The sequence below is a fragment of the Ambystoma mexicanum genome, chromosome 2p (genome assembly GCF_040938575.1).
Source record: "Ambystoma mexicanum isolate Mex_15411 chromosome 2p, UKY_AmexF1_1, whole genome shotgun sequence".
Taxonomy (NCBI): domain Eukaryota; kingdom Metazoa; phylum Chordata; class Amphibia; order Caudata; family Ambystomatidae; genus Ambystoma; species Ambystoma mexicanum.
In genome coordinates, this window is record NC_090923.1 from 930,093,703 (window position 1) to 931,247,135 (window position 1,153,433).

General features: G+C 46.7%; 2 protein-coding genes across 4 annotated transcripts; one reads left to right on the forward strand and one right to left on the reverse strand.

Moving 5' to 3' along the window:
- Positions 1–352,397: 352,397 nt before the first annotated feature.
- Positions 352,398–965,061, forward strand: MARK4 (microtubule affinity regulating kinase 4). 3 transcript variants are annotated; one of them, XM_069644670.1, is made up of 18 exons: positions 352,398–353,667; positions 564,299–564,496; positions 633,286–633,339; positions 744,504–744,552; positions 749,015–749,080; positions 750,007–750,077; positions 782,525–782,581; positions 826,078–826,314; positions 835,716–835,835; positions 846,927–847,026; positions 864,170–864,279; positions 865,672–865,852; positions 866,576–866,790; positions 878,549–878,652; positions 937,446–937,706; positions 940,780–940,859; positions 945,766–945,810; positions 959,729–959,934. In XM_069644670.1, the coding sequence occupies exons 1-18, from the start codon at positions 353,617–353,619 to the stop codon at positions 959,791–959,793; spliced, it is 2,064 nt and encodes a 687-aa protein (XP_069500771.1). In that variant the 5' UTR covers positions 352,398–353,616; the 3' UTR covers positions 959,794–959,934. The 3 variants fall into 3 exon arrangements, with proteins under 3 accessions (XP_069500771.1, XP_069500770.1, XP_069500772.1); XM_069644669.1 differs by lacking the exon at positions 940,780–940,859 and having other exon boundaries at positions 959,729–965,061; XM_069644671.1 differs by lacking the exons at positions 352,398–353,667; positions 564,299–564,496; positions 633,286–633,339; positions 940,780–940,859 and adding an exon at positions 714,406–714,486 and having other exon boundaries at positions 959,729–965,061.
- A 145,811-nt stretch (positions 965,062–1,110,872) lies between these two features.
- On the reverse strand, positions 1,110,873–1,124,160 carry CKM (creatine kinase, M-type). The gene is made up of 8 exons (XM_069644673.1): positions 1,123,922–1,124,160; positions 1,118,145–1,118,357; positions 1,116,549–1,116,703; positions 1,115,910–1,116,042; positions 1,115,012–1,115,183; positions 1,114,124–1,114,247; positions 1,113,450–1,113,639; positions 1,110,873–1,111,476 (listed from the first exon to the last, which is right to left on the reverse strand). Exons 2-8 carry the CDS (start codon positions 1,118,335–1,118,337, stop codon positions 1,111,298–1,111,300), a joined length of 1,146 nt encoding a protein of 381 aa, XP_069500774.1. The 5' UTR covers positions 1,118,338–1,118,357; positions 1,123,922–1,124,160; the 3' UTR covers positions 1,110,873–1,111,297.
- Positions 1,124,161–1,153,433: the final 29,273 nt, after the last annotated feature.

Genomic DNA, 1,153,433 nt, shown 5'->3' on the forward strand with positions numbered 1-1,153,433 from the left:
GATGCCATGGAGGCAGGGCGTCCGGTTACCCAATTTGAGCAGGCGGCCACACCGTCATCGTCTAGCTCAACCCAGACGAGCCCCCTCCGCAGGTCATCACGCACCCTGCGCCGGCCAGACATGCTGCCACCTGGTACAGGGAGTGCTAATTAATAGTATGGACAGCCTCATGTAAGCATTGGAGACTTGATGGGACATGTGTGGGGGAGTAGTGGGGGGAGGTGGAGGGGGGTGAGGGTGTGTGGGTGAGGTCTGGGGGGGAGGGGGAGAGGGGGCAGGGTGTGTGGGGGAGTTGTGGGGGGAGGGGGAGGAGGGTGTGTGGGGGCATTGTAGGGGGACGGGGTGAGGGTGGTGGAGGGTTCTTGCACTATCTTTATCATTGTTATATTAAATACACCCGTTGTGTCAAAAGCAAGACCTGAGTGGACATTAATCATTGCGCATGTGTCATTTATTTATATACAGTGCATAGTGTGCATGTACCCACACACCCAGTGGCCTCTGTCAGAATATCATGTCACCCTCTGCAGCTATGTCTGTCAGTAATATTGTGCAATCACTGACTGACGCACAGCACGTCCCTCCTGTGCATCGGCACCGCAATCATGTGCAGCCACTTCTTCTTCATCCCCTTCATCATCACCAGGTGGTAGCAGTTCAATGTCAGGGGTCAGGGGCACGTTGCATCGGATACACATGGTGTGCAGCATAACACATGCCATGATGGTCTTGGCCACCTTCTCATGCCTGTAGAGGAGTGCCCCACCTGACGGCCTAAGGCAGCAAAACCATGCCTTAAACAGGCCAAAGGTCTGGTCAATGACCACACCGGTAAGGGTGTAGGACCAATTTTAGTCCTCCTCAGGCCTGTTCTGTGTGTTTTGGACAGGGGTGATGAGCCACGGCATCAAGGGATAGCCACTGTCACCTGCATGGGAGGCATAAAAAGCTATATGTCAGTCGATTCATGATGGACAGCTTTACTAGTCACACATGTCGGCAGATTATCGTTGGTCACATGCACATGTCCCTGGTTGTATGCACGCCATTTTTAGGCCCTTAATGTGTCCTGTGCCATGGAATAATGGCGTGGGTTGCATCTTCAAGATGATGCAAGGTGTGTTCTGCCATCTTGTAGCTCATGCATTGTGTACGCATACAGCTGTGTTTGTGTGAATTTAGTGATGTGTTGTGTTCTGTAGGATTTTCTGATCGGAAGCGTTGGCAGTAGGCTCTGCAATGTTAGGCTCTGCAATGTTAGGCATCCTGCGCTGATTTTTCCCATCGTGACATGCAGCATTCCTGTGGTTTATCCGGGATATCGGGCACAACAATGTGTGATGATCTTGCTTGCGTCGCCTTCCATCTGCACCTGGTTGGAGTGGTATAGTTTGTTGTGGTAAACCACCTCCATGGCATGGAAGCCACCTTTTGTTTCAAGAATCTCCTAGGGAGTCCATGGTAGGGATATGTATTCTGTTGTGTGCTTGAGGAGGGCATCCAGCACTTGCTTCAGGATGCAAGTGAATGAGGGTGGTGATATGCCATGCATGTACCCCACTGTGTGCTGGTAGGTGGCTGTGGAAAGGAGTGGCACACAGACACTACCTTCAGTAGTGGGGGGATAGTGGTGCATATTTCAATGAGGCTGACAATCGTGTATCATGTCCACAATGGTGTTGATGGTGTCCCGGTCCAGACGGTACAGGGTGTGGTTGTGCTGCGGGGTTGGGTTGGAGGGACTGGCTCTGATGTTTGGGTTTGGGGGCTGCATGCGTGGTTATGCTGGCTGCACTGGTGGGGCATGCTGGGCCTGTCTCACCCTCCTTCTCCTCCTGTGTCTCCTCTGTGGTACCTGCTGTTGGTGTTGGTGTTGTTGCTGGTGTTGCAATGCATACATGTCCTCCGGCTGATGTGTTGATGCTACTATTGGATTGATCTTGGTGTGGAAAGGGGTGTGGTGTGTGGGTGTGCTCCTTTTGGTCAGGCCCAGACTCCATTGCCTCTACCTATGCTGATGGTGTGCACGTGTGGCATTTGGGAACACTGCACATGGCATTTTACGGTTGGTCTGAGATGCTGGTATTTACGGCATGCCGTAAACCACTTTTAACGCCTTCATGATGCCAGTATTTGCATGTCCGTTTCACTTGTGATCTCCTCCAGTTTACGGCATGCCGCTAGTGCCGGTATGATGTCCAGCGTGCCCGCGCCCATGCCGCTATTAGAGGCACCATTATTTACGGTGCTGCTAATAGCGGTTTAGCTGGTCGGAATAGCCCGGAGCGGTAAGTGATGTCAGTAATCCTTTACCGGCATCGTTTATCCCTTACCTCCAACCTCGGAATTACCCCCTTAGACTAATTGTGTTTCAGCATCTGTACAGTTATTGAACTGTTGATTTTCTGCAGCATTTCACACACGTGCAATCTTCTTTTTGCATATGAAAGTTTACTCGATTCTTAACTTCGTCATCAGTTTCTGTAAGATCCATGCATTCTCTTCAGCCAGTATTCTTGGGGTGTCATGCATGTTTCTTGTGACGTCACTAGCTTCTCTCTTCGCTCCTTTTCATATTCCTTCAGGGAGTTCCTCGCTCAGATTGTCGGGATTAAATCGTTTCCACATCTTGATATTTTCTCTTAAAGAAGTGTTTCTTCGGAGTCCAGATCTTCATCGCCCCCCTCGGGGTGCCGGCTGATTTAACATGCTCATCTATACTCCAAGTCATGTAGTTGCACTGTCCATTTGGATTGCAATAGACCCATCATCCCACATACTTCTTATTATTCTTTGGATACAGGAACTTTGTTCCTTCAGGTACTATGATTCTGGCCTCTATATATTTTTTGACATCTTTATTTGTCAATTCCTTGGGTCCAAACCCAGATTCGACATCGATCATGATCTTCATTCCTACCGCCTTCTTTGCTGTTTTCTTGGATTGGGCGATCACTATCCTGATCACACAGTATCCAAACATAACCATCACCAATATTGCTCCAAGAATCTTGAATATGTTTGCCAACTACTGCGGAATCCATGAGAATATGGAGGCAAACCAACTGTCATCCGCAATGTCCTCTGTCTCGTCTTCCATTTTATTATGCAGGTTTGTTAACAACGTTATGGCCTCTGTCAAGGTCCCATTCTCATCATCATGAGAAGGTGTGAAAGTGCAACATGAAGGCCCGATTTTGACGCAAACTCCTCCATCTATCACTGTGATCATGTCAAGGACATCTGTTTTGCAAGGTCATTAGTCGTATGGCCCTCAGCTCTTCTTTGATAGCATTAAATCCCTTTATGGTGGTATTGATTGTTTGCAGAAGCTCCCATCTCGTAATTTTGAGCCACTTAGCATTGGCCATTGTTTGGATACCAGGCATGAATATAGTAGTAAACATTGAGGCAGTCTTGCTGAACAACATGTGTTCATACGGGATGGAGTCATATGCTTCTATTGATTTGGTTGAGAAATAATTCTTCTGGTCCGATTGAAAAGTTCAAGAGAACCTCTTTTTCTCAAATGGGCATCTGCTTTTGGAAATTCTCCAATGTTCAGGTCACTCTGAGGAATCACTATTGCTGGAACATGGATGAGCACCAAGGAGCATACTCCACCCCAATCCTTGTGCAACTTCATGCAGGCTCTAGACCCACAAGCCCAATAACAATCCATGAGGACGGCTGTCCCTTCTTCCTTCCTTGAAACGTCAACTGTAGTTCTATCTCTTATCTCCTACATGATTCTTTCTGTGTCTTCGGAAGCACAATGTCGCATTAGCCAATGGGATTTCAACCAATGGGCCTGATTCATCTTCTACCCATGTCAGTAGTTTGGCGTGTTTAGCCCATGACTTCAAACATCCATCATTTACCCTTTGCATCTCCTGTACATATTCTCACTTCAGTAGATGAGCTGCACAGGACATCAATCCTTCTTCCCTTCCCTGCTTAGATTTCACTCGTCCATAGACTAGGACTTGAGTTCGCTCCCAGCATCCAAGTGATCCAGCTATTTCTGACACATCAGGGGAATTCATTTTCTTCATCTCTTCAATGACTAGCTCATCCTGTCCTGCTGCAGGATACACAAGCATCTTGCTCATCCATCAGGGTTTCTTTTCCATTTGTGTGGTCTTGATATAATCATCCTGGTATGGAAATGACCATTTTGATCTCCATCGTAGAGTAGCCCAGCTTCCTTGAAATTGTCCTCTGGTCATACATGCTGCAAGATCACTGAGGGACCTTGCATCGTGTTCTGGGAATTCTCTGGCAAAGAAAGTTTGCATTGTATTCATGGCATACGGTTTGAGGGAGCAGACATAGCAACTCTCCTTAGATGTTCACTCCCCCACTTTTCTCATGTGCTGATACCACATGTTATTCACCCAAGTATGATGCATTATCTAGATAGGTATTTATCCCCTCATAATCTTCCTCTGCATCTCTCTTGTGTCTCCCAAAAGTAGTGTAATAATCATGAAGTAAATCAAAAGTCGTTTTCATAGTAGAGAAACCATTCTTAATGATGCCGGTGCTTCCGTAATTCCCATTCCCATTGAGTCCTCTGGGACTCAATGGGAATGGGGATTTACATTTTTCCGGCGCCTGACTTCCAGGAACATCGGGGTCGTAATCCTCTGGTGTTTCCGTGAAGCCAGGTGCAAGAAAAATGCATGAGCCCGGCGGCAGCCTGCCGGTTTTACCGGCACGGCTACCACCGGACTTGTAATGAAGCCCATAGTCTCTAAACAGGTCTTCATCTGTCAAATCAGTCAGCTTATGCCCTTCTTCAAGAGCTAGCACTGATCGCCATGCTTTTCCTTCATCATCAGTCCTGTGAATAATCACCCTCTCTTCTCTCCCTAGTTCTAGTGGAAAAATGTGTCCTTCCTCCTCGTCCATAGGCACTTCTGGTCTAAATACAAATTCTGCAGGTAATTGCAATGTTTTACACCTTATCCCAGGAGGCCATGCTAGCAAAAGGTATACCACCATAAAGAAATATTTCTGGGTTCACTGGCACACCCTGCTGTGCCTTCTGGCCTACAAATGCTCATATGAATTCTTGTGCATTTAAATAATTAATCCCTGGATTGGAACACACTATCCCTGGACAGTGTAAGATATGGCCCTGTTAAGCTTGCCCATCAAGTCCCTTCCCATTATATTTACTAGTGTCTTGAGGGAGTATAATAGTGCCACAGAAAGCTTGTGCTCCCCTATGTTGATTGGTAAGTCGTCAGTGAACGGAACCAAACTTGTAGCCCCAGAAAAACTCTGTGCATTCATGTCAATGCCTGACATTGGGCACTTGTCCTCCCTAACACAGGACATAGTTTCCCTGGTATCTACAAGGAAGGAAAATGTCTTGTCACTTATGGTCACCCCACCCCATGGTTCCTCTTGTGGGTCTGGTGTAATGGATAGGATTGAACACATCAAGTCACTTTGTGGGTTGTCCTATTGTGGGTATAAATTCATCCCTGTCCCAGTAAAAGGGTTTTGTCCCACCACGGTCACACTCACATTCTGGGTATAGGTGTCTGTGATCCTGGAATAGTGTCCCAAGTTGCCATGTTATTCTGGTTTGTGGTTGCATCTGTGCTTGCTGTGTCTGCATGGGGACTTGCTGTGCTTGTATTGGTGGCTGTTGTGCAGGTTGCATTTATGGCACATAAGTCTGATACTGTGTGTGGGCATAATATTCAGGTGGCTTTGCACTGTATGGTGGACGGTATGCTATCCTCTCTCTTGGATCCTACCAATTCTGTTACATCCCTCCCCTGCTTCTGTATGCTCGAGGGAAGTGCCCCATTTTTCCACATGTCCAACACTTTTGGGGATGTCCTCTATATGTAGACTGTCCCCCATTAAACCCTCCTCCTTGTATAGCTTGAAATCCAACCCCTCTTCCTCTAGGTGCACCCGCTCTTCCTCAAGGCCAGCAATTGTATTCTCCCCTTCCTGCAACATTCCCTCCAGCCATTGGCTGTGCTTGCTGTGTGTCTTGTGCAACTACTTCCTCTCCACTCGTCAGCACGGCTCCTGCCACTGAAAACCTTGACAGCTTTTTCTGAGCTAACTTTCCTTTCTCCAGCTTTCTTTCCGCAAGTTTCTTTCTGGCCTTCTCTTGCAATAATCAGTAATGGTGAACTACAGTCAATTGGATCTCTGGGCATAATTTTGTTTCCATTTCCACAAATGTTTTCAATTGCCTGTGCCTTGGCTAGGTAAACCCCTAACACAATATATGATAACAAATGGCTATAGTCTTGTCCTATCATTCCCATGTCTCTAGACACCACCTCTCTTGAAGCGCTTGAATGTAAGCAACTGGGCCTTCGTCATCATGCATTTTGGGCATCATGATTGCACTCATGTCTGACGTATCAGTATATTGCACTCTGAGTACTCTCCACACATATGCACTACAATTATTAAACAGTGCTCTGTCATGAGTCATATTATGTGCTGTCACCCCGGGATACCCAGCTCATTTTCAAATGTCATCACTTCTCTCCCCAATGGAGGCAGCAAGCAAGCTTTTAATGTCACCCACCGCTAGCATCATTCCTTTCATCGTACTCTCGAATTCATAGTTCCATTTACCCACTTCCGATGTCAGAAATGGTAATTTACACCTCAAATAATCCTTATCCATTTGCGCCTCACCTCCCCCTTTTCTAACAATGGGAATTTCATCAATCCTGCCCCACGTTCACATCCAGCTACGCCCTTCATTTTGATGATTGCGCCTGTCATGCTTTTTTCTTTCGCCCTTGTACGGTTCTAAACCTGTCTACATATGGGTTGTCTCCTCCAAACTATGCAATTGCCCTTTTGGAAGTTTGCCATATGGTACAGGTTCTGGCCTTTCCCATTTTGGTTCATCCAGGTCAGACTAGGCTATCACTTTCTCTGGACATAAGCCCACATAAGCCCATAGTGAGGCCTTGCACAGCTTTTTCCCCTTCCACATTTTCAGGTTCATGTCTCACCTCATCTGAAAGCACCATCGCCCAACTTCCATCACTTCCTTCATCTTCTCTGTCCTCAAAATCTAAACGTTTTAGGGGGCTCATTCCGTGCAATCCCTTCATTGATTTTTCCAATAATCTGTTCTCCTCTTTGTTGGGAACGTACTACACTCCTCTTTATCTTACTGATGGCACCACTGTCCCTCCTGCTTCTGTAAAAATAACCAATCCTCCTTTACATCGCTTCTCCCTCGTCTTTGTCTGGGCGAGTACAATTTTTGATGATCTCATCCACCTCTCTAATACGACTTTCTAAACTTGTTTCTCTTTCCTGCTTCTTTTCCTTGCTTTTCTCCTTTTCTCAAAGCATGTGTTCCCTGACAATCTTCTCCACGTCTTTCTGCCCTCTCTATTGGCTTCTTCCATCTCTTACTCTATCTTCCTCTCTCTTTCTTCCTCCATTTGCTTCGCTCTTTCTTCCTCTGCTTCCCTTTGCCTCTGCCTTTCTCCCTTTTGTTTTCTGGCTTGTTCCCTTTCTTCTCTCTCTCTCTCGCTCCTTTTCTCTTTCCTCTAGCTCCCTTCTCTTTTCTTTCTTTTGCTTCCTTTCTTTCTCTCTATCTACTTCACGTTTCCTTTCTCTTTCCTTCTCTTCCTCAATTATTCTGTCCTACTCTATTTCTTCATCCTTCTCCTTCCTTCTCTGTCGTGCCTTTTCTTCCTGTTTTCTTTCCTCTTCCTCTTCTTTTTCCTGTCTTTCCTTAAATTCCCTTTCTCTGTCTTTAGCATTGTTCATGTTCTTTCCGTCTAAATTAAACAAGATCTGTCTGCCGTCTCTATTTAAGACCCTTCCTACTTCTCTGTCTTTGGCTCGCTCCCTCAGCATCTGATATCTTCGCCTGCCGTTTGCAGTGCTCGTTATACTCATCGCCCGTGGACACTGGCTTTTGTTTGTTTAATTTAGTTCAATTTTTTAGCATCCTCACTACTGTAAGTGGGGGTCGCATATACGGGGCTAGTGTACCCTGCTGCTTTCAATTCTTCCAATGGGTAGAATCCCTGCCCTTCGTCCGATGGATCAATGCTCTGGGGAGGAGGAGCAGGAGGAGGAGCCAAGGGTGCTCTGTCCTCACCTTCATGCTGATTAATCATCCACTCTCTTATGAGCAGAATTTCTGTCTCACCCCCAAACATCTTCCATAACTCTAGAATGGCTAATCGTTTATATAGTTTCTTTCCTTTATACGCAGTGTGTAAATATGTTGTCATGTGTTGCAGCACTGATTTCGAAAGAGTCCCCCTCTGGGGCCAGGGCATAAACATTCTGCCTGCTGTGCCTTTAACCCCTTCAGAATGGTACTTATGTATTTTCATTGTATATCTAGGCAGCGATTTACATAAATGTATAAGGGGAGTGTCGTCCTTGATGGCACCCCCCACTCTTGACTGCCAATACTTCCTGAACCTTAACAAAGCTTCAAACATACTATCTCTTCTATTCCTCCTCCACAATCTCCTTGTCAACAATACTTCTCTCTATTTCCAACACTCTTATGTCTCTTCTCAACCTTCTCAACTACCACAACTATTTGGGCACGCACCACAAACGCTGCCCACTCTCCGGACTATGCCCTTTGGGTCCAAACCACAACTCCATGTGTTCTACGATATAAACCAATAGCCACAAAACTGTGCTTTTCACAGTTCATCCCACTTTTCACTGTCCCGCTGGTACCAACAATCACTACGCATACAGGTGCACCTTCAAAAATAACACAACAAAACCCCAAACCCTCAGCCATCTTCCTGCCCTCTTCACAAGGTATCCTTTTATCTTATAATGTGTGATGCACTCTAGTTTGACCTTGTCACAGGAAATCTCTTTATTTTTAATATCTAATACCTCATCGAGAGGTTTAGTGTGTGACCTTCCATAACCTTGTTATAGGTATCCTCTCATAAATAAATTCTTTATCATTTCATGATTCCCCAATATATACAGACCAATCTCTCCTGCCTTCGATTGCCAATTCAATGCTCTATACTTACATCTGTGGTACGGCCGAGTGTAACGCTCACCTGGTTCCCACGGAGGCGCGGCGTCGAAGGCGCAGAACTCTGAAGATGGACAGGAAGGGCCCTTCTATTCTGGCTTCCCTGGCTCGTTGGATACCCTCCTGTGCGTGAAAAGGGAGTATTACCAACTGTGGAACAATGCTCAAGCCTCCCACTCCCTTCCAGCCCTCCACGATACCTCCTCCACGATTCCCCGTGAAGCCTCATTTTAGGGTTTGGAAGGATGAGCTCTCCATCCTGCTTCTGATGCAGGGGCGCGTTGAAACCCAGTTACTTCACTGGATTGAGGATTGATGGGAGTTCAGGTAAGCTTGACTGTTCAGGTAAGGCGCTGGAAAAGTTCTGTTCAAAAGTTCAAGCTTAATAATAATGTTTGTTGTCTAATTGCAGCAAGCGCTAATGCTTATGTCTTTTTCCCCTTAGGGGCCGGGGTTCGGAGTGCCGGAGATATGGCGCCGACCCGAAGTGAAACAGTTCTGGATGAGCGCTCAGGTAATGTCTTTGCATTCGCTCATTCAATGTCTTTGTCTTTTTTCCCCATAGGGGCCGGGGTCCGGAGATGCCAGGAAGCGGCAGGACCCGAAATGCAGTGGGAATAATCCAACAGGTAAGACTTAAAAGGAAACTGAGCTTTCCTTATTCCTTTTCTCCCTCTATCCTTTGTTCTTGTCTTTTTTCCTCTAGGCGCCGGGGCGTAGCTGAATCCGGAAGATCGCTGCTGAAGATGGAAGCGCCTTGCAAAGGTGAGTAAAATGCAGCGCTGCAGCGATCGAAACGAAATGCCTTTAAAATGATGTCTTCCTTTTCAGGGCCGTTGGAGAAATGACTCCGGAATGCAGGTTTAGCAGGTAAGGGCTTTTCTTCTCCTATTCTCTTCCTTTCTCCCCTTGCAGGTGTTCCAGGGTGCTGGCAGGCGTGGCTGAAGTCAGGATGCAGGAGCTGACACGGTGAGCATCCAGCTGCTAGGTGCAGAACAACGCGAAGCATGTGTGGCTGTTCGGGTGGGGTTTAAATAGCCTTGGAAGAAGTTCCTGATATGTATCCTTCCACCAATCAGGTATGTATCCTTCCCCGACCACACCCGGGTGGTGAAGTAGTCCTACAGGTTAAGTAGTCCCATTCAGGCCTCAAGAGGGCCTGGATGAAGCAGCAAGGTCTGCATCAGGTAAGTGTGCACCCAAGCACTTAAACACATATCCTCTTCTATGAGCCTGGCGCCTAAGGTGCCAGGACTCGGGTCCGCTATGAGCCTGGCGCCTAAGGTGCCAGGACTGAGTCCAAAGGGCCCCGACTTGGGCCCGCTAAGACTTCCCTGGGGAAAATGATGTCTGCCTCTGGGGTTGCTGGGCCCGGCCTGGCTCCTTAGAGGTAGGCATCATGACAGTACCCCCCCTTAAGGCCCCTCCCAAGGTCTTTTCCTCTGGGGGTTTTGGTTTGTGCGGGAATCTTCGATGGAATCTTTGAATTAATCGTGGTGCATGAACATAGTTACTGGGTTCCCAAGATCTTTCCTGAGGTCCATATCCTTTCCAATCAACAAGATAGAAGAGTTTCGACTTAACTATCTTGGAATCTAAAATGTCTTTCACTTCGAATTCTAATTCTCCATCAATTTGGACAGGGCCTGGGGGCTCAGACAGTCTGGTTCCAGGTTGTACTGGTTTTAGAAGAGATGCGTGAAAAACGGGATGAATCCGCATGTTGGATGGTAAATCGAGTTTAAAGGCCACTGGGTTGATAATAGCTTTGATGGGGTAAGGCCCAATGAATCTGGGATTAAAAGTTCGCTGACCCTTGAGGGGTAGATGTTTAGTTGCTAGCCATACCTGATCTCCTACTTGGTAAGGAGGAGTTTTACTTCGGTGCAAATCAGCGTTTTCTTTATACTTTTTCTTGGCTTGCTGTAAGTGGGTTGTAGCTTCTTTGAAGGCTTGGGTTATTGTGGAATGTAGGTGATTTACTGCAGGCATCTCCAGGGTCAGAGGTGGATCTAGGTCAGAGGTCCGAGGATGGTGACAATACAGGGTATAAAAAGGAGTCTGTCCGGTTCCAGAATGCACTGAATTGTTGTATGCATATTCTGCAATCCAAAGGATGTCCTTCCAATTCAACTCGGATTGGTGTACCATGCACCGCAGATATTGCTCGAGAGTCTGATTGGTTCTCTCGGTTTGTCCGTCGGTCTGGGGGTGGTGGCTGGTGGATAACCGCACGTCTATTTGTGCTAGTTGGCAACATTTCTTCCAAAAGTGGGAGATAAATTGACTCCCACGGTCTGAGACTAATATGGAAGGGAAACCATGTAACCGCACTATATTTTCCATAAATTCCTTGGCCAAGGTGGAAGCTGACGGCAATCCTTTTAAAGGGATAAAATGGGCCATTTTGGAGAATAGATCCACTATTACGAGAATCGTGTTGTAACCACCACAAGGAGGCAGGTCAGTTATAAAGTCCATTGACAAGGTGTGCCAAGGTGCTGGTGGAATGTCCAAAGGTTGAAGTAGGCCAGCTGGCCTTTTCTTTTGACTCTTATTTTGGGCACAGATTCCGCAAGACAACACAAATGACTTTATGTCTTTTCTCCAAGAAGGCCACCAGAAGTGGCGTTTGATCTTTTCTTCTGTTTTCGCGATACCGGGGTGTCCTTCCATTAATGATTCATGATGACGGGTAATGACAAGTTCCTGCAATTCTTTACTTGGCAGAAATAACCGCTCTTGGAAGTAGGGTAAATCATCCTTAACGGTGTAGTGAGGACCCTTTTGACTCCATTCCAGTAAGGCAGAAGAGTCAAAAAGCTGTTTTACTTGAGCTTGGATGTCCTCAATGGTTTGCAATGAAGTCAAGCCCAGAATTCTTTGTTCCGGTATGATTGGCACAGGTTCTAAACTCGAATTGGGTTCTTCCATGCCTATCCGGGATAAGGCATCTGCCTTACCATTCTTGCAGCCAGGGCGATAGGTAATTACAAAATCAAATTCCGCAAAGAATAAAGCCCATCAGAGTTGTCGCGAAGATTGAGCTTTGGCCGTCTTTAAATACTGCAAATTTCTGTGGTCCGTAATTACGGTGATGGTGTGTCTTGCACCAAGAAGATAGTGACGCCAAGCCTTGAAAGCTGATTTAATAGCCAGTAGTTCTTTGTCAGTAATTGCGTAATTGAGTTCAGGTGGAGAGAATTTTCTGGACCAAAAGGCTACAGGGTGTAGTTGGTTAGTTTCTGGGTCTCTTTGCGACAGGACAGCTCCCATGGCCGAACTGGATGCATCGGTTTCCACGATGTAAGAGAGATCTGGGCGCGGGTGCTTCAATACAGGTGCAGAGGTGAATTTGGTTTTCAGGTCCTGAAAGGCTTGTTCAGCCTCAAGAGTCCATTCAAAGCGTTTGTTTTTCTTTAGGAGAGCTGTGATGGGTTGAACAGTTCGAGAAAATTCCGGGATGAACCTTCGATAGAAATTGGCAAAGCCAAGCATGCTTTGCACTCCCTTCACCGAGCTAGGAGATGGCCATTTGAGAATGGCGTCCACTTTCCGCAAGTCCATTCGGATTCCTTGAGGTGTCAGGATGAATCCGAGAAACTCCACTTCTGTGGTATGAAAAACGCATTTTTCGAGCTTGGCAAATAATTTGTGCTGGCGCAATTTCTCAAGAACTGCCCTAACATGGTTTCTGTGATCAGATTCTGAGGAGGAATTCACCAGGATGTCGTCAATATAAACGATGACACAAACATCGATAAATTCCCGAAGAACATCATTCATGAAGTACTGAAAGGCGGCAGGTGCGTTGCACAAACCGAAGGGCATTACTTGATATTCGAAGAGCCCAAATTTGGTGCGGAATGCAGTCTTCCACTCGTCGCCCTCTTTTATACGTACCAGGTGGTAAGCTCCTCGGAGATCTAGCTTGGTGTACACACGAGCATCTTTTACTTGGTCGATAAGCTCAGGTATCAGGGGCAAAGGGTAACGATTCTTAATCGTTATCTGATTTAGGGCGCGGTAGTCAATACAGGCCCTAAGGTCTCCTTCCTTTTTAGGTACAAAGAACAAAGCGGAAGAGACTGGTGACTTTGATGGGCGAATGAAACCATTGGCCAGGTATTGATCCAAATACTGGCGCAAATGCAGGTTCTCGGGTTCAGTAAGAGCATAAATCCTACTACAAGGTAGTTGTGCATTGGGTACCAAGTCGATTTGGCAATCGTAAGATCGATGGGGAGGTAAGGTGTTAGCCTGCTCTTTCTGAAAAACGTCTTGGAATTCTTGGTATTCAGATGGTAGCTGTACAGGGGTGGAAGTTACAGAGGCTAGACCCATAGCTGGATTCCTTGGGTAACAGGTTGGTTCACAATCAGGAAAAGTTATCTTCTTTGCTCGCCAGTCTATTCTCGGATTATGTGTTTCTAACCAAGGGATTCCAAGAAGTACTTGAAATTGTGGGGCCTTGATCACATCAAACACGATTGCTTCCCGATGTCCGTCCTGACCCACCAGAGTGATTTCAACTGTGGAATGCGTTACAGGCCCTGAGGCTATTTCGGTTCCATCAACTGTAGTAATTACATCTTGGGCTACTTTCGGGCGGAGAGGAAGCTTAATCCTGGAAGCCAATTCACGGTCTATGTAATTTCCAATAGCTCCACTGTCTATGTATGCTTTTATAGCATGCAACTGCTGAGGCTGTTTTGGGTTCACAAGCACCATTGGCATGACAAAATGCGAGGTCAAAGAGTTTGTTTTCAAGCTCGGCAAGCGGACCCCTACGCTTGTCGGGCTAGGTCGTTTCCCGAACCAGGTGTCAATAACTCGTTATCAGTGGCTCCAACCACCTTCTTGGGTGGTTTAACTGGACAACTTTGAAGAAAGTGACCAGAAGTTCCGCAATACAGACAAAGTTGCATTTGTCGCCTTCTCTCTCGTTCCTTCTGCGTTAATGGTCCTTTAACACTGCCAATTTGCATAGGTTCAGAAACGTCAGTACTCTTGGAGTTAACGTGGGTCTTGATAGGTACTCTGGTTTCATACTTGAGCCGATCTGCTTTTCTATTTTGAAGTCTGTGATCAAGTTGAACCACTAAGTCTATGTAGTCTGCGCAGGCCTGGGGTGGATCTACTATCTGAGCTATAACATCTTTAAGCTCTCCGCGCAGGCCTCGATGAAACAATGTGATCCTTTTATTTTCAGGCCATCCGGTTTCCACAACTAGTCTATTAAAGGTGGCGATATAGGACAAAAGATCCTGATTACCTTGTCGTAAGGATAGCAGTTCGTTGTCAAGGGCCTGTCCCTGCGAGTGTCGAGCGAACAATCTTTCCATGCTGGCCTGGAAGCCCTGGAAATCCCGGAGAATGTGATCATCCTGATTTACCAATGGAATAGACCAATCGGCAGCACAGCCACTGAGGTAAGATAGTACAAAGGCTACTTTGGTCTGGTCGTTGGGGAAGGCCCCGGGCCTGCATAAAAAGTGTAAACGACATTGGTTCATAAAAACGGCATATTTCTTGGGATCCCCCGCAAAACGTTCCGGCGGGGCCAAAGGCATGTGTCCAGGTAGATTGATTTGTACCGGGTTATTCAAACCCATTGTTGTAGAAATATCTCCGGAAACAGGTAAAGGAGTGTGCTCTGCCTGGCCCTGCAATAACCTTTTGGCCAGATCATCAGTTCTTTCCTTGGATAGGATTAGTTCCCTTCTGAGAGCATTAGTCTCCTGGCGGGCTGAGTGCACTTCTGCCCGTAATTCCCCTAAAAGATGGGCCAGCTGATCTGTCTCGGAAGTCTCCATAGCGCCCAGGTGGGAAATTGTGGTAAGGCTTCGCGTTCTGTAACGCTCACCTGGTTCCCACGGAGGCGCGGCGTCGAAGGCGCAGAACTCTGAAGATGGACAGGAAGGGCCCCTCTATTCTGGCGTCCCTGGCTCGTTGGATACCCTCCTGTGCGTGAAAAGGGAGTATTACCAACTGTGGAACAATGCTCAAGCCTCCCACTCCCTTCCAACCCTCCACGATACCTCCTCCACGATTCCCCGTGAAGCCTCACCTTAGGGTTTGGAAGGATGAGCTCTCCATCCTGCTTCTGATGCAGGGGCGCGTTGAAACCCAGTTACTTCACTGGATTGAGGATTGATGGGAGTTCAGGTAAGCTTGACTGTTCAGGTAAGGCGCTGGAAAAGTTCTGTTCAAAAGTTCAAGCTTACTAATAATGTTCGTTGTCTAATTGCAGCAAGCGCTAATGCTTATGTCTTTTTCCCCTTAGGGGCCGGGGTTCGGAGTGCCGGAGATATGGCGCCGACCCGAAGTGAAACAGTTCTGGATGAGCGCTCAGGTAATGTCTTTGCATTCGCTCATTCAATGTCTTTGTCTTTTTTCCCCATAGGGGCCGGGGTCCGGAGATGCCAGGAAGCGGCAGGACCCGAAATGCAGTGGGAATAATCCAACAGGTAAGACTTAAAAGGAAACTGAGCTTTCCTTATTCCTTTTCTCCCTCTCACCTTTGTTCTTGTCTTTTTTCCTCTGGGCGCCGGGGCGTAGCTGAATCCGGAAGATCGCTGCTGAAGATGGAAGCGCCTTGCAAAGGTGAGTAAAATGCAGCGCTGCAGCGATCGAAACGAAATGCCTTTAAAATGACGTCTTCCTTTTCAGGGCCGTTGGAGAAATGACTCCGGAATGCAGATTTAGCAGGTAAGGGCTTTTCTTCTCCTATTCTCTTCCTTTCTCCCCTTGCAGGTGTTCCAGGGTGCTGGCAGGCGTGGCTGAAGTCAGGATGCAGGAGCTGACACGGTGAGCATCCAGCTGCTAGGTGCAGAACAACGCGAAGCATGTGTGGCTGTTCGGGTGGGCTTTAAATAGCCTTGGAAGAAGTTCCTGATATGTATCCTTCCACCAATCAGGTATGTATCCTTCCCCGACCACACCCGGGTGGTGAAGTAGTCCTACAGGTTAAGTAGTCCCATTCAGGCCTCAAGAGGGCCTGGATGAAGCAGCAAGGTCTGCATCAGGTAAGTGTGCACCCAAGCACTTAAACACATATCCTCTTCTATGAGCCTGGCGCCTAAGGTGCCAGGACTGGGGTCCGCTATGAGCCTGGCGCCTAAGGCGCCAGGACTGAGTCCAAAGGTCCCCGACTTGGGCCCGCTGAGACTTCCCTGGGGAAAATGATGTCTGCCTCTGGGGTTGCTGGGCCCGGCCTGGCTCCTTAGAGGTAGGCATCATGACACCGAGCCCTTCGGTATCGATCCTCACTCAATTGGCCACTCGCCCTCACCCTGCGGGGCATCCGTAGGGACCAGGTAGGATTTTCTCCTTGGGGTCTCCTGTCGAGCGTCTCAGTTCACGTGTGATTCAGCATTATCCACAGGTCACTTTGCAGTCCTCAGGCTCATAACAGGGGGTAATCGACAATACGAGGGTCTGGACAGAACCATGTGAACCACTATAATATGTAAAAGAGCCCTGGAAAGTCCCAGTGCTAGTGGAACAGACAGACTGCGAAATCCAACACCCAATGACGGAAATAGTCAAAGTAAATGGCAAAGGCCTGTTTTATTAACAATAATCACCAAGGGTACCTGGTACGGTCTTGACCGTCCAGGCAATCAATGTATATAAAAGAACACTATTGGTCAAGACCATAAGCGATAGACAGAAAATAGTACATTGACTTGTAACCGCGTTTCATACAAAAATATTTAATTTAATTGTTAACACTTGGTAATATCAAACCTACAGTAAATATATTTCCTTTCACAACTACATATGTATGTGGGTTAACCCCAACTCCATTCAACCTATTTGATCAGGCGTATCTTCATTTGTCTACATTCACACTCCCCCCACAGGGGTGTACCTATTCACTAATAGCCTTTAAAAAAATGCAGGCTTCATACAGAAAAGTATTTATGCTACTTCTTGTGCACCCTGTTAATCTAATGGTGTAGCTCTTGCTCAACAACAATTACGTCATCTACACGTGTTTCGGCCGGATTGAGCAAGCCTTTTCGGTGTGGCTCTCAAATGACTCCAGCCTTCTTCAGGACAATGGCGGGTGCTTCAATATGCCCCACTTTCTATGCCTGGTGTGTTGGCTGCTTGTCTACAAATAAAACAAACACTCATATTACCAAACAGTCTGTCCTTGCTTGTTGATTCTGGTTTGAATGAATCTAGTCATATTGCTTCCATGTGAATATCAATTCCAAAAAACAGCCCTCTGCTACCTCCAGTGATGACTCTGGTAGCAGGCTCAGGGTTCTGCCAAAATTCTTATTTCTCTTCTGATGTCTGTATCAGATTGGGTGAGACCATCTATGGGCAACAAGTTGCAGAAAGGGAAACAGTCACTATTCTATTCCGTATTCCTCCATATGTGGACATTTCCACCTGCTGGACCCCCTTTCCTCTTTGTAAGGTCAATTTAGCGCATGTGCCGGATCAGACCCAATCATCTCCATCTTTCTACCACTGACTTTGGATGTGCTCAGGACCTAAGGAAGTTCCCCATGGGCCTGCATGGAGGACTCTTGGTTAATATACATATTATAAACCACACCACTCCAGCAGAAAATGTCTTCAAAGCTTACCAGTTGGTGTAGCTATCTCTCTTCAGTAATTATATGGACCGGGTCTTGGCTGTTCTTTATTCAGCGATTTCATTCTTGTTCTAGTAAATAATGCACAGAAGCCGGGGTCAGTGTGGTCATACCTTGAACTGGTGGCATTTCCACTACAAAGTCCAAAGAGACAATAAACTAAGGCATATGTGGTATAAGCATCACTTGTAATAAGCCCATTGGGTTACCCGGAACCGTTTTGCACTGTGTGCACACAGAGCATTTTGATATGTAATCTGCAAAATCCTTTTTTATATGGGGCCACGAGCACCATCTGTGTAGTAGTTCCAGGGTCTTTTGGCGTCATGAGACCATTTGAGTGCGGAGAATTGTGTTTTGGCATCAGGAATGTACAGGAGTTCATGTCTGTAGGGCAAGCTGTTGATAACCTGTGCATATTGGGAAATGACATCGGAAGGATGCTCTTTCACCCAACGTCGGATATCGTCCAACAAAGGAGAACAGACCGAACAAACACAGACTACAGAACCCATTAGTAGGAACAGGGTTTCAGAGTGGGTGGTAACTAAGTCCTCCCCCCCCCATCCTGCAAAGGGCATCAGCTTTGCCATGAAGAGGACCAGAATGGTAAGTAACAAAAATGTTGAACATGGCAAAAAACAAATGCCAACGGATCTGGCCTGCATTAGTACATTTAGCATGTGACAAGGCCTGCAGGTTGCGGTGATCTGAATACAACATTACTGGATGTCTAGCACCCAATGAATGCCAGGATCTCTCTCTCCATGATCATGTAGTTCCTTTCACATGTTGACAGGGTCCTGGAAAAGTAGGCCACCGGAAGCAGGCAGTGTGGGGTAGGGCACTTCTGCGAAAGGATGGCACCGATGGCCACAGCTGAAGCATCGGCTTCCACTATGTACGGCAGGGAAGGGTCAGAGTGTTTTAGGACCAGGGCCGATGTAAAGGTGTCCTTCGATGACTGGAATGCTGCTTGTGCTTCCGTGTTCCAAACAAACGGGACAGAGCACCACTATTTCAGAAAACGAGGCAATGAACCGCCTATAAAAAAGTGCAAAGCCGAAGAATGACTGTAACGCTTTTATGGTAGTAGGTGCCGGCCAGTCGAGCACTGCTCAAACCTTAGTGTCATTCATCTGAACCCCTTGTGAGGACAACACGTATCCCAAAAACTCAACCAAAGAAGCACAGAGCATGATTTTTTCCAATTTGGTACATAGCGCACTTTCCCTCAATCTTTCTAGAACTATGGGTACATGTTCAACATGTTTTTTCGTGTGATTCCGAAAAGACTAAAATGTCATCCAAATACACCAGGATGAAACAGTCTAGAATATTCTGAAATATATCATCAATGAAATACTGAAAAGTGGCAGGGGTATTACACAGACCGAAGGGCATGATGAGGTACTCAAAGACCCCATATTTGATCTTAAAAGTGTTCTTCCACTCATAGCTGTGCCTCATTCGGACCAAGTTGTATGCCCCCCGGAGGTCAAGTCTGGTGAATATGACCAGAGACCTCAATTGGTCTAACAGTTCTGAGGTCAGAGGCAACAGGTACTGGTTTTTAACCGTGACTGCGGTGAACGCTCTTTATCCACACATGGCCGCAATTCCCCATCCTTCTTGGGCACAAAGAAGATGTGAGAGATGGCCAGGGACCGCCATGGACATATGCAATCCAAATGTATCGCCTTCTGTATATAGACCATGAGCAAGTCTTCCTCCTTGTGTGTGAGGGAGTATATGCGCCCATGAGGAATGGAGGCCCCAGGTACCAGATCTATGGGACAGTCGTACTCCAGGTGTGGTGGAAGTCATTTGGACAATGCTTGTCGAAGAAGTCTGCAAAGTCCTGGTACTCTGGGTGTATGGACGCCGTCGGACCTTGGTTGGTGGCACTGACTGTGGTTATACCGGACAACAATTCTAAACAAGAATAAAACGTAGTCTCTATCTTGGAGGACAAGCATTGTTCTCTGCAATGCCTAGAAGAAAAATGTACAGTCAGATTTACCCAGTCGATAGCCAGGTTATGTTGCTGTATCCAAGGAAGACTCAATATAACCCCAAACTAGGAGCGGCTGTAAAGTCAAAAACAACCCATTCAGATTGTCCTACTTGTATGCTCATCAAAACGGGTTCAGTCTGTCCTATCACCTGCCCAGACGCTAGACATGAACCATCCACTGCATGCACTGTTTCCGGGCTTCTTTACCATATGTGGGAAGCCCAATCTTTTTTGCCAGCTTGTAGTCCATGTAGTTACATGTTGCCCCAGAGTCGATCATCACTGGAAGGGTGAACACTCGAGAGTCGAGCACCTAAAGGGACAAAGGCATATATATATGCATGGTTGACAGGTTGATCTCAGAGCCAGTGGAAGGTGGACTCATCCCAGTGGCCCTGTCTAGGGATGAGTCTTAACATTTCCTGACTGCTTAACAGGCTATTTCGGACAAACATGCATAAAATGGCTGGTTTGTCCACAATAAAGGCAGAGGTTGTTGGCCATCCGCCTCTCCCTCTCTTCTTTGATCAAAGGGCCACATGTAGCCCTGATCTGCATCAGCTCTGTGTTGCTGGCCTGTGCTGGAAGCACACCCTCGGTTTTACCGGGGCACATCTCTGGGGTCCTGTGTTTGCCTTGCCTATGTATAAGTCGGGCGTCCACCTGTAGGACTAAGTCCAAAACCTCCAGAAAACTGGATGGTATGAATGAACCACAGACAAGGGGCCTCATTACAACTCTGGCGTTAAGGGTTAACGCCACCGTTAACCCTTAACGCCTGATTCTGATTCTAACGCCTGCTTTTAGCAGGCGTTAAAATCCATGGCGCTAACCTGCCATGGTGCTAATTACGCCGCCGTAATTTACGGCGGCGTAATTAGCGCCTTCCCCACTCCCATTATGCCCTATGGGGCAAAAATGGGAATGGGGAAGGGTAAATGGGGATTGGGGACTTACCGCCCCGCCAACCTCGGAATGGGGCGGTAAATCCGCCATCCACCATGGTGTAAACGGAGTTTACACCATGGTGGTAAAGTTGGTGCACTTAGCACCAAGGTTGTAATGAGGCCCAAGGTGTCTTTTAGTTCATCAGAAAGGCCTTGATAAATCACTGCTGCCTTTTTCTGTTCTGGCCATGTGGTTTCTGCCGCCAGTTGTTTGAAATGGGCCAAATACGACAAATGGCTCTGCTTTCCTTGCGTCAAGGTCAGGGATTCCAGGTCTGATGCATGGCCTTTATATCTGGAATCGAATACCAGGTTCATAGTTCCCAAGAGGGCATCAAAATCGTATATAGAGCAGGGTTGGTGATTTCCAAGAGACGATTGGCCCAGGCAGCAGCTGTACCCCCCAGATGTGACCGCTTAAAGGCTGCCTTAGTGGTGGAGTTAAGGAAAGCCAGAGGACGACAAAGGAAATGCAACCTACATTGATTAATGAACGTCCTGTAAGCAGTGGCGCCCCCAGACATTTTTCATAGGGGTGGCCACACTTGAAGTCTTGGGGTGGCACACCAAAACAAACATTCATAAATGAATGGGCTGTTGGGGGGCCCGTGCTTTTATAAGGGTGGCCGTGGCCCCCCCTGGCCACCCCTTGGAGGCACCCCTGCCTGTAAGTCTTGGGGTCGCCCGTGAGCCATTCTGGTGGGGCCAGTGGAAATGGCCCAGGCAAAACGACAGGGGTAACTCCCGGGTTCGGGGGGAGCGGACCTGGAGGGGCCCCCACAGCAGCCCCATCGCTGAATTCATCGTCTGAGGGCAAAGGTTGGACTAAGCTCTGCATTACATCTATACATTGGTGCTCAGAGGCATGGGCGGCTGCCATGTCTGTGCGGAGGGCAGAGAAGGCCTGAAAAACAGCAGCCATGGGATATGCCCCTGGATCCATCACAGGCTGACAAGATGGGCTCCTTAAGCTGTCAGGATCAAGTCTGACTCTGTGACAACTGGGGTTCCCCTTTCACAGGGAGACTTTCCCCCGAGAGTGCAGCCTGCAAAGAGCGATTAGAACCTGTCAGACCAGGGGCTAGGGTGAAAAGGCAGGAGTAACCAGCAGAGCTAAAGAAGGGAAAGAAAACAAATACAATACATTAGTATTCCTTCGAATCCTTAAACGATATAGGGCAAACCTCCCTCAGACATTACCCAACTCCTATCTGCTGTGATGTAGATGGAGGCAATGAACCTACTTGCAAGCTCCTGCCAAAGTATTCCAGAGAGTCCATGACCAGATGGAGAAGACTGTCACAGAGAGTCCCAACAAAGTCTTCTTTGCAAAGGAAACCTGACCCGTACAGCACAAGGGTGCAATCTAGGGGCAGGACAGGTCATCCAGTTCCAGCATGCAGGAAGTTCCCAATTAGAGTTTCTGAGCAGATGACCAGAAGAACAAGGAAAAGTACCAAAAAACCAAGTAAATCCAAGTAGAGCCAAGTTCAGTTCCAACTAACAAAATAAAGGAAGAAAAAAAAAAGCAATCCTGGGCGTAGAAACAAGAATCTGCAGGGAACCCATGAGGAGAATCCGATGAATGAACGAGAAAAGTCACAACCAACATGGATGAAGAAGGAGCAGTCCTGGAAAACAGAAGGCGAGTTCAGGGGGCGCCAGGCGATCAGTCCAAATGAATCGATCGCCAAAACAGAAAAGGGTAAGGCAAGATTAGGGTTCAAAAAAGCGACGGCCAAAGAGGTCTGGAAGCTGGAGGGTAAGCAAGAAGACCATGTTACAGGAAAAGCTGGTTGTTGGGCGCAACGCGACGGTTAAGGTGCGCCGCCCGACAAGTTGTAATCGCTTAAATACAACCTCTTCCATGTAGCGCTGATAGCAAAACACGTGACAAGTCACGTGCGCAGAGTCCCGGGTTTGCTGGCACATGCAGTACGTGGCGAACGCAGATACGAGTGCTTCCCCAAACGCCACGGCAGCCGCCACAGTCGATATTGCCTGGCCTGAAAGGAGTGTGAGACCGTCAGGAGGGGGTGGATGGTGACACTCCCTTAGCAAACATTCAAGTTGGACAATAGGCACTTCAAGCTACCAAGCCCCTTCTCCAGCTGTTTTAACCTATTTTTTGATGGAACCATCTTATAATAGCATTACAGCCTTGGGGCGGGAGAAGGCTGTAACCTGTAGTGTAGTCGCTTCCCCTTGTTTTAAGCCCATGGCTTTGCCTGAAGCCAATAACTTGGGTTTGGTCCAATAACACCTGCTACAGCCCTTCACGTCGGCTGTAATGCCACAGTGTTGAGGAGTGCAAAAGAGGCAAACTAATTTTCTCTTTGCAGGTATGATTTTCATGAGTTTTGATGAGGGCCTGGGGAATGTGCATATCCACTGGGGAGTCCCCGTTGAAGGAATCCTCCTCTGTTCACTACCAACAAAGTCTGCCCAGAGTTCGGGGGTGCATCGAGGTTAATGGATGGATGGATGTGGTGTTTTGGTGGCAGAGGTGTGATGTTCACATGGGTCCTCGTTACAAGGTTGGTGGTATCGAGCCGGAAAATCTGGCAGGATACCACTAAAAGGGTAATACCGTTCCGACCACTCGGTTTGCTGGAATTACCATCAGATTACAAGTGGCGGGAAGGGTTGCTAATCTCCATTCCATGAAGTCCAGCGCCTGCTCCCGGCTTCTACACAAGCAGCTCCACAGATATGTTCGAGTCAGTAGTACGAGCAGCAGTAAAGTCAAATTATATTTTTACCCATGATAAAAATAATACCACAGTTGGGAATGGAAAGCACTCTCAAAACACTCCCACTTCAAAATCTCATTTGGGGCCCTGTTTAGGTCCCTTCGCGACTATACAAGAAGAGTTGTTCAGCAGAAAAGGATCCTAGTGTGTGTTCAGAACATAAGGTGGCTACAGAGAGGCGCTGTCCTCACAATATAGCAGTAATTACCCTCAAAAAGGTCTGGGAGCCCCTCTACCGTGAACGAACACAGCCAAATAACATGTGCTCTGGGAAGGTGCCCACTCAAGAGGGTCTACAACGTTTCAGCTCACTGCACCCTTCCCAGAGGAGAAATATCCATTTGCATATCAGTCTGGCCCCACCCACAAGGGCAGTCCAGCACCAAAATGCCAGACAACTCTCCTCTGAACAAGGGTACCAACAGCAACGCCAGACACGTATTTCGGCCTAGTTGACCCTCATCATTGAGGTGAACCTGAGCTTCTCTAAGTCACAGCCAGCAAGGGGTCCACGTCCTGATTACCCTGGGCAACTTAGAGTGAAACCCCAAGTTCCCAAACATTCACAAAAAGGTCTGGGAGCCCCTCTACTTTTTTTTAAGCATTTAAGCATTAATTACATCTACATCATTAGGGTAGCTGGGAAGAGATAACTACTGGCAAGAGTGAGCCATTGTGAAATGATTTGGGGAAAGGGTAGTGGAGTACAGTGGAGTATAGCAGTAGTATATTTATTTATTTATTTATTTATTTATTTATTTATTGTTTGCTTGTTAGGCGCTTATACAGGGAGTAAATACTGTATTAAAGTATTTAAAGTGTGTGATTTGATGAACAGACTATTTAATCTGTGAGCCAGATACACATATTTACGGGTGGGGCACAGAAACAGTCACCATTTTTGAAGCATTGCTGTAATGGACAAATTGTGGTGGAAGAGACAAGGCAGACAGTTGTTTACAGTGTGGATATTTCTTAAGGTAACGCGATGTAGTTTGCTTTTGCTTTTTTAGAACTGGTGCGTTTAAAATGGCACATAGAGCACGCGCAGAGAGAGCAAGCGTTCAGGAAGTAGAGTGTTTTATTGCAAGGAATCCCCCCTCGCGCCCCCTCACCCCCCAACGATGACTGCGTTAATCCCCATGGGCTGTGTCCGCGAGGCCGCTTCAGGGACAGCTCAATGGGGATCTTCACTGCAACAACAAATACAATTATGCAGAGGGTGGCAGAGCAGAGGTGGGAAATAACCCAGGAAACCGGCTTATGGCAGGAATGCCCTGCACTCCCACCTTCCCTGGGTAGTTCTGCATGCAGACATGTCATGGGGGGTTGCAGAATCACTGGACCGGACCACCCCCGCCCCCCCCCGCCACCCTGGACCGCATTGAAGAGTCTCTGCCCATAATACAGCTGTCCGCCTGTGAAAAATGAATTCAGCCCATTCCGACCCCATAATAAGGAGCAAGAATCGTAGAATCCTCACGAAACGCAGCACCCAAAGTGAGACGTAAAAAGCTACCAGAGCAATGGGGGCGCCCACACATTCATGGGCGATAGCAGGAGTTTGGCAGTCAGCTCGGGCACGGAGCCAGCCCGAACACATTCGAATCCTAACACGGCCTTCTCAGCACCCATACGGTCACAGTCTATAAAATGAGCACTATAAAACGGTGTAATAATAACATCTATTATTACAGTGCTTAGAAGGCGGGGATTCTGGCAAGAAGAGCTACATACAAATATTTTGTTACCATTATATTATTCCACAACAGACCATGGAAGAAGAGGGAGGCCATGGCATTGCCCTCAGCCACCTATGTTTTCCAGCAGCACCAGAGCTACTGCGAGCAGAAGGGAAGGGCCAAGAAGCAGACTTGGGAGAGGAGGGTGGCACCAAGGGGATCAAGTTCAGGTTGAATCCCACTGACCTGTCTTACCAACAGGTGCTCGCACCTTATAGGCCCGGCATGGCAATGCCCCTGACTTTCTTGATTTCAAAATGGATTGTTTCTCCATGGGTGGTCTTTCAGCTTTACCTAATGCGTCCTTGAAATTGCGTCCCCTTTTGTAGGCTATAATTGGGGGCTTGGGGAACAGTCTCTTCAACTGTGGATCCATTCCAATAATTCTCCAATTTTTCTTGATCATCCTTGTGATGTGATGACTTTGTCCTGAGTATCGTAGCGCATAAATAAAGGGAAATCCCTCTGGTTTCTCTTTCGGAATTAGTAGTTCAGTTCGTTATATTCTTTCAGTTTTCTCTCTAGCTACCTCAATAATATTTGCATTTTGCGAATCCCTTCTACCGCGGCAGTTTAGCAAGATTAGGAGAACGAATTGAGGTAAGCGCCAAAACGCCCTAAAAACATGGGGAACTTAGAACCATATGCACATAACCATTGAGGACTTAATAGACTGGAGCATGAGTTCTAATCTTGATGAGGAAGTAACTCCATATTCATTCTCTACAGATTCACTATCGGGTGTTAAGTTAACCTACTTAACTAGGAGGATAATTTGAATACCCCTTACTGGAACAAGGACACATATCGTCGGATGATGGTACTGGTTGATTTCCTGAACCAAAATCTTCTCTTTAAAATATTGATTGAAGAATACTGACGTAGGAAAGAGGCATCTGAGCACCCATTGGTGCATCAGCTGAGGACAGCAAACAGGTAACTCTTGAACCATTGGTATTACACCATGACTCTTATTATCCACATATGGGTTTTTAACACAAGAACCTTTCGGGAAGTATAAACAATAGTGGGTTCATCCTTATATTTATTCTTTTAACCTTACAGGCCGATTTCACTAGCATAACAGGAACGGCTGCTATAAGAAAGAACACAGGTAATTATGAGATGAAAATGAATGACAGATATAAAATAAGAAAATGTAAATGTAACAGATGAGTGACAATATTCTATTTACTTATTTTAGATGTGAGAACTGCACATGAAAAAGGATAGACAACTCCTGAAGAAGGGGAGTTAATACCCCGAAACGCATAGAGACACATAATCTAATATTGGATGTTCAATAAGAAGTATTATTGAAAGGAATGAAAAACTATCTGATATTAATGATTTGAATTTGTTTATCCACACTATGTTGAAACAAAACATAAGTCAAAAGCTAATACCAATTTCGAAATGCACTTTGTTTGAATAATAATGAAGATTGGGAAAGAATGTTCTTTTTACTATAAACTGATTGATAAAATACATCACAAGATTGTTTGATACTATTTTTTAAATTTTTTTGATATTTACGTTTACAATAAGGTTTGAACCTACAAAAAAACAAATTACTTTTTGGTTGTATTTACAACAAACATTGGGTGTGCAGGGGACGGGAGAGATCCACAAGGTAGTGGACATCTGTTGTATTGTGGGATAAGAGGACGGTGCAGTGATCTCCCACCTGCAGCATGGGCAGAGTTGGGTGGGAGAGACACTTCTCCTGTAGCTTGAGCGGCCCAGCCTTAGTGGCAAGGGGTTCTGCATGTGCAGTGCTGGAAGAAACCAGAAGAGGTTGTAGATTCCTAGATGATGTTGGGTTGATATTGAGGCTAGAATTATGCCTTCAGGCCTGGCTGACATCTCTTCCTGTCTTTTGCTGGGCAGCATCTCCTCTGAATTGGCAGGAGCAGTACACTGTCTGGCTGGTTCAAGGGTGGCATTACCTTAGCATAGGTAGCGACTGACCCGGGCCTTGCGGCAGCCATCTACTTCCTCAACCCTGCTTCTTGGTTTTGTGTCTCCTACACCTCCTCCACTGTAGCCTCCCTTCTTGTAATGGTTGCCTGCAGGTTGAGGTGAACCTACTCCAGCACCTGCAGTTTCTGGGCCTTCTCTCCCACTAATTACCACATGTGTCTGTCCACCAGATCCTGTCCAGTGTCCATGGCCTTATCCTTGCCAGAGATAGCCTGAACAAAGGAGGAGAGGGAGAGGGGTCTTGTATGCTCAAACGATGAAGAGCATAACAGAGGCGTTTCTGGGGGGTGCTGAAGGGTGCTATAGCCCTGGGTCTTTTGGTTATAGCCCGAATAGAAGCTCTGGGGCTACAACCAAAAGGCTAGCTAGCCGAGTCCCGACAGTCCAGATATTAGCGTAGGCCCGGATCTTTCCCAGACCTAGCACACACCTAAGCATAAAGCTGGTAATGAAGAAGGTGATGACGACCAGAGGCTGAATCCACCACAAGCAACACCCACTAACATCAGGTGCAGCGACTGCCTGACCTGCCCCCACAAGGTGCATTGCCTAGGTGGGCAGGCTTGCTCTTCTCTCAAGTGACTCACAATTCAAGGTAAGACACTTGTAGCACTTTGCATGCTCTGAAACAGGCCACTCTGAGCAGGAGTCACATCAACTACAACCACAAGTGGCTCCTCTACCATTAGACCCTCTGTGACTGTCATTGCCTTGGAGGTCTGACGAATCAACTTCAAGGGAACCAGTGGTCCAGGGATGAATATCGGTTTCTAAACTATCCATCAGCCCCACACCTCTAGTACACCAGAAGTGATCCCAACAGATTGGAAACACAAGCAAATTATAAACCTCCATGTCCAATTTTGGTAACGTGGATCTAACGGCACGCTTATCTATGCATGGTCGTGAATCATTGGTTAGTTGCAACACAGTGAAAATACAATTATTTCCCAATTATAAAAGGCTCTATCCAGTCATGGTTGCATAAAATTGTCTACTTTTTTATTATCACAACAGACAGTTCTAGCACTCTTCAAAATACAACCCACCCTGTAAAGGAATGCAGAGGACATACAGTTTCAAGAAGGAAAGGGGATGCACTCTGGATACTGACAAGTGGGTAGTTGGTAAAGTAATTAATCGCAATAGTTCAAGTATACTTGGTTTCAGCACAAAGGGAGCAATGGGTCATACAATGTCAATAGGGGCCTTCGGAGAAGGACCAGGGGGACAGAACCAAAATGTACCTTGTGCTTGTAGAAGTTCTTGGTGCTCAACAGGGTTGAGTCGGTTTCAGGGTGCTTTGCAGGTTCTGCGACAGAGTTCAAGACAGTAGAAAGCTGTGGGTATCAGACGGAACACAGTTCGGCGAGCGAGGCTGGACAGGCGGCTGCATGCTGGCCTACATGGCGACTCTGGGTCAGGAACCGTTGTCTCAGTACTGGTTGACGGGTCTGAAGCACTGGTCGCGGCACACAGGAGGTGTGCCGCCAACAGGTAAGTAAGGGAGTGAGGGTGGGTTACAGAAATGTTTCTAGGAAGTGAAAACCGAAAGTCATTTTCGTTCAAATAACTTTCGTTTTTTTCTCCCTCAAACATTTCTTATTCGATCTATCCATGCACAACCCTGACACCTTGCCACAGATATCCCTCTTAAGGTCATTTGACCATTTCATGTGCCTGTCCATTTGGTGAGGACAGACAGCTGCCATAGTCACCTTTTTAGGGATGGCCTTTCGCAGTCGGGTCACCTCGTCATGAGTGATCAGAGTGGTGCACCTCATCTTTCTATAGCTGAAGTTAGGAAAAGCCCAAAATGTACCACCTAAAATTTAAAGTTGTAAAAGCTATGCTCTCTCTTAGGTGCTCCTTGCCTCTAAGCGAAAAGGTGCCGTGCCGGCTACCTGAGAGGCCAGATAGGGAGAGCTCCTAGAATAGGATCTCAGTATTTCCTGTAATCCACTTCATTCCTTTTGCTTCCATTTATTGAAACATTTGTATGGGGACATGAGAAGGGTTCCAAACCAAAATCGAGGAAAAATCCTGTTTCATGTATTTAGATTTTCTAAAAAATCATTGAAAGGGGTATTACGGTCCTGTCAAACATTAAAATATGTTCTTGTTATGGCAGGCCATGCCAAAATGTTAAAAGCATTCCATTTGCAACATCTTCCACACACTTAAAACACTGAACTAAGCTCCATATTGACTGGTCTGCCAGCTCTTTAATGATAGATGTCATCAGGATGTTTCATTAACTGGCTTAGGTGTCTTTTGATTTCACATGTGGATGTCAGCCCGCGTAGCAGGCCTGATCATCCCAAATGGTTTCAATTGCCTGTGACACGCAGGGGTCAGTGTTGGTCAATGTTGCACCTCCTCTGTACGCCTCCTCTGTAATGCTGTAAATGGGCTGCATTCAAGTTCCTGCCCTTTCACCACGCCTCCTGTTGGGGGGCCTGATCATTTTGCTTTTCCCGTCTGGGTGGATCCCCGATGTGAAGGGGGAGCGGAGAGGTAGTGTACAGTGGCTGCAAGCAGGGGCGTTGCTAGGGGGGGGCTAAGGGGGCTATAGCCCCTGATCTTTTGGTTGTAGCCCCGGATAGAATCTCAGGAGCTACAGCCAAAAGACTAGCTAGCCCCCAGTCCCAACAGTTCCGACATCAGCGTAGCCCCGGGTCTTTTCCAGACCTAGCAACTCCCCTGGCTGCAAGGTACCCCAAGAATTGTTCAGAGGCAGATTCCTTTAGGGTGCGTGAGCAGGAAGCTGGTGGTCACAGGGGCTGATGGACCGGCGGCATGGGAGGTCATCCGTGGAAGGGCGGACATGCAGCAATATAGGACAGTGCCAAGTTCCCCGCAGCAGAGTGGGCTGCAAACAGCTGCAGACTCTCCTGAAAGAAATTAGCAGAAGGGAGCGGGACAAGCGAGAGGTGCTTCCCCTGGATATCTGTGAGCGGTTCTATGCGGATCATCAACAGGGCTATATTCCATTCATATGCGAACCTACCTTGGGATAGGAGTAGTAGATCAAACCTTCTGGGCAGGGCCAGCCCTACTGCAGGGTGTGCCGGGCAACCACCCGGGGCACCATTAGCTGCCCAGGTGCCATTAGCCACCCCCCCACCCCCGCCACACCACCTGGAGGGAGACTTTCAAGGGCTCCCCCAAGCTAGAGTACTAGGAGAAGGCACGGCAGGCGCCCTATTGTTATTAAATGCGGTGGCGGGCGCATTTAATAACAATAGGGTGCTGATGTCAATGCATCAGCACCCTATTGAGATGATTACCTCACCACTACGACGCGGTTGCTGGTGGTTTTCATAAGAATAGGGCGCTCGTACGTTAGCTTGAGAGCCCTATTCCAATGATTAACTCCATGCTCGGCCCCGGATTGGACAGTAAAAAAAAATGGTATATAGTATGATATGGATGTTTATTATATGTTTGTCAGTATACGGAGGTTAGAAGCAGTGTCACTGTCTCAGTGATATTTGCGCTCTCTAGTTGCGGCCTTAGAGATTGCTGATGTTGTAAGGGCCCTTTGACCCCTTCCATTGACTTCCGCGTCCACTTCAGATCTGCAGTGTGCGACTGCACTTCCCGGGGACGCCATCCTGGAAGGCCAAGCACGTGCCTAGCAGTGCAGTGCCACCGACAAAGGTGCGCTGTGGCATAGTCACCAGCAGGTGGGAGCAGAGACCAATCGATCCCTTTGGCTCCTCGTGAGCGTGGTCCCTGTCAGTCAATGCTGAAAGATCACAGCAACAAGTGTGAAACTGTCACCTGCTCACTGAAATTTGATTTGATTTGGGCGGCGCAGTCTTTGCAATCATCTGCTTCATTTTGCCCTGAATATTATCGTTATACTTTCAAAAGTATGTTTATTTGCAATGTTGTAACTCACAGAAAGGTTAAACATCAAACGCACGCACAGTCTCAAACTCGCTAGGGTTGCCAACTTAGTGTGAAACAAAAACCGGACTTGAGCACCCTCCCGCCCACACATTTAGAAGTCCCGCCCCTGTGACAAGCCCCTTTAATAGATCTGAAAACTAGGGGAGAGAAAGAAAACATGCCTGCAGTTATTTATTTATTTTGAACATGCCTATATTTGTTCTTTTTGAAATGCAATCTGCCTTACTGAAATGCAAATGACATAAATGACATGCCACATTTTTTTGAGTTTGGAATGATGAAAATCTGTGCGGGTTCTGACAAAAAAGGGAATCAGAGACTGTCAATCTGTACATTATCCCACTCATGTCTGATAAAGTTATTAGTTTTAAAAGCAGTTGTAAACACATTCCGAGAAGTGTTGTTTTAAGTTGTGAAAGCCAGTGACACCTGGGAATAGCTCAGTGGGTTACAAACCTGCGGCAGAGATCTAGCTGAAGGGTTAACATCAATCCCAGCAGGAGGAATATATTAACCCACCAAAGTAACATTCCAAAGGGGAGTCACCGTGAGAAAGGTTTAGAGTGATTCTTCAGCCATTTTATGAAGTGTACATCAATAATAGTCTATACAATTGCTGAGAACCGCTGCCATTATTGCGCAAATTCATTTTTCACGAGCAAGACATTTTAAACGCTGGTTAAGGCACATCTACCATTAAGCTGACTTTTCCCAACCCCTATCAACGTTTAGGGGCATAGGTCAGTCATAAAATCTTGCCAGATAATATTTTCCAGCAGAATCATATTCATGTTGTCAGATGAGATAAGAGGCTGTGGCGGGTACACCGGCGTGAACAGACATTTCCCTGTTCCTCCTAGCCTTCCACAGCCACTAGCCTGTTATTAAATATCCCCATTCTATATTTGCTATTGCACTTGTGAAATATATCATACAGATATTTTATAGACACCTTACACAACCGTGAAATGTACTTTTCCCAAAGGAAGTGCAGATCTATAAGTGGCAGGGTTGGCGGCTGATGTGGGTCCAGAGACCACGAAGTGTGTAACTCTCACTTAAAGTTGGTTAGCTGGCTGGCTCTATTGAGAGGGGATTACATTCCAACAAAGTGATGAAAAGTGGTACCATAACATATCCGACACATCTCATGCAGCCCTGGCTTTTCATTCAACCGTGGTTTGTATTCTGGGACTCGTAGTTTAGTTTTTCAAAATGTGTGTGTACTGCAAACCAAGTGCAAATTGCCATTGGCTAAAAAGCAAACACTGACCACTAGTTGGCTTCTTTCCCACAACCAGGGGCATAGACAGGGTGGAGCCTGAGTGGGCAAGGCAAGACCCACCCAAAATCTTTGATAGCCCACTCTAGAGTTGAGATCAAGTGACAGCAGCGAGAGGAAAGTACTCTGGCTACACCGTGCATGTCAGCTCCTCCTGCTTCCTGTCTACACGGAGCGTAAGAACTGAGGCTGGAGAGGAGTGTCAAATCTGGCCAGAGAGGAGTGTCAAATCCATAGCCGATTTGGAAACAGGTCAGAAAAACAATGTGCATACAAAGGTTTGCCTATTTATGTTTGTGTATGAATGATAATGCAGTGTGAATGATGTGTATTTATGGGTGTGAGTGCGCTTCTTAATGAGAATACAATGAGAATGTTCTGAGTGCACATGTGAATGATTGTGAAACTGTATGGGTAACTGACTGGTGTGTGAATGGGTTTAAATATGTGTGTGTGTGTGTGTGTGTGTGTGTGTGTGTGTGTGTGTGTGTGTGTGTGTGTGTGTGTGTGTGAGTGTGTGTTTGCGCTTGCGCGTGTGCTTGCATGCATGCATGCGTGTGTGTGTGTGTGTGTGAATGTGTACACGGGCAGTACTAGGACCTAAGGGGCATTGGAGCAAGTATGTTTCCTTACAGTGACATGACATGTTTTACTAGCATTTTTTGGGAAAAGCCATCATGGTGATTGTTATTCTGTGGAGGAGTGGTTGCAGTGTGATGTATATACTACGATGGGGCAGGCAGCCTTGACATTACCTTTATGTGGCATTGCAATTTCCAGGTCTTTAGGGCAAGGCCACCATGATGTGTCTTCTTAGAAGGGGGAGAGGAATTTGTGCAGTCAGCATGGACAAATTTCCTTACCATGGCATATCTTTTTTTACTGATATAAAAGGAAAACTCAACATTGTGAGTTTTCTTGCATTTGGGCAGGCATTTGTGTAGCCCGCAAGGAGATTATGTTTTCTTAAGGTAGCATGGGATTTTCACTGATATTAATAGAAAAGTCATCATGAACATTCTTACATAGGGGCATTTGTGCAGCCAACAAGGAGATCATGTTTTCGTACTGTGGAATGACATTGTTACTGGCATTTAGGGCAAAGCCAACATATTTGTTCGTACATGGGAAATGCATTTGTGCAGCTAGAAAGGATATGTTTCGTTACTGTGGGATTTTATTTTTACTGGCTATAAGGACAAAGCTGTGGAATATATTTGGCCCAAAAAGAAGGAAACTGCATTTAGCCACGTTGGGCCTAAACATTGCAGGTCATTGAAAACGTGCTGAGATGAATGTCAAACTGAAAAATCAGTATTTCATTCGCATCTGCCAAATATCATAATGCTGTTTCAAATAAAGAGAAATCCGCTTACTGATTGGACCTTGCATGTGATTGATAAAGCCAATAAAAATTAAAGGCTTTTTCTACACAGAAAGCATGGCATTTGCAAACACAGAAACTGTGATCATGGAAGTGGCTGCATTTGGCAACTGAAATAATATACACATAAAGTTAAAATTTCCCTTGCCAAAAGGAACATATCATGATGAGAAAATGACCAAGTGATGGCATGATGCAAGACATTAAAAGGGCTCACATAAAGAGTAAATGCAGCAGATTAGAAAGCAAGCATTTCTGTTTTGTACATGCTCTGCTCAGGCAATCCATCTGAAAGACAATTGCTTTGAAGTGTCAGGGCCAGTGAGAAGAGTGGGATTCATGCATGACAGAGCAATTTATTAGTGTGCTGGGTCAACAGAAAGACTGTCATTAAATGGGTTGAGCTCTTAAAAACATATGTATTTAAATTTGATTTGTGGCCAGCTCAGAGATACTGATCACAGGCTTGTTCCCGGGGGAATTTTCCCAGAGCATGGAGGTGGGCCCATCTGTTATGCACTTCAAGATAACCGAACCATGGCTTAGTCTTTGACCTTACAAGAATGCTAACAGACTTTATGGCAGGAACACTAACAAGGGAAGCCGGTGACCAGACCACTAATTAAGACTTTAAGAGATGTAATCTGAAAATTGAAATATGTATGTGATTATTTTGCCATAGAGTTGTATTAAGTATCATATTTTTTTTTCAGGAACCGTAAGTCGCAGAAAAATACATCTACTATCATTTTAAAGCTTATTGCAAGGCTGTTCTGTTGCCACAACTTCCATAAACTTGACCACGAGGACAAGAGTTACAACCTAAAATGTGTTTTTAACTCCCCAAGAAAATTTCACGTTCATAACTATTATAATTTGTGTGTAAACTGTAAAAAATTGCTGTTCGCACCTACAACCTCCTGCTGAGACAGGAGTTAGTTAATTACGAGGCGCATGATTAGAGGAACCCAAAAATAGATATGTTGTTAGGTTTATGCATAAAATGAAGAAAGTTTCCATGTAGCAACTTTTTAGGTGAAAAATTGAAAATTGTAAAATGAAAGCTCCAGTCGGTGGGTTTATCCCCCCATCATTTCAGCTATATAACTCCATGGGCCCATCCACGGAGAGGGGCTGGGCCTTGGGATTGAGAGGACCATAGGAATCCAATTAAAATTCAGGGCTAATAAGCTAGCACCTCCTAATTCTAATATTTCTGAGGTGTGGCTTTGAGGTTAACAAGTGGGTGCACAAGCCAGAGAGGGGACAACTGCCTAAAATCATCTGGGTGAATATTGAAAGAAGGTTGCAGAATTTGACCTTGCTGGAGAGCTGCCTAAAAATCATCTGGGTGCAACTATTGAAAAAGTGCTGCAGACTTAACATTGCCTGGGAGACAGCAATTGGGAAAGACTAAAGAGGCTGGGATCTTTGCAAGGAGAGCAAAATAGAGGGATGAATGCCGGTGGATATCCTTGACTGAGGTGCCTGACCAGATCCCTGTGCTTCCGCAAGAGAGGGTCCTGAAATGCTAATGTCTTTCCTGAGCACTGAACCCAGAAATCCAATGTAAGTAGTTTGTCCAACAGAACCAAGTGTGGGGATTTGTTTGATTGTATACCTTCCCCTAAGTTAATGGGTGGGGGGTATAGAAGTAGACCCTTAGTATATTTTGATAAATAATTCAATTAATTGCCTATAGCTAAATAACACAGGTGATTTTGTTAGCATTCAAAATTAACAAAACTCTCTCCCAGTGTGAATAAAAAATATAGTCTGTTAATGTAACCCATTTTCCTTGCCAAGGCCAGAATTCATTCCCTGAAGAGAAGGGGTGTCCTTGTCTAAAAACAAAATGTCTAACCGTCAACATTCCTCAGACCTGGCCTTTAATCATAGGAGTGCTGAATGTAACTGAATGTCCGGGTTTTTGGTGCTTGGTAGAGACGTTCTTCGCTAAATGAAACAAAGTGTAGTTCCTAATTGAAAAATGCACACTCTCTCCTGAGAGTGAGATAGTGACTCCGGTAGAAGAGATATTTTGTATTGCTCCAGGGTAAAGAAGGAAAAATATTGTCAAAAGTCTGTCGTGCTTTTAAAACTGCTTGCATTTTCAAGTGTGCAGAGAAATAAACATACAAAGCACTGCATCTGTGAAATTGCTTTTGAAAATAGAAAATTGTTGCTGTTGGTTTAAATCTAAACCTTATCAAGGAATGCTAATGCTCATGAACTTTTAATGTTCCAAGGTACAGTCTAATGTTGACATTAAGGGACTTGTGTGTGATAGAAGGTTTCACTGTGTATTTGGCCCGTGTGCCACATACATGAGACCCAAAAGTGAAACCCAAAAGTGAGTTTTTGTATTGAAGCTTTGTTTTGTGGCACAAAAAAGGTGGTGTGTGTAATCATTTGGTGCAAATATTCATTGAACCTATTATTTAAAAAAATATATATTCTTTCTAGCTTGCTGTTTTTGATTAATGACAAGCGCATTGTTTAGCAGGCCCGTCATTTTTGTGCAAAGTCAGTACGGTGTATGGTAGGATGTTCATGCTTTGTTGAAGTACCACTGTGGCTTGACCCTTGACAAAGTTGCAAACTTTTAAAATTAGTGCCGTTGAAATGGAACAGGCCAGAAAGCATCTCCTAGCATCTCCAAGCCAAGTTATTAGTTCACGGTGAGTGGCCAGAGATGGACTCTGGGACATAGCAAGCCAGAATGGTACAGGAGGTTACCTCAGTAAGTACTGACATTTGGCTTGAAGGTGGCATGTAACACAAAGCTTTAGAGGGATTCTACATGACCTAAAATATTCAGGAGGAACCAATTCAAATGGCTCAGCTCACGACTCATTTATATTTGCATTTGCAATTAGTTGAATAGCGATTGCAAAATGAAGAGGCCAGTGTGCTGAATCAGACTGGAGACCTGGAACAGGCACATACATCATTTCAGCAATTAGAAGATAAATTATAGCAAAGTCAGATTTTAGAGCCCAAATATGAAGATTTCATTGAGCAACTCAAAAATGAGCTAGAAGCACATCAGTAGGAGAGTGTTGAGCGAGAAATGCAGTTCTCAGCACTGCAAGACACACATAAAGAGAGTACAGAAACCGTTAGCCACCTTGTACACACATTGAAGGATCAGACTATTCACAATGGAGTGTTGTTGGATGAGATTATGCCTATTAAACAGACCATAAATGAACTCAAATGTGAAAACAGTCAATTAATTATAAAAGGGATTGATTCCCAAAATGACTTTGATCAGATACACCAAGATGTAAATACTCTGAAATAGCAGAAAATGCAACTGATTAAGGAAAAATACCTCTTGAACCAGGATAACACTGTCCTAATTACAAAAAGTAAATCAGTTGAAAATGGATACAGGAAAGGGTCAGTCGGGTTCTCAGGAACTGACCAGAATTAGGGAAGAGAATATAAAGCTTATGGAGCATTTGAGGCAAGCAGAAGCTGGCCTATAACAGGCAGCATATTGTAGAGAGACTCAAGGGAAAGTACGTGTTATCTTGAAAGAAAAGCGCTTTGAATATGCGCCCATAACACAAGACTCTCAGAGAAAATATCAAGTGTTTCAAGATGAAGTACAGAAAATAAAGGATCAATTGGTGTCTCAGAGAAGTGTGCTTAAAGCCACCCAGGCATTGGTGTTAGAGTTAAAAATTAAACTCTCTGAATATAAACAGGAAATCAGGACAGAGAGAAGCAAGTGTGAGAGATGAATTAATGAAATAGAGAAATATAAAGAGGCATTGAGACACCCTGATCAATCAGGGTATGGGATTGGTCCAATGATAAAGGACCTCATGCCAAGTACCTATAACCTCCCCTGTACAGACTGGAACTGACCACATGAATACCACTGATAGAATACAGGGAAGCATGAGGTGGCTGGACTTACCTAGGCCTAGCCAAAGTGATCCAGGAGGCCAGTCCTTATCTGACATTGGTCAATCTTCACCATAACAAACAGAAGGGAAAGTGGCTGGACCAGTGTGTCCCGAGAGACCAAAGGTAATCCTGTGAGTAATTCTGACCCCGAAAACCCCAATTATGAGTAAATCAGAGTGTTAGACTTGCAGAAAATGATCTTGCAAATGGAACATCTAACCTGCATCCCTGAAAAAGAAAATTAAAAACTTCAACCTAAGAAGGGGATTCTAAAAACCTCCATGCATTCAGGTGAATGGGGGGATTTCCCCAGACTACCTAGGAGGGGGGTAGTACCCATTGGCAATGGTCTAAAGAAGAGACTGTGTTCTATCCTGGGCCTAAAGGTGACAACAGGGAAAGTGACCCTGAGAGTTTGAAACGGCACAGGCGAGAGGAGTCCAGACCAAGTGATTCTGGGAGGTATTCCCAATCTCATAGAGATAGGAAGTGCTTAGGAGACAGGAAATGGAGTTCAAATAGCAGCTCTGAGTTAAAAGGTCAATGGACTCAAGTGCAAAGGTGCAGAAAGACAGCAAAAAAGAGAACAGGTTTTGTTTAAGACCCGGTCAGACAAATCAAAGCCAGAGCTTCCTGACCCCATGCCATAAGAATGCTATGTTTTCAGTGTGGGAACACTTGGAACATTATGAGCAAATTGTGTCAATTGCATGGAGTTTGCAAAATTTACCTTTTCTCCTGAGTACTCCAGTCTCTCTGCAGAATTGGAGGACCAGAATCATAACAAATGGTCCACTTATTAGACAGCCATTTCAAAACACTTTTCCACTCATAGAAACCCACAAGAGGCCAATAAGGCTGCATACAACTTGCAATGTGGGAAGGATCAGGTGCCAAGGGAGTTTGTACAGGAATAAAATATGTATTCTTGCAGACTTCCAGGCAAGTGAACACAAATATCAGGGAATTTGTGACCACTTATTTCCAGATGCTTCCAAATATATAATTACCCAATGAATGCATGGTTTTCATGAGTGCAGGACACTGGATTGGGCAATTGAGCAAGTCATCAGGATCTATGAGGTCCAGAAACTGACGGAGAGTAAAAAGAACCACAAAACTATCTACCACACCAGCCGCTGCGAAGGTGGTGGAAGTCAAAATGACCCCTGTTTTGGATCTGGAGATGGGGGACCTAAAAATACTCCTCCTGCCAACAAGCAGAATGTAAGGCAGAGAGAATCTTCACCCCGGCCCAATCAAACGGGGGTTAGGCAGGATTCCAGAACAAGGACCCCTCTGACCCTGCCACCTACGTAAGCCCTCGATATAAGGGTACAGAACCAATGCTGGTGTATGTATACACTCCCCAGTGCAAAGGAGAGCCAAACCTGATAAATACTTCCCTAGGCAACTTCCCTCCAAACCTCCTGCAGGAGAGAAGTACCACTCCATATCCCAAACTTATTTTTTCAACAGATACCCTCAAAACCAGAACTTCCCAAACAATCCTCCTCCTCTCCTCTGTTCCAGGACAATAGATCCCTGAAGAATTAGGACTGAAAATTATCGGGGAAGTTTCCAATACCCGAGCTACTCCACCAGAAGGGTCAGTTAAGCTTTTAGGGAGCAGCAGAGGTATGAGCATAGACCTCCCTCCAATTCTGAGAAAGTTACTCAGCTGCAGCGACAGGACCAACAATTGACCAATGACCTGGGGCTCATGATGAGGGCTCAGTCAAACCCTGAACCTAACCTTGCTTCCTAGAATCCCCCAACACCCAGCTCTGATGTCCTGGGGGGAAAATGACTGAAGGAAAATCTTGACAATTGACAGGTTCCTGAGGATGGGCCCTGGGTGGAAGGGAGATGTCAATATCTAGAGGAAGCTTCCTTTCATTCCAGGACAGAACCCCTGGAAACCTCTCAGTCTGATAGTGACTCTTCTACCCCTAGGAAACTAGAACCCAAAGAACAGGGGGTAAGTAAAATAAGCCAAAGATAAACCCACTTTGTGGAGAGCCAGAACAAGATAATCCCCTTGAAAGAAAAGAATCCCTGGAAGGTTCAGGTAAACATATCTTCTCGTTCAAGAACGGGGGATTCCTCCCAAAGAAAAATGGGTCTTAAAAGCCCCTGAGGTCGACTGGGTAGGTATGGAGATCGACTCACAATGAGAGATTCCTAGCTCCCAAAAATGCTAGCCAGCTAATACAGAAACTGTAGAGGTATCCTCCCCACAAACAGGTTCTGAGAACTGTCTTCAGTTAAAGGGGGACAGCAAAGGATCTGGGGGAAAAGAGGATCACCCAACTATGTGCATTGAGAAATGTCATTTCTTTTCTACAGATTCCCAATCTCAGACACAGAAAATCACCCCAGACCACACAGTGTCAGAATTCAGCACCAAGAAAATAACCGCCAAGCTAGCCAGTAACTTTGCACCCTTGAGGAAAAAGAGGACAGAGTTTATGCCACAGTCAAGGTACAGGGTCAGTTTGAATTATCAGCTATGGCGGATACTGGATCCGAAACTACTCTCCTGTCCAAAAAGGCCATAGACCAACTGAATATGGGAAGGGGGCAGGACACCAGATTCCACTCATACCTCTTTTTGGTCAACTCAAACATTTCAATGGGAATGATATTTCCATCAAAGGGACTGCGGATCTAGAAATATAAATTGGGCGGCCTTGTTTAAAACATCCAGTGATAGTCATGACTCCAGAGGGCATACCTCCTTTACTGGGGAACGATATCCTTTGAAGGTTGTCACCTCTGATCGACTGTGAGAACAAGGTCCTCTGGACCCAGACTAACCGGCCTATAAGACTAAAAATGAGTACGTTTGAATGGCACCTGCCATTTAATCTAACAACATTCAGAGAAAGTGAACATTTCACTTCCAGGATAATCAGGTCCCAGACATCACCATCATCTCTGTAGGAGAACAAACTAGTGATGGACACCCTTCTCAATTCTTGAAATTCAATGTTCCTCCCAATTTTAAGTGGCATTCCACACTGGAACGGAACACCCTGGAATTTTACACAAGTCCAAAGTCAGAAGAAACACTGAGTCCAATGAAAAAGGACGATGAAGAAGCAGCATAAAGTCTGACCGACATTCAGAAAAAGGGTGAAGAGTTGTATTTCCCCATTCAGATAAATGAGAGGGAGGAGCCAGTGCTTGCCAGAGTATGCCTGAATAATGGAAAAAGCTACATCAGAGAAGGATTATACAGGAAACTCCAAAAAGATCAGACAATTCCCACATTTAAATTGATTGATAAATGGGAAGTGGGTCTGGAAACCCCAAATTCCAAGCATTTTCTGCCTAGCAGATGAATGCTAAAAATATCCAGTGGCAATAAAAGCATAGAACACAATTGTTGGGTTGTGAGAAGTGTCCCTTTTGCCTTTTATGTAGGTAGTGACATTCTCAATCGATGTGCAATGCATTTGGATCCAATGAATAATAAAGTATGGTCATGACTGGGGGGAACCCCATGGGCTTTGACAACACCGAAAAAGAATTTCGGTCAGCTCAATTGCTGCCTTATGCGGTTGAAGGTCAGGTGCAAGAAGAGGTTACCATCCCTGGACAGGTGTGACAATTCACTATTCCCCCCAAAATTAAGCGAGGACAGAACATCAAACATCAGGACGCCTATATAAATTTGAATTACCATCTCCAACAACAAGGTTTGTATTTGCATCCAACACCTCGAATTGATCTAGGACACAACACCATTCAAATATTGGTGGATAACAGGAACCCTCAAAGTATCACGTTTGGCACAGAGACCTTTATTGGAATGGAGGTTGATGCTCAACATTATTCTATTGGTTTAGGCAATGAAAACATCAGACCAATTCCTCACTCCTGGTTCGACATCAAAGACCGTATTCCTCCAGAAAAGATTTTAACCCATCATGGGGGGAAGTTCTTGGTGTACTCATTATGCCCTTATGGGGTTGAACAAGTAACCTGTGATATCAGGAAGTACGAGGTGGTATTTAGAGTTGATAATAACTACCTCAAATCCATGGAAACTCCTGTGCAGGAGAACACCATAAAATGTTATCTATCCACCCAACCGGGGGATACCGCTGAAATTGCCAAACCTGAGGTCTTCCCAGGTTTCAAGCAGATGGTCCAAAAATGGATCAATCTTGCTGATGCTTGTGAGACTGAGGAGCAAAGAAAGAAGATGAAACAGGTATTCCTTGACTTCCAGGATATCTTTTCAGTAGACTCATATGACTGTGGACATACATCTTTTCATTCAACCACCATAGCCACAGACCCAGAGATTGCTCCAGTATTTCTTAAACAATACCAGTTGCCTCTCGCGTGCATGGAGTCAGTCACAGAGATTGTTAAGAATTTAGAATCCTGTGGGATAATTTGTCTGATCCAGAGTACCTTTAGCAACTCAAACTGGGGGTACAAAAACCCAACTACCAATGTAGACTATGTGCAGACCTGAGGGAGTTAAACAAACGAGTCCACATATCAAGATGCCCACTTCCCTATATCGATCAAGGGCTAGCACAGATCAAAGGGTCAAAAGTGTACACAGCCATTGACTTGACCAACGGTTATTGGATGGTACCCATAAGTAGGGAAGACCAATATAAGCTTACCTTTACCTTTGGGGGCAGCAATACACGTGGACCCGTACCCCCTTTAGATACATAAACTCCAGCAATAGGTTCAACATCTCTGCATAAAGCCATGCCCTATTTGTGCAAAAGGGGAAACCTGGCCTATGTAGATGATGTCCTGATCAAGAGCTCAACTGTGTGGGAACATATAGCAGAAATATGCTATGTTCCGACCCATTTGCAGAAAGCCGGAGCAAAGCTGCCCTTGCAGAAGACACAATGGTGTAAGACCTGAGTGAGGTTCTTAGTGCACAAAATCACCCCTGAGGTTCCCAACCCCTAGCCGAAGAAGGTGTAAGCCTTACTGAAATTAAAATACCCGGCTACTCTTAGAGAATTGAGAAGACTTCTTGGACTCACTAATTATAGTCAAAGGTTAATTGAAGACTATGCAATGGTCACTCAACCCTTAGTCCATTTATTAAAGCCTGCAGTCAGGTGGGAGTGGGGTCCAGAACAATCTGAGGCAGTTAAACAACTAAAAAGAAGCCTTTCCCAAGCTCCTTGTTCAGCTTACCCCATCAAGAATAAGGAGTTCTTCTTGGAGTCAGGGTTTTCAGATATCTGCCAAACCGCGGTATTGTACCAAAAGCACGACAAGGTCAATAAAGTCATTTCATACATGTGCAAAACTTTGTTCTCTGTGGAGGAAAACGTCAAGGACTGTGAAAAGCACTCCTGGCAATGGTACAGGCATTGAAAAACTGCCATCCGTTTATCCATCCGTTACATCACCGTAGTGACTCCTCACCAACCTTTGCAGTACTTACAAAGTGACAGGATACGGGCAGGGAATGTAAGTCATTCCAAAATTACTTCCTGGATTTTGTCCATGCAAGGCTTCCTGTGGAGATCAGATATGGCCAGGACAAGAAGAGTTCTCTAGCGCAAGGATTGGCTGACTTGCATGATTGTGCTCAAGGAAACGGTCTTGAGGCCAAAAATCTAACAACTAAAGACAATATGGAGTCGTACCTAACATCCCCACACAAGGTCTGTAAAGAAGACACATGTCAGGTGATACCTACAGTTTATGTGGATGGGTGGTCCTATCATGTTGCCAATAGCGGGGGAAAACTAGTGGCTGGCATTGGGAATACCTCAGTGAATGATACCTTGAAGCCCTCAGCTGGTTACAAAATAGGGCCCAAAAGTAGTCAGGTGGCAGAGTTGATGGTCATTCATCAAGCCATCCTCACTGCAGTATACCACCAACTCAAAGAACTGGTGATAATCACAAACTCTGACTATGTCAGGGACGGGTTCATGGAACACCCGATTAACTGGAAGAATTGAGGTATGCTTTGTGCTAAGAACCAGCCATTAAAACATGGGAAACTGAACCAGGTGATTGAGTGATGATCTGGTGACCCCTAATGAGATGACCATCTATTGGAAGAAGATAAGATGTAATTCCAAAATAGAGGGGACTGACGTGGCTGACCAATTGGCTGAATCCGGAGCTCCAGGGGGGGATTTCATAGAGACAGAATCCCTGCTGTGTGAAATCCAAGTAACTGTTGTATGCAGGTCTCAAACTCGTGCCAACAGTCAACTCTCGACTGCCCAGTGGAGTAAAGATACATCAGATGCAGATTTGATCACTGCATAGAAAGAGGTCCCGATTATTGGACAATTCTATCGATACATTCTGTGAGTATTCTTCTAACAGAATCGGATTATACCAGTAAAGAGGATCTCCGCGTGTTGATGAAGTTTTCCAAAATGTTTTGAATCCAAAACATTTTGTTGGTACGGAGATCCGTATCTGGATGTGACCAGTGGGTGGTACGTACCTCATTCGGGACCCTGATGTTGAATCACGCCCATGGAGCGGCCACTGCCAGTCATATGGGGTTTCATATGACATTGGAAATCTTGTGTGATTTTGCATACTGGCCACACATGGGCCAGGACCTCAACATTCATTTAAAGGCGTGTCTTGTGTGTGCTCAATGTCAACTCAGTTTTCTCACACACTATAGAAAAGGGGAATGACACTGCTGTGGTCAGATTTGCTAGTTTATTTCATTGGGCCAGTGATTCGCTCCTCTAGATGAAACGAGTACACGTTGACTGTGATATGCTTGTTTACAAAGTGGGTAGAATGTCTTCCTGCCCCAAATTGTAAGGCGGAGACAGTTGCCATGTTAATGATCAACCACATCTTCTCTCATTTCGGCCTCCCACAAAGGATTGATTTGGACTGAGGAAGTCATTTTGCTAGTGAGCTGATGACGAAGATGTGGGAGATTTTAGGGGTAAAATGAAAACTCCACATTGGCTACCACCAGCATCGAGCAGAGTGGTTGAGAGATCCAACAAAAGGATTGTGAGCATCCTGAAGAGGTTTGTGGCTGACTCTGGGACTGGTTGGGACATTCGATCACCGCTTGTCCTGATGGCTATTAGATCTACACCATCTTTTGCAACTAAACTGTCTCCTTTTGAGCTTATGACTGGACGGAAAATGGATTTACCTAAGCATGTGCTCTATAGAGCTCAGGAGCAGACACGGGTTGATGCGTCCACTACTCATGAGTACATTGAGAACATAAGGAAGCACCTCCAGCACACTGTTGCTTATGCACAGCACAATTTAAATAAGTCAGTTGAAGGGATGAAGTCCTACTATGATTTAAAGACCACAAAATAGCAGTATGAGGTAGGTGACAAGGTTTACCTGTACAATTCTCAGAGGGATAAGACCAAAGAATGGACATTTTTTCCATCTTGGCATGGTAGCTTTGAGATTGTGGACAAACTATCACCTGTTGCCTATAAGATTTGCATCCCAAAAGGAGAACAGATGAAAGAGAAATGGGTCCATATCAATCAGTTAAAAAACTGTCATCCCGACAGGTTATACTACTGATTGAGGAGCCCAATGATGTCAGAGCCGAGGAACAATTTGAAGAATGAAGGTAAGACGAAAACCCTGGATGGAAACTAAAATATTCATTGGAAATGTTTAAAAAATATATGGTCTCACAATTGCCAATGTGAAATGTGATAAATGTCTCTTAATTTATAAGCAATGTTGTCTTGATTTCTATTCAATGGTCTCTCTCAAAATCTGTTTAATATTATCCAGGGAATGCAGTTTTAAACCAAAAACACTTAACAATTCTTTTTATTCCTCTCTTTAGAATGATTAACATCCTTCCATTCCAGCCTGGGGCCCAGGATATCAAAAGGGAAGGGGCAAGAGGACAGAGAGAAGGAGAAGGCCCCTTCCAAATCCCGGGAACCTGAAAGAATGAAAGAGAGACCACCCATGTTGGGCTGTCCTTGACCAAAGAGATGGAGAAACATTTATAATGCAACTGTAAAGAATGAATCTCACTCTTCTCTACTCTTTACCAGATAAGGAATCAATAGAAAAGAGCAGGGGCGGGGGTTATGGGATATATTTGGCCCAAAAAGAAGGAACTGCATTTAGCCACTTTGGGCCTATGCATAGCAGGTCATTAAAAACATGCTGAGATGAATGCCAACCTGAAAAGGCAGTATTTCATTTGCATCTGCCAAATATGATTATGCTGTTTCAAATAAAGAGGAATACACTTACTGATTGGGCCTTGCATGTGATTGATAAAGCCAAGAAAAATTAAAGGCTTATTCTACATGGAAAGCCTGGCATTTGCAAACATAGAAACTGCGATCCTAGAAGTGAGTGCATTTTGCAGCTGAAATAATAAACACACAGAGTTAACATTTCCCTTGCCAAGAGGAACATATCATGAGGAGAAAATGAAAAAATGATGGCATGGTGTGAGATTTTAAAAGGCCTCACATGAATAGTAAATGTACCAGAATGGAAAGCAACTATTTCTGTTAGTCGGTGCACAGACGGATTGAGTGAGTGTAAAGACTCTTCCCTTGAAAGTTAAAAAAAACAGTGACCTTCCCCCATCATATACTCTGCTTAGGCTCTCATCTGAAAGACAATTGCTTCGAAGTGTCAGGGCTAGAGAGAAGAGCAGTATTCATGCATGACAGAGCAATATATTGGTGTACTGGGTCAACAGAAAGACTATACATTTAACATAGAGAGGTAGAGAATATACCAGCCTGTAGTGAGAAGCAGTAAGTCAAGCAACAATTGATTAACAAAAAATAATATATCGATAAACTAAAGAGACAGTTTATAGATGACAATGAATAAACATAACACAACACTGTAGTGTATATAAATTCTAAAATAGTGACTATAAACCTAACAAGGTTCTGTAACTCTTCTGAGTAGAGATAGTTGTGATTATTGAGACCTATGTAGTTTATGGTCTTCGATAGAGTATGGATAACTCTGTGTGGTACAATATTAAAGACACATAGCCTATGCTCTTGAGTTTTGGCACCTTCTTGATATTGTTTCTGTTCTAAATCCTAACAATGGTGAACATTCATCAGGAGATTGAAAATGTGGTCACTAGTAATGACAGGACTAGGAAGGTACAATCTAGTCAGTCTCCGTTCAAGCAATATCCAAATTAAGTAGTACTTGTGGCTGCTATCACAGTACAGGCTGTTAATAAAAACAAGAGACAATATGTGCTGTTAGTGCTTTGTTAGTGCTTTGTCTATAATTGGAGATTGAAAAATATCTCTAGGCCAATTTCTGGTAGAAGGTTTACCTTAATTGGTTGGTGATGGTAGTCAGTATGAATCAAGTCTTGTATATAGACCATGTTTTGGAATTCCATACATGTAGCGCCCGCCACTATTGTGAGGTAAAAGTATGTTGCAATTCAGTTCAAATGCCATAGACTACGTAGTGCATGTATTACTGTGGCAAAATGTTAATGCTATAGTTTGCACAGGTGAATATGTAGGAAATCTTCTTGTGTTAAGCTTGTGCAAGGTTAGCAGTGGCACCCGCTACATTCAAATCTACCGGTGCGTTCCTCCATATCGGCAGATATTGCAGGAGTGAAAGATTGCCACTTTTATTTGTAGCTGTTAGTACTGATTCATGGTTAATGCTACATGGAGCGTTTGGAGGATCGAAACACTTATAGACTGCTAACCTTTAAATAGTTCATAAAAAGCTTACAGAGACCTTGTGTCTGGCATACTGTCCTCTCATGTTGTGAGCAGAGTCAGAGTCATGACGGTTGCTATAGTGGTTGAAAATGGAAGTAGAGAACAGCTCAGTGTCATGATAAATCATGCGATCATTTTGTATTGGAATAGAGGTGGATCACCAAACACTACTGTTATAGTGTATATGGTGTAGCTACACCTGTAGTAGGTTCTAATCTGCTTTAGAAACAGAGCAAATTAATAAATAAATGAATAAAAAGTGGTGTTACCTTGAAGGTTCCCACACCTCTGTGGAAAACTCACGCAGCTAGTTGGCACTAGAGAAGTGGTGTCGCGTTCATAGATGATGTTGCATTCTGGTAGACAATCATACACCTAGAGTGTGGCATAAAGCACAATTCTGTGAAACACAGAAAGGAAACTGATGTGTTGGTATAGGGTACAGTGTCCCTTGGTGGAGTACAGCCTGGTACCTATGGTAACCAGGGATACAGGTGGATAGTCTGAAAATATAAGTAATTTGATTTCGTGCCATGCCACAGGCTCGTTAAGGCATCTTTTGTCACTTAAGCTCAGAAAGATGAGTTCTTGTTCTCTTGTCAGCAGCTTATCTTCTCTCGCAATGTGGTTAGTGCCTTTTATGACTTGTAGCACTGTCCATTCAAATTCTTCCCATCCGTGTCTCTTACTGATAAAGTGTTTAACCATAGGTGCCTGCCCAATTTTATTGTTAAGGCAACCTCTGTGTTTGATGATTCTGGTCTTTATTTTTCTGTTTGTTTTACCAATGTATTTCAGTCCACATAGGCAGGTTATTACGTAGATAAAATGATCAGTATTGCAACTGGAAAAAGAATTCTGTTTCCATAGTTTGGTCATACCTATATCTACTTCCTAAGATTTTTTTGTTAGCTTACATATTGTGCACTTCCCACATGGATAATGTCCTATTATAGGGTTTAGCCCCCATGTAGATGTAAGGCTCGGTAGTGGGGTTCTTGGTAAGAAGTTTACTTCTACTCACGTAATTACCTACTGAGGTGTTTTTTTGTACACGAAAATAGGTTATGCCACATTTTCTTCAGTTGGAGCAAATACTACCCTGTGTAAAGTGATGATATTACAGTTAGCTAGGCTGTGGTTGGTGAATGTAGAAACGCAGACCAGTCAGTCGCCTGTGTGTATAGGTGCTTATTATTCTAGTAAGGTCTCTCTTTTATTGTTCAAAGCCCTTTTAGACGGTCTTTTGACTAGTTTCTTGGGATAACCTTTATTTTTAAGTTTTTTAGATAGGAAATGTGCTTCCTCTTGGAAAGCCTCTGTTTGACTACTGTTTCTCCACTATCTAAATTTGCTAACCACTTTGTGAAAGGATTTGTAACCAAAATTGTGTCCTATTTAAAAAAACACCACTGAGACTATTAGAAAATTTTAACCCAAAGATTTCAACTCTGAAGTGAATGTTTTGATTGGTTTAGATATAGTGTCATTGTACACTAGAATTCCCCAAAAAACAACACTTGACACTATGGAGGAATTACTCAATAATAGAACCGACCAAGATCCAGTCCCTAATTCATGTATAATGTGATGCGTGGAAATGGCCCTCACTAAAAACTATTTTGAATTTTTGGAAGGCTTTATCAGCAAATAGAAGGCACAGCCATGGGAGCTACTATGACCCCTAGCTTAGCAAACCTATATGTGGAAACGTTTGAAAAATCTGGTATATATGCCACGACCAACCCTTACAAGTACCATATAAAAGTATAGACGACATCATCATTATCTGGGAAGGTTCCATTCAGGAAGAACAACGAATGATCTAACTTTCTCGACATTACCATCTTCCATGAGAATGGACACCTCCTCGTCAAACCGTATCATAAACCAACGGATTGTAATTCCCTTCTTGATTGTAACAGCCACCATGTGAAACATCTATGAGATAACCTCCCCTTTGATCAATTTCTCTGATTAAAGAGAAACAGCAATCAAAAAGAGGCTTTCCAAGAGGAAGCACATTCACTATCTAAAGAACTTAAAAATAGAGGTTATCCCAAGAAACTAGTCAAAAGAGTGGCTAAAAGGGCTTTCAACAATAAAAGGGAGACCTTATTAATGTGCAGGGGGGGATTTTAGGACACAGGGATTTTTTTCAGAAAATATCAGATAGATCCCTGTTAAGTACACTAGACCTGGTTGTGTGTCAGAAGCGCTGTGGGAAGTGAAAGGATGCAAGATTTTGGTAGTGAGGAGTTAGTTGAGTGATGAGTGGGGAGTGTGGAAAGGAGGTAAGGGGTTAGGGTGTTGTCACTTCCTGTCTATTGGTTGTAGATTTCAACAAGATTCAGGTGTAGGCCAGCATCACACTGCAGAGGACCCATGCTTTTTCACGGATGGTAGTGCAAAAAGTTTCACAATTATTTGTTGTAAAGTAGTCCTTTTTGGTGCACAGTTTTTAGTTAGTTGCCATTATCTTTCATTTATTTCCAAATGGTTGGTAGAAACTCCAAGTCTTGATCTGTTTCCTGAAAGACAAGTTGTTCACTTACTTCCAGGCAGAGAAGTTTGGGTATGTTGTTCCAGAGATTTGTGGCCAGAACTGAAAAAGAGGATCTTCCTTGTCATTTCATATCGAAACTAAGGACTAGTACTAGTGCAACATTGCTGGACCTAAGTGGGAGGGAATGTAGTGTTGAAACGTCCTCTTGAAGGACGCAAGGTCCCTTCCATGGTATGAAAAATGGGCGATGCATAAGGTTTTGAAATTATCCTTTTTTTATGGGTAGCCTGTGGAGACTAAGTAATGCTGGTGTGATATTTTTGAAACGCTTCATTCTGAGAAGTAGTTTTGCCTTTGCATTTTGAACTCTTTGAAGTTTCCTCATTAGGTCATCTGGTAGTCTAAGGTATTGGATGCTTGCATATGCTCATTTGGATAGTGTTAGAGAGAGATTATGGCCATGGCCTGTGGGTGAATGTGGATTAGGGCAAAATGCAGCACAGCATCCGCAGCCAGGAGAAAGGGCTCTGACGATGGCTCTCATCTGTGAATAAAGTGATATGATGTTATCCATTGTGTTTCCAAGATTCCTTACTGTGTTCAACGGGATTGGATAAGGGCCCATCTTCTTAGGCCAAGGAATTGTGGTGGTGTTGGAACCTATAGCATTGCAGAGCATCAGTTCTATTTTGGTAGGACTGAGTTTTAGTCTGTTTGCGGTCATCAATGCGTCCACGTGTGCAAGGCAGTTTTCAATGTCTGGAGCATTTGGTGATGGGTGGTTCAGAAATGTGTGGATTATTTGTGTGTCATCCGCATAGTTGTAGCTGGAGATGCCAGATATATTGATGAAGTCTAGCAGGGTTCTTATGTAGATGTTGAAAGGTAGAGGTGAGAGTGTGGAGTTTCGGGGTATTCTGCAGGTAAATGAGCGAGACTGGGAATTGTAGGGGCCCAAGATTGTGGTTTCTGCTCTACCCTTAAGGAAGGAGGTAATCCACTGTAACGCTGCTTTGTTAATCCATACATTCCTGTGTTTTTCAGAGGATCTTGTGACTGATCATGTCCAAAGAAGCTGAGATGTTCAGCCGGATGAGTGCACTATCCGGGTTTTAATCTGCATTTTTTTAAGTGTATCCCAGATGGAGCACAGAACCAATTCTGTACTTCTGGAAGGCGTAAATCCGTGCTGTGCCTCATCCAGTAGGTGGTTTGTTTTGATAAAATCCTAGAGTTGAGCGTATATGAATTTCTCCAGAATGTACCAGATGAAAGGTTTGTTTGCGATAGCTCCAAAGCTGGCTGGATCATATGGGCCAGCGTTGTGTTTTTTAAGCAGAGGTCTGATGCATGTATATTTCAACTGAGCTTGCACTCTTTCGGTGCAGGTAAAGTCATTGAAAAGAGATATGATATGATGATAATATGATAGGTTATTTATAACGTGCTTAATACCCAGAGATTTCTAAGCGCGGACATGTGGTGCTCTGTGTCGTCTTGCTTCCAAGGCGAGCACATTGCCCCTGAGCTATCCTCCCGGAAGGTGGGGATTATGTATGCATATTTCATGATGGTTTTGTAAAGATAGCGGGTCAAGGATCCTCAGGAGATCCTGTTGGGCTGAATGACTCAATAGTAGCGTGTAGGACCTGCACAGACATAAGGTGACAAACAATAGAGAGGAGGTAGTGGAAGGTATTGGTGGAGTCTTGTTGGTAGCATGTAGGTGATTGCATCCTTTATTGTCCAGGTGATCGCGGATGTTGAAGATCTTTTGTTTGAAGCTTTCAGCAATCTGGTAACCAAGCTCTTGTGTAGGGGTAAGGGTTCCGTTGTAGGTTGTGGGTTTTTGTGGATTCTTGGATGATCTTATACATTTCCCTTTCACTCTGTTGTGCCAAATCATTGCGTTTGGAGTACAGTGTTTTATTTGCTTTGTCTACTTCAGCCTGAATTTGTTAGTGTGTAGATTGTTTTTCCCCCGAGATTTTCTCCAGTTTTCGATTTTCCTTTTTTAAGTAGTTTAGTCTGGGGGTGAATGATTTACCTTGTTTCCTTTTTTAAAAGTTTTTGTAAGGGTTGTTAGGCCTAATAAAGTCCAATACAGAAAGAATCCAGTTGTGAATTTTGTGAAGTTGTGCTCCCAGCGCATTATTTGCATTGCCTCAGATCCAAGAGATTACCAAGGAGCCAGACTTTTACCAAGTGTGCCATGTTTAGACCTCTTAGACAGACTCTGAAGACTTTCTCGAGAAGCTGCATTCTCAAGATTTCCCAGGTGTACGAATGCTGCTGTAATTAATATATTTGGGTCGTTTGTAACCAGCTACTTACTGACACATCAAAGGCTCAGAACATATATAAGGCACTGCGTGGTCTGTCGTTTTAGGATTTCTTTGAATCCTAATCTGGTCTTTGAGGCATTACATTTCGGCACTCTCACCAATCTCTTGTAGGATGAGTCAGAGGAGCACCATTTGAATGGGTTGATCTGGTATTTTTAGTCCTCAGACAGAGTGGGTCCTACTTGTGGATGAGTTGCCAGGGTTTTAAACTGCATGTGTCTTTTCACAGGAAGTCCAAGTGTGTGTTTCAGAACATGGCAATATGGTCCCTTGTACTGAGGTTTTGTATAGTTCTTACTGTGGTCTGTGGCTCAGTGGACTAATGCATCCACTACAGGGACCTGTGTTTGACCTCATGGTCACAGGTTCGAATTCCGGCAGGTCCACACAGATCTTCATCCTGCCGAGGTCGATACAATGAGTACCATTACGTTATTAGCACCAAGATGCCACTTTGGGGTTGAACGTATGCTTTACAAATACGCCTGTTATGTTATGTTATGTTATGTTATGTTATGTTATGTGGTCTCTTGGAGTGAGGATTTGCATGGCTCTCACTGTGGTCTCTTGGAATGAGGCTTTGCATGGCTCTCACTGTGGTCCCTTGGACTGAGGCTTTGCATGGCTCTCACTGTGGTCTCTTGGACTGAGGTTTTGGATGGCTCTCACTGTGGTCTCTTGGACTGAGGTTTTGGATGGCTCTCACTGTGGTCCCTTAGACTGAGGCTTTGCATAGCTCTCACTGTGGTCCATTGGACTGAGGTGTTCCATGGCTCTCACTGTGGTCCCCTGGATTGAGGTTTTGCATGACTCTCACTGTGGTCCCTTGGACCGAGGTTTTGGATGGCTCTCACTGTGGTCTCTTGGACTGGTGTTTCGCATCGCTCTCACTGTGATCCCTTGGACCAAGGTTTTGGATGGCTCTCACTGTGGTCTCTTGGACTGAGGTTTTGGAAGGCTCCCACTGTAGTCCTTGGGACTGAGGTTTTGCATGGCTCTCGCTGTGGTTCCTTGGGCTGGGGTTTTGGATGGCTCTCACTGTGGACCCTTGGACTGAGGTTTTGCAAAGCTCTCACTCTGGTCCCATGGACTGAGGTTTTGCATGGCTCTCACTATAGTCTCTTGGACTGAGGTTGTGCATGGCTCTCACTCTGGTCCCTTGGAATGAGGTTTTGCATGGCTCTCACTGTGGTCTCTTGGACTGAGGTTTCGGGTGGCTCTCAGTGTGGTCTCTTGGAATTAGTTTTTGCATGGCTCTCACTGTGGTCTCATGGACTGAGGTTTCGGGTGTCTCTCACACTGGCGTAACAGGGGCCCCCGCAGCCCCTGCGGTGCGGGGGGGGCCCGCGGTGTGGGGGGCCCCATCAGCACATGGCTGGGAGGGGGCCCCAGTAAAAAAAAAAAAAAAAAAATGAAAATATATTTTTCTAAAAAAAAAAAAAGTTTCTTTTGAAATTCACTCTGCATTCATAAAGAACATTTCTGTAACATAAATCATTTCTTTATGAAGGCAGAGTGACTACAAAAAGAAACTTTCTTTTTGAAGTCTGAGGCCCCTCGTACCCCATGACATGGAAGACCCTAGGCTGGAGGCCTCCATGTCATGGGGTGGGTAGGGAGCCCTATGCCTTCAAAAATAAATTGTTTGTTTTTGAAGCCACTCAACCATCATAAAGAAATTATTTTGATTATGGTTCGGTCCTTAACTGAAATAATTTCTTAATGAAGTTATAGTGACTTAAAAAAGAAACAATGGGGCTCATTCTGACCATGCCGGTCCGGAAACAACGGTGCTGGTAAGCTTACAGGCACTGTTGTTTCCGGACTGGCATATTACAGGTCTGCCTGGTGGGGCTGCCGTGCCTGACAGGTCTGACCCTGCCAGGCACAGCAGCCACGGTAGGCAGACCTGTCACGGAAGCACCGGCACCGTTAACAATGGTGCAGGTGCTTCTGTGTCCCCATTCCTGTGGAGTCTGGGGTTTAACAAAATTACCGGCACCTGATTTCCTAGCCGCCGGACTTGAAATAGCACGGTGGCACCGGGAAGTCAGGCCATAGTAATTTTTTATGGGTCCAGCGGCAACCCGCCGGTAGCACCGGCACGGTTACCGCTGGACCCGTAATGAGCCCCAATTTCTTTTTGAAGTAATAGGGCCCCCCCTCAACTCCATGAGGTGTGCGTGTATGAGTCTATGGTGAAAGGGTGCACACTCAAATGTATAGCTGGCTGCCTGTGTGTGTATGGTGAAAGGGTGCACACTTAAATGTATGGGTGGCTGTGTGGGTGTGCCTGCATGGTGAAAGGGTGCACACTTAAATGTATAGGTGGCTACCTGTGTGAGTGTATGGTGAAAGGGTGCACACTTAAATGTGTGGATGACTGGGTGTGTATAAGGTGAATGGTGTGTGTGCTTGTGTACAGGGGCACAACAAAACCTTCATTTCGGGGGGGCTAACCCTTCAAATGTTGAGAGAAGCGCTAACTTCACATGCGGTGGGGAGGGGGTAACTTATTTGTGTGGGCGCATCCAAACTATTTACGCATTTTAATGAGACTATTCTAGTACAGATTCAATGTTACAAGTAGTTAACTCTCTCCTATAAGTATCCTGTTCCCTCACTCCCCTGGCATGCAAGTACTAAACCCACATCACGATTTCAATTGCCTAAACAATATGGCATTTGAATGCAGGTACTAACAGTGAAATGCTTTACGTTGGTAATTGCTGGGTTCTTGTTAACAGCAAAAACCAGGTGCCGTTTAAAATCTGTGTCCTGTTCGGTCTGGCAACTGCTCTAAAGGTTAGCCAAGTTGAGTCAATATAGCCCAAAATGTCAGGGGGGGTAGTGCTGAAGCCCAGTCAACTCAATGGTGTTGCGCTACTGCTTGTGTTTAATGCCTTGCTTACTCCTAGCCCTATTCTTCCTCGTCCCAGTACTTATATATGAGGCAGTACGTGTGTTTGAGGCACTCTGCCTCATACACAAGTACTGGGAAGAGGTAGAGGTACATGGAGGTAATGCCTGATTTAGCTACCTGTAATCTTCATCACTCCTAGTCCCACTGTTCCTCATCCCAGTACTTACCTTTGAGACAAGGAGCCTCATACGTAAGCTCTGGGACAAGGAAGAGGGACGCAGAGGTAATTCTGGGCCAATGAGCTGATTGTGGAGGTTGGGGTAGTGGGTGGGAGGGAGAGTGGATGTGTGGGGGGGCAGGATTGTGTGATAAATCATAATGGTTGTCCATGTCCAGGCTAAGCAGGCATGATATGTGGTATTAGTGGCTAGAGAGGCATTTTGATGCAGCCAGTCTAGTCATTGCTCAGTTTGGTATGACTTTCTTTTAACTGGACATTTCTGATAAAGTAGTCCTGCTAACTTTAATTACCTGGCTAGATTGGCATTTGGGTGCTGCCAGTCTAGTCATTTCTTACTGCGGCATTGTATATTTTTCTGGGCATCTGTGATAAAATGATATGATGTGATTCAAGTCATTTATAACGCGCCTGTACACAAGTGTACACAAGGGAGGGGTGATAGAGGGAGGACAAGACAAACGATCTCACTAGGCCTTGTGTCATTGCGAGAATGAGAAGTGCAAGGGAAAAGGGAGCAGTGAGAGGGGAGGGGAAAACAGGGCAGCAATGCTTTCAGTAAGTGCAGCCAGGGCAGAGCAGCTATTGGTTGTGCAAGGAGACCAATGGACTGCAGGGTTACAGTTACAGCCCCTAAGTGCATGGTAGGCCCGGAGGCAGTGCAAGGGTGACCAATCAAGAAAGGGCATGGACTCAGAGAGACTCTGAGGGTAGCCAAGCAGCCAGTCAGTACAGTGGACAGGTAGGTCAGGTAGGTCAGCAGGGTGGGGGGAGAGAGAGCGAAAGCAGCAGAGAAGAGGAAAGCTTTTAGCTGCTTCCGAAACTTCAGGTTGTCCGCCTCAAGTTTGAGAGGGGCAGGGAGGCCATTCCAGTTGGGGGCACCAGCAGAGGAGAGGGGTCTACCCCCACTCTCTGCCTGGAGAAATGTCTAAGCCTTAGAGAGTTGGAGGTAGCTGAGTGAAGGGTTAGAGAAAGAAGGTATTTTGGAAGAGAGCATTGGATTTAGTGTGGGCACTGGCCCCAGAAAGCCTTGTGGGCAATGCAAAGGTTCTTGAACTTGATCCTTGCAGCCAGTGGAGAGATTTCAGGGCTGGAGAAATACAATCCCAGGGCTTGAGGCCAAGGCTAAGTCTTGCAGTCCTGTTCTGGATTATTTGCAGATGACGGAGACTAGAGGAAGACAGATTGAGAAAGTGGCTGTTGCAGTAGTCCAGCCTAGAGACAGTGAGCTTCTGGTGGAGAGTGAGAAAGGGAAGAGTCCCTTTGAGGAGGAGCAGCTGGTAGTGGGACTTCTTGGTGATGTCCGAGATGTTAGGAGAGAAAGAGAGTGTGGCGTTGAAGATGACACCAAGGTTTTTTGCCTCGCAGGAAGGCAAAGGAAGAGGGCCCAAGGTGGTCTGCTATAGTGAGAGAGGAAACGCAGTGGCAAGGGTCCCAATGAGAAGGATCTCTGTCTTACTGGCATTAAGGCAGAGATCGTTGGAGGCGCACCAATCCTGAATCGTGGATAGACAGTCAGGAATGAGCAAGAGAGGAGAGGAGGATGAGGGGAGCCTGAAGGAAAGCTGAGTCATCCGCACAACACTGAAAGTTAGAGGAGAAGGTAGAGATCAGGGAGGCCAAAGTGGCCAACTAGAGGTTGAAAAACCAGCGTGAGAGGATAGAGCCCTGGGGAATGCCACAGGTAGAGAGAGGTGGTGGAGAGAATGGGACCACGATCGACCTGGGAGCGGAGTGGCGGTCCAAGTGGAAGTAGGTCAGTCACTTTAGGGTCTGATCTGTGATGCCCAGGTTCTCACAGAGTCGATTGATCAGGATGGCGATGTTGACACTGTCGAAAGCAGAGGAAAGATGAAGGATGATAATAGAAGGAATGCTGGAATGAAGGTTAGTGTCAGTCTGGCTGAAGCCAGACTGATGGTCATGGAGACAACCAACAGATTCAGTGTGGAGAGTAAGCTGGGAGATGGCAAGCTTTTCCAAGAGTTTGCTCAGGAAAGGTGGAGATTGAGCGATAGTTTTCCGGGCAGGTAGGATCAGCAGACTGCTTCTTGAGGAGTGGGTGCACAAGGGAGTCCTCAAAGGGAGAGGGGAGCATTGCAGTGGTGAAAGAGTGATTACAGAAATCGGCCAAGGCTGGAGTGGTGGTGTCAATATGGGCTTTGATGGTTCTGGAGGAGCAGCGGAGCACCTGTTTGGACAACACTTTCATAGATCGGACCTGTCTAGAAACCTTGTCAGGTGTTGTCAGAGAGAAAGAGGAAAAAGGAGGAGGAGAGAAGAGATGGCCAAAATGGGCCGAGAGAGGAAGAGGACATAGAGGACAGGATGTCCTGAGATTTAGCAGAGAAATGAGAGGCCAGGGCTGTACACAGGGCATGGGAGGGAACAGAAGAGATATAGACCACAACAGGATTGACCAGTTGCTTGCAGATTTTAAAGAGTTTGGCCGTGTTGTTCGAGGCCATGGAGACACATGCTTTATTGTGTGCTCTCTTCTTGATGAGTGTTATTGCTTTGACTGGCATTTTGCTGAAAACAGTCTAGGTATGTCTAAATGTGGCCTTGCATTCTGTACTATAATTTTATTACGTGTTTACACTGGTCTACATTGTGCAGCCAGTTGGAAGCATTAATGTTCCTGTGCACTGTTGGTGACTTGCATTTATTGGATTGTGTTACCCTACAAAACAATTGCAAACACTCTGGCTTTATAGCCAATTTATCTCAGAAAGTGTGCTGTATATTGCATTAAAACACATATTTATATCTTTTTCCTAGTGCAGTGTGCGGCATACCCCTTCAGCAGCACGTCCATGCGTATTGTGCAAGCGTGACAGTCTAGGCCGGCCCAGAGTGTGGCGCAACCCGTGATTTGTTGCCGAGTTGGGGGGCCCCCTCAGCATGGCTCGCAGGGGGGCCCCCACATTTTGTGTTACGCCACTGGTCTCTCACTGAGGTCACTTGGACTGAGGTTTTGTATGGCTCTCACTGTGGTCGCCTGGACTGAGGTTTTGGATGGCTCTCAGTGGGGTCCTTGGACTGAGATTTTGGATGGCTCTCCTTGTGGTCCCTTGGACTGAGGTTTTGGATGGCTCTCACTGTGGTCGCTTGTACTGTGGTTTTGCATAGCTCGCACTGTGGTCTCTTGGACTGAGGTTGTGCTAGGCTCTCACTGTGGTCTCTTGGAATGAGGTTTTGCATGGCTCTCACTGTGGTCTCTTGGACTGAGGTTTTGGGTGGCTCTCACTGTGGTCTCTTCGAATGAGTTTTGCATGGCTCTCAATGTGGTCTTTTCGACTGAGGTTTCGGGTGGCTCTCACTAAGGTCCCTTGGACTGAGGTTTTGTATGGCTCTCACTGTGGTGCCCTGTACTGAGGTTTTGCATAGCTCTCACTGTTGTCCCTTGGACTGAGGTTTTGGATGGTTCTCACTGAGGTTCCTTGGACTGAGGTTTTGCATGGCTCTCACTGTGGTCCCTTGACCTGAGATTTTGCATAGCTCTCAATGTGGTCTCCTGGACTGAGGGTTTAGAAGACTCTCAGTGGGGTCATTGGACTGAGGTTTTGGATGGCTGTCATTGTGGTCCCTTGTACTAAGGTTTTGCATGGCTCTCACTGTGGTCCCTTGGACTGAGGTTTTGCATGGCTCTCACTGTGGTCTCTTGGACTGAGGTTTTGCATGGCTCTCACTGTGGTCCCTTGTACTGAGGTTTTGCATGCCTCCCACTGTGGTTTCTTGGACTAAGGTTTTGGGTGGCTCTCACTGTGTTTTTTGGAATTAGGTGTTGCATGGATCTCACTGTGGTCTCTTGGACTGAGGTTTCGGTGGCTCTCACTAAGGTCCCTTGGACTGAGGTTTTGTATGGCTCTCACTGTGGTCCCTTGTACTGAGGTTTTGCATGGCCCTCACTGTTGTCTCCTGGAATGAGGTTTTGGATGGTTCTCACTGAAGTTCCTTGGACTGAGGTTTTTCATGGCTCTCGCTGTGGTTCCTTGGTCAGAGGTTTTGGATGGCTCTCACTGTGGTCTCTTGGACTGGTGTTTCGCATCGCTCTCACTGTGATCCCTTGGACCTAGGTTTTGGATGGCTCTCACTGTGGTCTCTTGGACTGAGGTTTCGGAAGGCTCCCACTGCGGTCCTTGGGACTGAGGTTTTGCATGGCTCTCGCTGTGGTCCCTTGGGATGGGGTTTTGGATGGCTCTCACTGTGGACCCTTGGACTGAGGTTTTGCATAGCTCTCACTCTGGTCCCATGGACTGAGATTTTGCATGGCTCTCACTGTAGTCTCATGGACTGAGGTTGTGCAGGGCTCTCACTGTGGTCTCTTGGACTGAGGTTTCGGGTGGCTCTCACTGTGGTCTCTTGGAATGAGTTTTTGCATGGCTCTCACTGTGGTCTCTTGGACTGAGGTTTCGGGTGTCTCTCACTGAGGTCACTTGGACTGAGGTTTTGTATGGCTCTCACTGTGGTCCCCTGTATTGAGGTTTTGCATGGTTCTCACTGTTGTCGCCTGGACTGAGGTTTTGGATGGCTCTCAGTGGGGTCCTTGGACTGAGATTTTGGATGGCTATCCTTGTGGTCCCTTGGACTGAGGTTTTGGATGGCTCTCACTGTGGCCGCTTGTACTGTGGTTTTGCATAGCTCGCACTGTGGTCTCTTGGACTGAGGTTGTGCTAGGCTCTCACTGTGGTCTCTTGGAATGAGGTTTTGCATGGCTCTCACTGTGGTCTCTTGGACTGAGGTTTTGGGTGGCTCTCACTGTGGTCTCTTCGAATGAGTTTTTGCATGGCTCTCAATGTGGTCTTTTCGACTGAGGTTTCGGGTGGCTCTCACTAAGGTCCCTTGGACTGAGGTTTTGTATGGCTCTCACTGTGGTGCCCTGTACTGAGGTTTTGCATAGCTCTCACTGTTGTCCCTTGGACTGAGGTTTTGGATGGTTCTCACTGAGGTTCCTTGGACTGAGGTTTTGCATGTCACTCACTGTGGTCCCTTGACCTGAGGTTTTGCATAGCTCTCAATGTGGTCTCCTGGACTGAGGGTTTAGAAGACTCTCAGTGGGGTCATTGGACTGAGGTTCTGGATGGCTGTCATTGTGGTCCCTTGTACTAAGGTTTTGCATGGCTCTCACTGTGGTCCCTTGGACTGAGGTTTTGCATGGCTCTCACTGTGGTCTCTTGGACTGAGGTTTTGCATGGCTCTCACTGTGGTCCCTTGTACTGAGGTTTTGCATGCCTCCCACTGTGGTTTCTTGGACTAAGGTTTTGGGTGGCTCTCACTGTGTTTTTTGGAATTAGGTGTTGCATGGATCTCACTGTGGTCTCTTGGACTGAGGTTTCGGTGGCTCTCACTAAGGTCCCTTGGACTGAGGTTTTGTATGGCTCTCACTGTGGTCCCTTGTACTGAGGTTTTGCATGGCCCTCACTGTTGTCTCCTGGAATGAGGTTTTGGATGGTTCTCACTGAAGTTCCTTGGACTGAGGTTTTTCATGGCTCTCGCTGTGGTTCCTTGGTCAGAGGTTTTGGATGGCTCTCATTGTGGTCTCTTGGACTGGTGTTTCGCATCGCTCTCACTGTGATCCCTTGGACCTAGGTTTTGGATGGCTCTCACTGTGTTCTCTTGGACTGAGGTTTTGGAAGGCTCCCACTGCGGTCCTTGGGACTGAGGTTTTGCATGGCTCTCGCTGTGGTCCCTTGGGATGGGGTTTTGGATGGCTCTCACTGTGGACCCTTGGACTGAGGTTTTGCATAGCTCTCACTCTGGTCCCATGGACTGAGATTTTGCATGGCTCTCACTGTAGTCTCATGGACTGAGGTTGTGCATGGCTCTCACTGTGGTCTCTTGGACTGAGGTTTCGGGTGGCTCTCACTGTGGTCTCTTGGAATGAGTTTTTGCATGGCTCTCACTGTGGTCTCTTGGACTGAGGTTTCGGATGTCTCTCACTGAGGTCACTTGGACTGAGGTTTTGTATGGCTCTCACTGTGGCCACCTGTATTGAGGTTTTGCATGGTTCTCACTGTTGTCCCCTGGACTGAGGTTTTGGATGGCTCTCAGTGGGATCCTTGGACTGAGGTTTTGGATGGCTCTCACTGTGGTCTCTTGCACTGTGGTTTTGCATAGCTCGCACTGTGGTCTCTTGGACTGAGGTCGTGCTTGTCTCTCACTGTGGTCTCTTGGAATTAGGTTTTGCATGGCTCTCAGTGTGGTCTCTTGGACTGAGGTTTTGGGTGGCTCTCACTGTGGTCTCTTCGAATGAGTTTTGCATGGCTCTCACTGTGGTCTCTTCGACTGAGGTTTCGGGTGGCTCTCACTAAGGTCCCTTGGACTGAGGTTTTGTATGGCTCTCACTGTGGTCCCCTGTACTGAGGTTTTGCATAGATCTCACTGTTGTCCCTTGGACTGAGGTTTTGCATGGCTCTCACTGTGGTCCCTTGTACTGAGGTTTTGCATGCCTCTCACTGTGGTTTCTTGGACTGAGGTTTTGGGTGGCTGTCACTGTGGTCTCTTGGACTGAGGTTTTGCATGGCTCTCACTGTGGTCCCTTGTACTGAGGTTTTGCATGCCTCCGAATGTGGTTTCTTGGACTGAGGTTTTGGGTGGCTCTCACTGTGGTCTTTTGGAATGAGGTGTTGCATGGATCTCACTGTGGTCTCTTGGACTGAGGTTTCGGGTGGCTCTCAATAAGGTCCCTTCGACTGAGGTTTTGTATGGCTCTCACTGTGGTCCCCTGTACTGAAGTTTTGCATGGCCCTCACTGTTGTCCCCTGGAATGAGGTTTTGGATGGTTCTCACTAAAGTTCCTTGGACTGAGGTTTTTCATGGCTCTCGCTGTGGTCCCTTGGTCTGAGGTTTTGGATGGCTCTCACTGTGGTCTCTTGGACTGGTGTTTCGCATCGCTCTCACTGTGATCCCTTGGACCGAGGTTTTGGATGGCTCTCACTGTGGTCTCTTGGACTGAGATTTTGGAAGGCTCCCACTGTAGTCCTTGGGACTGAGGTTTTGCATGGCTCTCTCTGTGGTCCCTTGGGATGGGGTTTTGGATGGCTCTCACTGTGGTCTCATGGACTGAGGTAGTGCATGGCTCTCACTGTGATGTCTTGGACTGAGGTTTCGGGTGGCTCTCACTGTGGTCTCTTGGAATGAGTTTTTGCATGGCTTTCACTGTGGTCTCTTGGACTGAGGTTTCGGGTGTCTCTCACTGAGGTCACCTGGACTGAGGTTTTGTATGGCTCTCACTGTGACCCCCTGTATTGAGGTTTTGCATGGTTCTCACTGTTGTCCCCTGGACTGAGGTTTTGTATGGCTCTCAGTACGGTCCTTGGACTGAGGTTTTGGATGGCTCTCACTGTGGTCTCTTGTACTGTGGTTTTGCATAGCTCGCACTGTGGTCTCTTGGACTGAGGTTGTGCTTGGCTCTCACTGTGGTCTCTTGGAATGAGGTTTTGCATGGCTCTCACTGTGGTCTCCTGGACTGAGGTTTTGGGTGGCTCTCACTGTGGTCTCTTCGAATGAGTTTTGCATGGCTCTCACTGTGGTCTCTTCGACTGAGGTTTCGGGTGGCTCTCACTAAGGTCCCTTGGACTGAGGTTTTGTATGGCTCTCACTGTGGTCCCCTGTACTGAGGTTTTGCATAGCTCTCACTGTTGTCCCTCGGACTGAGGTTTTGCATGGCTCTCACTGTGGTCACTTGTACTGAGGTTTTGCATGCCTCTCACTGTGGTTTCCTGGACTGAGGTTTTGGGTGGCTCTCACTGTGGTCTTTTGGAATGAGGTGTTGCATGGCTCTCGCTCTGGTCTCTTGGACGGAGATTTCGGGTGGCTCTCACTAAGGTCCATTGGACTGAGGTCTTGTATGGCTCTCACTGTGGTCCCCTGTACTGAGGTTTTGCATGGCCCTCACTGTTGTCCCCTGCACTGAGGTTTTGGATGGTTCTCACTGAAGTTCCTTGGACTGAGGTTTTTCATGGCTCTCGCTGTGGTCCCTTGGTCTGAGGTTTTGCATAGCTCTCAATGAGGTCCCCTGGACTGAGGGTTTGGATGGCTCTCAGTGGGGTCCTTGGACTGAGATTGTGGATGGCTCTCATTGTGGTCTCTTGGACTGAGGTTTTGGATGGCTCTCACTGTGGTCTCTTGTACTGTGGTTTTGCATAGCTCGCACTGTGGTCTCTTGGACTGAGGTTGTGCTTGGCTCTCACTGTGGTCTCTTGGAATGAGGTTTTACATGGCTCTCACTGTGGTCTCTTGGACTGAGGTTTTGGGTGGCTCTCACTGTGGTCTCTTCGAATGCGTTTTGCATGGCTCTCACTGTGGTCTCTTCGACTGAGGTTTTGGGTGGCTCTCACTAAGGTCCCTTGACCTGAGGTTTTGTATGGCTCTCACTGTGGTCCCCTGTACTGAGGTTTTACATAGCTCTCACTGTTGTCCCTTGGACTGAGGTTTTGGATGGTTCTCACTGAGGTTCCTTGGACTGAGGTTTTGCATGGCTCTCACTGTGGTCCCTTGACCTGAGGTTTTGCATAGCTCTCAATGTGGTCTCCTGGACTGAGGGCTTAGAAGACTCTCAGTGGGGTCATTGGACTGAGGTTTTGGATGGCTCTCATTGTGGTCCCTTGTACTAAGGTTTTGCATGGTTCTCACTGTGGTCCCTTGGACTGAGGTTTTGCATGGCTCTCACTGTGGTCTCTTGGACTGAGGTTTCGGGTGTCTCTCACTGAGGTCACTTGGACTGAGGTTTTGTATGGCTCTCACTGTGGCCCCCTGTATTGAGGTTTTGCATGGTTCTCACTGTTGTCCCCTGGACTGAGGTTTTGGATGGCTCTCAGTGGGGTCCTTGGACTGAGGTTTTGGATGGCTCTCACTGTGGTCTCTTGTACTGTGGTTTTGCATAGCTCGCACTGTGGTCTCTTGGACTGAGGTCGTGCTTGGCTCTCACTGTGGTCTCTTGGAATTAGGTTTTGCATGGCTCTCACTGTGGTCTTTTGGACTGAGGTTTTGGGTGGCTCTCACTGTGGTCTCTTCGAATGAGTTTTGCATGGCTCTCATTGTGGTCTCTTCGACTGAGGTTTCGGGTGGCTCTCAATAAGGTCCCTTGGACTGAGGTTTTGTATGGCTCTCACTGTGGTCCCCTGTACTGAGGTTTTGCATAGCTCTCACTGTTGTCCCTTGGACTGAGGTTTTGCATGGCTCTCACCGTGGTCCCTTGTACTGAGGTTTTGCATGCCTCTCACTGTGGTTTCTTGGACTGAGGTTTTGGGTGGCTCTCACTGTGGTCCCTTGGACTGAGGTTTTGCATGGCTCTCACTGTGGTCTCTTGGACTGAGGTTTTGCATGGCTCTCACTGTGGTCCCTTGTACTGAGGTTTTGCATGCGCCCACTGTGGTTTCTTGGACTGAGGTTTTGGGTGGCTCTCACTGTGGTCTTTTGGAATGAGGTGTTGCATGGATCTCACTGTGGTCTCTTGGACTGAGGTTTCGGTTGGCTCTCAATAAGGTCCCTTCGACTGAGGTTTTGTATGGCTCTCACTGTGGTCCCCTGTACTGAAGTTTTGCATGGCCCTCACTGTTGTCCCCTGGAATGAGGTTTTGGATGGTTCTCACTGAAGTTCCTTGGACTGAGGTTTTTCATGGCTCTCGCTGTGGTCCCTTGGTCTGAGGTTTTGGATGGCTCTCACTGTGGTCTCTTGGACTGGTGTTTCGCATCGCTCTCACTGTGATCCCTTGGACCGAGGTTTTGGATGGCTCTCACTGTGGTCTCTTGGACTGAGGTTTTGGAAGGCTGCCACTGTAGTCCTTGGGACTGAGGTTTTGCATGGCTCTCACTGTAGTCTCATGGACTGAGATTGTGCATGGCTCTCACTGTGGTCTCTTGGACTGAGGTTTCGGGTGGCTCTCACTGTGGTCTCTTGGAATGAGTTTTTGCATGGCTCTCACTGTGGTCTCTTGGACTGAGGTTTCGGGTGTCTCTCACTGAGGTCACCTGGACTGAGGTTTTGTATGGCTCTCACTGTGGCCCCCTGTATTGAGGTTTTGCATGGTTCCCACTGTTGTCCCCTGGTCTGAGGTTTTGTATGGCTCTCAGTGGGGTCCTTGGACTGAGGTTTTGGATGGCTCTCACTGTGGTCTCTTGTACTGTGGTTTTGCATAGCTCGCACTGTGGTCTCTTGGACTGAGGTTGCGCTTGGCTCTCACTGTGGTCTCTTGGAATTAGGTTTTGCATGGCTCTCACTGTGGTCTCTTGGACTGAGGTTTTGGGTGGCTCTCACTGTGGTCTCTTCGAATGAGTTTTGCATGGCTCTCACTGTGGTCTCTTCGACTGAGGTTTCGGGTGGCTCTCACTAAGGTCCCTTGGACTGAGGTTTTGTATGGCTCTCACTGTGGTCCCCTGTACTGAGGTTTTGCATAGCTCTCACTGTTGTCCCTTGGACTGAGGTTTTGCATGGCTCTCACTGTGGTCCCTTGTACTGAGGTTTTGCATGCCTCTCACTGTGGTTTCTTGGACTGAGGTTTTGGGTGGCTCTCACTGTGGTCTTTTGGAATGAGGTGTTGCATGGCTCTCGCTCTGGTCTCTTGGACTGAGATTTCGGGTGGCTCTCACTAAGGTCCCTTGGACTGAGGTTTTGTATGGCTCTCACTGTGGTCCCCTGTACTGAGGTTTTGCATGGCCCTCACTGTTGTCCCCTGCACTGAGGTTTTGGATGGTTCTCACTGAAGTTCCTTGGACTGAGGTTTTTCATGGCTCTCGCTGTGGTCCCTTGATCTGAGGTTTTGCATAGCTCTCAATGAGGTTTCCTGGACTGAGGGTTTGGATGGCTCTCAGTGGGGTCCTTGGACTGAGATTTTGGATGGCTCTCATTGTGGTCTTTTGGACTGAGGTTTTGGATGGCTCTCACTGTGGTCTCTTGTACTGTGGTTTTGCATAGCTCGCACTGTGGTCTCTTGGACTGAGGTTGTGCTTGGCTCTCACTGTGGTCTCTTGGAATGAGGTTTTACATGGCTCTTACTGTGGTCTCTTGGACTGAGGTTTTGGGTGGCTCTCACTGTGGTCTCTTCGAATGCGTTTTGCATGGCTCTCACTGGGGTCTCTTCGACTGAGGTTTTGGGTGGCTCTCACTAAGGTCCCTTGACCTGAGGTTTTGTATGGCTCTCACTGTGGTCCCCTGTACTGAGGTTTTTCATGGCTCTCGCTGTGGTCCCTTGACCTGAGGTTTTGCATAGCTCTCAATGAGGTTTCCTGGACTGAGGGTTTGGATGGCTCTCAGTGGGGTCCTTGGACTGAGATTTTGGATGGCTCTCATTGTGGTCTTTTGGACTGAGGTTTTGGATGGCTCTCACTGTGGTCTCTTGTACTGTGGTTTTGCATAGCTCGCACTGTGGTCTCTTGGACTGAGGTTGTGCTTGGCTCTCACTGTGGTCTCTTGGAATGAGGTTTTACATGGCTCTTACTGTGGTCTCTTGGACTGAGGTTTTGGGTGGCTCTCACTGTGGTCTCTTCGAATGCGTTTTGCATGGCTCTCACTGGGGTCTCTTCGACTGAGGTTTTGGGTGGCTCTCACTAAGGTCCCTTGACCTGAGGTTTTGTATGGCTCTCACTGTGGTCCCCTGTACTGAGGTTTTGCATAGCTCTCACTGTTGTCCCTTGACCTGAGGTTTTGCATAGCTCTCACTGTGGTTTCTTGGACTGAGGTTTTTCATGGCTCTAGCTGTGGTCTCTTGGACTGGGGTTTTGGGTGGTTCTCACTGTGGTCTCTTCGAATGAGGTTTTGCATGGCTCTCACTGTGGTCTCTTGGACTGAGGTTTTGGATGGCTTTCACTGTGGTCTCTTGGACTGAGGTTTCGGGTGGCTCACACTAAGGTCCCCTCGACTGAAGTTTTGTATGGCTCTCACTGTCCTCCCCTGTATTGAGGTTTTGCCTGGCTCTCACTGTTGTCCCCTGGACTGTTGTTTTGGATGGTTCTCACTGAGGTTCCTTGGACTGAGGTTTTGCATGGCTCTCACTGTGGTCCCTTGGCCTGAGGTTTTGCATAGCTCTCAATGGGGTCTCCTGGACTGAGGGTTTGGAAAACTCTCAGTGGGTTCCTTGGACTGAGGTTTTGGATGGCTCTCATTGTGGTCTCTTGTACTGAGGTTTTGCATAGCCCTCACTGTGGTCCATTGGACTGAGGTTTTGCATGGCTCTCACTTTGGTCCCTTGTACTGAGGTTTTGCATGCCTCTCACTGTGGTCTCTTGGACTGAGGTTTTGGGTGGCTCTCACCGTGGTCCCTTGTAATGAGGTTTTGCATGGCTCTCACTGTGGTCTCTTGGACTGAGGTTTTGGGTGGCTCTCACTGTGGTCGCTTGGACTGAGGTTTCGGGTGGCTCTCACTAAGGTCCCTTGTATTGAGGTTTTGCATGCCTCTCACTGTGGTCTCTTGGACTGAGGTTTTGGGTGGCTCTCACTGTGGTCCCTTGGAATGAGATTTTGCATGGCTCTCACTGTGGTCTCTTGGACTGAGGTTTTGGATGGCTCTCACTGTGGTCTCTTGGACTGAGGTTTCGGGTGGCTCTCACTAAGGTCCCCTGGACTGAGGTTTTGTATGGCTCTCACTGTGCTCCCATGTATTGAGGTTTTGCATGGCTCTCACTGTTGTCCCCTGGACTGATGTTTTGGATGGTTCTCACTGAGGTTCCTTGGACTGAGGTTTTGCATGGCTCTCACTGTGGTCCCTTGGCCTGAGGTTTTGCATAGCTCTCAATGGGGTCTCCTGGACTGAGGGTTTGGAAAACTCTCAGTGGGGTCCTTGGACTGAGGTTTTGGATGGCTCTCATTGTGGTCCCTTGTACTGAGGTTTTGCATGGCCCTCACTGTGGTCCCTTGGACTGAGGTTTTGCATGGCTCTCACTTTGGTCCCTTGTACTGAGGTTTTGCATGCCTCTCACTGTGGTCTCTTGGACTGAGGTTTTGGGTGGCTCTCACTGTGGTCCCTTGGAATGAGGTTTTGCATGGCTCTCACTGTGGTCTCTTGGACTGAGGTTTTGCATAGCTCTCAATGTGGTCTCCCGGGCTGAGGGTTTGGGTGGCTCTCAGTGGGGTCCTTGGACTGAGATTTTGGATGGCTCTCATTGTGGTCCCTTGGACTAGGTTTTGGATGGCTCTCACTGTGGTCTCTTGTACTGTTGCTTTGCATAGCTCGCACTGTGGTCTCTTGGACTGAGGTTGTGCTTGACTCTCACTATGGTCTCTTGAAATGAGGTTTTTCATGGCTCTCACTGTGGTCTCTTGGACTGAGGTTTTGGGTGGCTCTCACCGTGGTCTCTTTGAATGAGGTTTTGCATGGCTCTCACTGTGGTCTCTTGTACTGTGGTTTTGCATAGCTCGCACTGTGGTCCCCTGTACTGAGGTTTTGCATGGCTCTCACTGTTGTCCCCTGGACTGAGGTTTTGCATGGCTCTCACTGTGGTTCCTTGACCTGAGGTTTTGCATAGCTCTCAATGTGGTTTCCTGGACTGAGGGTTTAGAAGACTCTCAGTGGGGTCCTTGGACTGAGGTTTTGGATGGCTCTCATTGTGGTCCCTTGTACGAAGGTTTTGCATAGCTCTCACTGTGGTCCCTTGGACTGAGGTTTTGCATGGCTCTCACAGCGGTCTCTTGGACTGAGGTTTTGCATGGCTCTCACTGTTCTCCCTTGTACTGAGGTTGTGCATGCCTCTCACTGTGGTTTCTTGGACTGAGGTTTTGGGTGGCTCTCACTGTGGTCTCTTGGAATGAGGAGTTGCATGGCTCTCACTGTGGTCTCTTGGACTCAGGTTTCGGGTGGCTCTCACTAAGGTTCCTTGGACTGAGGTTTTGTATGGCTCTCACTGTGGTCCCCTGTACTGAGGTTTTGGATGGTTCTCACTGAAGTTCCATGGACTGAGGTTTTTCATGGCTCTCTTGGACTGAGGTTTTGGGTGGCTCTCACTGTGGTCTCTTCGAATGAGGTTTTGCATGGCTCTCACTGTGGTCTCTTGGACTGAGGTTTTGCATGGCTCTCACTGTGGTCTCTTGGACTGAGGTTTTGGGTGGCTCTCACTAAGGTCCCTTGGACTGAGGTTTTGTATGGCTCTCACTGTGGTCCCCTGTATTGAGGTTTTGCATGGCTCCCACTGTTGTCCCCTGGACTGAGGTTTTGGGTGGTTCTCACTGACGTTCCTTGGACTGAGGTTTTGCATGGCTCTCACTGTGGTCCCTTGGCCTGAGGTTTTGCATAGCTCTCACTGTGGTCTCTTGGCCTGAGGGTTTGGATGGCACTCACGGAGGTCCTTGGACTGAGGTTTTGGATTGCTCTCACTGTGGTCCCTTGTACTGAGGTTTTGCATGGCTCTCACTATGGTCCCTTGTACTGAGGTTTTGGATGGCTTTCACTGAGGTCCCTTGGACTGAGGGTTTTGCATGGCTCTCACTATGGTGCCTTGGACTGAGGTTTTGGATTGCTCTCACTGTGGTCCCTTGTACTGAGGTTTTGCATGGCTCTCACTATGGTCCCTTGGACTGAGGTTTTGTATGGCTCTCACTGTGGTCCCCTGTATTGAGGTTTTGCATGGCTCCCACTGTTGTCCCCTGGACTGAGGTTTTGGGTGGTTCTCACTGACGTTCCTTGGACTGAGGTTTTGCATGGCTCTCACTGTGGTCCCTTGGCCTGAGGTTTTGCATAGCTCTCACTGTGGTCTCTTGGCCTGAGGGTTTGGATGGCACTCACGGAGGTCCTTGGACTGAGGTTTTGGATTGCTCTCACTGTGGTCCCTTGTACTGAGGTTTTGCATGGCTCTCACTATGGTCCCTTGTACTGAGGTTTTGGATGGCTTTCACTGAGGTCCCTTGGACTGAGGGTTTTGCATGGCTCTCACTATGGTGCCTTGGACTGAGGTTTTGGATTGCTCTCACTGTGGTCCCTTGTACTGAGGTTTTGCATGGCTCTCACTATGGTCCCTTGTACTGAGGTTTTGGATGGCTTTCACTATGGTCCCTTGTACTGAGGTTTTGGATGGCTTTCACTGAGGTCCCTTGGACTGAGGGTTTTGCATGGCTCTCACGGCAGTCCCTTGGACTGACGTTTTGGATGGCACCCCACTAAAGACTGAAAGGATATCTGCATATTCAAAGAACCTATAGAAAGTAATCCGGTTTTCTTAACACAGCTCTTTTAGAAAAACAAAGTTAGAATAGGAGTAAAATAATATCTGCATTATGCAGAATCAACTGCATTCAATGATGCTTGTATGGGAAGCCCAATATAGGGGGGTTTCCTGTGGTTGAGAAATACAAGTGTATGCTCTGACCTGGGAGGAAAGCTTTCTGCCACAAACAGGTATGGTGGCCTCACAACCATAACTTTAGTTTTGGCCTCATATTGGATGATCAATTGAATTGCAGTTTATTTTTTACCATGCACAAAGAACAACAGGATATTTGAGGGGCATATCACCACCAGCTCAGCATCATTAGGGTACTTCTGAAAGGCTCAGCATCATTGAGGTACTTCTCAAAGGCCCAATATCGTAGGCTACTTCTCAAAGGCCAGTATATTTATGGTACTTTTGAAAGGCTCAGTTTCATTAGAGAGCCTGACGGGTAAGTTGTAATAAGCAATCACCTTAGCAAAGTGGCTTACACAGAAGTAAAATAAATGGGCACATGGGATAAAGGACATAACGCTTCCTCGAAAACTTAGTCAAGAGATAAACCCTCATCGTCTCTTGCTGAAAGAGGCTTGGCAAACGTGACTGCTTCGTTTAATGCTAGACCCACGAGGTCAGTGCATCTACCACGCTCTCCAACAGCACATGGTGTAGCACTGTGGCAAAATATCATACATGCCTAGCGGAATGAACACTGCTATCCTGTCCTTACCACTAATCATATCATACATGCCTAGCGGAATGAACACTGCTATCCTGTTCTTACCACTAATCAACAACATATACTCCTGGACATTCACTGAGATACGAAAGAGGCTCTTGGTCTCACTGTGGCCCTTTGCGTGGCTCGGTGCTATTGGCCCCCTTTCAGCATCTCATAAAGGGCAAGTTTTGGTTTTAAGTGGCATTATCCAATTACCCTTATATGGGTCAGGAAAATGGCCTGAAGCAAATGAAGTGTTTTCAACTCTAGTAGCGGGGAGGAACTGTCAAGGTTGAATACTGTTTAAGGTTCTAACTGGAGAAATGTCCAAGGTGGCCCATACATACTACCCCAGATGGCTAGGGTCAGCCCTTGGGCTCTAGATCTTAGGATGGGACGGTGATGGGTAGGAGAGTACCATGGCCTTTTCCTTGGCACTCTGATTGGGGGACACCACCTAACTTGAACTCTGGTGCCTTTCATTTGTCTCCCCAGTAGCCTAAAATCCTAATTAAATAATCTTGGGTGCACCATACAGTTTCCTAACTCTCCCAGCCTCGAACTGTTATGTCAGTGCTGGTCTTTAGGTATTAGCTAGTCACACAGGTTCAGATTGCTCATCTAGCATCTCCATTTTTCGTCTTGGCACCCAATAAGGCCAGTTAAGTCCATCATGTAATACCCGCGAACAATGAAACATCCAGGATGTAATAGCTCAGTGGTGGGCGTGTACTTGAATCATCTGTGTAGGTTTGTGCCCTATGGCAAGAGTCACCACCATTGTGTACAGATGTTTTAGATAATAGCTATAAGATGTAATACAGGAGACCCTTGGGAGATCCCACATTTGACTAATATTTGTGGCACAAAACAGACTTTAGAGGTTCAATGGAGCAGGAAGGAAAATAACCAAATAGCCATTTTCTCTGTGATGCCCGAATTGTACTTCATCCTCTTGAGGCCACATAGTTCTACTCGGTGACGTCATCACCAGCCAAGCCAGCTCTTCAAGGGATGCTTGAATAAACACACAGGGTGCTTGGGCCGTGTCTGGGTGCCAGGTGGGCCGACAGCAGAGCCACCAGACCAGTATTTCACTGAGTTGCTTAGAGGAACTTCTTAAATATCATGATTTTCATTTCTTTCCAACTACAAGAGTGATGGTGTTGTGCAAATGGGTGTTGGTATGTCTTTCCGTAGTGCGGCCACTAACGGAAGCCCTATTTCCGGTTTTTAGATTTTTTTTTTGTTTGTTTTCCGTTTCACAATGTTGTGGTTTCTGGAATTGCGCTAGCCGTCTGAAATTAACCGTCTTCTGTGAGGGAGAGCGGTGATTTAGTTACTAAGGTTTTGTATGTGATGCAGGATGTCATGATGATTTTTCTGGTGCGGTGTTGGTGGCCAGTTTAGTTCCCACTGGGCGGAGTAGATACGACTGTATTGTTTGATGGCGCAGTCTGTCTGCGACGGGTTGTTGTACTTTGAGTTTCACGTGTGCTGAGGCAGAATCACCAGAGAGGAATTTGTTTCCTCTGTCCAGGTCTGTTAGAACCAGGGATTTCATGGCAGTCCTGAAATTGGAGGCTGGCAAGAAAGACTTAATATTGTGCAATATTCACTTTTGTGACAGACAGACTGCGCTCTTTTGGCAATGTGACGCTTAAATGTAAGGCTGCTCTGACTGTCTATACTTGTGAGTTGCTGCTTTTGGGCTTGCGCCATCGTGAATACTCTTCGTCACAATTAGATACGTGTTTGATTGGTCAGGTTTCTGTGACTAGTGAAACACTCATCCAATCGCGGCAAAAGACAAACTTTTTGTGTGGTTGATTTTCAGCTATGAACTTTTTATCTAAGAGTGAATCAGCGCCATGTAGCATTTTAAGTGTGAGATGTCTTTGATGCAGCTGACTTTCATGTATACATACCTGTGTGTCATTTTCAAATTGATGCTTGGAGATGTTGGGGGTCATCAAAGAGGGCTCTGAAAGTCTCCATATTTAGATTGTGGGTGGTTGGGTATTAGGTGGATCATTCTTCTGGGGGTCTATCTTCATGCTTGAACTGCCAGGTGGCTCAGCCCACCCAGGAATGATATAATAATGATAATGATATGATAGTTTATTTATATAACGCCTATACACAATGGGCCTAATTCACAGTGTTTTCCAAGGGGGTGTTGCCTTTATAAAACGCTTCAGTGAATTAGGCCCAATGTGTTTCAAAGCGCTTAATGTAGCATCTGGCTCACACTGCCAGCTGAATCAGACTTCTGAGAGATATAGTGCACTGCTTACTTTGCCAGGTGAGTCAGGTCCCAGTGGATATGGCACCCTACCTGCTTTTGTAGGTGAGTCAGATCCCAGGGGATATAGCATCCTGCTTGCTCTTCCAGGTGAGTCAGGTACCAGGTGATATAGCGTCCTGCTTGCTCTTCCAAGTGAGTCAGGTCCCAGGGGGTATAGCATCCTGCTTGCTCTTCCAGGTGAATCAGGTCCCAGGTGATATAGCGTCCTGCTTGCTCTTCCAGGTGAGTCAGGTCCCAGGGGATACAACATCCTGCTTGCTCTTCCAGGTGAGTCAGGTCCCAGAGTATATAGCATCCTGCTTGCTCTTCCAGGTGAGTCAGGTACCAGGTGATATAGCGTCCTGCTTGCTCTTCCAGGTGAGTCAGGTCCCAGGGGGTATAGCATCCTGCTTGCTCTTCCAGGTGAGTCAGGTCCCAGGTGATATAGCGTCCTGCTTGCTCTTCCAGGTGAGTCAGGTCCCAGAGTATATAGTATCCTGCTTACTCTTCCGGTTGTGTCAGGTCACAGGGGATATGGCACCCTACCTCCTTTTGTAAGTGAGTCAGATCCCAGGGGATATAGCGTCCTGCTTGCTCTTCCAGGTGAGTCAGGTCCCAGGTGATATAGCGTCCTGCTTGCTCTTCCAGGTGAGTCAGGTCCCAGGGGATACAACATCCTGCTTGCTCTTCCAGGTGAGTCAGGTCCCAGAGTATATAGTATCCTGCTTACTCTTCCGGTTGAGTCAGGTCACAGGGGATATGGCACCCTACCTCCTTTTGTAAGTGAGTCAGATCCCAAGGGATATAGTGCCCTACTTGCTCTGCCAGGTGGGTCAGGTCTCAGGGATATAGCACCCTGCTCGCTCTGTCAGGTGTGTCAGGTCCCAGGGGATAGAACACCCTACCTGCTCTTCCAGGCAAGTCAGGCCCCATGGGATATAGCAACCTACTTGCTCTTCTAGTGAGTCAAGTCCCAGGGGATATAGCACCCTAAATGCTCTTCCAGGTGAGTCAGGTTCCAGGGGATAGAGCACCCTACCTGCTCTTCCAGGTAAGGCAGATTTCAGGGGATATAGCATCCTGCTTGCTCTTCCAGGTGAGTCAGGTCCCAGGGAATATAGCATCCCACTTGTTATTCCAGGTGAGTCAGGTCCCAGGGGATATAGCGTCCTGCTTGCTCTTCCAGGTGAGTCAGGTCCCAGGGGATATAGTGCCCTGCTTGCTCTTCCAGGTGAATCAGGTCCCAGTGAATATAGCATCCTACTTGCCCTTCGAGGTGAGTCAGGTCCCAGGGGACATAGCACCCTAGCTGCTCTTCCAGGTCAGTCAGTTCCCAGGGACTGTATCATCCTGCTTGCTCTTCCAGCTGAGTCAGATCCCAGGGGATATAGCACGCTACTTGCTCTTCAATGTGAGCCAAGTTCCAGGGGATACAACGTCCTGCTTACCCTTCCATGTGAGTCAGGTCCCAGGAGATATGGCACCCTACTCGCTCTTTCAGGTGAGTCGGGTCCTATTGGATTTAGAATCCTACTCACTCTTGAAAGTAAGTCAGGTCCAGGGAATATAGCATCCTGCTTGCTCTTTCAGGTAAGTCAGGTCCCAGGGGATATCGCATCCTGCTTGCTCTTCCTGGTGAGTCAGGTCTCAGGGAATATAGCATCCTGCTTGCTCTTCCAGGTGAGTCAGGTCCCATGGGATCTAGCACCCTACTTGTTCTTACAGGCGAGTCAGGTCCTAAGGATTATAGCACCCTACTTGCTTTTCCAGGTGAGTCAGGTCCCAGGGGAAATAGCAATTTACCTGCTCTTCCAGGTGAGTCGGGTCCAGGGGATATAGCATCCTGCTTGCTCTTTCAGGTAAGTCAGGTCCCAGGGGATATCGCATCCTGCTTGCTCTTCCTGGTGAGTCAGGTCTCAGGGAATATAGCATCCTGCTTGCTCTTCCAGGTGAGTCAGGTCCCATGGGATCTAGCACCCTACTTGTTCTTACAGGCGAGTCAGATCCTAAGGATTATAGCACCCTACTTGCTTTTCCAGGTGAGTAAGGTCCCAGGGGAAATAGCAACTTACCTGCTCTTCCAGGTGAGTCGGGTCCCAGGGGATGTAGCACCCTATTGGCTCTTCCAGGTGAGTCCGGACCCAGGGGCTATTGCATGAAGCTTGCTCTTCTAGGTGAGCCAGGTCCCAGGGGAAATAGCACCATACTTGCTCTTCCAGGTGAGTCAGGTCCCAGGGGATATAGCACCCTATCTGCTCTGCCAGGTGAGTCAGGACCCAGGGGATATAGCATCCTACTTGCTCTGCCAGGTGAGTAAGGTTCCAGGGGATATAGCGTCCTGCTTGCTCTTCCAGGTGAATCAGGTCCCAGGGGATATAGCATCCTGCTTGCTCTTCCAGTTGAGTCAGGTCCCAGTTGATATAACATCCTGCTTTCTCTTCCAGGTGAGTCAGGCCACAGGGGATATAGCATCCTGCTTGCTCTTCCAGGTGAGTCAGGTCACAGTGTATATAGCATCCTGCTTGCTCTTTCAGGTGAGTCAGGTCCCAGGGGATATAGAACCCTATCTTCTCTTCCAGTTGAGTCAGGTCCCAGGAGATATATTGTCCTGCTTCCTCTTCCAGCTGAGTCAGGTCCCAGGGGATATAGCGCCCTACTTGTTCTTCGACAGGATTCAGGTCTCAGGAGATATAGTGCCCTACTTGCTCTTCCAGGTGAGTCAGGTCTCAGGGAATATAGCATCCTGCTTGCTCTTCCAGGTGAGTCAGGTCCCAGGGGATATAGTGTTCTGCTTGCACTTCCAGGTGTGACAGGTCCCAGGGTATATAGCATCCAACTTGCTCTTACAGGTGAGTCAGGTCCTATGAGATATAGTACCCTACTTTCTCTTCCAGGAGAGTCGGGTCCCAGGGGATATATCACCCTACCTGCGCTTGTAGGTGAGTCAGATCCCAGGGGATATAGCATCCTGCTTGCTCTTCCAGGCGAGTCAGGTCCCAGGGGATATTGCATCCTGCTTACTCTTCCAGGTGAGTCAAGCCCCAGGTGATATAGTGTCCTGCTTGCTCCTCCAGGTGAGTCAGGGCCCATGGGATATAGCATCCTGCTTGCTCTTCCAGGTGAGTCAGGTCCCAGGGGATATAGTGCCCTACTTGTTCTTCGACATGATTCAGGTCTCAGGAGATATAGTGCCCTACTTGCTCTTTCAGGTGAGTCAGGTCTCAGGAAATATAGCATCCTGCTTGCTCTTCCAGGTGAGTCAGGTCCCAGGGGATATAGTGTTCTGCTTGCTCTTCCAGGTGTGACAGGTCCCAGGGTATATAGCATCCTACTTGCTCTTCCAGGTGAGTCAGGTCCTATGGGATATAGTACCCTACTTTCTCTTCCAGGTGAGTCGGGTCCCAGGGGATATAGCACGCTACCTGCTCTTGTACGTGAGTCAGGTCCCAGGGGATATTGCATCCTGCTTACTCTTCCAGGTGAGTCAGGTGCCACGTGATATAGTGTCCTGCTTGCTCCTCCAGGTGAGTCAGGTCCATAGGAATATAGCATCCTGCTTGCTATTCGAGGCGAGCCAGGTTTCAGGGAATATAACATCCCGATTGCTCTTCCAGGCGAGTCAGTTCCCAGGGGATATAGCCCCCTACCTGCTCTTCCAAGTGAATCAGGTGCCAGGGGATATATCGTCCTGCCTGTTCTTCCAGGTGAGTCAGGTCCCAGGTGATATAGCGTCCTGCTTGCTCTTCCAGGTGAGTCAGGTCCCAGGGGATACAACATCCTGCTTGCTCTTCCAGGTGAGTCAGGTCCCAGAGTATATAGTATCCTGCTTACTCTTCCGGTTGAGTCAGGTCACAGGGGATATGGCACCCTACCTCCTTTTGTAAGTGAGTCAGATCCCAGGGGATATAGCGTCCTGCTTGCTCTTCCAGGTGAGTCAGGTCCCAGGGGGTATAGCATCTGCTTGCTCTTCAAGGTGAGTCAGGTCCCAGGTGATATAGCGTCCTGCTTGCTCTTCCAGGTGAGTCAGGTCCCAGGGGATACAACATCCTGCTTGCTCTTCCAGGTGAGTCAGGTCCCAGAGTATATAGTATCCTGCTTACTCTTCCGGTTGAGTCAGGTCACAGGGGATATGGCACCCTACCTCCTTTTGTAAGTGAGTCAGATCCCAAGGGATATAGTGCCCTACTTGCTCTGCCAGTTGGGTCAGGTCTCAGGGATATAGCGCCCTGCTCGCTCTGTCAGGTGTGTCAGGTCCCAGGGGATAGAGCACCCTACCTGCTCTTCCAGGCAAGTCAGGCCCCATGGGATATAGCACCCTACTTGCTCTTCTAGTGAGTAAAGTCCCAGGGGATATAGCACCCTAAATGCTCTTCCAGGTGAGTCAGGTTCCAGGGGATAGAGCACCCTACCTGCTCTTCCAGGTAAGGCAGATTTCAGGGGATATAGCATCCTGCTTGCTCTTCCAGGTGAGTCAGGTCCCAGGGGATATAGCATCCCACTTGTTATTCCAGGTGAGTCAGGTCCCAGGGGATATAGCGTCCTGCTTGCTCTTCCAGGTGAGTCAGGTCCCAGGGGATATAGTGCCCTGCTTGCTCTTCCAGGTGAATCAGGTCCCAGTGAATATAGCATCCTACTTGCCCTTCGAGGTGAGTCAGGTCCCAGGGGATATAGCACCCTAGCTGCTCTTCCAGGTCAGTCAGTTCCCAGGGACTGTATCATCCTGCTTGCTCTTCCAGCTGAGTCAGATCCCAGGGGATATAGCACGCTACTTGCTCTTCAATGTGAGCCAAGTTCCAGGGGATACAACGTCCTGCTTACCCTTCCATGTGAGTCAGGTCCCAGGAGATATGGCACCCTACTCGCTCTTTCAGGTGAGTCGGGTCCTATTGGATTTAGAATCCTACTCACTCTTGAAAGTAAGTCAGGTCCAGGGAATATAGCATCCTGCTTGCTCTTTCAGGTAAGTCAGGTCCCAGGGGATATCGCATCCTGCTTGCTCTTCCTGGTGAGTCAGGTCTCAGGGAATATAGCATCCTGCTTGCTCTTCCAGGTGAGTCAGGTCCCATGGGATCTAGCACCCTACTTGTTCTTACAGGCGAGTCAGGTCCTAAGGATTATAGCACCCTACTTGCTTTTCCAGGTGAGTCAGGTCCCAGGGGAAATAGCAATTTACCTGCTCTTCCAGGTGAGTCGGGTCCAGGGGATATAGCATCCTGCTTGCTCTTTCAGGTAAGTCAGGTCCCAGGGGATATCGCATCCTGCTTGCTCTTCCTGGTGAGTCAGGTCTCAGGGAATATAGCATCCTGCTTGCTCTTCCAGGTGAGTCAGGTCCCATGGGATCTAGCACCCTACTTGTTCTTACAGGTGAGTCAGGTCCTAAGGATTATAGCACCCTACTTGCTTTTCCAGGTGAGTAAGGTCCCAGGAGAAATAGCAACTTACCTGCTCTTCCAGGTGAGTCGGGTCCCAGGGGATGTAGCACCCTATTGGCTCTTCCAGGTGAGTCCGGACCCAGGGGCTATTGCATGAAGCTTGCTCTTCTAGGTGAGCCAGGTCCCAGGGGAAATAGCACCATACTTGCTCTTCCAGGTGAGTCAGGTCCCAGGGGATATAGCACCCTATCTGCTCTGCCAGGTGAGTCAGGACCCAGGGGATATAGCATCCTACTTGCTCTGCCAGGTGAGTAAGGTTCCAGGGGATATAGCGTCCTGCTTGCTCTTCCAGGTGAATCAGGTCCCAGGGGATATAGCATCCTGCTTGCTCTTCCAGTTGAGTCAGGTCCCAGTTGATATAACATCCTGCTTTCTCTTCCAGGTGAGTCAGGCCACAGGGGATATAGCATCCTGCTTGCTCTTCCAGGTGAGTCAGGTCACAGTGTATATAGCATCCTGCTTGCTCTTTCAGGTGAGTCAGGTCCCAGGGGATATAGAACCCTATCTTCTCTTCCAGTTGAGTCAGGTCCCAGGAGATATATTGTCCTGCTTCCTCTTCCAGCTGAGTCAGGTCCCAGGGGATATAGCGCCCTACTTGTTCTTCGACAGGATTCAGGTCTCAGGAGATATAGTGCCCTACTTGCTCTTCCAGGTGAGTCAGGTCTCAGGGAATATAGCATCCTGCTTGCTCTTCCAGGTGAGTCAGGTCCCAGGGGATATAGTGTTCTGCTTGCACTTCCAGGTGTGACAGGTCCCAGGGTATATAGCATCCAACTTGCTCTTACAGGTGAGTCAGGTCCTATGAGATATAGTACCTTACTTTCTCTTCCAGGAGAGTCGGGTCCCAGGGGATATATCACCCTACCTGCGCTTGTAGGTGAGTCAGATCCCAGGGGATATAGCATCCTGCTTGCTCTTCCAGGCGAGTCAGGTCCCAGGGGATATTGCATCCTGCTTACTCTTCCAGGTGAGTCAAGCCCCAGGTGATATAGTGTCCTGCTTGCTCCTCCAGGTGAGTCAGGGCCCATGGGATATAGCATCCTGCTTGCTCTTCCAGGTGAGTCAGGTCCCAGGGGATATAGTGCCCTACTTGCTCTTTCAGGTGAGTCAGGTCTCAGGAAATATAGCATCCTGCTTGCTCTTCCAGGTGAGTCAGGTCCCAGGGGATATAGTGTTCTGCTTGCTCTTCCAGGTGTGACAGGTCCCAGGGTATATAGCATCCTACTTGCTCTTCCAGGTGAGTCAGGTCCTATGAGATATAGTACCCTACTTTCTCTTCCAGGTGAGTCGGGTCCCAGGGGATATAGCACGCTACCTGCTCTTGTACGTGAGTCAGGTCCCAGGGGATATTGCATCCTGCTTACTCTTCCAGGTGAGTCAGGTGCCACGTGATATAGTGTCCTGCTTGCTCCTCCAGGTGAGTCAGGTCCATAGGAATATAGCATCCTGCTTGCTATTCGAGGCGAGCCAGGTTTCAGGGAATATAACATCCCGATTGCTCTTCCAGGCGAGTCAGTTCCCAGGGGATATAGCCCCCTACCTGCTCTTCCAAGTGAATCAGGTGCCAGGGGATATATCGTCCTGCCTGTTCTTCCAGGTGAGTCAGGTCCCAGGTGATATAGCGTCCTGCTTGCTCTTCCAGGTGAGTCAGGTCCCAGGGGATACAACATCCTGCTTGCTCTTCCAGGTGAGTCAGGTCCCAGAGTATATAGTATCCTGCTTACTCTTCCGGTTGAGTCAGGTCACAGGGGATATGGCACCCTACCTCCTTTTGTAAGTGAGTCAGATCCCAGGGGATATAGCGTCCTGCTTGCTCTTCCAGGTGAGTCAGGTCCCAGGGGGTATAGCATCTGCTTGCTCTTCAAGGTGAGTCAGGTCCCAGGTGATATAGCGTCCTGCTTGCTCTTCCAGGTGAGTCAGGTCCCAGGGGATACAACATCCTGCTTGCTCTTCCAGGTGAGTCAGGTCCCAGAGTATATAGTATCCTGCTTACTCTTCCGGTTGAGTCAGGTCACAGGGGATATGGCACCCTACCTCCTTTTGTAAGTGAGTCAGATCCCAAGGGATATAGTGCCCTACTTGCTCTGCCAGGTGGGTCAGGTCTCAGGGATATAGCGCCCTGCTCGCTCTGTCAGGTGTGTCAGGTCCCAGGGGATAGAGCACCCTACCTGCTCTTCCAGGCAAGTCAGGCCCCATGGGATATAGCACCCTACTTGCTCTTCTAGTGAGTCAAGTCCCAGGGGATATAGCACCCTAAATGCTCTTCCAGGTGAGTCAGGTTCCAGGGGATAGAGCACCCTACCTGCTCTTCCAGGTAAGGCAGATTTCAGGGGATATAGCATCCTGCTTGCTCTTCCAGGTGAGTCAGGTCCCAGGGGATATAGCATCCCACTTGTTATTCCAGGTGAGTCAGGTCCCAGGGGATATAGCGTCCTGCTTGCTCTTCCAGGTGAGTCAGGTCCCAGGGGATATAGCGCCCTGCTTGCTCTTCCAGGTGAATCAGGTCCCAGTGAATATAGCATCCTACTTGCCCTTCGAGGTGAGTCAGGTCCCAGGGGATATAGCACCCTAGCTGCTCTTCCAGGTCAGTCAGTTCCCAGGGACTGTATCATCCTGCTTGCTCTTCCAGCTGAGTCAGATCCCAGGGGATATAGCACGCTACTTGCTCTTCAATGTGAGCCAAGTTCCAGGGGATACAACGTCCTGCTTACCCTTCCATGTGAGTCAGGTCCCAGGAGATATGGCACCCTACTCGCTCTTTCAGGTGAGTCGGGTCCTATTGGATTTAGAATCCTACTCACTCTTCAAAGTAAGTCAGGTCCAGGGGATATAGCATCCTGCTTGCTCTTTCAGGTAAGTCAGGTCCCAGGGGATATCGCATCCTGCTTGCTCTTCCTGGTGAGTCAGGTCTCAGGGAATATAGCATCCTGCTTGCTCTTCCAGGTGAGTCAGGTCCCATGGGATCTAGCACCCTACTTGTTCTTACAGGCGAGTCAGGTCCTAAGGATTATAGCACCCTACTTGCTTTTCCAGGTGAGTCAGGTCCCAGGGGAAATAGCAATTTACCTGCTCTTCCAGGTGAGTCGGGTCCAGGGGATATAGCATCCTGCTTGCTCTTTCAGGTAAGTCAGGTCCCAGGGGATATCGCATCCTGCTTGCTCTTCCTGGTGAGTCAGGTCTCAGGGAATATAGCATCCTGCTTGCTCTTCCAGGTGAGTCAGGTCCCATGGGATCTAGCACCCTACTTGTTCTTACAGGCGAGTCAGGTCCTAAGGATTATAGCACCCTACTTGCTTTTCCAGGTGAGTAAGGTCCCAGGGGAAATAGCAACTTACCTGCTCTTCCAGGTGAGTCGGGTCCCAGGGGATGTAGCACCCTATTGGCTCTTCCAGGTGAGTCCGGACCCAGGGGCTATTGCATGAAGCTTGCTCTTCTAGGTGAGCCAGGTCCCAGGGGAATAGCACCATACTTGCTCTTCCAGGTGAGTCAGGTCCCAGGGGATATAGCACCCTATCTGCTCTGCCAGGTGAGTCAGGACCCAGGGGATATAGCATCCTACTTGCTCTGCCAGGTGAGTAAGGTTCCAGGGGATATAGCGTCATGCTTGCTCTTCCAGGTGAATCAGGTCCCAGGGGATATAGCATCCTGCTTGCTCTTCCAGTTGAGTCAGGTCCCAGTTGATATAACATCCTGCTTTCTCTTCCAGGTGAGTCAGGCCACAGGGGATATAGCATCCTGCTTGCTCTTCCAGGTGAGTCAGGTCACAGTGTATATAGCATCCTGCTTGCTCTTTCAGGTGAGTCAGGTCCCAGGGGATATAGAACCCTATCTTCTCTTCCAGTTGAGTCAGGTCCCAGGAGATATATTGTCCTGCTTCCTCTTCCAGCTGAGTCAGGTCCCAGGGGATATAGCGCCCTACTTGTTCGTCGACAGGATTCAGGTCTCAGGAGATATAGTGCCCTACTTGCTCTTCCAGGTGAGTCAGGTCTCAGGGAATATAGCATCCTGCTTGCTCTTCCAGGTGAGTCAGGTCCCAGGGGATATAGTGTTCTGCTTGCACTTCCAGGTGCGACAGGTCCCAGGGTATATAGCATCCAACTTGCTCTTACAGGTGAGTCAGGTCCTATGAGATATAGTACCCTACTTTCTCTTCCAGGTGAGTCGGGTCCCAGGGGATATATCACCCTACCTGCGCTTGTAGGTGAGTCAGATCCCAGGGGATATAGCATCCTGCTTGCTCTTCCAGGCGAGTCAGGTCCCAGGGGATATTGCATCCTGCTTACTCTTCCAGGTGAGTCAAGCCCCAGGTGATATAGTGTCCTGCTTGCTCCTCCGGGTGAGTCAGGGCCCATGGGATATAGCATCCTGCTTGCTCTTCCAGGTGATCAGGTCCCAGGGGATATAGTGCCCTACTTGTTCTTCGACATGATTCAGGTCTCAGGAGATATAGTGCCCTACTTGCTCTTTCAGGTGAGTCAGGTCTCAGGAAATATAGCATCCTGCTTGCTCTTCCAGGTGAGTCAGGTCCCAGGGGATATAGTGTTCTGCTTGCTCTTCCAGGTGTGACAGGTCCCAGGGTATATAGCATCCTACTTGCTCTTCCAGGTGAGTCAGGTCCTATGGGATATAGTACCCTACTTTCTCTTTCAGGTGAGTCGGGTCCCAGGGGATATAGCACGCTACCTGCTCTTGTACGTAAGTCAGGTCCCAGGGGATATTGCATCCTGCTTACTCTTCCAGGTGAGTCAGGTGCCACGTGATATAGTGTCCTGCTTGCTCCTCCAGGTGAGTCAGGTCCATAGGAATATAGCATCCTGCTTGCTATTCGAGGCGAGCCAGGTTTCAGGGAATATAACATCCCGATTGCTCTTCCAGGCGAGTCAGTTCCCAGGGGATATAGCCCCCTACCTGCTCTTCCAAGTGAATCAGGTGCCAGGGGATATATATCGTCCTGCCTGTTCTTCCAGGTGAGTCAGGTCCCAGGGGATATAGTGCCCTACTTGCTCTTTCAGGTAAGTCAGGTCCCAGTGGATACAGCGTCCTGCTTGCTCATCAAGGTGAGTCAGGTCCGAGGGGATTTAGTGTCCTGCTTGCTCTTCCAGGTGAGTCAGGTCCCAGGGTATATAGTACCCTACTCGCTCTTCCAGGTGAGTCAGGTCCTAGGGGATATAACAACCTACTTGCTCTTCCAGTTGATTTGGGTCCCAGGGAATTTAGCACCCTACCTGCTCTTGTAGGTGAATCAGATCCCAGGGGATATAGCCTCCTGCTTGCTCTTCCAGGTGAGTCAGGTCCCAGGGGATATAGCATCCTGCTTCTCTTCCAGGTGAGTCAGGTCCCAGGGGATATAGCATCCTGCCTGCTCTTCCAGGTGAGTCAGGTCCCAGGTGATATAGCATCCTGCTCATTCTACCAGGTGAGTCAGGTCTCAGGGGATATAGCACCCTACCTGCTCTTCCAGGTGAGTCAGGTGCCAGGGCATATATCGTCCTGACTGTTCTTCCAGGTGAGTCAGGTCCCAGGGGATATACCGTCCTACTTGCTTTTCGACATGAGTCAGTTCCCAGGGGACACAGCACCCTGCTTGCTCTTTCAGGTGAGTCAGGTCCCAGGTGATATGGCATCCTGCTCATTCTACCAGGTGAGTCAGGTCTCAGGGGGTATAGCACCCTACCTGCTCTTCCAGGTGAGCCAGGTGCCAGGGGATATATCGTCCTGCCTGTTCTTCCAGGTGAGTCAGGCCCCAGGGGATATAGTGTCCTACTTGCTCTTCAACATGAGTCAGTTCCCAGGGGACACAGCACCCTACTTGCTCTTTCAGATGAGTCAGGTCCCAGGGGATAGAGCGTGCTGCTTGCTCATCCAGGTGAGTTGTATCCCAGGGGATATAGCATCCTACTTGCTCTTCTAGGTGAGTTAGGTCCCAGGGGATATAGCCCCCTACCTGCTCTTCCAAGTGAATCAGGTGCCAGGGGATATATCGCCCTGCCTGTTCTTCCAGGTGAGTCAGGTCCCAGGGGATATAGTGCCCTACTTGCTCTTTCAGGTAAGTCAGGTCCCAGTGGATACAGCGTCCTGCTTGCTCATCAAGGTGAGTCAGGTCCGAGGGGATTTAGTGTCCTGCTTGCTCTTCCAGGTGAGTCAGGTCCCAGGGTATATAGTACCCTACTTGCTCTTCCAGGTGAGTCAGGTCCTAGGGGATATAACAACCTACTTGCTCTTCCAGTTGATTTGGGTCCCAGGGAATTTAGCACCCTACCTGCTCTTGTAGGTGAATCAGATCCCAGGGGATATAGCCTCCTGCTTGCTCTTCCAGGTGAGTCAGGTCCCAGGGGATATAGCATCCTGCTTGCTCTTCCAGGTGAGTCAGGTCCCAGGGGATATAGCATCCTGCTTGCTCTTCCAGGCGAGTCAGGTCCTAGGGGATATTGCATCCTGCTTACTCTTCCAGGTGAGTCAAGCCCCAGGTGATATAGTGTCCTGCTTGCTCCTCCAGGTGAGTCAGGGCCCATGGGATATAGCATCCTGCTTGCTCTTCCAGGTGATCAGGTCCCAGGGGATATAGTGCCCTACTTGTTCTTCGACATGATTCAGGTCTCAGGAGATATAGTGCCCTACTTGCTCTTCCAGGTGAGTCAGGTCTCAGGAAATATAGCATCCTGCTTGCTCTTCCAGGTGAGTCAGGTCCCAGGGGATATAGTGTTCTGCTTGCTCTTCCAGGTGTGACAGGTCCCAGGGTATATAGCATCCTACTTGCTCTTCCCGGTGAGTCAGGTCCTATGGGATATAGTACCCTACTTTCTCTTCCAGGTGAGTCGGGTCCCAGGGGATATAGCACGCTACCTGCTCTTGTACGTGAGTCAGGTCCCAGGGGATATTGCATCCTGCTTACTCTTCCAGGTGAGTCAGGTGCCACGTGATATAGTGTCCTGCTTGCTCCGCCAGGTGAGTCAGGTCCATAGGAATATAGCATCCTGCTTGCTATTCGAGGCGAGCAAGGTTTCAGGGAATATAACATCCCGATTGCTCTTCCAGGCGAGTCAGTTCCCAGGGGATATAGCCCCCTACCTGCTCTTCCAAGTGAATCAGGTCCCAGGGGATATATCGTCCTGCCTGTTCTTCCAGGTGAGTCAGGTCCCAGGGGATATAGTGCCCTACTTGCTCTTTCAGGTAAGTCAGGTCCCAGTGGATACAGCGTCCTGCTTGCTCTTCCAGGTGAGTCAGGTCCCAGGGGATTTAGTGTCCTGCTTGCTCTTCCAGGTGAGTCAGGTCCTAGGGGATATAACAACCTACTTGCTCTTCCAGTTGATTTGGGTCCCAGGGAATTTAGCACCCTACCTGCTCTTGTAGGTGAATCAGATCCCAGGGGATATAGCCTCCTGCTTGCTCTTTCAGGTGAGTCAGGTCCCAGGGGATATAGCATCCTGCTTCTCTTCCCGGTGAGTCAGGTCCCAGGGGATATAGCATCCTGCCTGCTCTTCCAGGTGAGTCAGGTCCCAGGTGATATAGCATCCTGCTCATTCTACCAGGTGAGTCAGGTCTCAGGGGATGTAGCACCCTACCTGCTCTTCCAGGTGAGTCAGGTGCCAGGGGATATATCGTCCTGACTGTTCTTCCAGGTGAGTCAGGTCCCAGGGGATATACCGTCCTACTTGCTCTTCGACATGAGTCAGTTCCCAGGGGACACAGCACCCTACTTGCCATTTCAGGTGAGTCAGGTCCCAGGTGATATGGCATCCTGCTCATTCTACCAGGTGAGTCAGGTCTCAGGGGATATAGCACCCTACCTGCTCTTCCAGGTGAGCCAGGTGCCAGGGGATATATCGTCCTGCCTGTTCTTCCAGGTGAGTCAGGCCCCAGGGGATATAGTGTCCTACTTGCTCTTCAACATGAGTCAGTTCCCAGGGGACACAGCACCCAACTTGCTCTTTCAGGTGAGTCAGGTCCCAGGGGATAGAGCGTGCTGCTTGCTCATCCAGGTGAGTTGTATCCCTGGGGATATAGCATCCTACTTGCTCTTCTAGGTGAGTTAGGTCCCAGGGGATATAGCCCCCTACCTGCTCTTCCAAGTGAATCAGGTGCCAGGGGATATATCGTCCTGCCTGTTCTTCCAGGTGAGTCAGGTCCCAGGGGATATATTGCCCTATTTGCTCTTTCAGGTAAGTCAGGTCCCAGTGGATACAGCGTCCTGCTTGCTCATCAAGGTGAGTCAGGTCCGAGGGGATTTAGTGTCCTGCTTGCTCTTCCAGGTGAGTCAGGTCCCAGGGTATATAGTACCCTACTTGCTCTTCCAGGTGAGTCAGGTCCTAGGGGATATAACAACCTACTTGCTCTTCCAGTTGATTTGGGTCCCAGGGAATTTAGCACCCTACCTGCTCTTGTAGGTGAATCAGATCCCAGGGGATATAGCCTCCTGCTTGCTCTTCCAGGTGAGTCAGGTCCCAGGGGATATAGCATCCTGCTTCTCTTCCAGGTGAGTCAGGTCCCAGGGGATATAGCATCCTGCCTGCTCTTCCAGGTGAGTCAGGTCCCAGGTGATATAGCATCCTGCTCATTCTACCAGGTGAGTCAGGTCTCAGGGGATATAGCACCCTACCTGCTCTTCCAGGTGAGTCAGGTGCCAGGGGATGTATCGTCCTGACTGTTCTTCCAGGTGAGTCAGGTCCCAGGGGATATACCGTCCTACTTGCTCTTCGACATGAGTCAGTTCCCAGGGGACACAGCACCCTACTTGCTCTTTCAGGTGAGTCAGGTCCCAGGTGATATGGCATCCTGCTCATTCTACCAGGTGAGTCAGGTCTCAGGGGATATAGCCCCCTACCTGCTCTTCCAGGTGAGCCAGGTGCCAGGGGATATATCGCCCTGCCTGTTCTTCCAGGTGAGTCAGGCCCCAGGGGATATAGTGTCCTACTTGCTCTTCAACATGAGTCAGTTCCCAGGTGACACAGCACCCTACTTGCTCTTTCAGGTGAGTGAGGTCCCAGGGGATAGAGCGTGCTGCTTGCTCATCCAGGTGAGTTGTATCCCAGGGGATATAGCATCCTACTTGCTCTTCTAGGTGAGTTAGGTCTCTGGTGATATAGAGTCCTGCTTGCCCTTCCTGGTGAGTCAGGTCCCAGGGGATATAGCACCCTACCTGCTCTTCCAGTTGAGTCTGGTCCAAATGGATACAGCGTCCTGCTTCCTCTACCAGCTATATCTCCCTCTTCACTCTGTCAAGTGGATCAGGCTTCCAGGGGGCACAGTGCCCTCCTTGCTATGCCATGTGTATCGGGCCTTCTACAGATTTAGGACCCGTTGCACTCTGCCAAGTGGGTCAGGCCTCCTTTTCTTGATGATCCACCTACTACAACTGCCCAACAACAAGTGTGGTGTGAAGTCTTCCTTTTATATTCTCTTGGTATTTCCTTAATTCCGTCGGGTGCATTTGGTTTTGCAAGGAAAGCCTTAAAAAGTTGGGCAGCCATCTTGCAGTCAGGCGTAAATAGTTCTGGATATTTGCACCTTGCGCAGCTTCATGCAGGCCACCTTGCTGCTCTTCTGACACTGTAAGCCTTGGTGAGGGTCTGCCCCCTAGCGCTCCAGCTGGCTCCAGCTCTGCTCCGTATCCTTTTCGTTCTTCCTCAAAGGTGCAGGTATCAGAATTGTGCACATGGTCGCACCCTTCTCCATTTGAGCTCTCCGCTGGTTAAGGCTCTTTACCATTGGTGAATAAGGATGTTAGGCTTCCTATTCCTTTTTCTCTGCCAGAATGTCCTCTCCTATGTGGTAGTTCTGTTTAGGTTCTCCCCAAATGCCCACCATCCACTCCCCACCTTACACGAGACTGGGTAATCTGATCCCCACTGTTTCCTCCCTTGGTTACTTGTAAATCCGTTGTTGACTATTGCCCTCCCTCTTCTGTTGTTAGATACCCACTCCCTGGCTTTTATGCTCCCTAACCTTATTCTTCCCTATTTGATTGTAAATTGCTCAGTTGCTTCCTGAAGCTATGTCCGCGCTCAATAAATACCCCCAAACCCAGTGCTGAGTCAGTGTTCTTCTGTTATGCATGGCTTATACAGGGTGAACAAACCTACTCGGGTGAATGAGCTGAAGGCTCAGGGAACATCTGCACACCACCTTTTCTCTGGGGAGATCTCAATATTCATCTGTAGGCAGTTGAAGGCCACTTTGCCCCTTTCAAAGGGCCCCCTGCTCCCCAGCTTGCACCCACGCAATGTCCCCTTCAGCACAGCGTCATTGGTGATATGCTCTGGGCTGATTTTTGATGGTCGAGTGAGTGGGTGCTCTATGTGCTATAGGCTTTGACTTTTGTGTGGGCTAATTGAGATATTAATATATAGCAGATATGTGCCTTCTTGGCATTATCCTGTCTTTTAATATTAAGGGTATGACACAGTTTGTAATTTGACTGGTGTCCTTCCAAGACACATGTAAAGCAAAGTTCAGCTTCCATCATAGCCACTGATGAAGCTTGGGAAGGACCTGTGCTTGGGGATTCCTCGCATCACAGTATACTTCCGTAATCATGTAATATAGGTTTGAAAGCAGTCACAGGTTCATTCTGTGCTTTGCGCTTGCTGATAATCTCCAGTCTAGCATTGCCTTGAAATTTCCATCAACAGACTAATCTATGCATCTGTGCATTTTGGCTGATTGTGCCTTGTTTTCGTATGTCTGCAAAACCTGGAGCGGTCCATCTAAATGCATGGCAGAGGGATTGTGATGGCGTCCAATTGCTCATCTCCACCCTGTGTGTCCTGAGCATTGTGTATGGCTGAGAGGAATAGGGAGTGAATTAGTTGATTTCCTACAGATAATCTTCACTACTCCTAGTCCTGCTCTTCCTCATCACAGTACTTGCATGTGTGGGTATCACCCTCCACAGGCAGGAACCCCATGTCTATTTCTTTATACCAATCACCCCTCCCCTTTACCTGGAAATATATTACTCCCAATGTCGCAGCATGCAATAGTTTCTCCTAAACCTTACCGACATGCCAAGGCCCATTCCAGGTGAGGTGGGTCGTAAGTCTTGTGACGAGGAAAAGCATGGGTAGGAATAATGAAGATTACCGGCAAGTAATGGAATCATTACCTCCACATTCCTCTTCCTTTATCCCAGAACTTACTTGTGAGGCAAACCAAAACCCTTGAAATGAGGTGCGAAATCAGACTCTGTCCAGCCTGTACGCTGTGTGCACAGCCTAACACCATTCATTTCAGATTAAGCAAACAACAACCTCATGAAACACCCGCACTGAAAACACTTCTGCCAAAGGAGCCTACCCATCCAGTGTGCACATTTCAATGATAATGCTTTGTAAATGTGTTAGGGTCTGCCCAGGTAGTAGCCCTACAGATGTCCTGCAGGTCCACTCCTCGGCAGGGGCGGCGCCAGGCATCGGCTTGAGAGAGCTAAAGCCCCCACACTTTGATGCAGCAGGTATCACTCTGCTGTTACGCCCAGCAAGGCTCTAGAACCTGTCACAGTTCTCACCTCGGAGAGCAGTGTTTTTAGGTAAGCAAATACACCGCTCTCGGGGGTGAGAAAACAGGCATTGAAGTGAAGGTAGAGGCAGAGGACAAAAGCCTGTCCAGGGAATATCAGTAGACCCCCTACCCCCATGTTGCAGCTAAATGCTTAACTGCTGGCTCAGCTTTTACATGGCCCATGCTTTCAATAATCGCCATTAGCTAAAAGAAAGTGTGTTTGTGTGCATGCAGGATTGTATGTATGCATGTATGAATGTATGCGTGCATCCATGGAAGGGAGCGTGTAAGTGGGTGTATGTTTGTATGCTAGGAGGTGTCTGCAAGTGTACTGTGAATGATGTACATGCATGTGACTGCGAGTGTTACTGAGCGCACAGTCTAAATGTTCTGGGTGCTCGTGTGAATGACAGATCAGCTGTGTGGGTAGGTGACTAGTGGGTGTATGTGTCTGAATGTGTCTGTATCTCTGTGTGTATCTGTGTGTATGCAAGCTGGGGCCTGAGGAGGGGCATTGGAGCATGACATTTTTTTGACAAGAGCATGCATGTTTTACTGCCGTTTTTGGCGAAGAAAAGCCAAATTGAGTGTTTTTATGTGATGGTGACGGAGTGTGGGTGGGGTGGAAAACTACAGTGGGGCTGCTGGGCTGGGTCTCACTGTGGCATGGAATGTTGTACTTGCATTATGGGCAAAGCCAACATGATGAGTGTTCTTACATGGGGAGGGCATGTTTCCATATTTTGACTTGTGTTACGGTCAAAGGCCACATAAATATTCTTACATGAGGTCGAATATAATATGATCAGTACAACAGAAGTGTTCTTATATGGGGGGAATTTGTGTTATTATAATGTTATTTATATAGCGCTTTCACCAAAGCGCTGTACAGAGAACATATTTACATAAAATATATCACCCAACCAAAGTCTGCAATAATTTAATTAGCTTTATTTATTAATTTATTGCATTTATTGATAGTACCCAAACCCGTAAGTAACACGGCGGTGGTACAACTTGGTAAGCAGGGAAAACAGTACAGTACCGAGTAAGAGAGAGATGCAAAAGCAACATAATAGTACAAGGTCCGTAGAGGAGGGTAAAGATAAGGGAGGTCACTTTGAAGTATGAAAGGCTGAGTTGGCCTTGACGGAATTTGAACCTGCGAATCACACTCAGATTACAACAGAATGCCCTCAGCCCGCTGAGCAATCTTACCATCTAGCCAGCAAAAGCATTTTTTCTTACTATCGCATTGCACTTTATTACTGGTGTTAAGGCCAAAGGCAACATACGTGTTCTTACATTGGGGTGGGGGCATTTGTGCAGCCTTCAAGGCAATGTTTTTTAACTGTGGCATGACATTTTTTACTGCTGTTAGGGAGCAAATACAACATGATGAGAGTTCTTATATAGGCAGTGGGGGATTTGTGTAGCAAGCACGGATGTGCTTTCATATTGTGACATGTCTTTTTTTCACTGGCATTAAGGCAAAGCCAACAAGAGTATGTTCTTCCATGAGGATACTGGCATGTATTGTCAGAGCCCGCCTAAACATGCTTTGTTATAGTATCTTACTGGCATTATGGTCAAAGCAAACATGAGTATTTTCCTATGTGGGAATAGTGCCATACATAGGTGCACCAGAAGGGACATGTGTGAGCACAATCGATATGAAAAATGCTTTTTTACACTTGCAGAGTACTGGCATATAGTGGGCAAAGGCTTTATGAAAATGCGTTTGAAAATGTTCCTGTGCTTTGTTGGTGGCTTGGCATCTAACAGACTTTATATGTCTTGCCCTATAAAACCAATTGTAAACCGTGTGGCGTTTTATCTAATTTATCACAGAAAGTGTACTGTGAAATGCACTATTTTAACCCATTATTTAAAAACTTTTCTCAAGGGGACAACCCGCCCTTGATTGGTTCGCCCTCCCTCACTAGGCTCTGTCACTCGCGTGCATTTGCCTGGGGGCAGAACAAGTGCCCTTCTTTCTGTGGGCACTTCTTAGTGTGGGCCCTAATATATTAGCTCCAGGCCCCACTTGTTACAGAATCGTGGCTAAGCCTCTGGTGAGTTGGGGTGAAAGATGGATCTAATGGGCCACAGGAAAGTATAATATCTACACAGCCTCCTGGGCTTGGGGAGGGGGCGTTAGGACGGGGGCTGGGGAAGGGGGAAAATCAGTAGTGCAATATGTTTATTGTCCCATCTCATTAACAGGTTTCAATACTGCCATCCAGCCCCCCAACAATGTTGAGGCTGGCTCCGCCCCTGCTCCTCGGACTCCAGCTATTGGCACCAACATACCCCTGGTAGATTGTCCCTACGGTCGACAGTGGCCACACGCTTTGCCAGAAGTCAGATCCTTACACACCAATTTTAACCATGAGACTAGACGCACCAAGTGATACTATCTGGAAGTGGCCAGAGCGGTTTACTCTTATTGCCGGTGACTTTTGAAATAAACTAAACAGCAGAAAAGCCAAGTATCACACACATTAGTAGTGTGAGCGACGCCCTTACAGGTGCCCACATACGACTGTAATTCCTTGTCACCACTCTAAAAGACACTGGCCCCTGAAGAAAATCCCCACACCAGCAAGGAGGGATTGAAACACGTAGGACGTGAATATGGTTCCATGTAATAATGTTGCCACAAAAATCTCGCCATGCAAAAATATCGCCGGAAAATGGGCGTTTTTTAACATTATTGCATGGAACATGCGGGGGACACCCCCGCAACCCCCAAATATTAGTTTTTTTTTTTTTTTAGTTTTTTTTTTGCCCCTGTCCCCATAGATATGGTCACCCATATAATATCGCCGCAACCTTTTACCGGCAATATTATTTACGGTGACCATATATATGGCGATAATATTACCTGATACTGTGAATACAGGGTTCAGTAGAATTTTCAACAAGAACACACTGAAATACATAGGAGCAAGATAACTTTTAGAATTTTTTTTTTAATTGACTAATACATGTATCATTATTTAGTGATACGAATAAGAGTGATGTAATTGCCCTTTCTTTAGAAGTGTACAGCACTGTTTGTACTTTATTTGCAGAACTGCACAGCACTAGTTGCACTTTGTGTTTTAGGTACCTGGTATGTGTACAAGTTGCTCATTTTATTTTTGTTATATGTTTACTTCATGTTAACCTTTAGATTATTCGCTTTTTCAAAGAAAATGTATATTTACTTTCTTTATGAGGCGACTAAAATGTATTAGTCTGGAGTGCATTACGGTATTATGGGGACGCATTCACAACTGACTTCGGTGGTTATTTTTTGTGTCTATAGATTGTCCATGGACATCTACCAGCTGAGAGAGTCCAATGTTGTCATATGCAACCTTTATCACCTTTTTTATCCATCGTTTTATAGATAGAATTGTGGCTTTTCAACCAGGGTTGCCCCCCCACCCAAAAACTCAAAAGTGATGAACAGGCTATCAGATTTACGACCCTATGCCATTTTGTCCAAATACATCAGCAAAGAGCGTCTCATATCCAAAGCATGCCAACAAGCCTCCTCAGGGGAAGAAGGATTCTGAAAAAAGAATGGCAGAACAGTTTCCTGGCTCAAATGGAACTTTGACACTACCTTAGCATGAAAGGCTAGGTCACATCTTAAATATGGCACTTCCTCCTGAACCACCAAATGGGGAGGCATATACAAAAGGGCTCCAACCTCTCACAGCCTCCTAGCCGATGTGATGGCCACCAAAAACACTGCTTCCGATGTCAGAGACTTTAGGGCAATGCTTTCAATGGGTTCAAAGGGAGACTCCTGCAGTGCCTGCAATACTAGAGGCAAGGCTAGAAACCGACCCAGGCCTGGAATTTGAAGGACACTTCAGTAACTTACTAACAAGATTCTCATTCTCAGGTCCTGAGTCCAAGGATCTCTGACCGCCGGGATTGCGGTACACTGACCGGTCGGGGAAGAAAAGGCCATTCCAGTCTCAAAGCCGTCATTCAAAACTGAAAGATATCTGCATTGAAGAGACTGCAGCCCTTCCATCTCGTACCACTTATTTGCACAGTGCCTGTCATGAACTTTCAAGGCTGATGGCCACCTAACGCACTGCACCCTCTCTGCTAACAGTGGAGTCAACCCCTGCCTCCTCAACTTTTCAATTTCCAACACCTAAGAAAGAACCCTGTGAGAAACGTCTCCTGGGCTCGATAGTAACAGGGAAGGAAATGACGGGTAGTCGCAGTGACGGTACTACCGCCAGCTCCATCATACCAGAAGAATCGCCTCCGCCGCTGAATATCTGATTTTTACCACCACCCTCTGGATGAAGGGTAGCAGCGGAAAGGCATATAAGAGGACTGGAGGCCAGTGGACACTCATGGCATCCACCCATCAAATCCCCTGAAATGGGAACCTGGAGCAAAAACTCTCCACCTTTGCATTGGGAGGGTATATTGAAATGTCCAGGGCGGGACACCGAACTGCCGACATTCCAACTGAAATACCTCCTGACAAAGTTCCCATGAGGCAGAAAGAAACACTCTGCTCAGGCGGTCTACTATTATGTTCTCTTCACCCCAATTAGCCAACCTTTCCAGTTCCCAAACACCTGCACTGCCTGGCCTGGTTGTGAGGAATTCGAGGGTGTGCACTCGCCTTGGGGTTTTTGATATTTTTTTTTAAGAAATTCAATGATGGGAGACCAACCTCGGAAAATGTGTGGGCTAATCCGCACACATTTTCCTATGCTCACTGAGCAACAAACACATCGTCACGTGTACACTAGGTGGAAACAGCCTACAGGCGCAGTCCTCCTGTCATGTTCAGTTGGAATGTGACAGCCAGGAGTACATGAAAGCAGCAAGAGCAACACCTTCATCCTGCCATGGCCAGCCTAATTAAATATCAAAGGCTCCATGTATCCACCTTATCTTTTGTCTGCCTGCTAGTGGCAGCGCATATGTCCACAGACACTGGTCGAAGCATGAAGGGTAGTTGTTCACCCCCAGCCTGCTGAGCCTTTCCGCCCTAAGATGGATTCCCCCAGGAGGTGGACTGCTGATAAGTAAATGTTGTTCGACAGTGCCCACTCCCTTATGTCGATGGACAGCCTGCAGAGCGGAGGAGACCTGGTACCTCCCTGCTTCCTGATGTAATACATGCATGTGAGCTGTCTGAATGCAAACCGACTTGTTGCTGACAATGGGGAGGAACGCTTTGAGAGCAAGCCAGATGGCCATCATCTCGAGCCAGTTGATGTGTTCCAGTTGCTCCTCCCTTGACCAGACTCTGTGAACACTGGACACAGTTGCCTCCACCATAGGTCACGTGATCTGTGCTGCACTGATGAGAGGTAATTGAAGCAGGCCAGCAGAAGGCCTGGCCGCAGGACTGACAAAGGACAGGATATCCAACACCCTTTTGATATGCATCTGTGTCAACTTTAAGTCAGTTCCCGTCCCTTAGTATGAAGGGCAGTGAATGTCATGACTGGGACAACTGTTTACAGTGGTCATCCCTGGAGGGGGACCACATTCAGGAAGGTTAAAGTATGTGATTTGATGGAAACAGAAAGTCTGTTCTTGCCATAACTTCAAGGCAGACTTGTACTTTGATCAGGAGCCACAGAGAGCTCAATTACCCAGAGAGACCCGTTGATCCACAACAGATAGGAAGATCGGTGGGACTTAGTACTACATGTTGTCACCCCTTTACCTTTCCTGTTGCAAAGCACTCTGGTCATGACCTCGTGCATAACAGACGATTGTTGGTGGGGGCCCAGGATTGGTTCATTAAGGTAGGCTTAGCCTGCACCAATCACTGGGGCCCATTTGGCTTTAAAAGAGGGCTGACCGCCTCTCTTAGATCATCTGAAGACTTCACAAGGAGTAACAAGAAGGACTCATTTGGACCCTGGCTGAAGGTACAGTCTGCCTTACAGTTTCCACCTGTGCAGGAAGGCCAGGAATTCCAAGAGGGAAGCAGGATCCCTCCCCTAAACATCTCCCAGGGAACAGAGGGAGATACTGAATACAGAGGACCCTCTACTAGCTCCAGAACCAGTACAGAGCCAGCACACAGCATGCCCTGCTAGGCTCTGCAAACAAGCCTCCTAGATGGGAAGTGCCAGAGAGTCTTTCAACTGAAAAAAGGACAAGGCCGCTGCCTGCAACACTCTCCTCGGCTTTGGGCCATCCGCCTTAAAGTACGACACAAGCCCAGTGAAGAAGCTAGGAGGAGTGGGCCCACAAGCATTAACCAGCGCCCACTTTTAAGGAAATTTTCAAGGCAGTCGAGCCTCCCAAGCTGCAACCAACTGTATCGCTGTTGTTGTGCTGCAGTCGCTCACACTGTCCGAGACGCCTCGACCAGTGCTTCAGACCCACCTACAAGCACTGAGACAATGATTCCTGACCCCGAGCTGCCATGCAGGCTAGCCTGCAGCCGTCTATCCAGCCTCGTTCGCTGAACTGCCTGCCGCCTGATACCCGCAACTGCCTCCCATCTTGAACTCTGTCACAGAAGCTGCAAAGCACCCTGAAACCAACTCAACGCTGTTGAGCACCAAGAACTTCTACAAGCACAAGTTACATTGTGGTTCGGTCCCCCTGGCCCTCCTCCGAAGGCCCCTAGTGACGTTTTATGACCCATTGCTCCCTTTGTGCTGAGACCAAGTAACCTTGAAAGGTTAGGACTGATTGCTTTACCGACTACCCTCCTGTCAGTATCCAGAGTGCATCCCTTTCCTTCATGCATCTGTCTCTCCTCTGTGTTCCTTTACAGGGTGGGCTGTATTTTGTAATGTGCTAGAACTATCTGTTGTAATAATAATACATTAGATAAGTGTATACAACCTTGACTGTACAGTCCCTTTTATCATTGGGTAATAAATGTATTTTCGCAACGAAGCAACGATCCACGACCTTACAGAGACAAGCCTGCCGTTCCGTCCACGTTACCAAAATTGGACAAGGTTTATCATTTACTTTTGTTTTCCAATCTGTGTGTATCCCTTCTGCTGTACTACAGGTGTGGGGCTGATTGATGGTTTAGAAACCGATATTCATCCCTGGACCACTGGTGACCCGGAAGTTGATTCATCACCCTGGTACTCCTAATTCTCTCCAATTGGAGGAATGAGCTGGCTCCTGTACATCCCACCTCACCTGATGAGATAGATTATCTACTGTTGCTCACCACCCTCTCTTGCAGCGTTGGTGGTAACTATGATCGGCCAATGCTGGAACACAGGGAACCCACTGTAACTGTAACTTCCAGCCCCTTGGAACCGGAAGCAACTCTTTGAAATTCTGGGACTCCACCACCAAGTGTCTGTGAGGTCTCATGTGCAACCTGGCCTATCGAATTACAAAGACGCATGACAACATGTGGCCTTGAATCAACAGGAAAACCTTTGTTGCGACCTACCAAGCTTCGTTTAAGGATTCCACCGGGCTTGGCAGCTTGACCGCCCTCTCCTCTGCTAACAACACCATGCCTTCTTTAAATCCAGAACCACCAACCTTTACACTTCATGTCCTGGGATGGCTTAAAGTGTGACTTCCCTATGCTCAGTATGGAGCCCATGCTCTCCAATGTCCTCTAAGTGATCTCTACATGCCCAACAGCTCTTTCGTTGATATGAAGAGCTAATCGTATAGATATGAGAAGTGAGTTTCCTGTGCATGAAGGAATGTTACAACAGTAAGCGGAATCATGAACACTCTCAGGGCCGGTTTTAGTACAAATGGCAATTCCTGAAACTAAAAATGCTGCTTCTCGATAGAGAACCTTAAGACCCTCTGGCATGCCCACCAAATTGTCACATGATAGTTGGCATGCTGTAGCCCACTGAGGCTAAAAAATCGCCCCTGTGATCATCAGGATTACCTTCTGGAGACTCCCCATCTTGAACATCCAATTGCAGAAATGCATGTTCAATCGTGTCGGCATGAGAAACACAATGAAGTAGAACCCTATTCCTTTTTGGTGGATTGGAACTCTCCTTATCACCGTCTTCCTCAGAGGATCATAGATGTTCATTCTCATTGCCTTCTGCTTTGACTTGTTGCTGGACAGTGGGGTGGCACTAGTCCCTGACGGAAGAGAGGAGGTACAAAACTCAATCTTGTATCCTCATTCCATTGTTCTGTTCATCCACACATCTGAGGACAGGATCTTTCACGCATTTGACAAGTACTGAAGACTTGCCGTGGCAAATTGACTTCTGATCTGCAGGAATACAAGGATGAGCAGTAGCTAAAGCAGTTACAAGGCCCTCACACTTCTACAAACCAAGCTTCAACAAAATCAGAATGGTAAAACAGGCACAGTTAAGACATATACCTCCTTCACTCTCCTGCCAGTATCGGCTCAATGCCTGTGCATATACAAGGTCCATGGAATTCTGGAGTTGCCTGCTTACTAACACGCTGGAAATGCAACATTGTTTCCACATTCCTGGCATGTTTCACATGGTACTTGTCACACAACATCAGGCCATGGCTGGGACGTTCCTTTCCTGACCCAAGATTGTACTTGTAATTGTAATTGTTCATTTAAAGAGCGCTTATACACAGGTGAAATGCTTCAAAGCGCTTCAAGCCGGGACCGGAACAAGGGAATGCAGAGTCATTCTTAGGTCTTGAAAATTCTGAATGATCTTGCAAAAATGACTAACAAACTTGGCTTGACGTCCTTACTACAAGTGCAGGTGTAAGACAAAAAGGGAGGAGCGGGAGAAGAATATACAGTCCTTAAGCAACCGTACTCGACCAATGATGTTTCAATAGTGCTAGTGCATGACAGATGGTAAGGCGTTAAGGGGTGGGGGAGAGAAGAAGGACATACAGAAACAAAAAACTACCGTACTACGCCTGGCGGACCAGGCCCAGTGCATTCTAGGTAACGTAAGTGTCAGACATGGAATGAAAGGGGGGGGGGGACAAGTGCGCCCAGTCCAAGTCCCTGGGTTAAGTGCCGAGAGGTTACTATTCCCAAGGAATGAGTAAAGAAGTGCAGAAGTGGTGGGTGGAGTGCAGAGGCCTGGGGGCAAGTGTGAGGACTGGCAGGGGAGCCTGAGACCTGTATCACTCTGGAGGTGCAGCAGGTGACCAGTCAGCCATCGGAGCTGAGTTAGGGAGCGAGGAAGGTGGGCAGTAGGCAGGAATAGAGAGGGCGGTTAGCAAGGGAGAGGGGAAGAGAAGGAGGAAGGTCTTGAGGAGTTTCCAGAACTTAAGGTGTTCAGGCTGAAGACAGAGAGAGACAGGGAGGCTGTTCCAGAGGGAAGCACATGCAGAGGAAAGAGACCTACCCCCAAATCTCTGTTTTGAGAATCGGTTCACCCGGAGAGAGTTGGAGGAAGATGAGCGGAGAGCTCTAGAAGGAGAGTATTTAGGGAGAGAGAGTTGTAGATGGCTGCTGATAGGCTTCGTGGCTATTTAGCCCTTCCCCACCTATCCTTACCTGTTTTGCCCAGGCGTAGTAATTTTATATCCTAAGCTGGATGTGTTCCCAGGCTCCTTATGACGAAGGGCCTGTGGATACCGCTGTCATCCCAGCTCATGTTTTTCTTGAACCCTGGTTTCCTCTACACCCTCTGAAGCCACGCAATGCGGGTCACTCAGAAAGTCACAAACCACCACTCAACTGCAGCACTCACCCAGCAGGGTACCCAGGAGTTACTTGACCCCACAACCAGACCACCAGCCCAGCTGTGATCCTTCCTTGAGGTGAGTCAGAATTGTTACCCCTCTAGATCCAGCAGAGAGGACATCAGCACGGTAAGTAGCACCGTTACCCACCAGAGTCCCTACCAACAGGGAATAAAAAACGATTGCATCTTGGGACATGGGGTGCAATATACTCCCAGTGAAAGGTTAGCGGGCATTGAAAAAAGAAATAGGAAAGAGGTTCGTGCCTGGAGAGGTTAATACCTCACAAGTAAGTTCCGGGATGAGGAAGCGGGACATTGTGGTAATCATCGGTGTCAACTTTTGATTTTCGCTACAGGGGCAGAAATTCTCACACCAAGTGAGCCAGACCCATCCCCAGGTCGAAACAACCCATTTTAGAGCATATTTTGCAGCAAAAATTGGAGACAAAAAATCCATAGGATTTACAGGCAGGTCTAAAGATATTACATATTACATTTCAGCTACAGTCACCTAACCGGCTGAACTGTCTTTCCTCAGCATTTTGCTTTTGCATCTCCACCTTCCCCCTACTTCTTCTGCACCTACCAACCAGCTTTGGCCTGTCCGCCCCTCTTATTCCCCCTCCACCCTGCAATTAAGGCCCAAGTGGTCCATTGATGAGGTGGGCCTTCCTGCTTTGAAGTGAGTACCACTTGCTAATTCTGCAAGATGCGTGCTGTCACTTCACTGAGCCTCAGCACAGCAGGAGAGGAGTCAGCAGCCCTGCCAGGCCAAGTAATATAAAGGCACACAGCGCCCAATCCTTTTTTGTTTTTGTTTTTGGTCGCCCCAAACAAATAGTTGCAGAGGGGCAAAATGGCACTCTTGCCCCTATGTTTCAAGGAGTACGGAGTCGACTGCCTCCTCAGCCCCCATGCACTCAGCACCTATAACAAGTCCAAAAATAGAGTTCAGCAAAAAGCAATAACAAGTCATTGCTTCTATGCTGTGCAGACACAGACTGGCCCATAACACAGTGCCTGAATGCCTAGCATGACAGACCAGGGTATACCTTCAGGGCCACTGTGGGCCAATTGAATCATACCGTTCATATGCTCTTTTTAACTAACATAACTGGTCCAATGTGCTCAAAATGCACCCTTTTTGAAAAGTTATGACTTGCGATTTGGGAGTCTAGAATAATTGGGGGCCCGGTACTATTGTTTGACCCAGTTGGTCTCCTACCCCAAGTGGAAAGAGGTCCCAGAATGACCTAGTAAAGGCCTGTCACTGGTCGGGCTATTGCTGTAGGCCAGTCCCAGGCTTCTGCACTTGAGACTTTACACCTTAAGGTGCCTGAGGAGCAGGAAACATTTTGGGTCACTTCAAGGCAACTACTGGTTGCACGCGGTTGCTCTGCTGCTCACGCTCTTGCTGGGACATAACTCTAGTCAGGGCCCGCCCTGTCCAATGTTGTCGCCTGTAAAGATACTCCCGAACTGGACCGATAAAGAATGGAGCCACAGGGGACTGCAATCTTTCAGTGCCGCGGAGAAAGTGTAACCTGAGTTCCAGTGAAACACTTTCAAAGTGTAAAGCACTCGAGGGGGAAACGTGTAAAACGCTTTGGTGGATGGACGGGCGGGAGGCAGAAGCCATTTTAGCAAAAACAAATGTTATCATAAGAAACGACCAAGCTCGGGGGTCAAAGCTCTTTCATTTAATAGCATTTAAAAATACAACAATTTAATCGTTTCCGGTTTACCCATTCACAGTTGGACACGGGTTGAACCCAGGCAGATATATCCGTCTTCATGCAGCTTCAACACGTTTACAAAGAGCAGTCGTAAAGGGCCTTACTGACGTGAAACCGATTTATGTGACATGCGCAGCGTGAGTTCTACACCAGCCACACTCCTGACTGTAATAAATGACATTTAAAGTCGCCTGGCGTGACCTTCAACATCTTTGCTGTTTTACATTTCTAGAAAGTGTTTGGTGAGGGTGCCCTGGGAGGCAGGGAGGCCTGTCTGGGCCTTGGCGCACGCTGCGCTGCAGAGCCACACACGCACACTCTCAGACAGGGGCTTGGGTTGCAACGGGTGAGCGGGAAACCGCTAGCCGCTTTTATTAAGGAGCACATGTGACCATTTCACATGTGACTAAGCATGCACCCTCTAGTGGCGTGCTTAAGTCACAACATCCCATGCCAAGGCTGGTCATTCCCCATGTGTTGGGTTGGTGCACACCACTTCAATGATTGCTGTGGGCTACATATCCAGTGGGGGCGCAGGCTTTGTTATCCCCCCACTTTTTTTCTATTCTTTATATTTTATTTATTACCTGATTTATTTATTTGGAGATCAGCGAGTATGACACTTGGCACCAGGAAGAACAAGAGAGGCCCAATGGTCTCCTTTACCAGCACCCCGCGACGGGAAGGCCTGGCCTCAGATATGGCTACTGGGGCCCAGGAAGGTGGCACACAGGGTGGTGCTGCAATGGACCCCTACGTGACAGTGGTGCAGGCAGCATTTGCATCAGTTAACACCAAGCTTGATGATATTGGGGCCAATATCAGCTCCCTTCGATCCAAGCTGGATAAAGAAAGCAGCCGCATCACATAGAGGGAGACACAAGTTGGGGTCCTGGAAGACACAGTGGGGATGCATAGCCTTGGTCTCCAGGCTCTTAAGAAGGAGCTGTCGGTGGTACGTACAAAATGTGATGTCTTAGAGTCCCACTCTTGCTGCAATAATGTCAGGATAGTGGGTATACCTGAGAGGTTCTATGTTATTTTGCCACAGGATTTTTCGTCGCTGGACTTTTCATCGCCGTTTTTTTATCGAAAAAAACTCATCATTTTTTTTTGGGGGGGGGTTTGGGGGGGGGTTACCCCCCAAACCGCCCTTTACTTTTTTTTTTAATTATTCCCTTTCACCCACAAATATTTATTTAATTTTTAACCCCCCCCAAAAAAAAAAACGATGATTTTTTTTAGATAAAAAAACGGCGACGAAAAGTCCAGCGACAAAAAAATCCTGGGGCAAAAGAACTGTATACCACCTGAGAAAGCAGCCCACGACCCAGTGAAGCAGTTTATGGAGGGCCTGCTTCACTCTCAATTTCCTGAAGCATGTTTCCCCATGCAGTTTCTGGTGGAAAGAGCACTTTGTTCATTGGTCCCACGGCCAAAACCAGGGACGCCTCCGCATTCAATAATTGCCAAGCTTTTGAACTATCCTGATCTGATCCTGAGGTTGACGAGGGAGAAGAATTCTCTACAGTATGAATCAGCCAGAGTCCACATTTACCTGTCCTGTTCTTCTGGAGTTCGAGCGGCAAGGAGATCCTATGATCAGGTTAAACAGATGCTTCACGACAGACAGATCCAATATGCCATGATGTTCCCAGCAAAATTACACAATCATCATGAAGGAAAGGCATATTTTTTTTAATCCCCTGATGAGGCCCCCGCATATATTGAGAGGTCCATTCCGGTCCCGGGTGGCTGGGACCCAAACGTAGGAAGGAAGGCCAAGCATCTTCCACTGCACAGTCATCCTCTGGCTCCTTAATACAGAAAATGGTGACACTTGTTATTACATGGTATTGATAGCTTCTGCTGAGCTACTGGGTATGAATCAGGGTTCTGTTACACACCTGGAGTTCAGTGGTTGCTCGTATTGCGTGCCCAGGTGTTTCCGAAGAAAGCGCAGGCTGGTATACACCATCAAGTTGGGGTGACTGGTGCGGGTTGGTGGTGGCGGGATGGGGAGAGGGGTTAAAAAGTTAAAAGGTTTGACAAATATGCTGCAGCAATGTTTTCAATAGGCACTATCTGGTTCGCTGGACAGACCTGCACAAAGTATTATCCATGGTAAGCGATAGATCGAGAAGTGGGGGACCACCTATTAAGCTTCTGTCATGGAATGTGCAGGGGCTCAACAATCCTGTAAAGGCGCAGAAGATTCTTGTCTATATAGATCACGATTGCTCACAGATACGCATGTTGCAGGAGACTCATGCCCTGGGTAGGGTTAATGTCACATTGCGTGCAAATGGGGCCATCTGAGATAAAATACAGGCTACTCTATGCAATCACAGGGTGTCTGCACACTAATTCACCATTCTTTGGAGTTTCAAGTCACTAGGAGCAGTATTGATCTGTGAGGGCGATTTGTTGTAGTCTGGGGTGCCCTGTCTGGTAACCCAGTGATTCTTGTCAACACGTATGGTCCGAACGTGGATGATGTTAATGTTCATTTTAAAGATTACTTGTAACTCGCACTGTCACCACCGGAGTGCTCCCCTGATGCTCTGGCAGACGGTGTAGAACAGGGAGGCTGTGGGAGCAGTTAGTAGGGTGCAGTGGGAACAGGAAAGTGAGATATTTTCTGTTGGCAGCTTCAGTTCGGTTTGCAAAGTTCGCTGAGCTTAGGTGCGATCGACGAGTCTCAGTGGTTACCATGTGCTGTTGTGCATGGTTAATGGTTATGTGTTGTTTGAATGTTGTTGCAGTGTGATGAAGTATGTGTGGTTTACTGTGCAGAGATGTGGTCGTCTGAGTTTCTGTAGGAGAAGAGTTTGCAGAAAAATTAGGTTTTGGTATTGGGTTGGCAGGTTTCTTTTCTTACCTCTTTGCTTTGGTTTCTGTGGTCGGCACCTATGACAATCTTGTGTGCTTTGGTATTGTTTGGTGTCCTAGTTGGCAGGTACGTTGCAGTGTGGTAATTATCTTCTGTAGAAGTCTAGTGGTGTGTGGACATGGGTCGGGGAGGTGTGTCCCCCCCATCCTAGGGTTAGAGATGGTTAGGTTTGGAAGGTTATGGGTCTTTCACTTGACTTCTAGTGGGGGGGTCCCTGCATACTGTTGTATTCATCTGTAGACTTGGCAGTGTGTGTGCATGAGAGGTCGAAAAATGTCCTCCCTACGCCCACCAATTGGGGATGGTTAGGCAATGGATTGCAGGTCCATCCCTGGGCTTTCTGTTTCTGTCAGAATGTATGATTCCTACTCATTCCCTTCTGATTCTGGGGTGAAGAGCCACGTTTTTAGTTGTGTTCTGAATTCCAGATGATCCCTTGTATTTCGTTTGTTTTTTGGTAGGGAATTCCATGTTTTAGGAGCCAGGTGACAGAATGATGCTCCTCCAAATGTTCTTTTATTGTATGGGTTTGGTTCTAGGTGAATGTCCTAGCTTGATCTGAGTGGTCTTGCTGGATGTAGATGGGTATTTTTTCTTTAGGAACTCTGCTCTTCGGCTGTGGATTGCCTGTGCGTTATACACATTGTTTTGAACATTATTCGCTGTTTTATTGATAGCCAATGTAGTATTTTCAGTGCAGGGCTAATGTGTTCTCTTCGTGGTAGTTTAAGCAGGAGTCTGGCTGCTGCGTTTTGGATGCGCTGAAGTTTCTTTATTGTGCGCAGAAGGAAGAAGCATTTCTTGATTATAGCATTTACTTGTGGCTCAAGTGTTAGTTTGTTGTCCATCAGGACTCTGAGGTTTTTTACTGTTGTTGATGGTGTCGGTGCTGTTCCTAGTTCCGCTGCCCATGGGATGTAGTGGCTGTTTTTGCTATAACTATTATTTCTGTTTTGCCAAGGTTGAGTTTGAGGTTGATTGTGTTCATCCAGCCGTAGAGTTCTTGTAGTCATTCTTGCAGGTTTGTATTTTCTTCTCGTATGTTTTCTACTTTGTAGATAATCTGTGTGTCATTAGCGTAGTTGTAGCATATGAGGCCATGCTTTTAATGAGCTTGATTAGTGGAGCCAGATATATGTTGAAGAGAAGCAGATATAGTGAGGATCCTTGTGGTACTCCACAGGTAGATTACCTTGGGATGGATTTGAAGGGTTTGATCCAGACAGTTTCTGTTCTATCTGTTTATGAAAGATTTAATTCAGCATAAGGCTAGGTTGATGATTCCTATTTCTTCCAATCTCCTGATGAGGATGTCATGGTTGACTGTTTCAAATGCTGCTGAGAGATCCAGAAGTATTAGAGCAGCGTTTGTGTCTGAGTCTGCATTAGCCTATAGGTCATCCCAGATTGAGAGCAGTGCTGTTTCTGTTCCTCTCATTGGTCTGAAGCCTACTTGTGCCTGGTCCAGCAAAAGGTGTTCTTCTATGTAATCTTGTATTGTTTGTAGGTTTCGAGCAGTTTCCGTGGATAATGGATGTTTTAGATGGGTCTGTAGTTGTCGAGGTCTTCCACACTGCCTGCTGTGTCTTTGAGGAGCAGCTTGATGTATGCCAATTTGAATGATTGTGGTACTTTCCCTGTTAATAGTAATTGGTTGAAAAGCTTTCTGTAGAGTTCCATGGGTTGCATGAGGATTGATTTGTGTATGTCTGGGGGGCAAGGATCCATTGTGGAGCCAGCTTTGTTGCTGCTTCTTACCAGCTTGACGAATGTCTCCGCTGATATTTGGGGGAACGTTTTGTAGTTTGTTCCGACAATCTTCGGCTAGCAAGGTCAATTGTATGTTGTGGTAGATTGGTCTGCTATGTATGATTTGGTGGATGGTGCTGATTTTGTTCTTGAAGTGATCTGCAAGGTCGTTTCATAGTTTCAGCAAGGGCATGGGTGTGTTGTTGAAGCCAGGGGTGTTTCTTATTTCATTTATGATGTTAAACAGTTATTTTTGAATGTTGGCAGATTTGGAGATTCGGTTGTTGTAGAATTTTTTTTTACCTTGTGGATTTCCTTTTTGTACAAGTGGATTTTTCATTGGAATTTTAATTTCTTTGCCTGGTTGTATTTTTTCCTCCACTCTAGTACAAGCGTTTTGTTTGGTCTTTTCATGTCGCTGAAAAGTGGGTATAACAATTTTGCTGTTGCTCTTTTGCGTGATGGGGTGAAAGGTTAGTCTTTGGAGATGTCGTCGATTGTTTTGGTGATCCACTTGTGAAGTAGTTCTGTTTTTTGGTTGAGGTCAGCTTCGTCCAGGGCCGTTGTCGGTAGTTTGTTGATTTCCAGTTGTTCTATTAGGTTGCTAGCTTTGATGGTCCTCCAGTTTATTTTCATGATGGTGGTCAGTTTGTCCAGTTATTTGGCTGCTGTCCTGGGTAGCATGATTACAAAAGGGATGATGAGGTGGTCGCTCCAGAGGATCTGTATTGGTGGTGGTATAGTGATGAGTTTTTTGTTGGCAAAGATTGCGTTTAGTGTATGACCCACCGTATGGGTTTCTCCTTTGACCAGCTGATGTAATTTCGTTGTCTTCAATTGTTTGGCTAGTAATTTTTGTGAGTTAGTGATTTCTTCTTCAAACCATATGTTGAAGTCTCCAAGGATTATCAGGTGTTCCTGCTCATGGCTAGGTTGGTAATGGCTGCTGTGAAAGCGTCCACAAAGGTTGCAGCATATGTTGGTGGTCTGTAAACTAGAACAAATTTGAGGTTTGTTTTGGGGTTGGCTGAACAATTAGGGATTCGTAGTTTTCGATGCTTAGTGGTTGATCCATTTTAATTTTCAGGTGGTCCTTGTAAGCTACTGACAGTCTTCCTCCTCTTTGTTTTTTCTATTTGCCTGTGAGCAGTTGAAGTTATCAGGGAGGCAGTTGTGGAGTGTGATTTTGTAGGTTTCATTAAGCCAGTTGTTGGTTATGAATCGGATGTCAATGCCCCGTCGCACAGGAGGACAAAAATCTCTGTAGCATGTTTGGACATTAATCTTGCATTGATTAGGTTACAATGGATCTTTTCGACAGTGTTATGTTTATTATTTACTATTTGTCTGTTTTGTTTTGCAGTAGTTCTGCAGGGTTGCTTCTGTTTTGCTTACACACATTTCTTGGAGCTCCCTGGGCTCTGTTTCATCGTTGAATCAATCTGTTAGATTGATAGCTGTGTTTGAGAAAACTTTGACTTCTTCATCTTCTATATTTTGATGTAGTTGTTGACGCTACCCTTGTATTTTTGTGATATAGGGAGTGAGGGCGTTGATTTAGTTCCTTTCTCTTCTCAGATCTTCCCTTCTTTTCCTTTAAGGTTCCAATAGGTTTTCTGTCTGCCTAGAACTGCCAGTGGCATTGAGGTGTTGTGGTGTGGAGGCAATTGGGAGCTATGGGGTTAGATATAGGGATTTTTCTCTTCTCATGATGTTTGTTCTGTTTTTCGTGGTGTTTGTAGAGGTATGTTCTGTATTCATGGCAGTGTCTACTGGAAGAGGGAGAAGCTGCGTTGGGATTGTTCCTTGTTCCATGTTTCTTTGCCAACGTCCTGTTCTGTGTCGGGCATCTTGTGGCCCTAGTTGGTCGCAGGGCTTGGATATTTTTTTTTCTTCCTTTTTGGTTTGGGTTACAGGGGCTGTAGCCCACCTGTAGGCCCTCCTGTGGTTTGGATGGTGTTGAGTCTTGTCCTTTTGTCTTGTGATTGCATGGTGCAATATGTGGCCTTGCTTCTTTTATACATAGTTATAAACCAAGGCTAGTTCTGGGCTAGTTGTGATATAGTGGGCTGCTGTTGTATATTGGCTGGGGTATCTGTGTATGAGTGATTCTGAGATATTTGGAGGATTCTGGGCTTGGTTTGTTGTAGGGTGCAGGTAATTTGCTTGGGGTTTCCTGGGAGGCTTCCTCAATAGTGGATTTGGGTTTTGTATCTCTCTTTCCTGTGGGTGGAGGGTCTAAGTGCAGTGGTATTGGGATATTAAGCATTGGAGAGAAGGTAGGCAGTTGGGTTATCGGTCGGTTGTGGGAGGTAAACAACCTGACCCTGATCTTAGGTAGTTGGGTAGTGATCAAGCTATGGTTAGTTGCTTTCAGCGGGTAGCCAGATGTTCCTGGATGGTTGGTGAAGGCCTGGGTTTCACGAAATGACATGTATGAACACGCCTAAATTTGAGATTCTTGGAATGTGGGAGAAGGGCCAAGGCTTCACAGAGTAGCAAATATAAGCACACCTAAATTTGAGACTCCTCGACAGTGGAAGAAAGGCCTGGGTCTCACAAAATGTCAGATATAAACACAGTTGAATTTGAGACCCCTCGACAGCGTGAGAAAGTCATAGTTTTCACATAGTGGCAGATATAAACACACCAGCATTTAAGATTCCTAGCTAGTGGGAGAAAGGTCTGGGTTTCAGAAAACAGCAGATATAAACACACCTATGTCTTAGATTTCTATATAGTGAGAGAAAGGCCTATTTTTCACAGAATGTCTGATATTAACACATCTATGTTTGAGATTCCTAGATAGTGATAGAAAGCCTCACTTTCACAGAATGGCAGATATAAACACAGCTGAATTTGAGATTCCTAGATAGCGGGAGAAAGGCCTGGATTTGACAAAATGGCAGATATAAACACACCTATGTTTGAGATTCCTATATAGTGGGAGAAAGGCCTCGTTTTCACAGAATGGCAAATATAAACGCAGCTAAGTTTGAGATTCCTAGACAGTGGGTGAAAGGCCTAGTTTTCACAAAATAGCAGATATAAACACTGCTGAATTTGAGATTCCAAGGCACTAGGGGAAAGGCCTATGCTTCAAAATATGAAGGGCATTTAAGTGCGCTTAGATTCTCACTGGTCTTCCCAGAAGATGTCACGGGCATGAGTGATTAATGCAATTATAGCAAGTTTTGGTTGTTTAGGGTGAATTGAGCGTTAACTTGGCTATTAGTACCTGAAAGTTGTGCCTACTTTATCCATTGATGCTTGTTGACGGCTGTCTAGTCCCCACGTGGCAGGTGTGGACACTGGAAACTGTCGGGGCAGCTTGTGTTGGTCACTGGTGGAGTGTCTTGGTCACCACCCAGATGAGTGGCGGTGGGACGCAAGCTAGTGTTACAGTTGTCTAGATGTGACGCAAGCTAGTGTTACAGTTGTCTAGATGTGACGCAATGCTAGTATTCACAAATCTTCAGGCATGGCTAAACTTCATCAGACCAGAATGTGAATGCCAAAATTGGAGGCACAGCAGAAGTGCAAACACGTAGATTTGAGGTATCTGAACAGATGGAGAACACCTAAGAATGGGACACAACAGTGAATAACACCAATGAGTGTTTGTTACACAGCAGTGAAGGGGTATTCTTTACTAGTTGGCTGATTTTGCTATGCTTATGTTGTGTAGGTAATAAGAGAGGCAGGGCTTTTTGGAATACAGTGATTGCTGTACTCCCCACCCAGACCACACTTATCTTGATCCAGAGGTTTATCAGCAGCTCTGGGGCCGATTCAGACGAGGCATCAATAGTTTTGAGGGGTCAGGGTTTAATACAATCCTAGATAATCAATTGGATCGAACATCTATCGCGCAAGGGTGCTGACCAGGGCAGCCTAGACACTGCATCAGATGATGAATTATCTCCTGCTGACTGATTTGTGGCGTGATATGCATTCAGGTGGCAGAGAGTACACTTTTTACTCATAAGTACATGGTTCCGGGCAACGTATAGACTTTTGGTTGATTAGCCCTGAGTTGATGACACCAGTGCACAATTGTAGCATTCAACCTCGCACCCTATCAGACCATTCCCCGGTGGAGCTGACACTGCGATTTACACAGTGCCATGAGTCACGTCCCCTATGGAGAATGGCACCTGGCATCCTTAAGGATGCAGCTATGGTTGAGACGCTCCATGATAGAATTGCTAAATTCTTTGAGATCAATGAGGGATCAGTAAAGCAATGGTCCACGCTCTGGGAAGCATTTAACATCTGGATTAGAGGGGTACTCCTCTCGTCATCCCCTGGTGATCTCAAAAAGGTTAGGGGGCTATTACGGGAGTGTACGAGTATTTAGCATTATTTTTATGCAGCACCACTGCATGGGTTTGGTGCATTGCTATAATGCGGTACAGCAAGGCATGTGTTGCCAGTGTGACATGGACATGTAAATGAAAACAGGCTATTCAGTCAAAAACGATTTCTACATCTAAAATGGAAATCATTTTTGTTCACAGTTAAAAGCATATTTTTTTTTCTCCACCTGAAATTCCTCTGTTGAAGGAGACACATTTGAGGATTAATGAACTAACCTTATTAACAATACTAACGATTCTAACTCATTAATAATATAATGTGTTCTCCAGTGCAAAATGAGATGGAAAATGACAGGCTCTGAAAGTCATTTTAAACGTGCATCCAGATTTTTTTTTCTTTGCTTCTATCTGCGCTCTGTCCACAGTATTTGCAGGAAGACTCGAATAAGCAGGAAATCAGTTTGGTTACAGCTGCAACTGTATAAACCAAGCCATTGTTCAAGAGAAGGAGGGTAGGACATGATTGAATTTCATTGGTTGAACTCATTTGGTAGGCTGTAACAGAGCTTTTCTAATGAACCTCGGGGAAGAAGAGAGGGAGAGGACATTTTACACAGCTGGGAGAAAGACCTGGCTGGTGGCTGGGGATTTTCCTGATTGAAAAAGCAGATCCCAGTGCACTGCTGCAGAGACTGGGAATTCCAGTCAATAAACCCCGGTTTGAGTGACGGCAGATGCTCGTCCTTGCTGGGGTGATTTAAGAAGAATTCATTGAACCACTTCCAGAAGGCGACCAGCCGACGAATTTCACATGCTGGACAGGCCTGGTAATTATATTACAGAGTGTGGGGGCAGTGTGTATGTGTGCGAAACTATTCAGTCAGCGTGGAAGAGGGAACTCCAGTGTTTTATCAACATGTTTAATGTTGCGAATTGAATATGTTCTCGCCGCTCTCTTCTCATTTTGTTACAGATAAGGTTGTTACTGTGCAATTTCCATTTATTTCTGTAAAAAGAGTAAGATTGTGTTGAAATGCAATTTTGTATAATACACAAAAAATATCTGAAAGCAGACGGATAGTGGGCCTCATTACGACCCAGGCGCTGGACCATGGTGCTATTAGCACCATGGTCCATGCCGGTCTCCGGCATGGTGGATGGCGGAATTACCCCCCCATCACAAGGTTGGCGGGGCGGTAATTCCCCATTCACCATTTGCCCTTCCCCATTCCCATTTTGCCCCATAGGGCATAATGGGGATGGGGAAGGCGCTAATTACGGCACTGTAAATTACGGTTGCCGTAATTAGCTCCAAGGTCCCTTAGCGGGTTGGATTTTAATGCCTGCAAAAAGCAGGCGTTAAAGCCTCCAACCCGCTAAGGGACCTTGTAATCAGGCACTAATGGTTTAACGGCACCGACGCTCTTTACGGCGCCGTTAAACCATTACCGCCAGGGTCGTAATGAGGCCCAGTGTGTTTTATTTTTCTCTTTTATTTGTGCATCTACCATTACAGTACTGATAATATGGGGAGAGGTTTATACAGTGCAATTGTCATTTTTAAGCTAGCTAAAAATAAGACTTAGCGGTAGCTTTGTGCATGATTCCATTCAGTATATAAGTGTATGTTTTCTGAACGGAACATAATAATAACATAATGAAATAGACTGCTGCTGGAGGTACATGAGTCAGCAGAAAGAGAGGCCCTGGACATAGTTCACCGATCTAGATAAGTTGGTGATGAATACCACATGTTAGCTCGCTGCCGTAGATAAACCTGTGAGGACAGCCCATGGTGGCACTCCAATTGAAAATGTGGTGTTCATGAAATGTAAGCCTGAGGCCTCTCTAGTGATCACACGAACAAACTAAGAAAAAATAAGGGGTTCTGGATATTGAGGCCATATATAAAACAAAGGAATTATGCTCAACAGAAATACCACCAATAACGCATACCAACATAATGTATACCACTAAATGTATCTGTGTGCTGAAATAATGTATGTATACTGTAGTACTACATACCAAATCTAATCTGAATGCAAACAGTGATTATTACTGAATTATTTTCATTTTGGCGGTAAGAAAATACCGCTAGGCCCCAAATCTATACAAAATACCCTACATATTTATGGTGCGTTGCAGGCCGGGAAAGTGATCATAGAGCACCTACTGGGCGTGACAAGTGTGTCTCACACTGCCATCTGTACATTAAAGGGAACCCATTTCATAATAACAGTGTGTCACCAAAAACGAATTTCAGAATGTCACAAAGGGAAACCACATTCTCAGACCTAGTGCAATATTTAGAGGCAAAGTTGTTTGCACATGGGACGTGGTCATCAAACAGTACCTCAGAATGGCATGACCGCATTCAGGGTGAGGTGCAGAAAGAAAAACTAGACAATATTTTTGCCGAAGGCAGCATAATTCAGGTCTGCCTTACAAGGTTATTGAATGCAGCCGATAAAAGTGCAGAGAAAGACTGTTTAATACGGCTATGCGCCAAAATATGGTTTATTTTGAATAGGTCCCTGCGAATGCAAGAAAATGATACCCAGCTAATTAACAGGTTAAAGACTGACTTAGATGGGGCAAGTGAAAAAGAGGAGATGTAAAGAACAGAATTAGAAGGATGTCAGAAAGACATGCAATTAAAATGCAGAGATTTTGATATTCAGTTGTCCAAAAGCAAGAAACAGTTTGAAGACAGTGAGCAAGAATTGGTACACTTAAAAGCCTTAGTGGATCACATTACACAGGATAAAGATGAGATTGTTTCAGAAATGCAGATTTTACAAAAAGAACATTTTGAAAAAGAAAGTGATCTCCAAGGTGCAGAGCAAGAAATGGTTAAAATGATTCAAGAAAGAGACAAGAAAAATAAAGAATTCAATGAATGCCAAATGCAAATGTGCGACATGCAGGAGGTAATAAATAAAATGAGTGATGAAAACAACTATCTGCAAAATGAAGCACACAGGCTCCTTAAAAAGTGCAAAGACTTAGAACAGCAAATGTGCATTCCCAGGTCCCAGGAGAGGTGGCAGGGTACTACATTCAATGGAGTGGAGGTGAATTCTAGTTCTGCCCAAAGAGCTAGTGCTCCAGTGACTGGGCCCGTGACTGAACTTGGTTGCAGCGCCCTTGGGGGATTTGATACTCCCATTGGGGGCAGCCACCAATCCCATACACCTGGAACCAGGATTGAGTCGCCAAGTAGTGCAATTCCATGCATTGCAACAAGTAGCCCCATAAAAATAATGAAATCTATTAAAGCTCTGATCAAACCATTTAAAAAAGGAGGGGAATGCTGCATTGAGGATCACTTCCTAGGTATTTAGGAGGATCATGACATTTTTAAAGCACTCCAGATACCTAAGGAACAGTACAGACAATATTTTCATTTAACTTTAGATGCTCCGACGGCCAGCATCATAAGGGGATTAAATGAACAGCAGAATATGACATGGGTGGAGTTTGAAAAAGAAATTAGGCGTCATTTTTCTCCTTTCCAGTCATTACAGGAGGCAAAGAAAGTTGCTCTAACACTAACTGCTGGGCCTAATACATCCCCTCGCCAGTTTTTACAAGACTTAAAAAGAGCATTTTCTCACTTTGATGTATCTTTTGACCCCAATTCTAATTAATTTAAAACCGCCTACTTCTATGGGCTACAGAAAGACATCATATCCCAATTGGTTCGTGAATTTGATCGTGACAAGTCCCTTGAGTGGATTGTGCATCAAAGTACAAAACCATATGAGGTACTCTATTGTCAGGGTAGAGAAAGTGATAAAATGAAAGATACTAGACCTAAATCTAAAGAACCCTCAGCAACAGTGATGGAAATCAGGTCAGCCAAGATGTCCCTTGAGTCTGCTCAAAGTACAGGTAAAAATAATTCGGCACCTGAACAAAGGGTTAATCAACAAAGGTCATCACACTCTGCACCACTGTTTCAATCACATGATCCTAGTAATAGGGAGAGCTACATCAGTCCTAGGTATTTAGGAGATAGGCCCCGGGCAGGCTATCGGCCTGATATGTCAGGTATGAACTATAATCAGAGACAAAATCAAGATCAAAGAAATGATGGTCCCTACCAGACATTGGGGACACAGAGCAAATTTGATCCCAACACCATGATATATGGTAATCAAGATAGACCCCGATATGTGGATCGATTTGCTGATAATGGGAATCAACATAGGGGCCAGTACCCACAACATGAGAGACAGGACATGAGACAGAACATGAATTATACTCCACGTCAGTACAATGATTCCCCACCAGGGGACTACAACCAAAGGATGCGTGCACCCCGCTCCCCTACACAAATGAATCAAGAGTTCAGAAACTATATCAATAGAAATCACTCACCTGAGAGAGGTATCAGAATAGATCCAATCAGGGAGAAAGCAACCAATATCGATCTAGGCCACAGAGGGAGGATTCTAGAGAGATGGAAAGGTTCCAGTGCCTTGAGGCCCAAGTGAAAATGTTAGCTGAACAAATAGGGAAGCTTTGTACAGCACAAAAACAATCATCAAAGGAGGGGGCTGATGGCCATAGCAATGACCGGGGGGCTTCTTCTGAAAAGTGACTAAGTACTCATGATACCTACAGCGCCGAAAAGACAGATTGCTCTGATGTAATTTTGCATAATGACTCTGAGATGTCTAATGATTTAAAAGTGAAAACACCAGTAAATGAACATGTAACAGAAAGTGCAAATACTTCTAAAAGAGAGGTACGGTTTAACCTAGAGCTAAATCAAACATTGGAGATTTGTACAAATGAAATAAGAAAACCTGAAACTCCAAGAGAACAAAGAGACAGATTTAAGAAAAATGACTCATGCATGGAGAATACCAGTAAACAGGGAGTAAGTGGGGATGCTATGATTTCTTCCCTGGGCAGTCAAAACAATGACCAAACACAGGCAGAAAAAGGAAATACTCCAAAGGAGGGTACATGCCAATCACCTGAAGAATTCTTTGAGCCACATATTTTTGAAGAGGCTGAAAGGGCTGGTACCACACTAAATGATCACAAATGCACAGAATTAAACAATGACAGATTGCTGAATGATGTTGTTACACATGTTCAGTTGGAGGGTTGTAATGTGGCCTCTGATGATACCTGGATGGATAGGCGAACAGTGGCCACACTCCAAAAAACCTTTGAACATGGAGAAATGAATAAAGTCTCTCGCGCAGAAATGGGTAAAAAGGAGGGAAAAATGTCTTTCCATTTACCAATGCGCTTAGCCAAAAGTGAAAAAGGCCTGAGAAAGGTGAGACCGGAAATCAGTAAGAATTCACACTTCTTATGTGTATTAGAGGAAATTGAGGACATGTATTATGCTCCCATCACTGTAGAAGAAAAATGCCAAGCATTTGCAATGATTGACACTGGCGCACAGGCCACAATTATGTCCAAGGAGCTGGTAAAGAGTATCAATGAAGGGAGATCCCCACAGAATCAGATCACAGTGAAGGAAAATCAAGGTCCAGTGCATAACTTTAATGGGGAGGAGGTGCCCATCATAGGTGTAACTGAGGTTGACATAAAAATAGGAAAGCACAGACTGAAACAAGAGGTATTGATCACATCTATATCAGAAATTCCATTTCTGATGTGGACAGATTGCCTGAAAAGATTGTCTCCTCTCATAGATGAGGTGAATGGAGTGCTGTGGTCCTTAACCAAAAAACCATTGAGACCTAAGAAACTAAAATCACAAAACAGCAACATAAATGAATGTCACACCGTTTCCAAAACAAATGATGCTGTGGAGGTATATCTCCAGAATAGTTGCATACCTAGTATCACTGTTATATTAATGTGTCAAGACAAAATGCAGAGTGACAATGAAAAACTGCCTGTACAAATGTACTTGGACCCAAGGAAAAATTGGCAGACCGCCATAGATGAGCACACATTACGTTTTTATTTAAAAGAAAAGATATGCAAACAAAATATTACTCCTAAAGCAGATTCAGAAAAGCACATTACCACTCTTGCTGAAATACACATGGAAGATGAGCAACCATGGGTTCATGTTGGTATAAATGACTGTTTTAAAACAATAAAAGCCACTTTAGCGTTTGAACAGGAGACGAGCTTCATTAATGAGAAATTGTTGCCAAAAATAATGGAGAGGGAGGAAATCCTGAAATTTAGCATTAAAAACCAATATGTTTCTGGGTTGGACAGTCCAGACTTTGAAAACTGAATTGCAGGCAGATGCATGCTTAAAATTAGCATTGGGCAGAAAACAATTTACCATAATGTATGGATAGTGAGTGGAGCACAAAATGATTTTTACATGGGCAATGACATCATGCACAGAATGTGTGTGGTGTTAGAGTTCCTTAATCAAAATATATGGTCACGCCTAGGTGGGCGGGCACCTGAATTTGAAGACAAAAGAAGGGCTTATCATTGTGCACAACTGGTTCCTTATGCAATCGAACTACAAATGAGGAAAGATACCATTATTCCAGCATTTACAAAACAGTTTGCAATAACACTGAAATGCAAAAATGGACAGCAAATGAAAGACTCTGATGCATTTGTATGCCTGAATGAATCCATAAAACAGCAAGGCCTGGATTATGAATACATTCCATTGGTAGATATTGGTGAAGGGCCTGTAAGAATTATGGTAAATAATAAGGGTTGTCAAGATATTCACTTAGAGGAAAATTCCCCATTAGGAATGGCCATACAAAAATCACATTATACTGCAGATCTAAATATCATGGTGATTGGAAATATCCCTGAAAGGTATGTAGATGCCAAGGGTGAATTGCCAGAATACCTGGACTCTCAGCCCAAAGGAATATTTAAAATTCATTCTGTGTACCCTTATGAATCAAGTGAGGCAGTGTGCTGTTATCAAGAGAGTTGCATAACATTTGATTTAAGTGAAAATGAAATGTAAAATCAGCCCATTGTCATGGAAGTTGAGATGACAAAACATTTAAAAGTGGCAGCTTTACAAAGAGACACAGCCACATAGCTAGAGGAAAGCGCCGAGATTCCACTACCAGAACATTTTCCGGAATTTTCCAAAATGGTAGAAGAGCAGATCTCCTTAGCGGATGGGTGTGACAACGATGAGGATAGAAACGAATTGAGGAAGATATTTATGTAATTTAAAGATGTATTTGCAAAAGATGCCTATGATTGCGGGTTAACTAATTTACATGTGGCCACACTAGCGGAAGGATGTAGCAGAAGTGCAGTATTTGTACGCCAGTATAGACTACCGCTGGCATGTTTAGAATCATTGGCAGAGATTATTAAAAATTTAGAATCGCGAGGAATCATCAGGCCTATCCATAGCACATCCAACACGCCCATTTGTTAAAGCCAAATGGTCAATGGCGGCTTTGTGCAGATTTGAGGAAGTTAAATAAAAGAGTACCAGTGTCCAGATGGCCACTGCCATTCATTGATCAGGGTCTAGCTCAGGTACATGGTTTAAAAGTGTTTACCACATTAGATCTCCCCTCTGGATATTGGTGCGTGCCATTGGCAGAGGAGATACAGAATTTATTTTCCTTTACATTTGACAGGACTCAATACGCATGGGTTAGAACTCCGTTCGGGTACGTTAATAGTGGGAGTGAATTTGGAATATTTTTGAGGAAGGCCATGCCTGATGCAGCGGAAAGAGGAATTATAGTTTATGTGGATGATGTCCTGATAAGAAATGAAAGCTTCAAAAACCATTTTGATGAAATAAGGCATGTGCTTGGCCAATTGCAGAAAGCAGGCGCCAAAGTGTCTTTACAAAAAGCACAATGGTGCAAGAAAAAAGAGAATTTTCTAGGCCTTGAAGTAACTGAACATGGACTAAATCCACAAAAGAAGAAAATAGAGGCCATACAAAAACTAAAAGACCCTAAAAATGTGAAAGGGGTGAAAAGTTTATTAGGAATGACAGGCTATAACAGAAAGTTCATTGAAAATTATGCTGAAATCGCTCAACCGTTGACTAAACTGCTAAAACTAAATACGCCCTGGAAATGGGAGAAAGAGCAGTCTGAGGCAGTAGCCAAATTGAAAGAATGTCTTGTAAAGGCACCATGTTTAGCATAACCCATAAAGGATAGGGATTTCTTTATAGAAATAGGTTTCTCTGAACATTGTATGTCAGCAGTGTTATCACAAAAACATGATGTGAATCACAAAACCATTGCCTATGAAAGTAAAGCATTTTCCCAAGTTGAAATGAAATTCAATGAATGTGAAAAGGCCCTATTAACCACTGTGTGGGCGCTACAACATTTCTGCCCCATTGTTCAGGGAGAAAAGGTGATTAGTGAAACAAATCATCAACCTTTGCAATTCTTAGAGAGTAAAAGAATTAGGTCAGGTAATCTAGCGCAGTCCAGAATCACTTCATGGACGCTAGCATTACAAGGTTTTCCTGTAGAAGTGAGATATGGCCAAAATAAAAAGAGCCCAATTGCTCAAAGTTTAGCAGATTTACACGACTGTGCAGCTGAACAAGCATCAAACGAAATGGAAATAGAACCTAATTTACAGGAGTTTGAACAATCACCACACAAAGCTTTTGATGAAAAACCATGCAAGGACTTGCCAACTGTATATGTCGATGGTTGTGCTTTTCACATTGAAAATGACAGTAATAAACAATTAGTGTCAGGAATAGGAAATGTCTGGTTGAAATGTGAAGGTATCCCCAGCATAGGGATGAGAATTGGAGCTAGGAGCAGTCAAGTAGCAGAATTGGCAGCCATTTTTAAAGCAATTGCTACTGCAATTGATAATAAATTCAGTGAAATTTTCCTGGTGACTGATTCTGACTATGCACGAAACAGCTTTGTGGAATATCTACCTGGCTGGAAAGCGAGAGGCATGATTACATACAACAAAAAGCCAGTTAAACATGGAAAAATGATACAAGCCATAGACAAATTAGTGTCAGAAAATAATTTGACAATATACTGGAGAAAAATTTGTGGGCAGTTAAAAACTCCAGGAGAGGATAAAGAGGGGAATGATAAGGCAGACCACCTGGCTAAAATTGGGGCTGTGATGGGAGAATTGCTACCTATTGAACATTTACTGGGTGAAATACAGATTGATGCAGTAACACGTTCTAAAGCACCAAAGGAGACAGAACAATCAGTGGTACAATGGAGTTATAACACTCCAGACCAAGATTTGATTGAGGCACAAAAGAATGATCGAATTTTGGGAATCTATTATAACCATTTGATAGATTCTGGACAAAACCCTTTAACAGAAGATGATTGTGTGGGAAAAGAGGAATTGAGGGTGCTATTAAAGAATTAAAAAAACGAATTAGACTACAGGATGGACTCATGGTTAGAGAGTCCATAATAGGACAGATACAATGGGTGGTACCCCTTTCATTTAGAGGGCTAATGCTACACCATGCACATGATGCCATAACTGCAGGCCACAGAGGTTCACAAAAAACGTTGGAAATACTAAAAGATTATGCTTATTGGCCACATATGTCCCAAGATGTGGAATTGTATACTAGAGGATGTCTAGTATGTGCCCAATTTAAACCTGCTTCACCAATGCACAGAGCTCCACTAATGAAAAGAGGCCTAACCCTTCCATGGTCAGATTTGCAAATAGACTATGTAGGGCCTTTAAAAAGGTCGGGCAGGGTTCCAAGATGGCCGCCGGGGTGAGGAGTCGCAGCTAAACCACGCTCCGCCCGGGCCGCCAAAAATAGCACGACCGAAGCCGTGACGGACCGTCTTTCGGCCCCCCCCGACCACTAAGCTGCCCCCCCATATATCCCTCCCCCCCCAGCGAGGAAGCAGGCGCTGCGGAGAAGCGTGCGCTGCCGAAAATCGAGGCGCGAGGCAGACCGCCCCCTCCCCCATCGGGCCCGAAGGAGTCTCTCCGGCGTCGCAGGGGGCCATCCAGCGTGGCATCGGGAGACCGGGAGGCACCGGCCAGCGAGAGAGCGGGATCGGGGACACAACGGAACCCGAAGGACAGAACCGCCCCCACACCACCCCACACCGCTCTGAGGTGAGGGGAGAGCGGTGTGCAGCGGAGCAGCTGCGGTGGCGGGAGAAAACAGCGCGAACAGGGCGGACCGCAGGAGAGGAGCAGCGGGGGCCGCCCTGCACAGAGCGCTCAAGGAGGAAGTAGCGTGAAAGGTGAGCCTGCCCGGGGGGGTCCAGAAATAAGGCGCCCTCCCGCGCGTACATACCCCGGGGGGGGACTCAAAAAAAAAAAGAAACTCTCTCCGGCACCAACAAGATTCCCCCTGGGACACAAGGAATCACCTCGCAAGTCCCCCCCCCACCCACGAAGGCTGGATCCAAGGCCCACAAGACAGAGGTGAGGAGAAGGGGGAAACTCAGAAAGGAGAAACACATTACTGCAGAACCCCCAACAGATAAGAACCTCTCGGAGGACAAGAAAGGGAGGAGGCCCCACCGGAGGGCTACAAGAGGGCGCAGGAGCCCCATAGACTGTCTGACAGAGCGCCCTATCATGTCTAGAGCAAAAGGAAAGGGGAACCCCATCCAGCAGACTCCCCAAACAGCGAAACAAGGGGCCGATATTCTACAAATGTGGTCAACAGAGGGGACACCACAACCGAGAGGGAGAAACCAGGGAGACTCCACGGGGGAGGCAGAACCACTATCCCAGCAACAGCAACCACTGACCAGGGAGGACATGCAAACCTGGTTCATGGACCTACAGGAAAAATTCATGTCTACAGTGCAGGAACAATTTACATCCATGAAGAACGAAATGAAACAAGCGGTACAAGACATGAGAATTGATATAAATAATCTAGAAGAAAGAACAGATATAATGGAAAAAACGGTGCAAAGTCTGGAAGAAGACACGAGACAAACAAGCGAAACGCAAGAACACCTGGTGACACTCACTCACAACCTGGAACTACAATGTGAGAATTTAGAGAACCGCTCTAGACGCTCCAACATCCGAATCAAGAACATGGCGGAATCAGTGCTTGACAAAGATCTGAAGGAAGCGGTGAAGGAGGTGTTCAGAGACATTCTGGGAACACAAGACATTGAGGATGTCGGAGTCGACAGAATCCATAGGGTGGGACCGAAAAGAACGGGGCCTCAGGGGAAAGACCACGTGATGTCCTGGTGGCTCTATCTTCCTACCCGCAGAAAGAACAGATCCTCAGGAGAGCCAGGGAATTGGAGCATATTAAAATGAATGGGCAAGACATCCAATTGTATCAGGACTTGGCACTAATAACCCTCCAAAAAAGAAGAGCAATGGCCCCACTAGTGAAAGTGCTAATAGAAAAACAAATCCGCTACAAATGGACCTTCCCATTTGGGTTACTATTTACATGGGAAGGAAAACAGAAAAGAGTGACCACGCTGGAAGAAGGCCTCAGTACGATGGGACTACAAGATGAAGAGATGGAGCAGATGGAGCAGGGGGAGGCCACAAACAGGAGAGAACGAACGAGAAAACCTATGGGCTGGGAATCCAGCAAACAGAAGAAGGCAAATGCAGGGAGAGACATCCGGAGAAAGGTACCATGAGGAACATAAGAAAAACATATACCTGGGGGACAGACATGGAAACGCTGCCACTGACACCCTGTCGGGGGGAGCATGGGAACGGAGCGGAACGGACAATTCACGGAGGGCGGTCCGGTCGAGACCCAACGGTCTGGAACTCGGTAAAGACAAATGGTTCAATGGGGTTTAGGAATCCCCATAACATACCCCCCGAGGGTGTGGAGGGCAGGGAGCGAAGGGCGCAACGCCCTAGCATCAATAGGAACCCTGGCCCTACTCGGGGGACAGTTTGGTTGGTTTAAAGTTCAAAGTTGGAGGGGAAGGGAAGTTCAAGGGAGGGGACGGGATCGGAAGAATCAAAGAGTTGAATCGAGAACAGAAGGGGACCGGATGCAACGGCATACAAACAAAATAGAATGGGGATGATACGCCTTCTGACCTACAATATTAGGGGCATGAATCACCCAACAAAAAGAGCGAAACTGGAGAAACAGTTCAAAAGAGGGAAGGCGGATATACTACTCCTCCAAGAAACCCATATTAAAACTAAAGATAAGCAAAAAATGCGGATAAAAGGATACAAAATATGGGCACAGGCAACGACAACAGAGAAAAAAGCAGGAGTCCTGATAGCGATAAAAGAAGGAAAGGACATAAAACCACTAAACACTATAACAGATAAGGAAGGGAGATATGCCTTTGCCAATGTAGAAATCGAAGGATATTGCATAACACTCGCCTCAATATATGCACCCAATCAGGGACAGGATGGCTTTCTCAGAAACGCATTATCGAAACTGGAAGACTTCGCCAGAGGGGAAGTGATATTGGGGGGGATTTTAATTTGGCGTGGAACCCGAAGCTAGATAGGAGCACAGGGAACACACATGGACAGGGGGCGCCATCAAAAGGTCTGAAACAGCAAATGGAACAAATGGCTCTGAATGATGTTTGGAGGGAACTGAAGGGTGAACAGAGGGGGTACACATATTTCTCACATGTTCACAACTCTATGTCCAGGATCGACTATCTCTGGGTGTCAGTGGGACTACTGGGAAAGATACAAGGGCTAGATAAGGGCACAATAGCACTCTCGGACCATGCCCCTCTATGGTTGGACCTGACTCTCCCAGGGAGGAAGAGCGGGCTATGGAGATGGAGGCTACCGCAGGAGCTGATCCATGACCCAGTTGCAGGGGAGGCCATAAGGGAAATGATAGAGGAATACTTGATACAAAATGATACAGGGGAGGTCGCAATGAGCGCAGTCTCGGATGCGTTTAAAGCAGTCTTGAGGGGAAAGATGATAGCGATGAAGATCACGAGAGATAAACAAAGGTATCTGTGGGAAAAAGAGCTGGAAAAAACAATTGAGGAGATCCAAGAAAAATTGACGATACAACCCACAAAGATATTAAAAAAATTGCTGAAACATACACAAGGCCAACTAGAGATGTTACGCACGGAGGGCGCAGAAAGGAACCTACTCTATCTGAAACAGAGATATTATATAAGAGCGAACAAAGCAGACAGACTCCTGGCGTGGCAATTAAGGGCGAAACAAAAAGAAACAACGATTAAGGCCATATGCGATGCGAAAGGGGTCATCCAAACTTCTACGCACGACATGGGGGAAACACTGAGGCAATATTATCAAACGCTCTACTCCACAGAGCACCCCAATATAAACGCCCAAACTTCATACTTAGAGGCCCTAAAGATCCCGAAAATCTCAGAAGAAGACAAACAGTCACTAGAGACTCCTATCAGTGAAGAGGAAGTCAATAAAGCCATAAAAGGACTCCCAAGTAACAAAGCTCCAGGCCCAGATGGGTTTACGGCCCCATTTTATAAAAAATATGCAGACATATTGACTCCGATCCTAACAAAACTCCTGAACTCATTCAAGGACACCGGTAACGTGACCCCCACAATGAATGAAGCGAAGGTGCTGGTGTTTCACAAACCAGGCAAAGATCCAATTAACCCTGCATCATACAGACCAATCTCCCTAATCAATCTAGATGCAAAAATATATACGAAAATCCTGGCAACAAGGTTATCCCCGCTCCTCCCTAAACTGATAAGCGAGGATCAATCAGGCTTTATCCCCGGCAGGCAAACCCACGATAACACTAGGAGGCTAGCCCACCTGGTCGAAAAAATAGGGATAACCCACACCCCAGCGATACTAGTGTCAGTAGACGCCGAGAAGGCTTTTGATAGAGTGGAGTGGTCAATACTGTTTAGGATTCTGGAATCCATGGGGTTTGGGGAACAATATATCGCGAGTATTAGAACAAACTACAATTCCCCATCTAGTAGAATAGCCATTAATGGCGAGCTTACCGGCAAGGTAACGATAACGAGAGGAACGAAACAGGGTTGCCCCCTATCACCACTATTGTACGCTCTCTTCTTAGAACCCCTCCTAATTAAAATACGGGAGTCAATACACATTAAAGGGATAAAAATGGCAGGTCAGCAACACAAAGTAATTGCGTATGCGGACGATATGCTAATAACCATAGAGGACCCTGAATCCACATTATCAGCTACAGTTAGAGAACTAGAAAACTATGGGACCATCTCAGGTCTAAAAATAAATAGAAAAAAATCAGAGATCCTCATCCTGGCAGGGGATAGAACGAACATAGAAAGGGAGGCAAAAATACTGGACCTCAAGATAGTACAGAAAGGTATAAAATATCTGGGAATAATTGTACCTCCAAAAATAGAACAATTCTATGGGGAAAACTACCCGTCGCTAATTACAAACATCTGAAGGGAATTAAATAGATGGAACCCACCACAGATATCCTGGTGGGGTAGAATACAATCAGTCAAGATGACCATCCTTCCAAAGGTACTATATTATTTTCAGGCTCTCCCGGTGGGTGTCCCAGACACGTTCTTCAAAACCTTAACAAAATTGGTATCGTCCTTTATATGGAAAGGGAAAACGCCGAGAATAGCCAGGATGGTCCTCACGCCCCCAACCAGAGAAGGAGGAATGGCGCTCCCCCATTTTAGAAAATACTAGCAGGCAGCACAGCTTAAAGTTCTGAGGGAGTGGGTGGGGGAGGATTCGCAACAGATATGGGCCAAACAAGACAGAGCAGTAGCGAGGACCCCACTAGTAGAACTTCTCTGGAAACAGAGGCAGCACAGGCACGAAAATTTAAGGTTAAGCGAAATTATGAAAACCACGTTGGAAGCATGGGATAGCCAAACAAGAAAAGGCACAATGACCACGGCGATTGGACCCTTTACACCCATCTGTAGAAATCCACTGTTTCCACCGGGGATGGAACAAGGGGCATATGACACCTGGGAGAAGGTGGGCATTACTAAAATAGGCAAAATGTTTGTGGACAAGGAAATCATCCCCCTGGAGTCGTGCTTGGCAGGTATGAGAATCCCTAAAAGCGATAGATATCGATACGAACAGCTAAAGCACTGGCTAAACTCTCCGATAATCACCGAGGCAGCAACCAGGGACCTTACAGGGTTCGAAACATACATCATATCCAACACCGGGGAAAAAGAGTGGGTATCAACTTTATACAAATACATAAACTCACAAGGGGAAAGCATTAAATGGTCATACAGAATAAAATGGGGCAGAACGTTGGGGGAGGAACCAACGGATAAACAATGGGAAGACCTATGGAAACAGATCCCCAGAATGACCCGTTCGGCACAAACTAGGGAGATGTGGGTCAAAGTTATGACACAGTGGCACTACACTCCAGAGAGGCTCCATTCAATGTACCCAAACACACCCAATCACTGCTGGAGAGGATGTGACGAAGTGGGAACATGGAGACACATATGGTTGGACTGTAAAGGCATTAGACCCTTTTGGGAAGAAGTGAAAAATGAGATGGGCAAAATATTCCCGGATGTGGGATTGATGGGGGATGAGGTGTGGCTCTGTGGAATTAGAGACGATACAGCAAGGCAATACAGCAAAACGCAATGGAGAACTTTCATGGGACTACTCATAGCAGCTTGGACTACCATTGCACAGAACTGGAAAAATAAAACACCTGGCTACAGAAAGTATGGGCCCATATAACAATGGAGAAAATTACTCACAAACTTCAAGGAACAGGAGACAAATTTGTAAGAGAATGGGAAGGAACCCTGCAATACCTCCAGTCAGACTTTATGGAGCAATGGTGCCCCCATAACATAAAAATCTCAGACATATTCAACGCATAACAGGAACCCTGGACAAAATGACTCCATCCGACCCGAGGGGAGGGAGGGGGGAGAGGGAAGGGAATGTTATAAGATTCAATGTTATCTTCTTCATGTAATATCTATGTAAAACTAATAAATACAAGTTTAAAAAAAAAAAAAGGTCGGGCAGAGGAAACCGTTATATTTTGAGTGTGGTATGTTTGATGTCGAAGTGGATTGAATGTATTCCTGCACCAGATTGTAGTGCGCAAATGGCAGCCACATTGCTAGTGAATCATGCGTTCTCAAGGATTGGGTTGCCACAAAGAATTGAGTCAGACAGAGGAAGTCATTTCACAAGTGCTCTAATGAGCAAGGTATGACAAATACTGGGTGTGAAAAGGAAACTACATATCGCATATCGGGCGGCTTCTTCAGGTGGAGTTGAACGGGTTAATAGGTCGGTTGTGGACATTTTAAAGAAATTTGTAGCTGAAGCAGGTTCCAGCTGGGATTTACGTTTGCTGTTGGTTTTGATGGCAATCAGATCAACTCCTGCCAAAGCAACAGGTATTAGCCCACATGAAGTCTTGACAGGTAGGAAAATGGTGTTGCCGCAACACCTGCTATACAGAACACATGAGCAAACACTTGTAAGCGCATCTAAAGTTCATGAATACATTGATGAGCTGAGCAAGCATTTACAACATGCATTTGCTTTTGTACAGAAAAATCTGGAAAGGGCTGCTGACAGTGCTAAAACATATTATGATAAAAAGTCAACAGTAAAGGAATTTTGTGTAGGGGATCAGGTGTATAAATTTCATTTTGGAAAAAGTAAACAGAAAAATTCCAAATTCCTAGCAGCCTGGCAGGGGCCATTCCGAATTATAGATGAAGTCTCTCCTGTAGTTTACAAAATTTTAAAGACTGAAGGTGAAACAGCAACAGAACAGTTTGTGCATGTAAACCAAATCAAGTCATGTCATCCAAGACATGAGATAAAAAATCTGGAGCGTGTAGAAACAGATAAAGTCCCTTGAACACAAAAAGGTAAAATAAATGGGTACAGTCAGGAGGCAGTGACAGAGAAGTTAAATAAAGATGGTTGATTATAATGGCACATAAACACTGTAATATATGTAAATATATATATAATATAAAAAAGAAGCTGAAGTTTATGGAGTTGGTGTACAGAATGAAAATGTATTAAATATTGAATGCTGTTTTATGTATGATTGTTTTCTTTTTAACCTGTGTTTAATTTCAGAAGGCGAAAGAAAAAGGGCGAAATGTTTTACAAAACATGTTTTATTTTTGGCATAAGGGTGAACTGTGTATTGTGCTATATACTTAATCTGTTTCTTTTCTATTTGATTTAGAATATTAACATATTTGTACCGGAGGTCACGGGAGACGATGGAGTCCTGGAGTCCCCTGGATGAAGATCGAATGATGCCTGCCTCCGGGTGGAGGTGAGGACAAAATAACCGGAATGCCAAAGAAAAGATTACTTCTATAGAAAAGGATCCAAGAGTACCAAGATGGAAGAACACCCGAATGAGCCAAATGATGTGACATCTCTGGTCGGGACATATCAGAGGCAGACAAGTGTCCTGGCGTATGGAGTTCCACGTATTTATTATTTTAATTAATTATTTTAATCTGTTATGTTAATTCTTTGTTTTAGTTATTTGTTTTATCTTATTGTTTTTGATTGACTTCAAGTATAAAATTGAAGCACTGAACTATGGACATTTCCATTGGGAAGGAACATATGGACCCAAAGATGAATTTTGATATTATGTTGATTGGACAGTGGTTTTTCAACTTTTTCATTTTTGCATGTGAATATTCATTTTGTTGGATTGCTACATTTTAAAAGAAGGAAGGGAGCAAGTTGATTTTCCTCTAATTATGGCTTGGACTGCCAAATACTCAGAAAAAAGGAGGGAATATGTAAGAGTATTTAGCATTATTTTTATGCAGCACCACTGCATGGGTTTGGTGCATTGCTATAATGCGGTACAGCAAGGCATGTGTTGCCAGTGTGACATGGACATGTAAATGAAAACAGGCTATTGAGTCAAAAACGATTTCTACATCTAAAATGCAAATAATTTTTTTCACAGTTAAAAGCAATTTTTTTTTTTTGTTCCTGAAATTCCTCTGTTGCAGGAGACACATTTGAGGATCAATGAACTAACCTTATTAACAATACTAACGATTCTAACTCATTAATAATATAATGTGTTCTCCAGTGCAAAATGAGATGGAAAATGACAGGCTCTGAACGTCATTTTAAACGCACATCCAGATTTTTTTTCTTTGCTTCTTTGCTTCTATCTGCGCTCTGTCCACAGTATTTGCAGGAAGCAAAGACTCGAATAAGCAGGAAATCAGTTTGGTTACAGTTGCAACTGTATAAACCAAGCCATTGTTCAAGAGAAGGAGGGTAGGACATGATTGAATTTCATTGGTTGAACTCATTTGGTAGGCTGTAACAGAGCTTTTATAATGAACCTCGGGGATGAAGAGAGGGAGAGGACATTTTACACAGCTGGGAGAAAGACCTGGCTGGTGGCTGGGGATTTTCCTGATTGAAAAAGCAGATCCCAGTGCACTGCTGCAGAGACTGGGAATTCCAGTCAATAAACCCCGGTTTGAGTGACGGCAGATGCTCGTCCTTGCTGGGGTGATTTAAGAAGAATTCATTGAACCACTTCCAGAAGGCGACCAGCCGACGAATTTCACATGCTGGACAGGCCTGGTAATTATATTACAGAGTGTGGGGGCAGTGTGTATGTGTGCGAAACTATTCAGTCAGCGTGGAAGAGGGAACTCCAGTGTTTTATCAACATGTTTAATGTTGCGAATTGAATATGTTCTCGCCGCTCTCTTCTCATTTTGTTACAGATAAGGTTGTTACTGTGCAATTTCCACTTATTTCTGTAAAAAGAGTAAGATTGTGTTGAAATGCAATTTTTTATAATACCTGAAAGCAGACGGATAGTGTGTTTTATTTTTCTCTTTTATTTGTGCATCTACCATTACAGTACTGATAATATGGGGAGAGGTTTAGACAGTGCAATTGTCATTTTTAAGCTAGCTAAAAATAAGACTTAGCGGTAGCTGTGTGCATGATTCCATTCAGTATATAAGTGTATGTTTTCTGAATGGAACATAATAATAACATAATGGAATAGATTGCTGCTGGAGGTACATGAGTCAGCAGAAAGAGAGGCCCTGGACATAGTTCACCGATGTAGATAAGTTGGTGATGAATAACACATGTTAGCTCGCTGCCGTAGATAAGCCAGTGAGGACAGCCCATGGTGGCACTCCAATTGAAAATGTGGTGTTCCTGAAATGTAAGCCTGAGGCCTCTCAGTGATCACACGAACAAACTAAGCAGAAATAAGGGGTTCTGGATATTGGGGCCACATATAAAACAAAGGAATTATGCTCACCAGAAATACCACCAATAACGCATACCAACATAATGTATACCACTAAATGTATCTGTGTGCTGAAATAATGTATGTATACTGTAGTAATATATACCAAATTAATCTGAATGCAAAGAGTGATTATTACTGAATTATTTTCATTTTGGCGGTAAGAAAATACTGCTAGGCCCCAAATCTATACAAAATACCCTACAGGAGGTAGAGAAGCAACTGAGAGAGTCAGAGAATGAGCATGGTCGGACACAGAATGCACACGTGTTGGGATCAATCCAGGCTAAGTTATTAAAATTTTGTGACCTAGAGTACTGCAAAGTACTACATATGTCCAAACCGGTTAAGTTGAGGTGATATGGTGAGGGGGACAAGCCGGGCAGATCACTGGTCAGAATAGCAAGGGCTGAAAGCTCTAGACAGCCAATCACCAGATTTGGGGCGGGATGGTAGAATTCAGCTCTAAGAAGAGGAAATGAACACTGTATTTCACACATATTACTCGAGCTTGTACCCTAACGCTGATAGTTAGACCAATGAACAACTTTTCCAATATTAAAACGGAATTGAATATTCCCTCTTTGTCGGATAAGGGGTATCAGGCTTTGGAGCAGCCGGTAACGGTTGAGGAGTTTGTGGCGGCCGTGACCGCATTAGCATCGTGTAAGGCCCCTGGGTCAGACGGGCTGGGGATCCAACTTTATAAGGAATTCCAACAGGACATAGCCTCTAGATTGTTGCAACTTTGGGAGCAGTAGCTAGACAGTGGCAGGCTTCCCACTATACTCCAACAGGCAATTATTACAGTGTTGTTGAAACCCAACAAATCGGCTCTGGAAGTGGCGTCTTAACATCCATCGTCATTAATAAATACTGATGCAAAGGTATTGGCCAAAATATTGGCCACAGGACTTCTACCTCATATGACCCATTGGGTAAACCCGGACCAGTTGGGATTTATCCCCACCAGGTCCACAGCTTTAAATTTACGCAGACTCTTCTGTGTGATATCACAGCCCAATCCTCAGGCGAAGGCTGTTGTGGCATCGTTAGATGCCGAGAAGGCCTTTGATTCAGTCACCTGGCAAAATCTGTTTCGGGTATTACATTGCTTTAGATTTGGCCCTTATTTCTCTTGATGTGTCCAATTGTTGTATTCTATTCCTGTGGCAACAGTCCATACCAACAACACGATATCTGCCCCATTTCAACTACGGAGGGGCACCCAGCAGGGATGGCCGCTCTCTCCCCTGCTGTTTGCACTTAACATTGAGCAACTCGTGGTATTAATTAGAGTTTCCCATGGGCATAGAGGGATCAGGATGACGGGCCCACCTCAGATGATATCTCTATATGCTGAGGATGTGTTGCTCTACATTTGTGATCCTGAACAAAATCTCTAGCCAGTTATGAATACTATTACTGGATTCCATTGGGTCCCGTTGGGTCCCTCTAAACCTTAATATTTGGTGATTGTGGTATCTAATTCCGAGCAGTCCCTATTTGTGGACAATCATGAGGTGTACCTGGAACAACTGACCGCTAAGAATAAAATGTGGTCGGGGCTACCGACAATGGCGTAACACAAGATCTGGGGGCCCCCCTGCAAGCAATGCTGAGGGGGCCCCCCAACTCAGTAACAAATCACGGGTCACGCCACACTCTCGGCCGGCCTAAATTACCATGCTTGCACAATACACAAGAACGTGCTGCTGAAGGGGTATGCCGCACAATGCACTTGGATAAAGATATAAATATGTGTTTTAATGCAATATACAGCACACTTTCTGAGAAGAATTGGCTAAAAAGCCACAGTGTTTGCTATTGTTTTGTAGGGTAACACCAATCCAATACATGCAAGTCGCAAACAGTGCACAGGAACATTAATGCTTTGCTATTAAAAATGCCATGCCACAATGAAAACATGTCCAACTGGCTGCACAATGTAGACCAGTGTAGACACACAATAACATTACACTAAAGCATGCCAGGCCACATTTAGACATTCCTAAACTGGTTGCACCAAAATGCCAGTTGAAGCAATAACACTCATCAGGAAGAGTGTTTTTTCTTTTTTTATGTTTGTGGTGTCTTCTTTGTTGTATTTTGTTGGTAAAATTAAAATTGTGTTTCTGATAATAGATTAGCAGTGTATTGGCTATCACAGAACTTATGTTCTTTTTCTTTCTGTTCTTTTTTGCTGTATTTGACTTAATGTAATCACTAGATTTTGTACTCAGTTATGCTCTGATTGTTTTGCCTTTGGTTGTCTTTTCTGAATTGTAATTGTTTTGTTGAACTAAATAAAGAGTTTAAAAAAAAGAAGAGAGCACACATTCAAGCCTGTGTCTCTGTGGCCTCTAACAACATGGCCAAACTCTTTAAAATCTGCAAGGACTGGCCAATCCTGATGTGGTCTCTACCTCTCCTGTTCCCTCAACAGGCCCTCTGTATGGCTTTAGTCTCTCGTTTCTACGCTAAAACTCAGGACATCCTGTCCACTATCTCCTCTTTCTCACCCTCTTCCTCTCTCGGCCCCCATTTGGCCATCTCTCTCTCAACACCTGACAAGCTTTCTAGACAAGTTCCATCTATGGAAGTGTTATCGAAACAGGTGCTTGCCCGCTCCTCTAGAACCATCAAGGACCATATTGACATCCTTGCTCCAGCCTTGGCCGATTTCTGTAATCATTCTTTTCCCACTGGAAGTTTCCCCTCTCCCAAACTCTTGGAAAAGCAGTCCATCTCCCAGCTTACTCTCCACACTGAATCTGTTGGTTGTCTCCATGACCATCAGTCAGGCTTAAGAGCTGCCAGAGGCATCGGAACTGCTCTCCTGAACACCAGTGACGATCTACTCTCTAACCTTGATTCCAGCATTACTTCTGTCCTCATCCTCCTTGAACTTTCCTATGCTTTCGACATGGTTAACCACGCCATCCTTATCAATCGACTCTGTGAGAACCTGGGCATCATGGATCAGGCCCTGGAGTGGCTGACCTCCTTCCTCTTGGACTGCCCCTCCCAGGTCCAATTTGGTCCCTTTCTCTCTGCCACCTCCTACCTGTGGCATTCCCCAGGGCTCTATCCTCTCACCCTGGTTTTTCAACCTCTACTTGACCCCTTTGGCCCACCTGATCTCTACCTTCTCTAACTTTCAGTGTTATGCGGATGACACTTAGCTTTCCTTCCGGCTCCCCCCAGCCTCCTCTCCTCTCTTGCTCATTCTTGGTGTCATCTTCAACTCTATTCTCTCTTTCTCTCCTCACATCTCAGACGTCACCAATAAGTACCCACTACCTGCTGCACCTCTTCAAAGGGACTCTTCCCTTTCTCACTTTCCCCCAAAAGCTCTTTGTCTCCAGAGCCCTGGTTCTCTCTAGGCTGGACTACTGCAACAGCCACTTTCTCAATCTGCCTTCCTCTACTGTCTGACTTATGCACAATCCAGAACAGGACTGTGAGACTTATCCTTGGCCTCAAGCCCAAGGACCGTATCTCTCCAGCCATGACATTTCTCCACTGGCTCCCAGTGGCTTCAAGGATCAAGTTCAAGACCCTTTGCATTGTCCACAAGGCTTTCTGGGGCTGGGATCCACACTACATCCAATGCTCTCTTCCAAAATCCTTTCCTTCTCAAGCCCTGAGGGTTAGATGCTTCTCCAGGCAGAGGGTGGGGGGTAGATTTCTCTCCTCGGCAGGTGCCTCCCTCTGGAATGGCCTCCCTGCCCCTCCCAAACTTGAGCCGGACCACCTGAAGTTCCAGAAGCAGCTCAAAACGTTCCTCTTCTCCTCTGCCTTCGCTCTCTCTCCCTCCCCTGCTGACCTACCAGACCTACCTGTCTGCTGTACCAACTGGTTGCTTGGCTACCCTCAGTATCACTGAGTCCAGGCTCTTTCTTGATCAGTCACCCTTGCACTGCCTCCGGGCCTACCACGCAGTTAGGGGCTATAACTGTAACCCTACAGTCCCTTGTTCTGCTTGCACTACCCAGAGCCGCGCTGCCCTGGCTGCACTTACTCAGATCATTGCTGCCCTGTTGTCCCCTGCCCTCTCCATTGCACTTCCCCCCTCCCTTTCCCCTTGCACATCTCATTCTCGCACTTGCATGATCTGAATGACACAAGGCCTAGTAAGATCATTTGTCTTGTCCTCCCTCTGTTTTCCTTCCCTTGTCCTGTTGTGCCTAAAAACATGTGTGTACAGGCGTGTTATATATGACTTATCATATCATAACATAATTTTATCACAGATTCCCGGAAAAATATACAATGCCGCAGTAAGAAGCACCTAGAATGATAGAACCCAAATGCCAGTCTAACCAGGTAATTACACTTAGCTGGACTGCTTTATCAGAAATGCCCAGTTAAAATAAAGTCATACCAAACTGAGGAATGACTAGACTGGCAGCACCAAAATGCCTCTATAGCCACTAATACCACATATCATGCCTGCTTAGCACGGACATGGTCGACCATTATGATTTATTCCACAATCCCGCCCCCACACATCCCCTCCCCCTCCCATCCCCCTAGGAGTATGGCCCTGGAGTGGGGGATTTACTTCCAGCATCATGTATCCCTATACATGGAATGACAAAGTACAACACTGCACAAAGACAATGCAACACTGACAGAAAGTAATGCCATGCACTCTGGTAACCATGTATGTGAAGACATTACAGAGTAGACACAAACCCCACCAACCTGCACAAGTACATCTATTCACCCATCAGGGCACATGCATGAGAGAAACGCACAGGCCCAACACAGGCAACATGCATTCACACCATCACAGACACAGAAAGTGACGAGTGCTAACCGTGTGCTCTGTGTATGGTGTAACATGACAATGCTTATGTTCCTCCATAGGGAATGACTCCACATTCAAGTAATGTGATGGTAAATCATGTTGTACGACAATTAATATAAAATGCATGCATTGGGTGTCTATCAACATGCCACTGGAAAGGGCAACACATCCACAAGGCACTGTGACTGGCACCTATGGCCTTTGCCCTTGTAGGTGGCTCTGGATAACCCCAGCTACCATGGCTGATGACAGCTGTGCCGAATCCACGTACACCACAGGAGGTGGCCTGCAACAAGACACACATCAAGACCAGGCTGTGTATCGAGTGGGCCTTTGGCCTATTGAAGGGTCATTTACAGTGTCTACGCCAGACTGGAGGAGCCTTGATGTACAGCCCAGAGGTCAGTCACATTTTTCTTGCCTGTGCCGTGCTGCACAACATCTGCCTCAGACAGAATGTCCCCCTTCCCCCTGATGAGGACATACCACCCTCAGAAGGGGAGGACTCGCTACTTCTGGGTGCTGTGCTGCCATGTAGTGAGCGGAAGAGCGTGGGCATGGTGGTCTAGTTTGGCAAGAACCAGGGACAATTATTTTCTAGCACATTGATATCCACATGCTACGCACTTCTGTATTTAGCCACGTAATGAATTAAACACATGCACACAATGAGAAATGTCATAGCATTGATTCAAGTAATGATCAAATGTGAAAATCCCTTCCACACGCCTGACCTCTCCCCAACACACCATCCTCAACACACTCACCCCCCCCTACCTCCCTCCTCCCCAACAGGCCATCCACAGCACACCCATCCCACCCACCTCCCCCCGCCCCAAAACAACATCCCCAACACACCCACCCACATCCTCCCTCCCCAACACACCCACCCTACCCACCTCTCCCCTCCCCATCACACCATCCCCAACACAACCTCCCCACCCACCTCCCTTGTGACTATGTACAAGATGTTCATTGCAATGTTACTACCATGGCCTCTTAACCTTGGCAGCCTTCTTAAGCACCGTTGGCATGAGGTGTGCTGCAGGGTCAACTGGATGCAGGAGTTGAGTGACTCTTCAAAGGCTGACATGCCCTCTATATGTTTCAGCATCATCTGCTCTACAGTGGTGATGACCACGGTGATATGGCAGAAGGAACAGGAAATCCCCAACATGATCCCTGGAGGCAGTCCCTCATTGCCTGCATATGCTGCACCTGCTGACCTGTCAGTTGATCTATGGAGGCCTAACGCTCCTCCAGGGCATCCAGCCTTGCCATTATCACAGCCATGGTGTCATGTGCCACTGGTGGTGGGCTCTGGGGAGGGATGGGGCTCAAACAGGGCAAACAGAAGCCTGTGTCTTCTGCCTCCTTATGTGTGGAGCCATCGCTGCCTGTGTCAGCAACAGACAGGCGCTGGTGACGCTTGTCCCCCAATGGTGATGAGGAGTGTCAGGGGCCAGCTACGTGGGTGCTGGTGTGTGGATGGCATCCTTTTGTATCACCACAGGGGTGGCTGTGGAGTGCCTGTGCCTGCATCGGCCTGTGCTGTGACACCGACACCTGCCACAGTTGCCACACTGCTGGTTTCCTGTGGCCTTGCTGTCTCCCTCCTGATCTTCCTCCCGCTGCATTCAGGTCCAGCCTGTTCAGGGGTGAAGGTGGACGAGCTGTCAGCTGTGGAGGTGTCCTGGGCAGTGGAGGGCCTGGCCTCTTTGGCATTTTTCGACCGTGTACCTGTTGGGTGGATAATGACATGCTGTGAGTCATCTTGCATACATGTTAGTGAGCCAGAGAACACAGGACACCACAATACAGGTCTCCTTCCCATCCACCAAGGGACGACAGGTACAAGCAGAATGATAGAAAGTACCACGCCAAAGACAGGTGCAGCACCAGATCCCAGCACTCACCGTCCCCAGAGGCGAGGCACAAAGGAAGGAGGTGCGTACACCACCTGCGCACTGAGAGGGAAAGTCTTTTACTTCCTAATAGACTCAGTTGCGACTTTAAATTCTCTGCATCCTCGTGGCCAGCAAATACATCTCACCTGCAGCAAAAATCGAAGCAGCATTCCCAGCATTATTTAAAGGAATCAGGAAATTAAAAGGGAAGAAGATTCAGCTCCATATTGACACATATGGGAAACCAACTGTCCAACACTACTGAGGAATACCCTTCAATATCCAGTCCAAGTAGAGAAGAAGCTAAAGGCACTCCCTGACACTGATGTCGTTGAACCAGCCATTGGCCCTACACCATAGATCTGCTGGTGGTGCCCGTTCCAAAGAAAGGCCCGGAGGGGCAGGTAAGACTCTGCGTTGACATGCGTTTCCCCAACCAAGCTATACGAAGAGAAGGCCATCAGTCCCCATGCATTACGTATATGATGCACCTATTGAACAGAGCCAAAGACTTCTCCAGACTTGACCTTAGCAAAGGATACCACCAGGTCGATATCAGTGAGGAATCTCAAAACATCACCATGTTCACTACCCACCTCAGACCATTTTGTTACAAATGATTAAACTTTGTCATATCATCAGTAGCTGAAATCTTCCAAGAGAAGATTTGGAAAGTCATGTCTCACATACCACACTGCATCAACTACAGTAATGATAGCCTCATATTCGGAAGATAACAAGAATCCCACAACACCACACTACTGAAAGTCTACAAAGTGCTCAATGAAGCAAACCTCATTCTTAACAAAGAGAAATGTCCATTCAACAAATCAACGCTCTAATTCTTCTGACACATGTTTTGGGATAAAGGCATAGAACCTGACCCAGACAAGATCAAGGCCTTGACCGAAGCCCTGCGCCTGTCAAACATTGCACAAGTCTGCACAATTCTAGGATTAGCAAGCTATTGCACATGCTACCTCCCATACTTTGCATTCACTAGCGCCCGCACCAGACTCTAACAAAACAAGACAGCAAGTTTGCATGGACACAAACAAATCAAGAATCATTTGACCGGATTGGGAGAGAAATAGCGGCATCAATGTGCATGTCATACTTCGACCCCAAGCTGCACACAGAGGTGACAGTGGATGCCTACCTGGTGGGCCTCAGCGCCATCCTGGCCCAGCACTCGGGCAGTGACCATACCCCAAGGAGCATTGTATCATATGCAAGCAAGTGCCAAACAGAGACAGAACAATGTTATTCGCAAGCAGAGAAGGAGAGTCTCGCTTTCGTGTGGGTGTGCGAAAACTTCCACCTATTTTTATATGGTAAACCATTCATCGTCATTACGGATCACCAAGCCCTTGTCACCATATACGGCAAGCCTACTATCAAAATGCCCCCCTGCATTGCACAGTGGGGCCTACGCTTACAAGAATACCAATTCAGCATCGTCCACAAGCCAGAAAAAGAAGGTAACCCAGCTGACTTCCTGTCCGGGCACCCTGTAGCATGCAGCTGGCCATCCATTGATGGAGCAGATGGCTACTTCAACTATCTGGTACACCGTGCAATACGACCACCAATCTCAAAAGACATTTGAGGATCCAACTTTGGAACTAGCAGCCGTCTGGATTTGGGATGAAAGGTGGAAGACGGTTGAGCATGCAGCAAAGTCCAACCCAGCTGTTGACTATAAGCTGTGGAAGACACTCATGAGGGTGAAAGACTATCCATCACACCGTCAAAGTTGATACTGAAAGCGGACAGGATAGTGACACCAGCACTGCTGCAACAGCGGGTGGGCGACATAGTGCATGAGGGCCACTGTGGGATCGTATCGAGAAAAAGACAGCTAAGAAAGAAAATATGGTTGCCCGGAATGGACAACATGATTGAGAACATGCTGATGTCATGCCACGTATTTATCAGCCTCCAACCACACATGGTCCCTGAGCCACTGCACACGGCGCCACTGCCAAACCAAGTCTGGGAAGAAATAGCCAATGACTTTTTTGAACCCCTCCGGACCGGTGAATAAATCTTAGTAGCACTCAACGAACAATTCCAGTTTCCTGAAGTGGAAATCCTGCAATCAGTCGCAGCCACGGCTGTGATCCCAGCCCTGGACAGGATGTTCTCATCATATGGCATTCCAAAAATGGTGAAATCGGATAACGGACCGCTCTTCACCAGCTGCCACTTTAGAGACTTCACCCAATAGATGGGTTTTCACCAAGGGAAGGTCTCCCCTCTGTGGCCCCAGGCCAACAGCACAGTTGGATGCTTAATGGCAAATGTCAAAAGGGCAGTGAGGGTGGCCAACATCACAAACAAACCACTGGAACAGACACTCTACCAGCTCTTGCAGGACTATCGCAACACGCTGCATAGCTCCACAGGAGTATGCCCTGTCTAACTGATGTTCAGCCGTCCCATCCGTACAACGCTCCCCCACAAAACTGACCATCAGGCCATGAGTATACAGGAACACGGGATAAGGGTGAGAGACGATGCACAAAATTAAGAAAGAAGGAATAAGCTGATATCCGCCGGAAAGCACGCGCATCTGACTTTCAACTGGGGGGAAAGTGTCATTGTGAAACAGTCACTCATAAGGACATGCCACTTTTTGACCCACGACCAATAGTAATTATGGATAGAAATGGATCCATGATCGCAGCAGCACAAGCTGACAAGTGGGTAACTCGGAATGCCTCTTTCTTCCAAAGAGTGAGGGCGGAACCTCGTGAAGAAAGGGAAGCCAATAGGCAGGGGTGTTGCTAGGTCAGGAAAGGATCAGGGGCTAAGCTAATGTCAGGACTGGTGGGACTCGGGGCTGGCTATATCCTTTTGGTTGTAGTCCCTGAGCTTCTATCCGGGGCTACAACCAAAAGACCCGGGGCTATAGCCTCCTTAGCCCCCCCCCCAGCAACGCCTCTGCCAATAGGGACAATGAGATGGAAGAGAAAGAGGAGTCTGGATACACTGTAGATGAAAAGTATCCGCAACAGAGGATGGAATCGAACGCAGTGACGAATGTCCGCATGAACATGGGTGATCCTGGCGGACCATAAGAAGACCCCAACGATGCATAGAAGATATGGGGTAGGAAATCTTTATTTTGGGAGGAGATGTGACGTTGAGCAGACCATCATGTGGACACCTGATGGGAGAGCATAGGGAGGGGCAGTGTTTAATAAACAACAGTAAATTGCCAACATTAAACCTGTGTGGCCATGTCTATGTACGGCGCACGTCATGAATGTGGTTGCCTGCAGAGGATAGAACAAGGCGGGGACACAGCTTTCCTTTCTTACTCTCTCCATCAAGTGTCTAACACAGGCTATTGGCCTTAAGGCAAAGGGATACGCCAGTTTGCCTTGTCTTTGGCACATTCCTGCCATCAATCCACCCTTCAAGAGGGGCCTCAAATAGGCCCTAGGGAGCAGATACAGGGTATATTCTATTCATGCATCCGTAATCTAAGAAACTGTAAATAATGCTTTCAACAGTTAACCACCAGTGTTAGAACTGCCAGTCATCCACCTTGCAGGCCAGCTGGTCAACTAGAAATAAATATGCATTTCCTTCAGTTAACATTCTAAGGGGGAATGTACCCAGCCTGTACATCTGCTAGAACTAACGAAGGCAACTATTCAAATTCCTTGTTGCATATTCAGATTTGTATACTTACTAGCTACAGTCTATGGTTATAATAGATAGTAGTTTCTGAGTACTATTAGATACCTCTAATTAAGAGCACTAAATGCTTGCCTGTATGGCTTTTATGATACTCTTTGCAAGTGTCCTCATAATCCTCTTCTCCTATCCTATCCTAATTCTATCTCGAGATAATTATCCTTTGTTTTCGAGCTCTCCCTACTCCCCAAGTACTGCCAAACACACTGTTCACCCTGTTCACAAGGATCAGCGGCATGCTCACCACCTGCAATAGGGTCATATCCCGCATGTACTGCCAAAGACCCATTCCCCTCAGTCCCAAGAGCCTAAGCACGGTGCTGTTGAAGGCTAGACCACAAGTTAGGAAAATAATACACCCAGGTCTCGCCTCCCTTTCTCCCACTAGCCACTTTCTTCCATGATCATCATATACTCATACAGTAGATTTGACCTGAGGCACAATAGGGGACACTAACAATTACATAGCAAATCACCCCTTGAAGCTCATATCTTGACTAAACAATTTGCATTGAGACTGGCCATTCCGCTGTCCAGAGGTATGTTGCTGCGCAGCGTGGCAAACACTTGCCTTTGGATTCAGAGCCCTCTATCTAGCAGAAATGCACGAGCTGCTGTGAGCTTCTATTCCTAGCACAATCACTCACTTAAAACAGCAAGCAAAACCTAAGGCCTCTTCACGACTCACACAGAAACCCCCTGGTTATTACTGCCACAAATCTGAGAGACACATGACAAACATACAGTTCTTCTTGTGTGTTGGTAGTACATTTAACCTAATCCTAAACACATACCTCACTAGCCATTAGTTATCATCTATTCTGCTTTTTGAGGAGTAAGAATCATGACTTAAGGATCAGCCTACAAATAGCCCTAACATGACTTTCAACCTATACTCTAATAGCATACCATATTGATCCAAGTTGCTGAAAAACATGTCAAAAGACTAGATATGCATTTGTCAAGGCTAAGAACTGCTACCATTGGCTCTCTAGATGTTTTGGAATACAACTCCATCATTTCTAGACAGAGCAATCAATGGTGAGGTATGTATGGTGCACCTCAATGTCACCTGGCCTAGTAAGATCGTTGTCTCTGTCTTCCCTCTGTTTCCCGTCCCTTGCCCCGTCGCGCCTCGAAACACTTGTGTATAAGCGTGTTATAATTGCCATATCATATCATGTGTAGTCCAAAACCACTGGTGAGCCACAGGTTGCAGAACCCTGCTATACATCTTAATTTGGCCACCTGTGCCTTGCCAACAGTGCCCCAGCAAACCCACCCCACACCCAAGTTGAACATCCTAATCCTACAACCCTTCGCTCTGTGACAGATACATTCCCTCTGAGCTTGAGTCAAACACTCTGCAAACCTTGTCGCCCATGATTCAAGCTTAAAACACACAGGTTCACCTGCTCATAGTGATCCTAATGAGGTTCAGGTAAACAGGACCAACCCTTCCCTTCCTGCACACTTCATAACATCTTGACGCACATTGATGAAGCGACTCTAATATATATGCCACCCTAAAGATCAAAAGCATCCTACGTTCACAAAAAAGCCCTGGGCAGGACCAACAAAACCAAAAATCAAGGAAAATAAGGATGATTAATGGCAGATCAGCAAATAAAATTGCAAGCCATGTTAAATAGTTGGGCAGGTGAAGATAACCTGAAGCATTTGGGCATTACCGGCAACTAATTTTCTGACTATGTGACTATTCTGTGTATCCTTTTATCGGAGGGTTACACATTCTGGTTAACATTAGAGAGAATACAACTAGAAAGCGTGTAGCCCTAATATTTCTGAATTCAGTGAAAAATTGAGACGTACCTCGCAAACACCACTCGCCATTCAAAGATCTAACAGTGAAATGAGAAATAGATGCACATAAATGAGAAACTCTTCTGCCAGCAAATCGTACCCCTGCAAACAGCCACACCTTTCTGGATGACTCATTAGAACTGGTGAGCAGTCTTCATGACTTCTCCAATAAGTTTATCCTGAGGGCAAACCTCATCATCTGGGTATAAGATTATTTTCACAAGGAACCTTTCCTTCCTCCAACCAAACTGTTTGACTCAAGATTGGATGGATCACATACTTAAACTGAGCAAAGACATTTCTGTAACCTAACAAGTCTGACTTCAATATAAACACTCGCCGCAAATCTATTTCATGGAGACAATTGCAAAATATGACCAGCAATAATTTCAGAGACACATTCAACCTTGGGGCGTACCCACAAATGCCAATGGATTGCCCCAACATGTTATTCTAATTGTCACGTAGGTGACAGGAATATCAGATCGCCAGACCAAAGGTAAGGGTTGCAAAGTGTTTTATTGGGAATATAATGTACAGGATAGCCAAATAATAAACGGGACTGATCAAGGCAACATTAAAACTCTCAGTTCCACAGGCCCCACCTCCCTTCTCTGAGTCTCTTTGAATCCCTCTTAGTGGTGGGCTTCAGGGTTTCCAAAACCCTGCTTCCGACAGTGCCTCTGGGTCTTTTGTAATAGGCTTCAAAGGTTCCTAAACACTGTTTTTAGAGGTATATTGCCAGTCCTTTCTGGGTCTCCTCCAAGGGTTTGTGGGAGAAGAGTAGCTTCTCATCGACAGGGAGCTGGAGCCATCAGAGTTGACCATCTCCCTGGGTTGCTGGCACAGTCAAGAGGGCCCTAACTCTCTCCATCACGTCTCTACTCTGGAATGTTCTGTAACTGTCCCATTAATCCTTCATCCTCTAACTACGGACTTAGGCAAGATGGGCCCTCTCAAACCTTCCTTGTCTGTTTGTCTTTGACCTCCCCTTCTCTTTGCCTCCTTGGCTGGACCTGGTTGCTACCTTTCCTGTTCTCATAGTTGGCCTCAAGGTGATCCCTAGGCCCTACAATGGTTTGTGGGATCTTGCTAAACCAGCCGACCGGGACCTTTCCTCCAGGTCAGTTTCAGGGAGCTCCCGCTGTCTCATCCAACCTATTCCTCCCTACCTATAGCCTCTGGGTAAACTCAAACTAAGGGTAGGTCTTGGCATGAATTCCCTGTGATTCCATGTTTCCCTTTATTGGTCTCACACATGAGAATGGGCTCAGGTCTCTCCTCTCAGATTCCCAGGTTTCCACATCTCTCTCAGGTTCACCGGTAATTCAGACTCCCTATAATACCGTCATTTTATTTGAGAAAACACCTTGCGGCATGGTTAGTAACTTGGTGTCCTCCTTGCTCCATGGTGTTGGAAATGGTGGGAGCAATGCTTCTGCAGACAGGGGTTCAGTTTTGGGGTCTCAATCTGAGGGTTTTTCCTTGTGCTTCTTGAAAAAGCCTCTCACTGTTTCTTTCTTTCTGTCTCTCACAATGGCTCTCAGGTTGGCCAAACTGTCCTCTCACTGCAGGTGAATGATCTTATTCCGTTCTCAATAGGCTTGTACGTTCCATTTGACCATCAATGTATCTAGAGTTTGAGTTTCCTTCTAGAACACTGGTTGACTTCCTGTGCTGGTTCTGAGTATGACTCAGAGAGTCTGTAGCCAGGGTGGTTCTTTGATTGTGAACATAAGATTTGCTGGTCGAATGGTTTGGGGTCTCAGGAGCCTGTGTCAATGTATCCAGTGTCATGCCTGGCTTTTATTGTGGCCGGAGATCACCTCCACCTTTCTGATGGGTCATATGTAGTGGGGCTGAGAGTCATTGCTCCCAACGTACCCCTGTGCTTTGGCCTGACTGCATAATTAGTCTTAAGGTCTTCTCAGGCCTGGTCCCTTTGGGTTCCAGTCTAGTGATCTTCCATGGTGGGACTTGCCTGATCACATCTTCCCAACTCAGCTGCTGTTTCATGACAGTGCTGGAGTGCCACCAAAATGATTGCTATCTTGCCCCTTCTGTGCATCAGATCGACTATTGCGGCACATTGACAATGGAGTTGAACATCTCTTCCATGCAGTTCTGGTGTTCAAAGACACTGGTGATCTTGGTCCATCAGTAATGCTGGGATGGGTATAGTACCTGCAGGACTCCACAAAAGCCATTCAGAGTCTGCACGTTGATGCTCAAAGCCAGGATCCGCTAATTCTACTGGTGAAATAATTTAAAATGGCAGGCTCGACAGTATTCAGTAAGAAGTGTCCAATGCTGCAATGGGCAGAATGCCTTGCAGAATTTGTATTTAACCACCATGCAAACCTGAACTGAACCGACTCCATGATGATTGCAAGAGGTATTAAAGCACTTGGAGGTTACCATTGCTGGGCTGTAAGGCTTAGAACACTGGAACCCAGATTCTGTCCTTTACCCCCACAGAAGAAAGCATTGCTTCGGGGCGCAGGACTCCAGAGGGGCTATTCTGGAGTGATCCATTCCTCATAAAGGAATGACACAACAGAATACCTCTACTGAGAATGATTGAGAGATTGAGTTGATTCCTGGCTGCCTGCAATGAACTACAGTGACCAGAATTCCTTGCCGATTTAACCATTCACACCTGAATTGAACTGCTCGCTCATGATCTCAAGAGGCATGAAAGTGCTTGGAGGAGAACATCGGCAGGCTGTAAGGTTGAAAGTGCTGAGAATCAGAGTGTGCCACCTCACCCCCAAGCAGAAGAAGACATTGAGATGAGGAGAGGATACCCAAGGGCCCCCTGCCTCAAATAAAAGTCACCTTTGAACAGGAAGCGACAGTTTCGCAGACGACAAGGCGAGACCATAGAGTGGAATTACCAGCATCTACAGCGGATGAAAAAAGGTGGACACGGATCTCAAAGGCCCTTGCACCTCCACCGAATAACTAGCCACTAAAGGACAGCTACCACAATACCTGTATCCGAGCTAATGAATCAGTAACGCCTAATCCACAAATTGACAAATTAATCATGGGCTCCTGAAACACCAGAGGTTTTGGTCACCTGACTACCCGAAGTGATGTCCACTTGGGAAACTTCGACGTGCTGTGTTTACAGGAGACCTAGCTGCGATCTAAACCATGTCTGGATGGCTACGAGTTAGCCTTTTCTCCCGCCACAAAGGTATTAAAAGGTCGTCCAACGTCTGGTCTTCTTACAGCAATCCGATGTGGCTGTGGTTTAGAGCTGAAAAGAACTTTATCTTCGACCAAATTTATTCAGGCTACCTTGGTCGTTTGGCAATAATTGAACTCTGCTGCAAACATAGATCAGGGAGAATATATCTTACCTGTGAATACTTACTGAAATCCAAAAGCAACAAGTATCACGCTGTATTTAAAGTCGATGGAAAAGATCTTTGAAGATGCGATAGATCTCTACCAGATAAAGCACATAATCATTAATGGGGATCTCAACGCGATCTGCACTGATACAGAGGACCCAAAGCACCTCCATTTAAGATCTGCTGCTTCATTAGAGAGAGGCCGAAAATGGGCCGCCTTGATGGATTCTAAAGATCTTCACACTCTACATAGGTTGTCGAACAGAACGCAACCAACAGTACCAACGTGGGAGCATGAAGGGCAGAAAGCTATAATCAACTACACTTATTTATCACAAGAGCTTCTCGCCCAAAAACGAGAGCTTTGAAGTAGTAAAAACCATAAGATACTAATAACCATGTGGAAGACCCCACAGCCTTTATATGTACAAGTGCCAACAGAGGTAGAAAAATGCGATGGCGGCACCCGATCAAGGCTGACAGAAGCTGCCATCAAGCACTTGAAGACACAATTTTGAGATGTCACTCGGCCGACAAGCAGAAGGCTCCTAACGCAGTTGATTACCAACCACTGCTTTCTGTTTGCATACCAAAAAAAGGTAAAAGTAACCTACCAACCAAATCAACAGTTCACGAATATAGCCAACAATTGGTTGGCAAAAGAAGAACTCTGAGGAAATCAAAACGTGCAGCAAATAATTTTACCTCTGTTGAAACAAAAGCTATAGCAGAAAAAAAATACAAAACATGGCTGCGAGATTACAGACATCGGGCCTCATTACAACCTTGGTGCTAAGTGCACCAACTTTACCACCATGGTGTAAACTCCGTTTACACCATGGTGGATGGCGGATTTACCGCCCCATTCCAAGGTGAGTGGGGCGGTAAATCCCCATTTCCCATTTTCCCTTCCCCATTCCCATTTTTGCCCCATAGGGCATAATGGGAGTGGGGAAGGCGCTAATTACGCCGCCGTAAATTACGGCGGCGTAATTAGCACCATGGCAGGTTAGCGCCATGGATTTTAACGCCTGCTAAAAGCAGGCGTTAAAATCAGAATCAGGCGTTAAGGGTTAACGGTGGCGTTAACCCTTAACGCCTGAGTTGTAATGAGGCCCATCGACTTTACCAAGAAGACTCAGAAATAATGCTAAGTGCAATAAGCAGTAAAAATGTAGAGCATTCTGGTCATTGATAAAGTCTAGTGCCAAAGACACAAACGCCTCCTTACTGAACAGCGTGGGGGAACAAAAGTGGATAGACTACTTTATGGACCTTTGCAAAAATCCAAACGAAGACCAAGCGAGCATCCAGCCACATCAGGATAGCTCCTGGGAGATCCCATACGATACGGAGATGATAGTACTAAAGATCATGAAGCTAAACAGTGCAAGAGCAGTGGGCGCTGACGGAATAACAAACTTCGACTTAAAAACAAATCCTGAAGCATGGGCCTCCTTTATAAGTGAGATGTTCCAGAACTGTATAAAAAAGAAAGAGATCCGGCCTCCTGAAAGACGACACATGTGGTGCCAATTTTCAAAAAAGGAGCAAGAGACAATCCACAGCACTATCGCCCTATTGCCCTTTTAGACACAATTAGCAAAATATTTGGCTCATTGGCCCTAGAGAAATTTCAGGAATGGACAAAAAGGACATCATGCTTCGATTCCCTCCAAACGGGCTTTGTCAAGGCCATGGGGACCACTGCAAACATCTTGCTCTTGAGCTCTTTGAAGGCCAAGGTACAGGAAGGCAAACCCTGTGTCTTTTTGGTATTTGTTGACCTGGTACAGGCCTTCGACCAGGTCAACTGCGCAACCTTATGGAGGAAATTGAATAACATGAAATGTCTAAATCCAATCCTGGAACCAATCAAGGCCTTATACGCAGGAACCACAATGTGAGTTAGACTGAGCAGAACTAGCTTATTATCCAACCCGATTAACACAGCAAGAGGCATCAAACAAGGATGCCCCACAGTGCCAGCTTTGTACAACTCCTACACAGCAGATTTTAAGAACTTTGAGAAGAGGGTAAGAGGCTTTCCTTCTATATTGGGCGACCAGAAACTGTCAAGGCTCCTTTACGCAGACGATATAATCCTAATAGACCAGACGGCCGTAGGTTTTCAGCACCAATTAAACAACCTGCTAGTTTATTTAAAGGAAAATCATCTGATATTGAATAAAGCGAAGACAAAAATAATGTCTTTTGAAAAAACAACAAAAAAGAGGGAAAACCTCAACTGGAACATTGATGGAACCCCACTGGAAAAGGTTAATAGCTTTAAATATTTGGGAATCACCCTTAACAACAGCCCTGTCGAAACTGCAATGCAGGAACGTCTATACGCGAAACAAAAACAATGATAGCCCAGACTAAAGCTGTGGACAGGAAATATGGCAGTTTTTCGCTCATTTCAACTCTGAATGTTTACAAGTCCAAGGTGGACCCAGGACTAATCTACGGCGTGGAGGCAATTCCTAACATCCCGGCAACCCTCTGGAAAAAACTGGAAGGCCTCTTTTGGCTTAAAATTTTGGTCCTGCCCCAATCAACGCCTGTAGTATCAATCCGTCGGGAACTGAGTCTGACTTCACTGAGTTCAATAGTGGAACGCAACAACCAAATGTTGTACAGAAAGGTAATCCTGCCTTCGCCTCCTTTGATTTTTGAGATCTTAAAAAGAGAAATTGATGGAGGCAAGATTGAGATGCTAACAAAATGGACGACAAAGAACAAACTTCTTTTGGACACTATAGGAAGCTCAGAGGAAGAATTAAAAACAAATCCATCGAAAGTCAAAAGAAGACTGCAAGAATATGACTGGATTCAAACACTGGAAGGTGCAGCTAAATCCAAGTTAACAAGAACCTGATTGATTAACACCAAGAAAGCAAACCAAATAATGCCTTATCTGACAAAATTCCCAGATAAAGGAGTACACCAGGGTTTTCTACGGATTTGCCTAAACCTGCTAAAGATGAATTAAAAACTGGCTATAAGAAGAAAATCTGGTTCAAACAAATGTCGGTATTGTAAGCTTAGAGACCAAGAGGAAACAACAAAACATCTCCTTTTATCATGTATGGGGACACAGGAAGACCGTATTACACATCTTGGCCACCTCTTCCAAGACGTTCATTTTTACGATGAGGAGGAAAGGTGGGCCAGGCTAATGAGTGGAGAGAAGTCTTGCTGGGTGATCTCAGTTGTTCACTTTTTTCGGAAGCTTGGCCTGGACCAACGGCTTGAGAATTCAGGTGAAACTGTAGTTCCTTCACAGGAGGGGCCCTTAGCGATCACCTGTACACTGGTACTTGTCCCACCTACACTGGAGATAAATATGGATTGATAACCGTGATTTTTCTTTTTTCTTGCTTAATCACATAGACGATTGGATTGAATTGAACAAGTTACATGGGGAATCCAGACGTGGACCCCTTGCTCACTATTCTTAGAGAGGCACAGCTCCTCCCTACTGATGAGGTCCAACCAGACCGAAACACGTGTCTGGGGATGCTGTTGGTACTCTTGTTCAGAGGAGAATTGCCTAGCATTTTGGTGCTGGACTGCCCCAGGGCAGGACAAAGACTGATATGTTTGGGATATTTCTTCTCTGTGAAAGATAGTGAGCTAAAGACTCTGGGTAAGTCCCTCATACCAGGACTAATGTCTGGCAGAGGGACTCCCAGGACCCCCCTTGTCAATTTGAATTGAACAAGGACATGAGTGTGAAATTTGTATTCTTGTAAAAATTGTTTTTACAATTAAAACAAGTATAATTAAAAAAAGAATAAGACATTGCTTTGGAGCACTGGACTCTGGAGGGGTTGCACTGGGGTGTTCCATACCTCACTAAGGAGTGCCACATTGCTGACTTCTCCCCCACAGAGGTTGAAATGTTTTGTAATGGGAGAGAGTTGGTTCTTGGCTGCCTGTGATCTATAGTGCCTGTATTTCCTTGCAGAATTTGGATTTAACCATGCACAATTGAATTGAACAATCTCCCTGGTGATTGCAAGTGGCATGAATGTGCCTGGAGGAGAACATCGCTGGGGGGGTAAGGATGAGAGCGCTAAACACCAGAAGGCATCCTTTACCTCCAGCAGAAAAGTGAATGTGAGTGTCCTCTGTCATGTGAGGGTGTCTAAGGGTCGGTGATGTCCTGGGTCACCCCCTATCAGTCAATTCTCCTAGCAGGCAAGGTTCCTGAACACCTTGAAAACCTGTGCCCCCTCATGTTAGAAAATACTAAACCAACTGTATAAATCACCAATAAAAAGGCTCAACCTAGATATGTACTGCTTTAAGAGAACTGGTAGGAAGTTGGAAATTAATGATAACTATCCAACACCTAAGAGGACACTACTGCCTGCTTCATCCACCACAGTTCATACCACAGGTCCATAAAGTATTGCAAAACAGAGTATTCAAGGAGTCCCTCATGACATAGAGTCATCTGGCAACCGTAGTCCCTGGTGAAATGCTCCTCAGGTCCATTGTCCCTTTGGTCCTTGGCTGCCTGGTGAGTCACTCTCCTCTGGTCCGTTGCCACACTGGTCTTTGACTGCTCTGGTCAGTTTCCTTTTCGTTCCTTGCCAACTCTTGTCCGTCGCCCTTCTGTTCCTTAGTTCCCTGATGTTCCAACAGCAAAAATCAACATTAGCAAAATGCTTCCTTTTTCTGTGTGCTCTTGCTGCCTAAACTATCATTTGAAAGCCCCAAATTCCCATGCTTGGATGGTATGTTCATGCAATCAGATCTAGCACTGCTTGGGGTAAGACATGCTACCAATAACGATGTCAAAATCATTCTACCTCCCATCCTAGCAGACAACACAACTCCTCCACAGAAATAAAACAGGTTACCGAATGAAATTTACACCACCAGAAGATGCCCTAAATTTCCCCAAAACTCCACACTAACGTACCATAGGTACACCACCACAACTTCCCACACTCCTTAAGCACAGCTCTGTCAGACACCACAGTCAACCACACAAAAACGTATCTTAGCACCCTAGAGTGGAGCACACCTCAACCACTGCTGCAGACACCTCATAAAATATCTAAAACGTACACGCAGCAGAAAGGTCTATCTTTTCAGATCTGCACACAGCAACATTGTATCAAGGCATCCTTGTTCTGCTCACCCTGCTACTAAATCTGTCTCCTAACCCCCCTCTCGAACTGCTAGTCACAGGCAGAAGACCTACTACATAAGATTCAATAACATAGCATAACAATATTTAGAAAAGAGTTTCACTCATTCTCCTTTGGGGCAGAACTCTGGGCGTCCCAAGCATCCTCATTAACTGGAACAGGGAGGGATTTAATGTTGCTTCTGCTACAGTCTGAGAGAGAGAAAGACAGAGAGAGAGAGAGAGAGAGAGGGGGGAGAGAGAGGGAGAGGGAGACTGAGACTCCCAAAAGCAAATGTGTCCAGGATTTTTTTCAAGGGCCTATTAACTAAAGTTACACACTTCAAAATAGAAAAGAACTAGTGGTACAGCGTATCAATGATTTTTACTGCGCTCTCAACTGGCTACGCTCTAGCGATAAATGATTTACCCTGCTACACTAACCTTAGTCTCAACATATGTTACCTTGTATTTCTATTCTGTATTTGCTTTATCTTCGCTATATTTCCCTATATCTCCATTGTATTCGCTGTAACAGGACCTTTGCCCCACTGTATCATGTTCAATATGTAACTAAGCTTTAACTATACTTATTCTGGTTGCCCCCAGTTACCTCAGGGTTTGGTGTGCCATACAAAATCAATAAACAAGCAAACTTCCACGTCTGGTTTTATTTGAGTCTGTTTTATTCAAAATTAAAGGGACTGTAGCCAAATGATTACTGGCAACTACAGAGTGTATTGAGTTTAAGGTGCTGGTGGGGGATGTGCACAATTTTTTAATTTCTCTTGAGCTCAATTACTGAAATTAATAAGTATCATTAAGGGACAATGATACGGTAATAATATAAAATGAACATCAAAGCTTCACCTGTCATATTCTACACAAATGGAAACATTGAATTTCTACCTACCAGCACTTTATAAATGCAGTTCGAATTTAATGCTGATCACAGTATGTTTAAGCTATTTTTTTAATTGTCTGTTTGAGTGTAAATGATGACTCCAAGATAACACTAATAAACATGTCCTAAAGAGAAATGTGTGTCACATAGTATTTGATTTATTGTGCTTGCACAATATTTTCCATTTTATTTTATTTTTGAAAGCGCGTACATTGTTCGAGGGCATAGGAGCACTGTACAAGGTGTGGGAACTCAGCATTTGGGCTGGCATCATTTAGCAGTAGCGTAGAACTGTGAGTTGTTATCAGTGCCCTGGGCTGTGCATCCATTGGCATAAGTCCTTGCTCAGGTGGTGTTGTTAAAAAAGTCATGTTTATAGAGGTTTGCGCAATTGGAGTGGCATTCCGAGCCGCTACCGGGATAGAGTTCCAGAGGGCGGGTGTGTGACAAGAGAAGGACTGTTTGCAGGTCCTTTCTTTGCGGAAGTGTTGTGATATAAGCCGGTTGGTCGATTTGCTGCACAAAGAGTCTGTTCCACCAGATATGTGGAGCTTTTCTACCAGGTACGCTAGTGTGCTATCTATGACTGTTTTGTAGATGATACATGCTGTCTTGAACAGTATCCTTGCTTGGAGAGAAAGCCAATGTAGTTTGCACAGGATGAGGGTGATTCTGTAAAATGTCCGCACACCCGTAATAAGACGTGCTGCAGCATGGTGGACTGCTTTTATGGGAGCCAAGTAAGCTGCTGGGAGCCCCATCAGGAGGGCATTTCCTCCATCGATGTTGGAGACCACAGGGGCCTTCAATACCTGGAGCATGGTGAAGGGTTTGATTTGGGGAAGGGTAGAGATTTGGATCCAGGTTATTTGGGCATTTTTGGCTATGTGTTTCTACAAGGGCAGTCTGATGTCGATGATGAACCCTAAGAATTTTGCAGAATCTGAGAGTTGCGGATCAAATCCTTCTATATCATTGAGCCATTGTTGGACAAGTTGTTGTATAACAGGTGCAATGATGAGGACAAATTCAGTCTCGAAGGGGTTACGTGTTTATAGTCGACATCCAGGACTGGATGATGGGTAGGCATTTACAGAAGTGACTGATGTCCTATGAGATTTTTACTCTCATGTACAACTGAGTATCTTCTGCGTATTGGTGGATGTCTATATTGGGATCTTTGAGGCGTGTGCCCAGAAGTTCCATGTAAATTTTAAAATGGATCGGAGAGCAGATGGAGCCGTGGAGGACTAAGCAGGAGATTGACAGTTGGTTAGAACACAACGGATGGCCTGGTGTCTGCCAAAGAGGTAGGAGGTAAACCAATTTATGACAATGCCAGAAAATGCCATCCTGTTGCCGAGGAGGGAGAGGGGGATATGGTGGTTGATGGTATTGAATGCAGCCAAGATGTCAAGAAGGATAAAGAGACATGAGTTGCCCTTGTCCATGATTTGGAGAGTATCAGCCACCACCTGCATGGTGGCTGTCTTGATGCTACCCTTTGGGCGGATCCCTGATAGATCGTTGTTTAGGAGGTGTAGTTGTCCGATTTTGGCAAGTTGTACAGTGCCTCCTTTTTCCAAGATTTTGACGATAAATGGGAGGTTCACGATGGACTGGTAGTTGGCGAGGCATATGAGTCTAGTGTCGGTTTTATCAAAAGGGGTCACAGAAGACCTGTCTGGAGCGTGATCGGGTATTTAGATCCAATATTTATTATAATTAATATATTGTTTATATATTGCTGCTGGGGATGAATATTCAGCCTTTTTTTTATCATGCCATGGATTGTCTATTCAACCCCGAAAACAACAACAGCCAATGAATATTGCAAACCAAACTGCAAGCCCCATGCTGCCCCGACCCCACGCATGCCTTTACCCCACCTACCATTTCACTACCTCCATTTTTGGATGCAGGGAGAGTACCACCATTTCTTTTTTTTCATTTCCAGCACTGGAGCCTAGACATGTGTGAGTGTGCAGAAACCTAAATCACCAGCCTTTTTTGTTCAAATGTTTGTATTGATTTTCGAATAGGGATATACTGAAGTCAAACCTATGGTGTATGTGTGAACAGAACTGGACATGTCTAATCAAGAGAACAATTGTAATAGTAAATTGTGTTGCAATAACAGTGTTGGAAGAGGTTTACTTAGCTAAAATGGAGACAAGTGTAACAGGGCTGTTGGTCAGGCCCTGTCAGGGGATGGGGGTTGGACCCCAGCCCCACCTTTCTTCCAGGTGCCAGCATGCCCGGCCAAGGACTCCTTCCCACCCGTCCTTTACTATGGGTGCCTGGAGCCGGAGCCGATGCAGCAGTGGGTTATCCGAATGGGTTGACTCTGGTTGACTCAGGATAAACTATCAGCCCCAGTAAAACCTGCAGAGGCAGAGCCCGAGTGCAGAATAAGGATGCAGGAAAGTGCCGACTGGAATTGTATCCTGGAAGAAAGCATGGCTCCAGCAATTAATATGTGCTGGAGCAGGTGCAAGGAAAAGACCAACCCACTAGCCAGCCAGGGATTATTATATTAAAAAATGGCTTTCAGAAAGACCATACCATTATCAGGGAAAAACAGTCCAATATGGACTATGATAAGGCTTAGGGCCTAAATGCGATGAGCCGCATGGCCAGAAAAGGGGCCGGGCTTAAAAGCCCTGATCATTCCTCCATATCCCTTTCCTTGTCACACCTCTGGAGACAGGTAAACTGATTGACTAGCGAGAGTTGGCCAATACTGAAGGGGGAGGGACATGTAAGGAAGTGCGAGAGCGTAAGTCAGCATGTGGTTAGAAGGATGAGATCAGAAGATGGAAGAAGTAGGACCAAGAGACCAAAGGAGGACAGAACTGAAGGATTAAGGAGGTGGTCAAGAGAGGGGTCTGTGGAGTGTCTGTGCATGAGTGAGAGGAGTGAAGTAGTGGTTAAAAGTGGATGTAGTGGTAGCAGTGGAGTAGTAGTAGGAGCGAGAAGTGATAGTAGGGAGTGTTAGTTGTGGTGATGGTAGCACAGTGTGGTAGTAAGATGAGAGATGGGGAAATACTAGTCATAGTATAGAAGTGCTAGTGGTAGCAGAGGGAGAACTGGTAGAAGTGGTAGTGGAGTAGAAGTAGTGGGAGTAGTAGAGCAGTAGTAGGAGGTGATGGTAGTAGTAAGGATAGTAAGTGGAGGAGTGGAGAAGGAGGAAAGTGAGAGAAAGAAGGAAGATAACATCTATGATGGAAGTAGGAAGGGGAGTGTAACCTCTGAGGGACAGTAGTGTGGTAGGGAGGACAACATTACAGGTTGCCATCGTAGAGGGACAAGGTGAGAGTGTGCGTGAGTGCTGGGTGACTCAAACTCAGTGGCACCATCCCTGGACTCCCTTATAACACTAAAATGGGCTAGGAAAGGGATAGTTGGAAGGACCATAGGGAGTAAGTTACTTAGCCTGTGTTTTAGGGAATCCACCTTGGGCTTAAGAGCAGACACAGAGAGTAGGGTTACTGTGCCCTAGGACTAACCAGGGTGTGGGACATCTGGGGCTATGGAGGCAGCCATCCCAAAGGAGTCCAGAGAGAGAGGGATGGCCCTAGAGCCAAAACTCTCCAAACCCCCCTTTTCCTGTCCTGATGTTTTGGCAATTCTATCCCAGTCCAACCTGTCTCTACAAATCCCACATAAACATTATTGGAATGATATTGAAGCCTCAGTGTGGTCGGTAGAGACACAAGGAGGTTGCAGGTTTAGTAGGGGGTATGATGCACACAAAAAAACAAGGTAATGTATCGGACATATACGGTTGGCAGATTATTCCGCATCCAATACGGGGAATCTATGTGTCGTGGCTACAGGGTTGTAGATCTGGGAGAATGGTTTGGGGTGATGTATCAGGGGTGGGACGGGTTAAAGTCACCATTAGCGTGGATATGAGTACATATGTAATATATTTGTATAGTTATTGATGCATGGTTGGAGTGGATTGATATTGGAAGAATGTTAAAAGCTGTACCTGGTAGGGGATATTGTTGTAAATGGTACTCTGCTGCCATGGACAGATCACAGACTCTGAAGTTAGGCTCAATCGGCTATTTTTTACAGCTCATCAGATAACAAGCAAGTGCCATCCTTGGGTAGGCACAGTAGTATTATTACACAGCCACGTTAGTGGCTGTGTAGTTATGGTTAAGTTGCTAATCCCATAGGAAGAGCACTTTTTTGGTGGCTTATAACTTTGCTCTCCCTGGACGAATCCTCACCAAACTTTGCAAAATAAGTATATGGCCCACTCTGAATTTTTGCAAAGTTTGGTGAGGTTTGGTCCGGGGGGGGGGGGCAAAGTTATAGGGGGGATTCCAAAATTTCTTTTTTTCCCATAGACTGAATGGGGAAAAAACTTTGCGCACGCCTACAGCCCAAACCGCTGGACGGATTTTCACCAAATTTGTGGCAGGAGTAGCGGCTTGGTCCAGAAAGTGTGCTTTTGTAAATTTGGTGAAAATCCGTCCAGTAGTTTTTTTTAAAGCAATCAAAAAGTAGGTCTAAATAAATTAGTGCTATCTATGTCCGCTCCACGGACACACTTCCCTGTTTGCTCCGCGGACAGGATACCGATTGGCTAATCGGCTTGCGTCATGTCCGCAGACATGCGACATGTCCACTGATTGGCTGGGATGAAGCATGAGGTGCGTCGGATTGTTTCGATGCGCCCGCCATCTTGGATCCGTGTTTGGTGTCCGCAGACATCGCAGTAAAAACATATTAAAAAACACAACTTTGCACTTGTCAAACTTATCAAATAATCTCTGGGGAGGTGAGGGGTGATGAGGATGGGATGGGATATGGCTGCAAGAAGCAAAAAACTGGTGTTTTTTTTGTCGTGAAAGTCTGAACAGTTAGGATGTTCGTGAACAGTCCTATGCAGGAACGGAAGAAATGGTTGATTCCATCTTCGCCTCCACACAAAGCACTTGAGAAGATTGTGTTTGATAAAACTCTCAAGAGGTCTGACGGGACTAACAGTATTCTGTCACACGGTAGATTTGGAGGTGTTCCACAATATGTGCCTAAAGTACAGGCCAACGAGATTGCATTTCGGCATTCAAGGGATGAAGATGTATAATCATGGAATTGCGTGCGATTTTGTTCCGAGTACACATACATTGTCAGAAAACATTGCCAGCGTGCCATGTGCACCTAAAACAGAGCTCGTGCAACAGTTCAAATCCAGTTCAAATGAATGATTACCATCTGTTTTTTTGATCAACAATGTTTTTAAGAAGTGTCCAAATAAAGCATTCAATTGATCTGTTAAAATGTATCCTTTTTGTTATTTTTTTTTTCAACTATTCAACTTTTTACAATTGCCTTACAATCCCACAAAAGGGATGAGACCATGGCTACATAAGTGAAGGAGTCCGTGATCTAAGCATAGATGGGGCTATTGCTTGAAACATTTTGACTCTTTCTTTGTGTACCCTCTACGTCAATGTTGGAGTAGGGCGCATTCTGTCATTGCAAAGTTTCCCTGCCCCTTAGCAGCGCCATGATCATCGAGCAAGGGCAGTCCCCACAGTTTTTCCTACTGTGCACGTGCATCAGAATTACAGTTCTCATGGATGCGGTGAGGCAAGTTGTTGCAAAATAAGAATGTATGTTGATTCTGAGGGAAGGTCACCAGCTTTGAATTTTTGCTTGCGAGCTAAGGAAGCCCACGCATCGGACACACAGTATGAGGTTCAATTGTTTTTTGACCTTGACAGAAAGGGACCATACCGAAAGGAATTCAATGAAAGGAGGGGTGTAATAATGTAAGATATGATAAGGTTATGCATTCCAAAACTGGACTAAGGAACATGTAATTTCAGTTTATGAAAAATCGTTGGTGCGAACGGAGTCTGCGTTACGGTCTGAATTACGCCAAGCGAATGTAAATGGTGAATATAATGTAAGTTTGATTTTTGACGATTTTATACCCGAACGAGCATCAATTTATCATTGTCTGACCATTATTTCTGGGTTACATTCTACTTGTTTGTTCTGTGTGGCATATTGCAATGAAACTCAAGTATAACCTTTGTGTGTAATGTTCTTTCTACCACCCAGATGGGCAGGCCAGCATTGAGATGCACGTAGACCACTACTCAGTTCTCCCAGGTTCAACGCTAATATTTCATTAAAATGCCATGTATGAGCAACTCGAATTGTAGCGTCAGCTTCCGTATCACATTTAGAGTTGATCATACTACATAGCAATGTCCTCGGAAGCAAATTGTGTACCACTTTCCACGTTGTTTTCTCTCTGTTGAGATTGTTTCATGTCTGTGCTAATCGTTAGTTTAAACTCTATGCCGAATTAAAAAGTCAATAGATAAATTGTAATAAAGATCGGCTAGTCAGACACATTTCTATTATGTTTTCAAAACAGGTACATCCTGCTATGCTGCGATTCTTATAGATTCCAGATGCCAACTGATGGGTTCTTTAACCGGCAGGTGCAGTTACTTGTGAACAACTGGCTGTATTTGACTATTTTTTGGGACGATCGCCAAGGGCCCATATGCCCTTATGCTGTACTAGCGATTAGGAGCAACATAACATCCTTTACGGTGGTCTAGCCCCAAGTTGATGCACATTCCCTGGAATTCACTGTGCAACCCAAGCGGTTCTTTTACCCAAAACGAACACCTTGTGTACGCAAAAAGAACAACACGTGACTCACGATAAACATTTTGGATCGCGAGCGAAGAAACACATTTCTAATTTGATTGAATATGGCAATAGTCGGATGTTCTCAGAGCGTTTATTGTGAAATAAAAGTACTTTACAAATTGTACAGTCTTGCTGTTTCCTTTTAAAGTACGGTTTCATATTCCGAATTGTGACATGCTGTGTTGTTAGACGATGTGTGTTGATTTCCGGATTCTGCGTCACATCACGTAGGTGATGACTGGGCGCATTTGGCTATGCTGCTCAGTAACATCACCGAGAAAGGCAGAGAATATCACTAGGTTTGGTGATGCCAGGCTCAGAGGTGGGGCATATGATTTAGTGCCGCCAGGGCAGTTCACATTAGGCCAATGCAGCAACGGATAAGATTAGCATAAGATGGCCATGCCCTGTTGCCAGATTTCACAAGTTTACAAAAGACGAAAACTAAGTTAAGGTCCATTGGAAATGTTTGTGCGATCGACCAACGTATGTTTAAAAATACATGCCCGAACCCTCGGGACAATACTATTTTCTGAGCATTGCACTTGTCAAACTTATAAAATAATCTCTGGGGAGGTGAGGGGTGATGAGGATGGGATGGGATATTTCTGACCTGATTCCGAATGAGTTTACAAAGTTTGGTGGGATTCTGTCATGAGGGGGGAAATTAGAGGGGGATCCCGAAATAATGTAATGGCTTATAAATGAGGTGCCATTTGACGAAGCTACACTTAATTTGGCAAGCTGATAAAAGATGTAGATATAAATGTTTTTGCGAAGTTTGGTGGGATTTTGTCAAGAGGGGGCAAAATTAGAGGGGGGTGCCAAAATAATGTAAAGGCTTATAAATGTGGTGACATTTGACAAATCTACACAAAGGTTTGCAAAAAGATTATAGATCTAGATATAAATGTTTTCGTAACGTCTGAATGGATTTTGTCAAGTGGGGGCTAGGTTATATGACGATTGTATGTGCATTCATTTGACACTTTTGAAAAAATAAAACATGAATGGATTTTCCAGCAAACTTGCGTAAAGAGCATTGGCAAGGACCTACAAGCATAGTTTTGCAAATGTGCCAGTGTTTTATTATTTGACAAGTGTACAAAAAATAGCAATATACCTTTAGTGACTGAGGGGTAGCCTGTGGCCAGATTGTCCGGTTCATGGAATAAGGTCATGATCCGGACAATCTGGCTACTGGCCATGACCACAAGAGACAAAACATATGATTAAAGTGGCCATATCCACCTGTGACTGGCTTTGTGGTGAAGTTATTCGAAATTAGGATAGATCTGAAAGGGAACAAAACTGTGTTTGTGGTAATATGGTCATAGGGTTCTCTTTTTGCCTTCTGCAGGCTGCCATGGAAAGCGAAGAGGGCCCTGTATGGAACCCTCGACTTTTCTTTCCATGGTGGCCATCTTGGAAAAGGATTTTCCTTCCTACACCGGGATGCCACAGGCTCTTTTTTAGCACCTCAGGTTCCCGCTTTGGGAACCTAGGTTGCTAGTGGCCTTCATCCCCCATTTCAGGGGCTGGAATGGGGGGATAATGGTCCAGAGACCTTGTTATCCACCCTCGCTTTGCTTGGGCTGATAACTTGGGCTGCTGGGCCAGTATCCACAGTTCCAGTCCCTGGAATGGAGGATGAACGCCACAATATTTCTATTAGCATAACACAAAATGCAAATGGAAATGCTGGAAAATCTTATTGAGTCTATGTACTTTACTGAGAAAAATAAAGTAGATGGAGTCTATACTTTTTTTTTTTTAGTTTTATTTTTTAACTGTGAAAGGTGGTTTCTAAAGGAACATTTCTTTTGTTTTTGGGTGAATTTCTTTTGGAAGGAGAGCTTAGAACGAAAGGTGGGAAGGGAAATGAGGGAAGAGGCACCAAACAGTAAAATGGAGGGGCGGGTGGACAGGGGAAAATTTTACGCATGTGTTATTTCTAAGGCAGGGGGCAGTGTTTCTCATACTCCTTGATTACAGCAGTGGTGGTGTCTCTTGGGGAGGAGGGATGGCATAAGCTGATTCTATTTTAAGATAAATAGCAGTTTTGCTAAAAGTATGTACTGTGTAGTAGATTATTAATGGATGAGTAGAAATAGCTGTAGGAGCTGTGCAAGGGAAATTTTGAAGTTGAAAGTTCGTACATCAGTAGAAAATGCAGTTCCGAATTGTACGCGAAGCACAGATCTTATCGTGAAGTGTGTATGGGTTCTCGGACACGTCATCATGCCGCGCGCCAGCATATGGTCATGTAGCACTCTCCGGAAGGTCTGCAATGAAGTCAGATGTTCGTAGACATTATGGTTAAGTTGCACTAATAAAAACCTATGAAATTCAATTAAAAAACATTGTTAAGGGGACGTTATGGTTAAGTTGCGCTACTAAAAACCTATGAAATTCAGTGAAAAAACGTTGTTAAAAGGACGTTATGGTTCCAAGTAAAACCAAAAAAAACTGAAATTCGCCAGTTATGGTAAGCTAAACAACCATAACTCGCGCCACCACCGTGCACTGCTAAGACTAACACCCAGGACATCAAAGATGACATCACAAATGTCATTGATGACATCACTGATGACATCACTTGTCTGGCTCACTCTTTTTTCCTTTACTGATATATCTAGGCCCGTAACAGTCAGGAACTAAAAATTCACTATACTATGATACAAAGTACTCTATTTGTAGACTTATACTTCAAATATGTTCTTACAGTAATTCACTTATGGTCCACTGAAAGCATATGAAACATATACAAAGGGGAAAACACAGACTTGGAAGACAGCAATGCTTTCTATGTATGAAGATGATTAGTAAGGTTATCAACACTGTCTTATAGTTCTGTTGTTTTTTTATTACTGTACTTTTCCTGGATATGCTCATATTTGTACACGTTTCACTTACACTACTTTCTTTAGGGTCTAGTCACAATATGTGATAGTTATACATAGCGAAGTAGTAGCTTTGAAGCAGAGCAATCATTTCTGTGCATGAAGATAATCAGTTAGGTTATGAAGATTGTCGGGTAACAGTGCTGTTTTTTGTTTACTTCATTTTCCCTTTATATGCTCTATTTGTATGTGTTGTGTGTTTGTGTTTCGTCTGCAATAATGCAATTATGTAGTAATTTTATTATCTACTTATTACATGTTTCACAGTACGCAAAACTCTAATAAGAAAGCAGTTATCATTTCACTATTCAACATGGCAAGATTATGAATATTGTACCTCCATCATGCATGCTGCACACAATGCCTATGTTTCTACATGAGTAGCTTAGTATACTGGATAAAACTTTATAATAGAATGCTATTTACATCAATGCATTGCTTAATGCACCAAATAGCTCATGATATTTATTCCATTGATCCTTGATACTTTTTTGTCAACATTATAATAAGAATCCTTTGTACAGACTTTTCATGAAAAGTAAATGCACGTGTGATGTCATCAGTGATGTCATCAATGACATTTGTGATGTCATCTTTGATGTCCTTGGTGTCAGTCTTAGCAGTGCACGCTGGTGGCACGAGTTTTGGTTGCTTAGCTTATCATAACTGGCGAATTTCAGGGTTTTTTTGGTTTTACTTGGAACTCTAACGTCCCTTTAACAAAGTTTTTTCACTGAATTTGATAGGTTTTTATTAGCGCAAGTTAACCATAACGTCCCTTTAACAAAGTTTTTTCATTGAATAGTAGAGATATACAGACCAACCGGTGAATTCTCACCTCAACTTGTCATCCTTCAACAGTGGCTCTCAGAACACTCACCCACTCACACACGCACAATCACTCTACATTGCAACCCTTTCACATTCCAGACAATAGAACTCCAGACTCCCACACTGCTCCCCCAGCAAAATACCCAGCCAACAATGCCTATGACAGCTCTCTCTCTCACACACACACAGACTCAGGCAACCGAACTCATCTTCCCACTCTGGCTGCCACATATATCCTTACAAAAATAGTGCCATATAGTGTCCCATATCACATCATGATCTATACTTAATTTCCTATCCTTCTCAATTGTCCGTTGGTTCTCTCCATGCAGAAAAAATGATCCAGACCCACCCTGAGTTCATGATGACCACTCACCCCCTGGTTTATTAGATGGCACACCTGCTATTGTGGTTCCCCCATGAAGTTATCAGGTAATGGGGTAACTCCAAACGCACTGGACCACAGAGCAAACAGATTCCCCCATCTCTCAGCACACCTAAACATCATAGCACTATATGTAGAGCTATAGGTGTCAGTACCATTGGGCTGGGTAATAATAAACATCTGTTAGCTGTCAGTAGCACCAAGACACCCCTTTGGGGGTGAACGTGCACTCCACAAATACACCTGTTCTGTTGTTATGTTGGGGTGCATTCCTGGGGGGGGGCGCATACATGGACCACTTGGTGTTTCCCAGGCGTGGGTTCTTAATGCATAACAGAAAAACCGTGGCCAAATCAGTGAGGCAAAAAACAAGCACTGCCAAAAGAAATGTTAACAGGATTTCAGCTACATTATTGAATTCATCTTTTGGAAACCTTTACACCTGTAAGTAAAAATACTTGAAACACTTGAGTTTTTGTCATTATTATTGTTGTGATACTGTTTCATAAAACGTTAGACAATAATTTAAAAACACAAGCAGTCGTTATAAAACACAGTCATTATGCCACAGAACATGCATATTATATAAAGTGCTATAACATCCCCTAAAGGTTCATGATTATTTTAATACATCTGCAAAGGTGAGGCTGTTAAAATCAGTTCTTAGCAGTTGAAACCACAAGCTATCTGTACCAATAAACCAGGAGTTATGTCCACATTGCCAGAATTCCCAATCAGCAAGTGTTTCATTTTCTCCTGTTTAGTCAAGACTCTACAGAGTAAAACAACCTCGCTCCTCTCTGCCCAGGCGCCGATGAGGACCTACCCCCTCGAGCATCCCCAAGATATTAAATCTGAATCTCCTCAGAATATATCTAGTTTTAAAATCTGGAAAAAATGATTACATACCTGGGTAATGTATTATATTCACAAAAAGTACAATTGTATTCTTTGAAAGTGGAGTGTATTGATATTTCCTCCGTCTGACCTGCCCAATCGTGCCACTTAATGTTGCTTTTACCCATAACGGTATTCTCACAAAAATGTGTGAAATCACTGCCAATTTTCCCTAACATGCTGTTGCACTCTTTAACAAACTCCTCAATTACGTTTGAAGAATTATCAACTAGAATCTTGTTGAGGTATTCAAATAAATCAACAATTAGGAAAATTCCATATTTTATGACAAATCGTACGCATTTTAAACATGAGAATAGTTTGCCATGATTGGAGACTTATGGCATATCAAATGAGCGCAAGAGATAGTGAGGAGGGCAAATGAAGGGTCTGCTTCCAAATGAGACCCTCCAATCAATCTAGCAGTCCCTTATCATGTAGCCAAGTGAACCCAAGGGCATAGGCAAATGATGGTATGATTTTGCTATTATAATATTTAATTAGTGGAAGCACGGTGTAGTTGCAGTAATTATTTTAAAACTCTATCATTTGGGCCTGTATATCTGCATGTAAACGTGTGATAGTGTCATTGATACAGGGCTTGTCCTGTGATATAATGCCCAAATAGATTAGATGATGTATTATTTTTAAATCTTCTCCATTAACACAACGCTTTATTAACGTTCCTGCCTTTCTTTAAAACAATGATGGACGATTTGGACGGACTAATCGTAAGGTTCTTCCTACCCATGTAGTTTCCAATCGTTCTCAATTGATGCTGCAACCCTATCAGTGTTCTATCAAAGAGCATAATGTCATCGGTGTAAGTTACCAAGGAAATGAGGATATGACCTACTTTCGGAACAAATTCTCGAACACCTTTGAAATCCTCTTTTAGTTTAGATAGGTATAGATTGAACAGAAAAGGGGCCAGAACGCATCCCTGTCGGATATTTCTCTCAAAAGTAAACCAAAAGAGTTCAGCCTCACCTGAATGGTCGTGAAGCTATCAAATTCAACTAATAACCGCAAGAGCCCCGGGGAATTCCCCATCACTAAAGCTTCTTCCACAAGATCTGCCTCTCCACCGTGTTGAAGGATTAGGACAAATCCACACACAGTAAATAAAGTGGAGTCTGAGTTTTGCCCCAAGCTTCAGTCTGTATTAAATATGACAAAACATGTTATCAGACTACTTTAATGGAGGCGAGGTGACGAGGAGTTCAATCAGACATTTCCTCAGTTTAAAGGTAATCTTAGCTGAGCGAGAAGATGGGGTTTTGGTGGATGATATAGCGAGTATCTGTTATGAAATAACTACTGCCCTGAAGGAGAACTGGGATTTTTATAATTAAAATTGTTCTTTTATAACACAATTTATACCAACTAGTGGTTGCTAAGTGCGGGATTGGGATTCGAACCTGTGTTGCACTGTGTTGTCTTGCTTCCAAGACAAACACATTGCCCCTGAGCTATCCTTCTCCCCCTAGCATATAAATCTCCTACTCAACCCCACCCGACGACTAAACCAGCAGTAACCCCATTCATGAAGGTGAAACAGGCCCAGCCTGACAGGTATTCTATGGTTGTGGTGATGTGGGCAGAGGGCAGGCTATAGTCTTCAGGAGGGATGTGAGCTAGCAAAGAGGCAGCGAAACATAAATAGTACTAGGATACCAAAATACCAAAATAAAGGCAACGTCCAAGCAAGCTTTCACAGAAAATAGACTTTATCCAAACTAGAAATACAAACAGGCTCTCCAAACATTAAAAACTCACCTGTCAAGGAAGACACTGAATATGCAGACTTTTAAATGAAAGCAGGCATTCTGGGTCTGAAAACAGGGATAGACAGGTGATAGTTACTGCAGCTGTGTTCAGGGTGTAGGATATTCTTTAAAATGTATTGAGTGAGGTCCTAAACTACCATTAGACCCTTAGAACTGGGAACGTGGGACATAACCACCATGAATACCTTTCTCTTCTTCTTGGGTGGCTCGACAGAATTGACCTGGGCTTCTTGGTGCTTTCCAATTGGCCAAAATCACATTGAGTAAGTTAAGTCAGGTGCTCCCAATGGATTGAATCAGGCATTGAGATGGTTCAACACAGTCCAGTGATTCAGTGTGGCCCTGTAGCAGTGATCGGCAGGAGCTGGCTGAGGAACAAGCAGACAATTGCGAAGTCGGTGACTTGAAGTGGCTGAGTCAGTTCAATGAGGTCCAGGCAGTGTGGTTCTGCAGCAGGGATGGGTGGAGATGCAGGTGATTGGAAAGTTAGTGGCTTGGCAGCTCAAAACTGTTCAGAAAAGAGGTAAGTGTCAAAGGCAGCTCGCAAGGTACTGCAGTAGCTTGAAATTGACTTGAAAGTGGCCGAGTCACCGGGAGAGAGCGGATGGAGGTAGAAAGAAGCCAAGGAACAGTTACTAGCTGTTCCTTGGTTGCTGGGGACCCCATACAGCATCTCTAGGCGCAAGTTAGTCCTTCCTTTGCCCTTCCCAGCCAAGAAGATTGCCAGAGATCACTGCCAGGGGCTTTCACCAGAAGTGAGCAGGATCCTGGTTAGCAGTGTTCAAGCAACAGACAGGCCTTGTCCAAACAGCAATTCACCCCAAATTGTCACTTGAGATCAGTGGTGTATTTAGTCTTTCTGCTGCCCTGGGCCCAACTAAGCAGAAGCCCATCTTTACCCTGCCTCCTTGCCAAACTCTGAACTTTCAGACTCTGCCAATTTACCAGACTATGTCAACTTTGGTCAAACTGTGTCCCTTCAGCCTCATCCTGTCACAATTTGGCTTCATAACAAAACATTAGGACGTGTTTAAGGCTGCAAGGATTAAAATGTTATTGCAATTACTCTTAGCAATTCAGGCATGTTATCTGTTATGTTAGCTGAAAGCGTGTGTCCAGATCTCAGATGGGCAGGATTTGGAGATGGCAGAGTGTTCGACAGTTGAGAGCGATGGAGCTACTTGTTGAGGCCACTTGCCCACTTTTGGTTAGGCCACCGGTTCATCTTTTACAGGAAGAAACCAGAACATGATTTGTCTGCCAACTGGACACAAGTGAAGGACAGTTACAAACTGGAATTTCAGTTTCCAACTAATTCCTGCTTTCTCATTAGCTACCTGCTGTCACCTCATGAGAAGCTCCTAGACTTGTCTGTAATATGAATGGTTCTGACAACATAACTAACAAATTCGACATGTGATCTTGTTAACAAAGTTTCCATATGAAATACAGGCAGGTGGTACAGCAAAAACATTTTGTGATTTAAAAGGAACAAGCCTTCTTCATGTGATTCTAATGAGATGTTACAGACGCTGTGTTAGTGTTCCATGATTTTATTGAATTGGTTTTTTATAATGCGTCTAATAGCGTACCCAAATTCGGTTTCTAAGCGTGGATCCTGGATTCAAGCCACTGCTGCTCTGCGTGGCTTTGCTTCCAAGACCAGCGTGTTGCCCCTCTGCTATCCTCCGTTCACTAAGGGTATGGGTCAGGATTGATAAGGGTTGTATGACTGAATGCCTAACACACACTGGTTTTTGTGCTCATTTCCTTTTTTTATTTGGAGAAGTGACCTGAACGATAAAGCTTTTATGAACAGCAAAGCCTTTTAATGTTAAAAAGTGTCTGACTGCAAATCATTTAATCACATTCATTTGTGCCTACAACATTCCGATCACCCTTGAGATCTCTTCTCCCCAAGGGAGCTGAAAGACAGATCAGGCCAGCGCAGGCAGCCCTTTGGGCAGAACGGCTCTCTGGGTGGGCAACTGCATGTGGTCTGATCGTGCTGAGAGCAGAAAGGTTATCAGCACGAACATCACATGATCGGCCTGACACAGGGAAATATATATAGATTTAAACATGGCGCTCCAGTGGCAATCTTCCACTGTAGACACCGGCTTACATGGCCTAATTGTAAACACACCACTGCCTGGGACAGGTAGTTGGATGGTCTTGCTCCCTCCTGCTCTACCTACATCTCCCCCGTCGGCCTCCATTAGCCTAACAAGGTGTCGCTGCTGCCGTCTTTCTGCATCATGATGCAGCTTTTTCCTTAATCGCTGCACGTTGCAGCCTGATTCCCTACTCGAGATAAACATCCGCCGCTCTGCGCCAGCTCAGCATCATCCGTGCTGCTGGATTTGGTCCGTGCACTACCGATGCACCGTCAGCCGACCCTGGAGCGCCATTCTCTCATCGACAAGCCTCCATTTCCGGCATCCTCGGTCGCTGGACCTCGAGCTCAGTCAGCGGCAACACCAGTCCTGGTCCCTACCCTCCGGCTGCACTTTCTAGCAGCGCAAGATTCCGAATACACTGGGACAGTAGCTCCACGGTTTTCCCCTCCTGCCCTCTATGCTTATAAAGGGGACTGCCACCATCCCACATAACTCCTGCCATGAGGAAGGCCTCAACTACTGATGCCAGCTTTGGCACGCCGAAACGTGGTTTCCATGTGTTTTGTTCACCTCCCATTTGGAAGTAATTTGGGAACAACTTCTTGATCTCTCCTACGCGTTGGCAGTTAACTATATGGCACATAACCATATTATTTAAAAAGTGTTTGAATAATTTTGCCTTTACCAGGGTAATTCTTTATACACCCAGGTATCACCTAGTCCACAGGAATAATTTCCTTCCTGTTTGGACCTTTTTCACCAAGTGAATTGTTGAAAGATACTATATATATTATCTAATGTATACACCGCTTCTGGTCAACTTATGTATATATGATGAATGATATGTCTTATGTTTTCTTCTGATTTTTCTCGTTAATTTATGTAAAAAGTATCCTGAACTAAAAAATGGGTCTCATGTAATAAATTTCTTCTATGTACTCTTAGGATCTCTTCTTGGGTTGTGTTGCCATGACTTTCTTTGAAAGCATATACCTCATACTAAAATTGAGATTCAATTTAAATAACTGACAGAAATTAGGACTGTCACCAGCGTGGGTACCTCTTTTGGTTCCTTGTTTCAAACTACCTACATCCTCCACCTGCCATATCTGTCTTTCATCAAAGAGACTCCAGTAATTGCAAACTGCTGTGTGTGACCTGTCCATTATCCTGGCAGAACTTTACTTTAAAGCACTAGTTCCCAGCTAATCCCATGGGGGTATATCCAGTCGTATTGGGAAGGCAACAGGCCTTCCCAAGGAGAATAAAAGGGAATTTCTACGGATGGACTACAATTGTTTGTTTTGGGTGAACTCGGGAGGATAGCTCAGAGGCAATGCGCTAGCCGTGGAAGCAAGACGATGCAGAGCAACACAGGTTTGATCCCCGGGTCCGCGCTTACAAACCTCTGCGTATTAAGTGTGTTTTAAATAACCAATTACAATTATAGCTCCGCCTGAAACAAGGGTACACAAACTCTAACAGCTGAACGAGTCCCTAGAAGCCAAGTTGAAAATGAAATGATCTCAATATGGAGTTTGAATATATTTATTTTTCTGCCACAAGGCCTTGGGGATATGCAGTTATGAGTATAATTGGATCAGGATTGTCTCTTTCTATTGTCCACAGCCGCTGAGTGTGAAACCTTCAGTTCCAGAAGGCTGAAGAAGGAATGCAGGTATCTAATAATAATGTCCCCATACGTAATGTCGCCAGGAAAAGGAGACATTTTTGCAGGGACATTATTACATGCAACCGGAATGCACACATTACTCTGCAAATACCTTGTTGCCAATCATCAAGCCATCTGCAGGGGTATCAGTAGATAGTCCTAGCAGAGTTTCATCTTTACACTGAACCTTTCAGCATCGAGCATCATGAAGGTGAGGGCTGTTAGCAGATCTCACTCTGTGAGATGGAATTGTCAGCATAATTTTCTATTAAAAGATCTCAGGCTCCCCTGCCCTCACAGATAACATTCTGCCACATTCCCCATGCCTAACATTGATGAGCACCACCCTTCTACGTGTCAGGCTCATGATCAAGTTAAAAAGTATCTACTGACGCCACCTGTTGTACTGGAGTTATGCTGAATGTCCTGTATGTACATCAATCCTTGTAACAACATGGCACACAGTGAAAGCTTTGAATTCTTCCCCTGCATGGCCATTAACTAGCTGGGAGGCTGGTGGTCTGTTTTAACAGTAATGTGGGACCCACACATGTAGGGTTTCAACTTGCATACTACACAACTACTGCAAATGCCTCTTTTTCAATTGTGGCCCAGTTTCTCACTCTTTTTTTGGCAGTTGCTGGGTAATATAGGCAACTCGCTGTTCAACCCTTCTCTGTTTAGCTGCACTAAAACATCTCCAATTCCAAATGTTCAGGGAACTGTCTGGATAATAAATTCCAATCCATAATCTGGGATCTTTGGAAATGGGGCGCTGCACAAAGCATCTTTTAGATTCTAAAAGGTTTGGGGGCAGATAGGAGTCCGAGTGATTTTCTGTGGGAAGATTTCTTATGTCAAATTATTCCACAGAAGGGCAATGGTCCTGTAACACTTTTCCCAGTGAGGCCAAGGAATGCTATCAGCTCGGTTTGAGAGATACAACTTTCCCAATCCCGGACCACATGCACTTTTGCCTTGCAAGGCTGTTTCTTTCCACCACCCACTTGTTATCCTACATGGGTTGCAGTATCCTGCTCACTTTGGCACTTTGAGACCTTGATAGTCAAGCCAGCATGCTGCACGGCTTTTAGCAACTGCTTCGGGTGGGGTAGATGGTCTTCCCAGGTGTGGCCAAATACTGCAGCATCATCTAACTAGGCATTTTCCAATCCAGATAAGACCTAGTTTACCATCCTCTGAAGGGTGTTAGGGGCAACACAAATGGAATGACAGTGAACTGATTGTGCCCATCAGATGTGGAAAATGCTGACCTCTGTTTTGGTCTGTCATTTGGGCCAATCTTTCAGTGCCTGGCCTTGAGGTGAAAGGCATTTGTGTACTTAGCAGTGCTTACAATTCCGATGCGTTGGTCACAGAACTGAGCCCTCTGTAGTCCACACAAAAACAAACTTAAGTGTTTGCCATTGCTGGGCTTTTTAGGGACCAGCAACACAGGCTTAGCCCACTTAACCATGGGGTGGCTCAATGACCCATAGGACCAACATCTTGGAGGCTTCCTCCTTGATGTTGTCCCTCACCTTGTCAGTCATCCGGTGAATTCTGATTTTCACAAGCTTGCTGACTCCTGTGTCAATGTCATCAGTGTTCTGCAACCTGGAGTCAGAGAGAACAAACCCACAAACTGGCCCAATGTACGCTGCAGTCTTGCAATTGCTATTCTGTCTGGTCAGAGAAGATGTGTGCCCCCTCTATAAACCCTGCTATGGCTTCACTGAATCGCAAGTCTGTTAGAGGATCAGCCTCCTCTTCATACTCACCGTCAATCACCCGAGCCAACACCAAGTCATCCCTGTTGAGGTTTTAGCCACATGACATAAAAGACTCCATGCATCTGCATTTGATCTTTTGTATCAATGAGGTTGTTGCCCTCAAAGATCTTTTCCAGAACCACCCAGGGTTGAGTCCATGTGTCCTTAAATGCCATAGGGATGACAAGTTCCACTTCCTAGACCAGCTATCCTGGAGTGTATTTTGTCACCGTGGCCTTCTGGTCATGCCAGTGCTTCCTCAAGTCATGGCTAGCCTTCAGATTATTTTTAGATTGTTCCATGTACTGGGAAATATTGGATCTTAACCAAAGCACATAATCCACTATGCTTTTGGAAGGAGTTTGGGGGTTAACCTCACATCCTTCTCTCACCAGACGTAAGGTACTTAAGCAACTATCCCCCTGTCCACTACTCCCTTCTTTCAAGCTCCCCCACTTCCCCTTCTGAACTCTTCCATTCCACTCTTTCACTAACCAGGGAGAAGCACTGAAATTATAGTTAAATACCCGGTAATCAAATATGCCCTCCTCTCTGCACAATTCACCATCTTATCAAGCATCCACAAGTATTCTTCAGTCCCAAAACGGGTAGATATGTTTCTAAGGAATCTTCCCAGACAAACAGCTTTCTTTGCACAGGTGAAGCCTAACTGTTCCAGTTTCTTTCTCTGAGGCTGAGAGAAGCGTTAGTGTTTTGCAAGTACATCTCATAAAATACTGAATTATATTGTTCTGCAATAAATACAGATATCATCCCTCTGGTAGAAATACAAGCAAAGCAACATCATTTGCTTGGGAAACTAAAGGATGCAACAAAAAAAAGGAATATCAAAGCCCCCCTTGGCCATACTTTCAGGTACCCCTGAAAGTATGGCCAAACTGAAGCTCAAAAGGGCTTAGTCCTACTCTATTCTTTGGCACCTCGCTATAGGAGAAGAGCAATCACTGCAGGAGAACATAACACTTTCTCTTTAGGTGCTCTTACAATACCCCTATCATGGCTTTCAGGGTTTTGTTGAATCTCTCCACATGCCCGATGATTTGAGGATGGAAATCTGTAGAGAACTTGTATGTAACTCCACACTCCTCCCACAATACCTTGATATACACATATATCAAGCTAAACTGCCTGACTGAAATGACTTGTTTTGGAATGCCAACATGAGAGAATATTCCTATCAATATCAAAACCCTTGCAACCACAGGGCCTTTACTACTGCTCAAGTGGACTCATTCTGGGTATCGTGTGTTATGGTCTGTCACTTCCAAAATGTACCGGGTTCACTGAAGTGATTTGGGCAGGGGCGTCGGAGACACACAAAATCTGGGGGGACAGGGGACACCTTTGGGACTGTGCTAAAAGCACAACATAACCCAATCCAAAACGCCAGAGGGTCGAGTGCCAGTCCTTAAAGCAATTTAAATATGTGTTCTTTTTTTGTTCTTAAAAAAAAGAAAAAGAAATAATGAAATTTTTAAAAACACAGTCACACTTCAATAAGTTGCAGATTTCTCACCAACAGCACAAAAGCTCATTATAAACACATTTTCAGCAAAACAGTGTTAGAGATAAAGTATTTGTGGATTACTAAATCTAACTTTCAAGCATTTGCCATCTTACAGCAGGGATTTGAACTAAGCAAAGTGCCGTTCATCTTTTTGAAGCTCTCAGTGTAAACGTTGTAAGGGGGCTTTGATGTTTCTTTTTTATTTTGCATCCTTTAGATTCCCAAGCAAAGGATGTTGCTTTGCTTGTATTTCTACCAGAGGGATGATATCTGTATTTATTGCAGAACAATATAATTCAGTATGTTATGAGATGTACTTGCAAAACACTAACGCTTCTCTCAGCCTCAGAGAAAGAAACTGGAACAGTTAGGCTTCACCTGTGCAAAGAAAGCTGTTTGTCTGGGAAGATTCCTTAGAAACATATCTACCCGTTTTGGGACTGAAGAATACTTGTGGATGCTTGATAAGATGGTGAATTGTGCAGAGAGGAGGGCATATTTGATTACCGGGTATTTAACTATAATTTCAGTGCTTCTCCCTGGTTAGTGAAAGAGTGGAATGGAAGAGTTCAGAAGGGGAAGTGGGGGAGCTTGAAAGAAGGGAGTAGTGGACAGGTGGATGGTTGCTGAGAGTGGTGGAAAAAAGATGATCAGGGAGGAGGAACATTTAAGAGGGAGAGAGCGGTATAGATAATGTCCATAAAAAAGGTTGATAGATGAAATTACTCATTTGGCTATTAGCATGCCTGCTGCAACATTTTAGATTCCACTTAGAGCAAGCACTGGCAAAGCAAATAGTGTTGGCCTGTCGTATAAGCGTTTTATATGCATTGGTGTTAATCTCCAGGTACCTATGCTAATTACCAGCTATTCCATCATAGGCCCATAAAGTACCACTGTTTCTCAGGTATGGGTATGACGTGCTCTGGTACTCACACCATGCACCATATATTTCTACCCTGTACCAAGTAATGCAAAGTAATGCAATTAAAAGCCCAAGTACTCATAATTGCAATGTTTTCTGATTATAATCCAAGGTACTCATACCATTACTAGGTATTGGCATCAATACATCGGGTTCAGACACAATTACCATCCAATGACTAGGTACTCAATCGATTATCGAGGCTATGCAAAATTAGCATGGTATAGCCAGTGTCCACGATCGCCTGTTAAAAGACAGTGCCAGATTCCATTATGTCCATTTAGCAAAGAGGTTACTGGCTACATTATGCCCATTTAGCATAGCAGTATAATATTCTGTTTTGCTCAATTATGAGGTTATTGCAAGGTTACATTATATCTACTTAGCACAAAAAGGCTAGATACCAATATGCCAACTTATCATATGCAATGGCAGATTCAAATATGACCAACTAGCACAGTGATGCCACGTTAAATTATTTGTTGTTTTCACAGTAGAGCAAGATAGCATTATGAACACCAGCAATGTAAGCCCAAACTTCAGTATACTTGGATAGCACTGCACTTCTGCATATTCTGTAGGGGCTGTATGTGTGTGGTGCTGGGGCAGCTGGAGTGTACAGTGCAGTGCTTGGGTACTATATGCACAGTGGGGTGAAGTATGTGCATTGCTATGCTGGGGCAGTGTGAAGTGTTGTGTTGGAATGCTCTGTGTGTGCGCAGTGTGGTGATGTATATGTGCAAGGTTGGGTGGTGTGGGCATAGTGCAGTGGGGTGGTGTGAATGCACAGTGCTCCGTTGGGTTTATACTCCGGGCTTTGTGGTGTGGGTGGGCAGTAGGGTGTATACTCCATGATGGGCCGTGTTGCCTATGCAATTCTGGCATGTTTATTGCCAAAGCATGCTTGGGCATTTGTTGTGCCTGCTTCATACTTGGCAATTAAAGGAGTTTCTTAATGTTGACCACATCTCAGAATGCATGTCCTTCAATGTACCTAATTAATCAAAAAGAAATGCATTCAAGTGTTATTCTCACACTTTTTAAAGATGTTCTGCTTTGCCAACTTTCAGCCAAAATGAAAAATAACAGTTTGGCCATTTATGTAAGCTTTGGAAAGGCACTTGCCAGGCCCTGCTGTAGTACTATTATCTGCCCATTGATGACAGTAGGTGCAACATTGTGAGAATACCTGGGCATCTAATAACAGTGCTTGACACATGCCAAATACCTATACAGAAACCAAAATTGGTGGCTTTGCCAATGCTTGTTTTTTCATAAGACTTCAATGAAGGACATCCATAGTGCCTAAAATTGAGTGGCTTAAGGCAGACTTGGTTAAGACATTTTTATTGCATTTGTTGCGTGTTTAAAACTCCAATTAAGTAATTAACTCTCAGAAGACTGCTTTGAAAACACATTGGCAGGCACTTTGAGTGCAGATGGTAAGGCTTGATTAAAGCAAGCTCAAAGATGGCCATAGAGATTAGCATGGCCATGGGAAACAATGGGTGGGCAAATAACCAAACAGCACCTACAACCTTTGTGTCCCTTCTCATATGCCATTTCTCTCTAGCTTTACTGTAATGCAGCAGTTGTGGCTTATAGGTGGAGCAAGGCCAAGGGTGGATCATTAGAAAAATTCAATGGGTCAGATTTTCATTACCATTTTGATGCATGTGAGATGTGCTAGCGCATCTCCTCACTTGAGCAAAAAAGAGAAGCACAATTCACAAGGGTCATGTGAATGAGTGCAACTGTCACGTCCCTCGAGGTTCCCGGTATCCCCAAAGTCCCTCCCCAAACCTCCAGTCCCCATACCTCCACTCCACCCCGTCCTCTTGCACGGGTCCGGGACCCACGTGTGCTCTCCCCGACTCCCCGTGTGCCAAGGCGTGTGTTTCAGCATGCCACCCGCTCACAGAGACGCCCGCTCCATTGGCCTGTTCCTTGGCGGTTGCGAAACTGGCCTCGCTCCCCGCTTCCGTGTCACATGACCAACGCCTCCCGCTCACGTTTTACTAAGGTACGATCACGTGATGCGGTTGCGGGTCACGTGACCGGAAAACAATTGTAGCACCAGTATTTAAACAGCCGCATCATAATACCCGGTGCTTCACAGCTGTTTACTTGGACACTGTTCGGCACTTCGATCACTCACGTTTGGATTGTTTGGGAACTGACCTCGGATTGGATTACAGGACTACTATTGGATTTTCCCTGGCTTCCGACTTTTGGTTATTTGGAACTCTTGTTACGGATTACAGACTGCTTTCTGGACTACTAGTGGCTACATCCCTTGGTACTACATTTCTTGGTTTCCTTGCCTGGATTCCAACATCAGGTGGGCCCGGCACACGCATCACCACCTATCTCCTGAGCTTACTGCCCCGTGCCAGGAACAAGGCACTGGTGGGTCCCGGAACCCCTCCTATAGGTTCAGAAGAAACATCACTGTCACCCATAGGTAAGACCGTTCCACTTCTTTGTTGTCTGGTTTGTGAATGTTGTCTAGGCTTGATACTTAACCGGTGATTTAATTGCAGTGGTCCAGGGGTTCCCAGAAGTCCACAGCTCCGGAAGATCACCTGTGGCCTCAAAGGTTGTACAGAGAGTGATTTTGACTCTTTCAGTGCGGCACTCGTGGACAGAGAACTCTTCTGACTACACGACAGTCAAGACACAACAGCAACCTAGATGCACTCATTCAGATGCCCTTTTCCCCTCTTTCTACATTTGTGCAAATAACAGGGAATGTCAGGGTATTTAAATGCCCTGGAATGAGAGTCATCCCCCTCTGCCTTTGGAAGAAGGCGCAAGTCATGACAGGGTCATTTCTCACTCTGCCATGATTGTTTGTTTTCAATGTGACAGCCCTGGAAATCCTCAGCAAAGGCACAGAGAATCTAGACAAACACAAAGAAACAACCAACCCCAGCAAACTAGTAGATAACCCACATATCTCACCAACACTAACATCCAGGAAAAGCATCCAACAAAGAGTCATCCAAAGAACACATTTTACACTGCAGCCTGCTTAACGGACGATCTATGGCAAAACACCAAACAGAAATGTACGTCCTCATTAGCGAAGGCGGCATTGACACGCTCTTCCTCACAGAAACATGGCTATCAGACAACTATAAAGTAATCGCTCATGGAGCCATACCCGGCAGCTATGAACTAATGCAATCAAAGAGAGAAGGCAGATAGGAGGAATTGCCATGGCAAACAAAAACCAAATCAGCTCCACATATTTACCTTCAACAGACATAGAAAACGGAGAATCATTCATAGTCAAACTCAGCGAACAATCCAACATACTCTTCCTTCTTATCTAGAGACTGCCGAAACCAAAACTAACTCCATCAGCACACTGCTGGAAATTCTACATCTCAAACAAATGGTGAACGGACCCACACACAGAGTTGGACACATCTTTGACGCAATATTATTCAGACATGAACTCTTCACTACTGCCCCACTGGTACCAATCATCTAGAGGGACCATCATATGATCCCTTTCACCGTTAGAACACCAACCCGTACAATACCCACAAACTTAAAGAAATCAATGACAAACAAAAATAAACTGGAAAAGGATTGATCTAGAAACCACCAAACCCGATTCCTCTCAACTACATGAAACAACACCAGAAACTGTTGAAAAGAACCTTCGCACCTGGATCACAGGTGGAGTAGACCATTTGGCACCCTTAAAAACCTTCAAACCCACACCGAAGAAATGTGCTTGTTAGATGGTTCACAGAGGAGCTGTGAGAACTCAAGAAAATAACCCGTAAACTAGAAAAGACGTGAAGAAAAACTACAAACAACTGGACAAAAATAACTACCAAATACAAATTTATCTAGACAGATTAGTAGTCTTCAAAGCTAATAATGCACATTATGCTGCACAAATCCAATCGGAAACAAACCCCAAAAATGGAAATGTACAGAATTATCAAGGATATATAAAACCCAACCCCATGCAGTAACAACACTGTACCCTCGCAAATGTTATGTGAGAGTGTTCCAGACCACCTTGGAGTAAAAATACGCTCAATCCACCAAGCCATAGAGGCATCCAGGAGGACCACTAACAACACCCTCCCAGAAACCACATCTCCAATAACCAGCGCAATATTCACCCAATCACTGACATAGCCGGGACTCCTGCAGCCCCCATGATGTAGGGGGGGCCCCCCACTGCCACGTGTCCTGGGGGTCACTTGGACTGCAAAAAGAAATAGTTTATTTTTTAAGTCACTCTGCCTTTATGAAGAAATTATTTCCGAACAGAAATAATTTCTTCATAAAGGCAGAGTGACTTCAAAAAGAAACTATTTATTTTTGAAGTTCGATGGCTTCCCCCACCACATGACATGGAAGCCTATCGGAAGAAATCACCCAATACAACCCAGTATATCCTTAAATTCTAGCACTGACCTCCAAAAAAGAAACAAAACACAGAGTAACTGTTTTCTCCATTCTCAAAGCCAAACTATGGAACTCGATCCCGAAGGAAATGAGGATGGCGGAAGACCAGCTAATCTTCTGGAAATGGCTTAAAACTTGGTTATTCAGCTCGCTGAGATAAAAACAGATCGACAACAACTATACAATGATCACCCACATGGGCAGGCCATTTCCACCTCATACAATGTCCAAAGCAGGGGCAGGCTCTTTCAACCCCATAAAATGCCCAAACCACATCCACAAAGGCATTGGAACTCTAGCCTCAAGGGACAGAACCGCAAGGACCCCTACAACTGAACACTGCTCAATTCTCGGACCAATGTTTCAAGAAACACGAACACAAGTTTGCATAATGGGTCAGGAGGACCCTAGAAACCAAATATCCCCTCTAGATAATTACCCACCCCAGTGATAGCTAACAGTCCCCTGCACAATAGTTTCTACCATATTAATCTATTTCCTTCCCTGTAGTCTCGTCCCACCAATTCAATTCTAACCTCAAGCCAATGCAAAGGTGAATGCCTTGCAAAAGGAAAACAATAGTATAGCTACACAATATCCAGATACCACCCAACATTCTACTAACCACTTCCTCTTCTCTACCATGCGCCGTCACCACACACTTACCACCCACCCCAGATTGCTAAGGAACCACCCTGTTAAACACCCAAAACTGGACATTACTCTCAAACCAACTAACAAACCCCAATATTCTCCAACACTCAACAACACAAACACTGGACCCTGCCCATCTGGAAACAATAAGCATGCAGTGTACAAAACAAAACACACCCAGAAAGCACACATGCACAAACTCTAGTTACTCCTGCTTCTGCATGCATCAACCCACGCCACTTTACCGTACAGATCCATGGGAGCCCCTGGAGACCATGGAAATGGCAGCAGTGTGCAGTATAACTAACGTAACATAATATACCATTTCCATCCCCCAAACAGGAATGGAAAGGCTTTTTTTTCCTCTGGGCATTTCACAGAGATGGGCCTTTTAATGGCCCGTCTTGGTGAAATGTGCATGCAGCAATCACATGGTTGCATGGAACCTGTCATACATTAGTGTCTGGAGCACGCTAATATATGCAAGGGGGCTCAACAAAAATGCTCAGGTCACTTGGTGAATATGATGATCTGAGAAATTCTGAAAGCAACAAAATGAAATGGAGTTCACTTGCTGCGTTCCTTTCATTTGCGATTCTCTTTGATAACCTGGCCCAATGTCTGACTATACTATCACATGAGCAAATAATGATTCAATATTTCTTCTTGTTGGAGAAGGATACCTTCATGGTTAAATTATCTGCTAAATTCGTGTTTATTAGAAGGTGGCATTTGCATAGAAATATGTAATTACAAAGGCTTTAATAAATTACACAGTTACATACATTGTATTTGTATGATAATACTTGTTTTACTATGAACTATACAAGGTAAATGTTACTTTGTGGACTTAATACTGCTATCTTTTCACTGTCTTTGACAGGGTAATTCTCTTATCATTGATGTCTGGGATTTGCCCTGCAGCCTCTTACATAAAGAGGGGAGGGGTTTTGACAGCTGTGCATCCACTCATCCCCTATTCCACTGATACAATGACCTTACTTTTGCTCCTAAAGTAACCCCCTCTTATAGGAAGAGAAGCCCTGCTAACCCACGTTACCGGACCAACATGACTTCCTGCTCCCTTGCGCAGCCCCTTGCAATATGAAGAGAGGCTTTCCCAGTCTGCATATACTTGCCAACCTGTCTTAATTGTTGCCTGATGTAGCCCCTTGTATCTAGAGGCGAGGCTTTCCCAGCCGGTATATTCGAGTGTCGATATTGAACTGTGCCTATATGTAATTAACGCTCCCAGTCCTGCATTGTGACTGAACAGCATCTATATGTATCTACCTAATGTGACATACCCAGCTCTGCGTTGGTAATGAACTGAACCTACATGTAACTACCTAATGTGACCTACCCAGCACTGCACTGATACTGAACTGTACCTACATGCAACTACCTAATGTGACCTACCCAGCACTGCACTGGGACTGAACTGTACCTACATGCAACTACCTAATGTGACCTACCCAGCACTGCACTGGGACTGAACTGTACCTACATGCAACTACCTAATGTGACCTACCCAGCACTGCACTGATACTGAACTGTACCTACATGCAACTACCTAATGTGACCTACCCAGCACTGCACTGGGACTGAACTGTACCTACATGCAACTACCTAATGTGACCTACCCAGCACTGCACTGGGACTGAACTGTACCTACATGCAACTACCTAATGTGACCTATCCAGCAATGCACTGGGACTGAACTGTACCTACATGCAACTACCTAATGTGACCCATACAGCCTTGCGCTGTGACTGAACTGTACCTACATGCAACTACTTAATGTGACCTACCCAGCACTGCACTTGGACTGAACTGTACCTACATGCAACTTCCTAATGTGAACCCCAGCACTGCACTGGGACTGAACTGTACCTACATGTAACTACCTAATGGAACCCATTCAGCTTTGCGCTGTGCCAGAACTGCTTCTATATAAAACGACCTAATGTGACCTACCCAGCACTGCACTGAGACTGAACTGTACCTACATGCAACTACCTAATGTGACCTACCCAGCCTTGCGTTGTGACTGAACTGTACCTACATGCAACGACCTAATGTGACCTACCCAGCACTGCACTGAGACTGAACTGTACCTACATGCAAATACCTAATGTGACCTACCCAGCGTTGCGTTGTGACTGAATTATACCTACATGCAACTACCTAATGTGACCTACCCAGCATTGCACTGGGACTGAACTGTACCTACATGTAACTACCTAATGTGACCTACCCAGCATTGCACTGGGACTGAACTGTACCTACATGCAACTACCTAAAGTGACCTACCAAGCCTTGCACTGGGACTGAACTGTACCTACATGAAACTACCTAATGTGACCTAGCCAGCACTATACTGGGGCTGAACTGTACCTACTTGCAACTACCTAATGGGACCCTCCCAGCCTTGCACTGGGACTGAACTGTACCTACATGCAACTACCTAATGTGAACTGCCCAGCACTGCACTGGAACTGAACTGTACCTACATGCAACTACCAAATGTGACCCATCCAGCCTTGCGCAGTGACTGAACTGTACCTACATGCAACTCCCTAATGTGACCCACCCAGCACTGCACTGGGACTGAACTGTACCTACATGCCACTACCTAATGTGACCTACTCAGCACTGCACTGGGACTGAACTGTACCTATATGTACCTATATGTAACTACCTAATTGTGACCCACCAAGCCTAGCGCTGTGATCAAATTGTACCACCTGTAACTTCCAAAGTTGAATATGCACTTTCTGTAACTAGTGCCTAGATACGTCTGGGTTCTGTGCGCTGAAATAAATGTCAAAAATAAATAAACACTGAGCAGTTAATTGCAAGGTAAGCAGTGTCTGTATATATTTCAAGCATTTGGAATAAGAAAGGCACATTTCCCAAAAGATGCCCTACACTGCAATTGGAAAAATAAAGAGCCCTTCTTTCCCCTTGCTCCAGATTCTGGGGGGGATAAATCATATGGTATCCCCCCTGCCTAAAATTGTGGGGGGGATTTATCCCCTCATCCCCCCGATTTCCTACGCCCATGGATTTGGGGATCCAAAGGACCAACGATATCCATCCCTATACTCTGGAAAGGCTGCCAACCACTTGCAGTGGAATTAAGCAGGTTTTTGTCACCCCGCCTGACTTACCAGATGGTCGGAATGTGTGGCAGGCATGCACAACTTCTTTGATTTATATGCCCATCGGAGACCAGTATAAATGGCCAGTGTGTTATCTGTCTTGTTCACTGTACAGGAGACCATTCTTCGACAAATGAAGACCATATACTGACAATGAGATAATGAGATCCTCTCACCCACCCTCTGTGATCCACTTCCTTTTTTGTACATTGCTACATTGCTTTTTAGCTAGGTTGACGCTATATAAATCACCTACATACATAAATACAGACATTTACTTTTACATTACACCTAATTAATACACATGTTGAAACCATTCCAGTGCAACCAACGGTTTTATGGGGTTATTTTAGACACATTTACTTCGACCACAGATTGTTAAGGTTTTGTAGGTCGCCTATATATCTATAACCCTTCCTGCCCCACAGGCCCACCAAACATATATGTCCTACAAGAGGCGATCAAACCATGCTCGAAGTAAACATGTTCGACTGAACTACTGCATACTATAACCTAGTTCGGAATTAAAATGCTTCATATATTTAAATAATGCAAAAAAATCACAGTTAGTTCACTAACCCATTTTGTCTATTACTTTAGTCACTATTAAACTAACGTTTTTACTTTACCACAAAAACTCCAAAACGTGCTATTACCATGGGGTACATTTATTTAGGAAACCACTGAAACCGGTCGACTCAGAACCCACAGAAATCACAGGTTCTTGCCTTGCCACACCTTTTAGGCATCGCATTTTTTAGGTGCCTTCCAGTGTGTGACATTTTTCCTATGTCTTCTTTACAAACTGCAATACCAACATGTCAGTACGAACAAATGTAGTGTTCAAAAAAACTCTTTGGGTTAACATAAACCCCAGTTAGTAGAAGGAAATATATACATTGATCCTCATTACAAGTATGGCGGTAAGGGAACAACGGCGCCGGTATTGCTACCGGCACCGTTGCTACCGTACTGCCATACCAGGAGTTCTGCTCGCGGGTGCCCTTGCAGCCACCAGGTCTGACCTGGTGGCCGTACCGGCACCCACAAGCAGAACATAATAGTAGCACTGGTACCGTTATTAATGGTAACAGTACTACCACCTTCCCAATGAGAATGGGGATGTACCAGGCCCAGCACCAGCGAAAGGGCAATTTCCGGGTCAGGCTGGGCCAGAATAGCCTGGTAATTGCCCACTCGTGGGTGCAGGACCCAGATGCGAGTTTGGAGGTAGCCTTGCCGGTAAAACCTCCAACCTCGTAATGAGGCCCATTGTGTTATCTTTTTATATACAGTAGCACACAGTAGCTTGGGTCTACAGGCTAATAAAAAGAAAATCAGTTGCCAGAAGTAGAACATTTGACCGTGTGTGTTTTTATAATGCCAATGGCGCCACACGCAGCACTTTTCAAGCGGTTTGTTTGACGTCCTTTTGTTCAGCAGAGGTCAGCCCCAGCCAATACTTTTTCCAACCAGCTGCATAATAGAATTGTGTTCAATTCCTTTTCCGTTTACTGCCTGCTTATATATATGCGGCACACCAGCATTCACCTTTGTAGCAACAACAAATGTCTTTGTCAGGATGATTTACTGCAATTTTGGTTTCAAAAAGAATTGTAAGTTTTCTTCAACAAGTTTTCGCAATTCATCAAGTGTCACAAATCAACATGAGCTGTTTCTGTAAGAACCACAGTTCAGCACTTGCAACAACTACTACTTGGCTTATTCCTTTGCCATGTTCTTTTGGGCAATACATTCTACTCTTGACTTTGGTACTGCTTGTAAGTTTTTGGACTTTCTACAGTTTCCCCACAGGGCTTTTGGGCTTTCCACACTCTCATGTGCTTATTTATACAGTCACTTTGTTTCAACAGGCACAACTTTTGTTGGTTTCGTATAGTTAGGTATTCAAAATTACTGCTATTGCTGCTCTCAGTCACTCGTCACTAAAGCGGCCTGCCGCAAACACCTGACAGCATTGGAGTAGTCCGGAGTCACTTGCAAAGTGTGAATTCACTGGGTAAGTTGCTTGATTATGCTACGCTAGGTTTTCACAGGTCTTCAGTACTTGTGGCTCCTCGCGGTTCGGTGGACAGCCTTCTATGGTGCTCCTTCACTTATGCGACTGAGGAATGGAGCCTCCTCTCCTCCAGGGAGTGCCAGGTGCAACACAACCACCTGAAATCTCCAAAGAGGGAACACTTCCCCTGCTGCAGGAACTCTGCACAACGAAATTCTACCGGGAAAGCATCTCTTCCTCACGCTTCTCGCTGCCCAACCTCTGCAACATGGAGAGTCAAAGGCAAAGACTCTCTCAGGATCCGCCATGGCTTCTGGCGTTTCAGTGGTCCCAGTGTCTTCTCTCCCTTCAGGCTTCCCTCTCAGCTGCAACCACGGCTCTTGCCGCTTCTTCTTCCTCCACTGCTCTACTTCTTGTTCTCCATCTACTGCTTGCATCTGAGGGGGCTTTTTAAGCCTCTAAGTCCCCTTCAGGTGTAGGTCATTTTCACTAATTAGGAGATCACTCCCACAGTGGTGTTCCTCTGAATCCCTCTTCCTCTCCCCAGTACTGAGGGAATTATGGGACTTGGAGTCCCTGGCAATAAAGTTCGTTTTTCTAGCTCTTTGTGCTTTGCTGGCTTGCCTTCTATTTTCTATAACATTATTTGAAGGAATATTACACAAATCAAGTACCAGTTTATTTGAAAAGAGAAATAAGGTGTTCTATGCTTTTGATGATTATTATTCATAGACTTCCGGCACCGTTGTTTCCAGACTGGCAAACTACAGGTCTGCCTGCTGGAGCCGCTGTGCCCGACAGGTCTGACCCTGCTGGGCGCAGCGGCTACGGTAGACAGACTTGTCACGGGAGCACCGGCACTGTAGCTAAGGGTGCCGGTGCTCCCGTGTCCCTACTTCCATAGAGTCCCATAGGACTCTATGGGAATGGGGATTAACCGAATTACCGGTGCCTGACTTCCCGGCCGCTAGACTTGGAATAGCCTGGGGGCACCGGGAAGTCAGGTGCCAGTCATTCTTTATGGGTCCGGCGGCAACCCGCCGTTAGCACCGGCAGGGTTACCGCTGCACCCGTAATGAGGCATATTGTCATGTTTGAAAAATTGCCTAATTGTCTCACAAGTGAACACTGCACATTGAAAAATGAACACTCTGGTATTTCAAATATATATGAAGCATTAAAACAGGGCAATGAGAAATGTCCCACTTAAGAAAAGGTTTACAAAATGCAAAGTTTTTCTAACACCATGAACGATTACTAAAACGGTTTGAAGAAAAATGTGTATTTAGTTCCTCTAATAAATCAAAGAAATAGCATTTAAGTTGTTGCTCTTTGTATTTTGAGTATTAGGACACTTCCTGTTATAACACTATTGTTGCCCATAGTCCTAACACTTTAGGGCTACCTTTTTGTTAAATATACAATTAACAACCTTAACCGTCTGCAAGTATTCTTCAGTGTGAGAAATGGTAGACATTTTTGGGAAGGTTCCTTCCCACAGAGAGAGCTTTCTTTGCACAGGTACATCCACCTAGGATCCTCTTAACTGTTCCAGCTTCTTCCTATGAGGCCGAAAGCAGCTTCAGTGCTTTTCAACAACTGAGCCCCCTGCTTCATTCAACGATGTTTTAGAAAAGACTGAATCACGTTGCAATGTTCAATACACATAAATATAACATGGATCTGCTAGAAATACAAGCAATAGCAAAAGAATTAACACATGTTCATGATTGTCAGTGACTGTGAAATAATTGGCACTGTTGACTTTGTGGATATTCCGCCAAAAAGAGATGGTGAAGGAGACAGAAACAGCAGTGCTGTCGATGAAGTGAGATGGAAATGATTGGTCTAGATGGAATTTCCTGTTTTCTCCTATTTGTCATATGTAAATAAACCAGTGTGTGTTATGTAGTATATATGTGTGAAAACAAAATGTATGTTGTAAAACACAATGGGGGTAATTCATAGAACTCAGCGCAGGAGCAGCGCACGTGAGCAGCGCAGAGAGGGAGCGTGCGCCAGCATGCGTCAGCCATGTGCGCTAAACAGCATTCAGGCGCACCGCGTATTCATGGATTTTCCAAGCCATTTAGAGCCGTGGCGCAGCGAACATCCCACAGCGCCAGTTACGCCCCCAAGAACGCCCCTTGAGCAAGGAAAAGCCATCGAAATCCCCAATACGGCGCAAAGGGCCACGCTAAACCTGGACCAGCTTACAGGGCCACTACACTGTACTCACGTGAATAATTATGCGTAACCCGCTCATGGCAGCCAAAACGTGTGAAAATGTACTCGTGCACCCCCTGGGATATGTGAAAATCTCCCCGCGCATCCCCTTCCATACGCGTACCCCACTCGTGGCTGCCAAAATGTGTGGAAATGAACTCGTGCACCCCCTTGAATACGCGTACTCCGCCTGTGCCAGGCAAATTGCATTGATAATGTCCCCACTGTGGTGTGGGCTGCCTGCGGTTCATGGTCTGGTGTGATGGTCTGCTTGCAGGTCATGGTCTGTGGTGATGGGCCCATGCGGGTCATGGTCTGGGGTGATGGGCTTCCTGCAGGTCGACATGGTGTGGGGTGATGGGCTGCCTGTGGGTTGGCATGGTCTGGGGTGATGAGCTGCCTGCGGGTTGGCATGGTCTGGGGTGATGGGCTGGCTGTGGGTCATGGTGTGTGGTGATGGGCTGCTTGCGGGTCGGCATGGTCTGGGATGATGGGCTGCCTGCGGGTCATGGTCTGGCGTGATGGGCTGCCTACGGGTCATGGTCTGGGTGTGATGGGCTGCCTGTGGGTCGTCATGGTCTGGGGTGATGGGCTGCCTGCGGGTCATGGTCTGGGGTGATGGGCTGCCTGCGGGGCATGGGGAGGGTGGATGGGCTGCCTACCGGTCATGGTCATGGTGGATGGGCCACCTGCGGGGCATGGGAAGGGTGGATGGGCTGCCTGCGTATTCCGGGGGTGCGGGTGGAGTTTTATATGCGATTGGCCTGGCGCAAGAGGGATACGTGTATTCCGGGGGTGCGCATGGAGTTTTACACGCAATTGGCTTAGAGCGAGTGGGGTACGTGTATTCCGGGGGTGCGCGTGGAGTTTTACACGCGATTGGCCTTGCGCAAGTGGGGTACGTTTATTTGGGGGTACGCTGGGACTTTTACACACGATTGGCCTGGCGCAAGCGGGCTACGTGTATTCCGGGGGTGCGTGTGGAGTTTTACATGGGATTGACCTAGAGTGAGTGGGGTACACTTATTTTGGGGGTGCGCGTGGAGTTTTACATGCGATTGGCATAGAGCGAGTGGGGTATGTGTATTTCGGGGTGCGCAGGGACTTTTACATGCGATTGGACTGGCGCGAGCGGGGTACGCGTATTTCGTGGGTGCGCAGGGACTTTTACACGCAATTGGCCTGGTGCGAGCGGGGTACGTGTATTCGGGGGGGGCGGGTGGAGTTTTACACGCGATTGGCCTAGAGCGAGGGGGGTATGCGTATTTCGGGGTGCGCAGGGACTTTTACATGCGATTGGCCTGGCGCGAGCGGGGTATGCGTATTTCGGGGGTGCGCTTGGAGTTTTACACGGGATTGGACTGGCACAAGTGGGGTACGTGTATTTCGGGGGTGCGCGGGGACTTTTACATTTGATTGGCCTGGCGGGAGCCGGATACGCGTATTCCAGGGGTGCGCGGGGAGTAATACACACGATTTTGCATTGTGGGCCCTCCCGGGTATGCCCCTCCCACCCTCCCCATGCCCTGCAGGCAGCCCACACCACAGGGGACCACCCTACACCCCTGGGCATGCACCGCAGGCAACCCATGACCCCAGACCATGACCCGCAGGCAGCCCAAATGGCACCATGCACTTGGGAGCCCCGACTCATGTCCCCCACCCCACCACCAGTAACGGACACCTGCCAGCAGGCCCCGACTCACGTCCCCCACCCCCAGTGATGGATACCTGCCAGCAGGCCCGACTCATGTCCCCCACCCCACCCCCAGTGACAGACACCTGCCAGCAGGCCCCGACTCATGTACCCCACCCCACCTCCAGTGATGGACACCTGCCAGCAGGCCCCGACTCATGTCCCCCACCCCACCCCCAGTGACGGCCACCTGCCAGCAGGCCCTGACTCATGTCCCCCACCCCCAGTGATGGCCACCTGCAGGCACGCCCTGACTCATGTCCCCCACCCCACCACCAGTGACGGCCAGCTGCCAGCAGGTCCCAACTCGTGTCCCCCACCCCACTCCCAGTGACGGACACCTGCCAGCAGGCCCCGACTCATGTTCCCCACCCCATCCCCAGTGACAGACACCTGCCAGCAGGCCCCGACTCATATCCCCCACCCCATCCCCATTGACGGCAACCTGCCAGAAGGCCCCGACAAATGGCCCACCAAACAACGTCATAACAAAACAGACCCATGGCCCTAATGCCAACCCAAATCCCCCCTGCCCCCCAGTATAAGCACACAACCATCCACTGCACCCACTCCCAAATTACACATGCCATGAGAGTCTTAAAAGAACCAGCATGGCCATGCATGAATGCACAACAGAGGCTCACAGTGGCAACACATGACTGAGGCAATGCTCATAGAGACATGCACAAAACCCATGAGAGCACACAACACCAATAATGAAGATATATGAAATGTATTAAAAAACATAATGAAATAACATAATGGAAATCAAACTTACTAATTAAGAAATAATGAAATAAAAAAAATAAAGAAAAATCCAATGTAAAATAAAAATCCACAACATGAAAAATGAAATGTTGTCCATCGCCAATGTCCATATAAAGTACATAAAAAAAAAATACAAAACCATTGATCCATGGGATGTTCAAAGAATGAAAGTATGTACAAGTACGGAACTATATACAATGCAAGTCCAAAGCGTCCATGATCCCCAAACAAAAGGAAACCTACCAAAAATCCTATGAATAAAAAACTATATACATATAGTGGAGCAAAGTCCATGAACTCCAAAAAAATACATAAAATGAAGGAAACCTAAGCCTAAAGAACTATGTACAAAGGCGGCGGACAAGTCCTACGGCTCACTTTTTGATGTTCCGGGCCAGGGCATCATCAAACTCCACGTCGATGTTCCGGAGGCGGGCCTCTTCCCTGGCCTCGAGGTCTCGCAGGGATGCAGCCATGGCCTCCTCCAACTCCCTGCAAGTTGCATCGAGGCACTCAGCCCGCCTCAATGCTCTGTGCATGGAGTTCTCCGCCCTGACCATAGTGAGCCATGCCTCCTCCGCCCGCCGCCACTCCGCATCTATCTGCTGGCCCAACCGCTGCCACACGGAAGACACTCCCAGTCCTGGGTCCTCCTGCCCTCCGGCCAATGCCTGCCCCTGTGATGTTGATGGCCCCGAGCCATCATCTCTCCCACTCTGAGCCTGCTGCTGCCTCCAATGCAAATGCCTCTGGCACCACAACGGTCTCCAGGCTGATGGAATCCTCTGGGGCCGCCGTGCACGTGCCCTGCTTGATGATGCCTGTACGTCCACCATCTGCTGGGGTCCAGTTGGTGGGGTGGCCACCCCTGCTGGACCTCCGACTCCCGGCTGTGGCAGGGATGTGTCCTCCACCAGCCTGGCCGCTGGCTATGGGGAAGCTCCACACGGGGCCCAGGTGATACTTAAGTGGGAAGATGGCAGGGAGGATGACTGGCGCATAGGGGGTTCAGTTGAGGAGGGGGTCGCAAGGAGTTCCAGCACACGGATGAACCCAGTGCCGACAACCTGTCCTAGTAGGTCGAGGCGGCCAATGAGGGATCCAAAATGACGTGCATTGTCCTGACGAGAACCATGCACGTCATCCCGAATCCCACGTTGGTGCAACGCCACCCCAACTAGGACAGGCTCAATACGGTCACAGATTGCAACGTTCGCAGGGAGAGGAAGGCCAGGTGTTGTACGCGCATCCCCTCCCTGAAAACGGGTCTGGACGGAGGCATCCCTGCAGGTGCCGGATGATACAATCACAGGATCGGGGACAGGATTACACACAGGCACCTCCGTGGTGACCTGTGCTGCCTCCTGCCCCTGGACTGCACCACTAGCACCAGTGGAATCCCCCTTCCAGGCCCTGTGCGTGGGCCTTCCGTGGCCTCCTCCTCAACCAAACCCCCCACCAACCTGGATGACTCTGTGCCATCTTCCTCCATGGGCCCCTGTGGGGTCTCAGCTGCCTCTACTGATGCCACAGAGGCGGCACCAGACTCCTCACTCCCCGAAGAAATGACAACCCGGGAGGGGAGCTGGGCCTGCATCTCCGGCTGGCGGTGGGATCCCTGCCGCTGTGCTCCACAGCACCGTCTCCGACCTCTTCATCAGTTGACGCTGCAGACAGGGAGAGACAGAACACAGGCATCAGGGCACTGTACAATGGTCGTGTACACACATGACAGTTGCACATGAGTGGCAGTGTCAAACTTCACAGATGGCATAACACTCCCCAACACATATATCATTTGAACCCACACACATGCACAAATTGACAGGAATGGTGCATCAGGTAGCAGCATCCATACACACACAACAGCATGAACATCCAAAGGTCAGCCTGACATCACACGCAACACGGCGAGTGCCAAACACAAGCACACACGCCACCAGACAGACATGGATCTGTACATCTCCACCACCTGTCACAGTGCAATCACCGGCAACTATGTCACATCTGCCAATCGGCTCACTACATGTCTGTGTCACATGCATCCATGGCTATCACAGTCGCAAACATGCCAAACACACACACACGCACATGTACAACGTGCACGTGCATGAAGGTGGAACCAGCATCCATGTGTCACACGCCAACCATGGCATAGTGCATACACAGAAATGCTAACATGTGTGCATCTCCACATGCATTTGTGTATCATGCTTTGGAACACATACACCATTGATGTGCATCACACATGACTGGACTCACATGTGGCAGGCTCATGTCCCTGCACATACACATCCATGCATGGGCCTTTCCAGACATATGTCCATGCTGCAAACTCCTGACGCACCTCAACATGCACTGCGTCCAATCAGTGCACATAGACACTTACCGCTTGACTCCGGACGGGTCTGCCTCTCAAGGACCTGGAGTGAAGGGCTGGGCGTATGTGTTCCAGGACCCTCATCTGGTCGTTAGTAAGGCGGACCCGGCACCCCTCTGCATCCGCTACATACAAGATGCGCCGGGCCTTCCTGAGGGTCCTGGACCTGAAGTCCTCCCTGCCCTTATGGATGTGTGGTAGGTCAGGGGTTGCCACCCCCTCTGCATTGATGGCAACCACGATGTTCGTCCAGATCCTTCTCCGTCCATCCTTGTCAGCGTGTGTTCTTCCAAAGAGGGCATCATAATGCACCAAGACTTGCTCGACCAGGGTGCCAACCTCTCCTGCTGTGAAGCTGGCAGCCCTCTGCTTCTCTGGCTGGGGGTTGCCAGTGGTCTCTGATGGTGTTTCCCCGGACATGGCAACCCCCGAGGCAGGTGTGGGTGGGCAACTGGGTCCTGGTGCTGGGCTGTGGAGCGATGGAACTGCAGTCAGGAGTCTTCTGTTACAGCAGGGGTAGTCACAGCAACTGGACCCCTGAATATGGCTGATGTGCAGGCACCAAATAGCAGAGCACGTGGCCAGCAGGCAGGCAGGCAGCAGCAGATGACTTGTGGGAATCGGCTCGGGGCTCTGGGGGGCAGGAAAATGGCCCTCTGGGCAGGAGCGTGGTCTTCCGTGTGTTGCCACATGGCCAGCTTGATACGGAGTGATTTGGCACATGAAGAAACAGCACGTCACCGTGTAATTCGAGGAAAGGTCCTTAGCGCGTAAGCACGTATGTGACATAACGCACGGGGGCGTTTCCCTCCCACGGGTGCATAGTGATTCAGCACATGAAAAAACTGCACGTCCGCTTGTCCCTTGGCACCGGTTAAGGTGAGAGGGGCCAGCAGTTCACTGTACGTGCTTTTCGTGGAGACCGACGTGTGTGTTCTACTTCTGGTTGTTTCACGCGCCATCACTACTTCATAGCGGATCAAGGACGTATCTCTTCTTTTGGCAGGGGTATTGGCAACACGTCTTTTTCATTACCACGCTAGTCAGACGGTGAGTTGCACACGCTATTTTTCTCACTGCGGGTTCCCCTTTGTATCGCATACCCGTTTTCGAGGTCATAGTAGTCTGCGTGTCCCACGTGCATGTGTTTTTCGTATCCCTGGGTGCCACCGCGTACTGCGGGAGGTTAATTCCACACACGTGGGCTACCGGGGGTTGCATGCATGGTTTTACTGCAGTTTTGGGGTGCCTGAGTGTTGCGTGACCCGTCACTTCATCACCGGGGTCACATACAGCCTTGCAGGCGCACAGGGGTGCTGTTAACATCTAGTACCCCACCCCCTTAACCCAAATTGCCCAGGACAATTGTTGTGTACACCTCCCATTGGCACTACTACTACATCTGTGCCAGCACTACTACATCTGTGCCATGGTTGGGAGGCCACGAAAGGTGAGGGGTGCCTCAGCTGGACATCCTCCATGTAGCGGCGTGGTCAGGGATGTGACTGGGGTGACCAGGGAGTAGGGGGACTCCAGGGTGTCCAGGGTGGCTGCAGAGGGGGTAGAGGCAGGGGTGCGCCACTTTGGCAGGATGTTCTGCCACGTGTTGGTGCATTCATGCCACCACCCGCTGTGGTTCCGGGAGATGCAGCTCTTGCATCTGGCACTGGCGCCCATGTGACCCGGCAGTCCGTTTCATCGACTGCCATGGGCTCAAGGGTAGTGGTAGCTGCAGGTGCAGCTGTGGCCACCACCACCCAGGCTCAGGGTCGGCCAGCACATGTTGCGTTGGCACCTGAAGAGTCCCAGGATGATTTCCAAGAGGTCAGGATGCACGTGGTAAGTGCACGCAGGGCTGCCCTGACCGAGGCACATGTCCCTGGGGCAGTATTGTCATCTGCTGCCCCGAGCAGCCGGGTGTTGGCAAGTGCATGGGCAGATGCAGCCGACACCACCCCGGCTGTAAGTCTACCATCCAGGACAGTCCCGGTCAATGACCATGGCACAGCGGATGTTGCTGCGCAGGGTCCAGTCAAGGGCACCCAGCAGCCACTGACGCAAGTCAGGGCTTCCGTCCCAGTTCCATCTGCCACTCCCTCGGTTCAATCCACCGGCGCCACTGCCCCTACTGATCAGGGCGGCATTTGCCAGTCAGGGTCCGGATCACTGCCCAAGAGGAGGAAGGTTGCACCTGCACAAGAGGCTGGGACCCCACACACGGCTCCGGCCTCCGGCACATCGAGGAAGAAGCCTTTCACTAAGCAGGAACTGGACTTCCTTGTGGGCTACGTGTCGGAACATGAACGTGATATGCTAGTGGGTCCAAATTGTCACACTACGGCTGCCCAGCGTTGGGACCACTGGAAGCGTGTTGCAGAGAGTGTTAGTGCATTCGGACATAAGGTACGCACAGTTCAGGAGTGCAAAAAGCATTGGGGTGACCTCCGATGCTGTGCTAAGCTAATGCGTGCCTCCAATTATGTCATGACTGTGGTGACTGGCGGTGGGCCACCACCTCAGGAGGAAGAACTCACTCCGCACAAGTTGATCGCTGCGGAGTGCATACCGGCAGAATTGGTCTAAGGAGTGCGAGAGATGCTGGATTTTGACGCCCCGTCCAGTGAGTGTTTTTGCTTGTCTGTCCAGGCCATGTGTGGTTTGCTTGTGCGATGTGTTGTGCTTGACTGCCAATACATGCTATGTGTACATGGTTCTCATGTGCGAGTCATGCAATGCTTCACTAATGTGTGCCTGCTGTGCAGCATGCTGGACATGTAGTGCAGACAGGGACTGTCCTCATCACCACACTTGCACCCTACTTGCATGCTAGTCACCCGGCTGTGCCTCCGGTCCATGTTCCAGCTCACTGGCCCTTCTGCATGTAGTCTGGGGTGTCTTTCCACTCAGCACTCGGACTATGACATCACATGACTGACATGCATGTGTCTTCTGCCTGCATGCTGGTACTCCATGTAGGCATGCTACCTTGCCCCTCCACCCCCCTGCACCACTATTTCAACATTGCACTGGTGGGTAACATGTTGGACTACTGCAATGGCCTGTTCAAGGCACCTGTGTATATGCACACTTCCCCCTGCCTACCTGCCACATACTGTGGGGTTCATCCTATGTCCTTGATGCAAGGTGTCTCACTCGGACTGTGCAGATGACAGATGCTACGCAGGGACATGAGTGCCCATTCATGCTCCATGTGCATTACATGCATGCCCCTATGTGTCTTTTGCAGGATGATCATTGTAGTACGTGTCCAGGATGACATACATTTAATGGCATTTCATCATCCATTACTTGCTCACTGTGGCTCAGTCTAGCATCACGCACATGTTTAGGGTGTCATAGTCTGTGTGGGGCACACGCCTCCCCCTGTCTCAGGCCCCCTGACTCTGTCAAACTGGTGTAGTGCCTCTGCACAAATGGGTGTACTACATAGGGTTCATCATGTGTCCTGCTCACTGTCCCATTCTCATCGGCTGTGTTGTCAGTTGACTCAGATGATGCAATTGACGCTACTCAACACTGTCTGCCAATACACAGTTATCTGGTCAACCTTTCACTGCCATGCAATGCCTCCCTGCATTTTCACTAAGGGGGGTGGGGGGGCTGTATCCATGCAACCCATTGCATGCACATTGCATGAGATGCCTGACCTTGCACTTACACTGCCTTCTTGTTTATTGTTAGACATCATAATGTACTTGTTGCTGTAGATAGTCAGTAACGTGCACATTCTCTGCACTGCACCAACCCACTTCTGAGCTATGTTACACCATTCTACATGCCTACTCACTGATGCAATGTCAAAGTGACCTGCCATGTATGGTCAAATTGTCATCCCTTCACTGTCATGAAAGGCACAGGCACAGGTGCATCCTGTGACACATGTACTCAGTATTGGAACACCCTAGTGGGTGTTTAGCAAAGTTGATAGGTCAATCTGTGGCCTATACTAATCGGTATAGGCCGCAGATTGACTGTAGCCTGACAATCGGATTGTAATGACTGTGGAGCTGCCATGCACGTGTGTATGTGTACACTTTCACATACATCAAAGAAAGCAGCGTTGTAGCTGCTTGCTTTGCTGTATTGGTTGCTCTTCATGTTCACAATACGGCTGTATAGGGAAACTGGTGTTTTTGAACACGTTCACATGTACATATGTAAGCAGCTTCAACGTTGTGTAGTGCAACATTGCGGCTACTCACTTATGTGTGTGTGAAAGTATTCATTTACACATGTGTCATCTGCAGATTTTTTGTTGACTGACTAATATGTAGTTGATTGACGTTAATTCTGGTGAGGTTTCAGTTTAGCGCCCATTATGTTCAACTGGCAGAACCCTGAAGGTGCACTGTTGTGCAGTATGTTGCACCCGGGCCCACTTAGCGAATCTGGTGGGCCTGGCCGTGATGATTTGACACACTGAATAATGGTTTAGGGCACATTCATAGCACAATGTGCTCAATCAGGCCCTGAGGGGTGTTCTGGAGGCTTCATGGCCGGCAGCTCGGACCGTACTGGGCGTTATGGTCCCTCATGCCTGTTTGCAGGCCCTCGCTTTGCTTGGGACATTCACTATGTCTACATGGCCCATGACACCCGGTACGGGCCGAGCTGCAGATGGATGAAGCAATATTGATGATGATGATTTAGTGATGCATCTGTACGTGCATATTACGTGAGTCATGGTGTGTTTGGATTCACTTGCATCTATGGCCATTTGGCAGTTCAGACATGCTTATGGTATGTGCCATCTTTTTGTTGCCATCTGTTATTTCTGCCTGTGACATGTGCCTGACAGAGGTGGTGTGTGATGGAGGTGATATACTACATTCAGTACATGTGTAGGCTTCGCTATTTACACACATCCATTTCTGCTTTTGGAATGTGTTTGTTTGCATATCGATGCCACTGGATGCATGCAGGAATTTCATTTGTGTGTGACATGTCTGCTTCATGTGTTGGCTGTCGACGTGATGTCTATGTGTGTGTGTGTTATGTGCATCTGACATGTATACTCATGTTTGTTTTTTCAACATTACAGATGATGACGCAATGGAGGATGGTGATGTCAATCCTGACACAGGTTGCGATTGCATCGGCAACCTGGCACAAGTGGGGGTTGTGGGGGTTGTGGGGTGGTAGGCCATGAGAACCCACTTGTGCTGCAGACCATCGTGTCCAGGGCTGGCAATGGGTCTAGCTCGGATGATCACTCTGACAACAATGTTGAGTTGGATGCACGTCATGTCCATTCGTCGACGGTGAGTGATTCTGATGTGGACGATCCTATGTCCACGACACCTCCACTGAGGAGCCAGATGGTATTGTAACCTCCGCCTGTGGTGGATCGGGACGCACGGTCACACTCCACACCAGTTGCTGATATGCCTGGGGCATCACGTCAATGGAGGGATGTAGTCCTGCAGCCGCAGGCAGTGCCAACCCAACGAGGACCGCGGCTCCTTGGGCCCCACGGGTGTCAAGCCCATCAACGCGGTGGCCATGCACCACCGGGGTATACTGAGTGGGAGCAAGCCATGGTTTCCAATTCCGAACAGCAGGGGGCAGCAATTGATAAGATTGCTCAGAGCATGGAACATGTGGCCCAATCCGTGCTCCCCCTGCTAGGCAGGTGGATCTCCAGCAGTGGGCAGCACAGTCCACGGCCCGCCCGCTTGCTCAGGCTGGGCATGGCAGCCTCAGACAGGGCACGCTGGGCTGAAATGGTGTCTCTGCATCAAGCACTTGCTGCTCATGCAGAGGCACACAGGGAGGTCCTGAGGGATGACCATTAATCCCTCAGATCTACTCTGGGTGTGCTAAACATGTCCCAGAGGCAGCAGACAGAGGAGAGGTTGGAGGAGCTTGAGAATACCATCTCGGCTGAGCTATGTGCTTGCTGGGAGATGCTCCAGATGTCATGCCAGGCCATGCAGAAAGAACTCTGTGTTACATGTGCTACCTTGCAAGAGGAAGCGCGCGTATCACGTGAGCTGCTGCATGCTGACCAGTTCCGCAGACTTGCTGCCGACGAGGGGCAAGCTGCGCATAGGCGTGGTCAGGGTACTTTGCCACGTCCGCCTTCTGCTTTCCATCCAGAGGGTGACTCGGACGACGACTTATCTCCCACACAGGAAGGGCCGTCCAGGCGTTGAGCCCATGGAGTTTTTTTTTTATCTCAACATCATCGCATGTGGGTGTTGAGGTGCACCCTGTACCTCCCCCCTCCTGGGTGCCTCCCCCTAACCGGGTCATATGTGGCCATTTTTTATTTTTATAGTTAGTTTAATTAGTTAATATAGTTTAAAATAGTTTGTCTATTGTGCATTCATGTGACGGTGTGGTGCTTTGTGGCTTTTGAAAGCATCCACTGTCTGTTCCAGCTGGGCCCATTCAAGATTGTCTCGTATATGTGTTTGCATCTTGGGGTCCTGACTCACATATGCCACTCCTGCTTCCTCTATCCATGGGCTTGCAAGGATGATTCGGTGTGACAACCATTTACACAAGGGCATTGGACTTTCATCATATCTGTGGCCTGTCTGCTGCTGTACTACTTGTGTTAACACCCCTATAGGGGATTATGGATGTTTTCTCCCCGGCATGTCTGCAATCAATTTTGGTGAGTACATTATTGAACTGTCTATTTATTGATGTTGATTGGGATGTATGTTCATTTCTTGCCTGTATACATGCTTGAGGCACATCATGCTGTAGACGGTAGCCTGCACCCTTTAGCTGTCAAAGTCACACTGATGGTGGAAGGGGGCCGGGTGGTGACAATGTGAAGTTGGTACGTGTTGAGTACAGCCCCTGGGGACTGTGGCAAAGGAGGATGCATTAGGAATGTGACCCTAGAGGCACAACTCATGGTCCAGTCCTCACCTGAGATGTCTGCCTATACTACTACTACACTCTGTTCTGTTTGGATGGCACGTTGTGTCTGTCTACCCTCTACGACTTTGATGCTGCCTGACAGCACAGTACTTGTTTTCCACACTTTGGTGCCTTTAGCCCCTGTCCTTCTTCATGCTACTGTCCTTGTTGCAGATCTGTCCACCCGTCTTTCGAGCAGTTATTTCCATGTACTATTACACTGCCTTGGTTTGCCTCAGTACACTTCTGTTCAACTGCATCTCTCTGTCGCTCCTCCTGTCTTTCATCTATTACAACCATGTTTTTATGTTGACTGTTGGCTTTTACCAATGCTATTCAACTGTTGTGGCTCTTAACTTGCAGTCAGCTGTTTCCGGCTATCTCGCATTCTCTGTGCCTTTCCAGACTTGTGCTGTCTCTGCCTTTCTTTCTTCACGCTATCAAGGATTCATTGTGTTTCATCTCAACCATCCAGTTGTGCCAGCCTCCTTGGTTATTTTCTACTCAAGGTCCAGCTCTACCTGTCAGGGTACAGAACTTGGGGTTGTGTGGGAGGAGGTCAGATGTAGGTCTCAGACATGGCCCAGTAAGAAGCAGCATGAATACACACACAGAGAAAACTTTCCTGCCTTATTAAAGGCTTTTATGCCCTTTCTGCAAGAAAAGGAACCTCCAGACTACCTTTCCCAGCAGACACCGGGCCAAGAACTACAAAACCCTTGCCACGTTGGGTGGGGCACACGTGCGCATGCGTGCACGAGCTGAAGCACGGGACTTGTGCTCAGACGTCCGACAGAAGCAGACGTGTTTCCAGGAGCTCCGAGCAAGTTGAACAGCTTGAGGGGCCACGCCCCAGCCGACCTTCCTCCAGGCCCCTCACACATACAAGCTAAGTAGCGCCAGTACTGGGGAGCTTATCCAGGCGTTGGGGAAGATGCGCACAGTACAGCTAAGCCGCGCTGAGGAGAAAATGCCAAGATGCTTTCCAAGTTGTCAGGGGCACACGCAGGGGGTGTCGCCCACATCCTGGAGTCCACCCTGCTCCATAGAAGCTAAGTTATTAGCGCAGTAGCATTCCTAGCCACAAACTGATACAGCGCAAGGGGGGCACCCAACGACGCACAAACTCAAGTGCAGTGCATATCATTAGCATGTGCAAATTGCCACGTGCGCTACCTATACGAATCCGCAGCTGGCAGAAGGCGACTTGTGCTGAAGTCGCACCTCGCCACACGCTCAGCAGCTCACTCAAGGCCCATTCTATCATGTGTGTTTCTTACCATATGGTCTTCCATTTACCACTTGGCCACGTGCGGCTGCCTTACCACATTAACAGTGGATGAACAAGCAAAAGTATACAAACAAATCAGCAGGCAAGAGTGCTTGTTTGGGGAGGAGTCATAAAGTTCGAGGCATGAATGGTGTTATGTGTGTGTGGGGAAAACACACACAGAATAGTAACTCACGCTCTCTTTACAGCATTGAACTGCTCCTGTTACCGGACCTGAGAGTGCGCAGACAGGAGGCCAGCACTCACCCCAGAGTGGCTCGGCTTTGAGCCATTTTGTAGAATGTGCATGAAGTACATGGTTTCTCTGATTGAGTATGTGTAATTGTCAATAGTTGTATTTTGTATTTTCACTACTTTCCCTTGCCCATCCACCTCCCCTCTCCTGACCCTCTTTCCGGTTATCCTAAATACCGATGCCTATCCAACCAATGGATCCCTAACCCTCTTTCCTCACTGGGGTCTCGGAGGCCTGTGTAAGTATTACCTTGCAGGCACCCAGACCACAGAGGGGGTGGTTGGTTCATGCCACTCCTGCACCTGGAGACCGGAGCTGTGACACTACCCATCAGTTGTTGCATCCTCATTTATTGTTGTGTACTGAAATAGCTCCCCAACTTGTTGAACGATTGTTCAACTGTGCTACCTTGGTAGCTATTCTTTCATTCTGCTTGGACATGTGCTTGGCCATATTCAGCGACTTCAAGCCATCTACTGGAGACTCTTCCAGGGTTTTTTTGTGGCTACAGGCTTTTTCACAGGTTTGGGGGTTTGGCTCCTTGGAGTTCTCTGCGATTTGGTATTTTTACCAGTCAAGGTGGCCTCTCAGGGGGCTGGACCCTATTTACACGAAAGGTGGAACAAGGAAACCAAATAGTAAGGGGATCCTGAAGCCAGGTAGACTAGAAGGAAGAAGCCATGGGACCCCAGACACAGTTCTTCTGAAGGTCATGGTGATGAGTAAATGAGGGACAGCCTTTTGTTGTCGGACAGTACCCTTGGGCTACAGTGTTTGGGCACTCTCTGACATTGTCATTGTGGGGTGCTATGTACACGATGTGTTCTGCTGGTCAATGGCTGTTCCTGTGTTGTGCTTACTTTTCAGGTGTCAAGGGATTGTTGTGGTTTGACATACTGGGGTGTACACATGGCCAAAGTTCACATGTGATGTGTACAGGACACTGAGGGTCACTTGATTTCACATGCATGTATTGAGTGCATGTCCCTCCTGACACACACACTTACACAATGCTCCACCACACATACAACCACACTTCCATGCCGACACGTGCACACAGATTGCCTTCTCTGGCATGCTGTGTCCCTGCAGCGCATTATCACATACCATTTGGGGATCCGGGACATGCATCAATAGGTTCTTTTTGTTGCTTGTCCTTTTTATATGATGCTCAAGGTTTATCCCCAACAGAATGGCTGCTCACTGTTCTGTGTGTTGCAGGAGACACCCACAGCACACGGGTTAAGGATTTGACTTGGCCAATGTGCATGCCAACAGGCATTCTGTCTTTTGTTGATGGTACCGCTGGTGGCATGCATTGGTGTATGACTTTGTATGTGTGGGAGGTTGTTGGTCAGTCATTTCATCGGATTCCATGTCAGGTGTGATTGTGTGAGGCCTCTTTCCATTTATCACGTGTCACTTCATATCTAATTGGTCATGTGTTGTGCTTTTGGTTTGCTCTTTTGCTGTTGCATGCCATGTCATGGTGTGGCAGACAAGGGTGATGTGGGTTGGGAGGGTTTGGGTGACATACCAGTGATTGTCATGGTCTGTTTTGCAGGGGGGTGGTGTGATATACACCTTGCATGTGTTCCTTTTGGTCACACAGGATTTAAGTTTAAGTAGCTAGGGATGCACACAATGTAGCACTTCCATGGCAACATTCTCAGGGTGGTAAGGTTGTGACAGTTGACTGTTTCTTTGTAATCATCGATTGTCACATGATATGTGCCAGGCCTGTGTGCACTCCGCAGGGGTGGGAGTTTAGGTGAAAAATGTGGCCACAAGCTGGGTCCGGGCTGCCTCACCACGTGCCCTTTCTCCTCCAATGGGCAGCGCCTGTACCTGTGGCTGGGATTGTGGGGGCACCACCATATCCACCGGTACGCCCCGCCCCGTTGCAACATTGTGAAGGACACATGCTGCCACAATTATCCTGCACACTACTGGGGGTGCATATAGTAGCTGCCCGCCAGAGCGGTCAAGGGAGCTGAAGCGTGACTTGAGCACTCCGAATATGTGCTCCACTATGCTCCTGGTTGCAATATGGGCAGCGTCGTATTTTACCTGGGGTGGTGTGGCGGGGTTCCGTATTGGCGTCTTCATGTGGTTGCTCAGAGGGTAGGCACTGTCCCCTGGGGAGGTGAGGATGGTTGTCATAAGATGGGTTTGTGTATTTGTCTGTGTGTGACATGCATGCATGTGCACAGACATTTGTACTCACCAATGAGCCATGTGTCGCCATGCTTCCCAGCTTCCAGGTCCCAGCTCAGTGCGGACATTCTGTATATGAAACTGTCATGGGTAGACCCAGGATAGTTTTCATAGACAGAGGTGATGATTCCATGGGCATCGCATATAACCTGTTCATTGATGGAATGCCAGTGCTTGCGGTTTCGAGAGATGTGCTCAGAGGCCCTAGGTGGACGTAGGGTCACATGGGTGCAATCTATGGCACCGAGCACTTTGGGGAAGTGTGCCACCCTGTAAAAGTCCTGGACCACGGCCTGCCTTTCTGCGGGTGTTCTGGGCATGTATATGTGCCTGCGGACTGAGGGGCGCGCAGTCATGATTGCCAACACCTGGTGTAGGCAGCGTGACTGTGTGGCCTGTGAGACACCCCCACTATGGCAGTTGTCCGCTGAAATGACCCAGTGGCCAATAAATGCAGGACATTGAGCACCATTTCCAAGGGTCTCAGTGCTTGGGAGCACAAGATGGGTGATGTGAGGTCATTCTCCCACTCAGTGACCAGGTCTAGGATGATACGAGGTGGAAACCTATATATGCCATAGACCTGGTCATCAGGCATCCCAAAAAGGCTGCTCCTGGGCAAATAAATGCGGGGCCTGGCTATTCTCCTCCTCCTGCGGTGTCCCACGATCAGTGCTGCGAGAAATGGGACAGTCATTGTAGCTGTATATACGTGTTTGTTGTTTGTGCGCACTTTTATACTGCGCGGGGACGCTTCCGCCTGTCTTCTTGTGGAGGATGTGTTTACGCCTGTGCGTGACTTTTGGCATGCACAGGTTTCCCGTATTCAAATCCATGAATAAGTGTTGTTCGCGCGCGTGTGGGCGTTCCGTCTATTTCCCAGCTGTACTTCCCCAATTATGCCTTCATTTTCACGTGTTGTTCCCCATTCCGCGTGTTCCGCCCCTTTTTGGTGTGTGCGCTACACGTGCGCTTTCGCTGCACGCGTCACGCAAGGCGTTCGGGATGGTGAAGTGACGTGTGCGCCCGTGTGCGCCACCCACGGATTTGGCGCACATCCTGGGGAAAACTCGTGCAGGACCTTCTATGAATGGCACGGGTGCGCTTGCTTTTTCAGGCTTGCGCCAGCTTGCGCCACAAATTTCGGCACCCATTTGTTGCATGAATCGGCCCCAGTATATTTTGTGGTTCAGGTTATTTTTTATGGGTAGGTGAGATGTTTCATCAATAACCAGATCAGCAAGCACCACACTCTTGATGCAGCCTGTGAATGTTGTTCATCTTCGTCAGTGGTGTATGCATGTGAATGGTGCATGGATGGGTCTGCCTCTATACCCTCTCACTCACCATGTATTATTGGCTACATTTTAAGTGAGCTTTCAGCTGTATTGTCCTGGTAGCACTCTGGGGCCCTACGTCTCTGAACTTCCCCCAGCAGGGGCATGCCAATGCAACAGAAATCACACTGTGTGGGTTCCTTCCAAATATGCCACCTCAGTGCTATAAGACTTCAGCAGTGTGACTTTCTCCACCAATGTATTACCTGTGATATTAGTCTCCAAAAATAGGTTTTGTAGCAACAGTGCCAGAAGGTACATTTTAAAAACACATTTGGACTATTTGATTGTTGAACTTAAAATAGATTTTGGAGACATCCCTCCTGCGCCCAATGTTACAGGAGTCCAGTGGTGCAGAAACATTTCTCTGAACTTTATTTCCTTACTTGGAGGAACTCATTGAAATATGGATTTCTACTTTTTTTCGCATATAAGATAACCAAATATTGTGACCCTCTACAAGAAAATCCTTCAAGTCCAAAAGGCCAGCTAAACAAAACAACAATATCAAGGCCCCCTCACTACAACTACCATTGATATCTTCAAAGAGAAACTTTGCTATCTTAAAATCCCTGTTGTACAGTTCCAAATGTAGAAAATGTGTTTACAATCCACTTTAAATATTGTGCCATAGAGGAGAAATCTACAACTTCTTTGAAGTGCAGCTGTGTTTTTAAAACTGCCATTGCTTGGTGTTCGTTCTTAAAATAAATCTAATTACACATATGTTTATAGGTGTTTTAACGCTTTAGCACTCGGCCATTCGGCTGTTTGGATTGGGTTGTGCCTGTAGCAAGGTACTCAAGGCATCCCCTGTCCCTCCAGATTTTGTGCCACTCCTAAATCTGCTCATGATTGGACCACCTACTAACTATCAGCCCAGCTGAGGATCTGTCACCCTGGCGATGCCAGGTTGAGGCACCCCAAATGGAAATGGCTGTTTGTGTTTTATGAGCAGGCTACGCCTTGTAACAAAATCCAAATGAACAGGAGAAAAGACATGGGTAACAATACACCCTTTTGTTATTTTACTAATCAGCGGCAAGAGGCCTCCGTGAGGTTAACATTGCTCTTTACAAATATGAATGGTTATGTTATATGTTAACTGTGAAGAGAGGACAATCAGGCGAGCGTGCACTGGGGAGGGGCAAGATTGCAGAAGGCAATCCTGAAAAACGTGTTTTTCATCTTGGTGATCCTGACTGCAGTGCAAGATGGGGGCAATCACAACCTGAGACGCGAAAAAAGGAAGTGCACGGGCCAGATTACAGTAACTTTGCACCGGTGCAAGTGCATAGTTTGCACATTATTAGCAGTAGGGCAAAGTTTGCCCTATTTTTAAAACCACTGGGACACATTTAAAAACCATTGCACCTCGACCAAGTGCAGATTGGCATAATAAAATCACCAGGGCAAAAATTGCGCCAGTGCAAAAAAGATGCATTTTCACAACCTTTTTTTCACCAGGGCAAAGTTTAATATGCAAAACTGCACTTGTCGAGGTGCAATGGTTTTTTAATGTGTCCCACTGTTTTTAAAAATGTAACCCATAAAGCACTGAGGTAAAAATGACCCATCCCATCAGGCAGAATTTTGGATTATGCACCGCATCGTCACACAGTCGTATACACAGTCATCCCAATAGGTGGAATTGTATGTGACAGCTTTGAATCCGGGGGCTCCCCAAGCATTTCATCTTTGCGAGGTTGATACACTGAGTTATAGTAAATTGATTAATGATAGCACCTGTTTTTGTTGTACTGAAAAATGGCAAAAATGGTGGCAGCAAACACTGTAAAGAAAACAGAGACTTCCACAGGAACACACATTCGAATTCAATCTTAGGTTTTCATCAAGTACTCACAAATGAGTCACAAACATGAGCATCTGTGAGTGCAAAAAGGCAAGAAGAAATGGAGCCTCATTATGGGTCCGGCGGTAACCCTGCCGGTGCTACTGGCGTGTTCACGCCGGACCCGTAAATAATTACAAGTCCAGCGACTGGGAAATCAGGCGCCGATAATTTTATTAATCCCAATTCCGACAGAGTTTTATGGGACACTATGGAAGTGGGGACACGGGAGCACCGGCACCATTAAGAAAGATGCTGGTGCTCCCGTGACAAGTCTGCCTTCCGTGGCCGCTGCACCCGGCAGGGTCAGACCAGTCAGGCACAGCAGCTCCAGCAGGCTGACTTGTAGCTTGCCGGTCTGGAAACAATTGTGCCGGTGAGTTTACCGGCACCCATTTTTCCGGACCAGCAAACTTGTAATGAGGCCTATAGTCTTATTCTTTGAAAATAAATATGTCCTCTCTCACTAATAGACTTGTGAGCATCTCAAACAGCATTCCAGAACACTAAATTTAAAAGACAAGCTACTTGACATTCCCGCATGTAAATCGCTTGCAAAAGGAAATCCATATTTAACATGTATGCTTGCTGGAGTCCCTTGAGTGGTATCTATTGCATAAATGTGTATAAGTGTACATTTGTCATTTTCAATGGGCAAATTAAAGGTGGAAAAATAGGTAGCAGTTAATAACCCTTTCCCCTTATTCTTGAGTGGTTCAGCGCAAGTAACAGAACTCTGCTTGCTGATTTAACCTGGGAATGACTTCAATCACATTATTTTTCAAGGTATGTAATGTGACGATACATGAGATCATGTCACTTCTCCCCAGGTGGGAGCCGTACCCTGTGAGGCTAGGGAGGTGAGCCTGCTACGTAATATTTCCCCTAGGGGTGGCGAAAAGCAGGACCTCACAGGGAGAGACTCCCCTCATGGGGACAAGGACTGCCATTACTTCATGGAACTCTCCAATCCTCTTGCCCTTGAAACCAGGAACTCCCTGGGGTCTTCAGAGAACCAACCTGAAAGCACTACTGCGTGGTATTGCAATACTCCTTCTTTTCTTCCTGTAAGACCTAATACCACCAAGTCGAGGAAGCATGAAACAAACATACAGGCTGATCATAAATCATCTCCCAGAAGTACTGAGAAGAATCAAGATTGAAGGAGTTATACAAACTACTCCTTTATTAAGCTTGGATGGTACTGGGAAGAGGTGGCCCCAAAGAGGCATAAAGAATGCACGGTTGACACAGACAAAGACTCTAGCACTCCGGTGGGGAGAACCCAACTACAGGACATACAAACTAAGAAAGGACTCAATGAGAGACGAAGCCGGTGTGGAGCCTGATAGCCCTGGAAAGATGAAATTCGGAAACAAGGAAGTAAGCAGAGGAAGAAAGCCCTCAGCCTGGAGAACACCATGGACCGGTCGGCAGACTCCTCCAAAGGCAACCAGAGACCTGAGCTGAGCGGAAGCTGGATAGCGGCCAACAGTGGTGTGGCCCCGAAGAGGTGGACCATGTGATCCTTCAAACGCGCTGATACCACTAGGCTGGGGACCCAGCAGAGCCAAAGCAGTGCAGCGGGGAGTGGAGAGAGAGTGATGACAAGCGTTCAACGGGAACGCAGGAACCCAACACCCCAGGTAGAACCAGTGATGTGGCCCCGCCAGGAAAGAGATAACAAAAGCTACAGGAGACCCGGTATGGGATTGGGGGAGTGTAAAGAATGCATCAGGGGAGATCTCCCTCATCTCAGTAGTTGTGCCAAGAGTACCAAGTGTGAAGAATGCACCAGGAGTGATCTCCCTTGTCTCAGTAGTTGGGCCAAGAGTACCAAGTGTGAAGAAGACACTGGGAGTGATCTCCTCCATATCGGTAGTTGTGTCAAGGGTATCAAGTGTGAAGCATACCCCGGTAGTGATCTCTCGTATCCCAATAGTAGGGCCAAAAGTACCAAGTGGGAGGTTTACACCAGTAGTGATCTCCCTCATCTCAATAATTGTACAAAACGGGACTAAAGTTGAAAGATACACCAGGAGTGATCTCCCTTGTCTCAGTGGGTATGCCAGGGATCTCCAGAGTAAAGAGTATCTCAGGAATAATCTCCTTTGACACACCAGTCACAAGAGAGACATTCACCCTAAAGGGAAATATGGCAGCCATATCCCCATCATATTGTTGTTGAAAGAACTAGAAGAAACCAAGTACATTGTGGGAGTAACCTCCCTTGTTGTAGGAGACAAGAAGAAGAGAAGGGAAGCCAAGGAATATATGTGTTTTTAAGAAAAAAGTATTGAGGGACATTTCATTAAGCCCTAGAAGAAGCTTGGGAAGAGTTACAAGGGCTTATAAGAACTGTTGCAAGAAACTACCAGCAGACAGCCTAAGGCTGAACCGTTTGGACCAGGAGAAGGGAGTCTTTCTCCTGGCATTAGAAATAATTGTTGAAACCGAACTGTCGCCACAGACTACGTGAAGACAGTCCATAAGGCTGTCTCAGTTGAACCAGGAGAAGGGAGTCAGGAAGCGTTGTGGCAGAGAGCCCGAGAGCACGTGTATTCCACTTAGATTGAGGGCGGCAAGGATGCAAGCAGCTTAACGGGTGTGCTCAGCAGCCGAAGCAAAACAGGAAGTGAAACTAACATATGTTTTGGAGGAATTACGGACTTGTCAGAAACAATAGAAACAAGGCGGTGTGCGGCACAGTGTGTCTAGTGAGGACTGAGGACAGACCTCTGTGCATTTCGTTCCGGATTCCAGCGATCCCTGTGACAGTCTGTTTACCATTTCCACAAAGACTCTTCAAAATCACTGCGCACGCGCGGAGCGCGGCGCGGTGTGCGGCACAGTGTGTCTAGTGTCCAGTGGCCTAAGGCCGAAGAGCGAAAAAACGGAGACAGACAAACGGAGCCAAACGGAGCCTGAAGCAAAGAGCGGTGAGCAGCAACCAAAGCTTTTCCCTCCCCCTTTCCCCCTCCCTCCTTCCCTCCTCTCGCCTCTCCTCCCTTTCTCGCTCCTTCTCTTTTTATCCCCCTATCTCTTTCCCGTTTCCCTCTGCCCCCTTCCCTTTTCCCCCTTTCTTTCTTTCTCCTTCTTTTTCCCTACTTCTAGTCCCTTCCTGCACCCTTTCTCTGCTGTCTCTCCCGCCACTCCGCTCCGGGGACACCTGTGAAACAAGACACTAAGGCACTGGAAATATCCCGATCCTACGCAAGTCTCGCTTAAAGACTTTCCGCCTTACTTGAGCGTCCACAACCCCCGTTCGCGTTTCATTTCGGCTATCCAAAAATATCAAAAAAGGAATGGCGCCGCTCTCACCGACAGAAGTGGAGGCCGGGAGGTGGATGCGCAGCGACAAAACACAGTTAGATCATGGCCACAGGGTGGCCAGTGCTACGCTAGAACACAACAGCAGCATGCCAAATGCCTCGCAAGAGGGGCTAGAGGGGCAGTCTTCAGATGCTTTTCCACTGACCTCAGGAGTAAAAAACACAAGCATCATGACCCCAGCGAATCCTACAGCCACTGTAAGGGGGCTGAAAACTGGAGACCAAATAGATCTAAACGTGCCACCCGAGACCTCCCTGCAAAAAGCGACCGTAAATAAACAGAAAGGCTATCTAAACCTGGAAAGAACAAAAGGCCCTGCCCCTGCCCCTTCCACGGATTCCACACAAACGCCCCGCCAGCGTACCGCCTCGGTGAATGACACCAGGCCTGAAGCTGTTGGAGGACGGCCTCGGCTGGGGTCTGCATGGCTAGGGTCTCTTCAGGTGGAAGGAGACATGGGGCAACCCACGCACCAACGGCATCTTACACCAATGCCGAGTGAAGACATGAGGAAAGGCTCGGTAGGCACAGGTGAAAAAGATGCCCTAGTCCAGAGCGGAGAGGGGGGAGGCCTGGCAATGGCCATTGTACATAACAGTGTCAGAAAAAGGGCCCCAATCGCGGCGGCCAAAGACAGAAACATGCTGGACAAAGACAGAAAAAAGCAGACCATTTCGCCGTCGGAAAGGCCTCCCTCCCCGAAGACACTCGAAAACGAAGAACGAGAGGAGCCAGGGCCGGGGGACGACGCAGATGACTCCGTCTTCATAGAGTCAATGTCGGATGGCGGAAACATATCCAGCCAAGACCCATCAGCAGATGAAATAAAAGCCCAAAGAATTCAACTAGAAAAAGTACAACAAGAAAAAGAAGATCTCTTACAAGAGTCAAGGGCCAGAAATCCAGAGAACAAAGGGCCCAGGGATCAAATTGTAAATTGTGAGATGACGGTGTCATCTGATCAGTCTACATCACAGGACGAACAACATAAACAACTTAGAGATACAACTATAAGGAAAAAAATCTTTAAAAAAACCAAGAAGGCTGGAGGCAAAGCCAGGGCAGGGAATGATATGCCACCTAAAAAGAAAGGCCGGAAAGCAGGCCCTCAAGCGGGTGAAGTTTCGAAAAGACAAGATATAGTGTTACTCTCAGCTTCCTTGAGGGATTACTTTATAAAACAAACAAAGCAAAAACAAGCCACAGACCAAGAATTGTCAGACGCTGAAATTCTGGCGGCTATCCGAGAGCCTCCCTCACCGTGTAAAGCCCAGAAAATTGATCAGCCACAGGAAAAATCATTACCAAGAGTCAAATGGCACGCTCGTACTTCACCAAACAGAACGCATAATATTGAAGTCGTGAAAGGAAAGCCCCCGGCAGAAATGAGTGCGAAGGACCTTATGACATCAGAGAAAAATGCAGAACAATTAAACATCCTAAGGACAAATGCCGAATGCATTAGTGAGCCAAGTGGGGAGACACCTCACTCAGGAGATTCAAAACAAAAAGACAATACTCAAATAATAAAAACGGTAACAGACCATCAAACGTCAGACCCATCAAATGTAGTCAGTGAAGGCCCACACAGCTTATTGAGCAAAAAAGACACTTTAGACCAACCCGAATGCCAAGCACCCGCAGCCATGGCAAATCAAGAGACTCAGACAAGACTAAAACCAAGCGAAAGACAGTCCTACGTCGAAGATCAAGCGGCGCGGACGAGATCGCATAGCCAGGCACATAGTAACACATCATGGGCGGAATCTTCAACCAGCTTACAAGGCGTGATTGCAGGAGGGGACAAAAGATTCTCTGAAAAATTCAATCAGCTCCATAACGAAAAAGAACTCTACACACCAACCAGAAACAGGAGGCCAAGTGACATCCTGGCAGGGTTTGAGAAAGAAACACCCTCAGAAAAGAAAAAAAAGGCTGACTTACTATCAATCATGTCAGCCTTTTCAATAGCGCTCAACCCCTTCAGCAAACTGTATGAGGCGATTCATGAGGCCCTAAAGGACAACACGTCCATGATCACCTCACTTAAGGATAAATTGACCTTTATAGAAGGATACCTAACAGCAGTAGAAAGGAACTCAAACACCATACAAAAGAGCCTCGAAACCAAACTAACGAATTTCGAAAACAAGCTGCTCAATATGGATCGACAAACCAGGCAGACACTAGCAATGACCTCTCAAAGTACTCAAACGGAAGAGATGGCCAGAGTCACAGAAGTGGCTCCGATTTTCACGAAAGCCCGTGTCAAATTACCAAGAGATGTGCCGGATCAGAGTCGAGCCTTACAGACAAAAAACATGAGGAAACAGGCAATGGAGAGCCCCCTCCTGTGTGTTCCTCCAAAGAGTCTCCCAGACACTCGAGTGACAGCATCCCTCACCTCCGCGGTGGACCCCCCCGTCGACAGATCCGACAGAGCCATTCCCAGCAAAGAAAAGCGCCAGGCGACCACAGTGGGAAATCACTCACAGCAAGATCGCCCCGAAACCGCGCAAAGGTCCCCCACGCTGATCCACGCCCTCGATTCATCTAACTCTTCTGACGACTCGGCCTGCGCTGAAGAGGAAATCTCAAGCCCGCAGCAACCAAGAATAACTACCCCGCCGGCTTGCGTTAGGACGCGATCTGGAGCAAGGAGGGTTACACATGTGGAGGCTCCAAGCGACCAGGGTAGATCTCGCTCGAGCACCCCCACCACTGGCTTGGAGGTTATCCAAACCTTAAAGAAAATGGAAGAGAAGCCAGTCCCTAAAAAAGAGACAGACCGTCGCGATGAACGGATCCCTAATCGCGAGCATAGAAAATATAGGATTAATTCCTATAAAAAAGACCACGGTCGATCAAAACCGGCCGAAAAAAAACTCCTAAAACTCGAAGGGACATCGCTATTTAAATTAGAGCAATCTTCATCTAAAGATAGATACATGGTCCTAAATAGAAGGACAGTCTTAAAAATCACAGCAAAAATTGACAAATTGCGGCATCTATCCACAAGGGACCTGGTTCTGGTGGAACCCTACCACAAAGACCATAAAGCTAAAGCATATCTACACATAAGGTCGAAAGCCCTGCATGAATGGCCCCTTGAAATAGCAAAAGAGCTACAGTGTTTAGGCCTAAAATTAGAAAAACTAAAGGAAAATGAAGATACGACAGGCTCTCAAAGATACGCCCCCTCGAAATTTGCTAATAGAAAGGAGGAGTTGGACGCTGGCCAAGTCAGAGAAGAAAGCGGGAATGGGGAAGACTACCCCCGGAAACGGGACAGAAATCATCACATACCACTTACTACGCCAAGGCGACGAGTGGAAAGCTCGCGTAACGCCTATATAAAGAGGGACCAGGCGACAGAGATCAAACCAGCTCAATCCCCTTCCACGTCAACCAAACCTTGGAAATGGATTGCAGACACGTTTGGCCGTAAGAAGAAGGCCTAGCAATCAATCCATGACGCCGTCAATAACAAGATCCAGGTAATGATCCCAGACCAATTTAAGGAAAAGACCTCACTTCAGATGGCGTCGTGGAATACAAGAGGATTCAGCCACCTAACTAAGCCCAGCGATGTAAAATTGAACCGCTTCGACCTAATTTGCCTGCAAGAAACATGGCTAACAGAGAAACCTACTCTCGAGGGCTACAGTATCGAAGTTTCGCCAGCTCAGAGACCCGCATCAGGAAGACCCTCTGGAGGGTTGTTAACAGCAATCCGGTTAGGCTCAGGAATCTCACCTAAGATCAAAATCTGTGAAAAATATGGTATGCTGGCAACCCTAACAAAGTGGAATCCCCAGGCTCAAGGGAAAAATGTCCAGATGAGCCCTGATCTGGTCATAATAAACCTTTATTGGAATCCCGAGAAAACAGCTACGAAAACATTCTGTGAGCAAGTTGCAACAACAATAGACGAAATTAGAGTAAACTTCGATACCCCCAACATAATCCTTTGTGGGGATCTCAATGCAAAATGTGGAACCCAATCGATAGGCAACACGATGGCAGTAGCATTGAGGAAAAGGGACAAAAGAGGTCAAGCATGGATGGACTTGATGAAATCGAGACAATTTCACAACGTCGCCTCTCTCCAAGAACTCGAAGTGCAGATACCAACCTGGGAGAGAGCGCCGGCAGCGGCAAATCTCGACTACATCTTTGTTACAGAAGGTTTGATTCCATACTTTGTGGAATTCCAAGTGGAAAGAACCAGAGAAAGTGACCACAACCTTCTATTTCTGTCGTGGAGGGGGGAAACCAAAGAGCGATCATTTTATCCCTTTGTAATTGGTGTCAACACGCAACAAAATCGAATTCGGCTGACCTCCGGCAACATAAACATATTGGAGAACAAGCTTCGCAAAAACCACATGGAGATAAACAGCGCTAGGGAAGCGTCTCAACCTGAATATGTCTCTTTACTGATACCCCACAAAGTAAGCTTTGGGGGAAAGAATGGAACTCAACCCATACACAAACACACGTTTAATGCAACATTGGTCGAAAAACGTAAAGACCTTACAAAATTGAAAAGAGCGGCAAAAAAAAGCAACACCAAAGAAGCCTGGGCAAAACATCAAGAAGGGAAAGTAAAGTACAAAGCATGGCTTAAGCAAGAACGACAAAATCTCTATCAGAACGATGCAGAAGCAATGATGAAAGTCTGTGTGTCCAAGAACAATCGTGACTTCTGGTCACTACTCAAAACCGTTAATGGACAGAAACCAAATCAGATCTTGTGTGACGTCACAGAACAGCAGTGGATCACCCATTTCGCGAAATTATACGCACTTCCGACCTCTGGCACCCTCTGCTCTATGCAAAACCAACCCCCAAAGGAGGAAAACGGGGGCTGGGCGGATATCACCAGTCTAGACGAGATTCTAAAGGCAATCAGAAGCTTGAAACAATCCAGGGCCCCCGGCCCAGACGGTCTATCTAACATAAATCTGAAACAACACCCTGAAGCATGGGCGAGGGTGATTAAAGAACTGTTCGAACAGTGTGTACATCAAAAACAGATACCGACTAACTGGACAGAGGCTGTACTTGTTCCCATCTACAAAAAGGGACCAAGAAACATACCATCCAATTACAGGCCCATAGTCCTATTAGACATTATTGGAAAAATCTTTGCGTCACTGATACTCACCCTCTTTAAGAAATGGGCTAAGAACTCGCCGGCTACTGACACTTTTCAGACAGGCTTCCAAAAAGGAGCGGGAACAGGAATCAATCTTCTGATCCTTAATACAATCAAAGCAAAGGTGAAGGAAGGCGCCCCCAATGTCCATATGGCCATGATCGACCTATCTCAGGCATTTGACATGGTGGATCGTCAAAAACTTTGGTCGAAATTAACAAACTGGGAATGTCCAAAAGAGATCTTGGATCCTATCATGTCCCTCCACACGAAGACTTCTCTAAGAATTCGATTATGCCAACAAGGAACACTCTCAGACAAGATTGAAACCAAGAGAGGAGTGAAGCAAGGCTGCCCGTTGGCTCCAGCTCTATTCATAGCCTTCATTGGCGATTTCCAAACCACCGAGGAGCTCGTGCGAGCCTTCCCACCTAAGTTGGGAGAAGTCAAAATTTCAAGGCTATGGTACGCGGACGATCTAATTCTGTTGGACCAGACTGCCATAGGCCTCCAAAGACAGTTAGCTAATCTGTCAGTATACATGGAGAGCAATAATCTAAAGATAAACACTACAAAAACCAAAATTATGTCATTCTGCAAACATACAAGAGGAGTTCAGCAATCTCACTCCTGGTTTTTGGAGAAGTCAAAAATTGAGGCAGTAAAAGAATTTAAATATCTGGGTGTGCAGTTAGACAACTCCACTAAAGACACTGCCTTGCAGCACACACTATGGGAAAAAACTCGAAGACTCACAGCTCAAACCCGTGCTGTAGACAAGAAATTCGGAAAATTCTCCTGGATACCGGCAGTGCAGTACTACAAATCCAAAGTAGTCCCAGCTTTAACTTACGGCATGGCGTCAAATTTACACCTACCACCTGAAATTTGGGCGAAGTTGGAAGGTCACATATGGAGATCAGTGTTATCCTTACCAAATTCCGCCCCCATAGCTGCCATACGGAGAGACCTGGGCTTACCTTCTCTAGCCTCAGTGATATTACAAGGTGCCGTCCTACTGTACAGAAAAATTCTGTTACCCAGCTCGTTGCCGATATTTCGCATTATGGAAGCGGAAATTGTAAAAAAGTCTTGTAAACCCTTATGTGATTGGGAAAGAAAGATTCTTGAAAGCCTAGAAGAAGTGGCCTGTTCAACAAAAACGCTCCTGAGCAACCCGGGAAAAGTAAAGAAAAAACTGGAAAATCAAGACTGGATACGCACTACGGAAAAAATTCTTTGCTATAAATCATTAAAACATCTGCCACCTACTACAAATCGTCTAAAAGTCCCTCTGAACTATTGCGAGAAATTTCCAGAGAAGAACCTGAGAAAAATTTTCATGAGAGCCAGGCTGAACTTATTGAATACAAATGAAATTATGGCTATCAGAAGTCCAGGAACCAATGCGCATTGCCGGCTCTGCGCTGATCATGCCAAAATAGAAACAATCCGACACCTGCTCTTGTTTTGTCCAGCTTTAGCAGGAGAAAGAAAAACGTACTTAGCACCACTCACTTCAGATCTGACAATAATGGATGAAGAGACCTTGTGGTTCCGTCTGATCGCAGGAGATTCTCCAAGATGGGCTAGGTCGACAGCCAAATTCTTGGAGGGAGTGTTAAAGAAAATCAACCCTCCGACGACAGCGCCCTCTGATAGTAGTACAAGAGAAACCACAGCCAGAGCAAAGCCCGGTGTGGACTAGCATGACACATCGAGAGTGGTGTCCTAAGTACAAGTACAAAACTTAAAGCAAAACTCCAAGCATAGCGAAGCATCTTTTGTTAAAACCAATAGGTTAAAGCAATAAAGGAAAAAAAAAAAAAAAAAAGAAGGGAGTCATTCTCCTGGTGCTATTTAAGTTAATACATTTTCATTAGTGGTAGGGCCAGAGTAGGAGAGTTTGCACATAGGACAGACACTTTTAGTTTGACAACCTCCCTGATGATGAGCACCAGAGTTCTCACTCATTCAGGTAGGGCAAGCCCTCTAGATATAGGGAGTGATAGGCCTGTCTTTGAAATGCCACCCTTGGTCCATCTCCTGCTTCTGGCATACCCCAGTACACAGTGATATATCATTTTGGCTCCCTAAATAATTCTTCTGTGCTTGCACTTTACTGAGAGAATGTGTCAAGGGATCTCCCAAAATAAGCATCATTTGGATCAATTTGATCAAATATATAATTCCAGAAGCACATTTGCTTCTGAAATATTTCCTACAGTCGCAGGATGTACGGTCAATTTATATACCCCCCCCCAATCACTACTTTCACAAAATAAAAAAGATTGGGACTTAATCCATTCCCCTTTAGAGTATAGCTCTCTTCAGAATTATTTCACCTTCATTTTATAATTAATAGGAATTTCTTTATGGCTGTCTCACAGGCGGGCGCTCTCTTAAAGACTGGTTCTATTCTCCCCCTCTGGTGATAGGTGGGCATCAGTCAGCAAGATGGGGTCAACTTCCCTCACAGCCTGGTTTCTCAAAGTATACTGCTAGTAATCCAAAATGAGTCCAAAGGAAAACAATCTATTATATTCTCCATTCTGATGTTGTCAATTCTCCTTTCTTTCCTTCTTCCCATCAGCCAGTCAGTCAGTCAGTCAGTCAGAAAGCGAGTGAGAGCATCACCCAAATCTGTGGGTTTGGACTTTTATAAATTAGAAACCCCTCTCTTTAGAGGTGTGTATTGGTTCTTTAATCTAATTGGTCAGTGCATGTGATTGAACAATTTTCCAAAAGTGGACAATTTTCCAAAGGTAACATCAAGCAAAACCATCCTCTTGATACTCATTGGGCATATTAATGAAGAGGGCAGTCCGATGGGAGTAACTTCTAACACAGGTTTCCCTCCCATTTGATGTGATGTCCTCCTTGGGATTTCAACACTAAACAATTGTAATTTTCAGAAACATCATGTTCCTCACATTTGATCGTGTTACAAATAGGTTTATCGGTTTGCTCTCATTCTGGTGAATCAAAAGATGTTAGTCTGATTTCAGCACTACATGTGATATGTGTGTAACAGTTTTATGGTTTTTTTTTATTCTCTTATATTTTTACACAACAATCGAATTCCCTGAACAACGTTTCTGTGCAAATATATATATACATTAGTCTAATATGCATAATTAAGCAAATAAATCATTTTACATTTAGCTTTTCACCCTGAACAATTTTTTAAAAAGTAAACTACTGCCACGTTGCCCTTAAAAGTTATAAACAGAAATGTGATTCCATATGTAAAATTTACATAGTGCATTTTTTACTTTACATATAATGGGATGAATCACAATATGAAATGGAATCGCAATCCCTGGCTGATAACGGACATATGGGGCCTCATTACGACCCTGGCAAAACGGGTTAACGGGCTCCGCAAAAGGAGGCGGACCCGTTAAACCTGTTCCGCTACATTACGAGGTCTCCTCGTGGGACCCGGTAAGGACGCCTGGTAAAACCAGGCGTCCTTACCGGGTCCCTTGAGGGGAAGAGGGAGCAAACAACGGGCCACTCGTAATTTGCTCCCTCTCCCATTCCCATTCAGCCCTGTGGGGGCTGAAATGGGAATGGGGAAGGTCCGGGCCCGGGTTCCTGGAGGGAGGAATTACCGGGCTCTCCAAACTCGGAATGGCCCGGTAATTCCCCATTCTGGGAACCCGGACGCGGACGCCATTTCGGCGGCAGCCATGCTGCCAATAGCGCCAGGGCTACCGCCGAAGTCGTAATGAGGCCCATGGTGTTAAACCCTGTTGAAGCTCACAGCTGGGCAATTTATGACACCTGAGAAAGTGGTTGCCATGGGACTCTTAGTCAGAAGGCTCTTTGAAATTAGACTGCCCTTGGCCATTTGTCCACATAGGTCCCTGCCCCTTGATTGACTACAGACACTTTCTGTCACTTGAGCCAGACTCTAGGTCCCCGAAGGTGTGAATTATATCCTCCTGGAAGGGTTTGGCTGATGGAAAGATCTGATTACTTAGAATGTACTGCCCATGATGTATTCATTGTTTAAGGGATGTGTTTTCCTCTGCAAAACCTGGCTTCTGAGAACAAAAGAAAAACGTTTGGTCCTTTGATCCAGGTAGTGTCACCGTTTTATAGCCCATCTTCAAACGCCCTGAGTTTCATTTCCTTGGTACAAGCCACCACCCTGATGTGTCTGCTGGGGGAAGGAATTTAATTTTTCTGTTTAGGCTATGTTGCTGGCTTTATTCACCAAAGTAGCATTTAAAGTCATATGCTTTCTACTTCCTCATACAGCAATTGTCACTTTAAACAAGGCAATATTATAACACCTTTTCAATCAGACTCCTGTCAAAGACTTATAATTCATGTCTCTGTATGTTTCTTTAGGCATTGCTGATTTTTAATCTTGTAAGGGAAAGCAGACATAGTGCAGGCCCTAATTACTTTTATCTAACTTTTCTATAGCATGCTCTCCTTTTCATCTCAGATTTGACTGTTCTCCTTTAATTAAAGGTTTTTGGATACTTTCTGGTAATTGGTAAGATTTAGTTTGGGCCCTGTCAACTACTTTGGAAATGTACTCTTGTTGTAGATGGGCTGATAATATCCCACATTTCTTTGATGCAGTTCACATTTATTTTTAAATTCAGTGTTTCCCTTTTCATCTTGATCTTCAGTATAGATTTCCCTAAAAATTCCCTTTAATCATTTTCCTCGTGGCAGTGAAAGGGCGAGGACAATGGAATTTTTCTTTCCTTCTGGGTTGTTTCTGGTCGACTTTTGATGAATCTTTCTTCCACCATCTCTTCTTTTTTAGGGAGACAATGGAGGTTGTCTTTTCTGGTTCTTCTCCCCTCACCGATTTTTCTTCTCAAGGATCCTTTCCTATTCCTCAGATCCTGGAAAGAATTTTCTAGTTATTAAACTGTATAGAAGGGTAGAACGGCTGGTTTAATAACACATAGAGACACAGAGTTAAGAAACTTTTAACATCATATCATGAAATCGTTGATTCATCCTTAATTGTTTATACTAATATTTTATTTTCATCCAGTAATTCTCTTGCACTATATTTTTTTTACTTACCAGTTATTCAATCCTTACTTTGAATGGTTCCTCATACATTCTTAAAGCTGGTTGAGGGTGACAGAATTCCCCCATCTAAGTCATTACTTCACTGGTAAAATTACTACCTCTGTCAGGCTCAATCCTTTGAGGAAGACAGAAGCGGGAAAAAATGTGGTTTATCATCAAAATGGCAGCTGTCTCTGCGTTACAATTTGTGGCAAGAAGGCACTCATCCACTTTGTAAAGAGACATGCCACCATCAACATAGATTTATTTTCTCCAGAAGAATGAACTACTAGTTGAATTGTCTTCTTGCAAATGTGACCATGGTTACATCATTCCTCTCTCTATAGAGGAGCTCTGTGAGTGGGAGAACTAGGTTGAAACTGAGCACAGGAGACATCCCTTTGAATATGTATTGAGATCCTGGCCCATGTGAGGCCAGTAAGCGACATCTAGCAGTATCTCTAGTCTTTTGAAATCCCTTATGACCGACAGTAGCCACATCACGGGCATGGTTTAACATCAGACTTCAGAATAAGGTAGGCACTACCCACTGATCATACCCAGATTGGGGTTTCCTCACCAACAGTTCATCGTGAATCTTGAACATTTTCTGAAATATTTCATTTCCTTGATAATCTGATTCAGTAAGAGGAAAACTGATTGGGTCTTCTAAATAATGATTGAATTTCCCAATTATGGGATCCTCCTTTTGAGCAGTGATCAAGTCTGGATCGGGAGCCTCTACTCCACTGAGCAGCTGAAAGTTCACTGTCAGTGCGGGTTTGTGATCTGGTCACTGCCACAACTTGGATTTCTCCCAGGAGATGTTCCATATGTATGCAATCCCCTGTAGAGCTCCTGTTTTGGCCAAGTGTTCAGCCAAATCATTTCCAGTTTTATCAGCACCCTCTATCTTGGAATTACCTTTGATCTATTTCCATTAGATGGACATTTCATTAAACATCACCAGATCATGAATAGTCTGGATCAATCTGCCATGTTTGAACAGTTTATTATATGTACAAAGCATGCCTCTGTTTTTCCAATTTATCAGGTGTTCCACAACCCCCTTTTGTACATAATCAACCAGTTTTGTGAGTTGGTTGTGTCTGGCAGTGAAGACAGCTTGATAGATTGCCATCAGCTCTGCCATCTGACATCTTCAGGGACCTATTTTGTAACCAGCAGAGGGTTCTGGAACATAATTTGCCCAATGTCAGCAACCAATTCTTTCTGCCTGGCTTTAGTTATATGGTCCCAACACCCTTTTCAAATAAACTGTGGGCATCCCCTAACAAGTGTTTTCTTCATATACCTTCTGCGTGGATGCCAGATATGCCTCCATATTATCGGGGGTTATTAGACTTCCGTCCTCGAGACACTGTTCGTCAGCACAATCATGTAAGTCAGCCAATTCTTGAGCTAGATGGCTCTTCAAATGTTTTGCCACATGTTAACTCCACAGAAACACCCTGCAATGACAGAATCCAAGAAGTAATTTTGAATTAGAAACATTTCCAGCCTGTGTCCTATCACTTTGTAGATATTGCAATGGTTTGCGGGAGGTCTCTACTATGCTGTGCTCCCCCTCAATAAACAGGTGGCATTTTTTCAATGCCCACACTGTTGTTAGCAGGGCTTTCTCACAATCATTGCATTTTTCTTCTACACTGGATAATGTTTTGCTGGCATAGGAGATTGCCTTGTTAACTTTGTCATGTTTTTGTATAAGACTGCGTCAAGCAGGTTTCTGAGAAACCAGTCTCTTTCTTGATTGGGTAAGCCAAACAAGGAGCCTGTGACAGGCTTCTCTTCAATTGCTTTACTGCCTCGGCACTTCACTCCCACTTTACTCTGGCCTTTAATAAGTGGACCAAAGGTCAACCGATCTCTGCATTTCAATGAATTTTCAAAATTTCACCAGTTTCCCATTTATTTGTCAACTTAAAAGAGGGAATGGTCTGATCTTTTTGGATCACTGAAAAAATGCTTCACTTATGAAACTTTTTGCATGGGATCTTTCCCTCCATTTATCTGAATGTCTGTTTCCCTTTCTCTAAATGACGGTCAAATTATTAATATGTTTTTCTAAACTCTTTTCAGGATAACTATGGATTTCTTTGGGGTCCTCCTGAGTGAAGAACCTAAAGGTATCCCCTTCCAAATTGCAAGACCATTTGTTGGTGGGAGGAAGATTCATGTTTAGGAGTTTGGCTAATATCCCCTCACCACTGTTTTTTTCTACTGAGATAATGCTGGTTTTGGGAAGTTCATTATTTGAAAAAGTCAATTTAATTTGATTGAGGGATCATTCAATCATGTGACAAGTACCATTTAGGCTGACATGTTTGTCACACCTCTTCAAATTGATTGGACGCTTTGTTTGAGTGCAGAGAACCTTGTTCATGCAATCAATTAGAGGGGACAGCCTCCGAAGGAACTCGTCCCCCAGTAAAACAGGGTTTGCCCTCTGGAGCCACGAAAATCACTGGATGTTTCAGGCAGTGTCGCGCAATTTTGATCACCATATCAACAATCCCATTGACGGAAATATCCTTAATGTCACTGTTTTGGAGTTCTCCTAGAAGTTTAAGAGTGATTTTATGACTATATTGCCTATATTGAGTTGGTCAAAAGCTTGATTAATCACATCTTGTATCTGAAGAGGAGCTTAGAATTAACCTTCTTTAGACACTAGTTTACAAATAATGTGTGAGTTATTGCACAGCTCAGCATGAATTTTCTTGATGTTATTTGTTAATTGAGGTTGACCTTGTGTTTCCACCATGTATGCACCTACATCTTTGAGATCAAGTTCACTTGAGTTGGCTTGGGAACCTCTCTGAATAAATATGCAATTGGAAATTAAATATAGGGTAGATCTAGCACCCTTTCCACAGACTCATTGCTGGCTTCTCATTTAGAGGACACTCTTCAGAATCCTTTAGGAGCGAGGGTATCTTTACTGTTTGTGGACTTGCTTGGTTTATAGTTTCTCTTTAATCAGATTGGATTTCATGTCTAGAGGTTTCTTCCAACTTCTCTGTCGCTATTTTTATATTATTAAATTCATGGTCTTCTATTTTTATCCACTTTTCTTTAGGAGGTGTCACACCGTCACTGAAAAAGAAGACTTTCATTTTCTGTGTTCTCTTCTCTTTCAATGGTGACTATTTTATTTTTAGTTTCTTGAAATTTCAAAATTTTTCTCTGTTCTTTTGGTTCTAGTTCCCAGTGGAAAGTGTTTTTACTACTAATTTCTTGCATTTAGTAATTCAATTCAGGAGTCTTTTAAGGGTTAGAAAGGAAACTTCCTCCACTGCTTGGCATATCTTTTCCTCCATATCCCTTTTTCTTTTTCAACTTGGACTTTGTTATATGGAGGGTAACTATCCCTCCTAGCAAGTCACCTCAGATATTGTTGAAAACTACTACTTTAACCCTCTTTTCTGGGTCTCCACTCCCCTCTGGCACCTTGGAATCTGTGAAGAGATGGAGGGAAGTTGTTTTGAACATTTGGATTACGAGAGTATGTAATTTGGAAATTTTGATTTGGAACAGGTGTCAGGTTTCTTTCCCACACAGAATTCTGATCAGTATTTCCCAGGGGAACTGCTCCTTGATTTTGATTCCCCGCTCCTGTTGCAAGGGAGTGTATCTGTAACTCACGCTGGGTCAAGAACCCATGTAACGTGGACTTATGTATGCACTTGTGTTTATTTTGGAACATGGGTTGAGCTCCACTCGACTGGGGCTGAATACAGGACCCTACTCTGTCAGTCATTCTGTTTTGTAATCAGAGGAGAAATCTTCAAACTCCTGAGTCTAGATCTAAGGGAGTAGTGCTCTTCACCTCTGCCACTTTTGCAGTGACAGGTGTTGTAGATGGTTTTAGAGTTTGTGGGTTGTTTTTACTTTTTGTAGGCTTCTGGACAACATTAAACCTTGTAGCTTCGAGATTGGTCCTCACCACACACCATATTGTTTATAGCTTCACAGGCCTCTTTGGGGTTTCGGTGTGTAGAAAAGTTTTCTAATGACTGCCTTAAAAGTAGACCATGTGTGGCGGTTTTGGTCCTCCAGAACATGATATATATGATATATGATATTTTATTTGTATTTTGCTCATACACACGTGTTTCAGAGCACAACAAGGCAGGGAGGGGAACAAGGGAGGACAAAACAATGATCTTACTAGGCCCAGTGACATTGAGAACGCGCAAGTGCAGGGGAGAGGGACGGGGAGAAAGTGCAAGGGAGAGGGGAGAGGTGGAAAGTGCTGAGCAAGGGATAAAAACAACAGTAAATGGTAGTGCAGTCGGCAAGGTGGCAAGTGCAAGGTTTAAGGCACAGACAAGGGGTGTCTGATAAGTGCAAGTAAGGGGACTGTAGGGTTACAGATACAGACCCAAGCGCAAATTGCCAGGAGGCAGTGCCGGTGTGTGTCTGGGTGGGTAGGGATCTGGGCACGAAATCAGAGGGTAGCCAGGAGCACGGAGCCAAAACAGACAGATCAGCAGGGGAGAGGAAGAGTGAAGCAGAAGCAAAGAGGAAGGTTTTGAGGTGCTTCAGGAACCGGAGATGGTTCTCCTCAAGATTCAGAGTGTCAGGGATGCTGTTCCAGAGTGAGGCCCCAGCCAAGGAAAGAGATCTACCCACAACGCGTTGCTTGGAGAAGCGACTGACCCTGAGGGAGTTGGAGGTGGAGGAGCCAAGAACTCGAGTGGGAAGGTATTTACCGAGGGAGAGTTGAAGGTATTTTGGACCCAGGCCCCAGAAAGCCTTGTGGAAAAAAGCATAGGGTCTTGAACTTAACCCTTGCAGCCACTGGGAGCCAATGAAGACATTTCAGGGCTGGAGAGATACAATCCCAGGGCTTGAGGCCAAGGCAAGTCTCGCAGTCCTGTTCTGGATGAGTTGCAGAGGGCGGAGAGTAGAATAAGGCAGATTTAGAAAGAGGCTGTTGCAGTAGTCAAGCCAAGAGAGAACCAGAGCTCGAGAGACAGTAAGCTTCTGGGGGAAGGAGAGGAAAGAAAGAATACCTCTGAGGAGGTGCAGCTGGTAGTGTGACTTCTTAGAAACATCAGAGATGTGAGAAGAGAAGGATAGTGTGGAGTCGAAAAATGATCCCAAGGTTGTTAGCCTCATAGGTGGGTGCAGGAAGAGGGCCAAGGGAAGCCAGCCAGAGAGTGGCAGGAAAGGAGGGTGCCGGTGTGCCGATGAGGTGAATCTCTGTCTTACTGGCATTAAGGCAGAGATCATTGGCGGCACACCACTCCTGGATGGCAGACAAACAGTCAGCAAAGAAGTTGGAGAACGTCCATTTTGCAAACCGCATGTTGTTGAAATCGCTCACCATTCCAAATGAGCACATCATGTATTCATACAATTCTACATGTGCTCACACAGAATATTTCTCATTTTTGTGATAAAGGGTAATACAATGTTACGATCTGGGCTCCTCTGGGTTCCCGCTCCCATTTGCATCCCTCCTTGTCACGCCTTTTCCCAAATACTTATAGTTTCTGTCGTCGCCTGGCTGCCCCATTCTTGCAGTGGTGGCGACTACCATGGAAACGAGCCACGGCGTTCAGCTGTGCACGGAAAGCCATTACCAAGGTTCCTCCCAGACGGGGCGTCATGTGATCACAGCCGCTACTTGCTCTCACAGACTCCACCCCAGGAAACATACTGAAAGCTGCTTCTGTTTGTAGCATTACTCTTGAATTGCTTTTTGAATACTTACTTCCCAGAAAGTCCCTTGCTTGTTTATTGGACTCTCTATCTGCCTGATGCATGGTACCGCTTGACTCGCTGTTACCGAACCCGGCCTGCCTATGGATCTGCCTTGCCTGGTGTCTGGTGCCTTCACAACCCATTGGTATTGATCCCGGTCCGCTCTATGGACTCCCTTGCATACCGTTCTGGTTCTACTGGTCCTCGCCATTACAAATTTCAGACTGCCTTCCGATTTCCTCATGCTCTCCCAAGTACACGCTTAGACCTCTCTGTACCAAACCAGTCCTTCAAGGACTTCCTGATTCGTTATCCTACTTCAGAATTTACTCACCTCATTTCTGCTGCACCTCTTGATACAGCGCTCCTCGCAATACAACGTACCATCATCTCCATTGAACATTTACCATTCCTGAGTCAAGCACTCTTCCTTTTGTACACACCTTCAACTGAACTCACCTTTGGGCTCCACAAAGAGACTTTGGACTGGATTAAGTGCACTGAGAGACGCTCTGCAGTACAGTGCACCAACCCGGCTCTAGTGCGACCCTCGTGCCGCCCGGGTACTTACATTACTAACTTCCTTGTTTGTTATTTTTTCCTGTCGTTGTTACCTGCACTTACTTCCTCCAGTTCTTTTCTCTCTTCTCCAGTGGTAAGATTGCATTCCATCTGCTTGCATAAATCAAACCCCTCTTCGTAGTGTAAGGGATTAATACTGGTTATCAATTGTCCGTTTAGGAGATCCAAACTCCTCCAAGCCCCACCTTATAGTATCCAGTAGGAATAAGGTAATAACCAACAGGGTAGAATAGTAAGAAGGAGGTAGACATCCATTGCTCATTGTTTGACCTGTTTATTTTTCTTTCCTTACAGCTCGGTCTCTGGCGGTGCATTTGTTCCCCGCTCTTTTATTTGATTTACTCCTCTGTCTTTTTTCACTGCCACAGCAGAGGGGCGTATCATAGAAAAGAGCTCCCTCAAGTTGAGGAGGCCTTGGTTTAGGAGAACCTCGGCTCGCTGGTCTGATCCCAAGAAACGTTGGCTCTCTCATCTCTACATCCTTCCGGACTGGTGAGTAACAGAACGTCGGCTCTCTCATTACTCCATTCTTCCGGGCTGGTGAGTAACATACAACCTTTGATGGATTTTATTTGTTTTATGGGGTCTTTGATGAAATTCCTTTAGGAACTACCTTTCTTGTGTCATTGACTGCTGGAAACCCATCGCCTGTTATCATCTGGGCCCTCCATACTATACTGATTCCGGCAATGTCTTCTCGATGCACAGGACACAGGCTACTCCATTTGTTCTTTTCTCTGGGGCTTCTCAGGGTTTGTTTGCCAGGATCCCTTTTTAGAGGTTGGATAATAGTGAGTTTTGTCTTCTGAGGGTTGAAAATAACCATTGTCTCTTCCCCTTCCCCGGTGGGAAGAGACTTGTAAAATGCAATTCCTGGGCTGAAGATTTTGTCTATCTCAGCCAAGTGGGCTAGATGATTTTTCTGCAGGATCATTTTCTGCATTTTAGTTCTCTCAATCTTTCCTGATATTTTTCCTCGGGTCCAGATGTATTTTCATTTTCACTCCTGCCCCCGACTCACATGCTGAATGGGGTCTGGTAAGCAATGCTCTACTTCCTGATCAGAAATATTTGGGAGAGGAGATGTTAGACACCACACAGCTCCTTGTTCTAAAGTCAAGCACATTGCATCCCTCAGCATGCATATGGAAAGTATTATGTTGGTGGAATGAGGCCTTTGATGGGTGGCAATAATCCCCCGATTCCCCCGATCCAAAGAACTTCTCTCTTGTGGTTGTCTGCTGTATGACTGCAATGCCATTTTGTGGTCCCTGACCTCCTGATTATTTTTCATTGTATTTCCATTTTAGGAATCCTTTTCTGCTTATAACGGACTCATTGTTCTCTCACATCATACATACTGACCCGATTGCTATGTTAACAAGTCCCTTTTAGTTTTCATTTGCTGTGGTAAAATTCATTCTTGCGCTGGCATTGAATTATGTTACAATATTCCGAATTTTTCTTTTGCAAGTGCAGAATTTCCTTTTCAATGGACTCTTTGTGTTGGGCTGCCTGCTTCGGGTCAGTTTCTATTTGTTCCAATTGGTCATGTAGGTGCAAATTGACATCTTTCACATTAGCTAGTTCGTGGGAAGAGACTAAGCTCAACCCCTCATTTTCATCTGACTGATTTAATTTTTTAATAAGTTGCATTTTCTCATGAATTAGAGCATCACACTATTGTGTGAGCGGAATTCTCTGTTGTTTTATGACACCAAAATTATAATTAATTTTGAGAATTGGTCTGTTATTTTCTTGCTTTAATTGCACAATGTGTAATCAGTGCCACAATGTTGTATAACAGGGAATTATTATGTGCATACACTGATTATAAGTGTCCTGGAGATTAAACAACTGTATTTCTTGGTTCTGAAGCTCATCACAATATACCTTGATTTCACCTTGCATTTGATCAATGATGTTTTGCTGTTGCAATGCAGATCACTGACTTTCTTTCAGTGTTTCTTGCAACCTCTCAATGTCTTCCAGTTTTTCATTACACACTTGTTCGGCGCGCAACACCTTTTCAGAATTCTCCTGGGCCGCTTCGTGGTACTGCTTAATCTGAACATCCCTGTCTGCTAACCTGCCGTCCGCCAATTGAAGGTGGAAATACAGATCTGCTGAGAGGCATATCACTTTCACATTGTTTTTCTTTGGCTGTTGAATTCATAGATAGCCCCTGTAAGGACTAATTTAATTGGCCTTTCCAAAGTTTCTGTCTTCCATATTTCAATATATGTGGCTGCCCAATTCCCTGTCAAATATAATTTAGAAAGCGCACAGGCTTTCACCCCAGGCATTTCTATGTTAGACATCTCTCTGTTTAAATGTAACAATCTACCTTCACAATTCTCGCTAAACCGAAAGCTGAAAGATTTTCTTACTCCTATTTTACCACTGTCACTCAATCATATGCAACTCCCAATTCAAACCCTAATCAATTCTTCAAAAGCGATATAGTTTTGGGCACACATTAGTATCTCCTTAAGAGGCTGTGGTATCAATACCCTTTGATTCAAATGCAACCAAAACTTCAATGCACATTTGTGAGCTTTGCACAGCTTGAAATAAAAATGTTTCTGTTGCAATGACACAATTAATCCTGGAGATCAAGGGGGTAATTTGTTAAACAGGGATTTGCGGGCAGAATGGCGCACAAATCCCGTTTTTTTTTTCGGTGCAAATAATCCATGAATTACCCCGTTAATCTTAGTTGGACCTCTAGTTTGTAGAATGTTTTAATCGGGTGACATCTAGTTCAGGGGAATTTTCCACCCACCCAAATCAAGCATGCACAATTATTTTATTTAATTAATACATTTCTTTTTATGATCCTAGGACTCCCTATTAAACAATATTGATTCCCTACAGCCTCCCTCCCCTTTTGGGATAATCAACATGCAGAGTTGTACGTAAGGTATATTTATTATCAAAATAGAAATAATGAAATCACATGTAAACAAATTATGCACCTATGAAATTCCAATGTCAGTGGTGACTACAACAAAGAATGATCAATGCACTGGTCGGATCACTTTTCATTGCTACATTTACTTGAATATAGACTTTTGTTAACACACACATCACCATCTATACATTTGGTTTACCATGAGATTACGCCCACAATGGATTGAAAACTCTACGAGGGCTAAGGAAAAGCTTTCATTTGGAAAAACAAAATTAAATCAACACCTCCCTGCCTATCTGAATCTCTCTACTTCTTATTCAGTGAAAGTAAACACATTCTCTCTCCCCAACAGACATGTGAGCATCTCAAACAGTGTTCTAGAAACCTAAATGTAAAGACAATCTACATGATATTCCCACATGGAAATTACTTACAAAAGGAAAATATGCGTTTTACATGTATGTTAGCTGCAGTCCCTTCAGTGGTGTCTCTATTGCATTAATGTGCAAAAGTGTACATTTGTCATTTTCTTTTTTAATAGCTTTTATTAAGTTTCCGAACAGTAAAAAAAAAATCGTACAACACAATATACAACATACAGTCTAATGGGGGTAACTTGTAAACCCAGTTTCCCTCCCATTTTGATGTGATGTCGTCTTGGAGATTTCTACATTAAACAATTGTAATTTTCAGAAACATCATGTTCCTTACATATAATAATGTTACCCGTTAGTTCATCAGACTGCTCTCCCTCAGGTGACTCCAACAATGATGTTAGACTGATTGTGGCACAACATGTAATGTGCATAACAGATTTACGCTTTTCAGTCTTTTATAATTTCACACAACAATGTTATTTCCAGCTCAACATAACAGCCTCACAAGCACAGATGCTAGGATATATGAACCACTAATGCGTGACGCTTCGGTGTGAAAATATCTACATTCATTTAATTTGCAAAAATAAACAACTGGGGGCATGGCTTGAGAGCCATGGGATAGTACGTGTGTTCCTAGAGCTCCTGCTAATCCTGACAAATCCTGCTGTATACGTGTGATGAGGATCGTGCCTATGGAGAATTACTGACGTCCCTGCAGTGGGAAGGTGCAGGGAACGCTAAACTTGCTTAGCTACAACGAACCGTAACGTGTAACAAGAATTACGGGCAAGAAGGTTGGAAGAATTAGTTGATGGAAATAACAAGATGGCGATCGGCGTTAGACAAAGGAAAGTGCCCGCAGGACACAGATGAAACCAGAAGGGAATGCTCTGCTGAGAAGAAATAGTGTGCCTGCAGTGGGTGAGGAGCGCTGCTGGGAAGCAACGAGGAGTGGATCCCTCCCGTTCTGGGCAGTACGCTAATCGCTGTAATAATAACATGCAGCATGGCGGTCGTCGGCTGGGAAAGAGCGATGCATGAGGAACGGAACGGCACACCCCGGCACCACAGACAAAGGCGGCTGAGACATTGGCCCTCATTACGACCCTGGCGGATTTTTTCCGCCATCGACGGACTTTTCCGCCATGGCGTAAAGTCCGTTTACGCCATGGCGGATGGCGGACTTACCGCCCCATTCCGAGGTTGGCGGGGCGGTAAGTCCCCATTGACCCATTTACCCTTCCCCATTCCCATTTCGGCCCCATAGGGCTCAATGGGAGTGGGGAAGGCGTTAATTACGCCACCGTACATTACGGTGGCGTAATTAACACCAAGGTCCCATAGCGCCATGGATTTTTACGCCCGCAAAAAGCGGGCGGAAAAGTGACCATGGCGCTTTGGGAACTCGTAGTTGGCGGTAAGGGGTCGGCGCAGCTAACGCTGGCGTAAACCCCTTACCGCCAGGGTCGTAATGAGGGCCATTGTATCTATTACATGCGCAAACCTGCGCAAAGCGCGCGCTCTTGGGAAGTAAGTTCCCATTAGTATACCTGACACAGTAGCAAAGAGGGCAGAAGAGAAAAGAAATAGCACGGACTGTGCTGGGCAGAAGCGGGCTGCATGGGACGCTTGGCAGGGCTGTGTGAGGAGCCCTCTGATGTATAATTGATGGTGAACAAACTGGCGAGCCACTTGAAGCTCGTGTAATCGAAGACATAATGAGTCAGCCGATACATATACAAAGGGCCTGAATACAAAGGACCCTACAAGACACGGCAGACCGCGGTGTCACAAATAACACCATAATCATCGGCGGCCGTCGGAACTGCAGTGCAGAAGCAAACAGGAGCGGCAACGGACAGCATTGAAGAAGCACGAAAAGGCAGTGATAGAAAGGTGCCCCTGACAACAACGCTGGGTCACGGTAACCCACGAGCAACGGTAACGAGCACCTTTATTGAAGCCGATGGCTTGGCTGGCTGTTAGAAGCATGAACGGCACGTCGCAGTGCCCAGTGGAGGTGGCGTGGATTGCTGGAGAGAAGTGGTGATTGCCTGGGACATGATACGGGCAGCCGCAGCGGGCCGGCAACTGGAACACCTGAACGAGAGGTTGTGATATGACTCACCCATAATAAAAGATGCTTCCAAACACCTAAATCGGGTGGGGCCCGGTGGATACTGGAAGCCACTACACATTTGCAGGATGCGAGGGAAACCGGAATGGAACCGCTGGGCTCCAGGATCGCATGAGAAGGAAGGAATTGTAGAAGGGTTGAATATGGGTGCACACCTCAAATTAAATGGAGATAGGAATATTCTTTACAAACTGTTTAAGGTTAGTTTTAGGTGCGGGGGAGGAACTGGGGCCATGGCACAAAACCCCAACATTAGAAAACAAAAAGGCAGAGGATTCAATCTAGGAACCCTCCCGTCCCCTGCACACTTTCAAATATGTGGACTAAGTCCACTACTCAATTTAGATATTGATATCAGAAAAGAATGTAAACCAGACAATTCAAATCTGTCCAACAGAATGAGGATTTATAAAATATATAGTCAATTTTCATTCACAAAAAGACAAGAAAACAATATCAAGTAGAGAGGCAAACAAAATTTGCATCAACAGGTCACAGTAAATTTGAAAAGGTGGTAGAATCCAATTCAAGTGGCAATGCGTTTCGAGGATATTTTCCTCTTATTCAAAAGGCCAAAATCGAATTCTTAAAGCAAAAACAAAGGAAGGAACATTTGTTTATAATTGTAAAAGATATCTTAACATATGATGTAGTACATGAGCTGTATATTTCAGTGTGATCAATTAAACAATCTGTGTCATTTTTTAGTGTGTCACATAGTATAAAGAGAAAGAGAAAAGAACTTCCATTTAGTGTGCCCTATACCGAGGGGGCATATTCAATCATTATTCATGATAAAGTGGTTCCAGTTGAATTTTGTACCGTTAAATTATTTATATCTACAAAGGGGATTCACTCTACACCGCGATTTGACAGTCAAATGACATGGCCACCCCTTGACTGGAGATGATTAAGGTATTAGTGTTAGTTCTAAAGACCTGTATAGCCCACAGTAGGGCTAGTAATGGATAAGAATAAAGAGGTTCTGTTTACCAATAGAAACGGTGTCTTCCGAAATTCAAAGTGAGTGCAAAATAATGGAGATAGCGATTTCAGGAATGTAATGCGCTTCCGCGGGTAAAATACTTCAACTTGGAGAGCAATAGATTACTGTAACAACAGGAAACATAAAGACAAAAGATGCTGTAAAAGAAGTAAAAGACTAAAGAGCAGTAGACAGGCAACTAGAGCATGTCCAAAGAATATACCTGAAAAGTAAATAAAGGTTGAAGATAGATCCCTAGTAACGGGAGTAGTTAGAGATGGACAGTCTCCGATACAGGCATACGTGAGGCAGCGGTGCTTCCAATGAATAATTTGATATACGTAAACTGGTCTGCAGGTACAAAAGGATAACAAAAGCGTACATTAAGAACATTATATATACAATAAGGCAATCAACTTGGTTAATAACTTCTAGCAGACGGTATATGGATTACCTTGTATTTGTGTCCTTAAGAAGAACTTTTTATTGTTGAAGCACGGGTTATCACGCTCCGTGCGCTGAGTGAAAGGATGCTCGGGCAGGCGGTCTGGCGGCTGTAGATACGCCGATCCGATTATATACACATTCGAATGTTAAGCAACTAAGTAAGAGAACTCACAATCTGTCCGTTTGTACGTGTGGCTCCCTGCAAGGATGAAACAATAGGTTAACCCGACTAACGGGTTAGATCTGCAATCCATGTGTAATCCCGGGTTGGGGATAATAAAGTACTGCTAATGCTTACATGCAAAGAGGAAGGACTGTTCAGAACAGCAAATGCTTTGGAGTAAGGTGTCTTTCCTTTGCAACTATGGAAACAGCGCGATAAAAGACGGACTATGTGAGTAACGTCGGAGGGAGTGAGGCCATCTTGGACTGATGTAGTAACATTAGAAGGCGGCCATATTGGAGTGTTAAATAACGTCCTGAGCTAATCTAATAACAAGAAGAGTGGCTATACTTGGATGGTCTAAAATAGTATTAAGCAAGATATAGGCAGACGCAAATGTAATATAATGAAGAGGAACAAGAAAAGGAAGGAAACAAGGAATGGTACTAAATATAGGTACCAAATTAGAGATTAAGTAACGTTATATGGAGAACTCTAAAAAATTGAGTGAATGACTATACCTAAAAATGGGATAAGCCCAATATATGTCAATGCTGTCAAATCGTCGGGGTGAGGAACTACCCAATCTATGTGGGACTAATATAAATTTGTTTCAGAAAACTCAAATGGATGTCTTTTTCAAAATACAGAGAATGTTCAAAGTGGGCAAGTGTCCAGTCTATCTAAGTTAAGGCAGAATGTTCAAATAATCTTACACAATTTAACCATAAGTGAGACATATCATAAGGTGATATCTGACAGAACAAAAATTGCAATCCAAAGCTGCTTCTTGACACAGAATTCACAATAGAATAATAAAAACATAGTTTGATCATCAAAAAAACCATAGGTCTAGCACTGCTAGTTTAGTGTTTCCTATTTATAGGAAGCAATTTAAAGTAAAGTCTTAATTGAGGCCCCATGGTTGTAAAGAGCCCATTTTGTCGATCCAATAAGCCTCTCTTTGAAGTAGGAGGGATTGGTAATCTCCACCCCTTGTTGGTCTTTTTACAACTTCAAGTATCTGAAATTTGATTTGTGCAATTGAATGTTTCTCGGCATTAAAGTGGCGTGCTACTGGCGAGTATTGATTATTGCATCGTATGTTTGATTTATGTTCAGTTAGCCTTAATTTTATGGGTCTTTTCGTCTGGCCAATGTAGACTTTCCCACATGGACATTTCAGCAAATATATCACTCCTGATGACAAACAGGTAGAGTAGTCTCTAAGCTTAATTTTCTGACCACTTCTTGGGTGAGTTACCACATCTCCTTTAATGACGTTGTTAGAATGTGTGCATCCCAAGCAGGGGAACGTACCTAGCTTCTTAGTGGTTAAGAAGAGTTTACTTTCCTTTGGTATTCTTTCAGTCTTGACTAGTTTGTCTCAGAAGTTTCTGCCCCTTTTGTAGCACATCATCGGTGGGCTCGGGAATAATTTTTGTAAGGTCTGATCATTATGAAGGATATTCCAATGTTTCTTTATGCTCCTTGCAATCTGGAAACTCGGTCTTGAGAACTTCGTTATGAAAAGTAGTGGAGTATCCTTTGTACTAGATTTTGTTCTTAACAAGTCTGTACGTGTGATTTCTGACGCTCTGTGTTTGGCAACTTCTAGGACCTCCGTAGGGTAACCTCTGTTCTGGAATTTTCCTTCAAGGATAGAACATTCCTTGACTAGATCTTCTGGATCTGAGATGATCCTTTTGAGTCTTAAAATCTGACTATATGGGAGGCTTTGAAGCATTGCCCTTGGGTGGAAGCTTGTGTAATGCAACAGATTATTTTCGTCGGTAGGTTTGTGAAATATAGATGTTGCAATTGTGTTGTTAATGATTCTCAAATTAACATCCAAAAAATGGAGATAAGGGTTACCGATTTCCATAGTAAATTTAATTCTAGGATGCACTGAGTTGATGTATACAAAGAATTGATCTAGTTCTTTGCGTGTGCCACACCAGATGCAGAAGATGTCATCTATAAACCTTTTCCATGTTAGGATGTCGGGTGACCATGTATGGTGTTCCAATACATGTTGCCTTTCAAACCAGAACATGAATGTGTTCGCATAGACAGGTGCCATCGATGAACCCATCGATGTGCCTGAGATCTGTAAATAGTATTTATCCTGATATCTGAAGTAGCTATTGAGTAAAATCAAGTTAAGTAATTCCAAGATAAATTGTGGGTTACCCTTAATGTCTGGATTGTTAAGCAGTAACCATTCAACCGATTCTAAACCTTTGCCATGGGGGATTGAAGTATACAGGCTACAGACGTCAAGACTAAATAAAATACACTCATCACTGACGACTGAAAAATCTTTGAGTCCATTAAAAAAATCTGTAGTGTCCTTTAGGTAAGTTGATGTTGCTTGTATGATGGGTTGCAGTAATTTGTCAATGTAAACAGCCAAGGGGTTGAAAACACTCTCTGTTTCGGCTACAATAGGTCTAAGTGGAGGGTCTTGTTTATTCTTATGAATCTTAGAAGGTCCATAGAAGACCGGAGTAACCGGATAAAAGTTGGTTAGGTATTGGTATGTTTTATCACTAATCCACTCGTTTTCCCTTGCAGTTGTCAAAGTTTTGTTTATCAATGTTCTGATTTCCGGTAATGGATCTCTATCCAATACTGCATAAGTGTCCGTATCACTAAGAAGTTCAGTGCATTTCTTATTATAAAAGGATGTATCCAAAATCACTATCGTGCCGCCCTTGTCGGCCGGTTTGATAGTGATCTCTTCACTTTTGGCTAAATCATCTATTAGGTCCAAATGACGGTTCTTGTTATTGATGGGTGTTTTTCTCTTATAGTTGATTTTGCTCAGATCTTGTAGAACAGTCTTCTCAAATAAATTCCAGATTGAATTTTGGACATGTGGATCAAATGTACTCTTTGGACGGATTTCCAGCATGTCGACGTGAGTCAATTTGGGTGTCATTTCTGGTTGTGTGTCAAAAAAGATTTTTAACCGTGATTTCCTCAGCAGCCTATGTAAACAGATTTTCTCCTGAAATAGTGAAGTGTTACACGTGGGTACAAAAGTGAGTCCTTTGTTAAGTAGGTTAAGTTGTTTCGTTGACAAAGACTTACTGGAGATGTTCATCACCACGTTGTTGGCCTCTATTTGTTTTTCTTTTTTGTTTGTAGCTTTCTTCCCTCTCCTGGTTTTTCTCTTAAACCTAAAAAAGCCCCAGTTGAAGAGTTGGGGTCAATTTCTTTGTTAATCGGAGAGCTTGGTACTCTTGGTATTCTAGGTCTATTGGTATCTTCAGGTAAGTCTCGTTCACTTGTTTGTTCTGATGTGGGTCTCTGTATGGGTTCACCAATGCTGTTCTGAACAGTCCGCCTAGATGCAGGTAAGCATTAGCAGTACTTTATCATCCCCACCGCGGGATTACACATGGATTACAGATCTAACCCGTTAGTCGGGTTAACCTAGTGTTTCATCCTTGCAGGGATCCACACGTACATATGGATAGATTGTGAGTTCTCTTACTTAGTTGCTTAACATTTGAATGTGTATATAATCGGATCGGCGTATCTACAGCCCCAAGACCGCCTGCCCGAGCATCCTTTCACTCAGCGCACAGAGCGTGATAAACCGCGCTTCAACAATAAAAAGTTCTTCTTAAGGACACAAATACAAGGTAATCCATATACCGTCTGCTATAAGTTATTAACCAAGTTGATTGCCTTATTGTATATATAATGTTCTTAAGGTACGCTTTTGTTATCCTTTTGTACCTGCAGACCAGTTTACGTATATCAAATTATTCATTGGAAGCACCGCTGCCTCACGTATGCCTGTATCAGAGACTGTCCATCTCCAACTACTCCCGTTACTAGGGATCTATCTTCAACCTTTATTTACTTTTCAGGTATATTCTTTGGACATGCTCTAGTTGCCTGTCTACTGCTCTTTAGTCTTTTACTACTTTTACACCATCTTTTGTCGTTATGTTTCTTGTTGTTACAGTAATCTATTGCTCTCCAAGTTGAAGTATTTTACCCGCGGAAGCGCATTACATTCCTGAAATCGCTATCTCCATTATTTTGCACTTTGAATTTCGGAAGACACCGTTTCTATTGGTAAACAGAGCCTGTTTATTCTTATCCATTACTATCCCTACTGTGGGCTATACTGGTCTTTAGAACTAACACTAATACCTTAATCTTCTCCAGTCACGGGGTGGCCATGTCATTTGACTGTCAAATCGCGGTGTAGTGTGAATCCCCTTTGTAGATATAAATAATTTAACGGTACAAAATGCAACTGGAACCACTTTATCATGAATAATGATTGAATATGCCCACTCGGTATAGGGCACACTAAATGGATGTTCTTTTCTCTTTCTCTTTATACTATGTGACATACTAAAAAGTGACACAGATTGTTTAATTGATCACACTGAAATATACAGCTCATGTACTACATCATATGTTAAGATATCTTTTACAATTATATACAAATGTTCCTTCCTTTCTTTTTACTTTAAGAATTCGATTTTGGCCTTTTGAAGAAGAGGAAAATATCCTCGAAACGCGTTGCCACTTGCATTGGATTCTACCACCTTTTCAAATTTACTGTGACCTGTTGATGCAAATTTTGTTTGCCTCTCTACTTGATATTGTTTTCTTGTGTTTTTGTGAATGAACATTGACTATATATTTTATAAATCCTCATTCTGTTGGACAGAATTGAATTGTCTGGTTTACATTCTTTTCTGATATCAATATCTAAATTGAGTAGTGGACTTAGTCCACACATTTTAAAGTGTGCAGGGGACGGCAGGGTCCCTAAACTGAAGCCTCTGCCTTTTTGTTTTCTAAGGAAGGAACTGTAATCATGACCAGACATTACAGGCCACACCAACATAAGAGATACGTTACAGCAGCCCAAGGGTGAAGACATGGGTGGGGGCTATGATCATCAAGACCCAGGGCAAAACAGAACTTATACAACCAGAGCTGAGGGGCTTTGGGCAATACACCCAACAACAACAACAGAGGCAGGGTGGGCAGAGGGTATTGCGAAGTGCATGAGGTCCTGAGCACTGTATTGAATGGACAGAGCTTTACGACTCGGCACTCAGGAGGGGGGGGACTGACCTAGCCCCGGAACACAACATCCTGAGTATGGTTCATGCTAGGAGGATTTCCACTGATCGGGCAGTCCCACTGGACTAATTCTACGGACGCAGGCACGGAGTCGGAGCAGTGTTTGGAGTAATGTTGGTGATGCACCCAGGTGGAACTGCCAGTCCCTCCGCCTGACGTATCTAGCACAAGTGGCAGAAGCGTGAACTGTCAGCGGACTGAACAACAAACTGACATACCCGGAGGGGGCCCTGCTCGGTGCAGCTAATTGCAAAGGGTATACTGTACAGGAGCGGGTGAGTGAAAAACTGATGCACCCATGAGAGGAAGCTCTGCCCGCCCAAAACGGAAGGTCCACGTCTGACACAAAAATTGACCCTAAGCATCTTAAAGGGAAAGGAAAGCAACCAACCATAGACGAGTTTGCCAAATCTCCTCAAATAACCGAGGATGTTAAAAATAAGGAACAAAACATACAGGGCGAAGCAACTCCAGCGCAAAATGACCAACAGATCCTGGATGCTATTGCAGACTTGAAAGTATCAGGGGAGGCCAAGCTCGAAGCCACGATGGCTGACCTAAAGACATTGTTGGAATTTAAAATAGATGCAGTGAAAGTGGATGTCAACTTGTTACAGCAAGACGTGAGAGTGCTGGCAGAACGCACAAGTGGACTGGAGATGGAGGTGAAGGCCAATACGGCCACCTGCACAACAAACGTCGCAGAAGTCCACGCACTGCAAAAACAAATGCACAACTTAGAGAACAGGGCGGAGGAAGCGAAGGGCGAGCATGTAGGAATAACGTGGGGATCGTGGGGCTCCCAGAGGGGGAAGAAGGATCAGACCTGACTAGCTATGTCGAAACTATGCTGTTACAGGAGATCAAAGGAGGAGTGCTCACCCAGGGGTTCGCAGTGGAAAGAGCACACAGAGCACAGGTTCAGAAGCTACCCACGGGGGCCACCCCACAGCCGATCATCGCCAAAATATTGAGACAGAGAAAAGATTCTGGAGCACTTCCGGAAAGGAGGAATACACAGAGCGTCTGCATCCATCACAGCATACCCAGACTACACCTTCATGGTACAGAGACGGCGACTGCATTACGGAGTGATCAAAAGGAGGCTGCATGAAGCGGGATACAGATATATATTGATTACGCAGCGAAGCTGAAGTTGTTGCATAGGAATAAGGCCCTATTTTTTGAGACGCAGGAGGAAGCGACGAGTGGTTGGATGCACAGAACTGTCCGGCAGGAGCAGATGACCAGACGGAGAGAAGGATGGATAAGTGACCCAGTGGGCTCTGGGACTGTTATGTTACAAGAGTAATTGACTTTGGGACTTGAATAGATCATAGCAGAGAACAAGGTTATTGGGAGTGGTATGATGGGTCGATACGGGAGGTAAACTGAGCGGCATATTAATAACTGAATGCGGGAGTATAGATGATGGGTTAGATCAGCAGCGTCGGAAGACACATGATCAACCCCCCCCTTAGGTAGATTAGTTGGGATATGGTTAGACCGGTATCCCCCTGCTGAGCTCCGAGTAACGGTATACCGAGAAACGGCTAGATACGGGATAGCCGGAGATCCAGTGATTGAGTTGGTTGGGAAGGGAGTTGGGGTGAGTGGTGAGTTAGTTCAGGTTTGGGGATCGGAGGGAGTTAAGGGAGTTGAGGGGAGGAGGGGGAGGGAGTTCTGGGAAGAGTTAAAGGGAGAGCCTACAACTACAAATCACTGCACAAAGAGAAGAAGATGAGGGAGGAAACAAGAGGGGTGGGTATGGATGAACTGGGATACCTGAAGATAGTGACCTGGAATGTAATGGGGTTCAATAACTACCTGAAGCGGAATAAGGTCATGATGTATCTGAAGAGACAGAAAATTGACATTTCTCTGTTACAAAAAAATCACTTGACCAGAGATAAACATGAGGTGTTGCAGAGGAAATTTGAAGGGGACCACCATAGGAGCAACATATTCGGCATACGCAGAGGGGTTATCACATGGGTAGCACCACATGTCCCCTTTAAGCTACTACAATCCACTATAGAGCCCGACAGAGAGAATTAGTAGAAAATAGAGAGCTGAGCATCATTAACACGTACCATGCGCCGTTGCTTATAACATGGCAATACTTGCCTCCTAGAGCTAGGATCCCGACATGGAGGCTTAGAGCCGAATAGCTGAAAGACAAGGTGTTCAGGGAGGACCTGAGGAAAGAAATAAGGGAATATTTTGAACCTAATACTGGGAGTGTGGATTCGGCTGGTACATTATGGGAGGCATTTAAATTGGTGGTGAGGGGGCGGAAATATCTTAATCTAAAGGACTACAAGGCAGAATAATACAAGAAGTACATGAGGCAGAACAGAGATTAGAGGAAATAATGCGGCAAGAGGGGCTTTCCCTAGAGGAGGCAAAGACTATACGGCAACTACAACAAGACTGCAGGGATCACTGGGAACGACTATGCAACCTGAACTCCAGAAAATACATAGAAAGGCAGGATGCGGAGGGAGATAAGCCAGGCAGACTGTTAGCCTGGTTGTATAAGAGTGAGACCCCCAGACAGGCAATTATAGCGGTAGAGAGTATTGATGGACAGATGTTAAATACCCAAGAAGGTGTGAATAAATGCTTTTTAGAATACTACCCGTGATTGTACGCGGATGTTACTGTGGGGGAGGAGATTGACATGATGGAAACATTGACAGATATTAATCTTCCCAAACTGGAGGCAGTGAAGAAGGATAGCCTAGAAGCTCTGATTAAGCTAGAAGAATTGGAAGAAGTGATCAAGCTCCTACCCACTAATAGAGCCCCAGGGGTGGATGGACTCCCTAGCGAATTTTACAAAATATATAGGGCAGATTTACTTTCCCTGATACTAGCAATGGTAAACGAAGCTTAAACCTAACACACTGAGCACGGACTGCGGCTCATATAGACCACTATCGATGCTCAATCAAGACAGTAAGATACTTAGGGCAGTGCTAGAAAATGGGCTGAGACCGATTATCAATAGACTCATACATCCTGATCAGACAGGTATGTTCCACACAGAAGTATATCCGATAACCTTAGAAGTGTCGGGGGGAAATTCTGCCGGGGTCGGCCGGGCCGTCCGCAGACCTCCGGGCAGGGAGGCCCCAACTCCTCCCGTATATCCCAAAAGAGATAGAGTATGAGACACACGCAAGAAGCAAGGTGACTCTGCTGTTTATTAGACAAAACGGCAGGGATGGGTCAAGGAGCGTACGCGTCCGTCCTGACACACACACAATCGTGGGGCTCGCAGGCCCTTTTTACCTTAGTATGACGCGCTACTTGCGTCACCTTACAAAGTTTAGCAAAAACCTATTTCCACTCTGGATTGGTTACTCGAGTGGTAGGGTTAGTATAGTATACATATAGAGAACGATGTTAGTGGTTGAGGGTTAGTCAGGTGATATACTTGGGCTGTCCCTTCAATTGGATACATGAAAATTGTTACATGAAGACCTCTGAGGATTGGTCAATGTTAATGGCGTCAGTGATAAGAGCCCCATGTTCTGATTGGTCCGCTCGCGAGCCCCCCAATCTGAGACTATCGCTGTTCTCAGCTCGCGGTGCACCTGTCATTTGCAACAATGTTTTTACTATGGGTAGGTGTAAACAATGTGAGGATTTATTCATATGTTGGGAGGTCGACTACTCCCACTGCTGCAGATGTCCAATGAGTCTTTTAATTGTATCTGCCTGTGTCTTAAAACGTGGGATTCAGGCGTCTCCTTCCTCCTGGGCTTGGCATCCTGTCAGGTTTGGCTTTGTCACGTGAGGTGGGACCGTGTTTGAGGCAAAATTTAGCACAATTAATATTGTTTTTCCCACTGTGTGCCTGGTTTATCTTGCAGGTGCGACCTTGGCGTTGGCTTGCGGCGTGCGAGATTGCAACATCGTACCCTTGGCGGTGTGCTTTCGCCGGGCTCATTCTGCAGGGTCAGCAACCGAGCTCTTGTTCATTCAATGTTCATGGAAGATTTTGCTTGCGGCCTACTTGGGCCTGGTGCATAGGTGGAACCGTTTGATGCAGAGCGCTTTAGGTTATGGTATCATATTGCCCTATCCTCAGTATCGTGTCTCCGTTATATTCTTCATTATGGTACATGGTTCTTAGAAGAAGCGTGAGCAAGCCTTTTTTAGATAAGTTCATGATGCGTCTTGCGTTTCTGCATTTTGAGAGCCTATGTGGAAAATAATAAAGATGCACGTCCGTGAGTATGTCTGTCGCCTACGTCATAGCACTGAGTATATTCTTCGTGTGGATTGGTGTGGGAGTGTCCGGTGTGCATGTTTGCACAGGTGTGCTAACCGTTGGCTAGGTCGTCATGGCATCTCTAACGACGTGTTGATTTAGTGCTGGATGGTTCAGTCGAGTCCATCCATGCCGCAGGTGTCGGCATGTGCAGGGCAGGCTGGTGGGCACATCCGTATGTTCCTGTACCAGGGTATTTGATCGTCTGGTAGATGGGCAAACTCCTCTCGTGGCGGGTGTCTGGGCCGTGATCCTCTAGGCCAAGCGCGAGGGGGGAAGGGCGGGAGCCTGTTCTTCCATTCTCCCACTTCAGTCCCCCCTCTGGTCGACTTGTCGACCACAAACATATCCTTTTCTTTATCTCCTCTTACTCTCCATATTTTAGTTATTCTCACAAATGTCCGTAGTGGTTAACATGGTCTTCAAATGACCAATACATATATTCACACGTTCCTCCAGGAGTGCAGTATACCCATTTCCCTATGTAGCTCTTTGGGTTTCTTGGGTTTTCGAGCTTCACAGATGGTGGGTCCAGGTGGTTGGTGATGATCTGGTTGCGCAACTTCTCTCTCTCTTTTATGATTGTGCCTGTGTGTTTGCCGTCATCTGTTGGCATCAAGAGGTGCATACCAACCATTTCGATCATCTCATCTGTGGTGCGTGCCTTCCGGGCCTTCCAAAATCTTATTATGATCAGTGTAGCTCCAGCCAAAATAGTACACCCTACTATAATCTTCAGTCCGTCTGACAGCCAAGATGGCATCCATGACCATAATATTGAAAACCAGCTCTCATCCTTTTTCACACCTTTACTTTCATCCATCATTTTTGAGTGCATCTGGGTCAATTGTAAAACTGCTTCTGTCAGTGTACCATTGTCAGCATCGTTGGCAGGGTTGAATGTGCAGCATGATTGTCCTATTTTAGCGCAAACTCCTCCTTCCATTGCTGTGAGGAGGTCCAGTACATATCTGTTCTGAAGCGCTACCATCCCCACAGCTCGCAGTTCCTCTTTTATTGCGTTGAATCCATTCACTGTAGAGTTAATTGTCATCATTAGTTCCCACCTAGTTATCTGGAGCCATTTTGCGTTTGCGTAAGCCTGTAGTCCTGGATGTATTATTGAGGAGAAGAACATTGCTGCTCTGCTGAATAGTCGGTGTTCTGGCGGAATTGAAGTGAGTGCTGTTTTCGACCTTCCCCACAGGTAATTTCCTGTCCGAGGTTCTCCTTGTCTTTTCTTCCTATTCAGGACGGTGTTGTTGCTGTTGTTCCTGTTCTCTTGCCCCTTCTGAAGCTGTGCAGATCTCTTCTTCCTCTTGTTTCCTTCATCCATTTTGGGGAAATTCGCCATATTCACATGTTTCTGGGGCACCACTAGTGATGGTACATTAACGTGTACTATTGTGCATACACCATTCCACAGAGGGGGCAGTGTGTGGTACGCCTTGTCTCCACAGGCCCAGTAATGGTCCATTATTACTGCTGTTCCTGCTCCCCCCTCAGGTAACTCCATCACGCTTTCACAGTTGGTGCTGTATCCTACGTCCACTTCTCCTTTATGTTGGTAGCATACCTTAGGCGCAGTTAGCGGCAGTATTGTTATTGGGTCTTCATCCTTTTCCATCCACGTGAGCATGGGTACGTACTTGACCCAAATCATCCAACATCTATGGTTGTGTCCATCAATAGTTGAAATATTTTCTCTTGTTACCATGTTGCTGCCAACCACTCCTATGTCCCATTTGTTGTTCATGTACACCTTCCCTGTTATTATCACCAGTGGTCTTTCCCAACATCCGTTTTTACCAGGGACTTCAGTGGCGTACCAATCACATGGTAGGTACTGCAGTGTTACTTTCTTTGTTTCTCCTTTTTCAGGACCACTTGTTATGTATCTGAATCCTTCAGCATGTAAACTGCTCTTGTGATAACTCAAATAAGTCTTGAGGAGGTTGTTTTCATATGGATATGTGTCTCGTGTTTTCCACACCAGATGCACCACTGTCCCTTGAAATCTTCCTTTCGTCTGGAACAGTGCCAGGTATATTATACATCGTGCTGTTTTTTCATCTATAACCGTGGCAACAAATGTTCGGGAAGCGCTCATGGCGTATGGAATTAATGAGCAAACGTAGCAGCTGTCTTTTGTTGTCTGTTTACCTATGTGGGTCATGTGTTGGTACCATATGTTGTTTGAGATGTGTGCTGAATCTTGTATGTAGTTGTCAATACCTTTATTATCTGAGTATGTGCTGCCTTTAACTCTATTTTTCTTGTGTGGGATTTTACTAGTACCACCTGACGTAACACCTGTTGCAGCTGGGGGTGGGGGTGCATTAGGTTTGGGTACAGCAATAATATCAATAGCATAGCTGTACTGCCATACAGAGGCAGCCAAGAACCCGGTGACCATTAAAATCCCTATCAATTTTATTACAAATGCTAATTTCACCGGCATTTTGCTCTTACCTTGCTGCAGTCCGGCAGCTTATTCTTGCGACGTTACAGTTGCCCACCTGAAAATTCTTAATATGCTTGTTATTAGTGTTAGTTTGTCGTTTTTTAAGCTCTCCCTTTCAAGTAGTCATTCAGTGCCCAGGCGAAGAGCTGTTCCCACGCCAATCTAAGCGATCTATCTCTTAGGGCAGGCAAGTATGGTTGGAGGTGGGGCATTGAGTGTTCTATGGCCAAGAGGAATGCTGTGTAGTAGACACGTACCCTCCTTCTTTTCAGGTACGTTGGCCGTTTTATTTCATATACAAATTGGTGTGACAATTCTTCCAGGTAATTATCGTCTGAGGGTACCATCTACTCCTGGGCAGTGAATTGGTTAGTTATCTACTTTCTTAACAGTACAATAATACGCTGTACCTGCATGTGCGAGAGAAAAGAAAGAGAACATTCAGGTGTTTACATGTGTATATGTGCAAAACAATGTCCTTCAGTTCAGTTATTACTACAGTGGGTAGGGGGTCAATGGGCAGAGGGTTTGGGGCTCAACTGGCGGAAGTCTCTTTACCCTTTGATCGTGTAACCATGGGGTGGGCAGTATGGGGATCACCCCTTTCTTTTCTAGTAGTTGTCTCTGGGGAATCTGGGGGGTGGCAGGGTATGGGGACACTTAGGCCGTTAGTTGCGGTAGAAGTCTCTTCCTCCGTTGGTGACGCTGTTGTTGTTCTTTCAGTGGCCCTGTCGGTGGCGCTGGGGCGGGTCTGGAGTTTGTAGATCTTTACGTCATGTAGGTGGTTCCAGGCACGTTTGTCCTGTAGCTTTACTGCTCTTGTTGATACCTCCTCTACCAGATGGGGGCCAGTGAAACGTGGGCTGTTCCACTTTCTGTTGAAATTGCGAAGTAGTACGTGGTCACCTTTAGCAACTTTGCACAGTCTTTCCTTTTCCAATTCTTTATCCGCGTCTTCTTGTTGATCGCTGTTAGACCCGCCCCGCGTGCGCTCGAGCTGTTGAGACACAAACACTACACTAGTAATCAAAGAAGACACATATTGGTACATTTCATCACCAAGGAGATTTGCAGTACTCTCGTGGTCGGTAAATGCTCTTGATGTTGGCGTTAGGGGAAGGCGCATTTGACGTCCGGTAACCAACTCGTGAGGGGTGAGGTGGTGGTCGGAACCTGGTCTATTCCTTAGCTCAAATAGGGCTAATGGAAGGCAATACAACCAACTCTTCTTTGTTGTTTGCTGTATTTTTGCAATTGCCTCCTTTAATAGGCCATTCAGGCGTTCACATATACCGTTGGCCTGTGGGTGGTATGCACATGCAAATTTATGCTTGATGTTCAGCAAGGATGTGATGTGCTGGAACATTTCGTTTGCGAAATGTGGGCCATTATCTGACCGCAGTACTTCGCACACTCCCCACCTTGGGAAGACCTCCCTCACTAGGAATTTAGTTGCTCTAAATGCATCTGGGTGTGAACAGGGCCCTGCTTCAATCCACCTCGAGAATGGGCATACTACTACAATCATATACCTATTTCCTTGACATACGTTGATCATATCAACATAGTCAATATGAAGATGTCGGAAGGGTCCCTCTGGCCGGGGTATAGTACCTCTTATCACCTTCAGAGTGTGACCGGCCGTAAACTGTTGACATGTGAGACAATTGCTGATAAAATTTGACACTTGAGAATTTAACTCGGGGCAGAACCAGTCTTCCCTAATTCGTGCTGCAATTACTTCCTTGCCTGTGTGGGCTGGGTGGTGTAGTTGGCTCAGGGCGGTGTTCAATAGTGCCAGTGGTATTACAATCTTCCCAGTGTCACTCTGGCGCCATAGTGCGTCGGTTGGTGACATTGTGCATCCTCGTTTTAGCCATATTTCTTTTTCGGCCATTGGTGCAGCCGCTTGTAGCTCCATAATCTGTGTGGCTGGGAGATGGGTGTACCCTTCTCTTATCAACATCTCCTTAGCCATTCCCCTCCCTCTCCCTCTCTCTTACTCTGGGGGGTTCCATATCTCACCAAAATATGCAGCATACTTCGCATGTGCGTCTGCTGCTGCATTCCCTTTTGAAATGTGGTCTTCACCATTGGTGTATGCGGTGCATTTGACCAAAGCTAATTCTTGGGGGTCATTAATTGCTTCAATTAGTTCAGCCAATAGGAGGGCATGTTGCACTGGAGTGCCATCAGCTCTCCTAAACCCTCGTCTTCTCCATTTCGACAGCCCTGAGTGGACAGTGGACGTAACATATGCGCTGTCGGAATATATGGTCACTCGTTTGTCAAAGCTTTCCTTCAACGCCAAAATTAGTGCAACTAATTCTGCTGCTTGAGCGGAGTAATGCTGTGGTAGTTGTACACATTTCATTGCCACACACACCGGTACCGCCATCATTTTTACCACTGCTGCCCCAGTCCTCCTTATACCATCCCTTTGGTCGATAGTTGATGACCCATCAATGAACAAGAGCTCACCTCCCTCTAGTGCGTTTTCTTCAATCTTTCTAGTACATGAGTACATTTCAGTTATTTGCGTACAATCGTGGGCATAATCTCCTTCCTCAAGTACTTCTGCTAGGAACCTTGCAGGGTTGACCGTGCTACATCTAACAATTGATAGTTCAGCTCTGGATAAGATGATCTCATAACCTGATGCCCTTTGCGTGGTTAGGGTGGACTTAGGTTTATTCAATATTGCAAATAGTGCATGTTCCACAAACAGTGTAGTTGGGCACCCCATGGTGATTGCTGATGCTTTTTCTACCGCAAAAGCAGCTGCGGCGAGACCTTGTTCGCAAGGGAAATGACCTAACATCACAGGATCTAAGTGGCCACTGTAAAATGCTACTGGTTTGTAGCCCATGCTTGTTTTTTGAGCCAACACTGCTTTCATTACTGCTGAGTCGCAATGTGAAAATATAAAGAATTGTCGCTCATAGTCTGGGGTTGCCAGTACCGGAGCAGTTGATATCGCATCTTTCAGTTCATCAAAGGCCTCTTTCATTTCCATTGTCCACCCCAACTTTTTCTCCCCTTTATTAGCTTCCTTTAACGCCTCAAGCAGGGGTCCTATGTATGAGCTGTAATCAAATACCCATGTTCTACAGTAGTTGCACAGACCCAGGAACTGCTGCAGTTCCCTCACTGTTTGTGGCATTGGCGTCTTTGAAATGGCCTGTGCCCTTTGTGGTGCAATCTTTCTTCCATGTTGGGATATGAGCTGACCAATGTAAAGTACCTGTTCTTGACAGTACTGTAACTTTTCCATGTCTACCTTGTAACCTTTTTCAGCCAATATTGTCAGCATCTTTAATGAGTCCTCTCTGCATGTTCTTTCGTTTGTACTGCAAATTATTATGTCGTTGACATACTGCAACACTGTGCTGTCCACTTCAATGTTACCCAAATCCATCTGTATTACTCTGTTGAATATTGAGGGTGATTCGCAGTACCCTTGTGGCAATCTGGTGTGTTTCCACTTTGTGTTTCTGTAAGTGAAGCTTGTCAGATCTTGTGAGTCTGGTGCAAGGGTATTGAGAAAAAAGCATTTTTAAGGTCGATCACTGTAAATCGTGATGCTTCCGCTGGAATGCCACACAATATCGTGGCCGGGTTTGCGGCTATGGGGTATTCTGCTTCTACTATGTTGTTCAAGGGCCTGAGATCCTGTATGAAGCGCCAAGACCCCCCTCTAGCCTTGCGCACTGGGTATACAGCTGTGTTACATGGTTATTCTGAGGGGACCAATATGCCATTATCTATAAGGGCCGTTATTGTTTCATATATGCCCTCATCTGCCTCTTTTGATAGTGGGTACTGTTTCACTCTGGGGAGTATTAAACCTTTTTTCAATTTTATCCTTACCCCCCCTATACTTTTAATGCACCCCACGTCATAGGGGCTAGTAGTCCATAATGATGTGGGTACTTTTGTCATATCCTCCTTAAAGAAGGGAACTGGGGTGGATGTGGGTGCCTCAAGTGCCATTGCCATTTTCTGTGCCACTTGTTTGTACGCCACTCTTAGCCATATTTCCACACTCATCATAAACACCATTTCACCTTCCTCCTTTTCTTCTGAAAACAGCTCCTCATCTGACACCTGGGTAAGTCTACATCCTTCTGCTAGTGCTATCACTGCCCTCCATGCTCTTCCTTCTCTGTCTTGGGCATGTACAGCAATGTAATCAGCTGTTGCTATAATGCTCTCAATGTCCACTGGAACCACCTTTCCTTCTAGTTCGTTGACTGGTGTTTCTGGTCTGAACAAATAGGCTGCTGGCCTCCTCCAGATCTTTCCCTCTATCCCTGGCATCCATGCAAATGCCATGTCTGTCCCGTACTGGAAAAGTTCACCATCTACTGGCTCGGCCCTAATCGCTGTCTGTCCGCAGTATGCTTGCATAATCTGTCGTGCTGTGAGCATGTTAATTCCTGGAGTAGAGCAAATGATGGCGTCCTCCGTAAAGGAGATCGTCATATTCAACCTGTTCATTATGTCTCTCCCCAGTATATTTACTGGTGAGGCACTACAATATAAAAGTGGGACTGACATGTCATAATCTCCTATAGATAAGGGAATGTTATCAGTAAAAGGAACCAACCCTCTAGCCCCAGAGAACCCTTGGGTGTTCATGGCTTCGCCCGACATCTTAAATTTACCTTCCCTTATGCAAGACCGGGTCGCCCCGGTGTCAACAAGGAATGATAATTTTTTGTCGCCTATCGTTACCTCTATGTGTGGTTCCTCCGCACTATTAGGTGTTACCGACAGGATGGGACACACCAAGGCCGTCTGTGGGCTGTCCTATTGAGGGTACAACGATTGACCATTTCCTGTGTAAGGGTTGTGTCCCAGGACCGTCACCCTACCCAGTTGTGTTTGTTGTGCTTGGGGTTGTTGTGTTATTGCTACCTGTTGTTGTGGCAGTGAATATGTCTGTGGCTGTTGTTGTGTTATTAGTTGTTGTTGTTAATTTCCCTGTTGCAACGTCTGCTGTTGCTGTATGCCTTGCTGTTCCTGTGTGGGCCTTGGTTGTCCCTGTTCGCTCCATGATGGTGTACCTGGTCTTACTCTACACGTGCGTGACATGTGCCCTACTAATCCACAACTCCAACACACCGATGGTTCCCTACTCTGCCATGGAAAGCTTCCTGTGTTGTCCTGGTATACTGGTTGCCCGGTGGGGTAGGAGTTTCTAAGTCCTCCCACCTGCTGTTGTGTATTATATCCGTATCCTCTCCCCCTCATAATTCCTCCTCTTCCCCTGTTGTAATTATAATACCCAGCTCCTGGCATTGAGTATCCTCCTCCCATGTTGGTCGTGTATGGTTGGAGTGGCGGCACCTGTTGTGTTATTGTCTGTGAGGGTAGTATTTGGGAGGGATCTTGTGCAGCCAATACTTGTGTGGGGCTTTGGGTCATTATTGTAGGTGCAGTTATTAGTACCCCTTCCATTGTGTATTTAGTAAGTTTTTTCTGTACTAGCTTAGCCTCTTCCGTTTTCCTGTCCTCTTCCTTTTGTTTCATTTTTCCTTGCCATGCCCTACGATAATGCACTATTATCAGTTGTATCTCTGGCCATGCTTTTGCTTCCATTCCCACTACTTTCTTCAGTTGTTTCTGAACTCCTTCTCGGAGCCCTTGTACTAGTATATGATGAAATATTGCTGGTGTTTTGTCCCATTGTTCTCTAGTTTCCATGCGCCACTTCTCTTGGATTTCCTGGATATAATCAACAGGATCTTCGTTCTCACGCATCTTGCGTGAGGTAATTGCTCCTATGTCTGATGTGTCTGGGTACTGTACCCTCAATGCCTGCCATAGTGCATGTCTGCAGTTTGCGAATGGTGCCCCATCATGCGATGTGTTTGCTATTGTTACCCCAGGGAATCCCGCTCTCTTCCAAATGACATCCGCTGCATCCCCTAATATCGATATTAAAAGGCCCTTTACATCTCCCACTGCCAGTTTCTGTCCTGCGGTGTGTTTTTCCATTTCATATATCCATTTACCCGCACCTCCACTTAATGATGGGAGCCTGCACTTTATATTCTCTTTGTCTGTATGCTTCCAAGGGACGTACTGTGGTCTAACTCCTCCCCTCTCCAGAAGTGGCATTAAGTTGTGTCTCATTTTACCCCTTGGGTTCCATGAAATCGAGTCCTCACACCCCTCCTCTTCTTCCCTCTCTTCTACATCGTCAATTTCGTCCGTATTTCCCCTGCTCGTAACTCTTTCTTCTTCATCCTTTCCCCTTCTTCCATCATTTCCTCTATTTAATGTGGGCGTGTGTATTCGTCCTTCCTGCCTGCGTCTAGGGAGGTCTCTAAGCCGACATGCATAGGGTGTCAGTTCGTTTGTGAAGGGAGCAAGTTTTATTGTACGTAATGAGCGTGAGGTGGTTGAACATGTAGGGTGGGATGGGAGAGGGTGTGATGGTGACGGTGTGGTTTCATGTGTCTGTCTGTCCGCTATTCCTTGCTCTTCCTCCTCCCTTCTCTCCAGTTCATCCTTTCTCCTACGGATCCATGGTGAGTCTGTATTGGTCCGGGTGGTGTATAGTTTATCTAGGCTTTCCCTCTCACTGTTTCTTCCTTCCTTCTCCATTCCTTCTTCTTCCTCACTACAAAAGTCAGTCATAAACGGCACCACCCACTCAGTCTTTTTCCCCTTGATTGTTACTGTTTTAAGTCTATTAGGTCCAGTTCTCCCTTTTCTCCTTTATCAACCGCTCCCCTTTGCGCTGATGTTGTTGCTACTTCTGTGTCTCTATATACATCCCCCCTTACTTCACTCTCCCTTCTCCTATCTTCTCTTTCCCCTTCATTTCTCTCCTCCATCTCTCTACCAATTTCCTCCCTTTTTCTTTTTAATTCCTCCATTACTTCACTACTCATCTTTTCCAATATCCTTTCATCCTCGTTCTTCCTTTCCCCTCTCACCCTCTCCCTTTCTAATATACTCTCTATCACCCTCCCTTCTTCGTATTTCTTAGTCGTTTCTGATAGTAATCTCTTCTTCCACATTGCCATTTCTTTTTCTTTCTCTTCTTCTTCCCTTTTCCTCTCTCGTAGCACTGCTCTTGATACCCTTTCTGCTGCTGCTTTTACCCTGTCAGCTTCTTTCCTTTGCTCCTCAGTTCGTTCCCCTATTTTTTCCAATTTGTTCTTACCTTCTCTCCTTTCCCTCGCTCTCTCTCTTTCCTCCCTCTCGAGCTGTTTGATCAGTTCATTCTGCTCATCCCTTAACTCTGCTAGTCGTTCCTCCAAAATCTCTTCCTTTTGACGTAACAGCTCTTCCCCTGTCATTCCACTCTCCCTAGTATTATCCTCGTCTATTTTCCTTACTACCTCCTTCTCTTCTCCTGTTAATGAACCTCGTAATTTTAATAATATCTGCGCTGCTACCCACTCCTCATGTCCTATTTCCACAGTTTGTTCTTCTCCAGTCCTCTCCTCCCCTGCTGGCATCTTCCTATGAGCCACATATTGTGGCGGGCTGTATGCCGGGTTCGAGTACCCCTCAGCCGCCCTTAACTGTCCTCTTTCTATTTCTCCTAATTCTCTTAAAGGGTACAACTCCCCTCCCTCTGTTTTCACTACCTTTGCTAGGGGTATATCGTTGCTCTGTTCCTTTTTTATTTCATTTACTTTTGAGTTATTATTCTTTTCTCCTCCCTCTTGTCCATTCCCCGTGTTCTTTAGGTCTTCACTCCCCTTTATCCCATCCTCTCTTTCCTCCTTAATCTCTTTTTCTTCCGGTATTTCCCCCACAGTGAACATTCCATTTGGTCCTGGTCGGGACCCCTGGAACATCCTCCATAAGTTAAACACCTCCACGTGGTTTGTCAACTTCTTCCCTTTGTATGTATTATGCAAATGGTTTAATAGTGAATGTTGGGTATATGGATTGAAGCTACCATTAGGCGGCCATGGTGTTATCATTTTGTTGCCCGTCCCCTGTGTCCATTCTATGCTATACTTGATCAGTTTCTCCCTATGTGGTGACAGTGTTGTACATATGTGTTGTAGTGGGGTAGTGAGGGTGTTCCCCCACCCTCCCGATCCTGTCCCGTGTGACATAGTAGCGCTCCACTTGTTACCCTTCCCCTATTTGGTAGCGGTTATCTCACTAACAGTTTACAATATACAGCCTTATGTCTTTACCTGGCCCCGTAAGTATGGGGACTTGCGATAGTCCGCTAAGGAAAATTATTAAAATATATTATTTACATTTGTATATTTTCTTCTATCTTTCTTCCTTTACACGACACCCTTACAGCCCCCTGTGGCCGAGGCGCACGTAGCCCCCTGCGGCTGCGTACCCCTTGTGACGTTCTTATACAGTCCTATTTTCACTTGCTCCTCCTCCTTCTTCTACACTTGCCGTGGCTGGCGTTCTCCGTGCGCCGCCACGTCCCCCGTTTCGCCTTTCCTCGATCAATTCATTACCGTTTATCTCCGTTTCCACTCCCTTACCACAGTTCTCTTCCCCACCACTCTCAGAAAGAAAGATGCCTTGTGCTCGGGATATCCTATGAAAGCCCTACTGGTGACGTCACCGTTCTCTTCGAACTACTGGTAAGTTCTTCATATATTCTTTAAGGCCAAAATACACTTGCAATCTACCCCCGTTAATCCACACAGCTGTCTTCCTGTCACTCCTGGAACAAGGTAATCAATAATATAATCGGACTGCGCACGCTGCGTCGCCTCGCGTGTGATACGCCCCTCGACAGGAGGGCTTAACCAGCCAATTATCTTCCGTATTGGGCAACTAACTAGCTACCGCCTACAGGGAAACGTCATCTACCTATCGAGTTTCTTGCTCGAACAATAGGGATCCTCATCTACTCATTGATCAATAAATGCCAAATCGTAGGAAACCACACACACACACACACCCTTACACGTAGTCGCAACCTAGGCCAATCAGTGTCTACGAGCGGCCGCACGTGATGTTTTCGTGCTCCACCTCCCTCTCTCGCGTAACGTAGCGGACTGCTCTCGCACTTGTCCGGCTACCATTCATTTCATTGCCTACACTAAATTGTCAAACCTTCGCCGCGCACCTGTGCAACACCTCCCACCTCCCGTATTTAATTCCTCCCCCCTCCCTCACAATTTCACATTGCTCTTTGTGCGTGGCATGCTCACCAAGTTCTCTTGATGCGGGGCCGCTCGACTGCGTGCACCCCTCCAAGCGGCTCGCCACCTCCCCTCGTCTGGACCACGTCTGGACACTCACCAACTGCGGGCGGGATACTTCTCAACCGGCTCCCGAAGGCCAATATCTGGATTGCGCTGTCCGGTCTTCTCGCAGTTCCGCGATGGTCCTGTAGTCCTCAGAAGGGGGCAACGGCAGAGGGGGCCGCGCCGCCGGGCCTCCTCGCAACGGGAGTACCTGGAAAAAAGTAAAAATAAAAAAGCGGATCTTAAACAGATCTCAGCAGTGCCTCCAACTTGTCGGGGGGAAATTCTGCCGGGGTCGCCCGGGCCATCCGCAGACCTCCGGGCAGGGAGGCCCCAACTCCTCCCGTATATCCCAAAAGAGATAGAGTATGAGACACACGCAAGAAGCAAGGTGACTCTGCTGTTTATTAGACAAAACGGCAGGGATGGGTCAAGGAGTGTACGCGTCCGTCCTGACACACACACAATCGTGGGGCTCGCAGGTCCTTTTTACCTTAGTATGACGCGCTACTTGCATCACCTTACAAAGTTTAGCAAAAACCTATTTCCACTCTGGATTGGTTACTCGAGTGGTAGGGTTAGTATAGCATACATATAGAGAACGATGTTAGTGGTTGAGGGTTAGTCAGGTGATATACTTGGGCTGTCCCTTCAATTGGATACATGAAAATTGTTACATGAAGACCTCTGAGGATTGGTCAATGTTAATGGCGTCAGTGATAAGAGCCCCATGTTCTGATTGGTCCGCTCGCGAGCCCCCCAATCTGAGACTATCGCTGTTCTCAGCTCGCGGTGCACCTGTCATTTGCAACAATGTTTTTACTATGGGTAGGTGTAAACAATGTGAGGATTTATTCATATGTTGGGAGGTCAACTACTCCCACTGCTGCAGATGTCCAATGAGTCTTTTAATTGTATCTGCCTGTGTCTTAAAACGTGGGATTCAGGCGTCTCCTTCCTCCTGGGCTTGGCATCCTGTCAGGTTTGGCTTTGTCACGTGAGGTGGGACCGTGTTTGAGGCAAAATTTAGCACAATTAATATTGTTTTTCCCACTGTGTGCCTGGTTTATCTTGCAGGTGCGACCTTGGCGTTGGCTTGCGGCGTGCGAGATTGCAACATCGTGCCCTTGGCGGTGTGCTTTCGCCGGGCTCATTCTGCAGGGTCAGCAACCGAGCGCTTGTTCATTCAATGTTCATGGAAGCTTTTGCTTGCGGCCTACTTGGGCCTGGTGCATAGGTGGAACCGTTTGATGCAGAGCGCTTTAGGTTATGGTATCATATTGCCCTGTCCTCAGTATCGTGTCTCCGTTATATTCTTCATTATGGTACATGGTTCTTAGAAGAAGCGTGAGCAAGCCTTTTTTAGATAAGTTCATGATGCGTCTTGCGTTTCTGCATTTTGAGAGCCTATGTGGAAAATAATAAAGATGCACGTCCGTGAGTATGTCTGTCGCCTACGTCATAGCACTGAGTATATTCTTCGTGTGGATTGGTGTGGGAGTGTCCGGTGTGCATGTTTGCACAGGTGTGCTAACCGTTGGCTAGGTCGTCATGGCATCTCTAACGACGTGTTGATTTAGTGCTGGATGGTTCAGTCGAGTCCATCCATGCCGCAGGTGTCGGCATGTGCAGGGCAGGCTGGTGGGCACATCCGTATGTTCCTGTACCAGGGTATTTGATCGTCTGGTAGATGGGCAAACTCCTCTCGTGGCGGGTGTCTGGGCCGTGATCCTCTAGGCCAAGCACGAGGGGGGAAGGGCGGGAGCCTGTTCTTCCATTCTCCCACTTCAGAAGGCTTCATCACGTTATAGAACAGATGGAAGGGAACTCCCAGGAGGTTGCAATAATCTCAATAGATGCAGTGAAAGTCTTCGACTCAGTCAAATGGCCTTGGTTCATTGCAGCCTTGAAGGAGTATAGGGTTGGGCCCACATACCTGAAATGGGTCCATCTGTTCTACAGTAAAACATTTGCTCGAGTCAGGTCGGAGCGACCATATCAGAACAATGGCATCTTAGTAGGGGTACTAGACAAGGATGCCCATGGTTCCCGATGCTTTTTGTCCTAGCACTTGAACCTCTGGCGATATATCTGAGGCAGGAATATGGAGAAGTTGGAATTGACACAAAAGGACGGCAGCATTTGATATTGATGTATGCTGATGACATGCAGCTGTACATGAGATACACTGAAGAGAACCTACAATACATTTTGGAAGATATGGTGCGATATGCTGTATTGTCTGGAAAAACGGCGAACCCCAAAAAGTCATGCATATTTCCCCTTGGTAGACCTCGAGACAGACTGCCAGCATTACAAATACAATGGGAGACCAAGACTTTTAGATACTTGGGGATTGATGTATACCACAGTGTTGAGGTTGAACACAAACTAAACACAGAGAAGGCGTTGGCCAATATCGAAAGTAGCATGAAGTTCTGGGCTAAGATCCCACTGACCATGATGGCGAGGGTGTCACTGTTAAAGAGGGTGGCATTGCCCAGGCTATTGCACTTTTTTCCGAATATACCATAAATGATACACCAGCATTTCTTTGTCAAAATCCAGAGTATATGCAGGGGGTTCATATGGCACAACTCCAGGAGCAGAATAGCATTATGGAAACTACAGAATGCATATGAACACGGGGGCTTTAGATTACCCAACTTTGAAATGTACTATTTGGCTAGCCAACTGCAATACGTGACGAGGTGGTATTTGGGAGACTCTACGCCGGAGTCCAGATTGTTGAAAGCCGATTGTGCTCTGTTTTTTCTGAATGAATGAATATGGTTGCCGATATCGCAAAGAGACAAAGGGACGAGAATGTTAGAACTGGGCTGGAAAATGTGGCAGAGGGCCTGCCGGGTCATGGAGAACCCATTCCTGTGTTTCCCACAGAGGGCGCTAGTGGAACTAAACAGAGTGGATGAGCCATTGAGGAAGACAGTCAGAAGGCATTGGGAACCGATTGGTATAACAACTCTAGGGGATGTGTGGCAAGACAGGAAGGTGGAAGAGTTTGGCACACTGGTGGAGGATACCGGTTTACACCGGGGACAATACATCACTTACAACAGGCTGGTGCGGAAGATAAAAGATACGTGGTCAGAGACAGTGCTGGTTAGACAGCCTGATACGGTCATAGAAACATTTTATGATGTGTTAGACGGAGGTCATGAGGTCTCCCGAATATATGAACTACTGATGTCAAAGGTGGGAAAGGAGGTGATCCAGTTGAGGCGGGATTGGGAGTAGGAGGCCGGGGAATCAATGAGTGATGGATTGTGGTTAAGGGTACAGGGTTACCACAAGAAGGTGTCCTGGAATGTGAGACTGCAACAGATCCAGCTGTATGTTACCCATAGAGTGTATATGACTCCTAAGAAAATAGCTACGTTCAAAAACCCGGGAACACAGACATGTCCTAAATTTGGGGAGGTGGATGCGGGAATGGTACATATGTTCTGGGCATGCCCTGATATAAGGAGATTCTGGGGGAGGTTGCCCACCTCTTGGCGGAGAAAGAGATAAGTCTAAATGTGGAATCCCTGTGGGCGTGCATGGTAGGGAGGTTCCCCAGGCTGTGTAACCTGAAACATGTAAATAAACTTAAAGATCTGGCTTATATACTGGCTAAGCACAGACTAGCTATGGGCTGGAAAGCAAGCAATAGACCGAAAGTAGAAGCCTGGAGGCACGATTCGGAAATGGGCAGATGCAGAGATGGTAGTGTGGAGAGAAGCAGTAAAGCGGGGGGGGGGAGAGGAAGTGGAGACGTTGGTAGCCTGGAGGCAATTAGTAGCTACATTGACTGGGCCAGGCCAAGCATGCCTGGAAGATGGTGGTTCTTCAGGAGGAGCAGGGGTAAGGGTGCTCTCAGACACGGTGGCGAAAGGCGGTGATGTAGGGGAGGCTTGAGATAGGGTGTGGGGTGGTAGGGTGGGTGGGAGAAACAACATGGAACTGTATATGAGAATTGGAATATATAACTGTTGGTACACTGTATTGTTTTCACGTTGGAATTAATACAAATTGAAAAAAAGAAAACTATACAAAAAAATGATACGTTCACCTGATAGAGCTTTTCACCCTGAACATTTGAAAAAAGTAATCTTCTACATTCCCTTCAAAATTTACAAACAGAAATGTGATTCCATATGTGAAATGTACAAAATTGATTTTTTTTTCTTTACATGCAATGGGATGAATCACAATATGAAATGGCATTCCAATCCCTGCCTGGTAACAGCCATATGGTGTTAGTCCCTTTCAAAGCTCAGAGCTGGGCAATGTATGACCCCTGAGAATGTGACTGCAATGGGACTCAGTCAGAAGGCTCTTTGAAATTAGGCTAACCAGTGCCATATGTCCACAGAGGTCCCTGTACCGTAAGTAATTAGAGCCACTATCTATCATTTGAGCCAGACACCAGGTCAATGAAGCTGTGAATCACATCGTCCTGGAAGGACCTGTCTGATGGGAAGATCTGATTACTTTGAGAGTAGACTACTGCTCAGAATCTATTATTTGTATTTATAAAGCATTTGTTTTCCTCTGCAAAGCCTGGCTTCTGAAACCTAAAGCAAAACAGTTGGTCCTTTGAGCCAGTTTTAAAGAGCATCTTCAAAGGCCCTGAGTTTCAATTGCTTGGAGCAAGCAATCCCCCTTCCTGTATCTGTTGGGGGAAAGAATGTAATTTTGCTGTACATGCCATGTTGCTGGCTTTATTCACCAATGTAGCATTTAACGTCACATGTTTTCTACATCCCACACTGCATTGTCACTTTAAACAGGGCAACATTATAAAAAATGTCAATCATACTGTAAAAATGTGCTCTAGCACCTGGAAGTGACTTGTGTGCTATATAGAATTATTAATAAAGATCTCAGACCCAAAAAAACTAGACAGACTCATAGAATGTGGCAAAGTACTACATTATTATCAGCATGGAATAAAGTAGGGCAATCTGGCGAACAACAAACAGAAATTCATGCACTCACACTCAAGTTTGATTACAGAAAGGTTTTATACCTCAATATGCGTCATCTTTGTCATCATCCTACGTGGAAAACTGTAAAACCTTTTGATGGGGGGTTGGTTAAGGAAGCATATATACCTATACATCATGTAAGTGTTAGTAATACTACTGGATGCCCCGTATCCGGTGGGCACACCTTGAACCACCTCTAACTACTTATAATACAGATTATAGCTGAATAATGACAACAAATTGGTCTCTGCTAATTGTATAGCATGTTGCTACATAGACCGTCTGATTGGTTGGCATGCTTTTCCAGCCTTGGATTTCAGCTCATTAGCAGCACGTAAGCAAAATGCAACCCAGGTGCAGAGAGTAACGTCAGACTACTCACCACTTTCCCAATTAGTCCATCATCTCTCATCAGTCCAGCCCTATGTATTTGACCTTGCAGCCTGTCCTCTATTATGGGACTTTTAAGGGAGTGTAGGTACACCATTATCTTCGTCTAGAGCTTAATTAATAGCCCTTGTTTTTAGCTTCTGAATTGCATGTGAGGAGACCACAAATGTGTCAATTTCAACCTTCTATTTACTGTTATTTGATTCAATCGTGCTGGGTGTCATTACTCCTCTTGGTCTCTACAAACTTGCTCACTCCAAGTTGTATAGACTTTTTGCATCTTTAATTGCCCAATACTTCAGATGTTGTCTTCTTTACCTAATTTAAGAGAAATATGTCTTATTTATTTATTTCTTAAGCGCCAAAAGCCTGTAGTCATCAGGGCGCTACAAATACACATAGACAACAAAAGGGACAGGACAAAACAAGCACAGCCTAAGAATCTATGCAAAAGTAATTGTTCAAATAATAAGGTTTTCAAATGTTTCCTAAATGTTTGGTAACGGGCTCCCAGGTGTAATTGCGGTGGAAGCGAATTTCAGTGTTGAGAGGTCAGGATGATAAAGGAGCGCCCTAGACACCTCACTCTTCTAGCTCTGGGAACAGACAGTAGACCGCCCATCCCGGACTGGAGTTGGCGCTGGGGAGTGTAGTGTTTTATTTTATCATTGAGATAAACTGGGCTTTGCCAAAGATGCACCTCTGGGCCACAGAGAGTGCCTTAAATTGAATTTGTGCAGTCACACTCAGCCAGTGAAGTCCCTTTCTGGCCTTTGTGATATGTTCTCTCCTTGGAATATCACAAATGATGCAAACTGCATCATTTTGTAGTATTTGGAGTCTCTTTAGGCTGTTGTTACTTGCTCCAACTAGGGGAGCTCTACAGTAGTCGATATGTGGCATGATGATATACCTCAGTAGGGTGGCACGGTTTTTGTGAGAGAGAAAAGTGGCTTAGCATGCCTTCGCACTTTCAGATGGAACTGAGCATTCCCTACTATACCATCTACCTGTGCATCAGAGCCAAGTGATGCATCAATATGTACTCCTAGCGTTTTAACATTGGTCAAGAACTGTATCTGGTTGCTCTCAATGGTCAAATGAGACTAATCTGAGTGTAACTTAGATATTGCTTGCATTGTCCCAATGATCAATAGCTCTGATTATGTACATTACTTATCTTTTTGACTCCCTGTGTGCCTTTCCATTATCCTTGATGTAGCATCCTTGATCCCAGGCCAATAGACTCCTCTGTGTTCCTCACACAAAGCTGTTTTTGTCTCATAGGTTGTCACGATGCCCGCTCCTGGGGAGCCGGCTCAGGCCCTGCGTCCCCAAAAGCGGACATCAAGTCCCCGAGGAAGGTCCCAGCAACCCCTTATAGGGGCCCTTTGGACAGCGTCCTGGCGCCTATGGCGCCAGGCTCATAGAAAACGTCAGTCCTGGCGCCATAGGCGCCAGGCTCATTATGAAAGTGTTTGGGTGCACTTACCTGATGCAGACCATGCTGTAGAACCCCGGCCTCCTTGAGGCCTGAAAGGAACTACTTTACCTGTGGGACTCATTTACCACCTGGGCGTGGTCGGGGAAGGATACATACCTGATTGGAGGAAGGACACATTCTAGGAACTTCTTCCAAGGCTATTTAAACCACACCCGATCAGCCACACGTGCTTCGCGTTGTTCTGCATCTAGCAGCTGGACGCTCACCGTGTCTGCTCCTGCATCTTGACTTCTGCCACACCTGCCAGCATCCTGAATCACCTGCAAAGGAAGGGAACAAGAGAACAGAAGAAGGAAAAGGCCTCACCTGCTAAATCTGCATCCCAGAGACATTTCACCGACAATCCTGAAAAGGAAGACATTTATTTTTAAAAGCACATCGCATTGATCGCTGCAGTGCCGCATTCTACTCACCCTTACAGGGCGCCTCCATGTTCAGCAGCGACCATCCGGATTCGCAGTCGCGCCCCCGCGCCTAGGGAGAAAAAGACAAGAACAAAGGTGAGAGAAAGAAGGGAAAAGGGAAGCTAAAACTCCATGTCAAGACTTACCTGTTGGGTCATTCCCTTTTCATTTCGGGTCCGCACCGCATCCAGGCATTTTCGGACCCCGGCCCCTAAGGGGAAAAAGACATCAGCGTTAATGAGTGAATGAAAAGACATTACCAAAACACTCATTAAAGACTTACCTGATTTCCACAAGGATTTCACCGCTCACCTCGGGTCGGTGCCTGTTCCCCGGCATTCCGTACCCCGGCCCCTATGGGGAAAAAGACACCAGCATTAGAACATTAATGCATGGACACAAGGGGAACCACTTATAGAAAAACTTACCTGGAAGCCAAGCAAGTTTGGTTCTCACCCATCCGAAAATCCAGTGACGTAACTGGATACCAACGCGCCCCTGCATCAGAAGCAGGATGGAGAGCTCGTCCTTCCAGACCCTAAGGTGAGACGCTACGGGGAAGCACAGAAGGGTTTTGAGGAGGGTGAGAGGGGTAAGTGGGAGGCCGATTGCATTACCCCGCAGACAGTTAACCCCCTATTTTCACCTACAGAAGGATACTTCTGCGAGTCAGACAAGCCAGATCTGGGGCCCGGTCCAGTCCGTCTTCCGAACCCTGTGCATCACCTTAGACGAGGTCACAGCAGCGCGAACCAGGCCAGCGCCCCCGTGGGAGTCAGGTGAGCGTTACATAGGTAGCTTAATTGATTTCAACACAAGTCCGACATCCATATTTCCATCATAGCCGCCTTAGCCACGTTATGTTTTCTCCTGCAGCAAGCCTCTATATGTGTCATCTACCTTACGTTTCTGCCTATATACACTTATTAGTCTGCAGATTAATTTATTCTCCTTTGCATATATGATTTCTTATTATTCGATACAAAAAGAAGATAACCCACCTGTACTCCTGGTGTAATTATGCTTAGGTTATATCGTTGTGAAGGGTTTAACTGAGAAGTTTTGGGTTATTCAAGGTGCGGGGGAGAAGAAGAACAACCCTGGCATATGAGTTGTATAGTAAATTGCAAAAAGATAAGTTCCCAATTTGGGAACTCCCATACCCTGCACACTATCTAAGGCTAAAAAAAAGCCAAACATTTTAGTAATCATAATGATGTAATTGAGGATTTGTTGGAAAACTCACAATCATAAATACCATGTATACCATCCAAAATAAGAAAGAAACATTCATAAATATGAAATAATAAGTCAAAATTCAAACACATGAAATAAAATGATTTGCTATAAAATGACCAAATCTAAACTCAAAGTGGTTACATGATACATTATTATTTTCAGGCAAAAATGACCAGCTTGGTTAAATGTAATGTTTTATTTGACATTTGCCCTCGTTTATACTGCTGATGACTATTATCACAATGCACAATACATTTGTAAATGAGTAGATCTCTAATAAAGAATTATGTTTTGACTGTTTTTTTTAACTAGATTGAAAGTCCAAATCTATCTATCAGCTCCTGAAGAAGAGAATACATCTCGAAACATGTTGGGCAACTTCCCTATTTATCAATACATTTCATGTATAAGACTGAATAACTTGTTATTGACATTTGACTTATTATTGACACTCACTCTGCCCCGTCCACTTTTGACGTATTGCTCTCTGATGTCCAATGGTGTGAGCAGACATCCTTCCACTCTTTCAGTGCGATGTTACATTTGATACGGTGTTGTCTACGTGCATATGATCTCTCATACACTCGATGCAGTATTGGGATGATACCTGGTGCCCCACATAGGCCCCTCTCCTGCTGTTCCAGTATGATGGAGATGAGGGGGCAGGAGCTAGGGATGATTTGTCCACCTGCTCCGCTACATTCCCCCCTCTGGTCGTGTCCTCGACCACCTTCTCCTCTTCAATCGTCTCTTCATACTATTGTTTCTTCGGGATCCATATCTTTGTCACCAACCCTCGGGTGACCTGCATTTTTTATATGTTCATCCACACTCCAGGTAATATGGCAGCAATCCCCAGATGGTGGATAGAATATCCAACGTCCTACATATTTCTTGTGATCCTTAGGATAATAGAACTTTGTTCCTAGGTGTTCCATGGGACCTTTCTATGTTCTAATGTGTGCTTTTCTCATTTTGCATTTGTTCACCAGTGTCAGCATCTATGTTGATTATTATCTTCATCCCAATAGCTTCGTTGGCTGTCTTCTGTCATTGCCCCAAAAGGATCTTTACAAGGCAGAATCCTAGCAATACCAACACCTGTATTGCTCCAAGTAGTTTGAAAAGTTTTGCCAGTCAAGTTGGAAATATGAAAACAGGAATGAAAACCAGCCGTCTCCTGCTGTCTCATCAACTTCATCCTCCATCTTCGCATGCAGGGTTGTCAGCATAGTTATTGCTTCTGTCAGGATTTCAATTTCTCCATCATGAGAAGGTGTGAACGTACAGCAATAAGCCCTTGGCACACACGCCTCCTTCCATTGCTGTAATTAAGTCCAGGACATACCTGTTCTGGAGGATCATCAGCCTGATGGCCCTCAGTTCTTCGATTGCCTTAAATCCTTTTATTGCTGTGCTAATCGTTTTCAGCCACTCCCACCTAGTCATTTTTAACCATTTGCCATGCACAGCATTCTGGAGGCCTTGGCATAAATATAGATGTCATTTTCATCTGGAATCTCATTATAGGATTCTATTGACTTTGATGAGAAATAGTTCTCCCTCTTCAGCCAACAGAGGTTGAGCAACCTCTTCTTTCTCTGATGTTCATCTATTTTTGGGAATTCATCAAACTGAAGGTCACTTTGGGGAATTACTATTGCAGGAACATGTATGATCACAATAGAACATATTCCTCCCCAATTCTCAGGCAGCTGCACATAAGCTGTGGATACAGAGGCCCAATATCGATCCATCAGCACAGCAGTTCCTCCATTCATTCCTGGTACCTCGATTATCTCCTTACAACCTTTATTTTCTCCAACCAGAACCAGGCCTTTGTTTCTGAAGCATGTAGTTGCATTATTTAGTGGTACTCTGGACATGGGTCCTGCTTCATTGTCAACCCGTGTCAGTAGAATACCTTGGCCATGACTTTAGGCATATGTCATTTACTATTTGCACTATGCTCACTAATTTCTTTTTCAAGAAGTGTGTGGTGCAAGATAACATTCCTTCTTCCCATCCTTTACTGGTGGCAATTCGTCCATACATCAATTGCTGAGGTCTCTACCAGCACCCTGATACTGCTGCTCTTTCCACTATGTCCAAATATTCCATCCTCTTCATTTCAACAATCTTTACCTTTTCTCTAGCCAAGGATGAATACACAAGCATCTTGCTTGTCCAACCTATTCGTGTGTCCATCTTTTGTGTTTTCACATAAACATCTTGATATTGAAATGTTCTCCTTGACCGCCATCAGAGCCCATCTTCCTTTGAACTCTCCTCTGATTGTGAATGCAGATAGATGGCTGAGGCACTTTGCATCCTGTGCAGGCATTTCTCTTGCAATGAATGTGCTGGCTGCGTTCATAGCATAGGGGTTGAGAGAACATACATGCCAACTTTTATCTGATGTTGTCTCTCCCACCTCCTTCATGTGCTGGTACCACATGCTATTCTTTAAATGGGCCACATTATCAAGATATGAAGCTATGTATTTATATTTTCATTATATTTATCAGCATCTCTTTTAAGTCGAACAATTTGTTTAGTAAAATCAGGAAAGATACTGCTTGTGCTTTGTTAGGGATCATAAAAACCAACCCGCAAAGGGACCAGTGGAGCTAATTACGGTACCGCAATTTGCGGTACCGTAATTAGCGCCTTCCCCATTCCCATAGAGCCCTATGGGGCAAAAATGGGAATGGGGAAGGGCAATGGTGGAAGGGGGAATTACCGCCCCGCCAACCTTGGAATGGGGCGGTAATTCCCCTTTCCTCCAAGGCGGTACCGGTAAATTACCGGCATGAACCATGGCGCTGATAGCGCCATGGTTTACCGCCTACCGTGTAATGAGGCCCATAGTGTTGCTCCTTGTCTTTGGATCTGGTACGTCAACACATTGTTGCTTGTACCTATCTAAAAAAAGTTCCAGGATAGCTGCAAGTCCAATCATTCATTATTAGATACCTGCCTCCATCCATCTAGGAAAGGGACATACCATGGCCAGCATATATCTATAGCCGTTGCATGTCTGTAGCATATCTACATAATATATATGTAGATGCTGAAATTGGCCATTGGGTCTAGGGATTGCTTCTCTCACTGTTCATAAAGTGTGCCCTGCAGTAGATTTCTGGCACACGATGCAATTCACAATAAACTGTGCCACATGTTCTAATATATTTGGTGAAAACCAATCCTCTGCAACTGTAGCAGCAAGACTCTCTCAATATGTGCTGGGTAGTGAAGCTGCTCCAACACCACCCCCAATAATGCTAGAGGTATAACTGGCTTTCCAGTGTTTTCTTGCCTCCATATCGCCTCAGTGGGGGACAAAGATCACCCCTGCTTTCTCCGTAGGTCTTGCTCCTCCTGTGAGGGTCAAACTTGTATTTCAATCAATTGAACAATAGACAGCATGTCAAAGCCCTACTTTACCAACCTGTCATCTGTTTAACACTTTTATTTAGAAATCAGAAATATTTTAGAAATATGCTGCCTTTTTGGGTTCTAAATCTGTGGCTTTGTTTCCGCAAGAATTCAAGTCTGTTCTTTTAGAATGTGCTGTATGTGCTGTATATTTTAAGACTGCAGTAGTCAATGGGAGCCTTAATGCCACAATAAGCTTCCAATATGGCCGCATGTTGCACTGGAGTACTGTCTGCACGGAGGAAACCCCTCCTTTTCCAGCGTGACAAACCTGCGTGTACTTTTAACATCACATAGGCAGAGTCAAAGTACACCGTCACTTCCTCATCCTCATATCTCTGGAGTGCCGTGATAAGCGCCACTAATTCTGCAGCCTGTTCTGACCAATGCAATGGCAATCTTGCACTTGTGACTACTTCAAATTCACCCTTTAATCCAATAAATGAGACTTTTGAAAAATACTAATCCATCATCTGGATAATTATCACTAAAAAGCTCTTCATCTGCCCTGCCTGTCAACCTATATCCATCACTGAGGACTATCACTGCTCTCCATCCTCTTCCCTCATCATCTGCTCCATGGAAAACCACTGTTTCCTCTCTGACCACTGCTGCTTCTAACTCTAAAAGGAATAACCTGTCCTTCTTCGTCATCTACAGGTATTTCCCGTCTAAACAAAAATTCTTCGGGGATCCTCAATATTTTGCCTCCCAACTTAGGTAACCATGATAATAAAACAGTCCCTCCATACAAAAATACTTTTGGATCTAAAGGGACTCCTCATAATGCCTTCTGACCTGTATAAACTCTTTCACATTCATATAATGTATCCCCGGAGAGGAGCACACTATTCCTTTACCAGTAAAACACATTGGGCCTCATTCCAAGCTGGGCGGTAAGGGGTTAACGGCACCCGTAATGGTGCTGGCACCGTTAACCCCTTGCCGCCCTACAACGAGTCTGCTCATGGGACCCGCAAAGGGCGCCTGGTAAAACCAGGCGCCCTTAGCGGGTCCCGCTAGCAGACCAGGGAGCTAACAATGGGCCCGTTATTAGCGGGCCTGTTGTTAGCCCTCTCCCCATTCCCATTGAGCCCTATGGGGGCTCAAATGGGGATGGGTTCCCTGAATGGGGATACACCGGGTCCTCCAAGGTTGGAATGGCCCGGTATTTCCCCATTTAGGGAACCCGGACCCGGTATGCGGGATGGGGGTAGCCATGGTGCTAATAGCACCCCCAGCTTGGAGCTGGGGGTAAAGGCGCCAGAAAAATGCAGATTTTCAGTGCAATTACCATGCGGTAAAAACATTGCCATTAATTGTGCCAACAATTCCCCATTGGGTCCAATGGACTCAATGGGGAATGGGGAATAACGTTCACCATGCAACCCGTGAACCAGCGGTAATACCGCCGGATGGGTGGTAACACAAATACAGTTGGCCAGCATCCAAGTTGGGATACTGCCCAACTCGTGATGAGGCCCTAAGTGTCCTATCCTTCCACAATTCCAACATTTTTGCATCTGTCTGCCATTACATCCTCCTCTTCCCTAAGGGTTCTGAAATCCATCCACCTCACCTCCCCTAAGTCTGTTTCCTCTTCCCCTTGGCCAAATGTTATACCCACTCTGATCGATAGGGTATGCTACATTGCTTTGCTGTGCTGGTCACATCTCTTGTGTCATCAGACCTTCACCACTCGTCAATACCAATCCCTCTATAGCTAGTTTTGTCAACTTTTTTCTGAACTAACTTTGCTTCCTCCTGCTTTCTACTCTCAGCTTTCTTCTCATTCTTCTCCTGTAACAATCGGCAATGGTGCATAATAGTCACTTGTGTCTCTGGCCATAGTTTCACTTCCATCCCTACCTGTTTCTTCATTTGCCTTTGCACTGGCTCAGGGAGTCCCTGACATTAAATGACATAAAAGGTGGTAAAATAATGCCACTGTTTTGGCCCAAGGCTCTCTCGTCTCAAGACGCCATGGATCTTGAATATCTTGAATAAAAGCAACAGGATCTTCATCCTCCCCCATTTTCCTAGTCAGAATCACACCCATATCTGATGTATCGGGATATTGTACTCTGAGCGCCCGCCATACATCTGCTTTACAATTATTAAATGGAGCTCAATCATGTGTCATGTTTTGTGCAGTCACACCAGGATGGCTGCTAACAAGCCTTTTACGTCACCTATGTTAATGTTAATGTTAAGGTTAAAGGACATTTGTACCGCGCACTATCACCACCGGAGTGGTCCCCTGGCGCTCTGGCGGCTCTGAAAGAGGAGTGGAGGTTGAGTTAGTGGGAGGAAGCAGGAAATGTGCAAGAGAGCAGTGATGTGCTGTTGGCGGCCTCAGCCCGGTGGGTCCGTTGGCTGGGCCTGGGGTGTTTGCGGCCGGTAGTCGTTGTGTACTGTTGTGCAAGGCTATGTGTGTTTTTGTTTTGTTGTTGCAATGTAGTGAAGTTTGTGCGGTTTGTTGTGCTGTAGGTTTTGGTTGTGTTTGGTTTGGAGTTTGAGAGGTGTATGCAGAAAGGGAAATTGTTAGTAGGGTTGGTTAATTTGCGTCTCTATCCTGAATTGAAGCGCTCGGCTTGCGTAGTCTCCCCTGTTGCGGCTCTGTCATGATCTGGGTCTGACTGGCATACAGGTTCCTTACTCCTCTAGCCCCGCCCCTAACATGCTCTCTCATAGCTCCCCTTAACCTCCATCAATACTCCTGTGGCCAGTGCACCTGCCAATGACAACCTCTCAGGTAGTGGGGTGATTGCCAATATCTCAATATTTCCACACCAATCTGGTACCTGCCGGTACTTAGATTGAGGGGCGGGCGAAGTGTTGGTGGGATTGTCTGGGTTAGTTGACTCAGTCTCCATGCGTGCAGCCTGTGTTCCCGTCTATCCGGTGTCACCCGTCCATCTGCCGTGGGCTTTACTCTCCCGGGTCAGGGATGTCCGTGTCTTTTCGGTTTAGTTATCCTTTTTTCCAGTTTCGGTTTCCAGGTTTAGTCTCTGGTGTTGTAGAGCCAGGTTTTTAGTGATTTCCTGAATTTTAGGTGATGGTCAGTGTTTCTTATTTCCTTTGGGATGTTGTTCCAGGTTTTTGCGGCTAAGTGGTAGAAGGAGGTGCCTCCAAGTTTTTTCTTAAGGTATGGTTTCAGTTCCAGGCGGATTTCGTTGCTCGATCCGAGGGGTCTCGTTGGTTTGTAGACTGTTATTTTCTTTTGTAGGAATTCTGCTCCTTGTCTGCTGATTGCCCTGTGCATTATGCACATTGTTTTGAAGGTGATGCGATGTTTTACTGGGAGCCAGTGTAGTGTTTTAGGGCTGGAGTGATGTGTTCTCTTCTGGATAGTTTGAGAAGTAGTCTTGCTGCTGCATTTTGGATCCGTTGCAGTTTCTTCAGGAGGTATTCTGGTATTCCGAGGTAGAGGCTGTTTGCATAGTCTATTTTAGACATGATTAGTGCAACGATAGTGAGTGTTTTGTGCGCGAAGGAGGGGAAAGGTAGAATTCTTCTTGCCGCCCGGAGGAGGAAAAAGCATTTCTTCACTGTTGCATTTATTTGTGGCTCCAGGGTTAGGTTGTTGTCCATTAGGACTCCCAGATTTTTTACTACCTTCGATGGTGTTGGTGCGTTTCCCATTTCCGTAGGCAATGTGATGATGGTTTTGTTCTCTTGGTCTTTGGATACGATCATGATTTCTGTCTTTCCTGGGTTGATTTTCAGGTTGTTGGCATCCATCCAGTCAAAGACTTTTTTTAGACAGTCGATTAGGGTTGAATGGTCGGCATCGGTGTCTTTGATTTTGTAGATGATCTGAGTGTCATCTGCGTAGTTGTAACATGTAATGTTGTATTTTTTGAAGATTCTGATGACCGGAGTCTGGTAGATGTTGGACTATAGTGGAGATAGTGAGGATCCTTGTGGTACTCCACAATCGTTGACTTGTGGGGTGGATTTGAAAGGTTTTATCCATACGGTTTCTGTTCCGTCTGCTAGGAATGATTTGGTCCAGCGTAGTGCTGCGTCTGTTATGCCTATGTTTTCTAGTCTTTTGGTCAGGGTGTCTTGGCTAACTGTGTCAAAGGCTGCAGAGAGGTCGAGCAGAATAAGGGCTGAGGTAGTGTTTGAGTCTGCGTTAGTTTTATAGCTAACGCCATTCCTGATGTCATTCTTTTTAACTCATGAATCCATTTTCCTGCACCTGAAGTTACACTAGGTAATTTACCGTTCAAATGATCCTTATCCATTTGTGGTCGTGGAATATAGTGTGATCATCCTCCCCCTTTCACTAATAATGGGAATTATTAAAGCCCTGATCCATAATTGTTACGCTCACCTGGCTCCCACAGGGGCGTCGGTCGGACCCGGACAGCTGCGGTCTCCACCCATGTGATGCGTAGTGCAGCGATGACTGACTGGATCTACCCTCCTAATCTTGTCTGCTTAACCCATAGAAATATTCTCCTGCAAGTGGAGAGATGGATGTAGCCACTTGTCGATTCAAGTGATGGCACCCCACAGTCCTCCCCAACTAATCACCTCCGAAATGCCCTCACAGCAATCTCACCTTATATTCTTGAAAGATGAGCTCTCCATTCTGCGTGGATTTGCAGGGGCACGTCGATTCCAGTTACTTCACTGGTTTGAAGGCTCGGGAGAGTTCCAGAGAGTGGAGAGTATTGACTCTGAGGTTCCTGGTGAGGACCAGTAAGTATTAAGTTCATAGAGTTCAATATGTCCGATGTTCACTCTTGTTCCCCCCTTCCTTTCTTGTCTTGCAGCTGGCTCGTGAGAAGATGCTCTTGTGGCAGCTGGTGGCACTCAGGTAAGAGTCTGTATTACCCGGCGCTGTCCGGTAAATGGTGCACGTCGAAAACTTGTTGTTTTGTTTCTCTTTACAGATGTGGTACGTGAAAATATGGAGAGTCTCAAAAGGATGCCTTCGGTGGTAAATCAGGTAAGTCTATGGTGGTAAGAATTATATTTGTTGGTTCCCTCGGCACACCTTGTGGTTTTCTTTTGTCTCCGAGTCGCCGAAGTTCGGCGAAGAAATGATGGAGGTAGCACCGAACCGAAGGATGCTGTGAAGACTGGAGTATGGCGCGGCGCTGCAGCTGGAGGTGTGGCACGTGCAGAAATGATGTTCTTTACAGGTCCGGAGACGAGATGGATCCAGAATCAGGTGTGGAATAGAAATAAGTTTGTTTTCTAACCTTGTCCCTTTCTGTCCTCTTTGTTTTAGGAGCTCCGGATTCGAGGTGGGCGTGGCAGAAGACTGGATGCAGGCTGCAGGCACGGTGAGCGTTACGCTGCTGGATGCAGAATAACGCGAAGCGTGTGTTGCTGGTCGGCCGTGGTTTAAATAGCCTCAAAAGTAGTCCCAGGTAAGAAGTCCCTAGAACTACACCCGAGTAAAAAATAGTCCCTGTAGAAAAATAGTCCCTTTCAGGCTTCATGTTGGATTGGAGTCATTTGCAGCACGGTCTGCCTGAGGTAAGTAATGACTATGAGCCTGGTGCCTTAGGCGCCAGGACTGATTTCTACTATGAGCCTGGCGCCTAAGGCGCCAGGACTGAACCCAGATAGCCCCTAGACGGGGCCGCTGAGGTTTTACTAAATGTCTAGATGCCTGCTCCCAGGGCTGATGGGCTTGGTCCGGATGCCTGGGGGTAGGCATCATGACAATAATCCTACCCACCTACACTTTTTGTTTTCCAGGTGGGACTAGTTGTCGCCCGTTTATTGCCGTCCTGATAATTACCTCAATCTGCTTACATAAGGCAGGGATACATCCCCTAGACTCTGTCACCGTGCTTGAGGTCGCTCAGTATATTCTGTCGGTTCTGGAGTTTTTTCTTTATGGTCCTCTAGGTTTTACCATTCTACCCCTTTTTCCCTACTTGACTCTATCGAAAAACCGCCTGCACCCTCTTTTTGCACTTTCTTGTTTTCTTCCCTTTTCTTCGTCTGACATCATTATGCCCTAGCTTGTATGGCTTTTTTCCCTTTCCTCATCATCAAGATCTAGTCTACTTAAAGATAGCATTCTGTGCTAGTCTGTTACAATGTCATCTAACCTACCTCCTGTCTCCCTCGATAGAGATCCATCAACATTCTCTTTGGTTCTGCACCCATCTTTATCCCTCATCTGCCTATATAAATCCCCAATAATGTTCCCTATGTTTTCTGCATCATGCTTGTCAGCCCATGTTTGTATTCTCTGTATCCCTTGCAGCTCCCTGTGGGGCTGTTGTGACCCTCTCTTTTCCTCAAATCGTTCTCGTGCTTCGATCGGCACTATACATCTATTAAATAGATAATCTATCTCATCATCTTTTAGCCCCTACTTCTGTTCATCTCCTCTTCCTTTCTCATCTCCCTCAATTCTTCTTCCTCTTGACTTCTTTGCAACCTTCATTTTTTTATTCTTTGTTTTAATCTCCTCTTTTGTCTTCTCTTCTAGTCCCTCCTTTTCTTTCCTTGCCTCGTACTTTCTTTGTTCTTCCTTCCACTTCCTTTCTTTTTTCTTCTCCTCTTTGTATGCTCGCTCATTTTCGCTTTCTTTCCTTTCCTGCTCTTCTCCTTCTTCTCTTTCTCTATCCCCATCAATTCCCTCATCATCTAACTTCAGTAATATATGTCCTCCCATCCATTTATTTCATACTATCGTTACTCCCTTAGCCCTGTCTTTCACTTTCTTTTGTCTCCTTGCTTCTTCCTCTATCTCCATCTGTCTATCCTTCCTGTCCTTTCTCTCATCATGCTGTTTACTTTCATCGTGTGTTGACATATATTTGTATTCTCTGCTTTTTCTCTCTTCCTCATTATCCTCACTGTTATAAGCGGAGGGGGGCTCTTATGTTAGATTAACATACCCAGCTGCTGCTTTTAATTCCTTTAAATGATAAAATCCCTGCTCCTCAGTATCTGTGCCCTTGTTTTCAGAATGGGAAAGAGGAGCCAAAGGTGTTGCATCCTCTTCTTTATTCTGATTAAGCATCCACTCTTTCCCAGGCGGATCCTCCTACTCACTCTGACACATTTTCCACAACTCTAAAACAGCCAACCTGTGCTTGTTATACCGAAAAAGTAATCACATAGCCGAATGATACATATAATATGTTGGCCAGAAGTGAATCGCATCATATGACGAACATCGCAATCCGAGAAACCTGAATGTAACCATAGGGAGTCCATTTTGTGAAATGCCAGACATTGTCTTTTTTGGAACGCTTTGCAAATGTATTCTATGCTTTAGATCCGCACACGGTGCAAGGCCACAGCTTGAACTCTGAAATGCTAACGTAGACAGGAATGCAGAACTGTGCAGAAATACATTGTTTTCCTTCTCACCATGTCCTTGAAGCTGTGCAGAAGCCGTGCAGAAGCTTCGCCTAATCAGTAGTCCAGGTGCCAGGGTGTCTTGCAAGCACTGCTGTAAAAGGCAGTTAAACATGAATTATATTCTTCTAGCGGGGCTCCTTCACGGAGGATGGTATTTTCTGCTTCAGAACTGTCTGATCCTTAGCTCCTGAGCCATAGCAAACAGATAACGTAGTACGGAATATTTCTCTGCTATGTTCCTCCATGTTCCCCATAACAGAAGGCTGTCTCTGCAGCCTTTGCTAGAATAACTAATGTTTAGACTGAATGAAGACTTGTCATAACGTGTCATAATTGTCCATCACTGAACCCCAGCCTGCATGACATGTATGAGGGCGGGTCGAATAGCATTAGCAAAGGATGATGTATGATGTATATATATTGCTGCTTGAGTGCTGTTCACGCTCTCTCACATCTCACGGTGTCTGGGAACACACGTCGTGAGGCGTTGAGATCCAGTCGGCCGACTGAGATACTCTGAATAAAATCAGACTTGTTTGGAAAATGAACCTTGCGACTGACGTGTCTTTGGGTATATGGTTATTGTGCCTTATTTCCATGTATGGCCATTTGTGGTCTAGCAAATATGCCGCCCGAACAGGACTCTCCCATCAATGCTCCATCGCATACGTTGAAGTTGAAGGAAGGCAAGAATGAGTCGAGGATGAAGCCGTCAGACCGGGATCACAAGGTGTTTGGGGCGCCCCTGCAGAAGTGATTAGAGACTCCTCCACAGATCTGTACACAGCCGATCCCTGATCAACGGGCAGCGCCCAGAGAGCATTGAGGCGAGGGTCCTGGAAATGAGGCAAATTGAGCCAGACATGCGGTCGCGACAATTTTTGGTTGCGTCTGTATACGAGTGAATTGCATCCTGAGTGACAAATTGGTTGATCAGGTGAGTCGTGCCCCAATTCTTAAATGTCCTGATATTGGTTGAGAGTTGCACTTGCAAGTTCAAATGGCCAGGGTAAGAAAAGGGTAAGAGTTAACCATGCCTGGGAAATTGTCTTCCTGTTTAGTGAGTTTTTTTCACTGCGGTAGACAATCTTTGGAAACTGGCCAGGTTGCGCCACCCATAGGGTTGCTGGCACATGAGATGTACATAAAGTATGGAATAGGGGCAAAAGTGTTCAATGCGGTTTGGCATAGGCAGACCGGACGTGTATCAGACCTTCAGTGGCTTAATAATGGGAGTTTTGAATTAGCGCGTATAGAACATTTAGAATTAGTCTTGCTACGAAAAAAGGCCAGACCTGCAGCATTTGACGTTGTAAGAGACTGGAGTAAGGAAGCTAGCGTTAGAGCATTATCAGCAGCAGCAGACAGAAGCCATTAGAACATGGATAGGGCCTTCCAATTAGACATACAGAAAATATATCCTGCACAAGTTTTGCATACATCAGATGAGCTGGTAAATAAGATATTGAATGAGCGAAGGAATGAAAATTTAAGCACTGACCCAGTTGCACTGCCTCCTTATGTACCCCCTGATGTTGCTATTGCTATTCCTATGATCCCATCTGCACCTGCAGTAGCCGTCCCATCTGCACCCGTGACATCATTTCCTCCACCACCTTCAGAGCATGAATTATATGCTTTAGCTGGCAGTTCTGCAGCAATGGGGCCTGAAAAAGGAAGTATTAGACAGACTCGTAGTACGATTTGCAAGCGAAGGAAAGACGAACTGAAAGAGAGGGCTGAAACGTATATTGATGATGACGATGAAGCGGATGTGCAAAGTTCCATATCTGATCATAGAGGCCTGGGTGAACAAAAGGTATTGTTAGAATGTATGGGGGATTATCTTGTTAAAATATGGAGTGATTTGACTAATACATTGCTACTGCAAGAGTTGCGTGATTTGGTTGTCCTTTCGAATTTGCGAGATAGTGCGGCAAAAGTACGAGAACACGTAGGGCGAATATTTGTGTTTAAGCGAGAACTTGATCGGTTGCATAAAGAAATAATGAAAAAAGATGAACCGCATATTTCGTACGTTCAGAAATGGTTTTTACCGCTGTTGAAACCTGTTAGTGAAGAGATGCGAATTTGTATGCGAGACGCGCTTAGATGGATTAAGGATGCCGCCATTTCCCCCGATTGAAGTGCATGATACGTTTAGTCAGTATACACCAGAAATGCAGAGAAAAGTGTTACAAGTTATGGTGGAATATTTACAGGATGAATGTATAAAGAATAAGATATGTTGTCCTGCTGATTTAATGACAATTTATAAAAGAGCATTTTCACCTGATACTGGAACGACTGCTTTTTCTCTTGATCTAGCTTTGTGGCTTAATAGACTAACAAATGTAGAAACCCCTACTTTGCAATTACCCATGAGGGAGGTACCTCCCACGTTTGTACCGAAAGTAGAGGTTGCCGCTGATGGAGCGATTCCAGCGCGAATGATAGATGCCCATTATATTGCACGGTTTGTACATGTTCCTTTTTCTAGGCAAGAAGTGAATACGATAAAGCAGACCGTTCCTGACATTAGAAACAATCTGGCGGGGTTCTATAAGGAAATTGAATCCGTTTTAAATGTGTCTGTTTATACGCTGAGTGACATTGATTTATTGTTCCCTGTGATTCTTCCTGTAGACATATGGAAACAGATTAGAAGTATAAATGATGTGCCGATGTTAGGCGATACATGGGAGAACATGATTACAATTGATAGTGAAAGAAAGGTGGGGGAGAAGCCTCTGCAAGTAATTTTGACATTTGCCTTTACGGATAGTAGAGAAATTGAAAACTTTAGTGCCTGAGAAGAGAATACTGTGGGATAAATTGACTGCTTGCTTACAGGGCAAATCGGAAGGAGCGACAGATTATTTTAACCAATTTGAAGATGTATTAGCAGATTTTTGTGCTCAAGATCTAAGTACTGAACCCGGTAAGAGATTGATTGTTGATATGTTTGTGCGAGGATTGGTACCGAAAATTCAAACATTAATAATGACATCTGAAAGTGCATGACAAGCAAAATCACAAAGCAAAGTATTACATATGGGCCAATATTATGAGAATCGAGTAAATTCAGAGAAGGATAAGGAAATAAGGGAAAAAGGAGATTTGAAAACCAGAGTGTTATTGCAACAGGTAGCAAACAATAATATAGGTGGTGGAAACGCGCCATCTAGAGTTCCATTTGCCTTAACATCCAACATGCAAGGGGGTCCAATGCGTATAAATCAATGTGCCTATTGTAGACAGGAAAGCCATTGGCGAGGACAGTGCCCGTATATACAGAATAAAAATGGCACTATTCCAAGAAGACAGAATACTGGTCGTACAGGAATACTAGGTCAGAAAAGAAATCAAACGAAGCCACAATTTCAGGATAATTAGGTTAATCAGAATCAACAACAGAACACCGTGAATGGTGGAAATGTTTTTGATAACACGTCCAATGCATATTACTCTGGCGACTTTACATCTGACGATGTACTGTTCCCCTAGGACAGCCCGAAACAGGGGTTGGAACCAGTGCCTATTCCCGTTGACCAGAAAGGGCCCTAGGTAGAAATGAAGTTTGGGAATAGGGAGCACATTTTTTTAGTGGACACAGGTGCACAAAAATGTTTGATTGATCATCAGCGGATTCCAAACATACCACTGTCAGGAAAAAAGAATGTCTCAGTAAGGTTCTCAGGTACATGAGTAATTAGTCCAGTTTCAGAACCAGTGCCAATTACACTAGGTCCATTTACTGAATCATGCCCGTTTCTCTTGACGACAAATTGCGGCGAATTTTGTTGGGATTGAATCTATTAAAAAGATGAATGCATTAATTCATTGTTCTCCTGATGGATTGTACTTGACGATTTCGCCACAAAAGACTCCCGTATCGCAATTCGTATCCAATGCCGTTGCCAACTGAATTGTGTGTAGTACCAGCTTGTATATGGTCAGTAAATGATAATGATGTTGATTGTTTGAAAGTATAACTAGTAAAAATTGTTTTGAAAGAAGGAATTACATGACCACGTATTCCACAATACAAAATTTCGAATGAAGGTGAAAAGGTATTTAAATCTATTGTGTCAGATTTGATTGCTGGAAATGTAATTGAAGATTTTACAATATATAGATGACCTGCTTATAGCAGCAGACTCAGAGGAAATTTGTAAAAAAGGAACTATCACACTATTGACACATTTGGCGGCACATGGTCACAAGACTTCATTGAAGAAATGTCAGTATTGTTGAGAGGAGGTGGTCTATCTTGGCTACCTCCTATTGAAGGAGGGAAGAAGATTGACACCAGAAACATGCAGAAAGAAGTCAGGGCTTTAATTGGCATGGCTTCATATTGTAGGCAGTGGATAGCAAATTTCTTGATGATTGTGAAACCGATAGTGGTATTGACAGGGAAGGATGTTACCTTACCTTTGCCATGGAACATGCAATGTCAAGAGGCATTTGACCTGCTCAGAGCTGCGTTATATTCAGCTCCGGTTTTGGGCACGTCAAATTACGACAAGAGTTTTATGTTATTTGTGCATGAAAATGATGGATGTGCTTTGGTTGTTTTGACTCAGGAGCACAGGAGCAGAAATAGACCATGTGTTTATTTCTCTTCCACGTTGGATCCTGTTGCTTGTGCATTACCACGCTGCTTGCGAGCTGTTGCTGCAGCCGCTGCCTCAGTAAAACAAACCGAGGAAATGGTTTTCGGTCACTCTTTCACCGTAATGGTACCTCATCCAGTATACGTTCTTTTAAATAGAACGCAGACACAACATTTCACATCCGCCAGACTAACAAGGTATGAAATTATCCTATTTGCACCGCAGATTCAAATTAAAAGATGTTGCTCTTTAAATCGGGCCAAGTTAATGCCCCATTCAAGTGAAAATGGGGGTGAGAAACAATTCTCACATGATTTCTTAATGATTGCTGAGCAAGAGACAAAAGGAAGAATTGATTTAACCGATACTCCACAGAAAGAGCCAGATGGAGAACTGTTTTGTGACGGTTCTAGTTTTAAATTACCAAATGGCACATCAACTACTGCTTACACCATTACGACACTGAAAACTATTGTAGAGAGCAAACGAATCCCATAAACTCAGCACAAGCTGCGGAAATAATAGCGTTACCCAGAGCATGTGAAATTTCTTCAAACCTCATTGTAAACATATATACTGACAGTCAGTATGCATTTGGGGTGGTCCACAATTTTGGTCGATTATGGGCTGAAAGGGGTTTCTTGACGCCACATGGAACAAAAATTCAACATGGCACTTTAATAGTGAGACTGTTGTCAGCACCTGCGCTTCCCAAGCAATTAGCAATAATGAACTGTGAAGCACATAAAAAGATAACGTGTAATGTAGGAAAGTGAAATGCATTTGCAGACCGAATCGCGAAACAAACTTCCACAAGTTTGCACACAAAAATGTATGTCGAAACAACAGAAGGAGTGTCCTGCATGATACAGGACAGAATTTGAACAGTTAAAGAGATATAAGCAGAAGCCACGCCAGATGAAATAAAACAATGGTCTGAGGATCCAGCAGAATTAGATTCTGAGGGTTGTTGGGTGGACAAAGAGAATAATAGATGGATGTTGCCAAAAGCCTATGTGATGGCAATGGTTACTATGGTTCACAGTCCAACACACATATGTGCGAAAAAAATATCTCAGCATCTTGATTCTGTATGGTATAATACGAACATTAGGAAAACTGCTGAAAGATTGGTTCAGAATTGCATGACTTGTTTGCAACATAACATTGGGAAGGGAACAGTGACACCAGTACGAAGTTATGGTCCACCCTCGATGCTGATCGAAGTCATCCATTTTGATTTCATAGAAATGGAGGGATGCCAAAATTATAAATATGTCCTCATAGTGGTCTGTGCATTTAGCAAATGGGTGGAGGCCTATCCTCTGAAAGATTGTACAGCTATGTCCACAGCAAAATCCATGCTAAAAGAATACTTCCCCAGATTCGGAATACCCCGTGTCATCTGGTCAGACAATGGACCGCATTTTATAGCGGCCGTAATATTGCAAATTTGTGCAGGCCTCCAAATTGATAAGCGATTCCATTCAGCTAGACACCCGATGAATGCTGGTTTGGTAGAACACCAAAACAGTATCTTGAAAAATAAACTGGCCAAGATTTGCACAGGGAGCAATTTGAAATGGCCCAATGCATTGCCACTAGCTTTGCTGTGCATGCGCACAGCTGTGCAGACAAGGACTGGCCTCTCCCCATATGAGATAGTTATGGGGAGACCAGCCAATGTATGGAATGTGCGACGTCCGATAAAATTGAGGAATGTTGAGTATCCATTGCTTATTGACAACAGTTGACTCAAAACTTGAGTTTGATTCATCAGCAGGCGCAGGAGGCTCGTCCTGTCAGAAATACAGGCCCAGGACATTGTCTGCAACCAGGAGACTGGACCTTAGCAAACAATTTTGAAAGACAATCTTTGCTTGCACCACGCTGGAAGGGGCCTTTCCATGTGTTGCTGGCCATGCAGACTGCAATCCGAGTGAATGGTCGAAAGCATTGGATCCACGCAACACACCCGAAAAGAATTCCGTTTCCTTTGCCACATGAGAAAGAGATCGATAATCTTGACATCTAAAGCAAGACAGCAGTGCCTGATCACAAAGACATCACCACTGAATTCCAGCCAGAATTCCTTCCTGAGCCTGAGAAAGGGCCTGCGGAGATTGCAACGAAAACCGAAAGACCAGTGTTGCCTCAACATTGTTCAACTGCTGCCTCATCATCACTGATTGCATCACGAATTGGCACTGATTCTGCATCTGGAGATGACAGTGCATTGTTCATTGATTATACTGTACCTGGAGCTGTAAGGTACAATCTACGTTCACGAAATCGGAAGTGATCAGCTTTTGTTTTGCCTTTGTTTCTAGCTCACGGATAGAGCTGGGAACGGAGGCCTAGGGAAAGGGAGCGTATGAGCTGTATCGGTTGAGAGCTCTGACACGCGGTTTCCCGGTGCCATCATTGAAAGTGAAGACCTTTGCAACCTGCCGTGAACAAGCGGGGGCAAATGGTACCGACACTATAAAATTGATACTTGCTCCTGCCTTTCTGAAGAGTTAAACATCAGCTTGCTGCCATTTTAAGCAGGTTGGCCTGAATTCGCTTGAACTTTTGCTGCTAACGTGCGCTGTGGAGAACTTTTCCGACGGACGCTGAGAAACTTTCCCTGAAATAAACTTCATAGACCAGGCCTGTATCCGCTCCTGTTGCCGCCTGCACCAATGCTGTCGTTGATATAGACATTGACGTTAAGTCTGCCCCAAGAAAGACTTGGTGTAGAAAGACTAACCTGCTTTTGATTATGATACCTCTTTGCATTACAATTACATTGATCCCAATGTTTTGGTACTTGGAAACTATACATCCCTTAAACACTCTATTGTCAGGTACCAATGCTCCCACTATGAGTACCTGTAACGCTCACCTGGTATCCATGGGGACGTCACTCAGCCTGTTCTGACCTCTTATGACCTCAAACCCTTCCCTGGAGTCTACTCGACTGGAGACTGGGCCTGAAACACAGGATTGGTAGAGTTTCACTCCCTATTGTCTCTGTGTGCTTGAATCCCTTCTTCCCCGGGATCCAACCCTTCCCTTTGATCCACAGCTCACCTTGTTTTCTTGGAAAGTGTGCTCTCCGTCCTGCTTTCAGCGCAGGGGCGCGTTGATTGATGCAGGCTCGTTGCTGCCTAGTTACTTCACTGGCAAGAGTTCGACAGGTAATTATAATGAGTCTTTAAAACAGTTCTCTAACTTCGTTCCTTTCCTTCCTTAGATGATGGCCGGCGTCCAGGGATGACGACGTGCTGCTGAGATGAGTAGCGCTCAAGGTGAGTGAGAGCGCGATGCGCGATGTGACCCTTTCATATTTGTATTGAACTGAGTTATTTTTCTGTGTCTTTTAGGTGCCATGACGTTTTCAGCGTGGATGCCGGTTATGAAGAAGAAATGCGGTGAGTAAGCGCGGTATGCGGCGCCTCTAGATGTTTCCATGCTAACCTGGAGTGTCTTTTCGCTCTTGCAGATGGATGAGAAGTTCCGGAGACAGAGTGCCCCCAGAGCGGCTGGGATTCAGGTAAGCGTTTGAAGCTCGTACAGTCTTTAAAAATAAGCGAAGATTTGCTGAATGCTTACTAAGGCCTTTTTTCTGTTCTTTTCCCTTTTCCTTAGGAAGCGGCATGGCGGGATGGGAATGACACCGCCGAAGATGCCCGCAGAACAGAAGGAGTGATGAATGATGGACAGAAGCGCTGCAAGGTAAGGCTGTTCCTAACGGTGTTCTTGTTCTTGCAGGAGCTGAGCGCAGAAGAAAGATGCAGGCCTACTGGAGACCGATCCGAACATGGTGAGTGTCACGCTGCAGGTGCAGAAAGCGCAAGGCATGTTTCTCAGCCTGGGCGTGGCTTAAATAGTCTCTGAGTATCCCAGGTGTCTCTGGGCTGAACCACACCCAAAAGACTAGACTGCACATGCAGTTATGGGAACCGAAATATGTGGGGGCATCCATCTTGTCCCCATCAATGCACTACAAGTCCAATCCCCAATGTTATCCTATGGGAGTGAGTCTGGTGCCACAAACGCCAAGTCTGACTCCAAGTGGGTCTTTGGAGGGATGGAACGGCCCTTGAGAGCCATGTAGGTGATCGTGGCCTGGCTCCAGCCTGACACCTTGGAGGGCTGGGGACATGAGGGGCAGGAATCATGACAGTACCCCAGCTCATGTGCTCTCTTATACTCTTCCGTCACGAGAGCTGAAACTCCGGAAAGGTTATGATAATAACACTTTACTACTGATTATGAATATGACCCATGCTATTTTGAATAGGTCCAATTGTTGGGTATGTTCCCATTTACCCCAGCACGGGGAAAGAGGAATGGGTTGGTATATACATCCTTTACCGCTTAATACTGCCTGTTATGCATCATTAAGAGCGCTATTTTTCAGAAAATGTAATGATAGTGTCACTGGAAACTTTGATGGAACAAACATAAATGAATTTGAAAGATTGGTATTAGAACCGTTAGGTTGTTCTGTGTTTACAAACAGAAGCAAAATAAACACTGCAACAACATGTCCAGTAGATAGGCTCTCTAGGTCTTACCAGTCCCTAATTACTTTTAAAATGGCTTCGGTTGGAAACAAAGATTCCGTGCCTCCCTCCTATACTATTAATCATAGTCCACATTCTGTCCCATTTTGCTCATGGAACAAGGGTTCCCACCCAGTGGGAACATTTACTAGATGTATGAATACTGCTGTGCTTGAACAAGAAGATAAACCATTATATATAGAAGGTTCTGTCTATTTTGTGTGTGGAGATCAGGCTTATCCATGGTTACCTAGAAACTGGGAAGGGACCTGTTATTTAGGAATACTTTTACCTGGTGTATTTGTTGCCAAAACTTCTGAAATAACAAAAATATCTAGATCTCGGCCACGACGAGATGATACTGCTGGGCAAATTGTTGGGGACATAGCAAAATTGTTTATACCATTTTGGGGACAAGCAATAAACTCATAGAATATAAGAAAACTGTCCAGGGTGTTAGAGAAAACAATAAATGGAACCACTGATATACTTTACAATATGACACTGTAACAAAAAGCAATTAGACTAGTTGCACTTCAGAATAGAATGGTGCTTGATATTATTTTGGCTGTTCGTGGAAGTGTATGCAAATTAGTGGGATCAGCGTGCTGCGTATATATCCCCTACGATATTTGAAGCAATTAAGAAATTGCATGTCCTAAGCCCCGAAATTCTTGTCCCCACAGGTGGTTGGAATCTAAATATAAGTTCATGGTTCTGGGAACTGTTACGATCCTGTGGATGGAAGCTAATTGCAATTTTGGTTATGATATTTGGTATCCTCATATTCTGCTGTTGTTGCATACAATGCCTGCCAGCCGTTTGCTCCCAAATTACAAATTAATGTGTACATGCAATCAGTACGAAAGCCTCCTCCTCGTATGATAAATGATGGTTCAAAACAAGAAAATGAAATAATTAAAGAATTTATGGAAATCAATATTTCTGATCATGATGATAGCGACACGGTCCGAGGAAGGCGCAATGTTTGACTGATGATATTGGCTTTTGGCCAAAAGGAGGGTTTGTTATAGCGAAAAAGTAATCACATAGCCGAATGATATGTATAATATGTTGGCCAGAAACAAACCACATCATGTGGCAAACATCGCAATCGAAATGCCGGCCATTTTCTTTTTTGTAACACTTTGCAAATGTATTCTATGTTTTAGATCCACACACGGTGCGAGGCCACAGCTTGAACTCTGAGATGCTAACGGAGACAGGAATGCAGAACTGTGCAGAAATACATTCTTTTCCCTATCACTAAGTCCTTGAAGCCGTGCAGAAGCCGCGCCTAATCAGTGGTCCAGGTGCCAGTTTGTCTTGCAAGCTCTTGTTGTAAAAGGCAGTTAAGCATGAATTATATTCCTTCATGGAGGATGGCATTTTCTACTTCAGAACTGTCTGACCTTTAGCTCCTGAGCTGTAGCAAACAGATAACGTAGTAAGGAATGTTGATCTGCTAAGAACAAGATATCCTTACCGAGCCAGAGCTCCATGTTCCTCATAACAGAAAGCTGTCTCTGCAGCCTTTGCTAGAATAACTAATGTTTAGACTGAATGAAGACTGACATGTATGAGGGTGGGTCGAATAGCATTAGCAAAGGATGATGTATGTTGTATAGATATATTGCTGCTTGAGCGCTGTTCACGCTCTCTCGCATCTCACGGTGTCTGGGAACACACGTCGGCCGACTGAGATACTCTGAATAAAACCAGACTTGTTTGGAAAACAAACCTTGTGACTGACGTGTCTTTGGGTATATGGTTATTGTGCCTTATTTTCATGTATGGCCATTTGTGGCCTAGCATTCTGTAACTTCTTCCCCTTATATTTAGCTTGCAAATATGTTGTCATATGTCGCAATACTGTTTTTTACAACAAACCCTCTTGAGGCCATGGCATGAGTGTTTATTACTTGTGCCTCTGACCAACTCTGCGTGATACTGTCTTGTCTTGAGTGTATATCTTGGCAGTGTTCTGCATAGGTGTAAAAGTACAGTGTCCCCCATGATGACAAGTCAATCTCAACACTATCAATACTTGCCAGATCTTTTATTCTTTTATTTATTTTATCAAGTATACTACAATCATTAATTTGAGCGGGCACCATCAATCCCTGCTTAATACCAAAAAAAAATATTTTTTAACCAAATGTACAAATCAATGCAACAATGTTCTTTTTACTCCTTTGTTTCCACTTTCTATCAATTTTTCAATATCTCGTTGTTTTACTATTGATGTTTTTAAGAATCACTTTATTTATTCTCTTTTCATTTTTATTCTCTTGATAGAAGTCAATCTTTTGAGTTAAAAATCTAATAATCACCTTAATGTTTTACTATCGATTTGTATCCCCTAGTGTAAACACAATAAAAGTTTTATACTGACATATTTATTACTCCACACACGTGTGCATTTTTCAATTTTCTTTAAATGTAGCTCATCTCACTTTTTACTCCATACTGGCGTTTGATACACACTCTTCTTTATGACTGTGCCTCAGGAATCCTTAATACCCCTACTTGGAGTTCCTAATGCATACACTTCTGCCCATCTTGGAACCAGGAATCAAAGGTATCGATTTCTCTTCTTTCTAATCCCCAATAATCCTGTTACTTCTATACATATATTTACAATACAGTCCCTCCTCCTATTTTTGGCACTTTCGATGTTCTACTTACATCCATTGCTCAGCTCGAGTCCCTCAGCATCGACTCTTCCCCAATCGACCAGTTCGTCTTCAGTCCGCGGGGCACCTGCAGCGATCGGACAGGAATTTCTTCAAGGGGGCACCTGCCAACCAGTTCTTTTCACACATGTGTTTTGCGCGCCACTCTCCGCAGGAAGCTCCATGATCTTCTGGCTAATGGTGAAAGCAATTGATAGTCTGAGTGTCTAAATCTGGGCCTCGGTCAATTAGACCAGAACCATACGCACCACTACCAAAATGTGCTCTATCACCTTGAAGCATCTTGTGTGCCAGATGGAATTACCAATAACGATCTCGGGCCCAAATAACTAGACACACTCAAAGAATATGGCATGGTACTACTTTATTATCATCATGGAATAAAGTAGGGCAATCTGGCAAACAACAAACAGTCATTCTTACGCACTCACACCCAAGTTTGATTACACAAAGGTTTTATACCTCGATATGTGCCATCTATGATAGCATCCTATGTTGCAAACTGTAAGACGTATTGAAGCGAGGGATTGGTTATGGGAACATATATACCTATACATCATGTAAGTGTGAGTAATAATACTGGATGCCCCTTTTCTGGTGGGCACACCTTGAACCACCTCTAACTACGTATAATACAGATAATAGCAGAATAATGACAGCGGATTTCCCTCTGCAACATTGTATAGCATGATGCTACATAGATTCCCTGATTGGTTGGCATGCTTTTGCAAACTGGGACATTCGGCTTGTTAGCCGCACATAAGCAAAATGGAACCCAGGTGCTGAGTGTAACATCAGACTACTCCCCACTTTCCCAATTAGTCCATCATCTCTCATCAGTCTGGCCCTAAGCCAATGCTTCTCCTGTGTAGTTGACCTTGCAGGCTATTCTCGATTCTGAGACTTTTAAGAGACTGTGTGTACACCATTATCTTCATCTAGAGCTTAATGAATAGCCCTTGTTTTCAGCTTCTGAATCACATGTGAGGAGACCACGGATGTGTCCATTTCCACCTTCTACTCACTGTTATTTGATTCACTCATGCTGGATGTCATTACTCCTCTTGGTCTCTAGAGACTTCCTCACTCCACCCTGTATAGACTTTTTGCATCTTCAATGGTCCAATACTTGGCTCTTGCAGATGTTGGCTTCTTTACCTAATCTAAGAGAAATATGTCTTACGTACATGACATATCCTATTGACTCTCCTCGTGCCTTGCAATTATCCTTCATGCAGCATCCTTGATCCCAGACCAATAGACTTCTCTTTGTTCCTCACACTAAGCGGTTTTCCAGCATCTCCTGACCCTGCAGCCCTGGTCTGTCTCTGAGATAGCTTGATTGATTTTAACACAAGTCTGATGTCCATCTTTCCATCATGGCCACCTTAGCCATTTTATGTTTTCTCCTGCAGCAAGCCGCTATATGTCTTGTCTACCTTGCTTTTCTGCGTATATACTCTTATTAATCTGCAGATTACTTTATTCTCCTTTGCATGTATGATTTCTTCATATTACATTACACGTTTCTCTTGTTACTTCAGTTACATCTTTATTCTAAAGTATTTCATATTGTTTCACTGTGTCTCTGTATCTTCCCTTCATTACGTCACTGTGCCTCGTCCACTTTTCACTATGATGTCCAATGGGGTGTGCACACATCCTTCCACTCTTTCAGTGCAAGTGTACATTTGATACAGTTGTCTAAGTGCATATTGTCTCTAATACACTCAATGCAGTATTGGGATGATACCTGGTGTCACATATAGGGCCCTTTTCCTGCTGTTCCAGTATGATGGAAGTGAGGGGGCGGGAAATAGGGATGACGTGTCCACCTGCTTCTCTACAAAAGATTTATATTTCACATCTCTGTATGTTTCTTTACACAAAGCTGATCCTTAGTCCCGAAAAAAAACCAGACACAATGCAAGCCACAATTCAATGTTTTACTTTCTTTAAAATGTTGTGCCTTTCATCCCCTATTGGACTGCTTTCCCTTTGATCAAAGATTGCTGGATAATTTCTTTTAACTGGTAAGATTCATTTCGGGCCTTGTCAGATACTGAGGACAAATACTCTTGTTGTAGATGGGCTGATAACATTGCACATTTCATCCTATGTGTCTCTTTCAGATGCTGTGTGCAGCATGCAGTTCATAGATTGGTTTTTAAATTCACCATTTTTCTTTGCATCATTTTCTTCAGTATAGACTTCCCTAAAGTGTAGTATAGATTTCCCTACACTGCAGTTCCACCTTATGATGCTTTGCAGAAGCTGAGTCCTACCACAGGGCAGTACATGCTTGCAGCTACACTCTGGTTCCACATGCAGGACTCGATGCTTTACTTCTGCCCCGCAGCCCTTTAACCCTAGAGCACATCAGCCCTACCATCAGTGTAGTTGTACCTCACGATGCCCTGAAATACCTGAGCCATATATACAGGGTAGAGCCTGTCTGCAGAAACATTCAATTTCTCCACGATAGACTTTAATGAAACACTTTATCTATTCAACCATCCAGCAGAACAGCAATGTCAATGGTGCTGTTGCACATCATCATGCCCAGCAGCAGCTGAGTCCTACCTTCTGGGCAGTACATGTATGAAGCAACCATTCAGGTGGTCATGCAGAACTCTAGACTCTGCTGTAGCACTTCATAATTTCAACCCTGCAGCACTTCAGCCGTGCCAGTAGTTTAGTTCCACCTCATGATGCTCCTGTGCGTACAGCAACACTCCAGTTCTGCACGCAGGACTCCGGACTTAGTTGAAGCACCTCATCCCTGCAGCCCTTGAACCCTGCACCACACCAGGCCTGCCAGCAATGCTGTTGCCCCTCATGATGCCATACATTATCTGAGCCCTAAACCACATAGCAGTGCATGCGTGTGGGAACAGTCCAATTCTGCATGCAGGATCCTAGACTTTGGAGTTTGGTGAAGCATGTTAACCATGCACCAACTCTGCAGCATATCAGCCCTACCATCAGTGTAGTTGCACCTCATGATGCACTGAAACAACTGCGCCATATGTGCATGGTAGAGAGCGCATGTCAGCAGCAACAGTCCATCTTTTCACACCATACATTAGTGGGGCATGTTTTCCTTACAACCATGAAGCAAATCAGCCTTGTTATCGGTGCTGTTGCACTTACTCATGCCCTACATCAGCTGACCACTAGCTACAGCGCAGTATATGCGCAAAACAACACTTCCATTCTGCATGCAGACCTCTCAACTTTGGTGCACCACTTCATGCCTTCGCTGCTGCAGCACATCAGCCCTTCCAACAGTGCTGTTGAAACTCTTGAGGCACAGCTTCAGAACAGTACACGTCGGCAGAAATACTGCATTTATGTATTCAGGACTCTTTCCTTTGGTGCAGTACTTCAGCTATGCACCCCTTGGACCTCCCAGCCCGACCAGTGTTGTTGCACCTCATAATGTCCTGCAGCAGCTGAGCCCTATGTACACGCAGCACATGGGTGCAAAAACACTCGAGTTCTTCAGGCACTATTCTAGGTTTTAGTTCAACACTTCATCCCTTCACCCATGCAGCACATCTGCCCTGCCAGCAGTTCCACCTCATAATGCTCTGCAGCAGTTAAACCCTACTACATAGAGGTATGTGTTTGCAGCAACACTCCACTTCTGTGTGGTGCAGCAATTCAGGCCTGCAGTCCTTTGAGCCCACAGCACATCAGCCCTGCTGAAAAGTGCTGTTGCATTTCATGATTCCCTGCAGGAGCTGAGCCCTATCTTCAGGACAGTACGTGCATGCAACAACACTCGAATTCTGCAGGCAGTACTCTAGACCTTGGTGAAGCACTTCATCCCTTCAACTTTGCAGCACATCTGCCCTACTAGCAGTTACACCACACAATGCTCTATAGAAGCTGAGTCCTACTACATGGAAGCATGCACCAAACCCCAACTCTGCCTGCAGGACTGTACACTTTGCTGCAGCACTTCAACCACAGAGCGATTCAACCCTGCAGCACATCAACCCTGAAAACAGTGCAATTGCACATCATGATGCCCTGCACCACCTGAGCCCTATCTAAAGGGCAGCACAGGAGGGCAACACTGCTCTAGTTCTGCATGCAGGACTCTAGACCTGTGCAGCACTCCATTCCTTCATTCCGGGAACACATCTGTTCTGCAACAGCTCAGCCGTACTACATGGAAGCACGTTCCTGCAGAAACACCTCAGTTCTTCATGGTGCAGCAATTCTGCCCTGCAACCACACAGCACATCAGCAACTGCCAAACAGTGTGTTTGCTCCTCATTGCCCAGCAGCAACACGTCAGCACAAGCATGTAACAACACTCCTGTTCTGCAGGCAGGACTCTAGAATTTAGTACAGCACGTCATTCTTTAAACCCTACACCACATGTGTCCTGCCAGATGTTATAGCTGTTGATGCTCTAGAGCAGCTGGTCCCTGCTACATGGAGGTATGTGTGTGCACTACGCATAGATAGGGTAGGGCATGAGCAGGCAAGGCCCACCCAAAATCTGTAAATGCTCACTCAGCAGCACTGTGTGAGCATTTACAGATGTTGATGTTACTGCGGTGGGACAAAGCACATTAGCTACCGGCCCCACTAGACCTCTGCTAAGCAGCAGAACTCTGGTTCTGTATGCTGGACTCTAGATTTTGTTGCAGAACTTCAGGCCTGCACCACATCAGCCCTGGTTTCAGTGTAATTACACCCCAAAATGTCTTGCAGCATCTGAGCCCTAGTTACAGGGCGGTACATTAATGCCACTACACTCCGGTTCAGCATGCAGGACTTTACAATTTGGTGGAGCTTGTCACCCATTCAACGCTGCAGCTGATCTGCCCTGCCTGCAGTTTCATCTCATGATGCTCAGCAGCACCTATGCCCCTCTACATGGAAGCACCTGTGAGGAATTCGACCATCTGCATGGAATGATGGTAGATGAATCTCCGGAAAATGTGTGGGGCTATCCCACACAATCCTATGCTCATCGCACAACATACACCTAGACCTGTGTACTCTGGGTGGGCACAGCCTACAGGCACCGTCCACACTGTCATATTTAATTGGGTTATGACAGCCAAGAGTACATCAAGGCATCTCAGAAGGGGGAGGAAAAACCCTTCCTCCTGCCATGGCCAGCCTAATTAACTAACAAAGGCTCCATGGATCTACCCTGTCCTTTGTTGGCTCTGCTGGTGGCAGCTCTGTATACTAATAGGAGTTAATTCAAACAGGCCCACATGGGACCTGGCTACAGGATGAACAAAGGAGACAGGAAATCCCAACAACCTTTGATATGCACTGGGTCAACCTGAAGCCAGCTCCCGCCCCTCAGTATCAAGGGCAGTGAACTGTCATGTCTGGGACAGCTGTTTACGGTAGTCATCCCCGCAGGGAGACCCCATTCAGAAGGTACAAGTATGTGGTTTGACAGCGACTGAAAGTCTGTTCTTGCTGCAGCTTCAAGGGAGACATGCCTCTTTAATCAGGAACCACAGAGAGCTCTGTTAACTAGAGAGACCCTTTGATCTACAACTGACAGGAAGATGGGTGGGACTTAGTATTACATGTGTTCACCCCTTTACCATTTCTGTTGCAAAGCACTCATGCATATAGGAGATTGTTGGTGTGGACCCAGGATTGGTTCATTTAGGTAGGCTTAGCCTACACCAATAACTGTGGCCCATTCGGCTTTAAAAGAGGGCAAAGCCCCTCTTTTTGGCAGATCATCGGAAGACTTCTCAAGGAATAACAAGAAGAACTCATCAATGGATCCTGGCTGAAGGTACAGTCTGCCTTACATCTTCCACCAGTGAAGGAAGGCAAGGATTTCCAAAGAGGGAAGCAAGATCCCTCCCCTAAACATCTCCCAGGGAACAGAATGAGATACTGAATCCAGAGGACCCTCCAGCAGCTCCAGAACCAGTACCCTGCCATCACACAGCATGCCCTGCTAGGCTCTGTAGCAAGCTTCCTAGGTGGGAAGTGCCAGAGAGTCTCTGAACCAAACCAAGGACAAGGTATCTGCCTGCAACACTCTCCTCTGCTTTGGGTTATCTGACTTAAAAGATGACACAAGCCCAGCAAAGAAGCTAGGAGGAGTGCATTGGCAAGTATCTATCAACGTCTGCCTGAAAGGAGATTTTGAGCCAGTCGAGTCCCTCGAGCTGCAACCGACTGCACCACTGACTGTTGTTATGCTGCAGTCGCTAACGCCATCCGAGACACCTCGACCGGTATTTCAGACCCGCCGACCAGCACTGAGACGATTCCTGACCACTGGCATCCGTGAAGGCCAGCCTGAAGCTGTCCAGCCAGCCTCGCTCGCCGAACTGCCTGCTGCCTGATACCGCAGCCATCTACTGTCTTCAACTCTGTCGCAGAAGCTGCAAAGCGCCCTATTTATTTATTTTTATGTCTTAAACCGACTCTACACTGTCAAACACCAAGAACTTCTAGAAGCACAAGGTACATTGTGGTTCTGTCCGCCTGGTCCTTCTCCGAAGACGCCTACCGACATTTTACGATCCATTGCTCCCTTTGGGTTGAAAGCAAGTATCCTTGAACTATTGCGATTAATCACTATACCGACTACCCTCCTGTCAGTATCCAGTGTGCATCCCTTTTCCTTCTTTGAAACTGTCCTCTGCATTCCTTTACAGGGTGGGTTGTATTTTGTAGTGTGCTAGAACTGTCTGTTGAGATAATAATAAAGAAGATATTTGTATACAACCTTGACTGGACAGTCCCTTTTATCATTGAGTAATAATTGTATTTTCGCTCTGTGTTGCAACTAACCAACGATCCACGCCCTTTAGGAGATAAGTCTGTCATTCCGTCCACCTTACCAAAATTGGACAAGGAGGTTTATAATTGACTTGTATTTCCAAACTGTTCAGATTCTTTCTGGTGTGCTAGAGGTGTGGGGCTGATTGATGGTTTTGAAACCAATATTCATCCCTAGACCACTGGTGCCCTGGAAGTTGATTTGTCACCGTGCGTGTGTGCAGTAAAACTCCAGTTCTGCGTGCATTACTCTATTGCAATTTTGGCAGCGCTGCAGTACAACAGCCCTGCCAAAATTGCAATTGCACCCCATGATTTTCTGCAGCAGCTGAGGCCTAGCTACAGGGCATTGGATGCGTGCAGTAGCGTATCATTTCTGCATGCAAGACTCTAGTCACCTGTCAGCACCTCAGCCCTGCTAAAGGTTGTTGTGTTCCAACTCATGATTCCTCGCAACAGCCGATCCATGTCTATAATGGTGAGGCTGCCTGAAGCAAACCTCCATTTCTGCAAACGAGACGTGTGTGCAGCACTTCAGCCCTGCAGCACACCGTGCCAACGGGGCTGTGTTGCACCTCATGTCCGGGAACAGCTGAGCTCCTGCTACAGGGAAGGCAGCAGCCTCGGTAAAATAGGCCGTTGGATGCAGTCAGCATTCCTACCCCGAGTTTCCATTTCAAATCCACTGTTTCTTGCCGAGCCGCTTTCTCGAACCTCGCCATCACAAGGGAGAAGGAATCCCCTGCCAGAATAAATTACCCAGGATGCCCTGGGGAGGTTGGTTGGGGTTCAGCGCGAATACTGCATCTCAGGGAGTTGCTGGCTGAGATGGGAGGTGGGCAGGTGCGGATTGGAAGAAACATCTCCCGCATGACCACATTCAACCCTTTAAACTGCCGATGTGCACGTTTGCACTCAGGAACGCCCACTTTCCCAGAGCATGCTCTGCCCGTGTTTCACTCTTCTCCATACGGGGCTAAAGAGTTAATGAAATGCGGGCCCTGCCCACTTGGGGGACGGATCTGTACCTCCCTCCCCCTCCCTCCTACACTCTCAGTGCTGCCTCACCATCCCAATCCCAGGTTGATAGTTCGCTGTCTCTCTGCTGACTTTCAGCAATGCCCGAGCTCCCCGTCACTCACGCCTCCCTCAAATCCCTTCTCACGCAGCCCTGACTGACAGCGAGCTCTGTCGCCATGCGTCCTCGCAGCCTTGCCCCGCCCCTTATCACCCTCGCTCCATTGCCCCGCCCTCCCCGCAGCCTCCCAGTGTTGACTGACAGCGCCCTGTCTCCATGCTTCCTCGAAGCACGCTGCTCTGCCTCCTCCAATCACAGCCCGGCTCTTCCCCTTTGGATAGACCAATTTTACTGGGCTTCTATTTCTTTTCTCCTTATGAATTGTAGGAACAATGGAAAACAGTTATTGAAAGCTCTGCTCCCGCCACCCCGCCTTCTCACGCGGACCTTCTTCCATCGGTGCCTGGGGTCACGTCCCCTCCTGCAATGGGATCTGTGCTTTTTCCGATTTGTTGTAGAGTATATTGGGGTTCAATTGGAGGTGGGACAGCTGCGTCCCATCTTCCGACCCTTGTCTGCTAGGAGACCCCTTTGCCTATATACATGTGTTAAGTGATAACACGGTTGTACTCCTGCGCGGATAAAACGTCGGCTAATTACGAGGTCACATGCCAGTATAGAGCGGACAACTTTGTGTACCCTCGTCACAGGTCAAATCTTTAGTATAGACAACTGAGCTTTCGTGGGTGGTAATACCGGTTTTGGTAATGATATACGATATTGTGCGTAAAGTTATTCATTTGCTTGCCGTATACTCGGTGTATGCAGTATTGATTTAATGTCTGCCAGAGCGAGATGGAGAAGTTCGTACCCAAAGGGCTTTAAGCGGGCAGGGTCTAGCCGGGGTGTAGCCCTGGCAGGCTCTGGGAATTGTGTCTGAGACTGGCCCTTGCCGGGGCTCCCTAAAGTACTCTGCTAAACCCAGCCCACGCACGTACTTCAGGCTTTAGAAAAAAAGCCTCATCTGCCTTTTCATTGTGGCACCGACCCCCTGCAAGGCACCCTCTCATTAGAAATGCAGGGATCATCCTCCTGAGGGTGACAACCGATGCAAAGTGGTGCCTGGCAGGGGGTCGGTGCCACAATTAGTCAGCAACACTTACCTGATTTCAAAGCCTCCTGTTCGGCCACGGCCCTTTTGCAAAATCGATCCGGGGCTCTAACAGGGAGTTTGCCCAACAGGCGGCATTCAGCAGCGGCAAGTGTTGCCTCTTAATTGTGGCGCCAGACCATGCCCCTTTTCGACCACGGCCCTCTAAGAGCCCCAGCTCGATTTAGTAGGCACTTAAGGCACTGCGCTGCCTCCATCGGGCAGTCATTTGGTGTTGGCCAAGATGGCCGCCTGTCTTTTAGAGGGCGGCCTAGTGCTGCCACTCTTGGCATGCAACATGCATAGGGCTGGGTAAAATATCCTTTTTGGCTTAATGCACAAAAACCCAGACTCATTTAAAAGTGGAAAAGGTCGCTTTAATGTGACAGGCCCAAGCTTACAATTAATGCTCACCTGGCTCCATGGCCTTACAGACTAACGAAATATTTAAATCACCAATTAACTAATTAGACATTTTCATTTCCCCCAACAATTAAATAATTAAATAAAGCCATTTCCTCCCTAAATGTCCCTTGGGCCCTACCATCTCCTTACCCCTTTCCCAGGCGTCCCGCTTTCCCCATGGGGCCATGCCCCTCCAGGCTCAATACCTGTTCCCCCGGGGTGGAACGCTTGTGCAAACAGCACCACCCCCTTCTTTCCCGTGTCATTCCCCCATTGTGCTTCCCTCCCCCCACATCAAAAGGGGCCATGCCCCCGGAACCAGAAAAATCCTCCCCCGAGGTGTTCTTTCTGCCCCACTCCCCCAACCACTTTCCTTTATTTCCAACTCTTCACCCAATCTCCCAGCCAACAGCACAAGTCCGCCAAATAGTGATTGTTCCCATAAACCGACAAATGCACCCCATCCTCCCTAAAAATCATAAAGCCCTCATACACTATTTCCTTATGATCCATCACCTGTACTGCCACCGAGGCACAAAACTTCACCATCTCTCTGTTGATCCCCTTTCTAGCCCGCTCTATAGCACCCTCGCTCCTTGGTCCCCTCCATACTCTATGCGGCAACAACTTAGTCCACAACACCTCCGCTTGCGGCCACACTTCCCGCACCCAGACCAAATCCCTTTTCATTTTCCTTAGTAGGGCCACCCCAGTATCCCTCACCAAGTCATTCTCCCCAGCGTGAATGATCAACACCTCCGGCGCCCCGTAGCGCTCCCGCAACCCTGCCAACATAGGCAGCAACTGGTCCCAGCGCAGGCCCTCTAACCCGTGCCATTTTACCACCACATCCTCATAGCTACACCCCAGTTGCCTGCCCAGCACCCTTTTCTCCGCTTCTTTCCCAGCCCATTTAACAATTGAATGGCCGACAATCCACACTTGCGCCAACTCCCCCTCCTTTCGCACAGCATCTGAAAAAGAAATTACAAAATTACCACCACAATACAATACCCCAACCCCACGTTGTTGTCAGCCCCGCTCCAACCCCCCATCCTTCAACAATTTCCCTTATGAAAATCCCTGACGTACCCCTTGTATCTCCCAGACTTCCACCGCCCCAAACTTTTCACCTTATCCTCCGTGAAACCCAACCTCTTTCCCTCCGATGCCGCACCCATCCTGAATGAATGTGTCCCAAAATCCTCACCCTTTTCTCCCAACACCCGCAGAGCTTTACACAGTACCCCCAAAACTTGTGCCGCTGAAACCGCTGCCCCATCCTCGTGCTTGAACACCAAGCCTGTCTCCACCCCACACCGCTCCTTCCACAACCTGCCTGCCAGCACTGGGCATAAATCCTTACTCCCCCGCCCCAACAAAACCCAGGAACCCCTTCTCTTCTGGTCCGTTTTAGACTTATTGATCCTTATGTCCAAACCCAATTCTGTAATGTGCACATCCTCCCACTGCAGACCCCCAGATCCCCCTTTTCCCCCCACCAACTCCGAAACCCGAAAGGCCCCGAAAAATAGCCACGTAAAACATGTCGCAAACAACTCCCCCTCCCAAACCGACCAGCAAATTCCCCCTACTTCCTTAACCAACCTTTGCAGCAAATCCGCCGATATCGGCCTCCTCCTGTCCTTGTCCCTCTTACTTTCCCTTGCCCATGCTTCCAACATCCTACTCGCCATTTCCCCCCCACTCGGCTGGAAACCCCAAAACCACTTCCCGTAAAAAGCAATTCCTGCTAACTTCCCCGCTATAGTCACTCTTGACCAGCCCCTGTCCATACACTTCAGGAGGAAATTCACAACATCGTCCCTCCTCCTCTCTTCCGCATCCCATGTTCCTTTCCAACTACGCGCTCCCCCCCAATAAAATCCTCTCATGCCCTCCTGTACGCCTCCTTAGACGCCCCGGCCAATGAACCCTCCACCAAAGCCAGCGCTCTCATCTTCCTATCTTCCACAGCTCTTCGGGAATCTGCTGCCCATCCTGATCCGCCTCTGGAGCCAATCCATGGAATCTCTGCCATTGAAAACGAGATAATGCATCAGCGATGCCATTATCCTTCCCCGGCACATGTGTTGCCTTAAACACCACATTCAGTTCCATGCATCTCAGCACAAACTCCCTCATGAGTCTCGCCACCCTCTGATCCTTTGCTGACTGCCTGTTTACCACGTGGACCACACATTCATTGTCCACATTAAAATTCACTTTCCTATCCCGCAAATCCTTCCCCCACAGCTCCAATGCCACCAATAGTGGGAAAAACTCCAGGAATGCTATACTCCTTCCCTCCTTCAACCACAGTTCAGGCCATTTCTCTGCACACCATTTCCCCCCCCCAAAACACTCCGAAACCCCCCGCTCCTGCCGCGTCCGAAAATATCTGTACCTCCCATGTCACCGGGTCCCCCTGCAACCACATTGACACCCCATTGAACTTCTCCAAAAAACGCAGCCAAATTCTGCAGTCCTCCCGCATTGACCCCGATACTCTAATCCGGTGATGTGGGCATTTTGCTCCCGCCATAGCCCTCGCCATGTTCCTACAAAACGTCCTCCCTGGGGCTACCACTTTACATGCAAAATTCAGATTCCCTATCAATCTCTGCATGTCAACCAGCGTCATTTTCTTGGCCCCCACTGCCTTTTCCAGCAACACTACCAGTTTGCTCACCTTGTCGTGCGGCAAGCGTGAGGTCATAGCCACTGAGTCCAGTTCAATTCCCAAAAATGTCAACACCACTGCAGGCCCTTCTGTTTTGTCTTCCGCTAACGGCACCCCCAACTCCTCCATTAGCTCCTGGAACAACTTTAACATCCCCCTGCACACAACCTCTCTATCTGCCCCGCTAATGAACAGAAAATCGTCCAAATAGTGCAGCACACTCTCCCAACCCGATTTAAATGAAAAAACCTACTGCAGGAATGAGCTGGAACGTTCAAACAGCGCACAGGAAATTGCGCACCCCATTGGCAAGGCTTTGTCTATGTATATGCGATCCTCAAACTGCAAACCTACCAACCAAAAATCCTCCGGGTGCACCGGCAGTAACCTGAACGCCGCTTTGATGTCACACTTGGCCATGAAGGCCCCCCGCCCTTCTTTCCTTACCAGCTCCACTGCCTGGTCAACACTTGCATAAACAACCCCACATTCCTCCGGGGCAATGAAATCATTCACCGACATGCTCTCTAGCCAAGACAAATGGTGTATTAACCGAAACTCCCCGGGAGCTTTCTTGGGCACCACCCCCAGCGGGGATATGACTAGGTCACCAAATGGCCCCACAATCCTTCCCGCCGCTATTTCTTTTCTCAATTTTTTCCTTACCACTTCAACATTTTCTTTGGCTGACTTCAGATTTCAGCCCACCGGCGCACCCTTGGGCCCTGATACCCCAATCTGAAACCATGACTGAACCCTTCACTTAAAATCTTCGCCCCAACCCTGTCCGGGTAAAATTGCAACCAATTTTTCAGAACCCCCACCTTAATTGGCGTAAAAGCCTTTCCCCACAACCCCTCTGCCCGCACCTCTCCCCCTCTCCCTGTTGGAAGCACTGTGTAAGCGGGTGTTTTCCACCACACTTGCTGCACTCATGCCTGAACCTGCACAGGGTCCTAGTGCAGCCGTCCTTGTTGAACGCCCAACATGCCGCTGAGGACTGCCCTCTGCCCCCTCCCCCCGCCCCTTCCTGGGCGGGGCGACCAAGAAAGGGCCGGAAGGGCACCGGCAGCCCACTTGCTGTGTGCAGTGTCGGGGCAGGCCTCGTTGGAGCCATCCATTGCAGCCAAAGATCCATGTCTATCTCCCCCCAGACCGCTTCACTGTCCTCCGCCATTCTCGCTCTAAATTCCTCATCATTCCTCCTCACCCAGGCAAAACCCCCAAAACTCGTGAAAGCCTTCCTAATTACGTCCATATATTTAAGTAGGGCCACACAACGCTCAGGAAATCTTTCACAATAAACACTTGCGTAAATGATAAATGCTGACGTCCAATTCTCAATGGTCACCGGTACCCTTGGTCGCGCAGCCAGTTCCCTCTCCTCTTCTTTAGACCCCTCCTTAGCTCTTCCCTATGGAGCAATTTAAAAACGTCTACAAATTCCCCCGCCTGGATCTTTTCCCTGGTCGCCGCCATCAAGTGCGCCCCCAACGGTTTTGTTATCCCCATGTATGGCAATTTTTTCTCCTTTCCTTTCATTTCAACCTCCTTTTCTTTTCCCAGTTGCGCCTCGAGCCCCAATGGCTCTACCACCTTGTCTGTCTGAATCTCCACTGAGCAAATGCTCTTTTCAACCCCCAAGGCTCCAATGGCCTGCCCACCAACTTCTTTCCTCAGCCCTTGCAAACCCGACCCTTCATTTCCCGACCCCCCCCCCCCTGGGACCCCTCTCTGCCATGCAGCTGACCAATCCCTTTCTTGCTCACCTCTTTCTGCACCCGCCGTCTGCTGCCTTGCGTCCACACCAATGCTCCTCAACTCCTTCCTTATCGAGCTCCTACTGCGGGGACAAAACATGTCAGCAGACTCACCCAGCCAACCTTTCCCCCTCCCACTTGCCCCCCGAACCCCCTGCACCTGTCTTTCCTTATCCCAAGCCCAACCTCTTCTCTCCTCCCCCCTTTCCCCCGCCGACCTATAACCATCCACCTCCCACTGCCCCACATAATCCTCCAAACCCATTTCATCACCCATCAAATACCATTGTGGCTGCGAGCTCGTGCCCCAGTCGAGTTGCTCCTCCTCCTGCGAGCCCGGGGTGTCCACCCCGCCACTCCTCTGACGTCTTCTCGGCGGGGCCGTGGAAACCCCTGCCTGGTCCTCTTCTCGCAGGCGAGGCGCTCTGACCTCCACCCTGGGTTCTTCGTTGCTAGGGGCCGGGCTGCACCCTCTAGGCTCTCCGTACGCTGACCGAGTAGGGGCCGCTCTCAAACCCTCTACTTCCATTTGCCCAGCGGGGGCTGCGCAGCGCCCTCCGCCCTCACTCACCCTACCTGGGGGGGGCGTTCCGCACCCCGCCCTATCCTTCTCCATTGATGGGGACCTCCCTCTCCTTCTCCCTCCCGCACTCTTCCGTAGGTATTTCCCCCCTCTTCCCCACTACCCCTGCACCCGCTTCTGCCCTTCCACCATAGCCCCACTGTGGTTCCTTTGAGCCACCTCCCTTTGCACACTCGCTGCTCCCTTAGTGCTATCCCCCATTCCCTCCCCACGTGGCTGCTTACCCGAAATTCCTTCTTCCCCAGACGCCCTCCTGTCTATTTCCCTCCTCATCTTCCTGCCCCTGGATTCCCAAACCTCCCCTCTCCCCGCTGCGGGTGCGCCAGCCACCACTGCCGCGAGAGCCCCATCAGCTGCCGCTCTCCGCTGCGGCCTACCCCCACTTGTCTGCCCTTCACCTGTGACCTCCCCCACCGCCCCCTCGAGCTGGGCCTTAGTTGCCCTGCTAATTATGGCCAGGGCCTCCCTCAGCGCCCTCGCATCCACCAACCCCTCCCTGCTTGCAGCTTGCCCTACCATCTTGCCCCAACCTTTACTGGTGCACCACACTACGCCCTTGCCGCTCCCCGCTACCTGAGCCCCCGAGCCGGGACCTACCCGTGGAAAGACAAGGCCCCAAATAGAGGAGAAACCCCAACAAAGTTGAGCTAAACGTTAAATACCCCAGGGGAAAATAACCCCTGGACCCTACAACCTTAAAATCTCTAACTGAAAAGCAAAAAGAAACCCACCATTTTTTTTTTTGTTTAAATCCCCCCCTCGCCGACGCCCCCTGGGCCTGGAGCGAAACCCCCTCCCCCAGCACTCTTAAATACCTTGCTTGCAGACCCCCCAAAGGGCCCCAGCCCCAATTACCTCTAGAGCTGAGGACCCCCCAAATCCCCCTTACCCTACTGCTCCTTTATTCTTCCTTTATCTATTTCTTTCTATTTTATTTTCTTTATTTATTATTATTATTAATTTTTTTTTAGCACCCCAGCCCCTATTCTTTATTCTGCCACCCGCCCCCTGGTGGCCAACCCGCCACACCGCAGTGCCCTGACGCTCCTTGGCAGCAAAAGGGAGCGGTCCCTTTAAGAGGACAGCACTGCCCTCTAATTGCAGCAGCCCGTCACCGCACGCACGGCCAAGCGAGCCCGGAAACACACGGGCTCAGACCACGTCCACCCCTGCCTCACCCCGCACCAGCGCCCCGGGAAGAAGACCCGAAAACGAAGCAGCGCCAACACCGGGTCCTCCCACCACTCCGCGGCCCCCACGAGGGAAGGAAGCGCCTGCCCAGAAACTCCCCCACAGCACCCCCCAGGGACCTAGAGACGCCAACCCCAAGGCTACCCAACGCCGCAGCTTAGACAGCGCGGGACCCGCCGGTAAGACAAAAAGGGGGTGTCTTATCTACGGCACCCCTTCTAGACGTTCCCCCACTTATTACCAAATTAAATATTATTATTATTTTTTTTTAATATATACTAATACTACCTACCCGACCACACTACCAACCCTCCTCTTCCTACCTCACTAACACGCACCTGTAGGCCCCGCTAACTACCAGGGAAGGCTCAGGAGCAGGCGACAGGACTTCACAATCGCCAAGTCCAACCGTCGCTTGCCTCCCGAACCTTCCCTGCCCCCTTAAATACCCCAGAGGGGCACTCTGCCCCCACGGCCACTCGCTGGCCGTGTGCAGCGCCAAAAACTTCCCCGGGGGGAAACGCTTCGCGTTCCCCCCGGGGCTCCCCTATTGAAGGCGCAATTCCTTGAAGCTTTTATTCCGCTCTTGAGGTGTGCATTTACATTTTCCACGCAACGCACAGAAAAACCCACCCATTTTAGATCTTGCAGGTGGTGCAAAATATTTTTTTGTCAAATTGAGTGTGCTAAATGTTCCAAACTGCGCAAACTAACCGTGTCTCAGAAAGGCCCCTTGATTCCACTGTGCTGCGGTATACCATGAACAATACGTCCAGAAGTCCCAACGGGGCGTTTCATGCACGATTGGTTCTTAATACAGAAGGCCCACCCCATATCAGGTCACATGGGCATGCATAAAGTGTGCTGCATTAATGCTTCGCCGCAGAGTGGGGTCACATACATACATACACAACCAAACGTCCAAGCGCACCCATAGGCACTGGATGCAAATAGATACACGCACAGCCCGAAAGACACAGATGTCAATATATACGACACACACACACACCCCAAACCTATCACCACCCTCCCTCCCATCCCTATCACCACCTCTGGCTCCGGGGATGCAATACCTTATACGGCTCCCTGTGAGGTCATGGAACATTGTACCTAACCTGGAGAGGCCAACCCATGGGATCAGGACCTCTGGTGCTCGCTTCCAGGAATTTCTCACATACTTCAGAACTGAGGGAACGCACAGAGGCGAGGCATGCAAAGGCCCCGCCATTTCTTACAGACAGTAAAAGTTACTCATCGTAACGACTCTTGCAATGCACAGTTCTTAGGTTACCAAATGATCCATGAACAGGATTGCCCCTCACCAAAGTGGTTAATCAAAATGTGAAGACCAGACAATATGGCACAGTCCCCTAGCATCCCTGCCAGCTTCCATTCCCTGCCCTTCTCTTCCATTTATTTCACAATATAAAAACAGCATCACCGGTGTGTGAGTCGCCTGGCGGAGGTGAGGCTAACAGGCGACTGCGTTTAGTAACTTACATATACCTCTTTGCCCGGTCCCCCTGGCCTCAGGCGCATGGACACACTTCATAGTATTTGACCATTCTGATAGAGGCAGACATATGTAATAAGGCCCAGAGGTCAAGTCAAAATGTTCTTTTTTTAATAGCTTGCCAGGATTGGGGACTTACTCTTCAATAAAAGTTGCAGACAGCATGCGGAGTACGTAGCCTAGGGGACTGCTTTGGAAATGCAATCCAGCAGAACATGGCTTGAAACGCCACCCAAGCAGCACTGGACCCCACTGCATTCTCATGGGTGCCCTGTTGCAGAGTAGTGCCGTTGCCACTGTACAGGGAAGGTACACAAGACTGCCCACTGAGCAGTGGGGACCATGAAAGCCTGTATGCTTTGGGGAAGCCAACATAGTTAATGAGGAGCACATTAAACTTCCTCAAGGGCTTAACATGACCCAACTTACTTCAAGAGCCCCCACCACATCCAGAGTTTGAAGAACTCTGCATACAAACACAAGGACTGAGCAAGAGCACAGGAAGACACACACCTGATTGACAAGAAACTCTGAAATCACACTTGGCAATGGGTACATAATTCACCTGCAGGTAGTGGCTGCAGCTCACATTTTTCTGGCAGAAGAAATGGCTACTAGGAGTATCCAGTTTAATTATAGCCATGAGGTTAAATGCTGATGATTAAAACACATCTGATCTATATTGTATATACCGGTAGGAATGGCCATTAAAAATCTGATGATCAACCCAATTCTGACTCAAGAAAATTAATTCTGAGTTTATGTAGGCTCTGGTAGCTGCTATATGTCATTTGCAAGGTGCCACCTTGATACAGGAATTATCCAGGCATGTAACAAAGGAAAAAAACATGGTTCAGGAAACAGGTCAATGTGTGAAAATCCTTGGAAAAGTCTCAAAACCTGAGTCCTGTGTTGTTTTACTCGGAGGCGCACACAAGGCAGGGCCTGAGCAGGCAATGCCCACACAAAATCTGTAAATGCCCACTCAGCAGCTCTGTATGGGCATTTACAGAGGTTAACGTCACTGCGGTGGGAACAACTACATTAGCTTCCGGCCCCACTTGTTAGACAATCCTGGCTACACCTCTGCTTTTATTGATGCCTTGTGAGCTGTCTCCTGACCATTTGAATGATGTTTAGTTTGTTGTGAGACAAACCAAGATGGCTGTTGACTAACTGCGCAAAAAGCAGCAGGTCATTCTTTGCGAAGGAAAGCACTAGATCCACCTGTGGAGAAAGCAGATCATCTCTAATGGAGGCCGGGGGGGGGGAGGGGTGAAGAAGACAACTCCAGATACTCTGCAACTGACAGTTTCACTTTTGTGACATTGTGTGGTTTTCAGACGACCTTAGAAATGAGAGTGGTGGAAATAAAAGCACATGTGAGCAGTCAAAGAGCAAGGCATCCGTGTTAGAGCCCAGCTCCTTCAGGAAACAGGTCAATGTGTGAAAATCCTTGGAAAAGTCTCAAAACCTGAGTCCTGTGTTGTTTTACTCGGAGGCGCACACAAGGCAGGGCCTGAGCAGGCAATGCCCACACAATGTAGCAGAGTTGAGTGGTTGGCAGGCACTTGTGTTGTCCTAGCAGCCATTCCGACAGCCCCACAGCTAAAATCCAAGGCTGATAGGAGTCAATATTCTCCTGCCTGTTTGCGTAAACCTAGCAGTGTTGTCCAGAAAGACAAACACTGCCTTCCTCTGTCAGGATGGTAAAAGTCCTCTTGAGCTACAATGGCATTCACTTGGAAGAGGTTGATACAATCGACAGAGATCGGGAATGCCCTGGTGATAGTTATCTTTCTCTGGTGGGGGAAATAGTGGGACCTCAAGAGAAGGTTCTTCTTCAGGGAGCACTACTTCAGATTGTGAACTGGCTTGGTGGGTATAGGAATCAAAAGAGATTGGGGATCTTTTGGGCGGTCCCAATTCTTCATCTGATGAGAATGGACATGGTCCATTTGAGCTTGGCCAAGAGAATGTCTAATATACAGGCGGCCATCAGACCTAGGATTCTCTTGAACCCCCCATTTGGTGTCATTAGAGCAGTGGACAAAGTGGTTAAAAATTGACTACATGGCAAGAATCCTGTGGTGAGAGGGTGTGCTGGCTACAGGTTGTTTGCATAATGGCCTTTGTGATAACAAGTCACAGTCAGTGGATCAACATTGATTCGGCATTGTTCCTATTGACCCACAAGCTGGGCAGCAGGACAAATACCAAGCAGAGGTAGAGTTACTCGATGACCTGGTCTGCAGGGAGCAGGATCGCCTCATCTAGTCACTAAGGTAGAATGCTGCTGTCTTGACTTTGATGAAGAAGTTGAGAACAGAGCTCAGGCTGCAGTGTAGGAACCTGTTCTAGTAATGGACCCCAACCTTCGAACCTCAGACATTTCCAGCGAGTACTCAGATAGAATTGACTTGCCGTCAATGGTACACATTCATTAACCTGTCTGAACAGATGAAGATTGGGGCTAGCTTGACCATCTTGAAGGAATCCTTTAGTAGAAAGTAGTAGAAGAGATGCAGGTCTAAAATGGTGCAAAGACCCTGCCTTCATGTCCACAGCAAAGTGATAATAGAACCACTTATGGTGCTCTGCCAAATGGGCCATCCCCTACTGCGCCTAACACCAAGAGTTTATGGATGAATGCTACATGGACCAATGATATGAGTGAGGAATTCGAACATCCGCACACTGAGAGTGCACTCGCCTGGGCTTTTTGATTTTTGTTTATTTAAAAGGAATGAATGATGGGAGATCAACCTCTGGAAAATATGTGGGGCCATTCCTGCACATATCTTCCACACTCACTGTATAGCAGAAAAATAGTCATGTACTCTGGAAGGACACAGTTTACCAGTGCCGTCCTCTCCTGTCACGTGTAGCTGACGCCTGACAGCTATGGGTACATCAAATGCCTCTGGCCGTGTGCAGCCTGATTAGCATTTCAAGGTCCCATGGATTAGCATCTCCATGGTTACACCTTGTTGGGGCGGCGAATACTGAAGAATGTTAATTAGCAGGCCTCAGGGAAGGCCTGGGCGCAGGAAGTGACAATGGAGACCAGAGACCAACACCTCTTTGTAATGCAATGTGTCAACTTGGTACTAACACCCCTCCTTGGTATGAAAGGGCAGTGAATGTCCTGTCTGGATCCACTCCTTTCAGAGCAGGGAAGTATGTGAATTGTAGGAGACGAAAGTCTGCCTGCAACCCCTTACTTCAAAGGAGGCCCATGTTGTAAGTGCCGTCAAGGGCTCAGTCAAGTAGTGAGACACTTTAATGTACAGCAGACAGGAAGATGGGTGGGAATTAGAAGTATATGTTGTCATCCTTCTCCTGTCTTTTGCCAAGCGCTCCGATTCTGTCCTGAAACATCACTGAAGATTGTTGCTGGGGACCCAGGATTGGTTCATTAAGGTGTGCTTAGCCTGCACCAATCACTGGGCCCGTTTGGCCTTAAAAGGGGGCTGAGCCCCTCACTGATCAGATCTTCTGAAGACTTCAAAAGGAGTAAGAAGAAGGACTCATATGGACCTGAGCTAAAGGTACAGTCTTCCTTACATCTTCTGCCACTGAAGAAAGGCCAGGAATTTAGAGAGGGAAGCAAGATCTCTCACCTAAATATCTCCCTGGTATCAGAGGGCGATACCGGACTCAGAGGACCCATTGAGCAGCTCCAGAACTGGTACCCAGCCAGCACACAGCGTGTCCTGCTAGGTTCTGACAGCAAGCTTTCTAGGTGGGAAGTGCCGTGGAGTCTCTGGACAAAGGACAAGGCTGTTGCCTGCAATCACTCTCCTGAGCTTTGGGCCGTCTGCCTTGAAAGCACACAAGCCCTGTGAAGAGGCTAGAAGGAGTGCCACACAAGCATCATCCATCTGTCTAAGCACAATTTTGAGACAGTCGAGTCCTCGAAAACGCATCCGGCTGCACCACTGACTGTTGTCACGCCGCAGTCAACAGAGCCGTCCGAGACGCCTCGACCAGCATTCCAGATCCGCCAACCAGCACAGAGACAACGATTCTTGGCCCCGATTCGCTGGACCAGACAGCCTGCAGACGTCCATCCAGCCTTGCTTGCCGAACTGCCTGCCGCCTGGTACACGCAGCTGTCTCCCGCCACTAACTCTATCTCACGATCTGGAAGCACCCTGGAACCACCTCAATGCTGTCGAGCACCAAGAACTTCTTCAGCACCAGGTACATTATGGTCCTGCTCCCTGGTCCTTTTCCGAAGGCCCCTACAGACAGTTACAACTCTTTGCCCCTTTGGTGTTGAAACCAAATAATCTTGAACTATAAAACAGATTACTTAACCAACTTCCCTCCTGTCAGTATCCAGAGTGCATCCTTTTCCTTTGTGAAACTGTCTGTCCTCTGTGTTTCTTTACAGTGTGGGTTGTAATTGTAGTGTGCTAGAGTTGTCTGTTGTAGTAATAATAAAGTAGATATTTTTTATAGAACCTTGACTGGACAGCCCCTTTTACCATTGGGTAATAATTGGATTTTCGGTGTGTTGCAACTAACCAACGATCCACACACTTGCGGAGATAAGCTATAATTTACTTGTATTCCAATCTTTTCGATCCCTTCTGGTGTACTAGAGGTGTGGGGTTGATTGAACGTTTATAAACCAATATTCATCCCTGGGCAACTGCTGCCATGGAAGTTGATTCATCACAATGAGACATGCATCTAGAAGGCAACCAAGATGGTGGAAGAGATGGAAGGAGAATATTGTACCCATGCCCAACAACAGAAAGAACCCACGAGTAGGGGTGGGTGAAATATCCACTGCCAGAATGGAATTGTTGGATTTCGCTCATAGTTCCACTCAGAGGGTGGTTTGGGATTCCCCCAGATTCTGCCACTTTAGCAGGACAAATGGATTGGTGCTTTTTTGGCCTCAGCAGATACATACTTCAGCCAAATCGGAAGCCAAAACATTTTGTGGCCATTGACTGGCCAAAATATTTGTACCCTTGCAGCAAAAATCTTTTTAAAAGTGGAATTCTTCATACCAAATGGCCAAAGAATGACTTTTGCACTGCAACCGGATTGGTGGAGGGAGGAGGATTTGATCATCCAATCAGTTAGGCGTTTATCTCAGCGGAATGGGGAGAAGTGAAGAGCCTTTGCAGATAGACGTATGTTTACTGCACCTTTGGCCCCTGGTAGGTTAGTCATGTCTCCCATGGCTGGACAGTTCTTTGAAAGGTTTTACTGAAGGGAGGGCCTATGAGAGGTCTAGTAGAGATGTTATCTCAAGATCGCAATGCCATATTACAGCACTTCTCATGCTGTGCATGCTCATGTATAGGGGTGAAGACTTCAATATGCTCCTTGCCATCAAGTGACAAGTAAGCAGTATGGTGGGGCTTGGGGGAATGGCAGAAGGATATCAAAAAAATCTGATTGGAGAATGACACACCCCAGAGTTTGAAAATGAGGGGAGCTGTGAGCTATTTAGCTCCTGCTTGTAGCCTAGAGGAGCCTGTTTAGCTTAAAACCAACAGTTTCCATGAGGTACTTTCAGCTCCGCAGGCCAACAGATGCCAAGCAAACATGCCTGTATCAATTTAACTCTGCTTATTTAAGACAAACTATAAATAAACATTATGACACATTTATGTGACATTTAAAGCATGATGGGTCACAATGATAGGTTTGCATCTTATGTGGAAGTTAGATTTGTGGCATGGTGTGCACTATCTCCTGGCCCACCAGCGTTACCTCCTTTTCACTGGTTAATGCTGGATACCCAGGAACTGGTTTTAGCTCTTGCTTATCCAATCTCAATTTCGGTCCCTACCAAAGCCATACCTCTGACTGCAGCCTCCACACAATGAACGGCTGCACTGAATACCAGCTGCGGGCGTCATAATGCATCATAAAGCCTTGCTGTGTATTCTTTTGGTTGGTGGAAGTTGAGGGCGGACAGGCGGCTTACTAGCAGGTGGAGGCAAATGCAGGATGTTGGAAGGGCTCTAGGGATTTGAGATAGTGCTGGATATCAGGGTGGGGAGACCTGCAGTTTGAGCTGTGGTCCTTCAGCCGTGCAAGGATAACAAGTCCAACAAATATTTGTTTATTCGTTTGTTTATTTCTATTGCTCTGCATGCAGGAGTTTAGTGCAAGAGGGAAGCAAACAGGATGCTATAGATAGTGTGGAGTGGAATATGGGAGGCGGGGGTGACAACATTGAACTACAATCAGGAATGGTTTCCAGTTTTCCTAACAGGACTACATTATGCAGAGTGTTCTTGTTTTTAACATTTAGGTCTCATTGTCCAAATCCTAAATCCTGACCAAAGGAAGATGGTGTACAGCCTCTTCTGCCATTTCAGCAGGTTCTTTTCATCGGCCAGGCATTGCATGAGGTTCTTCTATAGTCCATGGCCCAATACATGACAGAAGCCTGCTCTCCCAGATGTGTCTCTATCACCGGAATGGACAGGCCTAGTGAGAGTACAGAATTTTACTAGTTCTTATCCTCGCCCTTTCAACTGTGGCTAGGGAACATCCTAAAGATGTGGTCCAAGGGAGCCGATGGTGGGATGCATTGTCTAGGCCACATATTAATATCTTCTTTTTTTCCCATGCAAGCAGAACATGCTGTCCAGTATCCACTCATGAACACTTATAAGACAATTAGCTATTTTTTTTGGCTTGTATTATTTGCTGCAAGGGTAACCGGAAGTGAGGTCGAGCCGGGGCGTGTCTGCATGCAAGGACAATGTCACCAGAACTATTCCTTCATGGATTCAGAAGACTACAATTAGAGGAAGGTATTGAGCTACCTACCCCATATCACTAGAGCCGTAAACAGATGGGTGAGTCATTGGGGTAGGGAGTAGCCAAGATCCCAGTAGTAGACTATAAGATTGGATAGCATACTGGAGGATAGCCAAGGCAAGGCAGGGGTAGGAATTTGGGCAACACTTCAGTGTGTGTCCATTGCGTTGGCACAAGGAATGGATGCTTAAGACCGCAATAGTTCTCGACGGTGATGTTAAGATTATACTGTGAGATAGGAAGCAACGACATTAGCTCTGGCAGTAATTGAATGCAGAGTAGTGGGCAGGTAAAGGAGGTCCATCCCTGAGGGGACACCCTGTCACTCTAACTCCTTACATGTGAAACATTAGAAATGAGTTTTATCATAAAATGCACTAAATACCACCACCAGACTGGCCACCATGTGTGAATGCCATGCTTCCTGGGTGAGTCGTAAAAAGTGATCCAAGATCTTCTCATCCAATGACGTATGAGTGAAACCGGAGACCAAACCACACTAGCAGAGCCTGTTGCAGCAATTGAACCAAATCAGTCCTGCTCCTTCTGTTATGCACTTTAGGGTTTAAGAATGTTAAGAATGTCTTTAGAAATGCACACCTTTAAAGGTGTGACCTTTTGAGGAACTGCTACCTGTGACCAATCATATGCCTCTTTACCATCCACGTTGATGACCCTGCCTTTGCACCATTAATCTCATGCAAATTCTTAAGATTGCGTTGCTGATGCATAGTGCTAAGACTGGCAGAATGCTTACAACCAAGAAGTGCCATGAGGAATTCCCTAGTATTAGGTTAATGTGGCACTTTGAAATTAGTCCCAGTGTTAGTTAGAAACGCAACTTACCTTAAAGCCACCCCAAACAATGCTCTGCTGTTTTTAGGACACTGAGGTTCTCAGTTTGCTCCCTGGTAGCTTTCGATTGAGGAGGAACATTAGAGTGGATGCTGGTTCATTTATCCTATACGCCACCTTGGAAGAGACTCTGGCCTTGCGCTCCATAGATAACTATGGGAATGCCCAAAGAATGTGAACTTGAGCTATGTACCCCTAGTTCTTCATCGCAGGTTTTCCTAGAATTAAAATGCACACGACTAGGGAGGCCACAGGAAAGAAGGTCTACCTGCCTCTTTGTATTACTTTCTTCCAATGGAGTCAACCTCTGTGGAGAGAAACCATAGAGATCCACCTACTGGTACAGCTAATGCTTCCAGGCACACAATGAAACTATATCATCCAAGGAGCTGCGGGACGTGTGTTTTTGAAAGCATTAAGCATTCAAAATCCTGCTGGGTAGCAAACGAAAACTAGTGTTAGTCACCTCAGCACAGCTTGAAAATGCAGTATTGACTAGCCGTGGGAGTATTATGTGGAAGCCTGTGGGAAGAAAGTGTCACTGGATGTAGGAGTACAGGGAGTTGTAATACAATTCGAGGTCAGAAACGGATACAATCGGAGGGAAAATATCCATCACCTGAATGTGGAAAATGTAGACCACCCTGTACCAGAACGCAAAGAGATATCCAAATCCATGAGCTGAGAACAGAGACTCCGACGAGATGCCATCTGCAAAGGTGTGGAAACCTCCTCTTTTTTTATTTTCAGCCATAAAATGATGCAGGTAATTTTGTCTAACAATGCAAGCTCTGCTACGCATACCTGTTTCCATAAATGTCCCATGCCAAAAAGCATAGCGTGCCATGTACCTGGATGTGGCTGTCTATTGACATCTCCCAGCAGCTGCCTCACAGTGGTAAAAAGGCAGGTTGAAAGATCACATATACATTACTAAACAAATAAGCTGGAAGACAAAGATCCAACTGTCAGAGATGGCTTTGATCCAAAATATAATAATTGTGTACCCCTAGTCAGCCTGGTGGCACATCACTATCTAAATCAGTGGTCTTCAAACTTTTTTTGCCTGACTCCCCCCCCTGCGCAAAATGTGGGCAGGCCGCCCCCCTCTCAGAAAAAATGCAAATGGGCAGAAAGTCCAATGATTATGCGAGTGCTGTCACCTAACCTTAATACCAGTATAGTGCCAGGGCTCCCCCACCTGCTCGCATCACAGTCTCTGGGTTCACTCATCCTACTCCTGCCCCAGTCCTTGAGCTCTCCCCACCCTATCCGAGATTATTATTATTATTTGGAATTTATTAAGCTCAACTGTCGTCCAAAGGCATCTTGGCGCTGGAGGAGAGACAGATGTCCATGGATAGAGAAAGGCCAGCAGGAGGAGAACCGATCTAAAAAAGAAAGGTTTTCACAGCTTTCCTAAAAGCCAAATGGCTGGCCAACTTCTTTATAGAAGACCGTAGCTTGTTCCAGGCAGTGGCCGTGGCTACAGAGAAGGAACGGCCACCTATCCTGGCACACTTAAAAGATGGCACAACAAGCAGATCTGCCGATGCCGAGCGAAGCTGGCGACTAGGAAGCTAGTGCACAAATTTAGAGATTAGAAACTCTGGACCAACATTGTGAATGGAACGATGGACAATGCACAGAGCCTTAAATCGGATGCGCTGACATACTGGAAGCCAGTGTAGAGAGCGCAGAACAGGGGAAATATGTGCCCCATAGGGGGAGCCAGTGGCTGTCGTAGCTGCCAGATTTTGTAGGCACTGTAGTCTCTGAATAAGACCTCTCGTGCAAGATATAAAGAATTACAATAATCCAACTGAGAAAGTAAAAGGGCAGCTACGACCGGGGGACGTAGATGTTCTGGGATGAGGGGCAGCACTTTTTTTAGAACTTTCAACTGAAGGTGGCCAGTTTTGCATACCATGGCGACCTGACTATCCATAGAAAGATAGGCAGTGATGGAATGGGAAGGTTGCCTAAAGATATAGGCCGGAAAGAGGACACCCAAAGTGATGGATTGGGGGGGCACTCTACCACCAGAACCTCCATTTTATCGCTGTTCAGTTTGAGCCACTTTTGGTTCATCCAGTTCCCCATGGCAGTCAGGCACTCGTGCAAACACAACGCCATCTCAGCCTTATCTAGGTCTAAACGGATCAAGATCTGAGTGTCATCAGCATACGAATAGCACCTGACGATGAAGGACTGGATGAGACCAACTAAAGCCCAGATCTAGATGTTAAAAAGAATCGGCGACAAGGAGGAGCCCTGTGGCACACCACAACTAAGAAGACAGGGGGTGGATAGAAAAGGTGGCATAGAGAGAGTCTGAGTACGATCCGTCAGGAACAAGGTGAACCAGGCTAGTACTTGACCAGATATACCCATCTGGACAACAGGATGGGGTGATCGTGTCGAAGGCCGCTGATAGATTGAGTAAAATCAGGGCACCCATCCCACCTGAGTCCACCTAGATGTCCTGGCCTCTCCCCACCCTGCTCCTACCAATGTCCCTGGGCTGACTCCACCCTGCTCCTACCACTATGCCATGGCTCTGTCTTCCTCCTACCACCAATGCATGTCCCTGGGCTGACTCCACCCTGCTCCCACCACTATTCCATAGCTCCCCCCTTCCTCCTACCACCAATGCATGTCACTGGGCTGACCCCACCCTAGTCCCACCACTATGCCATGGCTCCCCCTTCCTCCTACCACCACAGTCCCTGGGCTCACCCCACCCAGCTCCCAGCACAGTCCCAGAGCCAGTGTCGGCTGGTGAATTTTTTAAGTAGAGGGGCATAATTATTTCACTCAGATATGCCACAGCAACCGAGCATAGTGAGGGAGCCTAAGCCAATCAAGAGTGGTTTGGGGAGTTCTTCCCACAGGATTTCCTTTTAAAATAATGGGTTAAAAGGTTGCATTTTAGAGCATACTTAAAATAAAACATTGGGTAAAAAGCCAAACAGTTTGCAATTGTAGCGGGGGGCCTAGGGGGTAGGCATGGTATTTTTTACTGGACATCTATGATAGCTGTCCATTAAAAAGATATCATCCCTGTCCCCTGGGCCTCACAGCGCCTAACACACGCACACTATCAAAGTGATTGTGTGTGTATGCAAGGCACTGAAGGGCCTGGGGGAAAACATGTTATTTTTTACTGGACATCTATGATAGATTTCCAGTAAAAAAATACAATCCCTGTCCCCTGGGCTCCATAGCGCCTCAGAAGGAGAGCTGATTTTGGCAGGTGGGTAGGGAGATTATGCAACAAAGGCATTTTAAAATGAATGTGTTGTACAACCCCCCCAATCATCAAATTCAGCTCCACGGACCAACACAAACACACACATTCACACAGCAAGCACGCTATCATTTACACAAGCACCCATCATCATACACTCACTCATGACATAAGCATACACGCATCCATACACATAAATAAATAATAAATGAACATATACTTACCTTCTGCCCCAGTCCTGAAGTTTCCTCTCCAGCGCTCCATCTGAAACGCCCTGCTCCAGCCTGCCCTGCCTGTGAGTGCGAGGATGCGCAGGAGCTCCCTTTGCACATACAGACATGCAGTTCCCCAGCCAGCATTTCCAATGAGCTATGCAAGGCTGTCCAAGCAAAGCACCAGAGCCTTGCATGGCTCATTGAGCATGTGCGGCTGGGCAACTGAACTGTGAAAGGGAAGCAGTGTTTCCCTTTGACAGTTCAGTCAGCCCAGGAACACTCCCCCAGCTGGAAAGAGCAGCTGAGGGAGCACTCAGTTTCATTATGGACGAGTCGCACCTGCCCAGGGCTCCCCCAGACCTGCTTTTTCTTTCTTCACCTCTTCAGGCTGCAGTCTCGCCCCCCTTCACCCCATGGGAATGCGGCCAGGACCCCCGGGTAGGGTGCAGGGGATCCCACAGTTTGAGAACCTCTGATCTAAATATAAGAAAGGCCCCCGGTTTTATGGTATTTATTTTTCTGTCCTTTACATCTGTATTTATCTATTTATCCATACTTATTTTTTGCCAGTTATCCCCATTTATTGTTGGTCATGTACAAAAGACAGCTTCCAACCAGTATATTTGTGCATTCATTTGAATGAAAAAATTAATTATTTAAACATACACACGCCATGGACGAAACAAATGGAACAGGGTCATTACACATCATTGTCAGATCCATGCAATGCATGATTGAGCGCTCAGAAAAACAAGGAGTAAGACCTGCTTTTCACTTGGTTTTCATCTTTATAAATAGATACTGACAGAAAACAAAACGATTTCTATCTATATTTATGTATAAAAATCAGTAGAAATGGAAAACAGGGAGCCTTAAATATAATCCATATCTGGTTATGACATGGTCGCACAAGCATTTGATGTTTATGTTATTGTCAGCTTGGTGAGGTGATTCATTCATGGCAGGGCGGTGTGCATTAGTTGTTCGTCCTGGGAGTACCCACAACAATCATGTAGTACCCTGCCATGGGAGCTTCTCTTTTGATCACTCTGATGAAGGTGAACACTTCCCTCCAGGAGATAGGGATGCTCCGCAGGGGTCCCTGAGAACTGGTGTTTCTAAAGAGTCCTGACAAGAAAATGGTGGCCCTATCACATCAGGACTGGGTTCTTTTTGAAGTAGGACTACAGAGAAGAGGTTTAGCCTAAGAGAGGCATTCCACCATGCTGGGTTCTGCTAGGCCTCCCTAAACATCCTGCCTCCTCCCCACTTCCTGCAGACAAAGCACTCTGGGTATGACCTCAGAAGGCAAAGGACACATGTTACATAAGCCTGGATTTGACCCCTGACAACAGGGTTGCTTTGGACCAATGTGGTGTAGCATTCTGGCTTGATAAAGGGGGGAACCTTCCCCTTAGTTGATTCATCTTGGTACGGCAAAGCATGAAGGATTCACCTAGAAGTCTGTTGGGGATATAGACTATTTGAAATCCTCTGCCATATACGTGAAGACCAAAGGGTGCAAGGAAGAGGAAAGTTCTTCTCCCTTCCCACAACAAGGGCACATTTGGGAGTAAAACTGCCGGGTGAACAGGGCCTACTGCAACTGAGGCACTGGTACCCAGGACCCTGTCCCTGGAGGTGAAAGAACCTCTGAAAGTACCACCATCCAAGTTTGGAAGAACTCGCTTTGCCCCTGAGGTCCTGGACAGCATCTCCCAGCAACTGCAGAACCAAGGAAGCACTCTTGGGCTCTCATTGCATCTCTGAATCACCCTGACACCAGTTAAGGGACCTTCAAAGCTACCCAGGATGCTGAAAGAGAACCACTGGAGGTATTCTCAATGCTCATCTACCTCTGCATCTCTGAGTTTCTTGCGAAGCTGATGCTCCACTGTCTCCGCATCTGAGAGCCACTTAGTCTTCTCCTGTCCCTAGCCTGACAATGCCTACCTGGTTACTAGCTTCTTCTTTCCCAAGCCTTTGCCACTGCAGTTTCCCAAAGCAGTGTTGAGCCCTCCGAGCCCACGCGCTGCAAAAGCCAGTCTCCAATTCTCTACACCGGAGCCTGCAAAGTCTTCTAGCAGTACCAACCCAACATCACCATCGTCCCCAGTGTTTCTGACCCACAAACAGTTACCGCTGCTGAACATCACTGCATCATTGGAACCTGCCACCTCGACTCCTCCACTTGACCCCGGCTTGGTGCTGAAAGCATATGGGGTCCTTGTTTGACATTGAAAAGCCATGATCAACACTGAAAAGCTCCAAAGAGAAGAATATAAGGTATTTGAAGTGGTCCTTCCTTAGGTCTGACTTAAAGGAGCCTAGTGACTTTTATGCCCCCCTTCTTTACGTTTTGAAAGGCGCATTCATAAACCCTGACATTTTGCTGCTAAAATCTTTGCCTGAGCAGCCCTGTCTATGAACCCAGAGTGCCCCTTTATTGTAAAGTCCACTTTCTCTGTGACAAAAATGCATTGCTTTCCTGTGATTTCTATAAATAAATAAATAAAATTTCAGCCATTTACATCAAATCTGCCTACAAAAGCAGACGTCAATAGCAAGCCCCCTTTTCTACAGACATGTGACAAGCTTCCAGTCTGGTGAAAGATTTATTGAGGCATACCCAAATCTAACAAATGGCTTTACTCCCATTCTTTCAGGCCCATCACAAGGGCGGATAGGGGGCAATTTATCCTGAGCCTCATAGTCCTCACTCTGGCTTCAGGACAACAGGGCAGTGAGCATTTTTTAATTTTGAAAGTACCACCTATAATGTGAAACAATTGCATTTGAGGGTTGGATCAAGGGAATTCGACCCTTTTCCCCAAGGGCGGACCCCCTCCCACCATGTGAGGCTAGGGAGGTGAGCCCGCTCAGCAACACCCTCCCTGAGGGTTGAGGCAAGTGCAAACTCACTGGGGGAGACTAGCCCTTTGGGGACAAGGACTCCCGTTCCAGTGAGGCACGCCCTACAGCTGTGCATACCATGGCCTACATGAGATGCCCTACAATACTAGAAAATACTAAAGATCAAGACTGGGATGAAGAAACACTCAATAGACGTTGTTATCATCATTACATTTAAAACGAAATGTCCAATCTACTGAGACAAATACGTTGAAGTACGGAGACTCTGCAACACCTGATGAGAGACCTGGAGAGAGAGGAATGCGTACGTAGGCATGGGGGGTCCCCAAGTTACATAACATCCAGAGAGAGAGAGAAGCGCATAGGCCAGGAGTTGTAAACGTGCTTGACATGGCAGAGCGAAATGCCAATGCTATGGCAAATCCCAAGTGGGCAACCAAAAGGGCAGGAGGCCGAAGAGAGGTGGTTGAAAGGCCACGGAGCAGCCGGGGTGAACAGCTGGTCCACAAACCTTCGCAGACACCACCGGAGAGACATTTATTTAATTCATTTTCTTATAATGCGCTGGAGGCCACAAGCATCAGGGTGCAAACAAAAGACTGAAAAGGAAGTAAACCAACATTGGTCATCTCAGTTGAACAATAGTGTCTTCAGACGTTTCCGGAAAGAGTACAGGTCTCTAACCAGCCTGAAATATTCCATGCCATAGCTGCCTGTAGCGGAAAAGAGTGACTGCTACCACTAACCCGATTGATTTGTGGCCATCGAAGAAGCATGGAGTCACTAGACCTAGTGACCCTGCAAGATTGCTGCAGCTGAAGACCATCCCGGAGGTACGAAGGGGCTGGACCATACAAGCATTTATGGGTGCTGGTGTTTATTTTAAAACAAATCCTCTCTTCAATGGCCAGCAAATGGAGATCCTTTCTATGCTCTGAAATCGGGTTGCCTCTTGTAAATACCCTTCACAATACGGACTGCATCATTCTGCAGGACCCGCATCCTATGGATACACCCTTTATTAGCTCCACTCATAAGAGCATTACAATAATCCAATCTCTGCATTAGTATTGCTCTAGTCACAGTGGTACAGTTAGCATGGGAAAGGTTTAACTAGACAGAGCAGTCTCAGGTAATATTGTGCCTTGCTCATAACATTGCTGGTATGGGCTTCCAAACTCAGAGAGTTCAAGAACGATACCGAGTGTTTAACCAAGTTTGAACTTACAGTGCAGTATCCAGTTCATCACCGAGAGGCCTAGAGAATGTATGGGGCAGCAGGAGCGCTGATGGAGACATGCCAACTGCAAGACAAAACCAAAAAGAGGCACATTGTCCATCAATATTTGAAGGTAACGTGGAGAACGGGAGTCACGGGAGGACCCGCAGGGATTCAAGAGAAAGGAATTCTTATAATCTAAGCTTGAAGAGAAAAGAGCAGTGGACAGAAACACACTGGGAAAAGGGGAGAAAAGCATTACACGTTCTGTATACGAAGTAAAGAATAGTAAAGAGAAAGAATCTTATGAATCAGAGGAACTAACGAATTGAAAAGTGTTTCCAAGCCAAGTAGACCCACATTAATTGAATTGTAATCTTCCAGGAGAGAAAGACTGGCAGAATACAAATCTTAACCAAGCATACATTGAAATCAGCAACCTGGATATTCTACAAAAGATCCCCAAAAGGGATTGCCAAGGAGCTGAGAACAATCAGTAGTCCCTTTGAAGAATTACAAAGACTAATTCATGAAGTTACAAGAGACTATTTAAGAAGGGTGTATTAAACAGGAACACTATCAACTGATACTGGAAGTACCCTCAGGGGATGGGGGTCATTCTCCTGGTATAAGTAAGTTTTCATAGTGGTAGGATTAGTTAGGTTAATGGTTGACAGCGGACTTATTTCTTTTTGGACTTTCACACATGACTGACGAGCACCTTGGTTAGTAAGATAGACAGGGGTCGCCCATAGTGATAGGGAAGGTTAGGCTTTATAATCTTATTGTAATAATAATCTGTGAACCATATCCTTAGAGGGTCTGTGCCCTTCTTCTAGCTTACCATGGTACATATAACAGGGATATGGTATATGAGGAGGGACTTACAGCTTGTAGGTGTTGTTCATCTTTTTGCCCACCCAGGTCCATGCTAATCCCTGTGGTCATTTCCATCCACTAGCTGACTCTCCACGCCCGAAAACACATACTCCCTGGATCTGTTTGAGCTAGTCCTATCATGCAGTAACATCAAACTTTGTGCTTGCTAAATAGGACTGGCCAGTGTTATTTCTATCGAGCCTTCCCAGGTGTAATGGCTTTACTGGAGCTGTAAATGAGCTCCTGGGGTAATACAAATGTCTTAACTAAGTGTGCTTCCAGCAACTTGATTTATAAGCAATGTGTGTGTTTTTGTACATTTTACTTGCAATGAAATCCTGCTAAAAACAAGCATTGGCCTAATCCAGCAGTTTTGACCTGTGTGTTATTAGACATGTGTTTGCCGGGCACTGATATCAAATTCCCAGGTGCTCACATCATCGTTCAGCTTTTGCTATTTTATGGCCAGGTAGTACCACATATCACATGCCTTCACAAAGTCCAAGACTGTTGGCTTTGCCAATGCTTGTCTTTTATTTTGGTGGCTGGGCAGCAAGAGTCCTGTTCACGTAGGAAGTCAAAATTTAACAGCAAGTCTTCGGCTGCTTGTCATTTCAGCCTGCTGCCTCCCATTCATTTTTTGACTTATCACAATGCCTGACGGCCCTCAAGCTGAGCCCTTATGGCAGGCCATTCTCTACTGGTGAGCATCAGAGTGGTATGCACTATGAAGTGGACTGAAACTGCACGTGTCAATAACTGCCTGGAGCCATACAACCCGGGGCCAAACGGTTGTCCCCTTGTTTTCAAATTTAGCAATTCATCTGCTCTATTTTTATGCTGAGGTAATTTTGTTTAATCAAATATGTAATTTTCACAAATCTTAATTTACAGTCTGTTTCCTTCCTTGAATTTGACATTCCACTTTGTAGAATAACCGATGCATTTCTGATGTTTTAATCCACCTAATTAACTGCATTGCTTTTGGAAAATAAGTATTCGTTGTTGCGCTAATTTTTCCTATAAAAGTGAACCATGTTTGTTTTGCTTTGCATGTTTCTCTAACCTCATACATCGTCAGGTTCACCTATGACCCCTGGTTGATTCACAGAAAAGTCCAACAAACGATTGGCTAACATTTTTGGTGACTAGGGAGATTCCTTGAGGGATGGGTGGACCTGTCCACAGGTTAAACAATCAAAGCTATGGAAATCATTTCTAGCCAAAAGCCTCAATAAATATTTTGGAAGGGATCTTCATGTGTTTGCTTGATACGGCAATTCATATGTGTATCAAACTGTTGTAATCTTAGGTGAATATTTAGAAAAAGGAGAGTAGTATTGCAAACATTACCAAAATTGTGTGGTCCTGGACAAATCATCTTTTCTGTGCCTCACTCTATTACGTGTCAACATTGGGAGGGTCTAAAACCATTTGGGAATAATGAAGCAGAAATTCAAACAGGACACTCTTGCCTTCAAATAGGAAACATTTGACATCTGAGACCGGGAATGGCAGGAGAGGAACATCACAAGTAATTCTTTGTCAGCTGCGAGAAGCTCATGCAAGTAAACATCCAATTGACATCTAAGAAATGGTTTCTATTCATTCCAGTTGAGGCATAAGGGTTTTAATAATGATAAAATATAGCTACTCGTTAATAATGATATAATATAGCTACCAGTTGACCATCCTTGATATCAATTCAGGAGATGTGCAGGTATCCCATCTGTGCGTGATTGGATCCATTAGAAACCATTTAGAAATAGTTAACTGGAATCTATACCAAGACAACATGCTTTCAGATGACATTTATGAGACAACCGAGTCTGCAACCCCAGTCTCCCTATTGCTGACACCTACACAAGTGCTTCCTCCAGACAGACGCTCACCGACATCCTCTGTCGTTCCTTCATCAGACCTATGGACTCCTCATATGGTCTCTGTGCTCTCTCCTTTCTCTTCGTCTCCCATGAATGGTGGTACCCGGGAGGCCCCCCTGGCCCCTTTCCACTCCTGTATGGTCATCATTAATGTCTACCTGAATGGCACCGTCTTGGTCCAAGGCCCTCAGGCCAACCTTCTCCTCTTTGATAGACACTTCCTGCACCTCATCAACTTCCTTCCTTCTCCTGCAGTGCCTTCTCTCTCTTCTCTGGCTTCCTTGCCCCCCATCTCTGCCTCGTCCTTGGCTACCTTGCCCCTCCTCCTTCCACTTCTGCCCCCCACCCCCAATCGGGTTCCTTCTATACCTCTGAAGGGTGTACCTCTGATTTGTACCCCTCCCCAGAAGTCTTTCAAGGTTGGCAACCTTCTACATATTGCCACTCAAATCACGCTTGGCCATCAAACACTCCTCTGACATCTGCCGCCTCCTGGAAGAACTTGACCTCAATGTTCCCGGTCTTACTGAGACATGGTTCTCAGCCAGCTCTGTCACCAGCTTTGACACTCTCCTCCCTGATGGCTACAAGATCCTCTACATGCCCAGTGGGGGTGTAGCCTTGATCTTCCTGGAGTGGATTCCTGCCTCTGTCATTCATATGCAGGCCTACCCCTCCTTCAAATGTCTTGTTTGCAGGCTTTCTCTCTCTCCTGGTCACTCTCTCACCATTGCTACTATCTATTGGCCACCTGGTCAGACTACATCTTTCCTCTCTGAGTGGGCTGGCCTCTCCTCATCCCCCTGGCCTCAACCACTCAACTCCTCCTCCTTGGAGACCTCAACATCCACCTGGATGCTTCCTGTCCCTCCTCTGGACTCTTTCGCGACCTCTGCGACTCTCTCTCTCTTTCTATTCTTCCCTTTGCCACAACTCTCTCTGCAGGGCACACTGTGGATGTTCTCATCTCCTCACAGCTCCCCCTCTCTAACCCTCTCACCACTCCTCTCTCCTGCAGCAATCACTTTCTCCTTTCCTCCCATCTCTCCCTCTACCCCCCAGGACAAGCCAACTCCAGCACTGCCATCTACCTTCTCGGTCATCCGGCCCATGAAGCTTGTGTCAGTTGAGGCTTTCGCTGCCACTTTCTCTCCCCCTCCTCCACCTCTGACTGACTCACATTCTGACACAGCCATTTCCAAGCTCCACTCTTCTATCTGTGATACTCTTAATGGTCTTGCCCCAGTCATGAGGATCCGCTTGAATCCCAAAGCCAAGTGCAACTCCTGGTATGACACTGACTGCGTCACCCTTAAATGCAAGTCTAGGGTGGCTGAGAGGAAATGGCTGCCATCTTGTGCATCCTCTGACAAACTGGCTTGCCGCCTGCTCCAAAGGCAAAACCGGCTCTCTCTCTGCCCTAAGAAGAGAGCTCACATCCAAGCCTGCATTCCTGCGGCATCTAACAACTCAGCCAAACTCTTTAAAATCTGCAAGGAGCTGGCCAATCCTGCTGCAGTCTCTACTTCCTTTGTCCCCACACAGGCTCTCTGTGCGGCCCTGCCTTTTCATTTCATCACTAAAACCCAAGACATCCTGTCCACCCTCTCGTCTTCTCCTTTTCCCGCTTCTCTCTCTGGTACCTCTGGCCAGCCTGCGGCCGCCTCTCTTGCCTCTTTCTCTTCCTTTCCTCTGCTCTCCCCTGATGAGATTTCTATACAAGTCCAATATATGAAAGTCTTATCAAAACAGGTTCATCCCTGTTTTTCCAAAATCATCAAGGACGATATTGACACCATCACTGGCTGACCTCTTTCCTCTACAACCGATCCTCCCAGGTCCAACTTGGGTCCTTCCATTCCTCTAGCTCACTTTCTACCTGTGATGTTCCCCAGGGGTCTAACCTCTCTCCCTGGCTTTTCAACCAATACCCGGCACCTCTCACCCACTGCATTGCTGCTCTCTGCTCCAACTTTCAGTGCTATGCGGATGACACTCAGCTCATTTTCAGGCTCCCCTCTGCCACCTCTTCTATCTCTCTCATCTCTGACTGTCTTGTTTGCAACGACCTCTGCCTTAATGCCAGTAAGATGGAGATCCTCCTCATTGGCACACCTGCACCTTCCTTTCCTGTCACTCTCTGGCCAGCCTCCCTTGGCCCTCTTCATGCTCCCACCTGTGAGATCTTGGGGTCATCTTCGACTCCACACTTTCCTTTTCTCCTTACATCTTTGACGTCTCTAAAAAGTCAAACTACCAACTGCACCTCCTCAGAGGTATTCTTCCTTTCCTCACCTTCCCCTAGACGCTCACTGTCCCTAGAGCTCTGGTTCTCTCTAGGCTGGACTACTGCAGCAGCCTCTTTCTAAATATGCCTGCTTATACTCTCCGCCCTCTGCAACTCATCCAGAAAAGGACTGCGAGACTTGTCCTTCGCCTCAAGCCCAGGGATCGTATCTCTCCAGCCCTGAAATCTCTTCATTGGCTCCCAGTGGCTGCAAGGATTAAGTTGAAGACCCTCTGCATTGTCCACAAGGACTTCTGGGGCCTGGGTCCGTAATACCTTCAACTCTCCCTTCAGAAATATCTTCCTACTCGAGATCTTCGCTCCTCCACCTCGAACTCCCTCAGGGTCAGTCGCTTTTCCAAGCAACAAGTTGGTGGCAGATTTTTTTCTTTGGCGGGGCCTTCCTCTGTAATAGCCTCCTGCCTCTCTGAAACTTGAGGAGAACCATCTTTGGTTCTGGAAGCACCTCAAGACCTTCCTCTTTGCTTCTGCCTTCTGTCTTCCTCTCCCCTGCTGATCTCTGTATGTTACTGCACTGGGCACCTGGCTACCCTTTGAACTCGGGCCCGGTCCCTGCCCACCCAGCTGCATAATCGCACTGCCTCCTGGCAACCCTTGCACTTGTCTGTCTTCCACTGTCTTCTCCTCCCTTGCCTCGTCGCGCCTTGAAACACTTGTGTATGGGCGCGTTATAATAGGCCTATCATATCATATCATATCATACAATCCCCTTACCTGTACTTATTTGACACCCGTTGTCTCTGCTTAACTCTTTCGCTTGCCAACTGCTGGCCGCACTACTTGTTGCTGTTTTGATCCCGTGTTTAGCACCTTCCATTCCTCCCCTGCCCCTTACACTTTCCCTCTTCTCTCCCCCCTGCACTTGCACAATCTCAATGTCACATGGCCTCGTAAGATTGTTGTCTTGTCCTCCCTTGCCTCGTTGTGCCTTGAAACACTTGTTTATGGGCGTGCTAAAAATTAAATATCATATCATATTTACAGCAAGGCTGTGATATGTCATTTGGGTTCTACAGGATCCAGTTGTTGATATATGCTTTATTTGACAATTAGGCTACCTATAAAAATGCCAGACAATAATTAGGCACACCCTTTTGTGCACCATCACAAAAGATGCTTGCATTATGTAACATTCACCGGGCCGAAATTGTGGAGGTCAGGATAAAATATCCACTTCCTATCTACTGAAATGTGAACATTAACACAACACACCAGATCATCCATTGCTTTATGTGTACAAAGAACGAGTCAGTACTATGGGCGCAGAGCCAATATTTAAAAAGAGCCCAGTGTATAAGAAGACATTTTTTAGGGTTTTAAGTTCTGTATAACCGAATATGTATGAATTTGATCAACTGTCTATTTATTATTATATAGTGCTAAATAAGTATTTGTATTTTACAATCTGTGGCAATTTTATGAATTGATTTGTGATGTATATATGCTGATTTGTATATGCTGATTTCATTTTTTTTAACCAAAATAAGTTAATTACTGACTGACTAATTAAGTACATTTTGAATTTCCATGCACCTTTGAAATGTATTTTTTTTAAAAGGCATAACATTTTACCTTTGCGAACATCCTTGTAGTTTTGTTCCTATTTTAATAATATGTTTGGATTAGATGCAGCATTTGGAGGCAAAGACAGACAGCCCATGGTCTGTCATGTTGCTATAAACTGGTTGCATATACATGTGTGCAGTGTGGTGTGGTGTGGTGGAGTAAGAAGCCGAACAAAGGGGTGACAAGATTCAACAAATCTTTATTTAAGAAATAAAGAAAGAAGCTACATCTCCCTAGCTCTAAAAGGGTTATGCCTACCTAAACAAATATATCAACTCAGGTGCTAGTCGTCAGAATGTTTGTCCAAATACAAAGTGTTCGCCCTCTGTCCAAAAACCTACTCTAACCCTAATACTAATCTACAAAAGTGTTCAGCATCCAAATGAAAATAGTACAAAGAGAATGACTCCCTTCTGCTGGAGAACGGGCTCAGTCATTATCTCTTTTCCAACAATTCTTTTCACTAGTTTCTGATGCAATACAGAATGATCAGGAGACTGACTCCCTTCTCCTGACGCAGCTTGCACAGCCTTGAGGGCTGTTTTAGGATAGTCTGTTGCAGTAATCCTCAAACGTCTCTTCACTTCATTGCAAGGGCTCCTGGAAGCTTGCTCTACAGTTCCAGCAATTCTTCCCTGTCTTATGACACGAAGAAGATTATTTCCACACAGCCCATGTTGTCTAGTATCCCCCTGACTCTTACTTGGATTACCACTGCGATCAGGGAAATTCCGCCCGCTGCATTCTTGACTCTTAGATCTTTGGATCTCACTATTGAGATGATGGAGGGTACTCCTGAGGCTCTCTTGACTCTTGAGCTGCCCCAAGCCCCTACCAAATCTCCCGCTAATCCGGTTACCTGTTATGTGTTGGGACAGTGTTGCCGGTTCTTATTGGGGTGATGAACAGACTTGCGTTGCTTCAGCACTTCTTGCTTCCTTCACTCCCCGCTTCGTCCTTGCGGCTCTGCAGAGACTTGGGACACGCGGCTCTGGTGCAGTAGCAGGACCACATGGCCCAGAGAACACTGCTGGCTTCTTTCTCACTCTTACCCTGGTCAGGAGCTTGCCTTTCTCCGCAGTGCTCCGTTCTTGGATTTCCCTGCCACTGGGTATCAGCGTTCTTGCAGGTTTGTGTCCCCAGTTTCAAACTTCCCGGGCTGGTCTGGCTTCACGCCGGCTGATCTCTCTATTTCCCAGTCTTTTCTCACTCTTTATTCCCTGTGACTGGGTCCTCCTCAGAGTAAAGTCAAAGTCCTTCTTTACTGTTGTTGAGATAATCTGTATGCCTACTTGGGGCCAACTCATCTCAGTACTATGGTAATGCAACCTGTTATTACTCTGCAAGTTTCTTTGGCTCTGCTTTGTCTCAATCATATGAAATTGGGGATCAAAGGTGGAAGAGACATTACCATAACATACAGAAGTGTTATCAGGGATTCCTGATAAGGACTTGGTCCCAAGGGAAAGATGGTAAGCCAGTTGTCACGACCCTCGCCCAAAATCCCCTCTGGCAAACCCATTGGCCAGGTGGAGTCAGGACTCGGACCTCTAGAGCCTGGCATCCTCTTCAAAAGCCCTCATGGGGCCAGTCCTGGCGCCTATGGCGCCAGGCTCATACACCATGAAAAACAATGTGCTTGGGAACTACTTTATTGTATTGTCAGCCAACATGGAGGCATCCACATAGCTTGGTTCCTAAAAACCAAGCTATGCGGTCTAGTGTTTTGGGTGTGGTAGCCTAAGGACTACTTTACCTGGACTATTTTGTTGGGGCTATTTAAACCACACCAGAGCAAGACAACACGCTTCGTGTTACTTTGCAGCTTGCAACGTGACGCTCACCGTGTCCAGCTAGTCCCTGGAACCTCAGAGAAGCAGAATCTGCAAGGAGACAAAAGGAACATCATTTACAGCAGCATCTTACCTGCAGTCTTCATCTTTAAACACTCACAGCTACTGAGAACAGCTCCTCGAATCTACACGCCTCCCGGACAGAACGACCTGAAAGAGGAAGATAGAGGCAACATTAAAGAAAGCTGTAGAGACATTTACAAATTACGAACTGCTCAAAAGGCTTACCTGGCTAGTCGCCTCTCGGCTGGCACCACTCCGGACATTCCACTCACGCTGAAGAACACCGCGACCTACAAGGAAGGAAAACCCATGTTAGCAAAGGCAAGACTTTGCAGCGCTGCGCATAGCGCTTACTTACCGCATCATAGCGCTCTTAATGCGCCATCATTTACCAGCGGGGCTCAACCAAGCCAGTTCGCCGTGCTGAAGCTCTGCATACCTAAGGGAGAAAAAAGAGTCATTTTAAACAAAGAAAGGTATGCAAAATAGCAACAAAACTAAAGAACAGCAATAAGACCTACCTGAACAATATCAAATGGCCCGGCGTCAGTGAAGTGACTGGACCGCACTCGCCCATGAAAGACAACGCGCCCCTGCAAAGAAGGCAGGATGGAGAGCACGCCTAATTCTACCACAAGGTGAGGAGAGGGTGCCAGAGGGACTGAAATCATACGGGGGTGGAGGGAGGATACTTACCCCAGTCAGTCAGTCTTGAACACAGTCCTACTGTATTTTCAGGCAGAACCTTCCCCGCAGACCACATCAGGGCAAAGCTGAGAAGCATACCAGCGAGTAACACAGCTGGGTGGCGTCCCTGTGGGTGAGCGTAACACCAGTTCTTTAACGGAACGAGAATCCTTATCCCCAGGAAGGGAGTCTCTCCATGTGAGCTGCCCCTTTCCACCAGCCCAAGGGGGACTATTGAATAGCGGTCTCACCTCCCTAGCCTCACAGGGAAGGGATCCCCCTGGGGAGAAGTGACGAGATCCCAAGAATCATCACAACAGGTGTTTCATTTTGTATTATTCAATAAGTATAAAGCAGCATTTTATTCTTAGTCTTATATCAAAACCATTTATGCTGCAAAAGGAACCATTAAAAAACATTTGCAACAGACCAATTGAAATGTCCACCAACTTTGTGTCACATTCAGCTTGGCATCACCACTAGACTAAGAGAGATTGTTAGACAATCATGGAGATTTCCTCTAATTGTGGGAGACTGGGGTGACTTGCCCAGAGTTTCTTTGCATTCAATTTTATAAATGCGTTATCAGGTCATAAACGGAATCTCTTCTTCCATTTGCACCTATCCTTCACACTAGTAAAACTACTACAGTTTCTCTGGGTGTCGTTTTTCGGGGTTTTCCCTTAAATCACCATAGTGGGGGCATGACAAGGAGATTTATTTTCACAAGACGTCACACACAAACACACACAAAACAAAAGCTGTTTTTCTGGTGCTTATTTTGTGTGCAATCTGTATTTTCATTGAGATACGTGACCTTCTACTCCAGTTATCCCGCAGGATAGACCTGGGGCAAAACACTCACCTTGGGAACAGGAGGATGTTGTGCAAGCGGGAGTGATCCCAGGTTAAGTGCTTAGAACCTGGAGGCGTCTGGTTTGAAGTGATATGTCACTCACAAATAATAATACAACCTGAGTATTCCAACCATGAAAGTGAAGTACTGCAGCAGGATTAAGGATCCCACCATCAGGAATAAGACCCTACTATATGTGGCGACCACTCCTTGTCTATGCTGAAGAAGCTCGCTGTCCATGGCCACTATCTTTTGATCATATTGAATCTTAGTTTTATATAGTGCCAAACAAGCTCCAGGGGGCTTAACAGTCCACAGTGGGTAATTTCTGAGTTCACATTGAGGATATGTGAGTCCAAAAGAGATATATTCCCCTTCTTAGTCAAGTATTAGGTGCTGCAGACGATAATTATGATGCACAAAGTGTAGTAGAATGCCTTGGACACGGCCATGTTTGTGTCCAAAGAGGGTATGTCCTCTCTGAAGAAGCGTGGTTTGCAGATGTGGCAAGAGGGCACAGCACTGCTTGCAGAGAGTGAGGAGCCCTGTGATCTGCTTGGCACCTGATAGTGATATAAACATGGCTCGCAAGTGAACCTAAATTGGAGAGCAGTGGGATTTTGGCCATTTTCAACACTAGCGTGGGGACGCAGAGTTGATTCCAATTGCCCTATGGGTGTTCAGTGGCGTCTGATGGTGTTCAGGGGAGTTGCTAGGTCTGGAAAAGACCCGGGGCTAAGCTGATGTCGAACTGTTGGGACTGGGGGCTAGCTCGTCTTTTGGCTGTAGCTCCTGAGATTCTATCCGGGGCTACAACTAAAAGATCAGGGGCTATAGCCACCTTAGCCCCCCCCTAGCAACGCCTCTGATGGTGTTCATTGGTTGACATTTCTATGCAGCTCGTAGCCTGGAATTGATCATTGGCTTGACCAAATTCCATGTTCCTCCATCCATAGATGCCAAGGAGAGTTCCCATGTCGCCAGTTGGCTGCGCTGCTGTGCCAGCGTAAAAAATAGCAACACGGCCTCACCAAATGATTTGCCCCGGGCTTGCCTGTATTATATGTGGGCCTCCAGGCAGCTGGCAGGGCTTGCTGAGGCGGGTGAGATCCCTCTGCCTGGGCCACTTTATTGTGATTTGCATGTGGCCTGAAAGGAATACGGGAAGGAGCCTATCCTCACGCAGCATTCATTCATTTCTCGTGCAGTGTTTTGTTTACATACACAAGAAGGGACTTACTGAGGTAAATAATTGTTATGATTATCTTAAGGTGTGTTTCAGTTTATTTTGGTTACGGTCTGCACCACGCATTGCTTATTTGGAAAATCATGTTTTGTTTGTGTATGATAGTAAATAAAATGCCTTGGGCCCAAGGATAGGCATGTTTTGAACTAGCTTGATGGTTGAGCTTGTGATGCGGGGTGCTTTTTCACCTTCACAGGTGACGTCCCGAGAGCGAGGGCCAAGCTTGCTCTGAATGGGCATGTGTGCTTGCCAGACTCGGACTGACCTATAGGGAAATAGGGCAATGCCTGAACCAAAAACACATACTTCTAGTGTGTGGGCAGTTTTTGGGTCAAAATTGACCCCTTTGTTGGTCCAAATGGACCACTTTTTGGCCAATGAGGGCCAGTTTGATGAGTTACTTCACCATGCGGCTAGTAGTTTTGGCCAGTGTTACTGAATGAATATTGTTTAAAACTCTCCCTTGGGTACTACTGTCACAAAAGGAAAAAGGAATGAATTGACATTTACAACTGTGGGACACTTTTGTCATTGGTGCCCTTTAAGGAACGCATGGCATCAAACAGTGAAGACAGACACAAGTGATCACAGTTCAAGGGTGTTTATTAAACTTCAATGGGCTGGTAAAACGCCTATCTAAACCTAAATCTAAAGATGGGAACAAGTTACGACCATCAAATAATAATAACACAGTCCTAGTGGAGTCTGTCAAAATAAAAGGGCCTATACTAATAAACTATTGCCAATCCTAACTTCTTAATACAAAATGGTGTGGGATAACAATGCATGAAAAAGAAAAGTGTTCAAGAAATGATATGTCAGGACAGTTGAGCAGTTGGTTTCCCTTACCCACGTTTTCAACACGGGACAATGTGGCACATGCAGGTTTTGCATACAGTCTGGCTTCTCGGCCACGAGGTAACATTTCAACACATAGGCATCAGGGCCTTCCACCAAAGTCTCTCTCGCAATGACAGTGTCTTATCGCAGAGGGCCTGGTGTAACAAACAAAACACAAAAGTTCCTTTCCTTTGTCAGGGTTTTTGCTTTCACAAATTCAAGACTGGTCTCCCTCCTTTGGGCTCAGACCACGGGTCCCCTTCATTCGGACTGATACCCCTTTTCTACAATGTTCACAATTTGGTCTCCCTCGTTTGGGCTCGGAGCATGGATCCCCCTCGTCCAGGTTTGATACCAGAATCAAAGACCTTCGAATGTGCAATGGGTTTTGCTTAGATCGTCGCAGGACCACTTCGATTCACTTAACACAATTTACACTTCACATCAATCTTCTACTTTTGTTTCTTTTGTCAGGATATCGTACAGAGACCTTTGACTGAGCACATTCACAGTACCAGACCACTCCGTCAACGGTATCATATCTTTCCGTCTTATGTTTAGATATTCACCAGTAATTTAGCTTCACTTGCGTCTTTCATCACACGGGTTTAACAATGTTTGTTCCAGTGCTCGCGTTTGCTTTACAATGTTGCTGCTTGCAACCTTGACTTCAACACAGACTGGTCTGGCATCGGTCTCCCCAACTCAGTGGCTTTGTTGTTCTCGGTCGCTTCTTTGTTCTTGGAGTCAAGGACAATACCATGGCATCTAATGCTCCTCCCCGCCTTTGTCAGTTAAATGGCAGGACCCTCAGTATCTCTGACACACAATGCAGGATTCTTCAGCCTTGTTTCCTGGTCTTACGTTTTCTGCCTTGAAGGTTTCTCAAAAGTAACGGTTTCCTGCCACAAAGGTTAAGGGTGTTGCTCCTCTCACAAACCTCTCATGCATGGCCGTTTTTCTCCCCTTGTTCGGAACTGCTGTACCTTTGTGTGTTTTGCCTCGCTCAGTGTGTGCTTTCGTGCTCCGCCTTTTATCCGTGTGGGGAAGTGTAATGGAAGTCAGGTGTGAGTGATTGTCGACAATTGCCTGACCTTGCCTGACCATAGTATTGGGACATGTAAGGTACACGGCTCGGGTCTAAATTCTACTTTGTCCCAGAGTGGGCTGTCAGTGTAAAAGTGTTTGTGCGGGAAAAGGGAGGGGTTGAGTTTCTAAATATCCCATCGGGTAGGATGGGATAAAGGTGTTACAGGAAAGAGAGGGATACTGCATCTCACTATCTGGTGTCCCACTCCCACTCCCTGAGGACCCCTCAACCAGGTGATCCTCCCGCACTGGTCCACCCCCAGGGTCTGAATCCAAAGACAAGGAGCATGCCCTGGCCACCTGAGAGAGAGATCCACTGGGACAAGTGGGTGAAACACCTTCTGGTTTCACACATGCCCGTGGTAATGAAGGGCTTTGGGAGGCAGTATGGTAAGTCCTTAGGCTCTTTATTAGGATGCTTACTTACATTCAAGATGTCAGGCATTAGAGATTGGGAACAGGACCTTAAGTATTTCCAGGAGAGCTCGCTGGCTCCCACCACCCAGGCTACAGGTTTCCAACTGCCCTGGGTGGATCTCTCACAAGCAAACCATAACATTCCATACCTGCTTGAGCACCTGCAGTAGATTCCATTATGTCACAGCTCCATGCACACATACAGGCACACATGGAAGGGAAGCAGATTATAACACCTTTTGTTAGAGCAATGACAGAGAAGCACCTACTCACAGGCGCAGGGGAAGCGCACAGAGGAAGATGTAACACACCTACTTTCCTTAGATCAATGATAAAGGCACGCAGGGGTGAACAGGGTGAGGGGAACTCAGAAGGGCAACAATAACAGAGGAGCAAACATAACACCCATCACAGTTTTATTCCCCAGTCAGCCCCTGATACTGGCTGCCGCATCCACACCACAGTTGGGATTTCTGAGGCAGGGTGGCGAAAGTTATTTTAACTCTTGAGGTCCGGCAAGGACGTCATTTCACCAAAATGCCAGGGGTAGCAGAACTGACATCATGTACCCGATGGCTTCACTGAAAGTGAAATCACATCAACCTTGACTGACAACATCACATGCAATTATGTCTTATGAACGTTTGATCTAGTGACATCAAAGAAAGTGACACTGCGAAAGTGAATAATAATATACCAAAATAGTAATAAAGCGGACAGATGGGTTTTTAGTTTTCGAGCATATATCAACTACGCTGTTGTCCCAATATGTAATGGGTGCAGTCATGGTATGCTGGGAGAACACCCAGCAGAGCCATTATAGGCCAGGAACACTACTTTCTTATGCCAGCACTGCCTCATATACCAAAGCCTCACATGCCAGGTATGACCATAATATGCCAAAAACAGCCACACATGCCAGACACTGCACCAAAATATAAGTGCAAACTCATACAGCCTATTGGGCATCTTATACTAGGTTAGACCTCAAATGCCATGCACAGCCATCATATGTAAACTGCTGCCACACACGCCCAAGTGCTGGTATATTTGCCAAGTGCATACTCAATTTCCCAAATACTGTCATCGAACGCCAGGTAAAGCCTGAGGTGCTAGAATCATGATTCCTTTTGTTTGGCTTTTATTGTGCAAACATAACTGACTCACCTTTTGTGATCTCAGTTTGAGAAGTTAGGGAACAAGTGGTCATGTGGGGTACACATTTCTTACCACCCCATTTCAAATTTTACACTAGCATAATGAGGTTTTCTGCATTGTGTTCTTCCATGAGCATATTTATTTATGTTTAATAAAGTGGTTATGTGGAGCGCCAAACCACATTTTAAATCAATATGAAAATGTAAAAATATGTATGAAAACCTTTCTTGGTCAAACAAGTATGATGTACAGTGGTAGAATGCATGAGGAACACACATGGTAATCCATTCACTGAGCTACCTGCATCAATTTGAACACAGTGCACACAAAGGTTAGCTTCCTAAATGTACAAAAGTATACAGAGGTACCGGCTTTTGGTTCACAATGACATGCCACACAAGACATAAAACATACTTAAGCAAACATACACACACACACACAAACACGGCAAATGCATACTTCGGAATATAGCCACACTATCCATTTCGAAGATGCCATGGCAAGTGCTATTGTGGAAAATGTTTAGTTTCCTTACACAAATGGACAAAGTGTACGCCCCTTCAGAAATGACTTGTGGCAGTGGCTCCCTCTGTTCAAACAGTCGACTTTGAAAAGCTGAATTGTTTTCACACTCTAAATGCATTTAGTGCCAAAGTTATTTATTTCAGGCCAAACGTTCAGGCCAGGGGTCCCAGACGATGCTACTCCTACCTACCCCAAATGAACTCCATGCAGCGGGGTCCGTGCTCCACCTGCTCACGGTGCAAATTGGACAATATTTTCCTCTCCAGGCCGACTCTAGGATTCTATGCGCAGGTCAAAGGTTTGCAGCAGATTCAGCCATTCAAACCCTGAGGAAGATTAAATGAGTACAGACAAGTTGAGTAGTCGCAGCACTGGTTATTGTTAGTGCTATGAAATAGCAAGACAGTGGTTGCAAGTACAATACCAAATACGTTTTCAGATCTGTGAACGAGTCTTTTTGTGAGCATGATAATTAGTGGTTACACGGGCATACGCATACGGAAGGAAATTGTGTCTCTTCCTCCTCTGCAAGTTCCCCTCTAGACCGCCATGGGACAGTTCTGGCACTCATCCATGAAGTGAATGCACTGCCCAACACAAAATACTTCTGAGTAGAATATTAAGTGAGCCTGAAACTGCAGGCACTGGAGCCTACAACATGGCTGGCCATCAATGGGAAACATACACCCACTCCACACGACCCGACGAGCTGGTGCAATGGCATACGCATCTTGTGCCACAGAAATGGGTTCTGAAAGAGAGTAGCACACACCATCCGGCTCTCCATCAGAATCTAGATTAGGCAAACCTCAGTGAACTCGCAGAGACTCCAAGCAGAGCCAATGCTGATCGATTCCAAACACCAGGTGAAGATGGCCTTCTTCCCACCATATTTTATCATGCAACCCACATACAAAAATCTTCTAATCTCGCAAGTCAAGTTACTAAAGGTGCTTCTAGTCATTCTTGCCCGAAATCCACTTGGATACTGCATGGTGTGATGAATCGCAGGATTCAGTCACTTATCCCCAGGGGGGAGCCTTTCCCTTTGAGGCTAGGGAGGTGAGCCTGCTACGTGATATAGGGGTAGAGGCAAACAGGAGCTCACCGGGAGACACCCCCCCTTGGGGACAAGGACTCCAGTTCCGAAGATGAACTCGCTGAATCACTCACCTACAACCCACCACTAAAAGCTTCAACCAGAAGAAGACGTGAGGCACAACCTAATGTTTGTTATTGTGATGTAGAACAATTAAATCCACATGAGAAAGAATATTTATGTAATACTGAGAAGAAGATAGTAAGAGTATGAAAGAGTACTCAGGAAACAGTGATCAAGGACTTTGACGTTCCGCCGGGGCAAGACCCAGCAACGCGTCATAAATCACAGAGGAGAAGTTCTGTTTTAGGAGGGAGAAGCCTGGGAATTTCGGATCAGTTGTGCGAGGAGAGCTGAGAGAGACCAGGATGCGCACCTTCTGAGCATGGAAAGAAGCTGGTGTGCAAAGCATCAGGAAACCTCAGGCTAGCAACCGAAGCCTAGGTGGTGGCATGCCCGTGAGGCTGTGGACTGCTGCGTCAAACAACAAAGCCGAGACCACAGACTTGTTCACAGCACAGAGTGTGTACAGCACAAGAGAGAGATAAACGAGAACCACGTAGTCGACCTGACAAAAGGAGGAAAGGATCCCATCCTGAAGGCAGGCCCGCTGGCAGTAACCCAAGAGAAAGAGGTAACAGCGAAGGTGGAAGACCCGAGAAGGATATGGAATATAACTCCTGGAAGAAACATACTCATCCCCGTGAGGACCTGAAGTTAAGATTACCGAAGAAGTGTGTGAAGTTGTTTGAAAGCACTCATACTCGTCTCAGTGAAAACGGAATAACGGAGGAAGCTGATAATTATTATTTGAACCCTGATACCTGTACTAATAATGAAAGAACGACAGAGAACCAAGAGAATCATTACTGGAACATTCATACTCATCCCGGTAAGCCCAAAGAGGTGGAGAGAGGTGGGAATCATTACTGGAACGTTCATACGTATCCCAGTAAATCAAAAGAGGGGGAGAGAAGTGAGAATCATTGCTGGAGCATTCATATTCGTCCCAGTAAGCCTAAAGAGCTGGAGAGAAGTGAGAATGATTATGGAAAACTCATACTCGTCCCAGTTTAAATAAAGAAGTGGAAATAATTGAGAATCATTACTGGAACATTCATACTCATTCCAGTAAGAATGAAGAAGAGTGGCACTTAGTGAGAATCGTTATTGGAACCCTCGTACTCGTCTCAGTAACTATCAAGTGTTAGAGGAAAGAGAAAATCCTTTTGGGAATATTTCTATCTGGTCCAGCCAGGGAAAAGACTAGACATTGTATAAAGAAAAAGAGGCAAGTGTGATAAACAAGGAGAGAGAGAAGAATATAATCAAAATGGAGGAACCGATGTGTCAAGGTGTCACGCCGCCCGTCCTGGGGTCTCCTTACCCGCTACGGCGCTCCCCGTCCTGGAGGCTGTATCCTCGTTTTCGGCTTCGGGGTCCGGGGGTGTCCTGGGTCCCGGGCGCTTCCGGGTCTCCTACGCGCACTACTTTGCGCATGCGCGGGCGCCCGCTCTCCGCTCTTCGCGCATGCGCAGTGCGCAGGATGCTCGATTCTGGAGGGTATGCGGCTCAAGCCTCGTTGTGGGGTGTCCGATGCCTGGGAGACGGCACGGCTTGCGTTGCAAGCCTCCCAGGTGCTGGCGGGCCTATTTAAGGAGCCCTGATCCTTTTCCAAACCGCGTCTCAACGCGGTTTGTTCGGATCGTGTCTTTGCTGCCTTGCATTGTATCCCCGTTGCCTGTTGCCTTCCACCTTCCCTTGTTCTGCCTGGGGGACCCCTGCCTTCCACCTTCCCTTGTTCTGCCTGGGGGACCCCCTGTCTTCCACCATCTCCTGTCTCACTCCTTCTCCCTCCTTCCTTCCTGCTCCAGAGGTTCCGCTCGCCCTCCTTGGTTCTGGTCCCAGCTCAGTCCTTCCTGTTTTCTATTCGCTCTGAGTCTACCCCCACAAGTTCCGTGCTCCTCTCCTTACCAGCCTGCTCTTCTTGCTTCCTTGTCTTCGTCCCTGGAGGGACCGTTCTGCTTCCAGTCCCCGGACCTGCCTTCCGTCGGAATCCTACTAGGACCCCGGACCATCTACTCAGAGGCTCCCCCTGCCAGTGCTTGCACTGTCCTGACGCCACTCAATCAGGGGTGAGCCAACCCGTGGCGTTGGGAGCCGGCTCACCTCCAATCCGGTTCCATTTGGGCTGGTGTTGGGCTGGTTCCCCGCGCCATCAGTCACGTCTATCCGGATCATCTGACAGCCTGGCCTCATCACCAAGGAACCCAACCGGACGAACAGGTACGCAGCGTTCTCGTGACGCTATTTACAACAGATTGAGATGCCTGTCTTCTGACACCTCGGACTCTACAATGGAAGAGGATCCGGGTCTTCGTAACGAGCTTCAAGCGCTTCGTGCCGAGATGGCGGCACTCCGTCAGGAAAATGTAGCCTTACGCCAAATGGTGACACAGAACGTTGGTGCCATTCCACAACCTGAAGGTCCCATGGCTCACACAGCTCCCATCAAGTTCGATGGAGATCCCCGCCGTGTGGGTGAATTCTGTAATCATTGCCGCATACACTTTCTCTTCCGTTCATCTCACTTTACCAATGACAAGGCCAAGATCGGATACATATTGGGCAACTTATCTGGTAACGCGCTTGCCTGGGCAACTCCTTTGGTCGTTACTAATAACCCAATCCTGAATGATTTTTTAGCCTTCGAGAAAGCATTCTTGGATGTGTTTCAATCCCCCAATCTGGCCTCATCAGCGCAGAACCAACTGATGGATCTACAACAGGCCAATACCGACATCATCTCTTACATCAGCCGTTTCCGTCAATTGGCAACTGACTCCTTATGGCCAGAGGTAACGCAAAAGACCTTGTTTCGCCGGGGATTAAGAGAGGAATACAAAGATGAATTGTTGCACATACCGGAACCTGATGATCTACAGAAACTTATTGAACAAGTTCTGAGGATAGACCAGAGGTTGACCGAGAGAAAAGGAGAGAGACGACGGTTTGAGAAGGGAAACCTCAGACCACTGCCTTTTCCTACTGGGATATCAGCACCTTCGGATGCTACCCAAGAACCAATGCAACTGGGAGCTGTAAGGGGCCCATTATCGGAAGAGGAGAAGAAGCGCAGAAGAAGTCTGCGACTGTGTTTATATTGCGGAGGCGCTGGCCATTTTCTGGGAACCTGCCCTCTACGTCCTATCAAGAAAGGGGGAAACTAGAAGACCTGTCGTCTAAGGGAAAGGCTACGACAGGTCCTTTCTTGCTTTCAGACCTTTCCAGCCCTGGGTTACAACTGCCCCCAATGCAGCCTGCCGTCTTGATGATTCTAGAGATCACTTTGAAGTGGCTTGATAAGACGATTGATGTCCATGGTCTATTGGATTGCGGGGCCTCCGGAAACTATATTGATGAGGCATTCGCCATCAACCTTGGTATGCCTTTATTTACCAGAAGAACGGTTATACCAGTAGAGGTCATCGATGGTACACCCTTAGCTTCAGGTCCCATTCGGTTGCATACCATCGGCATGCTGTTACAGGTCAAGGGGCATGAAGAAAGGATAGCCCTCGACGTCATCAAGTCACCATCGTATCCTGTGGTTTTGGGACTGCCTTGGCTTTTGCGACACAATCCTACAATCGATTGGGAGTCCCGTACTTTGAAATTTGTTTCTGCCTTTTGCCTCCGTGAATGTTGCTGCCACAACACCTCCTTGAAGTCTACAACCTTGATCCCTCTAATCCCGGGAGAGGACTCATCTGCCTTATGTTCCCTGTCCCAGATTCCAGATGTTTACGCCGACCTTTGTACGGTGTTTTCGGAACCCGGTGAAATACCTCTTCCTCCTCATCGGACATTTGACTGTCCCATAGACCTGATCCCTGGAGCTGTGATTCCTCATGGGAAGTTATACTCTCTAACTCAGTCTGAAAAACAAGTACTCCGGGATTATCTGGATGATTGTACTAAGAAGGGTTACATCGTACCCTCCAAATCCTCCGCCGGTTTTCCGTTGTTCTTTGTCAAAAAGAAAGAGGGGACCCTGCGGCCCTGTATCGATTACCGTCAATTGAATGACATAACACTCAAGGACAGGTACCCATTACCTTTGATTCGGAACATCATGGAGTCCTTACGTTCTGCCAATATCTTCACTAAGTTGGATCTCCGGGGAGCCTACCACCTGGTTAGAATCAAAGAAGGCGACGAGTGGAAGACGGCATTTAAAACACCCTTTGGGCACTACGAATATAGGGTAATGCCCTTCGGGTTGTGTAATGCCCCAGCCGTCTTCCAACGGTTTATGGACAACGTGTTTGGCGATCTGGTTGGCATCTCGGTCTGGGTTTACCTAGACGACATCCTGATCTTCTCGGACGATCTGAAGGAACATGTCTCGCATGTCCGTGAAGTACTATTGCGTTTGTCACGTAACCACCTGTACGCCAAAGCTGAAAAATGCTCGTTTCACCGAAATAGCATGGAGTTCCTGGGATACGTAATCAGCAATGCAGGTATACACATGGATTCGGGCAAAGTGAAGGCTATTCAGAACTGGAAACAACCACATGATTTGAAGTCCCTTCAGCGGTTTTTGGGGTTCGCCAATTTTTATCGGCGCTTTATTCCACAGTTTTCACAGGTCACGGCCCCATTGACACGTCTGACCAGTGTTAAGATACCTTTCCTTTGGGATCAAGAGGCATCGACAGCTTTTGAGTACTTAAAGACAGCGTTTAGTACAGCTCCTGTTTTGCGTCATCCTAACGATGAGATGCCATATGTCATCGAAGCAGATGCCTCCAACTTCGCTGTTGGAGCGGTCCTACTGCAAAAACATCCTGCATCTGGCGATGAACATCCTGTGGCCTATTACTCTCGGAAACTCACCTCTAGTGAGCTGAACTATGCAGTCATTGAAAAAGAACTTTTGGCCATCAAGACGGCATTTGAAGAATGGAGGCATCATTTACTTGGTGGTCGTTTCCCTGTAGAAGTCCGTACCGACCATCGCAACTTGCAGTTCCTACGAACACTGCAGTGTCGCACTGCTCGCCAAGCCCGATGGGCCTTCTTCTTCTCTCACTTTGATTTTACAATCACATACATTCCTAGCTCCCAGAACCAGAAGGCTGATGCCTTATCTCGATCCTTGGACAAGGAAGAAGTGGGAGCCGGTTTGGACACGCCTATGATATCTCCCAAACACTTTCTACTAACGTTAGCACCGCATCTCCAGAAGATCATTCAAGAGACCTTGAGGGATCCGGAACGTGTCGATCTGCTGAAGAAACCCCAGATCTGCGAACGCGACGGTTTTTTGTTCTTCCTGAACCGATTATACATACCTTCGGCTGCCCTTCGCTTGGACATTCTCCATGGTTTTCACGATTCTCAAGTAGCTGGTCATCGTGGTATCAAGGCAACCCAGGAGTTGATCTCCAGACAATTCTGGTGGCCTGGATGGGCCAAAGAAGTAAAGTCATATGTGGAAAGTTGTCCTATCTGTGCTCAGACGAAGACACCCAGAAGAAAGCCTTTGGGACTACTTAAGCCTACTGAAACTCCTCCCTACCCTTGGCATACTATCGCCACCGACTTCATTGTTGAGCTTCCGCCCTCTGCAGATCACACTTGTGTCATGGTGGTCGTGGATTGTTTCACTAAATATGCACATTTCATTCCCTTCATAAAGATCCCAACTTCCTCCCAGATGGCTTTGGCATTTCTACACAACATTTATCGGTTACATGGACTCCCTGAGAAGATCATCTCTGATCGTGGTTCACAATTTCTTTCTTCTTTCTGGCGTCAGTTGTGTAGTCATCTAGGTATCCACAGAGCCTTGAGCTCAGGCTATCACCCGCACACCAACGGTCAGACCGAAAGGACGAATCAAACCCTGGAGCAATACTTACGTTGCTATGCCAATGCCACTCAGTCAAACTGGCTAAAGTACCTGGACTTGGCGGAAGTTTCCTATAACAATGCGGCCCATGCTGCCACCGGCATCAGTCCTTTTTTATGTTCAGCTGGACAACATCCCAAGCTGGTTCCTTTCTCACCTGTGGTGCCCAGCTCTGTTCCGTCTGCGGATCACTTGGTCACCAATATTCAGAAACAACATGTCCTGGCCGGGAGAACCCTTACGGAGACACGTGAGCGCATGAAGGAGCAGGCTGATAGGGGCCGAACCACGGAACCCGATCTCCAGGTGGGCGATCTGGTTTGGTTGTCTTCCAAAAATCTACCCATTCGTAATCTGCCCACTAAATTGGCACCCCGGTTCTATGGGCCTTTCAAGATTGCCAAGCGTTTGTCCTCAGTGGCTTTTCGATTGGTGCTGCCCCGCACTTGGAGGATACACCCTGTCTTCCATATCTCCCTTTTGAAGCCCTATGTGAAGGATGTCTTTCGACGCTCTGGTCCTCGGCCCTCCTCTGTTCTGGTACGGGGGGTTCCTGAGTTTGAGGTTCAGGAGATCTGTGATTCACGGATTCGTCGGGGTGTACTCCAATTCTTGATCGATTGGAAGGATTATCCCGCTTGTGATCGCACTTGGGAGCCGCACTATAATGTGCACGCTCCCCGGCTTATTCGTGAATACTTTCTTCATTTTCCCTGGAAGCCTGGGGCCCCGGGCCTTTCTGGGAGGGGGCATAGTGTCACGCCGCCCGTCCTGGGGTCTCCTTACCCGCTACGGCGCTCCCCGTCCTGGAGGCTGTATCCTCGTTTTCGGCTTCGGGGTCCGGGGGTGTCCTGGGTCCCGGGCGCTTCCGGGTCTCCTACGCGCACTACTTTGCGCATGCGCGGGCGCCCGCTCTCCGCTCTTCGCACATGCGCAGTGCGCAGGATGCTCGATTCTGGAGGGTATGCGGCTCAAGCCTCGTTGTGGGGTGTCCGATGCCTATGAGACGGCACGGCTTGCGTTGCAAGCCTCCCAGGTGCTGGCGGGCCTATTTAAGGAGCCCTGATCCTTTTCCAAACCGCGTCTCAACGCGGTTTGTTCGGATCGTGTTTTTGCTGCCTTGCATTGTATCCCCGTTGCCTGTTGCCTTCCACCTTCCCTTGTTCTGCCTGGGGGACCCCTGCCTTCCACCTTCCCTTGTTCTGCCTGGGGGACCCCCTGTCTTCCACCATCTCCTGTCTCACTCCTTCTCCCTCCTTCCTTCCTGCTCCAGAGGTTCCGCTCGCCCTCCTTGGTTCTGGTCCCAGCTCAGTCCTTCCTGTTTTCTATTCGCTCTGAGTCTACCCCCACAAGTTCCGTGCTCCTCTCCTTACCAGCCTGCTCTTCTTGCTTCCTTGTCTTCGTCCCTGGAGGGACCGTTCTGCTTCCAGTCCCCGGACCTGCCTTCCGTCGGAATCCTACTAGGACCCCGGACCATCTACTCAGAGGCTCCCCCTGCCAGTGCTTGCACTGTCCTGACGCCACTCAATCAGGGGTGAGCCAACCCGTGGCGTTGGGAGCCGGCTCACCTCCAATCCGGTTCCATTTGGGCTGGTGTTGGGCTGGTTCCCCGCGCCATCAGTCACGTCTATCCGGATCATCTGACAGCCTGGCCTCATCACCAAGGAACCCAACCGGACGAACAGGTACGCAGCGTTCTCGTGACGCTATTTACAACACAAGGACACAGTAGAGGAATTGATGAGCCCCATTTCTGAATTGTACAAACTAATTAAAGTAGTTTCCATGAACTACCTACAAATTAGTTACTAAAGTGACTGTGCTGAAAAGCAGACCACAGGAGAAGGAAGTCATTCTCCATTTCCTTACTTAGTTTTGATAGTGGTAGGAACAGAATAGTTTAGTTTTGGATGGAGAACAGGTCGTCCTTTGAACTCACCAACGACTGACAAGCACCCTATTTAGTTTGTGTTAGACAGGGAAAACCCATAGTTTTAGGGAAATCTAGGATTTTACACCTTTTCATTTGATAATAAAGTTTTTAAATGGATGATACAAGCCTCTGTCCTTCTTCTGACCCGCTTAATTGGGTAGCATGGGTTTCTTTTGGTTCCAGAGAGGTTTTATGACTAGCTTACAATGTTTAGGTACCAGTTGTTGATATTTGCCACTAGACAATGCTCAGGGTGTAATGAATCTTGGGCAACAGTGTCACCTTTATTAGGTTTAGCTGTGCCCACAAGCTTAGTTGCCGTGCAAGTCAACTATCCACATGTGCTAGGATTGCAATGAGCCGCTATTCCAGGTGTTCAATGAAGCAAGAATGCAAAAACGATCACCCTGTCTCATCCAAACACATATTGTGGCAAGTTTATATGTCTATATATCTGCGCTACCCAAAACAAAACATTAACCAAATGAGAAGTAATTGGCTACTCAGGTATAGGCTGCACAGTTTACTTTAACTAATGGGAAAACCTGCCAAACCTCTCCATTTAAATGATACCAGACACAGCGTAAAACTAATTTGTCTATATGTTCCAAATACTTTTTAAGTGGTTGTGAGACCACTCATATACAACCATGATTCAACAAGAAATCAATTATCTTAACTCAAAATATATGATAAACATATATATTTATTACTAAGATTCTTAAAACATCATTGTAAGACAATATAAATGTAAAAAGCCATTATAGAATTAGATTAATGTATGCCTATATACATTATGCCAAAAAGTGCAATATTTTAATTACAAAGGTTCCTTGTGTCAAAAATGGCCTGTGTTACACGCTAAACCGCTTTGTAAAGGTCTAGCAATCATACTGAAACATATTATTGGCTCATCATTAGGTTTCTTCTTGTCAAAGTTTTTCTTCCATGTTTTCTCTTTTCTTCTTTTGCATAGTGTAACCATATTTCAGTGGGTGCTTCAATTAGCCTGGGATACACTTATTTTTCACCCAACGCCAGTGAGAAACATAGGTGCACAGATAGAAGATTGTTGGCTGGCGTTTGGACAATGAGACTAGATGATGCCATCAGCAGACTCGTTAATAAACAACGGGTAGGATACATTATGGCCAGGCATGGGCATGCCAAATCTAGTTGCCTCGCAAACACCACCAAACTTGCATCGCGGCGTAAAAGGGTGGAAGAGGTGCTCTCAGCAGACACAAAAAGGTATTTGATGACATTCATTGGAATCCCCTAGACACAACCTTGAGGCTCATGAAATCTTGGTAAAAATGTATGGGCGGGGCGGGTGCATTGTGTGATGGCACATGCGCACAAGTGAAAGTTAACAGCAGCGTCTCAGAGAGGTTTGACGTTGAAAGGGGGGCCAAGCAATGCTTCCCACTGCCCCCCTCTTTACAACATCCCAATGAACCCATCTTTGCAATAAGGGAAAATCTTGACTTCAAAGGGTATCAGATCGGTGGAGAAGAACACAAAGTACTAGCACATGCTGACAACATGCTCCTCTTTACAACCGAACTGCTAGTCTCTCTGCTGCCATTACACTGACGATAAAGAAGTTCAGAAAAAGCTCTGAATGGAGAGTTCATTGGGAAAATCCAAAATAATCTGCATCTCTGAAAAATAAATCTCCCGGGAGGAAATTGATGGTCACTTGATGTGTAGGAAACTCAAATAAGATATCTAGGAATTGAGTTCACATGGAGCAGACAGAAGATGGTCAGAGCGACCATTGCCTTTTCTCTGGCTTTCCCAGGGTGCCCCTGTCGGAGGGGTCATAGGAGGCTACTGCCATCATATGTGCCTAAGCCAGCAGGTCTAGCTGCTTGCAAATTAATTGAACTCTAGAAAGAATTTTAAAATGCAAGTCTCCAGCCCTGCTACAGACTTCTTCATATGCCTGTCTGTAAGAATTTAGCTATTTTTAAGTATTTTGTACAGACGGACATTTTCCACAAGGATTTCGAGAATGGCCGTGCTAGCTGCTCACTCACCACTACATTGGGCCTATCTGTGATTGCAAATCTTAGATCTCCTCAGTGTGTTGCAGCTCAATGTGCTTGCATTTCGACCAGATTTCCCCTCCTTGCTATTTTACATTCCCTTTTCCTCTGCATTGTTGCAGCTAGTAATCTTGAGCTTAGGTCATGTCCATGGAGATGTCGACCCTGGGTTTGCTGCTCTTGTGTTTTCCTGATACTATGAAATCCTGAGAGTTCTGGCACTGCCACTGTGGCCTGTGGTAATGTGCATATTCCTGTGCCACCTGGGCATTGCCTGCTTGAGTCTGTCCATGTAGAGTTGGATTTTGCTTGATCTTGATACCTGTGCGTTATGTGCACTGCCAATTTCTGTCCATTTCATGCTTCACCTTGCATTTGTTGTATCTTGTGCCAACTCTGCGCTGACTGTTTCCTAACACAGCTAACCAATATCTAATTCTTTGCATGTTCTCTGCCACCTGTGTTATGACTGCTTCTCTCTATTTACAGTTATCCACCTTTTAATCCAGGATGCACCTTGCAGAACTATTTTTCAACCTGTTTTAGTGTCTCATTTACCCCTGATTAGTAATCCCACACACATTGTGCATGTCCCCCAATCATGTATTCTCTTTGATGTGCATGTTCCTCTGTTAGACTAATGATCCAATCCACCCACTTGTTTAGAGAGAACACGTGTTTGAAATAGTGATAATCCAAGTCTACTGAATTTCAACAAACCCAGGCTTCCAGCCCTGCTTTTTCCTCTTGTATTGTTTCTTGTTTTGTGTTGATGTGAAGTGAAATTGAGATTGCATTGCAGAATCTACCTTGCCCTGTCTTCCCTATGAAATATCTATGCAGTGTATTGATATGTCATGCACCACCACGGAAGGAATCAAGGCGTTTTAATGTAAGGAAGTGCTTACTTTCTGATATACATGTCAAACTTCTCCATTGTACATTCCCAGAATGGTGTGGCATTGCATGTTCCTTGCTTGGGTTTTTCCTTTTCTCACATTTCTACATGTCAGGCTGTGTTCCATGTCCTACATGATAAAAGCCACTGCCTGCAACCAGTTATCACCACTCTCATGGATGCCTACTTTCTCTACACTTCTGTTACTAAAGCCATAGTGCAAGTTCTGTAGAGGATTCCTCGCCCATGTTCGACCTTGTGTTCACTGTAAAGGCTCTTTCCTGGAAATGGGTCACATGCACCCCTGTTTACCCTTATTAGCTTGGTAGCCTTCATCCAGACTGTGTTATCTCGGGGCAGGGCAGCACAATCTGTACAAGAATAGTTGGCTGTGTTTATGCGTGGTCGAGTTTTTGTGTAGAAGGGGTGCTGCAGAGATCATGGCTGGTCCATGCTGTCTTCTTGGGCTGTGGGTGTTCAACTTGGAGTGTGGTGTTTTCTCTTGTGGGAAACTGTTCCCTTATTTTACGAAGGTTATTTTAGAAGTTGTTTGTTCGAAGTGGGCAAGTGTTGTTATATTTTTTAACAACTTTAGTGGTGTGACATCGTTTTCAATTTCTCAGAGTGTGTCAACTTATTGTTGGGCTAAGGTTTTGGGATCCATTCATTTGTATAGTGAATTGAGTCTTTATTTTAAATTCACGATTGAAACACTTGCTAACTATTGACAGGGCATCCTGGTGGGCACTCGCTCAACACTCACCCACACACAGCATACTAACATTTCGAAACAGCACTGTCCATCAACCTCAAGGGGATCTCGAAGAACTCCCACGCAACGCTCCATACACAATTCACAGTTCCAAAGTACATCAAAAAACAAACAAGAAATTGCCAAGACTAATTAGCTACTGACAGGAAATCCTCAGACCAACTCCCCCAGCACTCTCCCACAATCTACCAAACCACAATGTCACGTAAACGAATATGATTTGGAATGTTTGCAACTAGTCATTGGGACTCCCTTAACTATAACATGACGCTGAAAAGCACGTAAATCACAGGTTCATATTGCACCAATGCCCTGTCGGAAACATTACTACACTGGGCATATTATCACACATGCACCCCCAGGTTTAGTAAGAGCTAAATACAGTATTAGCATTTATATAAGTAAAAACAAAAATGCAAACTATTAAGCGAACTGGGTCAATAATTGCATGTAACATCTTGTTCCAGATCCATCTTTGTGAGGTTGCTATGAGCCAGTCTACTGGAGTGGAGGCCTCATCCCTGGTGACCTGTGCGTATGGGAAGTACAACTAATGATTAGTTTAAGGCAAACACACAGGAGAAATAAAGAAGCACAACTAAAGGCTAAATCATATCCCTCCACTTTCTGTCTCGCATGCATGCATGCCTGCAAGTGACCTTGGCTAATGGGACCCTCACATACACATCCAAGTGCACCTTCAACCATGACATAAACTGACTCGATTCCTCACAGCACACACAAACATACCACACTACCAACAACAATTACCACGACAATGGCTACTGACACTACACCCAATACTTTTCACACAAACTTAAATTTAAACAATGTCCCAAACTCACTCTCCCCTTGAATCCTAAAACAACCCTACACCACAAATGAAAGCTCCTCAACACGCAAACTGACAATTGATACATCACCACAATCACAAACATCAAAGCATGCATGCCTGCAGACACACATGAGTGTCACTCTGGCAGGACCTACTGGTATCCTGCGCCCTTTGATGTGGGAATAATTTAATGTCCCACACTGTCCAGGTGTTTACCCCCCAAAACTAGTTATTCATTCCACATACCTGACCCATTAACAAAGAAGTAATCCCAATAGGTAAAGGCTGGGAACATTTTATATGCTTGTTTACATGCACCAAACACACTACACCATTTATGCTGCACACACATCAGCGAGACTCCCCAGCACACACAACTACACTGAATACGCCATCTTCTGCTACTCACACTACTACCACCACTACGGTGGACCTAACAAAAATCCCGTAAAGTATAAGATTTCACACCACACACTCCCCTTCACACACCAACTGGGATAGACACACACAATTGTCAAACACCCCGCGTTGGTGAGCCATACCCCGGCTAAGCCCACAATTCCAAATTGATGAGGGATACATAGATATAGCCCTGTATTGCCTAAACTGCATGACTACCCTTGAGGCGGCTCAAGTATATTCCAATACACAATGAGAAAACATAATGCAATATCACGAAAAAGAGAATGAGATATAGAATGTATTCCATGTATAACTGTATAGATCTATTGTGTTTAGTCATGGTGAAAAGGGAACGTGGCTGACTTCTTTCCTCTCCGACTGACCCTCCCAGGACCAACTTGGGTCCTTCCTCTCTGATATCTTTTTCTCTACCTGTGGCATCCCCCAGGGTTCTAACCTCTCTCCTTGGCTGTTCAACCAATACCTGGCACTGCTTGCCCACCGCATCGCCGCTCTCTGCCCCAATTTTAAGTGCTATGCGGATGATACCCAGCTCATTTTCAGGCTACCCTCGGCCTCCTCCTCTCCTTCCCTCATCTCTGACTGTCTGTCTGCTATCCAGGAGTGGTGTGCCGCCAACGACCTCTGCTTTAATGCCAGTAAGACTGAGATTCTACTCATCAGCACCCCCTCTCCCTCCTTCCCTTCAGCCCTCTGGCCGGCCTCCCTTGGCCCTCTTCCTGCTCCCACCTGCATGGCTAAAAACCTCTGGGTCATCTTTGAATCCACACTCTCCTTCTCTCCTCACATCTACGACGTCTCTAAGAAGTCACACTACCAGCTGCACCTCCTCAGAGGTATTCTTCCTCTCCTCTCTTTCCCCCAGAAGCTCACTGTCTCCAGAGCTCTGGTTCTCTCTAAGCTGGACTATTGCAACAGCCTCTATTTAAATCTGCCTGCCTCTACTCTCCGCCCTCTGCAACTTATCCAAAACAGGACTGTGAGACTTGTCCTTGGCCTCAAGCCCAGGGATCGTATCTCTCCAGGACTGAAATCTCTGCACTGGCTCCCAGTGGCTGCAAGGATTAAGTTCAAAACCCTCTGCATTATCCACAAGGCCTTCTGTGGCCTGGGACCGCATTACCTTCAACTCCCTCTTCCTAAATACCTTCCTTCTCGGGCCCTTCGCTCATCTGCCTCCAACTCCCTCAGGGTCAGACGCTTCTCCAAGCAACGAGTTGGTGGTCGATCTCTCTCCTCGGCAGGGGCCTCCCTCTGGAACAGCCTTCTGCTTCCCTGAATCTTGAGGAGATCCATCTCCGGTTCTGGAAAAAACTCAAAACCTTCCTCTTTGCCTCTGCTTTCTCTGCCTCTCTCCCCTGCTGATATTCCCTGCCGATTTGGCACTGGTTACCTGGCCACCCTTTCTGATCTTGGGGCCAGGTCCCGCCGTTTGCTCACCTGCCCTGCCTCCCTGGCAACCCCCTGCCCTTGGGGACTGGTTCTGTATCCCATCAGTCCCTTACCAGCACTTATGTCTGCTCTTACCTTGCACTTGCCACCTTCAGGCCATTATTTATTGTATTCTTCTTCTTTCCCATGTACTGCACTTTTCCCATTTCCCTTCCCCTGGCACTTCTTCCCTTTCTCCCTACCCTTGCACTTGCGCGATCTGAATGACACCTGGCCTAGTAGGATCGTTGTCTGTCTTCCACTGTCTTCCCCTCCCTTGTCTCGTCGCGCCTTGAAACACTTGTGTATGGGCGCGTTATAAATGCCATATCATATCAAAAAGATGACAGGTTTGTAGAAGGGCCACCATACATTGCCAGCGCTGATCCAAGTCCACTATGACAAAGTACAGTTTTCAGAGGGGGTGGGGGGGGTTAGGCAGGGTTTGATTACACAAAGCATACAGAGAGAGAGAGAGAGAGAGAGAGAGAGAGAGAGAGAGAGAGAGAGAGAGAGAGAGAGAGAGAGAGAGAGAGAGAGAGAGTGTGTGTGTGTGTGTGCGTGCATGTGCGTGTGTGTGTGTGTGCGTGCGCGTGCGTGCATGTGCATGTGTGTGTGTGTGTGTGTGTGTTTTTTTTCTAAGCCTCCATGTTCACTGCTAGTGTGGTTCACCTATTAGCAGATTTCGTAAGTGCACGAATAGCCAGCGGTCTTGAGTACCCATCTCCTACTCTTCCATGGGTATTGCTAGTCTACTCACCCCATTAGCTGTAGTCATAGTCAGTGGTAACTATTGGGGACATGCATTGGTAAACCTCAGTTTGGTAAAGGGTGAGTCCTCAGTGGGTTACCGGAGCTCATCATAGTTTCCAAGTTTCCATTATGTTCATCTCTGTATATTTTTGTGAAAAGGGAAGCGTTCATGGCAGAGGGACCAACCCTGCTTGTTATTGTCTGTTGTCGTAGAAATGCTTTTTTCATGGCCCAGTCTATGATGAATGCCTTCCAATTCAGTCTGAGAGCTGCAGAGAATTGAATGGTCGAAACATACTGATGGGGGCCACTGGTATTCACATAGAGAAAAGCTTAGCGCTCGGGGCGGGAGGTCACAGGGTGATGGCTCGTGTGCAATGACCACAGACACAAGGTGCTTCATCGGAAAACTATTTGTTATGTTCACAGATTTCTTATATTTAATATATTTACACATTTTTATGACATATACAGAACATGTTTATGACACTTCATGAAATGTATTTCTCCACTTCTCCATAAACCAGCGAGGGGCATGACCAACTGACCCAATGCCACATCCTGCCAGTGGGCCCAGAAATTGCCATCCAACACTATAAGCGACTCACTCAAAGCATTAGAGGGCCGGGGCTGGGCTATTCAGATAAGCCTGGACTGACCCCAACCTCCTGCGCCCTCAGACCTTCCACATCCTGAGCCTGTTTTCTGCTGAAGAGGGAAAATCCGAACAGATCCTCAGTCCCGGATGACCTCCCAACCAGAAGAAGCACCAGCAACAACATGGCCACCGATCCTATGAGCTCTTGCCAATCTCTACTGCTACAACCATGGACAACTACTGTGAAAGGTATCCTACTGGCCGAACATATGTACCCGCTGCAGCACGAACTCTCCCTAAAGTGGACAAAGAGGTACAGGACAGAGCCCGAATTAACTGTATGGACTGAGATATCACAACAACATATCTGCATTAGACAGGAAGCACACGTGCATTCCGCACATTCGGGACACCCACACACCAACCTATATGAATAACACATGCATACTGCCCTATGAGTTAGAGGACAGTGACATATACATACTGTTTTATGTTTGTTATTTTGCCACTTAGGCTCGATGTAGCAATGCAGAACGCAAGAAGCGCTCCTGTATATGCTTGCAGACGCTCACATGCACTTAACCCTACGGAAGGACAGGAGCACCCAAGGGACCTGGCCAACCGCGACATACACTAACCTATAGACTATGTGAAATATTTGAAAATCTAGTAGGCCATGATTGTCTCAAGGAGATCTCAAACCTCAAAACGCTGTGCAAGCAGAATAGCGACGGCAAGAGCAACGGCAGCCAAGACCACGATGTTGCAAGTGACATTCCAGACACAAGAACCAAGGTGATACCGACTGCTGCAAAGAATATTCTTTGCAAAATACAAATTAATTCAAGTCATTGAAGCTGAAGAGACGGTCTCCTACCACATGACCTGGCCGAACTGGTATCGGGCCAAAGCTCAGAGGCTGGGAACGAGCAGCCGTCCCACGGCTAGACAGCGGATTGTGCAAAAGTATTTGCTACTCTCCGGTTAACATGTCCAATGGGAATGAAGCACTCTCATGGCAGTCTATTACACACTATTGTATAACATAGTTGCACCTTGCTGACACATAGTATACATGTAACAAGAACAGGTGCCTCGCGGGCTAGGAACAGAGTTTGTCCCAGGTTGGGGGCCCGCAACTTGACCAATCAGGGCGCTCGGGATAGGGGCAGATGGCGGGGGCTATTAACCAATCACAGGGCTCACCTAGTGTAACAATTCTGAAGTAACTTCTAGGGATGATCCAAGCCTACCACCTGACACAGTAACATCCAATAACAATTTCCTTCTATAGGTTCCCGTTCTGGAACTATTACTCAGGAGCCAATCCTGAACCCTGTTAGGTTTTGGGGAAGGAACCTGCTGCGTGACAAAGGTTATATTGTCACATGTGTACAAAACTGGTCTGTGAGCCAGAATGCAGCGAGATGTGCCTGGATCGCTCGGAGAATATGACCCCTGTGTGTTCTGCTCAATAAACCACAGTAACCCTTGCTCCTTGTGTGGACCTTGACTTCTTTGGGACCAGGGAAGGAGTTAGGGCCTTCCATGAGCTGGGAGTCCGCATACCGTTGGCACGGCTCTCCCGGCCCCAGAAACTACCCTAACACTGCCAGTCAACATTACTGGTGAGTGCTAACCTCCACCGCCACTGAAAGAATATTGGTGTACCAGTAATCATGGAGTGGCACACAAATGTGAGTGACACTGCTTCTTCTGTGCCTCTGTGGCAAAGCACCAAACCACTAACAAAGTCTGTACTACTGTAGCTTTCCATCTAAGGGTGGGATGGTGGGAAAATGGTAGTATGCCACGGGGGCTTCTGAAGGGGTGCGGCAGGCAACAGGCAGAGAAAGAGAGTTTCCTGATCATGGGGGCTAGTTAGAGACCCTTAATCCAGCCCCTGGAAGTCCCAACGAGACTGGGAATCCATATTCATTTTCGGCACAGACAGTAGTCTCATGCCGGGGTTGAGGTCTCATCCATAAGAGTGGGCATGACCCTCATTTGCCTTGATGCCTCGCCCGTTCCAGGACTAAAAGATGTGGCCATGTGATGGACGCTTTTTTCCATACCTGAGTCCCATGTATGTCTTACTTACTTTTTCTGATTTAAACAGTGACACATTTGTGCATACTGGAATTTTTATGAATGCACGTGGTGGGTTATTCATATTGATGTAAATTTACATCAACCCAACAAGGGCGTAATAAACCATACTAGTTTCAAGAAAGAACTGTGAACCCCTGGTTTACAGGTAGCAAAACGCTGATCTAAGACACAGTAATTGCGCCGGAATGTATTACATATCTCTCCACTCCCACACGCAATCATTTTACCCACCTGCCAAGCCCCTTACATGCCTATTCACTTCGATGGGCTCTCACCCCCAGAAATAAAATCGGGTGCTGTTACCCGCCATGGGGGCACAAAAGGTTGGTAGCTATACGTGCTCTCTATTTTGCGCTCAGTCCAGGGTCCACCGATCTTCACAACACATACTCTTGGACTCAGCAGCCTGCAGTAGTCCTGGGCAGTGCTTACACTGGCCAGTGTTCTGTGTTCACAGCCTAAGCTCCCGTTGCCCATTCTCCTGTTCATTGGCTGTTCTCCCATCAGCAGCCTCCTGCGCTCTCTTGGTCACTGCTCTCCCTTTCTTCCGTGCTCATAGGCTGTGTCCTATTTAGCATGCCTTGTGCACTCATGGGCTTTGCAGCCATTTGTTACATGGTACATTTCTGATTCTGCACTCTCTTTTGGTTTCTTTGAGATGCATCGGATGCGAATGGACTGACCTGGCCAAAGGACTGGCCTAACAACTAACAGCCATGGAAGCAATGTCGCAGAGCACAGCAGCTGACCTGTGGAATTCTGCAGGCCTTGGAGATGGGCACAAATAGCCTTCCCTGGAGGAGTACACAGTTCTGAAGCTGCTCGGTTAAGTCCCAAGGCTAGGCTACTAAGAGGCTGCCATGCAAAGACTTTATGCTTTTACGAAATATGTTTTCTCTCCTCATCTTTGGCGAAATGACCTGTCTTGTTATCATACGTATGGCTATCATACGTATGGCTAATGGGAGGAGAATAATATGTAGCTTTTGCATTGTACATAAGTATGAGCCAGGCCTGGGAGGGGCAGAGACAAATGTAGCCCTCCAGAGCCTGGTGTGTGTGTTAACATTACAGCGCTTTTCACCCAACTTCTGGCCTTGTGTATTATTTGTGCCCAAGTGCCCAATGCCTGGAATGCCTGAGACGGTGTGAGGGAGCTAGATGAGCACTGGTATCGTGGGGAGCAGGACGAACCTGTGACACCATTGGCCTTTCCCTTGTGCTCATTAGAGGCTGTTCTCCCATTTCCATCTGTATTGTGTTTATAGGCTGCGCTCCCATTATCAGATCCCACACATCCATAGGAGGTGCTCCTGCACTAGCAGGACTCCCCGCTGTTCCTATCCGGTTTTCCCATCAGCAGTCTGCTGTGTTTGTGGTGGTCTCTTAGTCACTAGTCTCCTATGCTCGTAGTCTTTGTGCTTTTTAACACACTAAATGCACTCATATGTTGTTCAACACTGTGCTCAGAGGCTGCCCTCTCAGAAACAGCTGTGTTCATAGGCGGTCCGCTCCTCATAGGCTGTGCTCCCACTCGCACACCTGGTGTACCTAAAAACTATGCTGCCATTACAGGCCTCCTGTGCTAATTGCTCCCTTAGTCACTAGTCTCTTGCACCTATAGTCTGTGCACCCATTGGCCACTCGCCTGTTTTCATAGGATGCACCCCTTTTAATAGGTCTCCATTGCTCATAGGTTATGCTCCCATTACAAGGTCTATTTTGTAAATAGCCCATGATATGCTATGATAAGGCCTTTATAACGTGCCTATAAACAAGTGTTTCTTTCCCATGTGATCCCATTAGCTGGTCTTGTGTGTTCATGTATTATTCCCCGTTACCAGGCCTCCCGTGCTCATGGGGTGACCTCCTACTGGCCATTCCATTCCATTTTCCTATGACCACCAGATTTGTTCTTAGTGGGTGGTCTCCTGTATTGTAATGTCGGGACTGGCGGGACTCGGGCTAGTTAGCATTTTGGTTGTAGCACCTGAGCTTCTATTCGGGGCTACAATCAAAAGACATGGGGCTATAGCCCCTTAGCCCCGCCCCTAGCAACGCCTCTGCCTGTATTCATACGCTTTTCTCCCATTGGGTCTCCTGAGCTCATAGGATAGACCCTTATTGGCCAGAGGCATGTGTTGATTGTCTGTGCTCCTATGCTGTTGCTCCCATTGATCAGCCTCTAGAATGTGCTCCCATTAGTCGGTCGCTTGTGCTAATGGGCTCAGGCAGTGTTCCTACACCCTGTCCTCTGTGCCCAAAGGCTGCATTTACCATTGGTAAGCCTCCTGTTCCCATTAGCCTGTCTCCTGTGCTCCCACAGGCTGGCTATTTTCTGCCTATTGCCTGGTCCTTTCTTTTGACAGTCCCCTGTGCGCATTGTCTGGGCTGGTCTCCTTAGTCGATCGCCCATGCTCATTGGTAGTGCCGTGTGCCCCTGTCAGCTTCCCAACCCCGCCTTTCTCTGATCAGGCTTAGCGCGCCTGCCCCTTTAAGAGGCTGGGGGAAGGGCTGTGCATCAGCCCCGCCCAGATCCCCGCCCAGATCCCCAGGGCTGACGTCTGTGCTTCCTTCCCCTTTTCTCTTTCCCTCTTCGTAGAACGGGGCTGCTGTCCTCTGCTGCGCCCCCTCCCTCTGCTGTGAGAGCCTGGGTGCTCTTCTGCTGCACCCAGTCCCCTCCCCCCTAGGAACAGGCCTGCTGCACCACCCCCTTTGCCCCTCTCCCGGAGCCCCTGCTGTGCCGCCCCTAGGAGACGGGCAACTCCTCTGCTGCGCTCTCGGCCTTTCATTTGTGTACATTTTTCGTCTTCTGGTCATTGGGAGGAGGACCGGAGAAAACAGGAGGCGGCGCACTGCTGGATTTTTGGGAAATACCATCTGCCCCCTCCAACCTTGAAGGCGATGCGGAAGGAGGAGAGCGTCACCCATCGGACATCCTAACAGAGGCCGCCCCTGGCCACCAAGCGCTGTCTTCGCGGATACCTGGAACAGGGCACCCTGCAGAGTGGGTGCACAGATGTGGCAGCCGGGAAGAGCGACATCAAGGACCGCCTGAGCGCTGCCCACAGCTTTCAGCAGCCACCACAGCTGTCGGTTCTTCGCGGTGCCTGTGTCCATATTTTAGGGTGCACCTGTGGATTTAAAGGGCCCGGCTCCCTGGATTTTTGTGGACAAGAATCTGTTTGGGGTTTTCACAGTGCCTGCAATGTGTACACACTGACCCGGAGAGTAGACGCCTTTCGCATGGGGGATTGTGGGGTTCACGAATGGCAGGGGAACATGGGGGGTACAGCTGGTAACCCCGAATGAACGGAAGAACGCCCCCAAGTAGGGATATCGCTAGCAGCCTGTGAGTGGGATCGGCCCAGGTGCCTCCTATGGTGCCACTGTGCTGTTTGTTGATCGGTTTAAACCCCCACACCTTTTATGCAGCAAGTAATTTCGATCAACCCTCACAGGGAGGCTGCGTCGTCCGCTTGGACATAAATACACCCACATACTTGGTCGGATATTTTGGGATCGGTGGATAATGGACCGCAGAGGATAGCCGCCGGCCAACTCTGACACAAGCTACCAATGGAACACCTTGGTCTCGGGGGAGCGACGAGGCGCCCCCATCTCGGCCTTGCGCCCCCCGCCTCCGACAGGGTCTGTACCGCCAGCGACTGCTGACCCCGCTGGCGAGGGGGCCCTCGATGCCGCTGCTGCATCTGTGCTTGTGCCTTGCCGCCCCCGGGGAACCCACACCCTGAACCACTGCCCTGGCCCCCGGGATGTCGTCCAGGTCGACCGTCGCGTCGGGCAATGAACGCAACGCGGATGGGGTGAGTATGAAGCCTGCGTGCGTGTGTCAGTTTCTGCTGGCGTGCTGACTGCCGCCCAAACCGGTGCTGGTATTGACATGTTTCTCCTTCTTTCCTGCTCTGCACCTGACCCACCCTCTCCTCTCGCCCTTCCGTGTTTGTGGTGTTGTGTGGAGGCGATCTTCTATATGGTTGAAGCAGATTTTCCCCAGCCCACCTCCTGCAGAGGTAGACGGGCACTGCGGAATAACGGCCCCAAACAGCCTCGATTGTGGTGGCGATTGATAGCTTGCCCTCCACCGTGTTTCGGCAGTAGTGCTGAGGAAGGCACTGCCTGCTTCAGCGAGGGAACGCTATGTCCCTTATTGTATTCCAGATGTCGCTTGTGACAGGTGTTACCCCTCCCCCACCATGCACCAGAAGCGCTCCTTGCTTATACAGGGTTGGCAACAACCATTGTGGGGGAAAAAATCTCGCCCCCCTCCCCCCCCATCCCCTGTAGTCTGTAGACCTCAACCGGGAGTTTCCAACCTCCGAACCGAGTCAAGGGCAGAAGCGGTGGTTATGGACATACACGGGGAAGCGTGGTGTGTAAACATCCTGCACGTTGTGGCCCTGGATCCCCCTCCCCCACACACCGGAGTCCTAGTTTACTAGATACATATAAGGGGAGTTGTGGACCCACCCAATCACAGCCCCTTCAATTCCTGCCCGACGTCAGAGGGGTCCAGATTCGTTAGTTCATTAATTTGATGTCGGATGCACAGCTTGTCCCCCCCCCCGCCCCCTTTTCGTGGAAGGTACATTTGAGAACTTGGGGTTCTGAATTGTATACACGCTGAGCAAGGCCGCTTGCATTGTACAACTCATTGAAGGCTGGTGCTGGGCCATGTATGTACTTGGTTGCTTGGTAATTTGTCATGGACTGAAAGAGGACTGTTGCTCACCTGGAAAGTAGGCCTCTCCTTGTATTTTCCTTAGAAACCCCGGAAAGGTCAGAGCGGATCGTGCCAGACCGTTTGTGCCTCATAAGTGGTCTACCACTGGACCCGCACTGTGGCTTAGTCAGTATTGTCCCATCTAGACCAGACCCCATTACCAGCTGGTGTGTCCTAAGTGTTGGCTCTGGCCAAGTTGTGTTCAGCGTGGTAAGGTTTGTTCTTTGGGAATGCTTCCCTTACTGCTGTGGCCCCTGCTTCCCCTAAATGATCTTCCTGTACTGGTAGATCCAGTTTTACAATGTATGTTGTAGTCCACTCTACTACACAACGTACACATACAGTGCTCTGCAAATGAGGAGTGTGTGTACAGTTTCCCCACGCGAGGAAGATCATCATTCGGAGTGTACACACATCGGGTGTTCCTGAATGATGATGAACTGGGCCTGCACTCTGTACAGTTTTCACCTTAAATGATGATGATTAGGTCATGTGTCCAATCGCAGATGCCCTTTTAATGACCAAGGTGTGTGCACCGTTGTGGAGTCGCTACATTATGAACAGGGTGTGATGTCAATTGCAGCCGCAGAAGATAAGGTGGTGTGCATCATGTCTGCAAAAGATGAGTAAGGTGTGTCGTTCCACCCCCACCTCTGTGCTGGGCACAGTGAGTGTTGTTTATTTTTTTGGCAGCAGGTTCTGTGGTCATAACTTCAGGTGCTCTGTGAAGGAGCAAGCGGGATGTGGGCTTAAATAGGGCTCTTCTTCCTAGATTGGAACATTGGTCTACTCAAATGGTAGAGATTTGAAGCAAAGGTCTAATTGCTCACTCGCACATCCTTAAGATCTATAAGGCTGGCCCACTGGTTGCAGTCGAGGTGTACTCCCCTCATGGTTCTTTCCTTCCCTGTTTTGAATTTCATGCCCCTTTCTTTTTCTGCCTTTGCTTATTACTCTCTATTGTCCCCCAGGTTCTCTCGGGTCTTTCTATAACAACTTTGTCTCCCTTTTATCCTGATTCTATTCTCCTCCCTTATTATTCTTGGACATTTTAATACTCGTCTTTCCTTTTGCCAGTGATCTTTTCTACTCGTTCTTCAAAACCTTAAGTTACTCCCTTTAATCTGCTACTCACATTGAAAGGCGGGGGTCTTAGATTTAGTCTTTACTTCTGTCGACTGTTCTGTCCTTGATCCTGTTAAGCCACATGTTCTCCCTCCACTGACAACTTCTTTATGCTCTTTCCTTTAACCTAGCCCCCGTTATTGGTCCCCTCCCTTTTTTATGTTGGTATGCAAGGAATCTTGATCGCTCAGCTCCAATTGCATCTTTTTTTTTTCTTCTTTTTTTTCCCTAATTAACAGATTTTGCTGATTACTGTTGATCTGGATGCAACTGTCCCTAGACTTCATTCTGCTATTTCATCACCTTTCAGACTCCCTCTGCCCATCATGTGCATTTCTACCCAGGGGCAAATCTCCTGATCCCTGGCGTTCTGATTCTCTTAAACATCTGGGAACTCAGCTTTGCAGAGTGAAGGGAAATGGCTAAAATCTGCTACCACCACTGCCTAGCCACTATCCTCTGCTCGTCTTCAATCTTTCTCTCTTAGGTTTAGACAAGCTAAAGCCAATTATCTTCAGTCTCAGAGTGCGTCTCCCAAAATTCTTCACTCTTCCTTGATTGATTAAACTTTTCAGTTCCTCCATCCCTCCCCCTATCCTTCTGTTTAACTCTGCGGGCTTCTACTATTGATGCTTCCGCTACCTTCTCGCTCCAGCTACTTATCATCCTCCCTTTTGCTTTTAATCGCATCTCCGACACTGATGATCTTACTCTCGCTTCTCTCATCCGACTGCTCCCTCTGATCCCCTACCCGCCCCACTTATCCAACCTATTCTTCCTGCCTTAGTTTCTGTTTTGTCTACTCCTTTTTTTAAATCCCTTTTCCTCTGGCCATTGTCTGTCGGCATTTAAAGCGGCCACTATTATCCTCTCCTCAAAAACCTTCCCTGGATCCTACTGAACCTTCCTAGTTTTCCTAGTTCCCTCCTTCATACATTTATTTATTTATTTGTACATTCTCAACTGAGCTCTTATCCTAATTTATTGCGCCTAATCCCTTCTCATCAGTCTGGTTTCCTTCATGGCTTCTGCATGGAAACTGCTCTTCTTGCTGTCCTAAACTCTATTCTTCAGGCCAGCCATTTTAAGCAGTCCTCTGTCCTTGTATCGCTTGATCTTAGCGTTGCTTTTGATACTGTGGACCTTCCTACTCTTCTTTCTACACTTTCCTCTTTAAAGTATTATGACACTGTTCTTCAATGATTTCTTTTTTTTACTTCTAATGGTTCCTTTTTCGTTTCTTGGAAAGGGTCAATCTCTCTCATTCCCTTCCTTTTGGAGTCCATCAAGGCTCTTTTATTTTTTTTTATTTTTTTTTGCTGCCCTTTTAATTTCCCTTTAAGTCTCCTTTGGCTACCTTGCTTCTTAACCGTGGGTTTCAGGGGCATCTATATGCCGACAACGCACACATCTTTATTGCCTGCTCTTCATTCAGTGACTTTCCATCAGTAAATGTCTTTCTGCATTTCTGTCGCTAGTTCATAGTTGGCCACCTGATTTTGTCGTCACAAAAACACTGCAATCGTGTTCTCTGCCTCCCTTTTTCCTTCCCTCTCTCCTTCCCTCTCTATCTGTTTTTTTTTCTCTTCAGCTCCAGGGGCTTTGGACCCCCTTTTCTTTGTTTCTTCAGCCCCAATTGGAACATTTGTCACTTTTGGACTTTTGCTACTACTAGAATACTCTTGCAAATAATAGTTCTCTATTGCTGTTATTTACATGTTGTCCTCCCTAATTATCCACTTTTTCATTGCACTCCATTTGTCTTTTTGATTTATTAGTATTTTTTTTTTTTTTTTTCTTCCTTCGGTCTGCAATATCTCCTTATTTGTCACTGGCTTCCATTGGAACAACTGTGTGGATTTCATTTTTTTATGTCTTGTTTATAAGGTTATTTCTACACTGAGACCCCCATAGCCTCTGTTCTTTGATCTCCATGTCGAGATCGTCGCTCTGCTTCACAATTTCTTCTATTTGTTCCACCACCTTAGTGTGAACCTTCCGATTTATGTTCATTTCAACTACTTGCTCCTAAACCCTGGCATGCTCTCCCCTCCTGCCCGACACTCTTTTAATTTAAATATTTGTATAGCGCGAACAAAGGCCTGAGGTCGTCTTCAAGAAACATCTGAAAATGTGTCTGTGTCACTCTGACTTCTTAATTCTTCTCTTATATTGAGTGCCTTTTCATGGTTTAAAAGCTATATTAGCTTTGTAATAAACAAACCTAGCTGGGTAAGTAATGGGTGCTGGGAGAGCCGAATGGGAAATCCTTCATTGCTATATAGACTACAAATGATCAACGCCTTTGTCATCTTAAAACCTAGATGGTTGACGGCCTATGATGCCTGAGGTTAGCCAGAGCAGATAGACTAATTGAATAGCTCACAGACCTCTGAAGCAAACCCTTAACCTAGTGGGCCCTCTTGCCTCAAAGCCAGTAGTTTCTCCGCCTTTGCGATCCATCTTTGGTGGTTCTCTTACCCCAGGACCACAGTTCTTCTCATTTACTATCTGCCCTTTGGGGAGGAGATGGCCTTCACGCCATCAGCCTGTTTTGTCTCATAATTATTCAATTCATCAGCTTTTTATCTTTTCACCCCTTTTGGTGGAGTCAGTTTCCAGGAATTACTCATCTGCCTCTCCCACACCAAGTCAGTCTTAATAGTGAGACCTCCAGATCTAGGAGTGCTGATCTGAATGCAAAATATTGGCCTTTCCTCCCGCACTTGGCCGAAGACTGCACTACTCTTTGATCCATGGTGTCTACCTGACATGGACCAGTGACTAGGGTGGATTAGTGACTGAGGTGACCATTTATAGATCCTACCTCGGAGCACATGAAGGACACCATGCAATCATTGATCAAGGCGGACTTCTTTGACCTCTTGCTTCAGAGAAGGCCCATGGGCAGCATCCAATCGCTGCGGCCAGATGAGAACTTGCTTGATTATCCCGCAGACCCCCCCCCCCCCCCAACCCCTAACGGTACCTGCACGGGTCTGGCCATAGGCTTCAACCATCCTGCTGTTTTGGCACCTGTTGGCCTTGCCTTACATTGGCCTACCACTTCTCGCACAGTGTACTGGACATGTACTCTTTGAGCAATTGGGTGCAATCGTGGTTATATTCAGGCACCTCAAGTGCTGCATGTTGGTGGGCCGCTCCGCAGTGACCACTGCAATAGCATCACGGTTTGTTTAGTAGTATGCTTTTCTGTCTTGTTTTATGGAGTCCAGCATGGGTGGGGAATTATGTTCCCAATCGGCATCTGTCATGGGGAAACGAAGGCTGGCAGTTGGTCTGTGGACATTTCCAGTACCCTTTTTGTACCATAAGGACTCTGGCATATTCTTTCCAAAATAATATGTGGAAATGCAATAATGATGGAAATAAAGCATTCATGATAAAATATAATCTTTCTGCAATCATAACGCCGTGTCACAAGCATCAAGTCACCCCTGGTATTGTGAACTTGAAAGTAATGGAACCAGTCCTGTGTAGGAATGAACTACTTCGTTGTCTTCCAGTTCCCTCCTATCTAACAAATGTTCGAATAATGGGCACCTCTGATACTGTTGCACTGTTTTGTTTTTCTGTTGATCTTATTAAAAAAAAAAATCTTTCCTAAACCTTAATCTGTTGTGCTTTCCGAAATGTAGACAAACATGCACCTGAATGACTGACTTATAAAAGCAGGAATTCCCCAACACTGCACTCAGTTATTTAGGTTCTGGGTATGGGGTGCTTTCCAACTTCATGCAAGTGCCTTCCTAATCCACGCACTAACTCGCTACATTCGTGCTCGTAACCTTCAATTTGTTAATAGTTGGAGACAAAAATGATTGTGTACTTGGCACAAACATGCCCGGTCCTCCAGTATGTCTTGTTAAGCTGCCATGTTTGCATTTTTTGTTCGTTATTCGTTCATGGTCCTTGCCGCACACTAGATGGCCATAGAGCAGGAGACGGAGATGGGTCTGATTGGTGAAATGGGCAACGATAAGTACCGATGTCTGATTCCATATGTGATTTAGGGAAGAGAGGTCCTGGCTGGAGCAATGCTACCCTAGGATACGTTGATTTATGACCAGGGGTCTCCAGTACCTAGTCCTTTCATGTCCCCTTTTAAGAACCTCCTCTTGTATTTGTTTCTGTGGGCTGATCTAAGCACATTCTTTTTATTGTAAGTTTCCCATCAATCATATGTTTTGGTTCTGTGTTTACTTTAGTCATTTTCTTCAGGGCTTCCCTAGATCATGGTATCTTATCCCTAATCTGATTGACCATGCCAAGCGAGTGAATAGTTCTCAGGTGAAGACTTATTTTCTGGTAGATGGGCAGAAACTAGTATGCAAAAAGAATCTGGTTTGCTGCAAAGGCGAGAAAGGCTCAGAAATTGCCCCTTTGCAAGAGTCGCAGCCATTTTACACGGCTCTGATTCACACCTCTAAAGGAGTGATATATATATATATATATTTTTTTTTTGTGATAAATTCAAATGGTTGTGCAGTACATTTTACACATTGACTGGGAAAAACACGCGTGTACTTACTGTCGGATTGGTTGTTGGAGTCTAATTGCATTCAGATATATTTTTGGTGAACCTAAATCACTGGGTGTATGCATGTACAACCAGGCAACTGAAGAACTTAATAACTAAAGAAAACGTGGAGACTCCTTTCTCTAGGCATATTGTTTAATTATAATATGGTTGCAACAAAAAGGGGCGCAGAAGTACGGGCATGCTGTAATATTTGAACTCCAACTGCAACTCGCCACCACCGCGATGACAACATTTTCGGAGTGCAACATTTCAAGCAGTGAACTGGCCATCTGAAGGCCACTCGCCATGTTTCGTCAATGAATTTCCTGCAGCGCACAGATCCGAAGAGTTGTTCCCTGATACCTTCTCTGTATTAATTCTATCCAAGATTGGCAATGAATGTCGCTATGAAAACCGATATTTTAATTGGACTTTCCCGAGCTGGATAAACCATACACATATTCGCACTATGTTGGTCACAAAAAATGGAATCCAATCCTATACACTTCACAATTGGTAACACAGGCCCACCACACCCGCTGCTTCCTACACACATTTCTTATTCATTTTGTCAGATTTGTTATTGCATATTCCCAGTGTTCTTTAATTGTGGTTGATCACATCTTTAGGACCTGTGTGTGTCTTTATCTACTGCACGTATTAAATACTAATATTAAGTACTTTTCTAAGAAGCACCCTTTCAAGTTTAGAAACAAGGAATTGGAGAGGGAAGAAAACAAAAAAACACACGACTGGACTGGAATCTAGGAGATACTTTTGCTGTGGCAGTTCCTTCCACCAAGTCAATTCTCAGGCTTACTCCAGAGTGAATGCTGGGCTTGGACAGAGGGGTTGTTTTGCTCAATGCTGTGGGAGTTGCACTAAGAAGAGACAGGTGAAGGAAGAGAGTCTGGCGGATGGAAGGTCAAAAGTGAATGAAGATTGTGAATGAAGGATATTGAAGGGGATGGTTGGTCCTTCTCTGAAATTAAGATAGGAGAGAGAAAGATGCAGGAAGGAAAGCTGCCTGCCAAGATACTAGTTAATGGTCATCCAGCTACCACGTTACTCCACGTTACTCGGCTCTCGATCCGACTGCACAAGAATTGGCAGAGGCACTTGAAATGCTGTTTTTCTGCATCAGGGATTCAGTTTGCGAAAACCGACACATAGTAGTTAGTGCCTGTAGTGGTGCTTCAATTGACATCTCCGGGTGCTTTGAAGCCACTCTTACGAAGGTTGGGATTATTTGATGTACAGTGTGCGTGTCCAGAAAGGTGGAAGCCTGCAGCATGGTATGACCAGAGCGAAATTGGGGCATTCTTGACATTCACTGGGGCTTGTTATAGCACTTGCTGTAAATCCAGAAAGCAAGATTGGGTGAAGGCATGACCAGATCTTCTGACACATTAGGGTGTTTGAAAGGGATCCAGTACTCAGTAAAACTTGGATGATGCCGTGCTGGTAGTGGTGCGAGTGAGGAGTGTTTTGATAAGTGTGCAGAAACACTTTCTGATGAATTGAGCAAGCTGCAGAGTCCAGACGGTATTGAGCCTGTGGAGGCATCTCAATGTTGTGATCTGCAAGCCCATGGCTCGTATCCATGTGTGTGTGTGTGTGTGTGGACCTTGCGGCTGTAAATTGTGGGCTGCTTCCCCCTTGCCCTCTATTGGTGCGAGGGTCTGCTCGGTGGGCGGGGCTGAAGTACTTGCTATGTTAGATCTGATGTCTGCGTGCCATCAGGTTAAGTTGTGCTTGTCGTTGTGGAATTTCACTACCTTTTTAGCACTGTGGAGGAGACTGTTCAGTTTAAGTGGATGACATTTGGACTGGTGTCTACAGCTGCAGTGTTCCAAAAGAGAATGCCTGCCATTTTGGGGGAGCAAAAATAATGTTCTTTCAGGATATTTTGGTATGTGCAGAGAGTATTGTAATTGTAAATTGAAATTATTTATATATTGCTTATACACAAGTGAGTGCTTCAAAGAGCCGAATATATCTAAACAGAAAAACTAGCATACTAGGCCTGACGGCATTTCTCCTAGTGCAAGAAGAGCATAAGAGGTCACAGTGTGTATCAGACTCTCAACAAGGCCTGGCTTGCTTTGTAAAGAGATGTGCTGATTCAGGTTGGTCGATATTTACTTGGGTCACTGGTTGAGTGGAGATGGTGTGCCCAAAGAGTGCCTGGTGAGGCGATTTTTGGATATAAATAGGCCATCACGAAGAAGCCCTATCCTTTCTTATATTGGTGCTCCCCAATTTGTTGTGCATTTTGCAGACTATACCAAAGTTCTGTGGGGCAAATAAAATGCAGTTTGAGTGGTTGGAGGTTTGCCATGCCAAATTTGAGAACATTCAAGAACATTCGATGCAACTATCAATGCCCCTGCTTTTGCCCCTTCTGCTACAGAATGTCAATGCATAGTGAGGGAAGATTATAGCAATTGTGGGTTGGGGCTGGTGCTACTGCCAGAAAAGACACCCACCGTCGCTTCTTAGACTCTTAGCGGAGTTGTTTGTAGACAGTGAACAAGTTCTGCACCTTTCTGTCTGGCCACAAGTTTACCATTAGAATGGACCACAAGCCACTGGTGGACATTTTTGCAAGTGATTGTAAGGCAGGGATTGAAATTAAGATTTGATCAACAGGATCTAAAAGCAACCTCTGGGTATCCAGCATTAACCATTGACCAGGAGCAACTATAGCGATCTGCAAATCTCACAATTACATTCAATATAATCCTATCACATTGTCCAATGTGTCCGAATGTTTATTTATAGAGTACTCCAAACGCACAGAGTAAAATTCACATGAGCGTGTTTGTTCAGCATCAATTGGCATGGGAACCAAAAGTAGCTCCTAGTAGATGTTGATGTAAAGCTAGCCAGGCTCTTCTGGGCCTCAAGCAGGAGCTAAATTAGCTCCCAGTACCCTTCAATTTCGAACCCTGTAAGGGGTGTCTTGCAGTATCATGAGATGGATCACCACTTTACAGGGTCATGACTTTGAAGTTATGCACGTCCCAGGGAAGGAGAATGTGGTAGTGGATCACTTATCACAGAAACCTCCAGAGGCAGAGACGATGAGGATGGGGAGGGGGGCAGGGGGAGACCTGTTCCAGTTGGGACTGTAGGATGTTTTAACTGGGCAATATCTAATTCCACCCACCCCAAACCAGGTATGCACAATTGGTGTCACAGAAGGTCTATTTACTAACCAAATAGAAGTAATTGAATCGGATAACGGATACAAATGGTTTCTTAAAAAAAAAAAGGCAAATTGTAAAAAAATGATCAACGCACTACTCACTTTAGTTTTCGGTTTCATTTGTGAAAACAACGCATTAGTTAAAATATCCCTGCCTATACACTTCTCACTACTCCCCACCCCCCCCGTTTATTCAAAATCCCCCACCACCCCTTTTTTTTTACTCGATGGACAGGTCGAGAGTTTCAATTCAAGCTATCGGGCCGTGAGGTTTGTGAATGGCTTGTAAACAAAAACGTATCTTCAGCAACATGTTGGGAAAATTCCCTACAGTGATGTTTTGATTCAGTTACTGTGTAAAATGTAACTTTCTTCCTTTCATTGGGCACCTTGAACCACTTTATTCCTTTCATTCGGCACCTTGAACCGCGGAAAGAAATGGACAGCAAATAATCACCCTCTCCCTTTTGATCTTGAGCAACCCCACATTAATATCAATATTCTGCTTGATGATGTACCTAGGAATTACTTTTTTCTAGGTATGCACACAGTAAGCTGCCTTTTTTGAGCTCCTGTTAATAGGTCTTCTACGCTTGACGTCATCGCCCAAGGAAAAAGTGTTCTGGTGGATCTGACTGTATACACAGCATGGTACCTGATCTTAAAGGATATATTTTTCCAGAAGCACATACACTTCTGAAATGTACCCTAACCTCTCGGGATGCACAATTATTTTTTCTATTATCACCCCTCAGTACTAACATTTATAGGGACCAGGATGTATTCTAATTCCCTTTTTATAGGATGACTCCCCACAAGATTACTTCCCTTTTTAGAAAATGCTCATCCAGGGTTTGTTTTTGCTGAATCACAAGTGAGCACCCTCTTTTGGTCTGGTTGAATTCTCCCCCTCTAAGAACTGGTGGGCATCAGCCAGTAAGATGGGATCAGTTTAACTCCACGGCCTGTCAGCTTTCTCTTCCACAGAAGAAGGCCTGGGACTTTTAACTGCTGTTAGGCCTCTTTCAGTCTCTACCAATAATCCATTTAAGGGTACGAAAGGAGAACCAATCTATTCCTTCTCCTTTATGTTGTTCTCAGTACTTCTTTCCGTCAGTGAGTGAGCGAGTCCCGTCAGTAAGAGTCTGTGAATGATCCCAAGTGTCTCCTGTGTTTGACCTTTTATAGAACAGACACCCCCAATGTTTTGAGTGGTGCACAGGTTTCTAATTGGTCAATGAATATGATTGGATAATGTTCCAAAAGTGACATCAAAGTAGACGATCCCTCTGCAGTAATTGTGCATATTAATGAAGGAGACCGTCTGATGGGAGTATGTTCTACACCCAGTTTCCCTCCCATTTAAAGTCATCTTAGGGATTTCTTGCATTAAATATTACATTCCAACTACTTGGCCACTTCAAGAAATGGCTCACCAGATTCCGCTCCCTGGTATGAATCAATTGTTGCAAGCTGTATCATTATATCATGAATAATTTCAGAAATTTACTTTTTTTTTCTTTAACTTGCATCTACATTTCTATCCAGATGAAGTTTCATTGCAACATAACAGGCTCGTTACTGCGAACACGAGGACATATGATGCACTAGAGTGTGCCCTTTCTTTACGACACCATGCTAATATGCATATTGAAACTACATTAAAAGAAATGTTGGTCCATGGAATAGAGGATTTACAGCTGAATCGTTCAACACACAAATTAGTTCTCGAAGAGGATTGTTTCCAGAGATACAGGTGATGTAAACAATTCAGTGTACATTAAAAGGACATTTTCTTAGACACACAAATATAGCACTGTTCTTCCTCCTAGATTCAACGCTAGGAACATGGTAATTTTCTATTGAGTCAGGGCTGGAAATCTGCTCTTGTTGACTCCAGTCTGGCCCAAGTCGTTTTTATGGACTGATGAAAGAGCCTTTGTAATCTGAATATCTGTGGATTTGGGTGTTAGTCCTGTTTCATCTTGAGAAGTTTCCAGACTCGTAGTCCTTTCAAGTGTTCATGTCTTCCCTTCTGGAAGACCTATGAGATGGTGTAATAGATTAAACTTAAGAGGACCATAGATTCATCTGACTTTTTAAATACTTCAAAAACAATGTCCGGCCCTAACTGACACACGGGACAAGTAATACAATTCAACACTTAACCTTTATGGCGTGGTCTGGTTTGCTTTGCATGCTTCAATAAGGATCCTTCTCTGCAGTGATCAGTTTCAAAGAGTTTATTAGCATTGTACAGGAATTTATCTGTCATCCCATCCTGTTTGCTGGCGAATGTCTTAATGAGTTGAAAGGATTGCCGTTGAAAGGATTGCCATGTCAGACTTCAGTGCTGGGCCCATTAAAAGTTGGTTTCAATCACAATAGCAACTTTGTGAATATTTTCATAAAACATCACAGTTCAGATTGCATTGGCTTATTGAACCCCTGTTAACAGTCCATATTGTCAACATCTGAAGGTTTTTCTAATCCTGACCTTTATTTCTGTAGAAGAAAATGAACACACAGCAGAAACAAAATGCAAATCCCTTTATTGAACTTCTGTTATCTTTCTCCTCAAGTTAAGCAGTTTCCCGCTTAAACAAGCATTGCTGGTTATTTTCAGGCACTTTAAATGCTCATCTAAAGTGCTGTCACTGATTTGTAGGTGGCTGCAAAACATTGCACATTTTGTTTGTGAATGTGTTTCCCAACTGCTGTGCGCAGGCTGCAGCTTACATATGGTTTAACAGTGAGGCCTTGCTGTGCATCGGTTCTCAAGTACAGAGTGTTGTTAGTGGGGATGAGTGGAGGGAGGGCCTTCCATGTGATCAGCCCTTGAGGGAGGTCTTCAGACTGATTATTGAGGGATGGAATGCACAAGTGGATGCCAAATCTATCTGAGGCCGTATAGGAAGGATTCTGCCCTGGTGTCCAAAGGAAATAAGTTACTCCTTCTTCTGTTAGGCAGAGAATCCTGGGGATGTCACGAAGGTCCTCTCGGTATGATGAAGACCAAAAGGAGAGTGTGTGAGGATTTCCGGTCACCCAGTATTAACTTGGAATAAAGGAGTTAGTCCGGGGCTGCCAAATGTATCGGGAGCGTGACAAGATATTGAGGAATCTTGTACAGTCCTTGAGAGCTATAGTTTTGGGAGATGCTGTGGGAATCGGTCACCTTGGATGTTAAGTGTAGGAGGAGGTATGTCTTAGTGATGGTGCATCTTCACTCCAACTGAGTGGCGGCAAAGGTGGTGCATGAGGCTGGCACCAAGTCTGAGGTATTTTTCTAGATACTGGTGGGGGTTCAGAGAAAAGGGAAGGGTTTTCTAGCAAAAATTTGAAGGACAATGGGTACGATCGACTTTGCAGGAGATGAAGAATTGTTTAGCGTGATTTGCTGTAGGGCCTCACAAAACCTCTCCATCAACCAGAGACTAGTCGTCTGGTTAAGCATTTCAATGTAACCGTAATGGATGCTGTGAGGGCCACGGTTGGTGGTGATTGAGCAAAGGAAGTTGAGAGGAGATTGCCATGTACAGGGTTATGTCCCACTGAGATACCGCCTAAGCTGATATCAAGGTATGTCTCCCGTGGCTGGGTTGTTCAAAGTTTGTGGCCTGCCATCCAGCGTGGTTGAGGGAGCAAGCGATTATGAAGGTTAGCTCTGACCGCCTCCAATATTGGAAGTGAGGGAAGTGTGTTTGATAACGTTGGTGTGTAGAAGCGTGGCTTTTTTAATTCTTTTTTTAAGCAGGGGGAGGTAAGGTTTTGGGGGCTGTAAAACATCGACGAGGTGTTTCTGACCCAGTCACAACAAAGGCAGAGGCCCATTAAGGAGGTAACCTTGTTCTGCTTCCAATGGAGGAGGGGAAGCTAGTTTATCTCTCAGCTTTGAATCTGTTCCCCCTTCACACTCACGTGTCGTGCTCATGCCTGATGTAACCTAGGCTATGGGCTTCTAATGATGGAACCTGGGTGCAGAGCGGATTCCAGAGGGCTGGGGTGGCACGGTTCAAGGTGGGACTACTGGAGCTGGACTGTACCTGGGCTCACACTGTTGTGTGCTATCTTCATACCCTGTCTGGATAGACCATGCAATTTGATGAATGCTGACGAGTGTAAGCTGCGTGCACAGGGACAGCGGCTTTGCCAATTTAAACTGGCTTTGTTTGTTTATTTTAGTTGTAGTGTGAAATTCATCTCTCGTTTACTTTGACACAGACCGTTTACTCGTGTTTGGCGAGGGGCAGCCTCACGTTTCTATACGGGTCCGTGGTGGTGCCGAAGTTGAAATACGTTCCATTTCTGCAGGAACCTCCAAGAACCTGAAAAACGTGGACATCGTCTCTCACCTTACTAGGTGTCGGCAAGAGACCCAGTTGGATTTGCCCATGGCAATCTTAACCATGGAAATTGGATGACTTGCACACACTTGTCTACACGTGAACTTCACGTCTGACGTGCAATTTGCAAATTCTGTTCCTTTAGCAGATGGAATGCTCAATACCGGTCGTCCGTGTTCCATCGCGTTCTGCAAATATTTTAAAATTTAATGGCAGGATAGTTGTATATCGCTCTCAAAACTTCTGGAAAGCAAGTTTGTTGCATAGACGGCACGAATGCATTTTCTTCTTGTATTGGGTTCCCGATTGGATACACTGCCTAGATCCCCCCCTCCCCCCTTGGTGATTATGATCACCCACTGAAATAGTATCAACAGATTTATTATCCAGGGCGTAGAATATTCCAGTTGTTTAAATAATTTTAGCTTCTGAAATCTGTACATGTTGAAAGATCAAACCTTTTCTCTAGTGGAGTCCTAGCAGGCATTACAAATGGCTGAATGAATACCAAAAGAAAAAAAAAGCTAGTGTGGTGGAGGGGGGGTGGGCGGGACTGGGGAGGGTCATTAGTGATGCCACATTCAATTGTTAGAAATTAGCATAACGAAGTGCCCTCTGAAAAAAAGTGGGGGGTGAAGGAGGGAATCGTCCACCCTCAACTTGAGCCCTGCCACATACTGCTTAAACAATTCTTTATTTGTTGATTGTTGTGTACACCTTTTTTTTTTCCTTTCGTGTGAAACTACATTTCCGGGTGTCCAGTTGATTGCACAATCGTTCCCGTTGCTGCACAGGTCATTTCTGTTGCCTTCCTTTGGGCTGAACGCATCCATCCAATCGAGGCACGCCTTTGGTATCTGCCGCTTGCAAACTTGCATTTGTTAAGCCCTTACGTGCTCGGGTCATGAACGTGCACATCCTTGGCTTTTTCTGTGAAACTGTAAGGACAGTGCAGTTCACGTCCTTAACTTATTTATTCATTCATCCCGCATTGAAGAATGACTCTGCCAGCGCTAAACGGGTTAAGCAAATGCCCTACTATGCAAGGAACGGTTTGGCCTCTTACAGCACAAAAATGTTTTGAATGTTTTTCGATGTCAAATTTAGACTATTCCTTCATACAAAAACTAAGTTGTGGAAGGTAAAGCAAGATATTGCTAAATAATTTACAATTCTGGGCCTATTCAGATTTAATTTACTATCCAATCTCCGGTGCCTTTGTTTTGTTTACCCGACCCAATTCAAATCCATCTACCGCTCTCACTAATTCTGGTGCACCCTTTAGTCTTCCAATGTAATCTCCCAGTCTTGCTGTATCTTGCATCCAGACGTGCTGGCAGCGCAGTGCCCGCAATCTCTTCATGAGAATGAACGTAGTGGATGTCGGTGAAGAAGTTTTTAGAGCATTGGCCAACTAGTTGCAAGCTACTAGCCAGCCATAAACTTGCCAATTCCATTCTACGCATACTGACGGCAGCATATGTCTTACTCGCCAAGAGGCAGAACTCACTAGGCAATGGCTAGCGGCGCGTGCAAATGTTGCACCCTGAACTATGGTCAATTTCTGGTCTCACTTGGTATGGTTGTACCCCTTCTCGAGACAGATTGTCTTTACTCTTGGGTGTTGCTCTCCAAAATGCACATATTCGTCCCAAATTGCACACACAACTGAAACAAACCTAGCTTCCTCTTTTAAACAGCAGACCTCCGTTATGTTTATTTCAGTATTTACCTTCTGTACCCTAGAAAAGGGCATCTTGGTGGCGAGAAGTGTCAAAGTGAATGATGGGGACGATGCTGCTGCTGCTGCTTCTGGTGGTGTGGGTGAGAGGCATTCCTGACTTGGTGGCAATTCTCCTGTAGGGACTCCAAAACAAAGGACTTTTTTTTTTACTTTGGACCATTTTGATCGAAGGGCATAATGGTGGGCTGTGGGGGGAACCAGTTGAACGTTAAAATAAGTGACCCACACTTAGAGAGTTGGAATACAGTAGCCCCACACCAGACCGTGTCGCCCCTCAACCCCACTTTGGATCTGTCGAAGTGTGACGTGAACCTTGTGCCAGAAATGGAAAGAGAGCATGCATGTCTGTCTAAAAATATAAACCATGTATTGGTTAAAATGCCTCATCTGTGGAGGCCTTTATTTTTTTTTTTCCAGGGCCACTAAGCTATCCTGAACAATAGAAAGTGGCACAAAAGGATTCTTAACACTAACCTGTCTGCCCATTAAGGTGTGGTGGCCATCCTTTCCCTAGATTGGGGCCTCCCTCTTTTAAAGCAATTTTGTTGAAAGGTTGCCCTTTCATGTGTGTCTTCCACGCCCTTCTTTGATCACATCTTTCAACCTCATTGGGTGTCACCAGTGAGGTGTAGCTTGGGGCTCTAAGCTGAAACGAGACTGAGGTTGCTTGCCTTTCCGTGCAGAGGACGTGGCCCAGCAGTCTAGGCTGCTCTGCTCCCATTGGTGGAATTTGAATAATTGCGGTCAAATTAAGGTGTTGTTCCTGGGCGAGCCCTATTTGTTAGTAATTCCGTTGTGAGCATGCTTGGGCACAGTTGGTGACCGTTACAATAATACGCTATCTTTTTTTTCTCTAGTCTGAGCCCTGTTGCAGTGCACCAACTTTGTGTATTTGTTTTTCCTTAGAAATTATTTACACTGATGCATTTATCAATTTCACAGATTTCTTTATTTTGTTTATTTTTTTCCATCAATACTTTGCGACTTCTTTGAATGTGCCTACCACAAACCAATTGTATTTCATTGGTTGTTTTCCACACTTTTTATCAATACTCCAAAGCTTTTACAATTGTACCTTCAACAAATCAATTCTATCTTCTTGATAGTTTTCACTTTCATTCAATCTTTTCCTTATTTTAGTGTTTTTTTTTTGTGTGACTTTATATAATTTGTCTCTTCTCGCAACACGTGTTTCCTAATGGAAAGATTTCGATGTTCTTCAGGAGAGAATCCTATTGTGCCACTTTCTATTGTTCTTTTAGCTTTGTTGCTTTCTGTTAATTCTATTGGTTTTCTCACACTTGTGGTGATTTTAATGCATTGACGTGAATATTCCTGGATGTGATTGTCCAGTACAGCTTCCTCACCGCGCTCAATAGAATTAACAGAAAGCAAGAAGCTAAATTGTGTGTCATCTAGAAACATGCAATTGTCGGATAAAAGTGATACTAGGGGAGTGAAGTTGAGGGGACTAAGTTCGGTTATAGGGAACTGGCAGGCAGTCCACTTGGAAGGTAACTTAAGAAGGAAAGTCTTGAATAGCAAACGTTATATCAAGATAGAGAGTTTGTTTAGGAAGATACCTGTTTCGTGTTGCATAGGGCAGCAATTTTGCTACTTTTCTCTGAAATTCCAAATCTTTATGGGATAGAAACCAGGGACATTGAGAGAGTGGAATTCTGTCACCCACATAGAACAAATGTGGTCACTGTGCATGTGGGGGGTCAAATCTGGTAGCTGACATAATCCTGCGTGAGGTCTCCCGATTACGAGCTTTGGGTCTCTGGGTCTCGTAATTGCTGAAATAGAACAAACAGAAACCCGGAGAGTCAGTGACCCCCGGTGGAGGGGCTTATGTCCAAAGTATAGCCAATAATGCAAATGGGGGTGGGGAGGGGAATATGTAAATGAAGCATACATCCCCAAGAAAGCTTTTAGTGGATGCAATCTGAATGAAGATTGCTCTTGGCTCCTACGTGCAATAGCTAATGATAGGAGCAACATGGGGGGTACAACATCCTCTCTAGTAGGTATTGGGAATGTTGGTCTATTGTCATGGAACTCCAGAGGGCACAGTGCACTCTTTAAAGATTTAAATGTGATATTGAGAGTGCATTAATTAGTTTGACTTCAAAAACATTGGCTGATGGTCGCGCCCAGCATCAATGGTGGTTTAATTTATTTTTTCCCAGGCAGCATGTGGAGGGGTGCTGGGTAGACCGAAAGTTGGATTAACCACCTTTTATAAAATTATGTCAGTAAAGGTGGTTGCCACAGAGACGGGGTATTGGCCACTGAGCTTGCAACTGACAACACGAGAGATCAGATGTGGGTGTTAATAACATCTACTGGCACACAGGAGTGAAACCACTAAATTTCCTGAAACTACTGGAAAATGTAGTGAACATATGGAGAGCTAGAAGGGCAAATGGCCACATTGTATTGGTGGGGGATTTAAATTGTACTTGCCGATTGAGGGAGCAGACCGACTCCCATGGTAGGATTGACTATCCAAGTTCCATAGGGAAGAAATTTCGAAATGGTGACCAATGGTCTGCTTCCCTAAGGAATATGTGATTACTCGAAGTTAATGGATCTATATGGATTTTTTTTAATTATTTTTTTTATTTTAATGGATCAATTTTTTTTTTTTAATCGATGTGAAATTTTCAGTTGAACCAACCACATTGAGTGATTGTTGTTATTTGTCCTGTTCCCTGAACCTGCCTAAGGTATTTATCCAAAATGGAAAGGGAGAACAAAAGGTAAAAGTAAACCTGGGGGGGGGGAAACATACATGGAATGAATGCCTCATTGAGAGATTTAATAATGTGATTGAGAAGGTAATGGTAACAACCGATTATTCTCAATCAATAGATTTGAGGACACGATGTTGGCTAATCTTCAGGGAGTTAAAAGAAAGCCCATAAAGACTTGGCAGGATAAAGGGAATACCCGAGGGTAGCAATGGAAAAAAACAGGAATTTAAAGCATTAGTAATATCAGTAAAGAAAATGAATCTGTCGTCCTCAGAAAAGAATATGGAAATTGGTAAAATAGTATTAAAAAAATAAAAATTGGGTAAAGAGACAGAGCTAAATTGCAGAATCAAGATTCAATGAATATGCTGAATTCCAAGGGAGAGTAAATGGAGTTGTGGAAGCTGAATGGTTTCCCATTTTGAGAGCTTCTACTCTATGGATAGAGGGATTCTACAGGAGACAGCAATAGAACATTGGGTTGCTTTGAATGATAACATAGATTTCTCCCCACAGACAATTCTGGAATGTATAAAGGGAGCAAGTGACTCAAAAGGTCCCCAGGCTGAATAAACTCGCAAATAAACTTTTGAATGCGAACTGTCTTATTCAGGGATATTATGGAAAACTGTCAATTTCCTACATCCTGTAGAATTGCTCATATAATTCCCATATATAAACAAGGTCTCCTTTCAGATCCTAGAAACTAACGACCAGTCTCCATTATTGACGCAGACAATAAAATCTCTGCGTCAATCTTGTTAAAGCATCTGGAGGATTGGGCGGTTGATTTTGGGTGACTTTGTCGCTGGCTAACGGTTTTCAGAAGACGTCAGGGAACAGGAATTAATGGTTATTATGAAGCTGTGTCAACACACAATTGAGGGAAAGTATAAGGACATCTGTGTTGCATGGTGAGCCGTAACAAACTGTGGGCAAAACTGACGGATTGGGGGATACCCCCTTGATGGCTGAAATTGAAGACTGCATGAATCAACAGTGATCCAGGTTAGGTTGAACGTAGAGGGGGACCTAACAAGAGGAAATCCAGACACAGACTGGTTTGAGAACGGGGTGTGTGTTGGCCCCCTGTCTTTTTAACCTATATGTTTTGGATGTTTGAGAAAAGAGTCTGGCTCTTTTGTACCACATAAATTGGGTCACCTGTGTGCGTTCTGTATGGCATATGCAGATGATTTTCTGCTAATTGATTGCACCCCTAAAGGTCTCAAAAGGCTGCTTAGATATTTGAAAAATATGTCCAAGAGAATTGTTAAAACATTTTCACCAATAAAACTAAGATCTTGACTTTCTCAAAATGTAGAGGAAAGCCAAAGACTAATTGGTTTCTGGGTGGACAGAGTTGGAAAAGGTGACATAAATAAAATACTTATGCTTTCTCATCACCAGCAGACCAAATAAGGCCAGGGTTTTCGGGTATCAACAAAACGGATTCACTCATGTACCAGATGATTTGTTTAAAAAGAAGATTCTTTAAATTCTCAATGGTTCCCCCAATTAAATTCTATGTTGGGAGTTTAATTTGCTATATGTAGTTGCAAGTGTGGCGATTCAGCTTCAGGGTAGCTACTGGAACTAAGAAGGTGTGAACAAAGCTGGGGAAGGGAGATGTGTGCTTGTAAAACGATTGGATAACTAATCTGTAATGCTGAGACTGTTGAAGTGGAGAGAAAGTCAGTGTGGAAACAGAGGCAGGTTATCCTTGTGGCAGTAAAAACAGACAGAAGCAGCCCTTTTCTTGGAGTTTAGGAAAAGAAGAGTGCCTTGCCTACCTGCAGAGGTCGAAGTGTCTTGTCTTTTAAAATGCCTTACTATCCTGAAGTATAAAGTTGAAGCAGAAATACCAGAACTGTGGTTGTGTATAATACTGTCAGTGGATGTCACATTGAAGTTGAGTTATACTGTGGAACCAGGAATTCTGTCTCCACGGTAAAAGCATGGTTCTCAAGAGGACAGCAACAACCCAAGAAGAAGCATCCTGACAATTATACCAAATGTACTGCAGAGGTTATCATCACTTGTAGAGATGTGAAGGAGAAGTTGCTAATCTATTCTTTTGAAATGTGGCAAAGCAATCTTGGAAGGAAGACATCCAAGATTACCCATTGGGGCTATTTTCTTGGCTACAAATGGAAGGGGAATTCTTAAACAGAAAGCTGAAGAACTGTTACCAGTGGATTTTTGTTTGAACTTTTGGTTCATTTGGAAATTACAAGAGCTGTTCTAAGACTAATTTTCTTCTTGAACATTTGGGGAAATTGACTTTGAACGACAGGCGAAGATCGTCCAAATTACTGGTTGCTGGTTATTCACTCAATATGTTTTATTTTCTTTGAACGTTTTTGTTGTTGAGTGTGAGGGCTAGGTTTGTTTATGCTAGGCGTAAATCCCCTTAGCTCTCGGACTAGATGGGGAACTCCCTGATGGAGCAGGTTTATCAAGGATTTATTTGCACTTTTAATCATTAATAACATGTTTTAATTATGTGGAAAACGCAAGCAGTTGTCTGCCTCGCATTACTGACCCTTCACAGCACTGTTTTATGTCTCCTGGAGGAGGGATCAACCATCCATTTTGGTGAACTGCCCATCTTCTCTGAAGCTGCCTTGTGTTTTTCTTCTCTGAGAGGTGGCTAGTGGGAGGTTTAAGGCATTATGATGAAAGCTGAAATACATGGTCTCTTCACACTTGGTATAGGGTGTTACTCCACCTGCAAGCTCTCCTTTTACTTGGTCCTATGCACCAGGGATTTAGCCAGCCACCAGACAAAATGGAGGGCATCTAATGTGTGGGTAGCTCATACCATTAGGTTACAACTGGGCACTTGAAGAATATTCGTACCACTCCCAATGATAGACTGCATGGAGGATGAAGGCCAATGTATTTTTTTTTTTTTTTTTTAACTGTGCCCTCCTCTGAATCATGGCACCTGGTAGTAAATAAGTCTGAGATGTGGCCAGGGGCATTATGCAGCTATTGCTGCTCCTTACTGGCCTAGGCTTGGTGGCCTTCCACAGACTACACTTGTCAAAACAAAAGGATGCCCCCTACTAATTCTAATGCGGGGGGGGGGGGTGTGTGTCATGTTCGTGCCATGTTCCTTTCCTATTGGGTGGTCTAGGTGCAAGCTGTAGTGATGCGAGTCTCCCCTCATGCCGTGTTGGGATCTAGTTTCTGATGAGGCTGGAGTTGAGGACAAGCCTGGCAGAGTGGGCGGTGTATTCTTGCGTCTGAGCATGAGCAGCATTGAGGCTTTGGTAATTGTGCTTGAACTGACCCAAGGCCCAGCTAACCCTTTTAGAGTTTCTCGGAATTGGATTCCTTTCAACAAAGAAGCCTTTGAGAGTACTTTTAATTTTAGTCATTTTGCCTTTTTTAAACTTTGTTTTAATTTCTTTTTTTTTACTACGAGAAGCATTCCAGCCATGCCATTAAGATTTTACTGTAAATCTGATACATTCTATAATTTTTCTGAAAATGTACCCAAACTTTCTGAAATGTGAAGTCTTTTTTTGTAAATTAGACTCCATCCCATTCGCCTCATTCTATACCTTGTTTTAATTGATTCTAGTATTCGCTTGTTTAAGTGTCTGTTCTCTATTGGGAGAACGTTAGACGGCCTAGTTGTCCTCCAGCCTGGTTTAGCCCCACTCATGTGATTAGTTCAGACTTTTGACTGGGCCAGTAGACCAGGTAAGTCTCTAGATCCCCATGTCTGCTGAATAGGGCAGTTGCACAAATCGTGCTTTGGCTTGATGCCATTGATTTGGGGTATTGCCCACCTTGTCCCTCTGCCAAATTCATGATGGGGAATGCTGTAGTCCAAGATTGCTACTACTGCACTCTTAAGGGGATTACATGTACACAAAAGGGGCAATATTGCAAACTGGTGGAGCTGGTAGTAGGATTTGGGCAATTACTTGGAATATGGGCTTCGGGGAGAGGGGTTGTTGGGGTCTTCCTGCCAAGAAGAACGCGCATGTCTGTGTGTAACATAGAATCACTGAGGCGCAACCTCTTACAGTTGTAAAATAGATCAGTGGGTTTGGCACTCCCTCAAAGACAGGCACGATACAAACCTTCATCTTAAAAGATTTTATTTTTTTACTACAATTATTCGGGTTTGAGATCTCATTGTATGACCTAGTGATGAATAGTTCAATATTAAGTCGTTATTGGTTCAATGTGTATTTTTATCGTATTCTTTTGCATGTGGATTGGGGCAGAGACGCCCATGCTGTGTGGTCACGCAAGACCGTAGCAGGAACTTCCCCTCTAAGGAGCCAAAACCTGCAGTTCAACTGCTCTCACGCCTAAAAACACTCGGTGTATAAGCGCGTTATACATGTCTTATATCATTCGCCCGAACTGCCAACACCTAGTAAAGGCCAGAAGTTCGACTTTGAAATTGATGTATAAAGTGTCCTACCTAACACAAGAAGTGTTCAGGGTCCCTGGTGAGATTTCTGTACACACAGGAGCGCCGAGGAGACCCATCATTTTGCATTTTGTGGTGGCTGCCCCTTTAAGGGCATACACAGACGGCGGAATGACGTAACTCTGCCGCGTGTGGTTTAAATAAACTGGGCGTTCCATGGCCGTATCGGAGCGACCGTGGAGTCCGGACCAAGAACACGCATCTCTCGTCTGCTCTGTGAAGTGGGGGGTCACAGGGGTAGGGGGGGAGAAACCGGGCACTCGCAACAGGTCCCTACCTGTGAAGAGTTCCAGAGAGGTCTTTTTCCTGTACTGTAGTGCTCGCTTTGACATCCGTGCAGAGCCCGTTGACGCAGGTTTGAATCCCGGCAGGGCCAAACTCAGCCTTTCATCCTTCCGAGGTCGATAAATGAGCACCACACACCGTGGGTAATAATAAGCAGCGCTCAGATACCCGAGGGTTCGTAGCGCTATATAAATGCTAAATTATTATTATTATTATTGATTGGAGTATTGGCACCAAGTATGGACGCACAGAGGAGGCTTGTATCCGAGGAATGTGTATAATCTCACAGAAGGGAGCCGCATGTCTCCTCGTACCAATTCCATTCTTGGCAGATTGTAGAGGAATTTATGATAACCTCGTGCACATCCTTGTTCGTTTTTTAGAAATATACAAGTGGCGTTTTTTTTAGTGATGTTTTGGCTGATATGAGTAAATGTTTTGGTAAGGCAGTGCAAAAATGTTTCAAATTACTTTTGAAATGTGGGGAGTACTCCAGTGATATGCCAGCAATTGAACACATATTAAAGTTAAACATGTAAATTTCATTAAATTGGTCTTTCCTAATCGCACAAAGTTCCCATGAGCGTTGCTTTTCAGAAAACGAACACCGGGGAAAAAAAACATCTGTAACGTTCCTGGTCAATGTGCGCACCTTTTTAAGGCCAAGAATCTGTCAGAAAAATGTTCCCTTCAGAGCAACGTTTTAAACACTCTTGTCACACTTTCAGGTGCCATTGTGAGTTGAGGTCTAGATTGGAAACAAGATGCGATGTGTTTGAATCCTGTCTTCGTCCATTATTTATTATTTTTTATTTATTTTTATTTTGTTTCCCCTCTTTCTCGCTCTATTGGACGGCTGGCCTCAAAATTGGAAGGCTGGACACCCCCCATTGGGAAGCATCGCACTTGAGAAGAATAGCATTCTTATGTAAACCAGCTCCATTGTCCTGAAGACGGCCCATATTTACCAGACCAACAGAATTTGAGAGCACACTGTATGAGTCTAGACGGCCGAAACTTATGTCGCCAAAACAAAAGGAAACTCATCAAATGTTCCTTTCTCTCCATCTAAACTTACACCTGTGGGGAGTTTGATACAAGTTGTTATCAATCACACTCCAACATAACGTTGTGCGGTAATATAGAGAGGCTGTATAGAAGAAACCAAGGAAGAAAGAAGCTTTCTCTTTAGACATCGGATGTATTGGAGTACGAGGGAGTCATTACAGATACTGATGTTGGATCTGGATTCCTAAAATGTTAGATAGTATTAGTCCCAAACATAAGTGCTGCCTTTTTAACCATATCTCAGTATTTTTTGTATTCAGACTGATGTTACATTATGTTTTTTATGTTTGATATGAGAATGAATGTGATAATTGTACAGTTTTGACTGTCTTTAAAAATGTATACCATGTATTGTTTTAGGTCTTTTTTCTTAAAATGTATTAAAATGAATGAAAACTCAATGTTTGGACCAGAGAGGTGCATTAACAATCTTATTCAACTACAAGACTGCATAATCTACTGACCTTGAGACACTTAGGGACATAAAGGAAGGGGTAGTCGACCTGTTACTGTATTTTTCTCCCTTTTGACAGTCGACCCCCTGAGAACAAACAATGGGGTACCCAATTTCAAGCTTCACCACCCATTCCTCCGGTTGTGTCCTGTTGTAAGGCCAACTTGAGTGTCCATAAAAGCTCTGGCTGGGTGTTTTCTGTATGTGTGGGTGCCTTGAGGTGATTTTACCTGTGCGCAGAATCCTTTATCTCCTGTTTAGTTGGCACTTCCAATTATGCACCAGGATACCATTCCGTTTCTCGCGTGCCATTCACAGTGCATCATTGGATTTGCTCTGCTGTACGTGGGGCTGCTGCAAACATTGTGCAATGCTTAAATAAGCCCGGTTTCACCTCCTGCATAAGTGTACAACAGGGTTGAGTTTATCCCAGAATTAATTGTTAAAATGATTATTCTTATGCGATAGATGCATTAAGTGCATATGTTTATAAGAGGTCTTCTGTGCATATCCTTTTGTTTGAGTACATGTCCTGTCCAGCTATGCTTATGTATCTATGTCTATTTTAAATAGAACTTTTAGGTATACTTGTTTAAGATCTCAGAAATCTGCCTTGCTTCCTTGAACATTCACTTGATATATTTGTGTACTGGATTGGCCATGCCCGAGTTAACCACATGTGCATCTATACACTTACTCATTGTGTATATTCTAGTTCTCATTTGTGTGTAATATTGTTAAGTAAGCTTTTTATTTAGGCAGGTGTGTAGAGCTTGGTATTATGTTTTATGGAGGGGGTCTTAACTATACCTCCTGCATGTGTTTACCTTTTTGGGGTGTGTGTACATATGCATATACATTTTGTGTGTTTTTGAAGCATCAAGCATATCTTTCTTGTGCACAAGCTTTTACTATAGCTCGCCTGCGTGAACCTTTTTGTATATTGACATTTAGTGTGAACATTTTGTATGTTAAGATAGTCTATACCGCCCTCTTTGTGCAGTGTGATCGGTGAACCACAAAAGTGGTAAACCAACTTCCACATCCTAGATCTATTTAAACCGTTGTTTTGTTATTCTTTTTTAAATGGGCGAGTCTCTGACTGTGTGATACTGCTTACTTGTGCTGGAAAACCGTGTGCAAATTGACTTCTGCCATACGAGTTAAAAAACAAAAAAAGAAAAAAAAGTTCATCCTGTATGCTTCTGTACTGCACACTTTTTTAATCTGAGTATTAGTCATGCCAACTAAAATCCAATTATAAAGATTGTGTGGGTTGACACGTTTTTCAACCTGCATGTCCTTCAGGACTCCACAATCTCCTTTCTTGTAAAAATTCTATTGGCTGGATATCTCTGGCATTCAGTGGGCAAACAAATTATTTTCAGAAGCGAAGCATAGCAAACCCTGCTGGCTCAGCAATACATTTTGAACTGCACCTGGGTGTGTTTTTACCGGTTTAAATTTTTTTTTTCTAACTTGAATGGAATGAGTCTAGGTGTAATCGTAAGCGCGTTTTTTTTAATTTTTTTTTTTTTAATTGTAAATGGGTTTAATGCGCTGCGTAATTCTTGTTCGATAGTTCAGAGAGCTAGCTCCCTACAGCTTGTCATGTGACAAAACCATTGTTCGTTTCCTGCTGTAATTATTGGACAGGATTAAAGTGTCATTTTAAATATTTTCTGGGGGAGTTGAGGGGGTGGAGAGAGCATTCAGTCTGAGGTTGTTTAACTTAAAGGAAGCTGCCATTCTGGATAATTTAGAAGTTGCAGATTGAGAGATGATTTAATTTAAATCTAACAATTTTTGTTTTTGGTTGTGGCTTGATGCTGGCAACAGTTGTAATGTATTCTGAGGTGATCGACTAGGTCCAACATGTCAATTATTCTCCGTCATGTGTCCACTTCTGCTTGCAGAGCAGTGCACTGCAAAAGAACACCAAGTATGGAATTCTGCGCACTGCACGGCCAATAGCATATTTGCTCGACTTCCAACCAGCTGCACACCACTACCTGAGCAAATTATGGCATTATCTGTAAAATGGGAATGCCTGTGATTGCTATAAAATAAAATGCCAAATTCCCCACTCCCACCCTAATTCTATGCTGGCTTGTACAATGATCCAACATGTGGTCATGGTAACAGTGTGAGCTGTCACTAAGAAAAATTTTTGAAATGCATTAATGAAGAAACGTGTATGTTTTGATATTCCACGCTTTGCCTTAGACAGGGCACAAGTCTGGGTCCATGTGGGCAGACACCATCACACTTGCGGGCTTTAAGTCAAGGAGTTAAAATAAATGAAGTGTGCTCTGCAATTTAAATGACTGGTTTAGTGCATGTTCAGCGGCTGCAGCCAGAGCGTGTTCACACTCTGGTTGTGCGGTTTCCAGACCAGAAACGTGCACAATATCCCCCAGGATGGCTTGAAAACGAGTGATCGATTTCATATTTGAGTTTTCAGGGAACACTGCTACAGAGTGTTGGGTCTAAAAGATGAGCGCTTTGATATTTATCAGCAACTTTATTGGAAAATCTCTCTTGGGTTATTTTGTGGGTGGTGGTTCTGAAAGGATTATGCTCATTTGCCCTGTGCATTTTTCTTTGGAAAGGCCAATTGAATGAAGTTTGCATGTTTCACTCATTTCTATTCGGTTGCATGGTTAATGTGGGTGTTTACCTCTTTATTTTTTTGGGCGCAGGGGACTTTTGCCCTAGTCCTAGAGTACTTTAATCTGAAAGACCACTAACTTTACAATGGGGCGAAAAAACGAGTAGCCTTTTGAATTCGTCTGTAGGTGTCTTGAAGTTCAGGAAATGTTGCATTTTTCAGACTGGTTGTGCTTACTTTTGCATCCTTCTCTCCTAGCATGGACGGTGGCATGATGGAGCGTCACTTTCTGAGTTTTTAATGACCTTGCAGCTGCAAGATTGCAATATATTTACCCAGGTGTTATGCCACACCTAGAGGCTGTGATGACCTTGTGTTTCATTAGCAATCTATAATTGGTGCTCCTGGTATTGCGCCGCTCTAGTATATGATCTTGGGGCCGATTTCCCCATCCAGGGAGCGTTCTGGTTCTATCTTTGTAATGGTGGTGCGATAGATGGTATAGAGGAGCTTAAGGGGCACAGTCTTGGGCGGGTTAGAGGACACTGTCTCCATCTGGCCTACTTTGGCCAACAAGATCCCATTTGTGTTACTGATGATCAAATGCCCGCCTTGGCTCAAGTCTTGGTCTGCTTCTCTGGGCACCAAGCATGGACAGCTGGGTTGGCTCTGGTTTCGCTGATCCTTTTCATGAACCACAGCTGCCATTGGTGGATTGAATCTGTTTGGTTATGAGAGCTGGTGAAGCACACGCTGTTTTGGGAGTTTGTTGCGCCTATTGTTCTGGGAGATTATGGTAAGAGGATGTATAGGTGCGTACAGTGCTGGTCACCTCTGTCCTGGACGAACTACACTCTGTATAATGTAGTAAAAGCATTGCAGGGATCTGATGAGGGCAAATAAGTAATGGTCCTGTGAATGAGTATATGCAACACTGAGTGTATGGCACACTATGTTCTAGGAGGTTCTGGAGTGTGCACTGAAAATTAGTACCCAGCGAGAAACTAGCATTGTGATTGGCCCTCGCCGGGGCATTACCCGGCCGGGAATCCCTCGGCCGGGATTCCACGGCCATTGTTCCCGGCGGGTGGTGTGGCAGCCCATCAGCAAATGAAAAGGCTCAAAGTGGGGCTATGCCTGCTCTGAGCCTCCACACGGCTGAGAAGCTGCCTTCGCCCCCCCACTAGGGACTCGGGTATGTTTTTTATTTATTTTTTTCCCCTTCCTCCCACCTCGCCGCCCCTCCCACCACTCTTTACTTCTGCCTCCTTTGTCCTCGGCGGGATGCGTGGCAGCCTCCGTCACCCACCAGGGATTCAGGTACGTCCTTCTTTTTCCTTCCTCTTCCCCAACTCCCAACCCCACTTAACTTCTCTGTTGTCTTTCGGGAGCGAACGTGCTGGGAATACTTCTGTTCCCAGCGCGTCCACTCCTGAAGGCCGTCATGGAAAGGGAAAGCAGACTCAGTTTTCCCTTTCCCGGTGGCCATTTTCTTGTTTATTTTTGTCTGTCCCGAAACGCTGCAGCATTTCGGGAGAAAAAAAAACTGCCTTTAGTACCCCGGTCATGCAGATCTTGCGGGCTGGGCTACTAATAGCAATATGCCCCTTGCGGCGGGGGCATTACCGATCAGGTAATGCACCGGGGCCTTCGTTAAGGCCCTTGCTTCGCTTGGGCCTATAGCTATGGGCCCCGGGGCATTGCCTGACTCAGTAATGCCCACGCTGCAAGGGGCATATTGCTTAATTAAATGACCTGGGTTCAGGGAAGAATGCCTTGTGAGCCACACTTTTGTGCTGTGTTCCTCCCTTCGTCCACCTCTGCCTGTTACGCAATCCTGACGTCACAATTCCTGTTGCCATAAACTCTCCATTGCCTGACAGGTGATCATTCAGATCAAGAAGTAACACAAACTGTATAAACCAGCGAAATTGGAGTAAGGAGGCTCAGCCTCGGTACCCATCCGCACCGGGGTCAGACTGGGCCATAAAATTGTCTCGGGCAGCAATGAAAAGTGGCCAAAAGTTGCAAATGGCTATTCATTCCTTTTGTGACACTGTATGATTAGTACCCAAGGGGGAAGTTTTTTGATAAAATGTGATGCAAATTGTGCATTTTAAAGAATATTTATTCAGGAACAATGGTCAAAACTACTAGCCGCATATTGAAGTAACTTATCAAACTGGCCCACATTGGCAAAAAAGTGTCCCACTTTGACCAAAAAACCTGGTCCACACCAGCATTTTGCTTTTGGTTCGGCCATGGGCCTATTGCCCTATAGGCCAGGCCGCGTCTGGACAGCTCCACTGACTGATCAACACTCAACAAGATAAAGAACGAGCCTGGCAGGCGAGCAATGGCCGAGATCCATTTATTTCATTATGTATTTTATAGAACCACAGAATTGAGCATAGGCAATGATTATTGCTCCTCCATTCATTTCTAAAGTTGATCAAAACGAACTCCAACCCACTGGCCCCCAGATGTTTGTATGCAGACTCGGACAGGCCTATAGGGCAATGCCCGAGACAAAAACGCTAGTATTGTTTTTTTTTGTTTATTTATTTATTTATTTTTGGTGAAAGTGGGACACTATTTTGGCCAGTGTGGCGCAGTTTGAGTTACTTCACCATGTGGCTAGTAGTTTTGACCATTGTTACTGAGTACATATTCTTTAAAATTGACAATTTGCATCACATTTTATCAAAAAACTCTCCCTTGGGTACTATTCAAACAGCCCGACACAAAGAGTTGCCATTTGCAACTGTGGGCCACTTTTACATTGGTGCCCGAGACAATGTGATGCCCCAGTACGACCCTGTTTGTAAGAACCATTCCTCTCCCTATCACTGGTGATGGAATGAGTGGTGTCCTTCGGTATCGTTATACTTGTGCAGAATATTTTTCCGGCTCTATAGAAAAGGGCACGCCCAGCCATAGAGGTTGCAAGCATTGGCGCGTGTGATGGAGGGTACTGATATCGCAACTGAAGCTCATTGGCCTTTTCTTCTGAACTTCGGGTAATGGCGCTGCTTGCTCGGAGACCCCGGCCCAGCTGCACCCCATCTTATTTTTTATATTGAGGGCCCAGTCCACAAAGCATATCGACCCACCCCCCCCCGGCAAAAAAATACAATTGTGCACACTTCTATAACGCACAGTGACTCTCTCGGTGAATAAGTAGCAGGGGTTAAGCCCTAAAATGTAAGTGGGGGGGTGGGGGGGACTGGGGAACTCGTCAACAAACGCAATGGGATGTGACGTTGCCAGAAATTAGTAGATCAAGGTGAAATATGCACATTTCATTAAATTGGCTTTGCATAACCTCCCAAATTGAACAGGCCGAATGCATTTGCCTTTCATAAAATTAACACGCAAACAAAACCAAGACAGGATATTTTCTTCTAATAGTGTTTTTGAAAACATTAAAAGGTGTGCATGTTTCAAATTCCAAGAACCAATACAAATGTTTTCCCTGGTACTTGAGTACCGAAATGGAATATTTCACCTGTTGTTTTTTCATCAGGTTATATAAGACGACTGCGGTTCTATCCCAGAGGTCGGCTTTAATTCATAAATTCAAAGAGGACATCAATGTTTCTCTTTTAGCTGGGGGGACTGAGTCCACCCTCTGAATAAAGTGGGTGGACTCGGCGCCCACCCCCCCCCCCCCCAACGGGAGTAAAGCCAAGCTTTCCACGCCCGTGCGCGAGGTAGCTGGGGAGGGAGGGGCCAGCCGGCGGATAGCTGCCCCAGACCCAAGGGTTCATATGAGCAGCGCTCGAATACGTGCGGGTTCGTAGCGCTGTATATATTTATATATAAATGTCTATTATGAATGTTAAATTACAGTTTATACCCAATGAGGTTCAAGAGTGATGGGAGTTTTCCCTTCTTTTATGCTGGCCCAGGGTTGGGTTGAGCAGCGCTTTCATACCTGTGGGATCGTAGCCATATATAAGTGCTGGATTTGCCCTCCCCACGCCCTGGCAACAGTTTTGCTTACTGATGCGCAGCTGAAGGCAGCGCCATGTACCATCTCCTTTACATTTTGGAAATGAAATACAAAGTGTCTCTCATTATTTTAGCAATACAGATATATTGCGTCAGAATTTCGGCCCATGTCTTACGAGTGCCGCTGCCTGCTTGGCTTCAGGTTTCACCTGAGTTTGGATGCGAGGGTTGTTCCCTGGCGGGCTGTTGGTTTCCATACCCTGCTAGGGTAAACGGCTTGTGCTGCGCTTGCTCAGCGTATTACTTGGTTACAGCAATGGTTTAGCTGTGTGTGTGTGAAGTATTAACGCTTCCCTTTTGTTAAAAGAATTATTTTGTTTTTATTTATTTTCTCATTTTATCCTTCAAAGAAAAAGGCAGGGGTTGGTGGAGGTGGTCGTTGAATGACCTAGAGGGGACTTGGCCCTTCCTATCCAGCCATCATGCAGGCGCAGTCCTCTACTACCATGATATTTCATGTCCCTTTAAGGGGAAAACAAAAATATCTGGTTAGTTACCCCCTCCCTCTCCCTCTCTTTTTCCATTAGGTAGGTTCAGGACAACGCAGTCCGTTTTCCTTCCCTGACGTTTCTCCTCCCCTGAAGGGGTCAAGTACGCAGGTTAGGGGGAGTACCCACAGTTTTGGCCTGTTCCTAATATATATCTCCCCTAATGAATGGTCCTTGTTTCTGTGACAGTTAATTTGGCGGACCCTACTGGCCTTCATGAGGCGCTAAGGACCTTTGCCTTCTTCCCTCATCAGGGGGACGGTCTTGGGAGGCAGTGCCATCCTCTTGTTTTGTGAGCTAACCCTCTCCACATTGATTGCACAGTCCTGAGTATCCTTCTTTGCCCTAGGGGACATAAGGGGTAGGACCCTACAAAGGAAGAGTGGTATCTGGGTTTTTTAAGACATGTATAACCCAGTTTGCTCAGCTGGCTAAAGAGAGATGTAACATCTATTGTCACTATTTGATGTGCAAGTACTGGGCTACTTGATACGATGATGCCTGTGCTCTTACAGAGCGGCGTAATTACCCCTCTTGTGAGGAGGGATGGCTCAAGGGCAACGCATTCTTTTGAGAGGTTAAACTATACAATCCAGGTTCGGATTATAATACTAGCACTTAAAAATGTGCGGATCATGAAGGGCTGGATTATAAGAGCGATTGCCTGCTCTGCATCGATGGAAAACCTTCATGGCCACAGGATGATGTAAGCCCTTACCCGTGCGATTTCATCTCAAATTATTATTGAACAGGTGGCTTATTAAGATCTTTGCCCCTCAGGAGAAGGGAGCCACTCCTTTAGGTGTTTTCCTATGTCTGCCTATCCGGTAGAAGGTGCATCAACAAGTGCACACAGTTACTCCTCTGCTCGAGGGGCTTGAGCACAGTGTTTTTTGATCCTTTGGAGGGATTGTGCCAACAGAAGTCCTGCTAGTCATAGGATATCTTCTGTAATGCCTCTGGTGTTCACCAGGTTTTCGTAGATGTTCATCTCAAACCCCTGGGGATTGCTGTGGGTTAACAAGGATCCAATTTGCACAATTCCTCTGTCAATTTTTCCCTTGCCCTTATTTTAGGGGCAGTGATAACAGCCTCCCTCACGGTTTCTCAATTATGAATGAGATAACTCTGCTCCCACTAATTGGGAGTGAGCATAAGGGGTACTTCTAATAGGTATTTGCAGGTTTTAACATCTATTTGTGGCACCCTTTAAATGGAAGTTTTGTTATGCTCATTGTTTCCTGTCTCCTGGCAGATGGTATGGTTGTGTTAGACCTCGAGGATTGGTGCTGGTGGTTCCTCCATTTTTCCACCTCTCAGGAGTGTGTGTGTGTGTGTGTGTGTGTGTATTAATATTAATTATAAAAAATGTGTTTCTTGTATACAGTTAGAGATGTCCCTTCCGCGATCACAGAGTTTGTTCTTGGTTTTTAGGCACGTCATTATAACTCTGCATCTTATCCTTTGGGATGATAGACTGTACTTCAGTAAAGAGTTAGTCGTCTTCTCCCCTGGAAAGGGAGATTTTTTTCCCTTAGCTAACTAACCTAGATGGGCTGAGAGCCAGCTCCTTCCGTGTCATTGTTCCAAGCATCCTCGCGAGAATCTATCGTTCTCGCATTTAGATCAGCCTTTGGAACTGTTACCCAACTCTGTTTCACTCAAGAGCCTTTCTCTAAGATCAACTGCAGTTAGCTCTGAGACTGGAGCAACATATTGTCAATCAGGATGTCAATCTGATAACTCAGCAAGTACAGCACTCGTTTTGACATCTGTGCAGAGCCTGCTGATGCAGGATCCAATCTCGGCAGGGCCAAACTCAGCCTTTCATACTTCCGAGATCGCTAAATGAGCACCACACTCCGTGTGCTATAACAAGCAGGGCTTAGATGCCTGATGGTTTGTAGCGCTTTATGAAGGCTACATTATTAGCTCTGTCTTGGCCACGATCCTGTACGGTTGGAGTTCCGATTGGATGATCTCTTTTCCTTGTGAGAAGGTGGATGCCAGTGCACTGTCTTCGGGCGGTTCCTCCGGGTTTGCTCAGTTCCTTTTGGGGCCTTCTCGGGAGGGGGGTGGTTCCCATTCCCTATAGGATTTTACGGTGCATATTGTCTAGTGTCATCCCTATCCACCTGTGTCTATCTCTGCCCGACAGTTTTCTCTCTTATGGTTCCTTCCAGGGTTCCTCTCTGTTATTCATTAGAATATATTTTCATCTCTTCCTGGGGCTTCTGAAGTTCTTTTCGCAGTGCACTATCTGGGTCTCAATGACTTTGGGAAAGCCTTTAAGTCTATTTTCTTTTAGCTGGCGGCTATTCAGTGAATGGGTATGTGACTCAGATTTCGCTTCTGTTTCTCCCTTAACAGAAATAGGGTTTTCTGGTCGAACGGTCTACATAGGGTTCATTACATACCAATGACTGCATTTTACTGCCATTATCTCAGTGAGACATGGTCACTAAGGGTGAAAACGGGGGTTTGGCAGTACTTGGTGCACAGGACCTTCAGGTCCATTGGTTTTGGGGTTCCACCTTGACTAGGTGTTTCTTATCGGCTACGATTATATCGTATTGTATTACCGCAACTTTGTCTTTTCAAGGAAGGATTGTCTGTGCTACAACTGTTCTTCAAAGTTATCCATGTGGAGTTTCTTTCCTGTTAAGTGCATATCCTGTATCAGTCCTTTAGATATGGACAGTGGAATGTTCTCCCGGGGGGGCAAAGAAATCACTTTATTGCCAGAATGGGTACCTGTAGGGTTTCCCCCATCTATTGTCCAGGTTTCCGGGGACATTTTCTAATGTATAAATTAGTGTTTTAAAATGCTTAAGTTGGACTTCACCCCTAAATACCTCTCAGCTGCTTCCTGTGGGAACACTATTGCGGGGTCTCTTACCCTTGGGCCATATGGATTAAGTAGATTTTGCAGAGAAGTCCATTGCTTCCTTTGGAAGATGCTATAATGTTAAGAGGTTCTCCTGTGGGCAGGGAATTATCAAAGCAGCTGATTGGTCATGGGAATAATATTTGGAATAATTATATTTATCTCGAGTGTATTGCTCAGGTTGGGATTGGGATGCAAGGGCTTTGAACTTGCATAATATGAAGCCTCCTGTCATGCCATAGAATGGGAAATCCCCCTCACTAACGTGACAGGGGGTTTAGATTCTATTAAAGACAGGAGGCGAGTATTATTCCACCAACCCTCCCTTTGTATTGGCTGTTCTCTTCCACCCATCCACCCTGTTATATTTCATATTGTTTTAGATTTCGGGTGAGAAGTCCTATCCAGAGGATCTTCGTCATAGCTTCAGGCTGCGGAAAGGTTGAGATCTCTCCAGTTTCGCTGGATCCTTTCTCCACGCTATGCAGTTCAACCGCTTCATTGGGCATCTGGTGCAAGACAGCTGCAGAAAGAGGGGTTGGGGTTAGAGTAATGGACCTATATAGAGGAGGGTCCCTGCTCATTGGTCCCCTGCAGGGCATGACCTGTCCTCCATGATGGGTTGGGGAGTTCCCCATGCATTGACATTGAACTCTGTCTAGTTCTCTTGTTGAAACTTTTTTGTTTGTAAAAGTTTTTTCTTTGCTGCTGTGCTTTCAGAGTAAAGATTGAAATGCATAATACTCGCCCCCATCTTTAATAGAATCTAAACCCCCTGTCACATTAGTGAGGGGGATTTCCCATTACTTATCTGCTCTTGACATGCAGACCCTACGGGTTACCAGGAGTAACACAGACTTGCTCTCCTCTTTCCAGGAGGAAGTCCGGGTTAACTTGTTTATAAATCTTAATGGTTTCTCTCCGGGTGCGATACTACTGGTAACTCATTTGTAAATAAATCGGCCCTGTGTAGTTTCCGCTGCCTGGGTTAGGGCTATTCCTGCTCGAGCCTTGCAGGCGTATAGTGCCCATCCCCAGACATGTGAGTAACGGCCCCAACTCTACTGCCCTTTAAGGATCAGAATTAAAAATATATATTATGACATGAAAAATGACCTTCTGCTAAACGGGAAGTGACATCTGTTGAAGAGGCCCGGCATCCTGAGCAGTGTAAAAATAAAGTACGAAAACATCTTTTTCTGCCAAGTGGCTGCGTGTCACGTGGCACTGCAACCAGTCCCAGCTTGTGAGAGCATCAACACTGTGCATTCTGGGACTCGCAGTTATGGATTCATCGTGAGTTTTTTGCTTAACCCTGCAAACCTTAGCGGGCGCTGTGGAATGTACACAATTAGTTATAGCCAGAGCCGTGTCGCACGTGCCATTTGGAAGCTATGTAACCACTTGACCCGCCTAACCACCGGCGTCGTGTTTCCGTGCAAACCTGGCCGGAATCCTCTTTGAGCCATGTTCAATTTTTAGCGCCTGTCCGTTGGATTCCATGACGCTGCTGCCGCCGCTCTCATTGGGGTTCTGAAAGGGTGGTCGGTTACATCTACTGTATGTTTGCCCCCACGCCTTTCCCCCGTCTGCAATGGCTCCGATAGGAGCCTCACCCGGGGACTCCGTGGTTCATTAGTCCGGTTGAGCACAGCTGCTCCGTCCTGATTATCTAGGTGTCGGGCTCTTCTGCGTGCGCGCGGCCGTGGTAAACGCACATCCACCCACGAGCGTGGTGAATGCACATGGATGCGTACCTGTATCGAACATTATGTGGCTAATGGGAGGTTGTAAATTAGATACAGACCTATTTTTGCCTGTCTGTAACCTGGCATCGCTGTAAGAACCCAGTTCATCACTAATAACCTTAAAGAAAATGATTTAGTCCACTCCGATTATTTTGTTTACCTTTCGCAAATAAAAAGAATGCAGCACTTGGTTAATAGTTGCCGATGAGCGCGGGACAAGCTGCCAGGGGGTGGTTAAAACACTAAATATCGGATCAAAAGCTATTGATCGCTCTTTGCCCGGAGAGTGATGTGGGGGGAGGAGGCTGAATTAAAAAAAAAAAAAAATGCCTACTTGGGAGCTAAGAACATAGCCGGAAAATGCAAGATGGCGTCGACGGCCTGAGGGTGCCAACAAAGATGCCTGTACTGTGCAGACTTTGTGGGGTTTATGGCCCGAATTAAAGGAGTATATTTCTGTGTTCGAAGGACTGTCAACCGGGCAAGTTTGAAAGACCCTTCTCCGACTGCTCCAATGACAATCATGGAAAGGGCGAAGGGGCTTTTTTCGCTTTTTTGTTCAATAGCTGCCATTTTTGTGTGGTGTGGTTATTTTTTTTAAACTTGTGAAACGGCTGTGGGGAATAATGATATCACTGTGATTTTACGGAAATTCTAGGTAAAATAAGCTCTAACTGGTTATCTAAATCTGTTGGACATTGGGTTTTAATTCTAAGAGCAGCTGCGCTTCATGCTTAGAGACATCATATCTCTTGGTTGGCTATTTTTCCTTCGTTTCTGTGTGCATCCACCGATTTGCACATCCAGTAATGGAGATGGAAAGCATTTACTCTGGGAACTCACTACCTGCGGGGGTTTGGAAGTGGCATGAGCCATGGGAGAGACTTGGGGTGGAGTTTAAAGAATACGGTTTTATCTTAAAGCCACAGCGCATACTATGCCTCCTCCCTCACAAGATTCTGTAACCTATTGATAAAGTATTTTTATTTTATTATATATATTTTTTTTCCTTCTCCATCCTAAACCGAAACCTACAAATAACCCCATGCAAGCCTAATACAAGCCTAATGGTCTACTCTGGGTTTTGCAACTGCACTTTTAAGACTTGGACACATGCTTGATCTGGTCACCTGCCTGCGATAATTGTTTCAAGCACCATGCTTCTTATTATGCACCCCTTTTTCCCCCAATCCCCTAATATTAATACCTATTAGGAGGGCATGCCATCAACCATAGTCTTCCAATTTCCCACTTGCTGCTGTGTTTAATTACTTACAGTTTTAAATGCCCTACTAACCAAGAGACCTGTTAAGAGTAAATTATGCGATACCCAGTTTCTTTCATTGTGTTTGAAATGCAAAACGAAGAAAAAGACAAGGGTGCCGAGTTCGGTACTTGTTTGCTGGCTCACAGTACCTGAAAACTGACTTAAACTGACTTAAATTCTGACTCTGGTGGAAGGGGCGATTCCAAATGTACTGCACCAACTGTGGAAGTGGCAGGCAGGCCAAATTAGGGGAGGCTCTGTGGGAAACCCCACGCAAGGCCACAGTTTTGGACCAGGGAGTCAACAGACCCAGTGAAGGTGCGTTTTGTACGCAGACAGACGGGGTCCCTCCCACCAATAATGGGCAGTCTGCACTGAAAAGTGGCAATGCAACAAAGTTGTTGTAAAAAACAGGAACAGATTTATTACAGGGAGTGGAGTAAACTCATGGCCAGAAGGGTAAGTCTGGCGCACTTAACACAAATGGTTGTCTGCACTGGGTTGCAGGCACAAGGCGAGGCACTGATGGCATGTAGGCACTGCCACTGGCATGGAACCCCGTCCCTGGGGAGTTCTATGGATAGGGGTGGGGCAAAGGTAGGGACACCAATTGCGGAAGGGAAGGGTTGGAGAAGGGGGCTTGGGAGGTGGGTTAGCAGGGAGACTGAGGGGGGGGGGGCGCTGTCCAGGAGTCCTTAAAAAGAGAAGAGCCTGTCCTCTCCACAGTTTTATATATGGTTGTTGCTCCCACTCACCACTCACTCCAGAGCCAGCCCCCCCACCCAGGAACACAGGTGGAACTGGTTTTTGACTGTTGGCAGGGACATGTTTTTGTTGCCCCTCTGGCCCCCCCGGGAGGAGAGATGTGATTGGTGCGTACACATGCTCAGGTAATTACAGGTCGTGCAAGTCCTGTTAGAGCCGGCCCCCACCCATTCCCACAATAGGGGAAACTAGATTCTGTGCGATTCCCAGGTCAGGGGAAATGAAAATTATAGGTTGCAGGGAAAGTGTGCAAACGGGTAGAAACAGTAGTTGAGTGGAGGATGGAGGATGTTCCCAGAAAGGGGTGCAAAAGGTCAGGGCCAGCTTGTTGACCCGGTAGAGGGCAGGATAATTACAGGGTTTGGCACAAGTGGCTTTCCAGAGCCCCCCCCATCCATGATGGACACAAGTGGAACTCGTTTTGCAGGGCTCAGGAAAATACATTTGGGAAAAATAAGTCACCCAATACTTTGGCAAAAGAAGTCGTGCAATACATTGAGTATAGTGGGGAAATGAAGTCATGTAATACATTGAAAATGAAAAAAATACAGGAAACCCACAGTAAACAGGAAGGGACATAGAAACTGCCATTTCCACCAAAGCTACTTCGGTCCATCGTTTGAATACAGTTTCAATTCCTTCATGGATTGGCGGAACATCAACTGTGTTCTGCTTGAGTAAGGTGTTTAAGTTGGACACAGTAGCATTCCGGTTCCTTGTGTGATACAAGTATAGTATCTAGGGCTGCTGCTTTCAGTAGTCGGCAAAGAACCGCTATTATGCTTCAAGGTGGCACAGTACAACACGTCGTGCATATACCATTGCCTTGGAGGTGGTGTGGTTTGTGACATCATGGCTATGATCTTTCGGTTCCAGGAGTCAGTTTCTAAATTCTAGTTCTTTAGCAATCTGGCCCAGAATCTGCTCTGTGCACACCCATTGCCTGCACAAAAGAATTGTCACACTAGTTTTCCCATATTTTGTGATGCTTCCTCTAGAGCAAGGCAAATTAGTTAGATTACTGGGGCCAATTCAGGGGCAGGTTTCAAGTATTACCTTGCAGTGCCATAAATGGTGTGAAGAGGCATGCTATAGAAATTCCAGGTAATATAACCTTATTACTGATTATGTTGATATGACCCACCAAGATCACCAAATACTCCAGATTGGCAACAACCATCTCTTACACCACTGGGGTGTGTTGCTTTTGCCTTGCTGCAGTAACTCATGGGTTTGGGGAGCATTTGATGCTTTGAATCCTTGGCACCCCTCTGTGTTGACATTCATAATGGTGTTTATGTATTATTGTGAGTGGCCTTGTATGTGTTTTCAAGCATATGGCTTCCTCTTTCAAGTGTTGCTGTTAGTGTTTAGCACCTGGGGTGGGGGGGAAGGGCTGGGGAGAGCCAACAAATTGGGGGTGCTAGAATCGGGGGTGAACCCCACAATCTCATCCCTTTGTTTGCATCCACGCCATCCTCCTTGCCCCTCCCCTCCGGTCACTGTTTCCTCCCCGCCCTCTACCCCGCTTGCCTTACTCTTCTGGCGGTAGTGCAACCGTCGCTCCAGCGCCTGTCCTGGGCCACCATGGAAATAGAAGATTGGCTCCACATGTAGCGCTGCCTTCGATCTCCACGGTAACCCTCCTCCCCCCAACCCCACCACCCCCCCCCCCCCCCCCCCCTTTCCTCTGGTGCAGTGGACATAAGCCACTGGCATACGCGCGTGAGAAAAGCCCACCCCTCCTCCCAGTTGGTGGTCTGCAGTGCAGTCTGTTGTAGCAAAGGCGCTCATGTGCAGCAACACAGGCTCCAGGAATTGAGAACCTTCTCTAATTAATTAACTTTTGGGACAATATCTGGTAGCGGACGGGTCAGCCTAGTCCCCTGCCTCTAGTGCCCCCATACAGGAGTGTGGGGAGTTCCTCCAAGTGACCACATTTGTTAGAAAACGAATTGGACCGTACACTGTACTTAGTTTGGTTAAAAAGGACATTGGTTAATGCATGCTCTTGAGATGGGAGGACAACTCTCCGACATTCCTTCCAAATTGTGTTTTGGAGTGCTAAAAGCATGACTCTGGTATGTGTTTGTGGAAGTTCGTCTTCCATGTTCAATGCCATGTTCGAAGCTTTTTTCCACAGGCAGATGATACTTGTCTCTTTGTGACCTAAAATGGCACTTTTCAAGTTTCTATTGTGGACCTGTGAGTTGGTCCTCTTAAATCTGCCACTTCTACAGTATGGCAGGGATCTAAAACCTTGGCCTCTCCAGATTGGACAACTCCCGCCGTCTCTAGTCCGCATGGTGAACAGTGAGGAATCGTGGGAGTTGCAGTGCAAAACATCTCGGGGTGCACAGGTTCCAGACCCCAGCGGTAGGGCATTGTGAATTGAATTGCTGCTGGATGTTTTAGTGACTGTTGGACAGGGCTACAAGAAGGTGGTTTACTAAGTATGGAAATGCATTATTTCTTTTGTACAAGCAAACGCATTTTTTGTGTAGAGATGCATTTACACAACTTGGGTGTCCAGCATTAAGAATCTCCAAGCTTATTTGAAAAAATTGTTGATAAGGGATGATGAGGTGCTGACCGTTGGGTGTGTTTGAATTCGTTTTGAATCTTTATTTTTTTTAGCCCTCTAAAACTAGAAAGGGGGTGTTATCCGGGCTAGGAAATCTGAGACCATGCATAAAACATGAAGTTCATCTATGCATGCACAGGGATGGAAATAGGGAATTGATGGGCAGGAGCTAAAAGTAGCTCCTGGGCACCAGTCCTTGCTCAGTAAGCATGAGCTGCCTCTGGGGAACAAGGAGCTAGTACATAGCCTGCCACTAATTCCACTTCCACATGACAACCAACCGTTTGCCTATCGTGTGTGACCCATTCTGCTTTAAATGTCTTCTAGATGTGCCAAAATGTCATTTCTTTTTCAACCCACAGAAAATGTCATGTGCATATGCTTGTACGGCACTAGTTTGTCTAGGGAGTCCAATGTTGTCCTGCTAGATCTTTCCGTCAAGCCAACCGGGCCTTCCCAGGCTATAACCAGGAGCCAATGGCTCCCAGCCCCTGTCCATTTGGAAACCTGCATACATTGGAACGAGGGTAGGGGGGATGTTCCAGGTCTGTCATGTTACCACCTTAATACAGTCTAAATGGCTGTTTGTAGGCACGTCCCACTACTATTGAATTTTTCTTTTGGAGGAGCAGGATTTTTGTATTAGAAGAATAATTTGTACGATTCTTTTTTGTTTTTACTTGCTGTGATTATTATCAGGGATATATATACCCTTTGGGATCTTCCCATGTTTCTTAGGTGAGTGATGGGTCGTGCTTTAATGTGCTGGGGGAGAGACCTGGAAGATGATCAGATTTTCGGGGCGGGCACTTCCGGTCTTCAATCAGAGCTCAATCTTTACATTTTTTAATTTTAGGAAGTGTTCATGAATCGCCCAGGGTTGGATTACCAGAAGATTATGTACTGGCACAACTTAGCTTCCTTTTTTTCTGATAACGTACAGATCTACTTTTACTTCAAATTGTTTTATTTGAGTGGAGGTTTGTATTGAAGAATTGGAGGGGGGATTGGTTGGGTACGGTATTATGGAGGGGCGACTATAGAGGAACCAAGTTTCAGAGATGCATGGTCCTAGCTTGTATTTGTGTTCACCAGTCAGCAAGTTGAGGGGCCTGGTGAACACCTCAGCCATTGATTGCAAGCAGGTTAGTGTTGAGGAATTGTATACGCTCGGAAGAAAGGGAAGTATATCTCTAAATGAAAAGCAGCGTGACAGACCCCCACTTTGTTACCATAGTGGGTATGGAATGTTTCTGGGTTTTGAATAGTGAATTTTGAGTGTTTTTTTAAAAAAAAAATAACATTAAATAAAAATATATATTGTTTGCTGAAGATTGTTTTCAAAACGATGGAAAAAAAATACTGTGCTTTATTGCAAACTTCCACATGGACTACCCCACTGTGGCATGAGGAGCCAGCCTGTATGTATACTCTCTTCTCGACAGCGTTCCCCAATTTCCCCCTTGTATTCACTGCCATCCTCCCATCCTGCATATCCATGCAGCTGAACCTCTCTACTGCCCTGTTGGTTTCTGATGCTACAGCAACGTGTTATGGACTATGAGTTAGGAGGTTGCTGTAGAGAAAAGAGTGTATGAATACAGGCTGGCTCCTCCTGCCACAAATGAGTTTGTCCCATTTGAGGTACTCGGGAGGAGGATGCTTCACACAGCTGTGTGCCCACCATGCCAAGGACATGCCTGTTTTGTGGAGTGGGATGAGCGGGGAATTGAGGAAGGAGGTGAACGCAGAAGTTAGTAAAGAGATACAACCGACTCCAGTGCACCAGAAGAAAAAGAATTTTAATGGGACTTGAGGTGCATGTTGATGACCCCCAAAAGCCTGAGCAAGTTCTGGGAATCACAAAGGGTGGTGTGTGCGCATATGAGGATGCAGTGGTGACTGAGGATGGTAAGGCCTGGAACTATGGGGAAGTGGCCACCAAGTACCCATTGCTGAACATAAAGGCGGGTGTTCTTTATTAATAGCTTATGTGGCATATTGATATTTATCCCTTCAGTGTGGGAATGTAGTCTCCCAGGGTGGAGTCTTCTGTGTGAGGGATTCTAGCGATGGTGGCTGGGGAGAATGTGGATGTGGGGTGGACACTTCTGTGGGGCCTGTGCTTATGCTGCCTCACTTTACCTGAACCAACTAAATGAGCTGAAATCACTGCCTTGTAAACTGTGCTTAATTTGGGGTAGGAACTAACCATATAATTGTAACCCCTGCATGAAGAGCGTATCCATCTGTGGCATCAGGGAGCTGACGCCCTCCTAGTGGTACTCCATCTCCATTTTCTCATGCTTTGTCGCGTGCTCTGGGAACCGCGCTCGTCCCTTAGTTGGTGGCCCATCATGTTTTATGCCCTGACGGTGCTTGGGAAGCTCTTCTCTCTACACATACTAAGTTTTGGTGCCAAATTGCCCCTGTCATTTTGTCCTCCCACTCCCGGTGTCAACAACCACATCTTTACTACTTTAGAGCAGAGCAAATCAGTAAAGGAAGCAAACTGCCTCTCTACCCACCTTAAATGGCAGCCCACTTAATAATTCCCATCCCCCAGATTATCTGCTTCCATTCATCCATCATGCACAAATCGATGTATGTAACCAACCCCCTTTGATAATGAAACCAGTCTCCCCATCCCATGCCCAGCAATGACATCAGAGCAAGGCTCTAACCTCCTCTCCCCCTTGCTCTGTTAACTTTCTACACGCACCCACCCACCCACCCACTACCTCCAACATGAAACTGCTTGGCTCACGGACTACATTGACCTGGCAGTAAACAGGAACCATCTTCCTGTTTAGACCCAGTTCGATCCCATTGACCTAGACTGTTCAATGCCTCGCCACCCACAATCTGCACAGCATCCTCTAGAAATTCTGGTTATTCTACTTGCTGCTATCCTGTAACTGAGTGGCGGCTGTGCTTTTTTGGCTAGTTCAAGGATGACCTGAAATAAGTCACGTGGCCTGTTTATTTTCCTTCTAAATCATTTGTGATACATTTTTGTAAACTCCCGGCTGTGGTGGATTTCAAGTGTATAAAATGTAACCATTGTAGATTTTCCTCCATTAGATGCACTGAGCTAAAGGTCTTTTGAACGCCTGACCTATGAATTCTCTTTTACAGTTTTGCTGTCATAAAGCACTTTCGGGAAACTGTGAAGGCTGGAACACATTAAGCTGATGTGTAGGGGTTGCAGTTGTTCTAAGGATTGGTTGGTTTGTTACCTGAAATTCGAGGCCGCATGAATGGTGGAGGGTACCCTTGTGCGTTGCTGAGCTGCATGACCCCAGAGTTCACCCCATTGGAATTTTTATTTTCACCCGCTTCCATGATTTGGGGAAAGCGGTATGTGGAGTCGGTTTTGCAGCTGTTAAATCTAATTCTGTGGTGCAAAATGGCTAATGTGGCAATGTATATATTCTTAAGACATGCGTCATGAGGGTGTTTCAAACCCTGGGACCACTTCTCTAGTACGATAAATTGCGCCTGGAACATGTTGTGATTTTGTTTAACATTTATTATTATAATTTTTTTTTTTTTAATGGATGTGCCGGTCAGGTAGTCCTAGAAAGGACTACTGTTAGAAGAATGCCCCACGGACTGTTGGGGTAAATTCCCGGGGGTCCTCAGGGCTGTCCGCTAACCTCCGGGATTGGGGAGGCCCCAACTCCTCCCGTGTCCCAAAGGAGCATGCGGCACACACAAGAGCAAAGAGTTACTGCTGTTTATTGCACAAAACGGACAGGGACAGGTTCTCGGAGCATAGGTACCCAAGGAACATCTCAGCGGTGATGGGCTCGCAGGCCCTTTTTCTAAGTGGATGACGCTGCTACGTGCGTCACCTGGGAGAACTAGCCCCTAAACCTAACGCTATCTCGGGTTGGCTCCCCGAGTGGTAGGGTCAGTATAGAAGGAAATGTTATTGGTAGAGAAGGGGTTAGGTGGTATGCTTGGGTCATCCCTAATAATTGCTAAATGAAAATAGTTACATGGGGGTGTGATTGGTTGAGTTATAGTGTCGTCAGTGGTTAGCCCCTCATATTCTGATTGATTCATCCGCGAGCCCCCACGCCTGGGACCATCGCCGTTCCCAGCTCGCGATGTACCTGGTGTTGGCAACAATGTATGACTATGTGTCAGTGGCGGACAATGGACAGGTCTTACTAGAGGCTGTTGAGTGTCCCTTTCCCATCGCTGCCGGTGTCCAACTTGTAACTTTGTTGTTGCAGTCCGGGTCCCAGACGTGGGACTCCCAGAGCTTCTCTGGTCCTTGGAGCTTGGCATCGTATCAGGTCGGCCTGGTCACGTGTTGGGAGACGTGGCTGAAGCAGAATTACTATTATTTGATTTGTATTTCAGCTCCGAGGAGTGTTTAGCAGTGGCAGGTGTAACCTTGTTGCTGGGAGCACGGCCTGTAGATTGCAACTTCGTGGCCTTGGCTGTGAGGCTCCCGTCAGGGTTTGTTCTGCATGATCAGCACCTTGCAGCTCTGTCTGAGCAGCTCCGAGCCTGGGGACTCTGGTTTGCCGCCTATTTTGGCCTAGTCTAGGGGTGGCGGCATACTGTCCATAACATGGGGGTCACGAGGTGCGACTTGGGTCCTTATATATTAGTCCATCTGAAGGGTGACATCTTCAGGGTTTTTAGTAACGAAAGCGTATGCAAGCATATACACAAGCTCTTCTGGCGTCTTGCGTTTCTGCAGTGCAGTAGTTGGCCTATGTGAAAAATAACAACGATGCATGTGTGAGTGTGAGCGGTCCTCTACGTCATAGCACTGAATATGTTCTTCGTATGGGCTAGTGTGTGTCTGAACCAGGTGCTTGGTCGCACGTGTGTTCTTGTCCGTTGGCTTTGTCGTCATGTCCTCTCTAATGATGGCGATACTGGTGGGTGATGCCTAATCGAGTTGGTCCATGTGGTTGGCCTCGGCTGCACCCGAGGTCCCACCACGTGCCTTGGATAACGCGCAACTGGCCTGGTTGTGCGGTGCGTGGCCATGGTGGATCTTGACGTCTGGGGCAGCAGTCAGAGGGCTGAACTCATCCCACGGTGGGTGCTTAGGTCGTGATGTCATAGGCCATGGTCTGGACGGGAATCGGGGGAAGGGATCGTCCCATTTTCCCTCTTCAGTAAAGTTATTTAATGTAATTTAATGCTCTGAATGAGGAAGGTATTGGCAGCTATTTGTTGCATTGGATAGCAGAGTCAACTGTATTTTGTTTGCATTTGTAGCTAGAATTATGTGAGTATCCAGTAACGTAACCTACGTTGTGTATATATATAGGGTGGAAAGGGATAGTTTACAACTATCCTTGTCTCCCCCTCTACCCACCCACACCCCCATTACAATCCGTCCCAGTGGCGTACCACATTTTCACACTCACTATAATTGGTATTGACATTGCTACCACGAGGGATGGGGCGGCGGAATGGACACTGAGTGGGTTTGGGTTCTGACTGTCCAGTTTAAAGATTGTTTGTACAACATGGCCGCTCTGCATGCTCCATATGAATGCAGAAAAACCTAACCAGAGTCCACCAATGGAACCAGCTCAGTAAGGATTCGAAATAAAGCTTTGAGCAGGAGCCAAAAGACACTCCTGGGTATCTGTGCCAACTAGAAACCAGGAGCGACCTCTGGGGATTCAAGTCTAACTGCACATGAAATGCAAACTATCACGTTCTTTCCAATATGTAGGACCCTCTTATAAGTTTTTCTACTTTTGTCCTAATGCGCCTTTTTAATAGATTACTGGTTTGGCACCAGTTGTCCTTGGGAGCCAGATGTAGTCCCTTGTAGCTGTTGGTATCAAGCTCACCAGGCTCTTCTCGACTGCAATTGTGAGCAAAATGGCACCTGGCCTTTTCTGTACCTGTGGATGTGCAGATGTCGGAGCTGTGGCTTGGCAAAATTTGATTGAACACTGGAGTCGTTTGCAGTTTCCTTCTGATGCTTTAAAAAAAAAAGGACTGGGAAAAATCATGAAATTGGCAGTTTTAGCATTTTTTTGTTTTTTGTTGACGGAATGATTCCCTTTTATTGTCTAGAGGAAGTGACCGATGTCATTCAGCAAGTTTGGGGTTGGCCGAGTACTTGTGTTGCTTTATTTCATCTTTGCGCTGTAGTGATATTGCTTTTTTCTCCAGCATGGGGTCTGGCATGGATTCACATGCTCATGAATATTCCCCGTCGTCAGGCTGGGAATCCTCGGTAAAGAAAAAACCAGTATCAGTTTCGTTTCTGATCTGTCTTTCGTAGTAATAACCAATCACTGGTCTCTGCGTCATACTGACCACAGCCAATGACTGCCCTCTACCTAAGCACCGCCTCTGGCAGCCATCTTCAGATTTTTACTGCACGTTCATGTGTTGGGATCCTCGTGCTATTGCTCTCGAGCGTTAGTGCTATTTTTTCACGTTTTTTTCTCAAAAACTTTGTTTTTTCGGTCAAAAGAGCCTCAAGCTCCACCGACTCTCCATCCGATCAACGGGGACCCGTGTCGGATTCGTCTGCGCCCCTCAAGGGTGAAGATTTCGTCAAGCTACGCTTTTGGAGGACTCCAGAAGTTTCTCAGGCCCGGACATGGCCCAGGAGAAGGGAAGCTCGACGCCCGGAAAGCTGTTCAGGATCTGCCCTGGATGCCAGCTGCAGAACGTCTTTAAGGAGGACGAACACTCCTTTTGTCTCTACTGCTTACATGAGGACAAGACGCACGTGGAGAAGGACTGTGCGTTTTGCGGCAACATGTCGGAGCGGACCATGAAGGACCGCCATCAACGTCTCGCCAACTGGCTGGAAGGGAAGAGCCCGTCGGGCGAGAAGAAGAGGAAGAAATCCGAGCGGTCTTCTAAGACCTTTGAGGACGCCCCGGCGACGGGGGTCCAACACAAGGCCAAGCACCGCGAGTCCGCTGGCACCGGGAGCGCCGAACGGTCGGGCTCTACGGGCGCCAGGCAGGGCGCACCCTCCCCGGCACCTTCAGCCACGAGCCAACGCTCTGGGTCGGGTAAGAGGAAGGGCGAGCACCCGGCGAAGCTCCTGGAGAGGCCCCGGTCGAGCTCGAAGGCCCCATCGGAGGGGGAGCGAGGCAGTGTCCCCCCCCCTCAAGGATAAGGCGGTGAGCGCACCTAAGGTGGTGAAGGCCTTAATCCATCCGGCCAAGCCCTCTATCGATACTGTCGCGGCGGCCCTGGCTCAGCCTGTGGAGGCTACACCAGTGGTGGCGACCTCGGGGCTCAGAGTCTCCCTGCCACCTCGGAGGGAGTCCTCTTTTGTGCCCATCGATAGGACCCCCGTGAAATCCCCGGCGGGGAAGAAAAAGGGGGGGCAGGGCGTCGTCGTAGATTCGGCCTCAACCTCGGAGGAGGAGCTGATTGAGGTCTTAAGCCACGGCCTTGGCGTGGAAGAAGACCGGCCCGTCGGGATGGATCCCGACGCAGGCGAGGACGACATCGTCGAGGGTGCCGACGGGGCCCCTGATCGCCCGTCGGATTCCCCTCTGCCAGCGCCGCAAGACAACTCGGCGGCCATTTTGTTGGCTATACAGTCCTTATGTTCAGAGATAAGGACGAGACTACCGTTGCCGACGGAGGAACCTCTCCCGTCGGGGGATCCGGGACCTTCTGGTGTTCTGGTGTTCCCCCGCCCAAGAAAAGGAGGATTCCACCTCCTTTTCAGCCGTCGCGCCCCGTCCAGCCCTCCTCCCCGTCCACCCGAGGGGATGATACGGGGACTGACACGGCAGCGACGGGTACGGACGACGAGGTATACGACGAGGATCTACCGTCGTCACCTCCCATCAGGGCTTCTCCGCCCGACGAGATTGGATCGTTCCACTCCATGATCGCCAGGGCATCCGAGCTTTTCCAACTCTGCCCTGAGGAGAAGAAAAGGGAAGGATTCCTTTATTAACGGCGCGAGGCCAAGAGGAAGACTGTCCTCGCGGTGCCTCTACTGGACGACATTTGGGATGAGGGCCTCGCCCTCCTCAAGAACCCTTCCACGACGCCAGCTAGAAGAGACCGGTACGAGAAGAAGTACCGGGTCCCGGACGCGGCCCCCCTGTGCCTCCGGGCGCAGCCTACCCCGGACTCCGTCGTCTCCGCGGCGGCCAGGAAGAAAGCGGGGGGGGGGGGTGCGGCCTCCACATCGACTTCCCCACCGGACGGCGAGGGAAAGAAATTGGACGCTATGGGACGCAGGGTCATCTCGTCTGCAGCGACGACGATTAAAGCGGCCAACGCCTTGGCTATCGTGGCCCGCTACGACAGGGAGCTATGGTACAAACTGGCTCCCCTGCTGGACTTCCTACCGGACGACAAGAGGGCGGATGCCCTGGAGATCCTGCAGGAAGTTGAGGTGGCGTCGGACCACGCCATCACTATTGCGACGGACATCGCCGACACTGGGTTTCGCCAGTTGGGCAACGGCGTGTGCCTTAGGCGGCGTGGATGGCTCAAGGCTACGGACTTCCGTCAAGACGTACAGACCAGAGTCCTGGACATGCCGTTCGATGGGAACAACCTGTTTGGGAAAACAGTGGACGATTCCCTTCAGGCCATTAAAGCGGACACCGAGACGGCCCGGGCCCTTGGGGTTCTGCAGCAACGACGAACGCCCTTTCGGAGCAGCGGAGGCAAGGGCGCCTCCAAAGGTTCCGGCGGCGGTTTCTCCACCTACCGTCAAGCGGCCCGCTCGTCGTCTCAGGAGGCCTACAGAGGACGAGGCAAGTCTGGCGGACTCTGCCGTCGTCGCCAAGGAGGTAAAGGCGGCAAAGCCTCGTCGAAACAGGATTGAACCGGCCGTGGGGTCGGGCCCCCACCGAAGCACCCCGGTGGGAGGCCGGCTGGCGAGCTTCGTCAGCGTGTGGGAGTCCATCTCCACCGACCGTTGGGTGCTGGACGCCTTAGCCCGGGGCCACGCGCTCGAGTTTCAAAGACGGTGCCCGCGCGTCCCCCCCGTGGCCAGGAAAGAGCTTCACGTCCCTCAGCTTCTCCTGGAGGTAAAGGCGATGCTCAGGAAGGGCGCCATCGAACTCGTCCCAAAGAGGCTTCGGGGCTCCGGAGTTTACTCGAGATACTTCCTCGTGAAGAAGAAGACGGGAGGATGGTGCCCCATCCTAGACCTGCGACGTCTGAACAAGTTCATCAAGGCGCAGAAGTTCCGGATAGTCACACTCCAGCACGTCCTGGATCAGCTGGAGGAAGGAGACTTCCTGTCGTCGTTGGATTTGGAGGATGCCTACTTCCATATTCCCATCCTAAAGGGGCACCGAAAATTCCTCAGGTTTGTGGTCCAAGGGCGTCACTACCAGTTCAAAGCCCTCCCCTTCGGACTACGGTCGGCACCCAGGGTATTCACCAAGTGCCTTGCACCGGTGGCGGCGCAGCTGCGCCGCGAGGGGATCCACGTCTACCCCTACCTGGACGACTGGCTCATCCGAGCCAGGACGAAGGAGCTCGCCGTGGAGCACACGGCAAGGACCGTCCAACTTCTCACGGACCTGGGATTCTCTGTGAACTACGCCAAGTCCCACCTGGTACCCGCGCAAAACGCACTGTTTCTGGGAGCGAAGCTCGACACAGTGTCCCTTTTGGCCTCCCCGTCGGAGGAAAGGACCAGGTCCATCCTGGGCAAGGTACAGCGGATGTTGGTTTCCGACGCGGCCAAGGTGAGGTCCATCAAGTCCCTCCTCGGAATGATGTCTTCCTGCATCTACCTCATTCCCATGTGCAGGCTCCGGATGCGCCCGTTGCAGGAGTTCCTGGACGCGCGCTGGATCCAAACGACGGGCAGCTTCGAGGAGAGGATCACACTCGACGAGAGTTTCCGCCGAGCGGTCCGGTGGTGGGGCAACCGCGCGCATCTGACGGCGGGCATGGACTTCCAGACCCCAGACCACCAGGAGACAGTGACCACGGATGCCTCCCTGGAAGGGTGGGGAGCGCACACCGAAAATCTGCACGCAAGAGGCCTTTGGCACTCGACGGAGAAGTCCCTCCACATCAACGTCCTGGAGCTCCGTGCAGTGTTCTGGGCCCTCAGGTCCTTCCTTCCGTCCCTCAAGGGCAAGGTGGTGAGGATCTTCACCGACAACACCACCACCATGTTTTACATCAGGAAACAGGGCGGAACCAGGTCCCCAGCGCTGTCCAAGGAGGCGCAGGACCTGTGGCATTGGGCCGTCGCCCAAAGGATGTTTCTGGTGCCGTTTCATCTGGCAGGGATAAAAAACGCCATCGCCGACTCACTCAGCAGGGAGCTGCGCTCGTGCCACGAGTGGGAACTACGGCAGGATCTAGTGGATCGCCTCTTTCGACGGTGGGGTACACCCCAGATCGACCTGTTCGCGACGGCGACGAACTCCAAGTGCCGGAGGTTCGCCAGCAGGTTTCCCCAGGCGAGGAGCATGGGCGATGCTTTCTCGTTCCCCTGGGAGGGCCTGTTCCTCTACGCGTTCCCTCCTTTGCCACTGCTAATCCGGCTCGTCAACCAGCTCAAGAGGTCACGGTGCAGGATGATCCTCGTCGCACCTGCGTGGCCGAGGCAGATATGGTTCCCGGACCTTCTGGACTTGTCAGCGTCCCCGCCAATCAAGCTGCCGGTGGACGCGGATCTACTCTCCAGGGAAGGAGGCGCCATCCTCCACCACGACCCGAAATCGCTGAACTTGCAGGCCTGGCTCCTGCAGCGCTAGAGTTTGGAGGATACGACATACCGGCCGACTGCAGAGAGGTTCTTGCAAAGGCCAGGGCGTCCTCGACTCTTAAATGCTACGGACACAAATGGAAGAGGTTCTCTGTCTGGTGCCACGCACAGAAGATTAACCCTCTACGGATTACGGCTCCCCAGGTACTGCCGTACCTGCTGACGCTGGCCAAAGCTGGACTGGCACACGCGTCCATCAAGAGTCATCTTGCTGCGATCTCCCGATACACCAGAACCACGGGCCGGACGTCCTTGTGGTCTCATCGTCTGGTGAAAGAGTTCATGAAGGGACTGTTCAGATCGTTCCCGCCGGTGAAGGCTCCGGCCCCGGCGTGGGAGCTCAACGTGGTGCTGACCAAGCTCATGGGACCTCCGTTCGAGCCTCTGCACTCGGCCCCGTTGAAGTTTCTGTCGTGGAAAACAGCGTTTCTTGTGGCCATCACCTCCGCACGACGGGTGGGAGAGATCCAGGCCCTTTCATGCAAGGCCCCGTACTTTCACGACACGAGGGTAGTGCTCAGGACGCACCCCTCCTTCATGCCCAAGGTACCGTCGGACTTCCATCTCAACGAACCCTTGGTGTTGCCTGTGTTCTTCCCGTCGCCTTCGTCGCCGGCTGAGAGGACTTTGCACTCGCTGGATGTGGCTAGAGCGCTGAAGTTCTACGTGGACCGCACAAAGTGTTTTCGGAAGACGTCACAACTCTTTGTGAACTTTGGACCTGTCAATCAGGGGAAGGCTCTCTCGAAGGCTTCCATTTCCAGATGGCTCTCCGGCTGTATCATGTACTGTCATCGGTTGGCAAACCGACCGCTGCCTGGCCGTCCGAGAGCCCATTCCACCAGAGCGATCGCAGCTACCACGGCGTTCCTTTCTGGTGTGCCCCTGCTGGACATATGCAGGGCTGCTACGTGGAGGTCGACGCACACCTTCACGAAATTCTACTGCGTCGATCGGGATTCCAGGGAGGAGTCCAGGGTCGGCCAAGCAGTGCTGCGCAACCTGTTCGCCTGAGGTGAGCCTGGTGAGGAGGTAAGATGCTTAATGTTGAGTTTGATGTACTGCTTAATGTTGAGCCTTTGCCACCTCCCGTGGTTGTGCATGTGTGTACTGCTATGTATTCTTTATTTATGAGCATGTGAATCCATGCCAGACCCCATGCTGGAGAAGGAACAAGTTACTTACCTGTAACTGTTGTTCTCTAGCATGGGTCTGGCATGGATTCACATGCGAACCCTCCCGCCTACCCCTCTGCGGCTCTTCACATGGTCATACTGCCACTTCACGTGCTTCCAAATCTGAAGATGGCTGCCAGAGGCGGTGCTTGGGTAGAGGGCAGTCATTGGCTGTGGTCAGTATGACGCAGAGACCAGTGATTGGTTATTACTACGAAAGACAGATCAGAAACGAAACTGATACTGGTTTTTTCTTTACCGAGGATTCCCAGCCTGACGACGGGGAATATTTATGAGCATGTGAATCCATGCCAGACCCATGCTGGAGAACAACAGTTACAGGTAAGTAACTTGTTCCTTACCTCCACAGTAGTGTCAGGAAAAACCCATGTATTCTCAATATGGCGCATCTCGCTTTTGGTTGTGATGTTTCCTTCTCTCATACTCTTTCTCCTTTGCCCTCTTCCCCTACAATACAACAAAATGACTGCTGTAGATCTACAGGGATGAGTAGTGACTAAATCACCTACTAGTCCCCATACCACTACTAAACCAATAGTGGTCTCAATCATACAGACAAACCAGGCAGAACCCAATAATATACCTACCCTTTGGGTAGCACATGCAGCCCTCTCAGAAGGGGACGTGAGCTGGTGACAGCAGCAACCCAAACGGCATTCATACAACAAATCCAAAATAAAAGCACACCTTGTCAAAATGTCTAAAAATGGGAACAACTAATGAAACACTACTCGCCCATCCCTGTGAAAGAAACGCAGAGAATGCATACTTTGAAGAGTAACGGGGGCATTCTGGGTTAAGGGTGGAGTGCTGGTTGGGCAATGCCATTGAAAAGAATAGGTTTTCTCAAAAAGTTAAAAAGTTGGAGCGTATTAGTCTCTAGAGCCTGAAGGTGGGCCGGGGACAGTTGCTTTCTCAGTACTTTTGGAACCTGTACTTTGGACTCGACCGTGTTGAGCCTGGGTTCTGGGCTCTCTTACAGGGTTGAATCGGTGGTTATCTACAGATTACAGGTTTTGAGACCGGTTGGGTTGGTTCCAATTGCGTGGTCTCTGCAGGGATGATCGTTTCAATTGGGCAAAGGGTAGTCTGCTCCAGGAGGTGCAATGCTGATTTATGGTACTTTGACAGCAATTGTCTCGAAGGTGCTGTGGTGCCGGCAGATGAGTCGAGTCAGCGGCTCTATAGCTTAGAGAGCAGCGAGTGTCCAAAGCAGCGCCCGTTCGTGGCAGTGCTAAGGTCTTCTCAAAGTGGGGAAACGGATATAGAACGGCTGTTTGACTTATTGGCGCTGCAGATAACCTCTCCAGGATCCCAACAGCCGAGTTGAGTCCATTTGTACTGCACCCCCCGAGCCAGGAGGGTTGTAGAGCACACTTGCAGGGCTTTGCCACCTCCAGTGAGCAGGGTTCTGGGTACAAGTGTTCTTGGTTGCAGTAGGCCTGGACCAGCCAGCGGTGTCGTGCCCACCGCTCCCTGGGGAGGTTTGGGGAGCAGATCTTGTCTCTGCTTTCGCATGCCCTGTGTCTTCACCTCTTTGGCTGAGGACTTTTGAATAGGCTGCATTCCCAACGAAAGGTCCTTACTAGAGTCCAAAGATGAATCGACTAGGGAGAGGGATGCCCCCTCCTTATGAAGGCCAAATATCAAGACTGCTGGAGGGAGCCCAACCCAGGTTTTTGTAACCATTGTTCTTTGCCTTCTGGCATCGTACACGGAGTGACTTGCATGCAGAAAATGGGGCGGACAGGAAGTTGGAGAGAGACCTAGTAGTAACCAAGATGGTGGAACCCCTCTCAGCCTACCTCTTTGCTCTAGCTGCTCCACCACCACCACCCCTTCTCATGTCTGACTTAAAATAGATTCCAGTAATCAGCACCCTGGTGTGAGCACCTATTGTGTCCTGGCAGGCCTGTCATTGAAGCAGGCCCCCCGTCCCCCTCACTCATGTGACTTCCTGTCCTGGGAAATATGACACCTATTCAAAGAAAGGGGTAAACATCTTGCCCACCACTCGGGGATGCCCAGGTGGGATCTATGTTTGACAAGCTTCATCCAAACGCACCCCTGTCATGGATAAGGCTCTGTTTCAATATGACAATTCTAGAACATCAAATTGCTTTGTGGCTGTATAACAGACATACCATGAGCACCCTGGGAAGCCAGGCAGGGGCTGGCTTTATCTGGCCACCGGGCTCTTATGATACGTTATCGTTTGTGGAAGGTGCAGTCTTTCCCTACAAAAGCCACCCCCCACCCCGTCCCACACCTGCTGCTTGGAGTTTGGCCCCAGCTGTCTCGTCTCAGGAATGCACATGCGACCTTTGGACTTGCTCTGCTGCCACTGCAGGCAGGGGGAGTGAGGAGACCATCTCTGTTTTGTCATGGCTTCACAATGAATTTAGCATAGAGCACTTCATGAAGGGATGGGGGTAATTGGCAAAGACCCCTTTAGAGGCAGAATTACCAGCATCATTTTTCAGGTGGTGGGGGGAGTTTTGTGTGTTAGTTATACATTTTGGTGTACAAAAGTGCTTTTGCCAAAGCACTGAACAGATTAATTAATAAACCTAATCAGTAAATGGGGGTAATGTGTTGTTATAAGGGCATATGTTAGCAAGAGATGGGAGTCAGCCTACAAAAAGCTGGGGGGCTTTCATACATCTGGGGCCTGAAAGAAGTAGGAGCAAACACCTGATTGAGAACAGGGGCCGGAGGACAGGTAATAATATTCTGGGAAGAGAGGGAGGTTGACTGTAGAGCAGAGGGGCTAGATGGCAGGCAGCAAGATGCATTACGACAATAGCGAAACCATACCATGATTAGCCACGTAAAAAGCTGCAGACAACACGAAATGAACAGGACGAAATGACTCCCTGTAGTATCCAGCGCAAGTAAGAAATAAGTGACGTGTAACAGCTGTTTGGTGGAGTGACCAGAAATGCACTGTTTGGAAGGAATTGGAGTCGGATAGCAAAGTTGCTCATAGGCATCAGGTTCAGAGTTTAGAAAGAAAAGGAAGAAAAATGAGGATAGTTTAAACCAGACATATGGGTATGGTAAGTATTTTTTTTCAGGATAGGAAGAATTAAAGCCGGCTTAAAGAAGTGAGGGTGAAACTATATCCACAGGCAGGAGAATACAAAGTATGGATGGGAGAGGAACATTGGGTGCAGTAGTGGGATTGCCTCTTTGTAGAAGGTCAGTAAACTCTTGGCTCATTAATGGTAAAAGGAGCGCTAGAAGATCCAGAAAATGGGATGGGGGATTGACTTGGAAGATTGGGGGGGGGGAGAGGAACAGCTCTACAGATAAAGGGGTATGTCAGCTACTTTACGTCAGAAAATGCTCCCAAAAAATGGGATGTAAAAATAATCGGCAGGAAACTGACGCATACTACCTTGTGCCCCTGCTCTCACCTACACAGCTCCTTGGATATGTTTGGACTAGTATTGCACATAGCACCACAGGAAGAAACTATTTCTGCCTGATTATAAGAAGTAAACCAGTATCTTCTAATGTGCATGAATAACTAGGTGCAAAGAAATCATTATTACAAAAAGAATCTGTTTTCCAGTTATAACCTACTACTCCCATTGGGAAATTGACTAACATTTTTTACTCCCTAAAAAATAATTTTAGTCCCAACTTTAACAAATTAAGGGAGTAAAATACTCCCAATTCCAAATCTATCTGGAGAACTGGGTGGGGGAGTAAGGGGAAAAGAAGGATTTGTCCATCTTGAAGGGTGAAGTAAAAAGCAGTCGGATGAATGGCGTTGAGAGCAGGCTTAGGAGCGTGGGGGTTTCAGAAGCTCATGTCATTGAGGGGTGCTAGTCGCATGATTTATAAATCGCAAGGCCACAAATGCAGGAGTAAGGTGGGGATGCACTGCTACAGTGACGACTGAGCATGGATAACATTGGAAAGCAGAACAATATAGGTATGGGTGTGTTTATACATCACAAGTCCACTGATACCACAAGAGGAATTTGTTTTAAATGGTTTACAGTGGCTCTCTGCAATGTCCAGAATACGATGAACAGCAATGGACATGTACTTCAATGGAAAGCTAATTGCCTGGCATGCTCGGAGGACAAATGGCTTTATTCCAAGTGTGACGATCTGGAAATAAGGGTGCTGGTTGCATCGCACCGCACCCTTTCCGGACCGCCACACTCAACACTGCCTTTCAGGGCTGTCGCGCCCAGCAGGGCTCACCTGCTGGGCGCACCGGCCCCAGTAGACGGGAGTTCTGACGGAAACACCAGCACTGTTAACAGTGCCCGTGCTTCTGTGAACCCATTCCCGTTCACGGGAATGGGGATTTACCGAATCTGCGGTCTGACTTCCCGCTCGACCGGGACTTGTAAATGTCCCAGTGGCACTGGGAAATCAGGTGGCGGATTCGGTTTTACGAGGACGAGGGCAACCCACAGGCTGCACCGGCGTGTCTTACCACTGTCCTCGTAATGAGCAATTTCTCTAATTGACCAAGTTGAGTCAGCACTTTCCATTTAGTCAAATTCATGATTCTGCGGTCGTTCTCATACGTTATGATGACATTCTCATGAATTTATGGGGTTGGGAAAAGTTATTTGTGCAGGCAAAATAACCTGGTATGTAATATATATATAGTATAGCGGGAAGCTTGCAACAGAAGTAACGGGGCCTTGTTTATAGAAACATTTGCTGTGTATTAGCACTAGGGGGGAGGTAATAGCCATAGTGTAAACAATTTGCACTTTTAGTGCATTTTGCCACCAAGGGACGTTTGTCCTAGTGCCAATCCGGTTCCTAATGTTGCACTCGTGGGTTCAAAAATGCATTGGAATAATTCTTAGTGGGGTGTTTTTTGGCTCGGATAATTTTTTTACACCCTGTACTAATTCCAAGTGAATCGTACTTTCTCTAGTGCAACGCTTCTGTAACATGACCCTCTGCTGGAGTCTACTTGCAGCAAAACTAGTTTTCTGTTGTCAACGTCTTTAGCCTAGAAAGTCACACTTAGTTGTTTTGTCCAAGATTTCCCGAGGGGCAGACTTTTTTTTTCTGTGCAAATATTTGTATAGCACTTGAACATGGCCTTTGCTGTTGTAAACAGCAGGTGTTGCTGTTGCCCAATTTGATTGTTTTGCAGGTGACCATGGAAGTATGAATGGCTGCGCTATCCCTGTCCAGATGTATCCCAGTCACCTGCAGGTTAATCTCTGCAGTTCGTTCTTAACTCGATGAGCTGTCTGTTAGAACTTAGTTTGACAAGGATCCTCTTCTGTACGGTAAAAGCGTTGCGTTTCTAAAAGTGGTCTTGAACGGGGCTGGGCCCTATGTAGAAGGGCAGAGTGCTGGGCTGGGCCATAGTCCTCGTAAATTGCCATTGCCTACTTTTGGAGTTGTTGAGCCGTTGAATCTCCCTCTCTGGTTGCCTCTGCACCCTCGGCAGCAGGAGATCGCCAGGATTGCATGCTTTGCCTGAGTATGCAAGACCTCAAAGGATCCGCTGTGTTCAGGATTGTCTTTCATGGTCTTTGCTGTTCATGTACAACTGGCAGAGGGCCAGGTTCCTCCTGCCCTTTTTTTCAGTTTTTTCTCTTTTTATAATTTGTTTTTTTTGTTAGCTGCTTACGGTTTACTGAAAAAATCAAATCTGTCATTTGCAAATACCTCTTGGTTTGCAGCTTGTAGAGGGTATTCCTCCTGTGATCTATTCGAAATAAATTGACTCCCACCCAGCATGATGGGCTTCTTCCTTTCAGCATGAAATGCCAGCTCGTGTTACTTATTTTGATGCCCATGATTGGTTGTCAATAATTCTGTAACATGTTTTGTGAATGTTGGGTCTTGTTTCCTTGCTACGAACCTGGGATGTTATGTAGTTAAGAGTAAATCTGCTAGAATTCTGCGTTATACCTAAATGTATTGTTTGCAGTGTCTGCCCATGGGACCACGAATGCCAATTACACAGACAGCACCTACTAAGGTAGTCCTGGATTCTTTTTTTAGGACATAAAGAATTTACCACCTTATCACAACAGGAATGCATGAAAAATGACTAAATCGGCAAGTTTGTGTTACGCATGATTCTTGCAAGCCCATGAGTGAGTGTTGCACACAATCACAAAACTGGCAAATAATCTAGCCTTAGAGCCAGGATGGGGTCATATTTTGGTCCGTGGACTATGTTTGGGAAGGGGCATTAGCGCATGCAATAATGACCCTTTCTGAGCTCTATAAGGCTATCCACACATAGTGGTAGTAGCAGATCATGCTTGGAGGTTTTGATGGTGAAGTAAAAACATTAGTTTAATAATGCGAAAGAAAATCGGCATTTAAGTTTGTAGTCTTTAAATAACAAGGCTGTCTTCATAAGTTAAGCATTTCAATTACAAATTTGGTTAAACTGGAGAAGATTTAACATGAGGGCATTAGTGCATTAGGGGCTGTGTAAACATTTTGGCTGAGCGGTGGTCAATGACGATCTCAATGTGCTAATTGCAGACATCAAACCCAATTGCTCCTTGATACTAAATAGGTCGTATTACTGCTGAACCTAGACCTTGTAAGCTTGTGTGTGATGTGTGGAGTTCGTTTGATCGTGGTGGAATTGATCGGGCTCTTATTTTTTTTTTGGGTCGTTTTTTCTGCATATAGATGTGCGGGATACCCTCCTTTCCCCAAGCCCCCCTCACATATATTTGTGGCAAAAAACGGTCACCCAAAACATGTAATCAAATCCACACGGTCAAATCAGCCATGGTCGGGAATACCCCTGCGAGCCTCACTCCGCGCACTCCTCTCTATGTGATGATCAAATCTTCCCAATTCTTGTTTTGGTAAACGGTCCTATATTTCAGTTTTGGCTTCTATATGCACCTTTTGGTGGCAAAATCATGTACAAATAGTGTGTTGCTGCGAAGGTCTTGAATATGAAGTGTGAAGTCTCTTGGTAGTGTTTTAGTCGGTGCCCCAGAGAAGATTTTGAGGTGAAGTATTGTACTCCCTATTTTTAAACTTTGAGAGTAAATGTGATTTCAAGAGAGGAAAAAGGACTTTTTCACTTTTTGAAGAGTAAAATGTATGTGACATCCAGCTGACGTGTAAAAAAACTGTATGGAAATCATAACCATGCAGCAGCTTTCTGCACTGAGACGGAATACACCTTTAATTTTTTCTCTAGGGTCTGGCCATTTGCTCTCTCCTGTATATATTTAAATGTTGAAAAACAAAAACCTAGCCAATTACATAGTAACACAAACCTGAGTTGTATTGTGTGTTTTGAGGTTCAATAGCAGAATTGTCTTTTGATGTTTAATAAGTCCTCATTTCCTGGAGTGATTACTACCTGATGGTATGCCAGTGTTATGATACAACCGTGCAGAGAGGGAAGGTCTCCATGCTAAACTCTATACCTAATCTCAACTCTCAGACCACAATCCATCCACTTGGATCTACCCATTCTCTTAACGCCTGCCCCCCTGTCCACTCCACTACCTGGAACTCCTGACATGGACATTCCAACCATCAAATGAGCCCTCATCAATGCACACTCCTTGGTCGCCCACGCCCTTGACATTGCAGACCTTATTACAACTAACCAACTGGTCTTTCTTGCCTTAACAGAAACCTGGCTACACCCGGCAGCAGTTCCCACCCTCTCGATAGCCATCCCAGACAACTATACAATCATCTGATCAGACGGAAGGACTGGCAAAGGTGGCCGAGTGGCCTTTAAAGCCAAATCGCACCTGTGCCTCAGAGAATTCCCAAACGCTGGCCTCCCATCAGCGGAAATTCTCTCAGTTAAACTCCGGCTCTTAGCCACACACACCATCTTGCTTCATCTTATCTATCGACCCCCTGGGGCCACACCCTCCTTTGAGGAAGACATAACCCATCTTTTGACCCAAAATACTAAACCGAGCTGTCAAATAATATTGCTGGGAGACCTCAACTTCGGTCTTCATGATTCCAATGATCCCAAAGCCACCTCTCTAGACAATGCCATCACACAGCTCCACTTCAAACAATGTATTAACGAGCCCACCCATACCAAGGGCAGAACACTGGGCTAGCTGGCAGACCTGAATTGCTCCATTACAATCCTCAACAACACCCCTTGTGCCTGGTCAGACCACCATTGCATCACCACCTCCATTCCGAAGGGCGCTCGCATTACAATTATACTGCCTTTGCCCCACAATCCCTGTCCAGAAATAAATGTCAAATGACCCCAGACATCCTGCTACCTCTGCTACAGCCCATCACCGACTTTCCCCTTAACACAGACATGAACCCATCATCCCTGGTTGACCTCTACAACGGCACCATAGAACAAGCTCTGAATAAAGTTGTCCCACTAAAATTAAGAAAGGCTAAACCGGTCGCACACCTGATCAAATGGTTCACTGCTGATTTAAAAGCACTATGCAAGGCTAAACGATCCTCTGAATCCACCTGGAGAAAATCTCCTTCATTCCTGAATAAGGAAAAGTTCTCTACTGCTGCTGCTACCACCTACAAAGCTACCATTACCAATACCAAAAGAGATCACCAGAATCCAGAACGCAAAATCTGGCACTTAAGAGCTCTTTTCCATTCTAAGGGAATTGGTCTCCAGCTCCACCTACAGAAGACTGCCCTAAAGACAAGGCCTGGTGTGCTAATATCCAGAAAGCCTTATCTGACAAAATACCCTTGCTACAAGCCAAAATTGCGACAAAAAAGAATAGCCTAGTTCCTAATGCCCACTCGCACAAACCACCTGACCCACAACCTCCCTTGTGCCTCCCGTTCTACTTCTCCCCAGTCACTACTGATGAAGTGGAAAATATCATTTTGGGGCTCAAACATTTTAGCTGCCAAGGAGATGCCTGCCCAGCTTCCGTTTCGAGGAAGGAGCAAAAGAGCTAGCACTGTTTTTCACTGCCTTGATTAACTCATCCTTCAAAAGCTGCTCAGTCCCCAACAATTTTAAAGAGGCTCAGGTCATGCCTCTCCTCAAAAAGCCCAACCTAGACCATAACATACCCACCAATTGCAGACCCATAACAACAGTCCCATTCCTCCTAAAGATACTAGATGGAGCAGCCTATCTTCAAATCCAAAAACTCCTCAAGGACAACCTTTTCGTCCTGCGACAGTCCAGCTTCAGACCTAGGCACAGTACTGAAACAGTTCTCCTGACACCAAAGATAAGGATAAGCTTGCTATCCTACTACTGCTGGATCTCTCAGCAGCATTTGATCTCGTCGACCATCAGATCTTGGTCAAGACCATCAGATCTTGACCAAACATCTGTCCACAGCTGCAGCAATTTCACCAAACGCTGCTAGTTGGAGCCAATCCTTCCTCACCAATAGAACAAGGGTCTTTCCACCCACAGTGTCTGTAGAACCAGTACCCATCCATTGTGAAGTCCCTCAGGGTTCCTGTGTTTCACCCACGCTTTATAATATCTTCACTGGTGTAACTGACTCATAGAGTTAGCAACATTAGCAGCAGCAACCGCGGAGAACACGAGCGAGAGGAGGGCACTTTTCGCCAGAACCACGCTTCCTGGAGGAGGCGGAGCCGGGAGTGTCACGTGACCTTGCACGTGACCCAGCTGAGCGCTGAAGACAGCGAGCCCACCAGCAAAGCGGCGTGTAACTGACTCATAGAGTTAGCAACATTAGCAGCAGCAACCGCGGAGAACACGAGCGAGAGGAGGGCACTTTTCGCCAGAACCACGCTTCCTGGAGGAGGCGGAGCCGGGAGTGTCACGTGACCTTGCACGTGACCCAGCTGAGCGCTGAAGACAGCGAGCCCACCAGCAAAGCGGCGTGTAACTGACTCATAGAGTTAGCAACATTAGCAGCAGCAACCGCGGAGAACACGAGCGAGAGGAGGGCACTTTTCGCCAGAACCACGCTTCCTGGAGGAGGCGGAGCCGGGAGTGTCACGTGACCTTGCACGTGACCCAGCTGAGCGCTGAAGACAGCGAGCCCACCAGCAAAGCGGCGTGTAACTGACTCATAGAGTTAGCAACATTAGCAGCAGCAACCGCGGAGAACACGAGCGAGAGGAGGGCACTTTTCGCCAGAACCACGCTTCCTGGAGGAGGCGGAGCCGGGAGTGTCACGTGACCTTGCACGTGACCCAGCTGAGCGCTGAAGACAGCGAGCCCACCAGCAAAGCGGCGTGTAACTGACTCATAGAGTTAGCAACATTAGCAGCAGCAACCGCGGAGAACACGAGCGAGAGGAGGGCACTTTTCGCCAGAACCACGCTTCCTGGAGGAGGCGGAGCCGGGAGTGTCACGTGACCTTGCACGTGACCCAGCTGAGCGCTGAAGACAGCGAGCCCATTACCCTTGCGGCGCTAAGCCCGATAGGTGCAAAGGGCGTCTGCTGTTTTGTGGCTGTTCGGTGCGTGAGGAGTCACATCACTAAGGCAGATATTGCGGAGCACGGCAGGAAAGCACCGCCTGTGGTCCTTGAGAGCTCTAGGAGCGGGCGGCCAATGATGGCAGGAAGACCCGGATTCCCGCAGACCCGAGCACAACTAAGGAAAGCCGAGAGGGACGAAATCATGATGGCCGGTAGAAAGTCGCTGCTAGCCTACGGAAAAGCGGTAAGTGAGTTGGATGACACCGCTGCCAAAATTTGCTACGAGCCTGAGGAGCTAAGATTGCCACCCCGCAAATCTTTTGATCTGCGAGCAAATGATGTTCACATTTCAAAGACCATACTCACGGAAGGGCCACTAGATTCAGTACCAAAGATAGTCGAGTATGCGATTGAATGCTTAGAGGCAACCCCATGCACCCCACACCGCAGCCCATGTGATAGACTAGAGCAATTGGACGCGCAAAAAGACACACAGGCCCGTGAAAGAGAAAGAGAAGCGGTCAAAGGGGGAGAGTATGCGATACGCCCAACCATAGAAAGAGAAGAGCAGCCGGAGTACCAGACACTGAAGGAGGTCTTGGAGGCCCAAAGTAACACAAGAGACAGCCTCTGTAACCCTGAACAAGCTAACGTGAATGTCCATGACAGGGTGAAAGAAGTGAATGCCACCCTCATAGAGAGGCACAACGTCAAAAATAGAGTTGCCATGCACCCCAATGGCCCTTTAATCAAAGAGATAAGTATGCTAAATCCAAACCCGGACCAAGCGAATCCGTGCAGGGAAATTTGCTCACTGAAAATACTAGCATGGAAGAATGTCGAGGAGATAATAAGAAAAGATATGGAGAAAGTAAAAAGCATCGCAGTGCTAACTAGGTCTGGTGCGCCCAAATTGACATCAATGAGGCATCAAAAGCGATGGGAAACCCTGAAAGAAATCCCCTCAAAAGAAAGACCATCGGACAAAAGTAAACTACTTAAAAATTTGGAGATGAGGGCAAAGCTAGGACAACCCAAAATGATGAACAGCCAATGGGAACTAGAACCAGAACCAGAGCGATGGCTACCTGAAGAAATGAGTGATGCTATTTCGGAGGACGAGGACGAGGAAGGCATGACAAGTCGGAGTCCGTGTGAATCAGACAAAAGTAGAAATCTACCCGAAGAAGACATATGGAAGCCGGCTGAGGAAGTCTCCTCCATGTTTAATCAGGAGGAAGACTCTCCCCGACAGCCCCGACGAAGTTCGATAGCTATTGCAGATCAGTTGATCAGAGATCTAACCCGATTAAATGCCAAAATGGCGGCCCCTAGTGCGAGCCGCCAACAAAATATCCAACCGCAAGGACCCATCCTAAATAGATCGGCTCACGAAGAGAACGGTACAGATGCCAGTAGAATGGAGGACCTAAATTTGTATCCGAGACAGAGAGAGAAACGAAGGACCGAAGTACACTCAAGGCAATACCTCCATACACATAGCTCGGACTCTGACCTCCACCAATCTCAAAAACACAAAAAGAGAAAAAGTGATATAGGAAAGTATAAGATAAATGGATCGGCAAATAAATCAAGTACCATTAGAAGGTCCGGGCCGGGGTCACCCTCAATATCTACAAGAAACACCGAGACCGACACAGAAAAAGAGGAAGTCGAACAGGTGGAACATAATATGATCAAACTCCCGCAAAGGAAATTAAGGACTAGGACCTTAACATCGAAAGCCATGATTGAAAAAGTGGTGAATGACTTACGACCAATCATGATGTCAGCAACGACAATAGCAACAACGCCGCTAACAAAGCTCTATGAACAACTAAACGAAACATGCAAAGATCAGAACACACTGATCGCGCTGTTAAATACGAAAATTATAAAAATGGAAAGGGACATTTTGGAAATGACATTACAAAACAAAATGTCATCTCATGGATATGAACACGCGACAAACACACTGAAAGACGCCCTGAAAAATAATGCCGAGGACAAACGGTTATTTGCAGAGGTAGCCAAACACGCACTACAATCCTTGAATAAAGAGCTGGAGAAAAGGTATGTTCAATTTAAAATACCTGATCAGTGTCCGGAGCACTGTGAAATGATAGCTGTAGAACGAGAGCCTCAACTCCAGATAGTTCCAACGAATGTCCTCCAACCAGTAAAGCATACAAGAGTGGAGGATAGAAACGAGGGTGGAACAAATAAAAAATCAATCTCAGGGAAATACGACGTGATTAATGTAGACCCAGAGGGGAAAGAAGAGGTCAACCAGCACAAAGACATCGCGCAAGAAGCAAAGAACATAGGAACCAGCAATAAAGAGCTGAAGAATAGAGGGTTACCGGGTGGAGCAACCAGTAAGGAAAAAAAAAGTGAAGACAAACGAATATGTGAGCCGGAAGTTATAGTCGCCTCCTCAACCTCCGAAAACATCAGTAACGTGAGGGTCAGATTGGACGATAAAACAGAGGATCCACGACCAAGAGAGAGAGAGGCACCACTAACCACTGATAACAGCAATAATGAACGCGAAGATAATAGGATGAGAGGAGTGAGCCCATTACAGTCAACATCTGGGAATAAGAGCCCTGACAATGAGTGGTATGAGATATTTGAAAAACATCCATTAACCAATCCAACGAATAGCGGAAATAGGATAATAAATGGTAATAACAAACAAGGGAAATGCAAAAGGAAAACAAAAAACTTGCCAGCCCCAAAGAATAAGAATGCTAAAAACACAGCAAGCTTTTTTAGGAATATCAAGGCACTAAACGTGACAATAAATAACACAGATTTGACCAAAGAGGACGCAAAAAAACTCACGGTGAGCGATCAAAATATTGGACAAAATCAAAATAAGGAGCAAGAAAAGCCTAGCCAAAAGGGTAACGAATTAAAAGAACCCAATCAAGTTGAGGAAGACGAAGATCTGATGAACATATCAGTATACAGCACTCATGATGACACAGACGATGAGCCGGAAAGCTTGAAAGAGGCGTCCCCTAAAAAGAAGGATGGGGCTAGACATAAGGGCCCAACAAGAGAGAGGGTGCCAGAGAGCACAAATGATGAACCAAAAAACAAGAGAGTGATACGCCTGATTTGCCCAGCGGAAAAGATGGAGGGCGTGATGGTCGAACCAAGCGAGGTCGATACCTGGGGAAAAAAACCATTTTACACCATGGAAGAAAAATTAAAAATTAGTCTATTGAAAAACAAACTAGCCCTGGAGAAACAGAGGATGCAGACTAACTCAGAAGTAAAAGTGGGCTCAAACTATACAGAAGTGGAACCATCAACAGACAGAATGCTAAAGCCCATGAAAATAGCGAATGAAAAGAGCGAAAGAAACGAGAGAACCAAAGAAGAATCGAGAACTCTAAATAACCTGGTGAAGCACAACGCCAAGGAGGACCAACAAAAGTTCAGGATCTTGATCGAAAAGATTGAACAAAATAAGAATGATACGTCGCCAAACAGGAATACTATACTACAATTGTTTCAAACAATACCGGTATTACGAGCAATCCGAAGTACTGAACTAAGTAGAGTTGAAATGATAAAAGAATATGGGCGTGCAAGTTCCTTGCTACATATTGACTCAAAGAAGACCACAGTCCTGATCATGATGTGTGAAAGGCAAATAATAGAAGCTGGATACCAAATCTATGAGGTAGATAATCTACTAGCCCCAAATCAGTGCGCACAGAAGAAAAATCAACAGCACCAGGTCGAGCAGTACGAAAGACTGGGGAGCGTGGAGAAAGGCACAGAAGTTGGAGATGATTGTAGGAAAATGACGGATTTGAGAGTCGACCCAAAAGGACTAAAAATCGAAATAACAGTGCCGAATATAATCGCCACGGAAGATCTAACCCAGCAAGTTCAGAACGGAAACAGACTCAAACCAGAAAAAGAACTAGCAGAATGGGCATGGATAGCAAAAGCCATAAATAATCAACCACGAAGCTAATGCCAAAGGGCCAAAAATACCATAACATGGGCAACCTGGAACACCAGAGGATTCGCACATCTAGCCAACAGTGCCAACGAAGTGCTGAGAAGTTGCGATATCGTATGTCTACAAGAGACATGGCTAGCCAGCTGCCCGTGTATAGAAGGTTTTGAAGTGGCGATGAATCCGGCCATAATAAAAAAAAAGGGAAGACCCATGTCGGGCCAACTAATTTTAGTGAAACACAAGAGTGGATTCGTGATCAAGGAGTCCACGAATCTGTCAAACTACATACAATATGCAAAGGTCGAGGCTAATGATTACGAGGACACACAAAAAATCATAAGGATACATATCTATAACATTTACTGGAATCATCAAGAGGCTAAACAAGAGAACTTAATGGACGACCTGTTAGATGCCATTGATCTCGTGAAATCAAAAGAGAGGGATGCAAAGATGGTGATATGTGGAGACCTGAACTTGAAATTACTAGAAATACCCACCAAACCAAAATTGAAAAAAGAACGATCAACAAAGGAAAGGAGGAAGGAAATAATGTGGCTCGAAGAGATGGAAGATCGCGCTATGATAATGATGAATGGAAACACTCTGGGCGATATTCCGGCAGTAGCGACATGGGAGAGAGGTAATCAGAGGTCAATCATAGATTATTTTTTTGTGACAGAAAACATCGCTGCAGAAATGTCCTCAATGAAAGTGATACAATCGACACAGAGCGACCACAACCTTGTCTCACTGATGTGGAGCCAACCCACTCACAAGAAAACCTTACAGAAGCACCAACAATATGAAGTGGAACCAGGAAGAACAAGGCTGAGAATAACGGCTACGGAAATAGAATCACTTACGGAGGCCATAAATCCTGATTCACGCTATATGAAGTCCTCAACAACACAGTATAGTGAATTTATGGAAATCTACAGGGTGAAAGTTAAAAACCCAGAGAAAATACAATACAAAAAGCACGTATACGATAAAGAAATAGCGGAAAAAAAAAGAAGTCTAAGGAAAGACTGTAGAAAGATAAAGCAAACAAATGACACGAATTATAAGCAAAAGACAAGTCTGCTAAAAAACAACTATAGGTCATGGGTGAAGTCACACAGAGCCAAATTAGAGCAAAACGACGCGGAAGCCATGCTGAAGTCACTAAGGCAGCGAAATTCCAGAGGATTCTGGTCTCTACTAAACGAAATAGAAAACCCCCAGAAAGCAATAATAAAGAACATGGTGACAGAAAGTGAATGGGAGAAGCACTACACATCCCTGTTCAGGAAACAACTTAAAAAAGAAACACCGGTGTTCCCGGAAATACAATCATGGGATCTAAGCTTTAAACGCATAGATATAGAAACCTGCATTAAAAAATGTAGTGACTCAAGAGCAGCAGGACCTGATGGCCTATCAAATTTAATGCTGAAACAAAACATCGACGAATGGGCCGCGTTCTGCGAAAGACTATTCCAAAACATCACAAAAGAGGTCAGAATCCCTGCATCATGGAAAGAAGGTATCATAGTGCCGATATTCAAGAAAGGATGTCGCCTGAAACCAATTAACTACAGGCCAATAGCCCTACTAGACGTACTGGGGAAGGTTTTTGCAACCATGCTTTTACAGAAACTGAACACATGGCTAAAAGAAAGCAAGGCAATCGATGCCCGACAAGCCGGCTTTGTAAAGGGCGTGGGATGCAATCTAAATTTGCTAATATTGAATTTAGTAAAAATGGAAGCAATTAGATCTGGCCAGAAAGTATATATAGCCTTGATTGACCTGGCCCACGCCTTTGATGGGGTTGACAGAGAAACGTTATGGCAAAAACTGAAAGATCGAGGATGTCCAGTGAGCCTCATCCTGGCCATAAAAGAATTATATTCACAAACATCTGTAAAAATCAGATTGGATGATCAAGGGAATCATTCAAAATCAATACCAACGGCCAGAGGGATAAAACAAGGCTGTCCACTGGGTGCCACTTTATTCAATTTTTACATATCAGAAGTAGGTAGGGCGTTTGAAGAAGTTCGAAGTATGCCCCCCACGATAAACGGTAACAAACTGAGTTGGCTACTCTACGCAGACGATATGGTAATCTTAGATCTTACACCTATAGGGCTTCAACGAAAACTGACAGCACTCAAAGAATACACAATAAAAATGGGCCTGGTGGTCAATGCAGAGAAATCCGAGATCTTGACACTAGAAAATCTAAAGGGTCCCTCATCAAGGAAACGACAATTTCAATGGTCACTCGGAAACGAGATACTTAAAAAAGTAAAATGCAGTAGATACCTAGGGGTGTACATCAACTCAAGTTTGCGAGATGAACCTATGGTAGCTAAGACCCTGAGTAAATGTAAACAGCTGACAGCACAAGCTCAGGTAATCCATAATAAATACGGAAAATTTTCATACAAACCTGTGATTAACTTCTATAAAAGTAAGGTAATTCCAGCCCTAACCTTCGGTGCAGAATGCATGTTTGGGTGCTCCAGTGAGATCTGGGCAAGATGTGAGGGGCAATTTTGGAAAAAGATTCTGCAAATACCCCAAAGTTACCCGACCGCTTGTGTAATCTATGAAGTTGGTGTCGCAACGCTAGATGCAAAAATCACATGGAACATGCTAAACCTGTACAGGAAAATAATTGAAAATGGTGTCCCCCAATTCGAAATCTTGACAGAACGGAATAATATACAGGCCCACTCGATCTTACAGCAATGGAAAACAAACTGTAAAAGGATTCTAAAAGAGATAGAAGCAGACGAGAAACAGCTTGTCAATAACCCAAACGGAGTGAAAAAAAAACTAATGGAGCTGGATTGGATCAAAACAATAGAAAAAAGAAACTCCCATAAATGCATGAAGAACCATCCTGGAGAAGCAAAAGGGAGAACGCAGCTAGCACAATACCTTGAACTGTTTCCATGTAAAGACCTAAGGAGAGCATACTTGCGATTCAGACTGAATTTATACGAAACCAAGGAAGCCCAAATCTACAACAGGAAATGGCCAAAGGAAGATACAACATGCCGTTTCTGTCGAATAGAGTCAGAATCTCTAAAACATTTGATACTTTACTGCAGCGAACTTAAGGAATTAAGAACAAAATACCTGGCAACGGAAAGAAAATCAGTTTCCACGTATAGTGAGGAAGAATGGTGGGGATGGCTACACTACAGTAATAACAAAAAATTGGTGGTGGCACTCACACTGCTCTTGAAACAAATAGAAATCATGTGGGTGAAAATGGAGGACCAAACTCCTACTTAATCGGTACACAAAAGAACTAATTTTTGAGACACTAAGAAAGGACTCCCTAAGAGACTGTGACATCGTGCAAAGGTTCGATAAATGTGACATTGAGAAATGAAGAGAAGAATTAGAAATAGAGAAATTTTAAGGGAAACTCGAGCCCTGGATAGAGCTGAGGGAGCAATTGGATATTGCATACTGTAGAAACACATAAGTTTCGATACAAAAAGATTTTCTAAAGTTTGTATAAACTAAATGAAAATAAAAAAAATAAAATAAAAAAAAAAAATATCTTCACTTAGGTCCTCTTTGACCGTCTTGATAACCTGGGTGTCACCTACACAAACTGTGGATGACACTCCGGTCCTCATTGCACTCACTGGTTGCTACGAAAAAGATTCCAAAATGCTTAATGAAATCGTCCTTAAAATTCAGACATGGATGGCTACCCACAGTCTCTGCCTGAACGGCGACTTGACGGAACTTCTGATCATTGGTTCCAAGTTCTTTTGAATAAACTCGACCCTTGCTGCAAAACCTTCAACATTGATGGTAACAACATCAAAGTGGCCAAAGAGGTCCAAACTCTTAGGTGTTTACGTAGACTCCACCCTCTCCCTTTAAAAAAAGTCAATACCACAGCCTACACCAACAAACTAATCAATGCCTGCAAAACCTTACTATCCATGAATAGCTGCCTTACACTAGCCAGGGCCTTAATCTTATCAAAGCTGGACTATTGTAACACGCTATTCCTCGGCTCTACTGATCGCAACCTAAATAGACTACAAGTTCTTCAGAACAACGCCCTTAGATCTGCCCTGAATATCCCACGCTCTAATCATATCTTTGCCATTAGACGGGGGACACACTGGTTACAAGTACATGACAGAATCCTGCTGTGCACTCTTGTTGTCCCACATAAATGCCTGTCAAAAACAGCCCCGAAATATCTCAATTTTTCGAGAAACCAATCATCCAGACCCACTAAATCCTCATACCTACAATGCCTCATTTTCCTTAACTTCAAACTGAAAAGTGAAGGGGGTGGGTAGGGGGGTCTAGTTTCCCAGTGTTGGTGGCCAAGTGCTGGAACACCCTCCCTACGGCCATCGGAGCTAAACCATCCTTCTGGACTTTCAGATCCAAAGTGAAAGAATGTCTCTTTGCCCAGTAAAACGAACCCCCTCATCAGCCTCTACCTTACTGTATCGACCACTCCCTACACCGAGCTGTTGATCCCACTCGTATTATATCTGACTTCTGTGAACCCAGTATCCCTGTCTTCTAGATTAGTCAATTGCTATACCACCATTTCTTAGCTTTTGTTTTTTTTACCACTGGTCGTCCGCCCAGGGAGTACTGTTCCCTAGCTTACTGTTTTTGCTGCCTTATTTTCCCTATATGGACCATTCTGTAACCTGGTCCGCTTGCCTTACTCACTGCCCTGCGATTGTACCTGTAACAATTCACTTATGTCAAGCGCCCTGATACCTCCGGGTTAGGTGCGCTCCACAAGTAATAAGCTAATCTCATGGTTCAATTGTCATTAATATAGCACTTTTGGGAAAGCTCTGTACATAGCCCATATTTCTCACAATATCACCAAACCGAAGTTGCTACTCCTGTATCGACCTCGAAAGGATGAAAGGCTGAGTTGGCCTTGCCGGGATGCGAACCTGCAACCTACAGATCACACATAGATTGCAGCAATGAGAGCTCATCCGGCTGAGCTATGTTATTGGCTAACATCCTTCAGAGGTCGGTTAACTGAGAGATAATAATCACAGTACCTAGATGTTGGACGAACCAGGTAGGAAGCGCTACATAAACTTAAATACCTATCTGGATTATCACAGGGACAGGTTTTTTCAGAGTTTCTATTTCAATTACAAATGTAACTTTAATTTTGGTTTGTTTTTGAACAGCGCTTGCACTTCCTGGAGAGTCATGTTCTGGATTTTTATAATTGTAGTCTTAAATATTTGAGAGACTAGAACACCAGTGATTGGTGTATTAACATTCCCTTACCTTCGAGAAAAGACTCAGCTGCCACTGACCATTTATAATAATGTACCCCATTGACTGCGAGGTTGAATGGATGTAAACTAGACCGTGCATACTCACTGTACGCACTTTTTAAAATTAGAGTGTACATTAACTTATAAATGTAAACATGAGCTACCTCCCCGTGATTATGCACACAGCACAGCAGGGGAGTTGCTAGGTCTGGAAAAGACCCGGGGCTAAGCTGATGTCGGAACTTTTGGGACTGGGGGCTAGCTAGTCTTTTGGCTGCAGTTCCTGAGATTCTATCCAGGGCTACAACCAAAAGATCAGGGGCTATAGCCCCCTTAGCCCCCCCCTCCCCAGCTACGCCCCTGCAGCACAGGAACTCTTAAAAACACAATTGTGCAATACTGGTTTGCTTTCTCTGGCAAAAAAAGCATAATTTGTTAAAGATTCATTCCCAATTGCGACTTAGTTTTCCATCTTAATTATACAATCCTAAAATGCTAGGAAAATAAAAATGCACTGTGCTTCTGTTTGCTCCATGAGCATCTACACGCAACTTCGCAGAAGCGGAACGGGAAGAAAAAAAATCCTTTTATTATGGTGTGCAGTTTCCTTTTTTGAAATGCTTCAGGGAAATACATTCTGTTTCAGAGGCTTTTTTCAATGACTTGCAATTACATCCAGGTAGATAAAAATCAAACTAATCATTCTGGTTTCTGTCAAGTAACCAGACCTTTGCACTGACCTCTGCACTAAACTTGTATGTAAATATAGCAGGAAAATAATAAAGATGTCGTATTTACAAGTTTTTCATGCGTAAAAAGGCTTGGTGCGAACAATCCTTATCTAGAGGCCTGATTTTAGTCCTACCTCGCTCCAAATGCCAGGGTACGGAGTGCTGCAGTCTATTGCTGAAAGCTATGTATTGCATGGCTGCTTCTGAAGAACTCTTTTAAAGGAAGGATATTGCTAGCTAGTTGCGTGGGGACCAAGACCTCCCCTTGCACAGTGGGACAGAAGTACAGGAAAACAAAAAAAGGAATGTCCAAGATCCCAACAATGCTGCTGTCAGTAAATCTGTAGAAATTCAAAGTCCTGTATCTAGCACATTGTATACCATTTAGTCTTTTAGTTTCTTTTCATTGTTTTCACTTGTGCCAACAGCCACAGAATGGGAATACTGTATTTTTTAAATATACCTATTAAGAGTTCTCTGTTGCATGCAACAACTAAATTCACAATTGCAATGCAGCTCCACATGTACCCTTTTTAAATCGTGTTTTGCCGACATTTGGCTTCTACCAAATGCTGCAACCAGTGGCAGATTACAGGGGAACTCGAGTACATGGTGAGTTTCCCAGGATGACTCTGGGGGAAATCAAGTGGAAAAGTCAAAAAGTAGAATTTCAGCAAATGCATTGCAAGGTTCAAAATGTGCCAGCATGCTCAGCCAGGCTGCTATGGCTGTAACCAGTGCTCCAGATAAGATTTTGAGGTGCGAGTATTTCACTCTCTATTTTTAAACTTTGAGAGTAAATGTGTTTTTTTTTTTTTTTTTGTTTTGTTTTTTTTAAGTGAAAATGACTTTTCTCCTTCGCAAGAGAAAAAAATGTATGTGACAGCCAGCCGACGTGTGAAAAAACTGTATGAAAATCATTACTATGCAGCAGCTTTCTGCATCGTGACAATGCACCTTTCATTATTTCTGGCCATTTGAGCTCTCCTGTAAATATTTAAATGTTATCACTAAAACCTAGCCAATTATATAGTAAAGCATACATGAATTTGTATTGTGTGTTTTGAGATTCGATAGCAGAATTGTCTTTTGATGTTTAATGAAAGTCCTAATTTCCTGGAGCTATTACTACCTAATGGTATGCCAATGTTATGATACAACAGTGCAGAGAAGCAAAGACTCCATGCTACATTCTATATCTAATCTAGTGGTCAAATGGTTATTTATATAGCTCTTTTGGCAAAGCTTTATACATAGAACATATTTATCACAATTACCACCAAACCAAAGTCGGTAATCCTTTATTGACCTCGAAAGGCTGAGTTGGAGTGGCCGGGATTCGAACCCGCAACCCACAGATCACGCAGAGATTGCAGCAACGAGTGCTCAACCGGCTGAGCTATCTTATTGGCTAACATCCTTCAGAGGTTGGTTAACTGAGCATTGACTGAGGTATAATGATCACAGTACCTAGATGTATGACGAACCATTTATGAAGCGCTACATAAAGTTAAATTCCTATCTGGATTATCACAGGGACAGGTTTTGCTGAGTTTCTATTTCAATTACCCATGTAACTTTCATCTGTTTGTTTTTGAACAGTGCTTGCACTTTCTTGAGAGTCCGTTTTTGGATGTTTTATTTGTAGTCTTGAAGATTTGAGAGCCTAGAACACCTGTGATCAGTGTAATGACAATTACTCACTCTTGATCAAAGACTCTGCTGGCACCAACCATTTACAGTAATGTACCCCATTGACTGCAAGGTTGAATGGATGTAAACTAGACTGCATAGTCATCGTTTTACACACTGTTTTTGTAATTAAGACTGTAAATTAAATTAGAAGTGTAAAAATGATCTGCCTCTGCATGATTATGCACACAGCACCGGAACTCTGAAAAATAAAATTGTGCAATACTGGTTTGCTTTCACTGGGGAAAAAAAGCATAACTTGTTAAAAAAAAAAAAATCTCTTTAGTTTTCCATCTTATTAATTATACAATCCTAAAATTCTGGGAAAACATGCACAATGCTTCTGACTGAATGGAAAGAAACAATTCCTTTTATCAGTGTGCAGTTTATTTTTTTTAAAGGCTTCAGAGAAATACATTCTGTTTCAGAGGTGGCTTGCAATTAGATAAAAATCACAAGAAGCCTTCTGGTTTCTGTCAAGTAACCTGACCTTTGCTCTGCCCTCTGCTCTAAACCTGTGTGTAAATGTACCCAGGAAAATAATAAAGCTTTCATATTTACAAGATTTTCATGCGTAAAAAGACCTGGTACTCGCCTTATCTGGAGCCCTGGCTGTAACATCATTCATCTGGGCTTTAATGTTACACCAAATACACACACCCCCTGGAATTGGTTGCTGTGGTCCTAGCAAAAAGCAGCCCTGGTTCTGTGGGTTTTAGTTCACCTAATTCTTATACTTGTATATTGGAAATTGGCCAGTTTTGACATGCTCACCATTTTGTCTGGGGATGGGGGTTGTGTAGGATCATCGAATGGGGTTCCCCAGGTATTACATAAATGGCCAGCTGTGGTTGTCTGGAATCAAAAACAGGTGACTTGTGACTTGGTCACTAGAACTAAATATTGTTGGACTATTGATGGAACAGTGCATTTGTCAACAGGCCAATGCCTCTTGACAGGTTGGTAGGGCTGGCACAGAGCCCATCACCTTTACCTGAATGATGAGTCAGTGAAGCGGTCTAGCCCCGACTGCCTCCCTGTATGGTCTACCCTGCCTTTCTCTATGTGGATAATCCATTTGAGCCAAGTCGCATATTCCACAAAGCCACCTAATAGCCATCACTAGAAATTCACCTCTATTTCAAAGTCACATCAGGAAGGCATTGTTGGTATGCAAATTAGGCTTGCGTTTGGGCCAATTCGCATACCCGCAATGCCTTGCTGATGTGGATTTTAACTGCCGTGAACTTCCAGTGATGGCTACTAGGTAGCTTTGTGGAATGTATGATTGGATCAAATGGATTATCCTACTTTCAAGTTTTTTTCTTCTATTTCCTTGAAGCCTTTTTAAACCTACCATAGATGTGTTGGTGTTCAATACTGGTCTGACTCGGTCATCGAGATAGAAGTTATTGGTAGGTTAGTGTATAAGATGGTCCCTGTAGGCACAAAGCCTATTCTTGCAGGCCTGTTCTGCAGGGTGAGGCCTGCCCTTTTTACATCACTTTTTCAGTGCGAGGTTTATCCGTTTAGAACCTGCTTGTGCTCTTCTGACTGCATCCGAGGCCACTACGTTCAGCCTGCATGCACTCTGGCATGAGGTATTTTCTTCAGGGACCTTCCTCGTGTCCTTCTGACTCGGTCTTTCGGTTCTAACATGCCTGGGCTTTCCGTTTGGGCTAAGCCCTTTTCTGTTGTGATGGACGGCGTGTGCTACCGAGACCTTCCAGGTTCTGTGGGAGTCTGTGTGCTTTCTTCCCACGCTTTTGTTTTTCCATCACACTGTGTCTTGCCCTTAGGCTTAGGGACGCTGCCAATGTGTTGCTTCATAATACAACAACCGCCAGCATTGCATAAATTCAGGTGCGCTGTTTGTTGGTCACCCCACTCGGTGCCGTATTTGCCATTTCCTGGCTGCACCTCTGCCTTCTGCATGAGTTATTTGGCCCCTGCGCTGATCCAGCATGCCTCCAGTACAGTTTTTTTTAAATATTAAAAATCAATTTTCTCCAGCATGGGGTCTGGCATTTATTCACATGCTCATGAATATTCCCCGTCGTCAGGCCGGGAATCCTCGGTAAAGGCAAAAACAGTATCAGTTTTGTTTCTGATCTGTCTTTCTCAGTAGTAAGCAATCACTGGTCTCTGGGTCATACTGCCCCCAGCCAATGACTGCCCTCTCCCTAAGCCCCGCCTCTGGCAGCCATCTTCAGATTTTTACTGCACGCTCAAGTATTGGGAGTCCTCGTGTTTAGCTCTCAAGCTTTTGCTACGTTTTTGCGCTTTTTCAAAGAGAATTTCTCATTTTTCGGTCAAATAGAGCCTCAAGCTCCACTGTCTCTACATCCGATTAACGGGTATCCATGTCGGCTTTCTACGCCCCTCAAGGGTGAAGATTTGGTCGAGTTACGCTTCTTGGGGGATTCCAGAAGTTTGTGCGGCCTACCCGAACATGGCCCAGGAGCGGCCTACCCGAACATGGCCCAGGAGAAAGGAAGCTCGACGCCCGGAAAGCTGTTCAGGGTTTGCCCTGGATACCAGCTACAGAATGTGTTCAAGGAGGACGAGCACTCGAAATGTCTCTACTGCCTTCATGAGGACAAAACGCACGTGGAGAAGGACTGTGCGTTTTGCAGGAACTTGTCGGAACATCAGGGACCGACACCTTCGTCTCTCCAACTGGCTGGAAGGAAGGAGTCCGTCAGGTGAGAAGTCTGAGCGGTCTTCTAAGTCCTGTGAGGGCGCCCCGGCGACGGGGCCAACAGAAGGCAAAGCACCACGAGTCTGCGGGCACCGGGAGCGCCGAACGGTCGGGCTCTTCGGCTGTCAGGCAGGGCGCGCCTTCCCCGACACCATCAACCACGAGCCAACGCTCTGGTTCGGGGAAGAGGAAATCTGAGAACCCGGGTAAGCTTCTGGAGAGGCCCCGGTCGATCTCGAAGGATCCGGCCGAGGGGGAGCGAGTGACCCCCCCTCTCCTCCCCCCCCCCCCGAGGTGAAGGCCTCAAGCACGCCCAAGGTGGTGAAGGCCTTGATTCATCCGGCCAAGGCCTCTATCGAGGGAGTCGCGGCGGCCCTGGCACAGCCTGTGGCGGCTACACCAGTGCAGGTGACCTCAGGGCCCAGGGTCTTCATACCTCCGCGGAGGGAAGCCTCTTTCAGACCCATCGAAAAGACCCCCGTGAAGACCCCTGTGGAAAAAGGGGGGGGGCGGTGGCCATTGTGGACACAGACACAGCATCCGAGGAGGAGCTGGTAGAAGGCTTAGAGGGCCTCGAAGAGGGCGTCGAAGAGGCCTGTCCCCACGGGAGGGACCCGGCGAGGTTGACGACGAGCGTGACGGCGGCACCGGCGAGGGTCCTAGTCACCCGTCACGCCCGTCGCTTCCGGAGCCGCAGGATAACTCGGCGGCCATTTTGTTGGTAATACAATCCTTATGTTTGGAGATAAGGACGAGATGCCCTTACCACTGACGGAGGATACGGAACCAGGCTCAACGGAGGAACCAGAGCCGGGCCCGGCGGGAAGCCCCCTGAACAAGAGAAGACAGATCCATCCAGCCCCACCTTCTCAGCCCTCGCGGCCTGCTCGTCCTTTACCCACGTCCCCCGTCCCTGGGGATGACACGGGTACCGACGGCAGCTGTGACGACAGGACAGAGCTCCCATTGCCAGCCCTGGCCTCCCCATCCGACGAGATCGGATCTTTACATGCAATGATCACCAGGGCATCCGAGCTTTTTCAGCTCTGCCCCGAAGAGAAGAAGGAAGGTTTCCTTTACCAACGGCGCAAGGCCAAGAGGAAGGAAGTCCTCACCGTGCCTCTGCTGGAAGACATATAGGACGAAGGTCTCGCCCTTCTCAAGAACCCGTCTACGACACCTGCCAAGAGGGATTGGTATGAGAAGAAGTACCGAGTCCCCAACGCGGCCCCTTTGTGCCTTAGGGCACAACCGACCCCTGACTCGGTCGTCTCAGCGGCAGCCAAGAAGAAAGCGGGGGTGGGGGCGCATCGGCCTCAATGTCAACTTCCCCGCCTGACGGCGAAGGGAAGAAGCTGGACGCAATGAGACGAGTTATCTCGTCGGCGGCAACAAAGATTAAGGCAGCCAACGCCCTCGCGATCGTGGGCCGCTACGACAGGGAGTTATGGTACAAGATCGCCCCGCTGTTGGACTTCCTACCGGATGACAAGAGGGCTGAGGCCCTGGAGATCTTGCAAGAAGGCGAGGTGGCGTTGGATCATGCCATTACGGTGGCAACGGACATTGTCGACACCGGTTTCCGCCAGCTAGGCAACGGCGTCTGCCTTAGCCGACGAGGTTGGCTCAAGGCGACAGATTTACGCCAGGATGTACAAGCCAAGGTGTTGGACATGCCGTTCGACGGGAACAACCTGTTTGCGAAAACAGTGGATGAGTCCCTCCAAGCCATCAAAGTGGACACGGAGACAGCTAGGGCCCTAGGCGTTCTCCGGCAACGAAGGCCGCCCTTTCGGAGCACCGGAGGCAAGCAGGGTGCCTGCAAGGGATTCGGCAGTCGCTCCTCTACGGCCCGCTCCTTGTCACAGGAAGCCTATAGAGGACGAGGCAAGTCGGGTGGGCCCCGCCGTCGTCAGGGAGGCCAAGGCGGCAAGGCGTCCTCCAAGCAAGATTGAACCGACAGCGGTGTCGGGCCCCCACTGAAGCACCCCGGTGGGAGGCCGGCTGACGAAGTTCATCAGCGTGTGGGAGTCCATCTCCACCGACCGTTGGGTGCTGGATGCCCTGGCCCAGGGGCACGCCCTTGAATTTCTAAGAAAGTGCCCCCGCATTCCACCCGTGGTCAGGAAGGAAAATCACGTCCCCCAACCAAAAGGTGCCATCGAGCTCGTCCCGAAGAGGCTCCGGAGTATACTCTAGGTACTTTCTAGTGAAAAAGAAGACAGGAGGATGGCGCCCCATCCTGGACCTGTGACGACTGAACAAGTACATCAAGGCACAGAAGTTCCGATGGTCAGCCTCCAGCACGTGCTGGGACAGCTGGAGGAGGGCGATTTCCTGTTGTCGTTGGATTTGGAGAATGCGTACTTCCACATCCCCATTCTGAAAGGACACCGAAAGTTCCTCAGGTTCATGGTCCAAGGACGGCACTACCAGTTCAAGGCCCTCTCGTTCGGATTGTAGTCGGCACCCAGGGTGTTCACCAAGTACCTTGCACCGGTGGGGCGCGGCTGCGCCTGCAGGGGATCCACATCTACCCCTTCCTGTACGATTGGCTCCTCCGAGCAAGGACAAGGGAGCTCGCCGTGGATCACACAGCAAAGACCGTCCAGCTGCTCACGTCCTGGGATTCTCCATCAACTTTCCCAAATCCCACCTGGTCCCTTCGCAAGTCGCACTGTTTCTGGGAGCCAAGCTTGACACAGTGGCGCGTCTGGCCTCGCCGTCGGAGGAAAGGACGAAGGCCATCCTGGGCAAGGTGCAGCGTCTGCTGGCCACAGACGTGGCCAGGGTGAGGTCCATCAAGTCCCTCCTTGGGATGATGTCGTCCTGCATATATCTCGTGCACCTGTGCAGGCTTCGGATGCGCCCTGTGCAAGAGTTCCTTGTCTCCCGCTGGATCCAAGCGACGGGCAGCTTCGAAGACAGGATCCTGCTCGACGAGACCTTCTGACGAGCGATCCGGTGGTGGGGCACCCGCGCTCATCTGACGGTGGGCACAGACTTTCAGACCCCTTCCCACCAGATAACGGTGACGACGGATGCCTCCCTGGAAGGGTGGGGAGCGCACACCGGAGAACTTCACGCGAGAGGCCTTTGGCACCCGGAGGAGAAGACGCTCCACATCAACACCCTGGAGCTCCGTGCAGTGTTCTGGGCCCTCCGGTCTTTTCTCCCGTCCCTCAAGGGCAAGGTGGTGAGAATATTCACCGACCACACCACCACGATGTTCTACATCCGGAAGCGAGGAGGAACCAGATCCCCAGCCTTCTCCAAGGAAGCCCAGGATCTGTGGCATTGGGCCGTCGCCCAAGGGATGTTTCTGGTGCCTTTTTCATCTGGCAGGGATAAAGAACAACATCGCCGACTCACTCAGCAGGGAGCTGCGCTCGTGCCACGAGTGGGAACTACATCAGGATCAAGTGGATCGACTCTTCCAACGATGAGGAAAACTGCAGATCGACCTGTTCGCGACGGCGATGAACTCCAAGTGCCAAAAGTTTGCCGCCAGGTTTCCTCAGCTAAGGAGCATGGGCGATGCTTTCTCGTTCCCCTGGAAAGACCTGTTCCTATATGCGTTCCCTCCGTTGCTGTTGCTGCTCCGACTCGTCAACCAGCTCAAGAGGTCCCGGTGCAGGATGATCCTAGTCGCACCGGCGGGCCGAGGCAGATCTGCTTCCCAGACCTTCTGGACTTGTCAGCGTCCCCACCAGTCAAGCTGCCGACAGACGCAGATCTTCTCTCCAGAGAAGGAGGCGCCATACTTCATCACGACCCGGAGTCGCTGAACTTGCAGGCCTGCAGCACTAGAGTTTGGAGGGTACGATATCCCGGCTGACTGCAGAGAGGTCCTTGCAAAAGCTAGGGCGTCCTCAACTCTCAAGTGCTACGGACCTAAGTGGAAGAGGTTCTCTGTCTGGTGCCGCGCACAGAAGATTAACCCTCTGCGGATTACGGCCCCTCGAGTGCTGCCGTACCTACTGTCGCTGGACTGGCTCACGACTCCATCAAGATACATCTGGCTGTGATCTCCCGATACACCAGAACCACAGGACGGGCGTCCTTGTGGTCCCATCGCCTGGTGAAGGAATTTATGAAGGGACTGTTCCGATCGTTCCCGCCGGTGAAGGCCCCTGCCCCGGCGTGGGAACTAAACGTGGTGCTGACCAGGCTCATGGGGGCGCCATTCGAGCCCCTGCATTCGGCACCGTTTAAATTCCTGCCATGGAAGACTGCGTTTCTTGTGGCCATCACCTCTGCACGAGGAGTGGAGAGATCCAGGCCCTATCCTGCAAGCCTCCATACTTGACTTTTCACAACACGAGGGTGGTGCTGAGGACGCACCCCTCTTTTATGCCCAAGGTGCCGTCGGACTTCCACCTCAACGAGCCCTTGGTGTTACCTGTTTTCTTTCCGTCGCCTTTGTCACCAGCCGAGAGGACTTTGCACTCGCTGGATGTGGCTAGAGCGCTGAAGTTCTATGTGGACCGCACTAAGAGTTTTCGCAAGACATCACAGCTTTTTGTGAACTTTGGACCTGTGAACCAAGGGAAGGCTCTCTCGAAGGCTTCCATTTCCAGATGGCTCTCCGGCTGCATCACGCACTGTCATCGGTTGGCAAACAGACCGTTGCCTGGCCGTCCGAGAGCCCATTCGACCAGAGCTTTCCCTGCTACCACGGCGTTCTTGTCTGGTGTGCCCCTGCTGGACATCTGCAGGGCTGCTATGTGGAGGTCGACACACACCTTCACGAGATTCTACTGCGTCGACCAGGATTCCAGGGAGGAGTCCAGGGGCGGCCAAGCGGTGCTGAGCAACTTGTTCGCCTAAGGTGAGCCTGGTGAGGAGGTAAGAACTGCTTAATGTTGAGTTTTGATGTAATGCTTAATGTTGAGCCTTTTTTCCACCTCCCGTTGGTTGTGCATGTGTGTACTGCTATGTATTCTTATATTCATGAGCATGTGAATCCATGCCAGACCCATGCTGGAGAACAACAGGTAACTGTTGTTCTCCAGCATGGGTCTGGCATGGATTCACATGTGAACCCTCCCTCCTACCCCTCTATGGCTCTTCACTTGGTCATACTGCCACTTTGCGTGCTACCAAATCTAAAGATGGCTGCCGGAGGCGGGGCTTAGGGAGAGGGCAGTTATTGGCTGGGGGCAGTATGACCCAGAGACCAGTGATTGGTTACTACTGAGAAAGACAGATCAGAAACGAAACTGATACTGATTTTTTTCTTTTCCTGAGGATTCTCGGCCTGACGACAGGGAATATTCATGAGCATGTGAATCCATGCCAGACCCATGCTGGAGAACAGTTACAGGTAAGTAACTTGTTCCTTCCCTGAGGCTGGCCAGCATCTAACTCTGGGTGCACAGCCAGTCGAGTGCCCTCACGTGCATACACGAACAGCCGGCATAGTAGATATGCCACCTATGCAATTTTCATGGACCATTCCCCCTCAACCCCCAGTCATTTTGAGACTGATTCTGCAGCACCTCTTGTGCTGAAGATGGCGATGCCAAGCCATCAGCGGTACAACCAACTGGTTATACCTGTCCAGATGGGGCCACTGCTGTATCTGCCCCCCTCCTCCCAAAGGCAGAATGCTTTCTGACCACTCTTGCTGCTTCCATCAGGCGGGGGATCTGCGTGTTACTTATGCCATTGGGCGAATGGGGCTTTTTTTATCCTGGAAATTAATGAGTTGACGGAGTTGTCCAGAGCAGGACAAGATGGTCAGTTATGTCTGTGGCAGCGTTTGATTGATAGCAGCCCGTTTCTTATGCATGGATAATTAAGGCAATTGAAAATTTGCTGGTGCATTTCCAACTGAAACCCCCCACCCAGCTGCACTTAACTTAAATGTCTGTTACCGCTTGCAAGGCAATCAAAGTGACTCACGGGTAGTTCATTTTTTAAACAAAGGACGCAGACTTTAGGAGTGAAACAGATCAACACATCAAATACATTATAGATGACAAGAAGTGAGGTCTTAAGTAATTAGACTCTCAGCACTTGCATGTTAGGGGAGTGCTTGTTTTGCATTCTGGGACTTGTAGTTGGTCACATTTGTTTCTTTATATCCATTCAAAGCATACCTTTGCCACCCCTTTTAGGCCTACATTATGTGATTTTATGCTAAATCATGCATATCGTGGCACAACTTCAGGGCTCATAATTTGTAGTCGGTTGACCGGGCCTCCTTCCGACACCTCAAAGACACTCAACCACACCAACAGTCTGGATAAAATGTGATTATGTACAATACAGCTGGACCAGCACGATCAACCAGCAGCGGACAAAAAACAAGTGCATCACACTTGCAGTATAACTATGTTGGCAAGTACCAATACAAAGGTGCATCGTGCCCTTCAAGTCTATCCTGTTTAATGTCAGGTCAGTGTTAGCAGCAAATTGCACTAACGTGAACACCCACTCCTGCCCCCTCCCCCCACCCCCACACACACTCTCACGTTAGTGGCATTTCATCCACCATTTGAGCCCCCGCTCCCCACCCCCAAAAACCCCTGAGGTTTTGGTCTAGTTGCACCCCTGCAATGACTACATAGCACCTGCTTATATTTAACCATCCTTGTCTCACCCATTATTGGCGACCAAGATGTATAGTGTGGCGGAGCCGTGTCTGCTTTGGTCACCTACGGGAGAGAGCGCTCCAAGACTGCCTTCTGCCTCCCTTTTTAAGGTTGGGGTAACCGGTCACAGCACATTTTTAGGAGAATTTGGCCCTGGTTGACGGACAGATTGGCCCATGGATTTAGATGCTTGGACAGTCCTTTCTGATGTGGCAGTACTTCATAGAGTGCAGTGGGATGGTTCCATTGGTGGGCTGCAGCATCTCTGGAACCTGTGGATTTGTTCTGAAGCACAAAGTACACTGTGTGCATCGAGTGCAGAGGGCACAAATTCAAGTTGCAAGCTACAAGCCAACCATAAACACTTGCCACCTCAATTCTATATATACACACACACAGCAGTACAGTTCTTGCTCACCAAGAGTTGAATATCACTAGACAATGGCGAGTGCAAAATTTGAACCCTGATCTAGTGCGCCACTACACAAACTAAATGTGCCTTAAAATGATGGCTTGCTGAATTTATGGAGGATTCAAGTATATAGTGCCTCTTCTGAAAATCTGTGTTTTCCACCAAACCTGACTTTTGACCGTAGATCCCTTACTTTGTCCATAGCATGAGGCTATGCCAAGATGCCCTTGCCTTGGGCACGTGTACATGTTTCCCAGGTAGCTCCCCCCCCCCCCCATGTCACAGTCCTCATCCAGGCCTGCATCCAGCTTTGGCAGAGCACAGTCTTCGACATGCTCTGGGAGCTGTTCTTCAGCAGTGCTGTGGTCCGTTGGGAACCCTAGCTCTGCATTTGGGCTTTGCCATATGGATGTGGACTACTCGTTTCTCTTTAAGCTTTCTAAATTCCCCTGACCAACAGTCCTCTTAGGCGACCCTTCGCGTCCCATGCACTAGAACGCTACCATACAGTGTACCCATAAAAAGTGGTAAACTCCAGCCCTGTTGACATTAAGCCAGCCTGTGAGCGAGTTCAGCAAGAGTAGTCCACATAGAAGGCATCTTGAGCACGAAAACCACCCATTTTGAGGTATGGTTGGGTGATTAACTCTGATGGTCTGTTGTAAATAAAATATGTTCTTTTTTTAAAGTGTATTTCGTCAAGAAAAAGTCACTAAATCCCAGAAAAATACCTCCTGGGATGTGCACTTCTTCATATGAACACCAAATTGCTGCTAAGAGTCCAAAATAAATACCACCCAGAACTGCAGTCCCATGACACCGAAATGGCATGTCCCAAGCATGCCCAGAATCGATACAGTATGCCCCATAATTTTGTCCAACTGGCCTAACCTTTCTAAGTGACGGACTACTGCACGCATATTCCCAGCAGCGCTATGCCAAGCCTTGCCAGTCGGTGCAGCATGCTCTTGACATGGCACACTGCCTTGCCTTCAATGAAACAAGACCTAGTGGTAGCATCACTGCCACCGGATTCACTAGCTGTCGTTATTTTTCCCTGGGGGGAGAGCTTCCTAATGAGGCTAGGGCGTTGAGGTCGCTACACAATATTCCCCCGAGGGGTGGTTTTAATGCAGGAGGACGACATAGGGAGGGACTCCCCTAGGGGGGATGAGGATGACCACCAGGGTGATGGGCGGCACAACACCCAAACCTGCCTGAAGCCTCTATTACCCTTTCACACACCCTCTCTGACGGATACATCCATGTGCTGTTGTAACATCACGGAGATCATCCGAGCCATAAAGACTATTCACAATTCAAGTACTGTGAAAAGGTTCCCCTTAGGAGTCATGAGGAGTGGCTCAGGGAACTGTAAAAAGCATGCTAATGCTCCGCTGGGAAGTGTTCACTTGACTAGCATAAAAACAGGAGAAGGACTGGACAAGCGGGAGAAGGAGAGCAGCACAGGAAAAGCAAAGGAGACACCAAGAATGCTCTGGAGAAGCTGAGGACTGTCATTTGCTGGAGACGGGAAGCAGGCGGCAGGAATCCTTGACTCTGGGGCTGGTCAAGAACGTGGCTGGAGGCTGGGAAGCGGTGGCGCAACCGCTGAAAGGTGAACAGTGCGGTCTTGCAACAGCGCCTGCACCTACACCGCCGGCCCAGAGAACTGGAACGAGACCAGAGCAACAGAGACTCTGATCACCCGTGCAATGCTCATAAATGAAGCATGACTCCTAGAAGAACCGGCAGAGTGTCCCAGAGCCAGTGAAGGGAACGGGTGCAACATGGGAACCGGTAGGAGTATAAAATTGGTAAACGCATGCAAATTAACTAAAAAATTATAACAGAAATCTCCCTTGTGGCAGTATTTGCCACGAGAGTGAACCAAGTGGACTTAACACAAGAGGGAGAGAGATGAGGTTTTGGAACCCAAACAAAATAAAATGGTCTTGGACCTGAACCAGCCCCCAAGAAATACCAGAGGGAATATCCATCCAGATAGTGGCTGAGATTAGCACACTGGTCACCAGGTAAGGGTCTGTGGACCCTGTCCCCCATAACGGTGGAAAAGGAGAGCACTGGCCATACAAGAAGCAGAAGTGAACCAAAGCATAGAGGAAGTCTTCCTCATTATAGTGGCGGAGAGAAGGCCACTAGTTGCAAGAGAAGGGTCTGGCATGCCAACAAGATTTGAGACATTGTTGAGACAAAGGGAATATTGGGCTGGGTGCAGTAGGAAGGGACTGCATCAAGCTATACCTCTATACCATATCATTCTCTTGGTCCTGAACTGAGAGTTGACGCGATGAAGACAGGGGAAGGGAGTCATCCCCTGAGCCCAACCACACCCCCACCCACCCCCCAGACCCCCTGGTTTTGTGAATTGTAAGATGCCACACCAGGAAAAGGGAGCCATTTTCCCGGAGAGAAACATTGTGTAAAAACTGTCTGAAACCTACAAGCTTCGGGAAGGGAGTAACCCCCCCCCCCCCACCTCCAGGATATTTGCTTTGAAAGAACATTTTTGTTGAACCCCATCCACGAAGCAGGAGAAGGGAGACATTCTCCGTCTATGCAAAAAGGACAAGCATACTCGTCCTTGGCACTTAAGGGGTTAAAGAAGGAACTTTCTGATAGTTGCCTTTTTAGTTGTAGTGTAGGGACAGAAGTAGGTTTTGACACAGACGGTGGAATTTACTTTGACGGATGTTTAGACGGACCCTTTTACTATTAGTTTTGAGGCAGGGAAACCCCTCTTAGAAGTTTGGGATAGTAGGGATCCTTTTCTTTTTCAAAATAAGTCTATCACCAAAACCCTGCCACTTTTTGTCCACTTCCTTCTACACCCTTACCTAAGCCATGTAGCGTTTCCACAATTGAATTGTGCTATGTAATGTTACATGGTTTTGTCACTTGGTCTCGTCGTGAATGTTTCTGTTCAATGGTTGAACCTGTTGTTGTAATGCGCTCGATTTTAGTACCAAAAATTAAAATCAAAATCTGCAGTCATTTGTTTTAGAAAAGGGACTGCTGCGCCCTGTGGATCTCCAGATGTTTTGGACTATGGCACCCGTAATCTCTCTGGAAGACAAAAAGGGAAGGTAAGTGGTGCACACCTAGTAGAAATAAATGCGTCATCTCTCTGACTGCTGGCCCGGGCTGATGTATATTGTAACCCAAAAGCATCAGAATGGGGAAATGCTGCAGACCCCCTTTTGTAGAGAGATGACATGCCCAGTTCTCAGACTGTAGATCTGCCAGCACTGTCTTGAAGCCACGGAAAAATCCATAGGGTTTTTAAACTAGCATGATTATACTCTATACAATTATTTAGAAAGTAGTACGTATTTGAATATGTCAGGTTAGCTAATGTGTTAATGTCTTTCTGTTTCTCTGCCTGTTTCAGAAACCTGGGCTACATCGGGGTAGGTTTGGGACCTGCCTCTGTAACGCGCCAAGAAACTGAAAGCCTCATTTCAATTGGCCCTCGAGTGCCTGAGCCCTGAGGGTACTAGTGACTTGATGTCATATTTTTCAGGAGCTACCAACGACCCCCCTGGGTCGGGGAGATGGTCACCAGCATAAACTGCCCAATCTGTTGCAGTGTGCGTGCGTCTGTATAGCTAGTTTTTATTTTTAAATTTGTTTTATAGGTCTTATTTTATATTGTTTATTCACTTAAATACTGAAGTTGGACAAACCATAACCGACTCGAGTCTTGCCTGTAAGCCTTTAAGCAATGTAGATTGGCGTTGCAGTCTACTGTGGTCTTCGAAGTGGAGTGTGGCAGCTTGCAGTTTTCACCTGTGCCCTCTGCTGTGTAGTGGTGACATGTTGCGAGGACGTGGCAGCTGTTGCACACCAAAACATGCGAGCCCAGTACTCTTCCTGCCCCTCCAGGCAATTCTGCATCATTACCGTAGGCCTGAACAGAAACCTGACCCTGACCTTTTCCACAATTCTCTTCCCTCCAAGTTGCTGCCCATCGACTCGCATGGCACATGCACCCACTTTGTGGCAGGACAAGCCGACCCTTCTTTCTCACACATCCACATAGACTCCCATTTAAAAAATAATAATAATAATAATAATAATAATAATAATCAAGCATTACCCATTTTAAGTCCACAATAAATCAACATTTTGCAATTGGTTAATTTTACTTTGTCCGGTTTGTAATTCTTGCCTCCTTGCACACTGGTTCTACATGTATGCTGTTCCTTTACTTCTCATGCCTTTGACATGTATGAAAGGAGGTATTGGGCTGGCCCGGAGATCCTGTTGGGGAACTGTTGCACGGATTGCTGTGCATGGACTGAAGGTTTATATACTGGTGGGGGCGGTGCATTGACTGTGTAGAGGTTGTGCATACAAGCTGTGGATCCCGTATAGGAACAGTTACTTTTTTGGGTGGGTGAATATGTAGATGCACCATGCCTGTGACTTAGCAACCATTTCTTTGCCCTAGGTCAGCCTGAGAGTCGTATTTATTGGTTAAGGCACAAGGTGCCACATTATACATTGAGGACACAATGAATGGCAGGCCAGAAGTCTCCTTCTGCTACCAATGTCCTCCTAATGTGTCCTCGTGCACTAAGTTCACATCCTCAGCCGCAGAGTTGATGTCCGATAGGTATGTTTCTATGGCACTAGTAGGCCTGGAGAGTCAAAGGTAGCGGTTGGCAGAAGTTTTGTAGACTACAAGCGGGGAATAAGTAACTCCCAGCCCCCACCAATTTCGAACCATGAGTGAACCAGGTGGCCTGGTCACTCTTCTCCCTCCTCCTCCCTGCATCCCCCAGTCCTCTCTGAGGAGGTTCCCTGTAGGAGAGTGGTGGGCTGTTCTGGAATGTATTGACTCATGGTGAGTCTAGGGTCTCGCTACCCCTTATGTTTAGTTCCTGAGGAGAAAAAAGAGTGTCCTCAGAGCTTTTGGGGTGGGGCCAGCCAAGGCAGAGCCCCCGGCATGCTCAGAAATATTGTTATGAGATGGTGCCCTGCCTGGGCCCCCTAATATGCCCTGGAAGCGCCAGCCGCTTGAGGACGAGGCTTTTTTTCTAAAGCATGAAGCTCTTGCTCATGTGAGTGCTTTCAGGCTTTAGAACAAAAGGCCTTTTCTCCAGCATGGGGTCTGACATGGATTCACATGCTCGTGAACATTGTCTGTTGTCAAGCTGGGAATCTTTGGTAAAAGACAAAACGTGTTTCACTTTCAAACTGTCTTTGTCCTTTAAACCAATCTCTGTTTTCTGGGTCACACTGCCCCCATCCAGTCACTGTCTTCTCCCTAAGCCCCACCTCTGGCAGCCATCTTCAGATTTTTACTGCACTCTTCAGTGTTGGCAATCCCTGAGTTTGCTCTGCATGCTTCTTTGACGTTTCTTTGTTTTTTGATGGAAAAAGATTACATTTTTGTTCCAAAAAAGAGCCAGTATGCTCTTTTCTACATCTGCCGATAGCAGGGATCAGTTGTCTGTGAATTTCAGCGCACCTCAAGGGCGAAGATCGTCAGCCATCTGGCCTCCCATGACGGAGGAAAAGGAGGGAAGGTCCCTCTTCAAGCCCTGCACCAAGTGTAGGCTACGGAAGGTGTTTGTGGAAGACAAGCACCCACACGGCCTCTACTGCCTACACCCGGACCATAAGGAGGTGAAGTGCGAGAAATGGCTGTGGTTCTCCAAGAAGATGAGGGACAGGCACAGTAGACTGGCAGCGTGGCTTAACTTTAAGGTCTCTTCCCCATGCCCTGAGCAGGGTCATGCCTCACTCAGGACCAGCCGGTCCGAGGAGTGGTCTTCGAATTCCTTTTTAAGGGCACCTCATCCAGTGGGGCCCAAGAACCGCAAGTCTGAGTCCACCAGGGTCACTGCAGAAGCAGGTCGCAAGGTGGATAGGGTGCGATCGACATTGCCCTCCACCTCCCCTACCAGCTGGCAATCGAGCTCTTCCTCAAAGGAAATCTACCCCGGCTAAACTCCCGGAGAAGTCTGACAAGCCACGGATGGAGGAGAAGGCCAAACTGCCCAAGCAGGCACATTTGGTGCAGGCTAAGACTTTGTCGACGATGGAGTTGGTGGCAGCTGCTTTCACGGTGGCCAAGGGAGCAGACCCTGTGAAGGTCCCCCAAGCCCCTGCAGCACAGAAGGTATCGTTGCCCCTTAACCGTGACACCGATGCAGAGACTTTAGCAACATCTGCTGGCACGCCAGAAGGGGGGAAACCCGCCTAAGGCCCCGGTTCAAGCTCTAGAGGGGGAAGAGAACAGGGGGTGGTGAGGAGGCCCTGAAACGGCTCTCCCAAGCTGTGGCTCAAGCCATGGAGGTCTTGTCCACAGACTACGAGGACCAGGAGTCCTTGCACACGGTCCACAAGGACTTGGAAGAGGAGGGTGGTACAATGGCGCCGGGCCTAGTTTTCTGATTCTGCCAGCTCAGCCAAGTGATGTCTCTGGACATTCTGTTAACTCTTCACACCTTGGTTTCAGAGATCCAGAAGAGGATGCCACGGGGCCCGGTTCCATTGTTCCACCAGGACCCAGCTCAGCCTCCAACAAAGGGGAAGCTTCATCCGATTCCTCTATTTCAGCCCCCGCATCCGCATCCAGCCCCTTCTCCCCCAGCAGACCCAGACACTGGTACGTGGCTGGATACCGCCACGACTATGAGCGACAAAGGATATTGTCGCAGCAGGCGAGTATCCGCATTTGGATGCGCCACCTAGTGCTTCCCCACTTGATGATGTGGGGTCATTCCACTCCATGATCGACAGAGCTTTCAAGCTTTCTCAGCTTGTACCTGAAGAAACCAGGAAGGAGGGTTTCTTGGACGCCAGGCCAGGAGGAAGACTATCATGGCGGTGCCCCTTCTGGACGACATGTGGGAAGAGGGCCAGGCCCTCATGAAGAACCCTTGCACGGCTCCAGACAAACAGGATAGGCTGGAGAAGAAGTATCGAGTGATGCACCCAAGTGCCTGGAGTCGCAACCATCGTCGGATTCAATGGTATCGGCTGCCGTGAGGAAACGGTCGGCTAACCCACCCTTGTCGTCTTCGGTCCCTCCGGACAGCAGAGGAAGAAGTTGGACGCCATGGAAGGAAGGTGATTTACACCACGGCGTCCACAATTAAGGCAGCCAATGCACTGGCGATCCTGGCGAGGTACAACAGGGAGATGTGGTACAAGCTGGGCCCTATTCTGGAGTTCCTCTCAGACGATAAGAGGATTGAGGCTATCGCTCTTTTGGAGGAGGGGGAAGTTACATCTGATCATAGCATTACAGCGACGTTGGACGTGTCTGAAACGGGGTTCCGGCAGATGAGGAACGGTGTCTGCCTTTGTGGACAAGGCTGGATGAACGCCACAAATTTCCAGCAGGAAGTCCAGGCGAAGGTGTTGGACATGCCCTTCGACAGAGAGAACTTGTTTGGGAAGGTCGTCAACAAGTCTCTCCAGGCCATCAAGGTGGACACAGAGATGACTCATTCCTTGGGCATTCTCCAACAGCAGACCTCTTCTTTACGCTCCTCCAGGGGAAAGCCGAGCCGGTCTTCCAAAGGTTTATCCTCTTCATACCGTCAGCCTTCCAGATCCACGACACAGGAAGCCTACAGAGGCAGAGGACAGCAATGTTGTTGCCCGCAGGGCAGGACACCGTCCCCAAAACAGGCCTGAACCTGCCACAAAGCTGGGCCCCACCCCCCCACACGTGCCCCCCAATGGGTGGCCAGCTGACTAGGTTCATCAGCGAGTGGAAGATGATCACAACCGATAGATGAGTGCTGGGCGCTCTTGCCCAGGGACAGACGCTGGAGTTTCAACACAGGTGTCCGCGGATCCCTCTGGTGTCCCGTCGGGAGCAGCACATCCCTCAGCTCCTGGAAGAGGTACGGGCCGTGCTGTGGAAAGGGGTGATAGGTTCCCCAATGACTCCGGGACTCAGCCTATTCCAGATACTTTACCCGGAAAGAAGACTGGGGGCTGGAGGCCCATCCTAGAACTACAACGTCTCAACAAGTAAGTGCAAAAAGTTCAGGATGGTCACGCTGCAGCACATGCTCAGCTAACTGGAGAAAGGAGACTTCTTGATGTCGCTGGACCTAGAGGACGCCTATTTGCATGTCCCCCATTCACAAGAAACCTTGCATGGTTTTGCATTTCGTAGTGCAGTGCTAGCACTAACCGTTCAAGGCCCTACCTTTCGGACTGAAGTCAGCCCCCAAGTGTTCACAAAATGCCTACACCAGTGGCGGCCCATGTCTGCAGGGTATACACGTATACCCATACCTCGACGACTGGCTCATCTGGGCTTGCTCAGGGGAGTTGGCCGTCCAACACACAGGGGTGACCGTGCAGCTACTGTTGGATCTGGAATTCTCCATCAACTATCCTAAGTCCTGCTTGACACCATAGCAGACGTGCTGTTCTTAGGAGCCAGACTCCATACGGTGTCCTGCCTAGCGTCACCGTCGGAGGAGAGGGTGGTGGCCATTCAAGGGAAGGTGCAGCGGCTGTTGCCAATGAAGACGGCCACGGTGTTGACTATCAAGTCGTTGCTCTGCACAATGTCGTGCATTTACCTCATCCGGTGCTGCAGGTTACAGACTCAACATCTTCAGGAGTTCCTGGACACTCACTGGATACAGGTGTCCAGAAGCTTTGCAGACAAGATCACGCTGGACGAGTTTCATCAGGAGATAAGGTGGTGGGGCGACAGCTCCAACATCGCCCGGGGCACAGGGTTTCAAAACTCTCCATACCAGGAGACGGTCACCACAGATCCTTCCCCCAGAAGGCTGAGGAGCTCACATGAGACCTCTGCACGCAAGAGGCTTTGGCTGACGGAGGAGAAGGATCCCCATGTCAACATCCTGGAGCTACGGGCAGTGCTCTGGGCCATCAAGTCATTCCTTTCATCTCTGAAGGGCAAGGTGGTGAGAATCTTCACGGACGACAACACCACAGCAATGTTCTTTATCAGGAAACGGGTGGGCACTCGATCACCAGCGCTCTCCAAGGAAGCGCAGGACTTGTGGCACAGGCCCGTCAGACAAGTGATGTTCCTCGTTGCTCTTAACCTAGCGGGAGTTAAAGACACCATTAAAGACTCCCTCAGCAGGGAATTGCACTCCTGCCACGAGTGGGAACTTTGGGAGGACCAGTTGGAGCGCATCTTCAAGTGGGGCAGGCCCCAGATCAATCTGTTTGTGGCAGCGAACTCCAAATGCACACTTAGTGCTAATGCAGAATGAGCCTCATCGCCCTGGTGTGACCGATGTGCAGATTTGGTACCCGGTCCTTGTCGGCGATGCTGCGGTCAAGCAGCTGGTGGTTCCGGATCTTCTTACCAGAGAAGGAGGCGTAGTCCTTCACCACGATCGCTGTACCTGAGGGCTTGGCTCCTGCAGCCCTAGAGTTTGGAGGATATGATTTGCTGGTGGATTGCAGAGGTCCTCGCCAAGGACAGGGTGTCATTGACTTTGAAGGGCTATGGTGCCAAATGGAAGTGTTTGGCTGCATGGTGCTGGTCTCAGAAGATTACCCCTCTGAGGGTCACTGTGCTGTAGATTCTTCCATACTTGCTATCCTTGGCCAAGGCCGGATGGCACACTCCGCTATCTCCTGCTACACCAGGTTCCCAGGAAGGTCTTCACTTTGTTGGCCTCGTCAAGGAGTTCCTCAAAGGGCTTTCCCTCCGGAGAAGGCTCCTGCTTTGGCATGGGAACTGAACGTGGTGCTGACGTGGTTTATGGGGGCAGAAGGGCCCTTCAAGCATATGCATCATTCCCCTCTGGTGGAAATCGGCTTTCCTTGTGGCCATCACCTCTGCCAGGAGGGTAGCCGAGATCCAGGCCCTATTCTGCAACCTGACTTTCCACGAATCGAGGGTGGTGCTGCGGACGCACCCCTCTTTTATGCCGAAGAATCTGTTGGAATTCCACCTCAACGAGCCTTTGGTTTTACCTGTTTTTTTTCCCCCCCAAACCCTTTGCCACCGGCTGAAAGGGCCTTACACTCGCTGGACGTTGCTCATTCCCTGAAGTACAACACACACAAAGTTTTCAGAAGACTTCTCAACTGTTTGTGATCTTTTGTCCTGTGAACCATCGGAAGGCCTTGGCCAAGGCTTCCAACTCAATATGGCTCTCACGGCTTCATTGTGCACTGTCATCAGTTGGCGAACGGACTGCCGCTCAGCCGTCCGAGAGCCCACTCCACCAGAGCGATCGCTGTGATGACGGTGTTCCTGTCTGGTCTTCCTCTGCTGGATATCTACAGGGCGGCTATGTGGCGGTCCACGCGCAACTTCATGAAGGTCTACTGCATTGACAGGGTTTACAGGGAGGAGTCCAGAGTCAGCCAAGCAGTGCTACGCAACCTGTTCACCCGAGGTGAGTCTGTGCCAGAGGTAAGGTGCCACCTCCCGTGGTTGTGTAATGTTGTACTGCTATGTATTCGTTATTCATGAGTATGTGAATCCATGCGGTACAAGTTACTTACCTGTAACTATTGTTCGCTAGCATGGGTCTGGCATGGATTCACATGCAAACACTCCTTCCTTCCCCTCTGCAGCTCTTCTTGGTCATACTGCCACTTTGTGTTTACCAAATTTGTGGGGTGCATTTAAAGGCCCCAAACAGAAAACAGAAGTCCCTTTCACATGAATGGCAGGCATTTAAACACTGAAACAAAAACGCCCTGGCTTTTGTTTTTCAAGTAATGGACAAGCAGCATTTTAATTTACTTGAGGAGGAATCAAAGATCCCTGTCACATGGAAAACAGGATTTTTAAACATTTAAAACAAAAACAGCCTGCACATGTGTGTGTGCAAATAAAAACGGCTTTAAAAAACACAGATATAAAAAATATCAGTGCTCACTAAAAAACGTCAGGAAAACAAAACCTGATGTGTGGGTTGACAAAAGCAATGTATATTATGTTTCACCTACAAATCTCCAGTGACATTGTCTGCATGGAAAATGTCAGCCCAAGGCAGACTGTTTCTGACTGTGGTCAAAACTTCACAAAGGAAATTTCCCACTTCCAGTCTGGATGTCACAACTCCGATCGAATGACCGTGCGCAATAGAATTTCCGGCTGAAGGTGTCGAAAGCCCAGTGTTCTCCAGACCTGTTGGCTCTGAAAGCAGGGTTTTCAAAGAAAGTCATCCTTGGCTGGAGCATGACTAAAAAGTGTGAAGACTGGGGAGCCGCAACCTCAAAGAGCAAACTACCAACTTCAGAGAGACTCATAAAAACCTCTGGTGACAGGCTGACCCAGGGAGACAGATGGCTGCACTGGATGAAGCAGATCTCTCATTTGCTGAACAGACATATGAACAATTAATTTAAAATGACTATTATCATTTATGCCTTTTTTCTCATCTTTTTCTCAGACATCGTAAGGCGAACAAAGAGGCGATCACAAATGGAGAGAGGCATAGGGGGGGGAGAGAGACAGAGAGACGGAGAGAGAGGCTGTGAGAGATTGAGGGAGAGGGAGGCTGAGAGAGACTGGGAGACTGAGAGGGAGAGACAGGGAGACAGAGGGAGAGACAGGGAGACAGAGGGAGAGACAGGGAGACTGAGAGGGAGAGACAGGGAGACTGAGAGGGAGAGACAGGGACTGAGAGGGAGGGAGAGACATTGGGAGGGAGGGAGAGATACTGTGAGGGAGGGAGAGAGACTGGAAGGGAGGGAGGGAGAGAGACTGGGAGGGAGGGAGGGAGACTGGGAGGGAGAGAGACTGGGAGGGAGGGAGAGAGACTGGGAGGGAGGGAGAGAGACTGGGAGAGAGAGAGATAGGGAGACAGAGAGGGAGGGAGAGACACTGGGAGGGAGGGAGAGAGACACTGGGAGGGAGGGAGAGAGAGACACTGAGGGAGACGGAGAGGGAGAGAGACAGTCCCCCTCGCCCCCTCTCCCGAAAAATTGGTTATGCTATATGAGACAGAAAAAAGGAGAAAGACAGGAGGGCAGAAAGACTAGACAAGCCATCAGGAAGGCTGCTGAAACTTGTCATCTGACAGCTCTGAGGAGATTGCTGAGAGTGGATATGTCTATTTCTAGGAAGGCCCCCAAACAAACTGGAGTGACCACACGCCTGCCCTATCTTTCCAGTGTGTCCTGAGATGCAATTTGCTTTCCTGAACCTTAAAATGAGGCTTGCTATGTAAGTAGAACTAAGAACTGCAAAACCAAAAGGTGGGGGCAGTCTGCTTGCCTTGAATCCTTTCCCTTTATATTGAGTAGGGGGGAGCAAAACGGTGTACATCATTATTGTATGGAACCAAAACTATTAATTCAATTAATTCCCCATTTGGCAGAACACTACGGGGTGAATTTTGTTAAAAATTTTAAATTAACAAAGTGTACTTCCCAGTGTGCGCTGAAAACTATAGCCTATAATTTCATTGGGTAATCCTTGTTGTCCAGCTGACCACGACTTCCTTAAGGAAGAGGGGTGTCTTTGTACTTAAATCACTCCAACCATTTTATCCAGCTTCCACAACACAGGCTTTTCAGTAAGGCGGGTCTGAAATCCCAAATTCCCCAAAGCATTCACATTTTTCTGTCTGACTTCCCAACATAGTCCCAAGCAAGGGGGAGTCTGAATAAAAACACAATAAATCACCCTGTGTTTGTTTTAAACCAAATGTTTGGCCAAAATTATGTTACTGGTCAGTGTAATTATTTTGTGAAATTGGAGAACAAAAAAAACAGTACAATTGTGATTGTGTTCTTTTAACTCTGTTTTGTGATTTCTTTATGCTGAGAGAAGTTGATTGTGTGGTGCCCTGGATAAAGTGGCGTTTTCAATGTTTTTCGTGCTAATTTCTATTACTTTTAATTTAAATAAATACCAATATATTTCCTATACACCTGCCTGGTTCTTGGGCATTGTTCGCTCAGGGGCGAGGGATCTAAGGGGCATGATATGTGTCGGAGAAGGGGCTGAAAACAATCTGTAACAGTTTGTGGAATAACCACTTGAGTGGGGAGGGAAGAGACTCTGTGTTGAGGGTGGCTTCTCAATAAACTGTTGCATCTGAAGATGGCTGCCAGAGGAGGGGCTTAGGGAGAGAACGGTCATTGGATGGGGTATTATGACCCATAGGACAGTGATTGATTTAAAGGAGAAAGTCAGTTTGAAAGTGAATTCTCAGCCGGACGACTGGGAATGTTCATGAGCATGTGAATCCATGCCAGACCCACGCTGGAGAACAATAGTTACAGGTAAGTAACTTGTTCCTTCTTCTTAGTGATGGCGCCGGCACCTGCAAATCTTCCCTTCAACCAAGAACTGCGTGTTGGCTGGTGCCACCATTCTGAAAGAACAGGTGAGGTTGCAGTCAGCAGAGACCTTTTTCCCTGAAGCTCCCGCTCATTCACGGGAGCATTAGGAAAAACGATCTCTGCTTCACGCGGGCAATACCTTTTCAGCCTTAATCGTGGCGCAGTCACCTACCGGGCATGACTTTAATTTTTCAGCACCCTCTTCTACAGAGGGGAGAGAGGGTGCTGGTCTATGCATCTGTTAACTAAAGGGATGCTTGGTCGAGGTGCCTGTAGCCCATTAAGCCGGGGCTTACGGGGCCATGGCCTAACAAGCCAGCAGGCCGCTCTCTGCCATTAGGCCATGCCCCTCGTTGAGCCCCAGCAAATTTTCTCTTGCCACTTGGCACTGGGTGTCCTGTTGCACTTTTGATCTGTGTATCCGCCATGGTAATTTGGAGATCCTTCCCTGAAGAGCGCTTTTGCTGCCGGTAATTGCCTGAAGGTTGTCTGATGGTATGGTTTATTGGGTATTCGGAGTTGTTTGAAAGCAGAGTTAGAAGTAAAGTGTCTAGTGATTTGTGTGGTTTATCTCATTTATTGTGGTTTGTGAATATCGAGCACGTTTTTGTATTCACTCGAGCCAGCTTTTTGGGGATTTTTGCAAGCATTTGACCTTTTGTATTTAAGGTATCATGGGATCCTAGAGGTCTGAAGAGTGTTGCCTACTGAGAAGGAACCATTACTCCAGTGTCTTGCATCTCAGTTGTGCATGCTGGTTATTGCCTTCCTGCGCTGGTTTAGTACTCTTGGTACTGATACTCGCGTGAGCCTTGTCACCAGTATTGCCATGGTCATCACTGTCTCCAAAACTGAGTCAAGCAATCCGTCTTCAGTCCTGTTGTGCTTTTTAGTTTTGGCTATTAGGTGGTGCTTTAACTCTACCTATAAGCCGAAAATATTGCAGTAGAGTACAGCTAGGGGAAAATGGCATATAAGGAGGGGATACAAATCTTGTAGGTGTTTGCTTACTTACCCGCCCATTCACTGCCCATGTTGATCCCTATGACCATTACCATCCACTTCCTGCCATTCCCAAAACACATCCTCCTAGGATCTCTTTGCGCCAGTCCAGCATTATGATCAAACTTTGAGCTCGAAGTGCCTGCCACGTTTTTGTTATTTTGTTAAGCGGTCTTCTGAAAGTTGATTACTTAATTGGACCTGTAAAGGTGCCACTTGTGTGTTTTTTTTTTTAAAAAAAAATTATAATAAAAAATAACAGTTTCAACCAGGTCTTCTTTCAGCCACTCTATTTATAAGCACTCTGCGTGCCCTTCACTAAAATCCAGTTAAAAACCTGCATTGGCCAAGCCAACAGTTGTGGCCAGTGTGTATTAGGCATGTGCCAGGCACTGCCAATATAGTCCAAGGTACTTGCTGCTGCTACCATCAGTGGTGAGTTATTACCAGTGTGGCAGTGCCTGGCAAACGTGTTAATTGTCTATATTTCATAGGTTGGCTCTTTCACCTATTTGATATAGGTGTGTTCTCTTGAACCTCTTTGTCGCACCTGCACAGCCTGTTGCTTTATGATCTAGTAGAATTATCCATGTGCATAACGAGGCCCTTGATGAAGCTGGGGCCCTTGCAGTAGAGTGGGCTACTGGTTGGAATGCCTTTAATTAATAACTTGCCTAAAGAAGAAATTGGTGTGCTCACCCCAACTGTTGACATTGCCAATGCTTTTTGCGCATGAGACGGTGTGCTGGCATCTGACGTGGTACAGAGTAGTCTTCTGGCGTTCATGGTTGGGAGGAAATCCGCGGCATGGTCTAGAATGCCACCGGCAGTAATAACCGCATGCGTCAAAACGAAAGTATGCCACCTGCGGCTCTGCAGCTGTGCTGGGCGACTCCCTTCTCCCCTCAACGACATAGTCAATGAGCCTAGTGCCGGTGGAGGACTTGGCGCACTCCAGTCCTGGCCAGCGACTCCTTTTGCTCTCCCGCTATGGCAGGGTTGCGCATCTAAAGTGTTCCCTCGTGGGCCACCGTCTGTTTGTTCCCGTGGCCTGATGAGCCCCTCGGTCGCACTCCTTTTGGCGGTCCAGATGTGCCAGGCTGCAGTTTTATGATCTGACGTGCTAGAGGTGTGTGGCTGCCTTGCAGTCACTGCGTTTTTTAGTGCAACGCTGATAATTGACTGCTGCAGGCAACGCGTGTTAAATTCGGGGCGGCGTCATCAAGGGCACCTTCCGCGTGCCTGCTTTTGCTCGCTCCCGCTCGCCGTGATCTGGGATTTGAAATGGCTTCCTGCTACTGTTCTAACTTGGCAGCTGCTGGGCCCCTGGGTGCAGCTGCCGCCTGTTTCTCAAGTGCCCGAATCCCTCTGCTTCCACTGGCACTCCTCACTAACCGTGCACATAATTTCTAAGAAGCGTTGATTCTCCGTGCGGAAGGAAGATTTTGTTCTCGCGCTAAACCGCCTGCAAGGCCAAGATCTGTGTCTGCGCCTTCTCTCAGGCAAGCGATTGTCTAGGACCTCCAATTTAGGAGGCGATACAGATTATTGGGCAGTGTGCGTCATCAAATAGATGCAGGTGTCCGGTGTGAGGACTTGTGTGAACTGAGCGTCTACGACAGGCCCTGTGGTACACTTTGACATTTTCATTGCGCGGCAAGACGCGCCATTGCATGTAACGCTATGCTGCAGAAAAAGCTGCATACGGCGGGGTACCAATTTCTTGGACACTTTATATCGCAATGAAAGCATTTTACGTGCATCATGAAGTGGAGTGCATATGTGCGCCGATTTTCTTGACGGTGCTCTGATGGGCCCCGGCTCATTTTAGGGTATACAATGAAAATGAACATATTAAGCGGAATACAATGCACATCTCCCTTGTGCCGTCGTCGTGCACGCATGGTGGGTCTCCCCTATTTATCTCAAGCTTCTAACTGGTTGTGTGGGATCCCCCAGGGGTCTCCTTTTTTTGTTTTGGTTATATGCCGTCTTTCTGCTGCTATTCTTTCCTTTTTTGTTATTATTTTTATTTTTGCTCTTAAACCACTGATGGGTAATTCTGTATGCCACGCGCTGAGTCAGGCGGCTGACTCCTCCCCTCCCCTCCCTCTGAGCCATTGGCTGTTGATGCAGAGGCTCTGGCTGAAATGAAGCCTCAGTAAGATCCCCGAACCTTTGGTCTGGGAGGCCAGTCCATCTCGTGGGCTAGATAGTTCTGACTTGGAGCCTTTGGTTCATGTGGCGACAACCTGTCTTTGGTCCCCTATAGCACGGCTGATTTGCGTGATTACGGAGACTGTGGACAGGGTCGGCCTGGGCCGCAGCAGTGCCCTGGGTGAATTGTTGACCCACCCCACTCCCCCCGAGCACCACATTTTTTTTTTCTAACACTCCGCTCCGGCACTTGGCAGGGAGTTCATCACTGGAATAGGACGCTCACGCTAATGCATGAGCGTTCTATTGAAAGGCAAACCGCCTCGCTCCCACGTCAGAGCTTGAGGGATTCATCTGAATAGGGTGCTGGTGCCGCAGTAGGCGCATTTAATAACAAAAGGGCGCCTGCCGCACCTTCTCCCACTGCGCCAGCTCGGGGAGCCCTTGAAAGAGTCGCCTGAGCTGGCGTGTCAGGCGGCTAATGGCGCCCTAAGGCTGGGCCGCCTGTGGTAGATGTGCCCCTTGCTAGCATTTCCTCCGTCACCTGGACATTTTTAATTCATTTCCAAGGTTTCTCAACTAGTTGGGATTTTTAGGCTGCACCATACCCTACTTGGGTTGCGTACACAAATATTGCTTGGCTGCTGCCTTCAGGTTTTCAGCTGTGCTCCTGCCCCCTCCTCACCCCCCTTTAAGGCATACTGCACTTTTGGCAGGTGCCATTGCTCTGCACGCCTGTCTGTTTCAGCCCCCTAAACCCTTAAGAGCATGATATTCACTGATACAATCGCTGCGGCATCGCTCGGAGACTCGTTGAGCCTGAAGCCTGAATTAGGTTCTGTAAAGCCTATGGATGTAGAGCACATGCCTACAAGCAGGTCTGGCTTCAGGGCATTTCACCCTTTCCTTTAAAATTGACTCAGACCGGTGGGGGGGACGGGAGGGGTAGAGGGCACGTGTGGCTGAAGAATGAGTTGGTGTTTCTTGTTTAAATGGCCCTTATGGGTTTCGGCTCCCCTGCTGGCTGCCTTCCTTTGTGGTGCCAGCCAGCAGACCACAGACGTTCCCGCTGATATTCAGGCCATTTACTCTGCTTTCAGCCCTTTGGCATGGGGCAGTGAATATGCATGAACGTTATTACATAGCAGGGCCTTCCTCTACTTTGGCCCCACGACCCAGAGGCAATAATTGCTTTCCAAATAATGACCACAGAGACCATTTTATACTTTTTGGAAACAGATCACAATTATTGGAGTCCGCAAACATTACGGGGTGGTCCCAGCCTCCGTTAGCACAATATCCTACAGCACCTTTTTACGGTGGCCCTTTTTGATTTCCCGGGCTTTCCACAGTCTTTTATTGTCCTCGGGTGACCCATGTCACTTCCGGTTTGTAAAGTAACTGATGTCCGCTTCTGGTTACCAACTGCCAGGCAGTAGCTCCCACATCCTTGGTTGAAGTGACTAAACCCGGGACCACTGCATTCAGTTGACGAAGAGTCTTAACTATCCGAAAGTGAGTCCGTGCACGCCGAACCCTGAACCTGGTTCAGGCGCAGCCATCGGGTACCCATTGCAGCTGAAACTGCAGCGCACTCCTCTGTGGCTAGGACTGCCCAGCAACTCTTCCACGCTTTGGGGGTGGCTCCCCTGCTGCCCCCAATGCCTCCCACACACAAAGTCCTACTCACCTATGGAACTATTCGCACACGACCTTTGTCAATGATGCCACTATTTGCACAAGAAAAGTGTCCTGCCCTTTGTCGGTAGGATGTACACCATAGTGCTCAAAATGCTCTGCGTGTTGGCCCAGTAACCAATGCCCAATAAATCCCATGGGCTCTCATTTTGCAACTTTTTCCATGCTGCTGTTTAATCTCCTTCTAGATTTTTCCATCGCCGCATTGGAGAGGGCTCCACGCCACTGCTGCCGGGGCAAAATTTCAGACCAAAATATGTCTGTGCCCGGCAGCTCTTGTTCCAATATCCTTAGTGCAACCTGTATCTGTGCCAACAAGCGTTCCCTTCCTAATGTGGCAAGGTAGTTCCCTCCCATGTGCAAGACCAAAATTCAGGGTGCCGGCCTCACTCGCAGCTGCCTGTGCACGGCAGGCAACAATAAATGCCATCTCGTGCCCGGTGTGCCCAGCCAAAGCACTTCTGTCTTTTTCAATCCCATTTTGGGACCTGTATGCCACTGCTGTGCTTTCTTCTTATCCCACGCCACAAACAAATGCCCCATAAACCACACAGTGTCACCTGCCGATACATTGAAACATGTTGCAAATAATTAAACCACACCGAAGTGCAAGAAACGGTACCATAAATTCCTCCTGCGATGAAGCGCAGGTCGTCTGTGCACCTCCACCATTAACAACAATTGTGGCTGGACCTCCCCTTGTTCCTTTTAGAGGGTGTGTGGGGCTACCACATATGGCCTCACATATAGTCGATGGTGGTCAGAATCCTTCTACCTATCCTCTTGATTGCTGGTACAGGCATCCCCTGAAGGAAACCTGTGGTGGTGGTCCCTAGCCCAAAGCTGTGACGGGGGCCAGCCCACTACATGGATTTCCACTAAACCCCCTCCCACCCCCACCCCCCATTGGGTTGGCTGATCATTTTGCAAAACTGGTAAATGGTCAACGGGGCTCCGATGTCATGCACAACTAAGGGTGCCTACTCCGGAGGCCTGCTTGCCATGTAGACCTTCATTAACCGGACAGTGCAGATGTCCCTGCAGGGGCGACCCGAACAAGGTGACCCGCTTTCCTTTCCCCTCCTGTCTGTCTTACGGTTTCGCAACCTGATCCTTAACCCATCTCCAGTACTGGTGGTGATAAAGGCCACATCCCCTGCTAGCAGGGCCTTCCCTGTCTGATCATCTTTGCTGGCCGCGACCATTTCACTGATCAGAAAGCCCCAAACACACCAGGGCAAAGGCAACCTTAAATAAAGAAACCTTGTAAGCATTGAAACACACCTCAGACAGGGCCTTGAGCAGTTGCTGCAATAACTTAAAATCAATGGGCCTGCGTGCATCCTTCCTGGGCCCCTCCATCCAGCCATATCCTTTCAATGCCGCCCGTACTTCAAAAACTTTTGTAGAGTCCCCTTTACCCAGCAACTTGCTTTTGTAGGGTATTGCTGCCAGATGACCTGCAGCCCAACTCCTGCTTCTCCCAGTGGGCCCACACTGCAAATGTGCGCACCTGTTCTTCCAGTGTATCCTTTGAACAATCCGGTGTCCATGACACTCAAACGTCGCTGGTACCTGGACCTAACTTCTGCTGTGAGTGATCACTCCCAGAGGTCCCAGAGCGTCCGGTCCTTAACATCAGCTGCTACCATTCGCTCCTGAACTGCGCCCCCTTCTACCTGGCTGCTGGATGGGCCTTCCGGAACTTGTTCCACTGAAAACGAGAGAACATCAGCTTCAATGTTAACAACAGCACCTGTACATGGCGAGCCCTGAACTCTATTTTCAGCCATAATCAGAACTCTTACCAACTTCCTCAAAAGGCTCAGTACAGTAGGACAAGATGCTGATTGTAAGTTTATGGCTTGCACCACTGCCTTATTGTCTGACCAGAAACGCACCCTCCTGTTACACAACTCCCATGGCAATATCATGAGTGCCACCACAATTGGGAATAGCTCCAGTGCCATGATATTCTTGGTCCTAACCGTCTTGCGCCATTGGGCCGGCCACTTCTGCACACACCATTCTTGCCCCAGGATGACCCCCTAAACCTTCTTTTCCTGATGCATCAGAGTAAATTTGTAGCTCCCAACTTGTTTCCCATGGGGATCCTCCATAACTGCACACCATTAAACCCTAGCAGGAATGACGGCCACAGGCACAGGCCCTCCTTCAGGGCAGCACAGAGCCGAACATGGTGGTGTTTCTGCATCACCCCTGCTGTTGCCCTTGGCAACCTTCGTGCAAACACCCTGCCAGGGCGAATACCAAGGAGGCAAAATTCAATTTGCCAAGCAGCTGTTGGACCTTTTCCAAGGTAGTCCTGTCTTTAGAGAGGTTGTCTGTAATCAGACCCTGCACTTTGTCAGCAGGTAACCTGCAAGCGCCCTTCGTTGTGTCAATTTCGATACCCAGAAAAAGTTATCACCTCAGTAAAGCCCACTCCAAGAAAGTATGGGGGCTGCAAAAGTGGAGATGTACCTGCCGCCCCGGACTTTCCCCTGGGCCCAGAGCCAGTTTCAGCCGGGCCAGGAGAACGCCCCCTTCAGCCTCCCTCAGTAGAGGTGAGGCGTTGTGTACCCCTGCGGCCCGCTAAACAGGCTGTTTCTTTAGTGGGCTGGCCATCCCCTCAATCTCGGTGATAAAATAAGGGGAATCTCCCATTGCATTTGTGCGGAGCTTGTCCTTTTACCTAGGAATGTTTCACTGGGTTCCAGGCACAAGCATAATGAGATCTCAAGTTGTCCCTTTCTGGTATCTCTTCCAGTCTTCATATTTTCTCTGGTTTTAGCAATCTGATCGTAGTTTTCATTTATCCAATTAATGACTTGGACTGCTAAAGACTCTCAGTACTGGGCACGGGTAGTATAGCTCGGTGGCAACGCGCTCGTCTTGGAAGCAAGACAACGCAGTGCAACAGGGGTTTGAATCCTGGGTTCGCACTTAGCAACCTCTTCGGTATTAAGCGTGTATTAAAAAAACAATTATAATGATCGTCTCTCACCTAAAGGTGATAACTTAATCTCTGCATGCATCATTTTCAGGTTTGCACACATTTAACCAGGAATATAGCCGTTTCATTAGATCAAAGGCAAAAGCACAATTATGTTCCTAATATTGTTTGGCCGATAGACATGCTTTAAGTGACGGGCGTGTGAAACAAAACTGATTATTTTACTAAAAGTTATTTCAGTTGTTGTCTTGCATTTGTATAGCGCTTCCTTCCATAGTTCATGGCGTTGAAGCACTTTTGCCTGTTGGAGGCAAAGGTGGAGTGTGATAGAACTTTCAGTAGTGGTAGGGAGGAGCAAAGTTTGGTAGATAGTTGGGATGACGGCGAGGGATGGAGCAGGCGCTCAGGAAGGCATGAGAAGGGGAAAAGGTGGAAGAGCTGTGTGTACAGTTGGATCTTTGAAGCCATGCCCGAGAAAACACAGGCGGCAAAGCCCTTCCTGCTTCCCTCAGGGGTTGTGCGAGAAATCCGAATTTGTCAGTTTTGCAACCGCTTCCAGTAAAGCAAGCAAACAAAACTATTCCTTATTTATGTATGTCACGGTTACCAAAACCCTAGGCTTGTGTGTAAAGTGGTTAAGAACCACGAGCCTGTCTATGGCTTAGCCGTGACCCTGCCACAGTGCTGTGCTGAGCCAGGCTATGCAGAAACCCTTCTCAAGAAAAGCATGCAAAGCCCGTTTATCCACTCCCCGGAGCATGAAAGCATGAACTATCGTGACTGTTTCGTCATCTTAGTGCTTCGTCATACACCACGTCGCAACTGAAACTTCTTTAGCCCCAAAAAAGCATTTACTGTTTCTAAATCACTCTTTTACACTTGAAAACCTTTCTCTACACCACATCATTACATTTTTGTTCCTGGAATATGCAGCACTCTTTAATTTTTTATTTTTTTTGCCACTTCCATGTGCGAGAATGTCATCCGGACCTGTTTCTTTTCAAATTCCGGGACTTGTAGTTTTGTCTTTTCCATTTTAAATGTAGGACCCCAAATTCCAGAATTGCTAGAACAGGCCTTTTTGGCTTAGTCATACATGGTGGAATGGGTAAACTTGAGCGCTCTAGATGTGCAGGTGAGTGTTCTGCACTCTTGCCAGGTGGTGGCCAAGACATCATTTTGAAATGGGTCGTGTGCATCATCAGTCAGCCCTGGCTACTGTGTGCAGGACAGTTGACATTTGTTTGCTCGATTTATTACAATATATATATATACTTTTTTAAAATTAATATATATACACTTTTTATTTTTATTTTTTTTAATTTTTTACAGCAAATGGGGTTGCTGAGTTTCCCACAATGCTCAAACTAAGTCTTCTCCTGTTGTGGCTTCTTACATCTGCATTCAGTAACTACAGCAGCCACCAGCGGCATTGCCTCTTCTAAACGGAGCCCCAAATCCCTGAGTATCTCATATGCTCAAAGCGATGAGAGGTGATTCTCGATGTTATTTTGTCTGAATGTTAAATGCGGTTTTGTGGGAGTCCTTGCAAGGAGGGATAGCATGCTGGGAGTGTGTGGAAAGGATGAACGACCCTTGAAGGTTCCACGAGATGCAGAGACCCTGCTTCATTCCCCCCCCCCTCCGCACTCCCCACCCCGACCCCCAAGCTCCTCCAGTGGGACAGCAATGGCTAAACTCTTGACTGCTGAATGCAGTCCTTTCGCAGCTAAATGTTGTCCGTGGTTGCGTCGTCTTGTGATGGAAGGAGTGTGTTTATTAGTGACGCCTCTCTGGTTACCTTTGGACACCCAGCACTTTCCAGTCTCTTCAATAAGGATTGCACATCTGCAATGAACGCGTGGGTATTTGCCTTTCTAATCTGGATGTGTGCCATCTTTCTGGGAAATCGCCTGGCACCAGGGATTTCATTCTCATTAAAGGTGTGAATGGATGTTGGAGATTGTCAAATTCGAAAGAAAATTCTACAAATTATTCTACTTGTAAAACTGAAGAGCTGTAGGGTCCAAGGAATGCCCGGATCGCTGTAGAGAAAGTACAACCAACAGCAAGAAGGGCACTCGTCAATGACTTGCTGTTTTTAACTTTAAATACGGTCTGTTGGTGAAGCCTGTACAGATGCAGTGGCAGATCTGAAATCAAGAGGCACGCGCCTCGCGGGGCCTTGTGGTTGTGCCCTTTCAGTATGGGTCTTCCCTCTGCCCACACACCTACCTTCACGCAGGCGCCTGTGCCCACACTACCCACATGGTTTTTAAATCAATATCCCAACTCGCAGGAATTGGGTTTCAATGTCTCCCTTGTCCCTGTATGACGGACTTCTTCGCCCAGAGTCTGTCACGTGCAAAGCATTGCAGAACGGAGCGCTTTAGAGCGAGCCTCGCCAGAGTGTAACCTTCTTCAAAAGGGGCCACAGAGGGTGAAGCAGCGCAAAGAGCCGTTCTTATGTACTTTATGCTCCAAATATTGCATGGCTGGGAGGATGGTTTCAAGAACAAGCAGCATTCTCGTCTTGGGAGCAGGATGGTGAAGTGCATCATGGGTTTGTGTGGACTGGTCCTTAAAGGCCTCCCCCCTCCACCCCCCCCACTTGTTCTCCCCCAACCACCCTGGTTGATACTCATTACCCACAATGCTATAAACCATGTAACTGCAATTTATCAAATGCTCTGAAACTGTATTTCCAGTGATGGCAGTGCAAAGCACTGGAAATATTTGTTGTATGTCTCTTATTCTGTTATGTTTGTTTTTTCTTTGCAAAGCATACTGTGATACTAGTAATTGTGCTTTCAGTGTCCATGATTTCAGAGCTGCAGCTCTCGGAGGACGCTGCCACCACAATGTACTGGCCCAATAGGCATGTCTTTGGTGACCTTATCAAATTCGATTAGTAAACATTACGCACAATCTGCGTGGCATAACCGTAAGAGTACAGCCATCCACCCTGGCCATCCATTTCACATGTACAAGATGGTTCAGAAAACTGGGGTTCCCAAAAGAACCTTTCCCACCCAGAGGAAGGAGGGTGGGGGGGGGGAGATCACTTTCCAGTGCATCATGAGTACATTTCGTGCTCTGAATCAGCAGGGAATCCGAAAGTATTTAGGTCGATTTAAGGGGAAATTGGAGATCCCAATAACATGACGCAGTGTCCAGGCTGGCTATCGCCTGCCACCCCATGGGATCTCTGTGCTCCGTGCCCATCTGTCGCGGTAAAGTATACTATTTCAGGCAGGCCAGGTTTCACCTGCCGCAGCGTGGGTCTTCCTAAGTGCTTGGGGAACAGAGGGCCTTTGTTCGGGTTTCCTGGCTCGCGTGAATGCTGCTGGTGCGGGGTGTAGTGATTTAATGAGAGCGCCCATGCAGTGGTGCTGCATTTTGTTGTTCAAGTGATGCCAGTGTGATGCATTTGCTTTTGGACGTATGGATTAACCTTGCTGCAGGACTTCTATAGAAGTGCTGTTTTTTTTTTATTGAGGTCCAGTCCTGTGTTTGTTTTTTTTTTTTAAATGAATGTTAATTTCATAGTTTTTTAAAAATGTGGTTTTGCCCAATTAAGTGACTGTCTGATATGCATCAACCACTGAAGCCAGAACGCAAGACCAATAATTGAAAGGTGTATGGAAACCCCAAGAACACACACACACACCCCTAAATACTCTGCCCCTGTCCAAGGCAAGCCCATATTGATGCCTCCCACGTGTCTGAACTGTAAGGGGGGCCCCGGGGGGAACGCGAAGCGTTTCCCCCCGGGGAGTTTTTGGCGATGCACATGGCCAGCGAGTGGCCGTGGGGCAGAGCGCCTCCTGGGGGGGTATTTAAGGGATCAGGGAAGGTTCGGGAGGCAGGCGACAGTTAGGACTTGATGATTGTCCCGCCCTCCCACCCCTTTCACTTTCGTTAGGGTAATGTCTGGGTATGTAATATGGGGGGGTCCATTTGTTCATGGGATTATGCAGGGGTTTTTTTAGATGACATGGCGGGTTCATGAGTTTTGGGGTCTGTTAGGAAGGTAGGGTGGGTAGTTTTGTGTGACAGGTCAGGGCATTGTGAAAGTGTGTGTAATATATGTTGCTGATGTGGCAGGTCAGGCTGGCTGCAGGTCATAAGAAGGGGGAGTTTGGTGTAGAGGGGAGTTGGAAGTGTTTTGAAGTGGGTCGGGGCGCCGGGGGCATGGCCCCTTTTGATGTGGGGGGAGGGAAGCACAATGGGGGAATGACACGGGAAAGGATGGGGTGGCGCTGTTTGCACAAGCAGGTCACCCCGGGGGAACAGGTATTGAGCCTGGAGGGGCATGGCCCCTGGGAGAAAGCGGGACGCCTGGAAAAGGGGCAAGGAGACGGTAGGATCCAAGGGATCATTAGGGAGGAATTGGGTTATTTAATTATTTAATTGTTGGGGGGAAAATGAAAATGTTTAATTTATTTAAGTGATGGTTAAAATATTCCTTTAGTTTGTTAGGCCATGGAGCCAGTTAAGCGTTTGATTGTAAGCTTTGGCCTGTCACATTAAAGCGACCTTTTCCACTTTTAAACGAGTCTGGGTTTTTGTGCATTAAGCCAAAAAGTTTACAATCACAGGGCACTCGGGCTACCTCCGGTCTGCAGCCTCAGTACAGCACTGGTATCTTGCCTTCCCCACCCGCTCTTCCAGATCTGCCACAACACCTGGAGACCACAAACTGCTGTAGCACTTTTTATATCCAGGAAAAAGTATTTCAGCTGTTTCCTAAAGACGAAAAAAGACTGGCTACGTAATCTAATTTGTCTTTTTCTTAAATTGTTGCGCCCCCCCGCCCGCACTTGCCTTAGAGGGGGCAAAAAATAAATGTCCAGGCTACTAACCAGCCATAAAGTCCTTCACCATCAGGGGCATAGACCTTTGTTTTTCCCGGGAACAGGGGTGTGCGGGGGGGTGGGAACCCCTATTGAACTGTATAGGAACTCGGCTTTTCCTGGGGGGGGTGCCCCGGCTCCAGAGCACCGGCGTACTCTGCGCCCCTGCTCGCCATCGCAATTCCATACATACACACAGCACACTATTTCATACTCGCCAAAGGCCAAATCTCGGTATCCATTGGCGAGTGTGCATTTTGCACCCTTACTGAAGACAGAGCTATTTATTTTGCCTCTCCTCCTTAACAATAGGGACACATTTTAGGTCTTTAGGAACAATTGTTGGCCTCAGGGGGGGTGGGGGGGGGCCTCATTACAAAAACTTTGCACCTGTGCAAGTTTGTTATGCACAGTTTTTACCATGAGGGAAAAGTGTTCCTGTGGAATAAAACCCCAAAAAGTTAAATGCTTTTTGCCCCATTGCACTGTTTGACCTAGTGCGAATGGAGAAACATTGGCACTAGGGCAACCATTGCCCTGGTGCAAAAATGTATTGGAGTATGTAAACACCATGCCAATTTTTGCCATTGTGCTAATAACGAAAAACATTGTGTTTCTGTCTGTGCAAAGAATCTCGGTGTGATGCGTCCTGCTGATGCCATCCCATACGACTGTCTGGGACTGCTATGCCGAAACACTGGCCCTTCTTCCCTTGGTGAGCTTCCCGGATCTCTAGAGTGCAATCTGATCCCCAGAATTGGGGAGTTTTCAGGCCGATGCTCCCTTAGTAGCAGGGCTGTCCCCCTTCCCAGAGTAGAACACCGGGTATTCTCGGTCTGTTCCCGACACCCGACACCGCTTAGCAAGCTCGAAGGCACCATTGTTGTAGGTTTCTTGAAACTGTTTACTACGCCACACAAGACACTAACTGTCCCGCTGTTCTCATTCTACTTGATCTTTCCTCTGCATTTGATACGGTTAACCATGCCATCATCCTAAAACGGCTCCATGATACCCTTGGTATCTCGGAGCGGGCACTGAACTGACTGACCTCCTATCTCATTGACCGTCCCTCCCAGGTCATTCTGAGCTCTTTCTCCTCTCCTACATCTCTTTCCACCCGAGGCATTCCCCAGGGTTCTAACCTCTCACCCTGGCTCTTTAACACCCTACCTCACTCTGCTTGCCCTGCTTATCTCCACTTTCTCCCCTCCTCTACCATTCCCGACTGCCCATCTGCTATCCAGTTCTGGTGTGCCTCCAATGATCTCTGGCTCCATGCCAGCAAAACTGAGATCCTCTCTAGTGGGACTCCCACTGCCTCTTTCCTCCCTTCACTCTGGCCACCATCTAGGGGCTCTTCCCCCTTCTCCTGCATCTGAGGCCAGAAACCTTGGAGTCATGTTCGACTCCTATTTCCTCACTCAACATTTTGGCCCTTGCCAAGAAGGCCCATTTTCAACTCCACCTCCTCAGAGGTATCCTTCCTTTTCTCGCTTTTTCCCAGAAGCACACTCTCTCCAGAGCTCTGGTACTCTCTAGGCTGGACTACTGCAACAGCCTCTTCCTTAATTTACTCTCTTCTTCGCTCTGCCCCCTCCAGCTTGTCCAGAATAGGGCTGTGAGCCTCATCCTTGGCCTCAAGCCCAGTGACTATCTCTCCAGCCCTAAAATCCCTTCACTGGCTCCCAGTTGTTGCAAGGATCAAATTCAAATCCCTATGCATCATCCATAAGTCTGTCTGGGGCCAAGGACCAATCTACTCAGACCTTCCAGGATTTTGCGGCATTAAATGGCAAATTTTGCAGCATGAAATGACAAATTTTGCGGCACAAACCTTTATTTATTGCAGCATTTTTGCGGGACATTTTGTATGAACTGGAGGGTGTAAGATTGCCACATTGCAGTAAATAGGCAGAGTGCAAGGCTACAAGAGAGCCAGGGTATCATTATTATTTATCTTTTGTATTAATTTAATAGGAAGAGTCCCTGATGTCTCTGGCTTGGCAGAACAGTGTTTGATTTGGCTACATTTCTGGTTTAATGTTCATGCCTATTTAATAGTATTTCAAAAAAGGTAGCAGGCGCTCTTCTCCAGAAAGAACATGGCATGATAACCTGTTCTGAGATGAGTTTGCAGCACGTGCTTTTTGCTCACTGTACCTTTCACAGATGGGAAATGTCCATTTGCATATCAGTCTTTGTCCCGCCCACATGGGCAGTCCAGCACCGAAATGCTATGGCAATTCCTCTCTGAACAAGAGTACCAAAAGCAACCCCATACACATGTTATCATGCCATGTTCTTTCTGGAGAGGAGTGCCTGCTACCTTCTTTGAAGTATTTAATAATATTAACTAAATTGATCATTATCAATTGTAATGCTGACAATATTCCCCTTCTATGTTCTCCAATCCCCCAAACACCCACACACCTCTCTCACCAACACACATCTCACCAACTCTCCATCACAACTTCCATTCCTTAACCTCTCACTGTCATACAAATACTCACGTGCTATGTCACACTGTCAAGTCACAATTTGCACTGCCCAGCCCCTGCCACACTCCAAATCATACTCCCAACTTACACTCTACAATTCCTCCCGCAATATACAGTCTTTCATTCTTTTGTGCTGCTTCTGCATCTTGCATCCTTTCTCCCATTCTATCGCACTCTTCCCTCATCCTTTTTCCCAATCTGCAGCTCACTGCCTCTTTCTGGCCAACCACTTCCTCTCTGCTTTCTGGCTCACTGACCACACGCTCCCTCTACTTTCTGTACCTCTGCTCGCTCACAGATTTCTGGCCCACCGCATCACTGCTTCCTCTGCTCTCTTGTGCAGCGCTTCCTCCTCTGACCCACTGCTCTCCCTTTGTGCTCTTGCCTATCACTTCACATCTCACCCATCACTCTCCCTCTTTCATAGTGTAACAATTTTTTTATTTTTTTTAAATGTAGATTTTGACCTAGTTCCTCAAATAATGGGGCATTTAAAAAAAGAACGGAGGATATGCGATTTTTAGACAACCCATTTTTGGAAATGAGCAGGTCACCTTATTCTCAAAGGTGACCGGCGCATTTCCACAGGCTTGAGCTGTAGCGCAAATTGTGCGCTGGCCAGCTGCCTTGAATGGTGTTCTGGGTTGTTTGACCGAAGTGTAATTATTTGAGGCAGCATTGACCATAGTCAATTTCGCTGCGAATTGATTTGCACTTCAGCCAAACAACCTAAAATGTACCTTTCACCACCACCCCACTCCCTCCCCTAATTAACTGCTTGGTAGCTGCCACTTCCCCTGCAACCCTGCAGTGCCAGATCTGTCCCTCCAACGCGGGTCGGATCCGACTCCGCAGGGTCCCTTTTTCGTTTTTTTTTTTTGTCCCCGGTTCCAATTTTGAGGAAAAAGGGGAAAACACTTCTGCAACCACCCTAGACCAAAAATACAGAACATGGGGAGCGGGTGAAACCCCCGCAACACATGTTCAGTATTTATAAAAATTGATCGAATAGTACTGGACGAAATAGGTCAAATTGTAACATTCGATAGATTTTTGTCATCAAAATGGGCAGTACTTTGAATAGAATCGCTCTCCCGACAGTGTTCTGCAAGCTCCTAGCCCCTTTCACAGGGACAGGCCCTCCAGGTGCCTGCCGCTGTAAAAGGCGACCCAAAAAATGCATTTTTATCCTGTTTGAGGAACAGAAATGCAAGCGGCACAGCAGCGGTTCAGACCTTAAAAGAAATGCATGACAGGGTCAGGAAAGACCCTGTCATGCAGTGGCAGCCCCACATCCCGTGCGCATAGGGTTACAATTTCTGCACATTTTAAAGTGCATCTTGCTTGGAAATGAGGGATGCGCTTTTAAATTGACAAACGCCACTTTATTTGATCAAGGAGGTGAAAAAGGCCATCTGAATGGGCGCGCATATAAAATGTGCCCATTCATGTGTCCCTTGTGTGATTGGGCTGCACTTTTTTTGTGCGCAAGTGATGAGATGTGTTAGCGCATTTCATTACTTGTGTAAAAAAAAGTTGAGAACCTGTCACCCTGAGTATTATTTTTTTTTAAACAGTAATTTTTGCAGATTACTTAAAAAAAAAAAAAAAAAAATTAAAAATGTTTTTTTCTTAAAGATGCAATTTTTGCACAAAACGTCCATTTTTGCAGCATTTTGCGCAAAAAGGCAGTTTTCGCGGCATTTTGCGGGATCGCAAAATCGCTATAAAATGGAGGGTCTGTCTACTACAACTTGCTCACACCAAATACTTCCTTTGCAGATCTTTATGCTCCTCTGGCTCGAACTCTGCGCATCGATTGCTTTTCTAAGCAGCGAGCTGGTGGCAGATCTCTCTCCTTAGCTTCCTCTCCATCTTGAGCCGGATCTCCTCAAATTCTGGAAACTCCTCAAGACTTTCCTCTTCACCTCCTCCTCACCCCCCCTCACTCCTGTACTAATATCTTACAGTGACTGAGATTGGTGGCCTGAGACCTTGTCTTTCTAGGTCCCGGCCTTCCGCCCCATCGCCCTCAACCTTCCGCCCCATCCCAGCACTTGCCTTCGGGCACCCACTGGCTTCTCATAGGCCTGGACTTATTATTGGCAGGTGATCACTCTGTACCAAGCAATTTCTGCCAGACACTTACTGTTGCACACAGCTGACTCCTTGGCACTTTCCTCTGTGGAAGTCCTGGCACTTGCATGTTCTGAATGCTCACACGGCCTAGTAGGACCGCCCCTTTCCTGGTCATCTGTTTATTCTATTTGCCTTTGTTCCCATGTTCCCTCCCCTTTGCCCTGTGGGCGCTTTGACATACAATTTCTTGATGTATAAGTGCCTTACAAATGCACAATAAAATCAATGTGAAAACGAAAAGACGGAGCAACAAGTACATGGGCGTTTTCCTAGTCTTCGAAAGGTGTAGCAGTTATAATATGACGATGTTATTTATAACGCACTTGATACCTAGAGGTTTCTAAGCGCGGACCTGGGGCTGGAACCTGTGTGGCTCCGTGTCATCTTGCTTCCAAGGCAAGCACGTTGCCGCTGAGCTGTCCTCCCGAGACTATGCAGCTGCAAGGAACCTTGGCTTGTTGTAGTGCTGCCGGTGATGTTTCTGGATACAGGGCAGTGTAGTTGCTCAGTTTTGGCAGTGGAAAGCAGAGGGCTATAATTGCCAACACACCGATTTAGATAGGATACGCGTACATTTAAAACCATATTAACAAAAACATTGCTAGTTTTTTTTAAAACTGTCTCCTTCCTAAAATAATTACACCCCAATGCAACCCAATGGGGAAAAATGTATAATTCTGCTTTTGGGTTTACTGCACAAAAATACCCAGACTCGCTTTAAAGTGGAAAAGGTCGCTTTAACAGCTCACAAGGAAATGCTACCTTGGCTCCATGGACTTAAAGACTAAATATTACCAAACAATTAAATAAATAATGTCCAGTCCCCCACAATTAAATAATTGAAGCATTTCCAATTCCTCCCTTCCCATCCCTTGCTCCCTTCCGTCTCCTTAAAATCCTCTCAACCTTCATTCCCGCTTACTCCCCGAGGCCAAGACCCTCCTTCAATACCTGCACCCCCCTTTGTACCCCTGGGGTAGCCCGTTCGTGCAAACAGCACCCCCCTTCCTTTACCGCACTAGTGCCTCATTGTGCTTCCCTCACCCATCCTCCAAAGGGCCATGTCCCCGGCACCAGAAAAACCCTCCCCTGAGGTGTTCTTTCTGCCCCACCTAAACTAATCTTTCCTCTGTGCAATTTTTATTATCCCCTTGTCTCACTAACTCTCTGCTGTAACTGCCTCCCAGTTGAGTCCCAACCATCCGTTATCTCCCCTAATTCCCTGCCCATTCACAATCTGATGGCCATAAATCCGTATGTGAGGCAACTCACCACTCCTCCATGCCTCCCTCTGAAAAAAGAAAATGCTTAGGAGTTTCTCCTTCTCGGCTAAGACCCATCCCGCAACCTTCTGGTGCCGTTCGCCAACCTCCTGAAAGCATAATTTCCCAACACCTGCCCTCTTCTCCCCCCCTCTACCCCCTGGGCCACGAAAGCCCTCCTAACCCTCCAACACTTGTGCTGCCCCCTCTGCTAACCCGTCCCCTTACTGGAGACCATCCGTCTTCTCCCCATATCTCTCCCCCAAGACAATTCCCTCCTCACCGGGCACCCCTCCTTACTCGCCCTATGGAAGCACCCAACAGCCCTTCCCTCCTGATCCCCTTTTCATTTGTGCATCTTTACCCACCTAATTACAAAATAAATGGACCTTCCTCAACTTGGACCTCTGTCCTCCTGTGCCCCCCCCCTCTGTTCTCTTTTGACCAACCCTCCAGCAACTTACGTCCATTTCCCATCTTTCCCAAACTGCACCAGGGGCTCTCATGCACCCCCCCCCATCCATGCAGGCCCCCATCTCCTCACTCTTCCCCCCCCCCCCACTGCCCCAGGGGCCAACCTGTGCCCCCGTCCATGCAAAACTATCCATACCTTACGTTCATTCCACCATGTTTTCTCCCACTGCACCGGGGGCCCTCGTGCACCCCTGTCCATGCAGTCCAATCCCCTTAACCTGCCAATTTGCGTAGCCTCTCGGCCAAATTATCCTTTTGAGTGCCTCTTCTTCTGCTCATACCTCGTGTACCAACTCTTATTTGCCCCTTTTTGCCCCCAAAAATACTTCAAATAATCCAAGCAAAACTCGCCATTCCCTTGACTGCGCATTTCTACCTCCTCCTGTAGCCTGTGTACGGAGGTCCCACTCTAGCGTGCACCCTGTCCTTTACCCACATGCGAACCTAGGCCACTACCGTACAGTCAAAAATTGTGGTACGCACTTCCCTTCTGTCAATCTCTCAGTATTCTCTCCGTTCAGCTATCACCCTCTCAGGCCTTCCCCTCCCCCTATCCTGCTCGCCTTGTCGTGCGGCAAGTGTGAGGACCCGGCCGCCGCATCAAGCTCCCTCCCTAGAAAAGTCAACACCCCCACCGGTTCTTCAGTTATCTCCTACCGCCCATGGCCCTCCCCATTCCTGCTTTCACGTCTGACAAAGCCTCCACGACCGCCGACCTTCCTCTTTTCGGCCCGCCCCACTGAAAATTGTCCCGCTAATGCACCCTCTTACACAATCGAAGCTGTAAGAAAACCCACTATAACAACCGCTAAAACGCACCCACGCACATGAACATGTCCAGCTCCTAGGCAACACTACGGACGTAATAAAGTCTCGAGAGGATAGCTCAGGGGCAACTTGCTCGCCTTGGAAGCAAGATGACGCGGAGCAACACAGGTTCGATCCCCGGGTCCGCGCTTAGAAACCTCTGGGTATTAAGCGCGTTATAAATATCATATCACTATGTCCACATAATTTTGGCATTTAAACTGCATCCCCCACCCCCATTTGGACCTTGCTAACTCACTTAAAGCCCTCACAAAATCATTCCCCAAAATGTTGGCCCCCTCCCTGTCCGGGCAAACTGATCCCCTCATCCATCCCGCAACCCTAACTGGAGTATGGACCCCGCCCTCTCCCCCCTGATTGAAAACATTGCGTAATCGGATACTGCCCCGCGCATCCTCTACGCTCGTGCCTGAACTTGCACACTGTCCTCGTGCACCCTTCATTATTGAAAGCCCAACATGCTGCTGAGGGCTGACCCCTGCATCCTCTTCCCCACCCCTTCCGGGGAGGGACGACCATGAAAGGGCCGGTAAGGCACGCCTAACCAGCTCGCTGTATGCAGCGTTGGTGCTGGCCGCGTGGGCGCCATCCACTGCAGCCAGAAATCCATGTCAATCTCTCCCCACACTGCCTGGCTATCCTCTGCCATTCTTGCCCTAAACTCTTCGTCATATCTTACCCATGCAAAGCCCCTGAAACTCGTAAACGCCTTCCTTATTACGTCTGTGTATTTCAATAAGGCTAGACATCTCTCAGGAAACTTCTCACAGTAAACACTTGCATGTATGATGAAAGCTGATGTCTAGTTATCAGTTGTAACTGGCACCTTGGGTCTTGTGGCGAACACCCTCTGTTGCTCCTTGGAGCCTTCCTTCGCCCTTACCTCCCTGTGCAGGAGCTTAAAAACGTCCACAAATTCCCCATCCCATATCTTTTCTTTGTTGACCCTATCGGTTGTGCCCTCAACGGTTTTGTAAGACATTCTTTTGTCTTTCCAGTACCTTCCGCAGTCTTTTCTTTCAGAACCTCCACCACCCCTTGCGCCACGTGCCCCCCACCTTATTCGTTTGCACTTACATCGAGGATATGCATTTTTCCATCTCCCTTGCCACAGCCCCTGTGGCCCAATACTCCATCTCCCTCCTTGCGCCCTGTGCCCCAGCTCCCTCCCTACCTGTCCCCCACCTTGTTCCCGTCCTGTGCCATGCTGCCAACCGTTCCCGTTCTCGCTCACTTCTTTCCACCCCGCCGTTACCTAGCCACAGCATCCTGGCCTCCACTCTGACACTCCTCCTCTCTTTTCTCACTGGTTCCTGCTGCGGGGACAAAAATTATCAGCAGACTCTCCGAGCCCATGCCCCCTCCACCTTCTTGCATTTCTACCCCCCAAAACCGACCTTCCCCTTCAAACCTTAAACCCCCTCTCACCCTTTCCCTTCCCCGTAAACCACTATGCTCTTCTTCCTCCCATTGTGCAACATTCTCTTCCTTCCAATCATCATCCCCAATGCAATACCATTGTTGGTGCGAGCTCCCGCTCGGGCCGGACAGTTCCTCTTTGGGTGCTCAGTGTCTTCTTGGCGGGGCCGTGCCGACCCCGCCTGCTCTTCTCCTCTCGGGTGAGGGGTTGTCACCCCCACCCTTTAGTCCTCTGCTCTAGGGGCTGTGGTACGCCCTCTAGTCTGCTCCTGCGGCCGCTCTTCAGGATTTGCTCTTAAGCCCTCTCCTGTCCGCTCCTCCAGAACCTTGAGGGCCATACCATGCCCTCCAACCAAAGTCCTCCTAGCCGGGGAGGCCGTACCGCACCTCTCCCTCTCCCTCTCCTCACTACTCTCTGGTGACGGCTCCCTCCTTCTGCCCCTCACACTCTTCTGCAGGTATTTACCTCCCTTATCCCTATTCACTGCCGCCCCCTTCTGCACCCCTATCCCCCCTTCCTGCCCTGCACCCTTTTGCAAACTCCTATCACCTGCATCCTCCACTGTGTCGTTATCCCCCAAACCCATCGTTGACTTCTCGCCTACCTCCCCTAGCCCCTAGACACTCTCCTGGGAATCTCCCTCCTGCTGTCCCCTGTCTCCCAGTCTTCTCCTCTACCAGCCGCAAGGCTACATCGGCCAGCTCCCCATCTACCGCAGCTCTCCGTTGCGGCCTCCCCCCCCCCAGCATTCTCCTTTTCACCCGTAACCTCCACCACCGCCCCTTCAAGCTGGGCCTTAGACGCCCTGCTGATAATTGCTAGGGCCTTCCTCAATGCCTTGGCATCAATTTACCTCTTCCTATTTGCCCCCCTGGCCCACCATCCTGCTGCAGCAGCGCTGCTCCACTTGTGCACCGCCCTGCTGAAACAAGATTGACAGTAAAGCCCCCGAGCCACCTACTCCCATAGCGCGCTGCCCGACCAGGGAAGAAAAGCCTCTTATTTGAAACCAGGCACTTCCCAGGCTCAACTGCAACCCTAAAATGGGCTAATTCACTGTAGCCAACTACCTGTTGTATAAATAGCAGCGACTGACTGTCGCTTAGATACTAATCCTATTTAATTCTATTTATCATTTTATTTTAAATGTATTATCTTTATTTTCCCCTTTATTTATTAGCCCTACATACCTGTAAAATTCCCCAAATATCCCCTGTAATCCCACCCGCACTTCTAAATCTGTTCAGGCTGGGAGCTCCTGCAACCGAAAATTAGCCCCTCCAAACCGCGTGGCTGCCCCTGCCCCTGCTCCCAGCACCAAAGAGGCAGAACACTACCTCCACCTACAGGCGCATTGACGGCACCGCAAAGGACATCCCCCAAATGCTCACACCCAGTATGCTTAAACAAAATAATATTCTGTGCCTTCTTCCCCATTTAAAAGGAAGTGTGCGGCCCTTTAAGGGCTCTGCACCACCCCACCCCTGGATTCCGCAGCACGTCACCGCGCACACAACTGCAAGACCCCAGATGCCCGCCTGACAGGAAGAAAACTTCCCGAAGCTCCTGCTTAAAGAAACCCTCGCCCACTAATATTCCCTGTACCAAATGGCCCTAATATTGGGCGCCTCTGCCCCCAGCCCGCTACCACAGCATGCCCAACGGCCCGCTCAGTCTCCAGGAACAGACCCACGCAGCACGAACGGGAACCTCAGATAAGAGGAAACCGTTAGCCCTAAACGCTCACGCCGACAAGAGCGGCTCCGTGAAGCTGACTGCCTGCGGAGCTGCTGACAACCACGGTAAGGGGTGGCTTTATTTACAGCACACCAAGGTAACTCGTATAAACCCTGTAACATACAAACTACCAATCTACATAACCCCAGCCCACTATCGGCTATCTACGCCACTAGACCTGCCTCACCTCCGAACACCGCCACTAGCTAGGCCCCACGCAGGGAAGGCTCAGGAGCAGGCGACCTGACAAACGTTCGTCCCTCGTGTGTGTGTGTGTGTGTGTGTGTGTGTGTGTGTGTGGATGTGTGTATATATATATATATATATATATATATATATATATATATTATTCTGATGCTTGCCTCAGTCCTTGGACACTTCCATATTAGTGTGGCCAGTAATATTTGCTATATACATTTATACTAAGGCCATTGAAATGTGTAGTATTTATTTGTACTAGCAGCAATAACGGGCAACTCATCACGGCGTTCTTTTTTGCACACACATTTGGTAACAATCAGTGCCATATCACAATGCTCGCATCTATGACCTGCATGGATGGCTATTGCACGCTAAATTAAAGGTGGTAACTGATCGTGGTAAATGTGCACTATGCACGCTAAATTGAAGGTGGTAATTGATCGTGGTAAATGTGCATAATGCACAAACATTTCCTGGCAAGAATCTGCTACATGAATTTTCCACATTGTGTCCACACGGCTTGAGAAAATGCAAACTGTTCAAATATTAAGCTTTGGGTTTTGAACTTTTTCTGTATCATTTTCCAGTAATTATGGCACTAATTGCATATGTAAAGATGTCTGCCTTGTTGGAAAGTCACCTTTTCCATGTTTGCACTGCCAACATGATCAAGCTGTGTGTTACCACGAAACACGTCGTTTTTGCAGTTTTCCTTGCCATGCTAACTTACATACAATAAAAGGATTGTCAGTTTGGGCAAGCTTTGGTGTTTGTATTTTTGTAGAGAGTCATCCTGGCTTTCTCGTGCTGTACTAGAAGCGTCGAACCTGGATGCTTATTGGAGCGATTCTCTCATAGAGGGTGAATGTGGGTCAGGTTACGGCTGTGGGGAAAGCCTAGTGTGAGCCGACACTGTAAATATATGCATCGCTTATCGCTTATTGCTGCTGCGAGATCAGATGGCACATAAAAAGATGTAACGGTCAGATTAAAAGTGAGGAGAAATGTTAGGATAAAATTAAAATGGTGAAGCAATAAAAGTGCGAGGAGGTACTAAAAGGTGAAGAAAAGGAAGGATTGGTGCCCAAATATTATTCTGAGTGGGCCACTATCGGGAGACCTTTTAAATTATGCACATTGCTTTGAAATGACGGATGAGCCAGACTTTTTTATTTTATTCGAATTGTTGTTTAGGGCCTGCCCTACCCAGAGGGTCTCAGAGCGCCGTACAAGGTTTAAAGGTGGGAGGTGAAACAGGAGTTTAAAAGTATTTTCAGGATAGAAAAGATTAGGCTAGGCAAGTGGTAGAAGGGGAGATGGCGGGGACAGAGTTGTGTGCAGAAATAGGTGTGTTTTAGGCTCTTTCTGAGTAGAGAGTAGTGTGTTCCATGCCCAGGGCACCCAGCAGGTAAACAAATGCTTGCTCTTGTGTGCATGGTAGTTTTCAGAGTGGAATGTGCAGGAGATGCTGGCTTGCTTGTCTGGTGTTTTTGTGGGTGATGTGTATGTCGTGAAGGTGAAATGGGGTTTTGTGGAGGATGGTTTTGAAAACAACGCAACGTCCCTTTGAAGGCAAGTCTTTGTCGTACCTGGAGCCAGTGGAGCTGGGCTAGAGCAGGGGTGATGTGTGAATGTTTTGGTAGGTTGAGGAGGAGTCTGGCTGCTGCGTCTTGTATGACTTGCAGGCTGGCAAGGGTTTCTGGTGTGGAGTCCAGTGACAAGAGCATTTATGTAGTCTTCTAGCTTGGAGAGAACCAGTGCTTGGACTGCACTGCAGAAGCCATCAGGAGGAAGGAAGTATCTGATCTTTCTTAGAAGGTGTAGTTGTAAATTGCATGTTTTGGTGACAGCAGCTATGTAGTGTGCGATGGAAGGGTGTGGGTTTGATGGTGAAGCGAATGATTTTGAAGACTTGACTCATATTGTAGGAATGAATTTAAAAAAATATGAAGTAAAGAAACCAGGGCTTCCCACCAATTTACCAGTTTTTTGTGTCTATGCTGGCCTGACAAATGTGTTGCATAGTATCTTCTCTTCTGGGTTTCCCTAGTGTAATAGATACGGCCCCCCCTTGTTGGTTGACGCAGCAATTTGAACTTACTACACAAAGGCAGAGTTTAGAGGTCCTAAATCTGAATACATAGATGGTGTTTTAGGAATTAACATATTTATTGAGATACACATGCAAGTTACAAATGGGTCCATTCTGGCCTGCACACTTGCATCAAGTTAATTCAATATTTGCAATGATTAGCTTGTAGTAATAGAGTATTATGATTGAATAAACCACAGCAAAATATTTCCGAATGCACATTTTACGTAACAGAACAATGAAATTTCTTTCAACATTAAAAAATGTTTAGAATGGAAATTCATTTAAAAACTCGCTGGTCTAAGGGAGCAATGGGACAAGGGTGCAATGGGTGTCGTTCCCACGCATTGAAAGTTAGTGTTTCAATCACCAAATGTTCATTTTGCTCCAAAAGACTATCTATTATTTTTAGTGTGAAAGTTAGCGTTGAGGAAAAGGCAAGTAAGATAAGAGATTTGACCAAACAAATGTTTAAAATGGAACTTGATGGCAAGAATAGTTTTTTAAAATGTGTATTTTTAACGTTTCCTTTTTGGCTTTTCAATGGGCGGGTAAATTGTGTGCAATTCATTGTTTAGGGACCATGTTCGAATATTCTCTCCTTTGCTGGAAACATCCAGCTGGTTATTCCATGGGCATCAAAGCTCCACGGCAGAGACTTTCATGTCCGACCATAAACTTTCTTTTTAAGGACATCTTCTGTAACCTTTTCAGTGCCCACCTCCCCCCTGTACCTCCGCCTCCCACCCAGTGGCCTAGATTGCCCAGGAAAAAGTGGAACCCAGGATTCCCGCAGTCGTGGGAGAGGCACAAGATTCACTAACTCACCAGAGCCCCAGAAACAAATGGGATGTGTCTTATTTGTGTGAAAAAATGCCCATTAGGGGAAATCTATACACACCCAGAAGGGCACTTGGCTATAAACCACAAATGCCTTCTTTCCTACCTCCTACCCTGGTTCAATGTGCATCCCTCCTCCCTCGCACCACCCTCCAACTGCATCCTCTCTCATCGTTACACCTCTACACAAGCACATGCAGCCTATGTTCTGAAATGCATCAGGAATTACACTCCAGGGTCTGGCTCAGGTACCTCAGTCGGGGGGAGGGGCAACCTTGTCCTTATCTCCGAACATAAGGACTGAATTGCTGACAAAATGGCTGCCGAAGTGTCCTGCGGCGCCGGAAACGACGGGCGCGAGGGCTATTGAGGAGCCTTGTCGGCGACCACGTCGCTCTCATCGTCGCCCTCGACGGGATCCCTCCCGATGGGCTGGGCCTCTTCCACGACTTCGATGAGCTCTTCTTCAGAGGTCGTGTCCGTATCCACGATGGCCACCAGCCCCTCCCCCACCTTTTCCAACAAGGACTTCGTGGGGGTCTTCTCAATGGCCCTGAAGGAAGACTCCCTCCGCGGTGGCAGGGAGACTCTGGGTCCTGAGGGCGCCTCCACTGGTGTAGCCTCCACAGGCTGAGCCAGGGCCACGGCGACATCCTCAATCGAGGTCTTAGCAGGGTGAATTAAGGCCATCGTCACCTTCTGGATGCCTGGGGCCTTCACCTTGGGGGGGAGGGTCCGAGCCTCGCTCCCCCTCTGCCGGAATCTTCGAGATCGTCTGGGGCCTCTCCAGAAGCTTCGCCAGGTTCTCGGACTTCCTCTTACCCGAGCTAGAGCGTTGGCTCGTGGTTGATTGCGCCGGGGAGGATGCGCCCTGCCTGGCAGCCAAAGAGCCCGACCGTTCGGCGCTCCCAGTGCCCGCGGACTCGCGGTGCTTAGCCTTTTGTTGGGCCCCCGTCGTCGGGGCGCCCTCACAGGACTTAGAAGACCGCTCAGACTTCTTTCTCTTCTTCTCGCCTGGCGGGCTCTTCCCTTCCAACCAGTTGGCGAGACGGAGGTGGCAATCCTTCATGGTCCGCTCCGGCATGTTCCCACAAAACGCGCAGTCCTTCTCCGTGTGCGTCTTGTCCTCATGGAGACAGTAGAGGCATAACAAATGCTCGTCCTCCTTGAAAACATTCTGAAGCTGGCATCCAGGGCAGGTCCTGAACAACTTCCCGGGCGTCGAGCTTCCTTTCTCCTGGTCCATGTCCGGGGTAGGCCTCGGAACTTCTGGAATCCTCCAAAAGCGTAACTCGATGAAATCTTCACCCTTGAGGGGCGTAGAAAACTCCGAAACGGATCCCCGTTGATCGGATGTAGAAACGGTGGAGCTTGAGGCTCTATTTAACCGAAAAATGAGAAAAATCTCCTGAAAAAAAGCGCGAAAACGCAGCAAAAGCTCGAGAGCTGCAGCACAAGGACTCCCAACACTTGAACGTGCGGTAAAAATCTGAGGATGGCTGCTAGAGGTGGGGCTTAGGGAGAGGGCAGTCATTGGCTGGGGGCAGTATGACCCAAAGACCAGTGATTGGTTACTACTAAGAAAGACAGATCAGAAACGAAACTGATACTGATTTTTTTTCTATACCGAGGATTCCCGGCCTGACGACGGAGAATATTCATGAGCATGTGAATCCATGCCAGACCCATGCTGGAGAACAACAGTTACAGGAAAGTAACTTGTTCCTTACTCTTCCCGGTAGCCCCCTTGGAGAGCTACGTTCATTTGGGAAGTCTGTGCATCTAATTGGAAATGTGACTTTTGGAACAGACACCAGACTACATCATGCCCCATAAAAAGCCACCTTGGCTCTTCCCAACTTCCTAAAAATAAATAAACAAATAAATAATAATAAACTAAATCTCCCTGTTCTCGGTCCTTGGACTGTCAGTTCTGTTCTCTTCCTTGTGCAGGTGTTGAGAAAGCAAGCAATCTATCTTTCTGATGGCCTATATGAAGTATGCACGTAACCTACCTGGAAAGAGGTGGCAAGGTTGGCAAGGTAATCTGCGCAGCCGATTGGGAGCCTTGAATTATAAACAGAGGGCTGTACGTATGTGGACTGTACTATAGAGCGATTTGCAGACAGGCTGTGAATAGGACCCAATCCATGACCTGCCTTTACTGCCTCACGCCCAAGGGGAAGTGAGCATATTGTGGTAAAACATTTGGATAGCACTGGGTAGACTTTAAAGTGTCCTCCATCTGGAATACCTTAAAACAATCCTATTTCAAAGACCCCGGGACCGCGCAGAATAAAATGGAATGCTCTGGTACCTGCTCAGGCTCTGGTTAATGATTCTGTCTCCCCTCTATGCTCTGAGTCGGCATGGGTGAGCCTTAAAGTGCTGGAATCCGTGTTCGAATCAGCGAATTCCTATAGATGTCCAGTGAGGGGACTCGAGACCAGCCTCAAAGCATCTGATCTGCTTTGTGTAAATGGGGTTTCAATCAAATTGGAATAATTTTTCTCAAAAAGGGCTTAACTTCAAAGTTCTATTGTGGTAAAACCAAATAAGAAGAAAGTGAGAGTAATTAAATGAAAGTGGAGAGGGGGTGATTTGGTGGTGAGATCCAAAGAGTGCACACATATGTATCGGAAGCTACATTAATTGAGGTTCCAAATTATGCAAAGCGATTAAAGTGCTCATTATCTAAATGGGTTCAAATCAGCGCAGCCACCCATTCCTCATTGCGATGCATGAAGTTTATAACAAGAACACTGATCGGGCATCTCATCCGCGTACCCACCTCCTTCAATGCAGGCTCGATCAGGTTTTATAGACTGGATTGAATCCACCCCTCAAAGAAATGGCACACTACCCATGACCTCCAGGTGAACTGCTTGAATATCTGTGATGTTGCATGCTTATGTACAAGGTCACCGTTTTCTTTGACGCTACCTTGAGTACCCAACCACCATGGAAGCTTTGCAGGTTGGGCGGGGGGCAGAACTGTGGCTAGATCCCCAGCCATGGCTTCTGGCTACAGTAGCAGATGTCTCCCTATATCCGGCATCTAGAACTAACTTGCCGTTTCTCAGCTCCCGCATTGTTTCTTGCTGTCCTAGAATAGGCACTCGTGACCGGCTGGAACCGCGTTGCAAGCTTGCCATGCTTAGCAACCGAAAGCGAAGTGGAACTTGCACCCGCTCCTCATTCCTTTGCCAGCTGGTGATGGAGAAGCAGCAGGGAGCAATTCATAGAAAAGCCTTTCTAATTACTCTTCACCTGTCCAGGTGATTCTTGATTTGCCTCCATCGTGTGCCGCCTGTGATGGCCGGATCTCCCGAGCATCATAGACTTATCTTTCTGCTTTCAGCCATCAAGATCCTTCAGCACCTGAGGTTTGTATACTGGGTGGGCAGGATCCGGTTAATCCTTAGTGGTCGCCTTATTCGAGCTGTCAAGCGATGGCCCTGCGCGCCTTCCCCGGTCGTCCGTTCTTCCCCATAGTGACCCCTTTTGAGAAGTCGCACCAATCCCTTTCAAATCCTCGCTGTACAGCACACTCCTTCCAGTTATGAGCGGCCAGCCGTTCTGCCCCAAGATGGAGGAAGTGCGCTCTCTACCACTCATGTCACCTCAGCGCTTAAGAAGTAGGCTCTGGACTAGTCTGTCTCGTAAGGTCGAATTTGTCCTCATGTTGGTTCAAAAGGAATCTACAAAAAAATGCAAAAGTGCATGCAGTGTTAAGCGAAGAGTCGCCAAACCACGCCCCTTCATCCAGTCCCTTCAAAACAATCGCAACACACTCGCGCCAGTAAGTGCACGTAAAGTGCAACTGCTAGCACCACACAGCTGGTAGCCTTCCCAACAGCACTTACCCCAATCGAGCCACGTGGACCACATTTCTCATAACACAGTAACCGGAAGTTTGTAGACTGTGTTTATTTCTCCAGCAATGCCGATTTAATGCAAGCTAAAGCAGAGGCACAAATTCAGTTCACTTCAAAAGACAGGTGTTGGAACATTTCTGCACATGTTCACCTTCTTACCTAAGGAAGCCCAACCGGCCTCTCATGTCCTTGCATATAAAAGCAGTAGTTCTTCACAGTCGACACTAGACCCATGCAGAACGGACTGTTGCACAACCACACCAGTGCCAAAGGCCAATATAGCTTTCCTGAACAGCATGAATAGAAAAATGGAGCCCTTGCTATACAATTAAATACACCCAAACGCAGCCTTCTAAGCACAGTAAATGCACCAAATACCGGTGCACAAGTACACACTATTCTCACAAGCGACCACCCGTGCCAAAAGCCAGAAATTACATTGCACAGCTTTCAAAAAACACTCAAATGACCATACCACACTGTTGCTAGTCAATCACAGCAGCCTTCCTGTTCGATATAAACCCGGAAATGAGCATCCATAAACTTAACCAATAGGACAGACGGAGCATTTGCTCAAACACTTACTTGCACACACTAAACCTGCCATCGCACCAATGCAAGGGAAGCGGGGTGATACGCAACAGCAGTCTTGCAATTCTAGCAGTGGACGATCAGTAGTGCTTAGCACCCAGTCTCGCAAACGAAGCTGGCAGGGAAGGATCATGGGGCCTGCGGGGTGCCAGTTGCAAGTATCTGCTCAATAGTGTCACCACTCGCGCCCACAGAAGGTGTAAGCGGCGGATCTCTTGGGGCCTGCCCACCCACCCATTCTGTTATGCCAGGTGATGCCCCCAAACCCCTTGTATGAGGACAAGAGAGACTGGGCATTTTGGACTCCTGTTGGTTAGACACAGATGGAGGTGGCAGGGATGCAGGAAGTTAAGAGAGCAAGCCGAAAATATTAGCAGATCACAAGCCCACAAGCACAGGATGAGAAATGCGCACTGGATTGCAGGGGTATTTGCAAATCACCCACAGGGAAGTTGCAGATACTGACCATTCACCCACCCCAACCTTAACCTGGCAGAAACAAGTCCCTGGTACATTGGGCCAGAGGGGAGACCTGATAGATGAAATACGTGGTGGGCAAGTGGGACAAATACCATAAACCATCAAGGAACCGTTGGCTAGTAAAAGAAACCCCAGGCAATAAACAAAAAAAAACATTATGGCAGTTGAGACAGACTGCAAAGTAGTCAAATTCACAAGGGAATTGAGACGAGGTCCAGGCTAGGTCCATAGGTCCAGGCTAGGTCCATAGGTCCAGGCTAGGTCCATAGGTCCAGGCTAGGTCCATAGGTCCAGGCTAGGTCCATAGGTCCAGGCTAGGTCCGGGTCTGCAGCAGTGCCAGAAGGAGCATGCGCGCCAGCAAGGGGGCAGAGCCTGCTCGATGCTAAAAGTATGCCCACACTGGGGGGCAAAAAGGCTGAGTGCCAACTGGAAGCCATAGCCATGGCCCTTGCCAGAGACCATAAAGGAAAAGGGTCTTTTCTAGCTGCCTGCTGAAGATCCATCTCCATTAATCTGGCAAGAGCCAGTGATTGCCAGGGGTATAAAGAAAGCAGGGGCGGACTGGCCCATAGGGAACTCTGCAGATTTCCCAGTGGGCCTCTGCACCCTGGGCCTCTTGTGTGTGATATTTCCAAATCTTCACATAGGAAAAGCATTGGGCTTGCTGAAAATGTGTCATATGGGGCCAATTATTTCCAAGGCCTCTTTTGGTCCCCAGTCATTATTTCCAGGGCCTCTTTTGGTCCCAGTCATTATTTCCAGGGCCTCTTTTAGTTCGCAGCCCACCCCTGAAAGAAACCGAGCATTTGAGCCTGCTGTGTGATCCTTGGCAGGCAGATGATGACGAAAATCCGATTTAGTATTCGGGCAGGAGGCTGGTGGGGTGGGGGTGGGGAATTGTAGCTGGTGAGTCATGGGTATCCTGTAGAGCAAGGGGGAATAATACATTCTTGCTGTGAGACTTGTGGTATGATGACCTTCAATAGCCTGGCAAGGTGACATGCGGCCATCGGTGGGGAGCCACGCCGAGAGCAGCTGTCTCTGTGCCAGAGATTTTAGAACTCTGACACTCGGTCCTAATTTCACTAGAAACCTTTGGAGTTAAACCTTGGGGAATTCGGACATGGGACCTAGGCCACATATAGGAGCCCCGTTTTCACATATTTGATAACTCCTCCATTCTGGGAGTATTTACGTAAGTTTACACACCTTTATTTTTATTTATTTTTTTAAATTAATAGGGCTCTTCTAGCCTTCTGTGAATTAAAAAGTGAGCTTGAAGCCCGAGTCCTGACTGCTCTGCTCTGTTAATCTCACTCCTCGCACCTTTTCTAACGAAGTACAACACACTAGCACACCAACACACATAGCACATGAACCCATCGCTAGCCTGACTCAAGCCTGCAAATAATGTAACGTGATTTGGTATGGCCTCAAAGCGCTGTAGGTGAACGCCCTTGGGGGACCGAAGTCCAAGATATGGGAGTTTCGGCAGAGCAGTTTAGAGTGCGTGTTTGCACACACAAGCTCAGAGGGGTTGAAATGTGCACTATACAGACATCTTGCAGGCGTTCAAAGCCCTAGTAAAAAAAGATGTGCTATTATCAGTGTAGCATTACAGGAAACGCAGTGGGGGCCAGGGGGGGGGGACTTTGCCCATGTATAATGGTCCACTAGTCTGAGGTAATGGCTCTGAGCAAATTGAGGGCCTTCACCAAGTGCTTGGGGTCATTACCAGCGGCCAAAGCCATCGTTCAACACCTCATGGCTCTTAATATAATTAGCACTCTGCCCAAACATTTGAAATGCTAATGGAAATTTTCTTTTTAAGGACGAAATGGCCTTACAGATAGCCGAGCACAGCGGTTCTGAATGTTCGGTTTTTCCCGCAGATCATGATGGCCATCTTGGACAGATTACATTTGATCTGTGTTAATTCATCCACACATGGCACGAATCTGTTAACGTCCTCCTCCGTGGCGGCAATTTCTCTGGATCCAACAAAAAGCAATGGACTGTGTTCTTCATTCAGGCTTGAGATGCAGGAACATGTCTATCCGGAGCACTCTAAATCTGCTGCAACATTGGAGGACTCTCGATCCCCTCCAACATGGCTGTTGGGTATGTGGGAGACCAGGGCAGAATTTGAACATTTCAGACCGGTCAGCTGGCTATGGAGCCTGAACACAACACAGCAGCCCCAGGAGTTTTTATCATTTTTAGAAGTCTGGTGACAATAGAATATTTGAGGAACGCTGAAGCTTGGTTATTTATTGATGTGCTTTCAGTAAAGCAATGCGATGCTGTATGCGACTCAACGGTGCCAGGATGCATCCAACACTTCCCTCGGTTAACCCTCCACACTCCTCCCAACCCGAGTCACCCCTTCTCTTCTCTGGGCAACCATCGCAATTTGTGTTTGTTAAAAACCAGTGACTGTCTAGCTCAGCCACCATGAAAGGATGCGCGTGGCGACTGTGTTCTTGTGTGTAGGTTGATCTAACCCTGCACTTGTTTTTAGCAATTAAAATGTGGATGAGGGTGTACCAACACAGCAAAGGTGGCTGAGAGTGAGTGGGGCTCTGCGCTTCTATACTCTGTTCCATCCAAGTAATGTACTGCTCCAAGGAGCAAGCAGCTCCGCGCAAGGAAAAGGACAAGAAGAAGTGGCATTGGAAGAGGTCTTGCTTCCTGAGTAAGTCTTCGTTGAAGAGAAGCCAAAGCTCCAGGGAGTCCCCCGAGTGTCGGATACCTTTTCCTACCCAGTCCTTCATATGCCAGAGGATTGGAGAACTTCTGCCTGAAGATGTTGGATATCTTCGCTAAGGCACCGGTCATTTTGACCTCTCTGGTATCTGAATGACAGCAGTGTCCACTGGCTATTCCCATACCTGCTCCGTCAAGGAGCCCTCCGAAGCCTTCACAAGCTCAGCTGACTCCTCCTCATCCAGCCCCTGGTACAACTCGTTCACCCCTGGTAGCACCCACTCCTGTGATGGACGAAGCAGCCAGCTGTCACTATCCAAGATGCGCTAGGAACAAATGAGTTTGACTATGTTCCAGCCAATGGGGGAACATCCTGATAACGTGCCCTCCAGGGGCTCTCCGTCAGACTAGATTGGGTCGTTTCACTCCATGATCCCAAAGCAGCAAAGCTTTTTTTACCTCGTGCCTGAGGAGAAGGAAGGTTTCCTCTTGAAGAGAAGGGATTCCTACAAGAGAACTATTTCAGTGCCCTTGTTGTGTTGGGTGACCTTTGGAAGGATGGCGTGTTGGTTATGGAAACTCCCCGCACTACAGCGAAAAGGGATAGTTTGGAGAAAAAGTACAGAGTTCCAGACTTTGTCCCTAAGTGTCTCTTGTCCCAGCCATCACCAGACTTGCTGGTCTCGGCCGTGGCTAGGAAGATTCCCTCAAACCTGTATTCCTTGCCTATGGTCCCTCCTGACCAGTAGGGTAAAAAGCTGGATGCAACTGGAAAGTGCATCATCACGACGGCAGTGTCTACAATCCAGGCTGCCAATGCCCTAGCCATTCTCTCCAGGTATGACAGAGTTATGGTAGAAATTGGGACCTATCCTCGACTTCTTTTTTCCGGATGACAAGAATGCCGAGGCCCTGGCATTGTTCCACAAAGGGGAGGTGGCCTCTGACCACGTGATCACTGTCACCCATGACATTGCTGATTCAGGTTCGTCAGATGGGCAATGGAGTGGCCCTCTACCGCCAGGGTTGGCTCAAGCCCACCAATTTCCACACAGATGTGCAGACGAAGGTGGTAGACTTACCATTTGATGGTGACAACTTCTTTGGGAAGGTAGTTGACGACACCCTGCAGACCTTAAATGCAAATGCTGAGACTACACCTTCACTGGGCATGCTCCAGCTAAGGAGACCTTCCTTTCACTCCTCTAAAGGGGAATTCTCAAGGTCCTCCAAAGGGTTCATGTCACCCTATCGTCAGCCCTCCTGTTCAACCAGCCAGGACGCATACAGGGTACGCTCCCACGCTTATGGAGGTGGCAGCCAGCATGGTCCCCCTTCCCCCCCTTTCAGGACGCCGAAGCTGGCCTGAACCAGCCCAGGCCCCCATTTCAGCACCCCAGGGGGAGGCCGGTTATTGCAATGTCAACCAGTGGCGCAAGATCTCCTCAACTGACCAACTGGACGGAGGAGACTTCTCCGCGACCCTCGACTTGGAGGATGCTTACTTAAATATCCCCATCCATCGCAGACGCTGGAAATTCTTGCGTCGTTCAAGGAAGACATTACTACTTCAAGACCCTGCTGTTCGTCCTCAAATTGGCCCCCAGGGTGTTCACCAAATGCTGGGCTACCGTGGCATCACATATGTGTTGCAGGGGAATACACGTCCATCCTTATCTGGCTGATTCGGTCCCGCTGCCGCGCGCTGGCAATCTTGCACACCACGGAGGCCATCCAAACCCTAATTTCTCTGGGGTTCTGAAATTATCAAAAGTCCTGCATAGCACCATCTCAGAGCGCACTATTCCTGGGTGTCCGCCTCAACATTCTTATGTATTGCGACTCCTTTGGAATAGAGAAGACCATAGTAGGAAAGGTCCAACGACTATCGACCACTTTCGTTGCAACAGTCCGATCCATCAAGTTCCTTCAGGGGATGATGTTCTCCAGCATCCATCTGGTCCCCTTTTGCAGACTGCATATTCGACCCCTGCAAGAGTTACTGGATGCCAGATCGCAAAAAGGCTCCAACACATGGGACAAGATCACCATCAATCAGGCATTCAGTCAGAACCTGCAATGTTGGTCCTTTGTCTGCATCACTCAGACCTTGCATATCAAGTGACAGTTATGATCGACGCCTCTCTGGAGGGATGGGGCACCCACACAGGAAATTCATATGCCAGAGGCCTCTGGCTCCCAGAAGAGGTGGTGTTGCACATCAACATCCTGGAACTGCTGCAGTTTTCAGGACTCTGGTCTTTTTCAACCACCGCTCCAGGGGAAGGTGGTGCGGCTCTTCACGGACAACACAACCACCATGTCTTACATCAGGGAAACTGGCAGAATGTGCTCACCTGCTCTTTCCTTGGAAGCTCAGACTCTCTGGCACTGGGTCATCCCTCAACAGATGTTTCTTGTCCCGTTTCACCTGGCAGGCATCCACAGCACCATTGCAGACTCTCTCAGCAGGGAGCTGTGGTCCTGCTATTAATTGGAGCTCCAGCAGGCACAAGTGCCTCGTCTCCGAGTGGGGTCTCCCTCAAATAGACCGGTTTGCGACAGCTACCAGTGCCATGTGTCAGAGGTTTTCCAGCTGCTATTCTTAGCAGAGGATTCTGGGGGACGACTTCTCATTCCCTTGGGTGGGCCTCTTCCTGTATGCATTGCCGCCGATAACTCTGTTGCTACCATTGATCAACACACTCAGACGTTGCCACTGCAAGATGATCCTCATTACCCCAGCGTGGCCCAGGCATATCTGGTACTCCAACCTTCTCAATCGGTCCGTAATTCCTGCCATACAACTGCCTCCACTTCCCGACCTGCTATCTAGAGAAGAAGGGTCAATCCTACACCACTACCATGCATGCCTGATCCTGACAGCTTGGCACCTGAAGCCCTAGAATTTGGGCACTACACTCTGCCCTTTGGAGGAACATTTTAGCCAAGGGCTGGGCACCCCTCTTCACTTGACTGCTACAAACGCAAGTGGACATGATTTACAGTGTGGTGCTATGGTCAGCTACATATGACAGTTCTTCAGCTACTTCCCTATCTGCTCTTGCTTGCCAAGTCTGGCCTTGCCCTTGCATACATAAAGGTTCACTTGGCTGCCATATCCCGGTACACCTGAGCTCCAGGTAACTTCTCCTTGTGGTCACACATACTTGTTAAAGCGTGCCTCAAGGGCCTTTTCAGAAATTCCCTCCAGTGAAGGCTCTTGCACCTGTGCGGGAGCTAAATGTGGTGCTGTTGAACCTAATGGGGCCTCAGTTTGAATGTATGCATTGGGCCTACTTGAAGTTTCTGTCATGGAAGACCGCCTTCCCGGTGGCAATCGCCTCAGCCAGGCGGTTTGGGGAAAGCTAAGGTGGTCCAGCTAACTCATCCTTGCTTCGTGCCAAAGGTCCCGTTGGACTTTCATCTAAACAAGCCTTTTGTTCTACCAGTTTTCTTTGCAAACCCTTTTTCACCCGCTGAAAGATCTTTGCATTCGCTGGACGTTGCGCATGGTATCCAGTGATGTTACCGAAATGAAAACAACTAATGAAATGTTACTGAAAAAATAACAAAAAATAAATATATGGGGGTAAAGGGTTAAAAGGTGTGGGGGTGGTTCGGGGTGGGCGTTACAAACCTAGGGAAACAGTGGGTCATGGGGTTTAGGAGTCATTCCCTCCCCCTCGCCCCCCAATATATTCAATTTTTTTTTTTTTTTTCTGGTAACATTTCATTCGTTAAAATTCATTTCGGTAACATAACATGGAACCGTTGTGCATGCTTTGAAGTTATATGTTGCACGCACCAAGGACTTAAGAAAGGCTTCTCAGCTTTTTGTTAGTTTTGGACCTGTGGGACATGGGAAGGCCCTGTCTAAGGCTTCCATCTCCAGGTGGCTCTCGGGCTGTATCACGCATTGCCATCTTCTGGCCAACAAACCGTTCCTGGGCTGGCTGAGAGCCCTTTCCACCAGAGAGAGTACAGTGTTTCTCTCTGGTGTTCCCCTGCTGGACATCTGCAGCGCTGGTACCTGGAGGTCTACCCACACCTTCACAAGATTCTACTGCATCAATTGGGATTCCGGGGAAGAGTCCCGAGTCGACCAGGCAGTGTTTTGCACATTGTTTGAGGTGAGTCTGTTCCAGGGATAAGTGTATTGCTTCTGTTGAACCTTGTAACCTCCCGTGGTTGTGTATATGTACTGCCATGTAAAATTAATGAGCATGTGAATACATGTAAATCCCAAATCTGGAGAAGGAACAAGTTACTTACCTGTAACTCCTGTTCTCCAGCATGGGTTTTACATGTTTTCACATGCAAACCCTCCCTCCTTCCCCTCTCTGGCTCTTCTTGGTTCGTATTGCCACTCTACCTGCATGACCAAATATGAAGATGGCCGCCAGGGGTGGAGCTTAGGAGGATGAATGTCATTAGCTGGGGCAGTATGACCCAAAGTGACAGCAACAGGCTATCGAAGTGACTAGCAGTTTTACCTTTAAAGGGAAACTGAGTTAATATTACTGAGGCTTCCCAGCTTGACGACAGGCAATATTCATGAGCATGTAAATCCATGTAAGACCCATGCTGGAGAACAGGAGTTGCAGGTAGGTTTCCTTGCCAATGGTCAATTTTAGGGCCACATGTCAAACCCATTGCAGGCCTCAAATCAGTTGGCTCAGAATCTTGGCCGTGCGATACTTGTTGAAAGGTATGTTTGGCCAACCTTGGCCCCAGGTGGCGGTGGACACGGACGCATCTCTGACTGTCTGGGGTGCTCACTTGGTGGACCTAACTGTAAGTGGACAGTGGTCTTCGCTGGAGTCTTTCGAACACATCAACTTGCTGGAGCTGACGGTGATCTGGATGGACTTGGTCACTTTCATCCTGTATGTGCATCGTAAGACTGCTGATCCTGATGGACAACACAGTAGCCATGCATTTCCTCAACAAACAAGGTTGTGTGGGGTGCTTGCCTCTCTGCATAGAAGCAATGTGACTCTGGTTCTGGAGTACAGTGTCTCTCTGACGGCAGCTCATCTAGCTGGACGAGCGAATTTCAAAGCGAGTGCCTTGAGCTGACATACTTTGGGCTCCTGTGAGTGGAAGTTCTGTCAGGAAGTTCTGGAGGCAATCTTCTAATGTTCGGCAACTACTTACCTGGACCTCTTTGTTTCCAGTGTCAACAGGAAGTGCTGATTGATCTGCTTCATGGAATTTCCTTGCCACGGAGCTCTAGGGGATGCAGTAACAGTTAAGTGGACTTTTGACGTCCTGTATGTGTTCCTGCCGATCCCTGTCATTCCGCTAGTTCTCAGGAGATTGCACCTGTTCGGAACCAAAATCATCCTGATTGCGCCAGACTGGATCCAGAAAACGTGGTATCTGGAGTTGCTGGACATATCGGTCTGCCCTCCCTGGCACCTTCTGAGGAGAATCGACTTGCTCTCCTGTTTGGAGGGGCGGGTCCTACACCCAAACCTCAGCAGCCTGAACCTTCATGCTTGACTATTAAGAGGCTTAGCTACAAGGAGTGGGACTTGTTGGACGATGTTGGTGGCCTCAATGTGCTCCTTTCATCTTGGAGGCACGCTATGAAATCTATTTACGCCTGCAGGTAGTGTACAATTTTGATTTGCACTGGGAGAGGGACAAGGATCCTTTATCCTGCCCTCTATCCTCTGTGTTGGATTGTCTGCTGTCTTTGGCCCAAGCGGGCCTGTAGATTGGCACGGTTACCTCACCGCTATTTCGATATTAAAGAGGTACCTGGAACAAGACTATTTTCTTTTTTACTTGCAGTATTTGTGTAACCAGTTTCTTCCCCACCAGTTTGTGGTTCCGGCGTGGGATTTGAATTTAATATTTCAAATGGAGTTCCGTTTGAGCCCCTTCATTCCTGTTCTATTAGATTGCTCACCCTTAGGGTGATTTTCCTGGTTGTCATCACTTCCGTGAGTGAGCTCCAGTTGTTGTCTGTTTTAACTCCATATTAGTTTTTTTCCCAAAGAGAACGGGACATTGAGAGTGAGACCCTCCTTTCTGACGATGGTGGTCTTGGATTTCCATCTCTCTCAAAAGAACCATCGTCCTTTATTTTTTTTTCATCCACCTCACCCTTCCAAGGCACAGGAACGTTTCCATCGGCTGTACCCGGTACGGGGCCTTAGGTTCCACATCTCTAGTCCTAGAGAGACTAGGAAATATTTAACAGCTTTTTATTGGTTACGCTGGTGATTGTGCTGGCAGGGCTGTGACCAAACAAACACTTTCCAGGTGGATCATTCTCTGCATCTCAGAATGTTCCACTCTGGCTGGTAAGGATGTGCTTGAGGGTCTCGGAGCTCATCCTACCAGGGGAGTGACTGCCACCACTGCCCTGCAGAGGGGAGTCCCAGTCCTGGATACTTGCCAGACTGCAACGTGGGTGTTCTTGCACACGTTTGCTAAGCATTACTGCTTGGATTCCCGTGTAGGCCCGGATGACCGATGTGGTAGGGCAGCCCTCCATAATTTTTTGGTTTAGGTGGCGTTTTCCCCCCTTCAGGTTTACGTACTGCTTTGGGAGTCTATCATAGATGAGGAATCCGCAGGAGGAACATCCATCAGAAAGAGCATTACAGAGAGGCAAGTAATTTGTTCTTTACTTCAAAAGGAGGATGGAAATTATGAGCATTTTACCATTTTCTTATATAGCACCACATCTTGGAAATTCCAGTTCTGATGTATTTTGTATCTGGTGTTACTGTCATTTTTGCCACATATGTGATATTCCATTTACAAAACTGTCATTTTCCCATGGCCACCCATGAGCAGGCCTGACCATCCTGTTTTTTGCTTGGCATTCTGGGATTTGTAATTGTCCTACATTTTTAATGGGGAAGATACGACTAGTGCAGAATCCAAAGGGGGGGGGGACTGAATAGTCTTCTCACAGACGGCCAGAGGAAACTTGAATGTTATGCATTCACAACCGCCGAAGGATGAGGGCATGATCACTTTACATGAAAAAATAAGGCCGAATATAGGCTCTTTTGTTAGGATATGGCCCAATGAAATGTAAAGCCGAGCCTCCAGGGAAACCATGGGGCTGTCCAATCAAAAGAAAAACGGTCTCTTTGAGCAATGCTTATTATATTAACAGTAAAGCCGACATGATGGGGAGTTCAGTAGTAATGTGTTTTTGACTTGAGCGGATTCTGTATTCGATTTCCCCAAAGCAGAATACCAGTTGCAAGTCTCTATGGCCTATACACCCTACCTATGGCCAGAGGTCAAAGTGGGCAGGAACTGAAGGGTACGATGTACCCTTAATTTCTGGGTAAATCGGCCATTGTTCCCTTACTTTATTTGACATGGGTTCCCGTTCCAGGATGGCAGTGAAGGAAACCTTTGTATTATATTTTTGTATTTCTCCCCTACATGGGGATTGACTGGCTGGGACAAACGTTAATTGCGTGTTTGTGTGGGCGTAGAGTGTGGCTATAGTCCTAGGCATGTCTTCTAAGTGCGAACGGTGGGTGATTGGACGGGGGAGGCTTTGGGACACTGACCAAGTAATGGCAGTTATTTAAATTATTTTTTTTCTTTGTTTTCGTAGGTCTCAACAGTACTGTTGTAAACGCAGCAGTGTGGGGTGGATTGAGGTATAGAAATTGAATGTGGGGGTGGGTTGAGAATGGGGTTGGTGCGGAGGGCGGGTTGGTGATGGAGTAGAAACGGGCTGGGCAGGGGTAATCTAAGTCCACAACTCTTTGACCACCTCCCACGGCCCCCTGGGGCGGCTCATCCATAATGGGTGGTGGGGGTGGTGCCAACCAACCGGGTCTTGTCCTCCTCACACCCATTATGGAGGAGCCAGCCCAGTAAAATTCGAGCACTCCCTTAGCTGTTTCTTTCAGCTGAGGGAGTGCTCTTAACTGTGAAAGGAAACATTGTTTCCCTTTCAAAGTTAAACTTACCCAGCTGCGCAAGCTCAATGAGCCATTTAAGGCTGGTAGCGTTTGCTTCCCCAGCCTTGCATGGCTCATTGGAAATGCTGGCTGGGGAACTGCATGACTTTATGTGCAAGGGGGTGCTCCCACACCACTTCGCACATACAGACAGAGCAGGCTGGAGTGGGGCGTCTCTGGACTCGCGCTCAGGCCCCTTGTACACATGTGTAGGAACCAGAAAATGTCCTATTTCCTGTTCATGCGTGCAGGAGCACTGGAATCTCCAGACCCGCGGCAGAAGGTACGTTTGTTTAGGTTCATTTCTTTTCAATTTAACTTGTGTATGGATGCTTGAATTCTTGTGGTGGTAGGTGAATGTATGATGATGGATGCTGGTGTGAATGAGTAGGTGTTTTCTGTGTGTATGTTGTGTAAATGTGTATGTTTGTTTATTTAGTATTTAAATGTGTATATGCTTGTGTTTTAAGTGTGCGCATGATGGGTGCTCGTGACTGTGAATGAGAGTGCTTGCTGTGTGTACAATGTGCAAGTGTGTGTTTGTGCTTCTCCGAGATGATTTTGGCAAGTGGGGGTAGAAGATTTGTACAACAAAGGCACTTTTAAAATTCCTTTATTGCACAAACCCCCTCCCTACCCGCCAGAATTAGCTCTTGGGTGCTATTAGGCCCAGGGATGGTATTATTTTGCTGGACATCTTGGATAGATGTCGAGTAAAAAAATGCCATACCTGCCCCGGCGCCTTGCATATACACATAATCACTTTGATTGTGTGTGTGTGTGTCTGGTTCTGTGAGTCCCAGGGGACAGGCGTGGTATTTTTTTTTTTTTTACTGGACATCTATAAGTGTCCAGTAAAAAAATGCCATCCCTGATCTCCAGTGCCTGGCATACAAACATAACCACATTGATTGTGTGAGGAGCTTGTGACCCAGGGGACAGATGTGTACTTTTTTTACTGGGCATCTATGAAAGAGGGCCAGTAAAAAATAAAATGCCTTACCCAGTGCCCCCAGCGCCTCACAATCGCACATAATCACATTCATCATTATTGTGATTATGTCTGACTGCAAGGCGTTGGCACACCATGGAGCAGGCATGGCATTTTTTGCTGCACATGGTTGATCAAGCAAGCATAAGTGTTATTATGCAGCTAAACGTGCATTTTAATGCAGTTTGTCTAGCCATTTCTTATTGTGATATGACATTTTGTATTGGACATCTTTGGTAAAGCAACCATGTTAAGTGTTATCACAAAGCAGAACTGGAATGTTTTATACCACCAGTCTAGACATTTCTTACTGAGGCAACACCAGTTTTATGGGCATCTTTGATAACGCAAGCAGGATCAGTGGTATTATTCTTATTTTGTATTAGGCACTTTTGGATAAAACAAGCATACATGTTATTATGTAGCTCGACTTGCATTTTAGTACAGCCAGTTTGAACAGGTCTTCATATTTTGGCATGCATTTTTAATGGTAAAGCCAACTGGAGTATGTTCTTATGTGGGGATACTGCCATATATTGGCAGAATAAATGTGGACATGTTTTCTTAGTTTCATTATGCGTAAAGCAAACATGAGCATGTTCTATATGGGAATAATAGGGTATAATGTAGCAGTCAGCATGGAAAAGTATGGCCACAGCTAGTGTGAAAATATTTTATACTGGCCTCTTGGCTCCCTCGTCACGCTCGGTCGGTCGGCCATATCGGGGACAAATATTGACACCCCTCCAGATAAAATAATTCACCTGCCGCCAATGCATGGCCCTTAACTAACCCCTTCATAGCCCACACAAATAATAAAGTGAGTTTTCTGTGCACGTCATTTAAAGGTTCAGCACTGGTACCCAACGCATACATGTATAAACTAGGGCGATGGTAATAGCGGGGCTAACCCCTACTCTTTGGCCCCTTACATAATACCAGTAAACATGCATAACATTTCCTTCCCTGCTTACCCCAATGATAGAGACAGAGACTTTCTTAAAGTTGTAAACATGTATAACATTTTCAGGGGCGCCAGTCCACCGGTTCTCACTTTTAGACCTCCTTTTGTCTCCGTCATTGTTGAAGTTGTGGGGGGCCGTGGTTGGCTAAAGCACCACGTGGCAGCTGCCCGTGGAGCCTGTAGAGGAGGTGGACGGGGCTCGTGTGCGGAGTGGTGGCCCCTCGCTCGCTGTGAGGAGACAGCTGTTGAAGGTCTCCCGTCGCGTGCAGCTTGTGGGTCACCTCGGGCCTTTTCTTGGGCCTTCCACCTCCCTCCCTGTGCATACCTGCCTGAGCACCTGTGCCGCTTGGCGCCCTAAGCACAGCCCACGCTGCGAAGCATGGGGGGGGTGCTTGTGCACAGACTTGGAAGCCTGCATTGTACCTGCAGACACCACTAACGCGTACGAGCTGACGTGACGGAGAGTCCCCTAAACAAGCGTGTTCTCACGTCTAGCTTTCTCGCGACAGCTCTCTATCCCTCTTCCCGAACTGCCCTCCCCTGCTCACTTAACCTCTCCTCCGTCTTTTTATCTTAAGGTCACTCACGTTTTAGTTTGCTTTCTGAATAGTACTTCCTTGTTTAGCTTTCCCTCTCAAGTTGTCGTTCACGTTGAATGTAACATTTGTGTGGGTCTCTCGTTACAGGGTGTGGCTTCTTTGTGTCTCTCGCTGCTTGCCTCTGCAATGAGAGCCTCGGGGCTGCCTCTTTTTGAAGTCTCGCCCTTTCGTCAGTGCAGCACATTAGAGGTGAAACAGAGTTCGACTTCGCATAGGCGTGCAGGGGAATTTCGCCCCAAATTCGGACATGCCACCTTGCGCCAAACCTTTTATATTTGCCAGTGAACAAATTGACGATAGCCTTGATTATACCACTGGCTAAAAAGTCGGTTTATTCTGCCGATTTGCATTTTAAAAACCTATTCCATGATTCTAAGGCAATGGTAGTTCATACAAAAATGTTATTTATAGTAATCATTCCCCATTATTGTTAGGGTTGCAAATAAGGTAAGACAGCAGACTTGAATTTGGAATTTTATACACGTTTACGTTTTTTGCCCCAAAACAACTTTATGATATGGCATTCATAACGCGCTTACGCACAAGTGTTTCAAGGCGCGAAATCCACACCTAATTAAAAACCATGCATTTTTGAATTTGTAATGGGAGGGTGGACGTGTTTGGTTTGACTTTCTCGGGTCGTTAGCTGTGTCCGCGGGTTCATTTTTTAGGTTTTCAAGGTGATCTTTGAGTTCAGTGCAGAACTTTGGGTTCATTTGAGTGGGCTTTCCATAATTGTACGGAAGTCTTTCCTTTACAGGGGTGCCTTTTGGGTTTCTGCAGGCGCTCGGCCTGTGATGTACTGGCTTCTGAGTTCATTGTGTGCGTCTTTTGATTCCAGTTTGGCGTATTTCGATGTATATATAATCCTTGGGATCCAGAGGGAATGGCTGCTTTTTGTTGAGTGTGGGCTATGCTCCTACGGGCAATGGAAGGCCATGTACCTTCTTGTTGATGGTAACCAGACTGAGTGATGGTTGGACTTCGGGTGTGACGTTTGGTCACTGGGTGGTATTTTTTTGTTGATGTGATTTTGGGGTTTTGTTGCGTGGCTTTTTTTGTTTGTTTTTGTTTTGCCCTTTTAAGAGTGGGCTGATGTAGGAGTTGTAGTAACATCGTGTAATAACTCAGTGAAGGGAAAGGATGCATTTTGGCAATTACCTTGGGAGCCGGGAGGGTAGCTTGGAAGCAAGACCATACTGAGGAGCACAGGTTCGAATCTCAATCCTGCTCTTAGAGGCTGGACTCTGGCCTGAATCGTGATATAATGAAAGATGTTGTTTTTTTTTGCAGGGTATAGGGGTTATTTAATTTACTTTCTATTCTAGAGGAGATTTACATGCTAGACGTTTCATGCACTAATTACGCGAGCATCGAATGGCCGTGTTTCAAGTGCTCAGAAACCTTTCCCTTTACATATGACCTTGTGGAAGGATCCTCCCCGCCACCCTAGGCTGTCAGCCTGTCCATGCATGTACTGTGGTGTGCTGACGTTTTGGATGGCATGGCTCGGGCTAGCCAACTATCTTCTGTGGCACACCTTGCTGACGAGCGTCTGACTCAGTCTCAGGCTTCCAGGCAACTGCCTGATGGGGAAATCTCTGGACTTCCTGTGGGCCCGTCCTCCTCCTCCGATGAAGGCAGACTTTGGGAACAGATTCAAGGCCCATGCCTGTTCCCAGCATGAATCCACCTGGACATTAGACGTACACTTGGTTGGTAGAAAAGGGCAAGTGGAAGCAAATTAAGAAGACCATGATGAAAGAAAATGTATGATCTGAGATTCCGGTTTTATGCGTTCTTTTTATAAATGTTTTGTTAAACAATTTAAATGGCTGACTCAGATTTCTCCATTTCGACATAGTACATCTAATACTATCTAGAGATCGTGCACAAATGAAAAAACTACTTAAAGTAAAAGAAATGCAATCTTATGCAATGTGTAAGCACTTGTTTATAAAAAATCATTAGTGCAGAGAACCGTTGATTTGTATCAGTACCATCAAATATTGTGGCCAAAGCGCTTTCTTCATGAACTCTGCAACAGCAAGTGCCACAGTGGGATCCATCGAAAAAGGAGTGGAATTGTGACAAGACTGCATGGAGTGGGGGGGGAGATGGGGTTATCCTAGACTTGCCAAACATGGATCTCATCAAGGATAGTCTCAAAATATGGTAATGGTCACCAATCGGAAGGACGTTTTCTAGGTCCCACCCCTAGCAACTCGGAGGCGCAATATTTTGTGGCAGTATAAAAGCACTCTGGGATTGCACAGAGCGCTGTTGGTGTCAAAGAAAGTAGGTCTGGGGTAACTGTTGCGCTGACGCAGGTACTTTGCCTCGCCTTTAATGAGTCTTGACAATGGTTGTTCACCTTTCTCGAGACTCATTTAGGAAGGGGACGCCATTGTGAGATTGCCGCGAGCAGAGCTGAGGGTTGGGGCCCGCTCGTTCTTCTTAGAAACATGAATTGAATGGAACAACGAAAGCAGCATTGCTTAAAAGGCAATTCCTTTCTGTGGAATGCATACTTGGATCAAAGCAAAGCACATTGAGCCTGAACCACCAATACAAAGCCCAGTGTCTGCCCCTTTTTAAGGCCGGTGGTGGCCCTTTGGAGCATTTTCCCTCGTAGTAGGCTGCTAATATCTAAACTGCAGACTAGCGTCCTTAACAAATGTGGAGGACATGCCAGTGACCAGCTAACATGCTAATTACTCCTTGGTTTAATTCTGAAGATGTGATCAGTGGCTCATTGCCTGTTCTGTCCATTTATCAACTCCACTCCCTCTAAAATGGAATCCATTATCAACATTTGGAATACAGCATGCATAAAATGGCAAGTTAGGAGTTCAACCCATTGGACAATGGAGTGCATCTGCTTACCACCGTACACAATGGAAAGGACCAGTTCAACTCTATATCCTGTGGAATCCATCAATTCGAGTTGCAATTCAATGAAATCCATTAATTTGAAAGTAGAATTCATCAACTCCTTTGACCCTCCAACGAACGGAGCCATCTGAGCTCGGTGTACATGGGCTAGATATCGCTCTGTGTGTACCGTGTAATCTGTCAGCCAGGAAAGGGAGGAGTCCTTACTCTCAAGTGCCTGAGATTAGGGTCTTTTTTTTTTTTTCCTAAAATATTAGGAAGCGCGAGAAATAGCCAAAGACCAAACTTTGTGGAAAGGCTTTGCCATTCTCGGATTCCAGGACCCGAACCTCGTCCAAGAGAATTGTCTACATTTTCCCAGTTCAAAATAGCAAACCTCTTCTATTTTGGAGGTTACCCTCCATTTTTCCTCATTACGAATACATGAGAATAGACTATTTTTTTAGTCATACCATGTAGTTTTCATTGAATTTAAGGTTACTAGACTTGGGCTGGCCTATTGGGCAGTGCCCAACAGACCAGCAGTGTAGGATGGTTTTATTTACTAATTTGGGCGCGTTTACTTACTTTATGATCTAACTGGTTTTCTCCTTTACGTGTGCTTTTCAAAAGGAGTTTTCCAGAAACCTTTGCAAAAAAGGTTCCTTCCTAGGCACGAACTACAAAAACAGTTTGTCGTGAAAAGCGCACAAATTGTGGATCATGGATGTGGGGCACTTTTTTATTTTGGTGGCCAGATCTATTTACCCCCAGTCCAGCTCTGTATTGTACTGCCAGTTGAGGTTTTGTACCAAAACTCATTGCACTTGTGCCATAGCTGTATACTCTATACATCTGTAGGGTTGATCAGGAAATGGTTAAGAAATGGGCATTCAATAGTGTTGGAGTGACGCATCCCTCGCTCTGGAATTTTGTGCACATTCCACACCCTGCTCTACGTACAAGGACTATCCTGTTGAACTTGATCTTCCTCTGGTGAATAGCAGGCTCCAATCTCTGCAGAATGTGGCCGTGCAGGGCTCGGCTGGCTGATCCGAGAGGCGGATGTAGTTCTCACGCTTTGCAGTATCGACCTTGTGTACGAGTCCAAGCTGGGATTAACGTAAGGATCTGTTGTCTTGTCCCTATACATTTGGAAAGGCTTTAGTGTGTCACCACTTTTATGGTTTTATAGTGTTTTTCATACTCGTGGCTCCGGGCGGTTTGCTTGCATGTGGTTGCATGGAGGAGTTGGAGGAGTGATCTAGGCTCTCTGTACGCTTGTTCCTGTGGTTTGCTTGAGGCGAGTGCAGTGACAGTGGCATTGAGTTTCTTGTAACTTCCAGTGTGAGGGGGTGATGGCACTGGAGTCTAGCTCAAGTTCAGGTGTGGAAGTTGAGTTGCGTATACCTGCTAGAAGTACCGCAGATAGTTGAAATCTGTAATTCTCCTAACTTGAGAGATCCACGTGTAGTGATTAGACGGTTCTGTGTGAGGGAATTCTTAGTCACAGATGAGATGCTGGGACAGGTGGACATTTGCACCTTTTATAGGTGTCTCTGAATCTCCTTTGAGAACTTTTGTGCTTTCATAATTCATTACTTTGTGAATACATTGTATCAAGTTGTCCCCCTCCAGCACATACATGGGCCACAGACTGTACATTGCATGATCCCCCACTGGGGGCCAACGTGAGCTGTAGTAATGGGTATTTTATGTTTAAAGAGACTAACTTAATTGAAAGTCCAACTACCCAATCAGCTTTTTGTTACCCTCAATGCAGATCGTTAAACGTGGTTTATGTATATGGTATGAAGGCATAGACCAGTGCGCACATTTTCAAATACGCACAGGTAATGACAGATGGGTATGCTTGTATGGCATCAGTTGGCCTAGAGAGACTGTGGTAGCTATTGGTGACAATCTAACCAGCAAGTGGTTTGACTGCATCAGAAAGGGCACAGCTAAGGTACATTGGTGATCAAAGATGGTCTTGGTGGTGCTGTTGCACAGACTAGGAGACGGGCTCAAGGAACGGCTGACTCTACACTACTCAGCGATAGGGTATCGCTATGTAATGGGCACTGCAATCCAAGGCAGCTGACCGATTTAGGTAGACCTGGTTACTTGCTGTCTCTGTCCATGGATCCGAGACAGTCCACCACCACAACAACAACGGTCCCATCTGTGTCCGTTCTGGGGCTAGCTTGCTCGCTGTCGAAGAATGTATGGTCTACAGTGTGGATTCTACCACCGCTCCGCTTCCCAGTTCTCCAGCTTTGATTTCTTTTTCTGCTTTTTCCCTAATCTTGTGATTGGAGTAGTAATCCGTTCTGACGTTTAGAACTTTACCCCCAAGTCTCGTACAACAACAAGATGTACTCCTTCAGCTATATCCTGTGCAAACCGTAAAGATTAGCTCTTCTGTTCTTAGATTATCAAAAGGATTGTGTATATAGTCCACTGTATTGAACTACAGTAACTTTACAATTTCAAATTAAGAGCCATAATACTCTCAGAAATTCCAAGTTCACATCGGTATACAGTCGGTGCATAAACCATTTGACTTATTTCTTTCGTGGAGGGACACCTACCCAAACCGTAATAGGTGGGACAGGGAGGGAACTGTCGGTAAGTGCGGCATCTCAATCTCTCCACGGGTGTCCCGACTAGCAGATTATAGTTATAATTGTTTTTTTATAACACGCTTAATACCAACGAGTGGTTTCTAAACCGGGATTCAAACCTATGTTGTGATGCGCTGTCTTGCTTCCAAGACAAACGTGTTGCCCCTGAGCGATCCTTACTCCCCATTTGTTTTACAAACAGTGAACTATAAGGCCTTGCAGGAGGAGGAAGAGAAGGCATGCAGGGAGTTGACCAGAAACTTGAATACCACAAAGGCAAACTATGTGGGAGGTCCCCACACCTCCTCACGCGTTGTGACCATATGATGTTCTTGACAAGCCTGCCTCCAAAGGCTCCCACATGCAGTCTGCTTTCTTTTGTCAGCCTTAGGCAGCATATAGGTTAGGAAACGCTCAATATGGCAAGCCATACGCCACTTTCAGCACCACAAGCCCTCCAGATCTTTGGAACGATGGCAACTTTTATTCATTGTGTTAAACGGGCGCTCACTTTTGCAAAAGGGGTGGAGACCAATGTTCTGTTAAGCCGATGGTTGCGCCTGCTTGTTCAGTGGTGAATTCTGACATGGTTGGGTGGAAAATTCATTGCCACTCGGTAGAAGACTGGCACTATGGGCAACTCGCCCAGTCTTCCACCCCTGTCCCCTTCCACACTCTCGCCGATGGCAATCTGTGTTCTGCTCCCAACTGCCTCCCTCCCACTGCACATATCACAGGCCCTTGCCGCTTCTGGTCAGTGTTCCTCTGCCATCTCGAGCCTATCCTCACTGTCCATCATGGTGTTCGAACCCCTCACCATCTTCGACCTGCTACTTTCATCCCGGCTCCTGTGCTCCACCATGGAGCAGAGTGACTTGGCTGCCTCCACGTGGGTCGATGCTTGCCGCGAGTGGCTCAGTGCTTGCAGTATTGGTGGCCATGGTACCCATGGGCTCCTTCCAAAGTCCCAGGCTGGGCGGCCAGCTCGGAGTGGCGAGGTCAGGTCGTGATGTCAGCAGCTTGCATTTCTATAGAGCGCATTGTTAAGAGAACATGGATGGCTCTTGGAGTCCAAGTTGCTCGTAGTTGCCAGGTCTGGGGCACTTTTTCTAGCGGCGATTTTTTTGAAAATGTATTTATTTTTTTTAAGGGAAAAAAAAACCTCTGCCACTTGTCAAGTTTTCATCCAAAGATGGAAGAGCACATTGCTTCCTGCTCTGCAGAGCCGGCGCCTCAATGGCGAGTAAATGAATGCGATCAAAGCAGAGTAGGGAGGAACGATTAAGAGCACTTATGGAGAGAGAGAGAGAGCAATTACACTTATTAATCCGCATTCCGTGAAAGATGACGACCTCACCGCTTTCCCTTTGATTACCTGCCAAGGAGAAAGTCACTTCGCCTGTACTCCAAGGGGGCGCGGGGACTAGCGGCACGGGGCCTAGTCCCGTTAACCCAGAAGTTTGTGTTCAAACTCGGTACATTCTGTCGCACATTGGTCAGGTGGGAATGGCGAAAACCCCACCAACTACCACTGTGTCCCCCTCCACGCCCTCCATCGCATTCTGTTTAACTTGGAAGCATTAAACGCCACTCCCTTTTGGTTGTTCCAAATTAAAGCGCATGCAGTGCTGCGTAAAAGCTTTGTTTTATGTTGAGACTGAAATGGTTATAGTTCTCTTGTTTAGTGCGATGGGTAACCACGTGACCAGCGCACAGCAGGGACGGTTCAAAAAACAAAAACCTTGCATTAGGAAAGGGCAGTGGTGAGCAGTTCACATGTGGCTTCCACAGTGTCTCGAACCTTGCTTTGAGTCTATTTTTTTGTTAGCCGGCTTTTGTTTCGATGTAAGCCAAGAAGAAACCTAGTTAGCTTGACACCAACAGTTACCAGGAGCTGCTTTTGGCTCCCCAGGCCAACTGATGCAGAACAAACACACCATTGTGAATTTAACTGTGCCTATGGGACAAAGGATAAACGTTAGGTCACATCTGTACAACATTTAAAGCAGAAGAGATCCAAAATAACAGAATTTTTTTAATGAGTTTGCATCTTATGTAGAAGCTGGCTTTGTGGAATGCTATGTACTAGCTCGTCGTTCCCCAGTGGTAGCTCCTGGTCAATGTTTAATGCTGGATACCCAGAAGCTGTCTTTTGACTGCCCAGGCCAAATGATGCAGAACAAACACACCTATGCAAATTTACCTCTGTGTGTTGGGCCAACCATAAACATTGTGACACATCTATAAGATGTTAACGTATAAGTTTGCCCATTATTTATGAACCCTTGAACTGTAAACAGACGTTGATCCTTTGTGCATGACCAGAATGGGGTGGGGTTGGAGACGTGCACAGTTCCGCACTGCGCATTTGTCTTTTTACCTATGAAGTTCATACTGTATTTCCACTAGTAATCTCACCAATGGACTTCCCTAATGGTGTCTATTTGGGAATGCTGATATTTCCGATTCGTCGACCCCAACCCTGAAACGTGTCTGCTGCAAGGATGGTACTCTTTAGATTTGCTGTAGGAGCCACATTTTTTCCTGCTTTGATGCCCCTGTGCTGGGTCTCAAACTCCCAGTGATCATCTGTGAAGTCACTCTGCATTAGGGTGACCAGACGTCCCTGTTTTCATGCGAGTGTCCTGGAATTTGACCCGCTGTCCCGGTGTCATGAGGCTTGTTTTCACTTTAAAAACCCGGTCCCGGGATTTGAGGGTCTGGTGAAGACTACCATTTTTATTTTTTAGATACATGATTGAAAAATATGAGATCGGGCCGTCTACCGTTCTCCCCTAAACGGACATCCTAATATTTTCAGTTTTGCCATCTGAGGATGAGCTTGAACCGCCAACCTTCTAGGTTCGATCAACGCGCTTTACTGCCTGTGCCACAGAGACTGGCTGAGAAGCCAGTAACTATAGCGAAGAATGTAATGTCAAACTGAGAAACCACTCCTCTGTTGACCTGTTTATTGGGCATGGGGGGGGAAGAGTGCGGTAGTCCTTCTTTTGTGGTGTTGGCCGTCCCGGTTTTTTGTCTTGGAAATCTGTTCACCCTTCTCTGCTTGCTTCACGGAGCGTCCAGGAAATGGCTCTGCCGGTCTTCATTGTTTAACTTGCACACCCAAAGGGCTGTACAATATGCCTCAATCAACGAGGTTGATTTTTGCTTTCTTATTAAAAAGAAACCTCAGGTGACCAACGTTTGTTGTATCTGGCAGCCAAATTACAGCATCAATTTTGCAGTGGAATACTTGACTCCTTTCTCTGCATCTCTTCCCCCTGTATACCTGTGCTCAGGCCCCCTGCTAGGCCGTTGCTTATTGACGCATGTCATAGTTGATTCTGGGGTTCATCTGCAGGGGATTGACATTTCTGGGGGTTGACCACTATTTTGATCCCACTTGTAGCCTACCCGAGCTTGGATAGCTTGACACACCTGATGCCAAGACCACCTTTTCACTTCAACCGGTTGCAGAACAAAACCTACATTTCGGGGAGGTGCTAATTGGTGATAGGGAAGCGCCACTTTATAAACTGGGCGGGGAAAACATGGAGGCTCTGCCCCCCATTGTTCTACTCCCAAGGTCTTGTGTGGGGACCAACTATCAAATGGTACATTTTAAAGTGCAATATGCAGAGGGGCGATGGAAGCCTTTCTTGAAAGTGGCTGAACTGCCTTTTGTGAAAGTACATTTTTCTGCACAAACGCAGTAAAAGTTCTAGCCCTCCCTCGGAAATGCTCATGGAAGATGTGACGTTGAAGGAAGCCCTTCCCTTAAACTCAGATTTCTGGGGGGGTCGAGGGGGATAGGAGGAGGGAGGGTTAAGCTAGGTTAGCTCAATGGCGTTACGCGCCTGACCTCCATGACCAACTGGTGCCATCAAATTTAGGAATGCAACATAATCTCAGAATGTTTACAAAGTAGCGCTGGCTATCTAGGGGCATGACCGATCGGGAAGACCTTGAAAGCGCAATGGGTCATATAATGGGCTAAAGTGCTATCGTTTGCAGCACATGCCAAAGTTACATAGGTTGCACATTTTGCATCTCGTTCTCCAGAGTTGGCTCCTCTTTTCTGGGAAATGCCGAATCCGAAATACACATGCTCCATGAAACAGACCCACCACATCATTCTCCCACCGCTCTAACTCTCTCCCCACTCTTTCCTGGCCACCCACTTGCTCTGCATTTCTCCCTCAGTCTGACCTCTATCCAGCAGCGTCGCCAGGAATCAAATTTAGGAGGTTGCTCAGAGGGGTCCAAAGAAAAAAGTGGGGGGGGCTGCCTATGAAAGGTAATGTGTGATGTCGCACACACTCCTGCAGAGAGGCTTTTGTGCACATCAACCTCCCACACCCACTGCACCCCTCCTCCCATCAGAATGCAGGCACAAACCATTCAGTGACTAATGGTCCATCATTAGCAGTTTCGTGTGCTCCGTTCTGATGGGAGGGGCTGCAAGCTGCTCTGCACACTATGGAGGTCACTGTGCAGAAGCCGGGCAGGAACACCTGAGAAGTGTCTCATGCTCATACTGATGCCAGAATGCATATCAAGATCACTGCTAGCTTTGAGACAAAAGGAGAGTATTTGCTGTGTGATATGCCGACATTTGCCTTAGTGAGTGTCACAAATAACACCACAAACAGAGAACACAGCCACTGCTCGCCTTAGGGGGGGGGCACAGGATTTCAGAGTGGGGGCACGACCCCGCCATTGCTCCCCCCAAATCCCAGCGACACCACTGCCTCCATCAGATGTAAAATGGAAGGGTGGGAACTCTCTGGTGTAAGAGGCCAAGTGAGATAGTAAACCTTTTGTTTACTGGACACTCTTCCTTCCCTTTACTGGAAACAACGTGTGTTAACTAGTACATAGCGAGGTCGTTGCAATAAGGGGTGTTGGGGCTCTATCTGTAAGCTCATGTTGTGAGCGCGTGTCGAGATATGTTACGCCCGTCCATCAAACATTGGACTTGGAGAGGTTAATCCGCACTTCTGCTTGCATTGGGTGTACAGCATGCATGACTACTTTTGTACTGGTTGCAGACTACATGCAGAACTTTGTAGCAACACATCCTATGCAAGTACATAAATTGCGCATGCAGTGCCAAACACACTAATTTACAGAGAGCAAGGTCAGCAGTACAGACTGTGACTGCAGCGGTTCTATGTGCGCAGAACTGTGTATTAGGGCTGCCTTCACCTGATCACACTGTGGCAGCAGGAGTTACTGGTGACAAGGTGGATAAACCATGCAGTGGTGGCAGTAGTGCATGCAGCATGTTTTCTGAAGAGTTTGACACCATGATTGTTACTTTGAAAGGGTGTACGGAGTTCAGGAGGAGCTGTAGTACCTGTTGCAAACCTGTAGAAATAACCACCCAAATGCGTACTGCCAGCACCCCCTGTGGGATATATTGACCCACTCAACAGTATTTCCCCACATCACCAAGCTGCATTTGCGCAGAAATAGCAAAATGGCTGCGCTGGCTCCTGTGAGTGCAATAGCCTCACAACTGCGTTTTTGCAGCAACAAAAAGATGGTTGCACCGTCTTGCCAAGCATGCATTGGGCAGGATAGAACAAGGGGACACACTAAGGGAGCGTGCCAGTGTGTTCTTACCTATACAAAAGAAATGGCGTGAAAAGGCAGCACTGCTTTGCTGAAAGCCCAAGATCTCCATTATAAAGGAAACTTTTCACTTTTAAAATAATGCTGCTGATGCTATTTCCATCTGTTTTTACTTAAATCACTGATTAATAAGGCCCTGCTATGCCCAGTATCTTATTGTGCTTCAGCAAAATCGGGCATGATTTCTGAATGACTGGCCCTGTCAAACCAACTCTGAGAGAAATCAACCAGGAACTGCCCTTTTACGTGCACAGGAAAATGCGTTGATTTCTTTACGAATGTAGCAAAGCTCAGTAGTTCAAAAGAGACTCCAGCTATCTGAGACATATCAGTTTCAATGCATCTGTGCTTCAAATAAACTGCTGCCTAGAAGAAAATAACTATGGCTCCGAGGCAATATTGGAAAGTTCGATGGCAAAATCGAACTTGAAAGGAAATGCTAGCAGTTTTCAACACATGTGTAAAAATGGGCTTTTGCAAAACTAAAGGAGAAAAATGCCTGTTTGAAAAGTAAACTGTTGAAGGAAAGCCTGTCATTACTTAGCAATGTGAAGGGGTTTTGTTGCTGGTGAAAATACATACATGGGCTATTTTATTCCACAGGTTTGTTTTAATTCAGGGCCAAATATCAGAAAATAAAGGTTTTAAACGGCCTTGGCTGGATATGCAAGCTGTCAAAATCAGGTTATTCTGGTTGCCAGAGTTACAGCTTCCCCCTAGGAAGAGAGCCACACCATAAACTTCCAGGACACGAAAGTGATAATTGCTAGCTTGAAAAACTTTGAATGGACCAGGACAAAGAAAGTTCACACGCTCGTCAGACATTCGTCTGTGCTCCAGGCTGGGACAATAGAAGTCCTGGGATACTAACCTGTGAAGTGAAGGGGGCCATACAACCTTCAATGAAACTGGGAACCCCCACCTCACACAGGGCTGAAGTGACAGTTGGGGGTAGCTGAAAAAGAAAAGAAATGGCCCAGTGCTGCCATTTGCTTCCAAAGGCTATTTTAGAAATAAACCTTTAACGACTTTTTATCTCTGAAGCACGAATTTGTAAAAATGTGAAAAGGTTATAGTTTAAATATGATTAAATGGGCTTTCATTGAAGACATGATAGAATTCACTGACACTTTGGGGACAGAAATGGCAAAATGTTGCAGATTACAAGAAAAGCATCCATGTTACAAATGCAAATTTTTGTACATACATCCCTTATGATCATCCACACCCATGTATAAAGTTATGGAATTTTAGGCCGAATATTTCACACTGAAATTGACCAAAAAAATATAAAAGTACAAAGCAGATCTCACAGATTGCAGGATTGGACGGCTGTGCTCTACATAAAATGTGTAACCTGATTATGTCATTTATTAAGGTGCCACAAGTGTACACATGTGTAATTTCTGGTATGACAGATTCTTGGCAAAAAGGTCCGTAGGACGTCTTTTTACATCATAAAATGCAACCTCCTAAACTGAGTCACATCCCAGGGGAGGCAACCAACATTGTCCAATCAAGTTGTTAAGAGGCGGGCTTAGCTAAGCCGACCCAGCAATAGTCTATGATGTCACCATGCTCTATATAAAGAGACTCTGACAAGACACCAGACACGCACTCTTCCTGACGTTCCTGTTCCATCCATCCAGATCCCAACTACAAGGCCAAAGCATTGCTGACTCTACTCCAGGGCCCACTGCAAAACCCAAGCAGCGCTGATCCTATTCCCAGCAAGGCCTCCAATCTGAAAATCCACTAATCTCCCATTAAAAAGGGGAAAGCTGTGGTGTTTTTGGGAAGCATCCTGATACCACTAACTGCATGCCATCCTGCCATCCAGCAGACCTTAAGTATCCAGTGACCAGAATTGTCATTGCAGTCCCATCCGGTGACCAGAACTTGCCATCTCTTTGCCAGGCGAGCTGTCGTGTAGTGACCAGAACTGTTGACGGTCCAAAAATCCCAAAACTAAAAAGTGGACTGTGAGTATAATCGCCACCCCATAGAAACCCATAGCATATCTTGTCTTTGTCCTTATCCCACTCTATAACCCATCCTATCCCTATCCTGGTAACTTGTTAAAACTGTCAGAATTATCTGTGCAACCTTACCCTAGATTTCTAGTGCTAGCGCCATCTCTTTAGTAATTTTGTCTTGTGTAATCCTAAACCATTAGTCCTATTTCGAGTGATCGGACTGCTTTCCGCCAGGGTTGGGCGCCGAGGTGACTGGGTTGAAGTCTCGAATCAACCCTGGCTCTTACTGTGTCCATCTTTGGTGGCCTAGCCTGAATACTCTAGTGTAAAGTAAAACTGTTCTTGTCACAACTGATTTCCTTTCCTATTTCACAGCTCCGTTTTATTCAAAGCGCACCTTTTTTATGTCTTGCATAACTCACCCAATTTACCAGTTGGAGACTTAATTTCACTTCCATATTGTTCCTGTGAAATACCTCTACACCCCAACCAAAAACGCACTCCAAATCCGTCTATTTCACCCATTTTGTATTAAAAACCGTTTGGGTCAATTCAGACGGAAATTGCTAAATTTCCAACGTGTCATTTTGCTGCAGTTTTAAACTTTCCACTGATTTTCGAACTGTATGCTTTTGGTAAACCATTCTTTGGGATTATTATTGTATTTGCATTGTTGCTTTAGTGAGGAATTATATTTGCTTCAAGGTTTTTTAACACACATTTATTTTATTTGTCCATTTCTGAGTGTCATTTCGTAACATTGCAAGGGGTTTAAAATCCGTTTTTTCTCTTATTTGGGGAGGGAATGTCAGATTTGGATTCCATTTACTGTTTCTAATTCCTGTTTACCTGCTGCTTCTGTTTATCCACTCAATTGATTTATTTGGTGGTTGAGGGAACATTGCAGGGAGAAATTCAAACTTGGGTGCTATCTTTCCTAAACCAAAAAATGCTCTTATTCAGCTGTGCTGTGTGTATGTTCCACTAGAAGGTTAAACCCAGTGTATTGTTCACATTCTCATTGTAATTATCACCCCATTGGTGATTGCTGCCCTATATTAAAAAGTGTATGATTTCTTTTGAATTTTAAAATAAATCAATAAATATTGTATTTTACCAACCACCCTGTTTCATGTACATTAATATGAGTGGTGTACCGTCTCAATATTGAATCTCTCTCTCTCTCTCTCTCTATATATATATATATATATATAAAAAAACTTTGTTAAAGGGACACTATGGTTAAGTTGCGCTACTAATTACCTATGCAATTAGGTGAAAAAACATTGTCAAAGGAACGTTATGGTTCCAAGTAAAACTGAAAAACCCTTGAAATTCGCCAACGTTTTTTCACTGAATTTCATAGGTTTTTATTAGTGCAACTTAACCATAACGTCCCTGTAACCTTTTTTTTTTAACTAAATTTTAAAGGTTTTTCTTAGTGCAACGTCACCATAACATCCTTTTCAATAGATGAAGACCACTAACGTCTTATGTCCTCAAAGTGGGAACGCCGGGTGGTTAAAAAAAAAAAAAAAAAAGATTTTCCTTCCTAGGGGCATGAGCAGGGGGTGGGGGGAAAAGGAGAGACGCATGGGCATGAGCGGGGGTTGAGAGGGAACAGGGTACAAACGGGGCATGAGCAGCGGGTGGGGAGGAACATGAGGGAGACACGGGGCATGAGAAGGGGATACAGGGCACACACGGGACATGAGCGGGGGGTGGGGGGAAAGGAGACCGACAAGGGGCATGAGCGGGGGACACGAGGGAGACACGGGGCATGAGTGGGGGCGTGGGGGTAACACGAGGGAGACACAGGGCATGAGAGGGGAGTGGGGGGCAACAGGAGACAGACACGGGGCACGAGCGGGGGGTGGAGCCAACAGGAGAGAAACACTGGGCATGAGCGGGGGGTGGGTAGAACAGGAGACAGACAGGGGGCATGAGCGGGGGATGGGGGGGACAGGAGACAGATACGGGGCATGAGCGGGGGTGGGGAGAACAGGAGAGGGACACGGGGCATGAGCGCGGAGTGAGGGGTACAGGAGACAGACACGGGGCATGAGCGTGGGGTGGGGGGCAACAGGAGACACGGGGCATGAGCGGGGGTGGGGGGAACAGACAGACACGGGGCATGAGCGGGGGCGGGGGGGCAACAGGAGAGACACTGGGCATGAGCGGGGGGGTGGGGGGAACAAGAGACAGACACTGAGCATGAGCATGGGGTGGGGAGAACAGGAGACACACGGGGCATGAGCGGGGGGTGGGGAGAACAGGAGACAGACCCGGGGCATGAGCAGGGTGCGGGGGGCAACAGGAGACGGACCCGGGGCATGAGCGGGGGAGGGGGAGGGAGAGAGACACACGGCGTTCATGTGCAGACGGCAGATACCGCTCCTTGGCCCTCCGCTGGCCACCGTGTGCCGATTGCGTGAGCGGGGGGCTGGAGGAACAGGGGAGACACGGGGCATGAGCGGGGGTGGGAGGAACAGGAGACAGACACGAGACTTACTGTGCAGGCGGCGAGGAACAAAGATGGCGGGCGTCTCTGAAGCCAGACGCACTGCACGCTTTCACCGCATCCAATGAGAGAGCACGTCAGATGTCTGCGGACATCACACAAGCTGCTTGCCCAATCACCATCCTGTCTGCGGAGCGAACAGGGAAGTGTGTCCGCGAAGCGAACACAGATACCACAAATTTTTTTCACTTATATTTTTGTCATTTTATTAAAAACTACTGGACGGATTTACACCAAATAAAGTAAAGCACGCTTTCCGGACCAAGCCGCCGCTCCTGCCGCAAATTTGGTGTAAATCCGTCCGGCGGTTTGGGCTGTAGGCGTGAGCAAAGTTTTTTCCCATTATGTCTATGGGAAAAAAAAGGTTTTGGGACCCCCCCTATAACTTTGCCTCCCCTGGACGAATCCCCACCAAACTTTGCAAAACAATTCAGAGTGACCCAATACTTTTTTTGCAAAGTTTGGTGAGGATTCGTCCAGGGAGAGCGAAGTTATAAGCCGCCCAAAAAGTGCTCTTCCTATGGAAACACCAACTTAACCATAACTACATGGCCACTACTGTGGCCAAGTAATATATATATATTATGGCATTTCAGTCGTGCGCTGCACACACTAGGCCGAGACCAAGGTGTGTCACCTGACTGAAATCCTTAACACTCCCCTACACGGGCAGTAGAACCCTCTGGTTCAAATTGAGGCGAGCTGGGAGATATTCATGCTTGTAGCCTAGTTACTAGTCAGTGCCCAATGCTGTATACCCTTTAACTGATTAGCTCCTGCTTGTCCTATCTTTTTATATCACTGACAGAACTTCAAAAACGCCACCTCACACAAACCATTTACACATCGTATTCAGTGCATTGGCTGTGTAGAAATACTGTAGCAACAGTACAACAGACAAGAATGAAAGACAGCAGTGTCTGCAGCATCACTACTTACAACCGGTATTCTGTGTCAGGGCAACAATACTCCCATATAGGACACAACAATGTGACTGCAGCAGTATTCCATGAACAAGGGGTGGTAGGCAATCGGTGTTGCAGCAGTACCACCGGCTGCAGGTGCACTGAAGCAGTGTGTGAGCAGAAACCCTACATACACACGGTATGGATAAACCGCGTGACTTACAGTGCAACCTGCCAGATGGAGGGTGTCTTCAAACCTAAATCCCCCCCCCCCCCCAACCCCTTCGGAAGTTATGTCTACTATTTGGCTGTGGACAGTGCCTGCATTCCTGCAAATGTAAGAAGCAGGCAGCAGTACCACCGGCAGCAGGTGCACTGAAGCAGTGTGTGAGCAGAAACCCTACTTACACACGGTATGGATAAATCACGTGACTGACAGTGCAACCTGCCAGATGGAGGGGGGTCTTCAAACCTAAATGCCCCCCCCCAACCCCTTAGGAAGTTATGTCTACTATTTGGCTGTGGACAGTTCCTGCATTTCTGCAAATGTAAGAAGCAGACAAGGAAACACCAATGCAATTTCCTGGCATGAATTTGTTTAAACAGGACAGTTTCTTGCTGGGAGGAAGTGTTTTTTTTTTTTGTGCCCCCCTTCAACTTACTATTTAACACAGGAAAGACAGGTAAAACATTTGGAAATACTTTCACTTTCTTATAGAGAAAACATTTACTTTTACATGACACCTAATACTTGCTCAAGTTAAACTGTTCCAGTTTAACCAAGCTTCAATTAAAAGGATCAATTTCTGAAGGCAACCATGTTATTTCAATTCTGCAAAATAAAACCACATTTAATTTACTAACTCAGTCTGTCCATTTACTTGACTCGCTCTTAAATCGCCATTTTTAACTTGACCTAGAAAACTCAGAAAACCTGTTGCTGCTACCACCATGTTCAATAGACCTCAGGAGTGGTCACTATCATTTGGGAGAATGACCATTCCTGCTCGTCCACTCCATGGCAGACACTCTTACTTTTAACTTTCACTCCCTCCCTTCGGCTCCAAATGTTCTCTTCTCACCCACCCACCATTCCACTTCCTCCTATTCCCCATAGTGTTTTGAAACGGCTTGCAGGCTTCCTTAGCAGTGCTATAGAAGAGACCTAAATACGTGAACACATTGATAAACCTCGGATGGGATCATCCGGAACAAATGGTATGAAGTTGGCTTACATTTCTGGCTTTTCACGAGATGACCGACATTCTGTATTTTGGATGAAAAGGCTGGTCAGCATGTCCTGGTCTTACAAGGAAAACGTGGGTGCCGTCCACATAAGAAAGGCCGCATGGCCCGAAGCTCTTGAAAACTGAATGAAGAGGACGCCTATTCACACTGAAGAGTTGGTGGGACAATGGGGAGATTTGCATGAATCTTGTAAACCACCCTTACCATGAATGTATGCAATATAAATAAAATATCAATATGGTCGAGACTTGTCCAGCCCGTGTAGTATTTTCCATTAAAAAGAGCTAAATCTCGGTACAGAAAGGGACCAAACTGGTAAATGCTGTCATCTGGTGTCTCAAATGCTTCAGAAAGATTGAAGAGGAGCAACTCTGTCTCTTTTGCCATGAATAGACCATTGCCCCCTGATCCCCTAAGGGGTTTTAGTTCAAAATGCTTTATTCGGTCTATGTATTGCAGACACAATGGCAACATTAAGGGGGTTTTAGGTGTACACTGCTTTATCCACTTTTAGCCCTTCCATTTTTGATGTGGAATATTTAGCTCTCGTCATGCTGTTTTTGCTCAACCTATTTCTGTCCGGCTGTTTGCAACTCTGCTCCATAATAGAGTATTTTAGTTTTTGAAAGCTGAATTGGCACAATGACTCGTGCTCTGCAGGAGTACAGGGATGGGCATTGGCTGAACTGCCTACTCGGCCTCATGTATTACTGTACTACTGAACCAGCAGTGATCAAAGTCATTAAGGTGAAACGGGCACAGCCCGAGGGGTAGAACTCCATTCCCTCTTTTGGTCTTGCACACTGCGGACAGGGCATACTCTTCAGAAGAAGTGTGAGCGGATGCAGTTTCTGCACCAACAACATTATGGTGGAAACAAAATAAAAGAATGTCCAACCGTGGTTCTGTAAAAATGGGAACATGAATGTAGCAATCTGCCCTGCCTTGGGGGTGGGGGGGACCATATAGGGCTGTCAGTGGCCCGCCAGCTCAGACGAGGTAGGCCTGTGCGAAGTGAGGGCCTCAGCGAGGGTTTGGGGCCCCCAAAGCAGGAGTGACTCCTATTTGCACGCTGGGGTCAGAATAGTTTTTTTTATTTTTTTTACACTCCTGTAAAAAAAAAAATACCCCTGGTGTCAGTGACCCCTTTCCCCATAGTCTACTATACCCGCATCACTGCCCCCCCACCCCCTACTTGACCTGTTACTGTGACTGCCACGGGTGTATTGCCCTCCAGCACCCTGCCCCCTGACAGCCTTTGCTCCCTGCTTCACACACTAATTTCTCTTTTTTTGATACTGGAAAAGCTGCTCTGGGAGCAACTTTCTTCTGGCGGGGTCATTTCTCTGATAGCTGTGTTTGGAGCCCGACGACCCTCCAATCCCCTCTACTTCAACCGGCAGACCCCAATGCGTCAAGGTTATCTATACGTTCTCTAAGTCCTTCTCCCTGCAATGCCTCAATAATTGCTGCCAATTTCACATGATCCATCGTAATACAATCCCTCCACCCGCTATGGACTGCTATGAAGGACCTGCGTTGATGTCCGCTATTTAAATTGCTCTTTCACGAGGAACACGCTATATGCTAAACAGCATGAGAAAATTGCCGCTCGAAGACCGGGCGAACGGGATCATATGCAACTGAACATTCACCAGTTCCAAAAAAACACCCCTGTATTCCACCCAACCCGCCGGGCCCGACCTCCTAACCAGTCGTGCCCTAAAACAATCTTTCCTTCCCCCTCGTCTTCCCCCACAGGCGTCCCCAGGCCGGGAACACTGAAAAAAATCCTCTGTCACGTCTCCTGACCAAGGGAGTCTGCCAAGGAGGAGCGATGGGGAGTCCCGAAGAAAATGCGGGGGCAAAAAGTTCCAGTCCGGACATCAGCAGGTGTTGAGGTCCTGGGAGGCACGGTAGCACAGTGTTCCCTGGAGAAGTGAATTCCTGTACTCGCCTCTGCCCCTTGGCCCCCTTTTTCATTGGCTATTTCGTGCCGCTGTGCCCCCCATCACCCCATCCTCCCCCAAGCAGCAGAAAGCCACCACTTAGGCATGCAGAACTAGTTTGTGGCGGTGCACAGTGGATGCTGCCCAACACTCCTGCTACTGTCCTCCCAAGCCCGCCCAACACGGCATCCCCTCTTTTGGCAGGGCTCTGCCTTTGTTCACGTGCAAGATACCTCTTTGAATGGTAAGAATTGTCAAATGACTTCCTCCCTTAGTGCGCCAATCACAGGTGATCTTCACAGGGCACACTGTCCTCGCACTGGCCCTGTTGGTATGTTGTCATCTGGTATTCGCCTTTCTGGTAATGACTAGTTTGTGTAGCATGCTGCACACAGTTATAATGTGGCACTCTCTCTCAGGTGCATGCGCAAGTGCTCCCCAACCGACCTCAAGGCAACATATCGGGTCTACAATAGTCCAAATCTTTGTTCTGTGCAATTCCTTGTTTGGATGTGAGACCCTTGCAGTTCTTTCTACCTCTGGTCGTAGGTTCAGGGGGGTGTCAACTTTTTAGACCGCGCACGCATAGGAGTACGCATGCGTGAATCAATATATGTGCACGTGACCCTGCGTCGATCGATATATATGTACACGTGACCAATTTTCTTCTCCCACACCAGCTGTCTGGTGTGCCGCACAAATCAAGTACCTAGTGTGTCTTGACCCAACCCCATCACACTGCCCAGGTGTGTGCCCATGATGAAAACAACTTAGGCTGAGCAAGGAACGGTAATAAACCCCTGAGCAATGATCCAGTCGCCCCTGCAAAAGGCATCAGCAATTTGAGCAATTGATGGGTTTTCCAATACCTGTAGGTTTGTCCTCATGGCCTGGGAGGTATGATGCAGTCAATGTCCCCCACAACATTAGGTGGTCAGTCTGTGTTGTGAAATGCAGCCTTCAGCTGCACCATATCCGTTGCAACCCAGGAAAGGGGGGGTACAGTTGGACATACGCTACTGTAATGCAGTCGATACAACCTGCAATATTTTGGTGAAGGCTGCCTATGAGTGACACGCTAGCACTCAGTGGTAGTGTGCCCTAAATGGGGCCCAGAAGCAGACGATTGCATCACGGACAGCAGGGTAGCCCGGTTCTATGCCTGCCCTCATGAGGTCCAACACGTACAATATGCACTGTGTATTGAGGCTGCCACCGCCAACATGTTCCCCTCCCGTATACATCCTCTTTATTCTTCTTTGCTGCTGTTGCTTTTTGTACAGTTGAACGTGGCACATAGGTACGCCATTGTTACCGTTTGCGCGGCCTTTGAACATCTGTAACTTAATGAGCGTTTCTGACTTAGGACCCCCGCGCAGCTTCAGAATGTCTGTTGCTTCCATTTCGTATCAATGGAGGTGGCCACAGCCGTTGCTAGGCTGCAAAACACTGCGCCCACATTCGCTGGCAGTCGATTGTATGAGTGCGGCGCATTTGCAATTTCAGCTCAATGCGAGTTCGATGCAAGCCTGTTCGAGATTCCCGTGTGCCGCTGACAGACTCGGGGCCCCTATTGCGCATGCATGCCTGCAGCTTCCTCTCAGTGCGCGCAGCGCGGGTTCTCATCGTGGGCCGAGGGTACAGTCACTCGATATTTCGCAGACCCGTGAGTGGGTCTTGCCAGGGCACTAGTCGAGGGACCATGCGGGTGAACAGTGTCTGCCCACTTTTTTGAGTGGGTGGATGCCGCCATCCTCTCACCAAAACTGGTCTCTCTAAAGAATAGAGTGGGCAAGGAAGTAAGAGATGTACGACTGTCTCAGGTAGCCGGAGGTCACGTAAGCATAATAGATTTGGGTGGTCGGAGAGGTTCATTGTTCATGTATATGGCGCACCAAACCCTGGGGTATCTGGGTGCAGTACAAGTTACATAGGTTCCTGGCTTAAGACATCCAGTCAATTTACATCATTGAACATTACTTGATATGCATTTTCTTAGTATACATTATTTACAGTTTCTTAATGTACAAATACAGGCAAGAATGTGTTCAAGGGAGTGAAGCCAACGTTTAGAACTCTTCTTAAATGCATGAAAGGATGGTAGAGCTCTTTAAGGAGTAGGGGATAGAGTTCCAGAATTGGGTGGCAATGACTGGAAAGCTGGTTGCTCCTGTTTTTTTGAGTTTGAATTTAGGGATTTAGGGAAAGGTGCCACTTTCTAATTCCAGCGCCAGAAAAGCAGGTGCTGCTGCTCTCCCGGATTGAGGCACTTCTGTGTATGTGAGTCCCGGACCCCGGTACTCTGTATTTAAGTTGTGCGGTGTTCGCCAGTAGTCAACACCAGCACTCTTTTTTTTTTTTATTATTATTTATTTATTTATTTATTTTTTTTTTTTGGGCAATGGCACTCTATGCTGCAGAGTCCTTCCTTGGTCATACTCAGTCCCGGCCGTGCCTCGTTTTTGGCATTTATTTTTTTTGGAGAGATCTACCTGCTCCGAATGCTCCGCTGCGGAGCAGACAATGATGGGCAGATCTGCTTAAAAAAAAAGCTGCTTTGTTGTTGGCATTTATTTTCTGGGAGAAGATCACTGGGCACTGACCCTCACCGTAAGCACTGCTGCTGTGCTACTGCGCTGTGCGCACTGGTACCATACGGGCCTGTCGGCCCAGCATTGCCGTCAGGCCCGGGTGGCAATATGCAGCATACTTGCTGCTTGCTGTTGCCGTCTGGGCCCAGGCCCATGGATGCTGCGGCAGGTCGGGTCCTCCGGGTCCTGCAGGCCAGTAACTTAGACATTTACACATGAGCTTTTTGGGAAGTCTGAGCAGAAATAGGCCCTTTGTCAGATACACCAGCTTCTTCAAACCGCTTTCTACGATTGTCCACAAAACAGGTCTACAACTCTGATGTGATGGGACTGGTTTTGCACGTGGTGCGTTAAAAAACCTAATTATGTGAGTGTCACAAAAATAATATTCACACAGGCAATGTAAATAAAAGTTTGACGTTTATTATCTTTTTTTTGATTCAGAAGCATAGAAATTGTTATCTAGTTGGTTGTCTTCCTTTTGAAAATGAGGGTTCCGTATGAGAACCGCAATACTACACAACTCTACATACCTGTCAACTCAACCTCATTCAGATTGTGTCAGTGACCTTGGGCTAACCACCCCACCCAACGTTCACAGGGATGGCGCCAGGGTCTTTGATTCTTTTCAGCTTAGATGGGCTTGAGGCCTCGGGTAAAATACTTCTTCCATTCAGGACATGCTGGTAGCCTTAGGACGTTGCTTCTCCCATCGGTGTTGGAGTACCAAGCAAACCTCTGATCTCGTTTGCCTCTTTTTTTCCCCTGCGGATTCGACTACATAAGCACCCTGCTGACAAAGATTAATAGTATTTCTGTGGACATTTAGAATGTCAGCTCCCAGCTGGGTGTCTGAGCCCTGATCATTTGCAGTGAATACTATTTTCTCAGCATTTCTCTGTCATCATCTATGTGCCCCCCAGGTGCCTGTTTCCCCCAGCTGTAGGTTAGGGATTTTCAAATGGGCCCCCACGACCCGAGACACATCTTAAGTCAGTCCTACACAAACACAACCTACATGTATTCCATAGACTTCAGTGGGCTTACCTTCCAAGCAAAGTGTAACAGCTTCCAAAACAATGTTCACCCCATTAACGCCCGTGGACCCGCCCACCAAGATGTGTTGAGTTCACTTTGAAGACTCTGCAAGGTATGCAGCAAAGAAAGGACAAGCTGCACTGTTAGTCAACTGGCCTGGAGGACCCGACCGTCTTTTGCGTACACAACAAACACTTCTTTCAGTAAGTTGCCCTAACTTGCTTACGGCTGCCTAATCAATTTAAAACTGCTGCTGCACCACCCGGTAAGCAGTCATGTTCCGAGCGGCGCACCAGCTTATTTCTTTCTTTTTCCTTGAGACGTCGGTTGTCACGCAGTCAGCTCACCTGTTTTGAACTTGTTGTCTGTGCGTGCCAGCCAAGCAGGGGTGCGCAGAATCAGTGAGTCTTACACACGGCCTGGCTGGTGCACACGGGCAGGCAGTAGCACAGGAATCGGCAGAGGCAGCCAGCGGAAACTGAGCCCCTTTTTTAAAAAAAAATTATTTATTTTGTATTTTTTTTTGGTCCTTGAAGCAGTCGGGACTGTGACCGTAGTAGTCCTCAAAAGCTCCAGTCCAGCTCCCACTCCCAGCACGCTCTAGGCTCAAGGTGAGTAAATGTGTCTGATCCCAGGCAACTCAATTCGTTCAATCCCACTGTGCCTAACCTGTACAAATTGCCTGGCCCAGTCCCTAATATTTAAAAATGGTCGGCTCCTCCAAGTAATTCAGTTCTCGGGATGCGCATTAAAAAAAATCTGCACTCCTGGTTTGATTGGCAATAGCACAGCTTCATGTATAGTAATAGGGAGCTCTGGCATATAGTGCATCACAATTTGTTTCTTGGTACACTCATGGCAACACTACATAAAGAAATGGGACCTCTAACTAATCTGTATTCACCCCCCTCGCCCCAATCTATGCTGTGGTATGTGTATTCTGCTCATTGCACCAGGTGTCTAGAAGTGTGTTCAAATGTACTCTTTTGCCTCTGGGGGTGCCGCAACCACTAAACCTACCATGACAATTGTTTTCCAACTTCAAAGCATTGTACTTCCTCAACCCATGTGTGCGCCTTCCCCATCCATCTCACTAGTAGCCAGTGCCGGCAATTGCTGCAGCGCCATGGGCTGGTGGTGGGCAGATTTAGCACAGAGCCGGGCCACCTGCGTTGTGGCATTGGTGAGCCAAGTCTTTTTGGGCCCTGGCAATTTTTTACTAAGCACTGTCAGTACAACCATACGAGGGGTTCTTCAGATTAGGATTGAGTTGCCCAGGCAGTGCTGCGTGCCGTTTTCCAAACTGGAATAGCTGTAGATTCTACAGGTTAGGGTTTAAAACCACTGGTCGAGTTGCCTGTGCGTCCTAGTATTTGTACAGAAAATAAAGCTGGGAGGGGGTCCATTTAAAGGTTGCATTGTCAGAGCTGTGTGTAAATCTCACTACTGGACTAGCACTGAATGTCCCCTTAAACAGCAGCGTTTGTTTGGGGGTTTGTATTTTGTGTGGCGATGTGGTTTGTAGGAAGCTGGGGCAGGCCGGAAGGGCACATAGTTCCACTATTTCTTTTCGTACACTTCGAGCAGTGTCTGTGTGTATTCCAATACTAGAATAGCATATGTTGAATGTGGTCCGTCTTGAGCGGTCTTGGTGGGTTCTGCTCTCCGTGATTGTGGTGCATTAGCCCAGCTGCTTGTGGTTGACGGTACTGGAGCAGCAGGTGTTGCTGTGCCTGTATCCCGTTTCTGTAATGGCTAGGGCAGAAGCATGTCAATAATTGAAGGGCACTGCCCATGCTGCTTGTGGTTCCTGGTATTAAAATTGTGTTTTGGGCTGGTGGTACCTCTGCTGGGCTGAGAGTGGGTCGTGGTTATTCAACAGCAGAGGGTCTGGGGAGGGGGTTGCACCGGTGCATGGGAAGGTTGTGGTGGATCAAAACAGAGCTGCTCTCTGGCAAACATGTGTCTTGCTGGAGCGCTAACAAGTCATTCTTATATTCCCAAAATGCTTTCCTTTATATGCAAATCACCAAGACTCAGCAGGTGTTCTCCAGCTGCACTTGATTCTGTTCCTTAATGAGGTTGGGTGCTGCATGACCTGAGCTGGTGCTTTGCCCCACAGGCCCACCCCCACGTCTCTGACGACGACCTCCCCCGTGCACAGGTGAGAATTGAGTTGCACCTGAACTACAGAAATGCATCGCCCAATACCGGAAAAGGGTGGGTTGGTGAAGACCAGAATTGAGGTGCCATCCAGGTGTCACTAGTAGAATGGAAGCAAGTGTTGAAGGTAGGCAGAGCAGCATGTGACTGGTACTAGAATAGCGTGGCTGTGCAGGCAAAGGCTAAGATGCTTTGGTGGAATGGCCTTCAACTTGTAATAGAAGGACGAGATTCAGGTCCGTGTTGATGGGCATTATCAGTGCTGTGTGGGTGTCGGTGATGGGATGGTGGCACATGCTGCCAGGCAGCACCACTATCCTTTAGCAGAATAGCGAGTCTCACTTGGATGGTTACTTTTGGTCATAATGTGCTAGGCGGTGCGGCATGTACATGTCAAGATACACATGCCACTCTCTGCTCAAGTGAATACCTGTTACAACACCCACGCTTTGGATTATACAGAATCTCAAACTATTGGCTTTACCATTGTAGACTACACTTGGATCCTGTATGCAGCTGATCTTGTCTGTATGGATTATTGACTGACCAAAGAAAACTTTCTGTATTCGAGTTTAACTAAGACTACATCAAATACTTGTTAAGTTAAACCGGAGTGACTAGATTTATTGTCCAGGGGGTCTGCCACCTTTGGCTCTCTAGATGTTTTGGACTACAGATTCCATGAGTCTTAGCCAGCATAGAAAATGGCGAGGGATCATGGTAGTCGAAGTCTAAATGATCTGGAGAGTCACAGGTTGAAGACTCCCAAGAGCCTAAACTGAACTTTGGGAGCAGAAAAGGCTGCATTTTTTTAATGACAAATATTAGACCGCAGGAAGTTTTGTAAAGCTTAATTAAACTCCTACAAATTCATCACTGGTAAACGAACCATCAAACCCAAGAAGGAAACTGTAATGTAACAGAAGCTGGGGCGACTTGAGCCTGCTGCCTCCAGACACACTGTAAAGCACCGTAATGCACAATAACCAAACTATTGTGTGGGGAGGAGTGGCTCCTCATTCTACTTGCTGACCTTCTGTCCTCACCACAACCCTATCCCCAACTCTCATGCGCAGAGTCACCACAGCCTGGTCCCATCTCCCACCGCACACCGTAGGCCGGCGTTCCATCGATGAAAGAGTGGCACCTTCAGGCTTCCCACCCGTCCAAAGACTCAACCAGCACCCATTCTGGGGGAAACCTCTTCACAGCATCTGACGGTGACATTCACAATCCACCGGCTTCAGGCCAAAGTTTACTCAAACTGCTATGATATATTTAATTTTTATTGCACTCGTACACAAGTGTTTCAGAGAGGGAAAAGGCAAGGGAGGGGAACAGGGGAGAACGCACAATGATATTACTAGGCCCAGTGACATTGAGAATGTGCAAGTGCATGGGGGAGGGGAAACGTGCATGGGGGAGCGGAAAGTGCAGAGCAGCAGAGAACATAAATAATAAATAAAATATATAGATAATAGAGGCAATACACAGTGGTAGTGCAGCTGGCAAGTGCTGTGTTTACGGCAGCAAACTGGGTAGGAACAAATAAGTGGAGAAAAAGAGGAAAATGGGGGGGGAGGGTGGGTGGGTGTCTGTATGGGTACAGATACAGTCCCCAGTACAAGGGGTGGCCAGGAGGTTGACAAGGTGAACAGGTACCTTGGCCCAGGGGACAGAGGCTGCCCAGGTGCACAGTGCCAAGAGAGCAGATCAGCAGGGGAGAGGGGGAGCGAAGGCAGAAGCAAAGAATAAGGTCTTGAGGTGCTACTGGAACTGGAGATGGTTCTCCTCAAGTTTTAGTGTGGCAGGGAGGCTGTTCCAGAGGGAGGCCCCAGCCGAGGGCTGAGATCTACCCCCAGCTTGTTTCTTTGTAAAACGACTGACCCTGAGGGAGTTGGAGGTAGAGGAGCGAAGAGCTCGAGAGGGGAGGTATTTGCTGAGGGATAGCTGAAGGTATTTTGGACCCAGGCCCCAGAAAGCCTTGTATACAGCTTTCCCCCACCACCTCCACACACCTTCTCCTCTCAACAGGGGGGAAATTGGGAAACATTCCTGCTCCTCATACGCTCCTTGTGTCCAGAGCGGCAGCAATGGTGGCACCAAAGGACACTAGGCCAATGGGGCTGAGTCCATTGATGGACTTCACTCTTGCCCCACCCTGGAGACCTGGAACTCTTGTACAATCCTTCTGGCACTTTGCACGCCGCGACAACTACATGGCTGACGTCAGAAGACTGCAACCGCCATGGTTTCCAAGGGTGTTGTCTGAGCACCTAAATTTGCTGTTGCAAATGAGGACTGTTTTCCAGACGATGTGACCCCCATAGTAACCCCACAGCACAGTGGAGGCCCAGTCTATAATGGGCATTTGGGGGAACAGCTTCCTTTGCAGGATGAAGAAAGCAAAAGTATCTGTTCTAGGTTATTTTTGTAAAGCGTTGCTCTTCCATTGGTATGACCGTTTAGTGCTGTATGTTGGATGGGTCTGTGGAGTGGCACGAGTGCCTTTCCCAGAGAAGTGCAGTGCGTTGAGCATAGAATTTAATGAAGAACTGGCAAAACCTAATAACACTATAGTATTGTATGCCTTACCAGCACCTTACAGCATAGTAATCCTGAGGGTTGCAATTGTGTGGTTGGCTATGCCAGTTGGGCGTCATGAACATGCTGCTTCCTGACCCACTGGGAAAACGGCAGGAAAGACATTTGGGAGTATCTACAAGGTTTTAAAGGGCGATTTTAGTAGGGAGGTCCTGTCCAATTGACAGCAAATTGTGGGCCCTGGACACCATTACCCCAAATATTTAGCATTCTAAAAGGAATGGGAGCGCAACAATAGTGTAAAGATGCAGTTGAAAGTGTAGGAACATGAAAGAGGTTCCCAATTGGGGAACTCCTGTCCCCTGCACACTGTCACATGCCCTGTATCTGAGCCAAACATGTGACAAATACTTCTGTATGGAAGTCCAAGTATTTTTGATAAGTCTAAAACCAGGTAATCGCGTCAATTGTTCTATACATAATTAGTTTAACAAATTTGTCTTGAGGCTATTATTGAATCATATGATTGAGTATTTATTCATGAGGCCCAACACATTTCAGAAAATCATTCTCTTCATCAGGGGGTCAATTTTCAAATCTGTTCTACAAACTAATATAAATACAACAGTTTTAGAAATGTATTCCACTTAAAAGTACATTCTCATATTTTTAGTCATGTACAGAACCATTAGGCACATAACGTTTAGTCATCTTCTATGTATGTCTAAACAATGTTGTAAAGAGCTCTGTGTAATCTTTCCTCTGCTCACACATTCTAAAAGATTCAACCTTCTTAGCCTGCAGACATCAGCTAATAAATTCATATACAACTTCCCATCCTAGCTGTATATACAAGAATTCCATGGGCAACAGACCTAGATGTTGTATGTTTCAATTAGGGTTCATTTAGAATCTAATGCGCTCAAAACTAACTCAAAATTGCAATAGGAGAAGTGAATCCTCACCTACACGTGAGAGCTTTCTATTCTTGCCAATCAAATCTGTCCATGAGTTTTCCTGTAAGAACGGTGAAATCTAATTCTCAACTCCTATCCATCTAATATGTCTCAAATAAGATACTCTTCATTATCTACACTCGCCCAATGTCGGTGATGTGATTAGCTCCCATTTGTAACTTCATCCAATATAAGGATCTTAGGATGTATGTTCTAAAATCCTGTGGATCGGAGGGTATTCACTACATCAATGCCCAAGTGTTCCAGGTAAGTTAAGTAAATGAATGGATGTAAAGTTGACCTAACTCACCTACTTGGAGAATTCCTTGAGTCATCTGTGCGTTTATCCTGTCCACAGAGTTTCCAGTACAGTACAAAATGGCTGCTTCATATAATCGCATCCTGTCGCGTATTTGTGACGTCATCACGTATTACGTTGATGAATTTCATGAGGTCGCAATGATAAACAACTGACGTTGTTTAGGAAAAACCCACGTAGTGCCTATTAGAGGGGAACAAAGTTCCAGTTTGAATATTTTGTAACTAAGGCCGGTATAATTGTAAAATGACCCAAATCTAGTGAGATTATTAAAACCAGGGTAGGTAATTTAATAGATTGTTATGAAACTGTGTAGCATCCCTGTTTGAGGTATAATGGCCCTCATAACCAAGAGTGTGGTCAATAGTGGGTGTGCAAGATTTTATGGGGTGTAATCAAGAAGGTAAATTTGATTATTCAATAGGTAATCAAGAAGGCCAGTTGCGGACCTCGTTATCGCTATCGAGTATATAGTCTGTCTCTTAAGTTTATCGAGATAGGAATAGGTACCCAATCAAGCAAATGGATATGTACTGACCATATATTTTCTCCTTTCTATTTCTTACCCTTAGGCAGAATACACATTGTATCAATGTAGCTATTGTCTAATAAGAAACGAGGTTAAACATTTAAAAGCTCCAAACAAGCTAATGGGCAGACCATCCTATTTGCATTTAACACATTTGTTTTAGCATGAACTGCCTCCTAAGAGCGCACATTATGACCATTCTCTTTGGATTGTCTGGAGCATGATGTTAATATCGGTGGTATGCAAAAGTACATATCTATCGAAGTTCACTTGGTTGTAGGTCTTTCTCATTAGAGTGCACAATCTAGTTCAATCATGATCCTGTGTCGCCGACTTACTATGGGTTGCCCGTTCTTAAACCTAATTCTAGTATACCCTGTTGTATATAATATGTTCAGATGGCCTGTTTATGATGTCAGGGTTGACTGATTCTCCTCCGCACCTTAAAATGATATAAAGAATCTTTAGGAATATCCATTTACATGCACTTTCCCTATAAAGGTTATACTTCTACCATTATTGAACAAAGGTGTGCAGAGTGCGATACCTTGGTGAATGGAGTAGCAAGTGTAACAAGATGCAGCTCATAATCTATCTATAAAAACAAAAAAGGTATCGCCAAAATACGTTTTTTCCCATGCTCCTAGGATGATACTGTACTATATTTGTCATGAAGAAGTGGTCTTGTAACACCTAGACTCTGCTTGTTCTCCCCACACCTGAAGGTAGAAGTGGAAGGGGTAAGTGGCAGGGCGGATAGTGTGGTGCGGTAAACGGTATTCAAGAATTCAGGATGTTTGGGTGGAGCAGGAAGGCAGATGGTGGGTAGGATAGGAACCAGGATGACAGTGGGGTGTGGCTTGTAGGGGATGTGGTAGAGCCCAGGGACCTGGAAAGGGTGTCATTAATACTGTATCATAACATGGCATAGAATTGCATAACCTTAGATATTTAACATACAATCTACTATGACCTAACATCTTCTAAGCCAGCTATGGTCAACCAAACTCCCCTCTCGTAGGTAACACTAGAGTAGAATGCAGGAATGGCCCACAAGCTGATGGGCCTTTTCTCTTCACTTGCGGCTTCCTGGCTGCCATACCGCTGTCAACATGGCAGGCCTTGTGCACACCCAGACTCCAATATCAATCAGGCTGTGCCAGGGCTGACCAAGAAGTTCTGAGTGCCAAACGGCTCCATAACCAGAATGGCTTCCTTGACTCAAATTGCCTCCATGCCACCCACTCTCTCCCCAACGAAAACCCCTGGATGTTCGCTGATCAATACGCGGGCAGCGGATTTTCCCGGGAGATATATGCCAAAGACCTCTCAAGGGTTACTTTCTGTACAGACCATCCCCAGTCCCTATACTTGGGTATTTGCATCCTGCAAGACTTCTGCCTACCCCAGCTCTGTAATATGGCCTTTAAGCACGTCACGTGTCTACCATGTACATTCTGTCTGTGGTGGAAATTGAAAAATGTAAAGGGGGATCATACCACAAGGGCCAGTGTTTGTAGGAGGGGGCGGAGTTCTGCTGGCACTTGAACTCTTCTCCAAGGAAATGTTCAAAATAATTTCAAATGGTACCATTTCTTTCATGCTGCTTCTTTCAAAACCCCATACTGTACATCAATTCCACTTTAAATCACTTCCTGGCAGTGGTGCACCCAAAATACTGTTGGTAATGCAGTGATTTTTAGTACATTAAGGAATCCATAGACTCTCTCTACAGTAGAAGGCTACCAGGGTAGCTTGGCAGGTTGAGAGACTGTTGCTGAGATATCATATATTAAAAACTGGTTGTTAATCGAATGACTTTTGGCCATTCCTTATAAAAAAACAAGTGCTATAAAATCTGTTTGGCCAGAGAATGGGTTGGACTGGTCTTTTTCTTATATTCAGGGCAGAGGTATTTCTGCCCCTGTAGTGACAATCAAAAGTTGGCACCCATGAACCCACAGTTTAATTTCCTAATCACTTCTGTCAGCACTACACAAGCATTTATTTATGATTAAGCAGTTTGACAAGCATATAACATCTTCATAAATAACCTGTGATAAAATACAAAGGAGCACAAAAGTTGCAAGGTATTTATATGGTAGCCGGACAAAAAAAGGAAAGCATTTCAAAGAGAACTAGTGAATGCAACTTAAAGCAGCATTTTGGAGTTTGGAAATTATTATTTTTTTCAATTTAAAGTGTAAGATGCACATTTGGAAAACAATAGTCTGCTTTTAACGGTGATAGCTCATTGATTCCTGTGGTGCCCCTTTCAGGCCAGAAGAAAGCAAACAGACTGAGCAAATAGGAACTGCAGGCACGCGAATGACGGCTGGATAAAGGAGCACAGAAGCTGGCGCCTCAGTAAAGCATTGCCTGGGATGAGGCAGACTCGGGCCAAGATCTGGGAAGACATCTGATGCCAGATCTCGGATCCAGCAAGAGCTGGCGCATTGACAAGCTCTACATTCTGTACCGCCCATTGATGGTGCCTATGCATTCTGTCATATGCGTCTGTGGCCTATCTATTGTCTGTGCAGCCCTGCCCCAAACTGGTGTTGAGGTAGTTGCCAAAAAGGGTCAGCCCAACTGGTTAGCGTACGCCTGTGATGTGGACCTTCCAGCTGGACTGACCCAGTTGCATTAAAACCAGTGATCACAGAGTTAAAAAAAAATAGAGGAGCTATGTTCCCTCGCCCCCTTTTCTGCCCACTCCCCCCATACTCCCACATTCAAACCCCACTCCTTGGTCCTTCCTTTCCTCCACTGCACCCTGCAACATTGTGTCTTACAACACTAGTGAAACTGAAGAAAACACAATGAAGGAAAATGGATTTAAATGACCACCATTGGTGGTGTCATTGTTTCACTGGGCATGCACCTTCATTCAGCCACCCCTTCACCACCCACCGTGCACACCTCTTAAAGAACTTGGCCAACCACAAACAAACCCCTCCCATTGCCAACATACAAGTCTGAGCCTACAGCCATTCATAGGCAGATCCAGATTGCCCTCAAACTGGGCAGTTCGGCTGTTTGGGAACGGGCAGTGCAATTGGTATACTGGCTTGACATCAGGAGGGCTCAGGTTCCAGTCCCCAGTAGGGATGAAGTTTAAACCAAAAGATTTTTTAAAAAGATGCCGCCCTGGTCTGGAACTGTATTCTTGGTCGCATAAAGGGAACGATTGCGGGTTGCCCGGAAGAGTAAGGGAACATTGTACCCTTTAGTTCCCGCCCGCTTTGACCTCCGATTAAAACGCACTACAGTTGTTGCGTAGAATGTGAGCGTCCCCCTTGGTGGTGATGGTGCTGTGCTCATCTTTTGGAGTAGGCCCGCACACACACGGCTTTGATTTTTCGTTCGAAACCGCTGTCCTATTATGTACCAGGCAGGGCCGTCGGTGGGTGCTGAAGGGTCGGGCTGTCTCTGCTGTACAACATTCCTCCCCCCGCTCCCCCCTTCCAGTCAGTACATCGCCTCCTCGCTTCCTGCACCCCGCGCCACTCTTCCCACAGTGTGGCAATGGCTTTGCCGTTAATTGCAGCTAAAAGTGCTGGGGGAGGGGCGGAATAATCAATATATTCTCCTTGAAAAGGCTCCCAGCTGCTGCCACCGCTGCTCGTTCCCGGCTTGAAAGAAAGTGCAGCGGAAGCGGATTGCAGCCGTCCGGCGTGGTGTCTGGGCCCCGCGGGCTCTCGTTGTGCGCACTTGTCACGCGCACGTCATCCGCCGCCCTGTCACCAGCGCTCGCTGACAAGGGGCCGTGTTTTATGTAAGCCCCGAAAGCTGCTGAAAAGAGGCGCAGGCGCAGAGGGGCCCCCTCCGTTTCAATAATAGCAGTGGCCCTGAAGTCTTTCAGAAGCGAGCTTTATCTGTCAGCCAGTCAATGTATCAAGGGCGGGCGGGTGGGGGGGATTTAGACAAATCAAGGTCTGACGTGCCAAACTAGATATATACAATTGATTATTTAAATGTACAGTATATTCTGAAAAATATATTTTCAGAATGTACTGTACAAGTATGCTGATTGGGTTTTATATTTTGTTGAAGGTCGGTCTGTAATTGTTTTTCTGCTAAACTTTTTTCTGTTAAATTATAATGCACAATAAAATATATGAATATTAAAGATATTGGATAGATTTGTGATGCTACTGGAAGCCATTTCACCGGGGATGGAGGGACACGGTAGTGAGGAGTTGGGATGGACCTCCTGCCTCCAAGAGTTTTTTTTTTCTGCTATGGTTCTCTGTAGAGTCTGCCCCTTGCGGGTGATCTAATAAGTGGCGTATACCGTTTGGGTTGATCCCAGAGGCTCCCGTGTGCATTACTTAAGAGATTAACCCATTACTTAAGCGACAGCGTGTGTAATGATGTGAGGATGACTATTGGGAGGCCCTTATTCTTGCCACCCAGGACCATCGGCACACTGCATGGTTTTCTACAAAGGTTTGTTTTAGGATCTGTTGGGTTGGTCCTGTCCAGGTGGTTCTAGTGCCCGCTCCACGCTGATTCTGCGATGAACGCAATTAAAGGAAGCACGTTCTCGAGAAGAGAGTCTGGTGAGGGCTCCTTTACTCTGCACTGACCTGCAGAATAAACCTTATCAATTCCTGCCATTCACCATGGCAAGGGTGAAGTGCCCAATAAAGTGGTCAATCTAGAAAGGCAGCTCCTTGATGCCGTCATAAGGAAACACTATAACCTTGGTTTCTTACCCTGTCAGAAATGGAGCAGAGGTCTACCTTATTTTGGAAGCTTTCCAGCCGGTGCGTTCTTTATTTTGTGTGAATGGATTCTCCCCCCATGGCGAGCCTGCATGCGTGAATTGTCTGCACAGAGCTGCAAGGTCCTCTTGTATGTGTCTGAGGTTGGCTGGCGCCCTTGACGAGCTCCTGATTTGTCACTGGCATAATGGCAAGCATTGGGGAACTCCACCGTTTGGGGTGTGGTTTGAGAGCAAGTAACCAACGGATCTGGGTGGCACGCTCTTTTAGGAAGGTGGCCTGTCAGAATAATCGCAGCTTCATTCTAGACTTGTTTCGGCACCTAAAATAACAGGGGTGTCCATTTTGATCATAAATTACTTGCATTAACACAGTTACATATGGCGGGGGTATTCCTAGGAAGGGTTGCCTCTACAGTAGCACAAAGATTAGAACAAGTGGTGAGCCAGTTTAAGGGTGTGAATATGTTGGTACAAAGACCAGGCACACCCAAAAACATTTAAACTGATCATTTATGCTAACCTTAACCTATGGGGCAGTGCTTAAAATTAGGGGGGTGGGAATACTGTAAACATTTAAAATATTACATTACGTGGTAATGGAGGCATTGGTGGTGTCGGGTAGGGAAGATGGGGGGAGCGGTGGGGCAGCAGAGCTCCCTCGTTTGCAAGTAAGTGAAGTTTAAACCAAGCTTTGAAGAGATCCACAGTTGGGCTGACTTTGATTGTGATGGGCAGTGGGTCCCAATGGAGCAGGGTTAGTAGGGAGAAAGAGTGGAAACAAGAGGCGGTATGGAGGCTGGGTGAAGGGGCAGGAGGGGGCAGCCAACCTTTTGTCGGCTGTCCATCTTTTCTGTATCTGCTGGAATCATATACTCTGAGCTCTCCAAACCGGGACCTTAAAGCCACCCACTCCTCTATTCTTTCCCATTCAGGCTGCAACCAATGCATGTCTTATTGAGGTTAGTAGCAGGGCTTCAAGGGTTGTGGAATTCACATCCTTGGGACAGTTCAGAGTACGCCCAAGACCCAGCATTCAAGGCATGCCCTCTGTACTGGACACTGCTATCTTTTAAGGGAACATTTGTGCAGTTGGATTTTATACAGTCACAATGCATCATGGGACGTGTAGTCCTCTGGCAGGTAACTTTATGAAATGGCGTAGAGTGCATTCTGGAAAAATGGAACCATTTGTGGGTATTTACTGAAGAAGGCAAGGGAGTTCTTGCACCTTTTTTAGTTTCAACAAGCGCCACCTATAAGCCACAACTATTGCATTAGAGTACAACTAGGGAGAAGCCACTAGGCATATGAGGAGGGACACAAAGCTTGTAGGCGTTTGGTTATTTACCCACCCATTGACTGCCCCTGGTCATGGTAATCCATATGGCCATTCCCCACCCAAAGTGCAGTCTCATTTGCCAAGCACTGCTATTATATGCCCAGATATTTGCAAGCCATTTAATACCAATACAGCAGTGCCTTTCCCATGCCTACACAAAGCCAAAACTAAAAACAAAATAAAATTGAAATCTGGGATTAGTGCAGCCTAATTCTTTTAAGCCATTTGTTATTGGGCATCTAGTAAGTCAAAGTGTATTCTGGGTTATGCAATGCCCATGCAGATTGAAGTGATGTAGAGCACTGTGTGGGTCCTCGGCTACTCTGGATCTGCTGTGACCAGTTAGTAAAGAGGTCACAACCAGAATACATGTCCCCCAAGTGGGGGCAGAGTGCTCTATAGGATGTGGAGACCCATGGGAGCTCACCTGTGAGTGAGGCCTTCAGAAGTGGCCTCACATGGGTCTCTGTACCGAGGTATGTCTTTGCCTCGAACACGGAGATCTGAAACCTTTGGCTCGGCAGGTGTTTTGGAGTACAACTTCTATCCGCCGTAGTCAGCATCATTATGGAACATGAGAGCTGTACTTTAAACCATTTGGGGCGCCACAGGTTGTATATCTGTGCCCTAACATACGATGGTTACACTCTGTGACCTATGGTCATTCGTGGACACGCGAGGCTGCAGGTGGCCATGAGGGGCTGACCCTTGCAGACAATGGTACAGTGGGAGGGCGGGGGGGGAGGTTTAGGTCCTCATTTGCGATATGGTGGCAGAACAAGGGCATGGCATTTCGTTTTAGTGACGTGCACTAAGTAACCTTCAATAAAGCTGGGCAGATTTGGATTGCCAATTCCTATTTGAATAGCCCTGGCAGTCGCTCTTACCCTTACACAGTACAATTGTTCTGATCACTAAATAGAACTACATTGATGGACCTCCTTAAAAATCTGGCCCAATCCTGTTCGGATGCCATCCTCGGACATGTGGTAGGTTGCCTCAGGATCTCTGCAGAAGGCGCATTATCCTAGAGCGACATTTGAAAGCAAACCCACTCTTAAGTGAATCCTACTAGGTGCGCAATTTATGAAGTACAGGCCCGACCACCCACGTCATGGCTCTTGGAGCAGCACGTCCTGATGATGCAATTGGAGGAAAGGTCCTGGAGATGGCAGCTTTTTGATAGTGACCCCTGTTGATGTTCTCAACAGGATGATGGCTCAGTAATGACACCCGGAGAATAAGGGGGTAGGGGGTGGTGTGCGTGGTAGGTGGTAAAGGGGGCACTGTGGGCCTGAAGTCCTTGGTCTTTTAGAGAATCAGCTTAGTGTGGGATCGTGGTGACCTGCCCATTCAGTCCTTGGCCTCTTTGTAGTTTTCACCCTTCGAGGTGTGAAGGTGGGGACAGTCTGTCTCCTTGCCATGTTAGTCCTTGCCCTCTTTGAAGACCTACATCTCCGGGGTGCAGAGGGGGTTCGAAACACGAGAATTTTATTCCATGACCTCAGTGGAGTGAAGGGCATTTTAGGCCAAAAGTAGAATAATCGTTCATTTAAAAAAAAATGAGGCATCTGCCTCCTAAATATACAATCATTGTCTCCTCTCTGGGCCAATCAAATGAACGTGAGGCGCCTGTGATTTCCGAGCGAGCATCCGTGCAGAGAAGCATGCATATGAACTCGGCCAACATGAAATCCTGTTCAGATATGTGGGCCAGAATAGATTGGAGTTTGATCCGATTTGAAGGTCTCTTTGCTTGCTGCGCCCCCTTTTAAATGTCATTGATTATGTAGAGAAGAGAACGTTGTTTATAAAGAGTTGCCTGGATACTTTACCAGTGACAGAGTGTACTACAAGTTGGGCGGTGGGTTCACCTAATACCCGCCCCCTATGCTCAACTCAGTGAAAAGCTTGCCCATTCACTTCTTGCATGCCCATTTTACTCGGATATGAGAACATGGCTGGTGGCAATAATGCCCGCAGAGGCGTTTTTTATATGCAACAAACAAATCTTCTGATGCCTTTAAGTAGGGCTTGCAATCGGAGTGGTAACTATGCAGATGTGGCCGGCAGATGCTTGATCCATTAATGTGTAACTTCTGATGGGACCAAAGACTGCTGCGTTTGAAGTTTGCACGGGATGCTGATGGTTCAACTTAAGAATTTCCTTTCCTTTTCATGGGACTGTTAAACGCTGGATACATGTTTTATTCATAGATTGAAATGCGAGTCGTGGTTTAGATTAGCGCGTTTTTAAATCTGAGCTTTTAAATGGACTCTTTCAAAGCTGTGTCTGAAATGATTATTAACGAATCCAAAAAGTTCTACCCTGCACACCTTGGTGATAATGTAACTTGCATGCATTTCTAGTAGGTATAAGAATTGGGTATTTAAGATTTAAGATCGTCCCGGGAGTATAGCTCAGCTGTTCGCCTTGGGAGCAAGACGACACGAAGCAACACTGGTTCGATCCCCGGTCCGCACTTAGAAACCTCTGGGTATTAAGCGTGTTATAAATACGAATCTAAGACAAAAATAATAAAAATAAACAATTAAGCAACCAAACAAACTATTCCTGTAACAGCAGCCTAAAAATGCAAATAAATTAAAATAAATATGGTGATCTAGTATGAGGTGAAGAGGATAAAAGTCAACCCTGGAATATAGGCTGAAAAAAGGACACAGAACCAGTTCCCTGTTGGGGAACTCCCGTCCTCACATATAATTGTTGATTAATAATTGAAGTATATAAAAAGATTGTATTCTAATTTGCTATTTAAGGGCTCATTCCTAAAAAGTTTGTCTTCATAATTGGGCCTGAAGACAGTGTGTTGGGACGGGAGGTCTCCAACAGGGAACTTTAATTGGTTCTGTATCTGAAATTATTATTGTCAACTGTATTTAGCAATCGCTAAGCATTATTTGTTGATGGGGCCCGTTCCGCGCAATATAGTTGATCAGTTGAACCTCAATGCCCATTTACCTTTAACTTTCACCCATAGAAGCAGGCCTGGGTGAGAGAGGTCTAGGTTCCTTAATTCGGATCAGTGATTGGGTTATTTTAAAATTGAAGGTGGCTGGTTTGGTCATCTCAGTTTGGTTGATGGGTAGAGGTAAGGGAGGGTCGAGCGGTGGGAGCCATGGGTTAGGGAGTTTGGAATGTGCGGGAATGCCACATAACATTAAAAAGGGGTCCACAATAGGTGCTTGCATTCGGAAGAGGACATTTGGAAGCTGTATTTCTTTGAAGCGTAGTTCGACTTTCTCTACCACTGTAATAACATTTGAGGCATGCAAGGTATAAAAGGCACGTTGTTGTATACCTTGTTTTTAGTGTTTTTTTTGTTTTTTTCTTTCCGATTTAGTTCTACAGTTCCAGGATGATATCGCAGCTGGAATTTGCCTCTTGGGCTCACCCAGTCTTCTCCATGTTCTGTTAGTATGTTGTTGAACGGGATCTGTGATATGGCCAAACTTATTTTATGTCCTCAGAAGCCCTCCCACAGGGTCCCTGCCCTGTGCCCCCATCTATGGAAGACTATTTCTTCAATTTTCCTTACCCCTTCACCCCTGCTGTACTCCCTAATGGGTGTTTTTCATCCCCCTCATTCCCTACCCCCTGCCCGTATCTACTCTTAAAGGGGGCTCCGAACACTAAAGCCAGACCGCTCTAAGAACCCTGCCTGCCTCCCCAAACCCTCTAACCCCTTGCTATGCTCCTAACCCACTCCACCATCATTCTCCTTATCTTCTCCTCCACCCTGCTCCCCACGTCACTTCCGGTGCCCCGGAACGAACACTGGTTGAAGAAAGTAGACTACTCTTTTGGTCCTGCAATGTTTGTGCGGACCAGTTTCTGGCCTGGGGTTAGTGTACCCATATTTGGCGACGATAGATTCGAGCGAGTCTATCGTCGCCAAATATGGGTAGAACCATTACACGCCTAGCCCTCAAGCCTTTGTGATACATAGACAAGCTGCAGCCAATGATGACTAACTACTTGTGAAGTCAAGAGACCTGCTTCTCCAAATTTGATTTTATGTTGAAATCGAATGTCTTGCTTGCAGTCTTTTTTTTTACTTTTTCATGCTCTGTACATCAGCTAGAGGTGTTCATGCTCTCCCTGATGTGAAAGGGTGGAAGGGATTATTCCTTAGTGGTGCTGTCTATATGGTGTCTTCAACCTGATTGGACCCCTTGCATTTCAGGGACCTTTAAATCGGATCACAGGAGAGCCTGTACTGACTTTGCCAGGATGAATTTTATGAACTGCACCGAGGGTTACTAATTAATATTAGATTTAAATCCAGTTCCATCTGATTAGTTCTGTCGTGTGCCACGTCTTGCCATCTTAGTTGCCTGTATAGTTCTTTTTGATGGCGTTCGGTGCCCAGACCTCTGAGGGCGGGCGGAAGAGGCAATCATAGGATATTGCAGAGATGGCATAAGTAAAGGGGAATGGTATAGAGCGCAAGAGAGGGTGAGTGAAGGAAGATATAATATAGACTCGAAGGTACCATTTGTCATGTTGGCCTTCGTTTTTGGTGGTTGTTCTGTGTAGTGATTTGAGGAGGAAGGGCCTTCGGTTGGTCTGCCTCCCTCTCCCAAGCAGCTATCCCCAGCATGATGGGGCTTGGCGCCAGATTGCAGTAAGGGGGTGGTGTCACAGATTGCACAAACTGCACCTGTTGGCCGCACTTCTTGTTATTGTTTTGATCCCATGTACAGCACTGGCCCCTCTTTTCCCCTCCCCCATACTTGCGCAAACAATGTCACTTGGCCTAGTAAGATCGTTGTCTCTGTCCTCCCTCTGTTCCCCCTTCCAAGCCTCGTCGCGCCTTGAAACACTTGTGTATAGGCGCGTTACAAATGCCATATCATATCAAGGACAGTAGAAGGGTCTTGATTACATTTTTTGTGGGGCCTATGGCTATCCCTCTGCGTTTCAGCTTCACATGAACCACAACCCCAACTCAGGTGTCCGTAACCCTGGTTAGTGCTATTCTTTTTTGATCCCTATTGTCTAATACCTGTCTTGGGCTGATGATGTTCTCCCTAAAAGTAGGCTCACTAACTCTCTCGGGGGCTTCCTGACTTGCCCTACTCTCATGGGAGGTTACTGTTCTAATGGGAAACAGGAATGTGCCTGTGTTACTCGGTGAGATTTATTTGGTTCCACTCGCACCTACCCCCGACTCTGTATGCTCCTCCTATGTCGCATCCCAACCAATTTTCCGTCCATCCGATGTTTCACTCCTCCCCTCTTTTTTATGATCCTTCTGTTCCCACTATTCCTCGTTTCCTCTACTGCTACTCGTCCAAACTGCACACTCTTCTGGCACTACTATTCCTCCTTCAGCGCTACTACTACTACTACTACTTCCACCCTACTACTACTCCTTCCTACTCGATCACTGCTCCCACTCTACTACTACACTCCCACACAACCACTTCTCCTGAACTACTATGCACACTCCTTACACTCTGTATCAGTCTTTTCACATTCACTCCTTACAATGTCCTCTGTACAAACCCAGCTCACAACCAATTGCGCTCCCACCGCAAAAGCACCATCATTCATAAGCCAAGGCCTCACCTTTTCTAAAACTGCTCCACAATACGCTGCTCCGTGCTGGACGGTTGGTCGCTGTCCACCTCCTCCTTTGACCTCCGCACACTACCTGTATCCTATCCGCTTTTTTATATATTATTGGCTACTATCTTCCTGCCTTTCCCTGGATGTGTATGTTTGCAAAAATGCACTAAAAGCGGGTCTTGGCACTACCCATCTTTTCTGCACAGGCTTTCCTCCCGTGAGATCTGGCGGTGAAAGAAAAATTTTGCAGTTGGTTTTCGGGGCCCTATTGGTGAGGACCATGTGGGGAAGTCCAGGGAATCTTCTCCCTTCAAGTGCATGGTAGTCTAGTGGATTGTTCGTTTTTGGTTGACCACTGCATGACTTTGCTGGTCCCTTTTAACTGTGCGCTTGCAGTTGGCTTCTCTCTCACTGACTTCTCCGCACCAGCGTTCAGGTCCCTGCAGCGCTGGAGCTTTGTCCGCGCAGTAGCTGTTTTGACACTTTCTGGCTTCTCTTCCCTACTGCTTGGCGAGAGCCATTTTTCTTTTCTCCCCTTTTTGTGGGTCAGCGTTAGAAAAGGCAAAATAACATTTGCAAGTATATGTATTCACAGGCAAGGCTGGAGACCTGGTTTTGCACAGATCCAGATGGGCACAAAAGGGGAGCGGCAGAAATTGGGGCCCAGACCGTTGTCACTGTCCACCACAGTGGTCGTAATAGTTCTGGAATTTACCCTGGTAGGCCTATCACCCTCAGCTGAGAGTGGTTCCTACTCAGATTTTGAGAAGGTCTGGGGCCTAGTTATTGGCCATGTCCTAGTGGGTTGAAGTCAATGTAGGTCTCTGCTGCTCCTATTTCATAGCGCTATAGCCAAAGGGTACCAACGCAATTAAGCGCTATTTTTTTCTGGCAACGACTTCTGCTATATACAAAAGAGCATCACACTGTGAAGTCCTCGGCGAGCTGCCAGCTTAATCTTATCACTCATTCAAAGCAGACTAGGCGGTTCCAGCAGTCTCCGACAACTTTCCTTCTCAAAAGGGATTTCGAAACAAAATGTCCTCTGAAAACAGGCCAAGCAAGGATGCCCTGTGACGATGCTAGGGAGACGTGGCTGTGCTGCAATTTTTTTGGTGAATCGCAGTAGGTTGTGGTTTTTACACCTTTCTTGAGCTTGGTTTTGGAAGCAGTTTCCAACGGCTCTCCAGTGAAAGGGGGTGGGTTCCACGTGATAATGTCGCCTGGAAAACCTCGCCAGGTTTGTGACAGTTTGTTTCCTGACCCCTAAAATACTTTCCCAAAATATTCGAGGAGGGATATACTTTTATATTAATATACTAAATTTGGGGAAAGTTTGATTTTACTGAGGGTGCATTTTGGTGTGAAATGTTGCCCCCTGTTGGCCATTTCCCAGGCAACTATCACTGGACGCCAGGGATTGATCTGTCCGTAAAGGGGCGGCTTTCTAAAGCTGCCTAGCACATCTAGTGGTGTGTTGCTGCGCCGGAGTGGCTCTGGAGACTGTTTCACCAGGGACGCTACCTTCTTTTTAGTGACGGAAGTGAGAACGGGGTTTCGGGGGTAAAGTCCGCCCTGCGGAAGATGGGCAGCAGGTGCCATGGACCGCAGCAACGGACATGGACCGCAGTGACGGAGGCCTATTTTTCGTATTGGGGGAGATGAGGGATCCTCGGAGGACTTTGGCCCATACAGTTATCATTACTCTGCGGGCTGAAGATGGGGTGTGTATGGGGATTCATACAGTCTCTGCCTCCAACACAACTCCTAACCTTATGCCCGCCGCCGATGTTTGATGGCTTGCATTGTGTGATCCACTAGAAAAGTCCTTGGCAGACAGTGACGGGAAGGGTAAGTGGCAGGAGAGTTGTGGGGGGGGGCGGTGCCGGGGGGCAAGAGGGGGGGGGGTAGCAGGGGCAGAAAGGAGGAAGGAGGTGCATGCATGCTACCTTCTGCGATTTCAGCAAAAGCGCACTTGCACCCTGTCTGTAACCTTTTCCTTTAGTGTTTTTATTCAATGACATGGACTGTCAATAAAACCTATATTTTTGGTAGGGGCTGGGTAGGTAGCACAAAGTCCAATGTATAGGAAGTATACTGGCCAGTTGGTCATACGTTGGATGGAGAGAGCGGGGGTGGGGTTCTACCAGGTAGATAATAAAGGAGACCAATAGGATTGGTTAGGCTTTTTTGACACAAGGAAAGCAGAACCAGGAAACCGCTTGGTGGTGTTGTGGCTGGGAGCTATTGAGCTCCGTCGTATTACCTAGAAGAGCATGGTTAACTTGGTACCAACCACTTCCCGGAACTGCACTTTGCTCCCCAGGCCAACCGGTGCCGTACAAATCTACAAATGTGACATTCTCTGTTTAGGAACTTGCAGAAAGATGCATTAGTAAGCCTACAAAATACCTTCAAGTGTAATTGTTCATATGGAGGTGCACTGTTATAGTTGGCATTTCATGTGGAATTTGGATTTGTGCCATACTATCTATTGTCTCCTGGTTCTCCGCAGCTGCCGCCTGTGCTCTGATGTCCAATACCCAGAAACTGCTATTAGCTCCCCCTTCATATTCTTATTTTGTTGCCTTTGTGGAGTGTAGATATTTGATTAGAGTCTGGTGGGCAGGTAGGCCCAGTAGGATGGGGTGTTTTTTGGGGTGGGCGGGCGTGTTGGTTGGAAGTGTATTATATTGGTTTGGCGTGTATTTGTGCTACAAAGGCAATGCTGCAAGCGCACAACTAATCCTTCGTTGGCCTTGGTCCGTTGTGCTGTTGCGAAATGAGCACATTCTCCAATCGCTATACCTGTTGCGTGCCCTTAAAATGAGCACACTAGTCAGGTTGCACGGCCATAGCAAAGTGTATGGGTGCGCCCACCTTCCTCTGCAGGTTGACTGTGGCAGATCAGTCCCACCAGTGCATGGTTATTGTTGCTGAAAGGGAGGACAATGGTTCAGGTGACACTACTCTGCTAGGCACGAATTGGGACATGCCTTAACAGTGAACAAAAGAAGATATCGGAAACCCTCTTCCTCCACCCACAGCCCAAGAAAAGGTGGTAGCCACAGAATCGGAACCATAGCATGCTCTCAGAGAAGATTCTCGCCAGACCTACGCGGCAATGCATACAGACCTGCCAGCGAGCGCTCCTGTATTTCTCTTCGCAACAAGTCTGCATCTGCACTTTGCCTCTCAACCCCCGCTAGGGGGTAGATCCAAACCCCAAGCGTCTGTCCAACTGGCAGAAGGCCCACTATACACCAGACCCAGTTCCATTGCATCCCGGTTGGCAGAATCCCCTGCTGCAGTGCCCGCCAATGCCCTGCCTCTGCATACATGTGTTCATCCTGCCCTGATGAGCACTGATTGGGGGTAGAGATTGGAGGCTGAAGTAAGGGCATCTGACGGGAGCTTTTTCCATAGTGTAACAATTTGCCCAGTAGAGGATTCCTTCTCTTGGCCAACACATCTACTCCCTTCAAGGCTTGGGGCATGGACATAGGTTATTTCTGTTTTGTCTTTGCTAGAACAGGTTGCCTGCCACCATCATGGGGTCTTTTTATGGATTTGGACGTGGTACTTGAATCCCTTTTAGTCAGTCTTTAGGGAAGCATTCCTAAATGACCATCTCCTGATTCAAGTGTTCCTTCCCTTGTGTCGGAGCATCTCGCAACTATTCTGCACCTTGGTAACATCTGGATTCATATGCGCTACTGCCCTGCTTTAAAATAGTAGCCTACAGGGCGCCTGGCCGCTGTCTTTTTTTTGACATTGACCTCTCACTCCCTGCTTTACATGACCCTGTTTGCGCGGGAACCGTATTCCGCTTTGACACCTCCAGCCTGACGTTTGAGCTAGCCCGAATATCTTTCTTGGCCAATACTCCCAGCTATAAACTCATATTAGTTTGTACTCGATTTGCGTATTATCACCCTGAGTGGGTGCGTGAACTGATCACCTTGCGCAGAACGCATGCTAAAACTACTTTGCCCAAGGCCAGGTCACTGAACACGATCTCTTCTTGTTGCGGCCCGTTTGCTACCCTGCTCATACGCCCGATACACTTGGCTGTTGATGGTCCCAAGGCCCAAGGCCGACAGGGCTGTTGCTGGATAGTGAAGCCCTCAAGCTCTGGTAGTGCTGCATAATTATTGTGACTGAAATATCACACCCCATGTGCCACTGCCCTGCCCCTGATTCTTCGCCATGTTTACACATGTGTACCGACTGGCCTTCCTCTGCAGCAGTAATGCAAGCGCATGGGGAGTGACTTCATCTTTTGGGTAAACCAATCGCTCCCCTTTGTGTGAAACAGTATATGCCTGCTGCAAATACTCTGACTTCAACGCATGTCTGTGTTACTTGGCCCTCTTTCGTGGCACCACCATAGGTTTACAGGTATCTCGAGGGGGGACATACTCCCACATATTCATTATAATATGCTTGTATATAGTGCCTAATGCCATATTCTCCATGATACTCAGCAGTGCCAATTTGTCTTTTTACTGCTACTCCATTTTTCTAAACCTTGTAAAGGTGGGGGTCTGAGTCTGCTGAGCGGGCAGTGCATAGATGTCTGGGGCGAGTGCTAAAATTGTTGCACTATCTTGACAAAATACGCTGTTTTGTGCATTTATGGCTGCTTTTTCTGTGCTTTTTCATCTTATTACTGTATGAAGTTGGTTCCTGTGCGTGAATTTCTGCACACCTCTTTCACTGTGGGGGCTGCTGTCTGTTGCCTGACTGATTTGCATTCTGCCTTCTCTGGGTAAAGCCAGAAATTAGCCTTTAGTGTCTGACTCTATGCCAACCTGTCGGACTAGGAAGTCGCCAGATTCTGTGTCTAACAGGTCTGCTTTTAGTTTGCGTCTATGGCCGTATTGCGACAACCTTGATAATGTACAGTCTTAAGTATGGGTGTTTGTAGCCTGTGGCTCTCCCGATGAGTGGTCCCTCCCCATTCACTATCTGAGGAGCTACAGAGTGCAAACCCCATCTCTAGGCCCTTTGCATTAGAAACAGCATGGATTATTCGGGACAGAGTATGTAAAGAAGCACTGAAGCTAGAATGGCTGTAAAAAGAAAAGCCCTGTTGCTGGTCCCTGCCATCATCGAAGTGCAGACTGGCAGTAGCATGTGACTTTAAGTTATCGAGGCAGTCAGGACTACTGCACAGAAAGCAAGTCAACAGGGGCTTCCAGATCCACAGCAATCACCCAGCCTTCCTTTATCACTGATCGCCACCCTGAAGCGCATGCCTTGCCAATGCCACCTTCTGTGTAGCGGCACATGTTATTGATTGCCTCCCCCAGTGACCTGCATATGAATGGCTTCCTGCTCCACGTGACTTGAAGGTAGAACAAAATCCCTATCGTGTGGGCTCAGGAAGCAGCTATTTGGTGGGACTGAAACACATCATAGATGATTAGTGTGGTACCATTAGATACACACACAGTTGCCAAGTGGCCCCAGGTCATCCATGACACCATGAGCTTGTACTAGTTTTTAACTGACATACATAAAATGGGAAAACTAAACTACAGTTCTCTGCATGCAAGGGGAAGAATCTACGACTGGCTCGAGGTCTCTCCAATGGCACAGGGCAACTTGCCAGCTAGGTGCCTAGGGTGCCGTTATCGCAGGACTAGTTGTTTTCTGATGACTTGCAGTCTCTGCGCTTGAGAAGGTGACAGTGGCTTATCTTCAAGCTAAAGCGACTCTGGTGTTTCACTCCACATGACATCTGTACACTGATGTGTAGGGTCAACCACTGGGAACCCAGAGATTCTAGTTGGCCATCCTTAAAAATGAGCACTCATCGCCAGCCTGCAGGTTTGCTGCCCTCTGGTGCTCCCCTGAGCCTCAGCGTCTTTGTCTTTAATTTATTCGCTGGATCCCTCACCTCTGAGTGAGCAAGCCTGGCGGGTGGAGGGTTGGGCCAGTCCATTGTGAGCATTGCATAAGGATCTATAGAAGAACCCGTCGGTCCGTGTCATGTCCACCAAGGGACCCTGTGACACCTCTGCTAATCTTTGAACAGTCGGCTGCTTGGATTTGAGACTGGCAAGGTATTTCTTTTTTGCACCTACAGTTTTCTTAGTGCATATACGTGTTGTAGAGGGACATAAGTGTAGTTCACAGTACTGGACATAAATGAAGGAGGGCAGAAATGGATCAACCAATATGGAAGCGAGACGATTTTCTGGAAGACTGATTTGCCTCGGGGAAATGTTCATGTTATATAATGATGTTAAGCTTCTATAATGCAACCATCATTGGTTTTATGGTGCCGAGGCTTGTCTGGATAGTGGCATACTATGCCCTTGCCTGGGGTAAACCAGACCCTGGCCTGTGGAGTTAAGGAACACTTAAGAGGATAGGAGAAGATGGAGTAAGATAAAAAATGAACAGACGGCGAACTGGAATGGCCTAAGAGGGGGTTGAGGAGGGAGGGTGTGCACATGTGGTACTATGGTTGCATTTTGTGGTGGTCTCGAGATGCTCATGTATGCCTTTGATGTGTGGAGGCTTCTTTCCCAGATGGCTTTTAAACTTCCGCCCCGGTAAACCAATGTGGGGGGGGAATAACCCGAGGGGGCCAAGGAGTCCCAGAGCAAGGGTCTGCTGTGTAAAAGTGTAAGTAGGATACACAACTGGACGACAGGATAATCCTGATCCTCCAAGAACCAAATCTACTTGACCGCTTGTCCAGGGATGAAATTGAATGGTCATCGCCGGAGGGTGTAGTAATTGGCAATAGGCTATTGTTGTATTGTAAGTCTTGTCTTGTCACTAGCCAGGAGTGCTTGATATTAGAATGTTGATGTGTGAATGCAGCTAAGGAGACAGTTGAGTGGATCTGTGAGTGAATGTTCCAAGAGTCAGTTGGGGGCCTGAGTTGGGATGATAAAATGGCCAGTGGGTCTACTCCTCTGTATGTAGTGTTATTACCTATACCTGTTCCTGTCCTATGATACTGTATATACTAAAGAGTAACTGAATTATGTACATACTGTACATTCTGTATAATAAAGCTACTTCCTGGACAATAAAACTGCTCCACAGCTGATCTGTGTCTGAGTCCCAAGTCAGCTTGTGTGACAACCAGGAGACATTTACAACAGCTATCCAATCAGATTCATATTTAACCTTCTGTGGTAGGAACAATAGACCCTGAACACTATCCAAGCTCTTATAGATGGTTCACTATTATGTCAATTATTTTATCAGTGTCCACAGCTGTTAAGGTGGTGTACCCATATATAGACCTTTAAGTATTCTCCCAGATCTATAAAGACCTTCTTACAAGTGACATATCACCAAGTATGCAGTGGCTGTGTACTGGCAACTATTACATGTATAATTCTTGGTGCATCTGGTTGTGAAAGGATCCAGCCGTGCAATGGAGATTAAAAGTATAAATGAGCATGGATAGAAATTAAGATTTGATGAGCAGGAGCTAAAACCAGCTCCTGGTGTCTGGAATCGCACAGGAAGTGGAAACTACTGCTGGTGAGTCGGGAAAGGGTACACCGCACACACAAATCTAGTTTCCACATAATATGCACACTTTTTTTTAACCTTTTTGTCCATTATGTATGATCCATTATATTTAAATGTGCTCTAATTCTTATTTTATTTACATTTTCAAACACTCAAAGTTAATGTCACACATGCATTTTTATAAGGCACTAGTTGGCTGGGGGGTGAGGGGGCACAAAAGTAGCTCCTGGTAACTGTGGTTTTAAGCTAACCAGACTCTTGTGGTAGAAGCAGGAGCTAAATGGCTCACGTCACTTTCAATCCCTGAACGAGGTTGTGCCACAAGAGTGCATGGAGACTGCCCTTGGGTGGTAGCGGTGCGCGTTATAAATTAACGTAACATAACATAACATGAAGGTGGTACCCATTAAGTAAATGTAGTAGCTGGAGAGAAATTCGTTGATTTCCCCAACAATGCCTAAACACAGGCATTAAACATATAAGACTATGCGATAGACTTCGGAGGATGCGTTTTGGAACATAGACGAGTAAGCAATTATAACGCCCCAAATAAAGGTAAAGTGACAAGTCTGCATGGTCCGTAGTAAAGGTGTGATCCAACTTTCGTGGTCGTTGAAGGGACCAGGCTTTCGTTTCATGGGGGCGGGGGGTGTGGCAGGGCTGAACACAGGCCACTTGATTGCAGTTAAGAGGGGGCAGAAGTGCAATTCTGTTGACATGCCACTCGCCTGGCTTCTTTGGCCTTGTTCATTTCCGTTAATCTGGTGACGGGTGGTGCCACAAGCCTCCTGCTACCCCACACACCCCAGACTGATTGCATAGCCAAGCCCCCAGGAGAAAGCACCACCTGGGCCATGGAGCTCTGTACACCAAAGAAAGTAGCCCAAAAATGGCAATTCATTGGAGCCAGTCATGAGCTTCCCATTGACTCCAACTTCCGTTCTGAAATACTGTAGGAACTTTGTGGAACATTTAAATTTTTCCAGGGTCTGCGCTTCTGTTTGTAGGGTTCTTGAAACTTGCTGAACACCTCTTAAAAGTAATGAAGAGTTGGTGGTGGTATAGAAGTGGGTAGAAGATTGGAGCAGGGTAGTATCTGAGGTTGCAAGAGAAATCTGAGGTTGATTTTTGAAAATAAACGTGGTCCGACGGGGAGTACAGCGAGAGGAAAAACTGGGACAGAGTCTAGCATGTGTTCTTTCCTCACCCACCGTCTTTCCTTCTTGTATGACATTACCTGGTGGGAGTTGGTGTTGGGGGGGGGGGGGGGTGAGAGATGGCTAAAGTAACTGAGAGGGTGGGATCCTTGATGGGTGCAAACCTAATTGAAATATTGAAAAGTGGAGCGTGAAACCGGGGGCAGAGCTCCGTAAGGTGTGCAGTGACACGGTGGAGGGACGTTTTAGTGGCAGAATGGCAAAAATAATACTGCTTTTGCACCACCTCAAAGTTCATGTGCTGTGACCTGACACCTGCAGGAAATGCACGGTTCAAAATTGACAGGAGCGGTTTAGCACCTTGCTATAGCCAAGGGGAGCCTGGTTAGTTTGAAAGCAGCTCTAGGAGTTACCTTGAATTCCCCAGGCGCGTGTAGTGCCATACAAACATAGCTATGTGATATGAACTGTGTAGGTTTGGGAATGTGTTTGAGGAGAATAAATTACACACCCAAGGGACATTTAAAGCATGTTAGATAATATGTAATGGCAAAAAGGTTTTCACCTTGCGTACGTGTTAGATTTCTTGCACGCTATGGATTGGCTTCTGGTGCCCCAGAGGTAGCTCCTGCCTAACTGGTGATTTGCGATACCCAGGTGCCGCTTTTTGCTCCTGCTCAACAAATCCTAATTCCAACCCCTAAAGAGTGTATTGCTTTAAACTGTAGCACAGTAGTGAAATGGCACATACATTTCCAGAATAGGCCAAAACCAGTGCCCATTCCCAAAGCAATTGTCTGTAATGACACGCGTGTCTACATTCTTTCCACTGAATAGACCATAAGAAATGCCATGGTGTACATTTTTCATTGACTATTGAACCTAAATATTTTAAGTTTGAATTTTAAATCCGCGCAGTATACTTGATACAGGTGAAAGGGCAAACGTAATGAAGTCTGCTGCACACATAGATTGTTCCCATGTCCCTGAAGTAATGTCAGAAACATGCAGTGAAAAATCAGCAGGATGGTATATTTCAATAGACATGTTGCAGATACCTGCTAATTAATGAGACGGTTCCTCTTTGATGAATCTGTAAAGTGGTTAAGAGCAGAGGATTGGTTCAATTCCTGGGGAGGAGGTGCCTAGCAGGATAGGGGGTAGGAGCAGGAGGCAAGGTGACCGCGGCACATTTTGTGACTCTGGATGAGGCCAGTCACCAAGACCAAAGGGCTGAAATGACCAACATAAATATTCCATCCTAGATGTACTTGTACTCAACGTGTCTCTATTGCCATGATTAAAGTTAAAATCGGGTACTGTGGACCTACAGTTTCACAGTTAACTGCTGGGGATTTAACCTGGTACATATTCGACTTGGCCTCTTCGTCACCACTGCAGAGGGTTGAGGGCAGTGGTGTATTGGGCAATCTGTAAACCGAGAGAACTCCCTTTGGGAAAAGCAGAGTCTGTGGACAAATCGAAAGTAGTAATCCTTTTTTGATGAAGGCACTGGCGCTTTATTCGCAGGCACTGCATGAGGAATAGATTGGCGTTTGTTGAAGTTATAGGTCTATGTGACCTGTTCAAATAAAGACGGTCATCAGAAGCTCTGTTTTCAGTGCTCATGCAAAGGCCCCATGATAACCTATGCTTCGCACCACTGTTTGATCCTTGATCGCCCCCTCTCTGCCCCACCTTTCCTAAGGCGGCACTTCCTGGTCGCGTTTAAACACCTGGTTGCATTGGACTGAGCAGGGTCCACATTGCTCTGAAGTGACCATCTGGGTCTTGGTCTTAAAGATCACTTTGAAGGGACAACCGTCTCCCCTCTCCTTTTCCATCCGCCCAAGCTACAACTCTTTTTCTTCCCTTTCCTGCTTCTTCCAGAGGTGCCCAAACAGTGATTGTTGGTGAATTGGGGAATACAAACACCTGCTATTTCAGTGATTAAAAGCCGGAGGAATCCAGCATGAAGATCAACAGAAGAACTGGTAATATTCTACCACGCAGGGCCTCACTAGTGAATTCATCTTGTTGGGTCCGACAGAACTGAGTGCACTTATAGAAGACGCTCACTGTACCAGAGTTCTCACACTGAAAGACCACCAACCGGGGAAGCTGGCACTGCTGCAGTTTTATAGCACTGGCAGTGTTCTTCTGGAGGATGCTCGCACTGCTGGGTCTCGGTAGCCTCCAATTCGAGATACTAGAGCCCTACATGTCTAGCAAGTTGTCAAAAAGCACTGGCAGTGGACCTCTGGAGAAAGCGTGCATTGCTAGGAACTTGTGGGACTGATAGGGCAGCGTTGGACAAAGAACAATCTGTTCTAGTCCATATCGCTGATTGGACGGGGGTGCAGGGGGCCCACACCACCTAGAGTCCAAGAGTTGTAGAGCCCAGAGGTATGCAGCCAGTGAAGCGGTGCCATATCTGTCCTATATGCCTCTAGCCCTCACAAGGTTCTTCTAGGGGAAGTCCAGACTTCTAGAGTGCCCAACTGGTAAGAGAACGTAGCGGTGACTACACCCAAGACTGTGCCAAGTTAATTGAAAAATGGATGACCAACAACTGTCTGTCTCAATGCCAAAAAGACAGAATTAAGGATTTTTGGGACTAATACAGCCAGAGCAAGACTGAACCATCAATACAAGTGTTTCAACATCAATGAGACCCAAATAATTTGTGAACAAAGCCCAAACTCTGGGGATGCACATGGAAGCATCACTGAGCGCAGAATCCCAGGTCATGCAACTAAGAACTGCTCATACTACCTGAGACTCCTACACAGAATACGCCCCTATCCAAGCGAGGAAAATTGCGCCACAGTAGCACCAGCCACCATATTGTCCAGGTTAGATTATGGCAACGCGCTGCTAGTAGGAGCAAACCAAAGGCACATTGCAAAATGTCAAAAAATACAAAATAGGGCTGTGAGAATCATCAAAGGAAAAGGGAAAACAGAACACATCAGTGAAGATCGGTGAAATCTACACTGGCTTACTATCGATGGTAGAATGCTGTTCAAAACCCTGACGCTAGCCCAGAGGTGCGTCCATGGGAAAGCCCCAGCATACCTCTAGAAGAAACTGGTTACATATGTACCGAGATGGGCACTCGGGTCTGAAGCCCAGGGCAACCTCGTAACCACCAGTTTCAGGAAAACCAATGGACTTGGCAAAGCATTTCACAACAAAGCTGCGCCCTCATGGAATCACCTCCCCCCATAAATAAGACTGGAGCTTTCATAGATTACTTCCCAAAAGAAACTCAAGACCCACTTGTTTCTTAATGTAAGCCAAAACCCACCCGAAAATCCGTAGATTAATGTTGTCTTGTTTGTATAATGTTACTCTGCGTGTACATGTGGCGCCCTGATGCCTGCGTGTTCCGGTGCGGTAGAAATAAATAAAATAGAGTACCAGTTTAAATTTGTATATTACCATTGGGATTCAGGCGACCTTAAGAGGACTCATTCAAGCCTCTGATTAAGACGCTCTTAAGGCCATCAATCTTAGTAACAAGGCTATTCCTCTTTAACTTTTTACTCTAAACGCAAAGAACGGAAGCCCTATTCCACCCCCTTTTCATGGTATGTGTATTTGATTTGTATGTTTTGCGGATGTTGAATACAACGCGAATGCTGAGCCTTTCTCAGTGACGAGCGCTTATCCTATCTCTGAGAGTGCAGCCATTGTTTTGGTGGGGAGTATAAATGCCCTGACCCCCTTTATCTTGGATGGTCTCGGATTCTTCATCTCTGCAGTCTTCTCTCAAAACGTGCATTGCTGGCATCGTCCCCCAAAGGGGGAGGAGGCGCCTGACTATTGCAGGCAAGGGAGTTTGCAACTCTGCCAGTGCACTTGTGCCAAACAGTCACAGGTGATGTGCTACAGGCAGTACACGCCTCGTTATTTCCCTAGTCGGGACGAGGAGTTTTGGGAGGAACAGGGCATCAGGTTTTTGTATTCTGACACTCCCTCGGGCACTAAGGGAGAGGCTGTGGCCCTCTCCTTGCCAAAGATGGCCATGCCTAGGCTCAAATTCAGATGATGTCATCTTGGCTGCTTTGGAATGCTGCAGTACTGCATGAAAGAGTGTCTCGCCCATGAGCTCTGTGCTACTGTTTGCGACACACACACAGCAGACGCTTCCGGTTTTACTGTGGGATTAAGGTACGATTTGCCAGCAAAGGCCAGCATGTGAAGAGCATGGCTGGCTTGGGCCCTTGTAACTGGAAATCGGAAAGTAGGCCGCGTGAGGTTCTCCCCTCCCATGCACGTGCGCGATCTGAATTACACCTGGCCTAGTAGGATCGTTGTCAGTCTTCGCTCAAGACCCCTCCCCCGCTTGCCTCGTTGCGCCTTGAAACACTTGTGTCTAGGAGCGTTACAAATGCCATATCATATATCCTATCCTAACTATAAGGTAGTGTCATGACCCGGACGTACTTGCCATGCCTCAAATGCATGCACAGGCCCCAGGAGACACTTGTTTAGACGGTCCAGGCAGCATTTCATACACTGGCAATTCTTTTTTTAATTAAATTTTTAAAGCTTTCAATACCAACATAAAACGAAAATACTTCACATTAAGCTGTTGTAACGCACATTTCAACTGGAGTTGTGTGATCAACACACTGAAAAAAGAAACGGAAGCACCGATTATATTCAATGTAAACTCGCCAGTATGTCTTGCCCATTCATTTGCAAAAGTAAGGGACGGGAACATTTTTACATTTGAAACCTTGTAGGAAGAGCTGCAGTTCTCGCAGGCACGTGGTACTGTCCACGTTTTAGACCATGCTGGTGCGCTTATGTGGCTTTCCGATTTGAAAAATGTTGGTTGGGGGGAGGGGGGAGAGCTGCCAGAGCTACCCAGAGATAAAGGCTAGAAAGCAGCTAGCCGGAATGGTAGATATGGCTGATGCGCCCTGTCCCCATCTAAAGTTTGGGGGGGGGGGCAGGGGTGTGCAGCTTGAGCAGTATGCTGCACTTAATTTCTATTGATATGATATGATCGTTTATTTATATAGCGCCTATACACAATGTGTTTCAAAGTGCTTCAAGGCAAGAGAGGGAACAAGGGAAAATACAACCACATTCTTACAGGCCATGAACAGTAAGGATGTGAAATTAACTATCGTACTCGGCCTGACGACATTTCAGCTAGTGCAAGAGCTAAGACATAGATAAGGAAGGGAGGGGGAGAGTGGGAAGGAAATGGAAACAGACAGGCGACTACTGTACTAGGCCTGATGACATTTCTGGTAGAGCCGGAGAAAAACATAAGGTGAGGGAGAGGGGTGCAGAAAGGGATGGGAGGAACAAAACAAGCGACGATCATACTAGGCCTGACGACATTTCAGATAGTGCTGCAGGGGCGGTGGGGAGGAAATAAACAATAATGGGAGGGTGGACGAAACAGACGAGGTTGCTATCATATTAGGTCCAGGAACAATTCTGATAGAGTAAGTGCATAGAAGAAAGGGGAGGAGATATAGAAGAAAGGGGAGGAGATAGGAAAAGGGAGAAGGGAAAGGAGGAGAGAAAAGAGGGTAAGCAGTCAAAAAGAGTGGAGAAGCAAGAGTGGGGAGCGAATACAATTGCAGAAGTCAGTAGTAACACATAATGTTGCAAGCCAGGATACAAGATGAAGATGGGAACAGCATGATTCAGGGCCACCAGGAGTACAAGATGCAAAGGAAGTCCAGCATGAGAGTTGGGAAAGAGTGACGCACCGTGAATGAATGAAGTCCATAAAAGTCAAATCCAGCATTGGCCACAAGAAAGTGATGGTGAAGGAAGTCACCAGGTGGGCGGGGCTTGCTAAGTGGTGAAAAAAAGCAGCAGGCAGGAAGGTACCAGGTGGGCGGGGCTTAGGCCAGGTGACCTAGATCCACTTGCACCTGATCCCCATCTGCAAAGGAAAAGAGGCTGGAGGGCTCCTTAAGTAGGGAAACAGAGTGGCAAGCAGGAAGGCACCAGGTGGGCGTGGCTTGCTAAGTGGTGAAAAAGAGCAGGAAGCAGGAAGGCACCAGGTGGGCGTGGCTTGCTAAGTGGTGAAAAAGAGCAGGAAGCAGGAAGGCACCAGGTGGCCGGGGCTTGCTAAGTGGTGAAAAAGAGCGGCAGGCAGGAAGGCACCAGGTGGGGGGGGGGGGGGCTTAGGCCAGGTGACCTAGATCCACTTGCACCTGCTCCCCATCTGCCCCCATCTTGTTAATTTGATCCTGTTTTGCAAAGTTTATCAAGCTTTTCTTGAGTTTTATGATCATAAATAGAATATTGAGAGAAACGTACATCAAAGGTATCATGTGCATCCTTTTGCAGCACCTTCAATTTGACTTCTAGCTGGTATTTTGTGGTAGTTTCTTCTTTTTTTGGAGGGGAGAGGGAGGAGATTTCAAGCCATTGCACAGTCTTCCAAAACGTTTTTCTTTTCTATATTCATTTTTAGCATAAACCTTTCAGATTCAATATTTGTGCAAAGGAAAGGAACGGCCAATCCAGCTCCACATTCCCTGCAAACCATTTTGTGTTGCTCAGTAACCTCCTCTTTTTGGGTTACTTTTAAACAAACCAGGCTTTTGGTTGTATTTTAAACTGCATAAACATTGCAATGTGTACTATTTCCCAGAAAGAGGAATCTGAGCCTAGCTGACAAATATAAGCACTGAATTTAGAGGTTCTGTCGTTTTTGTTTCTTTCTTCAGAAAAGAAGTAAAGGAAACATTTCCACTGTTCAAAACATGGAACTATTGGCTTTGTCAATGCTTGTTTTCAATAGCTATATTAGGTTTAGACATTGTTGTATTGTGCCAAGTCACCACAAAAAAAGGGAGATATGATGCAGTGGGAGAGGGGATGGTGGGGTTGCGTGTGGTTCCTTTCAAGTGGACCATAGACTTTAGGATGTAGAAAAGCATGGATTAATGTTGTGTATGGCATTAGTTGGAATGTGTTAGAAGGCACATTTGGTGAACAGGAACATTTTGTACACTGACATTTTTGGATGCATGAAGGGGTCTATGTGACTGAGCAATCCTAAAAGATTTGGTAGCTTACTTGCCTGGTCCTCATTTTAACTTTTATCTACCGCCGTTCAAACTCCAGAATTGCCCAGCCTGAGGTGCGAATTGGGCCTATGAAGGGCTAGACTTTATAGGAAGGTGAACGTTTGTTGATAAGAGGGTGGGAAGAGGAGGAAACCCCAGCATCTGTTGCACCCCTGGAACCCACAAATGTGAGATGTTCTCAAGATGACATTGAGCCACGACTGGAACTGACCGCATTCCAGATGGAGCTGAAATGGATCAAGCCCATCGCCACAATGTACAAGGCTTCCTCTCCAGCTGAAAAGATGCACCACTCTTCTAGTCTTCATGGGAATGGCTTCAGAAGCTTGAACGCAAATATTCACCCAATAGTGGCCTCTCCTAGCAATGGTGGCACGTGTGATATCACTGCATCCCATTATGACACCAGTCTTAAAATCTTGCATTCTTCATGACTGTTTTGTTTGAAAGGCCTGTCTATTGGGTTTCCTTGTTACTATCCTTGCAATCCTTAATCCCTTAATTTTGCAAATACCTTTTTTCTGATGATCCTCTCTGTGTCCATCTTTCCCATGGTCACCATATAAGAGCTATCTTACCCCCCCATCATCCCCCACACACACTCTTATTGGTCCCTGGAACGCCGTGCTCAATTGAGCAATTACGCTTTTACTCGGGCTACATTTCTGAATAGAGCTTCAGGAGCGACTAGTGTGCAGACCTCCTAGCTGGAAAGCTTCCTTTGACATTGTGCTGCTCTTTGAAATCCTTTTAACTGGTCCAAGCAGTTCATTGAGCATCTTTTCTGTATTTTGAAAATGATATAGAAAAAAGCCTGTGTCGTTTCAAGAGTGGCTGATTTAAGCACATGCCGCTTACGCTTTTACCACTGGGCTTTTTGTTGGTTAATGTGATGTTTCATGGGGGATCCCGAACCCTCCCTACCCGTCTCCTTTTTTTCTTCCAAACAGCAGCATGGGAACAGGGTCCACTGATAACCCTATAAACGGGGTGTAAGATTAGATTTGGAAGGGTAATTTTACCCTCTCGTTTTTGAGCTTGAGAGTAACATAATTTCTTGGGGTAAAAATCGAATTAATTCCCAATGTAGGTATTTTCTTTAAGAGAGTGAGATATATTCAAGTGCAATACCAATATCGTTTTGGAATCCATCCTTTTTTTTCCCACCTAGCAAGTCTAAAAAAATTGAAAGATGCATTTGCGTCCCTTTCAGAGTTTGTGCTAATAAGGGTGCCATCCACTGCTCTGCTGCTGCCACGGACCTGGAAACCTTCACAGGATTGTATAGATGGAAGCATGGAAGCAGGGGAGCAAGGCTATGCCTTCACAGAGTTGTATGGATGGAAGCAGGGGAAAGGCTATGCCTTCGCGGGGTTGTATGGATGGAAGCAGGGGAAAGGCTATGTCTTCATGGGGTTGTATGGATGGAAGTAGGGGAAAGGCTATGCCTTCAAAGGGTTTTAATAGATGGAAGCAGGGGCAGGCTACTAGGTCAATTATTTCTGTTTTTTGCAGGTTTTCAGAGATCTGCCCATCTGGGACCTGCAACCCATTTGCTCTTCTCACTGTGCTGTGACACTCGAGGCAGCTCTCTGCAAATGGAGCAATTTTAACCAAACCAGGAATTGTATACCCTTTTATGTCCACCTTTTGTAGCTATTTGCTGTTTTAGTCGATATTGTGAATCCTCTAGCTGGGAGTGCACAGCAATGGGCAGTCCTACTGAAGGCCATTGACTGCCCCCGCCTTGACAAACCGGGGTTCGAGTGTTTACATCCAATTATGACATTTGTTAGAAGTTTTTTGTACGAGTGTTACATTCTTGGCATCATTTATTTTTGGAGATGGAGCCTCGGCAGACATTGTAGAACTGAAGAGGATTCACTTATCCATGTATTCCATGTTCCCCATGTAACAGATCTTATGCAGAGGTGTGATTAGCAGGAAAGGGCTGCGAGGCAACCTTTCCCCCCTGCCTCTTCCTCCTACTCCTTCCCCCCCTCCCCCCCACCCTACCATGTTTCCTCAAATAGCCTACCATTATTCACAAAGCCTTTTCCACGCTAACGTCTATGGCATTGCTAGCTATCGCCTCACATAATCTTCATCCCTACGAAAATGGTGCATTTATACTCGTCCAGGTGGTTCCAGGTAATAATGTCCCCTCAAAATTTTCCCCATACAAAAAAATCGCTGAAAAATGCCCGTTTTTTTTGTGGGGACATTACATGGAACATGCAGGGGACAACCCTGCAACCCTCGAACCCTTTTTTATTTTTCATAGGGAGCGGGGGAGAGTGTGTGCGTGTGTGCGTGTGCGTGTGCGTGATCGTGAGATCTCCTGGTACCGTCCAGGTTTTGTTCTCTGCTGGTCTTGCTTGATTGTAATAGTAAAACAGGGTGAGCGCTTGCTGCCTCAGTATTTTCTTTTTCTTAGTGCTGTAAGTAACCAGTATTATTGCCCAATTTCAAGAATTTAATTCTTCACTTCCAATAGGGGAAGAGCCGAATAATCCATGATTGGATTCATACCTATGAGTTGAACGGACAGCGGCGAGTGCTTGACTCTGTGCAGTCACTATCAAATGTACAGAAACTAGCATGGTAGCGTACAGTTGGTTATTACCAAGATGAAGGCCTTTTAAAGTAGCATGGTAGAAACTGTGTCAACACTACGGAACGAGCAGGCCACCACAATCCTTACTATTGACAAAACTATGAATTTGTTACGATTACTTTCTTTACCACAACTGTTTTTGCTATACTATTGGGTATTGGGAGGATAGCTCAGGGACAACATGCTCGCCTTGAAAGCTTGACGACACAGAGCACCATAGGTTTGATCCCCGGGTCTGCTCTTAGAAAACCTCTGGGTATTAAGCACATTATAAATAACCTATCATATACCTATAGGGAACACGGTTCTAAGCACTTCTTTTATCTACATGCGCAATTACTGCATCTGAAAATCCAGGAGTCTGCAACGTTCTGCTCTCCAGATGTTTTGGACTGACTCCTCACCATTGACTATGCTGGCTAGGGATGATGAGGGTTCTAGTCCAAACCTCTGGTAAGCCAAAGATTGGATACAGTCATACTAGCAGATATCCCTTTGACGCTATAATACACAGTGTAGAATGTCGTTGTTCGATGTGTAGGGTCAAGTGAAGCGAGCTTCCAAGCACACAACTGTGGAGCTAAACATTTGAAGGGCACTATCAATATTGCATATTGTTTGTAAAATAAACACATTTGTGTCTGTCTTCATAAGAGCGGCTGGAAAATGTTTTGGGGAAATATTCAATTGGGTGTTGAGATACAAGGTGATAGAACTGGCCGCCTTCCTAGATGCTTTGGAAGTTGGCAACCAACTCCTAACAGCAAGTGTTGTGGTCCCCTTTGCAAGGGTTTACGTTAAAAGCAAGTATTCACTTCCCAGTGTTCAAGGTTAAACATAGCATTAGATACTACCTTCAAGAGAAGATTAAACCCTACCTCCCTTCACACACCCTAAGATCAAGCACTGCCCTCTTACTAGTGATTCCAACCTCTAATTCAGCCAAGATTGGAGGATCTGCCTTCTCAACCTTGGCACCAAGACTGTAGAACTCCCTCCCCCCACACATTCGACACACCCAAGACTACATGGCCTTCCGCAAAGCTCTAAAAACCTGGCTCTTTCCGTAAAGATGATTAAGGCCGTCTAGGGCCACTAAAACATTACAACACCATGGACCATGACTTCAATATCATTACATTCGAATGTAAATACAACCTGCGGACAAATGGTCGCTTTCAGCAGTGTCCTTGCTTAGTAACTAACATGTCACCAAGACAGAATGAGGAAACAGTTACCATTAGTGACAACCTTAGCGTTCCCCAGGCGCCAGTCATAGGACCACTAGCTAGCTGCTTCGTGAGTCCAGTACACATGCCTAGCTACCCCCTGTCCATTCTCCCACTGAGTGCAGCTATCCCAAAGTGCTTGAATGTAATCCAGAACAGTGGGCTTGTAAGAACAGCACTTCCATTCCAGACACACTCCTCTGCTATCACTATGCTCACTCTACTCTACACCAACACACAATAGAGCGCAGCTACACCACGATCCATTTCGGCCTAGCTACTCACATAGGAACATTACTCCATGAACACCTCAACATCCTGCTGGAATGCAGCTACGCCGCATGAAAAAATCGGTCTAGCTGCACACATAAACGTCCTACACAGGCGTAAGGCCGCCAGAAAGCAGTCTCGGCGACCAACCACCAGACTGCACACAATCAACTGTTTTCTCAATACCTACACACACATCTAAGGTTAGGATGCAGCTACCATCAAGCAATCGCATCAGCTGCTCACATATTGAGTCCCCCCAATAAAACCCTACTCTCTCCACTGACTTGGACTACGGTCCCCGAGAGTGTTCAACCCACAAGGGCTTTGAGGTCATACTAATGACATAGTGCTATATAAATGCCAAATAACATAATATATAATCATCCTTTTTTTTTTGTTTTGTTCTCCATTTAGCATCCATGTGACACCTCTGCATAGCTTAAGGTTTTATGCCAGTTCAAAAACGTTATACTAACCCCTACAACTGTGCAGTGTGGGTTTTGATTGAAAGCAAAATTATCTATGGGTGCAATCATACATGTACAGCAAGGTCACGATAATAACCAGGTGGTTGTGTGGTTAATAATTTACAATGTAGTTACAGTAATACATGTGCTTTCAAAATAAGTTTTAAGTCACTGTGCAGAGTCACTGCAGAATGACTGCAGTTGTTGGCAGACATGTGCAGTATTTTCTTTGTGGACATTGTGTGGAGGAGGAGGAGGAGCTGGCAACAAATACCCATCTCAGTCGCGGACCGCCACGGAGTCACTGCAGAATGACTGAAGCTGTTGGCAGGTTGGTGTCCCTATGGTCCTGTGAGTCCTGGGGGGCATTTGGTGAAACAGCACTTCTGGCGAAGCAGACAGTGGGCTGTGCCGCTCAATTCTGTGTTCTTTGGATCTCACGAGGGATTGCAATCTGGTGGCCTGTCGGCTTTGGCTGCACTTCTCCGATTTCTCCCTCCTGGCACCAATCATTGAGGGTGCATTGGATATCCACCTGTTACACGCTGTGAGGTGTCTCTTGCCTGTAAATTCATTAGCAAAACATTTCCGGGCATCACGTTTTTGACTGTGGCCCTATTTATATGTATTCTTATTTGCTGGCTGTAGTTCGTGGTGCGACTATAAAGAAGACTAATCCTCCAAAGTACACCCCACGTGGGGTCGTAACTCGTGCCGGCAAACGGGAGCATAGCCCGCACCCTGTAAATACAAACAAACCTGTATTTCAGAAATCCAAGAAAGTTGAACGGGGAAATAAATGAAGCCAGGCACCCTACTCCAAGGAAACTGATGGCTTATTTTGAAAATGAGGAACTTGCCCTGGTGCCCCAGGGTAAACCTGTGGCTAGGCCTTCTGGGGTTTTGGATGTGGGCCCATGTGATAGGCATCTTGTAAATTTACTTCAAAGTTCATTCTTGATTGACAATAACAAGTCACTTTTAAATCACTGCTTGGAACTGAAGCGAAATTCTCTTGCTCCAAACAATTCCATTTTCAATAATAGAAGGAGAACACATTTGTCGGCCACCCTGAACCTCAATCATTTGGCTTCCGCTGAATATTCATATTACTCTGAAAGTGAGGGTGGAGATTCTAAATTTGCACAAGGGGTCAACTCCAATTGCCCTACGGGTGGCGCTCCAGAGTCCTTTGAACTTTCTCTTGATACGATTGTATCAAAATTGGATGCATTATTCCTACTTTGCCCCAAATTGTCAGAAGATCGCTCTGAAACTAAACACATTATGCGTCTAATCATGGGCGTGATATTGGCAGGGTGGTCTAGATCAGCCGTTGACATCTAATAACGCCAGTGAACCTGCTGCAAATACTATTCAGTCCTCAAACTCAGTGGGTAACCCATGTCCGGGAAGTGGAGAGGTTACTTCATTTCATGACTTGGTCTATCTCAGCCATACAGAAAACAGGAAGGCTCTGGTCTCCAATCTTGTGGTTCTGCAAGGTGACTCATTAAAAGTTACAGCTCCATCCAGAGAACATGCCATGGATGCTATTAATGTAGAACAATCTCTCCTTAAAAGTCCCCTGGCTTTACCCAAGAGGAAAAGGCGATACCGCATCCCAGCTGCACGTGTGCCGCAACCATTTGAGGGTGTGTCCTTTTGCTCAGCCCATTGCTACGTTGTCTACCCATAAACTCCTTAACCATCACAGTGACCAACTGAGTGCAGGCAGATACATTGTCACAAACTCCTTTTCCGATTGTTCCACGAGACAAGTGGTACTGCATGGACCCTTCGATTAATGGCTTCAGCCTACCAATTCTACCATGGAAAGATCCAGGCACCTTCATTGCACTGGGGGAAACTGTACCTGGTTTATGTGATGAGAGTTGTGTGGCTACCCGGTCGATTGAGTATGTTACAAGAGGGTATTGGATTGGAGAATCTCCCCAATTCCTCCCTCCCTCCCTCCCTTCTGTCTGGTAGGGGTCAGGTTTCAGAGGGGTCACATTTTTAAGATGTGCAAATTGTGGAACTTGAGCCATCTGTAACTAGCTCCTGCATTTATTCCTCCTCGACCCGGATCTACGCGGCCTTACCTCAGAGGATATGCAGAGCTAGAGTAGCCAGCACGCTGTAGTAATACTAGTTGGGTGTTGATTTCATTAGTTTCCCCTTTGGTGACTGAGTGTATTTGTAAAAATGCAACGTTTTTCTGTGATCTGGGTTTTGATGTGTTCTCTTCCCATCCACATATTGACCTGTCCTCCACAGAAATTGGGGCCAGTGAAGTGGGTGAGGTAATTAGTTGGGCCCCCGGTCAGGTAATCGGAAACTATCCATGGGGCCTTAAGCTTAACCAAAGGAGAACACCAGGCATTTGCTCATGGGCACAGGACAATCGGGATTGAATTGCGAAATTCCAATCTGAGCAGTTCTGTTGTCCTGCAATACGCGTGGCCATCAAACTTTCCTTGCTAATCCTTTGGGTTTAAATTAACTACTTTCCTTGCATCTGTTCTGTCTACAGGAAACATGGCTTACCTTTTCGTTTGGCTCAGATGGCTACTTTTTCGCCCTTCACACCGACCCCAATCCATCTGGACGCCCTAAAGATGGCCTGAGTATTGGGGCCAGGAGTGAGTATTCCTTGACCCCCTTTGGTGGTGGTATGATGGATAATAATTTCTTGGCAGCAATTTTACCCGTTTTTCCTACAGAGGCTGGTGGTACTCTGGTGGCAACCCTCTATGATCCTCCAGGGGGCAGATATATAAAAAAACGAATGGAAATCATTTTTTACACAATGCAGTTATGGTTGAACAGTCAAGGAGGTGGGGGGGATTATTTTTGCGGGTGATTTTAATGTGGATTGCCTTTCTGAGTATATGCCTTTTTAAAAAGTGGGTATGCCAGCAGCAAAACGAGCAAGGGAATGGCTGGAGTTTTGGCAACCTATAACTTTTTCCTCTAATAGTTCCATCTTCAGAAACTAAGTTTACCTGGTCAAATGGGGTTCACCACAGTTCATATTTGTTAATACTGCTATACTGAGGTAGATGCCCTATTTACGAACACAATGGGCCTCATTACAACTATTGCGGAATGGGTTTAACGGCACCGCTAATGGTGCCGGCGCCGTTAAACCCATTTCACAATATTACGAGATTCCCTCTCGGGACCCGCTCTGGACGTCTGGTTTCCATGGTGGGAAATCATTGCTGGATATTGATCCTACTCGGGACACTTGATATACCCTTATTTTTTAGCAACCTGGCTCGCAAACTCGCCTAGATTTGATTGTATATCTACCTTGTGTAGGTTGGCGGAAAAGTGAAAATGTTACTTGTACTCATCCGGGCTTATTTGGGGATTTCCCAATGAAGTATCTTGTTACGCTCCTGCCTTATACCCTTCATTTTATCCCTACGATTTGGTCTGCTTCAGGTCTTAGCAAATACAGGAGCTTGGAGGGGTATAAACAGAGAAGATGGTATTTGTCGCGCTACTCAAGTCGAAACAATACGTCCTGTGCTTACTAATTGTGTGGCCCTTCCTGCCCTTTATGCAAAGGGCCATGCAAAAGTCAGTTATGGTTCCGATCAGTTTTGGAGCACCTTATATTGTGCAGAGTCCTATGTTGTTAAGGTGTCTGCTTTTCACGTCTGGCTTACGATAAATTCTATGTATACAATTTTTAAAGTGATTATTTTATGCTGTGATTTACTTGTTAAATATATTGCAATAGTCACCAATGATATGGCGATTGTTTGTGGAATGGTATGGCTGCGTTTTTAGGAATATGGTTTTAGAAATGTTTGATTTTGTACATTATAATTACAAATTTGAGTGACGCTAAATACCTCCTGTATGCATTTAATAATAAACCTTAAAAGAAATAGTTTGAATTTAAACTAAGTATCAAGATATTTTTGGGGGAAAATTGAGGTGTCCTAAAAATTAATTAGAAAATAAAACACCAAATAAAGTATTCTTTTTGGTTAAAGACCTCTACAATATAAGCAATTGGTGCCCGTCCCTCTTTATATAATTATCTACGGATCTCTGGGCATTGGGGACTGGTCAGACTCACAAATGCCCAGACCTTTTTTTTCTTCTAAAATTATCTGTACAGCCAGTGGAGTGACGTATCCAAAGCCTTCAGCTGTCTGGTTCATGGTTATTTGTGTTTTAACAACATTCGCCCTAACATTAAAATGTAAACACCAAGCTCTGTGTCAATTATTTTCTTACTGATTTAAACATACAACTCTTAGATATATTTGTTAAATCTAAAGCACGGCGTGGCTTCATATGTTCCAGAATCGTTCTTCAATTTTATGCCAAGCAGTAAGGACTGCCATTGGTTTTTATTTGTCTCCTTCGCTTTTTTTATAGGGGTATTTCTGAATGGTTATATTGGAGTGTTCCAGGCTGTTCATATTGGAATGCTAGCATTATACATTGTTTTCTGATAGGCTATTCTAGGTTTTGATCATTTCATTTTGCTCGGTAAGACTGGAAGGGATCATTCGAAATTAAAAAAGGCCACTTTGCAATCTTGGTACAATTAAATAATTTCTCTTTTTAGGTGTCGCTTCCAATCCCTATGAGCGGAAAGTATCCCATAGGAATACCGATGGGAGGAATGGCATATGAGAAGGGACACACCCTTGTAGGCGTTTGGTTATTTGCCCACCTATTCACGGCTCACGGCCTGGTAATTCCTGCGGCCATTCCCACCCAGTTCCTGCCCAGCCCAAAGCCCCTCCTCATGGGAACTCTTTGAGATCGTTTTAATCAAGCCGTACCATCAAACGTTGCACTGGAAGTGCCTGCCAGTGTTTTTTCAAAGCAGTATTCTGCTAGTTTGACTTCATTGGAGTTGTAAACCCGCTAATGGAGTAATCGTCAGGTCTGCCTTCAGTCACTTGATTTGTAAGCACTATGCCAATCCTTCACTGAAGTCCTGTTAAAAACAAGTGTTTGGCAAAGCCAACAGTTTTGGTTTGAATATAACTTTTAGGTATTTGCCAGGCACTGCTATTGATTCGTAGGTACTAGCACCGTTTTGCACCTGCATCCATTAATAGCCAGTTAATACCATTATGGCAGTGCCTGTCCAAGTGCCTTTTCCATGCCTACACAAGCCCAAAATGTTGGCATTGCCAATGCTTGTTGTTGATTCTTTTAAAAAAAAATTAAAGCACCCATCCTTCAAAACATTTGTTTTCTGTCATGCTGCTGTCCATAAGAGTTGGGATGGCACTAGCAAGTGTTTGGCTGACAATGTGATTCCAGTAAAAAAAAAAAAAGAGAGAGACTGAGAGAGACTGACTGAGAGACTCCCTCAGAGTGAGTGCAGGGGAGAAGGTAACCTAGAGACCCAGGGGTAGGGGGAGGATATATTTAGGATACGATACACCGGGTACAGCAAGTAGAAATTATAAAACCTACTCAGTAACCCACATAATCAATTTAGTATTGATGACTGAAACGGACGAGCAACCACATGCCCCATTTGGCCGATCCTCACACTTCCTCTTAACTATCCAACCATTACATTTAAAAGTGTTCAATGTACTGGGACAATGTGCACCCTAAAATTGGAAGCATCTGTCCACAATTAACCAATACACAACTGTAATGTTTCCAAATGACTGCCATTATCTAGCCTTAGTTGGTAAAAGGTTTGCTTATAAGCCTTCTTTGGGAACTCCTGACGCCTTGGCACACTTCCTCCCAGTCACCCGCTAACTGATCGCCTAAATCCTGGAGCATTACTCTTCCCCTCAAAAAACCTATGAAAATTGACCTTCGATATTCTCTCTGAAAGTTTGGACAAAAAAAGAGAATGGCTTGGGGCGTCTAGTGTAAACCAATATAGATGTATTTAGAGAGCTAAATTGTAAGACGCAGATAAAACTGTTTGGATTTTCACAGAACGACTTTCCACTGGTGATTTCACTCTAGCCTGATGGAAAGTAGCCATGCAGTTTGTTTTCAGTAGGGCTTGTGCAGTCAGATCCGATGTAATTCTTAGATTTAAGTTGCTTAAGAATAAGTATTGATAAATCATACCACACACCTACTTACTGCAAAACCCCCTGCAACACTTCTAATCTGCCTTCTCCCTCTTTCTCTGTAGCACTCCACCCTGGGGGGCAGCCGATCTGAGAAGGGAACCACGTGGTCCAGCCGCTCTTTGGGAGCCCGGTGCCGCAACTCCATCGCCTCCTGCACCGACGAACAGCCACACATTGGGAACTACCGGCTACTGAAGACCATCGGAAAAGGCAACTTTGCTAAGGTTAAGCTGGCACGGCACATCTTAACGGGTAGAGAGGTGAGTGAGTGAATGCCCATTTTTGTCCTATAGAATGCAAAGCCTGTGGTTGATGAGCATCTGCATCTCTGTGCAATGAAGGACTGAAAATCATCAGCAGCCGCTGTGCGACACTGACTGTTCCGACTATTATCATAGGTCGGAATTTATCCTAGCTTGGAAGGTTTCTCCCCGCATTCCCCACTGGGGATGATGCCCATATGTTCTCGAGGGCTCAAACCATATTTCTTTCAATGCACATCTCAAACATATAATGTCTAACTAGCGTTTGCCAGGAACCGGTTCTCCCTGTGGGTTTGGGGATCTTTTTGATTGGCAGAAGCCATAGAGTTGCCGCCAAGACCAATAGGCACATTCAAGGTTGTCCTATCAACATTGCCTTCAGTAGAGCTCTGGGGCCACCATGAAGCCTGTTATTTTCTTTTTTTCTTAAGGGTCTCAGCGAAAGCCTCGTCTTCTTTTTGGGTGCAGCCTTTTTGGGCTTTGCTGCTTTGGGTTTGACGCCTTGGGTTTCACAAGCAAAGTGTGATGCGGCTCATCAGTTGATGATCTCCACTTTGCGAGGCAAAGGGAGGAAGCCAAGGCTTTCTATTGTTCTACATAATCCAGATCTAATAGTGAAGATCATTGTCAATGCACAATGTTACCAATACGCTCGTGCTGGCTGTGTTGGCTTGCAATGATTTTGCTTTTCACATCTCTCATGGATGTGAGAGTTCACATCTCTCACATCCATGAGTGTTTACATTACCTTTGCAGTCCCTCTACTCCTCGCGTGTGGCAGTCGCCCGCTCCCTGTGCTGTCCTTGGACCATCCTTGCCCTTCGACTGTAGCTCTGCAATGCTCTCTCGCATGAATTTGTGCACTCAGAGTATGGCACAGTTACAAGCGTGGCGATCAACAAAAACACATGACGAGGTTTTATGTTGTAGTTTAGATGGTTTGGAGCAAACTATCTTGGGGAATTCGTGGGACTTTAAATAAGTGGTTCACTTTTCTCAGTGCTTGATCATAAGGTCCAAGTAATTAGGCAAAGTAATACTGCCAGAGAGTAGGTATTCTTTATGGGGAGTCAGCGACTAAACTATCTGTCTGAGGCTGAGTACCCAACATGAAATTAGCTTTTACTTTGGTCCACAGGTTCTAGCTCTAGCACCAAGTACACTTGCTCTCCATCTTAAACACAATGCCTTCAAAAAACGTAGGGAGTTCAGGAGGGGTGTCCTCTATGATGGTAGGAACTTCAAGGATAACTGATACAGACGGAGTTGTGTTCCTACCAGTGGTTAATTCAAAAATGATTTTGTAATGTCTTTATACGAATTCAATTAATTGGTATTAGCATCTTGTTCAAAGAACTTGAGATTAGGTGAAATGTTATTTGTCTAGATTCAATCAAGTATTTTAATTAGTTTGAGAATTAGTCTAATTTCTCATTGTGCATAGTTTCTGCACAGTTTTGTAACATGATTCAACACATGCTTGCATCCCTACAGTATTACAAACATGCTAGAGCAGAAGGCTGGTACAAGTAACATAGTGCATACATTATTTCAAATAACAACGCAAACCGAGTGACACAATGTATCTAAAAAGATGCAAATATACCACTCAGATTGCACTGTGCCTCAGGGAACTAGCACTCAGCCCACTCTGCCTCCAGGAATATACCACGCAGCTTCCACTGTGCCTTGGGCACCTTGCACGCAGCCCACTCATATACCAGCAAGATAAATTCCCAATTTAGGGAATTTAAGCCAACGTTTTAGAAAATGCTAACCCTATTCTTGGATAGCTGTTAAGTAAATTCATATAGAACACAAAGATACACTTGCACACCAATTTCGAGGGGATTGGGTCCTCCGACGTATTCCATATCTATGACATGTAATCACCACAGCTGTGCTGCTTCGGAAACTTTTTCGGCGTCTGCGTCTTGCGTCGATACGCCGTCGTCGAGGACCTCCTCCGACGTCATCCGATGTGATAAGTAGGACGCACGACGCCCATAGCCTCAGTTCCGTTTTTTCCGCGAACGTGTTGCTTCGTGTTTCTCGGTTCTAAGCCTCGACTCTTTGGAGTTCTGTTCTTTCTGGTTCTTCGAACCTGTTCGTTTGTGAATTTCCTTCGGCGATGTCTTCCACTTCGTCTTCAACCCCGCGTCCGGGCTTTAAGAAGTGCGGGGAGTGTGGGTCCAAGATGTCGGTGACTGACTCGCACGACGCCTGCCTCTGGTGCCTCGGGGAGGCCCACGACACGGATGACTGTATCGACTGCCAGTCGCTCACGTCCAAGGCCTTACGCGAACGTAAGAAGAAGTTGTCGGTAGGTCGGGTGTCCAAGCCCCGGAAGTCGAAGTCGGCGGGGCTTTCGACGGATGATTCGAGGGGTGACTCTCCGCGTCATCGTCGGAAGTCTCGTCGGTCTTCTTCTAGGAGTGGGTCTCGCCACTCCTCAGCCTCTTCGAGGCATTCTCGGAAGCGCCGTCACCGGTCGCCTTCCAGGTCCTCTTCCGAGGATTCTGCACGGCACGTCGGTTACCCCACCGGCCGTGCGACGCCGGAGGAATGGGCTTCCTTCGGGAAGAAAATGTTGGCGATTCTTGAGTCGCAGGGTACTCAGCCGCCCGCGCCCCCGAGTGGGGTCGCAGTGTGAGGTCGAGAGACACCGCTCGCAAGAGTGGTCGGCACGAGTCACGGGAGCGGTCCCGTTCGGACAAGGAGGCTCGTTCTCGCAGTACCCGTTCCAGGTCCCGGTCCTCGATGCGTTCGAGACCGTGTGCTCCTGTGAAGTCTTCGAGGAAGACATCGACGTCTGAGGCGTCGAGGGCGTCGACAGGCTTTCTCGAGGCTCCGGCTTCGAGGACGTCGTCGAGGCCGTCGACGATCAGGTCGTCGAGGGACACGCTCGGGGCTCCGGCCTCGAGGGCTGTGTCGACGCCGCCGATACTGGAGGCGCTGCATCTGACGTCGACGCCGATTTCCTCGACGTCGACGCCGATCCTCTCGGCGCCGTTGCCGATTCGCTCGACGCCATCGACGCCTTTCGTGTCGGAGGTGCCCCGTGTCACGGGTGTGCCCCCTAGGAAGGCTCTGGTTAAGAGCAAGCACTCTCGGGTGCCTTTTCGCCACCTGGAATATATTTCGGAGGCGGATGAGGATTCTGATGGCCTGGTTCCTAGTCTGGTGCCAGATGAAATTGTCTCGGGCCATAGTCAGTTTGACGATTTGAGGCAGTCACTGCATGATGCCAGTGGACTGGACACCTCTCCGGAGGTGGAATTTTGTAGGCCTGAGCCTGGCTCCCATGCCGATTCCTCGTACCGGCGCCTTATGGCTAGGGTGTCTGAGTATCTGGGATGGTCTGCTCCCCCAGGGGAGTTTGTGCAGGATGATCTGACGGACATCCTTGATGTTGGTCCCCCAACTGACCCGGTACTGCCGTTCCATATGGCTTTACAGAGAAGGGTGGCGGCGGCTTGGACTGCTCCGGAGAGTCTCCCGGCGGTGGGCAGATCCTTGTCGCGTAAATACCGTCCAGCCAGTAGCGACCCCTGCTACTTGACCAGGCACCCCACTCCGGAAAGTTTGGTGGTGCAGGCGGCCACGGCCCCGGCAAAGCAGGCGTCGTACCCTACCATCCCTCCTGATAGGGACGACAAGCGTTTTGATGGCTGGGCGAAGAAAGTGTTTTCTTCTGGTGGTATGGTGCTTCAGGCGGCCAACTCCATTTGTGCCTTGTCACGTTTCACGCACACTCTGTGGAACTGTGTTGCGTTAGCGGCTGAACGTATTCCCGAAGGGGATGAACGGCATGGTTTCCTTTCTATGGTCCAGGATGGTAGGGATGCCATGTGTGAGTCCGTTCAGTCGGGTCTGGACTTGGCTGAATGCGTCAGTAGGTCCATGGCGGCGAGCACCGTGATACGCAGGTTTGCGTGGTTGCGGAAGTCGGGGGTTTGCTCCTGATGTGCAGTCCCGGCTCCTCAACATGCCCTTTGATGGTGAACACCTTTTTGGCAGCAAGGCTGACGAGAGCCTTGAGAGGTTGCAGACCTCAAAAGCTGCAGCGAAGTCGTTGGGCGCTGCAGTTCGCCAACCTCCGCCTTTTCGTCCTAGGGGACAGCAGTGGAGGGGTGGTTCCTTTCGCTATTACTCATCCTTCAGTAGAGCGAGAGGAGCTGGCAGTCAAAGAGGCCAACGCAGGGGTACCAGAGGTGGACGACAGGGTACCCGTGGTGCCAAGGCCGCTCGGGCAGTTGCCTCTTTGCCCTCAGGTAACGCCGCAGCCGCTCCCACTCAGTCGTGAGGCCATGTCCCATGGTTCGCCGGTTGGGGGAAGGCTGGCGCAGCATCTTGTAGAGTGGCAAGCCATTACTTCAGATGTGTGGGTTCTGGAGATCATAACCCACGGCTACTGTCTTCCTTTTCGGCACAGGCCTCGCGACAATCCACCGGGGAACCTCTCTTTGCAGAGTCCGGATCCGCTCCTTGCGCAGGAAATTCAAGCCCTGCTGGAGAAAGGCGCCATAGAACTGGTGCCTGTAGCGGAGAGGAAGAAGGGATGGTATTCCCCTTATTTTTTGGTTTCGAAGAAAGACGGGGGATTGAGACCCATCATGGACTTGCGCGGTTTGAACAAACTCCTCAGGAAGGACAAGTTCAAGATGGTTACTCTCTCTCAAGTTCTCCAGGCCCTTCAGCTTCAGGACTGGTTGGTGTCACTCGACCTCAAGGATGCTTACTTCCATGTGCCGATCCATCCCAAGCACAAGAAGTACCTGAGGTTCGCGGTTGGCGACTCGCACTTTCAGTTTCGGGTCCTGCCGTTCGGATTGACCTCCGCCCCGAGGGTTTTCACCAAGCTCATGGTGGTGGTGGCAGCGCATCTCAGGCAAGGGGGGGATTCACGTCTACCCCTACCTGGACGATTGGTTGATCAGGGGGAGCTCTCCCGAGCAAGTCCTGGATCATCTATCGATCGCCTGTCGCTCCCTTCACAGGCTGGGCTTCTCCCTCAATTTCAAGAAGTCCCATTTGACACCAACACAGCGGCTCCAGTACATCGGAGCAGTGCTCGACACTTCCCTGGGGCAGTGTTTTCCTCCCCAGGTGAGGGCTCTTCACATTCAGCAGATGGTGCACAAGTTTCAGCATGCCCAGACGCTCCCAGCGTTCGAGTTCTTGAGGTTGCTCGGCCTCATGGCATCCTGCATTCTTCTGGTGCCAGAGGCTCGCCTGCGGATGAGATCTTTGCAGTGGGCACTCAAGACGCAATGGTCGCAGTCCTCCGGCAGGATGTCGGACTCGATTCAGGTGCCGTCCTCGGTCGCCCGGGACCTTCTGTGGTGGGCCGTCGAAGGCAACTTGATGAAGGGGGCTCCATTTTGGCTTCCCTGGCCGGAGGTGACGGTCGTGACGGATGCATCCCTCACGGGATGGGGAGCTCATGCCAGCGGGCTGACAGTCAGCGGTCGTTGGTCTCCGTCGGAGTCCAGACTCCATATCAATCTGTTGGAGCTGAGGGCCGTCAGGCTAGCCCTGAAGGCTTTTCTGCCGTCTGTGCGAGGGAAGAATGTCCTGATCCTGACGGACAACACAGTGGCCATGCACTACCTCAACAAAAAGGGGGGGCAGGGTCACTTCCTCTGTGCAGAGAGGCGATGCAGCTCGAGTTCTGGGCCATCCAGCAGGAAGTTTCGATCTCGGCAGTTCATCTGGCCGGAGCCGAAAACGTGACGGCGGACGCTCTGAGCAGGCAGAGCGCAATCTCTCACGAGTGGGAGTTGGCTCAGGAGATTCTCCTGGAGATCTTCGCCCTTTGGGGGACCCCTCAAGTGGACCTCTTCGCCTCCAGTGTCAACCGGAAGTGCGAAAGGTTTTGCTCGCGGGAATTTCCTCCAGAAGGAGCCTTAGGAGACGCGTTCGTGGTGGAGTGGTCATTCCCGCTGCTGTACGCGTTTCCTCCAGTCCCCGTCATCCCGCAAGTGCTGCGGAGGTTACGGAAGTTCGGTTCCCGGATGATCCTCATTGCCCCGGCGTGGGCTCGGAGGACGTGGTACCCAGACCTTCTCGACTTATCCATCTGCCCTCCACGTCGTCTTCCCTACCGAGACGATCTGCTCTCACGGGAGGGGGGTCAGGTTCTCCATCCAGAGGTCAGATCCCTCAACCTTCACGCTTGGCTTCTGAAAGGTTGAGGTATAAGGATTGGGACCTCCCTGCGGACGTGATGGAGGTGTTGCTTTCGGCCCGAAGGCCGGCGACAAAGTCTCTGTACCGTTGCCGTTGGCGTAAGTTCTGCGACTGGTGCAGAGTTCAGAATGCGGATCCTTTTGCATGTGACATCCCCATGGTTCTGTCCTTTTTACTTTCTTTGGCCCACAGGGGCTTGCAAGTGGGTACCGTTAAGGGTTACCTGGCGGCGCTGTCCATCTTTAAGCGCTCGTCTGAAGAGTGTTCTTACTTTAAAATCCCTTTGATTTCACAGTTCCTGAAAGGGCTCACTAATGTGTTCCCTCCGTCACCTTTCCTGGTGCCCGGTTGGGATTTAAACTTGGTTCTTAAGTTTCTTATGGGTGCTCCGTTTGAGCCTTTACATTCTTGCCCTTTGAGGTTATCTCTGAAAACTGTGTTTTTAGTTGCGGTTACTTCTGCTCGCAGAGTGAGTGAGTTACAGGCACTTTCAATTAAGCCTCCCTTCACTGTATTTCACAAGGACAGGGTTGTCCTTAGAGTTCGTCCTTCTTTTCTTCCGAAGGTAGTGACGGAATTTCATTTGGCCCAGAAGGTTGTTCTTCCGGCATTCTATCCTCCTCCGCATCCTGGTAAGGAAGAGGAGAGGCTCCATAGGCTTGATCCTAGGAGAGCTTTAAGCTTTTATGTTTCGCGCATGTCCCGGGTCAGAGTGGATGATCAACTCTTTATTGGTTACGCTGGAAAGCGTTTGGGGCAAGCTGTGACGAAACAGACTTTGTCTCGCTGGATTGTTTTGGCCATCTCGGAGTGCTACCGTTTGGCGGGTAAGGACCCACCGGCTGGTTTGCGGGCCCATTCTACCAGGGGTATGGCTGCGTCTACTGCCCTGCAGAGGGGTGTTCCTATTCGCAACATCTGTGATTCAGCCACCTGGGCTTCAGTACATACATTTGTACGTCACTATTCCCTTGATTCCATCCGGGCACAGGATCTGGCCTTTGGCAAGGCGGTCCTTTGCTCTGCTATTTGATTGGCTATTCTACATTTTGATTCTCAATTCTTTCCCTCCTCCTTGCTTTGGTACTGCTTTGGGAGTCTGTCATAGATATGGAATACGTCGGAGGACCCAATCCCCTCGAAGAACAAGTTACTTTCTTACCTGGTAATGTTCTTTCGATGGGATGGTCCGACGACGTATTCCATATCGCTCCCGCCCGGCCTTCCCCGCTGCAGATTTTCTTTTGCGATTGCAGCTTACGTTCCGCAAGGCTTTGTGTCTGACTGGCAGTTGACTTATGTCACACGTTCTGGGGGAAAAAACTACAACTGAGGCTATGGGCGTCGTGCGTCCTACTTATCACATCGGATGACGTCGGACGTCGGAGGAGGTCCTCGACGACGGCGTATCGACGTCATCGACGCAGGACGCAGACGCCGAAAAAGTTTCCGAAGCAGCACAGCTGTGGTGATTACATGTCATAGATATGGAATACGTCGTCGGACCATCCCATCGAAAGAACGTTACCAGGTAAGAAAGTAACTTGTTCTTCTAAATGGTAATTCAATTAAATGTAAACCATGTGAATTAATGAAATGTAATGTCAGAGTTCAAGGTGCAGGGGAGGGAGACTCAGCCTTGGTATCTAGGCCGGAATATACAGAGAAACAAAGAAATCCAGATTATGGAAAACTGCGTCCCCTGCACACTTTCTAAAAGGCAGTAAGCCTAAATGGTATTTGTCTAAAGTTTTTTTGATATACAATTAGTTACTCTTGTAACTTAAATATTCACAATACAATAGATAAAAGTTCATCCAAAAAATTCCAGTACCTCTTTTTCGTTAGAGAAGATGGTCTTGTCCTTTTTATTTGTATTTTCAAGTTGGCCTAACGTGTTTCGAGATTTATATACTCTTCATCAGGGGCATAGATTTCAACATAAATTTCACAAGAATCTATAAAGAACAAAAATTGGTCAGAAGTTTACCAGTGTGGTTATATGTAAAAACAATTAGCATAATTTTAAACTTAATTTTAAACCAAGACTTTTGTTTATAGTCACAATAATTTGTAGAGATGGACATCCTGTCTCAAGTGCCACTAGAAACATAATGATGCTTAGGTGAAAAACACTTATGCGTGAGGGCGTGTTTTATGGCTACATGCTTAAACTTAGATTTCTTTAATCAAAATGTGTCTGCCAAAATGACAGATTAATGGTTTCACCCAGATATTCTAAAAGGTTTAATGAAAAAGGCTTAATGTATTCATGCACAATACTTCACCCTAATAAGTGTGAATAAATGTGTAAGGAGAAATAAATGCATATACCAATGTTTGTAAACAATTTCACAGTATTCATATTTCAATTTTTAGAGACAAGATTTTCTTCAGATGTCTTTTTTTATTTTTTTTTATTGCCCAACGCGTTTCGAGACCATCTCTTCAGGGGATTTTTAAAAAAAATATATCTACAAAAAATAGATACAATTGGGTCAATATCAATTTTTCAATGATGCAGAAATTTTCAATGTTTTCATAAATATCTAGTTATTACTCAATTCCAAAAAATGACAAAACTTCTAAAGTAAAAAAAATGACTCCTGTCTCTGAGTCGACATTGTGCATGGAAAGGGATTTCGTTTACAATCTGTCTCTCCTTTATATTCTGACCACACTGTAGTAGCTATCATCAATGAGTTTGCATGGCAAACACATAATGGTTATCATTTTTTCTATGGTTTGTCAGTCCTTATATTCTAAAACAATGTGCTGTACTACGTGATCTGCCCATTCATGCACATGTCAAATAACAGTACTAATAAATAAGTGTTGACTAGTTGCTAACCTGTTTTTTTTCGGAAGAAGAGGATGTTGTCCTTTTCTTGTATATGGGATCACATTATTGTAGTTGTTCTGTTGTCCAGTTATCATAAAGCATGCTAGTGCATATTCATATAATCAACTTTCACATATATTATCCTTGCTTTTTGAATCTTCGTTTTTGTCTCTTCCGAGTGCACATTCAAAATACAATATAATGAATAATTTAACTCGCCATAATTTATGGATATGTCATAAAATATTATGACATTAGAACTTTCATGTTGGTCTCTATCTCTTGGTAATACATATGTATACAGGGAAATTAGCAATTGTTTTCGTATTATCACATTATTATGTTGCCATAATCCATAGTTACATCCTGCTACTAGTCTGCCTCTCTTTTGAGTTCACAATCTGTCCATACCCTTTTGGATTATTTGTATTTTCTCTATTTCATATAGAGATGGGACACCAGGTAGTATTCTTCATTAAGACCTAAGGGAGACATTGATCCTAATTTGTGGATCCAGTATAGTTCTCTTTGTGAGAGTATTTTAGAGATGTTGCCACGCCTTATAAGAGGATGTATTACTTCCAGAATTAAACATCTAAGTTGTGCTGTTGTATGTTAATTATCCCTGACGTGCCTGTAAATTGGGGACTTGATGTTATTTGTCCTAATGTTGGACTTATGTGCTGTCCAACGTTCTTTTAGCTTTCTGCATTGTTTTCCCTGCGTAACATTTCCAGCTAGGACATTTCAAAGCTTAAATTAGGTTTTTGGAATCACAAGTTGCAAAGTCCTTTCATGGAATCTTCTTTCATGCGTTAGGGTGTCTGATATGATCTCCTTTTATCAAATTTGAACAGTGTTGGCAGTTTAAGCAGGTAAAAGTGCCATTCTTGCATTTTCTCAACAGTGACTGTTGTCTTTTTCGGGTCTCTCTACTTTTATAAGTGAATCCCTAAAGTTTCTGCCTCTTTTTTTGTAGGCTAGCATGGATGGTTCAGGGAACAACTGGTGTAAGGTGGGATAATTTTGAATAAGATCCCAGCTATTCATTCTGATTTGCTTGATTTGAAAGAATTTTGATGAGAATTTTAACTAATTAACCAATCTGGTTGTTTCTTTCTTTTTGCTACATTTGAGAAGGTTGTCTCTTGAGACGTTCTATTCTTGTTCTCGCTTTCTACAAAATTTCTTCTGGAAAAACCTCTTTGCAAACCTCATGTTCTCATATTCCCTATGTACATTTTCCTTGTCTGATGATATTATTCTTTTAAGCCTTAAAAATTGGCTAAAGGGTGAATTGCCCTTTTTAAGATGGTTTGGATGGAAACTTCTGTAATGTTAGCGATTTACATCTGTTGGTTTCCAATAGATTGTGGTTTGAAGTTTTGTTCCTGTGTAATGAATCATGACATCTAGGAAATGGATTTGTGGTGTTCTTACTTCTAAAGTAAACTAATTTGTTAGTTGCATCTATTGTAGGATTGGCTGAGTTCTTCTTTAGTTCCTTCCCAAATTCCAAAAATGTCATCGATGAATCTCTTCCAAAATTTCAACTTTGGCATCCAGTCTTGATTGTTAAGCACAACATATCTTTAAAAAGATGCATGAAATATTTGTGTACGATGATGCTACAGATGAGCCCATTGAGGTGCCTGCTATTTGTAGGTAGAACTTTTCATTGTACCTGAAGTAGTTGTTGTACAAGATGACATGCAGTAATTCAGTCGTAAAAACTTTTTTGTATCTTGCAATTCTCATGGTTTAATAGAAACCATTCCATCGCTTCTATTCTTTCCTGTGGAATGGAGGTGTAGATGCTTGTGACATCTAGTGTCATAAGTATGAGTGTCGGATTAGTCGTATTTCTTTCACTAATTGTAAGAAATGTGCGGTATCTTTAAGGTAAGTGGCTGTCTCTTGTATAAGGGGTTGTAGTGCCGCATCAAAGTAGATTGCAAGTGGTTGAAATATGCTCAGTCCCGGCCACTATCTGTCAAAATGGTGGATTTGTGGAGTGTTTGTGGATCTTGGGCAGAGCATAGAACACTGGTGTGATTGAAGATTTATTTGTGAGAAATTCTTTGGTATGCTCTGTAATCCATTCCCAGTTCAGTGCTTTTTTTTCATTGTTTTCCCACAATTTTTTAATTTCCATTATGGGATCTTGGTTCAGTTGTACATATGTTTGTTGGTCCAGTAGTATTTGCATACAGCCTTCATTGTTAAAAGTTGTATCCATTATTACTAGGGCACTGCCCTTATCAGCCGGTTTCATGACAATTGTCCTGTCTTCTGTCAATTCTTTTATCAATCTGAGCTGATGTCTGATATTGCTGGTTCCTTGCGTGTTGTAGTTCAGACGTCTTAATTCTTTAGTTGTTTTCGGTTTGAACAAATCTATAATTGGATGGTTTATTTGAGGGTGAAAAGTGCTTTTGCCTTGCATTTCCAAGTAGTCCATTTCTTTCGCTCTGTATTGGGTTTCTGGTAAATTCTCAAAAAATGTAGATTCACCTCTTCCTCAAAACATGTTATTTGTTGGAATAAAGGACAGTCCTAAGGTTAGTGTGTCCATTTGTGGTCTCGTTAAAGGTTTACTTGAAATAATTTATTTGTGTCTTGGTCTTAGTTTTCTTTTGCCCTCTTTGGGTCTGCATTCTTCTAAAAAAATAAAAGGCTGTTCTGGTGCCGGTGTGATCGAGCAGCTTGGTAGGCACAGTGTCTGCAGTTTGAATGCTAGTATTAGTATTATTTACATTATCACTCTCACGGCTGGTTGCATCGCTGCCTTCACCATTGGTTTGTTTGGTGTTTGGGTTGTGGGGTGTTTGTTCAAAAGTCCTGCCATGTATACACGATGTCCCTTGCATAGTCAAGCGCGTCTCTTCTAAACTTTCTAATTTTTCACGTTCAATGTCTTTTTTTTAATGTTTTTTATAGAAATCCAATTTTTGGTTGGTATCTTCCAGGATCTTTTCAAGTTCCGCTGCTGATTTAAGTGTGGATAGTTGTTCACTAATCTCTTCTATTTCTGATTTTATAGAGCATAAAGATTTTGCTAATTCTTCGATTTACAATTTCCTGGTTCTTCTTGCACAGTATCGGACACAGATACACTCTTGAGTCCTCAAGTAATTATTTTATAATATTGAGCTAGCGTTGTAGCATGCAACTTTAGTGAGATTTCGCTTCGTATTCGTTTTTTCCAATTTGTAAAAGTGATTCAGGGTTGTCTTCTCATGGTGATTCCTTTTCTGTGTTATTTTTTAAATAATTGATCTTTGAAAATGACATATTTTAGGATTGTGGGTGCATATGATTATGCCACCCCAGTGATGGGTAATTGAAAATACGCATTCCTAATATACCTTGCACTCTTATGTGTTTTAATAGATTCACGTTTGGATTATGTTGTCGAAATTTGGAGTAAAGTGTGGTTTGGATATTTCAGGTGCAGAGGAGAAAACGACAGCACTGGCATATGTGTTGCATAGGGGAAAACTCGTAAGATAAGTTCACAATTTAGGGAACTCGCATCCCCTGTACATTGTGGCTCAAAAGATGAGCCCAATAGCTCAATATTATAAATCAAAAAATTCCTCGGTCTCATAGTGTATCTGTGTCCGACACTGTGCAAGGAGAACCAGGAATTTGTAAAGTGCTGGGAATAAATATTGAACAAATGTCTCTTGATGTAATACTATTGACAATCGAAGAATTGGCAAAATCCCAGAAATAGAAGAGATTATTGAACAACTATCCACACTAAAATCAGCAGGGAACCTAAAAAGATCCTTGAAGATACCAACCAAACATTTGGATTTCTATAAAATAGACATTGAACAGTGAAACATTTGAAAGTTTAGAAGAGACACGCTTGACTACGCAAGGGACATTGTATATACATGGCAGGATTTCTATCAAAACTCAAGACAAACACCCCACAACCCAACCAGACAACTACCAAACAGACCCAGTGGTGAAAGCAGTGATGCAACCAGCGGTGAGAGTGATGATGTAAAAAAATACTAATACAAACATTCAAACCCCAGACACTGTACCTAGAAACCACTCCATTACAACCAAGCTGCCCAATCACAACAGCACCAGAAAAGCCTTTTTTAGAAGAAAGCAGACCTAGAGAGGGCAAAAGAAAACAAAGACCAAAACACAAATTAATGAGTCTCTAATTATCAATAGTTCAAGTAAGGCTTTAACCAGACCACAAATGGACACACTCAACTTAGGGCTGTCCTTTATTCCAACTAATAACACAACATGTTTTGAGGAAGAGGTGAATCTCTTTGAACTTATTTGTAAAATGGAGTTAAACCTTTTCTTTGAAAATTTACCATGGACCCAATACAGAAAATTAAAGGCAAAAACACTTTTCACCCTCGAATAAACCATCCAATTATGGATTTGTTCAAACTGGAAAAAAAAACTAAAGAATTAAGACGTCTGAACTATAGCACACAAGGAACCAGCAATATCAGACAACACCAGCTCAGATTGATAAAAGAATTGGTGGAAGACGGGACAATTGTTATGAAAACGGCTGATAAGTGCGTTGCTGTTGTAATAATGGATACGTTTTACAGTGAAGGCTGTATGCAACTACTACTGGACCAACCAACTTATGTACAACTGGACCAAGATCTCATAATGGAAATTAAAGAATTGGTGGAAAACACAAAAGGACTGCACTGGGAATGGATTACAGAGCGTACCAAAGAATTTCTCATAACTACGTCTCCAATCGCACCAGTGGTCTATGCTCTGCCCAAGATCCACGAATCCACGTTTTAGACCAATAGTGGCTGGGACTGAGAGAATATTTCAACCCCTTGCAATCTACTTTGATGTGGCACTACAAACCCTCATACAAGAGACAGACACTTACCTTAAAAACACAGCACATTTTTTTACAATTACTGAAAGAACTACATCTGACTAATCCGACACTCATACTTTTTACACTAGATGTCACAAGCATCTCCACCTCCATTCCACATGGAGAAGGAATAGAAGTGATGGAATGGTTTCTACTAAACCATGAGAATTGCACGATTCAAAAAGTCTTTGCGATTGAATTACTGCATGTCATCTTGTACAACTACTACTTCAGGTACAAGTTCTACCTACAAATAGCAGGCACCTCAGTGGCATGATCTGTAGCGCCATTTTAAGTGAATGCTTTCATGTATCATTTTTAAAGACATGCTTAACAATCATGAATGGATGTCAAAGTTGAAATTTTGGATGAGATTTATCGCTTCCTTTTTGGAATTTGGTAAGGAACTAAAGAATAACTCAGCCAATTATACAATTACTTGAATAGATGCAACAAACACATTAAGTTTACTTTAGAAGTAGGAACACCACAAATCAATTTCCTAGATGTCATGATTCATTACACAGGAACGGAACTTCTAACCACAATCTATCGGAAACCAACCAATGTAAATAGCCACTTACATTACTTAAGATTCCATCCTAACCAACCTAAAGAAATATTTTCCTTTTTGCCAATTTTTAAGGCTTAAAAGAATAATATCAGACATCGAAAATGTACATGGGGAATATGAGAACATGAGAACAAGGTTTACGGAGAGAGGTTTTCCAGAAGAAATTTTGGATAAAGCAAGAACAAGAATAGAACCTCTCAAGAGACGACCTTCTCAAATGTAGCAAAAAGAAAGAAACAACCAGACTGGTTAATTCGTTAAAATTCTCATCCCAAAGCTCTCAAATCAAGAGAATCCTAGTGAAGAACTGGGATCTTATTCAAAATGACCACACCCTACAATGGTTGTTCTCTGAACCATCCATGCTAGCCTGCAAAAGAGGCAGAACTTTTAGGGATTCACTAATAAAAGTAGAGAGACCCAAAAAGTCAACAGTCACTATTGAGAACACAAGAATGACACGTTTGCCTAATTAAACATTCAACGCTGTTCAAATTTGACAAAATTAGATCAGTTCAGACACCCTAACACACGAAAGAAGATTCCATGAAAGGACTTCGCAACTTGTGATTCCAAAAACGTAATTTTTTCTTTGAAATGTCCCTGCAGGAAATATTGCGTATGGAAAATAATGCGGAAAGGTAAAGAACGTTGGACGGAACATAAGTCCAACATTAGGACAAATAACCAAGTCCCCAATTTACAGGCACTTCAGGGATAATAAGCATACAATAACGCAACTAAGATGTTTAATTCGGAAGTAATACATCCTCTTCCAAGGGGTGGGAACATCTCTAAAATACTCACAAAGAGAACTATACTGGATCCACAAATTAGACTCAATGTTTCCCTTAGGTCTTAATGAAGAATACTACCTGTGACCCTATCGCTAGATGAAATAGAGAAAATACAAATAATCCAAAGGGTACGGACAGATTGTGAACTCAAGAGAGGCAGACGAGTAACAAGATGTTGTAACTATGGATTATGGTAACATAATAATGTGACAATACGAGAACAATTGCTAATTTCCCTGTATACATATGTATTACCAAGAGAGAGAGACCAACATGAAAGTTCTAATGTCATAATACCATCTTCCATGAATTATGGTGAGTTGAATTATTCATTATATTCTATTTAGAATGGGCTCTCGGAAGAGACAAACTGAGATTCAAACAGTAAGGATAAAATATGTGAACGTTGATTATGTGAATACGCACCAACATGCATTATGATAACTGGTCTACAGATGAACTACAGTAATGTGATCTCGGATACAAGAATAGGACAACGTCCTCTTCTCCTTCCTACAAATAAATAAATAATAATTAAAAAAAAAAGTTAGCACTAGTAAACACTTGTTTATTAGTACTGTTATTTGACATGCTTGAATGGGCAGATCATGTAGTACATCAAAATGTTTTAGAATTTCAGGATTGACAAACCATGGAGAAAGGAATACAATTGTGTGCCTTGCATATTCATTGATGAATAGATACTACAGTGTGGTCAGAATATAAAGGAGACGGATTGTAAAATAAATGTCTTTCCGTGCACAATGTCGACTCAGAAACAGGAACCATTTTTTAACAGTTTGATTTCGGAATTGAGCAATAACTGGATAGTTATGACAACATTGAAAAATACTGTATCATTGAAAAATTGATATTGATCTAATTGTATATATTTTTTGTAGATATTGTATACAAAGAGCCCCTGAAGAAGAGATAAATGATCTCGAAATGCGTTGGGCAATTAGACTAGATCTGAAGAAGAAAATCTTGAGTGTAAACAATTTCACAGTATTCATATTTCAATGTGTAGAAATAAACATTGGTATATGAATTTACCCGAGAATAGGGTTAGCATTTTCTAAAAAGTTGGGCTTATCTTTTGAGCCGCAAACAGTGTGCAGGGGACGCAAGTTCCCTAAATTGGGAACTTATCTTACAAGTTTTCTCCTATACAATCAATATTCCAGGGCTGTAGTTTTCTCCTCTGCACGTGAAATATCCAAACCACACTTTCCTCCAAATTTCGACAACATAATCCAAATGTGAACCTATTTAACATTAAACGCAATATTGGGAATCCAGGAATATACCACCCAGCTTGTTATGCAGCTTGCACTGTGACTTGGGGGGGGGGGGGGTGGGGGGGGAGGCTAGCACCCACCCCACTCTGCCTCCAGGAATACACCACCCAGCTTGTTATGCAGCTTGCACTGTGCCTTGGGGGGCCTAGCACCCACCCCACTCTGCCTCCAGGAATACACCACCCAGCTTGTTATGCAGCTTGCACTGTGCCTTGGGGGGCCTAGCACCCACCCCACTCTGCCTCCAGGAATACACCACCCAGCTTGTTGTGCAGCTTGCACTGTGACTTGGGGGGGGGGGGGGAGGCTAGCACCCACCCCACTCTGCCTCCAGGAATACACCACCCAGCTTGTTGTGCAGCTTGCACTGTGACTTGGGGGGGGGGGGGGCTAGCACCCACCCCACTCTGCCTCCAGGAATACACCACCCAGCTTGTTATGCAGCTTGCACTGTGCCTTGGGGGGCCTAGCACCCACCCCACTCTGCCTCCAGGAATACACCACCCAGCTTGTTGTGCAGCTTGCACCGTGTCTCCAACAAAATACTGCCCAGCTCTGCACATAGCTCTCACTCTGTGTCCTCAGGGACTTAGCAGCCAGCTCACTGTGCTAATTACACAGTGCCTAAAAGGGATAAAGCTCCAAGCTCGCTATATATCTCGCGCTGCGCCTTCAGTGATATAGCTCACTGAGCCTCCAGGGAAATGGTGCCTAGATCACTTTGCAGCGCTATCCTTGCTCCCTTTTTCCTTTGCATCCTTGTGTACCCCTCTTTCCTCTGCTGACTTGATATGCTTTTGCCAATTTAGATTATCTGCATTTGTTGGCTTTGCATTGCTGCAAGACTTCAAAGGCCCACTGGCCATTTTATTTATTGGTCAGGAGTCCGGCTCTTTTTCTGGTATCGGTGTAGCTCTGTTTTGTATCTTGCAAGTCCATCCTCCGGTTTACTGTAACTACTCCCAGCTTAACTCTGTCTGGCTGCACTGGGTGAACTGCGTTGTTTCCATTTATTCCAGTCGCTTAGTTTAAAGGTGTCCCCATAAATCAAATATCCTTGTGCTACTGATAGATTAGGGAAGTGTGCTGTGACAATGTCTAAATCCATCCCCCCGCCCTCCCCCCCCACCCAAGCCTAATGGATCCCTACAGCCCAGAAAAACTGGCCTACAAGGGCAGTCTAGGCGGAGCCATGAACTAACTGAAGATGGAAAAAAAGGTGGGCGCTGCAGAATGGCACCCACGCCCCCCTGCTCACCCCTTCCTTGTTCATTAGTATGACCAGAATTAATTGACATTGTGTCTGATGCGTTATACCTGCGTTGTCTAGTCAAGGCCCAATCCCTACTGTTCATAAGCAAATCCTCGAACAACCCCGGCCTAGCGCTGGTGGTGTCCCAGGAAAGCGAGCAGTCCCTCTGTTATTAAAATATGTAAGAGTATTTGACAGGGTCATGGTCTGTAAAAGTCGAATTTGTTACAGTGGTCTCTGTCGAGAGAGGCATGGGGTTGAGTGGCACCCATTCCCCGTTGTCTGGTGAACAAAAAAATGGGAGGAAACAACTGTGTAACCATGTATGGTGAAAGTGACCCAGCACCCTCTCTACTCCGACACCAGTGAGCGTAAGAGAGTTGCAGAGTACATGTGAGAGGCCACACCCGCAAGGTTGGGACAATCCTGCCAACACGAGCACTGGTCGAGCTTCGGAAGTCTGTGGAGAGCGGAGTTGAATGGAGACGGGCTCGGTGAGCCAAGTCAAGATCTCTCAACAGGAACCCATGGACTGGGGGACCGAGCGGGAATGCCATCTGACACAAAGATCGCCTTTTATGATTTTGCAGAGCCACCGGCATGCAGCAAGATGGTTAAATGATATTGGCATCAAGTGGAACCAATGTAAATGCCCCACCCATACAATCATCACAGCAGGCCAATTGTAGCACAGAAAAGAGCAAAGGGGCTTCAGCGGGGGCCTATAAAAGACCAAGGGAGTGGGGTAATGTTTTGGCCTTGTCGGAACAGTGAGTGAACAGTGGAGGCGGTGAAAAGGATGACCAGTGATCAAACAAGAAGCATAAGGCCCCATGGATTCTGAAGGTGCCAGTGGGCAGGGTTGCTTGAAAGGAGGCCTGAAGGGCTGGAGTCGAAGATCAGTGTTCTGTGTTGCTCAAGATACCAGGAGTTGGTCTCACTTGAGCTTCCTCATAAGAGTCACCAACACTTGCCTGGGCGCAGCAGTATTAACTCCATTGCTAATAGTGGGTGGGGCACAATATGTCTCATGAGCGTGGCAAAGGCATTGTATGTGGGAATAACGGTATGGGCCTGATTTGCAAAGCCTTTTTCAATCGGATGGCGCAATTTTATAATGCATTTGTAAATTGGACCCCATATTTACAGTGAACGGGGGCATTCTAACCCTGAAGCGGGAAGAAGTGGTCCAGACAATAATTCTCTGGTGTGGATTATGAATTGCGAGCTGGGTGCTGTATCGCGGAGAAGAGGATTTGTGGCAAAAGAAGTGAATGGACACTACATGCCTGAGACTGTGGTGTGTTAAGAAAACCTGGGGAGAACTGTACCCCCACGAGAGGAATCGGTCTGACAGTTTCTGATCGGTCCCACATTTAAATTGTTGATTTTGGAAAACCGTAAGGAAGTAAACCCTGTGATGTTGCCCACCTGCTCCTGGATGATGACTCTTCAGGCACAAACCAATGGTCCTATGTTCAGGTGTGAAATAAACTCTGATTGAGGACGACCTTTCCCTGTAGATGTTAAGGTGCAGAAGGAAGGGACCTTTTGTGAGGGGTGCATTCGTGCATTGAACCTTCTAAAATGTTAAAGGTCAGGAAAATCGAACAATCTATTCCCAACTTCAACTGTGAACTTAGGCACTCTGGTAGTGCAATAAATGTGTGAATCCTACTCTTTGCATCACTCGCAAGAATTAAAAAAGCTTCCATTGGCTGAATGTTTCTCTGCCATATCCATAGACTGCAGGCCTTTAAACCATATTGATTTACTTAGGTATTCGAGGAAATCGCATGAAAATGAATGCAAGCTATGGCTATACTTTTACAGACAAACTAGAATACTTGGGTACCTCTGTTAAATGAATTGATTGGCGGGTCGGCTGGACGGATGACAAAGTTGGAGTCAGGCCTACGCAAATAATTTGTTTTGGGGAAATTCGAAAAAGGCATTTCTGAGGATGGAACTGTAGGTTAAAGAATGAATTACAAATGGTCTACAGTGCAAGTTGTTATAGTTAATCTTTTGGGCAAACGTGTAGCCGATTAACATTTTCATTAATCACTTTTTTTGTGGGTGGGTGAGAGGAATGGGACAGATGGTAGGATTTTATCAGGATCCCAGCATGTACGAACTTCGTACTTCCTCCTACTGTTCAGCGCTCTTAGCTGATATTTTAATTTGTCTGGTAGGGAAATACATTTGATCAATGTGGAGAATCCAACGGGATTCCCCCAAGGAACCTGGTCTGGGACCCTTCTTATGTGGCCAGGGAAAGGCAGGTGCTCTCTGATTTCGACCCTGGGAGTGGTGTACTGTGGGAGGATCACATGACGGTGGGGGAAATCAGACCAGGAAGATTGGGAGGAACCTGTTAACTTTCCCGGTAACCCCGCCCTTCTGATGGCCTTTTGTCATTTTAAGGAAGTAAGAAAACCGAATTTCTCTCGTGGACTACATGTCCCAGAGTCCCTCTGGGGCTGTGATGAAGAGGGCTGGAGAGGCATGTAGGAGACAAGGACAGGCAGGCAGTCCAGGGCCTGTGCCTGAAGCCAATTAACCCACCTGAGGGGCATAAAAGGTTGCAGCAGGAAGGAGCAGTAAAAGCAGCTGGAGAAGGAGCTGGAAATTAATAGAAGAATTGGAGCACAAGGTTGGCAGTTCACTAGGAAATGTGACCGCAGAAGGGACTCTGGAGAAGAGGAAGAACAGATTTCACCTGCAGGCTCTGAGTTGGTCCTGTGTTCTCAAACATTGTTTGACTGTGACTGCATTGGAAGAGACTGGGAGGAATTGGCAGTCTTTATAGGTGCACCTAATTGTTGTGAATGCAGAGCTGAAGACGAGCATCTGCCCCGAGGCCTATGTGCAGAAGCAAGCCGAGGGAAGTTGAAGAAAGGAAGACTCCTCTATCGAGGCCGGATCTGAGACACTGTGCTGCAGACGGGGTGTGGGTCCCAAGTGTACCTGTAGTAGCAGAAGAATAAATCTGGAAGTAGAAGTATCCTGCAACCTCTGTGATTGTGAAGCCGAATACTTTGACGGTAACTTTAGCAATCTTAATTGATGCTTGCATATAAATGAAAGAGAGTAAAAGTTGTTCACGGTCGTTTGAAGTCACTCTAACAAGGGAATTCAATTGCGCGCTTGTTTCAACAAAGTTAAAGTACCCGCGTGAAGAGAACCTTTTTTTCCCCATTTAGATTTGAATTGTTGCCAAACGGTTGCGTGTCTCCTATTAAGGAGGAGAACGTTACCGATAACTTAATGAAGTAGAGGCTTACTTTTGCGCAATGTTAAAAGCCTACCTAATTTAACAGAGGTTGCGCACATTGCTCCAGATAAGATTTTGAAGCAGGAGTATTTTACTCACTATTTTTTAAAGTTGGGAGTAAAATGAATTTTTAGGGAGTAAAACTGTAAGTCCAATTACCAATGGGAGTATTTTATAAGTGAGTAAAAATGCTTTAACTGGAAAATGGAAATGTTTTTGTAATGCATATTCCTTTGCACGTAGTTATTTATACACAGTGAAAAAGATACATGCTTACTTCTTCCAATCAGGCAGTAATAGTAGTAGTTTCTACATGTGGTATTATGTGAACTACTGATCCAAACATATCCATAGAGCTGTATGGGTGAAAGCAGGAGAATGTGGTCATATGTGTCTGTTTCCTATTTTTTTGTAGGGAGTATTTTTACTCCCTAGTTTTATTTTTTGGGACCATTTGCCCTATTTTAGGGAGTAAAAGTGGCTGATGCAACCCTTATCTGTAGGGCTGTTCGTGCATATGAAACTGTTTCCTGATTCCTATTAAAGCATAGCTGCCAGAATAAGAGGGAACACAAACCTTTAAGTGGAAGTTTGTCATCAAAACTAAATCGCGTGTACCTAAATTAGTATCTACAGAGAAAGGTACTTCTTGTAACATATTGAACAATTCTTCTGCAGTCGAACAATTATTGAGCAGTCGTAAGAAGTTGCTGAAGTCACAAGAAGAACGAGCACTACCCAAGCCAGCAGCCAAAACCCTTTCTAGGTGAAACCAGCCCAATTAAGAACTGAACGCCGTTGTTTTAAAGTTACTGAAGCTGTTGTAAACCCAGAGTCCTCTGATATAAGGGTGACAAGGTTATCCGAGACTGCAAGAGTGGAAATACAGCTTTGGAGTAACTACTGGAGCCAATGAGGTGTACATGAAGCTGGGTGCTTTTTTAAAAGAACTAATTTCTGTATCTTAACTTGAACAGTCTCCGATTAAGAAGCAGTCTGGAAGCTAGGACAGATTTTGTGGTAGCTGCAAGACAGAGGAAAGGCAGAGAGGTTGCCCTTCCTCATCATACAAGAAAGAAGAGTGCAATTTTCAGCAGAAGCAGTAGAACTGTGGTTGTCTATAATTTTGTCGGAACATTATTCTTTGAATGTAGTAGAAGCAATAAAAGACTGTGGGTGAAGGGAGCCTGCTCACAGAATCATTGGCAAAAGGGAGTTGCAAAGGAGAGAGTAACTCCTCAGAAGAAGCATCTTGATAAATTGTACTGAAGACGCTGCAGAAGTTACAAGAAAGTTGTTAAGCAGAAGTGGTACTTTTGTTCTAAACTCTATTGATTCTTTCCTGGGGGGAAGCTATTCAGGAATAACATTGGTGCTGTTTTCTTTGTGGAACTTGGAAAAGGATTCTTTTCATTAAGCGAAGAAGGCACGGTTGGTTGGATTTTTGTTTCAGTTAACTTTTGTTTCTTTGGAACCTTTCAAGAACTGATTTAAGACTTTCTATTCCTTGGAGGAAATTCACTTTGGGACGTTCCTGGGGAAGCCAGATCTGCCCAGGATAAGTAGAAGTCATCCAAGACACTGATGATTTGGTAATCTTTTATTTGTGTTTGTTTTGATAGTTCAGTTTAATGTGGGGGCCAGTTTGTGTGTGCTAGGTTTTCCCTTAGATCCTATACTAGGTAGGCAACCCCCTGGTAGAGTAGGTTTAGTTTGGATGTATTTGTTTTTTTTGTTTACAATATAAATTTCAAACCATGAGAACTAACAGTTGTGATCCTCATATTATTGACCCCTTGCATCAAGCACTGCAAAGCAACAGCAATTTCTGACCCAAGATAGAGTAAGCCATATATTTTTGTTATGTGAGCAAGCCTGCACATGACAAAGGTAATGTGGCCAGCATTCTACCATGCAATAATCATGTGGCTATCCCATGAAGGAATAGGAATGAGACCCTGAGCTTGGTAATGAATTCCTAACTCTTGCTGCAACCATAACATAATTCAGTGATTACATGCTACCCAGCTGTTCTCTTGAATAGCTACCTTTCTTATTCAACACCTTCCGGGCCAGGATGCAGTGTCCTGGCTGGTTTCTTCTGTGGTTCCTATTCCTGTCTCCTAGCGTCTCTTCCAGTCCTACTTTCACCCTGTACTCCAGACCACGGTTCACCTTTATTGCCCCCTGCTGCCAGACTTTCCTTATTTGTATGGGCTTCACATTGAGTGTATCCACCATTGGCACTGGTTATACAGGGGCTACTCCATCGCTTACTTGTGTTAGTGACTATTGTAAACGACGCAAAGAGTCAGGTCTCCTGACTGCGATCTACTCCAGTTCACTCTGTCCCTCTACCATTAACATTTTCCTCAGTTTTCTTAGTCAATTCCCACTACTACTCTTTTAATGAGGACAAGCTGATTGAGGTGTTTGGTTTTTTTGTCTCCTGAAATTTGGTGTAGGGCCAAATTGAGTGCAGTTTCTCATGCTTTTATAATTCAAACTATCCGTGCTCTTTCATATGCAATAGACTCTTGTGGATTAACTAGCTGATCTAAACAAGACACTGCCGGATATCAACGTGACTTTATTTTGTTTGTCATTTTCAAGTTAAGTTTACACTTTAAACGTCTACAATAAGATTTCGCAGATCGTGTGTTTTACAGCACAATGTTCTTTTTCAGCCCAAACTTCCAAATGTACTTTGAGAGACCAGTTAATCAAACTGACCAACTTCAAAATGGAAAGCTTTTGGGGAAACCGAAGAAATGAGCATACAGAATCAAACCCCACGAACTGGTTTCAGTTTATCCCTCTGAAACATTCCTGTCTGGTAAAAATGTTTAGGTTGCTTCCACCAAGCAGAACAAATTGTGTGCGTTGAACCCGAGATGGTTTTTGGTTTGCCCAGAACTCTAAACCTATCCTGCTGCCCCAATGATGCCAGGACCTTTCCGGTCAGGCAACAATTTCTGTCATTATTTCCATTCACCCTTTCTTGGGTTTCAGTGGCCTGGTGAGGAAAGATCTATATTTTCTTCTTATTTTACTTAATATTCTCTTTCGGAATACTGCCGCTTTTTAAAAAGCCAACCCTCTGCCCTGCATGCGCCAAAAGCATTCAGCACAGTTCCCGCTCCAATGCTATTTTTACCGGTATTGCCCCTCGTGTGGCGGGAAGCTTAAATTCTCAATGAGTCACTACTATCCGGTATTGCAGTTTGCAGCTTTTAAACTTGCTCCAAATAGGTTAACCCTCGGCTCAGGGATGTTTTGCCTAATTTAGCGCAGGCTGATTCTGCTGGCTCACCCCAGTGGCCTGAGCTTATGGCCAATATTGCCCAGGAACTTCTCTTATGGAAGGATCCATTCGATCTTGGTATTTTGGCCAATGCCTTGAACGATTTGACTGAGCCTACGGCCACCTAAAGTGAATACTTCCTCCCAGACACATGAGCTCATTAGGACATGCACACCTTTACAGACATCTAGAGCTAATATGGCCTGTCAAGCCTTTATTCAAAGGGACTTGATAGACCAAGCCACTCACTCATCTTTACAATAACGAATCCTTGATGCCCTCTGGGTCTGGCTTGATTCATAAGGAAAAAGCTCTCACTTCAAAAGTAGTTGGAATACATGTAACCACCCCCCCAATCCCCCATTACTACTGCCATCTGAGACTAATTGGGCTCCTAAAGAGCTTAAACAGATTACAATGATGAACTCCAAACTAAAGAGGACTCTTTCACGGAACGTTCAATTAAAAAAGTCACAAATGCCACCACTAAAGGATATGTACACATATGACTTCATTATGGATCAGAGAAACTTCGATTTTCGGAATGCTGGTTATGATGAAGTTAAAGAATCCTTGTGCAACAAGGTTCTCGCCTGGTTGCGGCAAAGAACAGGGCAAGGGGTGGTAAGACCGACTGACCTGATGATCATTTGCAGGATAGATCTGAGCGATTGGTGTTCGCTTCCTAAAACTGATTCTATCATAGTGGGGTGTGGGACTAGTACCTTACCTGCTTTTCTCAGAAATTGCAATTATATGCCTAAAGGTGCATCTCACTGCAACTTAATTTCTCAACAAATGCTTATTATCCTTTAGGAACCCTTTCTCTGTACTTTTCTACCCTTAATTATGTTCTTGTTTTGGTTGATGGATGTCATCTAGCGAGGCCTGCTGCCATGTTAACATTTAATTGTGTCCCCATGTGGAATTTATCCCTTACTCCTGCGGTGTATATGTTTCATGTTGTTTTGTCTTGTTTGCGCCATCATGCCTATGGGTTTATTGTGCGCATTATAAATGTAATAAAGTAAAGTCTTCAATTTCTGGAGAGTGGGTGCAAATACATTCCCCAAATATTCTCAATGTCTGTTTCCATGAAGTGCCTGAAGTGTGTGGCACATTGCAATGCCTGTTTTTCCTGCTGGGCTTCAGCAATCTTACCCTTATAGCTGCAACCTTCATTTCCACTTTTGGTTGGACAGTGGTTAGGATTAATTCCAAACCTTCCAGCCATCACCTCTTTGTTTTTGCTTTGTCACCCCGAGTGGGAAGGGTATGCCCAGACGTGGGTCCCGAGCGTGCTGGGCCTAGAGACCCAAGCTACTCCTCACTGATGAGGCCCAACAAGGCCGAAACATGTATGGGGATGCTTGTGGTCTCGTGCAGAAGGGATGTGACCTAGCGGTTCTGGCTGGACTGCCCATTTTACAGTGGGACCAAGCCTGATTTGCATATGGTCTTTCCCCTTCTGGAATGGCTTGGCAGGTGAAAACGATGGTCTGGCGGGTTGCTCAGAGTAATACCAGTGGTTAGGATTAATTCCAAACCTTCCAGACATCACCGCTTTTTGTTTTGCATTTTCCATTCAGGAGCCACTAGCCACTTTGTACAGAGTTCCCAATATTTTCTAGGATGGCCATTTCCTGAAAAGTGTTTTGGAGCCTCTCTATTCCATAATGCCCACTTTACAAAGCCCACAATGTCAACATGTCCCACCCCAAAAGCAACTTTCAAAGAAAGCAGGACAGGTCGACACATCCTGGGAACAGGATCAACTCTTACAATTTTTTTTTTTTCATCCTGGTATATAAAATATTTGACAATCTTTGTTGGTACACACATTGGACTATTATATGTACTCATCCCAAAAATGTTTTAACACCGGGCTCTAAAACTGTATTATGAGAACGTCTGTTACTGTTGAAATGTTTTGGTTTGTCATTTTTTGTTTTATACATTTGAAACGTTTGTCATGTAGAAAAATCCAGTCAAGCTTATGTGGAAAGGATGTCATACATGTGGGAGGTTTTGGATGTTGGGATGCGGTCGGTAGTGTTTTTGAATATTAGATTTGATTTCATGTCGTTTTTTTTTTTTTTTTTTTTTTTTTAAATGGAATAACGTTTTACCAACAAACATTTTCCATATACCGTAATATGTAGCATTTGCGTTTACTTTCACGTCCATCGTGTAGTGGGCATTGCTATACACGTGTAGTTTGGGAACTCAAATGATGCTGTGCTGTACAGCAAAATCCAGGCTACGCTACTCGTTCACGCCCCAATCGGGAGACGCTTGTCCAGTTCTTTTTTTCGTTTTCCCCCTTTTAGCATTCTGGGAATGGTCACCTTGGATGCACACGGGGGGAAATGCAGGCCTGCCAGTACCAGAATTTAAAAAGGGGGGGAAAGATACCGAAATAAATTGGGTCATGCTTGGGCTGTGCCTGCACTGCAGACCCTAGCAGTGTGTGCTCTGAGCAGTCGTCACAGCCCCACGCCACTGGCTGTGCTCTCTGGAGCCCTTCCTACTGGATCCGCATTTCTGTTCCCTCCCAATCGTCCGGGCTGACCAGCAGTCGTGAGCTGGTTCTGTCATCCACAGGACCTCAGTATTGCAGCTCAAAAACTCTACACTAAAGCCTGGACAGGCAGCGGACGCAGCCATTGCAATCACACGGCAACCGCTGGCAGATGCCTGAATTACTGACCTTTCTTCTGTATCCCCGGATGTCTTATCTGACCCCCCTGTTGGGGGTCTCTGGGTGCCCCCGATGCGTGCCCGCGAGCCCCTCCACCCACAGACTCCACACGGACACGTCTGTGTGCTTCGGGCTCCCCGGTCGCTCTAACGCGGCCGGGAACGCACCGTTTATTTAAGGCGCACGCGGCGACGTGCAACGTCACGCCGCCGCGTGCGTATCCCCTCACGGGGCAACGCCACACTCCTCCTTTTTCCGGGAGGAACAATAACCAACAGACACGTCAAAACATAGCACTGCACACAATGTCACTTGCGAACTTACAAGGCCCATGCCCCCTTTTATTATCAGCCTCCCAGGTCCCCTTCACTCCGGAACACAGTCAATCAGCCCCAGCACGTAGTCTCCGAGGTAGGCAGGTCTCCCTCGCCCAGCCCTCTGGGGGTACCTCCCACCTACCTCAGCCGCCGGACTCCCCGCTGCTCCAGTGCCTCGTTCTGGTGACCCCACGAGTTCCCCCCGGGGGGTATCTTCATCCGGGAGGACAGTCTCATCCGGGTCAGGCGGGAGTTCAGTTCGAGAGTCCCCCAGTTTCTTGAAGAAACTCACATTTCGAGTGACGGCCGACTTCCCGTCCGAGGCCGTTACCATCGATCCCTTTACTGCCACTACGTCCAGCGGCTCGGGTTCATATGGGAGCGAGAGCTTTCCGTGGGGATGCCGATTCCTGATCAGCACTTCGTCGCCCGGTTCCAGCCGCTGCGGACGAAGACCCCGCCGTATGTTTTCTTGATGTGTCCTTGCCTGTCGCTCCGCTTCCACCCGTTGGTCATCTATTACGCCGGGTACCTTTTCCTGTACCTCCGGGAGGAGACCTCGGGGGCACCTTCGGAATAGTGCTTCAGCCGGGGCTACCCCAGTCGAGGCGTGTGGGGTGGTGCGGTACACTCTTAGAAACTGGTATAGCGCCCGCTGGAGAGGCTGGCCTTGTCCCTGGGCTATCCGGAACGTTTTGTTTAATGTCCTCATCAGCCTCTCAGCATCCCCGTTCGCGCGGGGCCACAGCGGGGACACCTTCCGGTGGGCCACTCCACAGCTCTCGAGAAACTCCGAGAACCTCGCGCTCTGGAATGGGGACCCATTATCCGAGCACAGGGTCACGGGAAACCCATGGGTGGCAAAGATTTTCTCCACAGCGCCGACCACGTGCTCAAATGCCACCGACTCGACGAATTCCACCTCCGGGTATCGCGAGTATTCATCGACGATGGCTAGGAAGTGAGTACCCACGGCCGTGGATCCGAAGTCCGCATGTACGACCTCCCACGGGCGGGTCCCACGTGGCATTACTTCAATTTCAGGCTCCCGCTGTACTGGGGAGGCCGCCTGGCACCATACACAGGCCGCTACAAAGTCGTCCACTTTTTTCTTTCCAGCTCGGGAAACCACACCTTCAGCCTCAATCTCGCCTTCGTTTTGGCGGCCCCTTGGTGTCCCTGGTGTGCCAGGTTGATGACTTCGTGGACCTTGGAGCCCGGCACCACCAGGCGATCGCCCCGCAGCAGCAGGCCCGACTCCGTGAAGGACAGTTCGTCCTTCACCTTCCAGAGTTGCTCGAGGGTCACTTTAGCCTCTTGAGTGCGCCCTGCCACCAACTCCAGCACGGCCTTCCAGGACCCCGACTGCATCGAGCTCCTCAGGATGCGGAAGCATTCGTCGTTGGCCGCAGCACTCTCCAGCTCGGGTAGCGGCATTGCATTGGGGGTGGCGCTCTCGACCACCATGCTGACGTGATCATCGGCTTCCTCCGCACACGACTCTTGTGCGGGTCCGCCCCTGCCCACCGGATGCCTGGACAGGTAGTCAGCCGCATTGTTGGCCCCCGGCCGGTAGATTAGGGTGACGCCATATTCCAGGAGGGCCAGCATCCATCGCTCGATCCTGGCTGGTGGTTTGGAAGAGGATCCGGCCATAATCGGAATCAGTGGTTTATGGTCTGTTACCACTGTCACGGGTCTCCCCAGCACATAGAGCCGAAAATGCCGACAGCCCCACAGAACCGCCAGGGCCTCCCGTTCAATCTGTGAGTATCTCTGTTCGGTCTCGGAGAGGGCCTTGCTCGCGTATGCCACGGGCCTCATTCCCCCATCTTTGCCCACCTGGGTGAGGACCGCCCCGAGGCCAAACGGGCTGGCGTCCACAACAATCTCCGACTCCAGGGCGGGGTCAAAGAAAGCCACTGTGTCATCTGCTGTCAGGGCACCCTTGATGTCCTCGAATGCCGACTGTTCTAACGGGCCCCACTGCCAGATGGTATCCTTTTTCGTCAGGGCCCTCAGAGGTTCCGACCTCGAGGCGAGATTCTTGATGAAACGCCCACAGTACGTCACCATTCCCAGGAAGCTCCGCACCTCTGATGCCGACTCAGGGGGGCGTGCCGTCTTGATGCCTTGGACCTTCTTGGGGTCAGGAGATACCCCGCCCTCCTTGAAGATGAAACCAAAGAACTCAATGGTCGGGCGGAGGAACTCACACTTGTCCTTGTGGAGGGTGAGCCCCAGCGACTGCAGCCTTTCGAGGGTCTTGGCTAGGCGTTTCAAATGGTCAGGTTCAGTCCTAGCAAAGACCAGAATGTCGTCGCTAATGTTTAGGACGCCCTCCAGGTCTGCGAGAGCGCCACGGATTAAGTTCTGAAACACCTCGGCTGCAGACGACACTCCGAAGCTCAGCCGCTTGTATCTATAGAGTCCCCTGTGGGTGGTAAAAGTCGTGATGTAACGGGACTCTGGGTGGAGAACAACTTGGTGATACCCAGCACGTAAGTCCAACTTCGAGAAAAACCGGGCCCCTTGCACTTCAGCAATGATGTCATCGATCGTCGGGGTCAGGTGTCGTTCTCTCCTGATGGCCTTATTGGGCAGCCGCATGTCCACACAGATTCGGACGGAGTCCGGTTGTTTAGGTTTCCTCGCCACTACGATGGGGGATACCCATGGTGTGGGGCCCTCCACCTTTTCAATTACGTCCAAGTTCACCAGGTTATCGAGTTCCCTGTCCACCTGGTCCCTTAGATGAAATGGGATCCGCCTGTGCTTCAGGGCTATGGGCTGTACCGACTCGTCAATGTGGAGCCTCACGGGGTCACCGTTCATCCTCCCAATCCCTTTGAAGATGTCAGCATACTTGTCCAGCAGGTCGTTGATGTCCTCCAAGTATACTGAATAGGCGAAGCTGACTATGCCAAGGGCCTCCGCTGCCGCACAGCTAAGCAGGGTGTTGCTGCTCACAGGAGTCACATAGAAACGGGCCCTGATCTTCGACCCGCCATGTTCCACCTTGGCGACAAACGCCCCGTCAAGTGGCAGGGGCTCACGCCCACCAAATGCGAAGATGCCGGCTCTTGGCGTCGCCAGCCTCGGGGGTGGGTTGAGCGCAGCATAGTGTCCTCTCGCCATTACATTGACAGAGGCCCCCGTGTCGACTAACACCGGGACCGGCGAGCAGTTTACCTCTACGACACATCTCGGCTGTCTTCTGCTCCTCCCCTTGAGGACCTCCATGCTGGAGACGAAGAAGATGTTCTCCTCATCCTCCTCCTCCACTTCTTCCGCCAGCGCCTCCTCGGGTTCCGCTTGTTCCACCTGAGCTACATTCGGCGGGCGGTATTGCCGCGGGGCCCATAGACGAGGCTGTCCTCTCGGAATAAGTACAGGCAGGGTCGCCCTGCACACTCTCGAGAAGTGGTCAGGCACCCCACAGTGTCCACAGATCTTTCCTTTTGCCATGCACTCCGATGAGTGGGGGAGGTCATAGCCGCACTTCTGGCACGACTCCACCGGCTTCCCCGCTCTGTCTCTGGGAGGTACACCGGGTTTTCGCACCCCTCTGCCGCCCCGCCAGACAGCGCACACCTCCTCCGGTCTCGCCGCGCGGGATCCGGCCTCCATCTTGTTGGCACGAGCCTCCGCCACCTCATGGCACCTCCCGAGCTCCAGGATTCTGGGCAGAGTGAGTCCGGGCTCTCTTAGGACTTGTCGCCTCAGCTTGCCAGATGAGCATGCCTGGATCAGCATGGTCCTTATCATGTCCTCCGCATCCCCCCACGCACACCCTTGTGACAGGCGGCGCAGGCGGCCATAGAAGGTGTCAAGCGTCTCATCCTCCTTCTGTTTGGCCGACAGCATGACGAACCTTTCGAAGTCCACGTTGGCAAGGGGGATGAAATGCGCGAGGAGGGCGGCTTTGGCTTGATCATAGGAGTTATCCGTTGGAGTTAATGATTCAAAGATCTCCTGCACGGTCGCTCCTGCGGAATACAGCATCGTGGCCACCCTGCTGTCATTGTCCGTGACCTGGGCGGCCCGAAAGTACATGTCTAGCCGTCCGATCCATCTCCTCCATCGGGGCCCCAGGCTGGATGGGGGGCCCGTAGCATCAAACTCCGGAATAGGCTGTAGGGCCGCTTGCGCCCTGGCTTGGGCCATGGCCAGGGGTGGTGGTTGAATCGGAGGGGGAGCGGCACCAACCGGGCGCGCAGGCAGTCCAGACGTCGTAGGACGCGGGGTTAGCTGTGGGGGGTCCTGCTGAAACAGGTCTGCTAGGCCTTCATCCTGCGAATCTTCCGAGGCCGTGGCAGTCGCACCCTCCAGGGCACCGGGATCACTCACAGGCGCAAGCGCACAGGCACCCTCGTTCCAATCCTGAGGGCCGCAACTTGCACTTCTCCCCACACTGCCACCACCCACGTGATGATGAAAGGGTTAAAGGAGAGTACCTCGAGGCGCCTTGTGTCCACGTGGGCCGCAGAAGCGGGAGCGTCATCCCCCACGTGATGATGATGAGGGGGTTGAAGAGGGTCCTGAAGAGGATCCGTGGATAAATGTTCCCAAAAATTGAGCTTTGAAAAGGAATGGGCTGAGAAGGCCCAGCCACCTCAGTCCATCTTCCAGCTACAGCACGACGTCATCGTCTGAAAAATGGCCAAAATATCAAAATTCTGGCATGGGCCTGCGGGTTGTACTGCCCGCAGTCAGTAAATCCAAAAATTAGGCTTGGAGGGCCTTCCTACTCCAAACCGGAGCCTTCGGAAGATCCTCCACCTCGTGCGCAAGATGGCCGCCAGCCGCGTGTGGTCCGCGGCCTCAGCGTGATGCGAAACATCCGCGGATGTTTCCTTCGTTGAAGAAAAAAATTGTCCGGGATCGCGCTCACCGCCGGGCCCGGGCATCCGACACTCGTCGCCACTGTTGGGGGTCTCTGGGTGCCCCCGATGCGTGCCCGCGAGCCCCTCCACCCACAGACTCCACACGGACACGTCTGTGTGCTTCGGGCTCCCCGGTCGCTCTAACGCGGCCGGGAACGCCCCGTTTATTTAAGGCGCACGCGGCGACGTGCAACGTCACGCCGCCGCGTGCGTATCCCCTCACGGGGCAACGCCACACCCCCCACCCCCCAAATATCTAATCTTTTACCAGAGAATGCTGGGGGGAAACCACACTCCCTGACCCCGCACTCGCACCCCTCCACTGTTCCTTGTAACCCACACTCCACCAATATTGCCTGCTTTCAACCCGCCATCTACAATTTTGGTGGTCAAATTCTGCAAACGACCCAGCACCGTCTCCCCATGTGAACATGTATTCTGCTGGCACCTTGCTGCAAATTTGGCGATCTAAGAGTGTGCTCTGCAGCTCCCCTCCAAGCTGAAGCTTTGCAGGCGCGTGCAGTCTTGAGAATTCGATTAGCACACAGCCTTGGTGCCAGATCTGACCAGAGTGCAGTTCCAATCCCCTGCTTTTCTCCTTTCTAGATGCACTGCACTGCTTTCCCCTTGGGTTCCTTCTGTTATGGGTTAAGTGGATGGGAGTGGCCCGTCTCAATTCAATAGGGGGGCTGCTGTACAAACCAGGGAGATTACACACCGTATACAATAGCATGATCAAAACAAGAATGATTACTTCAGTGGAATAAAAGATCTTTCAGTATTCGTCAGGACCGCTGCCATGCAGCCTAGAATAGGTGCACGTGGAGCGTCTCTCACTCCTTGTCAACTCACTGTGAGTCCATGAAGTGTTATGATTTCCTGGGGGAAAAGAGGCTAAACTATCCGGTCTCGGGGTGTCCTTTCTTTCCTCTCTCTTTCCTCCACCACCCGAACCCTCGGTCTGTTGACCTTAGTGGGAGCATACAATGGAGATGGGCTTTCCTGTCCTGCAAGGTGCTATTCATTAGCGAGCCCAAAGAAAACTATTGCTGTTAGCGTTTGACCAGGCTAGTGGTAGCCTATGAGATATAGCGCCTAGAAGATCCCAGAGATGTTCCGGACACCTTTTATTACCCTCATGCGGGTGCCCTTTACCCTTGGGGAGCTCGGTACTCTCTTCTTACTACCTGTACAGGTTTTTTTAAGGCCATTTCGTGCCCAGTTTGCACTGTATAAAGGTGCATAAATAATTCAAACCAGCTCTTGTTCACACTACTGCGCGTGCGCACTTCCCAAGTCTATAGGCAGTTTGAGAAGGCTGGGGAGTCTCTGCTTCCCCTTTTTACAATGTATTGACCTTCACTGGGCGTGCTCCCAGTATGAGCAACAGCAGGGATTTAGAAAGTCATCCCCCAACACAATGTTGCTAGAAATCTGTGGGTGGTGATTGGTTTGCTATACAAAGGGCCGGAGAAAGAATGTAGGAAAGACGGCTGTTTTTGAAGCTAGGCAAGGCTGCGTGAAAAGACTGACATAAAAATAGGTGGTCCGATGTGTACACCCGGCTATCGCAAGCACTCCATACATTCCACCAGGTTTTTGATGCTCCGCCTTTGCCTGGTTTTCGGAAGGTTGCAGAGGAGTTGTCAATTTCCGGAATTGGCTTGATCTTGCCAAAAAAACAATCGAGTATAACTTGGCATAGGTGCGGTGCTGATTCTTCCGTTATGTAGGCCGCATAACGTCTCCCGAATAGGGCCAGCAGACAGCCCTAGGGCATACTGGCAACAGTGGGGCACGGACACTCGTCTGGGTTCCTCCCCCCCCGCCCCCCACCTCTCTTATCAGGTTTGTTAAGGGAGTGGCCAGGGCACTTGTTTGTCAGACTAGCTCTAATCTGTAGCAGTCTATCAGGGCACAAGTCTTTAAAAAAAAAAAAGTGGATTGACTCAACCTGCACTTTGGGAAGTGACGTCATAGGATGTGAACATGCCTTAAAGAAAGAAAATGTTAATGTCATGCATTTGGCATTTCCTAATCCAAGAAAGTGGACAGGACCAATGAGCATTTGCCTTTTTAGGGAATTAATCCTCAGCCCAAGAAAACTTGAGGCCATCTTCCTGTAATATTGTCGAAGGTATAAAAGGTGCACACCTTTTCAAACACAAGAATCTGTAGTGAAATATACGCTGTAAAGCAAAATCCAAATAGAAGACCTTTCACACGCATTTTATCACACGTCCACTGGGTAGGTTTCTGGCATGGCACCTCGATTATGTCCATTTGAATGCCACTTCGGTACGCAGTGGCAAACCAGAACTTCACGTTTCTAGAACTCCTTAAATAAAAGAAGCAAGCCTTCATTTTGAATCCTGGCCTCAAACACCATACAGGACCTCGTCCCCCCTCTGAAAGAAGTGAGCAGGTGCTGGCCACTCGACCTGGAGGCAGCTGAGGATTGCTGGCAGAGGAGCCTCCCTGCAGTCCTGGCAGTCTGCTCGTCTGGGGGCAGAGCCCAGGTCAGACCTTGGATCCTGCAGGCGAACCCCAGAGGTAAGTGAAACCTCTTCCATAATGTCAGGGATTCCCTGCCCCACTTACTGGGAGTACACACGGGCCTCCTGCAGATCGGCCTGGAGAGGCCCTGCCAAAGCGGGCTTAATACATGGACCCTGCAGCTCTGGATCCTCCACTCTGGATTACTTTGACAGTTTGAAACTTGCAGTGGACTGTATGTGTTGGAGGGCGATTGGGCGGGGGGGGCGCGAAGTTGAGCAGAGTGACCAAGCTACAACAATATAAACGGACCCATGCCGCCTCCAGACCTCCTCTGAACCCGATAGGCTTAGCCTACTGGGTCACGTCTCTTGGATACACAGAGCCCAGACCCTGCAGTCCTGTCTGCAATTTTTGGAACTGTGGGCTCACAAACTATGCTGCCTATGAAAGCAAGGGTTAGCAATTCATATACCCTCTGTAATTACCCTTTATCTCCTGCTTGGATTCCTGCTACAAGCACGCTTCCAAAGTACTTTGGTCTTTCTACGTCATTCTCCTCCTCCCTCCCTTGCCTTCTTCATCCCGCCCTGGCCCCTTTCCCCTGATAGGTTCATCCTACTAGATCACATGACCTGGAAACAGCAGAAACCAGAGCTTTCCAAGGCAGCCTTGCCCAGGAAGCCAGTGAAGGGCAGAGGCAAAGGGTGCCTCTTGTTTACCTGTTCGCTTGCGCCCTAGCCCTACAGTGACTTCTGGTCCTGAATTCTGCTACAATCGGGTAAAGTATGATGCCCCTCCTCAGGCCCCCGCTGTCCCAAGTTGGAGCTTCTTTCGATATGGTGTCTGACATTGCCTTCACATCTAGGTGCCCATTAGAAAACGGTGTATGTTGAGCTCTATACTATTGCCGCCCACCTTGGCATCCCGACAAAAGATCACAGCGTTTGTTCTATATGGCGTTTTATTATTGCCTCCTTTTGGGCACATCAAAGTAGATGCATTGTGTTCTCGCCATAATGTGCTTAAAATGATGTATTCATCTCTAGGTACTCCTTTATTGTGCCCCATCATATTTCAGATCTATCTCAAACCCAGAACTCCCCAGGATCACATCTCCAATCTAGATATCCCCGAGATGGAGCATCGAATAGTTCCATATTGTATTCTATTGTGTTTCCACAAATACCTGGGTATCCCCGTAAAGTGCATAACCCTACATTATGCTTTGATGTTCAAATGGAAGTGCAAGTGTCCCTAGCAAAATGCCTTTCAACTTTCTAAACACTCACATCTAGATGTTCCTATCGCTTGTATGCTATAGTATTCACATATAGGAATTTCAAAAATGTGTTGTATTACTATTTACTGTGCTCTGCTGCGTTGCACATACGTGCATCCCTAAGAAACCCACTAACCACTTAATTCTCAACCACTCACTCATCATATGCTCGCCAACCAAGCCAACACAAATGGCTAGAGAAAAGACCCTCTTGTTCTAAGCAGTCAAAACGCAACCTCTCTCAAACATGCAAGCCGCACAAACCGACTAAACACATTGACAAGTAGAGCATCGAAGGCCTCTCCTCTGGAAATAAAATGTCCCTTGTGTACCCACCTAGAAAGCACAGCTGCGCAGGCCTTGGTTGCCTCAGGTTCTACTCACACCAACAGTTCATCACAATGCCTTGTCTTTTCCCGCTTCTCGCCAAACCACTCCACCTACTTTCCCTTTCAGATCGGCGAGGGCACCTGGATACCATGCAAATGGCTGTGCTGTGCAATTGTAACTACCAATAGCATAACATTACCCAACTTGTCCCCGGCAGGCTATGAGAATGCGCTCATCTGGGTTTTGGCTGCAGGCTGGGGCCACTTGTTGACCGTCTCATAAGCATGCTTGCGTGGATTGCATCTTGGCTTTGAAAGCGTGTCCATGGTGGACACGCTCCTCCTTCCAGTGGAAGTAGAGCACTCTGTGGCTACACCGTTATGCAGTCTCTTCAGTCCTTCTCTTTGATCCATGGGCACCCTATAAGGGTCTTATTTTGTCCGGCTTCTTGCTATATTCCACTGGCATTAAAAGGTACACCATGCCTCTCATTTCAGAAGATGGGGTGTCCTGGTATTCTGACCGTACAGGGGGTTGTTTCTTTTGGCAGAACTTGGATGGGGAATAAGTGAGACCTCTGTGATTGGTGGCCAATGCAGTGTCCTAAAGAGTTCCTGAGAGCCTGCCTATGCAGTCTGGTAGATCTCTCTCAACCGGATCTCCTTTGTGAAGCCAGTCTGCCAGCATGCCATGGTTGGTGACTAAGGCTTTGCTTCAATTGCAGACCACGTATTTTGTAATGTTATGTTGTTTAAACTTGAACATGAAGTCCTAATTATTGTAATGTTTGGTGTGTTGTCAGGGCTGAGTCTGAGGAGCTGTGGAGAGTGGAGCGGAGTCTGTCTACCCTGTCTATCGTTAACTGAGGGAGTGTCTATCTACAAAATCTCAGTCCCCCCGCGGAGCGGGCGCGGAGTCGGGGCTGAGTCTGAGGAGCTGTGGAGAGTGGAGCGGAGTCTGTCTACCCTGTCTATCGTTAACTGAGGGAGTGTCTATCTACAAAATCTCAGTCCCCCCGCGGAGCGGGCGCGGAGTCAGGGCTGAGTCTGAGGAGCTGTGGAGAGTGGAGCGGAGTCTGTCTACCCTGTCTATCGTTAACTGAGGGAGTGTCTATCTACAAAATCTCAGTCCCCCCGCGGAGCGGGCGCGGAGTCAGGGCTGAGTCTGAGGAGCTGTGGAGAGTGGAGCGGAGTCTGTCTACCCTGTCTATCGTTAACTGAGGGAGTGTCTATCTACAAAATCTCAGTTCCCCCGCGGAGCAGGCGCGGAGTCAGGGCTGAGTCTGAGGAGTCAGAGGATCGGAGGAGTGGTGGGGTGCAGTCCTCTTGGTCCTCTTGGTCCGACACCTAATTGGCAGTCACAGCCTCAGTGGGACAATGCGCGAAACACGCGCTCAACGAAAACTGACCTCTCCAGCTGAAAAGACTGTTCTCGTTGATAGCCCTGGGATCCTTGCCGTGAATGCACGGACTCACAATGCTCGAGGAGTGGACATTGCGGCAGCAGCTACAGCACCACCTTTATCACCATCAAGACGATGCTCTTTTGTACGAGCTGCATCGGGGATAGAGGTGAGTGATTCTCAGCATAAATACTGTGCTACACATAATAATTGTATCAGTAAAAGCATTGAGAGACCTCAAACCCCCGTCTCCTGTACGCATTCATCGCTGCCCGCTACCTTGTTGATGGTCGAAGAAACCGGCCGGGCTTGTGGGTGCGACGGGTGTGTCGATGATGCTGACTGCGGCACCGTTGACAATGTGGATGGCGTCAATGGTGAAGACGGCGAAGTCTCCGTTGTTGATTTGGAGGGCCCTGCCTTTGCGGGGCGTCTGGAGTCGTCCGGGGTCGGGACGGTTGCTCCGCTTAAAGCGGCCCGTGCTGGGCGCACGGAGGGATCGTCTCCGTCTCCGACTGTCTCGAAGGATCCTGTCTCGCAACAGCCTTGCTTGCGCAGAGAGCGATGCGCATCTGGTGAGGCCCCTGATGCCGTGACTGTGTCGAGTGACTCACAGTTGGCTTCCGGGCTTTTTTACAACCCTCCCGGAACCATCAGTCTGTCTGCGAATGGACAGTCAATTATAAATCACGAGTCACCTCGATCAGGGTTCTACAGTGCCTTGGACTCACCAGGAAATCCTGACATCTCTGCAGCTCATTTCAACAAAGAGGCCTTTTCGTTTGGAGAACCAGAAGTATTTATGAACGAAGCCATGTGCGAGACCAAGGAGCCTATGTGTTCTGTAGCACGACAAGTTGAAGAGAGGGGCTCTGAGCTAGGGCGAAATATTATCTTGAGTGGCGCCCTGCCTCTTTCTACACTGAGCCCTGCCACTGCCAAGCTCTCAATAGGAGCGGAAAGAAGAAACTCACTTGAGGTAGCTAACAAATTGCTCCTGGATCTTACTCGCCTAAACAAAGAAAGAGCTGTTAAAAACAACACAAATGGTGACAGTACAAACGGTAACCCGACGACAAAGGACTCTGCAAAAAATTACTCTGGCTCGGGGACGTGCCCCTCTACCACGCAACCCATACTGCTAACTCTGAGGTCAAGCTCCCTGAGCAAACGAAGGAGGCTAGGGGGGAGCTTATCCCCCAGTTTGAGCTGTTCACAAAATAAGAAACTGAAAAGAAGTGTGACAGAGCCTAGCAATACAACGAGGTCGCCAGTTTCAGTCTTGACGTCAAGGCATGTTAACGAAGATACCGTTTGTACAATGGATTCCTCACCTGATCAAAGCTCAACGGATTCATCCATAATGGAACGATCATACCCCAAGATTCGAAGATCGATACACCGTGGTAGGAGAATACCACCACCGGACTCCAGATATACAGCAGGCCCCAGTTCTGCTCAGTATACCAAGGACCTACAAGCAACTATAATCTCCTCCATGGCTATTTCCATTGCACCTTTCATTAAAATGTACGAGAACCTTAACGACAATATAAAAGAGCTCTCTACGACGGTTACTGACATGAATCACAAATTGGGGAGCATGGAAAACAAAAACCTCCACTGTAAAGAAGCGTTACAAGAGCTACACAAAAAAACAGATTGGGCTCTTGAAACATTACTAGATCATGCTAAAAATGCAAACTTAGATAAAAAACTTCTAGCAGAAGTAGCTAAAGAAGCGCTGAGTATCTTTCAACAGCAAAAAAAAGAATACGGACACCAGAGGTTAGGCTCCTCCAATGCTGTAACACAAGAGAATAAGTCACAAGTTACACTAAGATCCTCATGTTGCAACAAAAGGGATTCACTATCCAACCCACTTGAGAGGATAGAAGATGGATGCGACAATAATACTGCTGCCATTATATCATGTGGGCCCGCTAACGAGCAAAAAGAGCCTACTGTAAGCAATAAGGAATCGTCAGAGCATTCTGTGACTCGTATCGCCACTATAAATTCAATAGATCTCACTTTGTCACCTGAGACAACAGAGAAACTTAGGAGAACGGCTACAAATCTGCAGGTTGTTACCACTGCGGGTGGAGAATGCCAGCCTAGAACTCCATTTGCAACTGCCCTAAAAGAGAGTCAAGCAGTTACGAACCTGGCACTACAAAATTCCCAAGAAGCATCAACCTCTAAATTGACCTTCAATCAAGATTCGCTTGGTTCACAACTGCAACCGAGGGTTTCACCTTCAAGGGCAAATCCTGTGCCTGCAATTTACGACATCTTCAAGAAACCAAGTGCCGCACAAAATCTTTCTGCACTTAACAAACAAACTACAGTGAATTCACTTAAAAAATCCAAAAACCAGTCCATAAGGAAGGCGAGAAGAGGAACTGACGCTCGAAGATTTTTACGCAACATCAAAACTGTCAATGTAACTGTCAATAGAGCCATCACTACAGACACTACTAGCAGAAATAAGAAGGTTGCAAGCTTAACAAAATCCATGCAATTAGATCTCAAAGAGACATCAATCTGTGTCAGTGATGGCTCTGACGACTTACTGAACGTATCTGTGTATGATGAGGCAGATCATACCACAAGTGATAGGCCTATGGCATCGTCGCTAGATGGATTCAAATTAGGCTTGGCTGCTCCTTCCTACAATGCCTCTGATATGCCCGATATTTCATCCCAGGAAGAGGCTAAGAACTCTTGCACCTCACCTATGAAGCTTAGCCAACATGAAGAGGGCAAGAGTGCTTGTACCTCACTTTCTAACAACATGGGCCTACTAACGAGAAAGCGTGCGAAGGAAGATCTAGAACCTGTAAATTGATCAAAACAACTCCGGTTCAAAACACAGTTGAGGATCTGCAGAGCGCCCATTTTGTGACCTTGGACGAAAAAAGACGGATGCTTGACGCTAAATTCCGTATAAAAGGCCCGTGCCTTGGCCTGAAAGTCAGGTCTGATCCACCTATCACGGCCAAATCGTTGCAAATTTCTACAAGCCCGTCACAGGTGGCACCTATCAGGGACCAATTGGTAAGTAACGTTGGGTATAAAATACCTACGACCATAGACAAAAATAAAAGTCAAGCAATGTGGATGAACCGTTCTATAAAACAACTTCAAAAACCGATGATTACAGAGAAAACACACCAAACAGAGACGCGTCAAGCATCTCACCGTCTAATACTAGAACGCATAGAAACTTCTGATGACCTAATACTAAATCGACATAACGTGTTGCGGCTATGTCAATTGATTCCTAGCCTTCGTGCGATAACGTCTGAAGACTTAAAAATTGTAGAATTTCCGAATGAAAAAAAAACTGACGCTGTGATCTTACACTTACAGTCTAAGATTATAGCAGATGCACTACTGGATGCCGGTTCTGTACTGATGTCCTTAGGATTTGATATAACCAACGCCGATAATGTGCGGCTCGAAAACTCTCAAGAAAAGTCTCGTAGTAGACCACTGAATAATGCGAATAAAAGTCCTACGCAAGATCTGGTGAATAGCTCCGAGAATCAACCAAAGACAAGCCAAGTGTCTAGTCCGCCGAGAACATGGAATCCAGCAACTCATCAAGAGGGATGCGATCAGATAAGAATTACAGTTAATGGAGCGACAAATTCATCTATCACACGAAATAATGAAAGGAACCTTGGCAGTACCGCAAACAAACACGATGATTGGTCCTGGTTGGCCAAAACTTTAAATGCTGATCCAATGGCATAACGCCAGGAATCGAGAAGTACCAATATATGTAATATAGGCTCTTGGAACACCAGAGGCTTTATGCATCTTTTTGAAACAACATGGGCCTCAGAATTGGACATTCTGTGTCTACAAGAAACATGGCTAACTCAAACTCCGTTGTTGGAAGGATTTGAAATTGCTATTAATCCCGCCATAAAACAAACACAGGGAAGGCCGATGGCCGGACTCCTCCTGGCGGTGAGGAAAGGTGTTGGATTCCGGATTCTCAACTCAGATAATCCCTCACCATTTATCCAGACCTCTGCCATTGGCGTTCACCAGAAAGAAACAAACAAAGAAGTATGCCTGCACATTATCAACGTATATTGGAACCATAAACGCAACGAAGGGCGTAATTTTATCGATACTGTAACAACGTTGATCGATGAATTACTTACAAAGGAGCCACCGTTAGACCTAATTGTATGTGGAGATCTAAATTGTGTCTGTATTCCAGAGATTATACAAATTGAGGAAAAGAAGAGAGGAGACTGCAAACGAGAACAAGCGGCAGCTCAATGGTGTTTGGAACTAGAGCTTAGAGGCTTACACATGCTCAATGGGCAAACGGTTGGCGATATTCCAGCATGCCCTACGTGGAGAAGAAAAAATCAAAAATCGGTCATTGATTACATATTTGTGACTGAAAATATCCACAAGAGAGCAACGAAATTGGAAGTCACTAAAATGCAACACAGCGACCACGATATGGTAAAATTATCAATGTACCACCCCGGTGCGTGCGAGCAGATCTGCTGGCCATTTGTGGTGTGTACTGGGTCTAGTAGAATTCGTCTACATCTCTTGGATTCTGAAGTAGCGGCTATCTCCAATGCCTTTCAACATACTGTCAAATCTCTGGAATACCAAAACCTTCTGTCTAATTTTGAGGAAAATAAACAAACGTAAGCAAAAACACGCCGAGTTTCGCCCAAAACACAAATTTGACATTTCCATTATGCAACGCAAAAGAGAAATGAGACAAGATCTAAGAAAACTTAAAGGTGCTCACATCGACAACCCAAAAGAGAGTATAAGAGCGATCAAGGCCAAATACCGAAATTGGATTAAATCGCATGCAGCAATTATGCATCAAAATGACGCAGAAGAAATGCTGCGAAAAATGACCAGTAAAAACTCAGCAGCATATTGGAAATTGATAAATAACTTTATGGCTCCACAGCAAGCTCTTCAAGCCATAGCAGTAACCGAAGTTGAGTGGTCAACCTTTTTCAAAAAACTATTTGGCAGTGACAAACACGTATCATCTTGGGTACCTACGATGGCAAACAAGTGGGACATTACGTTTGAGAGAAATGACATTTTGAATATAATCAAAAATGTACACGACTCTAGAGCGCCCGGCCCTGATGGCCTAACAAACTACACACTGAAAAAAACTCCAGCGCTATGGACGGAATTCTGTGTTACTCTGTTTGACCGAGTCATCGCGAGCCGATCAACTCCAAAGTCTTGGAAATGTGCAGTAGTTGTCCCAATCTTTAAAAAGGGAGACCGTTTGAATCCAAAAAATTATCGGCCCATAGCTCTGCTTGACGTGTTGGGAAAGATTTATGCTACCCTGTTGCAACAGAAATTGTTAAAATGGGCTAAAGATAACAACCATGTAGACCCCAGACAAGCAGGGTTTGTAAAGGGAGTGGGATGCGGCTTGAATCTACTGATGTTGAACCTCATAAAGATGGAAGCAATCAGAACTAACACAAAGATCTACTTGGCGCTGATAGATTTGTCCCACGCGTTTGACAGCATAGACAGAGAGCTGTTATGGGAGAAACTCACTAGATGGAACTGCCCCCTAAGTCTAGTGGAAGCAATTCGAGAATTACACACGGATACCACTATACAGATCCGCTTGGACACTAAAGGCACGTTATCTGCTCCCATCAGTACACAAAAGGGTGTGAAACAAGGCTGCCCCTTGGCAGCAAGTATTTTCAACCTCTTTATATCTGATATAAATGAGGCATTCACTGGTGTAACAACATTTCCTCCGAAACTACACGGCTCGCCGATCAACTACTTGGTCTATGCTGACGATCTTATTCTAGTCGATCTGACTCCTATAGGTCTGCAAAGGAAATTAAATTGTCTCGACAGTTATACCACAGATAACGGCCTTAGAATCAACAAACAAAAATGCGAAATTTTAATCTTGGAAAAACTGCAAGGCCGCAGCACTCGACGGATAAAGAACAGATGGCGTCTTGGTAATGAACAGCTTCAGATTGTAAAAAACTCGACATATTTGGGTATGAAGATCAGTGCCAGTAGAAATGATGCACCTTGGGCAGAATTGGCTAAGAACAAATGCCGACAGATGGCTTGTCAAGCAATCCGAATAAATACAAAATTTGGAAAGTTCTCTCTAAAACCAGTAATAGAATTTTACCAACAAAAAGTGGTACCTGCTTTAATCTATGGAGGTGAAAACGCATTTGGCTGTTCTAGTGATCTGTGGAACTCACTTGAAAATATATTCTGGACACGAGTGCTACAACTTCCTAAAGGTACCTCGACGGTTTGTCTCCGATATGAATTGGGCCTCATTTCAATAAATGCAAGAGTCAGCTGGAACCTATTGAATCTCTTCAGGAAAACAATGGTAAAAAACCCAGTGAGCCAATTTCAAATATTACATAGGCCTGATACTGCTAAAGAACACACGATTTTATTTCAATGGAACCTCCTTTGTGTAACACTCTTAAAGGAGTTTGACATTCCTGTTACAACGCTATCTGAGACGCCTGAGCTGGCAAAAACTAAAATCTGGAGAGCTGATTGGATTAAAACCTGCGACCTAAGAGCCAACTCAACTCTAATGCAAGAGGTCCCAGGAGAAGCCAAAGCATATCATCAGAGGCTCACTTATCTAACTCTGTTTCCAGATCACCATGCAAGATCCTTATATATGCAGTTTAGGCTAAACATGCTAAAAACAAAGGAGCATATGAACAGATGGGCGAATGGCGCGATCACCGATCTAAGGTGTAGCTTCTGTAACAAAGATAACGAGACCTTAAAACATCTAACGCTGTTCTGCCAATTCTTCCAACACCAAAGGCAAATCCACTTTGGAGGGCTGATTAATGAGCATCGATATATGACGGCTGATGATTGGTGGGCAGTGTTATTTGAGGGATCCAATAGAGCAGTTTTATTTGCACTAACAAATTTTCTTCGGGAAGTAAAAGCACGTCTAGACGATCAATATATAAATCTGGTGCAAGTAAAGTCCTGAACTCTTTGGTAGTTGCCATGATACTATTCCTCAATATGATATAATGGAAGTGTCAAATGAGCTGTTACGATGAAATGATAGAGGGAGAGAAGCAAATCAAATGAATTTTATATGTGATGTCCTTTTTGTCTTCTGTTTTTTAAAGGTTGAACAAACCAATAAAAATATATATAAAAAAAAAAAAAAAAATAATAAAAATGTTTAAAAATAAATTAAAATTGCAGACCAGCTCAGGTGCCAGTCTTACTTCAAGTACCTGTCAACTAATTGGTATTCCGGGCCTCAGGATGCCACTGGACATTGGTCAGCTGATTTTCCCCCAAACTGGATCGTGAGTTGCTTTGTGGTGCACGTCGAGATGGCCCCTGTGAATGGTGAAAGGAGGAGATACAAAATGTCCCAATCCATCTCATTCCAAGTAGTGAGTGATACGGCTAATAACTGGCCTCCCCAAGGACCTAAACAATCACACAGATCCTACGAAGAGCAGATTTCTACATATGATATCAATTACACTGATGCACTATCGCTTCTCAAAGGAAGAATTCCTGGCACGCTGAGATTATTTTGAAGTTTTACAACCAATAATTCATTTCTTTTTGATCCGATCTTCTGTGCTGCATTCAAACTCCTCTTTTGAAATTATTAATTTTTCCACTAGAACTTGATTTATTGGTTGCGGACTGCATTGTACTGTACTTTTTCTTGATTTCTGCCGTCCTGTAAAAATAAATCCTGTTTTACAATATTGTAACAGTCAAGAGGGTCAGTTATACCACGCAGGGGCCCGAGACCCAGAGACCCACCTGATTGGGGAATGGTGGGGTCAGGAGATATCTAAGCCAGGCGAAGCACAGACTGAGAAATGTAATATGGAACTCCAGGACGGGCCCAAAAGAGTCGGAACGCAGCCTTTCTGCGAAGTAGCAGAGATGCCGACGTTCGAATCTGGCAGCGGTCTGAAAGACATGGAACCTTCGGGCAGACACACGAGAGTCAGAACATCGCACTCATGCGAATTAGAAGTGACGCCGACGTTCGACTGACAGCCGGCAGAGAAATCAAGGAACCGTGAACAGGGAGAGGCGGGGCTGCCACGGCATGGGGAACCTGCGGGTACTCGACAGTTGTAACCCACCTGAGAACCGCAGAGCCATGGATTATGAAAGACCGCGTTGTAACAACATATTAGAGCAGGACAAAAACACGAGACTCCCAGAGACCCACCAAAACCCTTCCAGGAAGGAACTAAGAACTCACCTGGTCAGAGATGACTGGAACAGGGAGCGGGTGGAGGTCGAGGACAGCTTGCAATGCCTCAAGAGAAAAGGGGGCGGGGCTTGGGAGAGTTTATATAGACTGGAGGAGGAAGTGAACACTGATTGGCCTGTTAAACTCCGCCTATATAAAGACAACGCTGGAAGGTAAGAGGGTGTTCATTCTTGGTTTTGTTGCAGATCGAACCAGACAGGACATCAGGAGCTGCTGAAGGCTGGTGGGCGTATGAGGACTAGGAGGAGAAGCCTTGCCAGAAGTCCTTAACAGATCCCCTGCAAGGATCAGAGAAGAAGCATAAGCACAGAGAAAGGACATTACAGCAATTTTTGATTGAAGCCTATTTTTTCTTTTTAACCTTTTGAAAAAGTCTGAATAAAGACCCATTTTAATTTCCATCAAGCCGCCTGGCTGTCTCATTGTCATAAATTTGGTGGCAGCGGTGGGATCCTGAAACACGGTATGGAGAGTATCATCAAGGCCTTAGCAGAAGGACAGCAACAGCTTCAGCAACTGGTGCAGGTGCAGGGACATCAAGCCCAGGCGGATCGACAAGCCATACAACAAGCCCTACAGTTGCAAGCTGCCTCCAAGGATCCCCTGAAGAAAGTCACAGAAGCTGTGGTCGCTCATAGAGCCATGACGCCTGCCCCTTCCAACATTCTACAGAAATTCCAGGCCGGCGAGGATCCAGGTTATTTCTTTACAAATTTCGAACGGGTCGCTAGAAACTCCCAGTGGCCGGTGGAGAAATGGGGGCACTTCATAGCGCCTTTGCTAACAGGCTCAATGCAAGGGGCTTACCAGGCGGCAAACCCTAACGGAGACACAGGTTATGCAGCCATAAAAAGAACCATCCTAGAAAGGATGGGGGTGGATGAGGAGGCATATCGTCAGAAACTTCGGGAAACCAAACTCCGCAATGGGGAAACTCGGAGGCAACTGTACTATCGGGTACACGACTTAACCGAAAAATGGTTAAAACCAGCCTACTGCACTATACCTGAAATCATGGAAAAAGTGAAGTTAGAGCAGTTTTGTGGATGCACTTCCAAGCAATATGCGACGATGGGTCCGACAACACCATCGACCCACTCTCACTGAAGCCATAGACATTGCCACAGCGTTCCAAAAGGCAGGTGGAGCCAGGATAAATCCTGTGGAAGGAGGAAATAAACCCTTACTTCCTCGACCCACGAATTTGGGAGATGTAAAGCCAACCAAGGTAGATCCCAGAGGTTCGACCTGGCCCATCTCCAGCAGGCAACCCCAGTGTTATGATTGTGGGGAGTGGGGAGATAGCGCCCGATTTTGCCCAAGGAAGAACACACCCGAACCTATGGGGATTGGTTGTATACTTGGTTGTATCCTTTAGAAGGAGAAGAGAGCTCTATACAGTGGAAGTTCGAGTGGACGGTGTACCCCGACAAGGCCTGGTCGACAGTGGAAGCGAGCAAACCGCCATCAAACCAGAAGTAAGTGTCTTGGGGAAAAAAAGTGGAAGCAAAATATTTCTGTGAAATGTGTTAATGGGGATGTAAAGTCCTACCCTTCCAAAGAAGTAAACATAGAGGTTAACGGGGTTCACACACCAATGGAGGTAGCCATCATGCCTCATATACCTGCTCCTGTGTTAATAGGGACTGACCTGCCCAACTTTGATGACTGTGTTAGAGAAAAGGAATGGTTAAGAGCTCCTTTCTCAGACTGATATTGAAGGGAATAGTGAGAGAATACCAAGGAAAACCAGAAGAGAGGTGAGAGAAGAGAAACGGAGATGGGTGGAGAGTTTCAGTGGACTCGTAGATTGGATTTCTGAAGATAAGAGTTTGCTTTAGAAGCGAAACACTGACCCATCTTCAAGGCATGTCCTCGAGCAAGCAATGAAAGACCCAGAAAGTACAAGCAGTTATCCGAGGTTTAAAGTACAGCGGGGACTTCTATACCGGGTTACCAAAAAGCCTGATGAACAGGAGTTGGAGCAACTTCTAGTACCCCTGAGTTTCAGAAAGTCTATACTGGGGATGGCTCAGGATGACCAGACAGGCGGTCGGTCACATGGCCAGAGAGAAAACCCTAGAGAACCTTGAAGTGGTTTTACTGGCCAGGAGTTTATAAGGAAGTGGCAAAGTACTGTGATGAATGCCCCACATGCCAAAAATCAAACCCAAACAAACAAGACGTGCCCCATTAGTACCTATGCCATTAATCAAAGAACCATTTTTTAGGATTGGCATGGATATAGTAGGTCCACTGGAACCCAGTAGTCATGGATACCAATATCTATTAGTAGTGGTGGACTACGCTACAAGATATGCAGAAGCTTTTCCGATGAGAGGAACAAGTACCATCCAAGTATGCAACCAATTGATTCAATTCTTTGCCAGGGTAGGAATACCATCAGAAATAGTAACGGGTCAAGGTCGAAATTTTGTATCGGGAGTGATGAGAAGAGTATGTCAACAGCTTCAAATAAAGCAAATCCGGACGTCGGTTTACCATCCACAAACCGATGGTTTAGTAGAGCGTTATAACAAGACCATTAAGCTAATGCTTAAGAAGGTAACGGCACCTACCGAAAAAAGAATTGGGACAGAGCATTATCCTGGGTCCTAATGGTATTAAGGGATACTCCACAATCTTCAACAGGTTTTTCACCCTTTGAATTATTGTTTGGACATCAACCGAAAACAATACTGTATATTGCCAAAGAGGAATGGGAAGGCCAAGAGGATCCTGCCACCCTAACAGTCTATGTAATTGAACCCCAGGATAATTTAACTAGGATGAGGAAGCTGGCACAAACCAACCTGGGAAGATCCCAGTTGACCCAAGAAAAACATTACAATCGGAACACCATATTTATTTATTTATTTATTTATTAAATTTATATAGCGCGCAGGCAGCCCAGGGGCATTGTGGCACTGTTACTTGCAGGAAGACTTAGTTACAATGTGAGCAGGTTGTGCCTTGGGTTACATTAAGGCAGTGACCTGTGATCAGATATATCACATAATACCATAGTTCGACAGTTTAAAATAGGTGACCAGGTGTTAGTATTATTGCCTACAAGCCAGAACAAAATGTTTGGCCCAATGGAGGGGGCCATATAAAATAAAGGCAATATTATGTCCAGTAAATTACTTGGTGGATCAACCCGATCGGAAGGAAAAAACACAGAATTACCACGTAAACTTGCTGAAGGAATGGAAGACCACGGACAAAGCCATACAGGTAGTCACAAGAATGACCCAGGAACCTGCATTCAATTCAGTTCAGTGGGGAAAACAGCTCAAAACAGAAGAGAGAAGAGAATTGAAGGAACACCTTGAGCCTTTAAGTAATGTGTTTTCCTTCTACCCAGGAACAAAACACTTGGCAAAATTGAAACAGAACCTGGACAGAGCATAAGGATCCGTCCTTACCGATTGCCTGAGTCAAAAAGGAATGCAGTGCAAGCAGAAGTGGAGGAGATGCTGAGGCTGGGGGTAATTGAACCATCATGTAGCCACTGGTCATCCCCTATTGTTCTGGTCCCAAAACCGGATGGGAGTATACGCTTTTGTATGGACTATAGACAATTGAATTCCATCTCTACATACCAAGCCTACCCCATGCCCCGTATTGATGAACTTATTGAACAGTTAGGCACTGCTAAATACATTAGTACCATTGATCTGACAAAGGGTTATTGGCAGATTCCGTTAAGGACTGAAGATAGAATCAAAACCGCTTTTTCTACCCCTTCCGGTCTATATCAATTTACAGTTCTACCATTTTGGTTTACATGGAGCCCCAGCAACTTTTCAATCACTGATGAATCAGGTTCTCGCTCCTCATAAGGGATACAGTGCAGCCTACCTGGATGACATAGTTGTATACAGTAAAAACTGGAAGGATCATCTGAGTCAACTATCATCAGTAATAAAATCATTGCAATCAGCAGGTCTGTGCATAAACCCAAAGAAAACTCTACTGGCTGCCAATCAGACTCGATACCTGGGATATCTGGTCGGGGACAGGGTTATACGACCCCAGTTGGACAAAATTGAAGCAATAGGGAAACTGCCTACGCCCAGCAATAAGAAGCAGATCAGAGCCTTTTTAGGCTTCATTGGATATTATCGGCGCTTCATACCTTTGTTTTCTTCCATTCCCAGCCCGTTGACGGAGGCTCTCAAATCTTCCTACAAAGGCGACCTGCTTAAAGATGAAGAAGCTTGTAAAGCCTTTACAGAGCTGAAACAGATAATATCAACACAACCTGTTCTAAGGTGTGCCAATTTCCAAGAAAGGTTTTTTGTGCAATCAGACGCATCAGGAATAGGAATAGGGGCCGTACTATCACAAGGTAGTGAAACGGATCTACGGCCAGTGGCCTTTATAAGTCGCAAGCTCTTACCACATGAGGTGGTGTCTAGCTATCAAATGGGCCATTGAGACACTCAGATATTACCTCGCTGGAAGAAAGTTTACAGTTTTTACAGATCATGCTCCCCTCCAATGGTTAGCCACGCACAAGGACTCAAACCAACGAGTATTGAGATGGTTCTTAACCCTACAGGAATTTCGTTTTGAAACAGTGCACCGACCAGCAGCTTTCTAATTAGTTCCGGATTACCTATCCAGAAATCCTGGCCAGCCCGATTGGCTGGATGCTTCGGGGGGTGTGTGTAACAGTCAAGAGGGTCAGTTATACCACGGAGGGGCCCCGAGACCCAGAGACCCACCTGGTTGGGGAATGGTGGGATCAGGAGATATCTAAGCCAGGCGAAGCACAGACGGAGAAATGTAATATGGAACTCCAGGACGGCCCCAAAAGAGTCGGAACGCAGCCTTTTTGGGAAGTAGCAGAGATGCCGACGTTCGAATCTGGCAGCGGTCTGAAAGACATGGAACCTTCGGGCGGACACACGAGAGTCAGAACATCGCACTCATGCGAATTAGAAGTGACGCAGACGTTCGACTCTGACAGCCGGCAGAGAAATCAAGGAACCGTGAACAGGGAGAGGCGGGGCTGCCACGGCATGGTGAACCTGCGGGTACTCAACAGTTGTAACCCACCTGAGAACCGCGGAGCCGTGGATTATGAAAAACAGCGTTGTAACAACATATTGGAGCAGGACAAAAACGCGCGACTCCCAGAGACCCACCAAAACCCTTCCAGGAAGGAACTAAGAACTCACCTGGTCAGAGATGACTGGAACGCGGAGCGGGTGGAGGTCGAGGACAGCTTGCAATGCCTCAAGGGAAAAGGGGGCAGGGCTTGGGAGAGTTTATATAGACTAGAGGAAGAAGTGAACACTGATTGGCCTGTTAAACTCTGCCTATATAAAGACAACGCTGGAAGGCGAGAGGGTGTTCATTCTTGGTTTTGTTGCAGATCGAACCAGACAGGACATCAGAAGCTGCTGAAGGCTGGTGGGCGTATGAGGACTAGGAGGAGAAGCCTTGCCAGAAGTCCTTAACAGATCCCCTGCAAGGATCAGAGAAGAAGGATAAGCACAGAGAAAGGACATTACAGCAATTTTTGATTAAAGCCTATTTTTTTCTTTTTATCCTTTTGAAAAAGTCTGAATAAAGACCCATTTTAATTTCCATCAAGCTGCCTGGCTGTCTCATTGTCACAAATATATTCAGATATTTTCATGTAAACACAATTTCTCCAGCATGAGGTCTGGCATGATTTCTCATGCTCATGAATATTCCCCGTCAGGCTGGGAATCCTCCGTAAAAGTAAAAACAGTTTCACGTTCACTTACAAACTGTCTTTCTCCTTTAAACCAATCACTGTTGTCTCGGTCATACTGCCCCCCATCCAATGACAGTCCTTTCCCTAAGCCCCTCCTCTCGCAGCCCTCTTCAGATTTTTACTGCACACTTCAGTGTTGGGAGTCCTCGAGTTTGCTCTGTGAGCTTCTTCTATGCTTTTTCGTGTTTGATGGAAAAAAGTTCTATTTTTGTTCTGAGGGAGCCTGTGTGCTCTTTTCTCCAAATGCCGACAGGAGGGATCCGTTGTCCGTGAATTTCAGCGCCCCTCAAGGGTGAAGATCATCAAAGATTCCAGAAGGCCATTGGGCCTACTTCGCGCCCTCTGACCATGACAGTGGAGAAGGCGGGAAGATCTCTCTTAAAGTCCTGCACCAAGTGTGGGCTACAGAATGTGTTTGTTGAAGACAAGCCTCTGCAATACCTCTACTGCCTGCATTCGGACCCCAAGGAAGGAAGGAGGGTGGAAGATATGCCTCGGTTTCTCCAAGAAGACAACGAAGATAGGCACAGTAGACCGGTGGCGTGGCTGAACGCCAAGGCCTCTGACCTGTGCTCTTGAGCAGGGTCATGCCTCACACAGGACCAGCCAGTCCGAGGAGCAGTCTTCTAAGTCTTTTGAGGGCACCTCATCCGTGGTGGCCCAAGACAAGGCCAAGAACCGCACGTCGGGGTTCGCTGCAGAAGCGGATCCCAAGGTGGACAGGGCGCGATCTTCCTCTGCCTCCATTGCCAGCCAGCAATCAAGCTCCTCCTAGAAAAGGAAAGCGTCCAACCCGACTAAACTGCAGGAGAAGCCTGAGAAGCCGCGGACTGAGGAAAACGAGACCGAACTGTCCAAGAAGGCGGAATTGGCACAGGTTAAGACTTAGTCGATGATAGTTGGTGGCGGCTGCTATCATGACAGCAAAGGTGGTGACCCTGTGAAGGTAGCCTCCACAGCGCATAAGGTAACCCTGCCCCTGAGACGGGAAACCGCTGCTGTGACTTTGTCAAAGTCTGCTGGCACGCCGGAAAAGGGGACATTGTTTCAGCACCTGGTTCCCTCCCCTCAGGGTGGAAACAAAGGGGGGGGGGGTAGGAGGCCCCAGATCAGCCCCATGACATCGCCCAAACCATGGAAGTTTTGTCCACGGACGACAAGGACCTGGAGTCCTTGCACACAGTCCATGAGGATGGGGAAGAGGATGACGGCGATGACTGCGCCGGGTGTAGTGTTCCGATCATGCCAGCCCTGCCCGAAGGATGTGTCTATGGACATCCTGTGGACCCTCTACCCCTTGGTGTCGGAGATTCAGAAGAGGATGCCACAGGGCCTGGTTGCAATGGTCCCCCAGGCCCTCGATCAGCCACCAGCGAAAAGGAAGCGCCATCCAACACCCCCATTTCAGCCTCCACATCCAGCTCCCTATCCCCAGTGGTCCCAGACAGGGGGACCGATATGTCCCCGAGAATGGTGGGGTCATTCCATTCCATGAGCACCAGAGCCTCCGACCGATTCCAGTTTGTGCCGAAAAAACCAGGAGGCAGGGTTTCTTGTACCAGAGGCGCAAGGCCAAGCGGAAGACAATCATGGCAGTGCCCCTTCTTGAAGAATCCTTGCAAGGCTACGTCCAAACGCGATAGGCTGGAGAAGTAGTAAGGGGTGCCGGAATCCACACCCAAATGCATGAGGTTGCAACCATCGCCAGATTCAGTGGTTTCGGCGGCTGCGAGGAAACTGTCGGCTGACCCGCCCTTGTAGTCTTCAGTCCCTCTGGACAGTGAGGGGAAGAGGAAGATGGACGCCATGGGAAGGAAGGTGATTTACTCCACGGCATCCGCCATTAAGGCGGCCAACGCACTGGCAATCATAGTCGGGCACGACAGGGAGCTGTGGTACAAGCTGGGTCTGATTTTGGAGATGGAGGCAATCGCTCTCTTCCAGGAACGGGCGGTAATGTCGGATCAGGCCATCGCAGTGGTGCTGGACGTTGCTGACATAGGGTTCTGGCAGATGGGGAACAGCGCTGCCTTTGTCGTCCGGGCTGGATGAAGGCCACACATTTCTGCCAGCAGGTCCATGCAAAGTTACTGGACATGCTTTTGGATGGAGATAACCTTTTTGGCAAGGTTGTTGAGTCCCTTCAGGCTACAAGATGGAGATGGCCTATTCCCTGGGGAGCCTCCAGCAGCACCGCTCTTTTCCCTCCTCCAGAGGAAAGTAGAACAGGTCTTCCAAAGGTTTTGCCTCATCGTACCATCAGCCTTCCGGATCCACGACTCGGGGAGCCAACAGAGGCCATTCCCAGGTAGTGGAGGACAGCGTCGCTGTCGCCCTCATGGCAGGACGCAGGTGCCAAAGCAAGCTTGGACCAACCAGAATGTTGGGCCCCCACCCGTGCACCCCGGTGGGAGGCTGGCTGATTAAGTTAGTCAGTGAGGGGAAAAAGATCCCCACCGACAGATGGGTGCTGGACGCTCTCACCCAAGGACATACCCTGGAGTTTCAGCACAGCTGTCTCCGGATCCCTCCTGACGGGCACGTCAGGAGCAGCATATCCTTCAACTCCTGGAGGAGGTACAGGCCATGCTGCAAAAAGGGGTGATAGAGCTTGTTCCCCAGTGACTCCCGGGCTCTGGAGTCTATTCCAGATACTTTTTGGTCAGAAAGAAGACAGGGGCTTCTAGACCTACGACGTCTGAACGAATACCTCAAGTCCCAAAAATTCAGGATGGTCATGTTGTAACACGTGCTTGGACAACTGGAAAAAGGAGACTTCTTGACGTCGCTGGACCTGGAGGACGCCTACTTCCACGTCTCTATTCACAGGAAAACACTGAAGGTTTCTACGCTTTGTAGTGCAGGGACAGCACTACAAGTTAAAGGGCCTACCTTTCGGCTTGAAGTCGGCCCAAGGGTGTTCACCAAGAGCCTGGCACCACTGGCGGCTCAGGTACACATACAGGGCATACACGCATACCCATACCTAGATGACTGGCTGATTCACGCCTGCTCGCAGGAGCTGACCCCAGGACACATGAAGACTATCTGGCTACTGACGAACCTGGAATTCTCTGCCAACTATCCAAAGTCCTGCTTGATGCCATCGCAGGATGCACTGTTCCTAGGTGCTAGGCTCAATACAGTGTCTTGCCTGGTGCCCTCCTAGGAGGAGGATAGCAGCCATTCTGGGGAAGGTGCAGTGGCTGTCTTCGACTAGGATGACCACGGTGTGAGCCATCAAGTCGTTGCTGGGTATGATGTCCTGCATCTACCTCGTCCAGCTCTGCGGCCCCTCCAGGAATTCCTGGATACCGGTGTCCGGGAGCTTCAGAGACAAGCTTTCGCTCAACGACTAGTTCCGGCAGGCAACTGTCTGGTGGGGCGTTCGCTCGAACATCGGCCAAGGCATGGGATTCCAGAACACGCCATACCAGGAGACGGTCAACATGGACGTCTCTCTAGAGGGATGGGGAGCGCACACCGGACGTCTGCACGCCACAGGCCTGTGGTTGCCAGATGAGAATGATCTTCATATCAACATTCTGGAGCTACAGCAGTTTTCTGGGTCAAGTCGTTCCTCCCGTCCCTGAAAGGCAAGGTTGTAAGGATCTTCACGGACAACACCACAGCCATGTTTTACATCAAAGTGGCACCAAATCCCTGCACCTTTCCAAAGACGTGCAGGACTTGTGGTGATGGACCTTCGGACAGAGGATGTTCCTCGTCCCTCTTCACCTGGAGGGAGTCAAGAACGCCATCGCAGACTCCCTCAGCCGGGAACTGCGCTCCTCCCATGAGTGGGAGCTTTGTCTGGATCAGGTGGCCCACCTGTTTGCCTAGCGGGGCCGGCCCCAGATAGATCTGTTTGCGACGGCAATTAACTCCAAGTGCAACAAGTTTGCCAGCAGGTTCCACGAGTCGAGGAGCCTGGGATGGACGCATTCTCCTTTCCGTGGGAAGGACCGTTCCTGTATGCGTTCCCTCGGTTGCCTCTCCTGCTAAGAGTCATCAGCAGGCGCAGACTGTGTCCATCCAAGATGATACTCATAGCCCCGGCGTGGCCGAGGCAGATTTGGTATCTGGACCTGTCGACATCGCCACCGGTAGTTCCAGATGTTCTCACCAGAAAAGCCCTAGTGTTTGGTGGATATGAGTTGCCTGCAGAAAGCAGAGAGGTCCTCACCAATGGCAGGGTGTCGTCGACTTTGAGGTGCTACGGTCACAAGTGGAAGTGTTTCGCTACATGGTTGCCGGTCGCTGAAAATTACCCCATTGAGGGTCACAGCCCCGAAAATTCTTCTGCACTTGCTCCCCTTGGCCAAGGCCAGCTTGGCACACGCTTCTATCAAGGTGCATGTGGCGGCTATCTCCTGCTACACCAGGTCTCCAGTGTAACGCTCACCTGACTCCCACGGAGGTGCTGGCCTGGTTCGCGCTGCTGTGACCTCTTCTAAGATGATGAGCAAGGTTCGGAAGACGGACTGGACCGGGCCCCCAAATCTGGCTTGTCTAGCTCGCAGAAGTATCCTTCTGTAGGCGAAAATAGGGGATTAACTGTCTGCGGGGTAATGCAATCGGCCTCCCACTTTCCCCTCACACCCTCCTTGAAACCCTTCTGTGATTTCTCGTAGCGTCTCACCTTAGGGTCTGGAAGGACGAGCTCTCCATCCTGCTTCTGATGCAGGGGCGCGTTGGTATCCAGTCACTTCACTGGATTTTCGGATTGGTGAGAACCAAACTTGCTTGGCTTCCAGGTAAGTTTTTTGACAAGAGGTTCCCCTTGTGTCCATGCATTAATGTACTAATGCTAGTGTCTTTTTCCCCATAGGGGCCGGGGTACGGAATGCCGGGGAACAGGCACCAACCCGAGATGAGAGGTGAAATCCTTGTAGAAATCAGGTAAGTCTTTAATAAGCGTTTTTTGGCAATGTCTTTTCATTCGCTCATTAACGCTGATGTCTTTTTCCCCTTAGGGGCCGGGGTCCGGAAATGCCAGGATGCGGCGCGGACCCGAAATGAAGAGGGAATGAATCAACAGGTAAGTCTTAACATGGAGATTTAGCTTTCCTTATTCCCTTCTATCTCTCACCTTTTGTTCTGGTCTTTTTCTCCCTAGGCGCTGGGGCGTGACTGCGAATCCGGAGGATCGCTGCTGAACATGGAGGCGCCCTGTAAAGGTGAGTGGAATGCGGCGCTGCAGAGATCGACGCGATGAGCTTTTAAATTAAAGTCTTCCTTTTCAGGATTGTCGGCGAGATGTCTCCGGGATGCGGATCTAGCAGGTAAGGACTTTTCCTTCTTCTGTTCTCTTCTCTTCATTTGCAGGTGATCCAGGATGCTGGCAGGCGTGGCAGAAGTCAGGATGCAGGAGCAGACACGGTGAGCGTCCAGCTGCTAGATGCAGAACAACGCGAAGCACGTGTGGCTGTTCGGGTGGGGTTTAAATAGCCTTGGAAGAAGTTCCAGGTATGTATCCTTCCCCGACCACGCCCGGATGGTAAATTAGTCCCACAGGTAAAGTAGTCCCTTTCAGGCCTCAAGGAGGCCGGGATCCTGCAGCATGGTCTGCATCAGGTAAGTGCACCCAAGCATTCCCATAATGAGCCTGGCGTCTATGGCACCAGGACTGATGTCTTTTATGAGCCTGGCGCCATAGGTGGCGCCATAGGCGCCAGAACACTGTCCAAAGGGCCCCTATATGGGGTTGCTGGGTCCTTCCTTGGGGACTGGATGTCAGCTTTCGGGGACGCCGGGCTTGATCGGCTCCCCGGGAGCGGGTATCATGACAGCACTCCCCCCGACCCCCCCCACCTCCCCCCACCCCAACCCAAGGCACCTCCCAAGGTTGTTCCCACCGGGGGTTTTGGTTTGTCTGGGAAGAGTCGGTGGAATTTACTGACTAATCGAGGTGCATGCACATGGTCGCTGGGTTCCCACGACCTCTCCTCTCTCCTTCCAATCAATTAGGTAGAACAGTTTTGACCTAAACATTTTTGAGTCTAAAATGTTCTTCACTTCGAATTCGGGCTCCCCATCTATTAGAATAGGTTCTGGAGGTTTGAGTAGTCGGGTTCCGGGTACCACTGGTTTCAGAAGTGACACATGAAAAACAGGGTGAATTCGCATACTAGCTGGTAAATCAAGTTTAACAGCCACTGGGTTAATTATTGCCGTAATAGAATAAGGTCCCAGATATTTTGGGTTAAAAGTTCGAGGCCCTTTGAGTGGTAAATGTCTGGTAGCTAACCACACTCGATCCCCAATCTGATACGGAGGTGCTTCACTCCGATGTAGATCAGCATTCTCCTTGTATTTTCTCTTGGCTTGTTGTAAATGCGTAGTTGCCTCTTTGAAGGCTTGGGTAATTGTAGAATGCAGATGTTCTACTGCAGGCATTCCGATGTTCTGAGGCGAGTCAAGGTTTGAGGTTCGAGGGTGATGCCCAAAGTATAAAAAGGACTGTGGCCAGTTCCAGAGTGTACCGAATTATTATATGCGTATTCGGCTATCCAAAGAATGTCTTTCCAGTTGCTTTCAGATTGCTGTAACATACACCGTAAGTACTGTTCAAGGGTCTGATTTGTCCTCTCGGTCTGAGGGTGGTGACTGGTCGATAATCTTACATCAATCTGCGCCATTTGGTAACATTTGCGCCAGAAGTGGGAAATGAATTGGCTTCCCCGGTCAGAGATTAGTATAGATGGGAATCCATGTAGCCGAACAATATTTTCGAGGAATTCTTTGGCTAGGACAGAAGCTGAAGGTAAACCTTTCGAAGGAATAAAGTGGGCCATTTTGGAAAACAAATCCACAATTACCAGAATAGTATTGTACCCCGAACAAGGAGGCAGGTCCGTAATAAAATCCATTGATAGGGTGTGCCAGGGTGCTGGTGGTATGTCTAGAGGTTGAAGGAGACCGGCTGGTCTTTTCTTTTGACTTTTATTTTGGGCTCAAACACCACAGGACATCACAAAAGATTTAACATCTTTTCGCCAAGAGGGCCACCAAAATTGTCGTTTCACCTTTTCCTCTGTCTTGGCAATACCGGGGTGTCCCTCTATTAATGTATCATGATAATCGGAAATAACTAGTTTGTGTAATTCCTTATGTGGCAGGAATAAGCGTCCTTGGAAATAAGGTAAACCATTATCTATGGTAAAGTCTGATCCCTTTTGTATCCATTCCTGTAAGGTTGTAGGGTCCAGGAGTTGTTTCACTCTGGCTTGAATGTCTTCAAGCGTCTGTAACAAAGTCATGCCTAGAATCCTCTGTTCGGGAATTATTGGTACTCGTTCTGAGTTTGTATCAGATTCTCCCATTCCAATTCGGGATAAGGCGTCTGCTTTGTCATTCTTGCAGCCAGGTCGATAGGTAATCACGAAATCAAATTCAGCGAAAAACAAAGCCCATCGGAGCTGCCGTGATGACTGAGCCTTGGCGGTTTTCAAGTACTGTAAATTCCGGTGATCAGTGATCACTGTGATGGTATGTCGAGCGCCAAGCAGATAATGCCGCCAGGCTTTAAAAGCGGACTTAATGGCTAACAGTTCTTTGTCCGTGATTGCATAATTAACCTCGGGTGCCGAGAATTTTCTGGATCAAAATGCTACGGGATGCAGTTGGTTGGTTTCGGGATCTCTTTGGGACAGGACAGCTCCCATGGCTAGGCTGGATGCGTCAGTCTCGTCAACATAAGGGAGATCTGGACGCGGGTGTTTCAATATAGGTGCGGGGGTAAACTTAGCTTTTAAATCCTGAAAGGCCTGCTCGGCTTCTTCAGACCATTCAAAGCGTTTATTTTTCCTCAAGAGTGCAGTAATGGGTTGTACCACGCGTGAAAATTCCGGGATAAACCTGCGATAGAAATTGGCAAAGCCGAGCATGCTTTGAACCCCTTTTACAGAGCTAGGTGATGGCCATTTGAGGATGGCATCCACTTTTCTTGAGTCCATTCGGACTCATTTGGGTGTCAGGATGAAACCTAGAAACTCGACTTCTGTGGTATGGAAAACACATTTCTCCAATTTAGCAAATAGTTTGTGTTGGCGCAGTTTTTCAAGTACTGCCCTGACGTGTTTTCTGTGATCAGATTCCGAAGAGGAGTACACCAGAATGTCATCGATATATACGACAACACAAACATCGATGAGTTCCCGAAGGACATCATTCATGAAGTATTGGAAGGCAGCCGGCGCGTTACACAATCCGAAAGGCATCACCTGGTACTCGAATAATCCGTATTTAGTACGGAAGGCAGTTTTCCATTCGTCGCCTTCTTTAACTCGTACCAGATGATAAGCCCCCCGGAGATCTAACTTGGTGTACATGCAAGCGTCCTTCACCTGGTCAAGGAGTTCAGGGATCAGAGGCAGAGGATAACGGTTTTTAACCGTTATCTGGTTCAATGCGCGGTAATCGATACAAGTTCTAAGGTCGCCTTCTTTTTTGGGCACGAAGAACAAAGCCGAGGATGCCGGGGACTTTGACGGGCGAATAAAACCATTAGCTAGGTATTGATCCAAATATTGTCTCAAATGCAGATTCTCAGGTTCGGTAAGGGCATAAATCCTGCTACAAGGGGGTTGTGCACCGGGCACCAGATCGATTTGGCAATCGTACGATCTGTGAGGAGGTAACGTGTTGGCCTGTTCCTTTTGGAAGACGTCCTGAAAGTCTTGGTATTCCGGAGGTAGTTGCATGGAGGCAGAGGTTACAGATGCTAGATTAATCTTCAGGTTTTCTGCGTAGCAGGTTTGTGTACAATCCGGGAAGGTTATTCTCTTAGCTCGCCAATCAATTTGAGGATTATGTGTCTCTAGCCAAGGGATTTCAAGAATAACCTGAAACTGTGGAGCCTTGATTACATCAAACACAACACCCTCCCGATGGGCGTCGGGACCAATAAGAGTCACCTCAGTAGTGGAATGTGTTACCGGTCCAGAGGCAATTTCAGTTCCATCGACTGTGGTGATGACATCTTTGCTGGTTTTAGGACGGAGAGGGAGGTTAATCCTAGAGACCAATTCACGATCCACATAGTTTCCAATAACCCCACTATCGATGTATGCCTTTATTGCATGCAACCGCTTAGGCTGTTCTGGATCTACGAGAACCATTGGCACAATGAAATGCGAGGTCTGAGAGTTAGTTTTCAAGCTCGGCAAGCGGACCCCTACACTTGTCGGGCGGAGTCGTTTCCCGAAACAGAGTCTTCATGGTTTTTATCAGCGGCTCCTACTGCCTTTCGGGGCGGTTTTGCCGGGCAATCTCGTAGAAAGTGTCCTGAATTCCCACAATAAAGACATAATTTTAACTTCGCCTCCTTTCACGTTCCTTTTGAGTTAAGGGTCCTTTAACCCCTCCAATTTGCATAGGCTCAGAGACATCAACTCCCTTGGGATTAACATGGGTCTTGACCAACACCCGGGTCTCAAACCTGGACCGATCTGCTTTTCTGTTTTGAAGTCTGTGATCCAGTTGGACCACTAAGTCTATATACTCTGTTCATTCTTGGGGCGGATTTACAACTTGGGCCAAGACATCTTTAAGTTCTCCGCGAAGGCCTCGATAAAACAACGTGACTCTTTTATCCTCTGGCCATCCCGTTTCCACAATTAGTCTATTAAAGGTTGCAATATAGGATAGAAGTTCGTCATCCAGAGCCTGCTTGCTTGGAAACCTTTGAAAATCCTTTGAAAATCACGGAGAATCGGGTCATCTTGAGTAACCAGTGGAACTGACCAATCGGCAGCGCAGCCGCTGAGATATGACAATACAAAGGCTACCTTGGTCTGATCATTAGGGAAGGCCCCAGGTCTGCATAGGAAGTGCAAACGACACTGATTCATGAATACGGCGAATCGTTTGGGGTCCCCAGCAAAGCATTCGGGTGGGGCCAGTGGCATGTTTCCAGGTAGATTAATCTGCACAGGGTTACTGGAAACCACAGGAGCGGGGTTCCCTACGTAACCGGGTAGAGGAGTTTGCCCAGCTTGACCTTGCAAAAGCTGTCTGGCCAGGTCATCAGTTCTATCCTTTGATATTATTAATTCCCTCCTGAGGGCATTAGTCTCTTGACGAGCGGCATGTACTTCGGCCCGTAATTCCCCCAGTAATTGGGCCAACTGATCAGTCTCAGAACTTTCCATAGCGCCTGGGTGGGAATTTGTAGGAAGGCTTCGCGTTCTGTAACGCTCACCTGACTCCCACGGAGGCGCTTGCCGGGTTCGCGCTGCTGTGACCTCTTCTAAGGTGATGCGCAGGGTTCGGAAGACGGACTGGACCGGGCCCCCAAATCTGGCTTGTCTGGCTCGCAGAAGTATCCTTCTGTAGGCGAAAATAGGGGATTAACTGTCTGCGGGGTAATGCAATCGGCCTCCGACTTTCCCCTCTCACCCTCCTTGAAACCCTTCTGTGATTTCTCGTAGCGTCTCACCTTAGGGTCTGGAAGGACGAGCTCTCCATCCTGCTTCTGATGCAGGGGCGCGTTGGTATCCAGTTACTTCACTGGATTTTCGGATTGGTGAGAACCAAACTTGCTTGGCTTCCAGGTAAGTTTTTTGACAAGAGGTTCCCCTTGTGTCCATGCATTAATGTACTAATGCTAGTGTCTTTTTCCCCATAGGGGCCGGGGTACGGAATGCCGGGGAACAGGCACCGAGATGAGAGGTGAAATCCTTGTAGAAATCGGGTAAGTCTTTAATAAGCGTTTTTGGGCAATGTCTTTTCATTCGCTCATTAAGGCTGATGTCTCTTTTTCCCCTTAGGGGCCGGGGTCTGGAAATGCCAGGATGCGGCGCGGACCCAAAATGAAGAGGGAATGAATCAACAGGTAAGTCTTAACATGGAGATTTAGCTTTCCTTATTCCCTTCTATCTCTCACCTTTTGTTCTGGTCTTTTTCTCCCTAGGCGCTGGGGCGTGACTGCGAATCCGGATGATCGCTGCTGAACATGGAGGCGCCCTGTAAAGGTGAGTGGAATGCGGCGCTGCAGCGATCGACGCGATGAGCTTTTAAATTAAAGTCTTCCTTTTCAGGATTGTCGGCGAGATGTCTCCGGGATGCGGATCTAGCAGGTAAGGACTTTTCCTTCTTCTGTTCTCTTCTTCTCTTCCTTTGCAGGTGATCCAGGATGCTGGCAGGCGTGGCAGAAGTCAGGATGCAGGAGCAGACACGGTGAGCGTCCAGCTGCTAGATGCAGAACAACGCGAAGCACGTGTGGCTGTTCGGGTGGGGTTTAAATAGCCTTGGAAAAAGTTCCAGGTATGTATCCTTCCTCCAATCAGGTATGTATCCTTCCCCGACCACGCCCGGATGGTAAATTAGTCCCACAGATAAAGTAGTTCCTTTCAGGCCTCAAGGAGGCCGGGATCCTGCAGCATGGTCTGCATCAGGTAAGTGCACCCAAGCATTCCCATAATGAGCCTGTCGCCTATGGCGCCAGGACACTGTCCAAAGGGCCCCTATATGGGGTTGCTGGGTCCTTCCTTGGGGACTGGATGTCCGCTTTCGGGGACGCCGGGCTTGAACCGGCTCCCCGGGAGCGGGTATCATGACATCCAGGTAGATCTTCACTGTGGTCTCACCGACTCGTAAGGAGTTCCTCAAAGGACTTCTTCGATCTTTCCCGCCAGTGAAGGCTCCTGCCCCGGCGTGGGAACTCACTGTGGTTCTGACGAGGCCCATGGGGGCCCACTTCGGGCCTATGCATCAGGCCCCTCTCGTTCCTCTCGTGAAAGACTGCTTTCCTTGTGGTCATCGACTCTCCCAGGAGGGTGGGTGGGATCCAGGCCTTATCCTGCAAGCAACCAACCATACCTGACTTTCCATGAACTGAGGGTGGTGCTGCGGCCACGCCCCTCTTTAATGCCGAAGGTTCAGTCGGAATTCCACCTCAATGAGCTTTTGGTCTTGCCTGTTTTTTTTTTCCCCCCCGAAACCTTGGTCTCCGGCTGAAAGTGCCTTGCACTCGCTGGATGTTTCTCGTGCCTTAAAGTTCTATGTGACACGTAAAATTAGTTTTCGGGAAGACTTCACAACTGTTCGTGAACTTTCGTCCTGTGAACCATGGGAAGGTCTTGTCCAAGGATTCCATCTCAAGGTGGCATTCCGGCTGTATCATGCAGTGTCATCGGTTGGCGAACCGACCAAAGTCTGGCCATCAGAGAGACCACTCCACCAGAGCGATCGCTGTGACAATGGCGTTCCTCTCTGGTGTGCCCCTGCTGGACATCCTCACGCACACCTTCTCGAGGTTCTACTGCGTCGATGGGTATTCCAGGGAATAGTCCAGAGTCGGCCAAGCAGTACTACGTAACCTGTTCGTTTGAGGTGAGTCTGTTCCAGAGGTAAGAGTAATTGCTTCTGTTGAGCCTTGCCACCTCCCGTGGTTGTGTAATGTTGTACTGCTATGTGTTCGTTATTCATGAGCATGTGAATCCGTGCCAAACCCCGTACAAGTTACTTAGCTGTAACTATTGTTCTCCAGCATGGGTCTAGCATGGATTCACATGCAAACCCTCCTTCCGTCCCCTCTGCGGCTCTTGGTCATACTACCACTTTACGTGCTTACAAAATCTGAAGATGGCTGCAGAGGAGGGGCGTAGGGAGAGTACTGTCATTGGAGGGGACACTATGACTCGGAGAACAGGAGAAGAGAGTTTGTAAGTGAAAGTGAAACTGCTTTTTCTTTCTTTATTTTAAAGTCTTTATTTATATGAATCAATGCATCAACACTTAATATACCAATTGCATATGTTTGCTCATTCACTAGTTGCTGTAACATCGAATCCAGAACAAATTGGGCTTCAAGAGCTTGTGTGATAGTGTCCTCCTTTGGTGCATTGAGTTCTTTTGTCTTGTTAATATTAACAAACCATGAGTCCAACAGGTGTCGCACCAATTCTTAACAACACAAAGAAATAGCCACTGTCCCTCCCTCCGCCCCCCCTACCCTCTTTGACATGGCAAACTAATAAGCATGACTCAAGTTACTTTTCCTGTCTGACGGTCACCAGTTCCTTTGTCTATATTGTAAAGGACATTTCTCCATAAATTCAAATTACTTTCATGTTTCTAAGCATTTGTGAAAGTAGTGCTCTTTGTCCCTGACGTGTTCATGGAAGGGAAACCAGGTCTATAAAAAATGTTTGTATGTCCTAGCTTTAAGAGCACACGCTTTCTCCATTGCTGGTACGCCCCAGCTCTTGAGCCACCAACATGCAACTATAGGGCCTTCTGGTATTTTCCAATTTTGGGCTAGGGTCATGCAAGCTGCCGTTAGGTTTGCGAGTGCTGCAGTCCCTCCTGTTGCTGCATAGACCCCCTTCTACCTCTGCCCCAAGAGTATTACTTCTGGCAGTCCAGGTAATTGTGCCCCTGAAATCTTTTTGATATAAGCTAGGATTTCTTTCCAAAATATTTTGGCTTTGGGGAATGTCCAACAAATGTGTCCCAAGGTTCCTATTTCCCTACATTGCCTCCAGCACAGGGGTGAGTGGTCTTTATTCATTGCGTTCAACCTCTGGGGTGTTGGATGCCATGTGTGACAGATTTTATAGGCCGATTATTTTATAGCTGTGCATTTAGACTATTTATGAGCTCTCCTCCAAATCTGTCCCCACTCCTCTTCTGTGATAGCGTCCCCGAAGTCTTCACCCCATTTGGTCATGTATGGGAGGCCATCTGTGTATTGCATTTTATCTAGCAGCCTATATATCCTCGAGACCCCTTTTGTAGTTACCCCTTCACGCATATTTAGCTCTAGTCCTATCTGAGTGTGTGTACCCGCTCTCTTCACCTCCCTCTGAGAAATCTAGTGTCTGATCTGGATATATTTGTACTTCTCTCCCTTCCCTATGTGGAATTTGCGCTTGTATTCCTCGAAGAGGAGTGGATTGCCATCTTGGTAGACGTATTCTATTTTCAGTGTGTTGCGTCCCTCCCATCTTTCCCAATAGGCTACCTTTATTCCGGGGGTTGTGTGGTCCCAATCCCAGGGCAATTTTCCCCCATTTTCAATGCAAAGTCCCATTTTTGCAATGAGTCTAGCGTTGCCTTCAGTAATTGGCCCCCTGCTGCTCTGTTCCAGGTGCGTAAGGATTGTAACGCACTTAAAGTGAAAGTGGTCACTTCTTGTTCTATTTTACTCCAACCCTTATGCGAGTCTGGATTTGACCATCATAACATGGGTGCGATATGGGTTGCTAAAATGTACGTTTTCACATCAGGGGCTCCCAATCCTCCAGTCCATAATGGTCAGAGGAGAACCGATCTTTTGAATCTGAGGTTTCTTTTTATGCCAGAGAACGGCAATGATGTAGTCTTGTAGGGTTTTTAATCATCTTGGCGGGTATGTTTACTGAGGGGGAGCTAGTGGCATATAATAATCGAGGTATGACTATCATTTTAACCGTGGCTATCCTGGCGAACCATGAGAGTTCTTGTGCATCCCATCTATGCAGGTCCTCTCAACGCTTTCCAGAGAGGCGGGATGTTTGCCCCATATAGTTCAGAGTAACTTCTTGTTAGTTTTATCCCCAAAAACTCTAATTCTTTGTCTTCCCAGGACAGCAAGTGACCCATGCTTTGTTCTCACATTTCATTTCGATTATACGTTATATTGAGGGCTTCGGATTTGTTAAAGTTAATCTTGAACCCCGAGACCTCAGCAAATTCCTGTAGTCTAATCCTCACTCTCAGCAGGGTCTGTTTTGTGTCTCTCAAGAAGAGCAGGCTATCGTCCGCATAAAGGGCTAGTTTATGTGTCCCTCCTTTAGATTCTATCGCCAGAATTTCCAGATCCTGCAGACTGTAGCTGCAAATAGTTCCATCCCCAATGGTGAAAATCAGGGGCGACAATGGGCAGCCCTGACTGTTTCCGCTTTGGATTTGAATCTGTTCTGTGAGCTTACCATTCACCATGAATCTTGTTGATGGAAGTTGAAAATTAGCGGGTACCAATTCGTCTAAATGCCGGTCCACATCCAAATGTTCCCAGTACCCATTCTAGAACCCCCCCAAGCCAGGCTAACAAACGCTTGTCTCGCGTCTAGTGCTGCTTTAGATCATTTCTGTTCTGTTCTCGTGCCTAGGTCTATAGCCCTTCTGATATTGTATTGTGTGTGCCTCCCCAGTATAAATCCCACCTGATCCTCGTGATTGATCCTTGGTATTACTAGCCAACCTCCTTGCCAGGATTTTTGCATATATCTTAGCATTGCTGTTTAATAAGGAAATCGGGCGGTAGTTGTCACATTCAGTTCGATCTTTCACTAGGTGGGGATTAGCACTGTGGTGGATCTACCCATGTCCTGTTACCGTCCCTTCCTCTCTGAGTCTATTAAATAGACGCGTCATTGGTGGCTGTAGTTGCATTCTAAAGGTCTTATAGTAGCCATTACCAAACCCGTCTGGCCCTGGTGTTTTATTTGCGGGTTACGTAGCTATGGCTTTGTTGACCTCCTCTGCTGTGATAGGCCTCTCCAAGGCTTCCCTTTCTTACTCGGTCAGCTGTGGCAGATTCACATTTCTAATATAGGTTGTTTGGCGTATTGGGTCTAGCTTTTCTCGTTTAAGAGCTGCGTGAAACCTTTCCATGATCCTCATTTTGTCGTCCTCTCCCACCCGCAGGTTAACCGCCTCTTTTTGTAAATGTGTGCTATGATTATGGGTTTTGTTCTTCTGTAGTTTTGCTGCAAGTAATCGGTTAGCCTTGCCTCCCTGGGTATAATATATTTGTTTGGTATTAAGCAAGGGCCTGTGCTGAGCTTTCTGCCCTATGTGCCTCCATTTGGGCCCTCAATTTTTGCAGGGCTCGTAATGAACTCTGCGATTGTTTCGTTTTATGCTGCATTATAGCCTTTTTGTATCTCCTTTTCCAATTTCGGGTTACCTCTCTACCTTTTGGCGTAAGAGGCCGCTTGTGAGATGAATTCCCCCCTTATCACTGCCTTCCCAGCGTCCCATGCCACCTGCCAGTCTACCTCTCCGGTATCGTTCTCTGTAAAGTAATTGGTTATTGTTTTTTCCATATAGGTTCTAAGTGCAATGTCCTTTTCGGATGAACCCGTTGCGCCTCCATTGCTTTTGGCCCATTTTACTATTTAATTGTGCTTCGATTTGTATGATCACTGGGGCATGGGCCGAGAGATATTTTATTCCTATGTTTATGGCTATGTAATACCCCAAGTAATAGCTCGGCTGAAACCAGGACCATGACTTTTCGTGAGTAGCCCTTATGCACCGCGGAGTAGTGTCTGCATTCCCTGTCATTGTTATGGAAGAATCTCCAACTGGTTTTTCTTTACCGAGGATTCTCAGCCTGACGATGGGGAATATTCATGAGCATGTGAATCCATGCCAGACCCATGCTGGAGAACAATAGTTACAGATAAGTAACTTGCACCTTTCCTGCTACTGAGGGCCTACCTCTCTGGAATTTTAAATGGTTTTTCATTCTTTTATGTACAGTCTTGTGTTGCTTTGATGACTGGTTTTATACATGCTAACATACCCTATGTCATCCGGGAGGTGATCGTGCAGTCATTTATTTTTCTTTGTATTCTGGGATTGTAGTCCTTGGCTTATAATGGAGGGGGGGCATGGGAGCAACATTCAAGTGCCCAGGTTGGAAAGAAACAGATCTTGATGACATCTCCTGAATGGCAACAGGTAAATGGGGTGGGGTTCAGGTTGGCATATATAGAATGGGGTGACTCAAAACGTGCAGACTCTGGCTATCGAGGTCTCTGCACCTCATACTCCTAGTGTTGGAAACGTAGTCTGTGTGATTGCACTGTTACCTGTGTGCACTCAACATGACAAATTGTGAGCCTTAACCTCATCTTTCTTCTTGCTTTAGGTGGCTATTAAGATAATTGACAAGACTCAGCTGAACCCAACAAGCCTACAGAAGGTAAGCCAGTGACCCCTCTCCTATCTGGGAGAGTCCTCCTTTTCCTTTAAAGGCTGTTGAACCCTGTCCTCACTTCCTCTGTATGCTACTCCCAAGGAGGGCCCTGTGGCTCTGTCTCTACTGATGTCACTTCATGACTCCATATTCCAAGTGCTTCCCATAATAACAAGCTCAACATTGAAATATTTTGTGGAGAATGTTGGTTGCGAACCCTTCTGTTAATCTGGATGAAGGAAACCTATGGCGGAGGGAGCGGGGGGTTGAGTTTGCAACCTTTGGCTCTCCAGATGTTTTGGGCTACAGCAGCCATCAGCCCTCGTCCGCATGTTTAATGGTGAGCGATCATGGGTGTCATTGTCCAAACCATCTGGCGAGCCGCTGGTTGCAGACCCTGACCTATGCCAACAATGTACTAATGTGCACCCTTGTCATTTGACCCTGACCTTTTTGAGGCACACTGAAATGTGTGTTTTACTCATCTTTTGTCAATTTACTGGTGTCATTCAACAGTCAATCCATGTGTGTTGCAAACACAAGTGCATAACATGTATGGTCTTGTATTACATATGGGTATTAAGCGCGCTATAAATAACCTATCATATCATTTTATTGTACGGGGTGTTTAGATAGAACCATACAAAAATGCAGTCACTTTCTCCTGATTGCTAGTTGCCAAGGTAACTTTCTAGTATTGAGTTAATATCTCGACAAGCTCTCATGTTGGCAGCATGTTGGCTGCAGTGCTGGGATTCATCTGGTAGGGTTTCCAGTTTAAGATTTTGAAATTGCCCAACGATGTGGCGGACTTTGTGGTGACTTGACTAGTTTGGAAATTTTTAGATGGCTTTAAATCTGTCTGACTTTTTTCTGGCCTTGCTGAATGCTCTGCCTCGGTTGCATATTAGTAGCTTGATCGAGTCCCAAGCAAGTTTTGGGGGATCCCAGAACAAGCCGGATTCAATGTTTCGAAGGGGTGAGGCAGAGGTGTATTTTAATGCCACTGACCTTAACGTCTGCGTGTCAGATCTCCCCGTCCACTGGAGGAACACTCACATCTTGTCCCATACGCCCACATATAAGGGCCTGCCTTATCATTTGCATGTATTGTATGGTAGTTGTAATTTATATAGCAACTTTTACCATTATTATAGTTTCAATGTGCTGGTGGTGGGAACACCCGCAGGGACCGAAGTCCATAGTGTTGGAGGTCATGGAGTAGGATTAGAATGTGTGCGAGTTTGGCCAAATATGCCTTAGCAAGGCTGGCCAGGCTCTGGTAGAGAGCACCCCATGTGGAAGGGTGCTGAGAGGAGTCGGGAGATGGCAAGAGTGCTAGATACTTGCTAGGTGTCCAGCGTGCCCGAATTTGCCCTAGGTCATGTGCTGGCAAATAAAGCTGCCAAAATGTGGTGTATACTAATATATGAGCGAAACTGTGTAATTTTGCATGCAGGAAGGGGAGAACTCATATGTCGAAATACATTCCGAATAGTGAAACTGGTGCAATTACAAGTGGAAACTCGTTGCAACAAATTTGGATTGTTTTCGAGCAAGCTAATTTTGGACAAACCTATCTGTCAAGCTGCAGATCCTGGTTTTAATGCTTTGCTGTGGTTGAGACCGTGCAAGTACTACCCACCCCCTTACTCCTTGCATTCCTAATGCCTTGTTTCATATCCAGTGCCCCAGTGTGTGGGGGTAGCGAGTGTAAACGAACTGGAAACTGGCAAAGAGAAGCCTTGGAACTGGAATTTAGAGGAAGGGCAAGATGAACGGATTAAGGCAGTTTAGCTGAAACTAGGGTCAATATGAAGAGCATTAAAACACCATTTAATCCCAGTTTTATAAGTGCCACCAATGGATAAGCGTACGGGGGAAGTCACATTAGGGGAGGAAGATGCGACTTCTGGACTTTTCAAAATATATGGGTTAAAGAATGTCATTCTTTCGCTCATAGTAGCTCTGTGGTTCTTGTTCTGGTCACTCACTGGCCCCAGGTCTGCTGGTGTTCTCTGCCTTGTGGTTTGGATCGGAGCCCTGGCATAAGGTTTGTGGTACATTTTGGCTTGTGGTTCTTTGGCAGATTCGTGACTCCTTGTTTGCCAGTGATCCAAGACTTGAATCAATGAAGTCTGGTTGTTATTTCTATGCCAGCCACCTTGTGACTTGCAGATTTGGCAGCGGCTTCTGTGGCGGGAAGGGGCTCGTTATTTCACGCAGACGACCCACAGAAATAGAAAGGGCAAAGGGTAGACCCATCAAGCTTTGCCAGGTTTCTTTTCAAAGAAATTGAGCATCGCTCCTGTGCCATCACTGCCCTTCAAAAGAAAGGGTTCACAATGAGAGGACGCTGGTTGGGACACAGATTCCCGGACCACTGGTGGAATCTGGGCCCATACCATCGCAGCAACGTGGTTTTGTGTCCCACTTTTAGTGGGAAACTATTGTGAGCATAAAAAAGGAATGTCCCGATATAATGGAATCTGAAATGACCGGACAAATAACCGAAGTTATTTTTTCGAAAATAAATAACTTTCGTTTTTTCCTCCTGCGGTCCTGTCGGACAACCCGCTCTCCCCTCCCCCCTTACCTTCTGGAGGGACACAGCAAAGTGTGCCGCCGCCTCGCCATCCATCTGTGACACTGGTTCCCTTCACGCACATGGAAGGGAACCAGCGCCGCAGGGTCCTTTCCTTTTTCCTTTTTTTAACTTTACTTGGACACCCCTGCTCCCCTTCATCGACATTTTTGCCTTTTCGTTTTTATTTTCAATGCCCTATTTGGTATTTTATCCCGTACGTTTTTTGTTTTCCGACAGATACCTAAAAATAAATCAATAAATAAAAGTAAAAAAAGAATCAAATAAATAAAAACATTTTTTTAAAGCACTTGGATAAAGGTAATATTGCTAATTATGCCTATGGTATCAGTGGCTGTTGCTGTCACAACACACACCTCTCCTACCCCGGGGAAGGGCAAGACGAGTTACCCAATGTTGAGCCTTTAAATAGATATGTAAATTGCTGCCTTTCGAGTATAGTTAGCTTGGAGACGGCTGAAACCCGTCTTTTATGTTCATGAATGGCCCTGCTCCTCTATTCTCATGGGTGTATATCGAGCCAGCAGTAGGTAGTGTCCTGCAGCCATTTCTGCACACCTGCTACCACTGTTGGGTAATAAGACACATGTCCTTAGTGAGTGGCTGCATTATGGGGTGCAAAGGATTGACTCTTTAAATAAACTCATGCACTGTCGCCCATAGTCATATAATTCTGCAGCGCTTGTACACAACAATATTCTTTCTTAAATAAAACAAAAGGCGTTCTAAACCATGCCGTATGTTAGAAGTACAAACATCATTTCACTCTCTAACCCATCCCTTGGCCGATGGCCCATTGTTCATGGGATCATTCATCCTAACCCAACTGAAATCCCACCTTGAACACACAAGCTATTGGAGACTGCAAGCACAAATGTATGCTAACACTACTAGTAGCCCTGCCTAAATGCACTTCAGGTGGTGGAAGTTGTACTCAAGGCGGTCTACAGGAAATAGTTTCAATGTGTCCTCGAGGAGTAGAATATTGAAAAGGCACATGAACATGGTTGGTAATGTGTCTTCAAGCGCCACCATGTTTTTATAATGAAAGAAATAGAATGCCATCAAGCTCATAAATCGAGCTAATTCCTCTTGGGTCGAGTAGATAAACGAATTGACTTGATCTGCAGGTTTCCCAGGATTTAAAAGGATTTTCAAGGCCTGAGAAATGCCTGCCTGTTTTACAGTGTTCAAGACTTCTGAGGAGTAATACATCCATGTATTTTCCTCACTGTCCCATGATACCATTTCAGTTCTGTTGGCAAGTTTCACCAAGCCATTTGCTACCCCATTGCAACTGTAATGTTATTCCTTGCTCTCTTCTGGATACTTTATTTCTATGGCATCCCACGCCAATTGCCCTCACTACCCCCTTCTGTCCCTAATGTGCACTTACATTGTGTGCCTTATGCCCTCTTACTCCTTCTATTCTGCTCATATTCCTTGGGTAGTCCCTGTCTTCCTTCTCCATTAGGGTACTCCTCCATCATCCGCTTGCTCCTATTCTGCTCTTCACATCCCCCGGTACACACGACACATTCCATCTCCAGTACTACTTCTGCTTCATTCTGTTCAAACCCTGTGGTATGACTCTGGTTCTGCCTGCATCCTGCCCCCTCCAAGAATCACATTTTCTCTGTGACCTGTGTCATTTACAGCCATTCTTGTTTACCAGTGAAACAAACACTTAAGTAAACTGATCACTTGCTAGTTGGACGGGAACATGCTTCTGGACCACTGAGAAGCTGCAGGAGCTTTTCTAGATTAAGAGACTTCAGCTATAGCTGCCACCCTCCCACTGAGGTCACTGCTATTCTACCTCTATGCTTACTGCTTGCATGCTTCCCTACCATCACAGCTACTGATGCCTTACCACTACAGCTACTCTGATCTAATTACTGTAGTCATGGCTATCCTACCACGGAATCGTACTAAAATGTTGCCATGATTGTGGCGCACTCCTGTGTGTACCGCCGCCATCCTTGTACCCCAGCAGTGTGAGGCACTGCATCTACTTGTATGCGGACGACGTTCTTTTGATTGTTCGTGAGCCTGCTGCAAACCTGGAGTGGACTATTTTTAAAGTGGAAGGATTTGGGAGACTTTTGTGACTAGTGATAACTTTGATCTACACCTTGCCGATGGAGGTGGGGGAATTAACTCGCGCACCTACAGATGGAACCAGAAGGGGGGGGCGGAATTCAGGTACCTGGCCATCATGGTGAGTGCGAATTGGGAATGGGTGTATCAGGAGTGCGAAGCAGGCAGTCGCAGCTTTTGCCACGCTGGCAGAATTCTGGCAGAGGTTCTCTCTCGTTGATGGGGTGGGTGGCAATGGCAAAGATGATTGTGCTGTTGAGGCTGCTGTACAGGTTTCATATGCCTATACCAGCCTCTTTTCCTTTTATTTTTTGGGCACTTCAGAGGACTATTAGGGGGGCTTTGGGGCACCTGATTTTAGGTCCTTTTATTCGGCATACATGCCCCAGCATATGGTGGACTGGTTTTATTCTTCTGCACATGGACCGGGTTACTGACTGGATCAAAGTATAATCCTCCCCAAGCAAACTCCTTAAGTTGCTTCGAAGGCGGGTAAAGGAGCTTAAGCCACTTCTGACACCAGTTAGTACAGTTATCCGGATCTGATGGCAGGTTACTAAACTTCCTGGGCAGAAGATGCCCTTCATGCCAGAGATGTTACTCGCTTGTGGCAGGTTGGGGTATGCATTCAAGCAGAAGAGGGGGAGCAGTATAGGGTGAGTGGGGCATCAGGGGTTGCTTGGAGACCTCTATAAAGACGCCAGGGCCATCAAGTTTCGAGAGTTTGGGGCTGCACACCAGTCTGTCCGCCTCAACATTCTGGAGCTCGCTACTCTGATGGTGGGGTTTAGGGCAGCATGGGAAGGATTTCCGGATAGGCCTTGGTTCTATGGGATTCATGTGATGCTCCTTCAACTGGCTGGCTGTGGTAGGAATGTTTCTGAAATGTATGCAGCAGATCGGGTTAAGCAGGACGTGGAGGCTGTGGCCTTGAGGCTAAGGTGGGAAGGAGGTGCGGGAGAACGGTTTACCGGCAGGGAACAGAGCCGAGTGTTAGATTTTTAATAGTTTTCTTTTATAACGATCTTGATACTGAAAGAGGTTTCTAACCGCGGACCCGGGATTCGAACCTGTGTTGCGCTGCGTCATCTTCCTTCCAAGACGAGCGCATTGCCACTGAGCTATACTACACGTGTCTATACTACCATATGAATCGCGTGTCCAGGAATGCCAGGTTGCAGTGGATCCAATATAAAGTTGTTAGGCGCTCATATATCACCCGGGTGATGGTAGACAAACAATGGCCCAAGGCGCCGGCCCAAAGTGTAAGAGGTGTGACGGGTCAGGAGGAGGAGGACACAGACTCCGGTTTTCTATCTCAGTGATATTATATTAACGAAAATAGGGGGAAATTCCTAACTTCCCCTAGGCTAAAGGACTTCCCTACCTAATGAAGCTAACTAGTGTGCTCGTCAGTGAGAGTCCAAATCAAGTTCAGTTCACTGTCCAAAAACTAACCTACTCTGAACCTACACCATTTATAATAGTTCCTTCTCTCATTCAAGGAGTTATCTTTGTTCTCTTTTCTTCAACTTGTGGTTTCGTCTTTACTGATTGCCCACTCTTTATCTTGACTAGAACAAATCTGAGAGTTCCAGTATTGATTCTTGGTATCTTCATGTTATCTTGACCCTTTATCTTCATTAGAAGTAGAGGTGTTCCAGACGATTTCCACTCTTTTGGTATTTTTAATACTTTATCCTGACTGGGACGAGTTTCTGTTGCATTAATAATTCTCACTTTCTTTAGATATTCTTAACACTTTATTTGGACTGTGTGTTCTCCTCGGTCTCTTGCTTCTCTTATCTTTGTTTAGGCCAAGTGTTAGGTTCTGTCACCAACCGTCTCCAGCATCGGATGCTGTGCGTCCACTCTTTCCTCTGCAACTCTCGAGCAGCTGATTTGAACTCTCCATGATGTCTCCACCACTTGGTTTATGGCGTTGCTGTTGGGCTTCCCTGGCAGACGTCTTCTCTGTTGGTCTAAGACTCTGTATTGTTTTCTGTGTCCCAGTACTATGGGCCTTCCTTTGCAGGTATCCTCAGTGGACTTGAGTGACAACAGCAGACTCTGAGGAATTCTCCATCTTTTTTTTTTTTTGATAAGATGTCAGTAAGAGGGTGTTAAAGATTTTAGGGAGTTCTTTACTAGAACGGGAGTCCTAGTCTCTGAGTGAGGTCCTGCTTGCCTCTACCCCTAGGGTAGGGTATTGTGTAGCCGGCTTGCCTCCCTAGCCTCGCAGAGAAAGGCTCCCCCTCCATAATACATGACAGAATCCTGCAATTCTTCAGAGGGCATGAGGGTCATATCTGCACGTGTTGGGGGTGCGACCTAGTTAAGGGATTTTGGGATATGGTTTGGAGGAAATGTTTGCGTTTATAAATGTGAGGATTTGGCCGACAGTGAAGCCTTGACTTCTGGGGAGCTGGCCTAGCAGGAAAGGGAAATGTGGCACAGCACTGCAAAGTGATATTGGTAGGCCTCATCCTGGCAAAGCCTATGATAATAATGTCGTGGAAGGTGCATATTGGACCTAGAATGGGGGACTGGTGGAGGGCGATGCGAAAATTGATCGGAGCTGAGAGATGCAGCCTCACCTGTGGGTCCTGTGGAGGCTATGCTTATCAGTACAGCATCAGGTATGAAGTTTGGGACATGCGCGAGGCCTGCTCTCACCGGAGACTGCAGAGGTGTGAGCTAAGGCTGGTCTCTTGACTGGCGCTCGGTCTGTTGAGAAAAGGTTGGGAAGGGGGGGGACTACTTGCGCAGCATGGTTAGGGGAAGTCACACTGAAGGTATACGTTTCTGGTTGTCTTTGAACACGGGAAGGGATGGACGGGGAGAGCATTTTTGCTCAGGGGGAGCATCACAGCCTTGCACCTGCAAATATGATAGTGTGGGGGGGGCTCGGACAAACAGCTGGATGGAAGGGGTTGGGCCTTGTCTTGAGGGAGGGCATTTGCAGTCATTTTCTGAGGAGAATTTATCCATAATGTTGTTTGGCATCACAATGGTGAACTACTGAATGTGGACAGAACAATCGTCCAATGTTATCACATGCTGCATTTTGAAACTGAATAAACAGAAGTATTTAAAAAAAACTTGGGCTATGGTAGACTCACCCTGGTGGGTCGGCAAAACGAGGCTAGCAAAGAGTAATGCCTCTTAGCCACTTTGGCAAACATGCCTTCTATATCCTGTGGCTGCCCTCTTTGCAATGCACATGGGTTTTCCTACCTCTGATAATTCCTTGTGGCAGTTCTGGCCTATTTGCCCACATTTGAATTATTATTGATTGCTGTTGGCTCCACATCTTGCCATAGGGAGTCTGAGCTTAGGGCAACTCATGTGTGAGCCTTCTTAGTGCTATATGGATCTACAGTCACAAGCCCACTACACTCCCTACCCCCTGCCTGGGTAAGCCACCACCCCTGTGTTCTGTTTAGACATGTGCCTCTCTCCTTACTGATCATCTGCCCAGCATGCTCCTTTCACTTTCATCCGTATTTGCTACTGTTCCCACACTCACTGAAACCTGGATGACCCCCACAACAAGACCTTGCCACCCTTGCTCCTCCCCATACCCATTTATATATCTTCTCTGCCTCACTAGGAAAACAGTGGTGGTGTTCTTGGGATCAGTAAGGACATGCCATTGAACCCTCCCAACCCCTGAGTTTTTCTCTCCATCTTCTAATTCATCTCCATCCAACTCTTGGCTACTACCCCTCCCACTGTCCACCCAGCGGCCTAAATATTTTCGTTGACTTTGATCAGCTACTACCAACTGATATCCCACGGCCCTAGTGGGTAACCTCCATCATCTCTTCAACATTGCCCAGGCTCACCAGATGCAACTAGATTGCACTTTGTGTCCACTCGATCATCCTACACTACCAGCTTACTGGTGCCCACGGCAACTCCCTGTATCTCATATTCGTATCCAACATCCATGGACTCACTGCTCTCTATTGACACCTCACCCATCCCTTCTCTCATCTACTTCACCATTTCCGTTCACCCGCACTTTTGCTACCTCATTAATCACTAAATTGAAATTTAAGCCGGACTTCATAGTCCCCTACCTTGACCAAATCAAGGTCTCCCTTCAAGCGCTCTCTCTCTCTCTCTCTCTCTCTCTCTCTCTCTCTCTCTCTCTCTCTCTCTCTCTCTCTCTCTCTCTCTCTCTCTCTCTCTCTCTCTCTCTCTCTCTCTCTCTCTCTCTCTCTCTCTCTCTCTCTCTCTCTCTCTCTCTCTCTCTCTCTCTCTCTCTCTCTCTCTCTCTCTCTCTCTCTCTCTCTCTCTCTCTCTCTCTCTCTCTCTCTCTCTCTCTCTCTCTCTCTCTCTCTCTCTCTCTCTCTCTCTCTCTCTCTCTCTCTCTCTCTCTGCCATCCTATCGAACTCTCCTTCACTGCACTTTCTACCTCTTTTTAGGATCGCTGTCCTGCCTACTCCTTTCCCTTCTCTCATCTGCATCCTCCACCATGGCCCTTTCCAGTGGTCCAACAACTGAGGGCAAGTGTGCACATCTGCTTACATCACATGCATGAAGTCCCCCCCCACCACCCACTCTCCATGCAACCTAGAACGACTTTTTACCCCATCACTTCCAGCTCTGCCAACTCCTTATTACACAAATCCTGTATCCTCCCTCCACTCAAACACACGCTTTTCATGACCCTTTAGACTTCCACCCTCGACAGTCAAACCATTTCCTCCTCTGCAGATTACTTTGCTTCCTACAGCTCTTATAAAATTACCAACATACATAAGGCCCTTTCCACCCTCTACCTCCTCCTCACCACCACCACCCACACCTTACCCCTTCCTCACAATCTCACTTCACTCCTACCTGCCCTACTGAACCTTTACCCATCCTCCTCTCACCCAATCCCTCCTGCACTCCTATTGATACTTTTGCATCCCAGGCTGTCTGGGAGCTTGCATTTGTCAGACGTCATCGTTTTGCCCTCTTCAACATCTCCCTTAGCTGGAATTATCCCCACCTGCTATAAAATGTCTACAATCCTAGCAATAGCAACAACAATAACAAACATAAAAAATAAAAACTGCTGACCTCAATCCCCCTCATTCTATAGATCTGTCTCTCCTATCCCATCAGTCAAATATCCTTATGAAGCGTCTTCAACTGTGTAGTCCACTACCTTGAGGTACACTTACTCTGCAACCTCTTCCAATCCAGATTCCGCTCCAACCATCCACCAAGGCTGCGCTCACCCATGTCTTCAACTTTTTCAATCCTACCCACCACTCACCTCTTATCTAGCCTCATTTTACTTGATCTCTCCTTAGCCTCCCTCCTACAAACTCTTTCCTCCCTTGTTTTCAAGAACACTGCACTCAAATGTGTGATCTCTGTTCACTCCTCCTTTAATTGGAAGTCCACAACTTCTAGCCCACAGCCCCTGCCTCGGAATATGCTGCAAGGATCAATCCTGTGTTGACGTCTCTTCACCCTCCACTCATCCTCCATGGGTAAAGTATTTCTTTCTTTGGCTTGTATGCTCACTGCACACGGCACCCAGGTTGTCTTCGTCACCCGTGCTATCTCTGACCGCGAAACAGCCTCTCCACCATCCTCCACGTTCCCGCATGCTTGACTTCTCCAAGCTAGTTCTTTCCCCCCGCGAACATCATTCATGGGCATACTTTTCGGGGGAAGGACAAGGGTGTCTGTTCCCCCAATTTTAATGGCACACCATTTTGTCCCTCATTTGGTAGGGTCCCCTTTTTTTTTAGATGTCATGTCCCTTCAAAAAATAATTCTCAGCAAAGTTACTCCACTGCCATCATTAACGCCACTCTCCCGTCTCTTTTCCACCTGAATTCCTCACCCTCACCCATGAGGGCTCTCAACCTTGGTGTCTTCTTCAATAGCTACCTGAACACTTCACGGTAACTCCTACCGAAGATGCTCATCCTCACACACCTATGAAAAATCTGGCTGCACCTCCTGCACCACTCAACTAAAACTCCAATCTCTAGGATAGCAGCTCAGGGGCTACGTGCTTGCCCTGGAAGCAAGGCAGCACAGAGCAACACAGGTTCGTTCCCCGGGTCCGCGCTTAGAAACCTCTGGGTATTGAGCGCGTTATAAATAACCTATCATATATCATATCATATACTCAGTCTTCCGCTCTACTTTATGCTCACTTTCACAAAGTTCTCCACTTAGCCATATGCCCCCTATTCAACCCTTTAAGAGCCTCCCACACCTCATTCCTCCGGCACCAAATTAGCTGGCTCTCCATGAAAAATTGCTCCAACCTCAAATTCCTGCTCCTTTTCTTGGAATCTATCTATGGGCGTACCCTTCCTCCTCCCGCCACCACCCCTGCATAATTACTACTCCCCTGCTCTTAGCTCTCCATTTCTGTTTTCTTCTGTCTCCTGTGCATCCTCTCACTTTTGCCCATTCTGCCTATTTGCCCCACTACCCTCTAATATGCTGCCCCCTGACAATGAAAGCTATTCCATCAGTGGAAATTGCAAGAGCAGACTCGAGCTCTACTTATCGGTGAGAACCCGCACCATCGGACCACCCAAATCGTCTCTCTTGCCAAAGTCCCATAAGCATCTAAATTGTTTTTATGTAAATTCTAGCCCCAGGGACTGAAATGTAACTTCAATAGTTTTGTCCCCTTGTCGACTTCATCCGTTCTACAGACAGTAAAGGCACCCTAACCCTGCTGTGTGAAATGTGTACTGCTTGTCATTTTTGTTTGTAATGATATCCTGACTTCAATAAATACCAATTCTTTAGGACGGAATTAAAGCCTGTGGTCTTCAAGGAACATCTACCTCTTCAACATCTGTATTGAGCTGCTGGGACTCCCTCATAAATTGTTTTGCTGAACCTTTCCATTTCTGTGCTGACAATGTCCACTTCATGATTCACCTGTGGGCTTAGAACTACCCAATAAACATTGATTGCTGCATTGCTAAGATCCATGAGTTGTCGGTGGCCAGCTGTCTGCTAATAAAACTCAAGTCCTCTCCTTCGGGGCACCCAACTTCAACATCCTTCTGCTTCCTTGGCAATCCTCCATGTGCAGTGCCCCTCGTCTGCGCCATTTTTTTGATCTAGAGATCTCCTTCGCGCTGCTCGTCCGCATGATGGCAAAAAGCAAATGTTCAACTACCTATATTAAAGAAAATCTTACTGCTTTTAAACTTGGTGTAGGTTGGGCCTGATATCCCACCTGGACTATTGCAATATAATACATCTGGGTGCCACTAAGAAACATCCTGGGAGCTTCCCTTATTCAAAGTAGAGCATCCAGTATGATGGTGGGTATTAAGGGGCTAAAAGTGTAGTGCGAGTGTTGGATGCTCCGTGGCTCCCACAGCTCTACCATCTGTCAAGATGCTATGCGTCGCCCACAGGGCCACTTTGAAAAAGCACCTGAAAGCTGCCCGTCATTGGCACATCTCCTGGCCTCTCCAGGAGTCCATGTTAACAACATCAAAGGTGCTACTTTGAAATGGAAAATTAATTAAATTGATGGATAGCGGCCGTCTATCTGCGCCCCACTATGGCCTCAAAACTCTGTTCTGAGCTCCTCCGGGATCTGGGCCATCAGATTCACTGAACTTCAGAAAGCTGAACCTGGGGTACCCAGACTTGTTCCCGCATCCAGGCTGAGCCATGCCCTCCTGAAGTTTTCCAGTCAACCACTTGGACTTTGGTTTACGATGTCAACCCAAGAGCCTCTAATACCTTGATAAATAAATTGACCCCGTGTGGTCCTTGCTGATGTTACTGAACTGCAACTTTTGGTGTAGCGCTGCATGGCACCGGCTCCATTGCCCTAAATCTCCTTTCCACCTCCCCTTTTCTCAACATGCGCTACATCACACTGCGTGCGGGGACGCGCACAATCCTTTTCTTGCTCGATATTATACACCTTATTTTTTTTTGAGCCAGCGCTCTTCTGCTTGGAGCTAGGTTTGTGTTCTACAAATCCAGAATTCTAGAATAGGGACCATAATTGCCCTTTATTTCGCTCCAGTGGCCGCAATCCTCACACCACTATTGCCACCCCTTCGCTCCAGTGTTGGATTAACATAGTTTGATCAGCACAAAGTGTCCACTGGTTTATTCTACCCTTCTCTTGCCTATCTCGGCCTCCTTTGCTGCTTCCCAGTCTCCCCATAGGTAACTTGAATCCGATTGGCCCAGCACCACTTTAATACTGGACCACATTTTGGCACAGCACAATTGTGCACACTTCACACATACCCATTCACTTCTCCTTTGCCACACCTTTCCAATTCTGTGACAGAAACTCCCATGATGCTCTTGGGCTTTGCTTCATCTGTTCTGCTCCAAGCCGGGAGCCCTTTTAGCTGTTCAAAAATAGCTTGCCCGGACAAGTGCGTGGCTGGGGTATTTGGCTCGGAAGGTTGAATTTACGTTGCTAGATGAGGACTGATGTCCCATCCCCCCCAAACAATGGCCTTCCAACTCCATCTTGTATCCCCCACCTACCCACCTCCCGTGCCTGCGTCTCTTCGCAGGGCTATAGGGGGCGGGAGTGATTTGTCACATGGCCAGCTTCCCTTGGCTAAACGTCCCCCCGCCCCACCCCCACCCTCTGTCAGTTCTTTCCCACACATTCCTGTGCAGTGCCCGCGTCTCCAGGCTAGAGCCTGACAGCTCTGGGAGGGGCCTGGGGGGCGGGGGGGGGTCACGGCCTGGGGGGCGGGGGTCACCTGCTCCCAGCCTATGCTGCTACGTTTTGGAGGCCCCAGCTCCCGGTAGCCCCTGAAACGCCCTCTTTTATTGTCCCCACCGTAACTATAATGGCTGTGGCAACAGCAAAGCCTTGATGAAAGGCGGTGGGCGGGCATTGACAGATGACAGCCGAGGCAGCAATCCTGCTTGACGTCCTCATGAAGAGGAGTTTGGGAAGCCCTGTACTCGTGCGTGCATGAGCACAGCCGAGGCGAGACGCGAGTATATCGAAGCGATGATGGGACTGCATGCGGGCTCTGAGGAGGCCTGCGGTGTGGCGCGTAGTTCGGGACGAGGAGAACTTTCTATACGAGCGTAGATTTGCATATGCGCAAGGGGCTGACCCGGAAGGGGAGGGTGACCTGATGAATAAGCACTTGAAGGAAACCTGCGTGCATGAGCAGACCGTTGTGTAGGAGGGCTTTAGCGACGCGGATCTGGAAGCGCCCTGGGCCTTTGTAACCCGTACCTAGGTCTGCGGGGGCGGGGGGGAGGGGTTAGGACATGTATAGTAGAGCAGTTGATGATTTTAGGCGTTGCTACAGAGGTTGTGTATATTAATGTTACCCCTCGTAAGCCACGTGTTCATAAACAGTTCATATAACGAGACTTCACGTGCAGTGCGTGTGGCCACTTGCGTTGCGGACAAAGCATTCTAGTGAGACTGCCTGTGAATTGACTGTGGGTGAGAGTGCACGCACTTGTTTGTGCAGTCTCAAAGGCACCGAGGAAACCACTCGTGTCCTGTAGATGGACTGCTTATTGGACATATGAGAACCGGCCCATCTAAAGCCGGCCCTCCTTCCCTCCCCTCTGAACCCCCGTGAGGTTTGCACCCCCACCTGCCCTGTAATAGCAAAATTGAGCGCCAGGCCATAATCTGTGGAGCCCCGTTATGACGACCTGAGGAATAGTCTTCTGATTGGCATGCTATAAAAAGGCTGTGGTTTTTATTCCAACAGTAATGATCATAACACATTTTGGTAAATGTATTTATCCAAAGAACACATAATGATAAACAACTATCTTTTGGGCACCGGGTGAGTGGCCTCTACCTGGCCTGTGACGCCATCTTCTTCCCACGAATTTGTGGGCCATGTTCGTTGCCCTATTCCTTTCTTTTTTCCGTAGGGGTGGGTGGGATTTGGGAAAAGGTGTCTTCTACGTACGCAGAATGACCGATGTACCACCGAGAACTGGTTTCATCCTTACATTTCTCGCCTTATATATTCGTTTTTCCATGCCTGCAGGCATGTCTGCTTCCAGGGGCTTGCTGCCCCTATGGCCGGCTGGCACCAACTGCCATTCCATGTAGGTATGGCCTTTGTCCTACCTTCCTGTCATACAGCTTGTACCTGACAGCTCCCCATTTGTTGCTAGCACCCATACGTTGTGGTAGGTGTTTTGGAGGGGTGATCTGTGGGAGAGAGGGGGGAGGTGGCGCCAGGCTGTCTCTTCTTGCTCCAAGGGCTGCCTGACACCTTTGCATGTTGGAACTGTTCCCTTGCCCTGGCCCCCCTAATTATTCCCATGAGCTCCAAAGGTGCCCAATTCCGTGGCACTTGGCCATAATCTGTGGAGCCCAGAGCCGGCTGACCTGTTACCTTGGCTGGTGTAGTGAAATGACGACCGGAGGCATAGTCTTCTGATTGGCAATCAAGACTGTGGTTTTTATTGCAACAGTATAATCATGACACATTTTGGTAACTTTATTTATCCAAAGAACACACAATGATAAACAACTCATCCTTTGGGCACCAGGCCCGTGGCATCTACCTGGCCCGTGCTGCGACACCTGGATGGGTTCTCGGCCATCCAGGGTCCCCCTCCAAAAGTTACACAATTATTTCCATCCTCTTGTAGCTAGATTCATAATCATCTTGTCATGGAATTTTTCCATGCCTTTGAAAGACAAATGGACCCCGTCTGGTGGAACAGGTCCGGGTCGGCTAGAGAAATTGCAGTGCGACGTATGAAATGGATTCCCCTGCTAATGCAGACATTTTCTATTTTCTTGAGTTTTTTTTCTCGCAATGCCAATTTCTTTGTAAGAGTTTGCCCCGCACCATGTTTTTCTAGGTAGTATGGCTGAGTAGAAGATTTCCGTCTCCCTCCAATTGTGTGCTATTCCTGCTAATGATGCGCATGTTTCCGACTGCAATTGCTTCCTGCCTTGCTCTACCAGGTCATTGTCCCCCAGGTGTATAATGAAAAATTCAGGTAGGTCCCTGAATGCTACCAAATCCTCCAGTTTGTCGTGTATCTCTGCCCAACTCAAACCCCTGTATCCCCACCATGATGTAATGATGTTCCTAAATGCTGTTTTTTTCCTTTAGTCTCCTCAGACCATCTCCTTGTCTGAAAACGAAGGAGTGTCCTATGATCGATGCCGACTTGAGGGGGCCGTCTCGTTCTGTTGGGGGGGGGGGGAATCGGTGTTACATTAGCTCTGACCATACATATCTTTTGTAGCACTCAGACTTCCAACCCCCTATTCGCTTAACTTTATCTGCCCCCATCCTCCCTTGCCATGCCTAAGTGGCTGCTCCTATTCTGAACGAATGTGTGCCAAATACGCGGCTGTCCCAACCCGCTTTCTCAATGATTGTCTTCAGGACAGCCTGAAATAGAAATTCACTCCGAGCCCTCCCATCTTTATGTATCAAACACCCTCCTACACTCAGACCGTGCCTGAGATATTGGTTTTTGATGCATACTGGGCAATGTCATCAATGCAATAAATTGTACTGGTCCTATTGCTTCCTGTTGTTGACATTTGTAAATCTATTGCCATGTACTCCCTTTCTACTCGGACCTCCAACATATGCCTAACCCATCAGAAGCTTTGATGCTACATGCTATGAGCTCGCTGCCTCTGAAAGCCCCAAAATATGCCATGGAAAATGCTGTTTTAAACGGCTGCACCTCGTGCTTGTCTGAGCAAATGATTTCCAGTAATTTTAACAATATTACTAATTTCTCAAAATCCAGTGGGCGCCTTTTATCCTTATGCTGCCTCTCTATCTTTCCCCAGCCTCTTAGTGCATAGGTTATTAATGCACTGCGGGTTGGGTCCGATCCCACTTGTATTTTAGCAAAGTATGCTACTGCATCTAAATGCCTCTTTGCCCATTCTTTTTTCATGTTTTGATTTTAAGCCCATTCTAAAAAAAATAATTTCTTTTGTTGTCAAGAGCTCTACATTCTCTCTAACTTTCAGTACCGTTTCCAGACACCTGCTGTAGAGGAGGTCCCAAATATGGCCTGCATTCCAGCCACCCATTTTGAGATACCAGAACCATAGTCGCCAAGATACGTGACGTATAAGGAGCAAATGAACCAACAGAGAGCCGCAGTGGGGCTCTGTCCAGTACCCATCAGAAGGACTTGTATACCTATTAAAGCGCCAATAACCAGACAACCATGGACTGCAAGGTACCCATTAAGACAACCATACCAGCAGCTGACGCGAAATGAAGACCACTTACAAACTGTCCCTGAAGAGACCCAACAGGCTCTTATTGGAGGCGAATGGTGACGACACAATAGCCCGGACAGACGGTCAGATGAAAGAAATGACAACCAAAAAGGAGATAAAACAAAGACAAAATGTTGCGAACCATGATGTAATGGACCTAGAAAAGAAACAATGCTGAACTTTAAAGAAACGTAACCATTGAGAGCACGATGGAAATGTGTAACTAGCCAAATGCTTGTAAATGGGCTTGGAACGCAAGAAGCGAAGGAAACGGTAGTGCTTGCAATGCTTAGTAGGAGGATAGAACGGCAAGCACCAACTATATGTCTACCTCAAGAAGCACATTATATAAGTGCGACTCCATTTTACGAAAGCAGGATTCAGCCCAGGATGGTAGGGGCCTAACAGGCCAGGATTTATGTACCAGCACAAAGCCGGATGAAAGAGCGGAATCGAAACTTGGCAAGAAGCAGCTCATGGCTAAGAATTCGAGGTCAACCCAAGGAAGGGAAGAGAGCAGCAACTCCGAAGAATTGAAACCTAAGAGCATAGAAGCATGCCCCGTGAAGGTCGAGATGAGGAGGCCCAGGCAGGTGGCGAGGCCGAACAAAGAATCAAATATGCAAATAGATGGAAAATGATGCAGCTTTCGTAGTGTACTGACACGTGACCAGCCAAGCTCGAAGAGGTACCAACGTCTGATGTCCTCCAAAACCAGAGGATGCCATAACTTTCCCTGATCAGAAGCTACAGTTTCGAGGCTATCCTCAGCCAACTAATTCACACATGGGCCTGAGAGTAGTGATTGATGGAAGGGAGGCAGGGTGAATCTTGGGCCATCCCGCACCTGGGCGACCATTCTGCATGCTGCTAATTAAAGTGAAGATTTATGCATAGGGGTGTAACCGACCCAATCTCAATGGACCAAATAATCTAGGGTCCTATAGCTAGTAGAACCAATGAGACGTCTTACTTTTAGTGACGTCTATCATGAGTGATGTAGAGGGATGGGCATAGACGCCCACCCGAGACGAGTTATCCAATCCGCACACTCTGTTACCATATACAGATATAGTACCTATACTTAAGTTACCTTTCCCAACCAATAGAGTTGCATGTCAAACTTAAGAGTTTTACACGTCAATGATGAGAATTTGCTATAAAAGTTACTGTTTGCATGAAGAATTTGGAAGTTGAAGCGAGACAGGCGATCGCATCTCTGATTTCCATTTGTTTCCCCGTTTTTTGTACTTATCATTAAACAGACTTCCCTTTGCCAAACCATTGACTTGTACTTATTGATTGGTGTTGGAGTAAGAGAATCCTGCACCCCATCCTCCTCAAGGTGCAGCTATCTCGACTTAAGGTGTCGGAGGGCGAGCTCTGAATCTCATGGACCCATTCAGAGGTCGCTCCGCCCTCCAGTACACTGCTATACTTTTTTGCTGTTTGCTTGCAAAGCTTTCTTGGCGAGCCCTAGTAATAACCCCGTAGCAGGGACTCTGCAACTGCTGAGTGGTGTGCTCATGCTAACACCCGTTTTTGAGGTGCTTGGTCCGACGGCTATCTCACCTTGGTCCCGGCCATCCAGCATTGACTTAGGTGATTTCCTCATCTGTCTGCCAGTATGTCCCAGCATTCTTTGGGTATCTCTGTCCTCCTGGTGTCCGTTTCTGGCTTAATTTTGCAAAATGTCTCCCACTGAAAGCGAGACAAAGCATCCGCATCATTATCTGCGCCTGCTATGTGCTTGGCACTTATCTCAATATTGTTATACAGTGTTAGGATGGTCATGGCCCTAAGAATTCTTAAGACTGACGTGCACGGAGTTGATTTCCTGTTCATAATTCCTACTACCATATTATCTGACCATGCCATTAGCTCAGAGTTAGCCAGACGGTCACCCAACACATGCAGCGCCAGCCAGATTGGTACGATTTCCAGCAAGCTTATGTTCTTTGTCAGACCTTGCGTGTGCCATGAGTCTGCTTCCTGTTGCATCTGTGAATAATATCCTCTTTTTGCTGGTCTTTAATGACGCCATAGTATCTTTAAGTTGAAATCCACCAAGAAATGTTCCCATACTGCTAGGTCCTTCTTTACCTCCTCCCCTGGTCTTACGCGCAGGGGTGGTTTTTTAAAATTTATTTATTTATCGCTACCCCTAGTCTTAATTTCCAAACTTCTTGAAAAGACCTTCCCTGAGGTATAACGTTGGTGGGAAAATCTAGACTTCCTGCTAGGGATTGTATTTCCTTAATTGTCCCTTTTTGTTTTTACCCCCAAGTAACCTGATGTTCCTGAGTAGCTCATCTTTTACCTGCTGGGATCCCGCATTATCCTGAGATTGTATCTATCTCTATACCCAAGAAAAGAAAGTTTGTATTGGGGTGTGATGTTTTCTCTTTGCTAGGGGATTCTCCAATGTTCTGCCAGCGCTATCATCTCTCCTATTGATTTCTCCCATTCATTGGTTCCTGCTTGTCCTATTAACAGAAAATCGTCTAAATAGTGAATCGCCTGCACCCCTGGATGTTCTTTTAGAAAGGCCCATTGAAAAAAAATGAACTAAATTGTTTAAAAAAGAGCACATGATATTGCACACCCAATTGGTATTTTATCAGCGTAACATTTTTTGTCAAATGTGAAACCGAGCCAGGGCTGTGACCTGGGGTGGACTGGGAGTAATCTAAAGGCACATTCTAGGTCTAGTTTTGCCATTAGTGCATTTTTGCCCCACACTCATTTATCACCATGAGAGCTTCATGTAACTGTGTGTAAGACACTGCTGCTTCTGTGGAGGGTATTCCGTTGTTTACTGACTTGCCCTTTGGGTATGACTGGTGATGTATGAGACTATAATGTCCTGGATCTTTTTTGGTACCAAACAGTGGTGAGCATATGTACTCACTGAAAGGCATTTTAGACCATGGTCCTCCAATCCTTCCTAGTTTCACTTCCTTTTGTATTTTTTGCTCCACCAGGGCAGGGGTTTCTCTGGCTGAATTTGGGTTTGCCAGTATTATCCTGAACCCTTGTGCTCTAAAAGGGATGATAAAACCTTCCATAAAACCTACTTTTATTGCCTGGCGTATTTCTTTGTCGGAATAGGCCTCAAATAGGTTCACGTTTTTTTTTTTTTACTTTAATGGCCTTTTGACCCAGAGGTGCATTTTCCTTATCCGCTGTAATTTTGCCCCTTGAGCCCTGTTGATATGTCTGTTCATTGTCCGCCCCAATTACTCCCCTGCAGCTTTCATGGCTCCTCTCTTTTTGCGGTCTTGTTGTGTAGTCAAATACGCCCATTGCTGCTGTGTTCCCCCCCACATTTGGTGCATGCATGTTTATACCTGCATTCCTCCCCCCATGAGCAGTGCCCTTTCTCAAACTTCCACCATGTAACATTGCTTTTAGCGGTATTATATGGTTTGTTTGTATTCTTGCTGCAGGTATTTGACCTAGCTGCCCATGGCTGTTTCTTCCAAAAGGGCTGTTCTCCCTTATTCTTTTGTTCTGAGTCAGTGCTTTTCCCACTGCTTCTCTATGGTTTCTTAGCCTCTGCTGTGCCTTACTCTTACATCTCGTCCTCTTTCCTCCATACTGCATGGGCGTTCCTTCCGACGGGAGACAGAACCTTTTTCACCAGAAAAAAACCTTCTTCCCCTTTAAATTTAGAGGCGCGCGGGGTGCGGCCCAGGGAGCATGCGCTGCCCTGACTCTGCCCTCCTCCGCCACACCTCAGTCCCCTTTGCCGCGTCGACGGGAATGGGCCGAATTCACCAGCGCTCCTGGGTTTGGCTTCGGCCATGTAATTCCACATGTGGATCCTTCTTCTGTCTTTTTTTATCATTCAGGTACTCGGTCCTCGGGCATTGCGCTCCTCCCCGGCGCATGCCGACTTGTAAAGGGTTCAGCAGGTGTCCATCCTGCAATGGGCTCTTCCCAACTTCAGACCTCTGCCTACGTTGCCTTGGCCCAGACCATAGTTGGCAATCGTGTTAGGCGTGTGACTCGCTGTCCTCAAAGGCGCTACAGAACAGACTAGCCAGGTGGAGGGAGCTCTTCCAAGGGTCACCTCCAGAGGATCTCAAGAACTTTGTGAAACATCGAACCAAGCCCAAGGTAGCGCCGATATTCTCCATCGCACCCTGCAAGGGAGACTCCTTCCCAGGGACTCTCGCGCACGGGAGGGACTGGTCAGGTCCTTCTAACAGCACGTGTACCGAGGCTGCTTCAGCTTCCGGACTTCAGGTCGAGGGACCCTCGGGTGCTCCCGGTCGCAGTGTTGAGGGACCAGAAGGTTCTTTTACTTGGGTCTCCACCCGAGGGGCTCTGCCCTTTTACCGGCACCATGGCTGAGGGGCGATGCCCTAATACCGGCAATACGTCCAAGGGGGGCGCCTAAACTCAGGAGTACAGCTAGGGAGAAATGGCATATGAAGAGGGACACAAAGCTTGCAGGTGTTTGATTATTTACCCACCTATTGACTGCCAATGGCCATGCTAATCACTATGACCATTCCCACCCACCCTGTCCTGCCCAAACACATCCTCCTGGGATCTCTTTGAGCTATCTTTGTCAAGCATTACCATCAAACATTTAAGTTCCTGCCAGTGTTTTTTCAAAGCAGTATTCTGAGAGTTAATGACTTGACTGTAATAAAAATATCTTAATCAGGTCTGCCTTCAGCCACTCGAGTCCTGTTAAAAACAAGCGTTGGTAAAACCAACAGTTTTGGCTTGTGTGCAAGTATTGGATATTCTATGCACAGGTACTCTCCATTATGCAACTGCTACCACCAATGGCAAGTTAATACCACTATGACAGTGCCTGGCAAATGCCTTTCCCATGCTTACAAAAAAGCCCAAACTGTTGGCATTGTCAATGCTTGTTTTGTTTGGTGCAGGCTGATGCTTATCAAGGGCGCAGACATTATGATAGTCATAGGAGGGCTTCATGGCCAACCCCAGGTCATTCCCCAAGTCTGTTTCTTTGAAGTCTTATCTTTTATTACTGGGCTTGGTAGACAGAATGTGAAACAGTGTGCTAGCAGCCCCTTTCTCTGTCGAGTCACTGCTCACTGGGAAGAAGTCAACGGCATTCCAAAGCACCTCATTTTTTATATACTGCACAGCAAATTAATTTTGAAACACCTATGTATAGGCGCCTTACTAATGTCCAATAAATTGCCTGCATTCCATACGTTTTTTTAAAACTCGTTGCTTAGTGATCTGTGATCTGCCTAACTTGTTGACATGATGCCTTTGTACTTGCACAGTTCATCCACAAGATGCTGGGGTCGGAGCTAGCCCTAGGATTTGCGGGGCCACGGGCGGCAAAAGAAGTTTGGGGCCCCTTTATTTGCATCGCAGAAAATGCCACAAAATTAGTTATATCCGTGGGGAATCAAATAAACTGACGTTCAATATCTGAATTTTAACTGTTAATATTTTGATTGTAGCAATATTAGGAGTGAGGATTATTTTGGAGTAGCCAACCGAGTGAGCTAAATCATTTGTAGAGATGGGTACCTCAAAAGAAAGTACTGTGAGGACGAGCAGGACAAAGAGTAATGAAGATCACTGGTAAGAAATCCAAATATAGCTAATGGGACTGCATGTTACAAGGATGTAAGTGCAGGGATTGGCCCGGGTCGGAGCATTTGCTGCAGGATAGTGCAATCATAACAAAGCCTATTTACCGGAAAGGTCCTGAGGCAGGGTAAGCCATTCCAGAAAAAAAATGTAGAGGATCATTAACCTATGCAGAGGGACTGAACGCATCCCTGGAAGTGAGAGGCATGCCAAAATGGGGGAGGCCGTGTGGGAGACCCCAGTCAGAGCCACAGTTTTGGACCAGGGAGTCAACAGACCCGGCGGGGGTGCATTGTGTATGCAGACGGACTGAGTCCCCCCCTCTGGTAATAACAGGCAGGTTACATGGAAAAGTGGGAACACAATGCAGGCACCAAAATCTTTGTAGAAACCAGGTACAAAGTTATTACAGGAAGAGGAGTAAAATAATTGCCAGCAGGATACATTTGACACACTTGACTAGCTAGGTACACACACTGACGTGGAACCTGGGGTCTGGAGAGTCCCCTTGATGCGGGGGGCGCACCAAGGGGGAAAGGGAAGTGTTGGAGAAGGGGCCGGTAGAGATGGTGAGGGGGAAAAGACAGGGGGCAGGCGCAAAGACACAGGGAGACAGACACTGAGACACAAGGGGGCATAGACACAAGGAGGGACAGAGAAGCAGAGAAGGACAGGAAGGCACAGGGAGGCAGGTGGGTTGGGGGCAGAGGCTGAGAGGATAGGCGTAAGAAGTAGGGGGAAGAAGAGACGGAGGCCAGGAGACCCACTGGTAGAAAAATAGGAGGGTTGGGGAGGAAGGGAACCAGGGGAGTAGGATAAGGCCTGACTGGGAGGGGGGTACCTGCCAGAAGGGCCTCAGCAGCCTCTGCACCAAGCCCATGTCGACACACCAAACCGCCAGCAGCCAAGGAAAAGAGTGAGTCCCCAGTCCTTTCTCCACAGGCTTATATAAGGCTGGTGATCCACCCATTGCAGGGACAGTCTCTCACCCAGGAAAGTGTTTGTTTGGGCAAGTGTTGCCATTGTCGTTTCCAGGGGAGATGGGATGCAGAGTGGGAAACGCACTTTCCGGTATTCATTTGCGATTCCCAAATCAGGTGAGTTGTCATTTTGAACCCAGAGGGGATGTTAATTGTAGGGTATGGGGAGATGAAATTATCTAGTGCAGGGCAGTTGGGGGCCAAACGGGAGGTTTCTTGTTGGACACAGCAAGCTGAACTGCTTTGCAGGGTTCAGAGAGGCTTCATGCCAAGACAAAGAGGAGATTAATTATAGGGTGGGGTGAGTGGGAGGAAGAGTTGAAAGGGGTTCCAGGCTGCAGCTGAGAAACAGGTAGAATGGGTTCTTTGTTGACTGATCATGGCTTGGGTCCACAACCCCCCCCCCCCCACCTACACAGTCCTGGGGAGATTGGGAAAATGCCATTTCCACACATCCTAACGTGAAATGCTCACATTTAATTAAACTGGACTTTCAAAATTCAAAGTAGAAACAAGCATTGTCTTTCACAAAATTAATCCTCAATACCCGGAGAAAGAAAACAAGTGAGAGATTTTCCTAGAACACTGCTGGCAAAGTATAAAAGCTGTGCACCTCTTAACCCAAAAATCTATATTAAATATTATATGGAAATTAAAATACCAATACAAGACGTGTGCTTTGAAGATACTTTCATGTGGTTTTGTGGTTTAAAATCCTGGTGGGTGAAAACTTGAGCAAACAAGCTTTTTTGCATGTTGGCCTCAAGAACAACAAAGGGGATGGAGTCAGCACTGTGAAAAAAAGTGCGCGGACGCTGGCAACCCAAATGTAATCTCAACTCATACTCTGAAAATCAGCACCAGGCCATGTAGAACATTTTAGCCCAACAACCTCTTTCCCACATCCATGGACCTGGTAAATCGTCACAACAAATTTGTCCACTGATGTCTCCCCCCTAACCACTCTTCAACCGTCCTTTAGCTTTCAACAATACTTTCTTTTATAAATCGGACTTGAAAAGTACACACATCACAATTAAAGTACTCCAGCAATATAGGCATCCTTATAGAAATGTTAGATTATGAATGTTGCGTTATTTTGACCCCATCTTGAAGACTACAAATACCAGAATACAGTTCTGCAAAATGATATAAAATGGCTTGTTGGCTGTTTTTCAAGACTTAATCCTAACCACAGATCATGTGAAATTGTAACCTTTTGCATCGTTTGCAAAGGCATGCTTTACATGATGCGAGTGAAACGTGAGTCTTCCCCCTAAAAAAAAAAAATAGTTTAACTCACCAAATGCGGACATATGAATACTATTGAGAAGAGTGCACAACTTTTGTCAACATATTTTAATTGACTTCAAAGAAGATAGATTTGGGCAGCAACTAATTTTCTGTATGTGCTTACAGAATAAAATGCCACTTTTCAATTCATTGTCCAAAGCAAAGGTTCTTAAATGGAAAATTACTTTAAACCTGGAGCGTGATAAGCAGTGGTCGAAGTGAGCGGGAGCGGTAGGGAGCGGTGCTCCTGTACTTTTTTCTTTTACTGCTCCTATACTTTTATCTTAAAAAGAAACCGTTCCGGAATCGTTTTAAAATAAAAGTTTAGGAAGAAGTTGAAACTTGCACTTTCAGTGCACTACACTGCACATTTCCTTAAACAGCAGGTGCAAGTGTTTGGGGGGGTGTATTGTGTGTGGGAGGGGACAAGGTGATGGGGTTTGTGGGGAGCGAAGCAGGCCAGCAGGGAACATAGTTCCTCTAATTCTTTTCGTACACTTCGACCACTGGTGATAAGCCCTAACTGTGAGGCCCCATGGGTGTGATGGGCTGCTGGGGAGGTGGGCGGGAGGTATTTGTCTCTAGAAGCGCATCACAGGGGGTTGGGAGCTGATGGCATGGCCTCCTAAAACAGTACAACGAAAAGCCGTGTGGCTGGAAGCAGCCCAGCCCTGTTACTACTTAAACTCATGGCAGCAGGTAGGCAGCGGGGCTCCCAAGAACAGGGGCCTGGGGCGCCGCCACAGACTGCCCATGCCCTGGGCGGCTCTGGCTCGGGTGAAACACTGACTTGTGTGGCGTGAAGGCAGTATGGTAGTATAAAGGGTTTTTTCGTGTGAGGGAAGGCATTTTCGAGCATAAGGGTGGCGAGATTGCTGCACGAACTACTTGATTTAGGAAATACGCGGTGTTTAAAATTAATGTAAGAAACAAGGAAATGGGTTCTCAAAAAACAAACCGAATGCAAACACGCATAGATAGCACTTAAGCCAGAGTGCCACCACCGAGGTAAACCGACATTTGTCCGTTTGAGCCTGTGCATGCATGTGTAATGTGGTATCATGGGCTGCCTGTGACAGCACCTGAGACACCCCGCCCCCCCTCTCACCGCCCCCGTGATATGTCAATGTATGTACATTGTGAGTGTGTTCTCGTTATACACCTAGCTGTACCCTCTATGAGCCGACTGTGGCAGTGCCTTCGGCATAAATCCCCACTTGCAGTTCACCCTGTTTGAACTCCTCACAGCAGTGGCCTTCGTGTGAACTTCCTCAAGCCGTCCCTCCGCCACCGTTGCACCGCCTCCTGTATGAGGAGACTCCCAGGGCGCCTTCACGCCATGTTGCCATGCCTTGGTCGGCGTGTACATGTGTTAATGTGTGCGATGCAGTGTCCTATGCAATGTGTGCCCACTACTCCAGCTTATTATATAGTACTAGAAGCACGTCGCTTCAAGTGGTATATACACTTTCAACATACTGCCGGAGCCACGTTCGAGAAATGGGGCGCTTTTCAGAAAATGTTCATGTATAAGGACCATGCTGCGCCGTTTCCAGAACGTGCCTCCTGCAGTATAATAAATACTGCTAGAGGCACGTCATGGAAATACATTATGCACACCAGTGAAGGTGGTGGTGAAACAAGTAGCTTATTGGCTGCTGCAGCCTTCCCACATCAATTCAACTCTGATTAGCTGTCTACTCTGAGTGAAGATGGCTAATCATAGAAATGGGACTTCAGATTCGAGTGAGTGTGCCAGGAAGAATTAAGCCGAAGCTGAATGCCAGCCGAAGTTAGGCCGAATAGTCATTTGACACCGAACTTCAGTACACCCCTAATGATGTGCCTTGTGTAATACTGTCATGCAATAAGGTTGTACTTCTGTAGTTTGTTGTAATTATGAACCATTTGCCACTGACATAAACTGAACAGTTTAGATGAACACGGGATTTGTGTGTCCCATGGCATTGTTCCTTGTAATTGTACCGTGTGTGACTGTTCTGTGTGTACCGATCGGTGTGCCAGGCCGGAACTATGTTTTGATGGTTTTCTTTTAAGATTACACTAACAAAAATGTAAGTTTAAATATTTAAGAAACAGAAAATGGTCAGTATTGGATTAGTGTCGCCTGCGGCTTAAATATTGGAACCCTTCTGTCTCTTCCTGTTCGTGCTCTCTCCATCCAAAGTCTGTTATCTCTGTTGGTTCCACTATGCTTGGGGGTTGGTCTTTGTTTCCCCTGTAGAGTCCAAGACGTGCTCTCTCCCTCACTGGACTCTTACTCCTCCACAGTATAGTGTTTTCCAAAATCTTTCTGGTGTTTTGCCTGCTTGAGGATTGACCTGGTGTCCCGTAATGCAGCAGCATCTTGTTCTTATCCTCTACCACAAGTCCCTCCTGTCGATCAGAGTGTATAGAATCAAAGTTCTCTGTCATGCTTTCCTGGGGATTGGACTCTTTATTGCAGAATACAGCCTCTCACTGAGACCCGCCTCTCTGCCAGAGGTGAATGGTTTGAAGTTTGCTCCTATACTCACTGCTCCAGAATGCAGTGACATCTTACTCTTGTATTCTCCCACTGGAAATTTCCCTCCACACTAGTGCAGTGATTGCATTCCATATTGGTTATAATTGCCAGGGTTTGCGAGTGTGTCTCTGCCTCGCTTCATCTTTCTTTTTGTCTCTCTCCTCACCTTTACTTGCTCTTGACTCTCTCCCTTCCCTTCTCCATCTCCCTTATTCCTTGCATCCCGCTCTGTTTTTCCCAGCAGAGGGCACGCGTTGATGCTCAGATTGTCCACACGTCTTTTTTTTTTCCTCCTACTGTGGGGGTTGGACACTCATTGCTGCGTTGCATCAATGACTCCTGATGACTTGGATTGGCAGGCTCTTCTGCGCATCTCTGTGCCCATGGTTGCCTTTTTATGTTGTGTTGAAAATGTCCCCTTTTGGTTTGGAAGCCTCGTCAGCAGTTAATGTCTTTGCTGAGGACTCGCTGCTGGGTAGTTTCTCTCTTGGTTGCTTCACCTCCAGTGGACCGGTGTGGTTCTCTTCCGCTCTTGGATCTGGTTCATGGAATCCACCCACAGTTCAGACATCCTCTGCTCCCATATTTCTGGGAGCTGCCTCTCTGGAGCGGTCAACCTCCAGAGGACATTGGTAGATATCCGTCAGAGTTGGTATTGGCATGTCTGCAAGAGTCCAGAAGTACTCTGCCTACCATGGAGGTAGGTCTCCTCCTGGTTAAACAGGTAGAAACCCATAAAGACAAGTAAGGGCTATGAGAGAATTCATCTTGGCGACTCCAAAAATGTTTCTGACTGAAACGAGAAGCACAAAGGATAGTCTGCGTGGCTGGCTCCACTGCACACATTCTTCACTCAGGCAATTGCAACAGTATTGATTTGTAATGCCCAAATCCCCAGCAAAATCATCAAGTATGGACTGGTAACAAAACCTATCTTGGAGACTATTTAAATTTTAACCTGCAGCGAATTACAATCTTTAATCTAGGCAACAAAAGTTCTGGCTCTCCATTCGACCCTTATCTGACTAGTTTTTTTTTTTTCGGGAACCTTACTTGTCTCACCAGTCTGAGGCTGACTTCAAAACATCGTGAACTCATTATGCACTGCAACGTTGCTCGCCATCCTTGAGTGGCTAGCAAATATCCACATGCACTATTCTGCCAAACTCATGGAGAACGTATTCTTCAAACCGCTAACCAGTTGCGTACCAAATTCATGGAGAACGTAGTCTTAAAACCGCGAGCCAGTTGTGTACAGAGTAGAAATGTCATCAGTTGCGAACGAGACAGGTTTTTGGTCGCTATATAGCATTGAGTCTATGGTTCCGACGAGTTGTTTAAGGGGGCAGGAGTGGTTAAGAGGGGGCTGCTGCTCTAATTTTTTAAAATATAATTTAACTGTTAACATGGTTGTTTGGTTTTCAAATAAGTGTAGGCAGAAGTTGAAACTTGCACTTCAGTGCGCTGCTTTGAACGTTCCCATAATGAAGTGCCAGGCTATTATGCAAGTCTATGCAAAAAGGAGGAACTTAAAGGGTTCAACAGCAGCCGCATTTGTTTAGCGGTTTGTATTGCACGTGGGAGGGGCCGTGGCAAATGGGTTTGTCTGGAGTGGAGACAGATCAGCAGGAACATGGATCCACTGCTTCTTTCCGCACACTCCGACCACGCCAAGGATGCTAGATGACACGAGAGGACTGGCGCATACCAGGGGTGTTGCGCCCTGATGGCGTTGCATGCTTCTTGTTGAATAGAATGGAAGTGTATAGGAGTTACATATTTTTTATTTTAGAGGATCGAGGCTGGGCATTTGCCATCCCACCCTTTCTATCAAAATGTGGCCAATACATGCATGGGTTTCAACCGGGTTCTGCACTTTCACCCCTTCTAGTCAGCATGCACCTTTTACCATTAATGACGTTTTAAGTTGTTTGGGATGCAATATTAAAATCATGGAAACTATAAACCGATGCTGATGAAAGTACATCCCTTCTGCCTCCTCGTGCAACTTTTCCGCCTCTTTGGCAGAAGTTGATTTATGGATGGCCAATAATTATTAAAACTAAACTCGATATGGAAAATGCAGATATTATGGTGGTGGGTGCTGTGCCTGCACAAGACTTGATGCCAGGGATCTGGCCTAGTTCACTGCGGTCCGGCCTTACTCCTGTTAAACAAAGCAAGAAACCTGAGCATCTTTAAGGACTTACACCTTTTACGCTATTACATAGGATTTTTACTTTTTAACAACTAAAGCCTAGCTTCAAGGCTACTCGGCCACCAGTTAGAACTATCCATCACGAAGACGGTGTTGGTCTTGGGTTTCCTATTCGCTTCCCCACAGAAGCTGCAAAATGCTGCAGCGAGAATGGCAAGTCGGATTTGGTTAAATGCCAGAAGTACATTTAATGAAGAATTAGAGCTTGCACCAGAGGACTCCATTGTCTGTAGGAGACTGGCACCAGAGTTGGTGTTCCCAAGCTAAAGGCGAGAGCATCCATTAATGGCGAGGGTCACCAGGACCGCATAAAGTTTAATGGTAACGGCTCGAACGCTACTGGAGCTTGTGTTAGGGGATAAAGGGTCATCTTCACCTGTAACACAGCTTGCCTATATTTCCTTGAGCAGTGCCCAGTGTGTCTGCATCACAAATGGGCGCTTGGACTTCAGCCTTTACAGCTGTTAAGAATATCAGGTTTTCTGATTGCCTAAAGAGCAGGAAACTGTGAGAAGAACAAAGGAGCAGCACAGGATGGGCACATCCACTGTGGGGTGTCCAGTGATAGTCGCCTGGGAAATGGCCGCCAGGGGGCGACGTTTCCCAAAAAATGCACCCTCAGTAAATAATAAATAATATAATTTGGCATTTATATAGCTACGAACCCTCCGGTATCTGAGCGCTGCTTATTATTACCCACGGTGTGTTGTGCTCATTTATCGACCTCGGAAGGATGAAAGGCTGAGTTTGGCCCCGCCGGGATTCGAACCTGCGTTAGCAGGCTCTGCACGGATGTCAAAGCGAGTGCTCTACTCGCTGTGCCACTTGACCGGCAAGCACTTTTCCCAAATATACTAGGTTCGGAGATTATAACATAAAATTGAGTTTATAATATGAAATTATACCCCCTCCTAGAATATTTGGGCAAAGTATTTTAGGAGTCAGGAAAAAGGTCGCCTACCTGGCGACTTTTTCCAGGCAAAACTAGGACATGGAACCCACTGTGGTTAGTTAGGCTATACCCTCAGATTGTCTAAAGAGAAGAACACATGCCCTAATGGCTTACATTGACTGCCATTCCAGGAGAGGATTGCATCCTAGACCATGTGGATCATCCATAGGTTTACTGTGGATCGGCACGTACGTTTTATCAATGACGTCTTCGTTTGCTATAACCCCTCTCGTGCTCTCAGTGTGCATGTATGGTATTTATGAAGTGCAAGCCTAGCTGGGAAGCGAGGGGAAACGGGTGCAGGGGAGCAAGGGGGGGGGGCGGACCCTAGAGCAGGAGGAAGGGTTGAGTTGAGCGATCAGGGATTGGCTTGAACCATTTTGAAGAGGAGGGTCTTCAGGCCCTTCAGTGTAGCATGGTAGGGACAGCTTTAGCTGCATTGGCTGCTGGTTCATAGGATGCATAGTAGGAAAAGTCCAGTTTCCTAGGTGTTACCGCTTGCATTTCCCCCCCCCCCCCCTGGATATTGTGACTTCTGATGTGCTCGGCACCGACGATGGCAAGTTTCTCTGCCAAATAGTGTATTTTGCAAGTGATGGGGTAGTCTTGAACATGCTGCATGCTTGAAGCGGTAGCCAGTGCAGCTCCTTGTGGATGGAGGTTGAGGTGGTCACATTTTCTTAGTCTTTTTGATGAGGTCTGCTGCAGCATGGCTTTTGGAGGTAAGGATATGGCATCTGGGTCTCCTTCAAGTTGGGCTTTGCCACTGTCCAGGTGGGGGAGGTCCAGGGCTTGGCTTGGACAACTGCTCTGAAATGCTCTACGGGGATACGAGGCGCGTCTTGCGGAAGAGTGCAAGCTAGTACCCACACTGCTTTAGTCTTCTTAGCAATGTTTATTTTGTATGAAAGCTCACAGTGAAAAGGTCTGCCCCCAATCCCTGCCCTACTCTAAAGCACATACATTTAGAAGAGTAAGAGGCGGTGGCCATGACTTCACTGTACAGACCCCCCCTTCGGAATAGCCTTCCCGTACCTCTAAAGCTTAAATAACATTTTTTAGAAAACCGATCCACACACACCTATCCCCATACCCATTATTTCTGATGCTGTAGCCCACCTGTGATGTTTGTTGTGTTTTTTAACTCTGCACCAAGAAGCTACCTGGCACTTGCTTTATAGAAAGGCAGAAAAACCTAAAAAAAACAAACCGGCAGATAATGGACGAACTATGCGTAAAACATTTTGATCTATTTATCGAATGATCTCCATAACCTAATCCAACATTCCTCAAAATCACAGAAAAAATGTTTACTCTATAAAAAAAATTCATGGATTGCTTTATGAACGGACCTCTAATTCGTTGCCAAATATGGTGCTTGAACTGTGTGTGGTTCTCAAATACATTTTTGGGGGACCTCTGCTTTTCTCCCAGATTAGGTAATCTCCCGGCAGGCTGAAGAGGGCAGTTGAGTTGCACAATATTTTTGTGCATGCTATGACCGGTTTTGCATAATAATCTGCCCATGGGAAATGCAGGAGGCCAGGGGCATATCAAGAAATCCTTAACTCCTGTACATGATCATTGACTTACCAGTGGATGGAAGCTCCCTCCAAGGGAGATGCTGATGCCTGCAAACAAAGTGCACGATCCAAACCACATTCATACAGATTGATGAAAATGTATTTCTAATCTAACATTAAAAGTAGATGAAAAACAGAAGGTTAACCTCCCTATATTAAATACAAAAAAGGTAGCAGGCGCCCCTCTCTCGAAAGAACAAGGCATGATAACCTGTTCAGTGGTTATTAACCACATTGAGAGTTCGCAGCCATTGCTTTTTGCTCACTGCACCTTCACAGATGGGAAATATCCATTTGCATATTAGTCTTTGTCCCGCCCACAAGGGCAGTCCAGCACCAAAATGCTATGGCAATTCCTCTCTGAACAAGAGTACCATCAGCAACCCCATACACGTGTTTCAGCCTTGTTGGGCATCATCAGTGAGGTGAAGCTGAGCCTCTCTAAGCACAGTGAGCAGGGAGTCCACGTCTGGTTGCCCCCAGGTAACCTAGGGTGACCAACCCCAAGTTCCTTTCAACAATACAAAAAAGGTTATTAACCACTGAACAGTCTTATCATGTCTGTTCTTGCGAGAGAGGGGCGCCCGCTACCTTTGTAAAACTCCCTATATTAAAGCTTGCTCACTTCTTAGTGTCCACTAAAGAAACTCATTGTGCCCAGTTTCTCTGCTCAGGTTGGTTGGACTAGGTTGAATTTAATGCAGGATATATTGCTAAACAATTCCCTTTTCTTCTTTCAGTTTAAATGTTTGGTGATTGCATTTCTTGCTTTCTCTACAAGCACATGTAGGGCTCAAGGCACACCACTCTGAGCAAAGAGCAACCTGTGGTTGACTTGCTCCACAATCTTTCTCGGACATCCAATGCTTTCTAAGTCCCCAGTGAGACTCCTGTTCCAGGGTGACTAACGGCATGTAAGGCAACGTGCAAGTTGGGCAGATGAACCCTGCCACAGACCCATCAACTTGTTGGGTTCAGAGATGCAGCTCCACCATTCTGGATAGCCTCGCATGGAGAGCCGCAATTCCAGTAGTAAGTCACCCAGTGCTGTTTGTTTCTTGGATTTCTAGGATTTGTAGTCCTAAATGGACAAAACGACAAGTCCCAGAATTGTAAGTAAATCATGAGTGGATGACTTTGCCACTCATGAAATTGGGGAGCTTCAGGTCTCCATCCATGCTTTTGGCGTGTCTAAGCAGCAGCCAAAGCGGGGTAGACCATGGGCATAGGAGTTTTGACTGCTCTGCAAAGAGGTCAAATAAATCTGCCCGTTCCGCTCCGTTCGGCAATGTCTGGACCTGGCAAGTATGGAACGGATTTCATTGGCAGTGGAAGTTCAGTGGTTTCCCAGAGATTTCTGAAGACCCGAGGTTCTAGCTTGTTATCTTAGACAAAAATGGAGCAGTTTTCAAAACTCTATTAAAAAAAAAAAACTTTCCCAGGCCTTGGTGTACACCCTCTGCCCAGCTGTGTGAGGTCACCGATGCCGGGGGAATTTGCTTTGGTACGGTCAGGATTCTTGTGGTAGCATGCTCCTTTTTCTTCCTTGAGGCATAGATATCTTTGACCCTTACCTGACGCCACTAACAGGACCCCTGCATTGACGCCCATAATTGAGACTCCTTTCTGCAAGGAAAAAGCACCAGGCAGCAAAAACCTCTAGCTGAGGGACTAGACCTCGGAGACGATGATGGCAGCGAAGTCCAGGAAACCAAAGCCACGGCGGTGGAGCACCAAGGGCGTTTCCACGTGCCTTCCTTCCAGGCTGTAGCCTCGCTTCTGCACTGCTCTTTTGATCTCTGAGACAGGAAGGGAGTGCACATCCATTGTGATGTGACTTGTGGATGCATTTGCAGATGTTCTTTGTATAGGGAGTTGGCATACATTATATCTCAGCAAAGAAGCATCCAATGCGTCTCGCACTGTTTGCTATTAGAGGAACTTTGCTGTTCATTGGGTAAAACAATACATTGAAGTGACCAGCATTCGGAGATGGGGTGCGAGTTTCTCTTGCCTGACCGTGCTAGTACCCTCATGTTTTCCTTGCTAAAGAGATTTGTCATTCTCTGCCACCCCGCCCTTTTTGTCCACCCTTTCCTAGCCCTTCACTTCCTTCCTAGCTGACCACGAGCCACCTATAAAAAAAGGCCCATCCTTCGCCGTCCCTGCTCTTCCGCCTCCAGCGCTGAGCATGCTGCGACTTGTAGCTCTATATTTACAATGTAAAAATGGAGATCCGGGTTCAGGAGTGTGCTGTTGGCTCATTCTCGATGTTTAGTTGCTCCTGCTGCAGTCTTGTGTTATTGCACTTGGATTGACCCAGGATCTGTGAATGTCTGAGCCCAAAGCTTTCCCACCAATCGTTGCCCAGAGGGTCAAAGTGGGCAGCAACTAAAGGGTACGATGTGCCCTTACTTTTTGCGGAAATCTGACATTGTTTCCGTTATTCGATCCGTCGCACCGTTCCACGACGGCAGTGAAGAACAACATATTTATTTAACTTCTCCACTAGTGGGTTGCTCTTGCTCATACGTATAGACTGCCTGGGAGACTCATTGCTGAGCAGCCACCAAGCACCGCTTGGCGGTTATCTGTGTAATTAATCATGGATTGCTGCACACAGTGGGCCTCATCACGAGTTGGGCGGGGATACTGCCCGTGCTAATAGCGTTACCGCCACCCGGTCCAGCGCTATTGGCGCTAGTTAAAGGGTTGGCCGGTAATGGGTATTCCCCATTTTTGGCGCAATTAGCGCACGCTGGTGCATTTACCCCCAGCTTAAAGCTTAATGTAAATGCTCCCAGACTCGTGATTGGGCAGACCCTTAAATACGTCACATTTAAGGGCTACCACCCAACTCGTGGTGAGGCCCTGTGTCTGTACAGGTAATAGGCAGGTGTGTGTGGCTATAGCCCCAGGAGTGTCCCTTAAGAGGTGGGAATGGTGGGTGTACTTGCCTTTCGTAAACGGAAGGCGTGGTGTTTGAATTTGGTACGGGGTTGAGAATGGGGTTTGTGTGGAGATTTGGGGTGAGGGGGTGGAGAGGGAGTAGAAGGGGGCAGGGGCAGCGGAAAATAGTTCCACTGCTGATTTACGCTTCGACCACTGCCGTTGCCAGATAAAGGCGTGACAGGTGATTTTTCTGTGCATCAAATGGCAAGAAGCCCCAGGCTCCATCAGGATCCCTGCTGGGATTTCTAGGTGGAAATCATGTGGTTGGTTTTCAAGGTTTAAAACAGTTTATAGACTCATTGTAGCGGATTTCGGTTGTCCTCGAGTATGTTAATGCAGTAGCCTGGGCGTGTTGACATAGGGTCCAGACCATTGCTACTGGGAGTTCATTTTGCCCTGGGGTTTACCTGCGGGGTAAAGTGAGGTGTTGAACATGCTATTTTATGTAATAACTATCGTTATTGCAAACTAGCTTGTTTTTTGGGGAGGGTGGGATTGTTGCTTGATAAATTATTAACTGAGGGTTGTCCGAGATCGGAAAATTGAAATGCAAAAGATAATTTTAATTGTGCGCATCTTGTGTGGGATGGGTTTTGAGTGGGATGTTACCCAAGGGATACAACAATGTGCAACAGACGGCATTTGGCAGCTCTGTTGCTGCACTCGAAACTTAAACGTGGGTAGGCTTGGGATACAATCAGTGGTCGAAGTGTACAAAAAAGGTAGTGGAACGATGTTGCTCTGCCCCGCCCCTATTATGCCCCACCCCTTTATCTGCACCCTTCAATTCCTCATATTCACTCACTCCCACCCCTTAATTCAAAGCCCCTAATTGGGCCCTTCCGTTCCTTTCCCACAACCCAAAAAGCTGTGATGAAGAAAAGTTCTTGCAAGACTAAAGAAAACGTTGTGAAACAACATACATTTAAATGACACCATTAGTGTGGCATTGTCCCCTCACTGTGCAGCTTTATGTAGCCTCCCATTCCACCGACTATTCGCAGCTCTGAAGGGACATGCCCACGACTATAGCCACTGATGCTCCCCTCCCACTACATGCAAACACCTCTGCCTACACACGCACCCCTACATCTACTGCAATTCAGATTGCTGCCTGCCTGCCTGGGAATGGGCTTCATTCTCAAGCAGTATATTGAAATCAACAAAGCTTAGCCAGGACTCTCAAGAAAGCACAATGTGGTTGGACGCAGGATATAACCCAGCATGGGTTCAAGTCACCATTAGAGGAGCTGTTATTTATTTTTATTTTTTAAGTGGCCTTTCCTACCGTCCTGCAACACTACTCAAGGTCACATAAAGTAAGGGAAATATGACTGATTTCCCTGATACGTAAGGGAATGTCGTACCCTTTAGTCCCCTCCCACTTTGACCTCCATATATAGTTGCGGAACCATATTCCTGTCCCCCGTTTACTGCTTGTTCTCCATTATTTGTCTGTGCCTTCGTGCACTCAACACAGTTGCTGAAGTTGTCCTTCCCCTCCTACACTTGTCAGTTGTAGAGAAACTGCAGGTTCCCTAGAACGCTTCTGTGGTGACGGTAGGCTCTCTTGGACTATGCGGCTCTCTGTGCCTGAAAACAAAAATCTTGACGCTACAGCAGACCAAATATGTTCCCTCGATCCTGGTTTAACATATCACGTGGCACTCCTTGTTTTCGTTTCTTTTAGGAAAGGTTTAAAGTGGGCTACCCACCTTCCCTCTTCTAGCATCAACACAGGAACATTCTTAAACTTGGAAAACTCCAGGCAATTTAATGGCTTTTCATGAAAGTATGTAACCCCCAGCACCTTTTGAGGTCCTGGAGGCATGATATACTGGATGGATACTTGGCAGCGTGCACTGTTCAGTGCCAAGCCAGTGCATTTAATAAACAATCTGTGGTCCTGCGGTAGAGTGTGAAAGTGATCAGTAATGGATTAATCATTTTATTGTGCTATTGGAGAAAAATAAGATTCCCAAAAATCTATTGTGTGAATGATATATGCGATAAAGCCCTCTGCTGTACTTTTATATATCCTTTTTACATACAATAGGGGGTATTTTATCACATATAATACATGGCCAGGGGGTCAGGGTGGGGGAATCAAGGAAGAGATCAACAGTTTTGAAACTTGAAAAGTAAGAAATGGGCGAGTTTAGCAGATGTTGTGTAGATGAAAGCAGCAGGCTCGGGAAGTTAGAGAAATGTGGTGAGAGATGGATATACTAGAGGTCGAGATAAAGCCCCAGATTTCGAGCCGTAGAACAGACAAAGCTGGGATGGGGAATGGAAATAAAGGACTGAGGAAGAGTGGGGTGAGAGTGTTGGCAGTGAAAAAGAGAACCTCTGTTTTCCCAGCATTAAGTGTGCGATAGTGAGAAGACATCCAAGATTTAATGACTACGAGACGGGCAGAAAGTGTGTGGTGAATATCTGAGGAAAAAGAGGGCAAATAAGTTCATTAGCGTAAAAATGGTGTGAAAGTCCAAAGGAAGAAATCATCACGACAAGATGGGGACGTGTAGAGGGAGAACAGAAAAGGGCCCAGAACAGACCTTCGCAGAGTGCCAATGGCAAGCAGAAAATATTCAGAAGTTATTTGAGACTGATATGATTGAAACCAGGAAAGAGCAGAACCTGTGAAACCAAAGGAAGAGAGGGACACCAATAAAAAGGAATTGATCAATGGTGTTGAACGCAGCGGACAGATTAAGAAGGGATACATGTTTAGAATTGCGTGCAGTAAGTAGTAAATTCAAAACAGAAAGAAGAGCCGTTTCGGAGTGATGAGGGCGAAAGCCTGACTGGAATTGCGGTAGAATAGTGGAATTGGAAACAAAAGTAGAAACTTGAGAGTAAACTAGCCGTTCAAGTAATTTTGAAAGATAGGGTAGCAAGGAGATGGAACAACAATTTGAGATAAGCAATGGGTCGCCAGTAGGTTTCTTTAAAATTGGGATGATGGAGGTATGCTTAAAGAATGAGGGAAAAGTTGAGGTTGAGTAAAAGATATTAAAGAAGGAAGAGACGTAAAACACCAGAGAAGGATAGACTTTGAGAATAAGGGCAGGCGGAATTGGATCGGTGGGAGAAGCAGTGGGGTGGGCTTCAGCCAGTACAAGAGAATTGTCTGCACTGGCGATTGGTTGGAAGCAAGAAATGTGGGCAGAAGAAGCAGGAGTGAATGAAGTTGAGCGTGCAGGTGAGATAGAAGCTTCAATATCAGAACAGAGGGAAGCGACCTTAGAGGAAAAGAATTGAGCGAAGTCAGAGGGTGAAAAAATAGAACTAGCTGAATAGTCAGGGGTGGGAAGAGACAGAAGACGAGAGAATTTGAAAAAGACATCTAGGGTGGGCAGACTGTTTATGTAGGAGATCGGCGAAATATAAGCATTTAGCAGGGAGTAAACAATCACCATAAAGAGCATGCTAGGTAAAGTATGAGGAGTAATCTGCTGTAGATTTGGTCTTGAACCAGTGTCTTTCAAGACGACGGAGAAAGTGGTGCATGGAGCAAAGATAAAGAGAGCCATGGTTGAGAAGGTTTACGAGTCGGAAGGAAGGGTGATGTGGGGTAGAGTGAATCAAGAGAGGGTAGCAGCCTCTTCAGCAGGTAGGTTTGCAAACGAGGAGTGGGGAGGAAGAGCAGAGATACAGCTAGAATTAAAAAGTGAAGCATTAAATTTAAAGATAAACTGGAAGTGAAGAAACCGAAGAGTCAAAACAGGAAGAGTTAAAAAATAAGATCAAGACCGGAACCGGAAATGTGAAATGGAGGAGTAGGAAGGGGGTAAATGAAATATGAGTCAACAATTGAGAGAAAAGGGAGAGTGGAGTGTGTCAACAAGAGGTGAAGATTGAAGTCAACCAGCAGTATAAGAGGGGTGGGAGAAGGAAGAACATAGGAAAGAAGATGATTTATATCATCGCAGAACGAACCAATGGGGCCAGGAGATCGATAGATAAGCAGAAAGGAAATAGGATAGGGTTTAGGAAAGATGTAAGACCATTCAAATGAAGAATAGGTAGGGGAGAGTGAAGGGCAAAGGGATAAGTGAGAAAGAGGATTGGTAGATAATGCCAATAACCCCTCCCTGCGCAATGGGGACATGGGGTATGACGAAAGGTCTGCGAGGTGTTTAGAGAGGCAGCAGCAGTAGTGTTGAACAGAGGAATCCAAGTCTCTGTGATACAGAGAAAATGTAAATTGTGTCTTGGAAAAAGATCCAGCAGAACGGCAGAGGATTTATTGTAAACCGATCTTGCATTCCATAATCCAAGGTCAATACCTGAAGCATTGGGAATAAGTGGGGGGATAGATAAGATGGTCAAAGCTTCAAGTGGAAATAAGTCAAGGAGTAGGATTGCTTCCTGGAGGCATGGTAAAAACGGGAAAGAACGAGAAATGTTACCAGCACCAGAATGGAATAGGTTGCCGAATCAGCAATTTGCAGAGATGGTTGTGCTGGCGTGCGGAAGGCCGGTGGAGCTGGCATGGCTGTTCAAACTGGAAACCGAGTAAGGCGCTTAGAAACTGATGGGGTTGCTGTAGGACTGCATCTAATCCGCAGACAGCAAGGTCCTACTTTACCTGACTTCGCCTAGGGCAGATGTTATCAGGTAAGCAGAGCCAGTGGGAGCAAGGCTGGAGGAGTGGTCACGAGCGTTGCCTGGGAACAGGGAATGCCAGTGTGTGCACTGGAAGAGTGGGTGGGCAAACGGATTGAAGGCTGTAAAGTCATTCCTTGTGGGGATTCAGGACGAACAGAGATGCCCCTGGCACATAAGGGGTTTCGGACTGTTTGGTAGGAGACTTGCCTGAAGACCATTGTCTGTGCTTGGCTTCCGGTGAGTCAAGAGCTGAAACAATTCTGTGTATAACGAAGTTCTAGGACCTTTACAAATGTACATGTTCTGAGTGGACCCTTGCTTTGCTTCTGGCAACATATGTACAGTTTCTTTGAGCATACATTGCCGTTGGCCCCATCAAATAAGGGGTTATTCAGCATCAAAGCAAATGACCCTGGGATGGCTTGCATGATCTTCGAGCTAGTCTGTTGACTGTTTGGTAGTAGACCGCAAGCTCCTCCCACCTTGCAGTGTTTCAAGGTTGACTTTCCGTGCTAATGTCAAGCACTGAACCCGATGAGCTCCACGCATTTTCAGTCGTGCGTGGGACGCTGTTGCTTTTCACGTCTCATAGCTATGCAAGACTGAGCTGCAAGCGGCTGAGCAGCACGTGAGAGGAGTTGATCGTATTTGAAAACCTATTATTGCCATTATTTTAAAGAAAAGTTCAGTTTTGATGTTCATTGGTCGAATTTTTGTTAACATATTATTGTGACCTATTTTCTTTGCCTGCATGGTTAGTTTTTAGAACACTAACCTGTTTGGAACCCAATTATTATGATTGCCTTAACTTGCCTTTCTATGAGCAGAGCCTGCATAACTGCTCCCCAACGATTCCAGGCAAGAATTGCGCCACCGGCCAGAACTTGAATCAGATGTGCCTGAAACACCCCTGTTTTGAATTTAAAATGGGACTGGCGCCCTCGGGGAGCCTAAGGAAACTCCCTGGGAATTACAGACCAACTATCAGAGGTAGGGGCCTCCCTGTCCTATGTAGAAACAAGAGAACGGAGCCCTTGCTTTCTGTTAGGAATTCAGATACGCATGTCCTGTTCTATTAAAACAAACAAAAAATGATTGTCACTGGAAGAGTCTGAGCATGAACATGTTTGGAAACTCCTTTGCAGGGGGTCGAAGGGGCTGGGGCTTGATACAATAGAGATATGAATAAAAACCAAAGGGTGCCTTCTCCTGACATGTACAGAAATATGGTCAAATGGTCTTTTCCTCACTTAATGGCGAAATCTGAGCCCGGATTTCATAGACGGAAACATTTTTTTACAAATACTCCCTCATCTCACAAATATGTCTGAAACATAAGCCTTTCTATTGATGTGTAGGAACCCAGTACCTCCCCTAAATTCAGATCCTGGATAGTAGACTCGGCTGAGCAGGGTAATGGGTTCTAGACGCCTGCACCTGGATCGATGGCGCCTCCTCCAGAAGTGTAATTGGGAGGCACCCAACCTCCGCCAATACACGGTTGAGGAGCTGTTCTTGGCCACAGACCCCTCAATCCTAGATCTGCAAATTAACTCTTTTCATGTCCTCTGGGCCTGGCCCTCAAAATTCTTTAGGCCAGACCCTCGCCCGTCTCAGTGTTGGGACATTCTTACACAAACCAAATTTCTTTTCCTGCTCTCTGCTTTCAGTCCTTGCCTGCTCGCCCATGTCTTTATTGGGCACAGCCCGTTGCTGCCCTCTGTTCTCAGGGAAGTGCTTACGTGGACACACTGCACGCCCTAATCGTTTAGGGACAGCCGTTGCATTGTGAGCTAAATTTCGGTCCAGGAACCCACCCCATGCTATGAATCGGCACTGTCCAAGGTGGATGCGTCCTCGTGCCCCTGCCAGACCTGCCTAACACCCAGGTTTTTACACTCTTCTCCAGGGAAGAGCGTGGGGTCTTTGGGGTTTCCTGCCCACGCTTCTGTTGTACGCGGACACCAAGGAGTACCTGCAAGCCCTTTACACCTCCTTTTTGTGCAGTCGGCGGCCTGTGCAGCTCAGTGAATGTCTCCCCAGACTGAGGAGGGATGGCTCCGCCTGACCTTGTTTGTGCTGTCGTCCTGCACGGCCTCAGTGGCAGAACTAGCTATTGGCCCTTGTCCCAGGGAGCACACACCTTCCCCTTGCAGCAGTCCCAGAACCTGTGGCGCAACCAAGAGTGAAATGTGCATAGTGAGACACTTTTGATAAGTTCCCGCTCAGTGCACTACAGCACCCCTCTACTGTGTGAGAGAGAGAGAAAGCAAGAGAGAAAGGGACCAAGCAAAATTGTAATAGGAACAGCAAAATAAAATCCAATTGACAGGCATGCAGAGTACTCTTTCAGAGAAAGGTTTTGTGTAAAGAAAACAATAGGTTGGCGGTTATTGTATCATGTAAGTGCAACGAAACATACATTTTAGGGGGGGCTAAATGGTCATGGGCGGGGCCACTTCAGAAATTGGTTGGGGCAAACTTGGAGGCTCCGCCCCCTCCATTCAATCCCATGGGTTGTACGGCCCAAGTAAGCGCAATATGCTAGTGAGACTAACCAAGTGCTTGGATTTAAAGATAATACACATTTAGTTGCTTTGATAATTTTTATATCTAAAGCCCAGGTATCCGATCAAGTATCGCCCTTTAAGCAAAAGTGACCACCAGGGGACTTGATGGTAGTACAGTATGCCACCCCTTCCCTCTCCCACCTACCCCCCCAACTCTTAACGTACCCATCCACCAAAATCAGCTCCTTTGCCTTGGCCCTTGGACACACAACATTCACGAATTTAAACATACCATTCACTCTCCCTTTCACACGTGCAACCAGTCCCCCATTCATCATGCACGCCTTAAAGCACACATTATATAATGGGCATACACAGTCCTTGCACACATACATATTGAGCTAACATACAACTATGCTTCCCTTAGCTCTCTGCTTGACAAAGGGGGCTGATGTGCGCACTTGATTTTTGTTTGAGAGGGGAGGGAAACCTTCAATGCTGTGAGTTTCAGGAAAGGCTTCCTTCCCCTCTGCATAACAAAAACAGTGGGGAAGCCCTGGGGGTGCGGTGGGGGCTATAGCCTGATTAGGTCAGTGGTGACCCACCACTGATGTAAGGTGGCATGCCTTATGTAGCGACCACATGGAGCGATCACATGGAGTAATTTCTAGCAGAAAGCGGCGACCAAGATTTAGCCCAGTGTAACGTAATGGGCACATGACCAAGTATTTAAAAAAGGAAGGCCTGCAGGTGTAGGCTCTTTATTGCCAGGTACAACGGGAGCCTCGAAGGGAAGTTGATTCCCAAAAATACAAACACTCCTTACATTTCAAAGGTAAAATATTGTTTGTCAACCGCACTCATTTACATATTTCTATTGTATTTCAATGCTGGTTGCATATAATGTAGTTGGTTTGTTTTATTTAATTAGCACATATTCAACATTTTGTTTTGCTTTCTGTTAACATGGGGGCGGAGCCTTGTGCAATTGGGCGGAGTCTTGTGTGGCTGTGGGCGAGGCCTAAATCTCTGGGTTTTTGATTTTCAAATGTAGCCAGGTATGGCCCCGCTTGCATCACGTGTATTACCCTCACAACCATTAAATTCCTCCTCCTAATGGCTTTATTCGACTTTGCCTCATTAAAATAAACAAACATTGCAAGAAATACAATGAGCAACGGCTTGCTTTACCGATTAAATTACCCATTATGGACTCTTCCAGCAGTTTCCAGCTCAAGGCCGGGGATGCGTTTTTGTAACCCGCTATTGTGTGGCCTTTTTGTATCTTTTGGCTTCCATGCTTTCCTCCCAATGTTATTTTGAAGCGCATTCTTGAAAGTAGCGAAAGTGGGTGCGGCTGAGACGAGGACGCCATGTTCTGAGGCAGCCTTCGGTGCCCCAAGACTGGAGGCTGGGCAGACAGACCCCAGTCAATACCCCCCAGCGGGATACGGCTAGCTGGGCTTCGGGGTCCCAATTGAATTGGTCTAAACAGGATAGTCGAGAAATGCCAGTAGGGTCGCGGCAGTGGTCGAAGTGTTAAAAAAAAATGTTTTTAAAGAAAGTATTGGAGCAATGTTCCCTCAGCCCCTCCTCCTTTATCCACCCCCCATACGCGCCCCCACTCCCTCACTTCCCCCAATTTAAACCCATACCTGGATCTGTCCTTTCCACCACTCCACGCTGAAACACTGTTTTACAACAGTTCGAGCAAGACTGAATAAAGCCGTGAAAGAAAATGCATTTAAATGACAACCTTTCGTGTGCCATTATCCCCCACAGCATGCAGTGTTATGCAGCCTCCCCTTTCCTTCATCCACCATTCACACATCTTAAGGGACATGCCTGTTACTATCCACACACACACACACAATCCCAACCCTTTACCTGCGAACAACGTTACGCCTACAGCACTTCACACGCAGATCGCTGTCGAGCTGGGCTTTTTGTCTTCATGGGAAATGGTTTTACACCCCAAGATAGCTCTCAACCATTTGCCTCGCAAAAGCGGGTGAAATCACCCGATTTTGTTTTTGGCGGGTGAGACGCCCATTGAAATGAATGGGCGTGCGGGAGGCTTGGCGGGTGAGTCAGCCCTTTGCAAGGCGGGTGACACCCGCCAAAAGCGGGTGAGTTGAGAGCTATGCCCCAAGCAGTCTATTGAAGTAAAGAACACCAATCCAGCCAATACACAGTAGGGGAGAAGTTAAAAACCTTTACTCCTACGTCCTGTAATGAGGGATGGGAACAGAACCCTTTTTTACCAGAAAAAAAAACACTTTCCCTTTAAATTTGCAGGGGTGCGGCCCCAGGAGCACAGGCTCCCTTAACCCGCCCACCGGTGCCACACCTCTGTCCTCTTTTCCACATCGACTGATTTCACCAGCTTCACCAGCGCTCCTGGCCTCAAGCCTCTTAAATCCATGCGCTTTTTCTGTAATCTAACCTTTTTCTGTTTTTTTTCAGAATTGGGAACACCGTCCACCGGTGCCCTACTCTGTCCCTGGGAAGCATGCTGGCATGGGGGAGGGAGTCAGTCCCACCGGCATAAAGGACACTGGGGCTCATGCAGCTACTGGCTTAACGGCTGAGGGGTCAACAGGCCCTACCGGTTCCACCACCGAGGAGCCCACGGGCTCTGGTAACGGGTCACACCCTGAGGGGCTTAGCTCTACTACCGGGCACACGCCTGAAGTGGCATCTATATGGAATGCATGTAGCACTACCAGCCCCATGGCCGAGGGCCTGAGGGGCAAGGCGGGGCAGAGCAATGCAAACAGAGATGTAGGCCGAGACCAGGCCTGCGTCGAACAGTCTCACGTGCGCAAGGCACGGACTAGATGGCGGTGCACGCAGACAAAATGGCGGTCAGGCCGGATACCCAAAGGCGGGAAAGCATTCTGAGAACAGAAGCATGGCAACCGAGTGAGCCGCAGAGGCATGAACTCGCGCCCAGGGCAGACTGGGTTCCAATGACTCGGACCACATCATACCTGACCTTCACTGGACCTCGGTACAATGAGGGCATGTACTCAAGGGGGGGGCAGGAACACGCCCAACCGGCCTGCGAGGATCGCTTCTTTGACAGGTTTCTGATCCTCATGAGATCCCCATAAATGGGTAACATCTTGAAGGGCATAATACACAACATTCTGCCTCCCGCACTGCTACTTCAGCCGGCGCTTACGCTGCCACCACCGCTTCCGCTACCCGTGCCTGTGGTGAATCCGGTTTCAACACCGGAACCAATTCTCCCAGCACTGACAGACACCCCCTACAGAGCCAGGAGTCCAGGCTAATGTTGCGGACCCGACAGGACACTGATGAAGAGGTGCAAGTGATGACTTCCTCAGCGACGGCCATCCATGACAGGATAGCGGGCTTGGCTGAGTACATGGGCATCCCTCAGCCCCAGAAGCAGCAGCCTGAATCGGGGGTCTTGGAGGAGGTGCTCAACATCAAAGTAGAGGTCAGGTCGGGCATCCTGCTGCAGAAGGATCTAGAAACACTGGCTAAAAAGGGTTGGCTCAAATAACACTCGACTCAGGCAGTCAACAAAAGGCTGGATGCAAAGTTCAGGCAGGTGGAGGCGACACTATACTTTTGTCGGTACACGCGCAGCCATTATCCTTGGTTATAGCAACAGCTTCTATGAATGGCACGCCTCAGACGTCCTCCTCAAGTACTTCCTCTTCTGCACTACTGGGCAAAGAGGAGAAAACGCTAGAGACCTATGGAAAAAAAATATATTCCAATGCGGGCCAGCACCTCACCGGCCAAAGCCGATGACATCCTGGTAGCTGCCAATCAACCATTGTGGAGAGATTGCAGACTTTATTCCTGACATTCCAGCCGACAAGCAAGCCTCTTTCAAGGCCAGTCTTGCTGAGGCAAAAGTAGTTGTGCAGGATATCATTGAGGCCACCGTGGCCCACATAGATACCGCTAGAAGAGTGATCTGTGTGGCAACAGACCTGAGAACGGCCTGGCTTAAGGCCACTCGGTTAAACTCGGAGGTCCAGGATAGAATCCTAGACTTGCTCTTGGAGGGGGGCGACCTCTTCCACTCTACTAAGGACGAAGAGCTTGACAAAAAGATAAGTAGCTCGCAGATGACCAAATCACTGGCCATTTTTACCAAACCAGCAGCAAAAGCCTTCCCTCTGAGCCAGTCCTGGGGCGATTCTTCGGAGGATTCTGGGTGGGGGGGAGAGATGAGGACCACCGAGCAAAGCAGCCGGACAAGTCCTCAAACCAGTTTAGGCGGAAACAGCAAAAGTCTGCACATAAGGGGTTCTTCCAGTCTCCCTCCCAGTAGTCTGCCTCAGATCCAAAGAAACAATGCTGGCTCTTTTCAGGTCCATAGCACTCCAGTCAGGGGCCAACTGGCCCTACCCTGTCAAGCTTGGCGCTTTCATGGGTGATCTCGGTAATCTCCAGTCTTTCGGCTTCCCCTTACATCTCATCACCTGTATCTCCCCCCGCACCCACCCACCCTCTCCCACAGATCGCAACACCCGCACTATTAGCAGAAATTAGTTCCCTCGTGGTGAGCGAGGCAGTGCAGGAGGTCCCTCTCCCTTAACAGGGCTTTTACGCCTGCATCTTTGCCATTCAAAAGAAGAACAAAGCGGGCCTGCGAGTGGTGCTAGATCTTTAATTTCTCAATCTATACCTACCTTTGCAGAAATTCAAAATGGAGGGGCTGGAAGTGCTCCCTGGATCTGAAAGACGCGTATCTTCATGTCCCCAGCGGGCCTTCCTCAGGTTCTGGGTCATGGGTTTGCATTTTCAATACAAAGTGCTACCCTTCGGTCTGAATGCAGCTCTGAGGGTGTTCGTGACCGCTGTGGTGGCCCTGCTCAGAAGGGAAGGCCTGCATGCATATCCCTACCTCGACGACTGGCTAGTCAGAGGGACTCTTAACTACACTCTACGAGCTGCGGTTCTAGATCAACTAACCGAAATCACAGCTGTCCTACTCAAACCCTAGTCTTCTTGGAGCTGCTTTTGGATACACAGAATTAGAGGGTATTCCTGACAAGGGAGAAGGTGACTGAGGAAGGTTTCTAGCACTCACTGCCTCAGCAGATCAGTAACTGTGTGGTGGATCCAGCACCTGCTGGGAGTACTAGCGTCATGTGTCCTAGCTATTCTGTACACCAGGCTCTGAATGAGGAGGCTGCAGCTGCATTTCGTGGCTTCCTGGGACCAGGAAACGGTTCAGCAGGGGGTGCCGGTCACAATACCCCCATACTTAAAGCGGGATCTCAAATGGTGGGCCGAGGAGGAGAACCTCATGATGGGCAAGCCCTTCCGCCCACCCCCAATACAGCATACCCTGATAACAGATGTTTCTCTCCGGGAGGGTACCACCCTTGGGGCACAGGCCATCCATGGGCTATGGTCTTCGACCGAATAGCAGAAGCACATCAACTGGCAAGAATTTATGGCCATTTGGCTCGCACTCAGTCTTTCCTACCAGTAATCGGGGGTAGGGGGCCAGTGCAGTGTGTATTCAAACGGGCAACTCTACCTGCATGTTCTATCTCAACAAGCAGGGTGGCACCAGATCCCTTCCACTTTGCCGGTTGACCCTAGACATCTGGGAGTTGGTGATTGCGCAGGATGTGTGAATCTCAGCGGTCCATCTACCTGGAGAATCCAAACTGGAGGCGGACAGGTTCAGCCGGTTGTTGGGCTCCGACAATTACGAATGGCATCTGAATGGGAGAGTGCTTCAGGAAATCTTCAACAAATGGGGACACCCGGCACAGACCTGTTAGTGACAGAGCAACGGGACTTGTCAGTAGTTCACGTCCTGGCACAGGATGGGGCACGGATCCCTCGGGGACGCGCTTCAGATACCCTTGGACGTGATGTGGGCATATGTGTTCCCACCCACATTGCTCATCCACAAGATAATGAGCAATATCAGGCAGTCGCAGTGGTCATCCTCATTGAACCGCAGTGGCCCGCGAGGCCCTGGTTCTCCGACATTTGTCAATGTCAGCCCAGCCAGAGATTCCCCTCCCACTCAAAAAGGTCCCTCTTCTGGCCCAGCAGGGGGGGCACAGTCCTGCAGCCCCTATCTGGAGAGGATAGCGCTAGCAGCATGGTACCTGAGCAGGTAACACTAACATCTCCAGCTCTCTCGGGACAACCTGGAAATCCTACTGGAAGCCAGAAGCTGATCTACGAGAAAGCAGTACAACAGCAAATGGACCAGGTTCTGCCTGTGGTCCAAAGAAAACGGGGTTGATACTCTGGACCAGTTTTTATCCTTCTCGGCCCACCTCGCTATATCTGGGGTCTGTGTGGACATCTGCCGGACTTACTTGGTGGCCATCAGCGCATACAGGAACTCTGACACGGTTACCTTCTCTTCTGTCAATCCTGTCGTAAAGAAGCATCAGACAGGTTTGACCAGACTCTACCCACCGGTCAACCTACCGCACTCACTCTAGGATCTAAATGTGGTGCTCAGTGCCCTGGCGCTCAAATCTTTTTAACCCATGGCCATGATAGACATCAAGCTGGTCGTGCTAAAGACAGCACTCTTAGTGGGGCTCACTTCCGCTTGCAGAGTCGGCGAGATACAGGCATTAGTGGTTTGAAGCCCTACACTAGGTTTTATCAGGACAAAGTTGTGCTCTGCACGCATCCCAAGTTCCTCCCGAAGGTGGTCTCATCTTTTCACACTAACGAGGAGATTGTGCTCCCACTTTCTTTCCAGACCTGAAAGAAGAGGCAGAAAGGGCTCTTCATTGCCTAGACGTCATGAGAGCATTAGAGTTCTATCTGGACAGGACAAAGGCATTCGGCAAAACTGATGCCTTGTTTGTCATGTTTGGCAGCTCAAAGCTGGGTCAGCAAGCCTCCAAATCTTCCATAGCTAGGTGGATGACCACAGTGATCTGGGAGGCATATAAGGTTCAGCGCATGGATCCATGCATGCTCCTGCCATCAGGGCCAAGGCAGCGGCTGTCACTTTTCAGCACCATGTGCCATGGCAGTTCATTAGCAGGGCGGTGACATGTCTCCCCATCGGCCTTTTGCAAACATTACTCCCTGGATGCCAGTTCCAGGTCTAATGCAGCATTGTGCCAAGCAGTCCTGCGTAATCGTTACGCATAAATGGGCAAGCTCTCCTTCCCAGGGAGGTTGAATCGGTGTTAATCGCCCATACAGGATGGAGGAAAGGGGATGAGACGCAGGAGTGATTAAGTGTTACTCACCAGAGTGACTAACGTACTCCTAATCCATAGTCCCCTTTCCTCCATACGTCCCACCATCCTTCCCTCTAATAAGAGTAGCAAGGTTGTTCAGCATAACACAGCCAACACATTAAAGGCGACTGAGGTGTGGCGCCGGTGGGTGCGGTTAAGGGAGCCCGTGCTCCTGGGGCCGTGTAGCCTGTACACCAATCTCTCCTCACCCCTTGCACTCCCGACCCTTCCCTCCTTGCTCCCGTTCTCATGTCCCCCCTCTGCCATGCAGTTGACCAGTCCCCTTCCCGCTCTCCTCTCTCAGCCTTGCCTTCACCCATCTGCAGCCTGGCCTCTACTCTGACGCTCTGCATCTCTTTCCTTAATGGGCTCCTGCTGCGGGGACAAAACATGTCGGTGGACTCACCCAGCCAGTTATTCCCCCGACTGCTTGCCCCCCAACCCCCTTGCTCCTGTCTTTCACAATCCACCCTAAGGCCCCTCCTCACCCTCCCCCTCCTCCTTGCTGACCTATATTCCTCATCCTCCCTCTGCCCCACATATTCTTCCATCCCTTTTTCATCACGCCTGAAATACCATTGCTGCTGCGAGCACATGCTCGGGTTGATTAGATCCTCTTCTTGTGAGCCCGGGGCGTCCGCCCCGCACTCCTTTGGTGTCTTCTCGGCGGAGTCGCAGAAACCCCTTCTTGGTCCTCTTCTCTTGGGCGAGGTGTCCTCTCCTCCACCCTTCCATGCTAGGAGCCGTGCTGAGCCCTCTAGACTGTCCTCGCGCATTTCGAGGAGGGGCCGTTCCTGAACCCTCTCCATATTCATCCTCTGCACCAACAGGGGCTGCGCTGTGCCCTCTGCCTGACATTCTCTTAGCCGGGGTGGGGGGGTTGTTCCGCGTTTCTCCCTAACCTCACTAATTGATGGGGACCTCTGTCTTCTCCTCCCACCTGCACTTTTTTTCAGGCATTTCCCACCCTAGCTCCTCTGCCCCGTCACCCCTCTCTGCACCCCGTCACCCACACCTTCATGTACACTGCCAACATCACATACATCCCTTTGCTCATTATCCTCCAACCCCACTTCTGACCCTTCTCCCAACCGCATTCCCCGCCCTGGACCATCTCCTGTCAATCTCCCTCTTCATCTTCCTACCCCTAGATTCCCAGACCTCCCGTGTGCCTGCCTCGGGGCTACAAGCCACCACTGCTGCTAGTGCTCCATCAGCCGCTGCTCTCTGCTGCGGCCTACCTACCATGTCTTCCCCTTTGCCCGTAACCTCAACCACTGCCCCCTCAAGCTGGGCTTTGGATGCCCTACTAATGCTCTCCAAAGCTTCCCTCAGGGCCTTGGCATCCACCAGTCCCGTCTTCTTAGTTCCCTGACCCACCATGGCGCACCAATATTAATATGGCTGTGCACTAAAAATAGTTCCCTTAAAATGGTAGTAACTGTACTAAAACCTGTAAGCCAGAACCTACCCACAAAATAAGATGTGGGGAAGTAGGGAGGGGGACCTTAGCTGGGAAAAAAACAAATAAAGGAGGGGTGGTGGACAAAATTATAAATATATCACAAAAAGAATATAGTTTGATTCCTGTTTTTTTTTTCTCTATTATTTTTTATATATACCTATCAACCCACCATAGGTCAGGCCCTAGAAACCCCCTACCTGGCTCCTTACTGGTCACAATGAAAACTAAAGAAACCCTGATATAACTCCAGACAGCCCTAGAAAACAGAGGGGGGGGGGCAAAAGTGGCAGAAAAACACTGCACCCTGCACAAATAAGCCCCTCTGAAGCTGCTGATCCTATAACACTTAAACAATAGCGGTGCTGTCCCTTTAAGCGATCCGCACTGCCACCTCCTGAGCTTGGACGGCTATCGCGCGCAAATGTGCTGCGTAGCAGAAAAAGGAGACTGGCTGAAAACGCCCTCACCGACACCCTGAGAGAGGTGCCGAGGGCGGGATGGCCCTGGAGCATCTTATACAAACGCCCACGCAGCTCCGCTACGGAGACCACGTGGACCGGCAGCTGCCTTCTCCAACGACACGCGCACAGAGAAGAGCCGGCTAACTAAAGGCTGTGCCCCCCACCCGGAGAAACCTAAAAGAAGCGATTCCAATAAGGTAAAAAGGGGGTACCTTATCTACAGTAGCCCCCCAACTATTAGAAAAAGATATATATATATATATATATATATATATATATATATATATATATATATATATATATATATATATATATATATATATACACACTTATACTTATACTTATACTTTTTTTTTTAATATAGAACACTGAACTACTCTAAAACTGCTTAAATCTACCCTACCCCCTTTAATACCTTGGAGGGCGCTCTATGCTGTGCAGTTCCAAAAATCACCCTGGGGGAAACTATTTGCATCCCCCACCCCCCTTGTCGAGTAGTTTGTTGGCCTCTCATGAAACAGCCTATCTAGTGAAATGTTATGTTAGTTATAGTACTGTGCACTGTCTCTTGGCGTTGTGGCGGATTTGCCATGCAAGGAGGGTAACGGGTTTGTTAATCGGATGGATTGGGAGAAGAGAAAGAGAGCTGTGATGTGCAGGATGCAGCTTCAGTTCGGAGAAACCGGTCACTCAGCGTACGTGCGCTTTTCGGTCGGTAGTCATCAGGTGGTTTTGAGGCGAGATTGTGTATGGTTTGTTTCCTTGTGGGGGTTTTGTGAAGTGCGTGCGGTTTGTGGTGTTGTAGAGGTATGGTTGTGTTTAGTCGAGTGTTTGACAAGGCGTATGCAGAGCGGTGACTTTTTAGTATGGATAGTTCGTGGCAATACATTGTCTACCCCTGACATGAGACCCATAACCCTCCCCCTCTCATTCATTTTAGTGCAAAGCAATTACCACCCCCACACATTTCTCCAGGAGAGACGAGTTCTGACTGCTGTACTCATTCCGTGTGCAGCAAGTTTTTTGCCAACAAACCCATTCCTTTGTGTGACGTATTTCACACCCTCGGCAGTCCATTTAATTGTGATACATCTCCTACCCCTTTTCGTCCATCCCTGTGAGGGATGCTGCCCATCTTCAGACCTCTATCAAGGTAAGATACACTTCTGGTCTCCAACTGCCCTTGCAAGTGAGACACTGCTCTCATCCCCTGCACACCACCCCTATGACACCCTCCCCACTCTTAATTCCCACTCTTAATTCATCTGGGTGTGTTACAATTCCCGCTCCCGTCAGTTTACTGGGTTTGATGCATTTTCCAACCCCATTAATCTGTCTCAATTAATCCATCATGATGCAGAAGTTAAATAGTCTGTTTTCAGGGTGCAGCAGGGAGCATAAGGCTTAGATTGGATGTCGAATGAGGCTAACCTGCAAATACATGCTAAGTGCGTGAGTGGCTGGTTTACTCAAATGGGGTGTATGTTGTATAAGGCCGGCCTACACTGGTAGGTTAAATGCTGGTCAGAATATGGTATCAGGTTATTCGAATAGGGTTTTTCCCGGAGTACTTTAGTGGTTCTACTCTCCGCTTTTCAGGCAGGTTTCTCTTGCTGGGTTTTGTCTGATTTGGCATGTTGAATTTTGTTGATGGGGTCAGTTCCTTTGCTTGGTCTCGGTTTATGTCGGGTGTGTTCTTTCGTCCTTGATTTTGCTGGGCTCCTTTTCTGTGTATGTTTGCTTCGTGGTGCATAGATGTTAGTCATTTTCATCCCCTTTGGAGCTGAAGAGCCAGATTTTTAGAAGTATTCTGAATTTTAGGTAGGCCTCTGTAGTTTGGATTTCTCTCGGGAGGGAGTGTCAGAGTTTTACGGCTATGCAAGAGAAAGCTGAACCTCCAAGTTTTTTCCTTGTCTAGAGTTTCGGTTCTAGGCGAATATTGTTCCATGATCGAAGTGTTCTTGCTCGTTTGTAGATCGTGATTTTCTTGTGCGTGAATTCCGCTGCCTGGCTATGGATTGCTCTATGTTATGCCCATTGATTTTGAAAGTGATTTGTTTTTTGACTGGGAGCTGATGTAGAATCCTTAGTTCTGGAGTTGTTCTCAGGGAGATTTTGAGAAGGGATCTGGCAGCTGCAGTCTGTATTTGTTGCAGTTTCCTCAGCAAGTATTCTGGCATTCCAAGGTATGTATACGCTGTTCGTGTAGTCTTTCCTGAATAGGATGAGGGAGATGATGGCAAGTGTTTTGTGCGTGAAGCAAAGGAAGGGTATAATCTTTTTGATAGTTTGAAGATCAAAGAAGCATTTCTTAATTATTGTGTTGACCTGTTGTTATAGTGTTATCTCGTAGTCCATTAGGATTCCAGGCATGGATGGTTCTGGTGGGGTCGCCAGTTCTGTGGGCCATGGGATGTCCTGGGTGTTTCCTTGGCTGTCAGGTGAAATCATGATTTCCGTTTTGTTCGGGTAACTTTTAAGGTTATTAGTGTTCATCCATTGGTAGAGCCCAGACATGTTTATAATTGGTACTCGCATCCCCCAGTCTGGATCCTTCTAATTACAGATTTAGAGGGGCACACTCTTTTCTAGCACAAAAGGGGGTTCTCTGATCCCATTACTTTTCACACATTTACTTTAAACCAGCTTACATGGGATTCCGCAGCTGGTGGCATCCTTTTGTCGAGAATTAAGGTATGTACATGTTTGGGCTGTCTCTCTTGATAGCGGATGAATGCCTGCCAGCATGTCTAATTCAATTTTCGGGAGCTGCTAGTGCAGTCTTGGTGTTTGATTTGCATTCTCTTCTGACACTTATAGTCCTGAATCCTTAATTAGCAAATCCAGGACCGCTGGTCCCAGAAAGCGAGAAAAAAAAAACAACAGTCCTGACTAATATCTCCGGATGCAATTGGGTTATGCTGGTGGGTATGTGAATGTTGTGTGTACCCCCCCTGCCCCCAGGGAACCTTCTGTACAGCAATAACTATGTATTGAGTATGTGGGGGATATCGGAAGTCTCTATTGAATGGGTGCCCTTGTAATGTTTCTCCTGACCCCTTAAACTGGTCTGTTAGACGACGCCCTCTGCGACACAAGAACATCCTATTCTTTGAACTACATGCTAAAGATCTAGAAAAACGGACTTAAATCTCCTATGTCTCCATGGCTCTCTCTGCTGATGGTGAAGTAAATAATTTGTCCTGGTTTTTAAGACTCCAACTACCCCCCGCCTTCCTCACGCCAACTTTGCACAGTACTGTTCCCATATTTCCAGTCTCACTCCAGCCCCTTCTTCCTCTTGCCGTTTCTCCAATAGTGGTTAAGCAACTTCCGGGACAGTTTTTTAGTTTTTATCAAAGCAACTGAGACTAGACAAGTGTTCGCCACAGTCTCCGTATTTCACCCGCTCCATCCTCCCCTCTGCCATGCTTTGAAATTGGACTTTTGGTTGTCTTAAGTGCTGCATACGCTTCCCAAAGTGCACCCACACAAGTCAGTGACTGTTATAATCCGGCTGTGGACTCCAAGCCCACTTAGTGCTTCCTGAATGCTTCCATTCAAGGTGAACACTTTCTAAATGCGTACCCAGTGCCCCGCACGATTTGCCCCTCTGACCTGCGGCTGCGAGAATGAAACTAGAGCCCAGTAGCAGGAAAAATGGTGGACATATCTACCTGTGCCTGCATAATGCTCATGGCCCAGCTAATCTGATGTACGCTGCCAGAAGGCATTGTGGGAAATTAGCTTTCACTTGCTCCTCTTGCGAATGGCTTGCCCAGGTGGAGAAGGCAGGTGAGAGGAAGGAGAGGAGAACAACCTTGTGACAACAAAAAAGGGGTGCCATCGAATGCCACTTGTAGTTGTGACTCTGTTTTGGGCAGAGGGAGTTGAAGCACTATTAGAGGGCAACGGGGTGACCGATCGGAAGCGGCTGAGACTTAAACGGTGCAGTTTTTACTTCTTTCCTGAGTTAGAAGCAGCTGGGAACTCCTCCTTTTATTTGTGATGGCAACCTGTCCCATAGGATCTGGCTGGGTGGTGACCAGTGTGGCTGTAGTTCTTGCATTAGGCTGTGGTCATTTTGAATTTTTTAGCAAAGTCCGTGCTCATTGCTCTTGGTAGTGTGGTAAGTGTTCCTAGTGATCTGGACTTTTGTTAGATGGCTTTTCGCAACAATTAAGTGTTTTTGGTGAATGCTTGACGTGATTGTGGCCTGGTCTTACGGCCCGGTTTTAACACGGGTTGGTTTTGAGATATTTTGCAAGATCAGTTCCAAGTTGCTATGATAATCTAGTATAGAATTTGAATACACATTCCCAATGTCAATTATGTGGCCTAAATTTAAGGCAAACAGGAATGTTAAGTGCATTTGGATTCAGATATGCATTTCACTGGAGGACATAGACTTGAGCATTCCACAGGAAACGTCTGGACAGGTTCTGACATGGCACTAGTGACATTGGTGAGGCTGCACCTCTGAGATCGCATACTTCTGTGTGGGAAAATGAACATTCCCCTGGCACTTTGTGGCCTCGGATATGAAGCTTTGAACCCATAAACCTACGGACAAGATCAAAGTGCAGGTATGCTCCTTGTGGTTCGTCGAGAGCCTGGCAACAGTGCTGTGATGCCCACTTGTCTGTCTCTGATGTGGGAGGAAACGGGCTGGCCCCTTTCTGCAGCAGCATCTCTAGCGCCACATCCCCTCTCCCCCTTGCTCATTTTCATACCTCCACCTCTCCTCAGTCATTTGTGTGGTTGAAAAAACAGCAGGAACTCTCATCCGCCTGTGGCACTGTAGGTGTGCCTAATGGTTGGAGCTTCTGTGAGCAATTGGCTGTGCAGCATTCTCTAGTTAATCTGGTACTGACGCGGTTTAGCACGGTGAAGCTTTTCTTCTGCACCAACGTGCTCTTACTGGATAGCCACGGTAAATAATGCCAGCAATAGCCAGAATAATGACTTTATATATTGTAAATCACACAGTTATCAACACACGATTGAATAATCACTGCCGCATCACCAAACGTACCCATTCCCGAGCCATCATCCTCAGAATGGTGAACTGATGAATAGATCACGCCGGGATCGGAACCTTGACCCACGATGCTGGGAATGCCCAAGGCCATTTGACTTATTATGTTGTTGCATGGAAACACTTTGCAGTCCTGGCAAAAGGAATTCTGTGCACTAGTTATTAATTGGAATGGTATAGGGACTGGCCCGCTGCCTCGCTTGTCCAGGGCTGGCACCTTTTAAAAGATGAATTGGAAATCAAAGCAGTTGGTGCTTTAGAAAGCACACGAGTCCAGGGGTTTCCCTAGGCAGCTAAAGGGAGCATCGAGTTCTTGGAAAGATATAGATCATGTTCTCCTGTCGCTCACACCCAATGCTAAAACCCCAGTGCCCAGGAAAATACTTGCGTTATAGTGCACTGTGTTAGTGTATCAGTCTGTTATATAGTGATAGATTGACTCCCTGCCTCTAATGTGTGAGTAAATGGTGAGATTCATGGGCAGACAGCAGTGTATGGGAATTCGCCCTTGGCTTGCTTCCCCCCCCCCATTTATTGCTGAGGGGAGACAGTGGTGTAGTTTGTATTGACATGTATGACAGTTCAGTGATTGCTATGGAAGAAAATAGAGACGATTAACGGAGCAATTAAAAACCATTGAGCGTTTCTTGCAGCCCGAAAGAAGACAACATTTTGTCCTTTGAGTGCTATGGTGGCAAACGTGTAGACTGCCTATAAGGCTACATAAAGGCTCCTATGAAAGGTGCTGAGCATGGTAACGTGCACAGCCCAGGGTTCTGCTGGTGTACCTGTACATGGACATGCATTAAATCGGGCAGCTCAGACTACAACCAGATTTCTTTCATGGGGCCCTACTGCTCACTTCTGGGTAGATCCTGAAGTTCACCGTTCCTCAATGAAATCCTGTGAACCGAGTTCAGATGACGTCCCAGCCAGTTGTGTCCAGGCTTCAAAACCAGATGCTCTGAATCCCTTTAGAAAGCTCTTGGGAAGTGCTTCATTATCCCTGCATTTAAATCCCACCAAAGTACTTCCTTTGCTACCAAAAAGTGCAAGATTAACAAGGGTGGTCGCAACCAAGACCCCCTTGGCCACTTCAAATTAGACTCTGCGATAGTAGCATCTTCGTTCTGCTGCCCCAGTGGTAGATTTCTCACAAGACCTTAGTATTTCTGAGGATTTGTGAACCAGTAGGAGTTTTGGGAGCATCATTGTTTGCAACAATACTCCTATATTAGCCCAGTTTCAATCTCCATGGTACATCCCTCCGGCTCGCTCTCTATACGGATACTCCATGCAAAGAAATCCTCTTCGATGTTGCGTGGGGGTGTGGATGGTTCCCCATTCTCTGATTCGTCTGGATTTCTCAGCAATTTCTAACCCACCTTCTTGCCACCTGGAATAAGAAGTTGCATGCCTCGCCTACTTTAGCTGACTAAACTTGCCACCCGTGTATGAGATAAAATACATCCAGCTTTTGTCAGCAACGTGCCCCAAATTAATTGGGTATCGGAGAGTCCAATATAGCAGAGAAGGCATCAGAACGAAAACTTATGATGGCGTCTGGCTTCCCCTCTTCTGAGTTGGAGACTTTCCTCGACAGAGATGGGTAGGCCGCCATCAAGTGCATCTCAGAGGGGCTCCCTCACTACTCAATCCTTAAAGAATGGAGCGTCGAGCCCTATTCCACATCCTCTTTAGCAGGCCTCTGATTCTCCACTCTCCTCCAGCCATTGGTGGGAGTGAAGACTTTTGGCGAGTGGGATGTGTTGTGCTGGGTACATACATTTGTGGAACTGCGGCGGCAACTGGCCGCTTTTTTTTTTTTTTTGCCTTGTTAGTAGCTTGCAGATTTACATTTTCACTCCTGCATATTTAGGCATAACCAGCACTTCACGCAGGGCCAATCAAAACCGCCTGTTCTCCAGCATTGGATTTTTCATAGTCACATCCTGTTTTAATATTCCCCGTCGTCCGGCTACGAATCCTTGGCCACAAATCAAAACATCCTGTTATATTGCAGAGTTTGGTCTCTTCGGAGAGTAGACTTACCTGGTTTGAGGTTTTCCCAGTGCCCACTTTCTAATCAATGTTTGAGGCACACAGAACTGTCTTCAGGCTTTGCCCTCCTTTTTGCCTACAATGTGGTCATGGACCTAAATCGAAGTCCTAGACAGTGACCTAGTTACAATAAGGCCCACTAGGCCTTAGCCTAGGGCGGTAGATCGCCACTGGAGCAGCATTTTTATAGCCGTTTTCTTCATTTTGTTTCTCGAAGTCACGACAATGCGTAAATTGTGTTGCACTATCAGCAGTCATTGCAGGGTGACAGTCAAACACGTTGCTGTCCATACTTGTATAAATGCTTAATATTTACAAAAGCTTCGTTAGGATGACATTTGTAAAAGGAAAAAAATACGACAGATGTAATGCTCTTTGCTCAGCCTTTTATTCCCACTGTGCTCTTTGATCTGAAAAGCAGCCATAACCTCATTGATTATATGTGCCGCTCTCCTGTAGTTCTTGCCATTGAACACACACATGTGCTGTGTTAAGCAATCCGTTTCATGTTCAAATACACATGACTTTCATTTTGAAACCATTGATAAAATAAGGATTTTCCAACCCGAGAAGTGGAGGTTACAAATAATTATCTAATCGTAAATGCACGCTTGTGCTTAAGTGGTGGGCACTAAAATGATGCTCAGAATCAAGCCCCTTCCCTGTCCCACATTTCAGACATGTCTGACCTCCAGAAGGATTAAGCATAAAATAGATTGTACAGAAGTTAAAATGGCGAAGAGAAAATCTAAATGCGTAAGTGCATCAAAAAGCCTGTGAAATGATCCACAAAGCCATAGAAGGATGAGAAACCTGTGTGCCAAAAGTAGTGTTTCACAGCTGTTAAAAAAAAAAGAAAAGAAAAAAAAAAGTCTGACTTGTTCCGTGAAGATATTCCTTTAGACATCTTTAGAGCAGTTCATTATGCTTTCATTTTCTCCTTCTTTGTGTTAAATGTTTGTCTCTATCTGTGGGCGCCCTGTTTCTTTGGATTTTCGAATTATTGTTTCTCTGAATTATTCTTTTGAATTACTTTTCGAGTTGAACAATGAATGATACTGGCTCAAATGAAACACACTGGTACGACATATGACCACAGTATGAATATTGCATATATAACCTGGCTCAGAAGAAGGAATTGTTCCGAAATGCATTAGCCACAGGGTTATTGTTTGCCCTACTTTCGGCACTAGCCTAATTGGTGAAGCAGAACCAATTACTACGATATTTTTAAGCAAACATATATCTTTTGGATAAATAAAAGAATTTGAAACCTGCCACAATTTGTTCAGAATCAATATACAGATGCTATAAAACAGTTTAACCCGAAGTGGGTATCAAGGGTGTGTGGCCCACACCGAAGGCTAATTAGCCTAGGTCTCTCTTTTTTTGTATCTTTACAGCAGTTGCCTAGTGCCAAGATGTCAAATGACATCCCTGCTGGGGTTACGATGTGTCTTTGATGACATTCAGCTGCACGCTCTCAGTACTACAAGGACAACGACTGCAAAGTATGCCACACAATGCATGGCAGTTATGTTGATAAGTAACCTCCTTTACATGAATTAGGTTTGAAATAAAAGCTAGGACTTTCACGTGAAACAGTAGTTCAAACAAAAGCAGGAGATATATATATATATATATATATATATATATATATATATATATTTATATATATATATATATATATATATATAGCTTGTGGAATCTGCTTAGATCACATGCTGTTCATAGGCCGACATCTAGTGCAAGCTGCGGAGTATTAGTTTGTTTTTCGAACCTCGAAAATGGGCGTCGACATAGGGCGGGCCAGTAGTAGTATCCCTAGTGTGACGGCCACTGTACCCATGATCCCCCACGCGTGTAGGACCATCAGATCGTTTTTTTCCGCCATACTTGTCGGAAGCATTGTTACTGAGTTCCCTGGCTTTCAGCCATTTATTCATAATTTATCTAAAAATCCCCGTACCTACAATCCCACGTCGAGAGATCGAAGATCGACGCCGGTCCGAAGAACGAACAACCGTTGAGACTGCACAATGGACTTTGGGCCTCGGAAGGCCTCTGGCCTCCGCCCTACAAGTAGGGAGAGTGGGGGGGGGCGGGCATAATCACACTCACTTTATTTCCTACACACTCGCCCGCTGCCATTAGTTGACATATGGAGAGTACTCCATTTAAATTTTGCCCCAAGTGCAACCACAAGTTCCCTTGGGTTGACAAACATACCACCTGTAAACTCTGCCAAGGACCACCCCGAGGCTAACTGCAGAGCGTGTAAGCTCTTTAAGGCTAAAACACTAAAGGACCGCTCCACTAAATGTTGGGCCCATCACGCCAGGCAGCTAGAGGCCATGGAAGCGGTGGGATCCTTCAGTGATGGCAGCACTGCCGCCATTTTGGACGGCGAGGGCACAGTGGCGTCGAAAGAAACCAGAGCGCTAGTGCCAGACCTCGTAGGATTGTCCAGTGGGGCAGTTATGGGGAACACACCCGGCGACACGAGCGCTACCCATACTACTAAACCTAAACACACTAACCCCAGCCGAGATTCGACACACGTGTCGAGTGCTCGGAAGAAGGAGGCACATAGAGAGCAGTCCAGAGTCAGTGTCCTCTGGGCGTTCCAGGTCGAGATCGCCTCACGACACACAGCAACCGTCCACAGTTGCCAAGAGTGCCTCTCTCCCCAAAGTCACGGAGGTATGGTCGTCAGAAGACGAATCCGACCTCCACCCCCAAGCAGCACGCTTACGGTCGACTCTGGCATCTCGTTCCACGTCTGCCTCTGAGTCTCGACGTTCACTCTCTAAAGATACAGAAGCTAGCCTACACACCCCCGAATCTCAGCGCCAGGCGGCGAAAGATTCAGAGAAGTCCAGACCATCAGGGAAACACTCCTCTACTCATGGTAAAGGGGACAAACAACCGAAGAAGTCGTCGCACACAACTTCTGCACCCCAAGAACACAAAGACAAACTTGGGTCTTCAGATAAAGTTACATCTAGGACCCCTGACCATGTGACCAAGCCTAAAGTTATCCCTCCCACTCTACAGGATATGGCAATCGGAGAGGAACCTCAGCAGGAGGTGGTCATCCCCAGTTCCAGGGAATGGAGCTCTGATGACATCGACAGGGTGATGAGAAGAATGTCTTTTATGGCTAATTTCTATGAAAAAAACCCTGATTATTTTCTGAGCTATCAGAGTACCCCTGAAAACTCTACTCCTTCAGGATCCAAAGACCCTCAGCCTCCCAGTAAAAGACCTTGTGATGAAACTCCAGCTCAGGGACTGATTTCAGACCCATTCTCTGTTCAACCTTCCCACCAGTATGCTGAAGACCCAGACATACAAATGCTGGACGACCAAGCGGGAGTCGATTTATTACGGAGACGACGAGGACCAGGATGAGGAGGAGGAACACGAGGCAGAGGTCTATAATCTAGACTCACCTGTAAACAAAGAACCACCGGTCACTGACTCACCTGTGGATAATCGGCCTCTACTGAATGAGGTCTTAGTTAGAGCTGCATAGCACTTTCACATAGACACTCAAGGGGCTCAAGCAGAGAGGGACTTTGCAGAAGAGATCATGGGGGATAAGAAATCCATCGCCCCCAAGCCATACCAATTCTGAAGTCCATCCAACGCAGAATTGACTCTTCCCTCCTCACAGCTAATCTCACTAGGGCTGTCAACCCCAGAATTGAAAAATTGTTCAGGGCTGCCCAGTCAGACCCACTTTATATAAGGGGTCAACTTAAGCCCGACTCGTTGGTAGTCACTAACACCAGGAAAAGAGCGGGGACACCTCTACCATCATCTGAAGCTCCCCCAGACAAGGAGAGCAAGAGGATTTATGGGTTAGGAAGGAAAGTGGCCTCCACTTCTGCTTATCAGGCAAGAATCGCCAATACCACCACTCTGCTGGCAAGCTATAATTGCCACAATATTATGAAACAAAGGGGTGTCTGATTACAGTCCCTGGTCCTTCAGGCGTCATAATAATAGTCAACAAAGGTTGGACCAACGGAACACGGAATAGCCTCTCAATACATTTATTTAATCATAAATACCAATAAATGTTCAATTGTCAATTTCTACAAAAACTTTTATTTACATATAAAATTCAGATAAAATACCAAAACATTTAAACAAACATCTACAAGTTCCACTCATACTGATTCACTCCTACCATTCATTCTACTTTTTTGCTTTTTTTTATCAAATTATTGACATATATATTTTTAGTGTGTTCTGATATTGTATATTGTATTTTAGGTGGTGATACTCACCCTACTCGATGCTTATGGGACTAAGGAAACTCCCCTAAATTTCGTCCTGAAGAAGGTTGTATGAACTAAGGGTCGACGAATGTTGACGTCCCGAAAAAAGACAACTGAAACACGCGTAGACGAATGTCTGTGTGATTAGGAACACACAGACGGAACTATCGGATGATTGGATGGAGGACTTTTGTTCTATGTGTAAATAGAGTTGGAGGCCGTTCATATATGAGGCTAAAAATATATGTCAATAATTTGATACAAAAAAGTAGAATGAATGGTAGGAGTGAATCAATATGAGTGGAGCTTGTAGATATTTGTTTAAATGTTTTAGTATTTTATATGAATTTGATATGTAAATAAAAGTTTTTGTAGAAATTGACAATTGAACATTTATTGGTATTTATGAATAAATAAATGTATTGAGGCTATTCCCTGTTCCGTTGGTCCAACCTTTGTTGACTAAGCTATAATTGCCACCAGTGGAAGCAGGTACCTGCCCTCATCGCCTCCGCACCTGAACCACTAAAGGAGCAGTTAGCCCAGAGTGGGTCAGAGGGTAGATCGGTGTCTGGGTGCATTCTAAAGGCGACCTTTGATGCCGCAGATAATGCAGGCCGGCTCATCGCAGAGAGCACTGTCATCAAGAGACACGCTTGGCTCAGACAGTCAGGGTTTAAACCCGAGACCCAGGTTTCTCTCATCGACATGCCAGTGGAGCCGAATGTCTTGTTTGGCAAAGCGGTAGAGGAGGCACTCAAAAGTGCCAAGGATGAATACGATACCCTGAAGTCCTTGGGACAATTGACAAACAAACCCACGAACCAAAGAGTGAATAATAATTTTCGTCGCTCACACAGACAAAATTCCCAGAGGGGTTCCAATTACTCACAGGGTCAGGGTACATCGTGGGGTGGCAACCAACAAAGTACCCAACGTTACGGTAGAGGTAACAAAAGGGGCCGTGGTAGAGGGAGAGGCAGCCCAGGCAGAGGCGGTATGCCTCCCAGCAAACAGTGACGCTCCGCACAAGGTCCCTTCCCATGCATCCCCAGTAGGGGGGCGCATTTCCAACTTCACCCAAGCATGGGAAGGGATCACCTCGGACAGATGGGTGCTGTCCACGGTGTCCGCAGGATACTGCATCGAACTGCTGGAGCGCCCCCGCAACCACCCTCCAAGACAAAAAATACACTCCCTGGACCACCAAAAGATCCTCCTCGAGGAAATCGTCAATCTTCTCGCAAAGGACGAGATAGAACTTGTCCCGGGCAACCAGGTAAACAAGGGTATTTATTCAACTTACTTCCTTGTGCCAAAAAAGATTTGACAATGCGCCCGGTATTAGACTTACGCCCTGAAAACAAGTATGTCAAGCCCCAAGAATTTCGCATGACTACGCTCCAAGAGGTAATTTCCCTCCTAAAAAAGGGAGATTAAATGGCAACATTGGACATGAAAGATGTCTATTTTCATATTTCCATGTTCCCAGCGCACAGAGGATTCTTGCGCTTCAAGGTGGACAGTCAGCACTACCAGTTCAAGGTGCTGCCCTTCGGTATAGCCTCGGCTCCAAGGGTATTCACCAAGGTACTGGCAGTGGTGGCGGCACACCTACGCAGGGAGGCAATCCCAGTGTACCCTTACCTGGACGACTGGCTCATCAGGGGGAGACCGCAGTAATTTGCAGTTCCAACATCCAAAGAACGATCTACCTCCTCTTCGAATTGGGTTTCTCCATCAACGAGAAAGTCAAGCCTGGTGCCAAGCACCTCCAAACAGTTCCTAGGAGCTGTCCTAAACACTCAAGAGGGGTTGGCCTTTCCATCAGAGGAAAGAATTTGGAATCTACTATTGCAAATTCCTCTATCAGCCCGGTCGCCAGATAAGGGTGCGCAAAGCGATGTTTGCTAGGCATGATGGTGTCATGTATTTACCTGGTTCCCCACGCGCGTTGCGCATGCGACCCATGCAGGAATGGTTGGCGAAACAGTGGTCTCAGGCAAGTGGTCAGTGGAACGATCTAGTGGTCGTTTCGCCAACACTAAGACAGTCTTCACTGGTGGACAAGAGAGAACCTGTCAAAGGGGAAACCCTTTTACGAGCCAGAAATACAGGCCGTAGTGACTACAGACGTGTCCCTGTCGGGGTGGGAGCACACCTTCTTCACCACACAGCTCAGGGTCTCTGGTCTCACACAGTGGCCAAGAATCACATAAACCTGGTAGAGCTTCTGGCAGTCTTCAGAGCGCTTCGAGCGTACAAACACCACCTGTTGAAACTGTCAGTGCAGATCTTAACAGACAGCACGACAGCTATGTTTTACCTAAACAAACAGGGAGGGACTCGTTCGCCAAATCTGTCCAAGCTTGCCCAGAAAATTTGGAAATGGGCACTCAGACGGAACATTTACCTGTCATCTCAACATCTCATTTCAGTAGCGGATGCCTTAAGCAGAGATCCCCTCCCAGAAGAACACGAATGGTGTCTACACAAAGTCTTAGGAGACCTCTTCTCACAGTGGGGTTTCCCCACTATAGACCTATTTGCCACAAGCGAAAACAGACAATGCTCAGGATTCGCATCCAGGTTCCCCCAGCCAGGCTCCAAGGGGAACGCCCCGTGGATGAAATGGTCAGGGATGTTTGCCTACGCTTTTCCACCCACTCCTCTGATGAGGAAGTTGGTCAACAAGATGCACAGGGAATCGATAACGCTCATCCTAGTTGCTCCCATGTGGGCGAGATGACCGTGGTTCCCACACCTGCGCAGACTGGCAGTGTGCGAACCCATCAAACTCACGTGCTGGCACAACCTACTATCCCAGCACGGAGGACAAACAGTGCATCCTCAACCCAGATCGATTAACTTGGCAGCATGGCTCCGGAAGTCAGAGTTTGGCCATCTCAATCTACCACAGAGATGCATGGATATCCTAAGAGAATCTAGGAAACCAAACACAAGACACTGTTACTTTGATAAATGGAAAAGATGTGTTATTTGGTGCCAGAATAAACAGATTGACCCTGTTGATTGTACTCTATATAATATTGTCACCTACATGCCCCACCTGCTAGACACAGGGTTGGTATTTAATTCACTCAAGGTACACCTGGCAGTGCTATCACCCTACACCACCGCCCATAACAAGGTGTCGTGGTGGAAAGTACCAGTTGTTAAAGCATTCATGGAAGGGGTTAAGAGGCTCACCCTCCAATTTCTAACCCACCACCAGGATGGGACCTTAATGTGGTGCTTGCTAAACTCATGGGGCCCCCCCTTTGAACCCATGCATAAAGCTTGTCTCAAACACCTGACCTATAAAACTGCCTTCTTAGGAGCCATTACATCCATAAGAAGGGTCAGTGAAATTCAGGCTCTGTCAGTGCAGGATCCTTTCTTTACTGTTCATAAGGATAAACTGGTTCTATGAACTCCTCCTAGGTTCTGACCTAAGTTAATTTCTATATTCCACGTTAACCAGTCCATTGAGCTACCGGCCTTCTTCTAAGAACCCAAAAGCTCTGCTGTGGTGAAACTACACGCTCTAGATGTGCGAAGAGCGGTCCTCTACTATGTAGACAAGACCAGACTGCTAATAAAGAAAGACAGACCAACTGTTTGTCTCCGTAGCTACAGGCAGAGAGGGAGATAGCGTCTCTAAAGGTGCCATCTCAAAATGGATAGTCAAATGTATCCAGTTGTGTTCCTCCCTTTCTGAAAAGACTCTGCCTTTTACACCAAGAGCCCACTCTACAAGAGGCACTGGGCCCCTCTGGCTTTCATTGCAAATGTACCCCTTGACACCATTTGCAAAGCAGCTACATGGAGCTCTATTCACTCTTTTACTCAGCACTACTTCATTGACACTCATTCCAAGACAGATACTGAAGTGGGATAAGCGGTTCTAAGACATCTGTTCGCTCATGACCCTTCTCACATCCCACCTTCTTCTAACACAGCTCGCTAATCTATGCACAGCATGTGATCTAAGCAGATTCCACAAGCCTCAGAAGGGATACATTACTCAACGTAATCATATTTCTGATGCTTGTATCTGCTTAGATTCACATGCGCCCACCCTTCCTCCCCTATGAGAGAAGGCGCATGGATGATTGTGGTCTTATCGATCTGTCTTCTTGGATATTGGATAATCTGTACTCGCGCTACTCCTCATGCTACCTCATGTCTGAAAAAATACAATCTGAGGGTCCTACACGCGTGAGGGATCATGGGTACAGTGGACGTCACACTAGGGATAGTATTACTGGCACGCCCTATGTTGACGTCCATTTTAGAGTTTCAAAAAACAAACTGTATTACTCCGCAGCTTCCACTTGATGTCGGCCTATGCACAGCATGTGAGTCTAAGCAGATACAAGCATCAGAAATACGATTACGGTGAGTAATGTATTATATCTCCACAAGTCACCAAATGGTCCTATGTATTCTACAGTCCAACTCTGTTAACAATAATCCTAAATGACCTTGTGCAAGTTGGCAAGCCTCTGGTCCTAAACCACACTAAAAGGGTAATGTTGTGCTGGAAAGCTGGCCCTGTTGCTCATTTTCACTCTTTGATATTTTGGACAATAGCACCAACAGCAATGCTGCATATTGTGTAATAAAATCTTCCCGCACTGCACAGCTATGAGGCATGCTGTTCACACCATGAATGTTCAGGGTCGCCCTGATCCATGACTCCAACGTGAGAATCCTCAGACAAAGGTTCCAAGCACCTTCTCCAACTGTCTGTACTCCACGGGAGAGTGTATGCCCAGGCAGAGTTTCCAAATGTTATTTGTGATTTTGCCATCATTCAATGATGTTCCAACCCAAGGGAATGGAGGTACAGGGGCTTCTGCAGGTGGTAACCTGCCTTCTCTGTTATGCACCCTGCTAACACCAGAGCTGGAAACTACCATTAGAACCACGAGGAGGAGGTTTAGCTTTGTTTTATCAACATTTTTAAGATGCGCCTGTACCACTTGCACATATACAAGAGCACGCCATCGAAGACCGGGATCGCACTCACGGCTCCACAGAATGAATATGCAGGATGTTGCCCAAAAGATTGAAACGACATTCATAGCATAAGTGAAGCTGCACAAGAAGACGTGTTTCGCACCTGGTTGGTGCTTGCTCACATGGAGAAACCGGTGCCAGAGTGCTGGGAAAATGGAAAACCCTCCCCCAGTGGTCCAACAGGATTATTTCAACGATTAGAACACACTTCATAAATGGAGTGGTTAAACTAGCAGCCTCTGAATTTACATAGTGCCCAGTGCTAACCAAATCAATACCAATAGAGTCCCAAATCAGGTTGCTATCCTAAAATCACCTGAAAAGGCAACATTAATTTGGAAGGAGAGAGAAAAAGAATGAATATGCAGCCCTCTATAGAGTTTACACACGCTTCGTCATTAAGAACAAGTACAAAACATAGAGGCCCCAAGCCCAAAGGCAATTGTGCAAATAAAGGGGCATGTAACAATCAAATAAACCACAAAACTAAATAACAAGTGAAGAATTTCACACTAATTCTGATTCCAATTATCGCCCTATTGCCCTATAATAAGTCAACCTAGCATTTTGATTCTGCCGACGAGGGGCCCAAGGGGCAGATTCGCAGATATTGTAAATAATGCAAGAACAAAACTTCTAATAAAGAATTAATTGTAAATCAATTGCTGCTACTCAGACGTGCAAAGTGCTTAAAGTGCATATTAATGAGCAGCTGAACGAGGCGGCTGTTGTACCAGTTAAAAGTATAATCCTGTAACCAAACACAGCCACTGCAGCATAAACCCAATCACCAAATGACATAGCACTCAATGAAAAATCATTAAAAATATACATTGCAATTATCCGAGAACCATTGCAACTAAACAAAACCTGAATAAACCAATTATTGCAAGTATCCAGAATGCATATCTTGTCCAAACATTGTCCAGGAAAATGTATAGGAATCGCTGGGTTTCAATAAAGGTATACAACTCCTTATCAATATTAAAACCTTTAGGTATGTTTGTTTTCAAATCCACAATCATCCTGGCTTCCCATTGCCTTAATGTAAGAGTCCTGCCACCACCACGAGGATGCTGTGGCACGTGAGCTTCACCAAAAAAGGAAAAGCCATCCAGTGGGTTCACCATGCTGCTCATGAAAATGTTTTGATATCATATAGGTGAAATCAGCATTTTTGATGGCACTTGGATGCTGAAAAATCTTCAATTTCAGTTTGCATTGGTGCTGCCCACATATTACTTCAGACATGGACAAGATCACACATAAACCACAAATTCAGTTTTACAAGGGATAAGATATTTGATATTGCACGTGATACTTAAAACAGGATGATAATAAGGGGTTAAATTCATGGCATAAATACAAGCATTACATTTTAGACATTTATAAAAGCCCCTTCTACATGGCTGTAGCTGCAACCGGGCACCTGCGTTGCCTCCCTTGGGTTTCAAGTAACCAGAAACCAATGTATCCTTAAGGAAAGGAGCGCTTCTAAACATAAGGGAAGGGTGGCATTAGAGTAACAGTGCCAGACCCTTATCTGCCCTTAAAACATGCCAATGCCTCTGCCAGATGGTTCTGATAGATTGTGATTGAGAACTGCAAGTCAAAATTAATCTGATAGTCATTGGCGGCATGTGTATTTGTGCCAGTCAATAAATCATATATATTCTCATTGTTGTTAACTTGCCATTTGACAAGACCACATGTAAAAGTGTGGTTATGTTGCCACTGAAACCGAAATTCCTCGTCACCACACACACGGGCTGATTCATGGATTTTGTGTGCCATTTTGCCCGCAAATCCCCATTTGTGGGCAGAATGGCGCACATATCCCCGTTTTTCGGTGCACAAATTCCACGAATCAGCCCCTATGTCTCACAATATCCAGTTGGCAGGTAGCTCATGTTGGTGGTAGTAGCAAATATTGATCATGGCCCAAATGACCTTTTCAGAATCGACTGAATTTTGTTGTTCGAATTCTTTATTCATTTCCGTCAATTAAAATTAAAAATAGATGTGGAGTGGGTTGAGGGTGGGGGGTATGCCGGGGGAGTGAAGGGTGGGTGGGGGTTCTACTGCCTCATTTCTTTAAAAAAATGAAAAAAAAAAACAATTTGGTCAATAGTGAAATATACACCCCAGTAGGTGAGCATGCCGTGCTTTGTGTTAGCCCCTGGTTACCTTTCACAAGGAAACACTGCCTAAATCGGGTGCAAGCTGCACTCTGGGTTTAGTCTGCACGCTGTGTCATTTGCGGTTTGATCATAACTAGTTTAGTTTTCAAGCCACACTGCAACCCTGTACACCCATTGCAACAAGGTAGAATTTGGAGCGCTCGCAGTAGTACTCATTTTAACAAATGCATTGTGGAGGACCCTGTCCTCCTTGTCCTGTGCAAATCTCGCCTCTTGCATAACAAGTGGATGGATGGCTAAGCCTTCAAAATCTGCAACGATTCGTGCTTCCTCCTTGCAGATCATTCATAAGCCATACTTAAATTGGTTAACGTGACTAAAAAGAACGGAGGATTCCCAGGACATGACCTGCCTACTTTTTGTGGGTGTGACATGAGGAGGTGAAATGTTCAGTCCCTATTTGGGCAAAATAACCTGAGGTGGGGGGCATTACCGATATGGTAATGCCCCAGGGGCCATAGTTAGGAGCCTGAGCAAAGCGTGGGCTTTAACATGGCCCTGGGGGCATTACCCGAACAGTAATGCCCTCCTTCCGAGGATTACACTGCTATTAGTACCCTGGCGCGTCATAATGGGTACTAATAGCAATTTTTCTCGAGAAACGGTGCTACAACCGTTTCTGGACATGAATAAAAGTAGATAAAAACGGCCAGTCCTTTCTCCCTGTCTATCACGGCCCCTCGCAGTGGTGGGGGGTGGGGGAAGAGTATAATTATCAAAAGCAATAATGGCCAATCGTGAAGTCTACAGGCTATTAGCACACAGTAGTAAAAGCAATATAGGTTTTGAAGTTTTGGTAGTGAATTTAAAAAACGTTAGCTTAATAGTGAGCAAAGTAAATAGAAAAATGTTTTCGTAAGTACGTTTATATTTAAATAACAAGTTTGTCCTTATAGGGTAAATAGTTTTATTGTAAACTTGGTTGCACTGGAACAGTTAAGCATGCATTCGGTGTAATGCAAAAGTGAATGGTGTCTATGTTTGTAAACCAATGCATTTTCCCTTTGTCAGTGGGGTTTATAGTACGTTTTAGCTTTCACTTGGGTGTGTTAAATTGGATCTTGCAGTGAACAAAATATCCTCTCAGATGTGGAGTGTCTTTATTAATAGAAATCTTACTGGCAGTTGTATGCATGCAGTGACCTGCTTTGTTTACCTCACTGCTTCAAATGTGAGAATGTTTGGAATGTGCCAATCAGTAAGTCCAGGCTGCATTCTGAGCATTCCGATTGGCTGACGGGAGGACAGTAATAACCCCCAGGGTTCTAATAAAGTAGCTCTCCCTGTATGGATATTGCAGGTAGAGAGAAACGAATGATACGATTGAGGGAGGCTCCACACTAGGAATGCCTGACCATAGGAACGCCACTCAGTCTAAAGCTATACTTGGATTTCTTCCTGTGCTCAAGGGGTGCTCCCTTTATTTTGAACTTAAGCTTACGTAGCCTGCTCCTAGCCACTCGGATCTGGGAGTTAGGATCTGGTAGGCCCCAAACTTTAGCATCAGATTAAAGATCCCTAGGGGTACGTGTGGGCATTCCAGGGTCTTCCTCCATTGATGCTCAAGTACTAATGTTCCTTTCACACCAGGTACCTGTGCCTCTGTCAGTCTGCGTTCGTGCGTGCATGGGTTGTTCTGTGTCTGTGTTTGGACAGTCTGTGCCTTGGCCTGTTGCTGCGTCTGTACTACGTAATTACGTCCGTACGTACAAGAGTCTGCCAGTGTGTGGCTTCAGCAAGTAAACTGCCTGCCCTGAAATACCGAGAGGTAGGGCTCCAGACCCTCCATGCAGTGCCACCAGCCCATGAGAGGCCCACTACTCCCTCCAATGTCCTGGTCGATCCCTCAAGAGGATGGAGGATCCGAATGTATTAAAAGGGTGTGAGAATAGTTATGTAATCTCGTTTCATCCAATATTACAACATGTAGATCTCCTGAGAATCCGTTTTGAGATATTCTGCAAATTAAATTCACTAGTTTGAAGGATTGCCAAATGACATGTGGTAGAGGGAGTTTCCTTCGGTCCTGCGGTCAGGGTCCTGCGGTCAGGGTCCTGCGGTAGATCTTCCTGACTGCTACTAGTACTCAAGGGAGGTGGAAGGGGGTGGTTCACAGGTATAGTGTGCATGTCTCATTCTTGCCAAGTAAGAGCCGGTGTATACCTGCGTTTGCATGAAAAATCTCTTGAGAAAAGGCAAAGGGAATAATTATACATTAACAGGTAAGTACAAATCCTGAAAACTATAGTAACGGGTATGCAAACGCTTTGCAGTTTAGGTAGGCAAGGTCCCAAGAGACAAAGCGTGACCAGTATTGTGAATGGGGGCAGTCTTTAGCGTTACAGCAGTGTGAAACTCGTTCCTCCCCACCCTTCCGGGGAGTAGTTAAAATCGTGGCTGTCAAATTTAGAACAAATCATGATTTGCACCTCCCTTTGCACCTGTTCCCAACAAGTGCAGATGGATGACCCTCATTTCTGCACATTGTCTGAGAATTAGGGGTGCACTTCTTCATGTGCAGGAACACCCCCTTATTGGAGCCAAATGCACAAATAGGGAAAAGGGACCTGAAGGGGCGTATCTTACTCATTCAGATGCCCTGTGTGAATTGGGCTGCTCCTTTTTGATGCAAGTGAGGAAGTGGTGCATCCCCTCACTTGCGCCAAAAATGGCCCCTAGTCTGCCGGTACAGATGATCTCTAAATGGGGAGGAGTGATTTCTCGCTGTTATTCCTCTGCTTCCCAAAGAGGCAGGAGTGAGTGAGTTGAGTGGGTGCGCGCCTGTCACCCTCAGTTCCCGAGGCAGGGAACCCTCTGCGTTTGGGAGAATTATTTTGGCAACTTTGCATGGACTCTGCCGTCTCGTCCCTCTTGGGGCTGTACTGGGGAGTCTCCCGGCTGGGCCCATAGTCAGGGTTTGCTCAGAAGTACTTTAAAACGAGATAGTTGCACCTTTGAGATGGATGGGGGTGCAGATTTGTTACTCCAACATCAATCAATAAGGGCAACTCAATGGTTTGGCAAAGGGAGTCCGTTTAATGAAAAGTACAAAAAACGGGGAGTCATGGCAATCAGCAGTGATGCGATAGTCTGTCTCGCTTCAACTCCAATGAATTTCATAAAAACATAATTTATACTAAAAACTCGTCATAGCTGACGTATAACACTCCAAAGTTAAAAAGCATTTCTATTGGTTCGGAAAAGGTAACTTTAATAAAGGTGCTATATCTGTATATGGTAACGGAGTGAGGGGATTGGGAAAATACTGTCAGGTGGGCGTCTAAGCCCTTCTTTCAAAAATGACTACTGTAAACGTCACTAAAAGTACGATGTCCCATTGGTTCTAACTATAGCACCCTAGATTATTTGGTCCACTGTGATTGGGTTGGCACCAACGCAATGCATATTCTTCCACTTTGTTTAGCAGCGTGCAGAACGGTCAGCCAGGTGCAGGGTGCCCCCCCTCAGCTTACCCGGCTTTCCTCCAATTAAGGTTACAATCAATCATCGCTACAACAACTATGTGTCAATTATCTCACTGTGGTTGGCCTCGAAATTGCATCTTCTGTCTGGAAAGGTTCCGATATCTCTTGCTTGGGCTGATGCCAGGCATGGGTGTGAACTCGTGCTGCTCCTCGCTCGAATGGTCACGTGATGCAGACTCTGTGAATTTGCCTAGTTTCCCTCGATTTGTGCATTTAATTCTTATTCGGTTTGCCACCTGCCTACGCTTCCTTATCTTGACCTTTCAGAGGCAGGATATTCGGTTAAGTTTCAATTAGATGTAACTACTGATCGCTTCTTCTATGGGTATGACCTTGGCTCCATTGGCATGAGTTGCATCTGCTGAGTTTCAATTCAGCAGTTTATCCTCGTTTTGCTAGAATATGAAGCTTGTCGTGCTTGGCCTGTAGTAACCTTAGTCGATTCTGCTTTCAATGCAAAGTGGACTTGCACTTATAATAATGTGCTTTGTTTTGAGGTATATTATGAAAACATGGCGCTTGCCACTCCATTCTTCTACTAAGCATAGCAAGCCGTACTGTTTTCTTAGCTTTCTTGCGTTTCAAGCATATGTACAGGCGTTGACTAGTTGGATATATTCATTCTTGCTTACAGCTTAAGCTCCTTCATGTTTCAACATTATTCTCTTAGGTTCACAATATCTTTATTCGTGGCGTTTCATCTCTTTGTATCATTCTCTGGTTGTCATTTCTTCTATCTTCAAGTTAATCCGGGCCTTTGTGACGTCACCATTCGTCTTCCATTAAGGACTTCTTGGGTTCTTTCGGGACGGTACTTAAGCAATCTTCATTTCGTCTTATTTGCTGGTAGGGTTTGGGGTTTCTTAATGGATACCTTACTGTCCATGGTGTTCTTGGTATGGCTACATTAATAGGTGGTGTTCTTCTGATGGGTACTGGGCAGAGCCCTACTGCGGCTCTCTGCTGGTTTATTTGCTTGTCGTACGTCACATATCTCGGTGTGAACGTTCCTGATACTTCAAAACGGATGATTGGAGTGCAGGCTTTCTTTGGGACCTCCTCTACAGGGCAGTTGGGTCTTGAGGGCCTGTTCTGCCCTCAATTTACTAACCGAGCGGTACAGCTTCTGTAAACCGGCACCCCCGCCTGCTTCTCTGAAACCTGGTTATTAAATGTGGAGATAAACCGGGTGTACTTACTACCCAGCTAAACTGAAGTTGTACGGCTAGTGCAATAAACAATAATGGCTTTTTGAACCGAGGGGCGCTACAAATACACAAATAGAAGGCCCAGTGTTTTCCATTTTTACACTCAAATAAAGATGGACTTCACTGCATCCTTCAGTATTTATTTGTAAAACAAATGTACAAGACCGGAAATGTGTGTAACCTCGTCTGATAGGGGGCCAGCTAGTGCAAAGCACCCTCCCGCCCCCTTAAGGCCCACAAAACAGTGACTGGTGGACCTGAGCAGCGGTTCACTGGGATGGTGCCCACATGTGATATGTTACTTTGCATTTATATAGCGCCTTATGTATCATTGGTATGATGTCAAAGCACTGGTAGGTTGAACGCCCTCGAGAACCGTAGTTCAAGTCAGTAGAGAGAGAGAGAGAGAGAGAGAGAGTCATAAAGTGCGTGGGTGCACCGGATATGTGTGCAGCCGGTGTGGCAGTTGCATGATAGCTGCTTCTTAGCAGTAGCTGTGGTGGTGGGGAGGTCAGTTGTATGTGTTCATTCTGGAGGATGGACACCCAGACTGATTTCTGGCTGCGTTAGGCCTGAGGGGACGCTTAAGCTAGCAGTGTGTGCTCAGCTAACTGTGTTTAATTAAGATGATGAGGAGTATGTGGCGGGTGTTAGTATGAGAACAGCTATACCGAATGTGTCATAGTATCGCTGTGTTCTAGTTGAGTGGTGGTGTATAGAAGAGAGTAAGCTTGGTAGTGTGATATGGTGGTTATCAGTTATGTGCTTGAGATCGAGCAATCCATCTGTACCATCTATTCTAACAGTTTTATTTACTCTGTCCGTTCATTCCACTTCAGCTGTTCATACATTCCGTCTGGTTCATCATTTAATTTACTAGTCTTTCCATCCATTCCATTCCATCACTCAATCCTTCATCCAAATAAACTACTCCATCCAATCCGTTGATCCATTTCATCCTTCCCATCTGTTTAGTGTGTTCCATCCGTTCTATCCTTCCTATTAATTTGATCCGCTCCATGTGTTCCACTCACTTCATCAGTTCCATCCACTCTATCCGCTCTATCCGCTCCATCCGCTCTATCCACTTCATCTGTTCCGTCCACTCCGTTCAATCCACTCACCCGTTCTCTGTTCCACCCACTCTACCCGATCCACCCACTCCGTCCATTCCAACCACTCTACGTGTTTCATCCATTCTATCCATTTTATCTACTGCATCCGTTCTATCCACTGCATCCATTCCATCCATTTTATCCATACCATCCATTTGTTTTGTTCTGTCACTTCATCTGTTCCACTTTTTTCATTTTTTTTTTCTTTTCATTCCCCCCCCCCCATCTGCTCCATTTGTTCCGGGTTCCATTCGTCCAATCTATTCCTTTTGTTCCATCAATACCACCCGTTCCATTCATTCCAACCAGTACGTCTACTCTGTTTCATCTGATTCATCTGCTCCATCTTCGTTCTGACAAGTAGACCCATTCCAACCAGCTCTCCGTTCCATCCATTGCATTCGCTCTCTGTTCCATCCACTAGAGTACCCTATGAGGGCTATGGGTGGATGAAAACTTTTATTTCTCATATGCCTTGAAGTCAGCTGCACAGTGTAATACATTCAAATGGGTAGGAATTTGCTGAAGCCCTGAAAATGATTTGCAGGGATATAAGAATTGTGTGAATGTCTGTAAACTTACACAGGGGTGACAATAGCTAGACAGAAGCTTAAAATGCGCCTTATAGTGCCTCACCCAGGGAGCAGGAGCTACTTGGGGAGTACAAGCAGTAGCTAGCATATAAATAGTGCCACACGTTTCACTTGAGCAAGAGTCCAGCATGTCCACTTCCCAAAGTCTACTAACACAGGTATTGGTGAAGACGTCAAACGTAGTGCTGTAATAATGAAGGGACTATTTTAACAATGAGTGCATGCAACTATGCAAAGCAATAACCAAGGGACGAGATGGAGGTTTGCTCTACATTACGCCCACTGCTGCCTAATTTTAAATTGCAAAGGACTCCGAAGCCGATTTAATCATATTGCATCATGTCACAATCTTTAAAAAAAAATTCGAAGTGTTGGTAAGATGCATATTTATTAGAAACCCACTGGAGCGATGTCACGCCCATGTAACTGGCAACAGTTGTCAAGGAGTCAGAAGTGACATGTAGCACGGCCCGTGCCATTTTCAAGGTACTCTTGCCGATTTTAGGACCCGCAGGAGAGCGGGTTTGCTTGGTAACTGAGGGAGCAGTGCACGCTTACTCTGCGCTTGTCGATGTGTACAGATCGGTGTGCAGGTTTGCTTCGAAGTGTTTTTTTTGTTGTTTGTTGTGTAGCCCTGGAAGTACATTGAGGGGGATATACACATGTTGAGCATCTGTTCAATATGTCTAGCATAGTGCATTTGAGAATTGTGCTTGCTTGCTGTGGTTTGTGGGTGTGGTAACCTGTGTCCGTTTACTGGGTGTCGGGTCTGTGTCTGGTGGTAATGCTAGTGTTTGTGTTTTTTGTGTAAAGAGTTTAGTGCTGTGCGAGATGTGGGTTCAGGTTTGAGGGTGAGCAGTTTGCACGATCCGAATTGGGTACCAAATAGCAAACGGGAGCAGATGGACTCTGGTTGATATAGAGGAGCCTATGCCATTGGGGGTGGGGGCTGACTAATGGGGTGTATTTCAATTATGGTGCAACACCTCAAGCATGCACATGACAGCCGAGGCAGCAATCAAAAAGCCACATCTTTAATAGCAAAACATGGCACAAGGTATACAGGGCATAGCGGGCATAGCAAGGTAGGAAACAGCCTAGCAAGGGACATCATGAGCTCCTCTCCACGCTCCAACCACTGGTGACCTCACTGCCTGACCACCTTTATCTCACTTTCCCTTTCATGATCTCCCACTTTCTTACTCCTTTCTTTCGCTTGTGCCCTTGCTTGTGCTTTTTTTTCTTTTTCTCACGCTCTTTCATCTGCACAATTTGTGCACTAGAAGTATTGAGGACTAGTCTGTGCTTTTAAGCATGATGCCAAACCGAGGAGGGGCTCCGACAAGGGTGTGTGGCCTTTCCGTTGCACATGGCCTAAAGGGCCCAATGCCTGACCCATACAATACCCATGAGACCTTGCAAACATATACCTTGAGTCACTCGGCATGGCCTCCCCTGGCATGGTCATCCAGTCTGCACATTTTAAAATCCTTTCTTTGGGGTCTGTTAATGAATCACTCACTCAGTATATAAACATTTAAATCATTAAGTCAAGGACCATCATTCTGTAAATAAATCACCTACGAGAACGAGGAGGGGGGGGGCAAATACCACCAATGGGGTTTCCTGACAATGTCCATATAATCCAAGAGCATTTTGGGAAGTTAAGAATGGCAACAGGCACAAGTGGGTGGGGGGAAAGAGGCAGTATTTTTCGTGACTCACGGGTAATGGGGAGAGTTGGCAGTGCTGCGCCGCGCTGGTTTGGGATGGGCGAGGAAAGGAGGGCCTTGTCGGTTTAGCATTCAGGTAGCAGCTGCTGCTTTGCCTCTGTTGGTGGTGGTAATCTATGCAGGGTCCTGGGCAGCCACCCAGACAGCTCATGACCATGCCAAGGGCCGGCCCCATGATGGATTGAAATGTGCAGCATCCAATGCCTAAGCCTTCAGAGAACACATTCAGGTGGGGTAAGTAACAGACTGGCCAGTAACATTATAGGCCAAACACCAAGTTGTCTACCTGCCTTGGAGCGGGGGGCTGCTGCACTCCTGCGCTAGGCACCCAACCCCCCACCCTCAAATCTAGGGGCTGTTTTTACAGAGGGCCATATCCTGCCCCCTATCCTTACTCCAGGATTCCAAGCAAACAAACAGCTGGACTCGGTCCTTGTCGATCCACCAACTTGTATCTACTTTGCACTTGGCAGGTAGAGTGGGATGGTCTTTGCGGGACATGGTTCCGGCAGTGGAAGTGTAGATCAAGGGAAGTTTTGGTGTAACTCTGAGCTCTGACATCCGAGGTAAGCGAGCGTGCTGAGTTTCATACTAGCTTGGTGACGGAAAGGCTCTTTAGGGCTTTTCAAGAGTCGGCAGCCTTTGGCCATTGAGATGTTTGTCTTACACCAACCATGAGGCCTAGCCATCATTGTCCACGATGATGATTTATCATGCGAACCCTAGTCTGAAACCCCAGGAGCGCCACAGGTTGTAGACTCCTGAATTGGATGTTATGCGTTTCCCCCTTTGTAAGGCTGAAGGCACTTCCACCCCTGTCCAGCGGACCTCCTCAAACAGTGATCTGGGAAGGAACAAACACCATGCACGCAGGCTAAACTCAACCAGAGTTTTCATGCATGAGGGGAGCGCGCCCTAGTTCTGCGGTCTGCAACCTTTGGCTCTCCAGGTGTTTTGGACTACAAATCTAATCGGTCCTAGCTGGCCTATTCAGTGGAGAGGGGTCATTCGAGTTGTATTCCAAAACACGTAGAGGGCCTCAGGTTGCAGCCCTGTGCCCTAGATGTAGAGAAATAACCTTGAATACTTGGGTTTGGGTGTAACGCCCCATTGATCCCCAGTCGACATGGTTGGGTGGAAGTCTCTGGCTGCAGGGTTAGAAACATATTGCATCTCCAGGGGATGGGTGGGTGAGGATGGTTCTTTGTGCCTTAGGTCTGCAGAGCTACTGGTTAACGGCACATGGTAGTGGTTGCCTATTGGTTGCCTCTGCATGTTGCATCCGGGGGAGTTGCTTGATACATGTCCGCTGATGCGCCTCCTTGGCAGTGGACGATCCCTTATTTGTAAATGGCTTCTTTGTTGATCCAGTAGGTCGCACCACCACTCCAAAAAAACAGCCTGGTGTTTGGGCGTTTTTGGTGGGACATCTCACCCTCCATCCTACACTTGGCTTCATGAGGATCTGGCCTGTGCAGCCGGTGGCTTTTAAGTGCACCCCTGACTGGGACGAGGTATGCTACTCCTCCCTTCGATTCCCAGACTGGAGCACCTAGGGCAGGCTGTTGGTTCCCCAAGGTCCCCATAAAGTGGTGTTGGAAGTAGCACACGTTTGGGGAGTGCTGGGCTTTATGGTAAATGTGCCTAGACGCCAACCTTTGTGGCACCACTGTGTAAGAGCCCTTTTTTCCCGCATGGTGGGCTGTGGTCCAGGGTGGAATTGGAATATATGGGTACGGTGATCTTTGGGGTTTAGGACTCATGAGGGGAAGACCCCTATTTTACTGGGATTTATAACGTGCACCGCTGCCCTTTGCTTGGTCTTCCGGCACTCTGGTCGATCTGAAAAGAGGGGGTGGGTTGGGTTAGTGGGGAGATGGCTTTGCTGGCGTGTTCATCAGTGCAGTTCTGCATAAGGCGGTTCCATCTGCCTGTGGCTCTACTAGACGATTGGCCCTTGGGTGAGCCATTGCCCCGCAATCTAATCTGGCCCGATTGAGAGGGAGTCCCCTCACGAAATGTCATGTTGCCTGGGCCCTTTACTGTGTGCAGCGTTCACGAATAATAAACGCCAATGTACTCCATTCCATTTGGGAGACATTAGTCCCGGTTTTAACTTTGCATTCTGGGACTTGTAGTCCTTGATTTACCCATTTTAAACGTAAGACTAAAAATCAGAGTATGTAAAGTTAAATCCTGGACTCGACTACTATCTCCCGAATGGACGTGGGGCATGCTGACTCGCATACCGAATTTGGTCTTCCCGGACTACTTGTGCGGCTCCTTTCTGCACTACAACTAAACGGAAGAGAATCTTCCTACTCCATGTCGAGCACGCAAGCGGGGTGACTCACGCTCTGACCTTGGCAGCGGGCCGAGTGAGAGGTTGTGTGTGGGTGGGAGCGGGCAGGAGGGCAACGAGGGGAGCCGGGTAAACGCCGTTGCACCCCGTGACGTGAGAGTCTGGTGCGAGCGTCGCGCAGAGAAACGCATTGCGGTTACCAGGAGCGGCCCGGGCCTAGTTGGCGATAATTTATCCTAAGTGGTGTAGGCTTGGGAACGGGTACTCGCTGAATACTCATTGCCGTGGTTGCTGATTGGGGCTTGCATACCACGGGGCCCTAACCAGTTTTTGGCATCTCCTGATGGCCCAAAATAAAACTTTAATTGTCGGGCAGAAGTTTCCCTTGACAACCCTACTGGCGCAAAGCGGGGGTCCTTTGACATCCCACTGGGGCTCCAAGCCCATCCCCGGACCCAAATCCCCAGACAGGGCACACGAGACCGGTACAAAGATCCCCTGCCTGCGGCTGCCCCTCAGTTGCCACGGTAATGGCCTCCTCCACTGGATGGTTTCCAGGACAACGAGAGATGATTAAGAGCCACGGCCTCAAGTAGTCAAAATGTATCAAACCTACTCTGCGAAGGCGGGACTGGGAATTGTGGTTCCACCTCCTTTTCAGTTGGTGACGGAGGCAGCAGCAGTAAACGACTGCGAGAAACGGCAGGGAGGCTTCAAAGCACACTGGCTGCATGGAGTGAGCACAGTTCTCAGCCATCACACGCCGAAACATGCACGGCACGGGTAAGACTATAGCACAGTTCTCCATCACCCACTCGCATGTGCAAGCTTACTTTGCGTCACAGAGCACTCACAGCACCAGCAAACACACTGCACGCACGTATATGTATGGCGACCAGGCAGGCTCGGACTGGCCTATAGGGCAACAGGCCAATGCCCGAACCAAAACAACGCAAAATGCTAGTGTGGGTCAGTATTTTGGTCAAAGTGGGTCACTTTTTTGGCCAATATGTGTCGGTTCGATGAGTTCCTTCACCATGCGGCTAGTAGTTTTGACCAGTGTTACTAAATTCATATTCTTTAAAATGCATCATTTGCATTACATTTAATTAAAAAAATGTCCCCCCTACTACTCAAACAGCCTCTCACAAAAAAATAGAATTTACATTTGCAACTTTGGGCCACTTTTTCATTGGTGCCTCAGACAATGTTATGCCTCAGGCCGACTCTGAGACCGGGTTGCACTGGGAACAAAAAGTGGCCCACGTTCACGAATTACAAGGCATATTTTCTTTACGATAAACTGAGTAGTATCTGGTGTTTTTTTCAAATATGACCAACACTACCAACTGGCCACTACGTATATGATGTGTCCCACACTTGGCCAAAATCTGTCTGCCACTAACCTCGTCCATGACCTGTAGGGCATTGATCTACGATGCAATCCAAGCCTTTATAGAGACGCAGCGGCACAGGCGTATGCGATTCGACAGTTCATCAGGCAAGCACCAGCAGCGCACGCTTCCTTGCCAACCACAGATCTAGTAGCCGCGGCACAAGCTTTCCACGCCATTTCCGCATTGAACCGTGCCACCCATATAACGATTTAGACCTTCACTCTACATCCGTCGCTGACGGAGGTTCAGTGTGTGTGTGTGTGTGTGTGTGTGTGTGTATGTGTAGGAGTGGCACTTGCTACCCCTGGAATCTGATTGGACACCCCATAAACTAAGGTCATTATGTCTGTGTGCTTGGTCGTACTTCATGACATCCCTGCAGAAGTCAGTGCCCCACTTGGGCTACCCCTGTCAAGAGTCTGGGCGCGCCGCTCGGAGGTCCCCACAAAATGTGTTGCTTAATATTGGTCTCATTATGATACCTTAGACCAATGACCCTCCCGGCCACATGTGTATGCGAGTATAAATGGGGAAGATAACCTGTAGTCGCATCCAGCATGGTTCTAATGCCAACTGCTGTGCTAAGTGGGGTTTTGACAGTTTTCGGCAAGAAGCCCCCAAAATGTCCTAGGCTACACAAACCAACCCAATGCATTGCATTGCACTGCAGGCCACTTCTGGTTTTTCCCTGCGTGGTACAAGAGCTGCACATTGTGGGAACAGTTGGCAAACTCACCTCCAAGCACCTGTATCAGGAGGAGAATGCTAGGGCAAACTGAACATGTGTCCCCTGCCTGGTGATACTACACATACCCAGGTTAGACTGGGCTTGGGCTCACTTGCTTTGGCTGCATAATCTTCTGAAATCCTCAGGGGCAGCAGGAGAGCACCGGTGCAGTGACCTCCCCCCGTCCCCTCTCTCTCTCCAGAAGCAGTGGGAGGGAGAGCACACTTCATTTCCTGTGGCCCTGAGATGCACAGATCAATCCTCCAGAGCCCCAATCAGGGCAGGTTTTCAGGAAATCCATCATGAATATGCATGAAATAAATGTGCTTTCAACGCATAAAAATGGGATATCGTACATTCTTTGCCTGAAAACCTGATAATTGTGTAGGCTGTGCACCAGAGTTGTGCTCCACTAATCATGTGATTATGCTGCTGCGATGTCAAGAATGCAACATGGAAGCGACACCGAGACAGCAGGTGCAGAAGTCACGTGATTGCCTTTCCCTGCTACGTCCATCAAGTGAAGTGGCGTAGCATAGAGAGCATTGTGTGATGACTTTGGCCGCTCTGGGCACTGTAGGAGCAATGGAAGCAGAGAACGACCACTGCAGGCCCTCCAATGCTCGGGAGGGAGCTAGCAGAAACCTGTGGCGAATGTGATGCATGGCCACTCCAACTGCCCCTTTTGTTGGTGACTATTTTTTGTGTGCATTTGCCAAGTTGGTTATCATAGAGCAGGAGAGACGCAAACACAGTGACACACGCGTATGGGAGAGGGGAGAGAGACACTCATAGATGCCCAGTGCCTGCTTACCTGAACTCGACCCCTCCAAGACTGAATTCCTACTGCTGACCATCGCAATCTGAACACTCGGACATCCGTACCTGGCTCTCTGCTATGAACCTCGAGGTCATCACACCCCAGCTGGCCACCTGCGCCAAGTCCCTTGGGTTTGCCATCGATGGACACCTCCCACCCAAGCAGCACATAGCAATGAAGGCACAAATGACTTTGTATCGACTTTCTCCTGCAAAGAATCAAGCCCTTTATCCAAGAAAGCAAGTTCAGATCCACTGTTAAGTGTTAGTCCTCTACCACCCGGATGGTGGCAATGCCTTTTTGGAAGGCCTTCTGGCAACTACCTTGGCACCCCTGTGATGTGTCCTGCATGCTGCAGCACAACTTAATCAGTGGACATCGCAAATTTGACCATCACGACGCTCATCAAACTCGCTGTTTCCCACTGCATACATCCATCGGCTCTAAATCCTGCTGCATCATCTACAAGGCTTTCTCTCTGAAGTCTCCAAGTTACCTTACTGAGAAACCCAGCATCTCTAGGGCCCTACGATCCACCAACCGTAAGAACATGTGCAAACTTGAACTCTGCTGGTGTAGGAAGGAAAAAACCAGTACAGGCCTTCTCGGGCTACGTCCCAAGACTCTGGAACCTCCTCCCTCTCGACATCAGTCTCGCAGCCTTGCTTTTACGTTTCAAAGCGGAGCTCAAGACCCTAACACCTAGGTCCACACACCCTCAACTCCCCCACCCTACTTGAGAGCAGGTGACCTGATCCCTATGGTTTCCTCCCCTGGTTTGTAGATTCCTAGCTGATGGGGGGGGGGGAGGGGACCCCCCTTGTTGGCGCCCTGCTTCCTTTTTCTCTGCTGCCTTCACAGTGTTTTCCGCTTAAGTTTGTAAAGTGCTCTGTTTATTCCCAAAGACCGTGTTGCACTCCATAAATACCCTAATAACAGAGACGGAGTGAGACCTCCCAGATCCAGACTGGAGCTGTGTGCGCTAATAATTATGTATGCACAGATCTGACTTCACATAATTAGCTTGGAAATGTGTCTTCATAGTTGCTATTGCAGGATGAAGAATAGTTTAGTGCGATTACGATCTCGCTGTTGACAAGCCTTCATCAATTATTTATAGAGATAGGGTTATCTGGACTCCAGTGTTGCTACCAAGTTATTTCAGATTTTCATGTGACTCAGCCAAGCTTTCATACCAGTATTTTTCCTTAGTCGTGATCCATGATAACCGTTCTCTAGGATTGTGGGCTTGCCTGTATTTTGAGAAGGATTCCCCACAGTGTGGCGTTTAATGGACATAGTTGCCACATGTTCAGACTGTATTAGGTTATGTGGTGGGTAACCAGAAATGGCATTTATTATTCTTCGTGAAGATCAGGTATTTTATGTGCCTGTGCTCTTGTGTGGAATCTATCACTAGTTGCTGCTCAGTCGGGTCCTCCATATTAGACATTGACTTGTGTGATGGCGGGATGTCTATCTAGTCAGTCCCACTAAATATGATTGTAATATAAGCCATACAGAGTTCGGCTGTTGGGCCAGCAACAATGTCTGCAAATTTAATGGATAATGACAGTAGTAACTACTAATGTCTATTGCACACTTCACAATACAAGTGGTCTTTTGAAGCTGGTAACCAGTGCTGTTACCCAACTCAGTGGTACTCCTTTTATCGCCTTTGGATGGATGAGAGGCAGATTAGACCAACAGGATCAGAATATGTGATCTTCTGGCCACACACCTACTCACACATACAGACCCCATGCATAATCCCCAAACCTTGATTCTCTGCAAGGGATACATTAGTCCGTTGGGCTATTAGTGAATGCCACTAATATAGCTTTAGTGTGAAACACGTTGTGAAGCTCAACCTTGTTTAAACTCAAAGTATGAATTGTGCTTTAAATGTTAGAGAATTTGAGTCACAAAGGGAATTTCTTGGCTGCAGCAAAATCTTTCCAATATCTTAATTTACTAATATTAAATTGGCACCAGAGATTCTAATATACCTATCTCTACGCAGAATTTTAGATGTGTAAAACAAGCTTCTACTGTATAACACATCCAAGGGAGTTAATTTGGGAAGGAGGGAAGTGCTCCAGATAAGATTTTGAAGTGGTAGTGTTGTACTGCCTACTTTAGAAATTTGGGAGTAAAATTATTTTTTATGGAGTAAAAACATGAGCCCCGTTCCCAATGGGAGTATTTCATAAATGCGTAAACCTATGTCCAACTGGAAAACAGAAATGTTTTTGTGAGAAATACATCTTTGTACCAAGTTATTCATACACATTAAAATATATATTTGACCTCTTCCATAATGAGTCGTTTCTTCCTGTGGTACTACATGCACTACTGGTCCAACCACATCCATGTAAGCGTTTGGGTGAAAGCTCTTATGTGTCCATTTCCCATGTTTTATTGGGAGTCATTTTACTCCCTATTTGTATTTTTTGAGAGTATTTGCCTATTTTTAGGGAGTAAAATTGGCCGATACACTGTAGGGCTGTAGGAGGAGGGTATGGTAGCATAACAAAAGTGGCAGGAGGCGGTTCATGGGACAGAAGGGTTTCGGGCAGGGCTCGTAAGAGGAATTTGATGAGCAAGGAGTTAAAGCAGCACACGAGTATCCTGAATACCGAATTAGCAGGGGCTCCCTCTGGAGTACGAATAGCGGCTAATCAGAGTGCCACAAATCTCATTCCACACGAGTGCACACCATCACTTGCTGTTGGTGTTGTACATGACCCATTATGCCCTTTATCTTCTAAAGGTGCCCCAATGCTTCATTATAACCATTCCCAAATAAAGTTAATGTCACGTAGGTGTGAGTGTATGACACCAGTTTACCTGGAGAATAAAAGTAGCTCCTGGTTGGTCTTGTTGCTAGGCTTGTCTAGGTTGTAACCAGGTGCTACATAGCTGACGGAAATGTCTAACTTGTGAAAGGGACAGATCTGGGAAGTAAGGGATGGGGCCAGAGCCACAAACCTTCCTGGAAGCCCCTTACCAGGACAAGAGTATGGTGGCCGGCCTGAGCAAGAACTGGTGCACGTGTATGCGGAATGGAAGACTCGCTAGAGATCGTCTACCAGAGAGCTGGAGGGACCTGCCTGGCTGTACCTGATGCACATGTTTGTTTCTTCCAAAGAGATTGGCTGCATCACGTAACTGAGTCTGGATCTTGATTGGCCGATTTTCCGGGTCATTCAAACTTATGACGATAAAACCAAAAGATAAATGTTTATATCTTTGCTATTTAAAACTTGTTTTACCATCTTTCTGCAACTTTGTAACCCTTAATTATGCCATATATTTAAATGGCTACTCAGTCAGGTGTTTCCAGACAGACAATGTGTTCATTTTGGTTATTTATTGAGTGCAAATGTAGCTTTAGGAGCACAGTGCGCATCTGTAGAGGTTAGCGGCATAATAATACACATCATTTGTTCACCTGCATAGCGTCCATGCTAGATTCCTTCCACTTCTAAGCACTGGAACAGCAGGATTTATCACCACCCGATTTAATTGCTTTAATTTTATCCGCCTTACATATATGGACATTAATTTACTTTTTATAAAATGTAGGGTAGCAAGGGAGCATTTAATATTTACAGTCAGTGGGAAAATGTAACAGTACTAATAAGTGGGGTGGGTGGGCTGCAAAGGGTGGCCATCAGGGGGGATACTGGGCCATGTGGTTCAGGTGTGCATCTTATGGAATGTCAAGGTGATCCTTGAAGGAGGGTGGGGGGGAGTGTTCTTGGTATCTTTATTTATTTTCTGAATTGCAGTAAAGTGGGGCATAGCACTGATGCTGATGCAGAGTTGCTTCAGTCTGGTTGAATAGACTAACAGCTCCTTTCTTGTTTCTTTCTCTTTTTGCAATTCTGTTGCACTCTGGCCAGTTCGTGATTTTTGTTAATGCGCTGACTGCGCTTGATGTGGTGACCATCAGCGATGCTGACTTTCTCTGCCGGGGAGTGGGTGGGAGGGAGCATGCATGCATGGTGATAGCTCAGTATATGATTCAACTGGCTTTGAACGTTATGCATGCATAAATGGGCAGCCAGTGAAGTCAATGACTGCGTGTTGAACTGTATTCGCGGATACCTTGAGGCAGGCACCGCAATGTGGGGTCATAGATGCTAGGCTGGTGTTAAGGATTTCAATCGGGCGTCTCACATCTTGGTCTCGGCCTAGTATGTAGCGCACAACTGAGATGCTTTTCTCTTTATTTTATACAGATTCAATTTGAGATGGTACACAACTCGTATTACACCCCCTTTTCAAATACCCTGGGTCACTATGGACCTTGAAACAGGCTGGTTGGTAAAATGCAATATTTATTTATTTTAAAATTCAAAAGAAATCATACAATTTTTAATATGGGGCAGCAATCACCAATGGGGTGATAATACAACGAGGATGTATGCAATACACTTGGTTTAACCTTCTAATGGAACATATTAAAAACACCAGGGAATAGGAGTACTTTTTGATTTAGGAAAGAGAGCACCCAAGTTAGGCTTTCCCCCTGAAATGTTCCCTCAACCCACAAATAATCAATTCTGAATGGATGGAAAGACACAGCAGGTAATCGGGAATAAGATGCAGAAAACCGAATACAAAACCGACCTTCCCTCGAATTTTAAACCCCTTGCAATGTTATGAAATGACACTCTGAAATGGACAAATAATTAATGTGCGGTTAAAACTTTGGGTAAATGCAATTTCTCACTAAAGTAACAATGCATAGACCCTAACAATCACAAGCAACGGATTACCAAGAGCATATAATTCAAAACTGAGTGGAAAGTTTAAAACCTTTTGCAGCAAAATGACACGTGTAAAAGTTGCATTTCCTTTCAATTCTGTGTAAATTCACCCAAAACGGGTGAAATACTGATTTGGAGTGCGGTTTTTGGGCTGGGGGATAGATGTATATCACAGGTACAACATAGAGGTGAAAATAGGTGAATTGAGAGAGATTTGGAAGGTAGAGCGAGGTTCAATTTTAGGGAAATATAGCAGTGAAAAAGAGATCGGTTTTTAAAAGTGAAAGGCAAGGTTTACTTAAACTAGATTTTAATGGCTAAGAAAAGAGGAACGCCACCTGTGAATATAAGTTACGCTGTAGTTGTAACCCTTCACGCAGTATACCCCTTTTCTTTAGGGAAAATTAATTTATTTAAACACAATATCGCTAATGATTTATGCTCTATGCAAGGCGCTAACGCTTGGAGATCAAGGCTAGAACACAGAGAATTCTGACAGTTTTAACAAGTTACCAGGATAAGGATGGCTTAGAGAGTGGCATTAGGACAAATACAAGACAAGGTAGAGATTATACTTACACTCCTCTTTTAGTTTGGGATGTTTGGACCGTCAATGGTTCTGGTCACTACATGGCAGCATGCCTGGCAAAGGACAGCTGGGCAGGTCGGGTCACCAGGTGGTAATTCTGGTCACTGGATGGCACAGGTACCTCTGGATGCAGTTAGTGGGCAAGCAAGCCAGGCTGGTTAAGGATGCAGGTACCACAGCTTTCCCCTTTTTAATGGGAGATTAGTGGGTTGATTCTGGATCAATGGCCTTGCTGGGTTTTGCAGTGGGCCCTGGAGTAGGGTCAGCAATACTTGGGCCTTGTAGTTTGAATCTGGATTCAGCAGGATGAATGAGACCGGAACGCCAGCGCAGGAAAATCAGGAAGATTGTCTATCTAGAGTCTTGTCAGGGACTCTTATTTTTAATGCCTAGTGACATCATCAAAGTATATGGCTGGGCAGGCTTAGCTATAAGCACACCTCTGACGGGCTTTGTTAGGCAGAAACCTGTGCAGGACCCTCTGGGACCACTGCAAAAGATTTAGGACTACATGTGTTTGGCAGTAAACCCACTTGGTAGCAGTCTGTACCACACAGATTCACTTGGTAGCTGTGGCTGAGCAGTCAGACTTCCCTCAAGAAGAGTTAGGCAGTATACAGAGTATTCACAATAGGTCAAAAGAACACAGTAGAACAAGTAAACACTGACCAGGGCTTGGTGTAAAAGATATAATTATTTATTTAAAACCACATCTAGAAAAGCACACAGGCACTAATAGTAAGCAATTCAAAAACACGGTCACTAAAAGATATACACTCCCTTAGAAGAATATTAGACTAGTCTTAAGTAAAGCCCCACTTATTTTCAGACAGCGGTGAGCGCTTAATGTAGATGGCACTCTAATAATTTGTTTTAAAAGGGAGAGAAAAGCAGAGAATAAATTGAAACAGATCCCAACACTTTTTCACGAACACAACAAGAGAGGAGGGCAAAGTAACACCGTGAGTTTAGAGTCAGTAGGCCAAATCCACTTTAAGGGGATCAAAACGAAATGTGTGCAAGGTCACACGGTTGCAGTGCACAGAGTCTTGTAACAGTTCAAAAAAAGAGTTGGACCAAAAGAAAGGGACCAGTTAGAAGGTCAAGGCGGCCAGCCCAGTCCAGAAGGTTAAGGGGTTATTATTACCTTGTAGCAATCTTTAGAAAGGGAGGCCTGGCGGACACGGTACCTTAAAGTGGTGAGAATACTCCAGCGGGGGCAGTTGTTCCTGGCAGTGGATGCAAGTCGGTGCTTCGTCCGGGGGAAGAGATGATCTCGTCGGGGAGGAAGACAGGAGTCCGTTGTACTGCCAGGGAAGAAACCAGCCGCGGAGTTCAGGTAAAAGGAGCGGTCCTTTTATTCCCGGTCCAGTGGTAAGTGGCTATCCGGTTGCCGGGGTGCTTGGCGTGGGCAATTGGACCACAAGCCGGTCTGGGGTGCGAAGCGAAGAAGGTAAACTGGTTGTGCCCACCAGTCGGGGGAAGAAGCCTCTCCAGCCGGGAGATCTTCTCTGTCGTCGAAGTGGTGAGTCGGTTCCGCAGGGCTCCACCGGTGGTGTCGTCGTGGTAGGTCGGCTCAGCTTCTCCCTCGTCGGATTCTCCGGTCCTGTGGCGACTTCTGAAGTTCCAGTCCCCAAAGCCCTGCTTTTATGCAGCACACCCCCATTCACTCAGCCTAGCTGTCAATCAAACATGCCAATCACACAAGAGTGCGACTTGAGTTACCAAGGTAACTCAGTCCAGGGTACCTAAACCCCCTCCCACACCCCATGTGGTACCCAGACAAAGTGGCACCACTTTTGGAGGCTTCTGTGGAGAAGCCCACCAAAAAGTGGAACAAAGGCCTCAACGTGGGCTGGAGTCACAGAAGAGAACACAAACACCATTTTAGAATTGAGTCCTGGCAAAAAATTCCAACCGGCGAATTAATATTAAATAACTAAACCGTCGGTATGTTCGAGGCTATGAGAATTAAATAATTAAAGTTGGTAGCCTCGAACAATGGGAAAATCCCATAGGGATATATTCGCGGTCGAATATAAAAAGTAGTATCCACTGCCACCAGCCAAAACTCGATCAGGGGGGACAGAGACGTGCCCCCTCGACTAACAGACCCCGGGGCAATCGAATTGCCCCGACCAGTACGTCCACAATATGATGGTTTGTACCGGTTTCTGTTAATAATTTGGGACTAGTAAAGCCAATGGTGACTTTACATGCCCTGGGAGACAGAATGGAGTCTATGGTGGGATGTCACTATGACACCCCTGTGTTACTGCACGGAGGGTGCTGTGTAACACACATAGTAAAAACACGAGACCCTATGGAGTAAAGGACCCCATAGCCCATAAAACACATTAACAGTCAAAGGAACACCATAAATCATGTCCAAGAGTGGGGAAAAAAGAGTCTCACTCTTGGCAGGAGAAAAAAACAAACTCCAGAAATCCAGCAAAGCTGCTGGGGGACTCACTAGGTTAGGAAATTCAGCCTAAAGAGAGAATTCTCCCTAACAGGCTTGGCCAGGGGTGCTAGTCTCCGCCTCTCTCTCAACTGGTTGAATTTCAAAGCAGGAGGGCAGATTTATGGTGCGAGTTTACAATGTTCAAAAACCTCCCATAGTTATTTTAGCCAAAATCCGATTTTGCCACAAACTGTACATTTATACAGTTGTAATCTCTTAGCAAATTATATACATAGGTTACCTATTTTATGTAGAGCATAATACTCCAACTCTGCAATCCGTGAGACATTGTTTTGCCGTTCTAAGACTTTTTGGTAATTTTGAATATGAACGCTTCGGCCTAAAATTCCAAAACTTTATACACATGTGTGGATTAACATAAGGGATGCAAGTATAAAAATGTGCATTGGCAACATGGATACTTTCCTTGTAATCCCTGATTCTTTGCTATTTCCATTTCCAAATGGTCAGTGAATTCTACCATATCTTAAATGAAAGCCCCAAAAAAATCACTTTTAAACTGCAACATTTTTACATTTTTACGAAGTATTGCTGCAGAGAGAAAAGTCTTTACATTTTTATTCTTAAATAGTCTTTGGAAGCAAATGGCCGTCCTTTTCTGTCACTGAACCATTTTTTTCTTTCTTCAGCTGCCACCAACTATCATTTCCTCCAGAGCAAGGTGGGGGTTTCCCCATCTGGATTGAATGTTTATTGCCACCCCCTCCACTTCACACTTCCTTGTCCTTGAAATCCCATTGTCAGTGGGTTCTGCCTAGACTAGATTATGTCCAACCTAATAATTATCACTGGGGTGTTAGTATCGGCCGAGAGAGGCCCTCCTGTTTGGTAGCACCACCCCGCCCCCCAGCAGAAACCTATTTTCTTTTGGAACTTGCAAAATCCAGCCAATATACTTGAACAGTTTTACTTTCTTACATCAGGCCTACCCTGTTTTGCACTTTTGAACAGGGGTAGCTGTTGACTCTTCCTTGTTCTCCTTTATATTTTGGTCCTAAATTAAACAAGCCGGTTGAATAAAATAACCCAGTTGAATAAAATAATCCATGTGTGTATTTCCCCCAGCAACAAACCTCTTCACAGATAATGACAGGCTTTCATTCATCAGTTTACTTTTAAAACAGGCCTTTCTCTCCTTGAGTCTGCAAAGCCCCTTTTACATGTGTGGTGAGAAGCTGGCATTTCTTTTTTGTAAATTCGGTTTTGCATCTCCCTCTGGATTCAAACACTGTCTTGCAGCTATAGTTGTTTCCTTGTATGCAGGAGTTTTGTTTGAAGCACAGATGTATTGAAATTGACATGGCTCAGATAGCTGGAGTTTCTTTGAACTACTGAGCATTGATACATTGTAAAGAAAATGAACACATTGCGGGCAAAGTGAAGCTTTGTTGATTTTCCTCAGTTGATTTGATTTGACAGGACCTTCAGAAATCATGCCTGTTTTTGCTGAAGCACAATGAAATATACTGGGCATGGCAGGGCCTTATTAATCAGTGGTTTAAAGAAAAACAGATGGAAATAGTGCCCGAGCTGCATTTTTTTAATGGTGAAAAGGTTTACTTTTTAATGGGGATTTTGGGCCGTCAGCAAAGCAGTGCTGCCTTTTTCACTTTATTCCATCGGTATATAACACACTGGCACGCTCCCTCAGTGTGTCCCCTTGTTTCATCCTACCCAATGTATGCTTGGCAAGACAGCGCAGGCATCTTTTTGTTGCTGCAAAACGCAGTTTTAAGGACATGGTGCTCACAGGAGCCAGCACACCCATTTAGCTGTTTCTGCGTAAATGCAGCTTGGCTTTGATGAAATTCTGTTCAGTGGGTCAGTGTAGCCCACACTGGTGTGCAGGTTGTTTCCTATGTTAAGGAGATAGGACGAGGCCCCGTTTAGTGGATCTGAAGCTGCTGTCCAGTAGGAAGGGCTTGTTGGTACCATGTGATGGTTCTTTTCTGTATGAGTTTTCATTGCGGTTTGAACGAGCTGGCTGTCTGTTGAATCCCAGATGCTTGATGCAGGGTGTAAGCTGTGGGATGAAACACTTGTGGCTCATGGCAGACCGACTGGTCTAGGTGCTGGGCTGTACCTTACTTTTAAAAACCAGGAATTCCATCTCGTTGTTTTTCATTTTGAAATGGCACTGGACATCAGTGTGTGGATCGGGGTGAGGCAGGACTTAGGGTGCTGCATAGTTACAGATTAACTTGTGGTGTTTGTATACTGGTGGATGTCTGCGATGGAGCCCTGGGAACACCACCCCTGTCAGCCACATGTGGAGTCTGAAGGTTATTGGTGATGGGGTGGGTACCTCTAGAATACCAGTGACTGGGAGAAGTGGTGATCTGAAAGCGTCCATCTGGACAAACTGATCATGCTCTTCAAGGTAGGTGAACCAGTATAGAATGTGCTCGGATTTCCTTGCACTTGTGCTACATCGATGAGGTCTTGATGGTCTACTGTCTTGAAGGCTGTAGAGATACTGGGGAGTACAAGAAGGAAGGGGTGTCCATTGTGTCTATTGTATACTGCTTGGATAGTGTTTCTCCTGTTGCTGTATGTAACATTGATGGTTCTGTAGGTGTGTGCTTGAAGTGGGAATAATAGAGCTCTTTCAAGGTTCCTGCCTAGGGAATGACATTGTATGATAGGCCTGTAGTTGCATAGGGGATCAGGGTCACCAACGTCTCTTTGAGAACTGGCATGATTTGCCCAGCTTTGAAGGATGGTGAGTATGGTGTCTGGAATGAGGGATGCATTATTGATTGTCCGAATGGGGTGTCTGGTTTCTGAGTGGAGTAGTTTGAGGTTGTAGGAATGGCGAGGTGTCAGCTGAGTAGGAGGTTGCTTTGCGGGATGCCTGGTTCCTCATTCCATGGAAAGTGTGTTACAGGCAGTCACTGTTTTGCATTGTGGATGAGCGAGGCATTGTCTGCTATGTCATACACATGTGTTTGATCTTCGTTATCAACAAAGAAGTTGTTGGTGTCTGTGGATTTGGAATGGAGTCTGGGAGGTAGTTGAAGCACTGTTTCACTTCCCTGAAGAGAACCTGGTTTTCTTTGTTGCCGTTAGTTCTCATGCTCTGCTAGTAGGAGGCTTTTGCTCTGGTGATCATTTTGTCTATTGATGGTCCTGAGTTTAAGTAGGTTTAGCTCAGATACACTTGCATCCAGATGCCCTGTTTTCTGGACTTAAACTTCTTTGGTGTGTGAGGGAACAGCTGGTTCAGCTCATGTAGTCTCTTTACTGGGGTATGTATGTTCAGGTTTGTTTTCAGGCGGTTGCAGAATGCTTCTAGGGGTGTGTGGCAGTCCTTGTTGTGGTATCCTAATAGGGTGGTCAGGAGGAGAATTTCTGTGACTGTTTTAAAGGGATGACCTTAAAGTATCGATGTCTGCGTGATAAGCTTTGTTTGGGTGCAATTGGTAAGGGTGGTGGTGGATAGTGGAGGTAACACCCAAGTGATCTGACCAGTCTAAAGGTATGCTTGTTTTGTATGGGAGTGGTGGCAAGGTTGTGATGATGTCAGGATGTTGTCTTTGCCTCCACATAGTGGCAAATTACAACATGCAGCAGTGTGTCCAGTAGGTAGGCTTGTCTGAGAGGGCACATTCCCAGAGGAAGATGTCAGCATGTATGAGAGCCCTGGTGCTGACCAGGTCATCAACGAAGAATGGTTTGACGATATGTGTTGTGTAGATAAGGTTGAAGGTGACTGTGTCTGTGGAGGAGATGGGGGGGGGGGGGATGTGGCAGGAGAAAGCTTTGAAGGAGCTGATGGAGGCCGCTTCCAGTTTGGTTCAAGGCAATAATGACTTGTGCATTTAAGAGAGTCTTGTAATGGTTTGAGAAGCCACCCTCAACACAGGGAGTTCCTTCCTTTCTTCCCTCCCGACACAAATGGTTCTGCAACAAACTATTCAACAGATACTTTTTCTTTTTAAGCCCTATTTCAGACACATATCATGCCCCTGAGCTGACAATGAGCCAAGAACCAGGCCGGTCTATGGGAAATATATTGGTATTTATTTAAAATACCTGCAATAGAAATTAGCACGAAACTGTCAAATCACCACTTTATCCATGGCACAACACAATCAACTTCTCTCAGCATAAATCACAAAGGTGAAGTAAAAAGAACACAATCCCGATTATTTTCTGCAAATTTCACTTCACAACCTAATTACACTGATCAATAACAAAGGCTTTTATGTAATGTTATGCGATTTTGATTTTCCTGCAGGCTTAAAGGTGTAGCAGTAAGATTTCAAGATTGGTAAAAATACATATGGCAATCATAATTTCGCCCACACTTTTAGTTTAAAATAAACATAGGGTGTTTTATCGCTTTGTTTTTCTGACCCCCTTGCCCCCTCCCCCGCCCCTGCTTTGGTTTAGGTTGGGAAGTCAGACAGAATAATTGGAATGCTTTGGGGAATTCTGGATTTCAAACCCCCTTTACTGAAAGGCCTGTGTTGGGGAAGCTGGATAAAAATGTTGGACTGATTTAAGAACAAAGACACCCCTCTTCCTTTAAAGAAGTCTGGGTCAGCTGGACAACAAGGATTGCCGAATTGATGTATAGGCTATAGTTTTCAGCGCACAGTGGGAAGTGAGCTTTGTTAATTTTAACAAAATTCAGCCTGTAGTGTTCTTCCAAATGGGGAATTAATATGTTTGGTTAAATAGGCTAAGGATCTACACAGTTTTGCCCCCCTGCCCACTATGAAGGGAAGGGATAAAAGGAAGGGAAGGGATTCAAGGCAAGGTAAGCCTCGGTTTAAGGTTCAGGAAAGACAGCTGCATCTCAGGAAACTCTGGAAAGATTGGGGAGGGGTCCGGTCACTCCACTCTCAAATATGGCCTCCTGCTCTCCACCATAGGGCCCAGTCAGCTTTGAGGCCTTCCTATAAATGGAGAGCTCCACCCAGATGCATTCTCGGCAATCTCCTCTGGTTTCTCCTTACAGCTGTCAGATGGTAAAGTTCAGCAACCTTCCTGATGGTCTGTCTGTTCCTGTCTTTTTCCTTTTTCTGTCTGTCCTAGTGCAGTGCCCCTTCTATAGCAGCGATAGCACCAACCATTCTACACTCTAGGGGAAGTACCCTACCACTAGGATTGGACAGTTACCCTTCTCTCTCCTCCCAAACCCAGCCTCCAAGTCAAGATTGGTTTAGGGCTGTACAGCAACACATGGCCATTCCCATTTTTCATGCTTTGTTCTCCTTTCAACCTTTTGGCAAAAACTACTTGTGTATCATAACTTCATAATTTTACTAGCAACTGCCAGACTAAACATTTTCTTTTTCTGCTAATCATCGGGAATTGGATGATCGACCAACACATCTCTATCATGTAGAATGGCCATGTGGCACCTTTCTGCCATTTCCATAAAAAGCACAACAGTTATGAATATGTACGTTATTAAGCAGATCCCTAATTCCAATTTTCACCCGCTCACCAATTCTCACTTTTGTAACATGTTCAGATCACCCAGAAACCTAGTTCAACTGGCCCCTACAGTTCCCAGAGTCACAGGAAGAATAATTTTATAACCCCAAAATAGCCTGGAAAGTACATAAAAACGGGTACATTGAAATCCATCCGCCTTATGATGGCTGAGAAAGCGGCCTAAATGATGGGTCTTTTAAATAAATTGTGAAAGTTCATTTGGGACAAATTGTCCTTGTCCTGCTACTGGCCATTTGTTTTCACTGGGTCAGTCTGTACCTTTTTATAAGTCTCCTTTGTGTTGGAAACTTGCTCTTTAAAGTGGGTGTCCCCATTTTCACACGTATTAGTCATGCTTCAGCCAAGGATGACTTTTCTTGAAGTCCCTGCTTTCAGATCCAGGTGGTCTGGAGAACACTTACTTTCTATGCCTTTAGCAGGGCATTTTTATTGCAGTTGGTTATTAGATGGGAGATGTGACATCCAGGCTCGAAGTGGGAGATGGCCTTGTGAAGTTTTGCCCACAGGCAGCAAAAGGGTCTGCCTTGGGCTGAGATTTATTTCATGTAGACCATGTGGCTTTTCAAATGTCACTGGAGTTTTGTGGGTGAAACATAATATACATTGCTCTTTGTCAACCCACACATCATGTTTTGTTTTCCTAACATTTTTCTCTGAGCAGTGATCTTTTTTTCACTTTTACTTTTTCAGTTTTTATTTGCACACATGTGGAGGCCGTTTTTGTTTTCAAGGTTTAAATATCCTGTTTTCCATGGGACGGGGATCTTTGATTCCTCCTTCTTTTGTAAATGAAAATGCTGCTTATTTATTGGTAATGACAGGTAGGCCCCTTTCCACATGGCTCTTTAATTTTACTTGAAAAACAAAAACAAATGCCAGGCCGTTTTTGCTTCAGTGTTTAAAATATTGCTATTCATGTGAAAGGGAATTCTGTTTGGGGCCTTTAAATGCAGCCCACAGTCCTCCACCAGGGTCTGTGAGTCTTGTCTGAGTTGAATGCTATAGCCAGTGAGGATGAGGATGCCCATGGTGTTAGTAGTGATGGATGTCAGCCAGGTTTTACTGCTAGTGTACCAGTTCATAAGTGTAGAGTTCTGCAATGCCCCCTTCGTGTGCAGATGATGAATGATTTCTGGAGAACTTCAGCTTTGGGTTCTTGTGGATGATGCTGTGTGGGTTGCTGTGAGGATGAGGTTTGTGACTCCCCTGGCTTGGTTCTTAAGTCGTTGTGTGGGGTGCATCAGGGTCCTTGGCACCACCACCCACTACATGGGCCTGCAGACAGTATGGGGATAATCCTCAGGTCGCTCGAACCACATCTGAGATCCGACATAGGTGACCAAAACAGCATATGCTGCCCGACTGCCCTTTTAAAGCATCACACTGGTTCTTATACACAGTATCTGGCCAGTGTGGAAGTCCTGCTAAAGCTAACCCAGGTACAATCTACTCCTGACAAGTTTTCCACAAGCGATGTGGATTACAGAGCAGACACCGGATCTGCCACCTCTGCTTGGAGAATTCTGTTTGCATTCAACCGTGCATGCGTGAGTCCGCGATATCCAAGATGGTGGACCAGACTTTTAAAGGATTGGTCGTTAGGAGAAAAGACATTTAGCACAGATACCTTAATGTGGTGAAACACATTTTTAAGCGGGACCAATGACTATCCTCCGCTCTTACCATAAGTCCCTCCCATGGGGTGACAAAGAAACCACCAGATAAACCTACACAAAGAATAAACTGGGATGGGAATTTGAAATAGCTGAGCAGGGAGAGTTGGTGCAGGAGGGGGCATCGGAGGCCCAAAAGGAGACCTTGTTGGTGCAGGACGTGGCAGTGGCTCAGGTAGACGTACAGCGAACCAGAAAGGCGGAATAAGTTCAGGAGTCACACAGTGGGCTGGATAGAGAGGAGGTTGGAGGATGTGAAGCGGTGGGGGGGGGAACACCCCAGCAACAGAGGGAGTGGCAGGGATATTAGGGGAGGCAGCTGGAGATGAATAGCTGAAGCAAAGTGGAAATGGACAATAGGCAGTGCCTTGAGGCACAGGGAAAGTGCCAGACAGGGAGTGTGACAAGACGAGCATTTCTTTGTAGTCTGGGAGATGTGGCAGGAAGAACACGCCTGTGGCTGAATAGTGAAGTTAGATGACGGCCAGCACGAGGGCTAGGCCACAGGCATGAGGGAACATCCACTCAGCGTGGAGGGGGGCATACTGGGTGGTGAGGTTTTTGGCTTAGGCCCCTCGGGCAGGGAGGAGACCCAGAACACATTCGGGCACAAACACCTTCCAGACCCGCCTCATCTCAGGGGGACACTGCAGCCTGCACCAGAATATCCTAATTGCAACTGTGCTTGAGCGAACTTGTCCGCACTCTCCACTCAATGGCCATCTGGGGAAAGACACTTACACCACAAGGGCAGTTATCACAGCGGCGGAGAGTGACGCTTCCTAGAGAACTGGATGTATTCTTGGTATTCAAAACGGTTTGGGGAAGAAATGATCTGTAAACGGGGTCTACTCGGAGGTTCCCCTGCAAACAAATGGGCAAGGAGAGACCCCCTCCACCCTCCCATTCCCTCTCCGAGGTGATCACAGGAACCTTGACTAGCCCAGGACGAATGATCATGTGAAGTATTTTGAGAACCAGGGTCGGGGATGACCCACCCAGGGGTGGACTGGGAACCAAAAGACACCCTGGAAATAATTTTCAAAGTGGCTCCATTCATCAAGCCCAACCCTTTTCCTATGAGAACATTTTGTAATAAAGCACAAAAGAGGCCCAGGGTGCAAAGGCCTACCAGGAAATCTCTAGAGTTTACTATAGGCCAGTCCACCCCTGGACCCATCTCTGGGACATATTGATTAGATCCCAACCCACAGTTGTGGATACTTTTTTTGTTAATTTTCCCATCCATGGTACCTGGAAAACCTTTTTCTGGAATCTCATGGCATCTGCAGTGGAGTTTATCAGAGTCTGGCCGGTTGCACTGGTGTGGTGCCCATATTCCTGTCAATGGTTTGCAGTGTTTGTGTGGTCCGCTGATGGTGGTGAAGGACTGTGGAGTGCCACAGATGGCACATGGCTTACCCACGTTGTGTGTGTTTGTATAGGTCCTTGCCCTTCATAGGCCCGAACAGGCATTTCCCTCTCCTTAGACCTGGAGGACAGGTGCCCTGGGAGCTAAGAGTTGCGAAGGGAAGAGAGGTGGTGTGAAAAACCTGAAGAGTTGGAAAAGAAAGGAGAGACGGAAGGGGGAGGTGGGGGCTGGGCATAGGCCGCATTACATTGTACAGCCGAAAGTAAACGTGACTGCCGGGTTGAGAGGTTGAGAGGGAGCAGACATTCAAAAAGATCAGGGGAAAGCAGATGCGTGAAGACTGAAAACAAGCATTTATGTTGGGTCATGGTGCTGGCTGGGGCGACCACCACTAACGTTGGAGCAATGTTTCGATTTGGTGGCAAGATGGGAATTGGGCCCATTTTAATGCCAGGGCTATCACCGGTGTAAAAGTTACTGTGCCTGAGCTGCCATCTCTGCAAAAACTAGTCCACTTTGGTAATTGGATTTCACGAAGCGGTGGTGGCAGATGCGGGCCTGGCTGCTTATGCACTAGAGGATTCCTAGCTGCTGGCTGTGGACATGTGATGCACGCCTCTTCTCGTCGGTTTCAGTGAGAATGTGCCTACGTGTTTCGTCCTGCAAGGTGCTCCCTCCAGGCTATTTCACAAGAAAATAGTGCATTTCTTACTATTTTGATAGCTAGGTTTCTGAGAGTCTAGCAATTATCCAACGGCAGGGTTTGAAATGATAAACTATGAGTTTGTTATGAAATGAGTCGTCACGTGCGGCAATACATGGAAGCTATTCATTCTGTGTGCATTGAGAAAGAAGTTCAAGTTAGCCTGCACTTCTCACTTCATTAGCAGGACAACCAGTGCACTTCCAGTCGCTGCTCCAGCACTTAGGCCATCGCAAATGAGTCCCTTGCTCTGATGTGGCACAAGGCCTGTATTCATGCATGCGTGGTTATTGGCTTGCAGACTTGGGCCGGCAGTCCAGCCAAGCCAGTAACGAACACTCCACGAGTGATGGTCAAGGTTTGCTTTGCTGCCTATCGAGGCCCACGCCCTCAATCTGGCGCATTGATTGTCCCGCCGTATCTCTGTTACCAGCAGCAGAGGTTAAGCCACTGGAAGGGCAGTTAAACCGGGACAATTATGGGTTAACCAGTGCCATTTCAGAGCAGTACAGGACTAGGTGTTCAGAGGGTGTTGCTACGAACGTAGTTGTGAATGAGGAACCCAGATGTATTCTTTAAATCTCGTGTGCATACCTATTAGCTGTTAGCATGGCAGATAAACTTAAAGGATAGTTCCGGGACTTTTTTTTTATTGTTCCCATGGTTCGGCCATGTGTTTTTAAGCATAAATCGGTAGATCGTAGAAAACTTTCCTATGGACCTTACCCGACTTTTCGTCCATTAACGCACTCGAAATCAGCCGCCATTTTCTGATAATCCTATCATTTCCCCCCATCGCCCTGGCTCACCTGCTTTTGCGCCACTAAATCAAATCCCCCGCCCCTGAAACAGACTTGATCAAAACATTCATATTCCCCGCCTCTATCCGTGACGTGACTGAGCTGCGTAGGCAAACGCGCCCAGGCGTCTTCTACGCGACTCCACACAGAACCAGGAAATCAACACAGATGAGCTCACACAACACAGCGCGCCACAATTGGGAATATGAAACTGTACTTTTAAATTAAACCGCAAGATTGTAAGTTTGGTAAAGTACATTTATTTGACATCAAATGTTTTGAGAATATTCAGCGATTTGCATTTTTATTTGCTCACGTTCCAAAAAGTTCTTTTTGAGGCACACGATGTTCCTTTGCTGTACACAGGGTCTTAGATCATCTCACAATACAGCGCCACAATTCGGAATATGAAACTGTGGTTTAAAAGCAAACGGCAAGATTGTACATTTGGCAAAGTACATTTATTTGACATCAAATGTTTTGAGAATATTCAGCGATTTGCATTTTTATTTGCTCTCGATCCAAAATAGTTCGTCTTGAGGCAAGCGATGTTCGTGTGCAGTACACAGGGTGTTGGTTTACGATAAAATAAGCTCTTCGATCGCACTGATAATCGCATGGCTGTTCCAACAACGAGGCACTAGGCCACCACAACGGTCTGTATGTTGCATCTAGCCGTTAGTACCGCGTAAGGGCATACTTGTACTTGGCGATCGTCCCATAAAATGGTCAGGGTGGTAACGTTGTTCACGCGGAGAAGCAACTGGCGGTTGAAAAACCCATCCGCCGGTGTCTGGTACTCGTGACACAGACAATAATGGATGATGTACCTGTTTGAAAAACATAAAAAATGAAATTAGTCTCACCATCAGATCTTTATTAAAATTATTCATTTTATATATTAGGTCGGGAAATTATTTCATAGCTAGGACAGTGCAACTGGGTATTATACGTCAAGGGGGGCTGTAGGATACTGAGACAGCCCCCCAGTGCAGGGGTTGACAGGGAGGCAGTGCAGGTGGAGAGTGGAAGGGCCCAGGACCGAGGTCGCAGACAGTGGACCAGTTGTAGCAGGGGAGAGGGAGAGAGAAAGCAGAAGCAAAGAGGAAGGCTTTGAGGTGCTTCCGTAAAAGGAGATGGTTCTCGCGCGGTACAAAACAATATGCCACATAGAACGAACAAGTACAACTTAACCCGTCTTTAAAGCTACTGTATAGTAATTAAATTGCGGTATAAACTCATCTAAAGAGTTACTTACATTATATTTGCATTTTCCATTGTGTCTGTGCGTAGGGCAGCCCCGAAATACCACTCCTTCTATGCCGACGTTATTTCTTCTAATGAACCAACATGAAATGGCTTTCGTTTCTGAAATTATATTCATTATCGTTTCTTACGTTATTGCCCCACACCCCCAAAAAGAAGTCTTTCGGGATGGTCCCGGCCTGTCAAGGTCAAATAACAATAGAACCTTATACTGAGTCGTGGGCCATTCCGGCACCCGAGCAAAAAATCAAAGCAGCTGACCTTCACTTTGAACGAGCACACATTCCTAGTTAGCTACATTCAGTGTAAGGCCATCTCACAGGACTTGAAATTTACACTCCATCTTTGCATTTTGTCTGCGTGCTTTGCAGCCCCAGAGAACCATAAATACGGAGACATTCTATATTTTTTGAAAAATGATTTATAATACTGGTTGGTTTAATTTAATGCGCAAATGAACAAGGTTGGATAGACACATTGCATGTACACTGAGCAATCACTTTTATTTACACATTACATAGATACACATATTCAATGGGCCTGCGACATGAGGAGACTCGAGAGAACAGACAATCAAATTACAATCATTTAAACCGTGATGTGTATTTCTCAATGAGCTCTTCTTTAGGTGGACATGGAACAGAGGCAATGTTGGGTGGCAATGCAGTTGTCCCCTGCACAGGTTCATTCACAACTCCATTTATGTGCCTATCTAGGACGTCAACAATAAGTCTTTCAATAAACTCATATTGCATATCCTCAAACACTGGTTTGATCACCCATTGTTTACTTCTTTTAGTGAAGGCCTTATTGTAGCGAAGCGTCCCTAAAGTTCCGGTCGTCCTACTTTGTTGACGGCCAACATTATGGTTATGTGCCAAGACCGCTAGAAGAGTCCGATTTATCATGCCCTCCATGCCAAAATGCAATCGTTTTGGCCTGTACTTTAGGCACATATTGTGGAACACCTCCAAATCTCCTGTGTGGCAGAATTCCGTGAGTCCCCTCAAATCTCTTGTTATAGTTTTATCAAATACAATCTTTTCAATGGCTTTGTGAGTGGGTGATGAAGGAATCAACCACTTCTTCTTCCGTGCCTCCTCTGTGGACAAATGGCCGTGTTCACAATTGTGGAAATGTTGGTTTGTGTTCCAACGGTGAACGTTGGTACAGTGTAGCATTACTGACCGCCATTTTTCCAGTAGAATTTCCAACAACCCTCCACATGTTTTTGAGCTCCACCAAAGATGGTTGCTGATTGACTTGGACCACTGTGAAATACCTTGCATTTCTTTTTTTTTACCTGCAGCCGACATTTTTTTATTGATTGTTTTTGCAAGATGCCAAACGTCAAATTGGTGATTTATATTTTTGTACTCTTCTCTCATTGTCTTGGCAATTGAAACGTGTCTGTCCGTGGCTATCAGGTCGATCACCATTCCCCGCGATTGTAGTTCTTGCAATGATGCTACAAATCCAACTTTCTCCATGGCCACTGAGGATGTACTTTGTGACACCTGCACGACCACCGAACTCACAATTTTCTTACTTTCCATGTCCTGAAAGTGGTAGGTGCAGTACTTGGCTGAAAATCCTGGGCTGTCGCACTGTCCATCACCGGCTAGCCTGAACCGTTTGCCCGCGAATGTACTATCAATAGACATTTTTTCCATTCTCCAAGCTTCGCTAATGGCTGGAAATAGATAATCGGTTTGGTATTTGTAGAACTGAGTTTTCGCAATGAAATGGATTCCCACAAACTGAAAGAAAGACTCTAACTTTTTAAAACTTGAACCACTAAAAAGTGCAGCAGCTGCACAAAGTAGATTGCCTGCTGGCAGTTGTCCCAGCATGGGTTGTGCAGACCATGAGAAAGGATATTTTGTACAGGTGGCATGTATTTTAAGGTTAGTGCCTCGAATTGCACGAGTCACATCAATCAATGGCTCCCCACATACTTCCCCACCTACCGAATGCCCACATTTCAACCGAATAATAATATCAATCAAACAACTATCGAATACAATGAATTTGGCCTCTTTCCTTATACTGTCACTCTGCATCCCAGCTGGTTCGGCCTGTAACGTTGAGGACATGTCACTCACATGAAAGGTAGAATCTCTATCGTCTTCCGCTATGTTCAGTGATATTGATGGTGTTTCATTGTAGTCCACTTCATTCTCTTCCATTGCAACATCTGTTCCTTCTCCGGCGATGGGTGAATAAGACAATTTCTTCAACTTTCTCGCGGTCTTAGTTTTTGCGGGTGTGGATTCTGTGAACTGATCTCCGACTGCATCCGAACTACCAGGAGGACATTCACTATCAATGGCTGGATGTGGTATAGCTCCGTTGTCAATCACTTCATATTCTTCCCATTGGCACGATGCATCTCCAGTCTCAAGTCCCTGCCAAAAGGTTTGACAAGCAACATCTCTCGTTCGCTTCACTGTCTGTGTAGATCTAGTTCGTACACCCACTCGCAACTAGAGGACAGATTGGAAAAGGGATGTTCAGTTTAAACACAACTTACAGTATTGAACTATTAACAGTGAAAAACAACATAATATAGTGACCAGGACACTAACCTTCTTTTGCTTTCTTTTCTTTGAAACTTTCTTGCCTCGAACTTCAACATCAGGACGCTGTTGCTCCGACTCGTGTGTGCATGTCTCCACTTCCTCTTGCGCTGCAACGACTATATTTTCATGATAAGCACATCCGTCACGCACTGACGCTCCATCGACTCCCTGAAACATAGAACTTTCATTAGTATGTATAATAATATCGAAAACACAAAATGTACTTGGGGACCAATACCCACGTACATCTCAATAGCAAAACACGAATGAACGCTTTGTGTAGAACATTCAAACGACAATTATTCACGCATAGTTGATCTAGTTAGATGGAACTGTCAAGATCCATACCTTGTGCTCCTCATAGACTTCCATTGATGATATTATTGAAGATGATGCTTCAGTAACTCCCTGAAACACAGTAATTGCATTAGTATGGTTTTCTATTTTGATAAAAAGAAAAGAAACTTTGTGCAGGCGTCAACGGCTCATCTAAATAGACCTGCACAAATGATCAGTTGTCTAAAATAAATAATGGATATGTAAATATGATTCGATTTGCTCGATCATTGGAAGTGTCACCACCCAGAGATCTGCATCAACTACTAGGGGTGATGTTCTTGTAGAAGAAGGTCCGTCATCTCCCTGAAACATAGTACTTGAGTTAATAAAGAAGGAAGTATAGCGGATGTAATCACGTCATATGATTTCGCTTGATCGAACTGTCAGTATCCATACCTCGAAATGCATAAGAACATCAAGGGACGATGTAACTGCGGTGCACACTTCTGCAAGCTGTTGCGCCGACCCGTAACTGCATGCTCCCCCTTCTTCTTGGACTAATGCTCCATCGACTCCCTGAAACATAGGACTTTCATTAGTAATGAACACAATATTGAAAAAAGAAGACGCATAGGAGGGCGACGACAGAAGGACATATCAATGGCTAAAAACGAAAGAAACATTGTGTGTAACAATCACGCTACAAGAATGCAAGATCTGATGATCTCCATCGATGGAACTGTCCGGAAACGTACCTCGAGCATCTGAGTGACATCAACGGTAGTCGTCAATACGTTGGACTCCTCAGCATCTCCCTGAAAGACAGTACTTGTATTATTTTGGATAACAATAATTATAACTGAAAACAAAGACTAGAGGACGAGTACAAGGGTGTACCATTACGTAAAATAATTACACGATAAATTAAAACTATTGATTTACATGCCTAAAACAAGTCAGTGGCAGAATAGCCAAGTAAGATTACCCGATAGGCGCTTGAAGTGGCTGATGACTGCAATAACGACACGGATGGAGAATCTTCCGCCTTCATATTGAGTGGATACATAAATGGGGAAATTATTGTTAGCTAATGCTACACACTACCGCAAGGCCGAGAGATAAATACGTAAACTTGACTCACCAGTGGAGGGATGTGGACGAATAGAGTGGGAATAGCGGTTGAGAGCAATTTTCGCCTCGCTCGCGGTGTGTTCTTCTTTATTAGCAATGATGTGGAGTACATGTCAGAGGTAAAGTGCCTGCTGCAGATGCGGTATCGATCACCCCTCTTGTCCGCAAAGACTTCTAGGACTCTACTTTCAAGCTCAGACGGTGGATATCCGCAATATCGGACCCATTCTCTTATCTGATCTATTGTTTTAGGGAAAACATGCATTATAGTACCTTCAGATTTATTATGGGTCTTCGAAGGGCAACCGCCAATGGAACAGGCAGGCATTGTGGAAAGTTCTGAAAAGTAAAGATCAACAATTCTCTATGAATACCAATGTAAACTCAGAACATGTGACTAGTTCCTTGCATGTACTGTCTTGAACGAAAAGAAATTGGACGCAAAATGATTATGGTACATGGCCTTACCTTGACGAACAAACAGTTAGATGCAGGGATCAGAGTAGTTTCTTGTCGTAGAACAGGGAGCAGTTCACAGGTTGCAAACTGAGGAGTTTCCTCGAAGTGGTCACGGAAGTTCACAGAGACGAAGAGCAGATAACCAGCACCTTCACGGGTTGACTAGCAAAGCGCAAAGAAGTGCTCATTAGAAATATGAAGTCGGTTATAAAGGATTCGAAACAGGGGTGTGTTTGTGAATGAATGACGTGTATATGTCGTGGCATTATGCGGTTTGCAGGGGGGCGTCCAGCGTGAGGGGGGGATGCTTGGCAGGTGACACGGGATCTGGAGGTAGACATGGGAACAACAACCCATGCTCTATAGACCACTTTGAAGTGTACATGGTCTTTGGCACCTCTTGGCCTTTATCGCTCCCTGACAGCTCCACTTGCCAGCGCAAGTACCCCGGTGCGAACTGCCTTTGATAGGGCGGGGGGGGGGGGTGTGGATTGGGGCGGTGGTCGTGCAGACAAGACTTGTTTGCCGCAGGGCCTCACCAAGGAGAGGCCATCTAACTGCATGTAAGAGGCAGGCTGCAGGATCTAGTACATGGAAGGCAGGGGGTGAGTTTATAAATACCTCACCCTCCCAGGAGAATATATGGGTGCAGTTCACCCTGGAGACCCTGGATGCCTAGGCAGTTAGTCAGCAGCAGGCTGGCCTGTGGTGGCAAGGCGGCACGGGCCAGAGGGGGTCATCTCTGTTCCCGGTGCCCAAAAGGATGATTTATTATGATCAACCATATTGATTATTTACCTATAACCATGTTTTGTGTCAATAAAATCCAACGGCCTTCCTTTTGTTGCCAACGCTTGAACAAAGTGGTGTGGTAAGTATTTTTGGGGGAGGAGGCAAGGCCGGGAGGCTTGATGCCAACCCCGCAAAATAACATATGTATGTCTGCCGCATATGGGTTCAACGGTTATGTGGATTGAAGGTGGGCGGCCTGCGTGAGGGAGGATGCTGGCCGGAGACATGTGGTGTGACAAGACAAGGCACAGGAAGACTATTCAATGGAGACACACTAGATTCATTTAAAAAATCAAAACAACCATTGTTAAAATATATGTTGGGTTTTATTTTAGATCTTAATTTCAATTGAACATAAATAATAAACATTACACATTATAAAGTTCCGGTTGCAGCACATCCAGGGAAAATCCGCGGTATTGTCCACTGTCGCTGGGGAAATGTTGTCTAATGGCAAGTACCGCACAGGCAGGTATTACTCTCCGAACGCGGTGTCCGAGCCTCCCGTGAAGCCACCAAGTGAAGCAACGATAGGCCACCAGCCTGTACCACCTGTGAAAATGAAAGATGCAAACTGTATTAAAATGACAAAACTTTCGTATCACTGTCGATTCAGGTAAAAAATGTCATTCTGCTTTGAAAAAAATTCTATCTAGAAAATGCACAATATGGAACCAATTTACATGCATTCGAATGATATGTAGATGTAATTTTATATGTGGGAGACGACCATGACATAGTAGTGGCATCACTGACATCACAACCAGAGTATACTTACTCGTTACTCGGATTACGCGGACGAACAGTGCCGCGAAGTTCGTGCATAAGCACGGTCCGTGAGAGGCAGGCTTCCCTGAACTCTGGCAGCTCGGTGATGGATTGCGGACTTGGCTCGCCTTCCGAAATGTAGGCCAAGCACCCGGAATTTTCACGGCAGCAGCAGTTCTCCTCCTCAGTTGGCATTAGCTCGCACCGATTGCACGTGCACCAGGTGGAGACGCCGTCCATGCGACATGGTCCAGGCTCTTCATCCGTTGACTGGTCCTCCCAACTGCCGTCCGAATCCCCATCGTTTCCGCGTGCTTGCCTTTCCAGTAGTTCCTCCTCGGTGTACTCGGGCTTGTACATATACGGCATTATTGTAGCCATTGTGTGGTAAAGAAAGTAAAATAATTTACAGAGATGGTACAGGTGTTCACAAGGCCTAGAAGCGGCGAAGGTAGCTGACCAGAGCACAGAAACGAGTCACAGAATACTCAAAGTAACACACAGAGAGTAATGGAATCGAAAATCTGCTGCTGTGTGTTGTGAAACGGTGTGTTTATACTTATTGAGGAAAGAGGCGTCCTGCCATTTCCATGGCGACACTTCATTAGCTGAGGCGCAGCGATTGTTGACACGAAACGTGCTTTGGCGTTGGGAAATGGGCGGTACGCGTCTGCTGATGTCAGGCTCAGGGGCGGGGGATTTCATTTAGTGCCGCAAAAGCAGGTGAGCCAGGGCGATGGGGGGAAATGATAGGATTATCAGAAAATGGCGGCTGATTTCGAGTGCGTTAATGGACGAAAAGTCGGGTAAGGTCCATAGGAAAGTTTTCTACGATCTACCGATTTATGCTTAAAAACACATGGCCGAACCATAGGAACAATAAAAAAAAAAGTCCCGGAACTATCCTTTAACACTATGAGCATAAGTGGGCACAATATACTGACCCTGATGAAGGTCATCATATGCTGAAACTAGTTGGTTCATCGCCCTATTTGCCTTCGGTGTGTGTGCGCTCAAGCATTTCTCTTTATTGTGTGTTGTATTTGTATGGTGGGGGTAGCCCTTTGACCTGCCAACGTGCTTAAGCATTCTTACGTTGTAGTACGACTCTGGTGATTGGTTAACTGAGGCAATTGGTTTCATGTGACGGTGCAATCTTTCTGTTGTATAACAAAAGAGCCAGTAGTTAACCATACCACTACCATACCACTCTGAGCCTATCCCTCCTTGTCTCTTGGAATTAGTGTATATTGTGTCTTTGCAGCACAGGCATTCAATTTTAAGTATTGTTTTTAACCCTGGATTGTCATTTTTGTTTATTTTTGTTAATGCAGTTTTGACCCCTGATACCAAGGTTTACAGTAGGGTTCTCATGGTCTTGATCCTGCGATGTGTGAATGGGGCATTTACAAACTGGCAATTGGGCGCAAAGTGTGCACAATGCAATTGAATAAATAAAAATAATGTAAACTTTTAATGGTGTGCTTAGTGGTGCACCGGTAATGTGGCAGCTTGGCAGAATGGACATTGGCAAATGATCTGCTAAGTGGCAATGCTGCTAGGAATAATGTGACCTGGCAATATTGGGCCTGCTGGATTCGAATATACATACATACATTAAAAAAAACAGAGAATTATATGTATTCATCGAAATATCCAGCTCCTTGCGCCATTGCCATTTTGAATTTACCAACTTGACTCTAATTTTGAGCCAATTAATTCCATGAATGTCAAAAACCTGGAAACGTTTGCCAAAATTGAAGTTTCTGAACTAAGTCAGCACTATATTAAGTAAGTAGCACTCTAAAGTCTGTGCGAACCCTGGGAGCAGACAGAATTGGGGTGTACGCTGAATGCTGCGGGTTGACAGACCGGGGTGGGCTGGCCTATAGGGAACTGGGGAGATTTTCCGGTAGGCCTATGCGCCCTGGGCTGCTTTTGTGTGTTAGAGGTATCCTATTGAATTTTCCAATTTTCGAAGAAGAAAAGGGTGGGGCTTGCTGGAAATGTGTAAAGGGGGGCACTTTTTTGAAACATTATTTCCAGGGCTTCTTTTGGTTCCCAGTCCACCCCTGCTTACGAATGGATGCTGGAACTGGAAGCAGTTGTTCTGGGGGTGGGGTAAGGGTTGACTGAAGCACCCCAACCACAGTGCTGACGTGATTGCAGCTCCCCTGATAGATGAGCCTTGCACCGAGGGTGAATTTGTGAGATCCACCTTAAGGGTGTTTGTGGTCCAATCCAAGTCACATGTCTGTGAACTGGCCCCTAAAATCCTCATAAGCGACAGTTGCTGCTTTCATGTGCCTGTGGCGTCTGTAGAACCTGAAAGGCCTGCGTTAGGAGATCTGCAACCTTTGGCTGTCCAGATGTTTTGGACTACATCTCCCGTCCTTCCTAGCCAATGCAGTGAAGAGTAATAGATCATGGGAGCCGTAGTTCAGAATAACTAGAGAGCAAAACAGGATACTAGGGCTGTGGAAGGAAGAGGCCAGACGAGGAATTATTGGTCCTGGTTTTTACCAGTGTTTCATGTCGCCTTGAAAAGGATCCTAGTTTTAAGAATGTGCTCTTGCTTTCAATACTGCCTGCTGTTGCACATGCAGCAGTAGTCGGGCCAAAGCCATTTTGTGCATGTCAAAGAAGGATAATATGTCTGCATAAGTGAAAAGCTTCTCCCTAAACCATTTCCTTTCTTTTGTTTCTTTAGCTCTTTCGAGAAGTTCGGATTATGAAAGGATTGAACCACCCCAATATTGGTAAGGAATTTCAGAATCTTGGTTATAGCATAGAGGATAGTGGAGCGGGAAAATAACATTAAGTAAAAGGTCAGACCTTAAATTTGGATGGTGATGCAAGCATCTGGGTCTGGAATAAAGTTTTCTCTTCTTACTTTGGGGATGGTTAAATGCCCCACAACTTAAAGTGGTTGTGTTAATAAACATTTTAAAGCTGGATTAAGCCTTGGCTATGGAACAATAGTTTATTTTTAGTAAGATTTACACAAGATACTTTTAGTGTGGAATTCATGTGTTCATTTTGTTTCTGAAGTTGAGATGTACAAATATCCCTATTCCTGCGAGTGGTAACCCTCTTCGGTCACGCTTCAGCAACAGGCTGATGGTTACTATTATAAGAGCAAAATGTGTCTTTTTGGGGAAGGGGTTATTTGTTTTAAAGAAAAAGGTCACAACATTTTGCTGCAGTGTGGTCCTGTTTAGCTAAGATATACTATGGTATATCTACACTCGTGCTTACCTAGCCCCAGCATCATGATGCAGTCCAACACAAATTCGACACCTCACCCCAGCCCCAACACCGCGCATCCTCACACCTCTACACCTAATAGCTGCACCAGACTGTGCAGACTGAGGACACGCACACTACCTAGGTCCTTCTCATCGCAACACATCCCAGCATCACTCAGAAACTATAGATTAGGTTCTCGCACATCTGTCTCTCACAACTTTGTGGGTAGGATTCCCCACATCCCCACACCGTGTTCCAACCTCACACCCACCACTATACCATCCACCCCACCCAACTTCAAGCTGAAAAAACAAACGAAACAGCGGCCTCCCAACAGAAGTCAGGTAGCACCTACACTCAAATGCGCATTACTTAACACTCGATCGCTCACTGCCCATGCCTTAGAAATCAACGAGCTCATCTCCAGCTTCGACCTAGATCTGCTAGCCATCACAGAGACTTGGCTGCATGAAGCCTCAGGCCCCGCCATTACCCTAGCTGTACCAGTAGGCTACTCCATCCTTAGACAAGACAGACCTACAAAATCAGGGGGAGGGGTTGCCATAATCTATAAAGACATCCACCATATCAGGCCCACACCCCACACATGGGAAGGGAATGCAGACATACTATCGGCCAAACTATCCCTCTCTCACAACAACACCATTAACATTCACGTCATCTACCGGCCTCCAGGACTCCCAACCGATTTTCAAGGGCAAATCACGCATATTCTCAGCGAAAACCTAAAAAAATCCACCAAAACCTTACTCCTAGGTGATCTTAACCTAGGCTATAATGACCCAAAGGACAAAACAGCAACCTCCTTCCTCAAGGACCTCTCCAACCTAGACTTCACACAAAAAATCCTGTCACCCACCCACTCCAAAGGCAGAACTCTTGACTGGCTGGCCGACCATAACTGTAACTCCTCTATCACATCCAACACATTCCTCCCTTGGACAGATCACAGCTGCATACAATTCTCTATCCCTACGTTACCTACCAGAAAAACACCAGTACATAAATCCGCCACCCTAGCCAGAAGCTCCAAAAAGTTAACTGCAGACAATCTACTCCCCCTTCTCAACACCCCATGCCTCGCCCCTCCTTTCCCTCAAGATCCTAACATCCTAGCAGACATACTCAAGGATACGCTCACCAATGCTATAAACTCCATCGCTCCTCTAGAAGAGAAAAAAGAAAAAAAATCCTTCCACTCAAACGCATGGTTCACAGAGGACCTCCAAGCTCTGCGTGACAAAAAGCGCCAAGCACTTAAAAACTGGCAGGCCAACCCATGCGACATCACCAAAGACTTATTCAAAGTCACTGCAAAAAAATACAAAACCGCCATCTTCAATGCCAAATCTGAATCATACAACCGTCGAATACTAGACTCAAAGTGCCACTCAAGAGAACTCTTCTCTATCTTTAAAGAGCTCACAGTGCCTCCCACTTCCTCTGACGAGATCATCAAGGATGAAGGCTGGTGCAACAGTATCCAAGCCGCCATGCTCAACAAAATAGACCTCTTACAAAACAAAATCCGCGACCACTACAATACCTTGCCAAAACAGAGTCGACACTTAGATTCCCAATCCCATAGCAAAACCACTAACATTCCCAAATTTGCCTTTAAAGAAGTTTCAGAACTAGAAGTCCTGGACATACTGAAACATCTGAAACCATCGACTTGCAAAGCCGATACATGCCCCCCTAAATTAATCAAGGACTGCGCTGAACCACTTGCCCCAATCATTACCGCATTCATTAATGCCTCATTCAAGTCCTGCTCTGTCCCAGACAGTCTTAAAGAAGCCTGGGTGCGCCCACTTCTAAAAAAGCCCACTCTCGACCCCACGATGCCTAACAATTACAGACCTATAACAACTGTCCCCTTCCTTCTCAAGATTCTAGATAAAGTGGCACACAGCCAAATCCAACTATACCTCGAATCTAACTCCATCCTAGGCACCAGACAGTCAGGCTTCCGCAAAGGTCATGGAACAGAGACTGCTTTGCTGGACCTAAAAAACCAAATAACCAAGATATTGGACAAAGGTAAACCCGCCCTTTTACTTCTCCTCAACCTCTCTGCGGCATTCGACCTAGTGGACCACAAGACCCTCACCTCACACCTCTCCCACTCCGCACATTTCTCTGACCAAGCCACCTCCTGGATAACCTCATTTCTTGAAGGGAGGGCCATGAAAGTCTTTTCAAACATTTCGAGCGCAACACCATCCATAATACACTGCGGTGTCCCTCAAGGCTCCTGTACAGCACCTACGCTTTACAATCTATTCACTAAGCCCCTATTCGAGAAACTTGATGCACTTGGGATTGCCTACACCAACTACGCCGACGACACCCAAGTGCTCCTCCCTCTATCAGGCTCATACCACAAAGACGCCCTAGCTCTAAAACTCATATATGCCACCATTCAAGCCTGGATGGCCACTAACGGCCTATGTCTTAACGGGGATAAGACTGAAATCCTTATCCTCGGCCAAAAATCCACACTGGCCAGGCTAGACAGCTGCTATGCCAATTTCAACATCGACAACTGCACTATCCCAGTCCTATCCTCTGTGAAAACGCTAGGGGTCTACATTGATGCAACCCTGTCCATGGACAAACAAGTTAGTGCCATTGTCTCCGCATCTGCACTAAGCACTAAACTCATCAACGCCATTAAACCATTCCTTTCCAAAGAAAACTGCCTTTCAATAGCAAGAGCTACCATAGGCGCTAAACTTGACTATTGCAATGCACTTCTAGCCGGCACCTCTGAAAAAAACCTAAACAAACTCCAGGTCACCCAAAATAACGCTCTAAGAGCAGCACTAAACATCTCCAAAAGGGACCACATCTCACTGGCAAGGCAATCAGTTCACTGGCTCCCTGTCAAAGAACGCATCACCTTCAAGGTACTGACTACTACCCACAAATGTATCCACCACACTGCACCATCATATCTCTCAGACACCATTCTCAGACAGACCTCATCCAGACCTACCAGACTCTGCTACACTAACCAACTCACTGTACCACGCATCCACAAGGTTACAGCCGGGGGGCTGGGTTTTCCCTACATAGCACCAAAACTTTGGAATAATCTCCCCCACGCTCTAAGAGCAGAAGGCTCCCTCACAGCGTTTAGAAAAAAACTCAAAACCTCTCTCTTTAACTAAAATTCCTCTACCTACTGCCATTCAGGCACACACTGCTAACTATTGCTACTGCCCAAACTGTATGCATGTATGCCTCTGTATGCTGTAACTAAGACGCGCTTTCCCTGTAACCAGCGCTATTCTGTAACCAGCGCCACGATGCCTCAGGGCTGATTCTGTGCGCTTAACAAATGCGAATAAATAAATAAATAAATAAATGGTCTGTTTTTAATATATATATTTTTTTAATACACCTCTTTGGAAATCACTCTTTTCATGAAGTGTTGTGAACTGAATATATGACTGGAAATCCCTCAGATGGCAATTGTCGGATCAATGCAGTAGGACAATCTAGATGGAAATCCCACCAGCTGTTGAATGAAAGGACCTTCACGCCTCGAAACGACTCCCTTGTTCTGCTACTTAAATCGGCACAAAGGCTGCTTGGCAGTTCCAGGGGTATCTTTGGTTTAGTGGAATCTCTGTGAGCCTCAATAAAAGATGGTCGCTTCACTATAAATTGGCAGATTTCTACCTTTAGGAAATCCCGGCATTAAAGATTTGTCCCTGTTTGCTCCACAAAAGACCACGTTCCGTATTGCGCCACACCCGTCCTGTCCCTATTTATGCAAGCCCTATTCCCATGCCCATTTCTTTTCTGCAGGCCTACATTATCTGTCTACACACCAATGCCGTGTATCTACGGCCGCCACTGTCAGGATTTGAGTGAAGGGTCTTGTTCTTAAAGGCCACTCTTCAGAGTCACCCTCATATGTTCCTATTCCCTGTCTTGCAGTCAAGCTCTTTGAAGTGATCGAGACGGAGAAGACGCTCTACCTGGTGATGGAGTATGCGAGCGGCGGTGAGTAGTATTGCTTGGTGATTGGAACTTTGGAAGTGACTAGAAGCTGGTGGGTTGCTTCGTGTGAGAGTAAAAAAAAGTCTTAAATCTTCTCTCTATGTTCTTCCACATGTACCCTCATGCTGTACACGCGTGTACAGTGCGCCGTTACTTCACAGCTAGGTTTGTGCCACATAAAAACGAGCACATACTTGCATGTATCCCAACCAATCAGTTGCCCACCCCTCTTCCACTTTGAGGGAGTGGGGAGGGGGATGGTTGGTTGTGAAGTCAAATTTGCCAAATAGTCCGTTATGTCTGTGGTCCCCTCATGGTCACTGACTTGAGTCTGGTAAGACTTGGTTGAAGTCTACTTTAAGTGCTCTGCCCAAGCTGTACCTACTGGCGCTAGGCAAGGCCAGCTCCCTATGCTGTTTTCCCTGTTGTCCCTTTCCTCTCTATACCTTTTTCTTCTTTATTCCCCTCTTTCCGCTTCTATAAAATTCTGCACGGTTGTAGCAGTATGTCGACATTGCATTAATACGGACATGTCATTTTGATAGTCTTAAATTATTGAGGTTCTCCGTTGATTGCACCTTTACATTTGAACTGATTCCAATATTCGGAGCATTCCTATATTTCTTCCCATATTGTTTAAGACCCTTTACACTGAGGCTAGTGGACTGCTCTGTCCATGTCATAATATGAACTTTAACCCCAGTTCCTCTCAAGTGTTGGATCATTCTGTTAATTTCCCAACTCACATTTGTTCTACCGTCCCTTATACATGGTCTCTGCTCTTATTTGGCTTACTTTCTCTTCCCTCCCCTCTCACCAGGTCTCCCCTTTCCTCTTCTACGACCCTGCAACCCAGCCTCCTCATCAGTACCCCCATTTGACCCGCTGCCTGACGCTTTCAAGGTCTAATGTACTGCTGTTTCTTTTAGGTGAGGTGTTTGACTACCTCGTGTCCCATGGCCGGATGAAGGAGAAGGAAGCACGGGCCAAATTTCGACAGGTGAGGATAAAATGGCGGCAGTTATACATGCATGGAAAATGAAGGCTTAAGAGTCAGTGGGTATCAATGGCACAAAACCACTAATGAGAACACAGGACCACTTCCCAAACTCGCCCGCCTTACTAATGAGGGCCCAGATTCTTTTCCCATTCTAGAGCTACTGCATTAATGAGGGCACCGCATCACTTCATTCTAACTCAATCTCACTAATGAGGGCACTGCATTACTTCAATTCTAGCTCACTTGCTTCCCATACTAGCCCCACCTTACTAATGAGGACCCAGAGTTCCTTCCCGTTCTAGAGCTACCTCATTAATGAGGGCACTGTATCACCAATCTCACTAATGAGGGCATAGCATCACTTCCTATCCCAGCCCAAGCTTTCTGCTGCAGGAAATGGTGTAGGTTTGCTGCCCTTGAGGGACTATAGAGAATATTGTAGGAGCCCTGGATGTCAAGGGGCTCTGGGAAATCATGTAGAAGGACTGCCTCTTGGGGAGCTTTAGCGAGTGGTGTAGGGGTGCTCTTAGTTGCAGAGCTATAAGGAGTGATAGAGGACTATGTTGTGTAGGAGCACTGGTTGTGTATGCTTAGGAAACCTTGGAGCTCTGCTGTGAGAGTTGTAGGGCAAAGGGGTAGCAGTGCTGGCTTCGGGACACGCCTGGGCTGCAGTGGATGCGTGCTGGGGAGAATGGAGGAGGACAGCCTACAGTGCAGACCCTGTTGAGCAAATGTTGAAGGAGCACCGCCCGAGGTGCGGTTATATGGGATGGTGCCACTCTGTTTAAAGTTCGTACCCATGCTCATCTCCATTTTCTTTTTAATGCCCCCTTTCCTTGTTTTCAACATTCATTTTAAACGCCCCTTAATCTCGAAATCAAGTAGTCTGCAAGCCTTTACAATACCCTGATGCTTGGAAATGTCTTACATGCACAAGACAACCAGACCTGTGTATTGTGCTGCTTGTCTTCACATCACAGAAGTGTTTTACACAAGCACCTTCTGCATAAAATGTGCAAGTGTGCACTCATTACTGTGTCAGGCTTATTTGGTGCAGCCATTTACTGTGGCAAATAGGCAGAATGTGAGAGGCTTTGGGTTGCATATGTCCCCTTCCCAGTGAGCTGTGCCTTGTTAGGGAAAGGGGCCATTAGCACTCTCCAATTCACACGTGTCTGCCCCCAACCCAATAATAAAAGATAAGACCTCAAAGAAACAGACTTGGGCAATGACCTGGGGGCCTGTGAAGCTCAGCTATGGTTTTTACCATGGCCTGGCTTTGTTACTTCAAAGCTCTTCTTAGTGCCAATCTGTGTTAAGCCAAAAAAAAGTTGGTAAGGATTTCAAGGAGGCAGACATGTGTTTTACACATCAAAAAAGCACCCCTTTTCCTCATCTTTGGGGACAAGGCTGCGTACCACACATCAGTTTAAGTGTCCCCACCCAGGGCAAGAGCATTGACTGAGTGGTAATGGCAAGTTGGTGGCGGCCATTGGGAGGAACAGTTTCTGCGGTTTAGGTCTGCATCATTTCAGGGGGAGTGGAAGGGCAGCTGGCTTGTGTACACTCATTAATTGATTAGTCCTGGCCTAGCATTGATTGCTTTTCCTGCTAGTTAATAAAGGCTGGGTGAGGGGCACTCCTCCTTTCACGGGGCCTGCCGCATGCCACCCATCGATCAGAGAACAGGTAGGCTGCTAATCACATCTGCACATGATTAATTCATGCCAACTGCAATCTTCCTTAAGGGAAGGCCTTACTGTGTGGTTCAGTAGGCCTTTCCCTTACTTTAACATGGTGCATGCTGACATTTCAGCTTCCTATATGTGGCTCCACCCGACACTTCTCATTTAACATGTTCCAAATCTCATGATGCTACTCTGACCTGTATAGGCAACACAAACAGGGAGGAGAGTGGAGAGGGGGAAATGCAGTCTGTGCTCTAGCACCTTGAGGCATCTGTTGTGCTAGATGGAATAACCAAGAAAATACTTCAGACCCAATAACCGGACAGACTCAAAGGAGATGGTAAAATACTGCTTTAATCTCAAGAAGTAAAGCAGGGCGAATAAACTCTAATCAAATCGACTCATACAGGATCACACTATCTTATTTGTTTTTAGTTTATATAATGCTAGATGCGTCATCTATGAGGTCATCCTACATGGAAAACTTCAAAAACCTATCGAGGGGTGGGATTGGATGAAAGGATCATTTCTACTTATAGAACATGTGTGCGGTAGTCTTAGTCTCTGATTGGTGGTTTGTTTTCTGTAAGACGCACCCTGAGCTAGTTATAAAAACATGCGCTTCAAGGCCCTTGTCATAGCAGAATATGTGGCAGCGGACTCCTATTTTGCAACATATGTAAACTTGCTTGGCAAGCTATTCTAATAGGTTGGCATCCTAACTCCAACCTTGGACATTCGGCTTTCTAGCACCATGTACACAGAAACAAAATTTAGGTGCTTGGAGATAAGTGAGCTCTCCCCTTGTTACCCCAATTAGGCCACCGTCTTTCATCGGTAAGCCTCATGCCAACGTCTTCCGTTTGAAGACTAACCTTGCCAGTCTCCAAGGTTTTGGGACATTGGAGGGAGTGTAGGCACATCATGATCATTCACCTTCTGCACCTCGCGGATTGCTTCTTTCTACGATAGGTGTGAAGGGCACGAAATTAGGTCATCTTCCCATTTAGTGCTGGTTGCTATGCGCCCATATACAAACAGTTGTCCTTTCCCAGCATCCTGGCTCTCCTGATTTTTCAGTCATGTCTGAGCAATTCATTCTCTACATATCAACAACTTGTATCTTCTCTCCAAATTGGGATGGATACATATGTTTTTTCTTTGTCCGCCGTAATCCCCTCTCCATCCTTTTTTAAAAATTATATTTATTGCATTTGTTAAACCCCCAAACCCGGAGGCATCACGGCGTAGAATACTTGGATCCATTATCTGGTTACAAAATGAATTGCAAGACAACTACAATCATACACAATACCATAGTGCGATACATGAATGGAAAGGGTAAAACTAGCCTTAGCAATGGAATCATTTTTGTCTTTACATATGTATCTTTGTATGGAAAAGTCTGTCTCGGTCGGCATCTTAAAGTTGCCCATTTCCCTTTCAATTGGCCTCTCGTAGTGCAGGCTGCTGGATGACTAAGACATTTTGTATCGTGTGGAGACGTTTCTCTTGCAACAATTGCCGCATTCATAGCATACGCTATTAGGGAGCAGACATAGCAACTTTCTTCTGACGTTCTCTCTCCCACCTTTCATGTGCTGAATAAGTTATTTGCCAAATGAGCCAACTTATATAAGTATACTTTCAGCATCTCTCTTTACTGGGGGAAAAGGGTTTTTTAATATTAGAACGTAATGGGATTCTTAGTCTCTTAATCTGGAAAATAGGAATAATGGGGCTGGTGGGGGATGTCTTATTTTCTGGTTTCTTGCTGTTTATAATATTTGTGAATGCCAATGTTAGGAGAACAGTCGGAATCAGAATGCCACAGAAAACGCCACATCATATTTTGTTTAGTACATCTTTTTCTTGGAGCTACAGCTCCCACCTCTTGAAACATTTCCATTGTCGCCACTTTATTTTTAATATATTTTTGTTTTTATCATTTTACTGTAGTAAATGTATAACAAAAACTGGAAAATGATTGCCAAAACAATTCTTAAAACAATGAGGCCCTTCTTTGGCTCTCTGAAAAATGTCACAATGTTTGTAGTTCTTCGTATTATAAATGGATAAGATTGAAGTATTTAAGAGAAAACAGCAAGTAAGAATGCGTGGACGATGGGCAACATAAAAGCTCAAATATTTTTTTCCTTCTTTGATTATTTCATCATTTTCTCTATTTGTCTAGGGAAGATATTTCAAGATTACTGCAGATGAATGAATCCATAAATCTATCCTAATCTAAGTGTTTTGCTTTCTTTATCCAAGTTCTTGACCAACGATCTTGTGGTCATTCTTTGTTTTTCTTCTCTTGCTTCACTGTGGGGACTTTCTCTGCTGGTGACGGGTGCAGGAGAGGTCAATGTTGCTTCACTTTTATAAGGCTCAACATCGTGCAGGTGGATCCCGGCCCTCTTCCTTTTAACTTCACTGCAGTAGAGCATATGTCCTCCACCTCGTGTGGGCCTTCAAAGCGAGGGGTACTGCAGGTGCATACACATTTGCATACTAACACTTGGTCCCCTATATATACTAGTAGTGTCTTTAATGCATTTTCAAAATTGATTTTGATTGTTCATTAATAACACGCTTAATAATGGTTTCTAAGCGCGGGATCATGATTCAAACCTGTCTTGCGCTGTGTTACCCTGCATCCAAGACAAACATGTTGCCTCTGAGCTATCCTTCCTCCCCTTGATAGGCAAATTGTCCTTTGTTTAATTTTGACCCTCACTGTTGATGCTTGATCTTTTGAGAAATAAGGGATATTTTGAGTCATCGTTTTTTAATAATCGTGTATTTCATCTCCTAGTGCCCTGGCTACACCGTGGGTGTCTGTATTTGCCCTAGTTAGGGGGGTGAGATATCATCTAATGTGGCGTCCAGTCACCAACTCATGGGGCGTTAACTGGTTATCTGAACCAGGTTGATTTCTTATTGCATATAATGCAAGGGGTAGGCAATGTAGCCATCCTTTCTTTAATGACAATTTAATCTTCGTTATCCTTTCCTTCAGAAGTCCATTTAATTGCTCACATATTCCGTTGGCTTGCGGGTGATAGGCAGAAGAAAACCTATGCTTCGTGCCTAAAAGCAAGACTATTTTCAAAGAGTTCATTCACAAAATGCGGTCCATTATCGGATTGCAAAACTTCTCACTCCCCTTCTTGGAAACAACTTATGGTCTAAAAACTTCACAGCGCATGCAGCATCAGTCCATCTGGAAAAGGGACCAACTACAACTATCCTGTATGGCCATTACATGTTTGCAACATATCCACATAGTCTATGTGCAAATGTTGAAAGGGGCCATTAGGTCTGTGATTTACTCCTCTCACTGTTCGCAAGGTGTACCCTGCCGTCAACTTCTGGCACACAATACAGTTTACAATGAACAGTGCCAGATGTTCACTGAGTTTAGTATATATATTATAGCAGCAGCTAGACTCTCGAGTCACATGCGCAGGATAGTGGAGCTGCTCCAATGCTAGAGACATAACTGAGTTTCCTGTACTATCCTGCCTCCAAATTGCCTCAGTGGCGGATTAATAACCACCTTGCTTTTTCCATAGCTGCTTTTCTTCTTGCGATGCTCGTCCTTGTAATTCAATAACCGTACAATGGACGTCATATTAAATCCTTTTACCAACATGCATTGCCCTGTCACTTGCTTCACATCTTGTATCTCCTTCAACTATGGTTGAACACTATGTGGCACATTTGGCCTCTTAATTGGGTGACTGTTTCCGCAAGAGATTAAGTCTGTTCTTTTTGAATGCACTGCAGATTTTAACGATGGCTATGGCTGCTGGAAAGCTCAAGGCTTCAATGAGGTTGTTTAATAGCCCATCACTTGAGTGCTGTCTGCGTGAAGGAAGCCCCTTCTCTTCCAGTGTGCTAGGTCTGCGTGTACAGTTGACGTCATCTAGGCAGAGTTGGCGTACACTGTTACTTCTCTTCCTCAAAGCTTTGTAGTGCATCAGTAAGCACGGCTAGGTCTGAAGCCTATGCTGAATATGTAATCGTCTGCTCATTAATACTTCAAAGGTGCCTTCTTGGGTCATCCCAATTGTCTCACACCAGTAAGTTGGTCAATTTTGGATAAACCATCAATGAAAACCACTGCCCCCTTCTAGAGCATTCTCTCTAACATGGGCAATATCATTATAACGCTCTTGATATGTAACAGTCATGCACATCATCATCTTCTCCCACTGTTTCAGCTATAAACATTGCTGTATTCACTGTGCTACATATTACCAATTTTTGTTGCAGGGTTTGAGATAATTACTTCATACCTCAATTCTGTTTGAGTGGTCAATGTACTCTTGGGATTCTCTGAGATTGCAAGTAATCCATGCTCTACAAATAGTTACGGAATGCCCCATAGTTATACTTGAAGCGTTTTCTATGGCAAATGCAGCATCTGCCAAAGATTGTTCACAAGGGTAGTGTCCCTCCATGACTGGATCTAAAATCCCACTGTAATAAGCCAATGGTTTATGACCATGTCCTAACGTCGTCTGTGTAAGCACTGCTGTCATGACTTCTCCATTTTAAATGGGGAAATAATTAAAATTCTTCACTGTAATCTGGAATCCCTAATACAGGAGCTGTGCTGATTGAATTTTTTAATTAATTAAATCCTTCTGTCATGTCCTATGTCCATGCTAATTTAGTTTTGGCCACATGTGCTTCTTCTCAGGTATGTGCTGTAGTCAAAGACCAAGGCTCTGCAATAATGGCATAGACCTAAAAATTACTGCATTTGTCTCACCGTTTTTGGCTGCACGGTTATCATAATGGCTTCTGCTCTTTCAGGAGTCTCTTTTCCCTTCATGCGAGATTAACTGTTGTGTGTATATATAGTGCTTCTTCTTGACAATACTGTAATTTTTCTTTGTCTACTTTGTACCCTTTCTCTAGTATCGTCCTACGTTTGACCATCTTCTGTGCATCTCTCTTCTATCTCACTGCCCACGAAAATATCATCCACGTATTGAATTATTGTGCTTTCGAGCTCAACATTCCTTATTCCACATGAAGGACTCTATTAAAAATAGGAGACTCACAGTACCCGCAAACAAGTATGTTTCTGGTGAATTGTTGTATATAAAAAGGAAGTTGAATCCTGGGAGTCTTTGTGAAAGGGAATTGAGAAAGGCATTTTTCAAATCGACAACAGTAAAATACCTGACTGTTGACGGGACATTGCACAATGTTGTTGTAGGGTTTGGAACTAAAAGTAACTCTGCCTCGACTATATGGTTTAAAGGGCAAAGGTCCTGGATAAATCTCCACTACCCCCCACCCACCACCCCTTCGATTTCTTAATATGGTACACAGCCGTGTTGCACAGCAAATCTGATGGTACCAGAATACCTTGTTTGGGTAGGGCATGGATATGGTTTTGAATATCCCCTCATCCGCTTCTCTGGACATTAGGTAATACTGTTTTGCATGTGGCAAAATAGCTGCTAGTTTAAGCTTAATTTTCATTGATCCTATTCCTTTCAAAAGGCCCAGGTCCTATGAACTTGTGGTCCATAAAATACTTTGTGCTCTTTCCATGTCTTCCTGAATAAGAGTGCCTTGTTTTTGCCAATGCCATTCTCTTTGGTACCTCTGTGCTGTCAACTTTAATCATTAAAAAGAATACTAATTCGTCATCTGAATAGTCATCCCTAAATAGTTCCTCATCTGTCAAGTCTGTCATTTTATATCCTTCATTGAGGGCTATTACTGCTCTCCATCCTGTTCACCAATCGCCTGTACCATGAAGCATCACCCTTTCTTCTCCTACCACTGCTGCTTCCAATTCCAAAGGAATATCTTGCCCATCTTCATCCATTGGAATTTCTGGCCTGAACAAAAATGTGTCTGGCATCCTTATTATTTTACCTGTTAATTTAGGTAACCATGAAAATAAAATGTGCACTCTATACAGAAATACATCTTCATCTAGGGGAACTCCCCTTAAAGCTTTCGTTCCTGCAAAGGCTAGTATAAATTCCCTCGCGTTTATGTAATGCATCCCTGGGGTTGAACACTCTTAAGATATTGTCATGTTAAGTTTCGTCATCAAATCGTAACCGAATATATTCACTGGTGTCTGTTAGAACATGGAACTGGCATAGACATGTTGTGTTCTCCTATATAAATGGGTAATTTATCAGTAAATGGAACACATGAATGAGTCGCTCCAGTGACCACAAGAAATGAGTGTGTTTGCCTTCTATCATCACCTTAACCCGTGGTTCCTCTTGAGAGGCGGGGGAGGGGGCTGTCCTATTGTTGGTACAAATTCATGCCTGTGAAACGATTTCCTCCCACCACAGTCACGCTGCCTAATTTGTGTTGAACTACCTGTGAAGCTCCAGTGTCCATCTGCCAGTGTGGTTCACCGGTTTGTTTGGATATAGTGGATCTGTTGTGTGGGTGCCTGTTGCATTTGCATAGGTGTTTTCTGTTGCTGCCCCTGTACTGATTGTGTCTGCATTGGTACTTGTTGAAATTGCTGCGGTTGTGACATTTGTGTCTGCTGAAATTGCTGTGCTTGTGGCGTGTATGCCTGATACTATGTGTGATCTTGGACATAATATCCCTGCGAATCTGTATTATAATGTGAAGCATATCCTGCCCCCCGTTCCCTCTTGGAGATTGCCATTTATGTTGTTGCATGCCTCCTCTACTTCTACATACTCGAACCATTTGTCCTATTTTGCCACAACTCCAACATGTCAAGGGCTGTCTGCCATTCAACCCCCCCCCCCCCCTTCTTTGAGGGTTTTGAAATCCTCCTCCTCGAGGCCCATTCCTTCTGCCTCTTGGCCTATAATTATACCCATTCTGATCTTGAACCCTAACTTCATTATTTTGCTGTGGGAACTGCATCACTTGTGCCGTGCTTCCCTCATTACTTGTTAACACTGCTTCTATGGTGAACTTTGATCATTTCTTCGGTACCCATTTTGACTCTTCGTGCTTTCTACCCTCAGTTTTCTTCTCATCTTTCTCTTTCAGCATTCTGCAATATTGCATGATTGCCATTTGTATCTCCGGCCATGGTCTTGCTTCCATTCCCACCTGTTTTTTTTTTTTTTTTTAACAGCCTGTACTGTTTATGGCAGACCCTGACATAATATGTGGTAAAATAAAGCTACCGTTTTAGCCTACGTTTCGTGCGTTCCCGCATTCCATCTATCCTGAATATCCTGAACAAAAGTAATGGTCTTCCTCCTCTCTCATCTTCCTAGTCATTATCACCCCAATATCTGGTGTGTCTGGATATTGTACTCTAAGCGGTAGTTCTACAGTTATTAAACGGCGTCCCATTGTGCACTATTTTGTGCAGTTATTTGGATAACCTGCTCTTTTCCAAATGTCATCAGATTTCTCCCCAAGAATAGCTGATAAGCCTTTATATCGCCTACAGCTAACGTCATTCCTTATGTCCTTTTCACCAATTCCTTAATCAATTTTCTCACACCGGAAGTCAAATTCGGCAGTGTGCATTTAAAATTATCCTTATCCATCTGTGGCCTTGGTATACATTGTGGTCGACCGCCCCCCCCCACACCTCCTTGTCCCCTTTCTCTAATAGTGGGAATTGTGAAAACCCTGATCCTTTCTCATACTTACTATCCACACTCCTTGTCTTCTAAGCAGCATTATCATAGTTTGCTTATCTTCTTCCTGGCAATGCCCTTAGTCTGCTCACATAGGGCAGGGACGCATCCTCTGTACTATGCGATCATGCTTGTGGTTGTTCAGTATATGGTATTGGTTCTGGTGTTTTTCTTATAGCGCCCTCTAGTGTCCTAGGACTAGACCCTTAAGTAGGTTAGATCTTGAAGAAAGGGAAGAGGACAGGAAACAAAATAAAGAGATGCAAGAAGAAGGCACATGTGGATTTTCAAGAGAATCGAGTGTGGATAAAGGTGTAAAATGGTTAGATCTAGAGGGCGGAAACTATATGGACAAATGATGGATAAGAAAGGATATAGAACACATATCATCTAAACTTCCTCCTGTTCCCCTAAAGGATGCTCCTTTTTTGCCCTCTTGTGTTCTATATCCTTTCTTATCCCTCATTTGTCTATATAGTTTCCCCATTCCTGTTCCTATGCTCTCTATCTTCTTCTCTCCATGTTGGCATATCCAACGGTCCTTGCCATCCTCCATGGGATGGTTGTGACCCTCTCTTCTTCAGTCTGCTCTTGCATTTCTATGGGTGTCATGCTTCTATGGCATAAATATTCAATCTCAGTCTTTGCATCCCCTACTTCTGGTCATTTCTTCCTTCTGCTCATTTCCCTTGATTCCGCCTCCTCTCACCTTCTTTGTAACCTATGTGCTTTCAGTCTTTGGGCATAAATTTCTTCTTGTTTCTCTTCTTGCCTCTCCTCCCTTTTCTCCTCGTGCTTTCTTCATTCTTCCCTTCGCTTACATTCCTTGTCTCTCCTGTTTATATAACATCTCTTCCTTCTCTTTTGCTTTCTTGTCTTATTCTTCGCTCTCTTCTTTCTTGAACTCCACCAATACCTTGTCATCTAATTTAAGTAATATTTGTCCTCCTATCAATTAGTTCTGTACCATTGTACTAATTGATAACTCCTTTGTTTCTCTGCCTCTACTATCTGTTTATTCTCTCTCTCCTTTTTCTCATCACCCTGTTTACTTTCATAATGTGTCTGTATATGTTTGCGTTCTCTGATTTGGCTCTCTTCATCTGTTTCTTCACTAGTAAAGGCAGAGGGTTATGTTCTTGTGCATTTGTCTAGTGCCTTATATACCATTGGTATGACCTCCAAGCGCTTGTCGGTTGAACGCTCTTGGGACCGTAGTTCAGATCAGTGGAGAGCGGAGGGTAGCCTATAGTGCTTGGGTACACTTTGTATGTACTCAAGCCAGTGCGGTTGGCGCGTTGGTAGCCACATTCGAACACAAGGTGCAGTGCGGTGGTTGTTGGAGAACAGTGGAATGTGAGCAGCGAAGGTAGTTGGTCTCCGAGTCTGCATTCTGGCAGCCGTGGGCCTGTGTAAGAGATGTGTGCAGCTAGGACTATTTATTTTCTTTTTTTTGTCGGGTGTAGCTGCATTCTATCAGGCTGTTGCAGTGTTCATGGCGTAGTGTAGGTATGTGTGCAGCTAGTCCAAAACTGATTGAGGGGGTATAGCTGCGCTCTATTGTTTGTTGGTGTAAAGTGGCGAGTGAGTATATTGGTATGGGTGATGAGTGACTGCGCTTACTGGTAGGAGGCCTCTGATTCTGATTACTGTCGGAGCCCAATGTGCATGCCTCATCTATCCTGGTCGTTCGTGGTAGAGGATCTGAGTCAGATTTTTCGGTTAGTGCGGGTATGTTATGTTCGCTAAATTGGCGGGTCCTTGAATCTGAGGCTCTGTTTTAGGTGTCAGTGGGCCCATTTTCTGGGTCCCTGGTCATGGTGTAAGCCTTATTGCTTGCCTGACTTGAGCATACACCGCCTTGTATACCAGTTATGGGTGACATAAGGTCTGTATAGTGCTTTCAGGCCATTGCAGTATTGGCTCTGTGGGTAGATTCCCAGTAGCTAGAGCATGACATGGGTTAACAAAAACCGGGCAGATCGTGGTTGGGTGACTGGGGAGGCGTGAAATGGTGGTTTTGCAAATTAATATCCGGATGGGTAAATATGGTAAGAGCAGGCCAAGTTGCATTTGCGGTTGTGGGAAGATTGCGCTTGGGAGTGCTGCAGTGCGAAGTCTGCGGATTTGGCAGTATAACAGTGGTTTGTGTCTCCTGGGGGTAGTGCTATGCTTCCTTATGGGAAGATAGGGATTCAGCTTAATTTTGGGTGCTGCTGAGCTATGGTCTCCAGGATGATACAGACGTACGTACATGACAAAAGAGCAGTGCCGCGTGCCACCACCGAATGCTGAATCAAATGCTGAAAGGTGCACAATGCTGTAAAGGCGATGCAGTAGGGAGAGGGAGAGTATAACTTATGCCTTCCCCACTCTCCCTACTTCTGGTCTTGGAGCGTGGGGTATGTCCGGTCTAGTGAGATGAGCCTGCCAGGTTGAAGCATATGATTAATAGTGGCCTTTGTAGTCAGGCAAAGGTGCTGAGAGTCTGCAGCTGCATGTCTTAGAACCTGCTGGTTTCTAAAAGTGGCTTTCGAGCACTGACTGTTCCTGGTGGTGTCATTATTGGCCGGCTTCTGTAGCCAGCACTTATTTCTGAGTTAATGCTGCATAAGCCGAATTCTGGCCATAGGTTGAGCGCTTCGGCAGTCCTAGGCGGTCTCTTTCAGTGTTTAGGGAAAAAGCCAGGTTTTCACTGCTTCACGGAAGGCCATGTAGTCATAGCTGTGTTGAATGTGGGGAGGCAGTGAGTTCCACAGTGTTGGTGCCAAGGTAGAAAAGGCTGACCCTCCAATCTTGGCTAAATATCAGGCAGTTATCACTAGTAGGAGGGACATGCTAGATCTTATGGGCATGTTGGGAGGCAGGGCATAATCTTTTCTTGTAGGTATGTTGGGCTGGCCTTGTGTACTGCTCAGTGGGTGATGCATAGGATTTTGAAAGTGGCCCTTTATCCTAAAGGGAACCAGTGACGGGTGTTGAGAGCAGGCGAGATGTGGTCCCTTCGTCCCAGTGCAAGAAAGAATCTGGCGGCAGCGTTTTGCACTCTTTTGCTAAATTGGTAGGCCGGTGCCCCCAGATAAATGGAGTTTGCATAGTCTAGCCTGGACATGACAATGGACATAATAGCAGCCAGTCTGTTGGGGTAGGTGAAGTAAGGGAAGATGCATCTCGGGAGTATGAAGTGGTAGTGACAGGATTTGGAGACATTGATTTGGTGGGACAGGGTTAGGCCTGCATCCATTGTGCAGCCAAGGTTTTTGACTGTTGGCTGTATAAGGGGGAGTGCTGACAGGGGGGGGCACAGTGGTGGTTGCGGGAGTAGAGCTATGTTGCCGCACATCATGATCTGTTTTTCCAGGGTTCAGAAGGAGGTGGCTTCTTGTCATCCATATGTCTATATGTGAGGCAAGCTGCTAGGTCGGGTTGTGAATAGATGCCTGTTTTGGGTCTTTCCAGCTGAGGAGTAGGTGAGTGTGCCCCCATCCGCGACCCCATTGGCGTTTTTGCTTGCTTGTGTGCCCCCCCCCCCCTGGCCCCGCGCTTCCCTGCCTCCCATTCCAGGTATCCCCGTTGCCAGCCCGCCCCCACCCCTGATTGGCTGCTTGTGGTGCTCGCCTGGGTCTAGCGACCCGTTCGGCGCACCCACTCCTCTTTCCAGCTGAGGAGTTGGTCAGTGTGCCCCCATACGTGACCCCATTGGCATTTTTGTTTGCTTGTGTGCCCCGCGTTGCCCCGTGCTTCCCTGCCTCCCATTCCAGGTATCCCCGTTGCCCGCCCGCCACCCCTGATTGGCTGCTTGTGGTGCTCGCCTGGGTCTAGCGACCCGTTCAGCGCACCCACTTCTCTTTCCAGCTGAGGAGTAGGTGAGTGTGCCCCCATCCGCGACCCCATTGGCGTTTTCTGCTTGCTTGTGTGCCCCTCCCGGCCCCGCGTTGCCCCGTGTTTCCCTGCCTCCCATTCCAGGTGGCTCCTGCCACTCTAACCTACCTTTCAAGGCCTGCAGTATAATGTCAACCAGTGATTGTTAGCATATTCCACACTTAGATGGAATCTCTAAAAACCTCTCTGTGAAAGTTGAATTTAGAAGTGTCCCCAACAGCCTCTCTGAGAAAGTTGAATTGTAAGAACTGAAACTCTTAGAATTGTTCCCACTTGCATTTAGAAGTGTACCCAATGGCATTTAGAAGTGAACCCAATTGCATTTAGAAGCTGCGCCCAATAGCCTCTCTGTGAAAGTTGAATTTAGAAGTGTACCCAATTGCATTTAGAAGTGTATCCAATTGCATTTAGAAGCTGCGCCCAATAGCCGCTCTGTGAAAGTTGAATATAGAATTGTTCCCAGTTGCATTTAGAAGTGTACCCAATGGCATTTAGAAGCTGCGCCCAACAGCCTCTCTGAGAAAGTTGAATTGTTAGAATTGAATTGTTAGAACTGAAACTCTTAGAATTGTTCCCACTTGCATTTGAAGTGTACCCAATGGCATTTAGACGTGTACCCAATTGCATTTAGAAGCTGCGCCCAACAGCCTCTCTGAGAAAGTTGAATTTATAAGTGTACCCAACTGCATTTAGAAGTTGCGCCCAACAGCCTCTCTGAGAAAGTTGAATTTAGAATTGTTCCCACTTGCATCTAGAAGTGTACCCAATGGCATTCAGAAGTGTACCCAATTGCATTTAGAAGCTGCGCCCAATAGCCTCTCTGTGAAAGCTGAATTTAGAAGTGTACCCAATTGCATTTAGAAGCGGCGCCCAATATCCTCTCTGTGAAAGTTGAATTTAGAATTTCTCCCACTTGCATTTAGAAGTGTACCCAATGGCATTTAGAAGTGTACCCAATTGCATTTAGAAATTGCGCCCAACAGTCTATACCCATTTGCACTTAGAAGTGTGCCCAACTGCATTTAGAAGCGTACCAAATTGCAGTTAGAACTGTACCCAATTGCTTAGAAGCACCAATTAATCTTGGACTAGTTGAACCTGGAAGTGTGCCTATAAACGTGAGTCACCGAGCTTAGAACCACAATCAGCCCAAAGCTCGCACCAACCATGAGCGCACCAACTCCAACTTTCCTAGGAATTCGTGGAACTGCTCTTAAATGGATAGCTTCATTCCTCAAAGACAGGCACCAAATAACAACACTCTCCAGCTTTACCTCCCAAGCCGACCAGTCGACACGGGAGTCCCTCAAGGAGCATGTCTATCCGCCCTCCTGTTCAATCTCTACCTGATCACCCTCCCACCAATAATTCGTTCACACAAGGTCCTATGTTACAACTACGCCGACGACACTCAACTAATTCTAAAATTCCTGAACTCGAAACCCAACTCCCGACCCGACCTGGCATCCTGCCTCCTTAACATAGAAAGCTGGATGACCCAAAGCCACCTCTTGTTAAACCCCTCCAAAACAGAAATCATGGTTTGCGGCAACTCCGATCTTCTTCCGCACCCACTACCCTGGCCACCCACCATGGGCAACTCACCGACACCCTCCAGCACAGTGAAAAATCTTGGATGCACCCTGGACTCCGACATAACACTCTCACGCCAAGTCAACAATGTCTCAAAGTCCTGCCACTACCACCTTAAAACCCTTGGGCGCATCTTTCCATACCTCTCATTTCCCAACAGAGTCTCCGCTGTCCAATCAATCGTTACATCCAGACTGGACTACGGAAACCCCCTATACCTCGGAATCCATGCCTACCAACTGAATAAACTCCAAAGAGCACAAAACGCGGCAGCCAAAATGGTACTTGCGCTCGGTCGACGTATCCCCAGCCCTTAAGACACTGCACTGGCTTCCAGTAGCCCGTAGGGGGGCTTTCAAAACCTTATGCCTCTCCCATCGAGCACTGCATAAAACTGGACCTCAATATCTTCAAGACAAACTAATACCTTATCATCCCACTCGCACCCTAAGATCAAGCCGCCGCCATCCACCTGACTCCAGGAGCATCCCTGCAGCCCGCGAAAATCACCGCCGCAGGCCCGGATGCTGATTCGTTCCCCCGACCTGCCTGCCCCTCCCCTCCTGCCTTAAATGGAGGTAGAGGGTGCCGTGAGGCGAAGCCGGGAGAAGAGGGCCGCAGAAAAAGGCCAGCGCTCCTCTTAGCAGCTCCGCTGCGAGCGCATCTGAGAGCAGAGGCCACAACAGCTGATCTCATCTCTTTCGGATCAGCTGTTCACCATCTGCCTGCCGCGAGCCACGCGGCTCCTAAAATGGCCGCCGCCATCCACCTGACTCCAGGAGCGTCCCTGCAGCCCGCGAAAATCACCGCCGCAGGCCCGGATGCTGATTCGTTCCCCCGACCTGCCTGCCCCTCCCCTCCTGCCTTAAATGGAGGTAGAGGGTGCCGTGAGGCGAAGCCGGGAGAAGAAGGCCGCAGAAAAAGGCCAGCGCTCCTCTTAGCAGCTCTTCGCTGCTCGCAGTCTGCCGATCGCCGTGGAATCCTGCAGGAATCACAAGGTAAGGAGTCCCGCACTCCTGAACTACTCAATTCACTTGCAAAAAGGCAACAGCGTTTACGCACACGTACTCTCCCGAGCATATTGCTCGGTCTACCCATCCCCAGAAGTGCACGCAATACACGCCTACAGTCAAGAACCATGAAATCTGACACTAACCTAAAGGCTCCTTCCTCAGTACTGCATAGATCCCGTAGACTTAGCCACACAGCAAAACCGAGCCCACTAATTAAGCATCGCCTTAACCCATCTGCATTGGATACAATGTCTAAGTCTCACGATAACGTGTCACCCACACGATTGAATGTAATTACCGCAATCTGCAATTCTTCTACCACTGCCATGCTACCTAATGATGCAAATGCCACTTTATCTGTGTCTATGACCCCGGAAAATATGCCCCCCACTGGTCTGAATGTAATTACTGCAATCTGCAATTCTTCTACCACTGCAATGCTACCTAATGATGCAAATGCCACTTTATCTGTGTCTATGACCCCGGAAAATATGCCCCCCACTGGTCTGAATGTAATTACTGCAATCTGCAATTCTTCTACCACTGCCATGCTACCTAATGATGCAAATGCCACTTTATCTGTGTCTATGACCCCGGAAAATATGCCCCCCACTGGTCTGAATGTAATTACCGCAATCTGCAATTCTTCTACCACTGCCATGCTACCTAATGTTGCAAATGCCACTTTATCTGTGTCTATGACCACAGAAAATGTGCACCCCACTGGTTCAGATGTGCCACCCTCAACCATCAATGTCACCCCTGAACCACACCTCAAATGTGCCCTCATCAACGCCCGATCCATCAATGAGCACGCGCTAGACATCCACGACCTCATCACCACCCTAGATTTAGATCTTCTAATGGTCACCGAAACGTGGCTACACGAAGCCTCAGGCCCCGCCCTAGCCCTCGCTCTCTGACCTGGCTATGCCATCACGAGACAAGATCGCCTGACCACTGGAGGCGGTGTCGCACTCATAGCCAAAGACTCGATCACCATCAGAAAGGTGGACAAAACTATTAACAATAACAGCGGCTACCTTCAATTGAAACTCACCATCTCTCACCAATGCACCATCACCCTACACCTCATATATCGACTACCAGGACCCTTAGGAGGCTTCCAGGCCTCCATCACCCACCTCCTGGCGGACAACCTTAAAAAGTCCTCCAAAGCCATTTTCCTTGGAGACATCAACCTTGGCCTCAATGACGCCAAAGACCCCTCGGCCAAAGCTCTTGACACAGCCCTAGCCACCCTAGGATTCATCAACACCATCACTAACCCCACACACACCCTAGGTAGATCTCTAGACTGGATCGCCCACCACAATTGTCCCCTCACAGTCACAGGCAACACCCCCACCCCTTGGTCTGACCACCACACCATCACCTTCAACATCCCCACCACGACAACCACTTCCCACTCCCCTATACCCTTACCTCCAGCCCTTACAAGGAGTGCCCGTCAACTGACCAAAGAAAGACTCTTTCCCTTCTTACAGGGACCTGCCTTCAGAGCCCCATTCCCCAACGACCCAGAAACCCTGGCCAAAAACTACGATACTGCCATCACGGCAGCAATCAATACCTGCCCCACTTAAACCACGCAAAACCAAACCCACTAGACACGCTAATGCGTGGTTCACTCAAGACCTTCTAAAACTACGCATCGACAAACGAGCAGCATTAGCTCTTTGGCAAACTTCCCGGGATGATGAAGACAAACTCAACTTCAAATCCCTTGCAAATAATTACAAGAAAGCCATCATTAAAGCCAAAGCTAAATCTTTTGAAGATAGAATCACGGAGGCCAAATCGAACACCAAGGAAATGTTTGCCATATTCAGGGAACTTGAAACCCCCACACCCACCCCCCAAAACTTCACCAAGGATAAAGAATGGTGTGACAACATCCAAACAGCGATGCGCAATAAGATCAGCACCCTCCAAGCCAAAATCATAAACACCAAACTATCACTTTCCACCCACATTACACCCTCCCCGCCACCACCGCCCCCCTCACCCACAGAGGCCCCACCCACCTTCTTTTAAAACCATCCAAGAAAAAGACATGATCAACATCATGAAAAACATAAAACCCTCCAATTGCAAAGGCGACCCCTGTCCTGCCTCCATCATCAAAGACTGCGCAGACACCCTGGCGCCCTTCCTAACAGCCTTCGTCAACGCCTCCTTCACCATAGGGAAAGTCCCTGCATGCCTCAAGGAAGCATGGGTCCGACCCCTCATAAAGAAACCCACACTTGACCCCACCTCCCCTAATAACTACCGCCCCATCACCACTGTCCCTTTCCTCCTCAAGATTCTAGACAAAGCAGCCTACCTGCAGGTCCAGCACTTCCTTGAAGAACAGAACCTCCTTGGACTGAGACAATCCGGCTTTCGCCCCAGGCACGGGACAGAGACTGCCCTACTCGACCTCAAAAACCAAATGGACGACGCAAGGGACCAAGGCAAACCTGTCTTGCTCCTTCTCCTGGACCTGTCGGCAGCCTTTGATCTTGTTTCCCCCGACATCCTCTACCACCACCTCTCCTCCACAGCCAACTTCTCTCAAGAAGCCACCACATGGATCACCTCCTTCCTCCAAGGCAGGACCATGCAGGTCTTCTCTGACCTAGCCACGGCATCACCCTCCATCATGCTATGTGGGGTGCTCCAAGGCTCCTGCCTCTCCCCCACCCTCTATAACATCTTCACCCGCCCCCTCTTCCTCATCCTTGACGCCATGGGCATCTCTTACACCAACTATGCCGACGATACACAGATCCTTCTCACCCTGACAGGAGACTATGACACGGACTCTGCCACCCTCAACAACATCTACAACACAATCCAAATGTGGATGGCTATCAACGGCCTCTGCCTTAACTCCGACAAAACTGAGCTCCTACTCGTAGGCTCCCCTGACACCATCAAAAAACTTGACGCACAGTTTAGTCACTTCACTATTGACTCAATCAGGATCCCAGTACTAGACACAGTAAAAACACTAGGCGTCTACTTAGACTCCGACCTGTCCATGACCAGACAAGTAAACGCCATTGCCTCCTCTGCTGCTTACCATGCAAAACTCCTTAACGCAATCAGACCTTATCTGTCAAAAGAAACATGCACTAACATAGCCAGGGCCATAACTGGCTCGCGGCTTGATTATTGCAATGTTCTGTTCCTAGGGACCTCCAACAAAAACCTTGAGAAGCTCCAAGTAATACAGAACAATGCCCTGCGTGCTGCACAAGGCATTGCCAAGAGAGAGCACATCACCGCTGCCAGAAAAGCATCCCACTGGCTCCCCATAAAGGAAAGGATCTTATTCAAAGCTCTAAGCATCACCCACAAATGCGTCCATCTTGCCGCCCCAATGTACCTTTCCCAGAGGATCCACCCGGTCTCCTCCGCAAGACCCACCAGGTCACCCTATGCCAGCATGCTCTCAGTACCCAGGGTAAAAAGAGCCATAGCAGGGGGCTCCAGCTTCCCGTACCTCGCTGCCGTACACTGTAACACCCTCCCTAGCTCCTTGCGCTCTGAACCCTCACTGGCCGCCTTTCGGAAAGCCTTGAAAACGACCCTGTTCACCTAACAAACATATGCCTAGCCTTTCATGAATGTTCATGTATGATGCATTACGTGGTATGACACCACCTATATCTGATCACAGGTCACTCCCTCACTGTTAACCTAAGGCACAACCTGTACCCATTGTAACCAAGTTTTCCTTACAAGTAACAGTGCCACAATGCCCCCGGGCTGTCTGCGCGCGATATAAATGTAATAAATAAATAAGCTCAGCTGGCCTCCTAGTAATTCCCAAGACAAACTCAGTCAGGCTAGGCGGATCATCATTCCCAACCCTGTGGAACTCGCTCCCACCCCACATCCGCCTAACTGAGGACTTAATGTCCTTCCGCAAACTAATGAAAACCTGGCTCTTGCCCTAAAACCAACCGGCTTCCAAACTAGCATCATCACAATAATACCGACCCATCAAACTACCTGAAGTGAGAAATGACCGCTAAATAAACTCGAATGTAAACTAGAAAGACAAACAGACCTAAACGAGTAAAGTAGATCAAAACTGTGAAACGGATAATAGGAATGAATCATTGAGAAACTTTGGAGAACTGAACAAATGAAAATGACATAATGATTGAGGGGGGAACACAGTGAATGACATAAATGAAATAGTGAGAATGGATGAAGTGTATAGAGCACACGAATACACTAAGTGGAAGCGGGCATAAGTGGAAGAACAGACGACTAGAAACATCAAATGAGTATGGTGACCGGATGAATTAGATGAACATAATAATGCCAATGAGTATGAAGAATGGTGGGGTGTGTAGAGCGGTCGAGCGTATTGAGTTGATGGATACGTGTAGAATTAACGAGCACGCAAATACAGAGAAGCAAACAAAACGCAAAAGGGCGTAGAACTATATTGAACGGCCAAAGGTATAGACTTGATGAACATTCGGCCAGACGAACGTGTGAGAGCGAACGAACATGTAGAGAGGATGAGCATGGGGATCGGATGAGCGTGGGGATCGGATGAGCGTGGGGTGCGGATGAGCGTAAAGAACGGACGAACGTTGAGAACAGATGAGCGCGAAGTTCGAATATGTGCTGAGATCGGATGAGCATGGAGAGCGGGCGAGTGTGGAGAGCGAAAAAGTGAATGTGAAGTGTGGATGAGTGTATGGAGCGGATGTGTATGTGGAGTGCGAGTGTGTGAAGCAGATGTGTATGTTGAGTGGACGAGTGTGTGAAGCGGATGAATGCGTGGAGCGGACAAATACATAGAGCAGATGAGTGTGTGGAATGGATGGACACGCAGAGCAGACGAGTAGTATTGTCAAGCTGACGAGTAGTATGTTGTGCCGGTGAGTGGTTGGACCGGATGAGTGTTGTGGACTGAATGAGTATCTAATCTGGACGAGTATATAGACGCGGAAGAATGTATGTGGTGCTGATGAGTCTGTGGAGCGGATGAGTGTACAGAACAGATGACTGTGTGGAGCAGACGAACGCATGGAGCAGATGGATTTGTAGAGCGGATGAGTATGCTCAACGGAGCAGTATGCTGAATGGATGAGTATGTGGAGCTGAAGAATAGTATGTTGAGGGTATCAGTGGGTAGACCTGATGAGTGTGTAGATCAAATGAGCGTACTGAACAGAGGTGTATACAGAGCGGTTGAGTATACAGAGCAGACGAACGCGTAGCCAGTCAAAAGTACAAGCGCGGGGTAGACTGGAGTGCATGCGCAAGGACAGGAGTGCATACGTATGGAACACATGAGAGCATGCATGAAGCTCACTGGAGAATGAAGGACAGACTTGAGCATGCAAAGTTAACCAGAGTACATGAATATGTCGAGCAGACATTAATGTGTAGGACAATCCTGAACACCTGAAATGAACAAAAATGCATAGAACGGACCTGCCCGCACGGAACTGCGTGACAAACATAATATGACAAACATAATATGCTTTGGAATGCAGGGAACGTTTGAAAAAACATACATCATACCACACCCCACGCTTACTCTCTCCCTTACACCACCACTCAACTAGAACACAGAGATACTATGACACCTTTCGGTACAACTGTTCTCATCTCTACATTGCTGGTTTCACACCCCCCAGCCAGGCGTTCTCCTCAGGCCTAACGCAACCACACTTGCTCTGGATAAAGCCGGCCAGAGCGAACACATACTCCTGATCTCTCAACCACCACACCTACCGCTAAGAAGCAGCTACCCCTTGAATTCCGCACCAGCTGCACACATACCCGGTGTGCACACGCACTTTTTGGACTCTCTCTACTGACCCGAACTTCGGTTCCCAAGGGCGTTCAACCTACCAGCGCCTTCAGACCATACCAATGGTATATAAGGCGCTATATAAATGCAAAATAACATAACATAATTTGAGTATCGTCAGCGTGGTTGTAGCTGTTGAGATGGTGTGCATACATGTTCCGTGGTGGGGGGTGGAGGGGAGTGGTCAAGTAGAGGTTGAAAAGTAGAGTTGAGAGTCAGGCTCACCGAGCGAGCAGTCGGGAGAAAAGGCAGGAGGAAGGTGATTTGTTTCCTGTTGAGAAATCCCTCAGAATCTACAGAGACTGAGGTCATCCCAGATCAAGATCAGAGTGGTTTCTGTTCTGTGGTGCGGTCGGATTCCCGATTGAGCGTAGTCAAGTAGGTTGTTGGAGTCTGTGAAATGGTTGAACTGAGAGTATGCAGACAGGTCAATAGTTTGGCTAGGAATGGGGTGTTGGAGATGGGCCTGTAATTCATTGGCTGGAGGAGATCCAGAGACTTGTTTTTTTAATTTTTTTTTTTTTCTCTCAGAAGTGGTTTGACATGCGCTACTTTTATAAGGTTCTGGGAAGATGCCAGAGGTGAGGGAGTCATTGTGTCTGGACCTTGCTTGTTCTCCTGCGCAGGTGGAAGAGAACATTTCTTTGAGATAGGAGGGACAAGGGTAAAGGGGGGGGGAGGGAACCCAGAGGTCTGCTGCTGGACAGTAGTTTGAGGAACTCCTCGCTTGAGATGGGGGTTGAATGAGTTGAAAGATGGCATTACGGGGGTCGGAACAATTGAAACTCGAGGAGCAAGAGATGGGCAGGGTGTGAGGATGGAAAGTTTGGCATTAAGGCTGGCCATCCTGTCCAGTGTTGTGGAAGTGTTGGGAGAGGGAGTCGCAGAGCATTTGCTCGGATGTGGTCGGGGCAATGGTGCATGTGGGCTTCAGGAATTCGGAGATTATCCTGTGGAGCTCTTTGCTGCTGCTGCAGCAGTTCAGGGTTCTTTTATTTCAGTAGGCTTTTCTGGCCTGTCAGATCTCAGATTTGTAGTTATGGTGATGGAGAGTGAACACAGACTTGCTATGACGGGTTTTGGATGCACGCCATTGGCTTTCGAGGGAGTGATTTTTGGCTTTTGAAAACCTTTAGGTGGGGCGTGAACCATTTTGGGGATGGTCCTATGCCGGTGGCAGCAGGGCAGGAGCTGGTGAGACGAAGAAGTGATTCTTTAAGCCAGGAGTCAAACAATTTGATCGCTAAGGGTCTATCTGAGGCCCGGTGTGCTGGTAGGGTGCTTACCTGGGCTTCAGCCAGGTCAAGTAGGATCTTGACCTTGTTCCAGCATCTGTGGTCATGTGTGGGGACAGGGTGGGCCTTGGGCGGTGGTGGTAGGGGCGGCGTGCAGACAAAGGAATGGCTGAGTGTCTGTCCAGGAGAATGATTTGGTACCGAATATACAGACTAAGTTGGGGGAGCTGAAGATTTCATAGTGTGTGTGCCAGGCAGTGTGGGTGGCACCTGTGGTATGCCAGGATAGGTTGAGCGCCTTTAGACTGTCGACTAGGGGTTGGGTCATGGAGTTGTTGGGCACATCAAACCAGGTGTTCAGGTCGCCCAGTAGTGTTAAAGCTGGGTGGTTGATCAGAGTGATAGCTAGTGAGTGTCAGAGAATGTTGGCAAAAAGTCTGTCATATCTACAAGGCCTGTAGATGAGTAGGAAACTGTGAGAGAGTGGGCAGCAGAGAGTCTCTAGAAGGTATTCACAGTTAACTGTGCATGGCTGGGTTTCAGTGAGAGAGATGGGGTTTGTGGAGGATCACTACATTGCCAGCTCCTGGAGGGTCTATTGTGGGAGAGGAGTGAGTAGTCTGGTGGGAAGGCCTTGTGCGCAACTGGTTCGAAATCGTCAGAGAACCATGTTTCGGTGATGAAAGTAAGATCAGGATTGTCAGTCGATAGGTCAAAGATGCTGTCTGTTTTTGGTCACAGGGCTGATATTGAAAAGGAGGCAGGTGATCTGATGGGATGTGGTGTTTCTCTTGACGCTTGTGGGTGTATGGGCTCGGTGGGACTCGGTGGCAAGCAGTGAGGTGGTGACTGAGACCGACTGAGGGGCGGTGGTGGTGGAGCCGGTCAGATATTCTTTGTGGGGGCAGTGAGAGGTGGTGGTGGAAGGGGAGTGGTGGAAGGGAAGCGGGAAGAGTGAGTGAGTGAGCGAGCGGGCGGTGGCTGTCTTGCGTGAGATGAAGTGGGGAATGGGGATAGGAAGGTGGGTAGTGAGTGTTATTCGTGTGGTGTGTGTGGTCTGGCAAGTTGAGTGGGGTTTGTGCCTGGATGGAGTCGTCGGTTCAGGTGTGTTGGCAGAGAGGTTGTGTTGGAAGAGGGAGAGTTGGGGGTGACTAGTGGGGATGCCATGACAGTGATCGGGATGGTATGGAGGTCAGGCCGATACAGGCTTGGTGGGGCATGAAGAGTCAAGGGTGAGGGGCGGTCATTGTTTCTGAGTTTTGAGCATTTCGATGCAAGAGGTGTGTGAGATAGGGTGGGGGGAGAGAGAAGGAGGGATGAAGAAGTGGTTTTAGAAAGAGCAATGCATGCCGTGCTCTGAGAAGGCAAAGGGGTTGAAAGGGGTGGTCTGGTGATGGAGGGAGAAGGGGTGCTGAGGAGCATGTGAGGAGCAGGAGGTGAGATCTTCAACGGTGAAGAGGAAGGATGGCGGAAAACTGGGATCTGGGGTGGGGGGAGGTGCGAGTGGGATGGTGTTGTCTAGGAGGCAACTGGTTTTTGTGGGGGTGGGGCAGGGGGGCTGTTTAGGGGACTGAGTTTTCATGGGAGTGGGGCTTGTTATGAGGTGGGGCAGGTCAGCAGAGTTTATGCGTGACATGGGTGAGTTGAGGTTATCGGTCTCACACGAGGCTCCCGACATACAAGTAATTGCAATAGTGTGAGGAGCGGGAGTCGTGAGGGTTTTGGCAGGGGGGGAGGAGGAGGAGGGGGGAGCAGGTATGGGGGTAGTTGCTGCGTGGAAGCGCTGATGTTGCGATGGTGGTGGGGGGGTTGTGTTTGGAGCGCCAGAGGGCTCCTCTGGCTTCAGAGTTGGATGTTGCACAGTGTTTGGGAATGGGGGAGGTGCAGGTCATTTTCAGTGGTTGTCTGGGTGAGAGAGAGGGTATGAGGGGAGGTTGTGCTGAAATGTAAGGGAGCCAGGTAGGGGAGGGGCAATGTTTGGAGCACCAGATGGCTCCTCTGATCTGAGAGTTGGAGGGGGTGAGGTGTTAGAGGGTTCAAGTGCAGGGGGTTGGAGATGGAGAGGTGGTGTGGCATGCAGGGGGATTCGCGAATGGAGAAGTGCGAATGTCGTCGGCTGGGTGGGGTGCTTTTTGATTTGCCAGAGGGTTCCTTTCATTTGTAGGTTGGGATGCATTTGTTTAATGGCCGTGTGCCGGAGGGGTACTCTGGGTGAGTGTGGTGCGGAATGATTAGAGTTGTGGGGGCAGACAGGTGGTCTTGGTTGTCATGGAGTCCCAGTCTGGTTGGAATTGCCAGTCATGGTTGGGTGAGGGTGCAGCAAGTGAGGGATGTAGAGGTCACGGTAGTTGCAGTTAGAGAGCGCGTATGTCAGAAAGGTGCTTGGGCAGAGGCACTTAAATCTAAAGGCACCACAGTCGTTAAGCTATCCTAACAACTTGTCTCGGGAGGATAGCTCAGGGGCAATGCAGTCGCCTTGGAAGCAAGACGACACAGAGCACCACAGGTTAGAGCCCCGGGTCCACGCTTAGAAACCTCTGGGTATTAAGTGCGTTATAAATAACCAATTTTAATCTAGATGGGGTAATCCTGAGCTGAAGGAGCCTGGATCCGACCTGATCTTGCAGCAGCAGGCAGTCAGCAGCCTGGACACAATAGTAAATGCAATAACATTAAATACAATAAGACCTAGATGTATAGAGGGGAAAACGTCTAGTATGGGGGTACAAAAGTAAATGCAAAAACAGTAAGTACAAAGGCTATATTTGGGACACCTGGGTCGGGGAAAGGCCTAGTATGGGGGCACAAAGTAAGTATACCAACAGCACCTAGACTTGGGACCTGGATAGAGAGGGAGAAGGCCCAGTATAGGGGTACAATAGTAAATGCAGTATCAGTAAATACAAAGACAATACCTAGATATGGGACACCTGGATAGAGGGGGGGGGGGAATGCCTACTATGGGGCATGACAGAAAATTCAGTAAGAGTGAATACAAAATTGGCACCTAGATATGGGACACCTGGACCTAGAGAAAAGGTCTAGTATGGGGGCACAACAGGAAGCACAAAGACAGCACCTAGATTTAGAACACCTGGGTAGAGGGCGAAAAAGGTCTAGTATGGGGGTACAATAGTAAATGGAGTAACGGTAAGTACAAAGACAGCACCTAGATTTGGGACTCCTGGATAGTGTGAAAACAACTAACACAGGGGTACCATTCTAGGCAGTTGTCCCATATGCAGGTTCTGGTTCCCCAGCCCACTATGAAAAATGCAAGATATGGCAGACTAATTTGATATGGGATACAGTGGTGGTTGTGCCACCTGCATGCAATCCACACTTGCCTTGTTGATTGCTGCTGGTTGGCGGCTGCAGGCTTCGCAGGCTAATATGGGCCAACACAGTCTGGGGCTGGCCCTGTTGGAGTTGTCCTTTACCTCCGGTCCTTCACCTCAGGGGCTGGACGGGCAGGGGGCTGCCATGGATGGTTGCTCGAAGTGGGTTCCTGGTTTCCAAACGGGAGGGGGGAGGGAGGAGGGCAGAGGGAGGGGAAACAAGGAAGTTGTAAGAGGGAGTGGGGCCAGGGTACTGAGAGCGCGATCGGCGCAGGATGTTTCAAATAACCCACAAAGAAATGTAGGCAAGGACCAGAGGGGACTAAGGTCTCTGGAAGCCCAAACACTCACCTGCAGCACCAGTGGATTATCATACCCACTGCTGCCTTCAGTTCATTTTGAAGGATAAAACCCCTCCTCTTTATTCTCCGTCTTGTTTCCCGGAAGGGGAAAGAGGAGCTGAAGGCGTTGCATCTTCCCCTTTATACTGACTAAGCATCCATTTCCTAAAACATTGTTTCTTCCTTCTCATTCTGATACATTTTCCAGATTTCTATCTCTTTTCTAGCTTCTTTCCCCTATGCATGGCATGTAAATGTCATCGGATTTCGTAACACCATATTTGACAACAAGCTCTCTCATTGGTCGTGCCCTTATGCCATTCGGAATGGTATTGCATAATCTAGTGTGTATATCTTGGTAGCGTTCTGCATAGGTGTGCGAGGGGTGTCTCCTACATTACAACAACCCGATTCAGGCTGCCAATGCTTACTCTAATTTGTCTCTTATTTCTGAATTAAATATGTTTCAATGGATTTCAGTAGGCACCATCAATCGTCACTCGTATTCCAGAAGATCAGGATACTTTCCCTACCTTAGTTTATTATTTTTGAAAACAAAATGTATCTGACACTATTTTTCTAGCTCCATCGTTTACACTTTGTTAATTTTCATATCGTTCTTGTTTTTTTTGTATCTTTAGATTGTCTTTACTTCTATTTTAGTTTCATCTATTTCTAGCCTTTTGATAGATGTCGAACCTTTGTCAAAAAGTGTAAGGAAAAAATGTGCACAGTTCTTTCTTTTTTTGTTTTGTTTATACAATCATATTATACCCTGTATATATGTGCAAATATATTCCCCTTTACCTACGTCTTCTCCCACTACCTTATTGGGTGTATTCTCCTCTTTCTATTTGCCCCTTCTGGGAGTTTGAAACACTCTTCTGCCTGGCTTTGCCACTAGGAATCCTTAATGCTCTGATATAGAACTATTGTGTGTGCCCTTTCCGTCTCTCGAGCCTGTGAATTTGAGGTATTCTTATCTCTTATTTATATAATCCCCAAAAATCCAGTTTAGTTTTTTTTGTTTACAATATGACCTAATTACAATCCCTCCCCCATATGCTTTTACCAAGTAGGATGGTCTACTTACACCTGGCCCTCAGCTCGAGTCCCCTGGCATAGAGACTCATGTAAACAACCAGTTTGACTTTTGTCTGTAGGGTTCCGAACAGGAATTTCTTCAAAGGGGTACCTGTCGACCATATATCGATCACCGTAGGTAACTCTGCGCTCGTCTGTATTATGGCAGGAGCGGTCGAGCGTCTGGGAATCTAGATCTGGGTTCTGTAAGGAACGCATGGTGGCAATAGTAAGACAGACACAACTGATCACAGTTCAAGTGTGCTCATTGAACTTTTGCAAGAGTGTGATAAACGCCTATCTAAACCTAAATCTACAGATGGGAGAAAGCTACAACCATTAGTCCTAGTGGAGTTTTGTCAAAATAAAAGGGCCCATACTAAAAAAAACTATTGCCAATCTTTACCGCTAATTTACAAATAGTGTGGGGGACATATTCACGAAAAAGAAAAGTGTTCGTAAATGATATGTTGGGATGTTCGGGCCGTTGGCCTTCCTTCCCCACGTTTTCCGCACAGGGCAGGGCGGTTCACTTGAGCCAAGCATACACTCTGACTTCTTTGACACGAGGATGAGGATACAGTTCAATTTCCAGCATCAGGGCCTTCTGTGCCCAAGTTTCTTTTCTCATCCAAGTCTCATGATTCAGAGGGCCTGATGTACAAAAATTAAGATGCAGTTCTTTTCTTCACATATGTATTCAACTCGGGTACTTCACCCTGGATCCCCCTCAGCTGGGCTCAGATCCCTATTATTTACAACTTAATGCAGATCCCCACTCCTCCGGGCTCAGATCCAACTTTTTACAAAGTTCAGAGAATATTCGTTTTCTCAGACACCTCCCCCACCCCCCAGATCCCCTTTTTTAATTAGTCTCCCTCAGCCGCCAGGCTTGCAACAATTGTAATTCACCTTGATTCATCAAAGACCTTCGAATGTGCACAGGATTTAGCTCGACCTGTTTGCAGGACCACTTTGATACAAACCTATGTTTTACAATACAGTTGCCGTTTAGTTGGCTACCTAACGGAGACCGTCCAAAGAGCACCCATGTGGCGCTGGATCACTGTGTACACGGTATCTTACTTGGCCTCCCAAAGTTAGTTCACTCGTTTGGTTTCAAATTATATTTGCATCACTCATCACATGCGTTTCACACACTGTCCTCTTTGGATTTTTTCATATAATGTTGCAGCTTGTAAACTTGTTTGAAACACAAGCTGGTTTGGCATCGCTCTCCGACTCATCAGCTGTGCTGTTTTTACTGGTGCTGCTTTGTTGTAGGAGCCAAGGACAGTACCACAATGGCCATCGCTCCTCCCTGCCTGGGTTATCTACACGGGAGAGCCCCGGATACCTTTTATGCACAGTGTAGGTTTGTTCAGCTTTAGTTCCAGGTCTTCGGCTTCTTATTTTCCAAGGTTCGTGAAAGTAACAGTCTTTAAAGGTCAAGAGCACTTCCCTCCTTGCAGCCCTCTCCGTCTTTCCCCTTGTATTAAACTGCCATCTTGGGACTGCTATTCCTCGTGTGCTTTTCCTCGCTCTGAGTGTGCTTTTGTTCTCCGCCTTTTATCCGTGTGGGGAAGTGTGATCAAAGTCAGGTGTGTGTAATGATCAGTAATTGCCTGACCATTGTATTGGGACATTTCAGGTATACAGCTCTGGTGTTTGTCCATTGTCGCTCACAGTGAACTGCCTGTGAAAAAGTTTGTTTCGGGAAAGGGGGGGGGGTGAGTTCCTAGGTATCCTACCTGGTAGGATGGGGAAAAAGTATTACAGGGAAGGGGATACCGCATCTCACCATGTAGTGTTCCACATTCACTCCCCGAAGACCCCTCATCCAGGTGATCCTCCCACAGTTGTCCACCCCCAGGAACACCTTCCGGTTTCTCACAGTTCTAGGTCTGCGCTCAAGTTCAACTAGACCAGAACCATCTGCACTGTTACCAAATGTGCTCTAGCACCCTGAAGCATCTGTTGTGCTAGATGGAATTACCAAGAAAATACTAAGGAAATGTTAAAGTACTGCTTTAATCTCACTAAGTAAAACAGGGCAAATAGACACTCCTCAAATCGACTCATGCAGGATAACATCTTGTCATTTGTTCGTAGTTTATATGTTGCTAGATGCTTCATCTATGACATCCTACGTGGCAAAACTTCAAAAACATATCGAGGGGTTTGATTGGATTAAGGGATTACTTAAAAGAAAATGTTCGTATTAGTCTCTCATTGGTGGTCTCTTTTCTGTAAAACACACCCCGAGTTACTTATAAAACATGTGCTGCAAAGCCCTTGTCATAGCAGAAAATGTGGCAGCGGACTAATATTTTGCAACATTCTATGTAAAAGTGCATGACAGGCTTTTCTTATTGGTTGGCAACCCAACTCCAACCTTGGACATTCGGCTTTCTAGCAGCACATACATAGACAAATCTCAGGTGCTTGGAGATAACGCCAGCTTGCCTTTGTTTCCCCATTTAGTCCACCCTCTCATTGGTAGGCCTCATGCCAGTGTCTTCTGTTTGAAGACTGACCATGTCAGTCTGCACTGTCCCGGGACATTAGAGGCAGTGTAGGCACATCGCTAGCTTTGCTTCAGACTTGATGAATAGCCCTTGTTTGCGAGCTCTTCGTCACGTGTTTCAACACTGTGAAATTGTCCATATTGACAGTTTTTTTTAACATCATTTGATTCAATAATGCTAGGTGCAGTTGCTCCTCTGGGCCTTTAGAGACTTGCTCACTCTATCCCATATTAACTTTAAGCCCTTTTAATTATCCAATATTTGGCATCAGTAAATGTTCTTGTTCCACCAAATCTTTGGGAAATATGTCCTTGTGAGTGGTCTGCTCGTAGACTCCCTTTGTGCTTTTCCTTCATCTCTCGAAATAGCATCCTTGGTTTTGAGCCAATGTACTCCTTTATTCTGCAAGGGTAAAACAGCTTCTACATCGTCTTTCAGTATTAAGACTCTGGGCTTGTATTTTGAGGTAACTCGGTTGATTGACATAAACCGCCGTCCATCTTGTTCTGATGGTAGTCCTAAACATTGTATATATACCTCTCGTAAGCAAGCTACTACGTATTCTTTCTACCTTGCGTTTCAGCTTATGTGCAGTTGTTGACTAGGGCGTCACTTCATTCTTCTTTGTGTTCACACGTATTGCATCATGGAGCACATATTTCTCATAGCTGTCCAATTACATTGTTTTTCTTAAGTATTTTCATATAGTTTCAACACAGGTTCATTTATATGTCTTCTTTCGGACATTCTTTTGTTATTGGACTTCGTTTAACGTGCATACATGTTGCGCGCTATTTTGTTCTTGGTTGCCTTTCGACAACTCTGCAATGGAAATCCTTCTTGGTAGCTCTCCTCCACGGTTTCAACGTGAGGGTATCTTCTGAATGCATATTGCCTTTCATACAGTCAGCATGGTATGGACATGTTGCATAAGCTTGTGCATGGGTTTCACAATTGTGTCTTCGCATCTGTCTTTCCAATAGGTGGGGGTCAGAGGGCGCTGACTAGAGAGAATCAGTCCACTTGCTCCTCTACAACTGCCAGTTTGATGCTTTGTCCCTGCCCCCAGTTGGCGCTCGGCCCCAAAACTCTACCTAAGGTTACTTCAGCAGCCTGGAAGGTGCTCTTTTGACCAGCCGACAATCCTGTTTTAATAGTTCCTTTTTTTGCTTAGCTTTCCTTCCCTCTGACCTGACTCAGACACCATGGGATTAGATGGCCCATGAATATCATTGGGGTGGAGGCCATCTATTTAAAAACAGGCTTCCCACATGCTGGTGATACTGTTTGGTAAATGTGCTGATTGCAATTCAATATGAAACAACAAAAAAGAAATGTTCAAAGTGAAACCGGTTTCTTAAACCTAAAGCCACCAGTTGATTTTATTGAATCTGTATTTTTTTTTTTTTGTGGGCATACCCACAGCAAAACTCATCCCAGAGTATACGTTTAAAGAGGTTACTGACTTGTCCAACTGCTCAATCTTAATTTAAATACTTCTTTTGTGTTCACAGAGATGATTGGGAAATTAAGATGCAAGTTCCTCGGTCCCCGCTTTTGATTTTCAAAATGGGGTAGACCTTATCAGCCTGAATATGAGCAAGTGACTAGACCAGTCCTTCCCCTAGTCGAAAAGTGCATTTTACAGCAAATATTGTTTTAGAAGCAATAGCAAGCCATGTGTTTTACAGGCAGCTTTCAAAATATAACATCTCAGCAACATTCACTAAACCTGCTGAGCTACCTTGGTTGCTTTCTGCTTCAGGACGTGTCGTTCTATTTTCAAAGAGTCCATCTTCGGAGGTGGATTCCCGATTGTCCCGGTATTACCAAGAGTAGTTCATACACCCACCTTTAAAGCCAATAATTCTTCATCTTCAGCCACACTGAGCTGGCACACAGATTAATTAAGGATGTAGAGCCAGAAACTGTAAAGATGTCTAAGGGGGCAAAGTGAGGCTCCTGCCCCTATTGCTAAAGAAATAAGGGGGTAATTACCAATTGTCTCCCCTGTACTCTGTGCCTGAGGGTTATCTCTTGTTAAACACTGTCATTGACTATTATTTGAAGCAGAGCTGTGAGTGATGTCTGTTTACTATAAGGTGCACTGTCCCTTACTGAGTGCATACTATTAGGTGGTTGAGCTAAGAGTGATTTCTTCTCATTAAAGGTATGCTATCTCTTACTTATGTACATTGTCCATAACAAGCTGCATGCTTTTGTTGACCTGCATACATTTTTCTCCTCATTTCCCCCAGATTGTGTCTGCTGTCCATTACTGCCATCAGAAGAATATTGTGCACCGGGACCTGAAGGTGAGTCCAGCCTCTTGATGTACAGGTGGCGCGTGTTCGTCATTCCCAGGCACAGAAGTGATGCCTCCCACCCTACCCCCCGTGCCCCAGAGCCACAGTGGAGTTCTGAAGGAAGTTGTATGGGCTTGGTGCCGGGCACAGAGGTGGGATGTGTCTGATGTTTTTGTGGATACCTGCTCCTGCTTTCTCAGCCTTGCCATCCATGTTTTGAAAGCACCAGTTTGAGGTGGTGTCGTAGTTGCGGTTTCAACTGGTTAACATGTTCCTAGGCATATTCTTTGTGCTTTCATGAATAAAAATGTTCTCTCGCAAGGCATTTAAATAAGATTGAGACACTTATTCTCCACCTTTTACTAAAATGTCTCAACAAATTGTTTATAAAAGGGGGCAATAAGCTGTTTTTATAAATTGTCAATGTGCTGCTTTTTGCTCGCATATTTTCATGATCATGTAACTTTTCTGTTTCATTGGCTTCCACTATGAGGCCCATTTCCTGTTCCATAACTCCATCCTGCGTGAAAATGCCCCTTGTTTCCTAACCACTGGCAGCCATTTTGCTATTTCAGAAATGGAGCTTATGCTCTTTATAGATCTGTTACAATTGCATGCCAGGCAATAAAGAACTGTGACCAAGACCAATAGTCCCATACAGAGCAAGACATATATTAATTAATGTCTTCATACTTTCTTGTTTCAACCAAGATTATATCAACTTTTTAAATTCAATTTAAAAATGCATCAAAACACTTCATAATGTACATATCAACAATTTGTTATCAACAGACACCTCTTCATTCAGCTGAATACATGCATATCCCACAAGTCATACACATTAATTCCCTTTCACACAACTGTTGAGTTTTAATTCTTAACCCAGTCACACTACCGGGATTACAGACTACTAACATGAATCCACTATGAACATGCATCTATAACTGATAACATAAACGTGTCTCTTCAACTATCTGTCAACACGTGTTTCAGCCGGTTCTTATTAGCCATACAATCAGGCTAAATACTGTTCCAGACGTCATCAGGACAGGAATGGAATCTCAATGGTAAACCACTCAAACTACAATGTTGTATTGATAGGTGTCAGTGCATATGATCTGGCAGTTATAACACACCTATACATAAGTGTTTCAAGGCATACCTTCTACTTGTCCCACAAGCTTCCTCCGCTTCTCCTCTGCCAGCCCTCTATATAACCTGCCCTTTTTCCACGTACACTCTCCTGTGGCCTCTGTTGATGTACACTACCTCTGGCCACTATTGTGCAAATGGCGTACGGATTACTAGCTGGCTCACTCTTAGCAGGATGTCCAAAAGTCTCCACCTCCTCCTATTCCAATTTATTTCTTGGAGACAGCTGTCACCAACTCCCAACAGCCACCTTGGGCTGCGGGTGTGTTGCCGCTATGTACGTCTTGTTCTGCCACATCAATAGCTAATCTAATGACCTGTTCCACACTTGCATCAATCTGAGTCTGGGAGGCGCTCTGTCACCATAGTCCTCCAGGTAAACCGGAAGGACTATGCTGACAATTGTGAGAAACCAGAAGGTGTCTCACCCACTTGTCCCCGGGGATCTTTCATCCAGGTGGCCAGGCCACGGCCATCGCTTTTGGGTCCAGTTCCTGGGGGTGGACCAGTGCGGGAGGATCACCTGTGTGAGGTGTCTTGTGGGAGTGGGACACCGGATGGTGAGACACTGTATCCCCTTCCATGTAACACCTTTACCCCCATCCTACCAGGTAGGACATTTAGGAACTGTGCCCCCCAGCCCCCTTTTTTACAACCTAAACACTTTCTCACCAACAGCCCGCTCTAAGGGAAAACAGACGAACACCTGAGCCGTTTATCTGACATCCCAATACTATGGGCAGGCGAGGTCAGGTAATTGACTCCCATTACACTGCCCCACATGGAAAAAAGGTGGAGCACGAGAGCACACTCCGAGCGAGGCAAAGCACACGAGGAAACAGCAGTTGCAAGATGGCAGTTTAACAAGAGGAGAAAGATGGCGAAACAGAAGGGGATTGCAAGGAGGGAAGTTCCCTTCACCTTTTTCGACAAGGAACAGTTACATTAATGAAACCTCGCGAGAAAGCTTGAGACCAGTAAACCAAGCTAAAGAATCCTGCATTGTGTGGCGGAGGTACCCGGGGCCCTCACAAGTCAGTAATGAAGGCGGGGAAATTCTCCAGCCACTGTGGTACTGTCCTTGGCTCCAAGAACAAAGCAGCTTCAGTGAAAGCAACACAGCCAGTGAGTTGCGGAGACCGATGCGAGACTGGTCTTTGTTGAAGCCAAGGTTGCAAGCAGCAACATTGTATGGCGAGCGCTGAAACGAACATTGTTGAAACAGTGTGATAAGAGACACAAATGAAGTTTAACTGCTGATGAGTGATTGAACTTTAAAGCAAGTTGCAATACCTTTGACAGAGAGGTCTGGCACCGCGTGGGTGCTCAATCGAAGGTTTCTGTAAGGTACGCAGCTGAAACGTAAAAGTTGATCCGAGCCCGACAGAGGGAGATCAATTGACTAAGTGTGAATCGAAGTGGTCCTGCGACGGGTCAGGTCAAATCTCGCACACAGTCAAGTCTTTGATTTTGATAAAGTAAAACAAGTTTGATAAATATTTTAAAATTGGTCTGAGCCCGACAGAGGGCGATCCATTGAAAACTTTGTGTTAAAGTGCGTCTGAGCCCAGAGGAAGAGGTGCCCGGGGGTGAATCGAAAATCTCCCAAGAAGTTGTGCATGAGAATCAAAAGGAGCAAGGAACTTTGAATGTTTGTCGTATCAGGCCGTCTGAAGTAAGACTTTTGAATGGCAAAGAGACTTTGACATAGAAGGCCCGGATCCTGAGATTTGAACTGTATCCTCGTGCTAGAGAAGCCACAGGCAGTGCTAAACTTGAGTGTGCCTTGTCCCGTGCTGAAAACGTGGGAAAGGGACGCCAACGACTTGAATATGCTGACACATCATTTCTTGAACACTTTTCTTGTGCATAACATTGTTTCCCACACTATTTGTACTTAGAGGTAAGGATTGGCAATAGGTTTATTAGTATAGGCCCTTTTATTTTGAAAAAACCCCACTAGGACTGCGTTATTATTTGATGTTCATAGGTTGTTTCCATCTTTAGATTTACGTTTAGATAGGCATTTTTCAAACCCTATTGAAGTTCAATAAACACCCTTGAACTGTGATCACGTGCATCTGTCTTTACTGTTGCCACTGTGAGTTCCTTACATAGAAAAGCCCATCCCGGACTCCGATTGATGCAAATGTGGAGCAGCTCATTTGCTATTGAGGTGGCAGAACAAGACGTACATAGCTGCTAACGGTGGCATACTTTTCTATTTTTTTTAATTATTTTATACAGTTTGTTACAAACTTTTAAAATACATCAGTTATCACATTTCCATTATTACACTACATCAAATCGTCTCAAGACTTAGGTTACCATCCTTCACCAAAGTACTCTATACAGTTTTGCATGATTCATCACCTTTTGTGGGTCAAAATTGATATCTTTAATTTTGTGTTAGCAGTTCATTCAGTTGAGCTAGAAGGAAGGTTAGTGAATAAGTCAGTTTCTTATTTGTACCTTTGGATAGTGCCACCCACCAGTCGTCTCCACTTAGACAAGATCTTTCTGATAAACATTCCCAGCTATTTCGTTCTTGCATCTCTAAGTGCTGGACAGAATAAGGTTAAATGTTTTAAAGTTTCTTCTGTGCTAAAACAGAATCTGCAAGTTTGTTCCTCTAATTGCAGTTTCTGTCTCAGCCCCTTTATTTCTTTCATTTCGAATAGATTCATTCAAAATATAAGGAACAGGTTACTTTGTTTGGCCCTTGGAAACTTCTCCAGATAGTGAGTTTGGACATTTGGCTTCAGTGGCAACATCTTTCATTTGCTGTCTGGATCTTAATTCGCCAGTGTGTACCCAGTCTTGCTGTAACAATCTTTTTTTAACTAATGTGGGGTTGGTTAATAAGGCATCCTTGTTTTACGCTGCTAATGGTTTTGATTGGGCTAGATAGAGTTCCTGCCTTGTCCAAACGGATTCTTATTTCGGTTCCTGTATGAAGATCTTTTAATGCGCCTAGCAGACTTGCGGGACAATTCCAGTATTTTAGTTTTGACCACAGAAGTTCTCGGTCGACACTATCAAAGGCGTGGGCCATATCGATGAATGCAAGGTATATTCTGGTCCCCTGCCGAATTGCTTCCATCTTTAGTAGGTTAATTTTTAACAAATTCAGCCCACTGCCTATGCCCTTTACAAAGGCTGTTTGTCTTTGATCAAATGTACCTGATGTTTTTGTCCATGATATTAACTGTTTGAGTTGAGTAGCAAAGATTTTTCCAAGAACGTTTAAGAGGGCAATTGGGCGATAGTTCGTAGGGTCAGATCATTTGCCTTTTTTAAAGATGGGGACCACAATTGCACACTTCCATGTATTCGGGATCATACCATTGCCTGCAATCATCTTGAACAGCAAGGAACAAAAATCTGCCCATTTTTCTGGGTTCTCTTTTAAAGTTTTATTCGTGAGGCCATCTGGACCTGAAGCTCGAGATGAGCGAAGTTGCCGAATGTTCTTCAGGATTTCGTTTTTCAATCAACAGGTCTCAATTCTGGCATTTCAGGATCTTTTATATTGTGTTTAGCAAAGAGGGCGCTATAATGGTCGATCCACTGCTTCTCTGTGACCATGTTACACATGATGGCCTGTTTTGGGATTTTATTGTTTAATAGTTTCCAAAACTCGCTAGTTATTTTTTGCCATTGTGCTAATCATCATCTCTGCATCTTGTTGGTCTGTCGGATGCTTGTGTGACAAAGGCCAATTTCTATATTTTGGTTTGCCCTTTTTTTGCTCTTTTTGATAGTTTATCGAGCTGGTATTCCGTATACTACTTGGTTCTTTCCGAAGCGCTTTTTAAAACAAATCTGTGTCAAAGGCATGACATTTCTTTCACTCCATTTTTTTCTGAGCCTTGAGTATGCTCCCTATAATGGTCCAGCAGGGTACAATTTTCAATTTTTTCCCGATTGGATTTGGTTCTGTTGTTTTGCAGTGAACTGGTAATACTTTCCAATTTTTGTGGGTCAATTCTTACTCTTTCTTCCAGGTTCTACCCTTAACTTTGGTTTCCACATGGGTTATTTTTCTCTCACAATCGGCGATATTTTGACTAGGTTGTGGTCGCTGTGTTCCATGTGGATCACCTGCATAGCATGCGCTCTTTGCGCAATAAGTTCTGTCACAAAGAAGTAGTCAAGGATCGAATGATTTTTTAAATTTATTTATTTTAGTATTTCTCAGGTTGCTTTAGCAGGGGTGTTTCCGTTTAATAGTGTCAATTCCCTTACTTCCTGTTTTTGCAGCCAGTTGGTAGCAGTTTCTTGACAAGTTTGAGTTCCTGTTGGCTCTTTTCTTGCTGATTTCACATTTAGGCAATCAATGTTTTAATCTCTGCAAACTATGATATTTGAGCGAGGATCATTCAGCCTAATATCTATTATGTCAGTCATCGGGCCGATTAAAGGTCTGTGTACCTGCAGCTCGATGTTCCCAATAATCATTTATTATGATTATCTTTTTGCCATTTTTCCCTTTGTGATAACAGTATTTCAATCTCAGATAGTTGTATAATGTAAAAAGTTCTTGGTGCTGATGATTCGGCAACCACTCTTTCTTTGCCATAGTTAACAGTCCGGCAACTGTTCTGCCTTTAAGATTTTCTTTAGCAGGGTTTACAGAAATTTCATAGCCTTCAATCATTGGCACATCAACAAGCCAGGTTTCCTTCAGGCATAGTAGATCTATTTCTTTCAGTGACTGTGAGGCCTTGTTGAAAAGATGTGAATTGGCCCCTGGTGTTCCAAGATCCTATAGAGAAATTGTCCTCTGTGTGTGAACTGGAACGTTAGCTGTTGTTGCATCCTCCCAATGAGCTTGCAAGCCAACTCCAACCATCGTCCTTCCTTTCTAAGTTCACTTCGTGTTTTTTTCTTTTTTCTGTGGGGTCTTTGGTTCCACAAGATATTGTAATTCTAATTTGGTTGCTCGTTACTTTACTACTCGCGACAAATTGTGTTTCTTAGTTTATGATTTCCTTTTGGGCAATGCTGTTATCATATTTCGTGCTTTGAGTTTTTACAGTTGTTTTGGCGATGATTTAATACATGATTATCTTCTTGAGGAGACCATTTCACTGAGGGTTTATCGTTCTTTCTAGGTTCAGAAAGATCAAAGCCAATTGGATTAATGGAGGGTATAGCATTCATTAGCATCTCGCGAATTGCTGCCGATTGAATGCGTCCCTCGGTCATGAATTCCTGCGTCCAGAAATTCCACTATTATGTCATCGGAATCAATAGTTCTGAAGATGGGAACGAGATGTAGTAAACGCATGACATTTATTCTATTGAGAATGAGCCCATGATATACTGGAAGGATGTGCTCTAAGATCAGAGTAATTTGAAGATGCCTTTTTGTTTACCTTTTGGTGTTTTTTTGGATCAGAAGGGTATCCTTTTTGATAGATTGGCATGTCCATCTTTTTACCCTTTGGACTTGTTCCTGAAGATTGGTTTATGGTGCTTTTTTAGTTGGTTTTGATCTATGTCGGCTACTGATTTCACACTTTTCATTGCTCAAGGTAAACAATCTGCTAGACAGTGTTTTCCTTTGTTAGAACAGTCTTTAGGAGGTTTTGGGTATCTGGTTCGCTCTGTTGTATCTTAATGTGCGGAAGCGCAATGTTCCTTCACCTGAGCCAAGATTTACTTTTTTCTCTCACAGACCGAACTTTTGGTTTTGGGATGATTTCGCAGAATCTCGACCCCTCGGGCTCATCTCATTTTGATTTCTCATCACAATTTTGAGAGTCTCTGTATCTTGTTCGCAGATAACCTTGTTGTCTTTTAGCCCGTCCAAGTTAGATTCTTCTCCTTCGACCGAGCTGTATATGGAAAGATTTAACAACTCTCATCATCTCATCATTGCTTCCTTTTTGTAAATCAGTAGGAGCAATTGGAGCATTTTTGATAGGGTTAAAAGTCATGCTGGCTGAGGGGCTTGTGCTAACATCACCAATTCTGTTATTTGATTTTTTTTGTGTGTTTCCATTGGGATTATTGTAACGTTCAGAGATTTTATGTTAGAGGAATGAGATTTTATGTTAGAGGAATGAGATTTTATGTTAGAGGAATTATTACTGTTGCAGCTCTTATTTCTAGGCCGATTCTTTTTTTTATTTTATTTTTTTAAAATTTTCTTTTTTTTTCCTTCCTTTGGGAATGATGTGCTCATTTACTTTTTCAAGGCCTTTTTTAGTTGCTTGTAAAATGGAGTATGTTCCTTCAACATTCTGGCTTTCGGCTATTCTCTCACCACTTGCTGAAGTAGAGGGTTGTGTTGAAGGACCATCACAGTCCATTTCAATTTGATGTTCTTCCTGTTCCGTCCCTTGGAAGGGACGCCCATACAGTATGGAGGAAAGGGGACGGGACGTAAGAGTAACAGAATTTACGACTAACATCTTATTGGAGCACTTAAACATGGATGACAAGAGAAGCCTTTGCTGCATTAAGTTTTAAACAACATGAAGCGGCTCCGAACATGCAACAAGAAACTACAAAGGTGGATTCAACGAGTCTTATAAGTAGTGGTTTTAATGCCCTACCACAAAACAAAACACCAACCTGTGAAATCCTATCGAATCATCAGATTGAAGCTTGTGTGCTGACTACAACTCTAGTTTCTGAATCCACACAGTCTTCCGTAGTAAAAGATACTGCAAGTTTAAAGATCAAAACCCCTCCTCGGGGGGTGAGGGGGATATTTCCACCAGAAAAAAACCTTCTTCCCCTTAAAATTTAGAGGAGCGCTGGGGTGCAGCCCAGGGAGCATGCACTGGCCTGACTCTGCCCTCTGGCGCCACACCTCAGTCCCCTTTTCCGTGTCGACGGGAACAGGGTGAATTCACCAGCGCTCCTGGGTTTGGCTTCGGTCATGTGATTCCACACGCGGATACTTCTTTGTCTTTTCGATCATTCAGGTACTCTGTCCTCAGGCGTAACGCTCCTCCCCGTCGTATGTCGACTTTTACAGGGTTCAGCAGGTGTCCATCCTGCAACAGGCTCTTCCCAACTTCATACCCCCACGCCCTCTGCCTACGTTGCCTTGGCCCAGACCACGGTTGGCAATCGGGTTCGGTGTGTGACTCGCTATCCTCAAAGGCTCTGAAGAACAGACTAGCCAGGTGGAGGGAACTCTTCCGGAGGTCGCCTCCAGAGGATCTCAAGAACTTTGTGAAGCATCGAACCAGGCTCAAGGTAGGGCTGATATTTTCCAGCGCACCCCGCAAGGGAGACTCCTTCCAAGAGACTCTCCCGCGCAGGAGGGACCGGCCAGGTCCTTCTACCAGCACGTGCACTGAGGCTGCTTCAGCTACCGCCTTCGGGTCAAGGTGTCCTCTGATCTTCCCAGGCGCAGTGTTGAGGGACCGGAAAGTTCTTTTACCAGGTCTACACACGAGGGGCTCCGCCCTTTTACCGGCACCATGCCCAAAGGGCTATGCCCTAATACCTGCAATATGTCAGAAGGTGTCGCACCTACCGGGCCAAGGCCTGAGGAGCAGGGTAGGCCTCGTGATCAACACACGCAAGAGTCTTGGATGAGGCCAGGCCCAGCGGGCCGAGCACCACGTCGCAGGCACCTGGTAGGCAGCTCGACAAAATGGCTGCCGTGCCAGAAAGAGGCACCCATCCGACGCCATTCCAGGAGTTCGGCGAAGAACGAGTGTCAAGGTGGGACTGGCCTCAACCAGGTATGTGGCCTACAGTCTAGCCCTCATTTGCGCAGGGCAGCTTTCCTTTGCGTCCATATGGACAGGGTATGCAACAGCTTCAGCAGCCCCCTGCTACCCTGTCGGCACCCCCTGCCACCTCTTTGGCCAGTGAGGAGGTGCTTTTTGATAAGTTCCTCGGCCTCATGAGGTCACCTCGGATGGGGGTTATCAAAGACTCCATCAGGGAAGTCATTCCGGACATTCTAGCGGCACCACAGACTCCTCCATCGAGCCCCGATGCAGCCGCCGCCTCTGGCTCCACAGCCAACTCCGCAACCTCTGCCGCCTCCTCAGCCTCCGGCTGCGGTTTCTGTACCCCAGCCTCCGGCGCCATCTGCTCCTCCTCCGCCAGGATCCTCCAGATCCGCAGGATACGGACGAGGAGGAGGATCCGGACCCGCAATCCTCAACCAGGACCTTCCACAAACATCTTGCTGGCCTGGCGCAGTACCTGGGCCTCCCCACAACCTGAGGTCGAGCAGCTGGCAGAGGTGGTTCTGGCTGAAGGCCTCACGTGACGCCCCTCTGCCAAATCGGGGATTCCTATGCAGACCAATGTAGTCTCTCTGGCCAAGACGGGCTAGCTCAAACCCCACTCGGCCCAGCCGGTCAATCGACGCCTGGACGCCAAGTACAGGCAGATGGAGGGGGATACACTCTTGCTCTTGGCCCATCCTCAGCCACACTCCTCAGTGATCTCTGCGGCATCACTATACTCCAAGCCTCAGTCGTCCTCCGCCTCCTCCTCGGTGACGCTGCTAGGCAAGGAGGAGACCTTGGAGGCATACAGCAAGAAACTCTACTCCAAAGCATCCTTGCATCTTCGTCAGGGCAACGCAGATGGCATGCTGGCTGCCACCAACCAAAGTTTATGGTGGGAAATTGCAGACTTCCTCCCGGAACTCTCCACCCCGTGCCAATCGCACTTTAAGGCGGGGCTAGCTGAAGCCAAGCTGGTGGCGATGACCTCATGGAATCCACAGTGGCTCATATCGATATCTCAGGCCGTGCCATCTGTATTGCCAAGGACATGAGAAGAACAGCCTGGCTGGCGGACAACAAAATTCAACCTGGATGTCCAGGAGCACATTCTAGATCGACCGTTCGGGGGGGGGGTTGGGTGCGGGGCCTCTTCCACTCCTCTACGGAAGAGGAGCTGGACAATAAGAAAAATGGCTCACAAACAGCAAAGTCTTTATCCATTCTTACAACAACCACGCCCAAATCGTACATCCATCTCAGCAGCGCTCGGAAAACGGTCGTACATATGGAGGGTTCCGTCGCTTCCAGGAGCGCAGATCCAGGCAGACGGACCGCTCACCGTCTCAGAGCCTCTGCAAACAACAAAAGGGCGGAGGGTAGTAAGGGCTTTTTCCAGTCCCCCCTCCTCAGCGTCAGCCTCAGAGGGAAAGAAGGCATGACACGCCCCTTCGTGTCCACGTGTCTCCGGTGGGGGACAGGCTTGCTCTCCATTCACACTTTTGGTGCCAGAATTTCACGGACCCCTGGATCCTCTACGTAGTATCCACGGGGTACCGCTTTCCTATCCCAGCCTCTCCTCCCTCCTCCCCTACACTCCCACAGGTTGGGACAGCAACTCTTTTGGTGGAGATCCGGTCGCTCGTAGAGAGCCAGGCAGTGGTGGCTTTTACTCAAGGATTTTCGCCATTCAGAAGAACCAGGCGGGCCTGAGAGTTGTGCTGGACCTTTCCACCCTCAACCTCTCACTACCCCTCCAAAAATTCAAGATGGTTACACCAGCTTTTATAGCAGAGACATTGGACAAGGGATACTGGATGTGCTCCCTGGACCTGAAGGCCACGTGCCTACATGCCCCGATTTGGCAGCCCCATCGTTCTTCCCTTCGGTTCAGGATCATGGGCTACCATTTTCAATACAAAATCCTTCCATTTGGCCTCAACTCTGCCCCCAGGGTCTTTACCAGACTCATGAATGATGTGGCGGCCCTCCTCAGAGTGCAGGGCCTCCACATCTACCCATACCTCGACGACTGGCTCGTCAGGGTGACAACTCCGGAAGTGGTTTGCCACTCTTCCTATGCCCTTATGAACACACTGCACAATCTGGGCTTCTCGCTCAATCTCAAGAAGTCACAGCTGCAGCCTACACAGACTGACATTCCTGGGACTCATCTGGAACACGTGCTCCGAGAAGGTCTTACTGTCGGAGGACAAAATCTTGGCCATTAAGAGGGCCACCGCCCACTTCCTCAGCAGAGAAGTGACCTCGGCATGGTGGTACCAACATCTCCTCGGTCTACTGGCAGCAGTCCTATTAGCCATGCCACACACGAGACTAAGGATGAGAAGGATTCAACTGCACTTTGCAGCCTCATGGAACCTGGAACGGGGCTTGCAATCCGAGATCAACGTTCCTCCATCTCTCCACACGGACCTACCATGGTGGTCCATGGACTGCAACCTATGGATGGGCAAACCCTTTCGGCTGCCCTCTCCGCAGGCCACCATCACCAGGCTCCTCGCTTGGAGGGCTGGGGATCCACCCTGGACGATCTCTCAGTACACGGCTCCTGGACTCGACAGGAGCAGGAATACCACATCAATTGGTTGGAGCTGAACGCCATCTGGCTAGCGCTCAGAGCATTCCTACCACTTTCCAGGGACAAGGTTGTCCTCATCCTGACAGACAACTCGACCAGCATGTACTATGTCAACAAACAGGGAGGCACCAGATCCCCTCCTCTTTGCAGACTGGCAATCAGCATGTGGGATTGCGCCCTGGAAAACGACATTCACCTCTCGGAAGTCCACCTCCCGGTGGAATCCAACCTTGAAACGGACGGGCTCAGCAGGCTGGGAGCGAACAATTACGAGTGGCAGCTAAACAACCTAGTTATTCAGGAGATCTTCAACTGGTGGGGTCACCCCACCCCCACATGGATCTCTTTGCCACCTGGCACAACAAAAGTGTCCTCAGTTCGCATCCTGGCAAGGTCAGGGCCCCGGCTCTCTGGGCGACGCATTTCACCTCCAGTGGACCGGCATGAAAGCCTACGCCTTTCCGCCCACTCCTCTGATCCACGGGGTAATTTGCAAAATCAAGGAGTCTCGCCAACTCTTCATCATTCTGATAGTTCCATGGTGGCCGGCAAGGCCATGGTTTTCGGAGCTACTCAACCTCCCGGAGGTGCACCTGATTCAGCTTCCGATGGGCCCAGCACATCTTCTGGTGCAGCAGGGGGGCAGAGTCATCCACCCTGCACCAGGGAAACTAGCCCTCACAGCATGGTACCTGAGGATCAGGTAATGCTTTGGCACCTTAGCCCCTCACAGGCCAATCTGGAGATCATACAAGGCACCAGGAGCAAAGCCACCAGGGCCCAGTACCAAAGCAAATGGACCAGATTCTGCAACTGGGAAGACTGCAAGGGAATTGACCCCTTGGCATGCACTTTCGGCGACGTGCTCTCCTTTTCGGCGCACTTCGCTCATTCAGGCGTACAGGTGGACACCTGCCGCACAAACCATTCGAGCCAATGGCGTCTGTGGACATCAGGCTGGTCACCATCAAGACGGCCTTACTAGTCGGCCTTACCTCGGCTCGTAGAGTCAGCGAGATCCAGGCACTGGTCGCCTATGAGCCATATACCACCTTGCACAAGGACAAGGTAGTCATGCGGATGCACCTGGCATTTCTGCCCAAGGTTCGGTCTGCTTTCACCTGAACGAGGAAATAGTCCTTCCTATGTTTTTCCCGATCCTGAGGACGAAGCACAAAGAGTGCTGCACTGCCTGGATGTCAAGCGTGCTCTAAAATTCTAGCTGGACTGGACCAAGGGCTTTCGCAAATCTGACGCCCTGTTTGTCACTTTTGGAGGCTCAAGCCCAGGCTATCGGGCCTCTAAGGTTTCCATATCCCGCTGGATGGTCTCTGCCATCAAAGAAGCATATGAGGGCCAGCACAAACCACTCTCGGCCAACATGCATGTCCACGCAGTCAGGGCCAAGGCAACGGCATCCCATTCCAGCGCCATGTCCCTTGGCAAGTCATAAGCCGGGCAGCCAGTTGGGCCTCTCCCTCAGCTTTCTGCAAGCATTACTGTTTGGATGCCGGCTCTAGATCTGATGCAGCTTTCGGACAGGCGGTTCTCAGAAACCTGTTTGCTTAAGGAGGGTCTCCTCCCCACCCTGGGGCTGCAATCAGTTGTAATCGCCCATACAGTATTGCGGAAAGGGGACAGGCCGTAAGAGTTATTCTAAGTTACTCACCGTAGTGACTAACATACTCTTAGTCCATAATCCCCTTTCCTCCATACATGCCACCAACCTCCCCCCTAATAATACTGGTGTCATTAGGCAATGTTAAATCTATTGTCGACGGGTCAATGGGGACTGAGTTGTGGCACCGGAGTGTGGAGTCAGGCCTGCGCATGCTCCCTGGGCCGCACCCCCGCGCGCCTCTAAAATTTAAAACGGAAGGTTTTTTCTGGTGAAAAAGTTTGTCTCCCATCCCTTGGAAGGTTCGCCCATACAGTATGGAGGAAAGAGGACTATGGACTAAGAGTACGTTAGTCACTACAGTGAGTAACTTATCATTTTTTCGTTGTCAGAGCTTGACTGTGCTTTCGTTACATGCATTTCGCTTTCAATTGAGGCTGCTTTAGAGTTCAGCATGGCGATCAAGGTATTTTGATCTTTAAAATTTTCGTTTAGATGTTCATACATTTTAAGGCATGAGGAAATGGCAGTTGTCAGAGCAGACATTATGTTCGAATTAACCTCCAAAATCACTTTTCCCACAATGTCCTTTATGGCACAGTCATCAAGAACACTCATTTCTTACACTTGTTTGGCTAGGGACACTTCGTACTTTTGGTTAGTCTTGTACAATGAAGCAGGAGTCTGAAAAGTCAGAGGATTCCTCACCGTCATCGTCCAATAATACATTTGGTTGTTTTGCCACTGTGCGGTCCACAAAGGGAGTCCTTGTCTTTCTTACAAGAGTGAACTTCGGGCCAGGTTGGAGCACATTTAGGGTGTTGAGAGCTTGCCACCACTGGAGGAGACCACAAATAGACTCCTTTCCATTTTGTTGGAAGTTGCTCCGTGTCATGGTACAATTCTGACCCATCTCGTTTTTTGGGGCTCATTTGAGAACCGGGTGTTATTTTGGGTTCAGCCGCCACAATTATCTGGTCTGTTGTGCTTCTTTCTCGCTGTTTGTTAGAAATGCTGTTGTTTAGCACTGCTGGGTCCCATAGCAGTTTATCCGCAACTGCTAGGGAATTCTGCCGCTCAGAATGGTTGCTGTTTGTTTCCGTGGAGAGTGGGATTGCCAAAACAGAACTCGTAGTTAGAAAAACTTTGTCATTATCTGTCACTTGCAACCAAGTGTTGGGGATGTTTCCATAACAATTTTGGTCGCTCGACACAAAGGGAATTTTTTGGGTGCTTGTCCAGGATTCAGTGCGGTTTTCACCCGATCACTTTTTGTCTGCGTTTTCCATTTTCACTTTCTTTTGTGCATGTTCTTGGTTTGCAGGAAGTTCAATATTTATAGATGTGTTGTCTGAGTGTCTCCCAATGACTTCCCCATGATCATAGCGTGTGTGTGCACACCAAGCTAGGACACTTAACTGGGGCACCACAAGAACTTCAACCATTGAGACGGGTAATGGGGCGATTAAAGTCGGCAATGGTTCGCTATTTGTAGCGCCAGCACTATTCTGCGCAATTCGACAAAAGTCAATAGGGAAGATAGATTTTGAGGGCGCTGTGCATATATCGCTTGCATTACTTACATGGGCTCTAATATGGCAGTCGTCCGATAGTAGCTCAGGAAATGCAGATTTGCATCGCCGAAGCTGCAGCCTTGTTAAAGGGCAGGCTGGAAGTTTACTCACAGAACCTTGCAGTCCTGGGTCAGTTTTCTGCTGGGAGGTCGCCATGTCGCAACCTGCGCAACCACAGCAACCACAAACACTCCCTGCACTCTGCATCGCGCTGCGGGGGAGGGTGGGCTCTTGTCGTGTAAACTCTTCCTTTCCAGTAGCAATGGACAAAACACTCAGATTCGCCCACAAAATTCCAGTTTGCTTCACAGTTCCAAAAGCGTGCGAGCAGAGTGAGAAACACAAACACTCCCCGAGGTGGTATACATCAACAGAGGCACCACAGGAGAGTGTACATGGAAAAAGGTCAGGTTTACTAGAGGGCAGGCAGAGGAGAAGTGGAGGAAGCTTGTGCGAAAAGTAAAAGGTATGCACTGACCCACATAAATACAAAATTGTAGTTTGAGTGGTATAGCATTTAGATTCCATTCATGTCCTGATGAAGGCCGGAACAGTATTTAGCCTTATTGTATGGCTAATTAGAACCGCCTGAAATAACCGTTGATGGATATCTGAAGAAATAGACACATAGTTATAGGTGCACATTAATAGTGGATTCATGTTAGCCCAGTCACACTACCGGGATTACAGAAAACTAAGTATTGAAACTCAACGGTCGTTGTGTAAAAGGGAATGAATGTGTATGACTTGTGCGATATGTATGTATTCAGCTGAATGAAGAGGTGTCTGTTGATAAAAAATGGTTGATATGTACATTAGGAAGTGTTATGATGCATTTTCAAATTGAATAAAGTGTTGATATAATCTTGGTTGAAACAAGAAGGATCAAATACATTATGCATGTCTTGCTCGGTCTGGGACCATTGGTCTTGATCAGTTCTTTAGAGATATGTTATGATATCCTGGAAAATTAAGACTCTACAGGTACTCTTGCAAAGTGTATATTATCTGGCATGTGATTGGACTGCCATCTTATGTTCAGACACTGTGGGGAGAGTGGGGGTGCAGATGGAAGTGTGTGTCTGTGCATATTGACTCCCAGGCAGCAGCTGTACCACTTCACAGAGGAGGCATCCATCCTCCACTCAGCAGAAGTATCTTGCGTCCAATCAGCCAAAAATGGTTCCCTTCTTGGGTAAGTGCCAAACCGCTGTGAAGGATGAAGAGTAAGGCTTGGACACAGTGGCATGATGCGGGTTGGTCACAAACCTTTATTGTCAAATTAATAAGAGGGGTTGGGCCAATCGATCTATTCCTAACTTTGAGATGTTTCCCTGCCTCAACAGTACTAAGGAACCCCTGTCAGGATGTTAAACAAATAGTGTCCTCAGTCCTGCGTCGAAAACTGACCCTCGCAGGTCAAAATAAATATACTGTGAAAATATGGATATCTATTAGCTATAGACTTATAGCTTTCTCTTGAAGTTCCAGGCATACAGTTCCAAGGTAAAGAAAATAAAGTTCCACGAGGCAAAAGGGGATTACCTTCCCCAAGAATTCCTATAGTGGCTTAAATAGCATATCACTGTTCCAGTTTGTTGAAGGGGGACGTCTCTTCCCTTGAATCTTCTCTTGATTCACAATTATCCTTAAAGGTGTCTGGTTTCTCTTCTTTTCCGTTTATCACTGTTCCACAATTCTACAGAATGGTTTTGACCCCTGAGCTTTCTTAGTCCTTCTTCCCTACCTGGTATACTCTCCTGCCAGGGTACTGTAGCTTATACTTTTCTTTTAAAAAAAAAAGTGGAGCTATGGATCTTTCCTTTTGATTACTGTTCCACACTTTAAAGATGAGGGTTTCAACCCCTTGTCTCTTCTCACTTCTCTTCCCACTCCTTACTCCTTACTCTCCTGCCATGGTGTTACAACTTTCCTATTTGGGTGCGAGTCCCAGACTCACTGTTTGCCTGGTTCACTATCCTGCCAGGGCTTTGCCACTTTCTTTTCATTCTCTTTTTCATCCATGAAACAATACTTATCCATTATACCGTGTAAGCTCCCCTTTCTTCACAATGTTTGTATCAATGCTACTATTGTTACTCAGACTTTTAACAGTGTTCATATTTGTATATAACCTACTTATTGCATTTACTTAGGCTTTCCACAATGTTCGTATTTGCATCAACTATTTCATTGCCTTTGTGCATTGTGTGCGACATGTGGTATTCGCCTTGAAGTGCCTCGGTAACCCATGTACTCTCCTTGGGCTTCTGCAGTTCAGTGGCGTCTTCGGTGTTTGTCTCATTTCTCTGCCCTCTTCACTTTTGGCCCGCTGACTATCAGTGCACCCAGTTAGCTGCTTCGTTCCCGCTTGGCAGCTTCAGCTGCTGTGACAAAGCAGCAAACTTCTCCCGGCTTGGTATGCCTTCACGCCGTTCTTGTCAACTTCTGCACTGCGTTCTGCAGTCCTCTTGCCTCCAGTGTCCCAAACAGCATCAGAACAAGTCGGCTGCAGTTGCAGTGCCTGTGTCTCTCTCGTCGCTTGGTCTGCTATTTCCATTTTAAATGTTCCAGACTTGGCATTTTCCAATGACTAGAATGTGGTGTTGGTTTGCCGTGCTTGGACATCCTCATTACTCCACCCCTTTTCCTCGTCTCTGTACTAGAAATGAGGGGGAGAGAGGTGCATAATGTTGGCTAAAAGAGCCTGGGAAATCGGCATCTACATTACAATATGCCATATAGGAGTGACACAGGTCTCTGGGTGTTACCACGAGTTATAACTGAAGGGTTGTTTAGACCCAATACTCTCTTGCCTCCATGGAGTTTCTTTCCCTACCTGTCCTCCCGCAGACAGCCACCTCCAGGGTCAGAGTCGGGTAGTTTCTGCCTTTCCATTGCCACGTAAGGGAAGCTTCCCTCCAGAGAATCAGTGACTGTTTCTAGTTTCGTCACACCACCTTAACCTCTGTTTCTGCCAGCTCGACCTAGCAACCCCCACTAGGCCTTCTACTCAATAGGGGACTGCCTGGGCTACTTTCCTCGTGCCAGCTTTAACAATAGTAATATTCCCCAGGCCATTGAGCAAAGTTCCAGAGATGCTTTTTTTCTGAGCACAAAATCCTCGTACCCTCTATACCTTCACATGGACAGGTACAAAGACTCATAAGCAGGGTGCAGCAATTGAAAAAAGATTTCTCGAGCAGTAGATAAAAGCAGCTAGATGATATTAATCATCACGCTGTACACAGGAGCTACACCAAGGGAAAAGGGGAGTATGCCACAAATGTAACTTGCACATGATATAGAATGGACCCAATCATATAGTTTTCACAAGGCCCATTATGCTTTAAATGTCTGCTAGTTCTGTCTTGATGCTTTTTGATAGTTTGAAACACAGTGCTTCACATAGGTATGCTTGTGTGGCACTGGCTGACCTGGGAAGTCAAACGTTGCTGCTGCTAATTGTTAGCATCCAGCTAACCAGGCTCCTTTAGGCTCCACACACCTGGCATGATGTTGCTCGCTGCGAATAGTGATGATTGATGCGCCTCCACCACAGTCTTTTTCAGAGAATCTACATTTAGGAATGGAGAAGCACCGTTTTTTATTGTCTGAATATTTCAGCCTGAAGTTCCAGTAGTCTTTGACCGCAGCCACTGCTATTTTGCTGGGAGGAAGTAGTCGATGGTTGGAAAGCAGAGTATACGCTGCTTCCTTTGGTCACACATGACTTAACAGTATTGTTTACAATAATTGGACTTTTTTTTTTGCCTTATGGCCCATAATTGTCTGTCTTCCATCTTTGCGTTGCAGACCGAATAAATGAACACATTATAAACGTGTATTGCGTAGCACGCTGAGAATAATCTCCACTCACTTGCTGAATGTAGCAGTGCTAGCAGGTGGCTTCAACAGTTGTGTTTTTAAGTCCTCCCTGAAGTTTAAGAAAGATGATTTTATTCATTATAAATCACCAGCATGGTGTTGGAGGCAGTGAGCTAATGAACCTTTCTCTGGGAGGGGGAGATCAAGGCACCGGGATCTTTCCAGCTACCCGTTTTGCTCCCGCATCCTGAAACACTTGCAGACCAGATGTCTGATATTTCAGTTTGCTGGGGTGAAGATTGTTTGCCTAGTCATGCCTGAAGTTTTTGTTCAATTGTTAAATGATTTGATAAAGTGGAGCAGGTTTTCTGCAACTTGGTGAAAGAGATTGGTGACACTCACCCACGATCTGATAAGGTCCATGGTGTCATTGCTTTGTTGATCGTGACAATGCAGTGTTGAGGTTTCCGGAGGAGTAGTATTTTTGGGCTTCATGAACAGCTGCCCTGTTTTGGAGACCTGTGATTTGGGGAAGCTTCTAGCCATACATTTTTTTTTTTAATGTGGTCAAGGTGATTTGAGTGTTTTCCATCTTTGAAGACCCCCAGACCTCAGTCTGGTTATTGAGATAATTGTTACCATTCCCTAACAAATTAACTAAATTCATGGGTCTAGTATTAACCCTTTCCTTCCAAAAAACGCCTTTCCTGCGTATCGCGGACCTGTAGGTGACCAGTATAATCCTTGCCTTTGTGTGTTTCCACGGCACCTCATCCTTATTGCAGCGTCTGTGACTCCGATCCAGGCAGAACATTACAAATTCTGTGCCACTGATGGAAGAAGCGCCGTAGAGATCCTGATTCTCAGAATCTAGAATGCTTCATGGTGGGGAATAACACCATGACAAGGCATACATTTTCACATGCTGTGGTCTTGGCAATGTCTCCTTTCCAAGCAGACCATTGGCCATTGGATAGAATGAAGGGAACAACTCTGATCAATAGCTGATGGCACCAGCTTCGAGTACACTCTAAACAATTGTGGTGATCTGGTAAATCCTGACGCTTGAAATCTGTTTCAGGTGACCACCATTGGCACCATCTATGGCTAACCATTGCTCTTAGTTCATGATGACCTAAATCTAAAAGATCATTCATTAGACCAATAGAGTGGTACCCAAGAGTGAATGAACGATCTCCTCCCCACACATGACCAGAGGTCCAGATATTGATGCACTCGGTACCACACAAGCATAAGAAGCTTCTGGTCCATACCACTGATACTTTTCTTTACTTGATGGGATGGGGGTGTTGAAGGGCAAGGGCCATATGGTTTTCATAACCAGGTTAGTGCTGCCAGTTTGGTACCTTCCATACCCTATGAGCAAAACGATACCCACTCAGATAGGGGTGGGGAATCCCAAATGACACTATGAAAATAATTAAATCGCAACCTTTTTTGGGGCTAAGTGCCTTAAGATAAATTAGGAGGTAGATAGATATATCAACAGTTCAACCAGACATTAGTTTAGTTAATAGAAATTTATACATTTGTATTCATACATCATCATTAAACAATACAATACAATATAATACAAAATTAAAAACTGTTCTAAAACAAACATTCTAGTGACAGAATATCCTTATCAATGGGAGTCTGAATAACCAATTGAATCAGTCAGTTGAAAAACAACACCGGAGTACTAGTGTTCATTCCGGTGGTGGTAAAAATCAGTTAGATTCCAATCAAGATCTATTATGACAAATACTAAAAGATATGGCTCAACCTATTTGTTCTCCGACTGATTCTGGAACATTCTTCAGGAGGGATGAAATAGGTCACAACGACTATGTAAGATGTAAAGCTTTGTCTTCCCTTCTTGATAGCTACTTCTGCTTGAATTAGGAAGGACTGTTGATAAAACAAAAATAGGGGAAGCTATAAATGCTTGATTTCCTATTCAAAGTATTCGGCTGCATGACTAGAGCCAAATGAAACATTTACCTGTCTAGTCGGTGGGTGTGGTCCCAAAGGGATTTCAAATTCAATAAGAAAACCGTACGGATGGTTTATAATTAATCCAATCTGGAATAGGAATCTGTAGAAATGCATGTTAAATTGAATCAGGCCACCAGTTCAGTTATGAACCTACATTCCTGAAAATAGCACGCTCAGGGAGTTCTCGAGATCCATTCTGGCAGTTTAAGGTCGCCTCAAGCAGTGCAATCTCTGCTAATGGTCCATTTAAGGCCTTTCATTGTCTAATGGAAAAAAATATAAAATGTTGTTCAACGTCGGAGTGGTTTCAACAGTAGGGATCTGAACGTAGACCCTTCATATATGTATCTGACTCTATCCCTTGCGATAGGACGCATACATTGAGAGCTACAGCTGTATGGAGCGATCAAATAGTCTAGCGAAAACTGCATACCTGCAGGATGTCTGGTCGTTAGAGGCTCGATTTTAGAGGACTCAAAGTTAGTAGGGTTCGCGTATAGACAGAAGGAATGGGTCTTCTGTTGTTGCATTCGGGATTAGGTATCCAATGGTGATCCTGTCGATCCCGATGGGAGCTAGCAAACAAAATAATTAATAAATTGTGTTTTATTAAATTTGGCTCGTGAACCGACCATTAAAAGAATTATAGTGGTGGAATGCTATTCTACTCGGCGGCGTGACATTGGAAAAAACATGTCTAATTTCGGTTCTGCAAATAGCGGGCGGGTTTAGGAACGCGCGTTTAGGTAGCTATACCGTTTACGATATTAAATTGTCTTTTTAAACGTTCGAGAGTTCTTGCCCGATACGCGTGTGATGCAGCGTCCACAAAGAGTGCAGGATCTAATGTCTGCCTGTACATAGCGACAAATTCACATTTCTAGTGAAGCTAGGAAATCTTGGTGCATCTTTTGTTTTTACCGAGCCTGGTAAAGCCTGTAAAGTGCCGAGGAAACTGCCGCCATCTTTGAGTGGCATTCGATAGGAGGTAAGGTTGTCCTGGACCACTAGTACTCTGTTTTTCAACTGACTGATTCAATTGGTTATTCAGACTCCCATTGATAAGGATATTCTGTCACTAGACTATTGTTTTAGAACAGTTTTTAATTTTGTATGCACTTCATATTGAAGTTGAATTGTTTTTTAATAATGATGTATGAATTGATATATTTTCTTAACTAAACTAATGTCTGGTTTAACTGTTGATAAATCTATCTACCTCCTAATTTATCTTCAAACCATACCCACGCAATACCACACTCTAGCTTTAAGGGTCTGTCTCAACACACTCGATGGTTTGGTTATCGAGGAATAGTCACTTCAAAAGGTGGCCTTTTCAATTCTGGTGCTTACCTCCCCACGTGTTGGTGTAGGATGCTTGAGGACTGCTCGAGACCCTCTGAGAAGGCAGATCATTGGAAGCTTCTATGTTGTGCAAAGTTATCCCTGTTAAACTGCCTATCCCTTCCCATCCAGTCTTGAGACTTGTAATTCTTGGTTCAAGTTTCTCTCTGCAAGCCAGCGTGCTTCCGTCTCTCTCTTCCTGCGAGGAGTTAATTGCGCTGCGGTCACACTTGGATCCTTCATGTGTCAAGTCTCCTAATTTATCTGAGCAACCTGTGATTTTTAGTGGCATGGCTGTGCCAGGCATGTGCATAATCTCAAAAATCAAACACCCCTCTTTCACTTTAAAAGTTATTTGTTCTGTCTGAATTGTTCTTGAAGCATCGAACCAATCTTCTACATGACAATTGTATGTTTATTTTGTGCCACCTTCCATTGTGTGCATTGTTTAAAAAAAACTCCTTACTTACTAACCATTCTCGGTTTCTGCACGTGAATTTCAACAAATGTAATTTGTTTTTATACAGAAATAATGAAGGTAAATATAACAGTACTTTTCATTCGCTTTTCACGTGGTCTCATTGCTTTATTTTCATTCAGAAACAATAATCCCATGGCCAGGTCATGTTTCAGCTTTCCCGTAGTGTGGAGCTTTTTTTATACGGGGATGGTCTCATTGCTTCATTTTCGTTCAGAAACCATAATCCCATGACCTGTTTCTGCTTTGACATGGTGTGGAGCTTTCTTCAGAGTGGGCCCCAGCTGGCACTGCAGATGAATGACGATGCTAGATTTCTGACTCGAGATGGATAATATCACAGTTCTGTGCATTCTGTCCTCTAATGGCACCCTACACATCTCGTGAATCAGGGCAATCTAGAATGCAATATTCAAGCCCTTCTAAATGCATTTTTTCCGGTCCAAAATAGTCAACCAATCCCAGGCAACACTTCTGTACAGTGTTTTTAAAAATGTGGTTTCTATCCCTTTCTTTCAGGTTATATCCATTATATGGAAAATAAACTGATATTATTAATCCTCTTAAACTGTCTCCTTATTAATTGTTTATGCATAAGGATGGTCTACCATTATCAGTCTCCACTTGTCATGTATGGGGTTGACTTGTTGGCAGAAAAATGACTATTCTCATTCTGGCTTTTAACCCACAGCGCTTTACAAGTTGCCCCATTTGTAGTTTGTTGCAAATGCAACTTCTGTGATGAAGATCTGTGTCTTAAGTGTCCTTTTTGTCATCCTTATGTATCTGATTTTAAAGGGACATCAGAAAATATTTTACCATAGGTGTTTTGCACTTTTTCATGTAATTTTTAAAGCCTATGTGGAGTGGTTAGAAAATGTACACACTGCAACTGGTGAATGGGAAACATCTAATCTCTTTTGGAGGCCCCCATAGTTTATTTGTAACAAAGTACAAATGGCCCTACTTGTAAATCATTTTTTGGAAAAAGATTCTAATAAGGATGATCGAAGGTGGACAGTGCCAATGCAAATAAGAGGTGGAAAGATTGATATTCTTGGAAAAAAAACAGTAAGAACAGTCTCAATGAGGACCTTGAATTGGCAAATTAAATATGTAAATCCTTGCACAACAATAACACACAATGGCCATAACGAGAGCAGCACTGCATCTCAAGATGGCTGCCAGCCTTATTGTACATCGAACAGTGGCATTATGTCACTCTCCAAACACAGTAGAAGGACTCTTTTAACGTACAACCAATCATGCTCATGTGACCCACTGGCTCATTTTAAAGGAAGGGCCAGAGGAGCAAAATCAATGCTGCTGCGGTTTTTGCACAACTGGTATTCCGCACGTGAAGAAATATCGGAACCTCCCCCAGAGTATTTAAATTTAGCTAAATTACTTCATCTAGACAGGCTACATGCTTCCGGAGTCATGCGATATTAGCAGCTCTCGATTGCATGTGGTTTCCCCTATACCTAATTTGCGGATCGAGAGCTTGAATCTGCAATATGAAAGCTTAACCGTACATGGAAATATGCTGGGACACTAGGACCTGCGTACAAAGACTTTCAGTGATCCTGTACAATATATTGATATCTAGTCTGATATATGATTAGACATAGGTTCTATATCAATATACATATTTATTTTAGGTGATTTGAGGAAGACTACATTACAATCACATCTAAATGATATTTAATCATGAGCATCAAGTTGAGGACCTTTCAGTTTGATGTGCAATTCCAGTATGTAGGTTGATTCAAGTCCTCTTATGAGAAATAGAACCGAAAAGTAATTTATCTGCCAACAGGTCAACCCCATTATTAAAGGGAGGTGAGGATCAATTTTTCTCATGAGAATGGTAGACCGTACTTATTTGTCAGAGATGTGTGGTGGTCATAAGAAGAAACTATGCACAGAACTGTGATGTTGCCCCTCTAAATTTAGAAATATTTAAGCATTGTCATTCGGATACGGGGACACGCACCCTGAAAAAGAACACAACCCCCTAAAGAAATCTCCACTTCAAGGGAAAGCTGAAACATATCAAACGTGATGGGATTGTTCCTGAAAGAAAATTAAGCAGAGACACCAAATGAAGACCTGTTCACTTTTTGTATATTTTGTGTTTTTATATAGGAATAAACTAAATTTGTTCAATTTCATGTGCACACATTGATTCTTAGTAGGCAGAGTAAGATAGTTTTTAACACTACACACAAAGAATAGAACATGTAGAATTGTCTGAATTGTTTGCAGGAACGTTTCTGACAGAAGGCATAGTATTGAAGTGTAAGAGCGTGTTTTGATTTTTAAGTCCAATACTGGCTAACCCTATAATTTAGCATCTTTTATCCCAACACGCCCAGCTGCAGTCTTTACAATGTACCTGTATGACACTCCTATGATGCCTTCACAAAGGTGTTCATAACTTTTATGATCTTCGTAACTACACTTCCAGGCAAGACTTGTTTGAGGCATATTGCTTGGTGTAGTTTTGTCACCAAGGAACTACAAGCTAGCCTACTGCAATCTACCGAGCGTTTGTCTTCAGACTCCTAGCCTGCTTCAGTACTGGGGGCCAATGCTAGTCGTCTTCGAACACCAGGGTGTTCTGAGATACCCCCTACCCCAACAGATTTCCCTCTGACATAGACATTGATGACCATTCCGAGGAAGGGGGGGTTTCTAGTTATGAACATTGTGTACTAGATTGCGTAATGACCAGCCCGAGGGTTAAAAAAGCCTCTCTTCCCCATCATACACCCTGGTGTCCTGAGTGGGACATTGACGCTCTTGCAGAAGACTAGCTGTTCGAATGTGATGGCTAGGAAAACTGATACTGTGAAACCTGCTTCCGTATGTATCCCCTACCACACAATGTGGTTTGCTTCAGCCCCTCTTGTCGGAGGCCTAGACTCTGGCTCCCTGCTGTTATCACTACTGGACAAGCAGCAGGAAATGTAGGGACTTTTATTGACTAAACTGTATACCAGATTTCTGTACTTGCCAGCCTTGTGTCAGACAAGCAAACACTGATTAAGCCCTCTTAGGGTGCAGTGACCTGATGCTGTTTCAGCTACGCACCCTCTTAGTCCCTGAAGGTAAGAGTTCAGTGGCTAATTTGCAGATGTCAGAAAGGTAGCAGAGGCTCAGTTTAGTATGTTCTGATAAAGACCCACCTCGCAGTGACTACAGAAACCCAGTAAGGGATAATTGGCTTTCTGTTGGATGGTTGAGGTCTTTGCCGGTATGAATTTTTAAACTTATTATTAGACTAAGAGAAGTAACAGTTGTTGGAAGAATGAGTTGGACACTCTGAAGACATGGTTCAGGTTTTTTAATGTACATTATAAGTAGAATGTCAATAACTAGAGGGAATACCCTACCGATCTAAAGAAACTAAAGGTGCTTGTCTGTTCTCATGAAGTCCAAAAGAAAAGGATGTACTCTGCCCTATCTGGTCCTGCCACTAATTCAATCTAACTTAAAATAGACTAAGGGAATGATTCATCTACGCTTGGCCTCTCCTCCAGTTCATTCAATATTCTCTTAAGTTATAACCTCTCTCGTTGGGATAAATAATCTGTGATCCATTCTTGTAATTCCTCTAGAACAATTTCCTCTCTTGTACTTTGTGGCCCCTTTTTAGAATGTCCTCCACAGTAATATTTATTCATAATCAAATTGTTACTTGTAGTTTCCTTCAGGCTGGGAATCCTCGGTAAAGAAAAAATCAGTATCAGTTTCGTTTCTGATCTGTCTTTCGTAGTAGTAACCAATCACTGATCTCTGCGTCATACTGACCACAGCCAATGACTGCACTCTCCCTAAGCCCCGCCTCTGGCAGCAATCTTCAGATTTTTACCGCACGTTCAAGTGTTGGGAGTCCTCGTGCTTAGCTCTCGAGCTTTTGCTGCGTTTTTGTGCTTTTTTCAGGTGAATTTTCACATTTTTCGGTTAATCGAGCCTCAAGCTCCACCGTTTCTACTCCCGTTAACGGGTACCCGTTGCGGGATTTTCCTACGCCCCTCAAGGGTGAAGATTTCGTCGATTCCAGAAGATTTGCGGCCTACTTCGAGATGGCCCAGGACGCGAGTTCATCACCCGGACCCAAGCTGTTTCGCAGCTGCCCTCGATGCGGGCTGCAGAATGTGTTTAAGGAGGATGAACATTCGGGATGCCTCTACTGTATTCATGGGGACAAGACTCATGTAGAGAAGGACTGCCAGTTCTGCAAGAACTCGTCGGAGCGGACCATGAGGGACCGTCGATCCCGTCTCGCCAGCTGGTTGGAGAAGGGCTCAACGGGTGAGAAGAAGAAGAAAGGGTCCGAGCGGGCTTCTAAGTCCTGTGCGGGCGCCCCGGCGACGGGGGCCCAACACGAGGCCAAGCGCAGCGAGTCCGCTGGCTCCGGGAGCGCCGAAAGGTCGGGCTCTTCGGTCGCCTATGCAGGGCGCGCCTTCCCCGGCACCGTCAACCACGAGCCAGCGCTCCGGTTCGGGGAAGAGGAAGTCCGAGACCCTGGGTAAGCTTCGGGAGAAGCCCCGTCCGATCTCGAGAGAGGGGGAGCGAGGCGTCGCCCCTCCCCCTAAGGAGAAGGCCCGGGACGCACCTTCCCAGGCCCCTACCTGGGCCCCTACCCAGCAGGCAGCAGGCAAAGGTCTCTATCGAGGCGATCGCGGGGACTCTGGCCAAGCCGGCAGAGACCCCGCCAGCGGAGACTGCCTCCGGGACTGCCTCCCTGCCGCCAAGGAGGGATCCTCTTTTCAGCCCATCGTCATGGCCACCATGATGGAAGAAGCGAGGGGGGGCACGGTAGCCTCCTCGAGCTCGGAGTCAGCCTCGGAGGAGGAACTGACCGAGGCCGTGAGGAATCTTGAAGTCCAATTCGAGAAGGTTCGATCTCGTAAGGAAGAGCCTCGGGAGATAACCGAGGAAGACGACGATGGCGAGGAAGAGCAGCCTTCCTTTCCAGCGCAGCCGGAACCTAGGCCTCAGGATAGCTCGGCGGCCATTTTGTCTGTGATCCAGTCCTCATGCTCTGAGATAAGGACGAGATTACCACGGCCCAGGCCGGAGGACCCGCAACCTGGCCCGTCGGGAAGTCCTCAGAACAAACGACGGAGGACCCAACCCTCTCCTCCACTCGCCCCCGTGAGGCCTACAGTTCCCTCCTCATCCTCCCACGAGTCGGGAGATGACGGTGCGGTGGGCTCGACGACGGAACGGGTCTCCCGTCGCACAGGCCTCTCCGCCCGACGAGATTGGCTCATTCCACGCCATGATCGCCAGGATGTCCGAATTGTTCCAGCTCTGCCCGGAGGAGCAGAAAAAGGAAGGTTTCCTCTATCAGCGCCGGGAGGCCAAGAGGAAGACTGTCATCGCAGTGCCTCTAATCGATGACATCTGGGAGGAGGGCCTGTCGGTACTCAAGAACCCCTCCACGGCACCAGCCAAACGGGACCGGTACAAGAAGAAGTACTGGGTCCCCGAGACCGCTCCCCTGTGCCTCAGGGCCCAGCCAACGCCAGACTCGGTCGTCTCGGCGGCGGCGAAGAAGAAAGCGGCGGGGTCAGGAGCCTTAATGTCGAATTCCCCTCCGGACGGCGAGGGAAAGAAGTTGGACGCCATGGGGCGACGGGTCATTTCGTCGGTGGTGAAAGCAGCCAACGCCCTGGCGATCGTGGCCCGTTACGACAGGGAGCTCTGGTTTAAGCTGGCCCCCATATTGGACTTCCTACCGGACGACAAGAGGTCCGAGGCCCTGGTAATACTTCAAGACGGCGAGATGGCGTCGGACCACGCCATAACGGTGGAAACCGATATTGCCGATACCGGGTTCTGCCAGCTGGGCAACGGAGTTTGCCTACGACGACGGGGTTGGCTCCGGGCGACCGACTTCCGTCAGGACGTCCAGACCAGGGTGTTGGACATGCCGTTCGATGGCAGCAACTTGTTCGGGAAGGCGGTGGACGAATCCCTCCAAGCCATAAAGACGGACACAGACGGCCCGCGCCCTAGGAGCCCTTCAGCAACGACGGCCCTTTTGGAGGTCCGGAGGCAGACAGGGGGCCTCCAAGGGATCCAGCGGTGGCTCGTCGTCCTTCCGCCTGGTGGCAGGCTCCTCGTCTCAGGAGGCCTACAGGGGTCGCGGCAAGCAGGGAGCGCCTCGCCGCCGTCAGCAAGGTGGCCAGGGCGGCAAGGCCACCACCTCCAAGCAGGAGTGAACCGGCCGTGGCCTCGGGCCCCCACCGAAGCACCCCGGTGGGAGGCCGGCTGACGAAGTTCGTCGGCGTGTGGAAGTCCATCTCCACCGATCGTTGGGTGCTGGATACCCTGGCAAGAGGACACTATCGAATTCCTGAAGAAGTGCCCTCACATTCCACCTGTGGCCAGGAAGGAAAATCACGTCCCGCAACTGCTGTTGGAAGTACGGGCGATGCTCAGGAAAGGCGCCATCGAGCCCGTCCCGAAGAGGCTCCGGGGTTCCGGGGTGTACTCAAGGTACTTCCTCATCAGGAAGAAGATGGGTGGCTGGCGCCCCATCCTGGACCTTCGTCGTTTGAACAAATACATCAGGTCACAAAAGTTCAGGATGGTCACCCTCCAGCACGTGCTGGGACAGCTGGAGAAAGGTGACTTCCTATCGTCGCTGGACCTGGAGGATGCATACTTCCATGTTCCCATCCTCAGAAGTCACCGAAAGTTCTTCAGGTTCATCGTCCAGGGACGCCACTACCAATTCAGAGCACTGCCGTTCGGATTGAAGTCGGCCCCCAGGGTCTTTACCAAGTGCCTAGCACCTGTGGCGGCGCGGCTGCGCCTGCAGGGGATTCACGTCTACCCCTACCTGGATGACTGGCTCATCCGCTCAAGGACAAGGGAACTCGCTGTCGAACACACTGTGAGGACCGTCCAGCTACTCACAGACCTGGGATTCGCCATAAATTACCCAAAGTCCCACCTGGTGCCGTCGCAGGTGGCCCTGTTTCTGGGAGCGAAGCTCGATACAGTGAGGCGCCTGGCGGCACCGTCGGAAGAACGGACGAAGACCATTCTGGGCAAAGTGCAGCGCCTGCTAGCCACGGACGTGGCCAGGGTGAGGTCCATCAAGTCCCTCCTGGGGATGATGTCCTCTTGCATCTACCTGGTGCGCCTCTGCAGACTACGGATGCGCCCTCTTCAAGAATTTCTCGACGCCCGTTGGATGCAGGCGACGGGCACCTTCGAAGACAGGGTCCCCCTCAACGAGGTGTTCCGGCGGGCGATTCAGTGGTGGGCCGTTCGAGCGCACCTCACGGCGGGCAAGGACTTTCAGACGCCGGCATAACTGGAGACGGTGACGACGGATGCTTCCCTGGAAGGTTGGGGCGCCCACACCGGAGATCTCCACGCAAGAGGCCTCTGGCTCCCGGAGGAGAAGCTCCTGCACATCAACATCCTGGAACTCCGAGCCGTGTTCTGGGCTCTCAAATCGTTCCTCCCGTCGCTCAAGGGCAAGGTGGTGCGGATCTTCACGGACAACACCACGACAATGTTTTACATACGGAAGCAGGGAGGTACCAGATCCCCAGCCCTATCCAAGGTGGCAGAGGATCTGTGGCACTGGGCGGTCGCCCAGGGGATGTTCCTGGTTCCCTTCCACCTGGCAGGAGAAAGAAACACCATCGCCGACTCGCTCAGCAGGGAGCTGCGCGCGTGTCATGAGTGGGAGCTGCGCCAGGATCAGGTGGATCAACTGTTCCGACGATGGGGCAAACCCCAAATCGACCTGTTCGCAACAGCGACGAACTTGAAGTGCCAGAGGTTCGCCAGCAGGTTTCCCCAGCCGAGAAGAATGGGCGATGCGTTCTCGTTCCCCTGGGACGGCCTATACCTGTATGCGTTCCCTCCGTTGCCGTTGCTGCTTAGACTCATCAACCAGCTCAAGAGGTCCCGGTGCAGGATGATCCTCGTCGCACCGGCGTGGCCGAGGCAGATCTGGTTCCCGGACCTTCTGGACTTGTCAATGTCCCCATTCCATCAAGCTGTCGGCGGACGCGGACCTCCTCTCCAGAGAAGGAGGCGCCATCTTCCACCACGACCCGGCGTCGCTGAACCTGCAGGCTTGGCTCCTGCAGCGCTAGAGTTTGGAGGGTACGATATACCGGCCGACTGCAGAGAGGATCTTGCAAAGGCCAGGGCGTCCTCGACTCTCCAATGCTACGGTCACAAGTGGAAGAGATTCTCTATCTGGTGCCGAGCACAGAAGATCAACCCCCTACGGATTACGGCCCCTCAGGTGCTGCCGTACCTGCTATCGCTGGCAAAGGCTGGGCTAGCCCATGCCTCCATCAAGATTCATCTGGCGGCGATCTCCAGATATACCAGAACCACAGGATGGACGTCCCTGTGGTCCCATCGACTGGTGAAAGAGTTTATGAAAGGACTGTTCCGGTCGTTCCCGCTGGTGAAGGCCCCGGCGTGGGAACTTAACGTGGTGCTGACTAGGCTCATGGGGCCCCCATTCGAGCCGATGCACTCCGCACCGATGAAGTTTGTGTCATGGAAGACTGCATTCCTGGTGGCCATTACCTCCGCACGACGAGTGGGAGAGATCCAGGCCCTATCCTGCAAAGCACCGTACTTGACTTTCCATGCCTCGAGGGTGGTGCTTAGGACGCACCCCTCCTTTATGCCCAAGGTGCCGACAGACTTCCATCTTAACGGGCCCCTGGTGTTACCTGTTTTCTTCCCGTCTCCTTCGTCGCCGGCCGAGAGGACTTTGCACTCGCTGGATGTGGCTAGAGCGCTGAAGTTCTACGTGGACAGCACAAAGAGTTTTCGGAGGACATCACAGCTGTTTGTGAACTTGTGAATCAAGGGAAGGCTCTCTCGAAGTCTTCTATTTCCAGATGGCTCTCCGGCTGCATCATGCACTGCCACCGGTTGGCTAATCGACCGCTGCCAGGCCGTCCGAGAGCCCATTCGACCAGAGCGATCGCTGCTACTACGGCGTTCCTATCTGGTGTGCCCGTGCTGGACATCTGCAGGGCTGCTACGTGGAGGTCGACGCACACCTTCACGAGATTCTACTGCGTCAATTGGGATTCCAGAGAGGAGTCCAGGGTCGGCCAAGCAGTGCTGCGCAACCTGTTCGCTTACGGTGAGCCTGGTGAGGAGGTAAGAGACGCTTAATGTTGAGTTGTTGTATTGCTTAATGTTGAGCCTGTTGCCACCTCCCGTGGTTGTGCATGTGTGTACTGCTATGTATTCTTATATTCATGAGCATGTGAATCCATGCCAGACCCCATGCTGGAGAAGGAACAGTTACGTACCTGTAACTGTTGTTCTCCAGCATGGGTCTGGCATGGATTCACATGCAAACCCTCCCGCCTACCCCTCTGCGGCTCTTCACTTGGTCATACTGCCACTTCACGTGCTACCAAATCTGAAGATGGCTGCCAAAGGCGGGGCTTAGGGAGAGGGCAGTCATTGGCTGTGGTCAGTATGACGCAAAGACCAGTGATTGGTTACTACTACGAAAGACAGATCAGAAATGAAACTAATACTGATTTTTTCTTTACCGAGGATTCCCAGCCTGACGACGGGGAATATTCATGAGCATGTGAATCCATGCCAGACCCATGCTGGAGAACAACAGTTACAGGTAAGTAACTTGTTCCTTATCATACGTTATCAGTCTTAAAGTGTCTCCTCTTTTACTGTTTCAGCCCTTCTCTTCTAGGCTTTTCATTTCTTGGTTATCTTTGTTGCTTATTTGATATTGTCATTTTTTACTGAACGAGGTTCCAGCTTCTTACAAGAACTCTCTTCCCTCTCTGGATTACTAGTGGTTTGCCTCCAACACTCGTCACATAATTGTAGCCCTGCTTTCTCGGTCTTGTCTGGGACGAGTGTTCGCTGATTGATAACGATATCCCACTGGCCTCCCACTTCTCCCGGTCCCCCAGGTACCTCTCTCTTGTTACGGGTCATTTGTTGCGCTTGGATCTCGCTCGGGATGGTTTTCTCTCCCTCTGCTTCACGTTCTTGGGTCCACGTCTGACACCTGCTTCGTACTAGTGCTGGTGATTGGAAGCAACTCAAGCTTCCAGTATGGGTGGTTCAGCTGCGCCCTGCCCACCATGTCCAGCTTGTGGTCATGCTACCACCGAGTTGCTTGTACCTCTCTCGATCAGCCCGAGACATCTCGTGTCTGCATATGCCAGATCTCGGGCGTCTCATACTCTCATTTGCTCTCTCTCTCTCTCGAGGTCGCGGGCTCCCAGAGTATGCTTGCGCTCCACACAGAGCTGGCGTGATGTTGTCCGGGGGCTTCCCCTTGCGCATCAGGCTCCTCACTTCTGTTCCTCCTCGTCAATAAATCTGCATCTCGTATTAAAGGGACATCATCTTCTTTTTCCTGTGCAACTGGGTTTAGTCTTGCATTGCCTTCAGCCAAAGAAAAGGATGCTGCATTCTTCATTTTACCAGGTAGTCCTAAGTATGCAACTATATTTGTCTAGGGAGTTCCTCACAGGAACAGGAGTCCTTGCCCCTAAAGGGGAGTCTCCCAGTGAGGTCCAACTTGCCTCGACCGCTAAGGAGGATTTTACAGAGCAGGCTCACCTCCCTAGCCTCACAGGGAGGTTGGGGGGGGGGGCTCCCCCCTTAAATACCTGTGATTCATCAGTCTAATCCTTGTCTAAATCCTTATCCATAATCTCCTTTAAACCTGTGCCTCAAGGATCAGCCCTGTACAGGGGCATCCAGGGCAGGCAAGGTGTGAGTCCCAGGTTTTTAGAGGTTTTGGAAACTGCAAGAACATGCTGGATCCTTCCGCAAGATGCCTGGGGAATGGATCCTGAAGGACTTCTTACAGCCCAACAAGGGGACGGAGAACACTCTGCACTGGCGTAGAGGATGTTCTCTCAGCAGCCCTGATTTATCCACAGGTTGGGCAAAGGTTTTAGCTGCTGTTCCCGCTCACTCTTGCCCTCCCTATCTTTCCCTCCACTAACCTTATTCAGTCTCATTAGTTCTCCTGTGGTAGACATGCTCCTGGCGTTTGGCCCCATCAAGCATGGTTCAGTGATGGAGATGGGGTCTGTGGGATTTCTGAATATTCTTCATAGCAGACAAGTGCATGCAATATCTGTGAATCCTTAGGCACCACCCACTGCTCAACCTCTTCTGGTCCCTAAAACTGTAGCATGTTTGCAAGGTCTTCCCTTCTGCACACCAGGAATTGAATCTGCCCTATAGACTTGTTTAAGGCTTACCTTTGTAGCCTCATATGGGAACAGCACAAGGTTTTAGTGCTTTGTCCCTGAGGAGGTGGCTACAGATGCAAAATCCTTCTCTTTGGCCTCAGGCAGGCAATGCAAATTGTCACCATGGTGATCGTGCTAGCGGCTTAGTACAGAAAGCAGAATATGTACCTCAACCCTTTCTTTCGACAGCTGGATAATCGGGGCCCTTCGCCTCTATAGCAGGATTTTCTGCCAAGGGTGGCATCTTTGAGTTACGTCTGGACCTACCTGCACGCAGCAAAATTCTCACTGTTTCCAGCTCTGAGCTTGACTTTGATTGTGGTGGTTTTCAGACATGGCCATTGGGAATGGCCTCACAATGCACCCTGGAGAGTATCTTGAATGCCAAAGTGATGTCCTTCCACTTCAGCACGTCTCTCAGGAGATGCAGCAACTCTCCAAGTTCCGAGTGCTTGACTTGCAACTCAACCTAGCAAAGCACCGGGACTAGTAGAAGTACCCGCATAATCAGTACAACTCTAGTTCTGCATAAATCTTTTTGGAATTCCCCCTACAAATCCTTGAAAATGATGCCCCTTGTATGTGTTCCTTTCTGACCTCGAAAGCCGAAGATCTCCCCCTCCCCCTTCCTCACCCCCTCATCATGTCCCAGAGTATGGATGAGTAGGACACTTTAAGGCCAACAAAGAATCATGGTCTCCTGTCCATATGAGACCAGCCGCTCAACCTAAACATGCTGTTTTCGAAAACAATCTTAATTTTGAGGGTCTTCATAGCTCTGATATAGGAGACCAGGAAGGGTATGCTTTATGTATGAACGAGCAAAGCCAGGGGATGGCCACTCTGCAGTGGGACAGGTTGGCAGATGTCAGAGCCCTGGCTCATCTAACCATCTGCCAGGTGTCAAAAGCCATACTGGTAGAGGTTTGCGCTGTTCAGGAGGAGAGGAATTCACTGACGGGCCCATAGGTCAGAGCTCACCCTCTAGAACTTGTAAGACAAGATAGCTGCACCATGTGAGGACAGGGGGTGCAGGATTCACTTACTCCAACACGACTCAATAATGAGGACTCAGTAAGTTGGCAAAGGGAAGTCCGTTTAATGACAAGTACATCAAACAGAGAAACAAATGGAAATCAGCAGCATCGCGATCACCTGTCTCGCTCCAACTTCCTCGAACTTCAGTTGAACAGCAATTCTTATAGGCAATATTCGTCATCATTGACGTCGAACTACAAAAACTTGTCATGCAATATAATTGGTTAGGAAAGGTAACTTAAGTATAGGTGCTATATCTTTATATGATAATAGGGCATGCGGATTGGATAACTCTTATTGGGTGGGCGTCTACGCCCATCCCACTACACCACACGTGATTGACGTCACTACAAGTACGACGTCTTATTGGTTCTACTATCTATAGGACTCAAGATAACTTGGTCCATTGTGATTGGGCAGGGTACACCCCTAGACATAAATCCCCATTTTAATTAGCGTCATGCAGAATGGACACCCGTGTGCCTGGTGTTCCAAGTTTCACCCTGCCTCCCTTTCATCAATCAGTATCTTAGGGCTATGTGTCAATTAGTTGGCTGGGTATGGCCTTGAAAATGTAGTCTCTTATTAGGAAAAGTTATGGCATCCTCGGGTCCTGGATGACATCATGCGGTGGTACTTCTTCGCGCCTGGCTGGTCACGTGTTAGTTCACCATGAATCTGCTTCAGTTTCCAGCTTTTAGTGCATTTAATTCCGTTTCAGCCTTGCCACCTGCATGGGCCCCCCTTATCTTGACCTTCATGGGGCAGGCTGGTATGCTCTGAAGTGTGAGTCTTGTTAGCTGACGCTCTCCTCCCTTACTCTGGTTGACCTAGATTTCCTAGGCATGAGCCGCTCTTTGTCGAGTTTTGATTCTGCTCCTTTTCTTGCCTTTGGCTGGGTTACGAAACTTGGCCTGTCAGGCCTCTGGCAGCCTGGGTACATTTCTGCTTTTACAAAATGGAGTCGCACTTGTATAATGTCTTATTGAGGTAGATATATGGTCGGCACTTGCCGCTTTATTTTCTACTAAGCATTGCAAGCAGTATCGTTTCGTTAGCCTCTTGCGTTCCATGCCTATTTACACACGTTTGACAGGTCGGTTGCTCCCATCTTGTCTCGTAGCAACGTTTCCTCACGTTTAACATCGTCTCTTCTCTGTGTCCATTACATTTATTTTCCTAGTTACTTGCACTTGTCTCTTCTCTGTGCCCATTACATTTATTTTCGTAGTTACTTGCACTAGCGTGGTATCTTCGATAGCTGTTTTTGTTCATTCACAAGTCTGTTTAGGCCCTTGAGTCATTTCCACTGGCCTTCCATTAGGGCTCTTTGGGTCTCCTCATGGACCGTCTGTAGGTACTCTTCGTTTCGTATCAGCGGCTGGTACGGCTGTGTGATAGGGTACCGTGCTGCCCAGGGTTGCCTGATTATGGGCGCTTCAACAGGTATGGATCTTTTGATGTATCCTGGGCAGAGTCCCAGCGCAGCTCTTTGTTGGTTCATTTGCTCCTCATACGTCACATACCTTGGCGAGTACGCTCCTGGTACCTCGAAATGAGGGGAAGGGGTGCAGGCCTTGTCTGGGACCTCCTGTACAGCACGCATGTGTGTGTATAGTGATGTTTGCAACATGGCATTGCCAGAGCTGTCCAGACATGGACCTTTTTGCCTCAAATCATGATGTAGTGAACCTGTTCACTGATTGTGTGTAGAGGGAATCTCCTCTGGGAGCTTGTGTCAGAACCGTTAGATAGGAAAGTTCATGTACCGCTTTCACCCTGTCCCTCTACCCCCCGCAACCCCATGACCCCACAACTTCTCGACCACAGCCATTCAAGCTGTGGAGGCAGAGTCTGTGTCTGATGATACTGGTGTCTCCAATCAAGCTGAATTGTTGTTGGTTATCTGACTTTCTGGACCTGTCCAAGCTCACCCTCAGTGGTTGAGCTTTGTTGGATGGTTCCTTTTGTGGCTGTGTCATAAGGATATGGGAGTACTTTCGGAGGAAACATCTTAATTTTAACAAAGTGACTTATCTTTTTACAATGGACTCTGCAGAATGGCATTAAACTGGGCGTGTTCTAAAAGTTGAGTCTGGCAGATCCTAGTTGGTGCATATAGAATATCGCCCTACGAGCCCTTTCTGTTGTGCTAGTCAAGAGGCTCGCTAGACGGCATCCTCCCACTCCACACAAATGGGGTTTAAGTGGTTCCACGTTTGTGGCTTAGATTTTTTTTACCCTCCAAGGTTCCAGATGGATAAAGTGGCATTACAGGTGTGTCGACTTTTTTGCAAATGGTCCAGTCCCCAAGAAACTTCACTTGTATAAGCAGAGGCCCTGCCAGACACTGGGTATATGGTGGGCTCTAGGTTTTTACTTGTAGTAGAACTCGTCACTATTTTCTAAGTGCGTTGTTGCCTGCAGTTGCATTTCTCCTGGCACTGCACTCTTCTAGTGCTTCTGCTTCCACTGTCTGCTAGTTGGATAACTGGCATGCCAAAACAGAGAGGCATTGAAGATAAGACTCCTAAGGTCATAGGTGCCCTCACATCCTGAATGATCAGTCCTTGTGAAGGACCTCTTTAGATGAACCTATATGGTATGTAGATCGCCTGCTTCACAAAGATGACCTGCTCGTGTTTGTGAGCACAAATGATGTGCTCACCACCTCCTTGGAGTCCCCGTTATGGAGGATGTGAAACTTTCTATGTGCACCTGCGTTAACATAAATAACAAACTACTTGAAATGGTTGTACGAATATGGAAAAACTCCCATTTTTATTTTCGTGTTTACTTACCGGAGCTTTGATGGTTGCCCTTTTTCCTTACTTCAGCCACTCGTTCACTCCTCGGCTGGGGCAATCATCGGCGCAATGGATCGACGAAGAGGCTGCTTTCTTTGGTAAAGGATCTCCCTTTTGTTTGACATGGCAACCATGTTTCCCCAGATTTCTCTTTTGGGTTGGGAGCAGGGGAAAGATGTATGTACTGCAAGCCTTTCGTCTCTAAGGCACAACAATGTCTCTCTTGTCATCTGAATGCTCCCGGGCAGTTAGCCTGGACGCTAATGGACTCGTAGCCTGATGTCAAGCACTAAACCATCGTGTTAAGGACCTTTCAGCTCTGGCTAATTGGCCCTGTTTTCCTCTGCTCATTAACTCGGGCATGCAGGCTTTAACGGCAGGTATTGCCCGCAGCTGTGTTATTTTGTTTTAAACCAGAGGTGTGGGGGGCGGGCAAGCTCGAGAGCAGCGAGCTCTGTACAGAGTGTGGGTAGCCGGCATTTGGGCTGGCATCTGGTAACAGTAGTGCATTACTGTGAGGTATGTGCGTCCTTTTGGAATTAGCCCTTGGTTGGATTCTATTTGGACAGCTTAGGAATTGGGCCGGAACAAGACGGAGCGGAGCTGAGCACTGGCAAAGTCTGTTTTGCAGGAGTGCTCTATATGCTGAGGCTGGGGGGTGGAGGGGTTAGGAATAGCACAGGGAAGGCACAGATGCAAAGGCTTTGTTGTGTCCCGAGGCTCACAAGGAAAATCACAGATCTGTTCCCAAGCAGCATCTTGGCACTCGAGGTTCAATGCACAAACATCCAAAGCCTCACAGCCCTTTCAGAAGCTGGCCACACTGGTATATATGTCTTGCAGTTTACAGACATTTATTTCTTAGGGCGAGTATTGTGGCCAATGAAGAGCAGAGTCCAACTTCCATTACTCGCTCAAGAGTTTCTTGCTGGATCACCGTCCCAGACATGCTTGACATTTTAAAATGGTGGGCATTCTTATGGTCCCAAAATATTCTTTGCTTTTATGGCAATCGCCAGGCTTGGCTTCCATGAAAAGCCCTGGTTTGGGGACACCGCCTCTGCCCTGCCCTTTCCCCTGGCCCTGCCCCTCAAGGAGGGGTGCGTTCCCAGAGTACATTTTATTCCCATTTCCAGCACTGTATAAGGCCACAGCAAATTTAATGTCCCCAGTTTTCAGCTCATTCGAGTGTGTGTTGGGTATGAGGCGACACAGTGGAATGATAATCATGCGGGCAATGCCAGTCTGAATGAAATCTAGATTGCTGGGAACCCTCATGTCTAGTAACTGCGGGATACGATGTATAATAACATTGGTAACCTCTCACCCATCATTTTGAAAACTGAAATCCGAGTGAGAGACAAATGTTTTGTCTGATTTCTGAAAAAACACAGAACATGTATTTGATTTACCAGTAAAGAAAATAAGATGCCAAGCAGCACAGGACAAGGGCTTCATGGAGCTTCACCTGAAGGCCGATGGATGCCCCATCTATCTCGTTGGCATCATAACATGGCACACGTGTAACAGTTTCACATAGGACGGGTTAAATGCAGCGCTCGCGTAAAAGGATGTCTTGACTTTGTTACCCAAAGGGGTAATATTACTTGAATGTTCTGTTCTCTCCACCTATAAACCAGGCATGCAAGACAGAGATATCTGCAAATAACTTGAGCCTCCGTGTGTGGATTGAACAAACATGAAGTACCCGCAGTCGGCCTTCGAGCTGGTGAATTATGTGCACTTTGTAGTTGGATAACGGGGATGCCAATCACGCATTTACAGATGGCGCTGGCATTCCCAGAAAGGGTGCCTGTACAATAGCACAAATATGAGAACAACGGGTGACCCAGTGTGGGGGGATAAAGTGGGACCCGTCTCCGACAAAACAAACAGAACACAAATATGCACTGTTGGTAAATTGAACCGAGGAAGATTCGGTATGAAACACAAGACCATCCATCAGGACTGTATAGATGTTAAGAGTTTGGAGTAAATGAATTGTTTAGGAATGTACAGCTGTGACATGGAGGCCCGACATTTTCCTTAATGTCCTTGTACAGGAATTATTTTCTCTAGATCTCCTCTCTAGAGTAGACATTAAAAGCTCAATCGCCCAACGCCATTGTGAACCCACTGGTGCTGGTGAATCAAATATGCCCTATTGGCAGGAGAGGGAGAGGCGGGAAGCAGTTGGCACGCCAGGTTTCATGGTCTTCTGCTCTCTTTACTGGCACGCTTTTAGCCAGAAACTGTTAGTCTTCAAAACGTTGACCTCTCCTTAACTTGAGCTGTCCTATTACTGGCAATGGGGTATGTGAGTTAATAGCATTCCAGATGAAGCTTTTACGGTATTTCCTTCATTAACATTGAACGTCTTGCAAATTGTGCTGCATATTACTAAACTGCAAAGTATACTGTTAGGTGTTGCATACTTTGAGGAGCGAAAATAAAATGCAAAATCAAGCCAGCATTGGCAATGCCAATTGTTTGGGCTTTTGTGTAGGCATGGGAAAGACATTTGCCAGGCACTGCCATCGTGGTATTAATTGCCCATTGATGGTGCCAGGTGCAAAATGTTGCAAGTAGATGGGCATCTAATAGCAGTACCTGGCAAATGCCTAATACTTATGCACAAGCCAAAATTGTTGGCTTTGCCAGTGCTTGTTTTTAAACAGGACTTCAGTGAAGGACAAGCAGAGTGCAGCTAAAGGAAGACCTGGTTAGGAAAGGCTTATTACACCAGTAGCAGGTTTACAACTCCAATTAAGCCATTAACTCCTAAAAGACTGCTTTGAAAAAAACACTGGCGAGCACTTTGAGAGCAAAGTTGGATGGTAAGGCTTGATTAAGGCGTGATCAGGGATTTCACATTGGATGTTTTGGGCAGGGAGGGGCCATAGGGTTTAGCGTGGCCATAGGCAGTGAATGGGTGGGCAAATAACCAAACTACAAGCTGTGTCCCCCTCCTATGCCATTTCCCCCTGTACTATATTGCATTGGTTTTGGCTAATAGTTGTTGCTTGCAACACCGAATAGCCCAAACTAAAAAAACCTACAACAGGAAAAGGAATTTGGAGCCTATTATGGAATGCAAGGGATGCTTTATGATGCACACGTATTGCAGCTATAAGAGCCCTCAGGGTGGTTCCATGTCATTTCCACAGTAGTTACTTCGAAATTTCACTTCAGTGTTTACTTTTTTTTATTTGGGGCTCTCCCTCCTCACAATTTCCCCTACCCCTTCAACTTTTCCCTTAACCCAACACCCCTCCCTTGTAACCCCTTATCCCACAACTGCATGCATTTTTTTAAAGTGATTTCCAAGTAATTACTGTCGTGAAAACAACTGGAGACCCTCAGGACTGAGGAGAAAACGTAGGCCCTTGTCCCAGCTCAACCCTCCCTTATACTGCATTTCTTGAGCATAAAACCTAATTTATTTCCATCTTAGTTGGCTTACTGGAGTTTCATTGCAGAAGCAGGAAGCATCGCCATCTTGCATTTTTGGGCCAGGTAGTTGTGTGGAACAGGGGCAAGGTACTTGAGATGGGAATTTACACAGTTGAGGGCAACATCAGTTGATTTCTAAAATAGGTGGCACGCTCGTGCAGGTGCTCGCTGCAGTGGTTGAATCATCCAAGACGTGCTATACAAGTTAAGCCTGCAGAGGTGGTCTCCTGTGGCACATATACACATCTGTATACTCCTGTAGGTGCTAGTGCAATAAATATCTCCTGCGATATGTGGTGTCTTGAAGGGGTACCCACTGTAAGCCAAATCCTGCAGGAGGAATTGTCGCATTACTATTTCAAATTGTTTGTCTCCTACCGTGGATAGAAGTGGAGAGGTGCTTTTCTCTGGGTGGTGCTTTATCCTTTTGCAAATTAAGTGTGTTTGTCTCCACCAAGAGTCTCCACCTTCCTGCAAGTAAGAGCTGAATTGGTTTGTCCTGGCTCCACCCGTGAGGTGTAGGGCAGTCCTAGGGTGCGTTCATGTCTGGGTGAGCCCTGGATGTATTATTTCCTCCAAGTTATGGTGACCTCATGTCGTGTACTTCCAGTAGGGTTGCTCCTTCCAAAATGTGGAGCGGTCCATGCGAGGGTGAACCCTTCAGTGGTTGTTTTCTCAAGATGTAGGAGGTCCTGTAGCAGATGAACTCCTATAACAGGATCAGCGGTTTTTGCTGTAGGAGAAGGTGTTATTTATTCCTGGCAATCTGGAGTCTTTTGGATTGTGAACAATGTACTTGTTCATTCTGTCAAGTGAGGCTTAGGATAATGGTCAAAGTGGAAGCTTCGTTTTAATCAGTGTGTTGTAGACGTGACTAATGGTCGTCTGAGTGATGTGGTAATTTCCTAGGGGTGAGTGGTCTACTCCAAGGCAACTAACCTCATGCATTGTCTGTACGGGCAGCTGGAGCATGCAAGGGCCGTATTGCAAGTGTATCTCCCCATGGCTCCCTATCGAGGCCACCGCAGACTCCACATCTCTTGCCTCCATGGCTCCCACACACGCACCTAGCCAGTTTGCATCTTATACAAAACAAAAAAAGTGTACCCACACGGATTCATTTCAACAACCATCAGTCCCTGAGGCATGCCAAACTACACCACAATGGGTCATTCATTGGCAATCTACGTGGTGGAAGAAAATCACTGTTGGCTTGTGTTTTCATCACAATTCAAGCTATCGGGCATGCTGCTTGAATTGGTACTAATCACAATAAGTGTAAAAAAAAACTTTGTTAGAAAAATAAGTAAAGATGTTAACATATTTCATAGAACAAATCATACAAAAAATGTGAATGCAAACATTGAAGGAACATACATATGAACACAACACACAAGTGTACAATCATAATGACAGGATATCAGAAAAGCAATACAAAGCAATGCAGAAATGACCTCATGAAGAATGATGACCCCATGTGCAATAGGTTAACAGAAATCAACTGCAGGTAAGCTGAACTGGCCACACTTCTTGTCTGCCCAAACGGATATCCAATAGCTTTGAAAGGTAGAATTATTCGTTCAATACAATATCGGGGTCTGATAATGTAATGGACTATTAATTCCAATTCTGATTTCAGATTTATCTTCTTTCCATATCTGCATTATTGAATTTATTTTAGTTTGCTTTGTTCTATGAAATGTGTTGATTATTTTTGATTATATTATTAAAACTTAACTAAAAATACATTGTGTTCACATTTATTGTGATTAGTGCTAATTTAAGCAGCATGCCAGAGATAGCTTGAATTGTGATGAAAACACAAGCAAGCAGTGATATATAGCTATATATATATATTTTTTTTTGTCCACCACATGCAGGTTGCCAATGTGGTCTAGTTTGGTTTACTTCAGACTGATTGTTGAAATCATTTCTGGTTGGTACTTTTTTGGTTTTGTATAGGTAATCCCCAGTTGAATTGTGGCATGGATTTTGCGTCCTCATTTTGGCCACCTAATCCTCACTTTCCAGTGTCCTTTTCCCGAGACATTTACTGAGTGCTTGTCTACCAAAGGTCATGGTGTGAAGAGCTGGCATATGCGTCATCAACTCCAAAATGAGCATTGAGATCAGTTAAAGCTAAGACCTTGTTCATCTTCTGGGTACCAGACCAATAATGCTCAGCACGGAGGGCACCCCTGGTAGTTTTCACCCTGTTTGTTGACTTGATTCAATCAGCATCAACACTCCCCAGGAGATCCTGAAGGGCCTTTACTGTACGACTTCCAATATGGTTTCAGCAACTTCGTTCTCAATTTCCTGAAGAACACTACTCCCCAAAAAGGTCAACCTCATGATCATTTCTAGACACTGCCCCTTCTAGGCCTTCACCTTCGTTGGAACCCTTCAATCCTGTGCCGGTCCAAATATAGATTTTAATAGAAGTGGGGGGGCCTGCTCTGGGGAGTTATGCAAGCATATTGTGCTGCAGTGCAAAGGTTCCCACTTTGGAGTGGGCTTCGTAGGCTTAGCTATTTGAGGTCTTAGTCATGTGAAAGATGTGCACCCTGGCATTCTTTGCTAATCTCCTCTAATTTTTCTTTTTCTCATAAACGGTCCTTTCATTACCCAAAGGCGGAAAACCTACTACTGGATGCCGATGCCAACATCAAGATTGCAGACTTCGGCTTCAGTAATGAGTTCACGCTGGGTTCCAAGCTGGACACATTCTGTGGGAGCCCACCCTATGCTGCCCCAGAGCTCTTTCAAGGCAAGAAATACGATGGGCCGGAGGTGGACATCTGGAGCTTGGGCGTCATCCTGTACACGCTGGTCAGCGGTTCACTGCCCTTTGATGGCCAGAACCTCAAGGTGAGTCAGGAGCCATCTAAGTGCTTTCACTGCAGCCTTCTGGTGATAGATTGCATCTTCTTGCATGCATTTCTTTTTAAATGATGGGCTCACCTTGTAAGAGTGTGGCTGTGTATGTGTATTCAGTCGCATGGCTGGGGGCCTTTCTCGTAGACTGGTTCACCCCTCATTCAGGTTGTTTCTCATAGGTGGGAGTTCTGAGGGTCTTTACTCATGTGATGTATTTCTGCCTCATGGGTGCTTATCTCTTCATTTGTGGGTGCCTCCCATAGCTCTGGCTGTACCACCACAATGGGGCATTCACACTCTCACAGGTGGCAGAGCAGTGCCACAAAGGCTCTCATAGGTAGGGTATGTCCTGTCAAAGGTGCATGTTCACTATCCTAGGCGTGGGGGATGTTGCACATTTTCATAGGATGAACTTCCTTTATGTGGCATTCTTCTTTTATTACTAGTGAGCCTTCCTCTTTCACCAGATAGCTAGATGTCTGACCTCCCAAGTGTTTGTCCCGCATAAATTGGGGTGTCCCCAGATTGGTGGAATGCTTCTGATTAATGGGTCATCTCCTACATTGGTTGTCGCCCTCCTGTAGAATAATGTTCCCGCTTATTCATAGATTCTATTCATTCGAAGGTGGTGGAAATGGGGGCTAGTGCCCTCTGTTCTCTGTGGTAGTTGGTGGGCCCCTTCCATATGCAGTGAGTTGATTTTCCATTTGGTTGGCTGTTTTTCATTTGTTGATAACCCTGCATGCCCTGGGGTCCTAATCAGTGGTCCTCCTTGTCGGGTCATTCTGATGTGCGAATGCTTCTCATTTAATGGTGAACATCGTCTCTTGGCCTTTGTCCATTGCCATTAACCAGCACAACATGATGCACATGCCTGCGACATAGGCATGAAACCCAGCTGGGCAAAGGAAGTCCTTCATTATTCTGAGGTTGTGAAAAATAGCATTGAATTAGTCCTTTATCGATTATTTGTTAGGCACCTATACAACAGAATAGTGTGTCGCGGCACCACACGAAAAAGTGGGGAGGGGAATAATAACAGTGGAACGAAACGATAAATATACAAATGCAGTCCTACTAGGCCTTGTGACATTCAGACGTGCAAGTGCAGTGAAGAGAAGTGCAGGAGATAGGGAAAGGAGGGGTGGGGAGGGAGCCACTGTAAGGACAAGTGCTGGTGGGAGCCTGGGAGGTAAGTGCCAAGGGGAGGCAAGGGAGGAGGTCACTGGCTAAGTGCTTGGGCCGAGGATCAGATGGGAGGGATGCACAGCCGCCAGGCAGGGGACCTGCAAGGGCAGTGGTAGGGGTGGGGGGGGGAGAAGTGCTGGTGTTGACTGGGTTAGAGGGCCTGGTAACCTGTTGGATATACATGAAGGTGTAGAAATGAGTGAGAGCACACCAGGTTAAATCTGTTACGTTCAACTGTTCTATGATTTAGAGCTTAGATGGCTCAAGTGTATTTATTTTGTGTCGAGGGTGCGGGGGAGAAAAAAAGGCCTCTGGTATCAGAAAAAGCTACATCAATGAACACAGTAGACTACCCATAATCTAATGGGTACTCCCGTCCACTGCACACCTATCAATACTGATGGAGACCTATCGGTCAAGATTTCAAAGAATTATTGACGCCAATAATCCCACATTTTAAAACATTTGTCGCAATTATAAAGTGTTCTTTCGTGTTGAGATTCAAGAAAGGTTTATTTACCAATTGAAGGGACATTTTTTTCAACAACTGTATTTTGTACTCATAATATGTATCCACTTGAATTCTTTTCATTGAGCTTTAAATTTCAATTCTCAATACTTGGATACAGTCATAACCATGTATACAACACAAGAATAACTTCTGTAAATTGTGAGTTCTACGCGTTTCGAGAGTCAACGATCTTCAGGAGCAAAAAAATATTCTATATCGGTTTCAGTCTTTATGAATACATTTTGATGCATCATAAATCAATTCTTCTGCTGCATATTTAGGCGTGACAGTTACATCTCTCAATTCTGTCGTTCCAATGTGAAGTAATGGGCGCTTGTCCTTAAATTGAATGTTCAATGCTCTGGTACCAGGTGAGAACCTAAAAGATGTAAATGAAACTAAGGTGAAATTCACTATTTGTGCACCAGTTGAATAGTTTTATGCCCTTTTTGATAGAATTTTTACCTTTTTCTGTGTTGGATTAGTTAGGCTTCAATTTCAATTCTGTGCCCGAAGACTTGGTGTCTCATCTATTCCTTATGCCCGTGTTTCAGGACTCCTGTAAAACAGGTGATTTGTGTTGATATAATAGTATACTCATTAGGAAATAGTCAACTGGTAAGCCTGTTAGACAGTGAATAGCCAACTAATTATTACTGATTTTCACGGGATTTAAAACAAATTCCAGGTAAAATGTCCTACGAAAAACACATTCACTCCAACAGGTTGAACACGGGCTGACAACAGTACAGGGAAACCAGGGAAATATTACACACGCAAACTTGAACTGAGAGAACAGGCACAGAACGACCCTGTGAGTAATGCATCTTTATTAAAATCACCCAATCCATATTGTTGAATATGTTGACTATTCCCTAATGGGTATACTAGTATATAGACACAAATCACCTGTTTTACAGGAGTCCTGAAACTCTGGCACAAGGAATAGATGAGACACCAAGTCTTTGGGCACAGCACTGAAATTGACGCCCAACTAATCAACACAGAAAAAGGTAACAATTCTATCAAAAAGGGCATATCATTTTTCAACTGGTGCACAAATAGTGAATTTCAACTTAGTTTCATTTACATCTTTTAGGTTCTCACCTGGTACCAGAGCATTGAACATTCAATTTAAGGACAAGCGCCCATTACTTCACACTGGAACGACAGAATTGAGAGATGTAAGAGTGTCACTCCTAAATATGCAACAGAAGAATTGATTTATGATGTATCAAAAGGTATTCATAAAGATTGAAACTGATATAGTATATTTTTTTGCTCCTGAAGAGTTGACCCTCGAAACGCGTAGAGCTCACAATTTTTTTAGAAGTTATTCTTGTGTTATATACATGCTTATAACTGTATCTTAAGTATTGAGAATTGAAATTGAAAGCTCAATGAAAAGAATTCAAGTGGATACATATTTATATTATGAGAACAAAATACAGTTGTTGAATATTTTTCTCTTCAATTGGTAAATAGACCTTTTTTGAATCTCAACACGAAAGAACACCATTTCTAATTGCAACTAATGTTTTAAAATGTGGGATTATTGGTGTTAATAATCCTTTGAAATCTTGACTGATAGGTCTCCATCAGTATTGATAGGTGTGTAGGGGACGGGAGTACCCATTAGATTATGGGTAGTCTACTGTGTTCATAGATATACATGATGGACCATGCTGCCAGTCTCAGCTGCAGTGGGGTGATTAGCAGGGAAGGGAAAGAGGTGGCAAAAAGCAATGTTTTGAGAAGTTTCTGGAATTTAAGGAGGTCCAGCTCAAGTCTGAGAGGGGCAGGAAAGCTTTTCCAAAGAGAGGCACCAGCCATTGCCCCCCACTCTCTGCTTGGAGAAGCGTTTGACAAGCAAAGAGGTGGAGTTGGAGGAGCTGAAGGTTCTGGCAGGGAAATATTTAGGGAGGGAAATTTGGAGATATTTTGTTACCCGTCCCCAGAAAACCTTGTGAATGATGCAGAGGGTCTTGAATTTGATACTCGCGGCCACCAGGAGCCAGTGGAGAGATATTGGAGCTGGAGAGATACGGTTGCTAGGCTTGAGGCCAATAATAATAATAAAAATAATAATAATAACTTTGAGCTTCTGGGGAAAGGTGAGGAAAAGGAGAATGCCTCTAAGGAGGTGAAGCTGGAAGTGGGCCTTCTTGGCAAGGCCCAAAATGTGAGAAGAGTGCAGGAGAGACCGGAGTTGAAGATGATCTCAAGGTTTTTGCCCTCACAGGATGGTGAGGGTAGAGGGCCCAAGTAGTGTGGGCAGAGGGAAACAGGGTGCAGGTGTTCCAATGAGAAGGATCTCAGTCTTGCTGGCATTAAGACAGACATTATTAGCTGCACACCATGCCTGGATCGCAGTCGGACAATCTGGTATGAGAGAGGAGGTGGTGGTAGAGGGAAGTTTGAAGGAAAGCGGTGTCATCCGCATAAAACTGGAAATGAGGAGAGAAGGCGATCAGGTGAGCAATAGGGGTGAGATAGATATTGAAGAGCCACAGGGATACAATAGCGCCCTGGGGCACGCCGCAGGTAGAGTGAGGTGGTGGAGGAGAAGGGGCCCAGTTGCAACTGACAAAGGCGTTTAGTGAGAACAGATGTCGGCCAATCCAGTGCCCGATCTGTGATGCTGAGGTTATCGTTGAGCTGTTTTATGAGGATAGAATGGTTGGCCATGTCAAAGGCAGAGGAGAATGAGAACAGCAGGAGTTGGAGGCAAGATTTGCAAACATGTCTTCACAGGTGTTCAGGAGAACAGTTTCCATGCCTCTGGATGCCCGGAATCCAGATTGATGGTTATGGAGGCAACCAAGTTCAGAATGAAAGTTCAGTTGGGGTTGTTAGGAAAGATTTCTTAATTGTGGGTAATTTTCCTTCCATGTGGCAACCCCTAAAATTTTTGCTGTTGTTTTCACCAGGATCTAGACTTTGCCAGAGAAGTGCAGCCTTCTGCCGCACTCCTCTGGGCTTTCGCTCCATTCTTACGGGGAAACTGACATGCCCTTAAGACAGTCAGTACCGGGAAATGCTGTTTTCCGTAGTTTCTTTATCATGTTGCAGCTTTCGTCCAACATGACGCAAGAGGGCACTGTAAACTAAGTTACTGCTTTCTTGGGTCTCTAGTCTTCTACGGGCCCTAGATACTCTGTTTGGATTGTAAATGATCGGTGCAAGTGAATCACGGACGGGAATGGTGGCCACGATCGTTTCTTGTGTTTTTGAGCTCCTTTTGGCGTTTTAAGTGCATTTTTCGCGTTTAGCCCAAAATGGTGGCCTGGCTCCCAAAATGGCCGGACCACGAGGCTTTGTCCTGTCCGCTGACCGTCTTGCCCCCTTCACCTCCCCCAGGTCGAGCCGACCCGGGGCCTTCCTTATTTGGGCATGTACTTTCCCGCGAAACACAGATGCTTTCGCGGGCTTCTACAGGCCTTGTGTGTGCCTCCAGGATGTGGGCTGGGATGTCTGGTCCCAATACACATCCTGGGTGCCAGAGAGTCTAGTGTGGTGTGAATGCCTGGGACCACCGTGGTCCGTGATAGGTCCACGTATGGTGTGAGTGTTTTGTGAGCAGATCTCCCATTGGGTCCCCTCCGTTTTGGCGCAAAGGGAACCGTGGATAAGAGGGGGATAGAAATGCCACTACCATGTCGATCTCCTGAGTTCTCACGAACAAAGGAATACAGGAGCCAAGTATCCTGCAACCACGAGGCGGAACCGAGGAATCGCTGGTGACCCGCTGAAGGTCTTCTCCTCTGCACTGCTGTCTCCTTGTGAAACCCTTTCTACCTCTGATCGAACCAGAAGTCCTGTACTGGTACTTGGACTCTTGGAATAGCGGGGACAGCTATTCTCGGCATCTTCACCATCTACTGCACGTAAGCCTTCGGAAGTGTCTCTGGGCCATCCAGCAGACTGACCAGCCTACCCAGGAGTCTTGCTCTGTAACCGCCGCCAGGTTGTGTTGTATTTCGAGTCCTTGCCACTCTCACACGATTTGTACACTTGGCATTCCCAGGTCTGAAGTGAGTAGTGTACATTTGGCTGAGATACACACGGCCGCTCCGTTGCCCTGCTGTGGTAACAAACTGTGCGGGTTCACTGCGTTTGGGACGCCCTCAACTCAACTCTGCTGCTGCAGAATCTACATGACGACGAGACGTCCCCTGCTCCCCTGAACCTGCCAGCACTGAAACTGACACGGAGAAGCCTGGGTCTGCTTGCATCGGGGACCGGTGAGTAGCATAGATAGGAACTGGTCGCCCTCCTGCAGGAGCCCATAGCTTTTCCCCGCTGTGTCAAACAGCACGCATTTCCGCACTCGCGCTCTGCTTCTGCCCACAGTGGAGGCTGCGCTTGAGTCACGGAGCTCTGTTCATCTTCATTTGTTCACCGAACTAAACTGCCTGATTCCCTCGAAGAGACTCCCCTTTATGCCCGTTGGCACCAGCGTGTGCAGGTACTTTTGAGCACAAGGCTCCACTCTTTGTAGGGCTTGGACTTCCTTTTAGTTAGGTGCCTCTGAAGGCGGACTGGGTCTGATTATTATTCGCACTGCCTGTTTTCCTCCCCCTCTAAGTGGTCTACACATTTCGTGCGTCTAACTCTTTAGACTCGTTTGTATTTGTATATATATTGTATTGGTTTGGTATGTGTTGGTTTACTAGAGTTTTATTGTGATTTCTCGCTACGGTCATTGTTGCAAAGGCCTTGGAATAAATGTGTATATATTTTTAATATAACACCTGTTTGGAGTACTTTGTAAGTGTCCTTGCTTTGTGTGCTCATTGCGGGCTTTCAGTCACCCTCACCCCTCTTGAGACCTAGTCTTGACCGCCGCGATCGCTACCCTGATTGGTCTGGCTTGTCCAGAGGTTACCCTGTTCCAAGTAATTAGGTTGGCCTTCTGAACCTCTGCGCCTCCAGGACAGAGTTCAGAAATCCGTCTTAACAGGGGTGGACCAACTTCTGCAAGAGTTTAACCAGAAAGGGGGTAGTGGAGATAGGGTGATAGTTAGCCGGGCAGGTGGGGTCAGTAGACTGCTTTTTTAGGATACGGTGCACAAGGGAGTACTGGAGGGAAAGAGGGAATTAACCAGTGGTGAGGGAGTGGTTGCAGAAATTGGCAAAAGCAGGGTTAAGAGAGATGTCCTTAATAGCTCTAGAAGAGCAAGGGTGCACCGCTTTGGATGAGACCTTCATAGAGCAGACCACTTTAGAGACCTCATTGGGTTTTATGGGCAGGAGGGAGGAAAGAGCGGGTGGTGGAGGCAGGGGAAGCCAAGGGAGGCTGGAGAGCTGAAGCAGGATTGGAGGTGGTGGGTGGTGGAGAGTGAGGATAGGATGTCCTGAGTTTTAGATGAGAAATGGGAGGCCAGAGCGGTCCAGAGGGCCTGGGAAGGAGGGAAAGGGGTGTAAACTGCAGATGGATTTGCAAGTTACTTGCAGATTTTGAAAAGTTCTGCTGTGTTGTTAATTGCCCCAGAAATGCTGACTTTGTTATGGGCCCTCTTCTTGAAGCAGATAGAAAAACAATATTTTAGGAGCAGGCGACAGGCCAGTTTCAGAGGATGAACCCAAGGTGTGCCACTTCTGTTCAGCATTTCTGCACCTGCATTTTGGGGATGCTAGATCCGAGTCATACCAGCTTTTGCTCTTCAGGCCGATCCTCATGACGGGGGCATGGATGTCAAGGTTGTTGAAGATGGGGAGGTGAAGGTTAGCAAGGACAGACTCTGAGGGGGAGTCAGAAGCAGGGAAGGGAGGGGGATGAACATGGAAGCAAAGCAGCGACTGACACTCACTTTATCGGTCGAATGACAGCGAAGGAGGCTGGCAGTGCAGGGGGAGGATCAGACAGAGGGGCAAAGGGCTTCAAGCAGGAGGAGAGGAGAGTGTGGTCCAACCAGGAGAGGGCATGGTGGCCGGTTTGGAGAAAGAGCCGTCTCCAGAGATGACGGCATCCAGAGTGTCCGGCTGAGTGGGTTGGAACCAGAAGGAAGAACAGTGCAAGAGAGGGAGTAACAGAGGTAGCAGAAATGTCACGTGGCTGTTTCAGAGGAGTAGAGGTGGATTTTGAAGTCCCTGAGGAGGAGGAGTTTGCAAGAAGAGGTCAAGAGTGAGGTTAGGTCAGCCCATTCAGATGGGAAGGAAGAGAAGGGGCAGGGGGCGTGTAGATGGTAGCGAAGGTGAGCTAGAGAGTAGGAGATACTCCGAGTCTGCAGCCGAGGCATTCGAAGGAGGAGTAAGATTGAGTAGGTGTAATGGACGCGCTTTGGGAAAATCGGGGCCACTCTACCTCCGTGCTGGTTGGGCGGTGTAAAGGGGAGTGTTAAGAGCTGTGACAGAGCGAACATTGAACCACGTCTCAGCAAGGGCGAGGAGGTCGAGGTTAAAGTCTTCAAGAAGCAGATGGATGTCAGAGGTGTGTTTGACAGCAGAGTGAGTGTTCAGAGTAGCTAAGTGAAGCTGCTTACCACTTTTTGAAAGTTTTCTGAGGGGAACAGGGGCGTGGTACTCCTGTCGGTGGTGGTGGAGAGGTGAGAGGAAGGAGTAGCAGGTGAAGGGAGAAAGTTAATGCTAGGGTGCAGGCGCTGATCGAGGGTAAGAATATGTTGAGAATCTTGGGCCATGATAGTGCCATAGTGATAGACATTAATGATGCACCTTGAGGATGAGAAGTATGCCTAGAGTAATTAATGGGTGGGAGGAGAAAGAGGTGAGCGTGGAGACCAGATTGGGGAGGGGGGGTCCATAGGTCGAGTGGGGGACACAGAAAAGAGGATGTCAGTAATAGTCTGCCTGGAAGTGGCATTGACGTAGGTGCCAGCAAAAGGTAGGCCTGGGTTAGAGGCCAGGAGTGCTTTTTTGAGCTTTTGTATTCCAGCCTTGAGAGAAAGGATAGGTGATGGGAGTAGCATTTAGAATAGATGGGGGGGGTAGAGTGCCATGGGAGTGGCAGAGGAGGGAGACAGACAGGGGAGCCACACACCTATTATCAGATATCTAGATACAATTCATTGTGTGGTGTGCGCTCTACATAAAAACCATTATGAATATTATTACAATATTAAATATTTATTTGCTCTCTTCGATTAATGTCTTCATTAAAATATCTCTCCATTTTGTCAGAATTGTTCTACCTGTTTAATATTTCTCTTGTTAGCTGGTCCATATCTTGATGGTTTTCATCCTCGATGGCGCCTGTGTTTACCTAACGACTGGTACTGTCCACCAATGGCAGGTGCTGTTCCTTAATTGTGGGAGTAACTCGCTTTATGGGCAGGTGGGAGGCAGAAGTGCATTCTCTTTGAAGATGCAGTATAATCAATTTGAGAATGGTTGTTCACCATTGTGTCTAGATTGGGGCAACCACACTCCAAGGTGGTTGCAATCAGTTTGATGGTGGGGGCTACTCCTATGGTCATTGGGTGGTGTGGTCACCCAGGTTCTGAGTGCAGTCTCTCAATATCAGTTGTGATGTTAATTTTCTATGACTGACGTGTTTATTGGACCAGTGGATGTTCTATATGCAATGATCTTGCACCTCACCCAGCAACCGACCTTGTGAAGGGCAGTCATCACACTAAAGAAATGTTCTAGATGCTTTGTCTATCGGAACAGCTGTTCATCTTACAGTCTTTGCTTGCAAAGCTCCTTATTCCAATATTTCGTCTCCCTCTAGGAGCTGCGAGAGAGGGTTCTGCGAGGGAAGTACCGCGTCCCATTCTACATGTCCACAGACTGCGAGAACATCTTGCGAAGGTTCCTGGTCCTTAATCCAACCAAGCGGTGCACTCTGGAGGTAAGTAGATACCCCAACACTCTTCTGCCAACTATAATAGCCATTCCTCCTTTTCTTTTATTTTCTTCTTACTTTCCTTTCATATCCTTTCTTTTATTCTTTCTGTTTTCCTTCTTTGCCCTCATTTCTAATGTGTTATTATCTCTTCTGCTCTCTCCTGATACACCCTCCCTTTTCAGTTAATGGCTTTGTCTGCTCTCCTTTCCTTCCTCAATCTGTGTTTTTACTTCCTTCATTGTTTCCCACTACCCCCACAATTCTTGGTTGAAATTTGTCTTCAGTCGCGCTCTTCCTCATTCTCCTTTCTCTCTTTACACCCCCTTTTTAGAAGGCGCGGCACCCAATTACAATAATATTTCTGATTATACCCTGCTGGTGTCACTTGGCATTGTCTTCCAAAGGGCTGCAATTATCATAATCAGCCCCTGTCGTTAATTACACAGCAAGAATATGGCTACCGGTCCTTGTGTTGTGGGAGCAGCCCAGACACAATCAACGTGCAGTGTGAGATCCTTTTTTTTTTTTTGGTAGGTAGAATTTGTGTAAGTAGGAAAGTTGTGGCTTGGTCAATTTTCTGAACCCTCTAGGGCTCCGGAGGGAACTTTGTTGAGGTCCGTGCAGGAAGATCACAGAACGTTTGTTGTTTCCATGGTAACTTGGAGCGCTTAGGATGTGAAGTAGCATATATATATATATGTGTGTGTGTGTGTGCGTGCGTGTGTATATATATATATATATATATATATATATATTTTAGCTGACTGGTCGGGGTTGCTCAGTGTAGCCGGCATTGCTTTCCATGTGCTGCAGATTTTTTTTGTCTTTAAGTAGTATTGCAAAATCCACTCAAGTGAAATCTGTAATGCTAGCGTATGGCCTCTATAATAACAATTGTTCTCACTTTCAGCGTAGATGGATCACTCTTACCGGAGAGCGCTGTCTGCAGAAGATGGGTCCTGGCCCTGACACTGCCCCTGTTTGAGTGGTTTCTCAGCAGGTTTTTTTTTTCTCTGTCAAGTTTTACATCTTTTATAGATTGGCTTTGCCAGGAAATGTGTCTCCAGGCTCTGTGCAGTTACGGAAAAATCATAAGCCTGAAATAAATGGCGTAGCCTGGTACGTGACTTAACGTTGGTTCTGGACCACTGTGGTGACGTCAGATGGCCTATGCTCACACCCAGCGCGGTTTTAGATTTTACAGCATGGTGAACCCGATTCAACCTTTCTTCCTGGTTTTTTGTGTCCTCTGGTCCTGAATACAGGTCACACTGGTCAAACATGTAGTTAAAGCCCTTTGTCTTTGTCAGGGTGGGTTGGCAAAATACCACAGGGGCTCCAGGAAGGACGCTAGAAAGGATAAGGGCAGTTACACGACCAATGTCAGTGGGCTAACTGAGAGTCTGAGGTCTAAATATGGCAATGCTGGTCTTCTCAAGATTCTCAAGTCTAATTGTGCAGGGGTTTGGCACCTGGATCGCTTCTAACCGGAAGTTTCTTCAACTCTGTAACCTGCCACGCTAGATATTGATCTGCTAATTGTCACACCAGATAATCGGTGTCTGATCTGTGCCGCCCTCCATGGCTAACGCCAATAACTTCCAACTCCTGTACCAGCAAGTATTTCTCCCTCCCTTGCCAAGCGGGTTTGCCAGGCTCTGATCGTGCTGCACTCCAGTTAAAGGGCTAACCGTGGGCCAAGGTATAGCTCCCAGTGAGCTCTGCCTTCTCTCCCACAAGTCTTTCAAGACTGGCCTCTCCCAGGTTCAGAGCTACAGTTCCCAGCATGGTCTGCTTTCTCAAGCTTTGTCTCTCGCTATGCTCTTCCCCATAACCTAAAGATCTCATCAGATTTAAAGGGATGTAGTGTCCTTTTTTCTTTCCTCCACTTTATCCCGGTGCTCTCCAGCTCCCCGTCTTATTCTTTCAATCTCTACTCTACGTTTAATGAGGCTTGGTGCCATGTTTTCATGATCGGGTTATGTTGAGATGGGTCCTTGCAGGTTTTCCTTGAGCCACTCGAAGGCTTCTCGTCTTTTCCCACTCCTGCTTGTGGCCTAAATCCCAGGCCCTACTCACCCTAGTCCCTCATCTTCCCTGCCCTTCATGAGTCTGCCTTTTGTTTTTTCCCTATCCTTCAGTATGGCTCCTCCATGCCTGCCTTTGGGCTTGCCCACTTTGTCCTCAGCAGCAAGTGGGGAAGTGGTTAGACAACAGTGTCCAGTCTCCATCTCTCCTGTTATAGGGGGAAACGGATGTGAGCCAATTTTCCCCCTTTTTAAAAGCAGTATTTCCAAACCTTTTTCCCCACACCCTTTTTTACACATTTCGGCCATCCCCTGCCAATTGCAGCGTGGACCCACAAGGCTCCAATTCAAGCCAATGCAACCATGGTAAATGCCCCACGGCTTTGGCAACATGGCCTGCATTTGCGTTTAAAAACCTTCTTTTGCCTTCTTACACCGGGTGTTTGTCATTTAATGAGCCAAGCAGTTGCACTCGACAAGCAGACACCTGTCAAAGTTCTTCATAGGTGACCATGTATCCATCATTCATTGGAGTACTGCGGTGTTCCATGAGTTGGGGGGATCTTGCTTGGATCACTCCTTTTAGGGGGCAGGTGTTGTGGTAGGTGAACCTGCACAGTGTTGTGAGGGCTGGAATAAGCCGTGGCCGTTAGGGGCTCCCCCCGTCTACCGCCTCTAGGAAGCACATTGCACCATAGGTGGGCATCCCTGGCACTCGGAGACCCTGCAGGCCCCAAAGGAGGGACATACAATGTGATGGTGGTCATTTTGCTGCATAGCCTCACCTTTTTTCTTATTGCCTATGACAGTTATTCAAAACTTTGAAATTACCCGATCTTGTAGCAAATGTTGTTTCCTTCAGCATCTACTAATAGGTTTGAGAGGAATGTCCAGTGTCAAGGAGTGGCTGTACATAGGCAATAGTATGGCATGACAAGACATTAGTTTGCTGTTGGGCAAGATCCTTTCAATTTTCAGTTTCTTGTGCTGCAGAAGAATGTTGTCTGCAACAGTAGTGGAATATTTTTGGGGAGTGCACATGTGGGTTTCACAGTTACTGAAAACAATAGATGTATTGAGCTCTGCATGCAAAGCTAGTTTTCCTGATGTCTCTTCCAAGGTTGTATACTAATTGACCTTTTCACAATTGACCTCGGGAGAATTGACCTAATTTAGAAGGTCAATTAGGACATATTTGCTGGGGAAACCCCCCGCAACGCCCCACCCAATCCCGTTATATTATTTATAATACAACACCAACCCAATACATATATACAATAACTAACATAATATAAAGGTCAATTGTGCAGAAGGTCAATTGTAAAAGGTCAATTTGGGTAATACCCTCTTCCAAAGCCCCCCCTAATGTTCTTAACACGCAGTCTGAAATGCAGACCAATGGAGATCTATTTTTCCAACCTGGGAAGCGCCCTTAGTTCCCCCTTTGAATGAGGACATCTTACTAGTCCCTTTTTGTTGAGGGATACCTTTGGGGCCCCAAGAAGAGGACCTTGTCATCCAGTCGGTGGAACGTGGTCTATTTCCATGTCTCAGTAGATCCCCCTTGTCTCTAACTCGGCTATGCCTGGATTTTCTCTGCTGCCAGCTGTCTCACCAGTGACTATCGCAGAAATAAGGTGAATCACATCGAAATGCTCGCTCAGCTCATGGGTTCCTTGGCTTTTAGAATTAGATCTGGTTGGTTTGTAGAGGGAAACAGCCCATTACAACAGAAGAAAGGTTCATACAGGGAAGGGGCGCTCGGTACCTGGCTGACCCAACCTACGCTAGCACAGCAGAGTTGTCCTTTACCTCTGGGGCGTGGAGAAAGTATCCAGTGGGAGGCCTCCACTCTGTATGGCTATACCTACCTAGGGCAGAAACGCTGCTCAAATGCATCGGTGGGTAACCAGAGACCCTCTTGGCACTGCCTGCATTGCCTAACATCATTTGCTTTCTTCACAATCCCATTGCTTTGTTTCATCATCCAAACTTTTTACTCTTTTCACACAGTTGCAATATGACTTTCTTTCTACAGCCATTGCAATGAATGTTTCATTTTGATAAGTAACATTATATTTTGTTTCAACTAAATTTTAAAAATTATACAATTAAAAATTCCAAGATGGCGGCGCGCATAGGAGGACGTGTTTGACCGTCTCTCCCCCTCAGGCAGTGCCAAATAAGCAACTAATGTATGCAGATCGGGCAAGCCAGTGCCCAAACAACATGATATTTTCTGGTGTGCCGCTACCGGACTGAAGCTCACGGCGCAGGAACCCCCACCCCGAAGAACAAAAACGGAGAGGGAAGCCCAGCTCCGCGGCATGCAATCGGATCCGGTGGAGGAGGATCGTCTCGTTGGTCAGCAACCCCAGGTGCGGCGCTGATAGTCATGCCGGGGGTGAGCGGGAGGAGGGTCCGCAAGGGCTTGAGGAGGCTTCGGGGGGGGGGACCCGGCAGAGGTGCGGGGGTCTGCAGGTGGACAGTGCCCTGGGGTGAGGGTGCTCGGGCTGTATGGTGGACGCACTCGGAATGGTGAGCCCCAGCGGGTGAGGAAGACTGTGCGGCTGCCGACGTGGGAGTGCTGGCTTGGGGTCCGCCTGCGGTCCCGGGTCGGCTTCCCTCCCACCCCCCTCCCGGGCTGTGCGGCCCGGACTCAACGGGGCAGAAGTACTAGGCGGGCCCGCTCACTGGCCTCAGCCCCCCTACCAGCTGGAGAAATGACGCAGAGTTTTCCTGGCGGCTATGCCCCGGGAGGAGACGACACTGCGGCCTTCCGGCCCTCCCTCACCGGCAAGAAGGCACGGTTTCCTAACAGAGTGTGTGGGCGACACCCTCCCCCCTAGGAAGCAGAGCTATACGGGGTAGGTGGCAAAGGCAAAATACCCCTCAAGGCCCCGGAACAGCGTGCATCTCCACGAACATTTCCCTAACATCCAGCCAGAATATTCGTGAAGGGTGGGGGTTTGGTGGAGGTGCAGTTGGACATTTCCCATAACAGAAGATTGAGTACAACCTGGCACAGTGCTCGGAGTGCTGGGGCACCGAATGTTGGAGAAGGGCCATGCCCCACACTCTGAGCACCCACGGTAGACCACCCCAGGGAAGGAGCTGCTCTGCACAGTGGTCCTGATAGTACGGGGGCTGGGTCCCTTCCGCTTGCATCCATCTCAGCCAAATCCTCCTGCATATAAGAGGAAACATTAATGTCCAATTCGAGGACGAAATCAGCGGTGCACTCCTCATCAGAGAAAACAAGGCAGAAACTTAAGGCAGCTTTTTGGGTGCATGGGGGGACCATGCCCTTAGTGTGGACAATCCCCCGAGCCCCCCAAATAATCACAACTCACTTCAAAGGAACATGGAGGGGGGAGGGATGAACAAGGAAGAAATGCAGAGCTGCTTCAAATAACTCTAAGCGCATCTAATTGGTTCAATGCAGGAACAATTCCAGATCTTGAGGAATGAAATAAAAGATACTATCCGAGAAATAAAGCAGGATGTAGCCAAATTAGAGGAAAGAACCGACACAGTGGAGAGGAAACTGCAGCAAGTTGAAGAGGCTGGTAAAACGGAGGAAACGCTAAATATGATTGCTCAAGCGACCATGTATCTCGAACAGCAGTGCAAAGATTTAGAAAACAGATTGAGGCGCTCAAACATCCGAATTAAAAATATACCAGAATCGACTGAAGAAGTAGACCTCAAGGCGACGGTGATGGAACTACTCACAGAGATCCTGGCAGAGGAAGAGGCACCAAAGGTGGGAATAGACAGACTTCACAGAGTGGGCCCGAGGAGAGCGAACGAACCGGGAAGGAGACTCCGTGATGTGATAGTAGCGGTAACCTCCTACGCACAAAAGGAGCAAATACTTAGGAAGGCCAGGCAAGCCTCCCTGGTGAGGCTAAATGGCCAGGCAATACAGTTCTATCAAGACCTGGCACAGTCCACCCTTTTAAAGCGACAGAAGATGGGCCCGGTGGTCCGCCATTTGACGTCAGCCCAGGTAATATATAGGTGGACATTCCCATTCGGCCTCCTGTTCATCTGGGAGGGATCTCAACATAGGATCACAACCTGCGAAGAAGGCGAGAGGATCCTGGGAATTTCGAATGAGGCGGCTGATCACCCTACGTCTCAGAGAAAGACTCGGGGCCCGAACCAACAGGAGGGATGGTCGACAGTCCGGAAAAAAGGCAGAGAGAGGAGATCTAAGTAGAAAAGGTGGCATACCAAAGTCCCTCTGAAGAAGAAGGGAGTACGTGGACTACATCTTAATTGGCACTCAGAGGCAATTGCAGAGAGAGACTTGCCCGATCAGTCATTAGCTGGCCGGGGGAGGCTCAGAAAACCATTAATGGAATCTATAGTGGGGTTTAGTATCCCCCACGACGAGTTTAAGTGGGGAAATATGGATCGGGAGCACTGGACACTTCGTACCAGGGCAATTAGTCACCCGATCTTGACCTCATGTGTTCAAAGGGGGCGAAAGTGGGGAGGGTATCTGGGAATGGGCCTGCGAGATGGCACGAGAACAGGACGAAGGATACACCGCAGGAGTTATCAAGGAGCATTATTGTTAATCTCCCGATGGCCAGTGGAAAAACGGCCCTGGTGACGGTACTACCGCAGAATGTTAGGGGCATGAACACCCCCATGAAAAGGGCTAAACTGGAAAGACAAGCCTGGAAGCAAAAGGCATATATCTTATTATATCAAGAGATACATATAAAAAGGAGTGAGCGGACTCGAATCAGGATAAAAGGGGTGAAACATTTTTCAGGCTAATGCGGAGGCAAAGCAGGCCGGGGTCATGGTGGTAGTGAAGGACACCCTGAAAGCACAGATCCACAACCATAAAGCGGACAAAGAGGGGAGATATGTGTTCCTGAATATCACGTCGGAGGGGAGGCGGTTTACCCTCGCATCCGTCTACGCTCTGAGCGTGGGGCAGGATTCCTTTCTTCGGGGCATGCTAGGAGTGCTTGAAGAGTTTGCGACAGGAGACATTATACTGGGGGGCGGCCTAAACCTTGCATGGACCCCACCCTAGATAGGAGCACCACTTCCTACACTGACTCGAGAGCGCCCTCAAAAGCATTGAAGAAAGCGTTGGAAACTCTCTCCCTGCACGACATATGGAGAATTAAGCACGGGGCCAGACAAGGATTCACACACTACTCCCACGTGTACTCATCACTTTCAAGAATAGACTACATATGGGCATCTGCCAATCTGATTGGGAAAGTTAAGGAAGTGGAGGTGGGCCATATCACCCTCTCAGATCATGCCCCAATTACGGCGTCCCTGACTCTCAAGAACAAGAGAGACTGTGTGTGGTCCTGGCGATTCCCGGCCGAACTGTTATAGGACACTACACTGGTCGAGGAAATTCAGGAGAAAATCGACATGTACTTCCTTGAAAATGACACCGGGGAGAACCCGCAAGAAATGGTGTGGGACGCATTCAAAACGGTCCTGAGGGGCGAATTAATTGCACTGAAAACAAGGAGGGAGAGACAATTGGCACGGTGGGAGCAAGATCTGGAGCCGCGACTACAGGAAGCGCAGAAAGAGGCAGCATCCGTCCCCAGCAGGACAAAGAATTGAGCGGTGCAGCATATCCAGGGGCAGCTGGATTTATTACAAACCCGCAAAATTGAGAAGTCGCTTCTGAAGACGGAACAAAGGTATTACGCACTTGCCAACAAGGCGGATAAGTTATTGGCCAGGCAATTCAGGGAGACGACAAGAGAGCAATTAAGGCACTGGTGGACCCAGAGGGCAATCGGAAAACCACTGATGGTGAAATGTGCGGGATCATGAGAACATTCTTTCAGCACTGGTAACCCTAATGAGGGAGAACAGAAGGCGTATCTACCGAGTGTTACATTGCCTCAAATACTGGAGGAAGTCCGAGAGGCGCTTGACCGAGATATTGACCCAGAGGAAGTTTAACAGGCCATTAGGCAACTCCCTAAGGACAAAGTTCCGAGCCCGGGTGGGTATACTGAGGCCTTCTATAAGAAATTCCGAGCGTCTCTGGTCCCTAAACTCACGGCTCAACACCTTCAAAGCTAGAGGGACTACCACCCCTTCCAAGAACGAGGCAAAAGTAGTGCTCTTTCCTAAACCGGATAAAGACCCCATTCTACCAGGATCCTATAGACCAATCCCATTGATCAATGTGGATGCGAAACTTTACACTAAGGTCCTTGCCAATAGATTGACTCTGCATCTCGCATCCTTAGTGGATGCGGATCAAGCAGGCTTCATCCCCGCAAGACAAACAGCGGACAATACAAAGAGGGTATGCCACATAATAGAAAAGGCAGAGCGCACAAACACCAGGGTGATATTAGTGGCGTTGGACACCGAGAAAGCGTTCGACCGAGTCGAGTGGTCGCAACTTTTTCACACGATGGAACACATGGGGTTTGGGGATTCCTACATAAAGATGATAAAATCCAATTAGAACCGTCCCAGTTTAAGGATCTCAATCTGCTTTTCCCCCCTCCTATATGCCTTGTTCCTAGAATCCCTCTTGGAGAGGATTCGACAGCAACAACAAATTAAAGGTGTTCGAATGGGGGCACTGGAGTATAAAACAATGGCCTTCGCAGATGATATGCTGCTAGCCTTGACAGACCCAACCAACTCATTACCCGCCCTAGTTCGAGAATTGGAGACCTTTGGCGCCATATCAGGACTCAAGATAAACAAAACCAAGTCAGAGATATTGAATTTGAAAGCTGATCCAAATGAAATCTCGAATCTAGCCCAGGAACATGGGATGAAATTGGTACAGAGCAGTATAACCTACCTAGGAATTAGAATCACCCCCACAATAGAGCGCCTATACTCAGCGAATTTCCCTGACCTACTGACTCATGTACAAAACCAATTGTCAAGATGGTCTTCCCTCTCTGCCTCCTGGTGGGACCTATGTCAGTGGTCAAGATGATGGTACTCCCAAAGATACTCTACTACTTTCAGGCTCTCCCGATAGGGCTCCCCAAAACATTCTTCAGGTCCCTGAACAAGATGGAATCCGCATACGTCTGGCAGCACAAGAAACCAAAAGTGGCAATGACCATGATGACAGCGCAAAGGAGTGATGGAGGACTAGCCTTCCCTCACTTCAAAATATACTACGAAGCAGCGCAACTGAGGGTGATCAAGGAGTGGGTAGTGGACTCTCCACAGCCCAAATGGATAATTCAGGACATAGCAGTGGCAGGTGCCCCGCTGTCAAATCTTCTATGGTCCCACCAAAAACAGACACGTGAACACCAAAATAAGCGAGATCATGAAGGCATCAAACGCTTGGGATTCCGCTGTCAAAAGAGGCATTCTGACAACACACCCATCCCCCTTCACCCCCCTGTTTGGTAATCCAGATTTTCCACCGGGGATGGACCGAATTGCATATACCGCTTGGACACAGGCAAGCTCCACCAAAATCTGTGACATGTGCAAAGCTCAGTCATTAAGAACCTTTGGTGAATGTGTCCAGGAACTGGGGATATCAAGCACGGAGTGTGATCGGTACGCTCAGCTAGCCTATCCTCCCCGATTAACAGGGAGGCAGGAACAAGGAATCTTACGAAGTTTGAAGTGTTCATGACAACGGACTCGGGTATGCACAAACTGATTTCAAACTTGTATGCACACTTGAACTCAGAAGGGGAGGAGGTAAAATGGGGCTACATGAGGAGGTGGGAGGGAACGCTGGGGGTCCCGATTTCACAGCCCTACTGGGAAGAGGTATGGGGTAACGTTTCCAAATTGACGAGATCCATTAATCTAAGGGAAATGTGGCAATAAGTACTGCTACAGTGGCACCTGACGCCTGAGAGGTTGCAGTCTGTTCCCTAATGAAAATGGACAATTCTGGCGTGGGTGCCGACAACATGGGGACTGGAGACACATCTGGTGGTCATGCCCGGTCATAGCAGGCTTCTGGGTTGAAGTTAAAGCTCAGGCGGGAAACATGGTATTGGGGATTGAGAACCTAGGGGAAGCAGTGTGGCTAGTGGGACTTTGTGACCCAAAGCAAAGAACATACACTAAAAGTCAGAGGAAAGTGATAATGGTCCTGGTGATAGCAGCATGGCTGACGATAGCTCACTGTTGGGAACAGCAGGCGCCCCCAACACCGCTACAATGGCTTCGGAGGGTATGGCACTTTGTTACGATGGAATGGGTGACCTGTAAAATTCAGGGTTCCCCCGAAAACTCAACAAGACTGGGGTCTGCTCCTTCAATATTTGCAGAGTGACTATATGCTGCAGTGGTATCCCCACAACATTTGTATCCTAAATTTGTTTAACTTTCAGAATATTGCTAGCAACTCAGTCGGAATTTCCTGTTACAGCCGTCTCGGGGTCCATAAGTACATGGGGGGGAGATGGGTGGTGGGAGGGGAAGGGAGGATAAGTTTTAAGGTTAAAGTTGGTTAAATGTTAAAATCAATAAAAAGATTGTTAAAAAAAAAAACAATTATAGAATTCAATCCAGCATTTTAAGGAAGATCTGGTAAAGTAAATGTGAGGCAGCTCTGAGCTCTTTAGGAATCGTTGCAGAATCCAGATACAAAGGGAAGCGTAAGGTGTGTGTACGGCACATATTCCACTGTTTTGGGAAGCTCTGAGCAACCTGTCTGCGATAGTTCACTCTGGGGTCAAACCGATCCCACCATCAACCTCATAACTTGTTCTTAAGAATCTTTTTCCTAAACTTTTCCTCATGGCCTGCTGATCCGTTTGCTTTTAGGGTCCTCCTCTTTCGTGCTGTCCCCACTCTGCTTTCTGCTCACTCTGTTCTGATGTGCTGTCCCTCATCTCCCCTCATCCATCTGGTTTCCCTCGGATGCATTTTCTCCTTTCGTGTCCCCTTTCTATGTCTCTTACCCCTTTTCTCACACACCGCTTACTCTCTGGCCAGTCGCTCACCTCCCTGCCCGACTGTGGGCATCTCGAGCCTTGTGCCTTCTGGCACACCCTAACACTCAATGAGCACTTTTCTTTCCCTGTTAACTGGTTCCATTTTCCTTTTTCAGCAAATAATGAAAGATAAATGGATAAATGTCGGCTATGAAGGGGATGACCTCAAACCCTACAAGGAGCCGGAGGAAGACTTTGGGGACACAAAGCGAATCGGTAACTATGTTCCTCATTCTGTCTTTTGCCGAAGCCCCCCAGAGAAGGGTGTGGAGGGTGGAAGGGTTTCCCTAACACTATAGAGGATATGAACGCAGACTGCAGCTGAGACCCGCTGGACCCATGCGTTCTCTCCTTTCTCTGCCGGATTGTAAGACACACACACTTCCCTTTATCAGCCTCAGGGCTAATGTTAAATACATTTACTACATTTGATTGTGCCTCTTTTTCTGGGACTTTGCGCTTCACTGTTATGCACTGACATATCCTTTTCTCAATGTGTAAGTTGGACTTCTAGGAGAAGGTCCAAAAATATGGTCTGCAACACCAATAATATGCCAATAACACGATCTGTCCCGTCCATGGAATGGAATTGGTGATCATGGCTTGGGGCAATAGCCATAGGTGTGCATCCACGTGGTGTGAGCAACCTCCGTGTCCGCTTTGGCTGCATTCTGCACCTTCAAATAGTTTCAGTCATCGCAAAGGTGTTTTCTTTGCAAGGACGCAGAGGAACATCTGGCCTGGAAAGAGACCCCCCCCCTCCCCAGAGGAATTGATCTATGCCTCTGTGTTGTCCAGTTTGGATGGCAGAAATGCAGTGTATGCCAGGGTGCACCTCTGGTCTAGGTAGTTCTAATTAATGCAGAAGATTCAGTTTAGCTGCCGAATTGAGATGCTCACCCTTTTGGCCTTCATTTTCTGGTCTTGATTGGTCGTCTTAGATCCTTAACAGATCTTAACTCTGTTAGGTGAGTTTCCGAACGTGCATGTTCTTGTGTACAACTAAATAAGTCTGTGACTAGTACTCCAGCTCTGCTGCCTTCAGTCTTGCAGGTTTATGGTCTCTGCTGCACAATGTATATTTTCTGCTTAACGTTACCCACTTGAAGTCAAATATCTTGGTGCCGATGGGGCTTCTCGTATGCCAAAGGTGTAGAAAGGCGGAGGCAACTTGCACGCAGCCAGTAACACCTGCAATTGAACCTTATTTGTAGCCAAGACGTAGACTATGTTGGAGAGGCCTCTTAGGAACAATGTCCAACAGATTGCAGCCAATCTCCAGGAGATAGGTACTGATGAATATAACCTATAGAAGGATCACTCCCATAGATCTTTAAAAAATGCATCTGACCTCTTTCCTATTTCAGGACTAGTAGAATCTGAAAGGGTTTGGAGAAGGCTCTCGACTTGTTAAATGAAAAAGGTGCTAGTTATCCAGCATGGCGTCTGGACTCTCAAATCATCTGTTCCTAAAGAATAAGACCTGAAGGCTCAGCTTGAAAGAATCCCAAAACCAAAGGATGCAACACACCCAGGAAACCTCAAAAGGGGTGGGGCCAGATTTCTGAAGACCGCTTTCATTCCCACAATAAAGACAATGACCAGATAATTCTTGAAGAACTTGTAATCTCAAATCCAGAAATACATCTAATGCAGCTGGAAGGTAGCGGGTGCTGGAATGACCTCTCTGGCCTTCAGGGATCTGCCCATGCTGGAGGGGTTTCCAGGGACCAAAGGAGGCTGAAAGGACCTAGCATACAATTAGGAATCGAAAGAGGTTTGAAGGACCTCTTCTGCAGCCAATTTCCAGATGCGAGGAGAGTTCCCTCGCAAATGACCAAACAATAGTTCGACAGGTTGTGCAGCTGTATGCTGGAGATTCTTTAAGGGCCTGATCAATTCAGAGAGAACCTCAAATAGGCTCAGTAACCTGTCCATACTGGAGGAACTATTAATTTAATCTGGGGTCAGAGGATGCAGAATGGTCCTCACCTACATCCAAGAACCAGAGGTGCTGCAAGGACATCTTATGCAGCCAATGCTTCAAGGGTCGCTGCATCCCGTAGCATCATCTGGTCTTGTGCTAGTGAGGGACAAAGAATTCAGGGGTAGCTGTCACACAGCAAATATAAAAGCTGATTCGCGAGAACAATAATTCCACCCATCGTCTCCGAGGATGTAAATCCTCCGAGAGCAGAAACTCCCAGCCTCACTGCTGCTGAGATGAGGCACTGCACCAGGAAAAAGGGCTCCATGGATTCTAATAACTCTTGCCATTTTGGTCTGAGATCGTTGTGTTCAGCCACACTGCTCTGGCAGATGTTTTTCCACCTATCCAATTTGCTGAAAAATGGAAGTCACCTGTGTCTGGTATTTAATAGGTGCCACGTTGCAAAAGTGACCTGGAAAAAAAAAGTAAATCTAGTGTTGGCACAAAACCTAAACTGAGGACACTGTGGATGTGTACTGACAAACAACCGCTGCAGCTCAGTTTGCAAGTCTCTAGAACGTCCTGTGTTTGCTGCCTGGTGCACAGACGCAGTGTAGATGGAATACATTTTAATGTCCTGCAAAGACCACAGCCTTGTAGTAGCTACACATAATCGCGGTCTCTTTAATAAGACCATCTAGCGCATGACAATTGTGCATTTGCAACAGAAACTACTAAATTGTTAGTTTCCAAAAGTACTGCAACATTTCAGAATTGCCCCCAACAAAGGGAAAAATGCAATAATTTGCTGACCTAATCGTTATTTTAAGTACAAAAGAAAGGTGACCACTGGAAGGTTTTGAGTTGATTTTAACCTCTGGCATTGTTTTGGGCCACCCCCCAGGCCACTGTTTTTCAGCCTCCCATTCTGTTACAGGAGGGGTAAGACGATGAGCAAATCGGGCTCCTTCCCACCCCAAAAGGGGCCACCCAGCCCATATTGCTGAGTTTCTGCCACTTCCGCCCAAGACCACAAGCAACACCAGACCTGGTGTATTCTCATTTGGAGTGATCGGGGAGCTGTATCTTGGGTGTCTAGCCGCAGCATGCTTGAGAGAAAGAGTATTTCCAGACGTGGGTCCCTTGCTCGCTGTGCCATCGGGAACCAAGATGCATCTCGCTCCTTTGGCCTAACCGGGCTGAAAAGTGTCTGGAGTTGCTTGTGTTACTGTGCAGAGGAGATTTGGCTTAGAAAATCGGGCTTGACGGCTTCCATTGATGACAAGACCAAGATTGAGTTGCATATGGCTGGTCCCCATTCTACAATGCCGAAGCAAAAACACTGCTGTGGAAGATTGCCCGGAGCAATGTTAGTGGTCAAGATTAATTCATGGCCTTCCATGTCTCACATTTTTGGTTATTCCTTTCTATTTGTCACATTTCTGAAATCCGATGACCACAGTGCCAGTGATCCCAATGTAAACCAAGAAACTCCCTCTCTAAGACCCTGTTTTGAATCCAGTCACAATAAAGACATCCTCAGTGGAATTCTTTAAGGTGAGTAGTGTGATGATCCGTGAAGAAGTGGTGACAAGACGTCAAACCTATGAGACAAATGATCTTTCATTACTCTGAGAAATGCCTGGCGATTCCAGTTTCCAAGAGTGTTGTCGTCAACCTCTGGACCACTTGCGGGGATTGAACAAAAACTCAGGTATTTGACTTCAATCTCTGCACAGCTGATGAGATTTCCAAAGGTTTTTAAGGTTTCTCTGCTCTTAATGGTTCACTATGCTTTTGGGGTTCACATTGCTTAGTGCCTGTCGGCCAGTTGTATGCATTCAGAGGCTGCTTCTTCAACCTGTCTGCTCATCAGCCATGCAGATGGATTCACCGGGCGGTTCCTCTAGGACTTGCTGTAGTATCTGTCTGTCTTGCTCTGGGTGTCATATTGGGTATGTGACTGAGTGTGATGCTGGAAGTGTTGGTGTCAGTGTTCTATGTCTGTGTTCCTAGTCTGTCAGTTAGGGCAGTTACATCTACCCATCCTGGGTATGGGATTACCTACCTGGAATCCTCTGCATGTATCCTGGACCACAATAAACCTACTTGTGACTACACACCTGAGTCGATGTGTTGGGTGAACCAGCAGACCTCGATACTATACTGGTGAAGAGTAGCTATATAACCCCAGCCAGCCTGCAACTGAAACTCCAACCACAAGAAGGAAAAAGCAAGCTGTGATAGGGAACAGCCGCCAGAGAGACTGCCCCTCACAAGCCAAGCATCCCAGCACAAGCGCAAATGAAGGGGGGGGAGAGGGACAGCCATGCTGGGGAAAAGAAGAGGACTTTAGCCCTCAAGTGTCCATCACTCTCTGGCACGCCTACAAGACACTCATCCACCCAGGAAGCAACAAGCCACACCAAAGGGCACCAGTGAAGCGCCTGCCCATGTTACCTGAACCAGCAGACCTCGATGCACACAAGGAAGTGGGAAGATGCTACTATTCCATCAGTGGTTCGCTCTCCTCCCCCAGTTTCCAATGTTTACCGACAGCCTCTCCTTCCTGATCAGTCTGTCTCGTACTGAGCCCACCCTCCTTTTATGCTACCTTTTCATGATTGGGATAGGGCTACCCTCCACCTCATTTGACATTTTCTGGGATTTTATCTTTACCTGTTCTGAGTTCTTTTCTCGGTCCCTGTCACATGACCTCGGAAATCATTCAAGCTTTGTCGGTCATTTTGGATTTCATCAATTGGTGGATGTGCTCGCCGCGGCATAGAGACGCTTTGTAGAGCATGAATGCTGATGAAACACCGGCTTTTAGGGAAGTATTCTACAATACATTCTTTTTCCTGTCTGGAAAGTTTTATCAAATGGATGCTACTACATCTTGGAGAGGATGAGGGTGTCTGTTTAAAGCATGTCTACAGACTTGGCGCTGTCATGATGCCCATGTTTGGCCTGAGGGTAAAGCCCCCATACTTTTCTCATGTTTTGGTTTCCCATACTTGCCATTGAAATGATCCTGTTTTTCTGTGGGGATCGGTTCTATGCTGGTGTTGGAATCGGCTGCTGGATTGGTGGGTGTGGAGTTTATTGTGAGCTTGGACATGACCGCAGCCTTTGATAAGGTGCAGGAATCTCCTGTGGAAGAAGTTAAGTAAATGGGGCCAGCCTGGGGTTATTCAGCCCAATTATTGCTCTAGACTCTGACTCGGAGTTCATAATCGGGGTGGGCTGACGCAGGCGATGCCAACTTCCTCTGGGGTTAGATGAGTGAATATTTTCTCCTCTCTTTTTAACTTGTTTGTTTCAGACATTGGAGAATCACTAGATAAGGTGGCATATGTTTCACCAAAAGAAAATGAGCAAAATCTTATATAGCCCTCTTATTCTGATGTTTTTCTGTTTGACTTAAACCTCGGTTGGACTTCAGAGGCTGATTGGTGCATTTGACATCTATGCGACGCACAACTTTGTACAGATAAATGCAAAGAAAACCAAGTTCATGAATTGCACAACTGAAAGGTTGACCACGAGATTTGTTTTTCATTTTGGAGGGGAGAAACTGGACTTGTTTGCACATTTTACCTACTTAGGTTTCCCGATTCATAGCAACACATCCAAGTCTGTTTGTCATTTGAGACTATGTGGATTGAGCCACCAATTTAAGATTGACGGTAAATGTGTTTGTTTTTCTATGTTGTCTGCCTGCTCTAAAATGTTTCAAGGGAAAGATGGTCCCAAAGGTTATTTATGGGGTAGAATTGTTTGATTTTAGCTATTTAAATATGTTGTCACTCATTGAAGCCAATTTTGGAGGAGACTACTAAAACTGCCTAGAGCCCTGCCAGTTGCTGCCATACAATAATGAACTGGGGTTGACCTCACTTGGCTGTAGTGGAATGCGGCGTTCCCTAATTTTCTTTGGCAAACTTTTGACAGGAACTTTGTACGAGGACTTGAATTTAGGAGTGCACTTTCAATCTGAATTAGGAATGGGTATGTCAATTAACCATGTTTGTATTGAATCTGACAAGTTCTTGAATGACATTGGCTCCAGTCGGGAAGAACGGATTTATCGGCCTAAACGTACTAAAGGGCTTCTGTAAGGATGGGACGGGCAACTAACAATGGACAAAATGCACAGCTATGTCTTATTAGTCCACTTGGTTGAGGATCTCAAGAAGCGTGGTGACCACGCTCTGTTCCTTTCGATCTATCCTAGAAAGGTAGCTCGAGTAACATTTTTGATATTTTCGGTGGAATTATTAGATTTTCTGCATATTCAAGATAATCTCTTTAAAAGATACTGTTTGCAGGTTCTGTGAAGATCAAATAGAAACTCTATCATTTGTTGAATGCCCTATGGTACAAACCACCCATCTGAGATGTTTTAATCACTTTTTTTTATAGCATGGCGTGTATCGACACAGGCTATTTCTGGGGGAAATGCCTGAGATGCGGTCGCAGTGATGGGGTTTGTTGGAACCTTGAAACTTGATACTAACTAGATTGTTTGATATGTTCTTTGTTTTAATAATTTTAAATTCCTTTTACGAATGTTCAAAATTGCATCTTAATATGTAATTTCACTATCGTGGGATTTTAGGGTGTTTTATTCTGTTGAAATGCATGTCTTTTTTTTTCTATATCCTTCAATTTTGGTAAAAGGTTTAAAATGAACCAATAACAATAAAAATCAATAAAAAAATAGTTTTGAGAGAAAGTAGATGGAATATGAGCAGGGTGGAGTATGTTGCAGTGGAATGATGTCATGTCGGAAGCTGTCTTGTGTTGTGTGAATTGTTTTCTAGAAGTGGTGAGAAGGATACTTATTGGACTTCATCTCCCTTTAATTCTTACCAGTAAAGGTAGCAAAATGCCTCTTCCAGCTCATTGCATGCTCCGTACAGAATCCCTGCTTCACATGATTGTAGACCTTTCCTAGAGTCTGCCATGACTTGCATGTGGCTCCCTTGATGGTCCATTTGGCGTTGCTGGCAGGCAGTGGCGAATGAGTGTCAACGTACGAGTCCTCCCTGGAAGTGTTGGTGGCTCAGGGTGCCCAAACAATTGTGTGGGTATGCAGGCTAGGTACTTTTTAGTAAGGCGTCCACACCAAACAAGAATGGTACTGCTTCTCGTTTATTACTCCAAGCAGGATCCCTTTCTCGTATACTAAACCAAGATGGCGGTGATCACGTTGCCGGTTGAGTATGGCCGCTCAAAACCCTGCTCTACAATGGAGCAGAAAAACAGACACTATGTTTCAGAGATCCTGCTACATTGTGTCCCTTACAGTCTTCTTCATTCTCTACCTCCGGCTTAGATTCCTGTGAGGATTCTGCTCCAGCTGCTGCCTTTTGACTTTTATTTTATGGGTCTTTCCTTTACTCTTACCAGGATCCTTTTTTGGAGTCATGCTTTTTTTTCAGTTTCTTTCGCAGTCCTCTTTGAAATCCACTTCCCCCCCTCGACCTGGTTTTCCTGCAGAAATTGAGTACTGATTTGCGTCCCGTTACCTCTTCCACTCTGCGGTCCAGTGTGCTGGTGACAACCAGTACAATTGATCCAGCATGCTGTTCTCTTAAGGCTCCTCTACCTTTGTAGAGTCCAGTACCACCCACTTGTCTTCATCACGTTTGTTTTCCCCGTAAGGGGGCTTTTCACCGACTCGAGCAACAGCTTGGTTGCGCCTTCAACCTATACCTGTTAGACAGTAGCTACTGGAAATTTGGCATGGAAGAGACTTGCCAGACCTCAACTCCACCAAGACATTTATTTATTGGACATTTGTATATTTCCCAGTAAGACCTGCAACTGGCAGTCTGCAGAATTTTCGGTCAAGATTGAGGTGCTTTTACTCCATCACTTATGATCACAGGAGGGCATCTAATATAATCCCTTGAGATCATTGTGCTCCCTGAAGCCCACGGAGACCCGCCCTGATCCACCAAAGCACAGAGCACATCCCAGGGAACCTTCCCCCTACTTCTGTTTAGCAGATGTTTTCTCCGGAACGCAGTTGAGTAACATCTCTCCAATTGGTAAAACATGTTCTCTTGTCCCCAGAGATCGCTGTAACATTTGGTGCGAGACCTGCGTCGGCTAAGCAACATCCCCGATTGTGAGCATATTTTGTTGATATTGATGGACATTCTACTATATAGGCTTTGCATAGGATCTGAATGGAAGCTCTATGGCGTAGCATCACCCATCCTAAAATGGCAGACTGCGAAGAGGCAGACACATCCACTCCTCTTTTCGATGATGAAACGAGACAAATTTGCCGTTGAGTAACAAATATGTAGCTAGATTATAAAGCCCAATAGAATGCTGCTCTAATTAAAGAGAAATGTGTGGTGTAATTCGCAGATTACGGTAATTAAGGGTGAGGTGTAATTTTCTGATCACGCACCCACGTGGTAACGGCTTATTCTTGCTGAGTCAATTCCAATGTATAATGACACTGGCAAACACTGGCGCTTTGCAATGCGTACATGGTCACGATTTAAACAATTGCCTCTGTTGTAATGCCACAATTTTATCTTACGTCACTTGTTCTTCTGTGATGCCACGGTCCTCTGGTTGGATGTAGGAATTTCCTCTTTTGACCTGGTCTTCGTTTCCTGTGTGATGGTGTGATACATTTTGCGATGCCATTGTTCTGAGACCTGTACCACCATCGCCGCAATTGTGGGTCTGCACTTCTCCCATTGCGGCCATGTCGAATTTGGCTTGCAGACCTTTGAAGTGTTTGATGAAGAACATGATTGCAGGAGCCGCTGAGGCACTGCATAACTTTTGCCTGGAATTGACATTCAGGCATGGACGCCATGGTGGGTGTAGAAGTCTGCAAATCTGCCAGGCTTGTTTGGGGACCGTCTGCGATAGGCATTGCATCAAGCTATGCTTGGGAGAAAATTAGCAGTGTTTTGAGCCCTCTGGGCTAGAAATGACTGTGCTTTGTTGTTTATCCCATAATTGAATAGCTTGTCTCCCGTGCAAGAGGGTGTGATGATGGTGCTACCCTGTCTGGCTCCAATGAGATGGACTACTATGGATCCCACAGGAATATCCTACACTGGGTAAGCCGGGGCAGTCCCACAATGAGGGTCTGTAGCATATAAACTCTACTGGCTGTGCCTCCACCTGAGGCGTTCCGGCCTGCCGCCACGCATAGATTTAGCACAATGACCCAAGAGGTTATTGTGCTAAAAGAAACCTTCTACTGGTACACTGTGCAATCTTGCAAACATGCAAAACTTAAATCCTTTATGGGTCCACTCTATATATGATTTTTTTTTCAAATGTGTATTTAATAAAACCAGCTACTTCTACCACCAGATTCTTAATAGTTTTAGGAGGATTGATGGTATGCCAGATTTGTTGCCTTTTTAAAAGAGAAAACTTCGAGTAAACCTGGCAGCTGCAGTCAGCCAAAAAAAACTGTATGGCTTTGTCATCATTGGCGGTCCCTCCCGCTGTATCTTGCTGGCTGTTTTTGATCTCAGTGGTGTTTTAGATACCATTGGCGGTAATGGGGCAGAGCCTCATTACGCCCATTTTTTGGGGGTTTAAATTGTAGACCTGGGTGGGGGTTGCTACTTGATCTGTGCTATCTTGCTACTGTAGAGTTGGTTTCACAAGGCTGAGCGTGGTAGTCCTCCGCCAATTTAATGTAGATGCCTTCCTGTGAGCCGCCTATCCTGACTCTGCCCTGCAGAGGAAGGGGGTCCGGGTCGGGCCAGGCAGAGGAACTACATCCGTGGTACTGCATCTATTGGCAGCCGTGACTGAACTTGGGCAACTCCAGCTGACACTTCCCTGACTACCTGACCCACCTGCTCCTGTGCATATTGACTGTGTTTCGTCTCCTTGTTTTTGTGTTTTGTGTGTGCGCCCTGAGGCCTGTGGGCATGTGGCGCACTAAACAAACAAGAATTCCAATTGCACTTTCCCCCCCACCTCCTCCCCCTGCACTTCTCCTTTTCCCATTACCTCTGCACTTGCGCGATCTGAATGACACCTGGCCTAGTAGGATCGTTTGTCTGTCTTCCCCTTGTTTCCCCCCCTCCCTGCCTCGTCGCGCCTTGAAACACTCGTGTATAGGCGCGTTACAAATACCATATCATATCATATCATATCATATCATTTCGGGTGTCCGTACCTGTGCATCCCTCCCCGAAATAGCTGAAGTCCTAAAAGCGATCACTGTTCCGTCTCGGCAGGTGGCGCTGATGCTGCTGTAAAGTCACATGCCATGGCAGCTCTGGTTCCCCTCAGATCAGTAAGATGGCACCTGCCCAGAGAGAGCAGAATTCGTCCAGTAACTCTGCAGTCCCCGGGAGAAGACCAGTAAAGGTCCATATGTGGTTCCAGTGAACCTCCACACCCCTGTATGCATGCATGCATGCCAGCATTAGCAATTGAATTCGAGAGACCCTGGTCCTGTCCTTGTTTTAATTGTGCATTCTTGGGACTTGTAGTCCTGGCACACTTTTCACGCACAGGCCTCTAATGGCCGGGCAGAGTTGGCACGTGATTTGCACCCATATGGATGCATTAAGGGTAAATGTGTACATTAAGCCTGGCAAAGCTTTATTGCGAACGGTTTTAGGTTCACTTGTGTAAGTGTCCTGAAAGGTTGATTGAGCACTTTTCCTCTACTGCATCACCAGAAACGTGGGCCGCAGTCTGCCCCCTGTGGTTATGTCCAGTCCCGTTTCTGTGCTGTCAGAATGCCCCTTCTGCTGAACAAGAGACTGCCTCTTATGGTAACCCAGCTTTTTTTTAAAACATGATACTCTGGCTCTAGTTGTGTGCAGTCGTCACAGTGCGCGCTGGTGCTTAGTTCTGAAACCTATGCTCCCTCGCTGGGCCCTCAACTCCACCGCACCGCAAGCATCCCAGACCAACTCAGGAGATTGGCTTAGGGGGATTCACTGAGAGAGATGAAGGATGTCTCCTTGATGGATGCTGGTCTTGTATCTGGAACCATGACCACGCCCATGTGCTCTACAGAACTGACTATGCTTATGATGTCCCTTCCCAACTGAACTCGCAGGCCCTATGGGCGAGAATTACCAATGGTAAGTTTTAACCAGTTTCCCCGCTGTGCTTGCCGGAGAGGATCAGAGGGGCACTCCACAGCTATGTAACATGTACTCAACTGTTTTTGGGTGTTTCCGAAGATTACACGCTATGCCCTCTTGGGCCTGGTGCGGAAGCTGAAGGTGCTACAGTACTTGAGAGTACTGTAATGTGCCCACGCTATGGTTCTGAAGAATTACTTCTGGCAAATGCAACCACTTTATAGATGCAGCGTGACTTGTTAAACCGATCTGTACAAAAACATATTTGGAGAGTACAGGAAAAATGGCATAACCTGCAATGATGTTGGTCCATGGACAACATGGAAACGCTTTTTGGGTGCAATGCATACACTTTGAAGATTACCTCTGTTGTACTCCTACAGTAATCATGTCCCAGCATACAATTAAATGATCACAGAGCCCAGTGTGTGTAAGCTCAGAAGGGTTGCAAACTTGAATCTCTATCTGACATGGTTGTCAAATATAAAATAATGTGCCAATTTCTCTGTTCCCAAATTGCTCTTTGCTCTTATGGAAAGCAGCATAGAGCCCACATTAGTGATATTGATAATATGATAGGTTTTTTATAACGCACTTAATACCCAGAGATTTCTAAGCGCGGACCCGGGAATTGAACCTGTGTTGCTCTGTGTCATCTTGCTTCCAAGGCGAGCACGTTGCTGCTGAGCTATCCTCCCGGGAGTTTCTAAAAAGAGATTTATTTACAAAATGAGGATAACTTGCTCATGGATTCAGTTGTTTTGTATGGTGGGTGAGAGTGAATTTCAGGCAGTGATTTGTTTGCAAACTGAGCAAGAGGGAGAATTATTTAAAATATGTAGACCTTATGCAAATTGGAGCAATTGAAACCGTGCAGTATGACCCAAAATGCATGTTTGCAGGTTCTCATGATTTATTGTTTAGGGCAGGTGACCTTTCCCTAAGGGACCTGTCGCACTGTAGGCCACACCAATTGGGACACGTGCTCAATATGTACCAGAGCATCTGCCCATCAGATCTTGAAACCTAGCTCCATTATATATGCCCATTCCATGATCTATCAGAACCTATGGCCACAATCAAACTGGATATAGGTTTTGATACATAACAAACATTGGTGTAGTGCTAGAACTTGTGACTATAAACTATTGGAGAATTTGCAGCATGGCTTGGTTATCAAGTCCATTTTGCAGTTTAGAGGTTGAGCCTGGAATAATTTAGAATACTTATTTTATTTTGGTTATTTCTGTGGTTTGGGTTTTTTATTGGTTGATTGAGGGGGGGTCAATACTCTTTTGCTGTTGAATTTAATATTTGTATAACTCCCGAGTTGTGATATTTGCTTGTTGTGTTTATTGAAAATGTGAAAATTAAATTATCCCCCCCCAAAAAAGAATACTAAGATATAGCCATATTGCTCAGTTGGCCACCAAACTCCATCCAGGAATTTTCAGTTCCACTAACTTTGTTCAGGGGTGAAGGATTATTTCCAGAAAGACCTCTAACCGGCACGAAGATGCCTCCAGAAAACCCACACTGTGTGGACTATTCTTAAGGCTGGTTCAGTTATTTAACTAATTTGGAGATTGCAAGAAAGGTGTGCACGTCCAGATGTCGTGCATGTGTGCAATAGGCAGCCCGGTGGTTGCCCCAGAGGGTGCCAGGGGCGTACCACAATGTATGGCAGGGGACAGACCGCATCCTGCAGGGGCTTGGCGGCCGTAGAGTCTGTGCTGATATGAACCCCTCAATACAGCACCAAAGTCAGAGGAAGACGTCAACACTTCAAGTATTAAACCAGCCCAAAGGGTTCTGGACATAAGGCAGGGGCTATTGTGTTTAATGCCACACCCTCTGAGCAAGCATTCCACCTCTCGAGGGGCATGTGCCACCAGGGTTGCTGCAAGACCAGGTGTCATCACTTCTTGTAAAATGGCCAAAGTACTGATAGCTCAGCTGAACAAGACCGTCTGTTCCATCTACTTGATACGGAGGAAAAGTGCAGTGTGACTGCTTGTGTACACACTTGTTGCAAGTGTTTCAGTTCTTCAAAAGGTCTGCATGTGTACTCGTAATGAAATACTCCTGTTGGACGGAGAGTGATGCACCAGGGCGCTACTCTTACATAGTGCTTACTTCCACGGCTTACCTCTGTACAGAGATGTGCTCCACCCACGGACATGCACTGTGTACAAATCTAAGGGTCTGATTTCTTTCAAAAAGTGAACATCTGAGAAGGCAGGTGTCCCAGATGGCCTTAATAACTACTCAGTCTCCAGGGGATTTCGCGTGTTGATTTGGAATGACAGGAAGAAGGGTACATTGACTGTTCTTTCTTTAGTTTTGATTGTTGAGTATAGAAAATAGAGTGGTAATTTAATGGAATGCACCGGCTGCAAAAGGTGCCTGTGACGTACTGCTGTGGCTGGCTCTCCAGCCCCTCCTGTGGGGATCCCTCGCTAGCCCAGGCGTGTACAACCCCCGGTTAGTGCTAGTGACTGGTAACCCCTCCCCTCCCCCCGCCTCCCACGGTTTTTGTATTGCCTTCTCCTAATGGTGGTGTCCCTGTAGGCAGGATGTCTAACTCCATCTGGGACTTTCTAACTGCCCCCATCCCTCTTCTAGTCTACCCCCACTCTGTCCAACTCTACCCACCTTTTCTCCCCACGTCTTTTTTCCTCTGTCTCCAATATTTCTCTCTCCTACCACCTACCTCCGTCCTCTAAAGTTACTACATTCCTTCCTACCACTCTCCAATCTACTACTACCCTAACTTCTCAGTACGGCTACTACATGCCCTACTCCACACTACAACTCTCTACCTTAACCACACTAGCACTACATCTATTCTACCTGTTACTACTCTTCCCCTCTCCGCACTACCCTCTATTGACTTGGACAATTCTGTCCTCCCCTGCACCTTTTGATGTTACTCCTCCCGTCCGTCCTACCACCACCTTTGCACTACTCCTGCTCTTCTTCACTCTTCTACCCTCTCATGTGCAGTATTACTCTTCTCCAAACTCAAGGATCTAATGCCCTGCTCACCCAGCCACTACTCTGACCCTCACAACTTCTCTCCTATGCCCTTCTCCTCGAACCCCACTTCCACACCCCTCTCCAGTAGCCTCGCTCTCTCCTCACTTCTTCTCACACTACCACTACTACCTCACACCATACTCCTTTCATTCACACTACCACCCTTCTCTACCTCTCTCACACACACACAACTTCTATACACCTCCCTACTTCATGCCCTTCCCTATACTAAAAACAACTGGTACCGCTCTCACAATGACCTCCCCTTTTGATAATCTCTACCACCAACTCTCCCACACTGCTCTGCGGTCAGTCCTCTGCCTGGTCACTCGGTCCTCCTTCACCTCCTCCTGTGACTTAACCCAACCCACACTCTGCCATTCCTGCTGTCCATTTTTGTTATACTGTGGATCTGGTGGTTGTGTCCTCTTTCCATTGGCTGCAGCACTCCCCTTCCCTCCTGCACCAATCGCTGCCTGTCTTTACCCCTGGGTCCTTGTGAAAGGGTTTAAAAAATCTCTAAGCACCCCCAAGCACGGTTTTCCTGGCCGTCTGTTTTCTATGCTGCTCTTCCTTCGTGCTTTCCATCCGGAGCCTAGTTTTTCTTATTTGGTGGTGAGATTTCTACTTTCCTGGAATGGGGTGAAAGCTCTTGGGTTTTGTGTTGCTGTTCAAATCTGTTCTGGTTCTTTTCTGCTGCTCCCAGGGGATTCTGGGAGTTGCAGTTCTGGAATAAGACAGAACTGGATCCAGCAACGGACTTTTTTTTTTCCTCCACCAAACATATTTATCCTTACTAACCAACCGTCCAGGTAAGGACATGCATCCCCTGTGTGACGGGGTCAGGGCCATCACCCTGTCAGAAGGCTCACTATGACAAAATCCAGAACCAGTCCTGCCCCAGTTATGGAAAATGAGGGTTGGGGGTCGGCCGTCCCTGGAAAAAACCCAATGTGCCACAAACATTAACACAGGTAAAACACTGTTTCTCCCCGATACTGTAGCTTTAACCGAATGCAATTTTACCTAAAGAGAAGTGACAGAATTTATTTGACTGAAAATGGTAGGTAATTGATGCATGTCCTTACCTGTACGGTTGGTTAGTAAGGATAAATATGTTTGGTAGAAAAGTTGAACTGGGGTTTGTGTACACCCGAGTGGGGTTCACAGTACTTGTGCAGAAATCACCCTTGACTGTGTTGGTATCTGGGTTCATACTGGGTTATAGTAGGAACATTTAATTATCGGTTCTTTCTCGCTTCTAGGCACATGCTGAATTATATTGAGTGTAGGGGGTGCACAGGTGGATGTTTTAGTGCTCCATGCTCGGGGGCCTGCGGTTTGACTTGAATGGCTAATGGGACAGTACTTGAGATAAGGCTCTATGACAATCCTATATCGAAACACAAGACTATTATAGCAAAGCACTTGGATGGGGCATTCGGCCCGTCTGCTGTCCAGTAGGACAGCCACCCACTCCTGGCATTGATTACCCCAAGAGAGTGGATTTGCTCACTGTACCCTATATACATGAAAACCCCCCTTGCCTTGTTTTCAACATTAATTTTAAACACCCCTTCTTCCCGAAATCAATGAGCCTTTAAAATAATCACAACACCCTGATGCTTGAAATCTTCTTACCTGCACAAGTCTCGGAAGATAGCTCAGCGGCGACGTGCTTGCCTTGGAAGCAAGACAACCCGGAGCAACTCGGGTTCGATCCCCGGGTCCGCGCTTAGAACCTCTGGGTATTTAGCGCATTATAAATAACCCATCATATCTTATCATAACCAGACTTCTGTATATTGTGCAATTCGTCTTCACTCACAGAATGGCTTCACACAAGCATCTTCTGAATAAAATGTGCAGGTGTGCGTGCATCATGACCTCACTGCTTTCATGTCAAATAGCCCACACTAGCAAGAAAATAAATCCGGCTCATATGGTGCAGGCATTTACTGTGGAGTGTACACAGAATGAGGGGCTTTTGGATGCGAATGTCTCCGTACCAGTGACTTTCGCACGTGACTGCTCCAGCTTGATACTACACAGAAATATGCACACAAGAAACGCCTTCATCGAGATTTCACTCTTTTACACTTCAAAAGCACGCCCTTCCCTCGTTTTCCGGACCACGCATGCGTACCATACAGCAGTGTAAGCGCCCCACGGGCCAGGGTGATTTCTCGCGCTTCTGTTATCACACTGCAAAGAGACTGTCTCAACCTCGGTACACAGTTTCCCCTTTTTTTTCTCTTGTCGAGCAATGCCAAGGCTGAGGAGTTCCAGCCCCTCCCTCTCAATCCTGAATTACACAAATCTTCGTAAGAGGTGGCGACTACTCCTCCCCCCTCAACAGCTCCGATAATCTCACCCCTACACCACTCTCAACCTTGGCCCAGTCCCAATATACGACCTATGGGGGGAGGGGGTGAAACTGTGGTAAGGGTGCATTTGTGCATCTTGGGGACCGTCGAAGGGCACGTCTCTGCACCATCCTCTCGCTGCTGAGAAGCGATGCTGTGATTAAGTTCACATCACCCTCTATAACTTCCTCCATCTGTCTTGCTCTTTCTTTCTTTCCTTTTGCTCACCCAGTCTTTCTTTCCACTTCGCCACCCCTTGATCACTTTCAATCAGTTCTTAGGTGTCGCTTACCTACCACCTATAAACGTTATCTATTACATTGGAGTACAGCTGGGGGGAGATGGGATCTGAGGAAGGGCGCACAGCTTGTGGGCGTTTAATTTACCTGTCTATTGATGGTCCATTGCCATGCTAATACCTAGGACTATGCCAACCCACTCACTACCAGCCCCTACGCGCCCCAAAGACATCGTACAAGGAGCTCTTTGAAATAGTATTACCAAGCAATAACATCAAACGTTGTGCCTGCCAGTGTTGTTTCAAAGCAATCTTGTGAGAGTTCTTGTCTTAATTGCATTGGTTAATGGGCTGCTGGTGTAATGTACATGTCTTGATCATGAGTTGCTTCAGCCCTTTGATCTGTAAGCTTTGGCCTGTGTATTGGTATTAAATAGCCTTTTTCCAGGCACCTATCACATGCCCAGGTACTTGCACCATTTAGCAGCTGTTTCCAACTTTTGGCCAGGCAGTACCATTATTATATTGCCTTCCAAATGCCTATCCAATGCTGGTTTTCTGTTGATCTCATTCGTTTTCTCGTTTTCAAACTCGTGTCTTCCCTCTAGCTCGTTCCACCTGAAGCCCTCTCTCTGACTCTGGTTCTTGTTTTGTGTCCATTTGCCCTTTTTCTCTCCAGAGGTGATGGTGGGCATGGGCTACACCCGGGACGAGATTAAGGATGCCCTGAACACTCAAAAATACAATGAAGTGACTGCAACCTACCTCCTGCTGGGCAGGAAGAATGAGGTAAGTGCTTGTGCCATGGAGTGGTAGTGAGCGGGCAGCAACAAGCAAGTTTGGGCCGTACGCTCCACATGACGTGCTTCAGAGGAGCCCATCTCCTGAAGACCTGCACCTGCCATAATGTCATTCTTAGTATGCTAGGGGGCTTGGGGCTCTGGATTACCTGCACCTGTTTCAGATTCCTGGAAAAGGCATGTTGCATGGGGGCCCTGGATGTCCTTAACTGGCCGGGAAGGGGGTTTAGGGCCCTGGATCCTGGATACTTTTAGGATTAGCTACTAGGAAAGGGCCCATTTCCCATTGCTACGTATTCTGGTTTTCCTGCATCTTGTAGATGGCATGGTGCTCAAATTCCTGTATTGTAAGGGCTGTATGCCCCATACCTTTTATTGTATCTTACTTATTTGGGCACTTCTGCATAAGGCCTGAAATCCCCTTAGCTGTAACATCCTTGGGAATCACTTTTTGCTCAGTGTCTTGGAATTCTAAGATTCTTGAGCACGGACATCTTGCAGGGGGTCTGGTGTGCTCTGTTGCTCTTCAAGATGGTCAAGAAGGGCGCATTGCATAGGTCCTTGATTACCTGCATGGATAAGATGGCAGTACAGTGGTGCCAGATAATAAAGTATGCCAGTGAACTAAATGTTCTGAGCCGAATAACCAAGGAAAAAGCTACATAGCAAAGCTTCCTGGCAGTTTTTTTTTAAATATAGATTTTTTTTTTTATATCTGGCTTCCAAACTTTATTGTGCATTTTTATTAATAAGAACCCGTAGATTTACCAGCAATGGGGGTGCTGGTTAATCCCATGTTGGGGTTCACGGTAGCAAAATGTTTACTTAGGAGATGGGTCTTTATTCTCTGCATGGGGGGGGGTTCTCGGGATTTTCTGATGCATGGGTGACTAAGGCTTTCTCGTAGGGCCGGGTTTCCCCCCTGCATTATAGCTTAATAAGGCAGTTCACACTTGAGAGCATCCATTAAGACACATTAACAGATTTCTTTGGTACCCCTTTTGCTGTGGGCACCCACTGTGTCCCCCTTGTCTCATACTAAAGTGAGACAAATATAAACACATACACCAGTTAAAGTTGATTTGATTTGGCTATTAGGTGGTGGTAGAAGCCAAAACTATTGCATTAGAGTACAGCTAGGGAGAGAAGGCATATGAGGAGTGACACAAAGCTTGGTGTTTGGTTATTTACCCATCCATTGACTGCTCATGACCATATTAATCTCTGTGGCCCTTCCATCCCTTTCCTGACCCCCTCTGCACAAAACACATCCTCGTGGGATCTCTTTGAGAAAACATTATCAAGGCGTACCATCAAACTGTGTGCTTGAAGTGCCTGCCAGTGATGTTTTTCAAATCGTAATTTGTTTTTAATTTTTAAGGTGGAGGGCAGCGAATCACGTACCGGGAGCAGTCTATCCCTGGCAAGGGTGCGGGCACCCACCGATGCCACCAACGGCACCAGCAAGACATCCACCTCATCATCCACCTCCACAGCAGCGCACAGCAAGACCCAGCGTAGCTCTTCCACCTATCATCGCCAGCGGAGGCATAGCGACTTCTGTAAGTAGTAGCTGTGCGCCCTTGCGCGTATGCCCATTTGCTGCGCTCACACGTGCCCAGGGTGTGCACTATATATGCACTCATGCTGGGAGACGCTTCCATAATTCTGCGCATGGCATTGCCGAAGTATTTTCTATGTAAGCAGAGCATGCAGTCTCACTAGTTTAATATTTCTCTCTCGAATCACCCAATGAATGAAGTGCGCATGCTCCAATCAGGAGGCGGAGCTAAAATGGCCAATATATTTTTTTTGAGGGGCTGCCCCCTTGACTCGGGCTGTAAGCAAGTTGTTGACCATCACATAAATGTTGGTATATCTTACCTTATCACCATCAAATGGTGAGCCATTTTACTTTTTTGGCTCATTGCATATCCTCTTCTCTCCATTGATCCATATTTTGAAAGGGGCAATCGGCCTGCTACTACCTGTCCAGACAAAAAGAGGAGCTGATCATATACCTTGTAATTATGCCTAGTATCAGTGCATCTGAAGCCGAATTGCTACCATGTTCACTGGTTTGTGGTGTTGCATTTTGCTTGTGAAATGTCTGTATTATGCTGTGGTTGACTCCATGTCTAGAGTAGACCTCTTTGTGTTTCTTGGAAATCCTAGTACGGTCATATGTCTGCTATGGTTCACATACCAGCAGTGTTTATACTTGTGTGCACTACAACGCTCCTTGCATAACCAGCATTTTCTTATGAGCATTTTGTCCATGCTAGGTGGTCCATCTCCACTTCCCATGCATCCAAAGCGGAGCCCCACCAGCACGGGGGACGGGGAGCTGAAAGAAGAGCGCATGCCGTCACGCAAAACTAGCTGCAGCGTGGTGGGAAGTTCCCGCGGCATCCCACCCTCCAGCCCCATGGTCAGCAGTGCCAACAACCCCAACAAATCTGAGATCCCCGATAGGAGAAAGGAGACAGTTGCCAACACGGTAAGTACGCTATAACATAGAAGTGGCCCAGGGACTGTAGGCTGGATTCTGTGTTGTGCTTGGGAGCGAGTTGTGGCAGTGTGTGTGTGTGGGGGTTGTGTGTGGAATTGATGATTGCAAATGTCGGGAATTGGAACTGTGGCAGCGGGGAAGCTTGTGAGATCAGAGGCTCCTTGTTGATGGTGTAGTGTTGCCCGGGATTTGGGGTGTGGAGATTGTTGGCTCAAGGTTCCGTGCAAGGCTGTGTGGTTCAGGATGGACCGAGTGATTCGTGGCCCCTTGATTTAGTGTGGGATTTTCAACGTGAGAGATTATATGTTTGGAAGGAAGTGCATGGAATTTGAGGCTGCGGTCTTGGGTGCAAGGGATGGCTTGTTTGGCTTTTAATGGAAGGAACTGGTCGCTAGGCGATTCAGTGCACACAATATAGTTTACTAGATTACATTGCCAGGTTTAGTCTTTGAAAATGTGTTTTTTTTTTAAAAAAAAAAAATTTTATATAGCAGCTTTTTTACTTTTCATGACTGGTCTTCGGTGTTGAACTTTGAAAGGTCCATAACACATTTCCGTTCCCAAAATTGGAGTGTACAGTGAACTATCCCGCTTGCACACCAGTTCGAAGCCCAGAGGACTCTGAAGTTACCCTAGGTTCTTGCAACTAGCATTTGAATTTTGGTTCCAGCCATTGCGCTGTTGTCAGATATTCTATAAACATATCCCCTCCCCCACCCTCTTCAAATTGTGTCCCTACTGAAAAAAAAGGCAGGCGCCTGCACCTATATTTGGAGAAATGTTTTGGATCCCTTTCAAATCCAATGATTGGTCGATTGTATTCTTGTCATTTAATACAGAAATGTGTACAAAAACAGATGCCTTCATTGTGGGCGGTGCAGATTTAGCCTTCAGCATTTAAACGCGCTCTTGATGGGAACTTTCTTTAAACCTCTCGATTCCTGGGATCTGCCTTTACACCACCGGGGAAAGGATCTTTAACACAGCATTGAATTTAGAGTCCTGGTCTTGAAGTCTTAGTGTGATCTGTTCATGTTTTCTGATCATTCGCTGCATAGGTTACAAGGTTATCAGGCCACTTTAAAAAGGTCTTCCTATCGTTTTATGTGTGGGTATCCTTCTAAATATCACGCATAGTTCCTTATTTACATGATTTGGGGGTACAATTTTCATTGTATTTGTCATTTCAAGGCCTACCCTGATGTCCAATCCGGGAGCTCTCCAGGCTCCCTTATGTTTGACTCGGAAGCAGGATCCCCCCCCCATCCGTTTCTCGCCCTCTCAGCCTTTTCAGGTGTTGTACCCGCTCTCTCATGGAAGTGAACTGTTGTATTTTCTCTATGGATGGGGTTATTTAGACATTGGTCATTTTCTTAAAGCTTTCATTTCACGCTAAACACTTCTAATTCGGTTATTGAGTTTCAGGAATTTTCTGTTGATCCTTAGAAATAGGTGTGTTCTTAGGGTACTATAAGACAATTTCAGATTTCCATATGAATTGGTATCTCTTCCTGTTTTATCCAGAATACTCCCTATCTAATCTATACAATTCTGGACATGTATTTATATACAGGAGGAGCAATGCTCTTTTGATCACAAAGAAGGTACAATAGACAAAAAATCGGATGTGAAGATTCCTCATTACTGCACATTTCCTTACATTTATGTGGAACCCCAAACATTTTGATTACATTTTTGTATCTGACTTGCTCTTTTTACAGTGCTTTGAAGCCTTAAGCTTCACAGCACTGACTTTTGTTCATCGGTTATGGGCAAACTGACATGTACTTCGGGCTGTCATTACTGGGAAACATTGTTTCCTTAGTCTTGTTACTTTGTTGTTACTATTAGGAACCTGTTACCACTTCTGGTAATTATTTTCATTGTACAATGCATTTTACAATGCAGTGCAATTGGGTACACTTTTTGTTTTGCCCTTGACTAACACTCGGAGGATTTTGGTTACTCTAGTGAATGGGACACCCACTCTTGCGATCAGTTCGGAGTCCTACGAAGAGGAGCCTTTGGAAGTGCCCATGGACCGCCCAGTGGCTGACCAGCTCTGCGCTTGGGCTATCGTTCTGCAGATGTCACTGTTTCGAGTTGAGGCCTGGAACTTGGGGGATCTTCAGCCTGTGCAACCGGACTTACCTCTGCGAAATTAGGTTGTCCTAGCATCAAGGGGACCCGAGATAGGAGGGAAAGTGTGACCGCTGCAAGTGAATCCATTTGTGTCGTCGTGCATCAGTGGCTGTCCTTCGAAACTGCTTACCTTGGTTCAGTACTGTCCTGAAAGGGGCCCTGCATGGAGATCTGCTGCTTTTATCAACTGGAAGACTTTGCACCAGCATTAGATACCGACCAGAGAACTGCTCAAACCGGAAACCTCTGGGAATCGAGGGCAGAGGCTGACAGCAGGAAAAGCTACCTTTAGACCATCTTCAACTGGCCTGCCAAGCAAGTCCTGTGAATAATCGGAGTATGGGGGGGAGAGTTGTAGCGATACTTACCTGAACCCCTAACTTTTCGTACTACCAAAGTTGGGGATACGTTTGTTAGTTAGCTTGTCCCTTAACCCCTGGATCTGTTCACTGGACCCCAGTGACCCTACCTTCATTTTTTTCCATCTTCACAAAACTGTATTGAACTTTGCTGAACGTTGGGCACAAGGCCCCATACATCTTTGGGATTGAATCTCTGAGGACCAGTAGTCCTAATACTAATCTGTACCTTCCTTTTCAGGGTTTTGATATAGATTTTGCCCCACTCCAGTAATTGTGTATATGTATCTAATGTTTAGTATTGTGTGATATATATTACTTGTCGGCAGTGATTTTTCACTGTTATTTGGCCATAAGTAAAGTATTTTTATACCTTGTCTGAGTGTGTTCCTTGAATATTTCGCTGTGTGCGCTTGTTGTGGTCCCCTTGCAAGCTCACCACTTCTGGAGACTTAGCCTAGACCACTCACCTTGCTACCTTTACTGGTTTGTCTACAGCTCCCGGAGTTGTCAGTCGCAATGCTAGGTTGGTCTTTTATACATCTGTCCACCAGGCCAGAGTATAGGTGATCAGTAACAGGAAGCAGTTGTTTCTTACAATGGGGTGAGTTTGAGGGACATTCTGACCAGGTTGTAGAGGGGAGTAAATGGAACAGTCACTGGGGACAATACATAAATGAACATAAATAGAGGACAACCAATATCTGAAATGTTTTGGTAAGTGCAGGTAGGCGGTACGGCCAGCTGTGCTCGGGATGTGACCATGATGGGTGAAGTGCTAGAATGGAGGTAGAGGGAAGTGAGGGACAGAGGAAGGTTAGAGGCGAGTGACATTTTTTAGCTAGCAGGCAGATGAGAGGTAGGTTAAGAGAGTAACTCTGAGGCGAGGAGGTAGGCTTTTAGTTTGGTTTTGAACAAATCCATATACACTGTTTCTGCGATGTCCAGGAGAATGGCATGCAAGTGGAGCAAGAAGAGAGAAATAGCGAAAGTGAGGGGAAACCCAGCGAGGGTGAGGAGCCACAAGGGTAGTCGAGGAGGCAAAGCGGAGATTACGAGAATGGTTTATGGAGTTGGATAGAGGATAGATACAGCAGTGCCTAACCATGGATAGATTTGTGAACCACGAGAAGGTATTTTAATCTGGCACTGTTTTGCATTATCAGCCATCCAGCCTGGTGATGGTACGAGGAAGTAGGTGTGAAGTGAAAGTTCAAAGAGTCCTGGTAACGAAGTCAATGATCTTTTTGCAAGGACAGAAAGCATAGTTGGGGAGACCAAAGAGGATGCTGGTACAGTAGTCTAGTTTAGAGAAGACGAGACTGGTTAAGAGATGCCTTGCAGTGTTGAAATGAAGGAGGTGCCTGATTTTCCTAATATTTAGGAGGTTGTAGCGAGCTGCTGTACCAGTTTTGGAGATGAAAGTAGAGCAGGTGTGAGCAGTGTCATGGTTGATATCAAGGTTTCTAGCTGAGGATGAATGGGGGAAAAGAGTGTAAGGTGGGAACTGGAGAGGTAGAGGAAGAGATGAGAGAGAGAGAGATTTTGGCACAGAAGATTACCTCTATTTTGGTAGAGTTTAACTTCAGAGAGTGCTAAGCCATTCAATATTTAATGGCACCGAGACAGTTAGACATTTTGACGGAGAGTTCAGGAAAAGAAAACATGATTTGGGTGTCATCACTTGCCTCTTTCCTGGTTTGTTGCATCAGAGAACCCCAGCTATCGCTGTGACCGCTCCGGACCCTGGTCCAAATTGTTGAGCCTCTTACTAGCAATGGATGTTCAAGTTATTACCAAAAAGTGGAAATCCACCCAGAAAATAAATGAAACCTAGTGGAATATGGTCTGCCTTGTTGCAGAGTTTGTAGATCAGCATGGACCGGAGGGGGCACGGAAAAGTGAGTCTTGAATTGCATTTTAGAAATGTCATCCTCTCACAAGCATGCCTGTACGAAGTCACCCCCTATTGTTCTACTTAGGGCAGAGAAAGGGCCATCTGATCTCCTTCTTCCATTCTCGTATCTTGAAACCTGGGATGATGTGGCCATGTGAAGGTCAATACTCACTTGAAGTTCTGCAACATTTGTGGTTTTGTGACTCTTGCTGTAGTATAGTTATCCCATCTAATTATATCATTTGTGGGTGTGACAGAATTCATGCCATGCAAAGAGGAACCCCCAGCCACCTTTTCCTTTCTTTGAACCCCCCCCCTCCCTTCCCGCCCCAGGTACCTACCATAGTTTTCAAGAATACTCATTGTTATTCTGGATTTGACTACTACGATGCACCCCGCTTCCATGTCTGCGTTTCTGAACGTATCTGCAGCAAGTTTTATACTCTCTCCAAGGCACACATTTTGCTTGTTCATATCTATACCATGTTGATTGGTTGTATTCTTGCTGATGTGTAGCCCCATTGTCTTCTGGTATTTGAGTTCTGTTAGAAAATATTTAATCAAATATACTTGGAAAATAAATCCTGCATCTCAACAGCAGCATATAAAATAAGATACGGTTGTGTTACACCAATATTTAAACCTGCCTATTCGTTTTGGCTCTGGATCTAATGGAAAATCTATTTTGAAGCATGATACCGCTGCATTGATTATCTAATTGATTAGTCCTTTGCTCTAATGGCAAATTTGTTCTCCTGCTCTGCTTACAGTCCATTTCACCAGATGCATGGTTGTTGCACTGCAGTGTTCTTTAGCTTAGATCTGGGCGATTGCTACCCACAAACTTTGGTTTGAGTCGCTAAGGCTGTTCTATTTTTCAGAATGGCTCTTGAGACATATTGAAGAGATCGGTGAGACATTAGATGCACTGCTGCCTTCAGGAGAAAAGTCAAAGAATATCAGGGGACCAGACATCCATTGAAATGAGGCAGTATTTGACACCTTATCATGTTGGTGGTGTCCTCTACTGTAAAATGTCACCTTATTGGACATTGATCACTATTCACATTCAAGTACCCACATTTGGCACTTTGGCTGTATGCATTGGTTGGGTACTAGTCACATGGACAAGAGGTCGAGTAGTGTCGTTTGGACAAGGGATAGTTTGGTTCATTTGGATGTTGAGGCCTGAGAGTAGATGTAAGGTTGTACGATTTTTGAATGAAGTGCATGTGTTGGTTTCGGATGAGCATGTATAGGTCGTTCTAGGGCAACTGGTCTGAAAGAATGCCTTCTGAAGTGGGCAAATGTGTGTTGTCAGTAGCTTGAATATATTCCACTAGGACATCTTTTGTGGGGATTATTTTTGTCGATGGATGTTGATTTTCCAGTATGACGTCCTTGCAACTCCTTCACTGAGACGGAACCAGGAGGACTAGGTTCTGAGATTTAGCTTGTCCTGCAAGCTGTGCTAAGGTGTCCAGGGCACAGGATATTTTGTCCTGGCAGGTCTTGCTCTTTTATGAGGCCAAACTACCCTACCCACTGTGACAAATCGAGAGCATTCGTCTAGTTCCCCCCAGGAGGGAGCCACCCTCTGTGAGGCTAGGGATGTGAGCCCGCTTAGCAAGACACTCTCCAGGGGTCTGGGCAAGTGGGACATCACTGGGAGGGACTCCCCTCTAGGGGACAAGGACTTTCATTCACACATGACACTCCCTATGCAAACAACCCTATCTGCTTATATGTAATTGCCTGTAATAACAAGTAATGTACCTTCCTCTCCATTGGCTTCAGATGTTAATGTTAAAGGATATTTATACCGCGCACTATCACCATGGAGTGGTCCCCTGGCACTCTGGCAGCTCTGAAAAGGGAAGCGGGGTGAGTTAGTGGGAGTAGGGTGGAAAAGCACAAGAGAGCAGGGATGTGCTGTTGGCAGCCTCAGCCCGTTGGGTCCGTTGGCTAGGCTTGGGGTGTTTTACGGTCAGTAGTCATTGTGTGCTGTTGTGTGAGTCTGTGTGGTTTATCTTGTTGTTGCAGTGTAGTGAAGTTTGTGCGGATTGCTGTGCTGTAGGTTTGTGGTTGTTAGTTTGAGAGGTGTATGCAGAGGGGTGAAGTTGTTAGTGGATCGGTTAAATTGGCATTGCTGTCCTTGCAATTATGTCTAGGTGTGATGCTTGCTATCATTCACTATTCCATCTGAGTATGGCACTTGTTAATCTTCATTATCCTATCTAGATGCAACGCAGGCTGAAGTTAAGAATTCCCTCTAGGAGTGACACATGCTAGCATTCACATTTCTAGCTGGGTGTGACGGAGGCTAAAGTTAAGCATTCCATCTAAATTCATCTAAGTGTGGCACATGCTAACATTCACATTTCTAGCTGGGTGTAATGCTGGATCAAATGCACCTGAAAGAAAACAAAACGCCCCTTTGAACAGGGACGTGTATAGCGACAAACTGATTGTGAAGCGAGCGAGGGAGAGCCATACACAGGGGAATCCCTCTGACATAGTCATGTTTTGGAGGGGTGGAGCATGCGGTAACCCGCGAGGGAGAGAACACCATAGGACGACGCAAGAGGACCGGCGTAACTAACAGTGGGGAAAACGCTGTCAGGATGAATTCCTGGAGACCGTCCTATGTGGTGGCGTAACCAGGGGAAAGCTATGGAGGGCCCGAGGCGTGATCAACAAATTGGAAACTGCCTGTTGGCAGACCTATGCCAAGCACGCAGACATAACGTGAAGCCGAGAGCGACTCTGCACTGGTGCAGAGAAGACAGAGCCTAGAGGAGGCAAATCCGCCAGATGGCAAGCCTTGTAAATCCACCCATATCAAGTGAAGGTACCAGGGTGGATAAAGAGAGGGAGAGGCAACAGGGACTATGTTTTACATGAAATGAACTGCAATATTGACTGGGTCCTGGAGAAAGCACATACCTATATATTGTGAAGCACCAAGAAAGTTGCCAAGTATAAGAGGTGATGAACACTGGAATCTATTAAGAGACTTTGAGAACCCATGTGAATTAAGTTAAAGTACCAATCCCTGAGAACGAAAAGAGAAACCAGGTTAGGGGCCACAGGAGGGATGGTACTACACCTTATGAATACTGGTATCTATTACTAAGTCTTTGAGAAACCCTCAGATTTAAGCGTAAGTACCACTCCCAGGGAAAGCAATAGGACAACAGGAGAGAGGCCCCAGGAGTAGTGCTGCTAAATCTCATGAACGCTGGAACTATGATGAAGAGACTTTTGCGATACCTTCTGATTTAAACAAGGAACAATCCCAGAGAAGGTGAGGGGAATCCTAGGGGGAAGGCCCCAGGATTGGTGTTGCTAGACCTTTAACAGGGGTATACTGAACCCCAACAGTCAAATGGAAAGAGTCTGAAGGACTCAAAATAAAAGGAAGAAGTGTAAAAGATTATATACAGAAAGAGTGTCAGAAGGATATTGAGGACTCACAAACTCTGAGATATTCAACTTATAAATCTGTACCACGAGCTGCAAAGCTCATGAAGTGAATTTGTAAACCCGGATATATATACGCTACTGAGTTGGTTTAAGTTCTAGAGCTGGTTGCAATTGAAATAACTCTGAAACGAAGCCCAGGAAACCAGGAAAGAGCGAAGGTGCCAGAAGATGTATATTCTGGCCAGCTTTAGATATTAGTTCTAGTGGTAGAGTTGGGTAGAACTATAGCCCTTCAAATAAAGCAGATTACTTTCATACACAAGTGGATTTGTTCAAATTCTGCAGGAAACTTGAACTAATCAAAATATTTCGCTGAATTTATGAATAAAAAAGAAAGACAGAACAAGACATTTCACTGCTTACAGTGGAAATAGTAGAAGGGACTTTAAATATTATGAATCTCGCAGAAGAAAATTATACAACAAATGTTTATGGAAGAACGGAACATCAATCCTTTGCAAAAAGAAGAAACAAACTTTGAACTGAAATCCAAATTCACACCAAGAATGACAGAAAATAATGTGATGAACATCTTTCAGAAAGCGGTCAGTGAAGACTTAAGACAGAACTACCTTAAAAACAAATCCTCCAAATTGAAGCACAACCGCTCGTTAACTGAATCCAAAGCAATAGAATCCCTTGCAAGAAATCAACAATGGGTAACCAAATCTGCAGATAAAGGGGGGAAAAAGAAAAAAATTATATAGCAGAAGGAAATAAACATCTGAGTGATACTAAATGTCATTGAATACTTCAGAAGAACCCTATGAAAGAACTTCAGTCACAATGGCACTTAATGATCAAGAATTGGGAAGAAATGGGCCTACTCTCAGAGGAAGAATATAACTATTTAGACAACACATACCCAATAATGTCTATTATTTATTTTTTTACCAAATATTCATTAAAATGTGAGACTTTTCCATCATGCAGACCCATAATCAATGGGATAGGCTCTCTAACAGAGAGAGCTTCACAATACATAGATCTCCATTTACAGCCACTCGCAAAACAAATTTGGCATCATAATTGAGAGACAGTAAACATGTGATACAACAGATGTAAGAAATACCATGGGAAAGAAATGTTCTCTTTGTAACTCTAGATGTGGTGTCTCTTTACACTAGTATAGAGCACCTCAAAGGGATGGAAACAGAATATTTTTTGAAAACAAGGTCGATCTCATTTTTTCAACAAAATAAAATGAATTTGGAAAAGTTACATTTTGCATTAACAAATAATATCTTTGTTTAATAGTTATTTACAGACAAGAACAGGGTACGGCGATGGGGGCAAAATTTGCGCCTACCTGCGCCAACCTGTTCATGGCAACACTTAGCATTCAAAGAAAGATACATTGTATACTGGGCCCGATACATCGATGTATTGATGATATGGAATGGAGATACAAACAAATTGCAAGACTACATAAGATATCTGAATACTAATAACTATAGTATCAAATTCACAGACAAAACAAGCCCAGAGAGTATTGAGTTTCTGGATCTACAAATTTACACAGATGGAGAATAAATATTGACAGATCTTTATATTAAACCTACTGCCGTCAGTAAGGTTCTACATGCTGAAATTAACCATGCTAGACATATAATTAAGAATATACCCTATGGGGAAATATTGAGAACAAAGCAGAACTGTAGTTCTAAAGAGAAATATGAAGAACATGTATCAAATCTTAAGAAAAGTTTATAAAGAGAGGTTACAAAACGGAAGAAGTGGATAGAGCAATAAGAAAAGCTGGAAAAATACCAAGAACAAATTTGTTAACGGACAAACCAAAATTGAAAAGCAAACAGACAAAAGTAAACTTCATCACGACTTATAATAGTGAAGCATTTGTACTAAATAAGCTTCTGAAAAAACATTGGAACATTTTACAAACTGACGAAACAATCAAACAATGTATAGAATCTTAACCAAGGATAATCTGTTGAAGAGCACCAACTTTGAAACAACAGCCCTAGCTATCTTAAAGAAGATAGAACTGATAGTCTAAGTCCATTTCTAAAAGTGCCGGCACCAACAGCAACCCACAGCTGTGGACATTGTGCAATTTGTATTCAAAAAGAAAATGGAACAAAAGAGATCATGCAACCGATTGGAAGATCCCAATAAATTGAACAATACGTCAACTGCAACACGAAGTTTGTAATTTATGCGATTACTTGCATCAGTGGGAAAAGGTATGTTGGAAGTACCATCAGACCGTTAAAAATAAGACTTCAAGAACATCTGCGAGCAATCACAAATAGACACAAGATATCCGATGGCAATACACTACAATCAAGAACACCAATTAACAGAAATCAAAAAAATAAAATGTCTGGGCCTAGAAAGAGTTGACACACCAGAGAGAGGAGGAAACAGAGGACTCTTGTTAAGAAGGAGGGAAGCAAAATGGATATGTACCCTAGACACTTGCCACTTCGGCCTGAATTCAGAACATGAGATGGCCTATTGGCTATAACAGTGAGATTTCTGTACACGTATACAGATCAGAGTTGGAGTGAAATAGATGTTATAGAAATGCTGCAACAATTGTATTTGTGAAATACTATTTATATTGCATGACCAAATTGTCTTTGTTTATATATTTAAAATTGTAAAATCTGTTCAGCTCACTTTTTGCCCATGCTATTTATCCTGCCTTTCGTGGCCTTTTTTCCATCTCAGTCTAATAATTTTTCATTTGTTATAAAAAAAGAGAAATAAATCTAAATACAAGGAATGAAAGTTGAAAACCTAAACCTCGAATTGTATGTAAATCAGAGCAATTTTAGAAAAAATGGATAACTATGCAAGAGAAATATATTTGTAAATAAGGAATGGAATAAGCAAAATTGAAATTAAGAGTTGCATGGAAGTTAATGCAATCAAGAATGAAAATGTCAATTGTGTAATGAAAATATGAACAAGAACACACAAAATAAATATATTTCATGGAAAAACAACAATGTGTGTCTATAATGTTTATACCAGAAGCGCAACCCACTAAAGTGCCTTTTTAGGAGAAAAATGTAGGTAGAAGTAGACTTTGGGCATTTGATTTGGAATTTTGACGACAGACGAGCACCCTTAGTTTGGTTAGGGATCATTCCCTTAGTGATGTATTTTGCTATTTCAATGCTAAGCCTAAGAAATGTCTGTCATCCGACTTCTTCTGGTCTGTCACACCACCCAGTGGCAGTAGGTTCTTCCTGGAAATAAGCTAGGTGGTATGCACACACCCTTAAGCACAAGAATGAACAGATCTGCCCTGCTTAATCTTTTATATGTTCCCTTGCTGAGACTGGGGACACTATAGGCAGGTTATCCCCTCTCCCTTTGCCCACTAGCATCCTCCACCCACCTCACCTCAATTGCCTTTTGACAGTTTTATAAATGGGCACAATTCAGGAGGGGAATAGATTCTTTTTTTTTCTCCATTGTTGGCTCCCGTAGGATTGTTGCATAGTTGTAAGCTACATATGTTGTCCTCTTTCAGTCTCTAAAAGATGATTTGGAATGTTGTGGTCCTTTTGTCTGCAGAAGTGCTCCGCTCCCATTCTGACAATGCTGGCGAAGCGAGGGACCCATGTTCTGGTCATGCATTGTGCGTAATGTAAGACCGCGCTCTGATCGTACAGTGCTGGTAATGATTAGCAGCTCAGTGTTCACCTCACATTGTGCTGGTAAAGGAAAGCGGCAATGTCTAGATAGCTCGATATTGGCAGTGGGAAGGCCTCTGTTCTGGCATTATGTTGCTGGCAAGTGTTGATGTGCCCGATGTCATGGTCCATTGATCCTTGTGGTGTTCTCATCATGTTGACGTCGCCTTATACTTTGTTCTCTTTTCTTGCAGAACAACATCCCACCGAGTGTGATGACCCGACGGAATACGTATGTGTGTACAGAGCGCCCCGGCCTTGATCGCAACTCACTGTTACAGAATGGCAAGGAAAACAGGTATTCTGGCCAACAATCGGATACCCTGTCATAGTGTGGGGGCCATGGATGAGTGGGGAGAGGCCTGAAGGATGGTCAGAGATTGTGAATGCAATGATGGGCGTTTTGTTGTGAGGGATACCCGTGTGGTTGAGTACGGGTAAGCACATTCGTCCCGGGCGGTTAGCTCGGCGGCAGCGTGTTCGCCTTGGAAGCAAGACAACACGAAGCAACACAGGTTCGATCCCCGGGTCCACGCTTAGAAACCTCTGGGTATTTAAGCTTGTTATAAATACGCAACTAAGACAAAAAAACAATTATGCAACCATTCCTGTAACAGCGCCTCGATACCCACGGGCTGTGTGAGTGATTTAAAAATGCGAATAAATAAACATGCACCAAGACTCCAAACACTGGTGGTGTTTGAGTTGTGTTTTGTATTAATCGCATGAAGCCAACAGACTTTGTGGGAGTACAAAATAAAATGTTATATTTTAAACATCTAGAATAACATAAAACATATGTTGGGAAGCAAAACTTAAGCATTTGGTTGTGTTGGTGGGATATGGGCCATGTTCCAAGGCTCTGTGCCTGATTGGCGTTGTAGGATGAGGTCATAGGCAGATGTCTGGCCCCACTGGGTCTGATGCAGTTGCTGATCCGTGGATGGATGGGACGAGGGAAGGTGACATCGATGGATGTGAACTCTACAGCGCTGTAACATACTCTTTAATGCCACTGAGTGCCCCAGGCTAGTCGGGCTTTCCCCAATTCATGAAGCAAAGCCGACCCTGCACCCTACACAACACAATCTCCCACAAGGAGCTTCTTTTCATGGTTATTTATCTGGGGCGTTGTAAGGTCAAACTCGTGGGAGGGTCTACTTCAAAGTGCCTGGGAGAACATTAGAAGCCATGGGTACAATCCAGCGGTATGAGGTATTCCCAAGGATTAGACCGCATGTGATGGGGGTTGCAAGCCCAAGTTGTCCGCTTACGGCAGTGGTATCCGAGATCTGCATTGGTTGGGTGAATTTCACAATGTGGGGGGATGCTTTTTCCACAGCATCACAAGTTGCAGGAGGCGTGTGCCTTTTGGGTTAATATATTGAAAAACAACATAAATCGGAAGATATAGTTATAGGTCGGGTAACCTCGCAGGGCCAATGCAGGTGGATTGTAGGTTATCAGGTAATGTTGAAGTGTGACCGTAGAGCTGAAGTACTGGTAGTAACGGGTAGGTGCTGCAGGGGAATGGGTAAGATTGGGAAAGGCTGGTCGGTTCATGTGACGATTTCTACATTAGCATTTCTGTTGGACTCTACAGCAAATGTTGTATTGCAGAAAAAGGTAAGGTTTTCCCTACTTTTTGGTTCTACCTAACCTCAAGATCAGGCGTCAGCACCGTACAATACTTTTTACGCCCACCTGGAAGATTGTAGATTAATAATGTTAGAAATGGCTCGGGTTAGTATGTTTTCATAACACCTGCCTCATTATCGACTAATTTCAAAAGCACAATTTCACAAATGTATAGCTGTATGAATGTTGGTTATTTGTAGTCCTGTGCCTAGTCCTTGGGGGTGGTATTGCAACAATTTCAAACATCTTTAAAAAATAAAAAAAAACTGTTCGGGCTATATAACTTTTTGTGCGTGAGGAAACGAATATTAAGCATTGCCCACACTAGGTGTGGTACTGTGGGTATGTGCGACGCTCCATCGAAATCCTGCACGTGCGATGGTGGCTCCTTCTAAGCAGACCAATTTAGCAATTTCACACAAACCCGCATTTTGATGGATAGATGTTCTGGGGTGAAAAGATGGACACAGAGTCAGCAGTACTCAACCGTTAAGTCCTCTTTTTATTGTTCTTGCGCATCACTCTGCAGGCCATTGGGAAGTAGGAATATCAGGCTCCGGCACGCAGGCTACTCTTCACTTAGCCTCTCTGTCGGGGTCCCCTCGGAATACTCGCACTCAAACCTCACGCAGTATTCCATGCTGGCTTCCACACCCAGCAGGTTCCCACTACAATAGCCTTGGTCCGCTCTCAACTCCAGGTTTCTTCATATAGAGTTGCTCCAATTATAATAATAGTACAGTGTAGGTATGTTGCATCACAAAGTTGCCACTTGGCTTTACTTCTGGCAACTTATTCTAAAGTCACCTCCATGGTGCCTTCAAATACCAGACTGATGATGCTCCTTGCAATGTCCTTTTCTGTGAAGTCACTTACGTTTGTGCAATCCATAGGCAAATGTAGAGGTTTACATGTATTTTGCACCACAGAGCCTGGACAGAGCTCTAATAGATGAGTTTCCTGCATCTGTAATGTTCCTGCAGTTTTTAGGCTGAGTAGTGTGGGCTCCCCCCCCCTGGTCTTGCACCTAACACCTGTCACCTGAGATAGACAATGAAATGATATTCCAGGTGTTTTTGCTTTGTGGAAAAAATTGTGGCCGTAGGCCTTTTTATTTTCTACAGAAAATAATGCCATACAATAAACATGACAGCCACATATCATTATCAATCGCTTTTGGGCACCTCGTGTCCAGTGGTTATGGATGCCGAGCCTTTCCTTAGGCTAATTTTCGTTGCCCTGTGGCATCCCTTCCTGGACACGTGCCGCCACGCCTGAGCGGGTGTTGCTAAAACCCGCTCAGGTCCCCCCAAAAAGCGAACTATTTGCATCCCCGTGCTGCTAATGCTTGAAAGATGTTATCCGTAAATCTGCCCAACCCTTTATTGGATAAGTGCACCCCGTCCTGATGGAACCACTCGGGGTCATTTTGAGACAGCCCATGTTTTATGAAGTGTAGCCCCGTGCTCCTACAGTATTTCTCTACAGCTTTGTTTAGCTTTTTCCGTGCCGTCTCAATGGCCTGCCGTCTGCGTGCCCCATACCAAATTCTGCGGGTAATTATTTCGGACATGAAAATTTCGGCATTCCACCAACAGTGGGCTATTGCCCTTAATGACTCGCATATGCTGCGCATCAGCTCGCCCCTATTTGTTTTAACCAAGTCATTTCCCCCTAAGTGGATGACCAGGTATTCAGGAGGATCCCTGAACCCGATCAGGTCCGAGAGCCGATCGTGGATGTCCTCCCAATGCATGCCTGGGAGACCCCACCGTGAAGTTATTGTCCGTTCAAAATGTAAGCCTTCTCTGAATTCCTCGATCCATCTGCCTGCTCGTGTCACGAATGAATGGCCGACTATCCATGCTGACTTGTAGGGGGTATCATCTGCATGGATGGATGGGAGATGTATTATATCAAATACTCTCGCACATACTTTTTGAAACATTGTGACTTCCACCCCCCAATTTTCTTTACCCCTTTCGCCCCTAGCCCCCCTGCCCATGCAGAGGTGGCTGCCCCTATCCGGAAGGAGTGGGTCCCAAACTCGGCTGCGTCCCATCCTGCTTTAGCTATGGTTTTCTTTAGTACGGCTTGAAATTGATACCTGCTGAGGGCCTTGCCGTCCCTATGTATCAGTAGTTGCCCCCCGACATCAGGTCGAACCTTGAGAAACTGCTCGGTAATGCATCTGGGGCAGTGGTCCCTTTCCTTAATACAATTTAGCTCAATTGTTCGCTCTTTCCCTCCTTGGTCCGTTTTTGATTTTCTTAGTAATATTGACATACCCTTTGAACCTATGCTGACGTCACTCCTCGCTAGCCCGTTACCTGTTATTGTATTACTTGCTACGAGCTCCCTGACCCTGAATGCCCCGTAATATGCCAATGCGAATGCTGCCCTGAACAACATACTCTCATAGCCGTCGCTACATGTGCTATGCAATAATTGTAGCAATTTTATTACTTTCAAAAAATTCAGGGGCCTCCTGTTGTCTGGTTTCTTGCCCTCTAACCTAGCCCACCCCTTCATTGCGTATTTTAACCGCGGGCTCGTTGTTGGGTCTGCTAACCCAGCAATTTTTGCCGTATAAGCGACTGCGGCCAAATGTGCTGCCGCCCAGCTTTTCTTCCTTCCTTGTGTAAATGCATTCCCCAAAAAGTCACACAAAACTGTGATCTCACCCACCTCCTTCGCTCCTGATTCTTTCAACACATTATTCACATGCTTTTTATATTGCTCACCAGTTTTGTACGTTATGGCATTTCTGGCCAATCTCTCTATAACTTGTTCTTGTGGATTTTCCTCCTCCTCTGAGTTAACCTTGTGGCTAACCGACCTTTTTGCCAAGCTTTCAGTGGTACCCATGCCTTCTTTGGCGTGGGCGTTTTCATCCTTCTTGCATCCGGCCGCAATTCTCTGAACCTGTGCCACTGAAAGCGAGACAAGGCATCAGCGACCATATTTGCTTCACCGGCGATGTGTCTCGCCCTTATGTTAACATTGTTACTCAGACAAGCCAGAGTTATTGCCCTCATTAGTTCCAATACCAGCGGGCAGGCAGCGTTTCCGTTATTTATCACATGCACTACTGCCATGTTATCTGACCATACATTTAAATCCTTGCTGTTAAGCTTTGTCTCCCATGCACACAATGCTACCCAGATTGGAAAAAGCTCCAGTAGTGTAATATTATTTCTCCAGCATGGGGTCTGGCATGGATTCACATGCTCATGAATATTCCCCGTCGTCAGGCTGGGAATCCTCGGTAAAGAAAAAAACCAGTATCAGTTTCGTTTCTGATCTGTCTTTCGTAGTAATAACCAATCACTGGTCTCTGCGTCATACTGACCACAGCCAATGACTGCCCTCTACCTAAGCACCGCCTCTGGCAGCCATCTTCAGATTTTTACCGCACGTTCATGTGTTGGGATCCTCGTGCTATTGCTCTCGAGCGTTAGTGCTATTTTTTCGCGCTTTTTCACAAAAACTTCGATTCTTTCGGTCAAAAGAGCCTCAAGCTCCACCGATCCTACATCCGATCAACGGGGACCCGTGTCGGATTCATCTGTGCCCCTCAAGGGTGAAGATTTCGTCGAGCTACACTTCGGAGGACTCCAGAAGCTTCTCAGGCCCGGTCTCGGAGATGGCCCAGGAGAAGGGAAGCTCGACGCCCGGAAAGCTGTTCAGGGCCTGCCCTGGATGCCAGCTGCAGAACGTCTTCAAGGAGGACGAACACTCTTTCTGCCTTTACTGCCTTCATGGGGACAAGACGCACGTGGAGAAGGACTGTGCGTTTTGCGGCAACATGTCGGAACGGACCATGAAGGACCGCCATCAACGTCTCGCCAGCTGGCTGGAGGGTAAGAGCCCGTCTGGCGAGAAGAAGAAGAAATCTGAGCGGTCTTCTAAGACCTTTGAGGGCGCCCCGGCGACGGGGGCCCAACATAAGGCCAAGCACCGCGAGTCCGCTGGCACCGGGAGCGCCGAACGGTCGGGCTCTACGGGCGCCAGGCAGGGCGCACCCTCCCCGGCACCATCAACCACGAGCCAACGCTCTGGGTCGGGTAAGAGGAAGGCCGAGCACCCGGCGAAGCTCCTGGAGAGACCCCGGTCGAGCTCTAAGGCAGAGGAGGAGCGTGGCAGTGCCCCCTCCCTCAAGGATAAGGCGGTGAGCGCACCTAAGGTGGTGAAGGCCTTGATCCATTCGACCAAGCCCTCTATCGAAACGGTCGCGGCGGCCCTGGCCCAGCCTGTGGAGGCTGCACCAGTGGTGGCGGCCTCGGGGCCCAGAATCTCCCTGCCTCCTCGGAGGGAGTCTTCTTTCGTGCCCATCGATAGGACCCCCGTGAAACCCTCCGTGGGGAAGAAGGGGGGGCAGGGCGTCGTCGTAGATTCGGCCTCAACCTCAGAAGAGGAACTGATCGAGGTCTTAAGCCACGGCCTAGGCGTGGAACAAGACCAGCCCGTCGGAATGGGCCCCGACGCAGGTGACGACGACGACATCGTCGAGGATACCGACGGGGCCCCTGCTCGCCCGTCGGATTCCCCTCTGCCAGCGCCGCAAGACAACTCAGCGGCCATTTTGTTGGCTATACAGTCCTTATGCTCCGAGATAAGGACGAGACTACCGTTACCGACGGAGGAACCTCTCCCGTCGGGGGATCCAGAACCGGGACCTTCTGGTGTTCCCCCTACCAAGAAAAGAAGGATCCATCCACCGCCTCCTTTTCAACCGTCGCGCCCCGTCCAGCCCTCCTCCCCGTCCACCCGAGGGGATGATACGGGGACTGACACGGCAGCGACGGGTACGGACGACGAGGCATACGACGAGGATTTTCCGTCGTCGCCTCCCACCAGGGCTTCTCCGCCCGACGAGATTGGATCGTTCCACTCAATGATCGCCAGGGCATCCGAGCTTTTCCAACTCTGCCCTGAGGAGAAGAAAAAGGAAGGCTTCCTTTACCAACGGCGCGAGACCAAGAGGAAGACGGTCCTCGCAGTGCCTCTGTTGGACGACATTTGGGATGAGGGCCTTTCCCTCCTCAAGAACCCTTCCACGACGCCAGCGAAAAGAGACCGGTACGAGAAAAAGTACCGGGACCCGGACTCGGCCCCCCTATGCCTCCGGGCGCAGCCTACCCCGGACTCCGTCGTCTCCGCGGCAGCCAGGAAGAAAGCGGGGGGGGGTGCGGCCTCCACGTCGACTTCCCCGCCGGACGGCGAGGGAAAGAAATTGGATGCCATGGGACGCAGAGTCATCTCGTCGGCGGCGACGACGATTAAAGCGGCCAACGCCTTGGCTATCGTGGCCCGCTACGACAGGGAACTCTGGTACAAGATAGCTCCCCTGCTGGATTTTCTGCCGGACGACAAGAGGGCGGAGGCCCTTGAGATCCTGCAGGAAGGTGAGGTGGCCTCGGACCACGCCATCACCGTGGCGACGGACATCGCCGACACTGGGTTCCGCCAGATGGGCAACGGCGTTTGCCTTCGACGTCGCGGATGGCTCAAGGCTACGGACTTTCGGCAGGACGTCCAGACCAGGGTCCTGGACATGCCCTTCGACGGGAACAACCTGTTTGGGAAGACAGTGGACGATTCCCTTCAGGCCATCAAGGCGGATACTGAGACGGCCCGGGCCCTTGGAGTACTGCAGCAACGGCGGACGCCCTTTCGGAGCGGCGGAGGCAAGGGCGCCTCCAAAGGTTCCGGCGGCGGTTTCGCTTCCTACCGTCAAGCGGCCCGCTCGTCGTCGCAAGAGGCCTACAGAGGACGAGGCAAGTCTGGCGGCCCCCGCCGTCGTCGCCAAGGAGGCCAAGGCGGCAAGGCCGCGTCCAAGCAGGATTGAACCGGCCGTGGGGTCGGGCCCCCACCGAAGCACCCCGGTGGGAGGCCGGCTGGCGGGCTTCGTCAGCGTGTGGGAGTCCATCTCCACCGACCGTTGGGCGCTGGACGCCCTGGCCCGGGGCCACGCGCTCGAGTTTCAAAGAAGGTGCCCGCGCGTCCCCCCCGTGGCCAGGAAAGAACTTCACGTCCCTCAACTTCTCCTGGAGGTAAAGGCGATGCTCAGAAAGGGCGCCATCGAACTCGTCCCAAAGAGGCTTCGGGGCTCCGGAGTCTACTCGCGTTACTTCCTCGTGAAGAAGAAGACGGGAGGATGGCGCCCCATCCTGGACCTGCGACGCCTGAACAAGTTCATCAAGGCGCAGAAGTTCCGGATGGTCACCCTCCAGCACGTCCTGGGTCAGCTGGAGGAAGGAGACTTCCTATCGTCGTTGGATTTGGAGGATGCCTACTTCCACATTCCCATCCTAAAGGGGCACCGAAAATTCCTCAGATTCGTGGTCCAAGGGCGTCATTACCAGTTCAAAGCCCTTCCCTTCGGACTGCGGTCGGCACCCGGGGTTTTCACCAAGTGCCTCGCACCGGTGGCGGCGCAGCTGCGCCGCGAGGGGATTCACGTCTACCCCTACCTGGACGACTGGCTCATCCGCGCCAAGACGAGGGAGCTCGCCGTGGTCCACACGGCAAGGACCGTCCAACTCCTCACGGACCTGGGATTCTCCGTGAACTACGCCAAATCCCACCTGGTGCCCGCGCAAGTCGCACTGTTTCTGGGAGCGAGGCTCGACACAGTGTCCCTTCTGGCCTCCCCGTCGGAGGAGAGGACCAGGACCATCTTGGGCAAGGTGCAACGGATGTTGGTGGCCGACGCGGCCAAGGTGAGGTCCATCAAGTCCCTCCTCGGGATGATGTCTTCCTGCATCTACCTCATTCCCATGTGCAGGCTCCGGATGCGCCCGTTGCAAGAGTTCCTGGATGCGCGCTGGATCCAGACGACGGGCAGCTTCGAGGAAAGGATCAAGCTCGACGAGAGTTTCCGACGAGCGATACGGTGGTGGGGCACCCGCGCGCATCTGACGGCGGGCATGGACTTCCAGACCCCAGCCCACCAGGTGACTGTGACCACGGATGCCTCCCTAGAAGGGTGGGGAGCGCACACCGAAAATCTGCACGCAAGGGGACTCTGGCTCCCGACGGAGAAGTCCCTGCATATCAACGTCCTGGAGCTCCGTGCAGTGTTTTGGGCCCTCAGGTCCTTCCTTCCGTCCCTCAAGGGCAAGGTGGTGAGGATCTTCACCGACAACACCACCACCATGTTTTACATCAGGAAACAGGGCGGAACCAGGTCCCCAGCGCTGTCCAAGGAGGCGCAGGACCTGTGGCATTGGGCCGTCGCCCAAGGGATTCTTCTGGTGCCGTTTCATCTGGCAGGGATAAAAAACACCATCGCCGACTCACTCAGCAGGGAGCTGCGCTCGTGCCACGAGTGGGAACTACGGCAGGATCTGGTGGATCGCCTCTTCCGACGGTGGGGCACACCCCAGATGGACCTGTTCGCGACGGCGACGAACACCAAGTGCCGGAGGTTCGCCAGCAGGTTTCCCCAGACGAGGAGCATGGGCGATGCTTTCTCGTTCCCCTGGGAGGGCCTGTTCCTCTACGCGTTCCCTCCCTTGCCTCTGCTAATCCGGCTCGTCAACCAGCTCAAGAGGTCACGGTGCAGGATGATCCTCGTCGCACCTGCGTGGCCGAGGCAGATATGGTTCCCGGACCTTCTGGACTTGTCGGCGTCCCCGCCAATCAAGCTGCCGGCGGACGCGGATCTACTCTCCAGGGAAGGAGGCGCCATCCTCCACCACGACCCGAAGTCGCTGAACTTGCAGGCCTGGCTCCTGCAGCGCTAGAGTTTGGAGGATACGACATACCGGCCGATTGCAGAGAGGTTCTTGCAAAGGCCAGGGCGTCCTCGACTCTTAAATGCTACGGACACAAATGGAAGAGGTTCTCTGTCTGGTGCCACGCACAGAAGGTTAACCCTCTACGGATTACGGCTCCCCAAGTGCTGCCGTACCTGCTGACGCTGGCCAAAGCTGGTCTGGCACACGCGTCCATCAAGATTCATCTTGCTGCGATCTCCCGATACACCAGAACCACGGGCCGGACGTCCTTGTGGTCTCATCGTCTGGTGAAAGAGTTCATGAAGGGACTGTTCAGATCGTTCCCGCCGGTGAAGGCTCCGGCCCCGGCGTGGGAGCTCAACGTGGTGCTGACCAAACTCATGGGACCTCCGTTCGAGCCTCTGCACTCGGCCCCGTTGAAGTTTCTATCGTGGAAAACAGCTTTTCTCGTGGCCATCACCTCCGCACGACGAGTGGGAGAGATCCAGGCCCTTTCCTGCAAGGCCCCGTACTTGACTTTCCACGACACGAGGGTAGTGCTCAGGACGCACCCCTCCTTCATGCCCAAGGTACCGTCGGACTTTCATCTCAACGAACCCTTGGTGTTACCTGTGTTCTTCCCGTCGCCTTCGTCGCCGGCTGAGAGGACTTTGCACTCGCTGGATGTAGCTAGAGCGCTGAAGTTCTACGTGGACCGCACGAAAGGTTTTCGGAAGACGTCACAACTCTTTGTGAACTTTGGACCTGTCAATCAGGGGAAGGCTCTCTCGAAGGCTTCCATCTCCAGATGGCTCTCCGGCTGTATCATGTACTGTCACCGGTTGGCAAACCGACCGCTGCCTGGCCGTCCGAGAGCCCATTCCACCAGAGCGATCGCAGCTACCACGGCGTTCCTATCTGGTGTGCCCCTGCTGGACATATGCAGGGCTGCTACGTGGAGGTCGACGCACACCTTCACGAAATTCTACTGCGTCGACCGGGATTCCAGGGAGGAGTCCAGGGTCGGCCAAGCAGTGCTGCGCAACCTGTTCGCCTGAGGTGAGCCTGGTGAGGAGGTAAGATGCTTAATGTTGAGTTGATGTGATGCTTAATGTTGAGCCTTTGCCACCTCCCGTGGTTGTGCATGTGTGTACTGCTATGTATTCTTTATTCATGAGCATGTGAATCCATGCCAGACCCCATGCTGGAGAAGGAACAAGTTACTTACCTGTAACTGTTGTTCTCCAGCATGGGTCTGGCATGGATTCACATGCGAACCCTCCCGCCTACCCCTCTGCGGCTCTTCACTTGGTCATACTGCCACTTCACGTGCTTCCAAATCTGAAGATGGCTGCCAGAGGCGGTGCTTAGGTAGAGGGCAGTCATTGGCTGTGGTCAGTATGACGCAGAGACCAGTGATTGGTTATTACTACGAAAGACAGATCAGAAACGAAACTGATACTGGTTTTTTTCTTTACCGAGGATTCCCAGCCTGACGACGGGGAATATTCATGAGCATGTGAATCCATGCCAGACCCATGCTGGAGAACAACAGTTACAGGTAAGTAACTTGTTCCTTGTCCATGCTGCCTCATGCCACGCCTCTGGCCACCTTTCTGTACACCATTCTGCACCCAATATTGCACCAAAGCCGAAACCCCCAGCTGCGTCTGTGAACAACACCCTTTCGCTTTCTTCGTTCACAGGTGTGCGCCAGATCACTGAACCATTGAATGATTTCAAGAATTCTTCCCACACCTCCAAATCTTTCTTTATTGCTCCACCGACCCTCACCCTGTGGTGTCCCACCTTAGCGCCTTTTGTCTTTTGCTCGACCCTTCTCTGGAATATCCTTCCTTGCGGTATGACCCTCCCTGCAAAGTTCAACTTCCCCGCTAGTGATTGCAACTCTCTTACTGTGGCCTTGTTTCTCCCTTTTAGAACAGTGATTGTACTTAAAAAATCCGTCACCTTCTCTTCCGGGATCCTGCACACCCCGGCCTGTGAATCAATTTCGATGCCCAGAAATTGTATTACTTGGGTTGGCCCCGTTGTTTTCCCTTCTGCCAGCGGGAAACCCCACTCTTCTGTTAATGTCTTGAATTTCAGCAAAGTATTCTTGCACAGCCCTGAACCTTTTGGACCCACAAATAGAAAGTCGTCCAGGTAATGGACTACCTGTGCCCCCTTCAATTCCTTCGTAAGAGCCCATTGCAGGAAGGAGCTCACCTTCTCAAAGTACGCACAAGAAATGGCGCAGCCCATAAGGAGACATTTATCTACGTAGTATTTGCCCTCCCAGTGCATGCATAACCATCTCTGTGATTCGCTCTTGACAGGCAGTAGGCGAAATGCTGACTTAATGTCTGCTTTCGCCATCCAAGCTCCTTGCCCTGCTTTCCTCACTAGCTGCACTGCCTCCAGAAAATCTGAGTAGTTTACAGACGACTCCTCCTGCGTGATGCCGTCATTAACCGAGGCCTCCGGTGGGTATGAAAGATGGTGAATTAGCCGAAACTCGCCTGCCTCTTTTTTTGGTACCAAGCCCAAGGGTGAACATATGTATTCTTTAAAAGGCGGAGAACTATAGGGGCCCCCCATCCTCCCCAGCTCAATTTCTTTTCTGATTTTTTTTGCTCACCAATTCTCTATTTTCTAGAGCAGATTTCAGGTTTTTTGGAGTGTCCTGGGAACTCTGCCCCTTAAATGGAATTGTGAAACCTTCCTGAAAACCCTGTCTTATGGTTTCGCCCCTTCCTGGTCTGGAAATACCCTTAGCTACCTTTCCATATTCTTGATTTTTACTGGTGTTGCCCCTTTCTCTTCTGTGCTCCTAATTCCGTTTTTCTGGGACCCTGTACTTGCTGGGAGCTGCTCTGGTACATTTGGCGGTAATATGTTCTCCTCCGCAATTCTCGCATCTGTGATTGAATTTACATTTCTTCCCCCAGCTGCATGACACTCCCTTCTCAAAATTACGGCATTGTGCTGGCTCTGACCTTGCTGTCCCGTTACTCCCTTTACCCCCCCCTGTGTGCTGTCGGGGGTATGTTGCGCTGCCACCCTCTGTGCCTCGTATTGCCTACTCTGAAAATTCTGCTCCCTTGATCTGTCATATGGAATATCGTATCTCCTGTTATACCCATACTCGTTTCTATAATCATTCTGAACATGTTTCCTATAATAGCTCCCAGTACTAAACTGATCCCTGGTATCCCATTTCTCTTTCAGTACGTTAAATATGTATAGATTGTAATTTTCTTCATCCCACCCTATGTCTGGGAAGCAATCCATTTCTTTCCTGAATTCATGGTCGTATTCCTTCCAAGCGCCTCCCCCAAATGCTTTGTATACCCTCAACACTCTCTGTTGATATGTTACCAGTGATGGGCCGTCTTCGGGAAATTTCTGCAAGATGATTGATTACATTATCTGGAAAGCTGCTGTCCAATTGTCAAAATTCCTTGGTACTGCAGCTCTTTTTAATAGACCCTTTTCATCCTCTTTTATGTCTTCCTTTGCTATACCATGGCCTCTCTTCTGCACATCTAGCAGGGAGAAGATATCTATTAACTCTTTCCTCCATATCTTCTCTTTCACTTTGTCACTGATGTACCACGCGTGTGCCTTTAAGGACCGACCCTGCGCATCCTTGCCTATCGTTGGTCTGCCATACTTAGTCATAACTGAGGTAGGTTCTGTTATTTTCACTACGGGAGGCTCTGTCGTAGCTACTGCTGTATTGGTAGGTGACCCCTGGGGACCAGTATTTTGTGGAAGCCCCTGTGGTATTGGATCCCCGCTGTCTGTTGGCCCTTGACCTCCTGCCCCATGACCTACACCTGCCTTATGCGCTTTCTGCTTTTCTTTACTTATTACCCCTTTTGTTTTCACCCATGCCTGAAGGTGATCCCTCTCTTCATCTTCGCTACTATCTGTATCAGATGCCACATTTTTGTACTCCTTCATTCTCCCTTTGTTGGCTCTGGGCGACTTACCCTGAGCCGTGATACATGCATTTAACACTTTTACCATTTTGTTAATATTGTTATTTAATTTTACGATACCTTTCATGGTTCCTTTCTTCCGTTTTATCTTAGGCATCTCTGGCTCTTGTGGCTCCCTTGAGATCTCTCTTAACCTCTTTTGGCCTTGTGGTACTGCATCTTCTTCATCGCTGCCAGCGGATTCCTCCAGCAGCAGAGGCGACATTGCCCTAGCCCTTTCTTCCGACTTTACCACGTTCAGTACCCACTGCGCTCCATATTCTTTCTCAGCCTTCTTGGCCCATGCGCTGAATTCCTGTGCTCTTCTTGCTCTTTCCTCTGCCATTGCCTCTTGCTTTTCCTTCTAGGTTATTGCCTTTGGGCCTCTTCAAAATAGGTTGAGTTTGGCCCTGCCGGGATTCGAACCTGAGCTCAACAGGCTCTGCACAGGACTCTGAGTGCTCTACAATCTGTGCTATTGGATGGCACCAAACGAGAATGACTTGCACCACGGGTCTCTCGTCTGTGCTACCGTAAATGCCAAAGATAAACCATGTAAAAAGGAATATTTTTTTTTTTTTTTTTTTTTTTAAATGCCCCGGATGTTCCGGACATTGGATTAGAACTCAGGTCCCCCCAAGCCCTTAGTAGTTGAGCCACTGGTGGCTGTTCGATTTGAAAGTAGTGCGGCCGCTCTGCGACTTTAAATGCTGGCCCCGTCCCTTTTCCGTAACGATTTTTTCCTTTACCGGCTTGTGTGTCTGCTGGCGCCCTTGAGCGCGCTACGGGGTCAGCGCTTCGCTGGCGTCCTGGATTCCAGCTGCTTCCGTGAGCCGAGTTGCTCGCGCTGCGTCCACACCCCGCCGGCGATTTGTTTAAGGAGCTGGGCCAGCTCCCGAGGTGCCTCCGACGCGATACACCTCCGCCGCACGCAGCCCGCCGGTCGTGCTCTTCTCCCGCAGTCCTCAGGCTCCCTCATACTGCTTCGCTGCCGGTGACCGCTCGCCACGAAGAGGACGCTTCCTGAAAAGGAAAGAACAGAAACGGTAAGCCCGCAGAGGCGAACAACGCTTCCTTATCCCTTTTCCCAGGTCCGAGGAGCCTACCCTAGTGAGGTGAGCTCCGGACCTGTTTGTGACTCCTTGGGGATTTACGGGGGTATTTATCCCCCGCTGTACCTTTGATGTGTTGCTGGGGGCCGGGCTTCTTTCTTCCTCCCCCTATTGTTTTCCTTCGCACCTTTTGGTGCGTTCCCCTGGCATGTCGAGGGTGGGGGCGCCGCTTTGTCTGCCCCTCCCTCTTTGTTTCCCGCGTTCGTTTCCCCCACCCTGCGCCTAACCCCCCAGTCCCCCCATTGTGTCATACTCTGTATGCCACGGGGCCTGGGGCAATTTTATTCTTATGTGTTATAATGCCATCTGCCACTAATGTTACCAAAAAAGTTGATGGGGTGGGCACGAATAAGACAGTACAGAATCGCGCACACTGCATTTAGGAGGTAAAGTCGCAGGCAGGGGTGGACTGGCCTTTAGGGAACTCTGGAGACTTTTTGGTAGGCCTCTCGACCCTGAGCCTCTTTTCTGTGGCATTTCCAAACGTTCCAATAGTAAAGGGGTTGTTGGCCTTGCTGAAAATGTGTAATATGGGTCCACTTTTAAAATTATTTCCAGGGCCTCTTTTGGTTCCCAGTCCACGCCTGGTAGCAGGACTGTTTTAATGGCTCGCACCCCACTCTTGCAATGCTGGATACAACCCTGCGGGTCTCTTCAGGGAACTCTGTAATCGCCGGCCACGGTCGGATCCTTACTTTTGAAGCACATGAAGCGGGCTTCCCTTCACTCTGCCGTACGCGTACGCTGGTCGCACATCTGAGCTCGGTGATTAATCTGTTCGCTGTGATGAGCCACAGAAGAGTGTCAACTGGGGTGAAGAAAGGGCTCGAGCAATGCAGCCCTGCAATGGCCTAAACTGCCGAGTCAGCACTGCAGCTCTGCTGGATGACAGCCCGCATAGCACAACTCTGCGGTAAAGGCGGAGGGTCTCTGGGAAGACGGCAGGGCAGTGCTCAGCGCGCCTGCGCTGCGCACAGAGTTCACACCCGGATATGTTGTGATGGCAGGCGCGCGTGCGCATAAGCACATGCAGGCAAGCTGCCAGCCACATGCGTTGGGAAGAAACGCACACTGTGTTCCCCGCAGCCCGGGAAGCCCTCTTGCTTTCCCGGAACAGCCACACGCTCCCCTCGCAACTGCTGACGATGCACCTTGCGACGTCATTGCACCTGAACGTAGTGGGATTGCGTAAGGCGAGGATGGCTGACGTTGAAGGTGTCAGATGCATGTTGATGGTTCACGCACCTGCGTGCTCACTGCCAAATCAGTTATAGTTTAATGGAAATCCACTCCAAGACTCGTGGCGCTGAGAAATGCACAAGCCAAGAGCGTGCTTCCATTTCAGGCAATATAATTTGGGGAATGAAAATAGCCAGGATAAAAACAAACGGGGGCAACCACATGTTCTTGAATAATTGAAACATGGCGCGCACGCGGAACAAATGTTGATTTGCAGAGTACAGACAGGGGAGAGTAGACTCATAGGGACCTATGTCCCTATGAAGATACGAGGGCCCTGTTCATGCCTGCCTGTTACTGTGGAATAGTAGTAGCCAGTAACCGTGCCTTGGCACCACTCCTGTAAGTGGGATAATACATTGGGGGTTGAGGAAGTTAAGGAGCAGGCCGAACGAGTCAAGAACCAAGGTTTGGGGGGCAGAGCCCAAGAATTGCCTAGTGTGGAGTAAGATTCTCAAGCCACCTAGATTTCCGGCTATGCCATGCGCTCCCCATTATTTTTTAATGTGCCAATTGTTGCTAGCGTTTTCCACTCTGAGCTGTAAAGCGCTCCGTTGCTTTTTAGCTAGGGAAACGCTATAAAACCTAATTATAAAAAAGAATAAAGGTAAATGAGGAACCATTAAAGATGGGTGACCTGCCGGATCCAGTGGTGCTTTAGTTACCTGGTAAGAAGGGGTAAAATCCATTTTAAAATGTGTTAATTACAATTATTCCACAGTAAAACATGGACTAAAATTATAGTATTCAAACATAAAAATTAAATGCCGATTCCAATCACGCATTTATTTTGAAGGAAAACCAATATTTGTATGTATTCAGTGTATTAAATCATTCTAATGACGTGACTTCAATATATTATGTTAAAAAAAAAAAAAACGATGTATTCCATATTTTGTATTTTCCCTTTAGAGTGTAAAGCACACATTTTAATTCCAATTGTCTGAAAATATGATTCTGAACATGGGTGATGGTGACGTCTTCTGGGGAAGAGCAGTGTGCTCACTCAGTGATCTTCCATTGACTTTAGACTGGATAAATAAAATGGGAGAGTCCCGGCTCGAGCATTCTTTGGGCCCTGCCTTGGCCCACTTAAAGCCCTTCCTCTGCGTAACTTGTTGCCAGTGTATGGACTCGAGATTGGTGTTTCCTCCAATCCACCCACCAGCCCCCTTATACATAAACCAGATTACTCGCATGCTCGCATGTGTCCTTGGTAGTTATGCGTTGTAAAGTCATGAGAATGAATCACACTGTGACGTCTGTCCTGGGTAACCGAGATTTTACCGCGTCTCTTGTGGTGTCTCCCATGAGAGATCAGGATCTTCAAGCATCTTTCTGGTGGTGTCTGTCCTGATAGATTGAGAGGATTGAGCAGCTCGTATGTTGTCTATCCTGATATTTCGGGTTGTTGTTTAATCTCTTGTCATGTCAGTTCTGAGTGTGGCACAAGCTTGAGGCCCTGTCTCTAATGTTTACTCATTCTCCTGGACCTTAATGCAGTGTTCAACTTATTAGACCACCACCAACAACTTCAATGGGCACCAGAGAAAGTCGCAAATTGCTCCAAAGAGGCAACCAGATGGTTGGTATTGTTTCTAGCCGACAGAAAATCTAAAATACACTGGGGAGATAAATTCTCCAAAGAGGAACCCATAATATGCGGCGTTCCACAGGGTGCAAGTCTGTCGCCTCTTTTATTCAACCTCTATATTAGGTGTCTCTGCATAATGCTTGATAACATTGGAGCATCTTTCACGAACTATGTAGATGACACACAGTTGGTGGTGGAACTTAGCTGCAACTACCCTGAGGACAGCACAAAGGTGACATTATATAACACTGTTGAGGCATGGATGGAAACCAATTGGATGTGCCGCAATGGCAATAAAACTGAGATGATGATTTTCTGATCCCAGCAGGCACAACCCAAACTGGGACCCGAATTAAATCATTCGTCCTCAGAGACTCGTCCATTCACCTCGCAGGAAAATTGAAAACCTTAGGACTTGTCCTGGAAGCCTCTATGGGTGCTGGTGCTCAAGTCGAGAACCTTAAGAACTGTCTTTACCATCTACGTCTCCTCAGGGCCATTCGACAGTATCTGAGCGAAGAGAACACTGCAACTATTGCAAGGGCCACCATTCTTTCCCGATTTGATTACGGCAATGCGTTACTCGTAGGCGCTAATAAACGTTGCATAGCAACATGCCGGGTCATTGAAAACAACGCAGTAAGAATGAGAAGGAAAACAAAAAGCAAACACATTACCGCCGATAGAACAGTGTTACACTGGCTTACAGTCGAGGACAGGGTATAGATTAAATCCTTGACTCTGGTTCACAAGTGCCTTCATGGGAAAACACCAAAATACCTGAAGGAAAGAATCACCCAACATGTTCCCAGGCGCCCTCTCAGCTCAGGGGCTATGGGCCTGATCTCTGTCCTACTCCATAGAGACACCAATAGCTTGGGGGAGAGCCTTTCCTGTGCTAGCAGCACAAACATGGAACAAACTGCCACTACTGCCCAGACTTGAGCCAAACGATTTCAGTTTCAGAAAAAATCTCAGAACTTTCCTCTTTAAGTGAGGCATGGACTTTTAGCCCAACAGCTTGCTCTTAGGTAGGGCCCCGTCCCGTCTTTTACATGTTGTATTGACTGTGTACATGTTTGCGCCCAATGCCTGCGGGCTTTCGGCACATTATAAATCTCTAAATAAAATAAATAATGACAAAGCAAGTGGTTGAGTGTGCCTGTCTGTGCCGTTTTATTGAGCGTATGTTCACGACAATGTAGTTTCTTGGCGCTGGCCCTGGAGAGTGATATAGAAACATGATTTGGGAAGTCAAGGGTGATCAAGCAAGATGTCACTAAACAAAGCAATTGAGTCATGGTAGCAATAGATCCCCTTACCCTCCCTACAACTCGAGTAATTTAGGTCCCCAATCGAGTCTGGGCATACATTTCACTGGGTAAGGCTCAGCGACTCCCCCCTCACCCCCCCATACCCTCCTTGTTTTCCCATAAGGCATTTTAGGTGGATTTGTGCCCCCCTCAGCAGCCCTTGCCGCTTGACTTCCTCGCACCCTCTCCCCCCAGCTCCCGGCTTCCCCTTTGCTGATTGGTCCTTGTGAAATCAAGGAAGCGCTTATTCAGTGGTAGAGCTAGGGCAGCTTTGCCCGGGAAGCTGCCGGCTAAGGGCCACAAGGCAAAGGGCAGCTCCCCACTAACAGCTCCACTCTGCGTTTGCCCATGTTTGCCTGGGACACCTGACACAGACTACCTAAAGTGACTGATGAGGTTAGTGTGTTGTGGGCGGGCCATACAGCCATTACTGTACTCCAGTAAAATCCCATCACTCTTAGTACCTAATATCTCATACCTACATGCGCTTAGCCGAATTACGAAACTGGTATTCACTGTACTACCAAAGTTGAATCCAAGTGTTTTTCCACGCAAGGTTGGTACGGGTGGTGAGTGCAGCCATTAGTGTTCATTTAAACCCTGCCACGCCTTCCTACTTTCCCACTTTCATGGGGGTGTCGATAGACCCGTAACCCCCTGGATAGTAATGCTACATGTATTATGAGCTATCATTGTATTGCTCTCTGCGGGCCTGGCGAGTAAATGTATTAAATTTAGATGGACTTTTGGGATTAGGAAATGTGCCGCATTTAGATGGATTTTGGGGGGTGGGAATAGTGCCACATTTACATGGTGAATGGGGGTAGGATATTGCTACATTTAGATGGAGAAGACCTATGACAAATTCTGGCACGCGGGAAACAGTGAGTCTCTAGAACTCTCGCCATCTCCCGACTCCTCAACATCCATCCACATGCCTGACCTCCTGGGTTGCTCGCTACTAGAGCCTGGTCAGCCTTGCTAAACCTTATTTGGCCAAATGCACACACGCATTCTAATCCTAATCCATGAGCTCCAACACTGTGGACTTCGGTCCCAGAGGATGTTCCCACCACAAGCGCATTGAGACTATAATAATGGTAAAAAAACTCTCTATATAAATGACAACTACAGTACATATCTGAGATGTTCTCCCAGCATATGAAGGCAATGGAATGCCTGACCATTCAACAAAGGGTGAAGCTCTAGTTCATGAGAGTCTCGTCAGCAGTCTGGTCACAAACTTGTAGCCGCCTTTTGCTTCTGTGGCTTTTCTCCAATGAAAGGTTGATATTCAGCTGGTCTCGGCACAGTTCTTTCTTTAAGGTCCCTTTATGCTGCATCAATCGGGGATTATGGAGCATAGTAGTGGCGCGCTGATTGAAGCATGACCTGGGAGGAACTGTTACTGGGGCTGCGGGCACTTGAGAAACATCAAACTATTCTACCTGTGCTACATACACCACCTACCTCTCGGTCAGGGCTCTCTGGAGCTGCCTACATGAATAGTCGTTTTGTGCCTCCAGTGGCACATGGATTTGGGAACTTGGTATCCTTTTTCGTAAGGTTGTGGAACCAGTGATTAGATGCTCTGTGCACTCCAGGGAGTGGTTCTTCTTGGTAGTGCTTGGCTTTAGTGCCACCAATGTGGACTTGACTGGGAAAAACCCTAGGGGAATGAGCATCTGAAACCTATTTCGCTGTCTTTGTTCGGGGTCAGAGGTTTGGATACAGTCCACTCTCTCATTCCTCCTGCCCACTGGATGAGAAAGACACTGTTATTATATGCTTGGGACATTTGCACGTTTCCACAGGGACCAGGGTGCTTTGTATCCACTGCGCTGCTCTTCTCAGTAATAAAGTGGTTTTACTTCTTTAATTGCGCTTTATACACCTAGCCGAGGGCCGTACTGGGTGTTATGGACCCAGAAGTCCAAGTTAAAGGCCTGAGCACAGCAAGGGTATTTAATGAGATTTACAGGACCAGAACTCCCGGTATGGCCAGAGGGCAGGTCTATAAACTATTCTGTTGCTGTCCAAAATGCTAGGTGCTCGTTGGCATATATTTTCCCCACAACCTCCACAGGCAGATTGGGCTCTCTGGTGCCCCCTTTTTAAAAACAAAATACAACTCTTTAAACAGAAAATAATAGCTTTCGAACTGTGTTGTGGTCCAAAACCTTTTTTTTTTTTTTTTAAATGTTTTTACGAGTTGGGATAATCTACCTGGGGTGTTGGCAGGATCCTGAGTTTCCAGTAAGCACGTATCAGTTGACTGCCAGGTGCGGCCCGGTGAGGACATGCGACTGCTGCGCTGCTAGCCATGGAGCCAGGTCTCGAATGCCTGGAGTGACCTTGTTTTTCAGATGAGGAGCAGGGGGTATGCGGTTGACTTCCTGGGCAGCAAGGCGTAACCTTTACCTATGTGAAAATTTGCAAATCGTTTACCACCCAAAAGGCCGAGGGTGCAGAGGCCTACCGGGAAATCTCCAGAGTTCCCTATAGGCCAGTCCACGTGCAGGCTCCCGTGTATGGAGGGCGTACCACACCGAGAGGTCTGCCAGTAGCTGTGACGCTAGAAGTCACACAGCCCATCCTCTCATTGGACAATTACTGTGCGGTTCATTGAATTTGAGGCTAATTGGGGCGTGGGTGCCATGTAAGTCCTCCAGAACATAGAAAAAGTTCTTTCGGAAGTGTAGAGGAATGACCACTTTCTGGACATACGTGTTCTCAGATTTTTCTTCTTTAGCTTACTAGGCCTGTGGACTCAGACAGATTTAAGGTCTTCATCCCAGGATGGTGGTTTTGAAGGGCCATGTTGGCTGTTTGTCTTCCATTTTGAAGTGGCGCCCTGTGCGGAGCCGTTCTTGCAGTGCAAAGTACTAGTCTGGTGGTTCAGACCAAGTTGGTATAAGTGACCTTCAAGTAGCACATTTAAATAAAGGTGCAAGGCAGCCACGTGTGCTGCTCCCTATGCTTTCCACAAGTACTATGCGTTTGAACGTCTATCCAAAAGTAGTTTCTCAGGCCAGCGAAGCTATGCTGATCTCTTTCGTTGAGCCCTTGAGCTCGTAGTATCGACCACAACAGCTCTGACTGCATCTCCTGCAAACCCAGCTCTGACTGTGTCTTTCCCGAGGGTGCATGCCATGCCTTCCGAAAAAAGGACCTTGCACATATTCAATGCGAAACATCCTTCCTGAAATGCATGGCCAAAGAAAGGAGGCCGGACAGGCAGCTGGAGGAGGTGAGTGTAGGGACTTGAGAGACGGCGGCACAGTGGAGAGGTGCAGTTTGCAGGGAAGTCCTCCCAGATTACATGCGCAGGTAGAGGGGGTGGGGGCGGGGCGTGAAGGAATGAACAGGGGCTCTGGGGGTGTCCCCCACAGAGGGGGCAAAGGGACGAGAGATGGGGTATGGTGTGAAAGTCCATTTCATTATCCCGTTGCACAAGAATCCCAGCAGAATGTCAGTTGCAAAATGGGCTAATTTCCACGTAGAACCTTCTCGAGGAAGTAAGTATCAGCCAAGGGTGTCTTCTCGGAGAGTGCAGCAGAACAGGTCGCACTGCTGAGAGTGCAGCAGCCCTTGTGTGTCTTGAGTACATCAGAAATGGGTGTCTTGACTCAATAGCTCACTGGCAACGTGTTGAGACGACACGAAGCAACACAAGTTCGATACCCGGGTCCGCGCTTAAAAACCTCTGGGTATTTAAGCGCGTTATAAATACGCAACTAAGACAAAAAATAAATTACGCAACAAAAAAAAAACAATTCCTGTAACAGCACCTTGATGCCCGCCGGCTTTGTGAGCGCTTTAAAAATGCGAAATAAATAAATAAATGTAGCCACTAATGGTGTTTCCCCCATCGGTCAACCATTCATTGTGTCCATTCTGACAAAACAGAAGGATAGAAGTGTCGCTTCTAGTTTGGAGCTGTTCAGGGTCTCTCGAGTCTCTTCTTTGGGAGTGCATCCAGTCTCTGGGTGTCTCTTGTGGGGAGTTCAGCTTGTGTCACAGGGTGCCCGACTTTGACTTAGCCCTGCTTAGTCCCTGGCATGGCGCTCAGTTCTTTACTGGCCACTCGCCCAGTTTCCGCTCTCCCTGCTGCAGCTCAATATGTCAGCAGTGCCCAGGGGCAGCTGGCATGGAGGCTGCAATGCGAGGCGTCATTGGAAAGCAGGGTGCCTTTGTGATGACTCGGGTGTGCGATCCCAACCTTGGCAGAGCGCGCGCTCTTCTCGGCTCATCCATCCGCCACTGACCTCTTTTCCAACAATGGAAAGTTTCTTTCTGTTCTCTTATGCCTTGCCAAGTCCATCCCACAGTGCATTGCTGCCATAATAACAGTGCCCGGGCAGGAGTGCGTCTGCCGTGTGCCAAAGCCTCAATGTTCTGTGACACCCTCTGGAAGCGCATGCGTTACCCATCCATGGGTTAACATGAGAAGCATTGTAGGCTTTTGTGTGTGAAGTTTGATTGGGGTTTGCTATGCGCTACGTTGCAAATGGCGGTCTCTTCAAAGCGCTCTGGCCGAGATGAAAAGGGATGGAAATCAGGGTAATTAACAAGTGATGTGCTCTCGTGCTCGTGGAGTCTCCTGGATTCTCTGGTGACAAAGTCAAAACAAGGGTCACTGACATCGAGGAGAATCGGTGATTGAACTTTACGCCGCACAAGCGGCTGCGCACTGGCTGCATAGCAACCAAGTTTCCGAAAGACGTTCATCAAAGGGTACAAATTAAGGCCCGTCTAGCTGGAGACTTGTTTAAGCCAAGGATGAGGGGGAAGAGCATGTTGAAAACAGAGTTGTGCAAGTCTGCTTCACGAGTATGCCCACTTCTGGGAGCCTCCCCATCAAAGGTTGGAGCTGGCGTAAGCCTAGTTTTTCATGTGGGGTTTTTACGCCCCTGGGTGTCGTGGTGTCTTGGTCCTCTGAGCTGCCAGAGGATCTTAGTTTCTCAGAAGGGATGGTAGGCTTTAAGTTAGAGGGCCTTCGATGTTAGGCGGGAGGATTGGCTTCGAACGTCAGACGGTGGAGGCTACTCGGGATCTTGTGCTCATGCCGTGAAGCAGCCGCCTATGGTGCGGCTTAGTGCAGAGCAAGGTTAAGCGAATGGTATGCCAATCTAATTCGGATCTCCCCGTGACCTGAATCACTAATGTGAAATCCTAAAGTGGGAGCGTGGATTTGATCCTTTTAAGTTTTTGGCACTTTGACAGCAGAGGCCAGCGTGGGAGCAGGTGTTCATGCACACTGCCCTTCCACCCTGCAGCTGGCGCCTCCACAATGCTGGTGTGCTTGAGACTTGCAGCATCATGGCCCCGCCTCCAATGGTCCCCTCCCGAGCCCCCTGGCAGAAGTGCATGGGTAATTGTCGACGTAGGAGAATGAGCAGCTTTTATTTGGGAATCTCCTGCACGCTGGTGCTATGGAGGAGCAAACTGTGGATATACCTGGTGATGATGCAATTAACTGGGAATTCCACAGCAAGTGCCTGAACAAAACCTAAACCTATTGGCCTGGAGGGTGCTTGTCGGAAGACGGGAGAGCTGTGAGGTCTGACATTTGGTGTGTAGGGTTCCTTGAGAAGGCTTGGTGCTTTTACCTGAAGACCATTGATCCTATGGAAATCCTCTGTTGGCCAAATCTGCTGTGTTCTTTCTTGTTTAGAAGTGCTCTTCCTGCTGTATGAGGTCTTACGTGTGTGTGTGTGGCGGTTGATCGTTTGCACATGCATCGTTGCTTTGTGAACCTGCTCTCGTGCCCATGTGGTGTTGGTGGCTACGTCATGGTCGATGAAGAACCTCCCCGCCCCCCTTTTTTCATACAATTTAGGGAGTAGAACAGGATCCTGCATCTCCATTTCTCAGGTTGTCTCTCCCCTTTGTGGTGGTGATATCCCTCCCCAGGTGGCATGCGTCCGAGGATCCCAGGATCACACCGTGTAGCAGAAAGGCATGTGCACAGTAGTCACAGCCCCTGGGGACGGATTATGCAACGTTTACCTTAATGCAGAAAATTGAGCAAAATAATGGAGCAAACCGGTTTAGCCCTAATCCGTATTGTATAAAATGTTTCACTGGGGCAAAAATGAACCATACTGTTCCCCCACCCCCCATTTAACTAGGTTTAGTGTGTAACATATAAAAAGAAATGTAAAGAGCAGATTCTTTTGTTACACAGCAACCCTAGTGCAAAAAAAAATCTGATTAAATATTGCCTGAGTGCAGAACATTTTAGGTAATGTGGAACAAAACTGGTTTGCTCCATTCCGTGCTTACTTTTTCCCCAGTGTTTGTCAGGGCTCAGGCCTGGCACTTATTTCCGAGCCCTGGCACCCTGGCGCCCTGGGACGTATTGTCTCACACTCTGTTCATTTGTGATATGGCGTTTTGGCAACTTTATTATTTTAACTCTGTTGCCTTGGAAGCACCTATAACATCGGAGCAAAATGTTAACAATGATTGTGCTTAAAGACACATTTAAACGTTTGACTCATAACCAATTCCTCATATCAAGGCAAAACAAGAATGTTATTTTGTTATGTTGATTGGAATGTGTAAATCACACATCTATCATAGTATGAGCTAGTGGCAGTCGCAACTTTAACCCCAGACCTATTGGCACTGAGGGGAGTAGCCGTGGGCGGTGGCAATAGTGAGTGTCATGTATGTGCTAGAAAATATTTGAGCCGTGGCAATTCTTTTTTTGAAAAATTAAGCATTGGCTCTATTCCTATAAAGTAAGCATTTGCTGGATTTTTTGCACTGTTGCAATTGTTGGGTAATCTGGTTCAAGGTTGATGTAGGCTGAAGGGAGTGTGCAGTGGTGGTTCTGATGTACGCTGTATGGGAATGTTAAAGGTTTTTATACTACACACAGGTGCCACTTGCATGGTCTTTCTGCGTTCTGGCGGCTCTGTGGAAAAAAAGAAGGGGCGGTAGGTTAATGTGAGGAGCGGGAGAACGAGCAAGGGTGCTGTGATGTGCTCTTGGCAGGTTCAGTTGGGATGTACCATTCACTGAGCTTGGGTGCGAGATTCGGGAGGCAGATGTCATGTGGTCTTGTGCAAGGTTGTGTGTGCTATGTCTTGTTGTGAAGTGTGTCCGGTTTGCTGTGCTGAGGAGTTCTGGTTGTTTTAGTACAGTATATGAGAGGTGTATACACAGGGTTGATTGTAACATTTTGGGTTGTTAGTGGCCATGGCTGATCTTCAGCTTTTCAGGTTTATTCGTTTGTATGTTGTCCGTGTGCCCTTTCTAGTTGTATTGGAAACGTCCCCTCGGGGGCGGGAAGGGTTCTTGTGCTACTTTGCTACTCTCTCTGTTGCCCGAATTTTGAGTGCAGTCCCTATTTCTAATTAGTTGCCTGTTCCTAGCCCAAAGAGTGATCAGCGGGGCAGGGAGTTCTTTAACTGGATTTCCTTGGGGGGGTTGGGGGGGGTGTTAAGTTCTAGTAGGGGTGTAGTTGGTGCAAAGTCTAGTTCCCTCTTGTAGCTCTTACTCGCGGCATGCCTGGGGGGTCACCCTCCATTTCCCGTTTCCATCCCTGGGTTTTCCTTGGCCTACTTCCTGGCCCTAGCGTTTCTGGCTTTTCACCCTATCTTTTCTGGGGCTTTGTGTTGGCCGGGGAGGTGGATGGGGGCTGGGGGGAGGTGTGCTTCTCTTTCCAGTACTATACCTTTAAAAACAAATATATATATATATATATATATCCAAAGCAAAAACCGAACTGTAAAACAGCAGTTCACAGCAGCACTCCTCCATCTCTCTTTTCAAGAAAGGTACGCCACGCAGTCATTCATTTGAAGAAAAAAAAATGTCCTTTATTCTTTTGGTGTGGACATTCAAGCACCGTGAAAAAACACTAACACGTTTCACCCCAAACTGGGCTTCGTCAGATATATATATATATATGTGTATATATATATATATATATATATGTGTATATATATATATATATCTCTTTTTCCCGTGCTTGGTTGATTGGGAGGTGTGCGGATGTCGTTCAGTCAACTTTGTTGTGTTAGGAGTTGAAGAGCCAGGTTTTCAGTGCAAAGGCTGTAAGGTTTGGAATTAATCCTAACCTCTGGCATTGCTCTGGGCAACCCTCCAGACCATCGTTCTTCGCCTGCCAAGCCATTACAGAAGGAGAAAGACCATATGCAAATCAGGCTTGGCCCCACCCCAAAAGGGGAAGTCCAGCCCAAACTGCTAGGTCACATCCCTTCTGGACGAGACCACAAGCATCCCCAAACATGTTTCGCCCTTGTTGGGGCTCATCAGTGAGGAGTAGCTTGGGTCTCTAGGCCCAGCAGGCACGGGACCCACGTCTGGGCATACCCGTCCCACTCGGGGTGACATAGCAAAAACAAAGAGGTGATGGCTGGAAGGTTTAGAATTAATCTTAACCACTGGCAATGCTCTGGGCAACCCTCCAGACCATCGTTCTTCGCCTGCCAAGCCATTACAGAAGGAGAAAGACCATATGCAAATCAGGCTCGATCCCACGCAATATGTATATATGCTGAACTCCCGGCTGATTCACTGCCAGTTTCTAATTGCAGCTTATGAGTTTGGCTCGTAGTACAGAAGCTTCACTCCTTTATTAAAAAAAATAATAATTTAAAAAACATGTTTTTATATTTCCACTCTCCAACTTGTCTGTCTTCTTTAGACTCTTTCCTTCAGCTTTGAAAGCCAGACAACACAGTTTAGCCCCTCAATGTCGTGTTTGAGCGCTTAAATACTTTGGCTCAAGGCTCTCCTCTCTGTGGTTACTCATAATAGAAACCGTCTCCAGGGGCGTGGCAGCCTCACCTGTAACACCATACAGCGCTGGATAAACATCTTTGAATTAATCATTAAGTAGTGATTCCTGTTGTTTTGTGAATTCTGGTGGAGTCTTTAAAACATTGGAGCCATTATAGGGAGAGAATCTGTGTCGTCCGTGCCAAGCTACGTTTTTTTTGGCTTATCGTATCGCTGCAGTTACATTCCAATAGCACTGTTCGTTCCTATGCCCATAATATTGGTTAGTGATTCTGTTTTTGAGCCCTCGATGCTTTTAACTGTGCTGCACATACTGTGCTATTTTAATGTGTTTTTATTATGATTCGTCATGAACAAACGTATAGTAAAGAAATGGAAAATGTTTTGGTAAATTGGAATGTACTTTTGTATATTGAGCCAAAGGATAAAGCTACTCCTTAATCTACATTTATCACCGTTTTTTTTGTGGCTCCTCTTGCTTTCTCTCCCATAGTTTTGCAGTCTTTACCCCAGTACCAGACAATTGGGGTATTTGCACTGCGCCAACAGTTACCCATGCAGCAATCTGTTGCCGCCACACTGCCTCCTGGTTGGCCAGCTTATTGCACGTGCTTTTGGGAGGGTTTCCCCCCTCTTCACCCAAACAAGTGGTGATGGCTTGGAATTCATTCTAACCTCTGGCATTGCTCCGAGCAACCCTCCAGACCATCGTTCTTCGCCTGCCAAGCCACTACAGAAGGGGAAAGACCATATGCAAATCATGTTTGATCCCACTCCAAAAGTGACTCGCATCCCTTCTGCACGAGTCCACAAGCATCCTGGACATGTTCCGGCAGCCCCCCTTTCTTCTCTCCCCCTGAAGATGCCTCAATTTGACCTACCTCTCTGTCTCCCTGTGGGATCCCTTTTCCTGTGTGCTTGCGTCCTCCCGTAGGGTTGCTTGCTCCGCTGTGCGTCACCCAAACTCGCGACCACTCGCCGCCACCACCACCTGCCCCACTCGCAGCCTGGTCTCCCACATCTCTGCCTTTACCGGTCAAGGCTGCTGGTGCCATTTGCTGTTCTGATGCCGAGACGTTGCAACATTGCCACAGTCTGCACAGTGCACCTGGCTGCTCGCCCATGCTGTGGTGTGCTCATGATGGCGCAGGCGCATTGCTTTTGGAGGCTGTGATGCTTTTCCAGTTATGATAGTCCGTGCTGACCCTCTTCAAGAGACAGGTTCATGTGTCACAATTTTTACAGTATTCATCTAAGTGTTGCTTTTCGTGCTGCGTCAATAACATGCATGTTTCTAATAAAGCAGAACTATCGTAGTGTATACATTTCTATTTTGGGCAGAAACATTGCAGAATGTTAAGGGGAGGGAGAGAATAGGGGAAAGAAGAAACACTGGAGAGATGGGGTAGAGAAATGGATTATACGGAGGACGAGCGAGACAAAGGGAAACGTTGACCATGTTGACTGAGGGCAGACGCTGCCAGCTTACGGTCACCAGATGGCACATGGCCGCCACATTTCCAGGATGAATTTTCATCTGTTGTGTTTTTGTCCTGTTTTTTCAAATGAAGCAAAAAAACAAGAGGAAGCTGATTTATCTGGTTACCCTCTGCTTAAGACTGAACCACCCCACCCTCCACCTTGACTCCCAAGGGGAGTGTTCACTGAGAGGCCTACAAAGAACCCGGAGGGGTGCGTGGAGCGAGGCCAAGAGATTAGGAGAGGGGACACAGTAGCTGGAGCAACCATGACGGGTCTGTGCTTCCAAACTTAAAGAAGCAAGAACACCCAGAAGTCATTGCCCAGTTCTTGCCAAATTAAGGAAGGAAGCAAGGCTGCAAGAACACCCAGAAGTCACTGACCAGTTCTTGCCAAATTAACGAAGGAAGCCTGGCTGCAAGAACACCCAGAAGTCACTGACCAGTTCTTGCCAAATTAACGAAGGAAGCCTGGCTGCAAGAACACCCAGAAGTCACTGACCAGTTCTTGCCAAATTAACGAAGGAAGCCTGGCTGCAAGAACACCCAGAAGTCATTGCCCAGTTCTTGCCAAATTAAGGAAGGAAGCAAGGCTGCAAGAACACCCAGAAGTCATTGCCCAGTTCTTGCCAAATTAACGAAGGAAGCCTGGCTGCAAGAACACCCAGAAGTCACTGACCAGTTCTTGCCAAATTAACGAAGGAAGCCTGGCTGCAAGAACACCCAGAAGTCACTTAACCAGTTCTTGCCAAATTAACGAAGGAAGCCTGGCTGCAAGAACACCCAGAAGTCATTGACCAGTTCTTGCCAAATTAACGAAGGAAGCCTGGCTGCAAGAACACCCAGAAGTCACTGACCAGTTCTTGCCAAATTCACGAAGGAAGCCTGGCTGCAAGAACACCCAGAAGTCACTGACCAGTTCTTGCCAAATTCACGAAGGAAGCCTGGCTGCAAGAACACCCAGAAGTCACTGACCAGTTCTTGCCAAATTCACGAAGGAAGCCTGGCTGCAAGAACACCCAGAAGTCACTGACCAGTTCTTGCCAAATTAACGAAGGAAGCCTGGCTGCAAGAACACCCAGAAGTCACTGACCAGTTCTTGCCAAATTAACGAAGGAAGCCTAGCTGCAAGAACACCCAGAAGTCACTGACCAGTTCTTGCCAAATTAAGGAAGAAAGCAAGGCTGCAAGAACACCCAGAAGTCATTGACCAGTCCTTCCAAAATGAAGGAAGGAAGCCTGGCTGCAAGAACATCCAGAAGTCATTATAAATTATGTTTTTACGATTAGACCACGCTCTCGTTTTGTGGAACTCAAAAGAATGTAAGGAGTACTGGACTTCAAACCTGGATGTGCAGATCGCACCCAGAACTCTAGCTGCATCCACTGGTTGCATGTGCACGCGTGTTTGCCGTAATTTGGGAGATGTTCATCCAGTCCTGGTTTTGCTTTTCCCATTAGGAATCAAACTCTTTAAAAACTCGAATGGTTAGACGCCTCCCGGTGACCCGGCGCATGCTGGCATGTAGTCAGGAGAGCTGCAAGCAGGGTGTCTCTTGAGATGGACTGAACCGCCTTTGGTAATTGGCGCTGTGCTCCGCACGCGGGTTAGGACTTGAAGTACCCTCTGAACGCCGTTACATCTTGTAATGATGAAACTCTACCATCTCTTTAACACGACACCCTTTAAATTCTGCAAGTCCGGTATGTAAAACTCCTGCCATTTTGCGTTCCTGTGGAGTACATGGATGAAAACAGAACTCGCAGTACCAGAATGCAACGTGAAATGAACAAAAATGAATTACTGCCCTGCACTTTGGCGATCTATGTAAACTCTGCTCTGGTATTTCCACTGCTTTGCTGATAAGAGGGGATTGTGTGAGCTTTTTGGCTTTAAAGGGGAAATGCGACAATCCCAGTCCTCATGACTGACATTTTCACTCATTAGTGCCAATGGCTAACTACCCCATCCCCCACCCCCTCCCCTCATCTCCCACCATGCCCCGCTCGCTTCCCGCTTCTTTCGCTTCAGTGGTGAATGAATAAAAGAACCATTCTCTGGCTCAAAAATGTGAAGGGCAACAAAGTGTCCTTCATCAGAGCATCCTGCTGGCTCGCGCCCGGTGAACACATTTTTTACGCTTGCTTTGGATTTGATTGGTGCAACAAGCCAGTAAAGTGTTATCTGCGTTTTCTGTCATGGACGTTCACCTCTTCTACCAGACCGATCAGTGAAGTAACTTTGCTCAAAATGTTGGGGGGGGGGGGGTTGCATGACCTTTGAATAAGTGGCCCCTGCCAAAGGTGTGGGACAATGGAGTGTCACAAAAGTTGGGGGGGAGGGGAGGTTTGGGGGGAAAAAACCGTCTTGTCCCCCCGTAAAATTGCGCCAATGAGACCTATGTCTTTAATTGCAGTGGGCTGAGCAAAGGGCAACATATACGGGCAGAGAAAATAAACACATTAATCTTGCAAGAAAACTGCCCACATATGTCGCACACTTAAATGTGACATGTAAAACAGAATTCAAAAAGCTGCAGCAAATATATTTTTTAAAATGTATTTTTGTATTTCAGTGCACAAAACCCTGAGGCATCTAGGCTCCAGTTGCAGAAAGTGCATTGTGCCGTTAATAAAGTGCAAGAAAACCTATGGGTTACAGTAAGATGGCGAGTAGTACATACACGACTTGCCACGCCTCGTGTTATGGGGGCTACTTCAGGTGTCCAATGGAGCATATAGACAAAGTAGGTATGAGAACCCCGACTGGAAAAGCCACACCTCATGATGGGGGGGGGGCTACTTCATGCGTGCAATCAAGCATCTGAGATAAAATGGGTGTGGCGAAGCCTGGCCCCGAACTGAGGGAGGCAGAGTAGATGATGTGTAATGCAGGTTAACATAAAGCATAGGCCACAGACCGGCAGAGGATGGTGATCTGTCTTTGATATGAAGAGGGAACGGGGAAAATAACTCTGGTGTGGCAAAATAAAGTTGCGTTCCTCACTAGTTGAAGCGTCCAGCAGGGGGGGGATGCTAGGTCCGTGGGTCGTTCAGCGCCACCGGGGAAGGCCACACCCTGTATAATGTGCTGTATAGCAGAGAGGCAGATGCACAGCAAATCCCAATAATAGGCAGACTGGGGGGGGGGGGGGAGTTCGAAAGTTAGACCATTAGGCGAGGGGCGGGCGAGTTGGATGTTAAGATCCTCCTCATTTCACTGAGGTAGGCACAGCCAGCGGCGTCTCATCAGAACAAGATCACATGTAGATGCAGGGTGAATCGTAGAGGTCAAGGTTTGTACTGTACATGCCCGGACAGGACCAGACAGGGGTAGAAGTAAGGGGTAGAAGTATAGGGGTATACAAATCGAGAGTGGCATGAATTTCTCAAGATGACCAGTGGTCCATTCCACCCCTTGGTGGTGCATGATGGTGAGGCACTGGCACTGCCGGTACACCATGCCCTTTTGGAAGCAGTGCCAAGACGTCCCATACCTTGGACCTGTACCGACTACTTGCATAACAGGTGAGACTGTATGTAGCCTTTTGAATGCGTTTGATTTCTACCTTCCTAATTTCTAAATTTGGGCAGGCTGTAAACCGACACCTGCTACCATGCTGGCTCACCATATACTGAAGGAGTGGCAAAACCTTAGTCGCCAAGTCCCACCACTGTTGCAGCCCTTCTTTGGTCTATGCCTTTGGTTTCCAGGAGGAACACCGGACTGTCGCACGAAGGGAAAGCGACAAATGGCGAGGAGACGCTGACTGAGAAACCAAGTGAGAAGGAAGGTCCCGCAGGCCCTGGGGACGTTACCCTATGAGAAGAGAGGTAACCGGGAGAACGGGAGGCCTAAAGGAAATCCTTATGAGGGAAGAAATTCGTCCCAGTTACATTTTTGAAACTCGAACCACAAAGTTGATTAATCTGCGCTGTAAAAAATATAAGAGTAAATGTGCAAGTCAAACCGGAGAAAGACTATTGCTAACCAAATAAGACCCTCCTGTGAAAAGGGGAGAATATCTCAACACTTAGATACAAACAGGACCCAAGTAAAGGGAATATTACGAAATGAAGGCATCTCGTCCTAATGAGAGTGACCGAAAGATAAAGTTGGTGAATGTAAACAATCCAGAGGAGAGAAAGCAAATTATGAAGATGGCTATGAGAAGCCCAGAGAAAGAGTTCACTCCAGGTCGACTAATAGTATCCTGGAAAGGACAGAAGAACTCCTGGTGTCCCAGAAGCTACAATTGGAGTAGGTTGGAGAGAGAATATTATTTAGTGCAAACAAAGGAATTGAATCAAACGCTTGAAAACCTGGACAAGGAAGGACAGAAAAAAGTGAACCGTAATAACCAAGAAAAGATATGCCCCAGCCAAGAGAAAATGCCACACAAGGTCAAACCATGTGGATTGAAGGATAAAACGAATTTCATGAAAGACCCTTTGGAAAGTAATCCCAAAGGAAGAGGGAAGACCCAAAGACCTTATCCAAGAATGACAAGCCCTGGTACAGGAAGTGGCTAAAGACTATTTGAAAATAAGATGCCAAAAGAGCTCTAAACCAAAGCAGAACCCTGCTTCATTAGGCCAAGGGAATAAATCTACTGACCTTAGTTTGATTTGAATAGTGATAGGATCAGAGGTTCTTTTTGGACAGCGAATTCTGTTTTGATTTGGACATTTCTGGGCGACTGACTAGCACTTTACTAATGTATATAGGGAGGAACACCCCATAACTATAGGGAGAGATGGATCACCTTCTTATTTAATAAATCTTATTGGAAATGTCCGCGTCTTTCTGATTGGCCACACTACTGTTGAGCAGGTAAAATTATTACTATGAAGTCTAAGAGTAATGAAGATTACTAGTAAGTAATCGCAGCATTACCATCACATCCCACTTCTATTTATTTCTCATGAAGTGTATCAAAGAATCTTGTATGTTAAGACCAAAAACCACGCCAGAGACCGAAATACCACGCACCCGGTGAAACCTCTAATAACCATGCAGCTCCCCTCAGTTCTGTGCACCCCCAAGCTGATGCTCGGCCTGCCCTGGTAGGTGATCCAGATAATTCTGGACAAAAGTCAGGGCAGACGGGTCACGTTGTTGCCTTCTAGATGTCCTAAACGGTGGTGCCTTTAGCCTAGGTGGACCAGCCCTGGACCCCAGCTGGGCAGAGCAGGCCCTACAGAGTACACCTACAAGTAGGTATCCTTCAGTCCCCATCCAATGGCAAAGTGGAAACGTTCCTTCCCCTCCCCCAGGGCCCACAATTCACAAATAAGGTGTTGGACCTCCTCCACAGTGCCGTGTGGTCGGGTAGGTAGGGCCTGCCTGCAGAAGAACCTTTGAACCTTTGGATCACCAGAGCGTCTGAGAGTAAGCACGAAAGGAAGGACAAACTCCATCTGTAAAAGAAGGTTGAAACCAACCTCTCCTAGGCCAAATGGGGGTCATTGGAATCCACACCTCCCTGCAATTACTGATCTTCCAAACTGCCCTGGACTACAGCAGAACTGGGGGAAAGGCGTAGACTAAAGTCTCTGGCCTGACTACTACCAGAGCATCCACTCGCCGCACTGCTATTGTCGGCCAACTCCAACTCATCCATGACCAGCCTCCTCCATTCCTGTATCTGCCCGAGTCTATTCGGCAGAGCAAGGAAAAGTGCGTGGCGTGGTCCTCCAAAATGTTCTCAATGCCTTGAATGTAGGATGGCTTCAGAGATCAGATGTTCCCCACCCGTAACCCAGGGCCCATGCCACTCTATCCAGGGAGCAGGAAAGCAACCCCCCCCGGCAAATATGATCTAGTAGAGAGCCATTGTGTTGTCCGTACAGACTGACACTGCCTACTCCTGAATAGAGCGAGATGGGAGGACTTTAGAGCCTGGAAGGTGGCCATCAGATTGTTCCAATCTGAAGTAATTATCTTCTACTGTGCCGTGCCAACCACTGGCCTTGGGTGGTCACCTGGTCACGTCCGGTCCCCAGCCAGGGGTGCTGACACCCATCGGGATGACGATCGTGGCAGGTGGAATCAGAGAGAACCTCCTGGGGAGGTTTTCGGGAGGCATCCACCACTGTAGCTGCCCTTGGAGGGTCTTCATCACAGGCATCATTAGCTCGATGCCCGGAGATGCTGCCCTCCACCTGAATAAAGGCGAGACGGAAGGAGTCCCAAAAGCAGATGTGCGCAACGCGTCACAAAAACATGGAGGCTGCCATCAACCCTTGCACAAGTATCGAGGACCGGTACCAACACCTTCCGCTTCTTGCGCTGCTTCTGACCCCCCAAGCATGTCCACTGGGAGATGGAAATACCAGCTTCTCTGTAGTCAGCGCATTCAAAGAGCCAAGCAGAGTTCACTGCATCCGGGTCAGCCCTTCCACGCTGCAGTACCGGAGTTGATGCCAGATGCGACTCCCAATGATGCAACAGAAACCCGTGCGGGAATAGCGCGTACTAGGTCACTTCTACTGCTTCCTGGGCTGTCGGACATCAAGGCCACTGAGCCAGCCAGCCGTCCAGGCCGGCAAATACTGCTAATCTGTCTTCGTGCAGGTGTGCAGAGCCCATGCCTAAAGGGAAGTCCCTTGAACTTAATCCTATCAACAACAGCCCCCAAAACGTTTTCTTGCTGCAGAAATATCGGTTGTAGGTTCACACATTGTACACTCCTGCCATCTAATGGCGTAGTCCAGTGAAGTTTTACACAGTTTTGAAATACAGCCTTTGGGGAATGGGTGGAGTGTATACGTTTTGACACTGTGATGCCCAGGCACCACCAAATCTTTAATTCCACACCATGCTCTGATATATGCCCTCTGATATTGCCTTTTCAGATTCACTAAAATATCCATCCTAGAAACAGAAAGGGTTATAGCCTCACTTAAACCATCCAACTGCAAAGGCGACAATTGCCCACCCCAGATAATCAAGGATGCTGCCAGGGATCAAGCTCCCTTTATAACCAAACTGATCAACAAATCCTTTTCCTCCAACACCATACCAAGTAATCTCAAAGAATCATGGGTTCTGCCTCTACTCAAGAAGCAAACCCTGGACCCCGCCATTCCCACTAACTACAGGCCCATCACCACGGTACCGTTCCTGTTAAAGATAATAGACAGAGTAGCACACCTACAAATCCAGCAATATCTAGAAACTCACAAACTACTAGGCGCCCGCCAATCTGGATTCAGACCACAGCACGGTACTGAGATATTAAAACCCAGATCAACGAGATTAATGACAAAGGAAACACCGCCATGCTACTCCTCCTCGACCTGTCGGCGGCCTTCGACTTGGTGGATCACAGTCCTGTGCGAACACCTGGCCTCGGCTGCCCACTTCTCGAAAGAGGCCATAGCCTGGATCCAATCATTCTTGGACAATCGAACTATGAGAGTCTTCTCCTCACTAGCCTCAGCAGACCCCATCAAAATAACCTGCAGTGTACCCCAGGGCTTCTGCGTCTCCCCAACCCTCTACAACATCTTTACCAAGCCCTTATTTGACAAGTTGGACAGACTGGGTGTCTCATACACTAATTATGCAGATCCTCATACCCGTTTATGGCAACTTCGACTCAGATACGGCCTTGGTAAGCAAAATATATCTCAGGCATGGATGGCCACCCACGGCTTATGCCTGAATGATGAGAAAACCGAAATCCTGCTCCTTGGCTCCAATGCCAATCTAAAAAAAACTCAGCCCCAACTACAAGGCTTTCAACATGGCTGGCAACACCATCACAGTTGCCAAAACAGTGAAAACTAGGCTTTCATCTAGACCAGGGGTGCACAACTGATTTTGACAGATGGCCGAAAGTACCCTACATGATGGCTATAGTGGGCCGAAAAGTAAATGTGGGTGGGGCGGTAGGCGTGGCGTGGCAGGAGGCTTTTTCAACCCCTCATTTTTATTAAACACTATGCCCCATAGCCCCCACCCCTCAAGCAGACACTATGCCCCATGGCTCCCACCCCTCATGCAAACACTATGCCCCAAGGCCCCCACCCCTCATGCAAACACTATACCCCAAGACACCCCCCTCAAGCAAACACTATGCCCCATGACACCCCCCTCATGCAAACACTATGCCCCAAGACACCCACCCCTCAAGCAAACACTATGTCCCATGGCCCCCACTCCCCAACCAAACACTATGCCCCATGGCCCCCACCCCTCATGCAAACACTATGCCCCAAGACACCCCCTAAGCAAACACTATGCCCCATGACACCCAACCCTCATGCAAACACTATGCCCCAAGACACCCACCCCTCATGCAAACACTATGCCCCATGACACCCACCCCTCATGCAAACACTATGCCCCAAGGCCCCCACCCCTCAAGCAAACACTATGGCCCATGGCCCTCACTCCCCAACCAAACACTATGCCCCATGGCCCCCACCCCTCATGCAAACACTATGCCCCAAGACACCCCCCTCAAGCAAACACTATGCCCCATGACACCCCCCTCATGCAAACACTATGCCCCAAGGCCCAAACCCCTCAAGCAAACACTATGCCCCATGGCCCCCACTCCCCAACCAAACACTATGCCCCATGGCCCCCACCCCTCATGCAAACACTAGGCCCCAAGACACCCACCCCTCATGCAAACACTATGTCCCATGGCCCCCATTCCCCAACCAAACACTATTCCCCATGACACCCACCCCTTAAGCTAACACTATGCCCCATAGCCCCCACTCCCTGACCAAACACTATGCCCCATGACACCCACCCCTCATGCAAACACTATGCCCCATGACACCCACCCCTCATGCAAACACTATGCCCCATGACACCCACCCCTCATGCAAGCACTATGCCCCAAGACACCCACCCTTCAAGCAAACACTATGCCCCATGCCACCAAGCATGCACCATGCATACATACTCATACAGATCCCAACCCCCCCACCCCTGCATACAAACTAACAAGCATACACCATGCACCCATACAGACCCGAACCACCCACCCCCAACTCAGCACACAAACCCACAAGCATACACCATGCACCCATACAGACCCGAACCCCCCCCGACCCCCAACTCACCATACAGACCCACAAGCATACACCATGCACCCATACAGACCCGAACCCCCGCACCCCCAACTCACCATACAAACTCACAAGTATACACCATGCACCCATACAGACCCGAACCCCCGCACCCACAACTCATCACACAAACTCACAAGCATACACCATACACCCATACAGACCCCACCCCCAACTCACCATACAAACTCACAAGTATACACCATGCACACATACAGACCCAAACCCCCACCCCCAACTCAACCCACAAGCTTACACCATGCACCCATACAGACCCGAACCCCCCACCCAACTCAGCACACAAACCCACAAGCATACACCATGCACCCATACAGACCCCCCACCCCAAACTCACCATACAAACTCACAAGTATACACCATGCACCCATACAGACCCGAACCCCCCACCCCCAACTCAGCACACAAGCATACACCATGCACCCATACAGACCCCCCACCCCGAACTCCCCATACAAACTCACAAGTATACACCATGCACCCATACAGACCCGAACCCCCCACCCCCAACTCAGCACACAAACCCACAAGCGTACACCATGCACCCATAAGGACCCGAACCCCCCACCCCCAACTCAGCACACAAACCCACAAGCATACACCATGCACCCATACAGACCGGACCCACGCCCCCAACCCAGCACACAAACCCACAAGCATACACCATGCACCCATACAGACCCGAATCCCCCCACCCCCAACTCAGCACACAAACTCACAAGCATACACCATGCACCCATACAGACCCCACCCCCAACTCACCATACAAACTCACATGCATACACCATGCATCCATACAGACCTGAACCCCCCCCACCCCCCAACTCACCAAACAAACTCACAAGCATGCACGCATACAGACCCGGACCCCCCCCACCCCCGCAACTCAACATACACTGAACTTGCACACAAACACATTCAGGCAGAACCGACACACACCCCACCCCCGCATCTCAACATACACTTCACTTGCACACAAACACATTCAGGCAGACCCGACCCCCCCCCCCCCCCCCGTCTCCGCATCTCAACATACAATCCACTTGCACAAAAACACATTCAGGCAGACCGACCCCCCCCCCCCTCTCCGTATCTCAACATACAATCCACTTGCACACAAACACATTCAGGCAGACCCGCCCCCCCCCTCTCCGCATCTCAACATACACTGAACTTGCACACAAACACATTCAGGCAGAACCGACACACACCCCACCCCCGCATCTCAACATACACTTCACTTGCACACAAACACATTCAAGCAGACCCGACACACCCCCCACCCCCGCATCTCAACATACACTGCAGACATACAAATACAAACACACCCATACACACCCGACACACACCCCCACCTCTGCATCTCAACACACATACACAAACATACAGCCCCCCCCCCCCCAATGTACTTACCCAGACGTGCTGGAACGCTGGCGAGGCTTCTGGCACTACGGCTGGCGTGGCAAGCAAGGCTGAAATGCCTTCTGGCATCAAGCCTTACTGGCCACGCCAGCCGTAGTGCTGGCACTCCATTGGTGCAGCACACACGCACTACGTGGCTCATAGGAGCTTCGTGGTTCGTGTGCACTGAACCAATGAGGGTCAGTGTTTTGTCCGGCCCGAAAGACAACAAAGACTTTCCTAATGGAGGGCGGCCGATGCTGCTTGCGGGCCGCCCTCCATTAGGAAAGTCTTTGTGCCTCGCGGGCCAGACAAAACGGCAGGGCGGGCCGCAACTGGCCCGCGGGCCGTATGTTGTGCACGCATGATCTAGACTCAGCCTTGTCACTAAAAAAACAAGCAAACTCACTAGCATCCTCTACCGCCTACACGTGCAAGCTAATCAGGGCAAGTAGAGCATTCCTCTCCCAAGCTAGCTGCATCATCATCATCTTAATGCCCTGATACTCTCCAGACTTGATTATTGTAATTCCATGTACCTAGGAGCCAACAAATATATAACCGACAAACTTAAAACACTGCAAAGCAATGCACTCAGAACAGCCCTTAACTTACCCTCCAAGGAACACATCTCAACAAAAGAATAGAACACAAATGGCTCAAAATCTGTGACCGCATCTTGCTCAAAATGGCATCACTCACTTTCAAATGCTTAAACAATGCAGCACCCCCTACCTCGCAGCCAGAATAGTTTAAAATAAATTCCACCCGCCCCACCAGAATGATCAACTCCCACTGCCTTCAGGTACCTAAATTCAGACTGGAAAGAACGGGCGGCAGTAGCTTCCCAGTCATGGCTGCTCAACATTGGAACGTTCTTCCACTTAACATCAGAACAGACCAATCCTACTACAGCTTTAGGCGAAAACACTCTCACCTGGTTAGGATCCAATGACCCCCATGACTGATCTGTGCCCTCTCACACCAACAAACTATAGCCAACCTGACTGTATATATGTACATTCCTTAACTGACCTGCCGAAATATAATTAACTGTATGTATATATGTAAATATGTCCTTTCACCAGATTCTGCGTAATGTAATGCTAGGTTTTATACTCATATGTGCCTTAACATGCAACTAAGCGTTTATGTATTATCTTCCTGTTCTCTGTTGCGCCCTGTTACCTCTGGGTTTTGCACGCCATACTAAATAAATAAACAAACAAATAAACAAACGTATGTAGGTAGAAGAGAAAACATGTTAAAAAAAAACATATACACAAATGATCCAAGAGGAACATTTCTAATAACTACACTAGCAAAGTATAAAAGGTGCCCAGCTTTTAAGCCCAGCAATTTATAATTAAATATTCCAAAGAAGGAAAAATCCAGGCATGAGACCTGAGCTTTTATGGCACTTTTGTGTGTTGTTGTGGGTAAGCGTCTGCATTGGAAACATGACCTTCCTGGTGTGGAATTCTGGTAGCTAAACACTTGAGCAAGCAAACCTTTTGACATTTTTTATGCTGGCCTCAAAAACATTGAACCTGGGTTGCGTCCATTCGTTGAAAAAAGTAGGGGTATGCTGTCCACCCATATGTATTGACTTGTGCCCTGAAAGTCAGTACAGGGCCAGAACCAGATAACATATCCCCTCCAGTCTCCAGGATGGCAAACTCTCTTGTCACATCCTTGGTAAATATTCGTGGCTCACTTGCAGGCTTCATATACAATGTGAGGAAAATGTTACATTCCACTTGAACGCTTTTTTGGCTTGGTAAATATAAACATGTGGAAATAAGGCAAATAGCTAAAACGGTTTTGTGCTATGTTTTATTGCGCTGGAGGAAGACACAGATTTTAGGCAGCCAACTGTTGCTTTGCATGTGCTTTCAAAATAAAAATGCCCTGTTGCAGTTAACACGTTAAGAACGCATTGTCTGCAACAGTGGTCTCGTAAATAGGTCTTCACTAGTAAATCGCACCACTTTTAAAGTGATCAGTGCTTACGAGGGCCTCAGCGCTTATTGGGCCGCTGGGAGGGTAGCATTTCTCTCGCCTGCGTCGCAGCAGGAAGTTGACCCGCAACAAAAGATTAGCTTCCCCTTCATCGTGCATGCTGCCCGTCGGAGGCGTTGCTAGGGGGACCCTGAGGGGGCTATAGCCCTGGGTCTTTTGGTTGTAGCCCTGGATAGAATCTCAGTGGCTACAACCAAAAGGCTAGCTAGCCCCGAGTCCCGATATTCGCATAGCCCCAGATCTTTTCCAGACCTAGCAACAGCCCCACTGCCCGTGCGCAGAGTGGACTGCAACAAGCATAGGGAATCTGAGTACACGGCCCATGCTGCAGTCTGGAAGAAGAGGGAGTCATCAGCACGGTGCCCTAGCAGGCGCACGGAAAAGTGCAGCTGCACACACCTAGCACCGTCCCTGGTCGTGTTACCGGTCATCCAAAAATGTGAATGCAGTGCTGCTTGTGAAAATCAATGTAGTCTGACCCGGCAGTGACTCATTCCTATACTCCTGTGTTGGGCCGTGTGTCCTGAAACGACGGCCCTCAGAGTGAGTACTTGTAAAATCATGAGGTAACCGTTACCACGTGCATTTTTTAGAGCTTGGCCGACGGTTATGTTTCTCTCCGGATGGTTTGGACTTCAACTCCCATCAGCCCGAGCCAGTGGTGGTTTAAGAATTCTCTGCAGGGCAACATAATGAGTAAACTCCATTTACAGATATGGGATAATACCACATGTGGCAGTTCATGTTACCGCCATGGTTGTATTGCATGAAATCTCCCATTCTGTAAAACGGTCTAATTTCTAAACCCATCCAAAAAAGGCAGGAAATATTTGGCACCACTCAAAATAATCGCTCAGCCCTTGTTCACAGAGGCCTCTTGAGCCCCTGTCCACTTGTTGAGCGGTTCGCTTTTTAATGCATTTTGCCTCTGATTTTGTGGTCATAGCATATATGCTAGACCGATGCTTTGCGCGTGTACCCTGCATACATGCTATTTTCAACATGCCTGTGGAGCAGTACCTCATGCTCTGCTTCCTTTCACCCCTCGCCCTCCGCAGCTGTGACTTTCATGATCATTTTACACGAAGCGAGCCTGAGGATTCAAGTACGGACGCTTTAATTATAAATACTTCCGGGTATTCGAACCACGCGCTCTTCGGCAGCATTACACGGCCATTTTGCCATTTGTCGAGGATGCAGTCTCCTGGCACCTAGCTTCAAGACCAAGTTATTTGACATTTCTGGTTGGGTTGGTGAGAGGAATACAATTGTCTCAGGAGCTGGCTTAAAAAGATTCTGGGGTTTTCCGGCAGTGCCTTTGTCTGGTGAAATGCACCCCCAGACCCGTGTTCCATCGGATTCCAGGTGTGCTCTTTTAAAAATAAAAAGCCTCTATCGTCTAAGTTCATTGTACAACGTGTGAAACTAAAGTTATTATATGCGTGTTCTGCCATCTAGTGGGTGGTCTATAATATTGCGCTATATTAACTTTAAGTCACTTTGTTTTGTGGATGGGCAATAATCGGATCCTTTTGCGAAGTGCTTGCCCTTTCCACAACAGTCTTGACTTCAAAGCAAAATGCGATTTTTTTTTTATTTTTTTTTTTCGTCTTTTTTTTCTTGACATCTGTTCAGTCACGGAGTGAAGTTGTGGGGGGAAAAAGATTTGAAAGAAAAATACTTCAGAACACAGCACTGGCTTGGCTTGGAGGTACAGGGTCTTGGTATGTTCTTAGGAGGTTTTATATAATGAATTTTCCTTTTGGAAACTTGATTTATCCCCTGGCCTTTATGTCCAAGCTGTTGGGCACAAGCACTTTAGGATTTTCCCCAGTTAGTCACCAGCTCCTGTGGCTATAAAAACACTATCTGTAGATAACCACGGTTTTCCACTGGACAATAACGAGTACAAGTCTGTTGCCTCTGGAAGGCTTAGGCCCAATTCTACCACGGAAAATCAGTGGGCATTTTACACCATGGAGGTCAATACATCTACCACTTCTGAGTCTGTGGAAGTGACCACCAAAGCAGTGGCCGAGTCGGGCAAGGGGCCAACGCCCATGGTGTCCAGTGCTCCCCCCACCCTTCGACTGGCACTCTATTATCTGCCTCCCACCCCATTCCCTCACCTTCAGTCAAAAGTCCTAAAAGAAGTTGTGGTTGTCAAAAGTAACCCATTTGGTCCACCCTGCCCGTCTTGGATAATGTGTTTCGTACACTGATGTTCAAATACACGCCCCCTCAAATCCTAAGAGTGTGGCAAAGCCACGAAAAGGAAACCACACACGAGGAACACAAACACTCAAAGGATGGTGGTCATATATGCAGAGAAAAAACAGGTCTCCTCTGCTGCAAAACTCAAAACTTCTCAATATCCCTCGATGTAAAAACAAAAATGGGTGACTTGGGCAACTGAACGTGCATTGGCGCCCTTCGCCGTGAAAGATATAACCGTAAAGCCTATGTTATGTTAAAGGATATTTATACCGCACACTGACCACTGGAGTGGTCCCCTGGTACTCTGGCGGATCTGAAACGGAAAGAGGGTGGGGTTTGTTAGTAGGACTGAGCAGGAGAAGAGCAAGAGGGCTGTGATGTGCTGTTGGCAGCATCGGTGTGGTTAACACCGTTCATTGCGCTTAAGTGTGCTTTTCGGTTCATTGCCGTTGTGCGCTTGATGTGTGGTTTGTTTTGTTGTGGTGTAGTGAAGTGCGTGCGGTTTGTTGTGCTTGGGGGAATGTTTGTTTGCTTTGAGTATATGAGGTGTATGCAGAGGGATGAGATTTTTAGTGGGTTCGTTAATGGCATCACTATCTAGATGTGATGCATGCTAATTTTCAAAATAAGAACGCTTGTAATCTAAACATGGCGCTGAAAGACGTGACACAAACGGTATGCAGTGATTTAAATGAAGAAAAAAAAACGAATGCAATGATAACCTAAAAATGTTGAAAATATATATGTGGTAAAGGCTTAAAACGTGTGTGGGGAAAGTGGGGGTTTGAGGGGGCAGCCCCCAACTAAAAAAGAAATTACATTTGATTTCTTATTATATAATTTGTTTTTTTTTCTATTTGTTTAACTCACATGTAACCGACACAAAAATGCTTCAGCGTTGAAAATATATGCGCAGAGAAATGTTTTTCAAGACCAGGCTCGGACACAGAAGTTGCTGTCGACGGCACCAACACCTAAAACGTGTAACTTTCCATAGATCTACTCAAGGTCTATAGGGAGGAGGTTGTCTAAGATGGGGGTTGTCCTCATCAGGCGTTGACTACGATGCTCATGTAAACTCGAGGATAAATCCGCAAACTATCATCTTGGGCTTTTCAAGAAGCATTGCCGTACGCAATAAGATCACAACATCGAGGGCAGTGACAATAATGAAGCAGCCCGATCCAGCTCACTTCCTAAATTTTATTTTTATTAAACTGACCCATGGACTTAATTTGGGGTTTGCCAGGGGTTGCACCTGCGACCCCTGAGGTCTCCCTTGCCCTTGGTCTCCCTTGCTATCCCATAAAAAAAAATTAAGTGAAATTCTAGTTCTTTTATTTTTTTAGTTGTAAGCTCCTGGGCTGTGGCCAGAACCATGCACTAATTGTTTCTGGAGCGGATGGCTTTCTTGTTCAGGCCTCTTAAACATTTTTTTTGTATTTTTTTTTTAAGAGGGGTTCCGCAAGTGTAACACTTTGAGCAGTGACCCTAAATAAAAAAAAGATAGGAATAACAAATCATTTCTCTTATTGCAATTCTATACGATAATTGCTAGACTCGTTAAAAGGTTTATTTCAGGCACACTTCAGGGGGTGAGTCACTGATTTAGTCTGTTCTTGTACATCTCAACTCAGCTTTTAATCCTTCTCAGGTTGATAAATGAGTACCAACACAGGTGGGTGATATTGTATGTATATTTGTTCTATGTAAAGCACTTAAAGGAATGGCTCGGTCATTATAACTTTATATAATGACGACATTATAACGGTCAAGATTATAACTTGTCATACAAATATATAAATAAGGGCTTCCCAGACGAGGCACTGACTTAGTGGGATTGCTGAATTGAAGTCACTTAACAGGGCAGAGCCGAGGAGGCTGCTTGAAATCACAAAATGGATTCGCCCTAGTGCTTCCAATTTTAAAGTTTTAGCTTCATTTGCTCGAAACTTTCCATTAGGGACTTAAAAATATATATATATATTTTATATATTTGTTTTATTATTGGCCATCTTTCTGGCCAATAATATTTCTGACCGAACAATTCCTTTAAGCGTAATCATTTGGCCTGGGACGTCTGCTTGTATTTACAGTAATTTGATAATCTGGGCCTATACACACTTATATTAATGATACATATGGCGAGCCATTCTTGTATGAAATGTACATCACATTAAAGTGATATCGTAACCATATTTTCCGTACTGTACTTGGCAACAATGCTATTTGATGCTACTTTCTTTTTTGTTAAGGATTGAAAGGTCGTTTTTAATCGCTTCCCATATCACTGCGGGTTGGGGTCAAATGACATCACTTCCTGTGATGTTGTCAAGGGTCATGCGATATCACTTCCGCTACGCCTGGCATTTTGGTTAAATGACATCCCTGTGGACCCCAAGAACCTCAGTAGAAAAAGTGGGCATTAGATTCACGGGAAGAAACCGTAAACCCTAGTATCTTGTTGCCCCAATGACAACCAAACTACTGTACCACCGTTCTCAGGACTGCCTGATGTTTTAATAATCATGAAGCATATTTCTTAATTGAAGCACTAACAGCACCCACACCTGCAAATCTACTACTCACAATGACGGCACGGGTTACAAGAGTTCAAACATACTGTGATAACGCCATCCCAGGAAGAGTGTGGGTTTTCCCAGTGCAGCCATTTACCAAGTCGCTGATCCGGGACCCTTTCATAGCTACTCTTCGGCCTGTGTCAACTCTTGATTTTGGCTACAGCGCAAACGAGGTCGGGCATTCCCGCTTCTCAATGCAAGCCGTACCCTAACGAAGGGGTGAGCACCTGGATCCCCTGGGTGGGCAGCAAGTGGCAGCTCCTTAACTGCATCACTAGGCAGATCTAATCGAAGCAAATGAGCTGACGTGGCTCTATTTATTCAAATGCTTCCTGGGAATGAGAGCACAAACACCAGCCATTGGAAGGAAAAGGCACAGCTCCCCAATACACCACTCACAGCAAGTCTAGACGCGGATGAAACCGTGAGACGACCAGCAGCAGCAGGGCTCTGGTCCAGGGCAGCTGCTTTCATCCTGCAGGTATCTGCCATTAATGCGCCCTTTGATGGATACATATTTATTTGTTGTGGAAAACAAGTAGATTGTCTGTTGGAGAAGATTGGAAAAAGCGAATGAAGCCACGAGACACACGGGGGCGTTACAATCCAGACCCTTCTGCTGAAGCGGCACTCCTTCAACCGGAGGGCAGTGCTGGTCATTGGTCCGGCTCTCGGCGGATCCGAGATCCGGCACCAGATGTGTAGCCGAATCGCAGGATCCGGCCAAAGTACGCCGCCCAAGCCCATGAACCGCTCTGGAATATTTTTTTAAAAATTAAACAAAAAAAAGGTCTGCAATGGCAGCATTGCCTTTTTTACCGCCGGTTTTGAAACTGGTGTGTGATGCACAATGCTCGCTACATGTACAACTGGGTAAAAGGCAATGCAGCCGTCACTGGCGCTTTTTTTTTAATTTTTGTTTTTATTTTTTAAAGTATTCCAGCATTGCTGGATGCAAAAACAGTTACGAACCAAATAAAGGCCGCAATTCACAGAAGCGTTTTATCACAAAACCCCAGTGGGAAACGCTCTGTGAATTAGGCTCAAAAATTAATTTGATAGGATGTCCACTAACAGCCCCGCCCCCTCTAGCTCACGCCCCGAGGGCACCGTCTGCAAACTCCTCCCCCACCACATTTTTTTTTCCTTTTCCACCATTGCCGGAGAGCCTGTAGCTGACCCTAGGGCCCCCCAGAACGGGGCCCACCCACTTGGTCACGGCCGTTTTGCTGCACTTCTTGCAGCGCTTTCTGTGGGGGGCAGGGGAGGTTAGAGTACATGTAAAATTGCTATTCTAGTAGTGGAGGGAGGTGTAGGGGGCTTCCCTCCCCCCCATAACAAAATGTCAAAAATTCAGCAAAAAGGACTAAGCGAGCACATGTCCCAGATCTCCTCCCCCCCACACTGCCCCCGACAATTTCCCTACACCCTCCAGCAGGTTACAGGTCTCCTTCTTGCAGATGTATAAGGAAGAGTTGGATCCCCCAAGAGGAACTCTCACCAAAATCGGTCTCCCTCTTCCCCAGCACTCACTTAACTTTTCTCCAGAGGTCACGTGGTATTCTAAGGCCTGCCAAGGAGACCAGCCTCCACTAGTTCCTCCTTTTTCCTCCCCGGATGAAGAGCTAGCATTACTTTTCGAAAAACTTTGGAGCGTTGCTGTTCACGTAGCAACACCTTCTGAACGTGTTTGTGCGGACTACAAGGAGAACCGTAGGAGTGCCAGGTGTGCTTTAACCAATTGTAACATAAGCAATCCGGTCCTGCCGGGTGCACATGATCTGAATTGTGTTCCTGAGAGTACGAAGACCTGTGGCCGTCATCCTCGCATTGGCGACAGGAGATGGACTGAGAATGTATGTGGCTCCCACCTCTTCTGAGGAGTCTGGAAGGACTGCAACGGGGCGGTAGGGGCTCCAATTCACCCCTTGGATCCAGAAATCTGCATCAACTCCTGCTCCTTGGGGTGCAGATCGGGAGCCGCGCTGGGACTGCCAAGTGTCCACGACTCAGATTGGTGTCTACCTTTTTTGTCATGGGGTGCCTTTCTGCTTTCACAAAAGGGTCTTGTTTCTCACAGAGACTTCCATTGCACTGTTTGCAAAATATTCAGTTGACCAGTAGGGAGGCACACACTCCTGTCTCTTCTCTTCAGAAGGAGGCGCCATCCTTCAAATGCAGGCAGTTTGCTTCCTGGATCGGCCAAGATCCCCGTTCTGTATTTGGTGCCTTGCTCCTGGGCACGAGGGGCAGGTTCCTGTAAGCATTTATCCCAGTCGCTCATCTTCAAAGCTTCAAACCCAAACTCGGGAGGTTGCCAAGAGAGTTGGGTGTTTGGGTCCTCCTTTTAGGTGAATACGTTTGTGGTTCCCTGTGGTGAGACTATTAGCAGAACCTCCAAATTAGCTTGTCCCCATTGCTGTCCCTTGATAGTTGTTCAACAGTCAACATTTGTTTCACGCCACTCATGATGTTTCCCTGCATCTTCTAGATTGTGGAATGGGAGGGGGGAGGGGTGCCTGCCCACCTATTCAGACTCTCCTTTGAGAAGCCCTTGGTCCACTCCCTTGCCGGTACCTCTCCCTTCCAGCTCCCTCTCCTGTGTCCCTGCACATTGCCTCCTCCGTGTAAATGTGGTTTTTGATGATATTTGAACTGCCATGACAGGGATCGAAATTCAGATTGGATGAGCTGGAGCTAAAATCAGCTCCTGGGTGTCCAGCATTAACCAGTGACCAGGAGCAACCACTCGACAATGCATTCTGCGAGCCTAGCTCCTACATAAGATGCAAACTCATAAAAATGTTTGTTATTTGGGATCTCTTCTGCTTTAAATGTTATATTGATGTGTCCTAATCTTATTTATCGATTGTGCCAAATTCACACATAGGTGTGTGTTTTCGGCATCCGTTGTCCTAAGAGCGAAAAGCTGCTCCTGGTGCATGTTGGTGTCAAGCTAACCAGGCTCTTCTTGGCTACAAGAGCTACTTGGCTCCCATCTTCCCTCAATTTTGAACCCTGCCATGGACTTTCGTGGTGCGGCGAGGGATATCGATACCGTTGCAACCCGTTCTTTCTCAGGCTGTACATACAGGTCCAATCCTTCTTCCAGCCCCACACCCCCGACTTTAAGGTAAATGTATACAATTCAATGTGACTCACGGGTTCTGCTGCCTTCCTCACCCCACAGGGTGGATGTGGGGAGAAGTGAACAAGGCGCAGCGGCAGAGTTTGGGATTTGCCAGATGGCTAGTGGGGACTATATCAGTCTGATCCTTTGTCTTTTCATCAGAAATACCAAACTGCTGTGTCTATTACACAAATGTAATACAGGAATTGGAAGTTTCTCATGGGATTAAACACCAGAGAAAAGATTTTAGGAGAGGGAGCAGTGTGAGCTTGCCATCAGGGAGGCTGTGTGCAGACCCCAACAGGCAGAGGTGTGCATATTGGTAGTTGAGGTGGGACGCTTGGGAGGTTTTTTGCTGTTTTTTTGTAAAAGAAATGCCATATTAGTCTTTTTTTGCAAGAGCCAAAGCAGCTTGTCTTCCCGTGAGGATACAGGCTTCCCATTCAGGCCTCGCATGAACATTTGTCACAGAGACATTTCGCAGGAAAGAGAGTGGGGCAATAAAAGCATTTTATAAAATCGCATTAGAACATATGGGGGAGGGTCACAAAAAAACGGTATGGTCATTCACCAAATATGGGGCGCACTTGTGTTCCAGTTCCTCATCACAATGTAGCCACTGACCCTTGGCAGTGGGTCACGGACTCGTAATTGGGGAAAAATCACATGATGCGTAGCTTAGAAACACACTGATAATATTGAATGACATTTTTTTTGTATGAAAATAACAAACCTGAATAGTACAGGCGGGGGGAGTATAGCATAATAAACATGTTTGCAATCCAGTGAAAAAAGTTTAGTTGAAGTGACGTTAAGATGATGGTTTAGCTCAATCTTTAAATTGGGCAAGTGTTTGAAGCTGCTCTACCTTAACTCCAAGCCCCCCAATGCCCAGCCCATGAGCGTGCAGATCATCTTAACTATGACCTCACTAGTGACCTCATCGATGGCATCACCAGAGTAAACCATTCTCTTGGTCTATTTGAAGACCTATGTCAATCTTATGAATAGTGTATTCTGATAGAAATGCCATATACCCCTGGACACGTTGTGGGGGCAGGGTGGACACGGGGCCAGGCTCAGTGGCTACTTTGGGTGGGCTGACCTGGCCTGCAGCATTATCGAAGGCCATGCCCCAGGCAGTGTGGCCAGTGATCCACGGTCCTACTATGGTGTTTGAAGTCAAAACACTGGTGTGACATTGGCCATTAATCCAGGATGTCCGCTGCACCCAAAGAAAAAATATGAAGCCTAAAATGAAGCCGACCTTAATTCTTAATGTTAAGCAATGAGCTGAACAACTGCAGAAACTATGGGTTGGACGAAGACCAAGTTGAACCAGTTTCTTAGAATCAGGATAAAAGAGCCTACAAGCAAACAAGCTTCGTGATTTTATTCTGCATATTTATCATAGATGTGTGCACGAGCAAGTCGGCATAGAAGGGTGCATCCAAATGTTTAAGTAGGGCATAGCTAGTGGCAACTTTGGGTGAGTTGGCATCCATGCCCCAGGCATTTTGCCAATGATCATGGCCACAGGCCAAGGCTGGTTACACACAATCATGCTATGGTGGTGTCCTGGGCCTGGCCCTTGGTGTTTACTTTGGGTGGCTTGGCATTGTCTATTACAAATTCATTGGTTACGCCCCGTGCAATTTGGCAACAGGCCATGACTGTCCTCATTGTGCCCTAGCTTTTAGTGATGTCATCAGTTTACTCATGGGCTGCGCACTGGTAGGGGTGTGCTCACATTAAGGTAGCACAGCTTCCAACGTGTTTTGTTGCATTAAGCCATCACCTTAACATCAATTGGGCTAAGGTGGCAGCCACGCTACTTGATATGAAACAATACTCTGTCTGCATTTTAGCAAATGACACCCTGGCACTTTGTCGCCGCACATGCAAATCAAGCAGGGTCCTTTATTTATGAATACAGATCTAAAACATGATGTAGTTAAGAGGGAAACAGCAAGCTTATAGGAAAACCTAACACCATGCATTCCATCCCGGAAGTAAGGCTTCTCTAGGAGACTACATGAAAGCCCTAATCTATGTATGTTTGAATTTCACTAGTGCCTCTGTTCCGTGTGCCTACCTTCCTTCCTAATTACAATGAACACAGAAAAATAGTCTGCATATATCGCAACCATATTGAAATGTTTTCTTTTTTTGTTCTCGACAAGTCTACCAGTTCGAATTTAATCATATTTCATTCACACTTAACATTATATTGATATAAGGAAAATGTGTGCAGCCACATTTAATCATAACAATATTTCTGATGTTTGTTAATCTGCTTAGAATCACATGCTGTGCATAGGTCCGACATCCAGTGGTCACTGCGGAGTATTGCATTTTGTTTTTCGTAGTCGAAAAGGGGACGTCGACAAGGCGTGTCTGAAACACTATCCCTATAGTGACGTGCGTAGTACCCACAATCCCTCACGCGTCGAGGTCCCTCAGATTGTTTTTTTCCGCCCAGCTTCTGGTCGCCTTCACGCGGAGCTCCTTGAGATACCATTGCAACCCTCGACCTTTGGTCGTTTCTTCTCATAAAATTTATACACACTCCCTCGACGCAGTTGTAGCTGTTCTCCGCCGAGAAAAATCGTCGACGGAGGGTCGAGCGGAGGAAATCTTCGGCGCTGCCGAACACGTGGCCTGGTCTCGCTGGCCATATACAGTAGGGAGAGTGGGGTCGTGGGACATCTCTGGGTCTTTCTGAGAATGCCTTTCCCTTTCCCCTTCCTTTCCCTTGGGGTGTTTATCGCAATTTATTGCCTCGGCTATGGAGAGGACACCGTTTAGGTTTTGCCCACTTTGTAAAGGCAAATTCACTTGGAAGGACAAGCACTCACGGTGTAACCGCTGCTTGCCCCTCGATCACAAGGAGGAAGGGTGCGCGGCTTGTCGGCTTCTTAAGCCTAAAACTCTAAAAGACCGAAGGGTTAAAAGGTGGGCGGCCTACGCAATGTCGAAGGCCGAAGGTTCACCCGCCGCTGCTACCACCGACAGTGACGAGGAACGCGATAACACGACCTCCGCTACGGAAGTCGAAACCCCCTCTAAGGAGCGCTTACGCGCTTCGTCGTCTGTCCCCGGCCCCGACGGGCTCGGCTCACGCCCTGCTTATGGGGATGAACACCCCGGCGACACAGACGCACACAAAGATCCACATAAACACACAACCCACGGCTCTTCTTCGACTAAGTCGAAAAGACCTTCGGCGCCCAAGGAGACGCAGGTTCCACCGGCGGCCTCCTCGGACCGTTCGGGTTCGAAGCCCCTCTCGCAACCGCACCCGCGACCTGCGACTGGGCTTTCGGCAAACAAGGGCGCTGCCACCAAACCATCGGCCGGTGCGCATCAACAGAAAGCGCAGACCGCCGTAGAGCGTTCGATACCCATAGCGTCGAAAACTCAAGCTTCCGCCGACAAACGAGTCGCCGACAAGCGAGTCGCCGATAGCTTAGCGAGGATCGCTGTAGCCGACGCCCAAAAGCGTACGCCGAAGATTTTGTCGAGCGTTACGCATAAGTTAAAGGATACGCCGAAAAAGCCTGAAGAAAAGCAGGGACTACCCCCTTCAGTCAGGGAGTCTCCCGACACACCTGAAGGTTTTTCGGAGGGCGACGGGACACTTTCCTCGACGCTTTGGGAAAGGTCGAGCCATTTCGAGTTAGATAACCCTATGTTTCCCCCGCCAGACCGCTCTGGGGTACCCCATGAAACAATGGAAAGACTCCACCTCTGTATGGAGAGGATGGAAAGGTTCATGAGCACCCAGGCCTCTCAAACTCACAAGAGGACTAGAGAAGGGCCTCAGGAGGACCCCAGGGCCAAAAATCCGAGGCTAGTCGATCCCCAGCAGGACACAGCCTCAGACTTCCAAGATGTATATGACCTCACTGGGGAGGAACAATACTTCGAGGAAGAAGATGATTTCATGGACAATGAAGGACAGAACCAGGAGGAATGTCTGGAAGACAGAACAGACATGGTTAACCCAGAAGAGGGACCTTCACACCCCTGGCAATCACCATCAGTGTATTCCGACACTGATGTCCTAAACCTAACTCCTCCGGACAATTCTCCAGTTAGGAACACGTCTCCAATTGACGATCAACCCACTTTCAATGCACTGTTGCGCAGAGCAGCAGCGCATTTCGAACTCGACACCGGGGAACTCTCTCCAGAATTGGACTTTGTAGAAAGAGTGATTAAAGAAAAACCCCCGGTCAGCCAAACCATTCCCCTCCTCGCTTCAGTGAAGAGAAGGATCATACCCTCGCTGTCCACTCCCGCAATGATCAGAGGGGTCAATCCGAGAATTGAAAAACTTTTCACTCCTTCACCCTCAGACCCCCTCTACATTAGGGGACATTCCATTCCGGATTCCCTAGTGGTATCTAATACTAGAAAGAGGGCAGGGGTACCACTTTCCACCAGTGAGGCACCCCCTGACAAGGAGGGCAAGAGGCTATATGCCCTTGCAAAAAGAGTTACTTCCTCGGCTGCCTTCTCAGCAAGAATTGCCAACAACAATTCCTTGCTTGCAAGCTACGCAGACGCGCAGTGGGCCAAACTGCGAAAAGACGCAGAGGAAGCACCGGAGCCTTTACGTACGCGCCTACTGTCAACTATTGGCGAAGGAACCCAAGTGAACCAGAGCATTGTTAAAAACTCTCTGGACGCGGCAGAAACAGCAGGACGTTCCCTGGTACAAGGAATACTCCTAAAGCGCCATGTATGGCTGCGCAACTCAGGCTTTAAACCAGAGACACAGGCGTCTTTGATAAATAAACCTGTCGAGGACGCTAACCTCTTCGGAAAAGCGGTAGATGAAGCCCTAGAGATGGCTAAAAAAGAGTTCGACACTATCAAGACTCTTGACCAAATCTCTAAGCCCACTACCAGGCGCGGCTATGGCAACAAACGCTTTTTTCGTGGCCAACACCAACAACAAAGTCAACATCAGCTATACCCTGCCACCAATTACCAAACCAATAGTGGGCAGTACAGCCAAAGAGGCCAACGCCGGGGCAAAGGGAGGGGTCGGGGATCCACCCCCAGAGGCTCCCAAGCCCCCAACAACTCCAAGTGACGCGAAGATTCGCGTCCCCTCCCATGCAACACCGGTCGGGGGCCGGATAACATCCTTTCTTCCTGCATGGGAGGAGATAACGTCAGACCGTTGGGTACTTTCCACCGTAGCCCTCGGATACTGTATCGAATTCAACAGTTCCCCATCCTACAGACCCCCGAGGGGACGTCGCATGACACCGGAACATCTTGCCATCCTTCTCCAAGAAGTACAACAACTGCTGGAAAAAGGAGCCATAGAGGTCGTGCCTCTATCTCAGGTAACGGAAGGTATTTATTCAGTGTACTTCCTTGTACCCAAAAAGGATCTAACCATGCGCCCTGTATTAGATCTGCGCCCAGCGAACAAGTTTATCAAACCCCAAAAGTTTCGTATGGTAACCTTACAGGAAGTAATCCCACTGCTTTCTCAGGGAGATTACATGACAACATTGGACATGAAAGATGCATACTTTCATATTTTAATGTTGCCAGCGCACAGAAAATACCTCAGGTTCATGATAGAGGACAAACACTACCAGTTCAAAGTGCTACCCTTCGGCATAGCATCAGCACCAAGGGTATTCACGAAGGTGCTGGCAGTGGCAGCGGCCCACCTGCGCAGGTTGTCCATCCCAGTTTACCCTTACCTCGACGACTGGCTCATAACAGGGGATTCTTACGAAACATGCTTCTCCAATACCCAAAAGACAGTAGACCTTTTGTTCCAGTTGGGCTTCTCCATCAACGAAAAGAAGTCCAGTTTAGACCCCAGTCAAATCAAGCAATTCCTAGGGGCTCTAATTCAAACAAAGGACGGCCTCGTCTTCCCCTCCAGAGAGAGGGTCCAAAACATGCTGTTTCAAATCCCTCAATATGTAACCGGTCGAGAGGTGACGGTACGCAAAGCAATGCGCTTGCTAGGAATGATGGCGTCGTGTATTTATTTGGTACCTCACGCGCGCCTGCGCATGCGCCCAATGCAAGAGTGGCTCTACAGCCAGTGGTGTCAGGCCAGCGGACTATGGGAGGATCTAGTGGTGGTCTCGCAGGCCTTGGTTCTCTCGCTACAGTGGTGGACAAAGGAAAACATGGGAAAAGGAAAACCCTTTGCCACACCCGCGGCGGAAGCCACTCTAACCACAGACGCATCCCTTACAGGATGGGGGGCTCACCTATCCCATCAGACTGCTCACGGAGTGTGGACTCGGAACGTAGCATCCAAACACATCAATCTACTGGAGCTACTAGCTGTGTTCAAGGCGCTAAGAGCCTTCCAGGAACACCTACAAGGCAAAACAGTAATGGTCCTTACAGACAGCACCACAGCCATGTACTACATCAACAAGCAAGGGGGCACCCACTCTCCAGGCCTGTCCAAGCTGGCCCAGAATATATGGAAGTGGGCTCTCAAACAGGACATGTTCCTACTATCACTACATGTACCCGGGGAACTCAATCTGCTGGCAGACAGTCTCAGCAGAGATTTCCCCCTGCCCGAAGAGTACGAATGGCGCCTGCACGAAGACATCGTCTTCGACGTCTTCACACAATGGGGATTCCCAGAAATAGACCTGTTCGCAACCCTGGAAAACTCACAATGCCTAAGTTACGCCTCCAGGTACCCCCAGAACCAATCCAAGGGGAACGGTCTGTCGATACAATGGTCAGGGAAATTTGTTTACGCTTTTCCCCCGACTCCCCTTCTCAACAGAGTGGTGCACAAGATGCACCAGGAACAAGTGACCATGATACTAGTGGCCCCAATGTGGGCACGACAACCATGGTTCGCTCACTTGATGGAGATGTCTCTATCCCCCCCAGTAAAACTCCCCTGCCCGTACAACATGCTGTCTCAGGACAAAGGCAGGACTCTGCATCCATGCCCCCAGAACATGAACTTAGCAGCTTGGCTCCTGAGATCATAGAGTTCGGACATCTACAACTCCCGCAAAGATGCATGGACATCCTCGGGGAAGCCAGAAAACCGAACACTCGCCACTGCTATTCTAGCAAGTGGAAAAGATTTGTCATCTGGTGCAGGAGTAAAAGCATCAACCCTATTGACTGCTCTCCCACACATGTAGTCCTATACCTGACCCACCTATTGGATTCAGGTCTAGTGTTTAACTCCATTAAAGTCCACCTAGCTGCACTTTCTGCATACACCACTTCCCAACTCAAAGTGTCGTGGTGGAAAATCCCTGTTATAAAGGCCTTCATGGAGGGAGTAAAGAGAATACACCCCCCGATAGCTGACCCAGCTCCCGGATGGGACCTTAATGTGGTACTTACCAGACTCATGGGCTCTCCATTCGAACCCATGCACAAAGCATCTCTTAAACACCTCACGCTTAAGACTGCTTTTTTAATAGCTATCACCTCCATCAGGAGAGTAAGTGAACTTCAGGCTCTTTCTATTCTAGACCCCTTCGTTACAGTTCACAAAGATAAAGTGGTTCTACGCACTCACCCTAGGTTTGCTCCGAAATTTATTTCTAAATTCCACGTAAACCAATCTATAGAACTACCAACGTTCTTTCAAAATCCTTCCAATTTGGGAGAAAGGACTCTGCACACACTAGATGTACGCAGAGCGGTCATGTTCTACATGGAAAGAACCAGACCACTGAGGAAGACTAATCAGTTCTTCGTCTCGGTGGCAGCAGGAAGAGAAGGAGATGCGGTTTCAAAATCCACTATTTCTAGATGGATTGTTCAATGCATCACTCTCTGCTATACTCTTGCTAAGAGAGAACTGCCCTTTAGGCCAAGAGCACACTCTACTCGAGGCACTGGGGCATCCATAGCATTCATTGCAAATGTTCCCCTTGAGTCCATCTGCAAAGCGGCTACCTGGAGTTCTGTGCACACCTTTACAAAACACTACTGTCTAGATACACACTCTAGATCTGACTCCCAGGTGGGACAGGCAGTATTACGACACCTTTTCTCTACTGTTCCTTCTCATAACCCACCGCCAACTCCGGGTACTGCTCGCTAGTCTATGCACAGCATGTGATTCTAAGCAGATTAACAAACATCAGAAGAGAATGCATTACTTACCGTAAAAGCATTTCTGATGGTTGTATCTGCTTAGATTCACATGCGCCCACCCTTCCTCCCCGCTCGGATGGAAGGAACATAGACTTCCTTTATATATCTCTCTCTTTCTGTACTCACTCACGTCTAGAAGGCTCCCTCAGGGCAGAAAAATACAAACAGAGGGACCTCGACGCGTGAGGGATTGTGGGTACTACGCACGTCACTATAGGGATAGTGTTTCAGACACGCCTTGTCGACGTCCCCTTTTCGACTACGAAAAACAAAATGCAATACTCCGCAGTGACCACTGGATGTCGGACCTATGCACAGCATGTGAATCTAAGCAGATACAACCATCAGAAATGCTTTTACGGTAAGTAATGCATTCTCATATGCATAGTGTATTGTGGTTGTCATTTATATAGCACCTTTTACCATTATTGTAGTTTCAATGCTTTGGTGGTGGGACGACAGAGTTGGAGATCACAGAGTAGGATTACAGTGCGTGTGTGCATTTGGCCAAATAAGGCTTAGCATGGCTTGCCATGCTCTGGTAGAGAGCAACCCATGATGTCGGGCATGTGGATGGGTGCTGAGAGGAGTCCGGAGATGGCGTGAATGCTGGAGACTATGTGCTCAGCATGCCCAAATTTGTCATAGGTCTTCGAGGCATAGTCTGGTGTAAACATGTGGGAAATGAGGTGACCAGCGTGGCCGAATTTGTCATAGTCGTTGCTGTATTCTGATGAGTGTGGGTAGCCATGCCTGCACCCAGTGTCCACCGGAGTGTTGCATTATACGTACCTAGCAGCATCGGTGGTGATTTGTTGTATGTGCGCCCGATCAGTTAGTGGCTTCCTCTGTCGATTCTTGCGGCCGCAATAAAACGGTTAGCAACAGTCTGTGCTTCAACAAATTGCAACTAGAGGAGCATGGGTTATACTTACAGGCTCTTTGAGGTGGGTAGCATGGCAAATCTACACAGATATTGTGTGCATACTGAACCGTCTCAATTGTTACTTTACTGTGGGCAGCCCAGCCTATACTTCATCCATGTGCTATAAACCCAAAGTTCAAATGCACATTTTTCTCAACATACTGGTCATTGTCTCCAAGTGGTAGCGCTGGTAATCATTTTGTGGCATTTCCATAGGCGTTAGAAAAGGAGAGCAGTGAGCACACCTCGTTGAAAATTTGATCACATTCTCCCAACACCTTTTGTCTTTTTTGTCCGGTTGGTTGTCGGGATCTGGCGCATGGCCTTTATTTGTGCCCCCGGCAATGTGGCAACAAGCCAAGGCTGTCATCCGTGTGGTTTAGTTTCCAGTGAGCTCCTCGTTGATGTAGTAAGTGATGTCATACGTTAGATTATCTGTGATGCCACCGGTGTACTTATTGGGCCATGCATTAAGGGTCAAATTTTAATCTTGCCTAAATCAATTTCATTTGTTGTATGTGTGTTCAAACACTATTTCGCATGTATACATCTCTTTCTGCCGGACACTGAACGCCATATGTTTAAATGGACAGCATTGTACCTAGCAGTAGAACTGCTTGGATGCATTCAAGGGACATCATGCTGTACATTTTGTGAATGCGTATTGTAAGCATTGAGATGTATACTCCACTTCTTTTCCAGCTCCGTGCCAAATCGGGTGCCACCTGCATCCCCATCCACACATAGCATTGCCACCTCCTCCTCGGATCGCACTCGACTTTCTAGAGGCACCAGCATCCGAAGCACCTTCCACGGTGGCCAGGTCCGGGACCGACGGGGCACGGTGCAGAATGGACCTCCCACTTCACCCACACTCTCTCACGAAGCATCGCCACTGCCCCAGAGCCGAAGCCGGGCCTCCTCTAACCTCTTCAGCAAGCTGACCTCCAAGCTAACGCGAAGGTAGGTGTACGGCATAAAGCGCGCATGCGACCTTGGCACAGGGAAGATGGGCTGGTTAAACAAAGGCATGTGGCTCCACTCCTGGAAACTGGTCCAGGGTGGTTGAAACCTACACTTGCGTTGCCGCTTCCACACTCCTCCCACCTTCCTAAATCTCCTCTGCACTTTTTAGCCCATGTTCTTATATGTTGTGCGCCTGGATGCATGGCCCACCTACTGTATCTCACCTCTTTCTATGCAAAGACAAATTGGCCTAAGAGCGAGTAGGATTCCTGGACAGCTCGGTCTCTGAGCTCTGCAGTCTTACTGTAAGTTGCATGCCATGCATGGGAGTCAATCAGATCTAGTTTCTCTATAGGACAGTCCACCTCGTCCTCTAAGGGTTTTGTAGCCCTTGTACCATGCCCCAGAGACACCCACACTATTTAGTCAACGGACGCCCATTGACTAGTGCTAATACTTCAGAACTCTTTGCCGAAACCTGCATGGCTTTGAAATGAAGTTGGACTGATGCTGCAAGAGTTTGATATGTGCACTCCCCCCCACCCCCCCACCCCCTGCATCTGAAACCCCGAAGAGTAGTGGCTCTGTTGGTCACGATGGGAAACATGTTATTCTTGTGGGCCTACTTTGTGGTGCATCATTTTCTGATGGCGCATGTTGGCGCACTTGGCCTTGCTTCTCTACACTCTATGGCCTGGATTGGGTTTTACCCACTCATGTCAACCTTGAGGCAGTACCAATTGGACTGATGAGTGTTGCCAAAAGGGGGACCCATATTTAATGAGCTGGACTGCATATAATTTCTCTCTGACATTTGAACATGCCTCTATCAAATAGAGAAATGTTGATAGGGCCGTGAAATACTCCACCGGGCCCCAGTACTGCTTGGCTAATACACCTTTTGCTGGGGCCCCCAGTGAGAGAGTGGAGTCTTCCTTTGTGTATTATTAAGCAATGGGGAACTTCTCCCTTTAAGGGGGTGAGGAGGGACACAGTCACTGGGATACAAACATTACCTTATGCCGCTGCCAAAGTTGTGAGAGTTTCTCTACTGAGCAATCCCATTTTAGCTCTCTATACTACGGCTGTTGCATATAGGCTCGCCTGACTGGGGGCCACCCCATTGCCAGGTGATTTGGCATTGGTGGTTCTCATCAGCGGGGTTTGGGGATTTTTTTCCTGAATGATCACAGACCTGTTGATGAATTTGCCCTTTGAGTGCATGGTTAGTGGTTCTTACTTGAGACTTTCTCCGTTTCTACCAAGTCAACCAAAAGAGTAGGGGAGCTTCATGCACTGTTTGCTTCCAAGACCGAACGTGCTCTATCGGAGGCACGTTAATGTCCTGTACTAATCCATCGTTCATTCCCAGTTTCATTTCCTATTAACCAGGTAGTTTCTCCCCTTATTTTTATTCCATTTTTGCTTTAGTTACTTGCTGTCCACCATTAGCTTGATCTTTCCCTATGCCATGCTAGTGGAATACCGTCTGCCTGTTGGTGACATGCATGAGAAATGTGTGGTACAGGAAACTTCCCACACCTACAGTTCAGGTTGGCGTATGTCCTGTATCACCCATTGCCATAACTTACTATGTAGTCTGTGCCTTGCCACTGATCATACCCAGTTATGGGAATTTCCAGAACAATACCCCCCTTGGCTGATGTACGTAAGGCAGCCATCTGACCCACCTACATTTATGTGAACACTGCACTACAGATGCAACACTGCACTATAGATGCTAGCTCGGGGGCAGCCATCTGACCCACCTACATGTATGTAAACACTATACTATAGATGCTAGCTCAGGGGCAGGTAGATGCAGAGTTATGCAAGACCCATTTGGCTTATTACGCTGGCTATGTCATCTGACTAATAGAAACTCCTCAGTAATTGAACCTCAAAGTTTGGGAAATGGAACAAGGCAGAGCATAAGAGTAAATGGATACCACTTGCATGCAGTATCTCTGGTGCCCTGAGTTCTCTAGGTCTTATATCACCACAACCCCCTTTCCAACCATCAGACCGCTAATTGCATTGAGTTCTCCGGTTAGGTGTGCAATGATGTAGTGCAGCCAACCAAGGACACACTATGTGCATTCTCTGGACTCTCCTTTAACTGCTAATGGCGCATTTTTATGTGGCTCTACTGTGGAAGGACCAGTGTACCTCACACTTGTCTAGTGGAGTGAGTGTGTTGGTGTTCCGGTAAGTAGACTTTCTTGTCTGGACCACAGACCTACATGGTGTTGGTGGAGGTATTGTATGTTTTTCCAAAGTTCTAAAAATGCTACCACCAAAGGTTCGAACACCAAAAGTTCGAACCTTTGGTGGTAGCATTGTAGGTAAGTATTAAAAAAAAAAAGGGCGCTGCGGGGGTGTCCCCCGCAACATCCCGCTCACTATACTTTATAGTATAGTGTTGCGGGGTAAACCCCTGCAGCCTTCCATTAAAAATATGAATAAAAAAAAAGGACCCTGCGGCGCCGGTTCCCGATCACGGAAAGTGAGTGGGGTTTGTGTATGTTGGGGGCGTAGATGGGGGTGTGTTGAGGGTGTGGGTGGGGGTATGTGTTGTGGGTGGGGGTGAAGATATGTAGGGGTTTTAGCATGTGTTTGCATGGGAAGTGTGTGAACCTTTTGTGGTTAGCACATTTCTCATGCAAACTTTCCGGCCGCAGTAAAATCAGCTGTGGTCTGATCACGTAGATCCTTGGTGGGGAGATGGAACATCCACTAGTCCCTCTGCCTTTTGGAACATCCACTAGTCCCTCTGCCTTTTGATGGGACCCTCATCCAAAGCAAGGCCCAATTGTGTGCCCCCCTAGAGGGCACCACATGGCTTGCTTTCCTACCTCCTTCCACGCTGAATCTGTTTTCACTTGACCTAATTTAGGGAACATCCCAAAATGCAGTGCCCTAAACTTGCCTGAATTCATGGTGCTAAGCTCCGCCAGGCCCGCCTCTTAAAAGTTTGCATATGTTTTCTGCTAATCTCTCCTGTTTTCCTCCTCCACCTTGCTCTTTTTTTTCCTTGCCCTGTCTCACTCTCGCTTTTCTCTGTTTTCAGGGTCACTCTTGACCCCTCTAAGAGGCAGAGCTCTAACAGGTGTGTCTCAGGCGCTACTTTACCGCAAGGATCTAAGATCAGTAAGTCTTGGCTGCTTTTCTTCAGGGCTTGTTCTTACCCATATCTTCTGTCTTTCTGATGTTATGTTCCCATGGTTGCTACTGGCTTTCCTCTGTCCATTCTGCTTGTTGCGCGTCCTGTCTGTCCCACTTTGCTACGTACTCCTAACTCTTACTCCAAATGCACTCCTCTGCGTACCGCTATTCCTTTCCCTCAGTGCCTTTCTCACAGCCCCCTTTGTTGTATGTCATGACAAAAACTTGCTTTTTTCAATTTTTTTTCATGTCCATGCCGCTCCACAGCTTAATTTCTTATGCTGCTCTGTACCGCTATACACACCTGTCTCACCTTCTTCTTTTCTTGCTCTCACTTTTTTCCCATATTTTCTACCAGATATGCCCCTCCTTATGTTTCCCTTTTCTTGCTTTCTTTGTTTCAGTACCTTTTTTTTCTTTTCATCTTTTTTTAAAATTGTTCCACTTTCTCAGCTTTTTGTTCTTTCTTTGTTTTAGGCTTTCTTTAGTTTCATTCGCTCATGGTTCCTTTTCTTTGTGTCTAAAATGTTCCTTTGTTTTCTTCATTCTTACATTTGATCCTTTTTCTTCTGCTTATTTTTTTCATTCTTTGTCATAGATCTTAAGTCTTCAGTTTTGTATTTCTAGCTTTCTTTATCCATTTGATTTTTTTTTTACTTTTTCTCTTCTTTCCTTTACCTTTCTATTTCCTTTGTTTTCTTAGTTGTGAGAGAAATTAGGGTGATAAAGGGGTTTGGCAAGTGGGAGGGAAATCCACATGCTTACGAGGAAGAAACTGCTATGGTGCATCTTGCATTGCAAATGGCTCAGTTGAGGATTTTGGATTGGCACAGTGGCACAGCACGGCATGCCTAGTGGATGGACCTTCTCCGGAGATTGTCACTGTGAAAGGAACAGTGCCGTTATTTAGTGCAGCAGTCCTGCATTACGGAGATGTGAAACGGAGGTACTCCGGTCCTAAAAGTGCCTGGATCAATCTCTAACTTTTCTGCTCAGTGTCTAGGTTTGCTTGAGGTTCTGGATTCCACTGAGGGCTGGAAACTACATTAAAGATTGCAGGCTCCAGGTTGCACTTCAGGTTCCTTATCCCAGTAGAACACGAGCGGTCACAGAGAGGCCTACAGGCTTAGGGAAATACCATTAGTTTAGTTGGTCACACCTCCAATTCGTTGGCCACACCCCTTTTTAAAAGATCCTTGAATGTTCTGTGTTTTAACCAGTGTATTTTGTTATTCAATACTTTGTTGGAATAAGCACTGCTGGGACCCATTGCTTTGGACTGCTCTGCATTGATGTGCAGAGGCTCCAGCAGCGCAGGTTAGCGGTGCGGAAATACACATCCTCAAAATTCAAAGGCCTTCTAGACAAGGGGTCTTTTACTGGCATACAGTTTTATTTACCAGGGATGTTGTTTGGGCTAATAGGAGTGCCAAAGATGCACTAACCTGTCATTGTAAGGGGGAGGGTCTTAAGGTAGATTTATTAGTACTTATAAAGTGCTTTTCACCAAAGCACTCTGCATACAATTAAAGAGGGTGGTTGCAAATAAAAGGTAAATGCAAGTTTCACAGCGAGTGTCTGCAAATCAGACGAAGATTGCAAGTCTGTCTTAAGGGAGCACAAATTGGCACACAGGGCCCCCAGATAAGAGTTTTAAGATTTTGAACTGGGCACATTTTTCTTCCTTTTTATTATTTTTTTTTTTATAACTTGGAGTTAAATCAGTTTTCAAGTAAGTGATCTCAATTCCCAATGGGGGTTATTTTTATGCATGTAAAAAATATAGTTTTACTCTAAAGCAGATATGATTTTGGACCATGTGCATCTTTGTATCTAGTAATCATGACCATTTAAAAGATGCATTTTTTATCTATTGAGATCAGGCAGTAACACTCCTGTGACTGGATCGTGGATATGGGCAGGTGGAAGCAGGGGAAGGCTTCTATGTGACGGTTATTTCCTACTGTTTGTTAAGAATATCTCCACCCCCTATTTTACAAGTAGGCTAGTGTGCGATTTATCTGTAGGGCTGATTGCAAAAATTGTACTTTGAAAAGAGGAAGTGCCTCCCAGATCTTGAGGGCTAGAAGAAAACAAGAGCAAAATCTTGATTCTGCTCATGGGAGGAGGGGGTGGGGAGGGCTAAGGAATGGTAGAATGAAGAGTGTAAAGGACAACAAGAAAATACAGGAAGGAGGGAGATCATGAACACATTTTCTACAAATCAGATGCAGTGAAAATGGAGGCAAACAAGAAAGCCAGTGGAGCGTAGCAAAAGGGGAGATGTGGGAAGTGGTGGGAGATAACAAAGCTAGTGAGTAGCAGAATTGAAAAGATGGACTGTAGAGATGAAAGGGAAGTAACATGCAAACCAAGAAGGAGGTAAAAGCATTCGTCCAGGCAAGACCATCTCCAACTCCAAACAAGCATCTCAGTTGCCAGAAAAGCAAGATTATTGTGTATTTTTACAATGTTTGTATAGTTGTAACTGACCAGTATGAGCAGAACATCAGATGTGAGAAGAATCACCGAGTGATGAAAAATAGCAAGGGTGGAGGGAGAAGGAAAGTGTGCCAGTGTAGAAGAATAGGGAGCAGGAAAACGGAGTTCTGCATGAATTGAGATGCAGCAAGTGAGAAAGCATCCAATGGCAGAAAGACAGCCAGATTGTAGCATGAAGATGAAAGGAGGAGAAGGAACATAAAATGCTGGAGGAGTCCACGTAAAACTGGCAACCATCGGAAGAAATAATAGAGAGGAATAATATAAAGAGAAAAACTTGGGGGGGTGAAGGTCTTAACCCCTGTGGCACGCCAAAGCAAAATATCACGGGAGAGGAGATCAAACCCACGCTAAAGTAAGAACATTGGAGAGATGGGAAAGCAGCCAAGAAAGACTAGAACCAAAAATGCCAAGATGAGAGCAAAGTAGAGAGTAAACTGGTGTAACCAAACCCAAAAGAATATCATATATTGGAAGTAAGATGAGATGTGAAGTCGGAGTAAAGAATTGGGCCCACTTATCTTAAAATTAACATAGGAAGTAAAGTGCCACAGCAAAAACTTAAGCAGGATGATGAGCCCGGGGTGATGAACATTGACAAAGTATCGCCAAGTGATAGGGGGAATGGCGGAAAAGAAGTAATTCTTAGCATGAAACAGATCATAGGAGAAATTCAAAGAAGACAATTAAAGATCAGAAAGAGAATTGATCTTTGAGAGCGGCATGACATTTTCCAGCGAGACTTACAAGCATTTTGAATAGAGGGAAAAAATTCAGGGTTGAGCTGGTGTTAGGAGTAGGAACAGAAGATTAAAGAGGCCAAGGAAGACGCACTCACTCAAGAAGGGGAAGATGGGAGAACTTTTCAAGTAATCAAGAGAATAGGATGAGGTGTAAAATTGTGCAGATCACACGAGAAGGAGGAGACGGCAAACTTCATACGTAAGCAATAAGTGGAGACCAAAGAGCAGAAGCAGAGTAGAAATTGGGCAAGGGGGGAACTTTGAAAAGATAACACTGATCAAAAAGCAAGAGGTACGATACAGGAGTGCAAAGCTATAATAAATTAAAAGAACTGGTCGAGTGAGTAGGATTAAGATTGAAGTCACCTTGTAAACGAAATGGAAAGTCAAACTGTAATAAAAAGAGCAAAGTCTACACATTGGTGCAAAACTTTTAACCTCTAGTTCTGGAAGGTGTATGCTTGCACATATTCCAGAACCTGTCACCAATTATTTGATACTAAGAAGTGGGACTGGAATAGGGATACAGACGCCAATACTGCAAGGACTGGCAGACGGACAGCGTTGATCCGGAGCCAATCACCTTTGGTCTAAATAACACACTATACAGCATCAAGGATGGATTCGGAAGCCCGTTCCAGTAGGACCGCATGGCGGCTCGGGTGTGGCTCACCCTAGCCTTCAGAAAGCGGGATCAATACGCGATCAATTTTTAAAACAAATTTTGCCTGTGTGGTTTAGTGTTGATGGAAATCATGAGATTGAATGCGGACTAAATCAACCAGACTGCATGTGATCGCAAGGTGTGGCCACGTCCACATTGATTGGCCACTGGGCCTGTGATCCGTGGCTCTGCTTTGCTGCCGCAGAGGTCTTTGACTATCTAGACGGATGGGCATGAGCTACGATTGAGTGCAGAAGGTGAGGTTTTGGTATTACCTTGGAGCTGTTGGCTTGGCTTCCTGACGAGAACGCGTGCATTGCATGGCAGCCATGTCCACTTCTCTCGTTTGAGTGCGGTTTCACGTCCCAGTCGTTTTGCTGAGGTTTGCCGTCTCTGATTCTCCTTCACTAGAATAAATGTATATCCTGTGTTGTATTGCCCTTTTAACTTGTAGGTCTTTTTTTCACCCTTTGATTTGTCTTCAGATTACCACCTTTTACCACACTCTCCTTCTATATGTTTAATTGATGGGGCAAATCGATTTGAAGTTTCGGGATCCCACTCACATCCTCTGCCTCTTAAATATCAAGAGGACTTGGGATGGACGGCTGCGGTCATGCAGGCGATAATGGAGTCAAGAACCCAACCATGTACATAATTCCTGGCTTCCCACATAATCTCCCCACTGAACAGAGGGGAAAAGTCAGGAGAGAAGAAACCGCCACCACCTCTATTTCCATTAACCTGTCCTGTCGCCATTTTTGTAGTGCCTGGCATGCTCTGCGTTCACGCTCCATTGCCACGCCACCTTTCATCCTTTAAATTGTGCTGTTCAGGGCATGATCAATCTTGTTCATTCTCAATAGATAACACATCATCCCTCTGCTGCCAGTATGTGTCGAGACTGAGCATTCACGGTGGGTGTTGCGTGCGGTGGGATTCTGCAGGATTTTGAATATTTTCTTTTTTACTCTCTCCCAAGGGTCACAGACCAACCTGAGAGAATCGGGGGACCTCCGATCACAAGGTAAGTCCCGCCTCTTGACTTCTGTAACATTTCCAATGATTCTACACCATGTTGAACTGTAGAGGTCAAAATAGGAAAACCCTTCCCCTCGTAAGGCTGCAAGTGCCCATCCTTGAGTCAACTGGTGAAAATCAATGGCCTCCCAAGGGATTATCACTACATTACTGCGCTAAAAAACTGCTGAATGTGTGTTTACTGCGTATTCAGCGGTAACCAAAATACTGAATCCCATATACCGAACAAGGGGAGGAGGGGTGTCTTCTGCCTCGCCTTCGGTATAATGTGTTCCGGGGGGTCCCCTGCTTCCATTGCATGGATAGCGGGGGACAATAAAGTAGAAAATAAAAATAAAGGACCCTGTGGCGGCAATTCAGACCCATGTTAGTGAAAGGGAACTGACGTTGCAGAGAGAGAGGGGAGTTGGCGGCACAGGAAAGAAGTTGTGTTCCGCCGACTAGTTTGTATGGGTAAACGGGTAGCCGGTCCCCAGATACGGGTGATGCAGGAAAGAGTGATCAGTGCGTGGCTCACTTTTCGAATTTGACATTTTCAAACTCGAAATTGCAGGACGCGCAGTGATCACATAGATCCTCCCAAGGGGGAAGGTCTTGGCCCCTCACCAGGCTCGGTGCAATGGGAGCCGGAAACAACCATCCTACGACAGCCAAAGACTGGGGTCCCCAGCGCCGATCATTTCTCCATCCAGTCTGGCATACCATGTCAAAGCTACAAATCTGCTGAAATTCCAGTTCTGCCTAAGCCTTTTAGTTTATTATACATTTTAGCATGTTTTTAATTATTAGATGTGGCATCCTGGCCTGATGGACCCGAAAGATGTAGGCCACGGGCGAGTAGCAGACCTCCACAGGCGCTCTAAATCTGAATTCTTTTAAAGAGATGTTAGTTGGGAACATTTTCTTTTCCTGTATTAGCTCTCTATAAATCTCAAAACGAAATATGAGTGTACTATTGGAATTTAGGAATTCAAGCCTTCAATCCTATGTCAGAAATGGTGAACATTTGAATTAAAAGGAAAGTGGGCCAGAGGAACGGTGAGATGAAAAATCGTCTTAAACCAATTGCATTAAAAAAAACAATTGGCAAAGCCAATAGTTGAGAATGTGTTACTGCTACGTGGAGGAGAGTGCAGGTACATAAGGGGGTATGGCAGGAAGAGATTGACTCTTGTCGGCAGATCAGAGGACTGGTTAGGGAAGAGTATAGCGTCCGGGGAACAGCAGGGTAAGCAAAGGTTTATTTATTACATTTATATAGCACGGAGGCAGCCCAGGGGCATTGTGGCGCTGTTACTTGTAAGGAGACTTAGTTACAATGGGTACAGGTTGTGCCTTGGGTTACAGTAAGGCAGGATCCTGTGTTGAGCGATAGGGAGTCTCATACAACATAATACATCATACATGTTAGTCATGAGAGCTTGAACATATGGGGTTGGTTAGGTGAACAAGGTAGTTTTCATGGCTTTGCGGAAAGCAGTCAGTGAAGGTTCAGCTCGCAGAGAGGTGGGAAGGGTGTTCCAATGTAAGGCAGCAAGGTAAGGGAAGCTGGCGCCACCTGCTCTAGCTCTTTTTAGCCTAGGTACGGAGAGCATATTGGCATAGGGTGTCCTGGTGGGTCTTGTGGGGGAGACCGGGTGGACTCTCTGGGATAGGTATGCTGGGGCTGAGAGGTGGACACATTTGTGGGTGATGCTTAGCGCCTTGAATATAATCCTTTCCTTTATGGGGAGCCAATGGGACGCTTTTCTGGCAGCAATGATGTGCTCTCTTGGCAATGCCTTGTGCAGCACGCAGGGCGCTATTCTGGATTACTTGCAGCTTCTCAAGGTTTTTGTTGGAGGTCCCTAGGAAGAGAACATTACAGTAGTCTAGCCGGGAACCAGTTATGGCTCTGGCTATGTTGGTGTATGTGTCTTTTGACAGGAAAGGCATGATTGCGTTGAGGAGTTTTGCATGGTAAGCAGCAGCAGGTTGCCGCTTTCAGTTATAGATGTGAAACATTAGCCATTTACATATTATTGTGTATTTTGTACACAATCTGGCACCGTTACAGATAGGTTGCATTAAATACTCCTGGGCATGCTAGGACGCATGTAGTGGTCTGAGGGGTGAACCTGGGTCTACCAGGGTATGCTCAGGTGCTCCACACTAGCAGGTATTGCATATTGGCATCAAACCCCCAATTTCTCACCCCATTTGCTATGCATTGTCATCCCAGTGACATGAGCAGCACTAAGTTGATATCGAGTGCCCCACGTTCTTGCTGTCTGCTTCTAGGCACACTGCCATGGCAGTCTGCATTTCTTTGTCTGGTGAAAATGACAGTCCTTCCCGGGCACCGCTCTCCCTTTTCCGATAACCATCCAGAGTGAACCCGAACACCAACTGGAAATATGTATCCTCTCGGGGGAGGGGTGGGCGAGAACACAAAGGTTGGGGGGTAGAGGGGAGTAGCATCACTTGGGGAATCCAGCAAGAATCTCAAATCAAAGAATCGAGAATCTTGCAGCAGGAGTAGAGGGTGGAAGGGTTGTGACACTCCTGAATTCCGTCACCATCCACCTATAGCCTCTTTAAGGGTCATGTGACGTAAATATGGAGTGTGTACACCATTTACCAAGCCTAATGGAATGTGATGGGCCCAATTTATAACACCTGGTTATCCGCTTCGGAATGGTATCACAATACTGATGGCAGACATTTGTTAATGACTCGTGCGTTTTCAGTACCATCTTTCCATCCTCTTGTTCCTATAGCTTTAATCTTGGACACAGTGGAGTGAGCCATCTCCTGCTCTCGAGCATAGAGTAAACATTTTAGACCCAAACTAAAACCGACTAATAACGAGCATGAGTAACGCCTGTAGATTTGGTGTTTGCAGTTGGTTGTTGCATTTTACATTTGTAGGCATTCTTCTGTGTGTGCCCCATAAACAGCCGACCCTTCATGCAAGCCGAGTGGCCAGTCATCGTGTGATTATTACGTGAGCTGTTAGCCTCTGCTGGTTGATTACAAATACTTCAAGCATTGTACTTTGCGTTTGCTGAGGCACAAAGCCTGCAGGTCATGGCATCATCATTCATGTCAAAACGCACATTCAAACCACAATTACCCTTAAACTTTTCTGTGGGAGATTGTTCATGGTTAACACCTAGCAATCCGTTGCCACACCCCGCACCTCTATATATTTGGGTGAGGTTTTTTTCAGTAAAATGTACTCGTAAAAAAAAAAAACATCGAAATTGCACATGTCGATGAAAGCACGTTATACCTGCAAACTGTCCATGTAGCCTTTGAATGTTTTCTATGCCATGTCTTGCCCTATTTCCATCCCAACTGGGCCTACACTCCCCAGAAACGGGTGCAGTGAGAGAGCAAACAAAATAAAGCGAGCTCCGAAAGAGGCAAATACGGACATATGAAAGGGGGGGTTAGATGAAGCGATATGAGGAGAGCGGGACGAACTATTACTGAGACAGGGGACTGACACTTTATAAGGTACAGGCGTGTGTGGGGACTTCACACTGTTCAACATCCAGCCTGAAGGGCATGGCCTCCAGTCCCCTCTCCCTTAGACCTCTTCCTTCTTGGACCACGTAAGTGGACTATTATCGGGAGGGGCAAGTGGTACTTTCAATGGTTTTCCTTATTTTTTTTTGTGTACATGTCTTTGTTGAGGCATGCAGGGAACATTACAATATCCTAACTCGTAACACTCGCCACTTCATAATCCAGCCCCTGATTCTATGATCTGGCAGAAAACACACCAACCATCTACGATGCAAGTAGGGCACGACTTGTGTTGCCAGGTGCCATCCCAACCCAACCAAATATTCTGCTTCTTAACACATCCCTCCAAACCCAACAACCTTGATGTCTATAGAGAACATGAAGATGAAAAAGCCTAGAAGCACAAAGTCCGCAGGGCAAAACACATTTTAATTATGTATAAAATTGTCCAAACGTTTAAGCTCCAAAGCCACTGGAAGGTTGAAACCAGATATCTTAACTTTTTGTGCTGTCGGGGTAGGTGAACACACCTTATGCTTTTTTTATCTGTGGGGGTTCGGGAGTGAGAGCTAGAGTGACCAGATTTAAAAAGTTAAAAAACCGTGACAGGGCAACTAACATAAAAGTAGCAATAACTCTTGAAAGTGGCTGTCAAGGCACTACACTTCGGTAGAGGTTGGAGGAGAAGGTGGTTTAAGTGTTACAGTTCAAATAAACACACATTATAATTAATTTATCACAAAGTAACACTATCCTAAATTGTAAAATGCAGCATTTCTTCTGTCAGATATTGCATTCCTACCTATCTGACTAAACCGGGAACACTGCAGTTTCCAATGGGAACATAATCTTGAGAATGGGGGACAGAGCACCGAAAACCGGGACAGTCCCGGCAAAACCGGGACGTCTGGTCACCCTAGTGAGAGCCCATTGGGGTGTATGGGCGTGGGTGAGTCCGCGGATTACTAGTTGGGGAAATGACACAGTTGAGAGCTGTGGTGAGAAAATAACTCGGTTTCCTCTCCTGCGGCAATAGTTCCACGAGAACACAGTTACACCTTTCTGATCGGCTCCGATCCTTAAACCAACCTGACCGTTTCCTCTGCCCTCCGGGGTTTAAAAAAATCCAAGTAAAGATCTATCCACATGCACCGTTGTGCTTCTGAACTGCAACAAAATACTTAATGCACAATCCATAGCCAACCAACCATGCTCTTGCCTTGCTCTGCAATATGCTGCCATCTGACAATAGCACCGTTACCACGGTCGCCCAGCGACCACTGTAATACTGTGTAGTCTCTGTGTTGTGCCCTATGGTCATATCTAGACCACACTACTGTGTTGTGCCTTATGGTCGCATAGTGACCACACTACTGTGTTGTGCCTTATGGTCGTATCTAGACCACACTATTGTGTTGTGCCTTATGGTCGTATCTAGACCACACTACTGTGTTGTGCCTTATGGTCGCATAGTGACCACACTACTGTGTTGTGCCTTATGGTCGTATCTAGACCACACTACTGTGTTGTGCCTTATGGTCGTATCTAGACCACACTATTGTGTTGTGCCTTATGGTCGTATCTAGACCACACTACTGTGTTGTGCCTTATGGTCGTATCTAGACCACACTACTGTGTTGTGCCTTATGGTCGCATAGTGACCACACTACTGTGTTGTGCCTTATGGTCGTATCTAGACCACACTACTGTGTTGTGCCTTATGGTCGTATCTAGACCACACTACTGTGTTGTGCCTTATGGTCGCATAGTGACCACACTACTGTGTTGTGCCTTATGGTCGCATAGTGACCACACTACTGTGTTGTGCCTTATGGTCGTATCTAGACCACACTATTGTGTTGTGCCTTATGGTCGTATCTAGACCACACTACTGTGTTGTGCCTTATGGTCGCATAGTGACCACACTACTGTGTTGTGCCTTATGGTCGTATCTAGACCACACTACTGTGTTGTGCCTTATGGTCGTATCTAGACCACACTATTGTGTTGTGCCTTATGGTCGTATCTAGACCACACTACTGTGTTGTGCCTTATGGTCGCATAGTGACCACACTACTGTGTTGTGCCTTATGGTCATATCTAGACCACACTATTGTGTTGTGCCTTATGGTCGTATCTAGACCACACTACTGTGTTGTGCCTTATGGTCGCATAGTGACCACACTACTGTGTTGTGCCTTATGGTCGTATTTAGACCACACTATTGTGTTGTGCCTTATGGTCGCATACTGTGCCCTGATTTTGCTGCCCACATTGCATTCTGTTTCTAGTTGTGCCATGTTGAACGATACCCTCGCCATGCCTCAACAATCCACCAGCTCACCAGCTGCCCCACTGGCATTCCTCTCCAACATTCCTCCCACCTACTTCCTACCATCATTCTTCACTGAAAGCATCCCCACAGCACGTCATCCTCCACCCAGCATAACTTCCTACACCAGACCCATCCACACCAGGAACCAACTCCTAGGTCTCCGTTCTAGATACCCTAGACTCACCCACCAAGCACCTCCCACCACTCTTAACACGCCTAACACGCCATCCCTTACAGTCAAAACACCCTTACCTAAACCCACCATGCCGCACCCCATCCCGGCGACACCACTCAACACCACCCCTACCTCGGCCCAACACACACACAACCTACAGTGTGCCCTCATAAACGCCAGATCCATCCCTGCCCATGCCATTGAAATTCACGAACTCCTAATTAGCTTGGACCTCGACATCTTAGCCATCACCGAGACATGGCTGCACAGCGCTGCAGGGCCAGCCCTCAACCTTACTATCCCACAGGGGTACGCCATTATCCGGCAAGACCGCCTCTCCTCAGTAGGTGGTGGGGTAGCATTCATCCTGAAAGATCACCTCGAGGCCAGACAAATCACCTCCAATCTAGGTGACAACATAGACTCTCTAGCTATAAAAATTGCCCTCTCCCCTAACTCCACCATCACCTTCAACCTAGTCTACCGCCCGCCCGGCCCCCTAACAGAGTTCCATGAGAACCTTGTACACCGCCTAACAGAAAACCTAAAACTCACCTCCAAAAGCATCCTTCTAGGTGACCTTAACCTGGGGTATAACGATAAAAAGGACAAGCCTGCTAAATCTCTTGCACTAGCCTTAAAAGAATTAGGCTTCGACCAAAAAATAACCTCACCCACACACAACAAAGGCCGTATCCTGGACTGGATAGCTGACCACAACTGTCACGTCGACATTAGCTCCATCACCCCGACTCCTTGGTCAGATCACCACCTCATTCACTTCTTTATTCCCGCTGTATCTAACACAAACAAACCTAACCCCATCCCCCCAGCACTGGCAAGATGTGTAAAAAATCTCACTAAAGATAAAATTACACCCCACCTTCACATCCTCTCCACAGACCTCAAGTCATCTGACCCGTCAGAATTAGCAGATATCTACAAGAGCACCATAAGCACCGCCATTGACGCCATTGCCCCCTTGCAGACCAAAAAAGCCAAAACTATCAAACACTCAAATACCTGGTTCTCCACTGAACTCAAAGAACTCCGCTCACAGAAAAGAAAAGCTCTAAACTCCTGGCAGAAATCGCCTTCCCCAGCCACCCTATCCTCCTACAAAAAAATCACTGCCCAATACAAAAAAGCCATAATCACAGCTAAATCAGTCTCTTATAATGATAGAATTGCTAATGCAAGCTCCGAATCCAAAGAACTCTTCGCCATTTTCAACGAACTCACCACACCGGCCACCAAATCACAAGACATTGTTAAAGACCAAATCTGGTGCAACTCCATACAATCTGCCTTGTTAAATAAAATTGAACTCCTACAAACAAAAATTAAGGAGCACCACAAAAACCTATCACTGCACCTCAAATCTCCCACCACCACGAGCCACATGCCCACCCCTAGTTCGGGAACCACATCCACCAAAGCCCCCACTACCCCGTTCAAATTCAGGGAAGTCACAGAACACGAAGTTATTGAGATAATGAACAAGATCAAACCATCCAATTGTAAAGGAGACCCCTGCCCCGCCAGCCTGATCAAAGACTGCACTGAAACACTCGCCCCTTTCCTTAAATCATTCATTAATGCCTCTTTCAAAACCAACACTGTCCCTGACAGTCTAAAAGAAGCCTGGGTGCGCCCGCTTCTAAAAAAAACCACCCTCGACCCTGAAGTAGCTACCAACTACAGGCCCATCACCACTGTGCCTTTCCTGCTCAAGATACTGGATAAAATGGCCTACACACAAATCCAGGATTATCTCGAAACCAACCATATCCTAGGAAAAAGACAGTCAGGCTTCCGACCAGGTCACGGAACTGAGTCAGCCCTACTTGATCTGAAAATACAGCTTGCTGACACTATGGATAAAGGCAAACCGGCACTCCTTCTCCTACTGGATCTATCTGCCGCCTTTGACCTTGTCAACCACGATATCCTAGGCATGCACCTAAAAAATGAAGCACACTTCTCCCCGGAAGCCATTGCATGGGTGGCCTCATTCCTAAATGGCAGACTCATGAAAGTCTTCTCAGACACTGCCTCGGCAACCCCTACCACCATCCACTGCGGCGTCCCACAAGGCTCCTGCACCGCCCCCACTCTCTACAATATATTCACCCTTCCTCTCTTCAATGACCTCGACTGTCGTAACATAGCGTATACCAACTACGCAGACGATACGCAGGTACTACTCCCTCTAACTGGGACCTACGAAGAAGATGCGACAGCATTAACCAAAATCTACACAGCCATCCAAACCTGGATGGCGGCCAACGGCCTCTGCCTAAACGGGGACAAAACCGAAATCCTCATAGTAGGGACCAATGAAATTCTCAACAAACTCCCCCCCCAATACAAATCCTTCAACATCGACAACTCCACCATCTCAGTCTCCAAGACTGTTAAAACCTTAGGCGTTCACCTAGATGCCTCACTATCTATGTCTCGCCAGGTCAACGCCATAGCCTCTTCCTCGGCACTTACCACCAAGATGATAAATGCTGTCAAGCCTTTTCTCTCCGCCAAAAACTGCCTGTCCATCGCCAGAGCCACTATAGGTACAAAACTAGACTACTGTAATGCCCTGTTCCTAGGCACCTCCGCCCACAACCTAAAAAAACTCCAAATCACGCAAAACAATGCGCTCCGGGCAGCACTGTCCATTCCAAAAAGAGAACACATCTCGCAAGCAAGGAAAGATGCCCACTGGCTACCCGTGAAGGAACGCATACTTTTCAAAGCCATGACCATCACACATAGATGCCTATCCCTGGATGCCCCACCCTATCTCGCAGAAAGAATCACACCGAAAGCCTCCATCAGACCCACCAGAGCTCACCGCACCAACATGATTGATGTCCCCACGTTTCAAAGATCCAGGGCGGGAGGAACCAGCTTCCAACACCTCGCACCTAAAAACTGGAACTCCTTACCTACCTCACTAAGGAACGAAAAATCATACCATACCTTCCGTAAAAACCTCAAAACCCTCCTATTCCGCTAAAGTCTTCCACATGCACTCTCATGCTTGCATTGTAACCACAGCATAGCATAACCTCTAAGCTCAATGTTTATTACCAATGTGAAATGTACTCGGTAACTCGGTTTACATCTGTAAACACATTCCTATGCTTGTGTTCATGACTAAGTCTGCTGTAACAGCGCCACGATGCCCCAGGGCAGTTCTGTGCGCTTTATAAATGCAAATAAATAAATAAAAATAAATCCACCTCTTGACCGAGAACTGTCGTTTCCGCCAGTGCACTTTCTCACTACGAAGTGCATTTTTTTAAATGGCCAATAGGTGGCAGCCGCAGTCCATCTTTCCCTGTCATTCAGTAAGACTGCTCTGTTAATCAAGGAGGCATTCTCTTGTAAGCCAGCTTTCCACCCGCTATGGATTTGTCATGAACGCGCAGCCAGGCATCTTAAAACCATATAGTAATTTCTGTCTCTTGCTACTTGGCGACATGTGTGGGTGTAGAGGTCCTGCATGAAAGGAACGCGTATGAAGCATTTTTCTTAGCATACCGCTACATTAATGGCCAGATTGAATATAACACTAGTTTGTTACTTAAACAATTGTGCCCTAACGTTTCTCGGTTATTTTGTCTCGGGGCATGAGAGAAGTGTCTGCTACTCCTCACACCTCCCTGGTTCCAGACAACAGCCCAAGTTGCCCTCTCCAAAGAACCCACGTGGGGAAGCAGAATTTCAGCACAGGACAGAGAGGTGTTGCTAAAAGGAATAACGAAAATGGTATCTAAAGCACAGTTACCAATAATGAAGTTTGGCCAATAGTTATGGTAAATTAGCACCCTGTGCAGGGGGCTGGCCAATCAGAAATGTTGAGATGCGGTCTGCATTCTTTGGTATGTGCCCGTGTTCTGAGCTCCCCCACTCATGCGAGCCGATTTATGAATTTCCCTGGGGCTGCCCAAATATAGGAAGTGACATCACTGGCAGTTATATGAACGCATTTGCACGTAGTCGCCAACTTGGTGCAAGAAGGGGTGGGGGGGTGCAGAACAGTGGAAACATTGGCTACCATGAGGTGCATGCACTAAAGGTGTTGTTAGTCAGTATGTGTAAATAGATGGTTCTTGCAGGAAGAAGTGGCAATTGTGGTAACAGAGAATGTGCCACTTATGAGCGTGTAGATCTCTTTGCAAATATCATAAAAAGTGACAAGCCCTCCTTATACTGTCTATGCCACTAGATTTTCTGGCTAGGTCTGCCCCTAGGAGTCAACACTCAAATTCTCCTTTGATTTTCATGTAAGGGCTACTTAATTCACCTCATACCCTCTGTTAGAGGGAGGGTCTGTACTCTGATTAATCTTTAATCTCAGGGTCTCAGGCTCATCCCTTTTTAACTTCTGGGTAATGCATAATTTCAGATTGTCATTGGCCTTCCTAATCTCAAGGGTAATATTTCATTTCATATTCTCAGGCACCGGTGTGTATAACCTCAAATGGTAATATTATGCAAGTGAGTCTCGGTCCCACTGATTCATAATTTCAGCCTGCCCAGCCTCATGTTCAAACTCAGGTTCCCAATCGCAGGCCTTCCCATCCGTAGAGGTAAATGAATCGTCTAAGATTGTTTTTCATAGCCCCACTGCCCTCGGGGTTTAAACACTGCAGAACTTTTAGGATTGACTATTTGAATCTCAGTGCGAGTGTTCATTTTACAGGCTCCGGTACTCGCCATCTAAATTGATGTCCCCTCTCAGGGCCCCCCTTAGGCCCTCTCTCCCTCACACGTCTGTTATGATTGAATGGTTCCAGACACAGAAGACCCATCTCGCCACATGCGCGGTGGTCGTTCTGTGTCGTCTCTAGGTTCAATGGATGAACAGTTGGACACAGTGAAGGTCATTCCAGGTCATCATTTATTCTGACACTAGAAACTCTCCTTGTCCCTCTCATCTCACAATCTCTACATCATAGAGAAATACACCCAACCCAAAACGATTTTTAGAAATTGAGGGACAGATCGTTTTGGGTTGGGTGTACCTCTACATCTGTGCACCCACAGATGTAGAAGTACACCCAACCCAAAACGGATGGAGGCACAGATGCAGTGCAAGAGGGGTGCACGGATGTACAAATACATCCAACACACAACGATTTTTAGAAATTGAGGGACAGGTGCAAAGCCAGAGCCTCTTGCTCTGCATCTGTCCCTCAATTTCTAAAAATCGTTTTTTCCCCGGCTTTTACCCGGGCCGCCAGAGAGAGACACAGTATGGATGGAACAAAGGGCCATCCATACTGCGTCTCTACTCTCCGGCCGCGTGGGTGTGTGGGGGGGGCTCAGCCCCGACTTCATGCTGCTGCCTGGTGCCTGGACCCCGGAGCACCCGCATACTCGGCGCCCCTGCCCCCACTGCTATGTGCCCTACGCCCTTTGCCTCTCTTGCGCCCTCCAACCATCCCCATGCCACCTTTAGCACCTACGAGTTTCTACGAAGTGAAATTTTAAAAAAGTGTACCTTTCTTCAGTGCTCCGAGCCGCGTCTGCCTGATGCGGACACGCCATCGCAGAAATGAATAAAGGGACATTTGAATTGTTTTTATGTTCACCTTGCCTTTAGCACCTGCAAGAAACTACACTCGAGTGTTAAAGGCAAAGTGAAATAAAAATAGAATAAAAGAAACGTACCTTGCAGTTTGGCGCCGCGCGTGGTCTCCTAACTGTTTCCTTGTTGATAACGTGACGGTCATCAACATGGAAAATGGACTTGGAAACTACAGTGTAGCGCTGCACCAAACTGCAAAGTAAGTTCATTTTTAATTAAAAAAAAATAACCACTACAACCCACTTAGGGAAGTACACCAGGACTAATGGTCCTAATGACGAGGAACCCCGGGTGTGAATGTCCCAGGGCCCTCGATAAAGGCACAAAAGCTGCAGGTGCATTTTGGAGGCTGACTGGCATACCACCGAAGTGTAGACTGGCTCTTACTGTGACTGGCTACTATTGTTTTGTGCTCAGTCTACCCTATGGAAATAGGTGGCTCCGTTTTTGTTTTTGGTCACTCTGTATGTCTCCAAAGAATTCCTACACAAATAAGTGGCGGGCAATGTCACCTCACATGTGCCCGGTATGCTGCTAGTCTGTTGCCTTGGGGAAATCATGTGTGTTCCAGCTGAAGGTGTGCGGGGGCCCTCCTGCAGCGGGACAATCCTCCTTTGAGTCCTGTGGTAGACTTGCCCAGCAGAGGTCATGTTCCTCCTGCTCTTATGAGGTGTGACCTCCACAGATCCGCCACCTTCCAGCCTATTGCGAGCAGAGGAGCCCAGCCTTGATTCTGTCAAGAGCCGGGACATGTTCCAACCTCATTGCAATCCCTCTCTCAGCATTTGCAGGCCAGTAGTCCCAGAGGACAGCCAGCCTCCTACCAAAAGCTTGCAGGCAGTGGCGGGGCGTTGGGGTGGGGGGTGCAGTAGTGTGGTGCTCTGTATTAGGAGAAAAAGCGCTCGCTTCAGCCCTACCGCTGCTCCCTCCCAATATAGGCAGCGGGGTTCCAGAGCGCCCCGCTGCCCTGACAACGGCTGTAAGAGGAAGCAAACCCAAGTCCCAGCACACAGGTTGGCGTACAGCACTGGCATCCTCCTGCCAACAGCAGACAACTGGACCCATAGTACTTCCGTGTGCCCTCCCACTGCTCCCTATGAGCAGCAGGTAAAGGGTCGGGTGATGCAGCCATCTTCCTGCCAGCAGTAGGGCGCAGGGCAAAGCCACAGCCTCTGCAAGATTGGACCGAGAGACCGCCATGGCCTTACCGTCAGCTGGCAGACTGTTCAGCAACTCGGAGAAGGCAGGGGGAGGGTGTTGGAGCAGGGGCTTCCTTCACGCGACAGTAGGCCACAGAGCAGAATCCCACCGAAAAGGAAGCCGAGAGTCGCCTAACGCGGCCATGCATATTCCAAGAGCAGACTGTTGAGTGGGTGTGCTCTGCTCTCCTGAATCCTCTGCCCGCCCTGGGCCTCGCCATAGAAAACCGACCCAAAGTAGTATGGCTGGTGAAGACCACATAGGTCTTTAAACATATCTCTCATAGATGAGCGCAGTTATCAGCATAATTTTGCCAAACGAGTGCGTGTTGCATATATTTATTCTGCACTTACCTTTTTCTGCCAATGCCATGCTTCTCGGTTCCGGGATGGGTACATGGCTAGAGTCCTGTCCTTTTGATGGTGTTATCTTTTTGGGCTCACGTTCCAGTGCAGTTAATGGTTCCACTGCAGAGAGCTGTGTGTGAGCATAGAGTGGTGGACGCGCCCTTTCATCCAGTGGAGTTGGGTAGCGAGACATTGCCAAGATGCGTTACTGTAGCAGGGCATGCAAAGCTGCAAATCTAGCTTCTGCGGTTATTGCTCGTGGCAATATTAGGACTACCTAAGGGGCGGCAGCGCCCCAGACAATGGAAGCAAATCCGGCATCAAACCTCCCCTTCCCACCCACCCCCTGCGTGCCCCTGGTCAAAGCCAGGAGGGGCCATTTTTTAAACATTTTGTTTACTCCCGCGCCGGAGCAGGGAGTTAATCACTGCGAAAGTATCGGCACCCTATTGTTAAATGCACCCCTCTCCCGCGCTGGAAAGCACAGCTCCAGCACAAGAGCAGGGTGCATTTAATTTCAATAGGGCACCTGCCGCGCCTTCTTCCACTATGCCAGCTTGGGTGGGACCTTGAAAGGCTCCCCTGAGCTAGCATGGCGCCCGGGGGCCCTTCCCTGATGACTACCGTTATTGCAGCTATGTGAATTGTCCATGGCCTTCTCTTCTAAGGACAACAAAAAAGAGCCAGATGTTAACGATTTCTTCTGTTTTTTTTCCCTCCCTCCCATTCTTGCAGTTGCAATTTATCTTGGAATCAAAAGGAAACAGAACCCCGGCTGCTCAGATTTACCTGGAATGTGAAAGTGACCAGCACCCAGGACCCCGAGGACATGATGGTGGCCATACGCAATGCCACAGACTCCACCCACTGCCGCTGCCGCCAGATGGAGCCTTTCCTGCTCTCCTGCACGGCAGGCAAGGACGGCGGCGGCAGCGAACACTTCTCCCAGTTTGAGGTGGAGGTATGCCGCCTGCAACGGCTGGGCGTCAACGGGGTGCTGTTCAGGCGCGTGTCGGGGACCGCATTGGCTTTCAGGAACATGGTGACCAAAATTTCAAATGAACTGCAGCTTTAAGGGAAAGAAGTGCATCCTGGGAGCCGAAGCGCTGGGATTCCACAGGGACCTAACCTTAACTCTGTTACTTATTTTGTGTGTTGTGTCCATTTTTAATTCTCACAACCAAAATGCTGCTGTTTTATTTTTTATTTGTTTTGGAGGGTGGGGGGTTTAAAGACCGTGTTCTCTTTCCAGCCTTGACCCAGCGGCTTAGAAGAAAAATAACAAAAAAAAACTTTAGACAACTTTCTTAAAGTGAATAGTTTAAGTGAAAATAAGTCCCTTTTTGCCGAGCCCAGTGAAATGTTTGTTGCTCCCTAAATTTCATGTTAACCTCAGTAAGGTGCAAGCCGCCATCTGTTAATGCCGCAGTTTCAACAGGCAGCCACGTGGAGGGTGGAACCTGCCTTTCGGAGGACAAGGAGTGCACACAAACGTTCTGAAGTTACTCCCTTACCTTGTTGAATGATGTTTGTGGTTGGGTGGTCGAGAGGTTTGAGGGAGCGATATTGCAAGATGGCTGCTGGTTAGACACTCTGAGGTGGTTTTTTGGCTGGTGTACAGTGCTGATTTTTATGTTCTTGGCTCGTATGGCTCTTGCTACTTCTGCAGAAAGAGAAACTCCTGGATTGAGCACTGTATGTAACCAACACAGCTGTAAAGAACGAAGTTGTGAACCAGTAGGAGGGAAAAGACTCGGGTAAGGCCTTGCACAGTCCCAACAGACGTGCAATAATGGATGCCATCTTAAACCAAATCTGCTCTGGGAGAAGGGCTATCTGGTTACACCAAGAGAGGCCATGGTCAATTTCTGACGTACGGGTAAGGGTAAAGCTATATTTCACTACAACCCTCTGGACAAACGTCGCAGGGCATCTGTGGTGGGAAGGGGGATGGGCTGGGCAACACAGCCAGGTTCGGGAGGCGGGGGGGGGGCAGCTAGGAGCCAAAGCAAAGGTGTAAGTCGGGATCCTATACACTGGTTCCGACAACCCTTCTGCATAGGGTACAAGATTTGTTTGTGATCGCTGGGGCTCCCCAAGAGTAGAGATGCAGAAGATTAAACAGGAAGCTTCTGCATTGGCATACTGCAAATGACAGATGATGGTAAAGCATGCAAAATATAGCTGAGTGGGAGGGGGGGGGTATTGCCTTCTTGGGGGAAGAATCCTAAGGCTGCAACTTGGAGTGGAGTTTAGGTGGTGCAGATGCAAAAGAATGGCCAATAGCCAAACTGTGTGTGATTGCATCACACTGTGCCACTTTTATACAGGGCTGGTAGACTGATGGCTCCAGGCTACACTATGTATACCTTTTGCTATGGAGGTTGGGCAGGAACATCCATAGATGCCAATTCACTGGCTCGTGTAAAGGCTGCGGGCTGAGCGGGCACATGGACTTTATAGCTGTCCCTTGGAAATATGAGGCGGTTCCACTGACGGAACTCCACCCCTGGATGCCCACCCTCGAGATTACACCGAGGAGTTAAAGTATGCAAGGCCGACTGCTGGGAACACAACTATTCAGCCACTGGCCTAACACCCATAGATCTAGATTTCAAGAACAAAGTCAATCTGAATGGCGCTTCCTTTTCTCTTCACTGGTCTGTGTTTCTGAGGCTGTGGTGTCGGAAACGCCGCAAGTCTCCTCACCTGATGGAGAACAGCTGGTGACTTGAGGAAGACTTTGTCCAGTAGGTCAACTTTACAGATGTTTGGGTTCTACATGTTTTAAGCTACTTTTTTTTGAAAGTCTGTACTTTGGTCGCACACTGTTGGTTGACCTGAATTTGACAATGTTTTAAAAAATGTTTTTTTTAAATTGTTTTCCACCCTCATATGCCCCCATGTTGCCCCAAACTCCTCCACCCCGCTGCCTACATATACACGTGTATGTTATTCGTCAATACGACCAAAGTGTAGACTTTCAAAGGAAGGTTTTTTTTAAAACACAGGATACTTTTTGGACCATGGTTCCTTGGCCACAGACACACTGTAAAGTGATGCTTCACAAAGAGATCACCAGGTTGGGCCTACACGTGGAATAGCCTGGCCAAAGGACCCACCTGCATTGAAATCCTGAATTTGAAAGGATCTCTCCATTGTCCTGTAGGAGGAGCATTTTGATTTTCCCTGATCTTTCCATTTCACCAGTGTCTGTCTGTTCTTTGCCATGAGGAGGTGCTGCGGTCTAGTGACTGTGGATGCTTTTGGAGCCAAGTGAATGGAATTCCTATCCCGAATTCCTCACTTGACCAAACTGAGTGAGCCTGGACCATTCACTTCATAGCTCTTTGCCTCTCTTCGCTTATTTGGCAACTTTGGGAACTCTTGGGGGGGGGGGGGGTGCACCTAGTGGGTGGAGGAATTCCCAGTGGGATGTGGGTGCACTGCTTGGTCTTTGGAATCTTTGTCCCCAAGCCCCTCTTGCAGCTTGCTGGCTCAGACGAGCCTCGTCGTGGGGGTTGATGAATACGCAATTCTTCTCTGAAAAAATTAGAGTACATATGACCATTGAAAACAAAGCCTCACATTAAACATCCCTATTCATTTCCTTGAATTATTCCTCAACAAGCTCCCGGATTATGGATTACATGCATTTCTTAGGACTACATCAAAGAAAAACAAATCGTTGATAGCGGGCCAATAAGTTGCCATACTGTTGTGTAAACCCGAATTTACAGATGTTGTTCTGTTCTTTTATTACTGTAGACAGTCTACATTTCGGAGCTGCTCTCTAAGGCCTACATTTTACGAGCAGTTGTAGCTTTTGGCACCATGGGAAACCTGTGCAAGGAAGCCCACTGCCTCACTTTAGGGCTAACCATAGCCTCTCACCAATTAATAATCCTCGGGCTAAGGGGAATTACAGGTGCAGTTCTCTGAGTGTTTGCGTTCGGAATTTGGGGTTTTGGTGACTGCTGATTCCATCAGGACCAAGTGTTCTGCCATTGGCCACCATGCACCTTTCATAAAATCCCACACTTCAGCCTATAGTTCTGCCTTTATTGGGGTGTGGCGAATACAGGACAGTCCATAGATCCACAATGCCAAAATTGGTAGCATGTCCTAAGCCTTCCAGTTTTATTGCCCCAAGTGGTAAGTACTCCCTCCCAGTATTGGAGGACAATTATTTTCACAAGAGGAGCAGAGTTGAACAATGATCTACCCAGAATTAGGTGAACACAGGGAAAAGAGACGAGGAGTCCTCCAGATAAAGACATGAACTTCTATGCAGGGAGATGAGGACTCAGGAGTAGGGAACTTGGTCTCGTATAGCGCAACCTCTGGGATTTTGGCAGCCTCTTGGTGAATAATGAGGACTTCTCTGTTCTTCTAGAGGTAGTGGGGCACAAGTAATCCTTATCAAGTATTTGAGGGTTGGAGGACTCCTGAACACTTCTCCTGATGTAGGGAGCCACGAGGTCTCTGCTCCTGTGGCGGAGGGTCCAGGACTCCTCTCAAGTGAGGGTGAGATGAGAAATCCTCTAGAATGAGCAATGACCGACTCCTCCAGATGTAGGGAAACGTGAGGGCCCCCTTATAATGAGAGAATGGTAAGTGGCCTCCAGAAGGAGACACAAAGGTCTGTAGACATTGGTACCGTTTTGCCAAAATCATAGGCAGTACTAAAGTGAGAATCACACATCCTCAGATCACCTGAAGTGCTGGAAATATGTTATTTCACCCAGATTAAATCAGAAAAAATTACATCACACAGCCTTGGAGTCTGATTAAATCGTACGAAGTGGACACAATTCCTATCCGTCCAGGCCAAACAAATAAACTACAAATCTCACAAAAGCATAAGGTCGACTGTTCCAGTCACTTAGTGAACCTTAAAGGGCATATCTGCCATGAGTTACTATGCCACAAAGCCTGGATATGAGTTAATTGGTAGTGCATGAGGAAGGAGCCAGGTGTACATTGCCCCTGCATCATCAGCGCCCAGGTGCCCACGGGGTTAGGTGTGCTCTACAAATGCCAAAATTAAATTAATAAATAAATCGCACTAGTGAGCTATAGAGATGCAGTGGATATCTTCTCTGAAAGCTGTAAATCACTGTATGATAGGGTGTGCTCTGGAAACAGTAGAGGGTATAACTACAGACCCGAGAACTTGTGATTGACCAGGCATCCACCATCAGGAGGAAATAACTCAACGAGCCGCTGGGAGGTGTAAGGGGCAACTCCAACTGAGGTGGGTGGAACGACAATTTCTCTGAAGGTGTGTACAGATATAAAGACCTCTGTAGAGAGAGATATGGGGACTTCTCCAGTGGGCGAGGGAAACCAGGACTTCCTGAGACAACAAGGGAGAGCATGGACAAGTCCCATAGATCATGGGTTTGGCTACCTGTCGCTCTCCAGATGTTTTAGACTACGACTCCCATGAACACTTGCCATTGATTATGCTGACTAGAACCGATGGGAGTTTCAGTGCAAAACATCTGAGACAACCTTCTTAGACCCCCGGCACTAGATGGTGGGGGAGAATAGTGCTTTAGAATGAGTGGGTATCCACAGCTATTCCGTAGAGTGAGGTACGGTCTCATCCATTAGACAGGGTGGCTTGAATGCCTTGAGAGGAAACAAACTACTGCCACAGGGGGTGCATGTAATGGTATGAAATGGGATGAAAGAGGTAAGCAATGACTCTTCTTGGGAGCAAGAAGTGGATTCCATTGAACTAGACCTCCAGGAGTAGCCAGCACACATGCACCAACCTTAAAAAAACAATGGATGCCATTGATCAGCGTGACCCTGGTGACCAGTGATGATTTGCTAGCCCTGTTCACTATCTGCCGTGCAAACATGCACGGCCTCCACCCCTGTCCCCCGGTACTTTGCGACGCTAGGATTAAGTGGTGACAGATGCGGCTTTCAGGTGTTGAGGTAACATGAGGGTTTTTTTTTATAATTTCTTCACTTGAAGATTTTGAACAAATACAGACTACTGTCCCCTGTAATTATGTCAAAGATGTATCCATTAAACCTTGGAAACCCTCCAATGTCCATGCCTATGTTTCTTGAATGAGTGTGGTCTTGTTTGGAAATTTGATCTGAAATCTAGTGGAGGCAGAAGTTGTTGATTATGGGGTAAGTCAAGAGGTAAGCTGTACTAAGGTGCCAAGAAGACCAAAGTAGTGAGCCAGGATAGTTACCAATATTAATATGTACCCATGCTTTATATAATGTGGCAGATGTCTGTGCACCCTTTTAATGATCATGGCATATACCCTAGGGGGCCCACCCTAAACGTTAGGTGGGTTGACGGCAAAGTGGGGATTAATGGATTAAGGTTCAAGCTGAACGTTAAATAGATATTGAGTGCCAAACCTGATTGTGGTCACATTATGTATCGATCGTCTTGATACTAAGATAGATTTAAGGGGGTCAAACACAATATAGGCACGTCAATGGTACCTGTTGTGTACCTGTCTGGTAGGTTCAGACATCCTTGATGCGCAAAACGAAGGGAGGGGGCTTCCCCGGGGCAGGAATCTGTATGAGGCTGTGTACATGTTTCAGCCCAAAGTCAGCCTCCCTGTCTTTAATTCAGGAAAGCGATGGTGGCATCGAAGCTTGTGATATTCATTGTCATCTGTTTAATCCTTTTCATAAACTCTGCTGCTTGTGGGTGCCATGCACTGTGAAGCAGGCCGTGTCTCTACATGGGCAGATCCTACCCAGGCATGCCCTTTCTATGCTGTACAAACCCAGGCATTCATTGAGAAGATTGGCTGCCCTAAACGTAGCTTGAAACATCGCGTACTTCAAATAGTCTTTAAGAGCTGAAACTATCAAAGACCGGGATCATTTCATCTCCTTTCTTTTGATGAAGTGTGTTTTTTTAATAGACTTGGCATGTTAGTTGCTTGCATCTCGTTACTTCGGTGCAAGAGCGACGTCAGCTTTATTTTATCCACGTGGTTTACTGGTTACACGGTGGGATGTCCAATGCCCCGTCTCAAAGCAACTGGTGGTGCCCAGCGAGGATTGGTTTAGCTGCGGCTCAAGCTTCAGTCGGTAAATGGACCAAGTATTGCGGCATTGTCATTGGAAATGCAAGGACTTGATGAGGGCGCACTCAAGACGTTGTGTCTGTTTACATTGCTGGGGTCCAGGACAGGACTTTTAAGCAAATGGAAGACGGTTCTGAGACTTTTAAAGACATGTGGAGTAAACTGGGGTCAGATGCCTGCATTACCATAAGGACACCAAGGTAATCTTATACCAAGTGATAGTTAGGCCTGTGGGTGCCTGCTGAAGTTTCTCCTAAAAACAAATGCTACCTAACCTCTTATTTATGACCAGTTGAACATGCAACTGGTTGGCAATCAACATTGTGTTCCGAAATGAGACAAATGTGCGGTTTTACCTTGTCTGACGAATACCTATTTTAAGATCAACCAATGAAAATATGAATGATAAGTTAAGTGCTGGTTGCAGTAATTCAATTTTTTAGATGTAAATTTGCTAGCAGCTTTTTTGTTTAGTTGCAATCATTCCGTTCTACATAAAGCAAACAAAAAGAATTAGGGCATGAGCTGGTTTGAGGAGTATGGCCTGAGTGACGTGGATATTTCCAGTTCCTTGTCTTCTGGTGTATAAGAACCCATTGGTGACCCGAGTGGGTAGCCTCCACACACCTCGAGAAATCTCCAAAATATGGATCTCGACGTAAGTGATTCTGGCTTCCCGGTGCATTGTAAGAAGCTCAACTCTGCCCATGTATCAGACATTTGAGATCTCTTCCAAAAGTGCCGAGAATTACAAAAGATCCGAATGTACCGAGTCAGATGGTATATGGAGCATCGACCTCACGGTCACACCATGTGGATAATGTAATGGCTCAAGGACAATAGAACATTACCATCTACAGAGAGGTCTGAAAACTGTTTCCAGTTGTGGAGAACTTCCATTCGTGGAGAAGGTATCCTACACTGCACAGGGTACTGTGCATTCGAGAGGGCCCTAGAACAAGACTTGTCTATCCCTCAACAACAACCATGGGAGAAGTAAAGGCTGGAAGGAGGTGGATGCAGCAGAAATCGGGGTGGCGGTGGGGGGGACAATTCTGCAGAACCGGCAGTGATTACCTAGGTAAGGGCTTATCAAATAAGTGTCACTCATCCCCTGACAGAGGGCTGAATAAGACCACTAAGATTATGGTGAGGATCGTGTGCGGTTATTTTGTTGTAAATCTGTATACAGATCAGCAATGGTTCGAGCTGCTTCCAGTCGGCACTTAAATCCAAACTGCATAGCGCGGAGTACCGCCATGTCGCACTGCAGTGAGATGCATCAGAACGCCCTAGCTTTGATCGCCTTAGCTCTCGATCTTCACTTCAAGGCATTGAGGAGTAGGGGTACAGCACCCTTCGGCAAGCATCCTGCTTGCTGAAATAACTGGATGTACGGGTTGGTAGGGCAGGGGGTGTTTGGAGTTTCCAAGCTTAACAGATCTCCTCTCCAGACATTGCTGTCTTCCACTCCCCATCTTCCAGGGAGGTCTCTCTTGTGCTCTGCTCTCTGCAGCATAACTGCACAGAACATAACAGGAACATCAGTGAGAATAGCAAGCATGAGAACATCGCAGCAAATCAGACAAGACCTTCTGCTGGGGGAACATTCTCTTCAATCTCACTCCCCCAGCAAAGCAGAACACACACATTCTCTCTGATCCTGCATATTGTCACTGTGAAGGCATCATAAGTCAGACGCAGACAATAGGTTCAAGTTTTCTTAAACTTTATTCTAACTTAAATGTCAGGATGGAGAAAGGCCCAACTTGCCCTATGCCGAGGTGGGATTTCCTTACCTAAAGAAAATTAAGAATAGTCTGTGTCATTTAAGTCCAAATCAAGTCAGCCTGTGTCCAAAACCTATACTTGCCCTCGCAATTAAATGTTTAAGCATGTCAGCCTCTTGATTTCAAAATCACTTAAACTCTTAAGTGCCATTGAGGTTCCCCCCCAGTGCCAATGGGTTTTTTTTAAAATTGCAGTATTCACCGCCCAAACCCGCCAGCATTTCCCCCCTCATTAACCCCTTAAGTGCCACCGACGAGCCGGCTCGTCGGTGGCAACCTGGAGCGGTTTTTACCGACGAGCCGGCTCGTCGCTGGCATTTAAAGGGTTAAGCAGCTGCAGCAAAACACATCCTTTCTTGTAGTTACTTTCATTGGCTTTCTCCAAAAGGACTTCTCAGTCTAGGCACAATTGTTCAACCACACAGTCCACCCATCACAGGTCACGCAACAGATACCCATGCTCATCTTTTTTCCTTAACAATTGCCAACTGCATTTCCTTGACAGTGCATATTATACTCTTCAAACACTTCGTCATAGCTAGTTTGCCCATCATTCATTTTGTTACACTTTCTGTACTCTTTTGGCTCTTGCCCATACAGGTTTCTTCTTAACCTGCAGTTCCTTTAACACTTTACTTGCATAAATACTTGTTTCTCTTCTGCTCCCCTTCTTGGGATTGTATTTTCTCTGCCAACACTTGTATTTCAACCAGTTCACTCAGTGGTGTTTGCCACATTTACCACCCTGCTTTCATTCCATTCAGTCAAGCTCATTAATTACTTTAGCTCTTTGCAGCATTCAGAAATGCTTAATTACACTCAAAGATTCAAAACTTGATTTGGTTCTGTACGGCATTCATAAATACTTATATCTTTCAGTTTGTTTGGTATTCAAAATTAATCTGTTCCAGCCTTGAAACTACTTTCAGTTCAGTCAAGATTTAAAGGCACTTGTTCAGGCATTTAAAAGTGTTTATGAAAATTTCCAGTTTGTTTGATATTCAAGAAATGATTGCTTTGGGTGCCCAGTGCGCCCCGGCAAGAGTGTTCTCTGTTTCCACTCTCCGGCTTTATGCGACACCTCCTGGCGGATTCGTTCCTCTTCCCATATCCGCTCTATATTCAGCTTCCACTGACTCCGCTCTTCCCTTGCGGAGGTCGGAGAGAGCAGCCCACTCTCTCCTCGAGGTCCACAGTGACCGGAGTGCTTCAGCGCCCCACAGCTTCTCTGCTTGCGCCTGATTCGGAGGGTGTGCAGGTCTTATAGACCTCTAGGCCGGCCCCTGTGTCTCCTGTCCCTGCTCGACATGGCTTGCAGCACCCATGTCTTCTGCTTCTGTCTCTCCAGTCCGCGTCTCTCCAGCTCCAGTTGACTCCACACCCCTGCCTACTGTTTCTTTTTTTCCCTTTTGTACAGCCCGCATTTGTATATATCCATTAGGCTTGGTAAGTGACCACAGGTGGAGGTCATTTAGTCCAGTTGATTGACCATCGTGAAGGGGACATGCCTGGCTTTTCCATCTGAACTCCCCAATATCCCTCTTCTTCCTCTCAGTATCATAGTGGTGTTTGGGGAAGTTTATAGTAAACGTGTTAATAACGCTGTGTTGTCTCCTCACTTTAGTATTTGACTGATAAGTGTCTGCATTAACAAGATGAGGACGATGCATGTCTGCATTAAGAATATGAGGTGCATATGTTTTTCCCACCCAAATGTGGGTGTGTCCTCCTAGTTGGTCTTTCCTCGTCCCAGTGTAAAAATCGTTTCTGATGCTTGTGAATCTGCTTAGAATCACATGCTGTGCATATAGTCTGACATCTAGTGGTAATCAGAGTATTGCATCTTTTTTTTTCGAAGATTGAAAAGGGACGTCGACTTGGGCGTGACTGTAACACTATCCCTAACGTGAGATGTAGGGTCCCCAAAACTCCTCACACGTCAAGGTCCCACCAGATTATTTTCCGCCTACCTAGTTGGTCGCACATAATGCAAAGCTCATAAGAGTTTATATTGCTATTTCCATTTATCGATAATTCCACATTTCTCTGGTGGTTCGTTTGCCCTCAACGACTGCTCTGAGGCTGTTGACAGCTGGTCCTGTCTGCCAATGTTCCATCCTGGCCTGCCCAGCGACTGTTTACTGCATGACCTTGGTCCTCTGGCTCGGCCTTCGCAGTAGGGACAGCGGGGACCTGTTCCTATTTTCTCCTCCGAGAATGCCTTTCTTTTACCCCTTCTCTTCTCTCTCTCTTGGTCTGGTTGCCACTTCCCTCTGCCATGCAGAGGACTCCCTTTCAATTTTGCCAGCCTTGCAACGGCAAATTCCCTTGGTAGGACACCCATCGCTGATGCAATAGGGGTCTCCCTCATGACAATGGCAAGTGCTTGTGTAAAGCCTGGAAGTTCTTTTGGCCCAAGAGCCTGAAAGACAGGCGTACGAAATGGTGGGCGGCCTACGCCATGGAGGACAAAAGTCACTCCCCCACCGGCGCCTCAGATGAGGTATCAGTCAGCATCCACGGCTCTGAATCGGAGGCCATTGACCTTACTGTGGAGCCCTCGTGCTCCCACGTGTCCGTCCCTGGCCCCAGCAGGCATGTCGCCGGCAATGCTCTGGGGAGGTCACATCCCGATGACACGGATACTCCCTCACCACATGCATCTAAGCACACAACCCCCAAACTCTCCCTGGCTGACCCGTAGATTAGTTTCAATGCCCACAGGTCCGTCAAAGTCTTCAACTGGGCCTTCCGAACCGCACGGTTTCAGCTCCCTCTGTGCAACCGCCTTTGTGGCCTCGACATGATGTTAAATCTCCTTCTGTAGTGGGTTCTCCCACTAAATCATCAATTTATGACGTGTTTTGGACACAAGGAAGGCCCTCTCTTTGCCAGAAGGCTATTCTCCGGCCTCCTCTCCTCTTTCTAGGGCCCTACATCATGGCCCAGCTCCTCCTGCCAGGCCTTTCCCTCCTCCAGATCCTTCACTCTTCTGAATGGACAAGGGACAAGCTTGAGGCCTGTATGAATAAAATGGATGAATTTATTGATTTCTCGGGCAAATTTGAGGACATTTTGAAGAGGCAACGGGATGTGGACCTGTGCCCCATGCAGCCTAAGTCCCAGAGGTTCCACTCTCCTGTTCACCAATTCTTCTCCTTGAAGGAATCCCACCAGGACCCCCAAGTTAAAGTCTTTTCGGATGACCCAAATGATCCTAGCCAGGATGTTTCCTATGCCAAACACAATGGCCTGGGCAGACAGGATCCCACCTACCAGGACCCCGACTCTGTGGATGACCAGGGCACGTGGCCCACCCCACCGCATGAAACTGATATCTTTCAGGATGCACCTGCTTCCTCCCAGCCTAGAGACTAGCTGCCTATAGACTATCAGATGTTGTTCAACAACCTTCTGAAGAAAGCTGCTGATCATTTCAAGATTACCACACATGAAGCCACCCCCGATTTGGACTTTGTGGAAGATATTCTTAAGGAAAAGACCCTGGTCAGCCAAGCCATTCCTTTGTTGAAAACCAAGAAGCATCTGGCCCCTTCATTGCTCACACGTGCGGTAAACCCCTTTGTGGAGAAAATGTTCTGCCCAGCTCACTCAGACCCGCTCTCCATCAGGGGCCATGCCATCCCGGAATCCCTGGTCATCTCCACTACTCGTAAAAGGGCAGGGGTACCGCTGCTCTTGTCAGAATACCCCCCTGACAAGGACTTCAGAAAGTTCTCCTGCATGGGGTCTGGAATGGATTCACATGCTCATGAATATTCCCCGTCGTCGGGCTGGGAATCCGCAGAAAAAGAAAAAAACAGTTTGGTTTATAGGAAAGACAGTTTAGAAACTAAACAAACACTGAGCTCTGGGTCATACTGCACATTGAATTGTTGGGAGTCCTCGCATTTTGCTCTTTGAGCTTTTCTGTGTTGTTTGCTTTTGCTATAGAAAAATTCTACTTTTTGGTCAATCGAGCCTGTGTGCTCCATCGCTTATTCTTCCGATTAACGTGGGCCCCTTTTTCAGCATCTTTCATCGCCCCACAAGGGCAGAAATCATCGATTGTTCTTCTTGGAAGCTTCCAGAAGTCTTCAGGCCCTCACTGCGCCGGATCATGCCGGAGGAGAAGGACGGAGCACCAGCTGCGGTTTGCAGAATGTTTTTTAGGATGACAAGCATTCCCAGTGCCTGCACTGTCTACACCCGGCGCATTAAGAAGAAGATTGTGAGATCTGCTGTGGCTTCACCAAGCGCACAATGAAGGATCAACCCGTCCGATTGGCGGCGTGGCTCAAGACCAAGGCCCTTACCCCGGGTGATTCTTGGGGGCATGCCTCTTCCTGATCCAGCCAACCTGGGCCTGCCTCTAAATCCTTTGAGGGTGCTCCATCCGTGGGGGCCCAGCACAAGGACAAGCACAGAGAGTCTGCTTCCGTCAGGGTCGCCGCCCCCGCGGGTCCCGTGACGTTTGGGGCGCGTTCATTATCTGTCAGCCTCACTCTGCAGCCACAGCTCCAGCTCTATATCCAAGAGGAAGTCAGCTACCCCATGGAAGCTACGGGAAACACTGGATAAGGCCAAAGACGATAAGGTCTCCGAACTGCCCGTGAAGGAGGCGGCCAAGCAGGAAAACTTGTCAGAGCTGCCCGTGAAGAAGGCCTAGATGGCCGACCTGCCTGTGAAGGCCCAGGTGGTCCAGGCCAAATCATCCTCCTCATCGATGGAGATGGTGGTGGCCTCCCTTTAGAAGGCAAAAGGGGATGACCCTGTCCAGGGGTGCCCCGGCGACATCCAGAGTGTCTCTCCCGGCCAGGAGAGAGTCTTCGTTCAAGCCGATAGAAAAGACCCCAGAGAAGAGGATGCCGGACCTCAGCCCGGGACTGATCCCTTAGGACCCGAGGAAAGGGGGGGGGGGCCGAGAACTCCAGGGCACTGACATTTCTTCGTCTGACGATGAGGAGATACCTTCTGTCCTCACCATCCACTGTAGTGACGACGCAATGGGAACGTCAAAGAGATGCCCGCCAGAGGCGGCAACAATGACGATGGGAACGTCAAAGAGAAGCCCACTGGAGGAGGCGACAACGACCTTGATACCATTGACTGGGATGACATGGGCGCTGGGCCCAGTAACCCTGTTCCCCAGGTGCCCGCTACACATTTGTTGCAGGAAATTCTCTCGACACAAGCAAGGGGGGTTCTGGGAGTTTCTCTACTACCGGCCTTTATCCCGGTTTAGAGTCTTAACCAGAGTCTTTAGCTCACCATCCTTTCACAGAAGAGAAATATCCATTGGTTATCAGTCTTTGTCCTGCCCAGGGGCATTCCAGCACAGAAATGCTCTTCTGAACAAGAGTACCAACAGCAACCCCAGACACGTGTTTCGGCCTGGTCGAGCCTCGTCAGTGAGGTGGAGCTGTGCTTCTCTAAGAACAGTGAGCAAGGGTTCCACGTCTGGATTACCCTTGTAATTTAGGATGAAAACCCAAAGCTACTTAATATGCACAAACAAGGGGGGGTTCTGGGAGTTTCTCTACAACCAGCCTTTATCCCGGGTTAGAGTCTCAACCAGAGTCTTTAGCTCACCATCCATGCTCACTATTGATATATGGCATTTATAACGCACCTATACATAAGTGTTTCAAGGCGCGACGAGGCAAGAGAGGGGGAACAGAGGGAAGACAGAGGACAATCGTACTTGGCCCGGTGTCATTCAGATTGCGCAAGTGTATGGGAAGGGGCAAGGGGTACAGTGCGATACAAGGGTTAATAGAATAAATAACAGTAGGTCAAGTATGGCCAGCAGATGGCAAGTGCAGGAGTAAGAGGAGACATCAGGTGTCAAGTGCTGGTAGTGGGAATGAAGGGTATAGAAACAGTCCCGAAGTGCAAGGGGTGCCAGAAAGGTAGTGCAGGTAAGTGAATGTTGGGGGAGGGGATCTGGGCCTGATATCAGGAAGAGGCCAGGTAACCAGAGCTGTCTCAATATCAGCCAGGAAGTCAGCAGGGGAGGGGAGGAGAGAAAGCAGAAGGAAAGAGAGGTTTTGAGGTGCTTCCAGAACCAGAGATGATTCTGAAGTTTCAGGGTGGCTGTTCCCGAGGGATGCCCCAGCCGAAGAAAGAGGTGTACCACCAACTCGTTGCTTGGAGAAGCGACTGACCCTGAGGGAGTTGGAGGCGGATGAGCGAAGAGCTCTAGTAAGCAGATATTTAGGAAAAGTGAGTTGAAGGTATAGAGGCCCCAGAAAGCCTTGTGGACAATGTAGAGGGGTTTGAACTTAATCCATGCAGCCACTGGGAGCCAGTGCAGAGATTTCAGTCCTGGAGAGATACAATCCATAGGCTTGAGGCCAAGGACAAGTCTCGCAGTCCTGTTCTGGATGAGTTGCAGAGGCTGTTGCAAAAGTCAATCCTAGAGAGAACTGGAGCTCTAGAGACAGTGAGCTTCTGGGGAAAGGAAGAATACCTCTGAGAAGGTGCAGCTGGTAGTGTGACTTCTTAGAGACGTCAGAGATATGGGGAGAGAAAGAAAGTGTGGAGTCGAAGAGAGACACAGCTCCACCCTACTGATGAGGTCCAACCAGACCGAAACACGTGTCTGGGGTTGCTGTTGGTACTCTTGTTCAGAGGAGAATTGCCTAGCATTTCGGTGCTGGACTGCCCCAGGGCAGGACAAAGACAGATATGTTTTGGATATTTCTTCTCTGTGAAAGATAGTGAACAAAAGAATCTGGGTAAGGCTCTCGTAACCAGGACTAATGTCGCGCAGAGTGACTTCCCAGGATCCCCCTTGTTTTTTACAATCCTCTCAACACCCCACACACTGGTGTTAGAGATTCACAGGAGGTTGCCGACAGCTCAACCAGCTCCAGCGGCACCACCAGTGACCCTGTTGACACCGGGGCAGCCACTGGCAAAGGGGAGGAGACTCCATATGCCTCCATTCCAACCGTCGCTGAGCTCTTCCCCCCCCTCCCCCCTATACAGAGGGACATGGACGGACACAGCAACAAAGAATACAGACAATGGCACGGGACTGGAAGACCCTGCATCGCCGGCGCCGAGAGCCTCTCCTGTACCAATGCCGGGAGGTGAAGTAGAAGACTATCCTGTCGGTATCGCTCCTGGACGATGTCTGGGATGAGGAGGGGCGTTGCTGAAGAACCCTGCTTCAGCTACAGTGAATAGAGACTGGCTTGAGAAAAAGTACCGGGTGCCTGAGTCTGCGACCAAGTGCCTGCAGTCTCAACCGTTGCCAGACTATGTGGCTGCCAGGAAGAATACGCCAAGTTCATAATCTTCATCTGTAGCCCGGACAATGAGGGGAAGAAATTGGATTCCATGGGTAGGAAGGTGATCTACTTGATGGTGACGACGGTGAAAGCGGTCAACGCCTTGGCGATCGTGGCCTGATATGACCGGGAGGTTTGGTACAAGATGGCTCTGCTCCTGGATTTCCTCCCCAATGACAAGCGGGTCAAGGCTTTGGAGATCCTACAGGAAGGCGAATTGGCGTCGGACCACGCCATCACAGTGGCACTGGACATTGTGGACATGGGTTTCCGCCAGGTGGGCAACAGTGTTTGTCTTCACCGTCGTGGCTGGCTCAAAGCCACCAACCTCAGGCAGGGGGTCCAGACGAGGGTCCTGGACATGCCGTTCAACTGAGACAACCTGTTCGGGAAGGCCATCGATGAATCCCTCCAGGCCATCAAGACCGACCCGGAGACGGCCCGTGCCTTGGGCACTCTGCAGCAACACTGGCCATCCGTTCGTTCATCCGAAGGGAAGCCTAGCAGGTCTTCAAAGGGTTTTGTGGGGGCTCATTCCTTTTACTGCCAACCCTCCCGCTCCTTGACCCAGGAAGCCAACAGGGGTCGCTCCAATGCCTTCGGAGGTGGCTGCTGTCATCAACCAGGTTCACAGGGTGGCGCGCCGACCTCCAAGCAGGACTGAGCCCGCCAGGATGTCGGGCCCCCACCCCTGCACCCCGGTGGGAGGCCAGCTGGTGAACTTCGTCAGCATCTGGGAGTCCATCTCCACCGATAGATGGGTACTGGACGCTCTCACCCACGGACACACTTTATAGTTCCAGCGGATGTGTCCGCGAATACCACCAGTGGCCCGACAGGAACAACACATACCTCAGCTGATGCTGGAAGTTCCGGCCATGTTAAATAAAAAGGGGTGATAGAGCTGGTTCCAAAGCCACTCCGGGCCTCCAGAGTTTATTCAAGGTACTTTCTCATAAGAAAGAAGACCGGGGGCTGGAGGCCCATCCTTGACCTACGACGGCTCAACAAGTACATAAAGTTCCAGAAGTTCAGGATGGTCACTCTGCAGCACGTGCTCGGCCAGCTGGAGGAGGGGAACTTTCTGTCGTCGTTGGATCTTGGGGATGCGTATTTCCACATCCCCATACACAAAGGACACGGCAAGTTTCTGCGCTTCGTCGTTCAAGGGAAGCATTACCAGTTCAAGGCTCTTCCTTTCGGACTGATGTCATCTCCGAGAGTCTTCACCAAGTGCTTGGCTCCGGTGGCGGCCCATCTACGACTGCAAGGGATCCACGTGTGCCCTTACCTGGATGACCAGCTCATCTGCGCCAAGTTAAAGGACATCACTGTTGACCACACAGCGAAGACCGTCCGGCTGCTGACAGAACTGGGCTTCCAAGTGAATTATGCAAAGTTCTGCTTGACTCCATTGCAGGAAGCGCTATTCCTGGGATCCAGGCTGAACAGTGTCCTGCCTGGCATCACAGTCGGTGGAAAGGATATCGGCCATCTTGGGCATGGTGCAGTGACCTGACCCCATGCTGGAGAAGGAACAAGTTACTTACCTTTAACTGTTGTTCTCCAGTATGGGTCTGGCATGGATTCACATGTGAACCCTCCTGCCTGCCCCTCTGCGGCTCTTCTCATGGTCCTACTGCCACTTTACGGGTTACCAAATCTGAAGATGGCTGCCAGAGGAGGGGCTTAGGTAGAGGGCAGTCATTGGCTGGGGACAGTATGACCCAGAGTTCAGTGATAGGTTAAGAGAAAGATAGTTTAGAAATGAAACTGTTTTTTCTTTTACAGAGGATTCCCAGACTCACGACGGGGATTATTCATGAGCATGTGAATCCATGCCAGACCCATGCTGAAGAAAGACAGTTACAGGTAAGTAACTTGTTCCTTGTATGCCCTTGGCAAGCGTGTTACCATCTCTGTGGCGTATTCCACCAGAATTGGCAACACCACACTCCTTGCATGCTATAGTGTCTTTCACTGGGCATTTTCCAGGATGTCCCACAACCTACTCGCAGCCACCTTTTGGTGTTGGTCAAAGAGGGCAGACAAGTCACCCAGAATATCCTCAAAACTGCGGGGAAAGTCCTTGCCCACAGAATTCTGCTCAAATGCCGCACCTGGTTGAAGAATTCGGGGTTCAAACCAGACTCTGGCTTCTTTGATCAACAAGCCAGTGGAGGAAGCCATCCTCTTCAGGAAAGCGGTTGATGCTCTGGAGACAGCCAAGAAGGAGCACAAGACCCTGAAGTCACTCAGTCGGATCTCGGCTAAACCGTTCATCCAGTGCAGCAACTCCAACACCTGCCGGTCCTTTCGTGGGCAGTCCTTCTCCCACTCTCCCCATGCACAGTATGGCTCAGGAGGATCCAACTCTGCCTCTGGACAGGGCTCCTCCGGTAACTCCAATCCCAACAGAGGTTTTCGTCGGGACAAGAGCAGGGACAGAAACTCAACTTCCAGAGGCTCCCTAGCCTCTGCCTCCAAGTGACTCAACTATACAGCCCCACACTTCCTGGGTTGGGGGATGTCCAACATCATTTGCCCACCATGGGTGAGGGATCACATATCAGTGGGTAATCAAGACTTTTGCCCACGGCTACTCCTTAGAGTTCCTCCAGCCATCCTGCTACCATCCACCCAGACGCTTGCCATTAGACCATCTGCACATTCTGTTGGAAGAGGTCCAGGTCCTGCTGGAAAAGGACGCCATCAGATAGTCCCTCATGTCCAGGTAAACAAGGGTATTTATTTGGTGTACTTCCTTGTACCAAAAAAGGATCTAACCATGCGCCCTGTTTAAGACCTGCGAACAAGTATGTCAAGACGCAAAGGTTCTGGATGACAACTCTCCAGGAAGTAATCCCACTGCTGCGGTAAGGGGACTACATGGCCACATTGGACATGAAAGATGCATACTTTTCATATTTCAATGTTGCCAGTGCATAGAAAGTACCTCAGGTTCATGATACAGGACATGCACTATCAGTTCGAAGTTCTCCCCTTCGGCATTGCCTCATCCCTGAAGGGGTTTGCAAAGCTACTGGCGGTAGCGGTGGCTCACCTGCGCAGGAAGTCCATCCCTGTGTTATCCCTACCTCGACGACTGGCTCATAACAGGGGACTCATATGGAACATACCTAGCAAATGCCCAGGCTTATCAACAAGGAGAAATCGAGGCTGGTCCCCAGCCAAGTCCAACAGTTTCTGGGAACCGTGATTCAGACACAGGCTTGTTACCCTTCCAGTGAGAGGTTCAAAACGTAGCCTGTCACCTGGTTACAATTAACAAGGTCATGCGACTGCTGGGGATGATGGCTTTCTGTGTCTTCCTAGTTCCTCGCGCTCAGCTGCACATGCACCCCATGCAGGCATGTCTCTCGAGTCAATGGTGTCAGGCCAGCGGCCAGTGGATGATCTAGTGATTCTCGGCAGCCCTTGTTCAATCTCTGCAGTGGTGGCCAAGGGAAAAACCTTCTGCAGGGGAAAACCTTCACCTCCCCTGCAGTAGAAGCCACTCTCACCACTGACTCATCTGTCGGATGGGAGGCTCACCTCCTTCAACAGATGGTGCACATTGTGTGGTCCCCCATCAGTAGCGTCCGATCGCATCAACCTGTTGGAACTGCTTGTAATGTTCAAAGCCTGAAAGCCTTCCAAGCACACCTTCAGGGAAAGACAGTTCTGGTCCCTTAAAGGCAGTAGCATGGCCATGTACTAGCTAAACAAATAGGGGGGCATTCGTTCTCTAGGGGCTATCCAGACTGTCCTAGAACATCTACAAGTGGGCACTCAAACACAAAAGGTTCCTCCTCTAACATGTTCCAAGGGAACTCAATTTTCTGGCAGACGTGCTCAGAAGAGACTTCACCCTGCCCGTAGAGCAAGAGTGGAAGTTACAAGAGCACATTCTACTCAGTGTCTTTAAAGAATGGGGTTTCACAGAAATTGACTTTTTCACAACTCTGGAGAATGCTCAATGCCCAGATCCCGCCTCCAGGTACCAACAGAAACACTCCAAAGGGAACGGTCTCTGGATATCATGGTTCAATCGATTTGCCATTGCTTTTACACCCCACCCCCAGAGTCCCCTTCTCAACAGGATAGTGCACAAGATGCACCAGGAACAAGTCTCAATGATCCTGGTGGCACCAATGTGGGCCTGGCGGCCTTGGTTCTGTCATCTCATGGAAATGTCAGTCTGCCCTCCAAGGAAGCTGCCATGCCCGTACAACCTGCTATCTCAAGACCAGGCAGAGACACTGCTTGCGTGCCCCCAAACACTCAACCTAGCAGCTTGGCTCCTGAATTCATAGTTTGAGTACCTTCTACTCCGTCAGAGATGCATGGACATACTCGGGGAAGCATGAAAACCCAACACCAGACATTGCCAATCCAACAAGTGGAAGTGCTTTATCTGATGCAATACTAGGAGCATCAATCCCATTAACTGCTCCTCTAAAGATTTTGTCTTTTATCTAACACACCTATTGGACTCAGGAATTCTTCCCTAAAGGTCCTCATGGTCACTCTCTCTGCGTATACCCCATCCCAGAGCAAGGTTTCATGGTGAAAAACTCCTGTTGTTGAGCCCTTCATGGAAGGGGTGAAGCGGTTTCAGCCCCTTTTTCAAATCTAACTGACAAGTGGGACTTTCTTGCCAGATTAATAGGGTCTTTTTGAGCCCATGCACAAGGCTAGCCTTAAGGCCCTCCCCTAAAAGACTACCTTCCTAGTGGCCATTACCTCAACAAGGAGGGTTAGTGAACTGCAGGCCCTCTTTAGTTCAAGATCCCTTTGTGACTATTCCCAAAGACATGGCGATTTTGTGCACACACCCATGCTTTGCACCTAAACTCATTTTGAAGTTCCATGTGAATCAGTCAATCGAACTTCCCGCTTTATTACAAAACCCTACTAACTTGGCAGAAAGAAGCCTCCACGCACTGGATGTGAGGAGGGCAGTAATGTACTACCTTGAAAAAACAAAGCCACTGAGGAAAACAAACAAATTGCTAGTTTGTGACAGCTGGTAGAGAAGGCGACCTTGTCTCTAAATCAGCTGTTTCCAAATGGATTGTAAATTGCTTCACACTGTGTTACAATCTAGCCAAGAGATATCTACCCTTTATGCATAGAGCTCACTCTACTTTGGCCACAGTGGCTACCATAGCATTCATCGCAAATGTTTCTCTAGAGTCCATTTGCAAAGAAGCAACCTGGAGTTCTGTTCACACTTTCACGCAACACTACTGCTTAGACACGCACTCTAAGTCTGATTCTCAGGTGGAGTAAATATTAGGGCGCCTGGCGGGGTCCTGATATACCCAGGTGGGTACACATATAAATATCAAAAAAATCAGGATGAGAGATCCTACATGCAGTTGTGTGGTTCTGCACATATGCATTTATTTCAAACACCCAACAGTTTTGGAAGAATCCTTAATTATTTTACAGAACTTTCGATAAGCATGAAAGTGAGTGACAACGGACAGGTGTGATTATATACAGTGGAAATACAGGGTAAATATCAACCTCTCGAAGTTAGAGGTGAAAATCCACATAGGGGCACAGTCACATATGACAGTAGGGTGACCCTACAGTTGAACAAAGTGCACCCGGGATGGAAAGTAGTCCAGGGTATAATTAACAAAGGGTGTACACAACATAATCTACAGAACATACACAAAGGTTTTTTTTGCAGTTGTGTCATAGGAGATCGACACAGGTGTGTTTCGGCCATGTGGGGCTGGGTTGGAGCCTGTCTGAGTGTTGGCCTTCAAAAGGATTGACACCGGATATGGTGTTGTCCGTAAAATCTGTGGGTGAGATAAAGGCTATAAGGATCTCGGGGTGTTTATTCAATGATTTAGGATTTAATAAATAATGGCTTAGTGGTGCCATGATGATACATTTTAGAATGTATCCATGAACAGCTTACCTGCTGCTGTATAAGCAGTTGGGTGCTGTGTGTAGACAATCCTCTATTAGTTGCTGGATTGTAGGTGCAAGATGCACTTTAGGTTAGCCATAGGTTCCTGGTGGCTGGATTTTTCTCAGGGTCTCGGGGCTGGATAAGGGCCTAAACAGGTCCCGAATCTAAGAGAAGGGCCTGGACCAAAAGGCGTCAGTGCTGTCTGACAAGTGGATAATTCCTTGTGCGATGGTTTCCAGTTGTCAAATGGGTGGAACCAAGTAGGGTTAATCTTGCCCATTGGACAAGCGGTCCCAGTGGTGGGTGCCCGTGACGGTCAATAGCGTGACTAGATGTGATGTTTGTGGAGCAACATCTCGGTGGAGTGAAAGTGCTCGTGCAGGCTCGGCAGGTAAGGAATACCCTAGTGGGTGGTCACCACTGGGGAATGGGTGGGTGGTTGCCAGGGGAGAACGTGGTGGCGTTGAGCCAAATATGCTGTGACTGGCACCTAATCGCTAATGACTGTGTGGTGGTTGACAGAGGATGGACTGAGTGATAGAGTACAGCGCATGACAATTGTGCCAAGTGATTGAGTCTGGCCCAGAAAATACATACTTGAGTATGTACATATACCGTGCGTGTCTACAAAGTAAATAACAAAGGTGGCTAAGTGGCTCTTAGCACAATTAACAGTATCAGGGAGCTCCATGCTAAATAAAGCATTGGGCAAGCGTGCTGCTATGGAAAATCGCATGTGGGCATGGGTCCACGAGACAAGGCTTACCGTTTTCTGGAGGGTACGAGCATTACCGCAGCATCCACAGCATGGAATGATTGCTGTGCGGTTTCGGTTCGTAACCCCTAGTAATGAGCCAGCCCTGTGGGGATGGTGAGCCAATGGGGAACGCTGTGGGACGTGTGCCTTATCCAATCACCGTGGGGCTCAGCCAATGAGAGACGAGCGGGAAATGGAAGTAAAACTAGCCACCTCGGGGAGGCGAAGACTACACTGGGCCCAGGGACTCATGGGATGTGTGGTCCTGTATGTGTGGAGTCCCGATTGCGAGCGGGATGGTGGTGGAAGAATGCCACACCCCGTGCATTATCGCCTGTGAGTCTACATGGCGCTGTGTCAACCTGTGAATGGTAAACATAAGCAGGCATAAAGGGGAGCGCAGTTGATGATGCAACATGAGAAGTCGTGTTGTTGAGGAGGCAAGTGGGTCAACTCATAATGAGTGGGGAGAATTGTACAGGGACAAATATTCCTCATGTAAGTGGTTTGCATACACGAGTCTGAATTTTTTGGCATGATCACCAGTCATACAAGGAAAGTATAACATCTCTTATGGCTAAATGAAAAACATTACATTTCCGAGCAGTGGACCATCTCTAATCTCAAACGTTAACATAAGACATCTTTGTATCCTGCATACATTGGTTTTGTGGTGTTCTCTGGCGACCTGGTTGGCCTCAACTGGGCATTACCTGGTTCGGTGATGTTTGAACCAGCAGTGTATGTTACTCTTCAGTGCGCGTAAAATTGACATATTAGAAATTGCACATTCCGGACTTGGACCCAGAATGAAGGGTGCTTTTATAACCAAGTGGTGTGGATACCTTGGGTGGATGGATTCTACTCCCAGAAGTGTTTCCTCTCCACGGTGATGTTGAGACCGTTGCGGACTGAGTCGAGTTTGTGGACCCATTTTTGTTCCAGTTTAATGAGGGCCAAATTGATGTCGCCTCTGCATCGTCGTGGCTGTATTTGTTGTAAAACAGTCCAGGTGAATTGCTCATGTGTATGGCCTTTCTTGCTTAAGTGTTCAACCAACGGGTTGTCTTGTACTTGATTTTTGATGCAGGACCTATGTTCGTTGATCCTCTATTTGACGGGTCTGATGGTTTTGCCGATGTAGACCAGGTCGCCCGGGCATTTAATGGCGTAGACCACATACTTGCTTTTGCAATTGGTGTGATTGTTCATGTTCCAAGTGAAGTCCTTATGGGTGAAAGTTTTACTGTTGGTAGTGTAACAGCAAGCAACACAACGGCCGCAGCTGTAATGTCCCACCACTGGTGGAAGGTTCCACAATATCGCTGATGCTTTCATGGGTTCCAAAACGGTGTGGACCAAGGTATCTTTTAGGTTTTAGTTTTTTCTGAATGCGAACAAGGTTTTTTTTTTACCAGGCTACCCTCGTTTATCATCAGGTGCCAGTGCTTATTGATTGTGGTCTTGATGAGATCGCTCACAGGGTTGAACGTGGTGACAGACGGTTCAGTGGATGGGATCTTTGTTTCTGGTTGTAAGACAGATGGAGCGGTCGGTATTTGCCGCTCTTTTCCTGGCCATTCTGATGGACCTTTTTTGGGTTGCCCCTCTGTTCCAGACGCGTGTGCAGTTGTTTGGAATGTAGTTCGAATTTCTCTTTGTCCGTGCAATTCCTGCGGATGCAGTGGAATTGTCCATAGGGGAGATTGTATTTCAGCCCTTGGGGATGGTAGCTTGTAAAATGAAGGAGACTGTTTGTCAGTCGGTTTCCTAAAGAGTTCAGTTTTCAACTGGTCCCCGGAGCGATAAATATGCAAGTCGAGGAAATTAATGGCTTGAAAATCCCACTCTATGGTGAACTTGATGTGAGTATTTTGTAGATTAAGCCAGCAGTGAAAGTCCAGTAGTAGATCCTTGCTGCCTTGCCAAATTAGGAGGACGTTGTCAATGTACTGACGCCAAATCTTAATGTGTGCCCTATATGGGTTGTTGTTGTGGTAGATGTTGTCGTCCTCATATTGGGCCATGTAGAGGTTTGCCACGTCCGTTGCGAAGTTGCACCCATGCTTACATCTTTGATTTGTTGATACGCGTGTTGTCCAAACAGAAAAAAGTTTTCTCCCATGGCTATGCAAATGCATTCCAGGATGAAGTTGGTTGGAGTAGTTGTCGTGTCTGTCCTTTTTTCGAGGCAGGTGGCAAGTGCTTGTAGTCCTTCTAGTTGGGGGATGGAGGTATACAGCGTCTCAACGTCCATTATGACGAGGATTTAATCAGTGGTTAGGCTCACGGTGTCCAGGATCTTAATAGTTTCTATGCTGTCCCTGATGTAGGATTCCATCTTGCCGACGAATGGTTTCATGAAGTAGTCCATGTACAATGATAGGGGTTCTAGAAGAGAGTCACATGCGGAAACTATTGGTCGACCTGGTGGTTTGGTGGCATGCTTATGTATTTTGGGCAAAATGTAGAAAGCTGGAGTCCTGGGGTGTGTTTTGTTCAGAAAAATGTGTTAGTCAGCGCATATCCACCCCTCTTCTTCGGCATATTTGGTGAGACTGCTGATTTCTTCTTGTAGGCGTTGCGTGGGGTCCCTATTCAGCTTCTTGTACGATGCGGTGTCGTCTAGCAGGCGCTGGCACTCTTCATTGTAGTCTTCGGTGTTCATGACCACGATGCCACCGCCCTTGTCTGCTGGTTTTATGGTTATAGTTTTGTCCAAATTAAGGTTACTCAAATCAGCCCTAGCGTCCATCCCCATTTTCAATCTGTCATCAAGAACATTAAACCAAGCATACCAGACCCTCCTGGAAAGAGGGCTATCATTTGTACCAGCGACTAAGGCAGATCCTAAGAAAATTCTTCCGTACTCTAAGACTGAAATATTTTTTTGAGGTTTATCTACCAGAAAAGCAAGACTTGGAGAACATCATTGTCCAAGAGCCAGATAAACCAACAGACAACACAACGGGCTTGAAACCCAAGTCCACCTTCACTCCTCTCCCCCATACCATCCCAGGGGAGTTCGACACTTTCGAAAAATTAGTCATGAAGACAATCACCAGCGGTTTGACACAAAAAAACGTTTACCAAGACAATTTGAACAATGAAGAAAGTCAATCCCTCGGCAACCTTAATTTGGACAAAACTCTAAGCATAAAACCAGCAGTATGCAGGATACAAAGATGTCTTATGTTAACTTTTGAGATTAGACATGGTCCACTGCTTGGAAATGTAATGTTTTTCATTTAGCCATAAGAGATGTTATACTTTCCTTGTATGGCTGGCGATCATGCCAAAACAATTCAGACTCGTGTATGCAAACCACTTACATGAGGAATATTTGTCCCTGTACAATTCTTTCCACTCATTATGAGTTGACCCACTTGCCTCCTCAACAACACGACTTCTCGTGTTGCATCATCAACTGGGCTCCCCTTTATGCCTGCCTTATGTTTACCATTCACAGGTTGACACAGCGCCATGTATTCTCATAGGCATTAACAATGCATGAGTGTGATAATGCGTGGGATGTGGCATTCTTCCGCCACCATCCCGCTCGCAATCGGGACTCCACACACACGGGACCACACATCCCATGAGTCCCTGGGCCCAGTGTAGTCCTCGCCTCCCAGAGGTGGCTATTTTTACTTTCATTTCCTGTTTGTCTCTCATTGGCTGAGCCCCACACACTACGTGGCCCATGGCGATTGGATAAGGCACACGCCCCACAGCGTTCCCCATTGGCTCACCATCCCCACAGGGCTGGCTCATTACTAGGGGTTACGAACCGAAACCACACAGCAACCATTCCATGCTGTGGATGCCAAGGTAACGCTCGTACCCTCCGGAAAGCGGTAAGCCTCGTCTCATGGACCCATGCCCGCACGTGATTTTCCATAGAAGCAAGCTTGCCCAATGCTTTATTTAGCACGGAGCTCCCTGATACTGTTAATTGTGCTAAGAGCCACTCAGCCACCTTTGTTAATTACTAGACACGCACGGTATATGTATATACTCAAGTATGTATTTTCTGGGCCAGACTCAATCACTTGGCACAATTGTCATGCGCTGTACTCTATCACTCAGTCCATCCTCTGTCAACCACCACACAGTCATTACCGATTAGGTGCCAGTCACACAGCATATCTGGCTCAATGCCACCACGTTCTCCCCTGGCAACCACCCACCCATTGCCCAGTGGTGACCACCCACTAGGGTATTTCTTACCTGCCGAGCCTATATGAGCACTTTCACTCCACCAAGATGTTGCCCCACAAACGCCACATCTAGTCATGCCATTGACCGTCACGGGCACCCACCACTGGGACCGCTTTTCCAATGGGCAAGATTAACCTGACTTGGTTCCACCCATTTGACAACTGGAAATCATCGCACAAGGAATTATCCACTTGTCAGACAGCACTGATGCCTTTTAGTCCGTGCCTTTCTCTTAGATTCGGGACCTGTTTAGGCCCTTATCCAGCCCCGAGACCCTGAGAAAAATCCAGCCACCAGGAACCTACGGCTAACCTAAAGTGCATCTTGCACCTACAATCCAGCAACTAATAGAGGATTGTCTACACACAGCACCCAACTGCTTATACAGCAGCAGGTAAGCTGTTCATGGATACATTCTAAGATGTATCATCATGGCACCACTAAGCCATTATTTATTAAATCCTAAATCATTGAATAAACACCCAGAGATTCTTACAGCCTTTATCTCACCCACAGATTTTACGGATAACGCCACATCCGGTGTCAATCCTGATGAAGGCCAACACTCAGACAGGCTCCAATCCAGCCCCACATGGCCGAAACACACCTCTGTCGATCTCCTGTGACACAACTGCAATAAAAAACAAATTTTGTGTATGTTCTGTAGATTGTTGTGTACACCCTGTGTTAATTATACCTTGGCCTGCTTTCCGTCCCGGGGGCACTTTGTTCAACTTTAGGGTCATCCTACTATCATATGTGACTGTGCTCCTATGTGGATTTTTACCTCTACATTAGAAAGGTTGATATTTACCTTGTATTTCTACTGTATATAATCACACCTGTCCGTTGTCACTCACTTTCGTGCTTATCGAAAGTTCTGTAAAATAATTCTTACACAAAACTTTGTGTTTGAAATAAATGTAAATGTGCAGAACCACACAACCGCATGTAGGATCTCTCATCCTGATTTTTTTTATATTTATATGATTCTCAGGTGGGACAAGTGGTGCTAAGACATCTTTGCTACTGTTCCTTCACACATCCCATCAGCATCTCCAGGTACTGCTCGCTAGTCTATGCACAGCATATGATTCTAATAGGTCCACAAGCATCAGAAGACATGTATTACTCACCGTAATCCTATTTCTGATCGTTGTATCTGCTTAGATACACATGCGCCCACCCTTCCTCCCCTCTTGGAGTCGAAGGAACATGGACATCTCACACCTTCTCTCTTCTGTACTTGCTCATTCTGCAAGGCCCCCACTCGGCAGAAAAAAAACAACCGGTGGGACCTTGACGCATGAGGAATTTTGGGTACACTACACGTCACATTAGAGATAGTGTTAGTCACGCCCATGTCGACATCCCTATTGGATCTTCGAAAAAAAGAGGCAGTACTGCACAATTACCACTAGATGTCAGACTATATGCACAGCATGTGAATCTAAGCATGTACAACCATCAAAAATACAATTACATTGAGTAATGTAATTTCTGGGGGACATTTTGTAGGGGAAAAAATAGGAAAGGCTGACCACCTATAAAAGCTGTTGGGATAGAAGGTTAATTTTGAAAAGGGAACTACGGATACTGTCTCTCACCTAAGGATTTCCACGCCCCAAGTGCCCTCCATCTAGGTGATATTCCCTCCCATATCCACCTCCAGGGTCGGGATCCTAAAGAGATGGCCTTTCCCTGGCCACCTGAGAGGAGGATTCTGGGGTAAAAGAAGTGAGGACGCCCTCCAGTTCCTCACATCACCCAAGACACCAGGGGCATCTGCTTTCAAAATACTGAGTACTCCTTTCTTTCATACTTATGGGAGTTCCTGCAGAGTGGGGACTGGATCGGAGCCTTCAGCAAGCACAGCGCATCTCCCCTTTAAATTGAAGCGTGGGTGGGGTGGTCCATGTGCGCTTAGTGCGAACATGCCCACGGCCCCACCTCACGCACCTTCCCCCTCGGTAACTTGGACCACAGAGAGGACCGCTAGGACCTAGCTATCATTTTGGGGGTGGATGGTGGGAGTATGGGAGGAAAGGGGACCTAGGCCGTAGTCACTAAGCTGAATAACCTTTCCGTACTCCTACTTCCTTACCCATTTTCTCCATATTTATGGGAGAGTACGAAGCACTTACTCTTAACCAAGGGAGGGTGGCTGTACACTGAAGGGAAAACGTTCCTTAGAACAGCCTGCGCAAATGGTGCATCTGCTCTACAGTTGGAATCCAGTGCATAATGCCTGCAGAACGCTGATGGAGAAGCCCAGGTGGCTACCTGGAAAATATTTTCCCAGGGCACATGGTGCTGAAAAGCTACTGCCATGTTCTTTGACCTGGTCAAGTGTGCATGTAAACCTTGGGATTAGGTCTGCCCTGTACCTCATATGCCTGTGTGATGCAAAATATAGTCCCCCTAACGATCGTGCACTTGGCTGCTTGCCTGCCAGTGATTGCCCCTCCAAAGATGACAAATAGTGTGTCCGAAAACCTGCGAGGTCAAGTCCTCGAGAGTCCGCTTCAGACTGTAGATCCGGGAAAAACGGTGGCAGTGTGATCGCTTGATTGATCTGAAGATCAAACCTGATTTTGGGGAGAAAGGATGGGTGCCTCCTGAGAACCACTTTACCCCAATGAAAAAAAATAAATAAAAAATATATATATATGGCCAAGGTAGTGGCCATGTAGTTATGGTTAAGTTGCTGTTTCCATAGAAGGAGCACTTTTTGGGCGGCTTATAACTTCGCTCTCCCTGGACGAATCCTCACCAAACTTTGCAAAAAAAGTATTTGGGTCACTCTGAATTGTTTTGCAAAGTTTGGTGAGGATTCGTCCGGGGGGGGCAAAGTTATAGGGGGATCCCAAAACCTTTTTTTCCCATAGACTGAATGGGGAAAACTTTTTGTTTTGCTCGTGTCTACAGCCCAAACCACTGGACGGATTTTCACCAAATTTGGACCCAGAGCAGCAGCTTGGTCCCGAAAGTGTGCTTTTGGAAATTTGGTGAAAATCTGTCCAGTAGTTTTTTTTATGACCAAAAAGTATGTAAAAAAAAATTAGTGATATCTGTGTTCACTTCGCGGACACACTTCTCTGTTTGCTCCGCGGACAGGACGGTGATTGGGCCAGCAGCTTGCGTAATGTCCGTGGACATCTGACATGCTCTCTCATTGGATGCGGTGAAAGCGTGCAGTGCGTCTGGCTTCAGAGACGCCCGCCATCTTTTTTTGCCGCATGAGAGGCTTTGTCAGGTCAGCAGGAGCGTGTCTGTCTCTTGTTCCTCCCAGCCCCACTCATGCCCGTGTCTGCCCCACCCCCGCTCATGCCCCGTGTGTCCTTCCTGTCCCCCCCACCCCCGCTCATGCTCCGTGTGTCCTCGGTTCCTCCAGCTCCCCCCGCTCACGCCATCGCACACAGTGGCAAGCGGAGGGCCGAGGAGCGGGATCTGCCGCACGAACTCATGTCTGTGCGGCATGTACGTGTTTTTGTTTGTCCCTCCCACCCCCGCTCATGCCCCGTGTGTGCATCTCCCTCCCCCCACCCCCGCTCCTGCCCCGTGTGTCTCTCCCTCCCCCCCACCCCCGCTCCTGCCCCGTGTCTCTCTCCCTCCCCCCCCACCCCCGCTCATGCCCCGTGTGTCACTTTCCCTCCCGCCCACCCCCCCTCATGCCCCGTGTGTCTCTCTCCCTCCCCCCCACCCCCGCTCATGCCCCGTGTGTCTCTCTCCCTCCCTCCCACCCCCGCTCATGCCCCGTGTCAGTGGCCAGCAGAGGGCCGAGGAGCGGAATCTGCTGCACGAATTCATGTCCGTGCGGCATGTCCGTGTTTTTGTTTGTCCTCCCACCCCCGCTCATGCCCCGTGTGTCTCTGTCCCTCCCGCCCACCCCCGCTCACGCCCCGTGTGTCTCTATCCCTAAATCATGCCCTGTGTGTCACCCCCCACGCATGCCCCATGTCTCTCCCCTCACCCCCTACTCATGCCCCGTGTGTCTCTAGATCCCCCACCCTCCCCCTGCTCATGCCCATAGCCCTCCCACCCACCCCCCGCTCATGCCCCATTTGTCTCTCCCCTCCCACCCACCCCCCACTCATGCCCCGTGTCTCTCTCCCTCCCGCACACCCCTGCTCATGCCCCGTGTGTCTCTCTCCCTCCCGCACACCCCTGCTCATGCCCCGTGTGTCTCTATCCCTCCCACCCACCCCCCGCTCATGCCCCGTGTGTCTCTATCCCGCCCGCCCCCGCTCATGCCCCATGTGTCTCTATCCCGCCCGCCCCCGCTCATGCCCCGTGTGTCTATCCCTCCCGCCCACCCCCGCTCATGCCCCGTGTCTCTATCCCTCCCACCCACCCCCGCTCATGCCCCGTGTCTCTATCCCTCCCACCCACCCCCGCTCATGCCCCGTGTCTCTATCCCTCCCACCCACCCCCGCTCATGCCCCGTGTCTCTATCCCTCCCGCCCACCCCCCGCTCATGCCCCGTGTCTCCCCTCCCACCCACCCCCTGCTCATGCCCCGTGTGTCTCTCCCCTCCCACCCACCCCCTGCTCATGCCCAGTGTCTCTCTCCCCTCCCACCCACCCCCTGCTCATGCCCAGTGTCTCTCCCCTCCCACCCACCCCGTGCTCATGCCCAGTGTCTCTCCCCTCCCTCCCACCCCCTTCTCATGCCCGTGTGTCTCTCCCCTCCCACCCCCTGCTCATGCCCCGTGTCTCTCTCCCCTCCCACCCACCCCCCCGCTCATGCCCCGTGTGTCTCTCCCCTCCCACCCACCACCTGCTCATGCCCCGTGTGCCTCTCCCCTCCCACCCACCGCCTGCTCATGCCCCGTGTGTCTCTCCCCTCCCACCCACCCCCTTCTCATGCCCGTGTCTCTCCCCTCCCACCCACCCCCTGCTCATGCCCCGTGTCTCTCTCCCCTCCCACCAACCCTCTGCTCATGCCCCGTGTGTCTCTTCCCTCCCACCCACCCCCCTGCTCAAGCCCCTGATAACATCACGTCTGGCTCGCTCTTTTTCCTTTTTCTGACATGTCTAGGCCACATGGATTTCTTCAGTAACAGTCAAACTAAAAATGTTATTTTATTTGTAGACAAATCCTTCAAGTAGGTTCTTACAGTAATTCCCTTAGAGTCCAGTCACATCATATGAAACATATACATATGGGAAGACACAAGCTTGAAAGACAGCAATCCTTTTTGTGCATAAAGATAATCAATAGACTTATGAGCACTTCCTGATAGTTATGTTGTTTATTTTTAATGGCTGTACTTTCCCTGTGGGTCCAATCACATCAAGTGATACATATACATAAGGTAAATAGCAGCTTTGAAACAGAGCAATCATTTATTTGCATGAAAATAATCAGTTAAGTTATGAATTGTTTCTGCTACTACTTGTGCTTTTTTGCTAACTTCACTTTCCCTGTATATACCCATATTGGTATGTGTTCTTTTGTCTGTGTTTTGTCTATAGTAATGCAATTATGTAATACATGTGTTTTATTAGCTACGTATTACATATTTCACAGTACACAAAAATCTATTAAGAAAACAATTATCATTTCAATATTCAACATATTAACATTATGAATATTATACTTTCATCTTGTACGCTACACACAATGTTATGTTTCTGTATGAGTAGCTTAGTATACCAGATAGAACCCCATATAGAATGCTATTTATATCAATACATTGTTCAATGCACTAATTAGGGTATGATATTTATTGCAATGATCCTTGACACTTGTTTTGCAACATTATAATAAGAATCCCTTGTACACATATTTCATGAAAAGTACATACACATGTGATGTCATCAGTAATGTCATCAATGACTTTTGTGATGTCATCTTTGATGTCCTGGGTGTTAGTCTTAGCAGTGCACGGTGGTGGCGCGAGTTATGGTTGCTTAGCTTACCATAACCGGTGAATTTCATGGGTTTTTCGGTTTTACTTGGGTCCATGACAAAGTTTTTTCACTGAATATATATATATATATATATATATATATATATATATATATATATATATATATAATATGCTGATAGAGCCTGCAATTCACTAATGTGGCATGCTGAAGTAATTGCCACAGGGAATGCTGTCTTCTAGGACAACAAGCGTAGCTCTACGGAAGCCATTGCCTGAAAGGGCCTGTGCACAAGCCCCATTAGAACAACATTTTGATCCCTTGGCATGATATGGCATCTGATGGGTGGCGACAGGTGGGTAAGCCCCCAAATGTGCTGTTTGATTAATGGGTTGTCGAATGATACCACCCTGTCCTTGGTCAGTAAGTAGACCCCAATAGCTGCTAGGTATGTTCAGTAAGAGGGCACCTGGGTCCTGTTTGAAGTTAATTAGACAGTAAAAGGACAATCAATGGATGCTTGTAGTGGTTTCTGGTCTGTAGCCAACATCCAGTGGCAAATTTGCAACCATTACTCGTATACTGGGAGTGTTTTGAGGGCTTTGTAGAATTTCCCATAGTGAGATTGCCGAGACCGAGGTGAGAATATTTGAGCTTCTCGGGTGCCATAGCGCCAAGGATATCGATTGAAGGCAAGGTTATAACACTTAGCCTCCTTGTTGGTGAAAAAGGTCCAGGTGAGAGGGTGAGACCTTCCATCTGTCATAGTCTGCAGATCTGAGAACCAATGTCTCTGGGGCAAATGCAGAGCTACAAGGAGCAGCTCCGTCTCTCTGGAGTTCCTGAATTTCTGTAGAACCCTCGAAATCAGAGGTAGGGGTAGGGAACATGCAAGCCAATGGGCTGTTCCATGATATTGACGGTGTCCCCAATTTCCCTTTCCAAGAGGCATAGAGTAGATATTTGCTGTTTTTATTAGTTACAAACAAGTCCACCGAGGAGTGACCCTTGGACACAAATATTTCCTGGAGTACCTGAGCATTGAGCTCCCATTCATGGCTGGTGGTTGATCTGTTGCACTCATCTGCCTGGACATTCTCTTCCCACACCAGATGAGCGGCCTGCACTGAAACTCTATTGAATAGTACCCACTCTCAAAGTTGTGCCATCAGTGCACACTGCGTCACTGACCTTGTGCACCCCTGCAGGTTTATGTGAAACATGGTGACAACATTGTAAGTTATCAGTACTATGAAGCCTGCTATTATTGGCAGGAACGTATGGAGAACTAGGAATACTGCCTTCAGTTCTAAGGGGTTTGTATGCTCCTCCATATCTTGGACACTCCCCTTGTCATGGATCTGCAAGTCCTGCAGTGTTGCCCACCCCCCCCCTCCTGATGTCTTGAAAAAGTGTTCCCTCACACATGTTCGTACGGGTCGACCAACATAGAAGGTCAGGGTGTAACCATTGGTTCTGTCAACTGCGACCACAAGGCCGCTAAATGTAGTTGCGTGCGGTGCAATTGGAGTTTGGCCATAGGCGCTGTCGAGACATACGCTGCCATCAGCCCAAGGAACCACAATGGTGTCTGTGTGTGAGCGAGGAATAAGGATGTCGTTTCCATCGCATCACAAATCTTCACTTCTGTGGGAAACTCTTTGCTAGCTTCTGGGTCCCAGAAAAAGCCAATACATTCCAACCTCTGGGTGGGGATGAACATTGATTTCTTTGTTTATCGACAACCCCAGAGCATACATAAGATCTAGGCGGTATTGTAGATGACGGAACACCTTCTGTTGGATCCGGGCTCTGATGAGCCAGTTGTCCAAGTGTGGATACAGGTGCACGCCTTGCACGTGTAAGAATGCTCCCACAAAACCGCCATCAGCTTGGTAAACACCCTTGGGGCTGAGCTGCAGCAGAAAGGTCGTACATTGTATTGTTAATGTTCCTGTCCAAGGGAAAACCGCAGTTAACAGCAGTGAGGGGACCAGATAGGGAGGTGTAAATGTGGGTCCTGCAAGTTCACAGCCAGCGGCCAATTGCCAGGATGAAGGGACGGCCGAATGAGGGATCATCTTGAACTTTTCTTGTGGTAAGGAAAGGTTGAACAGGGATGAGTCTAGCACAGTCGGCAGGCCAGCCTTGTTCTTTTTAGGAACAGCAAAGAACCTGGAATAAAACCCCAGACCTTCCTCTGCCTGGAGGACTCCATTGCTTCTATGAGGCGTAGTTTGAAATCTCCTGTGAAAGAGCGTCTGAGCCTTTTAGGGAGGGGGGGTGTGAGAGGGGAATAGGTGGAAGAGGAGGCGATGGCTCTTGTGAACCACGGAGAGAGCCCACCGCCTGTGGTTATTAGCCACCATTGGGCAAGATGAAACTGCACTCTGCATCCTACTGGTGTGGTGTGGGCCTTCACCCTTGCGTTGCTTGGACTCGGGAGGGGGGGGAGGTCTGTGAAAGAACATACGTGCCTGTGCGTTCAATAACTCTGAGGAGCAGGTTACAAGGGAGTCGCCCCAAAGTGGAAAATCTACTCAAAACCAGCTGATTCATTGAATGGCTCCTACTTGGGCACAGGTATAAATAAGTATTGTTAGAAACAATGGCTTTCGATCCTTGGATGCGTCCTTGTCCGTCTCCTCTGCAAAATCTCTGCTGGAGAACCCACTCGGCTATAGATTTAAATCAAACGAGTACGGCTAATGCTGAAGGCCAGGAAACCCCAGCAGCTACGTACCCGATCACGTGACCCAATGAAGAGCCGGCCAGGTCCAGGTGTACACTAACCCCCACCTGGTCCAAGGCACCGCCACTATAATCGCAAAAGAAAGCCAACACCTTAATGGTCAAATTGAGCAGTGTCCTAAACAGTGACCAGCAACAGACGCCCATCCTAGACAACATCGGAAGGTAATTAAGCTTCTGAAATTGAAAGGAGGAGGCACAAAGAATCTTTCTTGCAGGATAAGCTTGAAGTTGCTCGTCGTTCCTCCAGGGGCTAATGGACAACATATTGGGGCTTTTGTAGGGTCAATGTTTCAGACGGCCGATTCCAAAAATTGACACATTTGACAAAGCCTACTAATACAAGCAGCATCGATGGTTGGAATGTCTTCTTCCTGGCTGGCCTTGGCATATTAATAGCAAATCGGAGGTGGCATTAAGGAAACGCACATCGCAATGCCAAGAGCTGGCACAAACCATCTTCAAGATTCTGCACGCCGTAAAAGGATGAACAAATTGATTCACTCCTGTCCATCCTGTAAATAAGCTGACCATTCTGGCGTAAGGGTGGGCTGCCAGCTGGCGATACTGGCCGGTTCAAGTCCAGAAAAAAAGGTTTCCATTCAAATTGTGGCCAATCAATACCAAATATTAAGAAAACAAGACTCCAAGCCCTGCAATTGATATATTCAGTTTTAGACGAGCATGAAAGGTCCCATGTTGGAGGCGGGATAAGAGGGTTTCCCTGGAGGGGTGGCAAGAAGGACCTTGGGATGTACATGGAATCCTTCAAAGCTGAAGCAGAGTAATTTGCATAGCGGAGCGGAAGGGATGCGGTCAGGGTGTAGGGGAGCGGATGAAAACCTGAGCAATCTACTCTCACACACACCAAAAGACACCGCCTCCCACATCCCCATTCCCATCCCAACACAGAAATGGCAAAGTACACTCCGTGATCACTCTTGGAAACGAAGGGACACAGGTTAGCACATGGAAATGGGATTATAAATGGAATTGCTAGCATGACACAGAAATAGCCTCAAAAGTCCAATATAGTCCATCTGATGAAGGGCATTCTTTGTACTATTACTCTCCCAAGAAACAATGTTCAGACAGGAGCATAATTCAGTCTTTTGGGAGAATGAGAAGGCTGTGGCTATACTAATTTCATAATCCAACAGATTCAATTTGGGAACCCAAGACGAAATGCATCTGGGAGATGGGTTGGCATTCAATTAATAAGAGGGACACGTTTTTGACAGACTGTTTCTATGGACCTTTCCGAGATGCTGATCACTTTTCTCCACGGAGGGTCCAGCAGAGCTTCCTTCTCTCATCAGTATCAGTGGAGATTTTCTTGAGGCCCTGTACCAGTCATTGTAACCCAGAACACCCACAGAAATAAAGGGCACCTGGCTATGATAGAAACCAGAACAAACATCTAAGAATGAATGGACTTAGAAAGAATGGTTCTCAGTTGAGGTAGGGTACGTTTTCCCAGTGTGCTGTCATTTTTTCGAACGTAAAAGTTTCGAATGGCAAACTTTCGATTTTTTTTTTTGTTGCTGAAATGCCATTCTTTCGAATGACAATTTATTTGAAAAAAATTAAAAAGTGCCGTCGACGGGTTAGGGTTGGGGCTTGGGTTAGGGTTGGGGGGTGGGAGGGAGGCGTGGGGGCTGTGGGGCTGGGGGTGAACCCCCCCAATATACACTAAAACCTTGAAACGTTACATGGAGCTGTCCAGTGCTGAAATTACAGAACTGGACCGCTCCATGTAACGTTTCAAAGTTCTTGTGTATTTTGGCATTTTAATTTATTTTTTTTTACTTTGAAACGTTACATGGAACAGTCCACTGCTGTCATTTTAGCACTGGACAGCTGCATCTAACGTTGCAAAGTTACAAAAAAAAGCATTGAAATGCTACTTTTAACATGTAAAAGTGCATTTCAATTGAAACCAGTCCATGACTATTGTCGACGGATTGGTTTCGAAAGAAATGCACTTTGCATGTTTTCGACACTTTTGTTTGTCGAAACTTTTTTTTCGAAATTATCACTATGAACCTGTTTTCCCCCTTGTATTTCGGACCCACACACAATGTTCCCTTTGCTGCAATAGGATACTCTGCATTTCTCTGTGTCACCCCCAACATTGCCTACACGCCTAAAAGAAAATTAACTGCATATCTGCTCTCTAGAGGCTGTGGTGCTAGAAGCAAACATACTATATATGCACAATGTCTGATGGTTACCTTCAGCATATCACAATATCTACTGCCTTGTAGTGTAGGCACTGCCCAAGATTCTGCCCGGCGCATAGCAATGTACTGCGTTGTGTGTAAGCTTATATATTTTTGCAAAATTCACAACCTAGAAATTGGTAGTGTAGAGCTTTTTACAATTGACTTTCCAAGTGAGCAGCCGTGGGAGCTGGTTTAAAGCTCTTTGAAAACGCACTCCTTTTCTTTAAAATAATAAATAACATATATAATGTTATGTGCAAGTAACTAATGTGGTCTAAAATCCAAAAGTACAATTTACATGACGTTTTTGACAGTGTTTTCAAACCGATTTGCTGACCGCCCCGAGCATAGCAACATGACCTATCCTGTGTGTAACCTCCTGTCCATCTGTATTTGCATCGTAACCAGAGCATTGGCAGTGTAAGGTACAGTACAGACTACTTAGTAAAATGGGGGGAGCCTTGTGAGCTGGGTTCCCAGTTCTCCACCTTTTTGTTTTATTCTGCCAGTTCTAGGCTTTCTTTGTCTTGGTAAGACCAGACCACATTTTATGTGTGATCAGTTGGGGGCTGGGGGGGTTACATCGGGGGCAGGTGGCCTTGCAGAGTTGTCTGTCTTGCATGAGAGAATGCTTACTGTATCCCAGGCTACAGGACCCTGCTGAAAGGAATTTAGTTTTTATTTATTTATTTATTCTGCCCTTCATTTTGTCCTTGGAGACATGATGCTGGTTTTGTTTTACCAGTGGTGGTGCCATATTATGTGGGATCACATTGTCATGTTTTGTTGTGTCTTCACATAGATGTGATGTTTGCACTACACAAACCCTTTGAAGCAACCAGAAGATGACGGGTAGAGCTCCACAAAACACCCAACTAATTAAATAATAGGCATGAACATCACTCAGTTGCTCCAAAGGGCAGCCACGCCTGCACATAGAAGCTGGTTACCAGACTCTACACCCCTGTTGGACAGAAGATACAAGGCTGCACGCTTTTAAGACGGTAAATCTGCCCATCTCAATCTAGAACGCAAGCTGTATTTTGTGGATTACCTCCCAGAAGATCCCACCCTCAGCCCAAGGGTAATTGTCTCCCATTGAACTTTAACCCTTATTAAGGTCCCGGCAGACCTCAAGAACTTCCTGGAAACCAGGTCCAGCGCCTTTCTCCCATCGGAGCCCCCTTTGTAAACCCACCCTCTTCTAAAAGTGTCTGTCGTTCCGCCCAGTCTTCAGATCCTGGCCGTGTGTGGCCTAGGGACCAAGTAGGACGGTATCAAACCCAGGCTCACAATATGACCCCCTGGCACTGTGGAAGTCTGAAAAGCCTCACCCAGCTTTCTCCCACCCCCTGAGCCAAATACCTTTTCGCAGCATTTCATACAAAGGAATGGCAGCCTATCCCTGCTTATAGAGGCATAGGCATCTGGCACCCTCCCTTACCCATCCTCTTCCCCCACACATCCACAGTCACCATTCTCAGTCAGTGCATCACACCATGGCCAGGAAGCAGAGGGTGTATTTTAGTACATGGGTATCTATTACTAGAATTTGCTAGCCTACTCCCAAGTAAGACACAGCACTTTCCCATATCGCCTAACTTTTATAAACCAATCCCAACCCTCCTCCAGTTGCCATGGCTAATGGGGGATCTTGATTCCTTTTTCTTCCTCTCCCTTCCCCCTTCTGTGTTCCCCACAATCGCCATTACCTGGCAAACTCTTGGGTCTAGCATTTGTCAAGTGGCCTGGCACCCCCAGGTTATTTCCTAGTTTACCAGGAGGGATATCTCCGAAACCTGGTGAAGAAGCCTCCACACTTCAAGGGCATGCTTGAGGACATCTCAAGTTCCTCACATAATCACGTGCCTGCTTTCTCTAGTACGAGGCAATCACTGTACTTCAAGCTGCCTTCATGGATGGTTACTCGGCATCCCAGGCAGGCTGTACTTGCTTTATTTCCAATGCACTCTCATTTGTTCCACTCCTAACAAATACACATGCACCCCTATTATTGAAAGCATGCACCCTCCCCTTTCAACTCCCACTGCCTTTCCATTTTTTTTGTCTGCCTGTTTCTAGTCTACTGCCACTTCTTCTATGCTGTAGTTCCCCCCCCCCCGCCCCATTTCCTTTCGTCCGCAGACCACAGTATGCCTCAGCCCTGGTGGGGCCACAATATGCTCCTATACAGACAGGCGTCAGTGCTGTAAGACCACTACAGTGTTGAGGGAGGCAGTATACATGTTGTTAAATAATTCACCACGTGTTCCATATTGGTTTACATGCACTACTGTTACGTTGTCTTGGGAGGTCTTGAGTACTTACTTTATAGTGTTTATACTTAGAAAAAGTGCATATAACATATTATGCATCACTATATTGGAGTCCTCAGTTCATAGCTACTTAAATGGCCAAGGCAACAATAAATGTAAAAACATGAAGAGTACATCAAGAATGGGTCTCAAACTTAGCACTCCTGCCTTCCCGCCAATAATGATGAGCAGCAAAACAATGAATCATTCTCCAGCATTGGATCTTTCATAGATTCACATGCTTCTTGATTTTTTTTTCCCCCCCCGTCGTCAGGCTGGGACTCCTCAGTAACCTTAAAGCAGTTTACCTTTACATTTGAAAACTGCTGTCACTTTAGTTCTTTATTAGTCATTTGGGTTGTATTGCCCCACTGCCAATTAACCGGTCTACCTTGGCGCCACCCCCAGAGACCATCTTCAGAGTTTTTACCACACATTCAGTGTTGGGAGACCACAAAGCATCTCTGCATTGTTTGACTTATTGATTTTCTTCGTTTTTTAAACCTATTCTTCAACTCTTCACTACGCCAGGAACTTCCTGTGGTCATGGTGTTCAGCTTCTCAAAGCCTCTGGGGGTACCTTTCGACTCCTTTTCGTTGAGGCGAAGGAATTTCTAAGTGAAGGTTTGGCTGAAACGAGGAAGTGCCTTTTCAAGGACTGACCTACCCGTCACTTAAAGAACGTGAAGAGAGGGTCCCTGGAATTCCCCTCCTCACTCTACCATGACGGCACGAAGAGTAAAAAACGCAGAAAGTCGCTCGCTATTCGGACAGCCCCCAGTAGGCCCGTTGACTGACAGGTTTGCAGGAAGATATTCTCTCAGACAACCATTAAAACCTTATCCAGTGAATGTGTTTATGGATACAGGTGCTTCAACAGTGGTCATAGACCCAAATGCCTCGATGGATGACATTGACTAATGCAGAGAAGCCAAATGTGCTGATGTCACTAGTGACATCATGACGTAGCCACGTTAGTCATGAAGTACACTTGCAATTATGCATGGAGTGACACAAACACACACGTGAATACGTGAAAAACATGCTTGCACAGTTCTGTAGATAGAGCACAGATACGCATAACGCACTCCACGCAGCTCAATGCATCTCGAAAAGAGAGCACAACACTGCCGCCAGGAAAGCAGCCCACTGGCTCCCAATAAAAGAGAGAATCCTATTCAAAACTGACACTGACCCACAAGTGCATCTACCACTCCCCAATTGATTACTTCTCACAAAGGATTCACCCCTCCACCTCCACAAGGCCAATCAGGAAACCCTATGCCAACCTCCTCTGTGTGCCCATCGTAAGAAGAATCCGAGCAAGTGGCTCTAGCTTCCCCTACCTAGCACCCTCACACTGGAATGCCCTACCTCCTCCCCTACGAGGCGAGGCTTCCCTCATGACCTTTCGGAAAGCCATGAAAACTGTGCTCTTCACATGAAGTACGCTGTAACCTCGAGTACAGCCTAACCTGCTTTCACATAAATGCACCCTGCCTATTTGCATATTATATGTATCCTAATGTATATTTGCTCTATATCTGTTCAATGTATAACTGCTGCTCCCCATGTGCCCTCTCCCTGTAACTAAGCTCCCCTCAAGTAACAGCGCCTCGATGCCTAAGGGCTGTTGTGCGCTATACAAATGTAATAAATAAATACATAGCTTTTATTATTTTTCTCATTAGCCAAATGTAGAAACGCTGAACGCAAGGGAACAAAGAGATGCAGAGCAAGCTAGCGGATGCTTATCGCAACTAACACTATACAACTACAGGGTCATGTAAGGCATTGGGAAGGACCAAGGATGACTAACCTATAGGAAACCTAGCATAGTATAGATGTGTAGAAATCGCAGTATTAGTATAATGAAGATCACATGAGGGCACAACCCGCAGGACGAGAGATGACGGAAAGCAGAACCAGGTTGCACAGAGCAGGCCAGGACTCTCAGCTAAGGTCAGAAACCAGTAGCACATTCCAAAAACGAAGACGACAAGGGGGCCATTTGCAGAAAAACAGAATAAATCCTCATAAATTGCAGACCAGAAGAGCTCGATTTCATGGTCCTCAACCATGTGATGCAGACGAACTAGTTAATGGTTATTCACCTGCGGTAAGAAGACCAACAGTTCTCAAAGACGCAGATATAAAATGAAACATGAAGTCGTCAACAACATTGCAATGTTGAGGGCACTCTCACAGGCAAAAGTGGTACTGCTAACAGATACACTGGGAACACATAGTCCTCATCACCTTGAAGAGGGTCACAGAGCGCTAAGAAAAGAGCTGGGTCCCAGGCCTCGGGAGTTCAGTTGCAACCAATCAGGGGACAGAAATCCAGGGATGGATGGCAGAGGGCAAGGGCCAATGGTAATCCTGTGACCATGCAACAATGTAATAGATATATTCTTGGGATGGGTCAGGCCAGCGACCCGACAAGGTAGGGCCAATTAACTAAGGTCTATAGGGGTTCTCTATATGGTATACCACTCTGATCACCCAACCAGAAAGTGGGATAGGTTTTTAGGGGAGGGGCCCACGTTGTGATGCTACTTTGCCACAAAAAGTCCTGACACAGTTTTGGGAGCTGTGACTTTAGAGATTTTCGAATGTCCTGTATGATCCCTGTCGGTTTTTGTAATAAACAGTTCTAACTTGCCCTTGGCTGAGTCCTCCATTTGTCACTGGGGCAGGGTTTTTGTGCCCTGCGAGCTGAGCTGGTAATCGCGTAGTAACCCCCAGACCTCTGGCAAAACTAAACCAACAAATGTTTATGTAGAGGATCTTCACGGCGACTGCCTCTACTGTCTTTATCCCGACCATGAGATTGGTGACTGTTCCATCTGCCAGTCGTTCCCCAACACGGCGCTTCAAGACAGTCACCGAAGGTTAGTGACCGTGTTAGACAATGGTGCTGGAGCCTCAGAAACGGCCTATGTCGGTAGCCATACTTCCCTCAGCCAGTGCCGGCCCCTAGAGCGGTCCTCTTCCTCCAAGAGGTCAAAGTCCCACTAAGACTCTTCCTGTGGGAAAATAACAAAAAAGGGACATGCATCCCAAACTCAGGCTGCCACCTTGTCATCAACGTTAGCATCCACGATCCCATCTTCGATTGCATCAGCTAAGTTGTCTCTTTGTTGATGAAACAACCACTTACGTCTTCTGCTCAGCACTCTTCTTCAGCATAGAAGCACTCATCAACACCTCCTGCTGGCCCTTCAATTACAACTTCGATGCATAAGCAGGTGAAGTCTTTGTTGACACCATGAAGGTGAGAGGAGTTGCTTTATGTTGTTGCTAAAATTTCTTCAAATGACCCAATTCATATAGGGGTGAATGGCTAGATACATTTGTTTTACTTTGGTTTGTAGGTTCTACAAACAGGAGTGAATTGCCTATAATGGGAAGGGTTAGTGTAATTTATTTATTTGACCCATATAGATATTTAATTAAAGGTTAGCCACGGTTACTAGTTAGTAATTGCATATGTGTCTTCTAGGTTAATCAAAGAAAAAATAAATTTCTATTTAGAACACTGTACAGGCCCTGAAGGTGGATATTTAATCTGAAACACATCGGTAATACTTGTCGAAGAGTCTGGATGAACATCTCCAGACTGACGTGAGTTGACAAGGAAAATGTTCAGTGTTTGTTGACTTTGTGAGCAAAAAGAATCAAGTGTGATTGGGTAACATCTGGGGATATTGAGTTCAAGAAACAAAAAAGATTTTGTCTTTTGTAAAATTTTCTTTTGTAAAACTATCAATTATACAGTTAAAAGAGATGAAACCTGTATGAAATACTTACGACTATAAATACCGTTTGGTGTTATTAAGGATTTTGAGTTTGTCAATTGAAGAGTTTATAGAATTTTTTTTTAATGCACTTCAATGCATGTGTGAATCTATTGCCAAACCAAGTTAATCAAGGGATTTTTTCTCCACAGGAGTGTGTTTGTGTCACCGACTGGCAAAAGTGGGTTTAATTATTGTATATTGTTTCACTCTTCGTGGCCGGAGAGTTTTTCCCAGCTGCACCTGAAATTGCATTTGAGATACTAGAACATATTATATTTTATGAAATTAACCATTCGAATAGGCTGTGCACCTCACACATTTTCTGTTGTCTTTGTCGATGACTACTTGGTTAACAAATCTGTGGACTGTGCACCATATTCCATCAATGCCTGTGACCACTACCACCACCTCACCACGACCAAGGTGCATTCTTTATCAACAGCTCTGACAGGGGTTTCCCAGCCTGCGGATTCCAACTTTGTTTTTGGCCTCGCTGGCTCCATATGTTCCTTCTACTGTTTCAGGACCCATCGCCTCTCCTGAGCACATATTGCAAGTGATGAGGTGCCCGAGGATCCTGCGCTCAGAGATTATTCCTCTGATGAGCTTGGCTCCCTCCACGCCCTCTTGTTCAGGGCTGATAAATTGTTTGATCTCATCCCACACACAGTAGCAAAAGAGAAGGTTTCTTGTACCAGTGAGGGACCAAACAAAGTCTGTAGTTGCCATACCCGTCCTTGAGGGCATCTGGGAAGACTGTCTTTTGACCGTGAGGAATCCTTTTTCTGGCTTTCACTAAAAGAACCGATTTGAAAAGAAATATAAATCTCCTGATTCAGTACCTAGTGTGTACGGACCCAACCCAGTTCAGACTCTGTGGTGTCAGCTGTGGCCAGAACGCGTTCTTCTAATCTGTCCTCTTCATGCTCTGGTTTGCCTGACAAGGAAGGGAAACCACTGGTTTCCTTTGGAAAATGTATCATCTCCACTGCCTCAACCACCATTAAGAAAGCAAATGATATGGCTACCCTGTCCTGCTATGCTGGAGCTCCGGTATAATTTAGGCCCTTGTTGGATTTTCTTCCAGATGACAAGAAGGATGAAGCTTTCGCCCTCCTCCTTGAAGGGGAGGCCGCTTCGGACCATGCAATTTCTGTAGCTGTTATTGCAGACACTGGCTTCAGGCAGATGGGCAATGTCACAGTTCTCCACTGACCAGAATGGCTGAACGCCACTAATTGTCATCCAAAAGTCCAGTCAAAGGTAGTGGATATATCCTTAAACGTAGAGCACCTGTTCAGCAACTATGTTGATTAAAATATTGAAGCCATCAAAGCGTACACTGATAACGCCATTCCCTGGGCATGCTTCAGCAATGGTGTCTGTACTTCCGGTCCGGCAAGACATGGTTCACAAAGACACCCTGCAACTAAAGGCCCTGATACCGGTCCCAGTCTTGCCAATCCAACACCTACACTGCTTCGGACAGCTACAAGGGGAGGTCTGCACACCAGGGGCCAATTCACCAAGTCGGTGTAACCAGGGTCTGGCACAGCCCCTTGACTTTCACAATCCTGCTTGACCCCTTCTCAATGCGCTCTCTTCTTGGAAACTCACCTGGGCACGCTGCCTTGCATCGCTAACCCTTTGCAAGACAGAGTGAAATCCATTGTTGCAAAGAATCTCCTGATTTTTCAAAAGACGTCTGTGTCCGTCTGCAACCTGAAGTCCCTTGTTGGGAATAATGTAATGCTGCATCCCTCAGATCCTGCATTGCAGGCTTTGGATTAGGGCATTCCAGGAGTTTCTCGATGGAAAGAAGTATCAAGCTCTTGGGAGGACAAGATCCTGTTGACTTACAACTTCCACAACACACTGTACTGGTGGATGCTCCACTCCAATCTTGCTCAAGGGGTGCCCTTTTGTCTGGCAGATCGTTTGGCCACGATTAATACATTACTGGAGGGCTGATGCCTGGGTGCTCACACAAGCCGTGTACATGCCAGGGGTCTCTTGTCCCAAGAGGAAAAAGAGTTGCACATCAATTTTCTCTAATTGTGTGCTGTGTTCTGGGCCCTCAAGTCGTTTTTATCACAGCTTCAGGGATCGGTGTCCCGGGTGCTTACCGATGAAGTGACAACAATGTTTTACAACCACAAGCAAAGTGACTCCCAGTCCTCCATTGTTTTGAGGTAGGCTCGGGACACATGGGTTTGGACTCTAGCCCACAATCTCTTCCTCATTCCATTCAACCTGCCAGGGATACACAACACGATGGTGGAGTCTCTCAGCAGAGAGCTGCAATGCTGCAATGAGCGGGGTCTTCTGGAAGACCCAGTACGCTGCATCTTCCACAGGTGGGGGAAGTCTGTATGTTGACCTCTTTGCTTCCAAGGTGAACTAAAAATGCATAGCTTTCGGGAGCAGATTCCATCAGGAAGGGAGCTTAGGGGACACCTGCATGTTCACTTTTGAGTGGATGTTACTGTGTGCATTTCCACCAATCCCTTGCGTCCCTTGCATGATGATTTTCAGAGTGCTTCAATGGAAACTAATATTGGTGGCCCCAGTTTGGCCAAGAAGCCAATTCTGCTTTTCGAATCTCCTCAGCGCGGCCTATCAAGCTTGCACCGCTCGTCAATCTTCTGTCCTGAGACCAAGGAGCAGTACTACACCATGATCTGTCCTCCCTCAATCTGATTGCCTGGCTCCTGCTTCTTTACAGTTTGTGAATATACTGTTACCTTCCGAATGTCGTGAGGTCCTAGCCAAAGCTCAGGCTTCCTCCATAATTTCCTGCTCAAGAGCAAGTGGAAACGTTTACCCATTTGGTGTTCTGGTCATGGAGCGGGTGGTCTGACTCATTAGTCAATCAAGGTGCACCTTACTGTCCTTTCCAGATTGATAGGTTCCCAGGGGCGCCTTCTCTGTGGTCACACAAGCTCATAAAGGAATTCCTCGAAGATCTGTTACGCTCTTTCTCTCCTGTCCGAACCCATGCTCCAGCTTGAGAATTGAATGTGGTCTTCTCCAAGCATATTGCACCCCCTTTTGAGTCTGTACACAATTTCTGTGTTTTTTGTTCTTGAAGACCGCCCTTTTGGTTGCCATCCCCTCTGTGAGGTGTGTGGGGAGAAACCCAGGCTCTCTCGTGCAAGCCTCCTTATTTGACTTTCCCTAACTCCAAGGTGGTTCTTCACACAAACCTGACTTTCGTGCTAAAGGTTCCATATTCCTTCCACCTGAACGAGCCTGTGGTTCAATCCCTTAAATACTACATCTCCCACACTAAGACTTTCCACAAGTCTTCTCGGCTATTTTTTTACTTTTTGGTCCGTCTAGCATGGACAACGCTCTTTCGAAGTCATTGATTGTATGGTGGTTGTCTTCCTGCATTTCCGACTGTCATCTGCTAACAGGCCTCTTCCTGACAAGCCTCAAGCTCATTCTACAAGGGTTGTTGCAGCTATGACTGCTTTCTTCTCCGGTGTTCGCCTGCTTGATATTTGCAGGACTGCCACTTGGAGATTAGTGCATACTTTTCACTAGGTTCTACTATGTCAATACGGAATCCACAGAGGAGTCCAGGGTCGATCAGGCAGTGCTATGCAGCCTGTTTGGGTGAGGTTATTTATTTACTTTTTTAATATGAGTGTTTCCTGCAGTGCGTTTTACCTCCACCCATTTCTGGCATTGTGTGTACTGCTTTATAATCTATTCAGACAGCATGTGCATCTATGAAAGATCTAATGCTGGAGAAGGAATACGTTACTTACCTGTAACTCCTGTTCTCCAGCATTGGTCTCTTTCATAGATTCTGTTCAACCCTTCCACCTCCCTTCTTGGCCCAATATTGCTATGTTCTTGTGTGCTTGACAAAATCTGAAGATGGCCTCCAGGGGCGGAGTTAAGGGAGACTTTCCTTTCGTTGTGGGGCAATATGGCCCACAATTACTCAAATAGATCATTTAGGTGACATCAGTTTTAATATTTAAATGTAAACTGCATTAATGTTATGTGAATCTTTGAAAGATATCAATGCTTGAGAATAGGAGTTACAGGTACGTAAGCATTGGTTTGGAGGAATAAAGACTCGGCTGCTGTGGCTGCTCGCTTTCCACGTGAATATTATAACCTCTGGTGCTCCAGTGCTATGACTCGCAGCAGAGGGAATCTGAACCTACTTTCATCCCAGTGCATCCTCGAGCATTCTGAAACAGATTGCACCTGTCGGGAGAGATGGTTGAGCCAAAATGGTGCCGATCGCTGTTGATGAAATGCTCATTTCGGAAGAGAAGGGTGGTTTCACCAAATGCCACTCGCAAGTACAGTAAGAGGGGAAACCACTAGCTGCTGTATGTGTTTGCCGTCAGACTGAACCATGAAGAGAGCACTGACACACATGCTAGACCGTAAAATGGAGCTTGATAGAGACTGAGAGAAAAAACACGAACAGCCAAGCACACTTTACTTTCCATCTGGAATCTCATAGTCTAGAATGAAATACTGAACTTAGTTCCAACAATGCAAGCATGGCAACTGATCCAAAATGACTGGCCATAAGGATTAGGGCAAGGGAGTCCTCCATTAGGATCTTATTAATTTGATCCGAAGGTCAAGGGAAAGAGTGGATCAAAGCTCAAAACATGGGCATGGCTTTCTTTAAATAAAGATTTTTTTAAACTTCCAAATTAAATTTAAATTGTATTAAGCAACCCATATAAATGTATTTTTCAGTTTCAGGCATATGAAGTGTTTAGATTCAAATCCCTGAAGAGACAGCCTGAAAAACAAGACCCCGGTCTGTCCCAACAGACTCCTCAGCAATGTCTATAAATCATGTTCTAAAGTAATGTCTCCTTTTTTTATGGTTGCTTAATAGCAGCTTGGAACTCACCCCCCACCCCCATCCTACAGGCAGAAACAGTATTTTAAACACTAAACTATGTGGATCATACAGACTATCCATTTTAAACAATGATTACAAAATCCTATCAAAAATACTAATCTCTAGGTAAAATATCCTGCAGCATAATCCAAGTGGCGCATGTTTTGATAATCGATATTCACTTCATTTTTTATGTACGCATAATGTCGGACACAGCTAGCATATACATTCCATTTTATATTATTCATAGTTAACACATAATTGCCAGGTTCTGGTATAATCGCTTAGTACACAGGAAAGAGGTGACACACAAACCTAATTTGCCGGTTTCTTCTGGGGTGTATATTTCCAAGTTTAAAGTTTGTAAGAATTCCGAGAGCATTTTCCCAGTTACCTCCCATAGGACCTCCTCTCAGATGACAGAGAAAAGGTCATATCCCGTTGTTTTCCCTGAGGTTCACCAAAGTACTGTGAAAAAGAATAGGGTGCCAAGAGTAATGCATACTGCCTTTGGAAAACACCACTATAGTACTGTCGCACCTTGAAACACTTGTGTTTAGGCGCATTATAAATACCATATCATATACTGTGACAAAGAAGAGGGAGTCCGGAGGAATACAGACTTCCTATGTGAATCACCACTATGGTACTAGGACGAAGATGCAAACAGAGGCACATCAACATATTCAATGCAGATGTCCCAATAACAAGGCCAGGCAATTGAAACTAAGTATGCCCACCTGCAACCCATTAACCAATCACAGGTGTTTAAAAAGGAGGGGAAAAGCAGCAACAGCAGTAGAAGTCCTGGGAGTGACAGAAGCAGACGTTGTGAAGCCAGAAGAAAAGCTGAAAGGAGGCAAGACTCCGAGGGGGAGCAGTTGTGTTCAGCGCTGCAGCCTAGAAAGCGCCCACACCCTGGGGACTAGGAAGGCTGTTGGTCCAGGCAGGTGTGGATAGGGCGCTGGATCTCCTTGGGACAGAGGCAAGGCAGAAGGAGGCCAGCTGAGAGGCCATTCTTCGCACTCCTGGGGCACTGGGATAGTGCTGGAGTGCCGGGTGGGTAGAGGAAGAACCCCTAGAGGCATTTCACAAAGTGTTTGGCAAGCTCAATAGAAAGGAAAGTCTTCAAAGGGGAGCCAGTGAGTGTGAGATGCTGAAAAACCCTGTGTGACTTGGATTGCGAGTGCTAGAGGCAGAATTTCTATTCTGAGTTTTAAAGCATATATGGTTGCGTTTCTTCAAAGAAGGGAAGGGACGGTTTTGAAAGTCTCCATGTGAAATGTACGTTAAAATAAACCGCTATTGTGTCAAGAAGGAAGGCCCTTAGGAAAGGGGAACTGTGTGAAGCCGTGAAGTGTGAGCAAAAAGGCATTGAGAGAACAGGGAGCTAGGAAATGAAGTGTAAGCAAAGTCCCCAAGAAAAACTATAATGAATAATTAAGCATCTGGGTGGCCCCCAGGTGGGAGAGTGATCCAGGAGGGCCACATAGACCCCATCATAGTGAAATATATACTGGGAAGCTTTCCAGGCAGAGGAGCAACCCACAGAATCCCAGTAAAGAAAATACGAAGAACCAGTAATTTATAAAGAAAGTGAATGTTGAAAGATAATCCTTTTTTAGCTAATTAACTTTAACAAGAGGGCACAGCTAAAGCCCAGGGCACCTGGTTGCACGACCTGTAATGGGTGGACTGTGCGGTCTGACAACTGCGCCACGACCAGGGGAGACTCCATTGAATAAGTGAACTGTGTGGCAAGTTGAAATTGAATAAACCGAGAGGAGCCATTGACTATGGGGAAGGGAACCCCTAAGGAAACCAGTTCACGTTTGTGCCCCATTGAATAAAGGGAAGGGAACCTCTACAGAAGCAAGTTGAATGCATGTGTTTTAAAAGGTGGAACTTAACAAGTTGAACATTGGTGTTTGAAAAACAAACTTTGTGAAATCAAAGGAGATTGAACTTGGGCAGCAGAAGCCTCAGAAACCCATTGAAGTTTGAACAAGAGGGCTTTGAGTTCGGGAAAGGGAACTCGGATAAGCCCAAGAAACTTTGTGAACTAAGGTACTGTGAACATTTGGCAAGTGAATCCTGATCAGCCTGTTGAACTTTGTGATCCTGAGTGCCTTGAACTTCGGGAAGGGAGTTAGAGAAGAACTCCATTGCAAACGATTTTTACTTTGAACACTATTGAGTTTACCAAGTCCCATACACATTGTTATTGTATAGCAGTGAGGACAAGCATAGGTTATGACAGACAGTATTTTGCTTTGGATTGACAGACTTAGACTTCCCCTTAGTTTTTTCTTTTAGATCAGGAACATTCCCACCTTCGACATGAAACAAGTTAGGCGTTACACCATCCTGACCCATACAATAAAGGTTTTTCAGCTATATTTCAGTTGTCATGTTTTCATACCAGGTCTGTCAAATGTGGTGTCATAGGTGGGATGGAGCTCAACCCAAACAGATTGGGGAGCCCTTGAAACTAGCAAAATTACTAGAGCCTTCAAACCACCTCTGGCCAAAATAAACTCGAAATATACAAGAGTTTGAAGACATTCAGCCTCACCCCTTTATATCTAGAGCTTGGGATTGAGGGGAATTGGATGATTGTAGGACCTGACCCATTATCGGTACAAAAATGAGAATAACATTCCCTCCATTAGGGACCCATGCTATTCTCCCTGTAAGCAAAACAGTACACGGAAATAACTCTAATATATTCTGTCCCTTAGAAGAAATGGTTCCAGCCTGAGAGAAACTTACCATCTAATTCGAACTCTGGGTGGATCTCTCCGCTAACATAGTTGTGTATATAATAACACTGAGAAGGAAGGACCTGAAGATATTTCCTCTAATCTTGAGTTAAAACAATCTGATGTTTGTAGTACTGAATTTCACATCTAACCCAATGGAGATTAAGAGTGGTGACTTGATGGGAAATCTGGTTTATGAAATTATAAGGCATATCCCCACATGACAAACCCAGAAAAATGTCATTAGACTCTAAAAATAGAAAGAATAAAGGAACAAGAACTATCTTCCTTCCCCAGATATTTCCCTCAATGGCTCACAAGAACTAAAGACCCTTAATAGTTGTGAAAGCAATGAGCCAGTCCCAAACATCATAAAAATGGAAAGTGAAAATCTCAAACCCTGACCATCATCATTAAATGATGAGAGAAATATAATGAAGGACCTTTCGCTTGGGGTATCTTACAGAGAATGCTCTTGTCATTTCGGGGGGAAATTTGACTATCCAAGTGATCGAAGGCCTATATATCCACAAATTCATTCTAATCAAGAGTTGGAAACCTCATATACAGAGAGCCATGACGGAGAGAATCACCATGTTCATGATTTCCCTTTGTCTAGGAAACCTTTGTGTCCCTCTGAGGAAAGTGACATGTCCCAATCAGAAAAGGTAGAAGGTATCCCGATAGATGGAAATGAGTGAGTCAGATTCCTCATGTTTTGAACGCTGTTTATTCTGTGGAACTTGGGGCCGTGCCATGAAGTTCTGTCCTGAGAATTTGGAAGAAGAGTTGATGGAAAGAAAAGAGAGTAAAAGGAGATCATCCACCCATTATAACTTCAAACATTTGCCATGATCAAACGTTCAATGGAGGCTATATACATCCCCTAAATATAACCACTTAAACCAGGTTGAGGTCCCTACTATTCCCCTAGTTACATCTTTCAGTAGGGAATTGGTGGCTAACCAGGAACTTGAGTTAAAAGGCCAGGAGAAAGTAGCGATCTCAACCCTATTGAGTTCTTTTTGCAAATTTCTGAGCCTAGAGACACCAATACAAGCCTGTAAGCCACCACAAGGACCATGACGTCACCTATGATAAGGACAAAGATTAGAACAGTGATTATATTAATGGCTACAGCCAAGTGCTATAATCACATCTCCCTGATTATGTAATGTATATTAATGTATTTTCCTTTAGCACTGTGATTTAAAATGTGACAATTTTCAATTTGCAGTGCAATCCACATTAGTTTAATGCTATTTTTGATGTGCAAAAAAGTAGAAACATTACTCGCATTGCCTGTCAGTTTGATGTTTTTCATATCGCTTGCACACAGAGAAGTCATTTGCCACATGCATAGCTTCAAAGTAGCCCTTCCTTTCTTTACTTTTTATTGCCACTTACTAGTAAGTACTCTTCATTCCACATTTTCTAACCTGCCTGGACACAGTTCGTTATTCAATTTACAAATCCCTTGTACTTAATGGGATAATGCATGTGGTGGAATAAAGTGCATATCCATACACCACACTGTTCCTTTCATTCTGTGTCTCATGGCCTCACGTGTTGGACTAAAATTCTCACAGAATGAAGCATCATATAATTGGATCTTTCCATACAGCTATTGGGCCACGGATGGTAAAGTCCAGATTTGGCATGTGCAGTTCCTTTTGTGAGGAGATAATCTTCCATTTCTTTAGAGACTGTGTCCCATTATCCATTTCGTTGGATGGCCCGGTCTATAAATTGTATTACGTGTGATGTACTCATCTACTTTACTATCACCACATCTTCCCAAAGACTAATCCATCAATGCTAATATATAATTCCAGCTTGTCTAATGAAACTCACTCCCACCTCATATTATCTTTCTTGATCACCATGTCACAATCCTAATATTTTGTAAATTCTCCTCCCATGCTTCCAATTTCAGACCCTGGGCTCTGCCACCAGAATTACCCCTCAAACTACCTTTCTTTTTGTCAACCCAAGAAGCCCCTTGTTGAGCAAACTCTGAAATTCTCTTCCAAACACGTTTGTTAAGGTGCATTCTGCAATTTCAATGTTTTACGCCCCTTTCAAATCTATGCTCATTTACTTTCTTAAAGCTTTCAACCACTTAAAATCCCATTGTGAGACCATCCGTCCTTCAGGGTCGGACTGGGACAAGAAATAGGCACGGTCACCGAAAAAGAAGTGGCCCGCTCCTCGCCTCAAAAAAGTGCCCCACCCCTCGTCTCATGACCCTTGACCTCTGACATCACCGGAAGTGATGCCATTTGACCCCACCCCAACGTGACATCCCGGGAAGCGATGAAACACGACCTTTCACCCATTGACAAAACAGGAAGTGGCATCAAATAGCATTGTTCCTAAGTACACTACAATACTGTGAATCCAAGCAGACGTCCAAGGCCAAATGATATGTTATTGCATAGCACTTACGCTTAAGCTCTTTTTTTATAGAATAAATATGCATCCAATATCACCCAACCTGTGTTGCTACTCATTTATCGACCTAAGAAGGAGGAAAGGCTTTTTGAAAAAAAGAAAAAAAAAATGAAAAAAAGATATTTTTTTTCCATTTTTTTTCCCTTCCAAACTGGCCCAGGCATGACCAGAAACTGGCCCCCACCCGCCAGGGATGATTTCGGCCCGGCCACGGGCTGAAAGGTCGAGGGGCCAATCCGACCCTGCCGTCCTTACTGCACATATTCCACTTATGAAAATACACGCTCACCCATAAAATCATCTCCTCTTTCTTCTTGCAACACTACTTCCTTTGTAATCTGAGACTCGTTGACATCTCTATATGCTCGCCACAACACTTTTCTATGGCTCCTTTGAAGAAATTTGGTTACTCTGTTGTCTCTTCATACATGCCCCACTTTACAATGGTAACACTGCAATGATCCTCAACATATTGTATCACTGTGCTGTGCATCTGTCAGTTACTCAAATCCATTTGAAGCATCCTGCTAAAAACACTTGGGGATTCACAATACCCCATGTGGTAAACGTGTTGTTAGGCAGAAACCTGTGCAGTTCCCTTAGGGACCACTGCAAAAAGTTTACGACCACAGGAGTAAGCAGTAAACCCAGTTGGTAGCAGTCTGCACCACCCAGATTTACCTGCTAGCTGTGGCTGAGCAGTCAGACCTCTCCTCTCTCAAGAAGAGTTAGGCAGTATATAGAGTATACACAATAGGGCTAAAAATACAGTAGAACAAGCAAACACTGACCAGAGCTTTGGTATTAAAAGTATATAATTATTTATTTAAAAACACACTTATGCAAATACCCTGGCACTAATATATCAAGCAAGTTCAAACACAGTCACTTTAAGTATACACCTCCCTAGTTAATTATTCGACAAGTCTAGGTTAAGACACCACTTATTAGCAAAATAGAGGTGAGCGTGTAATTCGTAAAAAAGGGAGAGAAAAGGCAGAGTATGGAAATAACACTGTACCAACACTTTAAAGAAACCACAGCAAGTCAAGAAAGGCAGGGTCTACTGTAGAGCCAAAGTTCATAGGCCAGGCCCACTCTTGGAGAGAGCAAGGCGGAATGTGCCCAAGATCACACAGTGGAAATGCACCCAAAGTCTTTGCAGAAAATGTCAAAAGAGATTGGAGCAGTTCAGAAAGGCAAAGTTAGCAGGTCTGAGGTCAACCCAGTTGGAAAGTCAAGGATTTACGGGACACCTTGGACAATCCGTTGCAAGGGAGACCAGGCGGGGCACAGTACCTGAAATAGTGAGAAAGCTCCAGCAGTGGCAGTTGTTCCTGGCAGTGGGTGCAAGTCATGGCTTCGACCAGAGGAAGAGATGATCTTGACGAGGAAGAAAGCTGGAGGTCGTTGCACTGCCAGGAAGAAACCAGCCGCGGAGTTCCCGATTAAAAGGTACAACCCTTTTATTCGCGGTCAGTGGTGAAGCGTGGCTATCCGGCCGCCAGGGTTCTTGGCACGGGCGATTTGACCACGAGACATCCTGGAAGGCGAAAAAGGCGAACTGGTTGGTCCCACCAGCTCTCCTGGAAGAAGATCTCCTCTGTCGTCGCGGAAGTGGTGAGTTCGTACAGCAGGGCTCCACCGGTGGTGTCATCATTGTAGATGGCTCAGCTTCTCCCCTCTTCGGATTCTTTAGGTCCTGTGGCGACTTCTGAAGTTCCAGTCCCCAAAGCACTGCTTTTATGCAGAAATACCCCCATTCAACAGCCTAGCTGTCACTCAAACATGCTAAGTGGTGAGCGGGGCGGCTCACCACTGGGACAATAACACAAGAGTGTGACTTGGGTTGCCAAGGCAACTCAGTCCAGGGTGCCTAATCCCCCTCCCACGCATCCTGTAGACCCCAGACAGAGTGGCACCATTTGGAGGGCTTCTGTGCAGAAGCCCGCCAAAAAGTGCAACGAAGGGCTCGACTTGGGTTAGAGTTTCAGAGGCGAACACAAACGCCATTTTAAAACCGAGTCCTGGCAAAAAGACCCAACCGGGGAATTAATATTAAATAAATAACCCGGCGGTATCTTTAACATTGCACCAAAAAGTGGTGCGTTTAAGATCAATGGGAAAATCCCATAAGAAATATTCCGGTGGAATATTTCGCGTGGTATCCACTGCCACCAGCCAGAAACTCGACAAGGGGGGATGGGACAGTGCCCCCTTGGAAAACAGACCCAGGGGCAATCGAATTACCCCTACCAGTACTTCCACAATATGATGGTTTGTACTGGTTTTGTTCACAATTTGAGACTAGTAAAGCCAATGGTGACTTTACATGCCCTGGGAGACAGTAGTCAGTCCTGTGTAACACACATATCAAAAATACATGAAGCCCTATGGAGTAAAAGACCCCATAGCCCATAAAACACATTCACAGTCAAAGGACATTCTCAAATCATGCCTAAGAGTGGGAGAAAGAGTCTCACTCTTAGCAGGAGAAAAAAATAAACCCCAAAAATCCAGCAAAGCTGCTGGGGGACTCGCTAGGTTTGGGAAATTAGCCTTAACAGAGAATTCTCCCTAACACGTGTGTGTTGGAAACTGGTGCCATGGTAGGTAAACACAGTGAGATACTGTGAATCTGAATGTTTTGGAATCGAAAAGAATGTGTTTTTAAGTCCATCTCTGTAAAATGACCTGCTCCAGTGGGGATGTCACACAAAATAGTGAATGGATTTGGTACAACCAGAAACTCCACCTCCACTATGTTATTCAACGGGCAGAGATCCTGGATCAACCTGCATGACTTCCCCCTTCACATTTTTGACAGGGTAAATGGATGTGTTACTAGGGGATTCAGATATCTTGATAATTCCCTGTCGCTACTGGGACAATAATATTTAATATATCCTCTTGTCTGTCTCTCTTGACAGGGGTTACTGTTACCCAGGGTAATATTGCTCCTTTTTTAACGTTATGTAGACTGGCCCGCCCCTTTCACAAGCTTACATTGTGGTGGCCACTGGTCCATATGTTTGCTGGTACCTTGTTCAAATCTGCTTCTATGTGTGTCAATATAATGCTTAGAATGTTTGTCTTCCTGTGGCCCTCTCAGTATTCTACCATCACCTGGCATGGTATGCATATTTGAAGTATAAGCTCCCCCCTCCCCCTCCATAGTCTGCGAAATGTTCATCAGTCATGTCTGGCAAATGTTGTGTTGGGTCAATGCACAATACTGTATGGCACTCCTTTCCCTTGTCATCTGTTCCTTGTAAAAGTACTATGTCCTTCCTCGTGAGTGTTGCTTCTAAGTGTATGTTGATGACGGTACACAACTCTATTTCCCTCTGCACTGCTGGTCGAATTAAGAATGGTGCATGCAGCTGAAACATGTGACCCTTGATCCGTGGCAACCACGCCAACAAAAGTTGTACCCCATACAAAAATAGTTGTGGGTTCAATGGTACGCTTCAGAAGGGTATGTGCAGGAAATGCTTGTATGAGTGCTGCGGCCCACTTGTAATATATACCGGGTGTGGAGCACACAATACCATTCTCTGTGAATTAAATGGTCATGTTCAATTTGCTCATAGAGTCTCTACCTAATATGTTGATGGGCGTGTCCTCGAAATATATCAAGGGTGATAAAATTTGTTGTGTGCTTATGGGAAAGAGGCAACTTCAGTTATGGGAACCGTTGCTATAGCCCCAGAGAATCACTGGGTCTCCATTACTTTGTTCAGCATTGGAAAGATGCCCTCCTTAATAAAGGACTTGGTTGCTCCTGTGTTGACCAAAAATGAGAAACATTTCTGGCCTATCTTCACTGGTAACTCGGGTTCATTCTCTGTCTGCAGTTACTGAAATCACTGGGCACATCAGGGCTCCCTGTGGGAAGGCCTATTGGGTATTTGTGGTTGACCCCTAGAATGGAAATGGGTTCCCTCTGAACAATGCCGCCATTGTGTAGTGAGATACTACATTCTGTGCTAACAAGTTGCTGTCCCACTGCTGTGTTGGTGTGTGCGATTGTCCCTGGACCTGAGGGCATTCAGTTGTGACTGCTGGGGCACCTGCTGTGGTTGTGTAAATGTCTGTGGTACCTGGGGAAATTAGTTTGCCGAGGCATTCCCAAAAATGATGCTTGCATCTGTGTGGGCTGCATTTGTTGCTGTAGTATTTGCATCTGAGCCAGTGGGGGTCTGGTACATGGAGGGCCTACCCTGGCAGTAAGGTGTCTGCGGCATGCTTCTACATTCCTGTGCCAAGTGTCCCACCTGACCACAAATAAAATATGGCCCATACTCCTTGGTCTTGGCCCTAACCCGCCATAGCCATATCCTAGCCCCATTCTTCTCTGCGAATACCCCCTGCCTTGTTCATAATATCCACCATGCTGAGCATACCCCCCTTATGCATTATACCCTCCCTGTTGAGGTAATCCTCCTGGATGAGCATACCCTCCTCCTTGTGAATAATAACCTTGTGGATGGCCATATACTGCAGGTGCTTGTAGCTGGGCAATCTGTATAGATGCTTGTGGCTGGGCCATCCCAATGGGTACTTCCCCTCCTTACCTGGAGGGCTCTGGCTGTCCTGGTGTAATGTTCATTAATGCTGCTCCTTCCATGCTAAGCTTGGCCAACGTTTTCTCTACTAATTTCATTTCCACTTTTACAGCATTATCTGTGGAGTCTTGCTGTGCTTTACAAAATTGGGCCATGTGGGCTTGTATCTTGGTCCACCCTTTTGATTCTATCCCTACCACCTTCCCTAATGTTATCTGTATGTCTGCGGGAAGTCCCCTAATCAATATGGAGTAAAAAGCGGAAAAATTACCATTCCATGTGTGTAGTGTTTATAGTGTCCACATCTTCTCTCCTGTATGTGTTGGATTTATTGTGCAGTGTCTTCATCTTGCTTTATCATGCACGTCAAGATAGTCTGGATGTCTGAGGTGACTTGGTATTGTCTTGAATACCTTTCTCACATGAGCTTGGCAATTATTAAATGGCGCACCATTGTGTGCATTACTATTTAGGGTCACCCCATCATATCCTGCTTGCTCCCAAATTCTGTCTGCCTGTTTGCCCATTAAGGTGGCAAATAAATTCTTCATATCGACTACCCCCAGGGTAATACCTGCCCTTTCTTTTTCTAAAGCATAGATCCACTTGCCCTCCCAAGTCGTGAGGGATGGCAAGCTGTACATAAAGTTATCCATGCGATGCTGGCCCAATGTATATACTGGGGTCCTCCTTGACCCCTCTGCAACAGGGGCCACTGTGCCCACGGCTGTGATGCCTTTGTGGCACTCACAACTGCCATCTTCCAGTTCCTGCTTCGGAGCGTCCAGGACCTATCCCGTCTGTTATCTCGTTCCCTCTCCCACTTTGCTTTTCTCTCCTTCTGTTCTTTTCTTCCCCCCTCTCCCGTTCCTGCCCATCCTTCTCTTTGCAGAGCCACCAGCTCCTCCTGAATCCCACCTCGTCCTCTTCACTCCTTGTTGCCCCGCCAACATCGTCATGGACTCACTGTCTGCCACCCCTCCTCTGGGAGGTAGACCTGTGGAAATGTTTTACTATCCAATTTTAAACAATGTTTTTCCCGACGTTCATGCTCCTGAGATTATTGTAGTGCATCACTCCTCCTCCCTTTTCATCACTGCCTTTTCTACCTGCTTCTCCACCTCTTTTAACACATACTCAATATGTAAGCGCACGCCTTCTCTTTTTCTATTAGCCACTTGGTTTTGCCTAGGTATGTTGGACTGTGTGTCTTAATATCTGGCTTCCCGTGTTACTACCTCCCCTTTTTTTCCTTACTCCCCATTTGGTGTCCTCTGCTGGAGGTACTCGCCAGCCGGGGGTTAGTATATCTTGCTGCTTGTTGAAAAGTGTGATAGACCCCATATGGAGGTGGGGCAGATGGAACCGTACCAGTGTCTACACTTATGACAGTTTCCATGGGAGGTTGCTTATTCTCTTCCTCAAACATGGACCACAGGGCCAAAATGCTCTATCTATTCTGTAATTACTTGCCCTTGTATTTGGATAATAAATAAGAATACATGTGTTCAACTATGTCACTCTCAAATGTGCCTTATTTATTTATTCATTCGGATTTGTATAGCGCGCAACAGCTCGAAAGCATTGTGGCGCTTGTTACAGTGAAAGGTCAAAACTTAGTTACATAGATAACAGATCCGGCATACATAATGTGCTAATTGTAGAACAGTGTGTAGCGCAGCATGAATAGGGTGAAAGAAGAGACATGATGGGAGATTAGAGAGAGGTTAATTAAAGAGTGCAGTTTTCAGGTTTTTACAAAAGGCAGGGAGAGAAGTTTCTGCTCTGAGGGCAGTGGGGAGCAGGTTCCATAGCTTGTGGGCTAGATCTGGGAAACCTATTCCTCCTGCTTTAGCTCTGTAGGCGCGCGGGATGGTGACGTGGTTGGTGTAGCATGTTCTTGTAGGTCTGGTTGAAGTGGATCTAGATAGTATCTGAGAGGTAGGAAGGTGCAGTGAGGTTGATGCATACAAAACATCAACAAGTGTGCTGGTAAGAATTTTAAATGTGATGCAGTCTTTGACTGGGAGCCAATGAACAGACTTTCTTGCTTGTGAGATGCAATCTCTTTTTGGTATGCTTAGGGCTGCTCTAAGTGAGTTATTTTGGGTGATTTGGGGTCTGTTTGTTTTTTGTGGAGGTACCAGCAAGTAGTGCATTACAATAATCAAGCTTTGCCCCTATGGTAGCTCTAGATATAGATAGACAATTGTCCTTTGTTAAGAAGGGTTTGATGGCGTTAATGAGTTTGGTGCTTCGGGCAGAGGCAGACACAATAGCGCTTACTTGCTTATTCATGGAGAGTGTAGTATCTAAATGGACCCCTAGTGTCTTAATAGATGAAAGGACTGGAATGATACAGTTGTCTATTGAAGTTGGAATAGAGACATTCTAGCTTTGCTAGAGTGGATTTTTGGCCAAGAATAAGAATCTGTCTTGTCCCCGTTGAGGCATTGGCCATTAGTGGCCATCCATGCTTGTATAGTGGAGTAGATTTGCAGAAGGGTAGTGGCATCTTGATGGTATGAACCGGTTAGTGGAAGGAGCACTTGGGCGTCATCAGCATAGTTTGTATATGCGATCCCAAGTGCATTCAGTTTATCAAAAAGAGGCTTTGTGTAGCGATTGTATAGCGTGGGGGCAGTACAAGGTCCCTGAGGGACGCCACAGTGAATGATGGTGGGAGCTGCATTTGCTGTGTTAGAAAAGACTTTCATCGCTCTCCCTTCTAAGGAGGCGATCCAGTTAGCTGCTTGCTCGGAGAAGTGTGCATCATGTGTGCGGTGTGGGCGGAGGGTTTTATGATCCACGAGATTGAATGCTGCTGAGAGGCCTAGAAGGAGGAGGGCGGGCATGCCGTTGTCTAAGATTTATGTTATTTGATTTTTTAGGTCTAACGGGGTGGTTTCTGTTCCGTGCCCTTTGCGAAATCTGGACTACCTTTTTCCTAAGATGAAGTTGATTTCTAGATAAAGTTGGATCTGGCTGTGAGTGGCTTTGTGTAGCATTTTGAGCAGAAACGGACGGTTGTTATGGGCCGGTAATTGTTAGGCTGGGAAGGGTCTAGTGTAGGCTTTTTTAAAAGGGGGCGCACCCAGGCCTCCTTACGGCTGTCGGGGACAATGCCTGATTTAAATGAAGAGTTGATGAAGGCGGTAAGGTGAGGGGCAAGTGGCTCGGCACACTCCTTAATAATCGTGGGGGGGTGGCATACATCGCCCTTACATTGCGATGGTTTGAGGTGTTTGAGCATGTCTAGGACTTCTGCTTCAGAGATGTCTTTAAATGCAAATTTGGGGAAGTTGATAGGTTTGCTTTTGGGCAGAGTCAGTGCTGGCTGGCCATGGTTCTGGTTCAGAAGGGTTTTATAATGGTGTTGAATTTTGTTTTGTAGCATGTTTATTTTTTTTTAGCATAGCAGCTTGTATGCTATTGCAACATGCTTCATCTTTAATCATTTCTTCCGTGCAGAACGGAGGATTTGTGAGTTCATTAAAGATGGTGAAGCGTTCCTTAGATTGTGAGTTGGCATCAGATATTCGGCTATCCTGTCTTAGGATAGAATAACCTGGGGGTAGGACGAACAGGATGGTCGGGCCAGATGCCTTGTGTAGCCATGTTTCTGTGGTGGCAAGTATATCTAAATCCTGGTTTAAGGTAAGTTTGTTGACTTCAATAGCATGAGCGGTAAGAGAGCGGATATTAAGCAGGGCGCATTTATATTGCGGTGCAGAGTTCATTCTGTTTAGTCGAGATCATTTGGCAACTTTAAATGTGGACTTCTGAGTTTTGCTAGAGTAGAGTTTGGTCTTAATATTAGGTGGCAGCATTGAACTGAGAAAGTTGTGCACGTTGGGGTGGTGCGAGTTGAGTCTGCCAGTGGTGCGAGTTTCTAGTCTTAGGTTTCTAAGTGTTACATGAGTAGGAATGGTGTTGGTGTACATGGGTAGAGTGCGTGATCTGAGTCTGAGCAGTCTGGAGTAGCAATTGGGAGTGTGAGTGAGTACAGAAGTAGTGAGTGGGAAAGTTGGGCCTGTGGATGTTAGTCATGGTGGTGTTGGTTATGCTGAAGGGGTTGAGACGGTTGAAGGGATCCATCCTGGCATAGAGCAGTATGGTGTTAATGATGAGTAATGTGCCTAGCATGCAATGGTAGTGAAGCGTAGTACACATACTAAGCAGGGAGTGTACCGTTGACAGTACAGTGTCAGTGCTAAACCTCATGCAATGCACAAATGTAATATGTGACACCATGTCACCTCACTTGGAATTGTCCAAACACACAATCATGCGGTTGAATTATGACACCCGGTCAAATAAATTACAATGGTTTGAATACTCCACACGGGGCTCTCACACTCACCATGCACCACGCACGACTCTAATAATGCACCCTATCTAGTATCATGTACCGATACAATATTAGTAGCCTTGAAAAAAAACTGTAAGGTTGAAACATGTGTCGGCACCACTTGTTACTCTATCATTTAAAGAATTCAATTGAATAAAATTAAAAAGAAACAATGATCTTTGTGAACCCTAATTCTTCACTCACCTGAGCTTAAACAAAGGATTAATCCTATATATAACAAGTTAGCACACGCGCCAAACGAGTAGAAACTAAAACCAGTTTTCTCATGACACATACAAAAGGCACCACGAGCACGGGCCATTTTAAGTTTCTACCTACTGGCTTCCAGTGCACCTAAAAACGTGAGACTGAGGCGCAGCAACCCACGGTTCCAGGTGCTCAAAACAAATATTTCAAATTACACTTATTCGCGGGCGCTGGGCTAGAACAAACAGCAAGGCTACTAAACGTTGGGCTATTTCAAGATACAAATAGATAATCTGCCACTCAAGAATTGCGCCACACTTGTTAGTTCAATATTTTCAAAAGAACATTTCTTTTTATTCCTTATTTGCCCTTTGAATTCTTGTTGACACGTGTTTCGGCTACTCAAGAGCCTTTCTCAAAACAGAACAGGGCTTTATTAGGTACATATCTTATTCTATTAACACAATTATTATATAATGTTCAAAAACATTTATGTATTCAAAAAGGTTTGGGTAAGGAAAGGAAGGTAACGAAGAAAAGAAAGAAGTAGGAAAGGGGGGGGGGTGGGGGGTTATGCAATATTAAATCACATATATTTTGGAAAATAAATAAAAGTAATAGATAATTCACAAATGCAGTACATCGCAATACAAATAATTACATCAAAATGTGCATCAAATTCATAATAAATACAAAACAATATAAGTGATAAGAGAACAATAAAAGATAAAAAATAATAATAGTGGATAATAAGTAAAATAACAAACAGAGAAACAGAAAAAATATATTGTTTAAAATAATTCCTCATACATAAATCCACATTTTATATTTAAGGTTTCAATATTAAACACAAATTCTCATTTGTATTATTTCTATAATGATTCTATCATGTATTACAGACTACAGTATTGTTCCCTCTAATGGGTTGCAGTAAATCTACATTCGACACACAATAATATATTCATGTTTGAGCGTAATACATAGAACAGTAGAAATCTCTTACCCGTTAATTCCATAAATCCCGGGTAAATCCCTATAGTGAAAATAATGCAGACAGAAATATTTCCAATCCAATTGTTGTTCACACACAGGAATTAAATCTATTAATTCTCCAAAGGTTTTGGTTAAGCTCAATCTTTCGTATGGCCATAAATTCTAACCTTCCACTTAAGAGTCCATCACATCTACCTCGCCACTCCACACCTTAATTTATCAACAATTTCGGTTTGTCTTATTAAGTTCAGAGTCTCCCCGTTAGCAAAAAGACCCCGGTCTGAATCAACTCCCATATGGGCATTTGGATCGCCCGACTGCGGGCGTGCAAAAACGTCTCTTTTTCCTTTTCCGTTTGGGGACCCACCCCTGATGGCTTACCTGCAGCTTTGTAACAATCCGTCTCCTCGCGTCGGCCTCAAACAGAAATGAGCCACCGCGGGGATCCACCATGTAATGTATAGCATCACCAAAGTTACACGAATCCTCCTTCTTCTCTTTCTAGCATCGTTTTACAGAGCGGCCATATTGGAAGGGTTAAGAATGCACAGATCATCTATTCACTTAATCATTGTTTGTATCATGATGATGTGTCAAATTCCCCATCTCCCATTCACATATTGGAATAAATGAATATATTTCTGAACGGACATCTACCCTATATTATAGGCCAATTTAAAAATATATATTTACTACAAATTTTTGTTAGCCCCTAGAAATTAAATTCTTGTTATTATCCAAATGGTGTTCCAACTCAGTTTGTGTCGAATGTGATTAGCCATTAACCACCCTTACATAACATTATTTCTCAATTAATCTTGATACAAGTAAATGTTATTGAAAAGATTTCGGCATTACAAACTACCTTTGCATATCAAATTGTTTATCATTTTTGTACATTTTACATATAAAATCAAGGTTTCAAACCATAAAGAATAGCATCCATTTCAATATCCATTTGCTTCCTTCCACCAGAAATAAAGTACCATGCCCTAACAGTGTCCTTTCATTTCATGACATGTATGAACATTATCAAATCAGAGAAAATGTCCCATCTCGTTATCATGATTGAGACCAAACTCAATCGATCTAAATTTGCATATCAATCTGGCTTCCATCTGTCTTAATTTCTCCTCTATATTTCCACCTCTTTTCCCCATTCGTATCTTCTGCAGTCCAATAAACCTCAGAGTTTTTTTGTTTTCCATTTGATGTTGGAGCTGCCAATGTTGTGCCAGCGGTAATGTTGCATCCTGGCTTCCAATGGATGAGAAGTGTTCTCTTATACGAAACCTCGTTTCCCTAATCGTGCTTCCAATATAGATCATCTTGCATGGACATATTATTGCATATATTGTATATTTTGAACGACAATTTATATTTTCTTTGATTTTCATTTGCGTCCCTCTTGAGTCCACAAATTCCATCGTCATGTCATGTGCAAAATCACACATAGTGCAGGTGCCACATTTTCGGAACCCTGACGTCTTTGGGTCCAACCATGTTCTGCTAGGTTCAGGTTTTACATCTGGTAGAAGAGAAGGGCTCAAGGTCATTTTCAAAGTTTTAGCCTTACGATATGTTATTTTTGGTCTTTCTCCAATATACTCCGTTAGGTGAGAATCAAGTTGTAAAAGATGCCAATTTTTGTTTAACGTTTTCTTGAGTACTCCAATATTGGAGCTATATGTTGTAATGAAATTAATCATCCTGTGCTCAGTATTTGTCCTTCTTTCTTTAGGCATCAGAGTCTGCTCCCAGGTTACTTTAGCTACCTTTTGTTGTGCTGCTTCAATGCATTTCTTTGAGTAGCCTCTCTGTTCAAAACGATCCTGCAGTAGCTCACATTCTGACTTGAAATCAATAGTGTTTGTACAGTTTCTCCGTGCTCTAATAAATTCCCCTTTCGGGACATTCCATTTTATCGGTTTGTGGTGGCAACTACCGGCATGGAGGGTTGAATTCACCTCCGTTTCCTTGCGAAAAGTTCGTGTTACCAATCTATTGTTCTGTACAAAGATGGTCAAATCAAGAAAATTTATGGAACACTTGTCATCCTTGCCTACAAATTCAATGCCCAGATCATTATCATTTAATTTGATTTTAAATTCATTCAAATCTGAACTTGTTCCATCCCAGATTATGAGGACATCATCAATAAACCGTACCCATAGAATCATGTGTTGTTTGAATACCTCCTCCGTGTATACTGATTTCTCCTCAAACATACCCATAAAAAGGTTAGCCAATGCTGGTGCATACTTAGTGCCCATAGCAATCCCTTTCTTCTGCTGATAGTATTTGTTATCAAACAAGAAAATATTGTTCTCTAATGTTACTGCCAACATCTCCTTCAACATTTGTATGTATTGGTAGTGCGATGCCGAGTCCTGTCTAAATTCAAAAACAACAATTGGATTGGAAATATTTCTGTCTGCATTATTTTCACTATAGGGATTTACCCGGGATTTATGGAATTAACGGGTAAGAGATTTCTACTGTTCTATGTATTACGCTCAAACATGAATATATTATTGTGTGTCGAATGTAGATTTACTGCAACCCATTAGAGGGAACAATACTGTAGTCTGTAATACATGATAGAATCATTATAGAAATAATACAAATGAGAATTTGTGTTTAATATTGAAACCTTAAATATAAAATGTGGATTTATGTATGAGGAATTATTTTAAACAATATATTTTTTCTGTTTCTCTGTTTGTTATTTTACTTATTATCCACTATTATTATTTTTTATCTTTTATTGTTCTCTTATCACTTATATTGTTTTGTATTTATTATGAATTTGATGCACATTTTGATGTAATTATTTGTATTGCGATGTACTGCATTTGTGAATTATCTATTACTTTTATTTATTTTCCAAAATATATGTGATTTAATATTGCATAACCCCCCACCCCCCCCCTTTCCTACTTCTTTCTTTTCTTCGTTACCTTCCTTTCCTTACCCAAACCTTTTTGAATACATAAATGTTTTTGAACATTATATAATAATTGTGTTAATAGAATAAGATATGTACCTAATAAAGCCCTGTTCTGTTTTGAGAAAGGCTCTTGAGTAGCCGAAACACGTGTCAACAAGAATTCAAAGGGCAAATAAGGAATAAAAAGAAATGTTCTTTTGAAAATATTGAACTAACAAGTGTGGCGCAATTCTTGAGTGGCAGATTATCTATTCATATTAGTAACCAAGGAGGTAGGGGATTGGTTCCTCCAACGAATGCCACATAGGATGCGACACGGCTGAGAGGCCAAATCAAACCCATCTTGGTCGCCAACAGAAGAAGTTGTACCGACACATATCCCAAAACACTAATCTATTTCAAGATACAGTTGGCAAAAGGCACTGGGCTATATCAAGCAGCAATGATACTAAATCTCAGACTATTTCAAAAGTACATTTGGCTGAGTAGTTAACCTGAGCATGCTAATATGGATTATATAGTCATAGTGTCAGTTTGCATTTCGTTTTGTTACGTACATTTGTTACAGTGCGTACGGTCATAACAGGAAAAGGTTAGGCATTTCAAAGGCACACAAACATTGTGAACAATACATATACAGCAGTGATTGTAAAGTGTCTTGTAAATGTTGCAGGCAAAGAATGTTACTGTCACAGGATACATATAAATCGGACAGGTCCTTCAGATTTTGGCAAGAAATGTTGAGTGATCTTTAGGTTTATGGCTTCTTCATCAGATGTATGAACAGGCAATCAGCGTATTGGATGATGTGCAGAATGCACGAATGTACGGTGCAAAGCCGAGCAACTGGTGAACTGCATATTCTTTCGGGATCAGAATTGTACGGATGGTACGATGTGAGACACTGGGTCTGCTTGTATTTGTGGATTCCGGAGGAGAGAGGGTTTGAGTAAGGTATAGAATGGTTATGCTTCTCTTATTCGACTCACTTATGGATGATAAGGCAGCTAGAAGTATGCGAGATAGCAGGAGCCTTCTGGAACGGGAGGTACATTGATAAGCATATATGAGTGGGGGCGTGTGTAGGACTCACTGTGTGTAGAGATGGACTGCAGCTTTGTTTGTGGGTAGAGAGACTGTTGCCGCAGCGTCGCCTGCACTCGGTCAGCTCAGTCAGCAGCCTGCCTTAGGGCGGGCCGGCGCTCGCCTGCCGGCATATACTGTTTACTGTTACTGCAACCAATCAGGATAGATGAACGAAGTGGATGCCTAATAGCAAAGGTTGGGAACGAGGAGCAATACTTCGGCGGCCATCTTAGGCAGTGTAGGTTTAATGCAGGGCAGTGGGAATACGGCAGTAGCAGACCAAGGTGGGTCTGCATCAGGACAAATCGAGGGAGGTTGAGTCTCATATCAATCACAAGTGATTATTTCTGAAAGTAGCGGCATATAGAAATATTTTTGTGGTCGAGTGCAGCATACCCTGTAGGGGCTGCAGGGCGCTATGTAAAAGCAGTCAGGGCATACCTATGCCTCCACGCAAGGTAGGGGGTTCAGAAGCTGCTCCGGTAGTGCGGCAAATGCATCCAGAGCTCCTGCTCTGGTGCTTGTGGTCTGGAGTGAGGCCTTCCCTGTGCCACGGTTTAAAGCATTGCCCTGCCGTGTCCTGCACCCATTCAAAGTGATATTTAATTATTTTATCTTGGTATTGTGGCAGTTTAGTACAAAGGTGCTCAACAGGAGCCTCCATTATTCCATTCAGCCCCATCCTCTCCCTTTTGCTTGTCTTCCGACGCTGCTCTAACAGTCTTGTACTCCCCATTGTAAATGTAGGCCCACTTTTGGCAAAAATGTCAATCTTTTCACTTGTACAAGGCTAAAATAAATATTTCTAATATAACACAAATACAAAACACACCATTACCTCAACACATCACACCACTCACGTCTTACTTTCCCAATTCACACACCTCTCAACCAGTCCATATCCTCCCATACACAACTCTATGTCCACACTCCTAACCACAATATACTCCTTCCACAAATACTACTCACATACACTCCAATACTAAATACAGGTTTTGGCCTGCACTAACCAGGCCGACACAATTTCTCTAAATCTATGCTGTGCTACCTTTCATCCCTTTTTGACTTCTACACAGCTTACAGCCTTTTCTCTCTCGAGGATTACACAATGCTTGAACTACAAATGACTTTCACCTTTCCTCGATCAAAAATGAGATCCCTTGCATACTACTATGACTTTCATATCCCTAATAAAAATCAAAAATAATTATTAATCAACACCATCACCTTTCCTTTACGGGGGAGATCCCTTTCAACACTACTATGAATTAGGTCTTCTAAAAAATCCCAAATTCCATCAAACCCAACCTCAATACAGCAACGTATAATTTCAAAAAACAAAAACGCATACACGCTGCTGTGCTTTTCATGCACTGGTACCCTTGTGTGCGCTAGGACATCCAAATCCTCTTGGTGCGGAGTCTCTTCTCACCGTTGTGCACCTCCAATCGCAGTCGGCGCACTGGGAGCAGGCAGACAATTCGGGAACTATCATCTGCCGGACCGCATCGTGGGTGCACTTTGTCTGGTGTTGATGGGCCAAACTGCTCCTCCGCGGAGTACAGCATAGAGCACTCAGCCCTACCAAGAAGACTGGATATCTCGCTGGGGCCTCCAAATGTAGATCACGGGTGATCCAATTAAAATTACTAAGGTAATCCAAAATATGTGTATACTGTGCAAAATACCTAGCTTTATTAAACCATTGACTGAGAGAACAAACTGCTCAGAGGACCTGAATTGTAGTATATGTTCAACTCTTCCCAGAAGGGCTACAATATTTGTGCAAGAAAATCACTCATTAGCATAATTTGTCAATCGTCACAATTTTGGGGATGCACCAATACATAATTGGTGGGTTGTCATGGGACCTCTATATATTCGGAGACGTTACACATCCTGATTGGATAAAAATATATCCTGGAACACCACCCCTTCATGGCGTCGTGACCCTCAGTCGTTCCTCCCCTCAATTACATAATTATCTGCTGACCTGCAGAAACCTGCTGTGCCGTTGGTTGGCATCTGCTAATGTACAAGTTGATAAATCCCTCAATGTGGATTAGACCCCCGCATTGCAAATGGCGTGAGCCACAGCTACCCACCGGAATCTAAATCTGTCCAATAGAATTCTGAGAGACCAGCAACATGGTCGAGAGCTTTGTTACAGCCTCTGAAATACCATATCCACATCACCTGATTGGGTCCACTCTTCCCTCGCCCCCCTGCACCTGTTCACTCCCAATCTCTCTATTGCATCGTACCAGCTCTGGAAAAAACTGTGCAGGATACAGTTTGTGAACTGAATTCCTCATATTTAATTCTCTTTTGCTATTTTACTCTCTGCCCGGCCCTTTAACCCAGTCGGATGTCCTTCAAATTATCTTGTGGGACTGCACCTGGTATTCGGCCGCAGTTCTCTTTCCATGAGAAATTTCCATCTGCAAAATTAATTATATACTGTGGGATTCTTGGCGTCTCACCCTTGGTTAACTGATCTAGCGTTTCTGCGAGTGGCCGCAAAAGATCAATTCTAGTGTGAGCTGTGGCCTTTCAAACAACTAAAAAATGGCTTCTGTCTAGTCTGTCTTGGGCCTACTAAACTATGGCCAAACTGTTATTCATTAAAATACCTAAACTTTGAACTGATTACACTTCTAAGTGATGTTTAGAAAAGATTTTGCTATTGCTGCATGTGTACCTTTCACCACGGCAGACATGCTTAACTATTCCTAGTTACCTGATAATTAAAAATACATGTAAGTTATAAATAAAAAAACAAACCAAAACCAAGTTCTGTGTTTTCACGTGTGCACTTTGCCGTGCAGCGCCCTACACGCTGATGTGAGACGTACTGGGTGTAATGAAGGTGTGATGTACGTTGTGGCGTCACCCTTCACGTTACTTTTGGAATCGCTGCATAACTTCATTAGTTTGTATGTGCACTCCCGCCCCCCCACCCCCCGCGCCCCCGTGTGAGTTTCCAATCTGCATATTCACGCATGTCTTGAATCGAGTAAACTGCACAGGTGTAGACAATGCCTGGTGTACTGAAACAATCTAGTAACCGGGGGCGATGTTCTGCTTGCCGTCTCTTTGCACCAGGTGCAGCACTTGCTTTCACACTGGTGATGCCAAAATATCACGGGCCAGTATTATCAACTCAACATTCAACACCATCCCCTCAAGTCCTTTCCAGGTGCAGGTATATGCACAGGAATTGGACCAAAATGATGGTGCACCCAGAATTTCAGGGAAGGTTGCACTTTCACTTCCATCCACTATGCAGGAGGCGAGGTGCAATTCCCCTGCAACAAAGATTGGGAAAGAGCAACAGAGAACACTTTTGTGCTGCTGTGGGAAACTGACCGTTCTAAGCCTTGGTTTCCTCCCCTCCATCCACTGAGGAGTCTGACAAGAATGGCGAGGTTTGGGATGACCTGGATTATGATGATAAAGGTAAAGATATTGATCCACTAGAGTCTGGCCAACAACGTGCATTGCTTCTCAAACAGTGACGCCAAAGAAGAGCATGAGGAGAATGGGATCACAAACACAGCGGTACAAGGGCCGCTATCTGCTCACCCCACCTGTGTTCAGTCTCTTAAACAAAAAAAAATGTTTAACGGGTTTCCTGTTGCATATAGGAAAGTGTGACTTATCAGGTGCCACCTAAAAGCACAGCATCACCACCACCACCACCACTCTTGCCATCACTGCCACCAGCACCACTTTCAGTAGAACCCAGCCCTTGTCTTAGTCCATAAAGAAAATCCAAAGTACGTCTTTGTTTCACACAATATGTAATGTAAATGAATTTGGCCACTTAACACAATATACCATAAATCTGTGTGTCGAGGAAAACTGAGCCCAATTTGAACATCACATCATTGCGGACCCGTGTAATGCCGGATCATGCTCAGACGTGGAAAGAACTCCAAAGACCTGAAGTGCATCCTTTCTCATGTCAATTGACAAGCAGCATATGTCTGCATAATTACCCTAAAACAGATACTACTGCTGCTGTTGTGTTTGGGAGTGGAACAAGCCTGTCCCCTAGTTACTCGAACAATACATACCAGTAGCATGTCTGGAAGCATTTCAGCATACACAAATCTGTCACAGTTCACATGACAGGCAGCACTTGCTCTGTTCAAATCTTTACAGACACCATGTTGGTAACAGACCTCTTGCCCTACTCCTTCATTGAGAAACCTGGATTCGGGTGGCTTTTGAGAACAGTAGATCACCACTGGGAAAATCCCAGCCACTGTTTTCTCACACAAGGTGGTCCCCAAATTATACAACCAGGTTATGGTTACAGTGGGATGGGTACTGTAGCAGTCCATGTGTCCAAAGCTACATCTTACTGTGAGCCAGTGGTCAGAGTATTGACTACATGGCCCTCACTACGCAAGAGGCAGCATGTTCGGTCTCCAGCAGGTAAGAGGGGTTCTGGAATAATGCAAGAGAGCAATACAGGCTTGTCCGATACAAGGCAACACTAAGGCTAAGGCCTCACAATCTGCGGTTGGGCTTTGTCACAGGAGATAGTGGATCGAATGTCATTGCTGCCTGAAGAAGTGCATATATATATAAATCACTCAGGCTACCCCTCCCTTCTGACACAGATGGATGATATTCACCACACTTTTAACTGATATTCATATTTGATCTGTACATTTAATAGAAAACCACAATTGCATTTTCACAACATATTTTTATTTTTGTTTTAGGTCATTTTGTTGTTACCATGTGTAGGCATATGGTCCCAGGATTGAACCGTCAGATTTTTTGTGCCAATAATGGTATATCAAATATTTAAATACATGTCACACAAGTTTTGATAAAAAACCACTGGGAAGGGGTTAGTATTTGTTGTGACTTAGAGTATAGCAATAATGTCCATATGCCCATCTAGTCGACACCTATAGTGTTCATGCATGAACAAGTATTCACTACAACTTCTGTAATTGGAGGTCTGGTGCTTTCCTCAGGGCTGTTGGAGAAGGAGGGTGGGGGATGTGCTGTAATCCTCCACACTGTTAGTCTGATAGGGAGTCTAAAGAAGACGAGAGATAAAATGAAAAATTTCTGTTAAAAAGCGGTGTGTCTATGTGGCCGTTTTTAAGAGGCCAGGAGTGTGTGGCGGGATCATACCTATCTCGAGCTGTTTCTGTGCCTCGGGTATGTGTTGTTTTCTTCCTTGGACCACCTACAGTGCGGTGTGCGGGGCACTGTGGTCACCTCTGATGTAGTGGACGCCAGATCTCTCCAATCTGTAAGAGATGGTGCCACTGGCTCGTCAGCATTTGTTGCATTGCAGCTACATTATATTGTTTTCTTACATTTCACCTGTGTGTGTGAGTTACACAGGGATTTGTGCCCGGGAGGTGCGAGGAGAACTAATCCCTGTAGAGATCAGCCTGTGGCTGACTGTGCGCCGGGTACTACGCGTGCTGTGTGCTGAGAGTCATCAGAGAGAAAATGACATGCATGACCACTTTTACACCAGTCAGCAATGATATTAGAAAAGTCATCTTAAAAAACTGGAACGTCCTGAATACAGATTCTTTCTAACCAGAAAAACCAAGGTTCGCCTTCAAGAGGAATCAAAACCTCAGAGACCGATTAGTCCACACATACCCCATCGTTAAAAACCAAAGAGATAACCAAACCAATCTGTGGCAACTTCCACCGGTAGTTGGACACTATAAATTCATGAGATGTTCAGTATGTAGCCTGACCCAGGACCAAAAAGAAGTCGTACTTAACAGGACACTGTGGAAACACAAAACATTCACCAACTGCCTCACCAAATGGAGTATTTATGCCATCAAATGCCCGTGCAACCTACTGTACATAGGCAAAAGCAAACGGGAGATCAGGCAGCACATCTGCGAACACAGATCGTGCCTAAAAAAACTCCAGAGGACAAACCCATGGTAGCACACTTTGAGAAGCTAGAACACAAGCATACAGACATCCGATGGTTCATCATCCAAACAGTCAGCGCTAAAGCAAGAGGAGGAGATGGAACCTAGATCTAAGGAAATTGTAACAGAAATGGATCCATCGGCTGGACACAGTCAAGAACGGACTCAAAGTCTCCATCGAGTGGAATTTTTTTTTTCTAATGTACTTAACATCACACCACACAGACCAGCCACATAGCCAGCCTATACGAAAGGCAGTTTTCTCCTAACCATCAAGGGACCACCCCGGGGTCACACATAGGTATCTCCATGGGTGACAACTAGAGGTCCACAGCATTAAACATGAGAGTTACATGAGCCAACCAGTACCAACAGTTAAATTATGCTAATATGTATAACTTGTTGATATATGCCATGACAGATCTTGTTTAGAAATGAATATGTAAACATGACTAGGCCGATATTATAATATAGACCTGTGTGTCTATTTTATTCAATTTCCTGTCATCCTGTGCTACACAAATGTGCTTTGTTTGGTTCTCTCCAAAGATCTCTTAAGACAAATATGGCTTCATCCACAAATGCACCATAAGATGAGCATCACTATAAACACTGATCCACTTGCCATTGCACCATAGGCAGCAAGGATGGCCCCTTGAACAATATTATTCTATACGGCCATCTAAAGTGATTTGTACACAGACTGGAATAGACAAAGCCTACTAGGTCTTTTGGGTGTAAAGCCTCCATGACTGCACCACAGAATTCGGCACGCAACAAGGTTCACAACAGACCCCTTGTGAGGCACGCACACATACAAGGGCACAGCATGCCCACGATCAGAGTGAGAGATCACCATTAGGTCATTGGATCCTGCTCAACACAGCGCATAAATGTATATGCCCAGCGGGACTGCCTACCAAAAGCGGCCACGTCGAACCTACCAACCTGTCATGATTCCTGCCCCTCATGTCCCCAGCCCTCCAAGATGTCTGGCTGGAGCCAGGCCACGATCACCTACATGGCCCTCAACGGCCTCTCCATCCCTTCAAAGACCCACTTGGAGTCAGACTTGGCGCTTGTGGCACCAGACTCACTCACTCCCATAGGATGACACTGGGGATTGGACTTGTAGTGCATTGATGGGGACAAGATGGATGCCCAGACATATTTCGGTTCCCAGAACTGCATGTGCAGTCCAGTCTTTTGGGTGTGGTTTAGCCCAGAGACACCTGGGATACCCAGAGACTATTTAAGTCACGCCCAGGCTGAGACACATGCTTTGTTCGGATCGGTCTCCATTAGGCCTGCATCTTTCTTCTGCGCTCAGCTCCTGCAAGAACAAGAACACCGTTAGGGACAGCCTTACCTTGCGGCGCTTCTGCCCATCATTCATCGCTTCTTCTGTTCTGCGGGCATCTTCGGCGGTGTCATTCCCATCCCGGCACGCCGCTTCCTAAGGAAAAGGGAAAAGAACAGAAAAAGGGCATTAGTAAGCATTGAGCAAATCTTCGCTTATTTTTAAAGACTGTACAAGCTTGAAACGCTTACCTGAATCCCAGCCGTTCTGGGGGGAAACTCTGTCTCCGGAACTTCTCATCCATCTGCAAGAGGTAAAAGACACTCCAGGTTAGCGTGGAAACATCTAGAGGCGCCGCATACCGCGCTTACTCACCGCATTTCTTCTTCATAACCGGCATCCATGCTGAAAACGTCGCGGCACCTAAAAGACACAGAAAAATAACTCAGTTCAATACAAATTTGAAAGGGTTGCATCGCGCTCTCACTCACCTTCAGCGCTACTTATCTCAGCAGCACGTCGCCATCCCCGGACGCCGGCCATCATCGAAGGAAGGAAAGGAACGAAGTTGGAGAACTGTTCAAAAGACTCATTATACTTACCTGTCGGACTCTTGCCAGTGAAGTAACTAGGCAGCAACGAGCCTGCATCAATCAGCGTGCCCCTGCGCTGAAAGCAGGACGGAGAGCACACTTTCCAAGAAAACAAGGTGCGCTGTCGATAAAAGGGGAGGGTTGGACCCCGGGGAAGAAGGGGTTCAAGCACACAGAGACAATAGGGAGTTAAACTACCAATCCTGTGTTTCAGGCCCAGTCTTCAATCGAGTAGACTTCAAGGAAGGGTTCGAGGTCATAAGAGGTCAGAACAGGCTGAGCGACGTCCCCGTGGATACCAGGTGAGCGTTACACAACCAGGTCACGAGCCGCGGTTGCGTAGTGACCCAGGTGTCCTAAGCAACCATTCATCTAAAGAGGACGAACAGTGTTTCTGTCTTTGCATATGCGCGCAAAGCAAAAACAAAGAGGTGATGGCTGGAAGGTTTAGACTGAATCTTAACCACTGGCATTGCTCGGGGCAACCCTCCAGACCATTGTTCTTCGCCTGCCAAGCCATTACAGAAGGGGAAAGACCATGTGCAAATCAGGCCTGGTCCCACCCCAAAAGCGGCCGTCCAGCCCGAACTGCTAGGTCACATCCCTTCTGCACGAGACCCCAAGCATCCCCAAACATGTTTCGGCCTTGTTGGGCCTCATCAGTGAGGAGTAGCTTGGGTCTCTAGGCCCAGCAGGCACGGGACCCACGTCTGGGAAAACCCGTCCCACTCACCACTCGGGGTGACAAAACAAAAACAAAGAGGTGATGGCTGGAAGGTTTAGACTGAATCTTAACCACTGGCAGACAGCTATACGTCTCCTCGGCAGCACAGCTCCAGCAGCCCCTTGCACCTGCACAGGTAAGCAAAATAGCCCAATTTGGGTCCTCCTCAGATGCGCACACCGCTAATAGCAGTGATTAATTGGAACCCTTGTATAATATATAGTCACAGACTATGGACCATTCACGGCCCCTTGAGATGACTCGCAGCACACGGCACGCGTAGTACACAACGCACAGTCAGCCACAGGCTAATCTCCACCCAGATTAGTTCTCCTTGCACCTCCCGGGCACAAATCCCTGTGTAACTCACACACACAGGTGAAATGAAAGAAAACAATATAATGTAGCTGCAATGCAACAAATGCTGACGAGCCAGTGGCACCATCTCTTACAGATTGGAGAGATCTGGCGTCCACTACATCAGAGGTGACCACAGTGCCCCGCACACCGCACTGTAAGTGGTCCAAGGAAGAAAACAACACATACCCGAGGCACAGAAACAGCTCGAGATAGGTATGATCCCGCCACACATTCCTGCCCTCTTAAAAAACGGCCACATAGACACACCACTTTTTAATAGTAATTATTAATTTTATCTCTCGTCTTCTTTAGACTCCCTATCAGACTAACAGTGTGGAGGATTACAGCACATCCCCCACCCTCCTTCTCCAACAGTCCTGAGGAAAGCACCAGAACTCCAATTACAGAAGTTGTAGTGAATACTTGTTCGTGCATGAAACACTATAGGTGTCGACTAGATGGGCATATGGACATTATTGCTATACTCTAAGTAAAAAAAATACTAAACCCTTCACAGTGGTTTTTTATCAAAACTTGTCTGACATGTATGCAAATATTTGATATACCATTATAGGCACAACAAATCTGACGGTTCAATCCTCGCACCATATGCCTACGCATGGTAACAAAATTATCTAAAACAAAAATAAAAATATATTGTGAAAATGCAATTGTGGTGTCCTGTTATATGGGCAGTTCAAATATGAATATCTGTTAAAAGTGTGGTGAATATCATCCATCAGTGTCAGAAGGGAGGGGTAGTCTGAGTACTTTATATATATATATGTACTGTCCATTTACCCACATGACACAGGCCCCCCATAACAAAAAAGAGGGTCCAGCACACCCCAAAACATACACAGGTGCCTGAAGAAGTGCCCATTATATGCATATCCCCTCCTTTAGACATGTATTACACCTGAATGTCGCACGCATCAACAACTGTCAGCCTGTAAAGGAAATTGTCACAGTGGGACAGAGAAGCCAATTTTAGCTGGAATTGCATAGAAGCAATTCCCTGCAAAAATTACAGGTGGGCCAGAGGTTGCTACAACATAACCTGAAGACCTCAATGACCACTCGTCGGAACCCCACTTTGCACATGCTGGAAAGGCAGTGGGGCAGTGCAATGCCATCTCAGACTACACACAGAAGAGCACTAGATGGGGTTTTCTTTGCACCAAGCCAGTGGTCGTTGCTGTCCGATGTCTGCACTGCACTGCACCCTTTTAGGGAGGCTACCGAGAGGGATATCATCACAGTGCGTCACTCAGTGAAGTTCTACCTCTGGTATACCTGCTTGACCTAAACCTCCCCAATATGGCAAAGGCCTGTGATGAGGCGATGACGAGGAATCGCAACTGGGGACCTGCTTACAACCAAGCGTGGTGATCCACACTAGTTGGAATGAAAGGTACTATTGGATACCTGCTAGATTATTTTTTGGATCGATGCTTTAAGGGGAAAGTGCTCAAAACCAGGAAGGGGGATTTGGACCTAACGGACAGGGAATAGCCGCTTAGTACATTTATTTTTTCATAAATACCAATAAATGTTCAAATTTCATTTCTAAAATTTATTTATTTTTATAAACAATTCAGGCAACTATCGGAAGTGCGAAGAACCCCCCTTGAGGAAAAAAGGCCAATTAGATTGTATAAATAGAGGGAACCATTTGGATTCCATGTTAAGTAAGTATCATGTTCTAAAAATAGAACGGTTTGTTTGTTTGCATCTAGGTTGGTGGGTAGAATAAGAGGGCCATTAATCTAAAAATGCAAATAGGATTTATCCAGGTAGTAATATAAGTGGGTGGAAAGGTAATCACTCACGGATATTGCACTATGATTACTTTTGAGAATCATATTCTCACATTTACTGTGTTCCAAATAAGAGGGAATAGCCAATATCGAATGGATTTAAAATTTGTTTTAAATGCTGTGTTAGTCTTTTTAGCGTTCTAAACTTTTATATTGTATTTTAGGTGGTGATACTCACCCTACTTGATCACTGTGGGAATAAACAAGCTCCCATTAATCTTGTCCTGAAGAAGGTTGTATCAATTGAGGGTCGACGAATATTGACGTCCCGAAAATAGACAACTGAAACACGTGTAGACTAAAGTTTGCGTGATAAACACACACAGACGGAACCATCAGAACAGTGGATGGAGGACTATTGTGGAATTATGTTAATAAAACAAGAGGCCGTTTTATATAAGGCTAAAATATAAATGTTAGTAGCGTGTTCCAAAAAGTAAAAACAGTATGAATGGTAGGAGTGAATCAGTCTGAGTTGAATTGATATTGAATTGTTTATTTAAATGTTGTAACATTATATATGAATTGTTTATAAAAATAAATAAATTTTAGAAATGAAATTTGAACATTTATTGGTATTTATGAAAAAATAAATGTACTAAGCGGCTATTCCCTGTCCGTTAGGTCCAAATCCCCCTTCCTGGTTTTGAGTATATGACGCCTGAAGGACCTTGGACTACAAGCAGGCACCCCTTTTGTGTATAATTAAGGGGAAAGTGGACACTTTTAGTCCCCCTTCTGTCAGCAACAATTATAACAGCACTGTGAAAGCATGCATTGCTGCAGAATTTGTAACATCAATTGGAGGAAGAACGCAGGCAGCAAGAAGAGCTGAAACTACCTCAAACTTTGCCAACAACAGGAATGTCCAGATTCACAGCACCAAGGGCCACAACATCACTGACCTGGGATAAAAACTTCATGTCCAGTGCAGGCGTAACCCATGGAGAGAAAAGGCTGTGGCGCTCCCGTCTCCCTCCTTGTTGCATTTGTTCTAATGCAAAGTTGGGGATGCCTAGTTAGAGGGAATTGCAGTAATTCACCCTGGCATTAAAGAGTCAACCACCTTCAAAAACTATGGTTTCTCAGTCTACAGAGATATTATGCGAAGGATTTGGAGCTTAAAAAAGTTTTTAAAAGATGATTCATCTGGGCATGTAAATCCAATTCCTGATGCCAGTAATCACCTAGGGTTGTTTTACCCAGGAGGAACAGTTCCTAGCAATGTCAAACAATATAGGTGGAGAGCATGTTGTGGCCAAGTTTGACAATTTAGATTTTGGGCCAAACAAAATAACTTCTGTTTTATCTGGGATAAACTGTAAACCATTTTCTAGCATCCAGGCTTCAACTTCACTCAGGCAGTTAATCAAGGTACTGGGAATAATGATCTTACTTTTAATGCATACTTGTGTATCATCTACATAAGGATGATAACGACGTCTATGCTTTATGAAAATTCTATCTATAGATGTTAGAGAAGGGAGGGTCAAGAGGGACCCCACTTGTCACCGGTTTCTTAAGGGATAAAAAATGGGCAAAGCTCAACTTGTTGTGATCTGTGATGTAAAAAGAACCAAACTATTTGAAGGTGTGAGTTGATAAATGGATAAAGGAACCCCCCGCCCTCCTCTCCAACTCCCCACTCAGAAACATTCCAAAACATAGGACACCCTCCATCCTAACAACAGAAAATCCCTCATCGGCCTTACAAAACAAAACGTGCACACTTCTGGATAACGCATGCCCACGTCAAGCTGCATCCAATTGCATAATCACCCTTGCTGCTCTCTGGCTCAACATCATAAACTCTTGCCTCTCGCATGATGCTTTCTCCTCTGCACTTAAAACTGGACAAATCTCCTCTCTTCCAAAAAAAAGTCTCTAGACGCCACACTTCACAAAAACGATGTCCCCATTACTATACTACCATACCCAACAAGAATGATGGAATGTTTCATCACAATCAACTTCAACAACACATCACCACAAGCAACCTCTTCAACCCTTTCCAATCTGGCTTTCGTCCTGGACACAGCAGCAATACTAATACACTTCACATCTTCCATCAGTGCCACAACATCCGAGAAAGGACACAAAGCCCTACTCATACTCCTTTACCTATCTTCAGCATTCAACACCATTGGCTACACTATTCTACTCGATTTCCTATCCCACAGGATGAAGCTCTCGGGCACCATCCTCGATTGGTTCATTTCTTATCCTTGGAGAGGAAGGATAGCTCAGGGGCAATGAGTTTGTCTTGTAAACAACTACTTTGTCTTTATGCCCGCTTATCTTTCTGAACCCCACCCCAGCCAAGTAAGGGATCCTGCAAGGTTTCTCACCGTGTCCATTCCTATTCAACCTCTTGTAAAGATCCTTCACAAACACGATGTCCATTTCCACCAATAGGCAGACGATCTACAAATGTACTTCTGTATCTCATCCCTTTCACACCTCCACAGCCTCAAAAGATGTTACTCCACCATCATCAACCAGATACTCTCTTCACAGAACTCCCCAACAGCACACTTGCCTTCTAGCAAGTCATACAAAACTCAGCAACCAGACACATCACCCCGTCTCTTTCCCAATTCTAATGGCTCCGCATATCACAGAGAACTGCCTTCAACTGACTCGTTGTATTCAAAGCCATCCACCTCAAAACCTCATCTTAGCTTCATGACAAACGCAAACTCTTCACCCACACAAATTCCAGACAAGTGATCCAGCATCTTTCACACATTCCACCTGGCAAACTAACATGCACATAAAAACAAGAATATACCCAGTGGGTACCCAGAGCATGGAACACCATACCAGTTCACATCTGCAATATACCCTCAGTCGCCACTTTATGAAAGAGCCTTAAAACATACCAGTTTCCCCCACACGTAACCCTGCGCCTCCATCTCCCTGATACCACTTGTCTATCCTTCACTTCCCGTTTCTCCTCCCAACTTTTGATCCTTATTGTAAGATGCTCCGAGACCCTCTTGTTAAGGCCAGCGCTGAACGTAAATTCAAATAAAAGAAATAAAATAACTTCAGACAAATGGGCAATCAGTTTGTCATGATTGATTGTGTCAAAAGGCAGCCGAAAGAGCCAACATCACTAGAAGAGTGAACTAGATAGTCCAGTCCCTTTGATGAGCAGCAATTACCCTTGAGATGGATGGGGATGCAGACCTTACTCGTACATCAATAATACAGCCGACTCAGGAAGTTCACAAAAGGAAGACTGTTTTAATATCAATTATCTAAAGCCGGGAGCATAATGAACATCAACGCAAAAGCTTGATCTTCAAACTTAGTGTTTCTTTTAAAAAACTGCACTTTTATAAGCAAAATGTGTCATCAATGACATCCAAATCTCATGTGTATTAATGTCATCCTACATGGGAAACTACAAAAACGTATGGGCATGGGCAAGTAGTTCTGAGTGAACGTCTAATACTAGTCTAAAAAGTGTAGCTATTTGATTAGTTACTTAACATCAGGTGGGGCAACTAAGTACTCGCTTCAAAAATGACCACTAAATACACAACGTCCCAAAGGTTTACACACTATAGGACCCCTAAATACGCAGGTCCTCTACAATTGGTCTGCACTCTTTCCATCTACAGTACTTTTCCACCTATGTTAGCAGCCTGCAGGCTGGCCATCCAGATGCTGGTGAGGTTGCCTTAACTTTAGCTTCCCACCAATTATCATATCAATCCATCATCACCTCAGTGGTCTACTGTCAATTAGGCCTTTGAACTTCGACCTTGAGAGTATTGTTCTTAGCCCTAAGAGAATTAGGGAGTGAGTAACACAGTCTGCCTTCATGCTTAGGTGTGACCATCTCGTTCATCCAACTTCATGCTTCTACGTGACTAGAGACCATAAAATCGAGCCTTTTTGTGTATTAAATATTCTGTTCTAGTAGACCTCTGATGTATTCCTTGTTATTTTCATTCCTTTTGAACAGGAGGTTTGTTCTTTTACACAAATTTGTATCCTAAGTCAGTTTACTCCAGTTTTGATAAGACCTTGGCTTTTTGGCTCGCTCATCCTTGCCTTTCACTGATACTCTGCTTGTAATTCAATGTCTGATTTTTAACTGCGACACACTGAACTGAGGCCTTTTTGCTAATGTCCAACCTGCTATAATACGTTTAGTGGAAACATCCATAATTCTCTCATTCCTATGTATGTATACGTTGGCGCTTGCTGCAATCTATTTACTATAAGCGTAGAGCTAGCTTCACGATTATTCTACTGCTTGTGTTTCTTCTGCATCTGTGCATGTGTAAAATGATTTGATATCTTCATCTGTTTCTGTGGCATAAGTTTCTTCACCTTGAGCCCAGGATGTCACTTATCCTTATTGATTTCTTGATGCCTTATAAAATATATGCATTCTCTAGTCACTGCATCTTTTCTATGTACTTCATCTTCAGCTACATGTAATATGTACTTGGCAATGGCTAGTGATACTACCATTCATCCTTGCCGTTTATTGGCTCTGCTTCTTCAGGGATTTCATTCAGATGGCCATCATATTTCTTTGTATGCAAATACCTTTTTCTCAATGGGTAACTTGGCTTCCAGATTCTCTTAGGTACTGGCCCTTTCACTGGTACTGAACGGAGTCCATATTCTGCTCTGTTAATTCAGCTGTTCTGTATACGTCACACTGGTTTCCAGCATACAGGTAAAAGGGGCGGGTCAATTGAGGTGGGTGGTTCTTGGCTGCTCCTCTACAAGAGTTAATGCATCCTGTTTGTCTGCCACCAGGATATTGTCCCAGGACCTGTCAAAAGGGCACCAGTGGCCTCTGAACCTGCTCTGTGCCACTATGCTCATGGCATGCAGTTTATGAAAGGGGAATCTCATTGGCAGATGTTCCTTTCAGAGATGCAATTACCTGAATCAGTCTATTAGTTAATAAAATCCCAAAAAGCCAGGGCTTTCAAGCCCTTGCCAGATGGCAATTCATCATAGGGCCCTCCTTGCAGACAATGGGAAGGGTGACAGAGACTTCAGTTTCAACAGGTTCCACTAAGTGTGAGGGCAGCCTACGAAGGATCCACACTCTATCTTAGCAAAGTGCCACTACATCAGGGACAAGGTGGGCATACTGAACACGGCCAGGAAACAGGTTTACTTGAATTTTGAAGGTTCAAATGTTAATGTGTATCAGGACTTGTCCTACTCCACCCTGAGAGAGACTGCAGGGTCCTTACTGTGTGGTTAAGGAAACTGGGAGTGAAATACAGCTGGGGAGTAGCCATTTGCGCTGACCTTTGAGGTTGGGAATGCTGGGGTGGTTACAAAAGGTCCCAATAATTAAGAGGAGTTTGTGTTGCGTGCGTCATATTTGTGATTGGGGGTGTGGCAAAATGGGTGCGATGTTGCAATTTCATACATATCTAGTGTAGTTAAATGGGAGTGGGATATGGTACTTTAGTGTTACTTAGTGTTCAAGTTGATGCATATTAGAATTGCAAGCGTGTATAAAGATAAATGCTGAAACCGTCAAATGAAATCGAAAACACAATCCAGATATAGTGTGCAAACAAGTACCTAGAGACTGTGTGGCGAGGAGTTTCATAATGCACATGCAAGGAATGGGGCTGCCGTAGAGAACCCACTGTGAAGAAAAGATGACAGTTATTAAACATACATGCACACTGATGTACATATGCAGGGAATTATAAATCTACGTGCAGTGGGCGTTTTAATAAATATATTAAACTCAGCATTCAGCGTTTTGCTAGATGAATTTTAAGTGACTTGAAGAAAATGGTTTTGCAGAGTTTCAGAGGCCAGAGGAAGGGTAAATGAGTAACTACGACCTTAGCAGATGGTCAGCTCAGCTCAGCTCACAAACTGGTCAGGTATTATCGCAAAGGCAGATGTAATCTTTTTACGTGCATGGGTGCTTGCAGAAGGATCCAAACATTTGCTTTTGAGCAACAATAAATCTGGAGTGAAGGATGCCTGAGGCCAGTGTTGACCGATACTCCTTGTGTTTCGATTGTTTTCAGGATGTGCCATGCCTGCTGAATTGGTAGTTGTTAGATTCAAATTTTTCAATGTCGCCAGTAAGTGGGTGAGATGGTTATCGACAGTTCAAAGGGAACCTGTTTATTCTGCTCTCTCATGTCATTTGAAGTATTCGTGCAAACCATGTGCAAATTACATTTAGGATTAAGAGTACTCAGACCAGCTTGGACTAGTAACGAATTATGTTTGTATGTGAATCTATAACTGTATGATTATGTCATGACCTACCATGGATGAATCCTAAAAAGAGGTGTTTTCTACACATGAGCTGAATATGGTAGTTAAGATAACAGCTACCAATGAGAATGGGGAATTGGAGAAAGATGGGATTTCTGTTCATAGGTTTTAATCAATTGCGCTCTAGCACCTTGAAGCGTCTTTTGTGCTAGATGGAATTACAATAATGGCTCTGACCAAATAATCAGACCGTCTCAAAGAATATGGCAAAGCACTACGTTATTATCAATTGAATAAAGCATTGTCAACTAGCAGACATTGGACTGATGCTGGCACACTCACCCAAATTTGATTACATGGAGGTCTTATACCCCAATAAGTGTCATCTATGATGTCCTTCTATGTGGTAAAATACAAAACCTATGAAGGGATTGGTGAAGGGAGCATATCTACTTATAGAACAAATAAGCATTAGTGCATCATTGGCTAGCCCTTCTCTGTAGGGCGCACCTTGAAATACCTCTAAATACGTATAGTACCTTGTATAGTGAACATCACAGTGGATTGCCTTCCGCAACATTTTATGTTAGGTTGTCCTCCAACCCCACTGATTGGTTGGCATACTAGCCCAACCTTGGACTTCTGGCTCCTTAGCAGCACGTGAAACCAAACCTAGGTGTTTGAATCCCATCAGACTACTCCCCATTTTCCCAATTGGTCCATCCTCTCATCAGTAGGTTATCAGCCAAAGTATTCCATTTGTAGTTGACCTTGTGCCTGCTCACTGTCCTGGAACCTTCACCGGAGTGTGAGCACACCACTATCTTAGCTTAAGGCTCTAATAAATAGCCTTTGTTTTCGACTTCTGAGCCACATGTGAAGAGACCACAAATGTGGCCATTTCATCCTTCCCTTAGTGCTATTTGATTCAAGTTATGCAAGGTGTTATTGAGCCTCTTGGCCACTAGAGACATGCTCACTCTATCGCATATGAACTTTGTACACTTTTAATTCACCAACAGTTTGGCTCTCACAGATGTTTTCATCTTCTTCCACTATGAATGATGTCCCACATTCAGAGCTTATCTATGTGCTCGCTTGGGGCTTATTCTCTGAAAATAGCATCCTTAACTCGAGGCTAACCTTGTCTCATCGTCAGCTCTGCACACTAAACGGTTTTCATGCGTCTCCTGATTTTACAGTCTCGGCTTGTCTCTGACGTATCTTGGTTATGTTCAATGAAAGCCAGCATCCATGTTCTTGGTATGGCCGTCCTTGCCACATTACATATTCCACTATAGAAAGCTTCTATACATTGTCTTTCTACCTTGCATTACTGCATATTTGCAGTTTTTGGTCAGTAAGTTACTCTATTTTCTTTAGGTCTATGATTACTTTAGCTTTAGGTACATGTTACTCTTAGTGCTTCAGTTACATCGTTACTTAATATTTTCATATCTTTTCAACATAGGTCCATATATCTCCTTCACAACATCACTTTGCCCTTTTCAGATTTCATTTTAACGTACGTCCATGATATCCACAGGTGGGTTGTGACATCTTGGCAGGTGACATCCTTCCATTTAGCATTCTACCATATGACATCCTTCCATTCTCTGTGTGATGGTAAATTCTACGTGGATGTCTGAGTGCATAATGTCCCTCATACATTCAATGCGGTATAGGAACGATGTAGGTGGTCCCATCCAGGGCTTTTCTCTGACTGTTCTAATATGACGGTGGCAAGGGGGTCGTTACTGGCTGGATAGTGTCTACCTGCTCATCTACACAACTCACGTGGTGGGGGTGATTTGTAATGAAATATGGGAGTGTTCTAACTGTTGCAAAAATGTATATGTGATAACCTATGTGCTTCAGAGAGACTTGGGTTAGTTTGACTCCATAGGGTCATCTAGCCCCTCCCCACCGTTGCTTTATGTACAAAAGGCCCGCTTTGGGTTAAGGTTTTTAGGGGTCTACCCCTACATTTTTGATGACCACGAAGGGACCGTAGGCTTTGCAAAATGTTGGGGGTCTCCTGTCCGCGCAACTCGGCTGCAGCGCCTCTCTGCTGGGACCAGTCTTCTGTGAACAGTGAAAAAGAGAGGCTTACGGGTGCCAGATAACGCTCTTCTACCACTACGCAGATTCTTGTTCCCCCATTCAAACTTTCTCAGTGGCAGCTGCCCTACTATGGAACTCCTCCCCGCTGTACGTATGCGCAATTACTGACCATATGACCATCTGTGGTTTTGATGCGCCTTGAAAACCTTTTTGTTTTCAGCCTGTGTTTCTCTGTCACTTTCTCTTTGGGTCCTGCTCTACTTACCCCTCAGCACCATGATTCCCTAGTTGGTGAAGGTAGCGCTAAATAAATGCAGCAAACATGAGATCATATATTGGTAAAAGGCCTGTCTCCTCCCGAGGCATGGTACCATGGTCCAGCTGTGCAGGACGAATTGGCAGAGCACCACATCGAAGCGCTTCAGGTTCACGTGAGTGCACTTGTGGAGTGTAAAGTAAGAGGGGAAAAAGGGGAAAGTATAGGGTTTTTCTTTGCCTTAGGGTGTTTGGTAAGGGTAGAATCAGAGTGTGTGTGTAGCTAGCCGAGGTTACGTGGTTCGAAAGGGTGAATGCTTTGGAGGAGTGAGTGAACTCTTTTACATTGTAAGTCATTTGTATATATTTGACTTAGTTTGTTGTTTTAGAGGTGTGAGGAGGTATCCTACCAGCACGTCCATTGTGAGGTTTGCATCAAAAAATATAAGGGGACCTGGTCATTCCCTGTGGTCCTCCAGGTGAGTATACATAAACAAATCAAAATATGGACCACTAGGTACAAAGATAACAGAATCTTTTTCATTTTTTCAAAAAAGTTTTTCGATATGGTATTTATTTCACATTACAGAAAATGTTAAGTATTCAATTATACATCAATAATGTTCTAAAAATAGGCTCAAACTAAAAAAAAAACTTCATTCATACTTCAATCATACAAATCATATTCATACAGTTTCAAAAAACATGGGTGTTCATTATGCCAAATGTAGAAACGATTTGTGATGTCAAGTTCAACACTCTTGTGTCTTCTAGATGTGAGCCTCCGTTCTTATTACAGAGAGTTTTTTTTATCTTCTACGCGTGTTTCGGTTGTGATGTGATGTAGGCTTGAAAAATTTAGCCCCAACAGTTCTAGCCAACCTTCCTCAGGACGGGATACAACACTCCAGTCTGTGTGGTATCTTGATAGGATTCGTGAGCCTTTCAAACTCCACTGTGTGTTCAGCGGGTGGTGGTCTTGAAACCTTGGATAAATCCCTGCTATGGATATTTCTTCACTCTATGAGTGTCCAATAGATATCGGATGAGTCTTTCCTGGACTCCTTTTCTTTCCACTTGCTCTAGTTTGAGTTTGTTAGGTGTATATCAGATAGTATTTACTCATATGTGCATGTCAACTAGGTCACTGGGGTCGGTAACCCCACTGCCTTGAATGGGTCTTTCAAACCCAAGCAGTATGTTGTTCCTCTATATCAAGAATGGAGTATCTTGTGAATTTGGTATTTCTCAGTCTTCTCATATAAGTTGCAGCCGCACACGTATGCCTCCGCGACTGTACGCAGTGTTGGAGCAGTGTGAATAAAATTGAAACCTGGTGTAATATTAACAGCAGTACCCCATGTCTAGATAGGTGTACGAGGGAATTTATAAGACCATTATGGCATTGTTGAAGCAAGGTATTATACAACTGTCTGTGTCCCCATGTAACACAGCCATTTACACTGTGAAGAAGGCGAAGGGGTCCAATTGGGGGATGGCCCAGGATTTGCGCCACATCAATAATAATGTTGAGGCAGAATTCCTGGTGGTACCTATTCCTGCTAACACTCTGTATTATCCCTACTTGGCCGACCCACTTCACCGTGATTGATTTGAAGAATGCATTTTTCTTGGTCCCCTTACACTACGATTCTCAGTAACTCACAAAGTTTGTGTATCGTGGTCCGCGATTCAAGCACACAAGGTTGCCCTAGGGGTACTGTGAAACTGAGTGTTTTCCACCGGGTGGTCCAAAGGTATTTGGGGAATTTACATGTGTCAGGTACAATAATTTAGTAAGTGGACAATTTGCTACTCTGTAGCACTTCAGTAATCAAGTACTATATTTAATGGGGTTTTACAATCCACCCCTGGAATGCCTGGAGAATATAACATGTGATACACTGCCCCTGAAAAAAGGCCAATTTCTGCATATCTTAAAATGTGAGAAAATCTCAGGCGCCTATCCACTGTGAGATAAATATTCACATTGATGTGACACAGCCCGAGATGAGCAAGTTGCCCAGCAGAACATACTTGTGGAAGCCAACGTGGTTGCCAATTCTAACATTATGAATACTGCAGGGGAGATTCGGGCTGCAAACATAGTGTAAACCCAGGGCCCCAGTTTTGTTGAAAATAGAGCATACAGACCCTGCCCTATGGAAAACATGATCAGCCAACACGCCCTTAGGGGCTCAAGGAGGGTTATGGTATTTCTTCACAGGGTTCAGAGATTGCCCCCCTAACCAGGGAGAATCAAGGGAAACACTCTTAAATAAATGCCTGCAATGGCTCTGTACAGTAAGGGGCTGTACTTTTGTGTCCAGGGAAAGCCATAGTGAACTGCCACAGAGCACGCAATGACTGGGTTAATCACTATGATTTCGTCAAACTGGAATTGTGTGATCCCAGAATGGCTGATGGTGTTTCTGGGTAGAGTTGGGAATTCTGACAGGACTTCAAATAGCAGGATTAAAATTAATTCTTACCCTTATTTGAAATCTGTCAGTCAACTTGGAAATCTCTCTCATAACCCTGCTATATCTGGTGCAAATTTAAAACCATTGGGGTCAACACTAAAAGGTAACCATTGTGGCACTAACCCTAAGGGATCTAGAATTGTTTTGTGAAATTAAAAAAGGGGATTCCCTTACTATTGTCCCCCTTAGTGATTAGTATGCTCCAGGGTCCAAAGGCATTGCTATATCGATCTCTTAGGTTTTTCCTTTTCTCCTTGAGTTTGATGTATTATTGAATTAAAGTAATTGCTGTTTTGTGTTAGGATGTACTTTGATGGCCTGATGGACGAATAAAGTTATTTGATTGGAAATCCAGTACGTGGATGATGTCCTAGCCTGTAACACTTCATGAGAGCAGTGTTGAGAGTCAGAAATGCTCCTCACTCTGCTTGCGGAGAAGAGGTACAAACTGGGTAAGAAAGGAAGGAACAAAGGGAGGAAGGGAAGGAGGGAGGGCAGGCATGGGGTCTTTGTGGTCTTGGAAAAGTCCAAGTTGACTTTGACAACCTATTGGGGTATGAAGTTATTTTATGGAATGCATCAATACATCACATACAGTGTCAGCTAGTCAATGCTGTGACATTTGTAGCTGAGCCAGTGAAACCTGATGACATTGTCCATGATTGTGCAACACATGAGGGAGAAGAGGAAGAGAGGGCGACTGTTAAGGAGGATGCTTTGAGGGAGGTGAGGTACTTTTCTTGATGGGTCCTCACTTAATCAGGACACTGGTGAGAGGCATATGGGTAAAGCTGTTGTGGTCCTTGTAGATGGGTCATACCAGGCTAGAGTGAAGAAACAGTTGCCTTCAGATAACTCTGTGCAAGCAGTGGAACTAGTGGCACCTAGAGGTGCTATAAATTAGTAAGGGGAAGACAGTCAGTATTTTTATAGACTCTGTGTCTATAACCTCCACTGTGCATTCAGGATTATTAAGGTGGCAGGGAAGAGGGTTTAGGAGAACTGACGGGACCCCTGTCCAGCATGTTCTGCTGCTATCAAGAGAAATAAAAGTGCCAACCCTGTCCACAGCGGTAGGCATTGTAAAATGCACTGCGCATACTAATCGTACTAATGCCATAGCACTTGGAAATGATGCCACAGACCGGGCAGTGATGTAAACTGCACACTTGCCATTTACAGAGTCCCAGAAAATGGAAGCTGTGTCCCAACAGGTAAAGTTGCCAGCTCCATATACTGCAGTCCTGGTGCTTCAAATCATAGAAATGCAAGGAAAAGCACAGGAGGAGGAAAAGGAGCTTTGGGCAAAGAGAGGTGGTGCCCTCTCGCCCAAGTATTTGCTGTGGAGACAGGAGCAGACAGGAAAGGTAGTAATGCCTGTAGAACTAATTCTTGTGGCTTTAGAGCAATTATATTACCTGTCACACACTTCTTGATGGCAAATTGCAGCAGAGCTCCAGGAGGAATGGTTTACAAAACTTCCAGGAACAGGTAAGTAGATTCGTAGGAATCTGTATAGTTTGTAAGGAATTAAATCCTGGAAACACCATGAAGTGAGTAGGGGGGAGTTATGCTGAGACCCTCTGTGACATTTCAGGAGCTCTATATAAACTTTGTGGATATGCTTATGAAATCAAATAATTACTGGTATCTTATTGTGGTAGTTTGTCTATTCTCCTGGTGGCTTGAGGTTGGTCCCTGCGTACACCCTGATGCTAGGTCTGCCGCAAATGTTCTGGTGAGAGAGGTATTTCCACGGTGGGGAATTCGTCAGATCTTGAAATCCGACAATGGAACCCATTTTTTAAATGCCTTGCGTGCAGAAATTACTCCGCTCTTGGGAATCAAGCACAGGTTATGGTCAGTGTACCACCCACAGGCCAATGGGATTGAGGAGAGTTTAAATGGGGTCCTTAAGACCTGGCTGTCCAACATGTGAAGCAATTTAAGAAAAGCATGTTTGCACTACCTGCCTTTGGTGCTGTTTTATTTGAGAAATGAGCCAGGGAAGAGCACCATTCCAGCCCTCACGAGATTGTGATGGGGCATAGAATACACACACCACTATCGCCTGCATGTATTGCATCAGATGCATATAATACCGCAGATGTCCTCGGTGAGGAGTTTAGGGAGTTCCTTTAGGGTTTTATCCAAAAGTGTCAAGATTATATCTTTACATGTTGTGTCTTCTCACCAACAGTCTACAGGATGAGGTGGCAAAGAGACCAACTATCAGCATAAGCAACTACTGCTCCCAGTAGACTGGATCTACATATGGACATTTGTACGCCGCTATAATGTACAGCACTGGGCGATATACGCAACTCTAACTGCTGTGAAGGTGGAGGGCAAGAAGAGCTTGGTGCATATCAGTGATATACGAAGAGATACCGCTACCACTCCACCAGCGCAGGAGCAGGCTCAAAGCTAAGTATGCCCTAAGGATTTGCAGTTCATTCCATTGGAAAAGGAGGGTGCGGTTAGAGTTCTAGGTGCTGAATTTTAGGAAGAAGAAAACTTTTAATTTATACTGTATATTGAAATAATTGTGTCTGTTTCTTGTGGTTCTTTTGTCATGTTCAGAGATGACAACCAATGTAAATGTGACTGGTTTAAATCTATCCAATTCCAGGAAATTCAAGGACATATTATTGAGGCCAAAAAGGAGTATTGATGTTGATTTCATGAACAAGGATGATGGAGACATAGGCACAAAAGTAGATGCACATAGTTTTGCAGCAGATAATGTATGGTACAGTGACATGAGGAGGGTTGGGAGAGGGAGAGCTATGAGATGTTGCTACATCTGCTCTCATCCCCCCATGCATCTGGTGTTCCAATGGTGTTTATTCCGAATGAACTAGAGATGGCAGATGCACTGTGATAGTGCATCTAGCTTTGTGCAGGGTCCGAGGGCAGTTCAAATGGAAATCAGTCACAGCATCCATTTTACCTGTTGACAAAGCATGTTCAGCTACAGCTTGTAAAGAGCAGAAGAATATTCAGGGTACGCAGACAGTCAAATAATTAAGTTTAAAAGGGGTTATTAGCAATAACCGTTGGGAGCAAGGTATGAAGAGTTGCAGAGCTGCAGGAATGAGGGGATTCCTCGAAGAAGGGGTGCATGGGTAAACCAAGAATGTGGAAATGTGTGGCAAAATATTAACATCTGGCATGACTCAAGGAGCTGGAAGAACCTGTTAAGATAGAGAGACATACCCATTTTTCTCTTTGTTTTAAGGGCGATAGCATTGTTCCTGTGGGCACAAACGGAAACTGTAGCTGCACAATTCACTTTGACGACCTGGCTGGAGGTGCAGCTGCTCTTTTGGATGTGCAGATCGTATGCCTATAGGCAGTGACCTCAAGCCTGGCGAGGTGTGTGCATTTTCACCATGTTACATGCGTCTGTCCTTGACATACTGGAAGTACATTTGACCCTGGCCAGCCTGATGCCCAAAGCCATATCTGTGCCCCCTTTGTCACCTGTGCCCCTTGCCTCCCCTGTGTCACCAAACATGGACATATCAATGACTTTGGTTGACCACAGAAAGGAGGGACTATTGCAATGAACCAAGCAGTCCAATTATATAACAACATCAAATGCTTTAATGAACATTCCTGAACTGTACCAGCTATTTAGTTACACTCAGACCTTCACGTCCCTCCTGGCACCTGGAGTCCAAGCCGTGACAAATGCGAAGTAGCTCCATGTGATCCCATATGAAATGTAACTGTCAATTCATCCGAATCAGTGTTCATTGCCATCAAAGACGAATTGTGGGCCGCCCGTGAGGCTTATAACCTTACAAAATAGGTATATTTTTGACTTTCTAACAGCTATGGAGGGAGGGCTCTGGCAGAAGATAGAGAACATTTGTACATTTGTACCCCACAATGATTTGGGAGGAAAGTGTCCCTGACTCAGACTGTTGCCGCCTTACATGCGCTCAGGTAGGTTCAAACACACTGTCCAGATTGTGGGTACATACAGGTAGAACCAACATCTTAACATTTTTTTTTTACTATTAACCCCTAAATAGCAGAATTTATGAAGCCAACTACCCAGCTCTGTGGTCGAATATTCAGAAAGATTTGAAGCGTTGGGGGTGGTTGACCCTACGATGGGGTGGCAGAATGACTACTATTCAGATGAACCTGCTCCCTAGGCTGCTATTATTTCAGATGTTGCCAGTTGAGATTCCAATGCCTTTTTTTATTTATTAAGCCAAAAGGGTACGGACATGGTTTTTGTGGAAAGGGAAATGGGCAAGGGTAGCTTACGACATCTTGGCTCGTAGGAAGGGGTGCGGGTCTCCCACATTTAGAAAACTATTTCAGGGTGGTACAGCTAAGAATGCTGGTTCACCACTTCAGAAATAACACTGATACATTGTGGGTGGCCCTAGAAAATGAAATATCACCTGTGATGATGGGGGAATGGTTGTGGGTACCGGGCACAGTATTCAGCAAAAGTGCTCTGGACAATCTGGTAAAAAACATGGAGTCATGAGAGGCGTAACGTCCTGGACTCCACCTCTTATTTGTGTCTGGGTGCCCCGAACCTGAGATCGGATCCATGAGTCATTGCGCTTCCAGTTCTGGTATGAACGGGGACTGGTAAGGGCAGGGCGATAGTGGATGGAAGGAACATTCAGAGATATGGATCATCTCCAAGAACTGTTGGGAATAAACCCTTTATCCCACTTCATGTACATGCTGATAATGTGGGTACTGACAGACCCCAGATGGGCAGGGCATCTAGACAGGCCGTTAACTGATTTTGAATTGGTATTAGACAGACGGGTGTTGACGAAGGGCTTGGTGTCCAATATGTATTTGTTGCTGTTGGCAGCAGGGGATAAGAAGGGGAATGTTCAGAAAATGCAGTATGAGAAAGGCGTATATAGGGAGACTGGGGAAGAGAGCTGGGGGAAAATATACCGGGACCGGGGAGCATGGAAGGCATCGCTGTCCATGCACTATAAAATGCATAACTGCAGATTACTGACTAGATAGCAATATCCCCCCCCCTGAACCCCTATGAATTGGCTAAAATGTATGCATGGGTGAACCCTCACTATTGGAGAGATGGGATCCTTCTGGCATGTGTGGTGCGGTTGCCCTATGGTACAATCATATTGGAAAGGGATCCATGTGATTATGTAACTGGGAAAAAGTTGCCTACCTGGTGAATTTCTTTTCCCACCCCCATAAAAAAAATCCCTAAATATTCTAGGGGGGGGTATCATTTTATATTATTAACTCCAATTCTAGAATATTTGGGGAAAGTCTGATTTTCTGGAGGGTTCATTTTTAAGGAAATGTTTCCGCCTGACAGCTATTTCACCATTGGAACAATGCCATGGGGATGGATAAAAGATGTGAATGGGCTAGAGATGCCTCTGACACCATTACTCATATTGTTTGGGATGGAGGAAGAGGGGGGGCATTGCAATGCTTTGTCACATATACCTAGGAATGTACTACTTGCAGCTACAGTGTGCCTTGCCATATATTGGAAGAGGCCTCGGCTGCCCACTTACAAAGAGTGGGTGGGGGAAGCAAAGGACATTTTCGAGATGGAAACTCTCACAGCCCTGTTGCAGGAACATCCAAAGCCACTGGGGTCAGATTGTCTGGCAAAGAAGAGCGGATGGTGGCGAGGAACCGGGCGTTGCGTTCTAGAGTTCGATGTGGTTAACTATACTTGTTTTTGCTAAGAGAGTTATTTGGGTGGGGAATTGGGATGGAGTTTAGGGGGTGGGGAGGGATGTTGGGGAACTGTGGAATCATTAGGGGAGTCACAAGAGAGGATGGAAAGTCTGTTTGGCGAGGATACAGTGTGGCTTTATAACATTGTTCCTGTTTTTTACTAAGGCAAAATGTCAAATAAGATGACTGTAATGGTTATCGTGACTAAAATGGCTTGGAAAACCTTCTAAAAATATTCTCTTTAAAATAAAATGAACACTGTCAGTAGTATAAATATGAATTGGCATCAGTCCAGAAAACGTTAGTAAAATAGATGAGAAGCAACAGTTTCCCAAATCCCTTTCTTTTTCATATCATAACAAACTGCCCGAATAACCAAGCTAAAGGCAGGCCCTAATGTCAAAATATAAAATTAATGGTAGTTGACAGGCAATGAGGAACTAGCAAGTTGCATCTTTTGAGGGCACAGGGTTATCAAGGAAGCTAATCTTTCTCTAGTCTATATGAAAATGTAGATACAACTTAGCATGGACTACTTTCTAAATATATCCTAACATTATCTACAATGCTGGGAAGATACTTTGTGACATTCAATGAGGAGTGACAGGGAATATTACATCTGTAGTAGTGTGACCCATATGTCTTGAAATAGAGCATGACACATGTTCCCTGTTACCGTTTGTTACACGGGATGTCTTCAATGATGCCATAAGTGATTTCATGGTTGATATCTTGTGTGATGTCATTGCTGTGCTCTAGTTACCAGTGATGTCATAAGTGATGGGGCAAGCAGACTGTAGTGGCCAGCTGTGGCGCGTGATTGTTAGAGACCACAAAGCCGCTCGAGGCGTGTGGGTGCAGGTGTGTCTGCATTAAGGAGAGGTTAGAGCCTGGCCTTCATCGTTTCATCACGGGTGGACTTGGCGCGTGGATTGCTTGTGTTCCAAAGTGATGCTTGGCAGTAGGAGGCTGGGTACCAGCCTGGGTGGTAGGTGCCAGCATCCGCATTAAGATCTATCGGCTGTACCGTGCGGGGTACATGGGAAGAGGACCACAATGAAGGAGTTGCTTGTGCACATACCTGCATCCTGCCGTTACTGGATCAAGTCCCTCCTGGCCACCAAGTCAGTCTGGACACAGCGCAGACATAACGCAGACCAACGCGCATCTTTTGTCCTTCCTCCTAATTCCTAAACCTTGGTCACAGACGGTTGATTTTCCTCTCAGTTTTGAGTTTGTTGTTTTGCCACAAAGCTTACATTACCTTAATGCTACGTTCTGTCTGCTTTGCCTTAGACTACATAATTTGATATGTTCACCCCTAGACCACCTATTTGGCTTAATGTTTGACTTTTCATCTATGAGCTTGTTTTTAGAAGGTTATCATTGGTGCTTACATTGCTCTTCTGCTTTGGTGCAACGGGAAAGAGCCACGTTTACACCACAGTTCATTTCATTTATATATCTGATGCGCTTTGTGGCGTTTGATGTTGTGGTACTTAGGGCCCTCAGTCCACCTTAGGTTATAGTATTTCTCCATCGATAGGTGTCCTGAATTGGCAAACCCTCCCGAGCCTCCTTCTCACCTCGTTCTTCCAAAGAGCTGTCTCGGGATTCAGCCTTGACTTCTTTGTCTCCTTAGTCTTCTTTTCTTTGGTCTTCTTTTCTTTCTTCTCGTGCAAATAGGGTCAAGCTCCCCCAGAGGCCACTTTGGCAGGGAGAAGGAACCCAAGCCAAAGGAAACCCCGAGGAGCAAACCCAACCACCAGGGAAAAAGCTCTGAGGCACCAAAAAACCCTGGGATGGAAGAATTGCAGTGTCTTCACGCAGTCTATCGGTAATGATGAACCGTTACAGGTTGCAAGGATGGTTCCAATAGGTAATGCTTAGGAATATAGTCCACAGCCTTTGCAAGCACCTTTCAATTGCAGAATGTCAAAACTCACTCCACCCCTACCACGGGTGGAAGAGGAGAGTCTTGAAAGAAGCTTGGGAAGGAGTGCTAAGCAGCCGGGTTCCAAGGCACAGTGTGTATTGGAAGGATCCGATAGAATTAAGGAGAAGGGAGAGAAACCCGGAACGGGTAGGAAGAAAAGCTCGAGAGCGAGCAGAAGGCAGGCAGGTAAGGCTACAAGGAAGAGTGAGCATGAAGATTCACAGAAAACAGCTCAGCATGTACGATAAATTAGAAGGCTAAGTACGGTTAGAATATCATTCAAAAGACTAATGGGGCATGAAAGGAAACAACAGTTAGCGGCCACACCGCAGAATCAGCAAGAAGCACACCTGCATCAAGGAAACACGAATGTGAAAGCTGGAGGAATAAAAAGAAGCCAGGTGAAGGTCTGCGTAGTGCGGCAGGCAGAGTGAAAGCAGAAAAAACAAAAGGAGATCCTGGAATGAGCCCGATGAGACCCGGGAGTAAGAACAAGTCTAGCGAAGTGCTAAATGGAACTGTATGTGACAGCAGCGAGCTCCAGGAGAACGGATACAACGCACCGTTCCTACGGCATGGTGCATTGTTATGGTGATGGCGGCCATGTTGGGTAGGTAAGGACTGGACCGTGTTCTTTGCTTGACGGAGAGCCTGCATTGCTCAATGTTGACACTTCCACCTCTGCTAAAGCTTCCAGGGTCGCAGCATGACAATAGGTAACATATATAGGTACACAAAGGCTAAACGATGGGCTATCCCCGTCAAGCAATTTACCAAAATAATACATTTATGTTCTACAATCTCTAAAACTGTCTTGTTCTATTGTAGCTGGTTGGCAAGCACTGGTCAGGGCAAAGTGACCAAACCCTAAGGTCACACAAACTTTAACTATTGGTAATGAGATGAACACTTGCGCTACACCACACTTGAATATGATATTCATGGTCGCATTGACTCAGTCAATAGTCCAACCGATTCAAACTGTGTATATATTAGCTTTACTGGACAACTGGCATGTGTTTCGACCCTAATCCACAGGGTCTTCCTCAGGGCTGTAGTCCCAAAAATGATATACATTTGATAATCAATGATCACAACATGTTCAAACAAACACATATTACATACATAACCAAAATCCAATAGGGTAAACTATTTTGACCAATTTTGACTTATGTAGGCATGTTCCCTTGACCTGTTTATTCACCGGCACAGATGTATTTGTATCAATGTCTAATTATCATGGGGTCCTTGTCTTTCTCAATATTCACCTTTTATATGCACATTCTTTTGCATATGCTATGACTTTAATAGTATGAGTCTGTCATGGGTATTACACATATACCTATGATCACAGCATAGGCTACGACTGTGGAACTGCACCAGACCGTTTTGTTATCCCACTCACAACTACATTACCCAGGGAGCCATGAATACAGTTCTTGGTCCCTCGGTTGGAGGGATGAGTTCATCTGTTCTCCCCCCCCCCTTTACGAGAAGGATACACCTCTTGGATTGGGTGGGAATGTGAGACGCATGGTTGCAGGTTTGGGAGCATCATGACCATGTAAAATGCTCAACCCTTCTCCCCCCTCTGCCCCCGACTACCAATGTGAACTGAACCAGGTGCCTTGAGTCTCTTTACTCTGTCCAGACTCCCCCTTCATGACAGCAAGATGGCACAGTCCACAGTCACTCCTCCACCTCCACGCTCTTTCGCTCACCAAGACGCCTGATGGCACGGCCCATACGGGATCGTGACTGCATCCTTTCCCTCTCTCAGCTTTTCTTCAGTGTGCCCCGCGTTCACCTTTCACACGTCAATTCTTGATTGTGTCACCTCAGAAAAAGGCCTAGAAGACCCCCGTGAACATATCTGGGGCAGGAGGGGGGCGTCTTATCAAAGGCATATGTCAAAATGTGGCCAACGCGCTAATAGGGAGCGCCTAAGCACTTCTTGTGCCCATCACACACCCCTTCGTCACTGATGTTCTCCAACACTTTTCGCTGAAGCCCCTGAGTGCTGCCTCCACAGGAAAATACTTGAACCACATTTTCCTTTCCTTTCAGCAAGGCCGCTTTCACAATATCGCACTCTAAACATACATAATGACACCACAACTTGCCTCCTATTTCTCACCACCCCCTTTTTTTGGTCTCAATTAATCTCGCCACGTCTTTATTCCTGACACTGTTGTTATGCTAGTCTTACTACTCTAAGCTACCATCTTGGTTCTCCCTGCAAGGGTGGGAGGGGTCTCAATGCCCCTAGTTATTGGTCAATGTGGTGCTGTAAGACCACTATTGGGGTGACTGGTGCATTGTAAAATACTCTTAAAATAATATGAAGTCATGGTGGGGTCATCCCGTCCTAGTGAAAGGATGACGTTCGAGAAATATAAGCATATGGGGGCATCTAGTCCTCTAAGGTGTGGTGTAATGCCAGAGGTCGTGGGAATTCTTTAAAAATACATTCCTGATGGGGTAACTTCATTGAGTGATCAGAGTGCATTTTGAGACCTGTTGCGCTACGTACTAAGTGAGGTAGCCCTGTGGAAGCTCCATGTGTACCTAGTAAGACAAAGTGCATTTAAGACATGAGATCATGTCAAGACCTTTACACTGAGTGAGGCATAGGTCATTCTGGGAGATGTAGTCCAGCACTGTATATCTATTCTTAATTGGGCAGGGTACACTGCAGGATATCCATTCTGGATTAAGCCCTTTACTCATGTGTGACATTCTGTACTGAGTAAGGCAGAGTGCACCCTGGGACAGGTGGTACTTTAAGGACATGGGTACCGGGTGAGAAGTCTCTGTTGAGCTTTTGGGGACACCTGTGCTTAGTGGGGCAAAGGGCTTTCTGAGATGCACAGGTCTATAGAGCATGGGTCTCCAAATGTTGGCTCTCCAGGTGTTTTGGTCTACAAATCCCATGATCCCTCACCATTGAATACGCTGGCTATGGTTCAATGGAATTATAGTGCAAAGTGTCTGGAGATTCAAAGCTTGCATTCCCCTGCTATAGAAGATTATCAACTGAAGCAAATCCATTAGGGGGTGTCAAGATGTATGGAGAGTCTCCTGTGAGTGTGGCAGGATACATTCCAGGGCATGGTAGTCCAGTGTGGATGGAAGGGCTGAGTAAAGCACAATATGACTTGAGGTCATGTCACAGCATCAGCAATGACTGATACAGAGTGCATTGTGGATAGTCAAATTCCTTGTGGATGTTGCACTCTGTTAGGTAAAGTGCATTTCGGGAGATGCTGTCCAGCTGATATCTCTCTACAGAATGGGGCTTGCTGCCTTCTAGGAAACATAATTCAGTGGAGCATCTGCACTGGGTCAATGGGCACAGGCATGTGATTGGCATACGTGGGAAGGTTGTTATGTTAATAAGCATTTTACACCACCCACCACATCTGTAGTGGTTTTACAGCATAGATGCTTGTCTGGGTAGTGGTGTATTGTGCCAGCCCAAGCGGTAAGTAGTCGGCGGGGTAAAGGAAAATAGCAAAGAGGCGAGAAGATAGGTGCAGTATAGCAATTGAACTATTGGGAAGGTACAAGGGGCTTGTGTGGGGCTGTGCCTTATCGTGATCGTAGGGGTGCATATGTAAACTTTGGTAACCTATCAAAGTGGGAATTAGGCCTGCCCGTAATACTGAGCATTTTCTGACGAGCCATTTTCTAGGACATTTTTTGTATGGTTCCAGAGTTAGTCGGTGCATTGCTGCGTGATGGATTGTCAATGTACTCCAGCTTATCCTTGAAGTTTGGGCTGCTTCACCAGATATCCACCCCTATCCCCCCAACCAGCAAAAGGATGTTCTGGGAACACTGAGCTGACTGGCAGGTGGAAGCAAGAGTTTGCCATTTACAGGTCTATGTGGGGAGCACAGAAGTGAAAGAGGGAAGTGGAAGACCGGAAAAGTCAGATCCTCCACACAGCCAACCTATGTGCTGCGAGGCCACGGGATCTATCTTGAGATGGTACCCTTTGCTCAGTTTACCAAAGAAAACCTGAAGTAAAGATCATGGAATGCAATGCAATATGGTGTTAGAGAGTGTGAATATTGTGCCAAATCACATCATAGTAATGTCAAAGCACCAAGACTTGTCTGGAAGTTGGGATAGTGTGACCCCACCATGGGCATCCAGACTCTAGTCTGTAGAGGAAAGGGATGAGGCAGTGGGGGAACAGAGGTTTCAGGTAAAACAAACAGGAAGATGAGTAAGCAGATGTGGGGCAGGTTACAGGAAAAAGGATAGTGTGTGAGATAGTTTGAGCGCTTGTTGATACAGGCAAAGTAGATGATCTATCAGGATTGCAGAGAATGTGTGAGGTAATTTCTAATGTGCGGGAAGGAGAAGGGAATATGTGTGTGAGGGCAGTTTCAGAGAGATAAATAGTTATTACCAAAAGTAATGTGTGGCTGTGTTATCGACTCGAGATGCGTTCAAGCAGACCCTTGAAGTATGGGAATAAGTTTTATTTCTCCCCCAAAATGAACTTCAGAGTAGACATTCTGGGACCGCCATCTCAGTAATAAACGGTGTGGAAGATGCATGTGGAGACAACAGAGTGAGAAGAGTGGGAGGCACCAGACCTCTTTCCACCTGTATGCACTGACAGAATACCGGCTTTTTGTCTAAAATGTTGTGATGCGAGTAGGTCTTTGGTCCAGGTGCAGCAGTGAGGCCTTTCTTCCACAATCTCCAACATTCAAAGAGAGACACGAGGGAAATGACAGACCAGGTCACCCCTAGTACAATCAATACATGACATAGTTCTTTTCAAATTATCCTGCCGGAGTAGTTAACAAACAGTACACTATTTATATATATTTTTTAATACAAACCTTTACTAAATCACAACTATCTAAAATGTGTTCTTTAAAAGGTTAACATCACCCAAACTGACCATAATTCACATTGCCACCACACAGTGCATTTCATATATTGTAACTGACTAGAATGCCTAAATGTACTCAGCTACCCAGTCTGAGTTGACGATTAACAGCAATTGAGTGTCATATGAAGTTATGCCACATCAGCCCAACATGTTTCATCCCATAAACTTCCTCACATATCATTAGAGGGACTTCTTCAGGGGAACGGTTGTATATGAAGAAACTTTAACCTACAGTCTCCTTTGATAACGTAGACCACAATAAAAGTCTAATTTGATTTTTTTTTTTAAAACTCCTTTTTATCTCAGGAGTATCGTTACTTGGTCAAGCTGCCTCTTATTCTCCGTAATGCAGTCATACACACAGTCCCAGGTTTTTTTTTTTTGTATCTTCCTTATATCTTGTGCACTTTCTGTTCATCAATAAGGATAAGACTGAAACAGATTTTGCAAATCATGTCTATACCTGTGGAGAGGGTTGACCTGCAGTACACCAGATACAAGGGAACACTCGAGAAAATGCCCTTCTATTTAATCTCTAGGCCCTGAACCACCATCTTCCACAGACAGGAAAGTGTTGAGGAATTTGGGGACGCTTTTAAATGAGCGTGGTTTTTGATCTGTGGATCTTCTGTGACAGGGCTGCCTGGTAAGGTCTTGAGGACTACTTGAAGCTTTACAGGGATGGTTATGGTATTATGCAAAGCTCTTCTGAGAGTTAATCTACATAATCCAGCCTTGTCTACCCTTCTCAACCTGGGTTACAGTTACCTTGTCCTGTTAAAATGGCAGCAGGGAGATCTTACTAGATTACATGTACAGTTCATCTTTGAGCTTTAGGGCACTTTCCATGAACTGAGTGATGTTTTGGTGTCTTGTGTTGTGCTGCATGCCGTCTGCCCTGTAAAAAGCGACATGACGTTGTGAAACTGCGTAACAAAGCATGACATAATGTAAACCTGACATAAACAGCTGGCATAACAAAATCAGCATTGGGTCCACACAAAAAAAGGAAAAGGGTGGAAAGAGTAAACAATTAAGTAAAAAATGAAAAAGAGCAGAACTTCTTTAAAAGCAAAAAAAAACAATTTCTTTAAAAGAACGAAATTGAAAAGAGAGAATTTAAGTTAACCGTGTTGTTTAATGGCGAAGTATTCGTGGGAGAACACACTTTGAAAACAAAAGGAAGGTGCACATCAATAATGCAATTTCATGTTAGCAGTCATAGTTGATGATGTAGCTAGGGTGCATTCTGGGACATAAGAGCACTGCGTAAGTACTGCTTTTAATGAATCAGACAGCCTTCTGGGAAATATAGTTCTGTAGGGGACTCTAATGAGCGAGAGAGTGGAGTTTGCATTCTGACATGCAAAGTGAGTGTCTGTCAATGTCTCAAAAGCCAGCATGTGCTGGGAGTTCCTTGTCACGTGAAGTTGTAACTAACACGTAGGCTTTATCTGACATATGAGATGTACTGAACATATGAGGGCTCTGCATGTCATATCATGTCTGTACCTCATCATATTAGCCTTTAATTAGCTTATGGGGGTTTACTTGACAGTAAGATGGCAGTCCATGGGTAAGGGCCCAGTGCCAGACATCTCACAGAAGTAATCCTTCAAGACCTGGCCCAGGTCCACTCCCAAGCCCCAAATAAGGGTCATTGTGATGAATGGGCATCTGGACATCTGGCAAGGGTGTGAAAGCCCTGGCTTTTTCGACCTTTATAAAGTAATAAAATGATGCAGGTAAATTCCATCTCTGAAAGGGAAATGTGCTGATCAGATTCCCATTTCATAAGCGCCATGTCAAAAGCACAGTATGTACTTATGCTTTGCTGCATCAGTATCCTGATTCACAGCACCTACTCTACCAGTGGCACAGAGCAGGTTCAGAGACTTCACAGGTGCCCTCTTGACAGCTACAGTGACACCTATGTCTCTGCAGTGCAGGAGCTGCATTTAAAATATGCACCCCATTTCCAAAAATGACATAACCCTGAAGATGTTTTCCTGGGGTACATAACACTTTAAATTTAAGCCATGCATAAGTTAGGGTATGGTGGTCAGCCTCTCTGAGTTATCCCAGCCACATTAAATTGATATTGCACATAGGTCAGCCATGTGGGTCCAGTTCAGCAGTGTAACGTTTATGTATTCTCCCAGACAGGCTGGACCCTGCCGTACTGGCAGGAGAGTAGTCTGGTGGGGTGCCTCGCTTTGTTACGTTGTAAGGGCAGGTAAAACCCTTCTCCCTTGGACAACCACTCCACAGGACGATGGCCTAGGAGTAGAAACCAAGAGTCACACCCATTCACAGAGAGTCTGGCCTCACACCAGGATGGTCCATTTCTAAAGTGTGAAAACAAGGAAATAATATGAGGCAGGGTAACCAAAAAGGAAACACACCAAACACAGGTTACAAAGGAACATACAAAGTACTTTATTTTATACTGAATCCAGTTACAAAAGAACATAACAAAATTCAGATAGCTATCGACCCTCAGTACAACACAGCGAACTCCGGCGTGGTTCGGTGTGCTCAGTGAGTGCAAATATTCATTGAAACAGTCAGGCTTTTATACATTTCTCCAGCCTGTTGCCCAGCCTTTCTTCAGGTTAACCATTCCATAAATAAGTTACTGCTCTAGGGTCCCTTGCCAGGTCAAATCTAGTTCATCTTAGGTTTATACATTAACAAGAAGAAATGGTAATAATGTATGCTCTAGGCCTAACATTACAATGCAGGACTTAGTTTATACAATGTAGTTAAGCAGGTGTTCTCATTCAATTATAGATCAGTTTCGGTGATACAGGTAATCCATTGCACAGAGGTCCGCAGAAGGACAAGGTCTCAGCTCATGACCCTAACAAGTGGCCTGCAGGCAAGTTATACATTAGCTGTACAGAGGTCATGACAATCAAGTTCTGTTCTGAATAACATAGGCTACCATTTTAGCTCACATGGTGACTTTATAGAGCAAGAAAACCTAAAATGGCGGCTTGACCCAAAATGACAGTTTACATGGTTTCTAAGGTCAGGACCTTGCAATGCGAGTTTATTCACATGTAGTTTATAAGCAGCTTGTTAGCAGCTTGGCGTAGGCCAATATACATATATTCATAGCAATAGGAGGCACGATATAATTTCTAGTTTGACAAACCCTCCTTTTGGCCTATGCCAAGTGCTAAACTACTTCTGATCTCCCTGCAAATAACTCCATGTGTCATCGTCCATACACCCTGAATAGCTGTCAGAAATATATATCGCCATTAGATCTTTTACTAAGATCTCTTTCAGTACATACTCCTTAGAGGTTTTATCCGGGGCATACACTTTATGTCCTATTGTACCTATCGCCTGAGCGGAACATCCCCCTAGCATTGAACATATACTTGGTAGACATTGGATACAACAACAAAGAAATAGCAGAATTGCCAAAATAATCAGCAAGACTGAAAGCACTTTCCAACCCCAAGACCGCAAGAAGTCCCAGAAACAAGCGCTAAGATCCCAATTTCCCTCGGGAACATGCACTTCTGAACTAAGAATGTGCAGATTCTGTATTGCCTTAAAAATTGTCGGCGAGGAATCTGGTACGAAAACACAGCAAGTGGACCCCACTAATTTGCATACTCCACCTCGTTCTGCCAGAATGACATCTAATGCCATCCGATTTTGGAGTGCTACCAATCTTATTGCTTTTTGTTCTAGTGTCATATTGTAGAGTATGTCCGTGGTCCGGTTGATCGTTCTCTCCAGTACCCTTGCTAATCCCCTAATGTTCTCAGAGTTTGTTATTTGTCCCCAAAAGGGCACAACTGATTTTGCTATATCTCCCAATACTTGCCCAGTGGTATCTCCATTCTTGTCCCGCCGTGGGCGAGCCTTAGAAACCTCCAATGTATTAGCTACAAATACCCCAGGTAACAGGATTCCTAAATAACAGGTTCCCTGCCAATCCTTGGGCAATCAGGGAAATGCTAAACTACCACAAACAAAATAAACAGGCCCCCCTACATACAGAGGCCTGTTTTCTCCAGTCAAATTTACAATGTTCATACAACCTTCAAAATCTCCCATTGGCCGAGTGCCATTTCTTTGTACACAAAAGGGGACCGAGTCAGGGCTATGATTTATAGAGTAAGAAGGAGGCACAGCGTCCTTATTGCCTATCAGAGCCATTTTAAAGGAAATTAAAGTTTGAAAAGGAACAGACAGTTTATCAGATGGCCTAATAGAAGCGACATTAGGTTTACTTCTATTTGCAAAAAGCGAGCATCCCAGGGGAGTTAATTCATGTTTCTCGAAATCATCCAAATATTTCAATCAAAGTTCCCTGAGATGCTATCATTCCAACGGCCAAAGAATAGTGCTCTAAGAGAGGCATAGCAAGCAGTCGTTAAAGGTAAAGGGTGAATATACCATCCCACTCCCTTATTCCCATGTTGCGGTAAATGAGTGCAAATCCAACAATTACTCTTATTAAAAATGGCATGTGTTGCATTCATTACTATCATTAGAGTGTTATTATGATACTTTTGTCTATGTTGGGAGTCTCTAGGGGACAGAGTGTGAAGGTGTACAGAGGGAGTCAAAGCAGTCGGTACAATCTCGGTCGGTAGTAAAGGTTTTAGAGGATAGATTTCTTAAAATTACCAAAGTCCTACAGCAGCATATTTTTGCAGTAATTGCAAAAATAACAATTATCGTTATCAAAACACAGCAGTACGTTTTCGGGGCCCAGGCACATTGTTCATTGTCCAAGTTGGTCACCCCCTTATTCACAAGTCCAGTGCGGAGAGCAGCAGTGGAGGTGGCAGGCATTGTAGTTCCTCAATCGACGACCCCAATGTTTGTTGCTGGCGACGCTACGGTCGCGCGATTTCTTAGTCCTTCCCAACCCTAGCCAGCAGAATCCCTTTTTTTCCCTTTTGTTCAACAGAAACTTTCTTATACAAAGGAAAACTTTCGATCAATTCTCTTTCACAAATGCACGGAAAAACCTGTGCGGTAGTTCTATTTTCTTTGTCGAAGGTTGTACCTGGTGGTACCCAAGATTGTTTGGTCTGAAAATAAGGTGTCGTCACTTCCTGAGGGAAGCGACGTATCGGAGGCGACGGAAGTCGCAGAGCTTGAAACAGTATTTCACGGAAGTGATTTTTCAAAAGAGTGCAGAGACGAAATGGACTGTTCCCCAAGCTCCACGGGCTCAGAGAAATTCTCTGACGCACTCACAGTGCTGTTTGCTACTCCAAGATCAGGGACTGTAGCATCAGTGAGGGGTTCTGCTTCTTCTGTAACGTGTGGCGTCGGGTGAGGAAGTTTCTTGACATGCGTCGCGTGGATCCAGTGTTTCTTTCCAGCCACCCGCACCTGGTAGGGTCCCTTCCAACGAGGAGCGAGACAGGAAGACCTTTCGTAGGCCTTCACTAGGACCCAACTTCCAGGCTGTATATCGTGTCCTGGGCCCGTGAACCGTACAGGTAAAGCTGAAAACACCTGGTGATAAATGAAATACAGGTTTTTAGTTAACTGGTTACAGTAGTCGGAGAGAAGTACATTTTCTACATCGCGCAATGCGCAGCTTTTAGGCAAACCCCAAATATTAGCAGGTCTCCCCATTACCACCTCAAAGGGAGAGAGCCCAGTCTTAGTTTGAGGGGTTGTCCGCATTGAAAGTAACACGATCGGTAAGGCGTCCGGCCATTTTAGTTTGGTGCCGGCACATGTCTTAGCGAGCTTGTTTTTTATGATACCATTGTGTCTTTCCACTAATCCGGCGCTCTGAGCATGTCTGGCCGAATGGAATCGTTTGTAAATTTGCAATGCCGTACATATCTGTAAAATTACAGCAGCGATAAAATGCGGACCATTATCCGACCAGATAACTCTCTGCAAACCGAACCGTGGGAAGAATTCCTTTAACATGGTATTTGCAGTGGTCATGGCTGTAGCGTCTTTAACAGGGAAAGCCTCGACCCACTTACTAAAGGCGCAAATGACCACAAGGACATATTTTAGATTGTTACATCGCTCCATTTCAATAAAGTCAAAGTGAATCACTTCAAACGGGACAGAAGGAGGTCCAAAGCTACCTCTTGGAGTTGCTGTCCCCTTTCCCACATTGTGTTGTAGGCAAATCATGCAATTTTGGACATAATGCTGGGCAATTTTGAAATCTTATCATTTACCCAGACTTTCTCTAACATTCTCGTGATCTGTTGAGCGCACACATGTGTGGGACCGTGTGCCATGGTAACCATGGTTCATACAACCTATATAGGCATTAGGAAGCAACCATTTCCCTTCAACCATGTCCACCCAACACCCATCATCATCGAGGTTCCCCAAGCCCTCAGCCCACCTCGTGGATTCTTCTAATGTGGCATCGGCTTGGATATCCGGTACAGACCCGACACCCTCATCCATTGCATAGGCATCTACAGTCTCCCTTGAATCATACATCTCCGTGAAGAGATCAGAGGCAGTTTGTCTAGCTATTTGATCAGCGAAAGCATTCCCTTTCCCTACATCATCTATAATTTTGCGATGTGCTGCGCACTTAATGATTGCTAACTGACTAGGGAGCGCAAGCACTGAAAGCAATTGTACTATCAGGGAGCCATGTTGGATCTTGGTGCCATGCGAAGTTAAAAACCCTCTCTCTGACCAAAGTCTCCCAAAGTTATGAGCCACCCCAAAGGCATACTGGCTATCAGTGTATATGTTTACTGTTAGCCCTTCGTAAAGCTCACAAGCTCGAGTCAATGCTATAATCTCTGCGGCCTGCGCAGAGTTATGCGTAATTCTCTTGGTCTCCACAACCGTACTCAATGTAGTGACTGCATAAGCAGCTGTGGATGTACCATCCAGTAGTTTGAAGCAGGAGCCATCACAAAACAGCTCCCCTTGTGGGTTATCCAAAGGAGTGTCCCTCAAATCAACTCTGCCTTTTGTATCTTGTTCAGTAGTATACAGGCAGTCATGTGACTCTTCGTCACCGCAAACAGTATTTTGCGGGAAAGGTAGGAGTTCAGCCGGATTAAGAACGCAGCACCTCCTAATTTGAATGTGGGGAGCAAACAAGATTAATTCATATCTTGTCAGTCGTGCGGAAGTGAGGTGTTGCGTTTGGGTTTTATTCAATAGAATATCTACAGAGTGAGGCACCATCAGGGTTAAATCATGGCCTAGGACCATTCCCTCACTCTGTTTTACAGACGCAGCAGCAACAGCGACAGCGCGCAAACATCTTGGCAAAGCGCATGCAACAGGATCAAGGGCGGATGAGTAGTAACCGCATGGCCTATTCTTCCCTCCATGTTCCTGCGTTAATACAGCCAAAGCACATCCATCACATTCATGCACAAACAACACAAAGGCCTTCTCATAGTTCGGTGTGCCCAAAACTGGCGCCGAACATAATGCAGTCTTGAGCAACTTGAATGAATGTTGATGCTCCGTATTCCATGGCAATGGTGAAGAAATACCCTTTTTCGTCAAGGCCAACATCAGTTTTATCACTAGTGAGAAGTTTGGGATCCATAACCTACAGTAAGAAGCCATGCCTATCAAGGCTCTAACTTCCTTTTGTGTATTTGGGACAGACATGCCAGAAATGTGTTTTATTCTTTCAGGTGTCAATCTTCTTCCCTCCTTTGACAGGAGATAGCCTAAATAGTTGACCTCCTGGCAACAATATTGAAACTTTTTAAGCGAAGCTTTGTGACCATGCTTAGCTAGATGAATGAGCAACAACACAGTGCCCTCTTTACAAGAGCTCTCAGAGTCAGCGGCTAAAAGCAAATCATCAACATATTGAAGCAACGTACAAGTAGGGGGCAATCCAAGGGTATCAAGCTGCTCTTTCAAAGCCCTACTATAAATACTAGGACTCTCAGTATAACCTTGAGGTGCACGAGTAAATGTGAATGAGCGTCCCCCTAAGGTGAACGCGAACAAGTATCTACTATCCTCATGTATAGGAATACTGAAGAAAGCATTCTTTAGGTCCACAACACTGAAGTGAGTAGCCGTAGCTGGAATCATGGTTAATATTGTCCTCACATCGGGCACAATTGGAAATTGCGGAGCGACGACTTTATTAATGGCACGTAAATCAATTATAAAACGAAATGGAATTGCATTATCACCTTTTTTGTACACGGGTAAAATCGGACTATTGCAAAAACTCTCCTCAATCACCCCACAATGCACAAAATCGGAAACAATGCTCTTCAAAGCTCGCTCGCCTTCAACTGAGATCTTATACTGTGGAATACGGGGCAGCTTCATTCCATGTTTCAAAACTATTTTAACAGGCTCAATCTGCAAAACACCGACATCATTGTCATCAACTGCCCACAAACACTCTGGTACATTACTGAATTCTGGCGGCAAAGGTCTAGTCAAGAATTGCGAAACAGAACATTGCTGTGGTGAAATCGTCAAACGCACTCTATCAGAAGAACAATGAATTACCGCATTTAATTCCTTCAACAGATTCAACCCCAGCAAATTCTCTCCACAATTCGAAGCCAAGAGAAATGGACAGTGGAACGTAAAGGGACCCAAAGAAATAGGTACCGGTGATGAAACCGGACAAACAACTGGTGTGCCAGAAAACCCTACAGAAACATTGGTTTGCCCTGACAGTGGAATGTTTGGAACCCGAGAATGATCAATGGACCACTTCTGTGCTCCAGTGTCTATCAAAAATTGATGTTTCCTATTTCCCACTACCATTTCAACGTAGTGACCTTTCTGATTAACGGGAATAGGTGTAGGTTCCAAACCCTGCTTCGGGCAATCCTAACTAAACAAAATACCATCAAATGGAAGTTCTTCAGATAGATATGCAGCACAAGGATGATCAAATATGTTTCTAGTATCCACACTCAAAGTCTGATTATCCTGTGAAAAAGGTTGTTGGGGATCCTGCAAAAAAACTGGCCTCTACCAGGGCCCCCTACAGCCGAGCGACCTCTGGATCGTCTACCCATATTTCCAAATGTGTTATTCGACCTCTGTCGAAGGATGGGGCATTGTGCACGCCAATGACCCACCTGGCGACAATAGGCACACTGGTTAATATTCACAGGACCCAAGGGCACATTCCCTTGTGGAACATACTGACCCCTAATCTGCGAACTACCCCCTCTGGGGCCTCTAACAATTTGCTGTAACAATACTTTAGTCTTCAAATCACCTTTTCTCTTCTCGACTCTATCTTTTTCATTATTGACATGGTTCTCGTAGTACTGAGCCATGTGCAGTACTTCTGATTGGGATTTCGCCTGCCAAGCGCTCTCAGAAGACATAATTTGTGACTGGATGTCAGGCAGCAATCCACGTACAAATTTGTCCACAAATAATCTTTTCCCACACTCTGTGCCTAAGTCTTGTCCACTGAAATCCGAGAATACCTGTTCGAACCTATTAAAGAACTCGGTAGCACCCTCAGATTTTCTTTGGACACAGGCCGTAAGCTTGTCCCAAATAATTCTCTTTTCGGGGATTATAGTTTTTGCAATGATTCTGTCAGGCAAAGTTAGTATCACCTGAGGTGGTCTCTCACCAGCTGGCCTTTCCCCATCAAACCTAACTATGTTAGCCCATGTATCTCCCAACCCTAGTACATCGCCTATAGTTCTAACTTGTTTCCACAAATCTACAGGCAGGAGTACAGGGAATAACAAATCAATGTTGCCTAGGGTAAACACTGAGGACTGCAAAATGGACTCTATCTCTTTATAGAACCCTGTCGGATTTTTCCTAATGTCAGGAATAGTTTGTCTAATAGTATTCACTTCCTGTCGTGAAAACGGGACGTGAACAAACTGCGATACATAATGTGCAGGAATGTCCACAGCAGGTGTACCTGCTGCAGCATTAGCAGGAATCTCAACCTTTGGGACAAATGTCGGAGGAACCTCTCTCATAGGCAACTGAGATGTAGGCAACTCTGAACGCTTACTAAGCAACAGAGCTAAATCGAGCGCTAAAGCAGTTGAAGAAGTGTCAAGTGAAAAAGCTCTCTTATAAATGCTCAATAACACTGTGGACAACTAACCTTTCTCTTTAAACATTCATCCTGCAGGTACTCTACCATTACCTGTATCACTTTCCTCTGCATTTCTAGCATATATTGACTGTATGTGTCATATACCTCAACTGGAGTTATCGATATGTCTGAAATCCATCTAATTGCATCTTTTGTACAAATTCGCGCCTCCTCAGATGTCGATTTACGACACGGAAGAAATCGTTTCTGTACATACATACTTTCTTCTTCGTCATCCTCATTCCGTAACCTTTCCAACTCCTTTCTATACGCAAATATCCTCTCAACATGCTCATGTACCTTCTCCACAGTGTCTCTTGAAAACGCTAAAGTATTCAGGTCCCTCAACCCTTGTGGGAGGTCTGCATTATTTAATTTACCCCACATTACACATAAATGAATCCCTAAACCTTCAATGAAAACATTTTTCTCAGGAAAATTATCCATATTAGAAAGTGTGGCAAGAACATTAGCTCGATCATCTCTCTCCATACAATGCTTAGCCCATGCAAACAAATCCTGTTTCTTTTCTGTAGGAACAGTATTACGAGTAACAATCCTCGACCCCGCACCCTGATCAACTACAAGCGGTACAGAACTACTTGGGAGTGAGGGTGCAGGCAAATTCAATGGAGGTACTATTACTGGTGCAATGGGAAGAGGCAGAGGAGCAGGTGGAGGAACAACAACCGGAGGAATAGGAACAACAGGTTGAGCAGGAAGAGCAGGAATAACAGCAGGAAGAGGTACAGCAGGAGGAAGAGGAACATACGGAGGTGGTGCAGAGGCACCAGGCCTTTGTTCATTTAACAATTTGTCGATAAACTCATCAGAAACATGAAGATCTTTAGAAGGATAGATTTTCTGAATACAGAGTGAGAAAGCCCTGTCCATATTCCTAACCGACTCAGACTGTTTGTCCTGATCATATAACAACGCCTTTTCAGCATTTGTTTTATGACGGCGCACATGTTTTTCCCTACTTTCAAGCTGCTGCTGCTGCAACTGCAACGCTTCTCTTTTCCAATTTTGCAAAACATCAAATGCTGCAGGTCTGGCCTTCTTTTTTAACAAGACTGACTCTAAATATTCAATACGAGGGATCTCAAAACTACCATTGACTGGCCACTGAAGTTCGGAGGCATGTCTGGTTTGTCTGTGCTAAATTTTATTAAATACTATACTTCCAATGCCATGCTTACAGTACATAGTACATGCCGGTGACCCCTCCTGTGGTGCCGGACGGCTAAATTTCAAAGATTGTCTATCGCTGCGGAATAATGCCCTAAAGCAGCTAGACAATTTCCCAGGCATTTCTCAAATACTCGGTCTTGTAGGGTGTCCTGACCCACGTTTAAGCTACCCTGCTACAACATTTGGTGCTGTGGGCTTAGAAAATTCAAGATGGCGGAAAACCCACATGTGCGCTGAAATCCAGGAAAGCTGCGCAGTTTGTGCGCCCACCAAAATGGTTGCCTCACTTGCCACCCACCAGTGCGAGAATGAAAGGCCGGGTTGCCATGAGGGAAATGGGTTGCCAAAGGAAAAACAGTAGCGCCGGTTAGCTTCAAAGCGCTTTAAAACCACCATTGGACTACCCGCACAGTAGTCTGAAACCATTGGGAATGGCAATGCTGATTGCCAAATGCAACCTAGAAGTGTGGGGAATTCATTTCTTAAATCCCAAAAATGAGTGCAGTACCAGTACTCACCACTATCCAAAAGCCGGCGTTTTAAAACCACTCTGTGTGTTTTTCTGAAGGCAAGCAAAATGCCTATTTCAAACCTTGCAACATGTGCAAAATATTCACTGAACACCAGCAGACATTTGGCAGAATGGAGTTTTGTGTGCCTACAAAATCTGGGAAATGAAGAGCCCAAAAACAATGCTTATAACAAAAATGCTATGGAGTCAGCAGCTTAAGCCTAACTGCAACTGGATTTAAAACCACCAAAATCGAAAATGTTAAATTAAATGAGTGACCTATGTTTGGTGTCACATGCCTTTGTAACTGTTGAAATGTCATAGTTTTGCACTTAGAATCAGCATTCTAGCTGCATGTGTAAAATTACAAGTTATTTTAAAAGCAACAAAAAGTTAGCTGAAGGTCTGGCTTAAGGAACTTGATTTTGCCTAGCAACTACCCATCAGGAGTGAAACTTGAGTCACCACTGTGTTCCCAGGCCAACCTTCCTTTTGCTGCCCAGGCTAAGGATATGCCATCTATCTGATAATTGAATTATCTGTGCTCTGCAAGAGAGTGAACAAAGCCCTCTTCACTCAGGCAAAGGTTTTTATTACCGCAGTCGTAAATTGTAGCTTCCTCTTGGCAGGAGCTGGGAGGAGCACTGCCTGTGAGAAGCAAGCTGGCTTGGCAGAAACTGGAAAGACTGGTTTCTGTACCATGTGACCTGAAAAGACACACCCCTGCAGCAAGGATATGGTTTTATAAAAAGATGAATAACTCATAGAGCGGACATGTGAAAATTTTATAAATGATACCATAATTCTTGTGATTTTTCAGCCCACAGTTTAAGACGTGGTAGGAACCGGTGGTATGTTCGGGGAGGTTTTAGCGGAAAAGTGGATATTACTCTAAATGTGTGCATGTTAAAAATCTGAAACTTCATCAGTTAATGTCCCTACCCCCTGCACACATGTATGTAAAGTTGGGTCCATGTCGGAAATTGAAAAAGCAGTTAAAAAGTGAAATATGTGCCAGTTCTGAATGCAAGCTCCCAGGAAGAGCAGAGTTTGAACAGGGGATACCTCCTGTAATGCATGATGGGTGCATATGATTTTAAAACAATATGTACCTCTGCAAATATGTATTTGTTTCAAATCTAGATTTGTGTGTAAGTTGACAGGAGGAGTGGACTTTCTGCAGGCTGTAAAATGACATCAATCTGACTCACAGTTCAGTTTGCCAATCAAGCGGAGGAATGGAAGTTTGACCAATTAGAAGCTGAGAGAGAGGTAGGGTCAGTGATGCTAGAACACACCCACATTCTAAACACATAAAAGCAGACAGACAGGACAGATAGGGACTTTCCAAATCCATTTGCAGCGGGACGCTCTGCCGGAAAAATCCATACTTACCTCCATCAACCTCCAGAGAGCCAAACTAGAGACTTCAATCTATCCAGAACTAAGAGACCAGACCAGAGAGACCCAGACCAGCAGAGAGAGTGACCCAGATCACTGTGAAGTGCAGAGGCCAGACCAGACCAGACCAGAGCCCAGTCTAAAACCCTGACCAGATCCATGGCGAGGCCCATTTCACCCAAGAATATAGTGTGAGTACCTAGAAAACTGTGCAGAACCAATCTCTTAGTTTAAAATTCATCTAATTCAATCTATTTAACCTAAGTAGAACTGCCTCCTAACTGTCACCTGTCATTTTAGCTGCAAAAGCTGCACGTGTCTTTTTGAACTTTAAAATTTCAAATCTGAAAAACGACCTTTATTTAATCGCTCATATCTCCGCAACCGTTTGTGCTAGAGACTTGCAATAACTTTCATCTGAAAGGTTAGAATCGTGGCTTTCCTACGAACCTAGAACCGCATTCCTACCCCTTATAGTTTTACCGCAATCGCGGAACACGCATCCGCGAATTTTACCGCGATTTGCAATTTCTTCACATGTAAAAACTGCTGCTGTTTGCTTTCCATTGGCCAGAAATTCGTTTAACCTGCTAACTATCCCTGCATCATTGCTAGTGTGAGCCTGGACTAATATTAACTAGATACCACTCACCCTGAACCTCTGTAAGGGAATTAAAAGCGTTTAGCATATTTTTTAATTCATTGCCAGCACATATCAAAGCAATTTGGGCTTGTGTTTTCCAAACTCCTATCTGTTTTCTGTTGTCTAAGCTTGCTGGGGTGAACTGATTACATTGATTGCATTTTTGAGAACTGCGTGCTTTCCTCCCATTCCCTTGCATTGCATAAAGAGGGGGGGAGTGGATTGCCAGAGAAAAGTGATTACATTGTTTGGTTGAAATCATATTGAGTATTTTCTGTACTGCATTCATTGAATATTGCATCCACCTGAGCTTACATAAAGCATCCTCTACCACATTATACTTCTGTACCTATTTTACCAGTGTGCTACCTTATCCATTTCTTGTCAACTCCTTATTGATTATAGAGAAGCGTGTTAGTGCCAGATTCTCCGTTGTTAATATTTACCATATCAGATTAAGTGTGATATTCAATTATTAATTTATTAAAAAGTGTGATATATATTGTAAATTATCAAATAAACCTTTTAAACTTGCAAAACAGAACTACTTCTTGGCTCAGTGGGGTCAGGGGGATTCCAAGAGAGGGGTGTTATATAGGGGTAGTCATCCAGAACGCATGAACTGGACCTAAAGATATATCAATAAGGGTTTTCATTCAGTATTATAGACTAGGCGTTGACTTAGCTGTAGTGTTGAATTGAATCCTCTTACAAAGTGGGGGCTCGTATCCGGGATTCTGGGTTAGAATACCACTTGTGCAGCTTAATACAGTGTGCTAACTGACGGGATACATACATCCGGTCGGATCACCACGCTGCATTACGCTGTGAAGCATTCCTCAAAAGGGACACTCCAAGAAAAGTTCTGTTCTGCAAAAATAAATTACTAACTTCTGTAAGTCAGGACAGAGACCAATCTCTAGAATGACGGCCTTAGTAGACATGAAAATAGCCAGAGAGCACTTCTTACATAAGTTATTTGTGAGAGGTGAGTGGACTCACCAGGACCAAACAGTCTGGTTGCAGGCCATCATGCAACAGGTCACGGAAACAGGGTCAGACTTATGGAGAGATCAGGGTCCATTACATGTGGCCCTGAGTGAACTATATATGGCTCCTAAAGCCAAAGAGGAACACAATAAGATTGCCAGGATAGCAGCATACCTGTACCTATATATGGGAGACATGCAGGATAGATGTGCTGAAAGCCAAAATCTGGCAAATAGGCAACAGATGGTGTTAGAGAAGGTCCAATCTGACCTGGCCTCTTCTGAGCAGATGCTGCAGAGGAGCCAGGAGTCAGAAAATGACAGCAGACTGTACATCACTAAAATAAAGGAGGATATGGATGTGCTGCAAAAGGAAAAGTCAGAACAGGATACCAGATTTCTGGCCTTGCAGAAGGAACACCAAGAAGGTTTGGACTCCCTACTGCAAAGCCAGAAAAAGCTGGAGCAACAACTGGACTTCAACAGGGTATGTGCTGAGCAGGTAGTCACCCTGCAAGGCCACCTAGATAGAGTGAAGGCAGAGAGCAACAAACTAATTCTGAAAGACCTGGATACCCAGGCGGAGTTTGATCAGGAGCGCCAGAATGCTGGTGCCTTCCAAAGGCAAAGGGACGACCTGGCGGCACAAATGCAGGCTCTTAGTCAGGAAAGAGACGCCTTAGGCCAGGAAGTCTGCCATTTAAAAAGAAAAATGGAAGAAAATCACCTGGCCCACCAGGGACTGGGTGACCTCCAAAAAGAAAACCAGAACTTGGTAGAGCACACCAGAAGGGTGGAGGATGCTCTAGCAAGAAAGGAGCAGGCCAATAGGGACATTGCCCAGGAGGTAACCCTCCTGCAGCAAAGACTGGCCCAGTTCTCCAGGACCAACCAGGAAGCACAGAGGCAAAATGAGGCCCTCTGCCAGCACAATGATAGGCTCCAACAGCAGGTAGCGATGCAGGAGAAACTGATAGAGTCGAGTAAGGCCTTAACAGAGGAACTGAAAGCACAAATGCAGGCTCTTGCATTGCAACAGGGAGCAGGGACGGATAGAGATGAGGTTCGCTGGGAAATGGAAACTCCGGAGCATAACCTCAGGAGCCCTAGTACCAGAGGCCCTCATACCTCTCAGTCCCTGGACTCTGCCACCCCCATGCCCCCTGGCGCACATGAGCACAGGGCCACAGGGGTGGCAGATTACTATCCAGCTAAGAGTATGGGGCTCATAGGCCAGTACCACTCAGGAATGGAGGGGTGGGCATCCGGGCATGGGCACCCAAGTACAGTACAGTTCAATGGGGAACCCCAGGAGAGTAGGCCCATTAAGGGCATCCTGAAAACCTCTGCCCAGTTAGGTCAGTGGAGGGGGTACCCATCAAATCCTGGCAGCAAGGAGGAATCTGAAGACTCCTCTGAACTGCGCAGGACACAGGAGACCAGGTCCCCACATTCTGCCAGCCATTCCCAGGCTCGCAGAATCCGGGAAAACCTGGAAGAACAGACGGGAACCTCTGGGAGCAGTGCCTCTGAGTCCGACGAAGAATGGACAAGGGTTACCCGAACCAAAAAGGCCAATAAGGCAAAAAGGGCCTTGCGTAAGGACCCCTTAAAGCAGATTAAGGCGATCAGGAGCGTCATCACGCCTTACCATAAGAACGCTAAGTATTCTGTTTGGGAGCACTTAGAGTTGTTTGAACAAATGATGGAGACTTTCCATTTGAAGGACAGCCAAAGCTGCATTCAATATGTAAAATGGACATTCTCCCCAGAATACTCCGGTTTCTTTGCGGGGCTGGAGGACCAGAATCATTTAAGATGGTCCACCTATAAGGCGGCCATCCTGAAACATTTTTCTGTTCACAGAAATCCTCAAGAGGCTCGCAAGGCAGCCTACAATTTGCAATGTGGGGAGGATCAGGCCCCACAAGAATTTGTGCAGGAGTTAAAGCGGGCTTTTGCACAGACCACAAGAAGGGTGCGCACGGATAGCCGTGAATTCATCAACACGTTTTTCCATGCCTTGCCCAAATATATCATGACCCAGCTCGTGAGGGATTTTCATGAGAAAAGATCTTTAGACTGGGTCATTGAACAGGCTACCCGCATCTATGAGGTGCAGAAGCCCATAGAAAATAAAAGCAACGCCCAGAAAAACCCCAAAGCCAACAGCACCCCTGCTGCTGCCAAGGTGGCAGAGGTAAAGGTCACCCCCGTTTTGGATTTGGAGATGGGGGGGCCTAAAAACCTACCTGCACCTAATAATGCTAGGCCCAGAAGGTCCTCGGGCCAGTCACAGACAGGGAGCCAGGGAGGCAGCCCCACAAATGGGGTCCCTCGCTCTCCTGACTATGTAAGTCCTCGCTACAAAGGTAACAGACCCATCCTGGGTTATGTGTGGACTCCTCCAGCCCAAGGGGGGGGATCCAGCCAAGCACCTAACCCAGGGAACTTCCCTCCAAACTTCCCACCGGAGGGCAGAAATTTACCAAACCCTGGGCAGAACTTTTTCCCCAGATATCCTCCCGACTTTCAGCCCCAAAACCATCCATCCTTCTTTCCTCAATTCCCTGAGCCCAGACCACTGAATCCGGGAGAGGGGAGGCCAAGGGTGGAGGGGTACCCAAATCTTCCCAACCCGGGGTATTACCAGAGGAGGGACAGCTACCCTTCCCGGGATCAGCCCAGGGGAGAAAACAGGGCCCCGTATCAGCCTGAGCGGGTTTCCCAGTTAGAGCGCCAGGTTCAAAACATGGCGCGGGATCTGGGTCACATACTGAGGGCTCAGCAGAACCCTCAGATGGGCGTGCCGGCGCAGAACGCACCCAACTCTGGACCTGGTGCTCCAGAACAATGACGGGGGCAGCACCCCGATAACTCACCGGTTCCCAGGGAGGAGGCACAAAGGGAAGGGGGGTGTAAAGCCTTGGAGGAAGCTTCCTTCCTCACTTGTAAACAGCCCCTGGAAACCCAGGAACCGGAAACAAAATCTCTTGCCCCTGAAAGTCTGCCTCCTAAGGAGCAGAGGGGGGGTAGGAGAAACAAAAGACCCAAACAGACTCAGTTTGAGGAGGAGGTACAGATCTTCCAATTTGAGGGAGAGGGATCCTCAGAGGATCCTGGGAAAAGGATCTTCGCCTTCAGAGAGGGGGGAACTCCTCCCAAAGAAAAATGGGTCCCTAGGGATGCAAATCTAGACTGGGGAGATGTGGAGACTGAGCTACCGCCGCCCACCATCTCATCCCAGAACCAACAGCAAGAAAATCCCCTGGTTCAAAACCATCCTGGGGACTGCCTCCAAAAAGGGGGGGGCAGCCCAGAACCGGAACCAGGGGAACCCACAATGGCTCTGATCTCCAGTTGCCAACTGTTTCTTGCAGATTCCCAAGGCTCTCCACAGAATTCTGCCCAAAATTCTTCTCTCGCGATGTCCAAAACCAGAAAATTAGCCCACCAGTTGTCCAAAAATGTACATTATCTGTGCCCCCTTGAGGAGAAGGAGGGAAGATATTATGCCCCGGTACAAGTACAGGGGCAGGGTACAATCTCGGCACTGGTGGACACTGGATCTCAAGCTACCCTTCTGTCCAGAAGGGCCTTTGACGAACTGAATGCAGGAAGGGGAGAGAATTACCAAATTCCTCTCACCTCTCTTCCTGGACAACTGCAGAACTTTGACGGGAAGGAAATTCCCGTTGAGGGGACTGCAGACTTGGACATTAAGATCGGGCGACACAAGTTGAAACACCCGGTCATAGTTGTGACCCCGGAGGGCACCCCTTGTTTACTAGGGAATGACCTCCTGAGAAGGTTGTCACCCCTAATAGATTGTGTAAACAAGGTCCTCTGGACCCAGACTAGCCGACCAATAAAATTGAAACAGAGTGTCAACCATGTTAGTTTAAACGGCACATGCCACATGGTTGAACAAAAATCTGACCAAGTAGAATTTCACTTCCAGAACAACCAGATTCCAGACGTGACAGTAATAGCAGTAGGACAACAGACTGGTGATGGGGGGTCCTCTCTATTTCTGAAAATCAACCTTCCTTCCAGTCTAAAGTGGTATTCCACGCTGGAAGGAAACACTCTGAAATTCTATACTAATCCACAATCTGAAACTCCCACTCCTATAGTCCAGAAGGAGGTGAAATCAGCTCAGAGCCTGGCTGATATTCAGCAAATTGGAGAGCAGTTGTTCATCCCTGTTCAGTTAAATGATGGGAAGGACTCTGTTCTCGCTCGAGTGTGTGTGAACAACGGTAAGAGCTTCATCAGCGAAGCCATGTTCCGCCAACTCCCAAAAGATCCAGCCATTCCCACCTTCAAACTGATAGACAAATGGGAAATGGACCTGGAAGCACCTAATTCCAAACATCTCCTGCCAAGCAGGTGTATGCTCAAAATCTCCATTGGCAACAAGAGCATAGTCCACAATTGTTGGGTCGTGCGAGACGTCCCTGCCGCCTTTTACTTAGGCAGTGACATTCTCAATCGCTTCGCCATTAGTTTGGACCTAATAAACTTCAAAGCTTGGTCCCGATTAGCGGATAATCCTATGGGCTTTGATGATCCAGAAAAAGCATTTAGGTCAGCTCAATTGCTACCTTATGCAGTTGAAATTCAGGTTAAAGAGGAAGTCACCATCCCAGAAAGGACCCGACAATTCTCCCTGGAAGTGAAAGTTAAAAGGGGACAAGAGTTGAAAAACCCTGATGCCTACATACATCTAAATGCTTCTCTCCAACAGCAAGGGTTGGGGGTAAACCCAACACCATTAGTCAACATAGAACATGACACCATTCCAATAGAGGTGGATAACAGCGACTTAAAGAGTATTACTCTAGCCGCAGGCACCATTATTGGAATGGCGGTTGATGACCGACATTTCTTCATTGATCTTGTAAATGAACTGTTAGGACCCATCCCCAAGGACTGTTTTGACAGTGACAGTGATGACAACGCAACACCAGACAGGATTTTTACCCGGCATGGGGGGAACTTCCTGGTGTACACTTCCTGCCCCTATGGTAAGGAAGATGTGACCTGTGACTTCAGGAGGGATGAGGTGATTTTCCAGGTCCATGAGGGCTGCCTTTCCCACCTGAAGCCTCCGGTCCAAATCAGCACTCTGACCAGGGACTTCTCCACCCAGCTGGAGGAGGCCGCGGAGATAGCCAAACCAGAAGTCTTTCCAGGCTTCAGGCAGATGGTGGAAGAGAGAGTCAACCTAGCTGATGCCTGTGTGACTCTGGAACAAAAGCAAAAGTTGAAACAAGTTTTCTTGGATTTCCAAGATCTCTTTGCGGTAGACTCATACGACTGTGGTCGCACTGACATCCACACAACAACAATCCCCACGGACCCTGGCATGACTCCTGTGTTTGTGAAGCAATATCGCTTGCCTCTCGCATCAATGGAGTCCCTTACTGAAATAATTAAGAACCTTGAGTCCCGGGGAATAATCCGTCCAGTCCACAGCACCTTCAATAATCCGGTGCTGGGAATATTGAAGCCAAACGGCCAGTGGAGACTCTGCGCTGACCTCAGGGAGCTCAACAAACGGGTCCACACTTCCCGATGGCCTCTTCCCTACATTGACCAAGGGCTGGCCCAGATTCAGGGGTCACAGGTATTCACTGCAATAGACCTGACCAATGGATACTGGACCGTGCCTGTCAGTAGGGAGGACCAATACAAGCTGGCTTTTACCTTTGGGGGCCAGCAGTACACATGGACCCGGACTCCCTTCGGATACCTCAACTCCGGCAATGAATTCAACATTTTTCTACACAAGGCCATGCCTGACTTGGGTGCAAGGGGTAACCTGGCTTATGTAGATGATGTCCTCATCAAAAGTTCATCTGTGGAGGAACACATAGCGGAGATCCGTTATGTTCTGACACAGTTGAGGGCTGCCGGAGCAAAACTTTCCTTTCAGAAAGCACAGTGGTGTAGAACCCGTGTTAATTTCTTGGGGCATGAGATTACTCCTCAGGGCCTCTGTCCCCAAGAAAAGAAAGTGGAAGCACTTCAGAAACTGAAAGACCCCACAACTCTGCGGGAACTAAGGAGCCTCCTTGGACTGACTAATTACAGCAGAAAGTTCATTGAGGGCTACGCAGAGATCACCAGACCCCTGATTCATCTCCTGAAGGGGGGGGTCAAGTGGGAATGGGGTCCAGAACAAGCCGAGGCAGTAAAACAACTCAAAAGAAGCCTCTCACAAGCGCCTTGCCTAGCTTACCCGGTCAGAAACAAGGAGTTCTTCCTGGAGACAGGGTTCTCTAATACGTGCTTGACGGCAGTATTATATCAAAAGCATGACAAGGTCAATAAAGTAATCTCCTATGCGAGCAAAACTTTATCCTCTGTGGAGGAAAAATTCAACGATTGTGAGAAGGCACTCCTGGCAACGGTGTGGGCATTGAAGAATTACCGCCCGTTTATCCAGGGGGAACACATCATAGTGGAGACTCCACACCAGCCTCTGCAATATCTCCAAAGTGACAGAATCCGGGCCGGAAATGTGAGTAATTCCCGAATTACTTCCTGGATTCTGTCAATGCAAGGCTTTCCTGTGGAGGTCCGATATGGCCAAAACAAGAAGAGTCCTCTCGCGCAAGGTCTGGCTGACTTGCATGATTGTGCCAGAGAAAACTGTCTCGAGGACGAAAGTCTAAAAATAAAGGACAACATGGAGGCATACCTTAATTCCCCCCACAAAGTCTTTGAAGAAGACAAGTGTGAGGGAATGCCCACTGTCTATGTGGATGGATGCTCTTACCATGTTGACAACAACGGGGAGAAAGAACTGGTGGCCGGCGTAGGGAATGCATGGGTGAATGAGTCCCCAGAACCCTCCGCTGGATACAAAATTGGTCCCCGAAGTAGTCAGGTGGCAGAATTGATGGCTGTGCATCAGGCCATCCTCACTGCTGTCCAGCATCAACTCCACGAACTGGTCATAATCACAGATTCGGATTATGTACGGAACGGGTTCGTGGAGCACCTGGTTAATTGGAAAACCAGAGGCATGTTATGTGCTAACAACAAACCCTTGAAACATGGGAAGTTGATCCAAAACATTGATGATCTGGTCACATCGAATGGGATGACCATCTATTGGAAGAAGATTAAGGGTCATTCCAAAGTAGAGGGACCAGACAAAACTGGAAATGACTTAGCTGATCAGCTGGCCAAAACCGGAGCCGTCCAAGGGGATCTAATTGAGATTGAGTCCCTGTTGGGGGAAATCCAGGTCACTGCTATCACTAGGTCCCAGACAAATGCTCACAACGACCTTTCAATTGCACAATGGAGTAAGGAGACCCCTGATGCTGATTTGATTACCGCTCAGAAGGGGGATCCAATAATTGGTAAATTTTACCAGCACCTTGAGGACCCTGAGAACTTTCCCCTGACGGATACCGATTACATTGGGAAAGAGGACCTAAGAGTGTTGATGAAATGTCCAAAAATGTTCCGGATCCAAGACGGTTTGCTGGTAAGGAAATCCAAAGCTGGCCACGATCAGTGGGTGGTTCCTACCTCATTCCGAAGCCTGATGTTAAGTCACGCCCATGATGCGGCCACTGCCGGTCATAGGGGGTTTCACACAACATTGGAAATCTTAAGAGAGGTTGCATACTGGCCACACATGGGGCAGGACCTCGACCAGTACCTGAAGGGTTGCCTTGTGTGTGCACAATTTCAGCCATCATCCCTCACACACCGGGCGCCTTTACAAAAGAGGGGAATGACACTGCCATGGTCAGATTTACAAATCGACTTTGTAGGCCCTGTGATTCGCTCGGCTAGGGGGAATAAGTACATGTTGACTGTGACATGCTTGTTTACCAAGTGGGTGGAATGTCTCCCAGCCCCAAATTGCAAGGCGGAAACTGCAGCTGCCTTGATGATTAACCACATCTTTTCCCGTTTTGGTCTACCTCAAAGGATTGAGTCAGACAGAGGTAGCCACTTCACCAGTGAAGTAATGACAAAGATGTGGGAGATACTGGGGGTCAAGAGAAAGCTGCATATTGCTTATAGACCAGCTTCTTCTGGGGCAGTAGAGAGATATAACCGGACAATTGTGAGCATATTAAAGAAGTTTGTGGCAGATTCTGGGCCAAGTTGGGATATCCGATTACCTCTGGTCCTAATGGCCATCAGATCTACCCCTTCATCTGCAACCAAAATGTCACCATTTGAGTTGATGACTGGGCGCAAGATGGTGCTTCCGCAGCATTTGCTCTACAGGACCCAAGAGCAGACACTGATAAATGCCTCCACTACTCATGAGTATGTAGAGAATTTAAGGAAACACCTCCAACATGCTTTTGCTTATGCTCAGCGGAATCTAGAAAGATCGACTGATAGCATGAAGACCCATTATGACCTGAAAACTTCCAGGAAGGAATATCAGGTGGGAGACCGGGTCTATCTATACAACTTCCAAAGGAACCAGGCCAAGCAGCGCAAATTTTTGCCTACATGGAAGGGACCCTTTGAGATCGTCGATAAGATCTCCCCTGTGGCCTACAAGATCCGCATCCCCAAAGGCGGTTCGGCAGAGGGGGAAGACAAGTGGGTCCACATAAACCAGTTGAAATGTTGCCATCCCAGGCACACTCTGCAACAACTGGAGGAATCCTCTGGAATCCTAGCGGGTACTGTCTCAGACTAATTCAGTTCCAATCATAAAACATACCACATCTAGTCTCTAAAATATTGTGATTGTATGAAACTGTCTCTTAGTCATACTGTTTTTATTAAAATAAGAATGTAATGTTTTGTTATGATAAAATGCATATGCTGCCCCACTATCTCAACAGTGGTGGAAAAAATCGTCTATGAGTAGATATTGCCGCTCTTCCTTTATCATCCTAGGAGAGATGAAACCATGAAGGATGACCAAGAAGGACGATCCGGAGACCGGGAGCAAAGACACAACGGGCCCGGGGTACCGCCCAATCTTCCCATCAGGACCGGCGAGGAGAACTGATCGATCTGACCGGATGGAGAAGAAGATGCTGAACTGTGCCATCTACAGAAGAGGAAGAAGATTATGCGGACAGACCGGTGCGTGGGTCAAAACCCTTGGGCACGCGACTCCCCATCGACCCAAACTCAAAGTGCAGTCACGTGGGGGGGCTTGTAGGGTGTCCTGACCCACGTTTAAGCTACCCTGCTACAACATTTGGTGCTGTGGGCTTAGAAAATTCAAGATGGCGGAAAACCCACATGTGCGCTGAAATCCAGGAAAGCTGCGCAGTTTGTGCGCCCACCAAAATGGTTGCCTCACTTGCCACCCACCAGTGCGAGAATGAAAGGCCGGGTTGCCATGAGGGAAATGGGTTGCCAAAGGAAAAACAGTAGCGCCGGTTAGCTTCAAAGCGCTTTAAAACCACCATTGGACTACCCGCACAGTAGTCTGAAACCATTGGGAATGGCAATGCTGATTGCCAAATGCAACCTAGAAGTGTGGGGAATTCATTTCTTAAATCCCAAAAATGAGTGCAGTACCAGTACTCACCACTATCCAAAAGCCGGCGTTTTAAAACCACTCTGTGTGTTTTTCTGAAGGCAAGCAAAATGCCTATTTCAAACCTTGCAACATGTGCAAAATATTCACTGAACACCAGCAGACATTTGGCAGAATGGAGTTTTGTGTGCCTACAAAATCTGGGAAATGAAGAGCCCAAAAACAATGCTTATAACAAAAATGCTATGGAGTCAGCAGCTTAAGCCTAACTGCAACTGGATTTAAAACCACCAAAATCGAAAATGTTAAATTAAATGAGTGACCTATGTTTGGTGTCACATGCCTTTGTAACTGTTGAAATGTCATAGTTTTGCACTTAGAATCAGCATTCTAGCTGCATGTGTAAAATTACAAGTTATTTTAAAAGCAACAAAAAGTTAGCTGAAGGTCTGGCTTAAGGAACTTGATTTTGCCTAGCAACTACCCATCAGGAGTGAAACTTGAGTCACCACTGTGTTCCCAGGCCAACCTTCCTTTTGCTGCCCAGGCTAAGGATATGCCATCTATCTGATAATTGAATTATCTGTGCTCTGCAAGAGAGTGAACAAAGCCCTCTTCACTCAGGCAAAGGTTTTTATTACCGCAGTCGTAAATTGTAGCTTCCTCTTGGCAGGAGCTGGGAGGAGCACTGCCTGTGAGAAGCAAGCTGGCTTGGCAGAAACTGGAAAGACTGGTTTCTGTACCATGTGACCTGAAAAGACACACCCCTGCAGCAAGGATATGGTTTTATAAAAAGATGAATAACTCATAGAGCGGACATGTGAAAATTTTATAAATGATACCATAATTCTTGTGATTTTTCAGCCCACAGTTTAAGACGTGGTAGGAACCGGTGGTATGTTCGGGGAGGTTTTAGCGGAAAAGTGGATATTACTCTAAATGTGTGCATGTTAAAAATCTGAAACTTCATCAGTTAATGTCCCTACCCCCTGCACACATGTATGTAAAGTTGGGTCCATGTCGGAAATTGAAAAAGCAGTTAAAAAGTGAAATATGTGCCAGTTCTGAATGCAAGCTCCCAGGAAGAGCAGAGTTTGAACAGGGGATACCTCCTGTAATGCATGATGGGTGCATATGATTTTAAAACAATATGTACCTCTGCAAATATGTATTTGTTTCAAATCTAGATTTGTGTGTAAGTTGACAGGAGGAGTGGACTTTCTGCAGGCTGTAAAATGACATCAATCTGACTCACAGTTCAGTTTGCCAATCAAGCGGAGGAATGGAAGTTTGACCAATTAGAAGCTGAGAGAGAGGTAGGGTCAGTGATGCTAGAACACACCCACATTCTAAACACATAAAAGCAGACAGACAGGACAGATAGGGACTTTCCAAATCCATTTGCAGCGGGACGCTCTGCCGGAAAAATCCATACTTACCTCCATCAACCTCCAGAGAGCCAAACTAGAGACTTCAATCTATCCAGAACTAAGAGACCAGACCAGAGAGACCCAGACCAGCAGAGAGAGTGACCCAGATCACTGTGAAGTGCAGAGGCCAGACCAGACCAGACCAGAGCCCAGTCTAAAACCCTGACCAGATCCATGGCGAGGCCCATTTCACCCAAGAATATAGTGTGAGTACCTAGAAAACTGTGCAGAACCAATCTCTTAGTTTAAAATTCATCTAATTCAATCTATTTAACCTAAGTAGAACTGCCTCCTAACTGTCACCTGTCATTTTAGCTGCAAAAGCTGCACGTGTCTTTTTGAACTTTAAAATTTCAAATCTGAAAAACGACCTTTATTTAATCGCTCATATCTCCGCAACCGTTTGTGCTAGAGACTTGCAATAACTTTCATCTGAAAGGTTAGAATCGTGGCTTTCCTACGAACCTAGAACCGCATTCCTACCCCTTATAGTTTTACCGCAATCGCGGAACACGCATCCGCGAATTTTACCGCGATTTGCAATTTCTTCACATGTAAAAACTGCTGCTGTTTGCTTTCCATTGGCCAGAAATTCGTTTAACCTGCTAACTATCCCTGCATCATTGCTAGTGTGAGCCTGGACTAATATTAACTAGATACCACTCACCCTGAACCTCTGTAAGGGAATTAAAAGCGTTTAGCATATTTTTTAATTCATTGCCAGCACATATCAAAGCAATTTGGGCTTGTGTTTTCCAAACTCCTATCTGTTTTCTGTTGTCTAAGCTTGCTGGGGTGAACTGATTACATTGATTGCATTTTTGAGAACTGCGTGCTTTCCTCCCATTCCCTTGCATTGCATAAAGAGGGGGGGAGTGGATTGCCAGAGAAAAGTGATTACATTGTTTGGTTGAAATCATATTGAGTATTTTCTGTACTGCATTCATTGAATATTGCATCCACCTGAGCTTACATAAAGCATCCTCTACCACATTATACTTCTGTACCTATTTTACCAGTGTGCTACCTTATCCATTTCTTGTCAACTCCTTATTGATTATAGAGAAGCGTGTTAGTGCCAGATTCTCCGTTGTTAATATTTACCATATCAGATTAAGTGTGATATTCAATTATTAATTTATTAAAAAGTGTGATATATATTGTAAATTATCAAATAAACCTTTTAAACTTGCAAAACAGAACTACTTCTTGGCTCAGTGGGGTCAGGGGGATTCCAAGAGAGGGGTGTTATATAGGGGTAGTCATCCAGAACGCATGAACTGGACCTAAAGATATATCAATAAGGGTTTTCATTCAGTATTATAGACTAGGCGTTGACTTAGCTGTAGTGTTGAATTGAATCCTCTTACAGTGTTACATGGTCAATAATTGTGTCTGCAGATACAATGCGCCAAATTCAAATTGTCAGGGTTGAATTAAGAGTCGGGTAACGACTCACCTGACCAAACCTAAGGAGGACCGATCGGTTTACAAAGGACTTACCTAATGAATTTTACCTTGTGTATGGTGATTTCGGCAAATCTGCCCGCCTCAAAAAATTGACCCTCGTCAAGATGCCGCCCCAGACCACACGGCTATCGTCCAGGGAACAGATCGTGCAGCGCTGTTGAGGTGTCGCGTCTCATTCAGTCGGGCCCGTTATGTCACACCGTCCGATCCCGGTCCGATAGCTTGCGTCAACCTTCAATAATCCGGCATCAATCTTGAGGGTCCCTATTCCGGGCGCCAACTGTGAAAACAAGGAAATAATATGAGGCAGGGTAACCAAAAAGGAAACACACCAAACACAGGTTACAAAGGAACATACAAAGTACTTTATTTTATACTGAATCCAGTTACAAAAGAACAGAACAAAATTCAGATAGCTATCGACCCTCAGTACAACACAGCGAACTCCGGCGTGGTTCGGTGTGCTCAGTGAGTGCAAATATTCATTGAAACAGTCAGGCTTTTATACATTTCTCCAGCCGGTTGTCCAGCCTTTCTTCAGGTTAACCATTCCATAAATAAGTTACTGCTCTAGGGTCCCTTGCCAGGTCAAATCTAGTTCATCTTAGGTTTATACATTAACAAGAAGAAATGGTGGTAATGTATGCTCTAGGCCTAACATTACAATGCAGGACTTGGTTTATACAATGTAGTTAAGCAGGTGTTCTCATTCAATTATAGATCAGTTTCGGTGATACAGGTAATCCATTGCACAGAGGTCAGCAGAAGGACAAGGTCTCAGCTCATGACCCTAACAAGTGGCCTGCAGGCAAGTTATACATTAGCTGTACAGAGGTCATGACAATCAAGTTCTGTTCTGAATAACATATTCAATTCATATATAATTTCTAGTTTGACAAAAGTCCTTTGATCATATTGAGAAGGGGAGGGGGCAGAGGTAGGATTGCCAGAGCGGGATCTGTACATTTTTGGGAGGGTTCTGGCATCTTGATCCTCTCTGCCTCTCTTTCCTATGCCCTCCACTTCCTCTGGAGAAAAGCATTTTGTGCGTGACATCATAAGGGCAAAGTCCACATATTTCAAGAGCTGGGCTTGGACCCCTAAGGCAGGGTCATTTTAGTCCATTCACCTGGGAACCTTTGCCTATAAAAGAAGGGTATTTCCACCAGTTCTTGGAATCCTCTGGACTCATCTTGAACCATCCTGAAGATTTCATTGGACCCAGCTGAGAGAGCAGTCCTTTCTAACCGAAGCAGAAGAGGGTTCCATTAGTCCCTATCTCTATTCACCTCTTAATTTCCATTGTAAAATGTTTGGTGTAGTTCAAACAGTGAAAAAGGTTGGTGAATTAAAAAAAAATGTAAATGCTCTTTAGAATCACACAGCTCACTACATCTGTGGTGGGTTCCAATCCTCCACGCTGAGGAAAGTGCATTGTGGGATAAACAGTCATGTGACGGGTACTCTAAATCGGGTTGAATTTGAATAAATGACAAGTTGTCCCGTGGGGCACACTTGTGATGATGAATGACGGTGGTTGGCATTCTGGGACATGTAGTCCTGTGATGGCTTCAACAAAGCTTGAGAAAACCAAGTCTTGTGAGGCTCTTGCAATGGGTAAGTCTAAACGTGAAGTGGGGAATGTAGACCTTTTTGGCCTCTGTCCCGATTGAACGGTGTGCATTCTGGGATATGATGTATTTTTGCATTTCTGTGTGGAGGTTAGCAGATTGCTTTCTAGGACATGCATTCCGGTGGGCCCAGTGCCAGTGCATATTTGGGTATGTAGTTCTGTGGGGGTAGCAGTGGAGAGTGCATTCTGATACATATCATTTATTGTGTGGGATTCTATAGCAAGTGGGGTGAAGTGCATTCTGAAACATGTAGTCGTGTTGGGTTTTGCACAAGATGAGGCAAGTGTACTATGGCGCATTTGGCACATATGGTGTATCGGTGCAAAATGGGTAAATCTGTCATGTGAGGCGTAATTTATTCCATTCATCTAGCTTTAGCGGTGTAGCCCTGTTGAGGCAAAAATCACTGAACGGTGCAGAATGCTTTCTGGGGCAAGTGTCCCTCTAGGGGTTCTGTACGAGTCCATTCTGCGACTTATGCAGCCCTGCTGGTATCACTGTTATGAAAGAAGCAGAGGGTCTTGGAGGATATGCAGCCCTGGGAGGGCTTCTGTTCTAAGTGGGACAGGCTACATCACGAGGAATGTCATTCTGTGACATGTCTGAGCTGTGTGCAGGAGTATGCATTCAGACTTGCCGCCACGCTCCTACAATTCCGAAAAGAACGACCTATTCAAGGACTCTCTCCTCTTCAACACCTAGGCAATCACGCCGCCCCTTGTGCCGCCCGACTCGCTAGACAACACCCGCTCCTCTCCTCCCCACCACCCGGTACAGCTGTAACTCTCCTCTGTCCCCCTCTGTATCTTAATCCCCACCCTCGCTATATGTCTGTTCTGTTGCCACTGAAAAGCGTTATGCATTCATAATGTTGTACACCTCTGTCAAGCGCTCCGTTATGTATCTGTATTGATGTATACCTCTGTAAAGCGCTCTGTTGCTTCTCAGAGCTAGGTCAGCGCTCAATAAATAGCAAAATAATAATATGCCTTCTGGTGTGCGATGGTAGTAATGGGGAAGGCCTGGCATGTGAGACATCTAGTGGGCATAAGGCTTCATCTGGTGGTTTATAGTGAGTATCTCGAATGACATTTTTTCGAATGCTATTATCTTGAAAACATTTCGTCGAAAAAAAAAAGTGACTATTTATTTATTTAATGGGGGGTTCACTCCTGACCCCCCGTTTTTTAAACACTTGTTTTTACTTACAAAACCCAAAAAAAAGTATTAAATAAAAAAATTATACATTCGAAAAAATACATTTCGACGAAATGTTTGAGATAATTGCATTTCGAAAAAATGCGTTCGAAAAAATGACCGGATCCCTTATCTGGTATATGACCCGTACATGGGCATGGCGTATGATGGAACGTGGACCTGTACATTGCACATGGATTTCTTGACAGGATTTGCCTGCACCATATGCACATAAGGGAGGGGTCCATGCAAACCAAGGGGGCTGCATTTATTTTATCTGACCTTTTTTCAATTTTGCTTCCGCAGACAAGAACGTTTGAGCTTTTATAGCCTAGTGTATACTTTTAACTAAGAAGTTAAAAGGCACAATTCAAAAAAACTCCCCTTCCATTGTACCGGAATGCAAGTGATATGACAGTGGAAAAACAAATCTCCCCAGACTTTTGAAGTTACAGAGCAAAAGAAAATGTGTGATAAGGGCATCTGCTTGTAGTCACTGTTTGGCACGGGCATGCAGCCTATTGTGTGTGATGCTAAAGAAATGGAAGTGCCACAACAAAAGCGTTTTGAATGTTTTACAAGCCAATCATATCGAAAAATACATTAAGCAGAACAGAAGTTCACTTTGTGGTACAATGTGTTGCCTTGGAAGATTAGATTGCTTACTGGGGTGGTCTAGGGGCTTTGAGGCAGGTGTAACTTTTGCAGTGAGAATCACTCACAGCTAATATGAAGACTTAGCACATGGAAATGTAATACACAGGGTCCACCCACCCCTTGGGTCTTCTCGGGAAGCAGAGGCCTAGGTGGGCACGAGCAGTCGCAGGCGCAGTGCACGAGGAACTGGGCGACCAATGTGGAATGTTCTACTTGTATTGGGCATCTGGGTCTCGTTGTGTAACCGCCCCTCCACATGACCCTATACCCTGCTTCCCCCCGCTGTTTTCTGGAAAAATCCCTGCAGTTAAATGGCTACTTCACACTTCAAAACAGTGAGCACCAGCAGTGTCACGGCAGTTATAATACTACGTGCATATACCATCAAACTAAACTCTATTCGTGTTATTGAAAGAAAGAGGTGGCCATGTTAGACTTTGCACATATATGCATGCAGGTTGCACAACGATCTCTGGAGAGCATCATATATATGGGGACCGACATTAATCGGCCCAAGGAAACGGGTGCTCTTCTGCAGCATGAGAGTAGCCTGCAGGAAACGCAGCTGCCAAACATGGACATCTTAAGGCCCGCTGAGCAGGGTCGGACTGGGGCATACAGCTGGATCGGGCCCCAATGAAACTTACTGACGTGGTAAAACACGATCCATGCTTTCCACCTAAAATGCACACTCGTGTTTCGAAAAAAAACGGATCTTGAAACTGCGCTTTTAAATCAAGTTCTCTAAGTGCTGGAGTTCGAACCCGGCGCCTGATTAACACTGGGGCTTTAATTCCCTCCTGTTTGCTGTTCCCTGTGATACTGATTCTGTGCGTTCATTCAGCCGAGCACTGCGAGCAGCGAAAGCTCATGCACAGCAGCTGCCCCCCTCCACAACCCTTCCCCATCCTGCATGCAATGGTGCCGGAAGGGCGAAGGGCCTTGCCGCTCGGGCCACAGCCTGACTATGCCGCGGAGGATGCAGTCTGTGAGACTGCAAAGGCAAGGTGTGGCGGGCGCCATCTTGGATGTGCATGGTATCCGGGTGGGTAAGTTATGCGGATGCGAGCGAGAAATGCATTTAAAGGTGCAATCAAGGTTCTCTGCTCTGATGTTGAAATCCTGGACTTTAACTTTGCATTGAAAGTCAATGGACTTCAGGGTTTTCCTTGAGAGTCACAGCGTGAAATGGTTGCAGTAAGTGCGAAATATTTCTGGGCGCTCTGATTGAGTGCACGTCCTAGGGGCCTTTGTATATGTATGCATTTAGGCGTGTTGTGTGCTTGTGAAACCCAGCCACAATACCTATCCTCCCACGAAATATTGGGTCGATCTGCTTTCCGTTTAAAAGTACTAAACTCAGTAACCATCACACTTTCCTGTACAAAATCTTGGAGCCAACCAGGCAGATGCCTGCTTCCTTCATCCTACATCCTACATGCGTTCCTAACGCCAGCTGGGTCTGAGAAACTAGAGGGGCTTGTGTTTGACCTCATGGTCACGGGTTCGAATCCCGGCAGGTCCGCTCAGCCCTTCATCCTTCCTAGGTCGATGAAATGAATACCATTAAGTTGGATGACAATGAACACCTGTTGTATGTTTTTAGCGCCAAGATGCCCCTCTGGGGGTGAACGTGTGCTCTACACATACACCCCTTGAAGTGGGAGAATGGAAAACCAGGCTCCCGTCCTTCACCTCTCGCGCTTGGCCTAGAGGGTCAGGACCCAAACACCCGCCACGAGAAGAGTTTGCCCATTTACCAGACGACCAGATACCCTGGTACAGGAACATACGGATGTGTCCATCTGCTTGCCCAGCAGCCCGCACTGGCCATGCCGACACCTGCGGCGCGGATCAACTAGACTAAAATCTACACGTCGTTAGAGATGCCATGACGACCTAGACAACGGGAAGCACATCTGTACAAATATACACACTGGACATTCCCACACCAACCTACACGAAGAATATACTCAGTGCTATGACGTAGGCGACAGGCATATTCACGGACGTGCATCTTTATTATTTTTATATAGGCTTTCAGAATGCAGAAACGCAAGACGCGTCATGAACTTTTTACTAGCTTGCTCACGCTTCTCTTTGAAACCAGTTACCACCATGAGAAATATAATAAAGACAATACTGATTATGGAATTATATGCTCCTATAACCTAAAGCACCTGTGCACCAAACGGACAACTTATGCACCGGGCCAAAGTAGGCCTCAAACAAGAGCTCCCGTGGACATCAACAAGACAAGAGTCAGTTGCTGATCCTGCAGAATGAGCTTGGCGAAGCAACCAGCCAAGGTCGCAATGTTGCAAACCCACGTTCCAAGAGCAAATCATCAAAGGCACGATGTTGCAACCTCGCACTCCGCGCACCAACGTTAAAGTCACACCGACAAATTAAACCAGACGCACAGTAGAAAAACAATATTAATTGTGCAGAATTATGCCTCTTTCACGGTCCCTCCCCACGTGATCAAGCCGAACCTGACGAGATGCCAAACCCGGGAGAACAGAGACGTCTGGATCCCTCGCTACGAGACACTGGCAGATACACTTGAAAGGCTCAATGGACATCTGCAACAGTGGGAACAGTACCCCGTCTAGCTATGAATAAGTCCTCACATTGTCTGCATGTACCCATAAGTGAAACATTGTTGCAACTTACAGGTACACCGAGAGCTGGGAACGACGGTGGTCCCAGACTGGGAAGCTCACGGGCGCACCAATCAGAACATGGGGCTCTTATCACTGACGCCAGCACATTTAGCCAATCCTCAGGAGCCTTCATGTAACAATTTTCATGTATCTAATTGTAGGGACAACCCAGATATACCACCTGACTACACCTTGTCCACTAATATCTTTCTCTATATGTGTGCTATACTAACCCTACCACTCGAACACCCAATTAAGAGTGGCGATAGGTTTTTTGTTAACTTTCTGAAGTGACGCAAGTAGCGCGTCATAATACAGTAAAAAGGGCCTGCGAGCCCCACGATTGAGTGTGTGTCAGGACGAACGCGTGCGCTCCTTGACCCATCCCTGCCGTTTGTCTAATAAACAGCAGAGTCACCTTGCTCCTTGTGTGCGTCTCATACTCTATCTCATCTTATCTGGGATACACACGGGAGGAGTTGGGGCCTCCCTGCCTGGAGGTCTGCGGACGGTCCGGCCGACCCCGGCAGAATTTCCCCCCCGACAAGTTGGAGGCACTGCTGAGATCTGTTTAAGATCGACTTTTATTTTTACTTTTTCCAGGCACTCCCGTTGCGAGGAGGCCCGGCGGCGCGGCCCCCTCTGCCGTTTCCCCCTTCTGAGGACTACAGGACCATCGCGGAGCTGCGAGAAGACCGGACAGCGCAATCCGGATATTGGCCCTCGGGAGCCGGTTGAGAAGTATCCCGCCCGCGGTTGGCGAGTGTCCAGACGTGGTCCAGACGAGGGGAGGTGGCGAGCCGCTTGGAGGGGTGCACGCAGTCGAGCGGCCCTGCATCGAGAGAACTTGGTGAGCATGACACACACAACGAGCAATGCGAAATTGTGAGGGAGGGGGGAGGAATTAAATAAGGGAGGAGGGAGGTGTTGCACAGGTGCGCGGCGAAGGTTTGACAATATAGTGTTGGCAATGGAATGAAAGGGAGTGAAAAGAGTGCGAGAGCAGTCACGCGAAAGAGGGGGGCGGAGCACGAAACATCACGTGTGGCCGCTCGTAGACACTGATTGGCCTAAATCGCGACTAACGTGTAGGGGTGGGCGTGTGTGGTTTCCTACGATTTGGCATTTATTGATCAATGAGTAGATGAGGTTCCCTATTGTTCGAGCAAGAAACTCGATAGGTAGATGAGGTTTCCTATTGTTCGAGCAAGAAACTCGATAGGTAGATGAGGTTTCCTATTGGTCGAGCAAGAAACTCGATAGGTAGATGACGTTTCCCTGTAGGGGGTAGCTAGGTGCATAGTTGCCAAATACGGAAGATAATTGGCTGGTTAAGCCCTCCTGTTGAGGGGCGTATCACACGCGAGGCGACGCAGCGTGTGCAGTCCGATTATATTATTGATGAGATTACCTTGTTCCAGGAGAGACAGGAAGACAGCTGTAGGGTTAGCGGGGGTAAATTGCAAGTGTATTTTGAAATTAATAATGAGAATGTACTAGTAGCGTAAAGACATCGGTGACGTCACCAGTAGGGATTTTATAGGATATCACGAGCACAAGGAACATTGAGTTTTGAAAGTGGTGGGGAAGAGAAAAATGATGAGGGAGCGGATACGAAGATAAACAATAAACGAGTGGATTGGAAGAGGAGAAGGGGAGAGGGGCGTGGCTGAGCACGGAGAACGCCGGCCACGGCAAATGTAAAAGGGGGAGGAGAACGAGGAATAAGGACGACTGTATAAGATCGTCGTAAGGGGTACGCAGTCACAGGGGGCTGCGTGCGCTTCGGCCGCAGGGGGCCGTAGGGGAAGGAATATACAATACAAAATTATACATATATATATTTGTGTTTTATTATTTTGTGTTTTTTTTTAAATTATTATTATTGCATACTTTGTAAAGGATTGTCGTAAGTCCCCACACTTACGGGGCCAGGTAAACAATATAAGGTTGTAAATTGCAAACTGATAGCGAAGGGAGGAGTAACAAGTGGGGCACAACTATGTCATATGGGACAGGGTCGGGAGGGTGGGGGAACACCCTCACTACCCCACTACAACACATATGCACCACACTGCCACCCCATAGGGAGAAATTAATTAAGTACAGCATAGAGTGGACCCAGGGGACGGATAACAAAATGTTAACACCATGGCCGCCTAATGGTAGTTTCGATCCATATGCCCAACATTCATTGCTAAACCATCTGCACAATACATACAAGGGGAAGAAGTTGGCGAGCCATATGGAGGTGTTTAACTTATGGAGGATGTTCCAGGGATCCCGACCAGGACCAAATGGAATGTTTTCTATGGGAGAAACACCGGAAGTAAAGGAGATTATGAAAGAGGGAACGGATGGGGAAAAGGGGTGTGAAAGGAAAAAGAATGCGGAGAATGAAGGAGAGGGAAGAGAAAAGATTGATAAATTAGAAGACATAAAAAAGGAACCGAGCAACGAGATACCCATAACACCGGGAGTGAAAACAGAGGGAGAAGGGTTGTACCCTTTAAGAGAATTAGGAGAAATAGAAGGACAGTTAAGGGCGGCTGAAGGATACTCGAACCCGGCATACAGCCCTCCACCATATGTGGCTCACAGGAAGATAGTGGGGGAGGGGAGGATTGGAGAAGAGCAGATTGTAGAGATAGGACATGATGAGTGGGTAGCTGCACAGATATTATTAAAATTACGGGGTTCACTAACGGGAGAAGAAAGGGAGGCAGTAAAGAGAACAGGCGAGGATAGTACAAGGGAGAGTGAGATGAAGGGGGAGGAGCTACTACGACAAAGAGAAGAGATTTTGGAGGAAAAATTGGCAAAGCTAAGGGATGAGCAGAATGAATTACTAACACAGCTTGAGAAGGGGGAAAAAGAGAGAGTGAGGAAAAGGAAAGAGGGTAAAAACGAATTGGACAAATTAAGGGAACGAAATGAGGAGCAAAGGATAGAAGATGGAAGGGTAAGAGCAGCAGCAGAAAGGGTGTCAAGAGTAGTGTTGAGAGAAAAAAAGAAGGAAGAAGAGGACAAGGAAAGGGAATTGGAAATATGGAGGAGGAGGGTAGTATCAGAGGCAGCTAAGAAATATGAAGAAGGGAAAGCAATAGACAGAGAAAGGGTGAAATGGGAAAGAAAGAAAGAAGATGAAAGAATATTGGAACAGATGAGCAACGAAGTGATGGAGGAATTAAAAAGGAAAAGGGAGGAAAATAGTAGGGAAATGGAGGATAGGAGTGAAGGGGAAAGAGGAGGGAGAAATAAGGAGAGTGAAAAATGGGGGGATGTATATAGAAGTAGAGAAGTAGCAACAACATCAACACCAGGGGGAACAGTTGGTAACAAAGGAAGAGGAGAAATGGAGCTAATAGACTTAGAAACAGTAACAGTAAAAGGGAAAAAAACAGAGTGGGGGATACCATCTATGACTGATTTTTGCAGTGAGGAGGAAGAAGGAGTAGAGAGGGTAGGAAGAAAGAGTGAAAGGGAAAGCTTAGATAAGCTGTACCTCACTAGAACAAACATAGACTCGCCATGGATCCGTAAGAGAAGGGAGGAGCTGGAACAAAGTGAGGAGAGGGTGCAACAACTAGTGGAAAAACAAACCCATGAAGCCACACCATCGCCATCTCCATCACGCCCTCCCCCATCGCACCCTACATGCTCAACCACCACACGCACGCTGCGCACAATAAAGCTTGCGCCCTTCATGGACGAAGTGACTCCCTATGCATGCCGGCTTAGAGACCTCCCTAGCCGCAGGCAAGGCAGACAGATAAACATACCCATATTAAACACAGGAGATGACGAAACAAGGGGAAGGGACGGAGAGGTAGGTAGGAGGAGGGGTAGTAAGGAAGAATTTGAAGTGGTAAAGGAAACAGGGGAGGAGGAGGGGTGTGAGGACTCAATATTATGGAACATAAAGGGTGACACCAGACACAACTTAATGCCACTGTTGGAGAGAGGAGGGGTTAGACCGCAGTATGTACCATGGAAGCATACGGATAAAGAAAATATAAAATGTAGGCTCCCATCACTAAGTGGAGGTGCGGGTAAGTGGATATATGAAATGGAAAAACACACCGCAGGGCAGAAACTAGCAGTAGGAGATGTGAAAGGCCTGTTAATATCAATATTAGGAGATAGAGCGGACAACATCTGGAAGAGAGCGGGATTCCATGGGATAACAATAACGAACACATCGCATGATGGGGCGCCATTTGCAAACTGCAGACATGCGCTATGGCAGGCACTGAGAGTACAGTACCCAGACACATCAGACATAGGAGCAATTACTTCCCGTAAGATGCGTGAGAATGAGGATCCTGTTGATTATATACAGGATATTCAAGAGAAGTGGCGCATGGAAACTAGAGAACAATGGGATAAAACACCAGCCATATTTTATCATATACTAGTACAAGGGCTCCCAGAAGGAGTTCAGAAACAACTAAAGAAAGTAGTGGGAATGGAAGTAAAACCATGGCCTGAAATACAGCTGACAATAGTACATCACTGCAGGATATGGCAAGGAAAAATGAAACAAAAGGAAGAGGACAGGAAAACAGAAGAGGCCAAACTAGTACAGAAAAAACTAACTAAATACACAATGGAAGGGGCACTAATAACTGTGCCCACAACAATGGCCCAAAGCCCCACACAAGTAGTGGCTGCACAAGATCCTGCTCTAATAGCACCTCCACAAAGTATAATACAGCAAATGCCGCCACTACAATTACACGCACCAAACGTGGGAGGAGGGTACCCAATGCAAGGAGCTGGGTATTATGGTTATAACAGGGGGAGAGGAGGATTTATGAGAGGGAGAGGATACGGATATAATACCCAACAGCAGGTGGGGGGAGTTGGAAGTTCTTACCCCACAGGGCAACCGGTATACCAGGACAACACAGGGAGCTTCCCATGGCAAAACAGAGAACCACCCGTGTGTTGGAGTTGTGGACTACTAGGACACATGTCACGCACGTGTAGGGTCAGGCCAGGAACACCAGCATGGAATGAGCAGGCACAACCTAGGCCACCACAAGAACAGCAGGGCATACAACAACAGCAATTAACACAACAACAGCCACTGCAGCAACAGCAATTAACACAACAACAGCCACTGCAGCAACAGCAATTAACACAACAACAGCCACTGCCACAACAACAAGTAGTGATAACACAACAACCCCAAACTGAACAAACGCAATTGGGTAGGGTGACGGTATTGGGACACAACCCTTACACAGGAAATGGCCAATCATTGTACCCCCAATAGGACAGCCCACAGACGGCCTTGGTGTGTCCCATCCTGTCAGTAACACCTAATAGTGCGGAGGAGCCACGCATAGAGGTAACGATAGGTGACAAAAAGTTATCATTCCTTGTTGACACCGGGGCAACCCGGTCTTGCATAAGGGAAGGTAAATTTAAGATGTCAGGCGAAGCCATGAACACCCAAGGATTTTCTGGGGCTAAAGGATTGGTTCCTTTTACTGATAACGTCCCCTTATCTATCGGAGATTACGATCTGTCAGTTCCACTCTTGTATTATAGTGCCTCACCAGTAAATATACTGGGGAGGGACATAATGAATAGGTTAAATATGACAATCTCCTTTACAGAGGATGGTATAATTTGCTCTACTCCAGGGATTAACATGCTAGCAGCACGACAGATTATGCAAGCATACTGTGGGCAGACAGCAATTAGGGCGGAACCAGTAGATGGCGAGATATTCCAGTATGGAACAGACATGGCATTTGCATGGATGCCAGGGATAGAAGGGAAAATATGGAGGAGGCCAGCAGCTTATCTGTTCCGACCAGAAACACCTGTTAATGAACAAGAAGGAAAGGTGTTTGCAATAGACATTGAAAGCATTATTACAACAGCTGAGTATATTGCTGTGCACGCCCAAGACAAAGAAGGAAGAGCATGGAGGGCAGTGATAGCACTAGCAGAAGGATGTAGGTTGACCCAGGTGTCAGATGAGGAACTGTTTTCAGAAGAAAAGGAGGAGGGGGAAATGGTGTTGATGATGAGTGTAGAAATATGGTTACGAGTGGCTCACAAACAAATAGCGCAGAAAATTGCTATGGCACTTGAGGCACCTGCATGCACCCCAGTCCCTTTCTTTAAGGAGGATATGTCAAAGGTGCCCAAATCATTATGGACCATTAGCCCTTATGACGTAGGATGCATTAAAAGCATAGGGGGTGTACGGATAAAATTGAAAAAAGGTGCAATACTACCAAGAGTAAAACAGTACCCATTGTCAAAAGAGGCAGATGAGGGCATATATGAAACTATAACGGCCCTTATAAACAATGGCATATTGGTCCCCTCAGAATCACCATGTAACACGGCTGTGTACCCAGTGCGCAAGGCTAAAGGGGGGTCTTGGCGCTTCATACAGGACCTAAGGCCCTTGAACAACATAGTGGAAGCAGAATATCCAGTAACAGCAAACCCGGCAACAATATTGTGTGGCATTCCAGCAGAGGCATCACGATTTACAGTAATAGATCTTAAAAATGCATTTTTCTCAATACCATTACACCCCGACTCACAAGATTTAACAAGTTTCACTTACCGAAATACTAAATGGAAACATACCAGATTACCACAAGGGTATTGTGAATCACCCTCAATTTTCAATAGAGTAATACAGATGGATTTGGGTAACGTTGAGGTGGAAAGCACAGTGTTACAATATGTGGATGACATAATAATTTGCAGTATAAACGAAAGTAAATGCAGAGAGGACTCGTTAAAAATGTTGACTATATTGGCTGAAAAGGGGTATAAGGTAGACATGGAAAAAATACAATACTGTCAGGAACAGGTACTCTACATTGGCCAACTGATATCCCAACATGGAAGAAAGATTGCACCACAAAGAGCACAGGCCATCTCAAGCACTCCCATGCCACAGACTGTGAGAGAACTGCAGCAATTTCTGGGGTTATGCAACTACTGTAGAGCATGGGTATTTGATTACAGCTCATACATAGGACCCCTGCTTGAGGGTTTGAAGGAAGCAAATAAAGGGGAGAAAAGGTTGGGGTGGACTATGGAAATGAGGGAGGCATTTGACGAATTGAAGGACGCGATATCAACAGCTCCAGTACTGGCATCCCCAGACTATGAGCGACGGTTTTTTATATTTTCACATTGCGACTCAGCAGTAATGAAAGCAGTATTGGCCCAAAAAACAAGCATGGGCTATAAACCAGTAGCATTTTATAGCGGTCACTTAGACCCCGTGATGTTAGGCCACTTCCCTTGCGAACAAGGCCTCGCTGCAGCTGCTTTTGCAGTAGAAAAGGCATCAGCAATAACCATGGGGTGTCCAACTACACTGTTTGTGGAACATGCATTATTTGCAATATTGAATAAACCCAAGTCCACACTAACGACACAAAGGGCATCAGGTTATGAGATCATTTTGTCTAGGGCTGAACTAGCGATTGTTAGATGTAGCACTGTTAACCCTGCAAGATTTCTAGCAGAAATAATTGAGGAGGGAGATTACGCCCACGACTGCACCCAACTAAATGAAATATATTCATGTACTAGAAAAGTTGAAGAGAATGCACTAGAGGGAGGTGAGCTTTTGTTTATTGATGGGTCATCAACTATTGATCAAGGAGATGGGATACGGAGAACTGGGGCAGCAGTGGTAAAAATGATGGAGGCTCCGGTGTGTGTGGCTATGAAATGTGTACAGTTACCACAGCATTACTCTGCTCAAGCCGCTGAACTAGTTGCACTAATATTGGCATTGAAAGAAAGTTTTAACAAACGTGTAACAATATATTCCGACAGTGCATATGTTACATCAACTGTCCACTCAGGGCTAACAAAATGGAGGAGAAGAGGGTTTAGGAGAGCTGTCGGCACTCCAGTGCAACATGCCCTCTTGTTGGCTGAATTAATTGAAGTAATAAACGACCCCCAAGAGCTAGCCCTAGTAAAATGCACCGCACACACCAATGGTGAAGACCACGTCTCAAAAGGGAATGCAGCAGCAGACGCACATGCGAAATATGCTGCATACTTTGGTGAGATATGGGACCCCACAGACTCACAGAGAGGGAGAGGGAGGGGAATGGCTAGGGAGATGTTAATAAGAGAAGGGTATACCCATCTCCCAGCCACACAGATTATGGAATTACAAGCAGCAGCACCAATGGCCGAAAAGGAAATATGGGTAAAAAGAGGATGTACAATGTCACCAACTGACGCACTATGGCGCCAGAGTGGTACTGGGAAAGTTGTAATACCGTTGGCACTTTTAAATACCGCCCTGAGCCAATTACATCACCCAGCCCATACAGGCAAGGAAATAATTGCAGCACGAATTAGAGATGATTGGTTCTGTCCCGAGTTAAATTCTCATGTGTCAAATTTTATCAGCAATTGTCTCACATGCCAACAGTTTACGGCCGGTCATACCCTAAAAGTGATAAGAGGTACCATACTCCGGCCAGAAGGACCTTTTCGGCACCTCCACATTGACTATGTTGATATGATCAACATATGTCAAGGTAATAGACACATGATTGTAGTAGTATGCCCATTTTCTAGGTGGATTGAAGCAGGGCCCTGTTCACACCCAGATGCATTTAGAGCAGCCAAATTCATAGTAAGGGAGGTCTTCCCCAGGTGGGGAGTGTGCGAAGTATTAAGATCAGACAATGGCCCACATTTCGCAAACGAAATGTTCCAACATATCACAGCCCTGCTGAGCATAAAGCACAAATTTGCATGCTCATATCACCCACAGGCTAACGGTGTATGTGAACGCCTAAATGGCTTATTGAAGGAGGCAATTGCAAAGATACAACAAACAACAAAGAAAAGTTGGTTGTATTGCCTTCCGTTAGCCTTGTTCGAACTGAGGAACAGGCCAGGGTCCGACCACCACCTCACCCCACACGAGGTGGTTACTGGACGTCAAATGCGCCTTCCCCTAACGCCAACGTCAAGGGCATTCACTGACCACGAAAGTTCAGCGAGTATACTAGGTGATGAAATGTATCAATATGTGTCGTCTTTGATTACTATTGTTGTGTTTGTGTCTCAACAGCTCGAGCGCACGCGGGGCGGGTCCACCAGAGATAAAGAAGAAGGCGCCAGTACAGAATTAGAAAAAGAGAACTTGTGCAAACTAGCCAAAGGTGACCACGTGCTACTTCGCAATTTCAATAGAAGGTGGAACGACAAAAGGTTCACCGGTCCACATCTGGTAGAAGACGTATCAACAAGAGCAGTAAAACTAAAGGATAAGCGTGCTTGGAACCATCTACATGATGTAAAGATATACAAACTGCAGACCCGCCCCAGCGCCAACGACAGGTCCATTGGAACAACAGCAACAACATCCCTGACAGCGGAAGGAAGTTCTACCACAGACAACGACCCAATTGTTCCCTTACCTTCTCACTACCCAGACACCCCAGAGACAACAACTGACGAAGAAAGGGGTGATAACTACACTGCCCACCCCATGGTCACACGTTCAAAGAGTAAAAATAATTACGCCATCTCCCCCCCCCGCCCATTGACTGCAAAGGACAGTTGTAACTTAAACTGAAAGACATTGGCCGCACAAATACACATGTAAACACGTGAATGTTCTCTTTTTTTTTCTCTCGCACATACAGGAACTGCGTATTGTTGTATTATTAAGTAGAAAGCTAACTAACAAAGTCCACTGTCCAGGCGTAGATGGTACTCCCAGACGATAACTACCCAGAAGAATTGTCACACCAATTTGTATACGAAATAAAAAGGCCAACATACCTAAAAAGAAGAAGGGTACGTGTCTACTACACAGCCTTCCTCCTGGCCATAGAATATTACATGCCCCACCTCCGCCCATACTTGCCGGTCTTAAGAGACCAATCACTTAGAGTAGCGTGGGAGCAGCTCTTCGCCTGGGCACTGAATGACTATTTGATAGGGAGAGCTTAAACAAAACAAAACTAACATTTAAAAACGAGCATTTATGAGAATTTTTAGGCGGGCAACTTTAACGTCGCAAGAATAAGCTGCCAGGACTGCAGCAAGGTAAGAGCAAAATGCCGGTGAGATTAGCAATTGTAATAAAAATAATAGGGATTTTGATGATCACCGGATTTTTGGCTGCTTCTGTATGGCAGTATAGCTGTGCTATCAATTTTGTTGCTGCACCCAAACCTAATATACCCCCGTTCCTTGCTGCAACAGGTGTTACGTCAGGTGGTAGTAGTAACATTGCACCAAAGAAAAATAGAGTTAAACGCAGCACATACTCAGACAATAAAGGTATTGATAATTATGTACAAGATTCAGCACACGTCACAAACAACATATGGTACCAACACATGACCCGCATTGGTAAGCAGACAACTGAGGATAGCTGCTACGTCTGCTCATTAATACCATACGCCATGAGTGCTTCACGAACATTTGTTGCCACAGAAATAAATGAGAAGATAGCGCAGTGCATAATATACTTGGCACTGTTCCAGACGAAAGGAAGATTCCAAGGAACTGTAGTGCACATGACATGGAAAACACGAGACTCATACCCATATGAAAACAACTTCCTCAAGACCTACTTGAGTTATCACAAGACCAGTTTACATGCTGAAGCATTCAAATATATAACAAGTGGCCCTGCAAAAGGAGAAACACAGAAAGTAACACTGCAGTATCTACCATGTGATTGGTACGCCACTGAAGTTCCGGGTAAACAAGGATGCTGGGAGAGGCCGCTACTGACGATAACAGGAAAGGTGTATCTGGATAACAGCTGGGAGATAGGAGTGATTGGCAGCAACATGGTAACAAAAGAAACTATCTCAACCATCGAGACACACAATCACCGATGTTGGACGACGTGGATCAAGTATGTACCAATGCTCACGTGGGTAGAAGAAGATGAAGACCCAATAACGATACTACCGTTGACTGCGCCCAAGGTATGTTACCAGCATAAAGGAGAGGTGGACGTAGGATATAACACCAATTGCGCAAGTGTGACGGAGTTACCTGAGGGGGGAGCGGGAACAGCAGTAATAATGGACCATTATTGGGCCTGTGGAGAAAAGGCATACCATACACTGCCTCCCCTGTGGAATGGTGTGTGCACAATGGTACACGTCAATGTACCATCACTAGTGGTACCTAAGAAGCACGTCGATGTGGCGAAATTTCCTAGAATGAATGAAGGGGATAAGAGAAGAAAGAGATCTGCACCACTCCAGGAGGAGCAAGGGAACAGGACCAACAGCAATGACACTGTCCTAAATAGAAGAAAAAGACAAGGAGAGCCGCTGACAGGAAATTACCTGTGGGGAAGGTCGGAAACGGCACTAACATCAATACCGCCAGAACACAGACTATTCAGCAGAGCAGCAATGTTCTTCTCCTCAATAATACACCCGGGATTACAGGCTTACGCAAACGCAAAATGGCTCCAAATAACTAGATGGGAACTAATGATGACCATCAATTCTACAGTAAATGGGTTCAACGCAATAAAAGAGGAGCTGCGAGCTGTAAGGATGGTAGCACTACAGAACAGATATGTATTGGACCTTCTCACAGCGATGGAAGGAGGAGTTTGTGCAAAGATAGGACAATCATGCTGCACGTTCATACCTGCCAATGATGCTGACAATGGTACACTGACAGAAGCAGTTTCGCAATTAGCTCAGATGCACTCCAAAATGACGGATGAAAGCAATGGTGTGAACAAGGATGAGAGCTGGTTTTCACTATTATGGTCGTGGATGCCATCCTGGCTGTCAGATGGACTGAAAATAATAGTGGGCTGTACTATATTGGCTGGAGCTACCCTGATCGTAATTAGATTTTGGAAGGCACGAAAGGCACGCACTACTGACGAGTTGCTGGAAATGGTGGTAATGCACCCCTTGATGCCAGCAGATGACGGCCAGCATACAGGTGTAATAATACAGGAAAGGGAGAAGCTGCGCACCCAAATAATTACCAACCATCTAGACCCACCATCAGTAAAGACCGAGAACCCAAGAAACCCCAGGAGCTACATAGGAAGATGGGTATACTGTACTCCTGGGGGTACCTGTGAATATATGTATTGGTCCTTTGAAGATCATGTAAACCACTATGGACATCTCGGAGGAATAACTAAGATATGGCGAGTAAGAGGAGATAACGAGAAGGATATGTTTGTGGTCGACAAGTCGACCAGAGGGGGGACTGAAGTGGGAGAATGGAAAACCAGGCTCCCGTCCTTCACCTCTCGCGCTTGGCCTAGAGGGTCACGACCCAAACACCCGCCACGAGAAGAGTTTGCCCATTTACCAGACGACCAGATACCCTGGTACAGGAACATACGGATGTGTCCATCTGCTTGCCCAGCAGCCCCCACTGGCCATGCCGACACCTGCGGCGCGGATCAACTAGACTAAAATCTACACGTCGTTAGAGATGCCATGACGACCTAGACAACGGGAAGCACATCTGTACAAATATACACACTGGACATTCCCACACCAACCTACACGAAGAATATACTCAGTGCTATGACGTAGGCGACAGGCATATTCACGGACGTGCATCTTTATTATTTTTATATAGGCTTTCAGAATGCAGAAACGCAAGACGCGTCATGAACTTTTTACTAGCTTGCTCACGCTTCTCTTTGAAACCAGTTACCACCATGAGAAATATAATAAAGACAATACTGATTATGGAATTATATGCTCCTATAACCTAAAGCACCTGTGCACCAAACGGACAACTTATGCACCGGGCCAAAGTAGGCCTCAAACAAGAGCTCCCGTGGACATCAACAAGACAAGAGTCAGTTGCTGATCCTGCAGAATGAGCTTGGCGAAGCAACCAGCCAAGGTCGCAATGTTGCAAACCCACGTTCCAAGAGCAAATCATCAAAGGCACGATGTTGCAACCTCGCACTCCGCGCACCAACGTTAAAGTCACACCGACAAATTAAACCAGACGCACAGTAGAAAAACAATATTAATTGTGCAGAATTATGCCTCTTTCACGGTCCCTCCCCACGTGATCAAGCCGAACCTGACGAGATGCCAAACCCGGGAGAACAGAGACGTCTGGATCCCTCGCTACGAGACACTGGCAGATACACTTGAAAGGCTCAATGGACATCTGCAACAGTGGGAACGGTACCCCGTCTAGCTATGAATAAGTCCTCACATTGTCTGCATGTACCCATAAGTGAAACATTGTTGCAACTTACAGGTACACCGAGAGCTGGGAACGACGGTGGTCCCAGACTGGGAAGCTCACGGGCGCACCAATCAGAACATGGGGCTCTTATCACTGACGCCAGCACATTTAGCCAATCCTCAGGAGCCTTCATGTAACAATTTTCATGTATCTAATTGTAGGGACAACCCAGATATACCACCTGACTACACCTTGTCCACTAATATCTTTCTCTATATGTGTGCTATACTAACCCTACCACTCGAACACCCAATTAAGAGTGGCGATAGGTTTTTTGTTAACTTTCTGAAGTGACGCAAGTAGCGCGTCATAATACAGTAAAAAGGGCCTGCGAGCCCCACGATTGAGTGTGTGTCAGGACGAACGCGTGCGCTCCTTGACCCATCCCTGCCGTTTGTCTAATAAACAGCAGAGTCACCTTGCTCCTTGTGTGCGTCTCATACTCTATCTCATCTTATCTGGGATACACACGGGAGGAGTTGGGGCCTCCCTGCCTGGAGGTCTGCGGACGGTCCGGCCGACCCCGGCAGAATTTCCCCCCCGACACCCTTATGTTATATGACCCCAAAACTCAACACAGTCTACTTTGGGCACTGCCTTGTGGGCGGTGTCTACTTTGGGCACTGCCTTGTGGGCGGTGGAGTTTCGGAACCACGGTCGCCCCAGCATTGTAGGGTCACGGCTTGGGGTAGGGCAGTGCCACAGGCAGTCTCCGAGCGCCCACCAGAAGGTGACCTCCATTGGACTCTGATGTTGGTGTCTGTCTGCTTTGGTAAATTAAAGGCAGCCTCCTACTTGGTCAGTTTAGCTCTGGGCCCACCGGGTCTTGGGGGGCAGGACCCAGACTCTGTTGTAAGGAGAGAGGACTGCGTGCCTGGGGTCTCTGTCTCACGTTGCTCCCCAACCCCCCTCTAGCTTGCCCAGACCCTGTTTCTTTTCACTGACACCCTTTCCATGTCACTTGCATCCTTGCCCTCTCACCTTCCCTTGGACCTCTTCCAGGAGGTCTTTAGAGGGATCGTTAAGCACTATGCAAGAACGGTTAACGCATATGAGGGTAAGCCCGGCTATATGGTGTAGGTCGATGCACATTTGAGCTTGCACCTGGCATGCAATGGTGACACTTGCAGATAGGTTGTCTGGACATATGCACCTTGCATACCGTGGTCGAAGTGAGCGGGAACGGTCGGGTCGGGAGCTGTGTTCCACTACTTTTATTTTTTGTTCACTCTTAACAGCTCCACTACTTTTTGCATCCATTTTTACCGTTCCGGAACTGTTCTTTGTGAAGGTAAAGCACACTCCTCCATTTTACCACTGATATCAGTTACAGCTAAATTGAAATCTGTTTCAACTCAATTGGCTCTCAACCCGCACGACTGCAACCCTTGAAAATGTGTTGCACGTTGCTCCTTTCCTACTTACTCTGTCCCCTGCCGGAGTCACAGATCCACTACTTTTATGGTACACTTCTATCACTGCTTGAACATCATGTGTGGGCCTGGGCTTGTGACGCCCGTAAGGGCCATATTGGGCTCCAGCTGGCATGCTAATCGTGCCAGAGAATGCGCTGCGATGTTGGCCATGTGGTGTCTTCAGCAGGCATGTGGAAGGACTACCTCGGATTGTGATGGCAACACTTTCCTTCTGATGAGGAGAATATGGCATGACAAAAACGGCCTATAACAGAAGTGCCATGGCGTATGATAAGTATATGGTTCCCCTGCCTGTATTTGTAGGTGTGTTCCTGCAAGTAATCTGTGTGTGCAGGCCTGTATTACATATATGGGCCCGTATCTTCGTGTGTGTCTACTTCTAGCGCTGTTTTCATGGTCGGCGCGTGTCCTTCCTATAGTGGAAGCATTCGTCATTGGTGGGGGTTTTAGCTCAATAAGGCCTAGCCCGTTGGGTCAACTCTGCGCTTGCGCCGCCCTCCCGTCGATTGATAAGCTGAGCGCAGCATTGTGGGTAATACATAACGCTTGTAGTAAGTAACGTCCCCTATCGAGCGTTCTCAGACTAAGTTCCTGGTAATATCTGCGCCAGGGGCGTTGCTAGGGGGCGGGGGGAGCTGTGGGGGCTATAGCCCCGGATCTTTTGGTTGTAGCCCCGGATAGGAGCTCAGGAGCTACAGCCAAAAGACTAGCTAGCCCCGAGTCCTGACAGCCTGGACATTAGCTTAGCCCCGGATCTTTTCCAGACCTAGCAACTCCCCTGATCTGCGCTATATGAAACCCTTCATTATTATTATCAAGCACAACACCATATGTAATTGTTTCTTCCAACGTGCCGTGCTAGGGCCATGACAGAGGAGTATTTTAAAATGTACATGTGTGTGAGGGTCACATGTGACATTCATGTTAATACCTCAAGTTGCTCCTCGCGAAGATTATGGCATGTATACATACTGTCCTAAGAGAAGGAATATTCCAGTGCATAAAGATCCATGAACGTTTCTAAGGCAGCCTGTTGATTTCCATCTAGTTCCATGACCTTCCATGAGGTTCCAATGCGGGCCGCGCCGCCATCTTGGTGGCACGTGGCACTGCGTGTGAAAACTCGCTCATTCCACATCGTCCCCCCTCTCCCCCACCTACCCACCACCATTCCCACCAGGAAAAACACACAAGTCGAAAACATCATGGGGCCATCGTTGCGTTTTTATTCTCTCCCTTCACTCGAAATCAAGCGACATTACGACAGCATATACAAGTGACAGTTCGTCCAGCTCCACTGGCAGGCCAGCGCAGCGGTGGCTACTCCACAGTCCAGTGAGTTGCCACTTTCCAGTCTCTCCTCACCCGCTGCTTCAAGGGTTACACATGGCGTGTGAGGAGGAGAGGGCAGTAGTCGTGGAAGGACAGGAGGGGGCGTGGTATCAGTCTGGGGTTATGTCACTGCTGTCCGCCTTGCTTGTCAGGGTGGTGACTGGTCTCAGGAGGTGGTGTTTTCACATGGTTGGCGGGGGTGTGGTGCTCGCCAAGCACGGCAACGCGGTATGCGGTGGTGGTGGTGGTGGCGATGTTCACGGAGGCATGGTGAGTTTGAGGGTGTCGGCTGTTGCTTACTTCTGGGCAGGCATCAGGTCGTCGATGCACCCGCCCTTCTCCAGCTTCTTCTCCATCTCAATCATGAGCTTCACGCCATCGACCACCATCTGGGTCTGCTCGACCTCGGAGAAGCCCAGGCGATCGGCGTTGGAGATGTCGAAGACTCCGCCGACGGCTGCGGTGTCAACGCCACCTGTGGGAGGGAGAAGGAGAAACCAGTCAGCGCCGACTATACAACACTGCTACCGGTCTCGGCTTACACTGCAAGGTCACTCACGGGACAGTACTGCCATGCCCCGAAGCTCCTCCCCCACCCCCCACACAGCAACTGCCCCTGTCATTCAGAGCCCGGGCCCCCAAAGGCGGGTGAGAAATACTTCAGAGGCTATTTCTGGCGCCATATCCTTACAGCTGTGGGTGGATCATTGGGACATGACGTCAAGCAGCAGCGCGTCCAATGTGCACAACACCAACAACCAAACTAACACTCCTGCACAGGATTCGACCAGTGGTTAGGGTTTGGCTCATAGTGGTACTGGGCAAATGTTTTTTAACACCTATCCTTCTTAGTTATGTGCCACAGTGCCCTCACTTTTGTATGCTGCTAGCATTGTGATTTACTGAAAGGCAGCACCCAGAGTCTACCTTAGTCACGTTTGCTATCAAATTAGTAGAGTCCCAGATGTCCAAGGTTTGACAGAAAAACATTTGCGTTTTTTTTAAAGTACTGGAATGATTGTATCTATTGCTGTCATTTAGTCCTGGAATTAACTTTATTGGGATTTTTGAGGCTGCACTTACAAAACAGCCAAAATCTATTGGATTGGCCATTTTTTTAAAAAATTCTATTCTCTGCTAGAAAGATCTGGGCACTATACACTTCAATTACACGTCCGTAATATGGCCAAGAAGCCAGAGACAAGGTTGGGTAAAATGTCCTTTTTATCAGCTTGAGACAAAAAAAACTTCGTCTGGAGAATAAACTCAGAGAGGGCGATGGGGAATTTAGTCACTAGTGATTAAATAGGAAGTTCAGACACTTCATACAACCGAGGGCTGCTGGGTAGAGGCTTCCTTTTCATTGCAGAAGAAACCAGTGGCCACTCATTCCATAGTCTTGAGGGACGCTATTCAAATAAGCCACTTCATCTCACTAGTTCTAGGAGATGATGGTCCCTTCAAACCTCAAAGGTAAAAGGGAGGTTCTTACAGGACTGGGGGGTTCGCCTGTAAGTTGGCTTGATGATGGGATGGACATGTGAAAGAGAGATTCTAGGAATAAACTCCCTTTGGATTCAGTTTACTCCAATACGGGGGTGCTTTCCAAAAGAGGGATCATTCCCTTGGGTGAGGTCAAACCCAAAGAAGGATAAGTGAGGCTCCGAAGTTATACATTTGCGTCAATTTCGCATGGCAGACATCCCAATAACAGAGCTCTCATGTTTCCAATGGCCCACTTTTAAATTGGAATTCTGGGACTTGTAGTTTTCTCAAATTTCGAATGGAAAAAACTTCAAGACAGGACTGACTTCTCACACAAGGTCACGGGAAACTCGAGAGCTCTGCAATAACTTAATGAAGGTCATGGAGTGGTTGGCCGAGCTTGAGGGGCCGAGTTGTAGGGCAGACAAGCTCGCTGTAGCTTGGATGAAGAACTAGGCCAGAATAGAGGTGTGCTTATGACATAAGCACGGAAGGAGTGAGGCAGAGAAAGCTTTAGAGATCTGCCTGTGTGCATGAAGTCTGTCAGTGGCAGAGTTTGGATTTAAGAGTCTAGTTTTAAACACAGGCCAACACACTATGATCCTTTACTCACAAACCCATACAGCGTGACCGATTCCTGATGGGACCATGAACTACTTTATATTTCTGACAGAGCTATTCTCTATGATAGACCCATGTACGCACTATAATGCTTTACTGGCAGGCCCCTGCATGTACTATGATTTATTACTTGCAAGCCCATGCACGTACTTTGATCTATTACTGGCAGGCCCATGCATGTACTATGATCTATTACTGACAGGACCACATACTATGATCTATCATCACTGATTGAGGTAGCTGAGATATTTTCGGTTTGGCGAAGGAGGTATCCTTTTACAGAGCCTCTGGGACACGGCATAGAAAGGACACCTCGGGTGCTGTCTGAAGGCTGTTGCTCACCTGTACCACGTTTCTGCAGGCGCAGTCTGGTCAGAATCTCCTCAAACTTGGGGTGCTTGCTGAGGTTGGGGAGCTTGACGTGGACTCCACCACGCAGTCCAGTGCCCAAGTTGGAGGGGCAGGTCAGCACGTAGCCGAGATGCTCGTTCCACATGAAGGGGTGGCCGGCCTTCTTGAAGATCTCTTCAATCTATCCCAGGAGGAGCGGAAAAGGGAGGAAAATTGAGAGAAGAGACTCATGAGTTCCACACATGAGGGACAGTCGGGATGTGAACAGTTGCAATAACATGTTGGAGAACAGGGACAGGTGAAGAAGGGACAAAGTAGGATGGAGCGACCCAAGAAGGAGCTGAAGCAGACTAGGGGAGGAGCCAGTGGACACCATTCCCCCGGTGTGGTAAAATATTGGCTGGGGAACATGGGGAACGTGCAGGACAGGGTTACGGTATATCAATTGAGCTGCTGTCTGGAATTCTAGCTCTGGACATCAGGAGCCAGTGTAAGTTAGCGCAGGGGTACATTTGCAGGGGAAGACAAGCCGGTTTAGCTCAGAGAATAAGTAGGGTGCGGTGCAGGGAAAGGTTTGGTGGATCTCAAGTACTGGGCATGCATGGAGAGGCGAGGGCTGAACAGTGACTGCTACAGGGGTCTTCCACTGGAGTAGGCGGTCTCACCTTCTGCAGGCCAACGCAAAAGCGCCTGAAGACTTCCTTCATGTTGCCGCCCTTCTGCATGGAGATGACGCGGAGATGGTCCTCCTCGTTGACCCAGACCAGGAAGGTCTTGTCGTCATTGTGCCTGGGGATGGAAAAGAGAGGAGACGTCAGTCTAGTCGCGCCTCGTCAGCACCGGCCCGAGAGCCTCCAAGTCTGGCCTGCCCCCGCATCAGAGTATCACCTAGAAGTTTCTTTGGGGCAATAAAAGGGTGAAATCTGACTCCACAGGGTGACCCTGATCTGAAGCAATCCTTGTCCCAAATGTCTACAGTAAGTGGGGCACCCTTCTCCACACATAATCGGTGTCCGTCCGGGTGGAACAGTGGAGGGCCTCAGTTAACTTTCACCCTGTATTTTCTTCTGGCGATCTTTAGGCCCTCTGAAAAATGCCCCTTAGTGTAATTTAAAGGGGACCGCTAGCCAGTGCTTAGTTTGTAAGAAATAAGTGCCAGGGCCCACATATTTTCTAGCAGGCGTGCGACACTGTGGGTGGGCAGTTCCCTGCCATTGCTGCCACCACCCACAGTGTCGACATATGTGGGGTTAAACTACAGCTCACACTCGGGGTTGATGGCTGCTCTGGCTCTCATTACTTCATAATATAAGACAGTAAGTGTCAGGGCTCAGAAATAAGTACCAGGGCTAAGCCCTGGCAAACACCCCCACAAATGAAGCACCGTTGCTAGCTCTTTCTTACAGGCGTAAACAACCGGACAGCAATGCTGACGCTAGCGTCGCACGTTGACGTGCGGACACGTCACCACCCACACGGCTCTCATTCCTGCCCCACCGTGGTCATTTGAGAGTTTGCAGTCCCCTTTACATCCTTGCCTCCATGCCACTTACCAGATGCCTCTAGCGTCGGGCCAGTCCCGAGCCATGCCAGCGGCCAACAGAAGGGGAGAGACGGGCTTGTCAAAGAGGAAGTGGTCATCGATGAGCTGCTGCTGCTCGGCGTCGGACATGTCCTTCAGGGGGTAGTACTTTCCCTTGAACTCACCGGTCAAGCTATTCAGAGCTGCAAGGAAAACAGGCGGCGGTGGTTAGGTGCCAGGCTGCCAGCCATCCCAGGCTTCTCGGAGCGCCATGGGGCATAGTGAGCAGCCAACCCCATGCCCACCCCTGGCCCACCAATCCCCACCTGCAACCTCAAAGCACAGCCCACCAGCCTGTGCAGGGAAGGCCTTGGTGTGCCGGGCAGCTTTTTCAGTTGAAATGGACCTCTCTCTACATACACCCGGGGGAGCTGCCCACATGTTGACATCTTTATGACGAAGCAAAATACTCTCATGCAACAGCGCCTCGATGCCCTTGGGCTGCTAGTGCGATTTACAAATACATAAATAAATAAATGTGCTCTTTGCACAGGCTGATGCCCACGAACCTCCCGCAGACTTTGCTGTATCCAGCAAGTTCTTATCTCTGTGCCTTTTGATCCGAGCTTCCACAACACTACCACGTTGCTGCCAAAGAGCGGTTCATATCATTTTGATGGACATTTAGTGTCCATGTTGCCTGTCCCATGATAATCTGCAGCTATTAACCCCCTCGCTGCATTCCGTTATGTCCCCATATTATCTAAGCACCTCAGAGGGTCTCCACAATGCTTGTCACAGCTGTCAGCAAGCCCCCCCCCCAAACTTCATGTTGACATTCCCCCCCCCAAGAGTCCTGATACTTCTTGCTGGCCTTGAATCAGTGGGTGGGGGAGAACCAAAACGTGAGGCAATTTTGCATGTCTTACCTTCGATGGCGAGCTTCTCGACGGCACGGCGCTCCCCACGGCTGCAGTGGGGGGGCAGAGTGTATCCCTTGATGCTGCGGCCGGTACGGACGCGAGAGCTGAAGACGTAGTTGGGGTCCAGATCGTCACCTCCCTGTGCAAAGAGCAAGAGTTCGCAGAGTGAGCAGAGGGCCCCCTACACCCATGCAGCCTCACGCCCGACACGCCCCACTTCCCCACCCATTCCGTCAGCGAACGTGGCCCCGTGGGTGGCTAGCGTGCATGAGGGACATGTGCTTGGTAATATATTTGGAATGTGGGTGTTTTCCGTCCTCAACCACAATGGGGAGCTACAATCTCCGATTTGATGATTCGTTTTGCCAGGTTTATAAACTCTTAATGCGCGGGGTGGGAGTGAATGCCTCACGATGTTGAGTGCCATCTGTGAACTCTGCCACTATGATTGCTACAGAGGGTACAGTTGAGGGTTGCAGCAGTCACCAGGCAAGGCCTGTCTGTCCTGACGCTGAGTGAGACAGTGGATGTTGCTAGTGGCATTGGCACTTAAAGCCCAAACATCTCTCTCTGGGGGTTCCAAGCCTCTGACTGGAGGAACCCTGCTGACTCAGTCGGGGGGGGGGGGGGGGGGGGGGTCCTTACCTTCAAGTTCTCGTGGTTCAGGTCGGTCTTGTGCTTGTCGGTTGGCTTGTAGCCACCATGACGGTCTTCAATGATGGGGTCGAGCAAGTCACAGAAGACATCATAGGTTTCCTCATCTCCAGCAACGCAGCCCACAGTCATGATGTAGGGATGGCCTGTAGAAAGAGAAGAGGCGGGTGTAAGTACGGGGGAGGGAGCTCCCACCAAGCGAGGCACCCTTGGGCGCACTCAGCACAGTGATAAGTGTAATTCCAAGCACAGGTCAAATCACTAGGTTGGTCTCAGGGCTGTGAATGGGGCTGACATCTCTCCAGCTTCAATGGGAAGCAATACACCTGAACTCTGGATTCTTGGCTAGCACCTCAAGAATCCAATATGGCAGAGAATCCAGTGGTGACATGGTCTGCTTGCTGTGGCTACAGTGCCTACCACAGTACACTTAAGTTATTGAGGGGCGGTGTAGATGAAGGTAGCTGCTTTATCATTGGCTGGTGCTGTTGATGTATGAAACGTTTTTGGCTTCTCTTTGGCTCCAGTGTTCGGTGTGTAGGGAGATGCGTGTGCTGTACGTGAAAGGAGTGTGGTGGTTATGCTTGATTGGTTATTGTGTGCAGGGCAATTTACAGTGTGTGGTCAGTAATGGCTGGAAAGATTTTTGGGTTCTCAGTGTTGGCTGTGTTGGGATATACCAATGTCATCAATTATTAAGGCTGTCAGTGAGTGGGGACTATGATATTGTCTCGTGTGGCTATCACTAGGTAAGGTTTTTGGTGTATGACATGTGCATGGATGTTGATGTGAGATATACATGATTGTCAATGGCTCGTGTTGGCTCATGGTGAGATGCATGGTAACCTTTGGCTGTGTGTGTTGCTCTATAGGAATACACATGGTTATTGTTGGCTAGGGCTGTTGGTGTAGAGGGCTACACATTGTTATCATTGGCTGGCATTATTAGCTATGCAGGTGTACATAGCTATCATTGGCTCCCATTGGCTCATGGTGAGATACATGGTAACCTTTGGCTGTGTGTGTTGCTCTATAGGAATACACATGGTTATTGTTGGCTAGGGTTGTTGGTGTAGAGGGCTACACATTGTTATCATTGGCTGGCATTATTAGCTATGCAGGTGTACATAGCTATCATTGGCTCCCATTGGCTCATGGTGAGATACATAGTAACCTTTGGCTGTGTGTGTTGCTCTATAGGAATACACATTGTTATTGTTGGCTAGGGTTGTTGGTGTAGAGGGCTACACATTGTTATCATTGGCTGGCATTATTAGCTATGCAGGTGTACATAGCTATCATTGGCTCCCATTGGCTCATGGTGAGATACATAGTAACCTTTGGCTGTGTTTGTTGCTCTACAGGAATACACATGATTATTGTTGGCTAGGGCTGTTGCCGTAAAGGGCTATATGCATCGTTATCACCAGCTGGCATTGGTGTATGCAGATATACATGGTTATCGTGTAGGATTATAGTTGCAGGTGCAAGGGGGTCCATGTGGTTGTCAATGGCTAGGGTTGCAGGTGGGTGGAGGTTGCACTGTACAATTTAAGGGTGCCACTTGTATCCTGCCGGTCAGCATACCTGGGTTATCAACACCGGTCTGAATGCAGTCATCCACTGTGAAACCGCTGGGAGTCTGCAGCCCCCTCAGCTTCTCATAGATTGCAGGGGTGAGTGCCTTCGCCATGTGGTTGTTGTGTAGTTTGAGGTCGGGGTATTCCTGGTCACAGGTGAAGTTCATCTTATAGTTGTTGTGGGTGTTGCCGAAAGGCATGATTGCGGTCTGGACAAGTCCTGCAGAGAGACACAAAGAAGGAATTCAGGTTAAAGGGTGTGTCTGAAAACAATGTGACACATGGGGGTGAAACAGAGGGCCACTCCCGGCAAATACCTGCAGTGCCAACAAGGTTTCCACAGCATGGGAGACGCCTCATGAAGCAGGGCGATGAGCTCCAATGGTATCCAACTGAGATCTGGGATCAGGCTTAGACCAGGGGGCAAAGCGGAAATCACAAAGCACCCCACAACCAGAGGCCCAATGAACAGTAGGAAAACCGGGAGATGTCCTGGTAGGATGGGGCCCGACACCACCCTACAAACCGGAAGCCCAATGGACAGTAGGAAAACCGGGAGATGTCCTGGTAGGATGAGGCCCGACACCACCCCGCAACCAGAGGCCCAATGGACAGTAGGAAAACCGGGAGATGTCCTGGTAGGATGGGGCCCGACACCACCCCGCAACCAGAGGCCCAATGGACAGTAGGAAAACCGGGAGATGTCCTGGTAGGATGAGGCCCGACACCACCCCGCAACCAGAGGCCCAATGGACAGTAGGAAAACCGGGAGATGTCCTGGTAGGATGAGGCCCGACACCACCCCGCAACCAGAGGCCCAATGGACAGTAGGAAAACCGGGAGATGTCCTGGTAGGATGGGGCCCGACACCACTCTACAAACTGGAAGCCCAATGGACAGTAGGAAAACCGGGAGATGTCCTGGTAGGATGAGGCCCGACACCACCCCGCAACCAGAGGCCCAATGGACAGTAGGAAAACCGGGAGATGTCCTGGTAGGATGAGGCCCGACACCACCCCGCAACCAGAGGCCCAATGGACAGTAGGAAAACCGGGAGATGTCCTGGTAGGATGAGGCCCGACACCACCCCGCAACCAGAGGCCAAATGGACATTAGGAAAACCGGGAGATGTCCTGGTAGGATGGGGCCCGACACCATCCCCGCAACCAGAGGCCCAATGGACAGTAGGAAAACCGGGAGATGTCCCGGTAGGATGAGTCCCGACACCATCCCCGCAACCAGAAGCCCAATGGACAGTAGGAAAACCGGAAGATGTCCTGGTAGGATGAGGCCCGACACCACCCCGCAACCAGAGGCCCAATGGACAGTAGGAAAACCGGGAGATGTCCTGGTAGCATGAGGCCAGACACCATCCCCGCAACCAGAGGCCCAATGGACAGTAGGAAAACCGGGAGATGTCCTGGTAGGATGAGTCCCGACACCATCCCCGCAACCAGAGGCCCAATGGACAGTAGGAAAACCGGGAGATGTCCTGGTAGGATGAGGCCCGACACCACCCCGCAACCAGAGGCCCAATGGACAGTAGGAAAACCGGGAGATGTCCTGGTAGGATAGGGCCTCTAAGCAAATCAGTAGTCTGATCCATGTCATAGACACTAGTATGCCTGGAAATCTCCCAATTTTCCAGCATGGCAACTAGTCCACCGGAAGCATTTTTTGAAATTACAGTTATGCCTATTCACTTATCCAATTATGTGCAGGTCGGTACGGCATTTTGAGAAACGTGCGTGTGTATATTCTCTGTAACTTCCGTTAGACAAATTCGTCATAATTGCAAAAGGACCCACTATTCACACCGGCTGAAGTGTTTTCGGGGGTTCAAAAGTGTCAGGTCTGTCTTGGGGTACCAATAAATCTATCTCGAGCTAAACCTGACTCTAGACGCCTGCTCCCCAAGGATGGGCTCCTGCACAGGTGCCCGGTGTCCTAGGTAGGTGCTTGCCAACTCATTGCGCCTCTGAGCAAACTGGCACGGTACCACTGTTAAGAGCGGCAAACAAATTCGACGCGCATGCGCTGACTGTAAGCAGCAGCTCGTGGTGCATTGCACGCACATATTCTTTGCACTGTAAGGCCCAGTTCCCTTGGTTGTCTCTAATCCTTCGTTTGGCAATACTGGTCCTGGTATTCGTGCAGCTCTCCCACTGGAAAACCATGTATTGTTTCCCAGGGTTTATATGCTGCCAGGACAACCTGCTGTGTCAGTGGAGAGGGGGGTCTGGGCCTAGGAACTCCTGCTGCGCAGGCGCAGGGCGTCTGCTTCTGGTGCATATGCGCCCAGCCGAGATATGCGCGGGCTACCATATTAGTTCAAGGGCTCCGCAGCTGGGAACTCACGTTGCAAAGTGCGGGGACTAGGCTCCTTGCATCTCCCGCTGCATTCCCGCGGGCCTCTGCTCGCAGGAGCACCCGTTGTAATAATGCAAGTACTTGCTCTTCGGACTGGGGGCCCCTGCCGCCATAGTACAGGGACTCTCCTGCGGACGGTCAGTTAAGTGCAGATATACGCTTTCTAGGAGCTACTGCTGTAAACGTGTCTATTCCTTTACAACGAAGACCCCCCCATTTGTGACCCGGGGCCTAAATGTCGCCCCTCCTCTTGGTACCTTTCCTGAACAGCCCAATGCGGCGGGAGAGGTAGCGAGAGAGGTAAAACCCCTTCCTCGCGGTTCGCAGGGTCCCAGCGAGCTGCATTGCCGGTGTCTGGGCGCCCACGTCGCGGAGTGGCGGCGCCCTATGCGCTCTGTGAGTGGGCGCGCAGCTCACTGCCTCCCCCCCTGTGGACAGTCACTGTTAATGTCGCGCGACCTGCGCCTATTTATAGCTGGGGCGCCTGTGGCGCACTCTGGCAAAAGCTGCGGGCCGGGCCCCCAAACCTGCTGACCGAGAGCAGGGTGCTCGAGAGGCCAACTGGGCCGTCTCCCAGTCTGCTGACCGAGGTGGCAATCGCTCGAGTGGCGGGCGGCGCGCGAGGATGGGCGGACGGCCAGCCGCGTGCCTCAAGCTCCACCGCTTTTCACCACTCCGAGAGGGGGCTTCTATTTGTGGCGTGGTGGGGGAAAGGGAGGCTGATTGGGAAAACGTGCAACCGATCCTTGCGCCAAGCATACGGCCTGACCGGCTTCCGCCTCCATCCATCTTTCACCCATTTACAATTGCGCCATAGACGCAAACTTACAAATCTAAAGTTGCATTTTTTTAGGGAACAGTGTGCTGCGCACCGCACGCCATTTTTTTGGGGCTGGGAAAGAGCCAGTCACAGGTCAGGACCCCTGCATGTGAAAGGCTCCAAGATGTGCGGCAAAGTCAGTGGAGTCGGGTTGTGCCTGACCCTGAACAGGCGCACAGACGACACTGCCCTGCCTGGAATTCGCACCTGTTCACATTTTCTGGCAGGACAGCCCGCGTGTTGCGGCTACCCCTATGTCTTCGGCTGCCTCCCATAATGCCCAGAGCCCACCTTCTCTGTGGCCGTCTATAGTTACGCCCCACCTGTCCACTCGCGTTGGGGACTTTAGAGAGACATGAATGCATCGCCTGCGAACCATGAAAACTCCCCTGTGGGAACCATCCCACTTGAATTTAAGAACAAGCACTGGCAATGCCAACAGTTTGGGCTTTTCTGTAGTCATGGGAAAAGCCCTTGCCAGGCACTGCTGCAGTGGTATTGACTGGCCATGATGGAAGCAGGTGCCAAATGGCGCGAGTACCTGGGCATCTAAAAGAAGTTCCTGGCAAATGCCTAATAATTATGCACAAGCCAACACTATTGGCTTTGCCAATGCTGGTTTTTAACAGGACTTCAGCGCAGGGCAAGCATAGCGCTTATGTATCAAGTGGCTGAAGGCAGACCTGGTTAAGACATTATTACACCAGTAGCGCATTAAAATCTACAATTAAATCAAAAACTCTCAGAAGACTACTTTGAAAAAAAACACTGGCAGGCACTTCCCGTGCAAAGTTTGATGGTAAGTCTTGAATGAAGCGAGCTCAAAGAGTTTCCATGAGGTGGCCTTTTGGGCGCAGAGGGGCAGGTTGGAAATGGCCATAGGGATTAAAAAATGTTAATGGTTGGGCACATAACCAAACAACACCTACAAGGTGTTTGTCCCTCCCCATGTGCCATTTCTCCCTGTCTGTATTCTAATGCAATAATTTCGGTTTATAGCTGGTGCAAGCAACACCTAATAGCCCAAACTAAAACACTCCTGCTTTCTGGAGGCCACCCTGCTCTGTGGCTGAGCAGGAGGGGCTGGGATGCGAACGCAGGCACCCTCGGGGCCTTACTATAAATAACCCTGGTGTCAGATTCCAGCCCATCCCAGGAGTGCTGGACATTTGAGATCACTGCTGACGGTTTGGAGAGCATCAGCCGCACCCTCTCCCTACCCCCCCCCCCCCCCCCAACACCCCCACCCGCAATCACTTTCCCTTTAGTTATTTATGGCTCAGACTAAGGGGCCGACCGCAGTCAAAGGCCTAAATACACAAAACACTGGACCGCATTCCCTACACAACTTTACAATCGCGCGCTGTATATAGCTCCAAGTGGCACCGTCTCGCGGCTTCGAAGCGCTACTGCCAAGGTCAATGCATCTACGGCACAAGGATTAGAGGCTGAGTCGGCCCGCCGGGATTCGAAGTGCAATCTACAAGTGGCACACAAAGCTGCAAGGCAATGAGCACAGTGAACTAGGTGCATTGCCGCAGACGCCTGCCCCGTTCGTGATGTGGGCACCGAGGTCGGTGGCTGGGCGGCTCCCACTGGCCACAGAGCCGTCATCCAAGCAGGCGTTTGAATTGCCCCCCTTTCATAATATTACCAGTGCAGCACGATTTAGTTCTCCCGGGCCTATATCCCGGATAACCCCTTTGGGACAAGTGTTTATTTTTCTTAATACTTGCTTGCCCTTCTTCCTGGCACCCTGTCACGCCCCCTCTCTTTCTCACACCATTCAGTATTTTTAATTCTCTTTCCTTCATGACCTTCCTCTTCCCCTTATTCCTCGCTTTAGTTACTGTCTCTTCATTCCCCCCCTCCGATTTCCTTCTTTTTCATATAGTTCTCATCCTTATCTCCCCTCCTCCTCCACTCCCCCCATCCCCGCACCTTGGCTTCTGTAGCACACTCCTGTCTCTCTTCACTCTTTCTCGCCCTCTTGCTTGGGAAATGTTGAGGGCCCTTGAAAAAAAGATTTGCCCACCCCCATTACGTCACCCTAAGCGTTCTTCAAGTAGCGCTTGCTAACGAAAGGGGTTAGAAGCGGCATAGAGCACTAGCAGAAATGAGCTAATTGAGGTAGAGTGGCCTATAGCAGAAGAACATCATCAGACCGGCCAATGCCTTTGGGAGGCTCTGAGGCTGGGGCGCAGTATCCTGGAACGCGGGCTGGGCTGCCTTGCCAAGGCTGCTTTGCACGCAGTTTCCCCACTTCTGTAGTAGCACGGGTAGCACCTCGGCCCCAAGCAGCAATTCTAAGAGTAATTATCAAAGCAAAGCCTCCTATTCTTTTTTGAGTTGCACAGGGTGTCACATGGGACCACCAGTGCGGCCCATTCCCGCCAGTCTTTCACTCGAGAGACAAGTGGGCTACTTGTTATCGCCTCCACCTGCAGGGGGCGTCTCTGAAGCCGAGTGGTTGGAATGCGGCTCTCTTACCCTTCTCCAGACGGCCCCCAATGCCCGAGATGGAAAGCTTCCCACAGCGGCGTCCTGGTGCTGCAAGTCTATAGTGACCATAATCCCTTGAAATGCGCAGTTACCTGACAGGGAGAACGGCCGTCAAATCTCTGTGCCCCAAGGGGTGCTACGTCTTCTTCTCACACCTCAGCCGGATGGGTGACCCGAAGTCTCAGCTCCAGGACCCGGCTTTATATACCCAAGCGCCCCCCTCCCATTGGCTAACCAGCCGTCCACGAGCGACTTCCTATTGGCCAGCAGCATCGGGAATGTGTAGAGGTCACCGTGATGTCACGCGCGTCGTCGAAGCGGGCGCTGCACTGATTAGATTTGGGCTCAGACTGGTATGGGCTACAGTTGGTGTCTTATTTTAGCACCGAGGGGGAGTGTTGCCCGTTAACCCCTCCACTGCCTTCCTGAAAAGGCTGAGTTGCAGGGCCACGGTCCACGCACCTGCCGGCCATCCATATTCCCGAGCTGTCAGTGGCCCAGAACTAACGCCGGACACACGAAGAGCCTGCAAAGGGTTAACTCTAAACGCAAAGAGGGAGCGAGAGAGACAATCCTTTTACACGTGGAATGGAAACGCCCAACGTTTAACTGGAACTTATTTATATTTTTTTTAATGATTTACACATATTGAATAATATCTCGCATCATTTTGCGCCTGTTGCTTCTTGCTTCATGTTTCGACACATGGGCACAGCGACATGAGGCGACTTGCCCAGGGTCACACAGTGTGCTCAAGCGCTGTTAAGGTGGGACTGCAACTTAAGCATCCTGTTTCTAGATGTAGCAGCATTTGATACAATCTACGACCCTAGATCACGCCTTAACTGCGAGACCTCCTCTCCACTTAAACACTACGCCACATCTCAAGCACTACACTACATCTCCACTTAAGCACGCAACAGCATCTCCAGCACTAGATCACATTTCAAGCACTACACCACACCCACCACTTCTCCACCAGACAACATATGACAGACTAGAGCACATTGCAAGCACTAGGCCCCGTTTGAACAACTAGACCACATACCGACTTAATCACTAGACTACATCTCATTTCAGTCAAGGTGCCACACCTCCAGAGGTCTGGGGGTCTAGACAGTCCCCATTTAAGTGTGTAAGGCAAGTGATGTGTGAAAAAGGCGAGGCCATAGTGTGGCCTTTTTGTGGACCGGACGAGGCCCAAGAGGATGCCGCGTGCCCGGTCACTGGACGCTTTAGCAAGGTGTACTATTAGACACCCAGGGACGACCATCGGTCAGTCTAGACATCACTGCATATAGTAAAGGACAAATGTGAGAAACACACCCGCAGGGTTTCGAAATTCAGGGGATCTGGGCGCTATTTAGCTCCTGCTTGTGGCCTGGAAGATCCTGGTTAGCTTGATGGCATCAGCTACCAGGAACTACTTTTAGTTCCCCAGCCCAACTGATGCCAAACAACCACACCTATGTGAATTTAACTCTGTTCATTTTGGACAATCTAAAAATAAACATTAGGACACATACATATGACATTCAAAGCATAAGAGATCATAAATTATGGACAAAATGACACGTTTGCATCTTATGTGCAAGTCAGATTTGGGGTACGCTATGTATCAGCTCCTCTTTCCCCAGTGGTAGCTCCTGGTCACCTGTAAACGCTGAATACTCGGGATGTACCAGCTCCTCTTTCCCCAGTGGTAGCTCCTGGTCACCGGTAAATGCCGAATACTCAGGATTTACCAGCTCCTCTTTCTCCAGTGGTAGCTCCTGGTCACCGGTAAATGCTGAATACTCAGGATTTACCAGCTCCTCTTTCTCCAGTGGTAGCTCCTGGTCACCGGTAAATTAAATGCTGAATACTCGGGACGTACCATCTCCTCTTTCTCCAGTGGTAGCTCCTGGTCACCAGTAAATGCTGAATACTCGACGGGACATACCAGCTCCTCTTTCTCCAGTGGTAGCTCCTGGTCACCGGTAAATTAAATGCTGAATACTCGGGACGTACCATCTCCTCTTTCTCCAGTGGTAGCTCCTGGTCACCAGTAAATGCTGAATACTCGACGGGACATACCATCTCCTCTTTCTCCAGTGGTATCTCCTGGTCACCTGTAAATGCTGAATACTCGGGATGTACCAGCTCCTCTTTCCCCATTGGTAGCTCATCGTCACCGGTAAACGCTGAATACTCGGGATGTTTCAGCTCCTCTTTCCCCAGTGGTAGCTCCTGGTCACCGGTAAATGCTAACTACTCGGGATGTAACAGTTCCTCTTTCTCCACTGGTAGCTCCTGGTCACCGGTAAATGCCGAATACTCAGGATTTACCAGCTCCTCTTTCTCCAGTGGTAGCTCCTGGGCACCGGTAAATGCTGAATACTCAGGATTTACCAGCTCCTCTTTCTCCAGTGGTAGCTCCTGGTCACCGGTAAATTAAATGCTGAATACTCGGGACGTACCATCTCCTCTTTCTCCAGTGCTAGCTCCTGGTCACCAGTAAATGCTGAATACTCGACGGGATTTACCAGCTCCTCTTTCTCCACTGGTAGCTCCTGGTCACCGGTAAATGCTGAATACTCTGGATGTACCAGCTCCTCTTTCTCCAGTGGTAGCTCCTGGTCACCGGTAAATGCTGAATACTCGGGATTTACCAGCTCCTCTTTCTCCAGTGGTAGCTCCTGGTCACCGGTAAATGCTGAATACTCGGGATGTACCATCTCCTCTTTCTCCAGTGGTAGCTCCTGGTCACCGGTAAATGCTGAATACTCGGGATTTACCAGCTCCTCTTTCTCCAGTGGTAGCTCCTGGTCACCGGTAAATGCTGAATACTCGGGATGTACCAGCTCCTCTTTCTCCAGTGGTAGCTCCTGGTCACCGGTAAATGCTGAATACTCTGCGCCTGCTTATCTAATCCTTATTTCGATTCCTGCCATATTTTGTAACTCTAGTGGTATAGTTAGGTAAAGCTATCAATAAAGAACAAGTTGCACTATGCTGCGTCCGTTCCAGAAAGGACCATTAGATAACCAATTGTGGATATTACAAAGGGTTATCTTGGGGATGAGGAAATGCACCAAAATTTCGCCCTCAGAATTCCGACTCCTGAAATTCCAACTTTTTTTTCAGCCCCCCCCCCCATAAGCCACATATATATGCGGGAGGTATGGGATATAATAGTTATATGGGGGAGGGGGGCATGCATGGGGACTATGTGGTGTATTGGGGGTTGAAAAAAAAAGTCTTCATTTTCCCCGTCAGAATTCTGGGGGTCGTCATGATCACATTGATCCTGGGGATGATGTTAAAGTAGGAGAAAGTGGCAACAGCACAACTTTTAAAGTAGTGGGACTCAGGAGGGGCACATTTTCTCCTCAGCTGGATCGAAACAGCTGAAATGCTGAAGATTCGAGTTTGACTCAACAGTTGAACGGGTGGTTTTTGGTCAGTTTCGTTTCGGGGTCTGGAAGTAGGCGCAAGCTGCCTTAGTAGAGGTGCCCCGGCACACCAGTAGGCTGGGCGATGCCATGGTTTGGGTCTAGGCAGGCTGGCACGGCACACTTTCCAGATGGATCAGCCATTGGCCAGCCTGTGGCCATAGCTCAGTAATGAAGCTGGGTGATGGATGAAAATCCTGGTGAGACACGGTTTGGGGACTCGGGTCCCGGGTAGCTTTGGCTGCAGATAACCAATGTATATGCTGCAAAGGCCTTGTCAATATGCACTCCTGTCGTGAAGTGGGGAAGGATAGGAAAGGCTCTCGGCTGGTGAACCAAGGTGTTTCCAGAGTGGGGGCTTTGTAGTTTTGTGGTTTTCCTCCATGTCTGGCACTTGTGAAGACAGTTTTGCTCACTGTTTATGAGTTGGAAGTTGCCAAGGTTTTGGCTGTGGTCTAATCAGGACTCAAGTCGAGGGTACACGCGGGGGGGGGGCAGAGTCCACCCACTTTTTTTTAGAGGGTGGACTCAGCCCCCCATAACCCCCAGCTAAAACGAGAAACATTGAATGTCTTATTTGGATTTATGAATTAAGGCCGACCTCAGGGATCGAAACGCAGTTGACACTTCGCCACTGCACTATGTAACCTGATGAAAAATATCAAACAACTAAAGGTGAAATGTCCCATGTTGGTACTGCAAGTCCCAGGGAAAACATTTGTATTGGTTCTTGGAGTTTAAAACATGCACACCTTTTAACGTTTTCAAAAACACCTTTAGAAGAAAATATCCTCTCTTGGTTTTGTGTGTGTGTAGATTTTATGAAAGGCAAATGCCATTCGTCCTGTGCAATTTGGGTGGTTATGCAAAGGCTATTTGACGAAATGTGCATATTTCACCTTGATATGCCCATTTTCGGTGACATCACATCCCATTGCGTCTGTTGATGAGTCCCCCCACTTTCATTTTTAGGACTTTACCCCTGGGTCTAATGTGGGGTAGGTTTTCAGAGGTAGCCAAGGTGGGCTGGGGCAGTTCATATGCTGGAGGACCCATCAACTGCATTAACCTGTGCAGTCTCTGTAAAAGGGGTAGAGCTGGTGTTTCTGAGTGGGAGAGGTTCGACTGTCCCCGTTTTAAAATGTAAAAAGACTTTTTAACATTTAAATAAAATAGGATTAAAAAGAAGCAAATGATTGTCGTGTCTGCAAAGACATTTCCGGGCTTGCAAGCAGCTTGACATTGGGACATTAAGGGACAAAAGGCTCTCAACATGTCTATGTATGACACCTTTAGTTGCATCTATTATTTCTGATGACAATAATTGGAACATATTCCATGTCACTTTAGTGATTTGCTAAATATTACATTTCATGATTTTCAGAACGTCATTCAACGCCTGGGCTCGTGTTTTCTCTCTTAAAACAAGCCCGACCACCCGGTCGGCTCTTCCTATGAGTTATGTGGAGAATGCGGCCTCTAATCTAAAGCAAGGTCCAGGCGGATGAAGAGACATACCTCTTCCCTCACAAAGATGCTAAGCGCTCCACCTACGACCCGGAGCCTAGCCTTGCCATTGCCATGCCGCACTCTGCTCCGTATTCTGCTGGTATTCACATGGCACATGTTTAGGAAGATGAGCAAGGCCAGTTGTGTTGCCGCTCAGCTCCGCCGCGTTTTCATAGGATAGAAGAGACTGACAAATGGAGGGGTCATTTCAGGGATTCGAAGAAGGCTCATCTGTCCCAGTTCAAGGTGGTGTCAATTACCTAGCGAACTGGTGGGTTAAGTGGTGCTTCAGTCCGGCAGTTCCTGTGTTTTTGGGAGTGGAAGTCTTTCCTCGCTGTTGCCGCTGTACACTGGAGGGTTCAGCGTGGAGCCTACAAGGGCTTTCCCGCCATGCGAAAGGGAGGTGCATTCCTTAGTCAGGCGGCTGGTAGTAGGCGGGAGGCTGGAGTGAACTTCTTCTCTGCATGTTCTTGATTTTTTTCATAGAAGTTTTGTTGTGTGTCGGATATCATTTATGCAGTAAACATTTAAAGAGATCCATGAGAAAACTCAATAATCTGAGCAGAGGAGTTGAACGGATAACCCTGGCACATCGGTCTTTCCTTGAAGCATTAGCTCTATTTTGCCCTCAAGAACTCGGGAGGTCGGGGAGGAGAAAGGAATTGCTACTTTGTTTTTTAAGTCAATCCTAAACCATTGCCCCTTACTATCCATGGGAGAGACCCAATATTCTCCTATCCTCTTTGTGTGTTAAACATCTGTATAGGCTAGCCCACCATCCATTCCCAGCCCAAGCCCTGCCTGTCCAGCACTAGACCCAGTCATCCCACAACGCCCAATGTAGGTACCATCATTGCTGTGCCTGCAAGCACCCATAGTGTCTCTGTGCTAAGCGCCTGACAGTTCTACACCTGAGGATGGAGGCACTAGACGGATTGCTTACTCTATGGCAGATGCTTTCAAGGATGTGCAGCAGGAGGCTGTTGCCACGCCTTCTGAGCATTGCCCCTTTGTCTGGCAGAGACCCTTCTCAGAGGAAAAACCCACCCATAGAGGTGAAGAAGAATAACAGATTTGGACAGATCAGAACAAACCCAGATGATCCACGACTGGAGCACTACTGATCGGGAGAAGATGCAATGCATCATCGAGAGTCTCATGTACATGCTGGATCAAGTCTTTGGATCTACTGAATCAGGCGCTGAGCTAATGGTGAATTACAACACCATCTGCCGCCAACCGGTTGAAAGACTTTCAGAATATCTGGCCAGGACCAAACTGATTTTTCAGCTGGTTTTCCAGCAAAAGGGTGTTGAGCCAAACAGCCGGCACCTGGCCAGGCTGCAACATGTCCTGCAAGCAGCAAGATGACTGCTGCTGATGCTGATGCAGGTGGGACTCCGAGAACGGACCCGGAAACCACCTTCCTTTGATGAAGTGGTCTGGAAGGTGCATACTCTGGAAGGAGACATGGGGGACACAGTGTATAGTCTACCCAGCCAACTGATGTCAGCATATAGAGCCTCAGAGTATGACCTGAGACATCAAGTGAAGGAGTTGCACCAGACCATCCAGGCTATGCAGCTGCAGAGGCCAAGACACAGACTGGAGCGGCATCCAGGCCACCAGCGCACAGAAGAGGCTCTGCTTCGCATCCCAGGAGAGAGATCACTCAAGAGCCACAGCCGCACCAAGAGTACCAACAGTGAGCCAGACCTCTCCAACCCTGTCAGTTCTACCACAGGTGTGAGCAGGGGGCTACACCTTCTGAATGTGCATGAACCCACCAGAGTGCATCAGAGTCACAGAGAGGTTCTAGGCATTGAGCACTAGAGCATACATGATGGTGGGAAATTCCAGCAATGACCAGGAAGCGGAGCACCTGAATCCTCATAGTTACTAGGATCAGACCGAGTAGAAACTGAGCACATCAAGTCTGTGCCACCAAATGGGCCCAAAGCTGCAGTGACACTACCGGTGGGCAAGTCATCTGGAAACAGCATCCAACAGGACCGGCTAGTCCACCCAAGAAGATTGCCTGTAGTCTTGCTACCAGCAAGCACAGCACCCAAACATCTTCCGGAAGTACTTGAATAGCTCTTAGGACCACCAGCCACATTGATAGTTACGATAGCTGCACGTCATGCACAAGCGCTACTGGATAGCGGCTTACAGATGGCCATCGCACATGAGCCATTCTACATGAAATACCTAGCGCATGTCCCATTAGAATCCTTGGCTGGTTTGAACCTTCTCAGCGTGGGAGATAATGCATGCAAATATCTGGGGGGCATCACGGTCAGACTTCAGTTTGCATGCAATGTGGCTGGAGTCAGCACTGCCTTCGACACCTTGGCTCTGGTCTGCAGCAGTTGGAGTGAATAACCTGCAACAATGGTGGTCATGGGAACCAATTCTTCAACCTTTGATGCAATGGTGGCATTATGTCAAGAGATGGCTGGACCACAATGTGCTAGTACATTGTCTTTGTACCCCCAGGTGCCAGCAGGCATACCTGCAGAAGAGATCTGGTCCAGAACTTCACCTGATGGACCTGTTGAAGTTAGCACCACCAGGTTTAGGCAGATCACTATCTCTGCACACAGCACTGTGATGTTTGCTGGCAGAGTGTAATTCAGCAGAGAGAAACACCCAAGACATCTGGTAATAGAGGCATCAGAACGTTGCTAGATCCAAGGGGGTTACAGGTACAGGAGACCCTGGTGACGATGGATGGCACAGATCTGAAGACCATCAACAAACCGGTCATAAATGTGACAAATAGGAACATCTTCTTACCAGGATGCACCATCATAGCAGAGTTCAAGATGACAATTTATGTATTCCCAGCGAGCATTGCCACCAGCCCATCAGCGATGACACTGGTGCCAAAGACCCCAGATTTTGCAGACTCCCATGTCTCAGAAAGGGAGCAGCTCCCTCTGTGAACCACAACTTTCTCCACCAGTCTTTGGGACATTGGCCCGGCCCACGGAGTGGAACACTGAATCTGTGTGAGTGACAAGATGCCTTTCAGGGAATGATTGTGATGCCTGGCCTCAGAAGACATGGAGGATGTATGCCCCAACCTGGACGATCTACAAAGCAGGATCATCCAGGAGTCTAGGAGCCCCTACACCCCTCCAATCGTCATCGCTTGGAAGAAGAATGGGGCTGTCTAAATGTGTATTGACTATTATTGACTTAACACCTGCACTATTCGGGACAATACGCTATGCCCCAGTGGATGAGGCATTAGACTGCCTGATGGGCAGTGAGGGGTTTTTGGTCCTGGACCTGTGGGTGTCCATTACTAGATCCTGATGCATCCAGTGGATCATGAGAAGACTACGTTCATCTGCCCTCTCGGATTCTACAAGTTTGTCAGAATGCTTACTACCAGGGAGTCTGCTACCAAATCAGCCTCACGCACAACCAGATCCTCAGTAGAACTCCAACCTTAAAGAGTCACAAAACACTGCATTCACAAACATGCCCAGATACAAGAAGGACAAGGAAAAGAGAATGGAAAACAGAACAAGAAAGTGGAATGAAACCACACCCCTGTTCAAACAGGACCTACCTACTAGAATTTGAAACACCTCCAAATCACCATAAAACACCCTTAGACAAACTAAAGAGATGGACAAACTCAAGAACAAGGACATTTTACATCTCCTGCTATTTCTCCACCTACAGCCCCACTACACCGGAAAACAAACAACCATAACAAAGACTTCTATAAATGCTAGAGTGGACCCCACCAGGACACCAAATCACCCACCACAACACACAGAACCCAGCAACATCAAAAAATGGCTTCATATAGACACCCATAAGAACCAGAGCTAAGCTAGAATCTGTAAGGGTGTCGAAGTAGGAGACTGACACACAGGTGGGATGGTATTGATATCGATATTTTATTTCTATTGCGCTCGTACACAAGTGTTTCAGATCGCGACAAGGCAAGGGAGGGTAACAGAGGAGAACAAAACAACGATCTTACTAGGTCCAGTGACATTGAGAATGAGCAAGGGCAGTACTACAGCAATTACAAAAGACCTTGCTTTGCTCATTTGGACTACTGCGCGCGCCAGCTTCGCAAGTACATTTGAGCATTAGGCTCCTCTCAATTTAGGGATTGGACTGCCTCTCAGTTAGCATTGTGTTTGATACACAAGGGTCTGTAGACTATTTGCACTGCCTGCTTCCTTCCCTGTTTAGGTTGTGGACCCATTTGGTGCATTCATCCTTTGGACCCCATTGGTCTTGTATATATGTGTATAGATAGGATTGTGTTGGTTTAATAGTATTGCTGTGATTTTCTTACTGTGTGTTGAATTGCAAAGGCCTTGGAATAAATGTTTTTGTATTTTTGATATTTATACACCTGACTGGGAGTTATTTGTAAGTATCCTTTACACTGTGTGCTCATTTAGGTCTTTCAGTCACCCTCACCCCTCCTGAGACCCAGTCTTGTGGAGACCTAGTGGCTGGTAAATACTTTTATTTCACCAAGAAAACAAATAGCAAACCTATCTATCCCTGTCTGTAAGAGGGGTTGCCCTGCCTCAACTAAAATACCAAGGGGTGTGCCAGAATGTCCGTAAAGTAATAGTCCACTGTCCTGTGTCAAAACCTACTTTGATCCCTTACACTTAGAACTAAACTAAAGACAAAGTCAACCATCTTGGTCCAGAAGAATGACTCCCTTCTTCTGGACTGGGGATCAAGGTTCACCTCCTGGTAATGAAAATAATTCTTAATGAAAATACAAAGACCAAAAGTTCCAATGATTTTCTTGGGTTGATTCTTCCAAAAATAGAAAAGAAAGTCTCTAAAATTAGCTTTACAGTTCACAGTCCCATGGGGAATGACTTCCTTCACCTGGTCTTTCTCTGGCTTTATTTCACAGTTCACAATGCCAGGGGGAATGACTACCTTCCCCTGGCCTTTCTCACACTTTTGTTTACAACTCACATTGCCAGGGGGAATGCTTCCCTGTCATGCATCCATGGAAAATGTGGGATCATTGGCGGCACGATTAAACAGTTCCATCGCAGTTTTTGCCGGTTATTGTTACTGGTCTAGTTGTTATCCCTAAAATGGCCGCCGCCTGCCAGATTTATTATCGGAGAGTCGGCGATACGGTGCGTTGCACCATGGTTTCTCTGTGCGCTTCGCTCCGGTCGCCGATTCTCTGGTCAGCTGCTCTACCCGTTTGTGCTCGGGACCCAGCCCAGTGCTTCTTGCCACCCTACTCTGTGGATCAGCACTTTGATCTCTAGATCTTTCTTTCTTGATTTATTATTCATCTCTTCATTTCGCAGACCCCCACTCCCTGTTTCTTTAACTTTTTGCTTCTTTCATTTCTTTTGTGTTTTTCTTTTTCTCTGTGCTCCGTTCTATCTGGTCGGGTCTCTTCCGACTTATTCTTAGCTGCAAGGTCCCTTCACACGGCCGCTTGCTCAGGAGCTCTTGCTCCTCTCTTCTACTGGCTGCATCCTTTTCCCAGTAGACTCGTCTACTCTCAGGAACTGCACTTTACTCCAGCATCTTGCAGTACATTGGAGAGCTGCTTACAGCATGATCTCAGAGTCATCTGGAGTTCACTGTCATCTTCACGTCACCTGAGCCATTTCCACAACAAGCCATCACAACCTTCGTAGGATATCAGGAATTTTCAGCCAGGAGGCTTTTCCCTGTTTAGGGAGGCTCACTTCGGGGGAATCCATGCTGTTGGGGACCTTCCTAAAGACAGTGTGGCTTCCCGCGGAGAAAGACCTTATTTGCTGCAAAGAAGGAGAAGAAAGTGAACATTCAACCTAAGACATCTTGCAGAAGGAAGAAGGATCTGGAGGAGAACTCCATTGAAGGTCAAAGTGAGGAGGAAGGGAGGGAGGTTTCCCCAGATTCTGACAGTGTGCAACGCCAGAAGGATAAAATGGTTTCCCTGGAACAGTATCAAGAGATGGTTACAGCCATCCAAGGTTTGACGGCAGAAGTGCAGACCCTGCGAAATGAAAATGTGGCCTTAAGGCAACAGATCACCGTCCAAGATGAAGGGAATTGTGGTGATCTACCACCTCTACCATTGTCATATGGAAAGTATGATGTAATCCAAAGACCCTAAAGGAATTCCTTGATGCCTGTTGTTAGGCAGAAACCTGTGCAGTTCCCTTAGGGAACACTGCAAAAGATTTAAGACTAGAGGTGTTGGCAGTAAACCCACTTGGTAGCAGTCTGTACCACCCAGATTTACCTGGTAGCTGTGGCTGAGCAGTCAGACTTCCCTCAAGAAGAGTTAGGCAGTATGCAAAGTATACTCAATAGGCACTCAGATACAATAATACAAGCAAACACTGACCAGAGCTTTGGTATCAAAGTATATAATTATTTATTTAAAAACACACAGTTGAAACACTCCAGCACTCTTATTGTAAAATATCCTAAACACAGTTACTATTATGATATATACACCCCTTTTTCCCTATTAGATAAATCACAGTAAAACACCACTTATTTTCATACAGAGGTGAGCGCTTAACTAGATTGCACTCTAATAAGTTTGTGAAAAAGGGAGGGAAAAAGACAGAATATGAAGAAGTACACCACTCTATGATTCCGGAACACTGTTAGCAAGGCAGAGAGCAAAAAGTCACTGGTGAGCCAAAGTCCAAAGGCTGGGCCCACTCTTAGAGAGAGCAGAGCACAAATGCGCCCAAGATCACACAGTTACACTAGGCTTAGAAAGTCTTGCAGAGGGTTCAAGAAGAGTTTAGAGAGGCTTAGAAAAGTTTAGCCAAGGTATCCCAGGCTAACCCAGGTTCGGAAACCGGGGGCTAAATCTACCCCGTACAGTCGGCATCAAGGGAAGCCAGGCGGGACACGGTACCTTAAGTGGGAAGGATCCTCCAGCGGTGGCAGTTGTTCCTGGTAGTGGGTGCAAGTTGCGTCGTCGTCCAGGGGAAGAGAAGATCTCGACTTGGAGGAAAGATGAAGGTCGTTGCACTACCAGGGAAGAAACCAGCTGCTGAGTTTTCCGGTTAAAGGTTGTACCTTGGTTTCGCGGTCGTGGTAAAACGTGATATCCCGGTTGCCGCGGGGCTTGGCACGGGCAAGGCGGCCACGAGGTACATCGGGAAAGCAAAAAGACAGTGAAACTGGTTATCCCCACCAGTCAAAGGAAGAAGACTCTCCGGCGGGAGATCTCCTCTGTCGTTGGGAAAAGTGGTGAGGCAGTCCAGCAGGGCTCCACCGGTGGTGGTGTCGTGGCAGGTCGGCTCAGCTTCTCCCTCGTCGGTTTCTTAGGTCCTGTGGCGACTTCTGAAGTTCCAGTCCCCAAAGCCCTGCTTTTATGCAGCAAACCCCCATTCACTCAGCCTAGCTGTCACTCAAACATGCTAAGTGGTGAGCCGGCCGGCTCACCACTTGGGCCAATCAGGATGGAGTGCTACTTGAGTTGCCTAGGCAACTCAGTCCAGGGTGCCTAAATTCCCCTCCACCCCTCCTAAGTACCCCAGACATAGTGACACCACTTTGGAGGGCTTCTGTGGAGAAGCCCGCCAAAAAGTGGAACAAAGGGCTCGACTTGGGTTGGAGTCACAGAAGAGAACACAAACGCCATTTTAGAATCAAGTCTTGGCAAAAAATACCAACCGGAGAATTAATATTAATTAAATAAACCGGCGGTATGTTCGAGGCTACCGTAAATAATTAAATAAAGATAGTAGCCTAAAACAATGGGAAATCCCATAGGAAAATATTTGCGGTTGAATATAAAAAGTAGTATCCACTGCCACCAGCCAAAACTCGATCAGGGGGGACGGAGACGTGCCCCCTCGACTAACAGACCCTGGGGCAATCGAATTGTCCCAGCCAGTACGTCCACAATATGATGGTTTGTGCTGGTTCTGTTCAGAATTTAAGACTAGTAAAGTCAATGGTGACTTTACATGCCCTGGGAGACAGTAGTCAGTCCCAGGGTATGGAGTCTATACTGGGGGGTCACTAAGACACCCCTGTGTCACTGCACTGACGGTGCTGTGTAACACACATCACAAAAACACATTAAACCCTATGGAGTTAAAGACCCCATAGCCCATTAAACACTTCTAGGTTCAAAGAAACACACTCAAATCATGTCCAAGAGTGAGGGTAAAAGAGTCTCACTCTTGGCAGGAGAAAAAAATAAACCCCAAAAATCCAGAAAAGCTGCTGGGGGACTCACTAGGTTAGGAAATTCAGCCTAAACAGAGAATTCTCCCTAACACTCGCCCCCCGCAGACTAAGGGACAGGAGGATTTAATCCACTCCTGGATGAACCTCATACCTCTAGTCGATGACATACATCCTAGAGAGTCCATCAGCATTTTGATGGTGACACCTTGACCTATGTTCTATGGCCCAAGCAAAGGTTTTCCTTTGTAGGCTATATGACCTACAAACCCTTTGAGGAACATCAGTCTTTTTAAAGTTATAGGGGACCTGGTTGACCAGTCCCTCAGATGTGGTTACAACTTCTGAACCTGTGTTAGGCCTTTTCAAGGGGTCCTTATAAAGGATTCCCTTAGATCTAGAGGGGCCTCCTAGGTTCCTCACCACCTCTCTTGTGGGAGCAGGTTGGGTCTTAGGCCTCTTGGTTGGAGAGGTTGGGGTTAGGCAATGTACCTGCTTCCCCTTCCTCTTAGATCTAACCTTACCTACTTTAGGAGTTTCCCCCCTAATACTAGGATTTAAGTTGGGGTCTTCACTAGAAGGTCCAACAGTCTGAAGGTTTTTGGCCTTAGACTTTTCTTTCCTGGTTTTCCACCAGCATTGAGAATTACCAGTTCTCTCAGGCCTAGGTAAGGGGCCAGTAGGTCTATCCTCCTCTTCCTCAGAAGCAGGGGGAGTCACAGACTCTGAAACTGGGGGAACAATGATGGAGCTTGGTTGGGGCTCCCATTTCCCTAATGTATTAGCCTGAAATGGGCCTGGGTTAGAGGTCAACTTACTAACACCAGGGCTTGTCGTGGGGGTCTCAGTAGAGGTTCCCACAGGCTTAGAGGGGTGTCTTAAGGTGGCCTCTCTAGCCAATTTGGTTAGGTTCTGGGTCTCCATACTGGGAGGCCTGGGGGTATGTGACACTACTCCTAGAGTTCTCAGGTCATTCTCCAACCGGGTCCTTCCCAGGCACCTCAGTATAAACACTGACATGGATCCTCACTGTCATGTTGTTACACTGAATGAGGGCTGGTAGAATAGGAACCATCTGGACAGGGCCTCCAGACATTTTAGTGGGACCTTTGGGTGCTTTTGCCACATCCACAGGTTGAAAGAAGCTTTCATCCACTACTGTTCTGCTGGCCCCAGTGTCTCTCCTGGCAGGAGTATCCTGGCCATTGACAAGAACACTGTCCACATAATACACCTTAGAGTTAACAGGTAGGGAGTTATACACAACCCTATTCTGGGGACTAACCAGACCCATAGGCTCTAAGTTTACAGTTGCTTGAAGACCCAAGGGTTCTTCAGCAAAGAGTTCAAAGTGGGCACTAGCCATCTGTACTTCATCCTCAGGAGTGAATGCTAAGGAGACTGTGCTGATCCCTGCAGGTTTACCCTTGCATCTGGGATCCCCTTTGATATGGTCAGTAGCCTTACAGATATAGCATTGTCCAAATGCTCTCTGAAAGGGTGGCTTGTTCTGACCTCCTTCTGGTTGTTGACCAGAAGGTACACTAGCCTGATTTGGTTTACCCTGGGGCTTACCATGGTTATTCTGTTGTTTGGGACCCTCTTTGGTATGGGAGGTATTAGAATTCTCTGGATTTACTTTAGGTGGCTGCTTTCCCTCATCCTTTTTCTGAGTGACCCCTGAATCCTTGTGAGTGGCCCTGTTGGCAACCCACAAGTCAGCAGCCTTAGCTAGTTTTCTGGAATCTAATTCCTTTGAATCAGCCAAGTGCTGTCTGAGCTCAGGAGAGCAGGCATCATAAATTGACTCCAACATAAAAAGATTCTTCATACCTTCATAAGTGTTCACTTTGTAACCCTTAATCCATCCCTCTAAGTTTTTCAACCCTTCACACACCCAGGTAGCCCAAGGGGTACCATCATGCTTTTTGAGGGTTCTAAACCTCTTAAAATACTGGGAAGGGGTCTTCCCAAACCTGGCTATCAGAGCTAGTTTTACACATTCATACTCTTTCCTATCCTCCTCCCCCAACTCCATTACCACATTAGTTGCAACAGGGGAAAGCCTAGAGAACAACCAGGTGAGTAAGTCATTTCCTGTGATGTTCTGGAGCCCATGATTATATTCAAACAGAGACAACCAATCCAACACATCCAACTTAGGCTCATACATACCAACCAATTCTTTACGCATCCGGGGTCTTTTAGGACTGGAACTTCTAGAGGAGCCAGAGAGAGAAGCATTTTCAACAGATAATTTCTTCATTTCTAGCTCATGCTTGAGCTCCATTTCCCTTAGCCTTAGATCTTGATTCATTTCCTGATGTCTCTGTTCAGCTAGAGTATTCAGCCTCTTGAACTCTAGTTCAAGTTTCATTTTCTCTAATTTGAGATATTGAGGACTTAGTGTGGGACTTGGTAAAGGCCCACTAGGTACAGCAGGTAGAGCAGACAGAGGCCTAGGAGGGACAGTCACAGCAGCCTCACCCTCCTCTTCGGACTCTTCCTCAAGATTATCAACATTTGGATCAATATCAATTTCTATACTGTTATCTACATTTTCTGGCATGTTAGGTTCCTCAGGCCCATCATCCAGACTTTGGTTAGCTAACAACCTTTCTATTAACGCCATTTTTTTGCCTTTAGTCAGGAGGTTCTTATGCTTACACAATACTCTTAAACAATCAGCAGTTTTGTAGCAAGGGACTCTTGACTATAAGTTTCCATGGTTGACATGTTAGAAAGATTATTTTTTCAGTGCTAAGCTTTGTGGTTAGTTGCACTAAGGTATCCTAAAGCACTCTAAAGTGTATACTCAATACAAATCCCACCGCTGTACACCAGTGTTAGGCAGAAACCTGTGCAGTTCCCTTAGGGAACACTGCAAAAGATTTAAGACTAGAGGTGTTAGCAGTAAACCCACTTGGTAGCAGTCTGTACCACCCAGATTTACCTGGTAGCTGTGGCTGAGCAGTCAGACTTCCCTCAAGAAGAGTTAGGCAGTATGCAAAGTATACTCAATAGGCACTCAGATACAATAATACAAGCAAACACTGACCAGAGCTTTGGTATCAAAGTATATAATTATTTATTTAAAAACACACAGTTGAAACACTCCAGCACTCTTATTGTAAAATATCCTAAACACAGTTACTATTATGATATATTCACCCCTTTTTCCCTATTAGATAAATCACAGTAAAACACCACTTATTTTCATACAGAGGTGAGCGCTTAACTAGGTTGCACTCTAATAAGTTTGTGAAAAAGGGAGGGAAAAAGACAGAATATGAAGAAGTACACCACTCTATGATTCCGGAACACTGTTAGCAAGGCAGAGAGCAAAAAGTCACTGGTGAGCCAAAGTCCAAAGGCTGGGCCCACTCTTAGAGAGAGCAGAGCACAAATGCGCCCAAGATCACACAGTTACACTAGGCTTAGAAAGTCTTGCAGAGGGTTCAAGAAGAGTTTAGAGAGGCTTAGAAAAGTTTAGCCAAGGTATCCCAGGCTAACCCAGGTTCGAAAGCCGGGGGCTAAATCTACCCCGTACAGTCGGTAGCAAGGGAAGCCAGGTGGGACACGGTACCTTAAGTGGGAAGGATCCTCCAGCGGTGGCAGTTGTTCCTGGTAGTGGGTGTAAGTTGTGTCGTCGTCCAGGGGAAGAGAAGGTCTCGACTTGGAGGAAAGATGAAGGTCGTTGCACTACCAGGGAAGAAACCAGCCGCAGAGTTTTCCGGTTAAAGGTGGTACCTTGGTTTCGCGGTCGTGGTAAAACGTGGTATCCCGGTTGCCGGGGGGCTTGGCACGGGCAAGGCGGCCACGAGGTACGTCGGGAAAGCGAAAAGACGGTGAAACTGGTTATCCCCACCAGTCAAAGGAAGAAGACTCTCCGGCGGGAGATCTCCTCTGTCGTTGGGAAAAGTGGTGAGGCAGTCCAGGAGGGCTCCACCGGTGGTGGTGTCGTGGCAGGTCAGCTCAGCTTCTCCCTCATCAGTTTCTTAGGTCCTGTGGCGACTTCAAAGAAAAACACTCAAATCATGTCCAAGAGTGACGGTAAAAGAGTCTCACTCTTGGCAGGAGAAAAAAATAAACCCCAAAAATCCAGCAAAGCTGCTGGGGGACTCACTAGGTTAGGAAATTCAGCCTAAACAGAGAATTCTCCCTAACACCTGTCTCATGTATTTTACATTCCGGACCCGGGCTTATGAATCTAAAAAAGCCTTTGTTGGGTTCCTAGTTTCCAATCTGGTAGGCAATGCCGTGGCATGGGCTACGCCTTTGATAACCTAGTCGAATCCAGTCATCAATGACTATGCCGCCTTCACTCAACAGTTTAGAAACCGGTTTGAGAGACCGGAAGTTCAGTGTTCGACCTACAAAGCTATATTGGACTTGCAGCAGGGGTCACAAGATGTTCAAACGTATGTCTCAGCCTTTCAACGCTTGGCGGTGAATGTTGGTTGGCCAGATTCAGCCCAACAGACATTGTTTCATTGAGGGCTTCACGACGACATCAAAGATGAGCTAGCCAGAACAGCTCAACCCCAGTCCTTCCAGGAACTCGTTACCTTGGCACTACAGGTGGAGTTTAGGCTGGGAGAAATAAGACAAGAAAGGAGGCATAGTCGGATCATTCCACAAGCCCTGCTGTGTTCCCCATCCGGGGAACGTACCGCTAACGCCTCAGGAGAAGAGCCAATGCAGATTGGAGCAGCACATGGTCCTTTGACCCAAGAAGAACGGAAGAGAAGGAGAGAGCTAGGTTTATCTATGTACTGTGGCTCGCAGATGCATTTGCTTAGAAACTGCTCAGAGGTTCCTCCCCGTCGGCCGTGAAACGCAGCTCCCCGGACCTAGACAGGGATAGGTTGGGAGTGGTTGATATCAGTCCCTGTAGTTTTCCCAGAGTACGGAAGGTGGAGGAGGATGGTCGTCTCATGGTATTGAAGGTTAAAATATCCTCTGCTTCTCGGAATTGGGACACCCTGGCCATGGTGGATTGTGGAGCGGCAGGAAATTTGTGGGCATAACCTGGGCAATAGAAAACCACCTGCCCCTCTGTTCAAAGCCCAGATACATTCCAGTGGAAGCAGTGGATGGATCACCCCTATCTGCAGGCCCGATCAATCAGGAAACCCATCCCATCCAGGCTACGGTTTTCCAGCATCATGAAGTATTGGTGTTAGATCTTATTAAGGCAGCACAGTGTCCCATCATTCTGGGTATGCCGTGGTTACGTCGCCAGAATCCGTTTATCGATTGGACAGCCAATACTGTTACTTTCAATTAATCTTTTTGTCATATGAACTGTTCAAACCTTGCAAGGTCAAGACTGTTAGAAGGGGTGATTGATGAAGGTTCCTCTGTCTTAGTCAATGAAGTTCCAGTAGATTACCAGGACTTCAACAAGGTCTTGGAAGATAAAGTCCACCACCTCCTTCCTCCTCATAGAGCTGAAGACTGTGCCATCGAAACCACACTAGGAGCCTCCATTCCTTTCGGAAGGATGTACCCCTTGTCCATCCCTGAACGCAGGGCTCTAAAGGAATACTTAGAGACAAATCTCAAGCATGGACTTATCTGGGAATCTAAGTCCCCAGCTGCCGCATCTCTCTTTTTTATCCCAAAGAAAGGATCTAGCGAGCTTAGGCCATGTATCGACTTCCGGGGGCTCAATCAACATACTATTAAAGACCGTTATCCAATGCCTCTGATCAAGGAAATCCTAGAAGCAGTACAAAGTGATACTATTTTTACCAAGCTAGATCTTAGGGGAGCCTATCATTTGTTAAGAATAAGAGCTGGCGACGAATGGAAGACCGCATTCAGAACTCCACTGGGTCATTTTGAATATACGGTGATGCCCTTTGGGCTTGTGAAGGCTCCTGCCGTTTTCCAGAGGTTCATGGACAAGGTTTTCGCTGACCTATTGCATGTTAACGTGGTGGTATATCTCAACGATATACTGGTGTATTCTACTTCTAAATCAGAAAAATGAAGGCATGTACGTGAGGTCTTAACATGTCTTCAAGAGAACCATCTTTATGCGAAACCTGAAAAATGTCAGTTTGAGGTACCTTCCAGTTCTCCTTCAGGTAGGAAAAGATGGCCTTGAACATCCCATAGCCTACCATTCACGAACGTTGAACACCAGTGAATAATACTATTCCATTATAGAAAAAGAACTGCTTACCATCCGCCAGGCCTGTGAAGAGTGGAGGCATTTACTACAGAGAGCCATGCATCCTTTTACAGTCACAACAGATCACCGGAACCTCCGATTGTTACAACAGATGGAGTGTCGAAATGCCCGACATGCCCGTTGGGCTTACTTCTTCTTGCAGTTCTCCCGAGCCATTTCCACAACAAGCCCTCACTACCTTCGTAGGATATCAGGGTTTTTCAGCCAGGAGGCTTTTCCCTGTTTAAGGAGGCTCACTTCGGGGAATCCAGGCTGTTGGGGACCTTCCTACCAACAGTGTTGCTTCCAGCAGAGAAAGACCTTATTTGCTGCAAAAGAAAGAGAAGAAACTGAACTTTCAACCTAAGACATCTCGCAGAAGGAAGAAGGATCTGGAGGAGAACTCCATTGAAGGTCAAGGTGAGGAGGAAGGGAGGGAGGTTTCCCCAGATTCTGACACTCCCTTCCCCCGGCCTTTCTCAGGCAACTCACAATGCCAGGGGAAATATTCCCTTCCCCTGGCCTTTCTCAGGCTCTGTTACACAGTTCACACTGCCAGGGGGAATATCTCCCCTATAACGGCCTTTCTCAGACTTTCTCGTGTGGGTTCCAGACCAGGATTGGGTTCTCTCTTGGCTTTGGAAGACATGGTTCACTACCCTGTCAGGTACTGATATGAAGAAGATGCTCCTGGATGGCTCTTTTTTTATTCAGTGTGGGTCCCAGACCTATATTTCCCATTCTCTGGACTTTGACAGACCTGTTACACTAGCCTGCAAGGTTCCGCCCTGAAAAAGATCACTTTGTAGGCAGTTCATGATTGGGTGTGGGTCCCAGACCCATCCTTCATGACTTTTCTGCCCTTCTGGGTTCCCACCAACTGTCCCAGATACTCAAACCTCTTCAGGGTGCTTACCAGCAACCTCGGGTTGTCTGTGTGCTTCTTCTCCCCATTCAAGCTTCTCACAGTTTCTCGTGGGGCTGTGGTGGCTCCGCAGCATCCCCCTGCTCCCAGGCTCTGCATTTCCTTTTCTCCACTCGCTCCAGTTCTCAAAGTCAGCTGTCTGCCTTGGTCTCTGCTTCCTTCTTTCATTCGACCACAGCAGACCTGCCGGGGTTGTCTCTGCTGGCGGGCAAGCATCCTGGTCTCTGCACTCCCAGTGTCTCCGTTCCTCCAGCTCATTTCCCGGGAGTGCCTTACAGATTGATTTGTCCCCTTTTCCTTTGTATTGCCAGTAGCTGAATACCTTGTTTGAGGCAACAATACTGCTCTTCTGGATCTGCTATGCCTTTAGCATGGCTCTGCACCTCTTCTTCATCCCAGAACCTAAAGGATACACATTCCATGATGAGGCCACACTCTTCCTCGTCCCAGTATTTCCTATACTAATAGTTTGACATAAACATATAGGAAGAGTAGGGTAATTGTTGGTGGGAGGGGGGTAGGAAGGTGTGTTACGGTGAGGTGGGTTATGGGGATACCATCTTCTCCTCAGGTCATCACTAATCCCATAGGGGGCTCTCTACCCATGAGATCTACCCGCTGATTACCAACCCCAGGGGGACTATTGGGTAGCGGCCTCACCTCCCTGGGCTTATGGGAAGGCGATCCGCCTAGGGGAGAAGTGACAACATCTGGGGATTCGTCACATATCCTCCCCTTTTGCTGTGGCTTCTACCACTGGGGCTCCTCCTAGGGTTCTGAGGAAGATGGCTATGGCCTTGGGATGTTATCCTCCCCCTTGGTTTCCCACACCCAAATGGGAAGATTGTCTTGTAATTCCTCGCCTTCCCGGGTGTCTATAAGGGAGTATTTTCCAGTGGGGTTGTTAATTTCAGCCATTTTGTTTACCACATTTTGGAAAATCGGTCCCTATGATGACTTCCTCTGGAAGACAGGGAGTGATTACGGAGTTCATGAGGACTTCCTCATCTCGGATCAAAACTGAGATGCTGGTCCTGAGGTACACCTCTTTCTCTCCATGAGTACATGTCACTCTAACTGGTTTACCTTTTTTGTGGCTTTTGCCTGTGTAAGGTCGGCTCGTATGGGAGTCAGCTTACTTCCAGAATCAATTAGGGTGTAGGCAGGGTTGCCATTAGCCCTGACTGTCCCGCAGGTCTGAAAAGGGTTTGAGATACAGAGACAGCTGGTACGATACATTATGCAGCACCAGCAAGTCAAGGATCTCTCCCCTTGCAATGAAGGTGGTGCACAAGATAACGCTTTTTCTTATTACAACCAAATTCTTTTACGGAGGCCTCCAATCCGTCTCACACCCAACCTCCAGCAGCACCCTTTGTCCCAATAGACCAGGAACCAGGCCGGTGTGTATCAATAAGATATTTATTATTTTATTATTTAATGAAAAAGGAAAATCAACCAATTACACAGCCACCAATGTTGTGGTTAATTCTGTTACAGTTAATTACAGTTAATTCTGTTTTTTTAATGGCAGCACATAAAAAAAACAATTCACCACAAAGTGATAGCACCAACAGTTAAGCACCCCCCGCAACACTCACCCCCCAAACATCAATTAAACTTAATTCCTTTGAATGGAAGGCAGTGGCAAGGAGTAAGGCAATAGGGGGGAAATTGGATTTTGGGTGAAGCCCACCACCACAAGATGGGAATCCAGCAAAGAAAGAGAAATCCTGTTTTTTGAGCAAAATGGAAGAAACGGGTTTTGATTATTTCTCACAACTGTTAGGGGACAGAATAGAAGAACATTGGTATTGCTTACACTTAGGAGACAGGCAACACTTTGGAAAATACTAATCAGCACACCAGGGCAAAATAGAAATGAAGTAGGAAAATCGTTTTTTGGGAGAAAGCAAATGCAAAGGGAAAATACAGTGGCAAATGGAAATTAGTTTACACTGAGGCTTACAATGACAGGCAGCTCAAGTAAGGGGTGTAGTTTACAATAGGAAAATCGGGTTTCAGTGACAGAGGCACATAACAGGAAGACTTCTAGGCAAAAGGGATCGATCAGACTAATGAAACCAGTTGGGGTTTAAACGGACAGATGCAAATAGGGATTTGTTTGGTAATGCACACCATACACTGACAAATTCGGTTTTCAGCTCACAATGGGAATAATTGTTTTGGGGGCAACACTCTTATAACAATTAAATAAAAACATTAGGAACAATATTGTCGGTTTCAAATTTCAACAATCCCGATCCGTGAAATTCAATGGGGGAATGAATGGATTTACTTACAAAAATACTAAGGATTTACACAGACAAATGCAGGGGTTTCTTAATGAGGATATGCTTACATATACAGGCAAACAGGAATCTGACAAATGATATGATATGGCATTTATAACGCGCCTATACACAGGTGTTTCAAGGTGCGATGAGGCAAGGGAGGGGAACAGAGGGAAGACAGACAGCGATCCTGCTAGGCCAAGTGTCATTCAGATCGCGCAAGTGCATGGGAAGGGGAGGGGGAAGAAGTGCAGGGTGGGAAGGGGGAGAGGACAGTGCAGTACAAGGGATAAGGAACATAGCAATAGGTAAAGTATGGCCCGCTGGTGGCAAGTGCAAGGATAAGTGAAGACAACAGGTGTCAAGTGCTGGTAGTGGGACTGTAGGGATGCAGAAACAGTCCCCAAGTGCGGGGTTGCCAGGAGGGCAGTGTAGGAGTTCGACTGGCGGAGGAGGGGACCTGGGCCCGAGATCAGAGGGCGGCCAGGAAACCAGTGCAAAGTCAGTGTCAGCCAGGAAGTCAGCAAGGGAGAGGAGGAGAAAAAGCAGAAGCGAAGAGAAAGGTTTTGAGGTGCTTCCAGAACCGAAGATGATTCTATTCAAGTTTCAGGGAGGCAGGGAGGATGTTCCAGAGGGAGGCCACAGCCGAAGGAAGAGATCTAGCACCAACTCATTGCTTGGAGAAGTGACTGACCCTGAGGGAGTTTGAGGCAGATGACGAAGAGCTTGAAAAGGAAGATATTTAGGAAGAGAGAGTTGAAGGTATTGAGGCCCCAGGCCACAGAATGCCTTATGGACGATGCAGAGGGTTTTGAACTTAATCCTCACAGCTACAGGGAGCCAGTGTAGAGATTTCAGTCCTGGAGAGATAAAATCCCTGGGCGTGAGGCCAAGGACAAGACTCGCAGTCCTGTTCTGAATAAGTTGCAGAGGGTGGAGAGTAGAAGCAGGCAGATTTAGAAAGAGGCTGTTGCAGTAGTCCAGCCTAGAGAGAACTAGAGCTCTGGAGACAGTGAGCTTCTGGGGAAGGAGAGGAAAGGAAGAATACCTTTGAGGAGGTGCAGTTGGTAGTGTGACTTCTTAGAGACGTCAGAGATGTGAGGAGAGAAGGCGAGTGTAGAATCGAAGATGACCCCAAGATTTTTAGCCACACAGGTGGGAGCAGGAAGGGGGCCAAGAGAGGCCAGCCAGAGAGCTACAGGAAAGGAGGGAGTGGGTGTGCCAATGAGGAGAATCTCAGTTACTGGCATTAAGGCAGAGGTCATTGGCAGCACACCACTCATGGATAGTAGACAGACAGTCAGAGATGAGGGAAGTAGAGGAGGAGGCCGAGGGTAGCCTGAAAATGAGCTGTGTGTCATCCGCATAACACTGAAAGTTGGGGCAGAGAGTGGTGATGCAGTGGGCCAGGAGTGCCAGGTATTGGTTGAACAGCCAGGGAGAGAGGTTGGAGCCCTGGAGGACACCACAGATAGAGAGAAAGATAGTGGAGAGGAAGGACCCAAGTTGGACCTGAGAGGATCGGTCGCAGAGGAAAGAAGTCAGCCACACCAGAGCCTGACCGGTGATACCCAGGATATCACAGAGATGGTTAAGCAGGATGGCATGGTTGACAGTGTCAAAGGCAGAAGGGAGATCAAGCAGGATGAGGACACAAGAGGTGTTAGAGTCAAGATTGGAGAGTAGGTCTTCAGGGATGTCCAGGAGAGCAGTTTCCGTGCTTCTGGCTGCTCTGAAGCCAGACTGGAGACAACCAACAGATTCAGTGCGGAGATTAAGCTGGGAAGTTTCTCCAGGAGCTTGCCCAGGAAGCGAGTGATGGAGATTGGGTGATAGTTGGCCAGGCAAGAGGGGTCCGCAGTGGGTTTCTTAAGAAGAGGGTGCACAAGGGAGTGCTTCAGGGGGGATGGGAAGACTCCAGTGGTGAAGGAGTGATTACAGAAATCAGCCAGGGCAGGAGCCAGGTAGTAGATGTGGTCCTTGATAGTTTTAGAGGAACAGGGGTGAATCTGTTTCGACGAGACCTTTATATATATGGGACTTGTCTAGAAACCTTGTCTGCGGAGAACAGGGGAAAGGCAGAGAAGGAGGGAGGAGAGGTGGCTGCAGAATGGCCAGAGGAAGAGCAGGGAGTGGGGGGAGGGAGGGGATAGGAGGAGAGAGAGGACAGGATGTCCTGAGTTTAAGAGATGAAGTGAGACGCCAGTGCCGTACAGAGGGCCTGGGAGGGAACAGGAGAGGTGAAGACTGCGGCAGGATTGGCCAGTTCCTTGCAGATTTTAAAGAGTACAGCCGAGTTGTTAGATGCCGCAGAGACACGGGCTTGGATATGCGCTCTCTTCTCTTCTTAGGACAGAGAGCCGGTATTGCCTTTGCAGCAGGCGACAGGCTAGTTTGTCAGAGGATGTACATGAAGCACGCCATTTCCTCTCAGCCACCCTACACTTGCGTTTTAGGGTGACAAGGTCTGTGTCGTACCAGGAGTTGCACTTGGTTTTCGGCTTCAGGCGGATTCTCATGACAGGGGCAAGGATATCAAGAGTATCAGAAATAGCAGAGTGGAGAGTGGAAAGGGCTGTGTCAGGATGAGAATCAGCCAAGGGGGGTGGAGGGGTGAGAAGGTAGCGACGAAAGCCTCAGCTGACACGCGCTTCATGGGTCGGATGACCTAGAAGGTGGGTGGCAGTGATGGAAGTGGCTTGGCCTGGGGGGTAGGGAGGGTGAGGTGGGAGGAGAGGAGAAAGTGATCACTCCAGGAGAGAGGAGTGGTGACAGGGACAGAGACGGGAAGGTCTGATGAGATCAGAACATCAAGAGTGTGCCCTGCAGAATGAGTCGGGCCAGAGGGGAGAATAGTGAGTGTGAGAGAGAGTCACAGAGGTCGCGAAAGAGTCCAGAAGGAGGACAGGAGGCATCTAGGTGGATGTTGAAGTCTCCAAGAAGGAGTAGCTGAGGCCAGGAGTGAGGAGGAGAGGTCCGCCCACCCAGAGAGGAAGGATGAAATCTGATCAGGTGGCCGATAGATAGTAGCCACACTAAGTGAGTGGCTAGGGGAGAGAGAGAGCCTGTAGACGAGGCATCCAAATGAGGAGTAGGCCTGTGTAGGAGTTACAGAGGCAGGAATGCACTCGGGGAAGATCAGGTCTACACCCCCACCTGAGCGGTTGGCCCTTGGCGCAGAGAGGATCTCATAGCCATCAGGTAAGAGCGAATAAAAGCTTGTGAGAGAGCTGGCTGTGAACCATGTCTCGGTGAGACCGAGGACATCAAGGTCTAGTTCTTCCAGAAGGCGGCAGATATCAGAGGAGTGTTTGACAGCAGAGCGAGAGTTTAGAGTGGCAAGATGGAGAAGGTTGCCATCCTTGAAGGACTTCCGGGGAGGGGAACAGATCAGAGGTACACCCTGCAGAGGTGTAGAAGGAGCCCGAGAGGGGGCAGAGAGGGAAGGGGGAGGTAAGGTAGCCAGGGAGGAGGCCTAAGGGGGAGACGAGGTAGTCAAGGAAAGGTTAGAGGGGACAGCAGGGAGAAGATAGGAAGTTGATGAGGCTCGGGAAGTGTCTATCAAAGAGGTGAAGAGGTGAAGGCCTGAGGGCCTTGGACCAAGACGGTCCCATTGGAGTAGACATTAATGAAGACTTTAGAGGAAAGGAAGGATGCCAGGAGGGCGTCCCAGCGGGTGCCACCATTAATGGGAGAAGAGGAGAAAGGGGAGAGCACAGAGACCATGTGAAGGGTCCATAGGTCTGGCGAAGGCACGACAAAGAGGATGTCGATGAGAGTTTCCTTGGAGGAGGCACTGATGTAGGAGTCGGCGATAGGGAGGCCTCGGTTGGCGACCAGGATGTCCTTTTTAAACTTTTTCCTACCAGATTTAGTGAGGAGAGCAGGATAGTCAATAGAGAAGCAGTTAGAAAAGATAGGAGCGACAGAGAGTACCATAGAGTAAGTGGGAAAGGGGAGGGTTGAAGGGAAGACACTAGCGAAGGTCAGTGGAGTAGGCAGACCAGACAGTGGGAGGCAGGCAGGTTGTGTAATAGGACAGACGACAACACTCAAGAAAGGAGTTTTTCAAAAAGCGCTGGTTTGAGACAGGTAGGAGGGCTTACTTAAGTTTGCGAATCCTAAAAGGGGAGAGAGGCCTGGTATTTCACAATGAAATTTTTAAATACTGATACAGTGCATATTATAACAACACCTAAGTGTGAGAATCCTAAAAGGGGAGAAAGGCCTGGCATTTCACAAGGCACATTTTTAAATACTGATATAGTGCATATTAGTACAACACCCAAGTTTGAGAATCCTAAAAGGGAAGAAAGCCTGGTATTAACAAGGGGAAAACAACACAACCGAGAAGGTGTGAAGGTGGCAGGGAAGCTCAGTGGGACTGACCAGAAGACTACTGGCGACTGGCGTCCTCTGCGGGCACCTGCAGACACAACAGGAGGAGCCAACGAAGAGGGAGTCGTCCTTTGCCTTAGGGGCCCCTAGCCGTGGGGCTGCTGGGCAGGGGCTGCCCTGGTAGCACCAATAATGAGGGGGGGGTGTGCCAATCCAGATGCAGTGGGAGGGGTGGGAGGCGGGAAGGTGGGAGGAAGGCACAGAGAGACCACGGAGGGGAGAGGGGGCTGGGGGGAGCACAACAAGGGGAAACAGAGGTAGGGAACAGCAAAAATCACAGAGCAGGGCCCACGGAGGGTCATGGTACCTTCACAGTAGCCTGCAGTCACCCGCTCAGCACACAATGTAAAATACAATGTAATCACCCACAAAGCCATACCCCACAACTACAAACTAATAAACTCTGAGAAAACAGAATAGGAGGGGGATTCACCCTAGCATACAAAAATCACATCTGCTCAACACCCCTCCCCTCAACCGACATAGAAGACTGAATCACGCCTAGTCAATCTCAACCTCAATGACCAATCCATCCTACTGTTCTTATGATCTACAGAACCCCATTAACAACCCTAATTCACCAAAAATCTCACTGATGCCATAGCCAACCACAACAAATTCCCTCAGTGCCCTACTGGAAACACTTCACTTCAAACAAATAGTAAACAGTCCCACTCAGAGCTGGACACACTTTAGATGCAATCTTCCGCAGAGATAGACTCTCGACTGCTAGCCCACCCAATCATATGGAGCAACCATCACATGATCCAGTTCACCATCAACATGCCAAGACCCATGATGCCCACAAATAGAACTTCTGGCGACAAACAAAATCAACTAGAAAAGGCTTGACCTGGAAGCTCTAACAAATAGGTCACAGAAGAAGTGAGGGAACTCAAAAAACAAACCGTAAACTGGAAAAACGATGCAGAAAACACTACAACAAATTGGACAAAACCAACTAACAATGACAAATTCAAATGTACAAATCAGAAGTCCTAAAAGCCAAAAAAGCATACTACACTACAAGAATTCAATTGGCAACAAACCCACAAAAAGTCATTTTCAAAATCATCAAGGAAATGACAAAAATACATCTTGCAACAACTGCATTGTACCATCACAAACCCTATGTGACAAGATCACAATCCATCTCAGAGCAAAAATAGAAGGAATACAATGAACCATTGATCTAGGCCGCAGAACAACAAACACCCTCGCAGAAACCACCACTCTATGAACCATCACAACACTCAATCAATTCAAACACTCAATCGATTCAAACCCATGAGTGAGTTAAATATTGACACACCAATAAAAGACACCAACATCACCAGATCTCCCAGTGACCCATGCCCACCGGGTATCTACAAAAATCTTCTCAACCGCAAAACTACAGCCTTATACTTCCCACCACAAATGAATCTATCCCTCAATACAGCAATAGTACCGCAATCATTCAAATCAGTGTACATCAAACCCCATCTAAAAGGTGAGATGGGAAATCCAGAAGACCGTGCTAACTATAGACTTATATCATATCTACCATACCCGGGTGAAAATCCAAGAGAGCCACATCTACAAAGAACTACTGAACTATGTAGAAAGCAACAGAATACTTGACCAATCCCAAGTTTGCTTCAGACCCACCAGAGGAACTGAATCAACACTCCTCTCCATATGGGACGACGTAAACATAAACGCGGAAAAAGGCCCTCATTCTACTGGACATATCAGCCACCTTTGACACAATCAGACATACAACTCTAATGAAAAGATTGGAGATGTGCAGCATTAAAATCTCTGCACTTCAATGGCTGAAACATTTCCTCACCAACTGGACCGAAAGAACACACCTGTCGGCAGTTACATCAAACCCTTAAAATATCACCTGCGGTGTACCACAAGGATCAAGACTCTCCCGCTTTTCTTCAGCATCTACATGACCCCCTAATGAAACTCATTCAAACCTATAGACTGACAGCATACGACTACGCAGACAACACCCAACTAATTTTCAAGATAACTTCCGACTGAGACCCTGACAACAACCTCAACAAATGCCTCACTGACATAAACACCTGGATGACAAACAACAAACTGAAGCAAAATCCAACCAAAACAGAAATAATGCTCTTGCCACAAGAAAGCAATTCAATACAGGCATACCTGACCTGGCCACCAAATGCAGGAACTCAACTGGACAGTGATAACACATCTGGGAAATCCTCATGGACAACGCCTCTCTTTGGAACAACAAGTCAACGCAATAGCAAAACATTTTTTCTACCTCCTGCATTTAATGAGAAGGATCCTCCCATACCTCAATTTTCCACACAGAACACCTCACAAAAAAACTACAACACATGCAAAATACAGCAGCAAGGCTACTGCAACTAAATAGAAGAGACCACATCATACCGGCCTTAGAAGTGTATACTGGCTACCAGGGAAAGAAACACATTCACTTCAAAGCCCTCTGCATTGTCCATAAATCACTACATGAACAAGGAGCTGAATTCCTCCAAGCTAAAATAACCCTGTGCCAACCAGGAAGAGCCTTAAGATCGAGCAACGAGCTTCAAATAGAAACAAGATACTACGAGAAAAAGACATTCGAAGGAACAGCCTTCTCCTATCTGATAGCCAAACTATGGAACTTGATACCAAAGGAAATGAGAACGA

Coding starts and splice junctions, on each gene's coding strand:
- CKM (XM_069644673.1), bottom strand. CDS start 1,118,337: ATGCCTTTCGGCAACACCCACAACAACTATAAGATGAACTTCACCTGT. Junction 1,115,184..1,115,909: donor CGAGAAGCTCGCCATCGAAG/GTAAGACATGCA, acceptor TTTTCCTTGCAG/CTCTGAATAGCTTGACCGGT. Junction 1,113,640..1,114,123: donor TTTGCGTTGGCCTGCAGAAG/GTGAGACCGCCT, acceptor CTCCTGGGATAG/ATTGAAGAGATCTTCAAGAA.
- MARK4 (XM_069644669.1), top strand. CDS start 353,617: ATGTCGTCCAGGTCGACCGTCGCGTCGGGCAATGAACGCAACGCGGAT. Junction 353,668..564,298: donor ATGAACGCAACGCGGATGGG/GTGAGTATGAAG, acceptor CTTTCTCTGTAG/CACTCCACCCTGGGGGGCAG. Junction 750,078..782,524: donor CACGGGCCAAATTTCGACAG/GTGAGGATAAAA, acceptor CATTTCCCCCAG/ATTGTGTCTGCTGTCCATTA.